We start from the raw sequence: 1,153,433 nt of genomic DNA on the forward strand, positions 1-1,153,433 counted from the left end.
ATAATCTCACAGATAAACTGCCAGTTTTGAAAGAGTCCTGTTATCTTTTGAATGTGTCCTGCGTGAGAAGCTTTAGAAACTACTTGCAATTGACAGAAGATGTCACTCTGCTTCAATTATTTGATTCAAGTTAACAAATCATAGTTCAATGAATGGTTTCTACATAAAAAGAACATCAGCAGTCTCTTGTCTGTTGCAAGTAAGCTGTTGGGGACTCAACCACAACAGAGAAAAACATTTCAGGTTTTCATTCACCAAGTAAGTATGAGAAACTTCAGATTCTCATACACCAAGTGAAATGTAAAAACAGTTTGTAGGCAATCAACGTACTATAAAGCCATAGCCCATGCCTCATAGCACTGATTTCAAACAGAATGAGATCTGATGCTGGCATCTAGAACAGTTCACTAAGTAAAGCATACCCACGTATCACTTGATTACCTTTCCCACAAACCTGACACAGTCGACAGATGCCTAGAAACAAAATCAATTATACAGCTGGACAATTGTTTAAATAATAAACTGACACTAACAAATAAATCAGTTCCAAGACAATCTTTAATTTCTTGGCACATATACAAAACTTTAACATTAAAAAATAGCATAGCATGTCTAAAAGGCATTTAAAACACTTTATTTCCTCTGAAAACTTACTGCTACAGTGTGCAAATTATGAATAATCATATATTCATGCTTTGTGAAATGCATATAAGAAAATTAACTGAGAGAGATAAATTATTCAATACCTATAGCAGTAAATAACTTATTTGTTAAGAAAATTGTTTAATTCCTGCTTTAAAGAATCATTACAATTGAGCAATCCAACTTCCACAAAATTTTTTGAGGTTGTAAGGACTTAGGACAAAGGGCTACCTTCTTAAGAACTGTAGTTGTGATAGAAGTTAATCATTAGCATGGCCATTATTTTAGACAAAGGTTGCCAATCTCAGAAACTACCATTCTAGAAGTTAACGATTACCGTGGCCATTTTACTGTGGGCAACTAAGTATCATAGGAGATGAGGAAAACTGTAACTTAGTTTCCTATCGAAAAACATATAAGTTTATTTTATTTATATATCTTTTTCTGGGCAGGCATACCAACTAAAGAAAAATACATTAGCAACATAGGGTTAATAACTGTTTTCCATATTGATCACTGAACTGGATGGTATTATCATTTTTGCTTAATAAGAACAATGCATATATAACTAAGCATTTTAAACACATGAATCAAAATTCTTTTTTTCTTAAATTTATTGGGGTGACAATTGTTAGTGAAATTACATAGATTTCAGGGGTACAATTCTGTATTACATCATCTATAAATCCCATTTCAAAATTCTTTGATAATCGCAGTTTTTAAAATTTCAAATTAGCTACTGAAATTTCTGCATCACGTACAACATATTAATTTTATTTATATGACTTCAGGCTTACGGTTTTACAACACAACCAAAAGATTTGACTTAAAACTATGAAAACAAATATTTATTTGCAGTAATTAAGATAGCTAAAAAGAAAGCACTTAGAACAATTTCTATTACATTTTGAGGCAACAGGAAATATCTAAAATTCTCTAACAGTTGTGTACTATCTTAATTATCACTAATCATATTCAGGAGCTTTTAAACATTTCAACAGTATTTAATAAATAACCTGGAAGAGAAATTCTGATGCTGGTCAATAGATGAAATAGGGTACAGTATGGGCTTGGTCACGAGACTACAGAATATCTCTTTCATTGCTCTACATACAGATAGTTGTCATAAAGCTATCAGAATTTTTCTAGTTATTCTGGGCCCACTCTGATTAGCTGTGTACATAAATGTGCATGCTGCATTCAAGAGGCCTTAACTCTAAGACTATAATAACAAAGTACAATATCTTAATCGGTGCAACTTACTGCAATTGTATTCAGACTTAATACTCTCACATAGTGGAACCTATTATATTGCTGGTATTGAGGGGCAGGGTCAATACCCAGTGCTTATAGCTATGTATTGTGCATTCAGTGCATGCTACAGTTGGGATTCAGAAAACATGATTTGACTGAAAAAAGATCTGAAGCCATATAACAAAGGTTATAATGTAATTCTCCTGTCCCTGATTCGTATAGCATTATAAAAGAGGAAGAGGGGGAAAGAAGGAACTAAAGAAATAGGGGAGGGGCTGTACAGTGAGCAGAGGGGTTAGGAGTAGTCTGAAAGTCTGGGAAGGTTTTCGTTGCATCTGGATTCAGCTATATCTGCAGGAGGTTGGAAAGGTGAGGCAAGAGATACATTCCTTGGTTCTTTCCCATGAGTCTGTGACCTGATAGAGCTAGATCTTCCCAGAAATCTGGAGGTCAGAGCCTCACTGCAGCTGAAGTATGTAAGAACTATGTGCTTTCTACTGTAGCCACAGCTCTCTGGTCAGCAATACAGGCCAGACTGCACAACAATAAACTTTTTATATATTTATGTAATGAAATAAGTTGTTAAATCCCAACTATTGCTGAAAACAAGTAAACCATCAGAGCATTTGGAAAAACTTTTAATATAGTCACTGTCACTGTAACTAGATTTGCTGCCTATGTACAGCCCTATATTTTATGTTAAGTGCATACTATGATTTAGCAATTTGCATATTCTATTTAGTCCTTGGTGGTTTCAGGTTTAGCTACCGGAAAAGAAATATGAAGAATTTGCAGTGTTTTCCTTATTAAGATTCAAAACCAAAATTCCACATGTTACTACATTTACTGGTGTATAAGACCATAAAATACTAATACAGGAAATATAATTTTATTTTAAAAGCTTAATACAATAAAAAACACTGTGATCTACTGTGTTGGGGGAATGACAGCAATTATTTGCTGCATGAGACTTTTGACAGTCACCTCCAAGTCAATGGGAAAATTTTGAAACAACTTTTCTTCCAGAAAAAAACATTCTAAAGATGGCACTGCATTTATCTTCAAAATCATTCTCATAGAATAGGCAGGGCATTCCTATATCCATCTTACATACGGAGAAACAGAGGCCCAGAAATTACATGATTTGCCTAATATCATCCATTAGCATAGCCAGGACTAAATGAGGTCTACAGACACTTGCGCTGGTGCTCCAGTTACTTGACCAGACAAAATTTCCTAATACCGATGGGTCTATCCAAATCTAATCTTTCCTTCCATTTCTTCAGTATTGAGTTTTCCTAGTGTATAAATGGTTCACATATACATATCACTACTAACACTAAAAAACACTGAGTAATGGGCTCATGATTTCTTTCTTAAAAATGTCTACTTTAATTATTAGCATTTTAATACTTCTTTAGAAAACAAATCAAACCGCTATGCCACAAAAGCTCTTGCCAGATCATGATACTTTAGTTTTTCTTGACTTCATTTACATGTTTTCATAATTTGTGTCATGATGCTCATATCCTTAAAGAAAATATAATTCAAATAGTCAAAGGAAAGAAGTGAGCCGATTCTGAAGATGTGGCTTTCAAAGAAAGACACAAAGGGGAAGCAACAGCTGCCATAAAAGCACAGAATTATTAATAACGTGTAGGATCACTTTCATCTCCAAAGCTATATTCCTGGGAATCAATTCATTTATAATTTTTATCTGCTAACTCCACAGGTTTGGTATCTTAAAGCAGGCAAGTCAATGTGCTTTACAAGTACTATGTGTCCTATTTTAGGAAAAATCCCCTTTTAGATTTCTATGACCTGTTCCTTTTGGTAATTCTACATGTCAATTAGCTGCTGCTTTTTAATATTTTTCAAACAGTTCTTCTATCAAGAAGACTCTGAGGCCAGGAGGAATTTCCAAAAAGGGATATCCAGTTTGGTGTATCCAGTTTGGATATCTGTTATTCAGAGGGCTCCTCTGGATTTCCCAGGCTTGCGGTTTCCTTGGGAGTCTCTGCGTTGGCCTCTGGTACAGCACTGGAGTCTGAAGCCCCTGGTTGTAAACTGTCTCCATCCAGGATGATGTCTTCAGGATTTGGTGGGGGTGGGCAGAAGTCTTCGTTGGGGCAGATTTGCTGGAAAAGTGTCTCAGCCTGGCCAGGGAAGAAACGACACACCAGTTTTTGGACATCAGCTTCAAAGGTATGTGCCTTTCTGACACTATTTTATAAAGTAAATATTACCCTTAAAAATGTCTTTGAGTTATAGAACTTTACTCAATATACATGACCTTCAAAAAAAAATCTACTTACAGAATTCCATGACTTGTCTCCCTCTACTTCTATACATGTATTCAGATCCACCCTTCAAGTGTATCTGTACTTGATAAGATTCTTCATCAAGTGTCCAGATAGTTGAGAATTAAAGGACAGCCATTCTACATGTCAGCTGAAACACAACTTCCCTTAATATTCTTTATGCAATTTCCCAATAGAGCCTATTTGTGATATCCATAGCCTAATTTAGCATATAATAATTTTATAAAGTCATTATTAAAATCAAGAAAAATTTTCATTATTTGCTCAACCATTTGTATTACTGGTATCATTTTTCTCCACCTGGGCTTTAAGGAGTATAGCACTGTGTTCAAGATCATAGACTCTGAATAGATAGCCAAGTACAAATACTGGCTCTGCCACTTAGCGTCAACGTGATTTGGGGAATGCTTACTCAACTTCTGAGCCTTGCTTTCTTTGTCTATAAAATGGCAGAGACTAAGCCTATATAAATGGTAGCTGTTATCATCATCATCAAAAATAATATAAGTTAAAATGTCAAGATGTATGCATAGCTTAGGTGGCAAGGTAAGAGAATAAGAAAGTAAATGTGATCAGAATTAACAATAACAATACACACACACGAAAGTAAATATGGCAAGTAGCATTGCTATCCTATTCTAAACATATTTCTACTTTTATTTAGATGAATACAGCTCATTGTTAGATAAGGGTCTCTGCCATGCTAGGGAGCTTGCACTCTATCCTATTGGTAAAAGAAGCCATTAAAGGGTTTTAAGATATGTGCTTGTTTTAAAGGCTATGTCTTTCTGTACCACTTCATCCCTCCTTTGCAAGGTACACACAAGGTCACGCATTAGTCTAGGAACTGATAACTGGCTCACAGGGCAAATCCAGCCTGCTGCCTAATTTTGTAAATAAAGTTTTATTGGAACACAACCAGTCTCATTTCTTTATCTATTGTCTATGGCTGCTTTTTCACTGCAATGGCTGAGTTGAGTAGTTGTAATAGAGACCATATGGGCTGCAAAATCTAAACTCTTTACCACCTGGCCATCTACAGTTGGTAGACTCCTGCATCAGGTGATTAAAACTGATATTCTTTGGGAGTGGGTGGAGAGATAGTAAGAACAAACTTCTGAGCTTTGATGTGGAGTTGAAAGAAAGCATAGGGAGAAAGAAATATTAGTTTAGTTTAATTATTAAACTAAACTATTGTCTATGTCTGTTAGTTTTTGTTTCTTCATTTGTTTGTCTTGTTCCTTTGTTTTTTTCAGTTTTATATACCACATATCAGTGAAATCGTAAGATTCTCAATTTTTTTCTAACTTATTTCACTTAGCATAATAATCTCAAGATCCATCCATGTTGTCGCAAATGGTACTATTTAACATACACCTACACAAAACAAGAATAAACACTTTGTCAATCTAGTGGCTTAATACATTTAGGATATAGTTACACTAACAAGATAAAAACACAGCACATTAGATGAATTTACAAACACTAGGGTCCAACTGACTTGAGATTATATCTTGGCTCAAAAACTTACCAGCTAGCTATGTGACCTTTGGACAAGTTATTTAGCCCCATATGGACCTTAGTTTCTTCATCTGTAAAATGGGGATATCATGGATACTTACCTCATAGGGTTGTTCTGAGGACCAAATAAGATAGTATATATAAGATGCTTAAGATAGTGTCTGGTCCATAGAAAATGCTCAATGAATGGTAGCTTCAGAATATATGACACCTAAAATTGCCCTCTTCCTCAATGACATGAGAAAATGAATGACACTGCAATATATGAGCAACTTGATAGTTCATCTGACCTATAAAGCTGGACTTCGACTTACAAGTTATGTGCCAAATGTCATAAGTGAATTGGTAACCTGTCCATAAAAAGTGTTCTAAATGGTGGTAGGTTGCCAGTCTAGCTCACATCAGCCAATTTAATTCATTTTATACCTGTAGTATGATACAAAGAGTACAACACTATTTAACTATTGTTGTTCCTATGGTAGTGACAGCTCCTGGGGGATGGGGCTCCTGAAGGAGGAGTGACCCATCAATGCCTTGGGAGTGGGAGGCCACAGACCAAGCTGTTCATCAGTATGAGTGGGTAAATAAGACACTAGCAGTATTATGAGAGATCATATGTCACGTTCAGAAAAAATAAAACTGAATATAAACTATAAAAACTAGCGAGTCACAGAAACAATCACAACTACCGTGTTTCCCTGAAAATAAGACCAGATCTTATATTAATTTTTGCTCCAAAGGATGCATTAGGGCTTATGTTCAGGGAATGTCCTCCTGAAAAATCATGCTAGGGCTTATTTTCTGGTTAGGTCTTATTTTCGGGGAAACACGGTATCACTTAGGCTAGCATCAGTGTGGTAATAACAGGGAATGTACTGGTATGCTCCTGCACACAACTTTAACTTGTGAGTATTACACAGAGATCATTTTATATTTTTAGTATGCCTCTAAATCATATAGTTCCATATAAATACAAAGGAGGCAGGACTATGTTATTCAACATCTATACGTTTGCAAATAAGCAGATGTCAACTTGTTAACTGGTAAAATGAAGCATTTCCTTTGTAAAAAAAAAAAAAAAAGGAAATATGCAGGTGCTTATGTTTTCTACATAGGAAAAGCCTAGGTGATATTCTGAGAGCTTTTATGGACAATTTAGAAAACAGAAGTCATCAATTAGTGAACTGGATGAACAAAGGATGATATATTGGAATCAGAAAAGTTTATCTAAATAAACTAGCATTTGTAAAACTATTACTGATTCCCTTTAAAGTAGGCATTATGTTTTCTCCCCAAACTGATGTGAAGTTAAAAGTTATATAACAAATTTAAAACTACTTATATTTAATAGCATGTAATAATTAGTACCCAAACTAGCATTATGACTATTTTCTACTGTGATAACACTGTAGTCCTGAAAACTATTTTCTTGGGAAGTAACTTATCTCATAATAAAATTACCCTTTAATTATAATCTTCTAGCTTGCAGTTTAGATCACATTAGCACTTGTATAATGAGCCCTTACTTAAAAAGCCTTCCATTTTGGTTAAAAAACATTAAAGTTCACTCAGGAATAAAAATGACCTAAGCTACCTGGCTGAAAACTTGCTGGCAATTTCTACTTTAAAAAAATTAGAACATCAAAGCAAAAATGACTTGGTCATTTTAAGCCATAAATGTAGATCTTGAACCATCCTGGGTTCCTATTAAACTAATAGAATGAATGATGAATGCGAGAGGTGACTGCCTGCTTTTGTTATCACTGGCTGAATATGATTACCCAGTGCCACCATTAGGCTCTGAAGATGAGAAACAAAGAATTTGGCAAAAAAACAGTAAATGTATGGGTCATGGCCTTGCCGCTATGACTAAAAATTAAAGGCTCAGTGAAGCCATTTGCTCCTGTAAGATTCCTGTCACTCGTGGAAAATGAAACTTCCTTCTGTGGTCTTAGAACAATGTTAAATTATCTATTTATTGATTCAATTGACAAATGTGCCGACTATGTCTCTGTAAACTTTAGATTTGTGCTTCGAAAAATATTTTCTGCTCTTCTCTTTCTGTCAAGTGCAGAGTATATTTGTATACAAATTATGAATCTTCAGTTTAATAGAGTCACAGCTCACGTTTGGCAGCTTGTATCAGCCTGCTCTGTATCTCTGCATAGCCCTGCCTAGGAGGGCTGTCACAAAACTCCACCTCGATTTAACATTCTTCTCAGCAGCTAGAATAGATCTTGGGACATTGGCTTGTATCAAAACTTTAAAGGAATTGCTGGGTCACATGGTAATTCTATTCTTACCATATGACCCAGCCATCCCTCTCCTGGGTATCTACCCCAAAAATCTGGAAACATTTATCCATAAAGATATATGTACTCTGATGTTCATTGCAGCATTATTTACAGTGGCCAAGACATGGAAACAACAAAAGTGTCCTTCTATAGATAATTGGATAAAGAAGATGTAGTATATATACACAATGGAACATTACTCTACATTACAAAAGATGAAATACTGCTATTTGTGATAACATGGATGGATCTTGAGATTATTATGCTGAGCGAAATAAGTCAGACAGAAAAAAACGAGAACTGTATGACTTCACTCATGTGTGGGACATAAAACTGAAAGCAACAAAGAAACAAGACAAAGAGACAAAAACTCATAGACACATACAACAGTTTAGTGGTTACCAGAGGGTAAGCGGGGAGGAGAGGGTGGTAGAAGAGGGTAAAGGGGGTCAAATACATGGTGATGGAAGGAGAACTGACTCTGGGTGGTGAGCACACAGTGTGATATATAGATCATGTATTACAGAAATGTACACTTGAAACCATATAATTTTACTAACCAATGTCACCCCAATAAACTAAAAAAAAAACTTTAAAGGAATCATGTTAATTGTGAAACACTATAAGTTACATGTCCTTTTCCAAGATAAGAAAATGCCTTAAGACCATTTTAAAATTACATTTTATATTCCTTACTAGTTACACTCCTTTTGAAATGATTCAGGTTAACAGAGAAAAAAAGATTGTGCATTGCAAAATAATACACTCATAGGCCAACAGTTTAAATTAGAAACAGTGTTTCTTTAGAATATTGGCATTTTAAGTTCATTTTTCTGAATATGTATTTGCAACATTTCTCCATCCTTATTCAAACACAATGGAGCTCATAAGTGACCGCTTGTAGTTCATCATTATATTGAAGAACATGACAATATCTGATACTATATTTAAAGTATATTTAAAGTAGCTTTCTTATTTATAAAAAAAAGTTTAGGGACAAATTGCAGAAATGGTATTAAACGAGAGAGATGCTTTTCTAGTCTCTTTTTCCACCTCCCAGGGGAAAAAAAAAAACATAATTCCCTTTCCCTACCATACCTACTTCTTAATACAAGACCAAGAAATATTAACAGCCTTACCTGTTTGACTGCATTATCATTTCCTAAACCACAGTCTGGGCCAGAGCAGACGTAAACGTTGGATGGTAAATCATTATAAGAGCTCCTGCTGACATCTGAAGAATCTCTCATATTGAAGTAAAGAGCCCATAGAATTCTTGGCTTTTCAACTTCTTCATTTTCTAAATGTAGACATAAATTTTACTTACATCTAAAGCACAAAATGCCTGTCAATTACTACAATATACAGTCAATTATTAACAAAGCCATGACCATATATTGTAGTAAATCAGAGCTTTGTATGTAAACAATAGTAAATTTAATTTACTATTGTTTCACACTCTAATTAATACATGTGCATGCTATTTCAAGCGATGGCTTTTCAACCTCAGATAACTTTGATTTTTAAAATTATTTTAATGATTAGTAAGTTACTTAAATTTAACTCCAACTGTGTTCCCTTGGATTTCTATTATTCCACCTTATAAGTATCAAAGAGTTTATGATCACATCCATCTTTAAATTATGCCTTTAAGTAAGAAGACAACATAAATTGATTTTCTTATGTTTCCCATGGACAATTCAACTTGAAAAATTATATAGTAAGTCAATAGTATATACAGGCGTATGAGATGTCCACAATAGACAAATCTACAGAGACAGATGTAGATTAGTGGTTACCTAGGGCTGGGGGGACATGGAGGTAAGTGAGGGATGACTCCTAATGGATATGAGGTTCTTTTTAGGGTGATAGAAATATTCTAAAATTGACTGTGATAATGTTGTAACAATTCTGTGACTCTAATTAAAATACTGAATTTTATACATTAAATGGGTGAATTGTATGATATGTGAATTATTTCTCAATAAAGTTATTAAAAAGTAATATATACAGGATTAAAACTTTCATATCATAACTCACTAATGCTTTGTCCTACTAGATTACAAAACTAATGGGAACCAACCAACAAATTACACAAATAAGATTCAAGACTGCAAGTTGTTTTAGCACACATTCTCCCATTTAACAGGAAGAATCTATATAATGTGTGCTAGGGACTGGCCTAGGAGATGGGGATACAAAGATGAAGCAGACTTAATCCTTAATCTTCTGCTTTTTAATGTTCCCTCATATGGGGCCTAGCACACAACAAACACTCAATGAATAATTTCTGAATTAATTTTAATCCTCTTTTCAGGTATAATCACAGTATGATGTACTTATTAAAAGGCCCAACATTATTAACCTGAATAATTAAAGCCTATTCCTTGCTATCTTAATAATGATTTTTCTGCATGTCTTACTTAGAAATGTTATAATTAAATTTTCTTTAGTTGAAAACAGAAAATCCTGCTGCTAACATATTGACTACAGCATTTTCTTTAGCCTGAATCTGAACAAAACTTCAAATTATATATAATGATAATGGATGTATATGAAGATTACCCAAGACCATGAGGCACCTTACAAATCACAAACAAAATGCTAAAAGGTATAATTATCTAGTTGATTGACATTTATTGTTAAATTGGTAATCAATGTAGAGAAATTCTCAGCTAATTGCAGTACTCAATTAACAAGAATGTCCCATTCTTCAATTCAGGATGAATAGGATTTTACTGTATTTAATTTAAAATATCTCTATGACAATAATACCAAATGTCATTTTTCTAGTTCATCCTGAATAATCCATGACTAACTGTGATAGGATGAAGAAGCTCTGAATGGAAGAAGTGATCCCTTAAGATGCCCCTTTCTAACGCTAAGATCTACGAGTCTAAGGTATCGCTATAATTAATTTCACACAAGAACAAGATAGATGGCGAAATCTATTTATTGACGAAACAAAGAATATAAGGAACTCATATTTCACAGTTAAAACCATACGGTTCTTAGTAAATTTATTGGTGAGTTTAGTTTTACTAAATCTCACAGGAAGATAATTCAACATATTGCCTATGAGTTCTGACACCAGACTCCAAGAGCACGGCAAAAAAGTGGGCTAAGGTCTGGAACTCGTTTAATATTGTCCACTTCTGAACATACACTAAGAGAGGTTATCTTGTATTTATTTCATCAAAGTTCCAGCTCAGAGGAGTGTTTTCACTAAATAAAAGTTGGGGAAAATGAATAATCCAATAGGTTGTAGGAAAGAAGTTTCATAGAAATTGAAGCTTTGAAAAGAAACCAGGAAGAAGATGAAAAGTTGACATAGGCTGAAGATAAATGCTCTTTATACAAGGGAGTTATTAGGCTTTGACCTTAAAACCCTCAAAGACACTTATAATTGTTTCATCCTTCTTTGAGGTCAGCTGGAAGGCAGAGATACCTAGAAAAATAACATGCAGTTGTGAAGTACACAATTGTCAAAAAATATTGAAGTTGCCGAGGTTTGGCTAGGAATACATCAACTGGCCAAAAGTAGAATTGGTTTTCTGTAATACCTCACTTTATTCAACTAGACAGTGTGCAGAAACAGTAATAGGTAATTTAGAATAGGATCCTGGGCAAATTAAATTGGGGTAAGTACAGAATAAGGTAGGCAGATGAAAATCAACACTGGCACACAACAGAGCAATACTTGGTCTACAATTCAACGACATGTTTAGGGTGAGATAAACTATTTTAGTAACATAGAGTAGCATGAGACCAAGAGAGCAGGAGACTGTCATGGCCTCTTTCCAATACTCTTGGAAGTATTAGTATAACCACTTCTTAAGACATAGCATAAAGGTCAAGAGCTCTGGCTGATACCTTAAATGTGAAAAAGTAAGAAAGAAAAAAGAGTATCTTCATAACCCTACTGGAATTTCTCAGCTGCAATGGCAAAGAAGTAGTGTATTTGAGAAGAGAACATTATCTTTTACAACAAATAAGCTACCTTGTCTGGTGAATAGGCTGACTTTCACAAAGGCTTATGAAGCACAGCACTACACAGAACATAGAACACAAATAAAAAGAAAAAAATAAGCCCGAATAATGTTATTCCTTTGGCACAGGTTTTAAAACAAAATATTTATAATGCTCTAAAGCATAAGGTTTCATATCACTGTCAAATAATCAAAACAATAATAATAAAAGCAATCAATCTGTGAAAAAAGGGGCTTTTGCTACAGAGAAGAATGTGCTTTAATGTATTAAAAGTTCACATTGCTCATAAAGTTCCTTCTTCCTCATTTAGGCAGGAAAATGAATTGAGTTCTCTTCTCCAGGTGACTTTGCCTATTTGACCTGCCATGGCCCAGTGCTCACTTTATCTGGTGATTCATTTTCAATAACTCCAACAGTATTTGTTCTGACATTTTAATTAAAATATGACCACTACCTCATCCTGATGATAAAAAGGCCTATGTGTCAGTGAAAACTAGCTTTTCAGTGCCTCGGTGCACCTGAGGACCCCTGTGAGCACATAGTTCTTACTACAGAATTTCACTCACGTTCTAAACGATACATCATTTTAAAACAGGATCATTTTAACCATTAAGATTAATGTTTAAAAATCTAAAATGGCTAAAGAAAAATCTAAAATGGCTAGAGGATGCTAGGTAATGAACATGTAATTGCCCCAACTTGATGCTTTTAAAAAAAAAAACACAAAAATTAAGTGCATTTCAAACGTGAAGAGCAATGATATGAGATTCAAATTTAGTGGACTCTTCGAGACTACCACAAAATAAAAATAAACAACAAAAATTATTAACAACTTCAGAAATAAAGAAGGAATTCAGAGTTTTTGTAACCAAGGTAATTAAAGCCAAGGATGAAACTATGATTCCACATAGGTTTAGGAATATTATCATGTACCATAACTTTGCAATCAAATTTTTAACAATAGTCCAAACATTTATATGGGACTTCCCAATGAAGAAAATGTAAACATGAAACAAATTAAATTCCTAACAAAATCAAGAAAATTTTTAGATTGTAGGATTTTATTCAGTTAGCTCAAAAAGAAATTAATTATATTGCTATTAGCTCCAAAGAACTGAGCAGTTTTCTTACGTAAATAAAAATATCCCTCTACACATTATCTATGCATTAAGAAAACCAATAACACACTTATGAGATGAACTAAAAGCAAATAATAGTTAGGAGTAAATAAATGGTTTCTGAACAAATAAAACATCCAAAGAGAATGAAAATACTTGAATCAATGGGGAAACTGGCCATGATTCAAGTAGACATGCAAATCCTATAATGAAAATCACCATCACTTCATATAAATGAAGAAGACCCACCAGGCTATTTTTTTGATCACTTACACACAAAATACACTATAATTTGCTCCATTCACAATTACAAGAGCTAGCTTATGATGTGGAAAGAAAAGTTTAAAAATTTGTGGTTGAAAAGCATTTTTATTTTTACCATGAATAAGTAGCATAGTGGCGTATGTATCTGAGAGCTATATATATCAGACCACTAGCATGCTATGCATTAAAACACAGTTAAGAAGGATTCCTACATTTGTCAATTAATATTTTAATCTTCTCTCAGTAGAACCAATTTTTCTTTGTAAATGGAGATAACTTTTTCTGATAAAGGAATATATGCTCTCTGTACACCTGTAAAATAAAGAAAATTTAAAAGAAAAAAAATAATTGTCCACAATCCCACCCAAATTAAGAGACTTAATGGCAGTGTTTTTTCTATGCATGTGAGTTTGTACACGTATAAATGTATATTTTTGCACTTAAATATATACATTGTGTATATGCTGTATATGTTTCCTTTACCTTTACAGAGTGAATATATTCCCATTTTTAGGAAGAGAATGTGTTCAATCATCCTAACAAAACATGTAAGCATGATTGCCAAATGCTTTACATTTCAGTGCAGGTTGCAGAAACCTTCAAGAGCTATTTCAGAGGAGTACAGTGATTACGTTACCTTTCTATCATGAATACTATTTAGGATTATTGAACATGATTATTGTTCTTACCTATCTCCATTTCGGTATATGGAGTAAACAATTTCTGCACAACTGGTTCTAAATCTTCTCTTGCTGATTTAGAAGATGTACATGTCAGATGGACCAAATCTGTTAAAAAAAATATTTTGAGTTTCTGCTTATCACAAATTTCACTCATATTCAAGGTACTAAGCTGGTACCATGGGGAACAGAGAGCTGAGCAAGTCATGGCTGCTGCCTTCAAAGAGTTTATAACCTAGTGATAGGGGGACATGTAAAAACCATAACAATATGCTGTGTGTGTTAACTGAATAGCTAAACTATATGCTAACTAATAACTAAGAGAGAACACACGGACACCCAAGAAGAAGCAACCGTTGATGGTTCATTCTGTAAAACTAGTCGAGTAGAAAAGCTTAGGAAGGCATTCATTCATCGGAAGAGCTTAAGTTTTCCTTATAACATTCCCAAAGAGGGTGGATAAAGGATTGCTAAGCAAAATAATTGTGCAGAAAAGACTGCAGGTAGAGTATTTGTTCACCTAGAGATCACACTTCACATTTGTCAGACAGAAGAACCCATTTACACAAACTTTACTGATAAGTTAATAACAGATCATCTATTTATTATAGGATTCTCTAAGAAATCTTTTTGGGGAACACTGTTGGCTTAGTTTGAATAACACATGTAATGGAAAGTCCATAAAATGGCACAGTTAAAATAGTCTGTAATACTTTCAGAAATTCCAAATCACTTCCTCTTGCATCTATCATTTTATGGGGCTTGGACCTCGGAGAATGTTTGCGTTAGACAATATCATGTACCAAAAATAAGCCCTTCACAGAACTGAAATATTGTAGCCTAATACATTTAGAATTTCTAAAGGCCTACATACAGAGGTAAAGGAAGAATGAAAAGTTCTACATATTGAGAGAAAGGACTAAGGGGACTCCTAAATGGGAGAAATTCTTATGGTCCTGGAAATGACTGGGGAGGGATAGAATAATGACAGAAAGAATACATATTAGGAACAGTGTAAGTATGGAGAAATTCCTTCCCCTAAAACACTAGTAGAAAAAGTACACCTACTTCTTTTCTAAAACTTTATTTCAGACTACTCGACTTTTCTAAAATACCCCAGGAAGATAGTTCAGAATTTACCATGGAAGCCAACATCAAAATAGGTATCTTGTTATTAAAATTCATTCCACATTCAACTACTCGAAAATATATCTAAACATAAATTGAGGAACACTTAATAACCATGTGAGCTAAAATCAAATTTTGTAGTATTTTTTTCCAGGTCCACCAAAGAATGTGACATTCTAAGACAGTTCCTGTCTTATGAATGGCCTAATAAAAGATCTACCTTATTTAAGCAATATTTTTACACGAATGTCACTATAATTCCCATTGATTCAGGGATATTGTAGGATATATATGGTACTAATTATTTTAAAAGGTATACTAACCTTCACAACAAAATTATTCCTAATTAGCTTAAATTTGTCAAATGTTATATACATTGGTGGGAGTTTAATCTCCCGAGATAATTGCTGAATTAAACAGGGTATAGAACTACAAAGGTAGAAGTCCCTGATACATTACACTCAAGAGAAACTATCCTGTCTCCTCATCCCCCAGTCTCAGAGAATATCAATGTTCATATCAAAGTTCTCAATTTTCCAGTTCTTTCCTACTCAATTAATGTGTACTAGGGGAAAAAGGAGATGAATGTGAATATAAATTCAAAAAAGTGTATTTTGAAAAATATCTTAATGGTAAATTATAGGTTCTGTTAAACAGGATATATAAAAGAAATACACTGGAACAATAATATCCTTATTTTTCCAAACAATATAACAGAGTTCAGTTTAGGAAACGCTAGCAAAAATTTTTAGTAATGAAATCAGGTTACCCATCTTGTACTTACTGAGTTTTACAGAAATTCTTAGAAAGAAAAATTAAAGACATTCATAACCTGAATTCCAACGTTTGTACCTTGATTTCGCTTAAATGCTACATTAATCGATCTACAAATTTAGGACATAAACAACTTTTTTTCTCCCTACACATCCTGCTTTTCCTGTTGCCTATGTCACTTCCTCGTAAAGGTTACTCTAAAGTCACTGCTTCTCTCCAAATCAGAGAGATTATTGATTATGTTATTTTTTTAAAAAAATTCAGATTATTCTCAAAATTGGTTTATTAATCTTTGTTCCTCTTGTAAGGGCATGTCTTAGAGTCGATTTTTCTCCTCTTTGTCTGTCAGATATAATTCTCACTTACAGTGGGTGTTCAATAAATATTTGTGGCTTAAGATAACTTGCTTCCCTGTCATGGGCAGACATTAAATACTCACAGGCTTAAATGGACATATGTGTGCACATGAATATATGTCTGCATACACATGTATGGGGAAAATTTTTACTAGTTTCTTATGTGAAATGTAGGAAATTATCTGATCAACCAGGATAGAGTTAAGGGAAGTTATCAATGGGTAATCCTCAAGTTATTTAAATCTGCCTGAGAAATATTCACAGACACTTTAAGATACATCTATAAAATTCTCAAAAGAGTTTAAAAGATTATCTAGAAATAACTGTACAGCTCACCTGCATGTGTCAGACACTATTCTAAGCATGTTAAAAGTATTATTTTATTTCACCTATGCAATGGCCGTTATCCTCATTTTAAAGGTGAGAAAACAGAGGAACAGTGAAGTTAAGCAGATTTCCTGAAGTTATGCAATTAATAAAAGAGCGAGCTGGGACTCAGAGCTAGAATTCAAGGCCCCTTGGTCTGCCTCTAGAATGCTGCTCTTAGTCACTAAATTATGTTGGATAACTGTAATAGTTTCCTGTAGAAGTTGCAGCCTGTCACTTAAGGCAGCAATCTTCATACTAGGGTATATACGAAGATACAAGAAGATTTTGCACAAGGTACAGTAACTAAAGGGAGTCATTGTTCAGCTGCCCAACCCAGCCTCCTTCCACTTTATTAATCAAAGCGTTTTAGTAATTTTTTGTTTAATAATCCTTTATCAGAATTATAATGCATGTATTAGGGTTTGATTAATTTTATACAAATAGTAATTGTATTAATTGCTCAATCCAGAAGACATTTTCAAAAATACTTAGAAGCTTATTGTTGTAAGAAATTAAAAAAGAATTCTACTTCCATTTATTTTTTTAAATGGGTGATAGTGGATATAAAATATCTCTGGTAGTTAAAAGAGTCATATTACAGTTTTACTATTACACATCAATACTTATAATGTTAGAAATTATATTCTTGGCAATTATTTGAATCTTATGAGGCAAAATTGTATATGTCAACTTATAAGTATCCAAGGGGTACATGAGCAAAAAGTTTGAAGGCCTTAAGGCATTAAGGTAATCACAAAACCAGACCTGTAGAACATGCTGTCACATTTCTACTAATATTGAACTCTGCATAAAAATGCTGCTTTGCATTCTGTGACTTTAACTTTTCTCCACAGGATTAACTTGCTCAATAAATGCTAGTTAGATCAAATGGAGCTGTCCTAAAAGTACCACTCAACGAAAATATTTTAAACCCTGACTCTATCATTTAGAAACTATGTTCCTTTTATTTCATTTAGCAACTGCTCAAAGGCTTAATGGGCTGAAAAATAACAAAATGTGTTCTCTATCACAATCCCTCTGTCGGCAATATACTTAGATTTGTGTTGACATTAAAGAAACTTTGGTGCAAAATAAGCTTTCATTCACAGAACGTAAGGGTAATACTTGACAAAACGCTGGTGAATGGAGCACCATTCACAATCAGCACTACTGAAACAAGAGCATCTGAAATTCAGAAGAAGACATCACTCAACACAAAACTAGATATAAGAACACACTTTCAGTTCTCTAAAACTGGATTTGAACACTGATCTCTCATATCATAAGCTCCTGTCCTCTTGTAAGGTTTTTTTTTTCCACCACAACAAGTGAGATTTCTACTCAGAATTTGCACAATAATGAGCACATTTAAAAGTGATAAAAGTAACAAGTCTAATGTACAGTAGCAGAGTGACATATTAGAAGATGGTTGTGTGGATCTGGTATGATTTTTGCTGTTTGTATCTACTTGACTAAGTCAATTTATCTCTCTGGCTTCAGTAGTCTCGTGATTAAACACAAGGGGTAGAATTAGTTCATCTACAAGACCTCTTTCTAGTTCTAAATTTTATGAATCTAACTCCTCACTCATCAGCCATTATTCTTTCAACGATGATATTAGACCAAAAGCTGATGGCATTACAAATGTGAATGTAAAATATAAGTTAAATGTTTGCTAAAAAAATTAGGAAATCTATTCCTCACACTTCTGAGATTATCACACACAGCAGCCATTCACTCTATACAAGTAGGCATAAACTATTCCAAATGCATTTAAAGAAACTTCATATATAGGCTAGCCAACAAATGCATCTCGTTGTGCAACCTAAATAGGAATATATAATTTATGCACATAGGCTCATAACTCGTCTTTCATATAGGCAGAAAGGCCAAATGTAATTTATGCAATATAGTCCAACTAAGAATGTATGACTGTGTCAATAAAATAGAAAAGGTCAGAAACACATTTTCTTTATGGTACCAAGAGAGGAACTCAGTTTGATAACATATGAGCACACATTTTGGTTTTTGAATCCAACCATGAAAAATTCCACAGTAACTACAGAGGCAGCTTGTACTTTCACAATAGAATTTAATGAATAACACCTTTGAATGTCAACCTGAGATCACAAGGAAAAATAACTTTACTTGTAAAATAAAATCCATGCTTCGTGACAATACTAACAAAAAATATTTTATAAAGTCACATTTTCAAAAAACAAAAGAAAAAAGGCACCAAACATTGTTTTAAGTCATTATCTAAACTTATTATTATTATTTTTTTACTATTGGGGATTTTATGAAAGGTAGATAACATTTTCTTTAGAGAGTCAAAAAAGCAGAAAAAATTATATAAACCAGTACCTATATAAAATTCTTGATTGCTCATTTTATATATGTATATAGTTTCACATTACACACAAATATATAATATCACAAATTACAACCTGTAACATCAAATCCCAAAATAACACAGCTGTTACTGATAGATTATTTACAAAAAAAAAAAGATTTAAAACTGCCTAGAATATGAATAAGAGTGTGAACTTAAATGTGAAATAGAAGGGCTACAGAGATGATGTCTTCCTCATTTGCTCATTTACAAATGATGTTAAAAGAAAACAAATACTATATTGGATTCATTTAGGATGTAAGAAAAATGAGTTGAAAATAAAGATGTAACAATAAACTGTATAGAAGAAAACATAGGTACTAAACTTATGGACCTTGGGTTCAAAGAGCATTTCATGAATTTGACACCAAAGGCAAGGGAAGTAAAAGCTAAAATAAATGAATGGGACTATATCAAACTTAAAAGCTTCTGCACAGCAAAAGAAACCATCAACAAAATAAAGAGACAACCAACTGAATAGGAGATGATTTTTGCAAACAGTGCCTCTGATAAGGGGCTAATATCCAGAATACACAAGGAACTCATGCAACTCAACAACAAAGAAACGAACAACCCAATTGAAAAATGGGCAGAGGACCTGAAGAGACATTTCTTCAAAGAGGACATACAAATGGCAAATAGACATATGAAAAAATGCTTAACATCACTAATCATCAGAGAAATGCAAATAAAAACCACAATGAGATATCACCTCACCCCAGTTAGAATGGCTATCATCAACAAGACAAATAGTAACAAGTGTTGGAGAGGCTGTGGAGAAAAAGGAACCCTCATACACTGTTGGTGGGAATGCAGACTGGTGCAGCCACTATGGAAGGTGGTGTGGAGGTTCCTTAAAAAATTACGAATAGAATTACCATATGACCCAGCAATCCCTCTCCTGGGTATCTACCCAAAAAATCTAAAAACATAAAGTGTGCTGCAATGTTCACTGCAGCTTCATTTACGATGGCCAAGACATGGAAACAACCAAAATGTCCTTTGATAGATGAATGGATAAAGAAGTTGTGGTATATATACACAATGGAATAGTGTTCGGCAGTAAGAAAAGATGAAATAGGACCATTTGTGACAACATGGATGGATCTTGAGATTATAATGCTAAGCGAAACAAGTCAGACAGAAAAAGCAGAGAACCACATGATTTCACTGATATGTGGTATATGAACCAAAACCAACAAAAGAACAAGACAAACAAATGAGAAACAAAAACTCATGGACACAGACAATAGTTTAGTGGTTACCAGAGGGTGAGGGGGGAGGGTGGTGGGAGATGAGGGTAAAGGGGATCAAATATATGGTGATGGAAGGAGAACTGACTCTGGGTGGTGAACACACAATGGGATTTATGGATGATGTAATACAGAATTGTGCACCTGAAATCTGTGTAACTTTACTAACAATTGTCACCCCAATAAACTTTAATTAAAAAAACACAACAAAACAAAAAAGAAAATAAAGATGTAAGGTATGTTCTGAAAGATGAACTATGTGGATCAAATATAACTTGTTCAGCTTTGAAAAACACAATAAATGAATTTCAAATATTTAACAGTCTCAATAACCTGAATCAAATAAGCTGAGGGGAGGGTAACTTAAATTGATTTATAGATTTAAAAATATGCATAACATTACTACTTTAAAAGAGAAAAAATAACTAGGCTAACTTAGGGTTGCTTAGAAAAGCCCTGCATTACTGGATAACAAATGATTTGCTATAGTGTGTCAAAATACCAACTTAACCAATATTTACTTCTGTTTATCTTGCAATTACAGTAACATCTCACTTATTCAGAGGTATTTTACCTAAAACCAAGAACAAAGAAGTGTCCCGCCTCAAAAGAAAAACTTTCCAGCACCCAAAGTAGATGTTATAATGCCCACAGACTAACACAACCACTAGATCAGAACTTGGTTATGTTAATATTACATGCAATTTCAACAAGTTTGGCTGTTTTGTTTTCTGGCACTCTGCAGATTATAAACAGCAAATAACAGGGAAGGGAGGTCAGTGAAAAGTGCTGCCAGAAAGAACATCCTGACTGCTGCATGGAAACAGCTGGAGGAAGATATAAAACGTAAATGCAAGAAATGATAAAAGCATGACAGTGTAGGATCATTTAGCATAGGAACAAATAGGCCTAAACACGTCAATAGACCTCAAGGTATCACTGGATTACAATGAATATAATAATCTTCATGGTATCCCTAAATTGTTAGAAAAAAGGTTAAAATATGTTTCATATATTCAGCATAGAATGGCAAGGAAATGTGTGAGGCATGCTAGAAAAATAAGTATTAAAAAAACTGTAAAAATTTCAATACTTAAAGAATACATCTCAGCTACCTGAAGAATGCATTTGGGGAGGCTACAGCCCACTATGGGGTATTAAATAAATGATGTATTTATTGATCAGTGTATTTCTAACTGGTTTTCAAACCTTTCCTATCTAACCTCAACTGCACTGTAATGAAAATTCATTTAACAAATTACCTACAATATTTTAATTTTGAACAAAATGTCTTTCCAGTTTCCTTAGAAGGTATTTATGCTAGGCTTTTCTGGCCTGTAATGCAGATCAGAAGTCTGCTTTTGGAGCAGGAGATTATTCTGAAATAAATGAGGGACAATCGCTCGCTCGGCTCACCAAGGCATGTCTCTAAGGGTATCCACCTGTTTTGGAACACACTTCTATGGTTCTTAGAGTTTTCTTTAACTCTGATGATGGATTTTAAAGTAAGAACTAATATTTATTGAACACTTAGAAGTGCCATACACTGTTCACATTAATTTGATTCTAATAATAATCCTGAGGTATGTACTATCATTATCCCTATTTTATAGATAGGGAAGTTGAGGCACAGAGAGATTAAGTAACTTGCCTAAGATCAATCAACTAGTATGTAAAAGGGCTGGGATTTGAACCCAGGCTACACTCAAACACCACACAACTGTGTGTCCTTAGAACGCATCTTGTTAACTTAACTATTTAGTTGCCTCGCAAGTACCTTTCATATATATGATACCCATAGCATATCGTGGTAAACTTCAGTTGCACGCTTATGGCTTTACAAATTCTAAATCAAGCCAAATTTAAGGCAATGTGACATCCATGAAAAGTCATTAAACAGACTAAAAAGAGAAAGAGAACTTAAGGTATTTCAATGTCTTGAGCATTCTTGGCTACATACTTAAGACTACAGTGCAGCATTTGCATAGCATAGGATGAAAACTATCAAGTCTAAAATGTGTGATTTGCAAAAAGAAAAATTAAACTTGTTGAAAAACTGAAAATATTAAATTACATATTCTGTCTTATCACATGACCCCTAAAACACTAATACAAGATTTTCTTTAACAAAGACTACAAAACGAATTTTATGTATTATACTTCACTGAATCCAACACAGTAATTGAATAATATTTAATATAAAGTACTACAGCATTGGTCAACCCTGAATTACACTGTAAAAGGTCACAAATTTCTACCCTGTTCTTAATGGGAAGAGTTGGTACTGATTCAAGAATGGGAGAATTTGAGCAGTAGATACTGAACAGAGATAAAGGAGTATCAGAATTAGTCAATAAGTGAGTACTTACTGTGTGCTCAGAAAGAACAACATGAAAACTTCTTTAGATAAGAGCAGAGGACCTATGGCAAATTTAAATTCCTTGTCTTGTCATATTTAAGAAAGTATCTTTAAAATCAGTAACATCTTTAAAAGGAAAATATTTATATATAGATTGCTATGGCTAATGAAGAATGGACTTTACTAGATTTAGGCATTAATAAAACCTAGTACTTAAAAGTAAAAAATACATCAATTTTTACTAAAGAAATCCCATCTTTTATCTAAAAGCCATAACTTTGTAATAAGTATGTCTAACAAACAAGCTAATTTGTTCATGAATAATATATCTTTAATGCATTTCTTTGTTAAACAACTGAACTACAAATCACCAAACTTCACATCATTTATTCTCTATATATCTCATTTTATTACCTATGAGAAATGGGTACAAGTCATAAAGTTTCATTGGTATATATTTTGATTATGTTTGATTTATTCAGGTATAACTGCATTAGTTACAGTGGTTGCCAACATTTATATTCAAGTGAATCTTCCAAGAGGAAGAACAATGAGTTCATGATTTCATCATTATAGCGTCAATTTTCAGGGCAAGTGAAGGAATTTGGTTTCACTCAACTGGCAACACTGATTAGATGCTTGTCATTTATACAATGGCACCAAGCTCTAGATGTATTTGTCTACTTAAGTAATTGTTTTAAGGGAAAATAAGTCATAATAAAACCTACTTAATTGTTTAAAATATCAAATCTATACAGTACTTAGAATTTATTCCTAAATTGTATAATATTTTGGTTTTTGATTGCTACAAACAATGAGCACATGGATTATTAACAGTTAAAAACACTTTAATTAGTGTAAATATAAGAAATCTACAACATAGCTAATCTAGATATATAAAAAAAAGAACATTCAGACAGCATAGTAATAAGTCTTCTCCCGAGAATTTTAATTGAGACAAATTCTTCTGGAGATTTATTTTTCAAATATGAGTAATGTCTGTCAAATTCTATACACTCCTCCCTCAAAAGGTGGGTTCTTACACCATGAACATTCAGCTTTTTCAGTTGTTAGTGCTCGACCTAAAAAATAATGAAGTTTTTCTGTTAAGAAATAATTATGTAAATTAAAAAATCAGTTGTACCGTGTTCAGGATATGCTTTACTCAAAAGGTTCAGGAAAATATATGAACCTCTTAGAAGAGATTGTATAACATTGCAAGCTAAGAAATTTGCCTTTAACCAGGGAGTTTCAAAGAGAAAAATAAGTGAACAGAGAACAGGTTTGGATACATAAAATAAACACAAGACATATTCTCTTTTTACCCCTTTTTTTCTGACTTGAAAAAGAAAAAAATCAGGAGAAAGGGAAAGGTTGGTTTAAAGCCTTCTGCGGTATTATCAGACTAGTTCTATTTCAGAAAACAGACAAGCTAATTGCCAAGAGCGGAACAACATATGACTAGTTGAGACATCAATGACTCTCATTTAGGACAGCGACAAGAAAAATTTACCATTAAAGATTTTTAATGTCCAAATTACAAATTACTCCTGAAAGTTTGTGAACAGGCACAAAGCATAAGAAAAGGAGGAGGGAAAAGAAAGCCAAACTTAAATTAAGTAATAAAAGCAAGTGTACGATAAATATGTCAGTTTCTATCTCAGTGTATTTCTTAAATCTTGTTATACATTATATCAAAAATTAGATCTATTATAACTACTCACTAGGACTTTTTAAATAGTGCATTTTTTATAGAAGAATACAAGATTTAAAAATGAACATGAAATTCTCTTTTACTCTGGAACAAGGCAAAGTATAAATAATAAATTCAAACTTACCTCCTTCAGTCAACATTCTTGGTGTAAGCCATACTATTGAGACTAAAAACCAAAGCCAGCCTATCTGTATATACTGCGGGTTTTGTACTTATATATTGATTAAGCTATAGTTAAAGATCAACGAGATAATTTTACCATGGAAAAACGAAGTGAGAAAGCTAGAGATGGAGAGGGCTTTAGAAGAAAACAAATCTTAGCCATTTTGCCAAAAATAATGTCCCCTGCATTATCAAACATGGATACAGGACAGGTGGTTTTTTCACATGCATGCAAAATCTGAACCACTAAGGGTTTTCAACTTGTATGGAATCTTCACAAATTCTTTAGACTAACCTCTCAATTTCTTTTAATTGAAGTATAATTGACATACAATATTATATTGTATACATCATGGTATATTGTATACATCATTTCAGGTATTTGTCATGATTCAACATTTGTATACAATGTGCAACAATCACCACAATTAAGTCCAGTTACTCTGTCACCAAAGTTAATACATTATTGAGTACAGTCACCATGCTGTAAACTATATCCTTGTGACTTATTTTAAAACTAGAAGTTTTGTACCTCTTGATCCTCTTCACCCGTTTCACGCACTCCCCAACACACCTCCCCTCTGGCAACCATCAATCTGTTTTCTATGAATAGGTTTTGTTTTGCTTGTTCTCTTGTTTTGTTTTTTAAATTCCACATATAAGTAAAATCAGATATTTGTCTTTCTCTGTCTCGCTTATTTCACTTAGCATAACACCCTCAAGGTCCATCCATATTGTCAAAATGACAAGATTTCATTCTTTTTTTAGGCTAAGTAGTACTCGATTGCATGTATACATGTACAATTTCCTTTATCCATTCACCCATCGGTGGACACTTATGTTGTTTCCAGACCACAGTTATTGTAAATAAGGCTGCAATTGTAAATAAGGCTAAATGTAAATAAGTCCTTTTACATTTAAAGTAATTATTGATAGGTGTGCATTTACTGACATTTTGTTAATTGTTTTATAAGGGTGCATATATCTTTTCAAATTAGTTTTTGTTTTCTTCAGATATATATACCCGGAAGTGAAATTGCTGGATCAGAAGTTTTTTCTACTTCTACTTTTTGAGGAACCTCCATACTGTTTTCCATAGTAGCTGCACCACTTTATGTGGAGTTCCCTTCTCCACATCCTTGGAAACACTTATTACTTGTCATTTTGACAATAGCCATTTTGACAGGTGTAAAGTGATGTTTCATTAGGTTTTGATTTGCAGTTCCCTGATGTTTATCGATATTGAACATCTTTTGATGCGCCTGTTCGCTATCAGTATGTCTTCCTTGGAGAAATGTCTATTCAGATCCTCTGCCCATTTTTTAATGATTGCTTATTTATATTTTGCTGTTCAGTTGTATGAATTCTTTATGTATTTTGGTTTTAGCCCCTTATCAAATTTACTCCCATTCAACAGGTTGCTTTTTCATTTTGATGTTGGTTTCTTTCACGGTACGCAAGCTTTTTAATTTGACGTAGTGACATTTACTTTTTTAAAAAAGATTTTTATTAAAATATAGCTAACATACACTATTATATTAGGTTTAGGGGTATACCATAGTTATTCAACATTTATATACCTAATGATGTGGTCATCATGATAAGTCCAGCAACTATCTGACACAGTACCCATGCTATCACAGTGTTATTGACTGTATTCCTTATGCTGTATGTTACATCCCCATGACTTGTTTTATACCTAGAAATTTGGACCTCTTATTCCTCTTCACATTTCCCCTTTTTTAATTTTTCAACAGTTGACATTTAGTATTATTTTATATTAATCTCAGGAGTACAGCATAGTGGTTAGACATTTATATAATTTAAGAAGTGAACCCCCTGACTAGTCTAGAACCTACCTGGTACTATACATAGTTATTACCATAATATTGACTATGTTCCCTATGCTTTGCTTTACATTCCCATGACTGTTTTGTAATTACCTATTTGTACTTCTTAATCCCTTTACCTTATTTTTTTTCTTTTGTTGACCTTGCCTTTGGGGTGATAACCCTCTCCCCGCAAAAAACTGGTAAGACCACCATCAAGAAGATTACCACCTATGTTTTCATCTACCCATTTTTTAGTTTCAGGTCTTACACTCAAGTCTTCAAACCACTTTGAGTTAATTTAGTGTATGGTATAAGACAGTGGTCCAGTTTCATTCTTCTGCATGTGGCAGTCCAGTTTTTCTAACACCATTTATTGAAAAGAATGTCATTTCTTCCGTATCTTGGCTGTTGTAAATAATGCTGCAATGAACATAGGGGTGCACACACATATCTTTTCGAATTAGTGTTTTGGATTTCTTCAGATAAATACCTGAAAGTGGAATTGCTGGGTCAGAGATAGTTCTTTCTTTTCTTTTTCAATTCATATTTTTCTTATTAGTTTCAGGTGTACAAAACAATGTAACAGACATTTATCATTTATATGCCTCACACAGTGATAACCCCCTCCCCCTATCTATTACCCCTCTGACATCGCATACAGCCACTACATTTCCACTGTCTCTATTCCTAATGCTGTACTCCGCATCTTGTAACTATATATATACACACACACATATATATAATATATATACATTATATATATAAAAAAAATTGTAGTTGAAATTCATTATTGTTCAGCTTCAGCTTCAGGACCCAGCCATTCCACTCCTAGGTATCTATCCGGAGAAATCTAAAACTTTAATTCAAAAAAATGTATGCACCCCTATGTTTACTGCAGCACTATACACAACAGGCAAGACATGGAAACAACAGAAATGCCCATCGGTAGATGAGTGGATTAAGAAACTGTGGCAAATGTATACAATGGAGTATTACGCAGCCATAAAGAAGAAAGAAATCTTACCATTTGCAACAATATGGATGGATCTAGAGAACACTGTTAAGTGAAATAAGTCAGACAAAGACAAATACCATATGATCTCACTCATATGTGGAATCCAGAGATAGTTCTATGTTTAATTTTTTGAGGAATCCTCATATTGTTTTTCACAGTGGCTGCACCAATTTGAAATCTAAACAGTCCATAAGGGTTCCCTTTTCTCCACATCCTTGCCAATACTTTTCGTTTGTTGATTTACTGATGATAGCCTTTCTGATGGTTGCCAGATGTGAGGGGTGTTAAGAGAGCTGGGTGAAAAGGGGAAAGGAGTTAATATGCATAATTTGGTAGTTACAAAATAGTCATGGAGATTTAAAGTACAGCACATGGAATACAGTAAATAATATTATTTAGTCAATAACTTTATAGTGCCAGGTGGGTACTAGACTGATCGGGGGGATTACTGCATAAATTATGTAAAGGTCTAACCACTATGCTGTACACCTGAAACTGAATACCAACTGTAATTGAAAAACTAAAAATCAAAAAGCCTAAAGAATGTCCTATCCCCATTGTATATTCTTGCCTCCTTTGTCATAAATTGACCATAGATGTGCGCGGAGATTCCTTACAGCTGAAGTGAATCATGTAGCATCATGTAGATGGCTCTTTTTTTTTTTTTTTAATACCCATTCAACCACTCTGACTTTGGATGGGTGAACTGAGTCCTTTTGCATTTAAAGTAATTATTGATAGGTGTGCACTTACTGACATTTTGTTAATTATTTTATGGCTGTTTTATAGTTCCTTTCTTTTTCTCTTGCTTTCTTCCCTTTTGGTTTACTCACTGTCTATAGTGTTACCCTTAGGTTCCTTTCTCATTATGTTTTGTGTATCCAGATTTTTGTTTTGTGGTTACAAGGCTCACACGTAACAGTCTCTGTCTCTCTCTGTCTCTATCATATGTGTGTGTGTGTGTGTGTGCATATATATACTGTATAACAATTAAGTTTGCGAACTTGCCACCATGTGCCTAAATTGGCAGCACTGTACAAACAGCTCGGTAAGGTTTCATAACCTTGGTATATCAGTGTCTCACAGCTATGTTCATGTTGATGTCTGGCGGTGTCTTGTTGACTCGCATTCATTAGTTTTTGTGTGTCGTCGCGAGAATGTCTGAGCTTGAACTAGACAACAAACAAACATTAAATTTCTTGTTAAACTTGGCAAGAGTGGAAGTAAAATCAAGGGCATGTTAGTTCAAGTTAATGGGGATAATGCCATGAGGAAAACGGCAGTGTGTAAATGGATTAAACATTTTTTCTGAGGGGAGAGAACATGTCATTGATGAGGAGAGGTCAGAATGGCCAATAACAAGCAGAACTGATGAAAACATTGCAAAACTTCATCGAATTGAGTAGCAAAATTGTCGGCTGACTATGAGAATCATAGCCAACCAAGCAAACATGGATAGTGAAACAGTTAGGAAAATCTTAACTGAAAATCTTGGCAGGAGAAAGGTGTGTGCAAAAATAGTCCTGAAAGAGCTCTTGCATCACGACAATGCACCAGCTCAAACGGCACTGTGGGGACAGAGCCAGGAGTGCAGTTCCCAGGCTCTCGGCCTCACGTGGAAAGGTGCTCACTCTGGTAGTAAACGGCCATCAGCTGTGGCTAGTTGGCCGTCAGCTGTAACCAGTGAGCCATTGGCCACTAATATAACTGCTGTGGCTATGCTAGCAGCAAAATGGGAGCTAGCAAGAAGATTGTGGCTGGAAAGCGCGGATTGCAGTTAGCGTGGCGGAGTGCGGGTTGCAGATTGCAGAGAAGTGAACAGCACGTTGCAGATAGTGTGGCTCCTGCTTCCTGTGTCTCCAACCCAGCCACCAGCGAGACTACAGTGGTGTGACTCCCCTATCTATGGCTCCGTTGGTGTTCCTTTTTGGTCTCACCATGTCCTGCGTTCTTATGTGGGGAGCAGGAGCTGAGACCCCACAGGCAGCCCCGCACAACGGGCACTGTCTGTGAGGGAGTTTTTAGCCAGTAAACAAGTAACTGTATTGGAACACCTTCCCTACTCACCTGATCTGGCCCCCAGTGACTTCTCTCTTTATCCAAAGATAAAGGAAATATTGAAAGGAAGACATTTTGATGACATTCAGGACATCAAGGGTAATACGATGACAGCTCTGATGGCCATTCCAGAAAGAGTTCCAAAATTGCTTTGAAGGGTGGACTAGAAGCTGGCATTGGTGCATAGCTTCCCAAGGGGAGTACTTAGAAGGTGACAGTAGTGATATTCAGCAATGAGATATGTGGCACTTTTTCTAGGATGAGTTTGCGAACTTAATTGTCACCAGTGTTATCTATACATTTTACACACACACACACACACATATGTATATTGGGTGTTCCAGAAAAATGTATACAAGTGGACACTTCGGTCAACGTTGCTCAAGCAGTTTGCTATAATCAGAAGTGTCTGGACGCTGATGGTAGTAACCACTTTGGCACCTCTTGTAATTGCAGAAGTCAAACGTGACTTGTATTCATCTTTTGTTATCAGTATGTATTGAGTATTACAATTTTAATAGATTTTTCCTTTCTTAAAATGTGTATACATTTTTTTGGCGCCCTCTGTATATATAACTCTATTTTAAGTTCCTCACACGTGTTGTGTTTTGATGTCACATTTTGTATCCTTTCATTTTGTGTATTCCTTAACTAGTTGTTTTTACTACTTTTGTCTTTTAACCTTCACATTAATTCACTACCTTTACTATATATTTACCTTTACCAGTGAAACTTTTACTTTCAAGTGTTCTCTTGTCACTAATTAGTACCCTTTATTTTCAGCTTAAAGAAGGCCCTTTAATATTTCTTGTAAGGCCAGTTTAATGGTGATGAACTTCTTTAGCCTTTGTTTGCCTGAAAAGCTCTTTTCTCTCCAATACTGAATAATAACCTTCCCAGATAGAGTATTCTTGGTTGGAAGTTTTTGTCTTACTAGCATTATAAATATATCATGCAATCCTTTCTGGCTTGAAAAGTTTCTTTTGAGAAATCTGCTCAGTGTTATGGGGGGTTCCCTTGTAACAAGATGTTTTTCTCTTGCTGCTTTTAAAATTCTCTTTATCTTTAAATTTTGGCATTTTAATTATAATGCCTTGGTATGGGTCTCTTTGGGTTCATTTTGTTTGAAACCATCTGGGCTTCCCGGATGTTTTTTCTTCCACAGTTTAGAGGAGATTTTGGCCATTGTTTGTTCAAGTATATTTTCTGCCCCTTTCTCTAGCTCTTCTACTTCTGGGACCCCTGTAACGCAAATGTTATTCTATCTGATGTTGCCCCATTGGCTCCTGAAGCTATCTTGAATTTTTTTAAATCCTGTTTTTTCTTTTAGCTGCTCTGCTTGGGTTAGTTCCAGTACCTTGTCTTCCAGATAACTGATTCTTTCCTCTGCTTCCAGTCTGATGTTGAACCCCTCTAGATTATTTTTGTTTGTTTGTTTTAGTTCTGTTAGTTTACTTTTTCAGCTCTGTTACTTCAGTTTGGCACTTTCTTGTATTTTCTATCTCTTTTTGAAGTTCTCACTGTGTTCATCCATTCTTCCTCTGGAGTTCAGTGAACATCTTTATGACCATTAGTGCGAACTATTTCTCAGGTACATTAGTCATGTCCGATTCATTAAGGTTCTATTTTTGATGAGGTTTTTATTTTGTTCTTTTATTCAGAACATATTTTGTATCTCAATTTACTTGGATCTCTGTGTTTGTTTCTGTGTATTTCTCTTCAATTGTTTCAAACCCATAGGGTCCAGAAGCACAATTTCCCTAGCTGCCACAGTCAGGAGTTTAAGGGGAAATCCCTGTGTGGGATGCATTCATGGGTTGGGGTGTTTTCTCACCCAACCATCTGTGTTGGGGACATGTCAATGGCGTGGGGAGGGGCAGGGTGCCCATCCAGCTGGTTCTGTTGGGGCTGTGCTGGAGGCACACATCCTCTCCATTTCTAATGAAGATGCCAAGATGCAAGAAAGTAATAAACTTTCCAAGATCAAATAACTAATTGGAAGTAATTCTGTAGACTCTTGGGCAAATATTCTTTCCACTACACTAACATTCTCCTTAAATTTCCTATGAAGTCAAGCTGGAAATTGATTCCTACAACACGAGGCACACAAATATTTGTTGAATGACCATCATCACACAATGCAAGCAAATTGTTTTCTCTATTGTATAATAGAAAAAAAGCCCATTGTTTTATGGTTGGCACAGTGTTTATGATTTATGAACAGAAAGAAAAGTATATGAAGGCAGCATTATTATTTTTTAAATTTTCAGCATCAGCAAAGTGGTAGGCTGCTTCATGGGCCCTGAATGAAAAAAAATTATGTTTAAACCCCTGCTCTGCCACTTACTGAATTGAAGTGTGTGATCTTAGGCAATGTAATTAAACTCCCTATGCCTTACTTTTGTAATATGTAAAATGGTACTAATGGTACCTACTTCATAGGATTATTTTAAGGATTGTATGAAATAATGCATAGGGAGTACTTAGCGCTGTACTGACTCCCAACAAATCCTTCATGATAGCTATTATTATTACTGGTGGTGGTGGTAGTAGTAGCAGTGGTAATAGTAGTAGTAGTAGTAGCAGCAGTACTATAGCAGTAATAGTAGCAGCAGCAGCAGCAGCAGCAGCAGCAGCAGCACTATAGTAGTAGTAGTAGTAGTAGTAGTAGTAGTATATTTCAAAGATAAGTATCACCATATGACCTTAGGCAAATAATTTCACCATCTCTCTGGTTCTTCTAGGCAGGCGTAAAGAAGACCTATACAGTACTCTAGGTTGCTCTTACCCACCTGACTGACAATTCCTGTGTGAAATGCCTAAGTGAGGAGACAAAAGTTTGCCTCACCGCACACAGTTTTAACAGATCTGTCAAGAAATATACTTCATCCAAAGGTGGGGATCTCCTATATTTGGAAATGTGGAGGTGCTCTCCTGCTATTTCTTACCATACAACATTGTACTCTGTAGTATTTAATAATATGAAGGAAGTTCTTTGATCTCATTAGTGATTCTGTTCTATAAATCTAACTCTACTATATGAAAAAGATACTAAGACACATACATGTAAAATGCATTTTAGTCTTTCCCCCAAAGAATACGTTGGAAATTAAACAGTGTCAAAATTCCAGGGAAATGTCCAAGGCATGTTTAAAATAGCTATGACTTAACTTATAAAGAAAATGTGAAGTTCACAATACCACTTCATGTTGCATATGACTATAGAATACAACAGGCATACTTTGTCCTCCTCAATCAGTCAGAAGACACTTCTGAATGAGGTGACCTGAAGAAGAGGTTTGGGAATGGGAGAAGATATACACACATAAATAAAGGAATTAAGCGGGAACAGAATTCAGACGGCAAAGTAGGAAAGAGGATGTGGGAAAGAGCTAACTTAGGATGGGTCACTGATTAGTATGTTACAAGGTAATTTGGAGAAGTGGTTTAAAATTTTAGGAACTATTTATCAAAGTAGGAAGATTTGATGATAATGAAGACTACAGAAAAAAGGTCAAATTGAATGACCACTTGAAACATTTTTATATCGTAGTAGTCTGAAAATAAACATCTAAAATTGTGGATTCAATCGTACATAATCAAAATTATAGCAAACATTTGGTATAGAATGTCAAATTTTCATCACAGTATCATACATGTCTGTAATATGGCCCTTTATCTTTGTGGCGTGTCTAGTTAAGTATCTTTTTCATTCATGTTGCAGAGAAATCAGAAAATTCAAGATAAACAAATAGAAAAATCTGAAAGCCAGTTACCTGTATTCCCATTATTTAGGCACAATCACAGCTGCGACTGTTTTAGTATATACTCTTTGAAATTTGTTTTCTAAAAATACATTGATGTACCTATAAATAAATGCACATATTTGTGTGTGCATATGTATATGTAAACACAAATATATCATCCCTCACAATATAAAATTAGTTCAAATATTTTATCCCGTTACAGAAAACTTACAAGGAAATCTAATATTATCATTATAATTAATACGAAACTACAAAGTTTCTTATATACCACTTTTAAGGGCAGGATCATGGCCCTTTTTTTTCTTGAAGCATTCTTGGATCATTTTAGACCACAATGACCTCTCCTCCATTTAACACTCATTGCTTGTATCTTAGTTTACGCTACCTTGCTTTGTTGCTGAGTTGTTGTTTTTCTAAGTTTATTTATGTTGTTGTTTTTCTCTTCCCCAATAATTTAAAGCTTCCTGAGATCAGGAATTACTTCTTTTATCACTTCTTGTCTTACTCCTAAGACCTAGGACAATGCTCTCCACTTACCCTATGCTTTAAAAAAAAATGCTTAATGAACCTAGAAACATACTTGCAACACATTGAGACTAAGGGTATAGATGCCATTAATGTTTCATTGCTCTTATAAGTTGATAAGAAAAGAACAAGCACTGCAATAGATAAATGAAATGAATAAGGAATTCACAAAAGTACAAATATCCAATAAACATTACAAAAGGATGTTCAACTTAAATTATTAAATACAAATTTAAGCAAAATATCATTTTTCAACTTTCAAATTGCCAAAAGAGTTTTGATAAGACAATACCCAGTGTTCTTGAGGGTTTGGAGAAAGACGTTCTTGTTTAAAAACTATCATTGGATATAAAAGTTGATAGAACTTTGGGAGGGGGGCATATATCAAAAGTCCTAAAAGTCTAGACATATAAGGACTTCCACTTGCAGAGAAATGGAGTAAAGGCACTTTTCCCTATTCCTCCTGCCAAATACAGCTAAAATTTTTGAAAATATTATATAAAATCTCTGTGAGGTAGAAGAAAGCAGTCCAGATAGGGACCTTGGGACAAAAACAACAAATGGCAGAATTTCCTGGGTTTTCCTTTTGCCTCATGTATCCCAGACTGGTTACCAGAAAAACTGGCAATGCAAAAACATCAGTGGACTCAGGCGAGGAAAACGAAAAGCCCCATTGAAATACTGCTTTCTCTAGTGAAAGAACCGGGAAAGGAGCAACCAAGCAAGACAGAAAAATAATTATTCTACTCCAGTCAAACACCACAGGAAAAACCAAGGTCCTACTTCTATATCCACCATTAAAGGCTGAATGGGGAGCCTAGACTTTAAACCCTCACCAGACTGTAATGAGGTGCCACATCTTCCCTGGTGGGGTGGTTTCAGAGAAGTCCAAGTAGGGGGCCAGGTCTTTCATCCCCACTGGAAGCAGCAGTCCCCATCCTCTATAGTGTTAGTGGAGATTATGGTCGAATCCTGGATTTCCACCCCTACCCAGCAGTAATGAGGAACTGCTCCTCTGCCCCAGTGAGGTAGTGTCAGAGGAGGTCTAATGGAGAGTCAGGGCTCTTTTTTTTTCCCCTTTTTTTTAAAATTTTATTTTATTAAATTTATTGGGGTGACAATTGTTAGTAAAATTACATAGATTTCAGGTGTACAATTCTGTATTACATCATCTATAAATCCCATTGTGTGTTCAGGGCTCTTACCACTGCTTGAGTCATGAAGCCACACCCCTCTCCCCATGGTGTCAGTGAAGACCACGTGGGGAGCAATAACAAGGCACTCCTGCTCCTCTTAGCCAGGGTGGACTGAATGGAGGCTTAGTGGAGAGCTTTCACTACAATCACTAAGCAGTAATGAGGACGTTTTCCAACCTCCAAGTCCCAGCAGAGGCCAAGTTTGAACCAGGACTTCGACCACCACCTGGCAGTAACAAGATGGAACCCCTTTTCCTCACGAAAGCAGTGTAGAAAAGGCCTCCTAAAACAGAATAAGATCTAAGCCCCATTACATAATAACAAAAAAAGCCTGAGTGTCAATCCAAAATTACTCATTATACCAAGAACCAGGAAAACCTCAACTTGAATGAGGAAAGACAATTAACAGACGTCACATGACACAGCTACTAGAGTTATCTGAAGATTTAACATAACACAGCCACCATAAAAAAATGCATCAATGAGCAATTACAGACATGGTGCAAACAAATGAAACAATAGTCTTAGCAAAGAAAGAGAAAGCCTCAGTAAATAAATCAAAGATTTAAAGAACCAAATGGAAATTTTTAAACTGAAAAATATAATAATTAAAATTTAATTGGGTTGTTTGTTTTTTTGTTGTTGAGTTGCATGAGTTCCTTGTATATTCTGGATACTAGCCCCTTATCAGAGGCACTGTCTGCAAAAATCTTCTCCCATTCAGTTGGTGGCCTCTTTATTTTGTCAATGGTGTAATATAGAATTGTACACCTGAAATCTATGTAATTTTACTAACAATTGTCACCCCAATAAATTTAATAAAAAATTTTTTTAAAAAAAGCTCAATGTATGGGTTTAACAGTAGAATGAAATGGACACAGGAAAAAATTCAGTGAACTTTAAAGTAGAATCAAAGAAATAACAATAAGAAAAAAAGAGAAAACAGACTATATAAAAATGAACAGAAACAAATGTAGCTTGCTCTCTTCTTGGTGCTTTTTGTACTATCTTATTATTGTTACCACTTTGGTAATACTCCTTTGCATCATCCATTGTACCTAACATGGTAGATTGCTCTTAATAGGTACAATAAATATTTTTAAATCAACAGATGGGCAGAACCTCAGAGACATGTGGAACTACAGTGAAAGCTCTAACAGCCATGTCATAGGAGTCCCAGAAGAAGAGGGAGAGGCTGAAAAATATTTTAAAAAATAAAGGATGTAAATTTCCCAAATTTGGCAAAAGACATCAATCTACAGATTCAAACTGCATCCCCAATAAGATAAATCGAAAGAAATGTATGCCAAGACACATCATAATCAGAGTTCTAAAAAATGAAGACTAAGAAAAAAATCTTGAAGGCAGTCTGAGAGAAAAAAAAAAATTACCTCTAGGTAAAAAACAATTCAAATAACAGGATTTATCTCAGTAGAAACCCTGGAGGCCAGAAATAAATACAGCTTATCATGGAATACCACTCAGCAACAAACAGGAACAAACTATAGATATATGCAACAAGTCGAATGAACCTTAAGGAAATTACACTGATTGAAAAAGTCAATCTTATAAAATTATACACTGTATAATTCCTTTTATATGACAATCTCAAAATGACAAAATAACTGAGATGATAAACAGATTAGTGGTTGCCAGTGATTAGGTAGTGGGTGTGGGGAGGGAGGGAAATGCCTGTGGCTATAAAAGGGCAACACAAGGGATCCTTGTGGTGATGGTCACAAGAATCTACACAACTACATACGCACATTGTACCAATGTCAAATTCCTGATTTTAATATTGTAATATAATTTGGTAAAATGCAACTATTATAAGAAACTGGATGAAGGGCACACAGGACCTCTTTGTACTATCTTTGCAAATTCCTATGAATCTATAATTATTTCAAAATAAAAATATCTACACACTTTGACCCAATAATTCCACTCAAAAAACTTAAAAAACAGTAATGGATGCTTCCAAATATTTACTTATAAGGATGGATGTTTTTTACAGGACAATTAAGTAAAATGTTCATTAACACTTATTGCAACAGCATGGGATTAAATAAATATGGCATATTCACAATCACTGATAACAGTATCATAAGACATGCAAAAAGATTTTTGTTGCATTATTTATAAAAGCACATTTTTAAAACAGTATGTAAAATATATTGTATTTTTATGAAAATACATATGTATTCACATACAAAAAAAACCAAAGAAACATACATCAAGTATTTATCATCTCTAGGTAGAGGGATTATAGTAATTTTACTTTTCTTTTTAATATCTTCCAAATTGTCAATAGTGAATATGTATTATCAGACAAGATATAAAAATATTTCACAGAAATATTTTTATAAATATGAATTTACGAAAATATTGATGAACATAAAATGAATGTAATTTAGAAAACCAAAGGAGAGTGCAGTTTTCTTTTATATCTAAGACACTAACACAGAAAAAAGACATGAAAAAAACTGATTAAAGTAATAGGGGAAAATAATGGTAAGTGTCATGGTAAAGATTGACCAATAGCATAAATAACTATAAAAGGAGAAAAACCTTCTCTGAGCTACTTTTTAAAATGGAAATTTAGTATCACAGCAATATTGCACAAGTTTTCTTCACTCTCCCTGCTGGCATCAAGCTCCCACACTTCTGTTCTACCACATTTTTTGCCATCTTTTAATAAACAGTAGTTCTACACTTGAAAATATAGTCAAGTTTTCCTTCACTATTCCAAACCAGATTAGTGTTCTGCTTCTCATAATTCTTATAGCAGTTTGAGTAAAACTTAATATAAGTTTACAGAAAAAACTCATAGACACAGACAATAGTTTCGTGGTTACCAGAGGGTAAGGGGGGGTGGGAGATGAGGGTAAGGGGGATCAAATATATGGTGATGGAAGGAGAACTGACTCTGGGTGGTGAACACACAATGTGATATATAGATGATGTATTATAGAACTGTGCACTTGAAACCTATATAATTTTACTAACCATTGTCACCCCAATAAATTTAGTAAAGATTAAAAAAGTAAATAATATAATTCTAGCTAATGATATTATGTTCCCCTCCTACGAATCTCTTAGAGTCCATTGTTTGTTGGTATCTCTCTTGTTGTATTTTCATATTGTGCCTCTACTTTTGTGTTTCTCTTATCTGTCCCACCAAAACTGTGAGTCCAGTAAGGTCATGGCCTCTTTCATATTCATCTTTACCTATCCTGAAAATGCCTTGAAGAGTACACTGCACTCAGTTAACATTGTCTTGTTCCATCAGGTATACAATAAGATTATGAACACTTCAAATCAGGCGTGTCAGCCACTGAGTCTTTACAAGCCCTACAGTACACAGTTTAGGTTTAGGCATAGTGATGCCTAATGCATACTTGCTGATTTCTACTTACTGAAACATCTTTAAGAAATATGTTGTAGAAGGCATAATATCTGACAGTGTTACAGACAGCAATTTTAGTACAAACAGGAAAAAAAAACCCAGAACTATTTGGTCTCAAGTAGTCCCTAACTTTAGTCTCATAAAAAAGAAATAAATTGAGGATTTATACATGGTAGAAGTTCAGTAATTCGATTAAGAATTCTAAGAAAAAGTAAAGAACAAAACTAGCAGTAAAGAAAACACATTTTATGGAAGTATGTTTCCAGTAAATTGAAGAAAAACTACAGAAAGATTGGAAAGTAACAGAAATTATTTCACTGGAGAACTTATAATGGTGCCTGTGAAGATTTAGCCACTGAAGGTTTACAGGCAAGCGGAAAGTAAAAAATGACTTATTGTATAAACATACACTGTGTGAAGAAATACAGTGAATAAAAAAATACGTATGGCAAAACTATAAACACGACCCTGACATTGTAACAATAGATGCCCTCTTCACTTTCTAAGCAAATGCAGAAGACAAATATAAGGTGACTCTACTGTGCTTACATGTGCCTTTCATGCATGTCATTGTTGAAGAACACAACTCAATGACCCGAACAGCAGAAGTTCCTGATTCCTCTGCTGGCACCGTCAAAATGGAAATCTAAAGAGCAGAAAAAAGTGTCAGACATAGCTGTTAGATCTCATTTTCATTTTTTCTATCATTAGAGTGTAGTTAACTTCCAAATCAAGCATCTTCTTTTCAAACACTCATTGATCCTTGAAATTTCTTGTTTAGCTTGTAAGGATTTAACTTTAGAACAGAATTTGATACACATAACATGCAAAAGTGTCTTAATGTCCAATTTCTGCATTGTTTACATATTTATATATCATATGAGGTATGATTAAAAAAAAAACCTTGGTGAATGTTTAAATTAAAAAAAATTATTACAGTGGAAGACACATTGCCATGAATCCCCTTCAAAATACTCCCTCCTCGCTTTGAACACACTCACCCCATTGTTCTTTTTTTTTTTTTTTTAAAGATTTTATTGGGGAAGGGGAACAGGACTTTATTGGGGAACAGTGTGTACTTCCAGGACTTTTTTTTTTCCAAGTCAAGTTGTCCTTTCAATCTTAGCTGTGGAGGGTGCCATTCAGCTTCAAGTTGTTGTCCTTTCAGTCTTAGTTGTGGAGGGCGCAGCTCAGCTCCAGGTCCAGTTGCCATTGCTAGTTGTAGGGGGCACAGCCCACCATCCCTTGTGGGAGTCAAACAGGCAACCTTGTGGTTGAGAGGATGCGCTCCAACCAACTGAGCCATCTGGGAGCCCAGCGACAGCTCAGCTCAAGGTGCCGTGTTCAATCTTAGTTGCAGGGGGCGCTGCCCACCATCCCTTGCGGGACTCGAGAGGTTGAACTGGCAACCTTGTGGTTGAGAGCCCACTGGCCTATGTGGGAATCGAACCGGCAGCCTTCGGAGTTAGGAGCACGGAGCTCTAACTGCCTGAGCCACCAGGCCGGCCTCATCCCATTGTTCTTGCCACTTTCTGAAGCATTTCTGGCAGTCCTCTTTCGTGAGTGTCTGTAGTTGGACTGTCATGGCTGCCTCGATGTCCTGAATACATTGGGGAAGAGCCAGAAGTTGCATGGTGCCAGATCCGGGGAATAAAGAAGATGAGGACACACCAGAATGTTGTTGTTGTTTTAAATGGGGAAGGGGAACAGGACTTTATTGGGGAACAGTGTGTACTTCCAGGACTTTTTTCCAAGTCAAGTTGTTGTCCTTTCAATCTTAGTTGTGGAGGGTGCCATTCAGCTTCAAGTTGTTGTCCTTTCAGTCTTAGTTGTGGAGGGCGCAGCTCAGCTCCAGGTCCAGTGGCCGTTTTCCAGTTGCTGGGGGCACAGCCCACCACCCCTTGCGGGAGTTGAACCAGCAACCTTGTGGTTGAGAGGACGCATTCCAACCAACTGAGCCATCCGGGAGGCAGCTCAGCTCAAGGTGCCGTGTTCAATTTTAGTTGCAGGGGGCGGAGCCCACCATCCCTTGCGGGACTCGAGGAATTGAACTGGCAACCTTGTGGTTGAGAGCCCACTGGCCCATGTGGGAATCAAACCAGCAGCCTTGGGAATTAGGAGCATGGAGCTCTAACCGCCTGAGCCACCGGGCTGGCCCCCAGAATGTTTTTATTTGACAGAAATTGCTCTACCAGAAGCGATGTTTGACACAGAGTGTTATGATGATGGAGGATGAAATCAAGACACTCCCAAAACAGGACTTCCCAGAACTGCTTGAGAACGTGGCAAGAATGATGGGATAAGTGTATTTGAAGCGAGGGGCAGTATTTTGAGGGGGATTCGAGGCAATTTGTCTTTTACTATAACAAGTTTTTTTTATTTAAACATTCACCATATTGTTTGATCACACCTCATATATAGTGCATTCATGTAATTCATAGGCAATAAATATTTCAAATTTCCGTAATATTTATTAAATCCTTCGTTTATTTTAAAGGGATACAATTATGGTGTATGGTGTTAATACTGAATTATGTGCATTTCAGTGTTTGAAATCAGATCATATTAAATCAATTTTGATTATTCATAATGACTAAAAATAGCTGAGTACTAAAAAACTTTTAGTGTTACAAACCCCAAATATATTGAAACAAGCTAAGTATATGTCAACATACACCAAAGTATAGCTAAGCATATACCAAATGTTTCAAAATGAATGGCTTCAAATTAACTTAAGGACTTCATTAATAAAAATAGAAACTCTAGATTAAAAGTGAAATTGAAAATTATTATTAATGTTTATTGATATACAGTATGCTGTCCTTGGCACTACTGATATGCTATATAGCTTCATATATTGACCATCAGGTCAATGTTCTCTATAGAACCAAAAGCTTCAATATTAATTCTCAATCTCATCTTCAATCTGAGGAAACTATATCCTTTCATACAGGAAATATTTTCCAAAAGGTAAAATTTATCTGTGAGCATTATGTTTAGATCTTACTGGTAATGTCACATTGACAGCCCACCGAGGAAATGCTGACAAGTTCTCAAAATACAAATTATTTTGATAACCATTGACTATCCCACTATCATGTGTATTTTGGGGCTTAACATGTCTCAAAAACTGTGTTCTCCATATTCTTAACCCCTTTTCTGCTGCCTATGATAGAAAATGTACTTTAGCATTAAAGAAGAGGCACTATTAAAACATGTATCTAATGTGTTATAGTTATCGAATGACTATGACTAAAAACATGAACATAACTGGAAAGGTATCTTAAAGACTGTTACCAACATGTAAGTACTTCTTTTGTTTCCTTTAACTATCATCTATAATTTTTAAAAATTGAGATTTAATCAGTAACCCCCTACCACAGCACTTTCCATCTCCTGAACTCTGAGACGGTAACTGTCTTAAATCTCAGAGATTATAAAAGCCATCAAAAGAGAATTTCAACTCTGTAATACCACTTCCGTAAAATTTATCCAGACCTACACCTACTCTTCCTCTCTTTAAGTCTCATCATTTAATTTAATTTTATTCCAAAATTTAAAAAGAGGGAAAAATACAGGAAAGAAAGAAAAGCTGACCAGCTGTACATTTTAGACTGATCACTGCAATGGCTGTGTGGAGGATGCAGGATTTGAAGGAGACAAGGTGAGAGGCAGGACAACCAATCAAAAGGCAGAGATGATGAATTCCGAAACCGGAGCACTGACAATAAGGACTGAGAGAAAAAGCAGATTGGAGGAACTCCTAGGAAGTACACTGATAGGACCTGGAGGATCGTGGTATGTCAGAGATGAGAGGAACAAGTTGTTGTTGGAAGGATGTCAGTGTTATTCATGGAGGTAGCGAACATTGGAGTAGCAGTTTTCAGAGGGAAGAGGTGAATTCAGCTCTGTGTATGTTCAGTTTGAGGGACCTTGGGATAGATGTCCAGCAGGAAGTTTGGCAAGTGGGCTAACACTCCTGGGAGACATAGAAGTAGCTGTCATCAACATTTATGCAGAGTTGAAACCATGAGTACATGAAGTCAAGCAGCAAGTGTGCACAAAGCAAGAGGTACTGTGGGCTGAAGCAAGAACTGTGGGGAGCCCCGGTATTCAAAAGGAGGCTAGAGCCCACAAAGGAAGTAGAGAGGGAATACCTCAAGTTATGAGGAGAAACAGGAGAACATATTGTCATAGAAGCCAAAAAATATAGTTTCAAGACAAAGAAAACAATCGACATTGTCAAATGTACCAGAAATGACTTAGTAGACAAAAACCAAAAACTATTCTGTGGCCCTGACCATTATGAAGTTATTAATGAATTTAGCAAGAGAAACTGTGGTAGAAATGTGAGGACAGAAGCGAGGTTGGTCTAGAAATGAATGAGAAGTAAGGAGCTGGAAGCGGCAAGTATAGATAGTTTTGAAAATATTGGTAAGAGCAAGAGAGAGATTGGATACTAGCTAGAGATGGGGGCAGAGTCAAGGAAACATTTTATTATTTATTTTTGGAACAGAAAATGCTAGTACTCGTACATGTATATAGGTTGAGGGGGAAGTGCCAGTAGTGTGTGTGTGTGGGGGGGCGGAGGCTAGGGATGCAGGAGAGAAAGCAGGCATACAGGGTACTGTTTATGTGTCAAGGAAACTTGTAAAAGGTCTTGGCCTTGAACAAGGAGGGGAGCCCTCTCAGTGTCTGTCCTGGCACACATAAGTTGTGGGTGGTGGGGCAGGAGGTAAAGGGCCATTGTGTTTAGTAGATGGCCTCACTTTTCTCAGTGAAGTGGTGGAGGGGGAGGGTTGAGAGGTTTAAAAGAAGATTCGGTAAAATAGCGAAGACTTGGACTGGGCACTGAGGAGAAAGGGAGAGGAAGGTGCCTGAGGCCAGTGAAACAGCTAACTGGTGGTGGGTATTAAGAGTCCAGCTGAATGAGGTTGGTGCCCTTGACAGTGCCAGTCTGTCTGGTTGTGTGGTTTTCTCAAGCATCCCTCAGTGATAAAGGTGGACATTACGGCATCATCCAGCGATGGGGTTTTCCTTTGTGGTTGCAGTGGAAGAACACGGCTACAAAGGAACTGAAGGTGGTAGAGGAAGGGCAGTTCAGAAGATCTACTATGGGGTCTAAACATGGAAAAGGGAGAGGGTGGAATGGAGGTGGTAATCTGGGAGGAAACAGAGGGGACAAAGAATTGTAGGTATCTTAACAGGCCAATGAGCAGGCTGGGTGGGGGTAAGAGAATGAAAGCTAAAGGATAGGAGAGATTTATGCCAATGTAAACCCACGACCTCCAGACTCAACTGGCCCATTAAAACTGCCCAGCCATGTGACCATGAGACAAGTCACTCTCTAACTCTCCACAGTGATTATCTGACATTTCCCCGAGCTCTGACACATCCCCACTCTCACACTCCCATTCTCAGAAGATGAACTCACCTTGTAATTTAAAGAGTAAGCGGAACCCACCAGATGGGAACTCCGAAACCTACACATGGTCCTGCATTCACCCTCTTATTTCAAGGTGCCTCACATCCCATCTAAGGGGAATGTTTTTACCTGTTCTCTGAATCCCATCCTCCCCAGCCTTTCCCTGACCTTGCTACATCAATCATCCTCCTTTTCTCCTGGGTATCTTCAACCTCTCTCTCTCTCTCTACTGGCTCCATCTCATCAGCTGAAAATACACACTATCTTTTACAGAAAAGAGAAGCCCCATTCACTTCCACATCCCTCTTCAGTAACCACTTTCCCTCTCTTACTCTTCACAGCTCAGCTTCTTCAGAAGTGTTTCTATTTGCTCTTTACTTTTCTGCCTCCCTGTTACACTTCAACCCACTCATAAAGTTCTTGGTATACTGAGAGACACAGGCGAGTCAACTGGCAATTACGGACAGTGTGATGAGTGCTATGATACATGCTGTACCATTCCTTGCTCACACTTGTCACGTTGATCTAGTTGCGATTTATCTGTGTGTGTATGTGTATCCTCCAGACTGCAAACTATGAGGGCAGAGATGCTATCATGGTTAACACTGTCTCGTCGAAACCCAGCAAACTGACTGGCATGTAAAAGGCACCCATTGTTTGCTGAATGATGAAATGAAAATACTGATGCTCATACACATAATAAGCATATTTTTTTTATACAACAGAAAGTTTACGACTTAAGGGATTTTAGGAACCTATTTTTAGTAGTTAACATATAGAACAGGTCTGACAGTCACACTTATTGAATAAACTGTTTTTATCAGTCACTGTAAAATACAGTCAGAAGGAGAAGGGGGCATGTTTCTGGAATTTAACTGTTCAGACTGAGGGAAGAACCATACGTATAAACACACTCTTACAGAACTGGGGGTGAGGAGGAGGAAGAAGGTACTGAAATAGACAATGGAAATAAGGAAATATCAGAACCTAAAATGTGTGCTGATACTCATTCACACCAGGCTTAATGGTGGGCTTAACACCAGTGTTGTATACCATAAAGTCCTTTCCTCCAAGATTTTTAAATGGATTCTCAGGGGATTACTTTTTTCTTCCCGTAACAATTTCATAAAAATAGTTGTCAGAAAACTAGGATTTAGTCCAATTTTCCTAACATAAATCTGTTACATACATAAGACACAATTATTTGTTCTGCCAGATGGAAATATTTAAGAAATCAAGATTATTAAATAACTGTCGTGGTATATTTAAAATGCATTAAACATATTACCACAGATGGATTAATACATTTTATTTCACCAAAATTAATTTATACATTATTACCATATAGATTAAGTTAGCAACATATTAAAAAGTAAAGAACTGAAATTACCTGTTGATCTGAATCTGTTTGTAGTACAGATCTATCTGTAATCAGGACTGCCCTGGAGATCTGCCTATAATGCACAAAACAGTTAATCGGTGATTCAGATTCCATAGATAAATTTCATTTACAGTTATATAACCACCAGAAGGCATGTTTCAAAGATTTAAGTCATGATAAAAGTGTCACCTCCCCAAACCGAGTCAAGTTCTGCTTTAATCTTTTCTTGGCTTATTAAAGAAGGATGTATGACCTGCAGACAAACCCCAGCTGATGCAATGGAGTCAAAATTAGGCTATGCTCCCCCAAAACCAGACACTATAAGAGAACAGTGGTAACATATTCAATATCTTTTGTTTGGCATACATTTGCATCTCACTTGAGCAGCAGTCATATAGAAGTGTCAATATAATCACGCAGCTAAATTTCCCTCAGTTTCACTTTCCCTTGGAGAGTCGGTGAAGGGGGGTGCCTTACCTGTATTGCACGTGCGAGCATGTGTTCTCAGAAAAGTAACTGTCCTCCACAAGGAAATGCTTAGACATTATTCTCTGACCAAACTGATCTATGATTGCTTTGCATCTACGAAGAAGCATAGCAAAAAAGTTCTCATTGACAATTAAATAACTGAGCAAATGAACATAACGAGCTACCAATTTTGAACCTAGAAACCAATTTCTTGGAAGACAAGATTTAAAAATTGTGTACAATTTCGTATTTTTGACACAAAACTGACACTAAATTAGAGAATACATATTCTTATTGCTATTTTGAAGTCTTTTAAACTATAAAGTAAGTGTGGGACAGAACTTATTTATTTTGAATGGCATTAATAAGTAACAAAGTTAGGACAGGTGTTATCATTTAAATTTTTCTAATGTTTAGGAAAATAGAAGCTTTTCCTTTGTTTAGAAAACAGACTTTTTCTTAATAGATCTAAGAAAAGGGGGAGAGAAAACTTCATTAAATACCTTGCTGTATAATTTACAGTCTGTAAAAGCCACTAAAAGCTCCTTATTTTTCTGTTAAGTGTTGCTTTCTCTTTTGTTCAAGAATAGCTATCTGGTCACACGTGTGATAATGTTTTTTTTTTTGGTTTTTTTTAAGAAAAGGACTAGAGCTTCTTTTAATATCTGTTTCCACTTTACTTCAAAGGATGATCATAGAAAGATTTCTTTCAAGTGCTGTTTCCAAATAAGGAAAACACTTATGCACGGACATTATCAGGTCTCTGTCATCTGATATGTGTTGGGGCAATGAATCATATAGAACCCTCCATTGACCTTCTTTCAATGTGTCTAGATAAAAGGATGAAAATTAGAATCCATCTCCTTGCAGTGCCACAAGTTATAAATGTACTTTATAGGGCTCATTATCCAAACTAATGGACTAAGGGCAACATCCTTGAAATGGACTTACCAGCACTGACAAAGCCAGTATGCAATATTTCAGGAACTATATGCAAATGTCTACATGTTTGCTATATCTTCTTATTATGGAAATATCACAATTTACTTTTGTCACAATTTCTCCTTTTTGGACCAGAACTATTTTATTAGAAATCTACTTATACGTTGTTCCTCATAAAATGCAAGCAAATAATTTCAAACTTAGACCATATTTTAAATATACTGGTATAAATTCAAACATGCTGTATCACTAAAAATTAAGCCAAATAAGAGATATTTACTAGGCATAAAGGGATTAAAAATAAAATGATGAACACCTAAGACCAACAGTGAGACGGATTTAATGTGTATTTCCTAAAGGCAGATTATGATATACTGGTATTCTTGAATAAATGATGTGCCACTGTTGTCAGGATAGACTATGATATCTCGTGATATTAGATATACATAATATACAGTTTAATCAATTAACCACATATTAATATATAATGTAATAAAATTACTGTTATTACATTAATATTTGTGATTTTTTTCCCATCTCAACTCCATTTCCTTATCACCTCACATTTCACTGAACAAGAGCTCTTACCTTATAAAATACTTAACTAAATAGATATATTTTTCAAAATAATTATTTAAATAGTAAAAACGTAAGTTACTCACTTAGACTCCTGTTTCAAACCATTCATAAACAATTTAAAACACAAAGTACTTTAGGCAATGTGAAAAAGAAATCTGCTGATCCATCACTAAACACTGATGGCTATTTGTCCTGAAAGCACTGACAAGCTTTTTTCTTACCTTTAACTCAGAGACTACCTAAAGTCAAGAGGGAATAATCTCGGCAGAAAAAAAGAGGGGTTAAAATCTTCTGTATCTTGATAGGGATTTGGGTTATACAGCTATGTCATTTGTCAAAACTCAGCTAATGAGCACTTAAGATTTGGGCACTTCACCGTATGTAAATTTTACACCAAAAGAAAAAGCTATAAATAAATATTAAACTCTAGTTAATCATATTCATGCTGAGGTGTTTAGGGACAATTGTACTGATATCTGGAATTTACAGTGAAATGCTTTGAAAAGGTGAAAAGATGGGTAGAGGGATGAGCATTTGGGCAGATATGTGATTAAGCAAATACCTATATTAAAATGCTAATTGTAGAATCTAGATGATGGATATACAGGTTGTTCATCCTAAAATTCTTTCAACATTGGTGTAGATTTGAAAATTTTCATCGTGAAATACAGGAATAAAATTGGGGCGTGGTGTTAGTATAAATCCTGGATTCTAAGCCTTTGCACAAAAGCTTCCATTTAAATAAACTACACAATTAAATCCGGCCATAAGCTATGGAAACCTCCTTGCTTTGTAGGATTCCAAGATCTAACAGGACTGCTTTAATGGTAGCTACACTTTTGGTGACAGGCAGGCATTGGTTTCAGAAGTTGCGGTATTAGAAGGAACTACTGGGGGCCACTCAAAATGGAAGTATGGGGTCATGGGGATTAAGGAGCTCAACTACACAAGGACAATATGCCAATAAATGTGCCAATTTATGCTGAAGCTTCTGGATGAAATAGTGATTCTCAGAGGAGGAGGAGAAGGAAGCAAATCAGAATCACACCTGGGGGACTTTTTCAAATTATAAGTACCCCTGGAGATTCTGATAAGCTTCCAAATCCCAGGGAAGAATCACTATCAAGCATGCCACTGTTTACTAGTTTATCTCTATGCTGTGCTAGGTGGAAAAAAGTCAAGAGCTACTGCTATATATATATATATATATATATATATATATATATATATATCTGTAGAAATCGAGGTTATGGTCACATATCCCCCTCAGTCTGGTAGATGACAATAACATGACTCACCTGGCCATCTCATTCTGAAGTACTAAGGCTCTAGGCCTGAACAAAGCTGTTCAAAGCAAGGCACGTTTAAGTAAGTGATAAGATTTGTTTTCCCTCAGATACTTGACTTACTGTCATATATTTGGCCTAATTGGGAGAACGATGAAAAAAGGGATATTGATTTGGCACCTAAACTTGGAGTTTGTATTGTAAGATTAATGTAAAAAATTAGATGACAGTCAAGTAATGGAAAACAGCAAAATGAAACAGTGCTGCCAGAGACATTAAAATACCCTCCTGCCCACCCACTCACACATGAACCTGAGGAAGCCATTAAAGATTAACAACATTTTGGATTTAGTTGAGGGCCTTCCTGAGCCTCATAAATAGTAAATTGAGGAGGAACATGATAGGAGTTCCCAGTTACAGGGACACAATGACCACAAAGTTGATCATAAGAATCACTGAAGCCACACAGAACATTTCTAGAGCTGAGCTTTCTAAATCAACAAATCAAATAGTTCTCGGTTCATTGACATGAGGGCATAAATAGGACAATGATGATAAGGAAGAAAACACTCAGCAAGATGAAAACTCTTTATCTGGAATTTGGTCCAGAAGAGAAAAATAGCATTAAAACAAGTATCCAACCTCTATTATCTTCAGAATTAATATCCTAACTAACTATATGATAAGGAATGCAGAAATCACATAGGAAATAATTAAAAGGAAAATATATGAAGGAAATTAGAAGATTCCCAGTCACTGAACGAAACAAAATAATTCTTCCATGCTTTCTCACCCACATTAGTCCACATGCCACCTCTTCAATGAAACCATTCCGAAACACTTATCACTCATTTATCTTGGGTAAAAATCCACTCCAATATTTTCAAACACCATTAATGTGCTCTGGCCAACAAAAGTTCTGTATCCATGTTTTAAACTATTTATTATCTATTTCTTTCTGGAGGAAGAAACTCCAAACACTTTTTAAACACAGCATGCCCCAAACTGAGTTCATCATGGCTCCTCATCTGCTTTCCCCCTTGGAATCCCTAACCAGTACTTAAGAGTTTCCTAAGCTCAGAATCTCTCTTCCCATATCTAAGTTGCTTCTCAATTTTCATTCCACCTTATAAAGATTTCTTGAAACTCGCCCGTTTTCTCCATCTCCACTGACATAGCCTTAGACTCTTGTTAAGTCTAATAAGACAATGGACTATTAGCAAGTTGGTAGCTCATTTGCTAGACATAAATGTATGGCATAATGACAACGTGCCAATCACTGTTCTAAAAGGTGAGAACAAAAATATCTTGTCCTTAATAAACTGCCAATGAAATGAAGATACATACAGAGGGATATAAAGACAATGCCCAAGTCCAGTGATAAGATGAGATAGAGCATCATGAGATCACTAAGGGGAGGTACCTAACTCAGCATAGGGGTGGGGCGGGGAGGGGGGGGGAGGGATGGAGTACCAGGCAATGACCTGAAGGGAAGTAGTACATTAGCTACTTTGGAAGGATGAAAACCAGTTAAGCAAGCAAATAAGAACACTTCCCATAGAAAGGCAGCAAGTGTAGGGGTACAGAGACAAAGAGAAGTGCAAGAAACCACCGGCAGTTCAGTGTTAATTGTCAATAAAATGGAAGTGGGTGGGGAGAGAGATGAGCTTAGAGAGGCAGGCAAAGACCAGATCCCAGTTTCATGTGTCTTGTAAAAGGGTCTTAAACTTTATTCTGAAATGATATAAAGCCACTGAAGCTTTTTCCACAGAGAGGGACAGAGCCAAATTGGCATACTGAACAGATAGCATTGTGTAATTATCTCGTTAATTTATTTTTTCTTTAATGTCCCCCAGCAGACTCTAAACTCCATGAGAACAAAGACCATGATTGTCTTGTTCTCTGCGGTATCCCCAGTGCTTGGCACACATTAGTTAATACTTGTTGCACGGATGGCTGAATGGATGGATAGATGATGCAAGTATTCCATGCATGTGGACACTGCAAAGACAGAAATAAAGATACAGAATCTCTGATTTACGAGGTGAAGAATCTCTTTCCATCACAGGGTTTCTCCCAAATCACTGCCAGAATTACTAACTTAAAAAGTAGCAAATCTAATCTTATAATTTACCCACTTAAAACTAGTACCACTGACCATAGTCCAAACTCCTTAGCACAGCATGGAAGGATCTTCACTATATATGTAATTACTCCATGGGATTCCAAATGATCCAATTACATGAATTACATTAATTGACTTCTTGCTGTGTGTAACAAAGGGTTCTACATGTTTTATCTGTTCACTTAATACTTAAAATAACTCAGTGAGGTTGGTACTGTCATGTTCCACTTTACAGATAAAGAAACTAGAGCACAGAGAGGTTAAACAACTTGTTCAAGTTCACCCAGCTAGGAAGCGGGGAAGCCAGGATACAGATCCAGCTCTATCTGACTTTATAGCCTGCATTCTTCACTGCAGTCTCTTTTTACACAAGGGCAAGGTCCATGTTTTATTCATCACTTTATCCCCATAGGAACTAGTATGGGGGCTGGTGGAGGTTAAATATTTAGAATGTTATCACTATCATTTTGCAAATGGGACGTGCAAAAATCCGAAACTCAGCAATTTTCCCACAATGACAAATGGTATTCAGTCACCTCATACACAGTCTAACACGCTATTCACTACTAACTTCCAAGTATCTGGGAAAGGTACAGTTGCTATTCCTGACATCAGAAACAGGATATTTCCAAGAAACAGTCATAGCAGGAAATCTAGTGAGACAGCTGAAGTACACAAGGAACACTAGCTGAAGGAATTAGATTCAGACTATTGGTTACAAACATATCTGGTCCAAGGTTATCCATACCCTACCCTAATATCTAATACTGTATTGCTATATGGCCAAATCTAATTTACAGGAGATTTACATGGTCAGCACAGCTGCAAAGGAAAAGGAAGCTGCTCAACAAGAACATTCAGTGAGTGTTTCCAGAAACAGTAAACAGAGGGCCTCAGTATTAGAATATAGTGAGAGGGTATAGAAAAAGAACTATGAGTACCTATGTCCTCTAAAAATTAAGAAAGCAGAGCCAATGGATAATACAGCACAGAGAGCACAGTCAATGGAGATCTCAGGAAAAGCAAATTAAGCTAAAGTGAAAAATAATATCTAGCTGAAAATAAGTATGCATTTGGTTACATATTCCATATTTCTTCTCCCAAAGTTTATAGAATACTTTGATTTGTAATCACCACATTAAATATAATGATACATAAATGCTATGATTATTTATGCTTCTATCAGCTTTTCTCAATGGAAGGTGAAAAGAAAAGCACAAAAAAAGTATCATCAGTTTTTAATCTCCATTCATCCATTTAACACATACTTTTTGAAACGAACCAGCCTTGCTTCTGGAGAGGTAGTAGTGAGATCCTGCCTTTTCTTACAGGACATTCAAAAACAATCAAACAAGGGGACCTGACTCAGGAGGCTGGCAAAGGGTTCTGAGCTACTCTGCAGGATCAGGAAATGATAAACTTAGAACTTAGACGTGAGGCATGATGAGTAGCTCTTAACTACACCAAAGGGGAGAGATGCCAAGTGTTCCACACAGAAAAATAGGAAAAGAAAGGCAACCTAAGGAGACAAATGCAAATCTTTGCAGATTCCTTGATTAATATTCTAATTACACTTAGCATAAAAAATCATTTGAGTCAACCTGGAATCCTTAAAAAGAAATATACACTGCATATATCCAAATATATGTTCAAAGTTTTTCCCTTAAAAAATTACCCCTCACTTTACATTAAGTCTTGATAAAATATCTGCTATTACTGGTAACTCTCTTAGTTATTTGATTTTGAACAACAAAGTAGTGTTTAGGAAGATACATTAGCCTGAGTCAACTTCAATCAATGCTAGCATTATATATTTATGGAAACTATTTGACTTGATATAATGGATTTTTTTTAAAGAGGCAAAACATTATTAGAATTTTGGCAATTATTAGTTGAGGAATGAATGTACAATTTTTAAGTATTGGTTGTCTCTTATATAAAACTTATGATGATCAAGTAAGTGATTCAGTACTGTGAGAATATTGTAGATATCATGAATATTATGAATGCAGGTCAAATTTTAAAAACTGTCCTACTATTAAGGAAATAAATAGTTATGGTTTGGAATAAATTTTCCAGTAAGAGAATCATACATAGAATCCAAAATGGCTGTATCTTAAACAACTAAGATGAACAAGAAAAAGATATTCATTAGAAAACTGGGGATCTAGTAAAATAATAATACAATAGCATAAGTAGACATTTTGTTATTTCATTTATGTGTATCTGTAAATGTAGATGCATACACGTTATTTTTTTTTAATTTCTCACTGGGACTGCAGATTACACTAATATGTAATTTTACAATATAATATGATAATGGCATACATTTGGGCATACAAAATATTTTAAGATAATTTATTTCTAAATGTTGAAGAAAAACTGAGTTCTTTCTAGGTAGTTTCATTAACCAAAGCATGTTATATCTGTTAGAAGATTCGGAGATTACTGCAGAGTCCATCTAACTCATCTTACATATAAAGGAACTGGCCAGAGAAAAATGACTTGCTCATTGTAATTCATGGCAGTAATAAAGTTTCAGGTCTTCTCTCATTCTAGGGCTACCTGACCATGCATGCCTTAGGAGCTGTTAGACAATAACTGTTGACCGAAGTCTTTCTATGAAGATTCAGAAGACATGTTAAATCAGTAGCAATCTGTCTGCTATTTAAAATTCATGTTTAATTCTAGTAGACCTGAAAGGTTCATCTTTTTTTTTTTTTTAAGATTTTATTGTGGAAGGGGAACAGGACTTTAAGGGGAACAGGACTTTATTGGGGCACAGTGTGTACTTCCAGGACTTTTTTTTTTCCACGTCAAGTTGTTGTCCTTTCAATCTTAGTTGTGGAGGGTGCCGTTCAGCTTCAAGTTGTTGTCCTTTCAGTCTTAGTTGTGGAGGGCGCAGCTCAGCTCCAGGTCCAGTTGCTGTTGCTAGTTGCAGGGGGCACTGCCCACCATCCCTTGCGGGAGTCGAACCGGCAACCTTGTGGTTGAGAGCCCACTGGCCCATGTGGGAATCGAACCGGCAGCCTTCGGAGTTAGGAGCATGGAGCTCTAACCGCCTGAGGCCCCTGGAAGGTTCATCTTAATAAGGGCTTAGGATGAATTAGGACCCAGAGCCCCCAGTCCATCATGAAACACAGTGCCATTGGCTTGGTCCTGAAGTTGACATTAAAGATCAGTGTTCCTTAGTGTCATCTAAGAAGCACCTACATTAGATTCATTTGGGGTCTTCCCGAAACTGCAAATGCCCTAGCTCTACTCTAAGTACATTACTCAATTTTACTCTCTGAGGGTGAGGTTCAAATATCTGCATGTTTTGTTTGGTTTTTTCTTTTCTTTCTTTTTTTTTTTTTTTTACAAGTTTACCTGGTGATTCTTAAGCACATTAAAATTTGAAAACTACCAAACTTTGGTCTTTAGATCCTCAGTCCTCAGGTATTTGTTGCAACTGAAATCTGCAGCAGATCATAATGAAGAGCTCCTCTGTTCACAGTTTGTAATAAAAATGAAGTCAACGTGAAGGTAAATGTAGCCTTTGTTCAACAAATGCTATTACCAAAGTAATGTAACCATTTTATTTTTTTTTAGACAAACATGAGCCACACAAATTCTTCATGTCACTAAGAGTAACATGTGGGACTGGAATGAGGCCCAAAAAAGGTAAAAGGATCTAAGTAAATAAGCACCAAACAAGTAATTCATTATCTGGCTTTCCATCATGGGAACATACTCATACTTCAAAATGAATACATAAGGAAAAATGACTCTAAAAACCATAGAGACAACTATTCCTTCATGAACCTCCATAGAGCTCTTCATGAGCCAATATATGAGTATCCTGGGCCTTCAGAGATATATTTTTCATGTTTCATTTACATAGTGCCTTCATGTTAAATACTATAAGTATTTTATAGGCCTTTAAGCCATATGTCTACTTTATCTTATAATGGAGAATTATTTTTCTAAAGCAAATTCACTATCTAAATATTATATGAGCTAGAGTTGAATTTTTTCTCACCATATCTTAAAATATTAGTTATTGCACTATAACTAGTCTGTAAGAAGATAACATTTTATGCCACTTAGACTATAAAAAAATATTGCAAAATGAAAGAAACAGCGTAAAATTTATATTTTTAAGCTTCCAGTTCAAGATATTAAGGTATTTTCTGAATGAACAATTTCTTTATATACCCCTAAAAACAGTCATCCAAGAGATATAGGTCAGTAGATGCTTAAGAACACATAACAACAACAACAACAACAACAATAGGAAAACACATTAGCAATTTAAATAGCTTGTAAAAGTTGATGCAATTGACCCATTTAAGTTTTAATGTAAAACCTAGAAATCAAAGACTACTGCTTACTTAGTGTAATTCAGAGAACTGCATATGTTAGCAACTAAGTAATAAATCCCAGAAAAATAAAATTGAAATACAAAAATGCACAGATAAATAGGTGGTGCTCAGCTTTTTTTAAAAAGAAGGTACATTTTTATTTCAACCTTACACCAGCCTGCAGGCCTGCTATGGTTGTAAAAGAATTTATCCTCAGATAACAGGGCAGCATAGTTTATGACAACAATCTACCTAAAAACTCATTAAAGTCTTTTCTCTTGGAGTGACATGCATTATCAGCAGAGATTAATCTGACGAGTCTTTAGGTGAGCTCCATTTTTAAAAATGCAATAACAGAGGGCTTTGTTGTCATCTGATGAAAATCAATTAGAGGAGGTAAGGCCACAAGGAAAACTAACATCACTCATCACCCACCCCCAGCAGCTGAAATGATTTGTCTTCCAAGCTTCGGTGATCAGGAGCTATAGTCATATTGCAGGGAAATTAATTTAGTTTCTATATTCTGAACTCACTTTCCTTGTTCTGGAGGATCTAAACACAAATTACTTTTAATCAAGGTTGATATGTTATTAATACCAAGGAGGATCTTTAAGGAATCATTTTTTAAAAATCGACTTTAGCATTTTTCACCTCTGCTTGGGGTGTAAATATAGGAAGGTAACTTATATCATCCTTACTTTCCGGATTCTTTGTCCACAACAAGGCACTGTACTGAATGGCGAAGACAATATATTCCACCAAACACAGCACACATCCTGGAAGAGAATAGAAGGAGAAGATTCTTGAGGTGAAAATTAAGGCAACATTATTTTCTTTTAATAAATGGTCTTATAGACAAAGGATTTTGATAATTTATTATTTTCTCTATCATGGCATTAAGAATTTATCAGAGATAAGATTAGTAATATATTGACACAACAGAGGTCCCACTGCTAATAATACAACATGGAAGACTAGAATTGTGACCAAGCCAAAAGTATCCCTAAGCAAAGCTCAGCTGTCCCAAGTCAGCTACTGACTACTTAAGATACACAGGCTACAAACAGCCTCAAGAGGTGATGTTACCTCCAACTGAAGTGACCACACAGGAGTGTTAAGGAGGAAATAAGCAGGGAAGACTCTGGGGGACCCCTGGAGAGTTTGCTTACCAAAGAGAAAGCAAAAACTAAACCGGGAACTGAAAACTAGAGCAGTAAGCACATGAGTTAATGTTGCAGTAGCGCTAAGGTGTTTGCTGTCTCGTGAATCTAAGAGCTTGGATTTTAATGCCCACATAGAGAAAGGAGAGGCCTTAGGTTCCAAACAAGGCAGGCAATAGAAAATGAGATGTTCCCTCACAATGTCTGGATCCTTTAAGGACTACACCTTAGTGAAAGGGTGGTCTAGGAGGGAAAAATCACTTACTACAAGAGGGAGAAAACAAAAGAAATTGTTTTATCTAAAGCTGGGTGGAGGAAGATTATACCTCTGCATTTATAACCAGTAGTCTGCACTCACACAGATTGGGGGGTTTGAAATTACTACACAATCCAAGAAACCTTAACCAATAAAATACCATGAAAAGTGCTTCTGGGTCTGTAGTACCCGTGGAGACTTGGTAAAAGCAATCGCTAAAACTTTCTGGAGTGATATGACCTCAACCCAGGCTACATGGGATTGCCACAGATTTGAGTCCCATTACGACGAGTTTATAATCTAAATCTGTTCTAAAATTATAGAACAGATGAAGAAATATATCTTATTCTGAGAATTAACAGACACAACAAAAAGCAGGATTAGACTCCCAGGAACTGTATTCAGATTACAGAACTATCACACAGAGATTAAAAGGGATGAAATAAAAAGATAAGAATAATGAAAACTCCCGAAAGAAAGCCGTGTTACGCTAAATAATGCCCCCACTAATGATGTTTGCATTCTAATCTCTGGATCCTGTAGGTATATTCCTTTACACAGCAAGAGGGCCTCTGCAAATGTAACAAATTAAGCATCTTGAGTTAAGGAGATTAATTTGGATTATACTAGTGAGTGCAATATCATCAGAAAGGTACTTTAAAAAAGGAAGCAGGAAGCTCAGAGTCAGAGAAGATCTGAAGATAGAAGCCGAGATTGGAGTGATGCCATTGCTGGAAGGGGGTTACAAGCCAAGGAATGCAGGGAGCCTTTAGAAGATGGAAAAGGGAAGAACTAGATTCTCCCCTAGAGCTCCAAGAAGGAATGCAGCCCTGCATACCCATTTTAGACTTCTGACCTCTAGGACTGTAAAATAACAAATTCATTTTGTTTTAAGATACTAAGTTTGTGGTAATTTGTTATGGCAGCAACAGCAAACTAATACAAAGTCCCATACATATATAGGCATGATTAAGACAGCGATGGCACTACAGACCTCTGGGAAAAGAATGGACCATTGAGACAATACAGAGAAACTAACTATATCCCTGTTTTACACCATATTCAGAATTAATTCTGGGTGGATGAAAGGCACAAATATAAAAGGCAAAACTTCTAGAAGAAAATACAGGAGGATATACTTTGGGGTTCAGAGGAAAGAAATATTTCTTAAATAACATGCAAAAGGAATCATATAGAAAATATTGAGAAAATGGTGTACTTTAAAATTATAAACATCTGGACAACAACAAAAAAAGTGAAAAGAAAACCCACAGTCTCAGAAAGATATGTGCAAATGTGTTACAAATTGCTTAAAAATATTAGTTTGGATAATAATTTGGCAGTATCTAGTAAAGTTGAAGATGCACACATCTCCAGTGCAGCAATTCTACTGTTAGGGATAAATCTTATAAAACCTTTTATACATGTATAGAAGATGGTAAAAAAAAATTATCTGTTGCTGCATTATTTTTAGACAGCATAGCATAGTGGTTATGAGGAAAGATTCTGATGGCCTGAGTTCATATCACAGATATTCTCTCTACTGGCTGTGTGACTTTGAACAGGGTATTTAGCCTCTCTGTATCCTATTGTTTTTCATCTATAGAATGAGAACAAATGCATTTATCTCATAGAGGAGTCTTCCGGGGATTAAATGAACTAATATTTGTAAAGAAGCTACACAGTACCTAGCATACAATAAGAATTACATAAGCATTTGCTAATTAAATAAAATCGGTCCTATTTTACATATGCCACATGCAACCTAGATATCCATCAAGAGGAGAATGAATAAAATGTGTTATATTCACATGTGTAATAAAAAACTTAGCCCACAAAGAGTTCTGTCCTTTGTCCTTAGTTTCTGGGAGGTGATCTCTAAGCCTCTGGAATGCCAAGCCTGTAATGAGGGCCTTGAGTCACCAGTCTGTGATATAGGGTGAGGGCTGACCACAACAGATAGTCTTAGGGTGGAGACTAGCCATGCCAGAAAAACCAACAGTGTGATATAGGGTGGAGGATTTGGGTCATGTGCAATCAGTCAACTTCCAGTGGGGCTGGAGACATCCCTGTGGGCGATCAGCCATGCCTGAGTGATGGAGCTCCAATAAAAACTCTGGACACTGAAGTTCAAATGAGCTTCCCTGGTTGGCCATCCTTTGTGCATATTGTCACACATCAGCGCCAGAGGAGTAACACTGTCCTGACTCCACAAGGAGAGGAAAACTGGAAACTCCACATTTGGAACCTCCCTATACTCCATTCTATACACTTCTTCCCTTGATTTCTGTCGATAACCATTCCCTGCAATAAAGCATAACTGTAAGTGTAACAGCTTCTAGTCCTGGGAGTTCTTTTAATGAACTACTGAACCTGAGGAATCCCCTAAACTTGTAGCTGGTGTCACAAGTGTGGGAGGTTTTGTGGTAACTGTACTTCCTTTAACTGTATAGTTGATTTAACCTCTCTCATTGTATAATGGAATACTATAAGCAATTTAAATGAATGAACTACAACGCCATCTATCAACATGGATAAATGGCAAAAAAAAACCCAAAAAACAACTCAAAAATTGAATGATAATAACTGGTTGGGGAATGATAATAACTGGCATGCCCAGAGTAATATTACTTATTAAAAGTTTCAAGACTGTATATGCAAAATACTATTGATTATTTGTGGATACATACATATGTAGTGAAACTGCAGAAACATTTAAGAGAATTATAAACACCAAATTCAGGATAGTAGTTATCTCTGGGAAGGGAGTGAAAGTTACACTGAAGGTTTTAATTTCTCAGTTTCTTTAAAAAACATATTGAGAGCAAATATGTTAAAACGTTAAGATTTGACAAAACTGTGACTGGCTACATGGTGGTCTTCACATTATTCTCTGTACTTTCTGAAATATCCTTAGAATATTTCATAATCAGATTATAGTGAAAAATAGAAATTCATGGTAGAGATAAGTGACATTCTCTAAGTATGGCGTAATATTCCTGCTGTCTTTATAAATTCAATCATTTTAGTGGATATGACTAAGTTTGTTAGGGTAGATGAGGTTAGGTGATAATTTCTTCTGGTATAAACAACAAGAAAATTATTTTTCCATTGAGAAATTTAGAATATTAATAATACCAGGTCTGACAATTAAGCTCCCGAACTTGTTGCAACAATTTTGCTAACCCTTTTTGGTATCAGAGGGATTATTCATTGTGACTTTGTACCAACTGGACAAACAGTTAACCAAGTTTACTATTTGGAAGTGCTGAAAAGGCTTGTCAAAAAGTTAGACGACCTGAACTTTTCACCAACAATTTATGGCTCTTGCATCACAACAATGCACCAGCTCAAATGGCACTCACTGGTCTGTGAGGGAGTTTTTAGCCAGTTAACAAATAACTGTATTTGAAGACCCTCACTACTCACCTGATCTGGCCCCCAATGACTTCTTTCTTTACCCAAAGATAAAGGAAATATTGAAAGGAAGACATTTTGAAGACATTCAGGACATCAAGAGGAATACAACCACTGTGATGGCCATTCCAGTAAAAGAGTTCCCAAATTGCTTTGAAGGGTGAACTAGGTGCTGGCATCAGTGCATAGCTTCCCAAGAGGAGTACTTTGAAGCTGATTATAGTGATATTCAACAATGAGGTATGTGGCACTTTTTCTAGGCTGAGTTCGCGAACCTAATTGTCCGACTTTGTATAAGAAATAGCACATTAGAGCAAGCAAGCAATATTTCATGTGCTTGAGAAACTGCACATTTTACCCAGGACACCAACTACAAGATATTCTCCCTTCTTGCTAATCTTGTTCATTAGTCACATATCAAATTGTGGAACAAGAAGTATGAACTGTGCTCGTATACCTGGTACTATTTGAGACATTGCACTTGATAGAGTCTAAAGAGGGTTAGAAGAAGACATCTTCCTGTTGGACATTTCCCAAGTGGTATTCTACCTATTAGTGGTAGGGGAATACTGATAATAAGCCTGACCTTCATCATCAATTTCCTCTTGGTACTGAAAGAGACTGTATGCGCATGAAATATTACTGGCCCACTTAAAATAAATAGGCTGAATAATGTTAAGGCTTCAAAATGTGCCCATTTTGAAGCAAGTTAAAAGTGTGAACCACACAATAAGCATTCTCAGTCGCCTAGGGATATCTTTCTGTCAACTGAGTAGTAGCAGCAGTGTTTCCAACTTCCTCGGAAGCAGCTATAGATAAGCCGTTTCTAACTGACCTATGGAGTTTTTCATTTCAGACCGGTTCATGTACACACACACACACACACACACACACACACACACACACACAGAGATACACACACAGGAAAAATAGTTTTTAAATATCTTCCCAGACTCCAAGAATAGCAAGGGGATAAAGTTCAGAATCAGTTGTAAGTTGTATAAGGTTAAAAAATCATAAAATACTATAGCATAGGCAATTACAGTATGAGTATTATCAAAAGCATAAGAAATTCACTTAACTAAAATTAACTGTAATTCTCTATGAAGACTGCTTTCCATTAAATATTACTGCTTATGAAACACATTGCTACTTTATCAAGTATCTTTTTGTTTAAAAATTAATTAATTTCTATGAAGGGTAAATGAGACCTCTGAATAGTACATTTAAATATAAAATGCAATAGAGGCATCTATAACTATTAATTTTAGTAAGTCATCAAAAAATTACCAGGTTTTCAACAACATGATTTAATTTTTCTAAATTTATTTGCTTATTTCAATTACAGTTGACAGTCGCTATTATTTTATATTAGTTTCAGGTGTACAGCACAGCGGTTAGACATTTATAGAATTTATGCAGCAATCTCCCCAATTAGTCTAGTACCCACCTGGCACTATACATAGTTGTTGCAACACTATTGACTATATTCTTTATGCTGTACTTTACATTCTTATGACTATTTTGTAATTACCAATTTGTATTTCTTAATCCCTTCACGTTTTTCAATAGATAATTGGATAAAAAAAGATGTGGTACATATATAGGAAGAACACAAGAATGTAGAATGTTAAGAATTGGCTTGTATGGATAATGGTGAATATTATAGAGAAAGAAGTCCAATAATAGACACTGTCATGATAATTCAACAAATTTCCTCTGAATTTAAAATGAGAACATAAGAAGTATTCTGTGCTCTTGGAAAGAATTACTTGATATCTAGTATCAATTGCTGCAACTACAAACGCATACAGTTGCCATGTGCATATATGTTTTCAGTTTTTCGAACTGCTTCTCACTAGCTTTTTTCCCCATACCAGTCTTGGCTGTTGGGGGAATATGTGTTGTTCACAATGGTGGCATCTGTTCTCTCTCACCTCTGTATTTTCCTCGTGTACCTTAAGCCCAACTGACAAAACTCAGTGGTTTGTAAAAATGCCAGGTAGAATGATGGGATTGATAAAGACTCCTGTGTGTGCTATTCATATCAGTCATTCCCATAGTTTTTAAAATGACATTTTTGGCTGGGGGCGGGCTACTTAGTGGCAATAAGCCATTGAGGAAAGTGTTTCTAAGTCAGTAAGAAGCATGATAGCAAACAGTTCTTGAGAGCTGCATTCAAAACTCAAAGAGCAGTCATTTACGTGAGAAGCAGGGAATTACATGAGAAGTGAGGAAGTAACTGTTGGCTAGACACTGGCCTTTGGGGCACACAGCCAATAATAACAACAGTACAAATAATCATCACAGCTAGCATTGACTGCTTACTACATGTCAGATGCTTTACATGTATTAACACATTGTACCCTACAACTCTATGAGTATTACAGATTTGGAAACTGAGGCGAATGGAGATCAAGTGACTTGGCCAAGGTCATTTAGTAAATGGTATTGCTGAATAAAATACCACCAAACACTGCTGAGACGACCTGGTCCCAGTGGCTTCTCTGTTAACCATCATACAAACTGCACTGCTGTGACTACCACCTTTTTTGGCATAATGGAGGAAAGCAGCATGGAGTCAGGTGGCCAAAGTTACTCTGAGAGTTGTTTTAATTCCTGACAGGTTGCAAAGTTATTACAAAGAGTAAAATAATTCCTCAATTCCTATACATTCTTGTCTCTCCAAAAAGCACATTTATTCTCTATCTGTACATGTTAAATGGATGTGGAACTTCATTTCAGATAGAACATCAACTCAGTAAGAATAACTGTGGAAATACTTAACTTTAGAGTACCTATCAAATTATAAATACACTGCAGTCCACATTTTAAAAAGTGATTTACAAAGTCTACTGGTAAGCTAGAGATTTTTAAAAAGAAAAAGTTGTATTAGTAGAAGGCAAACACTTTACCGTGATTTTTTTTTTTCCAGGTAATAAGACTCCACAAAACACACGTTTTCTCACAGTACATTAAATGGCAGCCTAGGGACCCGAAACATGCCTTTAATGATGGACAACTGAGATACCAAAGACAGTGAATACCCCTGAGATTCCAGTCAGGCCCCAGCTTTCGTGTAGTTCTTATCAGCTATCCTGGAGCCTAACATGCCTTGCAAGGCAGCTCTGTACACCTGCCTTCTATAGAACACTATGGAGCCTAGAGGGAAACAAGTGTGCATTTTATGGGCTTACCTTAAAATAAAATCTACTAATGTACTATATACAATAGGCAGTACTACCAACAAAGTCACTACACAAATGCATTTGAAACACTTTATCAGATGTCATCAAAAAAGAAAGCACAGCATAGGGAATAGAGACGGTGGAATTGTAACAGCTATTTACGGTGTGAGAGGGGTAATAGATTGGAGAAGGGGCGTTATCACTATGTGAGGGGGGTGTAAATGTCTAACTATTACATTGTTTTGTACACCTGAAACAAACAAAAAAGATGTCTGTTACAATAGAATTCTGAGCGACCACTGATCACTGATCATTATCGCTGTTCTTTAGTGACACCCCAGCTTAAATTGTTCTGATAAAGCAGAAATTCCACTCAACAGTATTAGGTTTTGTGCGAGAAACATCTAAGTTTTGTGTGAGAAAATAAAGCTTCAGTAACTGCATCTATCTATACAAAGTTCAAATGTTTTACTAACTTGTAATTACATTCAGACATATGGATTTATCAGAGCACCATACTTAACACAACACAGTGAGTTTTCTACTATGTTTACCCAATGTCCGCTGGTCTGAAAAATGTGTATAGGGAGGTATGTATGTTTATTTTTATATACTTAAATAAACACAAAAGTCTTAGTGCTGTATGTATACGTACACACACACACACACACACACACCAATTTTAATATATAGCACATAGCATGTCTATGGGTTACATACTTCTGATGTATATTTATAGTACCACATCATGTTTACTGGTTACATATTTATATTACTTAGTAGTGTTTACTTAGACTGACATCCCTTTTCTTCTTTCTTTCTTGGTATCCGGTGTGTTTCTTCTAGCTGGAATTAGTAGGAATGGGTGACTGTATGATGTGTATCAGAAGTGAATGATGCATTTTTGCCGTGTTGGTCTGTCTCCTGGGAATGCAAAATGGGGCAGCATATAACTCAGAGTATCATCTCCACTACCCTCCAACCCAAGAGCCCCTCTAGACTGAAGCTATTGTCATCCAACTCAGCATAGACTTCCTATTGGCCCAGAACTAAATGCTTTCTCAAGAGCAAGAGCTAAACAATAGGTAATGACTCTTGTAGCCTCAGGAAACAGTTATATTCATAACAATCCCAAGCCAGGCCTCATCCCTTGCTATAAATTCTTGGGATTCATTACCTGTGAAGTTTTAGACTAATCAGTAAGATCATTAAAAAACAACAACACAATCCTCAATTGAGTGCTCCATTACATGGCCTCATTCACTGTAATCCAGTATGGCTAAAATAGCAAGCTTCTCTCAATATTGGTCATGGTGATAGAACCCAAAGGAACTTGTTGGAAGGCAATCAGTGATCACTAAAACTAAAAGGTCACTAAAAGTCATGGGTACAATCGCAGTCACGAAGTACAAATTGCACAGAGATCAGCTCTTAGAGATGGTTATGAAATCAGTGTGGACAGTGTATCCCTGGACTTAGAGACTGCCTAGGTGCCGATCCTGATTCCCCTACTTACTAGCTATGCAACTATGCTTCAACTCTCAAGACTATAAAATGAAGATAATAATACCTATGGCACAGGGCTGTTGCATGGATTGATTTAATGCATGTGAAGTGCTTATTCTGTGCCTGGTAATCATAAACATTCAACATATTGTAGCTTTTGTTAGCTATCACATTCTTTAGCAAAAGGAACAATGGTAACAGGCTGTACCAACCATGCGGGGGGGGTGAATTCCATTGCTGTTACAGACTGTGAGAATGTGTCTCTCGGTGTTTAAGGCCAGTAGTTTCTTCTAACACAATGTAAGCAAATTAGGCACCTGGTCAATTCAACTACCTTTCCTGAAGGGAACTGTGACACCTCTAAGAGAACTGTTGCTGCTAAGGACAAGCCCTGATATTTACTTCTTCATTCCCAAATATTTATGAAACTAGGCCTATTATGCACCAGATGTAGTAGGCAGTAGCAATACAAAAGTAAAGACAAATGCTGTCCTTGCTAACATATAACTTATCTAGTGCATGAGACAGACAAAAAGTAAGAAATAAAATATAAGATTGTGGAATGCAGTCTGAAACAGTAAAACAGGATAATGTGAGGGTGGGGTACAAATATCACACAGAGTAATCAGGGACAGTCTTTCTGAGGAAGTGACATTTGAACTGAAACCTGATGACCAGAAGAAATCAACCATGTAAAGATCTGGAAAAAGAATTTTCTACACAGAGGGAACAGCAAATTTGAAACGTTGGAAGTGTAAATTAACTCAGTATATTTGAGGAAGAGAGAGACAACCATTGGGGTTGGAATATAATGAACAGTTAGAAGTACAGTGTGAAATGGGATCACAGAGACAGTCAGTGGTGTGTGGTCATGTAGGGCTTCAAACGCCAGAGGGAAGACCTTAAAATTTATTCTGAGAATAATGAAAAGCCACCAGAAGGTTTTGAGCAGGCCAGTGACATGCTCAGATTCGTATTTTTTAAAAGATGAGCCTGGCTGCTGTGTGGAGAATCGTCAAGGGGACAAGAGTGGAAAAGGGGAGACCAGTTATGTCTGCCGTAGACCAAGTGAGAGATGGTGGTAACCTGAAGCAGAGTAGTGGCCATGGAGAAATGGAGAGGTTGGGGACATATTTGAGACATAGAGCTGACAAGAATCGCTTATGGACTAGATGTAGCAGGGAGATATCCTCCTGAAGACAAGCTTAACGTAATTCAAATATTCGTAAGAGCAGTCTCCCCTCTGAAATGTGTAATAATCAAATGCAACTGCTCAAGCCTGATGCAGTCTTCCCGTGCAGGTAGTGCTTGAAAGGATTCTGCGAAAACACCCTTCCTCCACCTGGGATGTGATTAGTAGAGCCAGCTAATTGCTACCAACCTCAACAACCACTATCTCCTGGCCATTCATCAAGATTAATGCTTAATACTCTGGGTACTAAACTCTAAATAGGAGGGCACACGGACCACATTCGTTTCTGTGCCTTCAAGGAGCTGTCACGGGCCTGGAAGGACACAGTGTTGTTAATTCAAGAAATTATATGATACAAGTATCTGAGTCCAATGGGGCTTTTGATGCAAATTTCACACTCATTGAAAAGGTTGTAGGCAGATGGATTGCAATTTGGGCACTGCTGTCACCCTTGGAAGGCATAATCATCATGCTTAACTTAGAAAAAGCTGTCAAAAAGCAATACATAGCCTTCAGAAAATTCACTCTCAGAAACTGCCTCTATTTTATAGGTCTTAGCCATATATCTAGCTTCCTCTGTTCTTGGTGACATTCTGTAGATGATATATTCATTTTTTTTCAGCTTTTCCAGCTGTCCTTAAATTTAACCTTCTATAGGAAAAGTCACAATAAAACTATGTACTGGATGACAGAAATAGATCTATATTAATAACTGCACCAGGACCCCTGAATAAATTAGCATAAATTATAGAACACAAGTCATCATTCAATCTTAAAAAAATATAAAGCCTTCTAAAATATTGGGGGTCAATTTATATGCTTGGGTCACAACCTAGGTTCTGTATCTACAGTTCATGTGTAGAACGGCTCCCTGATTTGTACAAGGGCCAGAACCACCATTCCAACTCAATGATTCTTCAATACAGCCTATCACAATGACATCAACAGAACTTTGGATGGGAGAGCACTTGTGTTTCCTGACTACTCTTTAAACACATCGTAATTTAAACTAAGCTCTTAATGAAACTGAGCTTTGCAGTCTGAACACTCAGGCTAACAGCCTCCTGTTTCTTATCGACCACATATCCACTTAAGCAAATTCATGTAAAAATAGATCTTTCCCTTTCAAAGGGAAGCCTTTGGTTCAAACTTTTGGGATGTAGCAAACAAGTCAATTGTAAACCTACTTAGACTCTCCATGAGATTTCTTTTGAGTAATCTCCTTTTTCAGCCTCTTTCTCTGCTTTGACATTCTGTACATGATATATTCATTTCTTATTTGAATAATCTTTATTTAAATCCTTGATCCATTTTGCTGCCTAGTCTTCAAAACTCAAGTTGTACTACTAATAGCACAGGTAAAGAGGCACCAGTTTTGAATCAGGACGATAAGAATCTCTCTTTTATTTCTAACACCCTTCATGACTATGTCCAGTATTGTGTGGGTCTTTCTGAACGCAGACACAAGAATATTCAAAGCTAATGTCTTCAGAGATCCCTACATGAAGACTCCTTTCATGGGTTGGAAAATACGTGCAGAGGCATCTTCTTAGAGATAGTCACTCATACCATTTTCCTGCCTTCTCATCCTGACTTGTGAAGCAGTCCATCAGCTAATACTCTTCAGCTTAGTTATTTTACTATTGACAAGCTCTCAGTGTCAACTATAAGTTGGGAAGTACCTGGGAGAGTTACTATGCTGACTCTCCAGTCATTTAAAAAAAGGTTAAAATAAATAAAGAAACAAAAACACTAAACACTGGTTCTTGGAAGAGCCTACTGTAAAATTTTCTTTGCAAGTAAGAGTTCATTTAAACCACCCGTTCCTTCCTTCCAGTGTTTAAAGCAGATTTCCACACATAACTAAACATTACCCCAAGCCCCCATGGTGAGAGGACATTTTTTTATAGCAGTCTTTGGTATACAATCTTATCAAAGGCGTTTTGAAAATCTAAATGTTCACTGGCTCCCCCTTGTTCATACCTTATTTATCCCTCTCAAAGAACCCTGTTAGACAGCTAAGATTTAATTTCCTCACAAAAACTATGTTCTTTCCTCCTGTATGTTATGTGCTCAATAATTTTACCCTTTAACTATTTATTGCAAAATTGACTGTCAGGTGAAATAGTTAGCCTTATTCCTGTGTGGCTCCTGGACTCCTTCTTTAAATTATGCACTTCCACACCTTCCTCATACCCCAAATCAATTGATTTCCTATAACTGCTCCTCCCAAACTGAACCCCTGCTCAAGATGGTCACGGTTTAAACGGAGTTGGTTCACACACAAAAGTGACCCAGACATCTGTGATCCCAGTATTTTCATTTCTTTTTTTTTTTTTACCTTTGTTGGCATGTATCTATTCATATAGTGAAATAAAATGAAGGATAGTCACTTGTGTTAGGTAAATCCTAGGAAAGGGCTGCAAGCTTCTCACTTCAAAGGTCAATGGTAATATCCTGAGACTGAACGTGGAGCAGTCGGCTGTGATTCATATTGAGTTGTGCATAAGATTAAAATTGCTCAAAGCAACCAACTAGCTACCTGCACTACACTAGTTCCACAGTAGATGCAGAGTATAAGTCATGGACTTTGCGTTCTGTTAAGCTTATGGGACAAATGACATTATTAAGTGTAACAGCTAGAGAAAAATTAACAACCATATTATGTGGTAGAAACTAGAAAGAAAGGTCGAAGAAGAGAGAGGGCAATGTGTGTTGGAAGAAAAGGAGTTACAGAATGTCAGAACTGGAGGAAACCTTTAAAACAGCTAGACCAATTCCTGGTTACAGAAAATCAGAGAGGTTTAACTATTTGCCTAAAAGCACACAGCTTCTAACAACCAGAGGTAATGGAAGAAGATCTGGTGGCTTGGCCTGAGTCAAGTCTTGAAGAGGAACAGGTTAGACTGTTGGCGGTGGGGGCAGATTCTAAAAGATGGGAAAATGAGAGAAAATGCAGAATGGTGAGAATGTGCATAAATACCTGAATACGGAAATACAAATTGGGTAATAGCAGGAAGGTTTTGAAGGATAAAATTATTATGGAATGAGGTTAAATAAAAGGTAGGTATTAAGTGCTTGGATCTGATGGGATAGGCAACAGAATGCCACTGAAAGTGACATGTCAGCTTAATGGAGAAGGCAGATACCGGGAGCAGGAGGGCAACTATAGGGGTTCTAGCAGGAATCCAGTAAGTAGTAAGTCCTGGACATGGCAGAAGAGTGGAAACTGAAAAAAGCATAACTCCAAAAAATTGAGAAGAAATAACACAGTAGTAATTAGGACAGAGTCAAAGGTTAATCCCAGAATTTCTAGTCTGTCGATTTGTAAGAATAAAAATATCACTGAAATGCTTGTAGTTTCCTTAAGGAGTACTCAATTTATAAGTAATTCAAAACCTAAGTCTAGTCTTCTGAGGTAGTATATGCATGGTATAAATCCACTACCTACTATAGCTGCTAACTGTGAGTGTGATACAGTGAAGAAGCATTATGGAATGGCTATAATAATGTTTTTAAAAATCTCATTTTGGTGTAAGATATCACCCCTTTAAATATACAAGTAAAAATTGTTATTTACATATAGCAAGGAGTTGCCAACTGGAGCCCATGGGATAAAGCTGCTGGTAGATATATTTTGTATGATCTCACAATTTAAAAAAGGCTATCATGGCACAAACAATCGTGTCCTGTGCTCAACAGTTCACCACGGTGTCTACCACTCCTGTCATTTCCTTACAGCCCACTTTACTTATTTTCTATGACCTCCCTGACCTCTGTAGACATTTGTCATTGCAATCAATCTCTATGCCTCAGTTGGTTACTAAGTTTTCTTTAGTGCACATTTTATAAATTTTTATTTACCTTGTCATGTATGTTCTATGTTAAATGAGTATTACTTAGGATATTGCGCATTAATACTTAAAATACGGACCTTCTAAAAGAAAAAGAACAAAGAGAGCAAAATGCAAATTTTAACAGAATTGGTAGAATTCTGAGTGTCCATTCATTTTATTAGCTATAGAAGATATGGAAAAAGGAAAAGGTATTTGATGCTTTGAGGTGGTCACAATTTATTTTTCTGAAAACAGGATGTTTCCACTTCAAATTGACTGTAACAAGTAACAGAGGTATCTTGGGAAAGCCTGTGAATTTAGATTTATCTTAGCTTCTTTCTTTAGATTAAAAAAAAAAATCGACCTATGAGAATCAGTGTTAAATCAATATTTAAACCTTATTCTGAATTCCTCTTACATGGAATAACACATTTTATACTTTAGTTGCCATTTAATACAGAGATACTCTATACTTTTCAGACATTTGAGAGATCTAAAAAATTAACAAAATGAAAATACAAATTTGAAAAACTAGCAATGGTCATGTAAAATTAATATCTGGGTCTGCCTAATGACTAAGAGTAAAGATGATTTTCCTCACTTGTGTATATGTCTTTGTCAAAATTAGAGGAAAAAAGAGAAAATGTCACTTTTCAAGATACAAAATAAAATCATTATACTGCACGTTAATTATAAAAATGACAACTTGCTTTCTAACTTCACAAAGTCTTGGATTTTTTTTTCAAAAAGAAATTCACTTTATTTTAACAGGCTCTGACAGAGTGTAATGCTTGACTGCAGAAAACTGTGGTTACAGCATGTTTTTAAGTATCATCAACTATACATGAGTGGTGATCTACCATTCCCATACACGCAACTGTAAAAAATGCAAAGCTCAGCAGCAAGTAATTTCCCATTTGTCCCATTGCAATTAAAGTTAAAGAGAACATCAGGATCCATGTAAATAGTTCCTGAGAAATATGAAGACTGATCTAATGAGATATATTGTATCTGTAAGTTTCAAATATTAAACTGACACTTCAATTATTTGTTTATAACAAGCTCAAGTAAAATTTACAAAAGCAACCTAATATCCATCTAATATATTATTCCGATAATTGTGAATATTTGGAGTATAACCAACCTCTTTGATGCCATTAACCCCAACCAACAGACATTTAAACCAATAGAACTCTAATTGAGTAATGCTTCCAACAATGAGTCAGATTTTACTAAAAGACAGCACACTAACACTGTACTCAATTTCAACTTTGCCCTAGTGACATCAAATTGTAGTACAGATAAATTAACAGTTGTGAACATTTTTGGCTGGTAGCCCCTATCATACATAGCCTTTAAAAAAAAGCAATTTCAGTGCCTATCAAGGTAGAAATCAGCAGTTGTAATTTTTTTAATACTGCTGCGAAACAATAAGACCGATTATAGTTGAACTTTTGACAGCACTATTCATGATGATTTATGAGTTTGTATATAATTTGATTATTCTATTAATTCTGCTGATTACTGCTTCAGCTAATAAAGTGAAGGTCACTTCTAAAATAAATCTTCATTACATTTCACAGAAAGTAACTGCCTCCAACTAGCTGTTTTCTTTAATTAAAAACTAATGTAACAAAAAAGAAAATAAGACTTCAGGGTTACAGCATCTGTTTTTATAAGAGAAATATACTGTGTATATGTAATGTTCCCAAGACAAATCCAACAAAACAGAAAGTGTCTCCTCATCGAATGTCTTTATTTTCAAAATAGAACTATTTTATACATATTCATTTGTAGTAATTTTGAAATTACAAGAATAAAAACTGAACTGTATTAATGTTTTAGAATTTGAAAACATAAAGAAAAAAACCTTTGAAAATATTCTCCAAATTCATAAATGTTAAAAATGTAAGGCAATGTTTTCATTTCTAAAATTATATATGTGGGATTCTGTATATGGAAAATGAATAGTAGGTCTCTGCCTTAACCAGAGTTTTTCCTAAAGGTGGCAAGAGACCTTCTCTGCCTCTTAAGATAAATACTGGGCACAAGGCTCTGACAGCTTTGGACAGAGATCAGAGGGAAAATTGCAAGGGCTCACATTAAAATATTAGTCTCATTTAATCTATTTTTACACACAGAACATTCTGTGTCCTGGATTTAATGCTTCATTTTTATTATTTTTTTGAAGTTCTCTAGACCTTCAGCTGAGGTCCTATCATCAAAGCTGTTGAATGATACAACTACATCAAACCAATAAAGTAAATTAAACATGATGTATACTCTCCCACAGAAGTAAAGTAATCCTCAAACAGGAAATACTATTTCAAAAGCTAGAAAATTTGAATATAAGAAATCATTGGGGCACAGTAACAATACTGCAAAGAAGCAGGTAGCAACTATAATATTTATACGCTTACCAACGGTCTCAATTGGGGTACCATGATAAACCCCACTCCTGACTAATTTGCTCACACATATTAACCTCCCAGACAAATTAACCTCTCTATATCTCAAAAGACTCCATCTCAGACCTCTAAGTTCTCACTGCCTAGAATCCTTCAAATCTTCAAAAGCATATGCCTTACCATCATACTTTGGTATCACTACACCCCAGTGCCACCCTCCTGAGAGGCCTTCCCTGACATTCACAGCATCCAAAGTGGGACCACCCTACCCCTGCCAATAGTCACTTCTGCCATATCACCCTATCTTCTTTTCTTCACAGGACATATCACTCTCCTAAATTTTACTTGTCTACTGTATGTCCAACGTTCTTCTACATCCCTCTCAACCAGAGACTTTCTGTTTTCAACAATGTGTGACTAACACATACAAAAGAGTATAAAGGAAAAAATATATATATATAATGAATTTTAATATTTATTCTAAATTCACATATGATGAAACAGATATCAAGTTTATAGTCAATGCTTGCCTAATTTTTTATGTAAAAAATTTATTAGTTTTGGGACTTTGGTAAAATACTTAATTAGTAACTGTTACCCATGCCGAGAGAGAGAGAGAGAGAGAGAGAGAGAGAGAGAGAGAGAGAGAGAGAGAGAGAGACACAGAGACAGAGACAGAGAGACAGAAACAGAGAATTCTGATAGAATGCATATGGCTACAAAAAAACTACAAAAGTATGCAAATGTATTGGTCTTAACTAACACAATAGATGCTATTACTAGATTCCTCTTGGGATCAAGAGTATCTGTTTACAAAACAGCCTTAAGGACTTAATAAACGTCAGCCAGGGAAGAGATCCATTTCAAAAGGGATATACTCAGTGGATAGAAAAAGTGAGATCAGAAACAATACAAGTCTCTGAGGCCTCAGAAAATTTTTGTATTTTTATAGGTTTATTTTGAAAAACCTCTAATGCAGAAAAGGTTGATTTCGGTGAAACTTCAAGTTTCTAATTTAATAATCATAACAAATAGTATCTTTTGTAATTTACTTATCTTTGTCAGTTATAATTGACATTCAACGTTATTTTATATTAGTTTCAGGTGTACAGCACAGTGGTTCGACATTCATATAATTTATGCAGTGATCCCCCTAGTAACTCTAGTATCCACTTGGCACTAAACTAGTATTCTTTACTATTTTAAAAAGTAGTACATAAACATATAAATACTGAACTGTTTTCCATACTATTCTTACATTCTGTAGAAAAAACACGTTTCAACTTTGATGGCTTGATCTCTGAAATACGCTCTCCTTCCCATTCCTCACTAGAACCTTGTGATAACACTTAAAAAAATGGTGTGTGTGTGGGGGGGAGATGTAATACTTTCCTATTACTTAATTTCCCCAATATATGGGCTCAAGTTTACCATCTCTTGTAACTCTTCCTTTCATGGGAAATTCAAGTTTTTAACCAAGTTATTTGAAGAAGGATTAGTTTCTACCTTTGTCAATAAACTACCGGGGGTGCCAAAAAAATGTATACAAGTGGACACTTTGGTCAATGTTGCTCAAGCAGTAGATTGCTGTAATCAGAAGTGTCTGGACACTGATGGTAACCACTTTGAGCAACTCTTGTAATTGCAGAAGTCAAATGTGACTTGTATTCATCTTTTGTTATCAGTATATATTGAGTATTACAATTTTAATAGTTTTTTCCTTTCTTAAAATGTGTATACATTTTTTTGGCACCTTCTGTATATAAATACTGTGTTTCTCCAAAAATAAGACTGGGTCTTATATGAATTTTTGCTACAAAAGATGCATTAGGGCTTATGTTCAGGGCATGCCATCCTGAAAAATCATGCTAGGGCTTATTTTCCAGTTAGGTCTTATTTTTCGGGGAAACAAGGTATTGACAAAGGCAAAACATGCTTAGGACACTAGAAGCCATGGTAAGAGAAAAACAAGCTTTAGATTTTTCAAAAGTAGGCAACAACAAAACAACAAATTTGTTTATAAAGTGATACCATATTGAACAATCTGGAAGAATTGTTTTAATTTTCAAACATTAGAGTAGTTTTGACACTGTGCATAAAATAAGGCTGGGACACTAAGTCAATAATAAGATGGTCAAAGTAAAAATGATAACCTTATGAAAGCCACTTTAAAACCAAACCAAAATAACCTGCTGGCTCTCCCAGCCAACCCCGCCCCCATCCTTGATGGCTGATCACAGTGGGGGTACCAGGGACATCTCAGGCAGTAGAGCACTGTATCTGGCTACAGGGGCAGCACTGAGATTTCGGGGGCTCAGAACCCAATCTCCCACCAGATTCTCCTACAGGGGTGGTACCTGAGGTGACCTGGCAACAGAGAAGACACCCACCTCCCCAAAGAATCTTCCACCACAGGAAGCAACACCTGGGCAAGAGGAAATAAAACACTCCAGCGCCACCTACTGGAAAACAAAAGAAAGACCTCTTCCTATCAACCTGCCCCACAGCTCAATCCCATACACACCTAAAAGGAGAAATAAACCATCAAATGCTATGAACAACAAAGGTAAAAAAGGCAGCCCAAAAATGAAAATGAGAAATATCCAGAAAATAATCATAAAGGCATAGAAATATGTGACTTGAATGACAGAGAATTCAAGATTACAGTTCTGAAAAGCTCAACGAGATGCAAGAAGACTCAGAAATAAAAATCTATGAACAAAATGAATACTTTACCAAAGTGATTGAAATTTTTAAAAAAGATCCAAATAGAAATTCTGGAGATGAAGAACTCAATAAAAAAAATGAAGAATGAAATAGCCAGCTTAGGAAACACCTGATCAGATGAAGGAAAGAATTAGTGATATCGAAGAGAGAAATCTGGAAATGATGCAGATGGATGAAGACAGAGACTTGAGAGTAAAAAAGAAAAAATGAAAGAACTCTGAAAGAACTATCTGACTCCATCAGAAAAAGTAATAAAAGAACAATGGGCATACCAGAAGGAGAAAGGAGGGAGAAGGGCACAGAGAGTCTATTCAAACAAATAGTCCACAAACACTTTCCAAACATATGGAAAGAACTGGATTCTCAAATCCAAGAAGTGAACAGAACACCAATTTACCTTAATCCTAACAGGCTTTCTCCAAGGCACATCATATTGAAGCTGTCAAAAATTAATGACAAAGAAAAAAATTCTCAAGGCTACCAGGGAAGAAAAGACAGTAACTTACAAAGAAAAGCTAATTACATTATCATCAGATTTTTCAGCTGAAACTCTACTGGCTAGGAGTAAGAAGAATAAAATATTCAAACTACTGATACAGAGATTAAGCCAACAATAGTATCTCCTACAAATTTGTCTTTCACATATGGAGGAGTAATAAAGACCTTTCCAGATATACAAAATGAGGGAATTTTCCACCACAAGGCCTGCATTACAGGAAATACTAAACGGGGTTATTCTACTTGAAACAAAAAGAAAAATGGATACAAAACTATGAGCAAGATGACTAACAGACAGACAGAAGCAGGAAATGGCAACCCCTACACAAAACAGGGGACTATAAACTTAAGTATAACATAAAGGTTAAAGGAGATAAGATATGAAAAAGAAAAAAAAGATGAAGACAATTTACTACTGCAACTCAGAAATGAACACATAGCATAAATAGGGATAACTTATGACAACAGAAACATAAAAGAGAAAGGGTAAAGTTCCGAATTTGCAAAGGGGAATGGAGATAAAACAATGCTGACAAAAAAATGATGCTGTATATACGAAACTTTCATTTACACAACATTAATGGTAACAACACCAAAAAAATCTAGAACTGAGACATATACCATAAAAAAGAGGAAACAGAAGAAAAATATAACAGAATATCTTACTAAAATAACAGACAGAAACACAAAGTCAAAGAAACAGTGGAGACACCAAACTTCCAGAAAACAAAAGATGAAATGGCTATAGGAAATCCTCATATATCAATAATCACCCTCAATGTAAATATTAGTGCAAAAGAAATTGCAGTTTTTGCAATTATTTTTAACCCTTTAAACCTCAATTACTTTTGCACCAACCTAACAGACTGAACCCACCAATAAAAAGACACAGTGTAGAAGATTGGATCAAAAAACAAAACTCTACCATATGCTGCCTTCAAGAGACACATCTCAGCTGCAAGGACAAATACCGACTCAAAGTGAAAGGGTAGAAATGGATACTCCAAGCAAATGGCATCCACTGAAAAGCATGTGTAGCCATACTTATATATGATGAAACAGACTTCAGGATAAAAAAGGTAACAAGACACAAAGATGGACATTCCATAATGATAAAAAACACAATACATCAAGAAGACATAACACTTGTCAATATATATACTCCCAATCAGGAAGCACTAAAATATATAAAGCAACTACTAACAGAACTAAAGGGAGAAACTGACAAAAACACAATTATAGTAGGAAATCTAAATATCCCATTGACAGCTATGGATAGATTATCCAAACAGAAAATCATTATGGAAATATCAGCCTTAAATGACACATTAGAATAAAGGAACATTTACAGAGCCTTTCATCCCAGAATCCCAGACTATACATTCTTTTCTAGTGCACATGGAACATTCTCAAGTATAGACCATATTTTGGGAAACAAAACTAGCCTCAACAAATTTTAAAAGACTCAAATGATACCTAGCATATTCTCCGACCACAGTGCTTTCAAATTAGAGATCAAGTGCAAAAAGAATGTGGGAAAAATCACAAACATGTGGAGATTAAACAATATGCTACTAAAGAATGACAGGGTCAAAGAAAAAATAAGAAGACATCAAAAGATACATAGAAACAAATGAGAAAGAAAATACAACATATCAAAATTATTGGGATACTGCAAAAACAGTAATAAGAAGGAAATTCATATCATTACAGACCTATCTCAAGAAACAAGAAAAATCCCAAATAAACAATCTGACATTGCATCGTAAAATACATCTAATTTGGGAATGAAGAAGATAAACTGTCATTTTTTTGCAGGTAACATGATTATTTATATAGAAAACCCTAAAGACTCCACCAAAAAATATAAGAAACAATAAACAAATACAGTAAAGTTGCAGGACACAAAAATCAATGCACAAAAATCCATTGTGTTCCGTTATACTGACAATGAAATTTCAGAAAAAGAAATGAAAATAAATTTTCAATTCCTCTTGCAATTTCAGCAAAAAGAATAAAATACCTAGGAATAACTTAAAGGATGTGAAGGACCTATACACTAAAAACTAGAAGACATTATTAAAAGAAATTGAAGAAGACACAAAGAAATGGAAAGGTAGGTGTTCACTGATTGGAAGAATGTACATAGGTAAAACGGCCAGATTATCCAAAGCAATATATAGATTTAATGCAATCTATATCAAAATCCCAAAAGCACTTTTTCAAGAAATAGAAAAAAATCACCATATTTGTATGGAATGACAAAAGACCTTCAATTGCCAAAGTTATCCTGGGGCGGGGGGAGGCGGGGAGGAACAAAAACAGAAACAAGGTGGGAGGTATCACTCCCTGACTTCAATTTATACTACAAAGCGATAATAATCAAAACAGCAGGGTATTGGCTGAAAAACAGACACACAGACCAATCGAATAGAACTGAGAATCCAGAAATAAACCAACATATATATGGGCAGATAACTTTTGACAAAGGAGTCAAAAACATACAATGGAGATAAGAAAGCCCCTTTAATAAATGGTGCTAGTAAAATTAGAAAGCCACATGCAAAAGAATGTAACTAGACTGCTATCTGTCACCATACACTAAAATTAAGTCAAAATGGGTCAAAGACCTAAACAACCTGAAACAATAAATTGCATAGAAGCATAGGTACTAAACTTATGGACCTTGGGTTTAGAGAGGATTTTATAAGTTTGACTTCAAAGGCAAGGGAAGTAAAAGCAAAAATAAATGAATGGGACTAATATCTAAATAAAAAGCTTCTGCACAGCAAAATAGAAACCATCAATAAAACAAAGAGGCAACCAACCAAATGGGAGAAGATATTTATTTACAAACAACACCTCCAATAAGGGGCTAATATCCAAAATATATAAAGAACTCATGCAAGTGAATAAAAATCCAATTAAAAATGGGCAGAGGACCTGAATAGACACTTCTCCCAAGAAGACATACAAATGGCCAACAGTTACATAAAAAGATGCTCAAATTCATTAGGTAGCTATAAGGGAAATGCAAATCAAAACCGCAATGAGATACCACCACATACCTGTTACAACGGCTATTATCAACAAGACAAGTAATAACAAGTGTTGGAGAGGTTGTGGAGAAAAAGGAACCCTCATATATTGCTAATGGGAATGTAAACTGGTACAGCCACTATGAAAAACAGTATGGAGGTTACTCAAAATATTAAGAATAGAATTACCATAAAACCCAGCAATACCTCTTCTGGGTATCTACCTAAAAAAATCTGAAAACATGTATCCATAAAGATATACATACCCCTAAGTCCACTGCAGCATTGTTCATGGTGGCCAAGACATAGACATAACCGAAATGTCCTTCAAGAGATGATTCGATAAAGAAGATATGGTACATATATACAATGGAATATTACTCAGCCATAAGATAAAATAATGCCATTTGCGACAGAACTGATGGATCTTGAGATTATCATGATCAGTGAAATAAGTCCGACAGAAAAAGTTGAGAACCGTATGATTTCACTCATATGTGGGATATAAAACTGAAAACAACAATTGAACAAGACAAACAAACAAGCAAAAACTCATAGACACAGACAACAGTTTAGTAGTTCCTAGAGGGTAAGGGGGGAGGAGGAGTGTACAAGAGGGTACAGGGGATCAAACATATAGTGACAGAAGAATTGACTTTGGGTGGTGAACACACAATGCAATATACAGATGATGTATTATGAAACTGTACACTTGAAAACTATTTAATTTGACTAACCAATGTCACCCCAATAAATTTAATAAAAATTTTAAAGAAACACCTAACCACTTTCTTAGAGATTTTATTCCATTTGCTTAAAAATACAATTCAGTTAAATAAAATGAATCAAAGTAATTCTGATAAAAATAATAATCTCAATCAATTTAATTTTTATGTTCTTTATAACTTTTTATTATTTAAATTTGTTATCATAAACATGGATTATTTTGATAAGCAGAGAAAGAAAAAAAATTCCTTTCAAGAGAAGAATAAAGGTCAACTTGCTGCAATGTATAACCAGAAATTATGCAGTAGCACGTTAGGAGAGAAAATAGCAAAAGACTAAACAGAATCCTGTGTTTACTTAATATATGCACTGCTGAAAATGTATCTTTCAATCAGCTTTATGGAATTGAAAATATATAAAAACCTAGAACCTAGAAAGCTATAGTTCACGTTAGTTACTATTTTTTTCTTCCAAACAAGATATCTAAAATTATATTTTCCTTTTTTCCTTAAAACACAAGGAAACATACTTAATGGCTGTTAATAAGCCAACTTCCATTTAACAGGATCGATAAATGGCATCACTCCTAGGTAAATTCCAGATGTTGTTTGAATTCCATGCTTAATTTAACAACATAGTGGTTCTCAACCTCGGTGTTCTACGAGACGGTGTGCCTTAAATCTGTGGGAGGAAAAAAAAAGGTGGTGCCTCAGTGACACCTATGCAGAACCTACATCCTGTCTTATCTATGCCAATCAAGCCTCTAAAAACTCTGAGTATATCCCTGGGAATGGGTCAAACATGTAACTACATCTATCACATATGTTGACATAGAAAGGGGCTGAGAATTACTGATTTTTTAAATATTCTATTCTTAACAAAACTAGAGGACATCCTGCAACACAGAGAAGTTTAAAACTGCGTAAGTAGTACCTTTCACTATGCTTTTGTGCTTTGCTGTCTTCAGTGTCCTATTTTTTGCTCCCTTGCTTTCATTTCCCATAGATGAGTAGAGTGTTTTTTCCACAATATGGGTCTACACATGTGGGATCACGATTAAAGACTGTGGGTTCAAGAAATTAGTATTTTCAAATTCAAATATAGTCAAAAAAGATTTACTTTAGAAACATAGCCACACTGTGAGCTCCATTTTTCCTTTAAAAACTCCAGGTGGGAAAGCAAAATTTTGAAAGATATGGCTATTTATAAATACATGTGCATTTGTGTGAAACAATGTAGGGATGTCAGTCTAAGTGTAAATTATAAATTAAAGGTCTATGACTTTCAAGTATACATAAATTAAAGATTGCAAGAGTCATTTAAAAATGATTGAAACTAGTTTGGTTTCTTGAGTAGACCAAATATATCTTCCTGTTTATGCTATTCATTTGTTTAGCAAACTGTTTACATACAAAGTAAAATCATTCAAATTGTCATGAATCCCAAACTGGTGAGATTAAAATCAGTGAAGTTTTACCATATGAAAGTGGGTGTTTTTGTGTGTGTGTTTTTCGCAATACTTTTATTCTATTTCATTGTATCAGGCAAGCGAGAACCTATTGCCTAAACTGGGGAGAGGGGAGCGGATGAGACATGAAGGAATAGAGAATAAGGAGGAACAGAGAATAAGGAAAGCCACATTAATTATTTTAGCCCCAACAGAGTTCTCTTTTATAAATTATTTCTCTAGTACATGAAAGAAAAAAAAAACAGTTTCTGGCCTGTAGTATTCAATATTTTTCAACAGTATTTTCAAATTCAATTGTTAAAATATTTAAGTTATTAAGCACCTACTATGCACCAGCCAAAGGTCTATGCAGTTAACTATGTATGAGTAAAATACACCGAATTCAATAGTAAGGAAAAAAATTATGAGTATCAATTTTGTAGAAGGCTGTGTGCTAGGAACTACAGGAGACAAAGACAACTAAATTTTATATAGCCAATATATCTATCAACAGACAATTTATTAGGTAATTTAATTACATAATTAAATTCTAAATACAAGCTCCAGTGTGTATAAACAGTCTAATATATAAATTAATGCTTCAGTAATTACAAAAACATTCATTCTAAATACCAAGACTGTGATGTCATGAAATTTTATGCTGCAATATTTTGGTGTGGCACAACTTTCAATGTACTTTCCCTAACATCAACACATTTGAGTCTCACAGTAGCCCAGAGAAGGCGCTAAGATTACCCTCTTCATAGTATAGGTAATACAATTAAGGCTGAAAATTTAAATGACATGTGCAAGTTCATGTAAATAATAACATGACAGAGCTAGAATCAGAACCCCGTTCTGATATCAATACTTTTGTAACACAAGGAAAAACTTGTAACTTTCATGTCATGAAATACGACATGGAATTTTATAAAAAGACTGTTTTTGAGCATTCCCTACCAAAGTAGAAGGTAAATTGATGAAGAATTGGAAATGAACAGCTATAATGAAGAGCTCCATTATAATTGTATGTAATCACATTAATTGGATCAATCTGGAACAAAAACCAACTTAAACAGGGGATTAGAAGAGAACACATGGAAACTCAGCAATCTAACACAGATTTACACTTGCCAGCATGTCAAGCCTTAGATATTTGTAATCTGGTTGCCTTCACATTTTTTGTTTGTTTTTTGAATTAGCTTGAAAACAAACACACTTCGCATATTATTTCTATTATATTTGCACAATATATATTAATTCCAGAGATGGGTCAAGAGCTGATTTGAGTGACCCTTAAAAAGTTAATCTGTGCAATAACATAGTGCTAACCTTTCAATTTAGTCAAATGAAAATCTCAGCCCCAAAACACTGACTTGATACAAATGTCACTGGACTTAATTCAAATATCACTCTTGCCCTATAGTGAGCCAGCCACCTTTCACTCTAATACAAGTGTGGGGACAAAGCCAGGAGTGCAGTTTCCAGGCTCTCAGCCTCACATGGAAAGGTGCTCACTCAGGTAGTAAATGGCCATCAACTGCGATTGGATGGCCATCAGCTGTGGCTAGTTGGACGTCAGCTGTAACCAGTGAGCCATTGGCCACTAATATAACTGCTGTGGCTACACTAGCAGAAAATCGGGGCTAGCAAGGGTGGAGTGTGGATAGCGGATAGTGTGGCTCCTGCTTCCTATGTCTCCAACCCAGCCAACCAGCGAGAGTATAATGGTATGACTCCCCTATCTATGGCTCCGTGAGTGTTCCTTTTTGGCCTCACCATGTCCTGCGTTCTTATGTGGGGAGCGGGAGCTGAGACCCTGCATGTCACCCCGCATGACAACAAGTTATTAGAATTATTTTAAGATCTGGAGTAATAGATCTATGTAACCTAGAGAAAATGATTGGTTTAGTTTTTACATCTACCTATGAGGATAATCTACTATTGGAATCAGTTAGCATTGAAGAGGGCTATCACTAAAATAGAAACTCAACCTGTATAGTTTGTGTATCCAATATAATTCTAATATATTCATGAGAGTCAGAATAAATGCTCCAGCACCACACACTTAAAAGATAATGTAATTTTTAATATGAGGTTATTCCCAAATTAAAAGCCTTTTCTGATCAAAACCTGAGGAATAGTGCAGGCAAGGACACAAAGGCATTCCATTGCTTTATTAACAACAATGCTCACTGATCTGTGAATAACCAGGAAAAAAATGAAGATTATTGAGTTACTTTACCAATCTACCCATCCATCACCAGAGAACAGGTTTCAAAATGATTAATTATCTTTCTACCCTGCTGTTTATCCCACCTAACACTCTCTCCTCAAGGGAAAAACAAACAAATGACCATACAAACATAATCACGCTTACCCTCTATACTCTATGCATCCTCTCTATGCCAGTATCAGCTGTTAACTAGAGGGAAAACTATCTTTAAAATCATATAAAAACGAGGTATGTTGCTGTACTTACTTTACCCTCTAGGATCCTACAGTTTATAAAAATTCTATTGAAACAACAGTCCTCAAACTTTTGGGAGACAACCTTTTGGTTCATGTACTCCACTCTGCTATGAATCCCTGTAATGCGGGGTCTCAGCTCCCGCTCCCCGCACAAGAACGCAGGACATGGTGAGGCCAAAAAGGAACACCGACGGAGCCACAGACAGGGGAGTCATACCACTATATTCTCGCTGGCGGCTGGATTGGACACACAAAAGCAAACATCCGCCAGTACTCCAACGAGGGATCTTCTTGCACCCCAGTCTCGCTGGCGGCCGGGTGAGACACAGGAAGTAGGATCAACACAATCCGCAATCCATAATATGCTTGCTATCCGCACTTGCTAGCTGCAATCTGTATACACCAGCACAGCCACTGCAGTTATATTAGTGGCCAATGACTAACTGGTTACAGCTGATGGCCAATGAGTCACAGCTGATGGCCATCTACTACCTGAGCCAGCACCTCTCCATGTGAGGTCGAGAGCCTGGAAACTGCTCTCCTGGCTCTGTCCCCACAACCCCCTTCATAGAAAAATACAGCTACCCACACCACACACACACAATTTGGCATGCAATTCCAAGGTATTTACCCCCAAATTCCGGAAACCCAGGTGACTGTTTCCAGGCATTGGATGGCAGCTTAAGGACCCCTGAATTTGAAGAACTCCTCTTATTTAACCCAGCCTTCTACTGTTGTCTATTTTAAGCTGAGGTATATGTTTTTAAGACAGTGGCTATAAGTTTGTTTATGCTATAATCGAAGATGGCCAAATAAAAACTTTAAGAGGATTGTAATCACATATATATTTTTTTAAATGTGTGTGGATTGAAAAAAAGAAGAAAATATGCCAAAATCCTGTGTCATTATTGTTAACAGGTGATGGGATTTAAGTTAATTATAGTAATAGTAATACTTCTGTTAGTGTTTTCCAAATTTTCTGGATATGAAATTGCATTTCTTATATAATGAAGACTTTTTTTTTCATTTTAGCATGATGTCACCAACAAGAGGAAAATGGTTAAATAAATTATGGTACATACATCCATATACCAAAAAACTTCAGCCATTTAAATTTTTCAAGTATGCACATATATACACAATTATGCAAAGATGTCTGTATAAGCATAGAAAAGACAGGAAGATATGCAACTAACTTAACAATGGTTAACTCTAGGGGTGGAATTCGAGGGTGTGCAAATAGGGCTTCTATTTCTTATAAGAGTGTGTATGTTTTCTATTTTTTCAGTATTTTCATTTTTTCCATAACTACTGAGATAATACATTATCCAAGAATTTGCTTTCTAATGGCTATTTAGCATCTCCTATTGTGCGGGAGACCCTGCTCGCTGCGCCATTTGTCATGCGCGGAGGCCTGCTTGCTGCGCCATCTTTCAGGCGGGGGGGCCTGCGGGGTCTCTGCTCCCGCTCCCCACACAGGAACGCAGGACATGGTGAGGCCGAAAAGGAACACCCACGGAGCCATAGGTAGGGGAGTCATACCACTATGGTCTCACTGGAGACAATGTAGTCTCACTGGAGGCTGGAGTCACATGACCTGCAACCTGCTGTCCACTTCTCTGCCTGCCAACCAACCAACTCACTGACTCTCGACTCAACTGGACTCACCAGCGCAGCTGCAGCAGTTATATCAGTGGCTAATTGGCTAACTGGTTACAGCTGATGGCCAACTAGCCACAGCTGACGGCCATCTATACTACCTGAGCCAGCACCTTTCCACATGAGGCCGAGAGCCTGGAAACTGCTCTCTGGGACTCTGTCCCCATAGGCATCTAGTGGGTAGAGTCCAGAGGTGCTGCTAAACATCCTATAATGCACAGAACAGCCTTTTCCCCAACACAGCAAAGAATTATCCCATCCAAAATGTCAATGGTGCTGCCACTAAGAAACTCTGGCCCATGTTCAATGGCAGACCATTGATAGTTCTTGGTTCAGAGTGGAGTCCAATCTTACTCTTTTCTGGATATGGATGGGATAGCAGAACTGTCTGTAATTCCTTTAAGTTCATCAGAGTCCTCTGTATGTCCTGATTAATTTCATTTCATACCTGTTTAGGCTCCTTCCAATCATTTAAGACTGATCGCATTCATACATACACTGCACATTCTGGAACATGATGAAATATATTTTCTTGTTCTCTAATTGGTCCATGAGTGTGCATTTTCTTTCCTCAACTGGAGTAAACATTCTTCACACTGACATTAAAGTATGTGTATGTCATATTGTTTTTCATATACATCTACTACACCTAAGAGAGTAGGCATAGTAGATGCTTAAAAATAGCTTCTGAATTAAATGGGAAAAAATGAAAATAATCAAATTTACAACAAATGACACAGATGCATCTTCACAAGTTTTCTCTCACTTGAACTAAATCTTTTTTTTCCCTCTCTGATTAGAATTAGGCCCAGAGAATAATTCCCCTGGTTGCTTCCTCTTCAGCAGTGTTCCCTAGACAACAGCATCAGCAACACATGGAAACATTAGAAATGCAAATTGTCAGATCCCACCCCAGTTCTACAAATCAACTCTGGGAATGGGGCCCAGTAATCCATGGGTTAAATTCTGACGCAAGTGAAAGCTTGCAAAACACTGCTCTAAAATTTCTTTAACATACAGGTTTTGTAGCAGTTTGTAAATACCTACTATTCATTCATTCATCCATCAAATACTTAATGAATGACTAATATACACCAGGCATTGCACTGAGGCAATCCTGTATAATCTCCTAATATCAGGTTTTTTAACAATTATATTTTGTAGACAAAAGATTATTCAACTGATTAAACAGGGGTCGAAAAACCTGACAGCTATTTTTGCAAATAAGAGTTTTTTGAAATACACCATGTCCATTATTTTACATATTGTCTATGACTGCAAATAGTTTCAACAGAGACCATACGGCCTGCAAAGTCTAAACTATGTACTACCTGACCCTTTACAGAAAAAAATCTGTTGACCTCCTGATTAGAACACTAAATCTGGCTCAGTCCCTAACCTGGCCTCATATTTACCTTGGTGGCATTCTACAACAACAGCAGCAGTAATACCAATCATAGTAACAGTGACAGTAGTAACACCTAACACTTATGCAGTACTTACTACGGCAAGCACTGTTTTAAGCACTTTCTAGATATTAATTCATTTTAATCCTCACAACCTATGAGGTAGATAGTATTATTATCCCCACGAGAAATGAAGAAACTGGAGCACATAGAGGTTAAATAATTTGTCCAAAAATACAAGGATACAGTCTTTAGATCCCAGAAGCACCTCTGTTATTCACTTTTTAAGACCTCTTCTTTTTATAAGCACTTAAAGGAATGATTATCTGAGTGAAAAGCAAATAATGTTTTCTTTTGGTGAAAATTCGTAACAATAGTTTTCAACCCTAGTTTTTAGGTCATGGATGCCTGTGAAAATCTGATGAAACTATGAATTTTTTTCACAGACACATATATAATATTTTCTGTATAAAGTCCCAGGACGTATGGACCCCAGATTAAGAACCTCTGGCATATTGCAGTGCAGCTCTACTCAGCTGCAGAGGTTGTAAAACAATAGCGTGTAGTGAACCACTATGAAAATATTTCTTACTTAACCATGATTTATGAACTCAATGTTTAATTAATCTGTTTCTTTTCAATTCACTTTGCCAATTTTTTAACACTTAATTTTAAATATGTATGGCTTGATTCAATAATTAGTCTTTATACACAGACACATATTTAAATTGGTCAAATCTACTAATAAGACATAAGGCGTTCTGCACCTACATTTAGGTGTATAATGGAGTCCTGCCTATGACACCGTGGGAGGAAACCAATGAGGCTGGGAGCATGAAACAGAGCAATGCTAACTCATCTCCAAAACATACAAAACGTAACTGCTACTGGGCTCATCCACATTAGTGTTTATGAAACTGCACACATACAAGTTATATGAGTGGAGAGGAGATAAATCTGCTCATGGTCTGTTTTTCTTTTTACCTTTACCAACTAGGCAAAATGTGGGAAGTTGAATGAATTTCTTTATTCATCTAAACTGGTATTTGCTTTTGGGCATAGAATCAGAACATGTTTATGGAACACCGTAAGAATAGCCCTCATACTCTCCTGCTTTTTGAGGGAAACTGACTATATATAGACAGTGAGGAAAGAAATCATAGCAAATTACAAGTTATTAAAAGCTGACAAATGCCACAAATATTTAAAAATTCCATTAAAAACAATATTTTTATTACCTACTTTTCATTTTTTCAGGAAACATTGTTTAAAAATTATGTAAGAGGTGAGTCATAAAGAATGTCTATCAGGAAATCTGGTTTTTAGCCTTCTTTTTATCTTAAGTTTCCTCATTTGTAAAAATAGACCACCAGTCAAAACAATATAAAAGCATTCTTCCAACTCTATTTTTTTGTTGTCAGTATATTACTACCAGAATAGTACAGAAATTTTTTACAAGGAAAGAGATTAAAGAGAATACTGTTGAAGGAAAAAATAATGTCAAAGGATCTAGATCCCTCATCGAATCCACACTTGTTGGGAAGAAGGGCAAGAACACTTGGGGCAGACACTAAAAAGCCATCGGAATTTTGCTCCGGTTTCACATGTAATTGAATATATAAACTAATAAAATTTTCCTTCAAACCAAACTGTAGCCAATTTTAACACTTCTGTTGGTTTTCTAATAGGTTGATCCAGGTTAACAAATGTCTCTCAGATTTCCAAAAGTTATCTGAATAAAAAAGTTGATTATTAGAGAATAAAATAAGCAGGTTACTTTGGTCTGAGAGATGTTTTCTATTATCAGTTCTTTAAAGGGAACAATAAAACATTCAGTAACGTGTAAGTTTCACTCTTGGACTAAAGAAGGTTAGTTTTTTTAAAGCAAAGGAAAAAGGCAAAACAATATAAAATACCTTATAATTTATCTTAAAAAAACAAATTCCATGGTTATGACAAAAATCACAGTAGCATTTATGTGACCCATTTTGAGCATGTTCTTTCTGCCATTACTGAATGAATACTCATATATCAAATGGGAGACTCCCTTTCCTGTCCTTCCATGCTGTTCCTATAATCTTGACCAAGTTACTTATGTATTTTTTTTTACATTTTTATTTATTTATTGGGGCGACAATTGTTAGTAAAATTACATAGATTTCAGGTGTACAATTCTGTATTGCATCATTTATAAATCCCATTGTGTGTTCACTACCCAGAGTCAGTTCTCCTTCCACTTATGTATTTTTGACTTTTGATGTCCTCTCATTCTCTCTTTTAAAAGCTATATGTTAGAGATCAACTTGTGCTCTGCGATTTCCTGAGGTAGATCTTGCATCTATTCAAGTTCCACATACAATACTCAGGAAAACATTGTTTGAGGACTAACACCTGGTAAAAAAGTACTTGGTGGTGATTTTACATACACACACACACACATAAACATACACACACACAATTTATATTACATGTTAAAAGTAAAACATACCCATCCTTTATGTTTTAATAATCCTACTACATTAAAGGAAATGAAACCTAGGCCACTGAAGAACGGAAGACTGAATTACCTAGCAAACCATCAGTTAAATGCTCTCTCTTTAGAAAACACAAGTAACAATCTCTGGGCAGTGTAGGTCTACTTATAAAAAAATGTAAAGTTTGTTTGCTCCCAACGGTACTGCTCCATTTCACAGGTTATGAAAACATAACACAGTATATGAAAGCTACTTTGAATTAGAAAGTAGTTCTAAAGGCTACTATGTTACCAACCACACAGATAACAGAAATGAATTAGTCAGTTAGGGTTTAAAAAGAACTTCTGTTTGGAAGATATATTGTGAAGGTTTAAAAACCTATATACTGCATACATATCCTGTCCAGCGTGCCAGAAAAAATATTAACCAACTAATATATAGTAGAGAAAATTCTATGGCTTGCTAGACTGGAAAAATATATGTTTCAATGACTTTTCTTCCAATATGGTCCAATTTATGTATCTTGACATATTAATGGATAGTAGGTAGTACAATAAATAAGCATCATTTTCTTTGCTTAAAAAAATCTACCTATTTAAATTGATAAAAATCTCAAAGGGCATTTATTCATGAAAGGTATCTCTAGTAGTTAAAATGTTATACTGTTTATGCAGAATTCATTTAGAATGCAAGGATATGACTTACAAATGTCTTTGAATCCTTCACATAAATATGCATGCATGCCATTTATAACAGTAGCCTTGATGAGAACACACTGTAACTGGCTGTGAGAAACGCTTAAGAGGCTTATATTAAAACAGAATATAGAATGGTGGTTAGAAATCACAGAACAGGTGACACCTAATTCTGATAACCTGGTGATAAAAAGTGCAGGCTATGATGTATAGATGGTAATAGTGTTACCACTTTAGGACATAAACAGAACAATATTTATATGAAATTATAAAGCATTACACAGGGGATCAAATATAAAATCAAGAGTTAATATGCCTAGTTAATAGGCCAGGTAAATGCATTTTTATAATTCACAGTAGACATACATATATCATGTAGGAAGAACTCAGAGTTAACTTTAATTACCAAAGATCCACCCAAAAGTTTAACATACAAGTTCAAACACAACGGAGTTTTTTGTTGTTCTTTTTCCCTCTTCCTTCCTTCCTTCCTTTCTATGTCTATCTATTTATCTGTCAATCTACACACACACACACACACACACACACACACACACACACAGTTCCATCATTCCCTGAAAGTGTCACTTCAAATTAAAGGGTGAGGTGTAATTTTTATAACAAACATTAAATCTGAACCACACACAAAATTCTGAGATAGGCTCTGCAGAGGACAAAAAGATATTGAAAGCCGATAAAACCTCATCCTTAGGAGATTATAATCATCTTTGGGGGAAAATGTTTTCTTTGTCTAGTATCCAACATATAAGGGTCTCATTCTGAATTTTTTTTTATCACTACAGGACAAACAAAACTTTTAAATGTCTTTTCCTATTAAAAACAACAAATAAGCAAATACGAAATACATATTTACAAAATGCATAAAATTAGGAAAGGAAATGTAGGGATTTGGTGGAAAAACAGAAGTGAGGTTAAATATTCCCTTTTCATGAAGTGCTGGTAAGGAAGCCACAGATCTTCGGCTCACTCCCCAGTGATGTGTTCTTTCTGTTCCTATATTCCTTACCCTAATGCTCTGTAGGAGTGAGTAACAGTGGCAACATAAGAAAAAACAGTGTGTCTACTTTTGAATCAGGGATGCCACAGGAAGACTAAAAGAATGATTGAGAAAACAATAGAACTTCCCTTAGTTTCAATTGATAGGAGGACTGCTGGTCCTGGGACACATGACACTCCCTATCCATCCCTACTCTGGCAACTAATTAGAGAAAGAGCTTGTCTGGAAATACACAGACATATCATATTCAGAATTAAGGTACTTTGAAACTTATAAAATTCTCACCTCCATTCATAAAATCACATAGTTAAAAAATAACAGATATGAAAATACCTACTTCTAGAAATATATTGGAATGGATAGTGTGAAGGGAACCTCCTATTACAACCAAATAACTGCCGTGTTTCCCCAAAACTAAGACCTAGCTGGACAATCAGCTCTAATGAGCCTTTTGGAACAAAAATATAAGACCCAGTATTGTATTATATTACATTACATTATATTATATTATATAAGACCCACATTACATTACATTATATTATATAAGACCCGGTCTTATAGTAAAATAAGACCGGGTCTTATATTAATTTTTGCTCCAAAAGATGCATTAGAGCTGATTGTCCAGCTAGGTCTTATTTTCGGGGAAACAGGGTATTTCTTACATTAGATGTAAGTTTCATTACACTGTTGAGATTTACGATAATAAATGTACACAGGAACCCCCCCCAACCCCGTACACACACACACACACACACACACACACACACACACACACACACACAGTATAAACAAACCCTGAGCTGAATTCAAAGCTTTGAACATCAAACATTGCAATTAAAAAAACCAAGTCTTGTTGTTCGTATCAGTATGGGAGCTGTATCTGGGGCTCCTTTATAAGTGAGGATCCCCTGAAGGGAGTGGAAATGGTCCCAAGTCTTAGAGCCTTCTGGCTGAGGCAAACACAAATAATCCTTAAAGGAAAGCATCCTTAATTTGGGTTCCCAGATTTCCACAGATTAAAATCAATGAAATATAAACGCTCAATCAAAAATAAGTGCAGAGCAAGGAAATAAACCATTAACATAAATCAACGGAAACGACACATGGCAGAACATAAAATATCTATATATGAAAAGAATGGACAAGAAAATATCAAACATGACAAGGAAGATTTGAGGGGAAAAGCAGGCTTCTATAACTAAAAGAAAAATATTGAAAGAAAAAAAGTTAAACTACAGATTTGTCACAGGTGAAGAGAATTAATAAAATGAAAAACAGATCTTTATAAAGTACCCAGAATGGAGCCAGAATGACAAGGAGATAGAAAATATGAAAGAGATTAAGAAATATGAAAGAAAGAATGCTAAGTTCTAAAACATATCTAGTTGAGGTTTCAAAAAGGTGAAAAGAGACAATGGAGGTAAAACAATATTTGAAAAGATAATGGCTGACAATTTTCCAAAATAATAAATAACAATTCATGGATAAAGGAAATACAATGTAGTTTTTTTTAACCATATGGAATGGTTTAATATTGTTAATTTCATATGGTTCAACCTATACCAAGCTAGATAAATAAATACAAAGAAACCAACACCTCAATTCACTATAGTGAAATGCTGAACACCAAAGACACGATCTGAAAACGGACTGAGAAGAGAGGTATTATCACTTATGAAGAAATTACAGGGGCCGGCCCAGGGGCTCAGGTGGTTGGAGCGCCTTGCTCCTAACGCCGAGGTCGCTGGTTCAATTCCCACATGGGCCAGTGAGCTGCGCCCTCTACAGCTAAGATTGTGAACAACAGCTCTCCCTGGAGCTGGGCTGCTGTGGGCTGCTGTGGGCTGCTGTGGGCTGCTGTGGGCTGCTGTGGGCTGCTGTGGGCTGCTGTGGGCTGCTGTGCGCTGCCAGGAGGGGCCGGTGGCCAGCGTGAGTGGCCAACAGGCGACCGACTGCCTCAGCTGGGGGGAGTGCAAGGCTCATAATACCAGCATGGGCCAGGGAGCTGTGTTCTACACAACTAGACTGAGAAACAACAGCTTGAAGCACAGTGGGGAGGAGGCAGAGGTGGAAAAAGGGGGAAAAAAATTACAATTAGGCTGACATCAAACTTTTCAACAGCAAAAATGGAACACAAATATCAGTGGAATAAAACAGTAAAGTACTGAGAGGAAAAAAATTGCCAACCCAGAAATGTTTAGCTAGCAAATCTTCACTCAAGACAAAAAGTTATTTTCATATAAACACAAATTAGGAAGCATTTACTACCAACAGACATAAACTAGAGGAACTTTCTAACTTACATATTCCAGAAGAGAGAAACAGAATCCTGGTAACAGGACTCATGTTCTGCTTGGTAAAAGACTGAGATGGTTGTATGGGATTAAAAATATGTAATAATATGCTATTTAGAGCCCTAAATATAGACTCAGAAAAGTTGAAAAATAAAGGGATGGAGAAAGACATAACAACAGGTAAATACTAAAAAGCTAGCGTAACTATTTGAATATCAGAAAAGTAGACTTTAAGAAAAAAGTGCATTATTAGCGAAGAAGAAAGTCATCAAATAATGTAAAATATTAAATTCATCAGGAAGATTAAACAATTATAATTTTATATGACCTTAATAAATTGCCTCAAAGTAAGTATACAGTAAAAACTGACAGAATCATAGGGAGAAACTGACAAATCAAACATCATAATGAGATTTCAAAACATGTTACTCTATTATTGATAGATCGAAGAAAAACACCTTAATAAAAATCAAGTTTGAAAATTACAACTCAAAGCTAGACTTAGATTCCAAGACCAGTAATTAGAGAACCCTGTACTCAACAACTAGATAAACACATTTTTCTTGAGTATACAGGGAAGAATTAAAAATATTGATAACATACTAAGTCATAAAGTTCAAAGAATTAGTGCCATAGAAACATATTTTCTAGATACAATACAATTAAATTAGATGATAATAGCAGAAGAATCAACCAAATTAGCTATTTTAATACACCTCATAACAACTCATAGGGCAATGAAAAATCACAATGGAAATTAAGATACTTAGGACTAAAAGATAATGAAAATAATATGTAATAACTGTGTAAAATTTAAAACAGTAGTGAGAACTTTACCATCTTAAATGCTTATATTAGAAAATAAAAGAAGGTGGATATTTAACTCATTGGGTTTCAGTCTAAGAATAAGCAAGGGCAGAGGAAGGGAGGAATGAGCTGAACAAAACCCAAATAGATTAAAATAAAGGAGATAATAAACAGCAGAAATTAATGAACAAGGACAGAAAGCTATAATAGAGAGAATTTTAAAACGCCAAAAATTGATTCTTTGAAAACACAATAGGGAGATTGTGAAACTTGCCTAAGGTTACATAGATAATAAATGAAGGAGCCAGGATTTAAATCTAGGCAGTCTGTCCACAGTCCAGTTTCTTAACTACTATGCTCTACTACTCCCAAAAGTGCCAAGTATAACAGAAAAGATTGCTGTATTTGACTACATTAGTCTTAATGACGTCCGTGCATCATAAACACCATAAGGCAAGATATACGCGACATGTAACTGAGAAAAGATTAATGTTCAGAATATATAAAAACTCCTACAAACCAATAAGAAAAAGACAATAATACAATAGACAAATGGGCAAAAGACATGAAAAAGCATTTCCCAGAAGAGAAAACATGAATAGCCAATAACCACATAAGAAAACCCTCCATCTCATAAGTAATTTGGGAAATGCAAAATAAAAATACAATGTGATGATATCTTATGTGAGTCACATTTACAAAAATTAGGAAGTCTGATAATACCAAATGTTGGCAAAGATGTAGAGCTATGGAAATTCTGACATACTGCTAGGGGAATGGAAATTGATTCAACTCTCTGGAGAAATAACTGGGTACTATCTTGTATGAACATTCATATATCCCATGACTCAGGAATTCCATTCCTAAGTACATATATCCTAAAAAAACTCTTTTTTTTTTTTTAAATTAAATTTATTGGGGTGACAATTGTTAGTAAAATTACATAGATTTCAGGTGTACAATTCTGTATTACATCATCTATAAATCCCATTGTATGTTCATCACCCAGAGTCAGTTCTTCCATCACCATATATTCGATCCCCCTTACCCTCTCTTGAATACATATATCCTGAACACATACAAGGATGTCGATAAAAGCAAAAAACTGCAAACACCCAGTGTTCATCAACAGAAAAATGGAAAAACAAATTGTAGTATATTCACAATATACAATTCACAATATATAGCAATGAAAATAAATTACCTATAATTGTACACAAAAAGGACGATACTTTGAAGCATAATATCTATTGGAAAAAAGAATTTACAGTATTTCTTTTTTTAGGTAGGTAGGTAGGCAGGCAGATAGATTATAAAAGAGCAGAACAACAAAATATATGCTTATATATACTAAACCTTGAGTAAATCTCATTTTTGTCTTTCTAATTTTCATTTCTTATTCAAGTATCATCTTAACAAGAAACATGACAAACAGCAGCAGTCTTACCTGCAGAAACACTGAGGGAGTTCTCCTTGTCCATATAAAGGAAACAAAAATGGAGTGTTGCCATACCGCCCAAGACAGTGAAGAAAGTTTTTGGTAGCTTTGAGACCATCTATGGTACTGCTGGCTGTCTCTGATGTCATTGCAATTGAATGCAGGACAAAATATTGGAGGTTGGGAGTTAATTTTTGAGTTTTTAAATATTCAGAAAATGTAATCTGCTCATAGGCTATAAAAAGAAAGATGAAAATTTATCAATTAAAATCAGAAACACACTTCAATTTAAAAACCACTGCAAAAAAATGAGATCAAGTCTGTTTGAAACACTTGGCAAAGGACATAGGTGGCATACATACTATTACATTTTGGACATAGACCATTGATTTGGGGGGGGGGGACTAGAAATCACACTATCCTAATTGGATTGATAGCACATTTTTTAAGCTTTAAGTGATGACTCTTTGTTTAGTATTTTAGAGATTTAAAAAGTAGAAAAGCATTAAATAATTAATTAACCATCACAATAGTTTTCCATGGTTGGCAAAAATCTTAATTATCGTTAAATCTGAATAATGCTAAGAACTGTACTTTGAAATATTTAATAAATATGACAAATGGCAATTTTTTGGTAAAAACAACAACAGAGTAATACTTGATTTTTTTTTTAAAAAGTGTATTTCTTACTAAAACTAGGAACGATGAACTATGGCTAAAAAGTAATGCAACTAATTTCTCTGTGGCTATTGGAATCAGTCCTACTGCCTTATAATCACACATAAGGGACCCTAAAAAACTATTTAAATCAAGATCAGAAAAAATGGAATTGGACTGTTAATGGTAGGAAATACAATTTCATGACAAATGACAAAAACTTTACATAAATAATTTATATAAACAAAATTATAAAAAGTTTAACCACTGTGGAAAACAATTTGGCAGTATCCAATGGATTTGAAGCTTTAAAGAGCAAGAGCCACATTTAGTTAAAAAAAAATTAATAATAATAATACTGATGTATTTCTCATTGTAAATTTATAAATGAATCTATATTATATTCCTATTTTGGATAACTTTTCCACCCAATGCCCTTCAAGTATAAAGCTCTGATACTAAAGTGGTTTATTCAAATTTCCACAAACTGTGAAGTAACTGGCTCCAGATCACAGTGAGATGGGTCAAAGCCCAGACTAGAAACCATGCCTTCTCCTAATCCAAGGGGTTTCTCCCATACCATCTAGCCTCTTTTTTTAAATCAATTAAAATGAACAATTCAGTATTCCAAACAAAAGTAATCCTGTAAAAATGAAAAAGTATATAGATTTTTTTTTATTACTGATGAAAAAAATTAATGGAACAATAAAAAATACAGTAACCCCCCCACACTACCCGCAATTTTACTTTCCGTGGTTTCAGTCAACCGTGGTCAATCACAGCCCAAAAATATTAAATGGAAAATCCCAGAAATAAACAATTCATAAGTTTTAAATTGCACGCTGTACTGAGCAGCGTGATAAAGTCTTGTGCTGTCCTGCCCTGCCCTGCACTGGACACGAATCACCCCTTTGTCCAGCACATTAACATTGTACACGTTAGCTGACTGTTAGTCATTTAGTATCCATCTTGGTTACCAGATTGACTGTGGCAGTGTCACAGTGCTTGTGTTCAAGTAACCTTATTATACTTAATAATGGCCCCAGAGCACAAGAGTAGTGATGCTGGCAATTCAGATATGCCAGAGAAGCTGCAAAGTGTATATATGTATAAGAAAAAAACTAGTGTTGATAGGGTTCAGTACTATCTGCAGTTTCAGGCATCCACTGGGGGTCTTAGAATGTATGCCCCATGAATGAGGGAAGACAACTATGAAGAACCAGTTGACAGCAGTATTTAATTAACAAGAATAAGAAAGAATAAAAATTAACACCCAGCACAGCACTTCGGCAATGATAAAAATGTTCTATAGCTGCACTGTAGCCACAAAAGCCACCAGGCACTTGGAATGTGGCTAGTGCAACTGAGGAACTGAATTTTAAGTTTTATTTAATTCAAATTAATTTAAGTTTAAATAGCTACATGGTGCTAAAGGCTACCCTATTGGATAATGCAACTAAGAATGTATTTTAATAGAGTAATGAGTGAGGGCCGGCCCGGTGGCTCAGATGGTTGGAGCTCTGTGCTCCTAACACCAAAGGCTGCCAGTTCGATTCCCACATGGGCCAGTGGGCTCTCAACCATAAGGCTGCCAGTTCGATTCCTCCACTCCCACAAGCGCGCCCTACAACTAAGATTGAACACGGCAACTTGAGCTGAGCTGCCGCTGAGTTCCCGGATGGCTCAGTTGGTTGGAGCACATTCTCTCAACCAGAAGCTTGCCGGTTCGACTCCCACAAGGGATGGTGGGCTGCGCCCCCTGCAACTAACAATGGCAATTGGACCTGGAGCTGAGCTGCGCCCTCCACAACTAAGACTGAAAGGACAACAACTTGACTTGGAAAAAGTCCTGGAAGCACACACTGTTCTCAATAAAGTCCTGTTCACCTTCCCCAATAAAATCTTTAAAAAAATAAAAAAAGAGTAATGAGTGGCTCACTACATCAGAAGCAGCATATTAAAATACTGAAAAAGCTCAAATAATTGGAAAACACAATTACATGAAAAGCAATACCTTTATATTCATCAAGGTGTTCCTCATACTCCATACAAAAGGTAAGAAACTTCATTAGCATTCGCTTTTCTACCATAGAAAGTTGTTTGCTATTAAAGACATCTGCTCTGGAACAAGGAACCTGAAACACATGACTTTAAGTTAAGAAACTACTTCCTAGTGATAAACAAGTATTCCACATTATATTTTTTTCCTAGAACTATAACAAGATTATTATTTCCATTCTAGTCAGGCTGATTCTCGTCGCCTTCCATCAGTTCTATGGCATCTTTGTTGACTTCAGAGCTAATTAACTTATGAGCTCTTGCTTAATTCAGCCAAGTTTCCCCTTATGCCATTAAAAAGCCAATGGCATGTCACCCCTAATTGGGAACAAATGACAGCTCAAATCTAGCAATGCTGCCTGAAATTAACACTTTCTCAACCCCAACATCAAGCTGCAGAATAATTCATGAGAAAATTAACACTAGACATTTTAATTGAGCAATTCCTTACTACTTACATTTGTAAATCACCATGCAGGGTTGGAATTTTCTGTTTTACCAGGAAAATAACAATCCTTTTGCTCATCATTCCAAAACAAACAATAATAATTTAAGCTCATACACAGTTACAATACTTGATCAGCATAGTACCTGTTCCACTCTTCCTTCTCGAAATGCAAGAATCCTGGTAATATTTTTGAACTCTGCATATCGACTAACATTAGATTTGATTAGAAGATCAATTAGCAATCCTCGAGAATACAGCACCTGTACAAAGAAAGTATTTTAGAGGATGAAATAAATGGTGAAAATAGTGGAAAAATTGATAACACTAAATGAAGATATATAATTTTGTTATATTTTGAATTATTTGTAAAAAGCATTATACCTATTAATATTATAATACATATAATTTACTAGAGTCTCACAATTGATTATCTGAAACTCAAAATCCAAAAAGCCCTGGAATGCAAGGTTTTTTCATAGCTAATTGGGCAACAAAATCTGACCCAAAGTGATAAAAGACTCATTCTGTCTTTGTCCCATTTAATGTGAATATTCATACATCTGACTACAGAAATATAAATATGCTAAATTACAGAGTTTCTTTCTCCTCAGACCCTGCTGAGTGTTATATCATATATAGCATACCAGCATATGTACTTTCTCAAATACGTATTTTTTTAAATCTGAATAACAGAACATACCAGGCCCCAAGGATTTTAAATAAGGAGCTGTAACCTTATATAAGGCCAGGTAGTTATTAAGAAGAAACCAGCCCAGCCTGCTAGACTTCCTCATCAACCAAAAAAGAAAAAGACCGGTTGTGCATTTCCACTGAAAAAGTATAATTATAAGGTTCCTCTGTAATCTTAGCAGTCTAGATTTATCTGAGCTATGTCTTTCTCAAGAAGTGAGGATGATGGTTATTGCCAGCATTCATACAAGGGATTGATTTTACCTTTCAGAATCTCTCATGACCAGTATCAGAGGGACAAAGACGCGAATGCATCATTACTTTCAGCCTAATATACTATGCAACTAATATAGCCCATGTTTTTAACAATATATTGCGAAGTCTTAATTCTATACTTATAATAAAAAAAAGATACTTCAAATTCCTCACTTGTTTAAAAACACAAATATTTGAGATTCAATGATCCCTCAGTGGTTATAATTTCAAAAATATTAATGTATCAAACATAAAATGTATTTACACTTAATGAGACCTAGTAAAGCTTAAGATTTAATGCCAGCTTAAAAAATAATGCATTCAAGATATCACTCAAGAGTGAAAACATATTTCAATTAAAACTATACTAAACTTTTGTCTGAAGCTTAGAAATAACGAATATGTACCATATTTAAACTTAAGCCTCTTTTTCACACTCTAAAGTGATCTGCCTCAGCAATTTCACAGTGGTGAGAGGCTAAAGAATACTTCAATTTGATTAAGATAATGGGGACTAGATTTAATAGTTAACAATTTTTGCTTCACTTACCATGTTGTTTCCATACTTATTAAAAGTATGGACTTTTTTTACAAATGAGTTTTAATTCTAAGAACTTCATCTTTGGTCATCATTTCTATTAGTCTAAGCAGAATAACACTATAAAGTATTTTATTTAACTAACCTACCCTGAGCTATAAGATTACTTTTTAAAAGGCTGTACACATGGATGTGTTTTGTAAAATATAAAGCACCACTGTACATGATGACTGTGAGATAGAATGCATACAGAAATATCAACTGGCTTGGAGATATCAAACTGAACTTTAGGAAAAAGGCTTGTGGTAGATATTTGACAATCATCCTAAACTTATACGTAATAACTTCAATTATTAGAACAGATGGGATTTCCAAGGAATGAACGATTAACCCAATATCATGGAATACAATGTTTTCCAAAGAGTATGTATTCAATAAATGTTCATTAAATGACTAGCATTAAAAAAATGATAATAAGGCTCTTCTAACTGCTATGGATATACATTCTTTAGCTACTCCTGCTTTTGTAGGATGAGTACAGTAAATTATTATTGGTTCTCTTTTAAAGGAATAAACCCCTGAAAACTATGTAGAAGAAAGTACAACTTCCTTGACCCCTGTAGACATGTTTGTTTTTAATTTACCCTAAGAGAACCACTATTATTAACCATTTGAACTCATAAAAAATACCCAGAAGTCCCTTTCAGCAGCTCCTCAAATGTCTCAGCATCCAATTAAACTATCTCCCCCTCCACCACGACCAGCATTCACTTTCTTACACAAGTGAACAGTTCCCTACACTAATTCCAAAAATTGAAAAAGCAACATCTTCTACCATTTTCCTCTGCATGATTTATATTGTATTTCAGTCACCCTACAGGTTAGAGATTTTTATGAACTAGTCTTGATTCTTAACCGTCATTTATTTAAGTTGGGTATTCCAAATTCCACATAACTAATTCAAAATGAAATTTCAGACAAAACCTATTTGTTACTTCACACCCAGAGTTTTCTTTTGTGTGTGTATGTGTTTTTTCAAATTAAAATGTATTGGGCGATTGGTTAGTAAAATTACATAGGTTTCAAGTTTTTAAACTTATTTCCTGCTCATGAGAACAGGAAGACTAGTAATGAACTACGATTAAACTTCCACCCAGAAATCAATAGCCAAGGTAACAAAGAAAGAAGATAGAGAAGGTGGAAAAGATAGTGCAGAAATATGAAGTAGGACCAAGGCGGTAGACAGGATAAAATCAAACACAGAGAGCTATGTGATAGAAAGAAACAGTAGGTAGTAAAAAGATATTCATATTTTCAGGCATCAAGTTCAAAGCCAGCAGCAATATGAAGATATGGAATAGTATCAGCAAAATGTGAGAAACACGCAATTAGTCCCTCTGTTTACTCCGTAACTTGCAACTTGAAGAGGGCACATTAAATTGAAAAGCCTAGTTTTGAGCGTAGTCTGATGTTATTAACTACCCTCTTCTACTTCTTTTCAATTTCGCATTGCTTGCCCTCATCTTATGGGACTTGGTCTCTGTTTCTTTATACTTTCATCCAGCCCTATATCTTAACTCTTTAAGGCCATTATCCTTTATCTTACTGGTTTTCTATTCTTTCGCACTAAATCAGTGTTGCTTCCTATAAACCGAATGCAACCCTGTCACACCAACCTTACATTAGAGTTAAGGGTGGAAACATAACCGAGGACAAAAGCATTCCTCCCAGCCTCACTGCCACCACTTAAATTATCCTCCAAAGAACTCATACCTGAACAGACGATTTTCAAAAATGCATTACTTTATTCAGAATGTTATCATAGAGATGTTAAAAAAATAGTTACTATATATAAAGGCTGAAAAAAGTTCATTTAATGGACTGACTATAAATAACATGGAACTGTAATTAGGATCATTAGAATTTTTCTGATGATAGAATTCACAGTGTCCATGCAGTAGGAGAATCTCAGAATGGACTTTGTGCTCCAGTACTAAAGCACCCTTGCGATACGGTACCGAGCATTTTTAATGGGTTTTTAAACCTATATTTAAAGATATTTATCTGAACTAAAAAATTCTGGCTACCAGTTCTTTATAAAATGAATGTCGTATACTTCAGAGAATAAAAGTATGAAAATAGAGTTTATGGGCTCAGATGCTATTCTCAATTAATTGAAAATTAGTATTGTTCTATAATAAGATGGGCAAAATTGGTACTTACCTTTGATACCAAATCGATATTAAATCTCCTGCCTTCTTTAATAATCTGCGAGTAAGTAATTCTATTTTGCTTTGGCTGTTCTGCGATGTCTTCTACTGTAGGCACATTTTCACTTGTTTCCTTTTCTGAAGTTGATGTCACACAAGTTTTATCATCACAATGGTTTTCTTTCTCCCCTGTCCTGTCAACATCATTTACTTCTAGGGCATGCTCTGGATCACTGCTTGGAGTTTGTCCTGTGGGCATTTCACAGCTCATGGTGCTTAATGACTCATCTTCTGTAGGCAGGCAGGCAGAATCCGCAGCTTCTGTGGAGTTCGCAGATGTCACAGAAGCGTGATTTTTCTGCAGTGCACCAGCCTCTTCGACACCGTCATGCAAATCCTGACTAATGAGAAATTATAATAATAATACTACGCTTTTGATAATCGTACTTGCCTATATTTTTACCTTCTAACTTTTTATGACAATTTTTATTTCTTTACCCTATTTATCTCAACAAGTTCACTGTATATTTTGCTTTCTGAAATCCATACATTAAACAATCATCTGTTAAGATTTCAACACAATATGAAACATAATTAAGATTTGAAAAATAAACAAAGATTTCAGGGTTTAGCAGGCTATGTCACATGTCACATGATAACTTGAAGCAGACAGAGTATTTGTATTTTAGAAACAAATCAACACAGTGCTTATCAGCACAGCCTTCAGAATAAAAAAATCAAGGTTCAAACCCTGACCTATGACTAGATAACTCTGTGAACTTGTTATTTATCCTCTTTGACCTAAATTATCCTCCTGTAACACAGGGCCATCATCCAGCTATAACATAGGTGGCCAATAACACCTACCTCACAAGGTTGTTCTGAAGATTAAATGAGGTATCATATCACATGCAAAGAACCTAGCACATATTAAATTCTCAACAATGGTAGTTATCAAAGGTTATTATTGGTAGTGGTGGTGTGACAGTTAGAGAAAAGTATCTGAAAGTTTAAGTTGGCTTATCACAATGTAGTATCTACAGAATCTCTCTATATTCTTTTCTGCTGTATTTTTAGTATTAATATCTATTACTCTACTGGAAGCCCCACTTCCAAGTTGCTACTGGAGTTAACATTCTCAGGACATTATTGCCTTGACTGATACAACAGGCTCCCATTCAGTCAGCCTGCATCAATGTATTTCTCCATGATGTTTTATCCTTCACAGAACTACATTTCCATTGAGTTGCCCACCACACAAAACTGCTCAACAATAAAACTGCATTGTACATGAGAGGCTACGGGATGTAAACATCTGATAACTGATTGCTCAAGAACTAACAGTAGCTCTTCCTTACATCAAATCTAAATCATACACCATAAAAATCTTCCTCTTCCTGTCTCTAAACCAAATCACCTTCTGTATCTACTATATTCTGGTCTGATCTCTCCTACTTTCTAACAAGGCATCTCTAACTCCTAATTTACCAACTTTAATCTCCATATTTTGGCCCATATCGTTTGTTTCTTCTGGGTTATCCATTCTGCTCCCCATAATATCACAATTTCCCGATCCCCAAACAATGGCACAATTCAACAATCACTAAGAAAAAGTTTAAATTGTACTTCAAAGGAGTCTTCCCCAACCCAACCACACTCATCATTCTATCACTCCATGCCCCCAATACACACATGAAGTTTACCTTGCATTCATGTATCAGTTCTTTTTAAACAGTCATTTTGTGGTTCAGTATATATATTATCTTCTAAACCAGGGGTGTCAAAACTGCAGCCCGCGGGCCAATTGTGGTCCGCAATCCATTGTTAATTGCTCCGCAGCAAATTCCAAAAATATATTTAGCTTACTTAAATAAACCAGGTGAGGCAATACATACTTCACCTCGAGTGAGTGGGCCAGCTGTTTGTGTATTTTACCGCATATGGCCCTTGGTAAAAAACGTTGTAAAAAGTTTGGACACCCCTGCTCTAAACCATACTTTAATTCTCTTGAAAGAAGACCCGAACATCTCTTCATGTGTGCTCCTTACAATATCTACCATACTGCTCTATAACTGTGGTATGTATTTAATAAAACGCTCGATGCATAAATGGCTTGTACATGCAATACACAGATACAGAGGGTGCCAACATATGTATATACATTAACTTGTATACATCTTTTGCTATCAGTGTATATTAAGTATTACAATTTTAATACAGTTTCTGCCTTTCTTAAAATGTGTATACATTTTCTTGGCACCCTCTGTATTTCTATCCTTTAACTATGAAACAAACTTATTTGTAGAAAACACAAAAAATTAGGCCAGAAAAAAGAAATAAATTGTAAATTCCAAAGTATGGGCGCAGTGAAAGAAAGGTGACTTATTAAATAAATTAACACAGTAAACACTGCAATAAAAAAGGTACAATGATTATGTCATAAAAATGGTGACGTGAGGTAAGCTTCTGAAATCTCCCCTGGAATTTACAACAAATTGAACAGCTATAACTCTACAAAGGTCTCCCTGAGCACCAGAGAGGCAAGACTAAGAAATTCGCACTTGAAATCATCTAAAGGTGGGCAAATTGGGCAAGCAGGGGAGGAGGGAAGGAGGAAATGCGGAGATACCAGCTGCTGTATGGGCCGCACAGTACGCGCTCAGAGATCTGACCTCCCTGCATTCCAGAGCTACCGCAGTCACAGGAGAGGGAAAAATTAGCGCTCAGAGTACTCCACTTATGGCCCACAGTCCCACCTGAGGGAACAGCATATAACACGGTTAAACCCAATGGTCACGGCACAGACCTTGGAGCAAAGACTGAGGTAAGCAGGGTAAAAACAACGGTTTAAACCCTCACTGCCAAGGAAAGGACAGAGGGCATAGGCACAGAGCCTAGCCGACTCCTACTGACCCACCCAGAACTCGCCAGACCCTAACCCTCCCAAGGCAAGAAGCAGAAGGGTAGCAGTGTCAGACTTAAAAAAAAAAAGCAGAATATTCGCAGGTCTGACAACTGCAGCCAGTGGCCACAGATTCATAGCCCAACTAGTTCTGACGAAGGGGAGGGAGCCTTGGTAGCAGGACTGGATGTGCTGGTGGTTGCACCCAATGCTCTGGGCCACCTCCTACAACCCACCCTGCGCCTGTCCACACCTATCCGGGAGGATCCCAGCAGGAGTAAATTGAATCTCTGAAACACACAGACTGTGAAACTGGTGCAGGAAGAGGTTTGGAACTTCAGAAGATCTCCACATCCCCCCATGGAGGGGGTGCCCTGTGACCCAGGTGACCTGTTCAGGGGACAAGCCCACCTTCCAGGGATACTCCCCTTGTGTGAGAAGCCAGAACAGTGTACAGAAAATATGACACTACAGTGAGAGAGAGAATAAAAGGCTGCAGTCAGAGAGAAAAATAAAACATTCTATCAACACCTACTGGAAAACAAAAGAAAGACCTCTTCCTATCAACCTGTTGCAGAAGCCACTCCTGTAGATGAATAGGAAGATAAATATTAATTCATTAATTGCCATGAACAACCATTGTAACAAGGCAGCTCAGAAACAAAATGAAAAGTCTCCAGAAAATGAACTTAAAGACATGGCAGTACGTGACTTAAATGACAGAGAATTCAAGATTGCAGTTCTGAAAAAACTCAACGAAATACAAGAAACCACAGACAGGCAATTTAATAAACTCAGAAACACAATCAAAGAACAAAATGAACATTTACCAAAAAGATACAAATTTTAAAAAAAGAATCAAATACAAATTCTGGAGATGAAGAACTCAATAAAAGAAAGGAAGAAAAAATCGCCAGCTTAGGTAATAGAGCTGACCAGATGGAGGAAAGAATCAGTGACATCGAAGATAGAAACCTGAAAATGACACAGATGGAAGAACAGAGAGGCTTAACAGTTAAAAGAAATGAAAGAATTCTACAAGAACTTTCTGACTACGTCAGAAAGAGCAATATAAGAATAATGGGCATACCAGAAGGGGAAGAAAGAGGGAAGGGAACAGGCAATGTATTCAAACAATAATTAATGAGAACTTCCCAAACTTGTGGACAGAACTGGATCCTCGAATCCAAGAACCAAAAAGAACACCTAATTACCTCAACCCCAATAGGCCTTTTCCAAGGCAGATTGTACTAAAGCGGTGAAAAATTAATGACAAAGAAAGGGAATAAAAGAGAGTAACCTACAAAGGAAAGCCCATTAGATTATCAGATTTTTCAGCAGAATTTCCACAAGCCAGGAGGGAGTGGATTCAAATATTCAAACTATCAAAAGACAGAAATTATGAGTGAAGAATAACATATACAGAAAAGTTATCCTTCACATATGAAGGAGGAATAAAGACCTTTCAAGACATACAGAAGCTGAGGCAATTTTCTAAAACACAACCTGCACTACAAGAAATAGTGAAGGAGGCTATTCGACCAGCATAAATAGGAATAATGGGTGACAACAAAAACATAAAAGGGGGGAGAGTAAAGGCCTGAACCGGAATATGGGAATGGAAAAACAAAGTATGATGAAGAAAATGGAATACTATAAATATGAAACTTTCTTTTATAGAAATTTAATGGTAACCACTAAAAAAAAATCCAGAACTGAAATACATAACATAATCAAAAAAGAAACAGAAGGAAAACCATAGAATACCACCACACTGAAATAATAGACTACAACAAAAAGGCAAAGAAACAATGGAGACACAGCCTTACCAGAAAACCAAAGAAAGAATGATAGGCAATCCTCATATATCAATAATCACCCTAATTGTAAATGTACTGGATTCTCCAATAAAAAGGCACAGAGTAGCAGATTGGATAAAAAGGGGAAAAAAAAGAAAATTAAACCCAACCATATGCTGTCTCCAAGAGACGCATCTCAGCTACAAAGACAAGCATAGACTCAAAGTGAAAGGGTGGAAATTGACACTCCAAGCAAATAGTATCCAGAGAAAATGAGGTGTAGCCATAATGATATCAGATGAAACAGACTTCAGGGTGAAAAAGGTACCAAGAGACAAAGATGGACATTTCATAATGGTGAAGGGAACTATACAACAAGAAGACATACAGTCATCCATATTTATGCCCCAAATCAGGGAGCACCGAAATATACCAAGCAACTACTAACAGAACTAAAGGGAGAAATTGACCAAAACACAATTATACTAGGGGATCTAAACACATCACAGACAGCTATGGATAGATCATTGAAACAGAAAATAAAGAAAGAAATATCAGCCCTAAACGACACATTAGATGAAATGGACATAATTGACATTTATAGAGCACTTCATCCCAGAACATGAGATTATATATTCTTTTAGTGTACATGACACATTCTCAAGGATAGACCATATATTGGGACATAAAACTAACCTCAGCAAATTTAAGAAGACTGAAATTATCCCAAGCATATTCTCTGATCATAAGGCTTTGAAATTGGATATCAACTGCAAAAACAAAGCAGGAAAAACCACAAATATGTGGAGATTAAACAACATACTTTAGAGAACGACTGGGTCAAAGAAGAAATAAGAGAAGTCAAAAAAAACATAGAAACAAACGACAATGAAACTACATCCTACTAAAATTTTTGGGATGCAGCGAAATCAGCTTTAAGAGGGAAATTTATATCGTTATAGGCCTACCTCAAGAAAGAAGAAAAATTGCAGTTGAATAACCTCATGTTACACCTTAAAGAACAGAAAAAGAAGAACAAATGAAACCCAAAGTCAGGAGAAGGAAGGAAATAACAAAAATCAGAGGAGAACTAAATGAAATAGAGAACAAAAAGACAACAGAAAAAATTAATCTGATAAAGAGCTCGTTCTTTGAAAGATTAATAAATTCAACAAACCTTTGGCTAGACTCAGTAAGATAAAAAGAGACAAGACAGTAATAAACAAAATCAGAAATGAAATAGGGGAAGTTATCACCGATGCCACAGAAATACAAAGGATCATCCAAGAATACTATGAAGGACGGCATGCCACCACATTCAATAACCTAGAAAAAATGGACAGGTTCTTAGAAACATATAGCCTTCCTAGTCTGAATCATGAAAAATTGGAAAATCTAAACAGATGGATCAACAGTAAGGAAACTGAATCAGTCACCAGAAACCTTCCCAAAAGAAAAAGTCTGGAACCACATGGCTTCACTAATGCAGTCTACCGAATCTTCAAAGATGATCTAATACCAATCCTACTGAAAGTCTTCCAAAAAATTGAAGATGAGACAATACTCCCTAACTCATTTTATGAGGCCAACATTAGCCTGATACCAAAACCTGGTAAGGAAAACACACAAAAAAGAAAATTACGGATCAATGTCTCTGATGCATACAGATGCAAAAATCCTAAACAAAATTCTAGCAAATCGAATGCAACAATGTATTAAAAAGATTATACATCACGACCAAGTGGGGTTCATCCCAGGGGCAAAACGATGACTCAACATATGCAAATATCCAATGTTCATTGCAGCTTTGTTTACGGTGGCCAAGACATGGAAACAACCAAAATGTCCTTCGATAGATGAAAGGATAAAGAAGTTGTGGTATATATACACAATGGAATACTATTCAGCGGTAAGAAAAGATGATATAGGACCATTTGTGACAAAATGGATGGATCTTGAGATTATAATGCTAAGCGAAATAAGTCAGACAGAAATAGCAGAGAACCATATGATTTCACTGATATGTGGTATATAAACCAAAAACAACAAAAGAACAAGACAAACAAATGAGAAACAAAAACTCATAGGCACAGACAACAGTTTAGTGGTTACCAGAGGGTAAGTGGTTACCATAGGGTGGGGGTGGGAGATGAGGGTAAGGGGGATCAAATATATGGTGATGGAAGGAGAAGTGACTCTGGGTGGTGAACACACAATGGGATTTATAGATGATGTAATACAGAATTGTACACCTGAAATTTATGTAATTTTACTAACAATTGTCATCCCAATAAAAAAAAAGAAAAAAAAAGATTATTCATCAAAACCAAGTGGGATTCATCCCCGGAGCACAAGGATGGTTCAACATCCGCAAATCCATCAATGTGATATAACACATAAACAAAATAAAGGATGAAAATCATATGATTATATCAATTGATGCGGAAAAAGCATTTGACAAGATACAAAATCCATTTATGATTAAAACACTTAATAAAATAGGTATAGAAGGAATGTACCTTAACATAATAAAGGCCATATATGACAAACCCTCAGCTAATCTCATAATTAATGGTGAAAAACAGAATCCCTTTGCTCTACTTTCAGGAATAAGACAGGGCTGTCCCGTATCTCCTCTGCTTTTCAACACAGTGTTGGAAGTCCTTGCCAGAGAAATCAGGCAAGAGAAAGAAATAAAATGCATCCAAATTGGGAATGAAGAAGTTAAACTGTCACTCTTTGTAGATGACATGATGCTACTCTGTTTCCCCGAAAATAAGACCTAGCCGGACAATCAGCTCTAATGCATCTTCTGGAGCAAAACTTAATATAAGATCCGGTCTCATTTTATTATAAGATCAGTCTTATCTAATATAAGACCGGGTCTTGTACTACTTCTTGCTCCAAAAGATGCATTGGAGCTGATTGTCCAGCTAGGTCTTATTTTCAGGGAATGATGGTACATATAGGAAACCCTAAATAATCCACCAGAAAGCTATTAGAAACAATAAACGAATACCGTCAACTTGCTCGCTATAAAGTCAACGTACACAAATCCACTGCATTCCTATATACTAACAATGAAATCCCCGAAAAAGACATAAAACCAAACAATTCCTTTTGCAATTGCAATAAAAAGAATAAAATACCTAGGAATAAACTTAAGGATGTGAAAGACTTATATACTAAAAACTATAAGACATTTTTTAAAGAAATTGAAAAAGACACAAAAAAATGGAAAACATTCTGTGTTCATGGATTGGAAGAATCAACATAGTTAAAATGGCCATAGTACCCAAAGCAATATACAGATTTAATGCAATCCCCATCAAAATCCCAACAGCATTTTTTAAAGAAATAGAACAAAAATCATCAGGTTTGTATGAAACCACAAAAGGCCCCAGATACCCAAAGCAATCCTAAGAAAAACGAACAATGCTGGAGGTATCATACTCCCTGACTTCAGCTTGCACTACAGGTTAACAACAATTAAAACAGTGTGATACTGACAAAAAAACAGAGACACATACCAATGGAATAGAATTAAGAACTCAGAAATAAACCCACATACATATGGACAGATAATTTTTGACAAAGAAGCTAAAAACATACAATGGAGAAAAGACAGCCTCTTCAATAAATGGTGCTGGGAGAATTGGATAGCCACGTGCAAAAGAATGAAACTGGACTGCTATTTGTCACCATGTACCAAAGTTAATTCAAAATGGATCAAAGACTTAAGCATAAGACCTGACACAATAAACTGCATAGAAGAAAACATAGGTACTAAACTTATGGACCTTGGGTTCAAAGAGCATTTCATGAATTTGACCTCAAAGGCAAGGGAAGTAAAAGCTAAAATAAATCAGTAGGACTGCATCAAGCTAAAAAGCTTCTGCACAACAAAAGAAACCATCAACAAAACAAAGAGGCAACCAACCGAATGGGAGAAGATATTTGCAAACAAGTCTCCAATAAGGGGCTAATATGCAAAATATATAAGGAAGTCATACAACTCAACAACAGGAAAACAAACAATCCAATTAAAAAATGGGCAGAGGACCTGAATAGACATTTCTCCAAAGAGGACATACAAATGGTCAATAGACACAAGAAAAAATGCTCAACATCTCTCATCATCAGAGAAATGCAAATAAAAACCACAACGAGATATCACCTCACACCAATTAGAATGACTATCATCAACAAGACAAATAATAACAAGTGATGGAGAGGCTGTGGAGAAAAAGGAACCCTCATACACTGTTGGTGGGAATGCAGATTGGTGCAGCTGTTATGGAAGGCAGTGTGGAGGTTCCTCAAAAAATTACCAATAGAATTACCATATGACCCAGCAATCCCTCTCCTGGGTATCTACCCAAAAAATCTGAAAAGATTTATACATAAAGACACGTGTGCTCCAATGTTCATTGCAGCTTTGTTTACGGTGGCCAAGACATAGAAACAACCAAAGTGTCCTATGATAGATGACTGGATAAAGAAGTTGTATATACACAATGGAATACTATTCGGAGGTAAGAAAAGATGAAATAGGACCATTTGTGACAACATAGATGGATCTTGAGATTATAATGCTAAGCGAAATAAGTCAGACAGAAAAAGTAGAGAACCATATGATTTCATGGATATGAGGTATATAAAACTGAAAACAAGAAAAGAACAAGACAAAGAAAGAAAGAAACAAAAACTCATAGACACAGACAATAGTTTAGTGGTTATCAGAGGGTAAGGGGGGAAATGGGTGGTAGATGAGGGTGAAGGATCAAATATATGGTGATGGAAGGAGAACTGACTCTGGGTGGTGAACACATAATGTGAGATATAGATGATATATTACAGAATTGTGCGCCTGAAATCTATGTAACGACTAACAATTGTCACCCCAATAAACTTTAATTTTAAAAAAAGAGTACAATACAAGAATAAAATAACTTATTTTAAATGTCAGGAAATAAAATGCCATGATATTTACTGTTATAATCTAGTACTTTTAATTAAATGTAATGAAAGAAGGGCTTGACATCATTAATGCTACAATATTTTTCAGATCTAGGGAACTACTGCCAGAAAGTTCTATCCCTACACACATTACTTAGTGGATATTAAGCAAGTCACAATCTCTCAGATTCCTTATCTATAAAATAGAGACCATTCCATCTACCTTACCTCTCATGAGGCTGTTGTAAGATAAATGAGGTAACATGTATGAAAAGTATCTCATAAACTCTAAAAGGTTACTCAAACATAAGATATTAATCAAATATAAGATATTGTTAAACTTTCCACTGTTAACAGGCAACTGAAAACACGTGTGCCTAGGTTTTTTGAGAGCAAATTTTGAAAGCTCTTTGGCCACATAACCACACAATAGCACCATGCCATTAGCAACATTAAAAATGAAGAGTGATTATATGAAATGTGATTTGCATGTTTTCTACAGAATTGTTCACACTCTGTATTCACTGTGATTATTTTGAAAACCAATATACCAAACAGCATTACATGAGGGATCTAAGATGACAACTTCCAGCAAAATTCCACGCCTACAGATTAAACAAAGAAATGACAGGATAGTTAATTGCACTTTACAGATAAGACGGAATATGGCAACTTCTCCTATTACAGACCATTAGAATGACACTGTGAAAATTGAGCACAGCAATTGATCTAGTCAGTGGCTCTTTACTACATTCTGAGAAAGGAGGCTTTGTAGAGTGAATGAAATAAACTAACCAGTGCAGGACAATCTGGAAGACATAAGTCAAAATACTTAAATAAAGTTTCAATGTAAGAAAAGAAATTATACTTTGTGAATTTGTTCAACATCCATAAGCTATTAAGGTTCACTATTCTCAACATCATAATTTGGTGAAATCCTGACCACTACGGAAAACATATGCATTAAAAACACAGTAGTGTTCTTACTTTCCCTTAACAACAACCATAATATTTTTGGAGTTCTGCCAAGGTTAAGTTTACCTAACTAGAAGTTATAAAGATACCATAAAACTCACAAAACTTCACTTATTTCCTCAGTAAGCAAAATTCTGTTCATCAAAAAGGACTTACCTTTCCTCTAATTTAAAACTTTATATTGTGGTAAAAAGAATTCTTGAAAAAGGCAACTCAACCTTTTGAAGCAAATTTCAGAATGAAATAACTCAACTTTATTAATTTTAAAGTATTTGGAAAATATAAGAACACATTTGCCAACTGTGGGGACAGAGCCCCAGAAAGTAGTTTAAAGGCTCTCGGCCTCAAGTGGAAAGGTGCTGGCTCGGCTGTGGCGGATTGGCCGACGGCTGTGGCCGGTTAGCCGACTGGCCGCTGGTATAACTGCTGCGGCTACGGAGGACTGCCAAGGATTGCCGAGGAGCCGAGCAGAGCCAAGGAGAGCAGAAGAGAGGAGAGGAACAGGGTCCAGAGAGTGGAGGAGAGTCGTCAGTCGGTTGGCGGAAAGGCGGACGGCAGGTCGCGCGTCCAGTGGGCCCAGCCTCCAGTGAGACCATAGTGGTATGACTCCCCTACCTATGGCTCCGTGGGTGCTCCTTTTTGGCCTCACCATATCCTGCGTTCTTGTGTGGGGAGCGGGAGCAGAGACCCCGCAGGCCGCCCCGCCTGAAAGATGGCGCGGTAAGCAGGCCTCCACGCACGACAAATGGCGCAGCGAGCAGGGTCTCCCGCACGACACCAACTGAAAATTAATGTCGCTGGATTACAATGTCTCAAAGGAAGCTTTTGAGTTCTAAAATGCTACTATGATTTTAGTATGTGAAGGTGAAAATCTGCATTATTAGCTCTTATAAAAATTTCCAATATTAAAAGATTTCACAAATGAAATTTAATGTCATTTATATTGCTAATTTGAATTTGAAAGGCTATTTACAATGCAGTATAACAACATTTTTGAGATAATTTTGCCTAACTGCAACTGACCACTGCTTTGTATAATACATTTTTTACTAATTGCCAAAATTTACATATAGCCCTGACAATTTGGCAGTATAAATTGTGACATTGTCTAGTACTGCTTATCAATTAAAGGCAGTAACAAAAGAACATCTCAAAGTGAACATGTCTTATTAATCCTTGCAAGTCACCCTTTTAGGTAAGTCAAATGAAAAAGTGCCAACCAGCTAGTTTTATTAAGCACAGGTATTCACTATTTATTTTTCAGCCGTTTGCAACTTTTCCCGCAGTAGGCTTGTCACAGAAATTGTATTATTTTACTCAAATATATGCACTTTATTGTAAGGACAGTCATATGTGATTTGTACAGTATATGTTATACTCATACCCAGCTGTTGATTCCTGCAAAGAATGTTTATGGTTACTTGTAAGAGTTACAAAACTCCTACTATCCAAAAGGTGTTTTTTCAGAAAATAGTAATATAAAAACAACACCACTGTAATCAACTTTGAATTGCTAAAATATATTGGTAGATATATTTCCCTATTTGTTACCCACTTAAAATGTTAACACATACTGTATAATATAGCTGAAATAGCAACCTCTTGTCCCCTTTGTCAAAGAACAAAATTTCATAAGGTGGTGTACAGTAGGTACTGTTGGTTGCCTACTCAAAAACCATTACCTTCTTCCTCCCTTACATAAGAGATGCAATTTTGTTCCAATATCAGGCAGAAAGTGCCCAGAACTAGGGGCTGATAATGGCTGATCAAAACCAATTATGGTAATTTTACTATTTGCTAGTAATTGCTTTTGGAGTGAGCAGGTTATCTAGTTTTAGCCAATGAGATAAGGGAGAGTGGCTTTCGGTAAAAACTCTGTAGTCTAATAATAACGAAAAAGGAATACATGTTAGGAAAAGCTCTCTGTGGGAACAGAGCCAGGAGTGCAGTTTCCAGGCTCTCGGCCTCACATGGAAAGGTGCTGGCTCGGGTAGTAGATGGCCATCAACTGTGATTGGATGGCCATCAGCTGTGGCTAGTTGGCCGTCAGCTGTAACCACTGAGCCATTGGCCACTAATATAACTGAAGCGGCTGCGCTGGGGAGGGGAGTCAAGGAGAGTAGAGTTGGTCAGTTGGCAGAAAAGCAGACAGCAGGTCGCACGTCGTATGAATCCAGCCTCCAGTGAGACTATAGTGATATGACTCCCCTACCTATGGCACCGTGGGTGTTCCTTTTTGGTCTAGCCACATCCTGCGTTCTCATGTGGGGAGCGGGGGCTGAGACACCCCACCCCCCCCCGCATGACACTCTGCACGACACATGGCGCGGTGAGCAGGGTGTGGTGTCGGCCGAAACTCTCCAGAATGTACTGGAGCAGTTTATTTGTATAAAAGCTCAAGTTTCATAAGCAGGGTACGGTGCCGGCCAAAGCTCTCCGAGGGGCGGTGGAGCAGTTTGTGCATATGAACAACACTCAGTCTCAGGAAGACCAGGAGGAGCAGCTGCCGGAGAGCTGGACCCCCATGGAGGGGTGGGAAGACGTGGATGGTTCCCCAACCAGTATAGGCTGGAGAAAGCGAAGGTCGTTGCAGCCCTGTGGGCTGGGAAGTGCTTGCTGAGGGAGGCCGGGTGCAGGACTTGTAGTCCCAGAAGGAAACACTTGCTGAGTCCTCGTGGGAGATGAAGGTGAGGTCAAGGTCGTCCCTCACCCCCAGGACAGCCCTGGCGAATGACTATGGACTATGGAGAATTGCCTTCCATCCCTAATTTAAAGGACCGCTTGACTGCTTGGGAACATACCACCATGTAGTGGAACTGGCAGATGTTTGCTTTTGTGTCTTGACTGGTCGCCATCGATAATATGTAAGCACCTTGACTGTGAGCCACTGTTGTTCCAGCACGGTACCCTGAGAGGCCCAGAGAGAGTGGCAGTGCCCTGAGAGGCCCTGGCTGAGCCCAGGAAGTCTGGCTGTGCCCAGAGAGAGTGGCAGTGCCCTGAGAGGCCCTGGCTGAGCCCAGGAAGTCTGGCTGTACCCAGAGAGAGTGGCAGTGCCCTAAGAGGCCCTGGCTGTGCCTGGGGAGACTGGTGGTACCCTAAGAAGCCCAGGAAGTCTGGCTGTGCCCAGAAGGACTGGTGGTGCCCTGAGAAACCCTGGCTGTGCCCAGAGAGCCTGCCTGTGCCCAGGATATTGCATTCACCTCCAGGCTCCTCACACAGGGCCCCTCGCGGAAGACACTGGTCATGTAGATTGTGAGGCGAGACCCTGTAGGGGTGGAGTATGGGGACAGAGCCCCAGAAAGCAGTTTCGAGGCTCTTGGCCTCACGCTAAAAGGTGCTGGCTCAGGTAGTAAATGCCCATCAGCTGTGGCTAGTTGGCCATCAGCTATAACCACTGAGCCATTGGCCACTAATATAACTGCCATGGCTACGCTAGCAGAAAAAAAAATGGGGGCTAGCAAGAAGATGGTGGCTGAGCTAGCAAGAGCGGATTGCAGAGAGGTGGATGCCACCAGCAAGAATAAAGTGGTATCACTCCCCCATCTATGGTTCCGTGGGTGTTCCTTTTTGGCCTCACCATATCCTGTGTTCTTATGAGGCGAGTGGGAGCACAGACCCCGCAGGCCTCCCCGCATGACACCGGCCAAAGCTCTCTGAAGGGCGGTGGAGCAGTTTGTGCGTATGGTCTCAGGAAGACCAGGAGGAGCAACTGCTGGAGAGCTGGACCCCCGTGGAGGGGTGGGAAGACGTGGATGGTTCCCCCACCAGCATAGCTGGAGAAAGTGAAGGTCATTGCAGCCCTGTGGGCTGGGAAGTGCTTGCTGAGTCCCTCACCCCCAGGTTGGGGAGGACTTGGAGCCCTCGCCCTGTGGAAAGAGCACACATTGTGAGGCTAACACACAGCCCTGGTGAATGACTGTGGACTATGGGGAATTGCCTTCCATCCCTAATTTAATGGACCGCTTGACTGTTTGCTTGGGAACGTACCACCATGTGTTGGAACTGGCAGATGTTTACTTTTGTGTCTCAACCGGCCGCCGTCAAGAATATGTGAGAACTCTGGCTGAGCCCTGAGACCGCTGGCTGTGCCCAGAAAGACTGGTGGTGCCCTGAGAGCCCTTCGCTGAGTCCAGGAAGTCTGGCTGTGCCCAGAGAGAGTGGCAGTGCCCTGAGAGCCCTTGGCTGAGTCCAGGAAGTCTGGCTGTGCCCAGAGAGAGTGGCAGTGCCCTGAGAGACACTGGCTGTGCCCAGAGAGCCTGGCTGTGTCCAGGATATTGTATTCACTTAAAGGCTCCTCAAACAGGGCCCCTCACGGAAGACGCTTGTTGCGCAGATTGTGAGGCAAGACCCTGTAGGGGTGGAGTGTGGGGACAGAGCCCCAGAAAGCAGTTTCCAGGCTCTCGGCCTCACATAGAAAGGTGCTGGCTCAGGTAGTAAATGGCCATCAACTGTGAGTGGATGGCCATCAGCTGTGACTAGTTGGCCATCAGCTGTAACCAGTGAGCCATTGCCCACTAATATAACTGCCATGGCTATGCTAGCAACAAATGGGGGCTAGCAAGAAGATGGTGGCTGAGCTAGCAAGAGCAGATTGCAGTTAGCACGGCGGATTGCAGCTAGCAAGTGAGGTTGGTTGGCAGAGAGAAGTGGACGGCAGGTTGTGGATAGTGTGGCTCCTGCTCCCTGTGTCTCCAACCCAGCCGCCAGCAAGACTATGGTGGTATGACTCCCCTTTCTATGGCTCCGTGGGTGTTCCTTTTTGGCCTCACCATATCCTGCGTTCTTATGTGGGGAGCGGGACCAGAAACCCCACATGACAGAATGACATGATTATTTTGGTATTTATCCACTAGACTTGGGTCATCTGCAAATCTAAGAAGTTTTCATCCTGATTTAACATTATCATGCCAGAAAACAGAAAAATGTTTCATATTATGCAAAAAACAGGGATAGAAAAGGAGCAAGTTCTTGCCAATATTTTAGAAACATAAAATTTCTTCTCTCTAAAGAAACTACATGGCATTACGCAATTAACAGGCAAGAATTGATTGGGTTTGTATGACTTAACTGTGAATTAATGTATTGTGCCTTTTCATAGTCTGCTGAATATTTAAAACTAGAAATAGTAGCTTTTATTTCCCCATATAAACTATAAAAGTATCTCATGCCATATAAACTACAGTCACACAACTAAAGGATACTGGGTTCATCCCTTATTTTCCTAACACTGGGAGTTAAGCACTTTAATTCCCCATTATAGATATGACTACTTTACAATAGTCTTCACAAAGGAAATACTTTATTTGCTTTTTTCACTTGGAGCAATAGCTCCTTTTATGTGCATACATGTATTTATCATTTATATGCTGCCTGAAATATAACATGACACAATGGAAATAGCACGAGTTTCTCAGTTAGATAGACATGGAATGAAACACTGGCTTTTCTACTTCTGGCTCCCCTTGATCTTCAGATAATTCATAAACAAAATATACCTACAGCTCATCATGCACATGTCTGTAGCAAATTAAATGAAATCAAATGAAATAAAATATGTAAAGTACCAGGTTACAGCAGTTGCCACAAAGATAACATCAAATAAATGCTAGTCATTTTCACCTCTTTTCTATAAATAAATTGCATAATTACAGAGTTTGTTTTAATGAAAAACAATGTATGTATAGCAAACATATTTCTGGCTCAAACTGGAAATTATCCCACTTACTTCAAACAGCATTCAGCATAACAAAGCTCTGATATAACAAAATAAGCTGGACAGTTCTTTAGAGACTTTGTGATACCTGCACTAAGCTATGATAATAGACTAATCACTGCAACTTATATTTCAATATTTAGTTTAATTTTGCATTAACCAAAAGTAATAAATTTAACATTCAAAAGATCCCTAAAACCTTTAGGCTGAGCATCAGAATTATTTTTGAAAATAAGTAAAGTCAACAATGATGAAAAATAATGTGCCGTTCTATATGTTTATGTTAGAGTATGGTGTTACTGACTTGTCACGTACTTCGAGGTCTTTTCCAAGCAGTGATGAGTTTGCACTGATTTACTTATATGCTTTCCCTGTCCTCCCTGTAATCAAAGATTAAAAATCAGGAGGCTACTGGTTATAGCTATAATATTGTTTATGACCAAAAGATATTAGGTTGGTGCAAAAGTAATTGCAGTTTAAAAGGTTAAACATAATTGCAAAAACCACAATTACTTTTGTACCAACCTAATATATACTTTATTCTTCATTGATGAAATATCAAGTGGCCTATGTGAGAATCAAACCATAGATTTTAGCTATTCTAATAAACATCAGTTCTACACATAAGCTAACTCATCTGGTCTAAAATGGGAAGACAAGTCATATTTCAGCATTCAGATCAATATAAAGCTGTCTTTATTTTATAATTTTGAAATGTGTCAAAATATTTAAAACAATATTATGTATATGTAGTGTACCAAGGATTGAAGTTTGACTTCTATTTGCTTGATGCAACTAAAAACAATAAACTCTTAGCATGAATGACCATTAAAGTTTAGGACTTCTGATAATTTGTCATTTTGTCAGATTGTAGATTTGCACATGCTGAGAAAGGAGTGTGGAAGAACAAGATAATTAGCAAGTGAAAGACCCTAAAAGATTGCCCAACATTAGTGTATAATTACAAAGTCCTCAGGAAGTGATAATAACTTCCCTTATGAAAAAAAAAAAAGCTTATTAAGTGAGCCTAAGTGTAAGAAGAAAATACAATTAACTTGTGGCGTATGGCTATGGAGAGAAAAACACATGACTCTCAATAGAAAATAGATTCTAAAAATAAAAGCTAATGGAAAGGTAGACATAGAACTGTTTCTCTTTGCAAAAGACATGCTTGTCTATGTAAAAATCCCAAGGAATCTACAAAAAAATCTCCAGAACTAATAAGGGAATTCAGCAAAATTTCAGGATACAAGATCAACACATAAAAATCAATTGCATTTCTAGATACTAATTATGAACATGTGAATACCCAAATCAAAAAGACAATACCACTTACAATTGCAATTGCTCCAAAGAAAATAAAATACTTAGGTATGCAATTAACAAACTATGTACAGGATTGGTATGCTGAAAATTATACATTCCATAGTATAAAGAAATCAAAGACCACCTCCATAAATGAAGGCACACACCTTGTTGATGGATCGGAAGACTCAAAATAATAAAGATGTCAATAATCCCCAAGTTAATCTATAGCTTTAATGCAACTCCTATCAAAATTCCAGCAACATTTTCTAGACATAGACAAGCTTATTAAAACATTTATGTGGAAAGGCAAATTCTAGTATAGCTAAAACAATCTTGACAAAGAAGAATAAATTTGGAGGAATCATTCTACCTGGTAGTAAGTCCTACTATATAGCTGCAGTAACCATGACAGTGTAGTATTGATGTGGGAAAAGACATACAGAGGGTCCCTGACTTACTATGATTCGATTTAGGATTATTTCGACTTTACGATGGTGTGAAAGCGATATTCATTTAATAGAAACCATATTTCTAATTTTGAATTTTGATCTTGTCCCAGGCTAGCGATATGCAGTACAATACTCTCTCAAGATGCTGGGCAGGGACAGCGAACTACAGCTCTGTCAGGTACTCAATCACATGAGTAAACAACCAATACTCTACAGTGCACTGTGTTACCAGTGGTTTTTGGATATTGTGTTCTGAGCATGTTTAAGGTAGGCTTGGCTAAGCTATGATGTTTGATAGGTTGGGTGTATTAAACGAATTTTCAACTTACAATGGGTTTATCACAGTGTAACACCATCGTTAAGTCGAGGAGCCTCTGTATAGATCAATGGAACAGAACAAAAAATCCAGAAATAGACCAATCCAAGTACAGCCTCGTGATTTTTGACAAAGATGCAAATTCACTGGAGGAAAAACAGCCTTTTCAATAAATGGTGCTGAAGCAACTGGATATCCTTAGGTTAAAAAAAAAAAATGAACACTGACCTAAACCTCACACCTTATACAAAAATTAACTCTAAAGTGGGTCATGGACTTAAATGTAAAACATAAAACTCATTTTTTAAAAAAGGAGAAAATCTTCTGGATCTGAAGGTAGGCAAAGAGTTCTCAAGTTTGATACCAACAGCATAATCCACAAAAGAAAAAAATTGATAAACTGGATCTCATCAAAATTTAAAATATTTGCTCTGCAAAATACTTGGTTTAAAGGGATTGAAAGAAAAGCTGCAGACGGGAAAATATTTGCAAACTGTGTATCTGACAAAGGACACATATTCAGAATATATGAAGAACTCTCAAAACTCCACAGGAAAAACAATCATCTAATTAAAAAGTAAGCAAAAGACATGAACAGACACTTCACCAAAAAGGGTACATGGATGGACAATAAGCACATGAAAAGATGTTAAAAATGTAATGTGATACCACTCCACACCTATCAGAATGGCAAAACTAAAAAAGTGACAACACCAAATGCTGATGAAGATGTGGAGAAACCGAATTACTCATACATTTCTGGTGGGAATAGAAAATGGTACAGTTCCTCTAGAAAACAGTTTGTCAGTTTCTTTTAATACTAAACATGCAATTGCCATGTGACCCAGCAATTGTACACTTGGGGATTTATCCCAGAGAAGTAAAAAGTTATGTTCACACAAAAATCTTGTAAATGAATGTGCATAGCAGCTTTATTTATAACAGACAAAATTGGAAACAGCGCAGATGTTCTTCAATGGGTGAACAAACTGGTACATCCATACCATGGAATACTACTCAACAATAAAAAGGAGCAAACTATTGATACATGCAACAACCGGGATTAATCTCCAGATAACTATGCTGAATGAAAAAAGCCAACGGCAAAAGGTTACATGCTGTACAGTTCAATTTACATAACAGTCTCAAAATGACAAAATTATAGAGCCAGAAAACATATTAGTGGTTGCCTGGAGTTAGGGATTGGAGGGAGGGTAGGAAGGAGATGAGAGGGGTTATAAAATAGCAATGGCAGGGAACTTGTGGTGATGGGACTGTTTTGTTCTGTAAGTTGACTGTGAGGATAGATACATGAACCATGTGTTAAAATTGTATAGAACGAACACACACACACACACTATGTCCACAAAATGTAATATTAACATCAATAACAGTTGTAAAACAGCAACTGCAACAACAAAAATTCAGGAATCTGTACCACATTTTTCATTATCTATAAAAGGGGATTCAAAAAGATTTTATGTTGTAGTCTACAAGAAAGTCAAGGATCTACTACATAGTGATAACTTTACTTGGAGAAAAAAATGAGGGTATTTTCTAGAAAACCAAAACTAATCTCTTAAAATGATAAAACTGTTAATTCTAATTATTTTTTTAATATTCATCTTTCAAAAATGTATTTCAAATACCCTACTTTTTCAAGTGGAGGATACAGAACATCATTTAACTTTTGCCTGAAGACAACAGCATGCATTACGACCATCAACTAACTGTTGTACTGTGCTATAATACAATGATGTCCTTAAGGGATCCTCCAGTATAAAAGCCATTTGCCCCTACACTAAATGGCACAAAGCTTTCTCTCAGCTTGCTGATGCTGTCTACTCCTCCTCTGTTAGCTTCTCAGCTAGTACCTACACTAGCAGCAGGTTCACACCCAGAGGACTTTTGAGATCAAGTAGTCCAAACCCATGGTGTTTTGCTAATGAGACCCAGAGGGGAGACATGTCTTGTACCATATCACAGAGCAAGTCAAATGGTAAAGGCAGGCCTATAACCCAAGTCTTGGTGTGGTTCTCAGTGCGCTTGCCTCTAAGCAGATCCCTCTTTCCTATTTGCTGCTTTAAACTACTCTGCTACAAAAAAACAAAACAAAACAAACAAACAGAAGACAAGATTGTCAGAAATAAGCATTAAAGGGAAGGCTTTTGATTTAAATCAGTGGGTCCCGAGTGATGCTCTCATATAAAATAAATCTTTGTAACAGCTACTTCTGCTCTAGCCCCTTTCACAAAATTCTAAGTCTGTGGCCATGATCCAAAAAGATTAAGGATGCCAAAGTCTGGCTGGGTCTAAGTGAAGTAGTGTTATTCCTGTTGACCCATGTTTTTAAGAACTTGTTAGAGACAAGTGGATTTTCTGTACATTCCTCCATTGGATGCTCTCAGGGCTCTTCCTGTCTACTGTGACATTAATAACCAACTACTTTTCCCAGGTAAATGAAGAAATAAAACACATTATCTCATTTCACCTTTTGCTCCACCTTTAACAGGCAATGAGAGGACCATACAGCAGAGTTCTACTTCTCTGGTTTAAAACAAACTTTCTACCACCAATTTTTTACATTATCACTTTGAGAAGTTCCACACATGAAACTGAAGAGATCAGAAATTGAAAATGAGATAATTTCCTTTGCACTCAAAATGTGTTAGTTCAGTTATTAGAAACTATTACCGTGTTTCCCCAAAAATAAGACCTAGCTGGACAATAAGCTCTAATGCATCTTTTGGAGCAAAAATTAATATAAGACCCGGTATTATATTATATTATATTATATTATATTATATTATATTATATTATATTATATTTATTATATTATATTTATTATATTATATTTATTATATTATATTTATTATATTATATTTATTATATTATATTTATTATATTATATTATATTATATTATATTATATTATATTATATTATACCAGATCTTGTATTAATATTTGCTCCAAAAGACACATTAGAGCTGATTGTCCAGCGAAGTCTCATTTTCAGGGAAACACGGTATTATAAACCCTGAGATCAGAGGAGATCGGTCGCATTCACGGTGGTATGGCTGAGAACACACTCTGGGTGGTGAACACATGATGTGATATACAGATGATGTATTATAGAATTGTACACCTGAAATCTATGTAACTTTACTAACAATTGTCACCCCAATAAACTTTAATTTTAAAAAAAGAAACCATAAAGCCCAATTGTCATAAAGAGTAGAGAAATCAAAGTCCTTGAAATATCAAAAAGTACCTCTCAAAGGGCCATAGTGTGACTGTCACTATATCCTAGTAAAGTAGTAGTCATAGACACATACGAAAGTTACCAAATATTTATTCCTGACTTCATTAAAGTATATAACTTTTCGGTTGAGATCACCTTCTGTTAGAAATCTGTCTACACTGGCTCTAAACAATGTCAGATAGGTATACCTTTTCATACAAAATGCCATTTAGCATTACAATCTAAATCTGACATTTCAATGGCTGTCCTTTTGCAGAAAATTAACTGTGTAATTATGGGAGAAAATGCTAGTTACCTGAAAGATATGAACATAGGTTAAGAAATAAACCACAAGTTCCCAAACTTTTTACAGTCTCAGGTCACACTCACCACTGTACCACAAGGATATGTAAGAAGACAGAGCATATATCCTGAAGATTCTCTAGTGTCTTGGATTTTAAGTTTTAATTACCATTAAAGTGCCTGCCAGTCTGATGGTCTAAACTCCTTGACTCTATAACTACTTAAATGATTCACTGAACTGTGTGACTGTTACCGTTCAGTCTATCTACCACATCATTTGGAAAAAAAAAAAAAAAGATGTCAAACGTTTTAAAACATGAATTCTCTCAGTCAAAGACACATAAAACATTACTTCCCACTGTTTTCTCCTGGGGATATACAATAATATGTCCCCAAATGTGATGACCATTCAACTTGATTTTTTATTCAAAATTATAATTTTATTTTACCCTATACAGAATATTCTCTAAGAAGAGTGGTGTGCATTTTCCATTTTGTTACTTTGAATATTATCTAAGGAGAGTTTGAAGAACACTGGACTATGATTTAAAAACCCTGTATTTTAACATTGGGCTCCACCACTCTCTAGCTCTCTAGCTTAGGTGTGGCTTTGACATTTATCAAACAATGTGACCGTCACCAAATTAATCTTTCTGAGTTCTAATGAGGATTCTTTAAAAAAGAAAAACAAATACGACTGTCTGCTCTATCTTAGCACAAGATTGTTGTAAAGACCAACATAAGATAATGGACTTAAAAGAGCTTGGTAAATTATAAGTCATTAATGTAAGATATTATTATTGTTGTTATTGTTATCTAAACAGAGAAAACTGAAAGTTACTTTTTTTAAATAGGGAAACCAGCTTATCAATTAGATTTGTAACAACCAATGCCACATAAATCCTTATTGTTGGCTTCTTCTGAAGAAGTGTGAATAAGAAGACATTAACTTAGTTTATGCTAAATAAATACTTTTCATACCTGGCATAACAAAATACTTCTACATGTTGAATGGTTTTGTCATTCCTGCCAAGAGCAATGGCTTCTTCATTTTCAAGGATCTGTTCTTCCCATGCTGGGCTTTCATTCACAATGTCACTGTTGTCCTAAACAAAACACAGATGACGAATTTTAATTAATTGAGCAATCTGAACCTCTACTTTTTTGAGAAAATTTATACCTTCCTAAATTCATGCTTTTCCTTTCATCCCATCAAAATTGAAAGAAGGATCACTTCAGAGTGACTGAAGCGACTCCAGCATAGTGTGCCAACTTCAAAGGAAGGAGAGGAAAACAATGTATAAAAATCAATCCCATCAAAAGCTAGCCCTGGTTTACAGATTTCTGTCAGGATATGTGGTTTTTTGATGAACTCATTTGGATGTGGCTGTTTTGACACTGCTTAAAAACTAGGACAACTAACCCTCCATCTGCTGAGTATCAAGTGTATCTGTTCTACATATTACTTGTTAGTAATAAAGCTTTTATACTTTTTTGTCAAAACAGGCTCAATATTACTTCATTTTACTTAATTTCAGATCTTTGAAGGTCCATCACTAGCCATGTTGAAGTATGACTATATGTAAAAGTATTTTTGAAAAGAACTCAGCCCAATATCACTAAGGACTTCGTAAGAATCAACCCCTGGATAGTTTATATTCAGAAAGATAATAAAAACAAGAAAGTACAATAAAGTACGTATGTAAACTCTCACTGTGTTGAAAGTGATTCTTTACATTTTTCAATAATTCCTACTTAAATTTTATGGAGGACATATGATACAGCAATATTTGAATATAGGGGATTTCTGAAGATGTCAAGCTATACCTTTTCCAAATGTCAAGTATCCATTTTTAATCCATTTCAATTTTTAATCTATTTGATATCCATCTCTCAGAGAAAAATGTTTTAAAATGTATAATATATATCCAGAGAACTAGTAGTGAAATATAACTACCATATCCTTTGTTTTAAGGAAATTCACCTCAGAAAATTTCTAAATGTACTGATTTCATAAAGTAGGGCAATAATTATCTTTAAAAGTTTCGCTGTCCTGAATTCAATGTTCTAAACTGAAGAAAAATAGTGGCAGACAACTCTTATTATCAACTATAATTATTAGATAGTATTAAACATCCAAACATAAATAGAAGAGGAGGTGAAGTACTGAAATTTTGAATGTGTAAACATAGGGTTACCAGCCTGAAAAAAGAACTGTGCACCAGTGACAAAGAGTGAAGGGGAAAAGGATATGGTGACTGATTCAAGATACTAAAGCAAAAAAAAAAAAAAAAAAAAAAAAAGAAAGAAAGAAAGAAAAGAAAAGAAAAGAAAAGAAATGAAAAAGAAAAAGAAAAAGCATTAAAATAAAAGAAACATCTACAAAAATAATTTTGTTTTTATAAATTTAACCCATTACCAAAATTTATTTTTCAAAAATCCCTTCAGTCACCAAAAGTTTTCCATTCACACAACTAAGGAAATTTTTGTTTTTCTGAGAATCTAGACTAAATTTTCTCACGGAAGTACTAAATATGCCTCAATACCAGGTGACCCTCACATATATTTCCACAGGATCTGGTTGCAAAAAGGGTTTTGATCAACATAAATAAATGAAATAATTAAGGCATATAGATAAAACATTTAAATGCCTACTGATAACATTTACTTCCTTGATTTATACATAGTTTGAATTAGTACATCAAATGCTACTTTACAAATACTGCTTGCTTCTCCACATTCTCAGTTCTAAACAATAATATTATTCAATCTGAATCTTCACTATATCTTCAACGTCAATGTCTTTGTCGTCACCAGAGGCACTCGAGTCAGGTACACCATTAATCAGTACAACTACAATGCTGAGTGTGGTGCTTTGCATACGGGAAGTGCTGAGTAAGTCTTAGCTATATTATTTTAGCTAACTGAATAAAATTTTCTAGAGTATATTATCCTCCTTTCTGAACTCTTGCGATATGGCAGTTTGTGATTATGTCATTACATGGTATGATGCTCTTGGTAGGAATTTCATTTAAAGCCACATGTGCCATTTATATAAAATTAGGACAGTTGTTTTTTAAATCTCTCTCATAAAAATTGGTAAATTTCATTGACATAACCAACCCCCACATTACAATGCTTTAAATGAGCTAGAAAAAGCTTCTTTACAATGATATACAAGAGTTGTAGTAGTGAGATTCTAACTTTAGAAAAAATTACTAAATTTCTATTAAATTTTTTCCCTTACTTTTTGTTTTCACTGATTCTGTTGCGTGACTTCTATAATTATGCAAAACCATAAATGACTGAGATCCTTTCAAATGAATGTATCATCCCCAAAGAGTGTCTTTTTTTCAAAATATAATAACTAAAAGAGCAACTAGTAATATGTGAAATCTTATAAGAAGTGAAATATTTTTTTCTGAAAATCTATTTTGGGGGAAAATATCTTGTCTTATATTCGGGCATATAGAATAATTACAAAATGGTATCAAGTATATATGATTTTTCTTCAGCCAACATATCTATTTATATTTAAAAATGATACCTACATTTTAAAGGCATTCAAAAAATATTAGCTGAAATGGTGACTGCATAATTCTTGTTAGCAAGTAGATAAAAATGAAGTATCAATTCGATATTACAGATGGAGCTTAGAGTTTTCCTCAATACAGTGTTATTATGTAACATAAAATACAGTCTCGTAGATTAAAAAATCAGATAAGAACTTTACCTGGTATTCCCTTAGCCAGGACAACAGTCCTGAAAAGCTAAAACTGGCCCAGTTTCCTCCATAGTAGCTTCTTCTGTAACAAAAAATAAAAGTAAAGGGTGTAAAAATCTAGTCACAAATCTTCTTCAACAAACCACCTTTGACCCTTCAACTTATTTTTAATATTGCTACCTCAGAGTTCAAAAGCACACATAATTGGGATGTTGAAATTACAGGAAATAGTAGGCTGAAATAAATAGAAGTGTACCTCTCAGATCCCAAAGGTAACTTTTCCTCATATAAGGTTGTTAACAATCAATCAATCAATCTCTCTCTCTCTCTCTCTCTCTCTCTCTCTCTCTGTTGGCTACTCTAAATCTAGTAGTAGGGCCCTGTGCTATTCTTAGCCTTCAGGGCCAAAAATAAAAGTACCTCCTGGGACACAGTTTTTCATATCAAAACTTTGTGGTAAGTATAAAAAGAGCAATATTCCCACTAGATGAACTATTATTCTTCATTCCACAGTCATGTGAGGATCACTCTGTTTTAGAGAACTCAGAGGTCTCCTAACTAGGATCAGAACCATGTAGACATTGGACTTCTGATTAACTTCCTTAAGTAGGAGATTTTGGGCAACTAGAACTCTCTAATTCTGCACTACATATTGAACTTTCCAATCCTTGCAAAACTCTTCACGTTTATTGATCCTTGAGCCCCAAAATATACTCAATCCCACCTTTCATAGTATTCACTCTGGTTCTGGGATGGGCAAGATTCTTGATTCTGTTTTTGTTTTCATTGTTGTTTCTTTGTATCTCTCTCTAATGAAATAAAAATCTATGGAAGCTGTTTTTTTAATTAAACAAAACTAAAACATTCAATATGATATCCAAAATTACTCAACCATAATGTTACTGGATATCCTCTCAAAATTCTGATATGTTTTTCCTCAATCAACTGTTGACATGGACCTGAAGAACAGTCAGCATTTAGGCTCAAGTATTTTACCAATAATCATTTCTTTGCTCTAACAGAAAAAAATGGTTCAACTGAACACCTGTGAAAGTAGGTCTATTAATATTAGATCACTACTTCACTTATAATCTGATAGTTCTTTCAGAGATGATGCAAATTTATACACTGTCCAGAATCTCTAGTGGAAAAATTTAAATAGAATTTCAGCTATTCTAACGATTCTAGATGGCCACCCCTTATTAACATGTTAGACTCAGGAAGCCTGGAAGTGTGATCCCTTGGGTCAGAGAGAACAGTGGAAGGAGAAGGTGGGCAACAGCCAATAGCATAAACAAGAAGGAAAAAAAGAAGGATGTCAGAATTAGTGGTTTTCCCATAGCAATTTACACCTTCTTCTCCCTTGCCTGAGAATAATAGACTTCTGCCATCCCTTCACATCCTCAAAATATATACTCATCAAAACTAGAAAATATCCTTGGTGTTGAAAAACATTTTTAAAACCCTGCAACTGCTGCCTACATACATACATACATATATATACGTATATATATATATATATATATATATATATATATATATATATATATACGTATATGTATGTGTATACACACACACACACACACACACACACACACACATATATGGTTGAAATATTTAGATTTCTTTTAGCTACCATAAGGTCATAAGTGAGACGCTCTAACTATTGGGTGAAAGCTTCAAAATTTAAGCAAAATTTTTAATGGATACATAAATTTATAATAAATATACATGAGAAATCTGACATTGGGGTGGACAAAGGTTTCTCAGGACACAGAAAATAATAAAACTATTGATAAATTAGAATTAATGAAAATGAAAAACTTCTCCACAAAATACATCATTTAAAAAAAAATGAATGGGCTAGGCACAAAATAGGAGAAAATAGTCACAAAACATATCTGATAAATGATTAGTATCCAGGATACAGAAAGAACTCTTTCAACTTAATAAGATAAATATTCAACTTTTAAAATGGGCAAAGGATTTACACAGATTTCACAAAGGAAGATAGATGTGATCAATGAACACATGAAAAGGTGCTCAATATTAGTAGTCATCAGGTAAGTACATATTAAAATAAGCATTAAAAATGAGCATAATGAGATACTATTACAGATCCACCAGAATAGTTAAAATTAAAAAGATTAACAATATCAGGTGTTAGTGTGAATGGCCAGAATGCTCATACATTTTGGTGGGCGTGTGAAATGGTATACTGTGGGAAAATGTCCTGCAGTTTCTTACAAAACTAAACATAAACCTACCTTATGACCCAGTAATTCCATCCCTAGGTATTTACACACAAGAAAAGTGTATGTTCACAAAAGATTTGTAAAAGTTTTTTCATGGTAGCTTTATTCATTAATAGCTCCAAACTGGTAACAATTCAAGTATCCACCAATAGGAGAATGGATAAATAAGCTATGGTATATCCACAGGATGGAATCTGTTCAGCAATGAAAAGGAATAAACTACTGATACATGCAGCAACATAGATGAATCTCAAAAACATTATACTAAGTGAAAGAAGCATAATGTTTTACCCAAAAAGAATACATTCTGCATAATCCTATTTATATGAAGTTCTAGAACAAGCTGAATTAATCTATGGCAAAAATATCCCAAGTGTGGCTGCCTTTGAGGATGAAGTGAGGGTAGGACTCGACTTTGAAAGGGCATGAGGAACTTTCCGGAGCGACTGCAATGTTATCTTGATAAAGTTCTTAGTTACACAAGCATATGCATATGCCAAAGCTTATTAAATGGTACACTTAAGATCTGTGCATTTCACTATACGTAATTTTACCTCGGAAAAAAATGCATAAATACTGAACTCTAGTTAATGATATGCATACTGAAGCATTCCAGACTGAAGGTACTGATGTGCACAACTTACTTTGAAATGTATAAAACAATGAGATGGAAAGACGGATGGACAGAAAAATAAATACATGGAAAGCTATGGAATAAGCAATATAGAAAAACGTTAATAATAGAATCTAGGTAGTGGACACATAGTAAAATTTTACCAAATTTTCTGTACGTCTGAAAAATTATAATACAATGTGAGAAAATCAAAAGTAAGCTGAGTTTTCAAACATCAAGATACAGGATTTGTCAATTTCCAAGGTATTTTCTGTTATTAAAAAAACTCTAAGAAGGGCCATCTTGCTGTTTCGTTCCATTATTAAATGACCTGAGGTCAGTTTATGGTCAAAATCTATTTTTCACCCCCATACTTATTCATATGGTCTTTGACAGAGTTAATTGGTTCTAGTATTTTTCCACGCAGCTTCCATTTTCAACCTTTCCTGTTGATGTGCTCTTAATATCAGCATCTGGTGATCTCATCCAATTATGTATGTAAAAGGTGAAACATGCTTTTCATTACTGTGGTCTTTCTGACAAAAGACAGTAACATAATTATTAATATACTCACTATAAAACCAACACAGATTTTTGACTTAATTCATTTTGGTATCTGTATAGTTCTAAATATGGTTTACAATATCCCTTAAAGAGAAAGCCGAAGAATGTAGATATCAGAATCAATATAACAAAAAAAGAAAAAAATCATACTACATTCTAATATGCTCTCTGGAAGTACTGCAATAAAGATAGTGAAAATTAAAGACCACCAAATATTTTCTTGAATTTTATCTTTAAAGATATAGCTTCGGAAATCTGATGTTCAGATTCAATTATAAAATACTATTTTCACTGTCTTTAAAATTGTTTTTGTAGTGAATAGCAAGGCTAGGTTACTGATTGTGTTTTTAAAACCCCACAGATACAATTTATTTTAAGAATAAAGTGAGAACTTCCTGACTGAGAAAAAGGGGGAATGGAATATTTTCTGCCAATTTTGTGTCACAACTGCCTCTGTACATCAAGTAAAGCAAAGAGTAGTTTATAATGAAGGATGACGTTTATCTCAATTGCCAGGAACACTATTTTTTTTATGATGAAAAAGACTTCCGTAAAATTACAGTCTCTTTGTGGAACTAGATAATGAGTATTCACAGTACTTAGCCAACAAACCATAAAAATAATGTCTAAAGTTTCATGATGGGAAAGTGACCTAAAATTTTCAGCTAAAATAGTAAAAATCATAAATGGGTATTTTTATTTCAAAGACAGAAAAAGCCCAATAATCAAAACACTGAGGTATAACTCTCCCTTGTGTGAAATGTTTACCTTAAAACTATAGAAAACATGGTTTTAATCTTTCTAAAGTTTCACAAAGCTTACTGAGAGTACCACCTAAGATTTTCCAGACACAGAAAGGAAATGAGTTACATAACTGTCTCCACTAACATTAACCAACAAAACAGGAAAAAAACAGTATTAAAACAGTAACAAGAGATTCATCATCCTTTACATAGTGTCTAATGTTAAAGCAATATCATTGTCTTATTGTCTACTGACAGAAAATACATTACAGGTGGACATAAAGTTGAACTGTAAGAGAAGGCTGAGCTTTAAACCTATTAATTAGAGCCTATTACTTAAATCATAACAATCTTCTTTTACATTGTGCATCATAATTACAATACATTATTTAATATTCAGCAACAGCCATAGCTACATTATGCGAAATTACATCCTGTACTGGGAAATGGATTCTGTAAGTAAGTACAGGAACATTGACAAAAGATAAGAGCTACTGACTGACATTCAGGCACATTCATCTGAAAATCGTTTTAATTATTAAGAAGCCCAGGAGTTGAAAATGTTTTCAGGAAGGTAGCTGTGGGGTCCAAGTCCAAGCATGCTCAATGGAAAAGGAAAACAGCAGATCTCAACCTCCAGACGCCCCCATTCTACATTCACTACTTCTACAATTTTCCTAGTAGAGTTGTAATACCACCTTCCACTGACAGCATTTTTAATATTCAAAACTGTTTTCACAACTATTTTCTCATGGATTCTTCCATGACAATGGAAGAATGACAGGACTGCAACTGAAACTCAGTTCTCCTGAAACCTCATCCTGTCTATTGCAACATAACTAACACAGCACTTCTAACCTGACAAGCATCATTTAGTGACCACACGTGTATTATAATGATAACTGTGGTTCAACAAAGGCAAACAGTTAGATACTGAATAGCACCTGGACCTGATTAGTAAATTCACGTTTTGCAAAATGTATCCTATCAATAGCATGGGCTGTTAATAGATGTTCTGAGAAAAAAAAGAAAGAAAAAAGGTATGATGATACAATAAACTTGGAAAATGCTAGGTTTAAAAAGTAAAATCAGAGAGACGTCATCAAAATGGCAGCATGAGGTGAGCTACTGGAAATCTCCCTTGGAATTTACAACAAACTAAACAGCTGTAACTCCAAAAAGGACTCCCTGCACAACAGACAGGCAAGACTAAGAGGCTCATTACTGACTTCACCTAAAGGTGGGCAAATTGCACGAGCAGGGGAGGAGGGAACGGAGAAGTGCAGAGACAGAGCCACACGGGCACAGGACGCAGACCTAGCTCACTGCTCCGAGTTCGCTGCTTCCCGGAACTACCGCAGCTGCGGGAGAGGGAAGAACTCGGACTGCTAGGGCTCCGCTTATGGCCCATAGGGCTGAGGGGCAGCTTATAACATGGCTGAACCCAACACTCACGGCAGAGACGTTGGAGAAAAGACTGGGGGAAGAAGGCTGAACACGGTGATTTAAGCTCTCACTGCAGGCAGAGAACGAAAGGCTCAGGCACTGAGACTAGCCGGAGCTCACCCCGCCCCTACCTGCCCAGTGCTAGAAGCGGAACAGTAGCAGTGTCAGATCAAAAGAACAGAATATTTGCTGTTCTGAGAACTGTGGACCACAGACACAGATTCGCAGCCCAACTAGTTCTGGCAAAGGGGAGGGAGCTGTGGAAGCAGGACCTGCTGTGGTGGTGGTCACCACCACTGATCTGGGCCACCTCTCACAACTCAACCCGCCCCTGTCCCCACCTATCTGGGTGGATACCTGAAGGAGTAAACAGAACTGCTGAAACACACGGGCTCTGAATCTGGTGCAGGAAGAGCTTTGGGACTTCAAAAGATCTCTGCATCGCCACAGGGACACGGCGCCCTCTGACCCAGGCAAACTGTGAACACAGGAGAAGCCCACCTTCCAGGGAATCCCCGCATTGTGCGAGTAGCTGAACTAGTACAGAGAAAACATAACATAACACTACAGTGCGTGAGAGAAAAAAGGGCTGCAGTAGGAGAGAAAATAAAACATTCTACCAACAAGTACTGGAAAACAAAAGAAAGACCGCTTCCTATCAACCTGTTGCAGAAGCCACTCCTGCAGATGTCTAGGAAGAGAAATAATAAATCAGTAATTACCATGAATAACCAAGGCAACAAGACTGCTCACAAAGAAAGTGAAAAGTCTCCAGAAGAGGAACTTAAAGATATGGAAATATGTGACTTAAATGACAGAGAATTCAAGACTGCAGTTCTGAAAAAACTCAACAAGATGCAAGAAAACACAGAAAGGCAGTTTAATGAACTCAGAAACACAATCAAACAACAACATGAGCATTTTACGAAAGAGATTGAAATTTTAAAAAAGAACAAAATAGAATTTCTGGAGATTAAGAACTCAACAGAAGAAATTAACAATGAAATAGCCAGCTTAGGTAGTAGAGTTGACCAGATGGAGGAAAGAATCAGTGACATCAAAGATAGAAACCTGGAAATTACACGGATGGAAGAAGAAAGAGACTTGACACTTAAAAGAAATGAAAGAACTCTATAAGAACTTTCTGACTCCATCAGAAAGAGCGATATAAGAATCATGGGCATACCAGAAGGAGAAGAAAGAGAGAAGGGAACAGAGAATACATTCAAACAAATTGTTGATGAGAACTTCCCAAACTTGTGGACAGAACTGGATCCTCGAATCCAAGAAGCAAATAGAACACCTAGTTACCTCAATCCCAACAGGCCTTCTCCAAGGCACATTGTATTGAAGCTGTCTAAAATCAACCACAAAGAAAGAATCCTCAAGGCAGCCAGGGAAAAGAAGACGGTAACCTAAAAAGGAAAGCCCATTAGATTATCATTAGATTTTTCAGCAGAAACTCTACAAGCCAGGAGGGAGTGGAACCAAATATTCAAACTATTGAATGAGAGGAATTGTGAGCCAAGAATAATATATCCAGCAAAGATATCCTTTAAATATGAAGGAGGAATAAAGACATTTCCAGACATACAGAAGCTGAGGGAATTTTCTTTTTTTGTTTTTTTGTTTGTTTGTTTTTAGTATAATATATTCCACGCAATATTTTTTTACATTAAAATTATAGACTGCTTAATAAATATAAGGGCGATATTTTTTAACTGCTCTTTCATGATTCTCCTCTTCACCTTCTCCTAATTTATAATCCATGCCTTATCTTCCCATTTTTTTTCTTTTTTTTATTAGTTTCAGGTGCACAAGACAAAGCAATACTTAGACATTTATCATTTATATCCCTCACACTGTGTGACCCTCCTCTCCCATCCACTATCCCTCTGACATCACACAAAGCCATTACCTTTCCACTGTCTCTATTCCTAATGCTGTACTCTGCTTCCTTTAACCATATACACACATATACATACATACATACATACATACATACATACATACATACATATATATATATATATATATATATATATATATATATATATATATATATTTCAGGTGTACAGTGCAGAGATCAGGCATCTACATCATCCCTGAGGTGGTCTCCCAAATGGGACACGTGTCCATCGGATACCCTACAACATCTTTCATTACTGATTACGTTCCCCACGGCCATCTTGTGGTTACCATTTTCTAAACCCCTCAGCTTCCCCCTTATCCCCACTACCCTGCCCAACTAACAACCCTCAGGTTTTCCTCTATGTCTCCAAAACTGTTTGTAATTAGTTCATTCAGTTATTCTTCGCTTTTTTCCGCATATAAGTGAGATCATATGGTATTTGTCTTTTTCTTTCTGATTTATTTCACTTAACATAATGTTCTCTAGGTCCATCCATGTTGTTGCAAATGTTGATTTCTTTCCTCTTTACGGCTGCATAATACTCCATTGTATAAATGTTCCACAGTTTCTTAATCCAGTCACCTACCGAAGGCCATTTCGGTTGTTTCCATGTCTTGGCTATTGTGTATACTGCTGCAATAAACACAGGAGTGCATAAAGATTTTTGAATTGGAGTTTTGGATTTCTCCGGGTAGATACCTAGGAGTGGGATTGCTGGATCATAAGGTAGTTCCATTTTCAGAGTTTTGAGATACCTCCTAACTGTTTTCCATGGTGGCTGCACCAATCTCCATTCCCACCAACAGTGCACAAGCGTTCCCTTTTCAACACATCCACGCCAGCACTTGTTCTTTGTTGGTTTATTGATGATAGCCATTTTGACTGGGGTGAGGTGGTATCTCATTGCGGTTTTTGTTTGCATTTCTCTGATGGTTAGTGAGGTTGAGCATTTCTTCATATGTCTCTTTGCTATCTGTATGTCCTTTTTAGAAAAATGTCTCTTCATGTCCTCTGCCCATTTTTTAATTGGATTGTTTGTTTCATTGGAGTTGAGTTGAGTGAGTTTTTTATAAATTTGTGATATTACTCCTTATCAGATATATCATTGGCAAATATCTTCTCCCATTCAGTAGGATCCCTTTTTGTTTTATTGATGGTTTCCTTTGCTGTGAAAATACTTTTTAGTTTGATGTAATCCCACATGTTTATTTTTTCCCTTACTTCCCTCGGGCGAGGGGCTATGTCAGTAAAAATCTTACTCCGGGTAATGTCTGTAAAGTTTCTTCCTATATTTTCTGCTAGGAATTTTATGGTTTCAAATCTTACATTTAAGTCTTTCTTTAAGCCATTGTGAATTTATTTTTGTATATGGTGTCAGGAGGTGGTCCAGCTTCATTTTTTTCCATGTGTCTGTCCAGGTTTCCCAGCACCATTTGTTGAATAGACTTTCTTTACCCCACCATATATTCTTCCTTCAATTGTCGTAGATTAAATGGCCATATAGGCATGGATTTATTTCTGGGCTCTCTATTCTGTTCCATTGATCTATGTGTCTGTTTTTATTCCAGAACCATGCTGTTTTGATTACTGTAGCCTTGTAGTATAATTTGATGTCACATATCATGATACCACCCACTTTGTTCTTATTTCTCAAGATTGCTGAGGCCATCCGGGGCCTTTTATGGTCCCATATAAATTTTAGGATTATATGTTCTATTTCTGTGAAAAACGTCGTTGGTTGTTTGATAGGAATTGAGTTGAATACGTATACTGCCTAAGGCAGTATGGACATTTTAACTGTATAAATTCTTCCTATCCATGAACATGGTATGTGTTTCCATCTATTTGTATCTTCTCTCATTTCTTTCTTCAGTGTCTTATAATTTTCTGAGTACAGATCTTTTACTTCTTTGGTTAAATTTATTCCCAGGTATTTTACAGTCTTTGGAGCAATTGTAAATGGGATTCCTTTTTTAATTTCTCCTTCTGATGTTTTATTATTGGTATATACAAATGCAACTGATTTATAAATATTAATTTTGTATCCTACTACTTTACTAAATTCATCCATCAGCTCTAATAGTTTCTTGGTGGAGTCTTTAGGGTTCTCTATATATAATATCATATCATCTGCATATAATGACAATTTCACTTCCTCCTTACCGATTTGGATGCCTTTTATTTCTTTTTCTTGTCTGATTCCTGTGGCTAGAACTTCCAGCACTATGTTGAATAAAAGTGGAGAAAGTGGGTAACCTTGCCTTGTTCCTAATCTTAAGAGGAATGGTTTCAGCTTTACCCCATTGAGTATGATGTTAGCTGTGGGTTTATCATATATGGCCTGTATTATGTTGCAGTATGATCCCTTTATACCCACTTTCTTAAAGGTTATTATCATAAATGGCTGCTGGATTTTATCAAATAATTTTTCTGCGTCTATTGATATGATGACATGATCTTTATTTTTCATTTTTTTTTAATTTGGTGTATCACATTAACTGATATGCAGATGTTGAACCACCCTTGCATACCAGGGATGAATCCCACTTGATCATGGTGTATGATCTTTTAAATGAATTGCTGAATTCTGTTCGCTAATATTTTGTAGAGGACTTTTGCATCTATGTTCATTAGCGATATCGGCCTGTAGTTTTCTTTTTTTGTGGTGTCTTTGTCTGATTTTGGGATCAGGGTGATAGTGGCTTCGTATAAAGTGTTTGGGAGTCTTCCCTCCCTCTGGATTTTTTGGAAGAGCTTGAGGAGAACAGGTGGTAATTCTTTTATGAACGTTTTGTAAAATTCACCTGTAAAGCCATCTGGTCCAGGGCTTTTGTTTGTTGGGAGATTGTTGACTACTGATTCAATTTCCCTGGTGGTAATCAGTCTATTCAGGTTTTCTGTTTCTTCTTGAGTTCATCTTGGAAGGTTGTACGCCTCTAGAAAATTGTCCATTTCTTCCAGATTGCCAATTTGTTGGCATATAGTTGCACTTAGTAATTTCTTAAAATTTTTTGTATTTCTGCGGTGTCTGTTGTCACTTCTCCTCTTTCATTTTTGATTTTATGAGTTTGGGTCCTCTCTTTTTTTTTTTTTTAATGAGCCTGGCTAAACGTTTGTCAATTTTGTTTATCTTCTCTAAGAACCAACTCTTGGATTCATTGATCTTTTGTAATGTTTTTCTTGTTTCTATTTCATTTATTTCCGCCCTGATCTTTATTATCTCCTGCTTTGTACTCCCTTTGGGCTTATTTTGCTGTTCTTTTTCCAAATCCCTTAAGTGAAGATAAATTGTTCATTAGTGATGTTTCTTGTTTCTTTAGGGAGGCCTGTAATGCTATGAATTTCCCTCTTAGGACTGCTTTCCCGGCATCCCATAGATTTTGGGTCATCGTATTTCCATTTTTGTTTGTCTTGAGATATCGTTTGATTTCTTCCTTGATCTCCAGCTTGACCCATTAATTATTTAGTAACATGTTATTCAGCTTCCATGAATGGGTGTGTTTTCCAGTTTTTTTCCTGTAGTTCATTTCTAATTTCATATCTCTGTGGTCAAAGAAGACAATTGGTATGATTTCAATTTTCTTAAATTTATCACGACTTGTTTTGTGGCCTAACATATGGTCTATCTTGGAAAATGTTTCATGTGCGCTTGAGAAAAATGTGTATTCTGCAGCATTGGGGTGAAATGCTCTGAAAATATCTATTAAATCCAAGTGGTCCAGTGTATCATTTAAGGCTGTGGTTTCCATATTGATTTGCTCTCTGGAAGACCTGTCCCTTGTTGTCAGAGGTGTGTTTAAGTCCCCTACTATGATAGTGTTACTGTTGATCTCTGTCTTTATGTCAGTCAATATCTGTTTTATATATTTAGGTGCTCCTATGTTGGGTGCATAGATGTTTACTAGGGTTATGTCCTCTTGTCGGATCCATCCCTTTATTATTATATAGTGCCCATCTTTGTCTTTTAATATGTTCTTCATTTTAAAGTCTTTTTTGTCACATATAAATATTGCATCTCCAGCTTTTTTCTCGTTTCCATTTGCATGAAATATCTTACTCCAACCCTTCACTTTCAGCCTGTGTGTGTCTTTTGATCTGAAGTGATTCTCTTGTATACAGCATATACAAGGGTCTTGCTTTCTTATCCACTCAGCCACCCTATGTCTCTTGATTGGAGCACTTAATCCATTTACATTTAAAGTGATTATTGATAGGTACATAGTTTTTGCCATTTTTAAATTTGTAGTTAGATTGTTTTCATCTTTCTTCTACTTACAGAAGTCCTTTTAGTATTTCTTGCAATGCTGGCTTGGTGGTAATAAATTCCTTTAGCTTATTCTTTTCTGGGAAGCTCTTTATCTCTCCATCAACTTTAAATGATTGCCTTGCTGGATAAAGGAATCTAGGTTGTAGGCCTTTGTTTTCCATCACTTTGAGTATCTCCTGCCACTCCCTCTTGGCCTTCAATGTTTCTGTAGAAAAGTCATTTGATAGTCTTATGGGAGTTCCCTTATATGTAACCCTCTGTCTTTCTCTTGCTGCTTTTAGGATTCTCTGTTTGTCTTTAACCTTTGCCATTTTAACTATAATGTGTCTTGGTGTGGACCTGTTTGGGTTCATCCTTGTTGGAATTCTCTGCACTTCCTGGACTTGCATGCTGGTTTCCTTCATCGGGTTAGGGAAGTTTTCAGACATTATTATTTCAAACACTTTCTCAATCCCTTGCTTCCTCTCTTGACCTTCTGGTATTCCTATGATGCGCATGTTGTTGCATTTGATGTTATCCCAGAGGTCTCTTAAATCATCCTCATTGTTTTTTATTCTTGTTTCCTTCTGTTGTTTTGTTTGGGTGATCTCTGCTAACTTTTCTTCTAAGTCGCTGATTCGATCCTCTGCTTCATCTAACCTGATGTTAATTCCTTCAAGTGAGTTCTTTATTTCGGTAATTGTATTCTTTAGTTCTAACTGGTTGTTCATCATGTTTCTCCATCCATCTTTATGTCATCTCTAAGCTCCTTAAACATTCTTATCATCAGTGTTCTGAACTCTGTCTCTGATAGGTTGGTTACCTCTGTTTCATTTGGTTCCATTTCTGGAGCTTTCTTCTGTTCTTTTATTTGGGACATGTTTCTTTGTTTCCCCTTTCTGGCTGACTCTCTGGGTTTGCTTCAATGTATTAGGTAGAAACCCTAGAGTTCTTAGTTCTTGCTGGATTATCTTATGTAGCATGTATCCTTTATATTTGACTTGCACTACTTCGTTCTTCTCCTCTGCACGCGCTCCAAAGGTGACTCTTGTGTTTGTATATTGTCCTGTTAAAGAAGATCTTTAATTGCTTTTCGCTTGTGAGTAGGTGAGGTTAATGCCTAGGTTGACTAGTTGTGTGAATATTCAGTAATCCCTAACTCACTTTATGAGGCCAGCATTACCCTGATACCAAAACCTGGTAAGGATAACACAAAAAAAAGAAAACTACAGACCAATATCTCTGATGAATACAGATGCAAAAATCCTAAACAAAATTCTAGCAAATTGAATGCAACGATGCATGAAAAAGAATATTCCTCACGACGAAGTGGGGTTCATTCCCGGGGAACAAGGATGGTTCAACATCCGCAAATCCATCAATGTGATACATCACATAAACAAAATAAAGGACAAAAATCATATGATTATATAAATTGATGCAGAAAAAGCATTTGACAAGATTGAACATCCATTTATTATTAAAACACTTAATAAAATTGGTATAGAAGGAAAACACCTTAACATTATGAAGGCCATATATGACAAACCCTCAGCTAATCTTATAATTAATGGTGAAAAACTGAATCCCTTTGCTCTACGTTCAGGAACACGACAGGGATGTCCCCTATCACCTCTGCTTTTCAACATAGTGTTGGAAGTCCTTGGCACAGTAATCAGACAAGAGAAAGAAATAAAAGGCATCCAAACTGGGAATGAAGAAGTTAAATTGTCACTCTTTGCAGAAGACATGATGCTGTATATAGAAAACCCTAAAGACTCCACTAAAAAGCGATTAGAAACAATCAATGAATACAGTCATGTGGCCAGCTACAAAAATCAACGTACAAAAGTCCATTGCATTCTTATATGTTAACAATGAAATCTTAGAAAAAGAAATAAAAAAATCCCTTTTGCAGTTGCAGCAAAAAGAATAAAATACCTAGGAAAAAACTAAGCCAACGATGTGAAAGACCTATATGCTGAAAAGTACAAGACATTTTTGAAAGAAATTGAAGAAGACACAAAGAAATGGAAAGATATTCCATGCTCATGGATTGGAAGAATCAACATGGTTAAAATAGCCTCATTTCTCAAAGCAATATACAGATTTAATGCAATCCCCATAAAAATCCTAATGGCATTTTTTAAAGAAATAGAACAAAAAATCATAGATGTGTTTAGAACCATAAAAGACCCCGAATAGCCAAAGCAATCTTAAGAAAAAAAGAACAATGCTGGAGGTATCACACTCCCTGACTTTAGCTTGTACGACAGGGCAACAATAATCAATACAGCACGCAATTGGCAGAAAAACAAACACGTAGAACAATGGAAGAAAACTGAGAACCCAGAAATAAAACCACATAAATATGGACAGATAATTTTAGACAAAGAAGCAAAAAACATACAATGGAGAAAAGACAGCCTCTTCAATAAATGGTGCTGGGAGAATTGGACAGCCACGTACAAAAGAATGAAACTGGACTGCTATCTATCACCATGTACCAAAATTAATTCAAAATGGATCAAAGACTTTAGCATAAGACCTGAAACAATAAACTGCATAGAAGAAAACATAGTTACTAAACTTATGGACCTTGGGTACAAAGAACATCTTATGAATTTGACTCCAAAGGCAAGGGAAGTAAAAGCTAAAATAAATGAATGGGTCTATAGGAAACTGAAAAGCTTCTGCACAGCAAAAGAAACCATAGACAAAATAAAGAGGCAATCAACTGAATGGGAGAAGATTTTTGCAAATAGAGCCTCCGATAAGAGGCTAATATCCAAAATATACAAGGAACTCATGCAACTCAACCACAAAAAAACAAACAACATAATTGAAAAATGGGCAGAGTACCTGAAGAGACATTTCTCCAAAGAGGACATACAAGTGGCAAATGGACATATGAATAAATGCTCAACATCACTAATCATCAGAGAAATGAAAATAAAAATCACAATGGGATATCACCTCACCCCAGTCAGAACGGCTATCATCAACAAGACAAATAGTAACAAGTGTTGGAGAGGCTGTGGAGAAAAAGGAACCCTCATACACTGTTGGTGGGAATGCAGACTGGTGCAGCCCCTAAGGAAGGCAGTGTGGAGGTACCTCAAAAAATTACGAATAGAATTGCCATATGACCCAGCAATCCCTCTCCTGGGTATCTACCCAAAAAATCTGAAAACATTTATACATAAAGACAAGTGTGCTGCAATGTTCACTGCAACTTTATTTACGGTGGCTAAAACATGGAAACAACCAAAATGTCCTTCGATAGATGAATGGATAAAGAAGTTGTGGTATATATACACAATGGAATGCTATTCGGCGGTAAGAAATGATGAAATAGGACCATTTGTGACAACATGGATGGATCTGGAGAATATAATTCTAAGTGAAATAAGTCAGAAAAAGCAGAGAGCCATATCATTTTACTGATATGTGGTCTATAAACTAAAAACAACAAAAGAGCAAGACAAACAAATGAGAAACAAAAACTCATAGACACAGACAATAGTTTAGTGGTTACCAGAGGGTAAGGATGTAGGGGGGTTGTAGATGAGGGTAAAGGGGATCAAATATATGGTGATGGAAGGAGAACTGACTCTGGGTGGTGAACACACAGTGGGATTTATAGACGATGTAATATAGAATTGTACACCTGAAATCTATGTAACTTTACTAACAATTGTCATCCCAATAAACTTTAATTTAAAAAAAAGTTAAATCACCATCAAGAAGTATCTCAGTACTGTTAAATATGTTCATGTCTGTTCTGTCCAAAAGGGAACAAATTCAGTTGAACAAGGAGCATTTTTTTTTTCTTTTGAAAAAGCATTTGGAGGGATTAGAGTCCAATAGAATATATTTTGAGAAATGCTGGTTTAATTCATATTAAGGAGAAGGAAAAAAACAGGATACTATGAAGTTGAGCTTGTCGTTTTCCATTAATTATCTCACTTAATCTCCACAAGATTCCTGAGAGATTGGTGCTATAATTATCCCTATTTTAAAATTAGAATTAAAAATACAAAACCATTATGAAGTTGAGTGTCTTGTTTGACTCACTGAGCTAGGAAATGGCAAAGCCTGGATTTCATCCCAGGGCATATTAGGCCCCCAAACCTATGCCCTTTCCACTATATATCACTCTCCTACAATCTACAAGATTGGAATATTTAAAATTTTAAACATAAGCATATAATAGGAATCCTGGAATCTAATCTGACTTAGTAAAGGCAATGGAGTGAAGTTTAACTTTTGTCTTATTTCTCCAGTTCATCTGGATAATGAAAATGGGACAATTTAACTTCATGACTGCATTTACTCTAATCATTCCTAGAACCTAAAGTACAACCAATTTTATTGCATGTCTCCTATTTAATGTGCACAAATATCTTTCTGTATATGATAGCACTTGGAAAATAATAGCGTGGCATGTCTACTAATATCCATTTCCCAGCTAGTATTGTGTGATACACTATGCACATTAAAAGAGGGTCTATTCTATTTAAATTTGGTAGGAGTACTACAAAGAATCATGACATGTTTCTGTTCTCCTTGTTGACAAATAATAGAAGGGGCTAGGGAATATATTGGACTTACTCCCTTCACAAATTCTCATTTATTAAAAGCTCCACATACCTGAAACACAAGAAATCCCAGTTCCTTTCACCATCCCCTCATTCCAAGATCAAGGAAGGTGGTCCTCCTTGGTAGAGTATACAGGTGCAATTCTAATGTTAGAGAGGGAGACCAGGCCCTTTCTTGGTTTTAAAAGGGTGCTATGAGGCTATAGAAGTTGCTCTGCCAATCAACTCAGTCTGCCAGAATGAAGGACCAGGCCATGTTTCCAGTCCTTAGGAATGGAGACCTTCCTGTGTTTAGCGTTGTTAGTCATTCCATACTAGTGCACTCATTCAAAACCATTTTTAGACAACCAAGCCAGGTACATGAGTAAGTAATATACAAAGGCTGCCCTCAATTCTTGTTTTTCTGTGATTTCATCTATTCCTACTGACTCAATTATCAGTTCTCTGCTGATGACTCACAAATTGCTATCTCCAATCTGGGTCTCTCTGGTGAGCTCCTGATAGACTTACAGTTATTTCTGGGCTGAAAATACAGATCATGAGTCATCAACTTATTTGACATCTCCCTTCATTAAATCTTTCAAGTTAACTTTAATGTCTACATGTCCAAGAGACAAATTTATTATCTGTCCCCCACCCCCAATTCAGTTTTCCTCTTGGTTTTCCCCATTTCAATAAATACCACACCATTCTTACAGTTGCCTATTTTAAAAATGCTTGAACTCACTCATCAGTCTTTCCTCATGTGTCAATTGTGGATAATTTCTCAAACTCATTCTATCTTTGCCATCCCTACTACTGCTGCTTTGTTTCTTCCGCTTCCAACCCAACCTCCACATTACTGCCATTGTAATCAGGCCTCGACAGACCACCTTGTGCCATTCCCTGGCTTAAAGATGTTTAATGGCTCAGTAATGCCTCTAGAGTTGAGTCCAAAATCCTTAGCATCATTACAAGACCCTTCAAAACTTAGTTCCAACTTAACTCTCCAGCTTTATATCTGGGCATCACCTTCTCTGCCATGCACCAAATGCATCAACCACAACCACACACCCAATATTGCCTGAGTCAAGTGCCTGCCTGTCTCTCCACCTTTATTGATGCTATTACCCTCTACCAAAAATGCTATTCCATCACAGAACTAATGATGACCTACTCAAACTAGTATCATCTTCTCTGGGAGGCCTTCAAGCTCTCCGATATATAACCAAAGGAACTGATTTCTGCTTCCGTAGCTCTGCACGTACTTCCATAAGAGCTCTGTTATATACTGTCATATAATTAGACTGCATGGATGTTTCCTGACTAGATTAGGAGCAACTTAAGGGCAAGGACAGTAGTTTGGTCATCTCGAAACCCTTAATGCATGGTAATAACTGCTAACTAAGAGAATTAATGCACTGCTATTAATCAAGGTTTTGGGATCAGATGGACCTGGGTTCAAATCCCAGCTGTGCCTCTGACCAGCTGCATGACCTCAGCCAATAACCTTACAGAGAGGTTACTCTTTAAAGTCTGTTTCTTTACCTGTACAATAGGAATGAGGGCACTTAAAGCAGTGTCCTGCACATAGTAAGTCTTCCTCCTCCTCCCCCTCACAAAGTATGGACACAAGAGAACATGCCCAAGATGTCTCCAGTGCCCTTCCACTGGCAATTACCAAAGTCCAGGGCCAGACAGATACATTGAGTTTCACTGCCAACCGTGAGAAGGAAGAAGAGAGAGAGAGACACAAGAATGGGGACACTGCTGAGAGAAGGACAGAAGTGACAGATCAAAGGACAGAGGACAACTGATTCCCTCTCCCTTTTTCCCTATCCTCTACTTCACAGAGTAGTCACAGTTCCTAAAATTTAACCCCTCCTGTGTCATGGAAAGGCAAATCAAACTCCATTTTCATTAATGGAAAAAAAAGGATATTAGAGTGACAGGACAAACCTTTAAGGTTTATTGCTGTAGATCACTCTGCTTCCACCAGTGAAGCTGAATGATACGCTTCAAACTCCCAAGGGGCCGGTACACAGTTGCCATTTCAAAGTAAAAATAAAACAAGGAGAAAGAAAAATATAAGAGAAAAAGATTTTTCTTTATTTTCTTTTCAAAAGAAGGTGAATGGTAAAGAAGTTGGTCAAGGGGAGGGAGCTGTAGTGAAAAAATGCATATGTATGTGCACTCAATTATCTTTGCATGTAGTTTTCTAGGTTCAAATTCAAACCCACTGAATAAAACAAGTCAAAGTTAGTAATATCTAGAAAGAAGATGATTTATCATGATTTTTACAAAGAGCTGTCTCAATCAATCTAGCCTCTGTTTGAGCTCTATGGGGAAAAAAAATCCTCCTTTTGCCAAGAATTGTCATTTGTAAATGAAGCTCGTTTGCAAATGAAGCTCCTGTCATACAGATTTCAGTGACCTAAAGATAAAATGACATTTGTTTCAAAACCATAAAATTTCACAGATTGCTTCCTAGGATATTTTTCCCCCACACTACCTCCCAAAATAAACGCTGAACATATTCCTGATGATTCCAAAGTAAAAGCCTTTTAATGAACCTGCTACATTTTATTGTCAGACCTGCCGGCAACACCTCAACTTTTTACATGTATCCCACTGGGCCCTCACAGTGACTCTTCAAGATAGGATGTGCACTAGACCCGCTTTCTGTTGGGGAAAACAACATATGTCACATAACTAATGAGTGACAGTCACAACCTGAATCAGGTCTCTTGACCATCAAGCCTAGTGTTTCTTTGTTTTCCAACCCTTCAGCTTGTTTTTAATGAAAGAGCACAGGCTTTGCAGTCAAATGCACCTGAGTTTTAAATCCTGGTTCTTCTTCTTAATAGATAGACATGTGACATTGGACAAGTTATTTCAATTCTCTGTCTCCTCACCTGCAAAAGGAGGGAAATTATACTTCTTTTAGAGAACTGCGATAAGAATTAACTAAATATTTGTAAAGTATCTGACATAGTACCGAGCAAATATTCAATAACTGATCATTATTATACCACACGGTCTTTAATAGCATACAGCATCTTGAACACTAGAATAGGTTAAGCAAATGAAAACTACTTTCACAAATTAGTGCCACAGATATCATGAAATCTGTCTTTAACGTGGGAGAATACGGAAAGTATAAAACTAGTGAAACACTTGGTTCTTTGAAACTTTATATCCATTTTTCTCACCCTTACAAGAGATCACTGCTGTATTTTATCTAAATAATAGAAGGTAAAAATAAAAATCTTCTAAGTGAGGTTACATTTTCTTTTATTTCCCTTTATGGTAGTCTTGAATCTAAAACCTTTCAAATACTTCTTTTTGAACTACCTCAGAAACATAGGTGCGAGTATTCCAGTATGAGAGAAAGAGCCATGTTATTTTATTTTTGCCTTAAAGAAAACAAACAGACCTAAATTTCCACAAGCTAAAAGCTACTAAAAATAACTTCACAAGAGTAGCTGTTGAATCAATACTGGTTTCTTCTTTCAAAAGATAATAATCATAGAATATCTACACAGAGTATTTTTGTCCTTTCATTACAGAAGCAAAGCATCAGACCTAAATTTTTCACTTAACTCTACATATGCAGAGTTAATTTCCAGGGCAGAAAAATATCACAAAACTGACAGACTACTGCAGATGCAATTTCTGAGGTGACTCAATGAGGTAGAGCTTTATTAAGCCACACACACACACACACAAATCTGACTCTAATAAGAAACCCAGTAACTCTTTCTATAAAAGGAAAAATGATGCTTAGCTCTCAAAGATCTTCATAGTCTCATATACATGGTAAGAAATCAGTAAGAAGTTATTGCGACCACTCCCATTCATGCCACCCTCCTACCATCAAATCTAAATTATGCCCGTTACTCTCTTGTAGCACTACTATTTTTTCCTTCACAAGCACAATTTATAACATAAACTTTAAGCATGTTTAATGCCTAAATGCCCTACTATAAGTGCAGGAGTCATGCTCCATTTTGTTGTTCTCCTCTCCATATTCAGGGACTAGCAAAGTCCATTACCACATTTGAGTTTTACAACTGGATTCTAATTATAATGTATGTATTTCTTGAGAAGTGACAATTCTTGATAAATTTTGTCTCCCACCTCAGTGCCAAAACATAATGATGAACAATAACAGAGAAAAAGGAGATGTCAAAATAATGCCAAGTCAATGATGGCATTAGAAACAGTGAGCCCAGACAGTGAGCCCAGAAAGTGAGAAACAGTGAGCCCAGAAATGATGGTCAGTCGTAGCTCTACAATTCTCAGGAAATCGAATGGGATGAATTTTCTAATACAATCCTATATGATTTAATTTCATTTTGATCAACTATTTATTTGTAAAAAAAAAAAAGTTTTTTATTGTTCTTTCACCATGAGTACCACAACATAATGTCACTAAATAATATTCTTAAATGTGAAAAGAATGAGCAAATACAGAGTGGTGATGATGAGACACGATAATGGCATATTTTCACCTCATCAACTCAATTAATTTTATCCTTTCACTCATGTATTCATTCTTTTCTCATGAACTATCCTTAAGTCCTCCAGATAGACTATACCACACTAATACTGGTCTCTTGGAAGTGGTATGTGGGAGGAATGACATGTATATTTTTCAATGTGTGTGTGCATATGTGTATGTAGTATATAGACATACAAATTGCTTAAATATTTATTATAAGTATATGTTCATATTTATGATTAGGGAAAAAAGATTTTTACAAACAAAAACAAAAAACTCCAGAGACAAAATAATTGTTTACTTCTCTTTATCTCAATTCCTAGATACAATTCCTAAGTAGAAAAAAGAATTCTTTTGTCAGACAATAGAAAAATCTAGCTCAGAAATTGATAGATATCAAAGAGTGACATCAGTTCATAACCTCACAAGATAATACTATTTAGATTATCACGCTTCTTTGGACAAATTGTTAAAGGACGACAATGTTTTCAACTTTAGAAATAACAATGTGGTCATTGTATCAGATTAAAGCAACAGCTATATTTATGACATTCATTTGGGCTCACATCAAAAATCCACTAAATACTTAATATAATGAGACTTAAAGACCCCAAACATCGAGTGTTCTCTTTTGTAAAAAGACTCTAAGAATAAATTAATTTAAATGAATTCAGTTAGGTAACATAATTGTTTTCAATGTATTTAGTTTATTTTCTCTGTCTGAAGCAGTTATAGTAGAAAGTGAAGACTGATAGGAAAAACAATGAAATCAAACAACGATTTATATGATAAGGAGAAAAGATTGATTGAGTCTGTAGACAATTATTGGTAGAAGTAAATTCTGTTCAACTATAACTGTTGCTCTCGATGCAAGGTGCTTTAGCAACTTCAAGTTTAAAGTAAATGCCAATCTCTACATTTTAAATTACAAATTGCTTTTCTAAATCACAACATCTATTCTTGAAATTTTACATGTCACCAGCTCATTAATATCTACAGTAAATGTAGTTCTCTGGAAAGAACCACAGATTTTACATTTACTGAGACAGATAGCTGGCACACAAATATATAGCTCCTCCAATTACAATTTAGCAGAAATTAACTTCAGTTTAAAATCTGTCTACAGAAATTTACGACAACACAGCAATTAAGTGACTATTTTGAATAAGATTAGCTGCTGTTGATAGTGATGATGCTCAGATAATGTTTATAAATCTGCAGAGGTTGTACTTAGTATTTTGTAATGGGCCACCCCAGAACCATTTACCATCATCACTTAAATAGCACATAAATATAAACAAACAATGGCAGGAGATTAAAGTACTAAGTTGATCTTCATAAAGTTATGAATGTAATACATACACATAAAAAAACTCAGAGTGCATTTTTGCCTGTTGTTATTCTTATAGCTTTGTCTCATTTAATATTTAATGTTTTAATGTATGAAAGACTTTAATCAAAATAAGAAAGATAACCACTCAACAGTTTGTCAGGATGAAATTATCAGTTTGGATCACCATTCTACTGGCTAACTACATAAATTTTCCTGCAAAAAAAAGTGAATTCTACCTAATTACATTTTACCATTACATTTTATTGAGGCACATAGTCATACAGGTTCAGTAAGTCAAACTGACTTTGTGACAATTTAAATTAGAGAAAAGGATGCTAAGACTATTATACAAATATAGAAACATGGGAAAAAATTGGGACAATACATTTTTTACAAAATATTAGACATATACAAATAAAATTCAAAGGCATATGGATGTCCACATTTTGCTTAAAACAGGAAATTGGAAACACCTCAAATACAGCAGTATAGAACATATTAAATTGTAGTGCATGAAAAAATATACAGCCCATTACAATTAACTGAAAATTTGTATTTTTCATATGTTAAGGTGTTATTTAAGTAAAAATAAAAAGTAACATCTTCTGTAAGAAAACTTATGTACCTACAGAAGAAACTATTACCTGTCCACCAAAATCTCTCCTTCCTCCCCAGATGGGAGCAGACATGTGGCCATCAAGCTAGGGATGGGTTTCTTGCCTCCATCCAACTATAACTATTTTTGGATATCTGACTAAGTTTTTGTCCAGGGAATAGGAGAGGAAATGATAAATACCATTCCAGGCCCAGCCCTTAAAATGACAAAGGTCTATCCACACTCTGTCTCCTTCCTAGAAGCTGAACATGGGCAAACTTGTGACCCAGTTTAGACCATGCAAATAAGAATGCCCTACTGGATGCTAAAGTGAGAAGGAAGGAGCCTGAGTCCTCATGGAGCAGAGCCATTCCCCTATTAGTGGTGGACTCTTCATTATTTGTTTTAATCACAAACAATTTTTAGTAACTGTTCTTCAAGCCACTGTATCTTGGGTCTCTTTATTACAGTCCATTATTCTTTCATTCTAACTAATGTGGCATGGCATAGAAAAATATCGTTAACTAATGTTCATGGCATATATGAAATAAAGAGTGACAGCAGTATGCTTTCTTATTTTTGTCTTCATGATACAGGGTACATATACTACTTTTGTAATAAAAAAATCTTAAGCAGGGTTTAATAAATTTTACAATATAAATCATTATTTCTCTGATCCTATCTTTGTCATCCTCCCTTACTAAATACAGAAGACAGGCATTGTACAGAATAATTAAAGTAATACATAATAAATTTAGATGGGCTAAAAATATTCTCTAGAGCAGGGAGGGGTCAGCAAACTTTTTCTGTAAAAGGTGTGACAGTAAATATTTTAGGTTTTGCAGGCTATATGGTCTGTCACAACTACTCAACTCTGCCTCTGTATAACAAAAGCAGACGTAGCCAACACATGAATGAATGAGCATGGCTGTGTTCCAATAAAACTTTATTCACAAAAACGGTCAACTGGCCTGTGGACCATAGTTTGCCAACCCCTTGTCTAGAGTATAATCCTCACTGTACCATTACAGTAGTACCTCGGTTTTCGAACATCTCTGTTGACGAACATTTTGGTTTATTAATGCCATAAATCGGAAGTAAATGCTTCGGTTTTCGACACGACTCAGAAGTCGAGTATGTCACACAGCTTCCCCTGAGTGCAAGATCCTGAGGCCTAGCTGTCGGCTGTTTTCAAATGTTTCAGAGCTCGTGGATTATGTTCGAAAACTGAGGTACCACTGTGTTACATAGTTTAGATTGTTTTAAAACAGTAAAGAAAAGTAATAGTGAGCAGTTTTCATTCTCCATGAATAGAAACATCTTCCCCAAAAATGGAAAATCTGAAAATTGGAAAGCAAATCAAACATGATCTATAGACATTTTCTTTTCCTATTCCTTCAAGAAATGAAAAGCAAGCTCCGCTGAACCCTATACTGTCATCAAGTGGCATTTATGTAGTGTCTACCCACAGATGGTGCTCTGTCAGGTGACAAAGACAAGGCTCATCATATGCCACGATGCTAGGATATGTGCTAACTGCTATTGTTCCAACTGTGGTGATGAATTGCAGCAGTTACTTTTCTTTACCTCAAATCTCCCATATGGGAGATGGCTAGGTTACAAATTCTGACCATAATCATGGAATGATATAAGTTCCTAGCCCCTTCACATTCATAAACTCTTACATTGAGTCATTGACCCAAAAAATATTTACTGAGCGCCTATGTACCAAGAGTCTCAAGACAGATGAAGTATATACTAATATAAGACTTCTCATTATTTCCTTTGAAGCAGCTCTCATGGCTTAAGAGAAAGCTTATGCCAGGGGATAGCTTACAGTAGTCATCCATAAGCACAAAATCTTGTAAAAATTTCATGTGTAATCTTTAAAAAATCTGGTAAATTTTGCATCTTACTCCATTATCTTCCATTATTAAATGTTTCCAATTTGATTGGAGGTATTGGTATGCATTCATGGTTTATACACACACACACACACACACACACACACACACAGACAGGTACAGAAATATAGATGTACATGTATGGCTTAATATACATAAATATATTAACTAGCTCTGTCTACTGAGAGAGCCTAGAAGTAATAACACTCCAGTAAGACTCCAGTAGCACACCTACTACTCAGAACTTGGTTTCTAAATACCATTGTCAAATACATGGAGAGAGCGATCCTTGATAAGTGGTTGATTCTAGGGCTAGAGCAGGGAAATGCAAGATGAGCCTGGGATACCTTGCTGTGTCAGAAAGTCAGAAAGTGCTCAAATAAGGATGGGGCATTTCACAAGGAGATAGGAACATACTGGAAGGAACTCATGATCAGCAAAGCCGGAACAATTTGAGCAAAATAAACAATGGTAGTATTAGATCATGACCCAAAGAATAAAACAAATATCCAAGAACCCACACTGACATAAATAATAGAAGAAATAAAAGGGGGAGAAGAAATAGCTCTTCTTTACAGAAGAATTGCAATAAATAATTGAAGATGGGAAGAGGAAAATTTAAAAAATCACCATTAGGCAAACATCAGTGTACCTTGGGGAAGATAACATGAGACTATTAACAACTAAAAAGTGGGATCCTGGACCAGATCCTGGGACAGGAAAAGAACATTATTGAAACAATTAGTGAAATTCAAATGGGGTCTGCAGTTTAGTTGTTAGTGTTCCACCAATATTAACTTCTGAGTTTTGATAATTATACTATGGTTACATAAAATTATTAATTAGCTTTAGGGGAAGATGAATAAAGTGTATACAGAAACTCTCTGGGGTCGGCAGGTTAGCTCAGCTGGAGCCTGTTGCTCTTAACAACAAGGTTGCCATTTGGATCCCCACATGGGCCACTGTGAGCTGCGCCCTCCACAACTAGATAGAAACAACTACTTGACTTGGAGCTGATGGGTCCTGGAAAAACACTTAAAATAAATTTTAAAAAGTTTTTTTTTTAAATGTGTACATTAAAAAAAAGAAAGAAAACTCTCTGTACTAATTTTGCAACTTTACTGTAACTCTAAAATTTGTTCAAAAATTTTTAATGTTTTAATGCATTTGATGCATCATAATGTTTATAAAAGTTACACACCAGGCAGATGTTCCACTGTTTATCCTTTGGCTTCATATTTCACCACTACCCCACCAAGAACCAGAACACCACTAGTGCGAGAAGCATGGTTCTAACCTATTCAATAGAACTTAATTGAGAAAACAGCAAAAATACAAGGTAATGGTTTTCTGCTGTGTCTACAAATTAGAATTAGTTGGAGTAATTCAAGTCATCAGCAACAACAAAGTTAGTGTGGTATATTTCTAATATATTTGGAATAGGAATAAGAAGATCTGAGTTTTGGTTCCAGTCATCTGCTTGTCTGACCCTGGGCAAACCTCACATTTCTCGTCAACATATGACTGCCTCCCTTTTAAACTACCATGAATTTACCTGCTGTAGATCAGCAAGGACCAATGCTGTACTGAGCATGGATGAGGCAATTCTTAACGCCCATCACCAGGTATGTGGCTTGGCACACATATTCTTATCATTTATATATTTATCAAATATTCATTTAGGCACTGTTATACATTCGGCCTTAGACACTGGGAATATAAAGATGGCTAAGACATTATCGTTGATCACCAAGAGTCTAACGGTGCCAACAGATCTATAAACAATAATACTGTGTAAAACATGTTACATTATAAAAATGTTCAGAATACAGACAAAAAGAAAAATTGACACTACTGGGATTATCAAGGAAGACTTCACTAAAAAGCAGTGTCTTAGCTACGTCCTGAAGGAGGAGTAGGAACTGTTCACACAGAACAGGGACCAACATGAAAAAAGGGCATAAAGAGATGAGAGAATACTGTATATTCAAAGAAGGTAATGTTGGATTGCTGATGAAACAGGATGTAAGTAGAAGGGGAAATTTCTCTGAGAATTTACAACTGCAAACCTGAAGCACAGGTGATTATGGTGCGCTAGTGTATATAATACTTGCATAAACCAGGAACTCTCATGCCAAGAAATATAAAAATTGAGTTGAGCCAGTGTTGTTGACAGAATAATGGTTCCCCAAAGATGTCCATGTCCTAATGCCCAAATGCTATGAATATGTTATCTTACATGGCAAAAGACACTTTTGAATAAATTAAGGATCCTGAGATGGGAAGAATATCCTAGAATATCCAGGTGGGCCCTAACGTAAATGCAAGGTTCATTATAAAAGGGAGGCAAGAAGGTCAAAGGCAGAAAAATGAGATGGCATGACAGAGGCTGAAGGGAGAAGCTTAAAGATGGAAGAAGGGCCTGTAAGCCAAGAAAAACAGGTGGCCTCTATCTAGAAGCTGGAAAGGGCAAAGAAATGCTCATTCTGCCCTGAAAACTCCAAAGGAATGCAGCACTGCCTGCCTACACCTTGATTTCAGCCCCATAAGATTCATTTCATACTTCAGACCTGAAGAACTGTAAAAGAATGAATTTGTGGTGTTTTGAACTACTGTATTTGTAGTAATTTGTTACATCAGTAATAATAAACTAATACAGTCAGTAACAGCACTGGGTGACCAGGCAAAAGGAAATGCAAAACCACTTAGGAGAAACATACTCCTTAACCAGGTCACACAGGATTTCAACAGATAAAGTCCCACTAAGTAAAATTTGAAATTCAACATTTAGGAAGAAATAAAGAAGGAAAACTAATGACCCTGAAGCTGGAAAGAAAAATAGCAAACAGTAGTATTAAACATCCAATAACTTTACATAATTGAAATAAGTAATAAATACATGTTCAAAACAATAAAACAATGAATTGAAATACAAGGAAAGAACATGACAGTTTTAAAAAACAACAAAACAGATGTTCAAGAAATGAGTCAGTAAAAGAAAAATGATAGCTAGGTCAAACAGAAAATAAGACCACCTGAAGACATAATTAACAAACTAGAAATTTGCAAACATTTGCTATAAAAGGCCAGATAGTAAATTTTTAGGATTTGCAGACCACAGAGTTTTTGTTGCAGCTACTTAATTCTGTCTGTCTTTGTAATGTGAAAGCAGCCATAGTCAGTATGTAAACAGTATTATGTATAAATACATATGGTTGAGTTCCAATAAGAGTTTATTTACAAAAACAAGTAGCTGATCTGTGGGCCATAGTTTGTAACCCCAGAACTAAATAAAGGCAAGTAAATTACCCAGAATGCAATATCAAAGATAAAAAAATGATTAATAAATGACATCCAAGAGTTGTTGTAATTATGTACCCTCATAATAGCCACCAGTGTGTCTACTTTAGCATATGTCCTCTTGATGTAGGTATCTTTTTTAACTTTGGAAAATTGATAAATAAAAAATGCCTTATTTTATTTCCTTCATCATTACTGAGTTAAACATTTTTCTGTATATTAGTTTTATTTCCTCTTATGAAAAAAAGATAAAAAAGATGAGAAATATAAAAGAGACATTTAGAGGCATAAAAAGTAGAAAGAGACTGCTCAACACATATGAGAATTTCCAAAAGAAGGAATGAGAGAGGTAATGTTTGAAGAAAGAGTTGAGAATTTTCCCACCAAAAAAAAGAAAAAAAAAGAAAAAAAGGCATTTGATTTCAAGAAACCAAATGAGTTCTGAACAGGAAAATCTGAAGTAAAATCAACATCCAGAGAGATAAGAGTAAGACTGTAAAACTATAAAGACATACATAAGAATATTAAAGCAATCAAAAAGAAAATAATGTATTTACAAAAAAACATTTCTCAACAGCAACAAAGGAAGCCAGAGGACAAAGCACTGAGAGAAAATCACTCTCAATGTCTACTTACACAACAAACTATATATAACTGGATATTGAAAGTGCAATACAAGCATTAGTAGACAAAGACAGAGCTTACCACTAACAAACCCAGGTTGAAAGAACTTCAGGAAGCAGGATATTGGCCCCAGAATGAAGAGTAAGCAAACAAACAAATCAAGTCAAACAAAAAACTGGTAAACATGGATTGTAAGCAAAACAACGGGTAAACATCTAAATAAGCATTGACTGTAAAATAAATAAATAAATAAATAAATAAATAAATAAATAAATAACAACTAAAAGGGGTATACAAATCAAAGTATCACCAAAATGCTAGATAACAATACACATGAGAGGGTAGCCCTTGTATTGCTTGAGAATATGTGCTTTGATTAGCTTAAGACTTTAATGTGAATATATATGTGAAAAATTTAATTATTCTATTCTATAGGAATATAAATTTCATCTGTAACTCCAAACATGGTATAAGCATACCTCTATTCAATAAAAGGTAGAAAGGCGAGAGAAGAAAAACAAAGAAAAGAGAAAGCAAGAAATACGAAGGTTGAAATATATCCAAATATTAGTGAATTGCAATACACGTAAATGGACTAAATTCAGTTAAAATACAGATTCCCAGATTGAATTAAGACAATAAAATCTAGTTACATGCTATTTGCAGGAGACATGTCTATAACAAAAAGAAACAGAAAGAGCCAAAATAAAAGGACAGAAAAGATGTATCAGGGAAAACCAAAAAACAAAAAAACCTAATGTCACTATGTAATATCATACAAAACAGACTTCAAGGGAAAAGCATTGTCAGAGGGAAAAAACATAAGGTAACTAGTAAGGATATCATAATTCTAAATCTAAACATCCATATGAATATACACTCAGAATACATAAAGCAAAAATGAATAGAATTATAAAAAATAAGAATTCCACAATCAGTAAAGGAGATTTTATTATAATATACACCTTCACAATTAACTAATCAGATAATAGAATTCTGAACATCAACAAGTTTGATCTAATGAACATGTGGAACTCCATATCCAACAATAACAAAAACATTATTTTTATGCTACATGGAGTCATATAGCTTGAAACCATAAAGCAATTCTCAAAAACACCAAATAACTGATATCATGCAGAGCTCATTATTTAACAATAATGTAATTAAATTAGAAACCAATTACCAAAAAGATAAAGTTAAAAAATGTATTTGGTTAGAATGTATAATAAACTCTCAAAACTCAATAGGACAACAAACAATCCAATTAGAAAATAGACTGAAGATATGAAGACATTTTATTAAAGAAGAGATACAGATAGCAAATAAGCACACGAAAAATGTTCAACATCCTTAGATATTAGGGAAGTATGAATTAAAATCACAATAAGATATCACTACACCAAAAAAATAGTGACACCAAATGCTGGCAAAGATGCAGAGAAACTGGATTACTTCTACATTGCCAGTGGGACTATAAAATGGTAGAGGGATTCTGGAAAACAGTTTGCAGTTTCTTAAAAAAAAGCAACAACTAAACACGTCATTACCATATGATTGAGCAACTGCATGCCTCAGCCTTTATCCCAGCAAAATAAAAATGTAAGTTCACACACACAAATCTATGGAAGAGTGTTCACACAGCAATTATATTCTTAACAACGAAAAACTGGAATCAGCCAAAATGACCTTCAACAGATGAATGCTTAAAAAACTATGATATATAATATAGAATACCATATTTTTGTCAAAAATGACAAAATTATTGAGCTAAAAAACAAATTAGTGGTTGCTGGGGTTAGTAATGGGAGGCAGAGGAAGGAGCTGTGTATGGAATAAAAAGGCAACACGAGGGATTGTTGGTGTTGGAACTGCTCAGTACAACTTTTGCTACACTGAATCTAATATGCATATAATAAAAACTTACATATTTTTCTGCAACTTATTTAGCTGGACAGAGTATTGTAGAACATACAAAAGGTAACAGGAGCTGTTTCCGGGAGTTGGGAATGTGGGTAGAAAGGGAGGAAGAGAGAGGAGACACACTACAACTTTTTTTCTAACTTTCTCATTTTCAAGTTTTGTCATGAGTGCTCAAAATTATAAATTCAATTAAGATATTGAAATTTTAAAAAAAATGTATCTGTAAATTTAAAATCATACCTCTAAAGAACTAATGAGCCAAAGAAGAAATCATACTAGCTATAACAAAATATCTAAAACTCATGAAGACAGCTAATATGATGCCTAAGAGGAAACTAGAATCATAAATTATTATATTAAAGAGGCTTAAATATTAAGAACTAAGAGTTTAAATCAAGAAATTAGAAAAAGAACAAGTGATTTCAAGCCAAAAAAAGTAGAAGGAAATAATAAAGATAAATGTAGATATTAATTCCATCGGAAACAAAGATACCACATAAGGAAACAAAAAAGCAAAAGCTGGTTCTTCTAAAAAACTAGTAATATAGACAAATATCTAGCAAGAGAAATCAAGGAGAAATAAATAAAAATAAAAGCATAAATAATATTAAGAATAAAAAAGAGTGCATAATTACAGCTATAGCAGAGCACAGTGAGCAAGCAAGGGAGAGAAACATATGTGATGCAATTAGAAAGGAGGAAGAGGCCAAACACCGGGGGCAGTAAGTGAAAACAGAGACCAATGAGGACATTTTTGGTAAACGATGGTGGAACGAACTGGAAGGAGGAGTGGAGACAGAAAAAACTCATTTAATTTTGGTTATGTTTTAGAATAGAGCTGACAGGATATAACGAGTGTACGGGAAAGACATAAAGATTTTAAAGATTCGACACCCCCACCTTAGTAAACAGGCCTCCACAAAATGGTTCCAGTCATCTACCAGTTTCAAACTCTCATGAATCCTACAAACATAGCCAACCTTTCAGTCATACTAAAATTCTCACCATTCACCTAGCATGACATGTCCTTTCAATCTGTTTCCTCTTTCTGGAATGCTCTAACTCTTCATTAAATTCTTACTCAGCTTTCAAGACTCAGCTCAAATGTTATCTTTATGACACTTTCCATAAACCTCCCAGGCATGATTAGCTACTCCTTTCTCTGGCTTCACTGTTTATACCTAGTAGTAACAATAGCAGCAGTATTGTGAGAGTAACATTTACTGAGGGTTTACTATGTTTCAGGAATTGTTATAAAACCATTACATAGATTATTTTATTTAATCCTATAAATAATCTTAACAAAGTAATATTGTTAATCCTTTTACATCAAGAAAGTGAGGTACAGAAAGGTTAAATAACTTGTCAACGTTTACACAGTAAGGGAAGAAACCAGGATTTGAACCCAGGCATTCTGGCTCAAAAATCCATACACAACTTCCCAGTGGAGCCAAAGAAGGGGCAGTTGGTGAGAATATAAAATGATACAGCCGCTATGGAAAACAGTATGGAGGTTCCTCAAAAACTTAAAAATAGAATTACCATATGATCCAACAATCGCAATTCTGGGTATATATCCAAGAGAACTGAAAGCAGGGTCTTAAAGATATATTTGCACACCCATGTTCATAGCAGCACTATTCACTATAGTCAAGAGGTAGAAGTAACCCAAATGTTTATCAAAGATGAATGGGTAGGGTATAATACATACAAAGGAATATTATTCACTCTTAAAAAGAAGGAAATTCTGACACATGATACAAAAATGGACGAACCTTAAGCACATTATGCTATGTGAAATAAGTCAGTCACAAAAAGACAAATATGGTATAATTCCAACTATATGAAGTATGTTGTCAGATTGATGGAGACAAAGTAGAATGGTGGTTGCCAGGGGCTACAATGAAGAGGAATAGAGAGTTATCACTTAACGGGTATAGTTTCAGTTTTGCAAGATGAAGAGTTCTGGAGATCTGTTGCACAACAATATGGATATACTTAACACTAGTGAACTGTATGCTTAAAATAGTAAAGATGGCAAATTTTATTACGTTTTCTTTTTTTTTTTTTTACCATGATTTAAAAATTATTTTAAGATTTCTGGTCAAGATGAGAAAGTAGGTAAACATGTGCTTGCCTCTTCTCATGACATCAAAATTACAACTACAGAGCAACCATCATTGAGAATCCCCTGAAGTCTAGCTAAACAGAAGTCCTACAAGTAAAGACATAAAGTAACAAGCCAAGTCAAGACTGGTATGAGGGGCAGAGATGCAGAATGAGTGGGTTCCACACCTGCGTGTGGCAGTTAAAAATCAGGGGAATATCTCAGCTCCAGAGGTTCCCCCTCGGAGGAGCAAGGGGTCCCAGCCCCACACCAGGCTTTCCAGCCCAGGGTTCCAATGCTGGGTGGAGAAGTCTCCATAACTTCTGCCTTTGAAAACCAGTGAAGATTGTGGCTGAGTGAGACTGAGGAAGCTGGAGTCTAAGGTGCTCCTGTTTAAGGGCCTCCACAAGGACTTACTCACTTACAGACTCACTCACTCTGAGCTCCAGCGCTGGGGCAACAGCTTGAAAGGTAGGAACACACGGGGAGGAACTGAGTTGTCTGAGTTTAGGGCGAGGGCTGGAGAGGCAGCTTTCTTCTAGATAGAAAGGCCGGCAGAAGGCATTGCTTCTGTGTCGGGCCCTACCCCGCCCAGCAGGCAAACAGAGGCGAGTGCTGCCTCTGAGTCTCCATGAACCAAGCTGACAAAGTTCACCCTGCCCTCGTGATTCACTGAGACCCTGCCCCACCCAAATTGCTGGCCCACGCAAGCCCTTCCCAGTGGCTTTTCCATACAAACAGCCTATGTTGGTTCATGCTACAGACTTTCTTAAAATCTCTCAAACCTTCACAAACTCCAAACAAGCAGTGTCTAGCCTCGGCATGCCCCGTAGCTGTTGCTAAGCAGCCCCAAGCCCGGTATGAGTGGCAGCCACCCTCAGTTCACAGCTTAGCCTCTCCAAGGCACCTCCAAATCCAGTGCAAGTGGCAGCAATCTGCAGATTGCTTTGTGGCACATGCCAGGTGGCCCTGGACAGGGCACAGGCTGCAGCTGAACTTCGCCATTGGCAGTGATCCTCCCAGAGACCCCAGGGCTGGCAAACCCAGTGGTTGGCTACAGATGAAGCCAAAGTAATACCTGAAGGCCTCTGTGGACAACACACCCAAAGGGCAGACTGGGCAGGCACCAGAGACCTGCTAAAGCAAATCCTGCTCTGTAGGGTCAGCCACTGCACAACAGCTCCTTCACTGCAGTCATGGCCAGCCCTCACAACCAGTCAGCCCGAGGATCAATCCGTACCACTAACAGGCAAACAGCAACCAAGGCTCAACTACAACAAGAGGGCACACACAACCCACACAAGGGATACACCTGGAGCACCTGGCTCTGGTGACCAGGGAGACTCTTATCCCTGAGGCCCACAGAACACCTAATACATAAGACCACTCTGTCAAGACCAGGAGACATAGCAGCTCTACCTAATACATACATGCAAACACAGGAAGAGAGCTAAAATGAGGAGACAAAGAAACATGTCCCAAATGAAAGAACAGAACAAAGCTCCAAAAAAGATCTAAACAAAATGTAGACAAGCAATCTACCAGATGCAGAGTTGAAAACAATGGTTATAAGGGTGCTAAATGATACCAGGGAGAACTTCAACAAAGAGATAGGAAACAGAAAAATGGAGATAGAAAACATAAAAAAGAACCAGTCAGTAATGAAGAACAGAGTAACTGAAATAAAGAATACATTAGAGGGAATCAACAGATTAGGTGAAGCAGAGGATCGAATCAGCGAGTTAGAAAATAAGGTAGCAGAAAACACCCAATCAGAACGGGAAAAAGGAAAAAGAATACAAAAAAATGAGGATAGTGTAAGGGACCTCTGGGACAAAATCAAGGATAACAACATTTGCATCACAGGGGTATCAGAAGAAAAAGAGAACAAGGAAATATATGGTGATGAAAGGAGAACTGACTCTGGGTGGTGAACACACAATGTGATATACAAATGATGTGTTACAGAATTGTATACCTGAAAGCAATGTAACTTTACTAAGCACTGTCACCACAATAAACTTTAATAATAAAAAAAAAGGACGAATGACGGAAAACTTCCCAAACCTGGTGAAGGAAATAGACATACAAACCCAGGAAACACAGAGAGTCCCAAACAAGATGAACCCAAAGAGGCCCACACCAAAACATATCATAATTAAAATGCCACAGGTTAAAGACAAAGAAAGAATCTTAAAATCAGCAAGAGAAAAACAGTTTGTTACCTACACGGGAGATCCCATAAGACTCTCAGCTGATTTCTCAACAGAAACTTTGCAGGCCAAAATGTACTGGCACAAAATACTCAGTGACGAAAAGCAAGGACCTACAACCAAGATTATTCTACTTAGCAAAACTATCCTTTAGAATAGAAAGACAGGTTGAATAGCTTCCCAGACAAGAAAAAGCTAAAGGAGTTCATCACAACCAAAACCGTATTACAAGAAATGTTAAGGGACTCCTTTAAGAACAACAACAACAAAAAGAAATAAAAAATCTGAGTAATAAAATGGCAGTAACTACATACCTATCAACAATTACTTTCAATGTAAATGGATTAAATGCTCCAATCAAAAGACATAGGGTGGCTGAATGATGAGAAAATAAGACCCGGGGCAGCCGGTTAGCACAGTTGGTTAGAGCACAGTGCTCACAACACCAAGGTTGCAGGTTCCATCCCCACATGGGCCACTGTGAGCTGTGCCCTCCACAACTAGACTGAAACAACTACTTGATCTGGAGCTTATGGGTCCTGAAAAAAACATACTTAAAATAAATAAAAGTTTAAAAAAAGAAAGAAAGAAGAGAAGACACCTACATATACTGCCTAAAACACACTTCAGATCGAAAGCAAACACAGGCTGAAAGTAAAGGGATGGGAAAAAATAGTTTCATGAAAATGCAAACACAAAAAAAGCTGGGGTAGCACTACTTCTACCAAACAAAACAGATTTTAAAACAAAGGCTATGTCAAGAGCAAAGAGGAACCCAGTAATCCCATTTCTGGGTATTTAGCCATAGGAACGCAAAACACTACCTCAAAGGGACATGTGCATCCATATATTCATTGCAGCATTTACGATAGCCAAGATATGGAGGCAACCTGGCTATCCATTAATGAATGAATGGATAAAGAAGAGGTGGTACATATATACAATGGAATATTACTCAGACAAAAAAGAATGAAACCTTGCCATCTGCAGCAACACTGATATACCTAGCTAGAGGATGCTGAGTGGAGTAAGTCAGACAGAGAAAGACAAATGCCATGTGATCTCACTAATATGTGGAATCTAAAAAAACAAAATAAACAAACAAACGAAACAGAAACAAACTCAGAGATACAGAGAACATTTTGAGGATTGCCAGATAGGAGGAGGTGGGGGGATGGGTGCAAAAGAGGAAGGGATTAAGAAGTACAAATTGGTAGTTACGAAATAGTCATGGGAATGTAAAGTATCGCATAAGGACTACAGTCAATAATACAGAGGGTGCCAAAAAAATGTATACACATTTTAAGAAAGGAAAAAACTACTAAAATTGTAATACAATGAATGACACTAGCATTCATTTGATTAATGCCATCTTTTAAGCGAATGTCATACTACACAATGCTACCATAATTCAATTCAATTTCGAAATACATACATAACATCTCTTAAAATGTGTACATTTTCTTGGGACGCCAGTATTATAACAATAACTTCATATGGTGTCATAGGGGAACTGATTTATCAGGGTGATCACCTCGTAAATTATAAAAATATCTAAACACTACATTGTACACTTGAACCTATTATAATATTCTATGTCAACTGTAATTGAAAATTTAAAAAAACATATTTAAAAAATTATTTTAAAAACCGTGGGAAGGTATGTCCATGGAACAGAGACATATGGTACTATTATACGTTTAAATCTGACATGAAAAATAGGGCTGGGAAAGATTAACCGGGACTACGAAGAGCCTTAAATGCTAAAATGAATAAAAATGAGAGAATATTTAAACCTGGCTCATAGCCGAAAAATGTCTTATAAATCAATTCCTAGATGTTTCTACACTTTCAGAAAGCCCCCAAATCTGAGGATCTAAAACAGAAAAAACATTTTCTCACTTGAAATAACTATTTTACTAAGCTATAAGGTCTTAAGGTAGCCACATTATCAAGCCCTTTCTAATCAATTCACTGTTTATCAAAATAAGATTTAGCTTCTTATATTTCTAATCAAACATTATATTGGTATATCACCAAATCCTATGTGATTTCTAAAACATTTTTCATTCTGGAAGACCTCAGGTTTCAGAATAAGAAAACATAAAACAAATTCAAATTTCAAGTTAGATAAGCACTAGCTGGGTAATGTTAGAAAAATTACTTAACTTCTCTATGCCTCATTTTCCCAATTTGTTAAATTAGGATAACACCACCTACCTCACGTGCCTGTGATGGTTATTCAACTACGTAACACGTGTACAAAAATAGATATGGTGAGTAGCGTAAAGTGTGAGCACAAAAAATAACAACTTTCGGAAATTTAAGTATTATTTTAAATTTTAGGTTAATTAACATTGTCAGAAATAAATTTGAATTTATACTTTTGTTTATTGAGCTTTTAAATCACACTGGCCCAGTACCTGGGCTTATAGTGTGGCAGATTTTTCCACATGTGAATCCATGATATGTCAAAAAGACTGAATTAAAATATTAATATAAGCAGCTATGTATATGAGGTCTGACAATTAAGTTCGCAAACTCATCTTAGAAAAAGCGCTACATATCTCATTGCTGACTATCACTACGGTCACCTTCGAAGTGCTCACATTGGAAAACTATGCACCGACGCCAGTGCTCAGTCCACTCTTCAAAGTAATTTTTTTTTTTTCTGGAATGGCCATCAGAGCTGTCATCGTGTTACTCTTGATGTCCTGAATGTCATCAAAATGTCTTCCTTTTAATATTTCCTTTATCTTTGGGTAAAGAAAGAAGTCATTGGGGGCCAGACCAGGTGAGTATGGAGGGTGTTCCAATACAGTTATTTGTTTACTGGCTAAAAACTCCCTCACAGACAGTGCCGTGTGAGCTGGTGCATTGTTGTGATGTGAAAAGTTCAGGTCGTCTAACTTTTTCACACAGCCATTTCAGCACTTCCAAATAGTAAACTTGGTTAACTATTTGTCCAGTTGGTACAAATTCATGATGAATAATCCCTCTGATATCAAAAAAGGTTAGCAACATCATTGCAACAAATTCACGAACTTAATTGTCAGACCTCATATAACAGTGAAAGAGAAGTGCAAGAGCAGGACTCATTTAAAACCTGAACCTAATTTAATTTAGAAGTTTCATCCAATTACTAAAGAGTTCGTATGCTCTCAAACTAAATTTAGAAAGGGTTAAGTGTAAATGAACTAATATCACTTTTTGGGTTCCTACATATTTACAATGGGATAATATATGAGAAAGCACTACCGTGTTTCCCTGAAAATAAGACCTAGCCAGACAATCAGCTCTAATGCGTCCTTTGGAGCAAAAATTAATATAAGACCCAGTCTTATTTTACTATAATGTAAGACCATGTATAATACAATATAACACAATATAATATAATGTAATACCCGGGCTTATATTAATTTTTGCTCCAAAAGACACATTAGAGCTGATGTGCCAGCTAGGTCTTATTTTCAGAGAAACACGGTATAAAGCATAACAAACCTAGTTATTCTCTAATTCTGATATTCTGAAAAACATTGCAGTTAATATCTAACAGTAAATAAAAAAATTCATTTCTTCTTGTTTCTTTTCTATTCAAATTTAATGAACAATTAAAGTGCCAAGATACAATGTTCAAAAGCACTAAATAGATATGTACAAAGTTACAGATTTGTTTCAGGAAGAAGCAGGACTGGAGAGATTTAAAGTATGCTTTACGTTAAATTTGAATTTTCCATTAACTTTCTTTTTACAATCAATCACATTTAAGGAAAATAGAGAAAATCAAAATAGATTTTTTTCTTAGTTGAGAGTTTTTTAATAGTTTAAATTTTGATTGATTTTAAGAAAACCACATACACTAAACGTATTAGCTGCATTCTTTTAGCAATCAAATATAAAGCCTAAAATAAAGTTGTATATACAGGTTGTATACACCCACACAAATGTACGAGTATAAGAAAAAGGGCAGGTGTGAGGTTTCCAGGCCTCTTGGAGAATTATTTATCATTGATAAAACAAAATCACTCATGTGAAAAATAATTATGGTACATTTGGTTTATTTTCAAAGGAAATATCACTGTTTCAGAGTATAACAGTAAAATTTATATACTATATATTTCACGTGTTTTTGATGAAAACTGAACAATTCTAACAATTTTTCTAACTTAAGTTTATATATGACGTATATATATATATGTGTGTATATCAATATATACACACATACACGTGTGTATTTAAATTTTAATTCTGTACAGATATTAGGAAGTATTAAAATGCTACTATTGATAAACTTACGAATCAACATGCAGAACCCTCTGGCCACTTCTTGAACATGCAGCTGCAATGATGGATTCAGGCAAACCTATAAAAACACACACCTATATCATTTAGAATGTAGAAATACATATATATATATTTACATATATATATAACACAAAATGTTTGATTCATGCCATCAATGTATAGAAGAGTGGCTCATCCTTGCATTCTAAACTGTAAAGTTTATATTATCATACTATTGGATGTTTCTTAAATGTACAACTAATGCTGAAAATTTATTACGTGGAAGAGATATTGTTCAAAACCAAGTACTCTAAATTATTTTTATTGGCAAATTACCATAAATGAGCAACTGTCAAAATATTGTTCATATAGCACTTTGTTATTTAGGAACTACGAGGTGTGATCAAAACACATGGTGAATGTGTAAATAAAACAAAATTATTACATAAAAGACACATTCCCATTAATTCCCCTCAAAAATACTCCTTCTCGCTTCGAACACATTTATCCCATCGTTCTTTCCACTTTCTGAAGCAGTTCTGGATTTCCTCTTTCTTGCCTTTAGTTGCACTGTCGTGGCTGCCTCGATGTCCTGAATTGATTCAAAATGTTTACCTTTCATGGTCATTTTGACTTTGGGGAAGAGCCAGAAGTCGCACGGTGTCAGATCTGGTGAATAAGGTGGATGAGGATACATCGCAATGTTTTTATTTGACAGAAAATTCTGTATCAGAAGTGACGTGTGACACAGAGCATTTCCATTGTGATCAAGACATAAGGTGAATGCTGCTGCTAAGTGCATCCAATGGGAAGAAGGCAAGGGGTCTTCAATACTGGAAGCAGTGTGTCGAATCTTAGTAACAGTGTGTGACAGGTTTCAACTTGTCTCATGCAGTCCGTCAGGTGTGAGCTACGGTTGAGAGCAGATGTGTTTTAAAGTGTGCCGTAAATCATCCTCCATCATGACAACACGCTGTGTCACATGTCGCTTCTGGTATATGGCAATTTCTGTCAAATAAAAACATTCCCGTGTGTCCTCATCCACCTTATTCACCACATCTAGCACCGTGCAACTTCTGGCTCTTCCTCAAAGTCAAAATGATTCAGGACAATGGGGCACGGCAGTGCAACTAAAGACACTCACGAAAGAGGACTTTCAAAACTGCTTCAGAAAGTGGCAACAATGAAGGGATAAGTGTGTTTGAAGGGAGGAGGAGTATTTTGAGGGCAGTTAATGGCAATGTGTCTTTCACTTTAATACTGTTTTTTAACTTAAACATTCACTGTATTGTTTGATCACACCTCGTATGGTCACATTAGCTTATCTGATTCTGCCAACTACACTGAGAAAGAAGCATGTGCATACACATTTTAAAGATTATGAAGGAACAGGTGCAAATATGTTAACTTGTTGTCCAATGTTTTAATAAAAAAGTCCTAGAGTTGAAATTTGAACCCAAATCTAACTCCAAAGCCACAGTGCCTGTGAGGAAGAATGGCACACATTCATTTGAGCAATAGGTTAGCTAATTCAAAAAGAGGCCATTTACAAGATATAGTATTTTACTTTCTGGTTAATACAGCAGTTAGAAAAGAACATTACTGTTTTGGAATTGAATTATACAACACTATAAAGTTGGTTATCATAAAAGGAAATATATATTACTACTCTCAGTACCAACAAAAAAATAAAAAATTACCAAAGATAATGATTTAATGATTTCATAATAAAAAAAAAAATCAGGTGTTCAGCTACATTGGCTAGTTAATACCCTATGTTGTAAATTTAAGACTCTTGCATAGTTTTTTGTCATTAAACTCTACCATTTCAAAAGAGGCTGTTGAATATTTTATATCGGAGGAACAAAGCATGTTTTGAAAGTTTAGTGCAATTCTATAGTGCTACTAACTGACTTTTTCACTGCAATGAAACACCCTGATCCTCTTGGACTTTTACCTAGTTGAAAAGAAATAGCACCATTCTCTTGACAAGGATTTAAACTACACATTAAGCATCAAGGATTTCAAGAAACGGGAACGGTTATCTTCTTCATGTAGAAGGCAATACTCATATGGAAGCAATTGCCAGTCAATCTCTAGTTAAAAACCACATTAAACACAAAGCTGCAGCTGCATTCACAGAAGAACTAATTTTCCAGTGGTGAACACGTTGTGCGTATATAAGGCTTGGTTCAAAAACGTAGTTCTGACCAAACGTACTATTTATCGCCATTAAATATCAATTATTAGAAATAAGCCATCATAAAGTTTCAACCTTAACTTTGGAAATATTTCAAAGAAATATTACAGAGTGAGAATTTGTAGTGGAGAAGGAACTAGGAGTAAGAAAGGAAAGTTTTAAATAATTAAGCATACTTCTTCAGGTAAAACTGTATTGCTCTAATGTTTTTTATGTTAAGATTATCTGAACTTTTTACACCAACAGAAATACTTTTCTTATTAATGAAATGCAGTCATTATGGTACTTTAAAAGCTGCTATGCTGCTTAGTCAAAAAGGACAAGAGCAAAGAAATATTCAAGGAGCTGAATAAGTATGTTAAAGTGTGTAATAATGACAGGATTAATAATACACCACCAAATATTAGTATACGGCTTTAAGGTTCATGATGTATTTTCACATACATCATCTCATTTAGTCCTCATTATAATCCTGGGAGCCAGGCAGCATTATCCATGTGAGAAATGGGATGAAAAAGATTAAATAACTTGCCAAAGATCAAGTAATTCAGTAATTCACTGTCTCTAATTCAAATTACCATGGTAAATTCACCCTCTTCAACTAGGACGAGTCTGGATGGGAATGAGGATTTAAGAGCAGGACAGCAACGTAATGACATGGGCATGGTCTCAGTTAAACAGACCTCGGCTTGAATCTTAGCTTCGCTGCTTAAATAAGCTGTGCAACCTCACACAAGTTACTTGACTTCTCTGAACCTTTGTTTCTTCTTCCATCAACAGGAATACCACCATTCACTTCATAGAATTGTTCAGTTGTTAGCAGAGAGGGTACTTGCTCTATAAATATTATCTACTTTTATTATTCTTCGGAAAGATATTTTCAGAAGTACTACATTTTCACCTAAATACTACTCCAAACATACACCTATTTTTACCAGACGCCAACTCCAATGGAAAATAATAACAAACTTACTCTCTGCAATCCCACCAACAGTACACGAGGGTTCCCTTTTATCCACATCCTCACCATCACTTGTGGTTTGTTGATGTATTGATGATAGCCATTCTGACCCGGGTGAGGTGGTATCTCATTGTGGTTTTTATTTGCATTTCTCTAATGATTTCTGACCTTGAGCATTTTTTCATATGTCTATTTGCCATTTGTATGTCCTCTTTGGAGAAATGTCTCTTCATGTCCTCTGCCCATTTTTCAGTTGGGTTGTTTATTTTTTTGGTGTTGAGTTGAATGAGACTTTTATAAATTTTGGATATTAACCCCTTCTCAGATGTATCACTGGCAAATATCTTCTCCCATTGGTGCAGCCATTATGTAAAGAAGTATAGAGGTACCTCAAAAAAAAACTGAAAACGGAACTACCTTATGACCCAGAAATTCAACTCCTGGGTATCTACCAAGGGAATCCAAAAAGCTAATTTGAAAAAATATATGCACCCGTATGTTTATTGCAGTGCTATTCACAATAGCTAAGACATGGAAACAACTGAAAATACCCACCGATAGACGATTGGATAAAGAAACTGTGGTACATTTATACAATGGAATATTACTCGGCCATAAAGAAGAATGAAATCTTACTATTTACAACAACATGCATGGACCTAGAGAATATTATGCTAAGTGAAATAAGTCAGACAGAGAAAGACAAATACCACATGATCTCTCTCACTCATACAAGTATGTGGAATCTAAAGAACAGAATAAATGAACAAACAAAACAGAAATAGACTCAGAGATATAGGGGGCAAAAAAAGGTGGTTGCTAGATGGGAGGGGGTGGGGATGAGGGAGAAGGTAAAGAGATTAGAAAGTACAAATTAGTAGCCACAATATTGTCACGGGGATATGAAATACAGTTTGGGGAATATAATCAATAATGTTGTAAAGTTTATTTAGGGTGTCAGATGGGCACTGGATTTATTTGGGAGACCACTTCATAGACTGTGTAGATGCCTGATCACTGTGCTGTACACCTGAAGCTGAATAATACTGAATGTCAACTATAATTAAGTACACACACACACACTCACGAGATGTGGAGTACAGCATAGTGAAGATAATCAATGGAACTGTAACAGCTTTATACGATGTCAGAGGGGTAACAGATTCGGGGGCAGTTATCACTTTGTAAAAGCTGTAAAGGTGTAACTATTACCTTGTATTGTACACCTGAAACTAATAAAAAAAATTAAAAAAACAAATAAAATAATAAACTTATACTCTCCTCTATTTGGCCCAAATTAGCTGCTACTTTGTATAGTCAAATACAAGGTCAGACAATTAAGTTCGCAAACTCATCCTAGGAAAAGTGCTACATACCTCACTGCTGAATACCACTACAGTCACCTTCAAAGTACTCCCCTTGGGAAGCTATGCACCAAAGCCAGCACCTACGGTAGTCCACCCTTCAAAGCAATTTGGAACTCTTTTTCTGAAATGGCCATCAGAGCTGTCGTCGTATTTCCCTTGATGTCATGCATGTCATCAAAATATCTTCCTTTCAATATTTCCTTTATCTTTGGTAAAGAAAGAAGTCATTGGGAGGCAGATCAGGTGAGTAGGGAGGGTGTTCCAATACAGGTTATTTCTCTACTGGCTAAAAACTCCCTCACAGACAGTGCCATGTGAGCTGGTGCATTGTTGTGATGCAAGAGCCATGAATTGGTGAAAAGTTCAGATCGTCGAACTTTTTCACACAGCCAATTCAGCACTTCCAAATAGTAAACTTGATTAACTGTCCAACTGGAACAAATTCATAATGAATAATCCCTCTGATATCAAAAGAAGGTTAGCAACATCGTTGCAACATGTTCACAAACTTAATTGTCTGACCTTGTACACATGTGGTTTGCATGTGGTTATTTCCAGGGCTGTGATCAACACTGTCAAAAGTCATGTCTCTGCTGACAAAGCAAAGCCAAGAACGGATTTGAATATTGAACATGATTTGAGTCCAAGTTACATAAAACTAAAATGACTATCATTTGTTTTACCTTAATATTTCCACTCAGATATCCCTACAAGTTTGTGAAATTGATAGGCTATTCCTATGTTAAACAAATGGCAAGGGCCTATTATCTTTGTGCTTCAAGTGATTAAAATAACAGACTAATAATATAGTTAGTAATGTCTTCCTGGCCAGGATATCATATTTCTTCCCACACACTTAATAAACACTGAGTTCCTCGAGCAGAGGAGGCACTTGATAGATTCTCTGTAAATATGTGTTGGAGAAAAGGAAAAGACAAAGAGAAAATGGGGAAAGGGAAGAGGGAGACAGAGATAGTGCAGACTGTTATAGGTGGTGAGAAAAAAAGTTAAAATTAAGGCAATACCTAAAAAGAGCTCAGAGTGTACAGAACACTAATTTAAATGGATTAAAACAATAAATGTAATTAAAACTTATAGGAACACAATGGAAAGAAGCATTTCCTCTGTAGAGGGGACTCCTGGAAATCTCCAAAGAGGAGAGGACACTAGCTGGCTGTTTTGTGATCTGTAACAACCCAACTGAAGAGTGTAGGAGAAAGAAAAATTGGAAAAAAAGAGGAAAGTGGAAGGAAAAGGGTGAAGGAAGGGGACACTAAAAGAAGATGCTCAAAAAACAGTGGTTGGAGCCAAACTGTGGAGTCTGAACTGGAACCTGTAAGCAACAGGGAGTCTTGAAAGGATTTTAACTGGAACAGCATGGTCAAATCAGTGTTTCAGAAAAACAATTCTAGTCACAGAATGAAGGATGCACTTGTATAAAATCTAAGCTTTAAGTTTCAGGGTTTTTGTTTTATTTTAAGTTCTTGTTTAGGAAAAGTTAACATACTAAAATTTTGTGGTCTTACTGATAATTTAGTAAAATAAATAACTGCTTGTTTTGTTTAAATTAATATTTATAAGCCAATTTTAATAGCATTTAAACCCTTGACTAATTTCAAAATAAAACCTTTTTTTAACACTTGGCACCATAAAAAGTGGACTACTTTCAAATGATTGCTCAAATGAGGCATTTATGTGAAACATATACATATAGGCTTGCAATTAATTATACAACCTCTCCCACTAGGAAAAGCCAGACATGAGTTAGAAACAGATAACCTAGATGAGAGTCAAATCACACAGTATTACACTGGAAAGACACTGTAAAATATGTGAGCAGATATACAAACACAATGTTTTCAACTGTAATATGAAGCTAATTATATATCCTACAAGGGTTTAGGTAGGAACAGGTACAAAATTAAACACCTTACACAGTGTCTCCTAGCATGTCACTAACATTCAATAAACACTGGTTCTCTTCCCTTCTTTTCCTATTCCAATAAGATTAGTTATTTGAAGGGGGAAAAAAAACAAACCTATCACTTGTCTACTATTTACTTAAATTATCTTCAAAGATCTAACAAGTTAACATAGTTTTATAAAAAAGGAAGTCCAATAGCCTTTTCCATATGTCCATTATAGGCTTTTTCTATATGTACACTATAGAAGTCCTTCAAACATTTAATATCATTTATACATGTCAATAATAAATATGATTATTAAATTCAGTAATGAGGCTGTACCAAAGAACTCTACCAAAGGATTATAGGAAAAATGTAATTCTGATGCAAGACCAACAACATTTACTGGCAAATCATTATCATTAAACACAGGTAAATATGAAGTATTAAATTAGCATTTCATAACAGTTTGTAATGAGGGAAACTGAGGATTATTGCATACTACCTTTCTCAGTTGGGGTTCTGTTATAAACTTGGCAGCTAGAAAAATATACTAGAAGCTTATAAAATGTTATATGATCATATTAACAAACATATATAGTCCCAGCTTTCTGCAATTTCCCTATACCTGTCTAGATAAAAGAGAGATGTTTTATTATCAAATGAAGGAGCTAGGCTAAAATCAGGAGCCAGAAAGGTATGAAATTAATATTTTCAAGAATATTACGTAAAACATTTTGTAGAAATGAAACCACTATTCATTCATTTTTCAAAATCCCCTTTTAATCCAAATTCTGAATGTTAAACCTCATCATTTATAACTATAATATTTAGGTTAGTTCTCTATGATCTATTCTTAAAATTGTATTAGTATCTGGAATTATTTTTTCTTAACACTATACTTACATAAGATAAACATAAAGTACTTACACCACTCACAGCATATCAAACAATAAATAATAGATTCCACTGACAGGACTTTGATGACCTGGCAAAGCCCGGGTGTTTTCAGGCCAAATCATATGAAACCATTAAATCACTCTTTATTTTATAGAACATTTCAAAATGGATTCCTGCTTTCTACCTTGAAAGTCATTTCATGTGTTATTTATAACTCGTGAAGACTAGAATGGAAAGCAAATTACATAGAAGTAGAAAATTTACTGTGACTGTTTTTTTTTTAAATAAAGAATAGCGTATTTCTTTAGGAAAAAAATAGAATCATTGGCAAAGAAAAACTTGTGAGTACAACAAGCTCTTAGAGAGCCACACCCATTACTATTTAACCCTACGTACAGACCTTCTGCACCACTGCAAACAAACCATAAACATTAGGTACAGAACTAACTAGAATGAACAATGAAAAGGTAAAACTATAAACTTACGTCACAGACACTAAAAAAAAAAAGACGTCAGAAAATTAGGTATAATTGAATTTCAATCCAACTTCAAATCGTTTTGTTCATTCCTATTAAATTCTAAATTAAAAGTTTAAATCTTATATTTACACTTCAGTGGTTATCTTCAAAAGAAAAAAAACTGCCAGTGAAGTAGCCTAGGGGACTACCAACATACAGATAAAAATATTTTTTAACTGAAAATTATTTTAATTCAGTGAATGCCCTCCCCTCCTACACACACACACAACCATATACCTCATTGTAACCACAAAGCAAAATCCTACAATAGATACTCAAAAAATAAAGAGAAAGAACCCAAACATAACACTAAAGAACACTATGAAACCACAAAGGAAGAGATCAAGAGAAGAAAAAAGTAACAGAATTACAAAAACAAAAACAACAAAATGCCAATAAGTGCATACCTATGTATAATTACTTTAAACAGACTAAATGCACCAATCAAAAGACTTAGAGTAGCTGAATGGATTAAAAACAAGACCCATTTACGAGGTTAGATCAGGTTAGATCAAAAGATACAATGAATATTTAAATTAAAAAAAAAATATTACAGTAAAAGACACATTGCCATTAATCCTACTCAAAATACTACCCCTTGCTTCGAACACACTTATCCCATTGCTCTTGCCATTTTCTGAAGCAGTTCTAGAAGTGCTCTTTCTTAAGTGTCTCTAGTTGTGCTGTCGTGGCTGCCTCACTGTCCTGTATAATTCTGACTTTGGGGAAGAGCCAGAAATTGCACAGTGCCAGATACAGTGAATAAGGTGGATGGGGAAAGACCAAAATGTTGACAGAAACTGTCATACCACAATTGATGTGTGACACAGAGCATTGTCATGATGGAGGATGAAATCGTTTGCCCATTTAATGTTAATATGTTGTTCGTGATCCATGATTTAAGACATACTTAAAAAAATACCTTCTATCAACCGTGGCTCACAACCGACTGCACCAAACAAGTTGAAACTTGTCACACTGTTACTAATGTTCAGTGCACCACTTCCCACATTGAAGATCCCTGCCTTTCTGTTGGATGGCACTCGGCAGCCACATTCACTGTATTTTTTTTATCACAACAAAGCGGCTCCACATCACAGATCACTTCTGGTATGAAAATTTCTCTCAAATAAAAACATTACAGTTTGTCCTCATCCATTTTATTCACCGGATCTGGCACCATGCCACTTGTGGCTCTTCCCCAAAGTCAAAATGACTATAAAAGGTAAATGTTTCGAATTGATTCAGTGCATTGAGGCAGCCATGACAGTGTAACTAAAGACATTCACGAAAGAGGACTTCCACAACTGCTTCATAAATTGGCAAGAATGATGGGGTAAGTGTGTTTGAAGCAAGAAGGAGTATTCTGAGGGGAATTAATGGCAATGCGTTTTTTACTGTAATAATATTTTTTATTTAAACATCCACCGTATTGTTTGAACACATCCTCATATATGCTGCTTACAAGGGACTCACTTAGATATAAGGACACAGACTGAAAGTGAAGGGATGGAAAAGGATATTTCATGCAAATGGAAATGAAAAGAAAGCTGGAGTAGCAATTTTTTTATCAGACACAATAGCCTTTAAAACAAAGAATTTAAAAAAAGACCAAAACAGGGCATTTCATAATGATAAAGTGGTCAATCTGATAAGAGTATACAATATTCATAAATATTTACACACCCAACACTGGAGCACCTAAATATATAAAGAAAATATTAACAGACATAAGGGGGAAATTGACAGTAATACAATAATAGTAGAATTTAGTACCCCACTTACATCAGTAGATAGATCATTCAGACAGAAAATCAATGAGGAAACATTGTTCTTAAACAATACATTACAGCAGAGGTAATTATAGATATTTAAAGAACATTTCATCCAAAAACTGCAGAATACACGTTCTTTTCAAGTACACCTGGAAAATTCTCCAGGACAAATCATATGCTAGGCCACAAATCAAGTCTCAAAAAATTCAAGACTAAAATGATATCAGGCCTCCTTTCTAACCACAATGGTATGAAACTAGAAATCAATCAAAAAAAGAAAACTAGGAAAAAACACGGGGAGATTGAATAACATGCTACCAAACAACCAAGGGTCAATGAAGAAATCCAAGAGAAAATTAAAAAAATATCTTGAGACAATAAAAAATGGAAACACAACTTTCTAAAATCTATGGGACTCAGCAATAGCAGTTCTAAGTAGGAAGTTCACATACCGTGTTTCCCCTGAAAATAAGACCTAGCCGGACCATCAGCTCTAATGCATCTTTTGGAGTAAAAATTAATATAAGACTGGATATAATAGAATATAATATAATACCAGATCTTATGTTAATTTTTGCTCCACAAGACGCTTTAGAGCTGATGGTCCAGCTAGGTCTTATTTTCAGGGAAACATGGTAGATACAGGATTACCTCAAGAAACAAGAAAAATCCCAAATAAACAATCCTTACACCTATGAGAAACAGAAAAAGAACTAACAAAGCCCACAGTTGGTAGAAAAGGAAATAAAGATCATAGCAGAAATAAATTAAACAGAAACAAACAAAAAAAGTCAATGAAAATAAAACCTGGTTCTTTGAAAAGATGAACAAAATTAATAAAACTTTAGCCAGCCTGATCAAGGAAAAAAACAAAACAAAACAGGGCTCAAACAAATACAGTCAGAAATAAACCAGAAGCTACAACTGACACCACAGAAATACAAAGGATCATAACAGAATAGTAAAGTTATACGCCAACAAATCAGAAAACCTAGAATAGACAGATTCCCAAAACAATTTTCCAAAACAGAATCATAAAGAAATAGAAAATCTGAATTGGCCAATTACAACAAATAAAATTAAATCATTAATTTTAAAAGCCCCCCAAAATAAAAGTCCAGGAACAGATGGCATCACAGGTGAATTCTAACAAACATTTAGAGAAAAGCCTTCTCAAACTAAAGAATAGCCTTCTCAAACTATCCAAAAAAAAAAAAAAAAAAAAAATGAAGAGCAAGGAATGCTTCCAAACTCATTACATAAAGTCAGTATAACCTAATACCAAAGCCAGAGAAAGAGGACACTACAAAACAACAACAAAAAATATATGTATGTGTATATATACTATGTGCCTATATCCCTGATAAACATAGATGAAAAAAAAACCTCAACAAAACAGAAAATGTTAGCAAATGGAATGTAACAATACATTAAAAGATTCAAATACAATGATCAAATAAATAAAAGTGATACATTACATTAAGAACATGATGGTTAAAAATTATATGATCATCACAATAGTTGCAGAAAAAGCATTTGACAAAATTCAACATCCATTTAGGATAAAAACTCTCATCAAAGTGGGTATAGAAGGAATGCACCTCCACATAATATAACCCATATGACAAACCCACAGCTAGCACCATACTCAATGGTATGGTGATTAGATAATAGGAACATTTGAAAAAAGGGTGAAATCATTCAAGAAGAAATTTTTAAAAAATCTTTTCAAAATGAAAACTAAACTAGAAGGAACACTAGAGTAAAGAAACACAATAGATAACTAGGAAAACCTGAAGATGCAAATAAAGGCATGAAGGTACAGTTATGTTTAAAAAGGAGAGCCCTTATCTTTTAGTTATATATATTAAAATACAGATGGAATGATATACAGTAGTACCTCGGTTTTTTAAAGTCTCTGGTGACAAACATTTCGGTTTACAAACGCCATAAACCTGGAAGTAAATGCTTCGGTTTTCAAACACGCCTCGGAAGTCGAACATGTCACACGCCATCCGCTGAGTGCAAGATCCTAAGGCCTAGCTGTCGGCTGTTTTCAAACATTTCAGAACTCAAACAGTCTTCCAGAATGGATTACATTCGAAAACCGAGGTACCACTGTACCTGGGATGTGCTTAAAAATAATCCAGTGTTGGATAGTGAAATGAGGAAAGCTGGAGGGTACAGAGAAAGTGAGATAGGCCATAAACTGATAACTGTTGAACCTGGGAGACAGATACATAGAGGGGTTATTTTATTCTCTCTGCTTTTATGTTAGAAATTTTCCCATAATAAAAAGTTTTTAAAATAAGATGTAATACCAATTTCGATAGTTAATGAAAGATTGGGCCAACCAAATAAAACAATCCCTTGGAAAGCAGAGATTTAGTGTTCTGGTTTTTACCTAAATTGAGAAAACTCTATCAACTCAAATTATCTTAATGAAAGTGTTAAGTAATGTAACTATTTGCCAAAGCTTATGCCATGCCAGGAAATAAAATAAGCAGATTCCACTATATTTTTACTTAATTTTCTTAACACTAATATTTCTGTTTTATCAATATGTGATCAAAATGATCTTATCACAGCAATGGATATCCCAGCTGTCTTCAAACTTAATAACAATATTTAACTTGTGATAAGAAAAATAAAATTTCTTTGTTCTGAACATATTTTACTTATGTGCCACAAAAGAAAAATTACCTACACTGTATAGCTATGAGACTAAAACAAATGATGAGAGACTGTGTGCTCATTCCAAGAATGTTATAAAATCACACAACAAATAACCTTCCTCCCTTATAAGAAATCCTATCATAAAATCCATTTTTTAGTAGAGAAAAAAAGTTATGAGCCTTACAAAGTAAATTTGAAAGGGCCTATGATTTTTTTTTTAACTATACAACATTCCTTAAGGTAAAAACACTTCAAAGTTTTAAACTTAGTCTCATTTTAAACTTAGTCGCATGTATTTAAGAGAAAAATCAGATATATATCTTTGAGTAAACATTGAAGATAATTATTTTATCCTGCTTATTAAAAAGCTGAACAGTAATTACATTGAATTTATTAAAATAAAACAGTTGAAGTATAAAATTTGATCTAATGAAAATTACAATTTTACTGCAACAAGAATTTCTGAAATACTATCAAGGATAAACCAAAATTAATGTAAATGGTTCATGAACCATTTGCCAGTGTGTTTGCACTTTAAAATGCACATTAAAAACACCTAAAAAGCAGATGGCAGTTACTTTTTTGATTTCCTCTCTTAGACTGTAAATATAACACAATGGTAAAGAAAATATTTTAATCACCCATAACCCGATCCCTAACTTTTTTTTGCATTGTTCCCTTACTTTCCAGTGTCTGTCCACATGTGTATATAAGGCAGTAGAGAATAGGAACACTGAAATAGAGGGGTTAAGTAATTTCCCCAAAGTCGTGTACCCAGTAGACAGCAAAGTTAATCCTAGCATCCTAGCCAGTCTGGCTCCAGAATCTGTGCTCTTCAACTCTGCTGTTTCAGGACATCTAAATCTCTTTGTCTACCTCCCAAAGCAACCTTACAATTAATTCAGTTTCCTAAATGACCTGATTCTCAGAAATGGGTACTCTAACTAGTAGACACCAATAATGCTGGAAAGGTACCGGTATGTTCCCTTTTCTAAATTAAGAAATTGGCATTCAGTAGAAGCTATTAAATGTAGAAGGAATCAAAGAACTAGGAAAAAACATTTTGTACATCCTAACAAAAATACTTATTTATACAAAGATTACCTACTGATGTTAAAACAATTATGTGACTAGGTGGTATCAAACTGAATATTTGCTCCAAATTAGCAATACCATTATTTTCAACACACAGGGGGGAAAATACATCCATACAATAGAGGCATCAGATTGTCATCATCCTAATCCAGGATCAATCTTAGCATCACTCATAGTGGATCAACCTGGTATTATGTGTCTTCTGGTATAATCCAACATGACATCCGCATCACCAAAGATCTATTCTAGCCAAAACTGTTAACCTGGAATCCATCATGTCTTTAGATAGATCTTCCAATCTACAGGAAAAACACAGGCTAGAGGAACAAGATAAATGATACTTTAAGGAAGAAAGCAGCCAAACCCAAAAGGTTGAACATTCTGTAGGATCACTGGTCCAGTCTCTTCAACTAGGCGATCATTAATGATGACCATCATCTCAGTCATCATTAAAAAAAAGAACTATGCTAGAATAAAACAAACTCACAGGACACAACCAGAAGCAACACATAATACAGAATTGGAAACAAGCTTGTACATATGAGTTGTAAAGGGTATTTTGGGGTGGGAGACTATGTAAAGTTAAATATCTCATTTAGTAGATAAAATTTTACTAATGAGATAAAATTTTACTAGAATAAACATAAAGGTAAAGATTACTGACTGAAAAAGTTGCAGAACGGTTATGTACAGAATGATCCTATTTTGTCATGAATGTGTGTGCTTTTGACATTATGTATTTCCTGAAGGTGGTAGGGACTTGAAAAGTTGAAAACCAAAAGGCAAATCAATAGAATTACATTGGTAAATAGGCATAACCTACTGAAGTTTACTATTTGCAAACCTAGAATACTATACAATAGCAGTGTGTGTGTACGCACGCACACAGAGAGGAATTACACTACAGTAGTATCTCAGTTTTCGAATGTCTCCATTGACAAACATTTCTGTTTACGAATGCTATAAACCCAGAAGTAAATGCTTCAGTTTTCGAACACGCCTCGGAAGTCGAACATGTCACGCAGATTCTGCTGAGTGCAAGATCCTGAAGCCTAGCTGTCAGCTGTTTTCAAACATTTCAGAACTCGAAGGGTCTTCCAGAACGGATTACGTTCGAAAACTTAGGTACCACTGTATATGCATGTGTACACATGAACCTCACAAGCATAACCCTGATCAATGAAAGAAAGTCACAGGAAGAATACATAAAGTAGAATTCCATAAGTTAGACAAGGGTCAAAAACAGATAAAACTAACAATGTATTGTTTAGAGATACATACACATGTGATAAAAACACTTTATGAAAAAAAGGGAACAATACAATTTACCATATTGATTACATCTATGGAAAAAGAAGAGGAGACAGTGTACAGGGAGTTTCTAAGGTAAGGGTGATGTTCTTTTTCTTTAGCTGGGTCATATATACGTGCCATTCACTTTATTATTGTTCATTAAAATAACACACACACACACACACACACACACACACACACACACACTTCATTTGTATGTATGATATTTTACAATAAAAAAGAAAGCTGTGGACCAGATCCTGGGCCACATTGTAAGACTGTCTGTTCCACTGGTCAGTCAGTCTCGTTTGAAATATTGGGGCTCTTTAATATACAACATTTATATTATTTTCAAATTTTATTATGACAAGCAGCTTTAAAATAGATGTTGTCACCCTTGTAGCTTTTTACCTGTGTTGAATTTTCTCAGAATAAATTCTCGGATCTGCATATTTACAATACTTAATACAAACTGTCATATTACCTTGCCAAAATGTTGTCCCAATGTATAATATCATTAACATATCAACTGAATACAACTGCATCAAAAATTAGCTACTGCTCTTTTAATTAAACGTTTTCAATTAGGTTATTTTGCATTTCATTAATAAGAAAAAATTATTTTTCCTAACAGTTTGTTGATTATTTGTATCTTCTCTTGTCTGTTTATATTCTCTGCCCATTTATCTACAGAGATACTGATATTTTTCATATAAAATCTAAAGGTACTCTTTATACGTAATTAGTCCTTTGTTATGAGTTGCAAATATTCTCACTCTACTTTCCTTTTTAGTTTGCTATTTTTCAGAACAGATTTTCTTTATATATATGTTCAAATATTACCTTTTGTTTTTTGAGATTTCAAATGAGGAAAATTCTCATTTCTCTACAGATCAGATGATCCAGTCTATATCCACTTTATATTTCCCACTTTAAAAGAGATTACACTAAAATAAACATTCATATTATCGGCTGAAAGCCCAAAAATTGATCATATAGTAAAAAAAATAAAGGAAGCATTTCAATCAGTGAAATAAGAACAGATTTTTATATCAATGGAGTGAGAATAGCTGGCTAACGATCCAGCAAGAAAAAAAACCAAAATACTCTAAAACAAAGTAAATTTCAGATAAATTAAAATTTAAATATTGAAAAAGAAACTAAGAGTTAATATTTACTTAATCTTGGAGGGGAAGACTTTCTATGCACATCTCCAAAGGCAGTAACCATAAAATAAAAATAGATTTGACTACATAAAAATTATAAATTTTCACACACAAGAAACCATCATAAAAATAGAAGGCAAACTTAGAAAATACATATGACAAAGATTTAGTCTTTAATATATAAAGAATTATTATCTATTGATAAGAAAGAAAAAGAATGGTGCAATAGGAACATGGGTAAAAGCAATTTACAAAAGAAACATAAGTAACCAATACACCTATTAGTTAAACAATCTCACTTATGATCTGAAAATGCCAATTCAAACAAGGAAATATCATTTGTGGCTATCAAATCAATAGTAATTAAGAATAAGACATTCATAGCCAATGTGGAAGGAAAATGGGGAAATAAGCATTCTCATACTCTGCTGGTTAGATTATAGACTGGGAAACTTTCCTTAAGGCAATTCATCAATACAAATAAAAAGTGTTACTAAGCCACCCTCTAAAATTTCAAGCCCACAATTACAGTTATAGGTATTTATACTAAGGAAATAATTAAATATGTACAAAAGATTTAGGCACATATTCATCATCACACTAGCTTATAAAAGTGAAAACAAACTGAAAACCTTGAATGTCAAAAAAACTTGTTTGTTTAAATAAATGACAGGACATGAATAGAAAAGAACATTTACTAAACATCGATTTAAAACAACATTTAATATGATTTTTTAAATAACATAATCATAGAGATGGAGAACAGATGAAGGGGTTGCCAGGGCCCTGGGATGGGGCAAGGAGAGTAAAAAGGAACCGTGAGAGATTCTTACAATGACATTGTTCTGTATCTGGATGTGATGGTGTTCACACCAATCTACACGTGATAAAAACTGCACAGAACACACACACACACACACACACAGAAATCTGAATAAGGTCATTGGGTAAGGTCAATTTGCTGGTTATGCTATAGTTATGTAAGATGTTACTTAACGTTGGCGTAAACTGGGGTGAAGAATATACAGGATCTTCCTATATTATTTCTTACAACTGTTTGTGAGACTACAATTATCTCTAAATTAAAGTGTTTTTAAAAAGGACACTGAGGAAGCATATTTGGTTGACATTGAATAATGTTCATGACATACTATGAAGTAAAAATCAGGTTTCAAAACAGCATCTGTAATAAGCTACACTTTTATAAATAAAGGAAAGTATGCATACATCTATACACACAAAGTGAGAAAAGGTCTGGAAGTATATAAACGAAAGTGTTACTGTTATTATTTGTTAATGACAGGGTCCTTGGAGGAAAAAGATATTACCATATCCACTTGGTCAATTAAGATACATGCTGACAATTGTTGAAAATTGTAGGAACCAAAAGAATAGCCAACCAAAATAAGTAAAGCTTCATAAACAGGACAATGAGTCCCACACTTGATCTTGAAATTTTAATTTGCAGTGAAGAAAACTAAAAAAAAAAAGACATAAAATGGCAGACCCTAGCACAGGCTCAAACAGCCTATAGGGTATTTTTAACAATGATTTTATTTCAGTAGAAAATTATGTATTTTGGAATCAATTCCTAGGGGAACAGACTATCGGTTAAAATATTACTGTATTCTCTGATCCGATTCCTTGCCATTACTTTTTTCAGTTTTAAAGGATTTACATCCAGGTCATTCAGTTCACCTTCATCAAAAGGATTGCAGGCTGACACAGATGTATCACAATGCTGTCAATAATAAGAAGTTAACACCACCAGACTTTGTTGGTATCAGATATTAATGTCAACAATGGTAACTCCCCAAAATGAAGCAACTGCAAATTGCCAAGCTAGGGCACATTAATCTAATCGTGATAGTCTGAGGTATGTTTTCATTTGGAAGAATCCAACAAGCTCAATCTAATATGTCAGCTTTAGGCAAAACAACTCCAGCCTTAACAGTCTGACCTAGGTCAAACTTAACTAAGCCTTATGTATGACATTTGTAAAATGGAGATAATGTATCAACCACAGACAAGGTTATCATGATAATCAGAGATAATGTATTTTAAGAGCTTAGCACAGTACTCAGCACATCATAAATGCTAGAAAATATTTTTCAGGTATTTGTTTAACAGCATATTGCAGGTACTAAAATTACTAAGTATCATCTATTTGGCTTAGATAGCTTATGCCAAAGTAACACCGTTGATAGAAAAATAAGGATTAGAACTCACAACTGGACATCTTCCTGATATGCCTGATATGTTTGTAAAACCTTATTTCTCTGTAATTCAGCTTGTGTAAACTTTTCCATGATAATTACTTTAAATCCCTATATAGAAAAGCAGTTTAACAAATGTGCAAATTGCAACCACAGCTATATGATTCAAAACATTTCAAAGCAATATAAAATGACTAAAAATGCCCATAACTAATAGCCATTGTAACTCAACGTTAACATTGCGCTGGACAAAAAAAGATATGTAAAAACACTACTCAGAAATAAAAAAAATAGATGTTGGTACTTTTCTAAATGCGATATAAAACAAATCAGTCAAGTAGTATGACATTACCCACTTAGGCTCTTGGTCAAATCCAATACGAGATGAAACACCACACTGGCCAAGCTGCCCCAGTCCCTTCTGTCTATTTGCAAACTATTTTTAAAATACTCTCAGTATGATAACATGAGAGGTCTCATAATCATGGATGCTTTGAGAAATCAATGTCTGTGATAAATTATCATACTTTTTTTACATAGCCCTTTAGTAAAATTATTAGAAAAGCAAAATGACAACAAATCAATGTTTCAAAGTATTCCTATTTGGCCATAGCTAAATTTAAAACACATACATATATGTATATAGTTTTTCAATATATATTAATATAAACTAGGAACTAATGGTGATTTTTAGACAATTTTACTTTTAAAACCATTTATATACATAGCAGGCGCAGCCTAAGTTTTCAGTTAAAAGACTCCACACTGAAACTGAATAACAGATAATTTAGCATGAAAACAGGTCAATTATATGGAATTATAATTGTTTCTGTGCATTGGGATTTTATGTTAAACACAGAGAGTGTGATGGTGAGCAGCAGTATTTGATTTTAATTGCTATAGCCTAAGTTACCCAAAACATCATGAGAACACTGGAGACAATGAGAAAATGGCATGGGGCATGGGAAATGAAAATGATGCTGCAGAGGGAACTCTGGTAACAGATGCGGCTCTCTCTGAGGGATTGGCTCAAACTTCTGATTTACAGGGAAGGGTAAGCCTCTCCCAGAGTCTTCTCCAGAGTTAGATAACTCCCTTTACTTTTCTAGGTATTGAGAGCAGAAAAGACATACTTTTCCATCAATAAATGCCTGAAAAAATGCAAAGCATTTTTCAGAACAGCAAAATCTGTAGGCTTTCTTTAGCTACTTCAGGATTCTTACATTGACATGGAAGTGTTTCATACTATGCCCCAAATAAGATAAATTTGTTCAAAACCTTCAGGCAAAACAAATGACAAATAATGCAAGCTGGTAAACAAAACAGAATAAAAGGAAAAAAATAGAAAACATATAAACCTCCAAAAAAATATGGATAGAAATGGCGCTAATAGACACAAAGGTCTTTCCCACCAAGCAGCCAAAGGGAAGAGGAGAAGATGACCCAGACACATGAATCTTCCCACCACTCTCCATGGAAAGCATGAGCCCCAGCATGGCATTATGGGTCATAAAATTTAACTACATTATCTGAGCACTTACTAAGCATTTTGCAAGAACTATTTCATTGAATCCCTTTTAGAAATGAGAAAATTGAATCTTGGACATTAAAGAACATGTGTGAGGTAGCAAAAGAGGCACTGCTAATTCAGTCACAGGCTGTCTGATGTCCAAGCCACACTGTCAATCACATTATACTACTGAACTGAGATACAAACATATCAAAGTAAATAAAATATATGGATGGTATAGCAGTTGTATAACTACAGGACTTTTGAAATACCATTTTGATTCCTAGACTTTAAAACTTTTTGCCCCTGGCCACCTCCCCAACCCCAAATATATCTATTATCTATATCTCTCTAGTTATCTGGATATCTAGAGATATAGATAGATACAGATATATAGATACAGATATATGCATATATATACATATGTGTGTATTTTACAGTGACCTATTACACACAGGAAGTGTTTCATAAAACTACACTTATCCTTACTACATGTAATATATTCTGATATATTCCATTCTACCTCTTTTTTTAATGCTAGAATTGATTTCATGGAGAAGATATTTGCAAACAATGCTTCCGATAAGGGATGAATATCCGAAATATATAAGGAACACACAACTCAACAACAAAAAGACACAGAATCCAATTTAAAAAATGGGCAGAGGACCTGAATAGACATTTATCCAAAGAGGACATACAGATGGCCAATAGACACATGAAAAGATGCTCAACATCACTAATCATCAGAGAAATGCAAATAAAAACCACAATGAGATATCACCTCACACCAGTTAGAATGGCTATCAACAACAAGACAAATAGTAACAAGTGTTGGAGAGGCTGTGGAGAAAAAGGAACCCTCATACACTGTTGGTGGGAATGCAGACTGGTGCAGCCCTTATGGAAGGCAGTGTGGAGGTTCCTCAAAAAATTACGAATAGAATTGCCATATGACCCAGCAATCCTTCTCCTGGGTATCTACCAAAAAACTCTGAAAATATCTGTAAATCTGAAAACATGTATCTGTAAAGATATATGTACTCGGATGTTCATTGCAGCTTTATTTACAGTGGCCAAGACGTGGAAACAAAAGTATCCTTCTATAAATGATTGGATAAAGAAGATGTGGTATATATACACAATGGAATACTATTCTGCCTTAAGGAGAGATGAAATAATGCCATTTGCAACATGGGTGGATCCTGACATTATTATGCTAAGAGAAATAAATCAGACAGAAAAAGTCTAAAAACATATGACTTCACTTATATTTGGGGTGTAAAACTGAAAGCAACAAAGGAACAAGACAAAGAAAGAAAGAAAAACTCACAGACACAGACAACAGTTTAGTGGTTACCAGAGGGTAAGGGGCTGGGGGAGAGGATATGGTAAAAGAGGGTAAAGGGTTCAAATATATGGTGATGGAAGTACTGACTCTGGATGGTGAACATACAATGTGATATATAGATGATGTATTACAGAACTGTACACTTGAAACCTATGTAATTTTACTAACCATTGTCACCCCAATAAATTTAAAAAACAGAAAAAGAAAAAATAAACTGCTCTAGACCATAAGTCCATGGATGTTTGGAAATGCAGGCAGAGGACTACATATAGGCATCCTGGAAGAGGATTAAAGGAGATACAGATATGGGAAATCACTTGGCACAGTCTGGGACAAACAGGTATTTGGTAAATATCAGTTTCTATGACACCTCCTGCAGCATTCCTATCCCCCAGTGTTTGAAGAAGTGAAGCTACTTCCACCACCACCATAAGCATTATAGTCAATGAGCTGCTAACTTCCTTAAAGTTTTGATCCTCGACTAGCATCAAGGAATGGAACCTACATGACCTTTCCTGATAAAAGTAGCTTATCAATTTCAAGAAAATGTTTTTTATGAGCCGTTTTGGTAGAAAATTTTCTAAAGTATATTAAACATTGACTTGACTTCTTATAAGGACTACACAGAATTTAGCGTTTTTTTCAAGGACCCAGTGTCATGATTATGCACACACAATGGTAAATTTTTGAGCTCGTAGATGCCTACTTTAGAGGTCACTTAATTCAAATCTCTCATTTTGCAGATGAACAAAATGCGTCCCAAGAGGTTACGCAATTTGCCCCAAGTCACCCAGTAGGAAGGTCAAGTGATTCCAATTATGCCATGCCGCCATATCTATTATTGCACCTTGTCAAGTACTATCTAGCAAGGTAGTCAGCATTCAGGAACAACAACCTTTGTAATTTCCATGTGTGTTATTCTGATTATCTCATTTCTTTTCCCATAATCTTTAGCAATAAAACTTTTTAAAAGGATTTATGTGTTTACCCTCTGCAAAAAAAAATTAAGGTACAACCCATCTTCGGGGAAGAACTCCAAAATGCAGTGCGGTATACTTTAGAAAAGAAAGGGATGCAGACTGAATTTCTATGTGGTGTTCAGAAAGCAAGAAGGATGCAATGAAAAGCCTACACTGGCTTATGAATAGCTCTGAGAATGTAACTGTCAGAACCCCAAACAGGTCTTTAAACTAGGCAATACAGTAAATTTCACAAGGACAGTAATTAGGTTCTCAGTAAATGTGGGTTGAAAACCCAGAAAAGTGAGTGTTTGTCACTACACTAAATGGTCCCAGGCCATTGTGTTGTTTGATGTAGGTTTGCATTTTAGGTGCTAAGACTCTTCCCTTTCCCGTAAGGATATGAACTGTCACTTATATCTAATGAAATCCCCCAAACACAGCTTTTGCAGAAGCTGATAACATTCCTCACATCTTCTAATAGGATGCTTCTAATATACTCTGAGCTGCTAGAATTATTTCTAAAATAAGAATGAATAATTCCCTAAGTCAGAGTCTAAGGGATTCCCCTATATAAGAAGCATGTCAGTATTATCACGTAGCTCTTGTAACTTCCATCTTGCCTGATCTTCTGTTGAGTTGTTGGCTCTGCTGCAGATTGCGATTACACAGGTTGCCAGGTAAGTCACCTCCAGTAACGTGTTATGCTACTGGGACTATTTGTAACCTGAAATCAATGATACTACAACCCATAAAATTATTCAAATAAATGTCTTTTTAAATTGCAAAATGTCTTCAAAATGACAATTATGTACCCAAACTGAAGGTAACATTCTAGACACTTAATCACTTATATCCATTTTTGTCCTCTCCCTTGAGACTCCAGTTGGTTCTCCTCTCTTATTCCATTTTCTTCCGTATTTTCCATGGTTTAAGTACTTTATCTTAACTCCTCTGTCTTTGGGTGTTCCACAGATATTTCCTGTATATACTAATTAGAAGTAAATGGGCTGAACTAAGAAAATACATACAAAAGTTTATTTTCCCATAATCTCTTCAAAACAGGATCTTAAGGAATACCTTGTGTTATGCAAAATGAAAATACAAATCAATCAAGGTCAAAGGGATTTAAAGTATTTTCCATAGACGATTTTACTTGATGAAGCAACTGTCTTTTATAGACATTTTAACTATTAATAGAACCAAATCTGCTTTAAGAAAAGTTACATCTCACAGCCTATTTCTTTTCTTTTTCTTTTTCTTTTTTTCTTGTTTTTAAGGAGGGCGCAGCTCACAGTGGCCCATGCAGGGATCAAACCGACAACCTTGGTGTTACCAGCACCACACTTTTACCAACTGAGCTAACCAGCCACCCCAATTACTTCTTCTTGTTTCTGATACATGCATGATTAATTCTGCTTTTGTCAGTAAAACTAAATCTATGAAATATTGCTTTCCTATGATTTACTCAAACCAGCACATTTAGCAATGCAAACACATTTTAAGGGCTACTTTCAGCAAACTAGTTCAAAAGAGAAATATTCCAAACACATTAAAGATAATTCCAATTAAGTAATGATTGGAATTATCGGAATAATTTATCTGGGAAATGACTTTCATCCAATTTTTCCACTTTGACATACCTAAAAACAAAGCTTCGTGCCACAAATTTAAGCAATGTGCTTGATAAACTCAGAATATGTTCACCATTAAGTGATAACGAAAACCTTAGTTTAAAATTAACTTCAAATAAGATCTTCCCATACTTTGAGAAATAACATTACTCTCACTGAATTAAGTCTAAAATGAATCTTTTTCCAGATATACCAGATGCTTCCTGATGTAATTTGTTGATCACTCACAGTATCTTCCTACATCTATCATACCATACTCCAACAGGATGGTTGCAGTCCATATTATGAATTTAACTGGAAGGCAAAATATTTATTATAAGAACTAACAGCATTTACTAATAAGAAATTGCGCCGTTGTCAATTAAAATATGAATCCAGGTAAGAAAAAAAATCTCTTAATGATTCAAAAAGATATTTTAACACCCCAAGTGTTTAGGTAACAAAACGAAAAGCAATAATATAGAACCCAAGTATGGTACAACAACTACTCTAAAATGGATGTTGTTCTCAGTTTTAGGATAGACTGAAGAGAATGCATTAATAAATAGTCTACTGGCTTCTTCCACCTCTCATCCAATATCTGTTCATAGCAACTACAAACAGATTATCTGCAGCCATACAGTTTTCAGGCTAGGAACAAACAACATCCTTGGTGTTCTGAGAACAACTACCCAGGTACAACTAGAATAAGACAATTTCTGGTTAGATGACACGGAAAGACTATCTAGATTACCCTCCTTATATTCAAAAACAAGGAAACTGAGGCTCAGGGAAATTAAGTGCCCTAGTATTTCACACAGCTAGTTAACAGCCAAGCAAGGTCTGGAACCGAGTTTTTCCAATTATCTTTACTAATGTGGGTTAATCGGAGGGTCTGAACTACTGATTCTCATTCTGGGATGTGATGGGCTTTTGGAAACTTACCAGCTATATGATTGTGAGCAAACTGCAACCTTTCTAAGTCCTCTTGCAAAGCGTAGGGAATACCTACTCTTAACAAGGTTGTTGTGAGGATTATATACAGCTTGTAAAGTGTTCAGCACATCGAATAGCAAATAATAAGCACAGGAAAACAGGTAGCCATTATTTTTACTCCTGTCCTGGAAACATGGCTGCTCCTACTGTTTTAAGACAAACTGAATTCATTAAAACAATGTACAGGGTCTCATTCTACCAGAGCTTCTCTGGCACACCACGTTCTGCAGACAGGCGAAATCCCCACTCAACAACCTATTCCACCCCATCTAAAATCCACCCTTTACACTGTTAAGAAAAACAAAATACCAACTGCTGCCAAATGCCTTCTGCTACGTGTTGTATGTAGAATTTGTCAACTAGAGATTGCAGAGGGGTTTCTGGCTCCACCCAAAACATGGAATATAAACGATGGGAAAATAAACGATGGGAAAACAAGGGGAAGATAAGATCACACACCTGAACTGGAACTCACAGAAGCTTGTTCTCAGCTCATTTAATTGTGGGTAGGTCAGTGGGGTGGTAGAAAGCAAAATGCTTTCTTTCTGCACCATGAAGCAGTAATAATGGCTACCTCAAAAAAATACAATTCCCTAGGCTTCTCCACACAATAGAAAATAATCCGTTTCCTCGCCAAAGTAAATTAATACGCATATGGGTAACAACTGAGCATCTTTTGCGAAAAATTTAGGATTAAGCTGTATCCGAGCTGCAGTGCACCCTAGGATTATATAAATATATGAAAAATTCCTATGAAATGGCGAGACAAAATGATGGGGAATATCACCTTGAAATCAACAAGGAGGAAATCATAACGTATGCCAAAGGCGTCTCCATTGATAAAATCCCGACCCTCCATTCTCGTGGCACTGCAAACCCACCTCCCTCTAAGGCAATTACAGGAATCACCCGCAGCAACCAACCTCAGCAATCGGCATCGACCAGATCGACCCCCTACTCAAATGGCGCTAAACACCACGGGTCCAAGCCCCTCCCTGGAGCTGCTAAATCCCGCGCTGACTCCAGACTACCTCACTTCCTTTCCGTCCTTCCTCCCATGCTCGACCCCTGGTATTTCTCGCCAACCCTCGCCACTGACAGAGAAGGTAGGAACGAGATAGACTTCCTATACTTTGTCCGGAAAGTACCAGAGCCACACATACCCGTCCCTATTACGATCACATCAAACTCCGAAGGGAGATTATCCGCCATCTTGACAGGAAACGTGTCATGTGACTATTGCTTGTGGAAATGAAATCAAGGTTGGCATTGCTTTGGTAGAAAGCGGAAGGGAAAACAGTGCATTCTGGGTATTGTAGTTCTTGTGTGGCGGATCCAGGTAGGCGGCTACAGCATTATGCATGACAAATTTACGGGAATGTGAAAAGCTCATTTCCTTTTCCTTAATGCGCAATAGCGCATTAAGCCTGGAGATTTGGAATACAAAATAGATGTTGATTTTTACTCCAATGGTTAGAATGAATGTGAGAAGACGTGGTAACCCTTGACAATGATGAAGCAAGAATTGTTAGAAGACAGGCAGGGCGGAGTGAAATTGCAAAGGGATTGCTCTATGAACAAAGGAAATTTTTCATTCCAGGCTGGAAACTGTTTCCCCGAGCGTGTCTGTACTTTCGTTTTGGCCCCCAAAGCATAATTTTTCACACCAGTACTTTCGAACTATATCCTGTATCTTTTTCGTTTCTGTGTTTCCCCACGAAGTTCACGAAAAACTTCTCGCCCTTGTTTCGCCAGAATGGAACCCTCATCGTGTCTGTATTGGTTCTAGTGGGTCCAAACAGCTACCCCGGCGACATATATTGGCAAAATTAACATTTCTTTACAGAAGGGAAGAAATACATGAAAGCATAGTAGTTGTTTGATAAGCGTTTATTGATTCAGAATCTGGTTTTCTATACATATACGAGGAGTACATTCAAGATTCTCCTGATAAGCAACTACAGAAATGATTAAGGTAAAATGGCCATTATATTAAGCTGATTGTATTTGATGAGGTGGTTTAGATTGTCTATGCTAAGCAGCTGATGTAACTCTCACAAGTATTTTCAATGTCAGCCTCCTCCCACCCCGTTATATAAAATTCTTTGCTGTCTGAAAATACTAAAGCAAAAGGGGGTGGGATGTGCATGGGAGTGAGGGACCGTACATTTTGATCTCAGAAATTAGTTGTGTAGTTATTTTGCAAGAGTTTCAAAATAATTCGAAGAGAAAGTGCAGTAGTGGACCTTCCCTTACACCACCTGTCCTGCGAGATGTTGGTGGTTTCCCCAGTCATTCTGTTGTTCCTTCTGCATGGTATGATCTTAACATTCTCTAGCAACGTTCCTCCTCAAGATTCAGTTCAGCTTCTATAATACCACCTCCTCCTTTCATCTCTTCCCTATAGTTTGTTAAATTTCCCTACATAGCTATACCACTCTGACATAACCTCCCATATTGCACTGAAAGTATTTGCATTTATATTGGTTCCTATATAGTGTCCATATTCCCACACATTCTCACAAAAATACAGGGCCCATGCCTTATTTATGTTTTTAATTCCTGCGTCTAATGTAAGCCTGGCACGTAGTAGGAATTTAACAAATGTTTGATGAACTGAGCTTAGTCCTGACTCCCCTAATAGATGGTAAGTACTGTGGAGACAGGGACTGAATCTTCACCTTTATATCTCCCTACCACTCTCATGTGTCGTCTTTTGAAGACACTCAATATGTTTGTTACTTTATTAAAGTTCCAGGAAAATTCTTGAAAATAGTACTTTGCTGTTTTGGGCTGCATTTTGCCCTAATCATTAGCAACATTGTACTTGAATATTTTCAGAAGTGAAATAGATCTTATCTGTGAGACTCTTAATACCACCAATGGAAATGGAAATTAATAGTTTTCCCAGGGTAAACACAGGAAACTTTCCAAAATCTCCTCTAACAGCGAGAAACCACAGATGGGTGGTTAAAAACATGATAAAATATTTCTATCTTACTTTGGAGATATATGTGTATACATGTATATGCATGTATACACACACGCACACACACAGAAGGTCTGACAATTAAGTCCGCGAACTTGTTACTACAATGTTGCTATCCTTTTTTGATATCAGAGGATTATTCATTATGAATTTGTACCAACTGGACAATTAACCAAGTTTACTATTTGGAAGTGCTGAAAAGGCTGCATGAAAAAGTTAGACGAACTGAACTTTTTGCTGACAATTCATGGATCTTGCATCATGACAATGCACCAGCTCACATGGCACTGTGTGTGAGGGAGTTTTCAGCCAGTAAACAAATAACTGTATTGGAACACCCTCCCTACTCACCTGATCTGGCCCCAATGACTTCTTTCTTTACCTGAAGATAAAGGAAATGTTGAAAGGAAGATATTTTGATGACATTCAGGACATCAAGGGGAATACGATGACAGCTCTGATGGCCATTCCAGAAAAAGAGTTCCAAAATTGCTTTGAAGGGTGGACTAGGTTGCATAGCTTCCAAGGGGAGTACTTTAAAGGTGACCGTAGTGATATTCAGCAATGAAGTATGTGGCACTTTTTCTAAGATGAGTTCACGAACTTAATTGTCCAACCTCGTATAGTATATCCTTTTCAATATGATTGTATCTAACTTTTAATTTTCCTTAAATATTCAATTAGTACCTACTATGTACAAGGCACTGATTTAGATGCTGGGATTACAGCAATGAACAAAAGAGACGAAATCCCCTATCATCATGAACTTTACATCTAGTGGGATAAAACAAAATAAACAAATAATTACTCTGTAGTGCTAGTTTTCCAATATGTTCTGTTCCAAATTTGAAATCCCACTGAGGCTAGAAAGCATGACCCTCAGAAAGATAAAATGCCAGCCTATATTTAATTGTTCTTTCTCTAAAGTTATCACACCCTCTCTAAGCATGGAAAAGATTATTACATTAGAAATATGGAAAAAATGCTCAAAATACCTTTTCTTTCAAATGTGTTTTTATAGCTTTTTGGAAAGTAAAGATGAATATAAGAGTTGATAATGTCAGTAAAATTGCTGTCTATTCCATTATTCTACGGACATCTATTTTTGAGAACTGAAATATTTTAATTGGATAAGTCACAGTACAATTCGATGATGGATACCTATGAACTGACTACCCAATTAAATCACTGTGACACTAATTTTATACTTAGTGGTTTCCTGAGTTGAAAACCAAATTCCTTCTATTCATAAGTGTACTCAACTGTGAAGTCTGATGTGTTACTTTTTTACAAACCTATAATTTGATGGTCTCTATTACTGTCCTTTCCTTTGAGCTCCAGATGCATATATCCAACCCCTCCTTACTCAACATCTCTTCTGAACATGTTTATTACTGAATTCCTGAACATTTCAACCCCACACCCACACCCAATTCTCTTCATCCAATGTTTCCTACCTTAGAAATGACACCACCTTCTGATCAGTTCCTCAAGTCAAAAACTTAAGAATCATCCCTAATATAGCATTCTCTTTCACCCTTCAACAATTTCATTGGCAACTCTTACCAGATTTATCTCAAATATATATTGTAAATATATCCACTTCTCAATCAGGACTACCCCCATAATCTCTTGCCTAGAATACTACAGCAGGTCCCAGCTGGACCCCATAAGGGGTCCATAAATAATTATGGTTGCTTCTCTCCAATCCACTCTCCACACTGCAGGTAGAGTAAATTTTTAAAAATTCAAATCTGATCATGTCCTCCTCTGCCTAAATCCTTCATGATTTCACATTGCTCTTAAAACACACTCCAAAATTTTAAACATGGTCTAAAAGGCCAGGCTAAACTCTCTTGTCTCATCTTATACCCTTTTCTCTCTAAGCTCCAACCATTGGCTGTCTTTCATTTCTTCTAATACCCCATGCTCCTACCTGCTTCAGGAACTTCACACATGCTCTTCCATGTGCCTGAGGTGTATTTTTACCCTTCTTTTCCCTTTCTAGTACCTTAATTCTACTCATTTTTTCAGTTCATTCAAAAGATCACATACTCTGGCAAGTCTTCATTGAGTGCACAGTCTAGCTACCTTAGGTCTTCTATCACCCCATACCCCTACTTTGTTGAACTTTTCATGATTAGAAATATGAAATTACTTATGCAATTACTTGTTTTATATCTGCCATTTTCCTAGAAGTTATGTTTCACAAAGGCAAGGACTGTACCTATATTACTCATCATTATATTCCCAATACATTATTTAGACCCCACCTGACATGTAATAGGCACTCAAAAATATCTGCTGAAATCCCTCCTCTAGGTATATATCCAAAGCAAATAAAATCACAGTCTTGAAGAAATATCCGTACTCCCATGTTCATTGCAGCATTATTTACAGTAGCCAAGATATGGAAACAACTTAAATGCTCATTGACAGATGAACAAACAAAGAAAATGTAGTGTATACATATAATGGAATATTATTCAGACTTTAAAAGAAGGAAATGCTGCTGTTTCCAACAACATGGATGAATCTGGAGAACATTATGCTAAGTGAAATAAGCCAGACACAGAAATACAAATATCACATGATCTCCCTTATATGTGGAAAATAAATAAATAAACAAACAAACAAGTCAAATCCATAGTAATAGAGTGTAGAATGGTGGTTATCAGAGGCTGGGGAGGTATTGATGAAAAGGTACATATTTTCATTTATAAGATGAATAAGTTCTGGATACCTAATATGCAGCATGGTGACTATAGTCAATAATAATGTATTGTGTATTTGGAATTTACTAAGATTGCAGAACTCAGGTGCTCTCACCACACACAAAAAAATGGTAATTATAGGAAGGGTTTAATATGTTAGTTTGTGGTAATCATTTTCACTGCATACATCTATCAAAACATCACATTGTACACCTTAAATATATACAATTTTTATTTGCCAAAAATAAATAAAATTTAAAATCTGCTAAATGAATGGATGAATCATAAAATATAGGGAGTCTTCAAAAAGCAACACAAGTATTATTTTAAATGGGGATAAAATCAGTTTATTGCTCAGCAAACTTGTTTCATCAGCTGGTTCTATATGCATAATTCAACAAGTAATGCATACAGGGTTAATTAAAAAATCCAATCATCACAAAAAGTCATACAAGGCCTATTAAGACTAATAAGTCTCCATACCCTACCTGCTCATCAGTTGTCCTCCCCAGAAATAAGCACTACTATCTGTTTCTTGTGAATCCTGTTAGAGAGAGAGAGAGAGAGAGAGAGAGAGAGAGAGAGAGAGAGAGAGAGAGAGAGAGAATCAGTAATCCCTTTGTTTTTTGGCACCAAATGTAGCAGGCTATAAACATTGTCACCGTATACCTTTATTTTTGCATTAAATATATTTGGGAGATCCTGTGTTCTCAGTACATATAGGAATGCCTCCTTTTTAATGGCTTCCTATAATTACACTATATGGATATACCATGATTTATTTAGTATTCCTCTATTGGTGGATATTCACTTGTGTTTTTTCTAGTCCTTTGCTACTACAAATGATGCTGCAAAGAACATCCTTTTCTTAGGGAGGTAGTATAGGATGATGGTTATGAGTTCAGACGCTTGGCCAGACTTCCTAGGTTTGAGTCCCAATTCCGTCATTTACCAATGGGCCCCAGGTAAGTTATTTAACCTCTCTGAACCTCAGTTTCCTCATCTTTAAAATGGCAACAATGATATTATTTACCCTCCAAGGTGGTTATGAGGGGTAAATAAATAAAGTATTTAGAACTATAATGGACTGGTAATAAGCACTCAATAAATACTGTTGTTAGTATTATAGTAGTTGTGGTAGGAGTAGTCATTGTGAGCATATGGGAAACACCGACTTTCACCAATCAGATTGGCAAAAATGAAAATATTTGATAACACACAGCATTGGTAAAAGTATAGGGAAATGGGTACACTGCTGATGGAAGTGAAAATTGATACAATTTCTTTGGATGATGATTTGGCAATATCTGTTAATGGTTTAAATGCATATACTTGTTGATTTAGCATTTTCTCATTTGGAATTGATCCTACAGACTGGTGAACTTTATTATTCTTATTTGCAATGATACAACACTATATTGATCATTTCAATATTTTTCCGACCTTTGGGTTTTGAATTCATTTGATCAAAAAGTAACTTTTCATTTTAATAGTTATTTCAATATGCAATACCATAGCATAATCTGTTCTTAATAAATATATAAATTATTAAATAAAATATAAATTATTTTCCTCCAAGATGGCTTAGGAATTGATCATATAAACATATTTAAGAAAATCTTAAATAAATTCAAAGATTATAAAAGCTAGTAGTAGGAATGTAGAACTCTTTGTTTACTGAACTATCCCAAGCATCTAGAAGAATGCCTAGAATTGAATGGGCGCTTGATAAATATTTCTTGAATGCTGTAGGGGTATAGATCTATAATACTCACCTATGAAGCCCCTTTCAGTTCCATGGTCAGCGTCAATCTTTTTTCCCAAAATGTGTTCTGGGAACATGTAATTCTGCAAGATATTAATAGCAGTTTCATGATCAAATAAATTTACGGAGCAATTAGCTAAATGGTTTCTTTCCTGGAGGACTCTTCAAATCTTTCATAATAAATATACATGTGAACTATGAGGATTTCATTAATAACTTTTAAAACACAGAACATACTTTGGGAAACACTAGGCTGGACTATTGGTACACAGAATACTATTTCTTGTGTTTTCATAGATGATATTACCCTATCATCAGTAAGACACAACAAAAATTTTCTGGGAGTGATAATGGGCCAGATGGATCAGAATTATTACATACTCTTCCCAGATGTCAGTGTTGTTAGTACTGTTTAGGCTCCAGCAATCACATAATTTTACACCCAAACATGCGCGCGCACACACACACACACACACACACACACACACACACACACACAAATTGAACCCACTACCCACTACCATGGAATCTCATTCTTACCGTATTGTAAACAACCAAACTAACCAGACACTGATATTCTAGGATAAACTACAGTTAAGAGTATCAGTCAGATAAATCATTGACACTCTGAGTTCTTTAAGGTTAAGAGAATGTTTTAGAAAATAGTTATGTTTGTATGAACATATATCTCTTATGAAAAACAAGCAAGAACATTTCAGGAAGCAGATTATTAACACCTTATTACAAGTTCCAGACTTACAAAGGAAACTTTTTTTTTTTTTTTTTTTAATGCAGAACTAGTGTTAGAGCTTGCTTTGAATTTACAAAAATTTCTGTCTCTAAGCCTGTGGCTGTAGTGGTAATATAAATTCATGAGTACAAGTAAATGAAACTTAGCTAAAAATGGAGAGAGTCCAGTCTGCTGAAGAATAACCTAAAACTACACAAAGTAGTACTTTTGTCAGCATACACACACTGTGAAGAATTTTACAGTATACCCAGATGAAGTCAGTTTAGACTATTCGTTTCAAATATGTGCAAATATTATTCCATCATACCATTTTTTGTTGTATAAAATTCAGTTTCTTTGAATTCATGTTCATTTCCATCTTTAAAAGATCATCAGTGTCATGACAGCAACCATTTACACTATATCGGAAATATGTTTTAAGTGCAACTTTTAGTAACAAAATGATTATTTGTAATAGCTATTGTATTTGTCAGCTTCTTCAATACAGAAATATTTAGAACTCATTTATGTTTTTTCATAGTCATTGAAAAACAAAACAATAAACTATGAATAATTTTGCGGGAATTTCATGAACCTTTACAGAAAGTCTTGTTGTTCTTCTTTTAGTTGTTTAATTGTAATGTCATAGTAACAGAAAGCAGCATACCCAATTCTGCATGGATGAATAGGCACATTCAATAAGGAAGATTTAAAAGAGTAAATCAAATGCCGGATTAAACATTTTCTGCATAACAGACCACAAAATGGGCATTCATTTTACCAATGGATCTTTGGCATTAGAAGCAAATAGAAGTGCATACCAACATAATTAAACTGAATATTCAGCGGCCTGATTACAAAAGTTCCCTATATTTTATCGAACTAACATCCAATTAATTGGAATTGTCTAAACATATTCAAGCACACACATTGAAAAGATCAAGTATAAACACTATTTATTTGCATTTTGTCATTCAATAAATTAATTTGTTTTCTTCTGTTTTATTATCCCCAAAGTTTGAATGTAGTAAATTTTCTGTATGGTTGCACAAAATGAAAAGTTCAGACAAACACATGGAAATCTGCAATATGGGATGGTTTTACATTTAACTGAATTTGATGTTTCATTTTTGGTAAGAACAAAAATCTTATGTAAAGAGATATTCAAACTCAAAGTGTGAACTATTTCCCCCAAATTTGCTGATAAAACCTCACATCAGAATTTATAACATGGCTATTCATAGTAATGAATGTTGATTTCTATAATTTTTAATATTAAGTTTGGAGTTCTAAGTGATGTGTTAATAATATATTAATATCACATCATGAAATTATTGAAAATAAAACAACTAATGCCAGTTCAGCCTAGCATTCAAAGCCTTCCAAACAATGGTCCCAATATAAGCATGGTATCATAAGGAGTCTGTGAGAAATGTTATACAACTATCAAAACACATAAAATCAACTACTCAGTTGCAGTCTTAATTTCCCTAGAGCAATATATAGTTTACAAGTTTTCATCCAGATAGAAAAATCATAACTGTGGGAGCCAGTCTCCAAAATGGCCCAGTGGGCCCCACATCCTGGCAGTCATGCCCTTGTGCAGTCCCTTCTCACATAAAATCGGCTAACCTGTGTACAAATAGGATTTTGTGGAAATGATGGAGTGTTTACTTCAGAGGACAGGTCATTTAAGACATTACAGTTTCCCCCTCACTCTGTCAAGGATCACTCATTCTGGGAAAAGCCAGCTGTCAGTTCATGAAGACACTCAAACAACTCTATGTCTATGTGACAATACTTTCTCCACACATGCAGTAGGGAACGAAGGCCTCCTGACAGAAGTCACGTGAGTGAATGAGCTATCTTGGGAGTGGCACTTCCATCTCTTGTTAAGCCTTCAGATGACCGCAGCCTCAGCGGCCATCTTGACCGCAACCTCATGAGAGAACCCAAAACAGAATCACTCAGCTAAGCTTCCCCTGAATTCCTGCCCCACAGAAACTGTGAGACAAGAAATGTTTATTGTTTTAAGACACTAATTTCTAGGATGATTTCTAATTCAGAATAAGTAGCTAGTAGAAAAAATAAAACACTATAATCCACACTTCAATCATGCTGTCTCATGGAGAGAATCGCCACTGCTACATCCAAGAAATCTATGCCCAAACCCCAACCCAAATGTTTTAGTCAAATCAAGCCCTAATCTAAACTTTCCAGCTTTATCTACTACTAATTATCTACTACCTATACTCTGTGGTCCAGCAAAGCTGGTCAATTTCACTACTCCCTGAACATTTTTGTCTCCATGTCTTTCTTTATTCAAATTGCTTCCTCATACAGAAAAGCATTTATGTTTTTTTTCTATCTTTGCTATAAAAGTCACATATTTCCTTCATAATCCCTCTCAGCTGCCCCCTGCTTCGTGCAAGCTTTACTGAGCTCCCAAACTCTATGATATAATCTTCTTTTTAAACCCTCTGTTCTTCAGTACTATTTGAGGTGCAAGTGACAGAATCCCAAATCAAACTAGCTCAAGCAAAAAAGGAATTTGTTGGTTCATATAACTGAGATAACAAAAGGGTGGAGATAGCTTGACCATGGGCTCAAACAATGTCACCAGTTCTCTCTCTCTCTCTCTCTCTCTCTCTCTCTCTCTCTCTCTCTCTCTCTCTCTCTCTCTCTCTCTCTCGGTGATGCTTCCCTGATTACCTGTGAAGATTTCCTTCATTCCATAAGCAGTGTCTTTAATTGTCAGGGAAAAACAACTTATATAAAAAGTAGAGGTCCATATATAAGTGAAGACTCTCTTATTCCTGTCTATCATGGGCCCAGAAGGAATTGAGGACACACTCAACTTGGGTAATTTATTGTCAGGGTTTGGGGAAACCTACAAATAATTGTGCAGCAATTACAAAAGAAGAGAGCTGTTATTATCTCTGGGCCAGAACCGGTAAGGGGCGGAAAAGTTACCCGATCCCAGAGAGAGTAGCTGTATGGAAAAGGCCACCTGGCAAGGGCTGTGACTTCAGCAGAAGGATATAGCCAATTCACAGCAAACTTGCAAGGAAGGAACCACAGGAATAAATACCCTGGCCTCATTTTCCTTCCTTCTTTTAATCTCTTGAGGCTCCCAATTGGCTGAACCCAACAAGAAGACAGGGGGCAAAGAAGCCCTTTAATGTATTTCATAAAGGTCAGCTTCCCAGGGTCTTTTTTAAATGCATGGAAATGATGATTTGTGTTTTTCCTCTTACAAAAAGTTATACTAGATCTTACATCTGAGGCACAGATGCCATTATCTTAGAGTGACATGAGGTTAGGATTTACAGTCTGTCAACTTTTCTCAGCTGGAAATCCCACGCCAAGATACCTTCCCTGCACATACATGGATACTTAGCTCCACATATTTATAATCACCTGTCTCTAGGAATTTAGACCTACTAAAAAGTTGGTTTGACCATTGCAATAGATGTTAAATAATAGTGAAGTTGAGAAAGATGAAATGTACCACATACCATGTATTATTTCTCCTAATAGAAGTCTGAAATATTTAAATTACATGCCCTTATGTGCACAAAAGTGTTTGTTAGTCAACTGGAATAATAAATTTTCTTAATTACCCTGGATGTGCATTTTTATTTTAATAAAATATATATATGTACAAATTTTATAAAAATGGCATGGTTTGATTTGCCAAAATGTAACATTGACAGAATTTTGCATATATTCTAATAAATGTTAGTTTAAGATCACCAAAAGAGGATACCGATCTTTGTAATTAAAATTATAAGTTTGTCTTTGCTTTTCTTTTGTAAAATGCCTGGCTCCACTAGACCTATTTTTTAGAATAAGAAATATTGGTGTGGCATTTGAGGTATGGATAATGTGGAAATGTTGTGATAACAATCATACGAATTACAATTGCATACAATGATCCTAACTTTGAATTTGCTACAATTAAAAGAAGAAATCATATGGTTCTTGACTTTTTCTGTCTGACTTATTTTCCTTAGCATGATAATCTCAAAATCATTCATGTTGTCTCAAATGATGTGTATACAAATGTGTGACATTTAAGTTCGCAAACTTGTTGCAACGATGTTTCTAACCTTTTTTTGATATCAGAGAGATTATTCATTATGAATTTGTACCAACTGGACTAACAGTTAACCAAGTGTACTATTTGGAAGTGCTGAAAAGGCTGCATGAAAAATTCAAATGACCTGAACTTTCCACCAACAATTTATGGCGCTTGTATCACAACAATACACCAGCTCACATGGCACTGTGTGTGAGGGAGATTTTAGCCAGTAAACAAATAACTGTATTGGAACACCCTCCCTACTCACCTGTTGTGACCCCCAGTGAATTCTTTCTTTACCCAAAGATAAAGGAAATATTGAAAGGAAGACATTTTGATGACATTCAGAACATCAAGGGTAATACGATGACAGCTCTGATGGCCATTCCAGAAAAAGAGCTACAAAATTGCTCTGAAGGGTGGACTAGGTGCTCGCGTGGGTGCATAGCTTCCCAACAGGAATACTTCGAAGGTGACTGTAGTGGTACTCAGCAATGAAGTCTGTAGCACTTTTTCTAGGATGACTTCGCGAACTTAATTGTCATATCTCGTATACCACATCTTCTTTATCCAATCGTCTATCGAAGAACACTTTGGTTGTTTCCAAGTCTTGGCCACCATGAATAACTCATATGCGGGATATAAAAGTGAAAACAACAAATGAACAAACACTATAGACATAGTCAACAGTTTAGTGGTTACCAGAGGGTAAGGGGAGAGGGAGTGTAAATGGGATCAAATATATGGTGACTGAAGGAGAATTGACTAGGTGGTGAACACCCAATGCAATATATACATGATGCCTTATAGAATTGTACGCTTGAAACCTATATAATTTCACTAACCACTGTCACCCCAATAAATGTGTAATTTTTTTTTAAATTAAGAGAATAAAATTTAGGGAGCAGCAAGTAAACAAGTAAAGTTGAATGATAAATCCAGCAAAGTGACTTAAGACTATGTGTTTAAATGTGATTTATGCATCAGTTTACTACACTGTTTCATTTGCCTTGTTACAAGAAGCAGTTGTTTGGAACAGCAAGCTTTCAAACTAATTTTCTTAGGGTTTAGGATAAAGCAGAGTTTGTTTTAACAACTGTATTGAAAAATAGTTAATATACTGTAGAATTCAACCATTTAAATTATACAATTGAATAGGTTTTTACTTCATTTGAAGAGTTGTGCAACAATCAACACAGTCAATTTTAGAACATTTTCATCACATCCCAAAGAAACTCCATATCCTTTGGCTATCACCCCCTTTCCTTTTTTCGTGTCACCCCTCCACCCCTCCCCTGCCCCTGGTACCCGCTAATCTATTTTCTACCTCTATTAGGTTTCCCTGTCCTGGGCATTTCATATGAATAGAATAATATAATATGTGGTATTTTGTGGCTGTCTTCTTTCACTTAGCTTAATGTTTTTTTAAGGTTCATCCGTGTCATGGCATGTATCAGTACTTAATTTATTTTTATGGCTGAATAATATTCCATCATGTGGATATACCACAGTTTGTTTATCCACGAATCAGTTGATGATGTTTGGGTTGTTTCTATCTTTGGCTATTATGAATAATGCTGCCATACACTTTTGTGTAGAAGTTTTGTAAACTTTTGTGTACAAAAAGAATGGATATGTTTTCATTTCTCTTAGGTACATATATACCTAGAAATGGAATTGATGGGTTTTGTGGTAACTCCATGTTTCATGGCTTGAGGAACTGACAGACTGTTTTCCACAGTGACTGCACTATTTTACATTGCCACCAGCATTGTATCAGGGTTCTGATTTCTTCTTATCATCACCAACTCTTGTTATTATTTGACCTTTTTATACTAGCCATCCTAGTGGATGTGAAATAGCATTTCATTATGGTTTTTATTTGCATCTCCCTAATTGTTTGGGGCTAATAGCAGGCCATCCAACTAATATCTTCCTATTTAGGGGAAAGCAAATATTATTTTAAAATCTTGAAATCAGTATGTATTTAAGAAAGAATCAAAAAAAATGTTGAAGTTAAAAGATATGTTGACTAGACCTACTAGGTACAAGACACTAGTAGAATGTATAAAGACGAATAAGAAATTGCTGTTTTTTTTGGGCCAGCCCGGTGGCTCAGGCAGTTAGAGCTCTGTGCTCCTAACTCCGAAGGCTGCCGGTTCGATTCCCACATGGGCCAGTGGGCTCTCAACCACAAGGTTGCCAGTTCAATTCCTCGACTCCCGCAAGGGATGGTGGGCTGTGCCCCCTGCAACTAGCAACAGCAACTGGACCTGGAGCTGAGCTGTGCCCTCCACAACTAGGACTGAAAGAACAACAACTTGAAGCTGAACAGAACCCTCCACAACTAAGATTAAAAGGACAACAACTTGACTTTGAGAAAAGTCCTGGAAGTGCACACTGTTCCCCAATAAAGTCCTGTTCCCCTTCCCCAATAAAATCTTTAAAAAATAAAAAAAGAAATTGCTATTTTCTTCTTTGAGAGAGGAGACACAAATGGCTTATAATACCAGGCATTAGATTATAAATGCTATTATAAAGGAATAAACAAAATGCCATGAACATGCAAAGGAAAGAGCTCTTCCTTCTGCTCAGAGGGCTGTTAGAAGTCTTCAATGAAATTAAAGCATAAAGGCCAAGATATGTTTGAAGAACAAGGAAGAGGTCTATGTGGCTGTAGCTAAATAAACCTCTCTAAACTTATTACTTCAGGTAAAGATTTTTAAGTAATAGGACATATATTCTGGATATTTTCATAACTGTTCAGTTATAAAGCCATTTTTCCCTCAATATAGTCAATATATGAATTTTTACATGGTTCATTGAAAATTTATATTCATTAAGATATTGACAAATTTGATTAGAACAAGCTCCTCTGTAACATATGGGCTAAAGGTAGAGTTTTTAAATGGCAGGATAGTGTCTAATTTTGAACAATGTGTATTGATTTTAAAAACTACGTACAAAGAGGTATAATAATAATAATAATAATGTAATTGCCATCATTTCTTATGGAATTGCTGTGCCACACACTATATTAGGTATTTTAAGTACATTATCTCAAATCTTTTGAGCAACTTCACAAGGTAGATATCTTCACCATCATCTTACAGAGTAGATAGCTGAGGTTCAGAGAGATACAGAGATATTTGAGACATAATTCCTATATTGAACTCTCTCACACATAACTTTTTAAAGCTCACTTACTGACTATACAACGCATTTGCATAGTGTGACTACAATTTGGCCTTCCACGAAACTCGACTCCTTCAATGGTTTCCACAAGAATTCCAGTCGTATTGAACATATTGCTTTTTGTTTTTGTATCCTTTTGTTGTTTTGAGTTTTACTGAACATTTGTGAAAACACAGGAAGGATCACATTGCATGTTGCATAGATTTTAATGATAAAAATCCTCAGTAGACATGTGTCTCCTTTCATGTTTCCCTAGTTGCACCATCAAGGTGTATGCATCTGTGTGTGTTGGGCGGAAGGCAGTGATTCTTTCATCCCTTCTTTCCATTTCACTTTCAGCCTTCCTCCCTACTGTTCAGTCTTGCTGACATGTATCTTTGATCCAAGGTCTTTCCCCCTGGACCTTTAAATCTTGCTCCTTTCTCTTTTTATAAAGACTTTTATTAAAATATAGCTAACATACAATATTATACTACTTTCAGGTGTACACCAAAGTTATTCAACATTTATGTACCTAAAGAAGTGATCACCATGATAAATATGTCCAGCAACCATCTGACACTGTACCATGCTATCACAATATTATTGACTATATTTCCTATGCTGTACATTACATTCTCATTATTTATTTATCTTATACCTGAATATTTGGACCTCTTATTCCCATTCACCCTTCCCCCCTTTTTTAATTTTTCAATCACAGTTGACATTCAATATTATTTTGTATTAATTTCAGGTGTACAGCAGAGTGGTTAGACATTTATATACTTTAAGAAGTGATCCCCCTGACTAGTCTGTACTCATCTGGCACTATACATAGTTATTACCATATTATTGACTATATTCCCTGAGCTTTACATTACATCCCCAGGACTGTTTTGTAACTACCAGTTTTTACTTAATCCCTTTACCTTTTCACCCTGCCCTCCAATCCCCTTCCCATATATCACCCTGATATATATCTAGTAGCCATCTAGCAACGTACATACTTATTACAATATTATTGACTGTATTCCTTATGCCATACTCTATATCCTCATGATTACTGTGTAACAACCAATTTGTACTTCTTAAGCCCTTCCTCTTTTTCACTCACCACCAACCCTCCTCTCATCTGGCAACCATCAATATATTCTTTGTATCTATGAGTTTGTTTCTGTTTTCTTTGTTTATTTTGTTCTTTAGATTCCACACATAAGTGAAATCACATTGCATCTGTCCTTCTCTGTCCTACACTCCACTCAGCACAATACCCTCCAGGTTCATCCATGCCGCTGCAGATGGCAAGAACCCATTCCCTTCCGTGGCCAAGCAATATTCCATTGAATATATGTACCACCTCCTCTTTATCCATTCTTCCACTATCAGACACCCAGGCTGCCTCCACATGTTGGCCATTGTTAACAATGCTGCAATGAACATATAGATGCACATGTCCCCTCGAAGTAGAGTTAGGGTTTCTTCAGATAAATATCCTGAAGTGGGATTATAAGGTCCTTCTTTGTCTTTTATTATAGCCTTTGTTTTACACTCTGTTTTGTCTGGTATAAGTACTGCTGGGCAAAGTAATCTTGGTTGTAGGTCATGGCTTTCCATCACACTGAATATTTTGTGCCAAAAGTATTTGTTGAGAAATCAGCTGACAATCTTATGGGAGCTCCCTTATAAGTTACTAGTTGCCTTCATCTTGCTGCTTTATGGATTCTTTCTTTATCTTGAACCGTTGCCATTCTAATTTTAATGTGTTTTGGTGTGGGCCTGTTTGGATTCCTCTTGTTTGGGAACTCTCTGAGATTCCTGGACTTGTAAATCTATTTCCTTTATTAGGTTAGGAAAGTTTCAGTCATTATTTCTTCAAATGGGTTCTCAATCCCTTGCTTTCTCTCTTCTCCTTCTGGTACCCCAGTGATGTGAATTGTTGTTTGCTTGATGTTGTCCCAGTGGTCTCTTAAAATATCTTCATTTTCCTTTTTTTTTGGATTCTTTTTCCTTTTTGCTGTTCTTATTGGGTGTTTTCTGCTGCCTTGTCTTCCAAATCTGCTTCATCTACTCTGTTGATGATTCCTTCTAGTGTATTCTTCATTTCAGTGATTGTATTCCTCACTTCTGACTGGTTCTTTTTTATGGTTCCTATGTCCATTTTTATGCTTGCTGTCTTTTTTGAAATTCTCACTAAGTTCCTTGAGCATCCTTATAACCATTGGTTTGAACTCTCTCTGGTAGGTTGTTTGCCTCCATATTGTTTAGTTCTGTTTCTGGAGTTTTCTCCTGTTTTTTCATTTGGGACTCATTTCTTTGTTTCCTCATTTTGACTGTCTCTCTGTTTGTTTCTATGTATTAGGTAGATCTGCTATGTCTCCCAGTCTTGGCCAGGTGGTCTTCTGTAGTAGGTGTCCTGTGGGGCTGTGGCACAATCTCCCTAGTCATCTGCTCTGGGTGCTACAGGAGTGTCTCTTGTGTGGGTTGTGTGTACCCTCCTGTTAATAGTTGAGTCTTGGTTACTATTGGCATGTGAGTGGATGGGATTGACCCTCAGTCTGATTGGCTGTGAGGTTTGGCCTCATCCACAGCTTACAGGCTGCTGTGCAGGGGGCTTACCCCACTGAGTGCAATTCACCACAGCAGGCTCTGATGCCTGTTGAGACCACCCTTTGAGTGTGCCACTTGTGAGATAATTGGCTGGGTCTCTATTGTGGTCTGAAGCCAACCTCTAAGTATGTTGGTTCTGGGGCCTCTTGTGAGGGGCTTCGGTGGAGGCCCAGGTCACTGCCTGTGACTGACCGGGACTACATGGTAAGAACTACAAAGTAATCCATGGTTGTTCATTGCCTGTGCTAACCCCAGAGGCACGTGTGAGAGGCCACACTGTGAACTGAGGATGGATGCCACCAGTACCATGCCTGGGATATCTCCACAAAAAGCCAGGACACCCTGAGGCCTGCTGCCACTTGCCAGCTCCCTTAAGGTTCAGCCACTGATAAAGTGTCCTGCAGTATGCGAATTGAGTGAGGCAGCATCTCAGGGAGTCACTAGAGTGGGAAGAATTATGGTTACCAGGTTAATACAAAGGGTGCCAAGAAAAATGTATACACATTTTAAAAAAGTAAAACTGTATTAAAATTGTTAATACTCAGTATATACAGATAACAAAAGATGAATACAAGTCACATTTGACTTCTGCAATTACAAGAGGGGCTCAAAGTGGTTACCATCAGCATCCAGACACTTCTGATTATGGCGAACTACTGCTTGAGCAACATTGACCAAAATGTCCACATGTATACATTTTTTGGGGCATACCTAGTATAAATTCTGATTTGGTGCTGAGCCTGAAGCTATTCAGCAAAGGTCTCAGAGCTCATGGAGGCCAGTTGCTGCCCACCTGGGGTCTGTGGGACTCTGATAATTCTCCAGAAAGAGTGCAATGTGGGCAGGGCTGGCTGTTCTCAGAGAAAGTGCCTCCTGTGTTGGGAGAGCTGGGTGAGGCAGGGTCCCAGTGAGTCAGCAGGGTGGAATTTCGCAGCTCACCAGACCAATCAGATTCAGACTTGACCATGTGGAGGTGGGCTCAACCTGTGAAAGATGGCACCCACCTGCCAGCTACATGGGAGGAGGACCTCCTCACAAGGAAATGGCAACTGTTCTCCAGCCCTCAACCTAAAACAACACAACTCATTCTGCCCTCCGTATGTCTCCAACCCCTTCTACCCCCACAAGTTACTGTTCCTTTGCTGGAGCCTAAGGTGAGTGCCTGGGAGTGAGAGAGTCTGTGCACGGGCCCTTTAAGAGGATGCCTGGGTTTCCTGCTGCCTTCCATCCCACCCAGATGGTCCTAACCCCCACTGTTTTTCACAGCCAGATATTGTGGGAGCTCCTCTTCCCGGCACCACTACTCTGGGCTGGGGAAGCTGGTGTGGGACTGGGGTCACTCGCTCCCCTGGGGGAAACCTCCAAAGCTGAGATATCCTTCCCAGTTCTCAACTGCCACATGGAGGTTTGGTGTTAGCCAGTTCCACGTCTCCACCCCTCCTACCAGTCTCGACGTGGCTTCTTCTTTATATCCTTAGTTCTAAAACTTCTCTTCAGCCAGACTTCAGATGGTTCTCCAGGTTGATTGTTCTATAATTTAGTTGTAATTTTAATGTATTCATGGGAGGAAGCAGGCACAGTGTTTATCTACTCCACCATCTTGGATCTCTCTCTTGCTCCTTTCTTAAGCAGCACTGTTGAAATTTGCCTCAGCACTTCTAAACTCATGCAGCAGATACAAATTGCACTGTCCCACAAGTCAAGTATGAAGCTTCAGAACTTTTATTATAACTCAAATTAGCTCATGAGTCCCATTTTCACATCTGGTAGAAAACATAAACCTGCCAAATCAATGTAAGTCAGTCACCTCGAATTTTAAATGTTGTTGGTGCAGGATTTGAATTTATCATTTCCTCCTTTTTTTATCTTCAAAGCTGGTTCCATCACTACTGTCTTTTTATTTATTTAATGTTTCAATTACAATTGACATTCAATATTATATTAGATTCAAGTATATAGCATACTGGTTAGACATTTATATAACTTATAAAGTGATCCCCTGATAAGTCTAGTACCCGCCTGACACTACACATAGTTGTTGCAACATTACTGACTATTCCCTATGATGTACTTTACATTCCTGTGACTATTTTGAAGTGAAATAAATCAGACAGAGAAAGATAAATGCCATATGATTTAACTTATATATGGAATATGAAAAACAAAATAGACAAGCAAACAGAAAGAAACAAAATTAAAGATACAGAGAACAAACTGATGGTTGCCAGATGGGAGGGGGTTTGGGAGTATGGGTGACAAAGGGGAAGGGATTGAGAAGTACAAATTGGCAGTTACAAAATAGTCACAGGCAATAGCACTGTGTTGTCCTCTTCTTGGGGGGCTCTGGAGGACACAGTTGCTTTCCATGCATGATGTTGAGGTATGCATGATGTATGCAGGCTGCCCTGACTGAGGTCTATCTTCCTGAACACTTCTCACCACCATTGCTAATCTACTGCCAAGGTATATCCCTATGAGACTTTTAGTTTTCAGGACACTACAGCTTGAGAAGCTGGACAATGACTTCTGGTGTTCTGGATCCCATTCTCAAAAAAAAAAAAAAAAAACCTTCACTTAGTTGCTAATAATATAAATTCCATATTCTTAGCTTTGCCTCCATATATAAATTTTAGAATTCCAGGAGCAATTTTCTTTATCAACCATACTTGGCTCTTATAAATCAAAATGCTCTGGCTTTTAAATTATCATGTTTGCTATAAGTTTCAAAATCCAATCAGCAACTCAATTGACATTTTTTTGTTCTAAGACAGGTCATCCTGCAAGCAAGAGCAGGGTATAGAGAAAACTACTTTTGTTGTTTAATTAGCGAAAAAGGATAATGCATACAAGGAGTAGAGGCAGGGGAGATGAAACATCTCAAAATATTAGCTCACAAATATTTCACAACACAGGAGCTCAACAAATAAAGGTCCCTAAATTTACGTGTAAACACATTCCCTAAAAAGCAGTGGAAAATCAGAAAAAAAATAATCATTACTGTTATACAATAATATAATAATATTGAGACACAACTTGAATTAATATTTATTTACTGGAAAAGAGGAATAAAAATTACATATGTGGAAACACATGTACACTTCCATATGTGTTCCATTGAAATCCTGTTTGTGTCAACTTTTATGAACAAGGACATGAGAAGCATTACTATAAATTGTGTTGCCTACTCTGTGCTCCTAGGGCAGTGAGCTCCATGAGGGCAGATGTGTCATCTGTTTTGTTCACTGGTTTTACCCTTGATGATCAGAATAAGGTCTGGAATATAATAGTGGGAGCTCAAAACTATTTCTTTCATAAACAAATGCTGGATTTTAAATTGGTGGCTAATAACTGGGATTTTATTTTGTTTGGCACATGCAGTGTTGACAACAAAAACAATAGTTGCCAATATTTAAAAATTGGAGTATTTCATGTAAAACTACAGATTTTGAGGTTTTTCTTGAAAACTCAGGGGATATGGCAATATTGGGTCCATATTCCCCCAGGGCAATTGAACTAAATATCATATTTGCTTTTCAGTTCACCACAGTCCCCACTGATCCTCTGTCTCAACCCACTTCATTTCTATTACCTGCCTGATATCTGTAGATATTTGCTGTTGTGATCCTTCTTAAAATTATTAATCCATTTTGCACACATATGTGTGCACGTGTACACACATAGTAAATAATTTTGTATTGAGATATCTATCTACTATTTGACAAAATGAAGCAAATAGCCCATCAGGAAATGTACATTTTATCCATTTTCTGATTTATTATTTTTGAAAATTTGAGGTATAAAACTTATTTCAAAAAAGTGAAAATAAGCTTCCATGTAAGATTTTAAAAGTTCACAAAATTATTCTCCATTATTTACCAATAGGACTTCTTAATCATTTGGTTCCTTCCCAAATGGCTTAGCTTTCTGAAGTGTTCAAGAAAGAGAACAGAATGTGCACTCATCCCCTCCACAGAAGAGTCGTTTTTCATCTACCTCCAGTTTTTTGAGCCCTTAAATTTGTCAGCTTATTTGTTCAGCTTGTTCTGTGGAGGCATCTTACTTTGCTCTACATATTTCACTGAGTGCCCTTGAAGTTTTCCGGAATCTTCTTTCAGAACACTATAGTGCATGGGGTGGGTGTAAGCTCACAACTTACTACTGCTCATCGACTTCATGATGACACACTTCTATCAGACAAAAACTCAAACTCAAACTGCCTGAAATTTAAAGAATTTATTGACTTGTAACTGAACATCAAGGAGTATGGCCCAAAAATGTCACTAAAACTCCACTCCATTTTTCAGCTTTACTTTCTACTGTGTGTCACTTCTTTTTCAGGCTGTGCTGGCCCCCAGTGACTCTAAGTTCTCCCCTTCTAATGGCACGATGGCTAAAGCACCTTGATCCTCTTAGGTAAACACATTTCCAATAGGGAAGATCATTTGTTTTTCGTTCAATCAACCCAGTGAAAGTGTCACTTGCTCGAACTGGGCCATATACCCATCGCTGAAACAATCATTGTGGAAATCTGAAGTTCTCGATGGCAAGGATCAAGTGTCATAGGTGGCTTCCCCTACAGCTTAGCATGGACTCAACTTCACCCTAAGCACATAAACTTTGTAGAAGAGGGGATAGCTTCCCCAAGGAAAATTATGGCACATTTTGTCACAAATTGAGTAGTGAATGATTCCTTTGGAGCAAAAGTAACAGATATCTACTACAGCATCTTAATAGTGGGAAATATATTAGGTTACATTTTCTATTTTTATTGACATTTTAAACATATATCTATATCTATATCTATATCTATATCTATCTATCTATCTATCTATCTATCTATCTATCTATCTATCTATATATAATTTCTTTAAGACCCTGTTAATTTCTTTAACATCTCAAAATTCAAGGCCTTTACTAATTTACATTAATGTTTGTGGTTTCTCGTAATTTAAAACATAGCATTTATTTTCTTTTTTTCTTAGTTCTTTATATTCATACATCCTGTTAGCATATACCCTATACTTCTGTGGTAGTCATGTACAGGATAAAAGAAGAAGCCCCGGGAAGTGCCTTTCTTAGGAAGAAGTCCCAAAACATAGTGCTTAAATAATATGAGAACTAAGAAAGTCATCATTGGAGATATGGTTTCATTATCTTTTAATTGTCCTAGAGCTGCCTAGATTTTATTTTACAGGCTCTCAAAACTAAAATCATACCTAAATCATACCTAAATCACCTATTAGAGTGTTTGTGAGAAAAAAGTAGACGACAACAACAACAAATGTTATCATGTTTGACAGTTAAGTGTTCCAGATACGTAAGCCTAGAGCAAATGTCTGAGGAGTCAAAGATAGAAGCTTACTGAAGAAAGAGTTGCAATTGAGCTAAGAAGACTAGCATTGCTGTATTGTGTGTGGGTAACTGGTTCTATCTAAGCTGGCATCTGAATCAAATTTTCAAGGGTTCTATTTGTGGTTTAGGCCAAGACACTGGTCCTTTCAGAACTGTACTAAGATTCATTGACGGGGGCTGAAACTAAATAAAAATGACTCAAATTACATGCAGATACAAAAGGGAAAGTTTGCAGCTGTTTCAAAACTCACAAGCTTGTGGAGATTGCCTTAAGCCTACTGAATATGGGAACAACGCAGCGGTTCTCAAACTTGAGTATCAGAGTCAGCTTAAAACACAGATTCCTCCACTCATTCTCAGAGGTCCTGATTGGATAGATAAATATGGGGTGGGGACTGAGAATTTGCCTGTGAATTTTGTTGAAAGTTCCCATGTAATATTGATGCTGTTGGTCTTGGGCCTTCACCTTGAGAACTACTGGATTATGGCAGCAAGACTAATTACAGACTCCCATCATCTGGTGGAAATAGAGCTCCTGGTAAAAGGGCAGACTTGGTCAGTGTTGTTTTAGGAGGGGAGGATATTAAATCCACAGTTTGAAGGTCTCAATATATAAAGCTTGACAGGGTAGAGTAAGTGGGGACTGACATCTCCTGGGCAGCGGTACACGGGAGCCACATCATACTGGCTCCTGAGAGCCATTGTCCACATCTCTTTCCAACTCCAAATTCAGGGATCTCTGATTGGTAATCTGAAATCAGCCTTGGTGGGATCTTTATACCACACCTAACTCCCAGCACAATACATTGCTTACAAGTGATATTGAGTGCTGATATGTCATAAGGTTAGAAACTCAACAGACTTTAAAATTCATAGACACCACTTTTAAGAACTTACATTCCAAATACAAACAATTGTAGCTATCCCATTAAAATTCTAGCTATCCCATTAAAATTCTGTGGTATTACTCATTCAACAAAAATTGAATACTTGTCACATTTCAAGAACTGTGACAAATGCTGGGGATACATACAGCAATGAACCAGAAAAACACAGTCCTTACCTTCTTGGAGCTTACACAATTTTTTTTTAAAATTAACTTTATTGGGGTGACAATGATTAGTAAAATCACATCGGATTCAGGTGTATAATTCTATAATACATCAACTATATATCAAATTGTGTGCTCACCACTCAGAATCAGTTCTCCTTCCATCAACATATATTTGACCACTTTTTCATCTGCCATCCCCCCGACCCCTTACCCTCCGGTAACCACTAAATTGTTGTCTCTGCCTATAAGTTTTTGTTTCTTTGTTTGTCTTGTTCCTTTGTGGCTTTCAGTTTTATATCCCACATATGAGTGAAGTCATATGGTTCTTGATCTTTTCTGCATAACTGAAAAGGGGCATAATAATCCCAAGATCTATCCATGTTGTAGCAAATAGCATTATTTTATCTTTTCTTATGGCAGAATACTATTCCATTCTGTATATATACCACATCTTCTTTATCCAATTATCCATTGAAGGACACTTTGATTGTTTCCACGTCTTGGCCACAACAACTAAAGCTACAATGAACATCAGAGCATGTATAGCTTTACGAATAAATGTTTTCAGAATTTTTGGTTTATACCTAGGAGAGGGATTACTGGGTCATATGGTAATTCTATTCGTAATTTTTTATTTACTTATTTATTTTTTATTTTATTAAATTCATTGGGGTGACAATTGTTAGTAAAATTAAATAGATTTCAGGTGTACAATTCTGTATTACATCATCTATAAATCCCATTGTGTGTTCATCACCCAGAGTCAGTTCTCCATCCATCACCATATATTTGATCCCCCTTACCTTCATCTCCCACCCCCACCCCCACCCCCCTTACACTCTGGTAACCACTAAACTATTGTCTGTGTCTATGAGTTTCTGTTTCTCATTTGTTTGTCTTGTTCTTTTGTTGTTTTTGGTTTATATACCACATATCAGTGAAATCACATGGTTCTCTGCTTTTTCTGTCTGACTTATTTCGCTCAGCATTACACTCTAAAGATCCATCCATGTTGTCACACATGTTCCTCTATCATCTTTTCTTACCGCCGAATAGTATTCCATTGTGTATATATACCACAACTTCTTTATCCATTCATCTATCGAAGGACATTTTGGTTGTTTCCATGTCTTGGCCACCATAAACAAAGCTGCAATGAACATTGGAGCACACATGTCTTTATCTCTAAATGTTTTCAGATTTTTTGGGTAGATACCCAGGAGAGGGATTGCTGGGTCATATGGCAACTCAATTCGTAATTTTTTGAGGAACCTCCACACTGCCTTCCATAACGGCTGCACCAGTCTTCATTCCCACCAACAGTGAATGAGGGTTCCTTTTTCTCCACAGCCTCTCCAACTCTTGTTACTATTTGCCTTATTGATGATAGCCATCCTGACTGGGGTGAGGTGATATCTCATTGTGGTTTTTATTTGCATTTCTCTGATGATTAGTGATGTTGAGCATTTTTTCATATGTCTATTGGCCATTTGTATGTCCTCTTTGGAGAAATGTCTCTTCAAGTCCTCTGCCCATTTTTCAATTGAATTGTTTGTTTTGTTTGTTGTTGAGTTGCATGAGTTCCTTGTATATTCTGGATATTAGCCCCTTATCGGAGGCACTGTTTGCAAAAATCTTCTCCCATTCAGTTGGTGGCCTCTTTATTTTGTCGATGGTTTCTTTTGCTGTGCAGAAGCTTTTAAGTTTCATATAGTCCCATTCGTTTATTTTAGCTTTTACTTCCATTGCCTTTGGAGTCAAATTCATAAAATGCTCTTTGAACCCGAGGTCCATAAGTTTAGTACCTATGTTTTCTTCTATGCAGTTTATTGTGTCAGGTCTTATGCGTAAGCCTTTGATCCATTTTGAATTAACTTTGGTACATGGTGACAAATAGCAGTCCAGTTTCATTCTTTTGCACGTGGCTATCCAATTCTCCCAGTACCATTTATTGAAGAGGCTGTCTTTCCTCCATTGTATGTTTTTAGCTTCTTTGTCAAAAATTATCTGTCCGTATTTATACGGTTTTATTTCTGGGTTCTCAATTCTATTCCATTGGTCTATGTGTCTGTTTTTCTGCCAATACCATGCTGTTTTGATTATTGTAGCCCTGTAGTACAAGCCAAAGTCAGGAAGTGTGATACCTCCAGTATTGTTCTTTTTTCTTAAGATTGCTTTGGCTATTCGGGGTCTTTTGTGGTTCCAAACAAATCTGATGATTTTTTGTTCTATTTCTTTAAAATATGCCATTGGGATTTTGAAGGGGATTGCATTGAATCTGTATATTGCTTTGGGTAATATGGCCATTTTAACTATGTTGATTCTTCCAATTCATGAGCATGGAATGTCTTTCCATTTCTTTGTGTCTTCTTCAATTTCTTTCAAAAATGTCTTGTAGTTTTCAGCATATAGGTCTTTCACGTCCTTGGTTAAATTTATTCCTAGGTATTTTATTCTTTTTGCTGCAATTGCAAAAGGAATTGTTTTTTGTATTTCTTTTTCTGAGATTTCATTGTTAGTATATAGGAAGGCAATGGACTTTTGTACGTTGATTTTGTAGCCAGCAACTTTACTGTATTCGTTGATTGTTTCTAATAGCTTTTTGGTGGAGTCTTTAGGGTTTTCTATATATAGTATCATGTCATCTGCAAAGAGTGATAATTTAACTTCTTCATTCCCAATTTGGATGCCTTTTATTTCTTTCTCTTGCCTGATTGCTCTGGCAAGGACTTCCAACACTATGTTGAAAAGCAGAGGTGATAGGGGACATCCCTGTCGTGTTCCTGAACGTAGAACAAAGGGCTTCAGTTTTTCACCATTAATTATGAGATTAGCAGAGGGCTTGTCATATATGGCCTTTATTATGTTAAGATATTTTCCTTCTATACCTATTTTATTAAGTGTTTTAATCAGAAATGTATGTTGTATCTTGTCAAATGCTTTTTCTGCATCAATTGATATAATCATATGATTTTTTTGTCCTTTATTTTGTTTATGTGATGTATCACATTGATGGATTTGCAGATGTTGAGTCATCCTTGTGCCCCGGGGATGAACCCCACTTGGTCGTGATGAATAGTCTTTTTAATGCATTGTTGTATTCGATTTGCTAGAATTTTATTTAGGATTATTGCATCGGTATTCATCAGAGATATTGGTCTGTAGTTTTCTTTTTTTGTGCTGTCCTTACCAGGTTTTGGTATCAGGCTAATGTTGGCCTCATAAAATGAGTTAGGGAGTACTGTCTCTTCTTCAATTTTTTGGAAGAGTTTGAGCAGGATTGGTATTAGATCCTCTTTGAAGGTTTGGTAGAATTCACTAGTGAAGCCATCCGGTCCTGGAATTTTGCTTTTGGGAAGGTTTTGGATGACTGATTCAATTTCGTTACTGGTGATCGGTCTGTTTAGATTTTCCAGTTCTTCATGGTTCAGCCTAGGAAGGTTATATGTTTCTAAGAACTTGTCCATTTCTTCTAGGTTGTTGAATTTGGTGGCATATAGTCCTTCATAGTATTCTTGGATGATCCTTTGCATTTCTGTGGTGTCCGTGATAACTTCCACTTTTTCGTTTCTGATTTTGTTAATTAGCGTCTTCTCTCTTTTTATCTTAGTAAGTCTAGACAAGGGTTTGTCAATTTTGTTAATCTTTTCAAAGAACCAGCTCTTTGTCACATTAATTTTTTATATTGTCTTTTTGTTCTCTATTTCATTTAGTTCTACTCTAATTTTTGATACTTCCTTTCTTCTGCAGACTTTGGGTTTTACTTCTTCTTCTTTTTCTAGTTCTTTAAGGTGTAACATGAGGTTATTTATTTGGGAGTTTTCTTGTTTCTTGAGCTAGGCCTGTAATGAGATAAATTTCCCTCTTAAAACTGCTTTCGCTGCATCCCCAAAATTTTGGTAGGATGTATTTTCATTGTCATTTGTTTCTATGTATCTTTGATCTCTCCTCTAACTTCTTCTTTGACCCAGTCGTTCTTTAAAAGTATGTTGTTTAATCTCCATGTGTTTGTGTTTTTTCCCGCTTTTTTTTTTGCAGTTGATATCCAATTTCAAAGCCTTGTGATCAGAGAATATGCTTGGTTTGATTTCAATCTTCTTAAATTTGTTGAGACTGATTTTATGTCCCAATATATGGGCTATCTTTGAGAATGTTCCGTGTACACTAGAAAAGAATGTATAGTCTGATGTTTTAGGATGAAGTGCTCTGTATATGTCAATTATGTCCATTTCATCTAATGTGTCATTTAGGGCTGCTATTTCGTTATTTATTTTCTTTTTGGATGTTCTATCCATAGCTGTCAATGATGTATTTAAGTCCCCTAGTATAATTATGTTTTGGTCAATTTCTCCCTTTAGTTCTGTTAGAAGTTGCTTGGTATAGTTCGGTGCTCCCTGATTGGGGGTATAAATATTGATGACTGTTATGTCTTCTTGTTGTACAGTCCCCTTCACCATTATGAAATGTCCATCTTTGTCTCGTTATATTTTTCACCTTGAAGTCTGTTTCATCTGATATCATTATGGCTACACCTGATTTTCTCTGGGTACCATTTGCTTGGAGTGTCATTTTCCACCCTTTCACTTTGAGTCTATGCTTGTCCTTGTAGCTGTGATGTGTCCCTTGGAGACAGCATATGGTTGGGTTTAATTTTTTGATCCAATCTGCTACTTTGTGCCTTTTTATTGGTGAGTTCAGTCCATTTACATTTAGGGTGATTATTGATATATGAGGATTTCCTGTCATTCTAGCTTTAGTTTTCTGGTAAGCTTGTGTCTCCATTGTTTCTTCGCCTTTTTGTTGTTGTGTATTATTTCTGTGTGGTGGTATTCTATGATGTTTCCGTCTGTTTCTTCTTTTATTACAGTATATATTTCAGTTCTGGATTTTTTTTGAGTGTTTACCCTTAAGTTTATGTAAAAGAAAGTTTGATATTTAGAGTATTCCATTTTCTTCAGCACACTTACTTTCTCCATTCCCATATTCCCGTTCAGGCCTTTACTCTCCCCCTTTTTGAGTTTTGGTTGCCACAAATTGTCCCTGTTGATGGTGGTCGAATAGCCTCCTTTAGTATTTCTTATAGTGCAGGTCGTGGATTAGAAAATTCCCTCAGCTTCTGTATGTCTGGAAAGGTCTTTATTCCTCCTTCATATCTAAAGGATATCTTTGCTGGATATATTATTCTTGGCTCATGATTTCTCTCTTTCAATAGTTTGAATATTTGGTTCCACTCCCTCCTGGCTTGTAGAGTTTCTGCTGAAAAATCTGATGATAATCTAATGGGCTTTCCTTTGTAAGTTACCGTCTTCTTTTCCCTGGCTGCCATGAGGATTCTTTCTTTGTCGTCGATTTTAGACAGCTTCAATACAATGTGCCTTGGAGAAGGCCTGTTGGGATTGAGGTAACTAGGTGTTCTATTTGCTTCTTGGATTCGAGGGTCCAGTTCTGTCCACAAGTTTGGGAAGTTCTCATTGACAATTTGTTTGAGTATATTATCTGTTCCCTTCTCTCTTTCTTCTCCTTCTAGTATGCCCATTATTCTTATATTGCTCTTTCTGATGGAGTCAGAAAGTTCTTGTAGAGTTCTTTCATTTCTTTAAAGTCTCAAGTCTCTTTCTTCTTCCATCTGTGTCATTTCCAGGTTTCTATGTTTGATGTCACTGATTCTTTCCTCCATCTGGTCAACTCTACTACCTAAGCTGGTTATTTCATTCTTAATTTCTTCTATTGAGTTCTTAATCTCCAGAAATTCTATTTGTTTCTTTTTTAAAATTTCAATCTCTTTCGTAAAATGCTCATGCTGTTCTTTGATTGTGTTTCTGAGTTCATTTAACTGCCTATCTGTTTTCTTGTATCTCGTTGAGTTTTTTTCAGAACTGCAATCTTGAATTCTCTGTCATTTAAGTCACATATTTCTGTATCTTTAAGTACCTTTTTTGGATATTTTTCACTTTCTTTCTGAGCTATCTTGTTGCCTTGGTTATTCATGGCGATTACTGGTTTACTATTTCTCTTCCTAGACATCTACAGGAGTGGCTTCTGCAACAGGTTAATAGGAAGAGGTCTTTCTTTTGTTTTCCAGTACTTGTTGGTAGAATGTTTTATTTTTTCTCCAACTGCAGCATATTTTTCTTCTCCTACATGGTAGTGCTATGTTTTCTCTGCACTATTCCAGCTTCTCACACAATGGGGGGATTCCCTGGGAGACGGGCTTCTCCTCTGTTAATAGTTCGTCTAGGTCACAGGGCACAGTGTCCCGGTGGGTATGCAGAGAGCTTTTGCTGTTCCAAAACTCTTCTTGCTCCAGATTCAGAGCCCGAATGTTTCAGCCGTTCTGTTTACTCCTGCAGGGATCCGCCCATATAGGTGGGGCCAGGGGTGGGGTGAGTTGTGAGAGGTGGCCCAGAGCAATGGTGGCAACCACCACCACAGCCGGTCCTGCTTCCACAGCTCCCTCCCCTTTGTCTGAACTAGTTGGGCTGCGAATCTGTGTCTGTGTTCCACAGTTCTCAGAACAGCAAATATTCTGTTCTTTTGATCTGACACTGCTACTGTTCTGTTTCTAGCACCGGTCAGGTGGGGGCGGGGCGAGCTCTGGATGGTAGGGAGGGGGCGGCCAGTCTCAGTGCGTAAGGCTTCCGTTCTCTGCTCGGCAGTAAGGGCTTAAACCCTCCCGTTTTCAGTCTTCTTCCCTCAGTCTTTTCTCCGAGGTCTCTGCCGTGAGCGTTGGGTTCAGCCTTGTTATATGCTGTTCCCTCAGCACTGTGGGCCATAAGCGGAGCCCTAGCAGTCCGACTTCTTCCTTCTCCTGTAGCTGCAGTAGTTCCGGTATGCAGCGAGCTCAGAGCACTGGACTAGGTCTGCATCCTGCGCCCACGCATCTCCTTTTCCGCACTTCTCCCTTCCCTCCTCCCCTGCTCGTTGGATTCGCCCACCTTTAGGTGAATTCAGTAGTGGGCCTCTTTGTCTTGCCTGTCTATTGTGCAGGGAATCCTTTGTGGAGTCATTGTTGTTCGATTAGTTGTAAAATCCAGGGGAGCTTTACAGAGGCTCACTTCACGCCGCCATGTTGATCGATCCACTCTCTATTGCCTTTTTGTTCTCTGTTTCATTCAGTTCTGCTCTGATTTTCATTATTTCCTTCCTTCTGCTGACTTTGGGTTTCATTTGGTCTTCTTTTTCTAGTTCTTCAAGATGTAATGTTAGGTTGTTTATCTGAGGTATTTCTGGTTTCCTGAGATAGGCCTGCAATGATATAAATTTTTCTCTTATTACTGTTTTCGCTGCATCTTGGTAATTGTGATAGGATGTATATTCATTCTTATGCTTCTATGTATCCTTTGATCTCTCATGTTATTTCTTCTTTAACCCAGACATTCTTTCACAACATGTTATTCAATCTCCACATGTTTGTGGGTTTTCCTGCCTTTTTTTTTTCTTTTTTTTCAGTTGATATCCAGTTTCAAAGCTTCGTGATTTGCTTGAGAATATGCTTGGTATGATTTCAATCTTCTTAAATTTGCTGAGGCTAGTTTTATGTCCCAACCGATGGTGTATCCTTGAGAATGTTCCATGTACACTGGAAAAGAATGTATAGTCTGGTGTTCTAAGGTGAAGTGTTCGATTGATGTCAATTAGGTCCATTTGATGTTAGGTGTCATTTAAGGCTGATATATCCTTACTTATTTTCTGTTTGGATGATCTATCCATAGCTGTCAGTGATATATTTAGATCCCCTACTATAGTTGTGTTTTGGTCAATTTCTTCCTTCAGTTCTGTTAGTAGTTGCTTGGTATATTTTGTTTTTCCCTGCTTGGGGGCATAAATATTGATGACTGTTATGTCTTCTTTTTGTATAGTGCCCTTTGTCATTATGGAATGTCCATCTTTGTCTCTTGTTACGTTTTTTATCCTGAAGTCTATTTCATCTGATATCAACATGGGTACACCTGCTTTTCTCTGGATACCATTTGCTTGGATTGTCAATTTCCACTCTTTCACTTTGAGTCTATCTTTGTTCATGTAGCTAAGATGTGTCTCTTGGAAGCAGCATATGGGTGCTTTTAGTGTTTTGATCTAATCTGCTATTCTGTGACTTTTTATTGGAGAGTTCGGTCCATTTACATTTAGGGTGATTATTGATATGTGAGGATTTCCTATCATTCTATCTTTGGTTTCCTGGTAAGCCTGTGCCTCCATTGTTTCTTTGCCTTTTTGTTGCTGTCTGTTACTTTAGTGTGGTGGTATTCTATGATGTTTTCCTCTGTTTCTTCTTTTTTATATTATATATCTCAGTTATGGATTTTTTTGAGTGGTTACCATTAAGTTTATGTAAAGAATGTGTCATATATACAGTAGTCCTTTTTCTTCAGCATGCTTCTTATCTCATTCCGCTTTACAGATTCAGACCCTTACTCTCTCCTCTTTCATATTTTTGTTGTCACAAGTTATCCCTACTTATGCTGTCAGTTGATTGCTGAGTTGTAGTAGCAAGTTATCTTTTTTTTCCTTTTTGTAAAAATGTTTTTATCTTCTTTACTCTTTATGTTATATTTAAGTGTATTATGCCATATTTTGTGTAGGGGTTGCCATTTCCTGCTCTGTCTGATCATAATATTGCTTCTGGTTTTGCATTCCTTTGATTTTTTTGTTTCAGAGCAAAGAGTATTTCCTCTAATGCAGGTCATGTGTTAGAAATTTCCCTCAGCTTCTGTGTGTCTAGCAAGGTCTTTATTCCTCCTTCATATCTAATGGATATCTTTGCTGGATATTTTATTCTTGGCTGATAATTTCTCTCCTTCAATACTTTGAATATTTTATTCCTCTCCCTCCTAGCTTGTAGAGATTCTGCTGAAAAATATGATGATACTCTAACAAACTTTCCTTTGTAGGTTACCATCTTATTTTCCTTGACTGCTTTGAGGATTCTTTCTTTGTCATTAATTTTTGACAGCTTCAATACAATGTGCCTTGGAGAAGGCCTATTGGGCTTCAGGTAATTAGGTATTCTATTTGCTTCTTGGATTCGAGGATCCAGTTCTTTTCACAAGTTTGGGAAGTTCTCACCCACTGTTTGTTTGAATATACTCTCCGCTCTCTTCTCTCTTTCTTCTCCTTCTGGTATGCCCATTATTCTTAAATTGCTCTTTCTGATGGAATCAGAAAGTTCTTGTAGAGTTCTTTCATTTCTTTTAAGTCTCAATTCTCTGTCTTCTTCCATCTGTGTCATTTCAGATTTCTATCTTTAATGTCACTGATTCTTTCCTCCATCTGCTCAGCTCTATTACCTAAGCTGGCTCTTTCATTCTTTATTTCTTTTATTGAGTTCTTGTTCTCCAGAATTTCTATTTGGTTCTTTTTTAAAATTTCTATTTCTTTGGTAAATGTTCATTTTGTTATTGAACTGTGTTTCTGAGTTCATTGAACTACTTGTCTGTGTTTTCTTGCATCTCGTTGAGTTATTTCAAAGCTGCAATCTTGAATTCTCTGTCATTTAAGTCACATATTTCCATGTCTTTAAGTTCAATTTCTGGAGACTTTTCATTTTCTTTCTGAGCTGCCTTGTTACCTTGGTTATTCTTGGCAATTAATGAATTATTATTTCTCTTTCTGGTCATCTAGAGGTGTGGGTTATGCAGCATGTTGGTATGAAGAGATCTTTCTTTTGCTTTCCACTAGGTGTTGCTGGAATGTTTTATTTTTCTCTCCAACTGCAGCCTTTTATTTTCACTCATGCTCTAGTGTTTTGTTTTCTCTTGCATTGTTCCAGCTTGCCACACAATGAGGGGTTTCCTGGAAGGTGAGCTTCTCCTATGTGAACTGGTAGCCTGGGTCTCAGGGCACCACCTCTGTAGTAGGATGTGGAGGGTGATAGGGTTCTGAACTTCTGAAATCAAAATGCTTCCTCTGTAGCCCAATGCAAAGCCTGTGTATCTCTTTGGCTCTGCTTGTCCTTGCATGGATCCACCAGATAGCTGGGGGCAGGATGGGCTGAGAGAGGTGGCTGGTGTGTTTGTGCCTCTGAGCAATGGTGACTACTAGCACATGGCTGTCTTGCCCCTGCAACACTTTTCCAGTATCGGAATTAGTCACGCTGTGTGCCTGTGGCTCAGGTAGCATTGCTCCAGTTCTCAGAGCTGTAGATATTCTGTTCTTTAATCTAAAACTGCTACCTTTCTTCTGGAGTCCACTTCTAACACTAGGAAGCGGGGTGGTGAATGGGTGGGGAGGGGGGTCAGAGAACTCTGGGAGGGTGGGAGGAAGTCAGCCAGGCTCTGTGTCTTTGTTTTCTGTTTTATACCTGGCAGTGAGGTCTTAAACCACAGTTCTCATCCTTCTGTGTTTGATCTTTGTGCCTGAACGCTGGGTTCAGCTGTATTATATGCTGATCCCTCACGCAGTACTGAGGGGCAAAGGGTGTGAGCCTATAGTCTAAATTCTTCCAAGACTGCAGTGAACTCTGGACTGCAGCCTGTAGCCTGCATCTCTGCATTTCCGCCTTCCATCCTCCGCTCCTCATGTGATTTGCCCACCTTCAGAAGATTTGATGCGCGCATCTCTCGAACATGCTTGTGTGTTGCTTAGGTTATCCTTTGTTGAATTATAGCTGTTCAATTTGTTGTAACTTCCAGGGGATATTTCAAGAAGCACTCCTCATGCCCCCATTTCTGTGATGTAATCTAGAGAGTTTATACAATTGTAAAGAATATAAATAATTGTTATGTGAGTGACTTAATTATTTTTTTAAGAACTGCTTTTTAAATTAAATGAAGAAAATTCGTAATAATTATCTTTATGATCCCTGGAGCACAGTGGAATATTGTTAATTGTAAAAATTATTTATATTTGTTGAAACTTACTACATATTTAATATGTTTACTGAAAATATTTATATAATTATTATCTATGTGTCTCTCTCCAATATCGACTCTGTTCAAATTTAGAAACAGTGTAGGTACTTAGTGTTTCTTAGGTATATGTTCTCTCATTTCTAGACACAGGGTTCATTCACTTCACCCTCACTGTATCTTTTTTAAAAAGAAAAAAATTCTTGTGCTGTTTGGGAGAAAAGAGTTGAAGAAAATAGACTTAAAGATACTTAAAATATTTACATTTCAAAAAGAGTAAATACATGTTAATTTCAAGAATGAAGTTTTTTAACATGGCTTAATATAGGGACCTGAGCCACAGGCAGATGAGCTGGTAGGCAGTCAAGTTCTCCTGACTCCAAGGGAACACTGCTTATCAGACAGTTTTGTATGCTTACCAGCAGTCAAGGTCTCCCAGCTTCTTAGGACGCTGTGTACATGAAAGCAAGGCTTGCCAGATGATTTCTCCCATGAAATGCTCTTTGTTTTGCTGTGCTATAGAACCTTGCTTCTTCTTTGCCTGTGTGTGGATCAGTAGCCATCCAGCCCGCTACCACCGGAGACTTCTGGGCAGTAAGTATCAATAAACTTATGTGCTGCACTCAGCCACCTGGTGTGTTCTTTGAGCTTGTGGCTTCTCAGGCACAACTCTTGCAACAACTCGGACTAGTCCAAACAATTGGCAAGCCAGACAGGAGCCCAGAAACACCCTTGGCTGAGTGGGCATGGAGAAAAATAAGGGGAGTTCTATGGGGGAAGTCCTGGGATGGCCTAGCACCTCTGTGTAGCGGGCTGTGGTATCCATAGTCAATGGGGGGTCAGCCACTGGAGTACATAGGTGCCCCAAAAATGCTGGCCAGACTTGAGCAATTACTGAGCACCATAATCAAGGACTTAGGCTTAGAGAAAAGGAAAGCTGACTGCATGGTGGCGATGGCAGTAGCCAAGGCATGGCCGCTGTTAATGGCAGTAAAATGGGCCACCACAGCAGATCTTCAAGCCAGAATGCAGGAAGCTAAGCTACAAGAGGAGTTTCATTTAGAAAGGGAGTTTTGGTTGACATAAGCTGATGCCAAGGAAGCTATGTCAGAAAGATTAAGGAAGGTACATGAACAGCTGGAAACTCTGGCCTGCACTTCACCCGCACATGGGGTTGTAAATAACCCCATTCCCAGATACACAGAGTCCTCACCCACCCCAACTGGGATCCCAAAGCCTGGGATCCATTAGACAGATGATAAAGAGGAAATATAGAAGGATGTAATAGAAAGGGGTGCAACACACATGCCCCATGCTGCAAACTCATCCAATTCTGCAGCAAAAATAGAAAACAGAACAAAACCAGCCACAGGGAGCTGACCTTGCTAATTTGCTGACACCTGAGAGGAAGCTGTTACCCCTATGAGAGAATATACTGCTACTGAATTAATTGAGCTGGGCGATCGCTTTAGACAGAAAGCTAGAGAAAAATCGGCCAGAATGGCTGCTCCAGTTATGGGATAACAGGATGGAAGGAGTCATTCTGAATAGGACTGAGATGAGTAACCTTGCATCGGTACCGAGCCTCCCTCTCACTGAGGCAGCGACTTTATGCAGCGATCAATGAGGAGGAGACAATTTCACTCCATGCATGGTTAATCACTGCATGCAAGGTAGCCTGGCCCAACGAAAGGGACATATCCATGCAACCCATTAGATAGCAGATTATGGAAGAATTGCAGGATGTTCTTTGAAGTGTAGAATTAGACATGCAGTCTATTCTCAGAACTTCATAGGGCCTGACAATGAAATTTTTACAGGAGGTTTCAAGGATCTCATCTGATAGTCCCTAACAAACAGTATGGTACCTTGGTTTCCATCTTGAGTCCTCTAGTAGGGCAAGCAATCCCCTTGCTGCACAAGCAACAGTGGACCTAGGAGAGACTGAAAGAGTCTACCACCTGGGGTGGGGAAGGTTTCAGGAAGGCCAAACAAAAGGAGAAAAGGAGGCCTATTTGTGTCACTTTTAAGCAAATATAGTATGAACTGCTCCAAGCAGGGACCACCCTGGAATAAACTGACAGACAACCAAATGAGATCTTAGTAAAATTGTGGCAGATGCTACCCAAAGAGAAATGTTTCTACAAAATGCCACCCAGAGATGGTCGCCTACAGGAGAAGGGAGAAACTCAGCCCACAGCACCATCTATGGAGGAGGGGTGGCAGGAGTCATACCTTCTGTAGTAGGATAGAGGCCAAGGCCCCTGACTCTAAGTCAGGGCATGTACTGGGGACTGGAGGCCTCATGTAGAACTGACCATCTACTGGTCTTCCAAGAATAAATAGAAGGTTTTTACTCTTGTTGATACTAGAGCAAAGTGTACTCAAAGTGTACATCTTGTTGAATACTACATGTACTATATATCAACGTGTACTCTTGTTGAATACACTTTGATATATAGCAACCCCAATCGTTTCCAGAGCTCCATTCTAGCAAAAAATGGCTATACAGGAAGCACTATTTAGGGCTAAAATACCTTTAGTCCTACAAATTAGCTGACTCCTCCCTAAATGATATGTAGTGCACATCTCACCCATACCTGAACACATCTTGGGCATGGACATTCTGGCAGGCCTTACAATTAACACAACACAGGGGAATTCAGACTGAGATGCAGAGTGGTGAAGGCAATCTCCTCAGGACACGCCATATGGTCTCCAGTGAGACTCCTATCCCTACATCACACAATGAATACCCAGCTATATTGCCACCGGGCTGGGGGGGGTGGGGGGGTGGGGGGTGGGAGGTACAGAAAGAAGAAATAACCCAAACTATACAGGAATTGGCAAAAATGGGCATTGTTCGCCCAACCCACAGTGATTTCAACAGCCCTGTGTTGCCCATGCAAAAACCCAATAGAACTTGGAGGATGACTGTGGATTATCGGGAATTAAATAAGACCCATCCTCCCCGAAGGCTACCTGCACAGTTCCACTATCTGCCACAGCCTCATGGCAAAGATCTGCAGTTCTGGCAAAAGCCTGTCTCAGTGCATCTGTTTCACTGCATAGATGACATAATGTTACCCTGTAAAGTCTCTTTCAGATCTAGAGCAAGCAGCTAAAATGCCGATTTCCCACCTAGAGTAACAAGAATGGGTGGTGAACTGTACCAAAGTGTAAGTGCCTGGGTTCTCTGTAAAATTCTTGGGTGTTATATAGGCGGGTAAGACAAAAGTCATGCCTGAAGCAGTTATTGACAAAATACAGGCTTTTCTCCTCCCTACATCTGTTCCCCAGTTACAATCTTTCGGGGGCCGCTCTGGCTATTGGCGATCCTTCATCCCCACTTGGCCCAAATCCTTAGGCCATTGTATAGACTGGTTAAGAAGGGGGTGCCTTAGGGTTGGGAGACCCAACCTAGGCAGTCACTGCAGCAAAACAGCAGTCAAACAGGTACATGTGTTGGGCATGATTCAACCTGATGTGCCCTGTAAATTAGATGCAGCCAGTGCCACGGAGGGTTTTGGACAGGGCCTATGGCAATGGCAAAATGGATGATGTGTGCCTCTTGGCTTCTGGTCGCAATTATGGAAAAGAGCCAAACAATGGTACAGCCCCATCAAAAAACAATGGTACAGCTCTGTGTGGTATACCACACCTTTCATCAGTATGAACTGCACTCCGGCACAAACCCTGTCACTGTAAAAACTTTCCTCCCAGTTGCTGGGTGGATTTAGGACATGCTACAGAAACCGTGTTCAGGTACTACACAGACACTGATTCTAACTAAATGGCATACATCTTCACAGCAGCACAGAACCTTTGCAACGAGCCCCCTCAGTGAAGAGATGCATGCTGTCTTGAGACCCATGACTTATCTCACTATGGACCTCTCTGCTGACACCCCCAGTATGGACATACGAAGGTCAGGCAATTAAGTTCATGAACTCATCCTAGAAAAAGAGCTATATACCTCATTGCTGAATATCACTATGGTCACCTTTGAAGTACTCCCTTGGGAAGCTGGCACTGACGCCAACACCTAGTCAGTGCAATGTTGGAACTCTTTTTCTGGAATGGCCATCAGAGCTGTCATCCTATTACCCTTGATGTCCTGAATGTCAGCAAAATGTCTTCCTTTCAATATTTCCTTTGTCTTTGGGTAAAGAAAGAAGTCATTGGGGCCCAGATCAGGTGAGTAGGGAGGGTGTTCCAATACAGTTATTTGTTTACTGGCTAAAAACTCCCTCAAAGACAGTGCCATGTGAGCTGGTGTATTGTTGTGATGCAAGAGACATGAATTACTGGCAAAAAGTTCAGGTCGTTTTTATCCAATTTTTTCACACAGCCTTTTCAGCACTTCCAAATAGTAAACTTTGATAATTGTTTGTCCAGTTGGTACAAATTCATAATAAATAATCCCTCTGATATCCAAAAAGGTTAGCAACATTGTTGCAACAAGTTCACAAACTTAATTTTCAGACCTCATACAGCCATCCCCCGTGTAGGAAGGATGGGGAACAATCCAAGCAGATGTCTGGTACACAGAGGGCTCTGCAGTAGGGCAGCCACCAAAATGGACTGCCATTGCTGTGCAGCCCATCACTGATACCTTATGGTAGGATGTTGGAATGGGACAAAGCAGCCAATAGGTGGAACTATAAGCAATATAGATGGTGATCGCCTTAGAAGCAGCCTTTGTCACCCTATGTACCAACAGCTGGGAGATCTTTAAGGGCATCATTCTATGGCTCCCCACCTGGGCTACAAATAACTGGATGGTTGCAAAATGACCTCTATGGGACAAGGACTTATAGCAGGACATATGGGCGGTAGTACAATGAAAAACCGTCACAGTGTACCATGTCCCAACTCATGCAGTGTTAAATACCCCACCCCAAATCATGAGGCACACAGCCTCGCCCACCTGCACTGGGCCCGACTAATGTCAAAAGAAATAGTGCAATGGCTACATAATAAGAGCACCCACTGAGGACAACATAGTCTCTTCCAACTGGCTACACAATACAACCTCGATGTGTCAGCAGAAGACCTCAAAGTTGTTTGTGAACAATGACCTATGTGTAGTCAACAATGCCCTAAACAACTGGGGCAACACATAGGGCACGTCAGCAGAGAACATGAACCCATTTGTCACTGGCAGGATAATTATGTAGGACCACTTCTCCTGTTGAGGGCTGTAAATGTGCCCTGACTCGTATGGATACAGCTAATAACCTTCTGTAGGCCTTCTTGAGTAAATGGGCCACACAACGGAACACCATCCAAGGACTGGAGCACCTAAGTGTGGCTGAGGGGCTCCAATCACACATTGACAGTGACAATGGGACACCCTTTTCTAGAGTCTACCTAGATCTGGGCTGAACAGCATAACGTAGTATAGTCATTTCACTTACACTGCAATCTAACTGTTGCCAGGCTAATCAAATGATACAATAGACTATTAAAGGAACAATTGAAAACAGAGACTGGCTCCAAGCAGGGATAGCCTACCCAGCTACATCAGAACCTCCAAACCATCAACAACTTCCCTCGAAGAGGAAGGCCCAGTGTGTACTTTCTCCTGACAGCTGGGACCTACAAGGCCCTCCAAATTCCGGTAACTGGGCCACACAGTCTCATGCCCCAACAAGGCATGGAAAACAGTCTTTTGCCGTTACCACAAGACCTACTCACGCGGATGCATATGATCTCTTGGCCATGGTGCTGGCAAGCCAGGCCTAGGTGGTTGGGGATCCTCGCTCCACAGGGTATTAATATATAACAGATACTAATAATATATCCAACCTTTGTCTTTAAAACTCCTCCCAACATCACTTTCAGAACCCCAGGCCCATGATAAAGCAGGGCTCCCTATGCATAACCCTATAGATGGTTATTATGCATGTCCTGATCATAGACCAAAGCCCACAGCCCACTTCTCCTGCGGGAGATGAAATTTGGTACACAAAGCCTGGTAGACAGTCCTCTCCAGGCATAGTGTTATCTACCACTAATCAAACTGCATCTATCTTATTAGATAGGCAAGAGCTCCCGCTACTAGTGCCCAGAAAATACCGCACTTTTTGTCCTTGGTGTAACAGGTAACCTCTTCCTAGATTAGACACAGACAGTAGCAAATGTCTACAATCAAATGGACTGCTGTGCTTGCTCAGACAGGGTTAGCAGAATACATCAAAGCACGCTAGGGCCTACGGTTCCTCTTAGGGTTAGTTATTGACCTGCTCCATCCATAGATAGCCATATCTGCCATACAGTTAGACTAGTAGGTGCACCTTGGGCAGGCTCTACCTACCAGTAACCATTAAAAAGACCCTACACCACCATGCAATTAGAATGCAGTGAAGGCCAGACACTGCATAGCCCGTGCAGCATGGTGGTTTTACCCTCTGGCCATCTTTTCTCCTCAGGCTGCTTCTATTGATTTAGAGCTACAAATCACTACCTTCTAATCACACAGCTTAAGCTCTTAATGCTTCCCAGCAAACTATAGCCATGTTAAATAAAGAAACCACCCAACTGCATAAGGTAGTACTACAGAATAGGATGGCATTAGATATCTTCTCCGTGGTCCAAGGGGGCACCTATACCCTAGTAGGAACCGAGTATGATGTCTGTGTGCCAGATTATCATGCCAACGTAAGTTATGCTCTGATACAAATGCAATGGCACATTAAAGCAATAGACAGGTTAGCATATGACGCCTTTTCTAGTTAGCCTCCCTTGCCCCCTCCTCACATCTCACGTTTTTTAATATTATTGCCTTCCTCCTGGGCCTGTTACTGTTTTTCCTTTGCCTATACTGTTATTGCAATAACTGGTTTCAGTGTACATCTTTAACCCACAAGAGTCCAGGAGCTATGACTGCTGGGGTGTGGGATGTAGGGACCTGGGTCACAGGCAGATGAACTGGCAGTCAGTCAAGGTCTCCTGACTCCATGGGAACACTGCTTATCAGACAGTTCTGTATGCTGGTCAGCAGTCAAGTTCTCCCAGCTTCTTGAGATGCTGTATACATGAGAGCAGGGCCTGCCAGATGATTTCTCCCATGAAATGCTCTTTGTTTTGCTGTACCTATATAACCTTGCTTCTTCTCCTCCTGTGTGTGGATCACTACCCCTCCGGCTGGCTGCCACCGGAGACTCTCCCTATCAGTGTCTCAATGAACCAATGTGCTGCACTCAGCCACCTGGTATGTTCTTTGGGCTTGTGGTTTCTCAGCCACAACTCTTAGATCAACTCAGACTCACTCCGAACACTTAGTTTTGTCAATTCTCATGTTTTTTTTTGTTGTTGCTGTTTCACAGAATGGCAGTTTTTAAAGAAGTAATTAGTTTAGTTAATGTGCATTCGGTATAATAGGGCAATTTCTGCAGTAGATAATGGAGAAGAGGATAGGAGTGCGCTTTTAAGGAAGCCCTGACATGAACATCAATGTGGTGTCCAGGCTATACCAAAGGCACCTCCCTCTGTCTTCTCTCCCTTACCTTCTAGAACTTGCCAGGTTCCAACAGGGTTGTAGGAATGGGCAAGAGCCTGCACTTTTTGATTGGTGGGTGAGTGAGGACATAAAAAAAAATACTCATTTGCTCCCATCTCAGGCTCTCACTACTAATTTTTCTTTTCTTTTTCTGCTATATAATTTGATTTAATTACAGTCTCTTTTTATAAGCAGTAATGTAGACACATATTGTTCGTTCTTTAAGGTTAGATAATGTCATCCAAGAAAGGATCTGTTTAAACCATATTATAAAAATTAGATAAACAATTAGGTACATTAAATAAAATTGTCATTTGCATAAAAAGACGTTTTAAGCTTTACATATATAACATCATAAGAGTTATAGCTACTATAATGTAATGTGATTAATAGAAGTCAATCATTTGAAATTAGAACACATATAAAGATTTACTCTTATTCCAGACAATGCCCTCTTATTCCAGACAAGCAAGAATAATATTTGGGGTATTCCATATAATTTTAACAATAGTTAGTACAATCCAACTACACAAAACTTTCTTGAACTGCAGTGATTCCAAAATGATGAAAGTACTTGAAGAGCAAAAAATGGCTTGAATTGGATGGAAATTCTAGCTAATGAACAGATATCATCTAGAATGCATTTGTTATGGGTAGTATATTAGCAAAGACACAAACTGAAAAGGTAAAAAGGAAGAAATACACCAATTCCCATTACTTCTTGCAAAACGAATGGCTACCTTCACAACATATTAGCAAATCAAAACATTGTTTTAAAGTGTTTTTTTCTTATAATGTCTTTGTCTGATTTTGGTATTAGAGGAATAGGTATATAAAATGAGTTGGGAAGTGTTTCCTCTTCTATTTTCTGGAAAAGATTGTGTAGAACTGATATTTTCCCCTTAAGTGTTTCATAGAATTCCCATTTAAATCGTTTGGGACTGTAGTTTTCTTTTCTGGAGGATATCTATTTCTTCACTGAGCTTTGGTAGTTTGTACCTTACAAAAAATATCAATTTCTTCGTGAACTCTGTTTTGTCTAAGTTGTTAAATATATGAACCTAGAGTTGGTTGTAGTATTTTCTAATGATCCTTATAATGTCTACAGGGTCTGCAATGATATCTTCTCTTTCACTTCCGATACTGTTGATTTGTATTTTCCCAATTTTCCTAGTCAGTGAGCTAGAAGTGTACCAATTTTATCAACCTGAAAGCATTTTTAATACTCTCAAGATAGCTATATTAGAAAATTTTTCTTCCTCAACACTGAATAAGAGTGACTAATTTTTAATTAAGGATCAACTTAACTGTTTTTCATCACAGTCATCACTTTCATGTAATTAGTTCGTACTTCATTCTGTATAACACTTGACCACTAAGAGCTGAATTTCACTTATGAAAAATTAAGTAGGTTTAGATGGAATATAAAAGAGTTCATTCAGAGGGCCTAAGACTTAAGTCCTGCTCTTCTCTGGCCAAAACTATATGTTCATATAGGTATTCATTGTAGCCTGAGCACAAGGGGGATTAGGTACAGTATTTGCTGGTCTAACTGAGGAGAAATCTCTAACTTAGTGCTGCTCTAAATTAGAGTCTTTGGATCTATATCAGAATGACCTGGTGTACTGTTCAAAATGGTGATTCCTTATTATAGGACATACTAAATACAAATTGAGAGTGTGGTTCTGAAACTGCATTTTTAACAAATTCCCTGGGTGATTCTTACAGTGATATTATAGAACCACTAGTCTTATCTCAGAAAGGGAAAGAAAGGAAAAGTTGGTTTTTAAACTTCAAGATAATAAGTAGTCTTTTGAGGAGAATAGTGATACTAAGGCCCTTATCATCATCTGTATTACTAATTTATTATTACTTCCTCAGTTTTGTCTCACAACTCTTATGAAATCATTATGTGTCCACATAACTTAACCAATTTCATAATTAACAAACAAAAGAAATGCCAGTTGGAATTAGAACAGTCTCATCCATCACTGTAGTTAGAGCCATGCCATTACTACCTAACAATGCCAGTTCTCTCCACTAACTATTCTAATTTCAATATCATATTTGAAGGCCCCTATTATGTTTAAGTTGCATCAACATAAGGTTAAGCATAAAAGGAACATGCCAAACCAAATTATAGCAGAAGATTACATGAACAAGCATTGTTAGTGATAAATACTTTTTGTAATCCATATCAAATAATTACTGAGTTTATATAAATCTGTCTGTGGGCATATAATTAAATCCCACGTAGAAAATCCTATACTTAGGGGTCTAGAAATTGACTTATTTAAATGTAGGTATATTTGAGAGTTTCCATGGTAGGGTCACCACTAAGGAAATTGTGCTAGTTAAACTGAATATTTATACAAAGGACCTAACCAGGACCATTAAGGATTTCTAAATGTATTTTACTATGTGATTAGCATAACTGGCAATGCTAATGTTAACAATGCCAAACTGCAGGCAAGATTAGTTAAGAACTATGCAGAAAACCTGAGCATCATACCTATCTTCACTTTTTATACATTCACAGCATCTATTTTTCTCTTTTCAAAACAACAACCCTTCCACCAAATGCTGCTTTCCACCAGCTCCTGAGATCCCGTCACTGATCAGAACGAGCAGCCTTAAAGATAATACTGGCCCCTAAGATATATTCATGACTGATAGCACTATCAAAGCTAAACCTAGATAACAAATTTCTTCTCTCCAGATATGCTACTCAGTGGCAAATACATTTCTCCTAACCCAGCATGAGAAACCTTTCCTTTTGGCCATCTCCTCTTTCAAAAAGTTTGCTTACAGGAATTTGGAGCTAGAGAACTCACCAATAAACAGCCTTACTGTGCAATAAATATACTCTGCTATTAAGTCTAATGTACAAATACAATGATGAAGATTTGAAAATGGTACCCTGTCCAGTGCTATACTGGCACTTAACAAGGCTGCTGATTATTTATTTACAAAAGAGTCATGTTATGTTCAAGTCTGTTTGTGATAAGCATATTGTTTAGACAGATTTATTCTTTAGGTTTGTATTCGGGTTTTTTTTTTTAATCCAGTGTCTACAACAAATACTTCGGAGTCATAACCATTTGCATTCTGGGCTTGGGTCCTGTCATGCAAGGTGGCATGCGGGGTCTCTAGTCCCGCTCCCCACATAAGAATGCAGGATATGGTGGGGCCAAAAAGGAACACCCACGGAGCTATAGATAGGGGAGTCATACCACTATATTCTCGCTGGCGGCTGGGAATCAGGAGCCACACTATCTGCAACCTGTCGTCCACTTCTCTCTGCCAACCAACCTCACTTGCTAGCTGCAATCTGCCGTGCTAACTGCAATCTGCTCTTACTGGCTCAGCCACCATCTTCTTGCAAGCCCCCATTTGCTGCTAGCGTAGCCACAGCAGTTATATTAGTGGCCAATGGCTCACTGGTTACAGCTGACAGCCAACTAGCCGCAGCTGATGGCCATTTACTACCCGAGTGAACACCTTTCCACGTGAGGCTGAGAGCCTGGAAACTGTACTCCAGGCTCTGTCCCCACTCTGGCAAAGTCAGAAATGGTCTTCAGTGCTGCTGAAGGATCTGCTCAGGATGGGATTTCTCAGCTGTTCTATAAGTTTAGGATTCTGTTGCTGTATGTATTGAGCAAACTTCTGTCCCACTTATGTGAGGCTAGATAGGTCAGTTAGGCCCTAACTCCAGCAGCAGGTCCCCCAATGGGACTTGCCATCATTCCTGACATTAGCTGTTAAATTTGAGGATTCTGCATTAAACTTGCTGCCATTCTAATGAAAGCTGGATTATTTATTAAACTAGCCATGCCAAAGCTCAATCCAGTTCCTGTAGGACTGCATACCTCTCTTAATTTCTGTTCAACTATTCTCAGATTTGACTTATTGGAATGATTTTCAGGGTCAAGATCTAATGCCTTTTGATAACTTGTAACTGCTTCTTCAAATCTATTCATTGCAGTGAGGGCCAGCTGCATTCTCCCGTAGGCCTTGCTACACTTTGAATCAATTGTTATTGCTTTTTCACAATCCTTTATTGCAGCTGTGTAGTGACCTCATTTACTCTGAGCAGCAGCCTCGCTCTGAGCTCCATCGCTGAAGCAGCAGCTCAAAAGGCACCAGGGACTTATGAGGAGGAATGGAATTGTCTGTTCTCCCGTTGAACTGTCCCCTACCCAGCCTGCACATGTAGGTGTACACCATATCTGAGTCTCCATCAACTTCACAACTAATTTTTCAATTGCATAATTCACATTATTCTTCTAAGGTCTTGTCATTATATTTTAAGGTTACTGAAAGTGAGGTCCTTGACCAGTACCTGTCCCAAACTGTTACCCACCTAAGATAAGTAGAGAAATTGAGAATAGACATTTCAAAACTTTTATAGCAATTCAACAGAGTGATTTTACATATGTTGAATATAATGATAAAAGAACTAGGGCTTGTATTTTATGTCTATTTCCTTTTCATTTATTCTAATCATTCTTATTACATTTTACAAGGTTTCAGTCTGTAATTGCAATTGTTTTAGACAGTTACTTCACAACAGCTGGTTTGAGAACCCATGGTCTAAGCAATTTTTAGGTCAATGTGCATCTATTGCCTTTAAAAGTGTTGATAAGGTGCTACTTTGGGAGACAGATCTCAAACATAAGCAACCACTTACCCTGCTTCTTCTCTAACCATACTTCTTTGGGGGCCATAATGGGAATCTAGAAAAGATGAGGATGGTAATTGCTACAAATACTTGTCCTTCTCATGCCATGCATTCTCCCCACCTACTGACCGATGCCCATGGAATACTGTATGCTCACAGTTAGAATGCTCTGGGGTACCCACATACCTCTGCTCTACTGATGGTGTTGTCACACAGCAGCCTAACCGTTTGTCCCTACCATCCTTTCCTTAGGGAAAGAGGGCTGCGGGTTGTCCCTCTTAGGGGTTGAGTTTTATAGGTCTCCTCTCTTGGTCCCAGTATGCTGGGTCCGCAGTCAAAGATAAGTAAGTTTCCTCAAGGGAGGGACGACTTAAGCCAGACGGGACCCCGGGGACCCCCATGAGTTAGCCTTTGAAACTAGGAGGGATGCCCCTCCTCCAATGTTTCCTGGGAGCTGCTGACTCCTGCTTCACGTGACCAGCACCCTATTGTGCTAAGGAATGATTAATTGAGCGAAACTATCTCGCTCCCCGCTTGGCTCATGGGATGATTGCCATGAGAGACCTGCTCCTCCAGGGATTGTATACACCGCACCTTGTCCACATGGGGACAGCATGCACAGGTTGCTTTGGGACAAATTGATTGGATATTGGGAATATGCTAATTGTATTAGTGGTGTAAGAGCTTTACAGACCCTACCCAGAATCATGTGATGCCTATTGTAAAAAAGCAATAAATACCCACGACGACCCGATTCGGGGTTCCAGTCTCTTGAGGCTGTGAGTCCCTTGGTCCTCTGTGGTTTCTCTGCATTCAGTGTCTCTGGTCTCTTTATTTCTATAATAGAATTCAGCCCTTGCCGCCTCCCTCGCTTTCCCCCACTGCTTGTGTTGTGCAGGATGCAACATGATGGTATACCTAGCAAGAGTCAGTTTATGAAAACTAAGCCAAATAATTCAGAAGAACTGAATAAAGTGTAGTTGCTCTAAAAAACTTGTTCAATAGGGGGTAGAATGACCACAGAGTGGGAAAAATCTGAAAAATTCTGCACTCACATTCATTTACAAATGTCGTTATTTTCTTTGTTTTAATTAAACAAATTGAAATAGTAACTGACTGTACAAAACTTCAATCAGCAGAAGTATTCTCAAAGGAAAAGCCTTGATATCCATGTGAAAAGATTGTCAAATTAATGCACATTTGTATTATTTAAGTTTTGAGAAAACATTAGGAAATGAAGTCTGACAATTAAGCTCGCAAACTCATCCTAGAAAAAGTGGTACACATTTCACTGCTGAATATCACTATGCTTACCTCGAAGTACTCCCCTTGGGAAGCTATGCACTGATGCCAGTGCCCAGTCCACCCTTCAAAGCAATTTTGGAACTCTTTTTCTGGAATGGCCATCAGAGCTGTCATCATATTACCCTTGGTGTCCTGAATGTCATCAAAACGTCTTCCTTTCAATATTTCCTTTTTCTTCAGGTAAAGAAAGAAGTCATTGGGGGCCAGATAGGGTTAGTAGGGAAGGTGTTCAAATACAGTTATTTGTTTACTGGCTAAAAACTCCCTCAAAGACAGTGTCATGTGAGCTGGTGTATTGATGTAATGCAAGAGCCATGAATTGGTGGTGAAAAGTTCAGTTCGTCTAACTTTTTTATGCAGCCTTTTCAGCACTTCCAAATAGTAAACTTGGTTAACTGTTTGTCCAGTTGGCACAAATTCATAATGAATAGTCCCTCTGACATCACAAAAGTTTAGCAACATCGTTGCAACAAGTTTGTGAACTTAATTCTCAGACTTTGTATGTCTCAACTCTTACTAATTTTTTAAATAGTAACCTCCGAAGTACGGTTCCCGAAGTACGAAGTACTCCGAAGTACGAAGTACTTCTTAAACAGTAAAATCACACTGTTTAAGAAGTAAAAACAAAAGGTTCAAAAGATATTCAGAGAAGGGAGGGGTTATTTTGTACTGAAATGTCAGGTATTATGTCACAGAGGGCTTAGAGGGAACTTGAAAGAACTGGCAACCTTGTGGTTGAGAGCCCGTGCTCCAATCAACTGAGCCATTTGGCCACTGGGAAGCTGAGTGGCAGCTCATTGACTTCATTCTAGTTGGAGAGGGTGCAGCTCGCTGGCCCATGTGGGAATCGAACCAGCAGCCGCATTGCCCAAAGCTTGCACTCTAACCAACTGAGCCACCTGTCTGCTCCAGTTCTGAGTTTTTTGGTGGAATCTTTTGCATTCCCTCTATATAGTATAATGTCATCTGCAAATAATGACAGTTTTACTTCTTCCTTTCAAATTTGGATGCCTTTTATTTCTTTTTATTTTCTGATTGCTGTGGCTAGGACTTCTAGTACTATGTTGAATAAAAGTGGTGAAAGTGAACATCCTCGTCTTGTTCCTGGTTTTAAGGGGAATACTTTTAGCTTTTCCCCATTGAGTATGATGTTAGCTGTGGGTTTGTCATATATGGCCTTTATTATGTTGAGATATATTCCCTCTGTTCCAACTTTGTTGAGAGTTTTTATCATAAATGGATGCTGGATTTTGTCAAATACTTTTACTGCACCTACTGATATGACTATATGATTTGTATTTTTCATTTTGTGTATGTGGTGTATCTTGTTAATTGATTTGCAGGTATTGAACCAACCTTGCACACCAGGAATGAATCCCACTTGATCATGGTGTATGATATTTTTAATCTATTGCTGAATTCAGCTTGCTAATATTTTTTCAAAAACTTTTGCATTTATGTTCATTAGAGATATCAGTCAATATATAGTTTTCTTTTTTTGTTATGTCTGTCTGGTTTTTGAATCAGGGTAATGGTGGCCTCATAAAACAAGCTTGGGAGACTTCCCTTTTCTTGAATTTTTAGAATAATTTAAGAAGAATAGGTGTTAATTCTTTTTTGAATGGCAAAATTCACCTGTGAAGTTGTCTGGTACTTTTGTCTGTTGGGAGCTTGCTGATTACTGATTTGATTTCATTAGTAGTAATTGGTTGGTTCAGATTGTCTGCTTCTACTTAATGCAGCCTTGGAAGTTTCTATGCTTCTAAGAATTCATCCATTGCTTCCAGATTGTCCCATTCATTAGCATATAGATGCTTGTATTATGTTTTAAAAATACTTTTTATTTCTGTGGTGTCCGTTGTCACTTCTACTCTTTCATTTCTGATTTCATTTATTTCATTCCTCTCTCTGCTTTTCTTGCTGAGTCTGGTTAAAGGGTTTTCAATTTTATTTATCTTTCAAAAACAAAAACAAAAAAACACGGTCATCAAAATGGCGGTGAGAGGTGAACCTCTGTAAAGCTCCCCTGGAATGTATAACTGATCGAACAACTATGACTGCACAGAGGACTTCCTGCATGCAGACAGGCGGGATGAGGAGGCTCAATACTGAATTCACCTAGGGGTGCGTGAATCACGCGAGCTGGGGAGGGGGGAAGGGAGAAGTACAGAGACGGAGCCGTGTGGGCGTAGGACGCAGACCTAGCCCAGTGCTCCAAGTTCACTGCATCCCGGAACTACCGCAGCTACAGGAGAAGGAAGAACTCGGACTGCTAGGGCTCCGCGTATGGCCTACAGGGCTGAGGCAATAGCATATAACACGGCTGAACCCAGCGCTCACGGCAGAGACCTCGGAGAAAAGACTGAGGGAAGAAGGCTGAAAACGGTGGTTTGGGCCCTCACTGCTGAGCAGAGAGCGGAGGCCAAGGGCACTGAGACCGGCCGCCCCCTCCCTACCCTCCTAGAGCTCGCCCCGCCCCCACCTGCCCAGTGTTGGAAGCTGAACAGTAGCAGAGTCAGATCAAAATAGTAGAATGTTTGCTGTTCTGAGAACTGTGGACCGCAGACACAGATTCGCAGTCCAACTGGTTCTGGCAAGGGGGAGAGAGCAGTGGAGGCAGGACAAGCTGTGGTGGTGGTCGGCAACATTGCTCTGGGCCACCTCTCACAACTCAACCCACCCCTGGTCCCACCTATCTGGGCAGATCCCTGCAGGAGTAAACAGAACTGCTGAAACATAGGGGCTCTGAATCTGCTGCAGGAAGAGCTTTGGAACTTCAAAAGCTCTCCACATACCCACATGGACACTGCACCCTGTGACCCAGGCGAACTATTAACAGAGAAACCCGTCTCCCAGGGAATCCTCCAGTTGTGTGAGAAGCTGGAATAGTGCAGAGAAAACATAGCACTACCATATGAGAGAGAAAAAAAGGCTGCAGTCGGAGAGAAAATAAAACATTCCACCAACAAGTACTGGAAAAGAAAACAAAGACCTCTTCCTATCAACATGTTGCAGAAGCCACTCCTGTAGATGTCTAGGAAGAGAAATAATAAATCAGTAATTGCCATGAATAACCAAGGCAACAAGACATCTCAGAAAGAAAGTGAAAAGTCTCCAGGAAAGGAACTTAAAGATATGGAAACATGTGACTTAAATGACAGAGAATTCAACATTGCAGTTCTGAAAAAAACTCAACGAGATGCAAGAAAACAAAGAAAGGCAGTTTAATGAACTCAGAAACACAATCAAAGAACAACATGAGCATTTTACGAAAGAGATTGAAATTTTAAAAAAGAAACAAATAGAATTTCTGGAGATTAAGAACTCAATAGAAGAAATGAAGAATGAAATAACCAGCTTAGGTAGTAGAGTTGACCAGATGGAGGAAAGAATCAGTGTCATCGAAGATAGAAACCTGGAAATAACACAGATGGAAGAAGAAAGAGACTTGAGACTTAAAAGAAATGAAAGAACTCTACAAGAACTTTCTGATTCCACCAGAAAGAGCAATATAAGAATAATGGGCATACAAGAAGGAGAAGAAAGAGAGAAGGAACAGAGAATATATTCAAACAAATTGTCGATGAAAACTTCCCAAACTAGTGGACACAACTGGATCCTCGAACAAGAGCAAATAGAACACCTAATTACCTGAATCCCAACAGGCCTTCTCCAAGGCATATTGTATTGAAGCTGTCTAAAATCGACGACAAAGAAAGAATCCTCATGGCAGCCAGGGAAAAGAAGACGGTAACCTACAAAGGAAAGCCATTATATTATCATCAGATTTTTCAGCAGAAACTCTACAAGCCAGGAGGGAGTGGAACCAAGTATTCAAACGATTGAAAGAGAGAAATCATGAGCCAAGAATAATATATACAGCAAAGATATCCTTTAGATATGAAGGAGGAAAAAAGACCTTTCCAGACATACAGAAGCTGAGGGAATTGTCTAATATATGACCTGCACTACAAGAAATACTAAAGGAAGCTATTCGACCACCATCAACAGGGACAATTTGTGGCAACCAAAACATAAAAAGGTGGGGAGTAAAGGCCTGAACCAGAATATGGGAATGGAGAAAGTAAGTGTGCTGAAGAAAATGGAATACTCTAAATATCAAACTTTCTTTTACATAAACTTAAGGGTAAACACTCAAAAAAAATCCAGAACTGAAATATATACTGTAATAAAAGAAGAAACAGAGGGAAACATCATAGAATACCACCACACAGAAATAATAGACAAAAACAAAAAGGCAAAGAAACGGTGGAGACACAGCCTCACCAGAAAACTAAAGACACAATGACAGGAAATCCTCACATCTCAATAATCACCCTAAATGTAAATGGACTGAACTCACCAATAAAAAGGCACAGAGTAGAAGATTGGATCAAAAAAATTAAACCCAACCATATGCTGTCTCCAAGAGACACATCTCAGCTACAAGGACAAGCACAGACTCAAAGTGAAAGGGTGGAAATTGACACTTCAAGCAAATGGTATCCAGAGACAATCAGGTGTATCCATACTGATGTCAGATGAAACAACCTTCAGGGTGAAAAAGGTAACAAGAGACAAAGATGGACATTTCATAATGGTAAATGGGACTATAGAACAAGAAGACAAAACAGTCATCAATATTTATGCCCCCAATCAGGGAGCACCGAATTATACCAAGCATCTACTATACCAAGCAACAGAACTAAAGGGAGAAATTGACCAAAACACAATTATACTAGGGGACTTAAATACATCATTGACAGCTATGGATAGATCATCCAAACAGAAAATAAATAACGAAATAGCAGCCCTAAATGACACATTAGATGAAATGGACATAATTGACATATATAGAGCACTTCATCCTAAAACATCAGACTATACATTTTTTTCTAGTGTACATGGAACAGTCTCAAGGATAGACCATATATTGGGACATAAAATCAGCCTCAGCAAATTTCAGAAGATTGAAATCATACCAAGCATATTCTCTGATCACAAGACTTTGAAATTGGATATCAACTGCAAAAAGAAAGTAGGAAAAAACACAAACACATGGAGATTAAACAACATACGTTTAAAGAATGACCAGGTCAATGCAGAAATTAGAGGAGAGATCAAAAGATACATAGAAACAAATGACAATGAAAATACATCCTACCAAAATTTTGGGGATGCAGCGAAAGCGGTTTTAAGAGGGAAATTTATATCATTACAGGCCTATCTCAAGAAACAGGAAAAATCCCATATAAATCACCTCATGTTACAACTTAAAGAACTAGAAAAAGAAGAACAAGTGAAACCCAAGGTCAGCAGAAGGAAGGAAATAACAAAAATCAGAGCAGAACTGCTAATCTCATAATTAATGGTGAAAAACTGAAGCCATTTGCTCTACACTCAGGAACACGACAGTGCTGTCCCCTATCACCCCTGCTTTTCAACATAGTGTCGGAAGTCCTTGCCAGAGCAATGAGGCAAGAGAAAGAAATAAAAGGCATCTAAATTGGGAATGAAGAAGTTAAACTGTCACTCTTTGCAGATGACATGATGCTATATATAGAAAACCCTAAAGACTCCACCAAAAAGCTATTAGAAACAATCAACGAATACAGTAAATTTGCCGGCTACAAAATCAATGTACAAAGTCCATTGCATTCCTATATACTAACAATGAAATCTCAGAAAAAGAAATACAAAAACAAAAATTCCTGTTGCAATTGGAGCAAAAAGAATAAAATACCTAGGAATAAACTTAACCAAGGATGTGAAAGACCCATATGCTGAAAACTATGAGACGTTTTTAAAAGAAATTGAAGAAGACACAAAGAAATGGAAAGAGATTCCTTGCTCATGGATTGGAGGAATCAACATAGTTTAAATGGCCATCTTACCCAAAGCAATATACAGATTTAATGCAATCTCCTTCAAAATCTCAATGGCATTTTTTAAGAAATAGAACAAAAGATCATCAGATTTGTTTGGAACCACAAAAGACCCCAAATAGCCAAAGCAATCTGAAGAAAAAAGAACAGTACTGGAGGTATCACACTCCCTGACTTTAGTTTGTACTACATGGCTACAATAATCAAAACAGCATGATATTGGCAGACAAACAGACACATAGACCAATGGAATAGAATTGAGAACCCAGAAATAAAACCACATAAATATGGACAGATAATTTTTGACAAAGAAGCCAAAGACGTACAATGGAGAAAAGACAGCCTCTTCAATAAATGGTGCTGGGAGAATTGGATAGCCACGTGCTAAAGAATGAAACTGGACTGCTATCTGTCACCATGTACCAAAATTAATTCAAAATTGATCAAAGACTTAAGCATAAGACCTGACACAATAAACTGCATAGAAGAAAACATAGGTACTAAACTTATGGACCTTGGGTTCAAAGAGCATTTTACGAATTTGACTCCAAATGCAAGGGAAGTAAAAGCTAAAATAAACGAACGGGACTATATGAAACTTAAAAGCTTCTGAACACCAGTCGAAAACATCGACAAAATAAAGAGGTGACCAACCGAATGGGAGAAAATTTCTGCAAACAGTGCCTCTGATAAGGGGCTAATATCCAAAATATACAAGGATCTCATGAAACTCCACAACAACAACAAAAAAGAACCCAATTGAAAAATGGGCAGAGGACCGGAAGAGACATTTCTTCAAAGAAGACATACAAATGGCAAATAGACATATGAAAAAATGCTCTACATCACTAATCATCAGAGAAGTGCAAATCAAAACCACAATGAGATATCACCTTACCCCAGTCAGAATGGCTGTCATCAACAGGACAAATAGTAACAAGTGTTGGAGAGGCTGTGGAGAAAAAGGAGCCCTCATACATTGTTGGTGGGAATGCAGACTGGTGCAGCTGTTATGGAAGGCAGTGTGGAGGTTCCTCAAAAAATTATGAATAGAATTACCATATGACCCAGCAATCCCTCTCCTGGGTATCTAGCCAAAAAATCTGAAAACATTTATACGTAAAGACACGTGCTCTGCAATGTTCATTGCAGCTTTGTTTACGGTGGCCATGACATGGTAACAACCAAAATGTCCTTCGATAGATGAATGGATAAAGAAGGTGTGGTATATATACACCATGGAATACTATTCGGCAGTAAGAAAAGATGATATAGGACATTTGTGACAACGTGGATGGATCTTGAGAGTATAATGCTGAGCGAAATAAGTCAGACAGAAAAAGCAGAGAACCATATGATTTCACTGATATGTGGTATATAAACTAAAAACAACAAAAGAACAAGACAAACAAATGAGAAACAAAAACTCATAGACACAGACAATAGTTTAGTGGTTACCAGAGTGTAAGGGGGGAGGTGGGTGGGAGATGAGTGTAAAGGGGATGAAATACATGGTGATGGAAGGAGAACTGACTCTGGGTAGTGAATAAACAATGGGATTTATGGATGATGTAATACAGAATTGTACACCTGAAATCTATGTCATTTTACTAACAATTGTCATCCCAATAAATTAAAAAAAGAGAGAGAAAGAAAGAGAAAAAAAATTAAAAATAAAGTCCACAAAAAAACCCAGTTCTTTGTGTCATTGATCTTCTGTATTGTGTTTTTAGCCTCTGTTTCATTTTATTCCCCTCTGATCTTATTTCCTTCCCAGTACTCACTTTGAGGGTTTTTTGTGTGTTTTTTTTTTGTTGTTTTTTTTTTTGCTGTTTTCTCCACTTCCCATAGGTATAAAGTTAAACTGTTTATTTCACATTTTTTTCTTGTTTCTTTAGGTAGGCCTGAATTGCTGAGTTTTTTCTTAGGACTTCTTTCACTGTGTCCCATAGATTTGGGGTCATTGTGCTTTCATTTTAGTTTATCTCATGGTATCTTTTGTTGTTCCTTTATCTCATTATTGACCCATTCATTATTTAGTAGATTTAGTAGCATGTTATTTAGCTCCCATGTATATATGTAGTTTTCAGTTTTTTCTTGTAATTGGTTTCGAGTTTCATACCATTGTGATCAGAGAAGACACTTGCTATGATTTCAGTCCTTTTCAATTTAGTGAGACTTTTTTTTGTTGCCTAACATGTGGTCTGTCTTCGAAAATGTTCCATCTGCCCTTGAAAGGAATGTATATTCTGGTGCTTTGGGATGAATACTCTAAACCAGGGGTGTCCAAACTTTTTTCAATGTTTTTCACCAAGAGCCATATGCAGTAAAACACACAAACAGCCAGGCCACTCATTCGAGGTGAAGTACATATTTCCTTACCTGGTTTATTTAAGTAAACTAAATATATTTTTGGAATTTGCTGCAGGCCAATTAACAATCGCTCATGGGCCGCAGTTGGCCCACCGCGGGCCACAATTTCGACACTCCTGCTCTAAACATATCAATTAAATCTATTTGGTCTAGTGTGTCATTAAAGGCTGTTTGTTTCCTTGTTGATTTTCTGTATGGATGATCTGTCCATTGGTGTCAGCGAGGTGTTAAAATCCCTATTATGAGTGTGTTACTGTTGATGCTGCCTTTATGTTGGTCAATATTGTTTGACATAGGAGTTCTGACAATTAAGATTGTGAACTCATCCTAGAAGAAGTGCTGCATACTTCGTTGCTAAATATCACTACGGTCACCTTCAATGTACTCCCCTTAGGAAGCTATGCATGGATGCCAGTGCCTAGTTCACCTTTCAAACCAGTTTTGGGACTCTTTTTCTGGAATGACCATCAGAGTTGTCATCGTATTACCCTTGATGTCCTGAATGTCATCAAAATGTCTTCCTTTCAAAATGTTATCCTTGGGTAAAGAAAGAAGTCATTGGGAGGCAGATTGGGTGAGTAGGGAGGGTGTTCCAATACAGTTACTTGTTTATTGGCTAAAAACTCCATTTACTTTTGTTCATGGTGAGCTCCTTTAGGACCATTTTTGCACACACCTTTCTCTTGCCAAGATTTTCAGTTAGGATTTTCCTAAGTTTTTATCAATGTTTGCTTGGTCTGTTATGCTTCTCACAGTCAGCCGATGATTTTGACGCACAATTCAACGAATTTTTGCAATGTTTCATCAGTTCTGCTTGTCACTGGCCGCCCTGACGTGACTTCATCAGTGATGTCTTCTCTCCCCTCAGAAAAATGTTTAGTCCATTTGTACACTGCCATTTCCTTCATGGAATTATCTCCATAAACTTGGACTAACATGTCCTTGATTTCACTTCCACTTTTGCCAAGTTTAACAAGTAATTCAAGATCAGACATTTGTTGCTCTAATTTAAGCTCAGACATTCTCATGACAGTACACAAAAATACACAACAGCAATAATGAACGCTACTCAGTAAGACACTGCCACACATCGACATGCACACAGCTGTGAGACACTGATATACCAAGGTTATGAAACCTTACTGAGTTGTTTGTACAGTGCTGCCCATGTAAGTGCATGGTGGCAAGTTTGCAAACTTAATTGTCAGACCTCATATTTAGGTCCTCCCATGTTGGGTGCATAAAAGTTTACTAGAGTTTATTCCTCTTGTTGGATTGATTCCTTTATCATTATGTAATGTCCTTCTTTGTCCTTATTATAGTCTTTGTTTTAAAGTCTATCGTGTCCAATATAAGTATTGCCACCCCAGATTTTTCTCATTTCCATTTGTGTGAAATATCTTTTCCCATCCATTTACTTTCAGTCTATGTGTACCTTTCAATCTGAGGAGGATATCTTATAGACAGCACATGCATGGATCTTGTTTTCTTATCCATTCAGCTACCGTATGTCTTTTGTTTATTTGTTTGTTTGCTCTTTTAAATTAAAGTTTATCGGGGTGACCATTGTTAGTAAAACTTTACTAACAATGGTCACCCCGATAAACTTTAACTATATAGATTTCAGATGTACAATTCTGTAATACATCTTTTGATTGGAGCATTAAATCCATTTACATTTAAAGTGATTATTGATAGGTACATAGTTATTACCATTTTATTATTCGTATTTTTTATCTTGTGTTGTTTTTATTTGTTTGTTTTCCTTCTTCTTCTTAAAGAAGTTCTTTTAACATTTCTTGTAATACTGGCTTGGTGATAATGAATTCCTTTAGCTTTTACTTTCCTGGGCAGCTCATTATCTTTCCTTTAATTTTAAATGATAGCCTTGCTGGGTAGAGTAGTGTTGGTTTTAGGTCTTGTTTTTCTTCACTTTGAATATTTCCTGCCACTCCTTTCTGGCCTGCAAAATTTCTGTTGAGAACTCTGCTTCTACTCTTATGGGAGCTCCCTTGTAAATAACTAGTTGTCTTTCTCTTGCTGCTTTTAGGATTCTCTCTTTGTCTTTAAACTTTGCCATTTTAATTATGATGTGTCTTGGTGTGGGCCTATTTGGGTTCATCTCTTTTGTGACTCTCTGCACTTCCTGGGCTTGTATGTTTATTTCCTTCACCACTTTAGGGAAGTTTTCAGTCATTATTTCTTCAAATAATTCTGGATCCCTTGCTCCCTCTCTTCTCCTTCTGGTACCCCTATGACGCAACTGTTGTTATACTTGATGTTGTCCCACAGTTCCCTTAAACTATCTTTGCTTTTCTTCATTCTGTTTTTCTTTTTTGTTGTTCTGATTGGATGTTTTCTGCTATGTTGTCTTCTAAATTGCTGATTCGATCTTCTGCTTCATCTAATCTGCTATTGACTCCTTCTAGTGTGTTCTTCATTTCAGTTATTGTATTATTTATTTCTGACTCGTTCTTTTTTATGGTTTCGGTGTCCTTTTTAATGCTTATTATTTCTTTGTTGAAATTCTTACTAAGTTCCTTAAGCATTCTTATGAACAGAATTTTCAACTCTGTCTCTGATAGATTGGTTGTCTCCATTTCCTTGAGTTTTTTTTCTGGAGCTTTTTCCTGTTCTTTTATTTGGGGCATGTTTCTTTGTTTTCTCATTTTTGCTGCCTGTGTTTTCTTCTATGTATTAGGTAGATCTCCTGTGTCTCTCAGTCTTTGCTGGGTGGCCTTATGCAGTATATGCCCTGTGTGGTCCAATGGCACAGTCTCCCTAATCTCTTGTGTCTATGTTCCAGGAGTATCCCTTGTGTGTATTGTGTGTATTTTCCTGTTGTAGTTGAACCTTGATTGCATTTGGCATGTCAGTGGGTGAAATTGACTCCCTGGCCGACTGACTGTGAGGATTGGCTGCACCCACAGTGTATGAGCTGCTGTGTGTGGGCTGACCGCTCAGAGGGAGATTTACCTTCCGTGAGCTCTTGTCCCTGTTAAGACCACCCTTTGTGTGTACCTCTTGTGTGGCTAACCAGATAGTGCTCCAGTGTGGTCTGAAGGTGACCTCTGAATGTGTTGTTTCTGGTGTCTCTTGGGAGGGGCTCCTGTGCAGGCCAATTTCACCATTGCCTGTGACTGGCCCACAGCTACCTGGTAGGAGCTACCAGGTATATGTAGTTGGTTGCTGTCTGTGCTGGGTCTGTAGGTGTTTGGGGGTGGCCTCGCTGTGAACTGAGGCGCTGCCACCTATATTGGACCTGGGACAGCTTAGCAAAAGGCCCAGGGTCCCCCTAGGCCTTTTGCCATCTGTTAGCTCTCTAAGTCTCAGCTGTTGAAAAAGCCTCTTTAGATGTGTGGACCTGGCTGGTTGCCCTGGTGTTGAGAGTATCTCTGGCGACACAGCACTAGCTGAGTGGGTTGGGGTGCCAGAGAATCCCAAGGCATGGCCAGGGTTTTTATAAAGTTAATGCAGATTCAGTTTTTACACTAGTGCCTGTCCTGTGACCACTTTGCAAAATGCCCTGTGAACACTGTGGCCAGTCATCGCTCACCTCGCTCCCACAGATCCCCAAGAACCACCCATGAGAGGCTGTAGCTCAAGTTGTGGCTAACTGCTCATCACTGAAAGTTCCCCAGACCACCGTGGGCCCTCTGCCAGTATAAAAAGGCCTTCCGCAGTTTGTGTGGTGGGGCTGTCCACACAGGCACCAAGAGTGCCCCTGTTGATGCAGCATTAGGCTGGTGGGGCAAGAACCCAGGACTTTGGTAATGTGGTGTGCATGTGCAGATTTTACCAGACCAATGTGGTCTCATATTTGGCCTTTTGGGGTAGGGTTTAGCATAGGAAAGATGGCACCCTCCTGTAGGCTACATGCGAGGTGGTCTCCACACAAGGACAATGGCAGCTGTCCTTCAAGCCCTTGCTCCAAAGCCACACAACTAAGTCTTTCCCTGTATGTCTCTGGCACCTCTTGAGCTGCAATCTATGTGCGTGTTTGCAAGTGAGTGAGTACACAGGCTATATGTTATGTGTACTACAGTCTAAGTGCTCTGATATTTTGTATGCAATTTGATTTCGTTTAAAAATGCTGGTTAGTACTGTCATACATGGTGTCATGCGGGGTCTCTGGTCCCGCTCCCCACATAAGAATGCAGGATATGGTGAGGCCAAAAAGGAACACCCACGGAGCCATAGATAAGGGAGTCATACCACTATAGTCTCACTGGTGGCTGGGTTGGAGACACAGGAAGCAGACATCTGTCAGTACCCCAATAAGGGGTCTTCCTGCACCCCAGTCTCTCTGGTGTCCAGGAGAGACACCGGAAGTAGGATCCACACGGTCTGCAATCCACTGTCCGCTTTTCTGCCTGCCAACCAACCAACCATCCAGTGCAGTCACAGCAGTTATATCAGTGACTAATTGGCTTATTGGTTACAGCTGATGGCCAACCAGTCACAACTGATGGCCACTTACTACCCGAGCCAGAACCTTTCCACGTGAGGCCGAGAGCCTGGAAACTGCTCTCGGGGGCTCTGTTCCCACAAGTACCCTCTAAATTAATTTTAGTTCCCAGTAAAGGGAGATGATTTTGCCCCCCAGGAGACATTTAACAATGTCTGGAAACACTTTTGGTTCTTGCAGTTGGGGAGCTGGCAGCTACTAGCATCTAGTGGGCAGAGACCATAGATGTTGTTAAATCTCCTACAATGCACCAGACCATCTCTGCTCTTACTCTCCAATAGAAATTATCCTGTCCCCTTTAACAATAGTCATATGTTGAGAAGCTCTGCTACAGAAAACCCATCAATGGTATATGAGAGTTTGCTCCAGATATTTGTATTTTCATTTTCCCTGAGCAAATGAGACTCAAGTGTTTCTTGTATTGCCATCCTGCAATTTCCAATGAGTAGGGCTGTATGAGAATTCATTACCTCCTTTTCTATTGCTAGGTGCCCTTAGTTCTTTTCTATAGCACCATTACACAGAAACAAGAGGTCAAAATACCTGGAGCCATTAATTCAAGTACCACTTCCTGTGTTATACTTAGAATTGTATCCTAAGATAGTTAAGCTGTCCCTCTTCCAATTTTAACTTCATGAGTTGACTATAGAAACGTTAGCTAGGTGCAGTTTATTCTTTTATTCCATATTAGTGTTCTATTTATAATAGACAGTTTTGCACATGCCAATGTGCCTTTCCTGAGGCCATGAGTAACATTAAATGTGTTGACTGTGCTGTAAATTTTTTCAACACTGTAGAAACATTAACACTGGAGTGTAGAACAGGGGACGGCTGTCATAAAGAAAAGGCATTTTCTTCTTTTGAGGAATGTACAATATGGAAAGACAGAAATTTCGAAAGTCAAGAATACAGTCAAATGAAAGAATTTGTTCACAATGCAGCATATGAAGAAGTGCCCAGAGTCCTTTTTCCCCCCACCCCCACCCCCCTTCCTCTTGAGGAAGCAAAGTGTAAGTTGCTACTCATAGTGTGAGGAGCCCACAAAGGGGCTCATGTGGCAAGGAACCAATGTCTCTGCCCAACAGCCAGTGAGGACCTAACACCTGCCAACAGCCACATGAGTGAACTCTGAAGTGGATATTCTGAGGCCTGTCAGCAGTCAGGACAATGAGCTTAGAAGTGAATCCACCCCCACTGAAGCTTTGAGATGGCCACAGTTTCAACCAATACCTTGACTTCAACAAAAGGTATTCTTAACCCACAAAAACTGTGAAATAGATGTTTGTTGTTTTAAGCCAATAAGGTAATTCGTTATGCAGCAATAGATAACTAAAAAAGACTATTAAATTCCCCAGCTATGATTGTGAAATGATCTATTTTGCCATTTACTTTTGTCACTTATTGCTTCATATATTTTGAAGCTCTCTCATGGGACACATACATTCATGATTGTTACATCTTCCTGATGAACTGAACTTTTATCACTATGAAATGTCCTTTTTTATCTCTCATAATATAGTTCACCCCGAAATCCATTTCATCTGATCAATACGGCAATTCTGGTTTTCCTATGCTTATTCTTTGTAAAATGTATCTTTTTATATCCATTTACTTTCAACCTATATCTATTTATTGAAAGTATATCTCTTTTAGACAACATATAGTTGTTTCTTGTTATCTTTTTGTCCGTTTTAACAATTTCTACCATTATTTGGAGTATTTAGTTCAATAATTTGTAATGTAATTATTTATGTGTTCTTGATTCTACCATTTTGTTTTGTTTTCAACTTGTGTCTTCTGTTTTTCATTTCTCTTCCCCTCCTTTCCAGCCTTTAATTGAATTGTTTAAATTTTTTAGAATTACATTATTATTTCCTGATAAATGTTTAGCTACAATGCTTTGCATTTTATTTCTTCATGATCTCCTTAGGGTTTACATTATTAATCCTTAAATTCTATAGTTCATTCAGAGTTGATAATATTATTTCTGCTATAGTTGTTATATGTATTATGTATATATACATTCAGATGCCCACAAGACAATGATATCATTTTTGCATTAAACAGTGTGTGGTTTATAAAGCAAAGAAAAAAAAGGGCAAAAAAAATAGTAGTCCTTGCATTTACTCAGATATTTGCCATTTCTAATGCTCTTTATTCTTTACAAATGGTCTGAGTTTCCATCTGGTATTATTTCCCTTCAATCCAAAGAACTTCCTTTAGCATTTAATGTAATGCATGTGTACTAGTGGTGGAATTATCTTAGCTTTCTTTTACCTGAAAATGTCTTTATTTCCCTTTCATTTTTGAAGAATACTTTTGATGGATATAAAGTAATGGGTTAACCCTCTATTTAATTTTAGCATTAATTTTTTTTTTCTCCGTTCTTTTCTGGCCTCCTTCCTTTCTGAGAAAGTCAGGTGTTAATTGAGCCATTGTCTCCTCCCCCCAAATTATCTTACTCTTGCTTTGGAGATTGTTCTTTATCTTTGGCTTTCAGTAGTTTGACTGTGATGCTCCTTGGCATGAGCTTCTTTTTGTTCATTCTGCATGGTATTCATTGAATATCTTGAATCTTCAAATTTCTGCTTTCATCATATTTGGGAAATTTTGAGCCATTATTTCTTTAAATTTTTTTCTGTCCCATTCTCCTTCTCCTCATCTTCTGGTATGGTACTTACTACACACATGTCAATTCATTTGGTACAACCTAATGGTTCTCTGAGTCTTGGTTCATTATTTTAAAATCTTTTTGCTCTCTGTACCTCACACTAGGTAATTTTAATCAATCTATCTCCAAGTTCATTTACTCATTCCTCTGTCATTTCCATTCGGCTGTTAAGTCTATTCTGAACTTTTAATTTTAGAAAGTATATTTTTCATTTCTTAGATTTTCACTTAGTTCTGTTTTATTGTTTCTCTGCTGAAATGTTTACTTGTTGAAACCATATTTTGTTTACTTCATTGAGATGATTATTAAAGCCATTTTGAAATTGTTGTACATTAATTCCAACAACTGATTCATCTTGAGGTCACCCAATTTATTTTTTCTTTTGGATGTGTTCCATTTTCTTGGTTCTTAATATGCCTCATAATTTTCTACTATATCCTGAATATTTTGAATGTTAAACTGTGGAGATTTTGGGTTCTTTTATTTTTCCCAGATTAATATTGTTTTGTTTTGTTTCAGTTTTTGTTTTAGTGGGTGATTTTCTTTTCTTTCTTTCTTTTCTTTTTTTCTTTTTCTTTTCTTTTCTTTTCTTTTCTTTTTTTTTTTTTTTGGCACAGGGGATGCTGCACTTGAATTCAAACTTCAAACTCAGTTCAGATTGGATTTAAATGTGTCTATGTGCAGGACATACCATGAGTTGTCAGTTTGCAATCTCTAGTCTAGAGTTAGATGGTCTTTAACTGAGTTACTTTTAGTCTGTTCTACACCTGCCTAATTCAGAGGTCATTCAGAAATGTGGGTAGACAGACTTTGGGGATCCATTCTCTGGTTCTTTCTTTTGCAGGATTCCTCCATTTTCTTCAACATTCACAGTTTCCTGCGTTCAATTTTTTTTTTCCATAGGTCAGAGACAGAATTTTTTTTCCCTACAAGAATCCAAGCCAAGTGTGGACTGCAGTTAGCCTCAGGCTAAAAACTGTGGAAATAGGAATTTATTTGTCTCTCCTCCTCTACATGAACTTGCACTGCCAACCAGTAGACACTTCTGTTCACTCTTTAGTGCATTCAGGTATTTGCTTTTTGTTTTACACCCAGACTTTATATTTACTTTATTCAATGGAGGTAGAGAGTTGTAAGGCAGGATCTTAATCTAGCATACCTGGAAGGTAGAACTCTCTGTAGTTTAAAAGTTTTAAATGAACAATTTCAAACAAAAAATAGAAAACAGTATAATGGATTCCCAAATATCCATCACCAAACTCTATCAAGATTTGCCTCACTTGTTTCATCTAACTTTTTGCTTGTTTTTTCATTTTTGTTTAAGTATTAGGTTGGTGCAAAAATTATTGCAGTTTAAAAGGTTAAAAATAATGGCAAAAACCGCAATTACTTTTGCACCAACCTAATATTAAAGGAAAATCCCAGACACCATATTATTTTACCTCTACATACTTCTATATGTATCTCTAAGGATCATGGATACTCTGATACATAACTAGAATGCCATTGTCATGCCTACAATAATTAACAATATTTTAATTATCTAATATTTAGTCCATAAACAAATGTTCCTGATTGTTTAAAATGCATATTTGAATTAAGATCCACAAGCGCATTTGATTGATGTGCCTGTTTGGGCTCTTTGAATCTAGAGCAGTATCTTCCTTTTATCTCCATTTTCCCTTCCATTGGCTTATTGGAAAAACCACATCAATTGCTTGTATGAAATTTTCACACTCTAGATTTGTCTCTCTCCTTCATTGAGGTATTATTTTACTTGTTCCTCTATCCTTTATATTTTTGTAAATGAAAGTTAACTCTAGAGATTTAATTAGATTGAGGGTCAACTTTTTGGTAAGTTGGTACTGTGTGTGTGATATCACAGTAGTTGCACAGGTTAAGAATTTTTATATTTCAATCTATACTAGAAGTCACAAATCGATATCACATGGCTAAATCTTGCACATTGACACATTCGACTCCAACAGTTAGTTGCTATATCTTGTTTTGCTTGCATTGTTGTTTTTCCTAAAGTAATTCAAAAGAAAGCAAACAAAAAACCTGTAGCTGTATCTGAATCAAAAAGTAGGAAAATGGAAGAGCATGATTGCTTCTTGTTTAAAGATAAAAACATTTCTCGATTTACAATGGGGTTACGTCCCGAAAAACCCATCATATGTTGAACATATTGTAAGTCAGAAAGGCACTTTACTATCCCAACCTACCTAATATCATAGTTTAGCTTCACCCACCTCAAACATGCTCAGAATACTTACAGTAGCCTACAGTTGGACAATTATCTTGAGTTTCATCTCAAGAGTAATAGCTTTCCTCTCCTTCTTACCAGAAGCAAGAGACACAGTTGGGCATTTTGTAGACATGATGGGGTACAAAAATACAAAATACAATGTTCAAAAGATGCTGGCAACATAGTATATTGTAGATTATCAGTTTTTACCTTTGTCACCACATGCCTGAATTGGAGCTGTGGCTCATTGCCCCTGCCCAGCATCATGAGAGAGTATTGTACCATATATCGCTAGCTTGGGAAAAGATCAAAATTCAAAGAACAGTTTGTACTGAATGTGTATAGCTTTTACACTATTGTAAAATTGAAAAATCTTAAGTTAAACCCATTGTCAGTCAGAAACTATCTGTATTTATTCTTACACCAGATAGCTTCATTCAGTTTTAATACCCGCCAGGCCCCTGTAAACACAGGAGTTTGTAACTGCTGTATGTGTGTGTATATATATATATATATATATATATATATATATATATACACACACACACATATATACACACACATATATATACATATATACATATATATGTATATGTATGTATATATATATATGTGTGTGTATATGTATATAAATATATATATATATATATATATATATATATATATATATACACATATATATATATGTTCTCCAGCCCATTGTTGCAAGTATGCCAAAACTCTGAACACAAGTGTTGAACCCAGTCTCAGTAGTCAACTCACATTTACCCAAACCACATACAATTAGTTTTGGTATACTGAAACCTCTGTGTCACTGCATAGCAGAGCTCCAATTTGAAGCTTACATTATATGTGCTTTTTAAGAAATGAGAACATTAGGGAAATTTAAAAATATATGTACCTCTCCTACAACCCTGAAAACTAAAATTATGCATGACCAAAAAAAAATCTTCATAATTCCAAAAGTTTTGAAACTGGTTAAACTCCTTTGGGAATTTTACCATACATTCCATCACACAATTAAAAGTTTAAGATGATTCATAAAGCTAAAGCATTGATGTCTCCCATTTGCAATATCTTAACTTGGACTTTTAAAAGAGAAATCATAAACAAAAGGCCATAAAGACATCATATAAAATGAGTTTTTATAAAATCAGATCGGTTGAAGACACTTATTTTAAACTGACAAGGGATATAAACAAACATGAAACTGTAGTACCCAGGACATGCAAACCAGAATGTTGAAAAACATAAGTTACAGGTTAAACATGTTTCTAGTTCTTTCAGGAACAACATATTTATCTTGTGTCTAAATTGAGACAAAGGAAGTCAGAAAAACCGGGAATTACCAAAAGAGTGTGTTATGTGTTCTCCTTGAGATTGTTTTTGAAAGCCTTTAAAAATTGGGTGTGTAAGTTAAAGCTGCTTTTAGCACTTCCTCGACAGCTCACCTTAGCTTTTGCTAAACTTGGCAGCATTATAGGGGTCATATTTTCACACGGATGCACTCTTCCTGAACAGAATGTATTTGACAGAAACTAGTTTTTCTCTTATGCCAGGCATTTGTGTGCCTGCTTTTCATAACAAACAGCAAGACAAAGCTCACCATTCTGGACTCACTCCCAATATTTCCAATTTAGCTATGAAAACAAGATTTTTGCTTCATGGTTTGGAGGAATGCCCTTTAAAAGTTAACTCTTTACAATACCACAACATTTTCCCTTCAATAATCATTGTATCATTTATGATTTTTGTTTGCATTTCTTTGGATATCCTCATATCATCTGAGTTGGTAAGGAAGACGTTCTCATATAAGTTGTACTTCCCCCCCACACACATAATTTAGCATTTTATTATAGTTCTTATGTGCATTATTTTTTGTTTCAGATACTAAGTCTGATCTCCATAATCAGATTGGGAACAGCATTTGTTTTGTTTCTAGGTTTTTGACACAGTCTAGAAGAAGCCCAAGCTGCCAGATTTTTGTTTGAAACAGACTGTTTTTCAAGAGTTCATAAGTTTTCATACTCTATCCTTTCATAATGAATAGTGTCTGTCAAAAAAGGGACAAATTATTATGGTAGATTAGGACCTTAGTGGAGTAAGGGGAAAAAACCTTGCCAGGCTATATCTAAAATATATATTCAAATACACCATAAGCTTATCTTCAGTGGTTCCAAGGACAGAATGTCATCCAGCCAGTATTCTCAGTCTTCCACAGAAGTCAAAGCATCCAGTGAAAACTTTGACACTGAAAGAATGACTATTCAGTTCTTCACTCTGGAGCAGGTTATTAGAAGGACACTGGCAAAAAGACCTACTTTTAAATGGCTACATTCCTATTAGGAAGAGAAAGAAATATATATTTTTTATTTGTAAAAGAACATGGATGAATGAAAATTGATATTTTAGCTGAATATAATTATGTCATCATAATTATTTTGTGAGCCTCAATGACTGATTTGGAATAGAATGTTAGTATATTGTACATGTCACCTTAATTCTTTACTGTCATGCTTTCCTTTTTAAAATTTGCTTTCTTTAGCCCCTGAAGTGTTCAAAGATGCTATTATCATCCTTTTCAGTTCATAGGCCTACATTATTCACTCTTTGAATACAATATAAAACTAGAACGGCTATTTTGTGCTGAAATATATTTTTCCATTTTTGCTGGGAGAAAAAATATCAACCTTCTTATACATAGAAAACTGATACACAGAGATATTAGTTGATTCCATAATACATAAGCGTACTACTTGTACATGAAATGAGATATTAGAAAATGTTAATGTGTGTATTATTCTGTGTGACTTCAGATCTCATCACTAAACTTATGAAAGACTATTTTGAATAGTGCCTGGACTAGATACAAATCAGATGCTGAAATCAAAAAGAGGATAAATGAGCTCCCGCATAAAGGTTGGCACAAGTACCATAAAAAACCAATTTTGTATCATTGGAGTATGAGTTGAAATTTATGAATATGAATCTCTTTTACTCAGGGTTCAAAATAGTCCTTATGAAGCAAGGCTTATACTTCATGAACTGGGCCTTCTTAGCATTCACAATTGTGTATGTGTGTCTGGGTGGCTTTCAATTTTTAGTTTGAGTACAAAACTGAACTTTACTGAACATGTGTAAAACCTTGAATTTTCTAGACCATTCTAGCCTGAGAGAAAAAAGTCCTATCACTAGAAGAGCAACAAAACTAATTTTTTCTGACACTTCCCCTATAACTATTGCAGGACCTCCCCATTTGGTTCAAGGAGTTCAGGAAGAACGGGAAGGGGTGGTATATCTTAAATGGGATTGACCTTCCTCTCTACTTTTGTGTAGTTAACTCCTATTCACATATCAAGAGACACTTAGCCCAAGGAACACCTCCTTCGGAAAGTTTTTCCTGATCCTCATTATGATTTCGATGACCCTCCTCTATATATTCATAAGACCTTATGCCTAACATCCTCCTTTTTACAGTGTTGAATATGGAATTGTAATCATTGATTACTTATTTGCTGCCCTGTGCCTTTTCCATCATCTCATTCCTTTCCTTCCTCCTCTCTTCTTTTCCCATTCCTAAATGACCACACACATGCACAGGACTATGAATTCCTCACCTGTAGAGAATATGGTTTGTCGGGCTTTAAATTTTCAGCACTTAGAATGATGTATGGCACATAGTAATGTCCAACCAATATTTATTGAATGAATATATATGAATGAATAAATGCTTAAGAATTAGTCATATCAGCTATCACCATTTTCTTCTTTTCCTCCAGCTTCCTAGCAGGATGTATTCTGTTGCTGCTAATGCCCACTGTATTAGTAATACCCATAACAAAATACCACAGACTGTGTATCTTAAATGATGGAAATTTATTTTCTCATAGTTCTGGAGGCCAGAAGTCCAAAATCAAGGTGTCATCAGGGTTGGCTCCTTCTGAGGGCCCTGAAGGAAGATTTGCTCCAGGCTTCGCTCCTTGGCTTCTAGATGGCTATTTTCTGCCTGTGTATTCACATGTCTTCCCTTTATATATGTCTGTGTCCAAATTTCCTCTTCTTATGAGGGAATTTTAGATTAGGGCCCACACTAATGGCCTCATTTTCACTTAATTATTTCTTTAAAGACTGTATCTCCAAATGTAGTCACATTACGAGGTGAATTTGGGGGACCACACAATTCAGCTTATAACACTCACCAATGGTGCCGCTACTAGTAATAACCATATATATTAAGCAAACATTGTTTGAGCACATATTTTGTGTCAGAAACTGTGCTAAGTCCTTTATATGCATATCTGTGGCACATGTTACCCTAGTGCCTGCCACAGGCACCCATACCCATTGAATCCCACCAAAGGCACCAATATTTTGTCCATCCTGAGCTTTAGTAGTTAACCTCACTGTAGAAAGAATCCTTTCCTTCCATTGGTGTGGTATCCTACTAAGCAGGTTATAGAGAAGTGCTGCTCAGCACTTCTAATACTTCTAATACTCTTAAGGATTCATAGAAACAGCTCTTTCCCTTTTATTCTTTTACTGCGTTCTCCATATATGGAACCTCAGCCATGGGTCAACAGGAATTCAGCCAAGGGACCATGCTGAATACAATCTCAGTGCTATACTCAGAACTGTATCTCCTCATTCATTCCTTGCAATGTCTTTGTGTGCTTCGATTCCCTCTTCTTTTGGTTTGAAATTTTCCCCAAGACTTACATGTAATGAATGGATCCATAGCCAAATAACTTCCATAATGCCTCTAGACATGCCTGATTTCTACAAAATGCATAGCCTAAGTTCTCAACGGAGACCCCAGCTAAATCTAGCTGCATATTGAGTCTTTACCATGATTTGTAAAGAAATTTTACTTATGCAATTGTTTCCCCTTTTTAAATATGTTGTAAGAGGTGATGAAGGGGTAACTTTCTTAAATCTATAAACATTTTAGTTTATTATTATTATTATTATTATTATTATTATTATTATTAGGATTGAAGACATTTTGAACAGAGCTGGAAATTGAGGAGAAATTTGGGTGTTTGGGGAAAAAAAGACAATACTGTAAAGAGAAGTAACCTTGTGAGTTCATGTAGTCCATCTCTTTTGAGTTAGATTATACAAATGCCTACATTATAGGCATTTAAGAGCATAATGAACTCTTTTTATCCTTCTCATGGAAAAAAAGAGTTTATTCAGAGGTACTGGGAAAAAAAAGTTGATGCATGAGTGAAAAAAAATCATTCCCTTCTGTTTTTTAGAGGTATTGGGAATAGCTCAACTGTAGCTGCTCCAAGGCTGAGCAAGGCCTGGTAGGGAAATATGTTCTACCGCAGCCTCTCAATGGACCAATGGCAGTATCCTGTGTTCAGAGTCATGGAAATGTTGACTTACCCAATCCCCCACCATGTGAGTACAGACAGAATTGCCCAGAGATTTTATCCATCTAGCTGAATCCATCTTTATAAAGATAATTTTGGAAATCCAATTACTCTAGAGTTTAAAAAAAATGAATCCCAAATATACCCTGCAGGTTTTCTTTATTTTATTTTTTTCAGCAAAATGAATTTATTCAGAAAAAAACAAAGATTGGCATTTCTGGACATGTTGTCCAATGGCAGACCATGTGCAAGTCCTGGGCTTTCTTTATTTTAAAAACTTGAAATCAATAAGGAAAAAAGGAGTTCAAAATTGTTTCCCATTCTATGAGTGCTCCTCCACATGATTCTATTAGAACCTTTGTATTTATCACAGTTTTAAATTTAATTGACAGCATGTTTCATTGTTCTTTCACATTGTGATTATGTTGCAGTACATCAATAGTATCAAAACCTTTCAAGCTAGATTACCAAAATCCTGGTGACTTTTATTGCCAAGATTTGACAGAGAAATTATTTTCTCTAATGTTCAATCCTTTCACCCTCGATTCAGTTTACCAAAACCTCTTACAATTGCTGTTCTTGTAGTGTCAGGAAGAATTTCACATCTCTTTGCAGAATTAAACTTATTGAGTTGGTGTTTCATATGCCAGACCTATAATTTTGTTTTCTTATCCTTGGGGATTGCCAATTCACATTAGTGGGAGCTGAGTAAACACATCAAGCAAACAGGAGCCCTCCCTTCACTTGAGAACCAGGTAACAAGGGTACAGTTATCAGCGCTAGTAATATTGCATCTCCGGTAGAATTTAAAGGATCACTTTTAATTACAGGTAGAGAACTAAACTTGATAGGGTATTGCATAGCTGCACTATTTATAAAATTACAAATCCCTTCACAAACATCGAAAAACTGACCTTTACGTGTTAGCATTATCATAAAGATGTATTTTACAAGTGTATGCAATTAAAATTTTTGCCAACAATGTTAAAAACTTGAAATAACTCAACTCTACTTCAATTTAAAAAAAAACAAACTTGAAATCACTGTGGAAAATAAAAGGCCCTTATTATGTATTCCTTAGGAGATGACAACACAGCAGTTTTCACCTGGAATTTTAATTTGCAGATCCAATATCTCTCTCTCCAAACAAATGTAATTTGGTATAACTTGCACCAGTGTGTAACATGCCAGTTAGGTACCCCAAATAAGGTCAAGATCCATCTCAGCCATAAGTAGGGCCTAACAGGATTTCTTTACAGTTTTAGGCTTGATTGACGCTGTTGGTACCTCTCATAGATTGAAAATGTTTCATTAGGTCTTAAAATTTTCTAACAATATTATATGATATCTATAGCGAATCATCTTTCCCAAGCAACAAACAAACAAAAAAGAGGGCATTACTAAACAGAAAACATTATTTAAATGTCTGTTTTGGATTGATTCCTTTTTATGTATAGTATCTAATTTCCAGCCTTAATTCTTTTTTCCTGAACAATAAACCTAACCGAATATATGGCAAGTATAGAACATGATTTGGACATTTCACTTGTTGATGCTTTTCCACATCACCATTGGATGTACCATGCTACTGACTATATAAAAGAAACAACTAAAACTCAAGAAAGGTCACTTATGAGACTCTACTCAAAAAATCTGATGGAGGGAAAATGACATGTAAAACCCTATGTAAATAAAATAATCCTATAATAGTCAATGTAGGTACTCCTTTGAGACAAACAGCAATGTATGTTTAAAAGCTTTGTACAGATGGGATTGCAAATTGGTGCAGCCTCTATGGAAAACAGTAGGGAGGTTCCTCAAAAAATTATAAATAGATGGGGCTGGCCCAGTGGCTCAATCGGTTGGAGCTCCGTGCTCCTAACTCCCAAGGCTGCTGGTTCGATTTCCACATGGGCCAGCAAGCTCTCAACCACAAGGTTGCCGCTGGACTCCTGCAAGGGATGGTGGGATGCTCCTCCTGCAACTAACAACAGGAACTGGACCTGGAGCTGAGCTGCTCCCTCCACAACTAAGATTGAAAGGACAACAACTTGACTTGGAAAAAATAAAGTCCTGGAAGTACACACTGTTCCCCAATAAAGTCCTGTTCCCCTTCCCCAATAAAATCCTTTTTTTAAATTAAAAATAGAGCTAACTTGTGACCCAGCAATTCCACTTTTTATCCAAGGAAATCCAAAACACTAATTGAAAAAGGTGTATGCACCCCTATGTTCACTGCAGCACTATTTATAATAGCCAAGATATGACTGAATAAGGAAGGTGTGGTACATATGTACAATGGAATATTACTCTGCCATAAAAAAGAATGAAATCTTCCTATTTGTAACAACATAGGTGGACCTAGAGGCTATTATACTAAGTGAAATAAGTCAGACTGAGAAAGATAAATACTGTATTATCTCACTTAAATGTGGACTTTAAAGAACAGAATGAAGAAAGAAGCAAAACAGAAAGAGACCATAGATACAGAAAACAAACTGGTGGTTACTAGATAGAGGATGATTGGTGGCTGGGTAAGAAAGGTGAAGGGAATAAGAAGTACAAATTGGTAGTTATAGGAGGGTTACTGGGATGTAAAGTACAATATGGGTAATATAGTCAAAGTATTGTGAAAACTATGTATAATGTCAGATGGGTACTATACTTACTGAGGGGATCACATCATAAATTATATAAATGTCTGACCACTATGCTGTACACCTGAAACTAATATAAAATAATATTGAATGTCAATTGTAATTTTAAAAAGATAGTCATGGGGATGTGTAGTGCAGCGTGGGGAATATAGCCAGTAATGTTTTAATAGCTACGTACAGTATCTGGTGAGTAGTAGACTTGTTGAGGTTATCACTTTGTGAGGTGTGTAAACGTCTGATCATTGTGTTGTTCTGTACACCTGAAACTAATGAAATCAATTAATTAGGAAAAAAATGAAAGCTTTGTGCAGAGACCTATTTTTCCAAGAGTTGTCTGCTTGAATGGCTTTTGATACTCCCACAGAGAAACAATAGATGGCCCTTTCTCCTAAGTGTGCTATTGCTTCTGCTGTACTGAGAGTCTGCATTAAGGAACAGTTACAGGTAATAAGAGTTAAATCTAAAAAGGGTTGCCAACTAGTGAGGTCCTACTCTGACCATGTGATAAGTACATATGAGGCAATTCAAAGAATCATCAGTTTTGAAATAAGGATTCTGTGCTTGCTTTCTTTCACCCCAATCTGATTTTTCTTAGGTTCAAAACAGGCATAGGTGAATCTTTGTATGATTGTTTTAGCATACCAAGCAATAGAGATGCACGTCCTTGTTTATGTGGTGAAATGAATCTCTTTACATCATTATCCTTAAGATATTTATTTTAATATATCTTATGTTATCTAATAAAGTGTAATGGATCCATTAAGTAGTTCTAAAAGATGTTTTAGTTTATCAAATTTTTATAATAAAAATAACTAATTTTTTAAAAAATCCTCAAATGCTAACAGGCAGATATGAAAAACAATCATTTAACAAGCTTTCTTACTAAAGTTTAAAGAAAATTAACAATCCACATTTGACTTGGAATTCAACAAATTCACTCTTCTTAGCAGGTATAGAAAAAATAATAATAGTCAAATTTCTAATTTGAAATGTGAGATTGATGACAATTACAGTAATTCCTCTTATTTGTTCTGTTTCTATCCAAATGCTTATTTAATGAATGTAGCTAACTTTGGCTGACAAGAGCACTGAACACTGACCAACAATCCAATGTATTTGTTATTTTTATGAATTTTCTGATATAATGGAAATCACTGAGTTTGCAGTCTATGTTCTCATCCAAGTCATTCCTACCCATGCTGAGCAGAATGGAGGATAGGACTCTGTGGTGCAATACAGAAACTTGCAGTTGATATTACTCCACTGTTGGTATTCATCCAATTATCCAGCTAATATATATTAATATATTTTTTGTTTTATCTGTAAAAATGTAACAAAAAATGTAAAAGTTTTCTAATTCATTTGAATTAGGAAAATTGAGATAATCTATGCCTTTAGGATTTATTTTTTTTACCACTTGGTAGTTTCCTGTGTATCCATCCAGAGCCCTACTGTGCACATAAAGCTTATACCCATATGTGTAAATTTGTATTCCTTTCTTTAACACAAACAATAGCATACTATGTAAATGGCAGTATACTGTGAAACTGTTTTACACGTTGCTTTTTTCACATAATATATTTTGGACATTTTTTCCCAGTAAATCTAGATCTGTTGCATTTTTAAATGGCTAAGTTGTATTGTACTTATATGGATGCACCATAATTTATTTAGTCAGTTCCCTACTGGTAGACATTTAAGTTGTTTCCAATATTTTGCTACTATTGCTAGAAATCTTCAGTAACTATCCTTGAACATACTTCTTGGTCTGCATTTACAATAATACCTATAGAAAAAAGATCTTAAAAGTAGAATTGTTAAGTGAAAGAATATTTTAAATTCTAACACATTTTGTCAAAATGCTTTTCAACCAAAAATTTATGAGAGTGCCTGATTCCCTATACTTTCACTCTTCTGTTTTTGTGTGGCTCTAATTGTTAAAAGTTTTTTCTTATATTGAGCTGTAATCTACTTTTCTATAATTTCCCCCCATTAGTTCTAGTACTGACCTGTGAACTTATACATACATATTCAACTCCTCTCCGATATAACGACCCTTTAAGAAATTAAAGAGTGTTATCATGTCCTGCCCCAATTTTTTTCTCCAGATTTCACTGTCTGTATTAGACATCTGCCTGAGGGCTGTCATATCCATCCCTTATTGCCCTTCCTTTGTCCTGCACTGAATCACAAAGGGGCTACCTTGTCAGGTTATTTTTCTCAGACTCATACGTGGTTGACTTCTGACTGTGTTCACCAATGTGAGACAATTGCAGGAGTCTGGAAGGAGGGATGATCTAGTAACCTATGTACCCATCTCAAAATTTGAAAAATAACAGCAAATTAAACTCAATGAAAGCAGATGGAAAATAATAAAGACAAAAACAGAATTTTATTAAATAGAAAGAAGACATATAATACAGTAAATCCAATAGGTCAAAGTTACCTCTTTGCAAAGACTAATAAAGTTGATAAACTCCTTGCAAAACTACTCAAAACAAAAAAAAAACACGAAAAATAAGACACAAATCACCAATATCAGGAATAAAAAGAGGAATAGGATCATACAGATGTTAAAAAGGTTGGAGGATATTTAGCCTTATGGCAATACATTTCAATTTTAGATAACATAGAAAAATTTCTTCAAAAATACAACTTAATGAAACTGACACAAGATATAAGACATTTGAATAGTATTATACCTATTAAAGAAATTGAATTTGCAGTTCAAAACTTTCCCCTGCAGAAAACTCCAGCCCCAGATGACACTAAATTTTTCAAAACATTTGAGGAGAACCAGTACCAATGTGACACAAATTCTGTGAGAGAATGGAAAATGAGGGACTGTCTCTCAATGCACTCTGTGTGATCAGAATAACACTTACAACGAAATCTGAGAAGAACATAAGGAAGAAAAATTATAGCCAATCTCTCTGATGCACTTAAATGAAAAATTATTTTAAAACATTATAAAATTTAATCCAGTGTTATATAAAATGAATAATCATCATGGCCAAGTTGCATTTAGCCCAAGAATTCAAAGGTAAATGATATTCAAAAAATTTTCCAATTAATGTATCAAAATTTTCATAGCTCTAATTTTAAGAGAAGTGCCCTTTGTTATGGTGTATTTAACATTTTTTTTTCAAAATACTTTAATATATGCTTATTGACTATTGAATTTATGCTAATAATAAAAATTAACTTTGTAAAGAAAAATCATTTAATTTATTAAAAATTAATCAAATTAATAAAAATCAACAAAGGAGAAAGGAGAGAAGGAGAAATTAGGAAAAAAAAAAACAGGCTAAAGTTAAAATTCTATACCCATTTATGATTTCAAAATCTCTTAATCTTTTCGCAAACCAGAAAGAGAAGAGCAGTTCCTTAATCTGATAAGTAGTATATAAACCAAAACCTTATAACAAAGATCATGTTTGATAGTGAAATATTGATAGCTTCCCTTCTGAGAGTGGCAATAAGGCAAGAATACCTGCTATCATCACTTACATTCAATGTTGTACTGGAGGTCCTCACCAGTGCAATAAAGCAAGAAAAAAGAAATAAAAGGTAAAAGAGTTAGAAATGAAAAAATAAAGGCATTACTATTTGTACATGACAGTTATTTATAAATAAAATACAAAAACATCTACTCACATGTTAGAAATAGTAAGTGAATTTAATAAGTTCTCTGGATACAATGTCAATATACAAAAAGCAATCAATGTTAGTATTTGAGAAAAATGACATCTTTTGTAATAGCATCAAATACCTAAGAACAAATGTAACAAAAGGTGCACATAAACCGTACACAGAAAGCTATAAAACATTATTGAGTAAAATTAAGGAAGACCAAAATTAATAGAGGGATATGCCATGTTCATGAATTTAAAGACTAAAAACTGTGAAGCTGCCAATTTGTTGCAAATAGGTACATTTTGACCCCCATGAAAGCCCCAGCAGGTTTCATGCAGAAACTAATAAGTTGATTCTCAAAAGTATATTGGAAATGCAAAAGCCCAAGAATAGCCTAGAATAACAACCTTAAAGAGGGTTGTCAAAAAATAATGAACGGAGCCACTTTAAAATGTAGCTGGAGCTTCCATCCTAGAGAAACTGCCTTGTACTCATGCCTCAAACCTTTGGAATGTTAAAACAGGGCAAAATAACCTTTGGATTGGGCCTAAAACAACATTGTGTCCCAAAGAACTTTTTGCAAAGATAACAAGAAAGCAGATACATATTATGACTAGCGAACTGATAACTACTGGACTGAAAATTAAAAATATTATTTAGAATTATCATCACTATGTTATGTTATCTGCACCAATAGAAATGCCTGCCCTTTAGTGATATAATTGTTCCCCTTTTCTTTCTCATAAATACCCCTCGCCTATGTCTCCTAATCAGAACACATTTGGGCTTCTGCTTGAATCGGTGATTCCCGAATAGCTATTCTTTTTAATCTCAAATAAATGTGTGTTGCCTCTCACTTTGAAAGGCCTTTTATTTTCAGGTTAACAGAATTAATAAAATGAAACTGCCACATATCAAGATCTATCATTAATGTACATTGACTAGGGTAGTATGGTATTGGTGCATTTATAGACAAATAGAATAATGGAGTTGAATAGAGACACCAGAAACAGACCTACACATACATGGTCACATGATTTATGACATGACAGATTTTTGAAGTACAACAGGGAAAGAATATTTTACTTAAATAAATGGGTCATTTTGATATCCATATTAAAAAACACCCTTATTTCACACCCTTATTCCCAGAGAACTGAAAATGTAAATATGTGTGAAAGGTAAAACAAAACTTGTAGAATATAAACTGGGAAAATATCTTCATGACCACTTGGAGTAAGCAAAGATTCCTTAAGCGGAACACAAAAAGCACTAACTATAAAGGAAAAGAATAATAAATTAGACTTCATCAAAATTAAGATGTCTGTTCTTCAAGAATTCTAAATACTGACATTTGTGGATGGGCTTGCTTTATGGCTCAATCAGGCAACATTGAAGCCTAGAGTTTACAAGCTCTAGACACAAAGAACTAAGAAGAGACGTTAACAAGCTTTAGGAGGAAGCTGCTCACTAATAAACTGGTGGGAAGTAAGCCTATGTGCATTGTTCCCTGCCATAGGCTAAGTCAGTTACCACACCTTTATTCACTTTCCATCTTCCCTTATTTCTCTAACTATAGTAATTATAATTTTTGTAAAGTTTTCTTCTATTTCTAGCGTTGACTTTTTTTTCTATTATTTCCCATTCTGTGTTTTGATCTGTGTCACAATTAAGGTTTTAAAAAATTCCTTTACTATTATTTTAAAGGGGTTTTGGGAGGTAAAAGTGGATAAATGCCCCTTCATGTTCAACCTAGTCTCCAGGTGATTTTCAGGTAAACTAAACCTTGAGAGCACTAGGCTATATATAACAATGTAATATCAACCAACCAGAGATATTATAGGGCTGATTCTCCTTTTTGGCCATGTTTTTAATTTCCAGGATCTAAGTCTTTAGTACTGATTATTATTTTTATAGTATCTTTTCTTTCCCTAGCTGCAACATCTTCTCTCTCCTGTCTGAGCATATTATTCATATGTTTTAAAGTTTTATTATTCTGGTTTCAGCATTGGCTCTCTAGTTTTAGTCTCTCCAACTCTCCAAGTTTTCTTTGTTTATTTTGGCTTTTTTTTTGTTTTCTTCTTCTTTTTTTTTTACAGCAAGAGTCTTCCTTAAACGTCTGATGCTATTTGGCTTCCCATTCATGTTAAAAATGAGACACTACAAAACTTATTGGTAGCTATAAAGGTATTTTCAGGCATGTCAAGACTCAAAAAGTACCTTCAATGTGGCACTTGGTAAGTGACTGGAGGATATAGTCTACAAACAGAAATGAATAAATCAGGAAAGAAGAAGATTAAAAAAATGGGATCCCACACATGATGATGGCAAAGAGAACTCCTAGAATAATAGACATGCCACTGACTGGAGAGAAACTAACCCAAAGCAGAGCAGAAAAGGGCTCCAGGAGGGACCACTTCTGGTAAAACAGGAATTGAAGAATTATCTGATGGGTTTGCTTATGTGGAAAATAGTACTGACACAATGATGGAGTGTTTGGGTAGAATTAGCCCGAAGTACATGAAAATTTAAATACATATGACGCAATTATTAATGTTTGGTTCAACAAGAAATTGTTAGAGAAGGGAAATGTTATCACAGTATACTAATTGGCTAAACTATGAATAAGATGTATATGATTATCATACCAATGTAAACACTGAATACTGGTTTTCCCCCAATTGTGATATAACTATACAAGGAGTGTAGGGGAGGGGAAAGAATAAGGGTGGAAGTGTAAGGGACTTAAATTCTTATCTACTATAAGAATTCAAAAGGTAATATTTAAAAGAGATTAACCAAGATACAGCAATATAAGCGTATTATTTAGAAATGTGGAGATAGATGCAAGTAGCGTCATCAAAACATTTGAAAGTTGTTACCTTTGAGGAGGAAGTTTGAAGATTTGGGAATGGATTGGCCAAGGCAACTATTATTTACTGCGTGTGTTTTAGCATTGTTTGTCTTTTCAAATTATATTCACTTTCAGGAAAGGGATTGCTAGGTCATATGGTAATTCTATTCTTATTTTTTGAGGAATCTCCATATTGTTTTCTACAGCAGCTATACCAACTTACATTCACACCAACAGTGTATGAGGGTTCCTTTTTCTCCACAGCCTCTCCAACACTTGTTATTATTTGTCTTGTTGGTGATTGCCAATCTAACTGGTGTGAAGTGATATCTCATTGTGGTTTCGATTTAATAGCTAGTGAAGTTGAGCATCTTTTCATAGATCTGTTGGCTGTTTGTATGTCTTCTTGTTTTTTTAAAAAAAGATTTTATTGGGGGAGGGGGACAGGACTTTATTGGAGAACAGTGTATACTTCCAGGATTTTTTCCAAGTCAAGTTGTTGTCCTTTCAATAGTAGTTCTGGAGGGCACAGTTCAGCTCCAGGTCCAGTTGCCGTTGTTAGTTGCAGGGGGCGTAGCCCACCATCCCTTGTGGGAGTCGAGGAGTTGAACCAGAAACCTTGTGGTTGAGAGCCCACAGGCCCATGTGGGAATCGAACACGCAGCCTTTGGTGTTAGGAGCACAGAGCTCCAACTGCCTGAGCCACTGGGCTGGCCCTGTATGTCTTAATTGAGAGAAATATTTATTCAGGTCCTCTGCCCAATTTTTACTTGGATTGTTTGTTTTCTTGTTGTTACATTTTGGATATTAGCCCCTTATCAGAGGCGTTGTTGCAAATATTTTCTCCCATTCAGTGGTTGCCTCTTTGTTTTGTTGATGGTTTCTTTGGCTGTGCAGCTTTTTAGTTTGATATAGTCCCATTCATTTAACTTTTCCTTCCTTTGCCTTACAATATGACACAGCAATCCCTTTCCTGGGTATCTATCCAAAAAATCTGAAAACACTTATCTGTAAAGATATATGTACTCTGATGTTCATTGCATCATTATTTATGGTGGCCAATACATGGAAACAACCAAAGTGTCCTTCAATAGATGATTGGATAAAAATGTGATAAAAAACTCATAGACATAGACAATAGTTTAGTGGCTACCAGAGGGTATGTGGGGAGGGGGGTGGTAGATGAGGCTAAACAGGATCAAATACATTGTGATGGAAGGGGAACTGACTCTGGGTGGTGAACACACACACAAAAATAATAACAACAACAAAAAAGAAACAAGTGCCCAAATTATATAAATAAATCTTTCCTTATCAGTACTTACTTTAAATGTAAATGGATTCCATTTATATGAGATACCTAGAATATTCAAAATCACAAAGATACAAAGTACAATGGTGGTTGCCAGGGGCTGAGGGGAGGGAGGAATGGGGAGTTATTGCTTAATGGGTATAGAGAATCAATTTTGCAACATTAGAAGAGTTCTAGAGATCAATAGTGGTGATGGTTGCACAATATGAATGTTTAACTTAGTAACACTAAAATTGTACACGCAAAAATGGTTTGGATGGTAAAAAAAAAAAAGATGTGGTATATATACACAATGGAATACTACTCTGCCATAAGAAAAGATGAAATAGTGCCATTTGTGACAACATGGATGGATCTTGAGACTATTATGCTAAGTGACCTAAGTCAGACAGAAAAAGTTGAGAGCCATATGATTTCACTGATATGTAGGATATAAAACTGAGAACAACAAAGGAACAAAACAAACAAACAAGGAAACAAAAACTCATAGACACAGACAACAACTTAGTGGTTACCAGAGGGTACGGGGGTGGGGGGTGGGAGAAGAGGGTAAAGGGGATCAAATATATGGTGATGGAAGGAGAACTGACTCTGGGTGGTGAGCACACCATGTGATATATAGATGATGTATGATAGAAATGTGCCCTTGAGACCTATGTAATTTTACTAACCATTGTCACGCCAATACATTTAATTAAAAAATAAAGATTAGATGGTAATTTTATTTTGTGCAGAAATACGTATAATTTAAAAACAAACAAACAAACCCCAAAATTATATTCACTTTCTCCATTGAAAAAATTTTAAAAAATTCACTGGGGATTTAATGAAAGTGTAGATTCCTGGGCCCATTCCTGGATCTTTGCATTCATTTAGTACAGGGGGAGGAATTTGCATTTTAAATAAACATCCCAACTCTGAGAAACACATCTGTGTAGCCCGTTTCTGTTCTTTTCCAAATAAAACATTTTTTAAAAAAGGCATTTTCGGTGGTTTTGAATTTTTCTTCTAATTTTACAGTTCTCATACGTTCCTTGGCTTCAACCTTCTTGATAGTGTATAAATAGGTATATATGTGCCATTTAAAAATATTTGTCCTTGAATATGTTTATTTTTATAATCTGAGTTTATCTGAAAGGTCTCTGTAAGGTCCCGTCATGTTTAGATTCACTCTCCTTTTCTTTTTTTCTTCCTTTTTATTTTATTTTAATTTTTCAATTACAGTTGATGTACGATATTATATTAGTTTCAGGTGTACAACATACTTGGAGATTATTCTTAGTTGTACAGTGAGATTTTTCATTTTTGAGAGCTTCCCATCTTCTTAATGTCTAGTTTCTCTATCAGAGTCTCAGTCAGTAGGTTCAGAACGTTTTCTTTTAACTGAGCCAATCAGAGTTGCCTGATTTTAAATTTGTTGCCTTTGTCTTAAATTTAAGAATTACCTCTCAGTTCAATTCTTGCCTTATGATGCTACAGGATACAGCAATATAGGATTTCACTGCTTTTCCAGAACCTACAACAAAATTTCCTACTGCAGAGTTTACACATGGGAGGTTTCCCTCTGATGAATTATTGTAGCCTAACCTCTGACCTACATGCTGACTTTAAATAAGAAATGCTGAATGAACTCAAAACATGCATTTTAAATTGGAAGCAAAATATCTAGCTCAGAATTGAAGAAACTAACATGCATATTTGGAAAAATAAATTTTTTATTTAATGAATGTCCTTTACATTTTTACTATAATGTTCTCACTGATGATTCCTGGACAACTGAAAAAAAATGTTTTGTGTCTATCTAACTAAAGCAAAAGGTTGCTTCTAGTGATTCCTCTTGATATATATATATATATATATATATATATATATATATATATATATATTCTTAGGGAATTTTACTCTTTTTAAAAATTGATTCCCATAATACAAATGAAGCAATGACCACTTAAGAAATAAAGCTGAGAAAATGTTCTCTGATGTTTGAAGTATCTGTGCTTATTCAATTTAACCATCTTAATGCCCCATTTATTTTCACATTAAATATAATTTTTTTGATTTACCTACTGCTAAAACCGTTACATAATTCCTGTAACATTCTTTATTTGCATATATTAAAGGAGTATTCTACAATATCCAGTGTACAATGAGGGCACTTATTAACTATTTCTCAACTTAGATTCCACTTCTAGGGTAAAATCATGAATATGAGAACAGAGAAAGATGACCAGGAAGAAAGACTATTTTATATTACTTTGAATATTTCACATGATGGAGATAGATTGCCTTTTAAATAATGAACATACATTTTTATAATTCTCAAATAACAATATAATTCCATCAGCATTGTGTGTATTTAATTTGAAAGCATTTAAAACATACTCCAACCAAATATTCCGATTAATTTGTAGATGTCTATTTCTAAGGCATCAGCTGATTGTAATCCTTACATTCCTAATATTATGACTCAGTAATATCACTATGACATTTCTTCAATTCAATTCTGATATTAAATTGTGAAAGAGCTAACCCTCAGAAATCTGTTACTTTTGTTTTCCTTTCTAATTCAGATGGAGAAACCATTATATCACACATTTTAATGTGACCTCTATAACTTTTTACAAGACATAGATTAATGAGACTTTGTTTCAGTGACTCTAGGAAATGAAAAGTGGCTGCTAACTTAGAGACCCAGAACTTACCCATTCATATTTAAGTGTTTCCTTACTGGCAGAGACAAAAGAACTGACCTAAGCACTGCAGCAGTTCTTCAACTGGATGAAGTGATTAAATTGCCCTTTTGGAGTAGTTGCTATCCATGGTAAACATGTTTATCCTGTTCCTTAGGGAAAGTGAACTAGGAATATTATATATAATTCTTAGTATTTTTAAAAGTCAAGACAGATGATTTTTAAATAAGCACTATTTGACACTAATTACTTGTTATTTATAAAATCTAGCCTTCTACATGGAAGTTATCATTTGTAGTCAATAGGACTACATTTGATTCTTACAAAGACTGGACTGAAATTCTGCAGTTTCTCTGTTTCCTAGTTTAAACAAGAGGTCCCTTTCCATATTGAGGTTATTGTGTGTGTGACCCTGAAAAATGATAGTAGGGCACTGTTTAATAAAAAAAAAAAAAGACTTTCTGAATCCTACATAGCAGATATATTTACATTAAGTTATTTAATACCCTATTTCTAAAAGAATTCTAAAATATTTTGACCAAATGTTAACACTTTTTTCCTCCAAGGCAATATTTATGTAGTCATGAATGCAAGGAAATCATTTGTGACAACATCTCAGGAACCTGCACACACAGAAAACTTCTCAAGATAAGAGCTACAGATGTAAGCACATTCTATAAAAATAGCAAATTATTATTATTGAAAACAATTGGTAAGTCAATAAAAAAGAAATGTTATTTCAGCATAGAATTTCAGTAAGTTTAAGATACAAAGAAATACATAATCTGTATAGTTTACATTGTCATCACAAAGTAAAACATTAACATGCTGGAAATCTGGAAAAAATCCAATTTATTTGAAAACAAAAATAATTACCTTCATTTGCACTCAAACAATGCTGTGGCAGATATATTGTATACTAAAGAGTTCTATCAGAGTCTTTGTATTTATTTTATTGTTTATTTCCTCTTTATTTTACTTTTAGAAATTTAAGGCAATTTAGTTTTGAAAAATAAATGGATTAAATACCCCTACTTGTCACTAGATGGCGGTAAGTCTAGGATGGGTCTCGCAGTAAAGCAGTAAAATGGAAGGAAGTTTTTGTTTGCTTGCACCAAAGATAAAAATGCATAATAACCCAAGACTGAGATTTTACTGGTAGTGGTAGAGTGAGTGTGTGTGGGGAAAGGAGAACAGATGTGTGTGTGTATGTGTGTGTGTGTGTGTGTGTGTGTGTGTATGAGTGAATGTTTTTATTCATGTTGAAGACGTTGTCCATGGCTTACAAAAGAATTGAGACTGTTTTAGATCCTTGTTTTGCATATGTATGAAATTAAAACCAAATAAGGAATTAGAGAAAGATTAAAATGTCATATGATGAAACACAGAACATTTTCGTTTTCACACATTGCCCTTATATACAGATGCTTGATATTTGTATTCCATACAGAATGATTTACAAGTCATTGTTAATGATGTAGTGGCACATAATTTTTATATAAGAGCAGGGCTCATCTTTCACTTGATGTTTTCTTTCTTTTCAGACATTTTGAGCTCAAAATGCATCCATTTGGCTCTATGTTTTAACTAGAGAGGGTAGGTAAGTTATTTCAAAATGCATGACTTATTGAGTTTGAATTGAATTTTTGAAACTCTTTATGACGACTGATATCAATGGGAATTTATACTTTGTATGAAGAACACTCCCAGGGCAATAGAGATAAGTGTGATTTGCCACGATGCAGGCCTCATATTGAGAAATTCTAATAACATGATGAACATTTCATGCTTAGAACAAAACTTTTCAGGAGACAGTATCCAAACAGGATACAAACATCAGTTTATATTGAAGGGCATTTGGTTCTATCATCAACCTTCAGTTATTGGTAAAAAAATTTCCTTTTGGAGCACTCAAATTTCCTACCCTAGCCATAAAATTGCATTGAGACCTGACATCCTGACAGGCGGAAACAGTTGCATGGAATGTGGAATGTGACATGTTCAAAGAAAAGAGAAGTGATTGGATTCCTTACTGGAGAAAATCAAAGGCCAATTAGCTCTCACAGAGCAAGGTGAAACCTGTTGCAGTTTTTGAAAGAAGCGAAAGAATTTTGGACAGAGCAGAGCTTTGTATTATTTTAAGCAACTGTTTTGCACAAGTGCTGCTGTGTGTTTGCACCTGTCAGACTTCACTGTGAACTTGGAGAAAAGGGTTGGAGATTGAAGTAAAATAATGTCCCTTTTATCTGTTATCATTGTGAAGTTAGAAGTTAATTTTCTAGATAAACTGAAGGGCTCACCCTTATTTTTAATTTCTCATACTCTCTCAACACTCTTCCTATCCTTTAGTCACAGTTACCCTCTATTATCTTCATGCCTCTGCCCCAAATGCCTTGCCCAACACTTCCACATACTTTCACCCAGCTAACTTCAAGTGATCCTTCACGATGGCTCAAGTATCACCTCACCTGAGAAGACTTCCTTGATACCCCCTATGTAAGGGTTGCCAGATTTAGCAAATGAAGATGCAAGGACCATGGTTAAATTTGAATTTCAAATCAGCAATGAACAATTTTTTCTATAAGCATGTCCCAAATATTGCATTCTGTGTTTTACTTGCTCAATCTGGCAACCCTACCTTATTTAGAGCTTTTTAGTCACTTGCACAATGCTATGTTTCATTGACCTTATCAAATAATTCCACATGAGAATTCCTTCATCATTGTTTGCTTTGTATATTAACAGAATAAATGAGTATGGCTTTTGTTGAAGGACTGATTACAAAATGTTACAAATTGGCCTTCAACACAAAAGTCTTCATTGTTCTTTTTTGGCCTGATTACACCATGTTTATATCTTTACTCTGTAACTTCTCAGTGTGGCGGAAGAAGAGCCTACCATTGCTAATTGATAAACTTTCAATGAGATAGAGCAATGTAACCAAAGAAGAGTTCTTCAATTTATTTCCACAGAAAGAGAGGTTTTATATCAGAGTATTGTTACTCAATTGATAGTGGATTAAGATGTAGTTATTGCAAGAAGTATAAAAGCCTTTATTAGATCTCCTTGAAGATACCACCATAAATGCCCACCACTGAAAAATCTCTAGTAACTCCTTCTTTTGCTTATAAAAGATACCTCATCTTTAAAACATTAAAAACAGATGTCACTGCATTACTTCATTGCTGATGTATGTAATAGAAATGACACACTAATTAATTTAATGCAGTATAAATGTACTGATTATTTATCATGGCTGACAATAAAATTATGAAAACATTCAATTACAGTCAGTGGTAATTCATTATTTATTGATTTTACATTATGCACACATTAATACAATGCACTTAATTACGCAGAAGAAGGGGTCGTTTTTTCTGTTGATATGCAGACATTTGAATTCATCTGTTTTACTTAAAAAACAAAAAAAATAAGTTTGAGTAATAGTAGTTGATCCAAACTGCAATAAAAATGCACTTGGGATATTAATATCAAACCGATTTTAAGTCTCCTTTAAAAGAATGCCTAAGAAATATGAGCTTTTGAGCAAGATTGCATTAATTTTAATGTGCTGCTCAATTATATATCTCTGAAGGTGGCCAATGATTCTTCGCTTTGTAGAACTGCACAGTTTTAAGCACTGAAACACATACCCTGCACAATGCCTGATAGAATGTCTTGTGCATAGTAGGAATGCAGCAGATATTTGCTTTCTAAATGCTGATCTTGAAGAAAATATAAGAAATTTTTATGATGGAAATGTATCCTGTAGTTTTCTGGAGAAGGTAGTGTCACCTCTGTGACAGGAAGACTTTAAGACAGACTAAATATTTGGGAGATAGATTTTCATAAGCTGAGAGATAATATTTTAGGCAGAGGAACGGCATGCACAAAGGCTTGGAGACATGGAAGAGAAATGCAGGTTTAGAGGATACTGACAGTAACAGTTTGACCTGTAGGAGAGTAGTGAGAACAAAATGTGGTAATTCATTGGGGCGGCCAGGCTGGGGAGCAGGACAGAGTAAGCAGGGTGTCTAGAAGAGGGCAGTTTATAGCAGAAACAAGTTCCATTGCTTAGCATTGCTAATCTAGGTAACTGTTCTTCCTACCTCCCCGTAGGCCCCAAAGTAGTCCCTTGGCTTGGTACGTAGCTCAACCTACTAGTATTGTACATATAAATAAATTTTTAAGAGCAACTCATTCTATTTGGTGTAGGTCACTGGAGATGGCAGGAGGCTTATTTTGTTCTTACCATGTAAGATTATTTCTCCTATCTTTAAGGTTTCCATTAAACTAAGTTTAATTTCAATAATATGGTTAGTATATCCAAAACCATAGTGATACTGCTCCCAATGCCATCACTTGGATTCCACACCGCAAGCCATAGTTTTCCTCGGAAGTATCTGAGAGGAAATTATTTTCATCATCATTTTTAGAAAAAGAACATGGATGGCTCTAAATGTAAGCAAAGAAGAAATCAGCATTCTAGTTGGCAAAAGAGGGGAGGAGAATTACAGCCTCATTTTCCTATATTTTTCTCCACTTGCTTTTGGGGCTGTAACTCTCACTTAATTGTAAAGGTGTACTGTTCAGGTTTCCATTATTTGAACACTCTTTCTGGAGGCTTATTTCCTGTTAGCTTTTCTATGTCTTTTATAACCTATATAATTACCATCCACGGAAACATAGAACATGTAGGCGTCTATAGAAAATTCTAAGAGAGAACATAATGTATATATCTTAGGCTCTCTTTAGCTTTCTGGTTCACTGTCAATTTCATCAATTCTACTTCACCATTTGGACAAGTAAATACATTAAATAATATTTCATGTGCTGCATTTAAATTGAATTGTTTTATGGTCCAGACATACATGTGGCTTGTTTGTTCTACAAACAAATTTATACACTTGATGAAAATGACTGCGTATTGGAACTGGGTTGAGGAGAAGAAGGATTATAGGTAAAAGATCTCTCTGACAAATATGTCTCCTGTCTCCTTTGCCTGAATCCTGGGAGTGTTGAGGTTGGATTAAATTATGTCTGTGAGAAGAAATGGTGGAAATAGGAACTGGTGAAAACTAATATGTGAGTGGAGCTTCACAGACAAAATTTATCATTCAATTATTGATATGAAATCAGCACAGTTTTGGTATCCAGACAGCATGGAGGATTACAGCACCAGCTAAGGCTTCCTGTTTATTTTAATGCATCATAAGGCCCATTAAAACTAAGTAGTTAAAGCATAAATGGACAAGATGAAGCCCAGTCAACAACCAGATGAAGGATACACACATACACACCCACCCACCCACACACACACACACACACACACACACACACACACCCCATCTGGATATGTATACTTTTTTATACAATGTATTCCTGGAGAATATATTATTTAAATCTTTTACTATAAATTAAAATCAAGCGACATTGTACTTGAGCCTGAATGCATATTCAGTGCTACTATCATCTCTTCTAACATCACTGGAAATCACTGATAAGCAGTTAAAGTAGGCAAGAATTGTAACAGGTGGATAACCATGAGGGCCAGGTTCCTCAAAATCTCTTTTAATAGGAGAGGTCATGTTTGAAAAACTTACAATTTTAGGCATCCAGATTTTGAAAGATTGACCCTACGAATGCCCCTAAAAGCCCTTATAGATTTTAAATGCACTAAACTGACAAGATGACTCTGGTACATTAAGAGACAGACTTATAAGGGCTTTTTCCACATTATAAATGATCAATACTGAGGACTGGACAATTAGTGTTCATTTGTCATACTCTGCTCATTAGAAACTGCTCAGAATTTCCTTCTTTCTCCTGTTCCCTCTTGCAGTTTCAATTAGAGACTTATCAGCTCGTTTCACTTTAATGCTGGTTGTATGCATATTAGTAGATGGTAACAGTATTCCTCCATGTTTAGTCCACCATTCAAATGCTCAAGGCCTTTCAGGTGTTATGATTCAGTGTTGTTTTCTTAGGCTGCAGATCCCAGAGAAGCATAGACCCCTGGAAACTCAAGATGAAAAAAAATCTCTGCAGGATTTTTTTTTTTTTTTAAAGAAAAGACCCCATTTAGCTGAGTTCCTATGTTTCAACCTTTTTTCCCACAAAACATGCTGTCAGATCCTCTTGCCTTTATCGCAATTCTCTTCTTCCTCAGATACCGAAATACAATTCTAAGGCCTGGTTTACTCTCTCTCTCTGCTTCTTTTATCTCCCCTAGCCTGCATTGCAGACATGTATACAGTCGTCCTTCGGTAACCACAGAGGATTGGTTTAGAACCGTCTGCAGATACCAAAATCCTTGGATGCTCTTAGATAAAATGGCGCAGTATTTTCATATAACCTACACACATCCTCCCATATACTTTAAATTATCTCTAGGTACGTATAATTTTTAGTAATTTATAATATTATGTAAACACTATGAAAATAGTTGTCCTGCACAGCTAAGGGAATAATGGTAAGAAAAAAAAGTCTGTACCTGTTCAGTGCAGACACAACCATTGTAGGCCTAGTCAGCAAACATCTAACTTTTTTTTCTGAATATTTTTGATTAGCAGTTGGTTGAATCCATGGATGCAGAATCAGTGGATGCAGAACCCACAGATACAAAAGACTTACTGTTCTTTGACTTTGTCTTCTACTCATTTCCCTTATCTATTACCACTTGTCAGTATCACCCTTTCCCCAGTTTTTCTGATTACTCCCAGTTCTGGGAGTCACAATTTGTATATACTGAAATTGAAATTTTGAAAAAATGTTAAAAGATGAATGATAATAGTTAACAGGAACAACACTTACTCTGTGACAGGCACTATTCTAAGCATTTTACATATGTTGTATACATTAACTCCTGCAATCTCACGAAACTCTATGAGGAAGTACCATTACTATTATTACGATTTTATAGATCAGAGAACTGAGGCACAGCAAGGTTATTAATTTGCCCAAGATCACTCAGCTTACTAGATTGTGGACCAGGCAGTCTGGCTGCAGATTCCACTCTGTTAGACTGCTTTCTCAGTGAGGAATAACTAAGATTTGGCCTGAAGGAATCTTATGGTTGTGGAGGAATTACTGTACTGTACAGTCCTAATTAGGCAGCAATCAGTGAATAAAGCAGTGAATTGTAAAGTAAAAACAAATACAAGTACTCCTCCTACTGCAATGGGATGTCTTGGGTTTATATTCCTTTTCAAAAAGTATTCCTCTTCATTGAATGTAAGGCAAGTATTGGAAATATTGTAAGTTTCTCAATAGTTTGGAATGTGAAGATATAATTTATGCCTTTTTTGTCACCTCAGAACTTAACAGATTTCAAATGTAAACTTTGAAAGTTATTTTATTAACATTTCAAAAAAGGTTAAACCTGAAATTTATGGTTTGTGCCATCATCATATGGAGAATGGCTTAAAATCCTAGATAAAAACTTCGTCTTAAATTCAGATGACATATTTTTTCTAATACTACAACCCTTCCCCTACTTCTTAAAATATTTCCTATCTTGTTTATTAAAGATGCAACTTTATATTTAAAAATCTGAACTTTACATTATTTTTTTAGAATTTAGTGTAGAACAATATCTTTTAAAGAAAAAGGCTAAGAATAGTGCAATGGTTAAGACTTGGGTTTCTAGAGTCATATCAGAATTTTATTTCTAGCTCAGCCTTTTCATATGGGTGTGACTTTGGACAAGTTAATCATTTTGAGCCTTGGTTCCCTCATCTGAGAAATGGGGATGATAAAAGAATTTACTTCTCAGAGCTGTCATGAACATTAAATAAGATGATGCACAGAAAGGTTTTAGCATAATGCTTGCACAAGGTAAGCATTCAATAAGTGTTAGTTATATAAATAGCAATACAGTAACTTTATCATGAATATTTTACATTTTTACACAACTTGCCCAACCCTCTGATGGTATATATATATATATATATATATATATATATATATATATATATATCTGGGAGTTGAATGTCAACTTTTAGATTGGCTTGGTGATGAAGTGCTTAGAGCTGCTTATCTGTATGAATTCATCCAAAAATGGCTCAGTCATTTTTGTCTGGATTGTTGCAGAAAAACCCAGGGAGGACCTTAGCTGTGTTTTCAATAATACAACATTTAGAATCCTTGCTTTCTTTCCTCATTTTTGCAGAAGAAAAATAACAATGATAAAAGGCAGTAATTGCCTAGTGTTCTGATGCTGCTGGGACTATAAATACCCTCATATTTATATTTTCCCCACATCAGAGAAATTTCTCTTCTATCTAGGATGAAGAGGGATATAGTATCTCTTTTCTCTCAAGTCAGAGCTGGTTATTTTGCATATTTTGTAAATTTACACATTAGCTCTGTGAAGTTTTAACATCGTTCAGTGATTATTTGAAAGAGTTATCTCAATGATATACTTCCTCATTTAAGGTACCCTTACATAAAAACATGTAGAATAAAAAAAATTAATAAGATTTCAAAGAGAGATTTAAATGTTTTATTATAATTTTGCAATATATTCATTACAAATGTATAACAAATTCCTTAGAAGAAAACATAACACAATATAAATTTATCACACTTAAAAGAAGCTTTTGTGAGGAAATTCGTGCTTAGATAAATAAAAATTGAAATAATTTTTACGTAATCTGAGAAGCCAGCTGTCAGTAAAAAGATCCAAAAACTACCAATAAGCAAAGTCATCATTCGTTTAACAAAAAAATCTTTAATGCTCATCAACCTCTTACACTCTGCTTCAGAATTGGTAATAATGAACATTTATATTGCTTAATAACATACAGATAACTATCACATATCCATTCATTTAATAGACATTTGTGAGCAACTACGATGAGCCAGGCACTATGGTTGGCACTTGAAATAGCATATTGATTAAGATACATCAATATGCTCTAACCTCACCGAACTTATTCTAGGAGAGGAGTGAAGACTGTAAGATACAAAAGAGTGTAATACAAGGCAACATGTTTTAATTGTGTTAAGAGAGGCACAAAGTGCTATGACAGGTCCTAAGAGAAAAAGCCCATTTCTGACTGGTAAAAGAGAGAATGAGGGAGGTCTTTGTGGAGGTGAATTGGAGTTAGTCTTAAAGGATGTTTAGGATTTGGATGGGTGGAGATAAGGAGGTAGGCGTGCAGCAACGTATTCTATGTGGAAAGAATGAAAGAGGCATTAGCACCAGGATGGGAAGGTATAAGAGGTTTGAGAGTATGGGAAAATAACACCCATTACCAGTGCACAGGCAACATGTCAGATTATTTGAGGAAAGGATGAAAGGTAAAATGGAGTTAAATGTCACTCTAAAGGGTTTGGAATTGATCTGGTAGCCAGAGGGGTAGTAATGAAGATTTTTAAATAGTAGGGTGAAACTAGAAAAAAATAATCTGATATAGTAGCTAGATTGGAAGAGGAAGTACCTGAAAGTAGGGAGATTAAGAGGTAATTGTTGTAATGGTACATACAGTGAATAATGAACAAAACTAAGGTGGTAACATTGAGAATGGAAAAGAATGAAAATGAGAGAGACTGCTGAAAGGGAATTCACAAAACTTACTAACTGAATAAGGGTACAATGGATACAGAGAAATCAAAGATGTCTCCCAAGTTTCTATTTCATCTGCATGGAGAAAGCATTAAGATACATCAGAAATGAAATAACAAAGGGCAGATTTGAAGGGAGTTAAAGTCAGTTTTGAGCATGCTGAGTTTGAGGTGACACATGCAAGTGGAAATGTTTAATTCTCCAGGAGAGTTTTAAGAAAGCTAGGAATAAGATTTGGGGTAATCTATAAAGTGGTGGTTGAAGCTGTAGAAAGTTGATGAAATTGCCACATGTAAGAGTATAGACATTACTCTTTTTTTGTAACATTTCACGTTTAAGATCCAAGATGTGAAAAGGAAAGAGAGTGTGGGAAAGAAGATAAACAGATTGTTGGAGTCATGAAAGCCAAAGGATAGGTGTTCAAGAATGATGCTGGTAGTGTAAAAAGCTGCAGAATATCAAAGGATGAGGATTTAGAAAACGACTTTGGATTTGGCATTTAGGTGGTCAATGATGACCTCCGTTAAAGTTGTTTCAGCCAAGTGGTGAGGAGAAACTCAACTGCAAAGGGTTAAAGCATGAAAGTTTGGTAAGGAAACAATTGTAGATTTTCAATAAGGGTGTGAAAAGCTGATAATTCCAGGGCAACTGGGTTTGAAAATTTTGCCTGCATCAGAATCACCAGGACTTGTTAAAATGCAGATTGCTGGGCCTCATTCCCAGAGTTTCTGATTCAGTAGGTCTTAGGGCCACACAATTTGCATTTCTATCAAGTACTCAAGTAATGGTGACACTGATGGTTCACATGCTGAGAGCCACTGGTTAAGGTTGAAGAAATTTTTTATTTGTTGGCTTAAGGATTTGTAGCCTTGACAATTTTCAATAATAAAAGGCGAAAGAGCAAGTAGAGAGGGAGAGATTGGAGATGCCAAAGAAGTGGTGGGAATAAAACTGCTAGATTAGTGATTTGGAGGAGGTGAGAGGCGTTAAGAACATCAATAAAGGGAGTAGGGGGGACTTTTTATTTCCTGACAGAGGAGGGAAGTAGGAGAAGATAAGAAAGAATACAGAACACACTTTTTATGAGGAGAGAAGGGAGGTTGAGGAAGCTTCTGTCGCCTAACTTTGTGGTAAAATCATAGAGAAGCAGGAGACTGTAGCTGATGAGAGTGAGGGGGAGGGTGACTTGCAAAGAGCAGAAAAGGGTTAGAGTAGCTGCTGCAGGGAATTCAATGGGGAGTCAACAAAATGAATAAAAGGATACTAAGTAGCAGTGGGAGTCCAGTTAAAGTTAGAATGGCTTGAATTGGAACAGTTAAAAGCCTAAGATTTAAAGGGAACTATACCTTGAAAGACACAGAAGGAATTTAAAGCTCACACAGCTCCTCCTCCCCTAGAACAGTGCAGACTGGGGTATGATATGTTAAGAGCTGGCAAGTGCTTATACTTTATGAGGTGCTTTGAGAGTTTCTTTTTCTATTTCAGTTAGTAAATTTTCATTGTTCCTTTAAGTGTCTTATTTTCACTGTTACTCCTTGGCTTATGATCAGTTTTCTTCTTGCTCCAGTGGTGCCCCATTCTCCATCTTTGCTTCCATTTTAACTCATCTTCAATTTAACATTGACTTGGATAAAAAAAGAGAATTTATATGGTAGAAGGTCATTTTTTAGCCAACTTCTTAGAAAAACATATATTCTATTGAGTGGGGTGTACCTATACACTTTAGCCAGTTAAATTCTTGATTATATGAATGCTTTCATTTTACATTTATTGCCTTGCCTAATCAATTTCCTTTTATTGTTTACCTAAAAATGAACCTTAGGGGGCTCTTGAGAGGTTCTGATTAGAGGCCATATTATAGATTGCAACCTCAGTTGGCTGCTGGTTTCAAATATTTCCATTAATTACCTTGGGTTTTGCTTGAATGCCCATTCTGAAAACCAGCTCCTTCAAAGGGTTCTGGACATTTTGTAATCCTGCATAAGATTGCCAATATATCTATTTTTAAATATAATAATACCTGCATTTAATTGACAATGTCAAACTGGAATTTTTTGCCTGAAATCACAAATGAGCACTCTCCCTCCAAATTGAGTATGAGTTAGGACAAAATGTAAATTGCTAATTAAAGCCCAGAAGATTACAGTATTTCAGTCGCTGAGAAGTTACACTTAGGTCCCAAATCATTCTGTTAGAATAGTGGCATCTAGAACTTATTGTTCTGATGAGATATGATATCTGCGTGTACTAATTTTGTTCTTATTTGCTGGGGTGCTTTGCTCTTGTCTGGAAATAATTCACAAACCTTGCTTATTTTCTTAGTTTTAGTGCAGTGCCTCTCTCCATGGAGGGTCATCTCCCAAGGGGACTCTATTTACTGCAGCCTTTATGATTTTATACTGCTCCATGCAATTCCAACTTACAGGGTGTTGACATGCAAGGCTTCCTCTGGCCTTGTAGAAATCCAGCTTTATTTAGAAATATGTTTGGCTTATGGAAGACATTAAAGTTAGAAGGGATAAAAACAAATTCTCTATGTGGAACTTGATTATCCCAATCTCAAAGCACAGATAATAATAAGAGCAGAAATAGCAGTAATAGAAATAGAGCTATCAAAATATCAAGAAAACCCAAGAAGACAACACCTGGCCTCTTAGATCTAACTGACTAAATCTTTAAATTACAAGTATACCTTAAGAAAATTGTCAAGTTTATTTTCTGGAAGACTGCAAATGGGAGGGAATTCAAATCATGAAACCAAGAGTCTTTTGTGTGTTGAATGCTTGGACTTTAACCCTTCAATGATCAATGGCTAATTTTAGTCTTTAGTATTTCTACTAGAATTTGAACTTTAATCTCTGGTAATAAGTAAAATATTACTACGTATCTGCTAGATCACAATAAATATATAAGACATGTATAGTTCAAGCCTTTTCTAAAGTTGTCAAAGTATATTTGTTTTTTAGTAGTACAAATAATGATTGCAGCCTCAAATGTTCTACCTTTTCTGTTTATATTTCAGGATTTCTTAAATTTGAAACACCATACTAACAATTGTCACCCCAATAAAAAAAATAAAAGAAAAAAGAAAAAAAATTCGAAACACCAAAACTTCTGTGTAGTGTCTTATTGCTGAAAACTCCAAATCACTCTGCAAATAAAAATGATTTTATAATGTAAGTGAAGCAATATACTGTTTTTTTAAAATGCAATTAGAGGAATTAAAAAAAACACACACACAACTATTTCCTTTAAAGTCAAACTTATTCACCTGGCAATGTCAGTAACACTAAGTTAATCAGAGGTAAGTTACTTCAACACACAGCTTAATTGCCATTTCTGTCAAAACACCTGTTGAACAAAATTTGGGGTTTATCTTTTAAAAAACCAGTAAACACAAACATTTTTGTCAGTGCTTTCCCATTCTTCCTTGAAAACCTCTACTTTTTGTTGAAGATTTTCCTGCCTCTGCTATCTCTTCTCAGTTGTCCTTTTTTGCTCCTTGTTATCTTCTTCCCACAACAGTGACAAAGGAGCAAAAAACGATTTAATGCCTTTTTAAAAGTATTCTGTGGATGGCTGCATGCATTTCAGTCTATTACGTTAGAGTCGCTTACCATTATATTCCAAAACCAACTATCATAACAACTTGTTAGCATTTTGACTCCACACAACTGCAAATTGAAACAATATGAAGTGACTCAAAAGGTAGTTCTTACGACTTTGTTAACAAAATGAAAAAAGGAGAAAATCTGTTAGAGGCAGAAAAATACAATTTAAAACATTTATGTTTTATTAAGGAAGAAAAAAAAAGCCCACCCATTCCTTCTCTTTAATACTGCTAAATACAAGAAGAGCTGAATAAAATTCAGTAACTTTCTAAAAATTGTTTACATTCTGGTAGGATACTGGAGAAGTTGCTTAAGCTATATCATAGACAACGTTTTGTAAAGAAATGAAGAATGGATTTCACTTTCTGAATAACAGTCTCTAGAGGAGAGGAGTACAGGAAAGGAAATAACTTGATTTCAGAGAATCAAACGTTCGACAAGGTGTCTTTAAACAACTTTGATACAGTGATTTGGCCACCGTATACCATATGGAAAAGACCGTGTCTTTTCCCTGAGATGTACCTTGCATAGACATTTTGCTTATTATGAGCTCTTGTAGTGCGTTTATGCACTTGACAAATTGGGGAAGAGAAATCTTGAGTTACATACAGTTCATGACGTGGAGTTCTAATCACTGGTCTATCAAAGTCCATGGACGAGGGTTGAAAATACAACATGAGAGAGCGCAAATTCTCGCTCTTTCGTATTCTGTAATGATTGTCTTGCGTCATAAAGGAACTTTTTGTATCCATTTCAGCCGGGACAGAGCAATCCTGAAATTAAGGGATGGTGACAAAGAATGCCAAGTCTGTTCCAGAACAGTGGCGGAAGTACTGTAAATGAGGCGTCTGTCACCCACAAATCAAGTCTCTGCCTGCTTTCCAAAGTGTTCACAGGCTCACGGTGCCTGCTGAATGTCAGTGCGTAGGAGCAGGTTAGTAACCTGCATCTCTATTTGAGCGCGTATCTTGGTTCCTCTCTGCGCTTGGGTATAGGAGAACTTGCACCAAACGCACTAGGTGGGCTGAAGAAGGGCTGAACTGAATACTTCTGAACTCACTGGAGTCTTTCTCCTTGAAGCTGGGCGAAGCCATCTCTTAGCTCCCGCAGCTTGGGAATAATGTGCAAATGAAATTGGAGCTGCCACCTCCTTTTTCTTGTTTGAACCCGGGTGGAGGGTGGCGGGGGAAGGGGGGCACGTTCTAGAGTGCCCCTTTGTGTTCCCACGTCGAGACAATCATGGGGCACGGAGGGGAGGGGTTCGTAGCCTAGGCCACATTGAGAGCTCTGCGTGATAAGTGCACATTCTCTTGTCAGACTGCTGGGCAAGAAGCGGCGGCACCACACCGCCCCCTTCTCGGGCTCCATCCCCATTCACCCTCCAACCCTGAACAGCCTCAGGTAGCCAGGAGGCGGGCCAGGGAGTCTCCACCTCCTGGCAGGCGGCAGCGATTCGGCGCACTCGGAAGCCGAGGGGTTGGAGTCCATTGGCTGACCGAAGCTGCCAGTCTCAGGAGGGGGTGTGGTGGGGGTGGGGTCTCAGGGCGCCGCGGGTTGGGGCCGCTCACTGTTTGCTGGGTGGTGGGTGTGCGTGAGCGTGAGCCCTGCTACTGTAGACTTGCGAACAGTTCTGTCTGAGAGATAGCGCGCCAGAGAGAACGAGAGTGAGGGAGTGAGTGCGAGGGGACCTAGAGGAGACAGGGCGAGAAAGCGAGGGCCCGAGGACCTACGATTTGAGACTGAATGACCATGGCTGTATCCGCACCTCCGGTGATCATTGCAACTTCCAGTGGCGCCGGCGTCCCGGGGGGCTTATTTCGGGCAGAACCTCTGTATTCAACTCCTGGAGAGCCTCCTCGTCTCACCCCGAATATGATCAACAGTTTCATGGCCAATAACCACAGCGGCAGCACTGGGATCGGCGGGGTCGGTAGTTCCAGCGGAGGCAGTGGCAACACCAACACCAACGAGTGCAGGATGGTCGACATGCATGGGGTAAAGGTGGCTTCGTTCCTGATGGACGGCCAGGAACTCATCTGCTTGCCGCAAGTCTTTGATCTCTTTCTCAAGCACCTGGTGGGAGGGTTGCACACTGTGTACACCAAACTGAAGAGACTGGACATATCCCCCGTGGTGTGTACTGTCGAGCAGGTCCGGATCCTCCGCGGACTGGGGGCCATCCAGCCCGGAGTGAACCGCTGCAAACTCATCACCAGGAAAGACTTTGAAACTTTGTTCACCGATTGCACCAATGCCAGGTGAGATACTAGATTCTCTTGGCTTGTTCTTCCCTTTTTGTCCTCTTCTGCATGTCTCATCGCTCTCATCCAACTTTGTAGTGAGTCTTAACTAGCTTGCCTCTACTGTTCACGCTGTAAGTCCGAGGGGAAAGAGGACTAGAAGGACTCATTAGTTAATTTGTCCGTCCGTTCTAGTCCGCACTGAATGGCAGGGCTTGAGCCTAAGGAAGTTCCGAACAAACTTTAGTTTGCGGTCCTTTGCTGAAACTTTCCAGCCTTTCTCCCATATCTTGCATGGCTTTTTGGCTGCTTGTGGTTATTCGTTAATTTCTCTATTTGGTTTTCTTTCCTGCTGTTTTGTGGCCGTACGGGTCGGATAGGTTTTCTCCTGAACACCGACACGAAGGGCTTTCTGGGGTAGAGGGCTGGCTGAGCTGTACACTGGGCTCCTAAGCTGGCAATCCAGAACACAGCATTTGCGGGATGCAGAGAGTCGGAAGTCTAGAATCCATCCCAGAGGGTAATTCGTTCCCCATCCTGTGTGTTTGTTGTGAGAATGCCTGAGGTGTGCGGGGTAGTTGTGGTGGTGTGGGAGAGAGAGAGAGACAGACAGAGAGAGAGAGAGAGAGAGAGAGAGAGAGAGAGAGAGAGAGAGAGAGAGAGACTCATGCCTGCTACGCAAAGCTCCCCGTACACGATACAGGAAAGTCGATGGATCCTATTTGTTTTTTAAAAAAAGAAGCACGACAGATGTCACTTTCCTGGGATCGTCCCTTTTGTGTCATCTGCAGAGGGCAATGTGGGGCATGAAACGCTGGGGCTGGGATCGGGTTGGGGGTTGGAGTAGAAGTTGGCAGGTTTTCTAGAGAGGATGCTTTCAGCTCTTCCCCCAGGAAAACAGTTGGAAGGATCCCATTCCCCCAAAGAGAGGATTCCTTAAATGATGATGGCCAGCTTCTCTGGTTGTAAGTGTACTTCCTTCATATCACAGCTTAGAAGTACATTATAGAACAAATGTCTATTTGCAGATGTGCATAAGCAAACTGGATTCAATGTTTCTGACTTAAAAAAGAAAAAAAAACAACGTTAACTATATTCAAGGTTATTTGACTTTTTAAAGACCTATGGATTAGTCGTTGTAGTGTTTATTCCATCTCCAGCCTGCAAAAATCTGTTAGGAAGGTACACATTTGGCAGATGTGATTAGTATACAAACCAGGAAATCATCACCACCAGGTTAAAGGGAGCAAAGGGTTTTGTTGTAAAACAGCACTACTGTTGATCATTTTGCAAAAAACTTCTGCAGAAGTAGACTTTCTCACAACGCAACTTTAAATCCTAAAATCTCCGGGTTTATGAGCTAAAACTGAACTCAGTTGCCATATCTGTTGTAAAATCCAAATTATTATGTAGAGTTGAAGTATACTGACAACTTGCAGACAAACTGTTGCAATAAGATAATGCTACAGAACTAAGAAGGGAACCTTTCAGTTTTGTTTGTTTGTTTCTTTTTGAGTAGTGTTCTCCTGTAATCTAGCAATTAAACAGAAACCTGTTCATATGAGAACTCCTACCAGATTCATATCTGGGGCTTCCAAACCTGGTTTATTAGATCAAAATTTCTTAAGGAAGATTGAGGGCCTTGAAACACAAAGGATAACTGCTCTCTCAGTAACATAAGTAATTATAGGCGGTAAGAGTAGGAAGGACATTTTATTTTGACCACAGAGCACTTTACTAATACACAAACTCAGAGGGTTACCGGGGACTTCAGGTGAGGACCATCTAATTCATTTGTAGCATTTGAAAAGACTCACATTTAAACAATTGTAGATGTGAAAACCTATTTTCTCTCTTTCTGTCTCTCCCTATCTCTCTTTACCCCTCCCCCTTCTCCTCCTCTCTCCTTTCTCTCTTCTCTCTTACAAACACCTATATTTAAAGTGTAACAATTATTACACATAGGAAATTCTTCCTTCCTTAATAATTAATTTACACATACTTGAGCAAAATCTATGATTTTCATTTAAAAATGAAATAGATTTCTATTTTAATGCGATTTGATGCTTTTCTCTGTAAATAGAAACTTTTTTAAAATTAATTTTTATTAGAGCCACTGACTGAAAGCAAAAATGATAAATTACTCTGTATCTAGAGGCAGGTGTTCTTATAGTATTTTGGGACCTTGTTATATGATGTGGTTTTAGGTTATAGTTTTATTTCAGTTAAGTTTTATTTACTCCTTGTCACAGCATTTACAGTGCTAACTTTTTGGCTTAAATTGCTTTTGTGTATGTGCATAAAGGTGATAGAGAAATATTAAAAATGTAAGGAGAAATATATCTGAGGTATGATTCGTGTGCCCCTTATTACATTCTTTTCTTTATGGGTATTTTATTTATTAAATTTATTTTCTATACTTGTGTTATAAGCATTGTGATATGTAATTGTAAACATTTATGAAATATATTCTATTAATATTCTATTAATGCAATCCATGAGTGAAAATGAGAAAACTAGAAACACACCTATATTGCATTTTTTAAATAGTAAAAAAAAGCAACCCTACAATTTAAGGGAAAATATAATTAAAGGTAAAATAACATCACCATATTTTATTAATGCAAAATGCTCCCATAATCATGTTGTTAAAAACTACAAAATATGATAACACTTATAATGGGTGCTTTATGACTTTAGGTAACATTATTTACAAAAATGTGTATCTCAACTCGTTCCCAACATCTGAGTGATTTAATGAAATTGTGAAATTGGTATTTAGATAAACATTATTTCTATGATTTTTCTATTCAGCAAAAATAAAAAAAGTGAGGGATGTAAACAGGAAATGTGGCCCATGAGAGAGAAAATAAGGTAGATGAGACATGAAGCCAGTAAGAGAAAAGAGATGTAGGATACGAGCAGAATAATGCCATGAGAGTGAGTGAAAGATGTATCAGGAGAGCTTATAGAGATGCTCAAAGAAGATGAGTGATGTACCAATGGAGACTTGGCTAAAGAGGATTGTCATACAGGACTCATGACTTCTTAGCACTTTTAGCTAAAAGGGGGGAAAAGTGCAAGGAAAAAGTACACGATCAGTGAATGGAAATACGTACTATTCTTATTTGAAAAAAGAGATTCTTCATTTCCTGATAGATTTCCATAAAGTGTTGTTGAATAGAAGGTCTGTTTGTAATGGTGTCATTGAGAATTTTATTTTCCTACATAAACATTTCTTCCCGTCTCTGTCAGGTAACTGGGGAAGACAAGTCCTGACTTTTAGGGTACTTTAATTTGAAATGCTTCCTGCACTATTCCAAAATCCACAAAATGGACCATTTTCAATTCGTTCACTTTCAAAGACCTTAACTTATTGGCGTTAAGTGGCATTTTGATTTGTCTCAGAGCACATTTTTATTAATGTCTACTGAAGAAAAATGAATGAGTAAAATACATACATGATTATTTCTTTGGCAGTACTGAAAGTCAAAAGAACTCTATCAGTGCCTTATATTGACTGTTTTGTTATTAGCTAATTATCAAGGTATTCAAAATTGTCTTCCCAGAAAAGAAGTTGGAAAATAATACCTGCCTCTGGTATTAGAGAATAGTAAAACCAAAACTCTTAACTATTCATTGTTCTATGAAATAAGTCAAGCTTTACATCACTGCAGTTATAAAGGGCTATACAGTATTTTTCCTTGATGCCCTTTAACTTCAAAAATTCATTGCAGAGAGATTATTTTTGAGGATTATTCAGAAAACGGTAATTAAAAGACCCAAAAGAAATGGGAAAAGTTGTTATCTTGTTTCAGATCTTTGTTTTTGCAGATAGAGCACTGTGAATTTTTTTTTCATTTCTTTTGTAAGAGAACTTGGAGTTTTTAGTATCAGGGAGAGCAGGCAGATTCAGAAAGCAAATGTCTGAAAAATCTCACTCTAATGCAATCTATTTTCCTTACTAAATTCTTCAAAGTTTAATGTAGCAGTAAAATATTAAATTAAAAATTGGTATTCAGAGAAAATCAGACAACATATTTTAGTCTTATCTCTTTATTTACCTATCTACATAAAAGTACATTGTCAGATTTCATGATCAGCATTTAATTTCATTTGAGGACCAACAAATTAAATGTTATTCGGTCATTTAATTATAGTTAAATGGATGCTTGAAAAAAACAAGAATGTATGGCTAAGAAAAGATTTTAACGCATTTGGAGACATGATTCAACATATGTTCAAATGAATAAAATTCACTCTTTTAAATTAAAAATTTAAATGGTCTAATTGCAGTTTATTGTCATTTTGACTGTTGTGAACAGAATATAAATGGGCTTCCATATTAGAATTACTTTATGTGAATTATAAGGACTTTTACAACAATTTTAAACTACTTTCAAATACTAGAAATATGATTAGTGTAAGCACGCGATGAGTTTGGCTTTACATTCACACTTGATGAATATAGGTCGTAATCCACACAGAATAACACTTTACTTTGAAAATTGGTATTTTCGTTATAGTAAAATTAAGCAGAATCAAATTTTTGAAGAACTTGCATCACTTTCCTGGGCTAACATTTTGTATGACTTATATTTTCAGAAATTATAAAAAGGTTTTAGAAATTAATCTGGGTGGTAAATACAGACATTTTATTTCATAGGATAATGAGGGAACAGTCATATTGTTTACTAAATGCAGTCACATAGTGAAAAATATTGTCTTTTATTAGAAGAACGATGTCAAGATTATAATTAAAGCAATCTAGTCATGTGCCAGTGATCAGAACTTCCACGTGCACATCCATTTCAAATGTACACTTCTGCCTAACCAACATTTTTTGTATTTCTCTAAATACTTCAGCTGGATTTCTTATTTGTCCCAAACACTCATTTATGAGGTGATGGATATTACATTAAAGAAATGATGCATGATATGTTGGAGAATATCTTTGGATATTTATGTAGGATATTACCCTCCATGTAGAGTACATGAATGCCAATAAATAATTAGGAAGTGATGGTCTTCAGACTTTGATGTTTTATATGGTTTCACACAGGAAATCCCTAATACCTGTAGAAAATATCAAGTCTGAACTATTTGATGCTTTCTTATGTAAGCTTTTTTGTCTTAATGAAATCCCTACATGTTTTAAAAGTGCTTCTAGCAGGCAAATATAATTGTGAGAAACCCTAATCATAATGTATTATATTTCAGTTGGTAATCTAGACCTCCAGTGGCACTTAATCTGGTGCATTTAAAGGTACCAATGATTTAGGTTTATACACTCTATGCATTTCAAATATGTATTAAAACTGTCCTAATCGACTAAAACTGAAAATACTATGTTTTTGGAGAAAGGACATCAAACCTTTCCCCAAAAGCAAAACAGTTAGGTATTGATAATATTCTTCTTGCATATTCAAAAGGTCCTTGGTAGCATTTTTTTCCTCCCTTTCTTCCCTTTCACCATCTCAACCTGCAAAAGTCTTCACTGTTACTTCAGATCACACAATTCTAAAAAGATAAAACAATATTTAAACACATTTGCTTTGGAAGGGAAATTGAGCATTTGCACCCAATAAGCCTGATTGTGGAACTGCATGCAAATTGTGTTTTGATTTATCTCTTTTACACTTTTTTCCATTTGAATTGATCTTGCATTAATTTCACCAAGCGGCTCTGTGAGGCTGCAGATGTTGCCCTGTGTTTAATAAATCAATGAGACAGATTTGAATGAATCACTTCAGATGGATTCTCTGCTCGGTTTGATGTCTAGATGTTATTCTTAGCTTGTTATCATGACAGATGCATTAATGTTCCCATACACTGCCAGCAATGTCAAAGAGATTGAAGCTTTTAAAGTGGCGGCATCCCTTTTTCCATTTTCTGCTAGAACAACTAAATTTATTTTTTTAAATTTATAAATCAGAGAAAAATATCGAACCCGTCATAAGTTTCTTCATGAGAAAGATTCTTAATTTTCATGCTTTGTTAACTCTTCCAAAATTATGGAAATCAATAGAGTAAGACCTAAATATAATGTAGCTGCTTAATAGTGTCTCCACATTAATATTTAATCATAGTAGGAAAAATGAGAATAAGTAATATATGATTGGGACACATTGAACGTGTCACTATAAATAGAATAATGCTGTATCTAAATTGATTACAGAAGGGTGTTAGTTTTTAAATCCTTACTAATAAGCTTCTTGTTGGCTTAATGCAGCTGCAATATACTCTTATCAAGGGATTTAGAACTCCTTCAGGATTTAATATTTCTTTTTAGTAGGATGGGGACAGCCTGTGTCCATTGTGAATTCATCATTTCTTCACTTTGTAAAGCTGAAAATCTTAGAAAAGTTAATTTTATTTTAGTATATTTCAGTTATTTATATTCTGGGTTGTTATTTGTAAATCATAAAAAATTCAGTAACAATGAATGCTACTTTTATAATTTAATTTCTTAGACTACAGAAAAACATACACAAACCAAAAGGAACTTGGTGATAACTAGTGAAATCTATTACATATCTGCATTAAATATAAGTACCATACTTTATTTCATTTAATCCATAGTTCATTACCTTGGTTTTTGGAGCAAAACAATTCTGTCACTTATGAAATATTTTGAATTTAATAATGTAGGTGTTAAAACTTTTTAGTAAACCTCTGATATTTGAAAATACTCATTTTAAAAAGGAGATTCAGTTTTTCTCTTGTTCAACTTTCTGAGGACCATATATTAAAAAAATCAGCTTTTGGAGATAGTTCCTCTTTATAGGTCTTTACAGTATGCTTTCATGATAATTCTATTGTTACCTTTATTAGAATAGGAAAACAGGAAACACTGTTAACGGATACTTTTGAGGTCTCAAATTCTTCAGGAAAATTTTTATCTCTATGTTAGTCTAATATTGGAAGCTTAGGATACATGCTATGAGCTACAGTATAATTTAAATTGGAGTTTATAATGAAGTTCTATAAAGTTATGGGGGAGTCATTTTTTTTTTTTTTTTTTCAAATTTTGCTTAAAACATGGGAACGTCTTCATGGTGAGATCTTGCCACATTCTTCTTTACAGCTGAATTTATATACGTGTATTAATATTGGTAAACTAATTCTACTGAGAATGTAGATATAAGATGTAATTCACATTATTTTATGGCAAATTGAATTTAATATAGCTAAAGAACAGATTGATATATTTATCACTACCTATAATGATATCCTTAAAAGAAAACTAAATTGGTTACATAAAACAAAACCTTGGCTTTGTAATAATTTCTGAGGAGTAATTTTTAACCAGTAATATTCATAGTAAAATTTAATTAAGCCTAATATCGTGTATGTATTGGGCACCTAATTCACATTTGTTAAATGAATACAATCATAAACACACGTACACGTGCATGTATCCCTCTTATCAGAATTCTTTGCACAAATTGCTATTCCTTAAAAAAGCTAAGAAATAGTTATATAATCTATGCAATTATTAAAAAGATACTAATCCTGAAGTTTTAATTTATTATAAAGCCATTTGTAATCATGCCGTATAAGCTTTTCACAAATAAACATATAAGGCTATCAAAATCTAATACATGAAATTGGAATGCTTGAACTGAACTACATCTTTAAAGAAAGTATGACTCCTTGACATTTCCTTTTATTGAAAACGCACAGGAGATGTTCTAATATTATGAATAGGCAAGGATTAACAAATAAAACAAGCCTACTACCATAAGATGATTCTCCAGCTATTTAGATTTATATTACTAGATAATCAGCACTAACCCTGGTGACAGTTGATTTTTGATCTTTTCAAAAAGTAAATGCATGTTTATCCAAAATTCATTGGTAAGAAGAGGATTTTCCTCCCTTCTATCTATAGCCTGTAAATAGAAACACAAATACTTAAGTTTAACGAATTACTTTTTTCCAGAATAATATCAAGACCCATCCAACTGCAGCACAAATTTGCATGAATATCCTCCTCACCCATTTAAAGGAATAACTTAGTTCTTTCAGGTGTAATTAATTTTGAAAAGTAAATTACCTTTCCTCTAGGACCCCTGAGGTCGAAACTACTCTATATATGCACTATTTTGACTCATTACAATTAGTTTATTAGAGCAAATTCTGGAGAAAACTTTGTAATTATAGTACTGGAAAAATATATAGTATAGGAAAGTTTAAAAAAATAATGAACCACAGCATTTTTATTGCTATGTAACTATTTTTATTTTTAAACAAATTGACTCCTTAATAGTGTATAATGTAGTGTGTATGTTAAGGTATGAAACATTCAATTGCAGTTGTGTCCCCTGATCTTATCAGGTTGCTGGCAACTGCCAGCTGGTAACAGCATTTAGGCTACACTTAGTCTATCTGCTATTTATGTGATGGGTTAAAAAGAAAAAAAAAGTAATATTGATCTGTCTCCGGATTACAGTTTGAAATGGGCAACAGCCTGAACACAAAAGGCTTTTTTTTTATGATTTCTCAGCTTGCCATTGATCTTCTAGTTTTATTGCATTCATTATTTATTAAAAGAATTTGCAAGCTAAACATAACGTTAAGCTAGTTTGCACACAGGGACCGCACTTAGGAAATTGAATGGAAATTGCATTAGAGATGAACATCTGTGCTATTTTTCCACTCATGTGTTTATGGGTTTGTATAAAAGGTGTATTGGATTAACAGTTATAACCATTATAGCTTACAGCAATATGTTAGATTCTGAGCTTTTAGTTATTTAGAAGAAGTCTGCCTCTCACTTGTTTGTCTAAAAAGTATTGTAATATCAGAAATAATATTTATATAAATTTATTTTTATTATATTTGTTAATGCATTATCTATATTATGTATCATTGTGACATACCCTGTATTGAAGTAAAAGCATTTAAAAAAACATAATTATCATAGAAGACTATACGATCTCAATGGCTTTGGTAGTAGAGTACATAGGTGCAGTTTACACAGTTAAGAATGTTGAGTTTAATGTTATATTAAAGCACACCAAATCTACAGAAATGATATAAAAAACTTTAATGTGACCATCCATAAAATGTTATTATTATATATGTATATTAGGTCTTGATCCTTTTGAAAGGATAATAAACATACAGACACTGAAGACTTGTACTGTATAATACTAGAACATTAGGGTGAGACGCTTTCTGATATGGTTCCCCTCTTGAATTCAGTCCAAGGAAGTTTAATTACAAACACTCAAGAGGATCTCACCTGAAACAGTTCTCCAAAGCATGTAAGTTAGACACTAGTGAGTGTCTTTTTTCAGTATTGTCTTTCATCTGTAGACCTTTGGAAAACTCATTCTATCCACTTCATTATTGAAATTTAAATAAAATAAAGTAAAAACTGCTTCATAATCATTTTGATTTCCCATGATTAGATTTGTCATGATTGTGTGTGTGTGTGTGTAAAGTATACTGTGTGGTGGCAGGCAGTGTTCTAGGTGCTGTGAACAGAGCGAACAAAACAGTCTCTTTTCTCTTGGAGCTTGCATTCTAGAACCATGCTGTCTTTAGCTCATTGTATAGAAACCATATACCTCCCCTATTATGTTTGCTAAATTGAGAAATCTTTGAGATTACAAATTTTTGTCATATCCATTGTTGAATAATCCTTAAATTTCCATTCTCATATCTGCCTCATATGTTGTATCAGTATACACTGTTTTTTTTTTTTTGTGTGTGTGTGTTTAGAATTATACCAGAAAATGTCCAACTAAAAATAGAATTATTGAGATATAAAAAATATTTTAGTTTTATAAACGTTGAGAATTACTCATGTTCTAAGTAAAAGACATCAAAAGGAGATTGGAATAAAACACGTATTTCCTCATAAGACTAGCTGTAATGAATTGACTTTAGTATCTTTTATCTGACATACGTTTGTTGCAAGGGATATGAGTCCTTAAAAATTCAGAAAATTAGTCATTCTATGAGACATATGTTTTTGGAGTAAAATGTGCAACTGTGGACTAAAAAACTTGTTTTTCATGTAAAAAAGCTTGCTTTCATTTGTGTTAAGAGTTTTAAATAGCTTAAGCTTAGAGTTTGGTTTGCTTTGCATGTAGTCCTATACAATATTGTATGCCAAAAATTAAAACAGAGATAAGAAAAAGTCATTTGTTTTTATTTGTTCAGAATACATTGACCCTTATATGTGTTATATTTAAATATAAATAATTTTGGAAAACAAGATTATTTGCAGACATGTATAATTATATGTTTAATTTCTATGTTAAGTTTGCTGCTTTGAAAATAACTTGTGATCTTCTAAACTAAATTTATTTTGTAAAAAGATTTGTGAGTACCCTCTAGGATTTTATTTGAGAAAGACAAAAGGGGTCTTCATTCATAGAAAAAAAATTACTGCATAGTGCATTTTATGCATAGTACACAACTTTCAGGTCACATTTTATAAGTCAATTAGAATATTCAGTTAGAACACACTATATATTTATATATATACACATATACATTTGTCACTTTATTTCAACAAATATTTAATAACTACCTACTATTAGCCTGTATAAGGCTACTTCCAAAGGAGAAAGTAGTGATCTTAAGAACTATCCAAATTCTTATTTGTCTCATCTCCAGATTACAAAGGTGGAGTTTTGTTTTTATATGGTTAACTCTCAGCTAACCTACATTAATGCAAGGAACAGTAAATGATGTATACAATTCAAAATCGTGGAAAATTAAAATAACATTAATTAGGCTTTTCAGTGCATTATAAAATGTTTATGGCATATTTATCTGTCTAAATATATTTTGCTTATTCTACTATTAAATTGTATTTACATTTTATGAGTATTCACTGGCGGGAAGGAGAGATAGCCCAGAAACATGCCAAGGTTGAATTAAATCTGAAGTTGAATGCTTCATGTAGAAAATATTTGAAGTGAACAAAGCATAAACAGGAATTGAGCTTATATGTCGTAGCTAATAGCAGTGTACTAATCATGTTAGTTAGTGATTAACTAAACTCGTATTTTGCTTGAATTGATTTCTATGTTGTCTGTGGAAAGATTTATGTACTTAATGGATACAGCACTCATTACAGCTGTTCACAGATCAAAACCTGGCAAATTGCATGAGGCCAGTTGTTAACTTTATCACACTTTCTGTGCTTAGGACGCCTACATAACCATGTTCCATAAGTTAAACAAACATTTGTTGACACCAGAGGAATCGTGGCTTTGGATTAAAACACATTAATGAATATAGCACTAAATCAGATTTCTGTGAAATGTTTCTACTCTGTAATGGTAATAATTAATTGATTTGTAACGAGCAGTTTAAGAAATGGAACATTGTATTCTTGACGGTGATCGTGTCTTGCAAGAGTGGTCATTTTGATGATAGGCACAGGTTGAACATTGTGACCTCTGATGGGGTAGGAACTGCTCCAGAGCCTAATTGATACAAGTACATTTGGTAGAGCCACTTTCTTACATTTGCTGTTGTTTTGGATTGGTCCTTGTCGTACTAGAAGACTGACAGGTTTTAGTTATTTTAGGGGCACGTTCTTTTTCATGAGGTTGTATGATGTTTACATCATCCCCATTCTGCCACAGTCTAAAGCTTTTCTTATTCTTTGCAGTTTAGCGCCATTGAATTGAATGACTGTTCTTTTCTTTTTAAAGATTTTTATTAACATATAGCTAACATACAATATTATGTTAGGTTCAGGAGTACACAATAGTTATTTAACGTTTATATACCCATAGAAGTGATCTCCATAAGTCCAGCAATCCCCTTAACCATTACCACGCCAATTAGAATATTCAGTTAGAACCATCACAAAATTATCAACTATATTCCCTACGCTGTACATTAAATCCCCACAACTTATTTGTCTTATACCCGGAAATTTGAACCTCTGTGCCCCTACAACTCCCCCCACCTCCTTTTTAAATTTTTCAATTACAGTTGACGTTCAGTATTATTTTATATTAATTCAAGGTGTAGAGCATAGTGGTTAGACATTTATAGAATTTAAGAAGTAATTCCCCTGACTAGTCTAGGACCCACCTGGCACTATATGTAGTTATTACCATATTATTGACTAAGTTCCCTCTGATTTGCTTTATATCCCTGTGATTATTCTGTAACTACCAATTTGTACTTCTTAATGCCCTCCCTTTTTTCACTGTGCTCCCAAACCCTCCTGTATATCAATCCAATAAATACGGTACCTATCTGGCACCATACCTAGTTATTGCGGTATCATTGGCTATATTCCTTATGCTATACCCTACATCTCCATGACTACTTTGTAACAACCAATTTGTACTTCTTAATCCCTTCCCCTTTTTCACCCATTCCCAAACCCCCTCCTGTCTGACAGCCATCAAAATGTTCTCTTGTCACGCGGGGTGTCATGCAGGGTCTCAGCTCCCACTCCCCACACAAGAACACAGGATATGGTGAGGCCAAAAAGGAACACCCAGGGGGCCATAGGTAGGGGAGTTGTACCACTATAGTCTCACTGGAGGCTGTATTCACATGACGTGCGACCTGCTGTCCGCTTTTCTGCCAACCAACCGACTCTCTCTCCACCACAGCCATAGCAGTTATGTCAGTGGCCAATTGGCTAACTGGCTACAGCTGACGGCCAACTAGCCACAGCCGACGGCCATCTACTACCTGAGCCATCACCTTTCCACGTGAGCCCGAGAGCCTGGAAACTGCTCTCTGGGGCTCTGTCCCCACATCTCTGTATCTATTAGTTTGTTTCTGTTTTATTTCTTTGATTATTTTGTTCTTTAGATTCCACATATAAGCAAAATCCCATTGCATCTGTCATTCATTATCAGACACACTCCACTCAGCACAATACCCTCCAGGTCCATCCATGCCATCTCAGATAGTGAGAACCCATTCCCTTCCATGGCCGAGCAATATTCCACTGTATATATGTACCACCTACTCTTTATCCATTCATCCATTGATAGACACTCAGGCTCCCTCCACATCTTGGCCATTGTAAACAATTGAACATATAGATGCACAGGTCCCCTTGAAGTAGCGTTTTGGGTTTCTTTGAATAATTATCCAGAAGTGGGATTACTACATCCTTCTTTGTCACTTGTTATAGCCTTTGTTTTAAAGTCTATTTTGTCTGGTGTAAGTATTGCTATGACAGCTTTTTGTTTGTTTCCGTTTTCAGGAAATATGTTTCCCCCATTCCTTTACTTTTATTCCGTGTGTGTCTTTTGATCTGAAGCGAGTCTCTTGTAGACAGCATATGAAACAGTCTTGTTTTCTTATCCATTCAGCCCCCCCCATCTTTTGATTGGAGAATTTAATCCATTTACATTTAAAGTAATTGTTGATAGATAATGTAGTTATTGCCATTTTATTATACACATTTTTTATTTTTTCATTGTTGGTCATCTTAAAGAAGTCCCACTAAGATTGGTGGTGATGAACTCCTTTAGCTTTTTCTTGTCTGGGAAGCTCTTTATCTGTCCTTCAATTCTAAATGATAGCTTTGCTGGGTAGAGTGCTTTTGGTTTTAGGCTCTTGCTTTTCATCACTTTGAATATTTCCTGCCAGTCCCACTGGGCTGCAAAGATTCTGTTGAGAAATCACCTGATAGTCTTATGGGAGCTCCATTGTAGGTAAATAACTGCTTTTCTCTTGCTGCTTTTAAGATTCTCTCTTTGTCTTTAACCTTTGGCATTTTAATTATGATGTTTCTTGGTGTGGACCTGTTTAGGCTAATCTTGTTTGGGATGCTCTGTGCTTCCTGGGTTTGTCTATGTATTTCTTTCGTCAGGTTAGGTAAATTTTCAGTTATTATTTCTTCAAAATAGGTTTTCAATTCCTTGCTCTCTCTCTTCTCCTTCTGGTACCCCTATGTTGCGAATGTTGGTATACTTGATGTTGTCCCAGATGCTCCTTAAACTATCCTCATTTTTGTGGATTCTTTTTTGTGTGTGTATGTTCTGATTGGGTGTTTTCTGCTACCTTATCTTCTAAATCACTGATATGATCCTCTGCTTCATCTACTGTTGATTTCCTCTAATGTATTCTTCATTTCAGTTTTGTAGTCTTTATTTTTGACATTTTAATAAATGTTTTCTATCTCCATTTTTATGTTTCCCATCTCTCTCTTTTTTAAAAAGATTTTGTTGGGGAAGTGGAAGGGAACAGGACTTTATTGGGGAACAGTGTGAGCTTCCAGGATTTTTTCCAAGTCAAGTTGTTGTCCTTTCAATCTTACTTGTGGAGGGTGCAGCTCAGCTCCCGATCCATTTGCCATTGTTAGTTGCAGGGGGCGCAGCCCACCATCCCTTGTGGGAGTCATGGAGTCAAACTGGCAACCTTGTGGTTGAGAGCCCACTGGCCCATGTGGGAATTGAACCGGCAGCCTTTGGCGTTAGGAGCATGGAACTCCAACCACCTGTGCCACTGGGCCAGCCCTGTTTCCTATCTCTTCGTTGAAGTTCTCCCTGAGATCATTGAGCATCCTTATAACCAGTGTTTGGAACTCTGCCCCTGGTAGATCTCTTGTCTCCATTTTGTTTAGTTCTTTTTCTGGAACTTTGTTCTGTTCTTTTATTTGGCAATGTTTCTGTCGTGTGAGGCGGCCTGCAGGGCCTCTAGTCCCGCTCCCCACATAAGAATGCAGGATATGGCTAGGCCAAAAAGGAACACCCACAGAGCCATAGATAGGGGCGTCATACCACTATATTCTCTCTGGCGGCTGGGAGAGACACACACAGTAGTAGCCAAACAATCCACAGCCTGCCGTTCACTTCTCTGTCTGCCAACCAACCAACCAATCAGTGCAGCCCCGCAGCTACATCAGTAAATTGGTTACCTGGTTACAGCTAATGGCCAACCAATCACAGTTGATGGTCATTCACCACCCGAGCCAGCACCTCTCCACGCGAGGCCGAGAGCCTGGAAACTGCTCTCTGGAACTCTGTCCCCACAGTTTCTTTTTCTTCTCATTTTGGCTGCCTCTCTGTGCTTGTTTCTATGTAGGGCTGCTATGCCTCTCAGTCTTGTAGAGTGGCCTTATGTAGTAGGTGTCCTATGGGACCCAGTGGTGCAGTTTCCCTGGTCAGCAGAGCTGGGTGCTCTAGGTGTGTCCCTTATGTTGGTTGTGTGTGCCCTCCTGTTTTAATTGAGACTTGATTGCTCTTTGCACGTCAGTGGGAGTAATTGACCCTCCAGCTGATTGGTTTTGAGGACTTGCTGTTACTACACTGGAAGAGTTGTTTGAGGACTTGCTGTTACTACACTGGAATAAACTGCAGCGGCTGGCCCTACAGAGTAGGATTCATGTCAGCAGGGCTCTGGTGCCTTCCTGGTGTGCTTTTTGGGTGTGTCATCCCTGAGGGGACCAGATGATGGTCTGGTTGGGTCTGAAGAAGGCCAGTGGACATGCCAGCCCTGGGACCTCCTGGGAGGGGCCCCTCCTGCAGGCCAAATTCAGACCAAGTTCAGCCATAGCCTTTGCCCTGCCGGGGGCCACTTAGCATGAGCCACAAAGCAATTTGCAGGTGGCCACTGCCCATGCCATGCTTGGAAGTGTCTCAAGAGGCAAACCACAAACCAAGGCCAGCTGCCGCTGGTGCCTGGCTTTGGGCTATTCAGCCAGAGGGACAGGACATGCTGGAGCCAGATGCTGCTTGTTTGGGTTTTGTGAACCTTTGAGAGATTTTAGGAAAATCCTCAGCATGAGCAAGGTAGGCTGTTGATATGGAAAAGCCATTGGAAGTGGTTTGGGTGTGCCCAAAAGTTGGGAAGGGTGGGCTCTCAGGGAATCAGAGCAAATGATGGTGTTAGCCAGGTTGATGGAGAGTCAGATATGGCATCTGCAGGCATTTGCATGCTGGGAAAGGGGAGGTCTGAACAAAGAAACAATGGCTTCTGCTAGCTCCTCTGTCATGGACAAAGCTGCCCCTGCAGCCCTCATTCTGGAGCCAGACAACTCAGTTATCCCTCATATGTCCCTGGCACCTTTTGAGCTGGTGCCCCACTGCTGGAGCTCAGAGCCAGTGAGTCCATCAGCAAGTCTGTGCACAGGCCCTCTAGGAGAGTTGCCTGGAACTTCAGCTGCCATGTCTCACTCAGCCACAATCTCTGCTGCTTTACACACTCAGAAGTTATGGGGACTTCTCTCTCCAACACAGGAACCCTGGACTGGGGAGTCTGGAGTGGGACTGGGACCCCCTCGTTTCTCTGCAGTGACCTCCACAGCCGAGATATCCCTCCAGATTTGTTAATGGTAATACGTGGGTGTGGGACCAGCTCATTCTGTGTGTCTATCCCTCTTACCGATCTCAAGGTGGCTTCTTCTGTATGTCCTTATTTGTAGGGCTTCAGTTCAGCTAGATTTCAGTGATTCTCAATGATGGTTGTCTTGCAGTATATTTATAATTTTTATATGACCATGAGAGGAAGTAAGCACAGCGTTTACCTACTCAGCCATCTTGACAGGATCCCTTGTTACTGAATTGCCTGTTCTTCTGTGTATTGCTTGTTTTTTTTTTTTTTTTCAAGAGGGTTCTCAGTTTTTAAGTGGAAACACAACTCCAGAAATACCTTTTCAAAGATTTTTTTCTGTATTAATGGGAAAAAATGTAAAAGTATTTGTCCCATATGGATTCATGTTCCATCAAACAATGGGCAATGGAGCCCAGTAATTTAAAATTTTCTGTCCAGTTAGAATGCTCTTGATTTTAAAGACATGAGGACTATAATTTGGGTTATGTTAGCATTGATGTAATTCCATTTGGGCATAGACAAAGGAATGAAGCTAAAGATATTCAAGAAAACCTTATGAAAAAATATTTCTCATGGAAATATTGAGTGGACTAGAAACTAGCTGATAGGTGAGAGGTAGGCAGTACACAATGGGATGATGAAGGCATTTCCACATTGCTCTTGAATTAATTATTTATTTTAATTGCATTCATTTTATTTTAGTGGTTAATTTAAGCAGATTCATGAACAGAAACAGAAAAGCATAAAAAAATATTAGCCTTAAATAAAAATAAAAACACTAAAGGCAAATTGTAGAAATGTTATTCCACTTGAGGTGAGCTGGTGGCATTTGAAACCATAACAGTACCTTTGAATATGTGTTGTCAGTAAAACAATATTCCTTTATTACACTAGTAATTGTTAACTTTAATTTCTAAAATATTTTACACAGTGTTCATTTACATTGCTTCTGTAAGTTTCCTGACTGTCATTGGTCTGTTAGCCTAATTCTAGCTTGCCATAGCACATTTTTGAAACACATGTTGAATATGAATTTTTTAAAAAGGGTTACATTTTGCCTTTGGGTATGTGTGTGAAGTTTTTATTGTATTCAATAGTAACTAAGTTTGCATTTTAGGAAGTAATTTGAACCACTGCCTTCAAGATTATTTAATGTGTACTAAAAGTTGAATTAAAGAACATCAAAGTGACATTTTTGTCATTTTTTAAATTTAATAAGTACAGTAAAGTTTAAATATTTCCTTCATTCCTTCTGCCTGAAAATATATCTGGAAGTTTAAAAAGATTAGTTAGGTGTAATGGTAAAAACTTTACATGTATGTACTGGTTTATAGTTTATATAGTGCTTTCATATACATTAGCTCATTTAATCTGATCCTTAGAATAGTATGTTTTTATAATTTTCTTGTGAAATTGCTACATTTTTATAAACAGATGACTGATCACTTGACTACATGATACTTCTGGGGATCGCTTAATCTCATTCAGACTTTTTTCACTCAATGCTAAATCAGCATCATTCATAGTTATAATGAAACTTACTATGCTTCTAGGGAAAAATAGTACTTTATGTTCATGCAGAAGTTCACAGGCTGCAAAACTTGTTCACACACTATCTGTATTTATCCTCACAGCAACTGTAGGGGGCAGGTCACCTGATCGGGAATTTAGGTGAGAGAATTGAAATGCAGACAAGTAAAATGAATTGCTTCAGACTATGCTGTCTAGTACAGGCAGAACCAGTTCTTGAATCTAAGCCTTCTCTTGTACCTTCTTGGGCACACTATGCTCTCTCTATGCGTCTCTGATATAGGAAATCTTGATAGCTGGACTTGAGCAAATAGCTTCAGTTAGGCAAAGGATTGTTCCAGATTTTAAGGGAATTATGGAAAATCTAGTGGTGGGAAAGAGAGATAAACAAACTAGTAGGAGAGATAAGCACTGCACAGGAATTTCCCTCAAATGTCTTTAGGGTACATGCTCTGATATGAAATATTGGTTTTTAATGGTGATGTTTTTAGAAATACAGTAATTAAACTCCTTCAGTATAGAATCAATTCCATATGCATGTACAGAAAGGTTTGGGGAACCAACAAAAACTTAAAATTTTGAATGGAAAAGTGAAAGGAATAATTCAAGAAAATATGTAGAGATGGCAGTAATTCATTAAAGCATGATATTGAAAGAATTTATGGAACTGGGGCCTAATTACTAAAGAATATGAATTGTCTCTTGTGTCCAAAATACTATGCTAGGATCTGTGGGTACCTTCAGAGAGCTTTAAATCTTATTGTAGAGACAGGGCATACACACATAAAAAGATTACCAGTCATTCATTCATTCATCAAATAGCTATTGTATATCTGCTCTGTATCAGGCACTCTTCTAGGTGCTTGGGATACATCTGTTGAAAATAAACAGAAAAAGATCCCTGCTCTTGACAAAGGGGTTATATTCTAGAGTATAGTAGTGTGAATGGAGCGAGACAATAAAAAATATGTATAATAAAGCAGTAAATTGTATGTTAGAAGGTGGTAAGTGCTATGGAAAACATAAAGCAAGTAGAGCAAAGTAAGGATATGCAGGGACTGGAGTTGGTTGCTGTGTTAAATAGAATGGGCATTATAGGCCTTATTGAGAATGTAAACTTTGTTCACAGACTTGAAAGGAAGGAGAGTTAGCTAAGCCAATTCTGGGGAGAGACTGTCTCTGGCAGAGAAAATAGTTTGACCAAAAGCCCTAATGCAGGAGCATGCCTAACAGGTTTGAACAACACTAAGAAGGCTAGTGGCTAGAGTGGCATGAGTGAGGGGAAGAGTAGTAGGAATGAGATCATAATGATAACTTTGGGGAACAGGTCATATAGGTAGGGCCTTTTTGGCCACTTTGAGGACTTTGACTTTTACTCTGAATGAAATGGGGAATCACTGCAGAGTTTTGAACAAGTCTATAACAGGATTTGACTTAGGTTTTTAAAGCCTCACTCTGGCTGATAGGTTGAGAATAGGCTTCAAGTGGGGCAAAGGTAGAAGCAGTTAAGATGCTCTTGCAATGAACTGGGAGAGAGATGTTGGTGGCTTAGACCTTAGTGGTACAGTAGAGGTGGTAAGAATTGGTCAGATTCTGAATAGGTTTTGAAGGTAAAACCAATAGGACCCCCTGATGGATTAGACACTGAGTGTGAGAAAAAGAGTAAGGGACACCTCCAAGATTTTGGTATGAGCAACTGGGAGTATGGAGTTTCCATCATTTGAGAGGGGGAAGGCTGTAGGTGAAATGGGTTTGGGAAGAAAGCTCAGGAGTTCAATTTTATATGTATTAGTTTTGAGGTATCTTTTCGCCTTTTCAGCATACATGAGTAGTTATTGGATACAAGTGGGATGTTTGGGAGAGACATCTGGACAGGTGATATGAATTTAGGACAGGAGTGACTGTAAATAGAAAAAAAAAGAGTTTTGAGGATTGAGTCCAGAGTAACATCAACATAAAGAGATTATGGAGAAGAGAAGGGATTAGTAAAATACTAAGAAGGAACATCCAATGAGGTAGTAGAAAAACCAAGAGAGAATTGTTTCCTAAAAGCTAAGCAAAGAAAATGTATCAAAAAGGAGGGAGTGATTAACCATATCAAATGCTGCTAATAAGCCAAAAAAACATGAAGACTGATAATTAGCCACTGGATGTGGAAATTAAAGTCACTGGAGCAGTTTTGGTGGAAGAATAGTAATGAATTTTTTTTTTTTTTTAGTTTCAGGTGTACAAAACAATGTAATAGTTAGACATTTACACCCCTCACAAAGTGATAGCTCCCCTCCCCCAATCTATTACCCTTCTGACATTGAATATAGCTGCTACAGTTGCACTGACTATTCCCTATGCTGTACTCCATATCACGTAACTATATGTATATATTAAAGTATAGTTGACCTTCAGTATTATTCAGCTTCAGCTTCAGGTGTACAGCACAGTAGTCAGGCATCTACACTGTCCATGAAGTGGTCTCCCTAATAAGACAAGTGCCCATCTGACACCCTACAAAATCTTTACAACATTATTGATGATATTCCCCAAACTGTCTTTCATATCCCCGTGGCAATATTGTGACTACCAATTTGTGCTTTCTAATCCCCTCACTTTCTCCCTCATCCCCACCTCCTCCCAACCAGCAACGATCAGTTTTTCCTCTGTATCGCTGAGACTATTTCTGTTTAGTTTGTTCATTTATTCAGTTCTTTAGATTCCACATATAAGTGAGATCATATGGTACTTATCTTTATCTGACTTACTTCACTTAGTATAATACCCTCCAGGTCCATCTATGTTGTCACAAATGGTAAAATTTCATTCTTTTTATGACCGAGTAATATTCCCTTGTATCTATGTACCACATCTTCTTTATCCAATCTTTTATCGATGGACACGTGGGCCTTATTTTCTTATGCATTCAGCCACCCTATGTCTTTTGAATGGCACATTTAACCCATTTACATTTAAAGTAATTATTGTTAGGTATGTAGTTATTGCCATTTTATTATTAATATTTTTTATTTCTTCTCCTTCTTCCTTCTTCTCCTTCTTCTTTCTCTTCCTCTTCCCCATTCCTTTAACATTTCTTGTAATACTGGTTTGGTGGTTATGAACTCTTCAGCTTTTTTTTTTTTTTTTTTTGTCTGGGAAGCTCATTATCTGTCCTTCTATTCTAAAGGATAGCCTTGCTAGGTAGAGTAATCTTGGTTGTAGGTCCTAACTTTTCATCATTTTGAATATTTCCTGCCAGTCGTTTCTGGCCTGCAAAGTTTCTGTTGAAAATCATCTGACAGTCTTATGGGAGCTCCCTTGTAGGTAAATAGCTGCTATTCTCTTGCTGCTTTTAAGATTCTCTCTTTGTCTTTTTAACCTGTGGCATTTTATTTATGATGTGTGTTGGTATGTACCTCTTTGAGTTCATCTTGTTTTGGACTCTGCATTTCCTTGGCTTGTATGTCTGTTGCTTTTTCCAGGTTAGGGAAGTTTTCCGTCATTATTTCTTCAAAGAGGTTTTCAATTCCTTGTTCTCTCTCTCCTCTTTCTGGTACTCCAGTGATTCAAATGTCAGTTTGCTTAATGTTATCCCAGAGGTCCCTTAAACTATCCTCATTTTTGAAATTCTTCTTTTTTCCTTTTTGCTGTTCAGATTGGGTGTTTTTTGCTACTTTGTCTTCCAAATTGCTGATTCAGTCCTCTGCTTCACCTAATCTACTGTTGATTCCCTCTAATATATTCTTCATTTCAATTATTGTCGTCTTCATTTATGACTTTTTAAAATGGTTTCTATCTCCATTTTTATGTTTCCTATCACTGTGTTGAAGTTCTCACTGAGTTCATCTGTTCTTCCCCTAAGTTCATTGAGCATCCTTACAATGAATGTTTTGAACTCTGTATCTGGTAGATTGCCTGCCTTCATTTTGTTTAATTCTTTTTCTGGAATTTTGTCCTGTTCTTTCATTTGGGACATGTTTCTTTGTCTTCTCATTTTGCCTGCCTCCCTTTGTTTGTTTCTATGTATTAGGTTGAAATGCTATGTCTTTCAGTCTTGGCAATGTGGCCTTATGTAGTAGGTGTCCTGTAGGGCCCAGTGCCACAGTCTCCCTGGTCACCTGAGCCAACTAGTGTGTGTCCCTTGTGTGGATTGTGTGTTTCCTCTTGTTGTAGTTGAACCTTGATTGCTGTTGGTATGTTAGTGGGTGGAATTGACCCTCAGGCTGACTGCCTGTGAGGATTGGCCATGACCACAGTGGACAAACTGCTGTGTATGGGCTGACCCCAAGGAGTGGGATTCATTGTAGTGGGGCCCTGGTGCCTGCTGAATTCAGCCTTTGGGTGTATTATTTGTAGAACTAGTCAGGTGATGTTCTGGTGTGGTTTGAAGCTGGTCACTGTGTTCTGGAGCCTCTTGAGAGGGGCTCCAGTGCAAGCCCAGATCAGTTGCTCCCTGTACCTGGCACAAGGCCACCTGGTAGGAGCTACAAAATGACCTTCATTTGGTAGTTGCCTATGCTGGGCTTGGAGGTACCTGGGAGAGGCTATGCTGTGAACTGAGGCAGGCTGCCACTAGTATTGAGATGGGGGCCAGTTACCAAGAGGTATAGGGCACATTGAGTCCAGCTGCTGCTTGCTTGGGGTTTGTGGACCTTTCAGATATTTTAGGGAAGTCCACACCATGGGCTGAGGCCAGCCACTTGGACTATCAGTGGCTGAAAGAGTTTTGGGTGTATGCACATGTTGGGTGGGACAGGTTCTCAGAGTATCAGCAGGGTGGGGCAAGTTTGATGGAGCCTCAGATTTGGTGCCTGCCTAAGCCTGCAGGCTGGGTTAGAGGAGGCCTAAATGAAGGAACAATGGTGCCTGCGTGCCAGCTCTGTGGGGGAAGGGCTCAACAAAGGAACATAATGGTGGAGAGAGCTACCCCTCCTGCCCTCACTCTGAAGCCAGACAGTTCAGTTCCTCCCCATATGTCCCTGGCACTTTTGGGTCAGCTACCCCAGTGCTAGAGCTCAGAGTGAGTGCATCCATCAGTGAGTAAGTGTGTATGCTGGTCCTTTAAGAGGATGCCTGTGTTTCTAGCAGCCCGCCTGTCTCACCCAGATGGAATCTCTACTGATTTTCAAACCCAGCTGTTGTAAGGACTTCTCTTCAGGGCACTGATGGTCTGGGCTGGGGAGGCGGTGTGGGATGGGGCTCCTCACTCCTCAGGGGTTCCTCTCCAGCTAAGATATCCCTCCTGATTCTTAACTGTCACAGGTGAGTGTGGGACCAGCCCGTTTTGCATCTCTGCCCTCCTACCAGTCTCAATGTGCCTTCTTTATATTGTTAGTTATAAGAGTTCTGTTCAGCTAGTCTTTAGGTGGTTTTCAAGAGTGGTTGTTGTATAATTTAGTTGTAATTTTGATGTGGTCATGGGTGGAGGTAAGTGTTTACCTACTCCTCCATCTTGACCAGAAGTCTGATTGTTTTAATTTTCTCAATGAAATGGGAAGCAAGTCATTAGTTGGGAATGAGGATTGGAAAAGAGGTGTTTGAGGAGAAAGAGAAAGTGTAAAGTACGAACCATTTAGATGAGTAGAAGAGTAAATGTCATGTGGGAGACTCTGCTCGCTGCGCCATTTGTCATGCAAGGCGTCCGGCGGGGTCTCTGGTCCCACCCCCCACATAAGAATGCAGGATATGGTGAAGCCAAAAAGGAACACCCACGGAGCCATAGATAGGGGAGTCATACCACTATAGTCTCGCTGGCGGCTGGGTTGGAGAAACAGGAAACAGGAGCCACACAATCTGCAACCGTCACTCTGCTGCTTGCTGGCTCAGCCACCATCTTCTTGCTAGCCCCCATTTTTCTGCTTGCATAGCCACAGCAGTTATATTAGTGGCCAATGGCTCACTGGTTACAGCTGACGGCCAACTAGCCACAACTGATGGCCATCCAATCACAGTTGATGGCCATTTACTACCTGAGGCAGCACCTTTCCATGTGAGGCCGAGAGCCTGGAAACTGCACTCCTGGCTCTGTCCCCACAGTAAACTATTTAAAGACGTTTAATAAGGTTGCCAGGTAACATTAAATATCCATTGAGGTTTATGATCGTAAATTCAAAATGATCAATGTGGTCGTGCATTTTAATTCCACTATGTAGAGTTGCATTGGTACTGGCGCAAAGTAGTCAAATTTGATTTAATGAGAATTGTGGTTTTGCTAAGTGGTATGTGTATAACAAAGACAGAGGGGGCAAGAGAGTCGAGGGTTTATGCACGAAGTGATTATGTTGAATGACAATGCATTTTAAACTGGTAAGGAAAAAAAAAAGATATCAAGGAGATGAGAGACAGTGAAAGGATGGTAGTATCAATGAATTGAAGATGCCAAGGAGAGGTCAAAGTATTGTTGAAGTTGGAGTACTGGAAGGAGTGAACCAGAAGTGGTGGTTTGAGAGTAGGATGCACAGAATTAAGAATACGGAAAAGTTGCAGTTATTGGTAATTACAAGGTTTAGGGTATGACCATGCACATGAGTGGCTGAAGTCAAGAGGACAAGATCTTTGGAGGAAGGGAGGTCATTAAACTGAAAGGCCAGACTGTTGGTCATGTCATTTACATGTACATTGTTCATTGAAATTGCTAAGGACTAAGAGATAAGTCTCAATGCATCACATTTCAAATTTTGTAGTACATACAGTAATGCTATTAGACTTTGCTTTGTTAAAAAAAACACCCTGTTTTTAACTTGATTTCTAAAATGTTAAAAGTTATTGGAATTAAGAACACAGTGAACTCAACTTGACCATAGGTATTGTTTAAAAAGTAATCCAGGGAGTGCCCTTTTTGTTGCTATCTGGGATGCTGCCCGATTTCATGAATCATTTAATAAAACCTATTAGATCTTCAAATTAAAAGAAATTGATCCGTTCGCTGTATTATGAAAGTTTGTTAATATTTACTCTGACAATCCCTGTTTTGCAGTAGGCATGCTATGCTTCAGTTAAGCTGTCTTGAAGAATATGGTGAAAAACAACATTTTCTAAATAATTGAACTAATGTTTGGTTTGTTTAATCCATTATTGACATTATTTTACAATAGATGATGTGCTTCATTTTATTATGAACTGATCTTATACGTGGAACACTATCAGTCCCAGGATGTGTGTTTGTTGATTTTATTAGTACATCATATATCCATGAAGAATAAATTAAGTTCCTACTTTCATTTCAGCACATCGGTATTTTATAGGCAGAGTACTACAAATCTGCTAGATATAGTGCAGAACTGAGAAACAGTCGTGGTTCTTTACCTATAGATGGCTCCTAATGTATTCAAAGTGGCAGAAGACCGATTAATATGTATTTTTAACACCTGCTTTTTTTCTGATTCATGCATTATTAACCTCACATGGAAACTACTTAAACAGCTCCTGCTGTAGTCACCACTTCTCCTAGCCACTCTTTGACTACTCTTGGGATTTCTGTGACCTTGGAGGTTTGGTAATGAAGAAATAGTTAAACTTTAAATCAGATTCTCATGTGAAATCATTGTGGAGCAAAGCTAAGAAGTTGGTGGTCTCAATCCTATTAATAATTCCTTGCTAATTACCTAGGAAATGAAGTTTCTTTGGTGAGGCTTGCCCAGCCATTCACCTGACATCTTAATAGAGTGGTTGAGAAGAAGGATTTGGTCAGCATTTGCAAACTCCCATTAGATTCAGTCACTTGTTCTGAGTGAGTTTTAATTTCTGCAGCTGGAGAATAGCGAGGGAAGCCAGATGTAGTAACATCTGCTATTAAGACTCTTGTTTAGGGGAAAAAAAGGCAGTCCCATTGTTAAAAGTTGATTTTAGCTTTGTTGGGTGGTTTAAAAAATCTTGTTTTCCTTCTTTATATAACACTGAAAAGAGACATGTGCATACACCAGACACTGTTATCTCAATCAGGATAGACTGTGCACTGTCCAGAGCATTGTAGAAAGACTATTTTAGGCACTATAACCCTAGTATCTATTACACAAAAGCAAAGTACAGGAACAATTGATTACTCAATCTGCCTGATATTTTAAATTTGATAAGATTAGAACTTCAAATGAATTTTTTATTCAAGCATGAATCATTAGCAGGTTTGTTAAAACTGAATGGAACTGCAATGCTGTAATGTAAACTGCTAAGGAAATTGGTATCAGAAAATGTTAAGGTTGAGATACCTTCCCAGGAAAAATTTCCTCTGCTCAAGGTCTAGTTGAAAATAGCCATCTTTAAGGATCTAGCTGAAGTCTTACTTCCTCTGTGAGGACTTCCTTTATCATCTGCAGTGCTCTCTTGCTTCTCAGAACTTTTATCTGCAGATTACCTTTCTCCTCCTTCTCCCTCTTCCTCTTCCTCTTTCTCCTCCCCTCCCCTACCCCCTTTCTCCTTTCTCTGCCTTCTCTTTGCCCTCCTCTTCCTCCCCTTCCCCTAATCCTCCTCTATCTTCTTCCTTTTTTAAATATATATATTGTTAAGTTTTAAGCTGTATATGTTTTCTCTCACCCCAAACTAGCTTCTGAATTAATCAACTTTAGGAATAGTTGGATGTGTTGTTTTATCCCTCATAATGTCTAATAGAGTACATGGATGTAAGTACTCAAAATGTTTTCAGTTTGTTGGTTTGGCAGTCTAACGATGATTTATTATAATTAAATGTATTTACTTTGGAAAATGTTTATATTTTAAGGAAATTTATTGCTATACATAAGGGGTGTATTATTCTGATTCAGATTGACAACCCTTTGAACAACAGAAGCCTAGGCAATTACTATTCTATCTCAGATAGCCATATTTGTCCTGATTCCAAAATTTTCTAGATGTATGATCATCCAAGCCTCAGTGTTTTCATCTAAAAGTGGGGATAATATTAGTTGCATAACTCATGGGGTTAAAGAAGATTGAGATCATGTACCTAAGGTGCTTAGTACGTAATAAGAGCTCAGTAAATGTTAGCTCTTATCAATACTAAAAGTGGTATCACACAAATATGTGTGAACACACATGTATGCATACATCATTTAGAACACAAGAAAGGAAGCAAATCTCAGAATAAAAGGAACCAGTTTTCAGAGTATTTTACAATACTCTGAACCAGTACTAAATTAACTGGTTTACTGTGAGTGGCACTGTATGCACTTCATTTTCTAGGAAATTCTTGTATGTTGACTTTCTAGGCTGATATGGCAGCTGGTAGGCCATTTATTACTAGTTCTATTTTGGTGGAAAATTCAGCCTTGTGTGTCATTTAGAGTTTGTGACACATGTACCCTCCCAAGGCTTAATGAGTTTTCTGCAGATGGGCTGTTATTTATTACAGTCATGTAGAATAAAATTGATTGTCTTCTAAAATTAATTTTTCATTTGCCTCCAGCCTTGCTTTAATAGAGGACACACAGTTGCCTGTTTGCAGAAATACTGTTTAATCACATGAATATCTCAACCCCCCCCCCCAGGCTGAAGAAGATAATTGTACAAACGAACAGCAAAATCTGTATCTTTAACTTCTTTTTAATGATTAAATTATGCAAATGACTTATCTTCTGCCCTTCCAAGCACTAATCATCTAATGAGGAATGATGTGTTAAAGGGATGGTTTTGATTCAGGAGAGGAATGAATGCAGGAAGCAGAAAATGGGAGCTGACAATGAAATCACTGAAGGTACAGTAATGTGTACTAGATGAAACTTTGTATTTGGTACAAAAAGAGATAGGAAGGCTCATATATACTATCCACAGAACTGGCATGTGTCATGTTTTGGCAGGAAATATAATTCCTTATCTCTGATGACATATTTTTTGAGATTAACTTCAAATGCTTAGTAAGGCAAGTGTTAAGTTTCCTGTATTCTTGAACACTCAAGGGATCTAAGATTGTTATTATCTCACCCAATGAGGGAATTGGCTTATTCTTTTAATCCATGGAGGATAATCTGAAGCAAAGTGGTGGGACTGTCCCTTGATCATGAACATACACTAGGTTTTTCAGAATACTCCTTTACCAAACCCAGTTCCCTTTTCCCTGAAAAATTAAACAAAGCCAGGACATGCAAACCCAGAACAAATATAGTCCTTCTACTGAGCAACTCAGATTTAAATTCCAAGCAGCATTCCAGATATGTATTTGTAAGATCTGACCTCGGTTTTGTTCTTCTGCTTCCAGACATTGATTGTGAAAAGATTTTAGCACAATAGTACTATTTAGTTGTGAGTATAATTATTCTATACAATAAAGATACAGTCTCTTTATCCATAATAAATATATTATGTTATCAATAACTATAATAATATTAATATTCCTTGTTGTTTTAGCAACCATGTCAAACTTTATACATTGATGTAGTTCTTATAAAAATGTAAAACAAAATGTAATAAATCAGCCCATAGGAATAAAATCAGTTTACTGTGGATGTTTTAGAGTCTCCTAAAATTCTTTCTTGTATGTACATCTGTGGGAGTCAGAAATCGTAATGTTTATGAGGTCTGACAATTAAGTTCGAGAACTTGCTGCAATGATGTTGCTAACCTTTTTTGGATATCAGAGGGATTATTCATTATGAATTTATACCAACTGGACAAAGAGTTAATGAAGTTTACTATTTGGAAGTACTGCAAAGGCTGCGTGAAAAAATTAAACAACCTGAACTTTTCGCCAACAATTCATGGCTCTTGCATCACGACAATGCACCAGCTCCCATGGCACTGTCTGTGAGGGAGTTTTTAGTAAACAAATAACTGTATTGGAAAACCCTCCTTACTCACCTGATCTGGCCGTCAATGACTTCTTTCTTTACCCAAAGATAAAGGAAATATTGAAAGGAAGACATTTTGATGACATTCAGGACATCAAGGTTAATACGATGACAGCTCTGATGGCCATTTCAGGGAAAGAGTTCCAAAATTGCTTTGAAGGGTAGACTAGGCGCTGGCATTGGTGCATAGCTTCCCAAGGGGAGTACTTCGAAGGTGACTGTAGTTATATTCAGCAATGAGGTATGTAGCACTTTTTCTAGGATGAGTTCTCGAACTTAATTGTCAGACCTCATATGTCCATTTATTGTCTTTTATTGATTTGAATTCTGTGCTTTAACTGGTCATTATAGTGAACTCCAGGATATTTTCTTTACATAACATAAACTAATTCCTAATGAATTTGAGAACAACATCTCAAGAAATATACCCTAAATAGAACATAAAATTTTTTTGAAGTACCAGATAAATTTTCTCAAGTTCTTGAGACCAGTCTTGTCATTCTGTTACTATTTTTTATTGAGCTTATTCTCCTGCATGTGCTGGTTCAGATCACTGACCACCAGCAGCTGCTGTTGTCTACTGGAGTATGGCAAGTCCTTACTGTATTGATGCAAACTGGATATAGGAATGTATTTAACATATTTGCTTGTTAAGAGTAGACACCAAACTATAGTGTATCTGCTTTTATTGGGAAAAAATGTTTAAGCTATTTATTTGGACAACTGTAGTCAATGAGTCTAACTTACTGCACTTTCGTAAGGTTGACTTTTTTGAACTTTGTTCTGGAGATTTGACATGCATTCCTGTAGAGGACAACCATTTATAGATTTTTTTACGGTGAAGAGACCACTGCTTCCAGCATTGCACCAAATTCAGAAGGACCAAGTTAGCCTGTGAAAGTGAAGGGTGAGTCCTTTAGAACCTATTCCATTGCCATCCCATGAAATTTATCTCACTTTTCCCTTTGGAAACTACCATGATTATTACACTCGTCCCTCCCCCCCCACAAAGTTGTTCATTACTATATTGTGTGAGAAAAAAAAATGAACTGGCTATGACCATATTAATACATTCTTTTTTGTGATATTTGGTTAATACTCAAAGACATTACTGTGGTTTTCTAATAAGTCTAAATAAATTGGATGGGCATTCCTTTCTTTTATTTATAAATAATTTATTATTTTTCAATTACAGTTGACATACAATATTATATTAGTTTCAGGTGTACAAAATAGTGATTAGATATCCCCCTCCCATATGGCAACCATCAAAATGTTCTCTGTATCTATGAGTTTGTTTCTATTTTCTTTGTTTGTTTATTTTGTTTTTTAGAGTACACATATAAGTGAAATTATATGGTAGCTGTCTTTCTCTGTCTGACGTATTTCACTCCGTATGACACCCTCTAGGTCCATCAATGTTGTTGCATATGGCAAGATTTCATTACTTTTTTATGACTGAGTAATATTTCATTGCATATATGTACCACTTCTTCTTTGTCCATCTATTGATGGACACTTAGGTTGCTTCTATATCTTAGCTATTGTGAATAATGCTGCAGTGAACATATGGATACATATGTCTTTTTGAATTAGTCATTTGGGTTTCTTCAGATAAATACTCAGAAGTGGAATTTGGGGCCTTCTTTTTCTTGTTATCTCCTTTGTTTTGAAGTCTACCTTTTCAGTATCAGTATTTTGACCCCAGCTTTTTTTGGTTTGATCCCATTTTCATGAAACATCTTTTTCCATCCCTTTACTTTCAGTCTGTGTGTGTCTTTCGATCAGAAGTGAGTCTCTTGTAGGCAGCATATGTAAGAGTCTTGTTTTCTTATCCATTCAGCCACCCTGTCTTTTAGTTGGAACATTTAATCCATTTACACTTAAAGTAGTTGTTGATAGACATGTAGTTATTGCCATTTTATTATTCATATTTTTGAACTTTTCTTTTTTTTTTTTTTTTTTTGTCTTAAAGAAGTCCCTCTAACAGTACTTGTAATACTGGTTTGGTGGTGATGAACTCCTTCAGCTTTTTCTTGTCTGGGAAGCTCCTCATCTATCCTTCAATTCTAAATGACACGCTTGCTGGATAGAGTAATCTTGTGTAGGTCCTTGCTTTTCATCACTTTGAATGTTTCTTGCCAATCCCTTTGAGCCTGCACAGTTGCTGTTAAGAAATCAGCTGGCAGTCTTATGGGAATTTCCTTGTAGGTAACTAACTGCTTTCTCTTACTTCTTTTAAGATACTTTCTTACTCTTCAACCTTTGGCATTTTAATTATGCTGTGTCTTGGTGTAGGCCTGTTTGGGTTCATCTTGTTTAGGACTCTCTGGGCTTCCTTGATTTGTATGTCTATTTCCTTCACCAGATTAGGGAACTTTTCCATCATTATTTCTTCAAATAGGTTTTCAATTCCTTGCTCTCTCTCTTCTCCTTCTGGTACCCCTATGATGAGATTGTTCATATGCTTGGTGTTGTCCCAGAGACCCCTTAAAGTATCCTCATTTTGTGGGGATTATATTTTTCTTTTTGCTCTTCTGTTTGGGTGTTTTCTGCTACCTTATCTTCTAAATCACTGATTCTATCCTCTGCTTCATCATCTACTGTTAATTGCCTCTAATGTATTCTTCATTTCAGTTATTGTATTCTTTATTTATGACTGGTCTTTTTATGTGTTCTATCTCCATTTTAATGTTTCCTATCACTTTATTGAAGTTCTCCCTGAGATCACTGAGCCTCCTTATAACCGGTGTTTTGAACTCTGCATCTTGTTAATTGCTTGTCTCCATCATTTTAGTTCTTTCTCTGGAGCTGCATTCCGATCTTTCCTTTGAGACATGTTTCTTTGTCTTCTCATTTTGCTGCCTCCATGTGTTTATGTGTATGTATTAGGTAGAGCTGCTATGTCTTCCAGGCTTGGTAGTGTAACTGTATGTAGTAGGTGTCGGTGTCCTATGAGGCTCAGTGGCACAGGCTCCCTGGTCACCTGATCTGGGTGCTCCAGGTGTGTCCCTCATATGGGTTGTGCGTGCCCTACTATTGTAGTTGAGCCTTGATTGCTGTGCTCACCATCGTCATTGCATGGTGAGGGGCATTGGTACAGGCCAGTGTCAGCTGCTACCTGTGCCCTGCCTGGGGCCACTTGGTATGAGCTACAATGTGATCTGCAGATGTTTTCCTCTTCTCCTGGGCCTGGAGGTGCCTGGAAGATGTTAAGCTGTGAACTGAGGCATGCTGTCACTAGTGCCAGGCATGGGACTGCCTAGCAAGAGGTACAGGGCATGCTGAAGCTAGCTTCTGCTTGTTTGGGGTTTGTGAACCTTTGAGAGATTTTAGGAAAGTCCACAGCATGAAGAAAGACAGGCTGCTTGTATGGAAAAGCCACTAGAAGCAGCTTGGGTGGCCCCTTAAGTTTGATGAGGCAGAGTCTCAGGCAATAACCAGGGTGGGGCTAACAGTATTAGCTAGCTTGATGGAGACTCAGACATGACTCCTGCCTACATTTGCAGGCTAGGTAGTAGGAGGGCTCAACAAAGGAACAATAGCTCCTGCCAGCACTTCTGTCTGGGAGAAAGCTCTCCCTCCAGCCTTTGCCCTGAAGCTAGACAATTCAGTTTTTCCCTGTATGTCCCTGGCACGTTTGAGCCATTGCCCCAGTGTTGGAGCTCAGAGTGAGTGAGTCCATTAGTGAAAAAGTCCATGTGGGGGCCCTTTAAGAGGAACACCTGGGATTCTAGCAGCCCTCTGTTTCAGCCACAATCTCCACTGGTTTTCACAGCCAGAAGTTTTTAGTTCTTCTTTCCTGGGACTGGAGCTGTGGGCTGGGGAGTCTGGTGTGGAGCTGGGACCCCTCACTCCTCACGAGGAACCTCCACAGCTGAGGTATTTCTCCCAATTTTTAATTGCCACAATGGGTGTTAGATCAGCTCATTCTGCGTGTTCTACCCTCCTACCAGTCTCGAAGTAGCTTCTTCTGTATATCATTAGTTATAGTTCTTCTGTTCAACTAGACTTAAGACAATTCTGAATGTTGGTTGTTATGTAGTTTAGTTGTAATTTTGAGCTGGCTGTGAGAGGAAGCAAGCACAGTGTTTATCTACTCTGCCATCTTGACTGGAAGCTGACATTCCTTTGTTTTTTTTTTTTTTTTTTTTTTTTTTTTTATTTGAGAAAACATTTATTCACAGTAAGAAGTAACATGTAAGCTGAAATTGACTTGGAATTGAAAGTACACACGTATTATCTGGGTAGAATACAGAGAAAAAAATGGTTAATTATTGTTCCCTCATTTGGAGAGTGTATCATAGTCCATGATGAATGGTATCAAAGTTTATTCTTGTTTTAAACACTCACTCTGATAATATATGGTGATGGAAGAACGGACTCTGGGTGATGAACATACAATGGGCTTTATAGATGATGTAATACAGAATTGTACACCTGAAATCTATGTAATTTTACTAACAATTGTCACCCCAATAAATTTAATTAAAAAAAAAAAAAAAAAAAAAAAGAATGAATTGGGTCTTTGGTTTTAAAGGAGCCAAAGAAGAATGGTTTGACTGTTTGGAAATAATAGTAATCAATTTTATAACCCCTGGGTTTTAGTAAGTTTTCCACAACATGTCATTTGTACATGACAATACAACAGTAATATCCAAACTAATTTTTATTATTTTGTTTTAATAAAATAAATATTTTAGATTTATCATTTTATTATTTAAATAAATTAACAAGAGATCTAATTGAGAGTGTTCCCACATCTCCACTGGCTCAGTCACAGCATTAAATGCTATCCCTACCTCCGGGCTCTTGTAGCACTTCTACAGAGTTTTAGGGTTATTAGAAACAGATTTGAAAATATAGTATGGAGCAATTAAGTGCTTTTAAGTACTATCAAGAAAGTTGGTCAAACAAATGAGAAACAAAAACTCATAGACACAGACAATGGTTTAGTGGTTACCAGAGGGTGAGGGGTGTGGGGGATGGGAGATGAGGGTAAGGGGGATCAAATATATGGTGATGGAAGCAGAACTGACTCTGGGTAGTGAACACACAATGTGATTTATAGATGATGTAATACAGAATTGTACACCTGAAATCTATGTGACTTTACCAACAATTGTCACCCCAATAAACTTTAATTAAAAAAAAAGAAAGTTGGAAAATAATTTGAATCTATAACTCCATTGTTTTTCTTAATTCAATGCCTAGAATAAGAGATACATAAAACAACACGATTATCCACCAATGGGAGATTAGTACCCTCTACTCAGGAGGCTTATATCCTCCAAAAATTGGGGGGGAAATGAGAGAAGTTTATCATCTACTGTTACATTATAGCCAGAATTCAGACATCACTTTCTTAGAATTAAAACTACAAAGCTGGGTTTATATTATGCCTCAGAAGGACTCAGAAGCATAGGAAGTATGGGAGATTTACCTGCCACTGTTTTATCTCTCCTCCTGTTCAATAATTGGGAATATTGAGTACTCTTTTGAAAAACCTGAGTGCCATACCTATATGTCAACTTGGTATATGGTAAACCATACTAAATGATCTGGTGGCAAAGAATGTATGCCTCTGGTGAACGCTACCTGTAAGAGGCAACTTTCTCAGCTTCCTAGGACTATAGGAAGCACAGTCAATAGTTTTTTCTGTGTTCTTCTCATTAGTGTGACATTGTCTTTTCTCCAATCCTTTATTCTGTGTAGTGGTAGGGAATCTTAATGAGATGGGACAGGGTCTCACCCCAGGCTGTAATTTCTAGGTAATTAGTTTAAGAGGCTGAGGCAGGAGTAGAACATGTCTTTTGGTTTGCTAAAGGACCTGATTCCTTATCCAATGCATGCTTAATGTCCTGGCATGCTCAGTTCTCTAGACTCTTGCCCTTAGTTGATACCAGTTTGGTGGTAGTGATTAATTTCTGTCTTTTTATGTAGGGGCTTTTGAAGTTCACTCATTTTCAGAGTGATATTTATTAAATATATAGCACTATATAGCTTTCTTTCATAAGTATTCTACATATAGCTGTTACTAAATATATTTTGAATAACTTTCTAACTGCCCATAACATTATTTAGTTTAAAAAACCTGATTTATTAAATGGCATCCAATAGCATGCATCTATACCCAAACATAGACATGATTGCTGCATTATAATTCAATGAAAATACATAGATTAATAGTTTTAGGAAAAAAGAAGCCTGTCATCTTTTTAATAGGGTTTGAAGTTATAATAATAATGTCCGTTTATTGAGTGTCATCTGTGAGCCAGGCACTGTGCTTGGGACTTTCCATTCATTACCCAATTTAATCTTCACAATCACTTTATGAGTTGGCTATTGCTAGTCTATTTTTACTGTTGAGAAAACTCACCCTGAGGGAAATTAGATAAAAGAGCTAATCAGTGCAGATCCAGGGATTCTCTGATACCAAACCTTGTTTTTTTTTACTATACAATACTGTTCTAACTAAAATAATACATTAATTAAACATTTGTAATCTAAGGCATCAACTGGATCAAGCTTGAGGAAAGAATATTTGAGATAAGGACACAAAATTGAAATGATCTATTTTTGGTTGCTTAGAATATAGAACATTTATCTTTGATCATTGGTGTATACTAACGCATTTTAGAGGGCTGATATTGGAAAATGTTGGTTTTCTTCAGATATATTTCCATCAAGCTATGATTTTAAAAGGGTTAGAGATTGTCATCTATATAATGAATATCTATTTTGACATTGCACTTATTCATTGAACTTAGTAAATATTTCAAATAATGAAGAACGCATTTCAGGAGAAAATAGAATAACTGAACCTACCATTGTTCTGTTTCTCTTGTCTACTGCCTTTAAATGATAAAATGATGTTTAAAAGACAGGTAGTAACTACCCTCTAAAAATAATTCAGGCTGTTGAATATTAAGTAGGATGTTTATAGGGAGCTATCAACTGGAAAAAGTCTTACATCTCTACTGCACAGGATTTAATTATGCAATTTGCTATGACTTCAAGGAGAATGAGAGATCATGTTTCATACAATATTGCAAAGGAACCATATTAGGGAAAGGAATAATGAGAATCCACAAAAATGGGGGTCCAGACATCAGGCGATGGTATAGAATATATAAGTCATTTAACCTTTTCCTAATAATTGTGGTGATCTAAATTGTGGGGCATACAGGAACTTGCTTTTTCTTACATATGTTTTCATGACCCCTCTGTCAAGTTAGTACTACCTCATTTTGCAAGTTGAAGAACCAACTCTCAGAAGAATTAAGTGTCTTATCAAAGCCAAACTGGCAATGGTGGAAAAGAAATGACAATGTGCTTACTTTGAATCCTCTGGTCACTGAACAATGTCTCCTATAACATTATTTTCATTGCCATATAACTCAATTTACTTAGGAATCTTGGAACAGCTTATTAACAGTAGTTAATGAAGTATTATCGTTATATAGGATGACAGTAAAATTTAATGAGAGGCATTCAAGAAATCTAGAGAAGGCTGAGACCCAGAAGGGCAACAATGGAAGAATTAGGAAAGATTACCCAGAGCAAAGACGTGTCATTAGAGACCAAAGCTAAAATCATGCACAACCTTGTATCCCCAATTACTATGCATGGTTGTAAAAGTTGGACAATGGAGAAGGCTGATACGGGTAAAAATGATTCATTTGAAATGTGGTATTGGAGATGAGCTCTATGGATACCCTGGATGGCTGGAAAGATGGACAAGTGGGTTTTACAGCAAATTAAGCCCAAAACATCACTGGAGGCAAAAAATAATAGAACTGAATCTGTGCTACTTTGTGCAGATCATGAGCAAACCAGACTCTGGAAAAGACAATAGTGCTGGGAAAAATAGAAGGCAGCAGGAAAAGAGGAAGGCCAAATATGAGATGGATTGAGTCCATAAAGGACACCATAGGCATGAGTCTACAGGTGCTGAGCAGGGCTTTTGAGGACAGGACATTGTGGACATCACAGATTCAATAGGGTTGCCAGGAGTTGGAGCCGACTCAATTGCACATAACACACACATTTCATGAGCAGAGTGAGATGTTTGACTGGATATTGTGAAAACATAGTCACAGGTGTCAGCTATCTGGAGATCATAATTGATGCCATCAGAGGAAAATCTCTCCTAAAGTTTTGGGATGGCACAAACAACTCTAAGAGTATTTTAAAAAGATTTAGGAGGGAGAGGAGCCAAGATGGCGCAGTAGGTGAATGCTGTGTTTACCTTCTCTGACAACCACATCAAAATTACAACTAATCTATAAAATAACCATTATTGAGAATCGTCTAAAATCAAGCTGAACTGAAGCCTTTCAACTAAGGGCGTGCAGAAGAAGCGACCTCCAGACAGGTAGGAAGGTCAGAGATGTGGAATAGGCTGGTCCCGCACCCACGTGTGACCATTAAAGATTGGGAGGGCTATTTCAGCTGTGAGGGTCCCTCATCATCCCCTAGAGGATCAAGAGATCCAAGTCCCACTACATCCCAGGGTTCCAGTGCTGGGGAGAGAAGTCCGCATAATTTCTGGCTGGGAAAACCAGTGGAAATTGTGACTGAGTGAAACAGTGCGACTGCACTCACAGGTGCTCCTCTTAAAGGGACCGCACACAGACTTACCCACTAATGGAATGACTCGCACTGAGCTCCAGCACTGGGGCAGCAGCTGAAAAGGCAGCAGGGATAAATGGTGGGTAATTGAGTTGTCTGGCGTGGGACGCAGGCTGGAGAGGCGGATTTCTCCTGGACTGGGGAGCTGATGGAGGTTTCTTTGCTGAGTCCTCCTTCCCAGTGCCCGAACATAGGCAGCAACTATATTTGAGTCTCCACAGTTTGTTCGCCACACCCCGGTGATTTGAGACCTGGCTCTGCCCAACTTTTAGGCTCTCTCAGGCTGCTTCCAGTGGCTTTTTCATGCAGACTGCCTGCCTTTGCTCAAGCTGCAGACTTTCCTGGACTCTCAAAGGTTCGCAGAACCCAGACAAGCAGCATCTGGTTTGAGCATGTCCTGTGCCTCTGGCTGAGCAGCCCTAAGCTGGCACAAGTGGCAGCTGGCAGTGGTTCACTGCTTGGCCACTTACGGTGCTTCCAAGCACAGCATGGGTGGCAGCCATCTGTGTATTTCTTTTTCGCTCCTGCTGTGTGGTCCCAGGTGGAGCATGGGCTGTGGCTTAAGTGGACCTACAGCAGATCCCCTCCATGGTGGTCCTGGGGCTGATGCCCCCAGTGGCTGGCTTCAAAACGAGCTGGAGCCATAGGATCAGCCCCTGCACAACATCTCTTCCACTGTAGTCAAGACCAGTCCTCACAACCAGTGAGCCCAAGCGTCAGTCCTCACATTGATGTGCAGTGAACCGAGGGTCAACTATAAGAGGAGGACACACCCAACCCACACAAGGCACACACCTGGAGCACGTGGCTCAGGTGACCAGAAAGACTGTGCCACTGAACCCCACAGCACACCTACTACAAAAGGCCATTCTTCTATGACTGAGAGACATACCATCTTTCCTCGAAAATAAAACCTAGCTGGACAATCAGCTCTAATGCGTCTTTTGGTGCAAAAATTAATATAAGACCCTCCTTATTTTACTACAATATAAGAACAGGTTTTTAATATACTATACTGTACTGTAATGAAATGTAATACTGGGTCTTATATTGATTTTTGCTTCAAAAGATGCATTAGAACTTATTGTCTGGCTAGGTCTTATTTTCGGGGAAATATGGTAGCAGCTCTACCTAATACATAGAAACAATTACAGGGAGGCAGCCAAAATGGGGATACAAAGAAACATGTTCCAAATAAAAGAACAGAACAAACTCCAGAAAAAGAACTAAGGAAAATAGAGATAAGCACTGTATCAGATGCAGAGTTCCAAATACTGTTTATGAGAATGCTCAATGATCTCAGGGAGAACTGCAACAGAGAGATAGAAAGCATGAAAATGGAGATGAAAACCATAAAAAAAGAATGAGTCAGAAATAAAGGATACAATAACGGAAATTAAGACTATATTACAGGGAATCAGCAGTAGGTTAGATGAAGCAGAGGATCCAACCAGTGATGTAGAAGATAAGGTAGCAGAAAACACCCAACCAGAACAGCAAAAAGAAAAAAGAATCCAAAAAATTGAGGAGAGTTTAAGGGGCCTCCGGGGCAATATCAAGCATACTAACATTTGCGTTATAGGGGTAGCAGAGGGAGAGAGAGAGCAAGGAATTGAAAACCTATTTGAAGAAATAATGACATAAAATTTCCCTAGCCTGGTGAAGGAAATAGACATTCAAGCCCAGGAAGTGCATAGAGTCCCAAACCAGATGAACCCAAAGAGGCCAACACTGAGACACATCATGATTAAAATGCAAAGGTCAAATACAAAGAGAGAATCTTAAAAGCAGCAAGAGAAAAGCAGTTAGTTACCTACAAGGGAGCCCCCATATGACTATTAGCTTATTTCTCAACAGAAACTGCAGGCAAGAAGGAAGTGGCAGGAAGTATTCCAAGTAATGAAAAGTAATAACATACATCCAAGATTGCTCTACCCAGCAAAGCTATTATTTACAGTGGAAGGACAGATAAAGAGCTTCCCAGACAAGAAAAAGTTGAAGGAGTTCATCACCACCAAACCAGTATTACAAGGACTCTTAGAGGGACTTCTTTAAGATAGGAGGGGGGTTAAGGATGGGTGAAAGGGGATGGGATTAAGAAGTCTAAATTAGTTGTTATACGGTAGTCATTGGGGTATAGAGTATAGCATAAGGAATATAGTCAATAATATTGTAATAACTAGGTATGGTACCAGATAGGTACTAGATCTATCAGGGTGATAGATGGGAATGGGGTTGGGGGCAGGGTGAGAAAGGTGAAGGCATTAAGAAATACAAATTGGTAGTTAATACAGTATGGGGAATATAATCAACAATGTTGTAAAGATCATGTAATGTGCCAGATGGGCACTGGACTTATCAGGGGGATCACGTCATAGACTGTGTAGATGCCTGGCCAATGCGCTATACACCTGAAACTGAAGTAGAATAATATTGAATGTCAACTATAACTACATATATCTATATCTATATCTATATATATATCTATATCTATATCTATATCTATATCTATCTATCTATCTATCTATATATACACATAGTCACAGGATGTGGAGTACAACATAGGGAAGATAGTCGATGGTATTGTAACAGCTATATAAGATGTCAGAGGGGTAGTAGCTTGGGGGGTGGGTTACACTTTATGAGGGGTTTAGATGTCTAACTATTATGTTGCTTTATACACCTGAAACTAATAAAAAAATGGAAAAAATAAAATTAAAAAAATTAAAAAATAGATAAATAAATAAATAAGATTTAGATATTGTCCTAACTGTCAGATCTTACCATATAAAGGAGAAACTGCAAGATATTCTAGTTAGTATTAATTCCTATTCAATAGTAATTAATAAAGTAACTTGCTATCTGACTTAGGTGGTTTTTCTGGAAAACATTTTTACAAAACTTTTTATAATTTGAGACTAGGAGGGTACCAGAATGTATCTAAGTCTGAGATTCCACTCTGAGGAAGAAGGAAACTCTAGGACATAGAATGTCAAAAGAGTGGTAATAGGTTTACAGGAAAGATATACCAAGGAAATGGATCAAAATAAATAATAGTGGGCTCCTAGGTATGATTTATTGTCATATACTTCTGCTATGGCTTGCATATAACTACTGACTTATTCTTCCAGTGAGTGTTAACAAGGAAACGCTATGCCAGTAGTGAAGAAGCTTATTTTATTGGTTAGATAGCCCATTTAACCCAAAAGAAACGGAGCTTATAAAATTTTATGTGGCCTGGTACATTTTAGGTATTTTTATCTGTACAATAGATAAAACGAAAGGGACCCTCAATACTAATTCCAAACGAGCCAATTTCTGCTGAAAGTATAAATGGTATGAGTTGTTAATTCCATTCTCTTGTCTCTGGTTCACCGTGTAATAGCTATAAATCAAGAACTAAGGGAAGATAGAGAAGATAGTGATTGAAACTCAGGGTGAGTTAGTAGCTGGGAAGAGTTATGTTGCCCTCTACTCCCAGCCTTCCATCTAGTTACAGGTAAGGAGCTGTCTTTTGATGGTGCTTACAATAGAGTATTTATGTGTGGCCACACCACTGATCTCACCAGATAAGGTATTTGACATTAGTTTCTATCTTTTTAATATGATGTGCCCTGTGGTAGGTTGAATAATGACTCCCCAAAGATGTCCACATCCTAATCCCTGGAACCTGTGAATGTTACTTTACATAGCAAAAGGGATTTTGCAGATGTGATTAAGGTTAAGGACCTTAAAATGAGACTATCCTGAATTATCTGAGGAGTGAACTTGATGTAATCACAAGGGGCTTTATAAAACCAAAGTAGGAGGGTCAGAGCCAGTAGGAGATGTGACAGTGGAAGCAAGAGGTTGGAGTGATGTGAGGAAGGAGCCATGAGCCAAGGAATTCAGGGAGCCTCTAGAAACTGAAGAAAAGGCAAGGAATTGGATTCTCCCCTGAAGGAACCAGGGCTGCTGATACCTCGAGTTTGAACTTATGCCCTCCAGAACTTAAGAGAATACATTTGTACTGTATTAAACCACAGTTTGTGGTAATTTATTATAGCAGCAATAGGAAACTAATACATGCCTTAAGTTCTGTTGTCTGTCCCACAACAGCTGTGACATGACTGAGTACATGGTAGATGGTAAGCGTTTTTACCTTGACTATCCTACGAGAAAAGCGAGGAAAACATTAACTAGAAGTGACTCTGGGAATCTTTATATAACAAGTGGACAGTTGTTGAAAAGGATTTGGAAAAATCTTGAAAATTTCTGTAAAATGCTAGAATTTGTCTTGAGCAAAATAAAGATTAATGTAGCTAAATTCTATGCAAACTACTATAGGTCTCCATATTCATACACACATATTTAGAAAGTATAGGAAGTTAGTAGTCATTAGAAATTTTGACTTTGTTATCATTTAGCTGTAGCAGAAATGTCTGGATGCAGTAGACTGTCCACATTGCTATTTTTATCACTGGAATTAAAATCTAATTAAAGAAAAAGAAAGATAATTTGGGGTATTTGGAGAGCTTTGGTTGCATTCACCTTCATAAACCATGACAATGACCAAATGTCATTTATTTAGCTGCTTATTCAGACCCCATCATATTAATGGGTTCAAATAATGGACATGAGCACATCACATATAGGCATGTTTAAAATAACAATAGACTGTATGGCTCTATAATAGCCCTGGAATGAGTTTCATAAAGTACTGTTTGTTAGTTCAGTTTGAAGGCTCTCCAGTAGGGTGCATTAGTCATTAAGCAACTAAACCAAAAGAATATAGATAAGACTTTCCTTAGGCTGTGGTACCAAAATTATCAGTAAAAATGTTATCTAAGTTATAGCTGTATTAAGAAAACACCAATATTAACATAAAACATTCATTTTTTCATATTTGTATTTTAATGTCCTTCTGGCATTGAAACATCATAAAAATGAAATTTATCTTTTTTCCATTACCAGATGCTCACTCTTTCTACTTTTTCCATCTTGTTAATAGTCACCTTATCCCATATACTGTAAATTTTATAATTTTAAAAAATTCTCACTTCCTTTGTTCTTCACATGCAAAATGTCAAATTCTCCTGATTCTTTCTTCTCAATATCTCTGAGACCATCCATCTCCTCTCTGAGAGGCAGATCTCTACATTTCATTCTTTTCTTAATACCATAAACAGCTATATTAACTCCTCTTTTTTTTTCAATCCTCTGCATATTCGACCAATTTCATTACACATTACTCTCCACCATGGAGACTTTTCTGCAAACATTTTAATCTGCTTCAATTTTTCTGACTCAAGACATGTTCATTTCTGGAAAGCTCTCCCCGATCATTTCCATTAATACATGCCTCTTACCCTTTCAAAACTACTTAAAACTTATGTTTTCAAGCAATATCTCTTAATTAGTCTTACTCAATTTTGATTTCTCTTTATTGTTAGTGTGGTTTCCAACACTGACTGACTCCCTCAGCTGTGCTTGGTAGGTAATGCAATGTTGGCCCGTACTCACTGACACTTTTTTTTTTAATTAAAATTTATTGGGGTGACAATGGTCAACAAAACTACATAGGTTTCAAGTGTACAATTCTGCAAAACATCATCTGTATATTGCATTGTGTGTTCACCACCCAGAGTCAGTTCTCCTTCCATCACCATATATTTCACCCCCTTTACCCTCTTTTACTACCCCCCTCAAGATTGACACTCTTACTGCAAGGTGCTCACCTTGCCTCACCTCTAGCAGTGTCCCGTGTGTGTGGTATCTGTTCAGTGTACTGCAGTGCACTTTCAGATTTACACACAAATTTTCATAGAACAATGGTCAAAAAAGATCATTTTATATTCCTAATGTTATGAATAGTGTTAAAGTGAACAATTGTGTTTAGAAAAAAAAAACCCAAAATTCCAAAAGTAGCTAAAAAAAAGAGCACTTTGTGCATTTGATTGTTGCTTTCTAGGTTGTTATCCCCTTGAAATCAGAAACAAGCCTTGTGTGTTTTGATTTTTCCAGAAGAAAGTGCCTAACAAATAGGAGGTGCTCAATAAATATTGAGTTTAATTGAAATATTATAATGAATATTTTATTAAAGTTTAAATGATGCAAATAGCTGCTTCTGGCTTTTACTATTCAATCTGTTTGCAACCAGCTTGACTTTAACAGTCAGAAATATTGCCGAAGTCATGTGTATACTGAAAAATTCAGTATTTTGTATAAAGTGTGTGTGTGTGTGTGTGTTGTGCAGCTTAGTACAGGGCCTGTAACATAGTGAATTCTCAGTTCATGGTAATTAGCAAGAGTAATATTTCAAAACGATCCAGTGTTCCTTTATGGGATATGAAATAGATATTTGGTCGATTGTTGCTCTCAGTTGTTGTCTTGGTAGACTCCACATAACGTTCTAATACATTTAAATGGTGTTCACTAATATTTTTGGCACTAGGAAGAGGCAGTGAATTCCAAGAAGTAAATGATCTGTTCCTGTTTCCTACTTTCAAGGAATCCTATTGGGTAAACAATATGTGCACACATAAAACAACAAAATAATATAACTATCAACACATGTAATATGGACTGTTTAGTTTCTGTAGAAGTTTAGAAAAGGAAGGGATCTGGCTGTTTTCAGTTCTTTAAAAAAGGTAAGTTTGCTTTTCATTTATTTTGGGGTAGTGTGGAGAATCATAGCCTCCTTATACTTACACATTTAAACTATACACTGTCTGCAAGAATTTGGCCTACTTTTTTTTATGCAGTATAGTGCCCTCTGGTGAATGTTCACTCCAGTATAAGCATTCTATTCCACTGAGTTTATTGTAAAATCATTTATTCTATGAACCATTACTGGAAAATAAATTCTATTTCCCCATTAGTTTCCAGAAAATAATGCCATGTTGAATACGAGAGAGATAATATTCTGATTTGTAATTAAAAATTTTAAATGATTGTAACTTAAGCCTATGTAGATTTCTGTTATTCAATAAAACAAAAATTTACCTGCCTTTTTTTCATTATCTTCCTATGTGAATAACTAGATTAAACTTCCTGCAATAATTGACAATGTTGCCAGTTGCTACTTTTGCATTTCTTAAAGGTAAAGAGGTTTTACTAATACTGATATTTTAATAAAATACAACAAAGTCAAGGATGATATTATTCTACAAGGGAAGGCATTTGATCCAGAAGCTGAAATATCACAGGTCATAACTCGGCTGCATTATTTTTTTCCTATTTTTAAGCCATGCATTTTCTTACCCCTCCCCCCCTTTTTTAAACATGTTTGCTTAAGGAGGTAGAGTCTACTTTTTTCTGGATATAACTGGAAGCTGTCTTGTGTTTAAAGTGGTTTGTAACGAGATATATATATATATATATATATATATATATATATATATATATATATATATATATCAAGTCAAGGCAAATAGCTGTTGTAGAGATATATTTTAAGCATTTTTCAATATAGACTGTTTATGACCTCTGTCCAATTCGTGACTTTTCTCAAGGAGTAAACTAAAGTTCACATACACAAAAAAAAAGAACGAAAGAAAGGTGAATATCTTACAAGAACAGTAATTGTCCTTACCGGTTATTTTTTCTAGGTACTAAGAACTCCCTTAGTTTATATACTAACAGGTATGTGCTGTTAGTCACAAGAGAACTTACTGCAGGTTCCATCTACCATTTGTGAATGACTTTATTGTTTTCTTTAGAGATCTGTGTATGGCATTTTTATCATAAAGATATTCATTATTTTTTTGTATTTTTAAGTAGACATAGGTCAAAGGGACTATATTGTGAATTCTGCTAATTATTCATAAGTCAGCTCTGCTGTTCACATCATTGTGATGTGATCTTCCTGCCCCTCTAGTAATCTCCTGAAACTGACAGATTGATGGAATTGTTTAGAATTCTGTGTGACATAGAAAGAAACCAGACTTCCCCAATTCAGCTAATTTGACCGCGGAAGACTAATTAGCATTGAGTTGTTTTTTGTAAAAATATCAAAGCCATGCAGGAATTGTTTAAAGTGAATATCCATCTTATGTTAGGGAATTTAGTGCATCTTGGGAAAAACCCTGCATATTCTTCATTAAGAAACTTATGAACTCACTAAAATGTAGTCTCCCTTCAAGATACATGGAAGTAGACAAAAATGACAAATAATTGTTTTAAGCACTTAGTTATTTATTTCAGTTGGTTGTCCATCCTAAAATACTGTTATTGTGGTTTCCTTTTCTTTTTAACATATTTTAAATTAGTTTCAGTTGTACAAAACAACATAGTGATTAGACATTTACACACCTCACAAAGTGATAACCCCAACAAGTCTACTACCCATCTGACACCGTACATAGCTATTACAATACCATTGACAATATTCCTTATGCTGTAACTTACAACCCGTGACTACATATTTTTTTAAATTATAGTTGACATTCAATGTTATTCTATATTATTTTATATTAGTTTCAGGTGTACTATGTAGTAGTTAGGCATTTATATAGTTTATGAAGTTTGTTGTGGTTTCTTAAATTACTCTTCAAAAGAGCAGCTATTAAATATTTAACATGAAAAATATAAAATGAAAATGAAAAATTACTGACTAATAAATAATATATATAACTTATTTAGTAGTATTTATTTTTACTACTTTACTACTTTTATATTTAGTATTTATTTATTTAGAGTAATAAGTAGGCTGAGAGAGTAATTTATTTAGATTGTTTGAGTAGGCTGAGAGAGTAATTCTATGATTCTTAGTAAATTAAGTCTAAATTCATACAATTTGGGCAAGTGCTTGCTAAGAAGTGTTTTTACTCTAAGAGTCAAGTGACTGAAGTACTAGTTTGTTTCTCTCTCTGCCTCTCTTTTTTTAAGCCAAGACAGTAGCAGATTTGTTAAAAGCGTAGTGTACTCTCTAGAACAGTGGTGCCCAAACTTTTTTCAATGTTTTTCACCAAGGGCCATATGTGGTAAAATACACAAACAGCCGGGCCATTCACTCGAGGTGAAGTATGTATTGCCTCACCTGGTTTATTTAAGTAAACTAAATATATTTTTGGAATTTGCTGCAGGCCAATTAACAATGGATCACGGGCCGCAGTTGGCCCACGGGCCGCAGTTTGGACACCCCTGTTCTAGAAGGTGAGAGCAGGCAGACCTGGAGAAGAGCAACTGCCTGCCTCTCTCCCATTTTGTAAATAAATTTTTCAGCTTTATAGAGGAATAATTGCCAGATATATTTGCATATATTTAAAGTGTACAGAGTGATGATTTGATATATATGTACATTGTGAAATGATTACTGCAATCAAGTTAATTAGCATTCATCACCTCACATAATTAATTTTTTAATTTATTCTACATATAAGTGATGCCATACAACATTTGTCTTTATGTGGTTTATTTTATTTACCATAATGCACAAAATGGGTTTATCCCCATTTTGTTGCAAATGGCAGGTGTCATGCAGGGTGTCATGCGGGGTCTCTGGTCCCACTCCCCACATAAGAACGCAGGATATGGCAAGGCCAAAAAGGAACACCCACGGAGCCATAGATAGGGGAGTCATACCACTATATTCTCTCTGGCGGCTGGGTTGGAGATGCAGGAAGCAGGAGCCACACGATCTGCAACCTGCCGTCCACTTCTCTCTGCCAACCAACCTCACTTGCTAGCTGCAATCCTCCTCTCTGCAATCCGCAATCCACACTCTGCCACTTGCAGGCTCAGCCACCATCTTCTTGCTAGCCCCCATTTTTCTGCTAGTGTAGCTACGGCAGTTATATTAGTGGCCAATGGCTCACTGGTTACAGCTGATGGCCAACTAGCCACAGCTGATGGCCATCTAATCACAGTTGATGGCCATTTACTACCTGAGCCAGCACCTTTCCATGTGAGGCTGAGAGCCTGGAACTACACTCCTGGCTCTGTCCCCACAGCAGGATTTCTTTCTTTTTTAAGGCTGAATAATATTGTGGATGTGTATTTGTCTATGTGTGTGTGTGTGTGTGTGTGTGTGTGTGTGTGTGTGTGTGTGTGTCTGTGCATATGTATGTATAATCACATTTTCTTTATCCATTCACCTGTCAGTGGATACTTAGGTTGACAGTTAACATGAGAGTGCAGGTATCTCTGGGATATATAATATAAAAATATTGTGTTTTTATTTCCTTCAGATACATACTGAGAAGTGGGATTGCTTGATAGTACAGTAGTTCTATTTTTAATTTTTTTAGGAAACTTTTCTACAAAGGCTGTACCAATTTACATTCCCACTATCAGTGTACAAGGACCTGAATAGACATTTTCTAAAGAAGACATACAAATAGCCAACAGATACATGAAAAAGTGCTCTACACAACCTATCATCAGGGAAATGCAAATCAAAACCACAGTGAGATATCACCTCATACCTGTTAGGATAGCTATCATCAAAAGGACAAGAAATAACAAATGTTTGTGGAGAAAAGGGAACCCTTGTCCCTCTTTATCTTGCTTTGTGACATAGCACAAGTCACCTGTTCTCTTTCAGCCCTGTTTATTTGTAAAAGGGGCATAATAACTACCTTACTTCTTTGAGTGATTGGAAAGATTGAATTGAAATATAAATGTAGGTTTGCAATGCATCACTATACATTTTTGTATTTGTTTTATCCCTCCCTTCACTAAATTACAAGCTACTTGAAGACAGAAACTGCATCTCATTGTCTTGTCCTAATTTTCGTTTACTAGCTACTAAGTACATGCTAGGCTCTATTGTAGCTACTTGAAACAAAAAAGTTAATAAAATATAGTCCATACGCTGGAGGAGCATATACTTTACGGAGAGAGAGAGAGGAGGGGATTAAGTGGGGGCAGTAGATAAACATTCAACTAAATATAGTGCTATAGAGCTATGTAACAGAGGTATATGAAAAATACAGAAAGTGCTATAGCAACAGAGATGGGGAAGTTATTGATACTGATTTGGGAGAGTCAGATAGTTTCCCACAGATGGCTTTACAACTTGTTCCTGCTGCATGGGTCGGATTATTTTCAGGCAGACTTGGAAGAGGACATTTTAAAGAGAGAGAAGAAACTGGAGAAAGTACAGATGTGTGGAAGTACTTTGCATGTTCTGGAGAGACAGAGTAATTTTGTGTTGTTGAGGTGTAGTCTAAATGCATGGGGAACTCGCTAGAGATTCTTGAGAAGCTGGCTAGGGTTAAGTTTTTAAAAGCTTGGGAAAAATATTCTAAGAAGAAAGGGTAGAGTGAAGTAAAGGAGACTGAAGGCTGGAAAATTATCTAGGAGACTGCTGCAATGCTCTGAGAAACATTTTGAGGAGTTGGCTGTGGTAGTGGGAATGGAGAAGGGATTTGTTTGAGAGCCATTCCAGAAGTAACATTGACAGGATTTGGTGACTTAATGAAAAGATAGGCAGAGCCTTTTTAGGTAAAGAAAATGAGCCACTTTAGATCTTGTCACTCAGCACCATGCACAATGCCTTGTACACAGTAGGGGGGTCATTAAATTGTTGTCTATTGTGATTGATTCAAGTTATTCACTAGAAGACATTAATATTGTTATGATAAAGCTAAGGCTTTACTTTCTTACTTCCCAAACTGTCATTCCCGTATCTTTAAAGAGTATTAGATTAACTGGTAAATGATTTTTAAGGTCTGCAAGGGCAAGAAAACAATTCTGTTTTTCAAATAAAAGTGTAAAGATTGGCTTCCTTCTTATTGAGGACATGGAAGAAGAGGTAGAGATATTCAGAAAGCTGCCATTTGTTGTCATGTGAAAAGAACTAGGTTGATGTTTATCTTTTCAATATACCTGATAAAAGGATTTGCGAGACAGATTTATAGTATTCTTAGTTAAAATATTACATGTACAAAAAATTTAATTACCCTAGGTAATTCTCCAAAAAGCCCTTTGAAGTTGACAGAAAATATATTTACCCTCATATTGTAGCTGAGGACACTGACACTTAGAAAAGTAAAATAACTTCTCTAAGGATGACAGCTAGTAAATCTTAGTGTCAGGAATTTCCCTCATTTCTGATTTCAATTTCTCAGTGAGATGCAGGAATATGTAATTTTATCAAGCCTCAGCTTATTTTTCTGCAGACAGTACTTGAGAATTTCACAATTGTAAACCAGACTGGAATTGGGAAATAAGAATGGAGTGGGAGAGAGGGATTATCTAAAAGAGAAGTAAGTAGGTGTCTCAAGGGTTATGGGATTATGGAAGAGGATGGAGCATCTACAAAAGGCAGGGAAACAGGAATATTTCTGAGTCCTTAGTGCAGTTCCTGGGCTCAGAATCAAGGAGCAGTGGTTCTTGTGGTGATGATGGTTGTTGTTGTTGCTGCTGTGTTTATTGTTATTTGATGTTATTATTAGCTTATTTAAGCAGATATGGGACAAATTCAAGTTACTGCTTGAAAGTATATGCCTTGCCTCGCCAGGACCTAGCGGTGAAGATGTATTATTCATGGTTTCCCTGGTTGAAAGTCAGTAAAGTAAAAGCTCCAAGAAGGTAGGACCTTTGTCTGCTTTGTTCATTGTTCTGTCTCCAGAACTTAGAACTGTTTCTGCCACAGACTAGTTGCTTCAAAAACCTTTGCTGAATCAATTTTCCTGTGGAAAGATATGTTCTAAATTTAAACCTTTGTTTTTGTTGTTAAGCAATGATAATCTTTCTGCAATCGAAGTCTCAAGAGGTTAAGATATGTAACATAAACGTGATGGTTGTTTGGTTGCATTGCTGTTTGTAGGACTGCCACAAATGCTCCCCAGGATTAGGCCAATCAGTTTCTAAAGGCCTGATCTCAGTAGTAGTTGGGTCTATTGGAAGTAGAACTATTACATCATGTAGATTATACAGTTAAACAGGCCTTTGTGAGCTGGCCTAGGGACATTATATTTTGAATGAGTTGTTTCAGTTGACTTACAATTTAGAAAAGTGATAAATTGAAGTCCATGGTATTTTTGTGACATTATTTGAAAAAAGTGTTTGCACCTTGGCATTGTTTAATTTATACTAAAATGTAAAAGCAAGAAAATGAATTCAGAAATACTTTTCAGATTGGAGTTAAAGCAATGCATGATAACTTCTCCTGGAGTTATTTGACTTGTATTGCAGGAATCTTGAAGCTTGAAGTCTTCTAGTTCCAAAGAAAACAACATCCTTAATGCAAGAATTGTTTTTAACAAAAACAAGAACCTAGGGGAAGCATTTAGGGGGCTGGAGGTACATCCTATGTACCCCTCAAATTGTATTATATAAACAACTGCCTATTCCATTTACTTGAAAGGAAGCCCTGTGCAGCTGACTTTCATGAAGAAACAAGGTATTTGTATGAGGATATGACACATATTACAGTATAGTTTTTCTTTTCCTCCTTATTAGTAAGGAAGGCAATCCATTAATGATTTACGCTTTTACTTATAAAAGCAGAACTATATATGCTGGCCCTTGGATACTTTAAGAACTCATTTGAGAGTGATTTGAAAGGTACTAGAATGGTAACCCCGGGAAATAGAGAGTAAGTTTTCATTTTATAGAGTATTTTATTTTATTCAATTAAACAACTCAATTCAATAAATAGGTTTGTTGAGTGAATAAAAAAATTGAATGAATAAATGCTAGCTGTGTATAATGTTCCATCTGAGCAAAATTGTGGAAGTTTCAAAGCTAAGATGTGGCTCTTTAACTTCAAAAGTTTGTAATGGAGTTATAAGCTCTTACCTGCTGCCTACTCCAAATCAACAGCTTTTATGTTTTACAAAATGCTTTTACATATCTTCTCTCAATGAATTCATAAAACTCTATGAGTTAGGTAGAACAGACTTTCCCTCATTTTACAGGGAGGGAAAATGACTTGCCTGAGGTTCTATTGCTAATATTAAATGGCTGAAGGACTAGTGCAATCTGCCCTATATGTGTAGAAAGCCAAACCCTGGTCAGTCCCTTGCTAAGAAGCTCGCTGTGATGAACCACGACCACTTTACCATTCTGTTCAGTTAGCATCACATATGAATTTGCACTCCTTGGTGTATACATTCGACTTGTTCTTAAGTTATTTTCACTGGGGTATGTTCCAAAAGGAAGAAACTAGGCGTACTTGTTTTTCTCATCCTCTCCTTGGTAGTGTTCTGTTGGCTCATGCTGAAGAATGCACTTCACCAAGAATCTCTGGCACCAGATGATGGTTGTGTCTGAGTCTGTTTGGTACTTTGTTTCCTTGCATTACCTGTCTAAATGAACATTGTTGGTAAAGTACACACTGCATTTGTAAAATGCAAAATGTTTTGCACACTCGTCCTTTAAAAGATTAAAATACAAATATATGCAGTCTACTTACCAGGAAGGCATCATGATATAATAGAAAGACACCAGATAGTAGGCAAGTGTTAGAAGACCCAAGTTCAAGTCATGATTCCAGAACTTAAAAGTGGCAAAGTCATTTAGCCTTGCAGAATCTCTTTCTTCATTTGTAAAACGTGGATAATAACAACCATCCTATTTGCCTCATTAGTTGTAAACTGTCTTGTTTGCCTCACAGTTTGCTATCAGAGAGTCCATCCTTGGACCTACCTCCACTATAGTTTTCTAACCTAGAGCACTGCCCACGTACTAAACAGACTTCAGTAGCCTGAAAGGTTAATGTTCTTTCATAACATGAGATGTTTGTTCCCATATATTTGGAGAGAAAACAGGTGCAATATTGGGTATAATCTTTATTATAATTAATTTATAAATTGATAAAGTCACTTGATAACTTTATAAACCAGTGATTCTCCAGTTTGGGAGAACATCGTAGTCCACAGGGAAGCATGTTAAACATATACATATTCAGGTCTCACCCAAAGATTCAGTGGTTTGGACTGGGAGAATCATTCTGATCATGAAGAAATCCAGGGACAAGGAAGTAACGTAAAATGATTCAGCCAAACGTGAAGATTAGTTAGTCACATATACATGATCCCAGTTCTGGGTCTATTATTATATGTTCCAGGCCACGCTTCTGTATTTATTGCCAGGAAGGGGAGAAGTAAGTTGGGTGACATTCTCATATGTCCTAGAACACAGATCCATTGTATTCTGATTCCACAGACTCTAAAATCCAATCAGTCTTTGTGTAATTCTGTGTATCATATCGCATTGCAATTAGTGCCAGGACCTTTTTAGTGGATGCATTCCATGTACAAGCTGTCAATGTTTTTGTTAATAAATCTGATGTAGCTACAGATTTGAAAAGGCAGAAGCTAAAATGTTGCATTAATAATATTTTTTTAGGATTTTGTTACCCATAATGATGCTGATAGAAGACAGTTCAAGAGTCTGGAAACCTTAGGCCAACAGCAAACTTCTGTATTTTAAAATAAAAGTATATTTTCATGGATCTGTAAAACGATTGAGAAAGAATATAACTTGGTTTTGTTCGGGTAAAGACACAGGTAATGGGTATTGGGGCTGAAGCTTTGACTTAAACATGTGTAATGAATTGTGCCCATATGATATGCTTACACACCCTAAAAAAAGAAAAATGCCTATTCTTGTTAAAAGTAGCTTTGAGGTAAACATTTGGAGCTAACAAATTTCTTATACTATAATACTTATTTCAGTTTTATTTTATTCTATTCTATTTTAATTTTTAATAATTTTCATTTTCATTGCATGATAGAAGCCCTGTAACATGGTATATTTGATTTGGGTTAATGAAAAAACACAAACAGGAAAACAAAATTTATTCAAGCAGGTTAAGCATTTCATCCTTCCCTCCACAGTACTTTTCAAGTGTGGTAATGATATAGTTAAATTAATATAGTAATTAATATAGTTTGTAATTAGAAAAGACTCCAGTTCCTAATACAAGGTCCAAATATATCACCAAAGTTTCCTAATCACAAATAATAATACCTTTTTTGAAATTTAGAACACCTGAGTGGGTTTGGGGGACTAGGGTTACTTTTCTTTGTCCATCTGTAGATTGGTATTTACAAAACTGCTGGTCAGACAGTGTATTTATAGAGGACTTTGAACTCCTACCAGGAAAAGCATTATAAAAATGTAGCTTTTATTATCATCACACAGGCATTATAACTGGTAAAATTGGTTGTGTTAAGCACTAAAGATCAGGGTTCACAGATTACATTGTCAATTTTGTCGTAAACTTCCTATTTGACTGTGAACATTCAACTTCACACCTTTTGTTCCTGAGTTTACCTTCTGTAAAATGTGGATAATAATATTTAACTATGTCATCCAGGATGTTATGAAGCTTAACTTTCCTTTTTTCGCGATTGTCAAATATAAAGGACCATAACAATTATTAGCACCACTTTTTCTAACTGGCATCTTTGCGGAAAGTCTTAGCAGAGCATGTCTAAATAAATTAGAGAGGTAAAATCTTTTCCTTCTCACTAAAATGTAGTTAAAGAATTTTGCATGTATCTTTTCCCTATATTACTTCTTCCCATTCATGGACTTAAAGGAAGGATCTTGAATTCTCTTGATTGACTTCACTCATTAAACAAGTGTCTACTGCACACCTACTGTGTGCCAGGAATTGGGCTTCGTGCTAGGAGTTCAAAATGGTACTTCCCTGTCTAAGCTTTTGGAAGGCTTATAAGTATAGATCACAAGTTTCTTCAGCTGAGTCCTGCTGTTACTTCAGGTACAGTGTAAGAAATCAGGATGCTGACAGGGCTCCAGAAAGCACACCAGTTGAAGCTATTAATGATCATGTCCACTGTTTCATAGGAGTGAAGCTGGAGATGCTGGCTCTTAGATTCCATCATTCACCCATTATGTAGGTGTATGACCTTGGGTAGTTCAGTTCAGCTTCTTTGCATCTCAATTTTCTCATCTGCAATCTCTAACACAGGGGTGTCCAAACTGTGGCCTGCGGGCCAACTGCGGCCCATGAGCCAATGTTAATTGGCCTGCAGCAAATTCCAAAAATATATTAAGTTTACTTAAATAAACCAGGTGAGCAATAGGTACTTCACCTCGAGTGAGTGGCCCGGCTGTTGGTGTATTTTACCGCATGTGGCCCTTGGTAAAAAACGTTGAAAAAAGTTTGGACACCCCTGCTCTAAGACCTCGTTTAGTTCTGAGTTTCTACAGCTTATGCTTCCAAGCTGTAGGCAAAATGGCAGTTTATAAAGACAAGGGAATTTGTTTCTTTTCATTAGCCTCATTAGCCAATCAAAGAGTGGGAAAAAAATGCCTGGGATGAAAGTTCTATCAACCCTGAATAAATAATATTCCACAGTAGAAGGAAACTGTGAGCTTGGTGATCCACCATAAACACAAACAAATTCTCAAGCCACATTTGTTGTCTTCTTGGATTACATTTCCTCATTTTAGAGGATCAACTAAAATTGGACTTTTCTTTGAGGTTAATGTAATGTGCAGTGTTAAGTGAAGGCAGAAATGAAACATTTTATTTTTCAAACAGAAGGCTCTTTGTGATTTACTCTGTTTGTAGTAGGCAGATTTATCATGCTCAGAATATCCTTATTGTTTGTATTCCTTAAAGTCCTAAGAAAATCCATGCAGAATTTCCATTTCAGTGCAGATTATACAGGCTTCCTAAAAGTTTCAGTTTAGAATCTCTGTTTCTCTTTCCTTGCTTCACCTGAGTGGCAGGAGGCTGATCGCTGAGGAGGGGTGAGCCTCCTACCACTTGTGTATCATGGCCCCTCAGCTCGATGCTTTAGGTGATTATTTCAAAATCCAATATATTCAAACTTTGGCCTCTGAGAGCAGTAGAATCAGCACACAAGAACAATAGAGTGATAAATATAGAATTTTCATAAATGAAAAGAATATCCTGCCATTTTAAATAAATGTTCAGAAGGTGATCTCAGCACTCATAACATACTATGTGCTTTAGTTTTGTGCTTGTCAAGAAAAGAAAGGAACAGACAAGAAGTTAACAGTACTTCTTTCAAATATTATTGTGGCATAAAGAATAAGTTTAATATATGCCAAGAGTGAGCTCCACTAACATTGTGACGTTAATTTAATGCGAGTCTATTTAAGCCCTGCATAATTGCTGCCACAAAAGGTAGTGCAGCTCAGTGAAAAATGCTTTGTGCAGAGCCACCCAAAATTTGTCTGGCTGATTAGAGTAATACAACTGTTACAATTTCTAGTTTTATTTTTCTTCACAGTATTGGTTCATCTGTGAAGATAAAAAAGGGCTCTTTAAAAATGTCCATTTTGTTCAAAAGCATGATTACTATCTATATTTTCCTTGAATTGCTTATTGTGTCATGTTCACAAAAGCTTTTTTGTATTGAAATGCATGAACTTTTGCATTTAGAATGTGCATAATTTTTCTCAGTGTGATTATATACTTTTTAAGAATAATTTAAAACCGCCTTCTTTTAACCTTGTGAAGGTTTCATTTTTAAAAAAATTCAAAAATAAAAGGAATGAGTTAGTAGTAATTTTATTGTTGATATTCTATGGACTTTGGCTCTGCAAACTTTCATTCAAGATTACTTTGATAGAGAATTAAATTAAAAGAAAATAAAAGACGACAAGAAACACTGACATCAGCTCAAAAGTTTTTTTTTGTTGTTGTTGTTTTTTTTGCTGACTTTTAGTTAACAAAGCTCTAAATGACTACTAGTCTTCCACCTGCAATCAAGTGTAATAAAGCTTCACAGCAGAAGTCAAATTCTAGGGGAAAAAAGTTGGAAGCTCACACTTACACCATAAAACCTTGTTTATTGCAACCATCAGTCTTCTAAGATATGCCCCACAATGGGATTTGGTAAAGCCATTACAAGGTGCCGTATGAGTTCCATTTGCCTACAGTAAATAGAATGTCAGAAGTGTCAGGGGGAAATAAATATCGGGCTGGTTAAAAGGGAGCAGAGATGGCTCAAAGCATCATTGAGAGGATTGATTTATCTGGCGTGCTGTAATGACTGCAGATGTGGATCTGTTATTCTAGATGAGCAATGAATTTGATGAGCTGATAACACAGGGCCAGAGAGGCCTGGTTTTAATTACTGATGAGGAATTTATTTGTGAAGCACTGTGATTTACTGAGGGTTTGTTCTGTTATTGACAGGTGACCTTGGGGCTTTTCTCTTCTGATGAATCTAAAAAAGGAGCTTTTAAAAGAAATAATCAAACAAAAAGTATTTTATCTGCACTTAGAACACAATGAAGTCATTTGAGATACGTTGTTGGGGTGGAAGCTGCATTCTTGCTACAGAAAAAGTTTGCTGTTCTGATTATTTGCTGTTTATAAATTACTGTTGATTTTACTCAAGTATATTTTTATATATTTCCTTTTAAGTAAGCCAGACTTCTGTAACTAGATGTGGGCATTTATTAGTGTACTTCTGTCACTAGTATAAACTATTAAGACAGATTTGGATGGAACCCTGGAATGCCTAGCATAGTTGCTTCATTAAATGATAGCTAATTTGTGTAATTTAAATTGGGAGTTAAGGGGAGTTTATGGCTCTGACATAATTCTGGTGGTGACCTGGAGTTTCTTGTTTTTGTGAGTGATACAGAATATTAAAATTAAAGAAAGGAAGGTCAAAAGAACAGTGATCATTTGTATTCATTGTATCAACTCCCCTCCTTAAAGTTAGAGAATTTGCCTCAAGTTAACTAAATGATAAATTTTGAATATTTGCAGCACAATTTGCATGCCTTTTATCTTGGCAAAGTAGGGTTGAGTATGGCAATTATATGTGTATTTTTCCTATGTATTTTTTAACAATTGAAATGTAGAACTTGTAGACTTTCATCTAAGTCATATATTCGAAACTATGAGCTCCAAAGCGTTGCTTTCCTATTTTATTTCAACCAGCAGTTTTCAAAAGTGATTCTGTAGTGACTGTGTGTCAAACAGAAATCTCTGTTGCTATAGTTGTTTGCAAAAAACATTGACCCTGTCCAGTTTATAGATACAGTTAATTGTTTATAGGCTACTTAAAAACTCACTAAAGCAGGAAAACAGCTGGACCTCAAAAGTTCCTAGAAGAGACCTGACTTGCATTGAATGGTATTTATGTGAATAAACTTGTTACTAGTTTCTTTGGGAGAAAGACGAGGATCAAGTCAGTTGAGAGGTAGTTAGTCAACTAATTTTCTTTGGCAGACTTTATGTCTGATTTCGTTTCTTTCTTATTTTGAAGAGTTAACAGGCACTGCAATTTCTTTGTGAGGGTTGTAATGTTTTCTGAAAAAAAATTGTGCAATCTGTAGTGTTGAAAATCTTTGCATATATAAATACGCTGAGGTCTATATGTCTGCATTTGTATGCATGTATAGATCAACAACTAATTAAATGTTTTTGTTTATGGTGGATTTTATTAACTAACATTCTGAATGTTTTAGATAGAGGAATTTTATGGTTAAAGACAAATGTGACTATTTTAGAATAAATTTATAATTTAAACAGCACCTCAAGTTGTGTTCTTATTAATATAATGCATACCTAACGTATATAATCCTAAAGCTCATATATTTTTTAAATTTATCAAACCAAGTTGACTTGAATTTTTTTTTCAGTTGGAGGTCAGTAGAAATCATATAATAATTAGAGACAGGATTTACCTGTCTTTTGCCTGTTTTGTGCTTTTCTGTTTTTAGGGGGGGAAATAATTGTTTTTCCTTTCTGTGTTTTTCTATTGTGGATTTACCATTATAAACTACACATAAATTTCTGTATTTTCCCATTAACTAGAAAATACACTTCTGATCTTATTAATTTTAGGTAGGTTAAGTTCCACTAAACAAATGTCAAGTGTATGTTTTCAGACAATGGGTAAATGCTCTCATGGCAGTAAAATCTGTATTTTGGGAAGCTCAAGCACATCAAAGGGCCAAACGGTTCAAACTACAGTTACCTTACCGCAAACTTTGACCCAGGAGACACAAGAGTCAGTACCTACTTTAAAGCATGGGACTTACTTCCATAGGACCAACTATGTAACTTAACGTCCATAGCACGTTTACATATTTGCCTTTACACACGCTCTTTAAACACTTCAGTGCAATCTCCTGACAACATTCTATTAGTCTCCATGGCTGATCTCCAAAGAAAATAGAAGTAACTGGCATAAATTCCATTTACTGTGGTGAGACAGGAACCAAAAACAAATACTTTAAAAAACTTGAACAAATTAAGGAGTGAATGTAATTAAGAGGCTGCTGCTAGCAAAGGAATAAAGGTAGAGTAGGCAGTTGCCTATGAACTGTGTCCACAATGTGGTATTTAATAAACACATCAGGATTTATGTATACAAACTAGTTGCTTAGATACAAATAGTTCTCAATAATACTGCTTCTGCTCATAACAGTATTGAATCACCATTTTTGGAATTATATTTTAATCATATATTTCATTTTTCTAAAAATGGTCAGTGATGGTAGTTGTATCCTTTTAAGATGAATTATTTTTCATTATAGCCTCATAAAATTTAGATAGTGAAACACTGGAAAACTCAAGTAATATTTTTCTAAGGCATTTTCCTTGACCTTTGAAAAGATTGAAATTCCAAGATTGAATTTCTTCCTTGCCTTCTGTGACAATATAATTTTTTTTGTGTCTCTTTGATCACTCTTCATCATTTGATGGTTCCACTGTATCCCCATACCTAACGAATAACAAAATTCTGCCTTGGTTCTCTGTTCTCCTACCTTTATATGGACTGCCTTGAAGAGTTCATGACTTAAATTATCACCTCTTCAAAAATGATCATCAAACCCCAGAAACAATAGCTTCTCTTCTTTCCTGTCTTAAAATTCTAGTTTCTATCATGTTTTACTTCATATATCCTAAACTGAAAATTCCTTAGAATTTTTATCTTTAAATCAGCCTTCATAATTGTCTCTACTAACATTAATTGTATACATAACAGTTGTATATATTCTTCGTAATTGTGTATAGCATTGTTGTGATTCCATTTACAAGCTTATGATTCTCATTCACATTTTCTGGACTTTTGACCACCTTTTCACCCTATTTTTCTACCTCTTTCCTCTTCTCTAATTTCCATACCTAGCCAACCCTAACATACAATAACTATGATGCTGAAATAGCTTCCTGGCTTTTTCAAGTCTCTTCCTCTTCTAGTTTATTCTTCATATTGCTTCTAGGATAATCATTTTAAAAATTGTATGTTATGCTGTTATTTTCCTTAAGAGTCTAGTGAATCTTTTAGTGACTTTTTAATTGCCTTTAGTGTGAAATTTGAACTCCTGAGCTAAGCATTCAGTCTTTTCCATTCATTGATTACCTCCTACTTATAAAATCTTATCTAGCTTTCAGAGTTTTTGTTCTGACAGCTTAAGTGATCACTCATGGGCATGTGGCTCACAAATTAATATCTTCAATTTGACGTTGTAGAAGAAGGATGAAACTGGTGAATCATGGCATTTGGCTTTGCCTCTCACCAAGTAAGTCTGGGTAAGTCAGAGATCCTCTGCAGTGCATGCAGAAGGCACTTAATAAATGTTGATAGAATTAAAATACTTTCTTAAAGTGTTATTTCTATATATGATCATTTAAGAGTAGTTATTGTTATTTCCATGAATGAACATCTATATCACAAATAATAGTGAAATCCAGAGAGTCTTCTATATTAGTTGTAGACCCCCCCTTTGTTTCTATTCAATTTATTATAAAATTATCTTCTTTATGCAAGTACACACTGTACTACTTTTCTCATCCTTATATGCAAAAGTGGGGTTTTTTTTCCTTTTGACCAAATAGAGATAAATATTCCTTATTTTCCTCTCAGCAGACTTGGGCATTTGGTGACTTCTCGGCATTCCTATTTTCACTTTTCTGAAATAAAATTTTTGATTATTTCCCTACCTGCATGATCTCTTTTTTTAGAGACCCTTTTCAAAAAACTTGACGTATATATGGCATGTATTTGGAATCAGATCTTCATTTATTCTCATTTTATTTTGGAGGTACCGTTCCTCTTACAGTGTTATAGTAAAATTTATGAAATTCAAAAATATACGTGGGCTTTTACTTCCTTCCTATATAAGATTCAAAATAGCAAAAAAATAGCATCTTTCTTAGTTTTCTTAGTGAAGGACCCTGTGGTTGAACTGAATGTTCTTGTATCTACTTAGCTGTTTACAGGAGAGGGAAATACACAGCCATTTAAACACTTGCTATAATGTAAAAGATAAAGGGAGGGAAACCTAAACCTCATGTGCTGAATGCAATATTTATTTATACCATTAACATTCTAAAAAACAAGACTGACAAATTATGGGAAAAGCCATTTGTGATGTCAGGATATGGTATAGGGTGTAGAGGGTGAGGTAGTTGGCTTTCTCTTTCCCCTCTCTCTGTCTCATTCTTGGTAGTCCTCCCAGTATTCCCATAATTACATTAACTTAAAAAATTTTTTTATTGGAAATATTTCTTTTCCCACATTTTTTCTCTCCACACTCTTTTAGAAACAAGTGACCCTTTGGAAGGACATAGTTGGCAAAAGGGATGCACATTTCTAGAATACCTGGATCTAAGGAAAAAGTAAAGTTAAATCACAGGAATTCTACCATTTAAGAATTCTTGATAATATTTACCCAGAATGGACTGATGTTTCTTTCGTATCCTCTTTGGGAAGAGTTTGCTAGGCAAAACAATGGTTAAGATTGAATATGTATTGTTTTTTTAAAAATGTGCAAGACAACTTCCAAGTGTTTGGTCGCATTTAGTCATATATAAACAATGGATGTACTATCCTATGTTGCAGAATATACATAGACTATAGAATTGAGGCTCTTTTTGAATAGGTAATAGATACATGTGTTAAGAAAAATTACAAAAGGGTTTGGCATTAAAAGAAAGTCTTATTTCCATCGATTCCTGTCTGTCAGTCACCCAGTTCCCTTTGATTGGGTTTACATTTGTTTGAGGTTGTGTCACTTTAGTTCTGAGTGCCTACTGCTTGCTAATAACTGAATAGCTTGAGAAGAGGTTGGTGAGGATGCAGGCACAAGTGCTAGGTTCTTGTGTCCTTGATAGCTGATGAAGGGCAGTCTGCGAGTTACAGTAACTGCGTAAGAGGAAGGTTAGATCATGACCCAAATTTCTACAAAAAAGAAGTCAAGTTGACCTGTGTTAGATAGACTCAAAAGTTTTTATCATGACAATTGTAAATGAGCCTTATCTGATTATTAAAGCAGTATGTCTTCTCAGCGACTTTGTTACAGTTCTCAGATGTGACTATATAGATCTGCATTCTATAAATAAAAACAATTTCACTATATCCAATTAGTATTTCCTCCATTCCTGAATGAGCAAATCTGTATATACTTATCAAACTCTAAATTAAAATGTTAATAGTTAGTCCAGCAATATGATGATTTTGTGTGCTTTATAACAACCACATTTAAATATGTCATTGATCAAAAAATTGATACAATGTTTCACTGAATATATATGGACAAGTTTTGAGCACCAATTTGCCAAGGAGATATCATGGCTTTAGGAAATATAAACAAAAGGTTTATATTTTGGGAGATAAATGTTTTTCTGGATACCTGTTAGTTTTTATTTGTGATAAGGGAGATTGCATTGAATGCTGAATTCAACAAATACTGCTCCAGGGACTTTTATAGAGGGATTTGGAAAAATTAATATAGTTGAAAAGAGAGGGAGATAGCACAAGTGAGTAGCAAAAGTTATAAATATTAAAAAGTGACAGAACTGTAATGACTATACAGGGATTTCTTTATTCACTGTGGCGTTGAAATACAACTTTTTACCTTTGAGTAATGCAATAATAAATGAAACATAAAAAGGAATAGAAAGAATAGGAAACGTAAGAATGAAATAAACAGTAACTAAAATGCCATATTGTCTATTATACACATCCTATTTGGAAAAAAAATAGGTTGATTTGTAAACTACTCTACCCCATTCTGTTCTCCTACTCTTAACCTCATAACAAAACAATTATGCATTAGAAGTTCTAGTCATGAAATTAAAAAAATGCCCTTTTAGGAAATTAATGTATAAGCTACAAATTCATTATTATTAATAAAACTACAGAAAATGTCACATATCACATCTAAATATATACAATGGTAGTAAGATAGTGATAAGTATTTAGAGAATGAAAGATCAATTTATTTGAATGTATACTGTTGTTTCAGGAAACATATCAACACACATGCAAAATGCATAAAATATTAGTTAAGTCAATAAACAAATCTGGCAGTGAAATATGGGACTGGATTTGAGAATGACAGATAATATCAAAACTACAAAAATGTAAAAATATTGAGATTGTTATTACATATAAAAGTGATAAAAAAAGAAATACTAGTGTTTAAAAAAAGAAACAAATAATTTAATAGTGAAATAGAAGAAATCAGGTAGATGAAGAAGTAAAGATCATGTAGAAAGCAAAAGAAACAAAACGGTTAGAAGTTGTAAGCAGAGTGAATACAGTTAACAAATATGTCATGAAAACTTTCAGGTTATGTATCCATATAGGTGGGCAGATGTAAAGTTTTTCCAACTGTGGTTCTTGGAATTCCAAGATCATATAGAGTTGCCTCAGGGCCATCAAGCAGAGTGTTGGGGTCTGATGGTTGTAAAGGGGCATTGATTAGAGTAGTTCTATTACATGTTGGGCTTCCAGGTAAGATTGTTTAGATAAAGGATTTAGTATCTCCTTAGTCTCTCTCCATCTCTCACTCTCACCATTGCTCTGGGTGATTACCCAAGGTCTCACAGTTACTATGAGGAGAAGGCGTGAACATCATGCTGTATATTACAGCTAGGATAGTGTGTAAATAAAAAAAATCCAAGAAGAATGTATGATTTTATACCTCAATAATATTTAAATCTTAAATGTTACTTGATTTTAGTTGTTGATAATTTTGTAGAAAAAAGGCTTGTTAATAAATATTTGTCTTGTTATATTGTTTTGCATTCTTTAGTGATTATTATGTAAACGGTTTCCTCAAAATAACTGTTAAATTACCTATTAAGTTCTTCTCAATTTTTGAAAAATGTTTATCCACTTATTGTTTTCTAAAATCAGTCATCAGCAGCAAGTTTCCTTGACATTCGTGAGAATTAGTAAAAATGTACTGTATCAGTTAACTTTTAAGTAACAGTTATCAGTGTTATCACGTTTATTGCATAGTTAATGCTTTCTGATTTTCCTTTGTATTAAAGTTTGATGGTTGATGGTAAAACTGAAGTGTATAATTACATGAATTCTAAGGAAAAGTAAAACACCGTTTTGTGGCTCATAAGGTACAGTTTGTTTGTGAAAGTTTAGTTTGTAAGGGTCTCTACCATCTCTCCCTTTTTATTCCTTTTGTGATTTTCCATTAAGATCTGCACATAATGTAAATTTGAGATTTGAAAAAGCACAATTATTTTATATTATTTGTATTCCATATAAAATAGCTTAAAATTCCATTTAATATAAAAATGTGCTTACAGGGAAACACTTCCCTAGTCCCACAAAGCCTGAGTCCTTATCCCTGGGTTGTAATTACTGGAAATATGATAGAAGGATATTTAAAGAAATACATACAGGGTTGATATGCTCTCATTTCTTCATTGATATCCTGATAGAACTTGGGAGAATAGTTTTAATGTGAAATGCACATTGATAGGAATAAGATAGCTGATCTATTTTTATGTTTTTTTTCCCTTTAATATGAGATTTTAGTAATAACTGGCACTATGATGAACTACTTAATGTCAGTTTTCTAATGAAACATCTGTACAGACTCAGAATGTAAGATGATGGATTTGGAATGCAAGCTCTAGGTTTATGGATTTAGAATGCAAGCTCTAGGTTTATGCATTGTTTCTGAGGGGAGACACTTCATATGAAATAGATTCCCCTGGTAACAATTGCTGAGAAGAGGGTTTATGATTCCTAGGGAACTTTCTATGGAATCGTTTTTTACATTATGTTGTTTAGTGAAAAGGGGCTTATAGTCAAACTACTTTTAAATAAAAATATTTGTTAAGTTGAAACATGAATAGTGGGAATTGTTATTTATTTTAACAAAACATTAAATCTTATATAATGGAATTTGTGGACCAAGTTAAGTTATAGAATGTCATTACATTAAAATAAAAAGTTAAATGAGAATATAGTACTGTAGTGATTTCTAGTTCTTGTTTCATGAGAAAAACTGAATTTATTATTCCTGCCATCCAATAGTTGGTGTGTTTATATTCATATTTCAACATAAATATTTATTAACCTAAATAGCAAACTTGAACAATACCAGGATGCGTAAAGTCAGGTGTATTTGACTACACAGGCTGCTATAACAAACTACCACAGATTGGATAGCACAAACAACAGAAATTTAATTTCTCACAGTTCTGGAGGCTGGACACCCAAGTTTAAGATGTCGGCTGGCAAGTTTGGTTTTTCTTGAGGCCTCTCTCTTTGGCTTGCAGATGTCCACTTTCTCTCTGTGTCCTCTCATGGCTTTTCCTTTGTGTGTGTATACTGCTAAGCAGAGAGATCTCTGGTATCTCTTCCTCTTTTTATATTTACCCCAGTTGTTTTGGATTAGAATCCCTCCTTTATCATTTCATTTAACCCTAATTACCTCTTTAAAGGCCCTATCTCCAAATACACACACACACTGGGGGTTAGGGCTTCAATATATGAATTGTAGGGGCCACAATTCAGTCCATAACATCAGGTAAACTCTCCTATGTAAGATACAATTTTCTGTATGTGAAAATAATGCATTAAATTGCATTAAAACATAAGAGGAATCTCTCAGTCCTCTCAAGTATTAGCACAATGGGTTTGTCTCTAGAAATTATTGCTTCAAATTGTAACAGGCTGGAGTTCTAGACTGTAGCAGGTCAGTTCTAGAAGATGAACTGTAATGCATAAAAGTAAGGATCTGCACATATATTGAGGATATCATTCTAGAAATACAGGATAGGTAAGATCTAGCTTACCAGCAGCAAATGAACAAATGACCTAAGAGCCAGTGGTACAAGAAGGGGATCAAGGAGGGTATCACTTAGTAACGAATAGATTCCTTTGGGAATTGGATATAAAACAACCATATTGGGACTAGATGTTGAAGAGTCTTGGGGCACAGGGTCAGTTACTGGGTGGGAGGGTTTAGGCAGTCAGGGATAACAGAAAAACACTGGAACTGGTACTGGGAGGAGACAGCTGACAGTAAAATGGTAGTTGAATATTTTCAAAATTTTACCCAAGGTTGTTAAAAGGAAGTCAATTGAAGAGAATGCAGCACTAGTGAAATGGGACACAAAGCTGACTACTTAACCAGTACAGCTGGATAAAGGAAAATGATCACCAACCTGGAGAGCATTGGAAAGGAGAGAAAAGTCTGAGACCATAACATGAAAGAGAGAAGGGAAATTATATCAGTTCTGTATGAGGGTAGTCCAAGTTATAAGGGCCAGAGTTGCAAATGACAAATAGGAGAAGAAAATGCATCAAATATACAATAAAAAAAGTGATATGACTGGGAGCAGGGAGAAAAGTTTACTGTCTGGTAAATGTCGGGACGTTTTTTTTCCGTGGGCCCCGCTAGGAGCTCCATCCCCCTCTTATCGGAGCTGTCTCCGGCAAGCACCATAGTTAGAGGCCTCCCCATCAAAACAATATTGAACGATCACAGCTGTTAGGGATGGACCTCCCAGCTCCCTGGCCAGATTTAACCAATCCCTAGCATCGCAATAGCAATAGCGGGAATCCCCCCAAACCCGAGGCCTAACCCTATAAAACAAAGCTACCGACCCCCGTAAGTGCTCAGTCTTTGGGAACAATCCCGCTGAGCCCGCCGGCATAATAAAGCTGTGTTCTCCCTGATCTCTGCGTGCCGCTTGAGCTTTTGGTCCTCGTCATTTTTCCGCAACAGAAAGAGGGTACAAACTTTGTGTTTTGATGAAATGTGAACTTGCCTCAAAACCCACACAAACCAAATACCTACAGCTTTTGCTTACAGTGGGGGGTATTCCAAAAGAAAGCGTGCTATTAAATGATCACAATGTAACTTTTTGATGAAATAATAATTCATTGCTTTGTAAACAATAAGAACTCAATAATACCTAACTTGTCGCGTCCAGCACAACAAGAGCAGTGGGAAGTGAGGAGGGCGGCACAAAGTTAAGAAAGACAGTAGACCGGAGTACAGTGCAAGCGGGGCCAAGGGACTCAAGTCTCAAGGACTGAGCCCCGAATCGGGCCAACACATGGCTTTTATTGGGTTTGGAAGTAAAAGAAGTAAAGCTTGTCAATCTCAAGGTCTGTGAATCCCATACATTACAATAGGAAACTGATTTAAGCCAATCACCCTTGCCTGTAGGCTGCAGAACCCTAAGTCTCAGGATGTTTGTACTTCCCCAAGGGACAAAGCCTTTATGCATATGAATAGATGGAGAGCACATCATTGAATCACTTCCCCTGCATGTTTGTGGGAAGGAAAGCAGCCACAGAGGCTGAGGCTCTCCTTAGCCGGGGGACGGTGGGGGGCTGTGCCCACCTCTATGAACCCCATGGATTCTCCTGTTGGTCCCCACACGGCTCTGTCTGGCTTGGGTTGCCCCCCCCCTCCGTGGGGAACCTTATCCGTCATTGGCTAACCAGCCATCTTTCTGGGGCCAACCAGGGAGACGTTAGGTGTAAGCACAAAGGTGAAGCAAAGTCCCTGAAAGGATCTGTCTCACAGACTCTCGTTTCTTCAGGGGCAGGTACAAGGAGACAGACGGGTAGGCTGCTGCGTGGCAACACTAACTGATACTCAATTACAGGCCTTTGCACCATAGCCATTTGTTCTTTCCATAAGGAATTGAACTATATATAATCACATTGTTGAACTTCATATTTTTTCATGTACAATGTAATGTCCTCATTGGAGACTTTGCTTTCTTTTACATTGAACCTCAAAGATAAGTTGTCTTTTTTTACCTCTAGATTTTGGTTTCTGTTGGTGCCTTTTAAAATTTTAGCCTGATCCCCTTTTTGTTAAGTCTTCTACATTAGCATGATGTCCAGCAATGAATACTTCTCTCTGAGCTCAGGAATAGTCTAAATTTTGATGCCTATAATTAACCTTACACCATTATATACATTATGTAAGTAAATGTATATTATTTTTGTATATATGTATAATAAAGGACATTTTTTTCTTTCTTTCCATCATTTGTTTAGTGTCAGATAAAACAAAAAACTTTTTTTCTTATACCAGAAAATAGAATTGGGAGATGTCTTTATAATGACGAGCTTGCTATCTGCTCATGGATCATCCTGACAACTTCTGTTTTCGAGGGAAGGTCCAAACAGAAAGGGACATCACAGTTTGTCTCCCTGCCAAAGGGAAATATAGACCTTAGCTTTAAGGAGAAATAGCCTTTTGCTGTTCATTTGATTGTTAGGGTTGTAGTTATTTATCTTCTCTTGTGCACACATTCTAAAGCATTGAATGCTGGACTGATATTCCCATTTCCAGATGCTGACCCTCTCTTGAGAAGTAGGGCGTTGGTGTATCGCTATGTAGCTTGTATGTCTTAATGACATGGAAAGGTGTTTCTTCATTTATCTAAGAGAGTTCTCTTTGAAATTCTAGTTTCATAGCTTTCTCCATCAGTCTCTTCTCCATTTTTGGAATGTTGTTTCTGTTTTGTCTTGGGGTTATTGATCTGGCCTTTGCCCTTTCCCGGAGGAAGGAAAGCTGTCATTTAGAAATAATGTGAGTTTCTAAGTTTATTGTGTGTTTTTGTTTTCACTTAGGAACTGAAAATGGGCTGTGGTATGCACATGTATCTAGACATGAGTGCAACTTTAAGAAGTTATTTAAGAACATGTACATTTTTGTGAAATTTTGGTCATCTATTTTAAAAACAAAAATCTTGAGAAGTATCATTGGAATTTACTTGACTCTTGTGCCTGTATTTGCTAGTGTGCTCACTCTCTCTCACCTGAGAAACATACTCCACACATATATGATGGTTGTCATTGATGCATGTGCGTTTTGTAACTTATTAATCACAAACCAGCACTTTCCACACTGAATTATATAAATACCAGTAGATGACCCAGATTACCCAGACATTTCAGAGTAAGGTTAATAACCATACTTATTTTTCTATTTGAAATGGTTGTTAATAACTTAAAAAGTGAGGCGGCTTATGACAAGTATTTTTTTAGTTAGGATTTTTCTTCTTTCATATTATTGGGAGGCAACATTTATAAATATAATTAATGAAACTCTAATAAGAGAAAAAATTTTCTTTAATGCTGAGCACAACTGGATTTCAACTCATTCAGCATTGTCATACACCAGAAGTGATGATTTAATATGCAACCAGTTAGAATAGAATAGGTAAATGCGTGGTCTTCAGGAAAGCCTAAGACGTCCCCTGTTATTGGCATAACAAATAATGAGTTTCACTCAACAAAGCTGCTTTGTTGTTTCTAATCCAACCCCCAGCTCCATTTTCTCCCCCCTATATTTGGAGAGTCTGTTTCTGCATGTGGTAGCCTTCAGTGAGGTTCTAAATGATGGGTTAGAGCTGACAGTACTGACAGGGGATGGAGAGATGCTCTTTGTTAACCAAGTCAGAGAGAATTTGCTCTTCACTTCCTAGTGAGCTCTGATCTTAATATTTCTCTAAGAAAATTATGAATTTTGCATGCACTTTCTTAAAAAAAAATCTATGAATACTCTAAAATAGAGAATTTGTATTTCCAAATACGCTGACCACCTGCATCCAAAAGTGTGGTGAATTTAGATATATCATTCTGGATTGAAGTTCCAATAAATTTATTGTGATTTTGTTTCAATTCAATATTGCAAAATATTCACCCTCCCCTGTTGCCACATTAGGAGACTAGTGTTGTTTAAAAAAATTCTTTTTGAGCTAGCTTATTTTCATGACTCTGGTAGTTAGTGGCTTGGGATGTTATTATTTTAGATTCAGTCTGGGAGTTACCTGGTTTTAGAATTTACCAAATGTATTTTCCCCATTCTTTTTTGCATAAAAGGGATCTTAAGTTACAAAATGTGGCACAAAATTATTCTCAGTGGATAGTATTTTGAAGTTTTTGAATCTGAATCTGAAATTTGTCTATCCTTTGCTTCACAAGGTTTGTTCTTTGAAAAAACATGGTTGGAGCTATTAAAGTAGCCTATTTGTCCCAAAACTTCTGAAGGAGGGGGAGGAAGTGTTGGACCCATCTTGATAACAACAATCAGCCTTTGTAAGGTTTCATTCCAGGCTAATGGCTGGTGAAATTGTTCTGGGTAGTTAAAATGAAATGAAATGAATTAAAGAACATGAAGGAGAGCGAGTAGAATGGTTTATTGCTTTTCTTTGAAGGCACAATAGCCATACTCTGTCTCTTTGTTGCTCATATCTATGTGGCAGATATTTAAAGCCAGGGCTTTGAATACCATGATGGCTAAATGAAGGCTATAAATCCAGAGCTATGGTGCAAAATTCTATGGTGAGCAGGTATTAAAAGAGGATACCAAAGACTTCAGTCCTCAAATTGTTTTAACTGATGAATATTCATAGTTGAAGAAAGGAGCAAGCACAATTCTTCCCCATCTCTGAGAAACATCATACTAGAAGTGAAAGAACTAATGCCTAGTTTTTAAAAAAATACATGTATTGAATATAGACACAAGAAGGCAAAGCCCAGGCAAAGTCAGAATGTTATTTCTTTTGGAACTGTTCAGAAGTTTTCCTGAGAACTCTATGAAGATGAAGGCAGTTTTGAAAATATGAAACAGTCAAGTGAGATGTTATTTATAATTCAATTAAAAATTAACCAGCTAGGTGACTTGGATCTAGCAGTGAACAGAAATTGGACTTTTAAATGTCTGGGAGATTACAGCTACCAATGCAAAAGTTTCACAAACTGGTATAATGCAATTTAAAAAGCACTTGGTCTTATGGTGTTGTTACACAGCTGAAAAAATAAAGTGTCATATCAGGTTGGGGTCACATTTGTCTAAGAAAAACTAACAGGAGGATTTCTTTTGTCAACACAGGAGATGAGCTGTATGATAAGGGGAAATTATACTCTCTGATCTACCCTTCTCTTATGGAAGTGACTAGAGATTAAAGCCTCAGTTTGGAGTTGCATTACTTTTATACATTTTTCATGTAAGGCAATTTTACAAAAGAAAAATGCTGGTAAAAAGAGGTCCAAATTTCTTTACAGAATTAAGTCTGTTCGGGATTCTTGTGTTTCTTTTTTTCTTTGTTGTTCTGACAAATGGACTTAGAAAAAAAGAAAAGCCAAGTATTCCAAGTTAAGAAGTTATGTGTATGCGTACTATGTGTTTCTAATATGTCTGTATTCATCATAAGTTGTATGTGAAAAACAACTTATTTTTAGTTAATGGAATATATATTATAGTGTCAATATAATTTCTCATTAGAAAATTACACTAATTTCCCATTAAAATATACATTAAAAGTTAACTAGATACAAATCTTGTTATAAAAATATAAAAAGATCTTATTTTTTGGAGGATTTAGGCCCTTGCCTTTTGGTTACAGAGATAAATTTAGTCATTTAGTCTGGGGGGAAAATCGATCCTACCCACTCTTTGAAATGTGCATATCAGTATTCTTTCAAACGTATGTCACTATTAAAATAACTTAATAGATGAATTTATTTGACATGTAAAATAATAGTTTACATTTATTGAGCATGTACTATGTGCCCAATACCAATATTATAAGTCTAATATCAATCATATGAAGTGGATCTCATGATGAATTAAGTGGGATTATATAATCTTCAATATGTTTTGGACATTATGATACCTGTGTTTGCCTTTTTTTAAATTTTATACCACAGACTGGTTGGGTACAAGAAAAGTGCCATTTTGATTCACAAGGACTTAGCTTCCTACTTCTATAAAGAGAACTTTTTTTTTTTAATATACCTTTTTGTGTTTACTCAACTTCTTTGCATGGTTTTGTTTCTCATCAGTCATCATATACATTTTTTTTCCTCATCCATGTTTGAATTCAGCATTTTTTCAGCCATACTGTCTCTGGTAGGCTTCAAAGAACATCAGATGGTCCTCATTCAGCTAAAGCTATTACCCCCTATGAAGCAGCTTGGTTCCCCAAATTCTCAGTATTAGCCCCTCCCCCACCCCAATATCTAGACATTAATGCCTCTATTAAGATGCTGATAGATTCTTCAGGGTACGCCTGGATGGGATATGCAACCCTAAGCATGTTGTTCCTGGCATGACCAGTACAGGGCTGACAGATTGGGAAAAATCAGGTTGATGATCTTGAAAGATGCTAAAGACAACTCTGCCTTACTTCATTTGCTTGATCATTACCATCAACCAGTTGGTGTATTGAGTTGGAATTTGGAACTCTTTTCAGAGTTGCCCAGGTTCTGGCAAGAGTAAATTTCATCTGCTCTAGGGTGGGAGATAGTAGTGAGGATACACCTAAGGAAATAAAAGATGGAGAGTTGTAGCTCTATGCGAACTTTTAAGGTAAGCTAGAGAAGAACTTTGTAGAGGAAATGCTTTATAGAAAAATTATAGTGAGCAGTTCTTCAGGGTAGGTGCTTGTGATTCAGGATAGTAAATAAACTTCTTTCAGCATTTTATTCACTTGGGCATGCGTTTTTCCAGGGAGATGAACTTGGGAGACATAAACTTTGAATGAGGAAAATTTTAAAAGATGGTACAAATTGTGTAATTTGAAACCTGTGGATGGACAGTGACATGTGCATATGAAATAAGTGGTGACTTGGTCAGGAAGATTGACTATAATTTAATGTGTTTTGAGAAATTTCAAGCTGGTCCAACCAACACAATTGGACTTTCTTCTATGATTCCAGCTACCGTTATTTTGCAACATGAATTCTGCCTACAAATTAATCTGAAGTACTCAACATTTCTTGAATACATACAGCCTTCTACCAAATTTGTACCTTGGCCACAACCGCCTTTGTCTCAGATAAACTTTATTTTTTAGAACAGCTTTATATTTACTGAGAAGTTGAGAAGATAGTACAGAGAGTTCTCATGTACACTGTAGCTAGTTTCCCCTATTTTTAACCTATTACATTAGTACAGTACATTTGTTACAATTAATGAACCAATATTTATACATTATTTTAACTAAAGTCCATATTTTATTCAGAACTCCTTAGTTTTTAACATCATGTCCTTTTTCTGTTCTGTGATCCCACCTGGGATGCCACTTTATATTTAGTTGTCATGTCTTTTTAAGCTGTGACTAGCCTTGATTTTGATGACTTTAACAGTTTTGAGGAATAGCGGTCAGGTATTTTGTAGAATGCCCTTAATGTGATTTGTCAGATGTTTTTCTCATGATAAGCCTGGGTTATAAGTTATTGAGAGGAAGACCACAGAGGTAAAGTGCCATTTTCATCATATTATATCAAGGGTATGTACTATCAACACAATATGTAACTGTTAACGTTGGCCTTTTAGGATAGTTTTAACTTGTCGGTTTAACTTCATGTCTTGTTTTGTTTTCCACCATTTTCTGTCATCAACCTTCACTGAAGCCTTATTGAACTATATGTACTTCATGCTGTCTCACCTATTTAGACATGCTGTTCCCTCTGTTTACTTTCCCATCTTCACCAAGGCCATGCATTTATATTGTTCAGCAATACCACCGTCCCTGGGATGCCTCTGCTCATTTAAAGGAGCTTCCTCTCTGTCCATATCTATAAAACACTTATTAAGCTGTTAGATGACTGTTTTCACTTGTTTGTCTTTCCCTCTGGATGTAAGCTCCAGGACAAGAACCATGTCTTATTTGAGTTTGTATCCTCAACTAGCAAGCAGTGTCTCATAATTTGTGGGCACATGGTAAATGCTTATTGAATGAAGAGATGAATGCAGGAGTGAGTGAAAGAACTACAAAGTTGAAAATGGTTGTTAACACAAGCTCAAATATTGTCTCATATAATTATTTCCCCCTATAATTCACAGTTAAAAGGAAACCTATTAAAAAGAGGAAAAAAAGGACATATCAGATACTTGGGGTAAAAAGCTAGAACAAATAACTTTGATGGAGTATCCTTTGGCAGTACATATTTTGTCCTCTCCTTTTTCTACATTTGATGTGGTCATTGATGTGCAGAATTATGATCTTCTGGTTTTGTGAGATCTTTAATCATTGTAGATTAGTTTTGTTTAAGTTTTTTTATTTAATTAAATTCACTGGGGTAACAATGGTTAGTAAAATTATATAGGTTTCAAGTACATTTTTATAATATATCAATTTTGTTTAAGGTTTGAAACAAAAGCATGTTTTAGCTCAATCCTGATGTAATCATAGTTCTCTAAATCAGAATAATCCATTCGCTGATCATTCTGGTTAATTGAGATTTTATTATTTTTTACTTGACAGATTTTAGTATTCACAATAATAAATAAATATTCACAATAATAAATATTTCACAATAATAAATATTTCTTAATTCCAATGATTTGTCCTCAATCATTCTTTTTACCTCATTCGCCTCATTTTTCTGAGAGTATCCTTAGGTGCCATTTTGGCAGGTTTTTCTTCCTAAATGTCATCAAGTTTCTCCTAAGAATATGGGATGCATATATAGTATGTGTCTGACAATCCAGGTTGGAAAAAAAAAGGGGGTGGGTATTAGCCTTGATTTAATAGTTTCGCTGTGCTGGCCAAATTTCAAATATAGCTTTATTTCCTCCTTTGAAAAACTTCAAATATTTTCATGGCTATCTGGTAGCACTAGACACATGTTGTGATACATTCTTGTAAGGAAGTGATTAAGTTCTTCATAGCAAAGAAGCAAATACAAAACTAGCATCTTTTTATGGTTATGAAACTTATTCTTAAACTTTGAAAATGATGTATATGTTGGTAAAAATATAATGTTCCAGTAAAAGTCATTGCCCGTTTATTAAACTACAACACTACTGCATTTTCATAATAAAAATTCGACATTTGGATAGTGTTTACTTTAATAAAATTGCTCACTGCTTCTCTCTGATTGTATCTGTACTTGGATAAAAGAGCAATTCAAATACAATAATAGTTTGCATGGCATAATGAATGTGTGTCCCTACCAGTATATAATGCAAGAACATGAAATTAATCAAAATATAAGGATTTTTTTTGTTTCCAATATTGGGTGTTTGTTTTCATCTTGAGTTCAGTTGATTAGTGGGATAACTGAATTTTATATTAAAATTTAATAGCCAGGGTTTTCATTTAAAAATATTAGCATTGTTCTTAAACAAAACAAGCAAATGTAAATCATGATAAGGTAATTCAGTTAGAAAGGGATGGCTTTAGTGTGTGTATATTTATGAGGATTAATGGGATGACTGCTAGAATGTGAGAAATACTAGAAATCAAAGCAAGCAAAGAGCAATTTTTAGGGTTTGCATTTTGGTTGCCAGTGAGCCACTTCTCTGCTGATAGAGAAAACAGTAAGGTCACAGTACCAAATCTTATCCATCATAGTTAATGCAATATTATTATAAGTAAGAGTAACCAGTCATGGTTACTGGTATGAACTTTGAAGTAACTAATTTAGGTTGTTAATTTTCTTCTTTTTTTTTATTTTAATGAAATATACATACAGAGGAGTGCACAAATTATAAGGATACAACTTAATTCTCACAAGGCAAACACATCTGTGCTTGTAAAGCAGCACCCCGATAAAAAATTAGAGCATCTTCAGCACCCCAGAAGTCCCTTTTTTGCCCTGTGTTAGATACTGCCTCCCTGCCAAGGGATACGCTGCATTCTGACATTTATCGTCATACATTTGTTTGCTTATTATTGAGCTTCGTCAAAATATAATCACAATGTATGTAGTCTTTTGTATCTGGTTTCTTTTATTCATTTTTATGTCCATGAGATTCATCCATGTTTTTGCGTGTAGCAGTAGCTTATTCTTTTTCATTGCGGCATAATAGTCTATTGTATGAATATATAAAAATATTTATCCATTCTACTGTTAATGGATTTTGGGGTTATTTCAGTTTTGGAGCTATTATGAATAGTGTTTCCATGAAACTTCATGTTTGTGTTTTCGTGTCTTTGGAGGACACATACACTCATTATATATATATATATATATATATATATATATATATATATATATATATATATATATATATATTGCTGTAAGACACTCTTATTTTAAGGTTTATGGAAGCTGCCAAATAGCTTTATATTTCTACCAGCAAGCAAAGTATGAGAGTTCCAGTTTCTCCACTTTATTTTTAATACTGGGTATCATCCATCTTTTTTATTTTAGATATTCTTGTGAGTGTGAAATGAAGTCTATTAAAATTATTAGAAGAAAATATGTGTCTGCTTAGGGGTTTTTAAATATAGAAAATTCCATTCAGTGAGCATCTCTAAGTGATATTCTGATATTGACTGTGGAGTCCCCTGGCTGGGAAGAACCAGTGTCATCATTTCTCCTTGGAGCAGCTCAATGTCATTCACTTCATTTCAATCTTTTCATCTCACCAAATACTACCAAAGCAAAACTTTTTAAACTGATTCTATTTAAAATGTTATTTGAAACCAGCACTGCGAGTGTGAGTCCTGGAAATGAAATCTGCAATAGTCCTGAAAGATTAACCTGGTAAACTGAATTCTGAACTTTAAACACACTCGTCACAGCAGATAATTTTGTTGGGTTTTGGGTGAGCAACAAGCAGGGTATGGACTTTGAATATCTATCAAATGTTTAGGAAATGTTAAAGTTGGATTCTCGAACTTAAGTTCTTTGGGCTGCAGCTATTCACAATTGAATATAATGAGAGAATACATTAATCACCATGGCTGCTGTATCAGAGTATTATTATTATATTTTTTGTTCTTCATCTTTTCCCAGATGGTCTTTAAATCTAGATGGCAGTGAAGAGACAGTTACTTTGTTGACCATTTTCTGATCATTATCTCTTTAAGAGAGATTATTTTTTATCTGCTTTAAACAGATCATCCCCATGTGGTAGGTTGCCCACTACTCAGAGAAAGTGGATTTATACAGAGACAGAGAATATTATTTTTGGTGTTGCTACCACTCAGGGTTCCTTCCAAGAAAGGTGTGGTATCCACAGTCTCTGGTAATCTTTTTCAGTTCATCAGAATAAGTCTGTTACTGTAACATAGAAAGAGGCGATGTCTGATACCTGATCATTGTTTATGAAGGGTAATTTATAGTAGACTATTCATTCAGGTCATAAATTAACTCTGAGTTGGCATTATTTTTTATTTTTATTTTTTTAAATTTTATTAGTTTCAGGTGCACAAGACAAAGCAATACTTAGACGTTTATCATTTATATCCCTCACACTGTGTGAAGGCATTATTTTTAGAGTCATAGAATTCAATTAGATTTTTCTTTCTGAAACCAACAGAGTGTTTACATTTCTACCCTATCATTCTAACATTAGACGATTGGCAGTATTTTTGTAGTGTTATATTTAGTTCTTGAATATTTATTAAAATATTTGCATTGATAGTTTAGAATAATTCAGTTTTACTTTACCAGGTAGCAATATGTTGGGAAATTCAATGGGTGTTCTATATTCACAGAACAACATTTGTAGGTCAGGCTTACACTGTAATACATTTTAAGAATTGATTATCTTGTATTAAGAGGTGGGGGTTATTCCTAAAAGGGTTTAATCTGTTATTAGGTCCTAAGAGAGGCCACATTGAAAGCCACTCAAGAGCACTGGTTAAATCAGTCTGGGTTTATTGACTGTCCACACTGAATTTAAAAAGAGGACAGAAGCCTTTCTCTTGTATAATCAACCTCTGAGTCAGTTGGTTATCCTAACACTACTACAGCAACTATTTTTCCCCACTCACTCATACCCATATGGCATTTATTTTTCTTACTAGAGTAGTATCAGTCTGTTCCACAACCTATTTCTTAAAACTTAACAATAATGTCTGAATAACTTTCCAAGACATTAAGTACTCTTTCACAGCAAAAGTTATAAAGCTTCATAACAGTCCACTGTACACATTTACTTGATTTAACTAATCCACTCTTGTTTAAATTTTTAGGTGTCTAATATTTTACTGCACTAGCAAATTCTATTATGAAATCTGCATAGCCTAATCTTTTTGCACATTGTCATTAATTTTTTTAAATTTATTTTTCAATTACAGTTGACATACAATATTGTATTAGTTTCAGGTGTACAACATAGTGATTAGACATTTCGATACCTTGCGAAGTGATCACCCCAATAAGCTAATACAACTTCTAATACTGAATAAATATCTTGGAAAGATACAGTTATAGCTAATTTATGGATGGAGCAAGTCTAACTTGATTAGACTGAGGTTGAGGCAATGTGTTGTACAGAAAGAAGAATGGAACAGGTGGTAGAAAATTTCCAGTATTTGTTTGGTGGGGCCGGTTGCTCTCTGTGTAATATTATGCAAGTCACTTACTTCTCTGGATCTTAGCTTCTTCAGCTGTAAAATGAGGAAAAATATTCACTGTTATTACCACATATGTTCATCATAAGCATTGAAATGACTTACACATTTAAAGCACTCTGTAAACAAAGTACACTCTTATTAGAATTTTTCAAATATAGGATAGAGAGATTGCCACTAAAAATTATTATATAAGAGACAAAAACTTGGTTTCCATTGAGTACACATTATATATGATAACTAGTGAAATAATTGAACATAAAACAAAAAAATACATTCACACCTTATGCATAGTATACAATCTTAATTTCAATAGGGTTTTGCACTATCAGTAAGATATAGTCTGATAAAGGATTTAAGGCAGGACTTATAAGAACAAAATTAATATTATTATAGAAAATAATATAGATGCAATGTGAAAACCAATAAAGCAAAGATGTTGGTGTAACTGTCTTACTTTGAGGAAACACTGAAAAAGACCGATGACTTCTTTACCACCCATTCTTCCCATCCGTGGCAAAGGAATTAAAGTAAATGTGCAAATTCAAAATGATCAAATAAAAGCTAATTAAAATGTCATCAGTGGGATCATGTATATGTACTGGCTGAGTATATTTGAAAAGTGAGAGCCTTTTTTTGGTCCTAGTTCCGGAGTAATATCAAATACTTACCTATCACTTGGATATTTCTAGCTCAGTCATAGTATTGCTTTGCACTTGGGCAATTGGTCCATATTGTTATATGGATGTACAAAATAGTAATCAGACTTATAAAAATTATTAATAATACTACATATTTAATGATAGTTTGTACTATTTCAAAGTACTTTTTACATCTCATTGTTTTCCTTTTAAGTCATTATAAATTCTGAAAATGTTATTTGAGTTCTATATATTCTTATTATAAACAGCCTTTATAGGTAACTACAAAGTTCCAAGAGTAGGGAGATTCTGACATACCATTCTGAATAACATTTATTTGGTTTTTAAGTTAATGTCACTGAAAAATCCTGTAATATAACAATTCAATGAATCCACAGTAATTTAACACCAAATAAAGAGCTTATAATATTGATCTTTCTGGGTTATTACTTCTGCTTTTAAAGGTAAATGAAGCATTAACACCTGAGACTACAGCATTGATCACAACAGTGTCATTGTAAAAGTCTCACTGCTGTTGATTTACTTCAAGATAAAATAAAGGGCAGCCTACCTTTGAATCAGGTGATTAACTTACTGAAGCTGCAATGTTAGGTTTTCAGTTAGTTTCCACAAAGCACATTTCCCCATCGGAGTTCTGACTTCTTACTTTTATAGATGCTCTGGACATTGGATGCTTGCTTTCATTGTCTTTCCAGTAATATGTGTCCACATCAGCTCTGAGTATTAAAAATATCTTATTAGAAAAATTTATTTAAAGCATAGTTGTCCATTAAAATAGACATATACATTAAATGAGTCTTGGAGATGGTCTGTCTTCACAGTCTCATGGAAATAACAAAGATGTAAAAGCAGCAAATTTCATGTAAGTTTCATTAAATGAAGAAATACTTTAGCCTGTTTGAAATATCTCAGTCATTTATTGACAATTTTATCTCCTCTTAAATGACTACTTCCTAAATTCCTTTCTATTATCCTGTTGTTTCCCTAGTGATCAATGTGTATTGCCTTTTCACATGCTGATGTACAAATTCGAGAATTTCTAAAAGCAAAGCAAAGCAAAACAAAACAAAACAAAACCCTTCAAACAGGACTAATCAGATTCAAATTTAACATGAATACTTCTGGAAAATAGAGTTATAAACCAATTAAGACACAAGGGGTAAATAATAAAGTTTCATGGCTTCAGTTTTAAGAATTCTAAGGGAACTTAGTAGGAAGTATGCATCTAAGAGGAATGTGCTTACTTGTCTACAAATTTTTTTTGGCTTTACTCTCTCTTTGAATTTGTCTTTAGTTTAAAACCCATATGGATTTTGAAAACCAGGTGTCTATGGAATAGACAGAAAGAAAAAGGAAGGCTAAATATATAAATGCCATGTAAGCCATCCAGAGATCTGGTTAGATTCTTCATGTTTACTGTACTAGGGAGATGATACCAAAAAGGAGGTGACACAGATATTTGCATATTATGTTATCTATACTTTTGACCCTCTGGTTAATATGCTTCCCATATTTACAGAGAACTCTATTAAATCCTAGCAAATACTTTGCATGATTTATTGGATTTTTAAATGATCCATGTGAATACTATAAATCAGGCAGTACCAAGTTAAAAAGAATCAGCTCTGAGAACAATCCCTGGGTATAAGGGGATGTCACAACTCTTGTTAGGTGACAATTGGCTAATACTTTCTAACATGTTTAAATGAATATGAGCATGTGTTATACATGAGCATCATACAAACAGATATGTATAACAGCATCACTTTAATATTCTTCCATCTACTGCAGATTAGGGGAGATGCAATCTTCAGAATTGTTGCTGGCTGCCTAAACACAGAATACTGTTTATTAATCTTCTCTTTCCCTTATTCATTACCTTTCTAGAAACTTTAGATTCTCATATGGTACTTTCTCCCTCTCTTGTGTTTGCTCTTAAATTTTTTGTGTGAAGCGATAAAAGCGCTTATTTCAGTAGCTAATTTACATCATGTGCCAAATTAAAAAATGACAGCTAAGAATAACATTAAGCTCTAGCAAGGAGGTTTTAACAAAGGATCCTTGCATCTAGTCTAGTGAGTTCCCAATGGTAATTAAATCATTTCTTGATTCACTATTTCTGCAAACAAAGCTTCTTTACTTACTTTTTGTTGTGTTTCACAAGAACTAAAGAAGCACTCATAAAAAAGGGAAGGAAAAAAAGCAAGTCTAACTTAAGATATACTGCCACGTATATGGTGTGTCATTCTAATACATATGTGAGGAAGAAGGTTTGTAAAACAAAAATTGTGGAAAGTGTATTTTCATAGTTTGTTTAAAGGAGAACCCACAAAAGAAGTTTTCCAGAGATAAAGATGAAAAATGCACCAAGGGGCAGGTGGTGCCATTAGCCCTGCTGTTAGGACTGACAGATCAGTACCGAGGTGGCATCAGGGCAGGGAGGCATCAGCTTCAGTAATGGAGAGTTGTCTGGGGGAAAGATTGCTCTATCACAGTGATGGGTTCCTAGCATGTTATAAATCGAAGATTGTTCTTTCCTGCCACTGAGATGAGCAGCTCTTTCTCCTTTCCAGAATGAAATGTCTGACAGAGACAAGGAACAGATGAAAACAAAAAGTAGAAGAAAGTTTTATCCCTTTAACATAAATCTCCAGGAGGGAAAGAAAGACAGTGTAGTGCCAATCTCTAAATTACACGTGAGGTGAAGAAAATGCCCCCTTTTAGCAATTCCTTCTCAGACTAGCAAGCAGCATAGGTAGACCATGATAAGAATTCCCTCTTGGCTTGATGTAACTCTGTTCTTAATTTTAAAAATTGGAAACACAATTTTTTTTAATGGATTCATACTTTTGCTTTAGCCTGAAAGACATGTTGACCTGGGATGATATTCAGTTAGAAGGTATAGTATGTCGTAAAATATGTAGAACCCAGGTCTTGATTTCTGGCTAACCACAATTCTATGTAAGTAACCCTGCAATTTTAAGCAGGATACTTATCCTCTTTGGTATATGTCTCCTCACCAGGAAATTGTGAGTGATAATATTGATCACATCAATTATGGGGATAATACATGGGATGACATGTAAAAAGAATCTACAACAGTGCCTTGTGCCTAATAAATAACTGGAAAGTGTTAGTGTCTTTTCCTTTGCACCAGTCTATTAACTTATGTAGCCATCATTTCCAATTTCCCAGAAATGATTAAATGGGAACAAAAAACCTTTTTTCTGATTTAAAAAAATAATATCATTGTCATCAAGATGATAATATCAGTGAGGAGATACATATATACATATATAAAATATATATATGTATATATTATATATAATATATAATATATAATATATAATATATTATATGTACATTATATAATATATAATATATATATGTCTCCTCACATATATTATCACCAAGTTACCAAAATTGATTGCATTTTTAATAAATGAAAGGAAAGGAAACACACCTACTTTACAGAAAAAACATTGTGAACAATGTATCTAGGGTAAATTCATACTATGGGGAGTTTGACAACTTTATCATAATTTTAACCACAGATCGGTTAAGTGATCTATCTAAAACCCCACAGAGAATTATTAGCAGAGACAGAAATGAGCATTGCATCTTCTTTCTTTCCATTCAGCACTATAGCTTTTGGTTCATTAATTTGGTTCAATTAATAAATCCCTAGATTCACACAGGGATTTTCTTTAAAAAAAAAAAAAAGTAAAAGAGAAAACCAAACTAAGAGGGTAAACATGTCATGCAGGCTCTGAAACCTCTTAGGGAAACAGGTAGAGTAACAATGAGGGTACTAATAGATCTACATACTAAGTGATCATCATATTTGTCAACAGTAAATTGCCAAATTCTAACTCCTTGAAAAGCAGCACGGTGTTCCTTGAACTACTTTACTTTGACCAATGTAATACATTGCAACTTCCTCCTTAAGAGAGATTTATCACTGATCTCTAAGATGAGAATTATAGTAAAAGTGTAGAAAAAAATTCTCACAAAATCACATGTTGAATCAAGGCAGCGGTTCTCAAAGTATGGCCCAAGGTATCCCTGGGGGCTCCTAAGACAGTCCCCAGAAGTTCACAGAGTCCCCTCTTTTTCCAGTTACACGTGTGTAAGGTTGGATTTTCTCCTTGTACTTCAACCAAAACAATAGAATGCATCAGATTGAATTCAGAACTAGATGAGAGAAGCCAGCTGTCTTCCAGATTTAGAAAAATGTGAAACAATGCCAGTCTTCTCACTAAATGCTTTTTTGTTTTTATTTGGAAAATAGTTATTTTTTCCATAAAAATGTGTGATTTTTGTTAATGTATAATGGTTTTATTATTTTAATGAATTAATAAATAAGTTGGAAAGGGATCCTGAGATCTAAACCTTTTGAGAACTACTGAATTAGGATGCAAGAATTTTTATTTGCTTAGAGATTAGATCTTTATCTCATTATATATATATATATATATGGAGAGAGAGAGAGTCTGATTATAAAAGGAAAATATGAGAACATTTGGGAATCTACATAAATGCAAATATAAACCCCCTATATTCTCACCATACAGAGAGGCATTACGTGATTTTCTCTCCTCTTTTTTTATGCATACATCTACATATTTATTTTTAAAATTTTGGGATTAAAAGATATGCCTATTTGTCTATCCCTTTTCTTTCATTTAACTTTATATCATGAATACTTTTTGCAGTGTTTTTAACAATCTTCAGAAACATGGTATTTAATGATGGTATGATTCCTTGTGTATAATCTTTAAGCTTTTACTAATAGGCATATAGATTTATTTTATTTTTAGATATTGTTATTAGCATTTTATCATCATCACTCCTTTCATTTTATCAAACATTTATTTGGTTCTAGTAATGTTCTAGGAACTGTGCTAAATTCCTAACCTCCGTTGTTGCATTTAAACCACTTTTGGGGTGTCTGGTTATTTACCTAGGAAATAGTCTTTCTTTTTCTTTCATCCCTTTAATTCTTTTTCTTTCTTTCCTTTTTTTAAATTAAAGTTTATTGGGAAGGCAGTGTGGAAGTTCCTCAAAACATTAAGAATAGAATTACCATATGATCCAGCAATCCCTCTCCTTGGTATCTACCCAAAAAATCTGAAAACATTTATCCGTAAAGATATATGTGCTCCAATGTTCATTGCAGCTTTATTTATGGTGGCCACGACATGGAAACAATCAAAGTGTCCCTAGATAAGTGATTGGATAAAGAAGATGTGGTACATATACACGATGGAATACTATTCTGTCATAAGAAAAGATGAAATAGTGCCATTTGTGACAACATGGATGGATCTTGAGATTATTATGCTAAGCAAAATAAGTCAGACAGAAAATGTCGAGAACCGTATGATTTCACTGATATATGGGATCCCTTTAATTCTTTATATCATAGGATCTAGTTGACAGATCATACCTAAAATGCAGTGGGATGTACTGGACGATTTCTTGGATTCAATACAAGGTCATACAATTAAATTTGTGAACTTGTTGCAACAATGTTGCTGACCTTTTTTAATATCAGAAGGATTATTCATTATGAATTTGTACCAACTGGACAAACAGTTAACCAAGTTTACTATTTGAAAGTGCTGAAAAGGCTGCATGAAAAAGTTAGATGACCTGAACTTTTCGCCAACAATTCATGGGTCTTGCAACAGGACAATGCACCAGCTCACACAGCACTCTCAGTGAGGGAGTTTTTAGCCAGTAAACAAATAACTGTATTGGAACACCATCTCTACTCACCTGTTCTGGCTCTCAATGACTTCTTTCTTTACATGAAGATAAAGGATATATTGAAAGGAAGACATTTTTATGACATTCCGACATCAAGGGTAATATGACGACAGCTCTGATGGCCATTCCAGAAAAAGAGTTCGAAAATTGCTTTGAAGGGTGGACTAGGCACTGGCATCGGTGCATAGCTTCTTAAGAGGAGTGTTTCAAAGGTGACCTTAGTGATATTCACCAATGAGTTATGTAGCACTTTCTCTAGGATGAGTTCTCGAACTTGATTGTCAGTCCTCATATATAAGAATCAGAGGGTTTTCTTTCTGGTCAAGATGGTGGAGTAGGATAACACTGTGCTTGTGTGCTCTCATGGCTACATCAAAATTACAACTAAGTTACAGAACAAGCTTCACTGAGAATTGCCTGAAGTCTAGCTGAACTGAAGTCTTACAACTAAGGACACACAGAAGAAGCCACCTCGAGACTGGTAGTAGAGGTGGAGACACAGAAAGAGCTGTTTATACACCTTTGTTTGGCAGTTAAAAATCAGGAGCAATGTCTTGGCTGTGGAGGTCCCCCCTCAAGAGCGAGGGGTCTCAGCCCCATACCAGGCTCCCCAGTCCAGCGTTCCATTGCTGGGGAGAGAAGTCCCCATAATTTATAGGTATGAAAACCAGCAGAGATTGTGGCTGAGTGAGATGGAGGGTGGCTGGAGTCCTAGGTGTTCCTCTTAAAGGGCCTGTGCATGGACTTACTCACTGACAGATTCACTAGCTCTGAACTCCAGCACTGGGGCAGCACCTCGAAAGGCGCCATGGACATACTGCTTCAGGGTGAGGGCTGGAGGGGCAGCTTTCTCCTGGACAGACGAACTTTCAGAAACCATTGTTTCTTTGCTCAGCCCTCCCCTCTCCCAGCATGCAGACTCCGGTGGCTGCCCTGTCTGAGTCTCCATCAACCTCGCTAACACCATTCATCTGCCCTGCCCTGGTGCTTCCCTACTACACCCAACTTGCAGAACAACCTAAGCTGCTTCCAGTGACTTTTTTCCATACAAATGGCCATTCTTGGCTCCTGCTTTGGACATTCCTAAAATCTCTCAAAGGTTAACAAAACACAGTCAAGCAGCGTCTGGCTTCAGCAAGTCCTGTAACTCTGGTTGAGCATCCCTAAGTCCAGCAATAGCAACAGCTAGTCTCAGTTCATAGCTTCACCTCTCCCAGGGACCTCCAAGATGAGCAAAAGAGGCAATCATCTGCAGATCATTTTGTACCTCATATCAAGTGTCTCCAGGCAGGGAAGAGGTGGTAGTTGACACTGGTCAGAACCAGAGCCCCTCCCACCAAGAAACCACAGAACAAAAACACCCAGTAGCCAGCTTTGGACCAAGCCTGAGTATCACCTGGCCACCTCCAAGAGTGACACACACAAATGGCAAACTAGGCACACACCAGAGCCATGCTAAAACAAATCCTGCTCTATAGGATCAGCCCTGCACAACAGCTCTTCCAATGTAGTCACGGCCAGTCCTCACAACCAATGAGCTCGAGGCTTAGTCCCTCCCATTGACGTGCAGACAGCAACAAAGTTTCAAATATAACAAGAGTGCACACACAACCCACACAACAGACACACCTGGAGTACCCATCCCGTCTCAGGTGACCAGAAAACTGTGCCACTGAGCCCCACAGCATATCTACTACATAAGGCCACTCTACTAAGATCGGGAGACATAACAGCCCTACCTAATATATAGAAACAAACACAGGGAGGCAGCCAAGTGGGGAGACAAAGAAACATGTCCTAAGTAAAAGGACAGAACAAAGCTTCAGAAAAAGAACTAAAAAAAATGGACAAGCAATCTACGAGAGGCTGAGTTCAAAACACTGGTTATAAGGATGCTCAATAATCTCAGGATGAACTTCAACAAAATGATAGGAAACGTAAAAATGGAGACAGAAATAGAAAACATAAAAAAGAACCAGTCAGAAATAAAGCAAACAATAACTGAAATGAAGAATACATTAGAGGAAATCAATACTAGATTAGATGAAGCAGAAGATCGAATCAGTGATTTAGAAGATAAAGTAGCAGAAAACACTCAAACAGAATACCAAAATGAAAAAAGAATCCCCCAAATGAGGATAGTTTAAGGGGCCTCTGGGACAACATCAAACATACTAACATTTGCATCATGGGGTACCAGAAGGTGAAGAGAGAGAGAGAGCAAGGAATTGAAAACCTATTTGAAGAAATAATGATGGAAAATTTCCCTAATCTGGCAAAGGAAATAGATATACAACTCCAGGAAGCACAGAAAGTCCCAAATAAGATGAACCCAAACAGACCCACACCAAGACACATCATAATTAAAATGTCAAAGGTTAAAGACAATGAAGGAATCTTAAAAGCAACAAGAGAAAAGCATTTACCTACAAGGGAGATCCCATAAGACTATCAGCTGATTTCTCAACAGATACTTTGCAGGATAGAAGGGTTTGGCATGAAATATTTGAAGTGATGACAAGCAAGGAAATACAACAAAGACTACTCTAGCCAGCAAAGTATAATTTGGAATCGAAGGAGAAATTAAGAGCTTCCCAGACAAGAAAAAGTGAAAGGAGTTAATCATCACCAAACCAGTATCACAAGGTGTCTTAGGGGGACTTCTTTAAGATGGCCAAAAAAAGTCAAAATTTGAATAATTAAATGGCTATAGCTATATATCTATTAACAATTACTTTAAATGTATATGGTTTAAATGTTCCAATTAAAAGGCATAAGGTAGCTGAATGGATAACAAAAAAAGACCCTTACATATGCTGCCTACAAGAGACTCACTCAAATTGAAAGATATGCACAGATGGAGTGTAAAGGGATGGAAAAACATATTTCATGAAAATGGAAACAAAAACCAAAAAATCTGAGGTAGCAATACTTATACCAGACAAAATAGACTTTAAAACAAAGGTTACAACAAGAACAAAGAAAGACCCAGTAATCCCAATTCTGGTTATTTATCTGAAGAAATCCAAATCACTACTTTGACGGGATGTGTGCATCCATGTGTTCACTGCAGCACTGTTTACAATGGCCAAGATGTGGAGGCAGCCTGGGTGTCCGTCTATGGATGAATGGATAAAGAGGAGGTGGTGCATATATACAATGAAATATTGCTCAGCCATGGAAGGGAATGGGTTCTTGCCATCTGTGGTGGCATGTATCGTCCCAGGGGTTATTGTGCTGAGTGGAGTATATTAGACAGAGAAAGACAGGTGCAATGTGATTTTGCTTATTTGTGGTATCTAAAGAACAAAATAAACAAAACAAACAAATTCATAGATACCAAGAACATTTTGGTGGTTTTCAGATGGGAGGAGTGGGGTGGTAGGTGAAAAGGGGATGGGATTGAGAAGTACAAATTAGTTGTTACAAAGTGTGCATGGGGATGTAAAGTTAAGCATGGGGAATATAGTCAATAATATGGTGATAACTATGTATAGTACCAGGTGGGTACTAGAGTAGTCAGGGGGATCACTTCTTATATAAATGTCTAACCACTATGCTATACACCTGAAATTAATATAAAATATTATTGAATGTCAACTGCAATTGGAAAATTAATAAAGGGGGGAGTTGAAGGGGAATAAGAGGTTCAAATTTCCAGGTGTAAAACAAGTCATGGGGATGTAATGTACAGCATAGGGAATATAGTCCATAATACTGATAGCACAGTATGGTGTCTGATGGTTGCTGGACTTACCATGGTGATCATTTCTTTAGGTATATAAATGTTGAATAACTGTGGTATACACCTGAAACTAGTATAATATTGTATGTTAGCTATGTTTTAATAAAAGTATTTAAAAAGAACCAAAGGAAAATCATTTCTAAATATTGGAATCTAAATTATTGTAATGAACGCTAACTTTAAAAAATTATTGTGATTTTTTTTTCCTGCTTCTGTTTGATGTGGTTAGCTAAGATCTCTCTCTCTCTCTCTCTCTCTCTCTCTCTCTCTCTCTCTCTCTCTGTCTCTCTCTCTCTGCAAGTAGCTGTTCTTAAAATCAGTGATCAAAATACATGAAGGAGCAAGAATACTTAGTCTAATACATTTTCCTATGTACATATTTTTTGTGCTGTGTTGTACTTCTAAGTTGTACTCTTTGAATAACTTGTTATTTATAGAACAATATAATTTTTCATAAGATACCCATGTTGGTTGTGACAAGACCCATTAAACATTTAAATAGTGTTATTCAGTACATCATTGAAATACATGTGGAAATTGTTTATTTTAGGTTGTTTATTGTATATCAAATATAAAATTTTACTAATGTGCTGAGTTGAGATTTTGGCTAATCTTTGAATGGGTGTATTGTCATCTAATCTTTTGAGAATCTTTTGTTTCTTTAAGGACACAAATTGAAGGGAACTTTTATTTCTGTGGATAATTGTGACAAGCACATTTAAAAATGAAATGTTTAATGGAATCATGAATAAATGGAAACAGATTTGTCTGTCAAAAATTAAATAGCAGTATTCTTTGAGTGATATCAAAATCTAATCTAAAAGAGTTTTAGCCATTTCATACAGGTGACATCTGTACTTAAATATAATTTTCTCTCCCTGTTCTGGCATGACTGTTAATTACTTACTCAATGTAGTTCAACATTTAGTTAATAAATATGTCAAGCTTTTACCATGGTGTTCTTTTTGCAGAGTTGTGAATTTGCAATTAGTTTTAGATTTACAACATGGTGACAGACAGTGCTGTATAAATAGAGGTTAAACACACAATTTACATATTAATTTCATGATTCATTTAGTCAATGATTTATGTGGATATAGATTGTATTTAATCTCTGTGCTGTGGTTGTTTCAGGCATGACGAACAGAATCACTATTCTAGCAGAGAAGTAATGATGTCTGTATTGAACTACAGGAAGTTGAGAGGAAAATAAGAAACGTTTGGAAACATAATGATTCATTATCTTTAATACTCTCTCAAAGGCAAGTGAAAAGCAATTATGGATTTTTAAAAGGAACACATCTGACAAAACTAAGAGTGGGGGAGGAGGGAAGTTAACCAGCTAGCGCAGTGCCTTGCACGCAGTAAGAACTGAAGTATTTGTTAAATTGAAATAACTTGAAGTTGAGCATCATAATATATTTTGAAGTCTGGACAAAACTTACTTTAAAATTTGGGAAGTTTTAAGCAGTTCCTTTTAACTGGCTTATATTAATTAATCTTGTTCCCTCATGACAAGCAACCCCATATTTTAAAATCTTCTTAGGCATGCGGGTAAGAATTTGACATTCTCAGTCATACTGATGCAATGTTAAATACAAATTACAGTAAATAAGAAATTTTCTTTCTGCTTCTTTTATTTGAAACATTGATATATCTGAAGGTTTGAAATAGATTATGTCACATCATGAAAAATCCCCTCAAGCTTGCAATGGACATAGGTCAGCTTTAAGTTGATCTACTTAAGGTTTTCAACATATTTTTTAAAAGATCTTTTTAAGATAGGGTAATTCTGTATATGCCTCTCTTTTTGCAATATCAAACACTATGATTAAGCATTAAACCAGACAAAACTTAATAGTTATAGTAATATTCCTGAAGCAGCTTGTGGTCTTCAAACTGACCCCACTTTGCTCTTTTTAAATGGGAACATTATTATTGTGGAGAATCCTTCAGGTAGTGCTGCGAGATTGACCTTGTTTTGTTCTTGAAAAAGAGATCATACCCTACAGACCTGATATTCTCAAGACCGTCTATGTGACAGTACAGATGGAAAACCCAATATTGCTCAGCAAGGACTGTGGAATGCTTTCACAGGTCACTGAGCTAGGTTCTCTGAATAGGTAAACTACTTCGGATATCTTTGCATTAAGTATGTACTTTTTCAAGCCACTAGGGTTAACACTGCAAGAATTTGAATTTTTGAAATGAAATTCTAGTGGCTTGAAATAATAGCAAAAACCAGGTAACATTTATTTAATTTAATAAAACAAATCTATTCACTGTGTATTATTTAATCCCTATTTTATGCCAGGTCCTTTTACATACTCAAAAGATCTGGAATATATATATATATATATATATATATATATATATATATATATATATATATATATATATATAGCATAGTACAGCATAGGGAATAGAGTCAATGGAATTGTAACAGCTATATACAATATCAGAGGGGTAGTAGATTGGGGGAGGGGGGTTATCACTTTGTGAGGGGTGTAAATGTCTGTTACATTGTTTTGTAACCTGAAAGGAATAAAACGAAAACATCTTATTTAATCTTCACATACCCCTCAATAAGGTATTAATTCAGGTTTGTGGATGAAAAATCTGAGCCTCTGAGAGATTAGGTGACTTGCCCCATGGCAGATTATGAGGATCTAAACCCAAATGGAGTCTCCAAAGACTTACTTTGTTTTGTTTTGTTTTCACATCATACTGTTTCCTGTTAAGGGAAGGAGTTGATGTTTTTGCAAATGTACCTAAAATATCCCAAGAAGTAAAAATGGAGGACCTAATCCCAGGGATTCAATTTTCACTCTTGGAAACACAGAGATTATATATAATCTACATCCACATGAATCATAACACCCTTACCTAATGTTGCCCCGTCTAAAGTGTCTATGATGATTCCAGTGAATTTAGCTGATTTACTTAGTAGACAAAACTGATTGCTTCTGTTGTCTGTGTTCCCTTTTGCTGGTTCAATTCCAGCTATTTCTCGTGTGCAGAGTTCCCATGGACTTCAGAAAAGTTTTAAGAACCAAAGAGTTCGATGACTAGTAGGTAAATGTTGATGCTTTTTCACTCAGTAGTTTCTCAGTGTTTTTCTTGGATGCAGTAGTTTCTTGTGATGCCACTCAAAAGAGATGAAAACGTGTTTCCAGTAGAGGTAATACACAAATCCATGGCATGTGTTCAGTCCTTGGGATAATCTAATGACTTAATACAGGGGAATTTATTGGAAAATAAAGCCACAGCATCAAAGCAATTGGTGGTAAAGGAAACAGAAAATTTCACAAGCCAATTCTTTGGTTCCTCTTCCCCTATTTGTTCTTACTCCCTTTCTTCTACTCTCCATTTTGTACTGACACGATGATTTCCAAAGAGTGAGGCAGGGATTACAACTTGATTTCATCTGAAGACATCTTCTGACTACTTAAAATTCAAAGCCAATAGTCCTGTATTTAAAATTATCAAAGGTGACTGATAGGAGTGGAGGGTGGCGAGGAATTCCTGGGAGGAAAATGCCTAATGGAGTATACTGCATTCTGGGGCCAATACTTGAAATGGTAACTATTTCCATTTGCTGAGCACTTAATAGGAACTTCTCAACTTGAGCAAATGGAGGTAAATAAAATAATTCCCTTCCCATTAGGATAAGTGAGTTTATTAGAGCCTTCTGCACTGTGAGCTGTCCTCTCAGCCAATGAGCAATGCCCCCTAGAGCATGCATGTGGAGGAAAACTGAAGAAGTAGCATGAGTGAAGTGGTCATTTTCAACAGCAGAACGCCTAGAAAAAGGCAGTTTAATGAATGAACAGGCAGATATTCTTGGCTAGATTTCAAATATTGTAAAAATAAACACTTGAAGCTAAGGGCAGGAAAGGGTGCTGAGGATTAAACATTCTCCCATATAAATCCACAAAACTGAATCAATTGCATTTCCATTTATTTAAATAATTTGCATACTACCAGCAGTGTACTCTCATCTTGGTTCATAGATGAGTTTCTTTTTTCTTACTGGTCATAGAGTTAAATCTCACTTTTCAATCCCTTGAAATTGTAATGTGATGAGTAGCTGACTATAGGGAGCAGGTGTCAAACAATATTTAAATGACATTCTCAACAAAATAAATATTGAACCACCCTGTCACTTTGGTGAGGGAATAATCTGCTCAAAAAAAAAAAAAAATCCCATTCATAGTATACCAGCTCTGACATTTGTTCTTCAGGAATTATTTGCAGTTTATCTTCTGAGCTGGAGCCTTTTATCAGCACAGCAGTTGAACTACAGTGTAAAAAGATGGTAATTGAGTATTTTATCAAATGCTTCTAACAAAACGGACTTTGGAAGTCGTAAATGAAGATTAAAACCATCGCTTGCAGGGATGAACAAATTGGAATGATTTATTATCTGAGGCATCAATATGTCACTGTTCAGAAATAAAATAAAAAGAAACAAACAACCCCAGCTCTCCTCTACAGTAACACCACCCTTCACCCCACTCGCAGAGATAGGCACCCAAAGCATCTTTAGTGGCAGCGAAAGCAGTGGAAGGTAAGTGCATTTTAATTACTTGTGCTAGCAAGGCCACTAAAGGAAAAGACAGGAGAAAAAGCATCATAATAATAGGCCAGCTGCTGTGGGACATTATGTAAGGAAAAGAGACAGTAATAAAAGAACCATGTCAAAGGAAAGCAACTATGAATGTGTACTTCAGTGCTCCTGATTACAGAAAGAGGATTAAATAAAATAAATGGGGCAATTTAGAAAAGTGAATGTACTGCTTATGTTTAACACCTAAGTAGCCAATGCTTTTAAAATGGGTTTTATCTTACTTATCTAAAATAGCTTTAAAGAATGATGTTAGAAAAACATTGCAGGAGTATTCTGTCTTAATTATGTTAATCTCAGGATGATTTGGATTAAATGCAGCATGTCTGTGTATTCAGATTGCAGCCACCAAGTAGATTAACGACATGAAAATTATTTATAGGGATTTGATATATTTTTCTCATATTTTATTAAATGAAATATTAAGGTTTTTCTTTTTTAAGAAAAAAGGTCAGAATTACATTGAGTAAAAGAGAAACCCCCCCCCTTTTTTGTGATAGTTCAAGCTACTAAAAATGGTGTCTTCACTTTGGGGATGTCATTGAATAAGAATGTTTAGCTTCCTTCCAGGCTCCCAGCAGGATGCAATTGTCTTTGCTGTTCACTCTCTGTGTGAATCTAAGAGCTCACTACCCATGACTACTCACTAAGTACAAATCAATGTTACATCAGGTAGAAACCCAGGCTAGGAACTTTTTAAGGCATGTGAAAAACAATTAGGTACAGTATTTCTGGTTTGGATAAAGGAAGCTTTATTTTCTTCCCTCATTGCCCTCAAACTTCCATCTCTTTCACATCTTCTGGATATAAAATTCCGGAGGCAATTGCTTGTTACACACCAAGCATGGAATAATTTTATAAAGAAGTCTTAAATGGTTGAATAATATTTTAAAAACCTAAAGAATATTCTTCTCTCTTGCATTTCAGTGACATGGAAAAAAACCAATTTTTCTTTTCCCTCTTTTTAAAATTAGTTTCAGGTGTACAGAGAAATGTAATAGACATTTACACCCCTCAAAAAGTGATAAGCCCCCCAATCTACTTCCCTACTGACATCCTATATAGCTGTTACAATACCATTGACTGTATTCCGTATACTGTACTTTACATCCCATGAATGGATACGGGGGGTACCAAAAAAATCTATACAGCTGGACACTTTGGTCAGCGTTGTTCGAGCAGTAGTCCGCCATAATCAGAAGTGTCTGGACACTGATGGTAACCACTTTGAGCACCTCTTGTAATTGCAGAAGTCAAACGTGACTTATATTCATCTTTTGTTATCGGTATAGTTTGAGTATTACAATTTTAATAGTTTTCCTTAAAATGTGCATACATTTTTTTTGGCTCTCTCTCAGTCTCTCTCTCTCTCTCTCCACACACACACACACACACACACACACACACACACACACACACACACAGACGGTACCAAAAAATGTGTACATATATTTAATTATAGTTGATTTAATTATAGTTGATATTCAATATTATTCTACTTCAGCTTCAGGTGTACAGCGCAGTGGTCAGGCATCTACACAGTCTGTGAAGTGATCCCCCTGATAAGTCCAGTGCCCATCTGACACCCTACATAGTCTTTACAACATTATTGATTATATTCCCCATACTCTATTTTATATCTTCACGACTGTATTGTGACTACTACTTTGTACTTTCTAATCCCTTCACCTTCTTCCCCATCAACATTCCGCTCCCATTTAGCAACCATCAGATTTTTTCCCTATATCTCTGAGTCTATTTCTGTTTTGACCCAACTATTCCACTCCTGGGTATCTATCCAAAGAAATCCAAAACACTAATTTGAATATATATATATATATATATATATATATATATATATATATATATATACCTTGATGTTCATTGCAGCACTATTCACAATAGCCAAGATATGTTAACAACCAAAAGGACCATCGGTAAACGATTGAGTAAAGAAACTGTGGTACATTTATACAATGGAATATTACTTGACCGTAAAAAAGAATGAAATCTTACCGTATGCAACAACTGGATGGACCTGGAGAATATTATGCTAAGTGAGATAAATCAGACTGAGAAAGACAAATATCATATGATCTCATATGTGGAATCTAAAGAACACAATAAATGAGCAATTTTCTTTTTTTAAAAAAGATTTTTGTTAAAAATATTGCTAACATACAATATTGTATTACTTTCAGGGGTACAGCATAGTTGTTCAACATTTATATACCTAAAGAAGTGATCGCCACAATAAGTTCAACAGCCATGTGACACCGTACCACTCTATTACAATATTATTGACTATATTCACTATGCTGTATGTCATATCCATCATGACTTCTTTTATACCTGGAAATTTGGACCTCTTATTCCTCTTCCACTTCCCCACCCTTTTTAAACTTGTCAATTACAGTTGACATTCAATATCACTTCATATTAATTTCAGGTGTATAGCATAGTGATTAGATATTTATAAAATCCAAGAAGTGATACCCCTGACTAGACCAGTACCCACCCAGCACTATACATATTTATTGTCATGTCATTGACCACATTCCATATGCTTTACTTTACATCCCCAATTTGTAACTACCAATTTGTTTTTCTTAATCCCTTCACCTTTTTTTTACCCTGTCCCCCAAGCCTCCTCCCATCTGGCAACTATCAAAATGTTTTCTGTATCAATGAGTTTGTTTCTGTTTTATTGGTTAATTTTGTTCTTATATTCCACATGTGAGTGAATTCACATTGCGTCAGTCTTACTCTGGCACTACTAAGCACAACACCGGCCAGGTCCATCCATGCCACCGTAGATAGCAAGAACCCATTCCTTTCCATGGCCTAGCAATGTTCCATTGTATATATGCACCACCTCCTCTTTATCCATTCATCCATAGACTGACACCCAGGCTGCCTCTACATCTTGGCCATTATAAACTATGCTTCGATGAACACATGGATGCACACATTTCCTCGAATTTCGGTTTCTTGGGATAAATACCCTGAAGTGGAATTACTGGGCCCTCCATTGTCTCTTCTTATAGCCTTTGTTTTAAGTTTGTTTTGTCTGGTATAAGTATTGACACCCCAGCTTTTTTTTTTTCTTCATTTCCATTTTCATGAAATGTCTTTTTTTTTCCCCTTGCTTTCCTGTCTGTGTGTGTGTTCAGATCTGAAGTGAGTCTCTTGTAGACATCATATGTAAGGGTCTTGTTTTCTTATTCATTCATCCCTCCTATGTCTTTTGATTGGAGCATTTAATCCATTTACATTGAAAGTAATTGTTTATAGATATGTAGCTATTATCTTTTTAGTATTCATAATTTTATTTATTTTTTCCTTCTTAAAGAAATCCCTCTAACATTCTTGTAATACGGGTTTGCTGGTAATGAACTTATTTAGCTTGTAGCCTTCATAGGTCCTTGATTTACATCACATTGACTATTTTCTGCCAATCCCTTCTGGCCTGCAAAGTTTCTGTTGAGAAATCAGCTGACTGTCTTTTTTTTTTAATTTTATTTTACTAAATTTATTGGGGTGACAATTGTTAGTAAAATTACATAGATTTCAGGTGTACAATTCTGTATTACATCATCTATAAATCCCATTGTGTGTTCATCACCCAGAGTCAGTTCTCCTTCCATCACCATATATTCGATCCCCCTTACCCTCATCTCCCACCCCCCACCCCCCACCCCCCTTACCCTCTGGCAACCACTAAACTATTGTCTGTGTCTATGAGTTTTTGTTTTTCGTTTGTTTGTCTTGTTCTTTTTGGTTCATAGATCACGTATCAGTGAAATCATATGGTTCTCTGCTTTTTCTGTCTGACTTATTTCACTTAGCATTATACTGTCAAGATCCATCCATGTTGTCACAAATGGTCCTATTTCATCTTTTCTTACCACCGAATAGTATTCTATTGTGTACATATACCACACCTTCTTTATCCATTCATCTATCAAAGGACATTTTGGTTGTTTCCATGTCTTGGCACCGTAAATAAAGCTGCAATGAACATTGGAGCACACTTGTCTTTATTTATAAATGTTTTCAGATTTTTTGGGTAGATACCCAGGAGAGGGATTGCTGGGTCATATAGTAATTACGTTCGTAATTTTTTGAGGAACCTCCACACTGCCTTCCATAGCGGCTGCATCAGTCTGCATTCCCACGAATAGTGTATGAGGGTTCCTTGGAAATATCCTTTATCATCATTTTTTCTGAAGTACAGACCTGGGAATAGGATAACATTTCTAATCATAAATGTGCATGGGGATTTGGGAAGCTGTGGGTAATTTCTGTAGTCATTCGGTTGCAAGCCATCTTAAAAGTTTTAATTCATAAGTTTAGTTAGGTTTGAAATGTATAGAAAATCAGTGCATGTTATGGAGAGTGTTGTAGCAAGCAGTTTCTAGTACCATGTTTCAATACAAGCAGTTCCATTTAGAAATGAATGCACATAGGCAACACTACTGTGGGTGGATGAGTGTTAAAACAGATTCTTCCACCCTTCCTAGAGTGTAGGAATCTTCTTCTCTTAAGGGAACTTTTATATTTACCTCCAATAGTGCATATTTTATTAACTTTCTAAAAGACTAGATTCACACTTTGCATTTTAAAAGACCTGTTACCACTTTTATCCCCTTTCAGTTGCTGACCAGTTTTCATTGAGGAAATGGCAAAAGGTGATGGTTATCAAAACAGAAAACATTATATATACATTTTTTCTTTTGTAATTAGAATTTTTTGAAAAATTCGCCCTTGAAATAGAATTCAAGTAACATTACTGTTTCATCTTTTTAAGAAATACCATCTGAATAAAGGCAATTTCATGGGCATGCCCTGTCTTTGAATCAACATTGTGAATGTTGAGTCACTACATTTGTATACACTATAAAATCAGAGAATAAATAAAGCATTAATTGTGTGTCTCTATTTTTTAAAAAGATTTTTTATTAAAATATATCTAACATACAATATTATTTTAGTTCAGGTGTACACCATGGTTTTTTGTTTGTTTGTTTGTTTTTACTTCTTAATTTTTTAAAGACGTTTATCTATTTCTTTAACTAATTTCTTAGAATTACCGGTTATCTAGCAACTTTGCATCTTATGAAAGAAGCGGTACCTGTTAACAGTATAGTCCACAGATGCTGACATCAGAGAGAAATAGGAGGCGTTTCACTATCTAAAAGAGGAAATCTGGTAGACTGGAAATTTTCTTATTAAAGATAGGTAAGCATGGAGATTGTAATGGAAGCATGTCAGGGATATGGCAGAACTATCTGCATAATACACATAAATAACTTGATCATACTTATTTATGTGTGTTATGTAGATAGTATTAATTAGTTCGAATTATATTTATAAGGAAGAACGTGTTATCTATGTGTAAATAGTATTATGTATTTAATATATAGTATTTTATATATACTATAATTAAAATTTATAATGCTATAAATAGTATATATATAATACTATAATAAATGTCAATAGCATTATGTATATGTATACATGTAAAAATAAAATTTGTGTGTGTGGGACTTGATAAAGGGCTACTTTCTCATTGTGTGTATAAAACTGAAGGGATTGCAACAAACAAAATGAAGTTGTCCAAAGCTATAACTTGAGTTTAGAGGAAAAACAGGTTCTAGACAGTGGTTTTCAAATTTTATCATGCATCGGACACCCCTGGAGATCTTGTTACAACCCAGAATGCTGGGCCCCAGTCCCTAAGTTTCTGATTTGGTAGGTGCTCCCAATGATTTGGTTAGTGTCCTCAAGAGACCAAGGTTTTGCGTTTCTAACAAGTTTCCAGGTGATGCTGATGCTGCTGGTCTGGAGACCACACTGAGAAGCACTGTTCTAGAATCAATCCACAAAATTTTACTTTCATATTCAGTCTATCTTAAGTGTAGGAAACAAGGGTTGGGTGCTAGTGTCAACTCAACAATAGTTAATGAAATGATTTTAAGCAAGTTTTAGAACCTCCCCAAACCTTAGTTTCCTCATCTGGAGAATGAAGAGATTAGACTTGAATAATTTTGAATACCACTACAACACAGAAATTCTTTAAAAAAAATCCCACCAAAACTGATAATGAGAATTGATGACATAAAAGTATATAATTTTACTTTATTACATGGCTTCATGTAGTGTTTTATGCAATGTATTCCATGTCAATTTGTAGCATGATATGGATGCAGCATAGCTTAGTAGTTAATAGTGTAGGTTCTGGAACAGACTGCCTGGATTTGAGAGGTGGCTTTGCTGCTAACTTGGAGTGTGAGCTTGGGCATGTTACTTAACTTCTCTGTGCTTCAGTTTTCTCAAAATGTTATATGGTTCCTACTTCATGGGATTATGAAGAGTAAATTACATTACCCATGTAAAAGTTCGTAAAACATGTTTCTGACCCACAATAAGTGCCATATAACTATCAGTTACTAATATTATTAGCCAATTACATAAATTTATCTCTGTAAACTGTTTTACAGAATATTGAACTAACTTTTTTGGTCTGATATTCAACATCTATGTATGGAAAAATAATTTCGATAATAGTCTGAAATAACCATAATGATGCACCTCAAGCTACTTTCTAAATTATATTTTCTAAATGGTTGAAGCCAAATTTAAATCAATTTAATTTAAATGTTTGATTATTTTTATATCAATAAATGATCATGAGTTTACACTAATGATTAACCTCACTGTTGATTATAACTTTGAAAGGAATATACACTCATTACTGTGGATGAAACCTTCTATATACATATATTGAATATTCAATATCGAAATGTTAGAAAATATTCCTCTAATTGCTAGAAAATAAACTGAGATAAGTGAGCACAACCTTATTCATGAGAACTTACACTGTTGAGATGTGTGTCTATATAAAATCTGTGAAGATAACTATCTAAATGTAAATAAACATCTGAAGACTGTCTTGACTATGCAACATCTGAATATTTGAAATCTGAAAAATTTAAAACTATTGATTTTTAAAATAATTTTTGTTTTTCTGAAAATCAGCACCTTAAATGGAGACTAATGATTGAATTCCTTCTCAAAGATGAATTTTTTTTTCATGTCCTCACTACCTGTGTGTCATTCATTGTTCTAGTCATTTAATTATTTTTGGCCTCAGTTACTTTATTTGTAAAATGTGGTCAGAATCAATAGTTTTTTTTTCTAACACCTTTTTTGAAGTGCCATTTACACTTGTAAGAGTTCAATTCAATGATTCTTAGTAAATTTACAAGAGTTGTGCAACTATCACTATAATCTATTAGGTTGTTGAAAAGTAATTGCGGTTTAAAAGGTTAAAAATAATTGCAAAGACTGCAATGACTTTTTTATTATTAGTTTCAGGTATACAAAACAATGTAATAGTTAGACATTTACACCCCTCACAAAGTGATAACCTCCTCCTCCAATCTACTACCCCTCTGACATCGTATATAAGTGTTACAGTTCCACTGACTATTCCTTGTGCTGTACTCCACATCCTGTGACCATATAAAAAAATAAATTATATATATATATATATATATATATATATATATATATATATATATATATGCATACACACATACAATTATAGTTGACATTCATTATTATTTAGCTTCAGCTTCAGGTGTACACTGCAGTGGTCAGAATCAATAGTTTTAAGATCCCTTTTAGCCATAACCTTCTACAATTTTTATACTATTAGTACTATAAGAAAGTCATCACAATAGTGTGCCAAATAGAGACTATTCATATTCATTGTCTGAATGTTTTAAAACCAGTCCTGGCTTAGTATGTTAAGTACCTCCCCCGATTTTCTAGCACTAAATGTTATAGTTTAATTCATAACAGCCCTAAATTTCACCATACATTGGCTTCATGGCTAATATAGGTAAAACAAGTGCTCATTACTTGAATGTCATAGACCACAGTCTGCCAGGTTAAATTCTGATAGCAAAAAATGTGACGTCAGTCACTATGTGCTAATTTTTCATGTTTGTGTGTTTGTAGTTGTGGGAATGGTAGTGAATAAGAACAATTGGCAGGAAAAAAAGATTACTAGAAAACATAAGGAATTTTTTTCTTTCAAAAAAAGTAATGATTTCAGCTCTGTGGATCAAAAGAATTGGGTTAAGTTCATTTTATCATGTGCCAAAGGACCATAGTGTAATAGACTTCCTTCATTGCTTTAATCATATAATGGAAATATAATAATCTTAATTTTCTTAAGTTCCCTGAGAAAAACAGCATGCAAATGAACAGTAATCGTAGTAAATAGTTCATTTAATGAATGCTTACTATGTGCCAGGAATTCTTCTAAATGCTAATATGTATTGACTCATTTAATCCTCACAACAACCTGTGAGCTAGGTAGGTACTGTTGTCATCCCTGTTTTTCAGCTGAGGCAAAAAGAAGCTAAGCAACTTGACCAATGTCACATGGTAAGTAAAAGGCGAAGCTTAATTGAAGACCTAATACTATACTACCCACAAGAAATATTCCTTAGTGAGTGTTATTACTAGGTGCAAAGTTACTTTGTTACTGAAAGTCCCCTGGGCTACATATAGAGTAATAGTAGAGATAATTTTTTAAGAATAAGCTTACAAAACAAAACAATGATGATTCCTCAAAATATAATACCTAAGTTTCACCTAGGAGGGAAGTTCAAGGAGCAGTTGGACTGCCCTATAGGCTTGTGCTACACACTCTCCTGCTGCTGTCTTTGGAGAAGTGTAAGTGTTGGTGAAAACTCTTTGTCTTATTTGGTTTGAACCTGTAGCAGCTAAACCTTATATACTGCATTACATACTGCATAAAGGGACAGTCCACTGCCACACAATTTAATGACTCAGTTAGTAGTCTGCTAGTTTTTTTTTTTAAAGCAAACTCTGATAATACAGATAATCATATTTCACTCTTTAGACAATATGCTGGTCTTCTGCAGAATTTCTTCTGACCTATATAATGAACTCAATAGTTGACTGGTTGCATTATTTTCATTTAATCCCCAGCCATAGGACCTGGTATTTTCTTTTACCGACGGCAGGACTAAAACTTAGAAGTATATTACAGTGGGACAAAATTTATGTAAAAATGACGTGTGAGGTGTCAACCTGCTTAACTATAGTAGAATGGGCTAAAACCACAGAACTTACTATTGCTCTCTAATGGGGTTCTGTGAGATTTGTCATTTTGGTATTAAAAATTACTTTGAGACTTTTAGGGCTTTGCTGTTTGGTTTTATATATTCACTATTATTGTCTATTAACTTTGAATTTTTAAGCTAATGGGATGGCTGGTTCTAAACGTAAGGCTTTCAGACAAGTGAATGGGAATCAATTCTGCACCCACTACTCAAAGTGGGAAACAAACTCGGATAGAATTCATCTTTTAATGATGAATTATACTTTTTTCTGAAAGAGCTAAGCAACTTTCACATGTATTTTCTAATTTCTATTCAGAATATTCTTCAACTAGGGTAATGTTGTGTTGGGGCTAGTGATGCAAGCAGATCATAGAAATCCATGTTTCCAAATGGGTGTATTTCAGTCAGAATTAAGTTGAGTGACTTGTTGAGCTTTGAAGGCTGATTGACATTGGAACCTAATTCTCCTGATTCCTAATAATACTTTGTTTCTTAGACTTTGATACAAAATATGACTTTGAATAGTAAAATCGTTGTTTTGACTCTGATACTGCACATAGGAAAGAAACAACACATTTATTTTTGAGACTATAGTGGAGGACCTCTGATGATGAAACATGTTGGAAGGGGAAATGAAACAATAATCGTTAAGTAAATTTCTCCATATACACACTTGTGAATAGCTCACTCTATATAAAAAAGTTATGAGTCAAATGAAATTTGCCAGCACCTGTAGATGTCGTTTCAATTATGAGACATGGTTAGTTAGAGGTGGGATTAGTTTCATGTCAGATTTTTCTATAAATTTATAAGGTTAATTCCTCGGTAGTCATTGATTTTGATGCTTCAAAACCACCAGCAGGTAATCAAATCTTTTCACTCTTTACACTTGCACATATTTTAGCAATTTTGCTTCTAACTCACTAATTGTCACTCTTACCTAATGTGTTGTTATATTTGGATACTAGAAAGACAGAGTGTAGACTCGACAGTATTTCAAATATAGTTTTCCATTTTGATAAGTTTTCCAGTTTGATATAGTTTTCCAATTTGATAGTGTGCACATTTCATCTGGGTTTCACTTTTTACATCCTTTTTGGATGCTTATAGGTCCCCCAAAGAAAGAGATATTACCTCTTTCTTTTTTAAAGCGTCAAAATAAAACAAATTAATATTTAGACAAATGTCTATAAAACTTCCCATTTTAATCAATCAGTCAATGAATCAATGAACTGTATCTTGGTTGTGTATTATGTACCCATGCTATAATAAATATTGTAGGCAAAATTTATAAGAAATATAAGATATTTTGGCACTCATATAACTTACAGTCTCCTGTAGGAGTTAACAGACATACAAAAAAGAGTACACAACAGCTTTACAGCAAGTAAGTCCAAAATTGTGTGCTATGGCAAACAAGCGCTATAGGAGGTCAGAGGAGAGATTGATATGAGATAGTTCCATCAAGGCTCTTCAAAAATTAGCTTGTTTGACTCTCTATGTTAATGCTGTTCTTTCAGCTTTATAGTTCAGTTTCATAATGTTCCCTGCTCCACCCCCTGCTCAAATTGCTACTTGTACTATTTTAAGAGTAATTCAAATGCTACCCTTTCCATGAGTCCCCACTGTTAGATTTGATTTTTCCCTTTTCTGTGTACTGAATATTGTAACACAATATTTCTATTATTTTATTTGCCTCTAGAGCCTATCACAATGCTTTGTTCACAATAGAACCTCAATATATGTTTATTCAGTGGAATTATTATTAAAGATTGGAATTGTATAGAAGCTGAGCCATGAGAGATGAATAGGAATTGGTTAGGTAGAGAGAAGTAAGGAATGCAGCTATGGGGGTGCAAATGAATTTGGCAATGTTAGAAGCAGTAAGAAAAGTGCACTGTAAAATATACACTTTGAGTTGAGTTTAATAAAGGCATTTTTAAACTTTCCATTCAATTCCCCTGAACCAGTGTATTTTAATGCAAGAGCTAAAAAGCGCTACCTTAAAATTTATCATGCCCTTGTTAAAATAGTTTTATAAAAAGGCTCATGGTGTTTCCAATTATTCTTCTTAAAATAATGCCTACTAAGTTAAGTATATTGTTTTAACAAAAGGGGGAATTTTGAGAAAGATGGGGAAAAAGTAAAAGATGACAGAATTTAACTCAGATTTAGAGAGAACTGAAGAGTAAATGATAAGAGTGTTATTAAGTTTATTGTAGAGGTTATTCTCTGAAAGTAGCTAGAGCTTAGAGATAGAGCAACAACCCCCCCCTTAAAAAAAGCATAGGCAAAACAGTTTTGCATGAGCATTACTAAGGCAATTTGGATTGGGATAGATTGGACACTTAATTAAAGGGTTGGAGAGCTCTTAGGTCTTTCTGATGCAGAGAGAAAATGGCATAAATCAGTACCATTTAAGAGCAACTAGGTTTAGATTGTTGTTGAATTGAATTATATGGATCATTTCAGAAGTTAACTCAAGTGAGGTGGTGTACATCAGATAAAAGTCCCCTTAAAGATGTATTTGATGATTCCATATGATAAGATTAGTTAAAAACCTTTTCTGAATAAACAGAATCTTTCACTAACATTGCAAATACTTCCAGACTCTCACTGTGGCTCTCATCTACTGTGGCTTTTATCACTAGATCAGCAAGTCTGTGGCTCGTTTGGTTTCATGTATCTGTTGACTGTGTTGCAATCATTTCGGAGGGAGAGAGGACTAAAGATTTTTAATGCTGACAGGACCACAAAGGAGCTTTCTTTCCCCCTCCAACTAGTTGTCTCCCTCTGTAACAAAGATGACATCCAAATGGGGGACATGCAGATAAGCCCATGCAGCTCAACGGACAAACCAATTATTTGATTATAGAGAGTTTTATTTATTTTTTTAAATGATGCGTTCATGTCTCTATTACCATTCATAGACCTTTTCATAGTGCTCCTGTTATCTGTATGTGTATTTTAGGAAAGCAAAACTGTAAAAGTAAAGAGTTATGTATTTTTACTGATATATAGATATCAGTCTTTCAGAAGATCTTACTTCACTTTTACTTTCAGTTAGCCCTATACATTAATTTCCTTTTTTTTTAAAGTAAAGAATGAGAAATTCCTTTTTTTTTCCTTAAATCTCCTACTTTATTTGAATAGGATGCCCAGGCAATTCTCCTAGGCTTTTCATTACTTATTGGTTGTTAGTTACATTTTAATTCACACTTTTGGGCCTCTATTTAGCACAATTAAATTATTATATATTGTGATGCCTTAGCATTCTAAAAATATACATATTCCTATTGGTGCCTAATGATAATGCATACTATGGCTAAAGGGGAAAAAGTCTCCTTCAAAACAAATATTCCATCAGATAAAATGGAAAATTACTAAAAGAGTTTCAGCATATCACTATTTGAATTTTCTCCAGATAAAAGCAAAAGTGTGTTTTGATATAAATTTAGTCAATTAGGGATATGATGATTTTCTAGAGATCTATAGTATTATGGTACTGTGGGAAATAAAATAAGATTAGTTCACCTGAAAACAAGCGAGGCTCTTTTTTTTAAAGATTTTTATCAAAATATAGCTAACGTACAATATTATATTAGTTTCAGGTGTGCATCATAGTTGTTCAACAGTACCAACCTGGCACTATAAATAGTTATTACCATATTATTGATTATATTCCCTATGATAAAGAAGTGATCACCATAAGTCCAACAATCATCTGACACTGTAGCATGCTATCACAATATTATTGACTGTATTTCTATACTGTACATTACATCCCCAAGACTTGTTTTATACCTGGAAATTTGGACCTCTTAATCTTATTTATCTTCCCCCCTTTTTAAATTTCCTATTAGAGTTGACATTCAATATTATTTTGTATTAGTTTCAGGTATACAGCATATTGGCTAGACTCTTGATATCTTTGGGAAAATCATAAATATTTAGAATTTCCAAATTATATGATGTTGGTCTAATGGGGTTACACTTAGATTCATATTTAAGAGAAGCCCAGTGGTTCATAGAAATAATATGCTTATTGCTTTCAGAATTGATTTTAATGTTCAGAATACTTTCTTTTGCTCTTTACAGAATGTGCATTTTAGATTTAGGTATCCTGTTTGGGTATTTTTATAGTTTTCCTTTAGGGAACATTATTAGTGTGCATCCTGCACTAGAAGTTTCAAGGTCGTCATTACTTACACAGTGGTAATAGTCCCAACAGAAAGATAAATAAGTATATAGTAACTGAGGTTGGAGTTCTAGTTCTTTCAGTTACTAAAGGTCAACAGCCCCTTAGAGGTACTCTCCAACCTTCAAATGTCTATAGGTTAAATTACTGATGAATCGCTGCATTTTTCTAAATGGAGGGATCCTACATTGTACGGAGAAGCAGCCCGATGCATTGTGTCTTTGAAGCGATGTAATTTTCAACAAGATGGGAAGCAATTTCAGTACAGGACCAGTTCCAGAACTTTATGGAAATGATTGTAAAACTGACCACTCAGGCTGAATATACTGGCCAAAAAAGATTTAGGGGCACCATTTCTTTTGCAAACCGGACTTGTAACGTTGCCTTAGGATAGATTTGGAATGAGCTGACACATTAAATTCTCAATCATGTTAACATTTTAAACAATCTATATGTACTGAAGGTATATAGTATTGAAAAGTCTGGGGGTGTTGGGGGCAGAATTAATTAATAAAAACAATAAATGACATCACAAAAGAAGATAAATATAAAAATCACTTTTGGTGAATACAAAACGGTTTCAGGCTTGAGGGAATCATGTAGCACAGAGTATTGGACAAAGCACAGTAGTACATAGTAAAACTAATGAGACACTTGACTGCACATTTCTACTGGCATATTTTAAAGAATGTGATCCTCGAAGGTCAGGGTTGAGAGAACTAAAAAGGCAGAATAAAGAAGAATGCATGGCAGCTGCTAATTTTTTTCCCTCCTGGTTTGCATATAATGAAGTAACATTCCACAAAGGGTTTATACCACAAACTTTATTGTGTAAGTTAAAAGTTCTTTGTAGCCCAGGGACTTTCAATTACAGAAAATTAATACCATAACAATGTTTTGATATTGTCCTTAAAATAATTTAATGTTTAATGACTTAAATTTTAATTATAGTTTGATACTAATTTAGAATCCTTTCATTAAAATGGATGGAATAGCAATTTCAGATAACTTTTTTAAACAAAAATTATGTGTGAATATTGTATGTGAAATATCTTAGTACATGATGAATTTGATATCATTTGTGACAAATGTATATCACCTCATTTATTTAAGTCAGATATAATGTTAATTATTAGTAGATTATATGTCCAAGTTCGCCTATAAAATATAAGAATCAATGGCAGTGTCTTCCATAAATTTATATCAGAGTAATCTCACTTTTTTATTATTAAACTTTTTATTATTAGACCCCTCCTTTTTATTATGCTTTATTTTGATTTATTTATAAGTTGAATAAAAGTGGAATCCTTTTGATTTCAAATGGGTATTTTGAGATTTACAAATATATATCACATTGATTAAAACTGGTTTGTAAGAAGATCTGGTGAAATTGATTACATGTATGTTGGAATTATTATAACATTTTACTGAGTTTAGTAATTTTATTATACTGGATTATTCTTGGGAATTTGGAATGTGAGGGATCTGTAGAGGCTGCACACAGAAGATAAAATACTAGATGCTACTGGCAATGTTTTGTTGGAAGATAGTGAACCAGGAAACAGATATAGTGTATATGTACACACATACATTCACAAATATACTTTTTCTGGCTTCAGAGTCATAAACAGAAATATAATTTAGGTAGAAGGCAATAAAAACTCTGCAATTCTACTCACACAACGTGTCCATCTGGTAAGCTTTTAATAGAGTGATAAGTAGTTCAATTTCAGAATGTTATAGGGTTAAAGAAAAACAAAAGAAGAGCTTTGACCACAGGACAAACAAGACCAAGTTCGGAGTCCATGGGTCACATCTGGCTCCCAATAAGATTTGATATGACCTATATCACGACCCAGTGACAGCAAGTGCTTTTCTGCTTTCTGGTGTAAAATGTTAATTTGTCAGTTGTATTGGTCTGTGAGCAGCTGCCTGAACACGAACACATATAGCAACCCTATCATAGGAGGTTAGTTATACTAGGTCCTGTGATTACATGATTTCATTTATGTAGAACATTTCAGAATCTTTCTAAATGAAATCTCTTTCCAGCAAGAGTAATGCCAAAAGGAGAACTTGTTGGAATTCAGTCAAATTGTATGAGGCTGTTAAATTATTCTACTGCAAGTGAATCAGGGGCTAAGTATGTGAAATTGGTGGTAGCTGAATTGTGAGTGATAGCACTCAGTGGTCACACAATATTATGTTGTCTTTAGAAGATGTTTCATACTCATACTGCTGTCAGAGTGTAATCTCTGAAAAAAAGAGAACATGAAGATATTTCCTGTAGTAGATCATTCTAGGTATTTATATATGGTCAATGGGAAACTAATAGGGAGACCATGTAATTTATCTTACAACTGGAACACTTTTGAGGGTGGAAGGGGGCACTATTAATAATTACATCAGAAAACTGGCATAAGCCAGAAAGGTCTGTGGGATGTATAGGTATCCTGAGAATGAGATATAAAACTTTAAAAAATATATTTTACTTCTATTTTAAATATATATATATTTCAGTTACAGTTGACATACAATATTATATTAGTTTAAGGTGTACAACATAGTGATTAGACATTTATATAATTTAGGAAGTAATCACCCCAATTAATCTTACACCATACGTAGCTTTGCTATACTTTACATCCCTATGACTATTTTCTAACTACCAATTGTACTTTTTAATCCCTTCCCCTTTTTCACCCATCACCCAACCTCCCTCCCACCTGGGGACCATCAAAATGTTCTCTGTTTCTATGAGTTTGTTTGTTTATATTGTTTTTAGATTCCACATATAAGTGAAATCATATGGTATTTGTCTTTCTGTCTGACTTATTTCACTTAGCATAATACCATGTAGATCCATCCATGTTGTCACAAATGGCAAGATTTCATTATTTTTTGTAGCTGAGTCATATGCCATTGTATATATGTACCACTTCTTATTTATCTGTTTGTGTATTGATGGACACTTAGCTTGCTTCCATATCTTGACTATTGTAAATAATGCTGCAATGTACATAAGGGTGCATATATCTTTTTGAATTAGTGTTTTGGGTTTCTTCGGATAAATACCAGAAGTAGAATTGTTGGATCCTTCCTTGTCTCTTGTTACATCCTGTGTTTTAAAGTCTATTTTGTCTCATACAAGTAAGTATTGCCACCCCAGTTTTTAATTTGTGTATTTATTTCCATTTGCATGAAATATCTTTTTCCATCCCCTTACTTTCAGTCTCTATGTGTCTATCTGAAGTGAGTCTCTTGTAGGCAGCATTTGTGTGGGTTTTGTTTTCTTATCCATTTGGCGATCCTATGTCTTTTATTTTTTTGTGTGATTTCTTTTATATTTTTACTTTTATTTTTTTAATTTAAAAATTTTTTTCAATTAAAGTTGACATACAATATTATGTTAGTTTCAGGTGTACAACATAGTGATTAGACATTTATATAACTTACCAAGTGATCACACTGATCAATCCAGTACCCATTTGACACCATACATAGTTATTATAATACTACTGACTATATTCCCTATGCTATACTCTACAATCCTATGACTATTTTGTAATACCAGTTTGTGCCTCTGAATCCCCTACCCCTCTTCACTCATCTTCCCCCATCTGGCAACCATTAAAATATATGCTCTCTATATCTATGAACTTATTTCTGTTTTGTTTGTTCATTTATCCTGATCTCTAGATTCTACATATAAGTGAAATCATATGGCATTTGTCTTTCTCTGTCTGACTCACTCCACTCAGCACAGTACCCTCTTAAAGTCTATCCATGTTGCTTCAGATGGCAAGATTTCATTCTTTTTTATGGCTGAATAACATTCCATTGTATATATGCACCATTTCTTTATCTGTTATCCATTGATGAACTCCCAAGTTGCCTCTAACTTGGCTGTTGTAAATAATGCTGCAATGAACATTGTACATATCCCTTTGAAGTAGTGTTTTGGATTTCTTCACATAAATGTCTGGAAATGGGATTACTGGATTCTTCTTTGTCTCTTGCTATAGAGTTTCTTTTAAAGCCAGTTTTGTCTGGCATAGGTATTGCTACTCCAGATTCTTTTCTGTTTCCATTTTCATGAAATATCTTTTTCCATCACTTTATTTTCACTCTGTGTATGTCTTTTGATCTGAAGTGAGTCTCTTGTAGGCAGCATATGTAAGGGTCAGGTTTTCTTATCTATTCAGCCACCTTTTTTGTGTGTGGATATTTTTAGAACTTAATTTTACACATTTTTATATAAATCTCAGGTGTACAAATACCAAGATGTGGAAACAACCAAAATGGCCATCAATAGAAGATTGGATAAAGAAATTGGGGTAGATGTATACGATGGAGTCCTACTATGCCATAAAAAAGAATGAAATCTTACCATTTGCAACAACATTGATGGACCTATGCCATAAAAAAGAATGAAATCTTACCATTTGCAACAACATTGATGGACCTAGAAAATATTATGCTAAGTGAAATAAGTCAGACTGAGAAAGACAAGTACCATATGATCTCACTTTAATGTGGAATATAAAAAACAGAATAGATGAGCAAACAAAACAAAAATAGACTCAGAGAGACAGAGAAAAAAACTGATGCTTACTAGATTGGAGGGGTATTGAGGGATGGGGGAAATAGTGAAAGGATTAGAAAGCACCCTGTACTTTTTAATTGGAGCATACAATCCATTTACATTGAAAGTAATTATTAATAGATACCTAGTTATTGCTATTTTATTATTCATATTTTTATCTCTTTTTTTCTTCTTCTTAAAGAAATCCCTTTAACATTTCTTGTAATACTAGTTTGGTGTTGATGAACTCCTTTAGCTTTTTCTTGTCTGGGAAGCTCTTTATCTGTCCTTTGATTCTAAATGATAGCTTTGCTGGGTAGAGTAATCTTGGTTGTAGGTCCTTGCTTTTCATAACTTTTAATGGTTCATGTCAATCCCTCTGGCCTGTAAAGTTTCTGTTGAGAGATCAGCTGATAGTAATATGGGATCTCCTTTCTAGGTAATAGCTGCTTTTCTCTTGCTGCTTTTAAGATTCCCTCTGTCTTTAACCTTTGGCATTTTAATGATAATATGTCTTGGTGTGGGCCTCTTTGGGTTCATCTTGCTTGGGACTCTCTCTGCTTCCTGGGCTTGGATGTCTGTTTCTTTCATCAGGTTAGGGAAGTTTTCCATCATTATTTTTTGAATTGGTTTTCAATTCTTTGCTCTCCCTCTTCTCCTTCTGGTACCCACTGATGTGAATGTTGGTACACTTGATGTTGTCCCAGAGGCCCCTTAAACTGTCCTCATTTTTTGGGATGCTTTTTTCTGATTTTTGCTACCTTGACTTCCCAATCACTTATTCATTCCTCAGCTTCATCTAATCTACTGTTTATTCCCTTTAATGTATTATTCATTTCCGTTATTGTATTTTTCATCTCTGACTGGTTCTGCTTTTTTTTTTTTTTTGTTTCTATGTCCTTTTTTATATTTACTATCTCTTTCTTGAAGTTCTCATGGAGTTCATCTATTCTTCCCCCAAATTCATTGAGCATCCTTATAACTAGTGTTTTGAACTCTGCACCTGGTAGATTGCTTGTCTCCATTTCTTCAGTTCCTTTTCTGGAGTTTTGTTTTGTTCTTTCATTTAGAACACCTTTCTTTGACTCTGCATTTGGCTGACTCTCTGTGTTTGTTTCTATGTATTACCCTCTTTCCCCGAAAATAAGACCTAGCCAGATCATCAGCTCTAATGCGTCTTTTGGAGCAAAAATTAATATAAGACCCAGTCTTATATAAGACCCAGTCTTACATTATAGTAAAATAAGACCGGGTCTTATATTAATTTTTGCTCCAAAAAAAGCATTAGAGATGATTGTCCAGCTAGGTCTTATTTTCGGAGAAACACTGTAGGTAAATGTAGGGACGGAGTCCCAGAGAGCAGTTTCCAGGCTCTTGGCCTCATGTGGTAAGGTGCTGGCTCGGTTATTAGATGGCCATCAGCTGTCATCAGATCACCATCAGCTGTAACTAATTGGCCATCAGCTGTAACCAGTTAGCCATTAGCCACTAATGTAAGTGCAGTGGCTACGCTACCAAGCGCGGATTGCAGCTAGCAAGTGCGGTTAGCAAGTGGATTGTGGATTGCAGATCGTGTTGATCCTACTTCCTGTGTCTCGCCTGGCTGCCAGCGAGACTGGGGTGCAGGAAGACCCAAATTTGGGGTACTGGCGGATGTTTGCTTTTGTGTCTGGACCGGCCGCCATCGAGAATATAGTGGTATGATTCCCTATCTATGGTACTGTTTTTATTCCTCTTTGGCCTCACCATGCCTCACCATGTCCTGTATTCTTGTTCATGGAGCAGGAGCTGAGTCCCTGCATTACAGTAGAGCTCCTATGTCTCTCGGTCTTGGTAGAGTGGCCTTATGTAGTAGGTGTCCTATGGGGCCCAGTGGCACAGTCTACCTTGTCACCTGAGCCTGATGCATTAGGTGTGCCCTTTGTGTGGGTTATGTGTGCCCTCCTGTTTTAGTTGAGCCTTGATTGCTGTTTGCATGTCAATAGGATTGATTGACACTCAGGCTCATTGGCTGTAAGGAATAGCTGTGATTACAGCAGACGTGCTGTTGTGCAGGGCCTGACCCCATGGAACAGGATTTGGTTTATCAGGGCTTGCTGAGTCCACACTCTGGGTGTGTCATTTGTGAATGTGGTTGAGTGGTGCTCTAGTGAGGTTTGAAGCTTGACACCAGGTTCTGGGTTCTGGGGTTTCTTGGGAGTGTTTCTGGTGTAGGCCAAGTTCAGCTGTTGCCTCTGCCAGGCCAAGGGCCACCTGATATGAGCTATAATGTGAGTTGCAGATGGTTGCCACTTGTGCTGGGCTTTGATGTGCCTGAGAGAGGCTAAGCTGGGAAACAAGGCTGGGTGCCATTAGTACCGGGCTTGGGGATGCTTAACAAGAGGTATGGGATGTGCTGTGGCCAACTGCTGCTATTTTGGGGTTTGTGAACCTTTGAGAGATTTTTAGGGAAGTCTCCAGCACGAGCCAAACCAGCCATTTGTATGGAAAAGCCAATGGAAGCGGGTTGGGTGGGTATGCCAGTTGGGTGGGCAATAGTCTCAGGGAATCACCAGGATAGAGCACGGTTTTAGCCAGGTCAATGGAGAGTCAGGCTTGGCGCCTGCCTGCATACCTGGCCTGCAAGCTGCATTGAAGGGAGGGCTCAACAAAGGAATAAAGGTGTTTACCAGCACTTCTGTCTGGCTCAACCCTGCCCCTCCACCTCAAACCAGAGAATTCAGTTCCTCCCCGTATGACCCTGGCACTTTTTGAGCTGCTGCCCCAATGCTGGGTTTCAGAACAAGTGAGTTGTCAGCAACTTAATCTATGCAAGGGCCTCTAGCCACTCTCTGTCCCAGCCACAATTTCCGCTGGTTTTCACAGCCAGAAGTTATGGGGACTTCTCTTACCAGCATTGGAACACTGGGCTGGGAATCCAGTGTGGGGCTCAGACCTCTCACTCCTCAGGGAAGACCTTCACAGCTGAGATATCCTTCTAGTTTCTTAACTGCCACATATGGGTGTGGAACCATCCTGTCCAAGTCTCCGCTCCTCCTACAAATCTCAACGTGGCTTCTTCTGTATGTACTTAGTTGTAGGACTTAGGTTCAGCTAATTTTCAGGTGGTTCTCAACGATAGTTATTCTGTAATTTAGTTGTAATTTTGATATGGTCATGGGAGAAGGCGAGCATAGTGTTTACCTACTCTACCATCTTGACCGGAAGTCCAGAGATCTAAAATTTTACAAGATAGTTTCACAGATGAACTTGGGATGACCAATAGTGAAACTCATTGTCATTTGCCTAGCATTGAAGTGATATTTGTATAAGTGAATCAATTTTCATGCAATAGGTATCCGTTTTATAACATGAAGATATAGTATGTTTTCCTGAGCATTTTGTGTGTATGGATTTTCCTTGTGAGCTCTACAAAGTTTGAATGTGGTAGAGTGTTACAACATCATTAGATGGAAATTCTTGATACAATGGCTGCATTAAAAAATGATATAATTTCATAATTTCCACTACTGTTTTGAACGTTTTGGCCTACTTCCAGTTTCTGTTTTCTTCTCATTAGAATTTTTGTTTAAGGCTGATTTACAATCTAACATAACAGGGCATGTTTTATTTGCTTCCCCTTTGAACCCTATTCTTTTCTGCATACCTTCTAATATTATTGTTAAAAGATTTGAGAGAAACACTGTTGATTCTCTTGTTTGCTCTGATGCTATCTTATTGTGGCCTCTTAGACAAATGACCAAGCGGCTTGTTGATGTCTTTATGAAGTTTTATAATAAAATATACTGTGTGAGTGAATTTTATGCAGCTTACCTTGGTTTTAAGCTAAAAGACAGTATAGCTACGTGGAGTAGTACCATGTTTTCCTGAAAATAAGACTGGGTCTTATATTAATTTTTGCTCCAGAAGATGCATTAGGGCTTATGTTTAGGGGATGTCATCCTGAAAAATCATGCTAGCACTAATTTTCTTGTTAGGTCTTATTTTTGGGGAAACACGGTAGTATCTAAATAGAACCACAAACTAAGTCCTTTGCAGGTAATACATTCATCAACAGGCCTTTAAATCCATTTCAAAATGCTGTTGTAAAGGACATTTTTCCAGTTTTGAAAACGCCTAATTAGATCAATTGCTACAGTGTCTCTGAATTATTTTCATAGAAAAGGTTTCTTTTTTAAAAATGAAATTTATTGGGGTGACAATGGTTAGTAAAATAATACAGATTTCAAGTGTGCATTTCTATAATACATTATCTATATATTACATTGTGTACTCACTACACCCCCCCCCAAAAAAAAAAAAAAAAGAAAGAAAGTGAAGCTTTCAAAGTTCAGGTGCAACTTGTAAAGTGATGGCAAAAATTATTTTATCTATGACCTACTTGGTTAATTCATATTTGTTTCTCTCTTTCTGCACCTTTGGTGTATAACTAGGTTTACTGAATTTTCATAATATTTTGAGGAAAAACACAGTTCAGTTTAAAATTGTTTGTGTCACTGTATAACGGTGCTGTTGAAAGATAAGTACACTCCACCCTCCTACTGGTTTAAGAGGAAATGCAATCATCAGTGTATTCTCTTGGTTTAATCCATTGTCAAGTTCAAATTATTTTTTTATTTGTATCTTTAGATTCTGAGATATGTTGAGTTTGGAAAGTTCCTCTTTGTCAGCATCCATCTTTCTTTTTGAATAATTGTCCACTTTGTACCCATGTATTTTAGAAGCCTATAGCTTTACTTTTTGTAAGGTAAAAAAAAAAAAATTATGTGTGTGAGTATACAGTATCTAATTTTTTGAAGGAGGATAGGTAATGCCACTTGCATTTTATAATTAAGTTACTCTGGATCAGTCTTTCCACGATAAATAGGAAGCAGTTTTATTATGATTCTCAGAAGAGAGAGGAGTTCACCTCTCTTCCTCACTCCACCACTCAACATGGGGATTTTCGTTCTACTTGTGCTTTTTTATATCCAGTGACATGTGCATATAATGATGATGTTCAGCTATGCAGTAACTGAAAATGCTCAGCACAAAGTAGATGCTTATACTCCTTGGGTGAATACATTGAACCCTAAAGTTTATTTTGTATCTCACAGAGATTTCTGTGTTAGATGTGATTACCTAAAGAATATTTAGGCAAACTGGGAGTTGTGATGGTCGCTTTAGGCCAGGTTTTACCTATAGTAGGGGAAAAGGGTGACTACCTCTCAAAAATTTATTTCACATTCTTAGAAGTCAGTTTGTTCCATAACTTGAAAAAGATTCTATTCTTTGTTCAAATGAAGACGGAAATGTTTCCAAATAATGTGCATCCATATATAGCTCAGATTAAAATTAGGGCCATTTGTAGCATCTCTCCGCATTTGGCCTCCTCAATTTGTCATCATTTTGAGAAAGGGTGTATGTATTTGCATACAAATAACATTTCCATAAAATTTGCAGTTTACTGACAGTAACAACATAAAACCTATTTTAGAGATTCTCACTCTATATTTTTTTAAATATACAGCCAACCTAGATAGAACACTAAATGAAGAAATTTGAAGGAACTAAATTTTACTTCCTAAAGTAAAAATAAACTTTTACTTTGTGAGAGAAAATTGTGTTATGATGATTGAGCAAAAAGTATCTAATTCTGCACTGATAATGTTGGGTTTAATGGGATTTCACTTTACTGATAGAATTTCTCACATTATGTTACTTTTATTTTAGTAATACAAGACCTTTATTTTTAAAAAGTTTTCTTTATGAATGTACCAATTTTTAAATTTAATTTTTTACTGGTCTAAGAAAAATAGCCAAAATAAAATCAAGTGGCTCATCTTAATTTATCTCCTCAGTAACTTTGTACTTGAATACTTGACTATATAATTTATAGCGAGCTAAGTGTGTGGTACATGAAAATTCTGCTTTGCTAGCTTTTCTGTTGTTTCCTATGATTTAAAAATTATTAAAGTGGATCAAATATTTAACCTCATCTAAGAAAAGTTTTCTTTCAGTCTGAAACATTGCAAATGTTAATGTCAGTACTGTGAGAAATTTAATATGAAATGAATGCAGGAAAAAGAAGGAATACAATGTATACGTTACATGTGATTTATCTTGTCCTTAGAACATTGATCTAACATTGGACTCAAGAACGGTAAGAGGAATAGTGATCATACAGGATACACAAAAATCCATTAGAGGTGGCTTTTAATTATTTCAGTCATAGAAAAATTGGACATGGAAGAGAAGACTAATAAAATTATTCTATATGTTTTATAATGTTAAAAAAGAACATCATAGATACTTCTTAAAGTTTTCATTGCAGCACAATGGATCAGGCAACAGATAAACATAGCAGCATACTTTTCTTTGTTTTTACCAGTGCCAAATATAGATTAATAAATACATTATTGAAGGCATTTTAATTTTTAAAACCTTGTCTCCTTGTTTCAGTGCTAGTAAATATTCCTGAAATATAAAGAAAATTATTCTTGAACTATAAAGAAACTGCCCTGTGGTCAATGGTAGTCTTAACTACCTGTCAATCAAAAGCAGAAGTTTGTTGAGACATTTAATTACAAGATAATGTAGTCATCAAAATGTCGTTGTGGTAACTGACAGCTCATTTTGGACTGAAAGCTTGCAGCTACCTCCCCGGAGGTCAGCGATGTTCTGAGGTTAACTTAGTAATGACAAGTCCTTTATTATCACATTATGACATTGAAAAAAAATGCAATTATACTAATAAATTAATAACAGTAATAAAATGACAGTCATAATTGCATAATATACAAGTTGTCAACTGCATTTTTGTTACACGTTTGGAATTTTTATCTTATCAGTATATCTGCGCTATGTTAGTTGTTCCCAATATGACATGGACAAATAAGGATTTCTGAAAATTTTCAAAAGCTATGTCTATACTTATGGGAGACCCATGTATCCATATTTTTTGATCCCACTTATCTTCTTCCCTCCTCTTTCTCCTCTGCTATTTTACAAAGCTTTTGAATAAATAAGAAGAATTAGTGTTTACCACCTGATCCAGTGTTAATATGTAGTTAACAGTCTTATTACTTTACCAAGGTGTGTCTTCTGTCATAAGTTTTTTTTTTTCTTGGTTTAAATGTCTTCTACTTAATTTATTCAGATAAATGAAGGGAAGAGGACCTGGTTTTACTTTTTAATTCTTCTTTATTTTACTCTATAACGCTCCTCATACTCTAGAAGAACACATTTTATTTAGTCAAATATTTTGTACAAATGTTTTTTAGAGTAGATCCACTGTCATGCAGGGTGTCATGTGGGGTCTCTCGTCCTGCTCCCCGCATACAAATGCAGGATATGGTGAGGCCAAAAAGGAACACCTACGGATCTATAGATAGGGGAGTCATACCACTATATTCTCACTGGCGTCTGGGTTGGAGACACAGGAAGCAGGCGCCACACTGTCTGCAACCCGCCGTCCTAACTGCATTCCGTGCTTGCCAGCCACCATCTTCTTGCTAGCCCCCATTTTTCTGCTAGCGTAGCCACAGCAGTTTTATTAGTGGCCAATGGCTCACTGGTTACAGCTGATGGCTAACTAGCCACAGCTGATGGCCATCCAATCACAGTTGATGGCCATTTACTACCCGAGTGAGCCCCTTTCCAAGTGAGGCAGAGAGCCTGGAAATTGAATTCCTGGCTCTGTCCCCACATCCACTTTTTATGTTAAAATGAATGATAATGTCAGTGGTTACTTCTAAATGGCTATAGATACAGTTTTAATATTTTGATTAAGTAGCTGTAGACACAATCTTTGATTTTCTAACTTTGCATAAATCCAGAAAATAGATGTCTGTAGTATCTGACTTTCTGCTGTGAAATCTTCCAGCTAATCTAAGAAAGGATAGACTTCTCCACAAGTAGATTAATAATGGATTTATCTGTAGAATGATCTAACCATGAGTTTGTACTTGGTGGTTGACATTTATTTATGTTGAAAGCCTGTGACGAAATGTTTAGATGACTATTGTTTCCATTGACCTGAATTACAGAGAAGTAATTGTATGATTTAGCAAACTTTCTCCTGAGATTGGGAAGACCTTTTATAATGGTGATTTGTTCTTTCTTTTTATATTTTTTTAGAACTCTTTCTTTATATCTTCTCTTGGTTGTGCTTAAAAACTCCTAGGTGTGCTAGGAATAAAAGTTTTTCTCTTTGGTACTCAAAGTCAGAAAGTTTACCCAAGTCACTTCTTGATCCACAGGATTGATAAATGGTTAAAGATCTCATTTCTTAAGAGAAGTTTGAATGTACTACACAATAGTTATATATACATACGTATATACATATACAGAGGGTGCCAAAAATATATGCACATTTTAAGAAAGGAAAAAAAAATTAAAATTTAAAATTGTTATATTAAAATTGTTATATTAAAATTGTTATATTAAAATTGTTATATTAAAATTGTTATAATCAATATGTACCAATAACAAAAGATGAATACAAGCCACGTTTGACTTCTGCAATTACAAGAGGTGCTCAAAGTGGTTATCATCAGCGTCTAGAAACTTCTGATTATGGTGAACTACTTCTTGAGCAACGTTGACCAAAGTATCCACTTGTATACATTTTTGGCACCCCCAGAGTGTTTGTGTGTGTGTGTGTTTGTGTGTGTGTGTGTGTATTTCCTCAGTGAAGAGAAGGAATATTCTAGAGCCAAACATGTCTCACAATATGGTTGTGAATTGGCAGAGTTTCTGCAAGTTTGAAAATAATACTAATGATAATCATCAATATTTACTTAATAAAGTTTATATATTTCTGGCACTATTTTAAGAACATCAGTATACAAATACACACAAGTCTAATCCATGCAAAATCATATGAGAGAGGTACTACTATTATCGCCATTTTGTAGATGAAGTGAGATGCAGTGAGGGTAAGTATCTTACTTCATGTTACACAACTATTATTGTAAAGGTGGGATTCAAACCCAGACAGTCTGCCTCTGGAATACATGTTCTTAAACTAAGGATATCATAGGAATGTATAGTATAAGTAACACTGGAATGGGATTCAGGAGACCTGGATTCTAATCATATTTTATTGATACTAAGTAATCCTATGATCTTGCACAAGTTTATTCACTGGTCCTAAGTTTCCTCACTTGCCAAATGGGCAAGTACGGGGTTCTCTAATTTTGGTTATGAGAGCTTCAAAAGGAGGCTAATTCTTTTGACATCCACTCCTTGCCCACCATACTTTCTGTTTCAATGTATGCCACTTGTTATGTTGGTTATAGAGGGTGAACGGAATGGAAAAGAGAGTTTGGTCCAACTGGGATATAGGACTTAATATTCTAAGCTGTCCAAAGATGGAATAGTCTGACTTAAGCATATAGTGCATGTACCATCAGTGGAGACGTTCAAACAGAGGTTGGGTGACCACTTGATGGGGCGCTTAAGATAGGACTGAAGTGTCAGTTGGGCAGTAAGATAGACAGGATGACTGCCCCCAGCTTTATTGACAAATAAAAATTTTATATATTTAGGTCATACAACGTGATTTTTTAAAGGTGTACAACATGCTGATTTAATATACGTATGCATTGACTTTTAATGTTCCTTTAAATCCTGAAATTTTATGATTGTACAAATCCCATCAATATCTCATTCGGTCAACAAAAACAATCTAGCTACAACTATATTTAAGCACTTATGTGTTTGGACAATTAACTTCGCGAACTATCCTAGAAAAAGTGCTACATACCTCATTGCTGAATATCAATATAGTCACCTTCGAAGTACTCCCTTTTGGAAGCTATGCCCCGACCCAGTACCTAGTCCACCCTTCAAAGCAATTTTGGTACTCTTTTTGTGGAATGGCCATCAGAGCTGTCATCGTATTACCCTTGATGTCCTGAATGTCATCAAAATGTCTTCCTTTCAATATATCCTTTATCGTCAGGTAAATAAAGAAGTCACTGGGGGCCAGATCAGGTGAGTAGGGAGTGTGTTCCAATACAGTTATTTGTTTACTCGCTAAAAACACCCTCACAGGCAGTGTCCTGTGAGCTGGTGCATTGTCATTATGCAAGAGCCATCAATTGTTGGTGAAAAGTTCAGGTCGTCTAACTTTTTCATACAGCCTTTTCAATACTTCCAAATAGTAAACTTGGTTAACTGTTTGTCCAGTTGGTACACATTCATAATGAACAATCCCTCTGATATCAATAAAGGTTAGCAACTTAATTGCAACAAGTTTGCGAACTTAATTGTCAGACCTCGTATATATGGTTATGTGAATATACTGTATACATTTTTCTTTGAGAACATGACTTATAATATGAATCTTACATGAATTTCATCTATTTAAAAAGCTTACAGATGTTCTAGTTCTAAATAAGATAAAATGTAAGAGGCAATTTTGCTTATTTTAAAATAAGACACAGTTACAGCGAATAAAAGCATTTTTAGCTTAAGATGGCAATATACAGGAGGGTTCAGATATCAACTAAGCAGATATTTTGGAATGGAACATATTCTTTTTTTTAAATTAAAGCTTATTGTAGTGACAATTGTTGGTAAAGCTACATAGATTTCAGGTGTACAATTCTGTATCATATCATCTATAAATCCCATTGTATGTTCATCACCCAGAGTCAGTTCTCATTCTATCACCATATATTTGATCCCCCTTACCCTCATCTGCCACCCTCCTCCCCACTTATCCTCTGGTAACCACTAAACTATTGTATGTGTCTATGAATTTTTGTTTCTCATTTGTTTGTCTTGTTCTTTTGTTGTTTTTGGTTTATACACCACATGTCAGTGAAATCATATGGTTCTTTCCTTTTTCTGTCAGACTTATTTCGCTTAGCATTATAATCTCAAAATCCATGCATGTTGTCACAAATGGTCCTGTTTCATCTTTTTTTTTACCACTGAATAGTATTCCATTGTGTATATATACCACAGCTTCTTTATCCATTCATCTATCAAAGGACATTTTGGTTGTTTCCATGTCTTGGCCACCGTAAAAAAAAAAAAGCTGCAATGAACATTGGAGCACACGTGTCTTTATGTAGAAATGTTTTCAGATTTTTTGGGTAGATACCCAGGTGAGGGATTGGTGAGTCATATGGTAATTCTATTTGTAATTTTTTGAGGAACCTCCACACTGCCTTCCATAGCAGCTGCACCAGTCTGCATTCCCACCAACAGTGTATGAGGGTTCCTTTTTCTCCACAGCCTCTCCAACACTTGTTACTATTTGTCTTGTTGATGATAGCCGTTCTAACTGGGGTTAGGTGATATCTCATTGTGGTTTTCATTTGCATTTCCCTGATGATTAGTGATGTTGAGCATTATTTCGCATGTCTATTGGCCATTTGTATGTTCTCTTTGGAGAAATGTTTCTTCAGGTACTCTGCTGATTTTTCAGTTGAGTTGTTTTTTTTTGTTGTTGTTGAGTTGCATGAGTCCCTTGTACATTTTGGATATTAGTCCCTTATGGGAGGCACTGCTTGCAAAAATATTCGCACATTCAGCTGGTTGCCTCTTTATTTTGTCAATGATTGTTTTCTGTGCGGAAGCTTTTCAGTTTGATATAGTCCCATTCATTTATTTTAGCTTTTACTTCCCTTGCCTTTGGAGTCAAATTCATAAAATGCTCTTTGAACCCAAGGTCCATAAGTTTAGTACCTATGTTTTCTTCTATGCAGTTTATTGTTTCAGGTCTTATACTTAAGTCTTTGATCCATTTTGAATTAATTTTGGTACATGGCGACAGATAGCAATCCACTTTCATTCTTTTGCATGTGGCTTTCCAATTCTTCCAGCACCATTTATTGAAAAAGCTGTCTTTTCTCCATTGTATGTTTTTTGCTTCTTTGTCAAAAATTGTCTGTCAATATTTATGTGTTTTTTTCTCCTGGGTTCTCAATTCTATTCCATTGGTTTATGTGTCTGTTTTTTTCTGCCAATATCATGCTGTTTTGATTATTGTAGCACTGTTGTACAAGCTAAAGTCACAGAGTGTGATACCTCCAGTATTGTTGTTTTTTCTTAAGATTGCTTTGGCTATTCGGGGTCTTTTGTGGTTCCAAACAAATCTGATGATTTTTTATTCTATTTCTTTAAAAAGGTGCCATTGGGATTTTGATGGGGATTGCATTAAATGTGTATATTGCTTTGAGTAATATAGCCATTTTAACTATGTTCATTCTGCCAATCCATGAGCATGGAATGTCTTTTCATTTCTTCTTCAATTTCTTTTAAAAATGTCTTATAGTTTCCAGCATACAGTTCTTTCACATCCTTGGTTATGTTTATTCCTAGGTATTTTATTCTTTTTGCTGCAATTGCAAAAATAATTTATTTTTATTTCATTTTCTGAGATTTCATTGTTAATATATAGGAATGCAATAGACTTTTGTACGTTGATTTTTGTAGTCGGCAACTTTACTGTATTCGTTTATTGTTTCTAATAGCTTTTTGGTGGAGTCTTTAGGGTTTTCTATATATAGCATCATGTCATCTGCAAAGAGTGATAATTTAACTTCTTCATTCCCAATTTGGATGCCTTTTATTTCTTTCTCTTGCCTGATTGCTCTGGCGAGTACTTCCAACACTATGTTGAAAAGCAGAGGTGATAGGGGACAGCCCTGTCGTGGAATGGAATGTATTCTAAGTAGATGAAACTACTATATAAAGAATGGTACTGGGTATAAGTTGTGCTCCCTTAAAACTTCCTCTCTGATGCCTTAATTATAAACAACCGAGTTGCTGTAACTATGGGCTGTGCAGAAAATATTGTCTACTTTTCAGTGAAGGCTCTACTATTACTATCTGTGAAATCTGGTAGTTAATATAACCTTTTCAAATTTCACTTCCCTCACTTGTCAACTGTGGGTACTAGGCAACCTGCCCCCTAGGATTATTGTCAGAATTAAATGATTAATAGGTGGGTCTTTTAGCTGTTATCTTATATCTATGTTCTTTCTGTTTTAAGTGTTACTGAGGTATAGTTGAAAAATAGGTATTACAAATATTTAAGGTGTACAACTTGGTTTTGCGTGTTTTATTGTTTAATATAATCCATTGTTGACCTAAAAATTGTGGTAGAAGATCTATGGTATATTTAAGGCTCTGTTAATGTCATTATTTCTATGTGAATATCTGGTATGTAAAGCATATGGTTTTCATGTCAGTGTACACTACCTATCTGCATTCTAAGCACGTGACAGAGAGCTCATGCTTAGTTGAGTACTCCGCAGCTTCCACCATAATTGCAAGAGAAATGAGAGAGAGAGAGAGAGAGAGAGAGAGAGAGAGAGAGAGAGAGAGAGAGAGGAGAGAGATTGATTTAGAGTGAGAGAAAGGAGAGTGTATTAACTAGGTTCTTTCAATACCATTTTTTTATATCAGGTTGGATGAGTCAAAAGTGTACCTGTAATGTGTGATCTGATTGGCCTTGAAAATTTCGGGGGCTCAGCTTTTATTGAGGTTTGAATTTAGTTTTAGTCACATGAAAAATAATTTTGAATCTATTTTTAATGAAGTCATCTTTTTGTAACTGTTGATTTTTTATTTTAATTTAATTTTCATTGTTACCACGTGGTATCATAAGTATGTTATACAATAAACTTGGTGCCATTTTAATGAGGGCAACACTACTCTTCCATTCTTTGTCATTTGCAAATGTGAGATGGAAGTAAAACCTTTCACACACTTCCAACTTTAGAAGAAGTGTCATTATTTTGAACTGATTGTAGGAAATCTTCGTTTTAAAGAAATACAATTTTGAGTTTAGGTAAATTCTTAATTAAAGCAAGGAGAGCATTTTTTTTTTTTTTTTTTTTTTTTTTTTTTTTTTTTTTTTTTTGCCTTACAGTGGGACTGTTACAGTATCGTGGAAAATTAGAACCTTTGGAGTAAATAGATGTGGATCTAATCCTTGCTCAGGCACTCACTAGCTGTGATTTGGGTAGATTACTTAGCTTTACTGAGCCTCAGTTTTTCATCTTTAATGTGTGTTAATATCTACCTTACAGAGTTGGAGAACTTCATTAAGTAATACGTGTAAAACATACTGAGTGAGAGTATGTGAATGACTATTTTTGAAGAATTTAAATTCCCTATCCTGTCAGGCTGCTCCCTCTAACTTCTCCAGGGGTCATTGTTTACACAAAATACAATGTGAATGACACTTCATGGAGTTGTACAATCTTTGTCACTTGTTTACAATTAAAAAAATATGGAAACGTCATCAAAATGGTGGCATGGCGTGAGCCTCTGGAAATCTCCCCTGGAATTTACAACAAATGTAAAACTATAAATCCACAAAGGACTCCCTGCAAGGAGACAGGCAAGACGAAGAGGCCCACTATGGAATACAACTAAAGGTGGGCGAATTGCATGAGCAGAGGAGGAGGGAAGGGAGAAGAGCGGAGACGGAGCCCCGCGGGTACAGAACGCAGACCTAGTTCAGTGCTCCGAGCTCGCTGCATCCATGAACTACCGCAGCTGTGGGAGAGGGAAGAACTCAGACTGCTAGTGCTCTGCTTATGGCCCACAGGGCTGAGGGGACACCATATAACATGGCTGAACCCAACACTCATGGTAGAGACCTTGGAACAAGGACTTAGGGAAGAAGGCTGAAAACGGTGGTTTAAGCCCAGACTGCCACAGAGAATGGACGGCTTAGGCACTGAGACTAGCCGCCCCCTTCCTACCCTCCCAGAGTTTGGTCTGCCCCCACATGCACAGTGCTAGAAGCGAAACAGTAGCAGTGTCAGATGAAAAGAACAGAATATTTGGTATTCTGAGAACTGTGGACCACAGACACAGATTCGCAGTCCAACTAGTTCTGGCAAAGGGGAGGGAGCTGTGGAAGCAGGACTGGCTGTGGTGGTGGTCGCCGCCATTGCTCTGGGCCAATTATCACAACACACCCTGCTCCTGTCCCTACCTATCTTGGCGGATCCCTGCTGCAGTAAACAGAACTGCTGAAACACATGGGCTCTGAATCTGATGCAGAAGGAGGTTTGGAACTTCAAAAGCTCTCTGCATCCCCACAGGAATGCGGTGCCCTATGACCCAGGAGAACTGTTCACAGAGGAGAAGCCGAACATCCAGGGAATCTCCCCATTGTGTGAGAAGTTGGAACAGTGCAGAGCAAACATAAAACTACAGTGTGAGAAGAAAAAAAGGCTGCAGTCAGAGAGAAAATAAAACATTCTTTCAACTCGTGCTGGAAAACAAAAGAAAGACCTCTTCCAATCAATCTGCTGCAGAAGCCACTTCTGTAGATGTCTAGGAAGAGAAATAATAAATCAGTAATTGCAATGAAGAACCAAGGCAACAAGACAGCTCAGAAAGACAAAAAAAGTCTCCAGAAAAAACTTAAAGATATGGAAATATGTGACTTAATGACAGAGAATTCAAAATTGCAAATCTGAAAAAACTCAATGAGATGCAAGAAAACACAGAAAGGCAGTGTAATGAACTCAGAAACACAATCAAAGAACAACATGGGCATTGTACGAAAGAGATTGAAATTTTAAAAAAGAACCAAATAGAATTTCTGGAGATTAAGAACTCAATAGAATAAATTAAGAATGAAATAACCAGCTTAGGTAGCAGAGTTGACCAGATGCAGGAAAGAAGCAGTGACATCGAAGATAGAAACCTGGAACTTACACAGTGGATGAAGAAAGAAATTGAGAATTAAAAGAAATGAAAGAACTCTACCAGAACTTTCTGACTCCATCAGAAAGAGCAATATAAGAATAATGGGCATACCAGAAGGTGAAGAAAGAGAGAAGGGAACAGAGAGTATATTCAAACAAATATTCGATGAGAACTTCCCAAACTTGTGGAAAGAACTGGATCCTCGAATCCAAGAAGCAAATAGAACACCTAATTACTTCAACCCAAAAAAGCCCTTCTCCAAGGCACATTGTATTGAAGCTGTCTAAAATCAACAACAAAGAAAGAATCCTCAAGGCAGCCAGGGAAAAGAAGACAGTAACCTACAAAGGAAAGTCATTTAGGTTATCATCAGATTTTTCAGCAGAAACTCTACAAGCCAGGAGGGAGTGGAACCAAATATTCAAACTATTGAAAGAGAGAAATCATGAGCCAAGATATATCCAGCAAAGATACCCTTTAGATATGAAGGAGGCATAAAGACCTTTCCACACATACAGAAGCTGAGGGAATTTTCTAATAAACGATCTGCACTACAAGAAATACTAAAGGAGGCTATTCGACCACCATCTACAGGGACAATTTGTGGCAACCAAAACATAAAAAGGGGACGAGTAAAGGCCTGAACCGGAATATGGGAATGGAGAAAGTAGGCATGCTGAAGATAATGGAATACTCTAAATATCAAACTTTCTTTTCCATAAACTTAAGGGTAACCACTCAAAAAAAAAAAATCCAGAACTGAAGTACATATTGTAATAAAAGCTGAAACAAAGGGAAACTTCATAGAACACCACCACGCAGAAATAATAGACAACAACAAAAAGGGAAAGAAACAATGGAGACACAGTCTTACAAGAAAACTAAATATAGAATGGTAGGAGATCCTCACATATCAATAATCACCCTAAATGTAAATGGACTGAACTCACCAATAAAAAGGCACAGTGTAGCAGATTGGATCAAAAAACTAAACCTAACCTAACAGTATGCTGTCTGCAAGAGACACATCTCAGCTACAAGGACAAGTATAGACTCAAATTGAAAGGGTGGAAATTGACACACTAAGCAAATGTATCCAGAGAAAATCAGGTGTAGCTATACTGATATCCGATGAAACAGACTTCAGGGTGGAAAAGGTAACAAGAGACAAAGATGGACATTTCATAATGGTAAAGGGGCTATATGGCAAGAAGACATAACAGTCATCAATATTTATGCTCTCAATCAGGGAGCACCGAAATATACCAAGCAACTACTAACAGAACTAAAGGGAGAAATTGACCAAAACACAATTATACTAGGGACCTAAATACGTCATTGACAGCTATGGATAGATCACCCAAACAGAAAATAAATAATGAAATAGCATCCCTAAATGACACATTAGATCAAATGGACAAATTGACGTTTATAGAGCACTTCATCCTAAAATATCAGACTATATATATTTTTTTTATAGTGTACATGGAACATTCTCAAGGATAGACCATATATTGGGACATAAAACTAACCTCAACAGATTTAAAAGATTGAAATCATAGCAAGCATATTCTCTGATCACATGGCTTTGAAATTGGATATCAACTGCAAAAAGAACGCTGGAAAAAACACAAATAAATGGAAATTAAACTACATTCATTTAAAGAATGACTGGGTCAAATACGAAATTATAAGAGTGATCAAAGATACGTAGAAACAAATGAGAATGAAAGTACATCCTACCAAAATTTTTGGAATGCAGCGAAAGCAGTTTTAAGAGGGAAATTTATATCATTACAGGACTATCTCAAGAAACAAGAAAAATCCCAAATAAATAACCTCGCGTTACACCTTAATGAACTAGAAAAAGAAGAACGAATGAAACCCAAGGTCAGCAGAAGAAAAATCAGAGCAGAACTCAATGAAATAGAGCACAAAAAGACAATAGAAAAAGTTAATGAGACAAAGAGCTTGTTCTTTGAAAAGATTAACAAAATTGAGAAACCCTTGGCTAGGCTCACTAAGATAAAAAGAGAGAAGACACTAGTAAACAAAGTCAGAAATGAAAAAGGGGAAATTATCACAGACACCTCAAAAATACACAGGATCGTCCAAGAATACTATGAAGGACTATATGCCACCAAATTCAATAACCTAGAAAAAATGGACAAGTTCTTAGAAACATATAGCCTTCCTAGGTTGAAACATGAAGAACTGGAAAATCTAAACTGACTGATCACCAGTAATGAAATTGAATCAGTCATCCAAAACCTTCCCAAAAGGAAAATTCTGGGACCAGATGGCTTCACTAGTGAATTCTACCAAACCTTCAAAGAGGATCTAATACCAATCCTGCTCAAACTCTTCCAAAAATTTGAAGAGGAGACAGTACTCCCTGACTCATTTTATGAGGCCAAGATTACCCTGATACCAAAACCTGGTAAGGACAACACGAAAAAAGAGAACTGCAGACCAATATCCCTTGTGAATACAGATGCAAAAATCTTAAACAAAATTCTAGCAAATCAAATGCAAGAATGCATTACAAACATTATTCATGATGACCAAGTGGGGTTCATCCCAGGGGCACAAGGATGGCTCAACATACGCAAATCCATCAATGTGATACATTACATAAACAAAATAAAGGACAAAAATTATATGATTATATCAATTGATGCAGAAAAATCATTTGACAAGATACAACATCCATTTATGCTTAAAACACTTAATAAAATAGGTATAGGAGGAAAATATCGTAACATAGTAAAGACCATATATGGCAAACCCTCAGTTAATGTCATAATTAACGGTGAAAAACTGAAGCCCTTTGCTCTACGTTCAGGAGCACAACAGGGCTGTCCCCCATCACCTCTGCTTTTCAACATTGTGTTGAAAGTCCTTGCCAGAGTAGTCAGGCAAGAAAAATAAATAAAAGGCAACCAAATTAGGAGTGGAGAAATTAAATTGTCACTCTTTGCAGATGACATGATGCTGTATATAGAAAATCCTAAAGACTCCACCAAAAAGCTATTAGAAACAATCAACGAATACAGTAAAGTTGCCGGCTACAATTTAATGTGCAAAAGTCCATTGCATTCCTGTATGCTAACAATGAATTGTTAGAAAAAGAAATAAAAAAAACCATTCCTTTTGCAATTGCAGCAAAAAGAATAAAATACCTAGGGATAAACTTAACCAACGATGTGAAAGACCTATATGCTGAAAAGTATAATACATTTTTAAAAGAAATTGAAGAAGACACAAAGAAATGGAAAGACATTCTGTGCTCATGGATTGGAAGAAGCAACATCGTTAAAATGGCCATATTACCCAAAGCAATATACAGATTTAATGCAACCCCCATCAAAATCCCAATGACATTTTTAAAAGAAATACTACAAAAAATCATCAGATTTGTTTGGAACCTTTAAAGACCCTGAATAAGCAAAGAAGTCTTAAGGAAAAAGAACAATAATGGAGGTATCACACGCCCTGACTTTAGCTTGTGCTACAGGGCTACAATAATCAGAACAGCATGGTATTGGCAGAAAAACAGACACATAGACCAATGGAATAGAATTGAGAACCCAGAAATAAAACTACATAAATATGGACAGATAATTTTTGACAAAGAAGCAAAAGACATACAATGGAGAAAAGACAGCCTGTTCAATAAATGGTGCTGGCAGAATTGGAAAGCCACGTGCAAAAGAATGAAATTGGACTGCTATCTGTCACCATGTACCAAAATTAATTCAAAATGGATCAAAGACTTAAGCATAAGACCTGATACAATAAACTGCATAGAAGAAAAAATAGGTACTAGACTTATGGACCTTGGGTTCAAAGAGAGTTTTATGAGTTTGACTCCAAAGGCAAGGGAAGTAAAAGCTAAAATAAATGAATGGGACTATATCAAACTTGAAAGCTTCTGCTCAGCAAAACAAACCACCAACAAAATAAAGAGGGAACCAACTGAATGGGAGAAGATTTTTGCAAACAGTGCCTCTGATTAGGGGTAATATCCAAAATATACAAGGAACTCATGCAACTCTATGACAAAAAACAAAGAACCCCATTGAAAAATGGGCAGACGACCTGAGGAGAGATTTCTCCAAAGAGGACATACAGATGGCCAATAGATATATGAAAAAATGCTCAGCCTCACTAATCATCAGAGAAATGCAAATAAAAACCGCAATGAGATATCACCTTTCCCCAGTTAGAATGGCTGTCATCAACAAGACAAATAGTAACAAGTGTTGGAGAGGCTGTGGAGAAAAAGGAACCCTCATACACTGTTGGTGGAAATGTAGATTGGTGCAGCCGCTGTGGAAGGGAGTGTGGAGGTTCCTCAAAAAATTATGAATAGAATTACCATATGACCCAGCAATCCCTCTCCTGGGTATCTACCCAAAAATTCTGGAAACGTCCATAAAGATACGTGTGCTCCAATGTTCATTGCAGCTTTGTTTACGGTGGCCAAGACATGGAAACAACCAAAATGTCCTTCGATAGATGAATGGATAAAGAAGTTGTGGTATATATACACAATGAATACTATTCGGCGGTAAGAAAAGATGATATAGGAACATTTGTGACAACATGGATGGATCTTGAGAGTATAATGCTAAGCGAAATAAGTCAGACAGAAAAAGCAGAGAACCATATGGTTTCAGTGATATGTGGTATATAAAGAAAAACAACAAAAGAACAAGACAAACAAATGAGAAACAAAAACTCATAGACACACAATAGTTTAGTGGTTACCAGAGGGTAAGGGGGGAAGGGGTGGTAGATGAGGGTAAGGGGGATCAAATATATGGTGATGGAAGGAGAACTGACTCTGGGTGGTGAACATACAATGGGATTTATTGAAAATGTGATACAGAATTGTACACCTGAAATCTATGTAACTTTACTAACAATTGTCACCCCAATAAACTTTATTTAAAAAAAATATGTATTTCTTAAGGGACATTTACTTTCTAGATTGTAAAGAGGTAAATTTCAACTTGGATGTGTTCAGAACAATTCCAGCGACACTACCTTTGGTGAATAGTGAGGAAGCCAAGTGAAGGAAGTAACAATCAATGGTCCTATCTATCTATCTATATATCTATCTACACATCCATCCATCCATTTACTCATTTAACAGATATTTTTCAAGAGTTGGCTGTGTTTCAGACACCATCATAGCCACTCAAATCTGTGTAAATGGATGAAAATGAAATATGTGTTAGAACTCGAGTAAGTAAACTCCCTGAGGTATAAAATTGCATAATTGTCTTTTTAAAACAAGGGCTTTCTGCTCTTAGATACAAACTAGGTAAGAGTCCTAAAAATCTTCTTTGTTCTTCCCCTTTACTCAGGACATCTGCCCAATATTCCTTCATTTGTCACTATGAAATATTGGGCATCTTTAAAACTGATGGTGAAACTTAAAAGGAAAGGAAATGTTAAATATAAATACCCTGTTTCTAATCACTTGCAGATTCTTGTGGTTTCCCCACCTCTGACTTTCCTTTTCACCAAGGCACATATGTCATTTCAAGCCAATCTTTCACCCTGTGCTTTGAGAGAAAAGGAAATGTTACACTGAGATTTGTATTAATTTTGAACTGATGAGTAATTTCTAGTGAATCAATGTTAGTTACTAAGTGGCAGTATGGAATCGTAGTGAAGTTGTCAAGAATGGATTAATTATTTTTCCTCTGCTCCTGTTACTGAATGAAACTATTGTGAGTTTAAGAAGCAAGATAGGAAAAAATCAGTAATACAAACATTAAAGCTTTTTAGTGGTTTCGGTTATCTCAGAATTTTCACTGTATAAGAGATAGAAGAGACATCAGAGAATATTTAGTTTGACCTTTCATTTTACAGATGAAACAAAATATAGAAAAATGAAATGACTTGCATTTTGTAGCTCAGATATTTAGTAATAACCATTGAAACCTAGTTTTTGAGACTTTGCCCAGTGTTCTTTCTGGTGCAAAGCTTATTTTCCTCAGTTTTCCTTTATTGTTCATTTATCTTTCTGAGTATAAGTGATAACTGGAACAAATATTTTTTTAATCGCATTAAATTATCATTTCAATATTTTTTACTTTTGTTTCATCATTTGCATATTTCCCAATCTTCCTTATAATTTACTGCCTTTTCCCATTTTTATAATACTTGTTTTTTCTCCCTTCCTCCTTCATAACTTTATTTCCTAGCTGCTTTTCTTCTTTATTTTTCCTTCCTCTTTGGAAATATTTACAATAGCTACATATTAAAATACAAAAATAATTTCACTCACAACACAGCTATGGTAAATTTGTTGTTTTAATCTGTCGTTGCATCACTAATAGTTTCCTTTTCGTAATGGATGTTGTACAAGGACTGAAGGGTAGAAATCCTGGTCCAGTTATAGCCTGTATATTAAGCTTCTTGGGAGAGAGGCATTAGTGTACTTATGAGATTATTATTAATAATCTAATATGATGTTTAGAACGTCTCATTTGGAGAGTCATTCACTTGAAGAATTTCATTCTTGTAGGTGACCTTAACCAGAAAGCGAAAATTGGAGGTAAAATAAGGAAAAGTGCTCACTTAAATCAAATTTTCAAGTAAGAATTCTAAGACATTTATTAAAGTAATTCCCTTGCAGCTTTGTTTTTTAATCAGAAATATCTTTGAACTTTTTTTCTTTTTATCTCTGAAGATGAACAAAATGGTGTGAATATGTTTACTCAGTGGAAATTGGGAATAAAAGAGAAACTCAAAAAGAAAAATGACCTTTGATTTTGAGGCCTGAGACTCTTGGCTGTTCAGCTGTCTCCTCAGTCCCTCAACATGGTGTGTTTTCTAGTCTGCTTCCATTTGGGTCTGGGAGGATTCTGCTTATACTTAGCTTTCAAGTCATTTGCCTTTAGTTCTTGAACTGTAATTAGGTGTAAACTTTTTTCTTGCCCCCACTTCCTTTGTTGCTTTTAAAGACAGCAATTAGGAAGGGTTAGGTGAATAGGTTACCATTTTATCCATCTCTATTACTCTGACTGATAGAGCTATTAAATAAAGGCAAATTGTAATTCTTTATTATCTGCCTGCCTCATTTCTGCCCTTTGCCTTGGAGAATAGCTGCATTAAAGATCAGAGTGTTATTGAAAACTCCTAAAAAATAATAACTTGTTTGGCCACTCAAACAATGACACAATTCCTTGGAAAAACAGGTCTATTGTGTATGTGTGGATGGGGGGAGGTATTCATCTTGAAGTACTGAAGTGGTGTGATGGGGGTGGAGAAATTATACAGAAATTATTGCTCTAGCATAGTTGAGAAACAGTAATATTGATAAAGAAAAACCAAGAGTATCTATATGATTAATGCACTTATAATTAGTGTGATCATTAGCATGGACAAAGTATACTTTAATATCCACAAAGAAGTCTTTACACTAAGCAGTTAGGTTCACTATGAAGGGAAAAAACCAAAATGAGCTATATACAGCTGAATAGGCTTTTCAGAGTCTCCAAGGGGGTGACTTGTCTGCTGATGGCCAGTGGGGGTGGACTAGTGAAATAATTACTTAACAGCGTGTAAACAATGTGCGATGTGAAGTACGCTTCCCCCCCTCTCCCCTGCCCCCTTTTTCATTGAGAGAGTTTCTTGTTGAGATGGCTCCACTGGGACAGGCAGCAGAGAAATTTGATTAAATAGATGCCTGAGGTCATGACCCTGTCTAAACATGGTGCAGCTCTCAGCATTAATCAAAGAAATTTTTTTCTTACTTAAAAAAATTCTGACCTTGCTGTATACGAGTAATAGTGAGCTTTGGATTTGGTTGTGGTTGAGTAGGGGGGCTGTGTAAATCTGAGTGAACATTCTGTGTACAGAAAAACAATGAAAAAAGAGGCTGTCTTCAAGAACAATAGAAAACTGTAACATTATTTTAGATCATGTTAAGGGACTTTCATTTGATGATAGCCTATCAATAGACAGTGGGATTTGGAGCTCCATTAGAATTCACTAGGACTCATTTATTGCAAACCACTGTTGACACAGATCTCAGTGTTTAGTGGATATTTATAGCATTGTAGTCGGTCCGGGATTCCTGTGTTCAGGAACTCTCCTGGGACGGTTTTATTTTGGGCTAGTGTTTGAAAACTGATTGGAAGCAATTTTCTTGGAAAATAGAGAAAACTACATGTTTGGTGAGAGAACAACTAGAATAGTGGTCATTGGTGACTCAGATAAGAGCAAGAAAAATGAAACTTTTCTAAGCATGCATGTGCCATTTTATTAAGCAGAATATTTGCTTCAAGTGAGAGACTTCTTGTTATTCATCCTTGTTTTAAGAAAGAGAACAACTCTGATACACTTAGATAGCTATTTCCCTCACAGGAATTGACTTAGCAGAGTCTACAACTGATTTTAGATCATCAATATCTTATTTGCCCAAATAAGAATTCTTTTGTGGAATGTGGACTTACATCAAAAGTCTTGATTAACTAGAACAATCAGGTAAGGAGGTTTTTCACTAATTGAAGTTAAGGGTATTTGTGTTGTCCATCCTTGTTGAAAATGTTTTTAATAACGTTGATCTATTTTATTGCATACCTTAGCTAACATAATACAGTGAGCCTAAATACAATAGTTTTGGGTGATTGAGCTCTTATGGCCTCAGAATCATCTTTCTACTTACCAATTTTGCTTGTACAGTGATATGGATAAAGCTATAGAAGTTCCATCCATATAGAAGCTCTATCTGTGTAGGAGCTTGGTCTTACTGTGTCTTGGACTATGCTGGGAAGTTAGTGATGCTTTACAAAGTAATAATAATTTTAAAAATATAACACTTCTTAATAATTTGAAAATATTTTTCTCTTAATGATAGGGTATAATTCAATCAAGGGTGTTAATTATTCTAACTAATTGAATTTTAGATCATCAAGGTATTTAATTTGGGACGGCAGTTGATGGGGATTAAGTTTGATATGTTTCTATGAAATAAGCAGACTTGTTACAATACTTTGAGACAATGAGCATACAAGAGAGCTTAAGAAATGCCAAATAGAAAGCTTCCCTTGAGGTGGAAGTGTTAATTTAGTGACCATAGGTCTATTATTTAGATTGGTTAGACCATGACCATGTGGATTTAGTTTCTAGTTCATGATTTGAACATCTATGGAAAACATGACTTCAAATGTACAGAGATCACTTAAACTTAATATACTATTTACACATGATTTTTTACTTATAAAACCATGATTTCACTGTTACTCTGCGAATGGGGAAGGGAGAGTGTATTTTTCACCGTAGAAGTATGATTCAAACTAGTTGTACTATAAAAAGTGAAACACCAGGATTGTATTTGAACTTGGAAAACTACTTTCAAAGCCTGTCCATTCACCATGGAGTTTGCACATGTCCATACAAACAGTTCTTGCTGTCATACATCATCGGATGAAAGGTTTAGCAAGTTAATACTGTTGGGACAGTTTTAAGAGGTGAGACTATTGGTGTCCGTAAATGTAGAGTCCGTCAAAAAAACCTAACCAAATGCAGTCAGTTATATTACTTGATGAAAACTGGGCTTTGAAATAACAGCAAGGTCACCTGCATAACATTCCAGACAAGAGCCCATTTCTAGAACCTTGATATTATCTCTAGCTTTAGAATATTAAATACTCTAAATTACAGTGTAAATCCCTGAAGAAGAAAACAGCAGCGAGTCTGTTAGTAGTCTAATTGTCACTGACTGGTGCCTGTCCCCCAGGTTGACATTGCTATCATACAGATTTTATCTGCACTCTACTTTTACATAAGAAGTAGATGGCAGGAAAACGTGCAATTAGGGAATTATTATGGGAAACATCAACACTTCTATTGATTGTACATAATTTTTTTTACTATCAGATATCTATTTTCCCTCACAATTAAAAAAATCATCGATTAATATACTGCTATAAGTGTCAATTCTTTCAACTCACTGTGTGTGTGATTTGGAGGAGGAGGAGGAGAGATATGATACAATTCCAGGATATTAACCCTTCCGAGACCTGCAGGTGCTTATGTGGGTGATGATACACGTACAGAGTGAGTACTCCAAGGCACTGAGAAGCCCAGAGCCATCAGAAACAAGAAAAGTATTGAAGTACATTCCCATTCTGAGCTTTTAGGACTCTGTTTGAAAAGATTTTCACAAACTACGAGTTTTCTGTTTAACACTTAATCAACTTTAAAATTAAGGTTAAGTGAAAAGCTCACATTTGCCTGAAAAGTATGGTAGCTAAGATTTCATTGTAAAATGTTGACAAAGTATTTTAAATTTATGGCTCTATAGTCACTAAGTTTGAGATCTAGAAAACCATGCTAGTGGTGGGTAAATTTTTTTATGACACATTGATACATACCCATATCTACCTTAGTGTTCTGGTCTATTTCTCACCATTGTTTTTGTAATAAATAAAATGATTTTATTTTGAAAATGCCTTGATTCTTTAAGATTAGTGGTGTCTAGTTAATAAATAGTTCTTTCAAGGCTACTAAATTGTATCTAAGGATCATAATTGTTGGTATGGCCTCACACTATTAGCTAATACTTTTATTTGTATACGATCATATCTAGTACAAAGCACTGTATTTCAATCAGTACTTTAATCCCTAAAAAATAAAATGAAGCAAATTTTGATTACAGTTCCACGTTTACCACTGAACTCAATTTCTTAATGAGAGTTATTCAATCTGAAAATGAATGACTATTGTATCTGTCTTCAGCTACTATTTTTGTATATGTGTATTAAGGTAATCGATTAAGAATCAGTTTGAGTTCTTTAAGGAAATGTTATCATAGACACATAACACTAACATCTTTAAAATACAGAGCAATCTGTTATCAGAGGTTTAGCTATGATAGTACCAATTATGCTGAACTGAACGTTTAAAAAAAATACAGATTTGAATTCTGAATAGTTCTTTGTCTTTGGTGTTTGTTTAGGAGTAGAACACTAACGTTCCATAATGGTATGTTCCAGAATTCCATCAACGCAACATTCCATATATAACCTATTTGTTTCATCCCATCAAATTTACAAGGTTATATTACAGAAAAAAATACATTGAGCGTAAGAAAAGCATGTTTGTGCATGTGTTATATTTAACTTAATGCTACCATTTTAAACATGCTTATGTAATTTATGCTTACTAGTTTTTCATTAATCTGTTCCTATAACTTGTACTTTATAAATTTAAATGACATCAACTCTTTTGCAAAAAAAGAAAACATCATAGAGAAAGTAACTTGTGATTTAGAATAGTCAAAATCCAGAGATAAATCACTCTATGATTTAATGCCTCCAGATGTAGACTTCTTATATTTTCAATTTTTCTTCTTTTATTCTGTTTATTTCCAGTTTTGAAGTTTTCATGTTTAGCAATGACCATTTAGTCTCAGTTCCTGAATATTCAAATGAAATAAAACTTAAAAGATGAAGTAATTATGTATTTTTAAATCATGCACACTTAAGAAAAAGGTGAGCTTGCTGGATAATTCCAAAGGCGGTGTCATCAAAAGCCTGCATTTTATTGAAGGGAAAATGCAATGGAGGTTTACTCCCCATCTTTGTGTGAATTCTCCAGTGAGTCTTTGGGAAGGAATGACCTTGTTGACCTTCTCATACTCTTAACAGTAGCAAGTGTGGTCATTTAGTCTGAACTAGAAGCAGAGGGGTCGTGAAGAGAGCCTGAAAGCTAACAATAAGAATTAGTAACTAGTGGACAAGTCTAAACATAGGCAAAAAGTACCCTTGATGACTTAAATCAAAGAAGCCTGACACTCCTTTATATACCATTCTTTTCTTGGTACTGATCAAAGAGCAATAGATATTTGGGAGAAAATAATGAGATACAAGTTTCTATAAGGTTAATATTGATCAAAATGTTAGCCCTTTGATAATTATTTTAAAATTAAATTGAAAAATGAATATAAATATGAATTTCACCAGCTGGCACTATATGAAACAGCAAATACCTCTAAATCTGGTACTGTTTCTCAAAGGATAATTACAATACTTGGTGGAACAAGAACTTATTCTGTATAACATTATTTCACAAGAAATCAGAGCAAGGGAACTCAGTTGCCCAGATTTTTAAACTTCGAATTTTTTTTAGTAAGTAGATTCTATAGACTTTCTATTCCTATATTGCAAATGAAACAAATTTCCTTTAGTCTTATTGTAATTATTCCTGGTTTATCAGAACACTAAAATCTCTTACTATTTGCCAGGCATTAACCTGAGCACTTTAATATATTTTGAACTCATTGAATGTAGGCAACAACCTTATGAAATAAATGCTCATTATTTCTATTTTACAGATGAGGAATCTGAGGCACAAGAAGGTTGAATTACTTGCTCAAAGTCACAGCTAATAAGTAGTGGAATTTCCTGAATGAAGTTTCCAATTCTGGCTTCAAATTCCATGATCTTTATCCCTGTACCATACTGCCTCTTAGGTTTGGTGCAAGTTTGCCAGGAAATCAGAAAAAGGGAAGAGTCTGAAGATCTGCAGTGGTTTTTAAAAAACTTCTTTCTGAAAGATTCTGTAAAAAATGCTAATGTGATACGGATTCATTATGTACCTGCTTTTCTTTTCTTCATGAGGTTAAATGAAACTCTGGAAAATAGGAAATGAAATATCCTGATACTGCAACATTACAATTTTTTTCACAGAGATTTTTCCATGTTATATCAAGAACTTGTTGGCTACGTAAAGTGCTTTAATAAATTTTTAAAATTATCTTTAAATAATTGCCAATCTTTTAAAAAGGATTTGATCTTGTGGTTACCAATCTAATAAACTAAAAAAAAAGGATTTGATATATTTTCATCACCTTATCAACTGCAGTTAATAGAAATCAGTAAAAACACTGTTGTTTTTTATGTTTTACTCAGCAAATGTTTTTTGGCTTGGTTGATTTTCCTAAGGCATTAGACTACTTGTAGATTTGGTTACTGGCTTATTCTTTATCCAAGGAGGTAAATATCAATCAAGTATCCATTATTGAATGGAAAAAGAGTATGCTTCTGTTGGAAAGCTTATTTAATTTATAAGTAACTGAAAATTGTAGTGGGGGGAAGTTTTTGACATATTTTCTTGTACCTCAAATAGTAAGTTTCTAACAAGAGTTCTTGACCAGGAAATTTAATTTCTTAGTCCTGTCAGCTGCTGGTGTGAGATGTTTATAGCCTCAATTCCAATTTGCATCATCTGTGCCCAGAACGGCAGGGTGACCTAGAGCCTAGTAAATTCCAACTGTAGAGGCTTCTAATCATATTCAATGGAAGAAATATCCATTTTTTAAAAGGCACTATTTTGCTGCAGTCACTTATTGTCTACAGGAAAAGAGAGAATGTGGTACAAGTAGTAAAGGTCAACAGAAACAACTAAAGTGGTAATAATACCCTTGGCATTTTAGGCATTAGAGTTTGGAGTTAAGAGTCTTCAGTAATAATGGTGAGGTCTTTGAGGATTTAGCTGTAGATTGGGAATACATCACAAGGATTAACATGGAAAGTTATTTATGAAATAGTGTTCATTATATTGACATCCTCCAAAGGTATAATTTAAAAATTCTGCAATATATTATATATATTATATATATTATATAGATTGCAGATCACTATTATTTAAAATTCTAGGATTGGAAGAACACATTGGAAGGAAGTGACAAACAGCAAGGTCTTAATGATATAGACCCAATCAAAAGTTAACTGGAAGTGTGTATGTATATAGAAATCTGCATCTAGTTGAAAATTGAGATTCTCTGGTCCCCTTGCCCATTTCCTCTACATTATTAATTTTCTAATTCTCTAGGCTTGAAATTGTATCTTTCTTGTCTTTGTTTTCAGGCAGTATATGTCAACAAGATCTACCAACTTTAAAAAAAAATTTAAATAAAAGAAATTCAATTACAGTTGATATTCAATATTATATTATTTTCAGGTGACAAAACAGTGATTAGACTTTTATATACATAACTTATGAAATGATTCCCCCAATAAGTCTAGTACCCACCTGGCACTATACATAGATTTTACAATATTATTGACTGTATTCCCTATGCTCTACTTTACATCCTTATGATTATTTTGTAATTGCCAATTTGTATTTCTTAATCCCTTCACCTTTTCTACCCTGTCCCCACCTCCCTCCCATCTGACAACCATCAGTTTGTTCTCTGTATCTGTGAGTCTGTTTTTGCTTTGTTTGTTCATTTATCTTGTATTTTATATTCTTCATATAAGTGAAATCATATGGTATTTGTCTTTGTCTGAGTTATTTCACTTAACATATTAGCCTTTAGGTCCATCCATGCTTTTGCAAACAATAAGATTTCATTCTTTTTATGGCCGAGTAATATTCCATTGTGTATATGTACCACATCTTCCTTATCAAGTCATCTATTGATGGGTGTTTAGGTTGCTTCCATATCTTGGCTATTCTAAATAATGCTGCAATGAACATAGGGATGCATATATCTTTTCAAATTAGTGTTTGGTATTTCTTCAGATAAATATCCAGAAGTGGAATTGCTGCAACATGATAGTTTTATTTTTAATTTTTCGAGGAACCTCCAAAATGTTTTCCATAGTGGCTGCACCAATTTGTAATCCCACCAGCAGTGCAGGAGGGAGGGTTCCCTTTTTTCCACATCCTCGCCAACACTTGTTGGTTGTTGATTTATTAATGATAGCCTTTCTGACAGGTGTGAGGTGATATCTCATTGTGGTTTTAATTTGCATTCTGCAATGTGTTTTAGAGAATCTTATCTTTTCATTTTATTTTCTTACTTTTCATCCTAACTTGGGTCCTTTTCCTTTTATATCTGGAACTTATTTTTCCAAGCTATAGTCATACTTGCTTCTATCCACAGTCATTTTCCCTTTCTAATCCTATTCAAGGATACTTTTGCCTAAACATTTTCATCAGATTGTTTCTATGCTCAAGTACCTATGGTGACAAGTCCAAAGGTTCCTGCCTGACCTTCTGACAGCAATCTTTGCTCTTTCTCATTGCTTCAAGGGAGCACACACATGTCACCAACTTCCTCTCTGGTTACCTCTTATTTATAGGCTTTCATTTCTGGGTCCATAACTCCTAATTAAACTCACCCACTTTCAATGAGTAGTACATTTTTAAATGCTTGTGTTTTCTTGTGTTCTAGTTATTATGTTAATGATGATGTCCTTCAGAGACACTAGTGTAGTTATGATCAGAAATTCAAGAGACTTATATGAGTGAGCATTATTATAATTTTATTACTTTCCTTTCATCTTAAATCATTAAGCCTTTCAAGCTACTTTCTATTTTCCTATAAAGTTTCTCTCCCCTTTCTTTGAAAAAAAAAAATGGTATTAGGTTGGTGCAAAAGTAATTGCGGTTTTTGCAATTATTTTTAACTTTTAAACCGCAATAACTTTTGCACCAACCTAATAATTCAGAAGCTAAATTTAGCTTTAATTAACCAATCAGGGTTGCTGAAGATCAATGTCCTTTTCCCAATGAAGTTGATATGTTAGCTGTGCTTTCTTTATTTTTATGGGCTCAGGGCAGGGTAAGTATTGTGGTTGTGTACCATCTTTATTTTCCATAGCCAATACACTTTATTTTAATAGACCCGTGAGTTTACTACATCACACATAAAATGATGAAGGTAAGAATGTAAGCTTTTTTCATTTATAGATTTCCTGACAAGGATTAGATTGTGTTTTTAAACTGATTGCAAAAGAAAAAAGGGAAGGGAAGGGAAGGGAAGGGAAGGGAAGGGAAGGGGAGGGGAGGGGAGGGGAGGGGAGGGGAGGGGAGGGGAGGGGAGGGGAGGGGAGGGGAGGGGAGGGGAGGGGAGGGGAGGGGAGGGGAGGGGAGGGGAGGGGAGGGGAGGGGAGGGGAGGGGAGGGGAGGGGAGGGGAGGGGAGGGGAGGGGAGGGGAGGGGAGGGGAGGGGAGGGGAGGGGAGGGGAAGGGAAGGAAGGAGAAAGGAAGGTAAGAACAGAAAAAAAGAAGAAATGAGGGAACAAGGAGTGAAGGACAGCAGGAAGGAAAAGAGAAGAAATAGGAAACAGACACCTAAGTAACAGAAAGAAGGACTGAAATTGTTTTGAATCAATGCTGTCACTTTCTAGAGGTAAAAACAATTGTTCTGTATTGTTCAAGTTTTATTCACTATTATTCAAGAAATTAGTCAAGTTTCTGAGAAAATGTAATGGACCGTGTAGCCTCAAGTCACACTGACTGCCTGACAAGGCAAAGCAAGATTTACACAAGTCTCCGACTGCAGACATTTATTTCCCTTACGAAATGAGACAGCTTTATCTTTATTATTCTAGTGCATTTTAGTTTACAGTTTTGCTGTAAACAATGTTTCAGAAGCTCATTTCAAGATTCCTATATAAATGAACAGGAAAAAGTAAGGCTTGGTGCTGGCAGCCTACATTTCATAAATTACATGGTTGAAAGAAAAAATTGCTGGATAACAGAAAAATAATTTTTAAATGATGGCTGTGCTTTATGCTGAATCTATGTGAATAGCAGAGGCTAAATTGGTCTGCTTAAAAAATTTTTGTTTATATTTTTTAAAAAAATGAAAGCCAGACTGTGATGACTTTGAAACTCAAATACCAGTGACTTCAAAGAAGACATTCCTCTTTCTTTTAATCTAACATATGTCAAAATTGCTGTGATGGTAATACATATTTACTTGAGTACTAGCATGCAGTGTACAATAATCTGCCCAACCTCTTGTCAGGGTCTAAATTCATCCTGTTCCTTTCTCTCTCTTTGTGCAGGCTGAAGGCCAGAGTTTTATTTGCTATGGCAAACATTCCTTGGCCAGAAACAAATAATCTAATGTTAATTGCATTGTCCTACCCTGATACCCACAGGAAGTGTCACTTCAATATCTCAGGACAAACTCAGAGTCTCTGTGTTCATAGAAAACTATCCATTACATGTCATTAAAAAATGATGTAAGTTACAGTTGAGAGTATCATTGGCTTCTAAACATAAAGTCCTATAAAATAAAACAGTCATTGTGGGCTGGAGTGGTATGTACTGCTCCAAGGTTTATCTTAAGATAAAACTTAATAAAACAGCTGACTAGAGCTGGAACAGGGTGTGCTATCTCCATACTGCAAATCTGTTTCTTTTTTTCTGTCTCTGTATCTGGAACCTCAGTTTGTAAAGTTTTTACAGTGTTTCTCCCTTGTCCCCATTCAAATAACATATTTCCTTGGTAAAGATGAATTAAAATTTAGATTCCCAATTGAATATTTTTTTGTGTGGTTTAGCTCTGGAAATTTATGGAAGAAATTTGACCCTATACAATCACTGAGAACATAGACTATTTCATTTCAGAGTTCAGGATACTCTGTGCCTTTATAAATAATTATTACAATAAATTTTTAGTATAATAAAGGGTTATAAAAATGAGTGTACTTTTATTTATTTATTTCATATTTTGATTTCATGTCCTAAATGTTTGGTGCTCTTCAGACATAACGTTTTCAGGGAGAACTTGTTTATAATCTCAAACACACACTGCATTTGCAATTTTCTTTAAATAATAAAGAATTATCAGTGTGAAAAGAGTAATAAACAATTTTGGATAGTGATTCTTCTCGTAGAAATAGTTACTAGTCAGTCCAGAAGGATTCTGTGATACTTAGTAGGAATTTTTTAATTTAAGAAATTCTAACTTTTGAAATTACTTGGAAGACTAACAAGTGAGGGAAAACCATCAATATTCAAATCATCATTATTCCATTAGTATTGCTTGTTCTGTCTCTTGTTTTCCTCTGATCAAGTGCAATTTGGATTTTCCAAGGCCATAAAATAAGCAACTGAATGGCCTGCAACAGTGTAGCTGAAGTAATCAGAAAGGACAATTTCATCTCCATATTCCTCTCCCCTCAGCAGGAGGGTAGCCAGCACACACATACTCACAAATGCTTGTGCGCACACACTATTTCTTTGGTTTTACAGCCTCACTCCAGGAGGTTTGTCTCTTTCTAATTAGATACACAGGATCCATTCAGCTTGTTTGTGAGGTTCACAAGTTGATTCCCTCTTGGTCTTTCTCTTGTCTTCACTGTCTTCAACTAGACAATGAAAACAAAGATACAGTAGACCTCATTTTCTCATTATTGATTTCATGCAGTAGCTGCCAGGTTTTTTAGCTTGTTCATTATGTAACCCTCTGGGCAACTTTTTAAAAGTACTTTTCTTTGACCATCTGCTAAATACAATTGGTTTAATAATTAAAGACTCACCATCATCTTTCAAAGAACATAAATGTTGCTCTTGCAGCTGAGATACCAACATTTTGGAATCAAATACACAGGTTTCATTCCAAGAGTCAGTATCAAACACTTTGGGACACTAGTAATGCATGCTTCCCCCAACCCCTTCCAACCCCACCAAATAGTTTATGGTAAGGGGAAACATTCTTTAATATTTATAACTTAAGATTTCTGTTTAAGGTCTTATCTCCCCCCTTACCTTTTGCTTCCAAGTATTAGGGATTGATACAGAAGCCTGTTGAAATCTCTTTTTTTTTTTTTTTTTCATGAATACAAGGCAGTTCTTGAACATTCCGGAAGACACTCCAGGAGGATGCACATACAAGTGGTCATATAAAACCACTCATTATAATGAAAGCAGATGTACTTCCAGAAAGAATTAAGCTCATGGTATCTAATGTGGAATCACTGTTTACAAGTCAACGTCCCATCATCTGTCTTTTTCTTAGTTGAAGGCTATCTCATGTACAGATAGAATCTGGAAACAAACCTACTCAGACCCTTATCATTTTGTAATGTTGTTAAAATTGACATGCTTGTCATTAGGCTTATGAGTGATGCTATTTCTTATTTTTCTTAGCATGATAGAGCTATACCTTGTGGTATTGATTCAAGATGTGTAGTTTTTATCCTTGAGTATTAGAAGTGCATTTATTGGGTGATAATGAAAAGACATCCAATTGTTATTGTGTATGGCAGCAGCAGAGTTTAATTCAGATGTGAAGGTGGATGAATCTCAGTTTGAATTTTTCTTTAAGGCTCTGATTTGACCTAAACATTTCAATGATTTTGCATTGATTAAAATGTTCTTTTGAGAACCCTTGTTTATAAAACCATTTACCTTGTTTCCAGCGTACCTTGGAACTGCCTGTACAATTACAGTCTAATAGGGTGAGAAAGGGTATTTCATTTTTTGTGCTACTTCTATACTATCATTAGTATATTTAAGTTTTTTTGTTTGTTTGTTTGTTTTTGGTTGTTTTTCAGAATCATTTTTTTCAGCCCTGTATATCATGGCTGCAAAATTCATGTTTGCTAAATTTGTTATGAGGAAAATTATAGTACAATTTAGGTTTCTGAGGTGGAGGTAACATTTTCATTTTGTGAAATGTAATAAAACAGTTTTCTTCCAAGTGGAATAAAGGAAATGTTTCCCTTAATAAGGTGAGCATAACTTATGTTAGCTTCTGTGAACCTGAGAATTTGGACTGTGTTTTAAAAAAATACCATCTTTAATATTTTTGTCATCATAAACATAGATCTATTCTAGTCAGCTTTGAACTCTGTTCCCTGTTAATTTTTAAGATGGAAAAGAGCTAGGTGACTTTTCCAAGATACCTATTTAAATACGTATGCTTACACATCAAACTGTTCTTATTCAAATTAAGGTGGTAAGTTTGAGTGGGAAGCTGCATTTTTACAGTAATCTTTGCTTTTCTCTGGGAGTCTTCTCATCATGGTTCTATTACATTTCATGCCCCCACAGTTGTTTTTAGAAACATAACCAAGATCTAATGAACTCTTGAAGCTAAGCTGAACAGTAGTCCTCTGAGTTGATTTCCCCTGTGCCTTTTCTTAGTTATATTAACGTGTCTTTGTTGTGTTTAATAAATAAATCTATATTTATTAAACCCCTGCATTCATTATTTTTATGTACAAACAGGATTACAAATCATTTGGCACTTGGTTCTATATTTTAGTTTTAGGGAATAGCCCCCCACCCCACCTCCAAATGCTCCCTGCGCTTTAGAGCTTTAAACATGTCTGGGCACAAAATGTTTTACACATGTGAAACAATCTGAGCTGTCTATAAGGAAACACGTAGCTAAGTGTTCTCCGTATAGAAGCCAGTGTAATTTACAGGATCAAGTCAGAAAGTAACGTTCTTATCCTTCAAGTGAAATTCTATTATGTGACATTCTTCATATATTTAAATAAAGTAGAACAGAGTAATGCCATTTTTATCAAGCTTTTTCATGGCCTTTCCAAACACATAGCCTTAATAAGGTAATGCTTTAGTGTTGCATCCAAATTGTTAAACTCATTCTTGCTTTCCCTGGCAAACCAAAGGATGAAATTGAATTGCTACATATATGTACACTTGATTGAACGGAGTGAACTGATGAAAGGGTAACAATAGAAATCCTGTGTGTTTTTTTTTTGGTTTGTTTTTTTTCCTGCCAAACCTCAGGCAGATGCATTGATAGTAATCTTCTTACTTTCAGTCCACAATAAAGGGTTTAGGTCAGTCCTGTAGGGTCAGAGGAGGTTACACTTGAGATGAGTTTTTAAGGATGATTAGGAGTTTGCTGGGCAGACAAGGTGCCTGTGTAGGTGCTAGGGGGATTACAGGCAGTGAGGATGCTAGACTTATGGAATGTTCTCCTTCTCACACATCCAATTTTATCGTTCCTCATCCTCCCTATCACCTCCCCTCCCACCTCACCCCCCTGTTTTTCCTCTGCATGATTTTGTTAGATAATAGTTTGAATAAACTCGAATGTAGCCTATAAATATTTGCTTAACACCAATATTTCTATATGTAAAACATATCATTGGAAATAATTATATCTTCAGCCAAGTTGTAAGAGACAGAAAAAAATCATTTCAGAAGATATGTATTACTAGCAGGGTACTCTGAGTATGTGTTGTTTCTTCCAATCACTTTCTCCACTGGTTAGATGGACTTGTGTACAGTACTAGTCAGGATAGATTTAGTTGAGACAGAATTGTGTTTCCCAAATTATCCCTTCTGAGCCTCCCCAAACACATGTACATACACCAGATCTGGATAGCAATAATGGAGTTGTTGCAAGGCCCCTCCTACCCAGCTGCTAAATGATAATCTTGTTATCATTTGGCTACCTGCGGATGCTACTGAACAGATTTACCACGAGAATCATCTCAGCCAGAAGGAATACCCAGTGTCATGGTAGCAAAAACGGGTAGGGAATAAACCCCTCTTAAGAGACCTTTCTTCCTCTCAGCTCAACTTTGATTATTCTTGATTGAAAAAAGAAAGAGAATTGTAGTTTCAGGTTTGCAAATAACTGGTATAGAGATACTATGAACATGCTATTAAGATTGAACTGTAATGTACTTTCTACAGAAGAACAGTTTTCACTGGTAGATATGAGGCATGATCTGTATGGTGAATGTTTAACTAAAAAACATTTATTACAGTAAAAAACACATTGCCATTAATCCTACTCGAAATACTCCCCCTCGCTTCAAACACACTTATCCCATTGTTCTTGCTGTTTCTGGAAGCAGTTCTGGAAGTCTTCTTTCATGAGTGTCTTTAGTTGCGCTGTTGTGGCTGCCTCGATGTCCTGAATCAATTCAAAACGTTTACATTTCATGGTCATTTTGACTTTGGGGAAGAGTGAGAAGTTGGGCAGTGCCAGATGCAGTGAATAAGGTAGATGAGGACACACTGTAATGTTTTCATTTGACAGAAATTGCTGTATACTAGAAGCGATGTGTGACATGAGCATTATCATGATGGAGGATGATTTATGGCACACTTTAAAACACACCTTCTCTCAACTTTAGCTCACACCTGACTGACTGCACCGAACAAGTGGAAACTTGTCATACACTGTCACTAAGGGTCCACGCGCCACTTACCGTATTGAAGATCCCTGTCTTTCTGTTGGATGGCACTTGGCAGCAGCATTCACTGTATTTTTTTTTATCATAACGGAAACGGTCCGTGTCACATATCACTTCTAGTACAACAATTTCTGTCAAATAAAACCATTCTGGTGTGTCCTCATCCACCTTATTCACCATATCTGGTACTGTGTGACTTCTGGCTCTTCTGCAAAACCAAAATGATTCAGTACATTGAGGCAGCCATGACAATGCAACTAAAGACACTCACAAAAGGGGACTTCCAGAACTGCTTCAGAAAGTGGCAAGAACGATAGGATAAATGTGTTCAAAACGAGGGGGAGTATTTTGAGGGTGATTAATGGCAACATGTCTTTTACTGTAATATTTTTTTATTAGGTTGGTGCAAAAGTAATTGCGGTTTTTGCAATTATTTTAACCCTTTAAGGTGCACTTACTTTTGCACCAACCTAATACTTAAACATTCTCCATATTGTTTGATCACATCTTGTATCTGTCATGTTCTAGTAACAGTCTGATTAATGAAGGTTACAGGGAACCTTGAGCTCCTTGGATAGGAAGCTAGGCCTGCAGAATATCATTGAAGTTTTCATGTTTAAAATTTTCAGATCAGATTTGAAAATGATGAGCTAGTGTCACAGAGCCACATTGCATAGCTGGAAGTGAGACATGTTAATGGATGTTACGTGTTGGTCAAGAATGTGCCACAAGAGAAAGTGAGAAATAGGACTGATATGTTTTGTCTTGTGTGTGTTTACCTAAAAGGATACCTTTAGTTTCCTGCAGATAATTATTTTTACAATTAAGATTAATTTATGTTGATTCCGATGCTGAATATAAATACTATTGTCAACATTAAAAAATAAAATGCAAGGCCAAATAAAAGTTAAGATGAAATATATTGGCAATAATCATTTCCTATGGAAATGTCACCTAAGCTATGTGACATTTGAACTAAGCTATATTCCGATACTATACAGTACATTAAAATATCCACCATCCATAATTTGTGACAAATTTTGTATTAACCTAGAAAACAAGATTTTTCCAATATCATTAGATGAGAGAAAGAAAGCATAAACTTGTATAGTTACATAGAAGACTAAGAGGAAGGTAAAAAAGTGTTAAATTCTGATTTTAGCTGACAGGAATGATACCTTCTACCTGTTGAGTGAGCACATTTAATTCATCTGTTCATTTTAGATTTATAGTTTCTTTAAGATTGTTTTACTCTAATTAAATATTCATTGTTTATATAGTGTCCATATAGTAGTGTCCAATGTATTATATACATCTATATGTCTTCTGTGCCTTTAGGTGCAATAAGCATTTGTAGGGTAATACTGTAGAATCCAGATGTTTTAATGTCATGATCACTGCCACCCTACAGAATAATCACTTTCCAAGTATGTTCCCCCTCAGCTGCACACTTCTATCCTGTTGGCATCTTTCTATGAAACACTGGAGAAGTGATAAATGGAGCATAAGGGTGAAATGCACACATATGCGCGTCACACATTCAAGCACATGGATTAAAATGGACATGTCTTACTAACACCTTTTTCTTTTGTTATTTTTTTCCTCCAAGAATATGAGAACAGCAAATTTATTGGTGTTTGAGGAACTGAAGGAGGTTTAAGGAAAAAGCACAGCTTTATGTTTTATATCAACAAAATGAGTATTTTCACTCTATTGTTAATAGTTCGGTACTGTTTGTATGATTGTATATCATTCTTCCAAAGGCCTGCAGCTAATGGACATTCCTTTTATTTTAGGGTTAGTTCAGCTTTTCTTTTATTTATCTATATTATAGTTGACTTGCAATATTATATTATTTTCTGATGTAAAAATATACTGATTTGACATTCTGTATACCATATGAAATGATCACCATGATAAGTTTAGTAAACATCTATCACTATACAAAGCTATTAGAATATTATTGACTATATTCCCTATATTGTAGTTTTACATCACCATGACTTATTTATTTTGCAACTGGAAGTTAGTATCTCTTAATCTACTTCAGCTACTTAGCCCATCCCTTCTGGGAACCAACAGTTTGTTTTCTGTATCTATTAGTGTTTGTTTCGTTTTTTACATTTCACATATAAGTGAAATTATATGATATTTTTCTTTCTATGTCTGACTTATTTTACTTAGTATAATTCCCTCAAGATACATCTATGCTTTCGCAAATGGAAAAATTTCAATCTTTTTTTATGGCAGAGTAATATTCCATTGTGTGTGTGTGTGTGTGTGTGTGTATGTGTGTGTACCACAACTTCATTATACATTCATCTATAGAGATTTAGGTTGCTTCCATATTTTGGTTATAGTAAATAATGCTGCAGTGTACACAGGGGTGATTATATCTTTTTCAAATTACTGTTTTTATTTTCTTCGGATATATATACCCAGAAGTCGAATTGCTGGATCATATGGCAGTTCTTTTCAAATTTTTTTCAGAAACTTCTATACTGTTATCCATAGTGGCTGTAGCAATTTACATTTCCACCAACAGTGCATGCGGGTTCCTTTTTCTCCACAGCCTCTGACATGTGTGAGGTAATATCCAATTGTGGTTTTGATTTCCATTTCCCTGATGATTAGTGATGTTGAACATCTTTCCATGTATCTGTTGGACATCTGTATGTCTTCTTTGGGAAAAAAATGTCTATTCAGATCCTCTGTGCATTTTTCAATTAGGTATTTTATTTTTTTGATATTGAGATTAATAATTTCTTCATATATTTTGGATAATAACTTTTTATTGGCTATATCATTTGCAAATACCTTTTCCTATTCAGGTTGCCTTTTCATTTTCTTGATGGTTTCCTTTGCTGTGCAAAAGTTTTTGGTTTGATGTAGTTCTATTTGTTTGTTTTTGTTTTTGTTGCCCTTACCTGGTGAGACAGACCCCCCCTCCCCCAAAATATTGCTAAGACTAATGTCAAAGAGTTTTTTGTCTATGTTTTCATCTAGGAGTTTTATGGTTTCACATCTTATATTTAAGTCTTTAATCCATTGTTAGTTGATTTTTGTATGTTGTGTAAGAAAGTGGCCCCGTTTTATTCTTTTGCATGTATCTGTCCAGTTTTCCCAACACCATTTATTGAAGAGACTGTCTTTTCTTCACTGTGTGTTCTTGCCTCCTTTGTCATAGTCTATATGACCATATAACAATGGAATTATTTCTGGGCTCTCTATTTTGTTCCACTGATCTATGTTCCTGTTTTTGTGTCAGTACCATACTGTTTTGATTACTATAACTTTGTAGTATAGTTTGAAACCAGGAAGTGTGATGCCTCCAGTTTTGTTCTTCTTTCTTAAGATTGCTTTGGCTATTTGGGATATTTTGTGATTCCATACAAATTTCAGGATTCCTTATTCTAGTTTTGTGAAAAATGCCATTGATATTTTGATAGGGATTGCATTGACTCTATAGATTGTTTTAGGTAGTATGAGTATTTTAGCAATATTAATTCTTCAGTCCATAATCACAGTATGTTTTTGCATTTATTTGTGTCATCTTTAGTTTCTTTTATCAGTGTCTTATAGCTTTTAAAATACAGGTCTTTCACCTTCACGGTTACATTTATTACTAGGCATTTTAATCTTTTTGATGCAATTGTGTATGGGATTACTTTCTTAATTTTTCATTCTGTTACTTCATTATTAGCATATAGAAACACAACAAATTTGTGTACATTAATTTTGTATCCTGCAACTTTACTTAATTAATTTATTAGGTCTAGTAATTTTTTGGTTGAGTCCTTAGTGTTCACTATATATAGTAAGCGAAGTTCTTACCTCTTTGGACAATCTGTGGAGATCATACTGCAGTACGTGTGTCCACTGAGCATGCTCATTAGTGATGTTGAGCATCAGTCTGCAAACACTGACAGTTTTACTTCTTTTCCAATTTGGATGCCTTTATTTCTTTTCTTTACTGATTACTGTAGCTAATATTTCCAATACTGTGTTGAATAAAAGTGGTGAGAGTGGGCTGGACGTTTTTGTTTTGTTCTGATGTTACAGGAAAAACTTTCATCTTTTCATCACTTAGTATGTGTTAGCTGTGGGTTTGTCATAAATGGCCTTTATTATATTGAGATATGTTCCCTCTATTTCCACTTTGCTGAGAGTTTTTGTCACAAATGGATGTTGAAGTTTGTCAGATGCTTTTTGTACATCTATTCAGATGATCATATGGTTTTTATTGTTTGTTTTGTTAATGTGGTATATCATGTTGATTGATTTTCCTATATTGAAATATCAGTGCATCCTTGGAATGAACCTTATTTGATCATGGTGGATGATCCCATTAATGTATTGCTGAATTTGGTTTGCTTATAGTTTATTGAGGTCTTTTTGCATCTATGTTCTCAGGGTTATTGGCATGTAATTTTCCTTTTTTCGGGTGTGTTAGTCTGGTTTAGGGATCATGGTAATGCTGACCTCAGAGTAAGTTTGAAAGCAATCCTTCCATTAAAATTTTTTGGAATAGTTTCAGAATGATAGATATTAACTCTTCTTTAAATATCTGATATAATTCACCTGAGAAGTCATCTGGTCCTGGACTTACGTTTTTTGGGAGTTTTTGATGAATGATTCAATTTCATTACTAGTAATCAGACTATTCTGATTTTCTAATTCTTCCTGGTTAAGTCTTAGAAGACTGTATATTTATAGGAATGTATCCATTTCTAGCAGGTTGTCATATTTTTTGGCATATAATTGTAATAAACTCTTATGATCCTTTGTATTTCCATGGTATTGGTTTAACTTCTCTTCTTTCATTTCTGATTTTATTTATTAAGCCCTATCTCTTTTTTTCCCCTGATGAATCTGGCTAATGGTTTATCAATTTTGTTTATCTTTTCAAAGAAGTTGCTGTTAGTATCATTGATCTTTTTTTTTTTTAGTCTCTATTGCATTTATTTGTACTCTGATCTTTATTATTTCCTTCCTTTCACTTTTAGCATTTGTTTGTTGTTATTTTTCTAATTCCTTTAGATATAAAGTTACATAGTTTATTTGAGATTTTTTGTTTGTTTGTTTGTTTCTTGAGGTAGGTATGTATCACTATGAATATCCCTCTTAGAACTGTTTTTGTTGCATTCCATAGATTTTGGAATATTGTGTTTTTATTTTCATTTATCTCAAGGTATTTTTTGATTTCCTCTTTGATACTTTATTGACCCATTGGTTGTTTAGTTGCATATTGTTTAGCCCCCATGTGTATTTGTTTTTTTATAGTTTTCTTGTAATTGATTTCTACTTTCATACCATTGTGGTTGGAAAAGATGCTTGATATGATTTCAGTCTTCTTAAACTTATTGAGACTAGTTTTATGACCTAACATGTGGTCTATCTTGTAGAAAGTACCACATGCACTTGAAAACTGTATTCTGCTCTTTTTGGATGTAATGTTGTATATAAATGTAGTAATTTCATCTTCTCTGATTTGTCATTTAAGGCCAATGTTTCGTCATTAATTTTCTGTTTAGATGACCTATTCATTAATGTAAATGGAGTGTTAAAGTCACCTACTGTTATTGTAATATTGTCATTTTCACTCTTTATGTCTGTTAATATTTGCTTTATGTGTTTATGAGCTCATATGTTATATACATAGATATTTATAAGTATTCTCTTGTTTGAATGATAACCTTGTCATTACGTAATGCCCTTTTTTTGTCTCTTGTTACAATCTGTAACGTGTATTTTGTCTGGTATGAGTATTGCTACCACAGCTTTCTTTTCATTTTCATTTGGGTGTAATATCTTTTTCTATCCTTTCACTTTCAGTCTCTGTGTGTCTTTAGATGTGAAGTGAGTCTCTTTTAAGTGATATATATGTAGGTCTTGTTTTCTAAATTAAATTTATTGGGATAACACTGGTTAATAACATTATATAAGTTTCAGATGTACAACGTTATGACATGTATATATTCTATTGCGTGCTCAGCACCCGAAGTCTAGTCTAGTTCCATCACCACATATTTCTCTCTTTTTTTTTTTTTTATGGGTTTTGTGCTTTATCCATTCAGCCACTCTTTGTCTTTTGATTGGTGCATTTAGTCTATTTACATTTAAAGTAATTATTGATAAGTATGTACTAATAGCCATTTTGTTAATTGTTTTCTTGTTTTTGTATTTATTTTTTCTTCCTTCTCTTGCTCTATTCCCTTGTGATTTGATGACTTTTATTAGTGTTACGTTTGGATTTTTTTCTCTTTATTTTTTTTTATGTCTATTAAAGGTTTTTGGTGTGTGGTTCCATGAGGTTCATATACAATTACCTATGTATACAGGAGTCTATTTCAAGTTGAAGATTGCTGAAGTTTGAATGCATTCTAAAAGCACTATATTTTCACCCCTCCCCAATGTTGTATGTTTTTGACATCATATTTTACATTTTTATATTTTGTGTATCCCTTAAGAAATTACTATGGATATAGATGTTTTTACTACTTTTGTCTTTTAATCTTTATAAGTGGTTGATCCATTACCTTTACTATCTTACCTATACCATTGAGATTTATTTTCTTTTATATTTTTCTTATTTGTAGCTATGACCTCTTCTTTTATGTATAAAGAAGTCCCTTTAACATTTCTTGTAAGACCAGTTTAATGGTGATGAATTCCTTAAATCTATGCTTGTCTGGGAACTTCTCCCTCTTTCAGTTTTGAATGATACCCTTGTCACATGGAGTATTCTTGGTTGTTGATTTTTTCTTTTCATCTCTTTGCATATATTGTGTCACTTCCTTCTGGCTTGCAATGTTTCTGTTGAAAAATCAGCTGATGGTCTTATGGTGATTCCCTTGTACATAAGTAGTTGCTTTTCTTTTGCTACCTCTAAGATGAGGGTAAATGGGATCAAATATATGGGTGATGGAAGGAGAACTGACCCTGGGTGGTGAATGCACCATGTGATATATGGTGATGTGTTACAGAATTGTACACCTGAATTTTATGTAACTTTACTAACCATTGTCACCCCAATAAACTTTTAATTTAAAAAATTGTTCTTATCTTTAATTTTTGACATTTTAATTATAAAGAGTACTGGTATGGAACTCTTCGGGTTCATCTTATTTGGAACTCTCTGTGCTTCCTAGACCTGGATGTCTGTTTCCTTCCCCAGGTTAGAGAAGTTTTCCTTTGTTATTTTTTCACATACATTTTTGCCCATTTTTCTCTATCTTCTCCTTCTAGGACCCCTACAATGCAAATGTTAATTTGCTTGATATTGTCACAGACGTGCCTTAAACTATCTTCATTTTAAAAAATTCTTTTACATTTTTGCTGTTCTGTTTGGGTGATTTATACTACTCTGTTTTCCAGATTGCTGATTTATTCTTCTGTATCATGTAATCAGCTGTTTATTGCCACTAGTGTATTTTTCATTTTTATTATTGTATTTTTCAGCTCTAATGGGTACTTCCTTATATTTTCTATCTTTGTTGCAGTTCTCAGTATTTATCCGCTCTTCTCCCTAGGTGGGTGAGCATCTTTATGTCCAATGCTTTGAACTCTATATTGGGTAGATTGCTTATCTCTGTTTTGTTTAGTTTTTTTCTCTCTGAGGTTTGGTACTATTCTTTCATTTTGAATATATTCCTTGTGTCCTCATTTTTTTACTTCTCTGGGTTTGTTTCTGTGTGTTAGGTAGATTAGCTACATTTCCTGATTGTGAAGTGGCCTTATATAGGAGATGTCCTGTGGGACCCAGCAGTGCAATCCCCTCTGACAAAAAGAGCCAGGTGTTCCAGGGGTGTTTCTTGTGTAGGCTGTTTGTGCCCTTCTATTATGGTATGGCTGTAACTGCTACAAGTGTGCTTGTAGGTGGGGCTGGTCGTTGGCCATGCTGACTGTGAGGCCTGACCACGACTGCTGTGGGTGTGCTGTGGAGCAGGGCTGCCCCCGGGCCCAGCTTGCTGTGAGGCCCTGGCACGACTGCTGTGGGCACATTGGTAGGCAGAGTTGCTATCCAGCTGGCTGCAAGGTCTGGCATAGACATACGAGTGGGTGGAATTTAGCAGGGTGTGCCCACTGGCACTAGGAGGCTATAGGCAAGATTCCAAAAAGTGCCCACCAGTGCTGGCATAAGCTCCGCAGAACAAATTCACAAAAATGCCTGCTGGCAGTGTTGCAGTCCCCAGGGACTCCCAGCTGCCTCCTGCCTCTCCAGTAGGCACTTCAAGTTTAGGGGTGGGTTTCCTTCATCTATGGTCTATGTGCCTTTCTATCTGGTGTTTTTACACTGGTTTCTGGGTCAAGGGAGTCTGTGCATGAGCCCTTTTAGGGCGGGTTTCGTTTCGTTGCATTTCTATAATTTTCTTAGATGTATATACCCCTTAGCTTTTCAAAGTCAGGTGTTTTGGTGGACTCATCTCTCCTATGCAGGTTTGTAAGGGTTGGAGTGCCTGATGTGTAGCTCAAATTTATCACTCCTCTTGGAAAAGTTTTGTACTTTTGAGATCCCTCTCTATCATGAAACCCTGTGGCGAGAGGGATAAGGAGAGAGAGAGAGAGAGAGAGAGAGAGAGCATTTTCCTTAGCGGGACTGTATCTTCTTCTCCTACCTTTCTTGGTGCTGTTGCTTGTGGAGGCTCTGTTCATTCACTTTCCAGATCCCCTACAGAAGGAATTGTTCCATATGTAGTTGTAGATTTGTTGTATACATGGGAGGAAGTGAACTCAAAATCTTTTTACGCTGCCATCCTGAACTCCAAGGCTGCTACTGTACATTCCTTTTTGATTCAAAAGCGTCTCCCAACTTTTCCTGAGAAGAGATTGAATCTCTCTTTATTTCTTTAGTAATGAAAAATTTTTACAAGCCAATTCTAAATGATTTCCTAAACAAAAAAATAAACTCAGATATATGACCAATATATAACTTATTCAAAAACACTTTTACCCCAATGGCATGAAAAGAAACAAAACTTACAAGTTAAATAATATTTTAGTGGTACCTCAATATGTTTGTTTGAATGATGATCCTGAATGTGCATTTTTTGTTAATGAGCATATTTTGAATTATAGTATACACTTTATTATCCTGAGGGACCCTTGAAAAACCTGTCATTAACACTAACGTTATTAAGTTGAGGCACATATAAAACCTGGAGTAATCTTTCAGAAATGAAAGAGCACCTTGTCTTTTTTTTTTCTGTCCCAGCTGGCAATTTGCTCAAATTTCAGAAACCTTTTAAAGTGTTCCTGCATTTTAGCATTTTTCAGCAAAAATACATAATTTGTAAAATTGCACATAATTTTATTATTTTGTGTGTAGACCTACTGCTTATACTATTTGTTGTTTTAAAAGGAATTTTTAGGTTGCTAGAGGGAAATTGTGAATTTACTTAATATTACAGTTTAAAAAAATGTGATTGATATCTAAGGATGGTAGTTATTGGAATAATGATACATTTTTCAGTTTATGTATTATTTTATTCTGTTGAATAATTATTATTTCACTATTTAATGTCAATGTTTCAAGAAGAGAACTGCAGTGGTTTTCTTTATATTTTATGATAGGGTCTCACCTTCAAGAGATTTAATGGTGCTTTAGTGTGTATAATCATAACAGGATTATTATTCATTTTGTTAACTTTCCCTCTCTAAAATAAGATAGTTTCAAAATTAAGTATAGTATTTAAGGATTTTATTTGAAAGGTGTCAAGATAGAGTGAAATTAATTGGTGTATTAAAACTTTATATTTTTCATTCAATAGATATAAGCATATTTACAATATTACCAAAGATTTAAGCTTAATAAACTACTCCTGTTTTGTAAAATATTCAAAACACAGTGTGCAACTTACTTCCTTTGGCAGAAAGATGAATATTTTGAAATGAAAATTAAATTGAACAGAAGAATACAGAATAAATTATATCTAATTTTCTCCTTTAGGAATTGAGTTAAATTTGGCAGATTCAAAAGGATTTATTTTGTAACATTTAAAAAATAATAGAGATCTCTACTCACTTTTAATTCAGAAATAAGAAAATTAACTTATCAGATGTTATTTTGATTGTTACAAATGTAATAATTATGAAAGAATAAATAAACACTTGGTCCATATTAGTAAATCTCTTTAATACCTACAAGTGATTACACCTGTAGCAAAAAATACTGAGATTATAGCAGAAAAATCCTTAGATTATTCTTGCTTTTCACTCAGCAATTATTTATTGTGTGTTTAACAAGTGCTAGTCTTTAGAACAATGCTAGATATTGTCTAAATGTAAATATTCAAATAAGAAGTCCTTTGGCAGTCCTGCATAGAAGTCTTAATAACCCAAGGCAAAGATGAATGTAGAATTTAGAGTCCAGGATTTCAGTTATACTATGAGGTGTATATTCAGAGAGAGAAAATGGAAATTATTAAATCATATGTGTGTGTGTGTGTGTGTGTGTGTGTGTGTATGGATAGCCAAAAATACACTTAAAAGTTAGCCAAAATCTAAAGTGTAAAAATGATAAATTTTAACCAAAACCTTTAAGTATAATTAAAATAAATTTAAGGTGATATACTAAATAAAATAAAGAAATTTTAAAAGGAGGGTTGTTTTGAAAAAAAATATTCATAAGAGATGCACAATTAAAACATATGGGTAACTTGGGGGAATTTATTTGCAAAGGCCAGAAAAGTCACTAATTCCATTCCTTGCTAAAAGTCCCTAATTCCTTTATGCTAATAATGCACATAATTGTCTTAAGTGAAAGGGCAATATACACTTACATGTTTTCTAAGACACTCAATTGCTTCCTCTTCTCCAGCCAGTGCAAACACAACTGCTTATCACTCCAACATGTCACCAAGTTACTGAACTTTGAAAAGACAGTGACTCCAAAATATTGTATATTTGCCAGTTGCTAATTAGATATTTTTTTAGTACTATATTCTAGTTTTAACAGTTAGGCTTACTTTCAGTTTTGTTAGTACTTGTAAATCTAGAAATCATAATAGCTTAGCAGCAGTTCATGAGTGTTTAGCAAAAATCTTGGTGAGGTGGCATAGTTTTGACACTCAGTGCTTCAATTCTGTTTTCTGGTGCTTTGGCTACTTGAAATATAGGAAAATAAGACCAGAATCTAATATATGACACTGATCAATTATCAACCCAAAGGAAAACTGGTTCTAGAGAAAAATTGTCAAGAAATTCAAATGTTTTAGAATTTATTCCTATTTAATAGAATAATATTTTCTTAATTAAAACTTTCCATTTAGACATACATGTTTAGATTATATTTTAAGTACAGTAAGTTCTCACGTAATACTGTCGGTATGTTCTGTGACTTTAAGCGAAATGACTTATAATGAAACCATTTAGGCATCTCATCAACCTTATAACGGAATGAAATTGAACAAAACAATGTTATTCAAGAACCTGCTGTATATCCAATAATCTAAGGTTTGAAAGTCCAATTTAGGTGCTTTATTCAGAATCAGGTTTTCTTAAGGTATTTTTGAAAAGGTAGTACTTTGAGAAAAAGAAGTTGACTTTAGGCCTCATTTCTCCTCTTTTAAAGGTGTTCTTGGTGCTTCAAATGGATTCCAAAAGTTTCTTCTGTTTCATGATTATCATCCTTACAATTCCATATCCTTTCAAAGTTTTCAATAAAATATAATATGGTTAGCATTAAAATATTTTGATCATGCAAAAGATCCTGTTGATATTGTTGTGTGACAAGGTAGTGAGGTAAATTTCTGTTTGCTGTGACAATGTGCCTTGCCTAACCACAGCTTAATCCTAACATTTAAGCAGTTGTCAAAACTATATTATAACTGATTTTTAAAAGTTTTTTTTATGAAGACAACTTGCTTTTATTTAACAGTAAATATACACGATTGCTTTCATTAGCCTTTTTTTCCTTTTAGTAAGAGACCAAAATTGAAAATTTAACAATGACCATTAATTATAAAATTGTTTTTTCCTGAAGAATAGTTCCGAAAAACTATGTGATCTGGTATTTAAGATTTTGTTTATCTGGATGGAACACATACATTTATATGTAGATATACGCTCTACATACCTATTATGTTAATCAGATCAAATGTTTGAACCACAGTAGTATTTGAAGGCTATAAAGAAGCTCTTTGATCAACAGGCTTTTGTAATTTGCGAATGAATTTTGTTTCCTACAATTAAAAAACATTTATACTTGTGTTGCACACGATTTTTTTACTTTAGCATGCAAAGATTATTAAAATAGGATATTAGTTTCTTTCCTATTAAAAACATTTAAAGAAAATCATGCTTTTAAAACGAAGTCGAGGCTTTGAACACTTTTGAGTTTTCCTCCATCCCTAAATGCTCTATAATTTGTGTCTGAAGAATTTAAGATCTATCTGCCTATTTTGTGTGACATTGCTATTGATTTTTCCCCATTTTTCGTTTACTGCAGATTGTAATAGGAAAATAGTGAGTTTGAGGGAGTCAGGACATGCTGTTTGTGAGCATAGCAAAAACGTATTATTTACTACTAATGCACCTTCAGAAATAACTGGGTGGTCTTTCCTTGCCACTTAATGTGATTTTTAAGGGGAAGCATTCACAGATACAAAGACATTCTTCAAGATGTGATTACTATAAGACCAAGAGCCTTACAACTAAGCAGAGTAAAAGCCTAAAGATCTTATGTAGGATTGCTACAATTGGGTAGAAGGGAAAAAAAGGGAGGCCTAGTTGCCCTGGAGAGATGAAGAGGCAGTCTGAAATCTCTTAATTTTCAGTGTGAAGACTGAAACATTTTCTGCAGCATGGAAGGAAAAGAATGTAATGCTAAGAAGTCCTAAAACAGGGGTGACTGTAAGAGACATTAGCAGAAGTGTGTTGTGATAAGTAGGAAGGACCTGTAATACATGCTGGAGAATATTGAGTCATTTCTCCTAGCAATGATTCATTTTCACATAACTAAGAGGAGAGTGGAGTTGTTTTTCTTTCTTTCCTTTTCCTTTAGTTTTTTTTTTTTTTTAATTCTTGTAATATTTTGTTTGAATCAAGAGACAAAGTGATAGGAAGAGTTTTCTCCAAAACTCTGTGGCAGGATTGCTGATGAAACTTGAGGAAAAAAAATGCAAGCCTGGTGAAGTTTTAGATTTAAGGGGGCATATCTTCTAACAGATGGAGAATACACATAGCTATGTTTGAATAAAGAAGATTCTTATGCATTATTTGAGAAGACAGTTATGTGAGTAACCTCTAGTAATTGATAAATCGAAAAAGGATAAATATGCAAAAGGGATAATACAGACAGCTTCTGAAAAGACAGTAAAAACCCCAATCGTACTTAAACAAACAGAATGACCCAAAGAAAATATTAGGTAGTGAAATAGCTAACAGCCTTCATAGGCACTCATTTAGTGCTAATCACAAATCTTGATGTGAACTTAGTTAAGAGATTTATATTTGGATAAGGCATCTAGATAGCCATATATTGGAAATTTTGTTTGGAGACTTGTTGGTGGGCCTGTTTGATTTTGCTAAAATGTTAAAATTGACACCTAAAATAGAAGACAGTGTCAGTATATTGATTTTTCATCAAGGGGAAATTATTATTTTATTTGATTGGGATCAAAAGACAAAGGCAAAAACTTGTGCAATGAAACCTAAGGGAGATCATATTGAACACTTTTGAAGCAACAGAAAACTAACTGTAGAAAGAGTGGAAGGAATACCACAGTAATCCTTAGGGAAGAAAATTTCAGTTGGACGAAATGTTCTGTAGTTCAAAATGTATGGCAGTGCAACAAGGTAAAAGGTATTAAAATCAGAATGTCAGAAAGCAAACTCTGTTCTTAAAGATTTTAATAGTATTCATCAAAGTTTGGTAAATAATAAATATAATAAAGAAATAAAGAGTAATTTTAAGCTTCCCTTTAAAAGCAATATTTCATTGCAGCAAAGATTTGATATAAGACCTGGAAAAAATGAGCTTTATCTTGACATTTACATTTGGAATAAACACTATCAACTTATACTTTTTATCAAACATGTGTCTTCAAAAGACTTTAATAACGCTTTGCAATTGTTCAAGGTGATTTTGTTATCAAGGCGATGTTTAGCAGTTACGTTTTGTTGCTGTCAAAGAATCATGGCTTAGTGGGGAGGGGAGCATATGACAGAGTGCTGTGCCAAAGGCATGCACAAAGTGCTCTGTGAGCAAAGATGAGGGAGCCATAATTCAGTTGGTGTTGAAAAAATGAAAAAGAAAACTGAGGCAACTAGAGCTAATGTTAAGATTAGATTAGCATATTATTTGACCTGATTTTACTATTAGAAGTGAATATAGTAACTTCTTCACAGCGGAGGTAAAAGCCAGAAAATTTCACGGCCCTTTTAAAATGTTCATTATAGCCACTTTGTAATTAGGTGCTTTTATGTACATGGTCTTTTGCTAGACACTATAAGGAAATATCCATTAGTTATGGTTCTTGCTTTTACTTGTCTAATTCCTAGAAACATGCAATCATCCAAGACTGAATCATGAAGAAGTATAAATTCTAAGTAGACTGATTACTAGTAAGGATATTGAGTCAGTAATAATAGTAATAATACTAATAATACAACCTCCCAACAAATAAAAGTCTAGGACCAGTTGGCTTCACTGGTGAATTATTCCAAACATTCAAAGATTTAATACCAATCCTCAAAGTCTTCAAAAAAATTGAAATGGAAGGAACACTTCCAAACACATTTTATGAGGCTAGCATTATGCTGTTTGCATTTTAAATGATAAAATCAATGGACACTCGCAGGCTTAGGTAATGTTGAATATATCAATAAATAGATGAAAATGTGCTTATTGTTATGTCCTTTCACTTTAATGTAAGGAGGATGAAGTGGGACGGTACACAGCAGTCAATGTGAGTGGTGTGTTTTTCTTTGTGTAACTGTTAGGCAAACTATATAATTCGTTCTCTCTATTTATAGGAATTTTCCAGTCAGGAAGTTCAAAATAAAACTAACTGCCTGGAGGAGAAATGAAATGAATGACAGCATATTTTTACCTTCATGCATGCTTATAACAGAGATCTAAAAATCTATAGGATATATGATGAGATTACGGCATTCCTATAACCCCACTTAGAATATTATGTTTAGTACCAGTTACCATATACATAAAACAAAGATGTAGCATTTGAGAAGGGGAATTAAATTGACCTTAGAACTACAAGGTATGAGCTGTGAAGACTGGTAGAATCTTGAATTTCTTCTGTAACCTTTAAAGAGCAAGTGTTGAAGAAGGTTTAATTGAAAATAAACTGACTTCAATATACGTATAGATAGATAATGTCAACTTTGTTTTTATTGCCATACAGATTATTGTAAAAGAGATGTATACATTTCAATGGAAGTAAAACTTGCTGAACCAAACATCTGCACTCCTCAGCTTTCTAAGTCCCTCTTTCTGTAGCATGCAAATAGAATAATGCTCTACTAATTTCCTCTGTTAAGCAAAATGTCTGAAGATTTTTCAGTTAGTTCTTTTCTGAAACATAGAAAGGATAATGCCCCTTAGCTGAATACCACTGACAGGCATTGCAATAACTATAAACCAAGAGACATTAGGAGAAGTGTCTCAGGAGTATGTCTCAGGAGTAGCAACTAATCTGCAATAACCACTAACTTCTCAGAATAATTTTAATTTAATCTCCCTGTATTTTGGTAGGTAGTTGGCAGTTTAGGAATCAGAGAACACTGCAGTAGTTTCCTACCTGGTCTCACCTCCATACTGTCTTGTAACAATTCATTCTGCCTGTCCTGTCAGTTTCAACTTCCTAGAGCATTGTTCTCTTCCTTTGTTCTTCAAAACCTATCTATCCTTCAAGACTCAAATCAAATATCATCTCTTCCTTAATGACTTCACTGACCACTCCAGGTAAAAGTGATTCCTTGTTCTAAATTCGTATAGCACTTAGTTTATTATCACCATGCATTTAACATTCATTTACCAGATATTTTTGAGTGCTTATTCTGTGCCAGGAAATTGTGTGGAATTTATCACTCACAGCCTTTCAGTGTAACAATATATGACCATGATTTATCTCTCTTTTTAGATTGTAACATTCTGATATCAGGGACCATGCTTGAAGATATTTGTATTCTCTGTAGCTCATTGCAAAGAGCCTTTGTACATAGCTGGTGATCAGTATTTATAGTGTAAATATTGAATTAAGAGGCTGCTATCATATGGTAAGGAGGGAAATATAGCCTCTATGGGATCAGTGTACGAACTGTTAAACATCAATTATAACATGTTTGAAGAGCTTCATTTTTAACTCTTAAAGAAGTGTGTGTGTTTTTAACGTATCATAAAAGTGACAAGATGATCAAGGAAAAAAGGTTTCAAGAGAAAAGGGTAGTTCAGTCATATTTAGACAGATAAATATTGTAAACAACAAGAAGTGGAAGAACACTGAAGCAGATTTGAAAATGCTTCAGTCTCAGTTTCTACGTATATAAAAGTGGGACAGTATTTCAAACCCACTTTTGCACGTAGGATAGTCGTACTTTATTAGTTAACAAAGAAAAAATGCTCTGTTTACTGTAAAACTATGGAACAATGAGGTGTTATTATTTAACATGAGATTTTGGACATATAGATGAGTTATATGTAGTGTTTCAAAGGTAATTATTTGTAATTCTAAGTATCTGCCTCTGATGTCTTAATTGGTGAAGAACGTGCATTTTATTTTATTTTATTTTATTTTATTTTATTTTAAGATAGTAGAGTGGTCTTTGTTAGGGATTAAGTCAGGGGATGAACATCAGGGATTTAACAGACTTTCAAATAAATAATCCTCTTCATTCTCACTCCTGCCCCTTAGTAATACATTGAGAGTGTGTCCAGGCTAGGATTCCTTTGCTCTGACCCTGCTTGATTGTCTTCCTCTGCAGCTAGACTAAACCAGATAGGATTACCACAATGATCAATTGGCAAATGAACTCATTTTCTTAGAAACAGCTTAGCTGAGTTCTGCTTACAGAACTGTCTGTGTTACTCATGTAATTTAAGCTTCACTAAATAAATAAGCCAAATGTTAGAAAAAGTTAACGTAAAATTAAAAAAAATTTTAGAATATTCATTCTCTCCATGAATAACTTTATAATGAATCTACATTTTCACCCATGAGCAATTCAGTATATTTGATGCCATCAACTAAGTTTGGGCTCATGATGTTTCTAATCAACTTTAGCTACTCAGTGAAAGTCTACTCAGATTGTAAAGCACCATGACTGCCCTTATATAAATTATCATCACCAATGATGCAAATCAGTGCTGCATAGCAGAAATGGGTTTTTAAAATATGTTATATGAAAGTGAGCTTGAAGACTCTACAGTGATGAATACGAATAAGAGTAAAGAGCCCCTTCACACAGTCAACATTCAGTTCATTTGACAAATATTTACTGAGCTCCTACTCTGTGCCAGCATCTCTGTTATGTTTTGGAGTGAATCAGTGAACAAGAAACCTAAACCCATTCTTTCATGGAGATTGCATTTTCTTTTTTCTTTTTTTAAAAATTTATTGGGGTGACGATTGTTAGTAAAATTACATAGATTTCAGGTGCACAATTCTGTATTACATCATCTATAAATCCCATTGTGTGTTCATCACCCAGAGTCAGTTGTCCTTCTATCACCATATATTTGATCCCCCTTACCCTCATCTCCCACCCCCCACCCCCCACCCCCCTTACCCTCTGGTAACCACTAAACTATTGTCTGTGTCTATGAGTTTCTGTTTCTCATTTGTTTGTCTTGTTCTTTTGTTGTTTTTGGTTTATATACCACATATCAGTGAAATCACATGGTTCTCTGCTTTTTCATAGAGAAGATAGGTCTAAAAAAAGTAAATAGATAAAATATTCTCACATTGTTATAAATGTTATGAAGGAAACAATGTTTTAATCAGCAATTCAGAATTGGAGACTGCCACTAAGCTCTCTACACAGGCAACATACTATTTAGGAAGTAGGCCAATTTACTCTCGCTTAACTGGAATATCAAACCATCAAACCCAACACTAACTAAAAGCTGATAAAGCAGTGATTATGTCCAGTGTCTCAAGGGCTTTAATGTATATCTACCATCAATGTTTTATTTGATCTGGAGAATTTCCTTAGTGTTTTCTGTGAGTCATTCTGAACATACAATAACAAGACATAATCATCAATGGAAATACTTGAAATACAATTAATGTAACAGTTAGAATTGAAATATGACTAGGGTAACAGTGTTTAGAAAAATCCCTTACAAAAGGCTGGCTATACCCCTCCCATACAGATCAATGGATAAGATTCAAAGGGTAACTCATGGGTCTCTGGCCAAACTTACAAACATGGATAGAAAGCCTGTAGGAGAAACATTTTCAACAGAAATATTGTGGACAAAGATGCCCATAGCATTAAGTGATTTAAATTTTATGAAGGTTCTGAGGGATTTTAATATTTAAAGCTTTATAAAATATAAATGATTTCAGGTAGGTTATCTAATGATCAGAGCTTATTTATATGCCTGATACTTACTGAGTTTGAATATGTGAAATAATATTACTGAAAAAAACTATTTATGATGCATAAATACCACTAATGGTATTTAATTTGCCTCATCCTTGATGGGACATACACTCATATTGCACAGACTGAGATAATTTTGAGAAGAACAAGTTATTCTAATTTTTTTATGATCATTGCCTTGAAAAATACATTTGGTACTCTAAACCATAATCTTATCTTTGAGATTATTTGTTATTGTAGGACATATGAGAAGTAGCATCGAACCTACTGAGCCCCCTCAGATTGGATTGACAAAGTACTGTTTGTATACAGCATCATCTGTCGGAGACAATTGGTGTAGAGGTTTTCATTCTTTAAGTTATATTGAAAGCCTCCCACAGGTATCTATATAGATATATCTATATCTATAGGGGTATCTATATATCTCCTGAAATTCCTCTTCTACAAACAAGTTTAAAAAAATACCATAGGCTCATTTACCTTTACTATCACCCCATGCCATATTCAATTTTCCTTTTCTTTTTTCTCAAGACTCTGACTTAAATGTCCCTGAGAATCAAGCTTATGCACCAAAGTCTTTCAGAAGAAGTAGATATTTATTATGACCAAATTTTTTTGTTATTTCCAAATAACTCTAGGAAAAATACATTTCTGAAAGGAGAAAAATAACAGTTTTAATTGTTTGGGCCTTGAATCAGAAGATCATGCTTTTGGAGATTTAAGTGATCGATTGTTTGGATGCCCTCTGGAAACTTAAATAGGCCTAAAATATCCTGGCCTTTATTTTTACAATGAAAGATATTTCAGTTCATTTTTCTTTTAACACACAGGCTTGTCAAATAAATTCCAGAATTCCTAATGAGATTAAATAGCTTTATAACAGCTGCTATGGAGTGAGAGTTGACATAAAATGAATAAAGTTATTTGCTAGTAGTAAGGAAAGTTCCCTAAAATTTTACTCCAATAGTGGAAATGCAACAGTTAACACGATTTGATCAAGTCTCCAAAGAGAACATAAAAGTTTTAGTAACAGCTGTGTACTGGCCATTTCTCCTCTATAGGTAAACTTGGGGGGGAGGGGCAGGACATTGCTTGATTTACATCCTACGTATTTATTACATTTGTTCCCAAATCAACATTTTGTTTATTTTATTAGGCCAGAAATACAAATTATGGGACTAAAAGATCTTGTCTGTGTAAAGAACAACTTAAACCTAATTTAGTATTCCCCGAAATATGGCAGTATATGCCAGGTTAACAGTTGACTCCCATTTCAAAGCATAGGAAACATTTTTTTCCCACCTTTATTGAGGTATAATTGACAAATAAAAATTATATATATGTTTAAAGTGTACAGTCATTTCACAATATATACGTAGATCTAAAGCATGGGGAACATTTTATTGATCTTTTGGAATTTTAAATTTATGGCTACTACTCTGATTGAATGACATTCTTTCTCGGAGTATAATAACAGTTTATTTTTTTATTGAGTCTATTTTCACCTAACATGGTTTGCTTTAGGTGCTTTTCTGTATGTGAAAAAATACTAAAATGGTATCTACTTCAAGGGTCAAAGGCTTTGCTTTCCTCATTAAAGAAAGTGCGTATGACTTTCCAGGTAGATAAACAATCTAGCACTTTTAGTGCACTCTCAATCAATAACTGCGCTCTTATGGAAGTTTCCAGATGTCTTACATTTTCTTTGGGGAAATTGACTAATGTTTGAGTAAATTATACCCACAAACGTTAAAATACTGGCCATAAAACTCAAATTCCTACTGGAACCAGGGACATAACATAAATTCATTTAGAGGGCCAGGTGTAGGATCATAGGAGATTATCGGGCCTGTAGGGGACAGAAAAGTGTGTGCTCTGTCTGTGGGTGGATATTGCTTCTCTACTTCATCTAGTTGTGCTGAGTCAGTAAGTATGTGGGACCAGTGCCAGATCCTGGTCCTCCTCCTCCTCCTCCTCCTCTTCCTATTCTTCTTCTCCTCCTCCTCCTCCTCGTCCTCCTTTTCCTCCTCCTCCTCCTCCTCCTTCTTCTTCTTAGAGAAGCTACTAGAAGTTCAGATTTTATGTAAAATTTTCAGATTTTCAAAGCTCTGGGCGGACCAAGCAAAATATATTTGGCAGGCCTTCTTTGCCAGTTTGCAGGCTCTGCTTTAAAAGATCACATTGTAAGGTATATAAATGTCAAATCACTATATAGTGCACCTGAAACTAATACAATATTTTATGCCAACTATGCTTTAATAAAAAATTAAAAAGAAAATAAAAGCAGTGTGGTGTGGAAAGAGCACTGGCCTAGAGATCAAGGGAGCCATGGATCTGATCTTGTCTTTTCTGCTATCTAAATGTGTAACATGTCTATTGACCTTATTACGTTTCCATAAGGATTAAAAAAGAGATGACAGTCTTTAGGGGTGAGTTCAAAAACTCGTCCCCTAATATACAGTAGAGGAAGCAGGGTGGCAATTTCAGGAGCAGTAATGTAAATTAAGAGTCAGGAGATTTCTGACACTAACTTCCTATGTAACCTTGGTCAAATAATTGAACATCTCAGGGGCTAATTTTCTTATCTGATAAATGGTCGTGTTGGCGGGTAGTAAACTAGAGCAGTTCAGACACCCAATACATCACATAGGAAAAGGAGGAACTTTACTAATTAAAGGAATGAAAAGGAATGGCTCCCTCTTGTCTTTCCTTCTACCACCCACCAGCACTTGACTGAAGTTCTTTTAGAGTCCAGTTTGAAATCCATTGGCATAGATCACTTCAAAGGTTTACTGTAACTTTAAAATGCACTTTTTAAAGTAATTTCCCCTGTGTGAAGAATTAATGAAAGTAGCACTCTATTTACTTACCTTCACATCAGAGGTAGGACTTACTATGTGATATTTGATAGAGAATTTTCAGTTTATCTACAAAAGGACTAAAATACTTAAATCCAATGAGTCTGTGAGTTTTTAACTGGACTCCTTACTTTGTGATATTTTGTTGGCTCTTGTGTGTTTTGTATGCTGTTTCTCTTTTGTTAAATGTGATTTTATGGTCTAAATTTAGGTTTCAAAAGTAAGAATTCCACATCTCATTCTTTTACTAACCTGACTCCAATCAGAAAAGGGAATGCTGGGTAGCAACCATTACCATTAACTAGGTGGCATTGTATTCACACACTACACGTTGGAAGAATCAAAGTATGAAAATTTATTTATCAGTAATACAGGGTAAAAATGATCTTGATATATTCAAAATAGAGACTGCTTTTAATTATTCTGTCCTTGGCTCTCAGCCAGAGCAGAATCACCTGCTAGTTATAACTTGTATATTAGGGAAGGGTCTCACTAAAATAAGGATAATCAGTGTCCTAAAGCAGGGCAGCAATGATGATAATTGGAGCTGGTGAGCTTAGTAGAGACCCTAACTTTTTACCACGATATGTTGTAGGACCTCGGTTGGTGGTGGTGTTATATTGAGTATCGTATTTGCCCAGTGTTCTTGAATATGCGTAAGCCCATTTTGTTGGTGGCTTTTTAAAAATGTGTGTGTATATATATATATCTCTCTCCAGAAAATGTATACACATTTTAAGAAAGGAAAAACCTGCATTAAAATTGTAATACTCAATGTATACCGATAACAAAAGATGAATACAACTCACATTTGACTTCTGCAATTATAAGAGGTGCTCAAAGTGGTTACCATCAGTGTAATTTATATATATATATATATATATATATATATATACACATAATATATATATATATATATATATATATATATATATATAATGTGTATATATATATATACACATTATATATATATATATATATTATTTCAGCCACAAAGATAAGTTTTAGTGAATTTTAGGCCCGTGGTTCACGGTTTTAATTTCATAGCCAGACTAAGAAGTAGAGGAGGCAGCAAAATGTAACTTCAAGGGACAAAGGAAATTAGAGAGGATATGAAACATTCTAGGCCTATTCCAGGAAACCCATATGAGAGGGCTGTTCTGGAATTAGGTGATTTATAGGATCTGCTTGTTCAGTAAAAATTGTCCAAAATGTGGATTATTTTACAAAATACAAGGGAATCTACAATAAATTAGTTGACATCACAGAAGGAACAAATTCAGAAGTGTAGAAGTCACATTTTATTTCGTATTTCAAAAGTGAAGGCAAACTTTTTATAAAGTTTTAAATCCTTAGTAAAAGGACACTTAATTTACCGAAACATATTTATTGGATAATACTAACACGAATGTCTTAGTAGTTGGTAATTTTAAAGTTTAAGCTTAAATAATCTATGAAGCTAACTCAGATCATAGAAGATTTAAATCATTTCTTTTTGTTTGAACTTAGTATAATTATATATCTATATCTATGTATCTGTATCAGTATCTGTATCTATCTATGTATATGTATTGACAGCCAAAAATGTTCTGCCGAGTTTGGAAAGGTTTTAAGTGAAAAAAGAGGGGCGTCTTTGGTATTGATAAAAGGAAAAAAAATCCTCAAATCCACTGGTATATAGCTTATTGGATTAAGAAAGTACGCATTAGCATTCACTTGGTATGTATGAGTATATTCTACTTTAAGAAAGTGTCATTTCAAAACAGGTTGGGTGTGTGAACTATAAAGCAAGATCAAATAGTTCTGTCAGTCAAGTGACAGAACACAAAAGTAGGTGAAAAAAAATGGCTCACCTTCTTTCACTCCCACCTCCTTTCTCCAGCAACCCCAAATATATGTTTCCATTTGTAGTCTATTTAGAAATCTTTCTACAGACCTTTAAGCAGGGAAGTAGTTACTTTTCAAAAAAAAACAAACAAAAAACCTGAAAGGAGATTATTAACAAAAAGGCAATTAGAAGAAAAATTATAAAGGGGTGATGAACTAAATATACTGAGGGTGCCAAAAATGTATACACATTTTAAGAAAGGAAAACTGTATGAAAATAGTAATACTTAATATATGCCGATAACAAAAGATGAATACAAGTCATGTTTGACTTTTGCAATTACAAGAGGTGCTCAAAGTGGTTACCATCAGTGTACAGACACTTGTGATTACAGTGAACTACTACTTGAGCAACGTTCACCAAAGTGTCCACTTGTGTACATCTTTTGGCACCTCCGGTATATATATATATATATATATATATATATATATATATATATATATATATATATACATATATTTGTAGTGGGCATTATAGGGAGGTTCCTGTTTCTGTACTAATAAGAAGTGCATTAAGTTCAAAAGAGCCAAATTACAGTTTTTATAGCCTTTTTTTTTTAGCATGGAATTTTAGATTTCATTGTTCTTCATTAAAGGGTTTAGGAACACTGGGAAATATTATACTACTGGAAAGAATGGTTGTTTTGTTAACTAAGCTAATTATGTGTTTTTTTATTGATTTCTTTTGGTATATGCTTATTTTGTGTGGATGTGTATATGACTGTGTATGTGCGTGTGAGTGTGCACGTGCCTGTGGGTGTGCATGTGTAACCCTTTGGGGGAAGATGTAAGATAGTTTAGTATTGCTCCAAAAATAAGTATAGAGTGAGCTGTGTGATTAATGGCTCCATGTTTAAGAAATATAAACGTAACATTGATATTGGCTTACTTTTATCATCTTGTTGGCCACATAAAAATGTGAAAAAAAAACTGGAAGGGGATTTTTCCCCCCTAAAAAGTATTGGAATACCCAATGGGATGGGAAGAAAGGCTCTTGAGCGAAAGGGAAAAGACACAATATTGCTGAATCTTTTTGGGAGTTGTTACGACCCGAGGCCTTTTTCTTCAAGAGAAATCTATAACCTTATTTCCTTGCCTTCATATATAGAAAAGCCCTAAACCACATGACATTTCACATTATTCTTTACTGAGTGTGGGATTAGACCAGAAATATAATAACATTATTCATATATTAAAGACACTATCTAATAGCAATGCAGGCTTTCCGACCTTCCTCGTGCTCTTCCCTGCTGGTGTTTCATTTTGTGTACTATCTAAAATTTCTTCAGAATTTAAGAAGATTTTTTGTGAAATATAAAGCCTTGATTAACTGGAAGCTAACTAACCAGAACTCTCAATTAACCAGTTTTATTTATTTATTTTTTGCTATACTCTCCTTTTAGAAGGAAGAGGCAAATGACAAGAAAACAAGCTGTTAACAGGTATTTATGTATTTATTTTTTAAAAATCAACTTCCTGGGAATGTCCTGGAGCCTGTACAGATTCAGCCCTACTTCAGTAATTTTGTTCCCCGTACTATACTTCTAAGGTAGGAAAATAGAGCCATTTAAAAATTTCAGCAGCAAATGTTGAATCTTGCTTAATTGTTAGTTAATAATAATAAAAAAATGAAATCCAAATAGCTAATTAGAACCTGTCTCTCCATTTGACGGTTCTAGTTAATTGGGGTCGCCACAGTTTCACTATTGCCAGTTAGGGACCATTTATATCTATTATCTGGGAGTGGATCCCAGGACCACGCAGTGGGGAGATGACTTCCAGCCACAGGGAGCAACTCCTTCCCTGGGAACTAATGCAGAAGCTAGAGAAAGGCTGCAAAGTTGATGGGGGTTGAGAGAGGGTCACTGACATAAAACCCTTGACACCTAAGTAAAATAATGGGAAAGTAATTCACCCACCCCATGGCTCTGAAATGCTTAGGAAGGTACATTCACTTTTGCAGGGCAGCACAGGTTATTAAGTGTGCTACAGCAATAATGGAAAAAAGCAAAAACAAAAACAACTACAGGTCTTCTAATCTTTTGGAGTTGTTCTAAGCACTAGGCATAAATGTATTTTGTAGGCATGCTAGTAGTTCTAAAATATTTTAAATAATTTTTCTCCTGAAAATACAGTTTTTAAATATTTGGAAGTCTAAGAAGCTTGAAACTTCTTAAAATATCTATGACAATTTCAGTTAAATTGCAATCAGAGATACCATATTGTTTCAGAGCTTATAACATTTAGGTTGTAATGGGGGGGGGGGAAGTGCGCAGTGACTCAGAGAGAGGCAAGGGAGAAAGAGAGCAACCCATGATATTAAAGTATGTTTTGATAGTGCCTGGCTATAGTGGTCCCACTTCTATTCCACACACTGTACTCAGGTTAAATCACCCTTTGGTGACTTTTCCCCCTTCCTTCAGGGCTGCCCTTGATGCATGGTTTATCCATATTTTTCTACAAGAAAAATGTTACAGGGTTGTAGGGGAGAAGGAGACCACACTATATGATTTATCCTGGCTTTTCAACATAGAAAATGAAAATCACTATGGTGGTATTTCTTATATTTCGGATATTTTCTATATTAAATATTAGTCTAAATATTATGCACACTAAATAATACCCAAGTGACCTGAAACAGTGGATGTGCCTCCTTAAGTGCCAAACTTTTTTGTTAGACTGTGACTTCAATGTTGGGGAGACTGGAACCCACTAGATTTCATTAATGAATGATTTTAACTGAAAAACTTTAAATGGATTGAGTTTTGAGTTTAGGTTTGGGATATTGAAAGCAAGTGTTTCTGATTTTATCTGAATGCAATTGAATTCAGGCACTGAAATTGACTTTCCTTTTATTTTTATTTTCCTAGTGAAATGACATGCAATTAATGCCAACTTTTCTCTTTAAACTAAGCATAGTAATAAATTATAACTGTATATATTTATTTCTAGATTAATCATAACACACATTATATATTTATACATGTGATAAGTTTTTACATTTACTGTAATCTGTAATCTTACAAAAACCATGAAATGTTTTTGAAAGTATATATACCGATTCATTCCCAGAAACTACAGAGAAACAGGAGAGTCGCAAACTCTAATGCCTACTGAGGCAAGGCTTGTATCATAAATGAAAGACCATAAGTGAAAGGGCATGGTGGGGACTATGGTGATCTAGAGAGTATATATTCTTTCTAAAGGTGGCAGCTATTACTCAGCTCAGATGATTGCTACCATGTGGGAATGCAGACCCAGTGTTGCTATGATCTGACTCTTTAAGAGAAACCAGGAAGCCAGATTTTTAAGTGAAATTCACCTAATTCTTAAATGTTGGTAACAAACCCAATGAAAAACAAAGAGCAGCAACCCTATGCAGGCAAAACAAAACCCATCCCATCTGTGGTCTGAATCTAGCCCTTGGGCTGTCAGTTTGCGACTTCTGCTTTAAATTTGTAACTACTCTAGATACTGCAATTAAAAAAAATGTTATAAATGCACCCGGAGGTCTTGATGATGGAAAATTCATGCAAATAAATAAATTATAAGTAAAGTGCTTGTAAATAATTCTCCTGATACTCAAAATAGTGGTTTACAGTTTGTGATTGTTTTTCCCTTACTGTATGGAAATAGCCGAGATCATTTTCCCTTAATGTGGTTTGAAAATTAAGGTAAAATTGTGAATTTTTTGCTTTCATATTTATCAATGAAACACAGTATGAAAGATCATTACTGCCATGTCCAAAAGAGAATATTTAAGTATAGGTTCGGTCACATAACATAATTAAGGCCTTCTACATATTTTTTTAATTTTTATGAAATTTATTGGGGTGATATTGGTTAGTACAATTACATAGGTTTCAAGTGTACATTTCTATAACACATTGTCTATATATTGCAGTGTGTGTTCACCACCCAGAGTCAGTTCTTCCATCATAACACTTCTACTTAAAGCCCAATTAGTGGTGCTTTAATAGGAAGAAAATCATGTACATAGCATATACTATTTTATTTTAAATTGGCTTGCCTTTAAACACTTTCCCAATTTTATCTAGTGAAAGTCCTTTATTTTTACAAATGGATAAAATCAGAAATAAGAGAATTGTAAGTAGTTAACACAACAAAACTTCATTTGAACTTTTGATAGACATTGACAAAGATAAAACAAAAGTTGGTCATCTGAGATTTTATTAAGAGGTAACTGTTTGATTGATCTGAGACTTTGCTTGTTTGCCTGTCCTGCCCTAGACCTTAGCACATAATCCCACTGTGCTACAATGCTTTTGTCATCTGTATGCCCCTTTTATCATTGACAATCCAGAAGCATATTTGTCTAGAAAGGAAACAATTAAATTCCAATCTCTCCAGGAGAAAAGAAAAGAAAAGAAAAGAAAAGGAAAGTGAAGGGGAGGGGAGGGGAGGGGAGGGGAGGGGAGGGGAGGGGAGGGGAGGGGAGGGGAGGGGAGGGGAGGGGAGGGGAGGGGAGGGGAGAGAAGAAAAGAAAAACACCCCACTGCTAAACTTGCTTTAACGACCCGTATGATCTGCACCATAAATCCTTACTTAGGATGGTAAGTTAACATTGTCATTTCTGATGAGAAACTTATCAGAGGACTTAAAAAAAAGTGAGGAAGAAAGAGAAAGAAAAGAATGCACAATCACAGTTCCTAAGCTGATTAAAAAAGTCCCTCATTTGTTGACAAATTATTCTAGTGGCAGATTTAACATAGACACATGAAAGATGAGATGTTAAACAACTGGTCAACACATATGACAATGTGCAAAACAGCTGATGTGTACTTAAATATAATTTGGGTAGACAGTGCTGCCCTTTCTAGATTGTCAGATAGTTTTGACCACAAGTAATCTGTTGTGTGTTGGGATGAACTATGTTTAAATGTACTGATAAGTTAAACCTTTCCCTAAAACTCTGACAACTGGAGATTCTTAGTTAATTGGTAAGTTCTCAAAGTAGAGAATTTAAGAAATGAATAAGTATTTGATGCATTCAGCCAGCATAGGCATATAAATAAAGTAGAAGAGAGTAAAGGGGGTCAAATATATATGGTGATGGAAGGAGAACTGACTCTGGGTGGTGAGCACACAATGTGATATATTGATGATGTATTATAGAATTGTTCACTTGAAACCTGTATAATTTTATTAACCAATGTCACCCCAATAGATAATATATTTTTAAAAATTTCTGGATAAAATTTGATGAACAACTAGTACTTTTTTGTTGTCAGAACATAATAATATCAAACATTTTTCCAACATGATATCACAGCTGATTTTCCACGTATGTTCATTTAATCCTCATAACAACCATACAAGATAGGTGCTGTTATTGTAATTCTTGTTTTACAAATGATGATACTGAGGCACAGAGAAGGTTAAGTGACTTACGTAATGCCATACATCCTATAGATACCAAAACCAGCATTTGAATCAAGGTAGTCTTATCTCAAAGCTCATATACTTTGGATCAATTTATAACCCGACAATTGGGGTCATACTAATCACACACACACACACACACACACACACACACACAATAATATATATATATATATATATATATATATATATATATATATATATAATAATACTATAAATATATGTATATATTAAATCTATATATAGTGTATCTATTATATAGTGTGTATATTTAATATATAGTGTATATATTAAATATATATATTTTCTGGCTTTTTGAAAAAATGACATTTCTATTTTAAAATCAATTTGGTAGCATCATTTCTATTGTGTAATAAATTAGCAACATTAATTATAAAATAGTTCAAATAGAAAGAGCAGGAAATAATGAAAGACATCTGTGGGCCAATAACCAGAGCTACGTTGTGCTGCATTTGATTCATGACTCAATTAAAAAAAAAAAGATGTATCTATAAAGCATTAATGATATGAGTAACACTAATTTCCTTTCTACTCCACCCTTCAATAGAGGTAACCTCCCTCTTAAGATTGGTGTGTATCGTTGCTGTTTTTTTTAAATTATATGTGTTAATATGTAGTATTAATTTTTGTGTTTTAAAGTGTACCTAAATGGTTTGAAACTATACTATCTTTTTGTAATCATTTTCATACTATGTTTTTGAGATTTATCCAGGTTGATACATGTAGATCTAGTTCATTTATTTTTTGAATAGTATAGTCTACTCTACTATTTCATTGTGTGAGTATATTACAGTTTGATTATTCTTTACTATATCGATAGACATTTAGGTTATTTACACTGTTTTATTGTTACAAACAGTGCTGTAATAGACATCACATTTTCTTGTGCCCATGTAGGAGAATTTCTCTGGGCTATAAACCTAGAAGTGAAATTGTTGAACTGTGGACTATGTACATCTTCAACCCTAGTAGTTATTACCAAATTGCTCTCTAAAGCTGTTCTGATTTACACTTCTACTAGCATTATACGAGAGTTCCTATTTCCCCATATTGTGGACAGTGTAGCAGATGTTTTTAACAGACAGTTCCTTTCAAGAAAAAATAATTCTTTTTAGTGATTTTCTTTCATGATTATACAGCCGAGACATTGATTCTTGTCACTTAATTCACATAACAATGTTAACTGATACTATTTGTGTCATTTTTCTTCATTTTAAAACATGTAGTTCAAATAAGCTAATGATACTGCTTAAAATTTGTATTTTCCAGGTTTACAGGCATTTTCCCATAAAGCCTCATTCGATGAGATAATATGGCAGGAAGAGCTCTAAAAAAAGAGCCAGAAGTCCATGGACTTAAAACAACCCCGCAAATAACTCTATAGCTTGGGACCTCAGTTGCTGCATCTGTAAAATTAAGATATCAGACTAAGCAATCTCTTAGAGATATACTATAACCTTCAATCTATGATACGTATCTCCCCTTTTTTTAATCTATAATTTACTTATTGTGCATAAAACATAAAGACAAAATTGAATTTTATCGATCTGTGAAAACTTGTAACACCCTCTGGCTTAGTTGAGATCATCAGTTTTCCTATTTATCGTTGCATTTCTCTTAATTTAAAGACAATTAAGGGTGGAAAAGGGAGTAGAAGAGGGGAGCAGGATCTCAGCATTATAAAGACTAGACAGACAGTGGCAAGATGCCATCTTGAATTCATCTTCACTGTTTCCCACTGTGAAGCATCACATTACAAATGCTGAAATACAATGAAAATTTGACCACTGTTTGTTGTGGCTTTGTGTTCCTTTTCAAGATCTTTTTATGCACATTTCAGACTCAGAGAAGAGAATAGTATTTTCAGCTCACTTAAGATTTGATTTTAGTAATGCCTTTGTGATGCTGCGTAGAGCTACTTAAAGAAGAGGTTGACTATTCTGTATTTCTTTTTGGATAATGGGGTTAAGTAATTGGATTTTGTGTTTGCAGAGACTTTTGATTAAAAAGATCTGGATCTCTACCCTGACGTTTAACAAAGAAGAGCTTGCAGGGTTTTTAGATCGTATATGTACTGGAGAGAACAATCAGTTAGGAATCTGTCTAATATTGTAAGAGATCAAAGTATAATAGGGATTTGGTTGAAACTGATTTTATTTGTACTCCAGAGATTGCAAATATATCACACAAACACACTCACATACACTCGCACACACAAGTATATCCTATCTCTAGCATAGAGTATCTATTAATTTTAATGTCTTAAAAAAAGAAAACTGTTTATCTATGAGGACATTGAACATACTTATGTTTTTAATGAAGCTTCTACTTATGGAAGATGACAATTCTGGCAAGATAGAAATCAGTTAATCTCTTGTGATGAAGACATTTTTAGGAGCCTCTCTTTCTATAAGTAGTCCTGGGAAAACTTTTTGACGGTGGCATTTCTAGAAAGTGAACTGACCTCCTGCAGAGTTTCAACATCAGATATTATAAGAAAATTGTGGTTCACACACTTTGTTTAGATTATCTCCAGATTAATACAGTTCACATATGTATGCCTCATTGTCCAAATGTGACAATAAGCTTAGAGAATCCCATATAAGTTGCTCTTGAGGGTTTTCACCCACTTTGATCTGTGAACCGACTGTCAGACACATATTTAAAAAATTCCATTGCCAGTTATGCTAATTGGCACCCTGTTTCACAGTTTAATCATACTCTGAAAACCACTGTTTTGCTTACTGTATCACTTCTACTCGTTCAGTGAAGAGGAACTTGTGCTAGGTTTATATAGATTATTTTTGGCCAGATCCTACTGATCTATTGTGGAGATTTTATCAGATTTTCTAACTTTTTCAATAAGCACTAAATAAATCACTTAAAATGCAAGATATCCCAAAGCCTTTAAGTTAGTTTCCGTAGGTCAGAGCGTTTTGAAGACACCGCTCCTTGGCTAACAAGACTATTGGGAAATCAGTACTCTACTCTTTTAAAAGATAAATATTATGGTTGCTTAGTATTTATAAAACAGGAAAGTAGGAGATACAAGTATGTTGTGTTGCCTTTTATCATCTGAGTTTCTAAAAAGTATCATTCGTATTTGAGATGTTAGTGGATATTTATTTACAAAACCATTTGCACTTCTTCTATGTACTGCTCCTTATTGAGTACCAACACTTTTGTTAGCCTTAATGAAGACCTGGCAAACAACAATTATCTTTTATGCACAACACATCAAAATCATCGCCACTTTTGTCTTTACCACTGTCTTCAAGAATACCCATGTGCTTTGCAGTGGATGGCATTTAGATAATAATACTAGAATATTAGTATAGGAAGTATTCCCTTTTGCTTAATGAAAACCCAGATTGAACCTTGTGCAAGTCATTTACATGATATTTCCTTGGGATTACCTACATTCTTGTCTACTCTGACCTTGTAATTTTGCTCACAGTTGGAAATACAATGCAGAGTGACTAAGATAATGTTGTGTGCACAGACTTTAGGTGGAGTGATTTATAGTCAAGCAAGTGTCACCTCACCTAAAGTGAAGGAAGACTTAATTAGCATAGTCCCATGAATGTGTAGCATAATAATATAATGTTCTGCATGTTACTTTTAATAATGTGAAGGTGCAGTGCAGTAGGTCTTGGGATGTATGTTTCTTTAATATAAATGAAAGAAAAGTGGAATGATAGAAGGAAAGCAGACTTTTGTAGTAGGATACTTGTCTGAATGTTCAGGTGAAGTCTGTCCTTTATTTTTAAACATAGAAGAGTTGCCTAGTGATATGAAAATGAAGGGACTGCTGAAATAGCCATATATCTAGATACCAGTGAGTAGGGTGACAGACCATGAATTTCTCTGGGGGATGCAAGGTAGTTTTAACCAAATGACTGAGCTAGGATGAAGAGGAAAGGCTGATAACCACCTATTATTGTGCAATGGGAACATATGATTAATTTACAAAAAGAGTGGTGACGTTTTCTAAAATTGTGTAGCCCTATTCTTAAAAGTTTGTCAGTGTAACTAATTAGTTGCTAAAATGAAGTTGATTCTAAGACCCAGTATGAATGCATTTGAAAAGACAGGCATTGTCCCCAAATTGGTAGGGTTTGTAATACATCTTGATGAATGCTACAAAATAATGTGAAGAAATGGGACTATTATGCCAAAATGGCCGTTCTTTGGTTTGTAGTCCTTGAAGGAATTATGTTCCATGGCAACGTACTCTAAAGTCCTGCAGATACATGTGAAGTGCCCTAAAGATGTGTCTTGCTTCTGTTTTTGATAACAGTAAATTTTCAGTACAAAGAATATACTTGCTAAAAGGGTTCTCCTCCAAATATATTAAGACTCCAAAGATCTGCTGTTACTTTAGATTGTCATTTGGAATTTTTATTTTTTTACTAATTATAATGCTCAAAAGGGAGCAAGTATAAAAAGGTTCAGCTATACAACCTAAACATTGTTTTAAAATAAATCCATTAGAAAACTGAGATGTAAAAAATATGTAGCTGAGTTAATAGATTCATGTAAATGATATATTATTCAGTATGATACAAAATGCTAGATAGATCATCTGATATATACAGTGTTCCAGATCGTTAAAAAATGTGTAACGTGAAAGCTGTTAAAACATATAAAATATTGAAGCCTGTTAATAACAGCAGCCATGCTTTGATCTGTTGCAATTAGGAGAGTTTAAAGCATTTTGAATTAATTTATCATTACAAAATATTCTTCCTTTAGACAATATTTTCTTTAAATATATAAACAAAAATATTCTTTGATTTTTATTTGATAAAATGATTTGGACATATTTAATTTAAATGGTTAGTTCTAGCCAAATAGATTTTTACTATAAAATAGTTGGTTAACAGATTTGTGTGGTTATGCTGCTTTAAAATATTAATAAAATTAACCTAAATAACAAAAAGCAATTTTTATATTCTTTGTACTGAAAAAGTTTTACAAATACCCATTAAATCACAAACTGATGTATATAACATATTAAGTAGAAAGAAGATAGTGGTTTTATTTTTAAATCATGATTTACATTTGGCAATAAAGCACCCACTGAATTTGGAACATTGCATGAAGGGATTTGGGACATTCGTTTGAGGCAGACCATTAAAAAATGGTATATATATATATTTTACTTTTGGGTTGCATTAAAAATTGTGCTTTCCTTATTTCATGTTTGTCCAGATCTTCCTTTTCAAAAATCACTGTGATCTTTGAAGCTAAATTGGACTCCAATTCATGCAGGGATAAAGCAGTTTTTAATGAAGTTGGGCTTGGCACAATGGTGGTTAGAGGCAGTGTTTTTTCTTTTTTTTTTTCTTTTAGAAAGTTATTTTAGAACAGCTTTAGATTTACAGAAAAATTGCAAAAATAGTACAGAGACTTCCTATGTATCCTGTATCCAGTTTCCCTACTGTTAACATCTTACAATTAATGCATCAATTTGTCGCAATTAATGAACCAATATGCACACGCTACTATTCACTAAAGTTTATGATTTATTCAGACTTCCTCAGTTTTTCCCTAATATGCTTTTTCTGTTCCAGGATGTTGGATACCACCTAACATTTAGTCATCATGTCTCCTTAGGTTCTTCTTGGCTGTGACAGTTTCTTAGACTTTTCTTGTTTTGAATGACCTTGACAGTTTTGAGGAGTATACGTCAGGTATTTGTAGAATGCCCCTCAATTGGGGTTTGTCTGGAATTTTTATTATAGTTAAATTAGGTTTTTGAGAGGAAGACCATAGAGGTAAAGTGCCATTTTCACCACATCATATAAAGGGTACATACTATCATTATGACTTATCATTCTTGAAGTGGACCTTAATCACCTGGCACATGTAGTTTTGTCAGGTTTCTCCTCTATGAAATTACTTTTATTCCCCTCCCTATCTATACTGTACTATTTGGAAGTTTTTGGATGGAAGTCACTATATGCATCCCACAGTTAAGTGGTGGGGAGTTATGCTTCACCTTCTAAGGGCAGAGTATCTACAGAAATTATTTGGAATGGGAGCTTTGTTATTTATTTATTTATTTATTTATTTATTTATTTATTTATGTATTTATTTCGATATGGACTCATAGGTATTTATTTTATACTTTGGTCATAATCGAATATCTTATTGCTTAAAAACTTCCAGTTTACAGCTGTTAGGAACTCTTAGTTGGCCCCTGTGTATCTTTTACAAGCCCCAATGATTATGGATTTTTTTATTAGCACTTCCTTGCTTTTTACCACTGCAGGATGCTCCAGTCTCACCTGGTGTATTTTCTACCCTAGTCGTAGAATCAGCCATTAGGTGGAGTTTTGATTAAGGGAAGATTAGATATTCTCAATCCTGAGCATGTGTTGGAGGTGGCTAAAAAAAGGATCAGAGGAATTCTCTCAGTTCCATTTTCTGGTTGGTACCTTCAATTTTCCATCATCCTGATAATGCACATTGGCCTCATTCTCTCACCACACACATCTGCCCATTTCACTCATAATATCTAGTGAAAAGAGAATAAAAAGCATCAGTCTTCTACAGTCCCACACATTGATGTTCATGCGTAGATTTAGAAATGTACTGTGCAACTCTCCAATATACACATCCTATCTGCAGCCTACCCTCTACTCCACATCCAATACACTAGTTTAACATCAGTTCCTGAGTCACCGCGGATTCATTTTTTTGTGTGTGTCTCCTCAAGATGGTGTTGGGTTGAACAGGTTTGGGAAACATGTTTGTTTACCACAGGTCTCAGCCTATAATTTTAAAACTTGCTCTATGAAGCTAGAGGAGAAGATATAATATGCAAGATTTCTCAGTCTTTTTTGATTAAAAGCACCTTTTTGTTTAGAGAACTAGGACACTTTTGTAAATGATGCTACATTGGTACGAGCCCTAAATCTGTAGTCAGAAATCCTGTGTTTAATCCCTCAGTGTACCAACAACTAGCTCTATGACACAAGCAAGTCACTTCACATCTACAAGTCTCTGTTTTTTCATCCATAAAATGGACGTAATGAATATATCTCACAAGGTTGTTGTGAAGAGCAAACATGAGCAAAAATGTGTAAGGATTTTTTGGATTTAATGTATCATGTAGGTGGGGGACCATGCCTTTGTTTTGTTGACCACTTTTATAGACATTACGTAGCCTATTTTCCTGATAGTTAGTCTTCAGTGTTCAATAAATATTCATTGAACTATATTACTATTGCTTACATTATTTTCTATTTCTCTCCAAGTGCCGTGTGGCAGCTTATGACATTTCATAAATTGCTTTCATTTTTTCTTTTTTTTAAATTAAATTTATTGAGGTGACAATTGTTAGTAAAGTTACATAGATTTCAGGTGTACAATTCTGTATCACATCATCTGTAAATCCCATTGTGAGTTCACCACCCAGAGTCAGTTCTTCCATCACCATATGTTTGATCCCATTTACCCTAATCTACCATCCCTCCCCCCTTACCCTCTGGTAACCACGAAACTATCTGTCACTGTGTACCAAAATTAACACAAAATGGATCAAAGACCTAAGCATAAAACCTGAAACAATAAACTGCATAGAAGAAAACATAGGTACTAAACTTATGGACCTTGGGTTCAAAGAGCATTTTATGAATTTGACTCCAAAGGCTAGGGAAGTTAAAGCTAAAATATATGAATGGGACTATATCAAACTTAAAAGCTTCTGCACAGCAAAAGAAACCATCGACAAAACTGGTGATGGAAGGAGAACTGACTCTGGGTGGGGAACACACAATGGGATTTATAGATGATGTAATACAGAATTGTACACCTGAAAACTATGTAATTTTGCTAACAATTGTCGACCCAATAAATAATAAAAAAAAAAGAGGCAACCAACTGAATGGGAGAAGATTTTTGCAAACAGTGCCTCCGATAAGGGGCTAATATCCAAAATATACAAGGAACTCATGCAACTCAACAACAAAAAAACAAACAACCCAATTGAAAAATGGGCAGAGGAGTTGAAGAGACATTTCTCCCAAGAGGACATACAAATGGCAAATAGACATATGAAAAAATGCTCAACATCACTAATCATCAGAGAAATGCAAATAAAAACCACAATGAGATATCACCTCACCTCAGTTAGAATGCCTATCATCAACAAGACAAATAGCAACAAGTGTTGGAGAGGCGGTGGAGAAAAAGGAACCCTCATACACTGTTGGTGGGAATGCTGACTGGTGCAGCCATTATGGAAGGCAGTGTGGAGGTTTCTCAAAAAATTAAAAATAGAATTGCCATATGACCCAGCAATCCCTCTCCTGGGTATCTACCCAAAAAATCTGAAAACATTTATACATAAAGACACGTGTGCTCCAATGTTCATTGCAGCTTTGTTTACTGTGGCCAAGGCATGGGAACAACCAAAATGTCCTTCGATAAATGAATGGATGAAGAAGTTGTGGTATATATAAATTGTTTTTGAAATTAGGAGTTCATGCAACAAAATGCAGGCAGAAATGTACAGTTGAAGTTGCTATATATATGGAAAAAACACACCCCACAACTTTTTATTCTTGCTTCTGTTTTGCTGAGCATATGCTCCCAGCCAATGACTTAGTGCATTCAGATTAGTTTTCATTGCTTCAAGATGACCAGATTTCCTTTTGAAATAAGGGCACTGGAGTTTTCACTTCAACACCGTGGTAATGTAAAATTCCTGCTACAGAATCGGTGAGCTGGTGCCAGAAGAAGAGGAACACCTGTGAACACAGGCTGTCAGAGGCCCTCGGAGACCTGGAGTTTAAGACTACAACTGCTGGGTTGAGAAGCATTTGGAAGTGCTTTGTCACTCTTTCCTGGGCAACCACTGGAGCCCCACTAAAGACTTTCTACGTTCTTTGGACATACAATTTGTGTCGATGAACAGGAGTTATGGGGTGGAGCTGTGATGGAGGTGACAGGGCAGGCCCTGTTAAGCAATATATTTTGGTAAGACTAGTAGTATCCAGGTAATAACAGGAACAGGCACCTCACATCATCCATTTTGCTTAATCCCCTACAAAACAATGGATTCTGTAGGTATTCTCAGAGGTAAACTTTTTAGTTTCCAGCTTTTCTGTTTAATCAACCGGAGTATGTTTATTATACTTGATTTTGAGAAATTTTCAGCCTCCCTACTCCCTAGAAATGCTAGGTGTTTATTTGCATGCTAGGAAGAACCCTTTCAGCTTTGGAAATTGTAAAAATATTTGAATCGAATTCTAGGCTTGTGGGTTAGTTAGTGAGAAAATAGGCAAGATCAGTTTAGGTGTCTTCCATTCTCAATATTTAAATCATACTGATACATACTAGTAAAGCTTTTTCCATTATGTAATTCATGAACACTGGAAAATAGAAATGCAGTAGCTTAAAAAAAACTCTTTATGGTAATGGTATCCTAACATTTTCACAGGTGTTGGTCAGAGGTAGAAACTTCTCAAAGATAGTTTTACAATCGGTGGTACTGTTCTTATTCACATTCTGGAATAGTTAGAGATTCTACCCCCCTCAAAAGATGATATAGACTTTAATGCTGTATAAAATATGTGTGTGGGTTGAGAAGGGAAAACTTAATATTAGATTATACGCTACTATGACTGTATTGCCTCTTTTATTTACTTTTTTCCCCCTGGATCTGCTTACTTTCAAAAGCTAGATTTCCCATTCAGAGTATCAACTGGCATCTTTGCTAAATTATTCATTGCAGATTTTAACCAAATGTACTTGTTTTTTATTTAATTGAAATTAATGGATTGTGGGACAAGACAAGACACTCTTTTGTGTGTATTCTTGAAGTTTTTGAAACTTTCCTATGTAACTTATAACCATCTTCTTTAAAATAAGCATTTACAGGAAGGAAATTTAAGCAAACATTTTAACCTTAATCCAGAAGTTGTATTTAGGAATCTTTCCTTGCACTTTGCACATCCATTGAGTTTACTGAACTTGTAGCAGCACAGCTAAATTCTAGCAACTGCAAAAATAATTAGTGAAATTAAGTTGAAAATTTTGTAAACAAGTGAAGTTATTATTCATTCTGTACCACACTACTAAAGTGGGAGGACATGTTAAATGATAAATTAGGCATGAAGTGCTTTAATCTGTAAACTGAACATGTTAGCAAACGGCTTGCGTTTGTAATTAGTATTTAAGGCCACAGGAGAGTGCCTCTTTTAAAACAGTGACAGGAAATTGATCAGTTTAGGTTGTCATAGCAACCGAAAGAGTTCCATTGCTCCTGTTGGGTTTAGCCTATTATGCTACATACCCATGTTTAGAAATATGTTTATGAACTATGAAGATAAACTATTCAGTAATGTAAAGGAGGTTGGGATGCTGAAATGCCAAACTGACAAAGTCCGAATGAATGCTTGAACACTCCATAACAAGCTTAAGTGTTCTATGGTTGTCATGACATTTCTTTTACAAAGCAAATGATGTCTGGAAAAAAATCTTAAAACTAGACGAAAATGCAAATCCCTTTATGACAGTATGTGGCTGTCACATTCATAGTAACAGACAATAATTGATGATTTATGAGGTGACACCATGGCAACAAAGTCTTTCATCATTGGCACCCCTTGGTTACTTTTATATCAGGGGCTTGCAGGCGCCTGTGAAAAGTTTCCAGCATGACATACAAGAAAGTCTACTTGTATCTTAATCCATTAGATCTCATTTAATGCAGGTTGGAAGTGTTGTAGAGATTTTCAAATCATCTGACAAAGTGAAAGCTTGGCAAGGTCTTTGGTTAAAAAAAAAAATCTCTGTTAAGCAAGTAAGCACGTTCAGTAGTTGAAAATGGACAGATTTGTTTTCTGTCACTTAACCTTTCAAAGAAAACCTGTAATGCCTCTCAAGTTTGAGTGCAAGATGTCAGGTTGTTTAATGCTATGGTGTCTGATAATATCCTTATGTAGGGAGGTGGGAGGAGGAGAAAAGGAGTGCAATGTACATTGATTTGCTTTGAACTCAGAAGATAGATGATGTTTTAAATTTGATTTTAGTGTTGAGGGCTTTATAAAAGTGGAATAAATATGTAACTAGATATTCTGGAATGACTCTAATGTGTTTGGTAGTCTGAGGAGTAACGTGTTACCATTACTTAGAGGGGATCATGTATCCATTTTTCTATCATAGATAATTTAAAATATTGGAAATATAATAAACCTCCTGCCTTGGTTTTATTGTCAGTTTGTCAAAAATGAATTTTTTTTTGATATTTGAACCCCTGAAAATTTTCCTGGACTATTCAGCCACCTATTTGGTTGAAACAGAGGGCTAGATCTGATGATCATCTTGAGGTCCTTTCCAGTGGAATTGGTCTATGATTTATAAGGAGTTGTAGATACACCAACAATTGTAGATACTGAATGTAAAATACTGAAACTATCCAACTTAAATTACATGAATATAACATAAGCATGCATATCAAAGTTAACCTACATTTTGTACATGAGGTTTTAAATAATATGAATGTAAGGAATTTTCCAAACACATGTATCTTATCTAAAGTTAAGCCTTTTTAAGGATAAAAATCCATAATATTCCTTTCCTTCAGAGGACCAGATAAACCAACTATATAAAATAATATCTCTGGTATTCATTAATATTTTTATTTATACATTTCCTACAAGACTGTGGAAGGCATATAAAACCCTTAATTAGGTTTGACTATGCTCAGGGTTGGTAATTTTGTCCCAATTAATAGTTATGAAAATGGAATTTACCATTCAATTGTCATAATATAAGAAAATAAGTTAATTTTGATTCGGAATCTTCTTCTAGATGGTGGTTATATCACACAAGAGAACATGATTCTTAATTTAATTAAAATAATACTGGCTTTTGGCTCGAGATTTTATTCAGTGATCTCAAATATGTGTATGATGTAGAACAGACTCCTCTGTTTTCTAAGAGTTTATAATTTAGTTGACCAGCATACTAACTATAAGCATGAGTCAACCAGAAAATAAACCCAAAGTACTAACTTAAGAAAGTGTAGACCACGGGCATAGAATTAAAACTATTTATGATAATGGAAAAAGTCTGAAATAGTTTCATAGAGGACAGTTAGGAGATAAGACTATTTCAACTGTGATATATAGATGATACATTACAGAATTGTGCACTTGAAACTTATGTAACTTTACTAAACATTGTCACCCCAATAAACTTTAAACAAAATGCCATCAGCATGACAAAAAACAAAACAAAAGAATATTCCAAAGTAGATCTTAAATGAATTTGGGAGATTTAAATTGTCAGGAAAGTGTTACTGTAAGTTTTGATAGCCCACATAAAGAAAGGCACAGAGATATAAATAATTATGGCATATGATGGGAGTAATGTAGAACTTGTCCTACTTACACTGAAGCGATGGCACTGGGAATTAGTCAGAACAATACTTAGATATTGAATAGTCATCTTATTTGCTTCTCTACCTACATTCTTGACAGCTCCTGAGAATTAGTTCCTCCTCCACACTGCTGCACACCACTATTCCCTTTGATCTTAGAATAAAGTCCACATATCTTAACTTGTCTTTCAATGCCTTATATCAGTGGTTCTCAGCCAGAGGTGATTTTGCTCCCACAGGCCATTTGGCAATATTTGGAGACATTTTCAGTTGTCATACTAGGGGATGGTGGTGCTGCTGGCATCTAGTGGGTGGAAGCCAGAAATGCTGCTAAATAATATGATGCACTGGGAAGCTCCCCCAAATACAAAGGATTACCCAGCCTAAGACATCAATAGTGCTTAGGTGGAGAAATGAGAAATGCTACCCTATATGATCTAACCCAGACCCACCCTTTTAATCTCATCTCAAGCTACTTTCTCCCTTACCATCAATTCAGTCACTTTGGTGCCAGTGAATATTCCATTTTCACTTCTCACTTTCATTAATGCTATTTTCTCTACTCGGAACACACTTTTGTTTCCCTTCTCCCTATAACTCTGCCTTTCATTCTGCTAAACCTACTTAGTTTTCTATATATATGCCTATAGATTAGACTCTTTGAGTGCAGGAAGTATGTTTTATTCCTCTTTCTATCCCCAATTGCTCAGCGTGTTTTTGGAGCTACAATAAATGCTTATTAAAGAAATACATAGATTAGTGGAAGGTTTTGATACTGACCTAAAGTTTTGTAAGGATTTGGGTGATTGCCCATAATGGCTATGTGAATGAAGTTGAAGAAGTAAATTTAACACGGCAAAGAGAGAATTTCCATGGATTGGTTAATGATTTGATGTGGATTGTGACATAAGAGTCAGATAATTTCTACAAACCTGGTAGACTGAGGGCATGGGGACAGAAATGGGAGCGTTGGGAAGGAAGCTTGATCTTGAGGAGTCAGATAATGAGAATCTATTTTTATTGACTTAGTGATGCCTATAAACAGCTGGAAACAGACTTCAGTCTGGGTGAATTTCCCAGCTCTGTGATCATTTAACCTCAGTTTCTTTATGTGTAAAATGGGGGAAGTATGTACCAACGTGATCAGGTGGTCATAAGGATTAAATGAGTTCATATGTATAAAGTACTTATCTCATCCTAGTGTTAGACATATAGTTCACACTTCATAAATCTTAGCTATTATTATTATTACATCCATTGCTATGAGTGTCCTTCTTTGGTTTCTTCCTTTTGAAATTACACACCCCTGCCCCCCCCTCCCCCGTACATCTACCACCTTCTCCATGAAGCCTTTCATGATGACTCAAAGGAAAGATGATCACCTTCTTCTAAACTCCTTTAGCATTTTAGTTTAGCCACTATTTTTTGCACTTCTCATATACTTCTACAATTGCACGTGTATTTACACTGTATGTTCTTTGAAAGTAGCTGTGTGACCTACTCATCCTTTCTTGACATATAGAACGTGCTAAATAAATATTAGATTATGATAACTAGGTGTCATTAGCATTATTATTATTATACTTGGGGAATCATCCATAACGGTGTGATAGTTGACTTAGAATTAATATGTTCTCGCATTTATATTCAGTATTAGTGCTCCTAATATTTTCAAAGAACATCAATTATGTTTTATGAAATAGAACCGAGCATCATTTAAAATTGAGTAAATTATAAGTAATTTGAATAATTTAAAATGCATTTAATTGATGCTAGTCAAGTTTTGTTATAGGAAAGCATACCTCATTAAAGAGTAATTTTTTAAAAAATTAGCTATGTTCAGCTTCAGTAATAAATTTTTGTATAATTTTTAAAAAATTAGATATTTTCAAGTTATTAAGTAATTGCAAAAGGTCTTTTGTTTATAAGGTATGAAGGAATATTTTTGCTTTTAATGACAAAACTTTGAAGAATCAGATGTATTAAAAGATCTCATAAAAGATAGTGGAGTTTTTGAAAACTGAAATAACCACCATCCTCAATTAATTTCCAAAACTGCACATCCCTTGAGGCTTCCCTTGAGATGTTCAGATATAAAATATCATGTAGGTAATTGTTCAGAACTAAGTTCAGAAAATACAGATTGGCGATGTCTGGAACGTTTTATAGTTACAGTATATAACTTAAGAACTTCAGTATGATGTGTTCTTTCTTGTCTTTTGCAGAGAGTTTACTTTGATTCAGTGATTCAATAAACTGCTCTGTGCTTAGGGAAGTGTTTTTTATATTTGTAATTTATTTATTACATGGGCGTGCTCCCTAGTTGGATTAGCCTTCTTTTACTATAGATGTGAGTACAACTGCTGTTGAATTCAACAGGGACTTCAAGTGCGTATCTTAGGGATGTACTTTGCCTTTGGTCTACATGTGTAAGCAGGGCAGTATAATAAATGAATCTTAACTGAAAGGTTACTTGAGCATACTCTCTGATTTATAATAACCAGCTCCAACATATAGCACCAAAGGACAAGGTGAAGCCCCATTTTGAAGACATAATTTTTAATAGACGAGGTCTGACAAGTCAAGTTTGCAAACTTGTTGCAACGATGTTGCTAACCTTTTTTGATATCAGAGGGATTATTCATTGTGAATTTGTACCAACTGGACAAACAGTTAACAAAGTTTACTATTTGGAAGTCCTGAAAAGGCTGTGTGTAAAAGTTAAGACAACTTGAACTTTTCGCCAACAATTCATGGCTCTTGCATTACAACAATGCACCAGCTCACAGTCACTGTCTGTGAGGGAGTTTTTAGCCAGTAAACAAAGAACTGTATTGGAACACTGTCCCTACTCACATGATTTGGCCCCCAGTGACTTCTTTCTTTACCCGAAGAGAAAGGAAATATTGAAAGGAAGACATTTTGATGACATTCGGGATATCAAGGGTAATACAATAAAAGCTCTGACGGCCATTCCAGAAAAAGAGTTCCAAAATCACTTTGGAGGGTGCACTAGGGGAGTACTTCAAAGATGACCATAATGATATTCAGCAATGAGGTATGCAGCATTTTTTTCAGGATGAGTTCACAAACCTAATTTTCTGACCTCGTATTACAGTATTTCCTTTTAAGCAATTTCACTGTAATCTTATAAAATGAGAACCTTTCCCAGTGTTCAGTTGCCTTAGTTAAGGTGTACATAATTAATTTATTTTTGACATTTGAGATAATTTCTTTGATGTGATTAGCTTTGCTATTAGGCATATGTACCTTTTTTACATGATGTTGACTGCTACCTCAAAGAAAAGAAAGGGTGGGATTACCTGGATGTTGCATAAATAGAGAAAAATTGCATGAGAAATTAATACTTATTGTACCATTCATCACCAAGCATCAACAAGCAGTGACATTTAGTTGGCCAAAAGGTAACCAAAAGAGATAAACTAGTGAGGCATTATTCTGTAAATATCTATCAATATCTGGTTGATTTCCTCAGATTAGCTAAGAAACAAAGGCTAAAACTGATGTAATTTTATAAACATAAAAATATTGTAGACTAGAAAACATTCTGTTACTGAACTTTTGAATTAAGTGACTTAAGTGGCATTTAAGCAGTTAAATTCAACTTCTTGAGATCAAAGATGGTGGGGCAAGGGCTGGAGGACAGTCGCCATTTTCTCTGTGTGGGGTCCCCCTTCCGTGCAGCTGGCAGGGTGGCACCCGCCCCACATGGACAAATCAGAATCTGAATTGGTCTGGTGAGCTCTCCTAGAACCCCGCCCTAACCAACTCCCCAAACCCTGGGATGAGTTTCTTGGTGAGCAGCTAGCCCTGCCCGTATTGTACTCTTTCTTGGAAAACTCTCGGAGTCCACAGGCGCCATATGGTCAGTGACTGGCCTTGGTGTGCTCTAAGACTTTTGCTGAGTATCTCCAGGCACAACACTGCCACCATACTAGAATCTGCATTAACTTGGTGAACACAATTCTTCTTACTCTAGTGACTCCTTGAGACCCTGCCTCACCCAAATTACATATCCCATGAGGCTTTATCAGTGGCTGAATCTTAAGGGAGCTTTTTGCGGAGATACCCTAGGCCTGGTACTGATGGGAGCTGTCCTCAGTTCACAGCCTGGCCTCCAGATTTAATACAGACAGCAAACAACCACAAATCGCTTTGTAGCTCCTACCAGGTATTCCCTGGATGGTCACAGGCAGTAGGTGAGTTGGCCCACCCAAGAGGCCCCAGAACAAGCATACTTGGAGGTTGGCTTCAGACCACAGCAGAGCACCGCCCAATAAGCCCGACAAGTGTCACACCCAAAGGGCAGTCTCAACAGGCACCAGAACCCGCTCAGGCGAATCCCACTCAGTGGGGTAAGATCTTCCCCCAGCAGCCTCTAAGCTGTGGATGTGGCCAAACCCCACAGCTGATCAGCCTGAGGGTCAATCCTATCCACTGTTGTGCCAATAGCAATCAAGGCTCAATTATAACAGGAGGGCACATACAATCCACACAAGGGACACTCCTGGAGCACACAGCACAGATGATCAGGGACACTCTGCCACTGGGTCCCACAGGACACCTACTACATAAGGCCACCTGGCCAAGACGGGAGACATAGCAGCCCTACCTAATACATAGAAACAAACACATAGAAGGAACCAAAATGAGGAAACAAAGAAATGTGGCCCAAATGACAGAAGAGGAAAAAACTACAGAGAAACAACAAAATGGAGGCAGGCAACTTACCAGATACAGAGTTCAAAACAATGGTTAAATAATGCTCAAGTAACTTATTGAGAACTTCAACAAAGAGATAGCAAGCATAAAAAGGACATAGAAACCGTAAAAAAAGGACCAGTTAGAAGTGAAGAATACAGTCACTGAAATGAAGAATTCATTAGAAGGAATCACCAGCAGACTAGATGAAGCAAAGGATTGAATCAGCTATTTGGAAGACAAGGTGATGAAAGTACCCAATTGGAATAGCAAAAGGAAAAAAAAAGAATCCCAAAACATGGAAATTGTTTAATAGATCTCTGGGACAACATCAGGTGTAACAACATTCATATCACATGGGTACCAGAGGGAAAAGAGAGAAAGCAAGAGATTGAGAATATATTTGAAGAAACAATGACTGAAAACTTCCCTAACCTGGAGAAGGAAATAGACATACATGTCAGGAAAGTATAGAGAGTTCCAAACTATATGAACTCAAACAGGCCCACACCAAGACACATTATAATTAGAATGGCAAAGGTTAAAGACAAAGAGAGAATCCTAAAAGCAAAAGAAAGGCAACTAGTAACTTATAAGGGAGGTCCCATAAGATTATTTCTTAACAGAAACTTTGAAGACCAGAACAGATTGACAAAATATATTCAATGAGATGAAAAGTAAGGACCCACAGACAAGCATACTCTATCCAGTAAAGCTATAATTTAAAATTGAAGGACAGAGAAAGAGCCTCCAAGACAAGAAAAGACTGAAAGAGTTCATCACCACAAAACCAATGTTACAAGGAATGTTAATGGGGCTTCTTTAAAATGAAAAAAAATCAAAATTATAAATAATGAAATGGCAATAGCTACATATCTATCAACAATTACTTCAAATGTACGTGTATGAAAAGCTCCAATCAAGACAGGAGGAAATGTAACGGCTGTATGCGATGTCAGAGGGGTAGTAGATTGGGGGAGGGAGGTTACCACTTTGTGAGGGATATAAATGATAAATGTCTAACTATTACATTGTTTTGTACACCTGAAACTGAAAAAACAAAAACACTGACAAAAACAAAAGTAAAAACAAAAACAAAGCAAAAGACATTGGAGTGCTGGACAAGAAAACAAATCCCTTAACATATGCTTCCTACAAGAGACTCACTTCCTTTCGAAAGACACACACAGAGTGAAAGTAAAGGCATGGAACATGATATTTCATGAAACTGAAAATGACCATAACAAAAAAATCTGGTGTAGCAATACTTGTAGCAGACAAAACAGACTTTAAAATCAAGGCTATAACAAGAGACAAAGAAGGACCCAGTAATCTCACTTTTCAGTATTTATGATAATAAATGCAAAATGCTACTTTGAGGGGATCTGTGCATCCATATATTCATTTCAACATTGTTTACAATGGCCAAGATATGGAGGCCATCGATAGAAGAATGGATAAAGAGGAGGTGGTGCATATATACAATGGAATATTGCTTTGCCATGGAAAGGAGTGGGTTGTTGCCATCTGCAATGGCATGGGTGGACCTGGAGGGTATTTTGCTGACTGGAGTGTCAGACAGAGAAAGACAGATGCAATGTGATTTTGCTTATATGTGGAATGTAAAGAACAAAATAAACAAAACTGAAGCAAACTCATAGATACAGAAAACATTTTGATGGTTGTGAGATTGGAGGAGGTTCAGGGGTGTTGCTTATAAAAGGGGAAGGGATTAAAAAGTTCAAATTGGTTGTTGCAATGTAATCATGGGGATGTAGAGTATAGCATAAGGAGTATAGTCAATAATATTGTAATAACTGTGTGTGGTGTCAGATGAGTACTAGATTTGTTGGGGTGATAGATAAGAGGGGTTTGGGGGGGGAAGGTAAAAAGGTGAAGGAATTAAGAAGTATATATTCGTAGTTACGAAATAGTCATAGGGATGTAAAGTAAAGCATAGGGTATAATCAGTAATATGGTAATAACAATTTGTAGCGCCTGCTGGGTACTAGACTAGTCAGGGGGGTCAGTCTTAAATTTTACCAATGTCTCACCAGTATGCTGTACACTGGAAATTAATATAAAATAATATTAAGTGTCAACTATCATTGAAAAACTAAAAAGGGGGGAAGGTGAAGGGGAATAAGAGGTTCAAATTTCTAGGTATGAAACCAATAAGTCATGGGGATGTAATGTCAGCATGGGGAATATAGTCAATAATATTGTGGTAGCATAGCACGGTGTCACATGTTTGCTAGACTTACCATGGTGATCACTCCTTTAGGTATATCAGTGTGGAATAACTGTGGCGTACCCTTGAAACTATTATAACATTGTATGTTATTTATATTTGTAATAAAAATCTTTAAAAAATTCAACTTCTTGAATTATAAAGGGAAAATGCCTTTTATTGTAATTATCTTCTTCTCTGCCTCCGCCATCTTTTAAGACCTAAATTATAAGTCACCTCCTCCATGTACCCTTCTTTGAAGTGAACTGAAACCAGAAAATATTTCCTTTTTTCTGCTCTATTTTTATGTTTTTTTGTTGTTCATCCTCATGTTTATTCTTTCATTAAAAAATGTTTATTGAGTATGTACATGTGCCTGGTACTGTTCTAGGTACTCAACATACAGTTATGAACAAAACAGATAGGAAAAAAAATCCCTGCCCATAAGGAACTTATGTTCTAGTGGGTGGAGCCAGACAATAGACAAGATAAACTACTTAAATACTCATGTAGTATATTATATTATATGTACTAAAGAGAAAAATAAAGATGGAAATTGGGATTTGAAGGAGGAGTGAATTTACATTTAAATACAGTGATCAGGGAAGCCCTTACTGAGGGGACTTTTAAGGAAAAACTTGAAGGATGTAAGGAACCAGCCTTGTGAATATCCAGGGGAAGAATCCTCCAGGCCAGTGTGGAGCAGAGTGAATGAGGTAAACTGATAGGGATTAGATGAAAGAGGTGACAAGGGGCTAGAACATGTAGTCTTCTTTTTACTTTTAAGGAAATGAGAAGGCATTCTAGGGTTTTGAAAAGAGGAGTGACCTGATGTTACTTAAGTTTTAACAGAATTATGCTGTGGGAGGATCACATCTACTAGGATATTTAAAACATGGATTATAACAGGATTAGTTAGAGAGACGGAGAATAATCATAGCTAAAATTTTCAAGGTGTTAGAAAGAATGAACTACAAATCAGTAGGTGATTCTAAAAAGGGGGACCATTTGATGACATATTTTGAGAACATGGGATCCAAAGCTGAATATGTTATGGAGAGAGTAAAAATTATCCAGAAGCAATAATGAGGAACGAGGATGTGGGAGAGTAAATAGCCAACACCTGAATAGACTCATGTGTTTTAACCATGGAATAGCAACTTTAACTGTGGGTCCTATTCACTCAACTAGACTGCAAGTCTGTAAGTAAGATAGAATGAGAGTGTGGGAATACACAGTTCTCCAGGTTATGTATGTATTTGCCTTGCTGTATTTGTAAACTTCTGGTAACAAGGGCAAGGTCAGTATACAGGAAGTTCTTTGTGTAGGAAACAAAACTTCAAAAATGTTCACCTTTTAAAATGATGAATTGTAACATTCCAGGTTTTTTCTTCAGAGAAGCAAGGTTGCTTAAAAAAACGTATTAGTAGTATAGATTGCAAAAAATGAGAAAGCGTAATTCCATTATGACAAAATGGAGTCATATAAGCCTATAGAGAATCCTCAAAAAAGCAATTATTTCATCCAATGCACTAAATGACATAATGAAAACACTAAAAAAAAAAAATACTTAACACTATTTTAACAACCTATAAAGATAGGACAATCATAGTTGGTAAAAAAGAATAGTTTTGCCATGAGTTATTCAAGCAATTAAAAATAAATGTATAAATGTTTTCTGGTACTGAGGGCAATATGAGTCTGAAACACGTTTAAGTAATAAGACGTGTTATATGTAGGGTTTATTATTTCATCTTAAATAGGAAATGCTTTATCCAAAGAACATTTTGCATTTTTATAGTGAGAGAAATAATAAAATTACAGGAAGAAAAGATTCTCGTAGGACTCTCATTAGTAAAAATAACACTAAAACTAAAATATGGTATTGACAGTATTGTAAATTTAATTAAGAAGTATGTTAGAGGTATTGCTAATGAAACTGGCATGGTTTTAGTTTATATTGACAAGACTTAAGACATGGACAAAATTCATGTTAGTTTAGAAATGCTAAGATATTTTCAGGATACATGAGAGAATTACGAATCCCTATAATAAATTTTGACTCAAGTGCTAGAAAAAATATAATCAGATTTTCAGTTGTGTTCTAACATCAGAAACAGATCTACATCTATATTTTTCACAGTTTCTGCAGAGAATAGCATGTGTATCTGGTCCATGGTCTAAATAATAGATTTAGATCCAAATTAAAATGAAAATTTATCAAAATTACTTACTGCAGATTTTTTTAAATGAAAACTTTCTATCTAAAGAAGTTTAAAGACCTAAAAGGAAAATGTAGAGGGGAAAAATACATATGAATCAACTCATGAAACACAAACTTTAGAATTATTCCTAGACTGGATTAATTTGTTTTCTTCTGTTTTGGCCACCTAGAATAAAGTTACTTGGACACAGAAACTTGAACTAACATGATTTAGCCTGAACAATTTTAGTTAATAAAAAAGGAACACTAATGCATCATTGGTGGGAATGCAGATTTGTGCAGCCACTATGGAAGGAAGTGTGGAGGTTCCACAAAAAATTAAGAATAGAATTACCATATGACCCAGCAATCTCTCTCCTGGGTATATACCAAAAAAATCTGAAAACATTTATCCATTAAGATTTATAAGAGTAGGTGCTCCAATGTTCATTGCAGCTTTATTTACGGTGGCCAAGACATAGAAACAACCAAAGTGTCCTTCAATAGATGATTGGATAAAGAAGATGTGGTATATATACACAATGGAATACTACTCTACCATAAGAGAAGATGAAATAGTGCCATTTGCGACAACGTGGATATTGAGATTATTATACTAAGCGAAATAAGTCAGACAGAAAAAGTTGACAATCATATGACTTCACTGATATGTGGGATATAAAACTGAAAGCAACAAAGGAACAAGAGAAACTAATAAAGAAACAAAAGCTCATAGACACAGACAATAGATCAGTGGTTACCAGAGGGTAAGGGGGGAGATGATGGTAGAAGAGGGTAAAAGGGGTCAAATATTAGGTTGGTGCAGAAGTAGTTGCGGTTTAAAAGGTTAGAAATAATTGCAAAAACCGCAATTACTTTTGCACCAACCTAATATATGATGATGGAAGGAGAACTGACTCTGGGTGGTGAACACACAATGCGATATATAGATGATGTATTACAGAACTTGAAACCTATGTACACTTGAAACCTATGTAATTTTACTAACCATTGTCACCCCAATAAATTTTAATTAAAAAATTAATATGGTAAGCAAATAAAACAGTATGTTCATTCACTAATTCATCAACAGTATTGAGAAACAATAGTACTGTGCTCTGTGCAGTGAATAAAGCTTGGAAGTTTGAAAATCTAGTTGGGAAAACAATATAGAGAAATTGAAAAAGCATGGTAGACCTGAATTTATATCCCTAAGTCTACCACTTACTTCCTTTGTGACCTTTGCCAGTTACATAATCTTGTTATTCCTCTTCTTTCTTATTTATAGAAAAGGATAATAATATTCTCTATATGATTGCTTTGTTGTGAGAAATAGAATGCATGTAAAGTATCTATAATTCAGCAAAGGGTGGCCTTTTTAGTATTACAATGCAAAATCTTTAAATTTTAATGGATTGTGATTACAAACTTGACATGATTAATATAGACAAAAGTGTTGAGGAGGAAGAGATCACTGTGGTGTAGAGTATTTTGACTCTAAGGGAATGGCATTGAGCTTTATAGAATGTTGAGATATGTTCAATTGCTAATGGATGGGAAGAGCTTCTAAATGTGGTACACCATACCCAAAGATGCAGAGAAAGAAAGGGGACAATTGCCTCAATGGAGGCAATTTTTTCTAGGGCCCTGAGGCCCAGAGGTGTAAAGGCATGGATATTACCTATGAAAAAAAGAGGCAAAATATTCGATTTTAAGAATGAATGAAGATTTTGCAGCAGAATTAACCATATGGTTTCACACATACGAGTAACAAATGAACAAGGCAAACAAACAAAGAAATAAAAACTCATAGACACAGATGATAGTTTAATGGTTATCAGAGGGTAAGTGGGGGGGAATGGAAATGGTAAGAGAGGGTAAAGGGTGTCAAATATATGGTGATGGAAGGAGAACTGACTCTGGGTGGTGAACACACAATGCAATCTATAGGTGATGTATTAATAGAATTGTACACTTGAAACCTATGTAATTTTACTAACCAATGTCACTCTAATAAATTTTTAAAAAATTCATAATGATTGAGCAATAGAAAAATCATGTTTCTTTTATTTGCATTTCTCTGATTATTAGTGATGTTGAGCATCTTTTCATGTATCTATTGGCCACCTTTATGTCCTCTTTGGAGAAATGTCTATTCAGGTCCTCTGCCCATGTTTTACTTGGATTGTTTGATTTTTTGTTGTTGAGTTGCATGGGTTCCTTATATATTTTGCATATTAGCCCCATATCGGAGGGATTGTTTGCAAATATCTTCTCCCATTTGGTTAATTGCCTCTTTATTTTGTCGATGTTTTCTTTTGCTGTGCAGAAGCTTTTTAGTTTGATATAGTCCCATTCATTTATTTTAGCTTTTAGTTCCCTTGCCCTTGAGGTCAAATTCATAAAATGCTCTTTGAACCCAGGGTCCATAAGTTTAGTACCTATGCTTTCTTCTATGCAGTTTATTGTTTTTATGTTTAGGTCTTTGATCCATTTGGAGTTATTTTTGGTATATAGTGTCAGATAGGAGTCTAGTTTCATTATTTTGTGTGTGGCTTTCCAATTCTCCCAGCACCATTTGTTGAAGAGGCTGTCTTTTATCTATTGTATGTTTTTGGCTCCTTTGTCAAAAATTATCTGTCCATATTTGTGTGGGTTTATTTCTGGGTTTTCAATTCTGTTCCATTCGTCTGTTTGTCTGCTTTTCTGACAATACCATATTGTTTTGATTATTGTTGCCCTGTAGTACAAGCTGAAGTCAGGGGTGCGATGCCTCCAGCATTGTTCATTTTTCTTAGGATTGCTTTGGCGATTCGGGGTCTTTTGTGGTTCCATACAAATCTGATTATTTTTTTTGTTCTATTTCCTTTAAAAAATGCCATTGCAATTTTGATGTGGATTGCATCAAATATTGCTTTGGGTAATATGGCCATTTTCACTGTGGTGATTCTTCCAGTCCATGAACACAGAATGTCTTTCCATTTCTTTGTGTCTTCTTCAATTTATTTTAATAATGTCTTATAGTTTTCAGTGTACAGGCCTTTCACTTCCTTGGTTAAGTTTATTCCTAGGTTTTTTATTCTTTTTGTTGCAACTGCAAAAGGAATTTATTTAAAAAAATTTCTTTTTCTGAGATTTCAGTGTTAGTACCGTGTTTCCCCCAAAATAAAACCAGGTCTTATATTAAGTTTTGCTCCAAAAAACACATTAGGGCCTATGATCAGGGGATGTCATCCTGAAAAATCATGCTTATTTTCCTACGTCTCATTTTCAGGGAAATATGGTATATAGGAATGCAATGGATTTTTGTACGTTTATTTTGTAGCCGGCTACTTTAATATATTCATTTATTGTTTCTAGCAGCTTTTTGGTGGAGTCTTTAGGGTTTTTTATATATAGTATCATGTCATCTGCAAAAAGTGACAATTTAGCTTCTTGATTCCCAATTTGGATGCTTTTTATTTTTTTCTCTGCCTGATTGCTCTGGTTAGGACTTCTAATACTATGTTGAAAAGCAGAGGTGATGTGGACAACCCTGTCGTGTTCCTGAATGTAGAGCACAGGGCTTCAGTTTTTCACCATTAATTATGAGATTAGCTGAGTGTTTGTCATATATGGCCTTTATTATGTTAAGGTGTTTTCCAGTGAGATATCACCTCACACCGGTTAGAATGGCTATCATCAACAAGGCAAATAATAACAAGTGTTGGAGAGGCTGTGGAGAAAAAGGAACCCTTATACACTGTTAGTGGCAATGCAGATTGTTGCAGCTGCTATGGAAGGCAGTGTGGAGGTTCCTCAAAAAATTACGAATAGAATTGCCATATGACCCAGCAATCCCTCTCCTGGGTATCTACCCAAAAAATCTGAAAACATTTAGAGATAAAGACACGTGTGCTCCAATGTTCATTGCAGCTTTGTTTACGGTGGCCAAGACATGGAAACAACCAAAATGTCCTTTGATAGATGAATGGATAAAGAAGTTGTGGTATATATACACAATGGAATACTATTTTGGTATAAGAAAAAATGGAATAGTGCCATTTGTGACAACATGGATGGATCTTGAGTTTATTGTGCTAAACGAAATAAGTCAAAGAGAAAAAGTCAAGAACCATATGATTTTACTGATATGTAGTATACAAAACTGAAAACAACAAAGAAACAAGAGAAATAAAGAAATAAGAACTCATGGACACAGACAATAGTTTGGTGGTTATAAGAGTGTAAGCGGGGAGGGGAGTGGTAGATGAGATTAAACGAGGTCAAATACATGGTGATGGAAGGAGAACTTTCTCTGGGTGGTAAATACACAATGGGATTTATAGATGATATATTACAGAATTGTACACTTGAAATCTATGTAACATTTCTAACCATTGTCACCCCAATAAACTTTAATTTAAAAAAAAAAGAAAAGAAAATTGTTTCTTTGACTTGCATTTTCTATTTTACAAAGCTTTCTGATAGTCTCAACCCATTTGTTTCTCAGGCCATCCATGTGAGGAGGGTAATGATAGAAATTGTTTTTTTCCTTTTCTTCAGTTACTATTATTAGTAATTGACGTGTCATTTGACTGAAAACACAGTACCATTTTTACTGCACTGCATAGCTGTAGTGTTAGTCAAGTCACAGTGCCCCAGGTTCAAAACAAAATGATACTATTGGGAATATACCCCATTAAATCGTGATGGATTCTCAGTTGCACCAATTAGAAACTGTAAAGTGTAGCCTATGATATTATTTGAATGCACTATAACAGATTGGCAATGTGTGACAAATATATTTTTTTAAATTTTATTTTATTAAATTTATTGGGGTGACAATTGTTAGTAAAATTACATAGATTTCAGGTGTGCAATTCTGTATTACATCATCTATAAATCCCATTGTGTGTTCATCACCCAGAGTCAGTTCTTCCATCACCATATATTCGATCCCCCTTACCCTCACCCCCCCCACTCCCCACCCCCCTTACCAATATTTAATAAGCATCTACTATATGCCAGAGATTGTAATGGACATAAGGGATGCAAAAATGAATGTAACTTGCTCCATACTCTCAAGTAACTCAGTATGGTGTAGATATCGGGTTCAGATAGCTGGAAGAAAGTGGGAAGTTGTGGGAAACACTTTTTATAAGTGTGTTAAATGTTGTGCTAGTGGTATAATTCAAGTGCTATACAAATTTATGAAAGGATTTCTGTGGGGACAAAGTCCCAGAGAGCAGTTTCCAGGCTCTCTGCCTCAACATGGAAGGTGGTGGCTCGGGTAGTAGATGGCCATCAGCTGTGACTAGTTGCCCATCAGCTGTTACCAGTTAGCCATTAGCCACTGGTATAACTACCGTGGCTAAGTTGGTTGGTTGACAGAGTAGCAGGTGGACTGCAGCTAGCAAGTTGGTTGGCTGGCAGAGAAGTTGAAGGAGGATTGCAGCTAGCAAGTGGGGTTAGCAAGCATGGACGGCAGATTGCGGATCGTGTGGATCCTGCTTCCTGTGTCTCCAACCCAGCCACCCGAGAGAATATAATGGTATGACTCACCTTTCTATGGCTCCGTGGGTGTACCTTTTTGGCCTCACCATATCCTGCGTTCTTGTGTGGGGAGCGGGAGCTGAGTCCCTGCATGACAATTTCTCTCCCTACCTTAAAGTTAGAAAAAAACCGTCAAACATGGATAAAGTGAATAACACTGATGATTCTACAAAATTATTCTTATACAAATGTCTGCTACACCAAAAGTAGCATATTAGATAATTTTACTAGGATTGTGATAGGTGTTTCGATTAGCAATTATGCTAACTTCACAAGTAAACCATCTGCATTTTTGTGAATATCTTGGAATTTGAGAAGTAGGAATCAAATTGAAGTGGAATAGAAAGAAAATATCTGGGAAAAGTTCTTTTGGGATGTACATTTTCTAGTTCTTCCTGTTAGGACCTGGACACAAGTCAGCCCTTGAACTGTTAGTCACATGCTCCATATATGGGTTTTGTTTTGCTCCTAAGTGCACTGTAAACTTCTGGAGAACAGGTGTCAAGAAAATTGTTTTTGATACTGTTGATCCGGTTATCATGCATATTAGTAGATACTCAATAAATAACTAAAATAAAGGAATGAATGATGCAACAAATATGAACTGAGTAAAAGAAATAGTTGAACTAGGGCCGAAAGTGATATGAAAGTAAGTAGAAGTGTGTTAAGACTTTACCCCAGATCCTTTAAAAGCATACCTTCTTTTATCTTTCTACTCTAGTGGAATAGTTTGATTTTTTGATATTAGCAAAGGGAAAGGGATACTTGGCTAATTATCTATTGAATAATAATCTGTTGAGAGAACTATCCATCAGTTTTCCTTGCTGATGGTTTGTCAAGTTACTCATACAAAACTGAACAATTTTTAGTTATTTTTACAGACCACTACATATTCTATTACCCTTCTCAGATAACATAATGTGTGAGGTAACTATTTAAAAGGCCTAGTCATAGTTAAATGACCAATGATGACTGAAGCACTTGGAGTAAAAATGAGGCAGAGTGGCACTTAGTATTGATATACAGAGAGTAAAATAGCAAATTGGGAAAGAGTAAAACATATTTTTCGTACAGTTGACCTAAAGGTTGTTTCCAATTGATAGTTGTCATCCATCTAAGCCAAAAAAAAAAGAAACCCCAAACAGAGGCAACTGAAAACTTGCTCTGAAGTAAACAGGTGAACAGTATGTAAGACAAAGCAGTTCCCTAAAGGCTTTCTTAGTACATGGTCATTATTTCACCCCTGACTGAAAATAAACAATGCTGACAGAGTATGTTGGGGAGTTATGATGTATGAACAGTGTCAGTGCTGTAGGCTGATAACCTATAGCTCGACATCCTTATCTATAAACTTTGACAGATATATCACTTTGTTATTTTATTAGCTTGTTTCTTTGATAGCAAAAGATAATCTTTTCAGTGTCTAAAACAGCAATACTTTATTAAGTGAAATATTTGGGAAGCTGTCAATGAAGTTCAGGTTTTACTAAGTTGCTGTTTCTCAATATGGGATTAAGTGTTTGCATGTTAAAAACACACAATAAACTTTTGTCACATTACATTATTTATGTCAAATAATCTTGACAACTTCCTTATAAAAATAATGGTTTGCTAGAAAATGTTTTTGTGGTTGCTTAAATTAAACATTGTTGTCTAATAAATTAGTATTTTGGTCTTGTGAATTTTAATTAGAAAATAACAGCTGTTCCTACTTGGAACTGACTACTTGCTTTTCTAATAGTCTTGCACTCCGTGGATACAGCGGGAGTTACACAAACCTCCACTTGGGAAACTAAATCAAGTTCATCCTATCGTGTATAAGAATTAGAAAAATAATCTTCTAGTGACACTTTTTCAATAGTTTGTTTTTTTGCTTGATTGATTTCCTGCCATTAACCTGATATGAGTCACCTGATATTAGATTAATTCCTGATATCAATTTGAAATTTGTTGCCTCAAATCCCAAACCAAATGTGTGTGGAGCTTGAATGCCAATCCTGATTTTGCTTATCTGTCTCACCTTTTCCTTTCCCAAGGCTCTACCCTATTTTTGCTGAAGAACGTCTTCACTATCCTGACCTCTATAGTATCCTTGTGTCCTGTTTCAGAGACTCTAATTGATGGGACAGTTCATCTTTCTGCCACAACGGGCTGGGTCTTTCCGTCCATGTTTACCATACAGGTTATTGTCAGAGTAGTGCTTAGGAAATGAGAATGGTTTCATGAGCTGTAAGGCTTTGGCAGGTGTGTCAAGTGTTAGTCTATAAGATGTAATCCTTCTTGTTTAGATTCATTGCCAATATGTCCTGAGCACATTTGTCCTATTAAATAGACTCACATTGATGGAAAAATGAGACTTAAGGCTGATAGAGATTATCACAGCTGAGACCTTTTCTTTTTTCCTTCAACCTGGTCCCCATTTATGGAGAACATGGTTAGAAGGGCCTAGTCAAGTTTATGTAGTTTTCTCATTGCTCTCTGTGCTGTGTATTGGTAACTGGAGAACAGAGCCCTATTGAAAGCAAACCAGTCACATTTGTTTTCATTTTGTTTAATTCTAATTTTTTCCTTTGATTTTTCTTGTGGTAAGAAAAAGGGAATTATAATTCTCCTCTGTATTTTCATTCTATTTCTATAACAGCTTACTTGTAGCAACCGGTCATCATTAATTTTTTATTTTAGTTCAGGAGATCATCTTGATTATGAGTTTGGCTTGGTGTAGCTCTTTCTTTTTGCTATTTTATCTTCCCTTACCTCCATTGTTGATACTGGCATTCAATTTTCTGCATCATATAGAAAACATTGAAGAAGACTTCCCTCAAATTTATGAAAAACAAAATGTCACCAGAGTGATTTGTACTCATCACAAAACTTCATCTGGGGAAAATTTGTGGCTCCCTGTACATTGGCTCTAGTCCAGGATTTCCAGTGAGAGTGAAATTATGATATTTTCTCTAACCAGGAGGAAACTGTTAGTCAGAGGATGTCTGGGAGAGTTATCCACCTGAGGCACTGAGAAACTCTACCAAAATGTTTTGTATATATAAGAAGATACTATTGCTTCTATAAACCACCAGGTTCATGAGGGGAAGGGTGAAAATGGGCTCATTGGTTTCATTCCCCTTTAAGAGTAAAAATTATCCATTCCTTTCTGCTTATATTTCTAATTTGCAGTCAAACAAGTTTACTGGCTGTTATTGAGAAGTAGGTGGACCAAAATGAGGGTCATAACTGGGAAACAGAAAAATTAAACAAAATGTGGGAGATTGAAGGACATAGGTTTAGGAATAGAACAAGATTACATATGCAGAAAACTATTTTTTTGTACCTGAAATGAAATTCCACATAGGGATGGAGATAAATGTGACTTTGTACTGATTTGAAGAAATGAGTAGTCAGTTAAGTTCTGGAGAGATTGACTGGATAGAGTGGGAGGAGTACAGCTCGGACTATTGACTTCAATAGTGAATGGATTCAAGTCACTTACCTCCGGTTTTAGCAACTTCAGTGCCTAATTGGATTTATTTACATATATATATATATATATATATATATATATATATGTATGTGTGTATATTATTTTTATTTTTTTCTATGTATTTCTTATTGCAGTTTCTATATACTTTTAAAAACAAAAGAGTGTCGTGTGTATGTGTGTGTGTATGCATTTATTATAAACAAGTTTTCTGTTACTTAACAGAGCATTGAGTCCCTTGAAATGGCAGATTGCCCTTCTACTTAATATAGAAGCAAAAAAATGCAAACACACCTGTTCATCAAGAAGGTGGGAATGAAGAGCCCTAGAATTACTTAATTGTTTAAAAGGCAACTTTCTCATGGTTAGTGTATGCAATGTGGAGTGGGAATTTCACGGAAGTGTAGCTGTTGGGGTTTCAGAAAGTTTTGTGGAATGGTAATGTCACTAAGTAGTTGCTTTTGTAGGTGATCTGATTCTTGGATTGAGGTGAGGCAGCTATAAGATCATACAGGTGATACCCAGTTTCAGCAGGTAACATGGTGTCACAGGAAATGCATAGATTTCTGCATCAGAGAAATATTGGTTCACATCTATGCATTATTTCTTCTAGCTGTTGTGACCCAGGGCAAGTTTCTCAAACTCTTGTGAGTTCAGTGTCCTCAGCTGCAAAATGAAAATAATGTCTATCTCCAGGATCATTGTGTGGAGATTAAGTGAGACCTGACACCTATCAGTGCTCCATAAATGGCAGTCTCACCTGCAATGAACATCCCTAGTTATTCAGTTTGCCTATTGTCTTCAGTTCCTGACAGAGAACAAAAACAGTTAAGGAATAAAGCAAAGCAGCTAGTCAATCATGTTTACTTCAGTGGTAGGAAGGTGTGACAGTAAACGCATGGTGCCAGTGCCACATGCCAATTAAATATGCAACTACACTTTCTATGTGTCTATATTTTATTGTGCTCTAGGTCTCTGAATAAGATATTTTTCTTTTGATGAGGAATAAACATCAATGATGACTTTATTGTCTTGTGATGCATAAATGAGGAGGCAAACTGTTAATAAATTTTTGTGACAGACACAGACATGCACACTTTTTTTCCTTACAAATTATAAATTAACATCTTTAGAGAGGGTTTCTTTAAAATATTCCATGGAGTTTATGCCTTCTCTAATAAAATCACAAGTACTGCACATGTATTTGTTTCCAAGCATTTTTCTTTTTGTAATAGAACACATTTACATGAACAAAAACAGAACCTGTCAAATTTTCCCAGCAGCTTATTTTTATGCTATAATTGTGTTACGGGAAATTTACCCTCTGTCTAACCCTTAATCACATTCGCATGCACCTAAAGTGTATTACTTAATGTCAGAAGTTAATAATAATAATATTCCTCATTTACATTTATATAAAATTGAAAGAATGTAAGAAACTGTAAATGTTTAAATTTATTTGCTTCATTAAGACATACATTAATAAAGGTTTTGAGCCTATGAATTCTGTCTTAGATTTCAGTAATTTTGTTCACATTTTATTTTTTTAACCAAGAACATTTTGAACAGTTTTAATGAAGGGTAGTGTATTGTATGCTGCCCTTAGAAATTTTAAATGACTTTTTAGATAATGAATCAAATACAAAGAAAAGTGTAAATAATTATATGTTACATAGGAATTTTTAGGAACTGATGGTGCAAGCTAATTTCCATCCACTTATACAAGCATAAAATGCAAGTTTCTCTCCTAGACTTTTCCTTTCTCTCCATTCATCATGCACCAAAGTACACAATACTTTATAACGTACACTTGCTCACAGATTTTCAGTATAAGTAAATTGTAAATTATGAATGTAAACTTCATGGCACCTCCTTATAGAGCTTGAGAATTAAAAAATATTTCATGGTTATGAGCAGATGCTTTCATTCATGTATCTAGCAAGTATATTTAAAGTGTTTACAACATACAGTTCACAATTGTATAGTACTTCATAATTTAGTACGTGGTTTAACGCATGTTATCTCATAGATTTTTAAAGCAGCCCCAGCAGTTAGGTGGTGCTAAATAGGGTCCCTTTAGAGTGAAAGATCAGGAAAGCAGGATTATTAATGGCTGAGGGAAGAGTTAAGCAGTAGTATTTGAGCAGTAGTTTGAAGGGTGGTTGATTTGAATGGATGTAGATTAGGATTAAGGATATTACAGGTAGAAGGATTTGTAGCAGCAATAGTGAAGTAAATAAGAAAGCATAGGTGGTTGTGTCTGAGAAATTCAGAATAATTCTGTTTGCCTAGAAAGAGAAACAGGTTAAAGTTTTTTGAGTGAGGACCTGGTAGCAGAATTATTCTTTGTCTTGCTAACCTCTTTAAAGATAAATCCAAATTCCAGCACAGATATTTTAATTTTGAAATGAAGCTTCATTAGTGGAATTTTTTTCAGAGTACTATTGATTCATATAACTAATATCTAAATTAAAAAAAACTTTTGTTGTATGAATGTTTTGGTATCACCCTCCTTTGTCAAATCAACGTCTATTAAAATAATTTTATTTTTGGAATGCTACTTAGCTTCTAGCTGGAGAGAGAAACATTCTTAGACATATGGAAGAATTACTTTGTTTATGCCAGCTGGTTATACTGGAAACAAGACCTGCTTAGTCATACAGAATAACATTTATAATACTTAAATTCTTACACCATTGACAGTACAGGTATGTAAATAGTTTTGTAGTTTAATGAGAAACACAAAATGAGGGAAATACCCTGGGGAGCATTGAGGCAATGGGCCAGAAAAAAGTTGAAAATTTTTAAATTTATGCCAATCATGTACATGTACGAACTACAATGAAAATTGAAGGAAAAAAACTCTCACTGTATAAATATGGTTCACTGTTTGTTAGTATTTAAGAATAATGACATATTTACAATTAAGAGACTTAACTTAGTGCAGAAAGAAAGAAACTGACACATAGTATGCATGGTGGAATGAGTCAAGCAAATATTCTATGGGGGAAAAACGTTGCAGATCCAAGTTTCTATTTGATCGTTTTCTTTGTCTTTTCCCTGAATCAACTGACAGGATAGTTTTAAAAGACTATTTTGTCCTTGGTTTGTTTTATATTCTGATTCCATTATTTACCTTCTTTGGCTATAGTTTTCCTTCCTCTTCTAGAGGAAGTTGACAGTGAGAATAGCATTACCATATTTGGAAACTTTTGTGTTATTTATGGAGGAAGGCCACCCTGTAATTGATTGTCCCTCATACATGAAAATCACCCTTTTGAGTCATGCTTTTGATGTTTTTTTTTAATCATTATTTTGTTTTGTTTTAGCTCAGTCAGTGTTATCTCATTTAGGCCCCCCTTTTTTTCAGCATTGTGCATTTTCAGAAAGCTGACTGGTATTAGGAGGCAGGCTGTGATTGTTGGCCCACACAGGGATGAAAACCTTGGCTTTGGCTTAACTTAGCGTTCTAACTAACCAGTCTGTATTCATGATGAACAAATGATAAATTGCAAATAACTTGTTCACATCATCAGCCAACCATTATTACACTTGAGTAGTTACTTATTATACTGCCCTCAAAGCGTTTATGAAACCTTCAGAAATAATTTCATATTCTTAATAATAGCATGTAACAGAAAATAATCATAATGATCGGTTCATCATCTTTATCATATGAAATACCATCCACTAAGCACATATTTGCCATCATTCCATGCTGGGTAGCAGTCGTGCAGATGATCTACGCAATCTACAATGTCTTCTTAAAGGATTTGAAAATTGAAGACATGTCTGATGTATATCAATACCTAAGGGTATATGGCAGGATGGGAACACTGAAGAAATATGCAAATACATTAAATATATTTCACATTATATACATGGGAGGGCTAAATGTGTTTTAGGTGTGAGGACAGTAGATAGATTATTTTGGGGAGTAGAAAGAGGTACAGTTATCCCCTTTTATTTGTAGGGAATATGTTCTAAGACCCCCTAGTGGATGCCTGAAACCACAGTTAGTACCAGACTTTCACCTTTTCTCTTAAAGGAAAGAGTTTACAATTTCTCTTTGGCATGTCCAAATTGCCAGCATCACTACTCTTGTGCTTTGGGGCCTTTAGTAAGTAAAACAAGAGTTACTGGAGCACAAGCACTGTAATACTGTGACAGTCAATCTGATAACCAAGATGGCTACTGAGTGACTAATGGGTGAGTAGCATATACTCTTGTACAGTATGGATATGCTGGACAAAGTGATGATTTGTGTCCCAGGCACAATGGAGCAGCAGGGCATGAGATTTCATCACACTACTTAACAGCACTAAATTTAAAACTTAAGAATTATTTATTTTTGGAATGTCCCATTTTCTATTTTCAGACCGTGGTTGATTACAGGTCACTGAAAGAAATTATGGGAAGAGAAACTACGGATTGGGGGGACTACCGTACAATTAATTTTGAGAGTTCCTTATGACGATTGCATCTGGATACAGGAAAAGGACCTCTCCTTTGATCTTTCTAGAAAGTTTCAAGGAGGGGGAGGATATTTATGAGTTATTAATAAGAATAGCAATGAAATGGTTTGGCAGTCTTTGGAATCCTAGGAGGAGCTTTTCTTGTGCAATTTGGATGAAGCCTTGAAAGAGAAGAGAGGAATTTCCTATACTCAACCTAAGTTATACTTACAGATGTAAGGTTAAAAGATCAGCTTTACTTAGTCTAAAGAGTTCTGGTGAAGAACTATGAAACACAGACTATTAAGTGAAATGATAAACTAGGGTTAGGTAAGTCTTATGGTATAGTATGACCCAGATCACAGGTTGGGATGACAGCAGCAAATAACTATGCTTAGTGGTGCTAAAAAGCGTAAGAATAAGTTGGAAAGTATAAGAGCTGGGATGAGCCGGTGGTGGACTGGTTTAAGATAAAAAAAATAAATTGGTACAAAGGAATGCTTGTACAACTGAAACCACATGCTTATGAGGCTGATATATTAGAACAATTACATAATATTCTGTGATTTTAAAATAGCAAATATTTTAGTTATGGAACTGAATGATAAATAAGGAGCTATTCTTTCCTCTTCCCTGTATGGACTTGGTGTGTGCATAAAGTTTGCTAAGCAAAAGCATATTTATCACAGTATTAAAGTTGACGGTACTGCTGCAGTTTTCATCTTTTACTGGGGGTGGCATTACTTATGTGGGTGTATACGTGGGGTATGTGCACGTGTGTGTGTGCGCATGTGTCTGTGTACATGCGCACATGTACATGCACCCAGCAGGTTTTCCCCCCTATTTCATGTGTTCCCTCTTTCTCCTTTGTTTAGTAGCTAGTTATTTTCTTAAACTCTGACTTTCTTTTTCTTTCCACATAAGAACAAGTCACACCAGAAAAAAATGAAGGGGAATAAGAGGTACAAATTTCCAGTTATAAAATAAATAAGTGACAGGGATGTAGTGTACAGCACAGAGAATATAGTCAATAATATAATAATTTTGTGCGGTGACAGATAGTACTAGACTTATTGTGGTGATCACACTGTAAAGTATATAAATGTCGAATCACTATGTTGTACACCTGAAACTAATATCATGTTGTATGCCAACTATATGTTAATAAAAAATCTTAAGAACAAGTCACACCAGTCCTGAGGGTTGATTTGGCTGTGTCATCTAGGGTTTTTCTCTACACACTTTTTTTTTGTTAATCAGAAGGAATATCTTTAAAGCTATAGTTACTTACAAAAAGCTCTTTGTAGAAGATTCATTAGATAACTTTGTAATGTAATGTATTCTTAACGTTGAACAACATTGTCAAATTTATGTAGTTATATAATTCCCCCATTTCTAGATGCTTATTTGCAGAATTAAAACGAATTGTGCCTTTACTTCTCTGTCTGCCTCCAGCTTTCTCTTTCAAGCAGGGAGAGGATCATTTCTTGTCATCATGGTTAAAATATTTCAGTTCTTTATGCTTACCAGAATGCTGGCTTGTAGAAGTAGCATTCCTAGTCTAACCCCAAAGAGACAAGGTACAGCACCCCCCCAAGGTATTTATGTACTTTGAATATTTCATTTGCCTTTGTTTACAAAATAAGATACAAACAAATAAGCAGAAACATGCAAATAACCAACTAGAAAAATGTTCAATAAAAATATATATTAAATCGCGTTTAGACCCTCTGGAAGAGCTGAGGTGTTCGCTTTTCTTTTTCTTTTTTTTATAGATTTCATTTAGAGTGCCTATCAGCCAAAATGCAGAAGCAACATTAAAAATATTTAGAGTACATTCCTTTTCGTCAGTTTTCTTTTGTTATTTCTTTTGCCTGATGATTCCACTTATATCATTCAAAAGAATTCAGTCCAGATGATAGGAACTCTTTGTTACATTTAATAACTTACAAGAGTAATTTGCTCTTGACTTAACGATTCTGCCCTTTATCTTTAAAGATGGGCTGTGCGACAGATTGAAGTCTAGGGTTGGTTGTATGTTGGACAGGGATCATACCTCTTAATTGGTCCACAAAGTATTGTCTTATGTTTGAGGGAGAACTGTAGGTTTTAGATTTTCTTGCCAGACATAATGCTGGAAATTGGGCAAAATACTTTAATAAATTCAGGATTTGTGGTTCCTATCAATAGAAAATTGTTGAGGATTAGTTCTCCCACTCTAGGGAAAGATTTTTGCTGCTTTTTCTTATCAGTGGTTTATGTCTACGAAATAAATTTGGTTTTAGTATGTGATGGATTGTGGGAAAAAGCCCATTCTGGGACTATGAATGTTAGAAACGGGAGTGGCTCTGCAGTCTCTTGGAAGTTATTTTCACAGGTTCAGAGACTGTGGCTGGCTTGTTACTTGGAAATACTCTAAATTTGAGGTTTTCTTTGAAGAAACCTATAGCTGATTGTAAATGCCTAAGAACAATTTGTTTATAAAAACAAGTGTTCTCCTAACCATTATTGTCATGAAATAATGATAAAATTTTCAAATATAAATGAAAAGTCTTAAATATGTAATTGGTAAGAAATAAGTACCATTAAATGTTACTAACTTGGTTCAGTAAATGGAAATAAAAACAACCAAGACTAGAGAAATCGGAATCAAATGACCTAGTTGATAATATAAGGGAAAGTTTTATGTATATGTTTGGGCTTAAGTTTCCTGTTCTACTGCCAGAAAAGATAATAGTTGGAGGTTTATTTTAGAATGGAAAAGATTAAGGCAGTATAAGTATTTCTTTAATTTCAGAAACTGACTTTGAAAGCCTTTTTAGGTTGAGTGATGAAAATATTTTTAGGGTTCTTCAAAACCCAGTTCACCTAAACAAAGTTTGTGTGTTACTTAAAAGTTAGAAGACTACTTGTTTATTTCAAACCTGTAGTGGAATTTATACCTACTACAGTTGAGAGACTGTTAAATTTAGAAGGTAAAAAAGATGGAGATAAAATGGAACTGTTAGATCCTGTACTATATAATTTACAAATTAATATGACAGTAGCTGAAATATAATGTAGACATACTGTATAAAATCCCACATAAAAGTAGAACATTTAAGATTAAATAATAGCCACTGAAGTTGATATCATGTATATTCCCTTTAATAAGTTTCAGTATGAAAATTCAGACACAAGAATGACAAATACAGATTATTAAATTTTTGATAATTTATAGTTGCATATTCTCATAATGTTACTGAATTCAGGTGTTAAAGTGCTATTTTGTTTAGTTTTCATTTTTACAAACCCTACCACTGCTAATGCCTATTTGATTGTTGGCCTGCTTGAGACGAATGATGATGTTATGAGTTAATGAGATGTTCTAATTCTGCGAATACAGTTCTTGCAGTCAAGTGAATATGTCTATTATTAGAACTGGAAGATAGTCCAATGAGTGGCCTAGAGTGAAAGGCTATTTTAGCATTGTCCTCTTTAGTTATTTAAAAAACTATTTTTTAACATCTAACTTAGTTAACACAGAATTTTCATACCAGACAAGAATATATAGCATATTCTTTTAATTTCTATTAACTTCCTTAACCACTTTTTTTTGGGGGGAGGGAATATATCAATATTTAATAACCTGGACTTGTCTAGACTTTCATGTGTCAATATAATGGGGGCTGGTCCCTAAACTTGTTATTTTTATTAATGTATTTGATAATTTGAAGATAATATTGAGTGGTAATTCTCCCTCTTTATACAAATGAAAGGTAGGAGTAGACTTAAAAACCAAGTATGTGGCTATAGCTCCATTAATTCAGGGACAGATCTACTTTGCTTTTCATTGTGTCCTTAGCACCTGGCATGGTAAATTACATATTCAAGTTGTTTACTACATAAATAAAGGCCAGCTTAGATATTCTCTGAATTTGTTGTTTATAAAATTCTAGGTCTTGTGGCCTTGGGAAACTGCGGAGGAGGCATTTGTACTTTTCTTTTCTTTTTTCTGATGAACACATATATTGGGATATTAACAAAACTATGTAAATGGAGAGGATAATCTCTCTTTGAATTCACTTTCACTCGGCCTTATTATTTTTTTCTTGTACCCATTGCATTTCTTCCCCATACTTTCTATAAATTTTGTCTACTAAGATTCAAGTAAGCAAAATCTTATTTTGATTTGGGCTAAAAGCACTTGGGGTATTGAAATAAAAACTGATTTCAAACATAATCTACACGTGTTTTGGAGAATTTAAGTTCTAATTTTTAATACTATAATTGAAAGAAAGAATATAAGGCTCCTAAGGACTTTCACGTTGTTGTTAATAAGTTGACTGTTCTTAGGTGGACTTCTAAATTTATGCTGTTTCTTTTCTGAGACAGAACTTACAGAATTTCATAAAGATAAATCAGACAAATATAAACAAACTTTAGAGAGGAAATGAGAATTTTCTTGTGTCAGTACTGCAATAGAAAGCAGAATATTTTCAAACAAACTCATTTCAATGAATTACAGTGACAGATTCCTTTCAATTTATGCAGTATTGTGGCAAGGTTTGTGTAAGTGTTGGTTAACTTATCTGGTGCCTATAATTCTTTTTATAGTTTCCATTATATTTTGTGTAGTTTGTAATACATTTTATAGTTTGTATGATAGTTTTGTTGTGATGCTCTAAGCCTGCACTATCCCATATGGTAGGTAGTGACTAGATCTATGTGACTCTTGAGCACTTGACATGTGGCCAGTCCAAATTGAGATGTGCTGTGTGAGGTATACACTGGGATTTGAAGACTTAGTATGCAAAAAGAATGTAAAATATTTCACTAATAACTTTTAATAGTGATTATGTGTTGGAATTATATTTTTGATGTACTGGGTTAAATAAAATATTATTCAAATTATTTTTCCTCATTTCTTTTCCTTTTTAAAATGTGGTTACTAGAAAATTTTAACTTATATATGTACTCACATTGTATTTCCTTATATTTGACAGTGATTTTTCAAACTATTATAATTCAATTATATCTAAATCTGGCAGTTTTCTTGTGGGTGGCAGTTAGAAACTAGGTTTGTAGAAGACAAGTGGGCATGAAGTTCTAATCCATAAGTGTATTTCCTAGAGCCAACTGAAAATGCCTATTATTGTACTGGTAACATTTCAGTACATTTTAATACCATGGAATTTGGTGTAAGGCAGGGCTGTTTTTCTCCAGCCTGTGGGTTTATTATTGTAAATATCTAAATACATTTATTCAAAAGATAAAGAGATTATATTTTCCTGATTCACCTTCTCTAACAATGAATCATGGAAGGCCAATAACCAGGAAAAACATTCTTTTCTTGCTGCTCCTGATTGTTCAGCCCGATTCCCACACAAAATATACAATGTATCCATGCAATTCAAAAGCTATCCTTATGTTTCAAGGAATATTGATAAGAGATGTGCTAAGACTCACTTTATGTGATGCTGAACTTTTATAAAATTGATAAAAATATGACCTGCTTTTTTAAAAAATTAAATTTATTGGGGTGACATTGGTTAGTAAAATTATATAGGTTTCAAGTGTACAATTCTATAATACATCATCTATATATCACACTGTGTGCTCACCCCCCAGAGTTGGTTCTCCTTCCATCACCATATATTTGATCCCATTTACCCTCATCTACCACCCCTCTCCCCCCTTACCCTCTGGCAACCACTAAACTGTTGTCTGTGTCTATGAATTTTTGTTTCTTTATTTGTTAGTCTCATTCCTTTGTTGCTTTCAGTTTTATATCCCACATATGAATGAAGTCATAGCGTTCTGAACTTTTTCTGTCTGACTTATTTTTGGCTACCTAAAAGCCTTATCTTGTGATCCTATTTAAAGTATCAGCCACTGTATGTGTCTCCTCCTGTATAACCATTAACTCTGCTGTATGACTATACTCTATTGTTTGCTGCCTTGAAGTTGTTTACATTTTATCTATTGATTTCCTTGAGTAAATTTCCTCTGTTCTTTAAGCTTGAGAGTGAATAATCTAGGCATAGCAATCATATATAGTGATTTTTTATGGGTTCATAGTTTCTCCAAGGAGAGACCAGAAGCTGCAAACTGCAAAACTGCATTCCTTTTATGATGGTTTTCTATGAGTTAAAAGTGTGTTGCCAGCCTTACATTAATTTTGTGTGCCTGCGAAAATTTGGGTCATTGTTATTTAGCCAAATTGCTTTTATAGAATTATTTAAGAATGAAATAATGAGTTATGTAATGCTCAGAATAATTTTTTTAAAGCAAATTGAAGAAAAGAGGCAAATAAGAAAAATGAAACAAATGGTGTCTCATTTATAAGGTTGTGTTCAAATGGATTTAATTACCACAACATTTTTTATAATACATAGTCAGCAATTATAGGTAAGAGCATGTGAGCTTTTGAAGACTTGAATTCAACCGAGAACTTGAAAGGTCAGATATAGAATGCGAATATGATGATTGGCATAAGTATGACAGTGATAGAAATGATAGGATTATTTAAGTCCACAAAGTGACTCAGCTCCTCTGTTATAATACCATTACATCAACATAGAATCATAACAACAATAATAAAAACAATGTGATAGCAGTGTAATGAGACTAATACCAGCAGTCATTTATACAGTCTTTTAAAATTTAAGGTTCTGAATGATTAGATTATTTGACTAGATGTATAATTTGTGCTACAAGGAGACAGATGTTGTTTTGAATTTTGTACTAGTCATCCATTTGACTTTATATTCTTGTTTAAACAACTCATAAAGTTGAACTTGTAAAGGTACCATTGATTATTCTATTTGTGATAAATCTTCTAAGATGCCACTGGGACGAATGGATTTGGATTAACAAGGAATTTTCCATATTTACTTTTAGCTTTTGTGGTCTTGGTGAAAAAATTATTTTTCTTTCTGTATTGTCAAGTCTGTAATAAAAAAAGAGGAAGCTTTAAGGTCTAGAGAAAACTCATTTTAACCACCAAAAAAAATCTATCTGCTAGTTTTATTTGGATTGACAAGCACGCCCAGGATACACTGTTGGCTGCCACTGAAACATTCTTCGTCAGAGAAGTCCCTAAAGTCAGCTGAAACATTAAATAACTTAGAATATCTGAATCTTGGAAAAGTTTGAGCGACAGCAAGCAAACTGGGTTTTTGTTTTTGTTTTCCATTTGGTTTATTTTGTGATACAAAAAAGATTCAGTGAGTATTTACATCTTCCCATGACATTTTGTACCACTACAGTTTTAAACAGATTAGAGTAGAATATTAAATAAATATTACCAAATGAGCTCAGTGCTCTGTTTCCCCTGGTACTGAGTGACTTTAATCCTCTCTGACAAAAGAGGGTTCCTGCCCTTAGTAAAAGCTGTTAGGTAGTTCTCTCTACCGCCTATAGCACATGTCGAGAAAGTTTGGCAGGATCAGAAATATCAGACTAAGAAAAAATGCCATTGATCTGAAGCTTGGAAGAATAGTCAGGTGTTCCAAATGTCCCAGGCAAATATATTTATTTTTCCAGCTTTACTGAGATATAGTTGACATGTATCACTGTGTAAGTTTAAGGTGTATAATACGATAATTTGATACATGTACATATTGGGAAATGTTTACCACAATAATGTTAGTTAACACATCCTTCAACTCATATAATTACTATGCTGTTGTTATGGTGAGAACATTAAAGCTTTACTCTCCTAGCAGTTTTCAAAGGTACAATACAGTATTGTTAACTATAGTCACCATGCTGCATATTACCATGTTTCCCCCAAAACAAGACCTAACTGGAAAATAAGCCCTAGCAAATTTTTCAGGATGACATCCCCTAAACATAAGACCTAATGCATCTTTTGGAACAAAAATTAATGTAAGACCCGGTCTTATTTTCAGGGAATCAGTATATCCTCGAAACTTCATATTTTAACTGAAAGTTTGCACCCTTTGACCAGCATTTCCCCATTTCTCCAATCCCTCAGCCCTTGGCAACCACCGTTCTACTCTTTGTTTCTATGAGTTCAATGTTTTTAGATTCCACATGTATGTGAGATCATACAGTGTTTATCTTTCTTTGCTGACTTGTTTTATTTAGCACAATCCAGGGAAATATCTTGACTGGCAGACATTTTAGTTGTTGTGCTCAACTAGCACATAACAGTGTACCTTGGAGAATCAAAATGATAATATCTCCCTTATACAATAGAATTTGATGTAAGGCAGGACTGTTTTTCTCCAGCCTGTGAGTTTATTATTGTAAATATCTAAAGAACCTAATCTATGAAATTCCTTCCATCTGGAGTTTTATTTTTAGATTGACAGAATTTTATACATGCATGGCCAGATGAGAGTTAAACCCTAATTAAAAGTTGTGCTTGTGTATTTTGAATCACATTATGACAGTGAAACTGTTAAGACTACAGGATATAATTTTGTCATCAGAGAACTGGAGATGATCAGTAAAATCATACTTAGAAGGAGCATAGCTTGGTGGTTGAAAACACGGACTCTGGAGCCAGACTGTGGAGACTCTAACCCTAGATTCATTATTTGCTAGCTTTGTGATCCTGGACAAATTGGTTAAACTGTCTTTCAGTTTCCTAATCTTGGATGATGATAATAATAATACCTCTAAGGCAGCTTTAAACATTAAATGAGTTATTTTATTAGCATTCTTAGGACGATGCCTGGACACAGGAAGAGCATATGTGTCTGTTAAATATGTACATAAAATTTGGGGAAAAAGTAACCTCAGCCCTCATCCATGAGATTATGTGTTGTTATTTCCTGCAGTGGTATCTACCGTGTTTCCCCCAAAATAAGATCTAACTGGAAAAGAAGCCTTAGCATGATTTTTCAGGATGACATCAACTGAACATAGGCCCTAATGCATCTTTTGGAGCAAACCTTAACGTAAGATCCGGTTTTATTTTTGGGGAAACACGGTAGAAAAGCCTTGCCTGATTAGGTCTACATGATTAAATATGTAAAGCTCACATATGGTATTATGATTTCTTTGATGAATTTACTGTGTGCTCCAGAATTATCTAGGGTAAGTCTTATGGTATGTTCAGCTAAAATAATGTCCACTGTTTTGAAAAAAAAAAAGGAACAGGGGGCAGCGGTTAGCTCAGTTGGTTAGAGCACGATGCTCTTAACAAGGTTGCTGGTTCGATCCCCGCCCGTATGGGCCACTGTGAGCTGCGCTCTCCACAACTAGATTGAAACAACTACTTGACTTGGAGCTGACGAGTCCTGGAAAACACACTTTAAAAAAAAAAGGAACAGGTAAATCTCAGTAATTTGGGGGCTGTTTATATAACATTTCATTTTTCATTCACCTGTATACCAGGTAGTGTGCTAGGCACTTAAAACTTTCACTAGAGCATGGGTAGAGAAAGTAAAAGGAAATGAAGCTCAATTTTTCAAGTTATTGGTAGCTTGGATAGATGGCTTAGCTGGAGGAACCATGCAGGCTGCAATTGTGATAACAAATGCATGTCCTAATTTCACTTTTTATGTCCTTAGTTTGGAATTCTGTAGCTAAATAGTTAAAAGGTTCTGTAAAATTAGGCTAGGAAGTCAACCCTTTAATTTCTTAATGGTGGTCGATTGCCAGGTATTTATTGTACTAAGAAAGAAGAACAAGGAATGAAGAAAAGCCATCAGGAGTTTACTGTATTTATCAAAGAACATGTGAGCAATGCAGAAAAGTATCACATATATTCTGTCAAATCTTTGTGAGAACAGGTGTGTGAATGATACAGTGCTCATGGAAGGTAATTTACAGCATCGAGCATTTTTTAATTGTGACTGTGCTATGCAGGATATAATTCTTTATTGCATTTGGTGTTGTAGTCAGTATTTTACCTGCATGAGAGAAAAAAATGCTACCTTTTAATATGCTGAATTTGATTCATTAACTTCTAGCACTTTCATGTACATGAAAGCTACTTTATAATTGTTTGCCTCCTTATGTACATGCATATAATTTAATGCCTACTTTTAAAACTGTGCCTTTTAAAATTTAAGCTAATTTATTTACTTATGATATCCAGATTGGTTACTGTACACTATTTTCTCAATCTCTCCCAAAATGAAAAAAAAAAATCATGTATCTTGATCCATCGTGTTATATACTTATTTAACTCTGATTCAAGTGAAAGTACAACAAAATAGTTTGTTAATATAAACTCTTTGCAATCTCACAAGATTGAAGTACAGTTGCACATATTCCTAAACTATCTACATTATATATGACCAGGTTCCATTTTGTCTTTGTCATGTGTATCTAAAGAAGTCCCTCCCTCCTACCACTAGTTTTATTTTTTCTGGAATTCTCTTCAAATGGCATTTGGTGGAAAAAAAAATCATTTGTCAGTATAGGCTCAATTAAAGGAGTTCTATGTGGGTAAAAGGGTTGTGACTCATAATCTGATGATTGGTATACATTGCTGAAAAATATCTAACTTCTCGATTCTAGCCTCTGTTGTGACAATTACTTTCTATATCTGTCAAGGTCTTTTTCCACTAAGGTTTTCAAATTTTGATTTAATATTAGTGTGTTTTTTTTTTTTTTTTGGAAAGGGTGTTCATCTTATATTTAAAACCTGTGTATTTCCAAGCTTGTATTAATTTGAAAACTTTAATTCTGTTTGTTCATTAGTAGAATCTTATATTAAATAATAAAATAGTAAAACAACTTTGATTTGACAGAGCAAATGCGGTTAACAAATGTTATGATTAATTCAATAATAAGTTCTTAGAAACATATGAAATGTGACTTCAAAAAAATATTGCCAACTGCTTATTTTGCTTTGGCATCCTCAGTTAGGGACTAGTTTGGATTACTCCTAAAAGGTAATTGATATTATTTGTAAAGACCTAGGATCCTGTAGCAGTGTACATAAAGGAGTTTGCATTTAGTAGAATGTTAGTTTGTGTACTCTATTTTCAGAAAACTGATTAGAAATGGCAGGACAAGTTTGTGCATTCATTCTTAAAGCAGTTCAGCTTTTCTTTTGATAAATAAGTGAACTTCTGAATGTACAAAATAACGTTAAATGGGTTATACCTGTGTTTCAATAAGGGGTTAGTGACACAAAGAAGTGAAGTCTGTGTTTCTACTCAATTTGTGTCATTTTGCATTTATGAACATCTTTATTCCATAATAATTTTAAAGAGAAATGACTGATTTTAACTGATTTAATATAGTAGTACATAAAATTCAGAATATCTTAATATGTATATCTTCTGTAATTGCCCTGAGGAAGCTCTGTAGTTCATTAATCAACACTTTATTAGTTTACAATGCATTATGAAATACTAGCTGTCCTTTGGATTACAGCCTTCTCACTGGGCCATACCCTAACCCTGAAATCTCTGTTAATGTACCAGTAAAAATTTAGAAGTTTTACTCATAAGAAAACTTTTATCAACTGCTATTTTAATTCAAGGACATAACCGGAACCCTTCAGTAGTGTTTTACATTTTGCCAAAATCACTCAACTCTTTTGTTTTCATCTTATTCAAGACTAAATCCCTGTGGCAAAGCGGAAATGAGACCAGGTGCGTTTTCCCCATGAGCCTGGAATTTTTTTTTATAGACAAAACATAGTATGAATATAACACATTTGATTTTCTCCTTTAGCCTGTTGATATGATGGAGTACATTAATTGATTTTGAAAAGTTGAACCAGCCTTGTTTACCTGGAATAAATCTCAGTCGTGGTGTAAAATTCTTTTTATACATTGTTGGATTTCATATGCCAATGTTTTGTTTAAGATATTTGCATCTATGATTATAAGAGATTTTAGACTGTAAATTTCTTGTAATGATTTTGTCTGGCTGTGATGTTAGGGTAATGCTGGCCCATGAGAAAGAATTAGAAAGTGTCTCCTCTGCTTTTATCCTCTGAAAGAGATACTAGAGAATTGTTTCATTTTTTTCCTTCAATATTTGGTAAAATTCACCAGTGAACCCATTTCAGCCTGGTGCTTTCTGTTTTGATAGTTTATTAATCATTGATCAATTTTTTAAAAGATTGTATTCAAATTATCTATTTTTCTTGTAAGTGTTTTGGCAGATTATTTTTAAAGAATTGGTCCATTTATACAGATATCAAAATTCCTGGTCATAGAGTTGTTCATAATATGCTTTTATTGTCCTTTTAATGAGATCTGTAGTGATGTCCGGGACTCCCCTCTTTCATTTCTGGTATTAGTAATTTGCATCTTCTCTCTTGTTTCTTAGTTCACTTGGCTAGAGGTTTATCAATTTTATTGAATTTTTCAAAGAACCAACTTTTGGATTTCTTTTTTCTCTCCCGTTCCCCCTCCAAATCCCCCAACTCCAAGCCATTGTTCTCAGTCTAGTTGTGGAAGATGCAGCTCCCTGGCCCATGTTGGTATTATGAGCATTGTGCTCCACTCGACTGAGGCAGTCGGTTGCCTGCCATAGGTTCGCCACTCACAGCAGCTCACAGAAGCTTTTGCCAGCTGCTGGCTGCTCACGTGGCTGCTGGCCACTCACACCAGCCCTCGGCAGCCCATGGCAGCTCACGGCAGCCCAGCTCCAGGTCGAGCCATTATTCACCCTCTTAGGTATAGAGTCACTGGCCCATGTGGGAATCGAACCCATGACCTCTGTGTTAGTAGTACAGTGCTCCAACCGCCTGCGCCAGCAGGCCACCCTGGATTTTTTGTTGATTTTTTTTTTTTTGTATTGATTTCCTGTTTTCAATTTTGACTTCAATTATTGTTTGTTTTGTTCTGTTTACTTTAGATTTAATTTGCTCTTCTTTCTTTGGTGTTAGAAATTGGAGTCTTAAGATTATTTATTTTAGGTCTTTACTTTTTTAAATATATATATTCAGTGCTCTGAATTTCTCTCTAAACATTGCATATACTGTATTCCACAAATTTTGATAAGTTGTATTTTCATTTTCAATTAGTTAAAATATATTTAATTTATCTGGAGAGTTCTTTTTTGATACATGTGTTATTTGGGAATTTGTTGTTTTGTTTAATCTCCAAGTATATTGGAAATTTCCAGCCATCTTCCCTTTATTGATTTCTACTTTAAATTCATTATGGTCTAAGAGCTGACATTGTATGATTTCTCTTCTTTTAAATTTGTTAAGTTGTATTTCATAGCCCAGAATATGGTCTACCTTGTTGAACATTCTATATGAGCTTGAGAAGAATGTGTGTTCTGCTGTTGTTGGATAAAATATTCTATAGATGTCAATTACTGTATTTTGCCGTGTATAATGTACACATTTTTGCCCAAATTTGTGAGGGAAAAATTAGGATGTGCATTATACATGGGTAGTACTAAATCCGTATCTGTATAAATGTTTTTAATTCTTTTATTTATGCTTATGAGTTAAAAGTGCAACTGTATAAATCAATAATGATATCCATATGCAAAATAATACCCTGGAATATGATAATCAGTTCTGTTGGACTCACAACAAACTTGCAGTGACAAAGAGTTCTTGGCCTTCTATGATGTGTAAATATTGCAAGTTTGTTACTGGTGCATAAAATTTGTTGTACCTTGTATCTGTTCTTGTGTTTTGTAATTATTTGTTACATAAAATTTCTGGTACCATAATGTGTTAAAAAATAAATGCTCAAATTCCTTTATGATACAAAAAATAAGTACCTAAATGTAAACAATAAAAATGTGAGTTAAAAAATTAAAATGAAAAAGTTTTTCCCTGCAAATTTTCTGCCAAAAACATGGGTGTGCATTATACACAGGAGTGCATTCTACACTGCAAAATACGGTATAACCAGTAGATTGATGGTGTTGTTGAGTTCAACTGTGTCCTTACTGATCCAGCCTGCTGGACCTGTCCATTTCTCAGAGAGATATTGACGTCCATGGGTATAAGAATGGATTCATTTATTTCTCCTTGAAGTTCTATCAGTTTTTGCCTCACACATATTGATGCTCTCTTGTTAGGTGCCTGTACATTCAGGATTGTTATGTGTTCATGGATAATAGACCCTTTTATCATTAGGTAATGGCCCTCTTAATAACTAATAATTTTCATTGTTCTCAAGTCTGCTCTGCCTGAAATTAATAGATCTACTCCAGATTTCTTTTGATTACACTTAGCAAAGTATATTTTTCTCTATTGATTAACTTTTTGTTTTTTTAAGTGCTTAACTAAATATTTAATGTTTGGCTGATTGATACAGGACTTAATTTTCCTTCATCACTTACTTAGGATGTTGATGCTGCTGATGACTTTATTATTTTTAATTTTTTAAAAAAATTTCAATTATAGTTGACATTCACTATTATATTAGCTTCAGCTATACAACGTAGTGATTAGACATTTATACAACTCACGAAGTGATTACTCTGATAAGTCAAGCACCCATATGATACCATGCATACTTTTTACAATATTACTGACTGTATTCCCTATGCTATCCTTTACACACTTATAACTATTTCATAACTACTAATTTGTACTTCTTAATCTCTTCCCATTTGTCACCCATTCCCCCAAATCCCTCCCATCTGGCAACCATCAAAATGTTCTCAGTATCTATGAATTTGCTTCTCTTTGGTTTGATCCTTATTTTGTTTTAAATTCCACATATAAGTGAAATCATAGCATTTGTCTTCCTCTGTCTGACTTATTTCAATCAGCACAATACCCTCTAGGTCCATCCATGTTGTTGCAGATTGCAAGATTTTATTCTTTTTTATGGCTGAGTAATATTCCATTACACACACACACACACACACACACACACACACACAAACACACAAACACACACACAGGGTGCCAAAAAATGTATACAAGTGGCCACTTTGGTCAATGTGGCTCAAGCAGTAGTTCACCGTAATCAGAAGTGGCTGGACGCTGATGGTAACCACTTTGAGCACCTCTTGTAATTTCAGAAATCAAACGTGATTTGTATTCATCTTTTGTTATTGGTATACATTGAGTATTACAATTTTAATACAGTGTTCCTTTCCTAAAATGTGTATACACTTTTTTTTTGCACCCTCTGTGTATGTATGTGTGTGTGTGTGTGTGTGTGTATACATATATATGTATATATACACATATATATGTACATATATACACATATATGTGTATATATATATACATATATATATATATGTATGTATGTATGTATATATATATATATATATATATATATATATATATGTATTCAGATAATTAAATTTGCGAACTCATCCTAGAAAAAGTGCCACATACCTCATTGCTGAATATCACTATGGTCACCTTCGAAGTACTCCCCTTGGGAAGCTATGCACCAATGCCAGCGCCTAGTCCGTCCTTCAAACCAATTTTGGAACTCTTTTCCTGGAATGGCCATCAGAGCTGTCGTTGTATTACCCTTGATGTCCTGAAAGTCATCAAAATGTCTTCCTTTCAATATTTCCTTTATCTTTGGGTAAAGAAAGAAGACATTGGGGCCAGATCAGGTGAGTATGGAGGGTGTTCCAATACAGTTCTTTATTTACTGGCTAAAAACTCCCTCACAGACAGTGATGTGAGCTGGTGCATTGTCGTGATGCAAGAGCCATGAATAGTTGGGGGAAAATTTAGGTTGTCTAACTTTTTCACGCAGCCTTTTCACCACTTCCAAATAGTAAACTTGGTCCATTGTTTGTCCAGTTGGTCCAAATTCATAATGAATGATCCCTCTGATATCAAAAAAAGATTAGCAACATCCTTGCAACAAGTTCAGGAACTTAATTATCAGACCTCGTATGTTACAATAAAATATATTCTACCACTAGATGACATTGCCAAAAATTGATTTGTGAATTTAAATTTGGATTGTAAAAGGGCCCTATTCAATTGGCTTAAAACAAATGAGCACTCATAAAAATTGGAGAAATAACAGAAATTGACCCAATTTCTTTTCAAGTGCACATGATCTAGAATTAATCTTTGGTAAATACAAAGCTATCAACATACTTACTTTTACTGTACATGTGGCTTTGTATTTAAAGTGGATTTCTTCTCGAAAACATATAGTTGAGTTTTCTTATCTCCACTATAATAATCTGGTTTTTTTTAATTTATTTTTTTAAATTTATTGGGGTGACAATTGTTAGTAAAATTACATAGATTTCAGGTGTACAATTCTGTATTACATCATCTATAAATCCCATTGTGTGTTCACCACCCAGAGTCAGCTCTCCTTCCATCACCATATATTTGATCCCCCTTACCCTCATCTCCCAATAATCTGTTTTTTAATTGGTATATTTTAGAACATTGACATTTAAAATGATTGATATATTTGGATTAATATCTACCATATTTGTTACTGTTTTCTGTTTATTCTCCTTGTTCCTATTTTTGTCTTCTATCTACCCTTCTGTCTTCTCTGGTTTTGACTATTTTGTATCATTCCATTTTCTCTCTTAACATATCAATTATACTTTTTTAGAACACTTTTTAAATGGTTGCCCTACTGTATGTCATAAACATTTACAACTAATGCAAATCTACTTTTAAATTGCATTATTCTGCTTCCCCCAACTACCTTACAATAACGAAATATTTCCAATTTTTCCCTCCTGTCCCTGTATTACTGTTGTCATTAATTTCACTTATACATAAGCTATAATTATTAAATACATTATTATTTTGAACAAACTGTTATCTTAGTTAAATTAGTAATGAGACAAATTAAGATATTTATTTTACCTTCACTTATTCCTTCTTACATGTTCATCCCTCTTTATGTTGATTGAGTTTTTGAACTATATCATTTTCTTTTCTCTGATAACTTATTTTAACCTGTTTTGCTTTGGCAACAAAATCTATCTGTTTTTGTTTGTCTGAGAAAGTCTATTTCTCCTTCACTTTTTAAGGATAATTTTGCGGAATACAGATTTCTGAGTTGGTGGGTTTTTTCTCTCCACATTTCAAATATTTCACTTGACTCTCTTCTGGCTTTTATGGATTCTGAGGATAAATCAGATGTAACATTTTTCTTTGCTCTTCTATAGTCAATTTTTTTTTCTGTTGTTGTTTGTTTGTATCTGACTTCTGTCAAGATTTTATATTTACCTTGATTTTCTGCAGTTTGAATATGATGTTTCTAGCTGTAATCCAATGTTGTTATAATACTACCATCTTCTGTTTCCCTGCACCTGTGGAATAGATTATAAGGGTGAAGGCTAAAGAGTTGTCTCAATAATTTAGTCAGAATGTAGAGTTAAGCTTATGGAAAAAGAAGGAGGGAATAGGATGAGTAGGTCATCTCAGCACCCTGTGGTACTCAAGGAATTCTGGATCATGAGGACATATTCTGGTTCTGTAAGTAACAACAATGATAGGGATCAAAGTACCACATGACCTGTTACTTCAACCAGACTGAGAGAAAGGATCCTGAGGCATGGCCATTTACAGTAGTAACTGTGCTTAATGATGACTGATTGGGAGCAGCTATGCATTCAGGGATAAGGGCACCTAAATGCAAGCATCTTACCAACAAATTTAACATACATTGTTGTATACATTCAGGGATGATGTAGATGCCTGATTACTGCACTGTACACCTGAAGCTGAAGCTGAACAATAATGAATGTCAACTACAATTTTATTTATATATATATATATATATATATATATATATATATATATATATATTTACAAGAAGCAGAGTACAGCATTAGGAATAAAGACAGTGGAAATGTAATGAGTGTATGAGATGTCAGAGGGGTAGTGGATGGGGGGAGGGGGATTGTCACTGTATGAGGGATATGAATGATAAATGTCTAACTATTACATTGTTTTGTGCACCTGAAACTAATAAAAAATGTTTAGAAAATGTTGTGGGAACCCAAATACAACCTACTAAATTCAAGTTTATTTATTAATTAAAAATAGTTGTTGATCACATGTGCTAGGTTTTGTTGTAGGCACAAAAATGCAATAATGAATAAAAGCAAATAACAATTACATTAGAGTTGAGGGAGACTGATGATAAAGAAGTAAACAAATACATTATAATTTGTATAAGATAAGTGCTATGAGGCAAAAGAAAGGAGTGTAAACTAATGAAAATGACTTTGGGATGTTTTTTTCAGAGAGGATGGTCAGGGTAGTCTTTTATGGTAAGGAGACATTTGAACCTGTGTAACATAATGGGCATACAATCTAAGTATTGAGTAAGAATCTCTGGGCAAGGAGAGCAGAAAGTGCAAAGACCCTGAAGCTAATATTTTAAAGCCTAGGTGGGAGAGAGAGGGTGAAAGTTCTGTACCTATTATTTGATTGGGGGATGGCAGATCCCCAAATTGTATTGTCCCTAGCAATACTTACCACTATATCTGTGAAATATTAACATAATGGTCAAGTTTAAATCAAACACCTTACATCATTTAGTAGCTATATTTTAATCAATTCTTGATTATTCTGGTAAATTTTATTGGCAAATTACATAAAGGAAAAATTTTGCTTTTGACCCTCTTTCTTGCTCATTGCTCTTTTCACCATCTTGGAGTCTAAATTTATAATTGAACAATCCAATCTCTTCTTACTTTTAGGGATACTTTATAGTTTGTGCTCATTTTGTATCATATTTTGCATAATAGTGTTTTCATTCAAAAGCTAAATATTGGAAAAATCTCCAAGTCCAAAAAGATTCTTCAATTTGACTTTCATGATAGGAATTGTAGGTTTTTAAATAAGAATAGATTAAGACTGTTGGTAATGTGAAAAGGTAACACACAATCTGGAAATAAAGCTGCTCACTCAGTGTCAGAGGATGATAGAATGTGATTAACGAAGGAGACAATGAAGTGAAGAAATTAGCAACAGAGTACACTTGGCTTGGTTGTGGCCTTGTTTTTTTTTTTTTTTTTTTGGATGCAAGCTAAAGAATACAGTTTTATTCCTAAGGGGAAACTAATAGTAAGTTATCTTAGGACTTATGATAGTGAAGATGTGGTCATGAAATAAGACAGCATTTTGATTTTCAATATTCACTTTGTATAAATAGGAGATATTTATAATTAGTTTTGTGTTCAAGTATGTACCAAAGAATTTATAACAGGAAGAGCCAGATATATAATTGGAAAAAAATATACAGATTTTTCTGAAGTTAAGGGGTTAAGCATGTAAGGCAGAATTTACCAAAAGGCATTACTTATGATGTAAGGGCTTAAACTATTTTAAAATAAATAAGAAGGATATTTTTAATCATAAATAAGTGGTTTCAAATCATGTAAGGGGAGTGGGGGATAGGGGGTGGGAGATGAGGGTAAGGAGGATCGAATATATGGTGATGGAAGGAGAACTGACTCTGGGTGATGAACACACAATGGGATTTATAGATGATGTAATACAGAATTGTACACCTGAAATCTATGTAATTTTACTAACAATTGTCACCCCAATAAATTTAATAAAATAAAATTTAAAAAAAATATTCCAAAACCAAACATTTTTTTCACCGTAAGCATGAAAACAGCATGCTATTTTGTTCTTCAATTGTTTTGTACCACGCATTTGCCATGTAAAACTGGTTTCCATATGAAGCTTCAGTTATAGATTAAAATAGATATTTAAAGAAGCTGGAAGAACTTTTAAAGACCATTAGAATGCATTTGGATGCTTGTTAAATAAAATTTATAAAAGGGTTAATTATACTTTTGCAAGAACTTTAGTTATTTCTTTAAAATGCTTTCTGAGGGAATCCAGTCAGTTATTTAAAAAACAACCTTTAAGCATACACTATGTGCCTGGAACCATGCTGTATTTTTTATGTTTGCTTATTCCAGTTCATGATGATTCAAATGTATTTCACTAACCTCTAAGTTTGTGTGACAAACTAATGCAGCATGCATATATATTTTACTGACCTTTAACTTAACAAATTTAACTTGTAAATATTAAAGATAATTGAAATGCCCTGGTTCATTCTTTGTTGCCTCTGCTTTCTTAGATATGCTTAGTTTTCTTAAGGAATGAGAGGCCCCTAAATTTCAGTTTACAAAATCGAATGATTAGAATGGCAATAGTTTTGTAAAGAAAACAGCTCTGACATGATAGTGTGTGGGAGAACCTGGTGCTACTCAGTAAAGTGCTTAGCATTTCCTTTCCCAAAGTTAAGTTCATTTACTCAAATTCTCTTTGATAAAATAAAAATGTCATTAACACAATCTTGAATTTCTCTTTATAGGACTATAATAAGAAGCTGTCTTTGTATTATATTATTAATTTCCTCATTACTTTTGACTGCTATGAAATTGTCCAGTGATTCTCAAGATGTGTTTTTACAACTGAATTGATAATCAAGCCTTAATTTGAAAATCAAATTTTCTCTCCCTTCAATCTTAACAACTCAGAAACTTCTCCTTTGATTTCATAACAGATGAAGAGTTGGTTACTTACAGAATTGTACACCTGAAATCTATGTAATTTTACTAACAATTGTCACCCCAATAAATTTAAAAAATAAATAAAAAAAGAGTTGATTGCTTAAAAATAAAAGAAAATCAAAAGCTGAAAACCACAGCCTGCTGTCACCTGAAAAAAAACATGATAGGGATCACTGTGGTTTCTTAAAGAAAGTTGAAATATATTTTTTGGTATTAAAAGTGTAACAATAATTTAGTAATTATTATCAAAGGAGAAATGTGGCCTTTGAAATAGAAAAAGATTTCCACAAGTTATCTCTACATAGAACACTATTTTACTGTCAGATTACTAAATTTCAAACTGTTATGTGTAAGTGAATTATGAATGCTATGTTTAAAATGTAAGTTTTCTCTGGACTTTATTTTATAAAGAATGCTTCCTATACTCTAACCATTTGTAGAGTTGAATTCTATTATCGCAGAGATCATTTTTTAAACATGTATTTGACCATACTACAGGTCAAATCTCATCTTTAGAAGCATAATCAATGATTTCCTTTATATTGAATAAGTAGTATGCACTTAACGTATGCAAGCTATTGTACTACTAAGTACTAATATTCTTGGATTCTAGTATATGTAATTGGTTCTTTTAAACATAAGGGTCTAACAGTTTTAGATTATAAACTATTCACTACCAGATTGTATCATTGTTGTACAGGCAATGTAACTCAGTGATCTGAAAGATTTTAAAATTTTCCTGAGAACTGATAGCAAGGAAGATAGCCTAGGACTGGTTAGCAAGTAGAGCATTAAGCAAGGGAACTTTACAAGGGGTACCACAATTTGGAAAATTGTATTCTAAATAAATACTTTTCAACAAATTCACATGTAAAATGAAAAAAAAAAAAAGAGATCCATGATGTTAACAAAAATCCTTATTGCCTACTCCCCTAGCACAATGAGATATAAAATTGCAAACAAAATTGTAATATGACCTTGTTATTGCTTGCTTTGCACAAATTACTAGAGACTGAGTTACTCTTTACAAGTCTAGTTCGAAGTAACACCCATTGTTAATATCATGAAAAAACAAACAACAAAACTAGCCAGGTGTTTAAGGCAGCTGCTAGTTTAAAATTGAATTAAATGGTCTCATATTGTAAGTATTCGTGTTCAAAAATCTGTGAATTCCACTGTAGCCTTTTAGTAACCCTTTTCCATTTGAATGCCTCAACAATGTGTGAGGAATAATTTTTGTCATCTTTGTCATCATATACCAACCCATTCAGAATATAAGGACTCAAGTGTTTGAGGGAAGCACTTGTTTGCATGAATGGATTAAGGACTCATTTATATAATCATTCCTTAGTAGATAAACTTTGAATGCTGTTGACTTGCATGTAATATTTCTTAAAATATGATCAATACACAACCATTAAATCCAAGGAGTAAAATGAATTGATGGTGGTGTTGGGGGGTTCTCCTTCCCTCTCTCACCCCTAAGTTTTGGAAGAAGAAGAATGTTATGCAAATACAAGTGTGGGAGAAAGGGATTTTTTCCCCGTTACTTAATGCTAGTAAAGCTTAATGGTGTTTTAGAAGTGATATTACACCTCAGAAAAGGGGTAATGCATCTTTAAAAGCTAAACTACATCTTCTTTACTTTTATCAAATTCTCTATAAATCTTTCATGACAGTTTATTTAACAAAGTGTCATTGAAACTGTATGGATGATTGATGTGACCCATGTAAGATCAACATGAAATGTTTGTAAATGTCAGCAAAATGTGACCATCTAAAAGCATATAAGGATGGAGTTTCTGTGAAAGTGAAAAACAAACAGAAAAATGTTTATCTTATTCTTTACTTTCTGGTATGCAATTACAAATTCATAGAAGAAGTATTGTATTTGATTTTCCTTGGAGTTCATGTCATCAGAGGTCTAATTTGCTTTTGACATTTACCCTTTCAAAGGTTTGGTCTCTTATTCATTGGATAAGTTTTTTCTATTGCTTATGGAAAAATAATATAAACTCAGAACTTACTAGAAAAAAAGATAATTGTTTTGGAAAGTATTAGCAGAACCTTGACCAAAAATTTTATGAACAAATTATACGACTCAATCAGCACAGAAATTTCATTGCAGAGCTCCCATCTATGCATATCGACAAAAATACCATTGTTGATTTTCCATTTAATCGAAAACATTAATGATATAAAAACAAATGTAATGAGATTAAATAGGAGGAAAAAATAACAGATTAAACTATAAATATGTAAGAGTACTTCAGTAGCTCCCTTTGACTTGAATGGTTTCTTTATATTTCTCTTCAATGTATTTTTATGTAAAACAAGTATTATCCTTATAATAGAGCAATTCCTTTCTTGGGAGTGATGTTTTGGTTGTTCTATTTTTGCATTACATTAACACAAAAGCAGAATGAATAGAGTGAAATCAATGCAGATGATGAATAGGAAATGAATGATAGAGAATACAAAACGGAAATTTGAAAATCAGTTGGCATCATGAGATTTTCCCATTGAAATGGCAACATTTTTACAGGAGGGGGATTGCACATGTATTGTTCACCTAATTAATACATTCTTCATTCCTTTTTGCAAACAAATGTACAAGTCCACAATTACCTTGAAGAATTGCAGAGTGCCTATCATCATTATAAGCTGTTTCCTATCACAATAGTAGATATATGTTTATACACAGATGCACACACACACACACAGACACACACAGCATATATGTTTGTTTGCATAGTATATATTTTGAAATATTATTTGGACGTCTTGCTCATTCTGTGGAGCTCATGGAGAATGCTTGGTAATGGTACAGCAAAACCATAATTAACTGAAAAAAAGCTACTTCAAATCCTCAATTAAACAAATTTATCTGGGGAGTTGTACTTAGCTTTGAGGAGGACATGGCAAGATAAGACAATTCAAGAGGTATCTTAAGATCAGTACGCATTTCACTTCCAAGTTATTTGCTCTCTACATCTCTAGTACAGCACAATAGTTAGTTATGTTCAGAGTGATGATCATAAGCTATCGCAAGATCCCTGGTCATGAATGGATTAAGGACTCATTTATATAATCATTCCTTAGTAAATAAACTTTGAATGCTGTTGACTTACGTGTAATGTTTCTTAAAATGTGATCAGTGCACAACCATTAAATCCAAGGAGTAATGAATTGATGGTGGTGTTGGGGGGGGGGGTTCCATTTTATTAGGTTGGTGCAAAAGTAATTGTGGTTTTTACAATTATTTTTAACCGTAATTACCTTTGCACCAACCTAATATTTATAAACTTATATTTGCAAAAGTAGGAAATTGTTCTAACACATTTTGGAAAGATATTAAACCAGAGCACTTTAAGAATAATTTGAATTGGAATTTTTGAGCACATACTGATGGCAAAGCTCTATGATCGACCCTAACGATAATATCCCATTCCCTGAACAATCCTGTTAATTATTGTACTTTGAAAAACATGTTAATTGTCTTTTAGCTTGTTAAATATGGATGACTATATTTTCATGTATATGCTAATGTTCCCAAAACTGTACTGAACATTATAGGAGTATATGTAGTCACAGAATTAGCTCCTGCCTGCCTGTTGGTGAATCTTGTTGGAGAAATAATTCATGTGGTAGTGTATTGATTACCTAAATATAAGGTAAGAAGTGTAAATGCCTTAGACAGGTACTATAGATAAAGATCAGCAATAACAGGTAGAGGGGTCATAGAAGGATGAGAAACCTTTGGCTTCTAAAGATAGGAAGGTTTACAATGAATAAAAATGACTGAAAGTCAAAGTCTCTTAATAAAAAGGAAATGTGTATTAGGAAAAGAACAGAATTTAACTCAAGATTACACTTTTTCTTGACTCCTAAATTTCTACAAATCCTAGTTGAAAACTAAATAATTTTTATAAATTTATATTGCTGTTATTCTCTGCAAGAAAAAATATGGATAGTTTTTGTCAGAGGTTTTCCATGACAATATTTGATTTTTTTACTGTAGTGAAAAATATAAAACTTGAAACATAGTACAGCATTAAATTCTGAAAGAGAGAGTGCAAAATATTTGATAATGTCATAAAATTCCACTAAATCAGAATCCACAAATGGGAGTTTTTTTATATAATTGGAACTATTCTTTCAATGAGAGAAGTAAGGACAGAGATTTGCATGGATGCCCATGTCCAAAAAAGAGATGAACTGCAGTCTCCTCCTTTGCAAACCTGTCTTGATACTGCTTGGGATACTTGCATGTTCCCAGCAGCTCAGTTTTGAAATGAGCCTGGGGTGTCCATCAGGTCATGATTAGATGCTTTGAAGCACCCAAGACTATGGTTTTGAACTTGTGACATTCCTAAATATCAGAGTTTACATTCAGATATCATAGCTTATGACAGATACCTATATGCCCTTTGAAGTAAGGGGCACCAGGTCCAATGAAATTGGCCATAATTTTGATAACCTTGAAGAGATGTGTACATAATGTTGTGGGATATCAAGATGATGCCTTAAGCCTTGTGTGCCCAGACTTGATTCCTACTGACTTTTAAAAGATGGTTTGGAGTATTTATTACCTCAGAAAGAGTTTCCTACTTTTAATCTCAATAGAAAGTGTACTTTATGATATTCTTTTTCAGTGCTTTTTCAGAATGGATGAACCAAGGAGCTTTGCAGTTGGGGCACTCTGTATAGTAGAATACAAATGTGGAATAATGTGTTTGTTTTGACTATACACCATTGATTTCCTATACCATAACCCTTTAAGGTAAACATAAAGACCTTGAGAGACTCATTTCATTTTGCCAATTTTGGGCAAGAAGGTTGAAGGAGTCCAAGACTATGCTATGTGGTTGCCCAAAGCTGGACAATCTAAATGCAAATCTAACATTGCAGATGAAAGTAGTAGTCTCCATGGATGAATTATTGGATGGTAGAAGTGGATTATGTACTTTACAGTGATAGAATATGGTTGGAGCGCCTTCTTCAAGCTCACACAGCTGTTATTATGTTACTGTTTACATGTTGGGGGAACTGGCTTCAAATGCCTAACTTTGCAATTTAGAAAATTTTCTAAAGGTAAAATCATGTTGCCAGCCAAAATGATGCTGTATTCTCTTTCCTTCTTTCCTAACTATCTTACTGTTATCAGCAATCAGAAGTGATTAGGAAATTCCAATTGTGCTTAAGAATGAAGTGAAAGAATTACCGGAGCAACCGTTGGTTACTGCATTCTTATTTAGACAATATCTTCAATCTAGAAATGTATCATGACTGTGAAATGATTATGGGTCAAGTTCATTAGTGCTTGGATAATGAAATAGAATAAAGTATAAGCAAAAAAACATGCAATATATAAAGTCACTGATTTAAATTTTTTTTTAAATTTTATTTTATTATATTTAAATTTCGATATTAGGGTATTGCTGACTACAGTAATGTTCTAAACACTTGGATATAATTTAGGGAGCTCTCCACTTTATTTGGCTATATTTGTGACTTTGTAAATCAAGCCCCATTTTAATCACTATTCTTTTCCTGTTTCTTGCTGTACTATCTACCATTTGTCCTTATTCCATTTTTAAAAAATTGTACAATCATTATATTGATACCTTCTTATTCCATTTTTTATCTGAGCATGTCTCCACTTATTTAACTCCAACTCCTTCTTTTAAGGTGTTAGGGACTCTGTTCATTTTGATGTCAGTTAAAAGCTAGTGGGCATATTCCCAATTCTTTCTTAAGCTTTTTTGCTAAAGACATAAACTTATCTCATTTCCAGTGAAGACATCTGTAGAATACCGTTCTGTATGCCAGTTCCAAGCTTGTTACTCCCAGCAAGTTAATACACCCAAACAAGGTCAGGGAGTGTATCTTCTCAGCATGTGAAAGGCTTATATTTCAAAGTCCTACAAAACACAAAAAACAGTTATAATGTGATATTCTCTAATACGTTAGAAAGTAAAGACATCCATCTTTATTTAGCTTATGTGATTTAGGAAGGGAAGGTTGGGAACAAAGTGATAAGGACCAGCAATTGGAGGCATATTTTAGTGTCCTCCATTTTAACTCTCAGTCCCCAGTGAGCCAAACATAACATTATTGGTAGAGGGGATATGACAATAAATCTGTAAGGTGTTACCTCTGGAAAATTAAAGTGGAGTAAATTATTAAGTCATTCAATAAGCATTTGTTAAGAATTTACCACATGCCATGAATTCTACTAGGGTCTGCTGATGGGGAGATGTGTGTTTACACATATTATTTGTATGTATGAGTGTTTGTATATAAAGTTTCCAAATTCTAGATCTATAATGAATGCTAATCTGCAGCAAATATTAATAATTCAGTAAATATTTGCTTTATCAAATGGAATGAATTGAGATTGTTATTGCCTTAATATTCAACTTTGAGAATGAGAACTTAATATGTGTTTCCTACCTAAACTGTGTCTCTTTCTATACTGACACAGGCTCTCAGTAAGTTAGAGATTTCATTGATATTCTGCTGTGGCACTGTTAATCTTATTTTGATTGAAACAGGGTTCTGGACAGCAAAATTGATGGGTGTTTATGGTGAGACTACTGCAAAAAAGTGGTAAAAAGGCTTCATATTTAGGTGTGCCTGAAGCAAGAATTATGACCTTCCTTAAAGTTATCATGTAGAAAATACTCTGCTTATTGCACTTCTTTTAGAGTACTATGGATTATCAATCTATGTATTTAAGCACATTTAATATCTATATTTTGATTGACATATCTCTTGTCAGTTTCAATGATTTTCTTGCCTAAGCAACATATAATAGAGTTTCACAAAGGACAGAGCATTTATCTTTACTGTTAGGTGATACCTTTTCCAACCTAGAAGTTGTACAGCTAGTCATATGTCATATAATAATGTCATCAGATTGTTTTTTGTTAAGTTTTCTGTTTTATTTTTACACTTTATTTATTTTGACATTCAATATTATTTTATAATAATTTCAGGTGTACAGCATAGTGGTTAGACATTTATATAATTTAAGAAGTGATCACCCTGACTAGTACCCACTTGGCACTATGCATAGTTACTACCATATTACTGGCGATATTCTCTGTGCTTTACTTTACATCACCATGATTACTGTGTAACAACCAATTTGTACTTCCTAATCCCTCCTCTTTCTCACTCCCACCCCGCCCCCAATCTGGCAACTATCAAAATGTTCTCTATCTCTGAGTTTGTTTCTGTTTTGTTTGTTTATTTTGTTCTTTAGATTCTACATATAAGTGAAATCTCATTGCATCTGTCTTTCTCTGTCTGACATACTCCACTCAGCACAGTACCCTCAGGTCCCTCCATGCTGCTGCAGATGGCAAGAACCCATTCGCTTCCCTGGCCATGCAATATTCCATTGTATATATATGCCACCTACTCTTTATCCGTTCATCCATCGACAGATACCCAGGCTTCCTTCACATCTTGGCCGTTGTAAACAATGCTGCAGTGATCATATGGATGCACACATCCTCTTGAAGTAGTGTTTTGGATTTCTTTGAATAAATTCACAGAAGTTGGATTACTGGTTCCTTCTTTGTCTCTTCTTATAGTATTTGTTTTAAAGCTGATTTTGTTTGGTATAAGTACTGTTGCTACCTCAGCTTTTTATTTGTTTGTTTCTTTCCATTTTCAACATATTTTTCCCATCTCTGTAGTTGCAGTCTGTGTGTTCCTTTCGATCTGAAGTGAGTCTCTTGTAAGCAGCATATGTAAGGGTCTTGTTTTCTTACCCATTTAGTCATCCCATCTTTTGATTGGAGCATTTAATTCATTTACACTTAAAATAATTGTTGATAGATATGTAGCTATTGCCATTTTATTGTTCATAATTTGGATCTTTTTTTTCCCCCCCATCTTAAGTCCCTTGAAAATTCCTTGTAATACTGGTTTGGTTGTGATGAACTCCTTTAGCTTTTTCTTGTCTGGTAATCTCTTTGTCTCTTCTTCGATTCTAAATGATAGCTTTGCTGGGTAGAATAATCTTGGTTTTAGGTCCTTGCTTTATTTACATCACATTGAATATTTTGTGCCAATCCCTTCTGGCCTGCAAAGTTTCTGTTGAGATATCAGCTTACAATCTTATGGGACCTCCCTTATCAAATATTATCCTGTTTCCCTGAAAATAAGACCTACCTGGACAATCAGGTCTAATGCGTCTTTTGGAGTAAAAATTAATATAAGACCCGGTCTTATATTACATTATATTATATAATACCCGGTCTTATATTAATTTTTGCTCCAAACGACGCATTAGAGCTGATTGTCTGGCTGGGTCTTATTTTCATGGAAATACAGTAGTTGCCTTTCTCTTGCTGCTTTTAGGATTCACTCTTTTACTTTAACCTTTGCCATTCTAACTATAATGTGTCTTGGTGTGGGCCTGTTTGGGTTCATCTTGTTTGGGACTGTTTGCTTTCTGCACTTGTATGTCTATTTCCTTTGCCAGGTTAGGGAAGTTTTCAGTCACTATTTCTTTAAATAGGTTCTCAATACCTTGCTTTCTCTACTCCTTCTGGTACCCCTATGATATGAATGTTGTTATGCTTCATGTTGTCCCAGAGGTCTCTTACACTATCCTCATATTGTGTGTGTTTGGGATTTTATTTTTATTTTCCGTGTTCTAAGTGGTTGTTTTCTGCTACCATCTTTTAAATTGTTGATTCGATCCTCTGCTTCATCTAGTCTGCTGGTGATTCCTTCTGGTACATTTTTCATTTCAGTTAATGTGTTTTTCACTTCTGACTGGTTCTTTTTAATGGTTTTTATGTCCTTCTTTATGCTTGTTATCTCTTCGTTGAAGTTCTCACTAAATACCTTGAGCATTTTTATAATCATTTTTCTGAACTCTATCTGGCAGATTACTTGCCTCCATTTTGTTTAGTTATTTTTCTGGAGTTTTCTCCTGTTCTTTCATTTGGGATGTATTTCATTGTTTCCTCATTTTGGCTGCCTCACTTTGTTCTATGTATTAGGTATATGTGTATACCTTCCAGCCTTGGACAGGTGGTATTATGCAGTAGGTGCCCTGTGGGGCCCAGTGGCACAGTCTCCCTGGTCACCTGTACTGGGTACTCTAGGATTATCTCTTGTGTGGGTTGTGTGTGTTCACCTATTGTAGTTGAGCCTTGGTTGCTATTGGCATGTCAGTTGGTGGCGTTGACACTCCGGCTGACTGGCTCTGGTGTTTTGCCATGTTCACAGCTTACAAGCTGCTGTGTGGGGTGCTTACCGCACCGAGTGGGATTTGCCCCACTGGGCTCTGGTGCCTTTTCAGATCGCCCTTTGAGTGTGATGTTTATTAGACTAATTGCGTGGTGCTCTGCTGTGGTCTGAAGCCACCTTCCACGTATGTTTGTTTTGGGGCCTCAGTGCTGGCTCATGTCACCCACTGCCTGTCACCAGCCGGGGACTACCTAGTAACAACTATAAGGTGATCCACTGTTCTTTGCTGCCTGTGCTAAACCTGGAGGAGCATAGGAGAGGTCACGCTGTGAACCAAGGATATCTGCCACCAGTACTGGGCCTGGGATAGCCAGGACACCCAGAGGCCTGCTACCACCTGCCAGCTCCTTTAAGGTTCAGCCACTGATAAAGCCTCATGTGGTATACAAGTTGGGTGAAGCAGGGTCTCAAAGAGTTACTAGATTAGGAAGAGTTGTGGATACCAGGTTAACATAAATTCTTGTTTGGTGCCAGTGCTAGCCTGGAGCTACTCAGTAAAAGTCTCAGAGAACACCCAGGCCAGTTGCTGCCCACCTGGGGTCTGTGGGACTCTGATAGTTTTCCAAGATAGTGTGCAACATGAGTGGGGCTGGCTGCTTGCAGAGAAAGTACCTCTGGTTTTGGCAGCATTGGGTGGGGCAGGGTCCCTGTGAGTCACCAGAGCAGAGCACACCAGGCCAATCAGATTCAATTTGGCCATAAGTGTAGGGGGTGGGCTCAACACAGGAAAGATGGTGCCCACCTGCAGGCTGCCCTGGAGGAGGACCTCCTCACAGGGAAATCGTGGCTGTGCTCAGCCCTCATGGGAATCCACACAACTCAGTCTACCCCCTATCCCCATATGTCTCCTACAGCCCCCAAATTACCATCCTTTCACTGGAGCCCAAGGTGAGTGCCTGGGACTGAGGTAGTTTGTGTGTGGGCCCTTTAAGAGGATGGCCTGGTTTTCCACTGCCTTCTTTCCTACTGGAAGGTCAGAATCCCCACTGTTTTTCACAGTTGGAAGTTGAGGGTCTCCTCTTCCTCATATCAGTACTCTGGGCTGGGAAGGCTGGTGTGGGGCTGGGGTCCACTGATCCTCTGAAAGGGAACCTCCAAAGCTGAGCTATCCCTTCTGGTTCTCAAATGCCACACAGAGGTTTGCGGTTGGTTAGTTCCGTGTCTCTGCCCCTCCTACCAGTCTCGACATGGCTCCTTTTTTATATCCTTAGTTCTAAAATTTCTGTTCAGCCAGACTTCAGATGGTTCACCAGGTTGATTGTTCTATAATTTGTTGTAATTTTGTTTATGGAAGGAAGCAGGCACAGTGTTTATCTACTCTGCCATCTTGGGTCTCCCTCCTCACATATTCCTAGTGATCTTTTTTTTTTGCTTTGAACATTAGCCTAATTCTCAGGTTTTGTTTTTTTTAAGTTATGCATTTTTTACAACAGCACAGGTACTAAAATTGGAATGATACAGAGAAAGATGATTTACCAGGCATGTACATTTATAAAACAGTTTTCATATTTAGCCTCCTCATCTTTAAAAAGACCAAATCAAATGCCACCTCTTTTGATCTCCTCAGGTTGAATATTTCTCTGGTTTTTGTTCCACATGCATAGTTTATGTCAGTATTTTACTCATTTGTATACATTTATATCTTTCTCATTAGATTGTCAGCTCTGGCCATGTATAATGCATCTTTATATTCCCCACGGCATTGAACACAGTGCCTTGTACATAGTGTTCACTAAAACTTCCTTATGGAGTTGAATTTCTATGAATCATTTGCTGAACATGAGCTGCAGTATGCAAACACAAAAATACATAGGATTATAATTTGTAAAGAAAACAAATGAGAGAAGATCATTTAAATTTTCCAGGTGCTCTAAGCTTTTTGTTTTTGTTTTTTTAAAATTAAAGTTTATAGGGGTGAAAATTGTTAGTAAAGTTGCATAGATTTCAGGTGTACAATTCTGTAATACATCATCTATATATCCCATTGTGTGTTTAACACCCAGAGTCACTTCTCTTCCATCACCATATATTTGATCCCCCTTACCATCATCTCCCACCCCCTCACCCCCCTTACCCTCTGGTAACCACTATTGTATGTACCTATGGGTTTTTGCTTCATTTGTTTGTACTGTTCTTTTGTTGTTTCCAATATGTGGTATGAAATACCACATATCACTGAAATCATATGGTTCTCTACTTTTTCTGTCTGAATTATTTCGCTTAGCATTATATTCTCAAGATCCATGCATGTTGTCACAAATGGTACTATTTCATCTTTTCTTATGGCAGAATAGTATTCCATTGTGTATATATACCACAACTTCTTTATTCATTCATTTAACAAAGGACACTTTGGTTGTTTCTATGTTTTGGCCACTGTAAATAAAGCTACTACGAACATTGGAACACATAAGTCTTTATGGATAAATGTTTTCAGACTTTTGGAGTAGATGCCCAGGAGAGGGATTGCTGGGTCATATGGTAATTCTACTCTTAAATTTTTGAGGAACCTCCACACTGCCTTCCATAACTGCTGCACCAGTCAGCATTCCCACCAACAGTGTATGAGGGTTCCTTTTTCTCCACAGCCTCTCCAACACTTGTTACTATTTGTCTTGTTGATGATAGCCATTCTGACTGGGGTGAGGTGATATCTCATTGTGGTTTTTATTTGCATTTCTCTGATGATAGTGACGTTGAGCATTTTTTCTTATGTCTATTGGTCATTTGTATGTCCTCTTTGGAGAAATATCTCTTCAGGTCCTCTGCCCATTTTTTTTAAATTGGATTGTTTGTTTTTTGTTGTTGTTGACTTGCATGAGTTCCTTATATATTTTGGATATTAGGCCCTTATAAGAGGCATTGTTTGCAAAATTCTTCTCCCATTCGGTGGGTTGCCTCTTTATTTTGCATTGGTTTCTTCTGTAGTGCAGAAGTTTATTAGTTTGATATAGTACCATTCATTTATTTTAGCTTTTACTTCCTTTGCCTGTCAAATCAAATTCATAAAATGCTCTTTGAACCCAAGGTCCATAAGTTAAGTACCTATGTTTTCTTCTATGCAGTTTATTGTTTCAGGTTTTATGTTTAGATCTTTGATCCATTTTTAATTAATTTTGGTGAATGGTGACAGATAGCAGTCCAGTTTCATTCTTTTGCATGTGGCTTTCCAATTCTCCCAGCACCATTTTTGAAGAGGATGTCTTTTCTCTGTTGTTTGTTTTTGTCTTCTTTGTCAAAAATTTTCTGTCCATATTTATGTGGGTTTAGTTCTGAGTTCTCAGTTCTATTTCACTGGTCAGCGTGTCTGGTTTTCTAATACCATATCATTTTGATTATCGTTACCCTGTGGTACAAGCTGAAGTCAGGGAGTGTGATACCTCCAATATTGTTCTTTTTCCTTAGGATTGCTTTGGCTATTCTGGGTCTTTTGTGGTTCCATACGAATCTAATGATTTTTTGTTCTATTTCTTTAAAAAATGCCTTTGGGATTTTGATCGGGATTGCATTAAATCTGTATATTGCTTTCGGTAACATGGCCATTTTAACTACGTTGATTCTTCCAAACCGTGAACAAGAAATGTCTTTCCATTTCTTTTTGTCTTCTTCAATTTCTTTTAAAAATTTCTTATAATTTTCAGTATATAATTCTTTCACATCCTTTGTTAAGTTTATCCCAAGGTATTTTATTCTTTTTGTTGCAATTGCAAAATGATTTTTTTTTATTTCTTTTTGTGAGATTTCATTGTTAGTATATAGGAATGCAATGGACTTTTGTACATAGATGTTGTAGCAGGCAACTTTACTGTATTCGTTTATTGTTTCTAATAACTTTTTGGTGGAGCCTTTAGGGTTTTCTATACATAGCATCATATCATCTGCATAAAGTGACAAATTAACTTCCTCATTCCCTATTTGGATGCCTTTTGTTCCTTTCTCTTGCCTGATTGCTCTGGCTGGGACTTCCAGTACTTTGTTGAAAAGCAGAGGTGATAGGGGATAGCCCTGTTGTGTTCTTGAACATAGAGCAAAGGGCTTCAGTTTTTCACTGTCAATTGTGATATTAGCTGAGGGTTTGTCATATATGGACTTTATTATGTTGAGGTATATTTCTTCTATGCTCACTTTATTAAGTGTTTAATGATAAATGGATGTCGTATCTTATCAAATGCTTTTTCTGCCTCTGTTGATATAATTGTATGATTTTTGACCTTTACTTTGTTTATGTGGTGTATCACATTGTTTGATTTGCATATGTTGAACCATTCTTGTGCCCCTGGGATGAACTCTACTTGGTTGTGATGTATGATTATTTTAATGCATTGTTTCGTTCTATTTGCTTGAATTTTGTTTGGGATTTTTGAACCTATTCATCAGAGATGTTGGTCCGTGATTTTCCTTTTTTGTAGTTATCCTTACTAGGTTTTGGTATCAGGGTAATTTTGGCATGATAAAATGAGTTAGGTAATATTGTCTCTTCTTCAGTTTTTTGGAAGAATTTGAGTAGGATAGGTATTAGATGCTCTTTGAATGTTTGGTAATTCTTTAGTAAAGCCATCTGGTCCCAGACTTTTGCTTTTGGAAAAGTTTCAGATGACTTATTCAATTTCCTTACTGGTGTTTAGTGTATTTAGATTTTCCAATTCTTACTGGTTCAGTCTAAGAAGGGTATATGTTTCTAAGAACTTGTCCATTTCTTCTAGGTTGTTGAATTTGGTGGCATATAGTCCTTCATAGTATTCTTGGATGACCCTTTTTATTTCTTTGGCATCTGTGGTAATTTACCCTCTTTCATTTCTGATTTTGTTTATTTGTGTCTTTTCTCTTTTTATCTTAGTGAATCTAGCCAAGGGTTTGTCAATTTTATTAATCTTTCAAAGATCCAGCTCTTTGTCACATTAATTTTTTCTATTGTCTTTTTGTTCTCTATTCCATTTGGGTCTGCTCTTATTTTTATTATTTCCTTTCTTCTGGTGATTTGGGTTTTATTTGTTCTTCTTTTTGTAGTTCTTTAAGGTGTAACGTGAAGTTATTTATCTGGAATTTTTCTTGTTTCTTGAAATAGGCCTGTAATGATATAAATTTCCCTCTTAAAACTGCTTTGGCTGCATCCCAAATGTTTTGGTAGGATGTATTTTCATTCTCATTTGTTGCTGTGTATCTTTTCATCTCTCCTCTTGTTTCTTTGAGCCAGTTCTTTAAAAGTATGTTGCTTAATCTCTACATATTTGAGGTTTTTCCTGCTTTCTTTTTGCAGTTGATATCCAATTTCAAAGCTGTGTGATCAGAGAATATGCTTGGTACGATTTCAATCTTCTTAAATTTACTGATGCTCGTTTTGTGTCCCAATATATGGTCTATCCTTGAGAATGTTCCATGTACTGTAGAAAATATTGTATACTCAGATGTTCTAGGATGAAGTTCTATATAAATGTCAGTTATGTCTATTTTATCTAATGTGTAATTTGGGATGATATGTCTTTATTTATTTTCTGTTTGGATGATCTATCCGTAGCTGTCAATGATGTGCTTAGGTCCCATACCATAATTGTGTTTTGGACAAATCTCCCTTTAGTTCTCTTAGTAGTTGCTTCATATTTTTTGGTGCCCTTTGATTAGGGGCATAAACATTGATGCTTGTTTGGTGCTGTAAGTTTATTGGCGTTTTCTAGATGTCTGAATGATTAAGGAATTGGTGACAAATTTTGGTAAGATAGGGAAACTGTGCATAAAAGTAGAACTGTTCCCACTTTAAGGGTCACTTTTTACAGCCAGGGGTTGTTTGCCATTGTGAAACATATGTTGAACATGAAGATAGAGTCTCATGAAAAATATTATATCAGTTGTTGATCAATGCTGGAAATAGCTTAACCATTATGTCATTTGGACTGATTCCTTCTATTTGTTATATGTGCTATCCTTTAAGCATACCGTTTTCCCTTTGGAACAACTGAAGTGACCTCTCTTCTCCATTTGTATAAAAGGTTAAAGGTATCTTGTAACAGCCTGTAGCTCATGGGGAAAATGTGTCTTTGCATCTCTTTGTTTGTAGATGTGGTGCTGTTGAAGACTTGCCTTTTTCTCCAAAAATAGTCTTTCAGAAAAAAATGCAGTCTGGAAAACTTATGGGCGTATTATTTTTGCCAAATCTAAAGCTTTCCAAGGGTTCTAAATGAGTTGTTGCTCATTTTGACATTTTGACCTCTTTCTCACTCTGTCTCTTCGTATGTATGTGTATATATGTATTATGTATATATACACCCACACATATATATTTTTACTATTTTTTTTACCTTACTCAAATATGCCATGCTAAACAAATGGTTTCCTTCTATCAATTTGAAGAGAATATTTTTAGCATGACTGCTTTGTCTGGCTATGCTGATACTCAACAATGATTCTATGATTTTACTGTAATGTTAAAACTTTCTGTTAGTGGAAGAAGGGCTGTTGAATTGCTACCACTATACAGTTGAACCAAATGGAAAAAAAAAACCACAAACAAACAAACACAAAACATTCATCTCTGTCAAACAAATTTATCTGAATAGAATCCACCAAACTGTAGTAATAATTTTCTAAGTGTGCTTGGAACTCTGTGGATGTGCAAACGAAGGACCATATGGAATTGGCTTTTTCCAAGGTAGCAGTGGGTATGGTATTGTGGATTGCATGTGCTTGTTGGCACTGCTGGCAGTTCAGTACCCTGGGAAAGGCATTACTTTCAAACATGAGTAATTGATGAATTGTATGTAATATGCAAATGTGAATGCATAAATCTCCTGAATGACAGCTTAATTTATGTGAGCTTTTAAGAATGTGGGATTAGATTTTAATTAAATATCTTCAAAGGCACCCTGACTTACTCAGTTTTTTGGCTTCTATCTTTAGTTAGAAGTGGGGGAAGGTTTAAATCATAATTTTACATATATCATTCACATTTTTCTACTAAGTGGTCACTGTTTCATAGAAAAATCAAGGTATTTAAAGAAGAAAGGCATTTATCTTTAATTGTAAAAACTGCTGTTATATTATAATGGTTGCAGTTTGTCATATACGATAGGTAGATATAGGAGAATACATGTGGTTTGAAAGTTAATGTCCTAAACTTTAAACGTTATTCTGAACCATATTTCAGATTCTACCATATATTTTAGTATGACAAATTGAGCAGTGGCAATTGTGGATGATGTTTTTTAGTACATATTGTTGGACATTAGTACTGTGTATGACTTTCTATTGCATATTATTACCTTAAAAATAGCTAAAATAAAGAGTGAATGGAGATAGAGCTATCTACCTCCCTTTGTTCTTAAATATGTAGTGTACATAGAAGTTGGTGTGTGTGTATAGTTTTAACCTCTGTTTTATAACAGTATTTCAAATTGTATTTAATGTGAAGATTAGGATTAAAAAGAAGCTAATAAAAATCTTTGAAATTTATGAGCACTTTTTCCATTTTTCTGTCTATGTGACCATATTATGAATTAAAAGGACATAAATTTAGTAGATCCACTTACAGTGTGCTGTAAATGCTGTTAATTCTTTCAAAATATATTTCAACTCATTTATACTTTATTGTAAATCACATTGCCCATAAGTAATAAATATTTAAAAATCTTGACCAGTTATGGATTATGCCTAGTCTTCATGTGTATTTCCTACATGTTTGCTTTCTGTTAATTTCATTGAAAAGCTTAATTTTTGATTATTGAAACATGGCTACCAATACCTCTTCACTTGAATATGCTTTTCCTCTAGTGTATCACTGTAGTGGTTAATTACACAAAGTCTGGAATCATACTACATAGGTTCTAAATCCCAGCTCTACCACTACCTGTTGTGTGACCTTGGGCAGATCATTTAACTATGCCTAAATTTCAGTATTTTTGCCAGAATGAGATGACTTAATATAAAGCACTTAGAAGTGTGTCTGGCTCTTGATAAGCCTTATGCAATTTAATGTTATTATTTATTTCCACTGTTCCCATCACACCCTCATTTTTACTTGACAGGCCTGTCTCCTCTTTGGCTCCAAGACAGCTTCATTCCCATCTCCATGAATTAGCCTGGGATGTGTCTATGGTATGTCTTATTGCTGCCCAGGGCACATCCAACCTTGAGAACTGGCTAAGGGCTCCACTCCTCCATAAAATCCTCACTGACTCCTTCCTCTGAACCAGCTCCACTTTTTCTTAGTTTTCTTCTATCACAGCCTTTGCCGTTTAATCATTTCCTTGTTTATTTTGTTTGCACCAGGCTTACCGGTGTGAAATTTCTAGTCCACTTAATTTGGTTTCTGTCATTTAACTTAAAAATTACTACTAGTGTGAAGTCCTAGCTCCTTTCATCTGATTTCCCTTTATCCAAGTTTGGTGAATCATAGAGACACAAGGTGTTTCAAACCCCAAGTGAGATGACCATGTAGAATTCCCTCCTTCAGCCTCCTGCTTATTCTGCTCTGTTATGGTTGAGTTTGTTTCTTCCACTCTGAGGAGATTCTATTCTGTTTATTAGAAATTAAGGAAGGAAAGTTATTTGTCTCACACTAGGTTAAGAAATAAATGTATAAGATATAGTGGATTTAGAATCAGGCAGACCTGGATCTGCTGGATTAGCCTTCTGCAAGTTAGACTCTCCGAGGCTTAATATCTCATCTTAACATAGGGATAATAGTACCCATCTCATGGAATTATTTAGAGGATTAAATGAAGTTGATGGAAACTTGATTGTAATGCTCGATACATAGTAGGTATTAATTGGCCAATACTTTTTCTTGCTTTTAATCATCCAACAACAGTAACAAACTCATAATAGCAGACTATACAATGGAATCAAAGCCTTTCCTTAACTGAGCTCTGAAACGGAAGGAACAGGGAAGAATTTGTCCAGGAGCAGTGTGGGACTCAATTTTCTAATTTCTTCTCTGTAGGGCCCAGAATGTATAGATACCTAATTTTAACACATACTATTATTTTTTAAAGGAAATGAAAAGGACTGAGATCAGGATGCATCTGTTTTAGGCTTTTTAAATCAGAACATGGAAATCAAGCTAAACAATAAATACTTAGGTTTTTCCAGCTTTCACAGAAGGAGACAAACGCAATTCCATTGTGAGCTCATTGAAATTGGACTCACTGTAAATGTAATTTCAAAAAAAATGAAAAAAAGTAAAAAAAAATAAATGTAGTTTCATTGGCTTTAGCCATTTCAACTCTAGCAACAACATATTATATAGTATTTTCTCTTTGATTTTGTAAACTGAATATAACTTTTTCTATACTCTAACTCAACCTACATATGTATGAGGTGCTATGCCAGGAACTATGGTGGACTCAAGGATAAAATCGGTAAGCTCCACACTGAATTGTCCTCAGGGTTCTAATGTGGTGAGGAAATCTTGCAGAGCAGTTTGCATTAGTTAGACTTTCACTGAATATCTGTTTAATTTGATATTTCACCTAGGAACTAGAGTTCTTCATGCAGCATGCATGTAATACCTTTTAACAAATGATGGACCTATACTACAAAATAGTCAATGAAAGTTTAGGTTTAACAATTTCTCCTGCATAACTACAGTTTAGTGAAAAAATAATTTAAAAATGTTCAGTAAGAAGTGATCTCTTAATTATACCCATTCTTACCAGCCATGAACAATTTTTAAAAAAAATAATGATCTTTTTCATAAAAGCACAAAAAATTCTTTCTCCTTGGAGTAATAGTTGTAAAATATTTTCAAACTGTAACCACTACCAAGGTAGTACAAATAATGTAGGAATTTAGAGCCAAGTGGACCTGATTTTGAATTTCATTACTAGCTGTGTGACGTTAGACCAGTAATCCAATCTCTGTGAGCCTCGGATTCCTGTCTGTATATTGAGGATAATATACTTGCAGAGTTTTGGTAGGTATTATATATGGTGTATCTACATACGTATCTTATCTGTATCTCCATCTCTCTGTCATCTATCACACTTTATACATCACACTTTATATCTCAGTATTTTCATTTACTTTTGCTTGTACACAAATTCAACTCAGATAATTATCAGATAGTTATAGACATGCATCATTTTCAATGGTCCAGATTGGAAAAATGAAGCAAAGAAGAAATGTTTAAACCATTATAATGATTGTTATTAAAAAAAAAAAAAAAAAGCCATGGACTCAAAATCAGTAAGCATGGGTTGCAGTCATGGTTTCTCTCCAACTAGCTGTGTGATCATAAGTAGGTAAGTCATTTCACCTTTTTGGGCTTTAGTTTCCCCGTGTGCACAGGGAAGAATTTGTACTAACTGTACTCTAAAGTTCCGTACAGCTTTAATTTTCTAGGATTCTTTAGGTTCTTTGACTATGGAGGTAGCATAGCAGAGTGAGTTAGTGTGCTGGACCTAGATTCGCCTTGCCTGGGCTCTAATCTCAGTTCCCTAACAAAACAGCTGTATAACTTTGGAAAGTCATGTACAGCCCCATAGCCACAGCTTTTTCTCTTTAAAATGAGCATGTCAATGATAGTATATACTTCATAATGTTGAGTATTAAATGAGTCAACATATATAAAGAACTTAGAAGACTTTCTAGTACATGGTAGTATTCACTCCAAATTACATATTACCCAGAGCTGCAGGATGTGCACTAATGAAATATGCCTTGCTGGTATCACATGCTGATGATGCAAGCACATATCCATACAGCAGTCAGTCAGTGGGTATAGCCAGCAATCCAGAATGATACGTTGCCTATCTATTCCCATGCTGAGATGTTACTTTGAGGACAGAATTCATGTCTTATACTTCCTGTTGTCCCGCATGCAGATCACCTGACATTGGACTTTGCCTCTAGTAGATGCTCGTGAATAGTTGATTGATGATACAGATTTTAATTCTTCCCAGAGTAGCTGCATTAAAAAAAATCTCCAAAGTTCTCATTTTGAAGTTTAATAAGAGTCTAGATACATATTTATGGAAGAATGCAGCCTGAATCATGATGAGCAATAACAATATTGGACACTATGGAAGATAAAGATTATAGATGACGTCACTTCATACATTACATTTTAGGCTAACCTGCTTTCACTACCACATTTTTGACTGATTTCCTCCAAAATAATGTATTATTATAAGTATCTTCCTAGATGTCAGATGTTCTTTGTTGTACAATAAAGCTGGAAAATGATTTTTTGTTAGAAAAAGAAAATTCTTCTGTTGAAGGAATTTGAAAGTCTGTTCTTTATAATTATCTAGTCTACTTAGTTTGGTTTATTTTTCATGAGGCCTTAAAACAAATAGGTTAGAAAATAACCTCTTTGGACAATAAGGATATTTACTCTGTCATTGCTGTTTACTTAGGCAAAAGCTATGTAATCAAAGCCAAGAAGTCAGTGTACTTTAGAAGGAATACTGAACTCTTTTTGCCTGCCACCTCTTGGACATAGTTGCACAGTGCATCCATGTGGTCTCTTATTCATTTTGCAATTTAATTCCCCTCCATTTGTTTTAATTTCAAAACACCCATATTATGTACATTGTAAAATGGAGATAAGTTGTTTTTTATCCCTTTTTCCTAAATAGAAAAAAAATTACAAGTCCAGATATCTCCTTTCTGCTTTGTTGAATCAATATCCAACTCCTCGTAAACAAAATACTGCATGTCTCATTCTAAAAACAAACCAAGCCCAGGCTAATTTTGCAGAATGTCATAGAGAAGGAAAAATGGTAAACTGTCATTACTAATCCCTGTGCTGGGGGCAGTTGTGCATTTTAGAGCTATGTGTCTTCACTGGTCTCATAATCTGGAAGCAATACAGGAGATGGCTCTTAGAAATAGAAATAGAAATAGACAGACACTCTGTCTATATCTGAATAATAATACCAAGAAATGTAATGCTGGTAACTAACAATTTACTTTGGTCAAGTGTGCTCATTTGTAGCAGAATCAGACCAAACCCAGAGACTTCAGTCCCTTTGAGTTGTCTGGGTTTGAGGTCAGTATGTGCTGGTTATATCCTATAATGTGGCTTAAAACTCACCTTCCTTTATTCAGTAGGTCTGGAGGAAGGCCTAGGCAGTTATAACTATTAAAAGCCTCACATGTAATTCTGATGTGTTGCTAGGATTGAAATTCACCAGGTTATTCTTTTTACAATAAAAATTCTGTCCCTTTTCCATTTTCTTTAGGATGAACTACTTTCCCAGTGAGACTATAAATTTAGTGAGCAATGGTATGCTGTAAACATTAGAGTCTTAACACTGGTGGACTATTTAAGTAGAGAATTGTAGCCCATCTCTTGTAGAAAGAAGAAGGTCCTTTCAATTGATGCATGTATAGATTCATGAGTATAATTATATGTGACTGAATTTGGAAGATTGGAGTTGAGGACCGTTAACCAAAATGGCAACATAAAGTACATTAAAAACAGCTTAGATATCAGAAATAAACTCCATGTAGAAGCAAATTGAGTTTCTTAATATGTATTACATATGCAGTAGATAGACACCGTTAGAATAATTCCACAAGAAAATGAAAGTAGAGTCTGAAATGCAAACAGTTCAGTCTCCCAGTCTGACTTCTGGCTGTTGGATGTACACAGTGCCTTTTTTAAAAAATTAAAGTTTATTGGGGTGACAATTGTTAGTAAAGTTATATAGATTTCAGGTGTACAATTCTGTATTACATCATCTATAAATCACATTGCGTGTTCACCACCCAGAGTCAGTTCTCCTTCCATCACCATACATTTGATCTTCTTTACGCTCATCTGCCACCCTCCTCCCCCCTTACCCTCTGGTAACCACTAAACTATTGTCACACAGTGCCTTTTACTCCAGAGGTTTTACTTGCATGAACATAACCATCGTACAGGACAACCTTCTTAACAGGATCACAGAATGCCTCATGCCTCATTTAGGTATTTTGTTGAAATACAGTTGCGACTTTAGAATATTAAGTCTGTGGAGGAAGGAGAGTTTTGAAATAAGAGGATCCCTATTATTTTTTTTTACAATACAGCTTCTATGCACAATGATGTTACTAAAAGTGGCCATAATCAATATTCAAATAATAATTTATACAAAATATAATTTATTCAACAAAATGTTTCCTTCTATATAGAAAAAGAAACAAGCCTTTATTTTGGCAGCAAACATTCCCAAAGGAAGCAAATCCTTTAGTCACTCTGGCCAAAATAAATGTTTTCTTTAAGGCTGTTAAGGCAGGCAAATATTTTCAAACCATTTTCAAAATACCTCCATCCTTTATTTTCACAGAGAGAGCCTCTCTCCGTCCCATCCATCATCCTATGGAAGCATTTTGAAAATGTATTTTGACCATGAGAACAGTGGAAATATTTTGAAAATGTTGTCTTTATAAGCGTTAAAAGGATGCTCTAAAAGTTGAAGAAAGATTAAGCAAAAATGACAGTCATTATGGTGCAGTTGAAAGAACACTAGAATAGGTAGAACAAGGTTCTAGCTTTGACTCTGTAGCTTCTTGTTGGGTGACCTTTAACTTACCAACTCACCTCTCTCGGCTTTCACTTTAGTAATCAGCAAGTTGAGGGAGTTCTAAATACCATATATTTTACATTTTGCACTTCAAAAAAAAGTATATTGACTACATGCATCTTCAAACATCAAAGTATCCTCTATATTTTTAAATTAAAAAGAGACCCATACCTGCCTATTTTTAAAAATTGGATTTTTTTTTTTTGGTTTAGAGTTGTATGAGTCCTTTATAAATTTCGGATATTAATCCCTTGTCAAATGTATCATTGGCGAATATCTTCTCCCATTCATTAGGCTGACTTTTCATTTTGTTGATCACTTCCTTTGCTGTGCAAAACTTTTTAGTTTGATGTAGTCCCATTTGTTTATTTTTTCCTTTGTTTCCCTTGCCTGAGGGGATATATCAGAAAAAAATATTACTAAGCAGCACTATTCATAATAGCCAAGACATGAAAGCAGCCCAAGTTCCCATCAATAGACGATTGGATAAAGAAGAGGTGGTACATAGTATATACAATGGAATATTACTCAGCCATAAGAACAGAATGAAATCCTACTATTTTTGACAACATGGATGGACCTAGAGAACATTATGCTAAGTGAAGTAAGTCAGACTGAGAAAGGCAAATACCATATGATCACTCTTATATGTGGAATCTAAAGAACAAAATAAATGAACAAACAAATGAGAAACAGAGTAATAGATGCACAGAACAAACTGATGGTTGACAGAGGGAGGAGGGTTAGGGAGCTGGGTGAGAAAGATGAAGGGATTAAGAAATACATATTGGCAGTTACAAAATAAACATTGGGATGTAAAGTACAGCATGGAGAATATAGTCAGTAATGTTGCAACAACTATGTAGAGTGGTAGGTAGGTACTAGACTAATCAGGAGTATTACTGCATAAATTATACAAATGTCTAACCACTATGCTGTACACGTGAAACTAATATAAAATAATATTGAATGTCAACTGTAACTGAAAAAATAACTTTAAAAACTGACCCATGCTGTATTGTTGTTTTTATAATGGTAAATTGGCTTACCCTTGTGTTTTATTTAAAGAAATGAAAGCAGAGAAAAAACAAGCAAACGTAGTATTCTAAAACTTAAGTTAAGTATTGCCGGTTATGTGTATTGTATTCCTTAGTGGCTATGGATGGATTCAAATTTTTTCTACTACAACAAAATTGTCTGTAAAATCACTTTAAATGATTTCCTTCTTTGCCTGAGTTTCCTGGACTGGGCAAGTAAAAATACCTGTATTTTTCTTACGTTTGATAAAGAAGAAAAGATTGAATATAAACACTAAGTGAAACATTAGTAGTATTTTTCTCCCATACTGTCATCTGTGGTTTAAAACTTTAGGCTGCTTGTGGAGTCCTAAGGAGTTTTACTCAAACAATATTGATAAGAAGTTTAAGAAAAGCAAAATATGATATTCATTATATACTATACTACAGCAAAAGCAAATTGTTAGAACAATTAAATAAACTAAACAATTTAACAGTTGTAAGATTCTTAATTACACCTCTATTACCAATAATAACTGTCAAATTATTAAAAACTATTACTAAATACTACTACCAGGCACAACTATACAGGCATATCCTCTCTCTCTCTCTCTCTCTCTCTCTCTCTCTCTGTCTCTCTGTCTCTCTGTCTCTCTGTCTCTCTCTGTCTCTCTGTCTCTCTGTCTCTCTCGTGTGTGTATATGTGTGTGTATCTTTACTGCAACTCTGACAGGTAGGTGTTGATATTTCCAGTTTACAGATTAAGAATCTGAGACATATAGAAGTTAAACGACTTGCCTAATATCCGATGACTTGCCTAGGTACAGTTGGCAGTAGGCTCCAAACCTGGTTTATCTGATACTAAAAGAATATAAAACTTCTGTGTTTCTGTGTCATACAACTGCAGCAAGTAACAGCCTTTATAATAATAATGCAATAGATAGGTGAAGGGTATGAGCTGGATAGTTTCATCAGTTCCTAGAGTCCTTTTCACGTGCACTTTAGAATGAGATTAAGATAGAAGCAATCTTGATTGCCCTGACAAATGATCTGTCCAAAACAAGGCCCCAAAGTCAAACTCTGGTCATAATTCCTGGAGGTCTATTTCATGCCTTTTGACTTAGAAGGCCAGAAGGGGCTCAAGCCCATTAGTGTGGCCTAAACAGAGAGAGTACTGGCTTTAATCTGGCTGTGGTTGTTGATCTTTGCCTACTTCTGAATTACAGTGAAACCCATTTCGCTACATGTGAGCAAATAGTATAATAAAATTACAGGAGGCCAGAGCTGTGACATTTTTGCATACATGGAATGAGGCTTTAGCAAATGAAGAATGGTATCAGGGAGAGGAATTGATTCTTTATTTGTTTTTAAGGACTGCTTGTGATTTGTCATTACTTTTAAATAGAAGTTTTCCTTTCTGAGTCAAATGTTAAAACTCACAAATAGTTAATGAGTGCCTACTAAAAGCCCGACTTTTATTGTTATTAATTTTTTAGCATCAATGATGTATGTAAGTAAATATAAAGATGCAGGTATGCTCAAGGAACCTGAAATATAGTTAGGCAAATAAAATATTAATTGAATTTCAAATTGGAGAGTTATATGAGAATATCATAGTAGGATATAAGAAATGTCACAGTGAAGATGAGTGGAATGAACAAATAAAGTATTGTAACTTCAGAGCTGTAGTTGGGCACCCAACTCTTAACTTCAACGTCTTCCAATCAGCATACTTAATCTCGTATTTTTGTCTGGTTTAAACCACAATTTGTATTTCTTTTCCACCTCTGAATCACCAAGTGGTACCTTTATCTTTCTTCATTTCATCTTGTCTTTTTCAGAGACTCTCGTTTTATGTCAATGAAATGAGACTAAAAAAACAAGAACCTCATTTGATGCACAATATTTATAGATATGAGTATATACATTCTAGACTGGTATTGTCCAGTAGAGGAAATATGATATGTGTCACAAATGTGATCCTCATGTGTAATTTTAAGTTTTCCAGTGCCACATTTTAAAACTAAAAAGAAATGGTGAAATTAATTTTAATAATTTGTTAACAATTTATTATCAATTTTATTGACCCCAATATAGCCAAAGTAATATCATTGCAACAAGTAATAATATGAAAATATTAATGAGGTATTTTGCAGTATTATTTTTGTACCAAAACTTCAAAATCCAGAATTTTAAAGTCTGGAATGATTTCAAAAAGGTCTATGCCCCTTAGCGAATGAGAGCTGGCAAGGGCAAAATGAGAAACCGTCATCGTGTAGACCACAGGGGACCTTGCATCGTCTATAATGAGGACAACGGCATCGTCAAAGTCTTCAGAAACATCCCTGGAACTACTCTGCTTAATGTAAGGAAACCGGACATTTCGAAACTTGCTCCTGGTGGGCAGGTGGGCCATTTCTGCATTTGGACTGAAAGTGCTTTCTGGAAGTTAGATGATCTGTTTGGCACTTGGCGTAAAGCTGCCTCCCTCAAGAGTAACTAAAAGCTTTCTATGCATGAGGTGCTCAATACAGACATTAGCAGAATCTTGAGAAGCTCCGAGACGCAAAGAGCCCTCCGAGCATCATGCAAAAAGATTCATTGCAGAGTTTTGCAGATGAATCCACTGGGAAACATGAGAATCATGTTGAAGCTAAACCCATATGCAAAGACCATGCGCCAGAACACCATTCTTCACCAGGCCAATAATCACAAGAGGCGAGTGGATAAAGCAGCAACAGCACTAGAAGCCAAATCAGATGAGAAAAGGGTTCCAGGCAAGAAGCCTGTGGTAGGGAAGAAAGGAAAGGCTGTTGGAGTCATGAAGCAGAAGAGGCCTTTGGTGGGATAAAAGGCTGTAGCTACCAAGAAACCAGCAGCTGAGAAGAAGCCTGTGGAAAAGAAACCCACTACAAAAGAAATGAAGCCTGTGACATAAACCTAAGTTTGTTTATTCTGTAAAGGTCACTTTGGACAGCTAATTTTTTAAAAAAAATCTGGATCAAAGAGGCAGTGAGAAACATGAAAAAAAAAAAAGTGAATGACCGTATTAGCATACAGCTGAACAATGATGTTGTAAACATATTTACATCATAGCAAATGATTTACAATTAGGATATCAATAGCTAAGTTCCTGACATAGACATAGCATTAGTGTTTTCATATTTTAGAAATGCTTTTTTTTTATTTTTATTTTATTTTATTAAATTTATTGGAGAAATGTTTTTTTTATTTCTACATATCGCATTATCTGTACTTTCCAGTGTGGGAATAAACATACTGTGAATCATGCCTCAGAATTGTCCTTGCTTAGGAAACTGGCAATTAGTTAGCTGTCATTTTTGACTTCATGTTTTTACTTTGGACTTTTAATTTAAGTAAGAACCATACCTGTTTTATAGTTATGAATTGCCATAAATTTTTATGAATTATAACAAATTATAGATATGGCCTAAACTGTTTTATTTATTTGCCAATACTTTCTGTTTAGCAGTTGAATGTTTAATTTTTGCCTGCCTGTTGAATAGACTTTCTCTTCAAAGTGTATGATTGCAGATTCTGAAATATTTCAATCAATTAATTTTTGTCTTTGTCACTTCCAATCTAGTCAGGATTGATTGATATATTACGAATATTGTCTCTGGTTATAGAGGTTGATAAGTTACTTGCTTTGTATGAGATGTGATCAAACAGTATGGTGAATGTTTAAATAAAAAAAATTACATAAAAGAAACATTGACATTAATCCCCCTCAAAGTACTTCCCCTCGCTTCAAACACACTTATCCCATCATTTTTCCCACTTTCTGAAGGAGTTCTGGAAGTCCTCTTTGTCTTCAGTTGTGCTGTCGTGGCTGCCTCAATGACCTGAATTGATTCAAAACATTTACCTTTCATGGTCATTTTGACTTTGGGGAAGAGCCAGAAGTTGCATGGTGCCAGATCTGCTGAATAAGGTGAATGAGGACACACTGTAATTTTTTTTGTTGTTTTTGTTTTGTTTTGTTCTGTTTTGTTTTGTTTTTTTTAGGAGGGCACAGCTCACAGAGGCCCATGTGGGGATCGAACCAGCAACCTTGGTGTTATTAACACCATGCTCTAACCAGCAGAGCTAACCGCCTGCCCCACACTGTAATGTTTTTATTTGACAGAAATTTCTGTATCCGAAAAGCGAAATGTGAGACGAAGCATTCTCATGATGGAGGATGATTTACTGCACACTTTAAAAAACACCTTTCACCAACCTTAGCTCACACCCGACTGACTGTACTGAACAAGGTGAAACTTGTCACACACTGTTACTAAGGTTCTATGTGCCACTTCCCATAGTTAAGATCCCTGCCTTTCTGTTGGATGGCACTCTGCACAGCATTCACTGTATTTGTTGATCATAACAGAAAGTCTCTGTGTCACACATCACTTCTAGTATATGGCAGTTTGTGTTCAAATAAAAATATTACTGTGTGTCTTCATCCACCTTATTCACTGGATCTGGCACCATGCGACTTCTGGCTGTTCACCCAAATCAAAATGATCATGAAAGGAAAACATTTTGAGTAGTCAGGATATCAAGTCAGACAGGACAGTGCAACTAAAGATACTCAATAAAGAGGACTTCCAGAACTGCATCAGAAAGTGGCAAGAACAATGGGATAAGTGTGTTCGAAGAAAGGGGGAGTGTTTTGAGGGAAATTAATGGCAATGTGTCTTTTACTGTAATAATTTTTAAATTTAAATATTCACCATATATTTTGATCACACCTCATATTTCTTTGACAATATATGCATATATTTGGCTTTAAAAAATAATGAGCACCTTAAATGTTTGCATCATATCAAAAATCTCAGAGATGTCTTAAAAATGGCGGCATGAGATGAGCCTCTTGAAATCTCCCCTAGAATTTACAACAAATTGAATAACTGTAACTCCAGAAAGGACTCCCAGCGAAGCAGACAGGCAAGACTAAGAGGCACACTATTGAAGTCTTCTAAAGGTGGGAAAATTGAAGTGAGCAGGGGAGGACGGAAGGGAGAAGTGAGACAGGGCCGCGCGGGCACAGGACGCAGACCTAGCTCGGTGCTCTGAACTCATTGCATTCTGGAACTACCACAGCTGTGGAAGAGGGAAGAACCTGGATGGCTAGGGCTCTGCTTATGGCCCTCAGAGCTGAGGGGACAGCATATAACATGGCTGAACCCAATGCTCACGGTAGAGACCTCAGAGCAAAGACTGAAAACTGAAAATGGTGGTTAAGCCCTCACTGCCACAGAGAACAGAATCCTTAGGCACTGAGCCTAGCTGCCCTCTCCCTACCCTCCCAGAGTTCACCCCGCCCTGACCTGCCCACTGCTAGAAGCGGAACAGTAGCAGTGTCAGATCAAAAGAACAACATTTGCAGTTCTGAGAACTGTGGTCCGCAGACATTTAGTTCCAGCAAAGGGGAGGGAGCTGTGGAAGCAGGACTGGCTGTGGTGGTGGTCGTAGACTTTGCTCTGGGCCACCTCTCACAACTCACCCTGCCCCTGTCCCCACCTCTCTGGGTGGATCCCTGCAGGAGTAAACAGAGCTGTGGAAACACATGGGCTCTGAATCTGATAGAGAAAAAACTTTGGAACTTCAGAAGCTCTCCACTTCCCTCCATGGAGGCAGTACCCAGTAACCCAGACAAACTGTTCACAGAGGAGAAGCCGGATTTCCAGGGAATATTCCGATTGTGTGAGAAGCTGGAGCACTGCAGAGAAAATATAACACTACAGTGTGAGAGAGAATAAAAGGCTGCAGATGGAGAGAAAATGAAATATTTTGCCAACACCTACAGGAAAGCAAAAGAAAGACCTCTTTCTATTAACCTGTTGCAGAATGCACTCCTGTAGATGTCTAGGAAGAGAAATAATAAATCATTAATTGCCATGAATAACCAAGGTAACAAGGCAGCTCAGAAAGAAAATGAAAAGTCTCCAGAAAATGAACTTAAAGACATGAAAACATGTGACTTAAATGACAGAGAATTCAAGACTGCAGTTCTTAAAAGACTCAAAGAGATGCAAGAAAATGCAGACAGGCAGTTTAATGAACTCAGAAACACCATCAAAGAAAAAAAATGAGCATTTTACCAAAGAAATTGAAATTTTAAAAAATAACCAAATAGAATTTCTGGAGATGAAGAACTCAATAGAAGAAATTAAGAATGAAATAACGAGCGTAGGTAGTAGAGTAGACCAAATGGAAGAAAGAATCGGTGACATTGAATATAGAAACGTGGAAATGACATGTATGGAAGAAGAAAGAGACTTGAGACTTAAAAGAAATGAAAGAACACTACAAGAACTTTCTGACTCCATCAGAAAGAACAATATAAGAGTAATGGACATACCAGAAGAAGAAGAAAGAAAGAAGGGAACAGGGAACATATTCAAACAAATTGTTGATGAAACATTCCCAAACTTGTGGAAAGAACTGGATCCTTAAATCCAAGAAGCAAATAGAACACCTAATTACCTCAACCCCAACAGGCCTTCTGCAAGGCACGTTGTACTGAAGCTATAAAAAAATCAACGATGAAGACAGACTCTTCAAGATAGCCAGGGAAAAGAAGACAGGCAACTACCAAGGAAAGCCCATTAGATTAGTATGAGATTTTTCATTACAAACTCTACCAGTCAGGAGGTAGTGGACTAAAATATTCAAACTACTAAAAGAGAGAAATTAAGAGCCAAGAATAATGTGTCCAGCAAAGATATCCTTTAGATATGAAGGAGGAATAAAGACCTTTCCAGACATACTGAAGCTGAGGGAATTTTCTAACACAAGAGCTGCACAACAAGAAATACTGAAGGAGGCTATTCGACCAGCATAAATAGGGATAATTTGTAACAACCCAAACATAAAAGGGGGGAGAGTAAGGCCTGAACCAGAATATGAGAATGGGAAAAGTAAACATGCTGAAGAAAATGGAGTACTCTAAATATCAAACATTCTTTTACATAAACTTAATGGTAACCACTCAAAAAAAAAATCCAGAACTGAAATATATAACGTAATAAAAAAGAAACACAGGTAACAACCATAGAATACCACCACACAGAAATAATTAAGAACAACGGAAAGGCAAAGAAACAATGGAAACACAGTCTTACCAGAAAACCAAAGATAGAATGATAGGAAATTGTCACATATCAGTAATCACCCTACATGTAAATGGACTGAACTCACCAATAAAATGTCACAGAGTAGCACTGGATCAAAACACTAAACCCCACCATATGCTGCCTCCAAGAGACACATCTCAGCTACAAGGACAAGCATAGACTCAAAGTGAAAGGGTGGAAATTGAAACTGCAAGCAAATGGTGTCCAGAGAAAATCAGATTTAGACATTATGATATCAGATGAAACAGACTTCAGGGTGAAAAAGATAACAAGAGACAAAGACGGACATTTCATAATGGTAAAGGGGAGTATACAATAAGAAGACATAACAGTCACCAATATGTATGCCCCCAATCAGAGAGCACTGAAATATACCAAGCTACTACTAATAGAACTAAAGAGAGAAATTGACCAAAACACAGTTATACTAGGGGACCTAAATACATCATTGATTGCTATGGATAGATCATCCAAACAGAAAATAAATAGTGAAATAGGAGCCCTAAATGACACATTAGATGAAATGGACGTAATTGACATTTATAGAGCACTTCATCCTAAAACATCAGACTGTACATTTTTTTTCTAGTGTACATGGAACATTCTCAAGGATAGACCATATATTTGGACATAAAACTAACCACAGCAGATTTAAGAAGATTGAAATCATACCAAGCATATTGTCTGATCACATGGCTTTGAAATTGGATATCAACTGCAAAAGGAAAGCAGGAAAAACCACAAATATGTAGAGATTAACAGCATCCTTTTAAAGAACAACCAGGTCAAAGAAGAAATAAAAGGAGAAATCAAAAGATACATAGAAACAAATGACAATGAAATACATCCTACCAAAATTTGGGGGATGCAGTGAAAGCAGTTTTAAGAGGGAAATTTATATAATTACAGGCCTATCTCAAGAAACAAGAAAAATCCCAAATAAATAACATCACGTTACACCTTAAAGAACTAGAAAAAGAAGAACAAATGAAACCCAAGGTCAGCAAAAGAAAGAAAATAATGAAAATCTGAGCAGAACTAAATGAAATAGAGAATGAAAAGGCAATAGAAAAAAATTATTATGACAAAGAGCAGACACTTTGAAAAGATTAATAAAATTGATGAACCCTGGGCTAGAGTCGCTAAGATAAAAAGAGAAAAGACACTAATAAAATCAGAAATGAAAAAGGGGAAGTTATCACCGATGCCACAGAAACACAAAGGATCATCCAAGAATACTATGAAGGACTATATGCCACCAAATTCAATAACCTAGAAAAGATGGACAAGTTCTTAGAAACATAGCCTACCTAGGCTGAACCATGAAGAACTGGAAAATCTAAACAGACTGATCACCACTAAGGAAATTGAATCGGTCCTCTGAAACCTTCCCAAAAGCAAAAGCCCCGGACCAGGTAGCTTCACTTGTGAATTCTACCAAACCTTCAAAGAGGATGCAATACATGTCTTACTGAAACTCTTCCAATGAATTGAAGAAGAGACAATCCACCCTAATTCCTTTTATAGGGTCAACATTACTCTGATACCAAAACCTGGTAGGAAAACACACAAAAAGAAAACTACAGACCAATATTTCTGATGAATATAGATGCAAAAATCCTAACAAAAATTCTAGCAAATCAAATGCAACAAGGCATTAAAAAGATTATTCATCACGACCAAGTAGGTTTTAGCCCAAGAACAAATGGATGGTTCAGCATATGCAAATCTATCAATGTGATACATCACATAAACATAATAAGACAAAAATCATGCAATTATATCAATTGATGCAGAAAAATTGTTTGACAAGGTACAACATCCATTTATGATTAAAACACTTAATAAAATATGTATAGAAGGAAAATACCTTAACATAATAAAGGCCATATATAAGAAACCCTCAGCTAATATCATAATTAATGGTGAAAAACTGAAGCCCTTTGCTCTACGTTCAGTAACACGACAGGGCTGTCCCTCATCACCTCTGCTCTTCAACATAGTGTTGGAAGTCCTCCACAGAGCAATCAGGCAAGAGAAAGAAGTAAAAGGCATCCAAATTGGGAGTGAAGAAGTTAAATTGTCACTCTTTGCAGATGACATGATGCTATATATAAAAAACCCTAAAGACTGCACCAAAAAGTTACTAGAAACAGTAAGCGAATACAGTCAAGTTGACGGCTACAAAATAAACGTTGAAAAGTCCATTGCATTCCTATATACTAACAATGAAATCTCAGAAAAAGAAATACAAAAAAAAATTCCTTTTGCAATTGTAACAAAAGGAATAAAATATGTAGGAATAAACTCAACCAAGGTTGTGAAAGTCCTATATGCTGAAAACTATAAGACATTTTTAAAAGAATTGAGAAGACACAAAGAAGTGGGAAAATGTTCCGTGCTCATGGATTGGAAGAATCAGCATAGTTAAAATGGCCATATTACCCAAAGCAGTATACAAATTTAATGCAATCACCATCAAAATCCCAATGGCATTTTTTTAAAGAAGTAGAACAAAAAATCATCAGATTTGTTTGGAACCACAAAAGACCCCGAATAGCCAAAGCAATCTTAAGAAAAAAGAACAGTACTGGAGGTATCACACTCCCTGACTTTAGCTGGTACTACAGGACAACAATAATGATAACGGCATGGTATTGGCAGAGAAACAGACACATAGACCAATGGAATAGAATTGAGAACCCAGAAATAAAACCACATAAATATGGACAGATAATTTTTGACAAAGAAGCAAAAAACATACAACGGAGAAAAAACAGCCTCTTCAGAAATGGTGCTGGGAGAATTGGAAAGCTACGTGCAAAAGAGTGAAACTGGACTGCTTTCTGTCACCATGTACCAAAATTAATTCAAAGTGGTTCAAAGACCTAAGCATAAGACCTGAATCTATAAACTGCATAGAAGAAAACATAGGTACTAAACTTATGGACCATGGGTTCAAACAGCATTTTATGAATTTGATTCCAAAGGCAAGGGAAGTAAAAGCTAAAATAAATGAATGGGACTATATAAAACTTAACAGCTTCTGCACAGCAAAAGAAACCATCAACAAAATAAAGAGGCAACCAACTGAATGGGAGAAGATTTTTGCAAACAGGACCTCCGATAAAGGGCTAATATCCAAAGTATACAAGGAGCTCATGCAACTGAACACCCAAAAAACAAACAACCCAATTGAAAAATGGGCAGACGATCTGAAGAGACATTTCTCCAAAGAGGACATACAAATGGCAAATAGACACATGAAAAAATGCTCAACATCACTAATCATCAGAGAAATGCAAATAAAAACCACAATGAGATATCACCTCACACCAGTCAGAATGGCTGTCATCAACAAGACAAATATTAAGAAGTGTTGGGGAGGCTGTGGAGAAAAAGGAACCCTCTTGCACTGTTGGTGGGAATGCAGACTCGTGCAGCCAGTATGGAAGGCAGTGTTGCGGTTCCTCAAAAAATTATGAATGGAATTACCATATGACCCAGCAATCCCTCTCCTTGGTATCTACCTTAAAAATCTGGAAACATTTATCCATAAAGACGCGTGCTCCAATGTTCATTGCAGCTTTATTTACGGTGGCTGAGACATGGAAACAACCAAATGTCCTTCGATAGATGAATGGATAAAGAAGTTGTGGTATATATACACAATGGAATAGTATTCTGCCATAAGAAAAGATGAAATACTACCATTTGCGACAACATGGATGGATGTTGAGATTAAATGCCAAGTGAAGTATGTCAGACAGAAAAAGGAGAGAATCGTATGATTTCAATGATATGTGGGATATAAAACCGGAAACAACATATGAGCAAGAGAAACAAATGAAGAAAAAAAACTCATAGACACAGACAATAGTTTAGTGGTTGCCAGAGGGTAAGGGGTAGGTTGGTAGAAGTGGGTAAAGGGTATTAAATATATGGTGATGAAAGGAGAACTGACTCTGGGTGGTGAACACACAATGTAATTTATAGATGATATAATACAGAATTGTACACCTGAAATCTATGTAACTTTACTAACAATTGTCACCCCAATAAACTTTAATTAAACAAATAATTGTGAGTAACATTGTGCATTAATTACCAGTGTGTACATAGGCCGATTGTTTCCTTTGAAATAGCCTACCTAGGTTATTAAAAAAAAATGGATTTGAAATAGGTCATCTTAAGTGGAAGTAAGGACCTTGCTCCAAATGCAGTTGGTTTAATGTGTTACTCATTTATAGTTGTGGGTAGTTACCTTGCGGAAAGGGATAATTCTTGATAATGTATGAGGGTTAAATGAGAAAACTGAAACTCCAAGGGATGGGAGTTGCTGTTGCATTCTCCATAAACCATTGTGACTGCTATTTCCTCTTGTGAGAAGGAAAAGCTGACAGTAAGGAAACAAATGAAGATTCTATGGTATTATCACAAAGATCCTATAATATTAAATATGAGGAATAGAAGAAGTCATTTAAGCTAGTATCTTCAGCTAACAAATACAGAGGAATAGGGTCTGGGGGTTAGGTGACTCACCCAAGATCCTAGAGATAACAATGGCAGTTTCAAATTGGTTGCAACACTTTCATGCCGCTAAACTATGCTTATTTACACGACTACTAAATGTTTAGCAAAACAACTTTCCGTATGTTTTGGTACATAGACATGTTTCCATACTTAAGTTTTGTTATTATGGATGCTTTACAATGTCTTTATTATTTTTCATTGCAGATATAATAGTTTTATCTTCAATTATATAAAAATGCAAATGGCATAGTCCAATGAAGTATTATTTCATTTAGACCACAATGCTGTCCTTTCAGACAGTTGTGTGCTGGTAAATGTTTAACAACTGGCTGGGAGGGGTGCCCTGATTTGTAGTACTTGCTGATTTCTGTGATATCAATACTTCCTCCATGGCCTATTTCAAGCTACCAACCTGAGATCCTCAATGTGAAGTTAGGGAGTGACGCACACAGTTGGTGCTTACAGGCTGGTGTTAATTGGTCCAAAATCACCACTGCTTTCAGAGCACTGGTGACAGACTGGGGATTCAGTTCCAAGACTTTTTATCTCACTTGGGTCTTGATTTTCAGTTTATGTACATATACAAACACTCACATGTACATTTGACTATTGAATTTCATGTTCTTATTTCTATCTATTCTCTCTAAACCCAATATCCATTGCTTTGGTAACAGATTACTATTTACCAATATATTAAGAATATTACTTTGAGTAATAGATGTTGCTCACAGGAGGATATAAACCTTAACATTAATCAGTACATTTCAGGAGGGAAAAAAAGAATTTACCAACAACACACGTGCAAGATTTGTGTAAAATCCCCTGCCTTTGACTTTGACTAAATAATATGACATACTTCTTTAAGCACATCTTTAATCCATATCCCCCACTCCCACTCACTATTTCAAGGAATGAAGTTGTAGAAAAACAATGCCATTTAAAGTGGACATCTTGAAATATAAACTATAAATTTCCAGCATAATGTTGCAGAGGACGGAAACATCTTGTATTTATTAAAATTTATCTGGAACACGACTTACCTAGACTTTCTGTAGTACTCTTAGTCAGAGGTGATTAACCACCAATTTTAGAGCACCAACAATTGCACAATGTTAATGTTTAATTAGCAAAAGGGAAGCACCTGTAGTGTGGAGGAAGAGACTCCAAGATTAGACGATACACATTCAGGTTGTAACAAAAGACAAATTAAATGACCATACTATTTATTTTCAGGGAAAATATAGTTGCTAAGTTGTTAGATAGCCCCAGCTCATGGGAAGTAAAAGCAGCAAATAACCTTTTGCATGTATATTTCATTGCTGACTTTTAACCAATGAATTCCAGTGAGGAATGTTTGTGAGTTTTCCTGTCCAGCATAAAGGCAGGCTGGTTGTGCTTTGGGCAATTAGACAGATCTGTCACACCTTCAGTTTAATATGTCATGCTTTGCACTTGACATGTTAGCTCTCATCCCTGAAAACTTATTTTCCTCCCTCCCCACCTAATTCTCTTCTTCATCAGCCTTTCTGTATTCAAATGGAAGACATTATTCTAAGTTCTTTCTTAACATCTTTCCTTTGCTGCCACTTTCCCATTTATAATTATACTTTTATGAAAGAATAAAAAGATTTTAAATTATTATTCTAGGCAGGAGGCCTAAGGTGAAACCCTGTTGTATTTAATGTGTAAATTATAATGTGTGCAGTTGTGAATACGGGTTTGTGAAATGCTCATGTAACCACAAAAATTTAAAGGAAACTGTCAGAAAGTTTGTACTCTTTAGTGGCTAATATTCATTCAAAAACATCTCATAATATGTTATATCTGAATGGTAAGTGAATAAAGTTAAACACAACCACTGACTTTCTGAAAGACAGGAAGATAAAGGATACAATAGCCTCTCACCAAGGGTTTAAGAAAATGCAAAACCCCTTCCTTCCTCACTGTTATTTTCAAGATTATTTGGAATGATTAATTTTCCTGTGGCTTAATGTAAATTGAGAATTAAATAGAAACTATTACCTTGCTGACCTTACTTCCCCAGTTTTCAAACTGAAGTTATGGATGACTTTTCTAACCAAGTGCTTTTGAAGGAGAATCAATCCTTTCATCTAAATAGAAAAGGAAAGGAAAATATTTTCCAGTTTTTATACCCTGCGCATTTTCAAAAAAAGTTTCCTTTCTAAATTTAGATTGCAGAAATATTCAGTGTGCTTCTCTCCTGTTGGTAACTCTGCCATCTGTCAATTTTGGTATTTTAAACCATTTCTGGGAGAGTTCAGCAGAAAATCAATATATTTGGCTGTTCTACCTCGGACGTTCTAAAGAAATCTCACAAAAGTGCTTACGTAACACTGTATGAAGTGTCTTGGCAAAACATTCAAAATAATTCTCTTAACCTTTCCTCCCTTCCTCCCTCCCTCCTGCCTCCCTTCCTTCCTTTCTTCCGTCCTTCCTTCTTTCCTTCCTTCCTAGTTGATGTTTACTTTGTACCAAGAACTATGTTAGGCACAATGAAGCAATACCTATACAATAAGATACAGTCCTTAACAAGAAATTCAGAGTCTAGATAAGTAGCTAGATTCTATTTACATTTAATTTCTTGCAATATGCAGATTGGGACAAACTACTCACTTTACCGTGATGCTGAGATAAATTTCATTTATATTTTTATAATGCCTAAACGGACGAAAGTGCTGTATACATACAGGAAATGCCTTCCTGACCTGAAGATGGCAGGAGGGTTAGAGTAGAGTCGTCACCAGCTCCTTTGTGAGGCAGATATTTCATTTCTCTCAGTACACCACATTGATGGGGGCAAATTTCCCATTGTTTAAGAACTTTATTCCATGGTTTTGACCTTGATAAATATTTTATCTCAAAAAGAGAAACAGTCAACAGGTTTTTACTACTTAGAGCAGGCTTTAAATTGTATTGAGCAATTATGAAATGAGTGTGTGCTAGTTGAATTTATCTTAGAAAAAGCTATCAGTGATGAAACATTATTTATTTTCGGATATAAAGGTTTATTTCTGTCTCTATCTTCCTGCCTTGAGGGGTTGTTTTTAACAGCATATTTGGTATTGTCTAGCCTGCTGTGCAGAAAATAGCATTCTCTCAAAGCAGAAAATAAATAACCCCCAGAAAGAGAAAGTTCAAAGACAATGAACACGTACACTGTAAGATCCTGTCACAGATAGTATGTTTAGTACAATAATTATAATAATATTAATATAAGAGTAATGGGCTGGGAAAGGCATGAAAAACAAAAGCAAAAACACACAGAATAAATACAGACTCTGATTTCTCATTTACAAATACAATTCCTTCATGTCAACTTTGAAACTACTTTATTTTAATTAAAATTCATTGGGGGTGACAATGGTTAGTAAAACTACATAGGTTTCAAGTGTACAGTTCTGTAATACATCATCTATATATCACATTATGGAAATAATTTTAATGTTTTTTATGCCCGCTCTCTCCCTATATTTGGGGGTACATTTTGTTTTAAAGATGCTCACACATTGGTTGTTTCTTTTCTTGCACATTATTTTATTATGGAAGATTTTGGAGAGTGGAGTTTCTGATTCCTGAAAATTCCTTGAATCAAATCATCTTGGTACCCATTTAGCAGATGATGAAACTGAAGAGAGATTGAGTTTCTCAGGGTTACAAACTGAATTGATGGCACAGATAAATTCAATCTTAGTTTCTGAGTTGGCAGTCTATTGCTGGCCTGTTGAATTGTGCTGCCTCGTGGAAACCATAATTTAGGAAGAAAAATGACTTTTTATAAAAGTGTGTTGATCTGTATCTAGGCTGTGGCATCTCAAGTTTTACTTGTGATGTTTGAATCTACCCAAATTTACCTGAGTTCAAAATGAAAGTGATGGAGGGCAGGGAACCATATGAGACAATCCAGTTGTTTAGAAGCATGTCCACTGCCATGGCAGTCTCACAGGTCTTCATGCTCATTTACTAAAGTCTACCAACTTATCCATGATTATGCCGTAATCAGTGACAAAAATTTTTTAATTTGGTTCTTGATTTACGTGTCAACTGCTATGATCTGTTCTGAAAATTGTTTTTGTTATTTAAAAAGCAGGAAAGAGATGTGGGACAGCTTTTTTCCCCCTTGGTGGCGGGGGATACCTAAGAAATGTTTTCCTGTCAAAGTAAGAAATGGGGAAGGGAAAATGTGAAAGAAATCTGTGTATAAACATGTAGTACATGTTACTGTAAGAAAATCAGTATTTCAAAATTGAAATGTAAAGTTTGAACTCTTGAATTCTACCTTAGAAGTTAGGAATTCTCAAGATGTAAATTAAGTATGTACTAGGAAATGTTTGGGAGAGCTTTCCTGTTAAAATTGTGTTAAAATACATGTAACATAAAATGTACCATCTTAACCATTTGATTGATTAATTATTTTTTTAAGATTGTAAAATACATATAACATAAAATTACCATCTACAACATTTATAAGTGTACAGTTCAGCAGTGTTAACTATATTCATGTGGTTATGCAACAGATCTCCAGAACTTATTTATCTGGCAAAACTGAAATTATACCCATTGAATAACTAACGCTCCATTTCACCTCTGCCCAGCCCCTGGCAAACACATTCCCACTTTCTGTTTCTATGAGTTTAACTACTCTAAATACCTCATATAAATGTAATCATATAGTATTTGTCTTTTTGTGATTGCCTTATTTCATTTAGCGTGGCATCAAGGTTCATCCAGGTTGTAGGATGTGTCAGAATTTCCTACCTTTTAAGTTGTACAGCACTTTTAAATGTTCAAAGTAGTCTATATATATATATATATATATATATATATATATATATATATATATATATATATAATAAACACACATACATACATACATATATATGTATGTGTGTATATATATATATATACACATATACATACACACATATACACACATACATACATATTTTACATATATGTATTATGTGTGTGTATGTGTGTGTGTGTGTATATATATATTCTACACAGAGTTATCAGGTGAAGAAAATGCTATGGTATTATATACACATTTTGCCCCTTTTGGGTATTTTCCACAGAAGCAATCCAGCCACCTAACTTAAAAGATAAGCTAAAATAGACAGATGAGGAAGTTGAAATGATGAGACAGATGTATATGCCTTGAAGTTAATGAATTATGTGCATTTGACCACAAATACAGCTTAGATCTAACAATCAGAGTCATAGATTATTTCATTTACATCTCTAATCTGAAAGTGAGAAAACATGTCTAGAATACTTACATGATTTGCCTGAGGTCACACAGCTCAACAGTGGCAAAAGTGCTATGCTAGTTTTCTGTTGTTGTGCAACCAATGGCTTCAAATTTAGCAACTTAAAACAACACCCATTTGCTGTCTCACACTTCTGTTTGTCAGAAGTATGGAAGGGCTTGGTTGGGTTCCCAGGGTCTTTCAAGGCTGAAATCAAGGTTTTAGGCTGGGCTTCTTTCTGGAAGCTCTGGGGCAGAATCTGCTCACAAGTTCATTGAAGTTGTTGGCAGAATCTAGTTCATTTCAATTGCAGGACTAGTGTGCCTGTTGCCTTGCTGGCTGCTAGCCGAGGGCTGTTCTTGGCTTCTACAATCCACCTACATTCCTTGACACGTGACCCCCTCCAACTTCAAACCAGCAATGGTACATTCTTTGATTTTCTTTCTATTTTTAAAGGGTTTGTGGGATTATATTAGATCCACCTAAGTAATTTCCTTGTGTTTTGTTCACTCAGAGTCAACTGATTGGTTACCTTAAGCACGTCAGCAAATGGGATTTTGCCATGAAATATAGCATAATGTCAAGCATAATGTCTCATCATATTCAAAGTTCTAGCAATTAGAGCTGGAAATCTTCGGATGAAGGAGAACTTTGGAATTCTACCTACCACACTGGAATTAACCCTTTTGCCATGATGGTCGGATATATCCAAATGAATATATATGAAATTTTTATACATAAAAATGTCATTTATAGACAAAGCAGCTCAAATTGTTATTATTAAATGCATAAAATAGTCAGAATATCAACTTTTTGTGTTTTTTTGTGGATTTCTGACACATTTTATGCTAAGCAAAATAAGTCAGACACAAAAAGTCGAGAACCATATGATTTCACTGATATATGGTATATAAATATGTAAACAACAAAGGAACAAGACAAATGAAGAAACAAAAACTCATAGACACAGACAATAGTTTAGTTGTTACCAGAGGGTAAGGGGGGTGGAGGGTGGGAGATGAGGGTAAGGGGGATCAAATATATGGTGATGGAAGGAGAACTGACTCTGGGTGATGAACACACAAGGTGATATATAGATGATGTATTACAGAATTGTACACCTGAAACCTATGTAATTTTACTAACAATTGTAACCCCAATAAACTTGAATTTAAAAAAAATAACTTGAAATCAAATAACAGAGTGAAAGAGTTAAGACTCAGGTTTTACTCCTAGTGCTTTCCACTGCACCACACTGAATAACATCTAAGGTTGTTTAAAGTACTTTTATTTTAATATGATTTGCTAATAATTGTCCACGTAGAACAAAAGTTTTAAAAGATTTTATATCAGCAAGGAAACTGGCTTCTGTATTTATTAATTGAATGTGTGCTTTCAGGCTGTATCCCTAACCGTATAGACTAACACAGCTTGTGATCGGTTTCTCAAGGTCTTGCTCAACTCCCTAAGCTCTCCTGAGTTGTGATATTAACACCATACTTCTGCATTTTCTGATTGACATTCAAACTTGAAATGTTAACTATTGAGATAATCATGGGATTATACACATACTGCCAATTACCAATGAGACTTCATTGGCCAGACATGAAAAACAATATTTTGGCTAGTTATTAAATAACAGGCTCCCTAATGGTGGTACTAAAGTGCCCTTTGTGATAAAGAAAGCCTGTATGATGATACAAAGTAAGAGGCATTTCAGAAAAGCAGCAGCAGTTACAGTAGGTTATACTTCAGTGTTCCCAAGGCAGTGGAGCTTAACAAAACATTTCCCTGGTAACATTCATTTAACAATGTTTCACAATGAAAGCCTTCTAGGGTCAAATACTGTGCGTAGCAGATAGTGAATCAACTGGTCCAGCTGAAGTAGAAGACTCATTTAAGAAGTAATTGGAATTTGTCTTTCTCTGTCTGACTTATTTCACTTATCATAATACCTTCTAGGTCCATCCATGTTGTCACAGATGGTAAGATTTCATTCTTTTTTATGACTGAGTAATATTCCATTGCATACATGTACCATATCTTCTTTGTACAGTCGTCTATCAATGAACACAAAGGTTGCCTCCATATCTTGGGTATTGTAAATAGTGCTGCAATGAACATAAGGATCCTTACGTTTTTTCGAATTAGTGTTTTGGATAAAAACCCGAAGGGAGATTGCTGGGACATATGGTAGTTTTGTTTTCCATAGTGGCTGCACCAATTTGCAATCCCACCAACAGTGCATGAGGGTTCCCTTTTCTCCACATCCTCACCAACACGCAATGTTGATTTTTTGATGATGACCATTCTGACAGATTATATCTCATTGTGGTTTTAATTTGCATTTTTCTAATGATTAGTGATGTTGAGCATCTTTTCACACGTCTGTTGGCCCTCTGTATGTCCTCTGCGGAGAAATGTCTATTCAAGTCCTCTGCCCATTTTTCAATCAGATTCTTTGTCTTTTCAGTGTTAAGTTGTATGAGTTCTTTATAAATTTTATACATTAACCCCTTATGGGTTGTATCATTGGGGAGTATCTTCTCCCATTCAGTAGGATGTCTTTTTATTTTGTTGATGGTTTCCTTTGCTGTGCAAAAACATTTTTAGTTTGATGTAGTCCCATTTGTTTATTTTTTCTTTTGTTTCTCTTGCCCGAGGAAACCATATGGTTTCATTTATACATGGAATCTAAAAAATAAGCAAACAAACAAAAACAGAAACAAACTCATAGATACAGAGAACAAAATTATGGATGCCAGGTAAGAGGGGTTTTAAGGTCTTGGTGAAAAGGTGAAGGAAGGAACTAAGAAGTACAAATTGACAGTTATAAAATAGTCACAGTGATGTAAAGTACAGCATAGGGAATACAGTCAATAATATTGTGATAAGTATGTATGGTGCTAGGTGGGTGCTAGACTTATCAAGGGATCCCTTCATGAATTATATAAGTGTCTAACCACTATGATGTACATATGAAACTAATATAATATTGAATGCCAACCTAGTGAAAAATTAAAAAAAATTAAAAAGTAATTGTAGAAAAGGGAAGAAATAAATATTGAGGCAGATCACTAGAGAAAGGCATTTAGATTTATTTTTGTATGCATTCAGGAATATTGAATATTCTAGGGCAAAAGATGACATAACTAAAGGGATGTTTCACCAAAATTCATAGCACGGTTTCTGTAGAATGGACTGGAACAATGAAGCAACCTGTTTAAAATAACCTCGGTGTGAAGTGATGAGGGCCTGAATTAGGATGTTAGAAATAGGAACGGAAAAAGAGGGAAATTGACAACACATATTACAATGGAACAAAAGCATTACAGACTGAAAATGAAGGGAGAAGATGAGGGAGAATCAAAATTATCCTCTAGTTTATAGTTTTGGTAACCAAGAACTTTTGCACAGTGATATACTGCTTGAATTCAAGAATGCCTTTATTATAAGAACATGTGTCTGACAGTGATATGATATACCTTAGAAGGGGGAATGTTTAATTTGATTTACTCTAAGATTTACTAAGGTGCATCCATTCTGCTGATGTTAATAGGAATTACACAAGCAGAACAAAAACAGGCTGCTAAGAATTCAAGCTATACATCAGTACTTCTGTTATAACAATCTTTGTTAATTATACTAAGAACCGTATTAAAATTCAGTCAGTTTATGACAAAAGTAAACTTATTTAAAGGTGCTAACACCAGGCCTAGAGCACATTTAACTTACATAGGGGGCAGTCAAGTAAATGAAGTATAAATTAGCTTCACAGTTATACTTTCTAGCAAGTGAGTAGTCAATGCTTAAATTGTTTATTACATCAGATTTCTTTTTCATTGAAGGAAAAACAGAAATTCGGTGTTAGCAAGGGAATTGAACATCACAATTTAAAATAACAGCTATAAATAATTCAATTTATTGCAATTATAATATTAATGCATAAACCTGAATTGTTCTCCATGATCCTTGACGTTGTAGTGCATGACCCATTAACTAGTGGAGGTTTTCCTTCATCCCCTGAACACCCTTATGTTAAAGATAATTTCCTTAACTTTCCTAACTCTAATGGTGTTGATGCTTTTAATATATCCACATTTAAGTTTTGGATATGCCTATTAGAACTGAAAAAAGGAGTAAATGGTAATGGAATATATATGACCTTGCCTCTGGTGTGTTTTTTGTTCCTTGTATTGATAGTGCCTAGAAACATGATGAACCACATTTTAAGTTCCCATGAACCAAGGGCTGATTGACGCCCAGTTTAACATAAGCACCATTTTATGAGAGTTACCATAGTGACCAGGTTCCAGTTATCAGCTTGAACAATTTCATATATGATTAATGTTAATTGCTCATTTTGCATGGATGCCTTTTTCCCAGTTGCTGAATTGGTTGCTGCTGCCTTTGATCTGTTTAGGAATACAATCCAGTGCAATAGTTAGAAAAGTGATCAGTTTGCCAACACTGAGAGAAGATGGATTCAGGTTGCTGTGAGGTCAGAGTTTGTTTCTCTTCATAAACACTAAAAGGTCAGGTAGAGTTTAACTACCATTGGCCTCCTTGAAATGTAATAAATGTCAGACCTAAGAGATTATTATTAATCCACAATGCAATTAAAAGTCTTACTGTTCTGGCAAAAAACGAAAAAAAGATTCTTATTTAACAAACACATTGAAAGTCAAAGTAGCACTTTCACAGTCAGGTAAACAATACCTTCAAAGCTAATATTATTTGTGGTTTTCATGGCTTCTAATGTAAGCAAGGAAGAGACACGTTCAGGGACTATCCCAGGGGATTTTAAATATCAGTAATAGCTCTGAAAAGTAAACCCCAGGTCATTGTTAACAGCTCCCACTTCAGGAATCCAACTGCAGTAGTCTTTACAAGTTGCTGCTCATACCACCTTTAACTGCCATTATATCTTTAGCAATTTGCTCAGTTTGTCCCAGACTGTTACAAGTGTTTCTTTAAAGAATAGTAAGCCAAACTTTCATTGAAGAGGACATGACTTGTGATTCCTCACTAAATCATGTGTGACCATATGATTTATATTAAATATCTTGAAGGCTCATGACATGACTAATGAATGTATTAACAAGACTTTTTTCTTTGAAACAAAAAAATCACGTCTTTACTAAGTTGCTTATGATTCATATACAAATAGATGACATGAAATTAAAATAATTCCAATAGTGAAAATTCATAATCTTAATGAGCAAAGTAGCAGCTACTTTGTCTATTACAACTTCAAATAAATATTTCATAAAATGTGTCATATCTTGTTGATACCAGAAGACCTATTGAATTTCCCTCTTAGGGAAATGCTAGCTCTACAAAGTGTATAAACTGCAGGGTAACATTGATGGTAATTCACTTCAACTGCAGAAATATGAAATACTGTTGACATATATTTCAAGTTGGGTTATTCTTTAGTCTCAGGAGTTATTATTTCATTGCTTTTAATGAAGTTTACAGAATAAAAGGTAAACTACATATCAAGATAAATTATGTTGAAGGATGACCTGGACCTAGAAAAAAATCATGATTCTTTGGAATCATGTCTCTCCAAACCACCTATAAATGTTACACCCAATGTTGATTCTATAAAGCTGAAATCTCTCAAAGATTTAGCTGAACTATTTAATGAAAGTTTTGATATTTCATGGGGTTATTTGCCATGTACTTTAACAACTTTCATTTGTGGTGTCCATGCCTGATACATCCACTGAGCCATTTGGATGGGAACTAAAAAAAAAAAAAAGTTCCATTTTGTTTTGCAGAGTACAAATAACCTTGTAATTAAACTGAAAACAAATAATTGCCAACAAGTAATTATCATTCAATTAACGAGTAATTACGTGGTTTGTTTTGTACCCTGTAAAATAAAGCATTACTGAAATCAGTAAGGCAATCAATATTTTAGCAGAAACAGGATGCTGCAATGATGGACCTTTCAACCTATGCTGATTAAATTGTCATCCAAATAACAGTTTCCTAGTTAAATCACCACATGTTTATTTGTCTTGATTAATATGTAAATATCTGCCTGATGCTAATAAAGCTCTTAGAAGTATGGCAGGATCATCTATCAAGAATGATCTTTACCAACTTTCTGCAGAGTCCTCTATAAGTCTTTCATCATGTTATCAGCCTTGTGTTCTTTGAAAGAAAATGCAGAAAATTTAGTGCTAGGAGTATCTTACTATAAAGGATTATTAGGTCTAGGTCTAAAAGTAAAAATAAAGCAATCTTACTTTAGTGTGGAGTGCTATTGATTATAAAGCACTTTCACAAGCCTGATTTTAATTAATTTAGTCTAGGGGCCCAAGTCTTCTTCCCAAGAGTAGGCATCTGAATGTGATTTTTGCTCTCTGATAAATTTAAGCAAGTTTGGAAGTAGATATCATATAATCATACTCACTAAAGAGTTAATCATAAATTTTAAATGAAAGGTCAAACACATATCTTTATCACTAGACCGTAAGCTCCTCAAAGTCAGAAGCTATTCTAGGTTCTCACAGTATATCAAAGAACAAACAGACCAAAACCCTTGACCTTGTCAAGCTTACATTTTAACCTTTGTGACCCTGATACCTAGTTCCAGTTCCAGACATACACTGAAGAGCATGTTTGTGTACTGGATGATTGAATAAATGACACTGTCACTGCACATGTATAACTCCAGGGACTTTTAGTCCTTGAGAAGCTTGTGAAGCTTGTGGGGCTTCTCAGACATAAGACAGTGGCATCTACCCTTCTTTAACCACAGTCACATTTGAATGGATCATATTTTGAAGGTTCTATAATTGCTGTAAAGTCTAAGACTTAAAAATGATTAACTGATGATTAAATGATGCAACTGGCTTGCAATTCATGTGGTCAAGGAGAACTGAGCAATCTAGGGAATATTTGGAAATTGTAACAACTGTGGAATAATATTTCCTGTCATTATGAATGAACTGACTTAACCATTTACCAGACCCTACTGTGTGCTAGACACCATGCAAATTGCTCAAGATATAGTGACAAACAAAACCAGACATATGTGCTGCCTTCATGGAGCTTACATTCTAGATGGGGAGACTCAAAATTAATCCTGCCAACATCATAAAATTTATAAACTGAAAAGAATGGTAGGATGGAGAATATGGTCCTTTGGTTTATGGCATATGTAGTAAATGCTACCAAGCCATTTGTGACATAAGCCATGACTTCTCCAATATAAATCTGATGGTTAGAAATTTGATCAATTTTTTCAAACCTTGGAGTTTAAGGTAGAACCACCAGACTAAGAGGCCTCTAATGCCTCCCAAGCCTGAGCCAGTTTATTGGAAAAGAGCTACTTTTAATTGTGAGATTGACCAAGATATTTGGCACAGAACTAGTTAAACCGTATGGCTTTCAAAGTTCACGGTCAACAGCTGGCTCATCATATGGAAGTAGAGGGAGCATCAGTAGAGGGATCTGTCTGAAACTGATCATGAGCATGAAGACAACACTGAAATGTTTACATTGGAAGTGTACAAAGAGTAATCAGGTAGACCTGAATAAAGTTAGTAGGCTTGAGTCCTGACAAATGGAAAGAAAAGACCCAAAGAAGCACTTAAAAAGCAGAGATTTGGTGAAGATTATTCAACAAGATAACATGCCTTCTTCTAATAACTGGATATACCCTGATGAATATTGTTCAGTGATCTTGGGATCCTTTAGGGCATTTGAAATAAATAGCATATTTCTCTTATCACTATACCTTAAAAGAGTTAGGAAGCCATAAAACAAGATAAGGATAAACAGGATAACAACACTAAATTAAATAGAATAAATTATGGTTCAGAGTCAAGTAGAAAGAGGGAGAGGAGAGTCAGTTTATAAAACTGAAACATTGAATGAGGAAAACAGAATCTTGTGTGCTAGCCTGATATACAATATTGATGTACAATGAAGGAAAGTAACACCAGCGGTATGTGAAAAATGAGCTGGGTAATGGTACCTCTGTGTAAGGTTGCTAGAAGTTGTCTTCATATAAAAGCAGAGTTTGTCTTACGTTGATGGAGCACTTTACTACTGCAAAGTTGATAGAGTGAGGTTTAACTTAAATTTCTTTGAGAAGCTAAAGTCATTTTTGGAAATGTTCCCTATCTGAACCTCATACATTTTTGTGGCTTGGGTTATTTAATAGTATTTTGTCAAAAGCCCTATTATTCTGCTTTGTAAACTGTATTTCTACCAAAAACCAACAGCAGTATCTTAGGCAACATTAGAAAGTCGTATTTGAAATATATTGGGTGACTAGAGAATGACTTGATCCTAATGTGCGATGACTTATGCGCCTCCTTATTGTGGTGACAGCTTCCAAATGATATATTCAGTACACTGACTGTATTAGGGTACAAGATGGAGGCCAGATACTGGCTTTCTATTTCATTATTTTATGGCTTTCTATTTCATTATTTCACATTTGCAACTGAACTGTTCACACTAGGGTGAAGAATGTGCAAATGGAATGGGTTAGGTTAATGTTATAAGTTTAGCCTCAACTCATCAGTTAAAAACACCAATCAATCTGTGAGAAAAGACAGCCTAGATTGCAAAGGTGGCAGGTTTGTTAGTACAGCCACTTCAAGAGTGTGCACTGCTGGTTAGACAGCCTGGTTTTAAAAAATAGGGAGGAAAAATCCTACTGAGGGAGAGGGGTCCTTTGTTCCTTGTGGGCTCTCTGCAGCTGTAGAAATGCTAATAAACATCAGCTCTTATTCTACATCTCTCAGCTCTTTACCCCTCACCTCTGGCATGCTGGGCAGAGACTTAATTACTTCATATTTTATACAATTTTAATTCTGTGAGTCACTATCTCAGATTTCAGTAGCATGTGTTAATACTAGGGATCAAGTGAGGGGTAACTGTGGGTTCCTCACAACAGGTAAGTTTCATTGCAAAGTGCTGGTTTATAAATGGAATCTAAACTAAAAATTGATCTTTTATGGTTTTAATGTTTGCCATAACTATGTTGGGAAATTTAGTGGGAAGGAAAATACTGGTCTTTTAGTAATCAGTGAAACTACAGTTAATATAAAATTCTGTCACTGTTGGCAATTAAAGAAGATTTAGAAGGTGAATGTAGCAAGTGATATTTCCAAAAATCTTTAACCTGATATTTGTTTGTCTGTTTTTCAACAGTTCAAGGCCTGGCAGGCCTCCTAAACGTTCTTTGGGAGTGTTGCAGGATAATGCTCGCCTTCTGCCCCACTCAGTCCCAGGCCTCTTATCACCAGGACTTATCACTCCGACAGGTAATAAAATCCATCCAATGATCACCCTTGTCTCCTCATACTGTCCAGCATTTGAAATAAACTAATATTGATCAAATTGCCTTGTCCTTCAGAGCTTTTCAAGCTCTACTAGAGGTTACATTATTGAATTTTTTGAGTATTCATGAAAAGAGTTTTGGTACTCCAGTGACTCAAATCAAATACACATGACTTTTTTTTTTTTAACTTAATTCTCATTTTGATGCAGGAAATCCCTTTCAAGGCCTTATTTTGTGTATGTATGCTTTTGTGTGTTGGGGGCAGGGATGGGGGTGCACTGGCCAAACTAGCATTGTCTGAAAGCCTCCTATAGGATGCATCACACCTGCTTCCTTATACTTAGTAATATTCTTCTTGTTTTCAAGGGTTCTGGGCACCTGTGTACCTGTACAAGTTATTACTCTAGGTTAAAAGTAGAAAAATGATGCATCTCTGGTAGAGAAACCTTATGATTAGAAAAGAAAAAAAGTGCAAGTGGTCAGTCTTAAATCATAATCCATTTTTTTATTGAACACTGTGATAAACAGTGCTCCCCTAAAAATACCAGTCTCATAAATTAGTATTGAACTTTTTGGACTCAAAATAAAACAACCTAAAAGTGCACAAAACACTTAAAATAAGCTTAACATTTCTCTCATTGGACCTTTAAAAATCATTCAAGCTATTACATGGTAGAAAATGAATTCAATGACAATGAGATCTTTATAAATTCAGTGAGGCAAAAATTTGTAAAGCACCTACTGTATTTTGGGTATTAGTCCTATAGGTAATGCATCATTATGTGAGTAGCAGTCCTTGTCACAGTAAAATTGGGGAAAATTAGGGAGAAGGACATGTAAACTAATAATTGCATTAAAGTGTGATACAGACTATAATACAAGTACATACATACAAGGTAATATAAGATCACAGAGATAGGAGCCACTACCTTAATTTGGTAAGTTGGTTAATGCTCAGAGAGATAGAATCTTCAGAACTATGTCTTATAGGCTGAGTGTTGGACAAATGCAGAATCAGGGGGAAAACGTTCAAGGCAGAGAGAAAAATATAGACAAATATGCACTGATGACAAATAGCCTAGTGTGCTAGGGGCAATGACAGTTAGGTTGCAGAGATTTGAGGTCGGAGACTCCTAGATGATATGGTTAGAATAGAAAGGGTGGAAAAAGATAGCTTGTGAAGCTAGTTTTTTTTATTTAACATGTTTTGTAGTTTGTGGTTTTCCCTATAGACCAGTGGTTTTCAAAGTATCTTTTAAGGACATTCTTTACTGGCTGACATGGACTTGGGGAAATACTTCCAGGTTCCCCACTTCTGCCTCAGTTAGACTTTTACATATTGTAATTGACATATGATTTATAAAAAACTGCTGTAGGTAAAAGGAACAACATCTAAGTAACTGAATAAATGTTCTAAAAACAATTGCTGTGGAAGGTAAATAGCAGTGAAGGGAAGGAGGGTCGGTTGCTCCAGTTCAAGGGAGAAATACTGAGGACCTGAGTTAAGGAAAATTCAGTAGAGTGGAAAAAAATTCAGAGAAGTTTAGTAATTTGCATTAATCACACTTGACAATTGATCAAAATAGAGGGTGAAAAGATGAAGTCTTGGATGATTCATATCTAACCTGGATGACAAGCTGGATGATGGTATCATTATCTAAGATGGAGAACTTAGGAAGAGACTCAGGCTTTGAGGTTAGATAATGATTTTTGTAAACTTTAGGTATGTATAAGCAAATTCTAATACAAGAAGAAAGGAGCTCTGTGTATATAAATTAATATGGAGGGAGTAGCAGTGCCTGGAATATATCTTGGTATTGAATAAACGATAATCTATTTTTTGACTTCTAAAATATATTGACAGAGCCTAGAAATTGTACCTTGTAAATAATTAGGTCAGTGTCCAGATTTTGTCGGAGTGTTTACATTAAAGAAAAAAAAAGGATTTGAAAATTGCCTTGAAGCTAATGTACTCTTGAGTAAACTTTAGTACCTTAACTGTTGAGGAAAACCTGTAATGTATGTTAAGTTCTTATTATATACCAGGCATGGGTGCTAAGTGTTTTGTATACACTTCATTTAATATTCATAGTAGTTTTACGATATTGTAAACAATTTATGGCTCAGTGAGTTTAATTTTGTAGGGTCACAAAGCAATTGAGTAGCAGAACTGGATTTCAAACCCAGGTCTTTTAAACTCCAGAGCCCATAACTCTTTCCTGATCATCATGGTGTCTTATAGTGCATGTGAAAATCCATTGTGAAGTTTTCATCTCCTCCTACTTTACTTGGTATATGAGTTCTGACAATTAGGTTAGTGGACTTGTTGCAATAATGTTGCTAACCTTTTTTGATATCAGAAGGATTATTCATTATGAATTGGTACCAACTGGACAGTTAACCAAGTTTACTATTTGGAAGTGCTGAAAAGGCTGCGTAAACTTTTCACCAACAATTCATGGCTCTTACATCACGACAATGTACCAGCTACACAGCACTGTCTGTGAGGGAGTTTTTATGCAGTAAACAAATAACTGTTGTGGAACACCCTCCCTACTCACCTGATCTGGCCCCCAATGACTTCTTTCTTTACTCAAAGATAAAGGAAATATTGAAAGGAAGACATTTTGATGACATTCAGGACATCAAGGGTAATATGATAACAGCTCTGACGGCCATTCCAGAAAGAGTTCCAAAAGTGCTTTGAAGGGTGGACTAGGTGCTGATGTCGGTGCATAGCTTCCCAAGGGGAGTACTTTGAAGGTGATCATAGTGATATTCAGCAATGAGGTATGTGGCACTTTTTCTAGGATGACTTTGCAAACTTAATTGGTAGACATCGTATATGCTTCACCCCCTACCAGATAATGGAGCCTCCTTCCTTGAATTACAGCCTTGGCCTTCCGTCCTACAACTTGGATTTACCACTGTGAGAGCCACCAAAGCAAAACTCCTTTTCTTTAACCCTTTGCTTGTGCCTAGAATGACATGATAGAGGTAGATAAGGCATTGAGTGGGGAAAGGCATGAGTACTTTTAAATGGCAGACAGTAGAAAAAAATGTTAAACAAGGGAAGGAGGAAGAATCTACACATATATACAGTAATTCCTCTCCTTAGTTTACATGAGGTTATTTTACATGACCAACAATATCCTACTCACTATAGTGAAATATAAGGAGAAAAAAGCTCTGTAAAACCAAGTAGAAATAATTCTGGGAATATGCATTATTTTGGATTAGACAAACTACTTCTCTCCTCCACTAGCTAAGACAGTTGAGATGGAATCAGTTATCCATTTAACTATCAGCAAGTTTAATATTTGACATTATACTTAATATGCATTACAAACTTGACTTTCATTAATTTATTTAAAATACTTTTGAAGAATTCAGTTGATATTTTTAATATAGTTTGCTACAGGTTAAGAATTATTTTTTTTCAAATGATTATTGAAATGTTTTAGAATACTTTTTAGTTTTAGGTCCCTATGTCTCAAAATATGTTTTGTAAAGAAAGCAATAGTTATACAGCTGTGTATAATTTTACATAATTACCGGTGAATCGGTTATTGAAAAGAGTCTACTGCTGCTTTCTGTTTCAATGTCATATGTGTAGAGAGGCCCCTTTGAACCCAGCTGAGTTTGCCTAAGTAATGGAACTTGTTCTATATTTGTTTATGTTATTTGAAAATGCGATCTAAAGGTAACAAAATAGAATGATAATGGTGTCTCTTTTCAGATACTGTGTGATGTTTTCGTATATCATTTTTGCCTTTAAGTTGTTGTTTACTCCCAAATAATTGTAAGCAAAAAATGCAAGTGAAAAGGTTTAGAAATTGATATGGTATCATCCTTAGATTAATTTAGGAAGAGTTCTCAATTTATTCATATAGCCTGAATGTGAATCTTTCAAAATGCAGAATGTTTTTCAGGTATGCTACATTGTTTTATCTGCTTCTTATAAAGGTAATTCCTTTTAATTTCTATTTTAATATGATTTTATTTTCATTTTTGATTTGTATTTTTTATTTCAAAGGTGGGCATTTTCTTCTTGGTTACATTTCCCATATATAATGAAACCGGATTCCTTCAAACTCCACTTATTCAGAATTTATGATAATTCATACAGTGGCTATGCTAACGTCTCGTATTAATAAAATATATTTTTTAGCAAATTAAAACTATAAACAAAATTGTGTGTGTGTGTGTGTATGTGTGAATGTCTGCATGAGTGTAGGGTCATTAAAATACTTAGGAGTTTTAAATGTACTTAGGTATCTAAAAATTACTTTAGCAAGCTCTGTTTCCATATAAATAATCAACATACGAATTACTTATGATAGGTCTTTATTCATTAAGATAGGACTCACATTGTATCTTCTTGGTAATATTCTTTGCTATTTATTTAGCTATTATATCTATGTAACTATAGACCTAGATATAATATCTATATCTATCATCTATTTGTATCTGTAAAGACACATATGCATTCATTCTTTTCATTTAACATATATTTATTGAACATCTATTCTGCACCAAGCAGTATGAGGAAAATTACAACACATTAATATAAAAGTCATTTTGTGAGTAAGTTTTCCCAAATTCCATTCAGTTTTTTCCTTAGCAATTACAAAATTATGAAGTTTGACTGTGTTGTGTCTTCATATATTGAACTGCTGATATTCTCCTCTCATGTTTCTGTCTCTGTTCCTGTTGTACAATCCATATCTTAATTCTCTGATAACACACTAATCCATAATAATCCCATTTAATAGTATTTTCTGTAAAATCATTTGGGCTATAGGGGGAAAAAGAAGAGGGAATATCCTCCCTATCTTTCTCTGCAGCTCTGCAGAAATGCTACTATCCTTGGATCACACAAAAAGGATGGATTAGTCATGTGTGCCTTCGAATTTCCCAAAAGATGACTGCTCCCCTTTCCTCAGCTTATGAAGCACTTCAGAGACAGATGTGGAATTTGGCCTGAGAGCGATTTAAACTGACAGCTTACAAGGAAGTAATAGAGTGCTTCAGATGAAATTCCTATAGTGTTCATTCCTTAAAGGTAGCGATTCTTTAGCTGTTTTTTGTTTGTTTGTTTGTTTTATCGAACTCTATTATGGCAAAATATTTTTAGGAGTCTCAGCTGCAGTTCAAGTACCTGGGTAACTGAGCCCATGAAGATCCAATCCAGTAATAGTAGCTACAGCACTCAATTCAGGATTGGCAGAGCCATAAGTAGAATCCTGCCAAGACTTGGCAGTGTGATATCAACTTCATGATGTGATATAATGCCAATTAGTCTGATCACATCACTGGAATCAGTGTTCCTTTCTTTTCACGATGCATTTCATATTCTCAGTTAGTTTGGATGCTAAAAAGTGGTCATAAGGAAGACAGAAAGGTCCTAGGACATTATTTTGTGAGTGTTAAAAGGAGAGCTCAATCTAGAAAATGCCAAATGAAGCTTTTTGATGGTTGACATAAAACATTTCTGTTTCTATGACTATTGTTGAATTTCCCAGTGAATAATATTGTAAAACGTGCTGCATGTCACACAAATGATAACTGCTCTTGTGTCGCTGAATATTCTTTCAGTTATTTCTTGCATGCTCAGGAAGAACCATTGCCCTAATAGGAGACAGAGGTTGAATTATTAATATTTTCTAACATAGAGCGGAGTTTAGACTTACATGTAATTACAGTTTCTCTACTAAATAAAAAGTTTAACTACATCAGTTTAATATCAAAAACTCCATTCATTATATTAGTTGAATCTGGGTTCCCAAATGCTCATTGCTGTGTTAATGTCTGTCAGTGCTTTTTTTTTTCTATAGGTATTATAAGTATTTTAACCTAAAAATGTCTCCACCCAATTTTTTTAGACTCCTGCCAATCATTTTTGTCTTGCATGGCTGGCTTATAAAGTAGAAGCCATGGCTTATTTCCAATGCAGGTGTGGGGGGGAAATTGGATTTTAAGCAAACCTCACAGGATGATGACAGTGATGATGATGATAATGTATATAGTGTTTTATAGAGTACCCCCACATATTTAATGTGTGTTTAGGTGTATGCATTAGCTAAACTTTAAGTTTAAAAAGAATGATTTTCAAATGTTTACTTCTTTGATACTCTCAGCCATCCTGTCAGCTTAGCATTAATATTTCTGACTAACAGATGAAGAAAATGTTTTCAAGAAGTGAAATGATACCAGAGGGTGGGGGGAGAGGGTGGTAGAGAAGGGAAAAGGAGGTCAAATATATGGTGATGAAAGGAGAACTGACTCTGGATGGTGAGTACACAACGTGATATATAGATGATGTATTATAGAATTGTACACTTGAAACCTACCGTGTTTCCCCAAAAATATTTTATTATAATACTATTTATTTTTATTTATTTTTTATTATTATTTATATATGATATGATATTATATTTATATTTATTCATTTTTATATTATTTATTTATTGTTATATTATTTTACTATAATATAAGACTTATGAAATATAATATATATTACATAAGACCTGGTCTTATACAAATGCTTGCTCCAAAAGACGCTTTAGAGCTGTTCTGATCATATTAGAGCTTTAGAGCTGATGGTCCAGCTAGGTCTTATTCCTGGGGAAACACGGTATGTAATTTTACTAACCATTGTCACCCCAATAAATTTAATTAAAGAAAAAGAATTTAAATGATTTGCCCCAAATCTCAGAGACTAAGAGGTGGAGCCAGAATTTCAAAGCCCAGGTCTCTTGATCATTAATACCATATTTTTACAAATACATTGAACAACATCTTTCATGCAAAAACTTAGTATTGAAAATTTAGGCTATAAATCTTCAGGATCATATCAGAACTGCTTACGTTAAATGTGAGAGATAAGATATCTGGTATTTCAGTAAAAGGAAGTTTTTGGAATAATTCATGTAGTTGACTGTTGGTGATTATATACCATCAATAAAATAAAACGTTGCTATTTTCCTCTTTTCCTTGCCTGTTTTGATCATTCTTATAGAAGTTTATAGTGAGGGGCAGATAGTACAATTAGATGTGGCTACATATTTTTTCCAAATTTAAAAACAATCTTCTGAATGATTACATCCTACTTTTCCTGTAGAGAAAGGTAGCAGTTATAAATTGTTCCTGGTGACAATTCTTGAGTGAATTACTTTGATATATATGACTAATGAATTAATATGATTAAGTTAATGAGAAATAGAAATGTTGCCAAGCTCCACTAGTCCAGCTGCAGTGCTGCTCCACATTTACAGTTCTAGCTTCCTCCTGTGTTGAGAGGATCACTGATGACTACACACTGTCATTGTGATAAATGATATATCCCACAGTGCCCTGCTTTCCATCTGGTCAATCCTCAAACCATCCCCAAATGAGAGATCTCATAAAAATCATACGCACTGGCCAAGTCTAGTGGATTATAGAAAGATGCATTTGCATCTCCAGGGCCCATCCCCCACCCCGGTTTTCCCCATGATATGGAATTTACATTACATGAAATACACAACTCTTCACTTACTACATGTGTCACTCATTCAGTGTCTGCTCCTTATGCTGGCTTGCTGTTTCCCAAGGGAGAAAGAGTACATGTAAATAGCACAATAAAACTTTCCATTGTATAATATACCTGAGGAATCATAAGCTGCCTTACCACTTTTTTTGGAGGCAGTGGATGGCTGTATTGAAATGACACATTACATTAAAGCATGTAGTTAGTTTAATAAAAAACATTCTGTATAGTTATTTAAAAAAATACACTGAGTATCAATTGTTCAAGAAACCCTACAAAGAAAAATACATTTCCTACTATTTTGTATCAAAATGTCATAGCATCTATAGGCATCACCTTCATGTTGTGACCAAAAATGAATAACAAAAATTAGCCTTAATACATAGTTCTCACATTTAAAAAATTCTGTAGATCATAAGACATCTTGCCTTTAATGTCAACCAAATGTTAGGGGTAGGAATTGGTTACTGTGGTGTTGGTGGTGGTAAAAACGCATTGAGATAACTTCTTTGATTCCCTTTGTGTGGTGTATGAATTCTGGATGATGTTTTGGACTAATTTTGTTCACATTTAATGTAGGAAAAATCCTGAGTTCTCAAAATGTCAAATTTTTTTTTATTGTACATTTGTACACATGCCTGAGTCAACATGGATATTGCACAAATATAGAACTAAAAATGTTATTAATGTATGCTTCCCCTCTCTGATCACTCATTTAATCCTTTTAATTGTCACCTGAAAGTGCCAGGTGAGAGGTTTTTTAAATCATTCTGCAAAATAAATCTGGGTTAATAAATCATGCAATACACTTCTTACATGATCATTAGAAATAAAATTTAGAATTCTCACTTTAAATGACAACATAAAAAGGGCCAGTTAAATTCGGGTTCAGTTTTTTCTCTGAATGCCCAAAAGTAACATTTTATTTCTTAGTAGTGTTACTTGTGTAACCCAAGGATCAACAGAGAACTATCTTTTTAATCATATAAAAGACCTTTGCCCCTTGCATCCTATGTGAAAGTACATGAAGTCACTTAAATTACTGTAATAAAAAAACCCCTGAAAACAACAAAATAACAAGTCAAAGGAAGAAACAAAAACTCATAGACACAGACAATAGTTTACTGGTTACCAGAGGGTAAGGGGGGAGGTGGGTGGTAGAAGAGGGTAAAGGGGATCCAATATATGGTGATGGAAAGAGAACTGACTCTGGGTAGTGAACACACAATGTGATATGTAGATGACGTATTACAGATTATACACCTGAAATCTGTGTAACTTCACTAATAATTGTCACCCCAATAAAATAATATAAAAAATAAAAATAAAAATAAATAAATAAAATGGGCCATACTGATGGATATTAAATAGAAGCCAAAGTAAGGAGGGAGAATTTCTCATATAGGACTAACATTGGGTGAAAGAGGGCAATTGGTAATAATCAGTTGGTGGATAGAGGGTCATCATATGTAAATGTGGATTGCTACCTATGTTTCATTATTTGTAAAAGATTGAGAAAGGCCCTTGCTAAAAATACACTGTTAAAAAAATTTTTGTGGCACAACTGAACATATTCAAGTGTACGATTTGATGTTGTGACATATGTGCACACCAACGAAATCGTCACCACAATCAAGAGTAAGAATATCCATTTCCCTATACTTTCCTAGTGTCCCATCCGTTCTTTGCTGTCTTCCTCCCAGACAACTACAGACCTGTCTTCTGTCAGTATAGTTTATATTTTCTAAAGTTTTACTCGTATATGAAGGAAATGATAGAATGTGCATTATTATTTTTTATTAAAGTTTGTTGAGGTGACAGTGGTCAACAAAATTACATAGGTTTCAAATGTACAATTCTGTAATACATCATTTATATATTGCATTATGTGTTCACCACCCAGAGTCAGTGTCATCACGATATATTTGACCCCCTGTACCCTGTTCTTTTATTGTCTGACTTCTTTCACTTAGAATAATTATTTGGAGAGTCTAAGTTGCTGTGTGCAGTAATAGTTCTTTCATTTTGATTGTTGAGTAGTATTCCATGATATGGATAAACCACAATTTATTTATACATTTTCCTCTCATAGACATTTGAATTGTTTCCAAGTTTTTTGGCTATTGTGAATAACACTACTTTAATCCTTTGCTTACACGTTTCTGTGGATATATGTTTTCATTTCTCTTGAATAAATATGGGAGTGGGATTACTTGGTTGTATGGTTAGGAGTAGGCTTAAGTTTATAGGAAACTTTAAAACTGCTTTTCAAAGTTGTCATACCCTTAGATTCCCATCAGGTGTGTATGAGAGTTCCAGGCAATGACAATTGCGAACACTTTGTCTGGTTGGTCTTAGAAATACATTCTTTAACAACCTATTCCTGAATCCTGTATCCAAGCATTTGCACCAAATACTCTCTCCTATTTAAAGGTTAATCCTTGAATTAAAGTAATTAGTACTTTGTTTAGTCATGTGATGTTAGCATATAAATGGTTACCCATTTTTGCCTAGGTGCAGGTTTATAGTCAGTTAGGAATAGAGACTGAGGACCATGGTGAGGGGCATATCCTTTGGGGATGATGAATGGTTTGTTTGTGTGAAGCATCATGGACCTTGACTTTGTGAAGAGGAACAAAAGAATGGGCAAGGGAGTGAAGCCAATGATGAGAAAGTGTGAATGTGACCCAAGCAAACTCATTCTACTTCATAGTTTTGCCTAGAGCCAGCGTAGAGGAGAAGGAAACAAATATTTGCAACTGAAAGTTGGAGTCGTACTTTTTATGACTGTTATTTCACAGTGTTAGGTTTTTGATCAGGATCACACTTGAAAGCTGAAATAGATACTTCTGGGGGGAAAAACAGGAGATTCCCTATGAGGCCAAAGAAGAAAAATAATTTTCTTTAAATTCACTATGGGAAGGACTTTATGACAGAGCACACCCTTTGGGCTTAGACATTTTAGTCACAAGGGATAAAAGCCCTAAGTCTAGTTTTCAAAAGTAAAGAAACAAGCCTCAAGATACTAAACGTCATTGTGAAAGTGTGAGTTGAATTAAGAGCTTAATTAATTAAATAAATGGATAAATGGCAAAGAACACTGTCTTTAAACTGTTAGAAATATGTGGTATTCCATGACACTAGCAAAGTAAAACTGAAGTTGAAGTCAAACAGTTTCTGCTGTGTATTTTAGTGAAGAATTTATGATTTATGGAAGTGGACCTTTTCATTTTCAGAGCATAGCTTCTTTGCCTATTACTTTTTTAAAAATTGTGTCCCAGGCTGATGTTTGATTACTGTACATTGGATTTTATTTTAGGACAGGAATATCTATTGAATCGTTTTTGAAAGATAACTAAAATGACCAAGGGAATGGAGAGGCTTGCAATATGAAGCAAGCTAAAAATTAATAATACCCTTTAGGCAAGATAGATAAAACATAAAAGAAATATGGTGTAAGTATATTGGCCCATTAAAGACATGCACTGAATGACTGAAGACCTGTTCACTATTTTACAGAATATGAAATAAATATCCTGAAGATTGGAGGAGGAAATAGGAGTAAGACTTGAAAACTTTATAATCTGAAAGGGAAAGAGAAATACTGCTTTTCTGGTTTAAAAGTTTGTCCCAATTGTAGTCCAGTTCAAGTTCTGTTAGAACTTATTAACATAACAATGCTATAAAAAGTGATTTGAAAACCATAGGGATGTTAATTATAAGCCCACTTTTTTTCCCCCCTTAAAAGTGACATCTGTTGAAATTAATGATTATAAATTTCCAAAAATCATCTTTGGGTGTCTTGTTAGAGAACAAAAGAAAGGTCTGTTTTTTCATTACATTGTTTACATTATTCATTTCAAAATTGATAGAAAGAAGTATGTGAAATAAAGTTCTCTTTTTCATTTTTTTAACGTGCTTTGAGGAATTCCTATTAAAACCATACATTTGCTTATATATTACTTTTATCCATTTGACCAGCAATTAATCCCTTAATAACTTACATTATTCAAAATTATTTTATATTTAATTTTATATTAAAAGTTGCAACAAATACTAACTGAAAATTCTGGATAGCTTCTACTGATATGTTGTGGATTTCTAAAAGTTAAATGTAAACATTAGTGGAAGATAAAACATATATGAGGTTGACAATTAAGTTTAAGAACTTGCTGCAACGATGTTGCTAACCTGTTTTTTATATCAGAGGGATTATTCATTATGAATTTGTACCCACTGGACAAACAGTTAACCAAGTTTACTATTTGGAAGTGCTGAAAGGCTGCGTGAAAAAGTTAGACGACCTGAACTTTTCGCCAACAATTCATGGCTCTTGCATCACGACAATGCACCAGCTCACACAGCACTGTCTGTGAGGGAGTTTTTAGCCAGTAAAAAACTATTGGAACACTTTCCTTACTCACTTGATCTGGCCCCCAATGACTTTTTTCTTTACCTGAAGATAAAGGAAATATTGAAAGGAAGACATTTTGATGACATTCCGGACATCCAGGGTAATATGATAACAGCTCTGATGGCCATTCCAGAAAAAGAGTTCCAAAATTGCTTTGAAGGGTGGACTAGGCTCTGGCATTGGTGCATAGCTTCCCAAGGGGAGTACTTTGAAAGTAATCATAGTGATATTCAGCAATGAGGTATGTAGCACTTTTTCTAGGATGAGTTCGCGAACTTAATTGTCAGACCTCGTACTTCCATAATTATGTCCATGTTTAAAATCCAAAAGGGACATTACTTCAACATTATTCCTACTTGTAGTTAACAGATCAACTGTCCACTAACACTTTGATTGTTTCAAAATTACAAATCTCTTTGTTATGCCTTGCTTGAGACTCTTATATGCCTTTTTATTAATAGCAAAATAAAGTTAAAATTTCTTAACATGGAAAAAGAGTCTTTCTGATCCTCCCTGAGCATAACTTTTTATCCTCATTTACCACAACTCCTTCCTCAAATACCATGTCCTGTATAATCTCATTAAAGTTCTGTCTTTTCTTCAGATACCCATGCTTTTTTATACATTCATAACTTTGTATATGTTCTTTCATCTGCTTTTGTCTATTTATGAAGGTGAGCAAAAGCTTATTACAATTATAGAAACTCTTTTGACATAGGAACTTCTGAATTGATATAGCAGTATATTAATTATATGCAATTATTTTATTCGCTTTAAAGTGAAAATAAAATACTTGAATAGAGTGATCATTTCTGTCAATTTACTATGAGTAGCAAGTTCTTTTAACAAAACAAATGAATAATTATTGAGCACGAATTACATTTTCAACTCTTACAAGCTCTTTTGTGTCACTATTTTCATGTGATTTTAAGGTTTTGTTTCTAAAACACAGGATCAAGGATGCTAGATAAAGCCAATGATATTTCTGGCATGTCAAATGTATGCAAAAACAAAAACTTCTATGATGACATCTCCATCTATTTGATTACTTGAAAAAGCCACTGACAGCCTTCGTGCACTCCTAGGAATTAGTACAGATGCTCTGCTATACAGAAACATGGACTGAAAACTTCAGACTTTTGAAAGTACTCTGGAACATTGATTCATCTGCTATAAGATTCCCTATAGCCTGATTAATTTTTGTTTTTAATTTATTAATTTGAAGTTTTAGTCACTTGTCTCACGTACCTCATGACAGAGTTGGGGATAGTATTAGGTTGGTGCAAAAGTAATTGCATTTTTTGCCATTTTTAACCTTTTAAACAGCAATTACTTTTGTACCAACCTAATAGTTGGAAGGAAAGTAGAAATCAAACATTGCAGGATTGAAATAACCCCAAGATGAAGGTTCACCACAGTATGGCCACAATTATGTGGAGTTATAGAAAGGGACAAAAGAAGTTAATTGGTCATGTGTATGTGTCTAGTTTGGTAAAACTATGGGTTGTATTCAGTGTTTCTTGTCACAGGATGAAAAGTTATTTCTGAATTTTATCACCTGTGTTTGCTATAATAGGATGACAAACAAATAGATAAGGAATTAACATCTTGTTTGAAAGGGACAATTTTCTTCTTTTTCATTAATATTCTTCCATATCAATCAAACTAAAATAAAAAAAAAACTATATGTGTTGAAAACTATACTGCCAAACAGTTTGCAATCTAGCTTACTGGTCAGACCATCTTCAACTTAAACTAAATCATGCAATGGATTATACTTATCCTTATTTCCAGACTCAGAAGTACTCCCCTTCCTTTCTATGGCTGATCCATCCAAGAAGGACCCAAAACTCCACTTCATGTCATCCCATAATTTTACTAAAATGCTTTCTCTATTTAAGTTGTTTATTTTCCTTTATGGGTCTTCAGTATTTGACTGTACCTTTTTCTTCTTGAAAACCTTGTATGTTTTTGGCTTTATGATTGTATACTATTCCTAATTTTTCACCTCATCTGTCCCATTTTGTGTTTACGTCATTGTTGTACCTTTTAAATATTATTTAAAGCAACTTAATAACTACTTGTTACTTTAAATTGAGTTTTTTTCAAAATAAGTAGTCTTAAAATTTCAATTTGTCTTGTCAAATTTACATTGATCTTCAACTTAAATATAAAATAACTAAATTCAGTTATCTGATTACATTTAATATGTTTATAATTTTCCCATCACATACCAATTTCCATACTAGAAGCAAAGAGGTGGAAAGGATAGCCAATATGTAGTCATTTCTCAATGTGGATATCCCTAACAACACATAATTAAAAGTTATTCAGGGAAGGTCCAAGATTGTGGAATATGTAAACACTATGCCTGTCACCTTCCAGGATCACAATGAAATTACAACTAAATTATAGAACAATTAACTTCGAGAATCATCTGAAGACTAAGGGAACAAAACCCCTATAATAAGGATATAAAGAGGAGGCCACATTGAGACTGGTAATGTGGGCAGAGATGAGAAATGGGCTGACCCCAACCCACAGGTGGCAGTTGAGCACAAGGAGGGACATTTCAGTGGCAGCAGTCCCCCCTGAAGAGGGTGGGGTCCCAGCCCCATACTGGGCTCCCCAGCCCAAGGTACCCAAGCTAGGAAGAGGAGTCCCCACAACACATTGTAGTGAAAATCAGTGAGGATTCTGTCCATCCCTCCCAGTGAGGTGGAAGGTGGCTAGAAACCCAGATGTCCTCTTAAAGAGCCTGCACACAACTCACTTGCTCACCGGCACTCATCCTGGGCACTGGCAGAGGGACAGTGACTAAAGAGGTGCAGTATACATATAGGGAAAGAATGAGTTGTATGGCTTTAGGGCAAGGGCTAAAGGGACAGTCCCCATTATCACTGTGTGGAACCTGCTTCATATATAATCTGCAGGAGGGCACCATCTTTCCTGTGCTGAACTCACCCCCACAGGGCCAAATCTGAGATTGCATCAGTCTGGTAAAATCTGCGTGTGACGTACCACATTGGTGTCTCCCTTGGGCCCTGCTCCACCCAGCTAATGCCTAATCATCCAGGGCACCCTCTGCTCTTCAGCAGCCAGAAGCACCCTGCAAACTGCAGTGGGTGGGGAGATGGCTTGTACAGCAGTGAATGGCCTAGGAAGCTGGGAAACTTTCAGTGGTAAGCAGTCAGCTCTAGTTGTGCTACAGGACTTCTTGGGAAGCTGTGAGGGATCTGCAGGCCCATGGCAAATGGTGGCTGGCCATGGTGTTCTCTGGACATTTTGCAGAGTGGCCACAGGCTCTGCACTGGCGCAAGAGCTGAATCTGCATTAACTTTGTAAAAACCACTAACCACATGTTGTGGATTCCTGAGACGCCACCCCACCCAGCTAGTGCAGCATTGATAGTGTCACTTTCAGCTCCTGGATGGCTGCCCTCACCCTATAAGCTGCTGGAGGCTTATATAGCAGCTGATGTTTGTGGCAGGGAAACATTTAGTGGCAAGCAGTCAGGCCCAGCTTGCACTGCAGACTCTCTTGGTTGGCTCTCAAAGATCTTCAGGACAGAGTTCAGAAGTGGTTGACTGTGGTATTTTCAGGGCATTTTGCAAAGTGGCCAAGGGCTTGGCATTGTTATAGGACCTAAATCTGCATTAACTTTGTAAATACTGACCACGCCCCAAGATTCTGTGTGACATCACAGCACCTGACTTGGGTATCATTGCCAGGGGCACTGTCAGCACCAGTTCAACCAGCCCAACCCACACTCCTAAGGAGACTCTTTAATCTGCTTAACCTTAAGGCTCAACTACAACAGGAAAATACAACACACACAAGGCACACACTTGGAACACACACACACACAGGTGATCAGAGAGACTGTACCATTGGACGACACAGGACACATGCTACATAAGGCCACTTGGCAAAGACTGAGAGACATAGGAGATCTACCTAATACACAGAAGCAAACACAGAGAGAGGCAGCCAGAATGAGGAAACAAAGAAACACGTCCCAAATAAAAGAACAAGAGAAAACTCCAGAAAAATAAATAAATGAAATGGAGACAACCAACCTACCAGAGACAAAGTTTAAAACACTAGTTATAAGAATGTTTAATGAACTTAGTGACAACTTCAACAAAGAGATAGTAAGCATAAAAAGGACATAGAAACCATAAAAAAAAGCAGTCAGAAATGAAGAATACAATAACTGAAATGAAGAATACACTAGAAGGAATCAACAGCACATTAGATGAAACAGAGAATCAAATCAGCAATTTAGAAAACAAGATAGCAGGAAACACCCAATCAGAACAACAAAAATTAAAAAATAATAAAGAAGACAGTTTTAAGTACCTTTGGGACAACATCAAACATAACAACATACACATCATAAGAGTACCAAAAGGAGAAGAAAGGGAGCAAGAGAGCGAGAACCTATTTGAACAAATAGTGACTGAAAACTTCCCTAACCTGGTGAAGGAAATAGATATACAAGCCCAGGAAGCACAGAGAGTCCCAAACAACATAAACCCAAACAAACCCACACCAAGACACATTATAATTAAAATGGCTAAGGTTAAAGACATAGAATCCCAAAATCAGCAAGAGAAAGACAAGTAGTTACAACTAGTTATTTACATGGGAACTTGTATAAGACTGTCAGCTGAGTTCTCAACAGAAACTTTGCAGGCCAGACGGGATTGGCATGAAATATTCAAAGTGATGAAGACAAAGGACCTACAACCATGGCTAATCTACCCAGCAAGGCTGACATTTAAAATTGAAGGAGAGGTAAAGAACTTCCCAGACAAGAAAACGCTAAAGGAATTCATTACCACCAAGCTAGTATTACAAGAAATGTTAAATGGACTACTTTAAAAAGCGGAAGGTGGAAAACAAACAAACAAAAGAAGATCAATAAAAACAATAATAAAATGGCAATAGCTATGTACCTATAAATAATCAGTTTAAATGTAAACGGGTTAAATGCTCCAATAAAAAGACATAGGATAGCAGACTGGATTAGAAAACAATACTCAAACATATGCTATCTATAGGAGACCACTTCAGATGGGAAGACATACATAGACTGAAAGTTAAGGGATGGAAAGAGATATTTCTCACAATTGCAAACAAAAAATCTGCAGTAGCAATACTTATATCAGACAAAATAAACTTTCAATCAAAGATTATCGGAAGAGATAAAGAAGGGCGTTACATAATGATAAAGGGATGAATGCAACAAGAAGACATTACACAACATAGGAGCACCTAAATATATAACACAAATATTGACCAACTTAAAGGGAGAGAGAGACAGTACACAATCATAGTAGGGGACTTTAACACCACATTGACACCAGTGGACAGATCTTCCAGACAGAAAATCAACAAGAAAACAGTGGCCTTAAATGACGTACCAGAACACATACATTTAATGGATATTTTTGGAGCATTTCACCACAAAGTAGAAGAATATACATTCTTTTCAAATGCACAAGGAACACTTTCCAAGATAGACCACATGTTAGGCCCCAAAACAAGTCTCAATAAATTGAAGAAGACTGAATCCGGATCAAAATGGCAGTGTGAGGTGAGCCTCTGGAAATCTCCCCTGGAATTTACAACAAATTGAAAAACTGTAACTCCACAAAGGACTCCCTGCACAGCAGACAAGCAAGACAAAGAGGCCCACTACTGAATTCCCCTAAAGGTGGGGGAATCGCGAGAGCAGAGGTGCAGGGAAGAGAGAAGTGTGGAGACGGACCTGCGTGGGCACAGGATTCAGACCTAGTTCAGTGCTCAGAGCTCACTGCATCCTGGAACTACCGCAGCTGCGGGAGAGGGAAGAACTCGGACTGCTACGGCTCTGATAATGGCCCATATGGCTGAGGGGGCAGCATATAACACGGTTGAACCCAACGATCATGGCAGAGACCTCGGAGAAAAGACTGAGGGAAGAAGGCTGAACACGGTGGCTTAAGCCCTCACAGCAGAGAAGAGAACGGAAGCCTTAGGCAGTGAGACAAGCCACCCCCTCGCTACCCTCCCAGACTCACCCCGCCTACACCTGCCCGTGGTAGAAGCAGAACAGTAGCAGTGTCAGATCAAAAGACAAGAATATTTGCTGTTCTGAGAACTATGGACCGCAGACACAGATTCGCAGCCCAACTAGTTCCGACAAAGGGGAGGGAGCTGTGGAAGCAGGACCGGCTGTGGTGGTGGTTGCTGCCATTGCTCTGGGCCACCTATCACAACTCACGCCATCCCTGGCCCCACCTATCTGGGCGGATCCCTGCAGGACTAAACAGAACTGCAGAAGCATACCAGCTCTGAATCTGGTGCAGGAATAGCTTTGGAACTTCAAAAGCTCTCCGCATACCCACACGGACACTGCGCCCTGTGACCCACGTGAACTATTAACAGAGGACAAGCCCATCACCCAGGGAATCCCCCCATTGTCTGAGAAGCTGGAATAGTGCAGAGAAAACATAGTGCTACCGTGTGAGAGAGAAAAAAAAGGCTGCAGTCGGAGAGAAAATAAAATATTCTACCAACAAGTACTGGAAAACAAAAGAAAGACCTCTTCCTATCAAAATGTTGCAGAATCCACTCCTGTAGATGTCCAGAAAGAGAAATAATAAATCATTAATTGCCATGAATAACCAAAGCAACAAGAGAGCTCAGAAAGAAAGTGAAAAGTCTCCAGAAAAGGAACTTAAACATATGGAAATATGTGACTTAAATGACAGAGGATTCAAGATTGCAGTTCTGAAAAAACTCAACGAGATGCAAGAAAACACAGAAAGGCAGTGTATTGAACTCAGAAACACAATCAAAGAACAAAATGAGCATTTTACGAAAGAGATTGAAATTTTAAAAAAGAACCAAATAGAATTTCTGGAGATTAAGAACTCAATAGAAGAAATTAAGAATGAAATAGGCAGCTTATGTAATAGAGTTGAACAGATGAAGGAAAGAATCAGTGACATCGAAGATAGAAACCTGGAACTTACACAGATGGAAAACGAAAGAGATTTGAGACTTAAAAGAAATGAAAGAACTCTACAAGAACTTTCTGACCCCATCAGAAAGAGCAATATAAGAATAATGGGCATACCAGAAGGAGAAGAAAGAGAGAAGGGAACAGAGAATATACTCAAACAAATTGTCAATGAGAACTTCCCAAACTTGTGGACAGAACTGGATCCTCGAATCCAAGAAGCAAATAGAACACCTAATTACCTCAATCCCAACAGGCCTTCACCAAGACACATTGTATTGAAGCTGTCTAAAATCAACAACAAAGAATGACTGCTCAAGGCAGCCTGGGAAAAGAGAAGGTAACCTACAAAGGAAAGCCCATTAGATTATCATCAGATTTTTCAGCAGAAACTCTACAAGCCAGGAGGGAGTGGAACCAAATATTCAAACTATTGAAAGAGAGAAGTCATGAGCCAAGAATAAAATATTCAGCAAAGATATCCTTTAGATATGAAGGAGGAAAAAAGACCTTTCCAGACATACAGAAGCTGAGGGAATTGTCTAATATATGACCTGCACTACAAGAAATACTAAAGGAAGCTATTCGACCACCATCAACAGGGACAATTTGTGGCAACCAAAACATAAAAAGAAGGAGAGTAAAGGCCTGAACCGGAATATGGGAATGGAGAACGTAAGCGTGCTGAAGAAAATGGAATACTCTAAATATCAAACTTACTTTTACATAAACTTAAGGGTAGCCACTGAAAATAAATCCAGAACTGAAATATATACTGTAATAAAAGAAGAAACAGAGGGAAACATCATAGAATACCACCACACAGAAATAATAGACAACAACAACAAAAAAAGTCTAAGAAACCATGGAGACACAATCTTACCAGAAAACTAAATATAGAATGACAGGAAATCCTCACATATCAATAATCACCCTAAATGTAAATGGACTGAACTCACCAACAAAAAGGCAAAGAGTAGCAGATTGGATCAAAAAACTAAACCCAACCATATGCTGTCTCCAAGAGACACATCTCAGCTACAAGGACAAGCATAGACGCAAAGTGAAAGGGTGGAAATTGACACTCCAAGCAAATGGTACCCAGAGAAAATCAGGTGTAGCGATAATGATATCAGATGAAAGAGACTTCAGGGTGAAAAAGATAACAAGAGACAAAGATAGACATTTCATAACGGTAAAGAGGACTATACAACAAGAAGACATAACAGTCATCAGTATTTAGGCCCCCAATCAGGGAGCACAGAATTATACCAAGCAACTACTAACAGAACTAAAGGGAGAAACTGACAAAAACACATTAATACTGGGGGACTTAAGTACATCATTGACAGACATGGACAGATCATCCAAACAGAAAATAAATAACGAAATAGCAGCCTTAAGTGACACATTAGATGAAATGTACATAATTGACATATATAGAGCACTTCATCCTAAAACATGAGACTATACATTTTTTTCTAGTGTACTTGGAACATTCTCAAGGGTAGACCGTATATTGGGACATAAAATCAGCCTCAGCAAATTTAAGAAGATTGAAATCATAACAAGCATATTTTCTGAAATTGGATATTAACTGAAAAAAGAAAGCAGGAAAAAGCACAAATACATTGAGATTGAACAACATACTTTTAAAGAACGACTGGGTCAAAGAAGAAATTAGAGGAGAGATCAAATGATACATAGAAACAAATGACAATGTAAACACATGCTACCTAAATTTTGGGGATCCAGCGAAAGCATTTTTAAGAGGGAAATTTATATTATTACAGGCCTATCTCAAGAAACAAGAAAAATCCCAAATAAATAACTTTACGTTACACCTTAAAGAACTAGAAAAAGAAAAATTGAAACCGAAGGTCAGCAGAAGAAAGGAAATAACAAAAATCAGAGCAGAACTAAATGAAATAGAGAACAAAAAGTCAATAGAAAAAATTAATGTGAGAAAGAGCTGGTTCTTTGAAAAGATTAACAAAATTGACAAACCTTTGGCTAGACTCACTAAGATAAAAAGAAAGAAGAGACTAATTAACAAAATCAGAAATGAAGAAGGGGAAGTTATTACGGACACCACAGAAAAACAAAGGATCACCGAAGAATACTATGAAGGACTATATGCCACCAAATTCAACAACCTAGAAGAAATGGACAAGTTCTTAGAAACATATAGCCTGCCAAGGCTGAACCATGAACTGGAACATCTAAACAGACCGAACACCAGTAACGAAAGTGAATCAGTCATCCAAAACCTTCCTAAAAGCGAAAGTACAGGACCAGATGGCTTCACTAGTGAATTCTATGAAACCTTCAAAGAGGATCTAATACCAATCCTGCTCAAAATCTTCCAAAAAATTTGAGAAGAGACAGTTCTCCCTAACTGATTTTATGAGGCCAACATTACCCTGGTACCAAAACCTGGTAAGGACAACACAAACAAAGAAAACTACAGACCAATATCTCTGATGAATACAGATGCAAAATTCCTAAACAAAATTCTAGCAAGTCGAATACAACAATGCATTAAAAAGATTATTCATCACGACCAAGTGGGGTTCATCCCAGGAGCACAAGGACGGTTCAACATCTGCAAATCCATCAATGTGATACATCACATAAACAAAGTAAAGGACAAAAATCATATAATTATATCAATTGATGCACAAAAAGCATTTGACAAGATACAACATACATTTATGATTAAAACACTTAATAAAATAGGTATAGAAGGAATATAGCTTAACATAATAAAGGCCATATATGACAAGCCCTCAGCTAATCTCATAATTAATGGTGAAAAACTGAAGCCCTTTGCTCTACGTTCAGGAACACGACAGGGCTGTCCCCTATCACCTCTACTTTTCAACATAGTGTTGGAAGTCCTTGTGAGTGCAATCAGGCAAGAGAAAGAAATAAAAGGCATCCAAAATGGGAATGAAGAATTTAAATTGTCACTCTTTGCAGACGACATGATGAAAACCCTATAGACTCCACCAAAAAGCTATTAGAGTCAATCAACGAATACAGTAAAGTTGCCGGTACAAAAGCAACGTACAAAAGTCCATTGCCTTCCTATATACTAAGAATGAAATCTCCGAAAAAGAAATATAAAAAACAATTCCTTTTGCAATTGCAGCAAAAAGAATAAAATACCTAGGAATAAACTTAACCAAGGATGTGAAGGACCTATATGCTGAAAACTACAAGACATTTTTGAAAGAAATTGAAGAAGACACAAACAAATGGAAAGATATTCCGTGCTCATGGATTGGAAGAATCAACATAGTTAAAATGGCCATATTACCCAAAGCAATATACAGATTTAATGCAATCCCCAACAAAACCCCAATGGCATTTTTTAAAGAAATAGAACAATAATCATCAGATTTGTTTGGAACTACAAAAGACCCTGAATAGCCAAAGCAATGTTAAGAAAAAAGAACAATAGTGGAGGTATCACACTCAATGACTTTAGCTTGTACGACAGGGCTACAATAATCAAAACAGCATGGTATTGGCAGAAAAACAGACACGTAGACCAATGGAATAGAATTGAGAACCCAGAAATAAAACCACATGAATATGGACAGATAATTTTTGACAAAGAAGCTAAAAAGATACAATGGAGGAAAGACAGCCTCTTCAATAAATGGTGCTGGGAGAACTGGATAGCCACGTGCAAAAGAATGAAAGTGGACTGCTTTCTGTCACCATGTGTCAAAATTAATTCAAAATGGATCAAAGACTTATTCATAAGACCTGATCCAATAAACTGCATAGAAGAAAACATAGGTACTAAACTTATAGACCTTGGGTTCAAAGAGCATTTTAAGAATTTGAATCCAATGGCAATGGAAGTAAAAGCTAAAATAAACTAATGGGACTATATGAAACTTAAAGCTTCTGCACAGCAAAAGAAACCATCAACAAAATAAAGAGGCAACCAAATGAATGGGAGAAGATTTTTGCAAACAGTGCCTCCGATAAGGGGCTAATATCCAAAATATACAAGGAACTCATAAAACTCAAAAAGAATAAAATAAAGAACCCAATTGAAAAATGGGCAGAGGACCTGCAGAGACATTTCTCCAAAGAGGACATACAAATGGCAAATAGACATATGAAAAAATGCTCAACATCACTAATCATCAGAGGAATGCAAATAAAAACCACAGTGACATATCACCTCACCCCAGTCAGAATGTTTATCATCAACAAGACAAATAGTAACAAGTGTTGGAGAGGCTATGGAGAAAAAGGAACCCTCATACACTGTTGGTGAGAATGCAGACTGGTGCAGCCGTTATGGAAGGCAGTGTGGAGTTACCTCAAAAAATTATGAATAGATTTACCATATGACCCAACAATCCCTCTCCTCGGTATCTACCCAAAAAATCTGAAAACATTTATACATAAAAACATGTGTGCTCCAATGTTCATTGCAGCTTTCTTTACGTTGACCAAGATATGGAAACAACCAAAATGTCCTTCGATAGATGAATGGATAAAGAAGTTGCGGTATATATAAACAATGGAATACTATTTGGCGATAAAAAAGATGATATAGGAACATTTGTGACAACATGGATGGATCTTGAGAGCATGATGCTAAGCGAAATAAGTCAGACACAAAAAGCAGCGAACCATATTATTTCACTGATTTGTGGTATATAAACCAAAAACAGCAAAAGAACAAGACAAACAAATGAGAAACAAAAACTCATAGACAGTCAATAGTTTAGTGGTTACCAGAGTGTAAGGGGGGTGGGGGGTGGGAGATGAAGGTAAGGGGGATCAAATATATGGTGATGAAAGGAGAACTGACTCTGGGTGTTGAACACACAATGGGATTTATAGATGATTTAATACAGAATTGTGCACCTGAAATCTATGTAAGTTCACTAACAATTGTCACCCCAATAAATTGAAAAAAAAATTAAGAAGACTGAAAGTATATCAAGCCTCTTCTCTAATGACAATGGTATGAAACTGGAGATCAATTTCAAGGAAAAACAACTTGAAAAACACTCAAACACACTGTGTTTAAATACCATGTTAGTACGTAATGAATGGGTCAACAATGAGATCAAGAAAGATATCCAAAGATACCTTGAGACAAACGAAAATGAAAACAAAACAACCCAAAATATATGGGACATAGCAAATGCTGTGCTAAGAAGAAAATTCATAGCAATGCAGGCCTACCTCAAGAAACAAGAAAAATCTTAAATAAGTAATCTCACTTTACACTTAAGGGAACTGTAAGAAGAACAGCAAACAAAGTCCAAAGTCAGTACAAGGAAGGGAAAGATAAAAATAAGAGTGGAAGTCAATGAAATAGAGGCTAAGAAAACAATACAAAATATCAGTGAAACCAACGGTTGGTTCTTTGAAAAGCTAAACACAATTGATAAGCCTTTACCTTGACTCAACCTGAAAAAGAGAGGACACAAATAAATCAGAAATGAAAGAGGAGAGGTGACAACGGACACCACCGAAATAAATAAATAAATAAATAAATAAATAAATAAATAAATAAATAAATAAAATGCTGCCAGCAATTACATGCCAACAAATTGTAAAACCAGTAAAAAGTGGATACATTCTAGAAGCATACAATCTTCCAAGGTTTAATCAGGAGAAAACAAAATCTTACTCTACTGATTACTACTAATGAAACTGTATCAGTAATAAATAAGATCCCAACAAATAAAATTCCTGGACCATATGTCTTAAAAGGTGAATTCTACCAAAAAAGAATTAACACCTATTCTTCTCCAACGATTCCAAAAATTCACGAGGAAGGAGGGCTCCCAAGCTCATTTTAGGAGGCCACCATTACCTCATAAAATTATTGGAATCAGTCCGAACCAGGCAAAGACATTATGTGAAAAGAAAAATTATAGGCCAATATCCCTGATGAGTATCGATGCAAAAATCCACAACAAAACATAAACAAAGCATATTCAGCAATACATTAAAAAGATCATACATCATGATCAAGTGGGATTTATTCATAGTATGCGAGGTTGGTTAAATATCCAACAATCAACTAACTTGATACATCATGTAAACAAAATGAAAGATAAAAATCACGTGATCATATCAATATATGCAGGAAAAAGTTTTGACAAAATACACCATCCATTCATGATAAAACCTTTGTCAGTAAAATGTTAGTAGAGGGAACATATTTCAACATAATAAAGGCTACATATGACAAACCCACAGCTAACATCATACTCAGTGGGGAAAAGTAAAAGCATTCTCCTTAAGATCAGGAAGAAAACAAGGATGCCTACTTTCACCACTTTTATTCAGTATAGTTCTGGAAATCCCAACCACAGCAATCAAAAGAAAAAGAAGGAAAAGGCATCCAAGTGGAAAAGGAAGAAGTAAAGCTGTCATTATTTGCAGATGACATGATACTATATACAGAGGACACAAAAGATTCCACCAAAAACCTGTAAGGACTGATAGACGAATTTAGTAAAGTAGCAGCATACAAAATTAATATTCAGAAATCGGTTGCATGTTTATACTCCAATAATTATCAGAAAGAGTTACTAAGAAAACTATCAAATTTCCAATTTAATAAAAAAAAAATACCTAGAAATAAATTTAACCAAGGAAGTAGAAAATCTGTACTTGGAAAAGTAGAATTCATTGAATCGAAAAACTAAAGGAGATACAAATAGATGGAAGTATATACCATGATCATGGACATGAAGGATTAATATAGTTAAAATGTCCATATTACGCAAAGCAATCTATTGGTTCAATGCAATCCCTATCAAAGTATCAATGGTATTTTTCACAGAATTAGAATAAATAATACTAAAATTTATATGGAACTATAAAAGATCCCATATAGCCATGACAATCTTGAGAAAGAACAAAGGTGGAGGGATCATGCTACCTGATATCAAATTATACTACAAGGCCATAATAATCAAATAGCATGGCATTGGCATGATAACAGATGCATAGATCAATGGAACAGAATAGAGAGCCCAGAAATACATGCATGCCTATATGGTCATGATTTATTAAGCAAGAATATACATTGGGATAAAGACAGTTTATTTAATAAATGGTGCTGGCAAAATGGACAGATACATACAAAAAAAATGATACTGGACCACTTTCTTGCTCCATATACAAGAATAAACTCTAAATGAATTAAAGACTTAAATGTAAGACCTGAAAGCATACAACTCCTAGAAGAAAATATAAGAAGCAAACTTTCAGGCATTACCCTTTGTAATATTTTTACTTACATTTCTCCACCCTCAAAGGAAACAAAAGAAAAAAAATAAACAAATGGGAATGCATCAAACTAAAAGGTTTTGCACAGCAATGGAAACCATCAACAAAATGAAAAGATATCCTACTGAATGGGAGAAGGTATTCACCAATGATACATTGGAGGAGAGCTTAATATCCAAAATCTATAAAAAATTCATATAGCTCAACACCAAGAAAGCAATCCAATTAAAAAAGGGGCAGAGGGGGCCGGCCCAGTGGCTCAGGCAGTTAGAGCTCCATGCTCCTAACTCCGAATGCTGCCGGTTCGATTCCCACATGGGCCAGTGGGCTCTCAACCACAAGGTTGCCAGTTCAATTCCTCGACTCCCGCAAGGGATGGTGGGCAGCGCCCCCTGCAACTAAAATTGAACACGACACCTTGAGCTGAGCTGCCGCTGAGCTCCCGGATGGCTCAGTTGGTTGGAGCGCATCCTCTCAACCACAAGTTTGCCGGTTTCAACTCCCACAAGGGATGGTGGGCTGTGCCCCCTGCAACTAGCAACGGCAACTGGACCTGGAGCTGAGCTGCACCCTCCACAACTAAAACTGAAAGGACAACAACTTTAAGCTGAATGGCACCCTCCACAACTAAGATTGAAAGGACAACAACTTGACTTGGAAAAAAATCCTGGAAGTACACACTGTTCCCCAATAAAGTCCTGTTCTCCTTCCCCAATAAAATCTTAAAAAAAAAAAAAAAAAAAAAAAAAAGTGGCAGAAGACCTGAATAGACCTTTCTCCAAAGAAGACATACAGATGGCCAATAGACATGAAAAATGCTCAATGTCACTAATCATCAGAGAAATGCAAATTAAAAACACAATGCATTATCTTCTGACAGCTGTCAGAATGGCTGTTATCATTTAATCAACAAACAACAAGAGCTGGTGAGGATGTGGAGAAAAGGGAACCCTCATGCACTGTTGGTGGGATTGAAAATTGGTGCAGCCACTATGGCAAACAGTATGGGGATTCCTCCCAAAATGAAAAATAGGACTACCTTAGGATCTAGCAATTCCACTTCTGGATATTTATCCAAAGAAATCCAAAACACTAATTTGAAAAGATATGTGCATCTCTATGCTCATTGAGTGCTATTTGTTATTCAATAGTCAAGATATGGAAACATTGGAAATGCCCATCAATAGACGAATGGATAAAGAAGTGGAACATATATACAATGGAATATTACTCTGCCATAGAAAGGAATGAAATCTTACCATTCATGACAACGTGGAATACCTAGAGGGTAATATGCTTAGCGAAATAAGTCAGACTGAGAAAGAGAAATACCATATGATCTCACTTATATCTGGAATCTAAAAAACAAAATAAATGAAGAAAACTGAAACAGACCCATAGATACAGAGAACAAACTGACAGTTACTAAGTGACGTGGGGTTTGGGGGACTGAGTGACAAAGGTGAAGGGATTAAGAATTACAAATTGGTAGTTACAGGAATCACAGGGATGTAAATTACAGTATTGGGAATATGGTCAGTGGTATTTTAAAGACTATGTATAATGTCAATGTGTACTAGACTGATTGGGGATTCACTTCATATATTATATAAATGTCTAACAACTGTGCTGTACACCTGAAACTAATATAAAATAATCTACAATGTCAAGTATAATTAAAAACGTAGTCACAGGATGTTTAGTGTAGCATGGGGAATATAGTCAGTAATGTTCTAAAAACTTTGTACAGTGTCAGGTGGGCAGTAGACTTGTGGGTTATCACTTTGTGAGTTACGTAAATGTCTGATCGCTATATTGTTCAGTATGCTGAAACTAACAAAAAAGTTATTCATAGCTCTATTGTGGAATGCATTGTTTTATCTTTTGTGTTTTTTGAGGTGGAAGTGTTAAATTCATCTGTGTAATGTCTTGTTTATTCAACTCATTCATTTAGTAGTCAGTGTCCTTTATATAGAAATAATGATTCAAAGTTTAATATGACATGATCCCTGCCTTCAAAGAACTCACTCTTGAGATTGGGAGGGTGTCCCAAAAAGTAAATAGTTATTAATTTTATATATGTCTCTTTGCATATGAAATAGAGGTCCCCATGAAAGAGAGATGGATAATTTTTCTGATGATAGAAATAATTATGTGGTAGAAATCTTTGAATGTGTAGGGAGACAAAGGAGTTTACCGTTACAATAAAGGTGGGGCATATCTCTGTTTGTGTAAGTATAATGAGCACATAATGAAGAGTGTGATGACATACCTTCCACAAGAAAGATATCAGTGTTCATCATAGTTGTGGGTTCTTCTGAGGACAGCTCAGAAAGAACATCTTGAGGATATCACTTTCCCATTTTCATTTTATAACTTGAAACTGTTTGTTTTGTTGATGATTACTCTCTTAAATATGCATAATACTTAAGAGATTTTAAAGAACTTTGGTGACTATTGCCATATTACATCCTTCAAGGTAGACAGAATGGAGTGTTTACCTTAACACTTTTGCTGGTAAAGAAGTTGAGGCCTACAGAAGTTAAATGATTTGCTGAAGAATACACAGTTAATTGCAGTGGAATCAAAATACAAATGTACCTTCTCTGACTTCATATTTAGTGCTCTTACAATAGCAAAAAGATAAAACTGCTATATTGAGAGCTGAGTGAATGCCTTTATATGTGAGATACACAAGGATGTTATATAACTAGCTCTAGTACTAACTAGTGAAGTGATTCTGAATACATTACTCTTCTGTGCCTGACGTTCCTCCTCTATAACATGAATATAATAACTGTTGCCCTTCTAAATGTGTTGTAAAAGTTAAATGACATTATGCATGTAAATAACTTGGCATGTGTCTGGCATAACAAGCATTCAATAATGGTGAACTATTACTATCTAATATAATAAATAAAATAAATAAATCTTTATTATTGTTTGGGAAATCTGACTTAAAATCATGTAGCCATGGCATTAAGATACTATATTACAGTTGACCCATCTGAAAGGGCGTCTTTCCATCTATAACTTGACTTCAGAGGTTTAAAAATAAGTGAAACAACTTATTTTAAAAACTGTTTGATTGCAATATTAAGGTCATAAAGCAGTCTCATTTTTGTCAACCTAAAATCAGTTATAAAATAATGTTATGTTTAGCTGTGATAAACTCAATACAATTTTAAGAATCTATGCTTGAACATAAGATTATTTGGTTGTTTTTAAACGTGGGCTTTTTAGAGAATGCATATGATTCATCATTTTTCTGCTACTGGGTAGTTGCTACCTGCTAATTTTCAGATAGTCCTAAATACTTCTCAACTGTGTCTTTCTGTATTTGGGGAAAATCAGGAGCAGGAAGCACATGTGAATATCCAGTAGTTCACAAACAGTATACTGTCTGAAATAAAATGGCAGGGTGATCACAAATTGAGAAACAGGATGTTATATATGAAAGACCCTGAAGACAGAGGCTATAACCATGATGCAAAGAAAATATGCATCACGTAACCTGTGTGAGAGACATTACTAGCTTCAGATCCATTTTTTGTAACCACATTTGTAGGCATAAGAAGTAGCCCAATTAGAAGAGTCATTGTCAGCTATGACGAATGGCAACACGTGTCATGATCTCTTCTGCTGGCATATTCAGTAGAGTCAAATCTTTTGGTGAATATCCAAATTGTGGCTGCTGATTTGGAAATTAATTTGCTGGACTGATAGCTGTTCCTCAGTTGGAACACGGGAAGAGTGAGTTATCTATCTACCTCTCTCTCTCTCTCTCTCTCTCTCTCTCTCTCTCTCTCTCTCTCTCTCTCCCCCCCCCTCTCTCTCTATCGGCCTACCTGTCTGTCTGTCTGTCTGCCTGTCTGTCTGTCTGTCTATCATCTGTTTAATGTAGCATAGAACTGATTCACTTAGTCTCAAAATTACGAACTCCAAATTAGATAAATATTTGCTTTATGTTATAATTTTTAGTGTTATGATTGCTGTAATTTGTTGCTGTTCTGACAGGCTGTAAAAAAGATGTGTCTTCACTACATAAAAATACAATAAATTAACAGAAAGTAGTGTGCTAGAGCAGTAATAGTCCATATGTTTATGAATGCTGATGGGATGCCTGGTTGGCATCCTGGAATGTTAAGACTAAACAAACTTTCTACCCAATAATGAATATCATCTCTCACTCTATAGTCCCTATGAGCCAAGGAACTGAAATATTCATGACCAAATGCTTACCTGTGAAAAAGCTGTGTATTGCAAAAATGTGGGTGCTAATATAATGATAATAGTGTTTGGTTAAACCTATAAATCAGAAACACATTGGTGGGCACAGCAGACTTCCTTTCTTGCTTTAAAATTAATTTTTGACTGAAGGCATATCAAGTTCTTATTCCTATTGAATTGAATTTGCAAAATGCAAGAGACCTGATGGTAGAATATGTGCTTCCTACCACAGTTTTGTCCTCTGTGATGGTGCTTTTGTACCTGTATACTGAATAATATTTGCTTTTCTCCTGTATGCTCATTGTGGTCAGAGTCTGTTTTATTCCCTCCCATCCCCACTTCCTGCCAGTGTCTAGCACTGTATATTACCTTTAATAGATGTTGAATATGTGTTTGTTAAATTGAAATATGCATATAAAGCTATGCAACTGAATAGGCTAGACTCAAAAAAAAAAAAAAAAAAAAAAAAGAGGTAAAACTTTGTCATTCTTTGTTCCTGGTAGAAAAAGAAGCTAGTCCTTTTTGATTAACATTTATACACCTTAGTTTGAGAAAAAAAAAAAGGGAAATAGGAAATGACTGCCCTTAGTCTAGAATTATTATTAAAAATTTTGGCAAAGAGATAAATACTGCTAAATTCATTTGAGATTGTATTTAGGAGAAAAAAGTAATAGATAACTTTTACTGAACGCTGTATGATCACTACTGTGCTATACACACATTATAACATTTAATCTTAACAACTATATAAGATAAGTACCTAATTCTGATGTTATAGATAAAGAAATTATGCCACAGCACCTGGGGGTGGTGGTGATGTGACTTTTCCAAGAATAAATCTGCCATACATTTTGGCCATAAGATTTCAGCCCAGGAGTCCTGATTCCAAAACTTGTATTTCTTAACTCCTGAATCATTAAAAAAAAAAAAAAAAAAAAAAAAAAAAAAAAAAGCGCCCCCACCCTTTTTTATTGATGGTTAGGGTGCAATCAGTATCTGAAGAATTTGGAAGTATTTCCACTTTAAAATAAAATCCTCATTTCCCCCTAATACTTGACCCATTATTTCACTTTGAACAATTTGTTTGCAGAGACAGTGATGTAAAGATGTAGGACACTCTGTCACTGTATCTTCCCTCCTATTTGTCTGTCCTTTGTCTATTTTTCTGCTTGTTTGCTTCTCCGCCAGACAGCTAAGGATAGAAAAAGAAAGCAGAATTCCCTGGAGCAAGAAGAAGGTATCAGATTTATCTTGGCATTTCAATCACCCTTCCACTCAATAACACAGATAATCTAGAATTTAATATAATCCCTATACTCTTAAAAACATTACTAAGGGCAACAAATTTTAATGTGATCTAGAGCCCACCATGTTCATTTTTTTAAACATCAAAATTTCCTTCCAACTCTCAGTCTATTCTGGAAGATAAATACATAATATTATGTTATTTGCATAGCTATGATTTAAACTAGAAGTGGGACATTTATTAGGAAAAATAAACTTTATTAAGAGCAGATCACATTATATAATATTTTTTTGTAATGAGAAATTTGGGCAGATTAAAAAGTGAACCCTGAAATGAAAGAATAACCTCAAGATATGAAAGATAATAATCTTTCATAAGTTTTAGCATATTGAAAGGGTATTTCTACACTGTCTTATTAAATTAGGCAAGGTCACCTTTTTATTTTACTAATATAGCTGGTTTGTAAGGTTTATACCTATGGGAAAAAAAAAGGATGATCTTACATCACAGAATATGAAATAAAACATGGCTAAAATAGTAGTGATTTGGATGGAATTTAATAGTATTTGTTATTTTTCAATTATTTTTGTAGCAGGATTTTTCCTTGAATGGTTTAATTAATGTGGGAATAATTGATTTGCAGATTGATTGGCTATGCCTTTCAAATACACTATTTCCAAAATTCCACCAGCAGGTGGATTCAGCCTAAGGCAGTCAATGTTCAGTGTTGGGCTTGAAGAGTTTATCCTCTTGCATCTGAAACCTCCCTAAAATTTCCCTATCAAACTGGATGATGTCATCAGATACCTCTGGGCTGTTGTTTGCCAATATCTACTTACCTATTTTTTTTTCAGGTTATAAACCAATTGAACTGTATATTTTTTTCTTTATTAAGATTAGCACTATGGGACTTGATGCTGTCCTCCCTTTCCCTGGTTGTGTTAACCTCACTCTCGAAGCCTCTTTACTGGACATTTGATCTATAGAGTATAGAAGAATTTGGGCCACGTGCCTGTGTATTAGATACACCTCTTTTTAGTGAAGCAGTGAAAGCAATGTAAAATTCTCCAGTGCCCCAATCTAGTTATTGTGTCTGATGACCCTTTGACATGCCAAAAGGAATCTCCATTACATAAAAGAAAGAGGTGAACTTGTGGAAGTTAATGTATAAGCACTCAATAAAACTTTATTGAATACCTACTTAAGTGCATGCAATTAAAATAAACCATGTAAATTTCCGTACATGGTATTTGTAATTTCATTGGTCAGTGGGAATGTCTATTATCCATCGGTAATAAGTGGAAATACATTTTGCAAAGGTTGTCTCTTATGAGTCAAAGTGTGTATTTGTAAGTAATTGTTGCTTTCTTACTTGTTTCTAAGATCATTTCAGTTCTTTCATTTGATGTATTGTGTTGCTGTATGTTGGGATGGCACTGCCTCATACACATTTTAGAAGTGAAACCGTAAGTCCTGCAGTGCACACACCACACAACTGCCTATAGTAAAACACATTATTGACATGATTGGGTGGAGTCACTTACCATGTTTTCTTTTGTACCTTTTTTCTGGTTGATTTTAAGTATATGTTTCAAAAATCTATTAGTAAAGGAAGTGAATTTACCATTAGCACTGATTAGAATGGGTGGTCAATTAAGGATGTAAGGTGTCTAACTACTTTTCACATTACACACCGTGTTTCCCGAAAATAAGACCGGGTCTTATATTAATTTTTGCTCCAAAAGATGCATTAGGGCTTATGTTTAGGGGATGTCATACTGAAAAATCATGCTAGGGCTTATTTTCCGGTTAGCTCTTATTTTGGGTGAATCACGGTAGTACATGGAATGGAAATCATAATAATGCACTAGGAAGAGTTAATTCCCACTATCATTAAGTCTCAGACAGAAAACTGTTCTTGTTACTCTTTGCACCCATTCAGTGCTCAGTGAAGTGCAATTGACTTGGCCCCAGCAATCGTTGAGCAGATGACTTGATTACACTGAAATCAGGCAGAAAATGTCCTCTTCTGGCCACTCCAGTGAATCAGTCAAATTATTGAGTGGCAAAACTAATTCTATGCCTTGGGCCATCAGAGCTGCCACTTCCTATAAGTCAAGCCTTCACTTAGTGTGAAATTGTTTTTTATTTTATTCTTTCATTTATTATGCTTATTTCAGCTAATTCATTTAGTGAATGTGAATTAGCCAGTGCGCTTGGGTGAGTTTAGATATACAACTTCCTGATCTAGTGGTGCTGAAATATATTAGAGTGGCAAACCATTTAGGAAACACCCAAAATTTATTATGATCCATATAGTTAGCAGGTACAAAACAATGCTTATGATTTAAAAATGAGACAGAATGGGGAAGGAAAGATTAAATAAGACGAGCTTCAATGAAACTTTACTCCTACAAATTTTGCTTAATGTAAGTACAGATACTTAAGCTTTATAAAATGGCACATGCTTTTGGTTAAATGCATATTTTTAAAATTATTAGTGTCTGGTGTACAAAACAATGTAATAATTAGACATTTACACCCCACACAAAGTGATAACCCCAAAAAGTCTACTATACATCTGACATCGTGCATAGCTATTACAGTGCTATTGACTATATTCCTTATGCTGTACTTTACATTCCAGGGCTATATATGCATTTGTTAAATTATAGTTGACATTCCATATTATTTTATATTAGTTTCAGGTGTTCAGTGCAGTGATTAAACATTTATATACTTTATAAAGTGATTCCCTCAATAAGTCTATTTCTCATCTGGCACCATACATAGTATTTACAACATTATTGATTATACTCCTATACTGTATTTCACATTTCAGTGACTATTTTCTGACTACCAATTTGTACTTCCTAATCCCTTCACCTTCCTCACCAATCCTCCCAACACCCCTCCCATCTAGCAACCATCAGTTTGTTCTCTGTATCTATGAGTCTATTTCTGTTTTGTTTCCTCATTTATTCTAGATATAAGTGAGATCATATTGTATTTGTCTTTCTCAATCTGACTTATTTCACTTAGCATAATAACCTCTAGGTCTATCCATGTTGCTGCAAATGGTAAGGTTTCATTCTTTTTATGACAGAGTAATACTCCATTGTATATATGTACCACAATTTTTTTACCAATCGGCTGTTGATAGGCATTTCGGTTGTTTCCATATTGGCTATTGTGAATAGTGCTGCAGTGAACATAGGGTTGCATATATCTTTTCAAATTAGTGTTTTGGATTTCTTTGGATAAATACCCAGAAGTGGAATTGCTGAGTCATATGGTAGTTATATTTTTAATTTTTTGAGGAATGTCCGTACTGTTTTCCATAGTGGCTGCACCAATTTTCAATCACACCAACAGTGCATGAGGGTTCCCTTTTCTCCATATCCTTCCCAACACTTGTTTGTTGATTAATTGATAATGGCCATTCTGACAGATATCTCATTGTGGTTTTAATTTTCATTTCTCTGAGGATTAGTAACATGGAACATGTTTTCATATGTCTATTGGCCATCTGTATGTCCTCTTTGGAGAAATGTCTATTCAGGTTCTGAAATATCTATTCAGATTCTTCAGGTTCCCATTTTTTAACTGGATAGTTTGTTTTTTTGCTGTTGAGTTGTATGAGTTTGTTATTAATTTTGTATATTAATTCCTTATCAGATATATCATTGGCAAATATTTTCTCCCATTCAGTAGGATGTCTTTCAGTTTTGTTGATGGTTTCCTTTGCTGTGAAAAAACGTTTTAGTTTGACGTAATCTCATTTGTTTATTTTTCCTTTTGTTTCTCTTGCCTAAGGAGATATACTAGTATCAGTAAATATATCAGTAAATGTATTACTAAGGGTAACGTCTGAGAGTTTACTTCCTATATTTTCTTCTAGGATGTTTATGGTTTTGGGTCTTACATTTAAGTCTTTAATCCATTTTGAGTTTATTCTTGTATATGATGAAAGAAGGTGCTCCCATTTCTTTTTTCTTCCTTTTTTGCATGTATCTGTTCAGTTTTCCCAGCATCATTTATTGAATAGACTGTATTTGTCCCATGTTGAATTTTTGATACCTTTGTCATAGATTAAATCACCACATAGACAGGGATATATTTCTGGAATCTCTATTCTGTTCCATTGATGTATTTGTCTGTTTTAATGCCAATGCCATGCTGTTTTGATTATTATAGCCTTGTAGTATAACTGGATATCAGGTAGTGTGATACTTCCAGCTTTGTTTTTATTTCTCAGAAATACCATGGCTTTTAGAGGTCTTTTATGGTTCTATATAAATTTTAGGATTATTTGCTCTAGTTCTGTGAAAAATGCCATTGGCATTTTGATAGGGGTGGCATCACTGAATATGTAGATTGCTTTGGGTCATATGGACATTTTTAATTATATTATTTTTCCTATTCATGAGCATTGATTATGTTTCCATTTATTTATATCTTGTATAATTTCTCTATTCAATGTCTTATAATTTTCCGAGTACAGGTCTTTTACTTCCTTGGTGAAATTTATTTCCAGTTATTTTTTATGCAACTGGAAATGGGATTGGTTTCTTAATATCACTTTATGATAGTTACTGGTGTATAAAAATGCAACCAATTTCTGCATATTAATTCTGTACCCTACTTTTTTACTAAATTGATTTATTAGGTCTAATAATTTTTTGGTGGAATCTTTTATGTTTTGTCCATATAGTATCATGTCATCTAAAAATAATGACAGCTTTACTCTTTCCTTTCCCACTTGGGTGCCTTTTATCTCTTTTTCTTGTCTGATGGTTGTGGTTAGGATTTCCAGAACTATGTTGAATAAAAGTGGCGAAAGTGGGCATTCTTGTTTTCTTCCTGATCTTAAAGAGAATGCTTTTAGCTTCTCCCCTTTGAGTATGACATTAGTTGTCGGTTTGTCATATATGGCCTTTATTATGTTGAGATATGTTTCCTCTATTCCCACTTTGCTGAGAGTTTTTATCGTAAATAAGTAAGTCAGATGCTTTATCTGCTTCTATTGATATGACCACATGAACTTTATTTGGCATTTTGTTATATGTGGTGCATCACATTAATTGATTGGCAAATATTGAACCAACCTTGAATCCCAGCAATTAATCCCACTTGATAGTGGTGTATGATCCTTTTAATGTGTTGCTGAATTGTTCTTTTGAGCATTTTTGCATCTGCGTACATCAGGGATATTCCCCTATAGTTTTCTTCTTCTGTAATATCTTTGGTTTTGGAATCAGGGTAATGGTGGCCTTATAAAATGTGTTTGGGAACCATCCTTCCTCTTGGATTTTTTTCCCATAGTTTGAAGAGAATAAGTGCTATTTTTTTTTTTTTTTTGAATGTTTGGTAAAATTCACCTGTGAAACCATCTGGTCCAGGACTTTTGATTATTGGGAAGTTGTTGATTATTGATTCAACTTCGTTGTTAGTAATCAATCTGTTCAGATTTTCTTTCTTTTTTATTCAAACTTTGAAGATTTCCCTCAAGGAATTTATCCATTTCTTCTGGATTTTCAACTTGTTGGAATATAATTGGTTGCAGTTGTTTCTTAAATTTCTTTTTTTTTTTTTTTTTTTTTTTTTTTAGATTTCTGTGGTGTCCATGGTCATTTGCCCTCTTTCATTTCTGATTTTATTTATTTGGGTCCTGTCTCTTTTTCTTGATAAGTCTGGTTAATGACATCAATTTTGTTTAGCTTTTCAAAGAACGATCCCTTGGTTTCATTGATCTTTTGTATTGTTTTCATAGCTTCTATTTCATTGATTTCCACTCTTAATTTTATAATTTCCTTCCCTGTACTCACTTTGGACTTTGTTTGCTGTTCTTACAGTCCCCTTAGGTGTAAAGTGACATTATTTATTTTAGATTTTTCTTGTTTCTTGAGGTGGGCCTGCATTGCTATGAATTTCCTTCTTAGCACAGCTCTTGTTGTGTCCAATAGATTTTTGGTTTGTTGTGTTTTCATTTTTGTTTCTCTCAAGGTAACTTTTGATTTCTCTCTTGCTCTCATTGTTGACCCATTCATTATTTAGCATCATGTTATTTAGCGTCCATATGTGTGTGTGTGTGTGTATTGTAATTAATTTCTAGTTTCATACCATTGTGGTCATAGAAGAGGCTTGGTATGATTTCAATCTTCTTAAATTTATTGAGACTTGTTTTGGGCCCTAACATGTGGTCGATCTTGAAAAATGTTCCATGAGTACTTGAAAAGAATGTATATTCTTCTGCTTTGGGGTGAAATACTCCAAAAAATCAATTAAATGCGTCAGGTCTAGTGTGTGATTTAAGGCCACTGTTTTCTTGTTGATCTTCTGTCTGGAAGATCTGTTCATTTGTGTCAATGGGGTGATAATGTCCCCTATAATGATTGTGTTACTGTTGATCTCTCCCTTTAAGTTGGTCAATATTTGTGTTATATATTTAGGTGCTCCTATGTTGGGTGCATAGATGTTTACAAGGTTTATGTTCTTTTGTTGCATTGATCCCTTTACATTATGTAGCATCCTTCTTTATCTCTTATAGTCTTCGATTGAAAATCTATTTTGTCTGATATTGTATTGCTACCCCAGATTTTTTGTTTGTTTCCATTTGTGTGAAATAACTTTTTCCATCCTTTAACTTTCAGTCTATGTGTGTCTTTCATTCTGAGGTGATCTCTTGTAGACAGCATATGAATTGATCTTATTTTCATATCCATTTTCCTACCCTCTGTCTTTTGATTGGAGCATTTAACCCATTTACATTTAAGCTAATTATTCATAGATACATAGTTTTTGACATTTGTTATTCATATTATTGATCTTATTTTGTTTGTTTGTCCCCCCCCCCCCCTTCTTCTTAAAGTAGTCCCTTTCACATTTATTGTAGTATGGGCTTGGTGATAATGAATTCCTTTTGTGTTTTCTTATCTGGTAAGCTCTTTATCTCTCCCTCAATTTTAAATGATAGCCTTACTGTGTAGAGTACTCTTGGTTGTAGGTCCTTGCTTGTCATCACTTTGAATATTTCATGCCAATCCCTTCTGGCCTGCCAAGTTTCTCTTGAGAAATCAGTAGGTAGTCTTATGTGAGCGCCGGTATAAGTAACTACTGTGTTTCCCCAAAAATAAGACCTAGCCAGACAATCAGTTCTAATGTGTCTTTTGGAGCAAAAATTAATATAAGACCCAGTATTATATTATATTATATTATATTATATTATATTATATTATATTATATTATATTATATTATATTATATCCGGTCTTATAGTAAAATAAGACCGGGTCTTATATTAATTTTTGTACCAAAAGACACATTAGAGCTGATTGTCCAGCTAGGTCTTATTTTCAGGGAAACACAGTAGTTGTCTTTCTCTTTCTGCTTTTAGGAACCTCTCTTTGTCCTTAACCTTTGCCATTGTAATTATAATGTGTCTTGGTGTGGGCCAGTTTGGGTTTGTCGTGTTTGGAAATCTCTGTATTTTCTGGTCACGTATGTCTTTTCCTTTGCTAGATTAGGGGAGTTTTTAGTCTTATTTCTTCAAAAACATTTTTGATCTCTTGCTTCCTGTCTTCTCCTTTTGGTACTCCTGTGATGTGAATTTTGTCACATTTAATGTTACCCCAGTGGCCCTTTAAAGTATCTTTAAAAAAAATTTTTTTTTCTTTTTGTTCTGATTGGATGCTTTGTGCTACCTTGTCTTCTAAATCGCCAGTTCTTGCCTCTGCTTCATCTAATGTGCTCTTGATTCCTTCTAGTGTATTCCTCATTTCAGTTATTGTATTCTTTATTTCTAACTCCTTTTTTATGGTTTCTTTGTCATTTTCATGCTTACTATCTCTTCGTTGAAGTTGTCACTAAGTTCCTTAAGCGTTTTTATAGCCAGTGTTTTAAACTCTGTCTCTGGTACTTTGGTTGATTCATTTTCATTTAGTACTATTTTTACAGGTTTCTCCTCTTCTTTTAATTGGGACATATTTCTTTGTTTCCTCATTCTGGCTTCTTCACTGTGTTTGCTTCTGTATATTAGGTAAATCTCTTTGTTTCTCAGTTTTTGCTGGGTTGCTTTATGTAGTAGGTATACTGTATGGTTCAGTAATGCAGTCTCCCTGATCTCCTATGCATATGTACCAGGAGAGTATGTTGTGTGTGTTCTGCTGTTTTAGTTGACCTTTGATTGCTTTTGGCACGTCAGTGGATGGGATTGATTCCCAGGGTGATGGATTGTGAGGATTGGCTATGCCCACATTGTACGAGCAGCTGTTTGGGGGCTTACACCTCATAGGTGGATGTACCCTCACGGGCTCTTGTGCCTGTTGAGACCACCCTTTGGGTGTGCCACTTGTAGGGCTAACGAGGTAGTGCTCTGGTGTGGTCTGAAGCTGGCTCTGGGCGTGTTGTTTCTGGTATCTCTTGGGAGGAGCTCCCATGCAGGCCAATTTCTACTTTGTCTGTGACTAGCCCATGGCTACCTGGTAGGAGCTACAAAACTATATGTGGTTTGCTGCTGTCTGTGCTGAACATGAAGGTGTGTGAGGGTGGCCTCACTGTGAACTGAGGCTGGCTGCCACCTGTATGGGCCTGGGTAAGCTTAGCAATAACAGGCCCAGGGCCCCCTAGGCCTATTGCCACCTGCTGGCTTGTAGTAAGGATAAGCCGTTAAAGGAACCTTCTTAAGTGTGCAGGTGAGGCTGGTTGACCCGGTGTTGAACATGCCTTCAGAAATTTAGTTAGCTGTAGCTCGCAGGGCAGAGTTCCAGGGAGTGCTGAAGCGTGGTCGGTGGTTTTCACAAGGTTAATATAGATTCATTTCTTGTACCAGTATCTGTGTTATGACCACTTTGTAAAACATCCTGAGAATACTTCATCCAGCACCATTCCTTTGGGGGAATGCCTGTGAGCACATCACAAAAATGTCCTGAGAAAACCATGGCCAGCCATAATTCGCCTAAGGACCACAGGTCCCTGAGAGTTGCCCAAGAGGGGCTGTGGCACAGGTTGGGGTTCACTGCTCATCAGGAAAAGTTCCCTGGGCCACTGTGGGCTGCCTGCTGCTATAAATGGTTTCCACAGCTTTTGGGACAAGACCAACTGCTCAGTAGCCGAGAGTGCCCTAGGCAATGCAGTGCTGTCTGTGTGGGGTGGGGACCCAGGGCAACACCAAGGTGGTTTTTACACAGATTTTACCAGACAAATGCAGTCTCAGGTTTGGCCCTTTTGGGGTAGGGTTCAACATAGAAAAGATGGCACCCTACTGTAGGCTACATGTGAGTCAGATTCCATACCGGAATAATAGCTACTCCCCCTCCAGCCCTCACCCTGAAGGCACACAACTCAGTCTTTTCCTGTAAGTCTCTGGTACCTCTCAAGTTCCTGCCCCTCTACTGGATACAAGGTGAGTATTTGCAAATGAGTAAGTTTGTGTGTAGGCCTGTTAGGTGGGCATGTGGGTTTTCAGCCACCTTCTATCTCACCAAGATGGGCAGTTAGAGTCCTTGTTGATTTTCAGTGCCAGATGTTGTGGAGACTCCTCTTCCTGGCACATGAACAGCTAGGCTGGGGAGCCCAGTATGGGGCTGGGATCCTTCCATCTCCAGGGGGGACCTCCACCACCCAGGTGTCCCTCCCAGTGTTCAACCACTATCTGTGGGTTTCAGGTCAGACCATTACGCATCTCTGCCCCTCCTATCAGTCTTGATGTGGACTCTTCTTTATATCCTTAGTTATAGGGGTTCTGTTTAGTCTTTAGATGTCTTTAGATGATTCTTTTTTGTGTGTGATTGATTGTTCTCTAATTTATTTGTATTTTTTGGTGTGATCCTGGGATGCAGTAGTATAGCATTTACCTAATCTGCCATCTTGGACACCCAAGCTAAATGCAGATTTTTAAGTGAGAGATGATTTCTTCTTGGTTAAACAAATAGTCCTTTCTGTCCATCTCTGAAGCAAACCTTCATGCAGTTTCTTACATACTTTAGAATATCTTGATCAGATTTAACTCTGTATTAATGGAATCACTGTTGTCATTGTGCACATGTGGGGAAAATTAAGATGCACAATAGGATCTTTCTATGCAGAACTTCAATTTGTCTTTGGCATGGGACAAAGTATTTGTACCATCTTAAAATATTTAACAAAGGATTTTTTTAACATTCACTTTTCTGTCCACTTTTGCTAATTGTTTATACATAATAGGAAAATGTACTCTTTTTTTCCTAGCAATCCAAAGCCTAAACTTGACTCCAACATTTTAAAGAATAGCCAATAGTCTATTTTCATGTATTTCTGTGATTCGGAGCATGACTTTAGTGACCTGGTAAACTCTGAAAATTTGTTCTCCTACTACGTAATGCCCCTTAAAATTTTGTTAGGAAATTGCAGTTGAACTGTTGAGAATTTTCTGCCTGCACATAGTCATCTAATGAGATTAGATTGTACTTGCAGAAGTGGATGAGCTACAGAGTAGGATATTAGATGTCACATGTCAGATTTCACACATATGAATTTCTTTAGTTTGACAGCTAGGAACTAAAGTCCCATGTTCTATATATTTTGTTTGACATCTCAAGAGGCATTTGTCTACTTTGCGATACATAGGTATGAGTCTTTTCTCTTGGAACAGTGTATCCAAATTATACACGATATTTTTGTAATAATTATGCTAATTTTCCTCTTGAGGTAGCACAATTTAAATGTATAATGTATGCATTGTTTCTGGTAGAATTTTTTTTCAGTTTCTTTAAGGCTTTTACTAAGAAATAGCCTTTGGCTTGTTTAATAGTGGTTTCTACAATTTGAAAGCATAGTTTTATAGAATTCTAGTAACATGTAAGAGGAATAATTGAAATCTAATTTAAAGTGTATGAATATTATATTATCCCCCAATTTAAGAATCACTTAAAATTTTTATTGAATTCTGTTAGGTATACAGTGAATAAGTTAAAACAAATTATTTGTAGAAATGATCAGAATTGAGAATGGAAAGCTTTTTTTGTTCTTTATATTCTTTCAGGTGTAAATTGAAACCACTGCTTTTCTTTATAATAATTTTGGGGTTATTTAACCTAGAAAGACTTTTTAAACTCAGAAAATCCTATAGGTGTATTTAGAACTACTACTTATATTTTATTAAATCTACATCTGACATTACTAGTATATTCTTAAGAAGAGTTAATTGGAGTAAATCTTATTTGCATATTACTGTTGACCCTTGAACAACACAGGTTTGGAATGCATGGGTCCACTTATGTGTGGATTTTTTTTTCAGTAAATACTGTAAATATATTTTATTTTCCTTATAATTTTCTTATATTACCATTTTTCTTTTCTCTAGCCTATTTAATTATAAGAATACATAATGCATATGAAATACGTGTTAATCGACTGTAAATGTTATTGGTAAGGCTTCCAGTTAACAGTAGGCTACTAAATAGTTTAGTTTTTGAGTAGTCAAAAGTTAAAAGTGAAATTTTGACTGCAAGGGTAGGACATCAGTGCTCTTAATCCTCATGTTGTTTAAGGTTCAACTGTAATACGTTTAATTTAAATTTTCATTTTCAACTTAATTTCCATAAACAATTTTTGGAGTAAGGAATACATTAATTAAAAATAATTAATTAATCAACATTAGATTTATACTGATAATATAAATAATCCTCAATCATCAGTTTCTTTGAAAACTACTATTTATCAACAAAAGATTGGGTTCATTTTTCTTAGCTCATAAATATGTATATCTATAAAAAATACAACAATCTTCGTATTGAAAGTTGAACTCTTTGGAGTCAAATGTATGTCACCTTTGAATGCAAAATTGTATACCCTAGTGAGATTAGAATTTAAGTGTTACAGGGATTAGAACTTGAGTGATTACGGAAAATCATATTGAAAAATTTATTTGAATGTTTTTGAAGTGTAGTAAACCATGTAAAGAATATTGAAAGGTATTCAAGGCAATACAGAGAGGATAATTTTGAATCATTTGGGGTGTATGTATGTGTAAAAGAAGGAGGCCTAGAAAGGATTATTTACTTGTACTTATTTTTAATTTATAGTTGGTGTAAAATATTTTATTAGTTTCAGGTGTACAACATAGTGATTAGACATTTATATACCTTATAAACTGATTACCACAATAAGTCTAGTATCTATCTGTCACCATATATATAGTTATGATATTATAATCCCCATGCTGTATGTTACATCCTCATGACTAATTTTGTAACTGGCAGTTTGTACTTCTTAATCCCCTTCATGTTTTGCACCTATCCCCCGACCCCCTCCAATCTGGCAACTACCAATCTGTTTTCTGTATCTATGAATTTTATTTTGTTTTGTTTGTTAATTTATTATTATTATATGTTGTTGTTATTTCAGATTCCACATGTAAGTGAAATAGTATCACATTTGTCTTATTTTATGTGACTCTTTTCATTTAACATGATATCCTCAAGGTCCATCTATATTGTTGCAAATGGCAATATTTCTTTTTTATGGCTGAGTAGTATTCCATTGCATACATAACATACTACATTTTCTTTATCCATTCATCCATCAATGGACATTTAAATTGTCTCCATATCTTGGCTATTGTAAATAATGCTGCAATGAACAGAAGGGTACACATATCTTTTCAAATTAGTGTTTTCACTTTCTTCAGATAAATACCCAGAAGTGGAATTGCTGCATCTTATGGTAGTTCTATTTTTAATTTTTTGAGGAAACTTCAATAACTGTTTTCAATAATGGCTGTACCAACTTACGTTCCCACCAACATAAGGGTTCCCTTTTTTCCACATCCTCACCAACTGTTGTTCTTTGTTTCCTTTTTTATAATAGCCATTTTGGCAGAACAGAGTTGGAGGTATCAAGTTCCCTTATTTAAAATTATACTATTTTAATCAAAACAGTATGGGCACAAAAGCAGACACATAGATCAATGGAACAGAATGGACAGGGAAATAAACCCATGCTTGTATGGTCAATTAATGTATGACAAAAGAGACAAGAATATACAATGTGGTGAAGACAGTCTGCAAAAAAATAATGTTGGGAAACCTGGAGAGATACATGCAGAAATACTGAAACAACCACTTTCGTATACCATGTACAAAAATAAACTCAAAATAGATTAAAGAGTTAAATGTAAGCCTGAAACCATAAAAATCCTAAAAGAAAATAAAGGCAGTAAGCTCTTTGATATTGGTCTTAGAGATATTGTTTTACATATTTCTCCTAGGACAAAGACAATAAAAACATAAACAAACAAATGGGACTACATTAAACTAAAACATTTTTGCACTGTGAAGAAAACCATCAAAATGAAATGGCAACCTACTGAATGAGAGAAGATATTTGCAAATGATATATCTGATAAGGGGTTAATAGTCAAAAAACATAAAAACTAACATAGCATCAAGAAAACAAACCACCTGATTAAAAAATAGAGGACACGAATAGACAGTTTTTTCCCCAAAGAAGACGTAGTGATGCTAACAGACACATGAAAAAATGCCCAACATCACTAGTCAGCAGGAAAAGGCAAATCAAAACCACAACGAGTTGTCATCTCACACCTGTGTGAATGATTTGATACTAAAACTTTGGAATTTTATAGTATTTTACAAAGTAAAATTGAATTTAATCTATGGAATAGTTTTATTTCAGATATGTTTGGTTTTTCTTCTCCATGATAAAGTGGGAGAAACATGTTTATGTAACCTAAATGTAAGGAAAAAGCTTCTAGTAGTAAACTATTAGATAGATGAAGTAAAGTATTCAATAGCGTAATTGGTAATTTTTCACAGTGCTAACTTATCAATGAAAACCCTGGTTTAGTGCAAAAGAGATAAAAATAACAGTCCATTATTTTGCTTCTTCAAACCAGGGCCGTGTTGTGATGGCCCTGTTCCATTCTCAAGTTGTGGCAGCCCAATGATGTTGGCCTTCCTGGAGGGGAAAAAAAATCCTGGATTCAGAGATTTTTGTAAAAAGCAGGCTGTGGGTAATGCTGTGTGCTTTCACTTTATCAGAGTTACAAGAAGAAAATGACCCATGTGGAGATTAGTGGTGAATACCCTCATCAAGTATTTTGGTTTTGTCACTAAGAGACTGATGAAAACTTAGACCAGTGTTGTGAAAGCTTTGGAGTACTATGTGGGGAAAAAAGGTCGAGTTATTATGTATCTGCTAAAATTAATTCCCAGAGGTTTGTTTTACATGGAAAATATGACTCTTGCAACAAACTTTTAAAAAGTAAAGGGGTGAAGTGGGAAATGAAGTATGGTTTCAGCATGCTCTCAGAGGCAACAAATGAAAGATTTGTCCCTCATTAAACCATTTCTTGATATTTCCCAATAGATTTTGAGCTGAACACTCGTTAATCCCAAAGCTTTGACAAGCAAGGCCTGCAGAATTAGTCCAACCACTGCTACAAATAGCCAGTGCACATGAAATGGTAATCATTGCTTTACAGTCTATTATTAGATTAACTTCATAGGGATTGCTTTTTTCTCCTGTGCGTTGATGCATAAATGACATGCTTTACCCTCCAATAAATCTAATAGGAGAGTAGCTATGACATGATGTTCATAGCCCTTGGTCCCATGACAGATTATTTTTGATTGCTACAGGAGTTTGGAGCAGCTTGAAACCATTAGAATTTAAAGGCATCATTGAAATGTCACAGCATACCTGACTCACAGAGAATATTGCTGATTCTGAGTTATGTTCACAGCTTTTTGCCCCATGATATCGAATATCACTCTGTAACTAACTTAGGCAACTGATTACAAATCATCAACTGAGTTGATAAACAGTTTTTAAGACGAGGCATAAAAAAAGTGAAGAACCATATGACTTCATTCATATGTAGGATTTAAAACTGAAAGCAACAAAGGAACAAGACAAAGAAACAAAATCTCATGGACACAGACAACAGTTTAGTGGTTACCAGAGGATAATGGGGGGAGGGGGTCATAGATGAGGGTAAAGGGGGTCAAATATGTGGTGATGGAAGGAGAACTGACGCTGGGTGGTGAGTACACAATGTGATATATAGATGATATATTATAGAATTGTACACCTGAAATCTATGTGATTTTATTAACTGTTGTCACCCCAATAAATTAAATTTAAAAAAGTGATAACTCTGTCCCTTGAGGATTTCTAGCATTGCTAAATATCACCAGGGAGAGTTTCTGTCAATAATTTTTATTTAGCTACTTGAAAGCTTCCTTCCCCTCTTGAGTTACATTAGAAAGGCATGATATTAGATGCTAAACCTCTTATATATGCATTTCTAAATACAATCTTTCTGTAGTAGGAAAATTTTATTGTTTCAGCAAATCTGTAACTTGTGTTTTATGTCGATATTTCCTCCACACCTCAATATATGAGGGTGTTTTTTTTTCCTGATGATTCAAATTCAATGTGTTTATTATGCCTGTCTTCTGGAAATGGCCTTTGGTAGAAAATGTGATCTGTGTGTGCTTTTTCCAGGCTGCAGAACCTTGAAGCTTTCAACTTTTGCAGGACTGGTTTCAAGTGCTTTCTGATTCCCTTTCAATTTAACTTTAGGGGGATCTCTATGTGTGAAAACTAGGATGAGTCATTTTTCTGGGATATTCTTGGTCTATGCCTGTTCTGATACCTTGCCCAGGTTAGCATTTTATTGCTCTCGAAAGTATACTTGTTTAAAAAATTATACAGTTATCTTTGTTATTAAACCATCTAATCTTTATGTGAATAAATTTATCTTAGTGTCTTTTGCAATTTAACACGTATAGAAATGACTTCTAACATTCATTGTCCCTCTCCCTTCCATAGCCAATACCTCTCAATTAACACTTTTCTGACTGGAAGAAAATGAAGAGGCATTTCATCCTTAGCATGCAATCTCATTTCAGATACTCTTATATGGAGACAATTCGAATGCCAAATTGAGGCTAAACAGTTTTAAAAATTGTTGTACCCAACATTGATCCTCACCCTTTCTATGGCAAACTAGCTGTAAACTAACATTTTAAGTAGCCCAATTTTTCTCTATATCATCATAATGTGAAGTAGTAAGACATATTTAATGATATCTTTCTATTCACTGTATTAGTCGCTGGCATTATTGCAAAACACCCCAGGCAGCACAGCTAATGAGGGAGCTAAGGATGGGTCTCTTCTTAGGAAAGATTAAAATGCATAGTAACTTTGAATTGCTTTAATCAGAAATTTTGAACATTTTAAGAAATTACAAGTAAGAATGCAATTCATGCTATGAAAATACATTGTATGCTAGACTATAGCTACATATGAAGTAAAATATACTGTATAATTTGATTGAGAAATGCCTTCATTAAATTTATCGCCAGATTTGTTCTATGCAGACTCTAAAGCTAATGTGAATCTAATCTAATCCAATGGTTGTTCTTTCTTTCTTTCTTTCTTTTTTGTAATAGACTTTCTTGGCTTCTATATTCAGTATATCATAGCAGTTTCACAGCATTGAAAGCCCCATAGAAAACAAAATGTTCCTAACATAGTGTTTATTGTTATTTATGTAGTACATTTTAATAACTAAATATACATCAGATGATACACTGTATAGTATATAATCAGGGACCAATCAACAGACACACTTAGGGAAAAGAGTTTATTTCAAAGAGAGAAAAAATGAATGTGCATAGCAATGGTAAATAAGTAGGTGAGTTTAGACATTTAGTACATAGACAGGAAAGTATAATACGTAGGCAGGTAAGTTTAAAAGTCAAATTAATTGGATATGGTTTCTTTCAAGTAGTCAACTGTAAAGCCAAACACAATGAATCACTCATCCAAGTTCCTTATATTTCCCTGGTAGCAAATAACCTTGGTTGACTATCAGTTAAAAAACACTCTTTAATCATATTTGCTAAGTATAAATGATTCATGGATAACAATAGAAGAAAAAAACAACACATGTCTGAGTACTGAGGTTAGAACACCTCATTCAGTGACTACTCAGAAAAATTTTTTTTTTTTGTTTGACAGTGTGCGTTGAAATAGTTTTTTTTTGTGTGTGGCATGATATCTGATTTCTCTAATGCAGTGTTTTGAAACATTTGATGATTGATGTATTTTGTGTTACAAAAAGTTTTTATAAGAAGATTTAATGAGAAGTTAATACAATTGTTTTGATAATCTGGTTGGGTTTGTTATCGTTTTCATAAGTATCGAGTGGAATGGTGTAATAGTATCACCAGAGGCAGTTTGTGTATAAAAATAATAATAATACTATAAAGTGAAGACATTTTCTAATTAGAAATGTAATTTCTGTTTTACTCTCAGAATTTTACATAGTCAATTCATTTTATTATTAAAAATTTTGCCATGCATATACTCAAGATAGAAACACTGTATGACATAGAAAGATATACTTTTTTTTTTTTTTAAGATTTTTTTATTGGGGAAGGGGAACAGGACTTTATTGGGGAACAGTGTGTACTTCCAGGCCTTTTTTCCAAGTCAAGTTGTTGTCCTTTCAATCTTAGTTGTGGAGGGTTCTGTTCAGCTTCAAGTTGTTGTTCTTTCAGTCTTAGTTGTGGAGGGCACGGCTCAGCTTCAGGTCCAGTTGCCGTTGCTAGTTGCAGGGGACACAGCCCACCATCCCTTGCGGGAATCGAACTGGCAACCTTGGGGTTGAGAGCCCGCACCATCTGAGCCATCCGGGAGGCAGCTCAGCTCAAGGTACCCTGTTCAATCTTAGTTGCAGGGGTCGCTGCCCACCATCCCTTGCGGGACTCGAGGAATTGAACTGGCAACCTTGTGGTTGAAAGCCCACTGGCCCATGTGGGAATTGAACCGGCAGCCTTCGGAGTTAGGAGCACGGAGCTCTAACCGCCTGAGCCACTGGGCCAGCCCAGAAAGATATACTTCTGAATATATATTTTTTTTAATCAGGGTATTAACCTATGGTAATCTTAGCCTATAGTAACATGCCTTATATAATAAAAAATATTGGTATATATTATTTTACTTATGATTATAAATTGAGATGAAGATGCATAAGAGGAAGTAGTTAAGCAGCTTCTGTTATAACTTAGAGAGTATCATGATATTAATTTTCTTCTGTGTTATGGCAGCCTAATCCTATAGATTGACACTGAATGGATCTGAGCAAATGACTAATTAAGTGTTATTTCTGGTAAATCATATTTATCTTCTTCAAGGAATATTTTTGTCATCTGTAAGATGTAGATGGTCATGCTTGCCCTGTTCATTTCTTAGGTTATCATGAGGTGCAAATGAATGTATGTATTATAAATGAAAGTACTTTGAATGATGCAAAATACTGTATTTGGCACTATTCTTTTTGTACTTTTGTTTACCTTTTGTCAATGTTTTGATATTATTGTATGCTATGTTACAGAATTAGGTTATAATATACAGATTATAATTCTCGTTACCTGAAGGAAATATTTTGATTTTGTGGATATCACAGACTAACTCATGAGATGAATGATGTTTTTCCCTGACCTATGAAAAATATTTCATTACTACCAAAAACGTATTATTCATTTACTGTTTATAGCCCAGATGGCTAATAACATATGGAATAAATCTTCTGCACACCTGCCGTGTAACAGGTTCCTCATGCTGTAGCATAATACCTTAAGTAATACCAAAGCATACTTCTAATGACTTCAAAGCTGTCCAAAATCACATTCATGTTGAAAACATTTTATTATTTGTAATTTTTTGGTTTGTCTATATTAAATGTAAACGAAATGAGTTTTGTAGAAAGATATACCTTTCCATATGTGAGAAATATTTTTGAAGCTCACATATGCTCTCAGGAGTTAATGTTTTCAATATTTACAAGAGCAAATCATTTCTGGAAACCATAAGTGCTATGCATCCTATCAGTTGGGCAGTCAGCCACCATTTGGAAAAAGTCTTCTCCTCATCTCTATCATCCTATAATTTACTCCAGTAAAAATTAAAGTGTAATTTGTATCTTTGAGAAGAAAAATGCTAATTGAAGCCATGTCGTAAAAGTTCAATTTAGCAAAATATTAGTTTTGGGTTTTTTTCTTTTTCTTTTCTTCTTTTCTTTTTTTTTAAAAAAAACAAAAACAAAAAACTATTTTAAGTCCATTATTTAAAAAAATTAGTATTAAAAAGGCTGTAAAATCGTGCTGGGTGTCAGCATGTCTTCAAATACATTTTAATTCTCATTTTCCTATGCTTAAATAGTAAAACCTGTATAAATTAGAAACTAAAATTAATTGAATAAATAAATGTTTTCATGTTTTTGTATGCATTTTGAAAAGTGCATTGTAAACTTTTCAGAGCTGGTGGTGGTGGCTGAAGTGTCCATACTTCCGAAATGTAATGCAGTACAAGTGAAAATAATGCTGATGTTGTGTGAAACACCATTTATTTTAAGTTTTTAAACCCAACATGTTTACTACCATGTTTCTCCGAAAATAAGACCTAGCTGGACAATCAGCTCTATTGCGTGATTTGGAGCAAAAAGTAATATAAGACCGGATATTATATTATATTATATTAGACCTGGTCTTATGCTAATTTTTGCTCCAAAACACGCAATAGAGCTGATTGTCCAGCTAGGTCTTATTTTCGGGGAAACATGGTAAGTTAATATACATTTTAATTCCTGCATCTACAATATCTAAATTAGATTTGAGTAGTATGATTTCCCAGCCAAAAACTGTGATTTGTGCAGTAGCTATTTCATCCCACAGACTCTCAAAATACCTTGAGTGATAATGAGTAAAAGTGAGGAATTTGCCAATTTTAAGGCATCATTTCTATATGCTAAGACTGCCTTTATTCATTTTGATAATAGAACTCTTATAAAATCCTAGAAGTAAAAAGTTCGTAATCATTCACGTAGTACACAATGTCATACTCCCACAGTGGAGGATGGGTGATGGAAGCCCACAATAGGGGAAGCGCTCCTGTTTTTCACACAAGTAAGCTACTCAATAGGGGCAGGTAATGGTGGGGAAAGGGCACACATTAATGGCCTGAAAGAAAATTGTTGCCTGCTCAGTAGTCAGAAAAGGCATTTTTTAAACTTAAAAATATATTAACATAGTCATTGTCTTAGTTTGGACTGCTATAACAAAAATACCACAAACCAGGTGGCCTAAACATCAGACATTTATTATTCACAATTCTGGAGGCTAGAAGGCCAAGATCAAAGTGCCAACAGATCCAGTTCTTGGTGAGGGCTCTCTTCCTGGTTTGCAGAAAGCTGCCTTCTTCTTGTATTCTTGTGTGGCTGAGGGAGAGGGAGAGGGGAAAAAGGGAGAAGGAGAGAGGGAAAGGAACAGAGGGAGAGGCAGAGACTAGAGAGGGAGACAGATCTTTTCCTCTTTTTATACTAATCCCATCATGAGTCTCCACCCTCATACCCTAATAAACCCCCAAAGGCCCATCTCCAAATACCATCACATTAGGGCTTCAGCATAGGAAATTGAAGGGAAACAAATATTTAGTCCATAGCAGTCATGTAGCAATAACAGAAACAGCTTCACAAATGCATACTGTATGTCAGGAACTGTGCTGGGTGCTATACATTCATTATCTTATTTAACTTTCACAACAACTTTATGAAATAGGCATTCCTTATCTTTGTTTTATAGATGAGGAAACAGAGATTCAGAGAAGTCGAACTGCTAATGAATCAGTGCCAAGTATATCTGGCTTTTCCAAGACCATGATCTTAACTATTGGGTAAGGTTACCTTTCTCAAGTTCTAAGTTCCAGGTGTGGTATCTACTAGTCAGTGTGGAATATTGGAATATATTGGAATAGCTGAAAGAGCATGGACTGTCTCTAGTCCCTGCTATACCTACCGCCAGATTTTGAATTGGAACACATTGCTTAACTTCACTGTGCCTCTCTTCCTCATCTATCAAATAGGGATGATGGTCTCTGTCTATAGGCCACTGGGAGAAGAAAATTAGATGATAGATGTGAGTGGGCTTTGAAAAAAGAAATTGAAGACACTATATAAATGACTTTTTTTCAGAAGGGAAACCTTCCCACTAAAACATACTTACCTTATTTTCCTCATTTTTTAATACTTAAGAGTGAGATAGCATTTTATTATTTTTCTGTTAATGGACATGGCCAGGTAGTGGTAGTAACTATTACGTATATTGCTGCCTGTCTTGAAGTTTGAGTTTTCAAGAAGATGGTGCCTTTCTTTGCCTGTAAGGTTTGTTTTGGTTGTTTTCTTTTATTTCCTTTGAATTTATCTGTGACAATGAAATTGTTTCACTGTGAAGAAACAACATAATCTTAATTTGTTTGAAACAAATTAAGTTATGTAGTTTTATGGATAGTGCATAGCTTTAAAAGAAGAGTGAGGAAGTTTGGAGCACTAAAGAGCTTTCCCTTTTCTCATTATAACCAGACAGTATATCTAATTATATCAATGATTCTGAAACCCTTTAACATAAATGACCTGAATTTTATATTCGATTACCTAAAATTATAAATACATATAATAATACACATCTGTACCAAATCAATCATACACACACACACACACACACACACACACACACACACACGCACAGAAGGCTATTGTATTAATATATATATAAATTCAGTCTTTTGTTTTGTAATTTTTGATCCATAAGTCTAAGTTTGAATGGTGACCTAAGAGGTTTTTGTTTAATCAAAGGTCGTTAATGAGCAATGGAAAAAGGGCACATGGTCTTCTAGAATACTTCTTTTGTAAGTTTTTATTCCTAATTACTACAGCATTCTTTGGTGATGTCATCATGGCATTGCACCATTAATGCATTCATTTTCTATTTTCTTATTCAAACATCCAACATTTATTGGAAAGTAAGTAGATGGAAAGACTTGAGTAACAAAAATATGATTGTATTCCCATTTCTTTTGATATTCAAAGGTAGAAATTATAAATGGACAAATAATAACTTGAAAGGCACATGCGGAGGATTTGGACTTTAGGACTATATTTTGCTGCTCAAGACTTTAGGTTGATCTGGGTTTCTCAAAGAAAGGAGTAAGAAAAATCTAGAATTGTTTCATATTAGCCCTATTTGGAGGATAATTGTTTTCTGAAATAGACACTTTTATAATGTATAATATGGGTACTCAGGAGAGACTGTCCACTAGATTTCTGCAAAATAGTAGGTGATTTTTTATGGAGTCAAACCCGTTGACCTAATTTAAGGAAATTTTGATATTTCATGCATGCTTACTGCACCAATTTAGAAATATCATCACAGATATTTTTGGATTAAAAATAAAAGTCAGACAGAAAAAGCAGAGAACCATGTGATTTCACTGATATGTGGTATATAAACCAAAAACAACAAAAGAACAAGACAAACAAATGAGAAACAGAAACTCATAGACACAGACAATAGTTTAGTGGTTACCAGAGGGTGTGGGGGGTGGGGGGTGGGAGATGAAGGTAAGGGAGATCAAATATATGGTGATGGAAGGAGAACTGACTCTGGGTGATGAACACACAATGGGATGTATAGATGATGTATTACAGAATTGTACACCTGAAACCTATGTAATTTTACTAACAATTGTCACCCCAATAAATTTAATTAAAAAAAATAAAAAATGAAAAAAAAATAAACGTTATAGAAAATTCTATATTAATTTTATAGTCATGGCCATTTGAATGTATATTGTCATCTTGAAAGTTCTTCTAATTATAATAAAGAGTTTGACCGGTTTGGTCTGTTAGCTCAGTTGGTTAGACTGCATTGCAATTAACACTGAGGTTGCCGATTTGATCCCCTGCATGGGCCACTTTGAGCTCCACCCTCCTTAAAGGATTTGGTTGCAAAATAAAGAGTTTGGCTGTTTGAATCAGGGAATTGTATTACTGTAAACAAGTGTAATATTATTTTGAAAGTATAATATTAAAAGTATTCCAGGGAAATATTTCAGATTTCTTTGCGATATAAAATTCCACATATGATAAAATGTTTTTTACAATGAGAGTTAACACTAATTTGGGAAAGAAGTGAAACATAAATGTTGGACCAAGAGGCCATATGTGGTCATGTAAACAGCCCCGTGTTTTGTATTATTTCAGTCACTAGCTCTGTGTCCTTGGGTGAGTCTTGTATTCTCTTTAGAACTCAGTTTTCAACATGCACTGTTATGTCTCAAGTCCTTCCTAAGTTCATTATCCATCCATCCATTTCTGTAAAACACCATACAAATGTAATGCATGATTGCTGTTGCTGTTATAAGACTAATAATATTACCAACATTATAACCAATAACAAATCACAAAAATTATATTGATCATCTAAATCAATTGCCTTATTTCCAAAAGTTTGTTTTATCTTAAAAGAATCTGCACCTCTTTGTTTTAAAATTTTATCTGTTAACCCTTCACACGTATTACCATATGTACCTGTTACAATAGGCAGTGATATTCAGGAGCAGCCAATAAACCTTAAGATAATTGAAGGAAGAACACTTAGATAATTTCCCATCTTCCTTTCTGAACTATGGTACAAAATCCAAGTCAATGCTATATTAACATAGCTTTTCTATTTGCTATCAGTTATAAATGCTGGGATTATCTGAGTGATTGTTTTCTCAGAAAGACATAATGTAATCTCAAACCTAATACTCCAACAACCATGCACTAATTAAAACTACAATTATATTTTTGATCAAACAAAACGACTTAATAAACATTATCACAAACTGTTTACCCTTCCGAAAAACAATTTATGCTCACTAATACAATTTCCCATTAAAACTGCTGCCAGGTAAATTAAAAACTCTTGAAATAGTAAGTAAGTGGGAAATTAATTCAACAGTTTAATCTAGACCTAATAACAGTTGCAAGCTCAGAAAAAGATTGCTACAGCGGGGAGTTAATTAACAGCTTATTCCCAATTTGATAAAAGTAATCCACTCTAATTCCAGTGTAATTTACCTCAATGTAATATAAAACCACAAGCTGCTTCTGGTGCTGGTAATTATTAGCTTTGTCCTGTGGCCACATTGACAATAAAAGTCAGCAGTATCTTAATAATAAGAGTCTGTCTCCTAAATGCCCACAATTAAAGATGTAATATGAAATCTTACAGTAGCAGCAACCATGTATATTGCCACACAAGCAGGGGTTGCAGTTTAGATTTAAACTACGTTTAATTGCTCCACCTAGTTCTAGAAAACAGGTGCACTGTGTGAAAAGTAAGCATTTTATTGTCTTCATATAGGGAAGCATAGAGAGATAGGTGATGAATCCTTCCTATTCTTTCCAACCCTGCTTCCACTGACTTAGTACAGCGATGATCTTTTTTTACTTGGACTATTGCACAAATCTGTGTAGTGTCTCTACCCTCCACCCCCACTCCAACCCGTCCTCTGTGTAGCCACCTGCTCAAATCTCATAACCTCCTTCGATAGAAACCTTTATTTGCTACCTGTTGTCCACAGGATGAAGTTGAAACTCCCTAACATGACATAAAAATCCTTTCATGCTCTGGCCCTAATCTACTGTTCAAACCCTACTTATTGACTTGAAGACAAATTCTGCTGCTTCAGTACCCTTTCCTTGCTTATCTGCCAGTTCCTCTGTGAAGTTTTCTTTGACACTCCCCATGAAAATTTAGCCAATTCTTTTTTTTCTTAAATTAAAGTTTATTGGGGTGACAATTGTTAGTAAAGTTACATAGATTTCAGGTGTACAATTCTGTATCACATAATCTATAAATCCCATTGTGTGTTCACCACCCAGAGTGAGCTCTCATTCCATCACCATATATTTGATCCCCCTTATCCTCATCTACCACCCCTCTCCCCCCACCCTCTCGTAACCACTAAGCTATTGTCTGTGTCTATGAGTTTTTGTTTCTTTGTCTTGTTCCTTTGTTGTTTTTGGTTTTATATCTCACGTACTAGTGAAGTCATATGGTTCTCTACCTTTTTTGTCTGACTTATTTCGCTTAGCATCTCAGGATCCACTGTGGGGACAGAGCCCCAGAGAGCAGTTTCCAGGCTCTCGGCCTCACATAGAAAGGTGCTGGCTCAGGTAGTAAATGGCCATCAACTGTGATTGGATGGCCATCAACTGTGGCTAGTTGGCCGTCAGCTGTAACCAGTGAGCCATTGGCCACTAATATAACTGCTGAGGCTACGTTATCAGACAAATGGGGGCTAGCAAGAAGATGGTGGCTGAGCTAGCAAGAGCAGATTGCAGAGAGGTGGATGCCGCCAGCGAGAATATAGTGCTATGACTCCCCTACTTATGGCTCCGTGGGTGTTCCTTTTTGGCCTCACTGTGTCCAGCATTCTTATGTGGGGAGCGGGAGCTGAGACCCCGCCGGGTCTCCCTCACGACAAATGGCGCAGCTAGCGGGATATAGTGCCGGCCAAAGCTCTCCAAAGGACGGTGGAGCAGTTTGTGTGTATGAACACTCAGTCTCTGGAAGACCAGGAGGAGCAGCTGCCGGAGAGCTGGGCCCCCGTGGAGGGGTGGGAAGACATGGACGGTTCTCCCACCAGCACAGGAAAAACTATGCAGCGGCTGGAGAGCTGGAGACCCATGGAGAGGCGGGAAGATGTGGACGGTTTCCCAACCAGCATAGGCTGGAGAAAGCAAAGGTCATTGCGGCCCTGTGGGCTGGGAAGTGCTTACTGAGGCAGCCCGGATGTGGGACTTGTCCCAGGAGGAAAGACTTGCTGAGTCCTCCGTGGGAGATGCGGGTGAGGTCAAGGTCGTCCCTCACCCCCAGGACAGCCCTGGCGAATGACTATGGACTATGGAGAATTGCCTTCTATCCCTAATTTAATGGACAGCTTGACTGTTTGGGAACACACCACCATGTAGTGGAACTGGCGGATGTTTGTTTTTGTGTTTTGACTGGCCACCACCGAGAATATGTAAGCATCTTGACTGTGAGTCGCTGTTGTTCCAGCACAGTGCTCTGAGAAGCCTAGAGAGAGTGGCAGTGCCCTGAGAACCCTGGGTGTGTCCAGGAAGTCTGGCTGTGCCCAGAGAGAGTGGCAGTGCCCTGAGAGCCCTGGCTGAGCCCAGGAAGTCTAGCTGAGCCCAGAGAGAGTGGCAGTGCCCTGAGAGGTCCTCGCTGTGCTCGGGAGATGAGTGGTACCATGAGAAACCCAGGAAGTCTGTCTGTGCCCAGAAGCACTGGTGGTGCCCTGAGAAACCCTGGCTGTGTCCAGAGAGCCTGGCTGTGTCTAGGATATTGTATTCACCTCCAGGCTCCTCGCACAGGGCCCCTCGCAGAAGACACTTGTCGCGTAGATTGTGAGGTGAGAGCCTGTAGGGGTGGAGTGTAGGGACAGAGCCCCAGAAAGCAGTTTCCAGGCTCTCGGCCTCACATAGAAAGGTGTTGGCTCAGGTAGTAAATGGCCATCAACTGTGATTTGATGGCCATCAGCTGTGGCTTGTTGGCCGTCAGCTGTAACCAGTGAGCCATTGGCCACTAATATAACTGCTGAGGCTACACTAGTAGACAAATGGGGTTTAGCAAGAAGATGGTGGCTGAGCTAGCAAGAGCAGATTGCAGAGAGGCGGATGCCGCCAGCGAGAATGTAGTGCTATGACTCCCCTACTTATGGCTCCGTGGGTGTTCCTTTTTGTCCTCACCGTGTCCTGCGTTCTTATGTGGGGAGCGGGAGCTGAGACCCTGCCGGGTCTCCCGCACGACATCCACCCATGTTGTCACAAATGGCACAATTTCATCATTTCTTATGGCAGAATAGTATTCCATTGTGTATATATACCACATCTTCTTTATCCAATCATCTATCGAAGGACACTTTTGGTGCAGCCACTATGGAAGGCAGTGTGGAGGTTCCTCTATAAATTAAGAATAGAATTACCATGTAACTCAGCAATCCTTCTCCTGGTTATCTACCCAAAAATGCTGAAAACATGTATCTGTAAAGATATATGTGCTCTAATGTTCATTGCAGTTTTATTTATGGTGGCCAAGACAAGGAAAATAGCCAGTTCTTTTTTCTATTCTATTACAACACTCTAGATTCCTGTATCATTCCACTTATTGTATTGCCTTTTATTTCTGTTAATATGTTTATCTCCACATGGTTATCAAAGTGTGGTCCATGGACCAGCAGTATCAGCATCACTTGGGGACTTGTTAGAAATGCAATTTTTCAGGCTTCATACCAGACCTACTGAATCAGAAACTCCAGGGGTAGAGTCCAGCAGTTTGTTTTAACAAGCCCTGCAGGTTATTCTGATGGACAGTAAATTTGGAGGACCATTTAGATTGTGAGCATCTTGGAGGCATAGGCAAAATCCTATTGATTTAAACAATCTTCCCATGGCCAGTTTTAGCACACAGTAAGTACCAAAAAATATTTTTTGAATGAATGAGTTATGGGAAAATGGAATAAATGGTATGCAAAGATGGCAAATCTTAGAGAAGGTATAATAATGCATATAACTTCCAATTTGCCCCTTTATCCAACTAAAATGCAAAATCTGTTTCCCCGAGTAGATTCCTTACATTAAATAGTGAAACAGTCAAAGATCATAAATGATCGTTAATTCCTTCTATGCAACAAAAGACAAATCCCACAGAAGTATGTTTGTTTGTTTACTGATATTCTCAGAAGGTTAATATAGTTTCTTTTCTCATTGGAAGTAATGCTTCGGATGAAAAAATTAAAAACTTTGATTGTCTCATTATGTAGTCAAGATAGTGTATTTCTTTTAAATGTTAAAATTAATACTCTTAGTTAAAGTAATAACTTTCAATTGACATCCGAGCATTACATGCAGTAACATATGTTGTATGTTCCTGGTATTTTGGCTGTTGGTACTAAGGTTCTATAAAATTGATATGTTATTATTAATACATTAATATAGATAAGTAACATATAGATAAATGGGACCAGTAAAAATAATAGACTTTATCTAACTACAATGAAGTCATTGAAAAGTATGTGTTTTATAGTACATGAATCTCAACTATAGAAATAAGTAACGTATGTTATTATCCCACCACATTAGGTGTTATAACAAAGGTCAAGTGTTTTTTATTCCCCACTATTATCTATAACGTTTGTTTATAATATAAAACAACCTGAATAGGCTCCTTCTGGATTTTGAACACATATCTTAGAAATGTAATGTGTTTTGGGAGGAGCTCTATCGGAAAGGCCAAACAAACACGAATGATGTTATAATGCAACCTTTTTGTTATTCCATCTAGAGAATGTATGTGATTTTCGGAAGCAGAAAATGAGCCTTGGAAAATTAAAAAGTGTTAGCAATTTTGTAGGTGCATCATACATCATATTGATTACGTAGATGTAGGTGAAAACAGATATTTGTGGGATGTGAATTTATGCATATGCCCATACCATGTGGTTACATTCACTGTGACTTTTATTGGGGTGTATTTTAGAAATAGACAACTCTGTATATGCATGTGAACATCATCATCATGATAATGTCATAATAAATCCTTTAAGTGTTTTAAAAGAGTTTTTATTCAATTTCTTATTTCATCCTCACAGTGTTTTTTAAGGTAATCAGAACAGATACTATTCTTATTTTACAGATGAAGAAACCAAGACCCAGAGAACTGAAATGATAGAGCTAGAATTAGAACCCAGGTTGCCTGAATGTTAGTCAAGTGCTTCCTCCACTTTGTTATACTTCTCCAACACTTATACAGATTCAATTCCATTCACCAAACATGTATGGACTGACTGCTGTCTGCAAGACACTGTGCTTAGGTATATTTGGATGTGATGCGTTCTGATGTCTTCAAGGATGGTATTTGGATAGTTGGTAAATAAAAAGGAAAAAATTCTAGGTTGAAGTAATAACGTAAGAAAAACAGATGTGGTTTAAACCAAGGCGTATTGAAAAAATGGGCAATGAATGAATAATACGCTTGGGAGAGGAATGGGAGAATAGATTGGTTCGGGTTTGTTATACTGAGCATCCTGTTTCAAAATGGAGTTTGCACTTTACTCTGTAGGAAGCCAATGAATCTTTTTTGACAAGAGGATGATGGGATGAGAATTTTAAGCAGATCTATATGGAAAATTAAGTGGTTTATATTGGAGCAGAGAGGTAGGTGTGAAGTGTGTCTGGAGTTTGAGCTCTAATTAGAGGTTGCTGTAATCCCAGTTTGAGGAGATAAGGCCTGAGCTAAAATATTGGCAGTGACAATAGAAGAGAGTGATGTGTGTATTCCTTATCTGTATGTGTGTGGAGAGAGCCAGCACTCTCCTTGGTTTATAAGATCCTTGCTAATTTCTATGTATAGTTTTAAAAATTTGTATGTATCTCAGAACTTGACAAACAAAGCACTTTGCTTATTGTAGGTACCTGATAAATACCGTTAACTGATCAGCTGTATGAATTGTTCATGGTGTTTAAAGTAGATGAGGTTATATGATGACATTTATTTTTATAGCTTTAAGTTTGGACTTTGTGATTGAGGTTTTTTGTTTTGTTTCATTTTGTTTTTAAACTCCATTTGTTATTGAAACTTTCAGTGGTTAGTTTTAGTTAACTTATGAATCAGGGATGGGAAGATTAGACTGGGAAGTTACACTGAGCGTTTGAATTACCTATTTTTATAAAAGCTTTCATGCTTTTCTGTAGTTTATTTTGATGAAAATGTGATGTGTTAATGTCATATTTTGAATGGGACTCATATTTCATCCATATTTGGTGCCTTTGTGCTGGATTCCTGATGACTGAATACTGTGTAGATCTATACTCTAGACATTGTTTGATTGCTACTTAACAACTATGATAATTGTTTTCAGTAACAAAGGTTGATATGTGGGCAGGAAAATAAATAGATAAATGAAATACCCCAAATCCAAAGTTATTGAGATACGGATTTCAGAAAAGGTTGGTTATGTCAGTCATGATCACTCCCAGTGGTACTACTACCTTTCCCCTGTTTTCAGTACAGAAATTTCTATATATCCGAACAGATTTAAGACTTATGACTTTTTACATGAATGCATTTGTTTTAAAGTCCAATGTGACAGAGAGGATTTAGCCCAGTCTTTGGATATGCATTATTACCAAATGGTACTGAGTTGATCCTTCAGAGCTTTGATCATGCAAACTCTTCTCTTCTTGGTTGATATTCATTCCACCAAGCACATTTTTCACACAGTAGATTAGGTTTGCTTTATGATGATACTACACTAAGGCAGGTAACTCTCATCTTTAATGCGCTCCACAGTTGTCCTAGGGAACTCCTTAACAACTCACTTTACTCTGGGTGGTGAACACGCAATGTAATATATACATGATGTATTATAGAATTGTACACTTGAAACCTATATAACTTTACTAACCATTGTCACCCCAATAAATTTTAATTAAAAAGAACACAACTCACTTTAATGTTGTACAGTTCTAATAGGCTTTGAATTAGGGTATCATCTATGGTTTGTGACAAAATTATGATTGGAGGTACTGTCACCATGCTTACATTTAAGTTCTCAGTCATTTGCACTACCAAAACCAAACTAAAAAAACCAAAATAAAACGAAAAGTCATCATTCCTAAAAAAGTAGGAGGACATGACTAAATACCAACCTCAAGCTCTAGACTATATGTTAATCTCCTTACTGGGTACCTAGATGTCCAAAGTACCACTTAAACTCAACACATTCAAAGCCATGTTCATTGTCTTCACCTCAATATTTTATCCTCCTCCCTGTGTTCTCTTTCTCAGAGAAAATGGTACAATCCTGGCCAAATCAGGAATCTGGAAGTCATCATTAACTTCTCACTTAAGTAAACAGTAAACTTATAGATTTTATCTTTTAACCCTCTCATGTCTATTTCCTCCCTTCTGTTCATACTATCAATGCCCCCAAAATACCCTTCATTATTTTCATAGACAACGACATAAACCCTTTTAATGGATTTCAATTTCTATATAAGCCCTCCCCTATTGTGGTATAATTTACAAACACTCAATCTTGCCAATTTTATACGTACCACGTGATGAGTTGGGGCAATTGTATGTGGTTATAATCACCACAATCAAGATATAGACCATTTCCTATCCTCTTTGCAGTCAGTCAATGACTGATTTGTTCTCCCTTACTAAAGTTTTGTCTTGGAATCATAGAGAGGGTGCCAAAAAATGTATACAGATTTTAAGAAAGGAAAGAACTGTATTAAAATTGTAATACTCAATATATACTAATAACAAAAGATGAATACAAGTCATTTTTTTGCCTTCCCCGGTATAATATGTAGTATTTTGTGTCTACCTTTCACTCAGGACAATCTTTTTGTGATTTATCCATGACATTGCCTGCATCAGTAATTAATTCAATTGTGTTGTATGGCTATTCCAAAATTTGTTTGTCCATTCACTAGTTGATAATGATTGGCTTGCTACCATTTTTGCTATTAGGAATAATGATGCTATGAATTTATGCTGCTATACATATGTCTTTTGGACATATGTTTTCATTTCTCTTGAGTAAAAACTAGGAGTAGGATTGGTGAAACATATGGTAAGCATATGTAACTTTAGAAGAAACTGTTAAATTGCTTAAGTGACTCAACTAATTTGTATTCCTACCAGCAGCATAGGAGTTCCAGTTGCTCTACTGGATTGTTATTATTTCTTTTTAAATGTTTAATTAATTCACCAGTGAAGCTATCTAGGCCTGGCATTTTGATTTTGGTAAGATTTTAAATTCAGATTGAATTTATTTAATATATAGTTATTTGTGTTTTCTTCTTAAGTTACTTAAAGTCCTTCTTGATGTGACTTCTGCATGACTTTTTATTGTTATCCTTCATACAATTTCTTTCTCACAGCTCTATGCTTTAGTTGTCAAATATATATACATATATATGTGTGTATATATATATGTATATATATATATATATACATATATATGTATATATATATATGTATATATATATACACATATATATGTATATATATATATACACACATTATACATTATACAAATATATATATATATATATTACATTATACAACTTCATTGATCTGTCTGTTTGGAATATTGTGCCCTGCACTTCACATACCTAATTATAAATTCCTTACTGTTAATCTCAGGAAGCTACCACTTTCAGGGAAAGCTTTAGTAAATTCACTTGATGATTCCTTTTCCCATGCATCTGTCCATGTCCCACTACCAGCTGTCTTAAGTGTCCTTCTTTTGTCCTCTCTTAGTATCACGTGTAGCCCTTCTAATGGATAGTAATTGTCTTTTCCTTTTTCTCTTATTAGTCTCAGGTAACAGAGGTCAAGAACCTTGAGTTTCATCTGTGTTTTTTGGGTCAAGTACATAGAAAGTGTTCAGTTGTCATTAGAATGAAAGAAGCAAAGGAGGATATGAGGAAGAAAGAAGAAAGGAAACAAGGGAGGGGAGATAGGAGAGAAGAATGGTGGGAAGGAAATAAAGATGTTTTTCATAGAGATCACCATTTGTGATTTTACCTGAAAACAAGAGAGTAGGAAAGTGCTTTTAGTAGAAGCCTGATTCTGATTCACTTATACTACTCATAGCAAAAACTGGAAATCTAAGTTCTTTAAAACATCTGCCATCATCATTAATCCTCCAGGGCCCTCTCATATATTAGGAATATTTATAAATAGAAGTGGTGTGAAGGAATTCAGGGTGATAGCTTGATGAATATAAGTGTTATAACACCCAGAAGCCATCGAGTTAATTGCTTGTCCTAAGCCCATATTATGACATTCAGTCTAGGCTTGTGTTTCCAACTGCTAAAATGACAGCATCTATAAAATGACCAGTTTCCACCTGTGTGGTTGTGGTAAGAGCCCTGAAGGTCTTTCCCTCAAGGTCCCATTGTTATTAAGAATAACCATGTTGTCAGAAGAAAAATATACACAATTATTTACAAAAATACAGGAAATATTATACAAGGTATGATCAAACAATACAGTAAATGTTTAAATAAAAGAAATTTATTATGGTAAAAGACACATTGCCATTAATCCCCCTCAAAATATTCCCCCTCGCTTCAAATACACTTATCCCATTGTTCTTGCCACTTTCTGAAGCAGTTCTGGAAGTCTTTCATGAGTGTCTTTAGTTGGGCTGTTGTGCCTGCCTCAATGTCCTGAATCATTTTGACTTTGGGAAAGAGCCAGAAATCACACTGTGCCAGATCCGGTGAATAAGTTGGATGAGGACACACCATAATGTTTTCATTTGGCAGAAATTGCCATATACCAGAAGTCCTGTGTGACATGGAACGTTGTCATGATGGAGGATGATTTGTGGCACACTTTAATGCACACCTTCTTTCAATCATAGCTCACACCTGACTGACTGCACCAAACAAGTTGAAACTTGTCATACAGTGTTACTAATGTTCGCTGTGCCGCTTCCCATATTGAAGATCCCTACTTTTCCATTGGATGGCACTTGGCAGCACCATTCACCATATTTTGTGTTCACAATGGAAAGGCTCCGTGTCACACATCGCTTCTGGTACTGCAATTTCTGTCTAATAAAAACATTACGGTGTGTCCTCATTCACCTTATTCATTGGATCTGACACCATATGACTTCTGGCTCTTCCCCAAAGTCAAAATGACCATGAAAGGTGAATGTTTTGAATCGATTCAGGACATTTAGGCAGCCATGACAGCACTACTAAAGACACTCATGAAAGAAGACTTCCAGAACCGCTTCAGAAAGTGGCAAGAACGATGGGATAAGTATGTTCAAAGCGAGGGGGAGTACTTTGAGGGGGATTAATGGCAATGTGTCTTTTATTGTAATAATTTTTTTCATTTAAACATTCACTGTATTTTTTGATCATATATCATATGCCTATTATGTGCCAAGCTCCATGCTACTACTCAAAGCACTCCCATCCAGCTTTATTTTCTGCCCTCTCATTACTCTTCTTTATACCATATTACCCCTACACAGGTTACACATAATTTTAGCACTTCTCAGTGCAGTCATACAATAGATATGACTTACAATTATTTTAATTAGTATTTTATATTCTTATATCAACATGAGAAATATATTTGTTTAATAAAGCCAATAATTTTTTATTTGAATGTGGGTCTTTGGTTTGTTGATGTGCAATGTTGGGCACTTGGTAGTAAGGAACTGTGTTTCCATCATAAACATTACTTGAGTGAGCTTTAAGAAATAATCTATGAAGACTGATGCCAGCTTTAAACTCTTTCTATAATAGGTTTGGCACTTGAGAGTAATTTTTTCTTTACAAATTTTAATGACCAAAAAATTGATCTGGCTTGCTTTTGAGTTACAGCGAATTAGCATAAATTGTTAATTATGTTCAGCTGTAATTGAGGGATGCTTAAAAACCAGAAACAAGGACCATGGTTCCAATAAAAGTTTTCAAGTAAGTAGTCCAGAGTTTTAGTTGGATTCTATGTGCCATTTAACAGAAGTGGCCTAAGAAAGAGATTTAACCTTGAAGAGTACTCTGCCTAATTTGTAAATGAATTTTATGTGGTGCTCTTAGCCTTTTCTTAAACTCCATTATAGCATAATTTTCATCAGAACAGAATTCACTACATCCTGAATCTCTCTTATACCTGGAAGGGGGTGGGTAGTTATTGAAGTAATAAAAGAAAAACACATCAGAACACATTAGAAATACTAGGCTGCTCGCATAAGCAAGCACACAATAAGTAATTGTTGACGAAATTACAATATTAATGAGAGGCTCCAGTGTACTTTGACCTTAGGGTATGACTGTTCAGTTCAGCTAGATTTCACACCATGCAAATAAAGCACAGTTGTGAGACTTTTGGGGGCAGTTATTTCCATGTTCATAGATTGTAGCCCCCTTCAACTGGCGAGTTTGCAAATACGTGGTACGGGTCACAGAAAATGGGCTATGTAAACTATAGATGGAACAATTAAAATCTCTTTACATTGCTGTGGAAAACCACATACTGGTTCCTGTGCAGAGGCACAATGAAACAGCAGGGTGACTTTTTGAAGTCTAATGCTCAAAAAAAGCACAATGCCATTAATTTCTAATTATTCATTTATTCATCCATTCATTCATTTATTCAGCAAATATTTCATGCCTTTTATGGACCAGGCACTATGCTAAACACGGAGCATTAATAGGTAAACAACACAATATTTTTCCTTGAAGAGATTAAAATTTATAGAGGTCTAAGTTCATTCACAAATAGTCAATATTGAGTATAAAAAACATAACAGAGGCAAAGAAACGAGTGATACCAGATTTTTGTGAGGGATTCAGGACATGTATTGTAAAGGAGATCTGCTGAAGCTAGATACAAGAAAATGGTTTCAGATTTTGCCTAATATGCATTGACATATTTTACCCTAACTTTACAAAAGGATCCTTTTTTAAAATATACATTTTTATTGGCATTTGTTAAAATAAATATTTTCCCCTAAATTTGTGTATGATATAGAAGACAACATAAAATATGTAGAATGGTTTTAGGTTAGGACATTTATACTGCAATTATTTCTAATGTAGACATTTGTTCCCTCATCTGCATAATAGATCTTTTGATCTCAAAACAGCATTTTAAAATTCATTTTCAAAAGTAAATTTGATACTGATACAAAATACGAGACGTATTTTATTTTAGTCATTATTTTACTAGCTACATTCAAGCAATGTTTATCTTTTACTGTATACCAGGTACTATAATAGATGCAACACTTAATTTAGATGAAATAATACAGCAAACAAGTGGCAATTGCAATTATCTTTATTTTCTTAAGTTTTTTGACGTTTGCGTGTATTTGTTTCTGAGTGTTTGTGTGTGTATGTTTTGGAGCAGGAAGGTGGAAGGAAGTAGGAGTGCAATAAGATGTTAGGTTGTTTTTTTATTATTTAGGTAAAATTGGTATGTAATATTAGTTTCAGATGTACAGAATAATAATTTGATATTTGTATACAGCACAAATTGATCACCACAATAAGTTTTGTTGCCATCCATCACTTTACAATTGACACCCTTCATCCATTTTGTCCAGCTCCCCACTCCCTTCCTCTCGGATAGCCACCAATCTGTTCTCTGTATCTGAAGTTTGCTTTATTTGTTCATTTTCATTGCTTTTGTGATTCCACATATAAGTGAAATCATATGATATTTTTCTTTCTTTGTCTGACTTACTTCACTTAGCATAATACCCTCAAGTTCCATCCATTTTATTGCAAACGGCAAGATTTCCTTCTTTTAATTGCTGAGTAGCATTATATATGTGTGTACGTATATATGTATATGTAGGTATGTATATATGTATATGTACATATGTCTACATATACATATATACATGTACATACTCATACATATATATCTATATCTATATCTATATCTATATCTATATCTATATCTATATCTATATCTATATCATCTATATATATATATCATGTCATATCGTATCATACCTTCTATATCTTCTTTATCCATTCATCCATCATTGGACACATAGGTTCTTTTCATACCGTATCTTGGCTATTCTAAATAATGCTGCAATTAACACAGGGGTACATATATCATTTTGAATTTGTGTTTGTTTCTTCAAGTAAATTTCCAGATGTGGAGTAGCTGGATCAATTAGTAGTTCTCTTTTTAATGTTTTAAGGGACCGCCATACTGTTTTCTATAGTCGCTGCACTAATTTACATTCCCACTAATAGTGCACTAGGGTTCCCTATTCTTCACATCCTCCCCAACTGTTGTTATTTCTTGTCTTTTTGATAATAGCCATTTTAACAGGTGTGAGATGATAATCTCATTGGGGTTTTGATTGTCATTTTCCTGTTAATTCATGCTGTTGAATATCTTTTTATGTTCCTGATGGCCATTTGTATGTCTTCTTTGGTAAAATGTCTATTTAGATTTTTCTGCGTATTTTTAAATTGGATTTTGTTTTGTTATGGAATACTTTATATTTGGGATATTAACCACTTATTAGATAAGTCATTTGCAAATATTTCCTCCCATTCAGTTGGTTGATTTTTCATTTTGTTGATGGTTTCCTTTGCTGTGCAGAAGTTTTTAGTTGATGGAGTCATACTTGTTTATTTTTGCTTTTGGAGTCACTTCCAAAAATTCAAACCCTAGACTGATACCAAGGAACTTACTGCCTATGTTTTCTTCTAAGAATTTTATGGTTTTTAGGTCTTGCATTCAAGTCTTTAAACCATTCTGAGTTAATTTTTGTGTATTGTATAAGATAATGGTAAAGTTTCATTCTTTTGCATGCGGCTGTCCAGTTTTCCCAACACCATTAATTGAAGAGATCATCTTTTTCTCATTATATATTGTTGGCTCCTTCATTGTAAATTAATTGACCATTTACCAGGGGTGACAAAAAAATGTATACAAGTGGACACATTGATCAACGTTGCTCAAGCAGTAGTTCGCCATAATCAGAAGTGTCTGGATGCTAATGGTAACCACTTTGAGCACCTCTGGTATAGCAGAAGTCAAACTTGACATATTCATCTTTTATTATTGGTATATATTATTATAATTTTAATACACTTTTCCTTTCTTAAAATGTGTATGCATTTGTTTGGCACCCTCTGTATGTGTAGATTTATTTCTGGATTGACTATTCTGTTCCATCGAACTATGTGTCTACTTTTATGCAAATACCATACTTTTTTGATTACTATAGTTTTGTAGTGTAGTTTGAAATCTGAGTGCTTGATACCTCCAGTTTTGTTATTTTTTTAAGATTGCTTTGGATATTCAGGGTGTTTTGTGATTCTGTAAGTTTTAGAATTATTTGTCTTAGTTTTGTGAAAAATACCATTGCAATTTTGAAACGAATTGCACTGAATCTGTAGATTGCTTTGAGTATCATGGACATTTTAACAATATTAATTCTTCTAATCCATGAGCGCAAATATCTTTCTGTTTATTTTTGACTTCTTCAATTTCTTTCATCAATGTCTTATAGTTTTCAGTGTATGGGTCTTCACTTCGCAGTTAAATTTAATCCTAGATATTTTATTCTAGTTGATGCAATTACAAATGGGATTGTTTTCTTATTTTTTCTTTCTAGTAGCTTATTGGGGTATAGAAACACAACAGGTTTCTGTATATCGATTTTGTATACTACAACTTTTCTGAATTCATTTATTAGTTCTAACATTTTTTTTGGGGGGGTGGAGTCTTTAGGGTTTTCTAAATATAGCATTTTATCATCTGCAAATAGAGTTTTACTTTTTAATTTCCAGTGCCTTTTATTCTTTTTTCTAATTACTGTGGCTGGGAATTCCGATACCATGTTGAATAAAAGTGGTTACAGTGGGCATCCTTGTCTTGTTCCTGACCTAAGAGAAAAAACATTTAGCTTTTCACCATTTAGTATGGTGTGTGCTGTAGGTGTGTCATATGTGGCCCTTATTATATTGAAGTAAAATTTCCTCTGTATCCAACATCTTGAGAGTTTTTATCAAAAGCAGATGTTTAATTTTGTCAGGTGCTTTTTCTGCATCTGTTGAGATGATAATGAGGTAATCCTGTTTGAGGTCCAGTAACATTTTTTTTAAATCAGTAGGTTTACATATTTTGATAAACCCAGGAAGTTTTTAGCCATTATATTTTCACATTTTTCAGCATTGATTACATTCTCTTCTCTGGGACTCAGATGAGATATTACACCTTTTGTTATTATGCCACAGATATCTCGTGATCTGTTAATTTTTTTTCAACTTCTTTCTCAGTTGTTCAGATTAGATAATTTCATTGCATTGGTCTTCCTGTGTCTGACATACTCCACTCAGTACAATACCCTCCAGGTTCATCCATGTTGCCACAAATGGCAAGAATCCATTCCTTCCATAGCCAAGCGATATTACATTGTATATATGTACCACCTCCTCTTTATCCATTGATTCATTGATGGACACTCAGGCTGCCCCCACATCTTGGCTATTGAAAACAATGCTGCAGTGAACACATGGACGCACACTTCCCCTTGAAGTAGTGTTTTGGGTTTCTTCAGATAAATACCCAGAAGTGAGACTATTGAGTCCTACTTTATCTCTTGTTATAGCCTTTGTTTAGAAGTCTGTTTTGTCTGGTAGAAGTATTGGTACACTGGTGCTTTTTGTTTGTTTCCATTTGCATGAAATATCTGTTTCCATCCCTTTACTTTTAGTTTCTGTGTGTATTTCAATCTGAAGTGAGTCTCTTGTAGGCAGCATATATAAGAGTCTTGTTTTCTTATCCATTCAGCCAACCTATCTTTTGATTGGAGCATTTAACTCATTTACATTTAAAGTAATCTTTCATAGACATGTAGTTATTGCCATTTTAATATTCATATTCTTGATCTTTTTTTTTTCATCTTAAAGAAGTCCCTCTAAGAGTCCTTGTAATATTGATTTGATGGTGATGAACTCATTTAGCTTTTTCTCATCTGGGAGCTCTTTATCTGTCCTTCAATTCTAAATGATAGCTTTCCTGAATAGAGTAATCTTGGTTGTATGTCCTTGCTTTTCATCCCTTTGGATAATTTGTGCCAAACTCTTCTGGCCTGCAAATATTTTGTTAAGAAATCAGCTGGTATTTTTAGGGAAGCTCCCTTTTAGATAAGTAACTGCTTTTCTCTTGCTGCTTTTAAGATTCTTTCTTTGTCCTTAACCTTCTGCATTTTAATTATGATGTGTCTTGGTGTGAGCCTCTTTGTATTCATCTTGTTTGGTACTCTGTGCTTTCTGGGGCTTGTATGTCTATTTCTTTCACCAGGTTAGGGGAGTTTTCCATCATTGTTTCTTCAAATAGGTTTTCAGTTTTTCGCTCTCTTTTCTTCTCCTGGTACCCCTATGAGGCGAATGTTGGTACACTTGTTGTTGTTCCAGAGACCCATTAAACTATCCTCATTTTTTTCTTGGATTCTTTTTGCTTTTCTGGTTGGGTGTTTTCTGCTATCTTGTCTTCTACATCTCTGATTTGTTCCTCTGCTTCATCTAATCTACTATTGATTCCCTCTAATGTATTATTCAATTCAGTTATTGTATTCTTAAATTTTCACCGGTGCTTTTCTGTGTTTTCTATGTTAATGTTTCCTATCTCTTTGTTGAAGTTCTCTCTGAGATCACTGAGCATCCTTATAACCAGTGTTTTGAACTCTGCATCTGGTAGATTGCTTGTCTCCATTTTGTTTAGTTCTTTTTCTGGAGCTTTGTTCTGGTCTTTCATTTGGGACATGTTTCTTTGTTCTCCCATTTTGGCTGCTTCCTGTGTTTGTTTCTACATATTAATTGTGGTTGCTATGTTTCCCAGTCTTAGTAGAGTGGCCTTATGTAGTAGGTGTCCTGTGGATCCCAGTGGTCCAGTCACCGTGGTCACCTGAACTGGGTGCTCCATGTGTGTCCTTTGTGTGGGTTGTGTGTGCACTCCTGTTGTAGTTGAGCCTTAGTTGCTGTTTGCACATAAGTGGGAAGGATTCAGCCTCAGGCTGATGAGTGTCTGTAACTATCGTGGAGGTGCTGTTGTACAGGGGCTGACCCTACAGAGCAGGATTAACATTAGCAGTGCTCTGGTGCTTGCCACATCTGCCCTTTGGGTTTTTCATCCTTGGAGGCCAGCCAGGGGATGTTCCATCTGGTTCTGAAGCTGCCTACCCGGCCTGACAGCCCTGAGGCCTCCTGGGAGTGGCCCCACTATTTGCCAAGTTCTGATGCAGCCTGTATACTTTCCAATGCCACTTGACATGAGCCACAAAACAATCTGCAGGCGGCTGCCACCCGTGGTGGGCTTGGAGGTGCCTTGAGAGGCCAAGCTGCAAACCAAGACCGGGTGCTGCTAGTGCCATGCTTGGTTCTGGTCTGCATGAAGTACAGGACACCCTGAAGCCAGATGCCCCTTGTTTGGGTTTTATGAACCTTTGAAAGATTTTACAAAAGTCTGCAAATGAGTCAAGACAGGCTGTTTGCATGGAATAGCCATTGGAAGTGGCTTGGATGTGCCCACAAGTTGGGTGTGGCATGGTCTGGAAATCATCAGAGTGGTGTTAATGGTGTTAGCCAGGTTGATGGAGACTCAGATATGGTGGCTGCCTGCATCTGTTCCTGGGGTAGGAAGATAGGCTCAACAAAGAAACAATGGATTCCACTTCTGTCTGGAAGAAAGCGGCCCCTCCAGCCCTCGCCCTGAAGTCAGACAACTCCCTTTCTTCTTGTATGTCCCTGGTGCATTATGAGCTGTTTCTCCAGCACTGGAGCTCAGAGCAAGTGAGTCCATCAGCAAGTAAATACTTGTGTGGGCCGTATAAGAGGCATGCCTCAAACTCCAGCTGTCCTCTGTCTCACTCAGCCACTATCTCTGATGGTTTTCACAGCCAGAAATTATGGGGACTCTTTCCCTGGCACTGAAACCCTGGGCTGGGGAGCCTGGTGTGTGGCTGGGACCTCTTGCTCCTCCAGGGGGTGGGGGGACTTCCACAGTGGAGATATCTCTCCTAGTTTTAATGGTCACATGCAGGTGTAGGAACATACCATTCTGTGTCTCTTCACCTCCTGCCAGTCTTCAGGTAGCTTCTTCTGCATTGCTTAGTTGTAGGACTTTGGTTCAGTTAGACTTATGTTGACTCTCAATGATGTTTGTTGTGTAGTTTAGTTGTAATTTTGATATTGTCATGAGTGGAGGCAAGCACAGCATTTACCTACCCCACCATTTTGACCAGAAAAAGTCCTTACTCTTTTTTCTGACAAACCTATTCTGATAGCATGGAGTACCCCCACTGCCTGCTCTAAAGCGCTGGCATTTCAGAGTTGTTCTAGCAACAGCACAGCCACCTGGCTTTCCCAGCCTCCATGGCAGACAGGAATGGGAGCCCCAACTTCCAAGTCTCTGACTAGTTACCGTACCTGTGTCATTCAAGTAGATCCGTAATATTTTCAAGACTTATTCTTGTTATAGCATACATAACTACTTTATTTGTATTGCTAAGTAAGATTCCATTTCATGGCTACATCAGTATTGTTTATCCTTTCATTAGCTGATAGACATTAAAATTGTTTCCCACTTTTTGGCCATTATGAATAAGGATGCTATAAATATACATGTATAAATTCATTAACTTGCTTTGAATATATCCATCCTAATGGTGTTATCTCAGTCTCTTTTTTAATCTGTTAACAACGTTTAGGCCAGTTTTAGGTTTACAGAAAAATTGAATAAAATTATATAGAGTTCCCATATAACCACTCTCCTCTCACATACAGTTTCTTCTATTATTAATTTTTTGCATTAGTGTGGTACACACTTGTTTTAGTTGATTAGCAAATTCAATATTCACACATTATTAAGTAAAGTCCATAGTTTACCTTTGTGTTTTACAGTTCTGTGAACTTTCAGAAATGTATAATATCATGTATCCATCATTACAGTGTCACACAGAATAGTTTCACTGACCTGAAAATCTGTGCTCCACCTATTCATCCGTCCTTCGCTTCCTCCAAACCTCTGGCAACCACTGGTCTTTGTACTGTCTCCATAGTTTTGCCTTTGCCAGAATGTCCTATAGTTGGAATCATACAGTATGCAGCATTTTAAGCCTGAATTATTTTACCTAGCAATATGCATTTAAGGTGACTTTATGTCTTTTTGTAGGTTAATAGTTCATTTCTTTTTATTGAATAACATTCCATTGGATGAATGTACCACATTTGTTTGCCTATACCTATTGAAGAACGTCTTGGTAGCTTTCAAATTTTAGCAATTAAGAATGAAGCGGACATAAATATTCTCTCATGTAGGTTTGTTTGTAGACTGGAATTTCTAACACATTTGGGTAAATGTCAAGGAGCACAATTGTTGGATCATATAGTAAGAGTATATTTAGTTTTATAAGAAACTACCAATCTGTCTTGCTCAGTGGCTGTACCATTTTGAATGCCCATTATCAGTGAATGTGACTTCCTGTTGCTCCACTTTTTTGCTACCATTTGGTGTTACCAGTGTCTTGGATGTTGGCCATTCTAATAGATATGAGGGTATATTTTTCTCTTTTAATTTGCAGTTCCTTAATAATATATGACATTGAACATGTTATCATATGCTTATTTGCCATCTGTGTACCTTTGGTGTACCTTTGTCTGCTCAGGTCTTTTGTTAAATTTTTAATTGGGTTGTTTGTTTTCTTAATGTTGAGTTTTAAGAATTCTTCGTATATTTTGGAACAAGCCTTTCTCAAGATTTTCTCTGAAAGTCTGGGAGAAATGCCAAAAATTGCCTTTTTATTCTCTTAACAGACTCTTGGCATAGAAAAACTTTTTAATTTTAATGAAGTACAAATTATCACTTTTTTCTTTTATAGACTGTGCTTTTAGTACTATCTAAAACGTCATCACCAAACCCAAGGTAACCTAGATTTTTCTCCCATCTTACCTTCTAGGAATTTTGTAATTTTGTGTTTTACCCTTCTGTCTGCCATCTATTTGTGTGTGTGTGTGTGTGTGTGTGTGTGTGTGTGTGTGTGTAATTTTTGTTAGCAGTGTCAGGTCTGTGCCTAGATTCATATTTTTTGCATATGGGTGTGCAACTGTTCCAATACCATTTGTTGAAAACGCTATGATTTTTCCATGTAACTGCCTTTGCTCCTTCATCAAAAATCAGTTGATTATATATGTGTGAGTCTATTTCTGGGCTATCTACTTTGTTCCATTGATCTGTTAGCCTGTCCTTTCACCAATACCACACTATCTTCATTACCGTAGACTTCAAGTAGGGTAGTGTTAGTCCTTTGACTTTGTTATACTTTTTCAGTATCATGTTGCCTATACTGGGGATTTTGCATTTTGGTATAATCTTTAGAATGAGTTTGTTAATTCCAGAAAATAACTTCCTGGAAGTTAAATTGGTATTGTGTTGATTATATAGATAAAGTCGGAAGAAGTAACATTTTAATATTACTGAGTTTTATATTCATCGACATGGATTATCTCTTTATTTATTAATATTTAGATTTACTTTGGTTTCTATCATCAATGTTTTGTAGTCTTCCTCCTATGTTTCTTATATATATATATATTTTGTTAGGTTTATACTGTGTTTCATTTTCTTGGTGCTAATATAAATGAAGTGGTGTTTTAAATTTCAATGCGATGTTCATTACTGGTATATAGGAAAGCAATTTACTTTTGTATATTACACTTTTGTGTTCTGCAACCTTGCTATAATCAATTATTAGCATGAGTTCTTTTATTATTTGGGATTTTCTACATAGATAATTTTATGTTATCTACAAAGACAATTTTATTTCTTCCTTCCCAGTATGTATACCTTGCATTTACTTTCCTTGTCTTCTTGTATTAGCCAGAACTTCCAGTATGATGTTGAAGAGGTGTGGTGATAGGAGACAGTATTGCCTTATTCTTGATTTCAGCAGAAAAACATTAGTTTGTCACCGTTAATTATAATGTTAACTGTAGGGTTTTCATTGATATTCTTTATCAAGTTGAAGAAGTTCCTATCAAGTTTCTATTTCAAGTTATTGAGAATTTTTATCATGAATATGTTTTGGATTTTGTCAAATGGTTTTTCTCCATTTATTTATATGGTTGTGTAATTTTGTTATTTATCCTCTTGATGTGACAATTTATAATAACTGATTTTTGTATGTTGAGCCAAACTTGCATATCTGGAATAATTCTTACTTCATAGTGGTATGTAATTTTTCGTACATTGTTGGATTCCCTTTGCCAATATTTTGTTAAGGACTTTTGCATCTATGTTTATGAGAAATATGTACCTGTAGTTTTTATTTCCTTTAATGTTTTTATCTGGTTTGGGTATTAGTGTACTTCTGGCCTCCTAGAATGAGTAAGGAAGTGTTCCCTGTGCTTCTGTTTTCTGTAATAAATTGTAGAAAATTGGTGTAATTTCTTCCTTAAATGTTTGGTATTATTTACAGGTGAACCTATCTGGGTCCGCCATTTTCTGTTTTGTATAATTATTAATTATCAATTCAATTTCTGTAGTAGATAAGATCCTATTCAGATTATCTATTTCTTTTGTGTGAGTTTCTGTTTTTTGTCTTTCTAGGAATTGTTCCATTTCACCTATGTTATTGAATTTGTGAGAATAGTTGTTTTTTTTTTAAATTTGTAAATAAAGTTTTATTGGAACGTATCCAATAATATGTTTACATATTTTCTTTCGTGCTATATAACAGCAGAGTTGAATAATTGTGACAGAGACCCTATGGCTCACAAAACCTAAAATATTTACTATCTGGCACTTTACATAAATATTTTAAGTCATAAAATTGAGTTCCACAGAAATATGTTGTTGTAATTGTTTTTAATATTCCTTTATTAGTTTTTAATGTTTATAACATCCATGGTGATGACTCCTCTTTCATTTCTAACATTACTAATTTATGTCTTCTATTTTTTTCTTTGGTAGTCTGGTTAGAAGTTCATACATTTTATTGATATTTTCAAATAATCAAGCTTTGTTTTCTTTGATTTTGTTTTTAATTTTATAGATTTCTGCTCTAAATTTGTTATTATTTTTATTCTGCTTTTTTTGGATTTAATTTGATTATCTTTTTTTTTCTAAGATGGAAGCTTTGCTAATTCATCTGAACTCTTTCTTGTTTGTAGTATATTCATACAATTACATAGATTTCCCTTTAAGCCCTCCATGTATCACATTCTACCAAGTTTGATAAATTTTATATTCTTTTTTTTTTTTGATTCAATCATTTTAACTGTACCTAGAATTTCTTTTCTACTTAAATGTCATGTAGAAGTGTGATATTTTATCTCTATGTATTGTGAGTTTTCAGGTATCTTTCTGTTATTGATTTCTAGTTTAATTTCATTAGGATCTGAGGGCATACTTTGTATGATTTCTATTCTTTCAAATTTGCTAAAGCGTGTTTTATGACCCAGAATGTGTTTATTCTTGGAGAATGTTCAAAGTAGTTTCAGAGGAATGTGTATTCTGCTCTTGTTGAATGAAGAATTTATAAATGTCAATTAGATCCAGTTGATTGATGGTGCTATTCAGTTCAACTCTGTCCTTACTGATTTTCTGCTTGCTGGATCTGTCAATTACTGATAGATGGGTGTTGAAGTCTCCAACTACTAAAGTGGATTAGTTTTTTTCTGCCTGCAGTTTTATCAGTTTTTGCCTCATGTATGTTGATACTTTGTTTTTAAGCACATTCACCTTAAGGATTGTTATGTTTTCTTAGAGAATTGACCCCTTTATCATTATGTAATGACCTTCTTTATCCCTGATAATTTTTCTTGCTCTGAAGCCTTGTTGGTCAGAAGTTAATGAAACAACTCCAGCATTCCTTTGCTTGGTGTTAGCATGGTATGTCTTTTTTTAATTCTTTTACTTTTAAGCCATCTATCTTTATATTTAAAGTTGGTTTCTTATAAATAAGATATAAATAGGTATTTTTTTATCCACTCTGATAGTCTTTGTCTTTTAATTGGTGTATTTAGACCGTTGACATTTAAAGTGATTATTGAGACAGTAGGATTAATATCTATCATATTTATAATTGTTTTCTATTCATTGCCCTTGATCTTGGTTTCCGTTTTTGACTCCCCCTCTTTTCCTACTTCTCTGGTTTTCAATGAGCATTGTATGTAATTCCATTTCATCTTATCTTTTAGCATTTTAATTATACTTGTTTTGCTGTTTTTGTGATTGACCTAGAGTCTGTAATCTACATTTATGACTAATCCAATTCTATTTTCAAATAACACTATGTCCAATACCTTACAGTTAGTGCAATTAGTGAGTATTCTTCATTCCTTTTAATATTACTGTCATTTATTTTGGTTATCCTTATGTTTTAAGTTGCCAAATTTGTTGTTGCTATTACTATTTTGAATATACTGTTAACTGCTAGATCAGTTAAGAATAAAGAAAATAGAAGATTTAATTTTACCTTCATTCAGTCCTTGTCTAATACTCTATCTTTCTTTATATAGATCCAAATTTCAGACCTATATAATTCTCCTTTCTTAATAAGTTCTTTTTTAACATTTTTGCCTGGCTAGTCTAGTGATAAAAATTTCCTCAATTTTTGCTTGTTTGACAAAGTTTATTTCTCTTTTGCTTTTGGAGGATAATGTCACTGGGTAAAAAAACAAACAAAAAAATGTGGATTTGCAGTTAATTTTTTTCTTTCTATACCTTAAATATTCCACTCTACTCTCTTCTTCCTTGCATGGATTTTTAAGTGAAGACTGATTGATATAAATCTTGTCCTTGCTCCTCTACTGGTATAGTTTTCCCTGTGCTTGCATCTTTTATGATTTTCTCTTTGTTTTTTGTTTTATGCAGTTTGAATATGTTATGCCTAAATGTGGTGGAAAAGAAAGAAAAAAACATGTGCATATACTCTCCTTTGTTTTCTAAGCTACCTGTATCTGTAGTGTAGTGTCTGTAATAAATGTTTCATTATTACTTCAAATATTTGCTCTCTTCCTATCTTTCTTTCTTCTTCTGATATCCCCATTACACATATGTTGTACCTTTTTAATTACCCTGTAGTTCTTGGGTATTCTGTTTTATCCTTTCCATTCTTTTATCTCTTTGATTTTAAGTTTGCAATGTTTATATTGCCCTCTCTTCATGCTCATTGATTCTTTGTTCTAGTCTAGTACTAGATAATCATCAAAGCTATCCATAATTTTTGTTAGTTTTTCAAAATTTTCTAGCATTTCATTTTGTATGTTTCTTAGAGTTTCCATCTTTCTGCCTACGTTATTCACCTTTTTTGCATGGTGTCAACTTTTCTGTTAGTATCCTTAGCGTATTAATCATAGTTATTTTTAATGCTCAGTCTGCAAATTCCAAAATCTCTGCTATATCTGAGTCTGGTTCTGATGCTTACTCTTTTTAAACTGTGTTTTGTTGTTGTTTTTTAATGTGCCTCATAACTTTTTGCTGTAAGCTGGACAAGATATACTGGATAAAGTAACTTAGTTAAGTAGGCCTTTTAGTGTGAGGTTTTATTTTTATTTTGCTAGGTGTTAGGCTGTGTTTAATTTTTGCTATTGTTGTAGGTTTCAGAAGCTAAAATTGTCTCTTTTTTCCTCGTTGTACTTTCCCTTGTTGACCTTGGGTTTTCCTAGAGACTACTTCTTAAATATTATCTAGACATGGAGTTTTTTTTTAAGGGCTGACTAGTGTTGAGTATTTCCCTTCCCCAGGTTAGTCAGTTTCTGGTAAAAGCCACAGTCAGTTAGGCTCTGGTAATATAGTTTCCCTGAGAACATTTTTATTAGAAAAAACAGAATGCTCTGGGCATATTTAAAATGGCTACTTTTCCCTTCCACCTCCCAAAAGCACTAGGGGACTTTTCTCTGATATTCACTATGAAAAACTGGTAAGGTCTCTTGGAACTAAAACTCCTGAAATTGTGTGTGTGTGTGGGGGGGGGGAGGCAAGACTGACCCTCACTGAAATTTTTAACTCTCAAGCTTGTCTACACTGAGCTTTTGACAATTTGTCATTTACCGTTTTAGTTTTATACCTTGGTATTGGTTCTAATGGTAAACTTCTTTTCCTAGGCTTCTGTTCTCATAAGCTGTGATTCTGTGTATTCACCTGTCTTTACAAGTTTGAGGATAGAAGTTCACCTTGTGACCTCAGCTTTCTGATGGATCTCAAAAGAAATCTTGATTTTTCAGTTTGTTGCCTTTTTTTCTCTTATGAGGATGAGAGTAATGACTTCCAGAAAATCTCTCACTGTGAATTCAATTTGCATTTTCCTGAAGCATAATAATGTTAAACATGTTTTCATGTGTTTACTGGACATTTGTATATAATTCATTGCAGAAAGGTCTATTCATATTCTTTGTCCATTTTTTTTTAATTGGGTTATTTGTCTTTTAATTATTGCAGAGTTGCAGTTCTCAGATTATATGTTTTTCACTTCTTTTTTTACATTTATTCCTAAGAATTTTATTCCTTTGGCTATTATTGTAAGTGCATTATCTTTCAATTTCATTGTGTTCTTTTTAAGTGTTTATAGAAATACAATTATTTTATATATTATTTTTTATTCTACAATCTTGTCAATCTACTTTATTAATTTAATAATTTTTAAAAAAATCAATTCCTTAGAATTTTCTGTATAAAAGATTATGTCATTCACAAACAGAAAAAAATTGTCTTCCTTTCCAGTCTTGTTGCTTTTCGTTTCATTACTATAGCTAGAACCTCCAGTACATTTTTGAACAGAAGTGGCAATACCAGACATCTATTTCTTTTTCCTGATTTCAGGGGGAAAACATTCAGTTTTTCACCATTAATTATGATGTTCTGTGAGATTTTGTATATGCCGTCCTCAGGCAGTAAATTCCTTCTAGTCCTAGTTGTAGAGTTGAATGTTTTTTACTAAGAATGGTTTTGTATTTTATCACATACTTTTAACTTCTATTGTTATAATAATGTGGTTTTCGTCCTTTATTCTTCTGATGTGATATATTACATTAATTGATTTCTGAGTTGCAGTAGCAAGTTCTCAGTTTCTTCTCTTTTTCCTTTTTTTAAAAGTATGTTTTTATCTTCTTTACCCTTTATGTTATGTTTAAGTGTATAGTCCCCCAGTTTGTGTAGGGGTTGCCATTTCCTGCTTCTGTCTGTCTGTTCGTAATCTTGCTCATGGTTTTGTATTTTTTGATTTTTTGTTTCAAGTCAAATAGCCTCCTTCAGTATTTCCTATAATGCAGGTCATGTGTTAGAGAATTCCCTCAGCTTCTGTATGTCTGGAAAGGTTTTATTCCTCCTTCATATCTAAAGGATACCTTTCCTGTATATATTAATCTTGGCTGATAATTTCTCTCTTCCAATAGTTTGAAAATTGGATTTCACTCCCTCCTTGCTTGTAGAAAAAACATGGAATCCTTCATGAATGCGTGTCATTAGTTGATTTCCTTTGTTAAGTTATTCTTGCATTCCTCAATTAAATCTTAATTGGTCACGGTGGATAATGTTTTTTACATTTTGCTGGATTTGGTCTGTTAGTATTTTGTTGATGATTTTTACATCTAGATTCATAAGATATATTGTTTTGTAGTTTTCTTGTGACATCTTTGTTTAATATTATTATGGGCCAGCCTTGTAGAATGAGCTGGGGTATGTTCCCTCTTCTTTTATTTTTGGAAAGTTTTGTGAAAGGTTGTTGCTAATTCTTCTTTAAGAGCTTGGTAGAATTCTCCAGGGAAGCTATCTGGTTCTGGGCTTTTCTTTGTGGGAGGTTTATTTCATTTCTTTTCTTATTATAGATCAATTCACATTTTCTATTTCTTTTTGAGTGAATTTTGATAGGTTGTGTCTAGTAATTTGTTCATTTCATTTAGGCTTATAATCCTTTTTATTTCTGTAATGTCTTCTTCTTTATTCCTGATTTAAGTAAATTGAATCTTTTCTCTCTTTGTGTCAGTGTATCTAAGTTTGTCAATTTTGTTTACCTTTCAAATAATTAGATTTTGGTATCCTTGATTTTATGTATTGTTTTTCTATTTTCTATTTCATTTATTTCCACTATAAGTTTTAGCATTTTCTTTCTTCTACTTACCTTGGGGTTAGTTTGGTCATTTGTTGGTTTGTTTCATGAGATGGGAAGTTGGATAATTGTTTTGAGATCTTCTTTTTATGGTGAAATACATGTAACATAAAATTTACCATTTTAACTATTTTAAAGTGTACAATTCAATAACATTAATAAATCCACAGAGTTGTGCAACCACTGTGTTGTTCCAGATTTTTTTCTCAACAAAAAGTGTAGCCCCATGCTCATTAACCACTAATCTGCTTTCTGCCTATATGGATTTTCCTGTTCTGGATATTTCATATAAATGAAATCATACAATATGTGGCCTTTTACATCTGACTTGTTTCATTAGCATAATGTTTACAAGGTGTAGCATGTATCAGTATTCATTATTTTCTATGTCTGAATAATACTCTGTTGTGTACGAGTTCTGACAATTAAGTTTGAGAACTCACTGTAGAAAAAGTGCTACATACCTCATTGCTGAATATCACTGTGGTAACCTTCGAAGTACTCCCCTTGGGAAGCTATGCACTGATACCAGTGCCTAGTCCACCCTTCAGAGCAATTTTGGAACTCTTTTCTTGGATTGGTCATCAGAACTGTCATATTATCCTTGATGCCCTGAATGTCTTCAGAATGCCTTCCTTTCAATATTTCCTTTATCTTTGGGTAAAGAAAGAAGTCATTGGGGGCCAGATCAGGTGAGCAGGGTGGGTGTTCCAATACAGTTATTTGTTTACTGGCTAAAAACTCCCTCACAAACAGTGCCGTGTGGGTTCGTGCATTGTCGTTATGCAAGAACCATGAATTGTTGACAAAAAGTTCAGGTCATTTTTGTCTAACTTTTTCATGCAGCCTTTTCAGCACTTCCAAATAGTAAACTTGGTTAACTGTTTGTGCAGTTAGTACAAATTCATAATGAATAATCCCTCTGATATCAAACAAGTTTATCAGCATCATTTTGACTCTTGATTTGGACTGCTGGAACTTTTTTGTTGGTGGAGAATTGGCTGACTTCCATTGTGCATTTTGTTGCTTTGTTTCAGGGTCATATTGGTACACCCATTTTTCATCACCAGTGATAACACAGCCCAAAACATCGTCTTGCCCTCTCCAAAAGGTCTTGGCAAACTTTGACTTTCCTTTGCTTTTGTTCAGTGGTGAGCTCCTTCAGGACTATTTCTGCACACACCTTTTTCTTGCCAAGATTTTCAGTTAAGATTTTCCTTTGTTTCTTTTAAATGTTTACTTGGTCTGCTATGCTGCTCACAGTTAGCTGACAATTTTGATGCACTAGTCAATGAATTTTTGCAATGTTTTCTTCAGTTCTGCTCGTTATTGGCCGCCCTGAACTCTCTTCAACAGTGACACGTCCTCTCCGCTCCGAAAAACGTTTAATCCATTTGTACACTGCCATTTTTTTCATGGCAGTGTCCCCATAAACTTGGACTAACATGTTCCTGATTTCACTTCCACTCTTGTCAAGTTTAACAAGAAATTTAATGTTTGTTCATTGTTCTCATTCAAGCTCAGGCATTCTTGCGACAGCACACAAAAACACGCAACAACAATAATGAATGCCACTCAGCAAGACACCACCACACATCGACATGAACACAGCTATGAGACACTGATATACCAAGGTTATGAAACCTTATTGAGCTGTTTGTACAGTGTTGCCAATGTAAGCTCATGGTTGCAAGTTCGCAAACTTAATTGTCAGATCTCATATATGAGGATTTCCAATAGATATTTTTTTGTAACAGAAAATTATTTCGAACGTATATCATTTCATAAAGTCATTTTTTTCTCTTGTGCAAAGGGAACATTGATTGCTTTCCTTAATGCCAATATCATTTTTCTTACTTAGCAGTTAGTTTTTGAGGGTCAAGGATGTGCTCTCATTGTTTTCCTTTTTCTTTATTATTAGTTTCAAGTGTACAAAACAATGTAATAGGTATTTTATCTTTTGTTTTTTGGAAGCTCAGTATCTCTATTGATTTTTACCTTTGTGTTTCTTTCTGTTATTTTAATTTGGTGGTATTCTATGATTTTTTCCTCTGTTTTCTCTTTTTTATGTTATGTATCTCAGTTCTAAATTTTTTTGTGTGGTTACCATTAAGTTTATGGGAAAGAAATTTTCATATATAGTAGTCCATTTTCTTCAGCATGCATCATATCTCCTTTCACCTTTACAAGTTCAGACCTTTATTCCATCCCTATTTATGTTTTTGTTGTCACAAATTATCTCAATTTATGCTGTGAGTTCATTTCTGACTTGCAGTAGCAGATTGTATTTTTCTCTTTTTCTTTTTTATGGTTTTATCTCCTTTGCCCTTAAGGTTATGTTTATGTGTATAGTATCATATTCTGTATAAGTGTTGCCATTTCTTGCTTTTTTCTGTCTGTTAGTTGTCTCGCTCATAGTTTTGTATCCTTTTCTTTATGTTCCAAGGCAAATAACCTCCTTCAGTTTTTCCTGTATTGCAGGCCTTGTGGTGGAAATTTCCCTCAGCTTCTGTATATCTGGAAAGGTCTTTATTTCTCTTTCATATCTGAAGGATAACTTTGCTGGATGTGTTATTCTTGGCTGGTAATTTCTCGCTTTTAGTAGTTTGAATATTTGATTCCACTCTCTGTTCGCTTATAGAGTTTCTGTTGAAAAATCTGGTGATAATCTAATGGCCTTTCCTTTGTAGGTTACCATCTTGTTTTTCTTGGTTGCTTTGCAAATTCTTTATTTGCCATTAATTTTTGACAATTTCAAAATAAGGTACCTTGGAGAAGGCCTTTTAGGATTGACATAATTAGGTGTCTGTTTGCTTCTTTTATTTGAGGATCCAGTTCTTTCCATAGGTTTGGGATGTTATCACTGACTCTTTGTTTGAATACACTCTCTGTGCATTTCTTCCTCTCTCTCTTTTTTTTTTGTTATACCCATTATTCTTATGTTGCTCTTTCTAGTGAAGTGAGATAGTCCTTGTACATTTCTTTCATTTCTTTTCCCTCTCAAGTCTCTCTCTTCTTCTATCTGCATAATTTTCAGATTACTATATTCAATATCTCTAATTATTTCCTCCATCTGGTCAGTTGTATTTCCTTAGCTCCCTATTTAATTCTTCATCTCTTTTAATGTGTTTTTCATTTTCACAATTCCTATTTGATTCTTTTTCAAATTTTAGTCTCTTTGGTAAAGTATTCGTTTTGCTCATTAATTTCATTTCTGAGTCAATTAAGCTGCCTATCTGAGTTTTCTTGCATCTCGTTGAGTGTTTCCAGAACTGCAATCTTGTGTTCTCTGTACTTTAAGTCATGTATTTCTATGTCTTTTAGTTGATATTCTGGTGATTTTTCATATTCTTTCTGAACTGCCTTGCTACCTTGGTTATTCATAGTAATTGATGAATTATTTCTTTTCCTAGGCATCTACAGGAATGGGTCCTGCAGCAGGTTGATATGAATCAGTATTTCTTTTGTTTTCTAGTAGGTAGCACTGGAGCATTTTATTTTCTCTTGCCCTGTTCCTGCTTTTCCTAGTGAAAGATTCCCTGGGGAGTCGGGCATCTCCGCTGTGACCAGGTCACTTCAGTCTCAGGATACCAGCATCGTGAGAGGATGTGGTAGGTTTTGGGGCTCTGAGCCCCTGAAATCCCAGTGCTGCCCCTGCAGCCAGATGCAGAGCTGTGCACTTCAGCAGCCCTGGGTGCTCCCACTGGGATCAGCCATGAAATGTGAGGGTGGGGTGGGCTATGACAGACTGCTGGTGTATTCGTGGGTTTGTTCTCCTCTGAGTGAGTAATGGTGACTGCCAGATCACAGCTTCCTCACCCCTATAGCTCCTCCCTTGTCACTGGAAGTAGCCGCAGTGTGTGTCTGCCTCTAAAGAACTGTCTCTCCAGTTCTCAGGGCTGTTGACATTCTGCTCTTTACTCTGACACCGCTACAGTTTCTTCTGGGGCCTGCTGCTAACACTGGGAGGGTGTAGGCGAGGAATGCTCTGGGAGGGTAGGGGAGGCAGCCCGGCTCTGTGGCTTTGTTTTCTGCCTGGCAGTGAGAGCTGCTAGACCACAGCTGTCATACTTCTATATTTGGTCTCTGCCATGAGGTCTCTGCACTGATTACTGGGATCAGCCCTATAGTATCCTGATTAGTCAGGCTGGAATGCTCTAGTCACAGAGAATGCACTTGCTCGCTGAATCCTCCCCTGTCCTAGAACCACAGTGAGCTCTGGGCTGTGTCCATGGCCCTGTCCTCATCTCCGCATTTCTCCCTTCCCTGCTCCCCTGTTCACCCTGATTTGCCCACCTTCAGATGTTTGATGTACAGATTTCTCAGATGTGTTTGTTTGTTGCACAGGTAGTCCTTTGTTGAATTTTAGCTGTTCAACTTGTTGTACCTTTAAGGGGAGAGATCAAGGGTGGACCCCTCATACCTCCATGTTTCTGAGGTTCATGAAGTTTGTTTTTTGCAATCTTATGATTTTCCTTTTCCTTGTTTGGAATTGTAGTTCTTTGTATGTGGAAGTACGGGAATGAAATTTGCTCCTTTGGATCACATTTGTAAAATGGTGAATTATAGACAGATAAATAAAAGTATACATTAATGGAAGTGCAAAGATGGTATTTTCAGTGTAATTTTGAAAGTCATATCAATGGGTATGCATATGTCTTCTATTCCTGAACTTTGAGGAAATTATTGGATATTATAAAACTGTTTCCCAGTTTTCTATTGAGAAAAATATTGGTTTAAGAAACTTGAAAAAAACTAATAAAATATAAAGTAACAGTTATTTGGAATTCTGGAGCACGTGTTTTAAAAGTATAGTTGGTTAGAAGAAAGGAAATTATTGTCCTGATTTCAATTTTGATTCTGTTCAACAAGCATACCTACTATTGTGAGAATATTCTTCTAGTTCAGCATTATACACTGGAATTTCTTGTTGATAATTTAGTTGTTCTTTATATGTGCTGGCCAATATAGTAGCCACTAGTCACAAGTGGTTGTTGAGCACTTGAAATGTGACAATTGCGACTGAGCAACTAGCTAAAGACTATAATGTTATATAGTACAGTTCTAGACATTGTTGCGGACACAAATATAATTGCTAATGAATTAATATTTATTGTTTATTGTATTAACATTTTTGTTAATCTAATTATATATATTCTTTACAAACTTCTCATCATTTTACTGTTTATAGTGGAAGAAAAAAAGGTTGAAGGGTAAAATAACTTTTCCAAATACACACAATGAATAGCAAAATTTGGTTCCATACCCAGGTATTGGAAATTATGAATACATTTTCTAGTAATATCTGTGTACAGATTTTTGTGTAAATACCTTTGTTTGTTTTAGATAAATACCCATCAGTATGAATCTGGGTTATATGGTAAGTATATGTTTAACTTCATTTAGACAATATCAGACTGTTTTCCTGAGTCATTTCGCATTTCCATTGGCAATGAGTGAGCATTCCACTTGATTCACATCATTGTCAGGAATAGCTATTGTCAGTTTTGTTTTGCTTTTTGGACATAAGGCGTTCTAATGGGTATATTTTGCTATCTAATTGTGTTATTAATTTGCATTTCCTGAGTGACTAAGGATGCTGCGCATCTTTTTATGTGCTTGTTTGCCATCCCTATGTCTTTGGTAAACTGTGCAGATCTTTTGTCATTGGGTTAATTTTTTTCTCATTATTAAGTTTATATATTCTTGATACAATTCCTTTATCAGATATGTCATTTAAAAATATTTTCTCCCGGTTTTTGAGTTGTCTTTTTCATTTTTAAAAGAGTGTCTTTCTGAGAGCCTAAGTTTTTAATTTTTATGAAGCCCAACTTATACATTTTTTTAAGGATTATGTTTTTTTATTTTCTCTAAAAAATATTGCGTAGTCCAGGGTCACAAGATTTTCTCTGTGTGTTTTTCTAAAATACTTTATAATGTTGGGTTTTATTATAGGTCAATTATATTGGTTTGCTATCTGTGGGTTTCATAACAAAATACCACAAACTGGTTGTCTTAAACTACAGGAATTAATATAATTAATATTTTTACAGTTCTGCAGGCTGTAAGTCTAAAGTCTAGGTGTTGGCACAGTTTGTTCTTTTTGAAGGCTGTAAAGGAATGATCTGTTCCATGCCTGTCTTCTTGTCATAAAGATGGCCTTCTCTGTATGTCTCTTTACATTGTCTCACCGCTGTATATATCTGTGTCCAAATTTTCCCCTTTTATAGAACCAGTCATATAGACTTAGAACCCACCCTAATGACCTTATTTAACAACATTACCTCTATAAAGACCCCTTCTTCAAACAAGGTCATGTTTTAAGGTACTGTAGGTTAGCACTTCAACACATGAATTTGAGTGGGGTGCACAACTAAACACATAATATTATGCCTTCTCTTGTCCTTAAATTTATGTCCTCCTCACATGGAAAGTACATTCACTTCCATCCCAACATCTCCAGAAATCTTATACCATTTCATCATCAATGCTAACATCGATATCTCATCTAAATCTCAATTAAATTTGCTATGGGTGAGACTCTGGAAATGATTCATCTTCATGCACAATTCCCCTCCAGCTGTGACCCTATGAAGCCAGAAAACAAGTTATCAGCTGCCAAACACAATGGTGGGACAGGCATAGGATGGACATTCTTTCCAATTCCAAAAAGGAGAACTGAGAAGGAAAAAAGGACTCAGTGGGTCCTAAGCATGTTATAAACCTAATGGGAAATTCAATTAGATTTTAAGGCTTGAGAGTAATCCTTTTTGGCTCTATTTTCTGTCCTCTGTGCCCAGCAGGTGGTGACCCCACCCATTGTTCCTGGATAGTGGCTCTAGCCCTTCATCCTGCACCCTCTTGGCATGTAGGGGCAGTAGCAGCCCCACCAGGCTCTGCATCTGTGGCTCTATCCTCAAAGTCGTTCTTTATTTTGTCCCATCTCTGTTTCCTTCAATTCATGCTGTCATTTCTTACTGTATAGCATTCTCAAAAACTTTGTTAACCCTTCATGTAACTCATGGGAGTCCAAGATATCAAATAAGAGAGTCCTCTGCAGATCTTTCCTGAATAACCAAATCTCTATTCCTGACTTCTACTAAGATGGTTTATTGGATCCAAGAGTCATAGGCTTATTCTGTTTAGCAAACAGTGGTCCAGCCACCCTTGATCTTTTTTTCCAGAGCACCTATCTGGATAGGCTGAGAATTTTCCAAATCATCAAGTTCTCATTCCTTTTGCCTAGTAATTCACCTTCAGTTTACCTCTCTCCTCTCATTTTACTGCAAGCAGCAAGGAGAAACCAAGCTGCTCCTTCAACACCGGGTTTAATAACCTCAGCTAAATTCCCAACTTTATCGTTTACAAATTCTACCTTCCATCCAACAGAACACTATTCAGGCAAGTTCTTTGCCACTCTATAAGAAGGATCACTTTTCCTCCAATTTCCAGTAACATCTTCCTCATTTCCACCTGAGATCACATCAGGAGCACCTTTAACATTCATATTTGTAGCAATGTTCTCTTCATTGCAATATATGTATTTTCCAAGGTAATAGAAGTTTTTCCTCCGCTTTTCTTTCTGAACTCTCACTGAAATGGCCTTTAACATCCAGATTTCAACCAATAGCCCTTTCAAGGAAATCTAGGCTTTTTCTAGCACTAATCTCAAAAGTTTTCCAGCTTCTAATTATTACCCAATTCCAAATCCATTTCCGCATTTTTATATATTTGTTACAGCAGAGCCCCAATTTCTGATACCAAAATCTATGTTAATTTGCTATGGCTGACATAACAAAGTACTATAGACTGAGTAGGTTAAACAACAGAAATTTACTGTGTCACAGTTCTGGGGGCTACGAGTAAAAATCAAGATGTTGGCAGGTTTGGTTCCATTTGAGGGCTGTAAGGGAAGGATCTGTTCTCTGCCTTTCTTCTTGACTTGTTGATATCGTCTCCTCATGACTCTTCACATCTTTTCTCTATGCATGTATGCGTTCAAATTTCCCCTTTTAATAAGGACACTAATCATATTGGATTAGTGCCTCAGAATGTGACTGCATTAAGAAATAAGGCTTATAAAATTTATTAAGTTAAAATGAGGCTGTTAGTGTGGGCACTCAATCTTATTCGTGTCCTTATAAGAAGGAAATTTGAACACACAGATACCATGGATATGTGCCCGCAGTGGAAAGACCATTTGAGGGTACAGCAAGAAAGTGACCATCTGCAAGCCAAGGAGAGAGGCTTCAGAAGAAGCTAAACCTGCTGATACACCTGTCCTGAGACTTCTAGCATTCAGAACTGTGAGAAAATAAATTTCTGTTTTTTAAGCCTCCCAGTCTGTGGTATTTTGTTATGGCAGCCCTAGGAAACTCACACTCAGCTACCACTATTATTAATCTCACATTTGTGTGGTTTATTCATTGCAATTAATAAACCAGTATTGACAGATTATTATTATTAACTAAAGTACATACATTATTCAGATCTACCGAGGTATTAATTTATGTTCTTTTGCTGTTCCATGATCCCATCCAGGATACCACATTACATTAGTTACCACCTCTTCTTGGGCGCCCTTTGCTGTGACAGTTCCTTCAGACTTTCTTTGTTAATGATAACTTTGAGTTTTGAGGAGTGTTGGTTACATATTTTGTAGAATACCCATAAATTGGGATATGTTTGATGTTTGTCTTGTGATTAGACTGAGGTTATGAGTTTTCAGAAAAAAGACAATAGAGGTATAATGCCATCATCATCACATCGTATCAGTGTTGATGTTAATGTTGGTCATCTGGCTGAGGTATAGTGTTTGTCAGGTTTCTCTTTTTTCCCTCCTTTCTATACTGTGTTCTCCGAAATGAAGTACCTATACACAGCCATACTTGCGGAGTGGGTTGTTGTAGTCCATCACTTTGAGAAAACAGTAGCAACATAAATTACTTTGACATTGTCTGAATGGGGGGACTTTTCTGTTCTCCTCCATCGAATTATTTATATAATAATTTATATCAATATGGAGTCACAGATCTTTATTTTATGATTTGGGTTACAATCTTACATGGCCTTATTGATTTTGTTACTCACATTTTCCCAGCTCTGGCCATTGTAAATATTTATTTGTGCCTATGTCCTTTTGACATAGCCCCAAGATGCTGGGCGTGTTTTTTGTTTATTTGTTTGTTGTTGGGATTTTTTTTTAACACTTCCTTACTTTCTGGAGCTTCAAGATGTTGCAGTTCTAGTTGCAGCCATTTCTTCAAGAACTTTGGTTCTTCTTATTGGAGAATGGCATTTTGAAACCAACATATGGGAATTAGGCTCTAGTATATTTTTTAAATTCCCAGTTTACCTAGGATTTCTTCTTTAAAATCAAAAATAGATGTTGAAAAATTAGCAAAAGTAAGATAGAATATTGGTTACCTTTGGGAAGGATAGAGGCAGTGGTCATTGAAAAAGGACGTAAAAGATGCTGGTAATATTCTGTCTTGATCCAGTTGGTGGGTATATGGATGTGTTTACTCTATGATTGTGCACTTTTATGTATGTATGCTATACATCAATAAGAGCTTTTGTATGTACAAAAGTAAATAAAATGTTTCTTGTAAGAGTGCCAGAGTCTATTTAAAAATATATGTGAAACATAAAGCAGTTTTTATTCTTTTTTAAAGATTTTTATTAAACTATAGCTATCATACAATATTATATTAGTTTCAGGTATATACCATAGTTATTGGACATTATATACCTAAATAAGTGATTACTATGATAAGTCCAACCACCATCTGACACTGTATTATGCTATCACAATATTGACTTTATTTCCTACGTTATACATTATATCCTCATGACTTACTTGATTTATAATGGGAAATTTGAGCCTCTTATTCCCCTTCACCTTTCCGTCCCTTTTCAATTATTCATTACAGTTGACATTGAATATTTTATATTAGTTTCAAATGTACAGAATAGTGGTTCTAGACATTTATATAAATTAAGAAATGATGCCGCTGACTAGCCTAGTACCCAACTGGCACTATACATAGGTATTGCCACATTATTGACTATATTCCCTATGCTTTACTTCACATCCCCGTGACTATTTTGTAACTACCAATTTGTACATTTTAATCCCTTCACCCTTTTCACCCTATCTTCCAATGGTCCTCCCATCTATCACTCCGATAAATCTAGTACCTATCTGACACCACACATAGTTATTACAATATTACTGACTATATTCCTTATGCTACACCCTACATCCCCATGACTACTGTGTAACAACCAATTTGTACTTCTTAATCACTTCCCCCTTTTCACCCACCCCCCAAAACCCATCTCATCTGGCAACCATCAAAATGTTCTCTGTATCCATGTACTTGTTTGTTTGATTTGTTATTTGGATTCCACATATAAGCAAAATTACATTGCATTTGTCTTTCTCTCTCTGACATACCCAACTCAGCACAATACCCTCCATCCATACTGCCGCAGTTGGCAAGCACTCATCCCCTTCTGTGGCCTAGCAATATACCATTGTGTATCTCCATCACCTCCTTTTTATCCATTCACCCATAAGAGACAGCCAGGCTACCTCCACATTTTGGGCATTGTAAACAATGCTGCAATGAACATACGGATGCACATATCCCCTCAAAGTAGCATTTTGGGTTTCTTCAGATAAATGCCCAAAAGTAGGATTACTGGGTCCTTCTTTGTTTCTTGTTGTACCCTTTGTTTTAAAGTCTATTTTGTTTGGTATAAGTATTGCTACCCCAGATTTTTTTTTCATTTACATTTTCATGAAATATCTTTTTCCATCTCTTTAATTTCAGTCTGTCTGTGTCTTTCAATCTGAAGTGAGTCTCTTGTAAGCAGCATATGTAAGGGACTTATTTTCTTATTCATTCAGCCACTCTGTCTTTTGATTGCAGCACTTAACCTATTTACATTTAAAGTAATTGTCATTTTATTATTCATATTGCCATACTATTCATACTATTGCCATTTTATTATTCATAGTTTTATTTTTTTTCATCTTAAAGAAGTCCCTCTAAGAATCCTTGTAGTACTGGTTTGGTGGTAATGAACTCCTTTAGTTTTTTCATGTGAGGGAAACTATTTATCTGTCCTTTGATTCTAAATGATAGTTTTGCTGGGTAATCTTGTTTGTAGGTCCTTCCTTTTTGTTACTTTGAAAAAAGAGGCCCGTGGGGGACCTCTGGTGCCTGTGCAGTCTGCTTTTTCAGTATGTCATCCTTGGAGGCAGCCAAGTGATGCTCTGTCTTGGTCTGAAGATGGAAACTGGCATTCAGGACCCTGGGGCATCCTGAATGACCCATAAAGCAATCTGTAGATGGCTACCACCCATGCTGGATTTGGATGTTCCTGGAGACAGTGAGTCCTATGCCTGCAAAAACTTAAATAATAGCCTACCATATTTCCCCAAAAATGTGACTTAGCCAGACAATCAGCTCTAATGTGTCATTTGGAGCAAAAATTAACATAAGACCCGCTATTATATTATATTATACATTACATTACATTACATTACATTACATTACATTACATTACATTATATTATATTATATTATATTATATTATATAGACCCAGTCTTATAGTAAAGTAAGACCGGGTCTTATGTTAATTTTTGCTCCAAAAGATGCATTAGAGCTGATTGTCCGGCTAGATCATATTTTCAGGGAAACACAGTAAATTACCTTGGAAGTTAATCCTTCTGCAGGTCCTTAAGTAAGGAATGCAACCCTTCTGACATTTTTATTCTCTCCAGTAAGCCTTGTGTCAGAAGTACTTCTGACCTACAGAAACTGTAAGATAATAAATTTGTGTAGTTTTAAGCTGCTAAATGTGTTCAGTTTTTTTTTTTACAGCAGTAATATGAAACTAATGCCCTATCATTTTAGTCATTTCCACTTTCTTCATTTAGTTGTTTTGTATTTAATGATATATTGAAGGTCACAAAATAAACAGAGAAGTAGTGTTACATTTTTAGGAAAGATTATGAATCAGTTAAAGTAATCTTATACTTTGTTTAATAAGATTGAACTTATATATTACTAAACTTGAAAACTGGTCTAAACTCCTCTTCTGACAGATAACATAACTAAGGCTTAAAAAAATTCAGAGAATCAGAGCAAGTCAAATAACCAGATAATGGAAAAGCAAACTGAGGTCTTTCTCCCTATATCTTACTTAAGGACAAAGAATAGTGCTATTTTAGGCAACATGTTCTTCAGATGTTCGTAAAAGAATTAGGATGAATTTATTGGGAGTAACATCATGGGTAGGAATGAAACAGTCACTAAATAATGGGTAAGACTTATATAGTTCAAAAAAAACCAGTAAAAGTTTAGATACAGGAATGAGCCTGTGAGGCTGGTATATTAGAGGAAGTTTAAGAACTAAAGTTGGACAGTGTGTTAAGAATTATAGAGGTAGGATTGCCAGTCAACATGGTGGAGTAGGTGAACATAATACTTGCCTTCTCTCATGATCACATCAAATTTACAACAAACTACAGAACAACCGTCATTGAGAATCACCTGAAGTCTAGCGGAACCAAAGTCCTATAACTAAGGACATACAGAAGAAGCTATTTGGAAACTGGTAGGAGGGATGGAGTCATGAAACAGGCTGGTCCCACAGCCAAGCAAGACTGTTAAAAATCAAGAGGAATATCTGGGCTGTGGAGATGCCGCCTGGAGGAGCAAGGGGTCCCAGCCCCACCCAGGGCTCCCCAGCCCAGTGTTCCAGTGCTGAGGAGAGAATTTCCCATAACTTCTATCTGTGAAAACCAGAAGAGATTGTGGATGAGTGAGATGAGGGCTGCTGGAGTCCTAGGCACTTTTTCTTACTTTTCTTACAGTCCACACAAGGACTTTCACGCTAATGGACTCACTCACTCTGAGCTCCAGTAGTGGGGCAGCAGCTCCAAAGGCACCAGGGACATACAGGGAGAAACTGAGTTGTCTGGCTGCAGGGCAAAGGCTGCAAGGGTGGCTTTCCCCAGTGCAGAAGCTGTGGCAGAAGTGATTTTTCTTTATTGAGAACTCCCCCCTCCCAGCATGTAGATACAGGTGGCTGCCATATCTCAGTCTACATCAGTCTGTCTGACATAGTTCATTCACCCCACCTTGGTGATTCCCTCAGACCGCTCTCCACCCAACTTGTGGACTCACCCATGCTGCACCAGTGGCTTTTCCATATAAACAGCCTGTCTGGATCATGCTGGAGACAGCCCTGACTCTCAAAGTTTCACAAAACCCAAACAAGCATCATCTGGCTTTGGCGTGTACCTCTGGCTGAGCAGCCCTAAGACCTGCACTAGCAACAGCTGGCCTCAGTTAGTGGCTTGTACCCTAAAGTCAAGTCTAAGCCCAGTATTGGTGGTGGCTATCTGAAGATTGCTCTGTGGTTCAAACCAGTTGGCCTGAGCAGGACACAGGCAGAGGGTGAACTTTCACTGCAGCGGGTCGCTCCCAGGAAGCCTGGAGGCCAGCATGCCTGATGGCCAGCTTTGGATAGAGTCAGAGCATCACCTGGCTGCCTCCAAGGATGATGCATGCAAAAGACACACTAGAGAGGAAGCAGAGCTCTGCTAAAGCAAATCCTGTTCTTGGAGGTCAGCCCCCTGCACAACAGTTCCTCCACTGTACTCATGTGTAGTCCTCACAACAAATCACCTGAAGGGTGAGTCCTTCCTCCTGACTTGCAAATAGCAACCAAGACTCAACTACAGCAGGAGGGCACACACAATCCACACAAGGGACATACCTGGATCCCCTGGCTCAGCTGACCAGAGAGACTGGACTCCTGGCACTCACAGGATACCTACTACATGAGGCCACTCTACTAAGACCGGGAGCCATAGCAGCCCTACCTAATACATTAGAAACAAACAAATGGAGGCAGCCACATGGGGTAGAAAGAAGCGTGACCCCCCCACCAAAAAAAAAAAAAAAAAAGCTAAATAAAATGGAGGCAAGCAGTCTACCAGACGCAGTGTTCTAAACACTGGTTATAAGGGTCCTCAATGATCTCTGGCAGAAGTTCAACACAGAGATACACAACATAAAAATGGAGATAGAAAACATAAAAGAGAACCAGTCAGAAAAAAAGAATACAATAACTGAAATGAAGAATACATTAGAGGGAATAAACAGTAGATTAGATGAAGCAGAGAATTGAATCAGTGATTTAAATGATCAGTTAGCAGAAAACACCCATTCAGAACATCAAAAAGAATAAAGGATCCCCCCTAAAAAAAATGAGCATAGTTTAAAGAGCCTCTGGGACAACGTCAAGCCTAACAACATTCTCATCATAAGGGAACCAGATAGAGAAGATAGAGCAAGGAGTTAAAAACTAATCTGAAGAAATAATAACAGAAAACTTCCCTAAACTGCTGAAGGAAATAGACATAGAAGCACAGGCAGCACAGACAGTCCCAAAGAGGATGAACCCAGAGAGGCCCACTGCAAGATACATCATAATTAAAGTGCAAAATTTAAAGGTGAAGATAGACTCTTAAAAGCAGCAAGAGCAAAACAGTTACATACCAAAACATAAGTCTGTGAGCTGTTTTTATAACAGAAACTTTGCAGGCCAAAAGGGATTGGCACAAAATATTCAAAGTGGTGAAAAGAAAGGACTTACAACCAAGATTACTCTACACAGCAAAGCTATCATTTAGAATCAAAGGACAGATAAAGAGTTTCCCAGACAAAAGAAAGCTATAGGAGTTCATCACCACCAAGTCAGTATTACAGGGAATCTTAGAGGGACTCCTTTAAGAAGAACAATAAGAACAACAAAAATTAAAAAATATGAATAATAAAATGGTAATAGGTAGATATCTATCAACAGTTACTTTAAATGTAAATGGGTTAAGTGCTGCATTCAAAAGATAGAGTGGGCAGAATGGATAAGAAAAGAAGTCCCTTATATAAGCTGCCTACAAGCAACTCATTTTAGATTGAAAGACACAGACAGATTAAAGGGATGGAAAAGGATATTTCATGAAAATGGAAGGAAACAGGTAAAAAAGCTGGGGAGGCATTACTTACACTAGACAAAATAGACTTTAAAACAAAGACTATATCTTGGCCACCATAAATAAAGCTGCAATGAACATCGGAGAACACGTATCTTTATGGATAAATGTTTTCAGATGTTTTGGGTAGATACTCAGGAGAGGGATTGCTGGGTCATATGGTAATTCTATTCTTAATTTTTAGAGGAACCTCCACACTGCCTTCCATAGTGGCTGTACCAGTCTGCATTCCCACCAACAGTGTATGAGGGTTTCTTTTTCTCCACAGCCTCTCCAACACTTACTATTTGTCTTGTTGATGATAGCCATTCTGACTGGTGTGAGGTGATGTCTCATCGTGGTTTTCATTTGCATTTCTCTGATGATTAGTCATGTTGAGCATCCTTTCATATGTCTATTTGCCATTTGTATGTCCTCTTTGAAGAAATGTCTCTTCAGCTCTTCTGCCCATTTTTTAATTGGATTGTTTCTGTTGTTGTTGTTGTTATTAAGCTGTATGAGTTCTTTGTATTTTTTTTAATATTAGCTCTTTATTGGAGGTGTTGTTTGTAAAAATCTTCTCCCATTCAGTTGGCTACCTCTTTATTATGTTGATGGTTCCTTTTGCTGTACAGATATTTTTTTAGGTTGATATAGTCCCTCTCATTTATTTCAGCTTTTACTTCCCTTGCGTTTGAGGTCAAATTCATAAAATCCTCTTTGAACCCAAGGTCCATAAGTTTAGTACCTATGTTTTCTTCTATGCAATTTATTGTTCCAGGTCTTATTTTGAGTTAATTTTAGTACATGGTGACAGATAGCAGTCTAATTTCATTCTTTTGCACATGGCTTTCCAATTTCCCAGCACCATTTATTGAAGAGTCTTTCTTTTCTTCATTGTATGTTTTTGGCCAAGACATGGAAACATCCAAAGTGTCCTTCCATAGGTGATTGGATAAAGAAGATGTGGTATATATACACAATGGAATACTATTCTGCCATAAAAAAGACGAAATAGGGCCATTTACGACAGCATGGATGGATCTTGAGATTATTATGCTAAGCGAAGTAAGTCAGACAGAAAATGTCAAGAACCATATGATTTCACTGATATGTGGAATATAAAACTGAAAGCAACAAAGGAACAAGACAAACAAATAAAGAAACAAAAACTCATAGACACAGACACTAGTTTAGTCGTTACCAGAGGGTAAAGGAGGGTCGGGGGTGATAGAAGAGGGTAAACAGTTCAAATATATGGTGATGGAAGGGAAACAGAGTCTGTGTGGTGAACACACGATGTGATATATAGATGATGTATTACAGAATTGTACACTTGAAACCTATTTAATTTTACTAACCATTGTCACCCCAATAAATGTTAATTTAAAGAAAAACAGGCTATAGCAAAAGATAAAGAAGGATCCAGTAATTTCACTTCTGAAGAAACCCAAAATGCTACTTCGAGGGGATGTGTGCATCCATATGTTCATTGCAGCATTGTTTACGATGGCCAAGATGTGGAGGCAGCCTGGGTGTCTGATAGAGGAAGAATGTATGAAGAGGAGGTGGTACATATATTCAGTGGAATATTGCTTGGCCAGGGAAGGAAATGTGTTCTTGCCATCTGTGGAGGCATGAATGGACCTGGAGGATATTGTGCTGAGTGGAGTATGTCATGCAGAGAAATACAGATGCAATGTGAATTTGCTTATATGTGGAATCTAAAGAACAAAATAAATAAACAAACATAAGAAAAAATGTCATCGACTCAGAGAACATTTTGATGGTTGTCAGGTGGGAGGATGTTTGGGGGGTTGGTTGAAAAAGTGGAAGTTATTAAGAAGTGCAAATCGGTTGTTACACAGTAGTCATGGGGATGTAGGGTATAGCAGAAGATAGTGAATAATATTGTAATAACTATGTGTGGTGTCAGATGGGTACTAGATTTATCTGGGTTGTGGGCAGAGTGAAAAAGGTGAAGGGATTAAGTACAAATTGGTACTTGCAAAATAGTCATGGGGATGTAAAAGCATAGGGAATATAGTCAATAATGTTGTGATATTGTGGTATGGTATTAGATGGTTATTGGAGTTATCATGGTGCTAACTTCCTTACGAATATAAATAAATGTTGAATAACTATGGTGCACACCTATTCCTAATATAATATTGTATGGTAGCTCTATTTCAATAAAAATTTGTTAAAAATTATAAAGGTAGGAATTACCAAAATAAAAAAAAAAAGAGTTGAAAGCATGGTGAAGAGCATTGAAAATCAGTCAGATAGGTTTGTGCTTTATTTAGAAAGCTATATTGGTTTCTAATAATAAATCCTTTCTGTTAATAAAGCTACTGATTATAAGTGTTTTGTTACCTTGGCACTTATGTAGTAATATGAGGACTGACAAAATAACATCTATGAAGACGTTATTTTATGCAAACTTTTTTGAAAATTGATTTATATTGAGAGCCTTTAAATAGATTTTTCATGGACACCTTAATTCTCATCTATATTACACATATCTCAATGATTCTTATGGAAAGATTAGAAGTTGAGGGAATTTACTTGTCAATGGTTTGTGATAATAGAGCTTGGTTTCTTTGGTAAAAATAAAATATTGTTACCCACAGTGTGTTGAGCTGGAAGATAAATTTGAAAATAAAATCATTTAATTCAACCCTCTCACATTTTAGATCAGGCCACCAAAGCACATAGATGGAGTTGTGACTTGCCCAAATTTACAAAGAGAATCAGCGGCAAAGCTGGAATTAACATTCATGTGCATTTTCTTCTATAGCATTCACTATTTTATTGCTGGGGAAATGTTCATACTTTACTATACAAAATCGTAATTCTCAAATTAGTAATTACATGACAGATTTCTTCCTCATGAAAAAAGTCAGTCAAATTCTCCCAGTGCGTGTTATTTCTTGGACATTTTTCAGAAGTTCTTTGACCCTTTCTGTTTTTTTCTTTGGAAGTAATTTATTTTTAAATGATCCATAGGTACCTAGAAGAGTTAACATACTATTTAAATACTGCAACTTATCCCTAAGAAATCTTTCTTCGCTCTGAAGGAAGAATAGAAGGAAGCAAAGACACTCTTTATTGAGGGCCTGCTATATTAGCAACCTGTACTAAAGCCAGCAGCAACAAAGGAGCATATAGAAGAAAGGTTTTTAACATAATGTCCTAAATACCTGTAAAGTACATCACCTATTTACCTCAAGATTATCTACCTATAAGGAAGAAACTGTTTAGAAAATCATCCTATGACATTACCAGTAAACAATAAACTCTTGAGACTTCTTCAAGCCATAGATCATGACTGACATTACTATGAAATAAGCCATAGTCCTCAGGATTTGAGATGTTTCATAATACCTATCTTTTTCCCACAGAAGCTACACAAATGAATTGCTGAATGAACAGAAAGATACAGGGTCAGTTGTGTGTGGGCTGATAATACATACAATACTTTGCCTTAGTCATTCTACCAGAAATGTTTCATTCCAGTCACTCTAATAGTTTAATAATATTTAACAGTGAAAATTCCTGGAGTCTGCTAATGTAGACATGAATTAAATACTTGCAATACCAACTCATTATAAACAAAAAAATTAGAATACACGTGGAGGGTAGATGTGAAGAGAAATCGTGTTCTATTTGTCAAGTCTCTAGCAGTTGATATATAAAATATTCCAATTAAATGTTCAAAAAGATGAAAAAAATGTATTTATTAGTCACATATTTTTCATTACAATTTTAATATTAAGAGATATTTTAAACTAATCCGAACTTACTGCAGTCTTTGATCTATATAGCTACTGAGCTATCTAATAACTAGTTTTTTTAAATTAAATTTATTGGAGTGACATTGGTTAGTAAATTTATGTAGGTTTCATGTGTACATTTCTATAATACATCATCTATATATTGCATTCAGACATAATCTGCAAACTGACCGAGAGTCAGTTCTCCTTCCATCACCATATATTTGACTTCCTTTTCCCTCTTGTACCAACCCCTCTTCCCTTAAACCCTGGTAACCGCTAAACTGTGGTTATCTGTGTCTATGAATTTTTTTTCTTAGTTTGTCTTGTTCGTTTGTTGCTTTTAGTTTTATATCCCACATATGAGTGAAGTCATACAGTTTTTGACTTTTTCTTTCTAACTTATTTCACGATAATCTCAAGATTCATCCATGTTCTCACAAATGTCAGTATTTCATCTTTTCCTATGGCCAAATAGCATTCCATTGTGTATATGTACCACATCTTCATTATCCAATTATTTATCAAAGGACACTTTGGCTGTTTCCATGTCTTGGCTACTGTGAATAATGCTGCAATGAACATAGGGTACACAATCTTTATAAATAAATGTTTTCAGATTTTTTGGGTAGATATCCAAAATTTTTCAAAATTATTCAATTTCAAATATCCATGTAATTAAAATGGTTGAATTTTACTTTATTTAGGCCTACAGAGATTGAAATGTTTCATTCCCCGTTTCCCCCACTTCTACCCTTTGGCAATAAAGGTAAAACAATTCCAGTCAACTGTTAACTAGTCCTCTATGGTCATAACTTTTAAACTGGTAAAGCTGGTTACCTTTAAAGTTGTATACAGACAAAGAACATGAAATAGGATGTCAAACTTCTCTTTAATCAGGTAACGTCTGAGACTGTCAGTTGTGTTTAGTTCCCTGTCACTTTCAGAATTGGAGTTGGTTAATTGGTTTTGAAACACGTGGAAAATAATTCTTCCTTCTCCGTGGGCAACATGAACAGTAGCCTTCTCTAGCTTCTTCACCATCATTCTCATGAATAATGTATCAGAAAAGATAAACACCCAGTGTTAATGGTATGTTTTCTGTATTTTACACTCCTCTCCTAACTAGAGCTTTTTACCTTGCAAGATAAGAAAAAACCATCAATGTTCCCCTAACATATTGGTCTGTTTTCTCTTTGAAACTAGAATACAAACATATTGTAAATCCTGAGTCTCAAACATATTTTGATCTGGGCATTCTTTCCTCAGGACGTTTAAATTTTGATTTGTTCCAGAGAATAGTTACAAAGTTATTTTATGATTTTCTCCACTGTGCCTTCTGTTTGTGATTTAGACAGACTATGAAAGAGCTAGGGTGGAGAACTGGGGAGTGGGAGGGATGCAACAGGGCAAGAAAAAAATAAATACGCAAACAAGCAAAAAATAAATAAGTAAATAAAATAAAGGAGAGAAAGAGAGCACCCTACGATACCCCCCTTTTTTCAAAGACTAAGGTAGATTTGAGGGGATCTCCAATTCTGGTTAGCTGTCAGCTTTCACTACAAAAGAGTTCTTAATCTTTCTGATTGACATCCACCTTTTTAGAGGCTAGTGTAACATAAGAACAATGGGTCTGCCTTTTAATAAAGTTGAAGTATTTAAGAATCATTAAGAAGAGGCTGTTTTATATGATGTTTACCTTAAACATTTTTTTCCTTTCTAAAATCATTTGCTAATCTATTAATTTTGAAAATCAAGCTTCTCATTAGAATCACTGATCTTTGTGTTGATCATTTTCTTAAAAATAACCTACTGGGTAAAGCCTTTTGATAGGTGATGAGAAGCTGTCACTTCAAAAGCTCTTGTTCTATTTTTCTTCAAAGAATTACAAGATAAACATACTTATAGACAGCTTGCACCTGCTAGGAGAAACAACACATTGAGACAATTATTAGCATAATTCAAAAAATAAAACACAATACACTAAAGTTTCACAGTGATAATGTGTGAGCACTTGACAAAAGTCAATTTGGGGGAAGGCATGCATTATCTAGATAAGTGCTTGATAAATTAAATGGTATAACTCTCTCCCCACATTTCAAATGGTGGCCCATATTGTATGTATAAGCTTATCTAAATTATTGCTGTAGTTTTGAGAATCACTTAATTACTGGAACTAAAAGTAAAATAACTTTTTTTGTACTAGGATTTTAATAATTAAAAAGCATGGAAAGACTAAAACTGTGGAGTTAGATAAAACTTGGTTCAAAGCTTTGCCTTATTATTTATTCACTATGTGGTCTTGCCTGAGCTAATCAATCTCTTCTAGTCTTTCTTACCTCATCTGTATAACTGACATTATAGTCCTTGCATTTTCATAAAGTTGTTTTGAAGATTAAATGAAATAATGCATGTAATGTTTCTAAATGGTGCTTGAAATATAGTAGTGGGTATTCAATAATAGTTTTTTTTTTATCCCCTCTTACATTGGCTCTGTCCAATGCTGAGCTACAAAGTAGCAAACAGTTCTAGTTCATGGAAAAATGTACATTAAAAAATAATATAGTTTCAAGTGAAGGGGGCCCTTTGCTATTTACAACTTTGTAGTGATTTCAATGATGATTTTCTTTAAAGAGCATATCATAGGAAAATTTTGGTTTTTGAGCTGCCTTTTACATTTTTTTGAAAACATATCATGGATATCCTATGGTTGTGGTACTTATAGATGAAAAAAAAAAGCTGTTTACAAATGCTACTGCAACACCACCTAACAAAGTAGGAATATGTTTCACTGAACTTTGCTAAATGCCAAAGTAATACAGAGTTATTAAAGCCTCAAGAAGAAAGCCAGTTCGTTTCGAGTCATGATATCACCTAAAACTAAAGTATTATATAAAAGCTAAACAATGCCAAATGGATTTGGCAGAGATCAAAAGCCAAACCTATTTCTTTTCTTTCATCTTCAGTGTTCCATTTCCTAGGAGTATGACCTTAGTCAAACATCTATTAAAGTTAGCTTTTGATCTCAACCCCTTTTTGGGGTAAAAAAAATGTCAATCTTTAAATTTTTCTTCTAGAGACAACCACTCTATTGTGTTTTAATGTTCCAGTAGTGTGTGAGTAAATAGGATTCTCTGATATATGTGATAGAAGACTGGTTAAATGGGACAATCATTTTTGTGTCGAAGACAAGAATCAAAAGAAAGCATTCTTCAGAAGCTATTAACTGGAAAAAAATCCCCCCAGGTCAGTGGAAACGTGTTAACTGGTCAGTCTACTGCCTTTTTAGGTCCTTTGATGAAAATACCTTGTAATTTGATAACAGGTAGCTGCTCATTTGTAGTGTAATTTTCTCCTCACCAGTCATAGCAAGTCCATGATTAATCAGGGGAAAGTACTTTTTTCTCCATATTTTTGAAAAATTAAAACTTTGTTTAAAAAGATCTTAAAACCACTGGTAAGGATTATATATTTTTCATTCTTCCTGCCATCTATTAAGTAAACTACAGGGAAGTTTTCATGATATGCTAAAGATACAAGAGATATGCCAACACATGATGATTAGTTGAATTAAAAAGAAAAAAAAGTGGTATTTGATGTCAGTGTATGTATGTGTATGGAAATACTATTTACCCATGCATATGGCTTCATTCTAAATATTGAAAATCTTTATATCACATTTTCTAAACTTCTGTTTTATAGAATAGCAAATTCATTAGACACGCATTTATGAAGTACTGTCTACCTGCAAGACAATATTTTAGATTTTGCTATGAGAACAAATTGAGTAAGAAGTAGTCAGTGTTCTACAGAAACCTTCATAGCCTTCATTTTAGATGGGAAAGTGAGGTCTACTTTTAGACATAATCATAATAATAAAAGGCAAGAAGTGATAAATATGTTCATATAAGTATATCTGTGAAAGTACTATGGAAAAGTTCAAAGAAGAGAATTATTTCAAATTGTGAGAATTAAAGAAGGCTTTTTGGAGTTGATGGTATTTAAGTTGTGCTTTAAAGATTGGTAAGGCTGCAGTTGGCAACATGGGGATAAAAGTATTGCAGGCAAAAGAGACAATCTGCAAAGGTGTGAGAATGAACTCATACTGAGTGTGTATGGGTAACAGTGTTCAGTCTGGTTAGAGTAGTGGGTATATGATAGAAAAACATAGGAGCTCTGACTGTAAAGATGGGTGGGGGTAAATTGTGGAAGGTGGTAAATAGCAGATTAAGAGTTCTGGACTTTATTCTGTAGACAGTGGTAAATCACTACACATTTTTGTGCAGGTGAAGAATGTGAAAATACTGCTGTTTATGAAAATATCACTGATAAGAGAGGATGAGTAGACTGGAAGGGGACAGAATTGAGGCAGGGAGGTCACTTAGGAAGTTCTTCAAGTCGTCTAGCTGAGAAGGAATAGAGACCTACTAAAGTGATTGTGAAATTCTTATTTCACTTTACAGAGTCAAGATATCTCTGTTAGATTCATAATGTAACATTTTGAAGTAATGCTATCTAAAATATTCTTTGGAAAATTACTGTTGTGTTTGAAATTACTGGTAGCAGGAATTCAAACTAAAAATGTAAAATACCCTTTTATCTATACAATCTGATTATTTCATATGGAACTCTCTAAAGTTCCTATGCTCCCAATTCAATTGATACCAGCCAGAGCAGCTATTTGTTTTAAAATGTGTAAGTATTCCTTGAGATACATGACAATTGTTAAGAAAAAAAAAGTACATCTAACTAGACTAAGATCCTACGTTCTTTTAAAAAGTAGGGAGCAATAACAGGTTAAGAGGAAGTTTGACGGAGTTGAAGAGGTTTCATTACTGGGATCACCAGGAGAAGGAATGGTGGTATGGATCACCTTGAAATTATAACTTTGACTCAGGAAAACCTATGATTTATGCCAAGCTGGTTGTACAAATTACTATAGTCTTTATGGAAACAGCCTTCTTACAATATCAAAGACCTCGCAGGATAACAAAGGAAAAAGAATGAATCAGTGGAAATGAAAGAGAATAACCAGAACATAGTTGGGTGAATCAGAATCTGGGATGATGTCTCTGTTCTCATTTTATTGGCTCTAGACATACTGTTTTATTCACAGGAGCAATAGCCATGGGAATTCATAAAGCTACAGAAGATAGAGTTCCTTGTGTCATCATCAAGATGGTGTAGTGTTCTGAATAGTGTGCTGGGCCATTCCATCCTCATCTGTCTTTCAGCTGTGTATGTTTGTTTATCTAGCTACAGCAGTTTTGAGGTCAGATATATTATTACCAAAATGTTTGGAATTGTGAGTGAAAAAAGGTTGGGAAAGAGATCAATTTCTTCATGGCTTCTGTTTCATTTGATTCATTTGAGTTAGTGTGCCCCTTTAGCAACTTCAAGCCATTGTGGCAAGTAGAAAACAATGGTTTGTATCTCTTTCTGAATTTATGGTTAATAGGACTGTGACAGAATTCAGGAAACCAGATAGAATGCGCCATCTTATAAGTTATCCATTAGATCCCAGCTCCATGCAGAATCCTTTTTATCATATGTGTATCTTTGCACGTGTGTGTGTGTGTTTGTGTGTCTCTTCTATTAATAATCTGACCTAGTTATTTAATTTATATTTATTTTCTAGTACCCAAGTACTAACTCATAATTATCAGATAATGACACTTTTGAGCAGGATAGGTAAGGGTCAGAATTCTCCTTTGCACCTCTGTATTATGCTAGGCCATAATAAAATATTGGACGTCAGTAGTTCAAACATGTCATCTTAGTGTCTTAAATGAGGATAAATTCTTCACAGCATTCTCAGGAGAAAATCATGCTCTTTAGATATTTTTTTTTTAGTGTTGGATGGTAACACCTCATGCTTTCTTAAACCCTGCTTATCCTGGGAGTGATACTGCTCTCAGAAGAAAAGCTATTTAGCTAAAACTTCATATGATGTAGAATTCTTGGCGACGTCACTCTGACAGTGAGGTTTTTCTGGTCCTAGAAATTTAAAGAATGTAGTTTTAATATAGATATAACGATACAAAGAACTTTTATTATATTTGATTTTTAAAAATGCAGTAGACTGGTGAATTTCAAAAGTGATGACAGTGTTAACACACTGCACTTCATGAGGCAAAGTAACATAAGGTTTGAAAAATATTCTTGCCAGATACGTCGTTGAATATCCAAGAATAAGAGCCAGGTTCTCATGTTATCTATTTATTCTCCTTTGTAACTAATATGACAGAGGTTAATGTTATTGGTTGTTGCAGGTAGTTTCAAGTAATTTTACAATTTGATAGCTAATAGAGACATAGTTATCAATGTTGATGTCTCAACACATATAGCAACATATACATATAATTAAACATTATTGTTAGAGTGTTCATAATTATGATGTTCTCCCTTATTTCTTGTTCTCTGATGGTTTAGAATTAATCTGTTAAAAGTTTTAGATTTAAAAGAATTAGCATTCACATTTCCTTAAATATACAAATGGAATCCTCTGAGATGTGACCATAAGTTTATTCATACATTTACATTAATACACCTCTGGTTAACTTCATGTGATCTTTAAATTGAGGCTACGACAAGTTCTGTTGCAAATATTTTCAAATAATGATATTCAATATAACATATTGCTTTGCTTTCTAAAACAGATGCTTGCTGTATAGCTTCAGTAAGCATAAGCTGATGATAAAGGACAGCACTATTAGACAGTGAAACAGTAAAACAAAGGCAGAACTATTGGCACTTTCAGTGTTGAGTGACCTATCTGCCTTTGCCCACCTCTCACATTTGTTGTTATATCTTGTCAGGAAGTTCAGGCAGAATGTGTTTGTAAAGAGGATGCAAAATAGACCTACGACTAGAAAATAATCTATAATTACTAGTGTTGAGGAGGTAGCCCTTTCTCTTCCTCTTGGTGGCACCCCTTCACAATACCCATTAGTTATTCTGCAGTCCTTCACTGGGCACTACTATGTACCCACTAGTGTATCAGACACCAAGGACCACAAACATTAAGAAAAATACATAGTTTATTGTAGTAAGGAGCTTTCAGTCTAGGTAAGGGAGACATACTTAACATATAAAATGAATAAATAACAAGTCAATAAGTGGTTATCTTGGAAGTACTGTATTCCATGTAGATTCATTGAAAGTTAACATTGGAATGAACTTCATTTTTTAAAAGACAGTATTTTTAGAGCAGTTTTAGGTTTACAGTAAAATGGACAGGAAGCTACAGAGATTTCTGATGTACTCGTTACCTCCACACATGCACAGCCTCCTCCATTATCAATATCACTCAGCCGAATGGTGTATTTGTTACCAAAAATGAACTTACATTTACACATCATTATCACCCAAAGTCCATTGTTTACCTTAGGATTCAAACTTGGTGTTGTACATTCTATGGGATAAAGCATACATATAATGACATCCATCCATTATTACATTACACCACATTTTTTTCTGCTCTAAAAATACTGTGCTCTGCCTACTCGTCTCCCTGCCAACCCATCCCTGGCAACCACTGATTGTTTTATTGCTTCCATAGTTTTGCCTTTTGCATAATGTCATATAGTTGGAATCATACAGTATGTAGCATTTTTAAGATTGGCTTCTTTCACCTAGTAATACGCATTTAAGTTTCCTCCAGGTCTTTTCATGACTCGCTAGCTAATTTCTTTTTAGAGCTCAGTAATATTCCTTTGTCTGTGTGTACCACAGTTGATTTATTTATTCATCTACTGAAAGATATCTTGGTTGCTTCCTTGAACCTCATTTTAAAGACAAGAAAATTGATTCTGAGAGGGGGGAAATTACTCAGAAAGGTATATAACTAGCTATACATAAATCCTGTTTTAATATCTAGCTCTTCTGATTCTTCTTGCAGTATTCTTTACATTATAATTTGGTCCAGAGAAGCACTATCCTTGGAATCTTCTCAGGTCATTCCTGATGTTATGTATTATATCTTTGGTTATCATAAATATGCAGATAATCTTAAAAACACAAAAGTTTCACCAATCAATATTTCTAGATGTTTTGTTGGATATTTTGGTGTTCATTTAACTAATACGTAAATATTTAGAAGGCAAAATGTCATAATGTTGAATAAAAACAACAAAGAATCATGGTAGTAGCTTTCTCAAGCAGTGTTTGAGAAGTACTATCCAGAAGAGTGGAGAATTGATTGAATAGTTGTATCTCTGGAATTTATATGGCATATCCAATGGAAGACCAGTTATTTAAAAGACATGAGTGGCAATGATCTTCAGGAAGCCAATTATCTTTCTAGAAGATGGTTCGTTATTGATATTTAATATTCTCTTAGTGGCAGTTTGATACCTTTTCATAAAAACAAAATACATTTAAATTTTCATTAATTGCTACACAGAAGTTAGCGTTATGGCTCAATTGTAGACCAAAATATATTTTTAATTTGAGGCTAATTTCCCATTTTTTCTATTTCCAGGAATTTTTCCTCTTGAATGTGCTCTCTAAACAAAATATACTTTATTTTATCTAATTTTGAAATGTTTTGCTGGTTTTTCATAAAGGCAGAACTGGTTTTCTAAAAAGCAGGAGGAATACGAGTCTTATAGCTACAGTGAGCAGAACAAACAATATGGAGACAATGAAATTCCACAGAAATCACCCATCACTTTTTTATATTAATATCCTCAGTGAGAAGTTTTAAAGTATATCCTCTGAAACATCTGATTTTCTGAAATGCATTATTTCAAAAATGCATTTAGTAAATTGAATTTCCTTTCCAATCTGGATGCTATCTTAAGGCAAACTTGATTTTTGTTATAAATTTGAACTTGGCTAGGTTTTTCTATCCTTCTCTCCTATTAATGCTGTTAATGCTTATTTACTCTCTAATTTTTATTTATTGGTGATACCTGCTGCAGAAAAATACCAAATCACCTAAATGTAGGCTTCACTTTGATAAATTACCGTTATTATTGATTTGCAAATCAAAAGTGAATTCGGTTAATGGATCAGTATTTTTTTTTCAGCTTTCTTCTAAGAATGTGATTCTTTTCTATGGCTGTCTATTTCTATAAAATTATATTTCAGGTGCTATGTATTTTATGGTATATATTCTTGTTGGAACCATTTTTATAGTCAAATATATTTAAAATTATAAATTTTGGTTAACATGTTTGAACTGAAACCTAAATACTTTCTTTGAGTCACTATGGAAGAAAAAAAAAAGCCAATAATTTGGCAGTATACCAGAAGCTAATAATCTTTACGTTCTTTTATATTCTTATCAGATTTTGATTATTGGGGATTACTGACTTGACCAAATGTGTTTAGTTTTCTTGTGATAAAATCAACATAGCATAAAAGTTACCATTTTAATCATTTTTAGTATACAGTTCAGTGGCATTAAGTACATTCTCATTGTAGTGCAACCATCACCAAAAATATGGAACACTTTACAATTTGCATTTTATCCTTACACGGGGGCCATGGCAATTTTCTCTGTATGTTCTAATTTTAGCACATGTGCTACTAAAGTGAACACCTACATATATTTTTTAAAGTGTCCAGAAATCTTCTCCCATTTGGTTGCTTGCCTCTGTATTTTGTCAATGGTTTCTTTTCCTTGCAGAAGATTTTTAGTTTGATATAGTCCCATTCGTTTATTTAAGCTTTTGCTTCCCTTGTCTTTGAGGTCAAATTCATAAAATCCTCTTTGAACCCAAGGTCCATAAGTTTAGTACCTATATTTTCTTCTATGCAATTCATTTTATCAAGTCTTATGTTTAGGTCTTTGGTCCATTTTGAATTAATTTTGGTACACAGTGACAGAGAGCATTCTAGTTTCATTCTTTGCATGTGGCTTTCCAATTCTCCCAGCACCATTTATTGAAGAGTCTGTCTTTTCTCCATTGTATGTTTTTGGCTTCTTTGTCAAAAATTATCTGTCCATATTTATGTGGGTTTACTTCTGGGTTCTCAATTCTATTCCACTGGTCTGTGTGTCTGTTTTTCTGCCAATACCATGCTGTTTTGATTATTGTAGCTCTGTAGTACAAACTGAAGTCAGGGAGTGTGATACCTCCAGCATTGTTCTTTTTTTATAGGATTACTTTGACTATTCGGGGTCTTTTGTGGTTTCAAACAAATCTCATGATTTTTTTTCTATTTCTTTAAAAATGCCATTGTGATTTTAATGGGGATTGCATTAAATATGTATTTTGCTTTGGGTAATATGGCCATTTTAACTCTGTTGATTCTTACAATCCATGAGCACGGAATGTCTTTCCATTTCTTGGAGTCTTTTTCAATTTCTTTTAAAAATGTCTTATAGTTTTCAGTGTATAGGTCTTTCACATCCTTAGTTAAGTTTATTCCTAGGTATTTTATTCTTTTTGTTGCAATTGCAAAGGATTTGTTTTTTGTTTTGTTTGTTTTGTTTTTTCCCCTGAGGTTTCATTGTTAGTATATAGGAATGCAGTGGACTTTGGACATTGATTTTGTAGCCAGCAAACTTAGTGTATTCATAATTTTTGCAAACAACTTTTCCGATAAGGTGCTAGTATCCAAAATATGTAAAGAACTCATACAATTCAGCAACACAAAACCAAACAATCCAATTAAAAAATGTGGACAGGACCTGAATAGACATTTCTCCAAAGACGACATACAAATGGGCAATAGACATATGAAACAATGTTCAATCATCAGAAAAATGCAAATAAAAACCACAATGAGATATCACCTGACCCCAGTAAGAATGGCTATCATCAACAAGACAAATAGTAACAAGTGTTGGAGAGGCTGTGGAGCAAATGGAACCCTCATACACTGTTGGTGGGAATGCAGACTGGTGCAGACGCTATGGAAGGCAGTGTGGAGGTTCCTCAAAAAAATTAAGAATAGAATTACCATATGACCCAGCAATCACTCTCCTGCTTACCTACAAAAAAACATGAGAACCTTTATCTGAAAAGATACATGTGCTCCGGTGTTCATTACATCTTTATTTACAGTGGCCAAGACATAGAAACTGGTGTCCTTTGATAGATGATTGGATAAGGAAGATGTGGTATATGTACACAGTGGAATAGTATTCTACTGTAAGAAAAGATGAAATATAACCCTTTGCAACAACATGTATGGATCTTAAGGTTATTATGCTGAGCAAAATAAGTCAGACAGAAAAAGTTGAGAATCATATGACTTCACTCATATGGGATATAAAACTGAAAACAACAGAAGAACAAGACCAGCAAATGAAGAAATGAAAACTCATAGACACAGACAACAGCTTAGTGGTTACCAGTGAGTAAGGGTGAATGGGGGTAGTAGATGAGGGTAAAGGGGATCAAATATATGGTGATGGAAGGAGAATTGACTCAATGTGATATATAGGTAATGTATTACAGAATTGTACACCTGAAATCTATGTAATTTTACTAACTATTGTCACTCCAATAAGCTTTGTTTTTTTAAATTTATTGGGGTGACAATTGTTAGTGAAATTCTATAGATTTCAGGTGTAAAATTCTGTACTACATCATCTATAAATCCCATAGTATGTTCAGAACCCAGAGTCAGTTCTCCTTCCATCACCATACATTTGATCCCCCTTACCCTCATCTCCCACCCCCCACCCCCCTTACCCTCTGGTAACCACTGAACTATTGTCCTGGTCTATGAGTTTTTGTTTCTCATTTGTTTGTCTTGTTCTTTTGTTGTTTTTGGTTTATATACCACCTATCAGTGAAATCATATGGTTCTCTGCTTTTTCTGTCTGATGTATTTCGCTTAGCATTATACTCTCAAGATCCATCCATGTTGTCACAAATGTTCTTATGTCATCTTTTCTTATAGCCGAATAGTATTCCATTGTGTATATATACCACAACTTCTTTATCCATTCATCTATCGAAGGACGTTTTGGTTGTTTCCATGTCTTGGCCACTGTAAACAAAACTGCAATGAACGTTGGAGCACACGTGTCTTTATGGATAAATGTTTTCAGATTTTTTTGGTTGATACCCATGACAGGGATTGCTGGGTCATGTGGTAATTCTATTCATAATTTTTTGACGAACCTCCACACTTTCTTCCATAATGGCTGCACCAGTCTGCATTCCCACCACCAGAGTATGAGGGTTCCTTTTTCTCCACAGCCTCTCCAACACTTGTTACTATTTGTCTTGTTGATAATAGCCATTCTGATTGGGGTGAGGTGATATCTCATTGTGGTTTTATTTGCATTTCTCTGATGAGTAGTGATGTTGAGTATTTTTTTCATATGTCTATTTGCGATTTGTATGTCCACTTTGGAGAAATGTCTCTTCAGGTCCTCTGCCCATTTTTCAATTGGGTTGCTTGTTTTTCTGTTGTTGAGTTTCAAGGGTTCCTTGTATATTTTGGATATTAGCCCCTTATCGGAGGCACTGTTTGCAAAAATCTTCTCCCATTCAGTTGGTTGCCTCTTTATTTTGTGGATGGTTTCTTTTGCTGTGCAAAAGCTTTTAAGTTTAATGTAGTCCCATTCATTTATCTTAGCTTTTACTTCCATTGCCTTTCATAAAACGTTCTTTGAACTCAAGGTCCATAAGTTTAGTACCCATGTTCTCTTCTATGCAGTTTATTGTGTCAGGTCTTATACTTAAGTCTTTCATCCAGTTTGAATTAATTTTGTTACCTGGTGACAGATTAATTTTTTTTTGTTGTTGTTGTTTCTTTTTTTTGTTGTTGTTGTTGTTTTTTTTTAATTAAATTTATTGGGGTGACAATTGTTAGTAAAATTACATAGATTTCAGGTGTACAATTCTGTATTACATCATCTATAAATCCCATTGTGTGTTCACCACCCAGAGTCAGTTCTCCTTCCATCACCATATATTCGATCCCCTTACCCTCATCTCCCACCCCCCACCCCCCGCCCCCGTTACCCTCTGGCAACCACTAAACTATTGTCTGTGTCTATGAGTTTCTGTTTCTCATTTGTTTGTCTTGTTCTTTTGTTGTTTTTGTTTTATATACCACATATCAGTGAAATCACATGGTTCTCTGCTTTCTCTGTCTGACTTGTTTCACTCAGCATTACTCTCTCAAGATCCATCCATGTTGTCACAAACGTTCCTATATCATCTTTTCTTACTGCCGAATAGTATTCCATTGTGAGATATCACCTCACCCCAGTCAGAATGGCTATCATCAACAAGACAAATAATAACAAATGTTGGAGAGGCTGTGGAGAAAAAGGAACCCTCATACACTGTTGGTGGGAATGCAGACTGGTACAGCCATTATGGAAGGCAGTGTGGAGGTTTCTCAAAGAATTACGAATAGAATTGCCATATGACCCAGCAATCCCTCTTCTGGGTATCTACCCAAAAAATCTGAAAACATTTAGAGATAAAGACACGTGTGCTCCAATGTTCATTGCAGCTTTGTTTACGGTGGCCAAGACATGGAAACAACCAAAATGTCCTTCGATAGATGAATGGATAAAGAAGTTGTGGTATATATACACAATGGAATACTATTCGGCAGTAAGAAAAGATGATATAGGAACATTTGTGACAACATGGATGGATCTTGAGAGAGTAATGCTGAGCGAAACAAGTCAGACAGAAAAAGCAGAGAACCATGTGATTTCACTGATATGTGGTATATAAACCAAGAACAACAAAAGAACAAGACAAACAAATGAGAAACAGAAACTCATAGACAGATTAATTTTGTTACCTGGTCCAGTTTAATTCTTTTGCACGTTGCTATCCAGTTCTCCAGCACCATTTATTGAAGAGGCTGTCTTTCCTCCATTGTATGTTTTTAGCTTCTTTGTCAAACAGTATGTGGCCATATTTATGTGGTTTTATTTCTGGGTCCTCAATTCTATTTCATTGGTCTATGTGTCTGTGTTTCTGCCAATACCATGCTGTTTTCATTATTGTAGCCCTGTAGTACAAGCTAAAGTCAGGGAGAGTGATAACTCCAGTATTGTTCTTTTTCTTAGGATTGCCTGATTGCTCTGGCAAGGACTTCCAACACTATGTTGAAAAGCAGAGGTGAGAGGGGACAGCCCTGTTGTGTTCCTGAACATAGAGCAAAGGGCTTCAGTTTTTCACCATTAGATTAGCAGAGGGCTTGTCATATATGGCCTTTATTATGTTAAGGTATTTTCCTTCCATAACTATTTTATTAAGTGTTTTAATCATAAATGGATGTTGTGTCTTGTCAAAAGCTTTTTCTTCATCAATTGATATAATCATATGATTTTTCTTCTTTATTTTGTTTATGTGATGTATCACATTGATGGATTTGCAGATGTTGAACCATCCTTCTGCCCCAGGGATGAACCCCACTTGGACGTGATGAATAATCTTTTTAATGCATTGTTGTATTCAATTTGCTAGAATTTTGTTTAGGATTTTTGCATCTGTATTCATCAGAGATATTGGTCTGTAGTTTTCTTTTTTTGTGTTGTCCTTACCAGGTTTTGGTGTCACAGTAATGCTGCCCTCATAAAATGAGTTAGGGCCTACTGTCTCTTCAATTTTTTAGAAGAGTTTGATCAGGATTGGTATTAGATCCTCTTTGAAGGTTTGGTAGAATTCACTAGTGAAACCGTCTGGTCCCAGACTTTTGCTTTTGGGAAGATGTTGGATGACTGATTCAATTTCATTACTGCTGATCGGTCTGTTTAGATTTTCCAGATCTTCATGGTTCAGCCTTGGAAGGCTATACGTTTCTAAGAACTTGTCCATTTCTTCTAGGTTATTGAATTTTGTGGCATATAGTCCTTCATAGTATTCTTGGATTATACTTTGTATTTCTGTGGGGTCCGTGATAACTTGCTCTTTTTCATTTCTGACTTTGTTAATTAATGTCTTCTCCCTTTTTATCCTAGTGAGTCTAGCCAAGGGTTTGTCAATTTCGTTAATCTCTTTCAAAGATCCAGCTCTTTGTCACATTAATTTTTTCTATTGTCTTTTTGTTCTCTATTTCATTTAGTTCTGCTCTGATTTTTGTTATTTCCTTTCTTCTCCTGACCTTGGGTTTCATCTGTTCTTGTTTTTCTAGTTCTTTAAGGTATAACATAGGGTTATTTATTTGGGATTTTTCTTGTTTCTTGAGATAGGCCTGTAATGATATAAATTTCCCTCTTAAAACTGCTTTTGCTGCATTCCAAAAATTTTAGTAGGATGTATTTTCATTGTCATTTGTTTCTATGCATTTTTTTATCTCTCCTCCATTTTCTTCTTTGACCCAATCGTTCTGTAAAAGTATGTTGTTTAATCTCCACGTATTTGTGTTTTTTCCTGCTTTCTTTTTGCAGTTGATATCCAATTTCAAAGCCTTGTGATCAGAGAATATGCTTGGTATGATTTCAATCTTCTTAAATTTGCTGAGGCTCATTTTATGTCCCAATATATGGTCTATCCTTGAGAATGTTCCATGTACGCTAGAAAAGAATCTATAGTCTGATGTTTTAGGATGAAGTGCTCTATATATGTCAATTATGTCCATTTCATCTAATGTGTCATTTAGGGCTGCTATTTCGTTATTTATTTTCTGTTTGGATGATCTATCCATAGCTGTCAATGATGTATTTAAGTCCACTAGTATAATTGTGTTTTGGTCAATTTCTCCCTTTAGTTCTATTAATAGTTGCTTGGTTTTTTTTTGGTGCTCCCTGATTGGGGGTATAAATATTGATGACTGTTATGTCTTGTTGTTGTATAGTCCCCTATACCATTATGAAATGTCCATCTTTGTCTCTTGTTATCTCTTCCACCCTGAAGTTTGTTTCATCTGATATCATTTTGGCTACACCTGATTTTCTCTGGGTACCATTTTCTTGGAGTGTCAATTTCCACCCTTTCACTTTGAGTCTATGCTCGTCCTTATAGCTGAGATATGTCTCTTGGAGACAAGATATGGTTGGGTCTATTTTTTTGATCCAATCTGCTACTCTGTGCCTTTTTATTGGTGAGTTCAGTCCATTTACATTTAGGGTGATTATTAACATGTGAGGAGTTCCTGTCATTCTATCTTTATTTTTCTGGTACGGCTGTGTCTCCATTATTTCTTTGCATTTTTATTGTTGTCAATTATTTTTGTGTGATGGTATTCTATGATGTTTCCCTCTGTTTCTTCTTTTATTACAGTGTGTATTTCAGTTCTGGATTTTTTTTCTTTTTTTTTTTTTTTTTTTTTGAGTTGTTACCCTTAAGTTTATGTAAAAGAAAGTTTGATATTTAGAGTATTCCATTTTCTTCAGCACACTTACTTTCTCCATTACCATATTCCAGTTTAGGCCTTACCTCCCCCCTTTTCATGTTTTGGTTGCCACAAATTGTCCCTGTTAATGGTGGTCGAATAGCCTCCTTTAGTATTCCTTGTAGTGCAGGTCGTGTATTAGAAAATTCCCTCAGCTTCTGTATGTCTGGAAAGGTCTTTATTCCTCCTTCATATCTAAAGGATATCTTTGCTGGGTATATTATTCTTGGCTCATAATTTCTCTCTTTCAATAGTTTGAGTATTTCGTTCCTCTCCCTCCTGTCTTGTAGAGTTTCTGCTGAAAAATCTGATGATAATCTAATGGGCTTTCCTTTGTAGGTTACCGTCTTCTTTTCCCTGGCTCCCTTGAGGATTCTTTCTTTGTCATTGATTTTAGACAGCTTCAATACAATGTGCCCTGGAGAAGCCCTGTTGGGATTGAGGTAATTAGGTGTTCTATTTGCTTCTTGGATTCGAGGATCCCTTTTTGTCCACTAGTTTGGGAAGTTCTCATCGACAATTTGTTTCAATATATTCTCTATTCCATTCTCTCTTTCTTCTCCTACTGGTATGCCCATTATTCTTACTTTCCTCTTTCTGATGGAGTCAGAATGTTCTTGTAGAGTTATTTCATTTCTTTGAAGTCTCAAGTCTATTTCTTTTTCCATCTGTGTAATTTCCAGGTTTCTATCTTCCATGTCACTGATTCTTTCCTCCATCTGGTCAACCCTACTACCTAAGCTGGCTGTTTCATTAATTTCCTCTATTGAGTTCTTAATCTCTAGAAATTCTATTTGATTCTTTTCCAAAATTTGAATCTCTTTCGTAAAATGCTCATGTTGTTCTTTGATTGTGTTTCTGAGTTCGTTAAACTGCCTTTCTGTTTTCTTACATCTTGTTGAGTTTTTTCAGAACGGCAATCTTGAATTCTCTGTCATTTAATTCACATATTTCCATATCTTTAAGTTTCTTTTCTGGAGACTTTTCACTTTCTTTCTGAGCTGTCTTGTTGCTTTGGTTATTCTTGGCAATTACTGATTTATTATTTCTCTTCCTAGACATCTACAGGAGTGGCTTTTGCAACAGGTTGATGGGAAGAGGTCTTTCTTTTGTTTTCCAGTACTTGTTGGTAGAATGTTTATTTTCTCTCCGCCTGCAGCCTTTTTTTTCTCTCTCACATGGTAGTGCTATGTGTTCTCTGCACTGTTCCAGCTTCTCACACAATGGGGGGATTCCCTGGGAGACGGGCTTCTCCTCTGTTAATAGTTCGCCTGTGTCACAGGGGGCATTGTCCGTGTGGGGATGAAGAGAGCTTTTGAAGTTCCAAAGCTCTTCCTGCACCAGATTCAGATCCCGTATGTTTCAGCAGTTCTGTTTACTCCTGCAGGAATCCGCCCAGATAGGTGGGGACAGGGCTGGCATGAGTTGTGAGAGGTGGCCCAGATCAATGGTGGCAACCACCACCACAGCCGGTCCCGCCTCCACAGCTCCCTCCCCATTGCCGGAACCAAGTGGGCAGCGAATCTTCGTCTAAGGTCCACAGTCCTCAGAACAGCAAACGCTTCGCTCTTCTGATCCGACACCACCACTGTTCTGCCTCCAGCACCGGGCACTTGGGGCGGGTTGAGCCCCAGGAGGGTAGGGAGGGGGTGGCCAGTCTAAGTGCCTAAGGCCTCCATTTTCTGGTCGGCCGTGAGGGCCCAAACCACCGTTTTCAGCCCTCCTCCCTCAGTCTTCTCTCTCAGGTCTCCACTGTGAGTGCAGGGCCCAGTTATGCTATGTGCTGCCCCCCCCAGCCCTGTGTGCCACAAGCGGAGTCCTAGCAGTCCGAGCCCTCTTCCTCCCACAGCCGCAGCAGCTCCAGGACGCAGCGAGCTAGTAGTAGCGAGCCAGGTCCGTGTCCCACGCCGGTGCGTCTCTGTGTCCGCACCCTTCCCCTCCCTCCTTCTGCGCTCGAGTGACCTGCGCACCTTTAGGTGAACTCAGCAGTGCGCCTCCTCGTCCAGCCAGTCCACCGTGCAGTGAGTCCCCTGTGGAGCTGTTGTTGTTCGATTAGTTGTAAATTCCAGGGGAGCTTTATAGAGGCTCCCCTCACGCCACCATTTTGATGACATAATCCCAATAAACTTTAATTTAAAAAAAGTATCCAGAATAATTTTTAGACTAATTAAAAAGGAAAATCCGTTGAATAGAATAGTATTCAAACTCGTTTTGATTGGTGAACTGTTACCTTTTAAAATATTCTCTGGCTTATTGAAATTGATCGGTATCTATGAGGCTACATTTTATAGGCTATCAGGAAGGTATCTTATCTGTTGGGTTGGTTTCTTTGAAGCAATCCTGCACTTGGTGATGGGAAGGCTGTGGACTGCTTCTCCTGTTCTTAGGTTCCTGTATTCCTGAACCAGCTAGACATTGGAGCAATTACTCTTGTCCTAATGTCAGAAATTTCAGGTGTTTTGTCACCCATAATCTATGTCTAATGTACACTCTGTCCTAGATTTACAGTGCTATTTGCTGGATTTGCTACTGCTCATTTAAAAATCATAGACCAGTGGGAGGTCAGGGCTGCAAGGCCTTAAAAATTACCTTGACACATCTACTAACACTCTATAAAATGTTCAAAGTGGTACCTAGGGAGGTGTATAACCTATTAGAATGTTTATGTAATATTAGTAGAGTTTATATAGCTCAAATTTTCATAAATAAAAGTGGTCTATTGAGAAGTACCAGCAAGATAATTAATAATTCTCTCAGTGATTATGCTTAAAAAGCTGGGACATTTTCAATTTAAAATGATATCAACAAAGACAAATATAACTGATGATTACTCAATGAAGTATTAGTTAACTTTATGTAAACAGTGTACATATATATAGTTTAAATTCAAATACAGTAAAAAATACAGTGTACATATATATAGTTTAAATTCAAATACAGTAAAAAATAATGTCCAAGTTGTTGAAATTAATCTTGCATCCAAGTTAAAAAAACTATCAATATTTAGAGCAACACTGCTCAAAATGTGTTCCTTGGAGTTCCTTTCGAGCCATTAATAGGTATTCCATGAGAAAGAGTTCTATTATCCAATAAGTTTAGAACATGTAGTGTACTCTATGCCTCTTTAGAAAAATCATAGTAAATGTTAGCATATTATAAGCTTTGAAAAAATCTGCAGTACAGAAACCTGGAGTCAAAGTACCTGGGATTAAACCCCAACTTCAAGGTTTATTAACTATGTGACATTAGGTACTTTATTCAGTTTCCGTGACTCAATTTCCTTGTTTGAAAAATGGAAATAGTAATAGTACTTCCCTACTAAAGTTTTCGTGAATTAAACAGGTAAATATGTAAAGAACTTACAACAGTGTATGGTATATAATAAGTGCCACATAAGGTTTGTTATTTTCAACCCAGTGTTGCCTAAATTAGTCACGGAACTCTTTTACTCCACTCCCTTTTTTAAAACAAACTCTCTTTTTACACTTTGTAGAATAAGTATTCAAATGGAACGTAATGTAGAAAATGTTGATATATGACAAGTTCAATATGGTGCTTCTCTCTTGCTTTTAATCTTTCAAAAGTAGATGTAATAGGAGCATTTGAAGTTTATTATTAGATTTTCAAACTTTGAAATGCCTATTTAGCATTTTCAGAAGAGTTTACAGGAAAATAAATAGTTGCTTAGCAACCTGGAATTTTGTTAGGTGCTTCAGGCGACAGGACATCAGTTTGCTCAATGCAGCGTCCAACCTTCTTCTAGGTTCCTGGGTTGGTTGCACTCTCTACTATGCTGTGATGCTTGGCCTGCCAACTCTTACTAATTGTCATTTTACCGTTTCTCACCCCATTCTGAATGGCAAATTCATTGACTTATTGTACATCCTCCAATCTGTTGTTTTTGAAAGACAAACTGAACTTTTGCAAAGATTGAGTGTATCCTCTCTTCATGTCAGTCTGTAATTCAACAAAGTGTGCAAAATATCCATGCCAACCTAGTAGATTCTTAATGTCTACATCATTTGATGCCTTTGCTGATGTCGAGCCAAATGCACTGGTTGTCTATTGTTTTCAGAACTTCCCATAGCTGTATTTTCAACCTTTCCCTCTCAGCCATAGAGCTGACTAATTTTAAATGTGTATTTCTCCCTGAATGGGGACTCCTAAGAATCACTATAATATCTGTTCTTCATTTGAGTGACCTGTAACTACTTGCACGTAGCATCATCACTGCACTTTCATTCTTCATTCTTATATCATTATGGCTTTCCTGTTAGTTGCATTCTGAATCTTTCAGAGTTACAGTATTTTTCTGACTAACAGAGTTCAGAGCATAAGCATCTCCTGAAAATGAGCCTGAATCTTACCTCTGTTTGGAAAGATTTACATCTTCTCAGTTGATTTATAGGAAATTTCAAAACTGTTTCCACTAAATTCAATGTGGTATGTCACATTAACATTTCATACTACCAGATGTTTCATTATTCATGTTTTAGTATATAATACTTGACCCAAAGTAGCTTTGAATGCAAATAACAAACAAGCCAACACACAGTACTTGACTGTCAAAGTAAAATAATAATGTGGCACATCTAAACTGCTTTTCATTTTTGGAAGGATATTATTAATACAACCCTTTGACTGTTAAATTAATTAAATGCTATTTTTAAAAATATACAACCTTACTGCAATGAACTGACTCCTCATTTTGTTTAATTAATTCTAATCCTCAAGATTTGATTACTCATAGCTCTCCTTTAGTTAATTTACTTTTCCTCAGTTTTCACATAAAAGCTTTCAAACTGTATAGAGGGATGGGAACAATATTACCAATTAGGAAACTATAAAATTGTTTTAATTTTTATTCAAATCAGTGTTGTGAACCAAAATTCACTATTTTTTTTCTCCTGTAAATTTTACAACAAACCATGGATTCCTTCCCACCCCACACTTTCAGTTTGAGGATTATAGATCACATAAAGTTAGTAAGTCTAGATTTGTTAACTAGTGAGAAAGGAGTGCAAGAAAAACTTTGCTTTAGACCATACATGGATAATGCAAAACCAGTGGTTTCAGAAAACTATATGATATAAAGTACATCTCCAGTCACAATTACTGGTTCATAGAAGACTGTAAAGACCATTTAGTCCAACTCATTCATTTTTCATATGAATAAACTGAAGCCCTGAGAATTTAGATGACACATCTTTTCCCTTGTTCTGGTCAGTGACCTATAATACATCTCTGCAGACCCATTTTGGAGAATCTTTTTAAATTATGTAAATTAAAATTAAGATTAAGAAGGTGGGAATCTATCTATCATCTATCTGTTTATTTATTTATTTTTAAAAGAAGGTGGTAATTAGTGGACAAAGCACTCAGAGTAAAAGTTAGGAGACATGAATTCTCATCCTAGCCCTACCAATGACTGGCTGCGTTATAATAAGCCTCTCACTTTTTCTACATTGGACTCAGTTTTTCACTCATAAAATGGAGAATGTGGTTTAGACATTCATTACATTTCTTGTAACTGTTAAGAACTTTATTCACCACTCTAAGTCTGAAGTTGGAGCTCATATACTTACCAACAATAATAATAGTAAATTAGTAACACACATACATGGGCACATGCATACACACATCAAATCATGATATGTTGGGCATTTTAATATTGTTATATTGAATTTTAGGTTAGGAAGTGAGTGTTGATTATATAAGGGATATGCATTATAACTCGGTCAATAACTGCAGTAATTAGACACTGAGCCAATCATGAAATTAGGTGAATAAGAATGGAAGATGCTGAGATTACAGAAGTAAATGCTCAAATATCATAAAGTGCAAAAAATGAGTGCTTTCCCAGTAACAATGAGTCTCTGCCTTTCCAAATCTATTTCAGTCAGTTAAATATCTGTAATTTGAACATAATGTAAAAGTTACCATTTTCAGATTCAGTGGCTGAAAAAGATAACTTATGTTTCTAGATGTTTATGTAGATATTTACCAATAATTGTAACACTTTCACTTTCGAAAATGTCTTTTCATTGTCATTAAACTTACCATTTTCTGCTTGTCTGACGCATGCTGAAAATCTCATTCCCAAGTAAAACTTAACTCAACAGCTCCAAAATGAGCATGCTCTTTTTGTGTGCTTTTCTAGGGCTGTAGTTTGAGAACTCAGTGCCAAGCAGTGATTTGCTGTTTTAAATCCATCAGTGTTACACTGAGCAGCATCCTGAGGTTAAGAATTTAGCTGAACCACTGAATGTATGGATAATTGCTAGTGAAAGATCAAATAAAGCATACGATTGTTTCCACTGCTTTCCATTTGCTTGATGGTGGTTTTACCTGAAGCCATAGACATGCAGGTGCTGTCCTGAAGACTGAACAAATAGGATTTAAGGTTTCATAAGTTTAAAGTCACGGCAATATGCACCATGAGGCAATACAAAATATGAGTTAGAGGCTAAGCCTCTAAACTTTGAACCAAATGTAAGGAGATACAGAGAGACAACGAAAAATATGAGACTGTATGTGATAAGGGGATCATCATATCCCTTTAGAGATTTTCATTAACTCATGTTTGAACTACTTCAATACTTCAGTACATCTAGGTCCCATCAGGAACGTTGGATTTTGCTCCATATCTTCCCCTAAATAACTGACCTATGACAGGTCACTGTGAGACACTTCCTTTATCTTCAAAATGAAGACATTTAACTAGATGGCTCCTAAATATCTTTGTAGTACTATTATACTGTGGTTCTTTACTACCTTAAAATTACTTTCTGAATTTGCTCAGAGATTTTTCCTTCAATGATATAATACGAATAGCAATTCCTTGAAATGATACATAGATGTTATAACTTTTTGTCTTTTCTCTGAATTTTAAAAATATAATGGGAGTCTTGCTCATTCACTTTCTTGAGTGTCATTGTATGAGTTACACATTTTACTTGGGATTTCTTGTCTATAAGATATTTTGTCGACTTTTGTTTTTCATAAAGTAAGAATCCATATTTTGTTCATAAAAATCCACTATTTACACTACCAATAATGAAACAACTAGTAATTCAATAATTATCATAGTCAGGATCCACTTCTGGATTGCTAGTCAGAGGAGCTGATGTAAATTCTGGAGGCTTTTCATGATACATTTTTTATTATGAGGCACTCAGCCCTGGCAGTCCTAAGCAGGGTCCCTTTGTTTAAATTATTACCATCATATGGTTGGCCCATTTGGAGAGTTGGAATTCAGTCAAGCTAAATATGCTAGAAAATGTACAAATGTATATCATCAATTCAGAGACTAAAGCAATTTTCTTTCAGATCCTTTACTGGCCGTGATTCATAGACAAGCTAATATGGTTAAAAGTTTGCTTCATTTTGAGTGTTCCATGCATTGTGAAGAGTAAGAGTGGCAAAATTGAGACTGAGTGTTTCTCCCAAGCACACAGTTAGATGTTGTAGGCTGTACGTACTTCCACTTACACCTTTGATAAGGATTCACCCTGCCTCTTAGAATCAGATTCTTCTAATAATGGCAGTTATGAGTTTTCTTTTTGCAACAACCAATATATTCCTCCTTTGCCTTGATTTGCATTTGCATAAAAGAATGCATTTCACTGAATTCTAAAATACTGTTTTAAATGTGCCAGAATTTGTTTGTTTGTTTCGCTCATGGCACCTATGCAGCAGCAGATGGATAGGGATTTCAGCACTATCTAAAAATGATAAAGTTGAAAATCTCTGGTGCTCAAGGTGCCCAGAGGACAAGGAAAGAAATGGTGGAGATCTATAAGCTATGGGAGATTGGTAATGTTCAAGCATATGGCTATAGACTTTTGTCAGGAAAACGGGAATGCAGAACTACAGCATTCCTGATGGAACATCTCAGTGGGATGTTCCATTTCTAAGGCAGATGTGATCTCCTTATTGGAACAAGGGAAAGAGCCCTGGATGTGACAGAAGGACTTTGCCCAACACATTTTGAAACCTACAGAGTTTGGATTATTTTATAGACAAATATAAAATAGCAAAACAAATTTTAAAAATATGTAGAATGCCAGAGTAGAAAAAATGGAAAATTTTCCACAAGAGAAGTTTACAGATTATCTGTGGTTCTGCTCCACACATCTTCATTTTCAGATTCAGGCTGAAGAAAAGTGACCCCTATTGGGAACATGCTGTTATAAGGGCAAGGAGAAAAGAAAGAGGAAGATATGGCCGAAGCATACAATGCCTGTTCAATCTTTTGGTTGTACTTTCCGTAATTATCTCTGTTCTCATATCAATAGCCAAAAATCATATGTACATTTTTCTGCAATTGTCTTTCTGGACAAATATCTCATAGATAACCTTCCATGTCAACTCTGCAGTTGACACTTGGGTTGCTTCCACCTTTTGGGTACTGTGAATAATGCTGCTATGAACACGCGTGTACAAGTATCTCTCCTCCCTTTTTTCTGTTCTTTTGAATATATACTCAAAAGTGAAATAACTGGACCATATGCTAATTCTATGTTTAAATTTTTGAGAAACTGCCATGCTGTTTTCCACCCTGGCTTTGCCATTTTACATTCTGACCAACAGTGCACAAGGATTCCCAATTCTGTGTCTTTGCCATTACATGTTTTTCTTCTTTCTTGTTGTTTTTTTTAATCCTTTCGTGAATTTTTTTAAATTTATTAAGGTGACAAATGTTAGTAAAATTACATAGATTGCAGGTGTACAATTCTGTGTTACATCATCTATAAATCCCATTGTGTGTTCACCACCCAGAGTCAGTTCTCCTTCCATCACCATATATTTGATCCCCCTTACCCTCATCTCCCACCCTCACCCCCTTACCCTCTGGAAACCACTAAACTATTGGCTGTGTCTATGAGTTTTTGTTTCTCATTTGTTTGTCTTGCTCTTTTGTTGTTTTTGGTTTATATACCACCTATCAGTGAAATAATATGGTTCTCTGCTTTTTCTGTCTGACTTATTTCACTTAGCATTATACTCTCAAGATCCATCCATGTTTTCACAAATATTCTTATATCATCTTTTTTTACTGCCGAATAGTATTCCATGGTGTATATATACCACAACTTCTTTATCCATTCATCTATCGAAGGACGTTTTGGTTGTTTCCATGTCTTGGCCACTGTAAACAAAGCTGCAATGAACATTGGAGCACACGTGTCTTTATGTATAAATGTTTTCAGATTTTTTGGATAGATACCCAGGAGAGGGATTGCGGGGTCATATGGTAATTCTATTTTTAATTTTTTGAGGAACCTCCACACTTTCTTCCATAATGGCTGAACCAGTCTGCATTCCCACCAACAGTGTATGAGGGTTCCTTTTTCTCCACAGTCTCTCCAACATTTGTTACTATTTGTCTTGTTGATGACAGCCATTCTGACTGGGATGAGGTGATATCTCATTGTGGTTTTTATTTGCGTTTCTCTGATGATTAGTAATGGTGAGCATTTTTTCATATGTCTAATTGCCATTAGTATGTCCTCTTTGGAGAAATGTTTCTTCAGGTCCTCTGCCCATTTTTCAATTGGGTTGTTTCTTTTCTTGTTGTTGAGTTGCATGGGTTCCTTGTATATTTTGGATATTAGCCCCTTATCGGAGGCACTGTTTGCAAAAATCTTCCCCCATTCAGTTGGTTGCCTCTTTATTTTGTGGATGGTTTCTTATGCTGTGCAGAAGCTTTTAAGTTTCATATAGTCCCATTCATTTATTTTAGCTTTTACTTCCATTGCCTTTGTAGTCAAATTCATAAAATGCTCTTTGAACCCAAGGGCCATAACTTTAGTACCTATGTTTTCTTCTATGCAGTTTACTGTGTCAGGTCTTATGCTTAACTCTTTGATCCATTTTGAATTAATTTTGGTACATGGTGACAAATAGCAGTCCAGTTCCATTTTTTTGCACGTGGCTATCCAACTCTCCCAGGACCATTTATTGAAGAGGCTGTCTTTCCTCCATTGTATGTTTTTAGTTTCTTTGTCAAAAATTATCTGTCCATATTTACGTGGTTTTATTTCTGCATTCTCAATTCTATTGCATTGATCTACATGTCTGTTTTTCTGCCAATACCATGCTGTTTTGATTATTGTAGCCCTGTAGTACAAGCCAAAGTCAGGAAGTGTGATACCTCCATTATTGTTCTTTTTCTTAAGATTGCTTTGGCTATTCGGGGTCTTTTGTGCTTCCAAACAAATCTGATGATTTTTTGTTCTATTTCTTTAAAAAATGCCATTGGGATTTTGATGGGGATTGCATTAAATCTGTATATTGCTTTGGGTAATATGGCCATTTTAACTATGTCGATTTTTCCAATCCATGAGAGTGGATTGTCTTTCCATTTCTTTGTGTCTTCTTCAGTTTCTTTCAAAAATGTGTTATGGTTTTCAGCATATAGGTCTTTCACATCCTTGGTTAAGTTTATTCCTAGGTATTTTATTCTACTGGCTGCAATTACACAAGGAATTGTTTTTTGTATTTCTTTTTCTGAGATTTCATTGTTAGCATATAGGAAAGCAGTGGACTTTTTTATGTTGATTTTGTAGCCAGCAACTTTACTCTATTCGTTGATTGTTTCTAATAGCTTTTTGGTGGATTCTTTAGGGTTTTCTATATATAGCATCATGTCATCTGCAAAGAGTGATAATTTAACTTTTCAATCCGAATTTGGATGCCTTTTATTTCTTTCTCTTGCCTGATTGCTCTGGCAAGGACTTCCAACACTATGTTGAAAAGCAGAGGTGATAGGGGACAGCCCTGTCGTGTTCCTGAGTGTAGAGCAAAGGGCTTCAGTTTTTCACCATTAATTATGAGATTGGCTGAAGGCTTGTCATATATGGCCTTTATTATATTAAGCTATTTTCCTTCTATACCTATTTTATTAAGTGTTTTAATAACAAATGGAAGTTGTATCTTGTCAAATGTTTTTTCTGCATCAATTGATATAATTATATGATTTTTCTCCTTAATTTTGTTTATGTGATGTATCACATTGATAGATTGCGGATGTTGACCATCCTTGTGCCCCGGGGATGAACCCCATTTGGTCGTGATGAATAATATTTTTAATGCATTGTTTTATTCGATTTGCTAGAATGTTGTTTAGGAATTTTGCATCTATATTCATCAGAGATATTGGTCTGTAATTTTCTTGTGTTGTCCTTACCAGGTTTTGGTATCAAGGTAATGTTGGCTTCATAAAATGAGTTAGGAAGGACTGTCTCTTTTTCAGTTTTCTGGAAGACTTTGAGCAGGATTGGTATTAGATTCTCTTTGAAGGTTTGGTAGAATTCACCAGTGAAGCCATTTGGTCCCGGACTTTTGCTTTTGGGAAGGTTTTGGATGACTGATTCAATTTCGTTACTGGTGATCGGTCTGTTTAGGTTTTCCAGTTCTTCATGGTTCAGCCTTGGAAGGCTATATGTTTCTAAGAACTTGTCCATTTCTTCTAGGTTATTGAATTTTGTGGCATATAGTCCTTCATAGTATTCTTGGATGATCCTTTGTATTTCTGTGGTGTCCGTGATAACTTCCCCTTTTTCATTTCTGATTTTGTTAATTAGTTTCTTCCCTCTTTTTATCTTAGTGAGTCTAGCCAAGGTTTTGTCAATTTTGTTAATCTTTTCAAAGAACAAGCTCTATGTCACATTAATTTTATCTATTGTCTTTTTCTTCTCTATTTCATTTAGTTCTGCTCTAATTTTTGTTATTTCCTTTCTTCTGTTGACCTTGGATTTCACTTGTTCTTCTTTTTCTAGTTCTTTAAGATGCAACATGAGGTTATTTATTTGGGTTTTTTGTTGTTTCTTGAGATAGGCCTGTAATGATATAAATTTCCCTCCTAAAACAACTTTCGCGGCATTTGAAAAATTTTGGTAGGATGTATTTTCATTATCATTTGTTTCTATGTATCGTTTGATCGCTCCTCTAATTTCTTCTTTGACCCAGTCGTTCTCTAAAAGTATGTTGTTTGATCTCCATGTATTTGTATTTTTTCCTGCTTTCTTTTTGCAGTTGATGCCCAACATCAATTCCTTGTGATCAGAGAATATGCTTGGTATGATTTCAATCTTCTTAAATTTGCTGAGACTGATTTTATGTCCCAATATATGGTCTATCCTTGAGAATGTTCCATGTACACTAGAAAATAATATATAGTTTGAGATTTTAGGATGAAGAGCTCTATATGTATCAATTAAGTCCATTTCATGTAACGTGTCATTTAGGGCTGCTATTTCGTTATTTATATTCTGTTTGGATGATCTATCCATAGCTGTCAATGATGTATTTAAGTCCCCTAGTATAATTGTGTTTTGGTCAATTTCTCCCTTTAGTTCTGTTAGTAGTTGCTTGGTATATTTCGGTGCTCCCTGATTGGGGTCATAAATATTGACGACTATTATGTCTTGTTGTTGTATAGTCCCCTTTACCATTGTGAAATGTCCATCTTTGTCTCTTCTTACCTTTTCACCCTGAAGTCTCTTTCATCTGACATCATCATGGCTACACCTGATTTTCTCTGGGTACCATTTTCTTGGAGTGTCAATTTCTACCCTTTCACTTTGAGTCTATGCTTGTCCTTGTAGCTGAGATGTGTCTCTTGGAGACAGCATATGATTGGGTTTAATTTTTTTATCCAATCTGCTACTCTGTGCCTTTTTATTGGTGAGTTCAGTCCATTTACATTTAGGGTGATTATTGAGATGTGAGGATTTCCTGTCATTGTGTCTTTAGTTTTCTGGTAAGGCTGTGTCTCCATTGTTTCTTTGTCTTTTTGTTGTTGTCTATTATTTCTGTGTGGTGGTATTCTATGATATTTCCCTCTGTTTCTTCTTTTATTACAGTATATATTTCAGTTCTGGATTTTTTTTTTGAGTGGTTACCCTTAAATTTATGGAAAAGAAAGTTGATTTTTAGAGTATTCCATTTTCTTCAGCACGCTTACTTTCTCCGTTCCCATATTCCGGTTCAGGCCTTTACTCTCCCTCTTTTTATGTTTTGGTTGCCACAAATTGTCCCTATTGATGGTAGTCAAATAGCCTCCTTTAGTATTTCTTGTAGTGCAGGTCATGTATTAGAAAATTCCCTCAGCTTCTGTATGTCTGGAAAGGTCTTTATTCCTCCTTCATATCTAAAGGATGTCTTTGCTGAATATATTATTCTTGGCTCATAATTTCTCTCTTTCAATAGTTTGAATATTTGGTTCCACTCCGTCCTGGCTTATAGAGTTTCTGCTGAAAAATCTGATGATAATCTAATGAGATGTCCTGTTTAGGTTACTGTCTTCTTATCCCTGGCTGCCTTGAGGATTCTATCTTTGTCGTTGATTTTAGACCGCTTCAATACAATATGCCTTGGAGAAGGCCTGTTGGGATTGAGGTAATTAGGTGTTCTATTTGCTTCTTTGATTCGAGGATCCCTTTTTGTCCACTAGTTTGGGAAGTTCTCATCAACAATTTGTTTGAATATATTCTGTGTTCCCTTCTCTCTTTCTTCTCCTTCTGGTATGCCCATTATTCTTATATTGCTCTTTCTGATGGAGTCAGAAAGTTCTTATAGAGTTCTTTCATTTCTTTGAAGACTCACGTCTCTTTTTCCATCTGTGTAAGTTCCAGGTTTCTATCTTCGATGTCACTGATTCTTTCCTCCGTCTGGTGAACTCTAACACCTAAGCTGGTTATTTCATTCTTAATTTCTTCTACTGAGTTCTTAATCTCCAGAAATTCTATTTGGTTCTTTTTTTTTAAATTTCAATCTCTTTCGTAAAATGCTCATGTTGTTCTTTGATTGTGTTTCTGAGTTTGTTAAACTACCTTTCTGTGTTTTCTTGCATCTCGTTGAGTTTTTTCAGAACTGCAGTCTTGAATTCTCTGTCATTTAAGTCACATATTTCCATATCTTTAAGTTCCTTTTCTGAAGACTTTTCACTTTCTTTCTGAGCTGTCTTGTTGCCTTGGTTATTCATGGCAATTACTGACTTATTCTTTCTCTTGCTAGACATCTACATGTGTGGCTTCTGCAACAGGTTGACAGGAAGAGGTCTTTTTTTTTTTGTTTTCCAGTACTTGTTGGTAGAATGTTTTATTTTACTCTGCCTGCAGCTTTTTTTCTCTCTCTCACTCGGTAGTGCTATGTGTTCTCTGCACTATTCCAGCTTCTCACACAATGGGGAGATTCCCTAGAAGACGGGCTTCTCCTCTGTTAACAGTTCGCCTGTGTCACAGGGTGCAGTGTCCGTGTGGATATGTGGAGAGCTTTTGAAGTTCCAAAGTTCTTCCTGCACCAGATTCAAAGCCCGTATTTTTCAGCAGTTCTGTTTACTCCTGCAGGGATCTGCCCAGATAGGTGTGGCCAGGGGCGGGGTACGTTGTGAGAGGTGGCCCAGAGCAATGGCAGCGACCACCGCCACAGCTGGTTCTGCTTCCACAGCTCTCTCCCCTTTTCCAGAACTAGTTGGGCTGCGAATCTGTGTCTGCAGTCCACAGTTCTCAGAACTGCAAATCTTCCATTCTTTTGATCTGACACTGCTACTGTTCTGCTTCTAGCACCAGGCAGGTGGGGACGGGGCGAGCTCTGGGAGGGAAGGGAGGGGCGGCTAGTCTCAGTGTAAGGCTTCCTTTCTCTGCTCGGCAATGAGGCCTTAAACCACCGTTTTCAGCCTTCTTCCCTCAGTCTTTTCTCCGAGGTCTCTGCTGTGAGCGTTGGGTTCAGCCGTGTTATATGCTGTCCCCTCAGCCTTGTGGGCCATAATCGGAGCCCTAGCAGTCCGAGTTCTTACCTCTCCCGCAGCTGAGGTAGTTCCGGGATGCAGCGAGCTTGGAGCACTGAGCTAGGTCTGCGTCCTGAGCCCACTCTGCTCTGTGTCCGTACTTCTCCCTTCCCTCCTCCCGGCTCGCACGATTCATGATTCATGGAGCCTTAGGTGAATTCAGTGTTGGGCCTCCTCATCTTCTTGTCTGCTGTGCAGGGAGTCCTTTGTGGAGTTATTGTTATTCGATTAGTTCTAAATTCCAGGGGAGCTTTACAGAGAGGCTCACCTCACGCTGCTATTTTCATGATGTCTCTGTTTTCTGTTTTTTGATAGTAGGCATCCTAATGTGTGTGAAGTGCCATCTCATTGTAGTTATTATTTGCATTTACCTAATGATTAGCGATGTTGAGCACTTTTTATGTGCTATTGGCTGTTTGCATACGTTTTTTGGAGAAATGTTTATTCAAGTCCTTTACCCATTTTTGAATAGTGTTTTTTTATTATTATTATTATTATTATTATTATTATTATTATTATTATTTTGTAATTGGGTTGTAGGATTTCTCTGTATATCCTGGATAAAGATACATCATCAGATATGTGTGTAAATATTATTTTTTCTGTTTCTGTGAGTTGCTTTTTTACTCTTGATAATGGTTTTTTGATGCACAAAATTTAGTATTGTCATAAACTCCAGTTTGTTTATTTTTTTCCTTTGTTGCCTGTGCCTTTTGTGTCATAGCCAAGAAATCTTTGCCAAATCTAATGTCACGAAGCTTTTGTCCTATGTTTTCTTCTAAGGCTTTTATAACTTAAGTCTTACATTTAGGTCTTTGTTCCATTTTCAGTTACCTTTATTATATGGTATTAGATAAAGGATAACTTACGAACTTTATTCATTCAGATGGAAACTATTAGGAAGAATCAATTAGAAATTCTAGAAATAAAGAACACAGGAACAGATATAAAGAATACTGGTGATGGGCTAATTGATAGTTTTGACACAGCTTAGGAAAGAATCAGTAAACTTTAAAATATAGTAATAGAAATTATGCAAAATGAAACCGAAAGAGAAAATAAAAACAGTGGGAAATGTAATAAATACATGATTTTATGCACAAAGATCCCCATTTAACCCACACATGGTCTATGAAGAGGCAGAAAGTTTGGAGAATGACTGTTGTTTTATAAGCCTAATCAGGTGGTATATTATTTTCCTATTCGTGCTATAACAAATTACCACTGTTAAAGTAATTACATGAGGAGGCCACTAGACTGAGGTGGCTCTAATGCCCTGGTAGCCTACGTAAGCAAACCAAAACCTTAGCCAGAGTCAATTCCTGTAATTGCCTCAAGGTTAACAAATTGGAAGTTAGGAATAACCAATCAGAAACAGCCAACTACGCTTTCCCAAATAAGGTAACCTCTTAAGCTTTAGCCAGAGAATGCCCTTCTGCATAGGCTCTACAAAAGCCTTTCCCTTAGCCTGTGTGGGTAAAGAACTTCTAATCACTTTCAGTTTGGCACTGCCAGATTCAAATTGATGTTTGTTCAAATTAACTTGCAAACTAATGAAATAATAATAAAAATTTCAAAAATTAATTTGAATTGACTAGACATTTTAGCGGGCATTGTTAGAATCTGGATTGCTCTATATTTGGTACCAGTTTACATATATATATATATATATAGTACTGCCTGATGTAGACTTCCTAGAAGAAAGAATTTCAAACTTAAGCACTCATGTTTTTTCTTTGGGTTTTTATTCCTACCTCCTTGCACCATTATAAAGAGTTAAAAATAATTGTCTTGTATTAATGCAAAACAATGTAATTATAATATAGGGATTGGCACACTTTCAGAGGTAGCATGCCATGTTTTTATTTATTTGATCCCTCAGTGTGTAATGAGTAAGAGGGTATACAGGTAGAAAGACTACTTGAAGTCTTTTTCCTTCAGTCCTTCTCCCTCTCCCTTCTAAGGTGACTCTCACAGGCAAGACAGTCCATCCTTCAGCAAAAGCACCAACAAGGGCATTGACTAGAAAGTTGTTCTTTCTAGCATTTCAGAGTACTTCCTCTGACAAAGTTGTTTCAGATGGAATTGAGTACATGGTAAGTTCTGCCTAAAACAACTGTCCAGAGCTCTTACTAAACACCAGAACACATTAGCATGAGTTTTGGAATTTCTCAAACAATTTTCATATAACTCTGTTTTCTCTGTGTTTTTTCCTGGAGAGCTGACCCACATTCAATGCATTTTTAGATTTTCAAACTGTCCATTGTAAGATGAAGTAATTACAAGTGTTGAAAATTACTTTGTTAAATAATATTATTTATAAATTAGACTTGGACTTACTTTTGTCTTGTGCTATGCAGCATAGGCCTGGTAAAGAAAATGTATCCGGCTTTCAATTATATTAAATGGTCCTCATTTTAAAAGGGATAATTCTGGTTTTAGGTATAACAGCTGCAGCAATGGCTGAGGCAATGAAGCTGCAGAAGATGAAGCTTATGGCTATGAACACTCTTCAGGGAAATGGAAGCCAAAATGGGACTGAATCAGAGCCTGATGATCTTAATTCTAACACAGGTGAGTATCTTCAGGATTCCAAGTCAGATGACTCATTGATTTATTCTGCAATGGGAGAGAGGAGGGCTGAGCAGGGGAGGAGAGAATAATATATATACTTTGATTGTAAGCAATTACTATAGAAGTATGCTTAACCCTACCTCTAACTTGCATATGTAAATTAGAAAACCATTATAGGTCAGAATCTCATTTAAGGAAACATTGAATTATCTTCATGGTTTTGTTGTAGAGGGATTAATTTCTAATTTTTATAATGCTAGCTATTGCACCTTCTGCTTGCTAAAAGCTGCCCGCTTCAATTTCACCCCAGGCTTCTCAACTCCTCTTTCTCTAAATAATTTACCACTGAATGGCAGTTGTGAGAGTCCACCTTGGCTGGGCTACAGTCTCTTCAACTGGAGTACCACCTCTTCAGCTCAGTAAAGGTGCTGGTAGACTTGAGGTGTTATCAGCAAGGGCTAAAGAAAAGAGGTGGAACAAAGAGAAAGTAAGGAAAAAAGATGGAGAAAGGGAGATAAGAGAAAGATGCCTGTATCCCATTGAAATGTCCTCTCCCTTCTTACTGCTTGTTTTCACTCCTTTATCCTTGGCTAGTAATTATACCTTGGCTTTTTTATATGACCACCTCTCATACGTCCTTTGGAATTAGGTGGAATTATAAATATCAATATGGATGAATGGGTAGATGGATAGAAATTTACATAGATAGGTAAAGTTTAATTTTAGTGGGGAATAATAAGGGCCAATCAAAAATGTCCTTAGGTGCCATAGGTTTCCAATCTTAACTGCAGGTAAATTCAATATAATGTGATAGGTGGATCAGTAGTAGCCTTATCTCTCTTTTTTTCGGCTCCTAGAAGTTCAAGCATTATAGGGCCTTATTTTGGAGGGAAAAGCAAAGGGGAATTAAAGAGGGAAATTAGTGAATCAAGTCAATGTGAAAAACTACTGTGACTTTAATACAGTGAAGGTCTCCTCATCTAAAATGGAAATGTTCATGGTGAATTATAGAATGAGAATTAGTTTTCAGCCAGTGCCCACAGTGGGGAATAATGAATAGTTTTAGTGGATTAATGGTAAGTGGAAGCAACACATAGATAAGACTAAAATTAACACTAAACAAAAGAATAATAACAATAGTAAGAAATTACCAGTTACTATGTACTAACTGTCTCCCATGTTTTTTTCCTATAGTTCCATTTTCTATTTAGGTATTATCTACATATAACATTGTGAAAGTTTATAGTATACAATATGCTTATTTGATACAATTATATATTGCAATGTTATTACCACCATAATGTTAGCTAACATCTTCATCACATCACATGATTATGATTTGTTTTTTATGGTGGGAACATTTAAGGTCTAGTCTCTTAGCAACTTTCTTTTTTTTTATTTTATTAAATTTATTGAGGTGACAATTGTTAGTAAAATTACATAGATTTCAGGTGTACAGTTCTGTATTACATCATCTATAAATCCTATTGTGTGTTCATCACCCAGCGTCAGTTCTCCTTCCATCACCATATATTCGATCCCCCTTACCCTCATCTCCCACCCCCCACCCCCCACCCCCCTTACCCTCTGGCAACCACCAAACCATTGTCTGTGTTAATGAGTTTCTGTTTCTCATTTGTTTGTCTTGTTCTTTTGTTGCTTTTGGTTTATATACCACATATCAGTGAAATCACATGGTTCTCTGCTTTTTCTGTCTGACTTATTTCGCTCAGCATTACACTCTCAAGATCCATCCATGTTGTCACAAATGTTCCTATATCATCTTTTGTTACCGCCGAATAGTATTCCATTGTGTATATATACCACAACTTCTTCATCCATTCATCTATCCAAGGACATTTTGGTTGTTTCCATGTCTTGGCCACCGTAAACAAAGCTCTTAGCAACTTTCAAGTATATAATATAATATTGTTAACTATAATCACAATACTGTGATTAGATCCTCAGAATTTATTCATCTCCCATCTGCCATGGTAACTCATTTAATTCTTATCAGATTTTCAGAAAAAAAGATATTTTCAGAACTCTCATTTTGCAGATCAGAAAATAGGCACAAAGTGATTCAGCTTTGCCCATAGTCACAAAGCTAGTAAGTTTCAATCCCATGCCTGGTTAAATCCAAAGTGTTTGCCCTATCCACATTTTTCCTCCTCTTCAATGATGTTTTGTTATAGGAATTTTATTTTATTAAACCCCTTGCATGAAAATTGTTGTATGATGAAGATACAGTGATAAACTGATGATTGGTTTCCTAGTCTTAAGGCTTCTTAATTCATACTGGCTTCCTAATCTTGAATTGTCTTGGAAGTGACCAACATTTGCAAGAAAGCCTGTAGTAAATAAAAAATAATTTTCTACCAATAAATATTAATACTAACTCAAGCAATAACTCTGTCATATTTTTCTCAGTTATACCAGTTTCTGAAAAAGACTTTCTCCAAAACTTCTGTTGTTCCTTTATAATAAGACAACATAAAACCTTTTGAGAGATATACTGGTGACCTAATTTTTAACTTAGAATTAGGTTGGTGAAAAAGTAATTGTGGTTTAAAAGGTTAAAAACTGCAAAAACCGCAATTACTTTGGCACCAACCTAATAAATAGGTAATTTTCCTAGCGATACATAATCTGGCCTAACTTGATATCCATCATTGTGGTAAAGAAAGTATTAGGTTTCCATTTGTGTATGATGTTTGACTTGGTGCTATAGAAATGGAATTGAAGTAGTAGCCATGCTTGACCGTGCAGAAATTGAAATTTATCCTTACCTTGGTGTCATGATGTCATAAAATAATAGCGATGCTGATAATAATAATAACAATAATAAGTAAATAAGTCCCTGAGGTTTTTCAAAGTCTCTAAATGAGCAGTGTTGCCATGAACACACCTGTACACCAGATCCTGTTACCCAGAGGAATCTCCTAAGCTATAACTTCACCCTGTAGGAGAAAAGGAGTGCAGGTGGACTTCAGCAGCCTTTGCCACTGAAGACTCCAGCAGCCCTCACTGCCACCATGGGTACCCACAACCTTGCCTGCAAAATACTCCCTCAGTATTGGCCACTCATGATTTCAGGTGATGACAGTGCACAAGGTCAACACCGCTGTTCCCTCCCCAACCCTAGATCTGGAGCTGTACCCAAAAAACATACAATGGAGAAAAGAAAGCCTTTTCAATAAATGGTTCATGAAAAATTGGAAAGCCATGTGCAAAATAGTGAAACTAGACTGCTGTCACCATATACCAAAATTAACTCAAAATGGATCAAACACCTAAACATAAGAGCTGAAAGAATACATTGCATAGAAGAAAGCATAGGTACTAAATTTATGGACCTTTGGCTTTGAGTGGATTTTATGAATTTGACCTCAAAGGCAAGGGAAGTAAAAGCAAAACTAAATGAATGAGAGTGTATCAAACTAAAAAGCTTCTGTACCACAAAAGAAAATATCAACAAAGCAAAGAGGCAATCAGGCTGCATGAGAGAAGATATTTGCAAACAGACCTCCAATAAGGGGCTAATTTTCAAAATATATAAAGAACTCATACAAGAAAAAAATAGACAATACAATTACAAAATGGGCAGAGGACTTGAACAGACAATTCTCCCAATAAGAGATAAAAACAGTCAACAGACATATTAAAAATGCTCAACATCACTAGCTATTAGTGAAATGCAAATATAAACCACAATGAGATACCACCTCACACCTGTGATAATAGCTATCATCAACCGCACAGGTAATAACAAGTGTTGGAGAAGCTGTGGAGAAAGAAGAACCCTCAGAAACTGCTGGTGGGTGTATAAATTGGTTCAGCCACTATGGAAAAAGTATGGCGTTTGCTCAAAATCTGAAGAATAAAATTACTATATGACCCAGGATTCCCTTTCCTGGGTATCTATCCCAAAATTCTGAAACATTTATCCATAAAGATATATGTACCCTTATGTTCATTGCAGCATTATTCACCATGGCCAAGACATGGAAACAACCAAAGTGCCCATTGATAGTTGATTGAATAAAGAAGATGTGGTACAGGGCCGGCCCAGTGGCTCAGGCAGTTGGAGCTCTGTGCTCCTAACTCTGAAGGCTGCCGATTCAGTTACCACATGGGCCAGTGGGCTCTCAACCACAAGGTTGCAAATTCACTTCCTCGAGTCCCGCAAGGGATTGTGGGCTCCGCTCCCTGCAACTAAGATTGAACAGGGCACCTAGAGCTGAGCTGCCTCCCGAATGGCTCAGTTGGTTGGAGCACGGGCTCTCAACCACAAGGTTGCCCGTTCAATTCCTCGAGTTCCCCAAGGGATGGTGGGCAGCAACCCCTGCAACTAGCAATGGCAACTGGACCTGGAGCTCAGCTGTGCCCTCCACAACTAAGACTGAAAGGACAACAACTTAAAGCTGAATGGCACCCTCCACAACTAAGATTGAAAGGACAACAACTTGACTTGGGATAAAGTCCTGAAAGTACACACTGTTCCCCAATAAAGTCCGGTTCCCCTTCCCCAATAAAATCTTTAAAAAAACAATGGTACATATATACAATGAAAAATTACATGGCCATGAGAAAAGATGAAGTAGTGCCATTTTCAACAACAATGGATGGATCTTGAGATTATCATGCCAAGTGAAATAAGTCAGACAGAAAAAGTTGAGAATTATATGACTTCACTCATTTGTGGGATATGAAACTGAAAGCACCAAACAAATAAGACAAACAAACAAAGAAACAAGAACTCATAAACTGGAACAACAGTCTAGTGGTTACTAGAGTGGTTGGGGGGGAGGGTGGGTGGTACAGGAGGGAAAAGGGGGTCAAATATATGGTATGAAAAAAGAACTGACTTTGGTTGGTGAGCACACAATAAAATATATAGATGATGTACTTTAGAAACGTACACTTGAAACCTATATAAATGTACTAACCAATTCACCCCAAGAAATTTAATAATTTTTTTAAAAATGGAGAGGTAAAGTCTTTCCCAAAGAAACAAAGAACTGAGGGAATTCATCACCATCAGAACTTCCTTACAAGAAATGATTAAAGGATATTTAAACAATGAAATAAAATATTCTAAACTACAAATGTAAAATTATATGTATACGTAAGTCTCACTGGTAAAAGTAAACATATAGACAAATACATATTTATGTAACACTGTAATGGTAGTCCGTAAATTACTTTTAACACTAATATGAAATTGAAAAGATAAAATATTGTTAATGGATACACACTATGATAAGAAGAAAACTCTAAATGCAAGAACACATAGTGTGTGGGGGACAGTAAACGTGTAATGATTTTCTATGCAATAGAAGTTGTTATCAACTTAAAATTAAGGTTTTAGGTGCATATTTTATACAAGCCTTGAGTCATACAATAAGTAAAAATCTATAATAGATATGCAAATGCATAAATGAATAAAAGAAGTACACTACCCAAATAAATCAATCACAAAGGCAGCAAGAGAAGAGAGGGAAAAACAATTTTAAAACAGAAAATAATTAAGAAAACAGCCATAGTAAATCCTTACCTGTCATTAATTACTTTAAATGTAAATAGGTTAAACTCACCAATTAGAAGGCACTGAGAAGAATAGATTAAAAAATCAGATTAAGTGATCTGCTGTCTACACATGGCTCCATTTAGATTTAAAGACACACATAGGTTGAAAGTGAAAGGATAGAAAAAGATGCAGTGCAAATGGTAACCAGAGGAAAGCGAGTGGCTATAATTATATCAGACAAAATATACTTTAACTCTTAAACTTTTAGTGGAAACAAAGAAGGTCATCATACAGTGATAAAAAGGTCAATTAGACAGAAAGATATAACATTTATAAATATATGTGTATCCAACATCAGAACACCTAAATGTATAAAGCAAATATTGATCAGGAGGCATAAGTTTACAGCAATAAAATAATAGTAGGGGACTTCAATACCCCACTTACAATAATGCACAGAACATCCAGACAGAAAAATCAATAAAGAAAAACCTTACTTCAACAACACTATAGACCAAATGAGCATAACAGACATATACAGAACCTTGTATTCTACTGCAGAAGAATACATTTTTTTCGAGTAAATTCTCCTAGATAGATCCCATGTTATTATAGGTCACAAAGTAAGTCTTACCAAATTAAAAAAAAAAACACAAAAAAACATACCAAATACTTTTTCTGACCACAACAGAATAAACCAAAAATCAGTAACAGCAAGAAAATGGGAAAATTTATAAACATGTAGAAAGTAAACAATAATTTCTTGAGCAACCATTGAGTAAAAGGGAATCAAAGGAAGTTTAATGAGTATCTTCAAATAAATGAAGATGAAAACAAGACATACCAAAACTATTGAATGCAACAAAAGTAGTACTAAGACAGAAGTTCCTAGTGATAAGTGCTTAATTGAAAAAGAAAACCCTCAAAGAAACAATTAATTTTGTACCTCAGATAACTAGAAAAAGAACAAACCCGGCTCATTGTTAGCAGAATGAAAGAGATAATAAAAATTATAGCAGAAATAAATCAAGTGGAGAAAACGTGGAAAAAAACAACAAAACTAAGGGTTGGTCTTTTTTGAAAGATAAAATCAACACACTCTTAGGTACACTGAGGAAAAAAGAGAGAAGATGCAAATATATAAAATCAGAAATGAAAGAGGAGGCATTGCAGTGCTTCAGAAATATAATGGATTACAAGTGATGATTAAGCACAATTATACATCAACACCTGGATAACCTAGAGGAAATGGATAAATTCCTAGAATATACAACCAACCAAAACTGAAACAAGAAAAATTGGAAAGCATTTATAGATAAATTACTAGTAGGGGAATTATCACAGCAAATCAAATCAAATAAAAGTAAGTAATCAAAAAAGAAATAAAAATAAATAATTTAAAAACATCCCAACACCAACAAAGCCAAGGTCGAGATGATTTTTCTAGTGCATTCTACCATTTAAAGAAGAATTAACTCCAAACTTACCAAACTGTTCCTAAAATTGAAAGGGTGGGAGCACTCCAAACTCATTTTCCGAGCCCAGCATTACACTGATAAAGCCAGATAAGGATACTACAAGAAAAAAATTAAGGGCAAGTATCCCTGTTGAATACATAAATTCTCAATAAAATACTCACAAACCAAATTTGAGCACATCAAAAGGGTAATATGCCATGACCAAAGGGATTTATCCGCAGGATGCAAGGTTCATTTACCATATGCAAATCAATGGATATGCTACTAAAAATTTACAAAGTGAAAGAAAAAAACACATGATTATCTTAATAGACATAGAAAAACACATTTGACAAAGTTCTAAATCCATTTATGATTAAAACTCTCAACAAACAGTTATAGAAAAAACTTAACTCACAACATAAAGGCCATATATGAAAATCCCACAGCTAACATCATAATCAGTGGGTTAAAACATAAAGCTTTCCCTTTATGTTCTGGTATAAGGCAAGGATGCCCACTCTCAACATATCGTACTATAAGTCCTAGCCAGACCAGTTATGTAAGACCAAAAACTAAAAGGCTTCCAAATTAGGAAGGAAGAAGTAAAATAATCTCTATTTGCAGATGACATGGTCATGCATGTAGAAAACTATAAAGCTCACCAAAAAACTGTTAGAATAAGTGAATTCAGTAAAGTTATAGTATCCAAAATCAATATACTAAATCAATAGTGTTTCTATATATCCACAATGAACTATCCAAAAAGAAAATTAAAGATACAGTTCCATTTATAATGGCAAGAAAAATAATTAAATGCTTAGGAATAAATTTAATGAGAGAAGTGAAAGACTTGTACACTGAAAATTACAAAATATTAGTTAAGAAAATTAAAGAAGACACTGATAAATGGAAAAATATCCCATGTTCATGGATTGGAAGAATTAATTTTGGTAAAATGTCAATACTACCGAATGTGATCTACATGTTCAATTGCAATTCCTATAAAAATTTCAATGGCCCTTTTCAAAGAAATGGGACCAACAATCCTGAAAGTTTTAAGGAACCTGTTCAAGATGGCAGAGTAGGTAACTGTTGTGCTTGACCTCCTCTCACAACCACATCAAATTTGCAACTAATCTATAGAACACCATCCCTAAGAATCACCTAACATCTAGGTAAACAGAAGTCCTACAACTAAGGATATACAGAAGCAACCACATGAAGACTTGTGGGAAGGGTGCAGATGTGGCACAGGCTAGTCCCACACGCCTGTGGCACGTGTGGCAGTTCAAAATCGGGAAGGATATCTTGGGTGTAGAAGTTACCCCTCGAGAGGAGCTTCATATCCCAGCCCCACACCAGGCTTCCCAGCCCAGGGTTCTAGTGCCAGGAAGAGAAGTGCCCATAACTTCTGGCTATAAATAACCAGCGGAGATTGTTGGAGTAAGATGGTGGGCAGCTATAATTGGAGGTGTTCCTTTTTTTTCCCATTTCTAAAAATTATTTATTTTCTCAGATACAGTTGACATTAAATATTACTTTTTATTAGTTTCAGGTATACAGCTTAGTGGTTCGGCATTTATATAATATATGCGGTGATACCCCCAATTACTCTAGTACCCATCTGGTACTATATACAGTTGTTGCAACATTATTGACTGTATTCTCTATGATGTACTTTACATCCCTGTGCATACTTCGTAATTACTAATTTGCATTTTTTAATTCCTTCACCTTTTTCACTCTGCCTCCCAACCCCACTCGCCTCTGAAAACCATTAGTTTGTTCTTTGTATCTATGAGTATGTGTCTGTTTTGTTTGTTCATTTATTTTGTTCTTTAGATTCCACATATAAGTGACATCATATGATATTTGTCTTTCTCAGTCTGATTTATTCCACTTAGAATCATATCCTCTAGGATCATCCATATTGATGAAAATGGTAAGATTTCTTTTTTTATGGCTGAGTAATATTTCATTGTATATCTGTTCTACTTTATCTTGTTGTCTATAGATGGGCACTTAGGTTGCTTCCATATCTTGGCTATTGTAAATAATGGTGCAATGAACGTAGCGGTGAATATATACTTTTGAATTAGAGTTTTGGATTTTTTTTGATAAATACCCAGAAGTGGAATTGCTGAGTCATAATGTAGTTCTATTTTTAATTTTTGAGGAACCTCTGAACCATTTTCTATAGTGGCTGCACCAATTTGCAATCCCACCAACAGTGCACAAACTTTCCCTTCTCCCTGCATTTTTGCCAACACTAGTTTGTTGATTTATCAATGATAGTCACTCTGACAGGTGTAAGGTGATATCTCATTGTGGTTTTAATTTTCATTTCAACTCTGATGATTAGTGACATTGAGCATCTTTTTATGTGTCTATTGACCATGTATATGTCCTCTTTGGAGAAATGTCTATTCAGGTTCTCTGACAATTTTTAAATTGTTTTGTTGTTTTGTTTTTTTTCTTCTTTTGGTGTTGTCTGAGTTCTTTATAAATTTTGGATATTAACCTCTTATCAGATGTACCATTGGCGAATATCATCTCCCACTCAGTAGGTTGTCTTCTAGTTTTGTTGATGGTTTCCTTTGCGTGCAAAAATGTTTAGTTTGATGTAGTCATATTTCTTTATTTTTTTTCCTTTGTTTCTCTCCCCTTAGGAGAGGTAGCAGAAAAATATCACTGAGACCGATGTCATAGAGTTTACTGCCTATGTTTTCTTCTAGGAGTTTTATGTTTTGGGGTCTTGGATTTAAGTCTTTAATTCATTTGGCATTTGTTCTTGTACGTGATATAAGGGTTATCCTGTCTCATTCTTTTGCATGTACCTGTCCAGTTTCCCCAACGCCATTTATTGAACAGAATGTCTTTACCCCACTGTATATTCTTGTCAGGCATTCCTGTTACAGGGTCCGCTCACTGACTTATTTGCTGGACTCACTTGCTCTGAGCTCCAGAAATGGGGCAGCAGCTCGAAAGGCACCAGCCACATACAAGAGGAGTTCAGTTGTCTGGCTGAAGAATGAGGGCTGGAAGGTCAACTTCCTCACAGAGAGAAGTGCTGGCAGAAACCATTTTTCCTTTTTTGAGCCTTGCCATCAGCTACCCTGCATTCCATTCATAGGTGGGCATCATATCTGAGTCTCATCAACCTGGCTAACACTGTTACCCTGCTCTGGTGATTGCCAGACCATGCTCCTCTTAACTTGTGGGCCTACTCAATAGTCTTCCATGGCTTTTACATACAAAAAATGTGTCTTGGCTTATGTGCGGACTTTCTTAAAATCTTTTTAAGGTTCCCAAATCCCAAACAAGCAGCATCTGGTTTCTGCATGCCCTGTACCTCTTGCTATACAGCTTCAAGTCTGGTACTAGTGAAAGCTGGCCTCAACTTACAGCTTAGCCTTTCCCAGGCACCTCCAAGTCCAGCACAAGCAGCAACCATCTGAATATTATTTTGTAGCTAATACGAAGTGGCCCCAGGAAGGGCACAGGCAGTGGCTGACCTTACCCTGCAATAGAACCCCTCCCAAGAGGCCCCAAAACCAACATATCTGGTGGCCACATTTAGATCATACCAGAGCCCGACCAAATCACCTCTACAGATGACACACACAAAGGGTAGACTCAGCAGGTACCAGAGCCCTACTAAAGCAAATCCTGTTCTGTAGTGTCAGCCCCTCCACAACAGTTCCTCCACTGTAAACCCAGAGACTCATCTCACATGATCAGCCTGAGTGTCAACCCCTCCTGTTGATGTGCAAACAGCAACCGTGGCTCAAGTACCACAGGAGGGCACACTCAACCACCATAAGGGACCCACCTGGAGCACTCAACTCAGGTGATGAGGGAGACTGCACCACTGAGCCCCACAGGACATCTACTATATAAGGCTGCTCTACTAAGTCTGGGAGTGATAGAAGCTCTACCTAATACAAACAAACCCAGGGAGGCAGCCAAAATGGGTAGACAAACAACATGACCCAAATGAAAGAACAGAACAAAGCTCCAGAAAAAGAACTAGGCAAAATGGAGACAAGCAATCTATCAGATGCAGAGTTCAAAACACTCATTATAAGGATGAAGTTCAGTGAAAACTTCAACAAAGAGCTAGGAAACATAAAAATGGAGATAGAAAACATAAAAAACACCAGTCATAAATGAAGACTACAATAACTGAAATAATGAATACATTAGAGGGAAATCAACAGTAGATTAAATGAAGCAGGGGATCGAATCAGTGACTTGGAAGACAAGATAGTAGGAAGCACCCAATTAGGACAACAAAAAAGATAAAAAAACCCAAATTATGAGGATAGTTTAAGGGGCCTCTGAGACCACATCAAGCATACCAACATTTGCATCATAAGGGTACCAGAAGGAGAAGAGAGAGTGAGGAATTGCAAACCTATTTTAAGAATTAATGACTGAAGGGGAGATCCAGATGGTGGAGTAGATAAACACTGTGTGTGCTTCCTTCCATGAACACATTAAAATTACAACTAAATTATAGAAAAAACAATGTGAAGAACCATGTGAAGTCTGGCTGAACAGAAGTTCTATAACTAAGGATATAAAGAAAAAGCCACGTCAAGACTGGTACAAGGGGCAGAGATACAAAATTAGCTGGCCCCAAACCTCTGTGTGGGAGTTGAGAATCATGATGGATATCTCAGCATGGCCATTCTCCACAGAGGAGCGAGGTACCCCAGCCTAAAACCAGGGTTCCCAGCCTGGAGTACTGGTGCCAGAAAGAGGACGGCCCACAACATCTGGCTGTTAAAAACATTGGTATTTCCAACCATCCATGTGGGACAGAAGGCTGCAGGAAACCCAGATGTCCTCTTAAACATCCCATGCACAGACTCTCTTCCAGGCACTCACCCTGGGCCCCAGCAGTGGTATGGTTACTCGGGACATGAAAAACATATGGAGCCGGGGGCAAGTATGAGGCTTGTGGCCTGGGGCAAGGGCTGGAGGACAGTTGCCGTTTTCCCCATGTGGTGTCCCCTCCCATGCAGTGGCAGGCAGGTGCCATCTTTCCTGTTGGAGCCTTCTGCTACCACAGCCAAATCTGTATCTTATTGGCCTGGTAAGCTCCACTAGGACTGCACCCCATCCAACTTCTCCAACACCAGAAGCACTCTTTCCTTAGGAGGTATTCTCACTCACATTGTACTCTGTGGGTGCCAGGCAGGTGACGACTGGCCTTAGTGTGCTCTAAAACTTTTGCTGAGTAGCTTCAGCCTCAGCACTGGCAGCAAACCAGAGTCTACATTATCTCTTCCCACTCTGGTGACTCCCTGAGACCCTTCCTCACCTAACTCGCATAACATATGAGGCTTTATCAGTGGCTGAACCTTAAGGGACCCAGCAGGTGGCCGCCATACTTTGGGTGTCCTGGCTTTTTGTGGAGCTACCGCAGGCCTGGTACTTGTAGAAGCCATCCTCACTTCACAGCATGGCCTCTCCCACATGCCTCCAATTTTAGCAAAGGCAGAAAACAAATGTGTATCACCTTGTACCTCCTACCAGGTAGTCTGTGGCTGATCACAGGCAGTGGATGACCTGGGCCTATACTAAAGTCCCTCCCAAGTGTCCCCAGAACTAATATACTTGGAGGTTGGCTTCAGACCATAGGAGAGCACTGCTCGATTAGCCACATAAGTGGCACACACAAAGGGCAGTCTCAACAGGCACCAGAGCCCACTGGGGCAAATCCCACACAGTAGGGTAAGTCCCCCACAGAGGAGTCTGTAAGCTATGAATGTGGCCAAACCCACAGTCAGCCTGAGGGTCAATCCCATCCACTGAAATGCCAGTAATAGTCAAAGCTCATCTATATCAGGAGGGCACACACAACTCATACAAAAGACACTTCTGGAGCCCCCACAGCAGTCGACCAGGGAGATTGTGCCAGGGCCCCACAGGGAACCTTCTACATAAGGGCATCCTGTCAAGAGTGGGAGACATAGCAGATCTACCTAATACATAGAAACAAACACAGAAACAAAGAAATACATTCCAAATGAAAGAACAGGAGAAAACTCCAGAAAAAGAACTAAATGACATGGAGGCAAGCAAGCTACCAGATACAGAGTTCAAAACAGTGGTTATAAGGATGCTCAAGGAACTTAGTGAAAACTTCAGCAAAGAGATAGCAAGCATAAAAATGACATAGAGACCATAAAAAAGAACCAGTCATAGTGTAGAGTACAATAACTGAAATGAAGAATGCACTAGAAAGAACCACCAGCAGACTAGATGAAGCACAGATTTGAATCAGTGATTTGGAAGACAAGGTAGCAGAAAACACCCAATCAGAAAAGCAAAAAGAGAAAAGAATTTTTAAAAAATTAGGATATTTTAAGAGACCTCTGGGACAAAATGAAGCATACCAACATCATTGGAGTACCAGTAGGAGAAGAGAGAAAACAAGGCACTGAGAATATATTTGAAGAAATAATAACTGAAAACTTTCCTAACTTGACAAAGGAAATAGACATACAAGTGCAGGAAATGCAGAGTTCCAAACAAGATGAACCCAAACAGGCCCACACCTACACACATCATAATTAAAATGGCAAAGGTGAAAGACACAAAGAACCCTAAAAGCAGTAAGAGAAAGGCAACTGGTAACTTATAAGGGAGCTACCATAAGGTTGTCAGCTGATGTCTGAACAGAAACTGTGCAGGCCAGGAGGGATTGGCACAAAATACTCAATGTGATGAAAGTCAAGAACCTATAACCAGTATTACTCTGCCCAGTAAAATGATCATTCAAAATCTAAGGGCAGATAAAGAGCTTCACAGAAAAGAGAAAGCTAAAGGAGTTCATCACCGCCAAACCAGTATTACGAGGAATGTTAGAGGGACTTCTTTATGACAGAAAAAAAAAAAAAAAAAAAAAGATCAAAATTATGGATAATGAAATGGCAATAGCTATATATCAATCAACAATTACTTTCAATGCAAATGGATTACACATTCCAATCAAAAGATGTAGCAGGACTCAATGGATAAGAAAGCAAAACCCTTACATATGCTACCTACAAGAGACTGACTTCAGATAGAAAGACACACACAGGTGGAAAGTAAAGGAATGGAAAAAGTTTTTCACGAAGATGGAAATGAAAAAAGAAAAAAAAACAACAAAAAACCTGGTGTAACAATACTTATGCCAGACAAAATAGACTTTAGAACAAAGGCTATAGCAAGATACAAAGAAGGACCCAGTAATCCCACTTCTGGGTTTTTATCCAAATAAACCCAAATTACTACTTCAAAGGATGTGTGCATTCATATGTTCATTACAGCATTATTTACAATAGCTAAGATACGATGGCAACCTGGGTGTTCATCAGCAGATGCATGCACAAAGAAGAGATTGTACATATATACAGTGGAATATTATTCAGCCATAAAAAGAATGGAATCTTGTCATCTGCAACAAGATGGATGTACTTAGAGTGTATTGTGCTGGGTGAAGTAAGTCAGATAGAAAAAGACAAATGCCATATGATTTCACTTATACATGGTATCTAAAGGACAAAATAAATAAAAACATAGATACAGAAAACATTTTGAGGGTTGCCAGATGGAGGAGAGTAGGGGGCATTGGTGAAAAAGGGTATGGGATTAAGAAGTACAAATTTGTAGCTGCAGAATAGTCATGGGGATATAAAGTATAGCATAGGGAATATAACCAATAATATTGTAATGACTATGTATGGGTACCAGATTTATTTGGTAAATGGATACCAGGTTTATTTGGATGCCCACTTGTAAGTTATATAAATGTCTAAACACTATGCTGTGCACCTGAAACTAATATAATATTGTATGTAAGCTGTAATTGAAAGCTAAAAAGTTATTTTAAAATTTTTAGCTAAAAAAAATATTGAAATTCAAAATGCTCTGAACAGTCAAAACATTCTTCAGAAAGAAGACAAAAGCTGAAAGCACCATAGTGCCTAATTTCAAAATACACTGCTAAGCTACAATAATCAAAACAATATGGTACTGGCGTAAAAGCAGACACATAGACCAAATAGAACAGAATTGGGAGCCCAGAAATAAATCAACTCATTTACAGTGAACTCATCTTTGACACAGGTGCCAAGAACACACAATGGGTAAGGATTAGTCTCTTTAATGAATGGTGTTGCGAAAACAGGATTGTCACATGAAAAATAATTGAAATCGTGTCTCACACCATATACAATAATTAACTCAAAATAAATAAAGATTTAAACGCAAGGCCTGAAAAAGTAACACCATTAGAAGAAAATATAGGAACAAAGCTTTCTGACATTGATCTGGGGAATGATTTTTTGGATATGACACCAAAAGCCAAAATAGACAGTGGAATTTCATAAACATCAACAGCTTCTTCACAATAAGGGAAACAACAGGTGAAAAGGGAATCTGTGAAGTGGGAGAAACACATGCAAACCATATATCTGATGAAAGTCTAACATCCAAAACATATACCACTTGAACTCAAACAATTTGATAGCCAATAATAATAATAATAATCCAGTTAAAAATGGTCAATGGAACTGAATAGCCACTTCTCGAATTAAGACATACAAATGACCAAGAGGTATTTGAAATGGTGTTCTACTTCACTAATCATTATGAAAATGAAAATAAAAATCATGAACTATCACCTGACACCTGTTAGAATTGCTACTATAAGATAAAAACATTAAGTATTAGCAAGGATGTGGAGAGGAGGGAACAATTGTACACTATTGATGTTAATGTAAGTTGGTACAAACATTATGGAAAACAGTATGGAGGTTCTTCCAAATATTAAAAATAGAACTTCCTTATGATCTTGCAATCCCACTTCTGGGTTATATCCAAAGGAAATGAAGTCAGGATCTCAAAATGATATCTGCACTCTCATGTATATTGAAGAATTATTCACAATAGACAATATATGGAAACAACTTAAAAGTTTTTCCAAAGATGAATGGTTAAATAAAATGTGATTTTACACACACACACACACACACACACACACACACACACACACACACGAGGTCAGACAGTTACGTTCGCAAACTCATCCTAGAAAAAGCGCTACATACCTCATTGCTGAATATCACTATGGTCACCTTTGAAGTGCTCCCTTGGGGAAGCTGTGCATGGAAGCCAGCGCCTAGTCCACCCTTCAAAGCAATTTTGGAACTCTTTTTCTGGAATGGCCATCAGAGCTGTCATCATATTACCCTTGATGTCTGGAATGTCATCAAAATATCTTCCTTTACCTTTGGGTAAAGAAAGAAGTCATTGGGGGCCAGATCAGGTGAGTAGGGAGGATGTTCCAACAGTTATTTGTTTACTGGCTAAAAAATCCCTCACAGACAGTGCCCTGTGAGCTGGTGCATTTTCATGATCCAAGAACCATGAATTGTTGGTGAAAAGTTCAGGTTATTTTGTCTAACATTTTCACACAGCCTTTTCAGCACTTCCAAATAGTAAACTTGGTTAACTGTCCAGTTGGTACAAATTCATAATGAATAATCCCTCTGATATCAAAAAAGTTTTAACAACATCATTGCAACAAGTTCACAAACTTAATTTTCTGAATATATATATATATATATATATATATATATACTTGTATATGTATATGTATATATATGTGTATATATATATATGAACATATATATATATATATATATATATATATATATATATATATATGAACCTGAATGACATTATGCTAAATGAAAGAAGCAAGATACAGAAAGAAAAATACTGCAAGATCTCACCCATATGTGGATTCCAAAATAGTCTAACTCATCGAACCAGAAACCAGGAGCTGAAAGGTGGGGGAAATGGGAAGCTGTTGATCAAGGTGTACAAAATTTCAGTTATGCAAGATGAATAAATTTTGTGGATCTAATGTAGAACAGCGTGATTATAGTTAACAATACTGTATTGTATATGTAAAATTTGCTAAGAATGTAATTGTTTTCACCAAAAATATAAAAAGGGGGGGGGGGAAATACAAAATGCTAAATATGCCAGGTGACAGATATGTCAATTCACTTGATTATATTGTGATTACTTCACGATAGATATGTATATCAAGTCATCAAGTTTATACCTTAAATATATACAGTTTTATCAATTATACTTCAATACATGTGGGAAAAATTCTGGAAAAATGAAATGTCTGTTCATTGGAAAATTATAAGCTACATTTTCACAAGTAACAATTTGTAAATGGAAATTCACATCAAGAATTTTAGAACAGAAAATGGATTATAATCAAGGGACTAGTATGTCTTTGATTCCCTGTGGGTATCCTACCTCAGGATTTGAACTGGTTAAGTTTTGTAACTTATTTGAGATCAAAGACTGAGCTTGATACCTCTCTTTTTGATGTCCATGCTTATAACCTTTGATTTACTTTAGTGCCTTCTACAAAGGGAAAAAAGCAGGTAGATATTGACTAGGGAGATATCAGTTAACAGTGTTTACTGTCTGATTATTGTCTATGGGCATGGTCTTCCTTAATGTGTATGGTTGACATAGTAAGGGTAAATCAGACATTTAAACCACAGTAAAACTAGGTTTTGGAGAATCACTAAGGTTCTATTTACAAGATATATACTATATCTAATCAGCAAAGGAAAATCAGTCAATGCAGTAATAATATCCTATCAAGGGGATTGCTGGGTATCATATGAGGAAAACATATTGAATGTTATATACAATTTGTGTGGTGACCTAGGGGCTGAGCAGTACATTATGATCTAATGTGGTTATTTTCAGCGTTGGTTACACAGAATTCCAGTGCTAACAGTTGATGTGACTAGCAAACAATAGAGATCACATAAAGTTTCAGTATGTGAAAGAAATAAGCACTGTGGCAAGTGGACATTAATAAGTCACTCCATAAGAGATTATAGTACTTTTTGAATATGATTCATAAGTAAATTGAATTTTGATGCACAGTGTACAATATTCCAACAATGAGTAATATGTTGTCACTTTGGGAAGAAAAGACGAAAATCACTGGCTTTTAAATGCATATGACCTAGGAGAGGAAATTTAAAAAAAATGAATCAGTATACAAATTACTGTACTCTGAGATGGAAAGTGACAAAAGCAATGAAAGTAACAAAATACTGTGAGAATATAGAGAAAGAGGGAATTTCTTCTGAATAAGAAAATCAGGAAGGAATTCTAGTGAAAGGTGTGACATTGGAACTCTTCTTTCAAGGATGTTAAAGTGAAAAACGAAAAAATGGATGGCCTTGAATGATGTGTTAAGGAGACTGTATGATTGATTCCCCAGGGCAGCTGTTTTTATTTTTTAAATAGTTTTCTTTATTTGTCAATTACAGTTGACATACAATATTATATTAGTTTCAGGTGTATAATATAGTGATTAGACATTTGTATAACTTCTGAGGTGATCACCCCAATAAATCCGGTACCCAACTTACAGCATACATAGTTACTACAATATTATTATATTCCCTATGCTATACTATACATCTCCATGACGATTTTGTAACTATCAATTTGTATTGCTTAATCCTTTCCCCCTTTTCACCCATCCCCAGGCCTCCTCCCATCTGGCAATGCTCAAAATTTTCTCCTTGTATGACTTTGTTTTTGTTTCGCTTTTTCATTTATTTTGTTCTTTAGATTCCACACACACATATAACTAAAATTATGTGATATTTGTCTTTCTCTGTCTCTTTTACTCCACTCAGCACAATACCCTTTAGGTCCATCCATGTTGTTGCACATGGCAAGAGTTCAGTCTTTTTAAAGGCTGAGTTATATTCCTCTGGGTATATGTACTACCTCATCTTTATCCATTTATCCATTAAGGACACCCAGGCTGCCTCCCTATCTTGGTTATTGTAAATAATGCTGCAATGAACATGTGGATGCACAGGTCCCTTTGGAATAGTGTTTTTGGTTTCTTTGGATAAATACCCAGAAGTGGGATTACTGGGTCCTTTTTGTCTCTTGTCCTAGCCTTTGTTTTAAAGTCTATTTTGTATTGTGTATTTTTCAATCCAGGTTTTTGTTTTCCATTTTCATAAAATATCTTTTTCCATCCCTTTACTTTCAGTCTGTGTGGGTCTTTGGATCTGAAATGAGTCTCTTGTAGGCAGCATATTTAAGGGTTTTGTATTCAGTGACCCTATGCCTTTTGATTGGAGCATATAACCAATTTACATTTTAAAATAATTATTGATAGATATATAGTTATTGCTATTTTATTCATAATTTTGATCTTTTTTTTTCTTCTTCTTAAAGTAGTTTCTTGAACATTTCTCGTGGTACTACTTTGGTGGTGATGAACTCCTTTAGATTTTTCTTGTCTGGGAATCTCTGTATCTCTCCTTCAGTTCTAAATAATAGCTTTGCTGGGTAGAGTAATCTTGGTTGTAGGTCCTTGCTTTTCATCACTTTGAATATTTTGTGCCAGTCCCTTCTTCATGCAACATTCCTGTTGAGACATTAGCTGACAATCTATGGGAGCTCGTTTGTAGGTAAGTAATTCCTTTGCTCTTGCTGCTTGTAAGATTCTCTGTCTTTAACATTTGGCATTTTAATTATGACATATCTTGGTATGGGCCTCTTTGTGTTCATCTTGTTTGGGACTCTCACTACTTCATAGACTTGTATGTCTTTTTCCTTCACCAGGTTAGGGAAGTTTTCAGTTATTGTTTCTTCAAATAGGATTTCAACCACTTGCTCTCTCTCTTCTTCTTCTGTTACCTTTATGATGCGAATGGTAGTACACTTGACATTGGGCCACAGTCTCCTTAAACCATCCTCCTTTTTTCATATATTTTTCTTTTTGCTGTTCTGATTGGGTGTTTTCCCCCACCATCACTGATTTGATCCTCTCCTTCATCTAATCTAATCTGTGTGTGTGTTTTTTCAGTTACACTTACCATTCAATATTATTTTATATTAGTTTCAGGTGTACAGCATAGAGGTTTGACATTTATATAATTTATACAGTGAACACCCTGATAGTCTAGTACCTACCTGGCATCATACATACTTGTTGCATCATTAATAACTTATTCTCTCTATTTTTTGTACTTTACATCCCCAGGACTATTTTGTAATTACCAATTTGTATGTCTTAATTCCTTCCCCTTTTTTACCCAGTTCCCCAAGCCCCCTCTTCAAAGCAACCATTGTTTGTTGTTTTTCCTCTGTATCTATGGGTATGAATCTGTTTCTGTTTTGTTTGTTTACTTATTTGGTTCTTTCGATTCCACATGTAAGTGAGAGCATATGTTATTTGTCTGTCTCAGTCTGACTTATTTCACTTAGCGTAATACCCTCTAGGTCTATCCATGTCACAAGTGGTAAGATTTCATTTTTAATGGCTCAGTAATATTTCATTGTATATATGTACCACATCTTCTTTAACCAATCATCTATTGATGGGCACTTGGGTTGCTTCCACATCTGGGCTATTGTAAATAGTGGTGAAATGAAAATAAGGATGCATATATCTTTTTGAATAGCATTTTGGATTTCTTCAGATAAATACCTACAAGTGGTATTGCTGGGTCATAAGGTACTTCTACTTTTCAATTTTTGACGAACCCCCAAACTGTTTTCCATAGCGGCTGTACCAATTTGCATTCCCACCAACAGTGCATCAGGGTTCCCTTTTCCCTGCATCCTCGCCAACACTTGTTTGTTGATTTATTGATGGTAGCCATTCTGACAGGTGTGAGATATCTCATTGTTGTTTTAATTTTCATTTGTCTGATGATTAGTGACATTGAATATCTTTTCATATGTCTATTGAGCATCTGTATGTCCTCTATGGAAAAAAGTCTGTTCAGGTCTTCTGCCCATTTTTTAATTGGATTGTTTGTCCTTTTGGTGTTGAATTGTATGAGTTCTTTATAAATTTTGGATATTAACCCCCTATCAGATGTATCATTGGCCAATATCTTCTCCCATTCAGTAAGTTGTCTTCTAGTTTTGTTGATGGTTTTCTTTGCTGTGCAAAAACTTTTTAGTTTGATGTAGACCCATTTGTTTATTTTTTTCTTGTGTTTCCCTTGCCCAAGCAGAGATATAAGGAAAAAATATTACTAAGAGCAATGTCAAATATTTACTTCCTATGTTTTCTTCTAGGAGTTTTATGGTTTTGTCTCTTACATTTAAGTCTTTCATCCATTTTTTTTAGCCTTGTATATGATGGAGGAAGGTGATCCAATTTCATTTTTTTTGCATGAATCTGTCCAGTTTTCCTCACACCATTTATAGAATGAACTGTCTTTACCCTACTGTATATTCTTGTTGCCACCTTTATCATAGATTAACTGACCATAGAGGTGTTGGTGTAACTTTGGGCTCTCTATTCTGTTCCATTGATCTGTGTGTCTGTTTTTATGCCAGTACCATGCTGGTTAATAAAGCTTTGTAGTATAATTTAATATCAGGTCATGTGATAACTTCAAATTTGTTCATCTTGTCTAAGATAGCTGTGGCTATTTAGGTTGTTTTTTGGTTCCATATAAGTTTTAAGATTATTTGTTCTAGTCCTTTGAAAAATTCCATTTGTATTTTGATAGGGATTTTATTGAATCTGTAAATTGCTTTGGGTAGTATGGACATTTTAACAGTGTTAATTCTGCCTGTTCGTGAGCACACTGTATGCTTCCATTTATTTGTATCTTGTTCAATTTCTTCAATGCCTTATAGTTTATGAGTACAGGTCTTTTTTTTTTTTTTTTAATTTGATTCATTGGGGTGACAATGGTTCGTAAAATTACATAGGTTTCGAATGTACAATCCTATAATACATCATCTATATATCATATTGTGTACTCACCACCCAGTGTCAGTTCTCCTTCCATCATCGTATATTTGATACCCTTTTCTACCATCCCCCTCCCCTGTACCCTCTAGTAAACACTAAACTGTTGTCTGTGTCTATGAGTGTTCGTTTCTTTATTTATTAGTCTTGTTCCTTTGTTGCTTTCAGTTTTATATCTGAGTACATGTCTTTTACCTCATTGGTTAAATTTATTCCTAGATATTTTTTGATGCAATTGTAAGTGGGCCTGTTTTCCTAATTTCTCTTTCTGACAGTTTATTACTTGTGTATAAAAATGTATCTCATTTCTGAATATTAATTTTTTTTATCCTGCTACTTTACTGAATTCATTTATCAATTCTAATCGTTATTTAGTGGAACATTTCAGGTGTTCTATATGTAGTGTCATGTCAAAAATAATGACAGTTTTACTTTTTTATTTCAAATTTGGTTGCCTTTTCTTTTTCTTGTCTGATTGGAGTTCCTAGGACTTCTAATACTATGTTGAATAAAAGTGGTGAAAGTAGGCATCCTTTTCTTGTTCCAGATCTTAAAGAGAATGTTTTTAGCTTTTCCCCATTGAGTATGATATTAGCTGTGTGTTTTTCGTATATGTCCTTTACTACATTGAGGTATGTTCCCTCTATGCCCAGTTTACTGAGAGTTTTTATCATAAATGTATTTTGTGAAATGCTTTTTCTGCATCTATTGATATGATCATATGATTTTTATCTTTCAATTTTTTTTTACATGGTGTACCACATTAATTGATTTGCAGATATTGAACCAACCTTGCATCCCAGGAATAAATCCCTCTTGTTAATGGTGTGTGATCTTTTTAATGTATTGCTGAATTCTGTTTGCTAATATTTTATTGAGGATTTTTGCATCTATGTTCATCAGGGCTATTGGTCTATAGTTTTCTTTATTTTTGTAATGTCTTTGTATTGTTTTGAAATCAGGGTAATTGTTGCCTTGCAAAATGAGCTTGGGCACTTTCTCTCCTCTTAAATTTTTTGAAATAGTTTGAGGAGGATCACTATTAATTTTTTTGTGAGTGTTTGGTAAAATTCACCTGTGAAGCCATCCTGTCCAGGACTTTTGATTGAGGGGAGGTTTTTGTTTGTTTGTTACAAATTTGATTTCATGTGTACTAATTGGTTGGTTCAGATTTTCTGTTTCTTCTTGATTCAGTCTTGAAAGATTGTGTGTTTTTAGGAATTTATCTGTTTCTTCCAGATTGTCCATTTTGTTGGTATATAATTGCTTATAATATTTTCTTGTAGTCCTACGTAGTTCTGTGGTGTCTGTCATCACTTCTCTTTCCCTTCTGATTTTATTCTTTTGGGTCCTCTCTCTTGCTCTCGCTCTCTCGTTTTTTAATGAGTCTGGTTCAGGGTTTATCAGTTTTGTTTATCAAGTCAAAGAATCAGGTAATAGTTTTGTTGATCTTTTGTATTTTTTTAGACTCTTTCATTTATTTGCACTCTGATCCTTATTATTTCCTTTCTCCTACTCACTTTAGCCTTTGTTTGCTGTTCTTTTTCTAGTTTATTTAAGTATAACATGATATTTTTTATTTCTGATTTTTCTTGTTTTCTGAGATAGGCCTGTATTGCTATGAATTTCCTCTTAAAACTGCTTTTGTTGTGTTCCATAGCTTTTGGATCACTGTCTTTTCATTTTTGTTTGTCTCAAAGTATCTTTTGATTTCTTCACTGACCTCTTTATTGACCCATTCATTATTTAGCAGCATGTTATTTAGCCTCTATGTGTGTTGTTTTTCAGTTTTTTTCTTGTTACTGATTTGTAGTTTCATACCATGGTGGCCAGCAAAGATGCTTGATACGATTTCAATCTTCAGAATTTATTGAGGCTTGTTTTGTGGCCTAACATATGGTTTATCTTGGAAAATGTTCCATGTGAACATGAAAAAAAGCATATTCTGCTGCTTTGGGGTAAAATACTCAAAAACATCAATTAAGTCCATCTGGTCTAGTGTGTCCATAAAGGCCTCTGTTTCCTTATTGATTTTCTGTCTAGAAGATCTGTCCATTGGTGTCAGTGGAATCTTAAAGTCCCATACAATGATTGTATTATTGTTAATTTCTCCCTTTATGTTGGTCAATATTTGCCTTATATATTTTGGTGCTCCTATGTTGCGTGCATAAATGTTTACAAGGGTTTTATTCTCTTGTTGGATTGATCCCTTCATCATTATGTAACATTCCTCTTTGTATCTTATTATAGCTTTGTTTTAAATTGTATTGTTTCTGGTATAAATACTGCTAGCCAAGATTTTTTGTTTGTTTCCATTTGCATGAAATATCTTTAAATCTGTGTACTGTCATTCTGTGTATGTCTTTTAGTCTGAAGTGTTTCTCTTGTACACAGCATCGACATGGGTCTTGTTTTCTTGTCTGTTCAGCTATGCTATGTATTTTGATTGGAGCATTTAATCAATTTTCATTTAAAGTGATTATTGATAAATACATAGTAATTGCTCTTTTATTATTTATTTATCTTCTTTCCCCCCTCCTTCTTAAAGAAACCCCTTTAACATTTCTTATAATACTGGTTGTGGTGATGAACTCCTTTAGCTTTCTCTTGTCTGAGAAGCTCTTTATCAACCCTTCAATTTTCCATGATAGCCTTGCTGGGTAGAATAATCTTGGTTGTAGGTCCTTGCTTTCCATCACTTTGAATATTTCATGTCAGTCCCTTCTTGCCTGCAGAATATCTGTTGAGAAATCAGCTGACAGTCTTATGGGAGCTTTCTTTGAAGCAACTAGTTGCCTTTCTCTTGCTGCTTGTAGGTTTCTCTCTCTCTCTCTTTTTTTTTTTTTTTTTTTTGTCTTTAACCATTGCCAATTTAATTATTATGTGTCTTGATGTGGGCCTATTTGGCTTCATCTTGTTTGGGACTCTCTGTGCTTTCTGGAATTACATATCTATTTCCTTCACCAGGTTAGAGAAATTTTTAGTCATTAGTTCTTGAAACAGGTTCTCAATTCCTTGTTTTCTGTTTTCTGGTACACCTACGATGCAAATGTTGTTACACTTGATGTTGTCCCAGAGTCTCTTAAACTATCCTCATGTTTTAAAATTCTTTTTGCTGTTCTGATTGGGTGTTTTCTACTGCCTTGTCTTCCAAATCACTGGTTCGATCCTCTGCTTCATCTAATATGCTGCTGGTTCCTTCTCATGCATTCTTCATTTAAGTTATTGTATTCTTCATATCTGCCTGGTTATTTTTTATTTATATGTATTTTTTATGCTTAGTATCTGTTGAAGTTCTCACTGAGTTTATCTGTTCTTCTCCTAAGTTCATTTATTTGTATAGGACATTGTAAAAAAAAAAGTAGATAATCTCTCTTTATCCCATTTATCTGTGGTCATGTGAACATTTTCCCCTTTAGAACAATTAGAGAACAATTTTTTGCCATTTTCACGATGAGCTATATAACCAGAAAACTTATAAAAAGGAAGTTTTTCTGTTTAATTTTAGAAGAAGCATGCTCTATGTAAATGCCATATTGTAGCAGGATTGCTATTCAACTTCATCATTGCTATTAGTTGCTAAATCTTCATAACTCAAAGTATGGCAACTTCAAAATATGTATCAAATATTCAATGAAAATTTTGTATTGGTCTTAATATGTTTCTCTATCTTGTCATTTTAAACAAGAGTCACATTTTAGTTTCTCTGCACATTTCTCATAACTTCTTATTGCAACCCTCCATTACCCTCTTGACTGTTGTCATTTAATTGTGGATGTCTTGGCTTTTATTTTTTTGTAAAAGGTTTTATTAATATATGGAGATAAACATTACATTGTTCATACTTAAACTCAACAGGAAAATGTGCAGATTTGTAACATTTTCTTTGAGGGTATGAGATCTGCCACTGCACATTTTGCTCTTCAAAAAATTAACTAGGGTAGTCACAGAGCACATATTCTATCACCCAAGGTAATTTCCAAATCTTTCGACATATCCTGGAACAAGGAGGAAAGATCCCTGTATTTAGTTGAAATGGTTGAATATCACTGAATAGGAACTTTCCATCTATGAATTCTTCTGTCACCTCCTGTTTGGTGAAAACTGATATTTTGGAAGATTCTGTAAGAGTAGAGGCAGGAAAGAGTGAAAACAGAGTTAATAACATTAGACTTAAAAAAGAAAAAGCAAACATAGAGTTTAGGAGATTCTTAGGCAAGAACAGCAGTTTCACTTTTGAAGACAGACCTATAGTTTCTTTGATTCAAGGTTTTGTGTAATAGCTTCTATAATGGCTGCTCCATGACTCTGCATCAAGATTTCAGCATGAAAAACAACCTGTTCGTGTTTCATTTAGCTCCAAATGAGAAATTCTGTCTTTTATTGTTTTAGGAAATTAGTCTGTGTACTATTGCTCTTGGAGCTTTATAATTAATCACTAAAGGTTATGGCTGTGGAGAGTTTGTGGGAAATAGATGCCTGAACAATTATAATTGTAGCTGTCAAATCAGAAATATAGTTACACAGCAGCAGGTCCTTTTTTTTTTCTGTAACAAAGACTTCAAGGGTGGTCTATTTACTTGTAGAAATAAATGGAGTATTTTTAAAACTGCATGGCTTATTTCAGGAAGAACTGTGCACAGTGACTTCCTCTGGAGAATCCAAGATGATAACCATGTAAATCGTTATCCTCTGAGACCCTGCTTGTTCTAATTTTTGTGTTGGTTTAGCTTCTGAGCAGATGTTGAGTATTTTACATTCTAGAAATACAGTTTATCATGGAAAGAACCAATGGTTCTTTCCATGATAAACTGTATTTCTAGGATGTAAAAGATATGATATATATATATATATATATATATATATATATATATATATATATATATATATATATATATATTATTAACTTGCAAAGTTGAATTAGAAAATCCCAAGGTTACCTTCTTTCTTTATGTTATTCAGACACCTCATTAGATATGGAGCAAGATGTTTCTAGAGAATCAAATGAGGCATGCTTGTTTTTATTAGATCCTGACACCAAGAACTGTTTTTAGATGGCTTTTCTCATAGAATTGTAAACTTTCAACACTATTCATTTTTCTTCAGTGCCTATGTCACCTTAAAAAAGAACAGAAGCCAGGAGAACCCATTGTATTTTTAAATACCCTTCTAAAAACTTATTCCAAGAGTAAGCATCTGTCACTAATGGGAAATTATTTGTTATGTCTACTCTTAATATCTCATTTAGTGGATAAAAAAACTTTTTGTTCTGTCAATGTTGTAAGACAGTTTGTATCAAAACAACTCCAAGATATTCCAAAGCATCATCTCTTCATCACAATAAATAATTTGAAATGACATGATATTTCCTTATAGATCTTATTGTCATCCTATAATCATTCTATGTCTTTCTTCTTAATCCTTCACCTTCTTTCTCCCTCCAACTTGGCTATCATTTGACCAAAGTGCAGAACTCCACATCTGAGGAAGGACCTAATCAATGTTATTGGATCTACTGTCTTGGTCCCTACATGTTATGCTTCTTAGGCGCTTCTCTGTTTTTGTTTATTAATGCTAGTACCTACCTCGGCTACAGTTTTGTTCTGTGATTTTGAATAAGTCCCCTCCCCTCTCTGTGCTTTAGTTACAATGAAGGAATTTCAGATAATTAGTATTGCCTTTGAAATCTAATCTTCATTTCTGTGATTCTTGAACATAGACATTGATCCATTGGTGACCACTCTTTGAGTGACCTTATTCTGCCTCTTGGGAACTCTCTATGTGTGTGACTTGCCTGGATTTTCATAGTTTATTGATGAGCCAATTGTTTAGACGGGTCTCAGAAACCTTGATAAAGTCAAAATAAATTACATCTATTGCTTTCCTTCTATCTCTCAGACTGTCATTCTGTCACAGAAAGAGATTAGATTGGTTTGAAAAGATTTGATCTTTCAGAAGCCATGCTGGGTTTTACCCATCATACTGTTCTCTTCAAGGTATTTTCAAATTGATTTGCCATATTTTCTAGGAAATGCATGTATTCCTTAACTGATTAAATACAAACAGGTAAAAAATTAGAGAAAAGGAAAATGTAAGCAATCGTTCTTACACTTGACCTAGAAAAATAGAATTTTAATTCCTTTCTCTAAAACCTTTGGTGAAATTACTGCAAATGAGTTGTAATATATATGTTACTTGGGAGACCGATAGCTGACTATTAGTATATACTTTTTCTTTTTAGAAACGGTCATTTGTCGATTAATTGGAATGTGACAAAAATATTCAATAGTAAGTTAAGCAAATTACAGTGCCAAATTTCAAAAGCCAATTTATATAATATATCGACCTCTTGTAACAAACAATCCAATTAAAAAATAGGCAGAGGACCTGAAGAGACATTTCTCCAAAGAGGACATACAAATGAGCAATAGACGTATGAAAAAATGCTCAACATCACTAATCATCAGAGAAATGCAAGTAAAAACCGCAATGAGATATTACCTCACACCAGTTAGAATGGCTATCATCAACAAGACAAATAGTAACAAGTGTTGGAGAGGCTGTGGAGAAAAAGGAACCCTCATACACTGTTGGTGGGAATGTAGATTGGTGAAGCCATTGTGGAAGGCAGTGTGGAGGTTCCTCAAAAAATTAAAGGTAGAATTACCATATGACCCAGCAATCCCTCTCCTGGGTATCTACCCAAAAAATATGAAAACATTTATCCCTGAAGACTTATGTGCCCCTATGTTCATTGTAGCTTCATTTATGGTGCCCAAGACAAGAAGACAAACAAAGTGTCCTTCAATAGATGAATGGATAAAGAAGTTGTTGTATATATACACAATGGAGTACTATTCGGCCATAAGAAAAGATGAAATAGGACCATTTGTGACAACATGGATGGATCTTGAGAGTGTAATGCTGAGTGAAATAAGTCGGACAGAAAAAGTAGAGAACCATATGATTTCACTGATATGTGGTATATAAACCAGAAACAACAAAAGAACAAGACAAAGAAATGAAAGAACAATAGACAATAGTTTAGTGGTTACCAGAGGGTAATGGGGGAGGAGGGTTCTAGAAGAGGGTAAATGGGGTCAAATATATGGTGATGGAAGGAGAACTGACTCTGGGTGGTGAACACATAAAGTGAGATATAGATGATGTATTACAGAATTGTACACATGAAAGCTATGTAACTTTACTAACAATTGTCACCCCAATGAACTTTAGTTAAAGAAAAAGAGTATTTGTATATCTAGAATCATGCACACTGTCATCACCTTATTTCCTGTACAAAGGGTAATGTAACATACATAAAGTTTTACATAGAGTTGGGCCTATTTTATATTCTCCCACATTTAATGAATGTTCACGTTTAGTAAGCATATTAGTCTAAGAGAATTAGAAGTAATCACTAGTTTTCTAAACTCAAATTCTCTGTGATTCTATGACACTTAGATATTATCAGTATTATAATATGAATTTGACCAGTGTATGCAATGAAACTATTGAATTCGTTGAACCAAAATTCAGTAAATAATTATGACTTTATTGGAATGTTTTAAAATTTTCTTGCATCCAAAGTGATTTTGTTTGTCTTTTTTTGGTCTTGCAAAAGCCACTTTTATTATACAGAAACAATTTTGAAAGCAATTGCTTACAAAGTTTCTGTCATTTTGTGGCTCAAATTAATGTGTCTATCACCCACAAATACTCTTTTCTGCAATTTGGGACTGGAAAACTAAATTATCTAACCTTTTTGATTGAGATATAATTGACATATAACATTATATTAATAGTTTCAAGTGTACAACATAATAATTCAATATTTTATATGTTGCAAATTGGTCACCACAATAAATCTAGTTAACATCTATCACATACACAGTTAAATTTTTATTGTGATGAGAACTTTTAAGATTTACTCTCTTAACAACTTTCAAATAGGCAATACAGTATTATTAACTATAGTTCCCATCCTGTACACTGCATCCCCATAACTTATTTATTTTATAACTGGATGTTTGAATCTTTTGAACCCCTTCAACCGTTTTGCCTACTCCTTCCCTCCACCCTACCATACCCCTGCCTCTAGCAACCACCAATCTACGTATCTCTGTATCTATGAGCTCAGTTCTTTGTTTTCCTTTGTAAAAATCCACATATAAGTGAGATCATATGGTATTTGTCTTATCTCTGTCATATTTCACATAGCATAATGCTATTAAGGTTCATCCATGTTGGCACAAAGTGAATTTTTTATGAGTTTTATTAATGTATAATTCACTTACCGTAAAATTTACTTTTTTTTTCTCATATGGTGATGGAAGGAGAACTGACTGGGTGGTGAACACAATGCAATATATAGATGACATATTGTAGAATTGTACACTTGAAACCTATATAATTTTACTAACCAATGCCACCCCAGTAAATTCAGTATTTTTTCATTTTACTCTTTTAAAGTGTACAGTTCAGTGGCTTTAGTATATTCACAGATTTGTGCATCTATCACCAATATCTAATTCCAGAAATTTTTCATCACCCTAAAAGAAACCTTGTATCCATTAGGAGTCACTCTTTATTTACTGCCAACTTCCCAGCCCCTGGCAACCACCAATCTACAAATGCTTTGTGCTGTCTCTCTGGATTTGTTTAGTTTAGACATTTCATTTGAATGGAATTATGTAAAATATGACCTCTTAGGTCTGACTTCTTTAAGTTGACATAATGTTTCCAAGGTTCATCCACATTGTAGCAGTCATCAGTACCTCATTCCTTTTAATGCTTGGATAATATTGCATCATATTAATATAGTACATTTGTTTTTCACCATTTATCTGTTGAGGGGCCTTTGGGTTGTTGCCACTTTTTGCCTATTATTAATAATGCTGTTATCAGTGTTCATGTGCAAAGTTTTAGGCAGATGTATGTTTTTATTTCTCTTGAGTGTATACCTAGAAGTGGAGTTGCTTGGTCAAATGATAAGTCTATATTTAACATTTTGAGGAAATGTCAAACTGTTTTCCAAAGTGGCTGCAAGTGTACATTCCCAAGACAAACTTTCTGGATTACATATCCACAGATTGGTTTTAAAAATTAAATTTTAATTTATCGTGTTTTGCTGGATACTCTGCATGCTATGGTTTTATTGTGCAAATTTCATGACATTTGAATGTTACAGTTCACCTTCCAAGAGGCAAGTTGGTCCTCCTGGGTAGCAGAAACTCCATTGCCCTTGATAATATTAAGAGCAAAGGTTGCGACATTAAAGAGGGTTTAAGAAGTGAAATATGATAGTTTGGTTGATATAGGGAGAGAGGAATTGACCTATGACTTTTCTAAAGTTCATAGTATGTCAACATACAACAGGAAAATAAATCATGCCACAGAGGGAGCATCATGGCTCTACTGTCATCTAAACCAATGCTTTTGTAGATGCAATCTTCATAGAATTAGCCCTGATCCTAACCTTTGACTACTCTCCAGAGGGGGAGGTAAAATTGTTCAGAGGTAAAAAGGTTAAAGGAGAGTGTCACTAGCAGGGACAAAACCCTTCCTATTTGACTCCAGGGGTAGGAGGAGGTTTGTGAAAGACTTTCTGCTGAAATGTCATGTGGGCACCATGTGGGAAGAAATTATATGTTGGGGACTTTGTCATGATCGAAATATCTTTTTTATTTTAATTACAGTTTATTGGGGTGACAATGGTTAGCAACATTTGCGATAACATGGATAAAGCTTGAGACTATTCTGCTAAGTGAAATAAGCCAGATAGAAAAAATTGAGAACCATATGATTTCACTGATATGTGGGATATAAAACTGAAAATAACAAAGGAACAAGATGAAATGTCTTTTTTTCTTCAGGTCAAATAGTTTTTCTTTTCCTTTTTAAAAAAAATTTATTGGGGTAACAGTTGTTAGTAAAATTATACAGATTTCAGGTGTATGATTCTGTATTACATCATCTATAAATCCCATTTTGTGTCCACCACCCAGAGTCAGTTCTCCTTCCATCACCATATATTTGATCCCCCTTACCCTCATCTCCCAACCCCCACACCCCTTAACCTCTGGTAACCACTAAACTATTGTCTGTGTCTATGAGTTATTGTTTCTCATTTGTTTGTCTTGTTCTTTTGTTGTTTTTGGTTTATATACCACCTATCAGTGAAATCATATGGTTCTCTGCTTTTTCTGTCTGATGTATTTCGCTTAGCATTATACTCTCAAGATCCATCCATGTTGTCAAAAATGTTCCTATATCATCTTTTCTTACCGCCAAATAGTATTCCATTGTGTATATATACCACAACTTCTTTATCCATTCATCTATCGAAGGACGTTTTGGTTGTTTCCATGTCTTGGCCACTGTAAACAAAGCTGCAATGAACATTGGAGGACACGTGTCTTTATGTATAAATGTTTTCAGATTTTTTGGGTAGATACCCAGGAGAGGGATTGCTGGGTCATATGGCAATTCTATTCGTAATTTTTTGAGGAACCTCCACACTGCCTTCCATGATGGCTGCACCAGTCTGCATTCCCACCAACAGTGTATGAGGGTTCCTTTTTCTCCGCAGCCTCTCCAACACTTGTTACTATTTGTCTTGTTGATGATAGCCATTCTGACTGGGGTGAGGTGATATCTCATTGTGGTTTTGATTTGCATTTCTTTGATGATTAGTGATGTTGAGCATTTCTTCATATGTCTATTTGCCATTTGTATGTCCTCTTTGGAGAAATGTCTCTTCAGGTCATCTGCCCATTTTTCAATAGGGTTCTTTGTTTTTTGCTGTTCAGTTTCATGAGTTCCTTATATATTTTGGGTGTTAGCCCCTTATCGGAGACACTGTTTGCAAAAATCTTCTCCCATTCAGTTGGTTGCCTCTTTATTTTGTCAATGGTTTCTTTTGGTCTGCAGAAGCTATTAAGTTGCATATAGTCCCATTCATTTATTTTAGCTTACACTTCCATTGCATTTGGAGTCAAATTCATCAAATGCTCTTTGAACCCCAGGTCCATAAGTTTAGTACTTATGTTTTCTTCTATGCAGTTTATTGAGTCAGGTCTTATACTTAAGTCTTTGATCCAGTTTGAATTAATTTTGGTACATGGTGACAGATAGCAAACCAATTTCATTCTTTTGCATGTGGTTATCCAATTCTCCCAGCACCATTTATTGAAGAGGTTGTCTTTCCTCCATTGCATGTTTTGAGCTTCTTTGTCAATCATTATCTGTCCATATTTATGTGGTTTTATTTTTGGGTTCTCAGTTCTATTCCATTGGTCTATGTGTCTGTTTCTCAGCCAATACCATGCTGTTTTGATTATTTTAGCCCTGTAGTACAAGCTAAAGTCAGGGAGTGTGATACCGCCATTATTTTTCTTTTTTCTTAAGATTGCTTTGGCTATTCGGAGTCTTTTGTGGTTCCAAACAAATCTGATGATTTTTTGTTTTATTTCTATAAAAAATGCCATTGGGATTTTGATGGGGATTGCATTGAATCTGTATATTGCTTTGGGAAATATGGCCATTTTAACTATGTTGATTCTTCCAATCCATGAGTATGGAAAGTCTTTCCATTTCTTTGTGTCTTCTTCAATTTCTTTCAAAAATGTCTCATAGTTTTCAGCATAAAGGTCCTTCACATCCTTGGATCAGCTTATTCCTAGGTATTTTATTCTTTTTGCTGCAATTGCAAAAGGAATTGTTTTTTTCATTTCTGTTTTGAGATTTCGTTGTTAAAATATAGGGATGCAATGGACTTATGTACGTTGATTTTGTAGCCAGCAACTTTACTCTATTCGTTGATTGTTTTTAATAGCTTTTTGTTGGAGTCTTTAGCGTTTTCTATATATAGCATCATGTCTTCTGCAAAGAGTGATAATTTAACTTCTTCATTCCCAGTTTGGATGCCTTTAATTTCTTTCTCTTGCCTGATTGCTTTGGCAAGGACTCCCAATACTATGTTGAAAAGCAGAGGTGATAGGGGACCCCCCTGTCGTGTTCCTGAACATAGAGCAAAGGGCTTCAGTTTTTCACCGTTAATTATGAGATTAGCTGAGGGCTTGTCATATATGGCCTTTATTTGTTAAGGTATTTTCCTTCTATACCTATTTTATTAATGTTTTATTCATAAATGGATGTTATATCTTGTCAAATACTTTTTGGTTATTTACTTGGGAGTTTTCTTGTTTCTTGAGATAGGCCTGTAATGAGATAAATTTCCTCTCAAAACTGCTTTCGCTGCATCCCAAAAATTTTGGTAGGATGTATTTTCATTGTTATTTGTTTCTATGTGTCTTTTGATCTCTCCTCTAACTTCTTCTTTGACCCAGTCGTTCTTTAAAAGTATGTTGTTTAATCTCCATGTATTTGTGTTTTTCCCGCTTTCTTTTTGCAGTTGATATCCAATTTCAAAGCCTTGTGATCAGAGAATATGCTTGGTATGATTTCAATCTTCTTAAATTTGCTGAGACTGATTTTATCTCCCAATATATGGTCTATCCTTGAGAATGTTCCATGTACACTAGAAAAGAATGTATAGTCTGATGTTTTAGGATGAAGCGCTCTATAAATGTTAATTATGTCCATTTCATCTAATGTGTCATTTAGCGATCCTATTTCGTTATTTATTTTCTGTTTGGATGATCTATCCATAGCTGTCAATGATGTATTTAAGTCCCCTAGTATAATTGTGTTTTGGTCAATTTCTCCCTTTAGTTCTATTAGTAGTTGCTTGGTATATTTCGGTGCTCCCTGATTGGGGGCATAAATATTGATGACTGTTATGTCTTCTTGCTGTACAGTCCCCTTCACCATTATGAAATGTCCATTTTTGTCTCTTGTTATCTTTTTCACCCTGAAGTCTGTTTCATCTGATATCACTATGGCTACACCTGATTTTCTCTGGGTACCATTTGCTTGGAGTGTCAATTTCCACCCTTTCACTTTGAGTCTATGCTTGTCCTTGGAGCTGAGATGTGTCTCTTGGAGACAGCATATGGTTGGGTTTAGTTTTTTGATCCAATCTGCTACTCTGTGCCTTTTTATTGGTGAGTTCAGTCCATTTACATTTAGGGTGTTTATTGATATGTGAGGATTTCCTGTCATTGTGTCTTTAGTTTTCTGGTAAGGCTGTGTCTCCATTGTTTCTTTGCCTTTTTGTTGTTGTCTATTATTTCTGTGTGGTGGTATTCTATGATGTTTCCCTCTGTTTCTTCTTTTATTACAGTACATATTTCAGTTCTGGATTGTTTTTTTGAGTGGTTACCATTAATTTTATGTAAAGAAAGTTTAATATTTAGAGTATTCCATTTTCTTCAGCACACTTACTTTCTCCATTCCCGTATTCCAGTTCAGGCCTGTACTCTCCCCCTATTTATGTTTGGTTGCCACAAATTGTCCCTGTTGATGGTGGTCGAATAGCCTCCTTTAGTATTTCTTGTAGTGCAGGTTGTGTATTAGAAAATTCCCTCATCTTCTGTATGTCTGGAAAGGTCTTCATTCATCCTTCATATCTAAAGGATACATTTGCTGGATATATTATTCTTGGCTCATGTTTTCTCTCTTTCAATAGTTTGAATATTTGGTTCCAGTCCACCCTGCCTTGTAGAGTTTCGGCTGAACAATCTGATGATAATCTAATGGGCTTTCTTTTGTAGGTTACCGTCTTCTTTTCCCTGGCTTCATTGAGCATTCTTTCTTTGTCGTTGATTTTAGACAGCTTCAGTACAATGTGCCTCAGAAAAGGCCTGTTGGGATTGGGGTATTTAGGTGTTCTATTTGCTTCTTGGATTCTAGGATCCAGTTCTGTCCACTAGTTTTGGAAGTTCTCATCATCAATTTGTTTGAATATATAGTTTGTTCCCTTCTCTCTTTCTTCTCCTTCTGGTATGCCCATTATTCGTATAGTGCTCTTTGTGATGGAATCAGAAAGTTCTTGTAGATTTCTTTCATTTCTTTTAAGTCTCAAGTCTCTTTCTTCTTCCATCTGTGTCATTTGCAGGTTTCTATCTTCGATGTCACTGATTCTTTCCTCCATCTGGTCAACTCTACTATCTAAGCTGTTTATTTCATTCTTACTTTCTTCTGTTGAGTTCTTAATCTCCAGAAATTCTATTTGGTTCTTTTGTAAAATTTCAATCTTTTTCGTAAAATGGTCATGGTCTTTGATTGTGTTTCTGAGTTCATTAGACTGCCTTTCTGTGTTTTCTTGCATCTCGTTGAGTTACTTCAGAACTGCTATCTTGAATTCTCTGTCATTTAAGTCACATATTTCCATATGTTAAGTTCCTTTTTGGAGACTTTTCACTTTCTTTCTGAGCTGTCTTGTTGCTTTGGTTATTCATGGCAATTACTGATTTATTATTTCTCTTCCTAGACATCTACAGGAGTTGCTTCTGCAACAGGTTGATAGGAAGAGGTCTTTCTTTTGTTTTCCAGTACTTGTTAATAGAATGTTTTATTTTCTCTCCAACTGCAGCCTTTTTTCTCTCTCTCACAGGTTAGTGCTATGTTTTCTCTGCACTATTCCAGCTTCTCACACTGTGGAGGGATTCCCTGAGAGACGTGCTTCTCCTCTGTTAATAGTTCGCCTGGGTCATAGGGTACAGTGTCTGTGTGGGTATGCGGAGAGGTTTTGAAGTTCCAAAGCTCTTCCTGCACCAGATTCAGAGCTGGTTTGTTTTGGCAGTTCAGTTTACTCCTGCAGGCATCCGCCCAGATAGTTGGGGCCAGGGGCCCGGTGAGTTGTGAGATTTGGCCCAGAGCAATGGATGCAACAACCGTCACAGCCAGTCCTGCTTCCACAGCTCCCTCCCCTTTGCCACAACTAGTTGGGCTTCGAATCTGTGTCTGGGGTTCACAGTTCTCAGAATAGCAAATGTTTTGTTATTTTGATCTGACACTACTACTGTTCTGCTTGTAGCACCAGGCCTGTGGGGGTGGGGCGAGTTCTGGGAGGGTATGGAAGGGTCGGCTAGTCTCAGTGCCTAAGACTTCTGTTCTCTGCTCAGCAGTGAGGCATTAAATTGCTGTTTTCAGCCTTCTTCCCTCAGTGTTTTCTCCGAGGTCTCTGCGGTGAGCGTTGTGTTAAGCCATTTTTTATGCTGCCCCCTCAGCCCTGTGGGCCATAAGCGGAGCCCTAGCATTCTGAGTTCTTCCCTCTTCAGGAGCTGTGGTAGCTCGAGGATGCAGCGAGTTCGGAACACTGAGCTAGGTCTGCGTTCTGCGCCCGCTTGACTTCCTCTCCACACTTCTCCCTTCCCTCCTCCCCTGTTCGTGCAATTTGCCCACCTTTAGGTGATTTCAGTAGTGGGCCTCTTCGTCTTGCCTGGCTGCTGTGCAGGGAGTCCTTTGTGGAATTATAGTTGTTCGATTAGTTGTAAATTCCAGGGGAGATTTACAGAGGCTCATCTCATGGTGCCATTTTGATCCAAGTCTCAAGATGAAATATCTTAATACAACATTGTTCACGGATTCAGGTATATCCCCAAGAGAGTTACTACATCTTCTTAGGATTTTTCCTTTCTCTACCAGCTTACCGTAGATCAATGGGCCTGAATATTAAACCTTAAAACAGTTAAATAAGAACGCTTTCAAGTGAATGATCACACTAAAAGTTACCAACATATGTATGTATTACACATGTATTCATATGTTCATAATATGTATGTAATCATCTATATTTTAATGATAAGAGGACAATGCTTACCCATAAGATAAGTTATTATTTATCCAAATACTCTCAATGTATTTCTGTTTCAATTTTATTAATAAATGTTTAAGCAGCAATATATAAAGTGGAAGAAAACAACATATAAAACTTGAGTATACACAATGGAAATCAGTGGACCTCAAGAGTAAAATAAGAATATTGTTGGAGAAACTTTCTAGAAATCTCAGTTAAGGCCCCTGGCTCTCAGGGTAGAATCTCAATATAGAAACTTAATGTAAGCATGCAGTATAGGAAATATTTTTTTCACTTGTGTGAGAGTTTTGGTTTCTAACTTACTAAAATGAAGTTTACTGGACATTGATTCTCAAAGAGCGTGTTTCATTTAGCAACATTGGATTCAATTAATGAAGTAATATAAGGCACGTCATCAGAATTGGCCTTATCATAAGTAAGATGATTTCATAAACTCTGGGAAATCACAGTGTTTCTGCCATTGCTGACTCTCCTAGTACTTGTCTAATTTAAAGTATACAGTTCATTTTAAAGCTCCGCAGGGTATTATAATTTTCACACTTAGCAGTTATTTACATCTTAGTGTGAATGAAAGTTTGAAAGTTGGATGCTGATGAGAGGAGGGAGTTATTTGCTGATGAGAGGAGGGAGTTATTTGGGCAGCCCTTAATAGATAAAGATTGTGTACAACCAGGAGAAAAGAGAAATGAAGATTAGAGTCACAAATACTAACTCTGCGTGTTTCACATTTTATCTCATTCTTTTCTGAATCTACACAATTTCCTAACGAAACGTGTTTCTACATTTTATTGAAGACGCCTAACTTCTCTTTCTTGTGATGAAAATGAAAGTCACTTCACAAGGATTATTCTCCATGTGCAAATTGAGTCTATGTCTACTTTACCGAATGCAGTCCCAGACCAGGTTTCTTTTTCTACGTGAATCTAATTATGAAGCCTCTTTAGCTGGATCATAAATGGTTACAAGTACCTCCTTTAGGTGATCATTATAAGATCCTAATATTTGTCTTAATGGCTTACAGAAATTAGCAAAGAAACCTCCAGGACTTATTTGCATCTAAATCATTTTTAACCAGGAGGCAAACGTCCTTTTCTCCAGATGATTAAGTTTTGCATTTTATGGAGCAGCAGCTTCTATGAAAAAATACATACCTCATTATAAAAATAGAGCACAAATGTTCTTCCCTTCAAACTTCCTGGATTTTAGCTGGCTTTGTCCTGTTGGGACATAATCAATAGAATATCAGTGCATTGTACTTGAGACTATACCTCCTCCCATAAAGGACTGAGCAGGGAATAAAGCATTTGTTTTCCTTGCGTAAGCTCTGAAGTTAACATCCATGATTTAATAAATGCGTTTTTGCTTTCCCAGGAGAGATATCAAGCAGTACTAAATATTTCAGTGATATTTCCTTAGGAAGTTCAAATGTTTTGAGTGTAGACCTTTTTTTTGAGGGGTGAGCGGGTGAGGGATGACGTTTGAGGAATCAAGCAAATGGGGAAAAAAGTGTCCTGTTATAAAGTTTTATTGTTGTTGTACCTTTTTTTCCAAGTGTACCTGCCATGGAGTTTTCTCATAAATGCAAACATCCTTCACAATCTGTTTAAACAACCACAAATACATCACTCAGAGGAATATTTAAGGAACCATCAGGAAGGGAAAAACTCATTGGTTTAATGGAATGCCGTCAAGTCAAATCAGCATCACGAACAACACTGGGGCAGAATTGATACTTTTGCACTGACATGTTAAAAGAAAAGCCCATGCATTATTTAGAAAACCCAGAAATCTGTCAGCTGTATGATTGCCGAGTTAGCAGAAGCAGGAGGATGCTGTTCAAGTTGAAAAGAAACACGTAGGCACAGATCCATATTGTAACCTTTCATGTTCTACACCCACCATGAATAGTCAGCTATTACACGGTCAGCATGTTTGACTTTTTCTCTTAAATTGTCAAGTGCTTCAAAAGGCAAAAGAGGTAGGTCTTTTATTCTAAAAAAAACAGTCTAGGCTGTTATTTGAGCGTTAGAGGAAAGGTGATAAGAACAAAAAAAGCCTGTTTTTCATCTTTGTGAGTGCTGTGCAGTTTTCCTAGCAGTGTTTTGGGGGTTGTTAAGGCAGGTATTACTTTTACACATTTATCCTATGAACAAGGTGTTTCTTAATAATTTATCTTTCAACAAAATGGAGGAAATGCTTCGTCTTAGTGCATTTACCATACTAGCATATCATTTATAAACATGGACAGTTTTATTTTCTACTAATATAAAAATGACTATGTAGATACTATACATATCAGCATTTGTAATAATTCTATTAAAAATACAATGGTGTCATATCTCGAGTATCATATTGTCAATATATAGTACTTGACCTCCTCATGCCCTTGTATTACTCCTGTGAGGCCAGTAAGAAGCCAATACTCTTGTTATTATCATAACAGAAAGCCACAAACAAATCCAGTGTCTCCCTTAAGTTTCAACAGTTTAACAACAGATGAAAGTTAGTGGTAATAGAGAAAAGATCTTCTGTTTTCAGTCTAGTGAACCTAATATGCTTCCTATGCTACTGTTACACCCTGACATTTCTCTGTAAGTCACTGTGCATGAATTAGTGTTTAATTGTCTTTATGACAGAAAACATTTAATAAAAGTTTTCTATTCCATATTAACTGCTAATTTATAGCCAATGAAGGAAAAATCACATAACTAGCTAACCAGGAGTAATGGCCTACACATGGAAATTCCAATTATTGGGGTCATCGAGATTTTTGAAAAGTCTTTTCAGGTAGCTTGTACAAATTGAATTGCTAATGAGGTGATCCAATTTAAAATTGCATCTTATTTTGGTAGAAAATTATAAGCCTTCTGGTATTATTACCGCTGGCAATAATAAATCAGAGTAATGTATAGAACACATGTTATTTCCTATTTTCTGGGTCCCTAGCCTTTCTATGGAGAGAGATGTGCATACTTTGGCATAGAGATGGTTAAACTTCTTTTTCGTAAGTTCTTGTGGATTTTGTATCATACAGGGCTCCTTTTGAGTGAGCATCAATTTATGCTTTTTTTTTATTTTCAGAAAAGTCATCATCATCACCATTATCTCCTATTTCTACTGACAAGATCACAATAAGTGGGACACTCAGGAGCTAAATTAGTATTTTCAACTTACCTATAGAATTGTCTGAGGTCTTAGTTACCACTTTTGCCTAGCTCTTTTGTCCCTTGATGATGTTTTCCAACTCTATCCTCTTCTTTTCTTCTTCTCCAGTCTTTTTTATACTCCACTTCTGAACTGTGTCTACATTAGGAATTAACTGCTGGGTATAATAACAGCATTTAATATACTGTTGTAATGTTTTGGAGGTCTGTGTGAGAGAGAGTAAGAAAGAAAAGAGAAGAGGGAGAGAAAGCTGTCCCTCCCAAGCAAACTCTTCCTGATTCTTTCTTTTTTTTTTTTAATTAAAGTTTATTGGGGTGACAATTGTTAGTAAAGTTACATAGATTTCAGGTGTACAATTCTGTAATACATCATCTATAAATCCCATTGTGTGTTCACCACCCAGAGTCAATTCTCCTTCCATCACCATATATTTGATCACCTTCACACTCATCTATCACCCCCATTCCCCCTTACTATCTGAAAACCCCCAAACTATTGTCTGTGTCTATGAGTTTTTGTTTCTGATTTGTTTGTCATGTTTTTTTTGTTGTTTTTGGTTAATACATCACATATCAGTGAAATCATATGGTTCTCTGCTTTTTCTGTCTGACTTATTTCACTTAGCATTATATTCTCAAGATCTATCCATGTTGTCACAAATGGTCCTATTTCATCTTACCGCTGAATAGTATTCCATTGTGTATATATACCACCACTTCTTTATCCATTCATCTATCGAAGGACATTTTAGTTGTTTCCATGTTTTGGCCATCGTAAATAAAGCTGCAATGAACATTGGAGCACACGTGTCTTTATGGATAAATGTTCTCAGGTTTTTTGGGTAGATACCTACGAGTGGGATTGCTGGGTGATATGGTAATTCTATTTTTAATTTTTTGAGGAACCTCCACACTGCCTTCCATAACGGCTGCACCAGTCTGCATACCCACCAAAAGTGTATGAGGGTTCCTTTCTCTCCACAGCATCTCCAACAGTTGTTACTATTTGTCTTGTTGATGATAGCCATTCTGCCTGGGGTGAGGTGATATCTCATTGTGGTTTTTATTTGCATTTCTCTGATGATTAGTGATGTTGAGCATTTTTTCATATGTCTATTTGCCATTTGTATGTTCTCTTTGGCGAAATGTCTCTTCAGGTCGTCTGCCCATTTTTCAATTGTGTTCTTTGCTTCTTTGTTGTTCAGTTTCATGAGTTCCTTGTATATTTTGGATATTACCCCTAATCAGACGCACTGTTTGCAAAAATTTTCTCCCATTCAGTTGGTTCCCTCTTTATTTTGTCGGTGGTTTGTTTTGCTGTGCAGAAGCTTTCAAGTTTGATGTAGTCCCATTCATTTTTTTGCTTTTACTTCCCTTGCCTTTGGAGTCAAACTCATAAAACTCTCTTTGAACCCGAGGTCCGTAAGTTTAGTACCTATGTTTTCTTCTATGCAGTTTATTGTGTCAGGTCTTATGCTTAAGTATGATCCATTTTTGAATTACTTTTGTTACATGGTGACAGAAAGCTGTCCAGTTTCATACTTTTGCACATGGCTTTCCAATTCTCCCAGCACCATTTTCTCCATTGTATGTTTTGGGATTCTTTGTCAAAAATTATCTGTCCATATTTCTGGGGGTTTACTTCTGAGTTCTCAATTGTATTCCAATGGTCTACGTGTCTGTTTTACTGCCAATATCAAGCTATTTTGATTATTGTAGCCCTATAGTACAAGCTAAATCAGGGAGTGTAATACCTCCAGCATTGTTCTTTTTTCTTAAGATTGCTTTGGTTATTTGGGGTCTTTTGTGGTTCCAAAGAAAACTGATGATTTTTTGTTTTATTTATTTAAAAAATGCCATTGGGATTTTGATGGGGATTGCATTGAATTTCTGTATTGCTTTGGGTAATATGGCCATTTTAACTATGTTGATTCTTCCAAACCATGAGCACGGAATGTTTTCCCATTTCTTTTTGTCTTCTTCAATTTCTTTTAAAAATGTCTTACAGTTTTTAGCATATAGGTCCTTCACATCCTTGGTTAAGTTTATTCCTAGGTCTTTTATTCTTTTTGTTTAATTGCAAAAGGAATTGTTTTTTTTTTTTTTTTTTTATTTCTTTTTCTGTGATTTCATTGTCAGTATATAGGAATGCAGTGGACTTTGTACGTTGATTTTGTAGCCGGCAAATTTACTGTATTCGTTGATTGTTTTTAGTAGATTTTTGGTGGAGTCTTTAGGGTTTTCTATATACAGCATCATGTCATCTGCAAAGAGTGACAGTTTAACTTCTTCATTCCCAATTTATATGCCTTTTATTTCTTTCTCTTGCCTGATTGCTCTGGCAAGGACTTCCAACACTATGTGGAAAACCAGAGGTGATAGGGGACAGCCCGGTTGTGCACCTGAAAGTAGAGCAAAGGGTTTCAGTTTTTAACTGTTAATTATGAGATTAGCTGAGGGTTTGTCATATGTGGCCTTTATTATGTTACGGTAATTTCCTTCTATACCTATTTTATTAAGTGTTTTAATCATAAATGGATGTTGTATCTTGTCAAATGCTTTTTCTGTATCAATTGATATAATCATATGATTTTTGTCCTTTATTTTGTTTATGTGATGTATCACTTTGATGGATTTGCGGATGTTGAACCATCCTTGTCTTGTGCCCCTGGGTTAAACCCCAGTTGGTCGTGATGAATAATCTTTTTAATGCATTGTTGCATTCGATTTGCTAGAATTTTCTTTAGGATTTTTGCATCTGTATTCATCAGAGATATTGGTCTGTAGTTCTCTTTTTTTTGTGTTGTCCCTGCCAGGTTTTGGTGTCAGGGTAATGTTGGCCTTATAAAATTAGTTAGGGAGTACTGCCTCTTCTTCAATTTTTTGGAAGAGTTTGAGCAGGATTGGTATTAGATCCTCTTTGAAGGTTTGGTAGAATTCAGTAGTTTTAATCATCCTGTCCCGGACTTTTGCTTTTGGGAAAGTTTTGGATGACTCCTTCAATTTCCTTACTGGAGATTCGTCTGTTTAGATTTTCCAGTTCTTCATGGTTCAGCCTAGGAATGCTATATGTTTCTAAGAACTTGTCCATTTCATCTAGTTTATTGAATTTGGTGGCATATAGTTCTTCATTGTATTCTTGGATGATCCTTTGTATTTCTGTGGCATCTGTGATAATGTCCCCTTATTCATTTGTGACTGTTTATTATGGTCTTCTCTCTTTTTATCTTACTGAGCCTAGCCAAGGGTTTGTCAATTTTGTTAATCTTTTCAAAGACCAAGCTCTTTGTCACATTAGTTTTCCTATTATCTTTTTGTTCTCTATTTCATTTAGTTCTGCTCTGATTTTTATTATTTCCTTTCTTCTGCTAACCTTAGGTTTCATTTGTTCGTCTTTTTCTAGTTCTTTAACGTGCAACATAAGGTTACTTATTTGGGATTTTTCTTGTTTCTAGAGATAGGCCTGTAATGATATAAATTTCCCTCTTAAAACTGCTTTTGCAGCATCCAAAAAATTTTGGTAGGATGTATTTTCATTGTAATTTGCTTCTATGTATCTTTTGATCTCTCCTGTAATTTCTTCTTTGACCCAGTCATTCTTTAAAAGTATATTATTTAATGTCCATGTATTTGTGTTATTTCCTGCTTTATTTTTCAGTTGATATCCAATTTCAAAGCCCTGTGATCAGAGAATATGCTTGGTATGATTTCCATCTTCTTAAATTTGCTGAGGTTAGTTTTATATCCTGATATATGGTCTATCCTTAAGAATGTTCCGTGTACACTAGAAAAGAATGTATAGTCTGATTTTTTAGGATGAAGTGCTCTATAAATGTCAATTATGTCCATTTTATCTAATGTGTCATTTAGGGCTGCTATTTCATTATTTATTTTCTGTTTGGATGATCTATCCATGTCAATGATGTATTTAGGTCCCCTAGTATAATTGTGTTTCGGTCAATTTCTCCCTTTAGTTCTGTTAGTAGTTGCTTGGTATATTTCGGTGGTCCCTGATTGGGGGCATAAATATTGATGACTGTTATGTCTTCATGTTGTATAGTCCCCTTTACCATTATGAAATGTCCATCTTTCTCTCTTGTTACCTTTCTACCCTGAAGTCTGTTTCATATGATATCATTATAGCTACACCTGCTTTTCTCTGGGTACCATTTGCTTGGAGTGTCAATTTCCACCCTTTCACTTTGAGTCTATGCTTGTCCTTGGAGCTGAGGTGTGTCTCTTGGGGACTGCATATGGTTGGGTTTAGTTTTTTGATCCAATCTGCTACTCTGTGCCTTTTTATTGGTGAGTTCAGTCCATTTACATTTAGGGTGATTATTGATATGTGAGGATTTCCTGTCATTGTATCTTTAGTTTTCTGGTAAGGCTGTGTCTCCATTGTTTCTTTGCCTTTTTGTTGTTGTCTATTATTTCTGTGTGGTGGTATTCTATGATGTTTCCCTCTGTTTCTTCTTTTATTACAGTACATATTTCAGTTCTGGATTGTTTTTTTGAGTGGTTACCATTAATTTTATGTAAAGAAAGTTTAATATTTAGAGTATTCCATTTTCTTCAGCACACTTACTTTCTCCATTCCCGTATTCCAGTTCAGGCCTGTACTCTCCCCCTATTTATGTTTGGTTGCCACAAATTGTCCCTGTTGATGGTGGTCGAATAGCCTCCTTTAGTATTTCTTGTAGTGCAGGTCGCGTATTAGAAAATTCCCTCATCTTCTGTATGTCTGGAAAGGTCTTTATTCCTCCTTCATATCTAAAGGATATCTTTGCTGGGCATATTATTCTTGGCTCATAATTTCTCTTTTTCAATAGTTTGAATATTTGTTTACACTCCCTCCTGGCTTGTAGTGTTTCTGCTGAAAAATATGTTGATAATCTAATGGGTTTTCCTTTGTAGGTTACCATCTTCTTTTTCCTGGCTGCCTTGAGGATTCTTTCTTTGTCATTTATTTTTGACTCTTTCAGTACAATGTGCCTGGGAGAAGTCCTGTTTGGGTTGAGGTATTTAGGTGTTCTATTTCCTTCTTGCATTCGAGGATCCAGTTGTTTCCACAAGTTTGGAAAATTCTTGTCAATTATTTGTTTGAATATACTCTCTGTTCCCTTCTCTGTGTCTTCTCCTTCTGGTATGCCCATTATTCTTATATTGCTCTTTCTGATTGAGTCAGAAAGTTCTTGTAGAGTTCTTTCATTTCTTTTAAATCTCAATGCTCTTTCTTTTTGCATCCATGCCATCTCTAGGTTTCTGTCTTCGATATCACTGATTCTTTCCTCCATCTGGTCAATTCTAGTTCCTAAGCTGGTTATTTCATTCTTAATTTCTTCTATTGAGTTCTTAATCTCCAGAAATTCTATTGGGTTTGTTTTTAAAATTTCAGTCTCTTTGGTAGAATGCTCTTGTTATTCTTTGATTGTTTTTCTGAGTTCATTAAACTGCCTTTCTCTATTTTCTTGCATCTCACTGAGTTTATTCAGAACTGCAACCTTGAATTCTCTTTCATTTGAGTCACATATTTCCGTATCTTTAACTTCATTTACTGTAGACTTTTCACTTTCTTTCTGAGCTGTCTTGTTGCCTTAGTTATTCATGACAATTAAAGATTTATTATTTCTCTTCCTAGACATCTGCAGGAGTGTGTTTTGCAACAAGTTGATAGGAAGGGGTCTTTCTTTTGTTTTCCAGGTCGTTTTGGAAGAATGTTTCATTTTCTCTCTGACTGCAGCCCTATTTTCTCTCTCACACTGTAGTGTTATATTTTCTCTGTAGTATTCCAGCTTCTCACACAACAGGGGGATTCCCAGGAAGGTGAGCTTCTCCTCTGTTAACAGTTTGCCTGGGTCATAGGGTGCCATGAACCTGTGGGTATGCAGAGAGCTTTTGAAGTTCCAAAGCTCTTCCAGCTCCAGATTCAGAGCCTGTAAGTTTCAGCACTTCTGTTTACTCCTGCAGGGATCCACCCAGATAGGTGGGTACATGGGCGGGTGAGTTGTGAGAGGTGGCCCAGAGCAATGGCAGCGACCACCACCCCAGCCATTGCTGCTTCCACAGCTCCCACCCCTTTTTGGAACTAGTTGGGCTGCGAATCTGTGTCTGTGGACAACAGTCTGAGAACTGCAAATGTTCTGTTCTTTTGATCTGACACTGCTACTGTTTCGCTTCTAGCACTGGGCAGGTGGGGCCAGGGCGAGCTCTGGGAGGGTAGGGAGGGGGTGGCTAGTCTTAGTGCCTGAGGCTTCAGTTCTCTGCTCGGCAGTGAGGGCTTAAACCACTGTTTTCAGCCTTCTTCCTTCAGTCTTTGCTCCGAGGTCTCTGCCATGAGCGTTGGGTTCAGCCGTGTTATATGCTGTCCCCTCAGCCCTTTGGGCCTTGAACAAAGCCCTAGCAGTCCAAGTTCTTTCCTCTCCCATAGCTGCGGTAGTTCCGGGAAGCAGCGAGCTCGGAGCACTGAGCTAGGTCTGTGTCCTGCGCCCATGGGGCTCTGTCTCCACACTTCTCCCTTCCTTCCACCCCCCCGCCCCCCGCACAATTTGCCCACCTTTAGGTGAATTCAGCAGTGAGACACTTCATCTTTCCTGTGTACTGTGCAGGGAGTCTTTTGTGGAGTTATAATTTTTCGATTAGTTGTAAATTTCAGGGGAGATTTGCAGAGGCTTACCTCATGCCGCCGTTTTTAATTCCTGATTATTTCTAATTATTTTCCACTTCGGATGCTACAACTGTCTGTTATAGTTATTTATGAAAATGCATTTGGTACATACTGCATTTTATGAAGTAATTGATTTTGGGTAACTGTATACATCTGATCAGTCTGAAGACCTTCCCTCAATAACTGCCAGAAAGGTTTGGAAATGAGGAAAAATAAGGGGGTACATTGAGATTAAGTTGGGAAGTTGCAGAGGAAGCCAGCTAATTAGATAATTAGATATTAGGAGATCTGGATTCTAGAGCCACTTCTGCCAAGAAGTAGCTGTGAGCCTTTAAGCTATTCTGTTCCTATACCTCTCGTTTTTGAATGTATGAAAATAGGAAAAGGAATTAGATGACATTTAAGGACAATTCCACCTGTGGTAATTCTCCTTTGTGCATAGAGTAAGTGGTTAGTCCTAGCACTCTAACTTTAGAAGGGAGTTAGACAATCGTTTTATACATAGCTAAGGATGGCCATTTAGTTCAGAGTCTGCCTGTAAAGGAAATGCAGAAAAGTAATAATCCAGAAATGGTTTAATTGTCAACTCTTACCCCGCCCCAGAATTCTAGTATGACTCAAATATATCTTCTTGATCCATATTGGATAACACTCAGTTGCCATATAATGCATCTCAGCAGTACACACTAAAAGTGGCTCTGGTCTAAAACTCCCTCTACCCACTATAAAAAGGTAAAAGCATTAATATAATATATGCTGGAAGAAGAATTGGGCTCGTCATTGTTCCTGAAATAGCTAAAACCCAAATGAGAAGCCTTTTCTCTCCTTTGCCTGTAGGACCGGATCAATTATATTTATCTACCTTCAATTTAGAATAGCTCTGATTTCCATGAGCTATATGACTTAACATACTATGGACAGTGATACTTTAAGCTCTCTTCAGACTACCTGAACAAACTTCCCATAAGAAAAGTTGTAAATAAATAAAGTGCAATAGATTGTGTACTTCAGTCTTTCAGCAGTGCTTCTGGGTACAGTCTTTCTTGGATGCATTAACACTAATGGGAAATCCATGCACTCATTGAAGGAAAAATATACACCTTGTAGTTTGTATTTCAGCCATTTAGGCATATTGCATGAGCTACTTTACTTGATTTATCTAGTCTGTAACCTTCCTTTCATTCTAAGAACTGGCACTGTATTTAATAGTAGAAAAACTAACTTTGTCTCATTGAATCAAAATTGCCTACATGCGCGTAATCCATTTTCATATATAAGCTTTGTTGTACCAAATTTACTTTGAAGTGCAAGGAACATGTCTTTGTAGAGAACAGGGAAATACCTCCAGGCATCTGCCAAGAAATAGGAAAAGAACCTTTCAGTATCTTGCTATATTTACCATGAGAACTAAACGCAATGCAACAAAAACTAATGACAAAATGCAAGTTAAACTGTTTAGAATGAAGCATTTCCACATGTCTATCACCTTGCTGATCTTCTAACAAATTTATAGTCTTAAGTACAGAGGTCTAAATCTTCAAAGCTTGAAAAACAGAGGTGCAGCATGAACTAATCTTCATTTTTCCCCCTATCTTCTTACAGCAGCACTAATGGAAATGTATTTTGTTTAATGACTCTGAAATCCTGTTTGTAATTAGATGTGGGAATTGGTCTTACTTTGTAACAGATGATACTGGAATAATAATATGAGAGATGCTACACTGAGACCACTATCCTCCTAAATCTATATCATTCTTCATTTTATTGACAGGAGATATGTGCAAGGAACAAAGAAATTGATTTTAAAAAGGAGAAAAATAAGATCTAATAATAACTTCCAATCCAAATATTTTAGTGTTAGTTTCAGTATATTGCAATGGGGGAAAGAAAGGGCATGCACCTTGTTTTTAATTTTAGGGGGAAAAAAGGTTTTAGATTTGTTGCTTTGTTCCTGATAATGATTTTTGAATGTTATTGCAAACTAGGTAGAGAAGTTTAATTAAGTGACAGAGATCATATCACTGAAGCATGTATTATATGTTAGCATGATTATATAAAATAATGCCGTCTTTTAAAGCACAATTTTATATTCAAACAAAGAATTTAAAGAGTGAGTGGACTGAATGCAGCAGCTGTTCTGTACATCATGTTCTTCATTGTTAATAAATGCTACTGTTACAAATCATTTTGGTCACTAAAGATTAGTAATGTTTATAGGTATTAGATGTTTTTACATTCAATGCTAATGGACTCCAGGAGTCACACAAAGACTTACATAGAAATTAGATGTATTATGGATAGGTTTCATGTTCCCTTTGAAACACTTGTGTTATTGCCATTCCTGGTAATAAGAATGCTTGGGCATTTTCTTGGAGATTTTGATTAGTATGTACTTAATAGTATATGATGGTCAATTTAGGTATTATTGCAATCCTTTGCTTTCTAATTCATGTGTTGTACTCTTCTCAGTAGATCCGAGACTTGGCAAAAGAGAAAAAATATTGTGGGTCATTTCCTTGGAAGCTAAAATTTGTTTAACAATTTACTATAAAAAGCAGTTTCACATCTGCTTATTTCCTTTGATTGTCAAAAAATCCTGTAAAGTAGGTAGCACAGGTATTATCATTATCCCTTCATGGAAGTTGAAGAAACCAAAAGCCCAAAGAGGCTCAGATTTGGTGAAGTTCAAGAAGAGAGATAAGGTCAAATATTGTGTTTCCCCCAAAATAAGATCTAGCCAGACAATCAGCTCTAATGTGTCTTTTGGAGCAAAAATTAATGTAAGACTCGGTATTATATTATATTATATTATATTATATTATATTATATTATATTATACCCAGTCTTATGTTAAAATAAGACTGGTTCTTATATTAATTTTTACTCCAAAAGATGCATTAGAGTTTATTGTCCGACTAGGTCTTATTTTCGGGGGAACACAGTGTGTTACTTTTAACTCTGAAGCCAACATTCTTCTATAGCAAAACAACTCATTTTGAAAAAATGCAATTGAAAATACATATGGTTCCATCGATATACAGGTTAATAGATTTTGGTGACTTCATAATGTAAAGAAGTCAATGTAAAAACACAATGTAATTAGAATGAAAATTTCCCCAAACCATGGGTTCGTGACTCTGTTCACATTGCAAAGCAATGGAATAGATTTCAATTCAGAGATGGTTGACAAAATCATTTATTTGCTATACTAACTAGCACTTTGTTTTTCATGAACCAGGATAGTCACTGGGTTCTCTACTCTTTCCTTGCAAAAGAAATCAAAGATCATATCAGTGACAATTATAAAATCCTTGTTTCTTAAGATAAAAACAAGGCATGTGCACTTTACCTTCTCTGTTGCAATATATTGCAAACACCAACATATTTGTATTGGAGGTTTTCATTAGATTTTCTTTTCTACCGTTTAAAATCAATCTTTGTTGTTTGCACACGTAATCTGTTAGCTATACGACCTAATAAAAAGACTTGTGTGAGCTCAAATGTACCAATTACTGTACGGATTCTAGCTGCTTCATTCTGAAATATTAGCTTCTTATACTTATGCAGCAACAGGATAATTGTCTAGTTTCCCTGGTTATATTCATTAGCTTAGAATACTGTCTTACATAAAATTGTCATAATAAATATATAAAGGAATGATCAAGTATATCAACTTTAACAGATGTTCCTGGCACATAGCAGGTTCTCAATAAATATTTACTGAATGCTGATTATGTAGAATGGCACTGTATTCTATACATTATACTGAGAGTCCAATGGATTACTGTATTGTAGGACATACTCTAATTCCAGCTCTCTCTTCATTATATTTTTTAGAATCTTCTAAGATTTGTACTTTACTGTTTAAAATATGTTTGATTTGCCCATGTATTTATTTATTTCCATTTGTCACCTATCATGTTGGGAGATATGAGAAGCATAAAATGTCCTGAAGAAAGAGATTTCATAGAGTAGTGGAGAATTTACCCATCTCTTAGCATGACACTTGTAATAATTGCCAGAAATAAAGAATAATATGCCTCAAATATCCAGTATAAACCTATTGATATTGATAATATGATTTTATTTCAATTTTTCACAAAATAATGGAAAATTGTTATTCATTTTTACATGCCTGAATAGTCCATTTCCACTTTTTACCTAATTACATAAAAATTTTATTGCTTCATTTATTTTAATTATAGTTAGCATACAATTTTATGTTAGTTTCAGTTGTACAACATAGTGATTTAACATTTATATGCCTTATGAAGTGATCATCATGATAAGTCTAGTAATCATATGTCATCATACATAGTTATTATGATATTATTGACTATATTTCTCATGCTGTACATTACTTCCCTGTGATTTATTTTATAACTGAAAGTTTGTACTTCTTAATCCCCTTTCCCTTTCCCACCCATTCCTCCTACCTCATCAGTTTGTTGTTTCCTTTATTCTATTCACTTGGAGCTATGTTGGTTCTTTTTTTCTAATTCCTGTAGGTGTAAGGTTAGACTATTTATTTGAGATTTTTCTTGTTTCTTGAGGACTGCATTGCTATAAATTCCCTTATTCAAACTGCTTTTGCTATGTCCGATGGATGTTCAAATGTTATGTTTCTATTTTCATTTGTCAATAATATATATATATGTGTATATATATATATTAATTTCCTTCTTGGTTTCTTTGTTAAACTACTGTGTGTTTACTAGCATGTTGTTTAGCTTTTATGTGCTTTTTCCAGTTTTCTTCTTGTAATTGATTTCTAATTTTATAACGTTGTGATCAGTAAGGATGTTTGATATAATTTCACTTGTCTTAAAATTTATTTAGACTTGTTTTGTGGCCTAACATTGGTCTATCCTGTAAAATGTTCCATGTGCATTTGAAAAGAATGTCTCTTCTGCTGTTTGGGGGTTGAATGATCTGTAAATATCTATTAAGTCTATCTGACTAATGTGCCATTTAAGGCCACTATTTCTTTGCTTATTTTATGTCTGGATGATCTATGCATTGATGTATAGAGTGTTGAAGTCCCCTACTATTATTGTGATACTATTGCTCTCTCCCTCTTAATATTTATTTATTTATTTAGGTGTTCTTACATTCAGTGCATAGATGTCTACATGTTATATATCCTTGTTGGATTGGTCCCTTTATCATTATGTAGTGCCCTTCTTTTCTCTTGTTAGTGTTTGTTTTAGAGTTTATTTTGAATGATGTAACTGTCACTAATTTAGATTTCTTTTCGTTTCTATTTTCCTGAAATATCTTTCTCCATACCTTCACTTCCAGTATGTGTGTGTCTTTTGATCTGAAGTGAGTTTCTTGTAAGCAGCATACGTATGGGTCTTGTTTTCTTATCCATTCAGCCACCGTATTTTTTGATTGGAGTATTTAATCCATTTACATTTAAAGTCATTATTGATTACTGTGTAGTATTGCTAGTTTATTAATTGTTTTCTCGTTCTTTTTGTAGTTATTTGTTCCTTTCTTCTCCTGCTCTCTTCCCTTGTACATTGATGACTTACTTCAGTGATTTGTTTGGATTCCCTTCTGTTTATTTTTTTGTGTATGTATTACAGGTTTTTGATTTGTGGTTACAATGAGATTCATATATAAAAAGCTATACTTATAGCAGTTTATTTAAAATGGATGCTCACTAAAGTTTTAACATAATCTAAAAGCACTACACATTTTACTCACGTCCATGTTTATGTTATTGACATAATATTTAACATCTTTTCTGTGTTTGTATCTCTTAATTTAAAATTATAGTTACACATGATCTTTCCATTTTTGTCTTTTAACCTTCGTACTAGCTTTATAATTAGTGATCCACCAATGTTAATGATAATGTTTGACATTATCAGTGAAATTCTTTTCTTACTTTTAATTTCTTGTTTTTAATTTTGGCAATTTCATTTCCACTTAAAGAAGTTCCTTTAAAATTTCTTGTAGTTCTGGCTTAGTGATGATGAACTAACAACTCTTTTAGCTTTTGCTTTTCTGGGAAACTATCCTTCGATTTTGAATGATAAAATTGTTGGGTAGATTATTATTTGATGTAGGTTTTCTCCTTTCATCACTTTGAACATATCGTGATTCTCCCTTCCGACCTGCAAAGTTTCTGCTGAAAAATCATCTGATATAGTCTTGTGTATTTTCCCTTGTACGTAACTCACTGCTTTTCTCTTGCTGCTTTTCAGATTCTCTCTTTATCTTTAACCTTTAGCATTTTACTAATGGTGTCTCTTGTTATGAGCCTCATTGTGTTCATCTTTTTTGGACACTCTGCTTGCTGGACTTGGATGTTTATTTCTTTCACCCGGTTAGGGAAGTTTTCAGCCATTATTTCATCAAGTAGATTTTCAGTCCCTTTCTCTCTCTCTTGTCCTGGGATCCCTATGTTGCAAATATTGGTACACTTGATGTTGTCCCAGACGTGTGTCTCTCTCTCTCTCTCTCTCTCTCTCTCTCTCTCTCTCTCTCTCTCTCCTTTCCCTTTCCCTCCTCCTGCTCCTCTTCCTCCTCCTCTTGCTCCTCTTCTCCTTCTCTTCCTCCTCTCTTACTCCTTCCCCTTCCCCTTCTTTTGCTGTTCTTGTTGGTTGGTTTCCACTGCTGTGTCTTCCAGGCTGCAGATACATTCTTCTGCATCATGTAATCTGCTATTGATTCCTTCTAGTTTATTTTTCATTTCAGTCATTGTATTCTTCAGTTCTGATTGGTTCTTTCTTTATATTTTCTGCCTGTTTGTTGAAGTTCTCATGGAATCCATCTATTCTTCTCCCAAGTTCATTGAGCATCTTTATAACCATTGTTTTGAATTCTCTGTCTGGCAGATTTCTTATCTCTGTTTCATTTAGCTGTTTTTATTGGCTTTTGTCCTGTTGATTTGTTAGGAAGATATTCCTCTGTCTCCTCAGTTTGGCTGACTCTCTGTGTCTGTTTCTATGAATTAGGCTAAGTAGCAAACTCTCTCCATCTTGAATAATGGACTTGGGTAGGAGGTTCCCTTTTCTACACTGCATGTACCAAGTGTCTGGCAGGTTGGTTGAATCTGGAGCTGGAGCAGGCATGAGATATGAGTCCCATGGGCAAGTATCTGGTGCTGCCTTGGTGTACCAGTTGGAGCTGGAGTGAGCACAGGCTGTGGGTAGTTCCAGGGCTAAGCTGTGCTGAGGTAGGCTGATTTTGGCTGTAGTTGGGACCAGCTTAGGCTCCGAGTGGTGTCCCAGGGGCAGCCTGTGCTGGGGATGCCTTTGTTGGCCAGTTGAAGCTGTAGCTATATCAGGCAGAGACTGTGAGAATTCCCCGGGGGCGAGCTGTGCCAAAACCTGAAGGTGTAGCTGAAACACATGTGGGATTCAGGAAGTCATGGGGGCAAGCTACGCTGGGGCGTGGGACTGTGGGTGGAGTAGGTACAAGTCACAGGGAGTCTCAGAAACAAGCTGCTGGGTTGGTGTGAGCTTGGAGCCTGCAATGGCCTTGGCTGACCATTTAAAGTGCTTTCATCAGGCTCTTGCCCATGCAATCAAAGTGGAGGGTAACACAGCAAGTAGCACTCTCCTTGGCCTGTGACCCCAGACAGTTTCCAAGCTTTCCCTCATATTTTGCAGATGCTCTCATGTTAGTAAACGGATTTCCTGCCCATATAGTCTAGGTGCACTTAAAACCACTGGTTTTTGTTTTTGTTTTTTTCTGCTGTGCCCCAGGGTGGGTGTGTCTGCACGAGGCCCCTCAGTGTTCCCACCTACTGCAGATTCATGTGTTGACAGTGCGATTCATGTAAAACCATGTCTTCATGTCTCCTACCTGTTTCTGTGTGATCCCTCTCTCATTTGTTGTGCGGAAGCTGTTGAGTCAGCCCTTAGTCCTTCTTCAGGTGTAACTGCTCTGTCTGTAAGTGTAGATTCCCTGTGTTCACGGGAGGAAGTGAGTTCAGGGTCTTCCAATGACACCATCTTAGACTGCTCCCTCTCCATCTTCATTATTGATAAAGAATTTTTGTCAATAAAAACAAAGAACTGTGTTTCCCTGCAAAGTCCAAAATAAATACATTAATGTAAGTTTTATGACTAACATTGTTTTGTCTTCTAAAGAGCCTATAGGAAAGTATACTTAATGGTAAAGTAGTTATTATGAACAATTCTATAACATGTTCCAACTTAGAAACTTCAGAGGAAAACATTAAATTTGTTGCTGTAATTTAAGACTGCAAACAAAGTTATAGCAGTTTTTATCAATGGGTTATTTTGGATCACTTCCAATTTGAAAGATAAGCTTTGTCTTAATTGATGGGAGCATTAGCACAGGGAAATTCAGGTATTAGGCATGGCAGAATACAGAAAAAGGGACTAGACAGATTTTGCAGAAAATTCAAACAGAGAGTATTAGAGTAGAGCATATTTTGATGTGCTGATGATGTTTTTGATAGCATGTGTCAGGGTAAAGGGAAGAGGGCAGTAGTGAGTACTGGTGAATAAATACAAAACTAGGAGGAATTGGAACAACATAAACCAAACCAGTGGAGCCTAGATATCTCAAAAGCAAAAGTCAAGTAATGGTTGATGTTGAATCATTGGAAATCTGTAAAATGTCATATATTGAATATAAATTAAATTAAACAAATACAAATAAAATAAATTCCAGGAATGGTAGATTAGAATGGTCAGTAAAGTAGGCAAGGAAAAAGATATGCAAGAACAAGTATAGGCGTATCTACATTCTTCATCCATTTATAGAAGCACTCAGAGAATCTCATCATATCTGAGTTGAATTCAGTTATACAAATTATATTCAATTAGGATATTCCTAAAGATAGAATGCAGTTTACTTCAGAAGGGAAACAGCCTGAAAACCATAATGCTAAAGAAAAATACGGGCAATATTGCAAACTTACCGTCTAAAACATTATTACAAATATAAAATTGGAGAGACAGATTATAAATATATTGCCACAAATGCCCTAAAGTTAAATAACAAAATACTTGTTATTTTCACTTGTTTACATAGCCACCAGTCCATTTGTTCTTCTTTCCCTTAATTCATGTATTAATTCAAAAAACATTTATTGATTGCCTACTCTGTGACATTGATATTAAGGAGGATAAGACACAGTCCTTTCCCGGGAGATAATCATAGAATTGTTGTGAAGATAAAATGAAATAATGGATTTGAAAATGCTTTCAAAAGTGCTTTAAACATCGTTAGCATTTTTGCGCAAACTCCTGATATGTGTGAGGATTATTTCATAAACTTGGATACTGTATATAGATAGTTCATTTGCATGAATTAGGCATCGTGACCACCTTTTTCTTAATTTTTAAAATGATTCTTGAAATGTATGTAGCAGGAGAAGTGGTTAGCAAGAATTTCTGAATAATGGCAATAAAATAGTTATGTACGTTATATAAAACTTTTTATTTCAAAGCAGTTTTATGGCCAGTATCTCATGAGTTTATGATGTGAAAGTCAAATGAGATTATGTATGTGAAATATACTTTGTAAATTCTAATTGTCAACATATGTGAGGAGTATGATTATTTACTTATTTTAAGAATAGAGATTTATTTTTCTCCCAGAGGAGAGGTGCCTCCCTCATACATCCTGTGAAATCTATCCCAGTTCCCAATCTATGTTTGATCCCTATTCTTGCCCTACCTCTTAGTGCAGACACACAACTCTAAATATCTTTTGACTGATGAACAGAAACAGGTTTTAGTAGTAAATTAATCATTCAGCCATTAAGTGACAATGTCATCTTAACCTTCATTTGTGTGATCTGTTTTCCCCATCTGAAAAACGATCATTTTAAAAGCTCCTTCTAACTGAAATATACTGTTACTATAAGTACAAATGAGAATTTGTTGTTTTTCTTCTTATCTATAACATGAAGGAATAGGCTATGGACAATATTACAGTGACCAAACTACCCAGCAAATTTTAATTTCCCCTTAACGTGGCTCAGTTGACTTTTCCAAGGAGTCAGTGCTACCTCGTCATTTGGTGCAGGTAGAACTGCTGGGGAAAGAAATAAATGGAAAGAGCTGTTACACACATACACACACAGAAACACACAATACAGATGTCAGTAGTAATGGCCTCAAAATGAAATTATTTTTTAAGCATGTTTGGTGTTTTTGTTTTTGTTACTTTTTTATTAAATTTATTTTGGTGACATTAGTTAATAAAATTATATAGATTTCAAGTGTACAATTCTATAATATATCATCTATATATTGCATTGTGTGTTCACCACCCAGAGTCAGTTCTCCTTCCATCACCATATATTTCATCCCCTTACCCTCTTACATCTCCCCCCCCCCTTACTCTCTGGTAACCACTAAACTGTGGTCTGTGTCTATGAGTTTTTGTTTGTTTGTTTGTCTTGTTAGCTTGTTGCTTTCAGTTTTATATCCCACATATTAGTGAAATCATATGGCTCTCGATGTTTTCTGTCTCACATATTTCACTTAGCATGATAATCTCAAGATCCATCCATGTTGTCGCAAATGGCAGTTTTTCGTTTTTTCTTATGGATGAGTAAAATTCCACTGTGTATATGTACCACATCTTCATTATCCATTCATCTATTGAAGGACACTTTGGTTGTTCCATGTCTTGGCCACTGAATAATGCTGCAGTGAACATAGGGGTACATATATATTTACAGATAAATGTTTTCATATTTTTGGATAGATGCCCAGAAGAGGGATTGCTGGGTCAAATGGCAATTCTGTTGTTCATTTTTTGAGGAACCTCAATACTGTATTCTATAGTGGATATACCAGTTCACATTCTTACCAGCAGTGTATGAGGGTTCGTTTTCTCCACAGCCTCTCCGACACTTGTTACTATTTGTCTTGTTGATGATAGCCATTCTGACTGGGGTGAGGTGATATCTCGTTGTGGTTTTGATTTGGATTTTCCTAATAGCTAGTGAAGTTGAGCATCTTTTCATATAACTGTTGGCCATTTGTATGTCTTGGGAGAACTGTCTGTTTAGGTCCTCTGCCCATTTTTTAATTGGATTGTTGGTTTTTGGTTGTTGAGTTGTACAAGTTCTTTATATACAGAGGGCGCCAAAAAATGTATGCACATTTTAAGAAACAAGAAAACTGTATTATAATTGTAATACTCAATATATACCAATAACAAAAGATTAATACAAGTCATGTGCATACATATTTTTGGCACCGCCGGTATTTTGGATATTAGCCCTTTATTGGAGGTGTTATTTGCGAATATCTTCTCCCATTCAGTTGGTTGCCTCTTCATGTTGTTGATGATTTATTTTGCTGTGCAAAAGCTTTTATTAGGTTGGTGCAAACGTAATTGTGGTTTAACAGGTTAAAAATAATTGTAAAAACCGCAATTACGTTTATACCAACCTAATAGTTTGCTATAGTCCTATTCATTTATTTTTATTTTTACTTCCCTTGCTTTTAAGGCCAAATTCATAAAATCCTCTGTAAAACCAGGGTTAATAAGTTTAGTGTTTATGTTTTCTTCTATGCAATTTATTGTTTCAGGTATTATGCTTATATCTTTGATCCATTTTTATTTCATTTTGGTGTATGGTGACAGATAGCAGCCTATTTTCATTCTTTTGTATGTGGCTTTCTAATTCTCCCAGCATCATTTATTGAAGAAGCTTTCTTTTCTCCATTGTATGTTTTTGGCTCCTTTGTCAAAAATTATTTGGAGATATACATGTATTTCTGGGTTCTCAATCCTGTTCTATTGGTCTGTGTGTCTTTTTTTCTATCAATAATATTTTGTTTTAATTATTGTCGCTTTTTAGTATAATTAGAAGTCAGGGAAAGTGATACCTGTCACTCCACCCCACCCCCAAGCCCCAGGATTGCTTTGGCTCTTTGGGTTCTTTTTGATTCCATACAAATCTGATGATTTTTTTGTTCTATTTCTTTAAAAAATGCCACTGGAATTTTGATGGGAATTTCATTAAAACTGTATATTGCTTTGGGTAATATGGCCATTTTAACTATGTTGATTCTTCTAATCCATGAACACAGAGTATCTTTTCATTTCTCTGTGTCTTTTTCAATTTGTTTTAAAAATATCTTTTAGTTTTCAGTGTATAGGTCCTTCACATCCTTTGCTAAGTATATTCTTAGGTATTTTGTTCTTTTTTCTGCAATTGCAAAAGGAATTGTTTTTCACTTCTTTTTCTGAAATTTTATTTTTAGTATATGGGAGCACAATGGATTTCTGTGCATTGATTTTGTATCCTACAGCTTTACTGTATTTGTATATTGTCCCTAATAGTGTTTTTGTTTGTTTGTTTGTTTATTGTTGTTTTTTGGAGTTTTTAGGGTTGTCTATATAAAGAATCATGTTATTTGCAAAAAGTGACAATTTGAGTTCTTCGTTCACAATTTGGGTGCCTTTTATTTCTTTCTCTTGCCTGATTGCTCTGGCTAGGACTTCCAACACTACATTGAATAACAGTGGTGAGAGAGGGTATCCTTGTCTTGGTCCTGATCTTAGAGTAAAAACTTTCATGTTTTCACCATTAAGTATGATATTGGCTGATGGATTTTCATATATGGCCTCTATTATTTTGAAGTACTTTTTTCTATACCCATTTTCTTAAGCGATTTAATCATAAATAGGTGTTGCATATATTAAATAATACACAAATTATATATAAATAACTATTAAATAATATATAATATAAAAAGATATATTATAGATGTCAATAGTAATGTCCTCACAATCCAAATTCTTAATGTGTATTTACTTAAATTGAATTGTTTACTTTGTTTTAGTGTGATAAGAACTCAATTTCATTTGATACAATGACTAAAAACTCTGTACATCATATCTGCACCATGAGTATAAAATAGACCTGATGAAGCTGGAAATAAATATAATTATTTCTAGAACTGCAGTTCTCAGAGATCCTAAGTGTATATATGTGATACCTTGTAATTCAAATAAGAACAGCAATATTTCACATTAACTCGTCTATTAAAATCCATGGATTATATTAGCAAAAGAGCATTCAATAATAGCCATTTAACTAGTTTCAGGTCATTATCCTTGACACCAAAAGTGTTATAGAGGAAGAATCTTCAGACATTTTTGTTTGCTATATAATTCCCCAAATCTCTAAAGACTCGTTGCCATCCTATGTTTTTTTATTTCCTGTGTCTTTCAGAGACTAATTCATCATTTGTTCATTTTTACATGTGCATTCAGAGTCCATAGTTTGTTACTCTTATTTGGAAGTCACTTTTCCAGACTATCAAAAGAGAAACCATCTGCCCCTACCTAGCTGCAATCTGTCATTTGACAACAACTTTGGAAGTCACAATTTATTGGACTTTACTAGCCACTGGGCTCAGGAAATATGTGGTGATTGCAAAATTAGAAATCTTAAATGTCCAAGTGTTCTACCAGCAAAAAGGCTATAAAAGTTCCACTATCAAACTTTTTCTGTCTTGAATTAATTTTTATTGATGTATACATATAGTTGTTTTTTATCTTTTGCAGCTGCATGGTCAAAAGAGCAGACTAGATTTGTGTTCCATATTAATCAAAACCCACTCATTAAGATGTTGAACTTAAAAGCATAAGTAACATCACTGTGAATAGAAATTTTGTTTATCTTTTCTGGCTTAGGAATAACTCATTGCACAAATTAGAAATCAATTACTCTTCTGCATTTTGGTTTGCCTTATTGGAAAACTGATGAAAATACAAGGTTCCTACCTCACAAGAAAATGACAGGTATTTTAAGCTGATTTTGTGCACTTTGCCCGACATGTTTATGTAGCACATGCTAACATTCAATAATTTAATTCTTAGAACTAACTAGAGTAGATAGAGTCCACCTGTGGGTATTTTTCCCTTTATTATCTTTTAAAAAAGATTTTAAATATAAAAAATATGTAGCAAATATGTAAATTATAAAGTATAATAATATAAATGTCAGTGAATCCACTATGCAACTCAAGACCTAAAACATTATCAGAAACTTGCATTTACTTATGTTCCTATCCCTTTCCCTATCTTCCTCCCACCACAAAAGGTAAGCACTCCCCCAATTTTTTTCTGTTTAGCTTCTCCTTGCTTTTTTACACTACTTATTTATTTATTTTTTGTTCCTTTGTTGCCTTCAGTTTTTTGTTTTTTTTTAAATTAAATTTATTGGGGTGACAATTGTTAGCAAAACCACATAGATTTCAGGTGTACAACTCTGCATCACATAATCTACAAATCCCATTGTGTGTTCATCACCCAGAGTCAGTTCTCCTTCCATCACCATATATTCGATCTCCCTTACCCTACTTATTTTAAGAGAACTGTTTATTTATACAAACAGCTTTCAGAATTATTGAATGCCAGAGCTGGAATGCACCTCTGAGATCATCCAGCTCAATTCCATCACTTACATAAAAGGAAACTGAAACCTATAGGGAGCGGGATGAGTACATTTCACCTTTTAGTGGAAATTTAATCATTTGGAAGGTTGGAAAAACGCTAAAATTCTGAGTCAATTTATTTAGTCATAATTACAATCATAATAGATATTACAATACTTAACAATAAAACTAGGTGCTATAGTTGTCAAATTAGGGGTCTTTGTAACTTAAAAATACAAAAAAATATCAGAACATATTTACAGAAAAATTGCTTATAGGTCAACATTGTATGCATTGTATATTAGTCTGAGTTACAAACCCAGAGCTTCAGCCCCATTGAAAAGTAGCAATCTTTAAAATGTGGAGTGAATTCTTTTAAAAGAAACAACTCAATGAAAAATGATATTTGGTCAAAATATTAATCCCTGATTTTCTTTAGAATTACATTGTTGCACACATTAAACTAGTGTGGTGAACTAGTGAAGTAATGTGATAAGTTCAGGTGTGTGTGTATATTTTCAGACCAGCTAACCAGAGTATTAATTTCCAAAACAGATCCTAGAATTTGTAACATATTATTGCTCACAGAATTGATAACCTAAAAATCCTTTCTGATGACTTGTCATTGTCACACTCCATATGTTGGTTACTGAATTCATTTTAGGCTAATTTGGATAAAATAGTACTGGTTTAACTAAAGAATAACCTTTGCTGAAGTTTTCCAAAGTGTTGAAAAGATATTGGTGCTTTTGTAAACACACCATAATGTGTTTCTAATTGTTTATTAACTGAGACTATTTAAATTGGAACATCTTGGCCTCCTACTGAGAAAATTAAAGGAATTCTGAACCAACCCTATTGTAAATTGAAGACTCAGTATCTGATTTATTTGTTCTTAAATTCATAGTTTTGCCCACAGTTCAATTTTACTAATTTGTATTAATGGGGTAGTAATAAGTATGAAATGTAGACTGGCAGTGACCAGTAGAACTTCCTGTAATGATGGAAATGTTTTTCTGTGCTGTCCAATACGATAGCAACTAGCCACATGTGACGATGTAGCACTTGAAATATGGCTAGTGTGACTGAGGATCTTATTATTTTATTTTATTTATTTAAATAATTTAAATAGCAACATGTGGCTAATGACTACTATATTAGACAATTCAGTTAAAATCTATGTAAAGGCTAATTTGGTGATATTCAAGAAACAAGGATGCAACCATAAAAAGTTATCCTACTGGACAAGTATGCCTGAGTTGATAGTTATTTGTAATTAGTATACTGCTTGTTTTGAAATAATTAATTTTAGGCTACTTTCTTATGTGAGTGAAAAAACGTAAAAAAAGAAAAAGCATTTAACTTCTTGATAACATCCCTTGTATATAATTGGAAAAGACATCCATCATTCCACCCTTTATTAGTACAGTTGCATAATCTACATTTATTAGTGTAGATTTATCATTTTCTCACAAGTAACAAAAGAGAGGAACACAATGATATGATTTTCATTTAACACAAGAAGTAAGAATAATTTTAATGACAAAATAGAGGAAAAGGTACCAGTAGTAATTCTGGAACTCAAAATATTTTACTCCTCTGATAGCATCCTTAACTAAATACCCAGCATAACATTTCTGCAGTAGAAAAAGGGATCTTAGAATCGAGTTAATCAGTGCCTAAACATTGTAGTGGTTAACTTTTTACTGAGTTGCCATTTTCATTTAGGAAGCATAATAATAATGACAATAATGACCTTATATAAATATGCAAATTTTGTCCTAAAAAATACTTGTTTTGCCAATCTCTTTTTTTCTTAATTAAAGTTTATTGGGGTGACAATTGTTAGTAAAGTTACATAGATTTCACAAGTACAATTCTGTATTACATCATCTATAAATCCCATTGAATATTCACCAACCAGAGTCACTTCCCTTTCCATCACCATATATTTGTTCCCCTTTACCCTCATCTACCACCCCTCTACCCCCTTACCCTCTGATAACCACTAAACTATTGTCTGTGTCTGAGTGTTTGTTTCTCATTTGTTTGTCTTGTTCTTTTGTTGTTTTTGGTTTATATACCACATATCAGTGAAATCACATGGTTCTCTGCTTTTTCTGTCTGACTTGTTTCGCTCAGCATTACTCTCTCAAGATCCATCCATGTTGTCACAAATGTTCCTATATCATCTTTTCTTACCACTGAATAGTATTCCATTGTGTATATATACCACAACTTCTTTATCCATTCATCTATCGAAGGACATTTTGGTTGTTTCCATGTCTTGGCCACCGTAAACAAAGCTGCAATGAACATTGGAGCACACATGTCTTTATGGATAAATGTTTTCAGATTTTGGGGGGTAGATACCCAGGAGAGGGATTGCTGGGTCATATCGTAATTCTATTCATAAGTTTTTGAGGAAACTCCACACTGCTTTCCATAATGGCTACACCAGTCTGCATTCCCACCAACAGTGTATGAGGGTTCCTTTTTCTCCACAGCCTCTCCAACACTTGTTACTATTTGTCTTGTTGATGATAGCCATTCTGACTGGGGTGAGGTGATATTTCATTGTGGTTTTTATTTGAATTTTTGTGATGATTAGTGATGTTGAGCATTTTTTCATATGTCTATTTGCCATTTGTATGTCCTCTTTGAAGAAATGTCTCTTCAGATCCTCTGCCCATTTTTCAATTGGGTTGTTTGTTTTTGTTGTTGTTGAGTTTCATGAGTTCCTTGTATATTTTGGATATTAGCTCCTTATCAAAGGCACTGTTTGCAAAAATCTTCTCCCATTCATTTGGTTGCCTCTTTATTTTGTCGATGGTTTCTTTGGCTGTGCATAAGCTTTTAAGTTTGATATAGTCCCATTCATTTATTTTAGCTTTTACTTCCCTTGCTTTTGGAGTCAAATTCATAAAATGCTGTTTGAACCCAAAGTCCATAAGTTTAGTACCTATGTTTTCTTCTATGCAGCTTATTGTTTCAGGCCTTATGCTTAAGTCTTTGATCCATTTTGAATTAATTTTGGTACATGGTGACAGATAGCAGTCCAGTTTCATTTTTTTGTACGTGGCTTTCCAATTCTCCCAGCACCATTTATTGAACAGGCTGTCTTTTCTCCATTGTGTGTTTTTTGCTTCTTTGTCAAACATTATCTGTCCATATTTATGTGGTTTTATTTCTGAGTTCTCAATTCTATTCCATTGGTCTATGTGTCTCTTTTTCTGCCAGTACCATACTGTTTTGATTTTGTTGCCCTGTTGTACAAGCCAAAGTCAGGGAGTGTGATACCTCCAGCATTGTTCTTTTTTCTTAAGATAGCTTTGGCTATTTGGGGTCTTTTGTGGTTCCAAACAAATCTGATGATTTTTTGTTCTATTTCTTTAAAATATGCCATTGGGATTTTGATGGGGATTGCATTAAATCTGTATATTGCTTTGGGTAATATGGCCATTTTAACTATGTTGATACTTCCAATCCATGAGCACTGAATGTCTTTCCATTTCATTGTGTCTTGTTCAATTTCTTTCTTTTTTAAAAAAAGATTTTATTGGGGAAGGGGAACAGGACTTTATTGGGGAACAGTGTGTTCTTCCAGGACTTTTTTTCCAAGTTGTTGTCCTTTCAGTCTTAGTTGTGGAGGGTGCCATTCAGCTTCAAGTTGTCCTTTCAGTCTTAGTTGTGGAGTGTCAGCTCAGCTCCAGGTCCAGTTGCCGATACTAGTTGCAGGGGGCGCAGCCCACCATCCCTTAACGGAGTCGAACTGGCAAGCTTGGGGTTGAGAGCCTGCGCTCCAACCAACTGAGCTGTCCGGGAGGCAGCTCAGCTCAATGTGCTGTGTTCAATCTTAGTTGCAGGGGGCGCTGCCCACCATCTTTTGTGGGACTCAAGGAATTGAACTGACACAACCTTGTGGTTGAGAGCCCACTGGCCCATGTGGTAATCCAACCGCAGCGTTCAGAGTTAGGAGCATGGAGCTCTAACTGCCTGAGCCACTGAGCCGGCCCCCTCAATTTCTTTTAAAACTGTCTTATAGTTTTCAGCATATGGGTCTTTCACATCATTGGTTAAGTTTATTCCTAGGTATTTTATTCTTTTTGCTGCAATTGCAAAAGGAATTTTTTTTTTTTTTGGTATTTCTTTTTCTGAGATTTCATTGTTAGTATATAGGAATGCAATGGACTTTTGTACGTTGATTTTGTAGCCGGCAACTTTACTGTATTCGTTGATTGTTTCTAATAGCTTTTTGGTGGAGTCTTTAGGGTTTTCTTTATATAGCATCAGGTCATCTGCAAAGAGTGACAATTTAACTTCATTCCCAATTTGGATGCCTTTTATTTCTTTCTCTTGCCTGATTGCTCTGGCAAGGACTTCCAACACTATATTGAAAACAGAGGTGAGAGGGGACAGCCCTGTTGTGTTCCTGAACGTAGAGCAAAGGGCTTCAGTTTTTAACTGTTAATTATGAGATTAGCTGAGGGTTTGTCATACATGGCCTTTATTATGTTAAAGTGTTTTCATTCTATACCTATTTTATTAAGTGTTTTAATCATAAATGGATGTTGTATCTTGTCAAATGCTTTTTCTGCATCAATTGACATAATCATATGATTTTTGTCCTTTATTTTGTTTATGTGATGTATCACATTGATGGATTTGCATTGAACCATCCTTGTGCCCCTGGGATGAACCCCACTTGGTCGTGATGAATAACCTTTTTAATGCATTGTGGCATTCGATTTGCTAGAATTTTGTTTAGGATTTTTGCATCTGTATTCATCAGCGACGTTGGTCTGTGGTTTTCTTTTTTTGTGTTGTCCTTGCTGATCTCTAAAGATCCCTTAGGGCTTGTTTGTAAAGCTGGCCCTGCCTTTTTATAAAAAAAATGTATCAAAAATAATGCTGTTTACAGACTATTTTCCTAAAATTAAGAGAAGCTTCTTTTCATTGATTCTGAAGAGTTCTCTTGGCTTCTGATAATGTAAAAATGAAAGCATTGCCAAACTGTCCTAAACACTGGGCTATAATTAAGGTAAAATAGGCTTTGGATCTTCAGGGTACTCAGGTTGCAAATAGCAGCCTCACATCAACTGAAAGCAAGGAAATGGAATGTGTGAGGAGAGATTATTCCTAATTATTCTAGGTGCACTAGTCCTGTGTGATAGGGATATTAGGAGACCATGTTAAAACAACTTCACAAAAAAACCAAAACGAAACTAAGTCAGTTATTAGGAGTGAAAAGTGAATTCTCAAGTTTTACAAAGTACATGAGCTTTGGGAAGTGTGTATTTGTCATTATGGTTAATTTGCACATACCTCACTGAAGAAAAGGCCAGGGGAACTAGGCCGAGAACACAGCTGTACAGGCGGCTCAACTAATTGCCTCGCCATCCTCAACCTCATTTATCTTCATTTCTTCCCAATTATACCAAATTATCAATAGTCTCTGTTGCATCAGAGTCTTAATCCCCTTTATTCAGGCAGCATTAGGTAGTGGCAGATGAATTCTTGGAGTGAGTCAGGGTAAACAGCCATGAAATGCCACCTCTGGCAGATGGCATTGCTTATAAGAAATGTGACAAAACATTTGGAATTTGTAAGTGGGCATTGGTATGAAGATGCAAGCTGTTAATATTTTTTTAAAAGATAATCAAGATGGTACATGGTAAAATGAAACCCATATTTTAAAGAAAAAATACAAAGATGCAGGTGTTCACACCTCAAAAGTTTAATACGTTTTTAGATGGTATATTCCCACTGAGCACTGTAACCATGAAATCCTTTCAGGCCATGAGATTTTATAATAAATGGCCTATTTTCATTTGAAGCAAGGTACACACATCCTGTATTCAAAGACAAAATATCATTCATTTTTCTTTCCAATCAAATACCAGACTGTGCAATATTTATTGTATCTATTGCCAAACTGAAAATACGCTTCACAATTGGAAAACAAACTGAACTTCATAAAGAAAACATATTAGGGAGAAAACAATGTTTGGAAACATTTACCATTTTTACTTGGTAGAACTAATAATAAGAATCCATTTTTTGTATTATTTACAAAATATCAGTAACAGAAATCTGAATAATTTCTTTTCATTTGATCAACAAACTTATTGATTTGCAGCAATAATTACATAGCAAGTACATTTTATGAATTCAACATTCAGAAGTGTATGATCTATAGACATTACTGCATAGATATAATGGATGGAATAAATAAATAAGAGTGACCTTTGGAATGAAACATAAAATAATAAAATAGGCCACCTTAGTTTATTTTATTATCAGGTCAAGATATTTTTACAAGAGCTAGTGGATTTATTTTGACCTTTTCTGTAATAGAGCCCTCCGTAAGGAGTGGGTGTCTCTTTTGTGTTTCTCATCTGCATACTAGATGCTGAATTCAATTGAATCACCACAAATTTGATCCCTTTGGACAGTAATAGAAAATGGGATAAGTGGACAAAACTGTGGAGCTGCCTGATCACTTGTTATCCCAGAATCCAGATCTCCATGTCCTTTTCGCTTCCTCCTACTCCTGGGCAACTGTATCTTATATCATCATCCATCTGTTATAGAGTCTTATGTAAGTTACGTCCCAGGAATGTTCCTTCTCATTTCAGTTTCTACAGTAATTTAAATTTTGCATACATACTTTAATAAAACATGTCTGAACTATCTAGACTTAATGAAGTAAACGTGTATTAACTGAGTTGTTCATTGAGCATGGGAAATAATGTCCAGTCTTTTCTAAACTTGTTCTTGAGGTGCTTAATTTGAAAACCAATTTCCAAGACCACTTTGTATCGTGCAGTGTTAGGTTGGGAGAGTGTAGGAAATTTGTGTGAGTGCATAAGGATGAATTGTCTCCACACAGATCTATCGACGTGTCATCCTACTTTTTATTTAGAGTTCAAATCTGCTGTTTTCTGTTCTACAACCTGGGAAAAATGGATATTACTACTGTTCACAAGTTAATGACAAAAAAATTAAACAGATTGAAAGTTTTAAGATGCTTATAGTTTTGTAATGTCAATAATTTTGCAGCTACTATTATTTTATAAAACTTCAAAAAGTTACCTTTAAAATTTCAAATACAGACTTTGCTTTTAGTGCCAGATATAGTTGATGTTTTTTTCTGAATGTATTCATCATGCCAGATTTTAACCTTGAAAACAAAAGTCTGTAAATGGGCCAAAAGCACCAGACATTCTTTGGCTATAAGTTGTTGCTACCTTTGCTGTAATGCCAGCCCTAATAAGCTGAGCCTGTGTGGTCTACTGTGCATATTTAAATCATTCATCCTTTTAAGAATGAGTCTGATCTTAATGGTGGTTATGCATTGGGATTTAGTAGCCTGTGGACAATAAATAGAGAATCTCATACTAAATATATTTTGCAACTGAATTAGGTCTTTATGTGAAAGAATATCTAGTCCATTAGTAAATCACACCTTTACAAATATATATGTAGGCAAAATAGACTCATTTGTTTCAATTCTACTCCCTTTTTCTCTGAGCATACCACACATACCATGAAGAGCCAGTTCAAAGAATTTAATGATGGTAAAATTTCAATTTTTAAAAATCCCAAGCATATTAAATTGTTTCATATTTTTATTTTAAGGTCAATTTTGCTCCTCCAACTCTTGATGAATTTTGAAAATGAATACTGAACCATAACTGAAAGATTCTAAGACTTTTCTAACTATTGCACTACTCCTGAGAAACTAAAACTTGTTAAAGATAACTAAGGATTGTCTAACCATTCTATCTAGTATACAACACAGAATTCTATATAACATCTTCATGTTACATATGCATGTATGTGTATGAGTTGTGGTGAAAAAAATGGTGAATGTTTAAATAAAAATGTATTACAGTAAAAGTCACGTTACCACTAATTCCCCTCAAAATATTCCCCTCGCTTTGAACACACTTGTCCCATTGTTCTTATGACTTTCTGAAGCAGTTCTGGAAGTTCTTGATCACTTGAAAATTTAGTGCATATCTCACCTAAACTTAACATTATTTTGTTTAAAAAATGTTAGTGGATTTTTCAACTAGTAAATTTATTCTAATTATTTAATCCATAATGACTCTTTTGTCCTCAATTTTAAAACAAGACATTTTCTTTATCTAGGACTCAGTTCATATAGAGTTGAGACCATGTGTTTCACTCCCAAATCTGTATACATGTCTGACTCCATTCTGTCATGTTTGATTTGATTTTCTTGAATTTCTTTCTTTATGATATGGTAAACATATAATATTAAAAATGCAATATTATTGAGTATATTCCTTATGGTATACCCTACCTCCCCATGATTACTGTAGAGCAACCAATTTGTACTTCTTAATCCCTTTCCTGTTCATCCATCCTTAACCCCCCTCCTATCTTAAAAAAGTCCCTCTAAGATTCCTTGTAATACTGGTTTGGTGGTGATGAACTCCAGCTTTTCTTGTCTGGGAAGTTCTTTATCTGTCTTTCAATTCTAAATGGGAATGGGGTTGGGGGCAGGGTGAAAAAGGTGAAGGCATTAAGAAATACAAATTGGTAGTTAATACACTATGGGGAATACAATCAACAATGTCGTAAAGATCATGTAAGGTCCCAGGTAGGCACTGGACTTATCAGGGGGATCACTTCATAGACTGTATAGATGCCTGACCAATGTGCTGTACACCTGAAGCTGAAGTAGAATAATGTTGAATGTCACCTATAACTAAATATATAGGTATATACAGTCACAGGATGTGGAGTACGACATAGGGAAGATAGTCAAGGGTATTGTAACAGTTATGTAAGATGTCAGAGGGGTAGTAGCTTGGGGGGTGGGTTATCAATTTATGAGGGGTTTAAAAGTCTAGTACATTGCTTTGTACACCTGAAAATAATAAAAAAAATTAAAAAAGATTAAACACAGAAAAAATGCAGCTGCAGAAAGGGTGTGTTCCCATTTTTCATCAGGAACAGAGTCTTATTTGTGATGACTAATGCATTACTTGAAAATTTGTTGAAGCTGGTTAAATAGAGGTTGGAAATTGAGGATACATAGATATAGATTATCTATCTATCTATCTATCTATCTATCTATCTATCTATCTATCTATCTATCTATCGTTCTCTTATAGCATTTTCCTTATATTTTGAATTAGGTATATTTTTATTGCTTTAAGTCCATAGCTTTTATCATATTTTTCCGAAAATTAAACAAGAGTTGACAATCATATTGGATGTGATAATGCTGCCTTTCCCACTTGAGTAATTGTTTTCAGTTGTGGCATTAGGCCTTATATATTCTGTCTTCTTTTCAGTGATTGACTTCCAAGATGTGTCATTTTTCCACTCTTTTTTCTCTCTTTAGACATCAACTTGGCCTTTTTCCTTTTTTGCTTTGCAACCTCACCCTCATTTTCAAACAGCAGAGAAAACTATCCAGAGTTAGCCTATGTGGTTTACGTTTTTTAAAGACTTGCATTTAAAAGAAGGACCTGAATACAAAAGTGACTTTCCTGCCTAATTGCAATTGAGAAGTTTTCTTTGAAAGCCTTCCCACTTCGTGACTCACTGGTCTGTTCACTATAGCTCTTGGCGTAGTAAGCCTGTTTTTCGGTTTCTTTTTTTTTTTTTTTTCAGTTTAGTTAGAATTTAATAAATGTTTAAATTGGTACACAGTGTTGCTGTTATTTGAATCAATACTTTCTTTGTGATCTCAGAATGTTACTCTTCTTCATTACAGAACAATAATGTGTAAGAATTAAGGAAGAATGAAATATAATTTATGTCATTTTGGAGGATCTTAAAAATAAGAGATTTAAAGTTTTCACAAAAATTAATGCACATATACGAAATAAGAAAAATATGCAAAGTTAGGGAAAGAAGTACATACATGACTTTAGTAAAACATGAATTAGAGTGTATTTAAGATATAACACTCAAATTACATATATATTTATTAGTTTCATGTGTACAAAACACTGTAATAGGTAGACATCTATCATTTATACCCCTCACAGACTGATAACCCCCCTCCCCCAATCTTACCTCTCTGACATCGCATACAGCCGATCTTTGAAACTACCACTTTCTCACTTCTTTTCACGAAGTGTCTCATTTTGTTCCTCAGTGACAAAACTGGGTGCACATTCACAATAAAAGCTTCAGCTGAAAGTACTTACATCAATATGCCTTGTATAAGCAACAGTTGATAATAGTGGTTTATTGTGTACATTTTGGAGCCTGTTTTGGTTTAATTCCTTACTGGTTGAATGAGCTTGGGCAAATGACTTAATCATTTTTTGCCCAAGTTTTCTCTCTGAAATGTGACTGATTGTAGTACCTACCATATAGGGTTGTTACGAGAGCTAGATGAATAGTTTCTGGCACATATCATGTGCTCACTGTTGCTTTGAACATTTTTCTGGCACATTATTAGTGTTCAATAAATGTGATTCCCATAGATAGTAGAGTTATATATTGTTAATTTTTCTAAGTAGTGGTCCATAACTGCTAATTGTAGTTTTAATTACTCACATAGTGATAAACCCATTTATGAACCTCTTTGATACAATAAATAGTAACTCACAATTTCTCTCTTAGTAGAAGGGAAAAATTCATTCCATACATCCCTAGCACTAAGAACCCAGACTTAGTGTTTCTTGTTAAATTTATTATTTTTATGTAGTGCTATTGTTACTTTTATTGTATAATTATTCGTTTTCTGTCCCCTACTCCATTTCCTACTTCCTTTTTTTTCCCCCATTCATTTTTAAAAAGCTGTGTTCCTTTACACTCCTTTTTTCCATTTAAAATAGATTTTGGTATATTCACTCAAATGCATCAACTTAAAAAATATGTGTACCTTTCCTTTATATTGTTATCTTAGATTTGTGCTTATATTTCAATTTATTATATTTTGCAGTTTTATAGTTTTCTATGAATTTGAGTCTTTAGCTAGAAGCCTTAAAAGTGTAAACATTTTTCTCTAGTGTAGATTTTGTCTTTGAGTAAAATGATTGTTTCTTTCCTGCTGAAATTCTTCTTTTCTCTGTATCTTGCACTTTCATTTTGTCTGCTTGTGTCTTCCCTCTCCTCTCTTATATTTTGCCTTCATTTTAGAGTGACATGAAAATGTTTGAAAAAAGTTATGAACCATTCTTTCTACCAGCATTCCTTTCATTTTAATGCTTATTCAATCTTAGTAAATATGTCGCTCTTTCTTATGGTTCTTCTTTCAAGAAACACTTGGACTATTACCCACTACCTGCCAGCCAAACTCCATTTCCTCTGCACAGAGAGAGAGAAAAAAAAGAAACTTTTGCCTCTGCTTTTTTTCTTGCATCTGCTTTTGAGAGAAAGTTTTATTTAGCTAATATGATGTCTTTTAAGAAAAAGTTTGGAGTATATATTTAAATATTCAAAGGGATTTTATAGTGTAATTATCAACAGAATAGATTCCTTCACCTACATGGTGACAGACATATTTTTAAAGTATGACTGACTGATGGACAGACTGGGAATTGCTGAATTAATGGGCACATTTCAAATACTTGGCAAGGCTTGACAGTAATTATATCTGCTGAACCACTTGATATGTTATTGGAAGTAGCCCAGTAAAGTCATATTGTGAGTTCTTGCTTTTTGGTGCTTTAACATACCTGATTATATAGTTAATTTTAAGGATAATATGTTAGAATGCATATGGCCATGCAAATAAATGTACTACCTGCAAAAATAATGGACTGTTGCTTTGTGGATTGTTTAATTCTCAGGGTCACTGGTGGTCTTCATCATGGTGGTAATGTTATTAAAAAAGAAAACATATTCTAAAGACGTCTGATGTCAACAGCTAAAACATTTTACTTTGTCTTTAATATTCTAAAATATGTGATATTTAGTGCTTAACATATCCAGCTATTGTGCTAAATGTTTTAAGTTGTTTTTTTCCATTTACTCCTTACAGTAATCATTGAGTAGGTAGATATTATTATCTCTATTTATAGATATCAGGAGACTGGGGCTCAAAGAGCTTTAGTATCTTTTCCAAAACATACAGCTATTAATATTAGTTGGAGGAGCCAAGATGAATCTTGGCCCTAGGTCTGTCTGATCCCATTTCTACTATGCTATTCTAATTTTGGGAGGATATAGTCTTTCCCTTTCTATTTTACATCTGTCTGTATCTGCCACTGTTTTTCATAGACTTGTACCAATTGACAGCTGCCAGTCAAGTAAGATCACTCTAACCTCACCACTCCAAAGCACACAAATAGACACCTGAAATCCCAACAAGAAAAGTTGTTATATGAGAAATAATTAACTCTCCTGATTTATTACAAAAGATCATAATGGCTTCATTTTAATTTTCTGGGAAAAATGAATTCTGTTGTCTAGAGACCACTTTAAAGTTCTCCCGATCATTTTTTGATACTTATAAAGATTACTATGGCAGGTAAGTATTAATACTTATAGGGATTATATTAATATATATGTACTGTGCATATTAGTAATATGTATACCTATAATTATATATATCAATATTGGGGGGGGCTAAAACACGGAAAAGATGAATTATTCTGCCCTTTTGATATTTTGCCCTTGTCCTTTGTGAGAGGTGTAAATGTCTATTTCATTGTTTTTTACACCTGAAACTAATAAAAAAAATTTAATGAGAAAAAAATATATAGCTTATTTGGTTAAATTAACAGTGTAACAGAAGCAGTACTTAAATTATGTAAATGATAGGTTTGTAGACCACAAATCAAGTGTGTTAGAAAATGAAAAATGAGGATTGTAAAAATTTAACATCGTGAATCTAATATTTTGAGAAGATTTCTCATTGATTGTGAAAAGAAATTTGTGCTCCCTTTAAAAAAATTTTTAAGGGACTTCTCTGAAATATTTTGTTCATGCACTCCATCAGGTAAATAGTGAGCATGCTCTCTTAGCATGTATAAGTTTTATTATTATCTATATACATGTACTAAAGTATGTACACAAGAAAGAAATTAAATGGTGAGACTATGATTGAAAAACAAGATTTTAACTAATGTGTTTTATTTATGAATGATATAAAAGCTTTTAGAAATATATTATTAATGTCAATGAGAGTAATGTGATTAATGTGTCCAATCTAATGATGTTGACAAGATTTTCACCTCTTAATGAATGTGACAAAGAGTTCCCTATAAGAAACAACACAAGTTGCAGATCTGCTATTTTATTGTTCTCCTGAACTTACATTATCTTCAGTCTGTGGTTGTGTTGTGTTGTCCATCAAATAAGAGGTAGTTAAATTAAAAATAAACAACATAGTCATTAATCCACTCATTTTGGCATACATAGATCACATCACAATAGGATAAGAGTACCTGACAGGCTGGAGTTACCAATGGCCAGCCACTTGCTCTGCTGTGAAATCCCACTTGTCCTTTGAGATACCTCTAGCTTTTGACTGTTGAGGGTATCAGTGATGATCCATATCTTAAATATTAGTGAAACATAATGTACTTACTTTTTAATTAAAATGAAAATTGAAACTTTAATATCTTGCTCTACCTTTATAGATCATCTTTTGTATTTTCAGGGGCATGCATACTTCTCTTTAGGGACCTAACAATTTAAGGTGTATTTCACAAGAGCATATGTCACAGATTATGAATTATAGAACCCTTCTCTTTAAAATAAATCCTTAGCATTTATTCTCAGCAGTTGATGTTCAATATTTCAGAGATATGACAGAAAAAGGGAAAAAGATAGATGTTGGTATTATGTGATTATTTATTGCAAAGTTACTTGATAATATGGTTGTCATTTAGACAGACCGCATGCTATTAAGTGTGACAGAAAGAACTCAAATTCAGAAAATAAAGTACTGTGAATGGCTTGAACTTGTAATAGTTTCTGAGAATCTTTCAACTTGTACTAGTTACACAAGAAATAAATGAATCCAAACTTCAAAAAACTATCTTGTCACATGCACAAAGTTCTGCACTAGCCACAGTGTATAGTTTATATAAAATTGAAGGATTTCTTTTATTTGGCTCCAGGAAACACAAAATTATGCCAGGATAAAACAAGGGCAATTTTAAAATACGTGGCGTTCACAGGAGAGTGAGTAAGATAAGTTTAGAATTTAAATTGCAAAATAATAGCAGACAAAAACTGATTTTCTTCCAATGTCTACAGCAAAATTCCTTTTAATCAGAATCTTTTTCAAGTTATGCAAAATGAACAGTTTGCAAGAGTTTTCTCAACCCTGTCATCACACTCAGCAGGTCATATAGGAGTGTACTGTGCCTTCATTACATGTGATTTAATTCCCTGTATAGCTGAACTAATCTTTGAATCTCAATAATACAATGTTCAGGTTTTAGCCACTGTGCTTTAAAGTGGCTCACTGGGAATATGTAGATCTTGTAGTATTTTAATTTAGAAACAAATGTTCTGGGACTTTGAGTTTTATGTTTACTTAGTGAAACATGTCAGCCTAATTCTTAGAATGATACATGAGTCAGTTGTAATTTACTTGAGTAAGCCTGTGGTGAATTCTTAATTTTTAATTATTAAGTATACTATTAAGCAATAGTTTCCCATTAAATCCAGATGTAAACTTATGCACAATTAATATTCAAAACTTTTGCATTTGACTCCGTATTCTTTAGGATGGCGATGATGATGATAAATGTGTAGAGCTGTTTTTTTTGTGTATTTTTTTCCCTAATTAAAGTGATGCTGGTACATTGATAGGATAGTTGTAGAACATGCTGGTCCATACTTACTTTTCTCTACTAGTGTTTGACGTATGTAAACTTTGTGATCATGCATCCGAGGTATTCTTTTCTTGCTTTCTGGATACTGCTGTGCTCAGTTTTCCCCTCCGCTTTTCCAATTTTCCTTTCTGGTAATTCTCCTTTATTTTTGTTTTGATAGCTTATTTTGGCAGCAGTGATAAGGGTCATTTGGAGGAGAAGAGCCTAGAAATAGGAAAGTCAGTTGAGAGGCTCTTGAGATAGTACAAATGAAAGAAGAATAAGGGTACAAATGAAGGCAGTGTCAGTGGCAATAGGAATCAAACCAATGCCAAATCAATTCCAGGAACTTAGCCAATTTAGAAAGGAGTAAAGAGGTAGAGAGATAGCAGTGAGGTTTATTAGACAAATATCTTTGAGGGCAAGGACTCTGCCTGTTATCTTTGTATTCTGAGTACTTGAGAATAGCACCTGACGCATATTAGGAACTCAAAAAAATTAAGTTTAAAGAATTTAATGATATAGCTGCCAGATATAGAGAATAAAATCAAGATTCCTTTCTTTGAATAATGGTCAATTTAGTATTGGGTGTGTTTAAGTGAAGATGCTATAGATACCTCTGGTTTAAACTGTTTACAGAAACTAATTGGTGAGTCCTTATACTCTAGAAAGCACTGTCTAACTTTCTGCAATGAAGGAAATGCCCAATATCTCCACTTCCAATATGGTAGTCATGAGCCATATGTGAGTTTTGAGCACTTGAAATGTGACTAGTGAAACTGAGGAGTTTAATTTTCCATTTTATCCCATTTTAATATATGAAAATTTAGATAGCCACATTTGAAAAGCGACTACTGTACTGGAGAGTGCAACTCTAGAGGTCCATCAGTGAGCCACTATTGTACCTCTGAGGAAACTTGAAACTCTTAGCCCACATACCGTGTTTCCCCGAAAATAAGACCGGGTCTTATATTAAGGTTTGCTCCAAAAGACGCGTTAGGGCTTATGTTCAGGGGATGTCATCCTGAAAAATCATGCTAGGGCTTATTTTCTGGTTAGGTCTTATTTTGGGGGTAACATGGTAGTCCTAGGGTGTGGTTGTTTCTGTAGGCAACATTTCAAAGCAAAAAAGACAAACTGCTAAAAAAAAGACATCTTGAACATTTTCAGATGCATACTTGTTACCTATTTTCTATAAATATCAGTTGAAATTCCAGATACAGTTCATGTTTTGCATTACCAATCTGGACCAATCTAGAAAATTGCTGAATGTTCTATTTTGTGAATGCATATAAGAACACCAACTAAAAGTATAATATGACAAGCTTTGCAGATTACAATACCTCTGTACACATATTCCTAGTTTTCCGTTCACATACTGGTACTTAGGAATGTTCTAAACCCTGAATTAGTGTCCGTCTCTCTGTGTCCCTGCCTGTCTCTGTCTGTCCGTCTGTCTCTCTCTCCCTACACATATCATATTATTATTATTTAAAGTAAAAGGAAGCCTTTACTGGTAATTATGACAACATTTTTTACGATAAGAGGCTACATGCTCTTTAGGTTCATCAAACAATGTGCACTCAGCCAGGACTTTAAACAAAATACTCTGTGAATGAGAAAACAAGTTTGACTTAGGCCACGTGTTACATAGACTCCGACAGCTTCCCATTTGGCTGCTTGTTCTGTGCCTTATGTACATAAGATTCCTGGAAACATGATCAATTTAGGTCCATATTTTCAAGTAATCTTGAGTTATGTGTTTTATGGTACCTACAAAAGACTGAATGAAAGTAAAGGCAGCTTGTTGTAAATGTTTACATTTTTCATACTCAAACCCATACTTTTGGATTCAATAATTAATCTATATAGGTAATCTATACATTTGTGCTTTCCAATTTATAATAGCAACTCCTACTATCTTTATTGTTCCACTTAAACTTCAAAAGTCAGTCCCAAATTGAGTTAGAAGACAGATCCTTTTTTAAACTATGAAACCCTCATATATGATTAATTTAAACCTTAGAAACTCAAACCCACAGAAATAATAGCCTATGCATTTATAGAATATTACTAACCCCTAAAGGGAGGGGGTGATGAACACTGAGTACTAAATTATCCTGATACCCTTCTCTGTGCTATGAATGTTTTGTCAGCTCCCATTACTTATTCCTAAAAGCAAAGCACATTAAGAAAGTGAAGACCAGCAATCTGATAAAATGAGATTGTTAAGTTTATGAATGATGTTTGGTACTTATATTTAGAATATTACTGTTGTATTTATTTTATATCCATTTTAAATACTTTGAGGTTTTGGCTTAAAGGCCTATGATAATTTTTGACACACCTAATATTTTCCATACTTTTCACAAACCTGACCATACTAAGCATTATGTTATTAGATGTGTCGGAAGAAGGGGGGATGGAAAATTTTGATGAATTAAAATACTGCCTTGGATCCTACACAAATTATGTTCCTGCTCCTTTTTTAAAAAATATTGTTCTCCAAAGAGGACATACAAATGGCAAATAGACATATGAAAAAATGCTCAACATCACTAATCATCAGAGAAATGCAAATCAAAACCACAATGAGATATCACCTCACCCCAGTCAGAATGGCTATCATCAACAAGACAAATAGTAACAAGTGCTGGAGAGGCTGTGGAGAGAAAGGAACCCTCATACACTGTTGGTGGGAATGCAGACTGGTGCAGCCATTATGGAAGGCGGTGTGGAGGTTCCTCAAAAAATTACGAATAGAATTGCCATATGACCCAGCAATCCCTCTCCTGGGTATCTACCCAAAAAATCTGAAAACATTTAGAGATAAAGACACGTGTGCTCCAATGTTCATTGCAGCTTTGTTTACGGTGGCCAAGACATGGAAACAACCAAAATGTCCTTCGATAGATGAATGGATGAAGAAGTTGTGGTATATATAAACAACGGAATACTATTTGGTGGTAAGAAAAGATGATATAGGAACATTTATGACAACATGGATGGATCTTGAGAGTGCAATGCTGAGCGAAACAAGTCAGACAGAAAAAGCAGAGAACCATGTGATTTCACTGATATGTGGTATATAAACCAAAAGCAACAAAAGAACAAGACAAACAAATGAGAAACAGAAACTCATAGACACAGACAATGGTTTGGTGGTTGCCAGAGTGTAAGGGGGGTGGGGGGTGGGGGGTGGGAGATGAGGGTAAGGGGGATCGAATATATATATGGTGATGGAAGGAGAACTGACTCTGGGTGATGAACACATAATGGGATTTATAGATTATGTAATACAGAATTGTACACCTGAAATCTATGTAATTTTACTAACAATTGTCACCTCAATAAATTTAATAAAAAATAAATAAATAAATAAATAAATAAATAAATATTGTTTTAAGTAAATGGAAATTCTATGTATATTGTAAAGCCCCCATGATTCAGCAGTCTCTGCCCTCTACCACATTCCCCAGAAAGAAAAAGCAACAAAAATAAGCAATCCTATGAGAACCCTAACATTTTACAATAGGTTTTAAAAGGGAAAAAAATAAAGTTGCAAATAGTTATTAACTAAGGCAACAAGTTTATCAAGTGCATTGTCAAATATTTTCCTATAGTTCATCACTTCATTATTTTACATTGATTCTAATTAGGAATATATATATATATATATATATATATATATATATATATATATATATATATATATTTCTACTACGTGGGGGCTTATAAAAAAAGTAGTTCTCTCTAGCTTTCTTATTGGAAAAATTAACATTAAATTAATTAACTATAGTATTAATGTAGTAACAGTATACTATTTATTTTACAGTTTTAGTTTCCGTAAATATTGAGCTAAAGTAGTGATAGGTAGTTGATACTGCAAAGCTGAAATCATTTATCTAATTCTTGAGAATTTGCTGCACTTTTTTTATTACATTTATTGGGGTGACAATGTTTAGCAAAATTATATGTTTTAAGTGTATATTTCTATACTAGATCATGTATGTGTTGCATTGTGTGTTTACCACCAAGAGTCAGTTTTTCTTCCATCACCATATGTTTGATTCCCTTTTCCCTCTTCTGTCATCCCCCTTTCCCCCCTTACCCTCTAGTAACCACTGAACTGTTGTCTGTGTCTATGATTTTTTGTTTCTTTGTTTGCCTTATCCCTTTATTGCTTTCAGTTTTATATCTTACATATGAATAAAGTCATATGATTCGTGACTTTTACTGTCCGATTTATTTCGCTTAGCATTACTCTCTCAAGATCCATCCATGTTGTCACAAATGTTCCTATATCATCTTTTCTTACCGCCGAATAGTATTCCATTGTGTATATATACCACAACTTCTTTATCCATTCATCTATCGAAGGACACGTTGATTGTTTCCATGTCTTGGCCACCACACTTTCTACATTAAATTTCTCTATTTAAAAATGTTTTTGAGTTTCCGTTTCTCATTTGTTTGTCTTGTTCTTTTGTTGCTTTTGGTTTATATACCACATATCAGTGAAATCACATGGTTCTCTGCTTTTTCTGTCTGACTTATTTAGCTCAGCATTGCACTCTCAAGATCCATCCATGTTGTCACAAATGTTCCTATATAATCTTTTCTTACCGCCGAATAGTATTCCATTGGTTTGGTGGTTGCCAGAGGGTAAGGGGGGTGGGGGGTGGGGGGTGGGAGATGAGGGTAAGGGGGATCGAATATATGGTGATGGAAGGAGAACTGACTCTGGGTGATGAACACACAATGGGATTTATAGATGATGTAATACAGAATTGTACACCTGAAATCTATGTAATTTTACTAACAATTGTCACCCCAATAAATTTAATAAAATTAAATTAAAAAAATGTTTTTGATTAGGTTTATACTTAATACAAAGTTTCTTGAGGAAAGATGAACACTTTGATGAGGTTGTCCTCAACATACTTGGTTTCTTACACATGGCTTGTTGAAATACTATCCAGTTTTTCTCCTCTTTAATAAAGGGATTCCCTTACAAAGCTAGTATGATCTTGTTAAGTAAAAGGTGCATACTCTAGTGGTATGGGCTGAATTGCCCCCCTTCCCAGATTAAAATGTTAAAGCCCTAACTCCCAGTATCTCAGACCATATTTGGATATAACATATTTAAAGAGGTGATTAATTTAAAATGAGCCCATAATAGTGGGCCGTAATCCAGTCTGGCTACTGTCATTATAAGATGACAAAATTTAGTCATGCATAAGAATATGAGGAATGTGCACAAACAGATGAAAGACCATATAATGACACAGGGAAAAGGTGGCTATTTGCAAGCCAGCAGGAGATGTCTCAAGAGAAACCAAACCTGCCGACATCTTGATCTTGGACTTCTAGGCTCCAGAACTGTGAGAAAATATACTTTTGTCATTTAAGCTACCTATTCTGTGGTGTCTTTGTCCATTTGGGCTGCTATAACAAAAATTCCATAGACAGGGTAGTTTATAAACATTAATTTATTTTTTATAGTCCTGGAGGCTGGAAAACTAAGGTCAAGGTGCTGGCAGATTCAGTGTTGTGTGAGGGCCCCCTTCCTAGATCATAGATAGCACTAGTCTTGCTGTGTCCTCATATGGAAAAAGGGGGCTCAGGAGCTCTTTGCATCTCTTTTGTAAAGTCACTTATTCCTTTCATGACCTAATCAACTCTCAAAGGCCCCACCTCTAAATACTATCACATTGGGGATGAGGATTTAACATATGTATTTGGGAGGACACAAACATCAGTCTCTAGTATATGGCATTTTGTTATGGCAGTGCTAGCAAACTAATACATCTAGAGATAGATAGATAATACATATATAGATAGATAGATAGATAGATAGATAGATAGATAGATAGATAGATAAACACATAGACACATAGACACATAGATACATAGATAGGAAAAGGAAGGTAGATACCTAAGCCCTCTACATAGTGGTAAAAAATGAAAAAAGATTTACACTAGATTCGATTGGTTAAAATATTTTGTTAGCTTCAAGAGCCATGGATGTTATTACAAATTAGCAAAGGGAAATAGGCAGTGCAAAATTTGGGGCTACAAAAGTGTCCAAATTGAGTAATAAGTCAATTTGCATAAATTTAAAAATGGTAAAGATTTTAGATCAAAAGGCAAAAATGTGTCCAAAATTTTGATGCCTTCTAATGCAAATATCAAGGATGTCCCACATTCTTCAGTCACGCACTTCACATAAAGTTGCCTTCAGAGTGTAAGATAATTTCTTATATTCATACTTAGTGAAGATGGGAATAGCCAGAAACTACCCTCCTTCCATCATTTTTAACACAGTAGTTAAAAAGATGAGAGTTGTTGGGAAATGTTCATCTTAAGCTCTCATCAAAGCACAGACATAAACATCTTGGAATTCTTTAATGAGGTCTTTTAAAAAAAAACATTTCTATTCCAATGTATTTGGAATATATTATGTATAAAACATTAGACTAATACCTAATGTACCATTTAATATTGAATGTGGACTAACAGTTTCTCAATTTATAAAATAAGTATTGACATAGTCTCAGCTCTAGTATTGCTGTATGCTGTTGATGCTGTGATGCTGCAATATCATATTAATATCAGTGATATAATTTAGTGTCTTCTAAATATATCTTTCTTTGTCAAAGTTTTGATCATCATTTTACAAATTACAGTTCTGTAATGGTGAGGTAATTTCATATATTGGACATAGTGCTAAAATGATGGAGTGTTTCCATTTTTGCTCAACAATTGATCTTTCAAATTTTTGCATTTTATGATATTAATCATGTTTATTGGCCCAATGTTGCTATAAAGAATTCTCAGTGTTGCAATGTGGTTACTTTCATCGTTTATTAAAATATTTTCCTTCCCCCACCATTCTTGTTCATTGCAGCATAACAATGCCTTATTGATTTTAATTGGAATTTCAAATTTGTGAATGCTAACTTATGTCAATGCACCAACCATAAATTACCTCCCTGCTCTTAGGCAAAGACTATACAACAGCAAACATTTGGATGAAAAGAGAGAATGATTATGTGTAATCGTAGGAGTGTTGCACGTTTTCAATGAACACATCAAACCTCCACATGATCAAGGGAAAGATTTCTGGTCCATTAAGCCAGTATATCAAATTCAAACAAATCTTTGAGCTTCCATGCATGGTAACTGAATTGCTTATAGCAGGAACTGAACAATTAGCTGCTTATTTCTTCCCCATTTGATTGGAAACTCTTTGTCCAGGTAACCCCTTAGCCTTTACATATGCTGCTGGAGAATCTGATGTTTCCTTGTCTGGAACTCATTAATTAGAGACTGGTCAAGACTTCCAATTTTGGATTAGGGATGGACTTTGGCCACAAGTAAGTTTGAAAGAATCCTGAGTTGGAGGTAGATTTCTAGAGCTGGAGTAGGAGTAGATGAATGGGTAGAAAGGTTAAAAACAAAAGCCTCTCGGAGATTCCAGTGGACGGTTTGCTTAAATAAAATTTAAATCCTCAGGGATAATACCAATTAGCTGTGAAAATATTTCCTTAAAAAGTCTTCAGCTCTAAAATCTGCTTTTGTAATGTGGCACTTGAAAGTAAAAGTATAAAAATGTTCTACCATTTTGACTCAGATATCCCACTCCAGGGAGTTAATTGATCCTAAGTAAATAATTCAAATGAATATTATTGTTATGGTGTAATTTATAATAGTGACAAATTTAAAAACTCAAAGTCTAATGTTTAATAAATTATAGTACACTAACTCAGTAGACTACTATGTAGTCATTACACTTTGAAAATATGATACCTAAAACAACATGGCAGAGTGTTTGCAATGTAATATTGAGTATCCATGTGAACAAAGCCTAGGAGGGAACTCAAAGAAGTGAAAATAATTACAATGTTGAATGTTAGGAATATCAGCATGTTGATTTCTTCCTACCTTTTATTTTAACAAGTAAATGTACGTATTTTACAGAGTGCCCAAGATTCCCAGGCCTAAACCCCTCCACAAAACAAGGTCAATGTTTTAGGCAGCATATGGGATGGAGTCAACCAGGTGGAGATGCTAATGTCATAATCCCAGCATGGGAATGGGAGTCAAACCACTGATCCCTGAATGAACCACATCAAGCATATAGATGGAGCTGCACACACAACCATTTTGTTTTCTAAAGCTAGACTGTCTGCAACTGAAGTGATTGGATGTCAACCACTTACCCCTCTATTTAAAGTATTTTCCTTAAAATATGCACTGGAAACAATGTGGTTGTTTCCTGTGTGGTTCTCTCCCCGCAGTATGCTGAGTGCCAGATGAAAGAGCTATACCACAGTAGATCATTACAATAATATAATAGTCTGCATTTATGCACACTTTACTTCACTTTCTAGCATGGATGATCAAAGTAAAGTATAACTTCAAATTGGGAGCCATAGTTTTATATTTTATCCAATTTATTCTGTTCAAAAGCTTGCTGTCTGTGAAGAGATTAGCTCGCTGAGGACTGGATCTGAGAACAAAATAACTGATCATTTTGTTTCTTAACACATATTTTTGCATGTTCATGCTCTTACAAATGAGTGTGCTCTATGAGTGAACAGCAACTGCTCTTCATTAAAATATAGCACATATACGTTAGAGGGTTGGGATGGGAAGTAGTAGTCGTCAATTAATGGTCTTCACCATATGAGTGCTTTCAAAAGCTATTTATTATGATTCCAGATTTGTTTACACTATCTGTAAGGCAAGTCAGCCTATATTATTAATGAGAATTGTTTAGTCTTCCCAGAGGCAGCTTAAATCCTAAGCTATTAAAAGTTTTTACAGCCATATTTAAATGACTTACCTATGTTTAATAATAATTTTCTAAAAAGTAATATTAATAATTACAACCCTCAAAAGGAATTTTGAAAAAGCCTTCTCATAGAAAGTGGACAAATGGCAAACTGTTCATATGAATGTTTTTCAGGTGGAAGTGAACCCTCCTGGGATAAGGATAAGATGCAGTCTCCTCATGCTGCTCCTGGACCCCAACACGGAATTACTCATGCAGCCCTGGCTGGCCAGCCAGGCCTTGGGGGTGCTCCTACCCTCAATCCACTGCAGCAGAACCACCTGTTGACCAATAGTATGTATACTGTCCTCTCAAAACTTGCTGTGTTGAGAAAAATACCATGCAAGACCCACTGGATACCTTGCGCAAGCAGGGCTTGTCTGTTTCTCTTCAAAAAGGTTTAACAATTTAAATCAGAAAGATAGATAAAGAGGGATTCATTTGAAGGGGTGGGGTTTATAGAGTTGAGATGGATTGAGAGGTCATGTAGCAGAGTAGAGATACATAGGAGACCATGTAGCAGAGTAGTTAAGAATTTATGCTAATTATATAAATGGGTTTGAATTCCACGTTTTGAATTCCATATCACTGTTTGACATTGGAGAAGTCACCTAATTTTTCCAAGTCTCAGTGTCCATAACTACAAAGTAGAAATAAAAATATTCCCACCCATTAAGGTTATTGTGAAGACTGAAAATAATCAAGGGAAAGCTGATAACAGTGACTTGCATATAATAAGTACTGTATAATTATAACTATTATTATTACTCAGTAATCAAAACACTAGTAATGTACAGAAATTCAAGTTTAGATGATTGTCCTGCGGGGGGTCAGGCGGGGTCTCTGGTCCCACTCCCCACATAAGAATGCAGGATAGGTGAGGCCAAAAAGGAACACACACGGAGCCATAGATAGGGGAGTCACACCACTATGGTCTTGCTAGTGGCTGGGTTGGAGACACAGGGAGCAGGAGCCATACTATCCGCAACCTGCCAACAAACCTCACGTGTTACAATCTGCTCTTGCTAGCTCACCCACCATCTTCTTGCTAGCCCCATTTTCTGCTAGCGTAGCCACAGCAGTTATATTAGTGGCCAATGGCTCACTGGTTACAGCTGACGGCCAACTAGCCACTGCTGATGGCCATCCAATCACAGTTGATGGTCATTCACTACCTGAGCCAGCACCTTTTCACGTGAGGCTGAGAGACTGGAAACTGCTCTCTGGGACTCTGTCCCCACATTGAGTTTTACTTTCAAGAGGTTATACTCTTTTTTTCCTTCCTCTATAAGGAAGAACTCTCCCATAAAAATTGAATGTTAAGCAAAGACATAATAAATGCCAGAAAAGTTATAAACATTACATTATGAGAAGTCAGAAAAGGATTGATTAAGGTAGACATGTTGTCGTGTGGGGCGGCCTGCGGGGTCTCTGCTCCCACTCCCCACATAAGAACGCAGGACATGGTGAGGCCAAAAAGGAACTCCCACGGAGCCATAGATAGGGGAGTCATACCACTATATTCTCACTGGCGGCTGGGTTGGAGAAACAGGAAACAGGAGCCACACAATTTTCAACCCTCACTGTGCCACTTGCAGGCTCATCCACCATGTTCTTGCTAGCCCCCATTTTCTGCTAGCATAGCCATGGCAGTTATATTAGTGGCCAATGGCTCACTGGTTACAGCTGACAGCCAACTAGCCACAGCTGATGGCCATCCAATCACAATTGATGGCCATTTACTACCTGAGCCAGCACCTGTCTATGTGAGGCCAAGAGCCTGGAAACTGCACTCCTGGCTCTGTCCCCACACTCCACCCCTACAGGGTCTCGCCTCACAATCTACGCAACAAGCGTCTTCCATGAGGGGCCCTGTGCGAGGAGCCTGGAGGTGAATGCAATATCCTGGACACAGCGAGGCTTTCTTGACACAGCCAGGACTCTCAGGGCATTGCCACTCTCTCTGGACACAGCCAGACTTCCTGGACTTCTTAGGGTATCACCAGTCTCCCTGGGTACAGGCAGGGCCTCTCAGGGCACTGCCACTCTCTTTGGACACAACCAGACTTCCTGGACTCAGCCAGGGCTCTCAGGGCACTGCCACTCTCTCTGGGCCTCTCAGGGTACCGTGCTGGAACAACAGCGACTCACAGTCAAGGTGCTTACATATTCTCGATGGCAGCCCCTCAAGACACAAAAGCAAACATCCGCCAGTTCCACTACATGGTGGTATGTTCCCAAACAGTCAAGCGGTCCATTAAACTAGGGATGGAAGGCAATTCCTCATAGTCCATAGTCATTCGCCAGGGCTGTCCTGGGGGTGAGGGACGACCTTTACCTCACCTTCATCTCCCACGAGGACTCAGCAAGTGTTTCCTCCTGGGACTACAAGTCCTGCATCCGGGCTGCCTCAGCCAGCACTTCCCAGCCCACAGGCAACAACGACCTTCGCTTTCTCCGGTCTATGCTGGTTGGGGAACTGTCCACGTCTTCCCAACCCTCCACGGGGGTCCAGCTCTCCGGCAGCTGTTCCTCCTGGTCTTCCTGAGACTGAGTGTTCATACGCATAAACTGCTCCACCGCCCTTCGGAGAGCTTTAGCCGGCATCATACCCTGCTTGTGAAACTTGAGCTTTTATACATATAAACTTTTCCAGTACATTCTGGAGAGTTTCGGCCGACACCACACCCTGCTCACTGCACCATGTGTCGTGCGGGGTGTCATGCGGTGTCTCTGCTCCCCGCTCCCTGCACAAGAACACAGGTGTTGGTGAGGCCAAAAAGGAACACTCACAGAGCCATAGATAGGGAAGTCATACCACTATATTCTCGCTGGCGGCTGGGTTGGAGAAACAGGAAACAGGAGCCACACAATTCTCAACCCTCACTGCGCTGCTTGCAGGCTCAGCCACCATGTTCTTGCTAGCCCCCATTTTTCTGCTAGTGTAGCCACAGCAGTTACATTAGTGGCCAATGGCTCGTTGGTTACAGCTGATGGCCAACTAGCCATAGCTGATGGCCATCCAATCACAATTGACGGCCATTTACTACCTGAGCCAGCACCTTTCTATGAGAGGCCGAGAGCCTGGAAACTGCACTCCTGGTTCTGTCCCCACACATGTCATAAATGAAGGAAACTTAGAGGATTTCTGGTCTAACATATAGAGAGCTTAGTAGTTGTCACTCCTGTCCTCACACCAAGAAAAAAAAAATACACAAAACTGGAACAATCTAGAACTCAACAACTCTTTTAAATCCATTCAAGATTGAATTCACGGGGCAAAGCTATCCCCCAAACTGGAGATAGGCAGATACCGAAAATCTGTATACAGCATACAGGGAGCAAGAGCCACAGGTGGAGTTTGGTAGAAGCATTTAAAATGTAATCGAGTAATTGCTGGAGACTCAGTGTGGAACTAGCTTTAGAGATACTTAAGGAGTCCCTACACTTTCATGAGTTTTGCCTCCAGGAGCCCTGTCAGGTTCTCACTGTGAAGACCTCAGAAAATTCCCCTCATACTTCTAGCAGGGAAAGAGAAAAAGTAACCATTTCAAAATATGCCCAGAGTATTCTCTTTTCTTTAACAAAGTCCTGGCCTGGAAGGAAACTATTTTATCCGAGCTTAAACTACTTTGTTTTACTAGAGCCTATCTGACCTTGGGATGGAATATACTAAACTCTATCACCTGTAGCCACTGATGTGAGGGAAGGGAGATACACAGCTCCAGCCCCATTAGCCGTCCATGTGGAGAAAGAGAATTAATCAACCCTAGCCTCGTCTAGCCTTCCTGTCTCAGCTAAGAGGGGAAAAATGCTGAACAGCACTTGTGAAAGTTACAGCCCAAGGACATAGGCTGTCGAAGAGACTGAGACCTAATCATAAAATTCTGGAATGCTTATCCTCCCTACACGTTTTACCACCACCACAATAGGACTCTGTACAATAATAGGAGATTACAACTGAAAGAACTGAAAATCTCAGGCTCAATTTAATATGGATTCTCTAGAGAAAACGAAAGACAACTGGGGCATGGGGGGTGATTACAGCTACTGATACAACAGCTACAGCAAACAGTAAACACAGCCCAATTACCAGCCAGAAAAACATAAAACCTCCCACTAGAGGCCTGTTTACCTCAGTTCCCTTTAGTCAATATACTATTTCTGAATTTAAACAAACAACAAAAGATTTACAAGTCATGAAAAAGGCAAAACACAGTCTGAAGAGATAAAATATGCATCAGAATCAGAATTAGATATAGCAGATATTTTAGAATTGTCAGTCCTGGAATTTAAAATAACTACAATTAATATACTAAGAGAATGGAAAAGTAGAAAACATACAACAACAAATGAAAAATTTAAGCAGAGTGATGGAAACTCTAAAAATCAAAAGGAAATACTGGAAATCAAAAACACTCCAACAAAATGAAGAATGTCTTTCTTTGATTGACTCATCAGTACTCTGGAAATATTTGAAGAAATAATTAGTAAGCTTGAAGATATGTCAATAGAAACTTCCAATCAAAAACCTGTCATGCGGGGCGGCCTGCAGGGTCTCTGCTGCCGCTCCCCGCATAAGAACGCAGGATGTGGCTAGGCCAAAAAGGAATGCCCACGGAGCCATAGGTAGGGGAGTCATACCACTATAGTCTCGCTGGAGGCTGGATTCACAAAGGATTCTTGCTTTCTGCCAACTGACTGACGACTCTCCTCGACTCGACTGGACTCGACTCCCCAACGTAGCTGTGGCAGTTATATTAGTGGCCAATGGCTCAATGGTTACATCTGACGGTCAGCTAGCCACAGCTGATGGCCATTTACTACCCGAGCCAGCACCCCACCACATGAGGCCGAGAGCCTGGAAACTGCTCTCTGGGGCTCTGTCCCCACAAAACCAAAGTGAAAAATACTTCTCCCATTCAGAAGGACACCTTTTTGTTTTATTGATGGTTTCCTTTGCTGTGAAAAAACTTTTTAGTTTGATGTAACCCCATGTTTATTTTTTCCTTTGCTTCCTTTGCCCGAGGGGATATATTAACAAAAATATTACTAAGGGTGATGTCTGCAAATTTACTTCCTATATTTTCTTCTAAATGCATCCTATTGAATGGGACAAGATATTTACCAATGACACATCTGACAGGGGTTAATATCCAAAATTTATTTAAAAAACTCATACAACACAACACCAAAAAAAAAAAAAAAAACGAATAAAAAAATGGGCAGGGGAAATAAAGAGACATTTCTCTAAAGAGGACATACAGATGGCCAACAGACATATGAAAAAAATGCTCAACATCACTAATCATTAGAGAAATGCAAATGAAAACCACAATGAGATACCACCTCACCCCAGTCAAAATGGCTATCATCAATAAACCAACAAACAACAAGTGCTGGCAAGGATGTGGAGAAAAGGGAACCCTCATGCACTGTTGGTGGAATTGCAGATTGGTGCAGCCACTATGGAAAAAACTCTGGGTGGTGAACACACAATATGATATATAGATAATGTATTACAGAATTGTACACCTGAAATCTATGTAACTTTGCTAACAATTGTCACCCCAATAAACTTTAATTAAAAAAAATGAAAATGAAACTGTCATGTGACTGCAATTCTATTCTTGGGTATCTATTCAGAGAAATCCAAAACACTAATTCAAGAAAATGTATGCACCCCTACATTTATTGCAGTGCTATTAATAGTAGCTGAGACATGCGAACAACTGAAGTGCCCATCCGTAGACAACTGGATTAAGAAACTGTGGTACATTTATACAATGGAGTATTACTTGGTCCTAAAGTAGAATGAAATCTTACCATTTGCAATGATATGGATGGACCTAGAGAATATTATGCTAAGTGAAATAAATCAAAAAGAGATAGACAAATACCATATGGTCTCACTTATATGTGGAATCTAAAGAATAGAATAAATGACCAAACTGAACAGAAATAGTCTCAGTGTTATAGAGAAAAAACTGATGGTTGCTAGATGGAAAGGATGTAGGGGTGGGAGAGAAGGGGAGGGGATTAGAAAATACTAGTCACAATAATGCCATGGGGATATAAAAGACAGTTTGGAGAATATAATCAATAATGTAAAGATTTTGTAGGGTGTCAGATGGGCACTAGTCTTATTAGGGAGACCATTTTATGGATGGTGTAGATGCCTGACCACTGTGTTGTACACCTGAAGCTGAAGCTGAATAATACTGAGTGTCAACCATTATATAGACAGACAGACAGACAGACAGACAGACAGACAGACAGACAGATAGATAGATAGATAGATAGATAGATAGATAGATAGATAGATAGATAGATAGAATGTCACAGGATGTGGAGTACAGCATAGGGAGCAGAGTCATTGGAATTGTAGTGGCTATGTACAATGTCAGAGGGGTAGTAGATTGGGGGAGGAGGGTTATCACTTTGTGAGGGGTATAAATGTCTAATTATTATTGTTTTGTACACCTGAAAATAATACAAATAAAGTAAAAAGTGGGGGGAAAAAGTAGAACAGGGTATCCAAGATCTGTGTGGCAATTACAAAACGTGTAGCATAAAACAAGTAATGGGGATAACAGAAGAACAAGAATGAAGGAAAGTAACAGAAGAAATATTTGAAGTAAAAATGACTGAAACATTTCCAAAATTAATGAGACACCAAACCACAGGTCCAGGACTCTCAGAGAACACAAAGAAGGATAACAATATATATTATACTCAAACTGGAAAAACAAAAACGAGAAAATCTTGAAAGAAGACAGAGTGGGGTGGCGGGGAGGACATAGATAAGAATTACACTGGACTTATCTTCAGAAAACAGGAAAGCAAGCATAGAGTATTGTGAAATATTTAGACTGTTGAAAGAAAAAATACCCACCAAATTGGAATTCTGTTTTTTTACAGTGAAATTTCTTTTTAAAAGTGAAGAAGAAATAAAGACTTTTTTAGACAAAAGCTGAGAATATTTTTTACCATACCAACAGATCTGCCCTGTAAGAAATGTTAAAAGAAGATCTTCAGAGAATGAATGGTATAGGTCAGAATCTTGGGTCTACATAAAAAAAGGAAGAGTGTTGGAGAAGAAATAAATTAAGGTAAAGGTACAACCCACAATAAATTCTGAATCAGGAAGAAATAGAAAATCTGAATAAACTGATTACTGATAAGGACATTGAATCAATAATCAAAAATTCTCCCAATGAAGAAAAGCCCAGCACCAGATGGCTTCACTGATGAATTTTACCAGATATTTAAAGAAGAATTAACACCAGTCCTTCTCAAACACTTCCAATAAATCAACGAGGAGAGAACTTCCCAAACTCATTTTACAAGAGCAGTATTATCCTGATACCAAAGTCAGAAAAGGACACTACTAGAAAAGAAAACTACAGGCTAATATCCATGATTAATATAGAAGTTAAAATTCACAATAAAATACCACCAAAGTGAATTCAGTAGCACGTTAAAAGGATTATTCACCATGATCAAGTGCCATTTATCCAAGTGATGCACGGATGGTTCAACATATGCAAATCAATCAATGTGTTACATCACATTAATAGAATGAGAGAAAATATTTTGTCATTTAAATAGACACAGAAATGCATTTGACAAATTTAGCATCCATTCATGATAAAAACTCTTAAATTAGGCATTGAATGAACACATTTCAAACATAATGAAGGCCATATATGACAAACCCACACCTAATATCTTACTCAATGGTGAAAGGTTGAAAGCATTTCCTCTAAGATCAGATACAGGACAAGGGTGCCCACTCGCACAACTCCTATTCAGCATAGTGCAGGAAGTCCTAGCTAGGACAATCAGGCACATACACGCATACAAAAAAAAGTATCAGAATTGCAAAGGAAGAAGTAAAATTTTCTCTATTTGAAGATGACATGAATTTCTATGTAGAAAATACTAAGGACTGAACCAAGAAACTCTTAGATCTAGTCAATGAATTCAGTAAAGTTGCAGGATACAAAATTAATGTACAAAAATTCATAGGTTTTCTATATACTAACAACAAATTTTCTGGATAAGAAATTTAAAAAAATGATCTCATTTACAATAGCATCAAATACAACAAAATACTTCGGAATAAATTTTTATCTATGTAGGTGAAAGATCTGTACACTGAAATGGACAAAGCATTAATGAAAGAAAATTAAGAAGACAAATAAATGTAAAGGTGTCATATATTCACTGATTGGAAGGATTAATAGTGTTGTAATTTCAATACGACCTAAAGCCACCTATAGATTCAATGCAATCCCTATAAAGATACCAATGGCATTTATTGGGGAATTGGGGAAAAAACAACAACACTCCTGAAATGAACGTGGAACCACAAAGACCCCAAATAGCCAATGATATCCTGAGAAAGAAGAAGAAAGCAAGGAGCATCACACTTCCTGATTTCAATCTATATTCTAAAGCTATAGTCATCAAAAACAGTATGATACTGGCATAAAAACAGATGAATAGATAACTGATACAGAATTGAGAGCCCAGCAATATATTCAAGCATATATGGTCAACTAATACTTGACAAGGGACCTAAAAATACTCAATGGAGAAAAAAAATCATTTTCTTCAATAAATGATGCTGCAAAAAATGGAATACTGACCTGTAAAAGAATGAAACTTGATCTCGATCCTATACCATTCACAAAAATTCTCTTGAAATGGATTAAAAACTTAAATATAATACCTGAAATCACAAAACTCCTAGAAAAACATATAGAGAAAAAAACTCCTTGAAATGGATCTTCATAGTGATGTTTTGGAAATCATACCTAAAGCATAGCAACAAAATAAATTTTAAAAATAACAAGTGGGACTACATCAAACTAAAAAGCTTCTGCACAACAGAAGAAACCATTAATAAAGTGAAACGACTATCTACAGAATGGGAAAAAAATATTTGCAAGCCATATACCTGAGAAGGGCTTAATATGTAACATATGTTAAGAATTCATACAACTCAAAAGCAATAAATAAATAAATAAATAAATAACCTAATTTTAAAATGGGCAAAGGATCTGAATAGACATTTCTACAAAGAAAAAGATATATGAAAGGACAGCAGGTACATTAAAAGATACTCAGCAACACTAATAATTAGGAAAATGCAAATTAAAACCTCAATGAAATACTATCTCAACTTGTTAGAATGGCCATCATTAAAAAGACAAGAGATAACAAATACTGGCATGGATTTGAAGAAAGGGAACCCTTGTGTACTGCTCGTGAGAATGTAAATTGGTGCATGTGCTATGGAAAACAGTGTGGAGGATCTTCAACAAATTAAAGTAGAACTACCGTATGGTTCATCAGTTCCACTTCTGGGAATATATCTAAAGGAAATAAAAAAACATTAACTTGAAATTATACCTTGTTTCCCCCAAAATAAGACCGGGTCTTATATTAATTTTTGCTCCAAAAGATGCATTAGGGCATATTTTCGGGGGGTATCTTATTTTTTCATATACAACAATCTACATTTATTCAAATAGAGTCATGTCGTCTTCTGGAACATCGTCATAAAGTACTAAATGCATCTGTCTGGCTGATGATCTTAACTGGGGCTTATTTTTGGGGTAGGTCTTCTTCTCAGGGAAATACAGTATCTGCACCTTGGTGTTCATGGCAGCATTACTTATAATAGCTAAGATGTGGAAACAACCTCAGTGTCCAACAATGGATGAGTGGATAAAGATATGTAGGATATAAAACTGAAAACAACAAAGGAACAAGACAAACAAAGATGGTGAACAAACAATGGGATTTATAGATGATGTAATACAGAATTGTACACCTGAAATCTATGTAACTTTACTAACAATTGTCACCCCAATAAACTTTAATTAAAAAAATTGTAAGTGAAAAAAAAAAGAAGACAAAGAAACAAAAAATCATAGATATAGACAATAGTTTAGTGGGTTACCAGAGGGTAAGTGGTGGTGGTGGTAGATGAGGGTAAATGAGATCAAATATGTGGTGATGGAAGGAGAACTGACTCTGGGTGGTGAACACACAATGTGATATATAGATGACGTATTGCAGAATTTTACACCTGAAACATATGTAACTTTACTAACCATTGTCACCCCAATAAACTTTAATTAAAAAAAAGTTGTTACATATATGTATGCAATGGAATATTATTCCGTCATAAAAAATGAGGAAATCGTACCATTTGTGATAACATAAATGGACCTTGAAGGCATTATGCTAAGTGAAATAAGTCAGGCAGAGAAAAACAAATACTGTATGATCTCACTTATATATGGAGTATAAAAATGAAAAAGTATAGAAAAAGAGATTTGTGCTTACCAGGGGTAGAGGGTGGGGGTGGGGAATTAGAGGAAGAAGTTCAAAAAGTACAAATTGCACTTGTTAGATAAATAAGTGCTAGGGATATAATGCACAACATGATGATTATAGCTAACAGTGCTGTACGACAGAGGAAAGTTGTTAAGAGATTAAATCCTAAGAGTGCTCATCAGAAGGATAACTGATTTCCTTTTTTCTTCTTTATATTCTTTTTATTGTATTTATATGAGTAGATGGATGTTAGTTGAACATGCTGTGTTAATCATTTCACAATATATGTAAATCAAACCATCATGCTGCATGCCTTAAACTTACACAGTGATTTGTGCTTTTTTCTAGTTCTTTAAGGTGTAATGTGAGGTTGTTTATCTTGAATGTTTCTTCTTTCTTGAGATAGGCCTGTAATGATATAAATTTCCCTCTTGTTACTGCTTTTGCTGCATCACAATAATTTTGATAGGATGTATTTTCATTCTCATTTGTTTCTATGTATCTTTTGATCTCTCCTCTTATTTCTCTTTTGACCCAGTCATTCTTTAACAGCATGTTGTTTAATCTCCACATACTTGTGTTGTTTCCTGCTTTCTCTTTGCAGTTGATATCCAATTTCAAAGCCCTGTGATCAGAGAATATACTTGGTATGGTTTCAGTCATCTTAAATTTGCTGAGGCTAGTTTTATATCCCAATATATGGTCTCTCCTTGGAATGTTTCATGTACACTTAAAAGAATGTATAGTCTGATGTTCTAGGATGAAGTGCTCTATAAATGACAATTATGTCCATTTCATCTAATGTGTCATTTAGGGCTGATGTTTCCTTACTTATTTTCTGTTTGGATGGTCTGTCCATAGCTGTCAATGACATATTTTGGTCCCCTACTATAATTGTGTTTTGGTCAATATCTCCCTTGAGTTATCTTTATTCCTTAGTAGTTGCTTGGTATACTTTGGTGCTCCCTTATTGGGGATATATATGTTATTTCTTCTTGTAGTGTCCCTTTTATCATTATGAAATACCCATCATTTTCTCTTGTTTCCCTTTTTATCTTCAAGTCTGTTTCATCTGACATAAGTATGGATTTTCTCTGTTTCCCCTTTGCTTGGATATTGATTTCCACCCTTTCACTTTGAGTCTATGTTTGAAATTATAGCTGAGATGCATCTCTCACAAGCAGCATATGGTTGGGTTTTGGTTTTTCATCGAATATGCTACTCTGTGCCTTTTTATTGCTGACTTTATTTCATCTACATTTAGGGTGATTATTGGTGTATGAAGATTTTCTACATCCATTTTGTCTTTTGTTTTCTGTATCTTGGTGTCTCCATTGTTACTTTGCCTTTTTGTTGGCTGTTTGTTATTTTTGTCTGGTGGTATTCTATGATTTTTCCCCTCTGTTTCTTCTTTTTGTATGTTATATGTCTCATTTCTGGATTTTTTTTGGGGTGGTTACCATTAAATTTATGTAAATGAAAGTTTCATATGTACACTAGTCCTTTCTCTTCATCATGTTTCTTATCTCCATTCTCCTTTGCAGATTGAGACCTTTACTCTCTCCCCTTTTATGTTTTTGTTGTCACAAGTTATCCCTACTTAGGCTGTGAGTTAATTTCTGAGTTGCAGTAGCAAGTTATCCTTTTCTTCTTTTTTCTATTCTTTTAATGTTTTTATCTTCTTTACCCTTTATGCTGTGTTTAAGTGTATAGTGCCCTATTTTGTGTAGTGGTTGCCATTTCCTGCTTCTGTCCATCTGTTCATAATATTGCTTATGGTTTTTTATTCTTTCAATAATTTTTTCAGGTTAAATAGCTGCCTCCAGTATTTCCTTTAATGCAGGTCATAGGGTGGAAAATTCCCTCAGTCTCTATGTCTGGAAAGGTCTTTATTCCTCCTTCATATCTAAAGGATATCTTTGCTGGATATATTATTTTTGGCTCATAATTTGTCTTTCAACAGTTTGAATATTTGATTCTACTCCTTCCTGGCTTATAGAGTTTCTGCTGAAGTCTGATGATAGTCTAATGGGCTTTCCCTTATAGGTTTACTGCTTTTTTTTCTCCTTGCTGCCTTGTGAATTCTTTGTTTGTCATTAATTTTTGACAGCTTCAATACAATGTGCCTTGGAGAAGACCTGCTGGAATTGAGTTAATTAGGTGTTCTATTTGCTTCTTGTATTCGAGGATCCAGTTCTTTCCACAAGTTTGACAAGTTCTCATCAAATACTTATTCGACTATACTCTCTGTTCCTTTCTCCTTCTCTTCTCCTTCTGGTATGCCCTTTATTCTTATGTTACTCTTTCTGATAGAGTCAGAATATTCTTATATACTTCTTTCGTTTCTTTTAACTCTCATGTCTCTCTCTTCTTCCATCTACGTCATTTCCAGATTTCTATATTAGATATCACTAATTGTTAACTCCATCTGATTAGCTCTATTACCTAAGCTGGCTATTTCATTCTTCATTTCTTTTACTGAGTTCTTCACCTCCAGAATTTCTATTTGCTTCTTTTTTAAAATATCTGTCTCTCTGGCATGTATTCATTTTGTTCTTTGACTGTGTTTTGGAGTTCATTAAACCACCTGTCTGTGTTTTCTTGCATCTCATTGAGTTTTTTCAGAACTGCAATCTTGAATCCTCTGTCATTTATGTCACATGTTTCAATTTCTTTAAGTTCATTCTGGAGAGTTTTCATTTTCTTTCTGTGCTGCCTTGATGCCTTGGTTCTTTATGGCAATTAATGAATTATTATTTCTCTTCCTGGTTATCTACAGGATTGGGTTCTGCAGCAAGCTGATATGAAAAGGTCTTCCTTTTGCTTTCCAGTAGGTGATGCTGGAATGTTTTATTTTCTCTCCTGCTGCACCCTTTTATTTTCTCTCCTATTGTAGTGTTTTATTTTTTCTCGCACTATTCTGTCTTCTCACTCAATGGAAGGTGGGCTTCTCCTCTGTGAGCAGGTCACCGGGGTCTCAGGGAACTGCCTCCTTTTGAAGACATGGTGGGCAATAGAGTTCTGAGCTTCTTAAATCCAACTTGGGGAAAATATTTAAAAATTTAAAATGTATGGTACATGATATACATATTTTTTCTTATTTTTAATTAATCAAACAAACCATACTATTCAAAATAATAACAGCAATGTGTTGGGTTATTACACCTGATGGATAAGTGATGTAAATGACAACAATGGGGACAAGAGGGAGGAATTGGAAATATTCTACTATAAGGTACTGGCACTGCACATGAAGTGGTACAGTGTTATTTGAAAGTGAACTTAGACAAGTTTTAAAGGTATACTGCAAGCTCCAGGGCAGCCACTTAATTTTTTAAAAAATAAGTATAATTAATATGTTAAGAGAAAAGAGAGAAATGTGTCATGTGAAATGTGCAGTTAACACTTGAGAGGGCAACAAAAGTGTGGAAAACAAAATTTTAAAAAAGAAATAAACAAGGACAATGAATAGAAAAAATAAGAAATATAATAGCTATTTATCCAACTACCAGTAATCACTTTAAATATGATTGATCTAAATACACCAATTAAAGGCATAGATTGCTCCATGTGCGTAGTGACCTCGGATGTCATGCCTTTTCCATTACTTAAATGCAATATACTTCTTATATAATCGTATATCAAGCGAAAAATGAAAACAATGCAAAACAACAATAAAAAATGGAGATTGTTAGAGTTCATAACAAAACAAAACTAAACTATATGTTGTCTGTATGAAACTCACTTTAAATATAAATATAAAGACATATTGATTAAAAATAATAGATTGGAGAAATACGTACTATGATAACAACTAATCAAAAGAAAGCAGTATTAGCTATATTAACTTCAGATAAAGCAAGTTTCAGAGCAAGGAGGATTCTTAGGGATGAGAAGGACATTACATGATAAAGAAGTCAGTTCTTCAGGAAGACATTAACAAGCTTTAATGTGTTTCCTAATACTATCACGGAGTCAATATATATGAGGAAAAAACTGATAAAACTTCCAGGAGAAATAAATGAATCCACTATTATATTTGAAGACTTCAATGTTCATCTATTGGAAATGGACATATCCAGTAGGCAGATAGGCAGAAAGGGTATAGTTAACTAATTATCACCTTCAACCAACTGGGTCTAATAGACTTTTATATACTATTTCATCCAACAACAGAACAATACACATTCTTCCTAAATTCATGTGGAACATTCACCAAGATAGACCATATTCTGGGCCATAAAATATACCTAAACAAATTTAGAAGAATAGACACCATACAAAGTATGCTCTCATTCATAATGGAATTAAACTAAAAATTAATAACAAAGACGGCTAGAATATCCAAAAATATTTGGAGATTAAATAACACACTTCTAGATCACACATGTGTTAAAAAAGAAATATCAAAAATATTTTAAAGGAAATGAAAATAAAAGTATGTCTTATCAAAATTTGTGGGATGCAGCAAAAGCAGTATTTTGAGATAAATTTATAGCACTGAATGACTATGTTAAAAACAAGATATAAAATTGTCAATCTAATTTCATTTCAAGAAACTACAAATCTACAAGGAAATTAAATCCAAAACAGAAGAAAGGAATTAATAAAAAAATTTGGCGTAGAAATCAATGAAGTTAAAAATAGGAAATCAATAGGGAATATCAATGAAACTGAAAATCTGGTTCTTTGAAATGATTAATAAAATTGATAAAATCCCATCCAGGCTAACTAATAAAAGGGGAGAAGATACAAATTACTAATATCAGAAATGAGAGAGGGGCCATCACTGCTGACACCATGGACTTTAAAATGATAATAAAGGAATATTACAGAGAACTCTGTGCCAACACATTTGTTAACCTGAATGAAATGGACCAATTCCTTGAAAGATATAATCTATCAATACTCATACAATAAGAATTTGATAATCTGCATAGGCCTTTACCTATTAAAGAAACTGAGTCAATAAAACAGAAAGCACAAGATCCAGATGTCTTCACTGGTAAGTTTTACCAAACACTTAAGGAAGAAAATATACTAATTTTCTACAGTATTTTCCATGAAATAGAAGCAGCAGCAACACTTCCTAACTCAATCTATGACACCAGCGTTACCCAATTACCAAAACAAGACAAAGCCATTACAAGTAAGGGAAACTATAGACCCATATTTTTCATGAGCACACATGCAAAAATCCTCAACAAAATATTAACAAATCAAATTCAATAATGTGTAAAAAGAATTATACATCATAATGAAGCAGGATTTATGCTAGCTATGCAAGGCTGATTCAACATTTGAAAATAAATTCACGTAATCAGTCACATCAGCAGGCTAAAGAAGAAAAATCATATGATCCTAACAAAAGATACAGAAAAAGGATGTTGCAAAATATAATAACCACTCATAATAAAATCTCTCAGGAAAATAGGAATAGAAGGGGACTTCCTCAACTTGATTAAGAACATCTACAGAAAAACTTACTGCTAACGTCATACTTAATGGTAAGCAATTATATATTTTTCCTCTGAGATCAGGAACAGCAAGGAAGCCTCCTCTCATCACACCTATTCATCATTGTATTGGAAGTTCTAACTAATATAATATGACAAGAAAAGGGCATAACAAGTATCTATATTGGGACAAAAGGAATTGTCTTTGTTCAAGGATGACAGGATTGTCTACGTAAAAATGTCCAAAAGATTTGACTAAAAATATCATAGAACCAGTAAGATATTATAGCATGGTTGTTTAAAAAAGTCAGTTGCTTTCTCATATAACCAGCAATGAACAATCACTGTTTGAGATTAAAAATAAGGCCTTTAGCAACAACAACAAAAAGAAATACTTAGGTATAAACCTGACAAAATATTTATAAGATCTTTAGAAAAAAAACACTACAAAACTCTGATGAATGTTATCAAAGAATATCTAAACAAGTGGACAAATATTCTATATTTATATGTAGGAAAACACAATGTCATTAAGATTCAACCTAACTTGGTCTATATGTTCCATGTGATTCGAATCAAAATCCAGGGAAGTTATTTTGTGGATATCAAAAACTGATTCTCAAGTTTATATGGAAAGCAACTGACCTAGAATAGCCAACGTCACATTGAAGCAAAACAAAGTCAGTCAACTGATCCTACCCTACTTCAAGATTTAATATAAACCTACAGTAGTCAAGACAGTGTGGTATTGACAAAAGAATAGACAATTAGATCATCATAAGAGAAGGGAGAGCCCAAAAATATGTCCATACAAATGTAGTCAACTAATAATTGATTGAGGAGCAAAGGCAATTAAATGGGGAAATCATAATCTTTTCAATAAATCACGCTAGAACAACTAGGTATCTACATGCGAGAGAGGGAGGAGCGAGGGAGGGAGGGAAGGGGAGAGAGAGAGAGAGAAAGAGAGAGGAAGGAAGGAAGGAAGGAAGGAAGGAAGGAAGGAAGGAAGGAAGGAAGGAAGGAAGGAAGGAAGAATCTAGACACAGACCTTATACTCTTAATGAAAATTAACTTAGTCTGGACCATGGACCTAAATGTAAATTTCAAAATTCTAAAACTATGAGAAAATGACATCAGAGACAAATCTAGGTGATCTTGGGTTTGACAGTGAGTTTTTAGATACAATATCAAATGCATGATCCTTCAAAAAAATGATAAATTGGACTTATACATTAAAAATTAAAATTTTTAAACTGTTCTGTGAAACACCCTGTTAAGAAAATGAAAAGACAAGCTACAGAATGGGAGAAAAATCTTTGTGAAACACATACCTGATAAAGGACTGATATAAAATTTACAAAGAACTCTTAAAATTAACAATAAGAAATAAACAACCCAATTAAAAATGAGCAAGACGATGAACAGACACCTCATCAAATAAGATATGCAGATAGTAAATAAGCATATGAAAACATGTTCAACATCATATGTCATTAGTTAATTTCAGAATAAAACAAGATACTCCTACACACCTATTGGAATGGCTAAAATTCAAAACTCCATCAACACCAATTGCTGGTAAGGATATGGAACAACAGGAACCCTCATTTCTTGCTTGTGGGAATGCCAAATAGTGTTGAATGCAAAATGCAATCTATACATGATGTATTATAGAAATATACACTTGAAACCTATATAATTTTACTAACCAATGTCACCCAAATAAATTTAATAAAAAAATTTTAAAGGGAAAAGTATGAATAAATAACCATTATGGAAACTTAAAAAAAAGGCACAGCCACATTGAAAAACATTTTGGCCATTTCTCACACACACACACACACACAAAATATATATAATATATACATATGTATATATTATATGTCTAATATATACATATAATATATACATATATATTCTTTCTTATTTATCCAAATGAATTAAAAACTTATGTCCACACAAAAATTTATATACCAATGTTTATACCTACTTTATTCATAATTGCTAAAAGTTGGAAGCAACAAATATGTCCTTCAATAGGTGAATGTGTAAACAAACTGTGGTACATCCATACCATGGAACAGTAGTTAGAAATAAAATCAAATGAGCTATGAAGCACTGAAAAGACTTGGATGAACCTTAAGTGAAGATTGCTAAGTGAACAAGGCTAGTCTGAAAAAAAACTAAATAGTGTGTGATTCCATCTATATGACATTCAGGAAAAGGCAAATCAATAGAGACAGTAAAGCCAAATGCAAAAGAGGAGAGATGAATAGGTGGAGCACATGGGATTTTTAGGTCTGTGGAATTATTCTGTGTGATACTGTAGTGATAAATACATGATATTATGCATTTATGAAAAGACAGAATGTGCAACACTAAGAATGAACTATAATGCAAACGATGGACTGTGTTTAATAATAATGTATCCATATTGAGTTATCAATTGTAGCAAATGGACCACACTAATACAAGATGTTAATAAGATGGGAAACTGCTGGTGGAGAGGAAGTATATGGAAATTAAATTTCTGCTTATTTTTTTCAAACCTAAAACTGCTCTAAAAATAAAGTTATTTATTTTAAGAAAAGGCGGAGGACCTTTACCATAACCCCCAAAATAGGGTTAGAGAAGTAGATTCCAGAGAGAGTCATGAGCAAGAGTGAAGGCTAAAGTGAATTCAGACTGTAGAGAGCTGCAAATAGTCCTATGAGGCAGAAGTACAGTACACATAGAGGAATATAATGAGATATCAAAACCAGAAAAGTAATTTCACATGGAACCAAAGAACTTGTGTTTTATTCTAGAGATAGTAAGAAGCTACTAAAGTCTTAAAATTGAAGTGGAAAGGCAAATGAAAACCAACCAGGAAGACAGGGTACCAACCAGGTATGAAAGGATTGGTGCCTGACTGTAGAGATGGCAAGGTAATACACAGGTCAGCATCACTTGGAAATTGAATGAATATGAGATTTTAGAGGGAGGATTAGAATATTACTGAAGTTTAAGCCTTTATGGCTAGAAGTTACGTAAAAACTTTAGTAGTTGTGCAGAATACAAAGATGTGTTAGAAATAATGCTTATAGCAGTTTGCACGATGTCCTTGAGGTTAACAGGAAAGAGATGACCCATTTTGGTGATTTTTAAAAAGAATATACCTTCATTACCATACTGATTAAAAGTCTGTACATTTCCCCAGAAATAAATCCATGCCTATATGGTCATTTAATCTGTGACAAAGGAAGCAAGAATTTACATTATAGTAAAGACAGTCTATTTAGTAAATGGTGATGGGAAAACTGCACAGATACATGCAAAAAATGCTGGGCAGATACATGCACCTTCTTACGCCACATACAAGAATAAACTCAAAATGGATTAAAGACTTAAATGTAAGACCCGGAATCATACAACTCTTAGAAGAAAATTTAGGAAGTACACTCTCAGACATTACTTCAGTAATATTTTTTGCTGACATAACTCCTCAGGCAAGGGAAACAAAAGAAAAAATAAACAAATGCAACTACATCAAACTAAAAAGTTTTTTCACAGCAAAGAAAACCATCAACTAAACAAAAAGACATCCTAATGAATGGGAGAAGATGTTTGCCAATGATATATCTGGTAATGGTTTAATATCCAAAATTTATTAAAATCTCTTACAACTCAACACCAAAAACACAATTCAATTAAAAAATGGGCAGAAGACTTGAATAAACATCTCTCCAAAGAAGACATACAGATGGCCAACAGACATATGAAAACATGCTCAACGTCACTAATCATCAGAGAAATACAAATTAAAACCACAAGGAGATACCACCTCATACCTGTCAGAATGACTATCATCAACAAATCAACAAACAACAAGTGTTGGTAAGAATATGGAGAAAAGTGAACCCTTGTGCACTGTTGGTGGGATTGCAAATTGGTACAGACACTGTGGAAAGCAGTAAGGAGATTCCTACTAAAATTAAAAATAGAACTACCTCATGATCAGCAATGCCACACCTGGGTATTCATTCAAAGAAATCCAAAACACTAATTCAAAAAAATATGTGCACCCCTATGTTTACTGCAGTGCTATTCACAATAGCCAAGATATGGAAACAGCCGAAATGCTCATTAATAGATGATTGGATAAAGAAGTAGTAGTACATGTATACAATGGAGTGTTACTCTGCCACAAAAATGAATGAAATCTTACCATTTGCAACAACATGGATGGGCCTAGAGGATATTATGCTAAGTGACGTATGTCAGACTGAGAAAGACAAATATCATATGATCTTACTTATATTTGGAATCTAAAGAACAGATGAAAACAAAACAGAAATAGATTCATAGATACAGAGAATAAACAGACAGTTGTTAGATGGGAGGGGTGTTGGGTAAGAAAGGTAAAGGGATTAGAAAGTACAAATTGGTAGTCACAAAATAGTCACAGGGATGTAAAATTGAATATGGGGAATATAGTCAATAATGTTGTAAAGACTATAAGGTTTCAGATGGATACTGGACTTATCTGGGGGATCACTTCATAGATTATATAAATGCCTAACCACTGCACTGTACACCTGAAACTAATATAAAATAATATTGAACGTCAACTATAATTAGCTAGCTAGCTAGATAGATAGATAGACAGTCACAGGATGTGTAAAGTATAGCACAGGGAATAAAGTCAATGGTATTGTAGTAGCTATGTACTGCGTCAGATGGGTAGTAGACTTGGTGGGGTTATCACTTTGTGAGGGGTGTAAATGTCTAATCATTATGTTGTTTTGTACATCTGAAACTAATAAAAAAAAGTTTGTACATTGCTAGCATCTGACTAAATGAGCCAGATTATTAGAGTGTTGTGTACTATTGGTGGCTCTCAGTTTAATGTTTTCATCTTTGGGAGAAGGTTGACTTACATAATTCAGTATTTGCATATGATTTGTATGTGTAACTCATGTGGGGTCACTGTTAAACTGTCCTATAATGTAAATATTAGCTTATAGGGTATTATAGTCAATTATCTGTTAGTTATTTCAGGTCTTGATCAGAAAGTGTGACTTTTAAGTCCTTCATGGACAGTTGAAATGTTTGATTAATTATATATTAAAATTGTCGGGGGGGCGGCCAGTTAGCTCAGTTGGTTAGATCGTGGTGCTCTTAACAACAAAGTTCCTGGTTTGATCCCCGTATGGGCCACTGTGAGCTGGGCCCTCCACAACTAGATTGAAACAGCTACTAGATTTGGAGCTGATGGGTCCTGGAAGAACACACTTAAAAAAATAAATAAAAGTTAAAAAAACACACTGAAAGAACAAAAACTCATAGACATAGACAGTAGTTTAGTGGTTACCAGAGGGTTAAGAGGGGGGTCTCTAGAAGAGGGTAAACGGGGTCTAATATATGGTGATGGAAGGAGAACTGACTCTCAGTGGTGAACACATAAAGTGAGATATAGATGATGTAATACAGAATTGTGCACCTGAAATCTATGTAACTTTACTAACAATTGTCACCCAATAAACTTTAATTTAAAGAAGAAAAAAAAAAAAGTCAATGGGTTGTTAAATTCTGTTTGTAGTTTGCATTTAGTTTGCATGTCAATTGGACTTTAAGTAGGCATATGACTTGATACAGCCAGATGGTGTCTGGATGATGCTGAAAATCTTTGGAGAATGAGGAAAGATTATCACACTGTTAATGGAAATGTAAATTGAACAAAGGCTTAGTTAAGCATTTGAGTGGTAAAAGGGAGGAACTGATGGCTACTTTTCATCTGCAGTTTGATCAATTTTTTACTAAAACACTGAGTACACAAAGAAGAATTGAAGTCAATAGTTATCTTGGATTTGTGGTAAAAAAAAAAAGAGCCTTATATAGAAGGCTATTTATGTCACTGATGGTTGCTATTGTCTTGAGCATAAAGTGAAGGTTTTAAGGGAAAGATAAGCACTGATTAATTTAATACACGTTATGGAATATGCCATCATTATATCAAAGCTGTGTGATGAGTAAAGTATAAAAATGTGTACCATGATTCCCCGAAAATAAGACCTAAATGGACAATCAGCTCTAAGGCATCTTTTGGAGCAAACAATAATATAAGACCCAGTATGTTATGTTATGTTATGTTATGTTATGTTATGTTATGTTATGTTATGTTATGTTATGTTTGTTATGTTATGTTATGTTATGTTATGTTATGTTATGTTATGTTATGTTATGTTATGTTATGTTATACTGGGTCTTATATTACAGTAAAGTAAGACCGGATCTTATATTAATGTTTGCTCCAAAAGACGCATTAGAGCTGATTGTCTGACTACCAACGGGTCTTATTTTTGGGAAAACACAGTATGCATTTCAGTAATTTTGGAAGGCTAAGTGAAAATAAACGTCTAGTTTAAATGGGGGTGGGAGTGCAGAAGGCTATTTTTAATTCAGTGTTTACACTGTGTTGAGGCTTCTTTCCTAATCATAGGGAAAATGTTTCATAACTGAAAAGTTTGGATTGGTAGATTGCTTCTAAAATGGATTTAGAGATAGTGAGCCATAAGTGAAATGACAGGGGAAAATTTTAAAATACTTTATTAATGTTCTCTGAGGATTTGGAGCCATAGGGAGCACAGAGTATGTTCCCCTGTTTGGGTTCCACACAGAAGTTAAGTTTCTAGCTTTTCAAAATCTTTGTGTAATTCTGATAACAATGCATTTTTTGGCTGTCTCTATCAGAAATATTGGTAATCACTTTTATTTAGTAGTTTATTTAATTGGGAGGGTCACTTTAGTGTTGTATGAGACCTGTCATATCTAAGGGTGTGTGTTTTTATGCATTGCGCTGACTTCGAATTATTTTTATTAATATTTTCAGTTCTCCCATCATTGTTGAATGTAAGAGATGCACTTCAAATCAATTAGCAGTATTTCTTTCTTCTAGCCTCCTTTTTGTCTTAAAAATATGTGTTTTCATAGTTTGTATTACTGTTACTGTTGATCGAGGAATGAGATTTAGGGTGTCTCTGAATATACTTTCTATAGATCCATTGTTGTTCACTTGCTCTTCTGATGTGGGAAGCAAGAAAAAATGAGGGAATGGCAAAGAGGAAAAAGAGATGTTATTAATTGTTGATAATTGCGTGTAGAACCAACATAAACATTGCCCATCATAGAATTTCTATAATCTGTAACAATTTAAGAAAATTATAGGCAAGGATGTTTTAGAACATCTGTTAAAGATTAGTGGTTTCTGGGCTTCTGTCCAAAAGAACGCAAGATTACTATTGAGGCAATAGTTTAAAATACATTGTAAAATCCTATGGTTTACTTATCATAGGCATGTTAACATTTATATTGCTAGGCTAACATTCCCTTGCCTCTGCTCAGAGATGTTTCCTCACAAATCCCAACCTTTTAAGTGGTAAGTAGACAACTATTTTAATTTGTTAGCTTTTTCATGATGACATATTTGTGGCTCCCACAAGGGTAAATGTGGATAATACTTGAGAGATGTTCTTTGAGAAATTTAAAATATGTGAAAATTATTTCACCTTGCGTAAGAAAACAAACAGAATTCTAGACACTAAAAATATTGGAGTTTGGTATTAAACTGGAAAACAGGTTGATATTTGATAGGGGAGTTTTTCCTTATTGACCATGGCTTCAAATTGGAGCTATTGGCATTCATTTCAGAGATTTATAACTAAAAGGTAGAACATATTCCAAGGCTCACTTTCTTCAATAATTCTGAGTCTAGAGAATCTACATCCTGCCTTGCCAGCACCACTATTATGTCTCCTACACACAGTGTTAAGCTACAGACTATCAACACATCAACATATTAAGATGATTAAAAAGCTAATTACTTCTTTCTGTTAAAAATATTTACATAGCTTAAAGATGATTGTTTGTTTTATTGGGTGAAAAGATTGTATCTTATAAATACTTTGGGAGTGAGAGCAAGAACAAGGACTATTGATAAATAAAAGTCTGGATATAGGAACATTTTTAAAATCATAAGCAATATTAAATCTTACAGGTAATATTAATTGCCCAAAGATATACTAGACTGTAATGAAACTTAATTTAAAAAAATCCAACAAGAATGAATTTACTTTTTTTTTTACTTTTCCATAGCATCAATTTTAATGTGATTTCCCCTTGTCCAAGGAATCTAACAAATGTAATAATTTAACATGCACTGTCTCTTTTAGGACTGGATCTGCCATTTATGATGATGCCTCATCCCCTACTTCCAGTCAGCTTACCTCCTGCATCAGTTGCCATGGCAATGAATCAGATGAACCATCTAAATACTATTGCCAACATGGCTGCTGCAGCCCAGATTCACAGTCCACTCTCCAGAGCTGGGGCCTCTGTTATAAAGGTAAGAATCGTGATTTAAAAAGGACAAAGGTGTTAGTTACATGTAATTTTTGATAAAATATTAGCAATACCATTGGATCTTCAGAATAAACACAGCTCCTTGACTCAGTTGCTTGGCATACAGAACTGATGAAATTGATTTATGACTAGGCCTGCCGAGGTGTTTATTTTATTTTGCTTTGTTGTTGCTATTTGTTTTTATTCCATGACCACAGATCTCACTTTTACTTCTGGCTTTCTGTCTTGCAATCATGAGCACAGTGCGTGAGGAGGTGTGCCCAGAGTAATGATAAAGAAAAATGTGCAACAACCATTCCCATTGCTGGGGTGAAAGAAAGGAAACTGTACATCTTCTGGTGTTTGAAAGGCAGTTGTGGATAGTATATACCGTACAGAACCTAATAGTCAGAAAGACCTGAGTTCCAGTTCTGATTCTGCCACTTAAGAGCAGAATGACCTTGGATATGACATTAACCTGTCTGAACCTGTTTCCTCAACTGCAAAATAAAGGTCATAGTAATAATCTATTCTACATTTTTCATTGGCTGTCCAGAGATAATATGAGTAAAATACAGGTAAAAACTGTGAGCCATTAAGCAAATATGTATGATAATTTACATCATTATCATTATGATGAGCATACTACATTTTTCAAAACTTCATGACCATTGACTAATGAAATATAAATAATATTTTATAAGCCCACCTTATGTCTTTTATTAGTTTGGCCCATGGCCTCTCTGTCCTCTCTTCAAGTATGATGTGAACTAGGATTTTTAATATATTTTTTCGTTTGGTGAGGCAATAATAGAGGGGTGTATATAATCAAAAGAGTACAGCTAATCAGAGCAACCCATTGATTTGTTTCTTTGTTACTTTATTTATTCCACAAATATTATACCCTTGATATATATATGTCATATTGGGTAGTATAGAAAATAGATAAATAAGACATAGTCCTGACTTCTAGGACTCACAAACTGAATGTGAGACAAACAACAAGTACCCATGTAAGTTGTATTAACAAGACATACTGTGATGGATTACATAGAGAATCACCACATATATGGGAATTTAGAAGAGGGAGAGATCATACCTAGCTTGAAGAAGACAGGGTGGAGGGATCACAAAAGGCATTAGAGCTGATGGATTTGAACTGGGCCGTGCAATACTGATATGCTTGAAATAGATGCACATGGGGGTGAGAGAAGTAAAGGTAGAAGAAATGTGAGATTCTGGACATTTTTTGTTCAATTTCAGATTAGCTTCCAGTGTTGGGAATTTCAAAAACAATGAAGAAAATTTATAACATAAACTTCGTAGGAAGGGAAAATAAAAATTGATAATTTTTATTAAGCTCTCTTTATATATTTCTAGGGCTACTTGTAAGTGTGCTTCCTACAGAGACTGTGGCCCGCAGTGGATTTGTCTATCCTAGCTAATCAGAGCTCTGTTGTTTGAATATGGGGCGGGGGGGGGGGGTGCCAAAAAAATGTATACGAGTAGACACTTTGGTCAACGTTGCTCAAGATGTAGTTCGCCGTAATCAGAAGTGTCTGGATGCTGATGGTAACCACTTTGAGCACCTCTTGTAATTGCAGAAGTCAAACTTGTATTGTAAAGATACTTGTATTTTTAAGATGACTTGTATTCATCTTTTGTTATCGGTATATATTAATACAATTTTAATAGTTTTTTTTTTCCTTTCTTAAAATGTGTATACATTTTGTTGACACCCTCTGTATTTGATCAGTGCGTAAACCAGGAATCAGAATTGTTTTTGTGAGAAAAAATATCACATCACCCATGAACATTATTTAAAAGATGGAATAAGTTTCCTATGATTTTGAAACTGGGTGGCTACTAAGTATATGTGACCCCACACAAAACTAGGAAACTTTATTAAGAAAAAGAACGTGGTTTAAATTAATGGAATTGTCATACTTGCTTTAAATTGACGACAAAATACTCTCAATAGAGGTATGTTTATGGCTCTTCAAAAGTACATTCATTTAGTTTTCTTAATTACTGTTAACTTAGACTGAATCAGCTATATTGATAGGTTTGTAAAGAATTTAAAGCAAAGAGGTACTTGGGGATGCAACTCATGACTAGGATTTGGTCATTGGTCATCATGATGGAACTGGAAAATGTAATTATCTTCTTAAATAATCCAAATATTGTTAGTTTATTAAAGCAATATAACAAAATTCTGTTTATTGCTGATTTGTCTATTTTACATGCAAGCTTTTTTAAAAAAAGAAAGACAGAACCTTCACAAATATAAAATTGGACGCTGCTTTTTAAAAATTGACATTTGCTCACACGCTTAAGTCCTACCAAGTACACAGAAACCATTTTATGCTGAAGAAAATTGAATCTACTTTCATATAGTCATTTTGACTACAGTCAATTGAAAACAATATATTTATTTCTTATTCCCTTTGGTAAAATTTCTCTAAAAATCTGAAGAAGTAGATTTTCATCAGAGGGTGATAGGGATATGAAGAAAAAAATGTTTGGGAATTATTTCAGTGAGTAGTGAGAGGCTTTTAATATAGTTGCCAAGATTTGTTTGTTTTTTGCAAAGGTGCTATTGTATAATGGTAACATTGTTAGTTTCAAAATAATAATTCACAGGAAATACTATAATAAAAATCTTATAATTGACAAATGGGTGTTCATATATTGAAAGTTCCACCTTTCCTTTCAAGAAGTTATCAGTATGATACTAGCTGTATCATACCGAACTCTAAGGACAGAAATTTCACACCTCTGTTGATCCATATTGCAAAAGAAATTTCTTCTCAATGTACTTCTTGGTGAATCACTGTTTCAAAGTTCAATCTATTTGAATCCTGCAGGCAGTAGGCAAACCTATGTATTGAGGGTTCCTCATATACTACCCTTGGGGGGGTATGGGACTATTCAAACAAAACCACATTTTTTCTATTTACATTTACAGCCCTCCCCCCCAGGTGTTTGGCATAAAAAAACATGTATTTAAATTAGTATTACTCATTGTTTTATAAAAATACTTAAATTGCAGTCTTTCATATTATATTTACTATTTAGAGATAAACTGTCCTTCCAAATATATGGATGATCAAAAAAATTAACAATTCATCTTTAGAAAGAAATGTCATAACTATGAAATTTGACTTATTTCTGACAAATCCACTATCACTTAGCGAAAGTTACAGTGGCCTGACGCACAAAACTTTCTTTGCTATGTGTTACATTGTCTTAGCTCGGGCAGACTACTATAACAAATTACCATAAACTAGATGGCTTAAAAAATAGACATTTATTTCTCACCGTTCTAGAGGCTGGGAACTCCAAGATCAAGGTGCCTGCTGATTCTCTTCCCGGTGAGAGCTCTCTTGTTTCTTTGTAGATGGCCACCTTCTGCTGTGTTTTCACATGACAAGGAGAAAGGAAGCAAGTGCTTTTTTGCCTCTTATACAGGCGCTAATCACATCATAAGGTCTCCCCACTCATGACCAATGACTTCCCCAAATCCTCATCTCCAAATAACATCACATTAAGTATTATAATTTCAACATGGGAATTTTAGAAAGACAAACATTCATTCAGTCCATAGCTTATATAGTCTAATGTAGTTTTAGTGTCACCCAGGCTAGCTCTATACTTAAAGGTCTGTTAGTATTTGCATTATATCCCTACTTTCTGCAATTTAAAACTCAGCAGTAGAAAAAGAAATCTATATCAGAAACTTGTTATAAATAGTAATAGCTTAGAACACATTACCAAAAAAAAAAATCCAAAAATATGCATTTAGCTTCATTAAAATGTATGAGATTTCACAAAAACAGCTACAAAACGTATTGCTGTCAAAATTTTTATTTACGTCTATCATTTTTACTTTCAGTAAAACTTTCCTTTTTTCCCAAAGCATTTAAAAAAAATCCTTGTGGGGAAAATCATACTGTCATGTTGAAACAAGTCTTCGGAATCCTTCTAAACATCTGCTACTCTCCTTTGGCATAGTTTGTGTTAAACTGATGCCTGTGCCTTGTCACTAATAATCATGGGAATGTGATCACAGTTTCCTGTGGAAGATGGTCTTGCAGTATGTCCTGTGAATATTAGGACTATATGACGAATAGAGGATAACAAGTTAGTGAAGGACTGGCTATACAATCCATAATTAATTTCCAGCATTTAGCATTTCTGACCAAAGGGCCAGGAGCACCTATTTTAATGTTTCTGTGCTTCAATCTTCCTTTCTGCAAAACAGATCTCTCTTTCTTTACACTTGGCTCCTATGTCTGTCTTTCTTCTAATTAAGTCTGCATCAGAAAACTGGTTAGGCTAATCTATAAACCATGTTAACTCTTCATTTTAATTCAAGTAAACCAATTTGGCATTTGTTAACAAAACTTACGTACTATTTGAATGAGGAGAAACTACGGGTATCTGGTTTAAAAATTATGGATCCATATTTTTTTAAATTAAAGTTTATTGGGGGTGGCAATAGTAATGTCACATAGATTTCAGGTGTAGAATTCTGTATTATATCATCTATAAATCCCATTGTGTGTTCACCACCCAGAGTCAGTTGTCCTTCCATCAACATATATTTGATCCCCTTTACCCTCATCTACCACCCCCCACCCCCTTACCCTCTGGTAACCACTAAACTATTGTCTGTGTCTATGGCTTTTGGTTTCTCATTTGTTTGTCAAGTTCTTTTTGGTTTATATAGCACATATCAGTGAAATCATATGGTTCTCTGCTTTTTCTGTCTCACGTATTTCACTTAGCATTATAATCTCAAGATCCATCCATGTTGTCACAAATGGTCCTATTTCGTCTTTGCTTACCGCCGAATAGTATTCCATTGTGTATATATACCACAACTTCTTTATCCTTCATCTATCGAAGGGCATTTTCGTTGTCTCCATGTCTTGGCCACTATAAATAAAGCTGCAATGAACATTGGAGCACATATATTTTTACAGATAAATGTTTTCAGATTTTTTTCGGTAGATAACCAGGAGAGGGATTGCTTGGTCATATGGTAATTCTATTCTTAATTTTTTGAGGAACCTCCACACTGCCTTCCATACCAGCTACACCAATTTCCATTCCCACCAGCAGTGTATGAGGGTCCCTTTTATCCACAGCCTCTCTAACATTTGGTATTATTTGTCTTGTTGATGACAACCATTCTAAGTGGTGTGAGGTGATATCTCATTGTGGTTTCTATTTGCATTTCTCTGATGATTAGTGATGTTGAGCATTTTTTCATATGTCCATTTGCCATTTGTATGTCCTCTTTGGAGAAATGTCTCTTCAGGTCCTCTGCCCAGTTTTTAATTGGATTGTTTGTTGTTGTTGAGTTGTATGAGTTCATTACATATTTTGGATATTAGCCCCTTATAGGAGGTATTTGCAAAACTCTTTTCCCACTCGGTTCACTTTTAATTTTGTCAATGGTTTCTTTTGCTGTGCAGAAGCTCTTAAGTTTGATATAGTCCCATTCATTTATTTTAGCTTTTACTTCCCTTGCCTTTTAGGTCAATTTCATAATCATGTATTTGTACCCAAGGTCCATAAGTTTAGTAACAATGTTTTATTTTATGCAGTTCATTGTTTCTGGTCTTATGTTTAGGTTTTTGGTCCATTTTGAGTTAATTTTTGTACATGGTGACAGTAGTCTAGTTTCATTCTTTTTCACATGGCTTTCCAAGTCTCCCAGCACCATTTATTGAAGAGGCTTTCTTTTCTCCACTGTAAGTTTTTGTATCCTTTGTCAAAATTATCTGTCCATATTTATGGGGATTTATTTCTGTGTTTTCAATTCTATTCCGTTCGTCTCTTTGTCTGCTTTTCTGCCAATACCATACTGTTTTGATTATTGTCGCCCTGTAGTACAAGCTGAAATCAAGCATGGTGATACCTCTAGTATTGTTCTTTTTTCTTAGGTTTGCTTTGCCTATTTTGGTCTTTTTTGGTTCCATACAAATCTGATGATTTTTTTGTTCTATTTCTTTTAAAAATGCCATTGTGATTTTGATGGGGATTGCATTATATCTGTATTCTGCTTTGGGTAATATGGCCATTTTAACTATGTTGATTCTTCCAAACCACGAGTACAGAATGTCTTTCCATTTCTTTGTGTTTTCTTCAATTTCTTTTTAAAATGTCTTATAGTTTTCAGTGTATAGGTCTTTGACATTGTTAAGTTTATTCCTAGGTATTACATGCTTTTTGTTGCAATTGAAAAAAGAATAGTTTCTCTGTCATTTATTTCTTTTTCTGAGAATTAATTGTTAGTATATAGGAATACAATGGATTTTTGTACATTGTTTTTGTAGCCAGCTAATTGTACTGTATCATTTACTGTTTCTATTAGCTTTCTGGTGAAGTCTTTAGGGTTCTCTCTATATAGCATCATGTCATCTGCAAAAAGTGAAAATTTAACTTCGTCATTCCCAGTGCAGATGCCTTTAATTTCTTTCTCTTGCCTGTTTGCTCTGGCTAGGAATTCCAATACTATGTTGAAATGCAATGATGATAGGGGACAGCTCTGTCATGTTCCTGAACATAGAGCGAAGGGCTTCCGTTTTTCCCCATTAATTATGATATTAGCAGAGTGTTTCTCTTGTATGGCCTTTAATATTTTAAGGTATTTTTTTCTATACTTATTAAATGTTTTAATCATAAATGGATGTTTTATCTTGTCAAATGCTTTTTCCACATCTGTTGATATAATCATATGATTTTTGTCCTTTTTTCGTTGTTGTGTATGTAGTGTATCACATTGATTGATTTGTGTGTGTTGAGCCATCCTTTTACCCCTGGGATGTACCCCATTTGGTCGATGTATAAGCTTTTTAATGCATTGTGTGCTCAGTTAGCTAGAATTTTCTTTAGGATTTTTACATCTGTATTCATCAGAGATATTGGTCTGTAATTTACTTTTTTTGTGTTATCCTTAGGAGGTTTTGGTATCAGGGTAATGTTGGCCTCGTAAACTGAGTCAGGGAGCATTGTCTCTTCAATTTTTTTTGGAAGAGTTTGAGTAGGACAGTTATTAGATCCTCTTTAAATGTTTGGTGCAATTCACTAGAGAAGCCATCAGGTCCTGGACTTTCGCTTTTGGAAAGGATTTGGATGACTGATTCAATTTTGTTACTGGTGATCAGTCTGTTGAGATTTTCCAATTCTTCATGGTTCAGCCTAGGAATGCTATATGTCTCCAAGAACTTGTCCATTTCTTCTAGGTTATTGAATTTGTTGGCATATAGTTGTTCATAGTATTCTTGGATGACCCTTTGTATTTCTGTGGCATCCATGGTAACTTCCCCTCTTTCATTTCTGATTTTGTTTATTTATGTCTTTTCTATTTTTGTCTTAGTGAGTCTAGCCAAAGGTTTGTAAATTTTATTAATCTTTTCAAAGAACCTGCTCTCTGTTTCATTAAGCTTTTCTATTGTGTTTTTTTTTGTTGCTGTTGTTCTCAGTTTCATTTAGTTTTCTTCTGATTTTTATTATTTCCTTCCTTTTGCTAAATTTTGGTTTGATTAGTTCTTTTTTTTGTAGTTCTTTAAGGTGTAATGTGAAGTTTTTTATCTGGGATTTTTCTTCCTTCTTGAGATAGACCTGTAATTATATAAATTTCCCGTTTATTATTGCTTTCACTGCATCCCAGTAATTTTGGTAGCATGTACTTTCATTCTTATTTTGCTTTTGATCTCAAGTGTCTTTTTTTTTAAGTTTATTGGGGTGACAATTGTTAGTAAAGTTACATAGATTTCAGGTGTACAATTCTGTATTATATCATCTGTAAATCCCATTATGTGTTCACTACCCAGAGTCAGTTTTCCTTCCATCACCATACATTTGATCCCCCTTACCCTCTTCTCACACCTCCCTCCCCCCTTAACCTCTGGTAACAACTAAACTGTTGTCTGTGTCTATCAGTTTTTGTTTCTCATTTGTTTGACTTGTATTTTGTTGTTTTTGGTTTATATACCACATATAAATGAAATCAAATGGTTCTCTGCTTTTTCTGTCTGATTTATTTCACTTAACATTGTACTCTCAAGATCCATCCATGTTGTCACAAATGGTCCTATTTCATCTTTTCTTACCGCCGAATACTATTGCACTGTGTATATATACCACAACTTCTTTATGCATTCATCTATTGAAGGACATTTTGGTAGTTTCCATGTCTTGGCCACCATAAAAAAGCTGCAGTGAACATTGGAGCACACATGTATTTATGTATAAATGTTTTCAAATTTTTGGGTAGATACCCACGAGAGGGATTGCTGGGTCATATGGTAATTCTATACGTAATTTTTTGAGGAATCTCCACACTGCCTTCCATAGCGGCTGCACCAGTCTGCATTCCCACCAACAGTGTATGAGGGTTCCTTTTTCTCCACAGCCTCTCCAACACTTGTTACTATTTTTCTTCTTGATGGTAGCCATTCTGACTGGGGTGAGGTAATATCTCATTGTAGTTTTTATTTCGATTTCTCTGTTGATTAGTGATGTTGAGCATTTTTTCATATGTCAATTTCCCATTTGTGTGTCCTCTTTGGAGAAATGTCTCTTCAGGTCACCTGCCCATTTTTCATTCGGGTTGTTTGTTTTTTGTTGTTGTTGAGTTGCATGACTTCCTTGTATTCTTTGGATATTAGCCCTTTATCGTAGGCACTGTTTGCAAAAATCTTTTCCATTCAGTTAGTTGCCTCTTTATTTTGTGGATGGTTTCTTTTTCTGTGCAGAAGCTTTTAAGTTTGATATAGTCCCATTCATTTATTTTAGCTTTTACTTCCCTTGCCTTTGTAGTCAAACTCATGAAATGCTCTTTGAACCCAAGGTCCATAAGTTTATTATCTATGTTTTCTTCTATGCAGTTTATTGTGTCAGGTCTTATGCTTAAGTCTTTGATCCATTTTGAATTAATTTTGGTAGAAGTCCAGTTCCATTCTTTAGCACGTGGCTATCATATTCTCAGAGCACCATTTATTGAAGAGGCTGTCTTTTCTCCATTGTATGTTTTTTTGCATCTTTGTCAAAAATTATCTGTCCATATTTATGTGGTTTTATTTCTGGGTTCTCAATTCTATTCCATTGGTCTATGTGTCTGTTTTTCTCCCAATACCATGCTGTTTTGATTGTTGTAGCCCTGTAATACAAGCTAAAGTCAGGGAATGTGATAACTCCAGTATTGTTCTTTTTTCTTAAGATTGTTTTGGCTATACAGGGTCTTTTGTGGTTCCAAAGAAATCTAATGAGTTTTTGTTCTACTTCTTTAAAACATGCCATTGGGATTTTGATGGGAATTGCATTCAATCTGTATATTGCTTTGGGTACTCTGGTCATTTTAAATATGTTGATTCTTCCAATCCATGAGCACGGAATGTCTTTCCATTTCTTTGTGTCTTCTTCAATTTCTTTAAAAATGTCTTATAGTTTTCAGCATATAGGTCTTTCACATCTTTGTTTAAGTTTATTCCTAGGTGTTTTATTCTTTTTGCTGCAATTGCAAAAGGAATTGCTTTTTGTATTCCTTTTTCTGAGATTTCATTTCTAGTATATAGGAATGCAATGGACTTTTGTACGTTGATCTTATAGCCGGCTACTTTACGGTATTCGTTGATTATTTCTAATAACTTTTTGGTGGAGTCTTTAGGGTTTTCTATATATAGCATCATTTCATCTGCAAAGAGTGACAATTTAACTTCTTCATTCCCAATTTGGATGCCTTTTATTTCCTTCTCTTGCCTGATTTCTCTGGCAAGGACTTCCAACACTGTGTTGAAAATCAGAGGTGATAGGGGACAGCCCTGTCGTGTTCCTGAACGTAGAGGCTTCAGTTTTTCGCCATTAATTATGAGACTAGCTGAGGGTTTGTCATCATGGCCTTTATTATGTTAAGGTGTTTTCCTTCTATACCTATTTTATTAAGTGTTTTAATCATAAATGTATGTTGTATCTCATCAAATACTTTTTCTGCATCAATTGATATAATCATATGATTTTTGTCCTTTATTTTGTTTATGTGATGTGTCACATTGATGTATTTATGGATTTTGAACCATCCTTGTGCTCTGGTGGAGAACCCTACTTGGTCTTGATGAATAATCTTCTTAATGCATCTTGTATTTGATTTGCTAGAATTTTGTTTAGGATTTTTGCATTTGTATTCATCAGGGATATTGGTCTGTAGTTTTCTTTTTTTGTGTTGTCTTTACCAGGTTTTGGTTTCAGGGTAATGTTGGCTTCATAAAATGATTTGGGAAGTACTGTCTCTTCTTCAATATTTTTGGGAGAATTTGAGCAGGATTGGTATTACATCCTCTTTGAAGGTTTGGTAGAATTCACTAGTGAAGCCATCTGGTCCCGGACTTTTGCTTTTGGGAAGGTTTTGGATGACTGATTCATTTCTTTACTGGTGATCGGTCTGTTTAGATTTTCCAGTTCTTCATGGTTCAGCCTTGGAAGGCTATTTATTTCTAAGAACTTGTCCATTTCTTCTAGGTTATTGAATTTGGTGGCATATAGTCCTTCATAGTATTCTTGGATGAACCTTTGTATTTCTGTGTTGTCCGTGACAACTTCCCCTTTTTCATTTCTGACTTTGTTAATTAGTGTCTTTTCTGTTTTTATCTTAGTGACGGTAGCCAAGGGATTGTCAACTTTGTTAATCTTTTCAGAGAACCAGCTCTTTGTCACATTAATTTTTCCTTTTTTTTTTTTTTTGTTCTCTATTTCATTTACTTCTGCTCTGATTTTTGTTATTTCCTTTCTTCTGCTTACCTTGGGTTTCATTTGTTCTTGTTTTTTCTAGTTATTTGAGGTATGACATGAGATTATTTATTTAGATTTTTCTTGTTTCTTGGGATAGGCCTGCAATTATATAAATCCCCCTCTTAAAACTGCCTTCGATGCATCCCAAAAATTTTGGTAGGATGTATTTTCATTGTCATTTGTTTCTATGTGTCTTTTGATCTCTCCTCTAATTTCTTCTTTGACCCGGTTGTTCTTTAAAAACATGTTGTTTGATCTCCATGCATTTGTGTTTTTTCCTGCTTTCTTTCTGCAGTTGATATCCAATTTCAAAGCCTTGTGATCAGAGAATATGCTTGGTATGATTTCAATCTTATTAAATTTGCTTAGGTTGATTTTATGTTGCAATATATGGTCTATAGTTGAGAATGTTCCATGTACAATAGAAAAAACGTATAGTCTGATGTTTTAGAGTGAAGTGCTCTATATATGTCAATTATATCCATTTCATCTAATGTGTCATTTAGGGCTGCTATTTCGTTATTTATTTTCTGTTTGGATGATCTATCCATTGCAGTCAATGATGTACTTAAGTCCCCTAGTATAATTGTGTTTGGTCAATTTCTCCCTTTAGTTCTGTTAGTAGTTACTTGGTATATTTCGGTGCTCCCTGATTGGGGCCATAACTATTGATGACTGTTATGTCTTCTTGTTGTATAGTGCGCTTTACCATTATGAAATGTCCATCTTTGTCTCTTGTTACCTTTTTACACGCTGAAGTCTGTTTCATCTGATATCAGTATGGCAACACCTGGTTTTATCTGGGTACCTTTGCTTGGAGTGTCAATTTCCATCCTTTCACTTTGAGTCTATGCTTGTCCTTGTAGCTGACATGTTTCTCTTGGAGACAGCATATGGTTGGGTTTAGTTTTTGATCCAAAATGCTACTCTGTGCCTTTTTATTGGTGAGTTCAGTACATTTACATTTAGGGTGATTATTGAGATGTGAGGATTTCCTGTCATTGTATCTTTAGTTTTCTGGTAAGGCTGTGTCTCCATTGTTCCTTTGCCTTTTTGTTGTTGTCTATTATTTCTGTTTGGTGGTATTCTATGTTGTTTCACTCTATTTCTTCTTTTATTACAGTATGTATTTCAGTTCTGAATATTTTTGAGTGGTTTCCCTTAAATTTATGTAAAAGAAATGTTGATATTTAGAGTATTCCATTTTCTTCAGCATGCTTACTTTCTCCATTCTCATATTCCAGTTCAGGCCTTTACTCTCCCCCTTTTTGAGTTGTGGTTGCCACAAATTGTCCCTGTTGATGGTGGTCGAATAGCCTCCTTTAGTATTTCTTGTAGTGCAGGTCGTGTATTAGAAAATTCCCTCAGCTTATGTATGTCTGGAAAAGTCTTTATTCCTCCTTCATATCTGAAGCATATCTTTGCTGGATATATTATTCTTGGCTCACAATTTCTCTCTTTCAATCATTTGAATATTTGGTTCCACTCCCTCCTGGCTCGTAGATTTTCTGCTGAAAAATCTGATGATAATCTAATAGACTTTCCTCTGTTGGTTACTGTCTTCTTTTCCTTGGCTTGCTTGAGAATTCTTTCTTTTTCGTTGATTTTAGACAGCTTCAATAAAATGTGCTTTGGAGAAGGCCTGTTGGGATTGAGGTAATTAGGTGTTCTATTTGCTTCTTGGATTTGAGGATCCAGTTCTGTCCACACGTTTGGGAAGTTCTCATCAACGATTTGTTTGAATATATTCTCTGTTCCCTTCTGTCTTTCTTCTCCTCCTGGTGTGTCCATTATTCTTATATTGCTCTTTCTGATGGAGTCAGAAATTTCTTGTAGAGTTCTTTCATTTCTTTTAAGTCTCGTGTCTTTTTTTTCTTCCATCCCTGTCATTTCCAGGTTTCTATCCTCGATGTCACTGATTCTTTCCTCTATCTGGTCAACTGTACTACCGGATGGTTATTTCATTCTTAATTTCTTCTATTGAGTTCTTAATCTCCAGAAATTCTATTTGGTTCTTTTTTAAAATTTCAATCTCTTTCATAAAACGCTCATGGTGTTCTTTGATTGTGTTTCTGACTTCATTTAACTGCCTATCTGTGTTTTCTTGCATATCGTTGAGTTTTTTCAGAACTGCAGTCTTGAATTCTCTGTCATTTAAGTCACATATTTCCGTATCTTTAAGTGCCTTTTCTGGAGATTTTTCACTTTCTTTCTGAGCTATCTTGTTGCCTTGGTTATTCATGGAAATTACTGGTTTACTATTTCTCTTCCTAGACATCTACAGGAGTGGCTTCTGCAACAGGCTGATAGGAAGAGGTCATTCTTTTGTTTTCCAGTACTTGTTGGTAGCATGTTTTATTTTCTCTCCCACTGCAGCCTTTTTTTGCTCTCTCACACCGTAGTGCTGTTTTCTCTGCACTATTCCAGCTTCTCACACAATGGGGGGATTCCCTGGGAGACGGGCTTCTCCTCTGTTAATAGTTCGCCTGGGTCACAGGGCACAGTGTCCGTGTGGGTATGTGGAGAGCTTTTGATGTTCCAAAGCTCGTCCTGCACCAGATTCAGAGCCCGTGTGTTTCAGCAGTTCTGTTTACTCCTGCAGGGATCCGCCCAGATAGGTGGGGTCAGGGGCGGGGTGAGTTGTGAGAGGTGGCCCAGAGCAATGGCAGAGACCACCACCACACCCGATCCTGCTTCCACAGTTCCCTCCCCTTTGCTGGAACTAGTTGCTCTACGAGTCCATGTCTGCAGACCACCATTCTCAGAACAGCAAATATTCTGTTCTTTTGATCTGACACTGCCATCTTCCGCTTCCAGCACTGGGCAGGTGGGGCAGGGTAGCCCTCAGAGGGAAGTGAGGGGGCCACTAGTCTCAGTGCCGAAGGCTTCCATTCTCTGTGGCAGTGAGGGCTTAAACCACCGTTTTCAGCCTTCTTCCCTCAATCTTTGCTCTGAGGTCTTTGCCATGAGTGTTGGGTTCAGCCGTGTTATATGCTGTCCCCTCAGCCCTGTGGGCCATAAATGGAGTCCTAGCAGTCCGAGTTCTTCCGTCTCCCTAAGCTGCGGTAGCTCTGGGATGCAGTGTGCTCAGAGGTCTGATCTGTGTCCTGTGCCGCGGGGCTTTGTCTCCACACTTCTCCCTTCCCTCCTCCCCTGCTCGCGGGATTCTCCTACCTTTAGGTGAATCCAGTAGTGCGTCTCGTCTTCCTGCCTGTGTGCTGTGCAGGCATTCCTGGTGGAGTTATTGTTGTTTAATTTGTTGTACATTCCATGGGAGATTTCCAGGCTCACCTCACGCCTCCATTTTCATAAGGTATCATCTCAAGTGTCTTTTGATCTCCCCTCTTATTTCTTCCTTGATCCAGTACTTCTTTAAAAGTATGTTGTTTAATCTCCACACATTTGTGGTTTCTCCTGCTTTCTTTATACAGTTGATTTCCAATTTTAAAGTCTTATGATCAGAGAATGTGCTTGGTATGAGTTCAATCTTAAATTTGCTGAGGCTCTTTTTATGTCCCAAAATATGTTCTATCCTTGAGAATGTTCCATGTACACTAGAAAAGGATGTATAGTCTGATGTTCTAGGTTGAAGTGCTCTATAAATGTCAGTTTTGTCCATTTCATCTAAGGTGTCATTTAGGGCTGCTATTTCGTTATTTATTTTCTGTTTGAATGATCTATTCATAGCTGTCAGTGATGTATTTAAGTCCCCTACTATAATTGTGTTTTGGTCAATTTCTCCCTTTACTTCTGTTAATAGTTCCGTTGTATATTTGGTGCTCCCAGATTTGGGCATAAGTGTTATGTCTTCTTGTTGTATAGTCCCCATTATCATTATCATTTATCATTATGAAATATCCATCTTTGTTTCTTATTACATATTTTTCCTAAAGTCTGTTTAATCTTGTATCACAATAGCTACACCTGCTTTTCTCTGAATACCATTTGCTTGGAGTGTCTATTTCCACCCTTTCACTTTTGAGTCTGTATTTGTCCTTGTAGCTGAGATGTGTCTCGTGGAGGCAGCATATGATGGGGATTACTTTTTTATCCAGTCTTCCAGTCTGTGCCTTTTGATTGGTAAGTTCAGTCCATTTACATTTAGGGTGATTATTGGTATATGAAGATTTCCTATCTTTCTGTCTTTGGTTTTCTGGTAAGACTGTGTCTCCATTGTTTCTTTGCCTTTTCATTGCTGTCTATTATTTCAGTGTGGTGGTATTCTATGATTTTTCCCTCTGTTTTTCTTCTTTTTTATGTTATATATTTAAGTTCTGGATTTTTTTGGATAGTTACCATTAAGATTATGTAAAAAAAATTTCATATTTAGAATATTCTGTTTTCTTCATCATGCTTCCTTTCTACATTACACATTGCCGTTTCAGGCCTTTATTCTCTCTCCTTTTAAGTTTTTGTTGTCATAAATTATCACTATTTGTGCTATGAGTTAATTTCTGCATTGCAGTAGCAATTGTTTTTTTACTCCTTTTAAAAATGTTTTGTTTTTTCCTTCTTTACCCTGTTTGTTGTGTTTAAGTGTGTAGTGTACTATTTGGTGTAGGAGTGGCCATTTCCTGCTTTGTCAGTCTGTTTGTAATACTACTCTTGGTTTTGTATTCTTTTTTTTATTTTCTTTCTGGTCGAATAGCCTCCGTCAGTATTTCTTGTAGTGCAGGTCGTGTATTAGAAAATTTCCTCAGCTTTTGTATCCTGGGAAGGTCTTTATTCCTCCTTCATGTCTAAAGGATATCTTTACTGGATATATTATTTTTGGCTCATAATTTCTCTCTTTCAATAGTTTGAATATTTGATTTCATTCCCTCCTGGCTCATAGAGTTTCTGCTGAAAAATCTGATGATATTCTAATGGGATTTCCATTGTAGGTTACTGTCATCTTTTCCCTGGCTCCCTTGAGTATTCTTTCTTTGTCCTTGATTTTAGACAGCTTTAATACAAGTGTCTTGGAGAAGGCCTCTTGGGGTTGAGGTACTTAGATGTTCTATTTGCTTCTTGGATTTGAGGATCCAGTTCTTTCCATGAGTTTGGGAATTTCTCATCGACTGTTTGTTCAGATATGCTCTCTGTTCCCTTCTCTGTTTCTTCTCCTTCTGTTATGCCCATTATTCTTATATTGCTCTTTCTGATGGAGTCAGAAAGTTCTTGTAAAGCTCTTCCACTTCTTTTAAGTCTTAAGTCTCTCTCTTTTTCCATCTGTGTCATTTCCAGATTTCTGTCTTCAATGTCACTGTTTATTTCTTCCATCTGTTCAGTTCTATTACCTATGCTGGCTATTTCATTCTTCGTTTCTTTTATTGTGTTCTTAATCTCCAGAAAGTGTATTTGGTTCTCTTTAAACATTTCATTCACTTTGGTAAAATGTTTATTTTATTCTTTGTTTGTGTTTCTGAGTTCATTACACTGCCTGTCTGTGTTTTCTTGCATCTGGTTGAGTTTTTTTTTCAGAACTTTAATCTTGAATTCTCTGTAATTTACTTTCCAGATTTCCATGTCTTTAAGTTTATTTTCTGGAGACTTTTCATTTTTTTCTGAGCTACCTTGTTACCTTGGTTCTTCATGGCAATTAATGAATTCTTGTTTCTCTTCGAAGGCATCTACATGAGTGGGTTCTGCAATAGGTTGATAGGAAGAGGTCTTTCTTTTGCTTTCCAGTAGGTGTCGGTAGAATGTTTTATTTTCTTTCTGAATTCAGCCTTTTATTCTCTCTCATGCTGTAGCATTATATTTTGTCTGCACTCTTCTGGCTTCTCACACAATGCGTAGGTTCACTAGAATGTGGGCTTCTCCTCTGTGAGTTGGTCACCTGGGTCACAGGGCACCGCCACCATGGGCATGGGGCGATGTGGAGAGCTTCTGAAATCCCAAAAGGCTTCCTGCAACCACATTGAGAGCCTGTATGTTTCCATGACTCTCTTTTCCCCTGCAAGGATCTTCCCAGTTAGGTGGAGTGAGGGACGGGGTAGGTTGTGAGAGGTTGCTCTGAGCAATGACAGAGACTACCAGTGCAGTTATATTGCCCCCAAAGTTCTTCCTTTTCACCAGAATTAGTTGCAGAGTGTGTCTGTGGCTGTGAGGCTGCAACTCTCAGAGCCATAAATATTCTGTTCTTTTGATCTGACCCTGCTACCTTCTACTTATAGCACTGTGGGGGTGAGGGTGGGATGAGTTCTGGGAGGGTGACCAGGTTTCAGCCAGGCTCCATGTCTGTGTCTTTCATTCTCTGCCTGGCAATGAGGGCTTAAACCACCATTCTTACCCTCTTTCCTTCAGTCTTCTCCGAGGTCTCTGCAATGAGCATTCAGTTCAGATGTGTTATATGCTGATACCTCTGGCAGGACTGTGAGCCATAAGAGGAGCACAGGCAGTCTGAATTCTTCCCTCTCCCATGACTCCTATAGCTCCAGAATGCAGGGAGCTCTGAGCTCTGGTCTGTGTCCTGAGGCCTGTTATCTTAATTTTCCGCTTCCCTCCTCCCTCACTCGCCCAATTTTCCCACCTTGGATTATTCCAGTTGTGTGTTTCTCAGGCTTGCCTATGTGCCATGCAAGGAGTCATTTGTGAAATTATAGCTGTTCAATTTGTTGTTAATTTCAAAGGAGATTTCAAGAGGCACCCCTCACACCGCCATTTCCATGACAGAATCATATATATATATATATATATATATATATATATATATTTATTTATTTATTTATTTATTTATTTATAAATATATATATATGTATATATATACACATATATATGTATATATACACATATATGTATATATATATATACATATATGTATATATATACATATATATACATATATATATATATATATATATATATGTGTGTGTATTTTCCCCTCTTTGGTTGAGTCCCTATTATGCATCAGTTTTTTGTGTTGTTTTTTTTTTTTGGTGATTTTTATTTTTTGTTTATTTTTAGTCTTGCAGTCTAATGGGGAAAGACAAACAGAATTAACCACTTTAAATTTCCCTTTTACTTTATTTTTTAATTTTTAGCCACTTATACATAAACATAGCTTCGCAACTCATATAGTTGGATAAAATGATTTTTAAATTATTTTTTCAATTACAGTTGATATTGCATATTATTTTATATTAGTTTCAGATGCACAGCATAGTGGTGACACATTAATATAACATATCCCCACAATTCATCTAGCACCCCCTGACTCATAGATACAGAGAGCAAACTGATGGTTGCCAGAAGGGTGGGAGGTTAGGGAGAAGGTGAAAAACAGTGAAGGGACTAAGAAATACAAATTGGTAGTTACAAAGTAGTCGCAGGGTACAGCATAGTCACTATAAAAGTACAGCATAGTCATTATAAAATTCTTGATTAAAATTTTAAATAGACAAACTGAAGTTATATGTACTATTTTGAAAACATGCTTTTGCAGATTTCGTTTTATACCCTGTGAGATCAGGATTCCTGAGTCATAACAAGAATGGCAACAACATATAATGATTTATATTTTGCTACATTCGCTGTGCTTAAAATTTTACTAGTAGATGATTTGTTAGTGTGCTATGTTTGCCTCTAATTTTTCAGTTTTTTTTAAATTTATTAGGGTGACAATTGTTAGTGAAATTACATAGATTTCAGGTGTACAATTCTGTATTACATCATCTATAAATCCCATTGTGTGTTCATCACCCAGAGTCAGTTCTCCTTCCATCACCATATATTTGATCCCCCTTACCCTCATCTCCCACCCCCCACCCCCCTTACCCTCTGGTAACCACTAAACTATTGTATGTGTCTATGAGTTTTTGTTTCTCATTTGTTTATCATGTTCTTTTGTTGTTTTTAGTTTATATACCACATATCAGTGAAATCATATGGTTCTCTACTTTTTATGTCTGACTTATTTCGCTTACAATTATACTCTCAAGATCCATCCATGTTGTCACAAATGTTCCTATATCATCTTTTTTACCGCCAAATAGTATTCCATTGTGTATATATACCACAACTTGTTTATCAGTTTTTTAAAAAAATTAATGATGTGGGATGCAGCCAACTTTGATTGAGTGTGTATTCACATATTATGTACTTTTATAATAACAATCTACTTGTGTTTGTTTGAATGTTCATAGACTCAAATTAACACAGCACTTATTATAGTTGTTCATAAACTTAGTATTTGCCTAGTCAGATAATGTTGAATGCTAGAATGAAATAAAAATCTCAGATTCCCATAAAATACTTAAATGTTCAGTGTTTGAGATTTTATATTTGAGCCAGCATCCAGTGGCAGTGTGCCTAAAAACCAGCTCTCCCAAAACAAAACACAACAAAAGAAAAAAGAAAACCCTCTGATTAATAACATTTGGTGTATATATTTTCACCATTCCTGATTTCAAGTTATCCACAGTTTAATACATGGGTCACAAAATACTGAATATTTGACAGTTGGTTCTCGTTTGAGCAGGCTTCAAGCCTACAGTCTCCTTTTAAAGCATTGCATGAAATGTGATGAAATGTTGATCAAATCAAACTCTCCATGCCAATCCCCCTCATGTCCATTAAACAAAACAAATGAAAACTTTTCAAACCAACCAGTTTAGCTACTGATTTCTATTTCTTCAGAAAAACTAACATGTTAAGTAAAAGTTTAAGAAATCTCTATAAAAATGAATGAATAAGCAGTTTGTTTTCTAATTGAAATTGTACCACCTTAATATAAAACAATGTCAAATGGAAGGAACATAATTGCATTTGGACCTTTTTCTTCTACCAGTGTGTAAATATTTCTACCTCAGTGTGAAAAAACTTTGGTGATTAGATGTGTTGATTCCTGAAAATGCCCTCAAATAATGAAAGCTAACACAAGGGCGAATAGACCTGGCTGGCTATTCACGACTGCTGTTGTTTTTTTGATTTTCTTTTCATAGGTGGGGCAGAACACCAAAGATTTTCAGGGCTCTGAGAAGTGATGTGACATTTAGGAGCTTAGGCTTCTCTTCAGAATTTCTTTAAATTATATATGTATGTGTGTATGTATATATATATATATATATATATATATATATATATATACACACACACACACATATATTCTCTATATAAATGTGTGTATATATATATATATTCTCTTTAGAATTTAATTTCTTTAAAATTATATATATATATAAACGAAATTAAATTCTAAAGAGAATATATGTATATATTTCTAGTTGAATAAATTTCCCTACCTCCATGGATGTAAACAATTAATAATGAATCTTAGATACATAGAACATACCTACTATAGCAAAACTGTTCAATGTGGTAGCCACTGAACACATAAAGCTATTTCAATTTTATTTAATGAAATGAGCACTTAAGTCCCTCAGTTGCAACTAGCCATATTTCAAGGGCTCAGTAGTCACATTTTACTGGTGGCTACTATATTAGCACAAGTATAGAACATTAGCATTATTGCAGAAAATTTTAATAGGAAGTAGTGTTCTAGAGCATTAAGTAGGGTGGATGAAATATCCAGCATCACTAGTAATCTTTGGGAGAAAAAGGATAATACAGATTTTCAAGTCAGCAAGTATATTGAAAATAGCCTTGCAGTTGGCCAGAAAGGATAGGTATTGCTGAATATTGGCATACTTTATTATTGTCATAATTTTCTGTTAGAAAACAGAGCAAGAACACAGAATTCACTGATTTAGCAAAAGTTGAATGTGTGCAAAGGACTGTGTTACATTAACATATCAAAAACACAAAAATGAAATAGATATAATCCTCATCCCCAAAAGAATTTATAGTATTACATACTGTTTCTGGCTAGAGCCAGCATTGTCTGTTAGCTCAGTAAGATACATTAAGAAGCAGATTTCAGTGGACACACTGTGGCATAATGGGTAAGAACGTGGGCTCTGAGGTCAGACTGTGAATTTGAATTCTGTTTTCACCATTCTTTGTTATGTGACTTTAGGCAAATTAACTAACCTACTTGTATCTCAGTTTGCCTCATTTCCCAATGAAATGGGGATAATAATTGTACCTACCTCATAGTATTAATGTGAGAATAAATGAGTTAAAGCTTATTCACACAGATTACTGTTTAGCATCTAGTAAATACTCAGGGTATATTAGCTAATATTATTTTACTATGTTTTATAGTCAAGAATCCATATAGAAATAGTAATAAGTAGAAATCAATATCACTGCCAAGAACTAGCCTGAGGAAGAAGGAGCTCCCCTATATACATTCCTCTGTGCTGCCTCTTATCAGTCCCAGGATCAAGATTTCCCCCACCATTAGACGCATATACAGGCATTGGGCCCTCCCTCTAAAGAACATTCATTTACATGTAATGCTTGCTTTGATATCAATGCCAGTAAAGAAGGATTAGGGATCTGGTGGGGACTGGAGAGGGGTGCCCGTTCTAATATCAAAATTGATCTGATTTGAATTTTTTTATTTTAAATTAACTTTGAATGTTTACCTGTGGATTATTTCACCTTTAATTTGAACTATGAGCATCCTAGGCCATATGAAAACACACATAGGCTTTCTCTCCATCTCCTGTGGGTACATTAGGCACTCAATAAATGTTTGTTGCATGAATGTCTGGAAACTAATGATTCATTAGATATTAAACTTTGGGGACTGTTTCCAACATAAAGAATCATTAGTTACACAGACTTTTGTTCCAAAGCTAGAAAAGACTGCAAGTTGCAAACAAATGTATTTGGTTTTGGGTTTTGTTACTGTTGTTGTTTGGATTTTTTTTTTTTTTTTTTTTTTTTTTGCCAGCATCTAGGAATACTGTTACTCCAGGTACGTAGCCTTTATTTCTGGCTCAGATCCCTTTACTGTGGTCTCAGCTATTAGCATTTGAAGCTAATAACTGATGTAGCTATAACACGAATTGAAAATTGTATTATGATCATTAGGCTTGCAAAGCTATTCATCCTTTAGTTATATCAGTGAATGTGGCAAGATACTGAGAACACAATAGTTAAAATACCTGACTAGTATGAAAACCCACTTCTTATTTGACATTTAAGTATCTTATAATATAGTTTTTTCTGCATATGTGGAAAACTTTGTAATATCAGTGTGCCATAGTTTTCTCTGATAACAAATTTAAGAAATTTAAATAGAAAGCTGTTATTTGGCTGTTTACCAGTACCATCTGATTAGCTGTGATTTTTTGTTAGCCTGAGCAGCTGGCAATTAATGAATTGATAGGAAATGGTCACAAGGCAGTGGCATTAGCATGTGAACATCTGGTATTAAAATTAGTCAGTGTAGAGAAGGTTTTTTGTGATATTTCAAATTCACTGAAAAATCACTAGTTGAGTCTTATTCTAAATGGTCTATGGAAAAACAAAGCAATTATTATCTTTTAGATAATGAGATGAAGAGTCACTGAGTAAGAATTGAGGTGTGTGTGTGTGTGTGTGTGTGTGTGTGTGTGTGTGTATTTGGGTGGGTGGCAGAGGTCCAAGTCCACAACATAATTTGGAAACCATGCATTTTCCCACTGACTATTCATCCTCCCATGTACATGCTATGAGCAGATATTATGCCTGATTCCCTTAAGCTGTCAGCCTCTTTTAGAACAAGTTGATCACATTGAAGAGGTGAGAGTCGCCTTTTTCCAAATATCACATAGGTCACAGATAGGGTATGCCAATGATTTTGGACTCTTTTATGGTTACATGTTACAACTGTATCCCCAATCTGCCTGTTTTTTCTAAATTCATGAAAACCCTACCATATCCATCTATGTTAACTTAATATCTGTGAATTGGAGATTGTGGAACACAGAATAATTGTTAAAATGATTCATAAAGACCTGTAAAGTGCCATGCTTCCATTCAGAGATACAAAATTCGGGCATCAAATTCTCCCTCAGAATTAGTGATAAACTAAGTTAGCAACAACAATGAACAAACATTTAGTTTTGTGTGTGTGTGTGTGTGTTTTGGATGTTATTATTAAAGTCTGTCAGGTTACAATCTGTTCTGTTTCTGCAGAACTCTGGTGACAGTACAGAAGGAGCACATTAATTAAATATGAAATATGAAGACAAATGCATGAATAAAATATCTAGCATTCAGATAAACTTCTAAAAGCCACTCCTCAGCAGCAAAATGCCATTAAATCCTTTAGGAACTCATTAATAGATTAACATTTGGAAGAATAATTACAGTAAGAGTTGAATTGCACTTAAATAATATAAAAAGACAAATTATTTATTACATAATCCTGAATGCTTGAAAAAATCAATATAATAAAATATCACAGGCAACAATTTATCATTGAGATGGTAGCTATTAAAAGGCAACTACGCACGTACACATATATATATAAACACATGTTTAATATGTACAGATTAGTACTTCATAAGTTTTTTGTTTACTACCATATTTCCAGGATGTAAAAGAATACACTGAGATGAAATAATGCATCTCCATGAAAACGTACAGAGTGGATACATTAGTGCCAGTAAACTAAATCTTAAATCAAATTGACTGTGTTAAACCTTGTGTAATACTGAATTTTCTAAGCATTAACCCTGCTCTTTCTTAAGTGTCAAATGTACTTTCAAATCATTTAATATGATGAACGTCTCCTTTGACTATTTGTGATATATATCCCCCACAAAAGTAAATGGTATGATAGAAGAGGGCATAGTATGTACTAATTAATAACAATTTCTATAACAGCTCTTTCTCTTTTGGCATAAGACTTGAGCTATATAAGTATATGCTAGAATCTGAGTTATTATTAAAGATAATTTTACTAATTACAGGGGAACTGGGAATTTGATTCAGTATGTATCAATTTTGGAATTCTTCCTCCTCTGCTACTTTGAATCTGGAGAAAACTTCTGTGTTTCATAAGAGCTACAGCTGTTTTTGATGGGGTGTGGATACAACATATGAAGTGTAACAGGATTTTAAAAGACATTAATGCCAAATAAAATGAAGTCATCAATGAGTAAAAATAACTCGGGTTTTAGATCTGCAATTTTCCTTTTTAAATGCCCTTATTGATTTGTTGCAAATATTGTTAACCCTGTATTTGGCAAATTGTAAGGACATTATCACTTGTGTTCTCATTTGTAATAAAACAGATTAACTTGCTGTGAAATTTTAACTAGGCTGAGACACAACAGTAGCCACCTAATGAACCGAAGAGCAATGCAGTTAAGTAGCTAAATAGATGCATACTGATTACAGGGCTGAAAAATGGATCTGTTTACTTGCAAAAAAGAAATTGTTCATAGAACTATTATTTTAGGAGAAATTATACATTCCCAGTTCCACACAATTAAAAAAAAACAACCTAATTATTAATCAGTATAAGGCACTGGACTCATCTAATATAGTTTACATGGTGTAAAATGGCTGACCTTTGCGATGCCTTAAGATAATAATGAACTGAACCTTGAATGAATTTGGAAAGTGCAGGCTACATAACCTTAAAGCAGAAATATCACTTCATGAAAAATGTTATTGCTATTCTAAATCATGTTCTCAAAGTCAGTTTATTGTTTTACTAACATACTGTTAAAAATGTCAAATAAGGAATTTAAGAAAATTATTTGAGTTTATATTATTTTTATCATATGCTAATTTTAAATATTATGGGTGATCCCTTTTTGTAACATTGTATTTTTCTCATTATTCATAGCATTTTCTATTTATGTTGATGTTCTCCTGATTTTTTTTTAAGAACTTAGCATGAGTTTTTATTTTTTATTAGGTATAGTGGGCAAGAGCAAGTATAAGTGTCAGTTGGATTCTCTTGCTTTTTCAAACCATCCACTTTATGAATCACTCAAAAGTTTTCCATTTTTATTATGGTAGCTTATATTGGTGTGTGTATGATTCCTGTTTGCCAATACATAGTGATTTTGTTTGTCCAGTTTTATTTTTGTTCAGTGACTGCTGTAATTTGTCCCTGACCATTCATTCAAAGGTCCATTAAAGAGATAAACATAGTTCACCGAATTCAATATTTTAAGCAAATTTCCAGTGTTAGAATTCAAAGACAAATACTGAATGCTTTACACTTTATGCACATATTTTGGCATACAATAACTGAGACTAGACAGCAGTGAAAGGCAAAAAATAATTTTAGCTTCATATATGAAATTACTTACATTGGTGTGTGTGTGTACCCATACTATTTAGACAATATATTTTTAAGCATGTCAGTTTAGGTTTAATTTCACAACTGATGAACTAGTCTTTCCAAAAAGTAAATGGATGTGGTATAACTGCTATATAATCTTGCTCTTCATCCCCATACCATCCCTCCAAAACACAAATATAATTATTTGAAGAAAGAATTTGATTCTTCTGTTTTGCTTATATGTTTCTTTTGATTTTGCCTTATATACATAGTGTTATAACTAGATATTTATCTGTATGTTAAATATAAATGAAATTATATGTTCTGTCTTAAACTATTGTTTTCGAGGCATAACAACAGTTATAGATCCTTTGAAGTGTAATGTACATATACAATTACAGTAGTCCCCCCTCATTCATGGGGCATACATTTCAAGATGCCCAGTGGATGCCTGAAACTGTAGACAGTACTTGACCCTATATATACTGTTTTTTTTTTCCTATACATCATACCTATGATAAAATTTAATTTATAAATTAGGTATGGTAAGAGATTAATGACAGTAACTAATAATAAAAAGAACAATTATAACAATATACTATAATAAATGTTATGTGAATGTGGCATTATTAAGTAAAATAAGAGTTTTCTGAACGCAAACACTGCAATACCACAGCAGTCAATATGATAACCGAGAACAGCTACTAAGTAATGGCTGGGTAGCACATACAGCATGGATACATTGGACAAAGGGATAATTCAAGTCCTAGGCAGAACAGAGTTGGATGGTGTGAGATTTCATCATGCTACTCAGAATGGTGTACAATCTAAAACTTATGAATTGTTTATTTCTGGAATTTTCCATTTAATATTTTTGGACCATGATTGACTGTGGGTACCTGCAACCTGAGAAAGTGAAACTGAGAATAATGGGTGACTACTATATCAGTATTAAATTAGTATATAATACTGCTGCTGCCTTGTTTTCCCGAAAATAAAACCTAGCTGGACAATCAGCTCTAATGCATCTTTTGGAGCAAAAATTAATATAAGATCCAGGGTATATTATATTATATTATATTATATTATATTATATTACATTACATTACATTATATTATATTACATTATACTGCATATTATAATATATTATGTTATATTATATTATTTAAGACCCGGTCTTATATTATAGTAAATTAAGACCAGGTCTTATATTAATGTTTGCTCCAAGGGACGCATTAGAGCTGATTGTCCGGCTAGGTCTTATTTTCGAGGAAACATGGTAATAAATTCAAAGTCTACTATTCATTTCATTAAAATTATCAAATGTTAGTTAAACAATAATATAAAAAACATTTTTAAATGAACATACTACATTGATGACTGTATTAGTTTTTTTTAACTGCTGCTGTAATATAATGATTTATGACAGATTTAGTGGCTTAAGAAATGCAAATACATTATCTTACAGTTCTGTAGCTTAGATGTTTTACACTGGAATCACTGAGCTAAAATCAGGGTGTTGCCAGGGCTACATTTCTTTCTGGAGCTTCCAGGGAAGAATCTGTTTCCTCGCCTTTTCCAATATCTAGAGGCCACCCACATTTCTTGTCTCATGTTTCCCTTCCTTCAACTTTACAGCCAGCAAAGTTACCATCTCTCTGATCATTCCTCCACAATCGTATCTCCCTCTGACCTTCCCTTTCTGCCTCCAAGATGTCACAGTGTAATTTCTGTATGTCAAGATTCTCAATCACATCTGAAAACTTCATTTTGCCATGTAAGGTAACATTCACAGGTTCCAGCTACTAGGATGTGGACAGGACATCTTTGGGGGGACCATTATTCTGCCTGCTACAGTGGCAGACATTGCAAAATGTTACCTTCTGCTAATGAAATCATAACTTTTAATTCTCATGCTATTTTTCATTAAACAAACAGTTTTGCTTCATGGGATTTGTAAATTTTGGGCCTCTCATGCAAATTGGTGTGAAAATGTACAAGCACAAATTTGACAAACTAATTCTTAGTGTTATGATGATTAGAATACTGATGATGTAGTTACAGATAATTAGACGACTATTTAATTTAATAAATTTATTATGGATGAATTAAATATTTAGTAGATAAAACATTCTTTGTCCTAGCATATCTATCACCCAGTCACATTTATTGCATATATGCATAAACACCGCACTTTGGTTCTTTTATTGTTCAAATTAACTGAATGGTTGTCAGATTTATTCATCAATTTGTAGTGCATAAGCATAGTGAATAGCTGCAGAGTTCTGTAACAATATTCATATTTACAAAAGTCTTGAAAGCCGTAACAGTTACTGTAGAAGTATATAAAAGAAATATTTTATTTTTATTCAAATTAACTATTGAAAATTTAAAATGTCTAAACACTACTAAGATATTGATATTGATAGTTCTTAGTGTTAGTATGGAAAATCCATCATTGTGTCCTGTGACTATGAAACCATTTTGTTGGCAGACTTCAACACAAATTCTTAAGATCTGATAGATTGCAGGTTTGTTATTAATATTTCCATAATTTTTGTCTGTGGAGAAAGACTAAACATGTGCCAGGTGCTGCTATTAGTGAGTTTTATTCCAGGGCCCTCAAGTGTTTACCTTTGGGAGATCTCTTTCTTACTTAGAAAGTAGCATCACCCTCCAGGCCTTGGCATGACCTTTATATCAATGTAGGAGCATATAATAACAATAACCTCCACCACACACCTATGTTTATATTCCTTTGTACATTTTCTAGTAAAGTAAATGGAAACTAACTTTTCTTGAGCCTCTACCATGTATCCAGCATGGTGCTGAGCCCTTTTGCTTTCTTCTCTTTTTTAACCTTCACGATATGCCATTAATTTTGCAAGAACCAAAAATATGCTTTTGTCTAAAGATATGTGTTTAAGACCAGGTATTGTGGATATGCATGCTTTCAAGATAAGTGAGAGGTCAGCATTTCAAATGTTATGGGTATAACCAAAATGAGAAACTTGGTGCACAGATGACATTTCCTTTTGTGTCTCCTTTTGTGTCAGGAACGGATGCCGGAGAGTCCTTCTCCTGCTCCCTCTCTGGAAGAGACTCGTCGCCCTGGGAGCCAGACCTCCTCCCACCCCAGCAGCAGTGTATCCAGCTCTCCCTCTCAGATGGATCATCATTCAGACAGAATGGGTGAGCATCTCACCCGAAACAAAAATTTAAAGATATTCTTTCAGGAAATTCTTCATTAGGCAATAGAGAGTGGAGAAAGAAGCTGGGGAACTGATGCCTACTTAGTATAAATGGCTTTTTGAAATGGTCACTTTTTTTTATTGCTGAAGCAATATGAACAATAAAATGCAACAAAATGTTAGAAGTTTGTTATGTGGAAGGGCCTTCATTTACTGTGTCATTGGATCTCATGGGAGTAATATGATGGGATTTTTGTAGAGTATATGTTAGTTCAGTACGTTGGTATCTAACAGCTAGTGTGCTACAATGCACTTGTTACATTCATAGCATCCTTCAAATAATGTAAGATAAAATATCCTTTAGGCAGGTAATCATTGAGCGATTAAAAAGTGAATCAATGTATGATTTGCTATAATCTCAGAATTTGGATCATAAGTATTTAACATGCTTTTCCTTAATTTTTTTTTTTTTTATCTCAGAAGTTTTACACCATAGACACTATTGCAGAAACACTATAATGTCATTGTCAGTGATGTGGTGTATTGGAAACTTGAATCTAGCCATAGTTCTGGCTCTGACTAGCTATGAGATCTTGAGTATGTCACTTAACCACCATGAGTTTCTTTACGTAATATATGAAAATAATTACTGCCCTGCTTAATAGGCTGGATTTTGTGAGGTCAAATGAAACAATATGTGGCAAAACACATCTGAAGTTTAAACTGCTAAGGAAACGTTGGTGGGTAAACACTGCTTTTCTCCGTGTGGCTTTACCTTGATTGCTTATCATCTCCTGCTATCTGATCCTACTGAGGTCTACAGATATTACTAAGTGCATTCAGTTGTAACAAATTCTCATTTAGTATACAATAATTATGAACCATGTGAGCTAGGTAAAATCTTTGTTAATCTTCTGCAACTACACAATATAATTTCCTAAGTATCAATTTTCTTTAGGAAAAATGATTTCTGCTCTTGTTTTTGTCTTACTATAGGGACATTGCTTATGTGAACTCTAAATTTTTATACTTCACAATAGTGATGGCTTCAAGACTCTCCAAAATGTTTTTTGTTTTGTTTTGTTTTGGTCGGGGGAAGAATTTGAGGGATTAGAGAAGGTGTTAGTTTCTGGATTTGTGGTAAAGAATGAAGATGATTTCTCCCTTGTGGAAATTCATCCAAGTCTCACTTAGCCTGTCGATATTACATATTGTTTGTGGCTCTTTAACCTCATAGTGAGCTCAGTGGGTCTGGAATCTGGTTTCCCATTATAATCACTTGTGGAACATTTACAAATTTGGATGCCCAGGCTATATGCTCAAAGTCTGATTTACCAGGTCTGCAACAGAGCCTGGCAGCAGTGTTTTGTTTTGCTTCTCAGTATCTCCTCAGGAGATTCTATTGTGCAGGCAGAGTTAAGAACACTGAGCTAGAACTTGAGGCTAATTGTCCTAAGGGAGCAAGTTTAATTCCTGCAAGATGTGACAGTGGTGTTTTAAGCTTTCCTCAGTTCTGTGGACACAGACTACCTATTTATTACAACATTGTGTGTAACTGATTCAAGGGAGTCTGAACAGGACCAGCGGATATACCTGGATGGCTACTGATGAATCAAGAAACCAAAACACACGTTCTTCTGTCAGGATACTGTTTGTATTGATGAGGAAGCAGGGAGAGAGGCAGGGAGGAGAGATAATTATTTATTGAGTGCTGGTTAAAAGCAGCACATAGGGAAATATAATCTGTGATAGATATATCGTAAGAGAATGGTATGTTACACTTAGAAGTAAAATCAAATATTTCCAAAGCAATATAATATTCTAAAAAATAATCTTGATGACATAAACATTTCTAATTCCCCCTGCAGTAACTAGGCTCTCAATTATATTCCACAATTGTTCAAGGATGATAGATATTGTCTGTAAATGAACTAAAAGGTTTGATGAGTTTTAGTTTAAAGTCACCTTGTTTTATTTATAGAGCTATATAATGTTTTAATAAAATATAACTAAAGAGAATTAAATGGTAAACTATGAAAATTGGCATGTTTTCCCTCTGTTAATATAAACTTTTTGTGAAGAAGCACTTACAATAACTACCAGAAAGTTATATTTTATCTACTAATATTGCTATATATATTTGCAAAACTCTATAAAGTGAGTTAAAAGCATAATTATTTTAAACTCATGAACTTATGTGGTAAATTTTTTCAAAAGCACTTTGGGAAATATATGATTAATTATGGAGGTAAATAGCTAATTTGCATATATATTTTAAAAGAAGTAAGTATTTTAAATGATTTAAGGAATTATGTTGGTAATTATATATACTATATATTAATTTTACATTAAAAATCCACAAGATTAATCAGCTAATTGATTTTTAAACTATGTGATCATCAGACCAACGCAAATCTTTCCATTGTTTCAGCAATAGAAGTGTATAAAATTCATGTTAACTATTATTTAAATAAAATGGCTATTTATGTAATGCTTTTTTTGCCTTTCTTTTTGGTGTTTTCCAAGAAAATCACTCAGTTATACCTCTTATTTACAGTTATGATGCCCAACAGTAGAGAGGAACTTATTGTTGATCAGGATAATGGACCAACCATCAAAAAATTCCAAAGAGATAATAAAGGTAAAACTATTTTTGCTTATTTGATGTACATATAAATATCAGATACTAACTCAGTTAACATCCCAGTACTGTATATTGCATTCACATTTCCCTAAGTCAGAAAAGATTCTTACTGGCTTTGGATAGGTTATTTACTAGTAAAAAGAAAAAAGAATGTATACCTGAAGCTTGTTTATTTGATGTTATAAATGACATATCAGCCTGAAGTTTGTCTGTGACTATGGTTGGAAACTTCACACCCTTTTATTGTGCTTGATCAGAGACATCTGACCCTTTTTATTATACATGCACTTGGTTAGCTATGGTCAAATGATTCACTATTTGATGGTTATGGTTGAAAAACTGAGTTGCTGTCATGGAGGAGAGATATTCCCTTCAGCCCTCAAAAGTGATTATAAAAATATATGCTAATTTAGACATTTGAAATGAAAGCTTAGCAAGTTACTCCAATCAAGTATTTGCCTGGAGTGCTGATAGATATGACACCAGTCTGGCTTTTGATCCACCAAGGTACATGTATCACCTCTGCACAGTATCCAGTTTTTTCTTATGATATCTGTTTAAAGAAAGGAGGGACAGTAAGAATTTCAAAGTCAAGCTATCTTGATGTGAAATCTGAGTACAACTTTATTTAAAAGGCTGCAAATGTAAGAAAAAAGGGAAAATATATCAGCACATGTTATAAGCTATATATTATGACTGTCACGAGGAGTTAGACAGTAACGCTAAGCTATAGAACATAAGGTAACATGTAATTTATCTGATCATCAGATGGTCTGTTTGTACTTCACTATAGGGTGCATTTTTCTACCCATACAAAAGGTGCTCGTACTACGTAGTTTTTCTTGACTTCATGAACTGAAGAGTTAATGGAGAAAACTTTTCCTTTCTTCTCTAGAACCTGTTTCCTAATTGCCTAGATGAACATTTTCAGTTAGAATTTGGAATAATGTAGGATTTTAATTTCAGTGATCTGTGGTTGGTTTCCTTGCCACAGGTTTAGTATTTTCTTATCCAAACACTGAAAGCCTGTACCCTCTGGGGCTTCAAACTGTAAATGATTGATTTCAGAATAGTTGTCAGAATGGAAGAATTCAGGTTCAGTATATTAAACTACCCAAACTCTTACACAGGTAATGAAATTCTAGTTAAAGATGAAACTTCATTTATAACCCACCAACAGTTTGTTCCTGAGACCTCTTTTCCACCAAGTCATGACCATTTGAAGGACAGCTTGGTAATAAAGCAGCTTTTCTAGGAAAATTTCAAGCTATACCTGATACATATGGTTTTATCAGAACCGCAAACCCTATAAGTCAAAATGGCATTTAGGACTGACCTGGGTGCTGCAGTGCTCAAGTACACACTGCTATATCTTATGAAAACTCAGCTGGAGTGCTAGTACAGATCTACAGTAACTGATTTTCATAAAATACACAGTGGTATGTACTGGCATTGCTGAATCTCTTGCTGTGGAATGGCACAGTTTTACTCTTTTCAATCAAATAGGTTGGTCACACATTCTGATGAGGACATTAATAGACAGGAGTGGCATATTAAACTGCACCCCAGTTATAATGGAAAGCTTTCTTTTAAATGAGATTGTCTGTGTCAACTTCTACCACTTATATTTGTGATATTAAGACAAAATACATTTTCCTCAAATAGATTTTCGTTATTAAAAGGGAACACAGTTAAAGTAGAAGCCTCAACATTTATTAAGTATGACAAGTAAGCAGTTTATACAACTGTGGCAAACATATGTTTTCACATCTGTTTTGAGTAATATCATCATGATTTTAAAAATGATTTATAGCTCTGGAAATTATAAAATGCCAGCTTTACTATTATGTGGAAATTTTCAGAAAATGAAGACATACCATTAGAGTATGCTTCATGTAGCCTGTCTCTTACTGTGCCTCATAAAATTGGGTGACAGTGCAATACATGTCTCAAATGATAATTTGCATTTTTGCCTTGAATTTTCATATGCAGGTGATTCAAAGTCTCTATGATCTGGGTTTTCCTAGTGGTGATATCCATTTAGATGGTGTCCAAAATTACTTAACCAAATTGCAATTTTAGTTTTGACTCAAGTACTATATTTTGACTAAACTGACTGTTCAATCAAGTAAAGCCTTTGAGCTTATTTTGCACCGACTTTGTCAAACAAATTGACCAAATCAATTGCATGTTACGACATTGTGCTACATGGTTTTGCATAGTCAGCTCTGGGATTCTTTAGAGTTTGAGCAGTTGGGACCATCCTCCTTAGTTTACCCATGTGGAAGCAAAGGCATAAGGCAAGACCATCTTCCATTGACAGCCCCTGGTCTCCCACCCACTAGCAAGAATAGGGGCTTTTGATATTTTGCATTTTGTACTGAATGTATTTATTGGAAATTTTATACGTGCAAGAAGCACCGATGATAAAGTTTGAAATACTACAGAAGCAGTGGAATAATAAATTTATCATCTAGCCCAAGACTTGGGTCCATGGACCATTACATTTTAAATCTGTCCACAGACTACAGATGAAAAGCTTAATAATTTTAACATCTGTTGATCATAAGAATCTAAAGTATATCTCATCTAGAATCAAAGTATTATTTTATTTATTTTTAATGCAAATAGGCTAATTTTAGTTTAGAGAAGATTTTTGGCTACAGAGTAACACTATAATAATGTAAAACTTCTGTATAAAGTAAGATGTTTTTCTTTCTTTATGTATTCCTGCAAAATTCTTAGACGCTGCACTAAATCTTTAACACTTTTGTGCAACTATGTAGGTGATTGAGAATAATTATTGACCTCAATTAAATTGAGAAGTAGGTCTTCTGAATGTTACTTTTTTAAATAAAAGAGACTGATTTATTGGGCCAACTAAACTACAAACCTCATTACAAATGTACTTTATGATTAAGTTAAAATATGGGAAAGAAAATATACATTTTTGTGCATTTTATGCTATTCAGTGATTCTAAATACAAAAGAGAAAAACAAAGAACATACCTTACTGGAAATTGTCTTTGAATTACCTTCGTTTTTAAAACTTTCTATTTGGAAACAATTGTAGATTCACAAAAAGTTGCAATAAGAATACAGAGATTTCACGTAACCTTAAACTAGTTTCTCCCAATAGTGATACCTTTTATAATTATATGATATGAAAATCAGAAATTTACAATGGTACATCCACAGTCCTTATTCAGATTTCACCAGTTTTACACATATTCATTGGTGTGTATACCTCTGTGCGTATCCTTCTATGGAGTTTTATCACATGTGTAGAGTTGTGTAACCACCACCACAATCAAGATACAGGACTGTGATAAGGGGTTAATACCCAAAATATATAAAGAACTCATATAGCTCAAAAACAAAACAAAACAATTTGATTAAAAAATGAGCAGAGGATCTGAATAGATATTTTTTCCAAATAAAATATACAGATGGCCAGCAGACATATAAAAAGATGATCAACATTGTTAATCATCAGAGAAATCCAAATCAAAGCTACAGTGAGATATCACCTCACAGCTGTCAGAATGGCTATTATCAAAAGGAAAATAAGTAACAAATGTTGGTGAGGCTGTGGGGAAAAGGAAACCCTTTCACACTTTTGGTTGTAATGTAAATTGGTATACCCACCATGGAAAACAGTATGGAGGTTACTCAGAAAATTAAAAATAGAATCACCGTATGATCCAGAAATTGCACTTCTGGGTATTTATCCAAAGAAAACAAAAATACAAATTTGAAAAGCTTTCTGTACCTCTGTGTCCACTGCAGCATTATTTAAAATAGCCAAGCTATGCAAATGACCTAGGTGTCCACTGATAGGTGAATGGATAAAGAAGATAAGGTGTATATATATGCAGTGGAATACTACTGAGCCATAAAAAATAATAGTTTTGATATTATCCACAATATAGATGGACCTTGAGGAATTTTTGTTAAGTGAAATAATTCAGACAGAGAAAGGCAAACACTGTATGAATTACTTTATGTGTGGAATCTAAAAACAAGTAAATAAACAAATAAAAGAAAACAAAATTCATAGATACAGAGAACAGATCGGTGGTTACCAGAAGGGAGATGGGTTAGGGGATGTCTAAAATGTGTGAAGTCTATCAAGAGGGACAAACTTCCAAATGTAAAATAAATAAATCATGGGCATGTAATGTACAACATGGTGACTATACTCTGTAATACTATATAGCAAATTTGAAAGATGCTAAGAAAGTAAATCTTAAAATATTTCATCACAAGAAAAAACATTTTTAACTTTGTATGGTGATGGATGGTGGCTTGTGTAGTGAATACTTTGTGGTGCATACAAATGTCGAATCATTATGTTGTAAACCTGAAATTAATATGATGTATGTCAATTATACTTCAAAAAAAAAAAAAGGATACAAACCGTTCGAGCACCACAGGAGTCTCTTTCTCTTGCTATTCCTTTATTGTCTCCCACCCCGCCACGATTCCTAATTCTTGACAACTGCTAATCTCTTCTCCATCTCTGTAATTCCATCATCCTTAGAGTGCTCTAATGAAATTGTACAGTATGTGACTCTTTGAGATTGGCTTTTTTTTTTCACACAACATATTCCCTTGTATATATCAAATTGTTACATGTGTCAATAGTTATTTATTTTATTTTCTGTTTTGTTGCTGAGTAGTATTCCATGGTAGGTATATGCCACAGTTTGTGGAACCATTCATCCATTGTAGGAACCTCATTTCCAGTATTTGTTTATTACTAATAAAGCTTTTAAGAGCATTGATGTACAGGTTTTAATGTAGATATAACTTTTCATTTTTCTGGGACAAATACCCAAGTGCAATTGTTGGGTCATGTGGTAAGTGTCTATATAGTTTTATAACAAACTGCCAAACTATTTCCCAGAGTGGCTGGACCATTTCTGTATTCCTACCAACAATATTAGTGGTTCAGGTTCTCCATATTCTTGCCAGTATTTTGTGCTGTCCTTTTTTTATTTTCAATTTAGCTGCTCTCATGGGTGTGTGTAGTAATATCTTACTGTGGGTTTAATTTTCACTTCTCTAATGGCTAATGATCCTGAACACCTTGTATGTATATCCTCTGGTGATTGTCTATTAGTGTCCCTTCCCCATATTCTAATTGGCTTGCTTGTTTTTATATTGTTGAATTTTGAAAGTTCTTTATATATTCTAGATAGAATTTTTTTGTTATATATGTGATTTGCAAATATTTTCACCACTGTGCAGTTTGTTTCCATATCCTCTAAAAAGGGTCTCAGGCAAAGCAAGCGTTTAAAAAAAATGTTTTTGATGCAGTCCAATTTGTAAGTTTTTTGTTTTTTTTATGGTGCTTTCGTGTCAAATCTGAAATCCTTTTGCCTAGCCCTACTTCCTGAAGATTTTCTCCTATGTTTCCTTCTATGCGTTTTATAGTTTTACTTTTAACATTTATGATCATGATATCAGGTCAAGGATGTTTTTTCATTCTGCTCCAGCACCATTTGCTGAAAAAGCTATTCTTCTATTGAATTGTTTTTGCACTTTTGTCAAAAGTAAGTAATCTGTACTTGTTTGTTTCTATTTCTGGGTTCTTTATTCAATTTTGTTTATGTGTATCTATCCTTTTGCCAGTATCATGGACTTGATTATTAAAGCTCCGCAGTAAGCTTTAATATCAGGTATAATAATTCCTACTACTTTGTTCTTTTTCAAAATTGTCATGGCTGTTCTAGGGCCTGTGCCTTTGTGTATATTTCATAAAAGCAAGTCTATGTCCATAAAAATCCTTGCTTGGATTTTCATGAAAACTGCATTAAACCTATAGATTAATTGGGGGGAAATTTACATTTTTACTATTTTGAGTTTTCCAATCCATGAACACAGTATGTCTTTCCATTAATTTCAATTTTGTTTGACTTCTTTCATCAGAAAATTTAGTTTTTCATATACAGTTCCTGTGCAAGATATGTTAGATTTATACCTAAGTATTCCATTGTTTGAACAATTAGAAATGGTTTGGATTTTCAAATTCAGTTTTCACATCGCCTCTTTCTTAGTATAGAGGAACACTATTGATTTTTATACGTTGATCTTGTACTCTTCCATTTTACTTAATCTCCCCTATTAGCTCTAAAAGTTTTCTGGGTTTTTTGTTTGTTTGTTTGTTTTTACTTAAAGTTTATAGGGGAGACAATTGTTAGTAAAGTTACATAGATTTCAGGTGTACAATTCTGTAATACATCATCTATATCTCACTTTATGTGTTCACCACCCAGAGTTAGTTCTCATTCCATCACCATATATTTGACCCCATTTACCTTCTAAAATCCTCCTTCCCCCTTACACTCTGGTAACCACTAAACTATTGTCATCGTCTATCAGTTTTTCTTTCTTCATTTGTTTATCTTCTTCCTTTGTTGTTTTCAGTTGTATACACTAAATATCAGTGAAATCATATGGTTCTCCACTTTTTCTGTCTGACTTATTTCACTTAGTATTATAATCTCAAGATCCATCCGTGTTCTTGAAAATGGTACTATTCTACCTTTTCTTATGGCCGGATAGTAGTCCATTGTGTATATATACCACAACTTCTTTATCCATTCATCTGTCGAAGGAAACTTTGGTTGTTTTCATGTCTTGGACACCGTAAAAAAAGTTGCAATGAACATTGGAGCACACTTGTCTTTGTGGATATATGTTTTCAGATTTTTTTGGTAGATACCCAGAGAGGGATTGCTGGGTCATATAGTAATTCTATTCTTAATTTTTTGAGGAACCTCCACACTGCCTTCCACAGCAGCTGCACCAATTTGCATTCCCACCAACAGTGTATGAGGGTACCTTTTTCTCCACAGCCTCTCCTGCACTTGTTATTAATTGCTTGGTGATGGTAGCCATTATAACTGGGGTAAGGTGATGTCTCATTGTGGTTTTTATTTGCATTTCTCTGATGATTAGTGATGTTTTTTTCCATGTCTCCATTGGCCATTTGAACGTCCTCTTTGAAGAAATGTCTCTTCAGATCTTCTGCCCATTTTTTAAATTGGATTCTTTATTTTTTTGCTGTTGAGTTGTGTGGGTTCCTTATATAGTTTTGATATTAGCCCTTTATCAGAGTCGTTGCTTGCAAAACTCTTCTCCCATTCAGTTTGTTGCCTTTTTATATCTTGTCGATGGTTTCTTTTGCTGTGCAAAACCTTTTTGGTTTGATATAGTGCCATTCATTTATTTTAGCTTTTACTTCCATTGCCTTTGGAGTCAAATTCATAAAATGCTCTTTGAACCCAAGGTCCGTAAGTTTAGTACCTATGTTTTCTTCTATGCAGTTTATTGTGTCAGGTCTTATGCTTAAGTCTTTGACCCACTTTGAATTAATTTTGGTACATGGTGACATATAGCAGTCTAGTTTCATTTTTTTGCATGTGGCTTCCAATTCTTCTAGCACCATTTATTGAAGACACTGTCTGTTCTCCATTGTATGTTTTTGGCTTCTTCATTGAAAATTATCTGTCCGTATTTATGTGGGTTTATTTCTGGGTTCTCAATTCTATTCCATTGGTCTGTATGTCTGTTTTTTTGGCCAATACCATACTGTTTTGATTATTGCTGCCCTGTAGTACAAGCTAAAGTCAGGAAGTGTGATACCTCCAACATTGTTCTTTTTTCTTAAGATTGCTTTGGCTATTTGGGGTCTTTTGTGGTTCCATACAAATCTGACGAATTTTTGTTCTATTTCTTTAAAAGATGCCATTGGGATTTTGATGGGGATTGCAATAAATATGTATAATGCTTTGGGTAAAATGGCCATTTTAACTATGTTGATTCTTCCAATCCATGAGCAAGGAATGTCTTTCCATTTCTTTGTGTCTTCTTCAACTTCTTTTAAACATGTCTTATAGTTTTCAGTATATAGGTGTTAAACATCCTTGGTTAAGTTTATTTGTGGGTATTTTATTCTTTTTGTTGCAATTGCAGAAGGAATTTTTTTTTTTAATTTCTTTTTCTGAGATTGCATTGTTGGTATATAGGAAAGCAATGGACTTTTGTACGTTGACTTTCCACCCGACAGCTTCACTGTATTCGTTTATTATTTCTAAAAGATTTTTGGTGGATTATTTAGGGTTTTCTATATATAGCGTCATGTTATCTGCAAAGAGTAACAATTTAACTTCTTAATTCCCAATTTCGGTGCCTTTTGTTTCTTCCTCTTGCTTATTTACTCTGGCTAGGACTTCCAATACTATGTTGAAAAGCACAGGTGATAGAAGACACCCCTGTGTGTTCCTGAACATAGAGCAAAGGGCTTCAGTTTTTCACCGTTAATGATGACATTAGCGGAGGGTGTGTCATATATGGCCTTTACTATGTTAAGGTATTTTCCTTCTATACCTCTTTTATTAAGTGTTTTAATTGTAAATGGATGTTGTGTCTTGTCAAATGCTTTTTCTGCATCTATTGCTATAATCATATAAATTTTGTCTTTTATTTTGTTTATGTCATTTATCACATTGATCAATTTGCATAAGTTGAACCATCCTTGTGCCCCTGGAATGAACCCCACTTGGACATGATGTGTAATCTTTTTAATGCATTGTTGCATTTAATTTGCTAGAATTTTGGTTAGGTTTTTCCATGTGAATTCATCAGAGATGTTGGTCTGTTATTTTTGTGTGTGTGTGTTATCCTTGCCAGGTTTTTGTATCAGGGTAATTTGGCCTCCGAAAATGAGTTAGGGAGTAATACCACTTTTTGACTTTTTTGGAAACGTTTGAGTAGGACAGGTATTAGATCCTCTTTGAATATTTCGTAGAATTCACTAGTGAAGCCATCTCACCCCATACTTTTGCTTTGGGAATTTTTCAGATGACTGATTCAATTTCTTTACTGATGATCGGTCAAATTAGATTTTCCAGTTCTTTGTGATTCAGCCTAGGAAGGCTAGGTTTCTAAGAACTTGTCCATTTCTTCTAGGTTATTGAATTTGGTGGCATATAGACTGTCATAGTATTCTTCGAAGATGCTTTGTATTTCTGTGGCATCTGTGATTAACTTCCCCTCTTTCATTCTGATTTTGTTTGTGTCTTTTCTCTTTTTATCTTAGTGAGTCTAGCCAAGGGTTTGTTAATTTGATTAATCTTTTCAAAGAACCAGTTCTTTGTCATATTTATTTTTTGTATCACCTTTTTGTTCTCTAATTTATTTATTTCTGCTCTGATTTTTATTATTTCCTTTCTTCTGCTGATCTTGGGTTTCATTTGTTCTTCCCTTTCCAGTTCTTTAAGGTGTAATGTGAGGCTATTTATATGGGACTTTTCTTGTTTCTTGAGATAGGCCTTTAATGATATAAATTTTCCTCTTAAAACTGCTTTGGCTGCATCCCCAAAATTTTGGTAGTATGTATTTTCATTCTCATTTTTTCTATGTATCTTTTGATCTCTCCTATTATTTCTTCCTTCACCCAATTGTTCTTTAAGAGTATGTTGTTTAATCTCCACATATGTCTGGGTTTTCCTTCTTTCTTTTTGCAATTGATCAGAGAATACGCTTGATATGGTTCCAATCTTCTTAAATTTGCTGAGGCTAGTTTTATGTTCCAATATATGGCCTATCATTGAGAATGTTCCGTGTACACTAGAAAAGGATGTATACTCTAATATTCTAGGATGAATTGCTCTATAAATGTCAATTATGTCCATTTCATCTAATGTGTTATGTAGGGCTGATATTTCTTTATTTATTTTCTGTTTGGATGATCTATCCACAGCTTTCAATGTTGTATTTAGGTCCCGTAGCACAATTGTGTTTTGCTCAGTTTCTCCCTTTAGTTCTGTTAGTAGTAGCTTGGTATATTTCTGTGCTCCCTGAATGGGGTAATAAATATCAATGACTGTTATATCTTCATGTTGTATAATCCCGTTATCATTATGAAATGTCCATCTTTGTCCTTTGTTACCTTTTTTATACTGAAGTCTGTTTCATCTGATATTAGTATGACTACACCTGCATTTCTCTGGAAGTGATTTGCTTGCAATGTCAATTTCCAACCTTTCATTTTGAGTGTATATTTGTCCTTGCAGCTGAGATGTGTCTCTTGGAAGCAGCATCTGGTTGCTTTTAGATTTTTGCTCCAATCTGCTACTCTGTGCCTTTATTTGGTGAGTTTAGTCCATTTACATTTAGGGTGCTTATTGGTGTATGAGGATTTCCTATCATTCTGTCTTTGGTTTTCTAGTAAGACTGTCTCCATGGTTTCTTTGCCTTTTTGTTGCTGTCTATTATTTCAATGTGGTGGTATTCCATTATTTTTCCCTCTTCTTTATTATGTTATATATTTCAGTTCTGGATTTTTTTGAGTGTTTACCATTAAGTTTATATAAAAGTAAGTTTCATATTTAGAGGATTCCATTTTCTTCAGCATGCTTACTTTCTCCTTTCCCGTATTCCGGTTCAGGCCTTTATTCTCCCCCATTTTATGTTTTTCTTGTCACAAATTATCCCTAATTATGCTGGTCAAATAGCCTCCTTCAATATTTATTGTAGTGCAGATCATGTTTTACAAAATTCCCTTAGCTTGTGTATGTCTGGAAAGGTCTTTATACCCCCTTCATATCTAAAGGATATCTTTGCTGCATACATTATTCTTGACTCATGATTTCTCTCTTTCAATGGTTTGAGTACTTGATTCCACTCTCTCCTGCCTTGTAGAGTTTCTGCTGAAAAATCTGAAGGTAACCTAAAGGACTTTCCTTTGTAGCTTACCATCATTTTTTCCCCACCTGCCTTGAGGATTCTTTCTTTGTCATTGATTTTAGACAGCTTCAATACATTGTACCTTGGAGAAGGCCTGTTGGGGTTGAGGTAATTAGATGTTCTATTTCCTTCTTGGATTCGAGGATCTAGTTCTTTCCACAAGTTTGGGAAGTTCTCATCATCTATTTTTTTGAATATACTCTCAGTTCCCTTTTCCCTTTCTCCCCCTTCTGGTATGCCCATCATTTTTGTATTGCGCTTTCTGATGGAGTCAGATAGCTCTTGTAGAGTTCTTTCATTTCTTTTAAGTCTCGAGTCTCTTTCTTCTTCCATCCATGTCATTTCCAGATTTGTATCTTCGATGTCACTGATTCTTTCCTCCATCTGTTCAGTTCTATTACCGACGCTGGCTATTTCATTCTTTATTTCTTTTCTTGACTTCTTAATCTCTGGAAATTCTATTTGGTTCTTTTAAAAAAAAAATTCAGTCTCTTCGTTAAAATGTTCATTTTATTCTTTGATTGTGTTTCTGAGTTCATTAAACTGCCTGTCTGTGTTTTCTTATATTTTGTTGAGTTGTTTTATTTATATTTATTTATTTATTTATTTATTTATTTATTTATTTATTTATTTATTTTTTCCAGAACTGTAGTCTTGAATTCTCTGTCATTTAATTTCCAGATTCCCATGTCTTTAAGTTCATTCTCTGGATACTTCATTTTCTTTCTGAGTTGCCTTGTTACCTTGGTTATTCATAGCAATTAGTAAATTATGATTTATCTTCCTAGGCATCTAGAAGAGTGGGTTCTGCAACAGGTTAATAGAAAGAGATCTTTCTTTTGCTTTCCTTGGGTGTTGGTAGAATGTTTCATATTCCCTCTGACTGCAGCCTTTTATTCTCTCTCACACTGTAGTCTCATATTTTCTCTGCACTGTTCTGGCTTTTTAAACAATGGGAAGATTCCCTGGAAGGTGAGCTTCTCCTCTGTGAACAGTTCACCTGTGTCGCAGGGTACCACTTCCATGGGGGGATGTGGATATTTTCTGAAGTTCCAAAGCTCTTCCTTTACCAGATTCAGAGCCTGTGTGTTTCAGCGGCTCTATTTACTCCTGCAGGACATGCCCAGAAAGTGGGGCCAGGGGCAGGGTGGGTTGTGAGAGGTGGCCCAGAGCAATGGTGGCAACCACCACCACAGCCAGTCCTGCGCCCAAGTCTCCCTCCCATTCGCTGGAACTACTTGGGCTGCAAGTCTGTGGCTGTGGGCCACAGTTGTCAGAAATGTCAATATTCTTTCCTTTTGATCTGACACTGCTACAGTTCCGCTTCTAGCAGTGGGTGAGGGGAGGGTGGGGCGAGCTCTGGGAGTATAGGGAGGGGGCGGCTAGTCTCAGAGCCTAAGGCTTCTGTTCTCTGCTTGGCAGTGAGCGTTTAAACCACTGTTTTCACCCATCTTCCCTCAGTCTTTGCTCCAAGGTCTCTGCCGTGAGCATTGCGTTTAGCCATGTTATATGCTGTACCCTCATCCCTGTGGGCCATAAGATGAGCAGTGGGAGTCCGAGTTCTTCCCTGCCCTGTGGCTGTGGTAGTTCTGGGATGCAGGGAGCTCGGAGCTCTGAGCTCTGGTGTGCATCCTGCACCTGCAGGACCTACGTCTCCACACTTCTCCCTTACTTCCTCCCCTATTCACCCAATTTGCCCACCTTTAGGTTATTTCAGTTGTGCTCCCTTAGTCTTGCCTGTGTGTTGTGCAGGAAGTACTTTGAGGGATTATAGTTCAATTTATTTTAAATTCCATGGGAGATTTCAAGAGGCTCACATCACCCTGCCATTTTTATGACGTAATCTTTGTTTTGTTTTAATCTTTGGGATTTTCTACATAGAAAGTGAGGCCATGCCATCTGCAGATGAAAGCAGTTTTTATTTTCCCTTCTTTATTTGTATGCCTTTTATTTCCTTTTCTTGCCTTATTGTGATAGCTGTGACTTTCAGTATTACACTGAATAATGATGGTGAAAATGAACATCCTGGACTTCTTTTTAGCAGGAAAACATCACTTTATCCACATTATGTATGATGTTATCCATCAGTTTCTTTATCTGTCATATATTCTTCAAGGAGTTGAGGTAATATCTCTATTGCTTACTTGGTAAAAGTTTGGTTTCCATAAATAGATGTTGGAGTTTGTCAAATGCATTTTCTGCCTGTGATTTTTTCATTTTAGCCAGTTGATATGATGAAATACACACTGAGTGATTTTCCAATGTTAAATGACCCTTGCATACATGAAATAAATCACGCTTGGTCATAATGTATAATTCTTTTTAAACACTGTTAGATTTGGTTTGCTAATATTTTGTTAGGCATTGCACATCTATGTTCAGGAGGGATTGGCCTGCAACCTGTTTTTTGTAATGGCTTTGTATTTAATATCAGGGTAAAACTTGTCTTATAAAATGAATTAAAAAGCATTCCCTCTTATTCTATTTTCTAAAAGAAATTATGTAAAATTGGTGTTAATTATTTTATACACAGTAGAATTGTTCAATGAAATCATCTGTGTACAGAGATTTTATTTGGGGGAGGTTTCAAAATTCTTGCATCGTAATCCCGTATATGTCTGTGGCTCTTGTTCTCTTTCTATTTTTTTTTAAGTGATTTATATCCCTCTTCTTCAGATTACATAATTTCTATTTTTTTCTGTCCTTAAATTTGCTGATTCTTTCATCTGGCCTCTCCACTCTATCCATGGAGCTTATCCATTGAGTTTTAAGTTTTTGGTTATTGTAGTGTTTAGTTCTAAAATATCCATTTGTTTCTTAACATTTTATTTTTAAGTTTTTGCTGTAACTTTCCATTTCTTTGCTGATGTTTTCTATTCTTTCTTTCCACATATCTTTGTAATTGTTTATTGAAGCATTTTTAAAAGGATTTTTATTAAAATATAGCTAGCATACAGTATTATATTAGTTTTAGGTATACAAAATTCTTATTCAATATTTATATACCTAAAGAAGTGATCACCATGATAAGTCCAGCAACCGTTTGACACTGTAACATGCTATCACAGTATTATTGACTATGTTCCCTGTGCTTTACTTTACATCCCCATGGCTTGTTTGTTTTATACCTGGAAATTTGAACCTCTTATTCCGTTACCCCCCCCCCTTTTAAAATTTTCTATTACAGTTGACATTCAGTATTATTTTATATTAATTTCAGGTGTACCGCACAGTGGTTAGACATTTATATAAATTAAGAAGTACCCAGGTGACACTATACATAGTTATTACCACATTATTGACTATATTCCTTATGATTTACTTTACATCCCCACAACTACTTTGTAAAAACAAATTTGAACTTCTTAATCCCATCCCCTTTTTCACCCTGTCCCCCACCGTCTCCCATCTATCACCCCCACAAATCTATTACCCATCTGACACCATACATAATTATTACAATGTTATTGACTATATTCCCTATGCTATACTTTATATCCCCATGACAAATTTGTAACAACCAATTTTTACTACTTTGTAACAACCAATTTTTACTTGTTCATTGAAGCATTTTTATAACAACTGCTTTAAATTTTTTTTCAGATAATTATAGTATCTGTGAAATCTTATTTTTGGTAGCTGTTTATTGTCTTTCATCATTCAAGTTGAGATATTACAGGTTCTTGTTTGACAAGAGTTTTTTTCATTGAAATTTGGACGTTTTATATATTATGAGATGCTGGATCTTATTTAAAACTTGCTTTTTCTCAGTGCTTTTCTGGCACAGCTCTGGCAGGGTAAGCGGCAACACTGCCTCATTCCTACCAGGTGTGAATGGGGTCCAGATTCTCCACTGTGCCTCCGTTGATATCCTTGGTGATACATTAGTGCTTGGTGGGTGTGCAAGTTGAGGTTCCTCTTTCTGTTGATAATTGTCTGGAAGGGTTTACTGTTCTCCCATGTGGCCTTGCCTTACACTGCAGGGATATGTGGCTTCATTTCCTTTGATTAGTGGTGAAAGTCTTCACTTTCTTGTATCTCTTCTCTGATACTATCCCAGGTGGAAAAGTGAAGGTACTGGATAGAAAGTAGGCTCTCCATGTAGTCTCCACTGACACCATGTGTGGGAGGGTTGGCCTCATTGCTGCTAAGCACTGATTGAAATCCTGAATCTACAGTAAGCTTTCTTCTTTGACACCAACCTTGAAGGTGAGTAGTGGATTGAAGTGGTTTGGCACACCTCATTGCAGTCTTGCAAGAGTGAAGGTTAGATTTCCCAGTTGGCCTTTGCTGGTGGAGGTGGGGTGGGCTTCAGATTTTCTGGGCAGTTTGTCTGAAGTAGAGCAGTTCTTGTCTAAAAGTTTTCAGCATCCCTAAGCTACACGTTCCTGGTCCTTTGGCTAGAGAGAGCATACTTTTCTGGGAACTTTTTTTTTTTTTTTTTGTCTGTGCTTATTGGTGTATCTAGACTGCCAGCTTTTCGAGTATTCAGTCAGGGATACGTGACACAGAAAGTCCAGGAAATTCACTGCCGTGTTATTCCTCAGTTTCTAATGTCCCTAATTGGTCTACCTTTCTCTCTAGACTTTCTGAGTATTCTTATTTTTCTTTTATACAAAAGGCCTATTTTTTAGCTGTATTTAGAGGGAGGAATAAGGAAAATTATATCTACTCATCATTTGAAGGCAGAAACTCTGTACCTCTCCTTCATGTTTTAAAAATTGAGATGTACCTCATATATCATAAAACTCATTCAAAGTATACAGGTCAGTGTTGTTTCAAAGTGTACAGTTCAAGGTTGTGGAAACATCACTACTATCTAACTCCATAACATTTTTATAAACCTTAAAAGGAACCCTGTACCCATTAGTAGTCACTATTCATACCCATCCAGCAGCCACTGGAAACCACTAATCTGATTTCTGTCTCTGTGGAATTGCCTAATCTGAATGTTTCAAATGAATGGAATCATACAATATGTGGTCTTTTGTGTCTGCTTCTTTTACTTACTATAATGATTTCAAAGTTGATCTATGATGTCGAATGAATCAATACTTCATTTCCTATTTATGTCTGAATACTATTTTAATGTATGAATATACCACATTTTCTTCATTCATGCATTAGTTGATGGACATTTGGGATATTTCCACTTTTCAGCTATTATAAATAATGCTGTTATGAACATTTGTGTACAATTTTTGTGTTCGCTTATGTTTTCATTTCTCTTGTTAGTATGCCTAGGCTAGAATTACTGGGTCATGTGGCAACTCTACATTTAACCTCTTGAAGAACTGCCCCACTGTTTTCCAAAGTGGATACAGAATTTTACATTCCCACCAGCAATGTCTGAGGGTTCGAGTTTCTCCCTATCCTTTCCAACAATTATTATTATCTGCCTTTTTGGTTAAAGCCATGCTAGTGTATATGAAGTTGTTACATTGTGGTTTCATTTGCATTCCTTCATGAATAACGATGTTGGGCATTTTTTCATGTGCATATTGTCCATTTGCATATCTTCTTTGGAGAAATATCTGTTTAAGTCCGTTTTCCAGGTTTTAATTGAAATAGTTCTCTTTTTGTTTTCAAGTTTTAAAAGTTCTTTATATATTGTGGGTACAATACCCTTAGCAGACATATAATTTGCAAAATTTTATCTCATTCTGTGGATTATGTTTTCAATTATAGTAAAGGTCAATTTATCAGTTTTTTAAAATTTTCCCACGTATCTGTTTGCTGTCATATCTAAGAGTCCTTTACCAAAACCAGATGATATTCCTTGAAGATATATTCCTGTCCGTTGACCCTTGAAGATCAAACAATACCCCTGAAGACATACTGCTATTCTTTGATCTAAGATTATTATAATTTTAGTTCTTACACGTAAAACTAGTATCTTTATTGAGTAAATTTTTGTGTTTGGTTTTTGGTAAGGAACCAATTTCATCCTTTTGCATGTGGATATCCAATTGTCCTAGCACCATTATTGAAAACACTATTATTTCCCCATTGAATTGAGTCGGCACCCTTGTCAAAAATCACTCAAGCACAAAAGTAAGATTTTATTTCTGGACTCTCAATTTTATTTCAAGATCTATATATCTGTATTTCTGCTAGTATCACAATGTTTTGATTACTATAACCTTATAGTGAGATTACTTGTGAATTGGAACTATGAGTCTTCCAACTTTACTTTCTTCATGATTATTTTGAAAATTCTGCATTTCTTATATTTCCATAAGAACTTCAGGATCATTTTGCTAAAAGGCTAACTGGAATTCTGACAGGGATTGTGTTAAATCTATGGATCAATTTTGAGAGTATTGCCATCTTAACAATAAAAGTATTTTGACACATGAACATGGGATATCTTTCTGTTTATTTAGGATCTCTTTAACTTCTTCAAACAATGTTTTGTAGTTCTCAGAGTATACATATTGCACTTCTTTTGTTAAATTTATTCCTAGGCATTTTTAAAATTTATTGGGGTGACAATTGTTATTAAAATTACATAGATTTCAGGTGTACAATTCTGTACTAAATCATCTATAAATCCCATTGTGTGTTCACCACCCAGGGTCAGTTCTCCTTCCATCACCATGTATTTGATCCCCTTACCCTCATCTCCCACCCCGCTTCCCCTTTACCCTCTGGCAACCACTAAACTATTATCTTTACGAGTTTCTGTTCTCATTTGTTTGTCTTGTTCTTTTGTTGTTTTTGGTTTATATACCACATATCAGTGAAATCACATGGTTCTCTGCTTTTTCTGTCTGACTTATTTCGCTTACCATTATACTCTCCAGATCCCTCAATGTTGTCACAAATGTTCCTATATCATCTTTTCTTACCGCCGAATAGTATTCCATTGTGTATATATACCACAACTTCTTTATCCATTCATCTATCAAAGGATATTTTGGTTCTTTCCATGTCTTGGCCACCGTAAATAAAGCTGCAATGAACATTGGAGCACACATGTCTTTATGTATAAATGTTTAAAGATTTTTTGGGTAGATACCCAGGAGAGGGATTGCTGGGTCATATGGTAATTCTATTCGTAATTTTTTGAGGAAACTCCACACTGCCTTCCATGACGGCTGCACCAGTCTGCATTCTGACCAACAGTGTATGAGGGTTCCTTTTTTTCCACAGCCTCTCCGAAATTTGTTACTATTTGTCTTGTTGATGATCGCCATTCTGACTGGGGTGAGGTGATATCTCATTGTGGTTTTTATTTCCATTTCTTTGATCATTAGTGATGTTGAGCATTTTTTCGACTATTTTCCATTTGTATGTCCTCTTTGGAGAAATGTCTCTTCAGATCCTCTGCCCATTTTTCAATTGGGTTGATTGTTTTTATGGTGTTGAGTTTCATGAGTTTCTTGTATATAATGCATATTAGCCCCTTATGAGAGGCACTGTTTGCAAAACTCTTATCCCATTCAGTTGATTGCCTCTTATTTTGTACATAGTTTCTTTTGCTATAAGAAGCTTTTAAGTTGCATACAGTCCCATTCATTTATTTTAGCTTTTACTTCCCTTGCCTTTGGAGGCAAATTCATGCAATGCTCTTTGAACCCAAGGTCCATAAGTTTAGGACCTATGTTTTATTCTATGCAGTTTATTGTTTCCGGTCTTATGTTTAAGTCTTTGATCCATTTTGAATTAATTTTGGTACACGGTGACAGATAGCAGTCCAGTTTCATTCTGTGGCACGTGGCTATCCTATTCTCACAGCACCATTTATTAAAGAGTCTGTCTTTTCTCCATTGTGTGTTTTTTGCTTCGTTCTCAAAAATTGTCTGTCCATATTTATGTGGTTTTATTTCTGGGTTCTCAATTATATTCCATTGGTCTATGTGTCTGTTTTTTTGCCAATAGCATGTTGTTTTGATTATAGTAGCCCTGTAGTACAAGCTAAAGTCAGGGAGTGTAACATCTACAGTATTCTTCTTTTTCTTAAGATTGCTTTGGCTGTTCGGAGTCTTTTGTGGTTCCAAACATATCTGATGATTGTTGGTCTATTTCTTTAAAGAATGCCATTGGGATTTTGATGGAGATTGCATTAAATCTGTATATTGTTTTGGGTAACATGGTCATTTTAACTATGTTGATTCTTGCAATCCATGAGCACGGAATGTCTTCCCATTTCTTTGTGTCGTCTTCAATTTCTTTCAAAAATGGCTTATAGTTTTCAGCATATAGGACTTTCACATCCTCGGTTAAGTTTTTTTCTAGGTATTTTATTCTTTTCGCTGCAATTTCAAAAGGAATTGTTTTTGTATTTCTTTTTCTGAGATTTCATTGTTAGTATATAGGAATGCAGTAGAAATGTTTATGTTGATTTTGTAGCCGGCAACTTTACTGTATTCGTTGATTGTTTCTAATAGCTTTTTGGTGGAGTCTTTAGGATTTTCTATATATAGTATCATGTCATCGGCAAAGAGTGACAATTCAACTTCTACATTCCCAATTTGAATTCGTTTTATTTCTCTCTCTTGCCTAATGCTATGGGAAGAAATTTCAACACTATGTTGAAAAGCAGAGGTGATAGGAGACAGTCCGGTCGTGTTCCTAAACGTAGAGCAAAGGGCTTCAGATTTTCACCATTAATTGAGATTAGCTGAGGGTTTGTCATATATGGCCTTTATTATGTTAAGGTATTTTCCTTCTATGTCTATTTTATTAAATGTTTTAATCATAAATGGATGTTGTATCTTGTCAAATGCTTTTTCTGCATCAATTGTTATAATCATATGATTTTTGGCCTTTATTTTGTTTATGTGATGTATCACATTGATGGATTTCTTGATGTTGAACCATCCTTGTGCCCCGGAGATGAACCCCATTTTGTCGTGATGAATAATCTTTTTAATGCATTGTTGTATTTGATTTCCTAGAATTTTGTTTAGGATTCTTGCATCTGTATTCATCAGAGATATTGGTTTGTAGTTTTCTTTTTTGTTTTGTACTTACCAGGCTTTGGTATCAGGGTAATGTTGGCCTCATAAAATGAGTTAGGGAGTACTGTCTCTTCTTCAATTTTTTGGAAGAGTTTGAGCAGGTTTGGTATTAGATCCTCTTTGAAGATTTGGTAGAATTCACTAGTGAACCCATCTGGTCCCGGATTTTTGCTTTTAGGAACGTTTTGGATGACTGATTCAATTTCATTACTGGTGGTCAATCTGTTTAGATTTCCCAGTTCTTCATGGTTCAGCCTAGGAAGTCTATATGCTTCTAAGAACTTGTCCATTGCTTCTAGGTGATTGAATTTGGTGGCATATAGTCCTGCATAGTATTCTTGGATGATCGTTTGTATTTCTGTGGCATTCATGCTAATGTCCCCTTTTTCATTTCTGCTTTTGTTAATTAGTGTCTTCTCTCTTTTTATCTTAGTGAGTCAACACAAGGGTTTGTCAATTTTGTTAATGTTTTCAAAGACCCAGGTCTTTGTCAAATTAATTTTTTCTATTGTCTTTTTGTTCTCTATTTCATTTATTTCTGCTTTAATTTTTATTATTTCCTTTCTTCTGCTGACCTTGGGTTTTACTTGTTCTTCTTTTTCTAGTTCTTTAAGGTGTAACATGAGGTTATTTATTTGGGAGTTTTCTTGTTTCTTGAGATAGGCATGTAATGAGATAAATTTTCCCCTTGAAATTGCTTTCGCTGCATCCCAAAAATTTTGGTAGGATGTATTTTCATTATCATTTGTTTCTATGTATATTTCGGTCTCTCCTCTAATTTCTTCTTTGACCCATTCGTTCTTTAAAAGTATGTTGTTTAATGTCCATGTGTTTGTGTTTTTTCCTGCTTTCTTTTTGCAGTTCATATCCAATTTCAAAGCCTTGTGATCAGAAAATATGCTTGGTGTGATTTCAATCTTCTTAAATTTGCTGAGGCTGATTTTCTCTCCCAATATATGGTCTATCCTTGAAAATGTTCCATGTACACTAGAAAAGAATGTATCATCTGATGTTTTAGGATGAAGTGCTCTATATATGTCAGTTATGTCAATTTCATCTAATGTGTCATTTAGGGCTACTATTTTGTTATTTATTTTCTGTTTGGATGATCCATCCATAGCTGTCAATGATGTACTTAAGTCCCCTAGTATAATTGTGTTTTGGTCAATTTCTCCCTTTAGTTCTGTTAGTAGTTGCTTGGTATATTTTGGTGCTCCCTGATTGGGGGCATAAACATTGATGACTGTTATGTATTCTTGTTGTATACTCCCCTTTACCATTATGACATGTCTATCTTTGTCTCTTGTTACCTTTTTCACCCTGAAGTCTGTTTCATCTGATATCAGTATGGCTACACCTGATTTCTCTGGATACCATTTGATTGGAGTGTCAATTTCCACCCTTTCACTTTGAGTCTATGCTTGTCCTTGTAGCTGAGATGTGTCTCTTGGAGACAGCATATGGTTGTGTTTAGTTTTTTGATCCAATCTGCTACTCTGTGCCTTTTTATCAGTGAGTTCAGTCCATATACATTTAGGGTGATTATTGATATGTGAGGATTTCCTGTCATTGTATCTTTAGTTTTCTGGTAAGGCTGTGTCTCCATTGTTCCTTTGCCTTTTTGTTGTTGTCTATTATTTCTGTGTGGTGGTATTCTATGATGTTTCCCTCTGTTTCTTCTTTTATTGCAGTATATATTTCAGTTCTGGGGTTTTTTTTGAGTGGTTACCCTTAAGTTTATGTAAAAGAAAGTTTGATATTTAGAGTATACCATTTTATTCAGCACGCTTACTTTCTCCATTCCCTTATTCCGGGTCAGGCCTTTACTCTCCCCCTTTTTATGTTTTGGTTGCCATAAATTGTCCCTGTTGATGGGGGTAGAATAGCCTCCTTTAGTATTTCTTGTATTAGAAAATTTGTGTATTAGAAAATTCCCTCAGCTTCTGTAGTTCTGGAAAGGTTTTTATTCCTCCTTCATATCCAAAGGATATCTTTGCTGGATACATTATTCTTGGCTCACAGTTTATCTCCTGGCTTGTAGAGTTTCTGCTGAGAAATCTGATGATAATCTAATGGGCTTTCTTTTGTAGGTTACCGTCTTCTTTTCCCTGGGTGCCTTGAGGATTCTCTCTTTGTCATGATTTTAGACAGCTTCAATACAATGTGCCTTGGAGAAGGCCTGTTGGTATTGAGGTAATTAGGTGTTCTATTTGCTTCTTGGATTCGAGGATCAAGTTCTGTACACAGTTTGGGAAGTTTTAATCGACAATTTGTTTGAATTTATTCTCTGTTCCCTTCTCTCTTTCTTCTCCTTCTGATTTGGCCATTATTCTTCTATTGCTCTTTCTGGTGGAGTCAGAAAGTTCATATAGAAATCTTTCATTTCTTTTATGGCTCAAGTCTCTTTCTTCTTCCATCCATGTCATTTCCATATTTTTATCTTTGATGTCACTGATTCTTTCCTCCATCTGGTCAACTCTACTACCTAAACTGGATATTTCATTCTTAATTTCTTCTATTGAGTTCTTAATCTCCCGAAATTCTATTTGGTTCTTTTTTTAAATTTCAAACTCTTCGGTAAAATTCTGATGTTGTTCTTTGATTGTGTTTCTGAGTTCATTGAACTTCCTTTCTGTGTTTTTTTTTCATCTCGTTGAGTTTTTTCAGAACTGCAATCTTGAATTCTCTGTCATTTAAGTCTCATATTTCCTTATCTTTAAGGTCCTTTTCTGGAAACTTTTCACTCTTTCTGAGCTGTCTTGTTGCCTTGGTTATTCATGGCAATTACTGATTTATTATTTGTCTTCCTAGACATCTACAGGATTGGCTTCTGCAAGAGGTTGATTGATAGGAAGATGTTTTTCTTTTGTTTTCCAGTTCTTGTTGGTAGAATGTTTTTTTTGTTTGTTTGTTTTCTCTCCGATTGCAGCCTTTTTTTTCTCTCTCACACGGTATTGCTGTGTTTTCTCTGCACTATTCCAGCTTCTCACCTAACGGGGGGATTCTCTGCGAGATGGGCTTCTCCTCTGTTAATAGTTTGCCTGGGTCATAGGGCATCGTGTCCTTGTGGATATGCAGAGAGCTTTTGAAGTTCCAAAGCTCTTCCTGCACCAGATTCAGAGCCGGTATGTTTCAGCAGTTCTGTTTACTCCTGCAGGGATCCGCCCAGATAGATGGGGCCAGGGGCGGGTGAGTTGTGAGAGGTGGCCCAGAGCAATGGTGGCGACCACCACCACAGCCTGTCCTGCTTCCCCAGCTCCCTCCCCTTTGCCGGAACTAGTTCGGCTGCAAATCTGTGTCTGCGGTCCACAGTTCTCAGAAGAGCAAGTATTCTGTTCTTTTGATCTGACACTGCTACTATTTCGCTTCTTGCACAGGGCAAGTGGGGCCAGGGTGAGCTCTGGGAGGGTAGGGTGTGGGCGGCTTGTCTCAGTGCCTATGGCTTCCGTTGTCTGCTTGGCAATGAATGCTTAATCCACTGTTTTCAGTTTTCTTCCCTCAGTCTTTGCTCCGAGGTCTCTGCCGTGAGCGTTGGGTTCATTCATGTTGTAAGCTGTCCCCTCAGCACTGTTGGCCATAAATGGAGCCATAGCAGTCCGAGTTCTTCCGTCTCCCATAGCTGCGGCAGTTCCGGGATGCAGGGAGGTCGGAGCACCGAGCGAGGTCTGTGTCCTGTACCCTCGTGATTCTATCTCTGCGCTTCTCCCTTCCCTCCTCTCCCACTGGCGCGATTCGCCCACCTTTAGATGAATTCAGTAGTGGGCCTCTTTGTTTTGCCTGTTTGCTGTACAGGGAGTCCTTTGTGGAGTTATAGTTGTTCGATTAGTTGTAAATTCCAGGAAAGATTTACAGAGGCTCACCTCACGCCGCCGTTTTGATGACGTATCTCAGGTATTTTATTTTTAATGTTCTAAAATTTAATTGTGACTGAAAATGTTTCCTAATTTCAATTTTAAATAGTTCACAGCTGGTATATAGAAATACAGTTGATTTTTCTATGTTGATTTTGTATTCTTCAACTTTGTTGAAGTTGGTTATTAACTGTAATGATTTTTCTGTAGGTTTTTTTTTTTTTTAATTTTATTGGGGAAGGGGAACAGGACTTTATTGGGGAACAGTGTATACTTCCAGGCCTTTTTTCCAAGTCAAGTTGTTGTCCTTTCAATCTTAGTTGTGGAGGGTGCCGTTCAGCTTCAAGTTGTTGTCCTTTCAGTCTTAGTTGTGGAGGACGCAGCTCAGCTCCAGGTCCAGTTGCTGTTTTCTAGTTGCAGGGGGCGCACCCCACCATCCCTTGCGGGAGTCGAACCGGCAACCTTGTGGTTGAGAGGGTACGCTCCAACCAACTGAGCCATCTGGGAGCTCAGCAGCAGCTCAGCTCAAGATGCCGTGTTCAATCTTAGTTGCAGGGGGCGGAGCCCACCATCCCTTGTGGGACTCGAGGAGTTGAACCAACAGTCTTGTGGTTGAGAGCCCACTGGCACATGTGGGAATCAAACCGGCAGCCTTCGGAGTTAGGAGCATGGAGCTCTAACCGCCTGAGCCACTGGGCCAGCCCTGTAGATACTTCAATATTTTCTTTCTGAAATAAAAATTTATTGGGGTGACAATGGTTAGTAAAATTACATAGCAAGTGTATCATTCTGTAAAACATCATCTATATATCACATTATGTGTGCACTACCCAGAATCAGTTCTCTTTCCCTCACCATATATTTGATCCCGTTTACCCTCATCTATCACCCCTTCTCCCCTTACCCTCTGGTAACCACTAAACTACTGTCTGTGTCTATGAGTTTTTGTTTCTTCATTTGCTTATCTTCTTCCTTTCTTGCTTTCAGTTTTGTATCTCACATATCAGTGAAATCATATGGTTCTTGGCTTTTTCTTTGTGATTAATGTTTTCTATATATGAAATTATGATGTCTGGAAATAGAGATAATTTTGTTTCTTCTTTTCCAATATACCTCTAAATTTTTAATCTAATTCCCCTGAATAAAGCAGTACAATTTTTTAAATTAAAATTTATCAGGGTTACAATGGCTAGTAAAATTACATAGGATCCAGGTGTGCAATTCTGTAATACCTCATCTATATATCACATTGTGTGTTCACCACCCAGAGTCAGAAGTGTTGAGAGTGGAAATCTTTGTATAATTCCTGATTTTAGGGGAGAAAGTATTTAATCTTTCATCATTAAGTATGATGTTATTAGTGGGTTTTTCATAGATGCCTTTCATCAGGATGAGGACATTTCCTCCTAGATCTAGTTTATTGCATATTTTCCTCATGAAAATGTGTTAGATTTTGTCACATTATGTTTCTTATTCTATTGAGATGATCGTGTGGTTTTCATCCATTTTTATTTTAATATAATGCATTATATTGTTTTCTTTTAAGTTTTAAATAAATTTTTATTTATAGCAATAACTACTATTATTGTTATTATTTTATTGTGATAAGGACATTTAACATGGGATCTGTCCCCTTAGCAAAATGTTAAGTGCACAATGCATTGTTTTTCACTATAGGCAAAATGTTGTAAAGCACATCTTTAGAACTTATCTTGTTAAACTGAAACTTTGTACCCATTGAACAGCAACATCCTCTTCTCTTCTCCCAGCCCCTGCAAACCACCATTCTGTTCTCTGTCTCTATATGTTTGACTAGTTTAGAAACTTCATACTGTGGAATAATACAGTATTTGTCTTTCTATGACTGGCGTATTTCACTTAGCATAATGTCCTCCAGTTTCATCCATATTTTTACGTATGGCAGAATTTTCTTATTTTCAAGGCTGAATAATATTCCATTATGTATATGTACCACATTTTCTTCATCCATTCATCCATTGATGGAGATTTCTGTTGTTTCCATATCTTGGCTATTGTTAATTTTGCTACAATGAGTTTGGGAGTGCAGGTAGCTCCTCAGTTACCTAATTTCAATTCTTTTAGATATACACCCAGAAGTATGGCTGATGGATCATTTGGTAGTTGGATTTTAATTTTTTAGGCACTTCCATGTGGTATCTTATTGTGGTTGCACCATTTTACATCCCCTACAACAGTGTACAAGATTTTCAATCTCTTCATATCTTCCCAAACACTTATTATCTTCTCAAAATAAGTTTCCTAACATGTGTGAGGTTATATCTCACTATGGTTTCGATTTGAATTTTCCTAATATTAGTGATGTTGACCGTATTTTCATATGGCCATTTGTATGTCTCCTTTGGAAAAATGTCTATTCAAGTATCTTTGGACTTTTAAAAATCCAGTTATTTGTGTTTCTTTTTTTTTCTATTGAGATGTAGGTGTTTCTTATGTATTTTGTATGTTAACTCCTTGTCATACGTCTAGTTTGCAAATATTTTTCTCCAGTTTTATAGATTGCCTTTCCACTATGTTGAGTTTTTCCTTTGCTGTACAGAAGCTTTTTAGTTTGATGTAGTCCTATTTGTCTTTTATGCTTTTGTTGCATGTGTTTTTGATGGCATGTCCAAGAAATGATTGCCTAGACCAATGTCATTAAGCTTTTCCTCTGTGTTTCCATCTTGGAGTTTTAAAATCTTAGGTCTTATGAGATCAAGTTTGCGAACTTGCCACTGTACACTTACATGGGCAGCATTTACAAAAGGGTCGGTAAGGTTTCACAACGTTGGTATATCAGTGTCCCACAGCTGTGTTCATGTCAATGTGTGATGGTGTCTCGCTGAGTGGTGTTCATTATTGTTGTTACATGTTTTTGTGCCATTGTGAGAATGTCTGAACTTGAATTAGAGCAACCAACAAACATTACATTTCTTGTTAAACTTGGTAAGAGTGGAAGTGAAATCAGGGACACGTTAGTCCAAGTTTATATGGATAGTGCCACAGAGAAAGTGGCAGTGTACAAATGGATTAAATGTTTTTCTGAGGGGAGAAAATGTATCACTAATGAAGAGACGTCAGGGCGGACAGTAATGAGCAGAACTGATGAAAACATTGCAAAAATTCATTGAAAGGTGCATCAAAATCATCAGCTGACTGTGAGAAGCATAGCAAGCTAAGGAAACATTGATAGAGAAACAGTTAGGAAAATCTTAACTGAAAGTCTTGGCATGAAAAAGGTGTGTGCAAAAATGGTTCCAAAGGAGCTCACCGATAAACAAAAGCAATGGAGAGTTGAAGTTTGCCAAGACCTTTTGGAGAGGCAAGACAATGTTTTGGGCCATGTTATCACTGGTGATGAAACATGTACCAATATGACCCTGAAACAAAGTGTCAAAGTGCACAATGGAAGTCAGCCAGTTCTCCATGACCAACAAAGTTCCGTCAGTCCAAATAGAGTCAAAATGATGTTGCTAACCTTTTTTGATGTCAGAGGGATTATTTGTTATGAATTTGTACCAACTGTACAAACAGTTAACCAAGTGTACTATTTAGAAGTGCTGCATGAAAGACTGCATGAAAAAGTTAGACTAAAACAACCTGAACTTTTCGCCAACAATTCATTGTTTTTGCATCACAATAATGCACCAGCTCACACAGCATTGTGTGTGAGGGAGTTTTTAGCCAGTAAACAAGTAACTGTATTGGAACACCCTCTCTGGTCATCTGATCTGGCCCCCCAATGACTTCTTTCTTTACCTGAAGATACAGGAAATATTGAAAGGAAGACATTTTGATGACATTCAGTACATCAAGGGTAGTACGACGACACCTCTGATGGCTATTCCACAAAAAGAGTTCCAAAATTGCTTTGAAGGGTGGACTAGGTGCTAGCATCGGTGCATAGCTGCCCAAGGGGAGTACTTCCAAGGTGACCATAGTGATATTCAGCAATGAGGTATGTAGCAATTTATCTTGAATGAGCTCATGAAGTTAATTGTAAGACCTTGTATTTTTCATTCTTTAATCCTTTGTGAATTGATTTTTATGTATGCTATAAGATAAGGACTAATTTCATTACTTATCATGTGGATATCCAGTTTTCCCAGCGCCATTTGTTGAAGAGAATATTCTTTGCCCATTGTGTATTCTTAGCATTGTTGTCAAAGATCAGTTGACTGTGTATGTGTGGCCATATTTCTCAGCTCTCTATTCTGTTCCATTGGTCTACATGTCAGTTTTGTTTGTTTTTGCCAGTACCATACTGTTTTGATAACTATACCTTTGTAATATAATTTTGAGTGAGGAACTATGATCCCTCCAGCTTCGTTCCTCTTTATTAAATTACTTTGGCGATTTGGGATCATTTTTGGTTCCAAATGAATTTTAGGGTTGTTTTTCTGTTTCTGTAAAAAAATGCCATTGGGGTTTTGATGGGGATTGCATTGTATTTGTAGATTGCTTTGGGGAGTATGGACATTTTAGCAATGTCAAGACATCCATTTCAGGAACATGAGCTGCCTTTCCATTTATTTGTGTCTTCTTTAATTTATTTCATCTATATTTTGTAGTTTTCCATATACATCTTTCATCTCCTTGGTTAAATTTTTTCCTAGATATTCTATTCTTTTTGGTGCAATTACAATTGAGATTGTTTCTTAATTTCTCTTTCTGATAGTTTTCTATTAGTGTATAGAAAAATACTTATTTTTGCATACTAATTTGGTATCCTGCAACTTTAATGAATTTGTTTATTAGTCCTAACAGGTGTGTGTGTGTGTGTGTGTGTGTGTGTGTGTGTGTGTGTGTGTAGTTTTTAGGGTTTTCTACATTTCAGATTATGTCATATGAAAAAAACATAATTCATTTTTTTTATTTTTTGTACGCTGAACTAATCTTATGTCTCTTGGATAAAACCCTCTTGATCATGGTGTATAATTATTTTTAGATGTTGCTGAATTTCAATTGCTCTTATGTTGTTGAGCGTTTTTTGCATATATATTCATAATTGGTATTGTTCCATAGTTTTTTCTTTCTCTTCTTGTGATGTCTATGTCTGACTTTGGTATCAGGGAATTACTACCTCTTAGAATGAGTTGGAAAACTGGCTTTATAGAATGAGTTGTGAAGTAGTCTCTACCTTCATTTCAATCAAACAGATTTCAATACGGGAAAAATATATTGCACAATTGAGGTATTCCTTTGACAAAAGATAATTAATTGTTGTTATAGTGATGAAAGAACAATAGATGAAACAGGTGCAGAGCACCTGAAACAGGAATAGATAAATGTGATATGGGGATTAATTCTCCAGAAGTTTTCTAGCAATTAAACTGAAAACATCCAGATGGGGTATACAAGCCACAAGCAATGAGCTGAGAAACCAAGGTACACAGTAAACTTAAGATTTTAAAGCTCAGTGTTATTTTACAACACCTGCAAATGTTTGGCCTATTACTATCTTGGATCAGATTGATATGTAACTTAGACTTGTTTTCATGCAATTTTTCCAGGTAAATAGTGCAAGGCATGATTTTATATTTGTCCTCAATGATGTTTCTGGTAAATATATATCTTTATATCTATTTACATTATCTTTTCAGATTAAAGATTGTGTTTCCCATTGTGTGAGATCATGGCAAACAAAAACCTTTAATATAAATAATTTAACATTGAAGATTAAAGTTACAAGGAGTTAAAATAACTTTAACTGTATCTCAATTTCTATTACCTGTAACTGAAATTCGTATTAAAACATAGTTTGATGCTGTTTGTAAGGAGTGGTTATCATGAAGGCCACTCCTAGGAATAATTTCACAGTTTCACACAAGAAAGATCAAGCTAGTAGTTTATATGTTTTAGAAACCCCTGTTGAGGTCTTTTTTTTCCTTTGTATCAAAATCTGTCACGATAAACTGCAACATTTTTGACACAATATGACAGGATTTCGCTTTTTAAAAATTATTTACACCCGATGTAGAAATTTGTTATAGTTTTCTTTTTTTTTTAATTAAAGTGTATTGGGATGACAATTGTAAGTCAAGTTACATAGATTTCAGGTATACAATTCTGTATTACACCATCTATAAATCACTTTGTGTGTTCACCACTCAGAGTCAGTTCTCCTTCCACCACCATATATGACCCCCTTTACCCTCATCTACCACCCCTTCCCCCCTTACCTTCTGATACCACTAAACTATTATCTGTGTCTATGAGTTTTTGTTTCTCATTTGTTTGTCTTGTTCTTTAGTTGGTTTGGGTTTGTATACCACATAGCAGTGAAATTATATGGTTCTCTGCTTTTACAGTCTGACTTATTTTGCTTAGCGTTATAATCTCCATCCATCCATGGAGACAACGAAAATCCATCCATGTTGTCACAAATGTTCCTATTTCATCTTTTCTTACTGCCGAATAGTATTCCATTGTGTATACATACCACAACTTCTTTATCCATCCATCAAAGGACATTTTGGTTGTTTCCATGTCTTAGCCACCGTAAATAAAGCTGCAATGAACATTGGAGCACACTTGTATTTATGGATAAATGGTTTCAGATTATTTTGGTAGATACCCAGAAGAGGGATTGCTGGGTCATATGGTAATTCTATTCTTAATATTTTGAGGAACCTCCACACTGCCTTCCATAAGGGCTGCACCAATCTGCATTCCCACCAACAGTGTATGAGGGTTCCTTTTTCTCAACAGCCTCTCCAACACTTTTTACTATTTGTCTTGTTGATGATAGCCATTCTGACTGGGGTGAGTGATATCTCATTGTGGTTTTTATTTGCGTTTCTCTGATGATTAGTGATGTTGAACATTTTTTCATAAGTCTATTTGCCATTTGTATGTCCTCTTTGGAGAAATATCTTTTCAAGTCCTCTGCCCATTTTTCAATTGGGTTGTTTGTTATTTTGTTGTTGAGTTGCATGAGTTCCTTGTATATTTTGGATATTAGCCCCTTATTGGAGGCACTGTTTGCAAAAATCTTCTCCCATTCACTTGGTTGCCTCTTCATTTTGTCCATGGTTTCTTTTGCTGTGCAGAAGCTTTTAAGTTTGATATAGTCCCATTCATTTATTTTAGCTTTTATTTCCCTTGTCTTTGGAGTCAAATTCATAAAATGCTCTTTGAACCCAAGATCCATAAGTTTAGTACCTATGTTTTCTTCTGTGCAGTTTGTTATAGTTTTCAAACATCTTTATTGAAACCATCAGCAAAAAAACAGTAATAACACATAAAACAAATTGAATGTAACCAGAATATAGTTTTGTTCTTTTTAACCAACAGCCTTTCTTAAATAATGAATGAACCATATATGTTTGTGTGTTTGTGTATATCTCTTTGTGTGGGCACACCTTTTTAAGGGAGCTAAATTCTGAAAGCAATATTTGAGATTCTGTTGAACTGAAATGTGAGAGCTTAAGGAAAATAAACTTACTTGTTATTACTAATTCTACATGAATAGTCTCATAATCATATTCATAAAGCTCTGGTCTAAGAAACTTTCTGTATTATGAGAGTAGTATTTTAAGATTACATGGTTTATATTTTGGTTTAAAGTAATTGAAAATATAGTCATTTGAGCAGTAATGTAAAATATAGATGCATTTACTTGATTCTTCTTTATTATAAAATATAGCACTTAAAATATAGTTTACTCTATTTTTGTATGAGTTCTATAGTCACCCATCAATCTAGCAATATTTGTTATGCAAGCATAAAACCGGCAGTTCATATTTAGAAAACTTATATTTTTCCAAAACAATTTATTTATAAATCTAATGACAACTGATATAGTCATATTAATATATTTCTATTTGTTCTAATTTAGTTACCCTGGATCTTCAGAATTTATTTGTTGAGATAAAATAATCAAATATTAATATAATCATACAATGATTGTGTGTATTTTTAAAACAAATCTTTATAGGTTTAATCTTCTAATAATAAACATTTTTCAAGGTTTTTATTTATTTATTCTCGATGTATTTGTTTGGATAACTGTATCATGCAAGTCCCCCGGTAAAACTAAAGGAATAGTATTTTTAAATTCTTTCTTATGAATAAAAGTATAATTACATAATTTATTTACTGTGTAGATTTCCATAACCACAGGAATCTTGTTTATTTCAATGGTGACAATAGATCGTAGTTGATTTTGTTAAAGTATTCTAATAATGAATGTTATAGAAGATTAATTTGCATTTGATATGACAGTGAGAGTATAACAAAAAATAGTTTACATATGTACAGTTTTCTAAGAGTCATAATTTGGGTTCTCATTATGATTTCAATTAATTATTTTTCTAAGTAATGTTTCTGTACCCCACATTATCTCAGGTACTAGGAATGTGATAATGAAGGAATTTATTCCAGTCCTCAAGTAGCTCATAGATAATGCTATAATTCTATTGAAATAAATTAAGTGATATGTTTTAAAAATAAAGACTTTTTCTATGAGTTTAGTATTTGGCATAAGAGTCTGTGCAGTTATATTAATATTTTAATACATGTATTTAATAGTATTTATTTTAGAGTATTTAAAACATTTCCCCAGCATTTTGATATGTGTCTCATAAAGTAATATTTTGCATTAATGTGTTATAGTGTAAGGGGAGCTCAAACTCACAGTGACACATTTTTCATTCATTGTAAATGTATATCAAGAATTGTGCTTTTGAGATCTGGATCAAAATGGCAGCATGAGGTGAGCCTCTGTAAAGCTCCCCTGGAATTAACAACTGATTGAACAACAATAACTCCACAAAGGACTCCCTGCACAGCAGACAGGCAAGATGAAGAGGCCCCCTACTGAATTCACCTAAAGGTCGGGCAATCGTGCAAGCAGGGGAGGAGGGAAGGGAGAAGTGCTGAGACAGAGCCGCGCGGGCGCAGGACGCAGACCCAGCTCAGTGCTCCGAGCTCACTGCATCCCGGAACTACCTCAGCTGCAGGACAGGGAAGAACTCGGACTGCTAGGGCTCCGCTTATGGCCCACAGGGCTGAAGGGGCAGCATATAACATGGCTGAACCCAACGCTCACGGCAGAAACCTCGGAGAAAAGACTGAGGGAAGAAAGCTGAAAACTGTGGTTTAAGCCCTCACTGCCGAGCAGAGAATGGAAGCCTTAGGCACTGAGAGAGCTGCCCCCTACCTACCCTCCCAGAGCCCACCCCGCCCCCACCTACCCCGTGCTAGAAGTGGAACAGTAGCAGTGTCAGATCAAAAGAACAGAATATTTGCTGTTCTGGGAACTGTGGTCTGCAGACACAGATTCATAGCTCAACTAGTTCCGGCAAAGGGGAGGGAGCTGTGGAAGCAGGACCTGCTGTGGTGGTGGTCACCGCCATTGCTCTGCGCCACCTCTCACAACTCACCCCGCCCCTGACCCCACCTATCTGGGCAGATCCCTGCAGGAATAAAAAGAACTGCTGAAACATACCGGCTCTGAATCTGGTGCAGGAAGAGCTTTGGAACTTCAAAAGTTCTCCACATACCCACCGGGACACTGCGCCCTGTGACCTAGATGAACTATTAACAGAGGAGAAGCCGTCTCCCAGGGAATCCCCCCATTGTGTGAGAAGCTGGAGTAGTGCAGAGAAAACACAGCACTACCGTGTGAGAGAGAAAAAAAAGGCTGCAGTTGGAGAGAAAATAAAATATTCTACCAACAAGTACTGGAAAACTAAAGAAAGACCTCTTCCTATCAACCTGTTGCAGAAGCCACTCCTGTGGATGTCTAGGAAGAGAAATAGTAAAACAGTAATTGCCATGAATAACCAAGGCAACAAGACAGCTCAGAAAGAAAGTGAAAAGTCTCCAGAAAAGGAACTTAAGGATATCAAAATATGTGACACCACTTCCTGGCTGTGTGATTTGGGCATTGGGCCTCAAATCAATGAACTTTTTAAAAATTTATTGGGGTGACAATTGTTAGTAAAATTACATAGATTTCAGGTGTACAATTCTGTATTACATCATCTATAAGTCCTATTGTGTGTTCACCACCCAGAGTCAGTTCTCATTCCATCACCATATATTTGATCCCCTTTATCCTCATTTACCACCCGCTTCCCCTTACCCTCTTGTAACTACCAAACTATTGTCTGTGTCTCTGAGTTTTTGTTTCTCATTTGTTTGTCTTGTTCTTTTCTTGGTTTTGGTTCATATACCACATATCAGTGAAATCATATGATTCTCTGCTTTTTCTGTCTGACTTGTTCCGCTTAGCATTATACTCTCAGGATCTATCCATGTTGTCGCAAATGGTCCTATTTCATCTTTTCTTACCACCGAATAGTATTACATGTTTATATATACCACAACTTCTTTATCCATTCATCATATGAAGGGCATTTTGGTTGTTTCCATGTCTTGGCCACTGTAAGTAAAGCTGCAATGAACATTAGAGCACACGTGTCTTTATGGAGAAATGTTTTCAGGTTTTTTGGGTATGTACCCAGAGAGGGATTGCTGGGTCATACGGTAATTCTATTCGTAATTTTTTGAGGAACCTCCACACTGCCTTCCTTAGGGGCTGCACCAGTCTGCATTCCCACCAACAGAGTATGAGGGTTCCTTTTTCTCACAGCCTCTCCAACACTTGTTACTATTTGTCTTGTTGATGATAGCCATTCTAACTGGGTTGAAGTGATAGCTCGTTGTGGTTTTTATTTGCACTTCTCTGATGATTAGTGATGTTGAACTATTTTTCACATGTCTATTTGCCGGTTTTATGTCCTCTTTAGAGAAATGTCTCTTCAGGTCTTCTGCCCATTTTTCAATTGGGGTGTTTGATTTTTTGTTGCCGAGTTACATGAGTTCCTTGTATATTTTGGATATTAGCCTCATATCGGAGGCACTGTTTGCAAAAATCCTTTCCCATTCATTCGGTTGCCTCTTTATTTTATTGATGGTTTCTTTTGCTGTGCAGAAGTTTTTAAGTTTCATATAGTCCCACTCTTTTATTTTAGCTTTTACTTCCCTTGCCTTTGGAGTCAAATTCATGAAATGCTCTTTGAACTCAAGGTCCATAAGTTTAGTACCTATGTTTTATTCTATGTAGTTTATTGTTTCCGGTCTTATGTTTAAGTCTTTGATCCATTTTGAATTAATTTTGGTACATGGTGACAGATAGCAGTCCAGTTTCATTCTTTTGCACGTGGCTTTCCAATTCTCCCAGCACCATTTATTGAAGAGCCTATCTTTTCTCCATTGTATGTTTTTTGCTTCTTTGTCAAAGATTATCTGCACATATTTATGTGGTTTTATTTCTGGGTCTCAATTCTATTTCATTTGTCTACGTGTGTGTTTTTCTGCCAGTACCATACTGTTTGGATTATTGTTCCCTATAGTACAAGCTAAAGTCAGGGATTGTGATACCTCCAGCATTGTTCTTTTTTCTTAAGATTACTTTGGCTATTCAGGGTCTTTTATGGTTCTAAACATATCTGATGACTTTTTGTTCTATTTCGTTAAAAAATACCATTGGGATTTTGATGGGGATTGCATTAAATCTGTATATTGCTTTGGGTAATATGGACATTTTAACTATGTTGATTTTTCTAATCCATGAGCATGGAATGTCTTTTCATGTTTTTGTGCCTCTTCAATTACTTTTAAAATATCTTAGAATTTTAAGCATATAGGTCATTCATATCCTTGGTTAAATTTGTTCCTAGGTATTTTATTCTTTTTGCTGCAATTGCAAAAGTAATTGGATTTTTTTAAATTTCATTTTCTGAAAATTCATTGTTAGCATATAGGAATGCAATGGACTTTTGTTTGTTGATTTTGTAGCCGGACACTGTACTGTATTCGTTGATTGTTTCTAATAGCTTTTTGTTGGAGTCTTTAGGGTTTTCTCTATATAGCATCATGTCGTCTGCAAAGAGTGACCAATTTAACTTCTGCATTCCCAATTTGGATGCCTTTTATTTCTTTCTCTTGCCTGATTGCTCTGGCGAGGACTTCCAACACTATGTTGAAAAGCAGAGGTGATAGGGGACAGCCCTGTCGTGTAATGAACGTAGAACAAAGGGCTTCGGTTTTTCACCATTAATTATGAGATAAGCTGAGGGTTTGTCATATGTGGTCTTTATTATGTTAAGGTATTTTCCTTCTATACCTATTTTGTTAAGTGTTTTAATCATAAATGGATGTTGTATCTTGTCAAATGCTTTTTCTGCATCAATTGATATAATCATATGATTTTGGTCCTTTATTTTTTTTATGTGATGCCTCACATTGATGGATTTGTGTATGTTGAACCATCCCTTTGCCCCTGGATGAGCCCCACTTGGTCATGATGAATAATCTTTTTAATGCATTGTTGCATTCGATTTGCTAGATATTTCTTTAGGATTTTTGATTCTGTATTCATCAAAGATATTGGTCTGTAGTTTTCTTTTTTGTGTTGTCCTTACCAGGTTTTGGTATCAGGGTAATGTTGGCCTCATAAAATGAGTTAGGGAGTACTGTCTCTGCTTCAATTTTTGGAAGAATTTGAGCTGGATTGGTGTTAGATCCTCTTTGAAGGTTTGGTAGAATTCACTAGTGAAACCATCTTGTCCCGGACTTTTGCTTTTCGGAAGGCTTTGGATGACTGATTCAGTTTTGTTACTGGTGATTGGTCTCTTTAGATTTTTCCGGTTTTTCATGGTTCAGCCTAGGATGGCTATACGTTTCTAAGAACTTGTCCATGTTTTCTAGGTTATTGAATTTGGTAGCATATAGTCCTTCATATTATTCTTGGATGATGCTTTGTATTTCTGTGGCATCTGTTATAACTTTACCTTTTTCATTTCTGATTTTGTTAATTAATGTCTTCTCTCTTTTTTTCTTAGTGAGTCTAGCCAAGGGTTTGTCAATTTTGTTATTCTTTTCAAAGAACCAGTTCTTTGTCACATTAATTTTTTCTATTGTCTTTCTGTTCTCTATTTAATTTAGTTCAGTTCTGATTTTTATTATTTCCTTTCTTCTGCTGACATTGGGTTTCATTTGTTCCTTTTCTAGTTCTTTATGGTGTAACATGAAGTTATTTATTTGGTTTTTTTCTTGTTTCTTCAGATACGCCTGTAATGATATAAATTTCCTCTTAAAACTACTTTTGAAGCATCCCCAAAATTTTGATAGGATGTATTTTCCTTCTCATTTGTTTCTATGTAAGTTTTGATCTCTCCCCTAATTTCTTTTTTGACCCGGTCATTCTTTAAGAGTATGTTGTCTAATCTCCAAGTGTTTGTGGGTTTTTCTGCTTTCTTTTTGCAGTTAGTATCCAATTTCAAAGCTTTGTGATCAGAGTATATGCTTGGTATGATTTACATCTTCTTAAATTTGCTGAGGTTAGCTTTTTATCCCAATATATGATCTATCCTTGAGAATGTACCTTGTATACTAGAAAAAAAAAAATGTGTAGTCTGATATTTTAGAATAAAGTGCTCTATAAATGTCACTTATGTCCATTTCATCTAATGTGTCATTTAGGGCTGCTATTTCATTATTTACTTTCACTTTGGATGATGTATCCATAGCTGTCAATGATGTATTTAGTTCCACTAGTATAATTGTGTTTTTGTCAATTTCTCCCTTTAATTCTGTTAGTATTTGCTTGGTATATTTAGGTGCTCCCTGATTGGGGGCATAAATATTGATGAGTGTTATGTCTTCTTGTTTTATAGTCCACTTTACCATTATGAAATGTCCATCTTTGTCTCTTGTTACCTTTTTAAACCTGAAGTCTGTTTCATCTGAAATCATTATGGCTGCACCTCATTTTCTCTGGATATCATTTTCTTGGAGTGTCCATTTCCACCTTTTCACTTTGAGTGTATGCTTGTCCTTGTAGACGAGATGTGTCTCTTGGAGACAGCATATGGTTGGGGTTAGTTTTTTGATCCCATCTGCTCCTCTGTGCGTTTTATTGGTGAGTTCAGTCCATTTACATTTAGGGTGATTATTGATGTGTGAGGATTTCCTATCATTCTATCTTTAGTTTTCTGGAAAAACTGTGTCTCCGTTGTTTCTTTTCCTTTTTGTTGTTGTCTGTTATTTGTGTGTGGTAGTATTCTATGATTTTTCTGACTCTTTCTCTTTTGTTACACTGTATGTTTCAGTTCTTGATTTTTTTTTTGAGTGGTTACCATTAAGTTAGTGTAAAATAAAGTTTGATATTTAGAGTATTCCATTTTCTCCAGCATGCTTACTTTATCGATTCCGTTATTCTGATCAGACCTTTACGCTCCCCCTCTTTATGTTTTGGTTGCCACAAATTGTCCCTGTTGATGGTGTTCGAATAGCCTCCTTTAGTATTTCTTGTAGTGTAGGTCGTGTATTACAAAATTCCCTCAGCTTCTGTATATCTGGAAAGGTCTGTATTCCTCCTTCACATCTAAAGGATATCTTTACTGGGTGTGTTATTCTTGGCTCATAGTTTCTCTCTTTCAATAGTTTGACTATTTTGTTCCACCCCCTCCTGGCCTGTAGAGTTTCTGCTGAAAAATCTGATGATAATCTATTTGGCTTTCCTTTGTATGTTACTGTGTTCTTTTCTCTGGCTGCCTTGAGGATTCTTTCTTTGTGGTTGATTTTTGACAGCTTCAATACGATGTTCATTGGAGAAAGCCTGTTGGGGTTGAGGTAATTAGGAGTTCTATTTGCTTCTTGGATTCGAGGATCCAGTTCTTTCCACAAGTTTGGGAAGTTCTCATCGACTATTTTTTTGGATATACTCTCTGTTCCCTTTTCTCTTTCTTCCCCTTCTGTTGTGCCCATTATTCTGTATTGCTCTTTCTGATAGAGTCAGAAAGTTCTTGTAGAGTTCTTTCATTTCTTTTATGTCTCAAGTCTCTTGTTTCTTCCATCCATGTCATTTCCAGGGTTCTATCTTCAATGTCACTGATTCTTTCCTCCATCTGGTCAACTCTACTACCTAAGCTGGCTATTTCATTCTTCATTTCTTCTGTTGAGTTCGTAATCTCAAGAAATTCCGTTTGGTTCTTTTTAAAATTTCAATCTGTTTGGTAAAATGTTTACATTGTTCTTTGATTGTGTTTCTGAGTACATTACACTGACTTTCTGTGTTTTCTTGCATCTCATTGAGTTTTTTCTGAACTGCAATCTTGAATTCTCTGTCATTTAAGTCACATATTTCCATGTCTTTAAGTTCATTTTCGCGAGACTTTTCACTTTCTTTCTGAGCTGTCTTGTTGCCTTGGTTATTCGTGACAGTTAATGATTCATTATTTCTTTTCCTAGACATTTACAGGAATGGTTTCTGCAATAGGTTGTTAGGAAGAGGTCTTTCTTTTGTTTTCCAGTATGTGTTAGTAGAATGTTTTATTTTCTCTCCGACTGCAGCCTTTTTTTCTCTCTCACACTGTAGTGTTGTGTTTTCTCTGCACTCTTCCTGCTCTTCACACAATGCAGGGCTTCCCTGGAAGGCGGGCTTCTCCTCTGTTAACCGTTCGCCTGGGTCATAGGGCACAGCGTCCATCTGTGTGGGTATGCAGAGAGCTTTTGAAGTTCCAGATCTCTTCCTGCACCAGATTCAGAGCCTGTGTGTTTCTGCAGTTCTGTTTACTCCTGCAGGGATCCGCCCAGATAGGTGGGGCCTGGGGCGGATTGGGTTGTGAGAGGTGGTCCATAGGAATGGAGATGACCACCACCACAGCCAGTCCTGCTTCCACAGCTCCCTCCCCTTTGCTGGAATTAATTGGGCACAAATATGTGTCTGCAGACCACAGTTCTCAGAACTGTAAATATTCTGTTCTTTTGATCTGACACTGCTACTCTTCCGCTTCTAGCACTGAGCAGGTGGGGCGGGGTAAGCCCTGGGATTGAAGGGAGGGGGCCACTAGTCTCAGTGCCGAAGGCTTTCATTCTCTGTGGCAGTGAGGGCTTAAACCACCGTTTTCAGCCTTCTTACCTCAGTCTTTGCTCTGAGGTCTCTGCCATGAGTGTTGGGTTCAGCCGTGTTATATGCTGCCCCCTCAGCCCTGTGGGCCATAAGCGGAGCCCTAGCAGTCCGAATTCTTCCCTCTCCTGCAGCTGCGGTAGTTCCGGGATGTAGGGAGCTCAGAGCACTGAGCTAGGTCTGCATCCTGCGCCAGCACGGGCCCATCTCTGCTCTTGTCCCTTCCCTCCTCCCCTGCTCAGGCAATTTTCCCACATTTAGGTGAATTCAGTAGTGAGCCTCTTCATCTTGCCTGTTTGCTCTGCAGAGTCCTATGTAGAGTTCTAGTTGTTCGATTTGTTTTAAATTCCAGGGGAGATTTGCAGAGGCTCATCTCACGCTGCCATTTTGATGGCGTCACTGGGAGCATATTTATTGATAAGTGTTATGTCTTTTGATCTTTGTCCCCTTTATCTTTATGAAACGTCTGTCTTTGTCTCTTGTTATTTATTTATTTCTTTTTTCAATCCTGTAGTCACCCTTGTCAATTTTAATTATGGCTACACTCACTTTTCTCTGCGTGCCATTTGCTTGGAGTATAGTTTTCCACCCTTTCACTTTTAGTCTATATTTGTCCTTTTAGCAGAGATGTGTCCCTTGAAGGCAGCATGTGCTTGGGTTTTGTTTGTGGATCCAGTCTGGTACTCTGTGTCTTTTTATTGTTGAGTCAGTCCATTTGTATTTAGGTTAATTATTGATACATGAGGATTTTCTATAGCTATTTTATCTTTTGTTTTCTGGTAGCTCACTGTCTCCATTTTTCTTTGCTTTGTGTTTCTACCCGTTACTTTAGTTTGGTGATATTCTACGATTTTGTTCCCTCTGTTTCCTCCATTTTTATGTTATGTGTTTCAGTTCTGGATTTTTTTCAGAGATTATCGTTAAGTTTATGTAAAAGAAAGTTTCATATATACAGTAATCCTTTTCCTTTAGCATGCATCTTATCTACATTTCTTTTTGCCACTTTAGATCTTTATCCCCCTCCTCTTTTACGTTTTTGTTGTCACAAATGATCACTATCTATGCTGGGAGTTCATTTCTGAGTTGCAGTAGCAAATGGTCTTCTTGTTCTTTTTCTTTTTTTTTTCATGTTTTCTCCTCTTTACCCTTTATGTTATGTTGAAGTATATAGTGCCCTATTCTATGTAGAGGTTACTATTTCCTGCTTCTGTCTGTCTGTTAGTAATCTTGCTCACAGTTTTTTTTGTGTGTTTTTTTTTTTTATCATTTGTCTTTTTATTTCAGGTCGAATAGCTTCTTTCAGTATTTCCTGCAATATAGTCCTTGTGGTGGAAAATTCCTGCAGCTTCTATATACAAGTATCTGGAAAGGTCTTTATTTCTCCTTCATAGCTAAAGGATAACTCTGTAGGATATATTATTATTGACTGGTAATTTCTCTCTTTAAACAGTTTGAATATTTGATTACATTCCCTGCTTGCTTGTAGAGTTTCTGCTGAAAAGAATGATGAATATCTAATGGGCTTTCCTTTGTAGATTACCATCTTTTCTTCCCTGCATGTCTTGAGAACTTTTCTTTGTCATTAATTTTTGACAGCTTCAATATAATGTGCCTTGGAGAAGATCTGTTAGGACTATGGTAATTAGGTGTTCTGTTTGCTTCTTGGAATTGAGGATTTAGTTCTTTCCATAGGTTTGGGAAGTTGTTGTTGAGTATTTGTTTGAATAGACTCTCTGTGCCTTAGTCACTCTCTTCTCCTTCTGGTATACCCATTATTCATCTATTGCTCTTTCTGATGGAATCAGATAGTTCTTGTAGAGTTTTCTTTTTCTTTTTTTTACTCTCACTTCTCTCTCTTCCTCCATCTGCATCATTTCCATATTTCTATCTTCGATATCACTAAATCTTTTTTCTATCTGGTCAGCTCTATTTCCTAAGTTGTCTATTTATTCTTTATCTCTTTTATTGAGATTTTCAGCTCCAGAATTTCTATTTGGTTGTTTTTTAAAATTTCAATCTCTTTGGTAAAACATTCATTTTATTTATTAATTTTATTTCTGATTTCATTAACTGCCTTTCTGAGTTTTCTTGCGTCTCATTGAGTTTTTCAGAACTGTATCCTTGTATTCTCTGTCATTTAAGTCATATATTTCCATGTCTTTAAGTTTAGTTTTTGGAGATTTTTCATTTTCTTTCTGAGCTGCCTTGTTACTTTGGTTATTCATATCAATTAATGGATTATATCTCTTCCTAGGCATCTACAGGAGTGAATTCTGGAGCAGGATAAAATGAAGAGGTCTTTCTTTTGTTCTCCAGTGGGTAGTGCTGGAACATTTTATTTTCATTTATGCAGGTGCCCTTTATTTTCCCTTTCGCTTCTCGCACAGTAGACTTCCCAGTGAAGTGAGGTTCTCCTCTGTGACAACGTCACCCAGGTCTCAGAGCACCACCCCATGGGAGGATGTGGTGAGCAATCGCGTTCTGAGCCTCTGAAATCCCAGTGCTGCCCCTGCAGCCAGGTGCAGAGCTGTGTGCCTCAGCAGCCCTGGGTGCCCCCACTGTGATCAGCTGTGAAAGGTTTGGGTAGGGTGGGCTTGGGGAGGCAGCTGGTGTGTTTGTCGCTTTGTTCTCTTCTGAGTAATGGCAACTGCCAGACCACAGCTGCCTCACCCTTATAGCTTCTCCTTTGTCACTGGAATTATCTGCAGTGTGCATCTGCCACTCAGGAATTGTCTCTCTAGTTCTCAGAGCTGTAGATATTCTGCTGTTTAATCTGACATTACTATAGTTTTTTCTGGGGTCTGCAGCTAACACTGGGAGGTGGTGGGGGTGGTAAGCTCTGGGAGGCTGACGGGAGCCGGCCATGCTCTGTGGCTTTGTTTTCTGCCTGGCAGTGAGGGATGTTAGACTGCATTGTCCCACTTCTGTATTCAGTCATTGTCCTGAGGTCTCTGCCCCCATTACTGGGTTCAGCTATATTATATGCTAATCCCTCAGGCAGAATTGCTGGGGCCACAAAGAGTGCATTTGCAGTCTCAACTGTCCCCTCTTCTGGGACCACAGTGAGCTCCAGGATGCACCCTGAGACCCCCTTCTGTGTACTTCTCCCTTCTTCCCCTGTTCAACCCAATTTTCCCACCTTCAGATGTTTGATATGTGGATCTCAGATGTTTTTGTGTGTTGCGTAGGGAATTCTTTGTTGAATTATAATTGTTCAACTTGTTGTGACTTCCAGAGCAGAGATCACAGAGCACCCCTCATGCTGCCATATTTTTGATGTCACTAGAGAATGTTTTTTTGTTTTTGTTTTTAATGGTGGAACTTAGTGCTTCTTGATTGAAAATTAGAAGCCACTGTGAAGAAATCATATGTCAAATCATCTTGCTAATGTACTTGTGCCCAGTAAATGTTTGTGGAACCCAAGTCCTGGGTAAAAAGGAAATCCCACAATTTCTTAATAGCCTAGCTGGATTAGGCTATTTTCAGTGAGAATGAAATATTTTCACATTAATGCATTAACTGTCCTCTACATTTATAATTTTTGTCTTGACTGAATCTAGTAACCTTGGTGTGGCTACTGGTTTACTTTTTGAATTCAGAATATATGTTAGACATCTATTCTTTTAGATTTATGTATTAAAATCTTCACAAAATAAAGAATACAAAGAGAGAGATGCAAAATGAAAAAATATGTGAAAAGCTAAGTTTTACTGTTCTGAAAAATATGTAGGAATTAGGAACCATTGAAGAGAGAAGCTGAAGTGCCATTTATGATTTCAAATGCTTTAATCTTTAACATACACATTTGATCAAATTTGTACAGAGTATGCTGCTTTGAAAACTCTATTCAATGTACTTCCTTTGCTGTTTTCATCTACACAGGATTTTAGTACCAATCTTGTCTGAAATAGTGCATTTCCTGTCATGGAAAACAACTGGAGCTTTAATAAATAAAAAGTTAATAGAAACATGAAAGCTTTTAAACATGGGCTCCATTGATCTACTCTATTTTAAGATATAGGATTTTATGAGAAAACAATATTCACATTAATGCATTTTGATAGATACATATTATAAATACATATTATAAATATGTGATAAGCCTGATATAACTCTATCTATATGTCCGTATGTCTAATATTGTGCCTTCCAAACAAAAGAAAAGGAATGAATATTGAAAGATAAATTAAAGTTGCTATTCATCTTTGACATACTTTCTGTAATGCCTCAAGTATTGCAGATTAAAAGGAATTTAGATGGAAGGAAAGTATTTTTTAAAGCATACTTTTAAAGGCTTTCAACAGAAGAAGAAACAAACAAAAGTTTCTAGCCATAATTTAACTGCAAATGGATCAAAAGAGAGAAGTTATTATGTCACCTCTAGAACCCACTGCAAAAGCTCCCTCAAACAATTGTAACCTGAAAGTCATTACTCAGATCAGTGGAAAAATAGCAATTAAAAGACCTTATATCTTTAAACTAGTATCTACAAAAAGTTGTTCTCAAATAAATATATTTTATAAATCCACTTTAACCTTGTGCTACTCCATTGGTGTGGAAATGAGATGAAGGTGAGTTTATTCCTACTCCTTCATATTCTTTCTTTGAGGGCCTTCCATTTGTAAGGTGATTTCCTAATTCATGGAACAGGACAGACAGCTCCCAGATAGTTGGGAAATTTGAGTATTTTCTATTCTCTGTATTGTGTAAAAGTACTAGAGATCTGTCTGCATTTTGCTAATTCAGAGTTGTAAAGACACAACTTTTGTTAAGTTGTCAACCTCCCACTTAAAAAAATAGCAGAAGCAAACTAGTAGAGTGGGAAACTTACATTTGGAATTAAAAGTCTTAAGTCCCTGTCACAGTTTTCCTACATACTGCTATTGTATTTAGTACATAATTAGCCCTTGATAATGTAGAATAAATTAAGTAATTAATAACACATTAGACAAATTTATCTCTCTAAATTTTAGTTTTCTAACCTAAAGTGGGAATATGTCGCCTCTGAGTTGGTCTGAAAATTGGTCATATTGATTAATATGAGACTAATTTTTACATTGTCAATTTAGAATTATTTATATGAGAGTAGTATTAGTTTTTTTGTTTTAAAAATGAAGTGTTAATGCTAGGATTTCTCTATAATTATTAGGATCATTTCATAATTATTTGTAAAATAAACCATTAAAATCAGTTTTTCGAGCCCTAACAAGCCAATAGAAACAGGTTCATACCTAGTAATGTCTCCTTTCCATTTCTCATGTGTTTTACATCAGTTCAATTAAATATCTCCAATGGCTTGCCAGTGTACAGTAGCCCCCCCTGGTCCATGGGGGATACGTTTCAAGCCCCGCAGTGGATGCCTGAAACTGCAGATCGTACTGAACCCTATATATACTATGTTGTTCCCTACACATACATACCTATGAAGTTTAATTTATAAATTAAGCTATTTCATGGATAGAAGATTCATTCTTACCGTAGATCTTAGCAGTGTTAGCATATGATTTTTTTTTACCTTAGGTCAAGAAGTTTCACATTTTCATCTTAAAGGAAGCACTTTACAGCTTCTCTGGCATATAGGAATTGCCAGCATCATTAATTTTGTGCTTTGGGGCTATTACTAAGTAAACTAAGGGTCACTTGTACATAGGCACTGAGATACAGCGACGCTGCATCTGATAATCCAGCTAGCTGGCTGCTAAGTGACTAATAGGTAGGGAGCATATATAATATACAGCATGGACCTGCTGGACAATGGAATGATTCATGTTCTGTGTGGGACAGAGCAGGATGGTGTGAGATTTTATCATGCTACTAAGAATGGTGCGCAATTTAATGCTTATGAATTGTTTATTTCTAGAATTTTATATTTAATATTTTGGACTGATATTGACCATGGGTAACTGAAACCATGCAAGGTGAAACTGCAGGTAAGAGGAGACTATTGTAGCTGTTCCAAAATGCTTAGCTAAGATTCCCTTTCCAGATACGTAACCTGAATTTGAATTTCAGATAAAGAGGAAAACCTTTATATTTAGGCCCATCAATTAGATTCCTACTTGGTTTTTAAAAATCTTTTGTTTCATATATTTTAATTAATCTGCTCAGGCAATTGTGTTTTATTTTCCTCAGTGAAACACATAACAAATGAGAATGGCTTCATTTGGTTTTTCTTGTTGGTGGTTGTTTTTTTGTTGTTTTGTTTTGTTTGATGGCTGCATTTTTTAGTCACAGATAACAGAGATGATTCTTATAAAGTCAATATTTTATTTATCGTCAACATATTTTCAAAGAAAATTAAAGCAAAACCTTTGGAAAATAACTTGTATATAAAATAATTTGTTTAAAAAAAGTGTATTAGTTTTCTGTTGCTACCATAAAAAATTACCTCAAACTTAGTGTCTTAAACCAATACAAATTTATTATCTTAACATTTCTGTAGGTCAGAAATCTGCTATGGGCTTCACCAAACTAAAATCAATGTGCTGGCAATTTGTTTTCCTTTCTGTGGGCTCTAGGAGAGAATCTATATCCCAGTCTTTCAGATTATTGCCACAATTCAGTTCCTTGTTGTTGTAGGACTAAGGTAACTGTGTTCTCACTGGCTTTCCCCTGAGCCTGTTCCCAGTCTCTAGACTCGTTCTACATTTCTTGGCTCACATCCCCCTTCCTTCCATCTTAACCCTTAAGAAGGGTTAAGACCTTCTTATGTTACATCTCTCCGACCCACTCTTCTGCCTTCCTATTTAATGACTCATGTGATTACGCTGGGCCCATTCTGATAATTCAGAATAGTCTCCTGATCTCATGTCCTTAAGCTTAATCTTGTCTGCAAAGTGTCTTTTGCCATGTAAAGTAAAATATTCACATGTTTCAGAAATTTGGATCTGGGCATCTTTGGAATAGGGACATTAGTCTGCCTATCACAGACTGAGAGATAAAAATAGTTTTATTTCTAAAGATATGGTAAAAAGTGAACAACCACTTTTTTAGCATTAGATTGGACATGTGATAAGCAAAGAAAAATGGTACCACAATGTGAGGATAACTAGAAAATAAGGGAATAGAAAATGAAAAAAAATGAAGCAACTATGGGTTTTTTTTCAATCTCTTGTATTCGTTTTTTGTGTCATATGCACAGGTAGGAAGTAACAGCATCTGGTAGCAATTAAGTGTTTTCTTTTCTCTTAAAATATCAGCTCTAGGAATTTTTTTAAAAAAATAATGTGTAATGATTTCTGAAAGATAGTTAAGATTGCTTGGATTTTGAGATAAGAACTTGACAAATGTGTAAAATTGATGCAAAACTGTTTTTGAAAGGAGGAGAGATTAATATTCTCTATAGTGTATGCCAAGATTTGTGTATTTCTAGTGTTAGCAATTGGTCTGCTTTCAAAAAATGATAAATACTGATGTTTGCTATGGAAACAATTTTGCTAAAAATAATTTTAAAAGACTATCTTTTTGTTTTTTATAATGGATACATCCAATTAATTGAGACTGTATTATATGCATATAAAAGGAACTCTGCTTCCATTTGTAAAACAGATTTTAAAGCAGTCTAAAGTATTGATGTCCACAAAAATCTCCTAATTTTATTTGAAATTTTATTCCTTGTTATTTTGGTTTCTAATTGTTACTTTGACTACCATGACATCTGTTATAGCTGTTTCACAAACTTGTGAACACTACATTTATTTTATTTTATTAAATTTATTGGGGTGATATTGGTTAGTCAAATTATATAGGATTCAAGTGTACAATTCTGTAATACATCATCTATATATCATATTGTGTGTTCACCACCCAGAATCAGTTCTCTTTCTATCACCATATATTTGACACTCTTTATCCTCATCTACCACCCTCCTCCCCACTTACCCTCTGGTAACCACTAAACTGTTATAAAACTGAAAGCAACAACAAATAAGGCAAACAAACAAAGAAACAAAAACTCATGAACATTACTTTTTAAATGGTAGGCTTTTATAAAAAAAGGGTATTTACATTTAGGTAAAGACAAAAATATAACATGATGGGCACAGATCATCAATTAATCAAGAAACTTACTGTTCCATATTTCATGGAACAGTTTTAGTAAATTCCAACACTTATTTATCAGAGGACTATCAATCCAGAAATATCTAAGCCCCACTCCACAAACACACTTAATAACTGTTGAGTATCAGCAAATGAGCTTTGGTTTCCACAACGCAGTCAAATATTTAAGTAGCTAATATTTATTAAGAACTTCCTATGTACCATGCATTGCTCTAAGTGCTTTGCATGGATTATCTCATTAAATCCTCACATTACATTCTCATTTATCTATGAGAAAACTGAGGCCCAGAGAAATAAATTTCTTGCCCCAAGTCACACACAAAAAGAACTAGATTTCATAACCAGGTCATTGGACTTATTCTAATCCACTGCTTCTTAATCACTTTGAATATATTAAGAAACTACCAAATCATTAAGTTTAGGTGTCAATTAGAGTAAGTTGCATGGCCTCACAGTTTAATAAGTACTAAGATAAGGGGAAGGTGTAAAACAGCATATTTTAGGTAAAATAATTCTGGACTTGGATTCTAGTCCCACACTCTTCACTTGTCAGATGAGTGATATTGGATAAATCACAATATATCTCAAACTTAGTTACCTCATTAGTAAAATGAGAGTAATACTTTACTGTGTTATTAACAAGTTTAAATGAAATGATGTATATGAAAATACTTTGCACTATACACATGTTAGATATTAATTATAAGAGGGCTCATTGTCAGTAGTAGGGCGTGTGATAGTAAGAATTATTCCAATGTAAAACCACAGCAATGCCATATTTAATTCATGGTATTTAACATGATGACACTGAATCATTAAGTTTCTTCTCTCTTCTTGCATTTCTTTTACATGTGAATTTATTTTCTTAAATGAGATTATTCTAGACCTCAGTCACATTCTAGGAAAAACATTCTAAACTTGATCCATAGTGATCTTTTGTTTCTCAATACGTAAAATATTTGTATGATATTGAATACTTATATAGTAAATGTACAGAGACCTAGTAGTCTGTGTGACCCCTACCATGTCACTTTGCTTATTATTTTCCCCACTGACCTTTCTAAATGTTAAGGATGCTTAAAGGTATGTCTTTCACCACTAGCACTTCAGTCTTGAAACTTACTTCTTTCTTCTATGACTTGACTTGGTCCTGTTCTCCCTCTTTCCTTTCTGGCTACTCTTCTTCAATATTTCATTGGCAAGCTTCTTTCCCTCCTTCAAATTTAGATGCTTCGTAACATTCTTTCCTCAGAACTCTTCTTTCTCTAAATACATTTTCTCTTGAAAATCCCGTGCATGTCTGTGGCTTGAACTTCCAGCTCTAGGGAAATGACTCCCAAATCATATCATTTCTCTACTAAAATTCTTCAATGCTTCAAACTTGTCCCCTAAGATAAATATTTTCCTGAGCCTAGCGTTCAAATTCTTAAACACAGTAGTATCCTTAAAAATTGTTCAACTGACTCCCAATAAATAACCAAATGAATAGTCCTTATTTTCAGTACTTGCCAAAATCTGTGGTAGAAATTCTTCTACTGTGACCAGCTTCAAGCTAACAACATGGTGTTACTGAACATAGACGTGAGAATAGATACTAAGTCACATCTCTCAAGCTGGTGTGAGCTGGTTCCAATATACTGCTGCCTTTCCCATGTCTTCAAATTTTATCTCCAGCCTTATCTCCCCAGTCTGCTCCAAATTAGATTTTTTTTTACTAAATACGCACCATACATTTCTACCTGATTACTTTATTCATTGCTATTATGTTCATGTTAGTGACTAAATTTGGAAAAGTCTGACACTTCTTTTCCTACTGAAATCCTAATCAACTTTTCAAGTCTCAACTCTTTGGAGATTTTCCTGGTATCCCCACTAACTTACTCTGTTATATTCTTCTGTGAGTTGCATTTACTAATTCCAAACCTTCCTATCTTTTTCTACCACCAAGATTCTAAATATCTTGCATCCAGGGATTTGTTCTTCCCAGTGGTACTCAGCCCCGAGTCTTGCTTATATCCTTAATCCCTGCAGTTGAAGCAAATTGATAGCTAATGGGCCGCCCAATCTCTCACTCACAGTTGGTCAATATGGCTTGATGTATTCTAGTTGTACATTTAGACACCCTCCATCCCCATTTTTTGAAGTAGCAAAAAGGAGATTTCCTGAAACAGATCACCCAAACCCCAAAAAAGCAGTTGTTTATCTTGCGTAGACTTGACCTATATCCAAGAATCATTGCAGTGAACAATTGTCTTCAATAATGAATTTAACTTTATGGATTTCGTTGACCATAGAATTCCACTCTTGTGGGAAAATTAAATATTGCCAAACCCTTGTTCTTTATCTACTATTGGGCTACATAAGACATGAATGGAAGTTAATACATTGGCTAGAACCTCTGAAGCAAAATTTATTTCATATAATGCTGCTAATTTGTATTTTACTTGTGGCATTATTTAAACATATATTTTTCTCCTTTCTTCCAAGTTCAAGCAAAATATCACAAAGAAAGAAGTGTCCCTTAAGTATTCAAATGATATTTTCATTTTTCCCTAGAAAACATCAAGGAACAGTGCACCTACCAGAAATGTGGGTGCGTGGGTACTCTGAAAATCTATTTGTGTAACTAATTAGAGTGCAGACTTTTAGAGATTTCTTCTCCAGGTACTATAAACTCAGTTATAGAGTAATGCACTGATATAAATTCTTAATTTGACCTTTTCTGCTATTTGCCACTCTGAATTCTCTTTGGCATATTTAAATCTCTTGCTAACTCAGGCGGTCTAGGCTATTTTTATTTACATTGAATGAATTAAGCAATCAACAAATACACACAAAATTCTTAATGGATGGGTTATGTTCAAAGAACTAGGTGAGGAAACTGGGTTAGGCAATTTGGCCATTTTGTACAGCTAATAAATGTTACATCAGAATTTGAACCCAGGTCTGCAGTGTTCTTTGCCAAATAACACACTGCCTGACCATCTTCATAAAATATGTTCTGGACAGGGAGTCTGCTGTTTTTTTTTTTTTTTTTTTTTTTCCTGTCAAACGAGTTCATTCATTAGAGACTTGTAGATGAAATGGCAGGAAAAGTCAGTGGGATCCAGCATAGAATGTCAAGATTTTCAGTGTAAGGGGTTAATATTCTGTTTTACAGGTCTTCGAGGGTGATGAAAACACACTTTGTTAAAGGTAAATATATTTGTCATTTGAAAGATTGATTAGAAGAGGTAAAAACTAACTCTGTGGGCAGAAAATTGAGATTTGGGGGCATGCTGGAGTTTAAGCAAAGCAATTAGAAAGTTATCTTAAATATCATATATGTCCCAATCAAAAGAATGTGCTGTTTCAGATTATTCCCTGTGTTGGATTTTCCTTTCTTTGGCATCTTCCCTTTGTATGGATAATGGAGTATTCGATCTATTACTGCTATACTGTATCATAACAAATATTTTCCCTGTAGCATAGTAAATGGAATAGTATTTCTAAGTAATAGCTCATTCACTGCTTCAAGCCAAACATAAACATGAATTCTCTTATCACATTTGATATTTCTAAAGTAATTAATGGATTTTTGTAAGGCCAATAAATTATCAATATAAACAGCAAAGAGAAAGACTATTTTCAGCAGAATTTCATGATTAGTAATGTCAGTTCCCAAAAGTAAATATATTTACATTTCCTATTTAAGACTGCAAGTTTTCAAAATCATTCTAGATAAAACTCTGGAAACTAGTGTTTAAATTATAGTCTATGTTTTTCTTATTGTCTCTTCCTATATGGAAAAAAAAAAAACTTCAATAGAATCTAGGAAGAGTTTGATCTTGCAAAGGATTTAGTAGCCCTATGACAAAATGGACTTAGGTGATAAATCTATGTATCATAAAATAGGATTATTTTAATGTTTTTTCAACTAATTTTTAGGTAAATGCCAGGATTTTTATGTTGCTAATTTGAGATAATGTGGAGTGTTATAATATTATTATTTTTTAAAAATTCTAGGAGCATATATCTATAATCATGTAGGCATATAGTCATATAATCATATAGGAATCAAAGAAATAGACATTCTCATTCTTGGATGTATCAGAGTAGGTCAGGGTAATGTCATTTCACTTTAACGGTCACATTTATTATTTTAATGACAAGATACTGTTATTGATTTGGACACTCAAAATGATACCAGAAGCTCTCTGAGGTTCCTCTGGTATTCCAGTAGTGGAAAACTGTAATCACAATGACCATTTAGGCTACCTTCATTTTATATGGGGAATTCTCAGTGAAGTCACCACCAGGAATTTTAAAACACACATACATACAAAAACACACATTCATCAGTGACTATACGTAAATTGGTCATATCATATTGTCATTCAAGCACTAATATGCTCACATATTCATGTGTGTGGCTACATTATCACAGCAAAATTTTTATGGTGAATCATCCTTGGCTCTAAGAGAACTGTAAAGCCCAAAGAAAAATCCTAAATTCAAGGTGTCAAAGAATTGTCAAATACCATGCCCCTAACCATCAGAACATCTTTTGAAGAATCATAAAGAGTTCTTGGATGCTTTAGACTAGAGGTAGTTGTAAACAATTTACTTCAGTTGCCTCTGGTTTCCCCAGATTAATCGTAATAGCTCATTTTACCCTGTCAGTTGCAAACATAACAAAATTCTGCTTTTTCTCCCTGCCCAACTCTTACCCCAAAAGGTAAATAAGGATAAATGATATATTTATAAATCCATTAATCCTATTAGTAGAGATAGCCAGAGAGTTCATTTTACCTGACAGTTTCTATCACTAGTTAGTTAACAAGGTCAAATTCTTAAATGTGGGCGAATACCATATTTTTCAGAGGAAATAATATAACACATTTTTGGGGGGCATAATTTAACTCTAACCAAAGAAATAATTCAATATTGTTTTAGATCTGGAATGTTCTAGGGCCCTAATAATAAGAGCAACTAAAATACAAAGCATTTCTTGAGAACTATGTCCTCATTTTCAGTTGATGTATTAGTGCCTAATGCTTCATCATACCCCCCCCCCATGGTACTTATCAAATACTAGAGAAGTACAGAGAAATTTGTAAAATATTCAGTGCATAGTTCCATGATAAAAGCTAATATCCTCTTACTATATAACATTGGTTCATGCTTAAATCCATATATTAGCTATTTTATTTTTTGTGGTAGATTTTTGTGTTTACAGCCACATTTACCAGGTGACACTTTTGAGAAACAGAGCAAAAATAGTCATGGGTTTTTCTTATGAGCATCATAGAAATGCTTTATGGCTTGCTTAAAACTGAGGCTTGCAATGACAGTGTTCAGGCTCAGTTTTGCTTACAAGTCAACTTGATGATGTGTCTGCCAGTGTTGTATTTCTATTGTTTTTGCTTGCTGAACTTATTTGCTTATTAAAATGATTTTTTAAATTTTTTAATTAAATTTATTGGGGTGACATCTGTTAATATAATTATATAAATTGGAAGGGTACAATTCAATATAATACATCATCTATATACTGCATTGAGTGTTTAGTACCCAGAGTCAGTTCTCCCTCCATAACCATATATTTGACGCCCTTTTCCCTCTTCTACCTTTCCCCTGCCACTGTTACCCTCTGATAACCACTAAACTGTTGTCTGTGTCTATGAGTAATTATTTCTTTGTTTTGTTTATTTATAGCTTTCAGTTTTATATCCTACATATCAGTGAAATCATATGTTCTCGACTTTCTCTGTTTGATTTGCTTTGCTTAGCATTATAATCAAAATATCCATTCAGGTTGCACAAATGTCAGTATTTCACCTTTTCTTGTAGTGGAGTAATACTTAATTGTATATATGTACCACCTCTTCTTTATCCAATCATCTATCGAAGGACACTGGTTGTTTTCTTATCTTCGTCACCGTGATAATGCTGCAGAGAACATAGTGGTATGTATATCTTTATGGATAAATGTTTTCAGATTCTTTAGGTAGATGCCCAGGAGAGGGATTGCTGGGTCATATGCTAATTCTGTTCTTCATTTTTTAATTTTTTTTTTAGATTTTATTGGGGGAGGGGAACAGGACTTTATTGGGGAGCAGTGTATGCTTCCAGGATTTTTTTCCAAGTCAAGTTGTTGTCCTTTCAATCTTAGTTGTGGAAGGTGAAGCTCAGCTCCAGGTCCAGTTGGCGTTGTTAGTTGCAGAGGACAGAGCCCACCATCCCTTGCGGGAATCGAGGAGTTGAATCGGGAACCTTGTGGTTGAGAGCCCACTGGCCCATGTGGGAATCAAACTGGCAGCCTTCGGAGTAAGGAGCACAGAGCTCCAACCGCCTGAGCCACCTGCCGGCCCTATTCTTCATTTTTTGAGGAACCTTCATTCTGTTTTTCACAGTGGCTGTACCAATTGACATTCCCAACAGCAGTGTATGAGGGTTCTTTTTCTCCACAGCCTCTCCAACACTTGTTGTTACTTGTCTTCGTAATAATAACCATTCTAACAGGTATGAGGCAGTACCTCTTTAAGGTTTTGATTTGCGTTTCCCTAATATCTACTGAAGTTGAGCATCTCTTTATATATCTGTTGGCTGTCTGTATGTCTTCTTGGGAGAAGTTTCTGTTCATGTCCTCTGCCCATTTTTTAAATTGGATTGTTTGTCTTTTTGTTGTTGAGTTGTATGAGTTCCTTATATTTTGGATATTAGCCCATCATCAGAAGTGTTGTTTACAAATATTTCCCCCATTCATTTGGTTGCCTCTTTGTTTTGTTGATGGTTCCATTTGCTGTGCAGAAGCTTTTTGGTTTGATATAATCCCATGCATTTATTTTTGCTTTTACTTACCTTGCCTTTGAGATCAAATTCATAAAATCCTCTCTAAAATCAAGGTCCATAAGTTTAGTACCTATGTTTTCTCTTATACAGTTTATTGTTTCAGGTATATATTTAGGTCTTTGATTCATTTTGACTTAATTTTGGTATATGGTGACAGATAGTCTAATTTTATTATTTTGCACGTGGCTTTCTACTTTTTCCTGCACCGTTTACTGAAGAGACTTTCTTTTCTCCATTGTATGTTTTTGGCTCCTTTGTTGAATAATGTGTATATATACATACCATATATATATATATATATATATATATATATATATATATATATATATATATATATATATAGGTTTATTTCCGGGTTCTCAATTCTGATACATGGGTCTGTGTATCTGGTTTTCTGGGCATACCATGCTGTTTTAGTTAATGTCACTTTGTTGTACAGTTTGGAGTCAGGGAGAGTGATACCTCTGGCTTTGTTCTTTCTTTCTCAGGACTGCTTTGGCTATTCAGGGTCTTTTGTTATTGCATACAATTCTAATACTTTTTTTGTTCTATATCTTTAAAAAATGCCATTGGGATTTTGATGGGAATTGCATTAAATCTGTATATTGTTTTGGGTAATGTGGCCATTTTAACTATGCTGATTATTCCAATCCATGAACAGAAAATATCTTTCCCTTTCATTGTGTCTTCCATTTCTTTTAATAATGTCTTGTAGTTTTCAGTGTATAGGTTCTTCACATCCTTTAAGTTTGTTCCTAAGTATTTTTTGTTGTTGTTGTTGCAATTGCAAAATAATTCTTTTTCACTTCTTTTTCTGAAATTTTGTTGTTAGTATATAGGGACGCAATGGATTTTGTACATTGATTTCTATCCTGCAACTTTACTCTATTTGTTCATTGTTTCTAATAGTTTTTTGGTGGAGTCTTTAGGATTTTCTGTGTAAAGAATCATGTCATCTGCAAAAAGTGATGATGGTTTAAAAAAAAACATTTAACTTCTTAATTTCTGATTTGGATAACTCTTATTTCTTTCTCTTGTCTGATTGCTCTGACTAGGACTTCCAATACTGTGTTGAATAACACTAGTAAACGGAGGCATCCATTTATCCATTTTTTATTCATGATTTTAAAGGGAAACTTTCAGTTTTTCATAATTAAGTATGACATTAGCTGAGGGTTTGCTGTACGTGGCCCTTACTACTTTGAGATACTTTTCCTCTATACCCATTTTATTAAGTATTTTAGTCATAAATGGATTTTGCATGTTGTGAAATGCTTTTTTTCATCTATGATCTAATCATGAGTTTTGTCTTTTATTTTGTTTATGTGGTGTATCACATTGATCAATTTGTGTATATTGAACCATCCGTGTGCCCCTAGAATGAATCCCACATGATCATGTATAATCTTTTTAATGTATTGTTGTTTTCAATGCTAGTATTTTGCTTAGGATTTTTGTATCTGTGTTCATCAGAGATACTGGTCTGTAGTTTTGTGTTGTGTGTTATCCTTACCAGATTTTGGTATCAGGTAATGTTGGCCTCATAACATGAGTTAGGAAGCATTGCCTTTTCTTCAATTTTCTGAAAGAGTTTGAGGGGGACAGGTATTAAATCATCTTTTAATATTTGATAGAATTCACAAATGAAGCCATCTAGCCCTGGGCTGTTACCTTTCAGGAGGTTTTACATGATTATTTCAATGTCCTTGCTTTTGATTGGTCTATTTAGATCTTCCACTTCTTCGTGATTCAGTGTAGGAAGGTTTTATGTTTCTAAGAACTTGTCCATATTTTCTAGGTTATTGAATTTGGTGGCATGTAGTCCTTCATAATATTCTTGTATGATCCTTTTTATTTCTGTGGTATTCATCATAACTTCTCTTCTTTCATTTCTGATTTTATTTGTGTCTTTTCTCTTTTTTCCTTAGTGAATCTAGCCAAGTGTTTGTGATTGATCTAAAATGAGAATGAAAATAATGCTATTCTATGTTTAACTGCATTCTCTTATTTTTAAACAAAATATACAATATACTTAAAGATAAACACTGAAAAGATTTTCTACATTACAATTCCTAAAAATATAAATTCAAGCCACTGTTTCACAAATATCTTACGCAGATCTACAAAGTATAGTTTCTGTGGGCTAGAGAGATATTAAAATTTGTACCAATTTGTTTCCTTTGAAAGAATAGTTCACAGTTAATATTGATGCAAAAGTATGAAAGTGTTTAAGTGGGAAGATAATGTTAACTCAGCAGTATCATTGCTTTGATCTTTGTTTAAAGTCTCACAAACTAGATTGCTATTTGATTGACAACCTTGTCAAAGAGTGAATGAAGACTGACACTGTAATATTGAAAATGCAGCATTTATAAAACTTGAAACCCAAGTTTTCTCATGACACTGCTTCTTTTGTGGAAGACTGCATTCTACATTGTTTTTAAATAAATGTGTATACTGCTAGATATAGGTAATCCTGATGGTTTTTTATCTTGAATTCCTGAGTTCCATTCACCTATTTAAACACATAGGTTTGGTATGTCCCTATTAGCTAGCAAACATAATTGAGAATCTTAGTTGTAAGGAAAACCCAAAAGATCAAAGCCTGATCATCCCAGTGTCTGTTCGTTTTCAGAATATGAATTTATGAGTCTGTAAAATGTTGGTCTATTTGTGCTGTGTACCAAAACCTAAGCATGGTGTGTAGTTAAGAGACAGTTGTTAAGAGCTCAGAATCTACAGTCAGAAGTGCGTTCACTTTTGAGCTTTACTGTGTGATTTGGGCAAGTGTCCTTTAACCTCTCATAGCTTGTTTCCTCATCTAGAAAATGGGGGAATAAATAGTACCAATCTTTTGCTGTTGTTGTGAGCATTAAAATGAGATAATGAATGTAAAATGCTTAGCATATTACACGACACGCTTATAATTATTACTCTTACTATAGTGCTTATTATGATGTGCTCACCAAAACAACCAATAATGCTTAAAAACTGTTTGAATTATCAAAACAAACAACTATTTGTCTTAAGGCATTTAGTTGTCCTGCTAACAAGAAGCTAGCTAGAAGTCAGTCTCACCTTTTCTGGGTTTACAAAACTAGGTTATTTCTCCTTGTTCCAAACATCAACTTTATAGAGATATTCATGCTATACAAGCCGAGTGCAAAGTACTTATTAATCTTCATTATATATAACTGGCAAAATTGTGAAAACATGGAGATTGTGAAATCATTATAAAAATAAGGCAAGAGTGTTTTCATTTTCTCCACATCTGGGAATAGTGATGATAGAATGCTGTACAGTTGACCCTTTGAATAACACAGGTTTGAATTGTACAGGTGCACTTATATGCAGGTTTTTTCAATAAACACTGTAAATGTATTTTTTATCTTTTATAATTTTTAATAACATTTTATTTTCTCTAGCGTACTTTATTGTAAGAATATAGTATGTAATACATATAACATACAAACTATGTTTTAGTTGACTGTTTATGTTATCCTTACGGCTTTCCAGTCAACAGTAGGATATTAGTATTTAAGTTTTTGGGGAGTCAAAATTTATACAAGGATTTTTGACTGCTTAGGGGTCATTGCTCCTGACCTCTGTATTATTCAAGGGGTCAATTGTATTTGGAAAGGTTAGGAGACATACAGGAAAAATACATTGTCAGTGTTGTTATTCTGTTTCTAATTGCCAGAAATATACTAGGGTTGTATGCCTACTCCAATTGCCTAGAATCTGTTCTGAAATGGCTTTACTAAACACACAGTGTCAAACAAAATCCTGGCTAAATTGCCTTAAAATAGTCACATCATCATCACTAAAAGACATTTCTAGATCTCCTGAGGATAGATTTTCTACTGTAGTATATAAGACAGTCATATTTGTGTTATTGTTCTTTTAAGGAAATCATCCTATTAGCCCACACACATTGACCATTTGATCAGCTGCTTCTGTGGAAGTACAAGAACTAAACAGGTCTATCTCCTACTTATCAGGAGCTGAAAATCTAGCTAAGAAAACTAAAATTTCCTCCACAAATCCAACCTTAAAGTACTTCTGTGGTTATAATTCTTTCTAATTCAAAGGACCAATCTATGTGGGTAACTAGCTCACCTCATTTTTAAATCTTTTATTTTTCTTCAGCTAAAACAACAGGTAATTTATTGTATACGTTACAGTCAGCCACAACTGAGGACAGAACTTGTCCAGAATGTCACAGGTCCAGAGCAAAAGACTGTTTTTGTATGAGCAAAGTGGGTCTCTCAAAAGGTGGTTGCGGGGAACAGATGGCAATGTATGTTCTAGATCCATTTAGAAGTCCTGGACATCAGGCACGTAGTCCACCAATTTGTTACAGTGTTCCTGGCCTCTGGCTTTCCTCATTTCTGCTCCTGTGGCTTCCACAGGTGATCAAGCTAGCGGTTTACTTGGACCTCTGCCTCATCTTTCTTCTTTTGCGCTATAGCCTGTGCATTCACTTCCTCCTCCCCTTGGCTCTCACAGCGCGGAGGTATCTAAGAAGATCTTAAATCTTTTAAAGAGACTAGAACCCATTTAATTCTCTGAAAAGTGTTCCAGTTTTTACTCTTAGTAGGAACTGTAAAAGTTTCTCATAGTGTTTAAGAAAGAATCATAAATTTTGGCGAGAAATATAAATTCCTCAGATACAAGAACACCTGGTAATTGGCTTACTTTTCATTGTTTGAATTTCTGTATGGAATTTTCAGAGTAAAATTTAAGTATTGGTTTTACTGCAACATAATAACATTGTTCCTGAAGGAAAACATTCTGATAGAATGAAGTGTCAAAAACTATTTTGTTTATATATAATGCATATGCTTTAGGCTTGGTTTACCACAAATCTATTTTAGCCCAAATATTTTCTTAGCAAATAATCATTCAGTTTCTTTCAAAGTATTTTTCAATATCATGATTTGATTATTTTGACGCTTTTATGTTTTAAATTTACATCTTGAACTATCCACTGGTAAACAGCAGCATAGGAAAAATGAGAACAATTCCAAGACTGTAATATTTTTTTAATATTTATGTTCTTTGTCTATTTGTTTAATATTTCAGCCATTCTCAGAGTCACCTATTGGTGATATTGGGAAGAGGCAATAAAACTCATTAGACCTATATCTCACTGTCAGTATCTTTATGACCACAACACTACCACATATCAGAGCCTTTTAGCATAAGCTTTTGTAATTTTTCCCTTTCTGATCATGCTTATTTATCTCTTTGTGATTTATTCCTGTTTCTCATTGCTTAGAAAGTGTCTAAATTAGGCATTTAAAAATTAATTAAGTTCCACTTTGAAAACAAATATTCCCATGATGTTTCACTTAATAGCTCAAGTTTAGAAAAGCTGTTAATTTTTTTCCCTGAGAATTGTATTTGCAAATGAAAATAATTCCTATGTAAATAACAGCTGAAATATCTCCATGGTGCTTTGAGTTTAGGACATTTCCTTAAAAAGAGATAAGTTACTGCCACCGTTTTTAAAACATCATTCTTCATTTACTGTTTCCCTTCACCTGTTGAAATAATTACTTTTCTGCCTTCAATAGTTTATTCTGGTCATTAACATTTCTGTAAAATTAAGTTTGAAAGGTGCTTTTAATGTTCAGATAGACTGCAGTGCACATTTGGCTGTTAAAGATCAACCTACTTAAGGCTGAACTAATGTTTAACATTCACAGCTATTTGAAGTAGTTCACTGCCCAGTTTAATGATGCTGCCAAGGGCAATGATCATATTGCTTGCTATTATATTTTGAGGGTTTGTTATTCCAATAATAAAGACAATCAGTGGCATTTCTGAACACAGTTGACTCCAATCCTTTACATAGTGCTTCCCCACTAACAAACTGCAAACTATAATTTCAGTGGAAGTGGTAAGTGGGAGGCATTAGATGAGTTCTATTTAATGGGAGTTCTTTGAGAAAAGAAACTATATTCATGATGGTATTATTTATAAGAGTGTGTATGCATGCATATATGCGCACAAATGATGATGCATTTATGTGTATGTGATGAGTATAAAGTCATGTTACAGGGTGTTTTGTATATGAAATTTAGAGAAATCAATCTTATTATACCATTACCTTGTACAAAAGAGAATAGAGTAAAACATAATCAAGAAATAATCATTGTGAAACTACGATGTCTGCAAAGCAGAGCAAAGAAGTGTTCTAGGTGTTATAAGATAGTAGAGTGGTGTAATACAGAGTTCTTCTTATAGAGACTTTACATTTTAGGAACAATAAGAACATCAAAAAGTGGAATGTCACAGGGCAGGAAAGGATTACTTTGCAAATGACTAGTATAGGCATTTGGTGCTGTGAATGCAGGTGGAATGGATTGTGTAGTCACAAAAGGCTTTATGGAGGAGGTGGGACTTGAGTTAACTATGGAATGAAGTGTATGTTTTCATTAAGTACAGTGAAGATATAAAATGTTCCAGATGACATGAATAAATTTAAACAGGATAATAATGTGCTCAGTCCATGTTATTAAGCTGAGCAAACACTAGAAATATTGTGGCAGTATAAAACTTCTAAAGTACAGTGCTGCTTGCTACCAAGGAAATGCTGAATTCACATTTAGACTTTGTCCTTCCTACATATGCTCCCATCCAAAATATTTTAAAATATTATTATGACAATCACAATATAATCATATATTACCTCAGGGCACACATGGCTTTAAGGACTTTTAGAGTATTAACTAACTCATTTAAACTTTATGTCATCACATAAACCTTGGTCATGGGCTTTGGGGAAGGGTAGGAGATAGGAAGGCAGAAAGGAGCAGAGGCAGGTAAATAACTACTTGGATGTGGGGTTACAGAATTGAAATGAACAAAATATGCATCTTGGCTCTCTTTTCTTTCCCATGAAACTGAAGCTCAGAGAGCAGTACCAGAAGTTCCTTGAATAGTAAGTAACAGCGTAGAGATGCGCATGCACGTATGGGCCTAAAGAGCAAGCTGCTGCCCATTAGGTTGTGAGTGCTTGATAATGATTATATCACTGCTGATACATCTGCGACCTGCAGGAACCAAGCTCCAAGCAGTCAGTGCTGGTGTCATGGTTATCATCATGATAAGGAGGCGGCCAAACTAATTACTCTAAGTGATGGATGAGGATGTGGATGGAAACAGCATGTCCAAATTAGTCTGACGAAAATTCTTACTGATTTTGTGATAAAAGAATAATAAAAAAACATCTCAAATGCTCACAGTAGTCTGGGTTAATTGTTTACAAACCACTTGTAAATACTTGAAAGAAACATTTTGCTGTGAATACCTCATGTGCCGATTGTGAGATGACATTGTGGCTATTGGATTGGAAAACCTTTTTTATATAGTGAACAGGAACTAAGAACAAATTTAAGACTAATGCAGTAAATAATATTTTCCTCCAGAAATAATTTTCTTGCATCATCATTGCCTTTAATGAGCATTTGACAAATCTTCAAACAATACCACCAATCTAGTGCCAACATAGAAACATTCAACTAGAGGTTTAAATAAAAACAAAACACATTTTATACTTTTATACTTTTGAATGAAAAATAAAAGATTCATTTTATTCTGCCAGCGCTAGAGAAGGTGTTAGAGTTTATTTTGCTGAGTAAAATAAATATAGATACACTGTCTAAATATGATACATAACAGTCTTTTTTGTTCACAAGCACACAGTTGTCATGGAACATATTACTTGAGACCCCAATCAGTGGAATTGAATTTGCATTTACATGCCTTGTCACAATTGTTGAACCACAATAATACACAGAATTTGTAATTATATCATTTTCCTATTTTCATATTCTCCATGATGATTTCTTTATTTTAATTGATAATGCCCACACTTCAAGCTAATGGGGATTTCCCTTTTCCCTTACTATGACTTAATGGAGAGTTTCCCCTTACCAATGCCTGAATTACAGAGGTGAGGGGAGATGATAGCTCAGAAATAATCAGAAAGTAAAAGGAAACTTATTTATGTTTACATCATACAGAAAGAAACCTTAAGTCACTGGAGACTCACTTTAAGTTTCTCCTTGTTTTTTCAATCTTGATAAAACACCTACTTAATTAAAGTTAAATGAGGTTCTAAGACTATGTGAGACTTTGTTCATTTTTTAACATAAGCTGGCTCTACTCCTAAGGTATGTTTAATTGCACTTTTCTCCTTTCTGATTTACGCTGACGTGTGGTGCTTGCTTTCCAACTTGTGAGAACTGTCAAGATGTCTTTTTGGAAAACAATATTCATATATCTACATTTGAGGGTTTATATTTTTAGGCCAAATCTTTATTCCCAATGTATGTAACTATAGATCATTTTTGCCATGCATGTAAAAATATGTGTAGCCATGATTAATGATTCATGAAACAAGTTGTGATTGTTATAGCAAATGGTTAAATTTTAGAGGCTTCTCTGTGCTTTTAGTAATGGAAAAGGACAGTAGCTCCCATGAGGTATTTTTATCTTCCTCATGAAAGGAGAGAATCTGCCTTGTCTGTGATGGATATTTCTGCATGGCTTTTCAGCTTCAGGTATTTAATAGTAAGTTAGGTCTTAAAAGAGTGATTGACTATTTGGATTGTGCTTTGTTTGCATAGTTATCACACGTACATTTCCCCTAAATTTTAGGTTGTACCCATCTCTAGAATACTGTTGAAGCCCAAAAAGCTAATTGCAAAAATAAACGATGGAGCTCATTTCAAATACTATGTACAATTTGGAAAACATATCCCTGCCTATTAATTATCTTTGATTACCATGTTAAAAATATATTGCGCTTATTCAAAAGGTATAAAAAAACAGTGATATCTATTAAACCCTAAATAACAGGATACAGCTCTATCTATCCTGGTACTTCTAAATGAATTTGAACAAGGTTTAAGATATTGCTATATGCATAACACTAATGGTAAATAAGAGATAAAAGGCAGTTAAATATATTTGTGTGTAAATTCCTTGTTCGTATATGGAGATACTACAGCATAGAATGACATTTTTCTGCACATAAAATACAATGTCAGAAGGATTCATAAAGCTACATATTTCTTAAAGTACTAGGAATAGATGTCACCTACTTCCCAGATGTACAATTTGACAAAGGTAGAAGGGTGGAATCAACCAAAGGAAAGCAATAATTGAATTTTCCAGTTGTAATTCAATTTAAAATAATAGTTCATTGCTATAGAAATTCTTTTTATATATAAAAATATTTGATATTTGTATTACACTCCCTGGTAGAAATGTCAAAGATAGCTTCAAGTTTTATATGCACTTGACTCTGTCACACACAGATGCACACACAGATTTGGGTCTTTAAAAATTAATTGGACAGCATTCCCAGGAGGCTGCCAAAGATGGCGGAGGGGCAGGTCCTGTTGCTCGATGGCCGAGGCCATCTCCTGGTCTCCCTGGCGGCCATCATGGCCAAACAGGTACTGCTGGGACAGAAGGTGGTGGTCATGTGCTATGAAGGCATCAACATTTCTGGCAATTTCTACACAAAGAAGTTGAAGTGCCTGGCCTTCCTCCACAAGCGGATGAACACCAACCCATCCTGAGGCCCCTACCACTTCTGAGTTCCCAGCTGCATCTTTTGTTGAACCATACAAGGCATGCTGCCCCTCAAGACCAAGCCCGGCCAGGCCAGCCAGGAGTGCCTTAAGGTGTTTGATGGGATCCCTATGACAAAACAAAGAGAGTGGTGGTTCCTGCTGCCCTCAAGGTTGTGCATCTGAAGCCTACATGCAAGTTTGTTTACCTGGCTCATGAGGTTGGCTGGAAGTGCCAGGTAGTTACAGTCACTCTGGCAGAGAAGAAGCAGAAGGCCAAGATCCATTACCAAAAGAAAATACGGCTCATGAGGCTACAGAAACAGGCCAAAAAGAATGTGGAGAAGAAAACTGACAGATACACAGAGGTCCTTAAGACCCATAGACTCCTGGTCTGAGCCCAGTAAAATTGACTTTAATTCCTCATGTTTGGTTTGGCCTGCCCTTCCTCCATCACTACCCTCGGATGCGGGTGATCCCCAGGGGCTGCCTTCCAGGGGCCACAAGCAGCCTGGGCTTTAGAAGGCTAGGAACACAGAGGGGCCTTAGTCACTACTGTTTTTAAGAAAAGCCTTTTTAAAAGTTTTAATGGCTCTAAGATCTGGGCAGGTGTGGGGACAGAGTCCCAGAGAGCATTTTCCAGGCTCTCAGCCTCGCATGTGTGTGGGATGCTTGCTCAGGTGGTGATTGGCCGTTGGTGGTAGCTGGTTGGGCAATTGGCTGCTGATGTAACTGCTGTGCCTGCGTTGGTTGGTTGGCTGGTTGGCAGGCAGAAAAGTGGACGGCGTATTGCGGATCGTGTGGATCCTACTTCATGTCTTGCCCAGCCGCCAGCTAGAATATAGTGGTATGACTCCTCTATCTATGTCTCCATTGATGTTCCTTTTTGGCCTCACCATGTCCTGCGTTCTGGTGTGGGGAGCAGGCCCAGAGACCCCGCATGACTCCCTGCATGACATATGGTGCAGCGAGCAGGGTTTGGTGTCGACCAAAACTCCCCATAAGGTAATGGAGCAGTTTATACATATGAAAGCTCAGTTTCAGAAGGCCCGTGAGGAGCTGCACCAGGAACGGGAACCATGGTCTGCCTGGGAGACTCGAACCTCCAGATGGCACACCACCCACTTGGCCATAGAAGGCGTCACCTTCCTTTTGGTAATCTGCTGCTGCTGTAGGCTCCAAGGTTTATGGACATCTTGCACTGAGTCCTCCACCCAGTCAGATGCCTGGCATGGCAAGCAGGACTCCTGCCAGGTAGGAATGGCATCTGACTCTGGGCAGGAGGACATGTGGCCCCTACACAGTGTGTGGTACCCGGTAGCCACTGTTCTCAGAAGTGGGACCCCCGAGGAGGGGTGGGAGAACATGGATGGCTCTCCACCCAGCATGGAGAGGACCCTGCAGGTTCTAGCTGAGCGGTTGCCGGAGGAGGCGAAGGGTACAGCCGGCCTTGTGGGCTGGATGTTCCTCACCGCGTTGCATCACAACATGGAGGACATGCTTAATGAAATAGCTCAGGTGCAGGACCAGCAGCCCTGGGGGGATGCACTGGAAGTTTGAGGGGGAGGCACTGGAAGCTCGGGACCGTAGGTTGGAGGAGGTTCTCACCGCAGTGCATCATAACTCGGAGGAAGGGCTTGCTAGAATAGCCCAGGTGCCGGACCAGGTGTCCCAGTGGGAGGCGTTGGAAGCTCGGGTCCGCCTGTTAGAGGATGAGCCCCACAGTGGAGACTCTGAGGCAGAGATGGATGATGCGAATGGAGACAATGTAACTCCCAACTCCCAAGCCCCGCCCATTATGAAGCAAAAGGTAAAGCATGAGAAACCTTTGGGCCCTGGGGGCACTGCTGTCAGCAACCCAGCTGTGACTGAGTTCACAACCTACACCCCTTACACTCCCACTGAGCTGCAGGAGCTGGGGAGGCGATGCTGACAGTGCCCTAGAGAGTCAATCTCGGCTTGGCTATTACGTTTATGAGATGAGGGTGTAGACATCATTCTCTACTCCCCTGGCAAAATGGAAAAGCTAGCCTCCATGATGGGGCATCCGTCCCTATGACAAAGGATACAGAACTGCCATAGGTTGGCCCACAACCAGGGCAACCACTCTCTAATGGAGTGGCTCACTGATGCAGTATGCACAGTATGGGGACAGGCTGGCGAGCTGCCAGACACTGTGAGTAAATGGCAGTCGTATACTGAACTTACTCAAATCATCCATGAAATGGGTATGAGACATGTTATCTTCAACCCTAATATGCGGGGGCCAGATGACAAGTGTTTTACAACCAGCATGAAAGATCTGGTTTTGGATACTGCACCTGCAAGTGCTTTTGGATCCTTGGTTGCCATTCTTACATCCTATGTGGGGCGGCGGATCCGTGAAGTTACTATTGCCATGGCCACCCTAGGGGATGTTGAAAGCTGACGGCAAAGGAAGTTAAGACAGGAGGTCGAAGAAGTTGAGACCTGGAAGCCCAAATCAAAAGTAAGGGGGCGAGGTCATGGGCCTCAGAGAGTAACATGCGCATAGATGTGGCATGATCTCGTGGCAGCTGTGGTTGATCAGGAAAAAATAGACTGACAACCCAATGCACTCTTGTTGGAAATTTGGAAACAGTTGCATCCAGAACAGCAATTCCGGCAAAGCCTAAAGGAGAAGTCAGTGAAAGCGCCACCTATGGCCCTCCAGGTCTTCATGTGGCTGATTGAGGCTGACTCCTTTCAGCTTGATTAGGGGTGGGCCCAAGGTACCCAGTCAGAGGGGATAAGCAGGGACAAGAGGCCCCTCTTAGAACTGTGCATACATTGGTCACCTTCTAATGTGCAGAGGGTTTGGCCCTGGTTGACACTGGCGCAGACTGCAGTTTTGTTTATGAGAAACCCTGGATCTTTTTTTTTTTTTTTCATGAGCTGGGTTCCTGACACAGGGCCCCTCGTGGAAGATGCTTGTCGTGTAGATTGTGAGGCGAGACCCTGGAGGGGTGGAGTGTGAGGATAGAGTCCAGAGAGCAGTTTCCAGGCTCTCGGCCTCGCATGGGGTGGGGGGTGCTGGCTCAGGTGGTGATTGGCCATTGGCTGTAGCCCATTGGCCAATTGGCTGCTGATGTAAGTGCCATGACTACGTTGCTTGGTGGGCTGGTTGGCAGGTAGAAAAGTGGACGGCGGATTGCGGATTGTGTGGCTCCTACTTCGTGCGTCTCGCCCAGCCGCTAGTGAGAATGTAATGGTATGATTCCCCTATCTGTGGCTCCGTTGGTGTTCCTTTTTGGCCTCATCATATTGCGTTCTTATGTGGGAGCAGAAGCTTAGACCCTACATGAGACTCGGCATGATAGCAGGAATAATTTGCCTGTAACCTTGTTCATAAAAGTTTTAGGAAATCCACAGTTGGAACAGGCAGTTCATTTTCAGTATTTGCAAGTGAGCTGGAAAGCACAAATTTAAATTTCCCACATGATCGGACACTCTGATATATTCTGTAGCAGTTAGGGTGTGAGAGAACACTTGGAGTCCCCATGACCCTGGTGTTACACAAGGGTATTAACAGGCAACCAAGGAGTCATAGGTATTGATTGTCTTTCCCTATTGTACCTTGTGAACAGAAACTAATACATTATTTTTAAAGAAAAAATATTTTAAATTGAATTGGACATTTTAATATGAAAACGTGTCAACTCTGTAAGATATCTGATTCAGTTACTTTTTCTCTCAATTTATTAAATGTTTTATATTAAATTGGTTCAGCAAAAAAAGGATCAAAATAGTTTACGTGTAAATACAGCTCACGTTGTATATGACTATGGTTCGTCTCTTTTCAAAGTGTAGTATTCAAGATTAAATTATACTGTATTGTACATAATAGAGACCAAGTACACAGAAACATAAAATCCACAAATTTAAAGTTCACTTTTTCAAAACTTTAAAAGTTGAATTGAAGAACCACTCATTTAAAACGTCAATAGTAAGGTGTTATAAAGGACGAAAAACACTATGTACTCAACTGTCAGAGAACAAGAACCTAATTATAACCAAGCATACAATGCTGATTTAAACAAATGTTCTCAATGGAATAACTATTGATTTAAAGAAATGTTCTCAATGGTATAACTGTTGTGTAAACCTGAAATTAATATAATATTGTGTGTTAGCTTTATTATTTTTTATTAAAGTTTATTGAGATGACAACTGTTAGTAAAATTACATAGGTTTTAGGTGTACAATTCTGGAATACATCATCTATATATAACATAGTATGCCGACCACCCAGAGTCAGTTTTCCTTCCATCACCATATATTTGATCCCTTTTACACTCATCTACCTCCTTACCCTCTGGTAACCACTAAATGATTGTCTGTGTCTATGAGTTTTTGTTTTTTTGTTTGTTTGTCTTGTTCCTTTGTAGTTTTCAGTTTTATATACCACATATCAGTAAAATCACATGTTTCTCGACTTTTCCTGTCTGACTTATGTCATTTAGCACAATAATCTCAAGATACATCCCTGTAGTCATAAACCGCACTATTTCATGCTTTCTTATGCCAGAATAGTATGCCATTGTGTATATATACCACAACTTCTTTATCCATTCATCTATTGAAGGACACTGGTTCTTTCCATGTCTTTGTCACAGTAAATAAAGCTGCAATGAACATCAGGGCAAATATATCGTTATGGATAAGTGTTTTAAGATTTTTGGGGTATATACGAAAAAGAGGGATTGCTGGGTCATATGTAAATTATATTCTTAATTTTTTCAGGAACATCAACACTGCCTTACATAAAGGCTACACTAATCTTCATTCCCACCAGCAGTGTATGGGGGTTCCTTTTTCTCCACCGCCTCTCCAGCACTTATTATTTGTCTTGTTGATGATAGCCGTTCTGACTGGGGTGAGGTGATATCTCATTGTGGTTTTTATTTGCATTTATCTGATGATTAGTGTTGTTCAGCATTTTTTCATATGTTTATTTGCCATTTGTATGTCCTCTTTGGAGAAATGTCACTTCAGGTCCTCTGCCCATTTTTTATTGGGATTCTTTGTTTTCTTGTTGAGTTGTATGAGTTCCTTGTATATTTTGGATATTAGCCCCTTATCGGAGGTGTTGTTTTAAAAAATCTTCTCCCATTCCGTTGGTTGCCTCTTTGTTTTGTCGGTGGTTTCTTTTGCTGTGCAGAAGCTTTTATGTTTAATATAGTCCCATTCATTTATTTAGCCGTTACTTCCCTTCCGTTTCAAGGCAAATTCATGAAATCCTCTTTGAACTCAAGGTCCATAAGCTTATTAACCTATGTTTTCTTCTACGCAGTTTATTATTTCATTACTTATGTTTATGTCTTTGATCAATTTAAGTTAATTTTGGTACATGGTGACAGATAGCAGTATAGTTTCATTCTTTTGCACGTGGCTATCCAATTCTTCCAACACCATTTATTGAAGAGGCTGTCTTTTCTCCTTTGTATGTTTTTGGCTCTTTGTTGAAAATTATCTGTCCATATTAATGTGGGTTTATTTCTGGGTTCTGAGTTCTATTCCATTGGTCTGTGTGTCTGTTTTTCTGCCAATAACATACTGTTTTGATTATTGTTGCCCTGTAGTACAAGCTGAAGTCAGGGAGTGTGATACCTCCAGCATTGTTCTTTTTTCTTAAGATTGCTTTGGCTATTCGGGGTCTTTTGTGTTTCCATACAAATCTGATGATTTTTTGTTCTATTTCTTTAAAAATACCACTGGGATTTTGATGGGGATTGCATTATATCTGTATATTGCTTTAGATAATATGGTCATTTCAACTATGTTGATTCTTCCAACCCATGAACATGGAATGTCTTTCCATTTCTTTGTGTTCCTAATTTCTTTCAAAAGTGTCTTATAGTTTTCAGCATATAGGTCTTTCACCTCCATGGTTAAATTTATTCCTAGGTATATTATTCTTTTAGTTGCAATTGCAAAAGGAATTGTTTAAATTCCTTTTCTGAGATTTCATTGTTAGTGTATAGGAATGCAATGAACTTTTGTATGTTGATTTTGTACCTGGCAACTTGACTGTATTCGTTTATTGTTTCTAAAAGCTTTTTGGTGGAGTCTTTAGGGATTCCTATGTATAGCCTCATGTCATCTGCAAAAAGTGACAACTTCACTTTCTCATTCCCTGTTTGGATGCCTTTTATTTCTTTCTCTTCCATGGTTGTTCAGGCTCGGATTTCCAATACTGTGTTGAAAAGCAGAGGGGACAGCCCTGTCATGTTCCTGAACATAGGGTAAAGGGCTTCAGTTTTTCACCGTTAATTATGATAGTAGTTGAAGGTTTGTCATATATGGGCTTTGTTATGTTCAGGCATTTTCCTTCTATACCCATTTTATTAAATATTTTAATCATAAATATGTGTTGTGTCTTATTAAATGCTTTTTCTGTATCTATCAGTATAATCATATGATTTTGTCCTTTTTTTTGTCTATGTGATGTATCACATTGATGAACTTGCATGTGTTGAACCATCCTTGTGCCCGTGGGATAAACCCCACTTGGTCATTATATATAATCTTTTTAATGCATTGTTGGATTCGATTTGCTAAAATTTTGTTTAGGATTTTTGCATCTGTATTCATCTATATTCAGAGATTTTGGTCTCTAATATTCATTTTTGGATTTTCCTTACCAGGTTTTTGTATCAGGGTAATGTTGGCCTCATAAAATGAGTTAGGGAGTACTGTCTCTCCTTCCATTTTTTTGGAAGAATTTGAGCAGGGCAGGTGTAAGATCCTAGTGTAGCCATCTATTCCCGGACTTTTGCTTTTCAGAAGGATTCTGATGATTTATTAAATGTCCTTACTGGTGATCAGTCCATTTAGATTTTTGAATTCTTCATGATTCAGCCTAGGAAGGCTATATGTTTCTAAGAACATGTCCATTTCTTCTAGGTAATTTAATTTGGTGGCATATATTCCTTTATAGCATTCTTGGATGATCCTTTGTATTTCTGTGGCTTCTGTGATAACTTCCCCTCTTTCATTTCTGATTTTCTGTATTTGTGTCTTTTTTCTTTTTATTGTAGTGAGTCTAGTCAAGGGTTTTCAATTTTATTAATCTTTTCAAAGAAGCAGCTGTTTGTTACATTAATTTTTTCTGTTGTCTTTTCGTTCTCGATTTCATTTAGTTCTACTCAGATTTTTATTATCTCCTTTCTTCTGCTGATATTGGGTTTTATTTGTTCTTCTTTTTCTGGTTCTTTAAGGTGTAACATGAGGTTATTTATCTGAGATTTTTCTGTTTCTTGAGATAAGCCTGTAATGATATAAATTTCCCATATATTTGTGTTTTTTCTTTTTCTTTTTTTGCAGTTTACATCCAATTTCAAAGACTTGTGATCAGAGAATATGCTTGGTATGATTTCAGTCTTCTTAAATTTGCTGAGGCTAGTCTGATGTCCCAAGACATGGTCTATCATTGCGAATGTGCCATGTACACTAGAAAAAAAATGTGTAGTCTGATGTTCTAGGATGAAGCTCTCTATAAATGTCAATTATGTCCATTTCATCTAATGTGTCATTTAGGGCTTCTATTTCATTATTTATTTTCTGTTTGGATGATCTATCCATAGCTGGTAATGATGTAATTAAGTCCCCTAGTATAATTGTGCTTTGGTCAATTTCTCCCTTTAGTTCTGTTAGTAGTTGCTTGGTATATTTCGGTGCTCCGGGATTAGGAGCATAAAGATTGATGACTGTTAGGTCTTCTTGTTATATAGTCCCCTTTACCATTATGAAATGTCCGTCTTTGTCTCTTGTTACCTTTTTTAATCCTGAAGTCTGTTTCATCTGATATTAGTAAGGCTGCACCTGATTTTCTCTCAATATCATTTGCTTGGAGTGTCAATTTCCACCCTTTCACTTTGAGTCTATGCTTGTCCTTGTAGGTGAGATGTGTCTCTTGGAGACAGCATTTGGTTGGGTTTAGTTTTCTGATCCAATATGCTACTCTGTGCCATTTTATTGGTGAGTTAAGTCCATTTTCATTTAGGGTGATTATTGATATGTGAGGATTTCCTGTCATTCTGTCTTTGGTTTTCAGTTAAGACTGTGTCTCCATTGTTTCTTTGCCTTTTTGTTGTTGTCTATTATTTCTGTGTGGTGGTATTCTATGAAGTTTCCCTCTGTTTTTTCTTTTATTACTATACATATTTCAGTTCTGGATTTTTTTTTAAGTGGTTACCCTTAAGTTTATGTAAAAGAAAGTTTGATATTTAGAATATTCCATTTTCTTCAGCACGCTTACTTTCTCCATTCCCATATTCCGGTTCAGACCTTTACTCTCCTCTTTTTATGTTTTGGTTGCCACAAATTGTCCCTATTGATGGTGGTCGAATAGCCTCCTTTTGTATTTCTTGTAGTGCAGGTTTTATGTTAGAAAATTCACTCACCTTCTGTATGACTGTAGAGGTTTTTATTCCTCCTTCATATTTAAAGGATATCTTTGCTGGATATATTAATCTTGGCTCATAATTTCTCTCTTTTAGTAGTTTGAATATTTTAGTCCACTACCTCCTGGCTTGTAGAGTTTCTGCTGAAATATGTGATGATAACCTAATGAGATTTCCTTTGTAGGTTACCATCTTCTTTTCCCTGGCTGCCTTGAGGATTCTTTCTTTGTTGTTGATTTTTGATAGCTTCAATACAATGTGCTTTGGAGAAGGCCTGTTGGAGTTGAGGTAATTAGGTGTTCTATTTGCTTCTTGGATTTGAGGATCCAGTTCTTTCCACAAGTTTGGGAAATTCTCATTGACTGTTTCAATATGCTCTCTGTTCCCTTTTCTCCTTCTTTTCCTTCTGGAATGCCCATTATTCTTATATTCCTCTTTCTGATGGAGTCAGAAAGTTCTTGTAGAATTCTTTCATTTCTTTTAAGTCTCAATTCTCTTTCTTCTTCCATCCATGTCATTTCTGGATTTCTATCTTCAGTGTCACTGATTCTTTCCTCCATCTGGTCAACTCTATTACCTAAGCTGGCTATTTGATTCTTCGTTGCATTTTGAGTTCTTAATCTACAGAAATTCTATTTGGGTCATTTTAAAATTTCAATCTCTTTGGTACAATGTTCATTTTTTTTATTGTGTTTCTGAGTTCATTAAACTGCCGGTCTGTGTTTTCTTGCATCTTGCTGAGTAATTTCAGAACTGCAGTCTTGAATTCTGTCATTTAAGTGACATATTTCCATGTGTTTAATTTCGTTTTCTGGACACTTTTCTTTTTTTTTCGGAGCTGCCTTGTTACCTTGGTTATTCATAATAATTAATGAATCGTTATTTTCTTCCTAGGCATCTCCTGGGTTCTGCAACAGGTTGGTAGGCAGTCTTTTCTTTCTTTTCCAGTAGGTGTTGGTAAAATGCTTTATTTTCTCTCCTACTGCAGCCTTTTATTCTCTCTCACACTGTAGTGTTATATTTTCACTGCACTGTTCCAGCTTCTCACACAATGGGGTGATTCCCTGGAAGGTGGACTTCTCTTCTGTGAGCAGGTTGCCTGGGTCGCAGGGCACTGCCTCCATTGGGGGATGTGGAATGCTTCTGAATTCCTAAGTTCTTCCTGCATCAGATTCAGAACCCTTGTGTTTTTCAGTGGTTCTGTTTACCCCTCCAGGGACCCACCCTGATAGGTGTGGACAGGGGCGGTGTGGGTTGTGAGAGTTGGCTGTGAGCAATGTCGCCGACCACCACCATAGCCAGTCCTGCACCCAGGGCTCCCTCCCCTCTGCTGTCACTTGTTGGGCTGGGAGTCCATGGCTGTGGGCCACAGTTCTCAGAACTGCAAATATTCTGTTCTTTTGATCTGACACTGCTACAATTCTGCTTCTAGTACAGGACAGGTGGGGGTAGGACAAGCTCTGGAAGGGTGGGGGTGGCTTGGCTCAGTGCCTATTGCTTCTGTCCTCTGCTTGGCAGTGAGGGCTTAAACCACCGTTCTCCCCTTTCTTCCTTCAGTCTTTTCTCCATGGTCTTTGCCAGGATGTTGGGTTCAGCCGTGTTATATGCTGACCTCTCAGGTGGCACTGTGGGCCATAAGTGGAGCACCAGCAGTCTGAATCCTTCCCTCTCCCATGGGTGTGGTAGCTCCAGAATGCAGTGAGCTTGGAGCTCCGAGCACTGGTCTGCATCCTGTGCCAACACGGCCTTCGTCTTCGCACTTCCCTTTTCCCTCCTCCCGCTGCTCACCCAAATTTTTTTTACCTGTATAAATTTTATACTTTACCTGTATAAAGTCACTTTTTAAATTTTATTTTTTGATTCTATGTTACAAATAGGTTCCATTATACATTAGATGATTTCAGTTGCGAGTCTCTTAGTCTTGCCTGTGGGCTGTGCAGGGAGTCATTTGTAGAATTATAGCTGTTCAATTTGTTGTAAATTTCAGTGGAGGTTTCAAGAGGTTCACCTTACACTGCCATTTTCATAACTTCATCTCGTGAAACCTTTCTAATTGAGATATTTTGAAATAATTTCCGTTTGTCATATAGATAAGCTGTATTTGTCTAATCTAATATAGTTATTAGAGCAAATTATTACCACACTCTTCAATTTACAAGTCTGTGAACGCGTTTGAATTTACATCACAATACCGTGCACAACTGAGGACTCACTAATTATTTTTCATAAAAGTCATTAAGTTAGATGTGAATATCAAAACAGAGGAGACTGAAATTGAAACAAGCCCTGCAAACTAACTAGAAATGAAGCAGAAGATACAATATTGAGACATGAAACAAAATGGCACATTAATGTGTCCTAGTGATGATGTTTACCCTTCCTGCTCCCTTGGCTATATCTTATGAATTGTTTTATTATTATTATCATCATTTTACCAAAAAAGAGCTTGTTCACAAGATGGCATAAGCTCTCAAGGCATTAAAAATATATGTAAAAATAGGATTGTGCATTTGGTCAATGTTGTTGAATTGAGCATTAGTAATAGATTCCTGTTTCTTTGATAAGAGAGATTTTCAGACAAGAAGCAACAATTTTGTTAATGCTTATGTTACATAGGAAAGAAAAAGTGTGAAAATTGCAGTGCTTTGCCGTAATAACTGAAATTTATTTTAAGGGCATTTCAGCTTTGTCAAATAATTAACTTAAATGTTGGTGTCATTTTGTACTGGCTAGGTTGCCAACAGTATTGTGATTATGACTTCAAGACCCATCTATTTGGAAAACCCTTAATTTTTTCTATCATCAACGTATGGTGCCTCAGTGCCTCAATTTCTTACTTCTTAGCTAAAACAAAAAAATCAGTATATATTCTCACCAATCTGTGTGTGTGTGTGTGTGTGTGTGTGTGTGTGTGTCCATGTTTGTGTACATGTTTGTGTGCCTGTGTGTAGAAAAGAGAAAAAGAGCAGGAGAGCAAGCACTGATACAGTGATAATGTCAAAAATATGAATATGTGCAGATTATAAACAGGTATAATTGCACAGTTAGTGAGCATGTTAATATAAAGATCAATATGTATAATTATTTATCCATTTCTCATTGAAAAGTTTATATGGATGACAAACTGCAAACTGTTTGTTATATATACTTTTTTGCCAAGTTTCCATGACAGCATCATTCTTATTTTGAATCATCTTTAATTTTTATTCTTATTCCTGCCCAAATACCCACTTCCCATCTTTCTTGGATACAAGAAAATAGTGTCTAAGGATTAATCCATGGAACTGCTGTTTTCTTATTATACAATTTTTTGTGTTACATTCATTCTTGGAAAAGTACTTTGCTTTTACCTGTATAAAGTCACTTTTTAAATTTTATTTTTTGATTCTATGTTACAAATAGGTTCCATTATACATTTTTTTCGGTGTGATGTAAATTGATTTTCAGAATCTCTAGGTCTAGTTGATGTGTCTCTAATTTCATGCAATTACTTGAAGCTGTGAAAATACATACTTAAAATTAGATATCATTTTGAAATCATGTTTTAAAATTACCAAGACTACTAGTTAAAATATATTAGCATAAGAATGAACATTAATCATCTTTAAATGTAGCAAAATTTGACTTTTATATAGCCAAATGTTTTCTCAAATTGTGGTGTCCACACCAGTAACATCAACCATCAGTTGGACACTTGGAAATTCCAGTTGCCAAGCCACACCCTAGTCCTAATAAATCAGAAACTTTGGGAGTTGAGAATATTTTTTAAAAGAACTTCAGGACATTCGGATGTATGATAAAGTTTAAGAACCACTGCTGATACGGTTCTGGGTTAATAATTTGTTCCTTTGTACCTTGCACTCATCCTCTCTATTCAGGTATGTTAACTAAGCCCTCCCACAAAAAGCAGTTATTTTAAAGTTAGTACTTGAATTGCCAGATTGGAGCAGTAAATTTCTCTTCCTGATTTGAGCCAGATTACAAAGAAAGATTTCTTCCCTGGTAGATGGACCAGACTGCACATTTCCTGGCAGGGAAGCAAAATGAGAAATCTGCTTGACAGCCTCTGCAGTTAGCCAGATGACTGAACCGCTAAGAAGTTTAAAAGCACGGTTATACTGCAACTCTGAAGCCATTTTACAGATAAGCCAGGGTAACAAAACATTGTCACCTGAAAGGGTCAGCTAATTGATGGAAATGTGTGTTCACCCCGTGCAACATCTTTCCTAATCACATCTCTTGAAAACATCGGCTGTTTCCCACTTTTAAACTCAGTGCCCACTCCTGCCACTTGTTTTCCAGTTTCTGATGCAGACTGTTACATTATTACTTCCCAGTCGATGTCTTCTCTGTTCTGCCACCTTTTTCACCATGTAGCCAGGCTGTTTTTCTAGAGAAGAGACTTGTACATGCCCCTGGTGTTTTTTGGTTGTTTATATTAGACATTCTTGTCTGTCTTGCAGATTTTAGTTCAAATTGTGGTTTCTGTATGGAACTTATTTATATTCTGGATCCTCAGGCTTTTTCTATGTACTTAAAAAAATCAGTCAAGTTTGCTTTATCTTTGATAGAATAATGCATGATCTCAAAGGTGATGGAAAAGTATGTGTGGAGGCCAGAAAGATTTATGCTTTACTGTTTTTGCTCTAAGTACTAGGGGTATGTAGACAAGTTCAATAAACATATAATAGGCTCGCTATGAGAACTCAACTACTTTTCAAATTTTAAAATTTCAGTTTGTCACAGTATCTGTAGACTATGGTAATCCATGATTTTATTGAGAAGGCTAAGAGTTGACCAGAAACTTTTTACCTCCATCCCCACTTTCTTCTTTCTTCCCAACACATACTTGTAAAAAAAACTTTAAAAATTATATATTCATGTTCAATCTTGTCTTTTTTTTTTTCGTTTAGTTTCAGGTATAGAGAACAGTGTAATAGTTAGACATTTACACCACTCACAAAGTGATAACTCACCTTCCCCAATCTACTAACCCTCTGACTTTATACATAGCTGTTACAATTCCAATTACATTGACTCTATTCCCTATGCTGTACTCCACATCCTGTGACTATATACCGTGTCTCCCGGAAAATAAGACCTACCCCAAAAATAAGCCCCAGTTAAGATCATCAGCCAGACGGACACTTTTATCTTTACTATTTTTTAATGCAATAATGTAGCATTTTTATTTTTTCACCTTAATATATATACTTCTGCTATGTTACCATTAATAGTTTCATACAATCCTTTATATGTTTTATTAGTTTCACATGTACAAAACAATGTAATAGGCATTTATCGTTTATATCCCTCACACAGGGACAACTCCCCCTCCCCCATCTACTACCCCTCTGACATCGCACACAGCCATTACATTTCCACTGTCTCTATTCCTAATACTAAACTCCACTTCTTTTAAATATATATATATATATATATATATATATATATATATATATATATATATATATATATATATATATATAATTGTAGTTGACATTCGTTATTGTTCAACTTCAGCTTCAGGTTTACAGTGCAGTGATCAGGCATCTATATCATCCCTGAGGTGGTCTCCCTAATGGAACAAGTGTCCATGAGATACCTTACAAAATCTATTACATTCCCCAAATTGACTTTCATATCCCCGTGGCAATTTTGTGGTTACTGATTGTGCTTTCTAATCCCATCACCTTCCCCCTTATCACCACCCCACCCCCATCTAGCAACGCTCAGTTTTTCCTCTATGTCTTCGAGACTGTTTCTGATTAGTTCATTCATTTATTCTTTTCTTTAGATTCCACATATAAGTGAGATCATATGGTATTTGTCTTTCTCCGTCTGACTTACTTCAATTAGCGTAATGTTCTCTAGGTCCATCCATATTGTTGCAAATGGTTAAGATTTCATTCTTCTTTATGGTTGCGTAATACTCCGTTGTATAAATGTACCACAGTTTCTTAATCCAGTTGTCTACTGATGGGCATTTCGGTTGTTTCCATGTCTTGGCTATTGTGTGTAGTGCTGCAATAAACATTGGGGTGAATTTTTTTTTTTTTTAATTAGAGTTTTGGATTTCTCCAGATAGATACCTAGGAATGGAATTGCTGGATCATAAGGTAGTTCCATTTTCAGATTTTTGAGATACCTACATACTGTTTTCCATAGTAGCTGCACCAATCTGCAATCCCACCAACAGTGCACGAGGGTTCCCTTTTCTCCACATCCTCTCCAGCACTTGCTGTTTGTTGATTTATTGATGATACCCATTTTGACTGGGGTGAGGTGGTATCTCATTGTGGTTTTTATTTGCATTTCTCTAATGATTAGTGAGGTTGAGCATTTTTTCATATGTTTGTTTGCCATCTGTATGTCCTCTTTAGAAAAATGTCTTTTCATGTCCTCTGCCCATTTTTTAATTGGATTGTTTGTTTTTCTGGAGTTGAGTTGAGTTGTTTATAAACTTTGGATATTAACCCCTTATTGGATATGTCATTGACAAATATGTTCTCCCATTCAGTAGGATCCTTTTTTGTTTTACTGATGGTTTCCTGGGCTGTGAAAAAACTTTTTATTTTGATGTAATCCCACATGTTTATTTTTTCTCTTACTCCCCTTGCCCGAGGGGATATATCAGTAAAAATCTTACTCCGGGTAATGTCTGTAATCTTCCTTCCATTATTTTCTTCTAGGAGTTTTATGATTTCAGATCTTACATTTAATTCTTTAAGCCATTTTGAATTTCTTCTTGTATATGGTGTAAGGAGATGGTCCAGCTTCATTTTTTTGCATATCATGGACGCTTTTAGTATGTTATGATGATGTTCCAGAAGAAGATAACATGATTGTATTTGAAGAAATGTAGATTGTTGTACACGAAATAATAATACATCCTCTGAAAATACGTCCAAATGCGTTTTTTGGAGAAAAGTTAATATAAGACCTAGTCTTATTTTGGGGTAAACACGGTTTAAGAGCCGGTCTTACTTTCAGGGAAACATGGTATATATATTTATATATATACATATACATATACATATACATATACATATACATATACATATACATATTATTGTGATATGTATATAATATATATTATATACTACATATTATATATAATATTATATGTTATATATATATATATATATATATATATATATATATATATATATATATTTATATTTGATATTCAGTATTATTCCAATCTTGCCTTTTTTTTAAATTAAAGTTTATTGGGGTGACAATTGTTAGTAAAGTTACATAGATTTCAGGTGTACAATTCTGTATTACATCATCTATAAATCCAATTGTGTGTTCACCAACCAGAGTCAGTTCTCCTTCCATCACCATATATTTGTTCCCCTTTACCCTCATCTACTACCTTCCCTCAGCCTTTACACTCTGGTAACCACTAAACTATTATCTGTGTCTATGAGTTTTTGTTTCTCATTTGTTTGTCTTGTTCTTTTGTTGTTTTGGGTTTATATACCACAGATCAGTGAAATCATATGGTTCTGTGCTTTTTCTGTTTGACTTATTTCGCATAACATTATACTCTCAAGATCCATCCATGTTGTCACAAATGGTCCTATTTCATCTTTTCTTACCGCAAAAGAGTATTCCATTGTGTATATATTCCACATCTTCTTTACCCATTCATCTATCGAACGGCATTTTGGTTGTTTCCATGTCTTGGCCACCGTAAATAAAGCTTCAGTGAACATTGGAGCACACATGTCTTTATGTATAAATGTTTTCAGATATTTTGGGTAGATACCCAGGAGAGGGATTGCTGGGTCATATGGTAATTCAGTTCGTAATTTTTGAGGAATCTCCACACTGCCTTCCATAGCGGCTGCACCAGTCTGCATTCCCACCAACAGTGTATGAGGGTTCCTTTTTCTCCACAGCCTCTCCAACACTTGTTACTATTTGTCTTGTTGATGATAGCCATTCTGACTGGGGGGAGGTGATATCTCATTGTGGTTTTTATATGCATTTCTCTGATGATTAGTGATGTTGTGCATTTCTTCATATGTCTATTTGCCATTTGTATGTCCTCTTTGGAGAAATGTCTCTTCAGATCCTCTGCCCATTTTTCAATTGGATTGTTTGTTTCTTTGTTGTTGAGTTGCATGAGTTCCTTGTATATTTTGGGTATTAGCCCATTATCAGAGGCACTGTTTGCAAAAATCTTCTCCCAATCAGTTGGTGGCCTCTTTATTTTGTCGATGGTTGCTTTTTCTGTGCAGAAGCTTTTAAGTTTGATATAGTCCCATTCATTTATTTTAGCTTTTACTTCCCTTGCCTTTGGAGTCAAATTCATAAAATGCTCTTTGAACCCAAGGTCCATAAGTTTAGCACCTATGTTTTCTTCTATGCAGTTTATTGTTTCAGGTCTTGTGCTTAAGACTTTGATCCGTTCTGAAATAATTTTGGTACATGGTGACAGATAACAGTCCAGTTTCATTCTTTTGCACGTGGCTTTCCAATTCTCCCAGCACCATTTATTGAAGAGGCTGTCTTTTCTTCATTGTATGATTTTGCTTCTTTTCAAAAATTATCTGTGCATATATATGTTGTTTTAGTTCTGTGTTCCCAATTCTATTCCATTGATCTATGTGTCTGTTTTGCTTCCAATGCCATACTGTTGTGAATATTGTTGCCCTGTAGTGCAAGCTAAAGTCAGGGGGTGAGATACTTCCAAAATAGTTCTCTTTACTGAGATTGCTTTCGCTATTCAGGGTCTTTTGTGGTTCCAAAGAAATCTGATGATTTTTTGTTCTGTTTCTTTAAGAAATGCCATTGGGATTTTGATGGGGATTGCATTAAATCTGTGTATTGCTTTGGGTGATATGGCCATTTTAACTATGTTAATTCTCCCAATCCATGAGCACGGAATGTCTTTCCATTTCTTTCTGTCTTCTTCAATTTCTTTTAAAAATGTCTTAGAGTTTATAGCATATAAGTCTTTCACATCCTTGGTTAAGTTTATTCCTAGTTATTTTATTGTTTTTGCTGCCATTGCAAAAGGAATTGTTTTTTGTATTTCTTTTTCTGAAATTTCATTTTTGGTATATAGGAATGAAATGGACTTTTTTTAAAATTTTATTTTATTAAATTTATTTACTAACAATTGAAATGGACTTTTGTACGTTGATTTTGTAGCCGACAATTTTACTGTATTGTTTGATTGTTTCTAATGACTTTTTGGTGGAGTCTTTAGGGTTTTCTATATATAGCATCATGTCATCTGCAAAGAGTGACAGTTTAATTTCTTCATTCCCAATTTGGATTCCTTTTATTTCTTTCTCTTGCCTGATTGCTCTGGCGAGGACTTCCAACACTATGTTGAAAAGCAGAGGTGATAGGGGACAGACCTGTCGTGTTCCTGAACTTAGAGCAAAGGGCTTCAGTTTTTCACCGTTAATTGTGAGATTATGAGGGTTTGTCACATATGTCCTTTATTATGTTGAGGTATTTTCCTTCTATACTTATTTTATTACATGTTACAGTCATAAATGATTGCTGTATCTTCTCAAATGCTTTTTCTGCATCAATTGATATAATCAAATGATTTTTGTGCTTTATTTTGTTTATGTGATGTATCACATTGATGGATTTGCGTATGTTGAACCATCCTTGTGCCCCGGGGATGAACCCCACTTTGTCGTGATGAATAATCTTTTTAATGCATTATTGCATTCAATTTGCTAGCATTTTGTTTAGGATTGTTGCATCATTATTCATCAGAGATATTGGTGTGTAGTTGTCTTTATTTGTGTTGTCCTTACAAGGTTTTGGTATCAGGGTAATGTTGGCCTCACGAAATGAGTTAGGGAGTACTGTCTCTTCTTCAATTTTTAGGAAGAATTTGAGCAGGATTGGTATTAGATCCTTTTTGAAGGTTTGGTAGAATTCACTAGTGAAGCCATCTGGTCCTGGACTTTTGCTTTTGGGAAGGATTTGGATGACTGATTCAATTTTGTTACTGGTGATCAGTCTGTTAAGGTTTTCCTGTCCTTCATGGTTCGGCCTAGGAAGCCTTCTTCATGGTTCAGTTTCTAAGAACTTGTCCATTTCTTCTAGGTTTTGAGTTTGGTGGCATATAATCCTTCATAGTATTCTTGGGTGATCCTTTGTATTTCTGTGGCATCCGTTATAACTTCCTCTTTTTTGTTTTGTATTTTGTTTATTAGTGTCTTCTGTCTTTTGATCTTAATGAACCTAACCAAGAATTTGTCAATTTTGTTAATCTTTTCAAAGAACTAGCTCTTTTTCAGATTAATTTTTTCTATTGGCTTTTTGTTCTCTTTTTCATTTAGTTCTGCTCTAATTTTTCTAATTTCCTTTCTTCTGCTGACCTTGGGTTTCACTTGTTCTTTTTTTTCTAGTTCTTTAAGGTGTAACATGCGGTTATGTATTTGGGATTTTTCTTTTTTCTTGAGATAGGCATGTAATGATACAAATTACCGTCTTAAAACTGCTTATGCTGCGTCTCCAAAGTTTTGGTAGGATGTATATTCATTGCCATTTGTTTCAATATATATTTTGATCTCTCCTCTAATTTCTTCATTGACACCGCTGTTCTGTAAAAGTATGTTGTTTAATCTCCATGTATTTGTGGGGTTTTTGCTTTCTTTTTGCATTTGATATCCAATTTCAAAGCCTTTGACCAGAGAATGTGCTTGGTATGATTTCAGTCTTCTTCAATTTGCTGAGGTTAGTTTTATGTCCCAATGTATGGTCTATCCTTGAGGATGTTCCATGTACACTAGAAAAAATTATATAGTCTGGTGTTTTCAGATGAAGTGCTCTATAAATGTCAGTTATGACCATTTCATCTAATGTGTCATTTAGGGCTGCTCTTTCGTTATTTATTTTCTGTTTGGATGATCTATCCATAGCTGTCAATGATGTATTTAGTTCCCCTTGAATAATTGTGTTTGATCAATTTTTCCTTTCAGTCCTGTTAGTAGTTGCTTGGTATGTTTCTGTGCTCCCTGATTGGGGGAATAAATATTGATGATTGTTATTTCTTTTTGTTGTATATTCCCCATTACCTTTATGAAATGTCCATCTTTGTCTCTTGTTACCTTTTTCACCCTGAAGTCTCTTTCATCTGATATCATTATGGCAATACCTGGTTTTCTCTGGATACCATTTGATTGGAGTGTCAATTTCCACCCTTTCACTTTGAGTCTATGCTTGTCCTTGTAGCTGAGATGTGTGTCTTGGAGACAGCATATGGTTGGGTTTAGTTTTTTGATCCAATCTGCTACTCTGTGCCTTTTTATTGGTGAATTCAGTCCAGTCCCATCTAGGGTGATCATTGATATGTGAGGATTTCCTGTCATTCTGTCTTTAGTTTTCTGGTAAGGCTGTGTCTCCATTGTTTCTTTGCCTTTTTGTTGTTGTCTATTATTTCTGTGTGGTGGTATTCTATGATGTTTCCCTCTGTTTCTTCTTTTATTATAGTACATATTTCAGTTCTGAATATTTTCTGAGTGTTGGCCATTATGTTTATGCAAAAGAAAGTTTGATATTTAGAGTATTCCATTTTCTTCTGCATGCGTACTTTCTCCATTCCCATCTTCCAGTTCAGGCCTTTACTCTCCCTCTTTTTATGTTTTGGTTGCCACAAATTGTCCCTGTTCATGGTGGTCAAATAGCCTCCATTAGTATACCTTGTAGTGCAGGTCGTGTTTTAGAAAATTTCCTCAGCTTCTGTGTCTGGAAAGGGCTTTGTTCTTCCTTCATATTTAAAGGATATCTTTGCTGGGTATATTATTCTTGGCTCATAATTTCTCTCTTTCAATAGTTTGCATGTTTGGTTCCACTCCCTCCTGGCTTTTAGGGTTTCTGATGAGAAACCCGATGATAATCTAATGGGCTTTCCTTCGTAAGTTACCGTCTTCTTTTCCCTGGCTGACCTGAGGATTCTTTCTTTGTCGTTGATTTTAGACTCCTTCAATGCAATGTGCATTGAAGAAGGCCTGTTGGGGTTGAGGCAATTAGGTATTCTATTTGCATCTTGGATTCGAGGATCCATTTCTTTCCACAAGTTTAAGTTCTCATAGACTTTTTGTTTGAATATGCTCTCTGTTCCCTTCTCTCTTTCTTGTCCTTCTTGTATACCCATTATTCTTATATTGCTCTTTCTGATGGAGTCTGAAAGTTCTTGTAGAGTTCTTTCATTTCTTTTAAGTCTCAAGTCTCTTTCTTCTTCTATCCGTGTCATTTACAGTTTTCTATCTTGATGTCACTGATTCTTTCCTCCATCTGGTCAACTCTAAGACCTAAGCTGGCTATTTCATTCTTCGTTTCTTCTATTGAGCTCTTAATCTCCAGAAATTCTATTTGGTTCTTTTTTCAAATTTCAATCTCTTTGGTAAAATGCTCATGTTGTTATTTGATTGTGTTTCTGAGTTCATTAAACTGTCTTTCTGTGTTTTCTTGCATCTCATTTAGATTTTTCAGAACTGCAATCTTGAATTCTGTTTCATTTTAGTCACACATTTCCATATGTTTAAGTTCAGTTTCTGGAGACTTTTCACTTTCCTTCTGAACTGTCTGTTTGCCTTGGTTTTTCATGGCCATTAATGATTTATTATTTCTCTTCCTAGACATCTGCAGGGGTGGGTTCTGCAGAAGGTTAATAGGAGGAGTTCTTTCTTTTGTTTTCCAGTACCTGTTGGTAGAATGTTTTATTTTGTCGCCAACTGCAGCCTTTTTTCTCTCTCACACTGTAGTGTTATGTTTTCTCTGTACTGTTGCAGCTTCTCACACTATGGGAGATTCCCTGGTTGGCGGGCTTCGCCTCTGCTAACAATTCACCTGGGTCATAGGGCAGCTTGTCCCTGTGGGGATGTGGAGAGCTTTTGAATTTCCAAAGCTCTTCCTGCACCAGATTCAGAGCCAGTGTGTTTCAGCAGTTCTGTTTACTCCTGCAGGGTTCCACCCAGATAGGTGGGGTCAGGGGTGGGGTTAGTTGTGAGAGGTGGCCCAGAGCAATGGAGGCGACCACCACCACAGCCAGTCCTACTTCAAGAGCTCCCTCCCCCTTGCCGGAACTTGTTGGGCTGTGAATCTGCGTCTGTGGACTTCTGTTCTCAGAATGGAAATATTTTGTTCTTTTGATATGACACTGCTACTGTTCCACTTCTATCAGTGGACAGGTGGGTGCAGGGCGAGCTCTGGGTGTGTAGGGAGATGGTGGCTCATCTCAGTGCCTAAGGTTTCCATTCTCTGCAGCAGTGAGGGCTTAAACCACCGTTTTCAGCCTTTTTTCCATCAGTCTTTGCTCCAAGGTCTCTGCCTTGAGTGTTGGGTTCTGCCGTGTTATATGCTGTCCCCTCAGCCCTGTGGGCCATAAACGGAGCCCTAGCAGTCCGAGTTCTTCCCTCTTCAGCAGCTGCGGTAGTTCCGGGGTGCAGTGAGCTTGGAGCACTGAGCTAGGTCTGCCTCCCGTGCCTGGACGGCTCCGTCTCTTCACTTCACCCTTCCCTCCTCTCCTGCTCGCACAATTTGCCCACCTTTAGGGGAATTCAGTAGTGAGCCTCTTTGTCTTGCCTGGCTGCTATGCAGGGAGTCCTTTGTGGAGTTATAGTTGTTTAACTTGCTGTAAATTCCAGGGGAGATTTCCAGAGGCTCACTTCACGCCACCATTTTGATGACGTCTCCAAACGTCTTTTTTGACAGAAAGAAATAATGGAATCAATCTGATGAAGACAAATCTTACCTTAAGCCTTATGATTAACAGTCTACATATCTAAAATCATTACAAGTGTTGTGGACCCAGGATAATTACTATTCTAGATACTGAGAAATAGCAGTGAGAAAATAAAGAAACACACAAAGGTCCCTGTTCTCATGGATAGTGTATTGTAATGAGATGAAATATGTAAGAAAAATAGTTCATATGGAATTATATTGTATATTAAATGGTCATGAATTTTATAGGAAAAAATATAGGTTAAGGGCATGGGAGTAGGGGTATAGCTTGAAATGTTAAATAGGATGTTCAGTACAGGTTTAACTGATGAGGTTGACATTTGAGCAAAAAACTGAAGGTGGGGACTCAGAATTAAATGCATCATAACTCTAAAACAAATCTTGTAAAATACTGTGTCAGTTCTAAATTATTGATTTCACCTTACCATCTTATTAAGTTTAGCTTATTAAAGGCTCCAGTAGAATTTCAGTACAGAAAGGGAGATACAGTTAACTGTCCATTCATTGAGATTTTCCTACATAATTCCAGATCAGTCATTCTCAACCAGTATTGACATTTGGGCCAGATGATTCTTTTTGGGGGGTGGAAGGGGTGACATCCAAAGCCTCTCCCACTGTATGCCAGTATCACCCCCCCACACACCTCTTCAGTTTTGACAGTTGAAAGTGTCACCAGCCATTGTCAAATATCCTCTAGGCTGCAAAATTGTCCCCAGTTAAGAACCACTGATCTGGATTGAAGAAGTCTTCTCAGACCTTTGATAACTGAGAAAGCCTAACTTAGGACGATGCCAGGCTCCTCCAGTTATTACCTAGAAAAGGATCTTTCCAAACATTGTTTCAGGAATGGTGAGCAGATCCTTAGGTGGTCAAATATATTCTCCTATCCCATTCCTGGGAATTTTCGATTACCATTTAATTTATTTAGCAAACAGTTATATTGCATTTACTTTGGATCAGGCATCTATGAATTTTGCAAATAGTAACTCATTAATCTTTAATAAGAACCCTATGAGATTTGATAGTATTATTATTGTCCTAACTTTACAGATGAGGAGATTGAGGCACAGAACGGTTAAGTAACTTTCCAGAGGCTTGCAGGGTTTCAAACCCAGGCAGTCCAGCTCTAGCATCTTTTCCTCTTCATCACTATGCTCTCAGCTGCCTAAATTAACATGTAATGTATGTTAATATTTATTATTAGCATTTTAAAGGCTCTGAGATGTTCAGCCTGAATAGATTTAGCAAATTAAAAAGGAAAAGAAAACAGTATGCCCAGTGACATTTGAATTTCGCATAAACAAAGAATGATTTTTAGTATAAGGATGTCCCATGGAATGTTTTGGACATACTTATATTAAAAATTCATTTGCTGTGTGAAATTCAAATTTCACTGGACATCCTGTAATTTATCTGGTAACCTTTGCTTTAAGGAAAACTATATAATATTGTTTAATCCAGGTTTCTCAACACTAGTTTGAGCAATGAACCTTTTCTTGTTGGCACACCTCATATCCTGGGGAAGTCTCTTGGGACTTCATTCTAAGGACAGTGGGAACACTTTTCAGCTAGATTAGTTTGAGTGCTTACTCCAGACGACAGAGATCTCTCCTTTGAACTCCAAGAGGCACTTAATAATCAATGCCACACGATTTCACACTTAATTGTCCACTTCTGTAACTTGTTGACTCTTTCTGAAATAATGTGTCATCTCCTAAGGATCAAGAGCAAAACAGGTGTTTGAAGTATACTCTCTCACTGTCTCAGGTTGGTGACCTTTCATTCCTTTGCTAGTAGCTTTCCGATTTCATTTATCAGCATTATTTTGTCTCCTTAAAGAAATGTAAAAATTTGGGAATCAAGTTTTTCTTTTCCACATTTGGTGATGGTGACACTTGAGTCATTGTTCAACTCAGATCACGAACAGTTTTTTTTTTTTTTTATGTTCATGCAGGTCAGATCAATACACAGCAGTTGTCATTTTGTTGTTGTTAATTGTTTCTCAGTTTGGAAGAGGTAAGCAGGTGTCTTCCTTGTGCCAAATGTAATTGTAATGTCACCAAAGAAGGAGAGTCCCTTGGGCCAGCTGTATTTGGGGGATAGCTCTCAAATCAAATAATGAAATATAATTTATTTGTTAAAAAATAAAAACTAATGATCTGGTAAGTGGTTACGTTTTTCCACGGCTGAGTGAGGCAGCTGCATTCCATTTCTATTTCTGTATCACAATCCCAAAAGCCCAGAAAAAGTGGGAACATAAGCACTGGAGTCATATATAAAGTCTCTAGCATCCTTGGCTTTAATTTTTACGGGAACTTTTCCATTCCGAGCATTTACCATATGCTTATCTCTTTTTTCTACAAATAAAGTTCTTGTAAACTTTTATATCTATTCATCTGGACTCTCAGCAAGAAAGTAAAATTAAGAACTTATTTTCTAAATGGATTCCCAAGTGCTATTACAAAGTATGGTAGGTTTAACAAACAGGCTCAATAAAAGCAGTCTCCACTTTGCTACAACAAATGAAGTGGTTATGTGTCCTCAGCTAGATAACAGCTGTCCTATCTTTATCTTTTGCTTTATACTAATGTGTCATATGTGTTGGTAAAGTTTTTAATATATACATTTGAAGCACCAGACTTTTAAATCAAAATGCTTTCCCCCTGGATTGCAAAGAGGTGCTTTTCTTTTACTGACAAGCTATGTTTCTAGTCTAGTTCTTGCCCATATTCAATTTTATTGCCAATTAAAATTTCTCAAGCCTACCTAATAAATTCTTATATAAAAGTTCATTTATTTAAACTGAGCAAAATGTAGATGTCATTCAGATGTGAAGACCTATTACAAGATTGAAATAGATTTCTAATGCATTTATCATTCATTTTTGTAGCATGTGATTTAAATTAAAAAAAAATGACAAATGGTTTGACAGTTTTCACTCATATATAGCAAAACATAATACACTTCAACTAGTTTGGGGCCATTATGGACCTTAACATGCAATGTGACCTTGGTCTGAAAAAGCAAGTTTGGTTAGCACAGAAACTTAATCATAAGAAGTCATAAGTAGAATCCTTCTTCTTTACTGCCCTTTTCAGGACTCAGAAATTTATTGCTTGTGGGACAGGTAGGATATGAACAATGGGCCAAATAGAGTCCAGGGTTATCTCATCTGTGTGAAAACTGCTGCTGAAAATCGATGTGACCTCTGCTACACTGTCATCCCAATTCCCACCCTGTGTGTCCTATTTGTCTTTCGGTAGAGGCTTAGATCTGTGTGCTGTCTCTATGTGTCTCTCTTGGGCCAGATTATCAAAATGAATCATTGCCTGCATACCTCTTATATTTCTATTTATTTTCCTGGTGTTGACTAGGTCTGATGAAATATGATTCTTTTTGCATTTGATCCTCACTGCAGCAAGCAGCACCTAATTCAGTTGTGTCTATCTCTTTAAAGAAGAGTAATACTATTTTGAAAGTTCAATCTACTGTACAGCAACATTACAAACCATAGACCATGCAACCTGTCTTCATAGTCAATAGTAATTTTCCTTTCACCCAATTTAATGGCATTTCTTTCATCTCCAAATAGAAGACTTCTGGCAATTTTAATGTAGTTATAATTTTGTTTTATGCATATTGAATGTATTCCTTTCTTTTTTTAGGTATCTTATTTGTAGAATACCCCTTAGACTCTTACCAGTGAGTTTACATGTGTGTATAGAGTGATACATAACAAGGAATCCAAATTTTAAGAACTCTGCCCCTGATACAAAATATTTATTCAGGGGAAACATTACACTATCAATGAATCAGCAGGAAATCAATGTTCTAACTTTGTAGCCATTCCTTATTATAAAAGTAGATTTTCTAGGCTACATAAGTTTTTACTTTTAAGATTCATAAACATTAATGAAAAGGGGTAGAACCTCCTCAGTTATTACTAATATTGATAGATCATTATAAATTCATTCTATCCACTTAATACACCCATGTGTAGAAGATAAAATATTAGCTAAATACAGACTTCAAACAATACAAGTAAAACAATATTGTATGGTTATTTGTTGAGAAATGCACTTTAGAAGCATTATAGCTGTTGCTTAAGATGTATTTTAGAATTTATTTTTTTATGAAATATTTCAAATGTTCAGATATTCTAGTTCATGTAGGTAACAGAACTTCCGATAATGTGCTCGTTTCTTCTGGAATACTTCACCGCTTGCAAAACTGCTACTGACAAGAAATAAGAGGGAGAGAGAGAGAGAAAGAGAAGGAGGGAGGGAGGAAGGCTGGAAGAAATGTTCTATAAGAGATTAGGGTTAATTTTACAAGAGAGTTGTAGAAAACACATGCATTTATGATCGAGATATTTTTAAGCTTTACTAAAAAAACATTCCTGAGAATATGTTCATTATAGATAGCTTCCTGTACTAAAAGAAAATTAACAGACTAGTTTATGAATTTTATTAAATTCTTTAAGATAGATAAACCAATAACCTTTATAACATTTTGGATTCAAATAATATAAAGATTCAGTGAAAATAATTTTGATTCTCTAAAAATAATTGTTTAGCATTTTTTTATCCCTAGCGACTTTGGAAAATTAAAAATTATAAAGATGGTCTATATCAAGAGCATCTTATTCAGAGATAATGCTATTCCATCCTACAGGTGGTTCCCACAAGTCTATGCCACAACTTCCCACACAAGCTATCCCACAGCAAACAATGAGGACTATGAAATCAGTTGTGCACTACATACAAGGTCTGAAAATTAAGTTCGTGAACATGTTGCAAAAATGTTGCTAACATTTTTTTATATCCAAGGGATTATGAACTGTTCCAAGTGGACAAACAGATAACCAGGTTTACTATTTGGAAGTACTGAAAAGGCTGCGTAAAAAAGTTAGGTGACCTGAACTTTTCACCAAAAATTCATGGCTCTTGCACCCGGATAGTGCACCAGCTCACAAGGCACTGTCTATGAGGGAATTTTTTTTAAGCCAGTAAACAAATAACTGTATTGGAACACCCTCCATGTTCACCTGATCTGGCCCCCAATGACTTCTTTCTTTACTTGAAGATAAAGGACATATTGAAAGGAAGACATTTTGATGACATTCAGGACATCCAGGGTAATACGATGACAGCTCTGATGGCCATTCCAGAAAAAGAGTTCCAAAATTGCATTGAAGGGTGGACTAGGCACTGGCATCTGTGCACAGCTTCCCAAGGGGAGTACTTTGAAGATGACCATAGTGATATTCAGCCATGAGATATGTAGCACTTTTTCTAGGATGAGTTCGTGAACTTAATTGTTCGACCTCAAATGTAGGATGCTTGTGATTGAAAAATGAGGTCTAACTGTATGACAAATCCATATTCCTATTCATGCAGGAACCAGAACCAATAGCTAGATTTTTGTTTTTAAACCATGTGAAAATTTGTTAGGTATAGATTCAAGCCTATTTTTTCTGTTTGTTTTGTTTTTCTTGAATTAGTCTCATAATAGATGGAGTCACAAAAAATTTTCTGACCAGAGAAAATCAGATTTTTCAAACTTTGCTTGTGGCCACTTATTAAAATAAAGAGACTGTGGTGAGTAAAACAATTTTTTTGGAGCTGCTCTGATTCACCCCATCATGCAGTGCTGTTGAAGCCATTTAAGAATACCAGAGTTTGTGTGGCTACATTCAAAGAGTACCTCTTTGTAGCAGTTTGTTTTTACATACATCGAAAAAGCCCCAATTCCTAATTGCAGGGGAAACTTTGCTATGTGGTTCATATATCTCAAATAAAAGATTTTCAAGTAGATTGTCAAGGAGTTAGCTTCTCAAAGTTAAGAGGAGATTCCTTTTGTAATTAGGTATATCTGTCCAAAACAAACTTGAAGAAACTTACTAGACAAAAATTCTGTTTGTCTCTCTTTACCTGAAGCTAAGAGAGAATCCCATTAAAGACAATGTGGGAGAACATAATATAAAAGGGGAAAAAGATACAGCTTGTGTTTTTGCAACAGAAGTGCCATATTTTCATAAGGAACATCATTCACAATGTAACACTAGAATCAATCCAAATGCCCATCAACTAATGAATGATTAAACAAAAAGGAATATATCTATGCAGTGGAATATTTTTTTCAGCAATGAAAAAGAAAACACTGATACATGCCACAATATAGATGAACCTCAAAAACTTTATGCTAAGTGTAAGAAGCCATTCACAAAAGACCATGCATTTGTGATTATATTTATGTAAAATATCCACAAAAGGCGATCATATAGGGACAGAAAGTAGATTAGTGGTTACTAGGGGCCAGGGATGGGAAAGAAGATTAACCGTAAATTAACATAACTGGTATTTTGGGGTGATCAAGAGGTTCTAAAATAGATTTGTGGTGATGTTTGCACAACTCTAAATTTACTAAAAATCATTGAAGTATACATTTAAAATAGGTGAATTTATTGTATTTAAATTATGTCAATAAAATTATTATAAAGAATGGAGATAGAGAGAGAGATTTGAAGAGGGAAAAAAAGCAGTTTATGATCTACCAGGAAGTTATCTAATTATTTAATTTATAGGTATTCATAAATATATCTTAAATTTGTCCAAATTTCATGCCTCTTTAGCAGTAAATATTGCTTTATTTTCTCTGATTCTTTTTAAATTCAGTTTATTGGGGGTAACATTGGTTAATAAGATTATATAAGAAAAAGGAACACTCATATACTGTTGGTGAGAATGTAGATTGGTGCAGCCGCTATGGAAGGCAGTGTAGAGGTTCCTCGAAAAATTAAAAATAGAATTAACATATGACCCGGCAGTCCCTCTCCTGGGTATCTACCCAAAATATCTGAAAACATTTATCCGTAAAAATATATGTGCTCCGATGTTCATTGCAGCTTTATTTACAGTGTCCAAGACATGGAAACAAACCAAAGTATTCTTCCATAGATGATTGCATAAAGAAGATGTGGTATATGTACACAATTGAATACTATTCTGCCATAAGAAAAGATGAAATAGTGCCATTTGCAACAACATGGATGGATCTTGACATTATAATGCTAAGCGAAATGTCAGACAGAAAAAGTTGAGAACCGTATGATTTCACTGATATGTGGTATATAAAACTGAGAACAACAAAAGAACAAGACTAACAAATGAAACAAAAACATAGACACAGACAATAGTTTAGTGGTTACCAGAGGTTGGGGAGGGTGGGGGGTGGTAGATGAGGGTAAAAGGGATGGAATATATGGTGATGGAAGGAGAACTGACACTGGGTGGTGAACACACAATGTGATATATAGATGATGTATTACAGAATTGTACACCTGAAATCTATGTAATTTTACTAACAATTGTCACCCCAATAAACTTAAAAAAAAAGATTATATAAGTTTCAAGTGTACAATTCTATAATACATCATATGTATATTGAATTGTGTGCTCACCACCCAAAGTTTAGTCTCCTTTTGTCATTGATTCTTTACTGAAATGCTTATTTTGAAAAATTATGGGTAGCTGGAGAATAGATATGACTTCCAATTAGAATTTTCATCATTTAGCTTTAGAAACAAATCTTTATAGATGCCATTAGAGGTGAAAGAAACATATTGAAAATTTTGAGCTGTTAATTTGTGAACCATCTGATTTTAATTTTGTTTCTTGCAGAAGAGGTACCAGTTCAAATCCCAATGATGAAGTCACCATTGGACAAGATCCAACTGACTCCTGCACAGGCATTGCCTCCTGGATTCCCGGGACCATTCATTTTTGCTGATAGTCTGTCCTCCGTGGAAACTCTGTTGACCAACATTCAGGTCAACAATATTTCTATAAACAAAATAAATGTAATACAAGACATTAGCACCTACATAAATTATGTCATATTTGAAAACTAAAACAGATAAGATGAACTGCATGTCATTTGCTGTACTTTGACAGGGTTTACTGAAAGTGGCTTTGGATAATGCTCGTATCCAGGAGAAGCAGATTCAACAAGAAAAAAAAGAACTGCGAATGGAACTCTACAGAGAGAGAGAAATTAGAGAAAACCTTGAAAGACAACTCGCAGTTGAGCTTCAAAGCAGAAGTAAGTTTAACAGGTTCAATTGTGGAGTGAATATTGTGTTGGTGATATTTTCAATAGTAATAGAAATATTATCAGGAGTAGCTTGGAAATGCTGAAAACAAGTGGCAAGCTACGAATCAAATACTGTGTGGAATCCACAGGTAAAATATTTATACTAGTGTTCATAATAAAAAATAATGAACTAGATCTGCACTTCAGTCCAGTCGCAGATTTGGAAACATGAATATTTTTAGTATTCTCACAGTTACACACAGTACATCTGGATATAGATAATCTAATAAATCCTTATGTATAAAATGCTTACTGTTTGCCAAGAACAGTGCTAGATTCTGGGACTATAACATAAATAAAACTCAGTCCCTGCCCTTAACAGATTTACATTTTAAAGGGCTGGCACAACCAGCCAGTTAATTTCAAGACAAAGTGGCAGGAGCAATGATGCACAGTATATATACCGCTATACAGAAAGGGGGTAGTTAGTTCATCTTGGTGAGGATGAGTGCATGGATGGTTGAAGAAGCCTTCTTGATCCTGACCCTGAACCGGAATCTTGAAGAACAAGTAGGTTAAGAAAAGTCACAAGAGTACCTGAGTTATTTGAACATTGTTGACAGAGGTATGAGTGAGCATAAGCATAGAGGCCAGAAGCCTCATATGTGGGCAACTATACACAGTTTGTTATTAGAATGGATATGAATTTTAGAAAGTAAATGGTGGGAGATGATGCAGGAAGGTGGAGGTAGAAGCTAAATTACTATGAAGCATATTTTTAGCCATGTAAAAGGTAAGCTTGGACTTAGTCCTACAGTTTATGGGAAGTATTAAAAGATAAGCAGGGGGTGATCTGGTCTGATTTCAGTTGGATAGAGAACTCCAGTGTTGGGAATAGATTAGTGGGGGGTTGGAGGAAGACTAGAAACAAGGAAACCATGTAGGAGATTGCTCTCATCCAGGCAATGGTGATGAGGACTGAATTAGGGTAGCATAAGTGGGGATGGAGACAAAAGAGAGAGAATGGAGAAATACTGTTCACAAATAGAATGAACTTTCCTACTATGGGTAGGCATTTGATTAACTACAGACATGGATGAGACGAGTTTACATCAAAATCAGAGAAAATTAAAATCTTCACTTTTGCCAATAATTTCCACCTGTTCCTTATATTTACCATAAAATACTAAACAGCAGCCAAAGTGACTATTTTGAATTTTAGCTTTTTTCACTTCACTGCCTAGTCTTGTATGGATGAATCACAAAGCAAAAATTAAGTAAAACTGTTAAAGAGTGGGAAGGAGAGGCAAAGAAAGGGAGAGAAAATCCACAACCTAGATAATGCCTACCTAAACAAGGAAGAATACTAACTTTATAGTATTCCAAAATAGCATATTGTATTCTGAAATTTTTGTCAAGTAAATGAAAACTTAGTGTATATTTTTGTTAGTTTCAGACATGCAAAACAATGTAGTAGTTAGACATTTATACCCCTCACCATGTGATAGCCCCCCACCAATCTATTACCCCTCTGACATTGTATATAGCTGTTACGATTCCATTCACTCTCTATTCCCTGTGCTGTACTCCACATCCTGTGACTATATACATATATATATATATATATATATATATATATATATATATATATATATATATATAATTATAGTTGACATTCAGTATTATTCAGCTTCAGGTGTACAACACAGTGATCAGGCATATACACTGTCCATGAAGTGATCTCCCTAATAAGACAAGTGCTCATATATTTTTTGTAGGACCTAGGAATCAGTGGTCCAGTTCAAAATGGAAAATCGTCATTACATTTAAAAAGAATTAAACCTCTTCTTGTCTTTACAAAGCCAATAAATACTACTAAGCAAAGGCTAAATTTTTTTTAAAGTTTGGAGAAATTAGCATATTTCTGGTTTTTTGTATTCAAGATAGATAAGAGAACCCTTCCCCTGGTGTAGAACTAAGCCCACTGGATTCTAGAAGCTCCATTTTTTATCTCAAGGCTCTTCCGTCCCCAGTCTGGGCCCTGCCCTCAGCTTTGGTGAAAGGGAGGGGCCTCTACATATGCTGTGCCATGCCTGATGCAGTTGGTTTGCTGTTGGGAGGGCAGTGGCAGAAGGGGTGTGATGGAAGTATGTGTGGAGATGAAAACACATCTATATTTAAGAAAAGACATAGGTAATTACGATTAGCATCATAAAAACAAATTTCATAGGGAAAATTTTTATACTAAAGAACCAACTAATCATATGTTAAATATTACATTCTCAAATTGATTTATGAAAATCTACTACATATAGTAAAATTGGCCTCTTACTTTTAGGGATCTACTCATACTGATTTTTCTTTACTAACTTCTCATCGACTCTCCAGGTCTATCTTTATAATTGCTATCACATCTTTTATCTTTTAAAGTCTTAGAGACAGTCAATGTAATACTGTATCTATTATCAAATTTACTCTAAAATATTTGTATTTAATGCATTTAGCATTTATTAAGATATAATAATAATGTCACTACTACTACTAGCATTATTACTACTGCTACCACTACTTCTACTACTACTACTGATGCTTGCTGCTGCTGCTGCCACTACTATTACTACTACTACTACTACTACTAGCTAATACATGTCAACTGTTTGCTATGTGCTATGCATTGTTTTTAACATTTTACATCTAATGACTAACATAATTGTAGGAAACTGTTATCATCATTGATTTAGAGAAACTACTTCATCTCTATGAATCTCAGTATTGTCATCTATTACAATAGTTGAATTGAATGCTCACTTAAATTCCTTTCTAGTTTCTTAAGTATCTCATACTCAGCACACCCAACTTTTCATGAAGAAGGGTGAACTCTTTACCTGAAGTCATATAATTGAAAACAATAAGGGGGAAATTGATATTATGGTATAAAGTAACATCTTTCCAAGTATATAGAAATAATAGTAACAATATATATACTTATATAAAGAACATGTATAAAACTGTAAATATATATTAAGAATTTCTATGACTATCTTTTTTCTCCAATTAAAGGAAGCATTGTTTCACACTCAAAGTATGTACTTTACCAAACTATCTTTTCATTGCTAGCCAGAATGTTTTACTTGAATTAAACACAAATATACATACATAATAGCATTCTTTGTAGATTAAATTCTTAGAATCTTAGAATGATAGAGCTACAAGTACAAAAGAACTTGGAGGTCACTTGTCTTGGTCCTTAACCAACTGTATGGTCCCCAGGCTTTGAAACAACCACCTATGTGATCTTTGGCCCTCAGGTTAAGAAAATTACTAGCTGTGCAATCTTGGGTAAATTACATGACCTCTCAAGAGCTCAGTTTTCTCATCTGTAAAATGTAGTTAACAGTATTTTCTTCGCTCACTCATTGTAAGGCTTAAATGAGATACAAACCCAGAAGAATGCTCAGTACGTAGTAGGTCCTAAAATAAATGATAGTTATTGCTTATCTACATAATTTTAAATGTAATAAGCTGTGAAATTGTCTACAATATATGGAATCGTACAACAATGTGTGGAATATATTTGAACCAATAATTGTACTGGAAGCAAAATTTTGTTTTATAAGGACATTAAGTTATACATTAATTTGAGTAAATTTAGATTTCTGATTTAAATAATGTATTAAATGCTTTATTTGAGTGGTGATAATTAAATATAATTACAATAGGAAAATATTTTTATATTCAGTCTTACTTATAGAACGTTGACTATAAGCACTTTCGTCAGAAATAAGAGAAACCATACATTCTCAGTGTCCTTGTTCTAAGATTTCCATTTTGTATTACCTTAGACCTCTAAATTTTTGTCTCAAATAAACAGAAATTTGCCTGGCTATCTGACTCTTTCTATTTAAGTTAGAAGGTCATTTTTATGAAAAAGACATTGAACTGTGAAATAAATACAATTGAAAACTCAAATTAGCATCATATTCAGTTCAATTAAAGTATATTAATTTTATGTGAATACTTTTAACATTTAAAAAGTCATATAATTTATTTTTTGGGGGGTGACATTTTTTAAATTATTTATTTTTTCAGTTACAGTTGACTATAACTGAAAATTCAATATTATTTTATATTAGTTTCAGGTGTATAGGATAGTGAGTAGACATTTACATAATTTATATTGTGATCCCCCTAATTAGTCTAGTACCCACCTTGCACTATTTTGCTTAATGTTCCTTGAAAGTTTTCCTATTGCGATAATATCAATATCTTAATTTATTAAAACCGATTTAAGAAGAATGTAAAGGTTGGTCTGCTTAGCACCTTGTTATGAACCTATATATTGCTGAAACCCAATACTTCTATTTGAGAAATTGTCACAGATTTCAAGGTTTCAGAGTTTAGAAACAATCACACATTATGCAGTTGAAGTGTCTAATTAAGGTATTGTAAACTGATAGTAATTTTAGACTGTAATGATGAATAAAAAAAGCATTTATTTGAGCAAAAGGAGCCTTGTCCCAGGAGACACAGATTCAGGTACTAGCAACTTAAGTTGTGTTCCACTGAGACGAAGGGGAAGCCACAATTTATACTGAATGTATCTGCCCAAGTTCTCAATTAGATCCATTTTATGTACATGAAGTATTCAAATTGTGCAGTTCTGATTGGATGGAGCAGGTCTCACTCCCTTGGTAGAAAGAGGAAGCCAGCATTTCCCTGCAGTGATTGAGTCAAATGGTGTAAACAAACAAGGTATAGTGCAGGAAGCCTAAAGTTCAGTCTGAATTTCTTCCTGGTGTTAAGTGCATGAGGAGCCCCTGTCAGCAAATGGCTGGTAGGTTCCATAAAATTGGAGCCTTTAGTTCACCATGTGGAGTCCATCTCAGCAGATAAACTCCTTTTTGGGGTCTACATCAAATGATTCTCAGTGTCCACAATATAAAGCCTTGAGAATTGAGGAATAGTTAGTTGTTCATTAGCTCTTCATTATCTTTTCTGCTTATGATAAAGAAAAAAAATGCTGTTGTGCTTTTACCAGTTGTTTAATATAATCATTGCTGAAAGTTATTCTCTTTAAAAATGGATAGATACATAGATAGATAGATAGATAGATAGATAGATAGATAGATAGATAGATAGATAGATACCGTTAAATTGTTAACATCTCAGAGAAAAAGACACTTTCAACTGTAACTTTTAAAAAACAAACCATGTTTTGCAACCCAGTAGATACAAGGTCAGACAATTAAGTTTGCAAAGTCATCCTAGAAAAAGTGCTACATACCTCATTTCTGAATATCACTACAGTCACCTTGGACGTACTCCCCTTGGGAAGCTATGCACCGATTCCAGCACCTAGTCCACCCTTCAAAGCAATTTTGGAACTCTTTTTCTGGAATAGCCATCAGAGCTCCATCGTATTATCCTTGATGTCCTGAATGTCATCAAAATGTCTTCCTTTCAATATGTCCTTTGTCTTCAGGTAAAGAAAGAAGTCATTGGGGGTCAGATCAGGTGAGCAGGGAGGGTGTTCCAATACCATTATTTGTTTATTGGCTAAAAACTCCCTCACAGACAGTGCCATGTGAGCTGGTGCATTGTTGTGATGCAAGAGCCATGAATTTTTGGTGAAAAGTTCAGGTCGTCTAACTTTTTCACACTGCCTTTTCAGCACTTCCAAACAGTAAACTTGGTTAACTGTCTGGTTTGTACAAATTCATAATGAATAATCCCTCTGATATCAAAAACAGCAACATCATTGCAACAAGTTCACAAACTTAATTGTCAGACTTCGTATAGTCATGTTTTTTACATTTTGAAATATGAATAATAATATCTTAATAAATAGTAAGAATATCTTCTTAAGAGATTTATAAAATATTTAATATCATTAAATGCATGTTGTTAGTCAAAATAGAAAACAAATTTTCACCACTACCACCACCACCATGCAAATGCGTGTATAATTATAGAGCATACACACTGGAAAGGTGAAAGCCAAAAGAAGTCGGTTGTATGATTGAACACTCTTTGGTTGAGCTAATGAGAATTGGAACCAAAAGAAGCTAATTATGTTAACTGATACATTTATATCTCTCTGTGTATCAATATCTGTGGTTTATAATCCATCAAAATTAGCAACCCTCTTTCATTAACCAAACCTTTGCAAACCATTTACCTTTTCACATTTTAGCTACCATGCAAAAGCGCCTGAAGAAAGAGAAAAAAGCCAAGAGAAAACTGCAAGAAGCATTTGAATTTGAATCAAAGCGCAGGGAGCAAGTAGAGCAAGCTCTTAAGCAAACCACTACTAATGACAGTGGCCTGAGGATGTTGAAAGGTAATGTCTGATTTGGACTTTCACACTCAAGGTACAGAAAGCAAAACCTGATTTAAAAAGGAGGGAAGGAAGAAAAAGGGGAAAGAAGGAAGGAAAAGGCTTTGTCCAGGAATAATTAAAAATCAATTTAAGGCCAAGTGATTTAGGTCATTAATTAAATCTGTCAAAATAATCCCAATTCTGGGAGATACAAATAGTTTTAGAATAACAGGAAATTGTGCTGACTTTTGCAGTAGGAAAAGCAATACTAATAACCTCCCTGCACCTAAAATGTAAGTGTTATATTTATGTTAAAATATGCTAATGTTTGGTATACTGTATTCTCATGAGCTAAGTGATGATTCCGTTAATGCAGATTGCATCAATGTTGAGGATTTAAGGAGCACCTGGTTGGAAAAGAATGTTCTAAGTAAATCTCTGGAGATCCTTTTGAGAAGAGGTGCTTTGGTCATGGAGTCTCTTAATTCCAAAATTCTCTGATTCCATTTTTAATTGTGAAACCCTACAACACTGTTTAATCTCATAGAATATTCAGGTTCTTCTTTCACAGAACATTCACAGCTCATATGTTAACTGACCGTGTGTATAACAAGGATGAGCCTAATGATTTATACACACATGTAGACATACCCCATATACATACTCGTATATTACACACACATGAACTAAAAGGGAGTTGCTTCAGTGTCCTATACTAAGATGAATAAAGACTTTTGTACAAATGTTTAATCATATTCTTTCCTTTCCAAAAGTTCAGTTCCCTTTTTACTGTGACTACCTTGGATCATTTTGCTCACAACTAATACATACATATAGATAGATAGATAGATAGATAGATAGATAGATAGATAGATAGATAGATAGATAGATAGATAGATTATTAGCTCATGGCCAACATGCCTCATTGAGACAAAGAAGAGAGAGGGTAAATAATAACACATTAATATTTTATACAATGGCACATCTTAGACAGGGGAGCCAGCATCCTTGCTTATTCAAGTTCTTAAAATTAACATTTCTGACAATGGGACAAATGTCCTGTGCAGTATTACTGTTTAAGGCCCTGAACTTGTAATTTGAGGTAGTTTGACTTTTTTTTTTTAACATATTTGAAATCCACACATAAGTGGTCTCCACTCTAGCTCCAATGTTCTCTACTATAAAGGAAAAACAGCTGTTTCTACAACATGATGGGTACCTTGTATTCAAATAATTTCCTTCTCATGTTAATCCTTGATGGCATTGGGTGATACACTGGCATCTGTTATCACATTACCCAAGGGTGTCTTAGCAAATGTGTATATACAGAAATGCCTATGTTTAGCTGTGCTTCATGTATATGTATAACTTTTAGATAATCACGTTTCATATTTAAAATAGAAAAACATCTAACTCCCTCTTTTTCTCAAGTTTTTTTTTTGAACAGTTTCTGTATCCCTTTGCCCTTAGAGCCTATACTACATATAAACTGCAACCCATGCCCTGTGTTTTGGTGTTTCCATGTGCTTAGCATAGAGATAATCTCATCATCTATTACATTTTACAAATGAAAAATACACCATATGGATGGGGCACTTACATTTATGCAATTGCATCCATCTTTTTCTTATTCCACAGTCAAGCCATGTTACCTGATAGTCTGTGGGGATTTTTATGGACAGATTTTCCTGAGATTTATCTCTAGAGAATGAAATGAATAAAAAGTATTTACAATATACCTGGAAATATATGCCCAATTGTAGAATTCAGCTACAGTTTATAATCCTCCCTCCTAACATAAAAAATAAAAAGACATTAAAAAAAAGAAACTAAAACGCCACCCAAGGTTTTGTGTTATCTGTAGGACCAAAGTACTGCCTTACTGATAATTTTCACTTTAAATGGAATCAGAAAAAACAGAATTGTACCTTAATCTTGAATGTCACTTTTTTCAGATACTGGGATTCCAGATATTGAAATAGAAAACAATGGGATTCCTCATGATAATACTGCTATGCAAGGTACAGTAAACAGCATACTTCTCTCTGTAACTGCTTAATATCTGATCCCTGGGGGTGGAGTGGGGATGAGCGCCTGTGTTGAAACTCTTCATATAAGTAAAATAAATAAGTTTAACTCTTCTGACTTTATGACAGAAGAAGAAGAAGTGTGCACTGTTTTTTAAGATTATATATATATGGACTGATTTTACATATACAATGTGAGCAAATTTCTTTTATGTTTTTAACTGTTAAAAAGATGTACTTTTATATGTTAGTCATATTTTAAAAATGCATAAATTGAATATAATTTGCATTTTAGAAGTGTAAAATGATATAATTTTTAAAATCTCACTTATTTGTTAAAGCCACAGGTATGATAATCATAACCTATCAATATTTTAAAAATATTCTAGACATCTTTTATCAACTTTTAAATTCCGGTGCTAAATTTAGATACTTTTAGAAATCACCTAAATATGGAAAAAATAGCTTGTTTTTCATGATTTGCAGGATCCCCATAAATCCTTAGATCATTTAAAAATATTTTTAAAATATTTAGTAGTGAGAAAATATATAAAACAAATCAATAGTTCTATTGGAGTGCAAAAGCACCTAAAAATTTTTGACCACTGGAGATTTTCCAGCGTAATTCTAATGCAGTTTTGTATGCACGTTATATTTATTTTCATGTTTATTGTGGAAAAAAATGTTTCACTCTAATAAAAAAGGCATCTCCTTATTTTATATGAGCAAATGATTTTCTAACTTTCATAAAGGAAGACAACCATGGATATGTTGCTTGCTGGAGATTTAATTAATATGTGTCTTTCCACTGTGTGATGGAAGCAACATTACTGCATATGACCAAAAGATCCATTTGAGTTCATCTGAGAGTCACCATTTTATGTGGCAGCTTCACATAATCTAGCAACCCTCATTCCTGTAGTTTTGGACATCATCTGTATAAAGCCAGGAATGTCAGAGCTCATGGATCTTCTGGTAATGCTTAGTTCTGCTGTAGCTGGCTAGACATAACTAATGCATTATCTAGGTGCATTGCTCATGCATATTTAGCTCATTCAATAAAGATTTTGCTGTCTTTTATCCCACTTCTGCTTGCCTGCTTTCTTCCCTCAACTTAAAGGTTGTGTCTAGAGTGTGAGAAAAGCCAATTTGGGTGGGACTCCATGTTTGTCCAATAAATTAACCACAGTGGAATTTGTGACGAAAACCCCACTTGTGGGCTACCACTAGTTGAGGTTGTCAACACATATCACGACCAAGGCAGGGTTGAATAATCCTGAGGGATTTGATCCCTTCTGAATCTTTGACACACAAATATAGACCTGGTCTTTAAGGAGGGTTGAGCTTGATTGTGCCTCTCCATTGAGTGGAATGTAAGGTCAGCTTTGTAACTAGAGTGGTTAAACCAAACATACCACCAGTGGGTTGTATCTTTTTTAAATTAAATTTATTGGGGTGACATTGGTTGATAAAATTATACAGGTTTCAAGTGTACAATTCTATTATACATCATCTATATATTGCATTATGTGTTTACCACCCAGAGTCAGTTCTCTTTTGACCCCTGTACCCTCTACTACCATCCTCCCTCCCCCCTTACCCTCTGGTAGCCACTATTATGCTTGAATCCTATACTCCCCAGTCATTGCTGTGTATTTAATTTACATGATGCCTTTAGGTCACAGTAGTAACATCTTTCCCAACTCTGAGATAAATACAAGCTTTTGAACTGTCCAAAAGTTACTTTATTTTCATGCAACAAACAGTAGATATCTTATTCATGGGTGGTCAATTAGGTGGTATAAGCAAAAGGTAGATTCACTCTGTATTTGGTACAATTTTTTTTATTTTAATGAAGCCTGCAAAAAAAATGGTTTTTGCATATTAACTTGTGATTAAGGGAGGACACATTTAATATTTGTTTTTACTCAGCATAATTTGAATAAGTTCTAGTTTTTGCTGGCTAAACATGAGAGAATTAGATATATCTTTAAAAGAATTGAGATGGAACTTACTTTAAAGCTAGGGAATTAACTTATTATTTTTATTTCAAATTACAAATTAAATTCTCAACCATTTGTGGTTAATATTGTCAATATATGGTAAAATACAGTGGATTAATAATTCCTTCTTGAACATCTGCCTTTTAGGTTATATCAAATAATATTCTTGATAAATGTGATAAAAATGGAAAAGTATACATTCTCACCTCTCTTAGCACAGAATTTAAGCACCATAAATGATAAAGTTCCCATCATCAATTTATGGAAAAACTAGAGTGAATGCCTTGTGTTAATATGACAGCAGAATCACAATTTAATATCTAAAAGAGTTTTTTTTTTTTTTTGAGCAAAAGGTGATTTATTCTACTAGCCAGGGGAATTGGTGCCTGAAACGAGTAACAGAACTCATCATAGATGTAGCTCACCAAATCAATCAATTCAAATAATTACCTGAAAAAATCCCAATAATGTCACTTATTATTTAAGATGTTCAGAATTGAAAGATTACTTTTATATGTATCTATGGACTTCAGAAAATGTATAATGCTTGGAAAACATAAAATGCATGCTTACCCATTATTTTTCCATTCTTCCTAATAATTTTGTGTTATAGTTCTTTTCTTTTGTGACTTATTTTAATATTCTCTTCATCTTCTCCACTTCTCTCAATTACCCATTTCTCTTTTAATTGGAAGATTATTTCCTAGTATTGTTTATGAGGGTCAATTCATGTATGCCAATCTATTACCATTTCTAAAACTCATCTCCATCACAGCAAACAATTCCAGCATCAGTGAAGTCTTTTCTCTTTCTCTTGTCAATAGCTCTGCTGGAAAGAAATCTCATTTACCTAGTGCTCTCCCTTTGAAATTCAATTAGTTCCACTGTGACATTTCCTTAAGAGAGTTTAAAGAGGATTTGAAAGAATGTTGCTTGGCCATCCTGAGAATAAGTGAAGTCATACAGTTTTATGGTAATTTCCACATGGATTTTAGTACAAACTGCCCATATACTAGGATTCTTACATGTATTCAATATCTATTAGGCTTAGTTATTTCATGTCTTTTATGCTTTGAATGTTGTTTGATAGACAATATATCATGCATAGACCACCTTCTGATAAAAGGACTTCTGTGTCCCTTATATTTTAGCAGCCTATGATAGCAACGCCTCCTGAATATTTTAAGGTGATCAAACAATGAACACTCCTCTGATGGCTGTGTCCACTATTGTTGGAGGTGAAAGATTCGGTGGAGCATATACACTAATATCCTCCCACCCAGATTCCCATAACTCAGATGGGGGCCTGCAGGACAGCACATCAACCATCTTATCAACCAATCTCCGTTTCACATAAAATAAACATGCTGGGTGTCATTAAGTGCACCTTCAGATCAATGATTTTTGCAAATGACATTCAAGTGCCATTTGCGTAGTGCATTTTTGCTGATAAAAGCAAATTAAATTAGCACAGCTACAAGTGCACTGATAAAAACTCAAACTGAACAGCAGTACCATTAGCTAACAAAGTAATATTTTCTCTTTACTGCATTCTGCCATTTAGTTATTATCCTATTGGAAATCTAATTATAATCCTTTTACTCCCTAGTCAAACTTCACAGTTTTTGCAAGCTTAGCACTGACAAGTGATTTCATTACATTTGATTGCCAGCGCCCAGATTGACTTAACTTCACTTGGAGACCTAAAAGCCCTCTCAGTTTCTCAGATTCCCTGTTTGCACATTACAGCAACAGCTCCTTTAATTAATTAGCATGAACAGCAGTAACATGAACTGCTGAACAGAAAATAACATCATTTTATGATCGCAGGGAGACTTCTCCTTTTGCATGTTTATACCTTAGTTAACTTTTGCATGACTATATTTCATTGTTAGGGGCTATTGGTACAGTTGACAGTGCATGTTTCTTAAATTTTTGAAAATTGACACCATTATCTTAATAATAACAACAGATAAAACAAACCCAGAATATGAAGTTTGTAAATTTTAGAAAACAAACAACAGCCTTCATGAACTCACTTTCTAGTAATAAAATAAAAAGTCCAGGGAAGACAACATAATAAAGTACAAGGGCGCAAGTGACTCCTGTTTCTGTCACTACATTTGTTTGGGGAAAACAAAACAAAACAATCTAGGAACTGCTTTTTGCAAGAGGAATGTCAATCTCTGTGAATAATTTTTGCATTTGGTTTTTTGCCTTACATGTTTGACAACGACACAAAATGATGTAACATGAATGTATTTTTCCTCTGATATTTTTCCATAAATATGGTGGACTCAAGTAAATTTTCCTTTTTTTTGCTACTAATACACCAAAAGAGATATTAAATCCAATCTACATATCAAAAGTAAACCAAAATTTGATGTAAAAGGAAAACCTACTTAACCTTTTTTTCCCTCTGAACCGTTTTTGTTTAGAAAAAAATGTGGGAACTTATTCAGTGAGTATAGACTGAGCATTCTAAAATATACAATGCATATATTATCTATACAGCTCTTGGTTAAAATGCCACTGAAGAATTAAAAGGAAAATGACTAAAGTACCATTTGACTCTAAAAGCAGCAGACACAATTTTAACATCACTATGTTAAAAATACATGTATTTTACAGTGTAATTTAACATACACATATTTATAATATAGAATTTTTAAGATTTATACTATGAAAGGTATATGAATATTTATATTATTATCCATGATCTCAAAATTAATCTGAACTGTGTCTAGCCTTCCTTAATTTGTAACATCCTTATTATCTTCTCTCTTTGCTGCTTGCTTAGTAACCTAGAACAACATTCCTCCAAAGAGCTTAAGATGCCATGCCGAAACTTATTACAAAAATTTACCCTTGGGCTAAGATTGTCATTGCAAAATTTGATAGAAGTGAAAGTGATGGTAGGAGCAAGTAAGGGGACCAGAGATGATGTCACATATGATTTCTTGCCATAGATGTGATATGACAAGAAAAACAAAAGGAGAGCAGATATAATTTCTCTGTAGGCTTTGCTACTAACTCCCACCACATTGTGCTCTGCACCTTTCCCTAGGGTTTCCAAGACTACTTCCTACCATATACTCATTAGTCAATAATTTCCCTCCCCTTTGATGTCTTGTGCTGTGTTGGAAGATATACATAGAAACTCTAATATTCCTACTGTAAAGTGGAAATGTTCTCTTGTAAAGTATATAGCATGTCGAAGATTACAGAGATTGTGGGAAGGGGGTCCTTTTTCCTCTTCAATGCTTCCTTTGAGAGTAGGAGCCTTTTACTACCCAGGGAAAGTTTTACTGCAACCACCATCATAAAGTGGAAAAGACTCTAGCATACACCCAACACAGAAGACTCTAGCATCTTTCTCTAAAGCAGCAGCATTTTTTTTCCCTGTAAGATTCATTAGATGGCCTGAGTCTTCTTACTTTCTTCCCCAAGAAATATTTGTGTCTCATTTTCTTCATCCTCCATAGAGATTTTTTTTTAAATCTTGATTGATGGTATCTCCCAGACCATATCTTTTTGCTGTGCAATACCTGTCAGATTATAACACACATTATGCTTCTAGTTCTTTCTTAGCAGAATGTGAAGAGCTTACATTATGAGATAATTTGGGGCCTGATTGTCTTGGGGATGGCTTACGAGTACAGCACTTACCCACTGCATTGCTAACAGAATATTTGCAATGGCTGAAAGTCTGTCACTCTAATTATGATGATAACATAAAATATTATCTCCAGACCTACGTTATAATTCTAGTTATATCTCACTTGCATAATAGATGAAATAGTAGTTGTAATAATAGCAAGATAGTAAGACTTGCAAGCCCAGGTAGGTTGTTCTGCTACTCAGCATTTTGGAGTCTACAGAACTAATTCATTAATTAAAAGGTCTTTCTGAGTATAATCTAGGAAGGGTTGTTTAACGCAACTCTAATAACTGCCTTACTAGTTACTTTTTGCCCCATCCACAAATGAAATATAATTTTTTTTAAGCTTAGGATGCACTGTATCCCAACCCCTACCCAGATGTATTGTAAGAACATGTAAAAGGAAGCCTTTCTCTGATTAAAAGTTTAAGTTTTATTGTTCACTTTCACATTTGTGTTTTAAGGAAGAAAACACAGTGTTTTCATAGAAGGCTGTAATCATATGCCACTGTTGTCATACCACTTTAAAAAAACAATTATTATGTTGCTGCCACAGATATTGGCACATATATATTGCTGCTATGTGGTGGTTCTATGCCAAGTTGCTTATCAGTCTTGAAATGATAAATTGATAACCTAAAATTGGAATAGTGGAGGGAGGGGAGCAATACCTAGTATTTGTATAGCTTGGTGAACTTTGAGACATTCTTTTCTATTTCTTTTTTTGAGGGGGTACTTAATTTAAAGAGGTAAGTTATTGGGAGACTTACCTGAAGCTTCCATCAATAAATTTGGTCATGGCTAAATCCAGGATATAAATAGTAAATCCATTCAAGATGTCTCCCTTCTTAACTTCGTCCAGTCCCCCTTCCTTTTAAAGGCATATTTTATTTTGCTTTATTTTATTTTTATATTTGGCTAAGGTTTCCTGTTCTGTTGCACAAAATGTGTCAAGTCTAGGCTTATTGCTAGCTCTCTCACTGGTAACAATTCCATCAGAAAGAGGATCTTGTCTCTGTGCCATTCTTAACACATACATCCTCTAGCAGGATGGTTAAGAAAGGTATGAGTAACCCCATTTTGTAAGTAGATAAGTAATCTAAGAGAAATTAAATGGCTTGCTGTTGATAGTGGGTTCTAAAACACTGTTCCCTCTTAATTCCCTCTCCCACTGTTCTCGATATCAATCAATATTGATAAGATCACTATCAATCCATGCCTGTAAAAATCTCTCATAGTTAGGTAGGTAAGATATGAAGTCAGACAATTAAGTTCGCGAAATCATCCTAGAAAAAGTGCTACATACCTCATTGCTGAATGTCACTACAGTCACCTTCGAAGTACTCCCCTTGGGAAGCTATGAGCCAATGCCAGCGCCTAGTCCACCCTTCAGAGCAGCTTTGGAATGTTTTCTGGAATGGCCATCAGAGCTGTCATAGTATTACCCTTGATGTCCTGAATGTCATCAAAATGTCTTCTTTGAATATTTCCTTTATCTTTGGGTAAAGAAAGAAGTCATTGGGGGCCAGATCAGGTGAGTAGGGAGGGTGTTCCAATACAGTTGTTTACTGGCTAAAAACTCCCTCACAGACAGTGCCGTGTGAGCTGGTGCATGGTCATGATGCAAGAGCCATGAATTATTGGTGAAAAGTTCAGATTTTCTAAGTTTTTCATGCAGCCTTTTCAGCAATTCCAGATAATTAACTTGGTTAACTGTTTTTCCAGTTTGTACAAATTCATAATGAATAATCCCTCTGATATCAAAAAAGGTTAGCAAGATCATTGCAACAAGTTCGTGAACTTAATTGTCAGGCCTCATATTTATCTGGACTATAATATTATTCCGTACAATACAAAACATCAGGGTTTGGGTGGTGAAAGGTTTCTCCAGTTTGTAGTTAATTAACCAAAACAATAGTCTAAAACCAACTATGATTGAATAATGGCTTCTGCCTTAAAACTTTGCAGAGATTGGGGTAATACTTAGAAAAATCACACAAATACCATGCTTCTCTCTTTTCTATTTAACACTGTGTAGAGATGCTGAAATAGTAATAGAAGGGACACACCTGGAGCACCCAACTCAGGTGACCAGGGAGATTTTGCCACTGGGCCCCACAAGACACCTACTATATAAGGTTGCTGTACTAAAACCAGGAGATGTAGCAGCTCAATCCAATACATTGAAACAAACATAGGGAGGCTGCCAAAATACAGAGACAAAGAAACATATCCCAAATGAAAAAACAAAACAAAGCTCCAGAAAAACAACTAAACAAAATGGAGACGTGCAATCTACCAGATGCTGAGTTCAAAACACTGGTTTTAAGGATGCTGTGTGATCTCACCGAGAACTTCAAAAAAGAAATATTAAAATGGAGATGCAAAAAAATTAGTAATCAGAAATGAAGAAAACTGTAACTGAAATTAAGAATACATTTGAAGGAATCAACTAGATTAGATGACACAAAGAATGAAATCAGTGATTTGAAAGATAAGTAGCAGAAAACACCCAATCATAGCAGAGAAAAGGAGGGAGGGAGGGAGGGTGAGAGAGAGAGAGAGAGAGAGAGAGAGAGAGAGAGAGAGAGAGAGAGAGAGAAGAGAGAGAGAGAGAGAGAGAGAGAGAGAGAGAGAGAGAGAGAGAGAGAATCCAAACAAATAAGAATAGTTTAAGGGGCATCCAGGACAACATCAAGCATACGAACATTCTCATCATAGGGGTACCAGAAGAAGAAGAGAGAGAGCAAGGAATTGAAAACCTATTTGAAGAAACAATGACTGAAAACTTCCCTAACCTGGTGAAGGAAATAGACATACAAGCCCAGAAAGTTCAGAGAGTCCAAAGCAAGATGAACCCAAACAGGCTAAGACCAAGACACATCATAATTAAAATGGCAAAGGATAAAGACAGAGAATTCTAAAAGCAGCAAGAGTGAGGCAACTAGTAATTTATAAGGGAGCTTCCATAAGACTGTCAGATTTTCTTAACAGAAACTTTACAGGTTAGAGGGGATTGGCATAAAATATTCAAAGTGAAGAAAAATAAGGACCTACAACCAAGATTACTCTACCCAACAAAGCTATCATTTAGAATTGAAGGATAGATAAAGAGCTTCCCAGAATAGAAAAATCTAAAGGAGTTCATCACCGCCAAACCAGTATTACAAGGAATCTTAGAAGGATTTCTTTAAGATAAAAAATAAAAGACCAAAATTATGAATAATAAAATGGCAATAACTACATATCTATCAACAATTACTTTAAATGTAAATTGATTAAATGCTCTTACAAAAAGACAGTGTGGCTGATTGGATAAGGAAACAAGACCCTTACATGTGCTGCCTACAAGGGATTCATTTCAAAGGTAAAGACACACACAGACTGAAAGGAAAGGGCTGGGAAAAAGACATTTACTGAAAATGGAAATGATAAAAAAAATATTCTGGGGTAGCAATACTTATATCAGACAACATAGACTTTAACACAAAGGCTGTAACAAGAGACAATGATGGACCCAGTAATCCCATTTCTGGGTATTTATCTGAATAAAACCAAAACACTACTTCAAAGGGACATTTGCATCCATATGTTCATTGCAGCATTATTTACAATAACCAAGATATGGCGTCAACCTGAGTGTCCATCAGTGCATGAATGGATAAAGAAGAGGTGGTACATATATACAATGGAATGTTACTGAGGCAAAAAAAAAAGAATGAAATCTTGTCATCTGAAACAATATGGATGTACCCAGAGGGTATTTTGCTAAATGGAATAAGAGAGACAGAGACAGACAAATGTTATATAACTTCACTTATATGTGGAATCTAGAAAACAGGCTAAACAAACAAACAAAACAGAAACAATCTCATAGATACAGAGAGCATTTTGATGGTTGCCAGATTAGGGAAAGCAGGGGGGATGGGTGAAGTGGGGGAGGAAATTAAGTTGTACAAATTGATAGTTACAAAATAGTCATGGGGATGTAGAGTACAACCTGGGTAATATAATCGGTTGTATTGTAATAACTATGTATGGCGTCAGACGAGTACTGGATTTATGGGAGTGATCACTTTGTAAGTTATATAAATGTCGAATCACTGTGTTGTACACCTGAAACCAATGTAATACTATATGTCAACTGCAACTGAAAATTTTTTTTAAAAAAGAAATTAAGAGAAAAATAAAATAAAACATTGGTAATAATCCACATACTTAAGGTTGCATCTACTTTATGTCAGTAATGCAAATGCTTATTTGGGCAACATTTCACCAAACCCCTTTTAGCTTTCAAGAAAGCATATTTTTTATTAGTATTTCTTTTCTGTGTTTCTATTATCCTATAAATATTTAAGTGCTCTTATTTTCTTGAAAACAATACAAATGAATGTCATGTTATCTCAGCATTGGTGAATAACCACTTAAAATGAGTGAGGCACAACCCACAACTAAAATGTTACAATATCCTGGTAACTGCATTTCAAACTTCTATGGGAAATATAGGCTATGGTCATTTTTAGCATTGTTCAAGCAAACATTTAATATTTTTCCATTACTTCCATTATCACTTTTCTCCATATTTTGATTCCTTTGAAATGAGGATTTTTAGTGTTTTTCTATCAGTTCAGTATACAAAGAGAGCAGTTAAAAGTTATAAAAAGAGCTTAGTTGTGCTTTTATGTATTATCCTAATACATTTTCAATATGTATCCTATACAAAACTCAAATAAATTTGAACTTTACAAAACATTTGTAACTTATTTATGGAAGGTGGGTGGTAAAATGTTAGATTTTTTTAGAGGATCAGCATAGAAAGATAAGTAGCTCACTACTTTTCACCACAGCATTATCTACAACAAGAAGTAGTGAAAGAATCTGTCATTCCACATGTGACATAAGTGCTTTGAATAGCTTAGTATGACTCTGAACATAGTCAGTGTTCCATAAATATTAGTTTTTATTTATTCTTTCCCTGCCATTCTCTTCCCTGCTGGAAAATAGAATTCAAGTACTTCTGGAGCTCTTAGTGTGCCTCAAAATTTGGAGGTCTATGTGCTGACACATGTGCTTTTATTGCTATTTTATTACTGGTCTATGGGAGACATAATGAAGTGGTAGGAAGAGCACTGGTATAGTCATCAGGGTTTCCCAGTTACTAACTGGCTAACTCAGTCACTAACCTTGAGAAGTCCTTCAATCTTTCTCTGACTTAATGTTAGTAAAATATTAATAATATTTGTCTAATCTTCTTGATGAATAAGTTAGATCAATACTCTATAACAAGTATGACAGGTAAAATATATTATTGCTATGTCCTATAAAATACACGTGAAGTTAGCATTTATGTTTGCATATACACATAAAAATTTTAGTAGGGGTGAAATATTTGGCATATACTTGATATGTAAAATTTTCTCTAAAATATATGCTCTTTAGTATACAGTCATGGTAAGTATATTTTTATATTTTATCCCCATATGAGACTAGAAGGGAGGGTAATGTCCCATTTTAGGGTGGGTCTTATAAGAACTAGAGATTAGATAAAGGGAAAAGGGTATATTAAAGAATCAATTCACAAAAACAAAGTGAATCAAAAGCTAGCAAGAGAGGTTGATACTCCATTATGATACCATTACAAAGAACAGACTTGTCTTTGGTTTGATTAAAACATAAGTCAGATGTTTTTTAGGGCTAATAAGTCCAAGTGGTTATTATGTTCAAGAAACTTCCATTTTTAAAAAACTGCCGTATTATAATAATAAGCACTTCACCCTTCTGGAAAAAGTAATTTTAAATCAGTGCTTTTCTCTGCACACAGAGAAATCAACTGCTATACTATTTTATTATCTGCCCCTATCTTGGAATGGTCTACTTTTACTACTCTCAAATTAATAGTTTCAAGTTCATGCTGCTGTACTAATAACTAACTGGACCCTGGACTAACCTTACTACTGTTGCTCATTTGTTCTGAGAATGTCACATTCTGAAAATGTTTCCACAATTGAAGTAGAATTCATGCAATTAATTGAATATTTAATTTGGATTGAAGGTAAGATTAAAGTAGAGCATTAACCAGTGCATTGTTTTCTCTCTGTTATTCTGGTTAGGAAAACATGACTTTTCTAATATGATCTTATTTAGTGCCAAAGAACATAGTGCCCATTTGAAAATCAGAGACACATCACTAATTAAGTAACTTAAAATAAATCATAACGCTTAACACTTAGCCAGAGAAATCATTTATAAAATATTGCCATTAGTTCACAATATGTTAGCTATCTCAAGAGAAAGGTTTGGTAGCCCAAAGTATGCTTGTAATGCCTGTTAGTTCTTAAAGAAGTCCCATTGTTTATATAAGTGAATAAGAGGTAAGGAAACACTTGGAAGAAAACATGAGCCCTGGGTAGGAAAAATAATTTTTTTTCTAAACATCAATTTAAACCTTCAAAAACATTATAGACACATTTCTTGGCAGTTTAAAAAAAATAAATAGTGAGAAGTTACTTTTAAATAACCATTCTGTCAGGGAAGGAAATCTCATCCTGAGGGGAAATTGCAATCATTAACAATGATTTCAACTCAGAGAAAACGGTGTGGATCTTTTACTCATGTGTTAGACTGTGAAAGGGGGAAAAATACCTTTTTAAATGCCTTGCTTATTAAGCTAGTCATGCGTTTCACCACAGGTTGTAAAGCAGCAGAACATGCACGAGGGGCTCATAAGTATATTTTAGAGTTTGGGAATATCATTTACACGGTTTTATATTGTCATTATCACCCCCAGAGAATAAGATTAAGCTTTAAACTACTGTAAATCTACAGTTTTGCTCACCTTTGTATAATTTCATTTTTAATAGAATGAGACTCACATCGGTGAATATATGATTAAGGGATAGCCTAATAAAATAATTCATTTATTGCACACAGATTTATTCAAGCCTTGGTCATATATAGCACCGCAAAATACTATAAAGCCAGTTTGTGGTTTTCCGTGAGTTCATTGAGTAGATTTTGGATTTTTTCTGTTGGAATGAAATTTTGACCCAGTCTTATTGTTTTTTCCTGTGCAGCCTGAACACTGATGGCGGAACTCCACCTGATCATAGGCACGGATAGTATGCTGTAGCAGTTACCTGATTATCTAGTGTTGTAATTCTTTAGAATTCATACTCAAATTCTTAAAACATGGAACCTTCAATTGCTATTTGTTCATCACTAATAAATAGAACCTTGCACGTACAGGAAAAATGTGCTAGAGAATGGGTTTCACACGTTGTTAGGGTATAATCATAATGATGATTGACTATGATAACTTTACACTTCTGTAACCCCTCTCTTCCATGGAGTTCATAGTGCTTCATAAATGTTGCCATGTTAATCCTCACAGCATCCTAGAGGGGTAGAACTTTTAAGACAGAGAAAATGCTATTTCTAAATGGTGTAACAGAAATGAAAATGCAGATATGCCCACTTTAAGCTGTGATTACTATGAAATAGCTTTAAATTTGGCTGATCTGTGATTTAACAGGAATTATGTGAAGACATAATTTGTTTGGGCAAATGATCACTATTTGTTATGACTGTTTTAGAGCTCACCTTCCTAAAAGATACACATTGCTTGTAGCACACTCTAAGGGAACATAGAGAGCTTTAGTTTGTAGATTTTACCACACCTAGTTCTTCCTTTGATCTGTTGATGGTGGAACAACTCATTTAATCCCTTTCTATTAATTAGCACATTCCTTATCTGTAAAGAAGGTAATGATAAAAACACATACCCAAGCTACTAAAAATACCCATTTATACTTTCTGCTCCGTTCCCATCTCCAATCCTGCTTCCTCTCTATTAAGCTATCATCAAGCAAACTGAAAAATCTATAGGCATAAGAAAGGAGAAAGGCAGATATGATGGGTCAGTCACATCACAGGTATTTTCCATTGCACACCCTCTGGTCTACACGTGGCCCGATGCCTAAGATGTTCCAGTGATTAGAACCAAATGGGTCATTTGGCTTGAATTGCCCAGGAAATGGCCTCAAATATTTTTAACTGTTTACTTAATGGAGACCTGGCCAAAGGCTGGTGGCAAATACCTGTCATTATTTTCATGCCTCCTAAGAATCTAATAGAGCAGTATTCCAATGTGTCAAATGGTACTCTGGTGATCAAAAAGATTTAATGTCCCCCTAAAGTGCCCTCCTTACACAAGCAAAATCAAATCCATTACATTATTTTTACATCTGCCTGAGAATTAAGTTCTTTTGTGACAGAAGCACCGTTTATCTTATGTAAAAGGCCAACTGAATTTTTATCAATTTTCCAATAATCAGTTCCCTGTGGCAGTACATGCAATTTCAGCTGGAATGGCTACCTACCTTACACACTTTTAAATTTACATTAATTCATATTAATGTGACATTGCAATCATTCCATTCTCTGAAAGAATTCCTTCTAAGGTACAGGCATTTGGCTTTTGGTGCTCTCTACAGACTAAAAGGTCTACTTGTATAGATTAGGTGTGATGCTTTAACCTAATTCACTGAACTAATGCAAATTAGAAGCAAGTCATGGAGAAGGACTGAAGCAAATGAAAATTTTTAAGATTACATTAATACCAAATATCTGAATTAAATAACAAAGAGGTATGACTAAAATATAACATCCAGAAATGTCTCATTATTTGATGGCAAACAGCATATATTGAACTAAAGGGGAAATGGAACAGTATTTTCAAATTAAGTCACTTCAAAATAAACTAGTGTCTTTTTTACAAATAGATATGTTTAATCGACTTTACATGACTATGAGGAAATCTTATGTGTTTTCTTCTGGCCCTTTCCCATATATCTGCATTTTTAATGACACCTAATTTTAGCTTTTCGTTTTCATCAGCTTCAGATACATACCACAGAATGCCAGGCTCACACTAACTTGAGTTTGGAACAGTCAGGTGTGGCCCTTTAGGGCATAACTGATGGGCAGAGGCTCATCTCCTGTACAGAGGTGGCCATACCAGACACCTGGGTCATGGTGTATGCTCATGTCAGACCGTGATGTGCTAAGGGAAGGACTCCATGGGCCCTCATTTTTATTTTTAAAATGGTCACTTTGTGTGTGTCAAATTCCCCCTTTTACTTATCTGATAAATCTTAAAGCAATAAACTCTGTCTGCTCCCCACAAATGTCACTCCTTGAAAGTCCCTGAGCACCCTAACATTGCTCTGGAGAGGCTTTGTTCCTTGCTCTTCCTGATCTTTAATCTTGCCTGCGCCCAGAATGCATATTAGATCATCTCTGTTTGGAACTCAAGTACAAACCCTCTTAAAAACATGAAACATTCAATTACTAATTAGCTGTTTCCTGTTCCTAATGAAGTGAGCATGCAAGGTTTGGATTAAAATTCAGCTACTGCTCTCCTCTGTTTATAGTTCCAGATGTTTTTGTTTTATCTAGGAGTTTACTTTGACAGCTACTACTAAATGATAAATCACTCATATTATAGCTGAAATGCATTTTGAAATTGAAATGTGGCAAACTTTGAGATTGCTCCAAGGATCAGTGTCAGTTAGCAGGTCAATATCAGCTCCTTCCTTATGATCACTCAGTATCGGCATATGTAAAACAGTAACACAATCTGTGTCAACATCATACAGCCTGCTATGCAAGATTCCATGTTGCTACTATCTTCTAAATTAGGAGAAAAAATTTCATTACTATGAAATCTCAATTTAATTGTATTCTGGGTAGAAAAATTGATTTATATTAATACTGTCTTCTTTTTGCTGGCCTAGTGTTTCTGTGGATTTCTGATCTGCTGTGGAAACGGTTTCAGATAGCCCTTATAAACCGGCACATTTAATGAAGGATGTGGGCAGATATGTTTGTCTTTTTTTATAAAGATAATAATTAAACATAATAAAGGAGGAAGACTTTCAGAAATTTCATTTTTCTAAAGGACAAATGATGATTGCTTTTTGGCATTTGTTACTATGCTCATGTACCTTTTTTAGAGGATATTATTTTGTTTTGTCATTGCTGTCAAGTTTGTAATGTTCACAATTTGTATTGCATGATTTAAGCTTTAGCTATAGTGTATAAATTTCAATACTGGTAAAATGACTGCCATTTGATGTTGAAGAACTTTCCTTTGACATTTTGGCTATGTATGCGGAGGATAAGGTAGACTGGAATACTGAGCAACTACCTGGTACATTTTATCAGAATAGTCTCAGATGCCACAGGGAGTCAGAAGAATTCTCTGGGGTGACAGATGACTATACAGTTTCCAAAAATTCAAGCTTTGTTTTCTTCTGATTGCTGGAAAGTTTCAGGTGAATTCCATGTGCTCGTAGTCTAGTTGCCCTCTAATGAAGTCTGAACCTCCAGTTCATCTGACTAATATAGACACAGATTATTTTATTCTTCTATTACCTTAACACGTCTTTATTTTTGGTTCTGAGGTACTATCCAGAAAATCCCCCTGATACCACACTATGCCTTCTACACAAAAAGAATAAATATTTTAAAGATTTTATATACAAGTCTTAAAAAGGGTATTTTCTTCCTGACAATGCTAAGCTTGAACTAGACCAAATTAATGTTTTAGAGTAGGCATATCAGTCCAGCAACAATAAATTACTCGCCTTTATGTGTGAAGATGATACATTTCACTCACAAACATAGACTTGAAGTGTTTCTTAAGCATGTGTGATAGATTTGTGCTGATCATCCACACTTTCTTTTCTGGTTCTTCTTTTGTGACCATAGGCCAATTTTTATGAGGCAACTGGATAGAGACTCAGGCCATAAGCCATGGCTGTGGAAAAGAACAAGGTTAGACAAAATAAGGTAGAATCATTTTTTGACAATTGTTTCCAATTATAATTTTTACCCACACCATTAAATATTTTCTGACTTTAGGATGGTATGGATTCTTTCAATTACCAAGATTTAAATAGAAACTGGTTTGACCAAACACAGTGGATAAAATCATATTCAGAACTAGTCTCCCTTCATCCATTATACACAGTCTCTGAGTTAACCTGGGGAGAGGAAATTCTAAATCTACAAAACTCATTACCCGAGACCATGACCAGATATTCCTTTCTCCCTGTTTTGGTAAAACATAGGGATCTCAAATACACCATTATGTACAAAAAGAAAAGTAAAGTAGATTGCTACAAACATCACAGTTTATGCAAAGAATCTTCAGTCTTCAATGTCTTCAGTGCTGTGGAAAGAACAGAGGCTACAGTATGAAACTTGAAGGATCTTTGAAAATTGACATATTAATATACAGAAATGTTAAGAAATTTAAAATTGTACCGATGCTGAAACAAGCCTGTTGAACAGCAGATCATTTAGATTCCTGAAGACAGAAGTTTAGTATTTTTAAGCACGTATCAGAATTACTCCTCAGAAGAACTAACTTGTTTTCTTTGTTTTAAAGGGGATAACTATTACTGTTTAACAATGGCACAACAGTTTTATTCGGCCTGAAAGGTCCTTGCTGGCTTTACATAAATGAAGATGCTTGTGATTCCAGTTTATCTCTGAAACTGTTCAACATGGAACTATTTCAATTGTGTTTATCAGCAAAGCTTTGTTTACTGAAGCAGCTGCTCAATCAATATTGTGTTATAAAAAAAGGAACATGTGTACATTCTAAAAGCAATGATGTAAACTTTGTCCTTGCATTAGATTGACGAGTTTAAGAATATGAACTAAATCCTCATGGCTAAAGTAACTTGACCATATTTGATGCTTTTCTATGCTCACTTCAGCTTGGCTTTTTGTCTTTTAAGGGAAAAAATGCGGTAGTATGTTAGAGACTAGAAACTTATATGTATGGTTTCTCTGTTCTACCATATATTAAGTTAAAGTATACCTTCTTTGTTAAAAATGTACTTGCTAAACTTCAGTATAAATAAAAGCATTTTGACTTTGTCAATTGTCACTGAGTTTTTATTTTCATATTGCCAACTGAAGTCATTGAAGGAGAGTCCTAGTGCAAATCGAAATATAGGAACTAGGAAGGTGTTTGGAAAGCTTCCTCTGGTTTGGTTATTTTTGAACAAATATGAATATACATCTTATTTCAGTTCATCTGTTTAAATAGATCAACAGTATTGTCCTCTATTCTTCTATTGAATCATACTAGATTGCCTTTTCCTGGTTGTGTGTGCTTAATGTGCTTCTAGGAGGAAGGGTTGTATTGGGAAGCAGGAAAAATATGGTGAAATCAAGAATGAAAAATATTTTCTGAATATCTATTATTTCTAAAAATTTTTCTCTTGAACCACCTTCAGTGGGGAACAATAACAAAAACAAGAAGGGACATATTATCTACTCTGGCCCAAAGAAAGTCCAGGTATTCTTGTACATCCAAATATCCATTATAGCTTAATGAAAAACCAAGGCTGGATGAAGAAAACCTAATGCCATAGTCTTCCCCTACACTTTATCTAATCTCTCTTCACCTTCTCCTTGACTCATTTCCACTACAATCCTGGAGACCTACCAAATTCTGGTTCACCCAGGAACCTCTCAGTTTTTCCTATACAGTACCATTTCCGCTTTTCACCCTGTCTTGTGAAAGGTGTGTGGTGTCCCACAGTGCTTCTAGCTAGCCAGCCCACAACTATAGGTCTTCTAGTTTGGAACTATGTTGCTTAATTCCACAGATATTTCCTCTCATCATCATCTCCTCACCATCATCATTTAATGGAAGTTTTAGGGGTCCTGAGAAGACTACAAGCTCTTGTTTTGCTCTAGAGGTGAAAGATCCCGAAGGGTGTTTTTGTTGGCTAAACAGGCCTGCTCTAGCAGTATGCCCTTCCCCCACCATAACACAATAAGCAGGGTACCAAATAGTCAATCCAATGATATGCAAGGTTGCATTATTTAGTACTTAATGTTATGACCAGAGGAATCCTGTGTCATTAGCTGCTCAATTCTCAGAGGTGCAGGAGCCCAACACTGTCTGTGGTTTAGCCCCATCTAGTAGCAGTTATCCCCACTGTCTTAGCATTGATGAGGGTGATTCAATTCTGGGTCGAGTGATGGCTGGGACTTCTTGGGAAGTGGAGGCAACTATAGGAAACCCTTGGTTATTTGGAGCCAATTTCTTTGGCCCATCTGGATAGAGTGAGCAAGGAAAATACTGGGGGTGAAGCCCACCTGTACCTCCATGTTCCTGAAATAGGATTGCTTGTCATTTTAATGCAAACCATTGACCACCCTTCCACATCCTCCTCCTCACCTTAATAAAATGAACTGGGTACAGGATAGGAATTTTTTCATCACAGGGCAATGGTTTCACTGTGCATCAATTCTTTCTCATGTATAAACCTTTTTCTAGGGTTGGGAGAACCAGTGTTACACCATTGCCCTTGCACTCTCTTTGGAGAACATGGTTTATATTCATCCTGAGATCATGTCTGGAGGAGATGGATCAGCCTCATGCAAACTTCAGGGACTGTGATCTCAAGTTCACTACTTGTGGAATCATAGTTGGGGAACACAACTGCTCCCACTTCCAGACAAACTCATAGAACCTTCATCTGTAATTACAATCATAGTGTAAAGTTGTCTTCTCATACCATTCAAAGCACCTAAACATTTTGGGGACCCAATTGTTGTCACTCTTTCCAACTAACATACATGTATAAATGAACCCCAAAGGATTTGATCATGAAGGCCCCCCTCCACTATCAAACATGAATGTTGTGCTTTCTTACTCAGGGAAAAGTGTCTATATGGATGATGTTCCAAAAATAACAATGAAATTTTAGATTAAAGAGTGGAAGGGTCTTCAAAGACTATCAATAGACTGATGTCTCAAAGGTAGGCACACAATTACTATTTGCACAATTATAATTCCAAGGAGCCACTTTTATTAGACAGCTCTCAATATTAGAAAAGTCAAAACTGATATTGAACCAGTGTTGCCACTTCCACTTGAACTTGGTGGAGGAAAATTGCCCAAAATCACACACATAGCTAAGTGACTTCTTATTTTAAAATGATAGAAATCCATCAGATGTCACACGTAATGTTAAATGAATAATCAGCATAGTTTTATTCCTGTTTGCACTTATGTGCGTGCATGTGTGACACACCCAGTATATACACATGAAACACATCTGCTTTTCTTTGTCAGTGAATTACTGAAATCAAATCTGGACTTTTTAAAATAATTTCATCTGATTCAACTCTCTCTTGAAGTGTATGAGCAGCTAAATTATGAGATATAAAAAGAAAGGTATGAAAGTATTTGGCTATCATGGGGGCGGTGGTAGTCATTTCAAATATAAATGCCCAGATGTCAGTGATAATTCTGAAGCCCAGCTCTTTAATGGTTTAAACCAAAAGTCCCCTTTCTCAACCTCATGCTGGCCATATAAGAGTTTGTTTCTACATCTTATCTCAATTACACTGCAATTCTTCTCTAAAGTTTCTAGTTTTAAACTAAATGATAGTAGAACTGAGGTCACAGACCAGAGACCCTGTTTTAAGTCCTGATACATTAGAAGTACAGGAGGCCAAAATTCCAGGAAGACAAATATGCTAACTTATCAATGGTAAGGTAACCTAGGATATCAGGCATATTTATTAAAATCTTTGAAATTTATGCTCCATCAACCACTTTCCTCACTCAGTTGAATCACACAACTGTGGTGACCAGTATGCACTGCAATTAACAAACGAAGTTAAACTCAACTAATAAAGTTTCAGGCCATGCCATGATAATTCATTATGTTATGATGAGGGACTACTTATTCACCTTTGGATGACTTTTTAAAAAGCAAGTTAAACCCTTAACACTTTGGATAAAATTTATGCTAAAAAATATGGTAGACTTTGTCTCTTGGATTGCCGTGCCATTTGAGGTTAGCAGGATATGAAGATTTTTAAAATTCCAGAGCAACATAAATACACCAAAAAAATCTATTTTAAATAGTCAAAAAGGAAAATTAAAATTAAAAGCAAGTATTTAGGTGCAATTCAATGTCTAACATTGGAAAGAATTCTTCATATAACAAGAAACTTACAATACAGTTGAAGCAACAGGGTTTACTTTATAAACAATTAGTAGCCACTATAAAGGCTAAATGATTAAATACCAATATGTATGGTACAAAGGCTAAGGGAGAAAGAACATGTTATATGCACAAATAATGGGCCAGAATTACTAAACTTAAATGGTGCTCTAAAGAATAAATAGGACTGAGTGGTGAAGGGTGAAGATAAGAGATCAGCACCAGCTAACCCTGAGAGTAAGAAATTAGAATGGTATGTTCTGTTCTTGAATCAGTGAGGAATCCACTATAAGGAAGCACAAATTCTTGTCCAAACTTAGTGGGAGATAAGATTTGATAACTTAAGATGGAACTAAATTATAGAAGACCTTCAAAGAAAGCAATGAGCATACAACAGGAATCCATCTGAGAAATTAATCTGAGAGCATTGTGGGATGGATTGAATGAAAGATGGTACAGGAAGAGAGGCAATTGCATGTCATAAAGTAACACTTTTATATTTTTATCTACATATTTCAAATTTAAAAGTAGTATTGCTTGTAATTAATGATGACACACTATCAATTTTCACAGATGTTTAAAGTTTTTCTTAACTATGAAAACATGAGGTACTCTGTGGGTCAATCAATATGAAGAAAATGTTTTTGGCAAGATTTAGTATTTGGATTGAAGCTTCAGCAAACATTAATATAATCGTAAGCCATAAACTGAGTTTTATTTGAAATAAAACATTTTAGCTGATGATTCAGTTAACCTAATTCTTTCACCTTTACTAATACAGGCAGACCTTGAATTCTAAATGGAATAACAAAGGAACAGCTTTCATGTGTGACTCATGGCTCCAGTTTTGTCTCAGCTCCCTTCCTACCATCCAAGGTTTCACTCCTTTCAATACTTTTAGATGTCGGCTGTTCTGCCAGCTGAGAAGATAAGTTCCCACAAAACCTGCACCCACCTCCTACCACCTGTACTTCCCTGTCCAGGAGAACCCCAAAGTCAGAGTCTCTGTAGCACTCGCAGTCCCATGAAACTTCCTGCTCCCATCATTCAGGAGACTGAAACAGGGGAGACGTAATTCTATACCCTGATAATAAAAACACACTGGTTGCTGTATGTTTTGGGTCTAATATGGAACTCATAGTTAGGTTAATGTTTTCCCATGGGCAGGATTATTAGATAGGTAGCTGAAGGTTTTAAAGCACTGATGGCTCCATCAATAGATCCGCTATCCTATTAGTTTACTTGTATGTTTTGTTGGTTTATCTTAAACCATTACATATGACAAGATTGATATGGAAAAATGTGTTTTCCGTTCTGAATAACCAAATCATTCATGAAACTCTTGAACATGCTCCAGTTGGAAATCAGGGGCTTCCCAACAGTATTACCACAGAATCAGACATTGGCAGGGAACAAGACAGGGTACAAAAATAAATTTTTCCAACAACTAAAATGATTTGTTTTATAGTCATCATGGTGTACATTACATTCCTGGAACTTATTTATCTTATAAATGGAAGTTTTTACCTTTTGACCTCCTTCATCCATTTTGTTCATCCTCAACCCCCTGCTTCCGGCAACCAATAATCTGATCTCTGTATGTTCCAGTTTGGGGTTTTTTTAGATTCCACATCTAAGTGAGATATTACAGTATTTGTCTTTCTCTGACTTATATCACTTAACATAATGTCCATCTGAATTGTGGCAAAAGGCAGAATTTTATTTAATATGGCTAAATTACACACACACACACACACACACACACCAGGGATGCCAAAAAATGTATACAAGTGGACACTTTGGTCAACGTTGCTCAGGCAGTAGCTCACCATAATCAGAAGTGTCTGGACGCTGATGGTAACCACTTTGAGCACCTCTTGTAATTGCAGAAGTCAAACGTGACTTGTATTCATCTTTTGCTATTGGTATATATTGAGTATTACAATTTTAATGCAGTTTTCCTTTCTTAAAATGTGTATATATTCTCTATCTCTCTCTCTCTCTCTCTTTCTCTCTCTCTCTCTCTCTCTCTCTCTCTCTCTCTCTCTCTCTATATATATATATATATATATATATATATATATATATATATATATATACACTTTTTTTTCTTTTCTTTTTTTGTTCATCCATTAATGAACACTTAGGTTGTTTCCATGTCTTGGTTATTGTAAATAATGCTACAATGAACATCAGGGTGCAGATATCTTCTGAGATAGTGCTTTTGTTTCCTTTATATAAATACCCAAATGTGGAATTGTTGGAGTATATAGTAGTTCTATTTTCAATTTTTTGAGGAACCTCCATACTGTTTTCCATAGGGGCTGCCCCAATTTACATTTTCACCAACAGTGTGCCAGTGTTTCCTTTACATCCATCCTCTCCAACACTTGTTATTTCTTATCTTTTTGATAATAACCATTCTAACAGGTGTGAGGTGGCATCTCATTGTGGTTTTGATTTGTATTTCCTTGATGATTTGTGATGTTGAGCACCTTTACAAGTACCTGTTGGCCATTAGGATATCTTTTTGGAAAAATGTCTATTCAGTTCCTCTGCCCTTTTTTAAAAAAATTAAAGTTTATTAGGGTGACAATGGTTAATAAAGTTACATAAGTTTCAGGTGTACAATTCAGTAATATATCATCTATATATCACATTGTGTTTTCACCACCCAGAGTCAATTCTCCTTCCATCATCATATATTTAATCCCTTTTACTCTCATCTACCACCGCCCTCCCCCCTTACCCTCTGGTAACACTAAACTACTGTCTGTGTCTATGAGTTTTTGTTTCTTTATTTGTTTGTCTTTTTCCTTTGTTGTTTTCGGCTTTATATCCCACATATCAGTGAAAGTATATGGTTCTCAACTTTAATCAGAGCATTTGTTTTTAGCTATTGAGATGTATGTTTTTTATGTATTTTGGATATTAATCCCTTATTAGATATATACGATGTGAAAATATTTCCTCTCACTCCATAGGTTGCCTTTTCATTCTATCGATTGTTTCCTGTGCTGTACTGACACTTTTTATTTTGATGCAGTCTCACTTTTTCATTTTTGCTTTGGGTGTCATATCCAAAAAAATCATTGCCAAGAACAATGTCAAGAAGCTGACCTATCTTTTCTCCTAGGAATCTTATGATTTCAGCTCTTATGTTCAAGTCTTTAATGCCTTTAAAATTGCATTTTGTGTATAGTGTAAGATAATGTTTCGGTTTCATTATTTTGCATGTGGCCATCCCGTTTCCCCAACACCATTTGTTGAAGAACCCATTCTTTCCCCATTGTATATTCTTGGATGCTTTGTTGTAAATTAATTGACCATACATGCGTGGGTTTATTTCTTTACTCTCTGTTCTGTTCCATTGACCTTTGTGTCTGTTTTGATATCAATACCACGCTATTTTGATTACTAAAATTATTCTTTTAAATACTAAAATATTGGTGAAAGGACCATTTGAGGTAAAGATCAATCACATACTTACCATATATGCTTTAGTTCCATAACTTCTGAAGACTAATTATATTTTCTTTGTGATTCAGGATCATAATTATGATTTTTTTTCTTATGAGTTAACATGCTGGAAGATCTGCTTTTCAGTCTACTTGTCTCCTCCTTGTATATCCTGAAGATAATTGTAACTTCTGCTGTCTTTGTGACTTCTGCTACTAATGACTATTCTTTTCCACTTACTTGCTTTCTATTTGCAATCTCGTGTTGCCTCCAGAATCTCCTGATATGGGTTTCTAAACCTTTAATATGCCCATTCATGCAAAGACTCAGATTCATCTAAAATAGACATTCATTAATTCATTTCTTCCATTCATCTATTCATTCTTTCATACAGCTATTTATTTCATACAAATATTTATTGAGCACTATGCTGTATATTGGGATGTGGTAACTGATAAGAAAGAAATGGACCCTATCTTCAAGGACCTCAAAGGCCTTACATATAAATACATTATTTTGTGTGGTATCATGGGGAAAATACAGGTTTCTGTGGGAGCACAGAGGGGGAACACTTAACTAAGACGTGTGGTCAAAGAACACTTTCTGGAGAATATGGCATACCTGAAGGATGAACATAGCTAACTAGGGAGAACAGAAGTTAGGCCACCTTCAAGCAAAGATACAATTTATTTCCAGAAAGAAAAAGAAATACCTCCATTCTCCAAAATCCTTCATTTTTCAGTATTTTGGTACTCTAGGAAGAAATGAATCTAAAGTTTCCTCTTATCTCCATTTATCCCTTGATTGTCTGTGATCCATTATTTCTCAACAATTAGAGGTGGCCAAAAATACAAGGTACTCACTCCATAGTCTCTAGGGCTTGAGAGGTTCTGAAGCTGCTAAAAGCTTCCAGTACCTCAAGGGCTCAGATATATCTCCCAGGTTAACCCACTCATCCTTAGTTCTTATGCTATCTGCAACTACGAGAAGGGAAAAAGAGTTTTTTATTCTCTTGGTCCTTGAGGATGAACAGTCTTATCTTGAGTGACTAAAACCACAGTAAATATTTGTGTAGACATTTGACAAATTGTCTTTGCATAGGCAGGTCTGACAATTAAGTTCACAAACTCATCCTAGAAAAAGTACTACATACCTCGTTGCTGATTCTCACTATGGTCACCTTTGAAACACTCCCCTTGGGAAACTACACACTAACACCAGTGCCTAGTCCACCCTTCAAAGGATTTTGGAACTCTTTTTCTGGAATGGCCATCAGAGCTGTCATCGTATTACCCTTGATGTCCTGAATGTCATCAAAATGTCTTCCTTTCAATATTTCCTTTATCTCTAGGTAAAGGAAGAAGTGATTGAGGGCCAAATCAGGTGAGTAGGGGGGGGTGTTCCAATACAGTTATTTGTTTTCTCCCTCACAGACTGTGCCTTGTGAACTTGTGCATTGTCATGATGCAAGAGCCATGAATTGTTGGCGAAAAGTTCAGGTCGTCTAATTTTTTCATGCAGCATTTTCAGCACTTCCAAAGAGTAAACTTTGTTAACTGTTTGTCCAGTTTGTACAAATTCATAATGAATAATCCCTCTATATCAAAAAAGGCTAGCAACATCATTGCAACAACTCCGTGAAGTTAATTGTCAGACCTCGTACATAATTTCTTTTAATGTTACTTAGTCAACATGTTTTTAAAGGAATATATTTCCTTTATTTCCTTATATTACTTCATTGTACATCCTTGATGCTTTTCTTCTCTAAGAAGCATGTCAAGAGTGACATGGGTCTTAGGGGTAGGTACTCAAACTGGTTTAATCTTAGTAAGAATTATGTTTTAGTCAGAGCCTAAAAGAACGCATCCTATGGTTTTAGTCCAGGGACGGTGTGAATAATCTTTTAGGATGTCAGTCTGATCTACTTATTCCTGGAATTAGAAGCTACTTCTGAAGAATATGACTGGCCGGAAATCAGGAAGTCAGATAATTCAAAATTTTTGCCAAAGTAGCAAACTATTGTCTTACTGGAACACAAACATTACTGGACTTATATTTTCAAGTGTCTGATGGACATATTCATTTGGACATAACATTTGGGGGGCATAAAATACATTCAAAACAAAAATTTTGAATTCTTCTTTCAAACTTGCTCCTTTTGGTGTAATCCTTTTCTTAGTTAAGGCATAACCATCACTGGGTCTCTCAAGTAGAAACCTGAGAGACATCCTGAATTTTTCCTGTGTTCTGTTACCGACATTGACTCAGCCATCAAATACAGTCAGTTCTATCTCAGAAATATCTTTCAAAATCATTTCCCTTCCAAATTACCACTATATTAATTCAAACCCCTATTGTCTCCTATCTGGAGAATTTCAAAGCCTAACTAATATCTTTCAGGTACTAGTCTTTCCCACTCCATTCCGTCATAAACCCACCTACTAGAGAGATCTGTCCAGGATTTTATTCGGGTCATGTTAATATTAGTCTTACTCTTTCAGTGCCTCCTCCCTAACTGGGGATGGCATACAAGGCAGTCTTACTTCTTTCACCCCAATCCCTACTACATTCCTTTACATACTAAGCATGCACCCACAACCTAAGCAAAACATAATATTCAATGCTTCCTTTTCCTTATATCTCATGCTCTCGCTGCCTAAAATCATCAGCATGTAGAGCCAGCTACATAATTTGTGTGGCCCAATGAAAAATGAAAATATGTGACTCCTTGTTCAAAAAGCAGGAAAGAATTGTCATTAAGGTACATATAAAGGTTTTTCCTTTCTTCCATGGTCTCTCTCTTATTCTGACATGGTGTTTCAATTTTCTACTTAATATCATTGGATGAAAAATTAAAATTGTTAGTATGATTTTTACCATTCAATTTTATTAAGCATGTTACCAGTTTCAAATGCAAAAGTCAGCCTTGCTGGTACCTCTTTCTCCATCAGGTGAACTTCTACATTATCCTTTCAAACTCAGCACAGTTTTCTTTCTGTGAATTTTCCCCCAAGCCTATTCTTTATTGGCATCATAACCCTTGAACTCTTCTTGTCAATGTACACAGGCTTTAAAACCAGACAAACAGGCTTGAATCTCAACTGTCTCTCTGTAACGTCAGACAAAATATTTATTCATGCTGAGCCTTAATTTTCTTGTCTGAAATGTAAATAATAGTACCCACTTCACAGGATTGGTGTGAGGCTTAAATGTACTTAAATAATTTGAACAGTGCCTAGCACATAAAAGGCACTCAATAAATGACAACTTTTATTGTCATTATTATCAGATGACAGTATGCTAGAATTATTTTTTGTTGTATTCATCTTCCCACTAGACTAGAGATCATGTATATTTGAGTTACAGATCATTTATATAGTGTAACTCGCCTAATATCGACCATGGCTCTCAGCAAACTCAATTACTGTATGCTGAATGAATGAACTAATGTTTTTACTGAGTAATTAGCACAGTGCCTAGCACATAGTAGTCATTCTTTTAATGTTTGCTGAATAACGTGTGAAGGAATGATTGAATGTTTTAACCACCTTGGCGTGTATTCCAGTTCAACCTGATATTGACTGCTACAAATACATAGTAAGCTCCAATTGTGTCTCCTTCTGCTCAAAATAAATACTTTTTTCTAGAACTCATACAAATAGTTATTAATTTACTTCCTAGATTTAGCTAAAATCAGAGTTCTCAGTTGCAGTCAAAATTAGGAAGCAAAGGATGTAGGTTGGAGGGATTGAGAGGAAAAAAACATTTCCTTCACACCCCAGTTTTTAAAAGGAAAATACTGGGCAGAGAAGATTCTCTATGAAATGTCTCCAGTCATTCTGAGGCAGAGTAGGTAGCCTACGAACCCTTCCAGGATACAACCTAAAGCACTTCACTGGCTACACAAGTATCAAGTGACTGTATCCAGTACCTGAAGCTGGAGAAAAATAAGAACCAATTTCATCCAGCAAGGCTGGTCCCTATGACTGGGACATGACCTTTAGCTAATTTTAATGTCATTATACTGTAATTTGCATTGTGGTTACTACAACTCCCATGATACATCTGACACTGTGACAGTTCCGGAGGAATCAAATAAGAAAGAAAAAGCTGGAAGCAGAGGGCTCCACCCAGGTAGAGGAGATGAATCAACCATACCAATGGGACATCACCAATTCCTACCCCAAGAGTGATAAATACCCATGATCCTGACTTCCTCCAGGCAACTTGTTCTCTGAGTTCACCTGCACTTTCCTCTCCAGTGTGTGCTTTCATTTTCAATAAATAACTTTCACTTTCCTGCATCTGTCTGCCTCTTGAATTCTTTCTTGTGCAGAAACAAGAACCCAGTCCCGGCTGCTCCAGGTTGAATCTTCTTCGGAAATCCCTGTGAGCCTCCAGTGACAATTCCTATCTTAAAATTTGAGGATGCTGGGGTTTTTAAAGGATTCCTGACTTGAGGCAAGATTCTTTTTTTTAATACCATAGTACAAGATGCCCTATGGAAGGCTGTTTTTCTTTTCTTGTTGAGGCAGCTCTTCGACTTCCACAGTTAAATAAATAGAGTTTAAACCATCCTTCTGAAATACAAATTGTCAGTGTTTTTGACACACTCAAGTAGTAAAAGAAAATATTGATGGAATGATATCTGATGTTCTGTTACAGTGCAGCCAACTTTCAACACATCTAGAACATCAGTTCAGGCCCATCTGTATCATTAACCTTTGGTGAACTGTTAGCACAAAGCCTCTGGGCATATATCTAGCAATTCTCACAGTGCCAATTGTTGGAAAGAATAGTGCTATTTCCTTTTATGATTAAACTCCCAGTTAATTTACAATAGCATAATCTAAGGATTAAAAGTAAAATTAAGTAGATATTGCATAGCAAACTTGAAGAGCCATTTTCTTTAACATCCTGCAACTGTAATGTTAGTACTTTCCCTCAAAACCTGCTTACATTTCTCTAAACTACACTGATATTAGCTTGGTGAGTATATCATTAATTTCTAATGTGCCCTTCCAAGAAGATTTTAAATATCAAACTACTGGGAAATGACACTTAGTGAATTAACAAGCTTTACAGAGGAAATCTGTTAAGTTCTTATTAACTTGTTACTGATAAATATTGACAGGCCAGGATATGAAACACAAATATCTCAGCCTTACCTAATCAAATGGCTTGTAATGCTTTGTTTTGCTGAGTTTTTTATACTTTCAATATGAACAAATTAGGATTTTCAGTGAGCAACCATTTGTTCCTAAATATGAAGTTCAAATTAATTAATAAGAAAGCAAACATTGTTTTTGTATAATTCCCATGTGAATCAGGCTGTCAGAAAACATGATGAATAATATTTCTGTTTCAAAGATGCCAAAAAGCTCCATGATAGCAATGTTTCTCAGTGGCATTTCTTGCAGGGTGAAAGTTCCCCTATATCTGAGGGTGTCTCCTTCGATGGATATAGAAAAGAGTAAAGTGAGTATCCATGACTGCAGTCCAGACAGATCATTTGTAGTGACCCTAAGGCACTAGAGCAACTTTCACGCCATAAAAGCATACTCTATAATGGCCATCTGCACAGAATCACTTGTTATGCAGTTTAATATTTAAAGTATTAATTTGTAACATGGCCTTCCTCACAATGCCTAATGACAAACTGCAGCAATGGATTGCTATTGAATGCATTTAGGTTTATTTTTCTAAAAGGAAGGCGTTTCTTCACAGGACAACAATCTCCAGTGAAAAAGTGAGGAAAAAGCCCATGGTTTTTACCCAATATAAAGTGATTCCACTTTGAAAATTAAAATGACTGCAGTTACATACAGATTAAAAGCCATAAGCATTTACTTGATATTAGTTTTCTCTGACTAAAAGGCTAAAAGTCATCATCATTGTTATCACCATCAGGACAGCCTTATGGTATCTACATGTTATCCAAAGTAGTTACTAAAGGAAATTTTGGTTGATAATTGGCGTAAAAGATACAGTGCACCTATAATGAGTACATCCTCCCATTATATATTCTATTTTGACAACGTGGAATATATTAGGTTGGTTCAAAAGTAATTGAGGTTTTTGCAATTATTTTTAACCTTTAAACCACAATTACTTTTGCACCAACCTAATAACAACATATATATGATTTTATGACAACAGTTCTCAGGTGTATGTAAAAGGATTAATGCCATACTAAATGTGTGAATCCAGCAATGCTTTGAAAACCAGTCACTGTAACATGTTTTAGGATACCACCATTATAACATAGTGAAAAATTAGGGCTAAAGCAATAATTATATGATAAAAAACACATGTAATTAACACATATTTGCACATATCCCTACAGACAACACAGATGCTTCTAAAGGAGAAAAAAAGATAATTGATTTGCTTAAATATATACAAGTGTACATATATAACTGTATCTATGCATAATCTTATGCTTGCCATTGTAATATATATATATATATATATATATATATATATATATATATACTATAATATATATTAGCAACCATTCTCTTTAAGAATCTTACGCTGAGTAGGATCAAAATGGCGGCATGAGGTGAGCCTCTATAAAGCTCCCCTGGAATTTACAACTAATCAAACAACAATAATTCCACAAAGGACTCCCAGCACAGCAGACAGGCAAGATGAAGAGGCCCACTACTGAATTCACCTAAAGGTGGGTGAATCTTGTGAGCGGGGGAGGAGAAAAGGGAGAAGTGCGGAGACGGAGCCGCGCAGGCACAGGAAGCAGACCTAGCTCAGTGCTCCGAGCTCGCTGCTTCCCGGAACTACTGCAGCTGCGGGAGAGGGAAGAACTCGGACTGCTAGGGCTCCGCTTATGGCTCACAGGGCTGAGGGGGCAGCATATAACTCAGCTGAACCCAACGCTCACGGCAGAGACCTCGGACAAAAGACTGAGGGAAGAGGGCTGAAAACGGTGATTTAAGCCCTCACTGCTGAGCAGAGAACGGAAGCCTTAGGCACTGAGATTAGCCGCCCCATCCCTACCTCCCAGAGCTCGCCCCACCGCCACCTGCCCGGTGCTAGAAGCAGTAGCAGTGTCAGATCAAAAGAACAGAATATTTGCTGCTCTGAGAACTGTGGACCACACACACAAATTCGCAGCCCAACTAGTTCGGGCAAAGGGGAGGGAGCTGTGGAAGCAGGACCGGCTGTGATGGTTGCCGCTATTGCTCTGGGCCACCTCTCACAACTCACCCCAACTATCTGGGAGGATCCCTGCAGGAGTAAACAAAACTGCTGAAACATACCGGCTCTGAATCTGGTACAGGAAGAGCTTTGAAACTTCAAAAGCTCTGTGCATACCCACCGGGACACTGCGCCCAGTGACATAGACGAACTATTAACAGAGCAGAAGCCCGTCTCCCAGGGAATCCCCCCATTGTGTGAGAAGTTGGAATAATGCAGAGAAAACATAGCACTACCGTGTGGGAAAGAAAAATAGGCTGCAGTCGTGAGAAAAATAAAACATTCTACCAACAACTACTGGAAAACAAACGAAAGACGTCTTCCTATCAACCTGTTGCAGAAGCCACTCCTGTAGATATCCAGGAAGAGAAATAGTAAATCAGTAATTGCCATGAATAACCAAGGCAACAAGATAGCTCAGAAAGAAAGTGAAAAGTCTCCAGAAAAGGCACTTAAAGATACAGAAATATGTGACTTAAATGACAGAGAGTTCAAGATTGCAGTTCTGCAAAAACTCAACGAGATGCAAGAAAACACAGATAGGCAGTTAAATGAACTCAGAAACACAATCAAAGAACACCATTAGCATTTTACGAAACAGATTGAAATTTTAAAAAAGAACAAAATAGAATTTCTGGAGATTAAGAACTCAATAGAAGAAATTAAGAATGAAATAAACAGCTTAGGTAGTAGAGTTGAACAGATAGAGGAAAGAATCAGTGACATCGAAGATAGAAATATGGAAATTACACAGATGGAAGAAGAAAGAGACTTGAGACTTAAAAGAAGTGAAAGAACTCTACAAGAACTTTCTGACTCCATCAGAAAGAGCAATATAAGAATAATGGGCATACCAGAAGGAGAAGAAAGAGAGAACACAACAGAGAATATATTCAAACAAATTGTTGATGAGAACATCCCAAACTTGTGGACAGAACTGCACACTCGAATCCAACAAGCAAATAGAACACATAATTACCTCAATCCCAACAAGGCTTCTCCAAGGCACATTGTATTGAAGCTGTCCAAAATCAATAACAAAGAAAGAATCCTCAAGGCATCCAGGAAAAATAAGACGGTAACTTACAAAGGAAAGCCCATTAGATTATCATCAGATTTTTCAGCAGAAACTCTACAAGCCAGGAGCGAGTGGAACCAAATATTCAAACTATTGAAAGAGAGAAATTAAGAGCCAAGAATAATATATCCATCAAAGATATCCTTTATATATGAAGAAGGAATAAAGACCTTTCCAGACATACAGAAGCTGAGGGAATTCTCTCATACACAACCTGCACTATAAGAAATACTAAAGGAGGCTATTTGACCACCATCAACAGGGACAATTTGAGGCAACCAAAACATAAAGAGGGGGAGAGTAAAGGCCTGAACCGGAATATGGGAATGGAGAAAGTAAGCGTGCTGAAGAAAATGGAATGCTCTAAATATCAAACTTTCTTTTACATAACCTTAAGGGTAACCACTCAAAAAAAATCCAGAACTGAAATATATCCTGTAATAAAAGAAGACACAGAGGGAAACATCATAGAATACCACCACACAGAAATAATAGACAACAACAAAAAGGCAAAGAAACAATGGAGACACAGCCTTACCAGAAAACTAAAGATAGAATGACAGGAACTCCTCACATATCAATAATCACCCTAAATGTAAATGGAATGAACTCACCAATAAAAAGGCACAGAATAGCAGATTGGAGCAAAAAACTGAACCCAACCATATGCTGTCTGCAAGAGAGACATCTCAGCTACAAGGACAAGCATAGACTCAAAGTGAAAGGGTGGAAATAGACATTCCAAACAAATGGTACCCGGAGTAATTCAGGTGTAGCCGTAATGATATCAGATGAAACAGACTAAGGGTGAAAGAGATAACAAGACACAAAGATGGACATTTCATAATGGTGAAAGGGACTGTACAGCAAGAAGACATAACAGTCATCAATATTTATGCCCCTAATCAGGGAGCACCGAAATATACCAAGCAACTACTAACAGAACTAAAGAGAGAAATTGACCAAAACACAATTATACTGGGGACTTAAATACACCATTGATAGCTATGGGTGGATCATCCAAACAGAAAATAAATAACGAAATATCAGCCCTAAATGACACCTGAGATGAAATGGATATAATTGACATTTATAGAGCACTTCATCCTAAAACATCAGACTATACATTTTTTTCTAGTGTACATGGAACATTCTCAAGGATAGACCATACATTGGGACATAAAATCAGTCTCAACAAATTTAAGAAGATTGAAATCATACCAAGCATATTCTCTAATCACAAGGCTTTGAAATTGGATATCGACTGCAAAAAGAAAGCAGGAAAAAACACAAATACATGGAGATTAAACAACATACTTTTAAAACGACTGGGTCAAAGAAGAAATTAGAGGAGAGATCAAAAAATACATAGAAACAAATGACAATGAAAATACATCTTACCAAAGTTTTTGGGATGCAGCGAAAGCCGTTTTAAGAGGGAAATTCATATCATTACAGGCCTATCTCAAGAAACAAGAAAAATCCCACATCAATGACCTCATATTACACCTTAAAGAACTAGAAAAAGAAGAACAAGTGAAACCCAAGGTCAGCAGAAGAAAGGAAATAACAAAAATCAGAGGAGAACAAAATGAAATAGAGAACAAAAGTCAATAGAAAAAATTAATATGACAAAAAGCTGGTTCTTTGAAAGATTAACAAAATTGACAAAGCCTTGGCTAGACTCACTAAGATAAAAAGAGAGAAGACACTAATTAACAAAATAAGAAATGAAAAAGGGGAAGTTATCACGGACACCACAGAAATACAAAGGATCATCCAAGAATACTATGAAGGACTATATGGCACCAAATTCAATAACCTAGAAGAAAAGGACAAGTTCTTAGAAACATATAGCCTTCCAAGGCTGAACCATGAAGAACTGGAAAATATAAACAGACGATCACCAGTAACGAAATTGAATCAATCATCCAAAACCTTCCCAAAAGCAAAAGCCCGGGACAGATGGCTTCACTGGTGAATTCCACCAAACCTTCAAAGAGGATCTAATACCAATCCTGCTCAAACTCTTCCAAAAAATTGAAGAAGAGACGGTACTCCCTAACTCATTTTATGAGGCCAACATTACCCTGATAACAAAACCTGGTAAGGACAACACAAAAAAAGAAAACTACAGACCAATATCTCTGATGAATACAGATGCAAAAATCCTAAATAAAATTCTAGCAAATCAAACACAACAATGCATTAAAAAGATTATTCATCACGACCAAGTGGGGTTCATCCCCGGAGTACAAGGATGGTTCAACATCCACAAATCCATCAATGTGATACATCACATAAACAAAATAAAGGACAAAAATCATATGATTATATCAATTGATGCAGAAAAAGCATTTGACAAGATACAACATCCATTTATGATTAAGACACTTAGTAAAATAGCTATAGAAGGAAAACAGCTTAACATTATAAAGGTCATATATGACAAGCCCTCTGCTAATCTCATAATTAATGGTGAAAAACTGAAGCCCTTTGCTCTACGTTCAGGAACACAACAGGTCTGTCCCCTATCACCTCTGCTTTTCAACATAGTGTTGGAAGTCCTTGCCAGAGCAATCAGGCAAGAGAAAGAAATAAAAGGCATCCAAATTGGGAATGAAGAAGTTAAATTATCACTCTTTGCAGATTACATGATGCTATATATAGAAAACCTTAAAGACTCCACCAAAAAGCTATTAGAAACAATCAACGAATACAGTAATGTTGCTGGCTACAAAATCAACGTACAAAAGTCCATTGCTTTCCTATATACTAACAATGAAATCTAAGAAAAATAAACAGAAAAAACAATTTTTTAGCAATTGCAGCCAAAAGAATAAAATACCTAGGAATAAACTTAACCAAGGATGTGAAAGACCTATATGCTGAAAACTATAAGACATTTTTGAAAGAAATTGAAGAAGACACAAAGAAATGGAAATACATTCCATTCTCATGGATTGGAAGAATCAACATAGTTAAAATGGCCATATTACCCAAAGCAATATACAGATTTAATGCAATCCCATCAAAATCTGAATGGCATTTTATAAAGAAATAGAACAAAAAATCATCAGATTTGTTTGGAACCAAAAAAACCCCCGAATAGCCAAAGCAATCTTAGTAAAAAGAACAATAAAGGAGGTATCACACTTCCTGACTTGGCTTGTACTACACGGCTACAATAATCAAAACAGCATGGTATTGGCAGAAAAACATACACATAGACCAATGGAATAGAATTGAGAACCCAGAAATAAAACCACATAAATATGGGCAGATAATTGTTGACAAAGAAGCTAAAAACATACAATGGAGGAAAGACAGCCTCTTCAATAAATGGTGCTGGGAGAATTGGATAGCCACGTGCAAAAGAATGAAACTGGACTGCTTTTTGTCACCATGTACCAAAGTTAATTCAAAGTGGATCAAAGACTTAAGCATAAGACCTGACACAATAAACTGCATAGAAGAAAACATAGGTACTAAACTTATGGACTTTGAGTTCAAAGAGCATTTTATGAATTTGACGCCAAAGGCAATGGAAGTAAAATCTAAAATAAACGAATGGGACTATATGAAACTTAAAAGCTTCTGCACAGCAAAAGAAACCATCGATAAAATAAAGAGGCTACCAACTGAATGGGGAAAATTTTTGCAAACAGTGCCTCCAATAAGGGGCTAATATCCAGACTATACAAGGAAGTCATGAAACTCAACACCAAAAAAACAAACAACCCAATTGAAATATGGACAGATGACCTGAAGAGACGTTTCTCCAAAGAGGACATACAAACGGCAAATAGACATATGAAAAAATGCTCAACATCACTAATCATCAGAGAAATGCAAATAAAAACCACAATGGGTTATCACCTCACCCCAGTCAGAATGGCTATCATCAACAAGTCAAATAATAACAAATGTTGGAGAGGCTGTGGAGAAAAAGGAACACTCATACACTGTTGGTGGGAATGCAGACTGGTGCAGCTGTTATGGAAGGCAGTGTGGAGGTTCCTCAAAAACTTACGAATAGAATTACCATATGACCCAGCAATCCCCCTCCTGGGTATCTACCCAAAAATTCTGAAAACATTTATCCATAAAGACATGTGTGCTCCAATGTTCATTGCAGCTTTGTTTATGGTGGCCAAGACATGGAAACACCCAAAATGTCCTTCTGTAGATGAATGGATAAAGAATTTGTGGTATATATACAAAATGGACTACTATTTGGTGGTAAGAAAAGATGATATAGGAACATTTGTGACAACATGGATGGATCTTGAGAGTGTAATGCTGAGCGAAATAAGTCAGACAGAAAAAGCAGAGAACCATGCGATTTCACTGATATGTGGTATATAAACCAAAAACAACAAAAGAACAAGACAAACAAACGAGAAACAGAAACTCATAGACACAGACAATAGTTTAGCAGTTACCAGAGGTTAAGGGGTGTGGGGGTTGGGAGATGTGGGTAAGGGGGATCAAATATATGGTGATGGAAGGAGAGCTGACTCTGGGTGGTGGACACACATGGGATTTACAGATGATGTAATACAGAGTTCTACACCTGAAATCTATGTAACTTTACTATAGAGTTGTCACCCCACCCAAATAAACTTTAATTAAAAAAAGAAAGAGTTGCTTTCTTTGTCTTTAATGTTTGCCATTTTAGTTATTACATGTGTTGTTGTGGGGACAGAGTCCCAGAGAGCAGTTTCCAGGCTCTCGGCCTGACATGGAAAGGTGCTGGCTGGGGTTGTAACTGGCGATCAGCTGTAACTGGTTGGCAGTTGTTACCTGTTAGCCATTAGCCACTAATATAACTGCTGTGCCTTAGCTAACAAGCTGGGATTGTAGTTAGCACAGCAGATTGCAGTTAGCACGGGGGACTGCAGTTAGCAAGTGAGGTTGGTTGGCAGAGGAGTGGATGTCAGGTTGCGGATCATGTGGTTCCTGCTCCTGTGTCTCCAGCCCAGCTGCCATTGAGAATATAGTGGTATGACTCCCCTATTTATGTCTCTGTGGATGTTCCATTTTGGCCTCAGCATATCCTGTGCTCTTGTAGAGGGAGCGGGAGCTGAGACCCTGCATGACAGTTGCTGTGGGCCTCTATGGGTTCGTATTGTTTGGGACTCTGCCCTTTGTGGGTTTGTATGTCTATACCATCACTAGGTTAGGGAATGTTTCTGTCATTAATTCTTCAATTGGGTTTTCAATTCCTTACTCTCTTTGTTCTCCTGGTAAGTCTATGATGCAAATGTTTGTATGCTTGATGTTGCTCAGAAGCTCCTTAAACTACTTTTTCTTGGATTCTTTTTACTTTTCCGATTCGTGTTTTTTTTTCTGTATCCTTATCTTTTAAATTGCTAATTTGATTCTCTGCTTCATCTAAAGTAGTATTGATTCCCTCTAATGTGTTCATCATTTCAGTTATTTTGTTCTGTATTTCTGACTGTTTCTTTTTGTATCTTTATCTCCATTTGTATGTTTCTTATCTGTTTGTTGAAGTTCTCCCTGAGATCACTGAGCATCCTTATAACCAGTGTTTGGAACTCTCCATCTGATGGACTGCTTGTCTCCATTTTGTTTAGTTCTTTTTCTTGAGTTTTATTCTGTTCTTTTATTTGGGATATGTTTCTTTGTCTTCCCATTTCAGCTGGCTCACTGTGTTTGTTTCTGTGTATTAGGTAGAGCTGCTATGTACCGGTCTTAGTAGAGTGGCCTTATGTGGAAAGTGTCCTGTGGGTCCCAGTGTTGCAGTCTTCCTTGTCACCTCAGCCGGGTGCTCCAAATGTGTCCCTTATGTGGGTTGAGTGTGCTGTCCTCTTGTAGTGGAACTTTGGTTGCTGTTTGCATGTCAATGGGAGGGATTAACCTTCGGGCTGATTGTGAGGACTGGCCATGACTTTAGAGGAGGAGCTGTTGAGCCGGAGTATACTACAGAGCTGGATTTGCTTTGACAGCGTTCTGGTGCCTTTCTAGTCTGCCCTTTGTTTGTGTCATCCTTCGAGGCTACCAGTTGGTGCTCTGCCTTGGTCAAAGCTGGCTACTAGTCCTGCCAGCCCTAGGGTTTCCTGGGATTGTTCCTGTCACAGGTAAGTTTAGATGTAGCCTTTGCTCTTCCTGGGGCTACCTGTCGTGAGTTACAAAGCAATCCACAGTTTGCCACCATCCATTGTGGGCTTAGAGATACATTGAGAGACCAAGCAATGAACTGATACTGGCTGCCACTAGTACCAGACTTGGGGATGCTCAGTCAGGGGCACAGGACATGCCAAAGACAGATGCTGCTTGTTTGGGTTTTGTGAACCTTTGAGAGGTTTTAGGAAAGTCTACAGCATGAGCCTAGAAAGGTTATTTGTATGGAAAAGCCAGTGGAAGCAGCTTGTGTGGGCCTGAAATTTGGGTGGGATATGGTCTCAAAGAATCACCAGGGCAGGAAGGATGAATGGTAGTAATTTGGTGGAGACTCAGCTATGGTGGCTGCCAGTGTCTTCACACTGGGAGCAGAGAGGAATCAACAAAGTACAATGGATTATGTCAGCACATTTTTTTCTGGGAGAAATCTGCCACTCCAACTCTCACACTGAAGCTAGAAAACTCAGTTACTCCCCATTTGTCCCTGGCACCTATCAAGCTGCTGTCCCAGCACTGCAACCCAGAGTGAGTGAGTCCATCAGCGAGTAAGTCTGGCATGGTCCCTTTAAGAGGAGCACCTGAGACACCAGCTGCCCCTGTCTCACTCAGCCACAATCTCTGCTGATTTTCACAACTGGAAGTTATGGGGACTTCTCTCCCAAGCATGGGAACTCTGGGCTTAGGAGTCTGGTGAGGGGTGGTCCCCTGGGACCACTTGCTCCTTTGAGGGAACCTCTGTAGCTGAGATATTCCTCCCAATTGTTAATGGTCACATGCATGGGAGCAGCCCATTCTGTCTTGGAGCAGCCTGTTCTGTGTCTCTGCCCTTCCTACCTGTCTCGAGGTGACTTTTTCTGTATGTCCTTTTTTGTATGGCTTCAGTTCATCAAGACTTCAGACAATTCTTAATATGGTTGTTTTGTAGTTTAGTTGTAATTTTGATTTGGTTGTGAGAGAAAATAAGCACAATGTTTACCTACTCTGCCATCTTGACCAGAATTCCCCCTTCAGAGGATTTTTAACAATGGGAATTAAGTTCATACATTTGATTCGATCCTCATTGCAAAGGTATTTTTTAATCAGCCTAGAGAATTTCTCTGTTTTTACTGTTTGGGTCTGAGAAGTAGTCATCTCATCCAATCCTATAATTACTTTGAGTATTTCTTTCTAATCATTTTCATTTCAATTTTTGATTGTACCAGTTATTTTCTGAGCATATCTCTTTCTTTTAAGAACTTTTTGAATGCAGGCAACAACAAACAGCATGTATTCTTAACATTCCATTTTCCAACCTCTTCCTCTCGAATCATAATTTGACAAGGTACATGATTCATCTTTCGTGTTATTACAGGGAAGGAGAGTACATTTTTTGCTACTACATAACAGAACTAACTACCTTTACAGCCTCTGATAATGACTTCTTTGTTGCCTACTGACCAACCCATAAGCCAGTGGCAAATATTTTGGTCTTTCCTTAAGGAGCATTCCATAATTTCTACTCTAATCTATTATGTTGCAGTAATGAAAAACCCTGCAGTCTCATTGGCTTACAACCACAGGGATTTCTTTCCTGTTACATTGCCATTGAAGTTGAAGATGGGCTAGTCTCTGGCCCCCAGGGTGACAGAGTTTATTATCTGGGGACTTATGAATAATCATGAAAAATAAGAAAGAAAGACAAAGCACGCAAATTGAATACCAGTTTTTCCACCTAAATTTAATAATTCTGATCACATTAGTTGGTTAAATCAAGTTATATGGACCCACTTCAATCCAAACAGATAAGGAACTTCAATCTTGCGATTTTCCAGGAGTGGAAAACAAAAATATTTAATGATGACTGCAGTAATATTTTATGATAGGTTCTTCTAAAGAAGAGAATTCCCCACTCTGGGCATTTTCTATGCTCAGTTGTATAAGTATCTCTACACTGTGGATTTCCATTTGCCTTTGCTAGTGGTTCTAGAGGTTGTTGTGCTCTGGGACCAAATTTCATGTTAATGTATGGCTTAAGATGCCCAAATCATGGAATAGTTTAATTTGTAACCCTATAACTGTATGTGGATTAAGTTTGTATTTTCACTTTTCATGAGAAATTGTATTTCTCTATTTAGACTTGGGAAAGACAAATTTCTTGCTGCTTCCCTCATCCAGTGGGTAGTTTTTCTGTCCCTCCCTTTTTTTTTTTTTTTTTTTTTTTTTTTTTTTTTTTTTTTTTTTTTTTTTACCAAAAATTCAGATCTTCCAGATTTCAATCATTATACAATGTGCTCAGTTTCATCTCTCCTCTTTCTTTGATCAAGACCACATATCCTGATCCTTTATAGTATATCCTTTACACAATCTTTCTGCCATTATTGCCTTTGCTTCTGTTGCTAATTTTGAGCTGCTGTAACATCTGTTCATGTCCTTGAATCTCCTACTTGTTTTCAACCACTAAGGGTTTCACCTTCTTTTTTCAAACTCAGCTTTATATTAAAGTTTTGTGTTTTGTGTTTTACATAATTCATTATTTCTATGGACTTTGAATATGGGAAGGGTCTGAGACAGACTGTCCACCATGTTATGAAAGCTCACTTATATCTTTAATAAACATTATTTCTAAATAAAGTAGAACTAAATAGATGTTTTGTAATGCAAAGCTGCTAGTGTAATTTATCCTAAGTCAAACATCTTAATAAATTTTTTATGTAGGATTATTCATCTCCAAGATACACATTTTCTTCACAACTGGGGTGGGCCATTGATTCCTCTTTACAATAAAATGTACATTTGTTTTGTGAATGCTATCATGCTGGTAACTTAGTTCTAGATCAATTAATGCTTGGCATACTTATAAGCAATGCACTTTTTCAATTCTGCAGGGCTTTGTCTTGAGATTTTTCTATGTTGTGACTATTTGCAGCTCATTAAAATCTATAATGTCTGCATGATTAAATTCCTTCATATACCACTTTCAAGACATGAAGTTTAGGTCACTTGAACATGAAAATCTCATTGGAATTGCAGAAACTAGACTTTTTATGTATTGATCCATTTGGCCTTGCACTATAAGAACTAGGAAGTTCTAAGCAAACTGGTGCTTTGGGGATCTATTAGTTGGATAAAGTAAATTACTCTATGTGGAAAGATCTTATAATTAAAAGTTACATTTAAAGATATTGGAAGTGAAAACACTGGGGAAAAAAGTGTTCTCAAAAATATAATTGTCTGCAAAGATACATATACAAACATATTAAATTAGTTAATTATTAAATAAAAATAGATAATTGAGGATGCAAATCTGATGGAAAAAGTAAACGGAAAACAAATGATGTAATTATAGCCTCAACTGATCTCTCCAATTCCTGTGGTTTAACAGACTCTCTCACATTTAAAATGAGGTTTAATGACATTTTCATGAATTTGAGTTACATAGTTCTGCATTTCCCATTATAGCCTTTGTTTTAAAATAACAGATTCTATCTTTAAATAGTACTTTTCTTGATATCATTACACCTCTCTGTTTATTATTTCTCTCTCTCTCTCTCTCTCTCTCTCTCTCTCTCTCTCTCTCTCTCTTTCTCTCTCTCTACTTCTCTCTTTTCTTCTAATACTCTCACATACAGCAGCAGTGGCAATTTTGTCAGCAGAGCTTAGTATTCTAAATTTTTCTGCTTAAGTGTGAAAAAGAGCTATTTGGGATGAGAAAATACCTGCTCAACCATCTAATATCATTTGAGAGCAATAAAATAGTAAGACAAAATCAAGGGAGCAGAATTTTGCAATAGGCAAATTATATATTTGCTTAATATCTTAATTTTCCTATGCTCAATAAATAGGACTCTTTTAAAGAAAATACAGAATTAATTTCCAGAAAAGTGAAGCTCAAACAATTAAATGTACAGTCTTAGTGGAAGAGAGGTGTTTAAAATTTCTGTCACATTTGTTTTTATCAAACAGTTTAACCAGGTCTTATTCTCTAGTAAATTCCTGTGTCATTTAAAAGATCTAATTTTTTTCAGAGAACTGTTCACTTACCTCTTTTGTGTACTTAACGGTATATATCATAATCACTGTAGATTCCCAATGGATAGTTGTGGATTAATTTACCTCCTAATATAAAGTAGTCAATAGTTATTTCTCAGTGACCTAATTTTTATCTATTATATAATGTCACTTACACAAGTGTAATTTCTAAATTGTTAAGTTGTAACTTCACTTTTGTATGCCACTGTTTTGACACCAACAGACTTCAAAGTTGAGTCACTTTACTTCATGGATGATCCATTTGTTGTGAGGAGACAAGGATACTCTTTTTCATTTCTGAGTACAAATATAAGCAATGAAATGAGGGAATCTTGAATTTGATTTTGAGTTCAGTTACAATGGATGTGAAGATTGTATATTTTTATTTTAACACATTTTATTTTAATAGACAGCTTCATTTTTTATTTATTATAATCCACTGTATTATGTGCGCATTTTTAAATTGAGATATAATTGACATAACATTGTTTAAGGTGTACAATAAGTTGACTTGATACACTTATATATTGTCATATGATTACCTCCATAGCTTTACCTAACATCCCTATCATGCCACATAATTATCACTTTTTTTTTTTTTGTGGTGAGAACACTTAAGGTTTAGTCTTGTGCCAATTGTGAAATATATCATACAGTATTATTGACTTTAATTATTATGCTGTGCATTAGATCTCCATAACTTATTCATCTTCTAGTTTCAAGTTTGTACTCTTTGACCAACATCTCCCCAATTTACCCATCTCCTCAGACCCTGATATATACCATTCTACTCTCTGTTTCTGTGAGTTTGGCTTTTTTAGATTCCTCCTACAAATGATATCATACTGTATTTATCCTTCTCTTCTTATACTTTGGCTTTCTCCAAGTTGTCTCAGGTATGATGAAGCAGGATTTTGTGTGTCTGAGAAGTTACTTTCATTCTTTTTACTATTGTTATTTACTACTTGGAATCTGAGGTGTCTCTCAATACAGAACCCTCTGTTCCCATTTTATCTCCCAAGAAAATTTACCTCATACTTATTTAGTAAATCTGGAATTTTTTCCTTCAGGAACCTAATTAAGAAGAATAAACCTAAGGCCATGAATTATGTGGCTTGATGTACTAATATGCTTTTTACACATCATTTTCTTAATTTAAACTAATGATTTTTTTTCTGATATTTCTTTTTAGGCTCTCTCTGTTCAATAATAAACACTTGTATGATTACAAATAACAGAGGAAATAATTGATTAGAAAAGCATATGCTTTTGAACAAAGTCAGTGAAAATTTCAAGAAAGGCTGTATTTGAAGTAGTGTACATGATTTTAAGTAAATAGTTCAATTTTATATCAAGGCCTTTCATTATAAACATCTATCTAAATAAGATTAAGCTTATCCCAATGAGTTAAGTCATATTGATTCAATGTTTCAGTTTCTCAAAAAGTTCAACTTCTCCATTCTTCTTCTTTCAAAAGAAAAGTAATTGCTGCATATGTTTTTCATGTTATATTAACATTTGGAGTGAAGTTTCTACTTAAATTAAATGTTCTCGTAATTTCTTACAGTGACATCTTCCATTGTAGTTCACAAACACTTTTCTGTCTGATAAACTGTTTGTAATTGGGCCATATCAAATAACACACTTCTATAATTTCATTTTAATGTATCTATTTAGGGCCTAGTATATAGACTTTACTTTTAATTACATTGCATTACTTCATTTTGTGATGTTTCTGGTGGTTTTAATGGGATTGCAAATGTTTTTTAAGAAATATATTTTAAGATATATCTCACACTGTAAGCTAGTTTACATAGTAAGATATATATCTTATGAGTAAACTAGCTTCATGGTATAGAAAATCCATAATGATTCCTGAAGACTGAAATCATATGTAATTCTACTTCACAGTACTTTATATACCACACGGATATGTAATAGAAAAGAATTCATTTTCTGACAGTTAAAAAACTTAGTTTTTTTGGCTCCAGCCAGTTTGGAAACATGAGGTAGAGCAAGGGAGTTTTCAGTTTTTGAATATTTGAAAAAAATGTAACCTAAATATGCCATAGGCACAAAAAATGTTACAAACATTTGAATGCACTTATTTGATAAAGTGCAGAAAGCATTTTCTTTTAACTTTATGATATCTGATTATCAATCACAACCATTTGATTATAAATAACTCACTGAATCCTAAAAACACTCTTTTGTGAGGAATTGTATTTAATTATCAAGATGGAATGAATGTACAACAAAATTATTTGCATTTCAACAATTTTGTTATGATATGTATATATACTAAGACCACAAAACAAAATTAACTTGATTCAGAAAGGAAATGTAATTTTTACAGTTAAGTTTTTCTAAACATCTTAAATAATGTTTTTCCTTTAAAGTATTTACATTAAAAATATGCCTCAGAATTATAAAATCTAGCACCATTATTATTCACAGCAGACTTTGCCTGAGGTAAAAATGTGATGTACTCATAGGTGGAGTTTGTTTCCAACGCTCCAAATGTTGGCAAAGTAAACAGTTGCCTAAATGGAATGAAGGAGAGCTGCCACAAAAATTTACTTCCCACTTCCACAACATCTCAAGTTTTATCATTAGAAATAGCCCTTTATGATTGTTATTTTAAATTATTTGCATTTTAAATGGGAAAATGAATGTGGGTACATAATGAAAATAAACAAAGACAAGAAAACATACTATGGAAATTAAAGATCACTTATTCAGGAAGATTAACTCTTTTGATTCAATTTAAGGCCATGGAAAAAGGCTATTTACAGAAAAATGGAAGTGGAATTATGAACATCAAAATACTGACATAGGGATGAGGGAAGAGCAATGAGGAAGGGTAGAGCAAACAAAAGGCAAAAGAAGTATACCCAAGAAAAACTTTGGCAACAAGAGAAAAGGTAAAAAATATTTAAATATGTGGAAACTAGGAAACACCCTCTTGAACAAACAATTGGTCAAAAAGGAAACCAAAAAGGAAAATTTTTAAAAAATCATGAAACAAATAAAATGGAAACACAACACACCAAGAATTATGGGATGCTGCAAAAAGCTGTTCTTTGAGGAAAATTGTAGTGCATAATTAGCAAATAGATCTCAAATAAACAACCTCACTTTACACCTCAAAGAACAAGAAAAATACGAAAAAAAATCTGAGCTCAAAGATAGCAGAACTAAGGAAATAACAAAAATTGGGGTCGAAATAAATAAAATATCAACTAGAAAAATAATAGAAAAGATCAATGAAACTAACAGCTGGTTTTTAGAAAAGATAAACAAAATTGACAAACTTTTAGCTAGACTAACTAAAAAAATAGAGGTGACTGAAATAAACACAATTATACATGAAAGAAGAGATTTTGCAACTAGTATTACAAAAATACATAGAGTTATAAGAGAGTACTGTGAAAAATTATATGCCAACAAATTAGATAAACTAGAAGTGGATAAATTTCAAGAAGTGTACAACCTACCAAGATTGAATAAAAAAGAAATAGAAAATCTAAACACAGCAATGAGGACTAAGAAGATTGAATAAGTAACCAAAATTCTCCCAGAGAGAAAAAGCCCAGGACAAAATGGTTTATCTGGTAAATTCTACCTAACTTAAGAAAAAAATAATGCCAGCATTTTTTAAACATTTCCAAAAATTGAAGAACAGGGAATTCTCTGAGACTTTTTATGAGGCAAGTATTAACCTGATACCAAAGCCAGGTAAGGATGTTACAAAAAATATACCTAATGAAAGTAAATGCAAAATTTCTCAATAAAAGATTAACACACTTAATTCAACAACATATTAAATGGATAATACACCATGGCCAAGTCAGATTTACCACTCAGATGTAAGCATAGCTCAACATGCCAATCAATCAATATGATACACCATACTAGTGGAATCAAAGATAAAAATAATATGATCACTCAATGCAGAAAAAGCATTTGATAAAATATAACATCTTTTCATGATAAAGGCACTCAATAAACTGGGTATTAAAATAACACCTCAACATAATAAAAGCCATATAAGACAAGCCCACAGGTAACATCGTACTGAATGGTGAAAGGTTAAAAGCTTTCTCTATGTTTAGGAACAAGACAAGGATGCAAGAGTCTTACTACCTTTATTCAACACAGTATGGGAAATCCTAGCTAGAGCAATTGTTAAGATGAAGAAGTTAAAAAGCATCCTAATCATAAAAAAAGAAGGAAAATTGTTTTCATTCTCAGAAAATATGATCTTATATAGAAATTGTAAAGACTCAACCAAAAAAAAAAATACTTAGAATGAACTAACAAATTCAGTAAGTTGCAGGATACAAAATTAACATACAGAAATCTGTTGCATTTCTATAAATTAAAAACAAACTATAAGAAACATAAATTAATTAAAGAATCCCATTTACAAATACATCCAAAAGAATAGAATACATAGGAATTAATTTAGCCAAGGAGGTGAAAGGCCTGTACACTGACAGAAATATATAAAACATTGATGAAAAGAAATTGAAGAATATACAAATAAATGGAAAGGTATTCCATGCCCATGGATTAGAAGAATTAATATTGTTAAATTGTGTATACTACCTAAAGCAACGTACAGATTCAATACAATACTCATCAAAATCCAAATGACATTTTTCACAAAACTTAAACAAATATATATATATATATATATATATATATATATATAAAACTGTATATATATACAGTTTTACAGTTATATATAATATAATATAATATAATATAATATAATATAATATATAATATTATAATATAATATATATAATATATGTGTGTATATATATATTTATATATATACATATACATATATATATAAATATATATATGACTGTAAAACTAAGCAATCTTGAGAAAGAAGAACAAAGCTGGGTGCATCACACTTCCTGATTTTAAATTATATTTCAAAGCTATAGTACTTAAACCAATATGCTATTGGCATAAAAACATTTACATGGAACAATGGAACAGAATACAGAGCCCAGAAATAAACCTACATATACATGCTCAGTAAATTTATGACAAAGGAGCCAAGAATATATAATGGGAAAAGGACAGACTCTCGAATAAATGATGTTGGGAAAACTGGACAGCCACAGGTAAAAGAATAAAACTAGATGGCTCTCTTATACCATGCACAAAAATTAACTCAAAGTATATTAAAGACTTAAATGTGAGACCTGAAAGCATAAAACTCCTAAAAGAAAATATAGTCAGTAAGCTCCTTAATGTCAGGCTTATGGATGATTTTTTGGATCTGACTCCAAAAGCAAAGGCTCAAAATAAAAAATAAACAAGTGATATTACATCAAACTAAAAAGATTCTGCACAGCAAAGGAAACCATAAACAAAACGAAAAGGCAAAATACGGAACAGAAGAAAATATTTGCAAATCATATATTTGATAAGGAGTTCATATTCAAGATAAATAAAGAACTCATACAAGTCAATATTGAAAGAAAACAGTTCTATTAAAAGTTAGGCAGGGAGACGGTCCAAGATGGCAACTTAGGTATACGCTATGCTTACTGCATCCCAGGATCACACCAAAATTATAAATAAATTATAGAAAAATCCACCTCAAGAATCATCTGAAGATTAGCTGAATAGAATGCTTATAACTAAGGCTACAAGGAAGAGGCCCCATCGAAACTGGTAGTAGGGATGGAGACATGAAATGGGCTGACTCCAAACCCACAGATAGTAGTTGAACAACGGGAAGAACCCCTCAGTGGCAGAGGTCCTGCTGGATGAGGGAGGGGTCTCAGCTCCACAAAAAAGTGACAATAGACACCATAGAAATACATACAATTTTAAGAAAATACTATGGTCAACTATATACCAAGAAATTGTACAATTTGGAAGAAATGGATAAATTTCTAGACGCATACAACCTTCCAAGGCCAAATAAAAAATAAAGAGAAAATCTGAACAGACCAATTACAAGTAACAAAATTGATCAATTATCAATCAGCTCCCAACAAACATTAGTCCTGGACAGATGGTTTCACAGGTGAATTTTACCAAACATTGAAAAAAGAATTAACACCTGTTCTTCTCAAGCTACTCCAAAAAATTAAAGAAGAGGTAAGACTCCCAAGAACATTTTATGAGGTCACCATTACCCTGATTCCAAAACCAGAACATTACAAAAAGAGAAAATTATAGGACAATGTCCCTGATGAACACACAAAATCATAGCAAACCAAATTCAGCATTACATTAAAAGAATTGTACACCACAGTCAAGTAGGATTCATTCCTGGTATGCAAGATTGGTTCAATATCCAAAAATCAATTAATACCACATAAATAAAATGAAAAATGAAAACCATATGTGTAACAACGAGGGGAAAAAAAGGATGAGGAGTGACACACACTACAGTGGGGCTAATTAATTTATTTATTTAACAATATCTAAATTTATTTATTTAGCAATATTCACTCAATCTAGTTAGAAGTATACAATAGTAAATAAAGGTCAAAGGCAATTAAGGCAATCAAAGAATACAATCACAAAAATGTGCAATAACAAAAAAGTAAAATGCAGTTAAGATTAAACTACGTACACATTAATAACAATGTTATGCCAAAGAAGCTTACTGAATCGTGGGAAATAACTCTGGAAAGGTCAGGCACTAGTCAAACCTCACAGGACTTCCGGCCTCCAGTGCTGGAAGCCGGGGCCGGAGCTCACCGGGTCTGCAGTTGGAAACTGGAGTGTCTCCCAATGCCGTGCTTTAAGTTCTCAAGAATGCCAGAATGATGATGAAATAACAAAGAATCTCTCTCCCCTACTGCAAAAATCTCTGTCTACTCAACTGAGGTTGGTCATATATATATATTTTCCAAAAATATACCTTAGAGCCAAGTTTCTTGTTCCTGCCTCCCCCTCCAGGAATGGTCAGTTCCAAGAGGGTCTGGCAGTTACTGATGTGAATGTTGCCCATCTGGCCGAAGGGCCAATTCATCCAGATAAGCAACAAGGCCTGGCAATGTGGTTGTCACATCGTCTTGATATAATTTAGCTACTTCTTCACTTCATCTGCTGATGTGGGCAAAACAGACAGAACAAAGAGGGAATTATTTCAACCCCTGGTCAAGAATTTCTTTAACCCTAAGCTAGCCGTCACCTCACAGCACAGAAAGAACAGCAAACATCATCTCATATCTCCCCTGCTTGGGAGAATGAGACCAAAGAGGGAATTTACTCAACCCCTGATCACAGCACAAACAAAAAAGGCAGAAAAGCGACCTCATCTCATGTCTCTCCTGCTTGGGAGAATGAGACTAAAGAGGGAATTTACTCAACCCTTGATCACACTACAGAAATCACCTCACATACAGGAACAAATAAAAGCTAATAGACAAAAGTTCACATCAAACAATGAAGGCAAATTTTCTTCAACATCTTCCCTACATATGGTCAATCAATAGATGCAGAAAAAGCATTTCACAAAATCCAGGATACATTTATGATAAAAACTCTCAGCAAAGTGGGAATAGAGGGAACATATGTCAACATAATAAAGGCCATATCTGGCAAACCCACTGCTAATATCATATACAATGTGGAAAAGCTAAAATCATTCTTCTTAAGATCAGGAACAAGACAAGGATGCCCACCTTCACCACTTGTATTCAACATAGTTCTGGGAGTCCTAGCCACAGCAATCAGACAGGAAAAGAAATAAAAAAGAAGCTTTTTGGTTTGATGCAGTCCCCTTTATTTATTTCTGCTATTGTTTCCCTTGCTCAAGGGGATGAACCCAATAAGATATTACTCAGCTCGATGTCAAATAGTTTACTTCCTATGTTTTCTTGTTGGAGTTTTATGGTGTCAGGCCTTGCATTTAAGTCTTTAATTCATTTTGAGTTTATTTTTGTATATGGTGTAAAAGAATGGTCCAGTTTCTCTCTCTCTTTTTTGTCTGTATCGGTCCAGTTTTCCCAACACCACTGTTGAAGACACTCAGAACAAAAGAGAGAGAGAGAGAGAGAGAGAGAGAGAGAGAGAGAGAGAGAGAGAGAATGAAATCATGCCATTGGCAAAAACATGGATGGTCTTAGAGAGTATTAAGCTAAGTGAAATAAGACAGGTAGAGAAAGACAAACACTGTATGGTGTCACATATATGTGGAATCTAAAAAATGTGTAACAAATAAACAAAACAGAAACTAACTCAGAAGCAGAGACTGAAATGATGGTTACCAGAAGGAAGAGGGTATGAGGATGGGTGAAAAGGGAGAGGGAAAAATAGTTAATGATATTGTGATAAGTTTACATGGTAACAGATGATTTTTGAAATTAGTGGTGATCACATTGTAAGGTATAAAAATATTGAATCACTATATTGCATACCTGAAACTAATATAAGATTTTATACTAAATATACTTAAATAAAAATAAATGAAAAAATAAGTAAACCAAGGGAAGAACAATATTTTTGGCATCAATAGACTATTTATAGCATATCAGTGGTTTGGGGGATGATAATTAGCAAAGAAATGATACCATAACAATATGACAGACAGAGCAATATAAAGTGAATTGATAAATGTCAAAGCATTTTTTACTATATTTGAACTGCAATTTTTATAGACATCCTTTATTATCATATAGTATTATGATTTCATTTATACTTACATCAGCTACAGTAAAAAATACTTGTATTTGTTTTTCACTTTTTTAACATTCTTTTCATGAATTAAGAAACTATGAAAAAGGTTGACCTGAAATAAAATAAAGATTCAATAAACATACCCCAAAAAGTATGTTTCATCGAGCTTATTATCCTTATTCTATTTTGGGGCAAATGTGTTTTATTTTTATTTCTGGACTCCCACTATTGTCTATACCCTTTTAGGGGGAGATGGAGGCAAAACAGGAAGGTAGGAATAGAGAGTGGGATGGAATTTAATGTAGTAAAAACTATTACCTCAGGACCAATATTGGTTACTGACAGTGTTTTAGTTAAATTTAAAAAAAAAATTGATGAATAGACAACATCTAATTTTTGTGTGAAAGCATCCTAAATTATTTACAATCATTATTCCAAAAGGAAAAATTAATAGTAAATAATTAGAAGTCAATTAAAGCAGGGTTCTGCTGGGTAATGCAAATCTTTTATAGTTTTGTTTCAGTTAACTGCCTCATTAATGATTTATAGATGTGTATACAGCTGTGGGAAACATAGCATTATCTAATGCACTCAGAGAATAATTACACATGAAAAGAACTATGTAGCTCAAGGGAAAATCTCTAAAATTACTCACTGCCTTACCTTCAACTATATTAAAATGCAAAGCATTTAAAAAGTCTGTGATATTTTATCGTGTTTTTTTTATTTATTTTTTTTAATTTATTGGGGTGACAATTGTTAGTAAAATTACATAGATTTCAGGTGTACAATTCTGTATTACATCATCTATAAATCCCATTGTGTGTTCACCACCCAGAATCAGTTCTCCTTCCATCAACATATATTTGATCCCCCTTACCCACATCTCTCACCCCCCACCCTCCACCCCCCTTAACCTCTGGTAACCACTAAACTATTGTCTGTGTCTATGAGTTTCTGTTTCTCATTTGTTTGTCTTGTTCTTTTGTTGTTTTTGGTTTATATACCACACATCAGTGAAATCACATGGTTCTCTGCTTTTTCTGTCTGACTTATTTCACTCAGCATTACACTCTCAAGATCCACCCATGTTGTCACAAATGTTCCTATATCATCTTTTCATACCTCCGAATAGTATTCCATTGTGTATATATACCACAACTTCTTTATCCATTCATCTATCGAAGGACATTTTGGGTGTTTCCATGTCTTGGCCACCATAAACAAAGCTGCAGTGAACATTGGAGCACACATGTCTTTGTGTATAAATGTTCTCAGATTTTTTGGGTAGATACCCAGGAGAGGGATGGCTGGGTCATATGGTAATTCTATTTGTAATTTTTTGAGGAACCTCCACACTGCCTTCCATAAGGGCTGCACCAGTCTGCATTCCCACCAACAGTGTTTGAGGGTTCCCTTTTTTCCACAGCCTCTCCAACACTTGTTACTATTTGTCTTGTTGATGATAGCCATTCTGACTGGGGTGAGCTGATATCTCATTGTGGTTTTTATTTGCATTTCTCTGATGATTAGTGATGTTGAGCATTTTTTCATGTGTCTATTTGCCATTTGTATGTCCTCTTTGGAGAAACGTCTCTTCAGGTCGTCTGCCCATATTTCAATTGGGTTGTTTGTTTTTTTGTTGTTGAGTTGCATGAGTTCTTTGTATAGTCTGGATATTAGCCCCTTATCGGAGGCACTGTTAGCAAAAATTTTCTCCCATTCAGTTGGTGTCCTCTTTATTTTATCGATGGTTTCTTTTGCTGTGCAGAAGCTTTTAAGTTTCATATAGTCCCATTCGTTTATTTTAGATTTTACTTCCCTTGCCTTTGGAGTCAAATTCATAAAATGCTCTTTGAACCCAAAGTCCATAAGTTTAGTACCTATGTTTCCTTCTATGCAGTTTATTGTGTCAGGTCTTATGCTTAAGTCTTTGATCCATTTTGAATTAATTTTGATACATGGTGACAAATAGCAGTCCAGTATCATTCTTTTGCACGTGGTTATCCAATTCTCCCAGCGCCATTTATTGAAGAGGCTGTCTTTGTATGGCTCCATTGTATGTTTCTAGCTTCTTTGTCAAAAATTATCTGTCCATATTTATGTGGTTTTATTTCTGGGTTCTCAATTCTATTCCATTGGTCTATGTGTCTGTTTTTCTGCCAATACCATGCTGTTTTGATTATTGTAGCCCTGTAGTGCAAGCCAAAGTCAGGAAGTATGATACCTCCATCATTGTTCTATTTTCTTTAGATTGCTTTGGCTATTCGGGGTCTTTTTTGGTTCCAAACAAATCTGTTGATTTTTTGTTGTATTTCTTTTGAAAATGCCATTGGGATTTTGATGGGGACTGCATTGAATCTGTATATTGCTTTGGGTAATATGGCAATTTTAACTGTGTTGATTCTTCCAATCCATGAGCACGGAATGTCTTTCCGTTTCTTAGTTTCTTCAGTTTCTTTCAAAAATGTCTTATGGTTTTCAGCACATAGGTCTTTCACATACTTGGTGAAATTTATTCCTAGGTATTTTATTCTTTTTGCTGCAATTGTAAAAGGAATTGTTTTTTTTTTTTTTTCATCAAAATTAAAACATTGTTTGCTCAAATGAGAACAGTAAGAAAGTAAAAAGACAAGCCACATAATAAAAGAAAATAGTCACAAGCCATATATTTGAATAGGGACTTGTAGCTCAAATATATAAAGATCTCTTACAATTCAATAACAAAAAAGATAAATAGTTCCAGTAAGTAATAAGCAAAGGGTTAGACATTTCTCCCAGAAAGCCATACAAAAAGCTAATAAGCACAAGAAATATATTCGATCTATTTGTCATTAGGAAAATGCAAATCAAAACCATGTCATACCACTTCATACCCACCAGGGTAGTTATAATAAAAAAGACAGAGAATAACAAGTGTTGGAGAAAATGTGGAGAAAATGATACTCCTGTACACTGCTGGTATTCGTATGGCACAGCTGCTTTGGAAAACAGCTTATCATTTCCTCAATATGTTAAACAGATTTACAGAATCCAGCAGTACACTCCTAGGTACATACCCATGAGAAATGAAAGCATATGTTTACCTAAAACCTTGTACATGAACGTTCATAGAAGCATTATTCACAATAGCCAAAAAAAGTAAACAACCTAAATGTGCATCACCTGATGAATGGATGAACAAAATGTAGCACATCCGCACAAACAGGAGGTTATTTGGCAATAAAAAGAAATCAAGCACTGATACATGCTACAACATGAATAAACCCTGTGAAATCATTCCAAGTGAAAGAAGCCAGTCACAAAAGATTACATGTTATATGATTCCATTTAGATGAAATTCCCAGAATAGGCAATCTGGAGAGATAGCAAGTAGATTTTTGATTGCCTAGAGATGGGGATGGAAGGAGTTGGGGACGTTGAGGGTGACTGTTACTGGGCATGGGGTTACTTTTATGGGAGACAAAGATATTCTAAAATTAGATTGGTGTGATTGTTGTACAAGCTTATGAATGTACTAAAAAACATTGAATTGTACACTGGAAATGGGTGAATTATTGAATGTGTATTATATCCCAGTAAAGCTGTTAAAAGTAACATAGTATCTTTAGGGTACATTAGAGTTAGCAAAGATACTTTCATAGACATTTTTCTTAAACATCACAGTAAGCTTTGTTATTTTGAAGAGAAAGAGATTTTTGAAGAGAGTGAGAACTAAGGTTCAAAGAGAGGCAGTGATTCCCCCAAGGTCACATTAGCAAAGCTAGGACACAGATACTAGATTTTCTCCATCTAAATCTCCTGGTCTTTCCACTTACCATGCTGATGGTTATATTACACCTGTAACTATCAAATTGCACCATATTCCTTATAGTTACCTGAATGACGTACCTCAATGGGCACCACAATTTTGTAAAGTCCAAAACAGAATTGTTTGACATTATTTGTATGCAACACCATAAAATTAATTCATTTAAATTTCTGTGAGCCAGTTAAAAGCGATTGATTACATGTGAGTCACATAAAACATTTTTTTTTTATTTCAAACACTTTTTATTTATTTATTTATTTATTTATTTATTTAATTTTTTAAAAATTAGTTTCAAGTGCACAAGACAAAGCAAAACTTAGACGTTTATCATTTATATCCCTCACACTGTGTGGACACCCCTCCCCCCATCCACTATCCCTCTGTACGTTCCCCAAATTAATTTTCAAACCCCCATGATCATCTTGTGGTTACCGACTATTTTTCAAAACCTCTCACCTTCCCCTTATCCCCACCCCCCTGCCCCTCTAGCAACCCTGTGTTTTTCCTCCATGTTTCCAAAACTGTCTCTGATTAGTTCATTCACTTATTCTTTTCTTTAGATTCCACATATAAGTGAGATCATATGGTATTTGTCTTTCTCTGTCTGACTTATTTCACTTAACATAATGTTCTCTAGGTCCATCCATGTTGTTGCAAATGGTAAGATTTCTTTCTTCTTTATGGCTGCGTAATACTCCATTGTACAAATGTACCACAGTTTCTCAATCCAGTCATCTACTGATGGGCATTTCGGCCATTTCCAGGTCCTGGCCACCGTGTATAGTGCTGCAACAAACATAGGAGTGCATAAAGATTTTTGAATTGGAGTTTTGGATTTCTCCAGATAGATACCCAAGAGTGGGATCGCTGGATCATAAGGTAGTTCCATTTTCAGATTTTTGAGATACCTCCAAACTGTTTTCCATAGTGGCTGCACCAATCTGCATTCCCACCAACAGTGCACCAGCGTTCCCTTTTCTCCACATCCACGCCAGCACCCGTTGTTTGTTGATTTATTGATGATAGCCATCCTGACCTGGGTGAGGCGGTATCCCATTGTGGTTTTTATTTGCATTTCTCTGATGGTCAGTGAGGTTGAACATTTCTTCATATGTCTGTTTGCCATCTGTGTGAAAAGGAATTGTTTTTTGTATTTCTTTTTCTGAGATTTCATTGTTAGTATATAGGAAAGCAATGGACTTTTGTACGTTGATTTTGTAGCCAGCAACATTACTGTATTCGTTGATTGTTTCTAATAGCTTTTTGGTGGAGTCTTTAGGGTTTTCTACATATAGCATCATGTCATCTGCAAAGAGGGATAATTTAACTTCTTCATTCCCAATTTGAATGCCTTTTATTTCTTTCCCTTGCCTGACTTCTCTGGCAAGGACTTCCAAGACTATGTTGAGAAGCAGAGGTGATAGGGGACAGCCCTGTCATGTTCCTGAACGTAGAGCAAAGGGCTTCAGTTTTTCACCATTAATTATGAGATTAGCAGAGGACTTGTCATATATGGCCTTTATTATGTTCAGGTATTTTCCTTCTATACCTATTTTATTAAGTGTTTTAATCATAAATGGATGTTGTATCTTGTCAAATGCTTTTTCTGCATCAATTGATATAATCATATGATTTTTGTCCTTTATTTTGTTTATGTGATGTATCACATTGATGGATTTGTGGATTTTGAACCACCCTTGTGCCCCGGGGATGAGTCCCAATTGATCGTGATGAATAATCTTTTTAATGCATTTTTGTACTCGATTTGCTAGAATTTTATTTAGGACTTTTGCATCAGTATTCATCAGAGATATTGGTCTGTAGTTTTCTTTTTTTGTGCTGTCGTTACCAGGTTTTGTTATCAGGGTAATTTTGGCCTCATAAAATGAGTTAGGGAGTACTGTCTCTTCTTCAATTATTTGAAAGAGTTTGAGCAGGATTGGTATTAGATCCTCTTTGAAGGTTTGGTAGAATTCACCAGTGAAGCCATCTGGTCCTGGACTTTTACTTTTGGGAAGGTTTTGGATGACTGATTCGATTTCGTTACTGGTGATCGTCTGTTTAGATTTTCCAGTTCTTCATGGTTCAGCCTTGGAAGGCTATATGTTTCTAAGAACTTGTCCATTTCTTCTAGGTTGTTGAATTTGGTAGCATATAGTCTTCATAGTATTCTTGGATCATCCTTTGTATTTCTGTGGTATCCGTGATAACTTCCCCTTTTTCGTTTCTGATTTTGTTAACTAGTGTCTTCTCTCTTTTTATCTTAGTGAGTCTAGCCAAGGGTTTGTCAATTTTGTTAATCTTTTCAAAGAACCAGCTCTTTGTCACATTAATTTTTTCTATTGTCTTTTTGTTCTCTATTTGATTTAGTTCTGCTCTAATTTTTGTTATTTCCTTTCTTCTGCTGACCTTGGGTTTCACTTGTTCTTCTTTCTCTAGTGCTTTAAGGTGTAACATAAGGCTATTTATTTGGGAGTTTTCTTGTTTCTTGAGATAGGCCTGTAATGAGATAAATTTCCCTCTTAAAACTGCTTTCGCTGCATCCCAAAAATTTTGGTAGGATGTGTTTTCATTGTCATTTGCTTCTATGTATCTTTGGATCTCTCCTCTAACTTCTTCTTTGACCCAGTCGTTCTTTAAAAGTATGTTGTTTAATCTCCATATATTTGTGTTTTTCTTGCTTTGTTTTTGAGGTTGATATCCAATTTCAAAGCCTTGTGATCAGAGAATATGCTTGGTGTGGTTTCAATCTTCTTAAATTTGCTGAGGCTGATTTTATGTCCCAATATATGGTCTATCCTTGAGAATGTTCCATGTACACTAGAAAAGAATGTATAGTCTGAAGTTTTAGGATGAAGTACTCTATATATGTCAATTATGTCCATTTCAACTAATGTGTCATTTAGGGCTGCTATTTCATTATTTATTTTCTGTTTGGATGATCTAGCCGTAGCTGTCAATGATGTATTTAAGTACCCTAGTATATTTGTGTTTTGGTCAATTTCTCCCTTTAGTTCTGTTAGTAGTTGCTTGGTATATTTTGGTGCTCCCTGATTGGGGGAATAAATATTGATGACTGTTATGTCTTCTTGTTGTACAGTCCCCTTTACCATTATGAAATACCCATCTTTGTCTCTTGTTACCTTTTTCACCCTTAGTCTGTTTCATCTTATATCAGTATGGCTACACCTGATTTTCTCTGGATACCATTTGCTTGGAGTGTCAATTTCCACCCTTACACTTTGAGTCTGTGCTTGTCCATGTAGCTGAGATGTGTCTCTTGGAGAAAGTATGTGGTTGGGTTTAGTTTTTGGTCCAATCTGCTACTCTTTGCCTTTTTATTGGTGAGGTCAGTCCATTTACATTTAGGGTGATTATTGATATGTGAGGATTTCCTGTCATTCTGTCTTTAGTTTTCTGTTAAAGCTGTGTCTCCATTGTTTCTTTGCCTTTTTGTTGTTGTCTATTATTTCTGTGTGGTGGTATTCTATGATGTTTCCCTCTGTTTCCTCTTTTATTCCTGTATATATTTCAGTTATGGAATTTTTTTCAGTGGTTACCCTTAAGTTTATGTCAAAGAAAGTTTGATATTTAGAGTATTCCATTTTCTTCAGCACGCTTATTTTCTCCAGTCCCATATTCTGGTTCAGGCCTTTACTCTCCCCCTTTTTATATTTCGGTTGCCACAAATTGTCCCTATTGATGGTGGTCAAATAACCTCCTTTAGTATTTCTTGTAGTGCAGTCCGTGTATTAGAAAATTCCATCAGCTTCTGTATGTCTGGATAGGTTTTTATTCCTCCTTCATATCTAAAGGACATCTTTGCTGGATATATTATTCTTGGCTCATAATTTCTCTCTTTCAGTAGTTTGAATATTTGATTCCAGTTCCTCCTGGCTTGTAGAGTTTCTGCTGAGAAATCTGATGATAATCTAATGGGCTTTCCTTTGTAAGTTACAGTTTTCTTTTCCCTGGCTGCCTTGAGGTTTCTTTCTTTGTCGTTGATTTTTGACAGCTTCAATACAATGTGCCTTGGAGAAGACCTGTTGGGATTAAGGTGATTAGGTGTTCTATTTGCTTCTTGGATTGGAGGATCCAGTTCTGTCCACAAGTTTGGGAAGTTCTCATCAACTGTTTGTTTGAATATATTCTCTGTTCCCTTCTCTGTTTCTTCTCCTTCTCGTATGCCCATTATTCTTATATTGCTCTTTCTGATGGAGTCAGAAAATTCTTGTAGCGTTCTTTCATTTATTTTAAGTCTCAAGTCTTTTTCTTTTTCCTCTTCCATCTGTAATTTCCAGGTCTCTATCTTAAATGTCGCTGATTATTTCCTCCATCTGGTCAATTCTACTACCTAAGCTGGTGATTTCGTTCTTAATTTCTTCTATTGAGTTCTTAATCTGCAGAAATTCTATTTGGTTCTTTTTTTAAAATTTCAATCTCTTTCATAAAATGCTCATGCTGTTCTTTGATTTTGTTTCTGAATTCATTAAACTGCCTTTCTGTGTTTTCTTGCATCTCGTTGTGTTTTTTCAGAACTGCAATCTTGAATTCTGTGTCATTTAAGTCACATATTTCCATATCTTTAATTTCCTTTTCTGGAGACTTTTCACTTTCTTTCTGAGCTGTTTTGTTGCCTTGGTAATTCATGGCAATTACTGATTTATTATTTCTCTTCCTATGCATCTACAGAAGTGGCTTCTGCAACAGGTTGATAGGAAGAGGTCTTCCTTTTGTTTTCCAGTTCTTGTTGGTAGAATGTTTCAAATTTTCTCCCCCTGCAGCCTTTATTTTTCTCTCTTACACGGTAGTGCTATGTTTTCTCAGTGCTATTCCATCTTGTCACACAATGGGGGAATTCCCTGGGAGACGGGCTTCTCCTCTGTTAATAGTTCACCTGAGTCACAGGGCGCAGTGTCCTTGTGGGTATGTGGATAACTTTTGAAGTTCCAAAGCTCTTCCTGCACCAGATTCAGAGCCCGTGTGTTTCAGCAGTTCTGTTTACTCAGCAGGGATCCGCTGAGATAGGTGGGGCCAGTGACGGGGTGAATTGTGAGAGGTGGCCCTGAGCAATGGCGGTGACCAACACCACAGCCGGTCCTGCTTCCACAGTTCCCTCCCCTTTGCCGGAACTAGTTGGGCTGTGAATCTTAGTCTGCAGTCCACAGTTCTCAGAACAGCAAATATTCTGTTCTTTCGATCTGACACTGCTATTGTTCCCCTTGTAGCACCCAGCTGGTGGGGATGGGGCGAGTTCTGGGAGGGTAGGGAGGGGGCGGCTATTCTCAGTGCCTACGGCTTCCGTTCTCTGCTCGGCAGTGAGGGCTTAAACCACCGTTTTCAGCCTTCTTCCCTCAGTCTTTTCTCCGAGGTCTCTGCCGTGAGCGTTGGGGTCAGCCATGTTATATGCTGCCCCCTCAGCCCTGTGGGCAATAAGTGGAGCCCTAGCAGTCCAAGTTCTTCCCTCTCCCGCAGCTGCAGTAGGTCCGGTATGCAGCGACCTCGGAGCAGTGAGCTAGGTCTGCGTCCTGCGCCTGCACCCGTGCCTCCGCCCGCGCGGCTCCGTCTCCACACTTCTTCCTTCCCTCCTTCCCCACTGGTGTGATTCGCCCACCTTTAGGTGAATTCAGTAGTGGGCCTCTTCGTGTTGCCTGTGTGCTGTGCAGGGAATCCTTTGTGGAGTTATTGTTGTTGGATTAGTTGTAAATTCCAGGGGAGGTTTACATGCCTCACGTCACGCCGCCATTTTGATGATGTCTCCAAGTCATCTTTCAATGTTTTGTAGAATTTACTATTGAAGACATCCGGTCCTGGACTTTTGCTTTTATTTCAATTTCCTGACTTTTATTCAGTCTATTTAGATTTTCCAGTTCCTTGTGATTGTGTCTATGAGCGTTATATATTTCGAAGAACTTGTCCATTTCTTGTAGGTTATTGAATTTGGTGACATATACTCCTTCACAGTATTCTTGTATGATCCTTTGTATTTCTGTGGTTCCGTGGTAACTTCTGCTCTTTCATTACTGATTTTGTTTATTTGTTTCATTTCTCTTTTTTGTTTGGTGAGTCTTGCCAAGGGTTTGTCAATTTTACTAATGTTTTGAAAGTACCAGCTCTTTGTTGCATTAATTTTTCTATTGTCTTTCTGTTTTCTATTTCATTTAGTTCTGCTCTGATTTTTATTATTTCCTTCATTTGCTGGCATTGGGTTTTATTTTTTCTTCTTTTTCTAGTTCTTGAAGATGTAATTATAAGTTGCTTATTTGAGGTTTTTCTTGTTTCTTCAGAGAAGCCTGTAATGCTATAAATTTCTCTTTTTATAACGCTTTCACCATCCCCAATAATTTCGACATGATGTGTTTTCATTCTCATTTGTTTCTATATATATTTTTATCTTTCCTTTTATTTTTATTTCATCCAGTCTTTCTTTAATAGCATGTGGTTTAATATACACATATTTGTGGTTTTTCCTGCCTTTTTTTCACCGTTGATTTCCAATTTCATACATTGTGGTTGGAGAATATGCTTGCTATAATTTCACTCTTCTTAAATTTGCTGAGGCTGGTTTTGTTTCCCAACATATGGTCTATCCTTGAGAATGTTCCACATGCACTAGAGAAGAATATATAGTGTGTTGTTTTAAGATGAAATGCTCTTTAAATATCAATTATGTCCATTGGGTTTTATGTGTCATTTAAGGCTGATATTTCCTTATTGATTTTCTGTTTAAATGATCTCTCCATAGCTGCCAATTGCATATTTACGTCCCCTACTACAATTGTGCTTTTGTCAGTTTCTCCCTTTAGTTATGTTAGTAGTTGCTTTATATTTTTTTGGTGCTCACTGATCCAAAGCATATATATTAATAAGTGTCATGTCTCCTTGTTGTATTGTTCCCTTTATTTTTATGAAATGTCTATCTTTGTCTCTTTTTATTATTTTTTATTAAATCCTGAAGTCTCTTTTGTCAAATATAAGCATGGATACACCCACTTTTGTCTGGATGCCATTTACTTGGAATATTTTTTTCCACCCTTTCACTTTGAGTCAATATTTGTCCTTATAACTGAGATATGTCTCTTGAAGGCAGCATGTTGTTGTTGTTGGCTTTTTTTTCCCCATCTGCTGCCTGTGCTTTTTTATTAGTGAGTTCAGTCCACTTATATTTACAGTGATTGTTGACATATGAGGATTTCCTATAGCCATTTTACCTTTATTTTTCTTTCTGGTAGTTGTTGTCTCCATTGTTACTTTACCTTGTGTTTCTGTCTGTTATTTCAGTTTGGTGTTATTCTATTTTTTCCCCTCTGTTTCCTCTTTTATCTGTTATGTGTCTCAGTTCTGGATTTTTTTTTTTTTTTTTTGAGTGGTTACCATGAAGTTGTGTAAAAGAAAGTTTTATGTATACAGTAGTCCTTTTAATTCAGTATGCTTCTTATCTCCATTCCCCTTTGCAAAGTCAGACCTTTTCTCCCTCTCCTTTTATGTTTTTATTGTCACAAATTATTCCTACTTATGCTGTGAATTAATTTATTTGCAATAGCAAATTTTTTTTCCCTTCATCCTTTTTTTTTATATTCCTGTAGGAATGAATTTTGTAGCAGGTCCATATGAAAAGGTCTTCCTTTTGTTTTCCAGTAGGTAGTTTGCAATTTTTTAAATTTTCTCTTCTGCTGTTCGTTTCTCACAGGGTATGAAATTCCCTGGGGAGGTTGGGTTCTCTGAGACCATGTCACCTCAGTCTCAGGGCACCACCCTTGTGGGAAGATGTGTTGTGTGATGGTGTTCTGAGCCTCTGAAATTCCAGCGCTGCCTCTGCAACCAGATGCAGAGCTGTGTGCATTAGTAGCCCTGGGTTTCTCCACTGGGATCAGCTAAGAAATGTAGGGTTAGGTGTGCTGGGAGAGGCAGTTGATGTCTTTGTGGCTTTGCTCTCTTCTGAGTAATGGTGACTGTCAGACCACTGCTGCTTTGCTCCTATAGCTTCTCCCTTTTCACTGGACTTGGATGCACTGTGCTTCTGCCACTCAGGAATTGTCTCTCCCATTGTCAGGGCTGCAGATATTCTGCTTTTTAATCTGACATTACTACCATTTCTTTTTTCCTAGGGCCCACTGCTAACACTAGGAAGGTGTGGGGGAGGTGAGATCTGGGAGGTTGGTGGGAGGCAGCCAGGGTTTGTGGCTTTGTTTTCTCTGGCAGCATTTCTTGTGAGGCAGGTCTAATGGTGATAAATTCCCTCAGTTTTGTTTCTGTTTTTGTTGTTCATTTGTTCTTCTGGGAAGTTATTTGTATCTCCATTTCTGAAGAGTAGCTTTTCTTGGTAAAGTATTCTTAGTTGGTAGTTTTTTTCTTTCAGCAATTTAACTATATCATTGAATTATCTTCTGACCTGTAAGGTTTCTGCTGACAAATCCAGTAATAGTCTTATGGGGGTTACCTTGTAAGTTACAATATTTTTCTCTTGTTGCTTTTAAAATATTTTGTATTCAATTTTTGACAGTTTTATTATAATATGTCTTGGAAGGGAACTCTGAAAGTTGATTTTTTGTTTGTGTGTGCTTTATATTTTTCTTTAACTGGGCTATCCAAACTGTCCATAGATTTGGGAAATTCTCAGCCATCATTTCATTAAATAAGCTTTAGACCCACTTTTCCCTCTTCCTTCAGTCAGGAACTCCAATGGTTTGCAAATCAGTCTTTTTGATGATATACCATAGATCACATACAAGTAGGCTTTCTTACTATTTTTTATTCTTTTTCCTTTGTTCTCCTCTGGCTGGATAATTTCAAAGTCCCTGCCTTCAATCTCATTGATACATTCTTCTGATTGATCAAAATCATTATTGATATTCTCTATTGCATTTTTTTTCATTTTATTCATTGTAATCTTCAGCTACAGAATTTGTTTTTTCTTATGATATCTATCTCTTTGTTCAACATCCCATTTTGTTTTTGTATTGTTTTTATTAGTTTGTTGAATTGTCTGTCTGTCTTTTCTTGTAGCTCATTGAGTTTTCTTTAAAATTTTACTTTGAATTCATTGTTAAATTAGGTTCGGCTACTGAAAGGCTATTGTGATCATTTAGTGGTGTTATGTTTTTTTATTTTTCCTTGTTCTTAGGCTTTTGCATTACTGTCTGCTTCTTTCAAAAAACAGTCTATTTCTCTAGTCTTAATGTCTTAAAGGGAGAAATACTTTCCCTCAATTCTGCTAGAGATTCTGGGGTTTTCTTAGACCTTTTATGGGTATACCTGCTCCATACTTCTTGCTCCCTCTTGTGGCCAAAATTTTAAGCTTGTAAGCCTTCTCTGAATGCTATGACATATTAGGCCAAGTGTTGAAAGGATCTCTTTTGTTTTCTCAAAGGTAGTGCTACAGCTCAAGTTTGTGGTCTCTCCCTGGCCCACAGATTCAGCCAGTTCTTTGTGTGTCCTCACTAGATATCTGCAAAAGCCTTCTTGAACCACTGTAAGGAGTTTGCAATGGGGAGCTCATCATAGGGAGGGGATGTGTGTGAGTGAGACATATGGAGCACTACAGGTATCCATGGACCAGTTGGGGGGAATCTGTGTACAGGGACTGACAATTGGGTTCGTGAACTTGCCACTGTGTGCTTACAATGGTAGCACTGTACAAACAGCTCAGTTAGTTTTCATGATATTTGTTTGTTCATGTCCACATGTGGTGGTGTCTTGCTGAGTGGTGTTCATTATTGTTGTTGCCTGTTTTTTTGTGCTATCTCAAGACTGTCTGAACTTGAATTAGAGCAATGAACAAACGTTAAATTTCTTATTAAACTTGGCAAAAGTGGAAGTGAATCAGGGACATGATAGCTCATGTTTATGGTGATAATGCCATGAAGAAAACAGCAGTATACAAATGTAGTAAACATTTTTCTGAGGGGTGAGAATGCCTCACTGATGAAGAGAGGTCAGGGTGGCCAGTAACGAGCAGAACTAAAAACATTGGAAACATTCGTCAAATTGTGCATCAAAATCGTCAGCTGATTGTGAGAAGCATAACAGACAAAGTAAACATTGATAGAGAAACAGTTAGGAAAATCTTGGTACGAGAAAGGTGTGTGCAAAAATGGTCCTGAAGGAGCTCACTGATGAACAAAAGCAAAGGAGGGTCAAAGTTTGCCAAGACCTTTCTGAGAGGCAAGACAAAACTTTGGGCCATGTTATCACTGGTGATGAAACATGGGTGTGCCAATATGACCTTGAAACAAAGCATCAAAATGCACAATGGAAGTTAGCCAATTCTCCAAGACCAAAAATGTCTGTCAGTCCAAATCAATAATCAATACGATGTTGCTAACCTTTATTGATATCAGAGGGACTATTCATTATGAATTTGTATGAACTGGACAAATAGTTAACCAAGTTTACTATACAGAAGTGCTGAAAAGGCTGTATGAAAAAATTAGACCACCTGAACTTTTTGCCAACAATTCATGGCTCTTGCATCATGACAATGCACCACCTCAAGGGTATTGTCTGTGAGAGCGTATTTAGCCAGGAAATAAATAACTGTATTGGAATACCCTCCTTACTCACTTGATCTGGCCCCCAATGACCATTTTCTTTACCCAAAGATAAAGGTACTATTAAAAGGAAGACATTTTGATGGTATTCAGGACATCAAGTGTAATATGACGACAGCACTGATGGCCATTCCAGAAAGGGACTAGGCACTGGCATTAGTGCTTAGCTTCCCAAGGGGAGTGCTTTGAAGATGAACATAGCGATATTCAACAATGAGTTATGTAGCACTTTTTCTAGGATAACTTTGTGAACTTACTTGTCAAACCTGGTATGAGGCATTTCCAGAGGCTTGTGGGTGGGCTTCTGATGGAATCCTTGAAATAAGTTAGGATATGCATTTCTTTAATCCCTTCCAATAGTCATAACTACCACTCTCCCTGAACTTTTCTATGTCCCACCCCATTCATGGTGCTCCCATGTAGTACTCTGGATATGGTGAGAGAGAAGAGTGCCTATCTGGCAGTGTCCCACACCGCTAGGGAAGCCAGGTACTGACTCACACTCTGCCCCTTTGTCACATGGGATAAATCAGAGTTTGAAAATCTTTCTTGACTCTCACCTGTAGCACATTGGGGATTGAGTGACACATATAAAGTGAAACTCTTCTTCTTACCCACTCTAATGCATCCAAACTCACAGTTGTTTCCCAACAGAGTGCTGGAAGTTTTCCTCTGGAAATATGCACTTCTAAAATAGCTCTTGTCTGTGAGTTACTGTTTAATTCATTGTTTTCCAGGGGCTCCCTGATAGTGGCTCAGAAGCTCTGGAACAGGTCCATGGGCCTCTGCAGGGTTTATAGCCAGTACTATGGTCTGTTTGCCTATTAACTGGCAAACAGGTGGATGACACTCCTCCTGGTACTTAGGTGAATGGTGCTAGAACCCACACCTCCCACAAAGGCACTTTTGTCTATAGGTGGATACTGAATTTCAGTTGTTGAGTGGGGAGGAAGGAAAAGCAAGGGATGTCTGATACATCAATAAGGCTGACCTCACTCTTCAACTAGATGTAGTTTATTCTGTAATATTCTTCCTTATTCACTGTTTTTGGAATTTTGGATTAATATTTTCCTACAAGCATTTTGGCCATTATTTCTGTAAGTACATTTTTGCCCAATTTTATCTTATCTCAATTTCTGGGAATCCAGATGCAAATATATTAGATCATTTTTGCTTTTTTTTCTTAGTATTTAATCCTATTATTAGATTTTCACCAGTTGTTTTTCAATATACTGTTATTCACCACATAAAAATCTACTGGGTTTTAAACTAAAATACTTAAATGTTACACAAAATCCTGTAATTGACAAAATTTGAATTCTAAATTTTGTATCCCCTTAAAAAGCAGTTTGCCAAAATCAACGTTTTGCAAGTGCTATTTTCTGCAGGATTTCCTTGATGTCTTATAATGGCCATGTCCTGCTTAGAAGTCATCCACAGATTTTAGTTGAACTTGTACATATAATTTGGGTTTTCTCTCTCTGTGCCACTTCCATTCCAGGATATTTCAATTTTCAGATGTTCTGGCATACACAGAATAGACTCTAAATTCTTTTTCTTCTGACCAGTGAGACTGTCATATTTACTTTTGGCTTTCTTTTTCTGTGGATGCAACAGTTGACCTGGGTTGCTTTCCTTCTTTCAATTATTTGGTTCTCTCCAATTTCTGTCTGCATTTGGTTTTTCCAGATCACTCAAATCATTGTTTGTGTATGATTTTCCCACTGGGTTTCAAATTTTTCTTGCCTAGAGGGAATCAGATACAAGTCATTTAGCCATGTATACAGCTGGACTGAAGTATTTCTTTCAATTATTTTTTCTTTGAGCCCATAAAGGAAAGCAAATTTATTGTATTATATTCTAGTAATTTTCTCACTATATTATATTGCCTACAAATTGTGTACAATATTACTTTGTTTAATGTTAATTACAATATTAGTTTTCTTACTGTTGACTACAAGTATATTACTAAATTCACAAGTTTATTGAGCCCTTTCCATATGGATAGCTACATAATTCAAATTAATAAGGCTAATATTTATTGAAAACACACTACATGTCATCACTGTGAACACCTTACAAACATTGTATCAGTTATTCCTTAGAGTATTCCTAGAGGAAATATTTTTCTCCAGTTTTCAATTGGGAACACAGAGTCATTAGGTACTTGCACAAGTTTACACAACTGGGGATTAAATAAAAAGCCTTATTCCAGATCCCAAACTCCTAATCTATACACTATAATGTATTGTGCTGTGTCCATATCTGTTTCTTTGTTCCATCTTCACATAATCGTCTTTGTTCATTCTTTCATTTACAAAGTCAAATTTAGAAAGCTTTGCAAAAACCACTCCAAACAGCCACTCTGAGCATTGTGCACCCTTGTGGGTACATGATAACTTTTGGGCGTATTTTCCTATAACTTCTGTTCAACTTCCATTTAATCATCATGTTTACAATTTTCCTGAAGCTGCTGATGCAGAGCCTTTAATTCAAAAGCATTGCTTCAGATCATTGAGAATCACCTTAAGTCTAGCTGAACCAAAGCCCTACAACTGAGGACATACAGAATAAGCCACCTGAAGATGTGTAGGAGGCACAAAGATGTGAAATGGGCTAGTCCCACACACAAATATCTCAAGTAAGAATAGGAAGGGATATCTCAGCTGTGGAGGTTACCCTTCCAGATGAACAGAGGCATCTCAGTTTGAAACCAGGCTACCCAATGCAGGGTTTCAGTGCCCAGAAGAGAAGTCCCCATAACTTCTGGTTGTGAAAATAAGCAGAGATTGTGGCTGAATGAGATGGAGAGTGGCTGCAGTGCCAGGCAATCCCCTTAAAAGAACCCCCCCCCACACACACACACACACTTACTCACTGATTGACTCACTTGCTGTGAGTTGCAGTACTGGGCAGTAACTAGAAAGGCACCAGGGACATATGGGGAGGAAATGAGTTGTGTAGTTTCCAGGCAAGGGGTGGAAGGGCAGCATTATCCTGGAGGAAGAAGCTGGTGGAAGACATTGTTTCTTTGTTGAGTCCTCCCTGTGTGCAGATGCAAGGGGCTGTCATATCTGAGTGTCCATCAACTTGACAAACACCATTCATTGTCCTCATCCTAGTGATTCTGAGACCCCACCCCACCAAACTTGTAGGCCCACCTCAGCCCCTTCCAGTTCCTTTTCCATACAAACAGCCTACCTTGGCCCATGCTGCTCACTTTCCTAAAATCTCTCATAGGTTCACAAAACCCAAACAAGCAGCATCTGACTTTGGTGTGTCTGTTACCTTTGGCTGAGCACCCCTAAGCTCAGCACTAGCGGAAGCCTGCCTTGGTTTGCAGAGTGGTCTTTTGAGGTACCTCCAAACCTAGTTATTTGATGACTACCTGCAGATTGCTTTGTGGTATATGCCAGGTGGCTGTGCACAGGACACAGGCTGCAGCTGAACTAGGCCTGCAGCAGGACCCCTCCCAGGAGGCCCCAGGTCTGGCATGCCCAGTGATGAGATTCAGACCAAACTGGAGTATCACCTAGCTGCCTCCAAGGATGACACATCCAAAGGGCAGACTGGGCAAGCACCATTGTCCTGCTAAGTGAATCCTGCATTGTAGGGTAAGACTCTACACCACAATGCATCCACTGTAGTAATGGCCAGTCTGTACACCCAATGAGCCCAAAGTTAATCCTTCCTATTGATGTGAAAACAGCAACCAAGTCTCATTACAACAGGAGGGCACATACAACCCACATAAGGGACACAGCTGGAGCCCAGTTTTGATGATGAGGGAGACTGCACCACTGGGAGACAGAGAATACCTACTGTGTTTTCCCAAAAGTAAGACCTAACTGGAAAATAAGCCCTGGCATGATTTTTCAGGATGAAATCCCCTGAATATAAGCCCTAATGCATCTTTTGGAACAACCCTTAATATAAGACCTGGTCTTATTTTCAGGGAAATATGGTACTATATAAGGCTATTCTACTAAGACCAGGAGACATAGCAACTCTACATAGAAGCAAACACGGGGAGGCAGCCAAAATGGGGAGAGAAAGAAATACTTCCCAAATAAAAGAAGAGAACAAAGCTTCAGAAAAGGAACTAAACAAAATGGAAACGAGCTGCCAGATGCAGAGTTCAAGTAATTAATTCTAAGGATGTCTACTTATCTTAGGGAGAACTTCAACAAAAAGATAGGAAACATAAAAATGGAAATAGAAAACATAAAAAAGAACCAATCAGAAATAAAGAATACAATAATTGAAATGAAGAATACATTAGAGGGAATCACCAGGGGATTAGAAGAAGTCGAGGATCGAGTGAGCGATTTAGAAGATAAGGTAGCAGAAAACACCCAATCAGAACAGCAAAAAGAAAAGTAATAATCCCCAAATAATGAATACAGTTTAAGGGGCTTCTGGGACAACATCAAGTGTATCAATATTCATATCATAGGGGTACTAGAATGAGAAGAGAGAGAGAAAGGAATTGAAAACCTATTTGAAAAAATAATGATGGAAAACTTTCCTAACCTGGCAAAGGAAATGAATATTCAAGCCCAGGAAATGCTGAAAGTCCCAAACAAGATGAACCCAAAGAGGCGCACACTAAGACATCATAATTAAAATGCCAAATGTTAAAGACAAAGAAAAATCTTAAAAGCAGAAAGAAAAAAAAGCAGTTAGTTACCTACAAGGAAGCTTCCATAAGATTATCAGCTGATTTCTCAACAAAAACTTTGCAGACCAGAAGGGATTTGGCACCAAATATTCAAAGTTATGAAAAGCAAGGACCTACAATCCATAGCACTCTACCCAGCAAAGTTATCATTTAGAATCAAAGGACAAAAAAGCACCTTGCCAGAGAAGAAAAAGCTAAAGTAGTTAATTACCAACAAACCAGTTAGTTATACAAGGAATGTTACAGGGAATTTTTTTTAAGACAAAAAAAATTGGAAAGATCAGTAATATGAATAATAAAATAGCAATAACTCCTTATCTATCAACAATTACTTTAAATGTAAATGGATTAAATGCTCCAATCAAAAGACATAGTGTGGCTGAGTGGATAAGAAAACAAGATCCATAAATATTCTGCCTACAAGAGACTCACTTCAGGTTGAGAGACACACAGAGACTGAAAGTAAAGGGATTGAAAAAGACATTTCATGGACATGGAAATGAAAAAAAAAAAAAAAAAAAAAAAAAAAGCTGTGGTAGTTATACCAAACAAAATAAACTTTAAAACAAAGGCTATAACAAGAGACAATGAAGGACCTAGTAATTCCACTTCAGTATTTATCTGAAAATACCCAAAATGCTAATTTGAGGGGACCTGTACATCCATATGTTCCTTGCATCATTACCTCCAATACCCAACATATGAAGACAATCTGGCTACCCCTGAATGGATGAATGGATAAAGAAGAGGTGGTACATATATATAATGGAATATTACTCATTGAAATCTTGCCAGGCACATCAACATGGATGGACCTAGAGGATATTGTGCTGAGTGTCATAGGTTCAGACAGTGAAAGACAAATGTCATATAATTTCACTTCTAAGTGGAGTGTAAAGAAAAAAATAAACAGCAAGCAAATGAAACAGAAACAAACTCATAGATACAGACAACATTTTGATTGTTGCCAGATGGGAGGGGGATAGGTAGTGGGTGAAATAGGAGAAGAGACTAAAATGTATAAATCTGTTGTTACAAAGTAATGGGGATGTAGGGTATAGCATAAAAAATATAGTCATAACTATGTATAGTGTCAGATGGGTACTAGATTTATCAGGGTGTTAGTTGGGAGGTGTGTTGGGAGGCAGGGTAAAAAAAGTGAAGGGATTAAGAAATACAAATTGGTAGTTGCCAAATAATCATAGGGATGTAAAGTAAAGCATGGGAAATATAGTCAATAATATGGTAATAACTACGTACACTGCCAGGTGAATACTAGACTACTCAGAGGGATCACCTCTTACATAAATGTGTAACCACTATGCTGTACTCCTGAAATTAATATAATATTGGACATCAACCATAATTTAAAAAAAATTAATGGGTAAAAGACAAAAAGGAGTAAAAGCTTCAAATTTCCAGGTATAAAACAAGTAAGTCTTGAGGAGGTGGTATACAACAGGAAATATAGTTAATAATAATGTGATTGCATGGTACAGTATCAGATGGATACTGGACTTATCATGGTGATCATTTCTTTAGGCACATAAATGTTGAATAACTATGGTGTATAACTGAAACTAATATAATATTGTATATTAGCTATATTTAATAAAAATCTTAAAAGTGTTGCTGCAGAATAGGTCCCTCAGCAAATGTTTTTGTGAGATACCTTTGGCATCTTTCATTCTTGGTTCCAGAACCTTGATTGTAAGAAAATTTCAATGAGTCTGTCAGAACAGCAGACCATTGGAAAATTCACTGCTTTGTTTTCCTTGACCTCTCAATTTTATAAGAGCTATAAAACACAGGGAAGAACAGTTTTGTGCTGGTCTTAAGTTTGTCATTAAAAGAAATGTGCGCATGTGGAAATGAATAGAAAATAACTGAATACATAGCCTAACAAGTCTATTTTAAATCACAAAACTAAATGAGAAACCACTTTACCTTGAGAATGTAGTTTTTCAAATATAGTTCTTGCTCCTAAAACATTATAAATTTCATATAATAATGGTTCTTTTGTTTACTCCAATTTTTGGGAGTATTTTCAAAGAATCTATTATTTATTTATTTATTCATTTAATATTTATTTATTTCACTAAAACAAAATTGAAACTGTGGAAGTTTTCGGCACCAAATGAGTGTAGTTGTACCCTGATGATCATAGCGCATTTGCCAATAGCATATGTTAATATACATCATGAACATGATTCTTGTAAAAATTATTAATGTAAAGCTTTGTTGTAAAACTCTTCAATCAAAAAATACAAGTAGTTATTTCATTCAACATTCAAATATCACTCCATCAAGCCTCTATTCCTTGGTCAAAAATAATGTTATTATCACTGGGTTATGGCCAAGTTTACTCCCTTTAAAAGATTTGTGGTAATTAAAGATTAGCCTTTGTCAAAATGTTAGGTTGAAACAATTATGAATGACATTTAAATTTGCAGCAAATATGAATCTAACTCTATATAATACTATATGCAATGAATATACTTTCTTCAGGGTTTTTTTTTCCATTTTTTTTAATTAAAGTTTATTGGAGTGACAATTGTTAGTAAGGTTACATAGATTTCAGGTGTATAATTCTGTATTACATCATCTATAAATCCCGTTGTGTGTTCACCACCGAGTCAGTTCTCCTTCCATCACCATATATTTGATCGCCTTTACCCTCATCTACCAACCCCCGCCTTACACTCTGGTAACCACTAAACTATTGTCTATGTCTATGAGTTTTTGTTTCTCATTTGGTTGTCTTGTTCCTTTGTTGTTTTCGGTTTATATACCACATATCAGTGAAATCACATGGTTCTCTGCTTTTTCTGTCTGACATATTTCGTTTAGAATTATAATCTCAAGATCCATCCATGTTGTAACAAATGGTCCTATTTCATCTTTTCTTACCACCAAATAGTATTCCATTGTGTATATATACCACAACTTCTTTATCCATTCATCTATCGAAGGACATTTTGGTTGTTTCCATGTCTTGGCCACTGTAAATAAAGCTGCAATGAACATTGGAGCACACGTGCCTTTATGTATAAATATTTTCAGATTTTTTGGGTAGATAACCAGGAGAGGGATTGCTGGGTCATATGGCAAGTCTATTCGTAAGTTTTTGAGGAACCTCCACACTGCCTTCCATAAAGGCTGCACCAGTCTGCATTCCCACCAACAGTGTATGAGGGTTCCTTTTTCTCCACAGCCTCTCCAACACTTGTTACTATTTGTATTGTTGATGATCACCATTCTGACTGGGGTGAGGTGATATCTCATTGTGGTTTTGATTTGCATTTCTCTGATGATTAGTGATGTTGAGCATTTTTTCATATGTCTATTTGCCATTTGTATGTCCTCTTTGGAGAAATGTCTCTTCAAGTCCTCTGCCCATTTTTCAATTGGGTTGTTTGTTTTTTTGGTGTTGAGTTGCATGAGTTCCTTGTATATTCTTGATACTAGCCCCTGGGTGATGAACACACAATGGGATTTATAGATGATGTAATACAGAATTGTACACCTGAAATCTATGTAATTTTACTAACAATTGTCACCCCAATAAATTTAATAAAATTTAAAAAAAAGAAAAAAAATGAAAATGGACTACCACTTCATGCCTTATACTTAAACTCAAAGTGAACTAATGACTTAAATGTAAAACGCAAAACTGTAAAACCGAAACCATAAAACCCCTAGAAGAAAATATAGGAAGCAAACTCTCGGACATTACCCTTAGTAATATTTTTACTGATATATTTCCTTGGGCAAGGGAAACAAAAAGAAAAATAAACAAATGGGACTACATTAAAATAAAAAGTGTTTTTTTTTGTTTTTTTGGTTTTTTTTTCACAGCAAAGGAAGCCATCAATGAAACAAAAAGACATCCTGTGGATTGGGAGTATATATTTGCCAATAATACATTTGATAAGGGGTTAATATTCAAAATTCATAAAAAAATTCATACAACTCAACATCAAAACTAAACAATCCAATTACAGAATGGGCAGAGGATCTGAATAGACATTTCTTCAAAGAGGTCATATAGATGGCCAATAGACACATGAAAAGATGCTCAATGTCACTAATAATAACAGAAATGCAAATTAAAACCAGAATGAGATACTACCTCATTTTTGTCAGAATGGCTGTCATCAATAAATAAAAAAAACAAGAGTTGGTGAGGATGTGGAGAAAAGGGATCTTTCATGCACTGTTGGTGGGATTGCAAATTGGTCCAGCCATTATGGAAAACTGTATGGAGGTTCCTCAAAAAATTAAAAATTGAACTACCTTATGACCCAGCAATTCCACTCCTGGGTATTTATCCAAATAAATCCAAAACACTAATTCAAATATACATACATATATGTATGTATATTCACCCCTATGTTTACTGCAGTGCTACTCACTATATTCAATATATTCAAGATATGTGAACAACGGAAATTCCTATTGATAGATAATTGGATAAGGACATTGTGGTACATTCATACAACAGAATACTACTCTGCCATAAAAAAGAATGAAGTTTATCATTTGCAGCAACATGGATCCACCTATAAGGCATTATGCTAAGTGAAATAAGTCAGACTCCAGAAAGACAAATAGCATATGATCTCAGTTATACTTGGAATCTAAAGAATACTATAAACAAACAAATAAAACAGAAATGAACTCATAAATACAGAAAACAAACTGATGGTTGCTAGATGGAAGTTTGGGGGATGGGTGAAATAGGTGAAGGGATTAGGAAGTACAAATTGGTAGTCACAAAATAGTCATGGGGATGTGAATTACAGTATATGCAATATAATCAATAATATTGTTAAAACTGTATGGTATCAGATAGGCACTAGATTTATCAGAGGATCACTTCTTAAATTATATAAATGCCTAACCACTGTGTTGTACACCTGTAAATAATATGAAATAATATTGACTGTCAACAATGATTTTTATATTATAATATATATATATATATATATATATATATATATATATATATATGTATATTATATATAAAATATATGTAATATTATATATATATTTAGCACAAGATGTAAAGTACAGTATAGGGAATATAGTCAATGATATTGTAATAGGTTTGTACAGTGTCAGATGGGTAGTAGACTTGTTGGGGTTATCACTTTGTGAGGTGTGTAAATATGTAATCATTATGTTGTTTCATACACCCGAAACTAATTATAAGAATAAAAAGTTATATAAAAAGTATAGTGTTAGCTGTGGATTTGCTGTTGCTTTTTCTAAGATTCCCTTCCTTAGTTAAAGGTAGTTAGTTAAAGGTAGTCTGTTCCTAGCTTATGTTAGTGTTTTTATTATAAAAGGGAATTGGGTTTTGTCAATTGTGATTTTTGTGATTTGTGGGTGTGTTTTTTTACCTTAATTTTACTGAAATGGTGCTTTATATTAATGGACTTTCATAAGTTGAACCAAACTAGAATTCCTGTGATAACTTGTTGTTGGTCATGGTGTATAATCCTTTCTCTATATTCTATGTTGTTTTGTTAATATTTTATTTTGGATATTTGCATTTATACTTATAAAAGTTATTGATTGGCAGTTTTATTTTCTTGTGATGTCTTTGTCTGGATTTTATAGTGTGGAAATACTGGCTTTATAGAATGAAATGCAAAGTGTTCTTTTCTATTTTTTGGAATTGTTTGCAAAGATTTATTTTACTGAGATATAATTGGCAGAAACATTATTTTAGTTTCAAGTGTACAAAATAATGATTGAATATTTATACACATTGTGAAAAAGTCTAGTTATCATCCATTATCACACTTATTTACAATTTTCTCCATGTGATGAGAACCTTTTTTTATTAAAGTTTATTTGGGAGACAATTGTTAGTAAAGTTATATAGGTTTCAAGTGTACAATTCTATAATACATCATCTATATGTGACACTGTGTGAATACCACACAGAGTCAGTTCTCTTTTCATCACCATATATTTGATCCCCTTTACTCTGGTTACTAGAGGGTGATGAGAACTTTAAGATCTATTCTCTTAGCAACTTTCAACTATATAGTAATATTAATTGTAGTCACCATTCTGTATATTATATCCCTGGTATATATTTATTTTATAAGTGGAAGTTTGTACCTTTTGACCATCTTCACCCACTTCATTCCCCCACCCCCACCTCGAACATCCACCAATCTGTTCTCTGCATTATGAGCCAGATTTTTTTGATTCCACATATAAGTGAGATCATACTATATTTTTCTTTCTCTGTCTGACATAATTTACTTAGCATAATGTCAGATATATGTGTGTGTATATATATATATATATATATATATATATATATATATATATTCACATAATTCACCCATTAAAAATAATATATACACACACATACATACAGAGGGTGCCCAAAAATATATACACATTTTAAGAAAGGAAAAAACTGCATTAAAATTGCACTGATGGTAGCCACTTTGAGCACCTCTTATAATTGCAGTCAAACGTGACTTGTATTTACCTTTTGTTATTGGTATATATTGAGTATTACAATTTTAATAGTTTTTTGGCACCGTGTGTGTGAGTGTGTAATTGTATTTACTCATCCATTGGTAGATACTTAGGTTGCTTTTATGCCTTAGGTATTACAAATATTGCTGCAGTGATCATGAGGGTGCATATATCTTTTTGATTTAGTGTTTTCACTTTCTTTAAGTAAATACTCAATAGTAAAATTGCTTGATCATACTCATATAGTAGTTCTACTTTTAATTTTTTGAGTAACCTGCCTACTGTTTGACATAACAGCTGTACCAATTTATATTCCCTCCAATAGTACACAAAGATTTTCTTTTCTCCATATCCTTGCCAAAATTTACCATGTCCAGTCTTTTTTGTAATAGCAATTCTAACAGTAGTGAGGTGATATCTTATTGTGCTCTTGATTTGCAGTCCTAGGATAGGGAAAGGTTCAGGCTGCAGTGCACTTTCTGTGGCTCACAATCCTGCCTGAGGGATCAGCATATAATATGACTGAACCCATGATGGGGGCAGAAAACTTGGGGCAAAGACCGAATACAGAAGGGTGTGAACTGCAGTTTAAGCCCGCATTGCCAGGAAGAAAGTAAGACAAGGAGCTTGGCTGCCTCCATTTTCCCTCCTATATCTCAACCCCTTCTACCCTCCCAGTGCTAGAATTAGGCTCCAGAAGAAACCGTAGCAGTGTCAGATTAAAGAGTACAATATCTACAGCCCTGAGAACTGGAGAGACAGTCCTGGTGCGGCAGATGCACAACGAGGCTAATTCCAGTGACAAGGAAGAAGCTGTAAGAGTGAGACAGCTGTGGGTTGGAAGTCACCATTGCTCAGAGCCACTAACATAGGTGATATTTCTCTCAGCCCACTCCACACCAGTTGTGGGCTGATCTCTCAGAGGGCAACCAGGGCTTCTGAGACACACTAACTTTACATCAGACTGCAAGGGCAGCAATGGGGTTGCAGAGGCTCAGAACCCCATTGCCCACAACATCCTTCCACAGTGGTGGTGACCTGAGACCCAGGTGACCTGAACACAGAGGAGAAGTCCACCTCACAGGAAATCACCCAGTGCTTGAGAAGCTGGAACAACACACACAAAAAGTAAAACACTGCAATACACCTACTGGAAAGCAAAAGAAAGACCTCTTCATATCAGCCTGCTGCAGAATCCACTCTGCAGATGTCCAGGAAGAGAAATAATAATTCACTAATTGCCATGAATATCCCAGGTAACCAGGAAGTTTAGAAAGAAAATGAAAAATCTGCAGAAAATGAACTGAAAAGCATGGAAATAAGTGACTTAAATGGTACAGAATTCAAGATTGCAGTTCTGAAAAAAGAACTACAAGAGATGCAAGAAGACTCAGATAGGCAGTTTAATGAACTCGGAAACAAAATCAACAAACAAAATGAATATTTTACCAAAGAGATTGAAAATTTTAAAAAGAACCAAATAGAAAGTGTGGGGCTGAAGAACTCAATAAAAGAGATAAATAATGAAACAACCAGCTAGGAAATAGAACTGACCAGACGGAATAAACAATTAGTGATATCAAGGATAGAAATCTGGAAATGACATGAAGGAAGAAGACAGAGACTTGAGAGTTAAAAGAAATGAAATAATTCTACAAGAACTATCTGACTCCATTAGAGAGAGCAATATAAGAATAATGGGTATAACAGAAAGAGAAGTGAGGGAGAAGGGAACAAAGAGTTTATTCAACCAAATATTCAAAGAGAACTTATCAAACCTATGGAAAGAATTGGATCCTCGAAATCCAAGAAGCAAACAGAACACCTAATTACCTCAACCCCAACAGGCCTTTTCCAAGGCACATTGTACTGAAGCTGTCAAAAATTCATGATAAAGAAAGAGTTCTCAGGGCAACCAGGGAAAAGAAGACCATAACCCATAAAGGAAAGCTCATTAGTTTATCATCAGATTTTTCAGCAGAAACTCTACAAGCCAAGAGGGAGTAGAATCAGATATTCAATCTATTGAAAGAGAGAATTACCAGCCAAGAATAATATATCCAGCAAAGTTATCCTTTAGTTATGGAGGAATAAAGACCTTTCCAGACATAGAGAAGATGAGGGAATTTTCCATCACAAGGCCTGCATTATAGGAAATACAGAAGGAGGATATCCAACCTGAAACAAAAAGACAGAAGTATACAAAACTATGAGTAATTTTACTAACATACACACGGCAGCAAGAAATGGCAACCCCTACACACAATAGGGCACTATACACTTAACATAATATAAAGGGTGAAAAAATAAAAATATGAAAAAGAGAAATAGAAGAAGGCAATTTACTATAGCAACTTAGAAGTGGATTCACAGCATAAATAGGGATAATTTATGACAAAAAAGAGTAGGAGGATGTAAGGGTTGGAGAAATCTTAATTTACAAAGAAAATGGAGATAAGATGCATACTGAACAAAATTACTACTGTATACATGAAAATTACATAAAGCAACTACAAACAGAACTAAAGGGAGAAATTGACAAAAATACCACTATCATAGGGGACCTAGATACTACATTGACACTGTCACACGGGGAGTCACGCGGGGTCTCAGCTCCCGCTCCCCACATAAGAATGCAGGATATGGTGAGGCCAAAAAGGAACACTCACGGAGCCATAGGTAGGGGAGTCATACCACTATACTCTTGCCGGCAGCTGGGTTGGAGACACAGGAAGCAGGAGCTACACTATCCACAACCTGCCATCCACTTCTCTGCCAACCAACCTCATGTGCTAACTGCAATCCGCTCTTGCTAGCTCAGCCACCATCTTCTTGCTAGCTCCCATTTGCTGCTAGCATAGCCATAGCAGTTATATTAGTGGCCAAAGGCTCACTGGTTACAGCTAATGGCCAACTAGCCACAGCTGATGGCCATTTACTACCTGAGCCAGCACCTTTCCACGTGAAGCCAAGATCCTGGAAACTGCACTCCTGGCTCTGTCCCCACAGACACCAATAATAAATCATCCAAACAGAAAATCAATCAGGAAATATCAGGCTTAAATTACACATTAAACCGAATGGACATAATTGACATGTACAGAGCATTTCATCATAGAACAACAGACATTCTCTAGTGCACAGGAAACATTCTCAAGGATAGGCCATATATTGGGAAACAAAACTAGGCCTCAGCAAAACTGAGAAGATTGAAATCATTCCAAGCATATTCTCTGACCACAGTGTTTTGAAATTGGTGGTCAATTGTAAAAAAAAAAAAAAAAGAAAAGAAAAGAAAAGGAAAATCCACAAATATGTGGAGATTAAACAACATGCTATAAGCGAATGACTAGGTCAAAGAAGGGGGGGGAGGTGAGGGTAAGGGGGATCGAATATATGGTGATGGAAGGAGAACTGACTCTGGGTGATGAACACACAATGGGATTTATAGATGATGTAATACAGAATTGTACACCTGAAATCTATGTAATTTTACTAACAATTGTCACCCCAATAAATTTAATTAAAAAAAAAAAAAGAAAGAAATAAAAAGGACAGATCTAAAGATACGTAGAAACAAATGAGAATGAAAGAATGAAATTACATTGTATCAAATTCATTGGAATGCAGTGAAAGCAATACTAGGAAGGAAACTTATATCATTACAGGCTTATCTCAAGAAACAATAAAAATCCAAAATAAACAACCTGATATTACATATTAAAGAACAAGAAAATGAACAAGTGAAACTCAAAGTCAGCAGAAGGTAGTAAAAAATAAAAATTAGAGCACAGTTAAATGAAATAGAACAAAAAGACAACAAAAAATTAATACAAAAGAACTGATTCTTTGAAAAGATTAATAAAATTGAAAAACCCCTGGCTAGACATACTAAGGAAAAAAGAGAAAAGAAAGCAATAAACAAAATAAAAAATGAAACAGAAGTCATGATACCACAGAAATACGAAGGATGATATGAAAATATTATGATTGAGTATATGCCACCAAACTCAATAACCTAAAAGAAATGGACAAGTTCTTAGAAATATATAACCTTCCTAGATTGAATAATGAAAAACTAGAAAATATAAATAGACCAATCAACACTATGAAAATTGAAAAAACATACATAGATTTCAGGTGTACAATTCTGTATTACATCATCTATAAATCCCATTGTGTGTTCATCACCCAGAGTCAATTCTCCTTCCATCACCATATATTCGATCCCCCTTACCCTCATCTATGTAATTTTACTAACAATTGTCACCCCAATAAATTTAATAAAAAAAAAAAAATTCAAAAAAAAAAAAAAATGAAACAGAAAAAAAAAAAAGAAAGAAAATTGAAAAAACAATCCAAAACTCTCCAAAAGCAAAAAGTCCAAGACCAAAGAGTTTCACCAGTGAATTATTCCAAAGATTCAAAAATGATTTAATACTTTTCCTTCTCAATCTCTTCCAAAAAATTGAAGAAAAGGCAATATTTTCAAACTCCTTTTATGAGGACAACATCTTGATACCAAACTTTGAAAGGATAATACAAAAAAACTACAGACCAATATCTCTGATGAATACAGATGCAAAAGTCCTAAACAACTTACTAACAAATTGAATGCAACAATACATTAAAAAGATTATACATCATGATCAATTAGGGTTCATTCCAGGGTCTCAAAAATGGTTCAACATTGGCTAATTGATCAATGTGTTACACCACATAAACAAAATAAAGTTTAAAAATCATATTAACATATCAACAGATGCAGAAAAAGCATTTGACAAGATGCAATACCTATTTATGATTAAAACAATTAAATATGTATAGAAGGAAATTACCTCAACATAATAAAGGCCAACACAACAAATCCTCAGCTACTATCATACTTAATGGTGAAAACTGAAAGCTTTTTCCCTAAGATCAAGAATAAGACAGGGATGCCCCTGTCACCACTGTTATTTAACATAGTTTTGAAGTCTTAGCCAGAGCAGACAGACAAGAGAAAGAAATAAAAAGCATCCAAATTGGGAATGAAGAAACTAAATTGTCCCTTTTTGTAGATGACCTGATCTTTATGTAGAAAACCCTAAAATTTCCACCAAACAACTATTAGAAACAATAAACAAATAAAGTTGAAATATACAAAAATTAATGTACAAAAATCCATTGCATTCCTTTATACTAACAATAAAATTCCAGAAAAAGAAATGAAAAAACTATTCATTTTGCAATGGCAACACAAAGAATAAAATACCTAGGTATAAACTTAGCAAAGGATGTGAACAACTCATACACTGAAACCTACAAGACATTAATACAAGAACTGGAAGAAGACAAAAAGAAATGGAAAGATATTATGTGTTCATGAAATGGAAGAGTCAACATAGTGAAAATGGCCATATTACCCAAAACAATATACAGGGTTAGTGCAATCCCCATCAAATTCCCAATGGCATTTTTAAAAGACAACAGAACAAAAACTCATCAGATTTGTATAAAATCACAAAATCCCCCAAATAGCCAAAGCAGTCCTGAGGGAAAAGAAACAAACAAAAAAGCAAAAAACAAGGACAGAGTTATCATAATCTGTGACTTCAATTTACACTAAAAAACAATAATGAACAAAACAGCATGGAATTGGCAGAAAAAAAGACACAGAGACCAATGGAACAGAACTGAGAACCCAGAAATGAACCCACTTGTATATGGGCAGATAATTTAGGACGAAGGAGCCAAAAACATACAATGGAGAAAAGAAAGCTTCTTCAATAAATGATGCAGGGAAAATTGGGAAGCCACATGTAAAAAATGAAACTAGACTGCTATCTGTCACCATAAAGCAAAAGTAATTCAAAATTGATCAAAAACCTAAACATAAGCCCTGAAAAAAATAAATAGCACAGAAGAAAGCATAGGGACTAAACTTAGGGACCTTAGGTTCAGAAAGGATTTTATGAATTTGACCTCAAAGGCAAGGGAAGTAAAAGCAAAAATAAATGAATGGGACTATATCAAACTGAAAATCTTCAGCAAGAAAAACCATCAACAAAACAAAGAGGTAACTAACTGAATGGGAGAAGATATTTGCGAACAGTGCCTCCAATAAGGGGATAATATCCAAAATATAAAAAGAATGAGTACAACTCAACAACAACAAAACAATCCAGTAAAAAAATGGGCAGAGGACATGAACAGATGAGCTACCCAAGGAGACATACAAATTGCTAACAGGCATTTGAAATAATTCTCAACCTCATTAGCTATTAGGGAAATGCAAATCAAAACCACAATAAAATACCATCTGACACCTTTTAGAATGGCTATCATCAACTACACAATTAATAAGAAGTATTGGAGAGGTTGTGGAGAAAAAGGAACCCCGATAAACTGTTGGTTGGAATGTATGAGTAAATTGGTATAAGCACTTTAGGAACAGCATGAAGGTTATGCAAAAAAATAAGAATAGTATTACGGTATGACCCAGCAATCCCTCTTCTGATTATCGATCCAAAAAACCTCAAAACATTTATTTGTAAAGATCTATGTACCCTTATCTTCATTGCTGCATTATTCACTGTAGCGAAGACATGGAAACAACTAAAGTGTCCTTCAATAGATGAATGGATAAAGAGGATGTTGTACATATAAATAATATAGTATCAGTTCGCCATATGAAAATATATATGGAAATTTGCAACAACATGATGGATCTTGAGATTATCATGCTAAGCAAAATAAGTCAGACAGAGAAAGTCAAGAAACACATGACTTTACTCGTATGTGTCATATAAAACTGAAGGCAACAAATGAGCAATGTAAACCATCAAACAAATAATTGTAGGCATAGACAACAGTATACTGGTTACCAGAGTTTGAGGGGGTAAGGGAATTGGTAGAAAAGGGCAAAATGGTTCAAATATGTGGTGATGGAAGGAGAATTGACTCTGGGTAACACACAGTGCAATATATAGATGATGCGTTATAGAAATGTACACTTGAAACCTATATAATTTTACTAACCAATGTCACTCCATTAAATTTAATAAAGATAACAAATGTGAAATGCATATATACATCCAGTTATGTCAATAATAATATTAAATGTGATTTAATTAATTAAACAGTCCTTTTCTAAAGTAGACGTCAAAATGCACAAAACATGATTTAATTATAGGTGTCTACAGGAGACACCTTTTAGACTCAAAGATGTAGATTGAAATACATGGATGGAAAAATATTTCATGCAAATAGCAACCACAGGATAGCTGATGTCATTTTACTAATATCAGACAAAATAGACTTTCAAACACACCAAAAAATACTAGAGTTATAGAGGGACATACTATAATAATAAAAGTGCCAATCCATCAGAACCTATATAACAATTATAAACATATATGCCTCTTACAACAATGCACCAATGTACATGAAGCAAAAACAGACAGAAATAGAGGAAGAAATATTCAATTAAACAATCATCACTGGAAACTTCAATACCGACTTTCAATAATGATGGAACAAGAAGACACAATATCAACAAGGAAATAGAAAATTTGATCAATTCAGTAAACCACCTAGACCTAATATTCATCTATAGTCCACTACACCCTATCAAAATAAAATATACATTCTTCTCAGGTACACATGAAACATTGTGCAGAATAGAATATATCTAGACCACAAAACGAACCTTAACACATCTAAAATTACGTGGTATATACACAAAATGGACTACTATTCTTCCATAAGAAAAGATGAAATAATGCCATTTGGGGCAACATGGATGGATCTTGAGATTATTGTGCTAAGTGAATGAAATAGGTCACACAGAAAAAGTCAAGAACCATATGATTTCATTCACATGTGGTATGTAAAACTGAAAACAACAAAGAAATAAGACAAACAAATGAAGAAAGAAAAACTCATAGACACAAAAGAGAAGTTCAGTGGTTACCAGAGGATAAGGGGGGGTGTGGCAGGTGAGGATAAAATGGATTAAATATATGATGATGGAAGGAGAACTGACTGGGTGGTGAACATACAATGTGATTTATAGATGATGTATTAAAGAATTGTGCACCTGAAACCTATGTAACTTTAGTAACAATTGTCACCCCAATAAACATGAATTAAAAAAAATAAAAATAATACAAAGTATGCTCTCAAACAACAATGGAATAAAATTATAAGTAAATAGCAGGAAATTTGGGGGAAACTCACAAAGATATGGTTATAGAACAACACATTCCTAAATATCCATTAAGTCAAAGAAATGGACAAAATGCAAATCAGAAAATACTTTGAGATGAATGAAATGAAGACAGAGCATACTAAAACTTGTGGGACATTTTCAACTTTCAAATACACAGCACAGTACTATTAACCATAGTAACCATGCTGCACATTACATCCTCATGACTTATTTATCTCGTCACTGGAAGTTTTTACTCTTTGAACACTTCACCTATTTTCCCACATCCCAAACCCTGTCACTGGCAACCATCAATTTATTTTCTGCATTTATGAGTACTGTTTTTTTGTTAGATTCCACATATAAGTGATATCATACACTATTTGTTTTTCTCTGTTTGACTAAATAACCTTAGCATAACGTCCTCAGTTTGATCCATGTCATCACAAATGACAAGATTTCCTCCTTTTCATGGCTAAATAATATTCCATTATATATCTTTATCTGTTCATCAGTCCATGGACACTTACGTTGTTTCCATGTCTTGGCTATTATAAATAATGATGCAATAAACATGGGGATGCAGATATTTCTTTGAGAGCATGAATTAATTTCAGATAAATTACCAAAGTGGAATTGCTAGATAATGTTAGTTATGTTTTTAATTTTATGAGACACCTACATACTGTTTTTCATAGTGGCTGCACCAATTACAACAATGTACAAGGATGCCCTCTTTTCCCCATCTTTGTCAACACTTATTTCTTTTTTTAAAAAATTTATTATTATTATTATTTATTTATTTGGGAATATTGGGGAACTGTGTGTTTCTCCTGGGCCCATCAGCTCCAAATCATTGCCCTTCAATCTAGTTGTGGAGGGCACAGCTCAGTTCCAAGTCCAGTAGACATTTTCAATCTTAGTTGCAGGGGGCACAGCCCACCATTCCATGTGGGAATTTAACCTGCAACTTTGTTTTTAAGAGCTTGAGCTCTAACCAACTGAGCCATCCATCTGCCCCATATCTTGTTTTTTTTTAGTAACAGTCATTCTAAAAGGTATGGCTATCTCAATGTGGTTCTGATTTGCTTTTCCCTGATGATTAGTTATGTTGAGCACATTTTCATGTATCTGTTGGCAATTTACATGTCTTCTTTGGAAAAATGTCTATTCAGCTCCTCTGCACATTTTTAAATCTTTTTTTGTTTGTTTTTGTTTCTGCTTTGCTATTGAGGTGTATGAGTTCTTTTTTTATATGTTTAGATATTAACACATTATCAGATATATAATTTACAAATATTTTCTCCTAGTCCATAGGTTGCTTTTTCATTTGTTGGTGGTTTTGTTTGCTGTACAGAAGTTTGTTAGTTTGATGTAGTCCCACTTGTTTTTTTTTGCTTTTGGTGCCTTTGCTTTGGGAGTCAAATCCAAAAAAATTATTGCCAAGACCAATGTTTAGGAGTTTAACCCCTATGTTATCTCCTGGGAGTTTTATGTTTTCAGGTTTTGCATTCAAGTTTTTAATCCATTTTGAATTGATTTTTATGTATGGTAAAGTAGTGGTCCATTTTCATTCTTTTATATGTGCCTGTCTAGTTTTCCTAACTCCATTTATTAAAGAGACTATCTTTCCCCCATTGTATATACTTGGGTCATAGATTAATTTACCATGTATTTGAGGGTTTATTTTTGGGATCTCTACTCTGATAGGGCTTTTAGCAATCTAGTTTCATGCTGTTTAGAACAGACAAACCTAAAACAAAACAGCGCTGCTAGACTGGGCATAAAGGGATTCTGCTCTCCTGGCTAAATCACTGCCACTACATTCATCTGCTCCTTGTTCATAAATGGTGATGGTATACAAATTTCCATTCTGCTTTTCACTTTAAGACTGTTTTTATTTCTCTGTCAGTGTGCAAAGCATATCTTCATGCATTTCTGAAAATTAAATTGCTGAAAACAACAAAAGTTAGCTTATCAAATAAAATGAAATCAATAAAGTATACATATGTATGTATATTAGTATGTATGCAAAAATAATGCTTAGTTTATAAGCTGAGTACAAAATTCATCAGGTCAATAGCTGCCATTGCTTTGTATAATAATATCACTAATATTAATTGAACACATAACATATGCAAGGCATTGTTCTAAATTCTTTAGATTTGTTATTTAATCCTCACAACAAAAATGTTGAGAGATAGTTGTTACTATCATCCCCTACTTACAGAAAAGGGAAATGAAACAGAGTGGTGAAATAACTTGCCTAAGGCTAACACAAAAACAAGATTTGTACCCAGGCTATCATGCTTTAGAGCTTGCAATCTATTTTTTTCACTGCATTTCATCTCAAAGTGTTTTACATGCTGTATATAATAAAGCAAGAATAATTTTGGCTTTTTGTGGGAAGCCTCAGATTATGGATTGAAAGGCACAGGAATAAGCATAGGAAGATAAGGTTAAAGATAAAGAAAAGCTCAAAAATCTAGAATCTGTGAAAAAAAATGTGTCTAGGGAATAGTTTCAATTGCGAGTATAAATAATATAAAATTTATATCTATTTATCTAGATAGATAGTTAGATAGACATATATGTATACATATATAATTTTACTAACCAATGTCACCCCAACAAATTAATTAAATAAATATATAAATAAATAAAACAAAACTGAGTTTTTTGACATTAGATTTAAAGTTTTGTTGTGTTACATTATAATGTAATCTTCCAACTCCTCAACCATCAGTAAAATTCTGCTGCACACATAGAAATTAAAGGTAAAATAATAACACATCAGGGATATTATATAATAAAAGAAAGGTGCAAAATATTAATATCAGACAAAAATAGTTCAAGATTAGAACATTAAAAAATATTTCATATTGATAAAGAAGCTACACTATATATGAGATGTAAAGGTCATATGGCAATTAATCACTGTGTATAACAGCATAGCTTTGAAATATATGAAACAAAGTTAATAAAATTATTACTCTTACTAGTATTTTAGTTTCAACATTTTCTTTTTAAAATAATGATGAGATCTCAGGTGGCTATTGTAACATATATCAACCTATTTTGTATTACAAAACATTCGTAATGGTAACAATGAAAGAGTGTATACTGTATTTTTTAAATTGTCCGGGAAACAAAATAAGGGTTTCAGATTAATTAAGATATTATATGAGCAGTCTCATTAGGAAACAAAGTTATGAAATAGTTGTTTTTAAGACTTGTACATATTGGGTTCTGGGTCTCTTCCAGTGTAAAGGGGTTAGAAGTTTTTTAAGCAGCTGCTTTATTTGCCAGAAGAAGAAAAAAAGACCGCATTTTTTCACTGACGTATTTTCAGATTAGTGTTTGGATTCTCTACAAAGACTTAGTTTAAAAAAATTGGTTTGCCTTTCATATCCCTGTGACAAACTAATAAAAGAAAATGGTTTGCCTTTTATTTAAGTGTTGCCACTTGATGTTAAACAAAACCAAGTTGACTATTGTTTTCTTAAAGCAGCATCAGAAATGTCACGTGTGATAGAGATTTTTGTTCTTAAATCAAGAAGAAACACAGATTTTCATAGTTCTTTATCTCAGCACCCTGTGAAAAAAGCACTTTCTATGACTACTGCTTATGAATACCTGTATGTAGAAAAGAAGAATCATTATGTTCAAATTCAGAAACCAATTTATGGAAAATATTCATTTTTAAAACCCAGCTTGACTTTTTCCTAATTTATTATATCTCCATGGCTGATGAAGCTTCTACAAAATGTTTCATTACCAATGATGTACTCAACCATTTGATTTTCCGTGTGTTAGAGGTGTCCAATTAAGGGATGGTAGGGGGAGAGACCCTCTCTAGAAGACAATTTAATCAAAGAACAGCTCCCCTCACTTCCACAAAAAGAAAGTCAACATACTGATAAATTGTGGCTGTGAGTTTTAGCTAAAAACTATTCTAACTAAAAACTTCTGTGTATGTATGATTTTATATTTCACTGTAATTCAGTGGACCTCTAAGAACTAATGCTGGACTCTAAAGATATCACCCACATTGTTTCTGTATATTTTCCAAACATTTTAAAAGAAATTACATGTGGATATTTTGATATTCTACGCATACCCTAAGCAGTTAGTAAATCTGTACACTCAAGAACCTTTTAGAAATGTGGAACATAAAAACAAAATAACAATATCTATGAGTTGCCTGTTCAAGCAGCAATATCTGTGAGACAGAGTATTTCTAGGAATTTTTAGGATTCTTATAATTGTAGTTTGGAACTGAAAATGTATAGTGTTGTATTTCACAAGATGATATGTCTGTAGAATATTATCTGTCCATGGGGAAAAGAAATAGGAAAACTTAAGTATTTGTATATAACACAGAATAAAAATCCAACAGCATTTTATTTTTGTATATTACTAATTAAAATTATTTATCTTTTGCTTAAATGGTTTTCTGTGTTTAATACCTTCAACCATAGTTTCAGTCTTGCACGAGGAGAGTATTACTCTGCCTGACCTTTCTTCCCTGAACTTTTCACTCTGCTTACTCCTCCTGTTCATTCTTCAAAATCATACCATTTCTTCATCAAAATCTTTTGTTTCCATCAGAATAGTAAAGTCCATCTGTCACATGCTCTCATAGCATGCTGTGTTGTTTACTCATAATATGGATCAAGATAGTAATAAATTGTTCCTTTGCTATAAGAAAGAACCAGTTTCTCTATGTAAATTGTAAGCTCAAAGAGAGCAGGAATGAAATATATTTTTCACTAGTGTACTGATATCATCTACCACAGCACTGAGAACAGACAGGTGTTCAATAAGTCATTGTTCTATGAAGGAATAAAAACATGCATAAATGAAAGAATGAAATTACTGAAAACTAATCAATAGGATAGTCACCATGGAAACCAACCACATCATTGACTTATTTAACTAATGTTAAATCTCTCATTTAATTTGCATCACAGATGAACATTCAGATCCTGCTTGAAAATAATCCACTGCACCTTGAATGAGTTTGAAGTTAAAACATATATATTTTTATTTGACTATACCTCTTAAATGGGCTAATACTTCCAGGTTAAAACACATTCTATAAATTATGATAGACATTTCAGTTTGATGAAGTCTTTTGTTTGTTGGTATATTTAGTAAGACTTCACAGATTTAAGTGAATTTGGTATGTGGTAATGTACAAACTATACTATCGCTTTATTAAGACAAATACAAATACAAATACACACATATACATGCAAAGATACAGAGTATAAACACTAAATCCCATCAAAGTTTTTTGAAGATAAGACTAAAAATGTTTCTTTATTGTTAACACATAATTTAAATTATATTGAGAAACATACTAAGTTAATGTTATGTGCATAGCAAGCACTTAATAAATATATTTTTAATTAAATCTAATTTTAGACTATCAGGGGAAAAGCTTTTCCTGAATTTCCTCCTCATTTTCAAATGCATTAACAGAGTTTTAGGCAACCTTGTACATTGTCTAAAGTAATGAAAACTTATCAGTTTGTTTAAATAGCTTTTGGCAACTTGTTTTCAGCAAAATGTTGAAGTTTTGATGCAGTGATTGTGTGAATAGTAACAGCATTGAAAGAAAAGAAAACAGAAAAATAATCTATTAACTCTACAGATTCCAACGTCAGGAAATTAATATTTTTGAGTAGGAAAGAAAATTGGGCAGGAGATATCTTTATTAGAAGTTAATGAGATAAAACATTTACATGTAATGTGACTAAAAAAAAAATCACTGATGCTCAGGCCCAATTATGGGTGTTTCTCATTTTCCATTAATCATTGATTTTTATAGTTTAGTTTTACAAGCATAGAAGAATGTAGACTATTGATATATTAATTACATTAATCTTGAATTGATCCAAAGGTATTTTAGATTATTGTGTATTTGCTGACAAGTACAGCCTATTTAAAAACAAAATTATTTTTCCACTAAAGGAACGAAATATTAATTTGAGCTTGCTTTTATTATTTATTTGGCAAATGTTAAGGAATGCTCACTTTGTTTCTCAGTCTTCTAGGACCTATAGGCTAGGCAGGAATAAAATTATCATGAAGATGTTTTAAAAGGTTTGAATCCTTTGGAGACATCTCCTCCCTTCAGTATTTAATAAGGAAAATCACCTTCTGTGAATTCAATAAGAGTTGAGGCCCTCACAAAGATTTATACCACATTACATACTGAAACCAGTGTACAATTGTTCCCATGTGTACTCAGTTATCAGAATAATATTCTTTGACTGTCTGATCAGCTTACATTTTATGCCAACAGAAAATTCAATATTACATGGTGCTGAGGCAATAAAAAAAGTTATTTATGCATCCACTTCTGCAATACCTTAAATAGGCTAAGTAGAATAATAATTTTGGATGTTTACATTTATTTCTAGTGCATAATGTAAGTTTCTAACCCAATTATAAAACTTTATCATCTGTCGCCATTTTAATGTAGATTTTCAAGTAAAACAGTTTCTGTTTTGTTACAAACATAACTTTGACCCAAATAATTGTTAAGTTAGTTATGACTGTCAACTTATTTTAATATAAACAGCCTTCATTAACACATTGTTCTCTCTTATAAAAATAAATCTTTTTAAAAATTAGAGTTGAGAGTTACTGGTCTCATGACACCTCCATACATATTCTTTTTTTTATGAACATATTCATTTTTATTAGTTTCAGGTGTAGAAAGCAATGTAATAGTTACACATTTACACCCCTCACAAAGTGATAACCCCCCAATCTACTACCTTCTGATATCGTATATATCTGTTACAATTCCATTGACTATATTCCCAATGCTGTACTCCATATCCCATGACTGTGTGTGTGTGCCGAGTCTATGAAGTGGTCTCCCTAATAAGTCCAGTACCCATCTGGCACCCTGTATAATCTTTACAACATTATTGATTATATTCCCCAAACTCTGTTTCATATCCTGATGGCTATATTGTGACTACTAATTTATATTTTCTAATCCTTGTACCTTCTCACCCATCCCCACCCCCCTCCCATCTAGCAAACATAAGCTTTTTTCTCTCATACATATTCTTAAAGACTCTCTACTTAAATTGGAAAAACACACCTATAAATGTGCAAAAGTGCAATTTGCTTGCAAGGGAAAACATAACATTTAATTGCATGCATAAATAAATCTTCCAAGTATACACAAAGTGCTTGATCTGAGATGCTATAATGTCTGACATCTGCAGAATTTTGCTTGCACAACACATATTTGTGGTTTATTAGCCAACCTGCTCTTTGTTTACAGTACCTCCATTTGTTGCATAAGCAGCTATAAATTATGCTATTGAACAACTGTGCTCCAGTGGATTCCAGAGATCATTCTCTGGCAATGCATGCACACACACACACACACACACACACACACACACACACGTGCACCTGCAAGAAAAAAATTGTAACTACATGAGTTTACAGAATTTAATTTTGGTGAGTAAAATGTTTCTGTATATTAAAAATTGTTTTCTGAAATAACACATTACGTATGACAGAGAGTAAAATAAATTAATATAAACCATATTAATGTTAGTGTTACCATAGTTTTGTCATGGTTCAAATTTAATTTTTAGCATCATTGGAGTCATATTTTTAGTTATTTTGCATTGAGAATGTTGAGCATTTGGGAAAAAATAACATAACATTCCCAAAATTTTAAGCAGAAGGTTTGGAAATGCCATACACATTTGCTATCACAAAATGACTTTTTTCTTCCTTAATGCCATGTTAATGGCTCAATCAATACATTTGTTTAAGAAAAACATGAATTGTCACGTTAATAACATCAATTCATTTAAGAAATACATGTGATAGGCAGATATAATAGACATCAATCCAGTTAAAAATTGTTCAGACATGAAATAAGAGTGAATTCAAGATCATGTGTCCAGAGCAGTACCCTCCCAATATTGGAAAAGGACAAGTAGAGAAGTATGAAACCATCTTCAGCTAAAAATGAAATAAGGGATTTCATATACTCAGCCTGACCCCCATTAGGGATTTAAATTGCTAACGGATATTTGAAAGCATTTCAATAAACTGGTGACCATTGTCATCCATTTGACCATCAAGCAAACAGCAGAGTTGGAAATAAATTTACAAGAGAATCATATTTTAACAGTCACCATTATAACATCTGGTTTGTTATAATGAGGTTATTTCCATGTTATAGCAGGTGGCCCATAATCATAGTGCTTTGTTGATTTGGTGACAGTGACATCTATTAAACCTCAAATCCTGTATAACAGATGGTTTCTTCCAGTTTCTGCTTATGGAGATGTCAAGGTCTATATAATAAGACATTGTTGTTTTAGCATTTATCTTTTATGTTAAAACATATTTCCCAGAACTGTAAAGTAGTTTTAAGTTTTATAAAATTTGTAAAATATTTTGTTGGCAAATGAGACCTGAAACCCAAGAGGCACTGGATGGAGAGGACAAAGCCAGAATAAGAGAAGATGTGAAAAAGTATTAAATATTGAATAGTGGTTTCATTAACATTTATATGCTTTTTGTTCCTGAAATTATAAACAATATTTCCCTTCGGATACTGATAGTAGTTTGCCATTAAAAACATTCTAATGTAACAAAAATTTGATCACCCATTGTGTTTGTTAAAATGGAATTATTCCAGTTTAATTATTAAGTTGTCAATATTAATTCTGTATCTATATACTGTGGTGCCAAAAAATGTATACAAGCGGACACTTTGGTCAACATTACTCAAGCAGTAGTTCGTTGTAATCAGAAATGTCTAGACACTGATGGTCACCACTTTGAGCAACTCTTGTAATTGCAGAAGTCAAACATGACTTGTATTAATCTTTTGTTATTGGTATATTTTTAGTATTACAATTTTAATACAGTTTTCCTCTCTTAAAATGTCTATACATTTTTTGGCACCCTCTGTATATTCACGGATGTAAAGTACAGCATAGGGAATATTGTCAGTGGTATTGTAACAGCTATATACGATGTGACAAGGATAGTAGACTTGAGGAGTTATCACTTTGTAAGGGGTGTAAATGAGTAATAATTATGTTGTTTGTACACCTGAAACTAATATAAAAATATATTTATAAAATCTAATCTGAGAGGGGGAAAAAAAAAAATATATATATATATATATATATATATATATATATATATATATATATATATGTTTTTCTCTTTTTTTAAATTTTTTTATTAGTTTCAGGTGCACAAGAAAAAGTAATATGTAGACGTTTATCATTTATATCCCTCACACTGTGTGAACCCCCCTCCCCCCATCCACTATCCCTCTGACACCTCACAGAGTCATTACATTTCCACTGTCTCTATTCCTAAAGCTGTACTCCACTTCTTGTAAGTATATACATACATATATATATATATATATATATATATATATATATATATATATGTATATATATATGTATGTGTGTGTGTATATATATATATATATATATATATATATATATATATATATATATATAATTATAGTTGGCATTCATTATTGTTCAGCTTCAACTTCAGGTGTACAGTGCAGTGATCAGGCATCTACATCATCCTTGAGGTGGTCTCCCAAATGGGACAAATGTCCATCGGATACCCTACAAAATCTTTATAACATTATTGATTACATTCCCCAAACTGATTTTCAAAACCCCGTGACCATCTTGTGGTTACTGACTGTTTTCTAATCCCCTCACCTTCCCCCTTATTCCCACCCCCCTCCCATCTAGCAACCCTCAGTTTTTCCTCTATGTCTCCAAAACTGTTTCTGATTAGTTCATTCACTTATTCTTTTCTTTAGATTTTACATATAAGTGAGATCATATGGTATTTGTCTTTCTCTGTCTGACTTATTTCACTTAATATAATGTTCTCTAGGTCCATCCATGTTGTTGCAAATGGTAAGATTTCTTTCTTCTTTATGGCTGCGTAATACTCCACTGTATAAATGTACCACAGTTTCTTAATCCAGTCATCTACCGATGGACATTTCGGTTGTTTCCATGTCTTGGCTATTGTGTATAATGCTGCAATAAACACAGGAGTGCATAAAGATTTTTGAATTAGCGTTTTGGATTTATCCATATAGCTACCTAGGAATGGAATTGCTGGATCATAAGGTAGTTCCATTTTCCGATTTTAGAGATACCTCCATATTGTTTTCCATAGTGGCTGCACCAATCTGCAATCCCACCAACAGTGCACAAGCGTTCCCTTTTCTCCACATCTGCACAAGCACTTGTTTGTTGATTTATTGATGATAGCCATCTTGACTGGGGTGAGGTGGTATCTCATTGTGGTTTTTATTTGCATTTCTCTGACGGTTAGTGAGGTTGACCATTTCTTCATACGTCTGTTTTCCATCTATACAACCTTTTTAGAAAAATGTCTCTTCATGTCCTCTGCCCATTTTTTAATTGGGTTGTTTGTTTTTTTGGAGTTGAGTTGAGTGAGTTTTTTTATAAATTTGTGATATTAACCCCTTGTCAGACATATCATTGGCAAATATCTTTTCCCATTCAGTAGGATCCCTTTTTGTTTTACTGATGGTTTCCTTTGCTGTGAAAAAACTTTTCAGTTTGATGTAATTCCACATGTTTATTTTTTCTCTTATTTCCCTTGCTCGAGGGGATATATCAGTAAAAATCTTACTCTGGATAATTTCTGTGAAGTTTCTTCCCATATTTTCCTCTAGGAATTTTATGGTTTCAGGTCTTACATTTAAGTTTTAAGCCATTTTAATTTATTTTTGTATATGGTGTAAGGAGGTGGTCCAGCTTCATTTTTTTGGCATGTGTCTGTCCAGGTTTCCCAGCACCATTTATGGAATGGACTGTCTTTACCCCACTGTACATTCTTGCTTCCATTGTCGTAGATTAAAGGGCCATATAGGCATGGATTTATTTCTGGACTCTCTATACTGTTCCATTGATCTGTGTGTCTGTTTTTTATGCCAATACCATGCTGTTATGATTACTGTAGCCTTGTAGTATAATTTGATGTCAGGTATTGTTATACCTCCCACTTTGTTCTTATTTCTCAAGATTGCTGAGGCTATCTGGCGTCTTTTACGGTCATATAAATTTTAGGATTATATGTTCTATTTCTGTGAAAAACGTCATTGGTAGTTTGATAGGAATTGCGTTGAATATGTATATTGCCTTAGGCAGTATGGACATTTTAACTATATTAATTCTTCCTATCCATTAACATGGTATGTGTTTCCATCTGTTTGTATCTTCTTTCATTTCTTTCTTCAGTGTCTTATAATTTTCTCAGTACAGATCTTTTACTTCTTTGGTTAAATTTATTCCCAGGTATTTTATAGTCTTTGGAACAATTGTAAATAGGATTGTGTGTTTTTTTAAATTTCTCCTTCTGATGTTTTATTATTGGTATATACAAATGCAACTGATTTCTGAATATTAATTTTGTATCCTGCTACTTTACTAAATTCATCTATCAGCTCTAATAGATTCTTGGTGGAGTCTTTGGGGTTCTCTATATATAGTATCATATCATCTGCATATAATGACAGTTTTACTTCCTCCTTACTGACTTGGATGCCTTTTATTTCTTTTTCTTGTCTGATTGCTGTGGCTAGAACTTCCAGCACTATGTTGAATAGAAGTGGAGAAAGTGGGCAACCTTGCCTTGTTCCTGATCTTAGGGTAATGGTTTTAGCTTTTCCACATTGAGTATGATGTTAGCTGTGGGGTTATCATACATGGCCTTTATTATGTTGAGATATGATCCCTCTATTACCACTTTCTTAAAGGTTTTTATCATACATGGCTGCTGGATTTTATCAAATGCTTTTTCTGCGTCTATTGATATGATCATGTGATTTTTATTCTTCATTTTGTTAATGTGGTGTATCACATTAATTGATTTGCAGATGTTGAACCACCCTTGCATAACAGGGATGAATCCCACTTGATCATGGTGTATGATCTTTTTAATGTATTGCTGAATTCTGTTCGCTAATATTTTGTTGAGGATTTTTGCATCTATATTCATTAGCAATATCGGCCTGTAATTTTCTTTTTTTTGTGGTGTCTTTGTCTGATTTTTGGATCAGGGTGATAATGGCTTCGTAAAAAGTGTTTGGGAGTCTTCCCTCCATCTGGATTTTTTGGAAGTGCTTGAGGAGAATAGGTGATAATTCTTTTCAGAATGTTTTGTAAAATTCACCTGTGAAGCCATTTGGTCCAGGGCTTTTGTTTTTTAGGAGATTGTTGATTACTGATTCAATTTCCCTGGTGGTAATCAGTCTATTCAGGTTTTCTGTTTCTTCTTGAGTTAGCCTTTGAAGGTGGAACGACTCTAGAAAATTGTCCATTTCTTCTAGATTGTCAAATTTGTTGGCATATAGTTGCTCATAATAATTTCTTAAAATTTTTTGCATTTCTGTGGTGTCTTTTGTCACTTCTCTTCCATTTCTGATTTTATTAATTTGGATCGTCTCTCTCTTTTTTTTAATGAGTCTGGCTAAAGGATTGTCAATTTTGTTTATCTTCTCTAAGAATCTACTCTTGGTTTCATTGATCTTTTGCATTGTTTTCTGGTTTGTATTTCATTTATTTCCGCTCTGATCTTTATTATCTCCTTCCTTGTACTCCCTTTGGGCTTATTTTGCTGTTCTTTTTCCAGATCCCTTAAGTGTAAAGATAAACTGTTGATTAGTGATGTTTCTTGTTTCTTTAGGTAGGCCTGCAATGCTGTGAATTTCCCTCTTAGGACTGCTTTCACGGCATCCCATAGATTTTGGGTCGTCATGTTTTCATTTTCATTTGTCTCGAGATATGTTTTGATTTCTTCCTTGATCTACTGGTTGACCTATTCATTATTTAGTAACATGTTACTCAGCTTCCATGAATTGGTGTGTCTTCCAGTAGTTCATTTCTAATTTCATAACAATGTGGTCAGAGAAGACAATTGGTATGATTTCAATTTTCTTAAATTTATCAAAACTTGTTTTGTGGCCTAACATATGGTCTATCTTGGAAAATGTTCCATGTGCATTTGAGAAAAAGGTATATTCTGCGGCATTTGGGTGAAATGCTCTGAAAATATCAATTAAATCCAAGTGGTCCAATGTGTCATTTAAGGCTGTTGTTTACATATTGATTTTCTGTCTGGAAGACCTGTCTCTTGTTCTCAGAGGTGTGTCGAAATCCCCTACTATGATACTGTTACTGTTGATCTCTGTGTTTATGTTAGTCAATATCTGTTTGATATATTTAGGTGCTCCTATGTTGGGTGCATAGATGTTTACTAGGGTTATGTCCTCTTGTCAGATTGATCCCTTTATTATTATATAGTGCCCGTCTTTGTCTTTTAATATGTTCTTCATTTTAAAGTCTGTTTTGTCAGATATAAGTATTGCTACTCTTGCTTTTTTCTTATCTCCATTTGGATGAAATACCTTACTCCAACCCTTCACTTTCAGCCTGTGTGTGTCTTTTGATCTGAGGTGAGTCTCTTGTATACAACATATACAAGGGTCTTGCTTTCTTATCCACTAGCCACCCTATGTCTCTTGATTGGAGCATTTAATCCGTTTACATTTAAAGTGATTATTTATAGGTACATAGTTATTGCCATTTTAAAATTTGTAGTTAGATTGTTTTCATCTTTCTTCTATATACAGAAGTCCTTTTAGTATTTCTTGCAATGCTGGCTTGGTGGTAATAAATTCCTTTAGCTTATTCTTTTCTGGGAAGCTCTTTATCTCTCCATCAACTTTAAATGATGGCCTTGCTGGATAAAACAATTTAGGTTGTAGGCCTTTGTTTTCCATCACTTTGAGTATCTCCTGCCACTCCCTTCTGGCCTTCAACGTTTCTGTAGAAAAGTCATTTGATAGTCTTATGGGAGTTCCCTTGTGTATAACCCTCCAACTTCCTTTTGCTGCTTTTAGGATTCTCTCTTTGTTTTTAACCTTTGCCATTTTAGCTATAATGTGTCTTGGTGTTGACCTATTTGGGTTTATTCTTGTTTGGAACTCTGTGCACTTCCTGGGCTTGTATGTTGTTTTCCTTCATCAGGTTAGGGAAGTTTTCGGACATTATTACTTCAAATATGTTCTCAATCCCTTGCTTCCTCTCTTCCCCTTCTGGTATTCCTATGATGCGTATGTTGTTTCACTTGATGTTATCCCATAGGTCTCTTAAACCATCTTCAATGTTTTTTATTCTTTTTTTTTTCTGTTGTTCTGTTTGGGTGAGCTCTGCTAACTTGTCTTCTAAGTCGCTGATTCGATCCTCTGCTTCATCTAACCTGCTGTTAATTCCTTCAAGTGAGTTCTTTATTTCAGTAATTGTGTTCTTTAGTTCTAACTGGTTGTTCATTATGATTTCTCCATCCTTCTTTATGTCGTCTTTAAGCTCCTTAAACATTATCATCAGTGTTCTGAACTCTGTCTCTGATTGGTTGTTTACCTCTGTTTCATTGGTTACAATTCTGGAGGTTTCTTCTGTTCTTCTATTTGGGACATGTTTCTTTGTTTCCCCATTTTGACTGACTCTCTATGTTTGCTTTGATGTATTAGGGAGATTCCCTAGAGTTCTTAGTTCTTGCTGGGTTATCTTATGTAGTATGTGTCCTTTATATTTGACTTACACTACTTTGTTCTTCTCCTCTGTGTGTGCTCCAAAGGTGACTCTTGTGTTTGTATATTGTCCTGTTGAAGATATTTAATTGCTTTTTGTTTGTGAGTAGGTGGGGTTAACTCCTAGGCTGACTAGTTGTGAGACTTGGCTCTGCCCACTGCAGGGTGTTCTGCTGCGTGAGGGTTGACCACTTAAATGTGGTTTGGTCTCTATGGGCTCTTGTACCTGTAGAGAATTCCCTCTGGGTTTGTCACTTGTAGGTCAAACCCGGTAGTACTCTGGTTTGGTCTGGAGTTGGCCGCTAGGTGTGTTGAATCTTCTGCCTCTTAAGCTGGGCACTGGTAGGGCAATTTCAGAACAAAGCAAATCACCAAGCTCAACAACAACAACAGCAACAAAGAAAAAATCAAATACATTCACATGTAAAACCAACCGACAACATCCACTCAACGCAGGCAAAGATATCAAAGATATAAAGACAAAACAAAAGAAAACAAAATAAAAAGCAGCGCCAGTCTTGGCTTAAGCCCACCAAGTAATCTCCAGGTTGTCCTCTGCTGTACCAAAGAGTCCCCTGCATATTGTACCGGCAGAGCTGGTTAACTGGTGCCCAGAGTGACGTTGGGACTGCAGATTTAGATGCGTGGGGCTTAGGAGTCTGGATGGTAGTTTCTACAAAGTCAGTGCAGTTTCTGCCCTTGCCTGCACATTTGCGCACTGACAGTAGCACCACCAGCCAAGTGTCCAGTTCTCCTCAGTCTTAGGGCACTTCTTCCGTGTGTGTGAGTGTGTGTGTGTGTGTGTGTGTGTGTGTGTGTGTGTGTTTGGCATGCGGGAGATTTCTGAGCTGCTGAAAGCCCGGAGCTGCATCTGCCGCTTACTGCTGATCCCTGGGAGTTTCTTCGCAGTTGTAATTGCCCTGCCCTAGGCAGTCCAGAATGGTTGGGGGCTGGGGATGGAGGTGTCTTCTCTGTCCCAGCCCAGCAGTGTCACACTCTTCCTGCAGGCCAGAAAAGGTGGTGGCTGGGGGTGGAGGAGTCTCTTCTCTCCTAGCCCAGCAAAAATCACACTCTTCCCTGGGTCAGAGCTGCACGCCACTCTTCCCAGAGCCTGAGCACTAAGGCTTCTCTGTAATCTGACACTACTCCTCAGTTCAGGGGCCAGTTTAAGTCTCTGGAAGGGTGGGGGTAGGATTGGAAGAGCGGGGGGTGGGTCCCAGGTATGGAGTTTGTGTCCTTTGTCCGGCCTAGGTCCCAACTGGAGGTATCAGTTGAGGTTATTGCCTCAAATGCTGGATATGCTGCCCCTTCGGCAGGAGAGATCATCTGTGGGACGCAGGGTAAGAGCCCACCTCCTGGCTTTTGTGTTCTCTGTTATGTCCTGGGATCCCCTGTGTGTCTCTGCAGCTGCGGATGCCGGCCGCGTTTCCACAGCCGCAGTTCTGGCCCCATCTCCACTCGCTCCCTTCCCTCTTCCCCTGCTCACCCAATTTGCCCACCTTCAAGTAATCCTTGCACGAGTCTCTTAGCTGTTCTGCGTGATGAGAAGAGAGTCCTTTTATGGGTTATAGATGTCCTGTTTGTGATAAGATCCGGAGTACAACTCAAAAAGTGCGCCCACCTGCTGCCATTCCTGTGACGTCACTTACTTGGAAAATATATATTTAAAGGACTCCAAAAATTTGGAGTACTGGACCAGATACATACTCTAAGTAAGTATGACTGAAGCAATAAATCTTTTAAAGAAAGATTTCACCAGAGGCATAAACATATTGTAAATCCTTAAAAGCAGCACTGTTCTGGAGTTTGTATTTTCTACAGAATGACCTGGGACATATAGTTTAGTAGAGACAAGGTCCTTCACAGCACTGTAGAGTAGAAAACTTTCCAAATAGAGAAGTGCAAAAGATAAAAATGATATTCCCTTGAGGAAACACCAACGCAGTAGCATGCATCTTAGCCTTCCTTGAAATGATCTGAAACTCCTCTGTAGAAACACAGATTAAGGACCTGGGGAAAATTTTATTGTCTTACAAAATAATCATGAAATCATCAAAAAGAAAAGAAGAAAGAAAGGAAGGAAGGAAGGAAGGAAGGAAGGAAGAAAGAAAGAAAGAAAGAAAGAAAGAAAGAAAGAAAGAAAGAAAGAAAGAAAGAAAGATTATTACATGGTTGAGATGCAAGCTAACATTTATAGATGTGTTAAAAATGGCAGCTGTAACATAAAGGTGGAAAGAAAAGGGGCTTATATCAGTCTATGATGTTGATTTGAAATGGTAAAATATTAATTCTAAGAAGACTGTAAAATTTTGGTAGGTGTGTATTGTAATTCCAAGAGCAACCATTAAAATAATAATATAAAACTATGCAGTCAAAAATAATACATAAATTGGAATTGACTATTAAATTTATTTAATAATCAAACAGAAGACAGAAAAAGAGGGAAAAGACAGCAAAAACAAATAATAAAACCATAGAATCAAATCAAACCATATTAATAATTATAAAACATACAAATGGTCCAAATACACCAATTAAAATTCAAAGATAGTCAAATGAATGAGAAAAACAAGACCCAAGTTTCAATGCACAAGAAATCTTCTTTGAATATAAAAATACAGTTAAGTCAAAGGGAGAGAATGAGAAAAAAAAAACTATACCATGAGAACATTAATCAAAAGAAAGCTCAAATAGATGAACTACAGTAGACTTCATAACAAATTAAATTACCAGGAATAAATACAAACATTACACAATGATAAAATGTGGGTCACTTCACCAGGAAGGCAGGAATATCCTATATCTGTATATTCACTTAACAGCAGAGTCCTAAAATACATTAAACAAAATATGATAAACCTAGAAGTAGAAACAGAAAAATCTATAATTATAGTTAGAAACATTAATATTCCTTTCTCATCAATTGATAGCAAAGTAAAAAAAAAAATCAGGAAAGATACAGAATGCTTGAACAAACTATCAACTGACTTGACATTTTGAGAGCTCTCCAGAGAACAGCAACAGAATACACATGGTTTTCAAGTGCCTGTGGAGAACCTTCAAGAAAAACAATAATTCACTACTTGGCCATGAGAAAAGGTGAAATACTGAGATTTGTGACAACATGGATGGACACTGAGATTACTACTGTTATTACTTTATTTAAAATTTATTGGGGCAACAATGGTTAGTAAAATTAGAGAGGTTTCAAGTGTACAACTCTGTAATACATCGTCTATATATCACCTTGTGTGTTCACCACCCAGAGTCCGTTCTCATTCCATCGCCACATATTTGACCCCATTTACCCTCATCTACCACCCTGCTCCCCCCCTTAACCTCTGGAAACCACTAAACTATCATGTGTGTCTATGAGTTTTTGTTTCTTTATTTGTTTGTCTTGTTCCTTTGTTGCTTTCAGTTTTATATCCCACATATCAGTGAAATCCTATGGTTCTCAACTTTTTCTGTCTGACTTACTTCACTTAGCATAATAAGATTCATGCATATTGTCGCAAATGACAATATTTCATCTTTTCTTATGGTAGAAGAGTATTCCATTGTGTATATATAACACAATTTCTTTATCCAATCATCTATCGAAAGACACTTTCATTGTTTCCATGTCTTGGCCACTGGAAATAAAGCTGCAGTGAACATCGGAGCACATATATCTTTACCGATAAATGTTTTCAGATTTTTTGGGTAGGTACCCAGGAAAGGGGTTGCTGGGTCATATGGTAATTTTATTCGTAATTTTTTGAGGAACCTCCACACTGCCTTCCATAACGACTGCACCAGTCTGCATTCCCACCAACAGTGTATGAGGGTTTCTTTTTCTCCACAGCCTCTCCAACATTTGTTACTATTTGTATTGTTGATGATAGCCATTCTAACTGGGGTGAGGTGATATCTCATTGTGGTTTTTATTTGCATTTCTGTGATGATTCGTGATGTTGAGCATTTCTTCATATGTCTATTGGCCATTTGTATGTCCTCTTTGGAGAAATATCCATACAGGTACTCTGAACATTTTTAAATTGGATTGTCTGATTTTTGCTGTTGAGTTATATGAGTTCCTTATATATTTGGATATTAACTCCTTATCGGAGGCATTTGTTTTTGCAAATATCTTCTCCCATTTGGTTGGTTGCCCCTCTTTATCTCAAAGGTTTCTTTGGCTGTGCAGAAGATTTTAGTTTGATAAAGTCCCATTCATTAATTTTAGCTTTTACTTCCCTTGCATTTGAGGTCAAATTCATAACATCCTCTTTGACCCAAGGTCCATAAACCTAGTACCTATGTTTTCTTCAATGCAGTTTATTGTTTTGGGTCTTATGTTTTGTTCTTTGATCCACTTTGAGTTAATTTTAGTACATGGTGACAGATAACAGTCTAGTTTCATTCTTTTGAATATGGTTTTAATATTCTCCCAACACCAACTATTGAAGAGGCTTTCTTTTCTTTATTGCATGTTTTTGGCTTCTTCGTCAAAAATTATCTGTCCATATTTATGTGGATTTGTTTCTGGATTTTCAATTCTATTTCATAGGTCTGTGTGTCTGTTTTTCTGCAATACTATACTGTTTAGATTATTGTTGCTCTGAAGTACAAGCTCTGAAGTCAGGGAGTGTGATACCTCCAGCATTATTCCTTTTCTTAGGATTCCTTTGGCTATTTGGGGTCTATTGTGGTTCCGTACAAATCTGATGATTTTTCTTTGTTCTATTTCTTTAAAAAATGCCATTGGGATTTTGATGGGCATTGCATTAAATCTGCATATTGCTTTGGGTAATATGGCCATTTTAGCTATGTTGATTCTTCCAATCCATGAATAAAGAAAACCTTCCATTTCATTGCATCTTCTTCAATTTATTTTAAAAATGTCTGATAGTTTTCATTGTGTATGTCCTTCACATCCTTGGTTAAGTTTATTCCTAGGTATTTTATTCTTTTTGTTGAAATTGTATAAATAATTGTTTTTCATTTTCTGAGATTTGATTGTTAGTATATAGGAATGCAATGGATTTTTGAATGTTGATTTTGTAGCCAGCAACTTTATTGTATTCGTTTATTGTATCTAATATCTTTTTGGTGGAGCCTTTAGGGTTTTCTATATATAGCATCATGTCATCTGCAAAAAGTGACAATTTAACTTCTTCATTCCCAATTTGGATGCCATTTATTTCTTTCTCTTGCCTGATTGCTCTGGCTAGGACTTCCAATACAAAGTTGAAAGGCAGTGGTGATAGGGGATAGCCCTATTTTGTTCCTGAACATAGATCAAAGGGCTTCAGTTTTTCACAGTTAATTGTGATATTCGCTAAGGGTTGGTCATATATGGACTTTATTATGCTAAGGTATTTTCATTCTATACACATTTTATTAAATCTTTTAATCATAAATGTATTTTGTATCTTAAATGCTTTTTCTGCATCTATTGATATAATCATATGATTTTTGTCCTTCGTTTTGTTTATGTGATGTATTACATTGTTTGACTTACATAAGTTGAACCATCGTTGTGCCCTTGGATGAACCCCACTTGGTCATGGTATATAATTTTTTTAATGCATTGTTGCATCCAATTTGCTAGAATTTTGTTTAGTATTTTTACATCTGTATTCATCTGAGATATTGGTCTGTAATTTTGTTTTTTTGTGTTGTTCTTACCAGGTTTTGGTATCAGGGTATTGTTGCCCTCATAAAATGAGTTAGGGAATATTGTCTCTTCTTCATCATTTTGGAAGAGCTTGAGTAGGACAGATATTAGATCATCTTTGAAAGTCTGGTGGAATTCACTAGTGAAGCCATCTGGTCTTGGACTTTTGCTTTTGGGAAGGTTTCAGATGACTGATTAAATTGCCTTACTGTTGTTTGGTCTATTTAGATTTTCCAGTTCTTTGTGATTCAGGCTTGGAAGGCCACATGTTCCTAATAACTTCTCCATTTTTGCTAGGTTTTTGAATTTTGTTGCATCTAGTCCTTCATAGTATTCTTGGATGATCCTTTGTATTTCTGTGGCATCCATGGTAACTTCCACTCTTTCATTTTTAATTTTGTTTATTTGTGTCTTTTTTTATCTTAGTGAGTCTAGCCAAGGGTTTGTCAATTTTATTAATCTTTTCAAAGAACAAGCTCTTTGTTGCATTAATTTTTTTCTATTGTCTTTTTGTTCTCTATTTAATTTAGTTGTGCTCTGATTTTTATTATTCCCTTCCTTCTGGTGACCTTAGGTTTCATTTGTTCTTCTTTTCTAGTTTTCTAAGCCATAATGTGAGGTTGTTCATTTGGGATTTTTCTTCCTTCTTGAGATAGGCCTATAATGATATAAATTTCCCTGTTAAAACTACTTTTGCTGCATCCCAAAAATCTTTGTAGGATGCGTTTTCATTTTCATTTGACTCTATGTATCTTTGGATATCTCCTCGTATTTCTTTTTGACCCAGTCATTCTTAAAAAGTATGTTGTTTAACCCCCACATGTTTGTGGTTTTTCCTGCTTTCTTTTTGCAGGTGGTATCTAATTTCAAAGCTTCATGATCAGAGAATATGCTTTGTATGATTTCAATCTTAAATTTACTGAGGCTAATTTTATGTCCCAATATATGGTCTATCCTTGAGAATGTTTAATGTGCACTAGAGAAGAATGTATACTCTGATGTTCTAGGACAGGGGTGTCAAAACTGCGGCCTGCAGGCCAACTGCAGTCCGCAATCCATTGTTAATTGGACCACAGCAAATTCCAAAAATATATTTAGTTTACTTAAATAAATCAGGAGATGCAATACGTACTTCACCTTGAGTGAGTGGCCCAGCTGTTTGTGTATTTTACCGCATATGGCCCTTGGTAAAAAACGTTGAAAAAAATTTTGACACCCCTGTTCTAGGATGAAGTGCTCTATAAATGTCAATTATGTCCATGTCATCTAATGTTCATTTATTTTCTGTTTGGATGATCTATCCATAGCTGTCAATGATGTGTTTAGGTCACCTACTGTAATTGTGTTTTTATCAATTTCTCCCTTTAGTTCTGTTAGTAGTTGCTTTATATATTTTGGTGCTCCCTGATTGTGGGCATAAATATTGATGACTGTTATATCTTCTTGTTGTATAGTCCCCTTTACCATTATGAAATGTCCATCTTTGTCTCTTGTTACCTTTTTTATCCTGAAATTGTTTCGTCTGATATCAGTATGGATACATCTGATTTTCTCTGAATACCATTTGCTTGGGGTGCCAATTTTTACCTTTTCACTTTGAGTCTATGTTTGTCCATGTAGTTGAGATGTGTCTCTTGGAGACAGTATTTGATTGGGTTTAGTTTGTTTTATCCAATCTGCACCTTCTTATTGGTGAGTTCAGTCCATTTACATTTACATTAAGGGTGATTATTGATATGTGAGCATTTCCTATCATTCCATCTTTGGTTTTCTGGTATGTTGGTGTCTCCATTGTTTCTTTGCCTTTTTGTTGCTGTTTATTATTTCAGTGTCATGGTATTCTATGTTTTAACCCTCTGTTTCTTCTTTAATTGTTATATATTTCCATTCTGATTTTTTTTTTTGAGTGGTTACATTTAGTTTATGTAAAAGACAGTTTCATATTTAGAATATTCCTTTTTCTTTAGCTTGCTTCCTTTCTCCATTCCCCTTGCAGGTTCTGAACTGTACTCTGTCCTCTTTTATGTTTTTATTGTCACAAATTTTTCCTGCTTATGCTGTGTGTTGATTTCTGCATTGCATTAGTGAGTTGTCTTTTTCCTCTTATTTAAAAAAAAAATTTTTCTTCTTTACCCTGTATGTTGTGTTTATGTGTATAGTGTCCCGTTTGGTGCAGAGGTTGCAATTTCCTACTTCTTTCTGTGTGTTCATAATACTACTCATGGTTTTCTATTCTTTTGCTTTTTTGTTTCAGGTCAAATAGTCTCCTTGAGTATTTCTTATAGTGTTAGAAAAGTCTTTCAGCTTCTGTATGTCTCGAAAGGTCTTTATTCCTCCCTCCTATCTAAAAAAGATGTCTTTGCTGGATATATTACTCTTGCTCATACTTTGTCTCTTTCAATATTTTGAATATTTGAGTCCACTCCCTCCTGGCTTGTAGAGTTTCTGCTGAAAAATCTGATGATAATCTAATGGGATTTCCTTTGTAGGTTACCGTCTTCTTTACCCTGGCTGCCTTTTAGGATTCTTTCTTTGTTGTTAATTTTTGACAGCTCCAATACAATGTATCTTGGCGAAGGCCTGTTGGGATTGATGTAATTCAGCATTGTATTTGCTTCTTGGATTTGAGGATCCAATTCTTTCCACATGTTTGAGATATTCTTGTCAACTATTTGTTTGAATATGCTCTCAGTTCCCTTCTCCCTCTGATACGCCCTGTATTCTTATGTTGGTCTTTCAGATGTAGTCAGAAAGTTCTTGTAGAGTTCTTTCATTTCTATTGAGAATCAAGTGTCTCTCTTCTTTCATCTGTGTCATTTCCAGATTTCTATCTTTGATGTCACTGATTCTGTCCTCCATCTGGTCAGCTCTAGTACTTAAGCTGGCTGTTTCATTCTTCATTTCTTTTCTTGAGTTCTTAATATTCAGAATTAATGTTTGGTTCTTTTTTAAAATTTCAATCTCTTTGGTAAAATGTTCAATTTGTTCTTTGATTGTGTTTCTGAGTTCATTGAACTTTCTGTCTGTGTTTTCTTACATCTCATTGAGGTTTTAGAACTGCAGCCTTGTATTCTCTGTCATTAAGTCACATATTTCCATGTCTTTAAGTTCATTTTCTGGAGACTTTTCATTTTCTTTCTGAGCTGCTTTGTTTCCTTGGTTATTCATGGCAATTAATGAATTATTAGTTCTCTACTTAGACATCTACAAGAGTGGGTTCTACAACTGGTTGATAAGAAGAGGTCTTTCTTTTGCTTTTCTGTATGTGTTGGTGGAATGTTTTAGTTTCTGTCCTGCTGTAGCCTTTTATTTTCTCTCACGCTGTAGTGTTATGTTTTCTCTTGCACTCTTCTAGCTTCTCATGCGGTGGGGGAATTTCCTGGAAGGTTGGCTTCTCCTCTATGAGCAGATTCCCTGGGTCTCACTGCACTGCCTCAGTGGGGAGATGGGGAGAGCTTCTGAAGTCTTAAAGCTCTTCCTGCCACCAGATTCAGAGATTGTGTGTCTCAGCAGCTCTGGTTACCCCTGCAGGGAAATGCTCAGATATCTGGGTATGGGGTTGTTGTTGGTTGTGGCTGGTGGCTCTGAGCAATATTGACTACCAGTTCACAATTATCTTGCCCCTACATTTCCTTTCCTTCTACCGGAATTAGTTGTGCTGTGAGGCTGTGACTGCGGGGTTGCAGTTCTCAGAGCTATAAATTTTCTGTTCTGTTGTTCTCACACTGCTACCATTTCTTCTGGAGTCTGCTTCTAGCACTGGGAGGGTGGTGTTGCGGAGAGCTTTGGAAAGGTGGGGAGGAGTCAGCCAGGCTCCTTGCCTATGTCTTCCATCCTCTGCTTGGCAGTGAGGTCTTAAACTCCCATTTGCACTCTTCTTCCCTCAGTCTTTGCTCTGAGGTCTCTGCTGTGAGCACTGGGTTCAGCTGTGTTATGTGCTGATCCTCCCACAGGACTGTGGGCCATAGGGGTGCGCTAGTAGCCCAACAGCAGTAAGTGCCAGACTGCAGGGAGTGCTGAGCTCCACTCTGCATCCTGTGGCCCATGCCAGGCCTGTGTCTCCTACGCACCACTTATCTCCTACCCTGCTCACCCAATTTTCCGACCTTTAGATGTTTCCAATTGCAATTCTCTTAGGCATGCCTGTGTCCCATACAGGGAGTCCTTTGCTGAATTATAGCTGTTCAATTTATTATAAATTCCAGGGCAGCTTTGAACAAGCACTCCTCATATCGCCATTTCCGTGACATCTACTTGGATCTTGAGATTATTATGCTAAGCAAATAAATCAGGCAGAAAAGTTGAGAATCATATGGCATTATTCATATGTGAGATGTAAAACTGAAAGCAGCAAGTAAACAAGACAAACATACAAATAAATAAAATCTCATATACACAGACAACAGTTTAGTGGTTACCAGGGTGTTATGGGAGAGGGGTGTTAGAAGAGGCACAGGAGGATCAAATATGTGGTGATGGAAAGAGAACTGACTCTAGGTGAACACGCAATGCAATTTATAGATGATGCATTATAGAAATGTACAATTGAAACCTATGTAATTATAGTAACCAATGTCACCCCCAATAAATTTAAAATTAGAAAATAATACTTAGGTCACGAAGCATAATATTTAACTCTGTTAATTTAATATGCTCAATAAGTGATAAATACAATAAAATCAAAATTAATATTTTGAAAAAAACATTATATTTCATACTTTAAGTATATACAACCTTTAATTGCCACTTATACATCAAACAAGTTGAAAAAAGGAAGAGTTAACTAAGGGCTGAGGTTTTTCTTAAATACTACTAAACTATTAATTTATGTGTAGTTGTATAAATATTAAATATTAAAAGTTATACGAATGATTATATAATGCAACCCATAAAAAAGTAAATTTCACAGAAACATTGAAAAGAGTGACTTTTGTGGAAATTCTCAATAGTTTTCTCTTGTCCCCCTTAATTATACCCTACGCATCAAGATAACTTTCTTTTCTTGAACAATCTGGGGATATGTCCAAATCTTAGTAACTCTGAGACATGTTCAATTATATTTAATGATTTAATCAGGTTTTATGTGTAGAAGTCTTCTTGCCTGTTCATTTAGTCTACTATGACAGTTCAGACTAAAGTTGTTCTAATCTTTTTTTTTTTTTCAATAAGTTCATTCATTCACTCATTAAATGGTAAGGTTCTTGTATTTTCTGTTTTGTCATCACTTTGGGGCAAATATAATTCATGTGAACTTTATTTCACAATAAAGTTCATATGGAACAAGTAACTAATTTTAAGTTACTTTTGTCACTACTGAATAAAATTACAATTTTGAATTTAACATAGATAAATAAGAATGCCACATGGTCATTTTGAATTGAATTGCCTTATATGACTACCTTTAACCAAAAAGAATTTTCTGGGATAAAAAAACAAATTCCTATAAAATGTTGATATCTTCTTTAGAACACCTCAATATTTACATACCCATATTTGTTTCTTTCACATTTTGTTTATTTTATGAACTTCACTCATTTTAAAATATTCATCTCCTCACAAATATATGTATTTTACCTAATAAGTTATTAACAGACTGAAGTGGTTGACTATGTGCACACTGCTTGCTTTATTATATTTGGCACTTGAATAACTTTCTTAGTCTAGCTCAAAGCCCAGCACAAAAATACAAATATTAGTCTAGTCATGCATTAGTATGAATTTCTAATAAATCTGTTAAAGATTTAAGCAAGGTTATTTAAATAGTGACTTTGAATTGTAATGTTATTCTAGCAATAGAACTCACTTTCAGATAGATGATTATTGTACATTGACATCATGCCTCAGGCATACAATGTTTTTGATGAATTATATGCTGGTCAAGAATATCTTCATTTTAACTGCTGCTTAACTCTTATTTTTTTAAACAAGATCTTCTCCATTAACCAATGCCTAAGCCTAATTTTGTAGTTTGCTTTATCATTTTCTCTCATCTACTACTCTAATTAGTCCACAGTTGTTAGGAAAAGAAATACTGATTTCATTTATGAAAATAAATAATTGTTTAGTTGGCTGCATCATGCGTACACTTTTTACTTCCCCCAGTTAAATGTATTGTTTCAAAAAGATGTCTTCCAAATATGTGTTCCTCTGTTTTCTTTTTTCCCTAATATTTATCTTTTTCTTTTCATTTTCAATATGAGGAACCTTCCTGTACCTGATGCACTGTCATTGAGTATCTTGGAATGGCTGCATAATATTGATATCTCCTTCTTTTGTTCAGGTTGATGTAGGAAACAACAACCCCATTCCAGACAAATATCTGGGAAAGTGCCAGGTGCCCCAGAAGCCACAGAAGCCTCTATTTTGTATGGATGGATAAAGTACGTTATGACTATAATTATATTGCTGCCAAATGCCCTACTGTTATACTAATTGTACATGTGAAGGATGTGTGCATTTATGTATACATTTATATGCAAAGACCACACAACACTAGACACCCTACTTGCAAAAGTGAACAAATGCTTTTCTTTTTTTTTTAAATTTTATTTTATTAAATTTATTGGGGTGACAATTGTTACTAAAATTACATAGATTTCAGGTGTACAATTCTGTATTACATCATCTATAAATCCCATTGTGTGTTCATCACCCAGAGTCAGTTCTCCTTCCATCACCATATATTCGATCTCCCTTACCCTCATCTCCCACCCCCCACCCCCCACCCCCCTTACCCTCTGGCAACCACTAAAACAGAAACTTATAGACAAATGCTTTTCTATACAAAGAATGACCAAATAATTGAACTTTCAGCAACTATTTCCCTTGTCTCTATTCAAATAAAAATTTTTTTTTTGGCAAAGATTAAAACAAACAAATATCTTGTACCTAGAAACTTTTAAAGGGAATTCATTAGGAAAAAATGAATTGATAATTTTTTTTGGAGAATGCATTAACATCTGTCAAATGCAAGTAATATGGGCATTAGGATGTATATTTTCTTAGTAAGGGAAAAATGAGGAACTGAATTTTACACCAAGTGCAAATTAGAGCAAGAAATGATGAGTTAAAAAGTTTATATTTTTAATGAACTTTATTTTTAAATGAGTTGTTTTAGGTAACTTGTCCTGTTGTAAAACCTTATTTATTTATTTTCTCTTTAAAGCGGGAATGTTAGGACATAGTTAAGCAAACATTTTATGTAATTAGCCAGATAGTAAATATTTTTGGCTTTGTAGGCCATGCTTGCTGTCTTTGTCACAAAAACACCACTCTGTTACTATACTGCAAAATCATCATAGACAATATGTAAATATGTGGTTGTGTTTCAGTAAAATTTTATAAGTACAGGTAACAGGCTGGATTTGGCCAACAAGCTATAGTTTGTGGAAAAACAATGGATGTATTAATAGGTTGTAAGTACACTTCTAACTTGGGAAGTTACTGCTAGAATTTAACTATGAGCAAAATAAATGCAGTGCTGGTTTCTAGCATTGTCTTATTAAAATGTTATTTTAAGAAATTTTATAATTGATATGCCATTACTTGTATCAATTTTCAATGTTGGCTAAAACCATCTTATGAGGAAAATAATATATAGTTTAATTTTATGGAGAAAATTATAAGTATTTGTATCAAAAATCAAGTAGGTTTCATTATATCAATCCAGAGAAGTAGATTCCACTCTATAAACTTTAATGTTGGAATAAAATTTTGATTTAATGATCCAATGTCTTACTTGAAGTGCAATTATCATGCAAAAACACAAATATCCTTTTTTAAAAATCTTAGATTAAACCCTCATACACTGCTGGTGGAAATGCAAATTGTTGCAGCTACTATGGAAAAAAGTATGGAAGTTCCTCAAAAAATTAAGAATAGAGTTACAATATGACCCAGCAATCACTCTTCTGGGTATCTCTCCAAAAATTTTTGAAAATATTTATTTGTAAAGATGTATGTATCTCTGTGTTCACTGTAGCATTATTCATGGTAGCCAAGACACTAAAATACTGAAGGTGTCCTTCGATAGATGATTGGGTAAAGAAGATATGGTGCATATATATACAATGGAATATTACTCAGCCATAAGAAAAGATGAAATACTGCCATTGGGACAATAAGGATGGTTCTTGAGATTATTATGCTAAGTGGAGTACATGAGACAGAAAAAGTCAAGAACCATATGACTTCACTAATATATGGGATATAAAACTGAAAGCAACAAACAAATAAATAAGAAAAATAAACAAACAAAAACTTATAGACACAGACAACAGTTTAGTGGTTATGAGATGGTAAGGGGGAAAGGGGTGGTAAAAGAGGGAAAAGGGGTCAAACATATGGTGATGGAAGGAGAATTGACTCTGGGTGGTGAACACACAATGCAGTATACAGATGATGTGTTATAGAAATGTACCCTTGAAACTTATATACTTTTTTGGGGCGGTGGATCAAAATGGCAGCGTGAGGTGAGCCTCTGGAAATCACCCTAGAATTTACAACAAATTGAAAAACTATAATTACACAAAGGACTCCCTGCACAGCAGACAGGCAAGATGAAGAGTCTCACTACTGAATTCACCTAAAGGTGGGCAAATTGCACGAGCAAGGGAGAAGGAAGGGAGAAGTGCCAAGACGGAGCCGCAGGCGCAGAACTCAGGCCTATGTCAGTGCTCCAAGCTCACTGCATCCTAGAACTACCGCAGATGCGGGAGAGGGAAGAACTCAGACTGCTGCGGCTCCGTTTATAGGGCTGAGGGGACAGCATGTAACACGGTTGAACCAAATGCTCACGGCAGACACCTCAGAGCAAAGACTGAGGGAAGAAGGCTGAAAACACTGAGTGGTTTAAGCCCTCACTGCTAAGCAGAGAACAGAAGCCTTAGGCACTGAGACTAGACGCTGCTTCCCTACCCACCCAGAGCTCACCCCGCCCCCACCTGCCCAGTGCTAGAAGCAGAAGAGTAGCAGTGTCAGATAAAAACAAACAAACAGAATATTTGAAGTTCTGAGAACTGTGGTCCACTTGCTCTGGGCCAATTCTCACAACTCACGCCGCCCCTGTCCCCACCTATCTGGACAGATCCCTTCAGAAGTAAACAGAACTGCTGAAACACACGGGCTCTGAATCTGGTGCAGGGAGAGCTTTGGAACTTCAAAAACTCCCCTCATCTCCACAGGTATGCAATGCCCTATGATCCAGGCGAACCGTTAACAGAGGAGAAGCCCGCCTTCTAGGGAATCTCCCCATTGTGTGAGAAGCTGGAATAGTGCAGAGAAAACATAACACTACAGTCTGAGAGAGAAAAAAATGCTGCAGTCGGAAAGAAAATAAAACATTCTACCAATAAGTACTGGAAAACAAAAGAAAGACCTCTTCCTATCAACCTGTTGCTGAACCCACTCATGTACATGTCCAGGAAGAGAAATAATAACTTATTAATTGCCATGAATAACTAAGGCAACAAGACAGCTCAGAAAGAAAGTGAAAAGTCTCCAGAAAAGGAAGTTAAAAATATGGAAATATGTGACTTAAATGACAGAGAATACAAAGCTGCAGTTCTTAAAAAACTCAACGAGATATAAGAAAACACAGAAAGGCAGTTTAATGAACTCAGAAACACAATCAAAGAACAACATGAACATTTTACCAAAGAGATTGAAATTTTAAATAAGAAACAAATAGACTTTCTGGAGATTAAGAACTCAATAGGAGAAATTAAGAATGAAATAGCCAGCTTAGGTAGTAGAGATGACCAGATGGAGGAAAGAATCAGTCACATTGAAGATTGAAATCTGGAAATGACATGGATGGATGAAGAAAGAGACTTAAAAGAAATGAAAGAACTCTACAAGAACTTTCTGACTCCATCAGAAAGAGCAATATCAGAATAATGGGCATACCAGAACGAGAAGAAAGAGAGAAGGGAACAGAGAGTGTATTCAAACAAATAGTTGATGACAACTTCCAAAACTTGTGGAAAGAACTGGATCCTCGAATCCAAGAAGCAAATAGAACACCTAATTTCCTCAATCCCAACAGGCCTTCTCCAAGGCACATTGTATTGAAGCTGTCTAAAATCAATGACAAAGAAAGAATCCTCAAGGCAGCCAGGGAAAAGAAGACGGTAACCTACAAAGGAATGCCCATTAGATTATCATCAAATCATCAAATTTCTCAGCTGAAACTCTACAAGCCAGGAGGGAGTGGAACCAAATATTCAAACTACTGAAAGAGAGAAATTATGAGCCAAGAATAATATACCCAGCAAAAATATCCTTTAGATATGAAGGAGGTATGAAGACCTTTCCAGACATACAGAAGCTGAGGGAATTTTCTAATACATGACCTGCACTACAAGAAATGCTAAAGGAGGCTATTCGAGCACCACCAACAGGGACAATTTGTGGCAAGAAAACCTAAAAAGGGGGAGAGTAAAGGCCTGAACCGGAATATGGGAATGGAGAATGTAAGCATGCTGAAGAAAATGGAATACTCTAAATATCAAACTTTCTTTCACATAAACTTAATTGTAATCACTCAAAAAAAGATCCAGAACTGAAATATATACTGTAATAAAAGAAGAAACAGAGGGGAACATCATAGAATACCGCCACACAGAAATAATAGACAGAAACCTATATAATTTTATTAAGCAATGTCACCCCAATAAATTTTAAAAATTAAATACATAAAGTTTCTCTCTCTCTCTCTCTCTCTCTCTCTCTCTATATATATATATATATATATATATATATATATATATATATATATATATATATACACATATATACATATATATGTATATATATACACGTGTGTGTGTATATACACATATATACATATATATGTATATATATCCTTGGCAAAAACAAAAAAATCATCTTAGATAATAAAGGTTAAAAATTACATGATGATTGCAGCTCTTCTCATTCTAATTCCATGAGGGGTGATAATTCTGGGAGCAAGGAAAGCAAAATGAAATTTGTCATTATTTTTATTGTCAATAATTTTAAAGAATACTGTATATATGTGTGTGGAATGGGCCATGTGGAAAAGGTAGAAGGTAGGTATCTTGGACAGAGTACCATAGAAAGCTCTCTATTGCAGTGTAGAAGAATCAACATGTGAATAGCACTATAATAGAAGAACATTCTCTCTGGGGACATTGCTGATAAACCTAGAAAGTAGCCAGGATATACATAGCAGTGGTCAATACCACAAAAGCAGGGGAATGGAGCAGATAATCCAACAGATCTTTTCCTTCTGTAATGTATTTATCATTATCTCTGTATTTTTTTTATTTATAGATGCTATAGAGCCAACTCATTTCTCTTTTATTATAAAAAGAGATATGGGGACAAGAATATAAAGATAAAATCACAATTTGTTCATTCTTAACCAGTGATAATATATTTAAGGCCAATTATGATCTCTGCATGACGTGAAAGCATATATTTCTTGGATGTCTTTACACTGTAAGAACTAAAATGATCCTCTTGTAGAGCACATGGGAAATATAATGACAGAAAAGACAAAAGACAACACATTAAACTTTAAATCTTTTTGTCAAATGAACTCTGTGGCTCCCCCACCTGTAATTCTGCTTTTAGTGTAATTACAATGATATGTATAGTCCTGAGCAGAAACTATATGTAAAGTATAATTATTTCTAGAAAATTTTAGTGACTAATTTATTTGACCTCCCCCTGTATTTCTTATCTGTGAAACACTAGAATTTGTTTTATTTAAACTTTTGAAAGGTTTCATAATATACGTGAATAATTCTTTAAAATAAAAGAGTATCATAAAATTTGCTACTCTCTCTAGGGCTATTATAAAAACATTTTGAAATTGCCTGTGATTTGTCCAAGATCATATTTCATGCTTTTACTACATGTGGTCTTTGCTTTCAGAATTCAGAGAATAGTCCTTTTGTCTTTTTATGTGTCACTTATTAAATAATGTCAAGAAGAAAAAAGATTTTGTGATACATGACCTCAGCGGTAAAATAAAAAGTGATAAAGAGCTTTGTAAATAAGTCTACATTCTGGAAGATGTGCACAATATGTAATAATTTAATACTAAAGAAGTTGAAAAAAGTTTAGATTTCTTTTTACACTTTGATGAAAGTATGAAAAAGTTTAATCTTACATATATTCATATAAGTTACAATCTATATATCAGGTGGTTTGCCCAATATGCAAGTATATTATAGATAAAATATTACTGTTGTAGCCTGCAAATATTCATTTTGATATGTAAGAATCTAATGAAAATTGTGTATATTGTGCTATTTATGTACATATTAACATCTATGTGATCATTAGCAAAAGAGTGAGGCATTAGGAATTCTCTCGTTTGCCTTATTTTTGCAACTGTGAGTACATATGCAGTATAATCTTTACTTGGAGCAAGAATGTTTATACTTAAGACACAACACTCAACAAGAGGAAAGATCTGATGTAGAAGAAAGGTATAGAAAGTGTTAACTGTAGCTTTAAATAATATTTCTCTAAATATTTTTTTCTGTATGAAAGTAGCAAGATCTTGAGCATCACCTGCTATCTAGTTTGACATCTACTATTGCCCATATGCTTATTTATTGGTAAAAAACACCAAATGGGAATTTTTGTCTCATTAATCATGACATATCACAGGGATTAGGATGAAAACAAGACCTTTATGCTTCACAGCAGACATCTACTGCCCAGTAAGACAAGTGAACAAATAAATATAATATGGATAGAGTATCTTCACACTAATTAAAGGTCATCTGCTATAAAATTGTGCACAAGAATTGATTATATTATGCTCTAACCGGTTTCTACTCTCTGCACAATGAATAATATGAGGATATTCTAGCTTTTCAATGTCCTATTACTTTTTATAGCCCAGAAATATGATTATTAAAAATCCATGCAAAAAATCAAGAGGCACTTGAGAAACCAAGATGATGTTGCAGGTAAATGCTGTGTTTACCTTCTCTCACAACCACATCAAAATTACAAATAATCTACAAAACAACCATTATTGAGAATCACCTAAAATCAAGCTGAACGGAAGCCTTTCAACTAAGGACATGCAGGAGAAGCAACCTCCAGAGGGTAGGAAGGTCAGCGATGTGGAACGGGCTGGCCCCACACCCAGGTTGGGACCATTAAAGATCAGGAGGGCTCTTTCAGCTGTGGGGGATCCTCATCATTCCCTAGAAGGGAAAGAGATCCCAGCCCAACTCGAGCCCAGGATTCCAGTGCTGGAGAAGGAAGTCCCTATAATTGATGGCTGTGAAAACCAGTGGAGATTGTGACTGAGTGAGACTGAATACAGCTGCATTCACAGGTGCTCCTCTTAAAGGGACTGTTCGCAGACCTACCCACCAACAGAATCACTCACTCTGAGCTCCAGCCCTGGGGCAGCAGCTGGAGCGGTGGCGGAGACAAATGGTGGGTAATTGAGTTGTCTGACTTGGGACAGGGGCTGTAGAGGTGGCTTTCCCCTGGATGGGGTAACTGGTGGAGGCCATTGTTTCTTTGCTGAGTCCTCCCTCTACCTGGCATTCGAACACAGCTGGCTGCCATATCTCTGTCTCCACAGTTTGTTTGCCATGTCCTGGAAATTTGAGACCTGACCCCGCCCAACTTTTGGGCAAAACCCGGCTGCTTCCAGTGGCTTTTTCATGCAGACAACCTGTCTTGGCTCAAGCTGCACACTTTCCTACACTCTCAAAGGTTCGTGGAATCCAGACAGGCAGCATCTGGCTTGAGTGTGTCCTGTGCCTCTGGCTGAGCAGCCCTAAGCCAGCACAAGCAGCAGACAGCCTTGGTTTGTGGCTTGGCCTCTCTAGGAGCTTCCAGGCCCAGCATAGGCAGCAGCTGTCTGCAGATTTCTTTCTGGCTCCCCTGGGTGACTGCAGGTGTGGCAGGGACTGTGGCTGAACTTGACCTACAGCAAATCCCCTCCAAGGTGCTCCTGGGGCTGGCACCCCCAGTGGCTGGCTTCAAAATGAACTGGAGCTGTAGGGTCAACCCCTGCACAACAACTCTACCACTGTAGTCAAGGCCAGTCCTCTCAACCAGTGAGCCCAAGGATCTGTCCCTCACATTGATGTGCAGTTATCAACCAAGGCTCAATTACAAGAGGAGGGCACCACAACCTACACAAGGGACACACTTGGAGCGTGTGGCTCAGTGACCAGAAAGACTGTGCCACTGAACCCCACAGCACACCTACTATATAAGGCCATTCTACTAATACGGGAAGACATAGCAGCTCTACCTAATTGTGGGGACAGAGCCCCAGAAAGTAGTTTATAGGCTCTCGGCCTCACATGGAAAGGTGCTGGCTCGGGTGGTGGCCGTCGGCTGTGGCTGATTGGCCGTCGACTGTGGCTGGTTAGTCGATTGGCTGCTGGTATAACTGCTGCGGCTACGGAGGAGAGCCGAGGAGAGCAGAAGAGAGTAGAGGAACAGAGCCGAGGAGAGTGGAGAAGAGTTGTCGGTCGGTTGACAGAAAAACGGACAGCAGGTCGCGCGTCCAGTGAACCCAGCCTCCAGTGAGAACATAGTGGTATGACTCCCCTACCTATGGCTCCATGGGTGTTCCTTTTCGGTCTCACCATATCCTGCGTTCTTGTGTGGGGAGCGGGAGCAGAGACCCCGCAGGCCGCCCCGCCTGAAAAATGGCGCAGCGAGCAGGGTCTCCCGCACGACACTAATACACAGAAGCAAACACAGGGAGGTAGGCAAAATTGGGAGACAAAGAAACATGTCTCAGATAAAAGAACAGAACAAAGCTCCAGGAAAAGAACTAAGTGAAATGGAGATAAGCAATCTATCAGATGCAGAGTTCCAAACACTGGTTATAAGAATGCTCAATGATCTCAGGGAGAACTTCAACAGAGAGATAGGAAGCATAAAAATGGAGATGAAAACCATAAAAAAAGAATGAGTCAGAAATAAAGGATACAATAACGGAAATTAAGACTATATTACAGGGAATCAGCAGTAGGTTAGATGAAGCAGAGGATCCAACCAGTGATGTAGAAGATAAGGTAGTAGAAAACACCCAACCAGAACAGCAAAAAGAAAAAAAGAATCCAAAAAAATTGAGGAGAGTTTAAGGGGCCTCCGGGGCAATATCAAGCATACTAACATTTGCGTTATAGGGGTAGCAGAGGGAGAAGAGAGAAAGCAGGGAATTGAAAACCTATTTGAAGAAATAATGACATAAAATTTCCCTAGCCTGGTGAAGGAAATAGACATTCAAGCCCAGGAAGTGCATAGAGTCCCAAACCAGATGAACCCAAAGAGGCCAACACTGAGACACATCATGATTAAAATGCAAAGGTCAAATACAAAGAGAGAATCTTAAAAGCAGCAAGAGAAAAGCAGTTAGTTACCTACAAGGGAGCCCCCATATGACTATCAGCTGATTTCTCAACAGAAACTTTGCAGGCCAGAAGGGAGTGGCAGGAAGTATTCCAAGTAATGAAAAGTAATAACATACATCCAAGATTGCTCTACCCAGCAAAGCTATTATTTACAGTGGAAGGACAGATAAAGAGCTTCCCAGACAAGAAAAAGCTGAAGGAGTTCATCACCACCAAACCAGTATTACAAGGACTCTTAGAGGGACTTCTTTAAGATAGGAGGGGGGTTAAGGATGGGTGAAAGGGGAAGGGATTAAGAAGTCTAAATTACTTATTCTCTTTCTGACTTATTTCACTTAACATAATGTTCTCTAGGTCCATCCATGTTGTTGCAAATGGTAAGATTTCATTCTTCTTTATGGCTGCGTAATACTCCATTGTATAAATATACCACAGTTTCTTAATCCAGTCATCTACTGATGGGCATTTCAGTTGTTTCCATGTCTTGGCTATTGTGTATAGTGCTGCAATAAACATAGGAGTGCATAAAGATTTTTGAATTGGAGTTTTGGATTTCTCCGGATAGATACCTAGGAGTGGGATTGCTGGATCATAAGGTAGTTCCATTTTCAGATTTTTGAGATACCTCCATACTGTTTTCCATAGTGGCTGCACCAATCTGCATTCCCACCAACAGTGCACCAGCGTTCCCTTTTCTCCACATCCATGCCAGCACTTGTTGTTTGTTGATTTATTGGAAACATGGAGGAAAAACAGAGGGTTGCTAGAGGGGCGGGGTGGGGGGTGGGGATAAGGGTAGGTGAGAGGTTTTGAAAAATAGTCGGTAACCACAAGATGGTCATGGGGGTTTGAAAATTAATTTGGGGAACGTACAGAGGGATAGTGGATGGGGAGAGGGGGGTTCACACAGTGTGAGGGATATAAATGATAAACGTCTAAGTTTTGCTTTGTCTTGTGCACCTGAAACTAATTAAAAAAAAAAGAAGAAGTCTAAATTAGTTGTTATACAGTAGTCATTGGGGTATAGAGTATAGCTTAAGGAATATACTAAATAATATTGTAATAACTAGGTATGGTGCCAGATAGGTACTAGATCTATCAGGTGATAGATGGGAATGGGTTTGGGGGCAGGGTGAGAAAGGTGAAGGCATTAAGAAATACAAATTGGTAGTTAATACAGTATGGGGACTATAATCAACAATGCTGTAAAGATCATGTGATGTGCCAGATGGGCACTGGACTTATCAGAGGGATCATGAAATAGAATGTGTAGATGCCTGGCCAATGTGCTAAACACCTTAAACTGAAATAGAATAATATTGAATGTCAACTATAACTAAGTATATACCATGTTTCCCTGAAAATAAGACCTAACTGGAAAATAAGCCCTAGCGTGATTTTTCAGGATGACATCCCCTGAACATAAGCCCTAATGCGTCTTTTGGAGCAAAAATTAATATAAAACCCAGTCTTATTTTTGGGGAAACACGGTAGGTATATATAGTCACAGGATGTGGAGTACAACATAGGGAAGAGAGTCGATGGTATTGTAACAGCTATATAAGATGTCAGAGGGGTAGTAGTTCGGGGAGTGGTTTATCACTTTATGAGGGGTTTAAAAACCTAACTAATACGTTGCTTTGCACACCTGAAGCTAAGTTTAAAAAATGGGGAAAAGTCAAGAGGCAGCATGTATGTTTTGAATAGCGCAGCATCACAATAAATTATACATGCAGCATAGACAATGAAATGAAATTATGAAATTGCAATACTTTCTTTTTGTATTTAGTTTTGCATGCATTTTCATACAATAAGACACTTATTTGTAAATTTAAAAGATGGAAACCAAATTTAAGTGTACCAAACCTAAAGTTATTGTATACACACGCACACACACACACACACACACACACACACACACACACACACGAGGTCTGACAATTACATTCGCAAACTCATCCTAGAAAAAGTGCTACATGCCTCAATGATGAATATCACTATGGTCACCTTCGAAGTACTCCCCTTGGGAAGCTGTGCACCAATGCCAGAGACTAGTCCACCCTTCAAAGCAATTTTGTAATTCTTTTCTGGAATGGCCATCAGTGCTTTTATCGTATTACACTTGATATCCTGAATGTCATCAAAATGTCTTCCTTTCAATATTTTCTTTATCTTTGGGTAAAGAAAGAAGTTACTGGGGGCCAGATCAGGTGAATAGGGAGGGTGTTCCAACACCATTATTTGTTTACCGGCTAAAAACTCCCTCACAGTCAGTGCTGGGTGAGCTGGTGCATTGTCATGATGCAAGAGCCATGAATTGTTGACGACAGTTCAGGTCATCTAACTTTTTCACACAGCCTTTTCAGCACTTCCAAACAGTAAACATAGTTAACTGTACACTTGGTACAAATTCATAATGAATAATCTCTGTGCTGTCAAGAAATGTTAGCAATATTGTTGTAATGAGTTCAAGAACATAATTGTCAGAACACCCCCCCCATAAACACACACACACACACACACACATATATATATATATATATATATATATATATATATATATATATATATATATATATATATATATATATATGCAAGTAGCACTTAGCGTCTTTTTCACATGAAGTTCTATAATCTATAGACTACAGTCCAAATTCAAACCATAGAAAGAACTCTTGTCAACTTAGTATTAATCATCCTGAATATTGGAGGCCTCCAGGTATTAATTAGGCAGGTATCTTCTGATTCTTCCATTGGTGTTTCACAGACATTGCATCTATGAGATATATTTAGTGATTTCACAACTGCTTCACAGCTGTCTAACAAATATCTTCATTTCCTCTTATACTTCAGTGCTCTATTAAATGAGACTGTGGCCAGGATTAATTGAATGGTATCCCCTTAATAAACTGCTATAGTTACCAACCAAGTCCAGAGATGAGAAATGTAAGAATAAAGACTTATGTATGAAATATTCTAAGTATAATTTAGGCCATGATTATTAACACTTTCTGGATACTAGAGTAATACAAGTCATGTTATGGCAGGTTTGCTATGTGATACATTAAGTTGAACATGCACGATTTAGCAGTATTCTATGAGGGAAAATGACAAGTGGAGTGAGAAATACATTGATCTTCAAAATGCTTAAAGTGTCTGACAAAAATCTGTAATACCTGCAAAAGTAATGTAAATATACCATATACTTTGGCCATTTCCCAATCCCAAGTAAGCATGCTTGCTCATGCCTGCATGCACACACACACACACACACACACACACACACAGACACACAAACACACACACACACACACAAACATATTATAAAGGTGTTTATTCGTATACATCACTAGACTGCTTCTTTTAGCCAAGAAATTAGATTCGTGCAAAAGTTATTGCGGTTTTCACAATCATTTCTAACCTTTTAAACTGCAATTACTTTTGCACCAAACTAATAATTTATTTTGAATTCAAAAATGGCAGGACCAAAGAGGAAAACGATAAGCTAACATTTTCCTGTTTTGTTGTGTTTGTTTCTGTAATATAACCTATTGCTAATTGCTCTCATATTTTTTCCCAAAATACTATTTTAAATTTGACCTGGAATTCTCAAGCTATCTTGTCAATCACAAATGTGAGTAACTACAGAATTGCCCTTGAGACAAACCTTGATTTTATAAGGTCTCTTGGGATTCACCTACTAATTCCTCTCAAATGGTTTTATTTAAACAGCTTCATCTTTTCAAATGACTTCATCAACTCCTCTTACTCTGGCAACACTGACAGAGATAACAAGCACTGGTTATTGTGTTCTTCCCGCTTTTACACTCATATTCCCAGCCCCACCCCCATTTAAGTTAAAAATCTCCTGTGATACCTATTTCTGTCTGTTGGGGATGCCCATGCATATATAAGTCTAAATTGCTTGAATCAGCACATCCAAAGCAGATTTCAGTCATCCTTTCTTTAAATATGCCAAAGTTTGCTGTCCAATTTTGTTTTCTGTCCTGGTTAACAGCATTGTCATCCTTGTAGCTGCACAAATTCAAAATCTCATTGTCATATTTTTATATAGAATTGATCAGAAGTTTTATTGTTTTGAAAAATTTGAATAGCTAATAAGTACAGTTTGTTCAAATAAAAAATTTATGATGCATAGTGAAAAGTCTCCCTACCATCTTTTTTCCACATCAGCCCAGTTCTACTCTATCCCCAATCCTACACAGGTAACTTTTTGTTAATTTATTATATGCCTTCCCAGAATTTGTTAGTGCATACAAGCAAATATAAAAATACATTCTCATTTTCCTGACTTTTTACACAAAATGCAGTATATCTGTACATTGATTTGTACATTGTTTTTTTCTCTTAATATCTTGGTTTCATTTTCTAAGCAGTAGTTTGCCAGTATCTTCATTTTTTTATTACAGATAGGTAATATTCCATTGTACACGTGTAATATAATTTTAAAAGTTCCCTTTTGATAGAAATTTGCATTATTTCCAATATATTGCTATTAGAAACAAAGCTTCAATGAATAATTTTCTACAAACACCATTTTATAAGTGTGTTAGTGAAATGTGCAGTAAGTTTATTGAGGTAGAAAAGCTCTGCCAAATTACATGAATTTGTAGTTTGAGAATTACTACTAAGTTGCCTTTCAAAGCTCTTATACCAATTTACATTCCTACTAGCAATATATGAATGTTAGTTTCTCTATAATCTAGACAACAGAGTGTGTTTTCAAACATTCAGAATTTTTTAGTGTCCTATAAAAAAATGCTAGCTCAGTGTAGTTTTGTTTGCTTTCTCTTAATATACATTTGGGTGAGTAACTTTTTTTAACAATTTTAACAGCTATATTGAGATATAATTCACATATCATAAAATTCACCCATTTAAAGTGTATAATGTGATGGTTTGGGGTATATTACATTATTGGTTTTTAAAAATTATAGTCAAATATATATAACACAACATTTGCCATTTTAAATTTTAAATGTACAGTTCATGGCATTAATTAAAATTACAATGTTGTGTGACTATCACCATGAGTAGCAATTCTTGTCTCTCAACATATAAGAATATGCCCTTCAATATTAATTTTCATTGTTTATTGTTGTAAACCATTTTATTGAGGTATTACTGACATAAAAAGCTGTATGTACATAATGTATATAATGTATACTCTGTGTGTTTTGAGATAAGTCTGCATGTGTGAAACCATCACCACCATCAAGAATATAAACACATTCAACACTTTCTAAAGTTTCCTCATGCTTTGTTTGCTATTATTATTTTTAGTTATTTTTTGTTTCAGTTTTGATAAGGCTACATAACATAAGTGCTAACCTAAGCAAATTTTAGGTATACATTATGGTGTTGTTAGCTATAGGCACTATGCTGTATAGATTTCCAGAACGCATTTATCTTGCATAAATGAAACTGTGTTCCTTTAACCATCATCTTCCCATTTTATTTTTCTCCCAGCCCTTGGCAACCACTTTTGCTCACTCTGGTTCTATGAGTATGATTATTTTGTATTGCACGTAAATGGGATCATACTCTCATTTGTCTTTTTATGTCTGGATTTCTTGACGTAATATAATGCTGGCTAGGGGCATCCATTTTGTCACAAATAATGTAATTTATTTTTTATCAAGAATGAAGTATACTGCATTATATGCATATACCATCATTTTTTTTCCATTCATTTATCAATGGACATTTAGGTTGTTTCCTTATCTTGGCTATTGTAAATAATGTTGCAATGAACATGGGAGTCCAGATATCTCTCAGAGATACTGATTTCATTTCCTTTGGATACATGCCCAGAAGTGGGATTGCTAGATCATATGATAGTTCTATGTTTAACTTTTTGAGGAACTTCCAAACTCTTTTCTATAGTAGTTGTACCAACTTACATTTCCATCAACAGTACATAAGGGTTCCCTTTTTTCCACATCCTAACCAACACTTGTTATCTATAAAAAACAAACAAAAACACAAAAACACCATCGTACAGTTATGAGGTGATATCTCAATGTGGTTTTTATTTGTATTTCCCTGATGATTAGTGATGGTGAGCACATTTTTTATACCTGTTGGCCATTCAAATATCTTCTTTGCAGAAATGTCTATTTAGATCATTTGCTCATTTGTGTTCAGATTATTTGAGGATGTTTTGATATTGAGTTATATGAGTTCCTTAAATTATTGAACATTAACCACTTATTAGATATATGGTTTGCAAATATTTTCTCCCATTCACGAGGTTGTCTTTTCATTTTGTTAATCATTCCCTTTGCTGTGTATGAGATTTTTAGTTTGATGTAGTCCCATTTGTGTACTTTTGTTTCTGTCTCCTGAGATTATAGTGTCATATCCAAAAAAAAAGAAAAAACTCATTGCCAAGACCAATGTAAAGGAGCTATTTCTCTATGATTTTTTACAGGAGATTTACACTTGCAGGTCTTACATTTAATTGTTTAATCTATTTTGAGTTTTGTGTATAGTGTAAGATAAGCATTCAGTATCATTCTACTGAATGTGAAGATCCAATTTAAAAACAAAATTACTTTTATTTTTAATTAACTTTATTGGGGTGAAAACAGTTTGTAAAATTACACAGGTTTCAAGTGTATAATTCTATAATACATGATCGATACATCACATTGTGTGTTCACCACCCAGAGTCAGTTCCTGTGCCATCACCATATATTTGATCCCATTTACCATCATCTACCACCCCCTTCCCCCTTTACCCTCTGGTAATCAATAAATTGTTGTCTGTGTCTATGAGGGTTTTTTTCAATTCCTTCACTTTATTATTATTTTTTTATTTTTTAAATTAGTTTCAAGTGTGAAACTACAAAACAATGTAATAGACATTTACACTCTTCACAAAGTAAAAAACCCCTTCCCCCAATTGACTACCCCTCTGACATTTAAATAGCTGTTACAGCTCCACTAAGTCTATTCCTTATGCTGTACTCCACATCCTGTGACTATATATATACAAATTTATATATAGCTGACATTCGTTTTATACACACACACACACACACACACACACACACACACAAACACACACATATGTATATAGTTGACATTCATTATTATTCAGCTTCAGCTTCAGGTGTACACTGCAGTGGTCAGGCACCTATACGGCTCATGAAGTGGTCTCCCTAATAAGACATGTGTCCATCGGATACCCTACAAAAGCTTTACAACATTATTGATTATGTCTATGAATTTTTGTTTCTTTGTTTATCTTGTTCCTTTGTTGCTTTCAATTTTATATCCCACATATGAGTGAAGTTATATGATTCTTGACATTTTCTGTCTAACTTATTCCGCATAGCATAATAATCTCAAGATCCATCCATGTTTTCACAAATGGCAGTATTTCATCATTTCTATGGCAGAATAGTATTCCATTGTGTATATATACCATATCTTCCTAACCCAGTCATCTACTGAAGGACACTTTGGTTGTTTCAATGTCTTGGCCACCGTAAATAGTGCTGCAGTGAACACCATATACCAAAATTAACTCAAAATGGATCAAAGTGTGGGGACAGAGTTCCAGAGAGCAGCTTCCAGGCTCTTGGCCTCATGTGGGAAGGTGCTGGCTTGGGTAGCAGATGGCCATCAGCTGTGACTGGTTGGCCATCAGCTGTAACCAGTTACCCAATTAGCTACTGATATAACTGCCATGGCTGCATTGGTTGGTTGGTTGGTTGGCAGGCAGAAAAGCAGACGGCGGATTGTGGATCATGGGGATCCTACTTCCTGTGTGTGTCTCGCCCAGCCACCAGCGAAACGGGGGTGCAGGAAGACCCCTTGTTGGGGTACTGGCAGATGTTGGCTCTCTGTGTCTAACCCAGCTACCAGCGAGAATATAGTGGTACAACTCCCCTATCTATAGCTCGGTGGGTGTTCCTTTTTGGCCTTACCATATCCTGCATTCTTATGTGGGGAGCAGGAGCTGAAACCGCACATGACAATCCACATGACAAAAGACCTAAACATAAGACCTGAAACAATAAACTACATAAAAGAAAGCATAGGTACTAAACTTATGTACCTTGGACTCAAAGAGCATTTTATGAATTTGACCTCAAAGCCAAGGGAAGTAAATGCTAAAATAAATGAATGGAACTATATCAAACTAAAATGCTTCTGCACAGTAAAAGAAACCATCAACAAAACAAAGAAGCAACCAACCAAATGGGAGAAGACATTTGTAAACAATGTCTCTGATAACAAGCTAATATCCAAAATATATAAGGAACTCATATAACTCAACAACAAAAAGACAAAAAATCCAATTTAAAAATTAGCAGAGGACAGGAACAGAAACTCCTTCTAAGAAGACATACAAAGAGCCAACAGATATATGAAAAAATGTTCGTCTTCACTAGCTATTTGGGAAATGCAAATCAGAACCACAATGAGATATTACCTTACACTGGTTAGAATGGTTATCATCAACAACACAAATAATAGCAAGTGTTGGACAGTTTGTGGATAAAAAGGAACCCTCATACGCTGTTGGTGGGAATGCAGATCGGTGCAGATGCTATGGAAGGCATTGTGGAGGTTCCTCAAAAAATTAAGAATAGAATTACTATATGACCCAGCAATCCCTCTCCTGGTTATCTATCCAAAAAATCTGAAAACACTTATCCATAAAGATATATGTAAAACACAGTTTATTAAAGGGATTATCCTGACCCATCATATATTCTTGGCACCCTTGTCAAAGATTAGTAAACTGTATTATGTGCGGGTTTACTCTGTACTTTCTAACCTGTTGCTTGGTGTGTCTGTTTTTATGCCAATATCATATTGTTTTGATTATTAAAACCTTCTGATATTATTTTAATTCAAACAGTGTGATACCCCCAGGTTTGTTCTTGCTCGAGATTGCTTTGAATATTTGGGGTCTTTTGTGGATCTCTATCATTTTAGGGTTGTTTCCTATTTCTGGGGGAAATCCCTTTAAAATTTTGATAAGGGTTACATTGAATCTGGAAATTGCTTTAGGTAAGCAGTATCAACACTTTAATTATATTGATTTTCCCAATCTATGAACTTTGGATACATTTCCATTTATTTGTATCTTTAATTTTTCTCATTAGTGTTTTATTTTAAGGTGCAAATCTTTCATCTTTTGGTTAAATTTATTCCTACATATTCTATTGTTTCTGATGTTATTATAAATGATATTTTATTAATTTGCTTTTCATATAGTTTCCTAGTGTATAGAAACACAACTGATTTTTTATGTTTATTTTCTATTCATCATCTTCACTAAACTTGTTTATTAATCCTGACAGAATTTTGGTGTAGTCTTTACAGTTTTCATTATAGAAGATCACGTCATCTGCAAACAGTATTAATTTACTTGTAAATAAGTTATTAAGTTAATGAGTTAAATTACTTATTTTTTTCTGATGCAGATAACATTCTATCCCTTTTTCCTTGCCTAATTTCTCTGGGTAGGTCTTCCACCACTATGTTTTTCTTTAATATTATTAAGTTTATTGGGGTTACATAGGTTAGTAAAATTATATAGGTTTCACATGTATGTTTGTATAATACATCATCTATATATTGGATTGTGTCTTCACCACCCAGAGTGGCAAGACTGGGCATACTTGTCTTGTTCCTAATCTCAGAAGATAAGATTTCAGCTTTTCAGCAGTGGGTATGATGTTAGCTGTGCACTTGTCACATATCACATTTATTATGTTGAAGTACATTGCTTTTATGCCTAATTTTGTAAGACTTTCTATTATGAAAAGATGTTGAATTTTACAAATGTTTTTTTCTGTACCTATTGAGTGTATTACATGATTTTTATCTGTCATTCTGTTTATCTTTACATTGAAATATCCTTATATTTCATGGTCCTTCTTAATCATGATGTATGATCCTTTCTATATGTTGTCACATTTAGTTTACAACTATTTAGCAAACATTTTTTTCATCTATCTTTATCAGGCATAATAGCCTCTAATATTCTTTTGTGTACTATCCTTATTAGGCTTTAGTATTAAGGTTATATTGGTCTTGTAAAATAAGTTTAGAAGTGTTCCCGCCTTTACAATTTCTTAGAAAAGTTTAAAAATATCAATGTTAATTCTCCTTTAAATATTTGGTAGAATTCACCCATGAATCCATCTGCTCCTGGGCTTTTCTTTGTTGCGAGGTGTTTGATTACTGCTTCAAACTCCTTACTCATTATTGGGATGTTCAGATTTTCTATTTATTCATAATAGACTCTTTGTAGATTATATGTTTCGAGCAATTTATCCATTTCTTCTAGGTTATCAAAATTGTGAGCAAATAATTGTACATAGTACTCAATTGTGATCATTTACATTTTTGTGGTATCAGTTATGTCTCCTTTTTCATTTATAAGGTTACTAATTTGAATATTCTCTATTGTTAACCCTAGCTGAAGGTTTGTCTACTTTGTAGCTTTTTTTTTTTTAAATTAAAGTTTATTGGGGTGACAAATACCTTAACATAATAAAGGCCATATAGGACAAACCCTAAGCTAATATCGTAATTAATAGTGACAAAACTGAAGCCCATCTCTCTATGTTCATTTTTATCTTTCGAAAAACCCAACTCTTTCATTGTTTATTCTATTGCTTTCCAATGTCTATTTCATTTATTTGTTTTCTTTTTTTAATATTTTATTTTATTAAATTTATTGGGGTGACAATTGTTAGTAAAATTACATAGATTTCAGGTGTACAATTCTGTATTACATCATCTATAAAGCCCATTGTGTGTTCACCACCCAGAGGCAGTTCTCCTTCCATCACCATATATTCGAACCCCCTTACCCTCATCTCCCACCCCCCACCCCCCACCCCCATTACCCTCTGGCAACCACCAAACCATTGTCTGTGTCTATGAGTTTCTGTTTCTCATTTGTTTGTCTTGTTCTTTTGTTGCTTTTGGTTTATATACCACATATCAGTGAAATCACTTGGTTCTCTGCTTTTTCTGTCTGACTTATTTCACTCAGCATTACACTCTCAACATCCATCCATGTTGTCACAAATGTTCCTATATCATCTTTTCTTGCCACCGAATAGTATTCCATTGTGTATATATACCACAACTTCTTTATCCATTCATTTATCGAAGGACATTTTGGTTGTTTCCATGTCTTGGCCACCATAAACAAAGCTGCAATGAACATTGGAGCACACGTATCTTTATGGATAAATGTTTTCAGATTTTTTGGGTAGATACCCAGGAGAGGGATTGCTGGGTCATATGGCAATTCTATTCGTAATTTTTTGAGGAACCTCCACACTGTCTTCCATAATGGCTTCACCAGTCTGCATTCCCACCAACAGTGTATGAGGGTTCCTTTTCCTCCACAGCTTCTCCAACACTTGTAACTATTTGTCTTGTTGATGATAGCCATTCTGACTGGAGTGAGGTGATATCTCATTGTGGTTTTGATTTGCATTTCTCTGATGATTAGTGATGTTGAGCATTTTTTCATATGTATGTTTGCCATTTCTATGTCCTCTTTAGAGAAATGTCTCTTCAGGTCATCTGCGCATTTTTCAATTGGGTTGCTGGTTTTTTTGTTGTTGAGTTGCATGTGTTCCTTGTATATTTTGGGCATTAGCCCCTCAGCAGAGGCACTGTTTGCAAAAACTTTCTCCCATTCAGTTGGTGGCCTCTATTTTGTCAATGGTTTCTTTTGCTGTGCAGAAGCATTTAAGTTTGATATAGTCCCATTCATCTATTTTAGCTTTTACTTCCATTGCCATTGGAGACAAATTCATAAATTGCTCTTTGAACCCAACGTCCATAAGTTTAGTACCTATGTTTTCTTCTATGCAGTTTATTGTGTCAGGTCTTATGCTTAAGTCTTAGATCCATTTTGAATTAATTTGGGTACATGGTGACAGATAGCAGTCCAGTTTCATTCTTTTGCACGTGGCTTTCCTATTCTCCCAGCACCATTTATTGAAGAGGCTGTCTTACCTCCATTGTGAGTTTTTAGCTTCTTTGTCAAAAATTATCTGTCCAAATTTATGTGGTTTTATTTCTGGGTTCTCAATTCTACTCCATTGGTTTGTGTGTCTGTTTTTCTGCCAATACCATGCTGTTTTCATTATTGTAGCCCTGTAGTACAAGCCAAAGTTGGGGAGTGTGATAACTCCGGTATTGTTCTTTTTTCTTAAGATTGCTTTGGCTATTTGGGGTCTTTTGTGGTTCCAAACTAATCTGATGATTTTTTTGTTCTATTTCTTTAAAAAATGCCATTGGGATTTTGATGGGGATTGCATTAAATCTTTATATTGCTTTGGGTAATATGGCCATTTTAACTATGTTGATTCTTCCAATCCATGAGCACGGAATGTTTTTCCATTTCTTTGTGTCTTCTTCAATTTCTTTCAAAAATATCTTATAGTTTTTAGGATATAGGTCCTTCACATCCTTGGTTAAGTTTATTCCTAGGTATTTTATTCTTTTTGCTGCAACTGCAAAAGGAATTGTTTTTTGTATTTCTTTTTCTGAGATTTCCTTATTAGTATATAGGAATGCAATGGACTTTTGTACGTTGATTTTGTAGCCAGCAACTTTTCTGTATTCGTTGATTGTTTCTAATAGCTTTTGGGTGGAATCTTTAGGGTTATCTATATATAGCATCATGTCATCTGCAAAGAGTGATAACTTCTTCATTCCCAAATTGGATGCCTTTTATTTCTTTCTCTTGACTGATTGCTCTAGTAAGGACTTCCAACACTATTTAAAAAGCAGAGGTGATAGGGGACAGCCCTGTCGTGTTCTTGAATGTAGAGCAAATGGCTTCAGTTTTTCACAATTAATTATGAGATTAGCTGAGGGCTTGTCATAGATGGCCTTTATTATGTTAAAGTTTTTCCTTCTATACCTATTTTATTAAGTGTTTTAATCATAAATGGATGTTGTATCTTGTCAAATGCTTTTTCTGCATCAATTGGTATAATCATATGATTTTTGTCCTTTATTTTGTTTATGTGATGTATCACATTGATGGATTTGCGGATGTTGAACCATCCTTGTTCCCAGGAGATGAACCCCACTTGGTCATGATGAATAATCTTTTTAATGCGTTGTTGTATTCAATTTGCTAGAATTTTGTTTAGGATTCTTGCATCTGTATTCATCAGAGATATTGGTCTGTAGTTTTCTTTTTTTGTGTTGTCCTTATCAGGTTTTGGTCAGGGTAATGTTGGCCTCATAAAATGAGTTAAGGAGTAGTGTCTCTCCTTCAATTTTTTGGAAGAGTTTGAGCAGGATTGGTATTAGATCTTCTTTGAAGGTTTGGTAGAATTCACTAGTGAAGCCATCTGGTCCTGGACTTTTGCTTTTGGGAAGGTTTTGGATGACTGATTCAATTTCGTTTCTGGTGATCGGTCTGTTAGATTTTCCAGTTCTTCACGGTTCAGCCTAGGAAAGTTACATGTTTATAAGAACTTGTCCATTTCTTCTAGGTTATTGAATTTGGTGGCATATAGTCCTTCATAGTATTCTTGGATGATCCTTTATATTTCTGTAGCATACGTGATAACTGCCTATTTTTCATTTCTGATTTTGTTTATTAGTGTCTTCTCTCTTTTTATCTTAGTGAGCCTAGACAAGCGTTTGTCAATTTTGTTAATCTTTTCAAAGAACCAGCTCTTTGTCACATTAATTTTTTCTGTCGTCTTTTTGTTCTCTATTTCATTTAGTTCTGCTCTGATTTTTATTGTTTCCTTTTTTCTGCTGATGTTGGATTTCATTTGTCCTTTTTCTAGTTCTTTAAGGTGTAACGTGAGGTTATTTATTTGCAATTTTTGTTGTTTCTTGAGATAGGCCTGTAATTATATAAATTACCCTCTTAAAAATGCTTTTGCTGCATCCCAAAATTTTGGTAGGATGTATTTTGTATGTATCTTTTAATCTCTCCTCTAATTTCTTCTTTCACCTGGTCATTCTCTATAAGTATGTTGTTTAATCTCCATGTATTTGTGTTTTTTCCTGCTTTCTTTTTGGAGTTGATATCCAATTTCAAAGCCTTGTTATCAGAGAACATGCTTGGTATGATTTCAATCTTCTTAAATTTGCTGAGGCTGATTTTATGTCCCAATATATGGTCTATCCTGGAGAATGTTCCATGTACACTAGAAAAAAATGTATAGTCTGATATTTTAGGATGAAGTGTTCTATAAATGTCAATTATGCCCATTTCATCTAATGTGTAATTTAGGGCTGCTATTTCATTATTTATTTTCTGTATGGATGGTCTATCCATAGCTGTCAATGGTGTATTTAGATCCCCTAGTATAATTGTGTTTTGATCAATTTCTCCCTTTAGTTCTGTTAGTAGTTGCTTGGTATATTTCGGTGCTCCCTGATTGGGGGCATAAATATTCATGACTGTTATCTTTTTGTTGTATAGTCCCCTTTACCATTATGAAATATCCATCTTGTCTTTTGTCACATTTTTCACCCTGAAGTCTGTTTCATCTGATATCATTATAGCTACATCTGATTTCCGATGGATACCATTTACTTGGAGTGTCTATTTCCACCCTTTCAGTTTGAGTCTGTGCTTATCCTTGTAGGTGAGATGGGTCTCTTGGAGACAGCCAGTGTTTGGGTTAGTTCTTTGATCCAATCTGTTACTCTGTGCCTTTTCATTGGTGACTTCAGTCCATTTACATTTAGGGTGATTAGTGATATGCGAGTATTTACTATCATTCTATTTTTAGTTTTCTGGTAAGACGGTGTATCCATTGTTTCTTTGGCTTTTTGTTGTTGTCCATTATTTCTGTGTGGTGGTATTCTATGATTTTTCCATTTGTTTCTTCTTGTATTACAGTATAAATTTCAATTTTGGATTTTTTTCGAGTGTTTACTCTTATGTTCATGTGAAAGAAAATTTGATATTTAGAGTATTCCATTTTCTTCAGCATGCTTACATTCTCCATTCCCATATTGCGGTTCAGGTGTTTACTCTCTCCCCTTTTATGTTTTGGTTGCCACAAATTGTCCCTGTTGATGGTGGTCGAATAACCTCCCTTAGTATTTCTTGTAGTACAGGTCGTGTATTAGAAAATTCCCTCAACTTCTGTGTGTCTGGAAAGGTCTTTATTCCTCCTTCATATCTAAAGAATATCTTGCTGCGTATATTATTCTTGGCTCATAATTTCTCTCTTTCAGTAGCTTGAATATTTGGTTCCTCTCCCGCTTGGCTTGTAGAGTTTCTGCTGAGAAAACTGATGACAAATTAATGGGCTTTCCTTTATAGGTTACCTTCTTTTCCCTGGCTGCCTTGAGGATTCTTTCTTTGTCGTTGATTTTTGACAGCTTCAATACAGTGTCCCTTGGAGAAGACCTGTTGGGGTTGAGGTAATTAGGTGTTCTATTTACTTCCTGGATCCAAGGATCCAGTTCTTTGCACAAGTTTGGGAAGTTCTCATCGACTATTTATTTGAATATACTCTCTTTTCCCTTCTGTGTTTCTTCTCATGGAATGCTCATTATTCCTATATTGCTTTTTCTGATGGAGTCAGAAAGTTCTTGTAGAGTTCTTTCATTTCTTTTAAGTCTCGAGTCTCTTTCTTATTCCATCCATGTCATTTCCACGTTTCTATCTTCAATGTCACTTTTTCTTTCCTCCATCTGTTGAACTCTACTATGTAAACTGGCTATTTCATTCTTATTTTCTTCTATTGAGTTCTTAATCTCCAGAAATTCTATTTATTTTTTTTGTAATTTCAATCTCATCAGTAAAATGTCCATGTTGTTCTTTGATTGTGTTTCTGAGTTCATTAAACTGCCTTTCTGTTTTTGTTTTTTATTTTGCATCTCGTTGAGTTTTTTCAGAACTACAATCTTAAATTCTTTGTCATTTAAATCACATATTTCCATATCTTTACGTTCATTTTCCTGGAGACTTTTCAGTTTCTTTCTGAGCTGCCTTGTTGCCTTGGTTATTCATGGCAATTAATGGTTTATTATTTCTCTTTCTAACATCTACAGGAGTGGGTTCTGCTACAGGTTGATAGGAAGTGGTCTTTCTTTTGTTTTTCAGTTCGTGTTGGTAAAATGTTTTATTTTCCCTCCGACCTCAGCGTTTTTTTCTCTATCACACTGTAGTGTTATGTTTTCTCCACACTATTCCAGCTTCTCACATAATGGGTGTATTCTCTGGAAGGCAGGCTTCTCCTCTGTTAACAGTTTGTCTGAGTCATAGGGCACCATCCGTGTGGGGATGTGGAGAGCTTTTGAAATTTAAAGCTCTTCCTGCACCAGATTCAGAGCCCGTATTTTTCAGCAGTTCTGTTTACTCCTGCAGGGATCTGCCCAGATAGGTGGGGCCCGGGGCGGGGTCAGTTGTGAGAGGTGGCACAGAGCAATGGCGGCGACCACCACCACAGCCAGTCCTGCTTCCACCGCTCCCTCCCCTTTGCCGGAACTAATTGGACTAAGAATCTGTGTCAGCGGACCACAGTTCTCAGTACTGCAAATATTCTGTTCTTTTCATCTGACACTGCTACTTTTCCACTTTTAGCACTGGGTAGGTGTGGGCGGGGTGAGCTCTAGGAGGTGAGGAGGGGGTGACTAGTCTCAGTGCCTAAGGCTTCCATTCTCTGAGGCAGTGAGAGCTTAAACTACCGTTTTCAGCCTTCTTCCCTCAGTCTTTGCTCCGAGGTCTCTGCCGTGATCGTGAGTTCAGCCATGTTATATGCTGTCCACTCAGCCCTGTGGGCCATAAACAGAGCCCTAGCAGTCCGAGTTATTCCCTCTCCCCCAGCTATGGTAGTTCTGGGATGCGAGAGCTCGGAGCACTGAGCTAGGTCTGTGTTCTCTGCCTGCGCGACTCCGTCTCCATACTGCTCCCTTCCCCCCTCCCCTGCTCGCGCAATTTGCCTACCTTTAGGTGAATTCAGTAGCGAGACTCTTTGTCTTGCCTGGCTGCTGTGCAGGGAGTCCTTTGTGGAGTTATAGTTTTTCAATTTGTTGTAAATTCCAGGGGAGATTTCCAGAGGCTCACCTCACACCACCATTTTGAAGACATCTCCAAATTTTCCTCTTATTACTGCTTTTGTTGCATCAGAATAATTTTGATTTGATGTATTTTCATTATTATTGGTTGCTTTGTATCTTTTTATCTCACAAGCTCTTCAAAAAAAATGAAAGAAGTCAATTCTTCCTAACTCATTTTATGAGGCCAACATTACCCAGATATCAAAACCTGGTAACGGAAACACACACAAAAAATTTACAGACCAATACCTCTGATAAATACAGATGCAAACATTGTAAACAACATTCTAGCACATCGAATACAACAATGCATTAAAAAGATTATACATCATAAGATATTGATGTTCATCTCTGGGGCAAAAGAATGGTTCAATATATACAAATTGATCAATGTGATATACCATATAAACAAGAATAATTAAAGATCATATGATTATATCAATAGATACATAGAAAGCATTTGACAAGATACGACATCCATTTATGATTAAAACACTTAATAAAATGGGTATAGAAGGAAATACCTTAACATAATAAAGGCCATGTAGGAGAAACCATCAGCTAATACCATAATAATGGTGAAAAACTGAAGCCCTTTGGTTCTATGTTCAGGAACACAACAGGGCTGTCCCCTATCAGCACTGGTTTTCAACATAGTTTTGGAATTTAGAGCCGGAGCAATCAGGCAAGTGAAAGAAATAGAAGACATCCGAGTTGGGAATGAAGATGTTAAATTGTCACTTTTTGCAGATGGCATGATTCTTTATTTAGAAAACCCTGACTACTCTACAAAAAAAAGCTATTAGGAACAATAAATGAATACAGTAAATTTGACGGCTACAAAATCAATGTACAAAAATCCACTGCATTCCTACGTACTAACAATGAAATTTCAGAAAAAGAAATAAGCAAAATACAATCCATTTGCAATTGCAAATAACAATAATAATAATAATAATAAAATACCTAGGAGTAAAATTTACAAAGGATTTGAAGAACCTATGCAATGAAAACTGTAAGGCATTCTTTTAAAAAAAAGAAATTGAAGAAGATGCATAGAAATGGAAAGACATTCCATGTTCATATATTGGAAGAATCAATGTAGTAAAAATGGCTATATTACCCAAAGCAATATACAGACTTAAGGCATTCCCATTCGAAATCCCAAGGGCATTCTTTAAAGAAATAGAACAAAAAAATCATCAGATTTGTATGGAATTACAAAAGACCCCAAATAGCCGAAGCAATCCTAATAAAAAAGAATAATGCTAGACATATCACACTCTCTGACTTCAGCTTATACTACAGAGTAACAATAATCAAAACAGCATAGTATTGGCAGAAAAACAGACACACAGATCAATGGAATAGCAGTGAAAACCCAGAAATAAACCCACATAAATATGGACAAATAATTTTTGACAAAGAAGCCAAAAATATACAATGGAGAAAAGGAAGCTTCTTCAACAAATGGTGCTGGGAAAATTGGAAAGCCACATGCAAAAGAATGAAACCAGACAGCTATCTGTCATCATATACCAAAATTAACTCAAAATGGATCAAGGACCTAAACATAAGACTTGAAACTCTTGGCCATTTGTATGTCTTCTTGGGAGAAGTTTCTGTTCATGTCCTCTGCCCATTTATCAATTGGATTTTTTTGTTTTTGTTGTTGAGTTGTATGGATATTAGCTCCTTATTGGAGGTGTTTCTGCAAGTATCTTCTCGCATTCAGTTGGTTGCCTCTTTATTTTGTTGATGATTTCCTCTGACTTCAATCATATGTGTGATATAAAACTGAAAGCAACAATGGAACAAGAAAAACCAATAAAGAAACAAAAACTCATAGACACAGACAACAGTTTAGTGGTTACCAGAGGGTAAGGGGAAAGGGGCGTGGTAGAAGAGGGTTAAATATATGGTGATGGAAGGAGAACTGAATCTGGATAGTGAACACATAATGCAATATATAGATGATGTATTACAGAATTGTATGCTTGAAACCTATGTATTTTGTTGACCATTGTCACCCCAATAAATTTTAATTAAAAAAAAAAGACCTGAAACAATAAACTGGACAGAAGAAAACATAGGTACTAAATGTATGGACCTTGGGTTCAAAGAGGATTTTATGAATTTGATCTCAAAGGCAAAGGAAGTAAAAGCTGAATTAAATGAATAGGACTATGTCAAACTGAAAAGCTTCTGCACAGCAAAAGAAACCATCAACGAAACAAAGAGACACCCAACTGAATAGGAGAAGGTATTTACAAACAATGGCTCCAGTAAAGTGCTAATGTCCAAATTATATAAGGAACTCATACACCTCAACAACAAAAAGACAAACAACCAATTAAAAAATGGGCAGTGGACATGAGCAGAAAATTCTCCCAAGAAGACATACAAATGGCCACAGTCATATGAAAAAAGGCTCAATTTTACTAGCTATTAGGGAAATGCAAATCAAAACCACAATCACCTCACACCTGGTAGAATGGGTATTATCAACAAGACAAGGAATAACAAGTGTTGGAGAGGTTGCAGAGAAAAAGGAAACCTCATATACTGCTGGGGGGAATGTAAACTGGTACAGCCACTATAGAAAACAATGTGGAGTGTCCTGAAAAAATTAAGACTAGAATTACCATATGACCCAGCAATCCCTCTCCTGGGTATACACCCAAAAGATCTGAAAACATCCAAAAAGATGTATGTACTTGGATGTTCATTGCAGCATTATTTACAGTGGCCAAGACATCGAAACAACCAAAGTGTCCTTGGATAGATGATTGGAGAAAGAAGTCGTGGTGCATATATACAATGGCATATTTTTCTGCCATAAGAAATGATGAAATACTGCCATTTGTGACAACATGGGTGGATCTTGAGATTATTATGCTTAGCAAAAGCAGTCAGACAGAAAAAGTCGAGAATCTTATATGTGGGATACAAAACTGAAAGCAACAGAGGAACAAGACAAACAAATAAAGAAACTAAGACGCACAGACAAAGATAACAGTTTAGTGGTTACCAGAGGGTAAGTGGGTAAGGAGGATGGTAGAAGAGTGTAAAGGGGGTCAAATATATGGTGATGGAAGGAGAATTGATTCTGGGTGGTGAACACTCAATGTGATATATAGATGATGAATAACAGAATTATACACTTGAAACCTGTGTAACTTCAGTAAACATTGTCACCCCAACAAACTTTATTTGTGTGTATATATATATATATATATATATATATATATATATATACATTATATGTATATCTATGTATATATATGTATATACACACGTGTGTGTGTATATATGTGTGTATATATATATATATATATATATATATATATATATATAAAACAATGATTAGTAAAAGTATATAGGTTTCAAGTGTACAATTCTATAATACATCATTAATATATCACATTGTGTGCTCACCATCCAGAGTCAGTTCTCCTTTCATCACCATATATTTGATCCCATTTACCCTCATCTACCACACCCCCACTCCCTTACCCTCTGGTAACCACTAAACTATTGTTTATGTGTATGAGTTTTTATTTATTGTCTTGTTCCTTTGCTGCTTTCAGTTTTATATCCCATATATCAGTGAAATCATATGGTTCTCAACTATTTTCTGTCTGACTAACTTACTTAGCATAATCTCAAGATCTATCCATGTTGTTGCAAATGGTACTATTTCGTCTTTTCTTATGGCTGAATAGTATTCCGTTGTGTATATATACCACATCTTCTTTATCCAATCATCTATGGACGGACGCTTCAGTTGTTTGCATGCCTCAGCCACCATAAACAAAGCTGCAATCAATATTGGAGCACATGTATCTTTATGAATAAATGTTTTCAGATTTTTTTGGTACATACCAAAGAGAGGGATTGCTGGGTAAAATCTGAAAACATTTATCATATGGTAATTCTGTTCTTAATTTTTTGAGGAACCTCCACACTGCCTTCCATAGTGGATGCAGCAATCTGCATTCACCAGTGTATGAAGGTTCCGTTTTCTCCATAGCCTCTCCAACACTTGTCACCCCAACATATTTAATTCAAAAAAGTAGTTAATCCAAAAGCAGAAAGTTGAATGATTTCAGATTTTTTTGGGTAGATAACCAGAAGAGGGATTGGTGGGTTATATGGTAATTCTATTCTTAACTTTTTGAGAAACCTCCATACCACTCTCCATGATGGCTGTATCAATTTGTATTCCTACCAGCAGTGTATGAGGGTTCATTTTTCTCCACAGCCTCTCCAATCCTTGTTATTATTTGTCTTGTTGATAACAACCATTCTAACAGGTATGAGGTGGTATCTCATTGTGGCTTTGATTTGCATTTTCCTAATAGTTAGTGAATTTTAACACTTTTTCACATATCTGTTGGCCATTTGTATGTCTTCTTGGGAGAAGTGACTATTTAGGTTCTCTGTCCATTTTTTAATTGGATCGTTTGTTTTTTGTTGTTGAGTTGTACAGGTTTTTTATATATGCAAATGTATATGTACCCCTATTTTCACTGCATTATTCATGTTGGCCCAGACATGGAAACAACCAAAGTCTTTAAATCTTTATTCTGTCACATTAGTGCATTAATGTTTGCATTAATGCTAATAATATACAACTTAAACTTATCATAGTTTACTTTGAAGTCTATTGTACTACTTCACTTATAGCATAACAACGTTACAATAATGGATTTCCACTTCTCCCCTCCCTGATTTTTGTCTATTTTCATTATACATATAATAAACCCAACTAGAATTTCCTATTAATTTTGCTTTAAATGGTCAATTTACTTTTAAAGTAATATAAATAATAAAAACATCTTACATATTTAACCATTTAGTTATAATGTCTAGTGCCCTGTTGTAATTTGTGTAGATCCATATATGTCTCTGGTATCATTTTCTTCTTCCTGAAGGGTTTTCTAAACATTCCTTGTAAGCCTGCTGGTGATCAATGTTTTTCAGGTTTTATATTTCTGAAATGTTTTTATCTCATTTTCATTTTTGCAAGATATTGTCACTGGGTGAAAAACAATTCTAGGTTAATTTTGCTTTCTTTTAGTACTTAGGATATTTTGCTCCACCTTCTTTTAGCTTGCACTATTTTCAATGAATAATCTTCTGCCATCTTATTTTTGTTCCTCTGTACATGGCTATTCTTTTTCCCATAATTGACTTGAAGATTTTCTCTTTCTTACTGGCTGTTGGCAACATGATTATAATGAATTTTCACACAGATTTATTTATGTTTCTTGTGATGGGGTTCATTGAGCACCTGGGATTTGTGGGTTTATAATTTTTGTCAAATTTGGAAAATATTCAGCCTTTATATTTTCAGTGTTGTTTGTTTGTTTGTTTGCCACTCTTTGCTCTTCTCACCTTCAAATGTTCTGATTACATATATATTTGCTCACTTGACATTGTTCTAGAGTTTAATGATGTTGTATCCATCTTTTTCAGGCTTTTTTCTCTGTTTCTTTCATTTTAGATAGCATCTTTTGTTTTATTTTGGATTTCACTTATACTTTCTTTCACAATGCCTAACCTGTTGTTAATATATTTTCCTTTTTTTCATTGTATTTTTTATTTCTATAACTTCAATTTGGCGATTTACATACAACACATGTGCATAATTTTTTTCCTATGTCTCTGCTTAACATGTTAAACCTTTCCTTTTTTCTCAAACATATGAGACACAGTCATAATAATTATTTTTGCATATTTATCTGCTATTATTACTATTTGTATTATTTCTATATCAGTTTCAATCAATTGGCATTTTCCCTCATTGGGAGTTATATTTCCTTGCTTATTTGAAAGCTTGAATTTTTTTCATTGTGTGTCAGAAATTGTGAATTTCACCTTTTTAGGTGTTCTGTATATAAAATCCTTATGTATAAACTTGAGCTTTTTTTGTGAGATATGCTTAATTAATCTGGAAACAATTTTATCCTTTCAGATCTTGCTTTTAAACCTTGTTAGGAAAAATCAGAATTGCATTTAATCTACAGTTAATTTTTTCTCAATAACTGGTAAAATATCCTTCTTAGTTCTTTACCTGATGTTCCCTGAATTATGAGGTTTTCCACTCTGGCTATTGGGAACAGGCCCCATTTTAAGACCTGTGTGAGCTTCATGCAGAGCTTCCAATAATTCTTTTGAATGGTTCTTTCTTGGGACTTGGGTAGTTTTCTCACACACATGCATTGATCAGTATTCAATAGAATACTTTACAGCAAATCTCTGCAGATATCTAGATTTATCCCTCTGTTCATGCCTCTCCTTTTAATACTCTGCTCTTGGAACTCTAACTACTTTGGCTTATACAGACTCCAGCTCTGTATAAGAGTCTCATTGCAGAAACACTGACAATCTTGGTTCAGTTTTTACTCCTCGTTCAGTGGACAAGACACTTTTTCCAGATATTAGTCTGGTGAATGTATTGCATTATTTTGTCTAGTTTTGTAGTGCTTATAGGTAGAAGAGTTATCCTGTTACTCCATCTTGTCCAGAAACAAAAGTCCTATACATTTTAATAAACTTCCTTCTGCTTTCTTAAGAAAATGAATAACTAAAGAAATAGTTGGTACCCAAAATAAGGAGCATGGGATCTTGAAATATTCTACATAAAGCTGATGAAATAGCGCGAGAAAGAAAGATCTAGATTATTGAAGCAAAGTTGATTAAAAGCTAATTTTCAACTTTCCAATCTTTGCCCTATTGCCCTTTTGCCCTAACAATATCTCACTGGCCAAGCACTAATTATTATCAAAAAGTTAATAGTAGAATAGAGCCTTTCAATGGATGATGTCACTCATCACAATGTTATTTACCTGACTATATGGGTTTTAGAATGACCTCGGTCAATATTGTCAAATAGTTATTGCTGAGATGGTATTAAAGACACTTTGCTCACCATTGTTTGATATAAAGGAAAAGTTTAGATAATTTTATTTTGCACTGTGAAAATATTTCCATTATACAGCAGCTGCTGCTGTACTCAAGGTATCAATCAAGTAAAATTATGTATAAAAGATATTAAAATAAGTTATCATTTCTGGGGTACACTGTGATATTCACATAAGTCCTCTTGAATACAGAACCAATACAGGCTACTTTTAACCAGAAAATATATTACAATCCACTCTTATTAAGACACATAGACAGTATGGAAGAATAATCTTCTTTATGACTAATTTTTGTTAAGCTATATTAAAAACTTATCCCAACAAATTTCACATTTCATACTGCTGTGAAGAACTCATATAAAATGAGTCTATGTTTTAAAACATCAGGTTAGCTTCCAGTACAACAATTAACTGGTAACATATGTCACTGCTGCCAAGAGGATTTCTAATCCCTTAAACATTAATCTAGCATTTTTGCTTCTGTCACAATAAGGCAGCCATCTGTGTTTGAACCTTCTGGGAAACCCGGGATATGTTTGCAGAGTAGAAGAAAAAGAGAAAGGCAAATAGGCAGGAAATTGAAGTTTATGGAACTGGCATCTAACGTTAAAGTTTTTTTTAAACGTTGTATAAGGAGTTTGGTGGCTATATGAACAGTTTTCATCTGCAACTGCTCAACTGCAGCAACTGCTTTTTTATTTCTATATAAATATGTACTGTTTGTACTAAAGAGCTCTTCTTCATCCATATACATCTAAAGAGTAAAAATGATGTAATTTAGTCTGGAAACATTTGTTGATATTTTATAAACCGAGGTTTGCAATGCTTGGTTAGCATTGACTTTAACATATTCTAAGGGAGGTATTTTGGGTGCTTCAAAAGCTGCTGAAATTCAATGTAGTTTAATCACATTTTAGAGACTTATTAGAAAAGTCAATGATCCAAAATACAGAGAGGAAGAAGTGGCAACTAACTTTTAACAATGTTTTCTAGTCATAAATGGTCAGTTCAGCCCTAGGATGCTGAAATGGTAGTTTTGGGATTGTTACTGGCCTGTATACACTATTAATTCATGAGGAAGCTCCTTCTTATATTTTCCCTGAATTTATTTTACTTTGATGGAATTCACAGTGCTATATGGAAAGAAATATGGTAAAGAGTTAGAAAGTCAGAGGACCTAAGTTCTAAGCCTCAGCTTCTCTACCATATGAAAATATACAATAATTTAATTATCCTGAGTCTGTTTCTGCATTTACAAAAGGAAGACAATAGAGCAAATGGTTGGTGCATATTATTTACTTCACAATCTTAGCAAAAGTTAGTTCATACTCAGATTTTGGCCAATTGATGTCTAGAAAAAGTCACAAATCATATGTATATCCTTAGTTTTTTGGACTGTACCATACACTTTTATAGTTTCTGTAGCTAGATAGCTGAGTATTTCGCTAGACATATGCATGGTGAAAATCCAGGATAAATGAAGAAGGGGAGAAACCATAGTAATAGGAACTTTTTCAGTTCTAAGTGATTGATTTGGTTCTGGCTTATCTGTTCAAGCATTGACAAAGTCCAGGAATATCTCACCTGAGGAAATGCTTGATTCATGTTCTCAAACAATATCATGATGAATTTATCTTCCCATCAATGGCCACCCTGTTCTTTGCACTAGATTCACTCTCAGGCTGACTTTTTCCACAAAATGACAATATGGCTCCTAGCATCTCTAGACTTATATTTTACTACCTTAGAAGATGCAATGGAAAGAAAACTTTTCTTTACAGTAACTAAAGCAGACATTAGAGAATTAGTTCTGATGAGATCAACTTGAATCATGTGCTTATCCCTGTTCAAATTATTGTGCAAAAACAATAGAATATGGATATTGGCTGGGTCTGGTTCATGTTTTACACTTGGATCTAGAGAGGTAAAATTAGACCCACAAACCCATCAGGACTGAGATCAATGATAATAGCTAAAACTACATTGGTACTACCGATATGCTTGGCACTGCTTTACAATCTTTACAGATAGCACCTAATTTAATCCTCATAGCAACCCGATGGAGAGTGGGAAACTATTAGTATCCCCATTTTATAAAGGGAGGAAATTGATACATAGATAGTTTAAGTAACTTGTCTACAGTTACATAGCTGTAATTTGGTAAGGCAAGGATTTGAACCCAGGGAGTACTGAAACAAAATAAGAACTTAAGCAGCACACTATATGTGAGACGTGGATGAATAGCCATGGGAAACAACTGGACTGTTGTTACTAAAAGAAAGGCCAATATAAGGTGGATAAGAATACATGATATTTACTCTATGGAATAGTCAGAGAAGAGCATTAAAATTAGTGAGTCAGGGGCAATGGTGAACCAAAATTATTTATTCTAGGCTGCCAGGAAATGCTTTGCTTCACAGAAGATTCCTGTCTCTACTTTTGACATTTGTACTTTCTTGTGGAGATTGCTTCCTGAAACCAGTATCTTTACTATTCTACTTTAAAACAAAGCTTTACCTTATCTAACTTAATAAACAACATTTACACCATAAGCATATATTCCATTTCAATGAAGAGAAATTGTTTCTCTCTGCTTCACTGTAAAGAATAGTGGGTAAATACCACAAAGCTTTTGTCGGAACCAAGTAGTACATGGGCAAATGCCTTCGGGATACAATGTCCATTTCAGTCCAATTCTTAAGTTATTAATTAAAATCTACTGTTTTGTCAGAGGTGTGTATATTTATCTCACGAATCCATTCCTTCTTGAGGAATGGTGACAAGAAAGTTAAATTGGAAAATAATCCCATTCAAAATGTTTTTTCCATAATTATTATCAATCAGAAACAGGAAATAAAGCAACAGCAGATTTATTATTTTAGAAAACAAAGCCGCTGAATGAGAATGTTAGTATCGTTTCCTGAATACTTCCTATCATCACACTTCCTACCCCCAACACACATACGGACACCCACTAACTCTATTTATGTTTATTTATTTGTTTATTTATTTATTTTTACTTTTATGTATTGTGTATAGAACTTTCTCCTCTCATCCCCTTAGAAGAAAATATCTTTGACATCCAGCCATGTGTTTGGCATTTTAAAAGTTTACAGATCAAAACATCTGGTAAACTGAAAGTAAGAATGAAGCAGCCTTTCCCAATTTGGGCAGAATCTCATAGACTTAGTATCTAGAAAATGGTAGCTACTTAACAGTACCATAATCTCTTATCAGGAGGTGAAAAAATACTGTATTTAATTTTTACTGGAGATGAAAATTAGACTCAGATTAATCAATTGAGTTGTAATATGTTCAATTTCAATGTTTCTATTCTTTTAAAATTATTTTAAAATACCTGCTATAAAATATTTTATTCGTTATAGTATTAGGTTGGTGCAAAAGTAATTGTGATTTTTGCAATTATTTTTAACCTTTTAAACTGCAATTACTTTTGTACCAGCCTAATAGTTTCAGGTGCACAATGCAGTGATTAGACATTATTGTACCTTATAACGCAAGCACCCCAATAATTCTAGTAATCATCTGTCACCATACATACTTATCACAATAGTATCCATCATATTCCCCTTCATCTTTTTCACCCATCCCCGCACCCCTCCTTTTCTAGTAACTGTCCCTTTGGTCTCTGTTTATATGAGTGTGTTTTTGTTTTGTTTCTTAGATTCCACATATATATGAAAACATAAGCTATATGTCTTTCTCTGCCTGACCTATTTAACTTTGCATAATATCCTCTACATCCATCCATGTTGTCACAAATGACACTATTTCATTCTTTTGTATTGCTGCATAAGATTTATATATATATATATATATATATATATATATATAATCATCTTTATGCATTAATGTATCAATGAAGATTCCTCAGAAAACTTAAATAGATATACACTATGACCCAGAAATTCCACTTCTGGGTGTTTATTCAAAGAAAATGAAAATATTAATTCAAAAAGACGTATGCACCCCTATGTTCATTGCATCATTATTTACAATACCTAAGATATGGAAGCAACCTAACTGTCCATTGATAGATGAATGGATAAAGATGTGACACACACACACAAACACACAATGGAATATTACACAACATTTAAAAAGATGTTAGTTTTTTGCATATATTTATTTATTTTAAAGATTTATATTAAAACATAGCTAATAGACAGTATCATATTAGTTTCAGGTGTACACCATAGTTATTCAACATTTGTATACCTAAAGAAGTGATCATATGATAAGTCCAACAACCATCTGAAACCATACCACGCTATTACAATATCATTCACTACATCATCTATGCTATACATTATATATCCAGGACTTACTGATTTCATACCTGGAAGTATGAACCTCTTATTCCCCTTATGTTTTCCCATGTTTTTAATTTTTCAATTATAATCGACATTCAATATGATTTTATATTAACTTCATGAGTACAGCATAGTAGTTAGACATTTATATAATTTAAGAAGTGAGCCCCCTGACTAGTCTAGTACCCATCTGGCACTATACATAGTTATTGCCATCCTATTGACTATATTCCCTATGATTTACTTTACATACCCATGAGTATTTTGTAACTACCAATTTGTACTTCTTAATGCCTTCACTTTTTTAACCCTGCCCTCCAAATCCCCTCCTATCACCCCAATAAACCTAGTACCCATCTGACACCATAGATAGTCATTACAATATTATTGAGCACATTACTTATGCTATACCCTACATCTCCTTGACTACTGTGTTACCACCTGTCATGCAGGATGGCCTGCGGGGTCTCTGCTCCCACTCCCCACATAAGAACGCAGGATATGGCTAGGCCAAAAAGGAACACTCATGGAGCCATAGGTAGGGGAGTCATACTACTATATTCTCGCTCGCGGCTGGGTTGGAGAAACAGGAAGCAGGAGCCACACTGTTCACAACCCACCATCCTAACCGCAATCCGCACTTGCCAGCTCAGCCACCATCTTCTTGCTAGCCCCCAGTTTTTCTGCTAGCATAGCCACAGCAGTTATGTTAGTGGCTAATGGCTCACTGGTTACAGCTGATGGCCAGATAGCCACAGCTGATGGCCATTTACTACCCGAGTGAGCACCTTTTCACGTGAGGGCAAGAACCTGGAAACTGCACTCCTGGTTCTGTCCCCACACCACCAATTTGTACTTCTTAATCCCTTCACCTTTTTTCACCCACCCTGAACTCCCCACCCATATGGCAACCATCAAAACGTTCTCTATATCTATGAGCTTGTTTCTGTTTTGCTTATTTATTTTGTTCCTTAGATTCCACATATAAGCAAAATCACAGTACATTTGTCTTTTTTTTTTTTTAATTAAATTTATTGGGGTGACAATTGTTAGTAAAATTACATAGATTTCAGGTGTACAATTCTGTATTACATCATCTATAAAGCCCATTGTGTGTTCATCACCCAGAGTCAGTTCTCCTTCCATCACCATATATTCGATCCCCCTTACCCTCATCTCCCACCCCCACCCCCCGCCACCCTTACCCTCTGGCAACCACTAAACTATTGTCTGTGTCTATGAGTTTCTGTTTCTCATTTGTTTGTCTTGTTCTTTTGTTGCTTTTGTTTTATATACCACATATCAGTGAAATCACATGGTTCTCTGCTTTTTCTGTCTGACTTGTTTCGCTCAGCATTACTCTCTCAAGATCCATCCATGTTGTCACAAATGTTCCTATATCATCTTTTCTTACTGCCGAATAGTATTCCATTGTGTATATATACCACTACTTCTTTATCCATCCATCTATCAAAGGACATTTTGGTTGTTTCCATGTCTTGGCTACCGTAAACAAAGCTGCAATGAACATTGGAGCACACGTGTCTTTATGTATAAATGTTTTCAGATTTTTTGGGTAGATACCCAGGAGAGGGATTGCTGGATCATATGGCAATTCTATTCGTAATTGTTTGAGGAACCTCCACACTGCCTTCCATAACAGCTGCACCATTCTGCATTCCCACCAACAGTGTATGAGGGTTCCTTTTTCTCCACAGCCTCTCCAACATTTGTTACTATTTGTCTTGTTGATGATAGCCATTCTGACTGGGGTGAGGTGATATCTCATTGTGGTTTTTATTTGCATTTCTCTGATGATTAGTGATGTTGAGCATTTTTTCATATGTCTATTTGCCATTTGTATGTCTTCTTTGGAGAAATGTCTCTTCAAGTCCTCTGCCCATTTTTCAATTGGGTTGTTTGCTTTTTTGTTGTTGAGTTGCATGAGTTCCTTGTATATTCTGGATACTAGCCCCTTATCAGAGGCACTGTTTGCAAAAATCTTCTCCCATTCAGTTGGTTGCCTCTTTATTTTGTCGATGGTTTCTTTTGCTGTGCAGAAGCTTTTAAGTTTCATATAGTCCCATACGTTTATTTTAGCTTTTACTTCCATTGCCTTTGGAGTCAAGTTCATAAAATGCTCTTTGAACCCAAGGGCCATAACTTTAGTACCTATGTTTTCTTCTATGCAGTTTATTGTGTCAGATCTTATGCTTAAGTCTTTGATCCATTTTGAATTAACTTTGGTACATGGTGACAAATAGTCCAGTTTCATTCTTTTGCACGTGGCTATCCAATTCTCCCAGCACCATTTATTGAAGAGGCTGTCTTTGCTCCATTGTATGTTTTTAGATTCTTTGTCAAAAATTATCTGTCCATATTTATGTGGTTTTATTTCTGGGTTCTCAATTCTATTCCATTGGTCTATGTGTCTGTTTTTCTGCCAATACCATGCTGTTTTGATTATTGTAGCCCTGTAGTACAAGCCAAAGTCAGGAAGTGTGATACCTCCATTACTGTTCTTTTTTCTTAAGATTGCTTTGGCTATTTGGGGTCTTTTGTGGTTCCAAACAAATCTGATGATTTTTTGTTCTATTTCTTTAAAATATGCCCTTGGGATTTTGATGGGGATTGCATTGAATCTGTATATTGCTTTGGGTAATATGGCCATTTTAACTATGTTGATTCTTCCAATCCATGAGCACGGAATGTCTTTCCATTTCTTTGTGTCTTCTTCAATTTCTTTTAAAAAAGTCTTATAGTTTTCAGCATATAGGTCTTTCACATCCTTGGTTAAGTTTATTCCTAGGTATTTTATTCTTTTTGTTGCAATTGCAAAAGGAATTGTTTTTTTTGTATTTCTTTTTCTGAGATTTCATTGTTGGTATATAGGAAAGCAATAGACTTTTGTGCATTGATTTTGTAGCCGGCAACTTTACTGTATTCGTTGATTGTTTCTAATAGCTTTTTGGTGGAGTCTTTAGGGTTTTCTATATATAGCATCATGTCATCTGCAAAGAGTGATAATTTAACTTCTTCATTCCCAATTTGGATGCCTTTTATTTCTTTCTCTTGCCTGATTGCTCTGGCAAGGAATTCCAACACTATGTTGAAAAGCAGAGGTGATAGGGGACATCCCTGTCGTGTTCCTGAACGTAGAGCAAAGGGCTTCAGGTTTTCTCCATTAATTATGAGATTAGCAGAGGGCCTGTCATATATGGCCTTTATTATGTTAAGGTATTTTCCTTCTATACCCATTTTATTAAGTGTTTTAATCATAAATGGATGTTGTAGCTTGTCAAATGCTTTTTCTGCATCAATTGATATAATCATATGATTTTTGTCCTTTATTTTGTTTATGTGATGTATCACATTGATGGATTTGCGTATGTTGAACCATCCTTGTGCCCCGGGGATGAACCCCACTTGGTCGTGATGAATAATCTTTTTAATGCATTGTTGTATTCGATTTGCTAGAATTTTATTGAGGATTTTTGCATCGGTATTCATCAGAGATATTGGTCTGTAGTTTTCTTTTTTTGTGCTGTCCTTACCAGGTTTTGGTATCAGGGTAATGTTGGCCTCATAGAATGAATTAGGGAGTACTATCTCTTCTTCAATTTTTTGGAAGACTTTGAGGAGGGTTGGTAGTAGATCCTCTTTGAAGGTTTGGTAGAATTCACTAATGAAGCCATCTGGTCCCTGACTTTTGCTTTTGGGAAGGTTTTGGATGACTGATTCAATTTCGTTACTGGTGATCGGTCTGTTTAGATTTTCCAGTTCTTCATGGTTCAGCCTTGGAAGGCTATATGTTTCTAAGAACTTGTCCATTTCTTCTAGGTTGTTGAATTTGGTGGCATATAGTCCTTCATAGTATTCTTGGATGATCCTTTGTATTTCTGTGGTGTCCGTGATAACTTCCCCTTTTACGTTTCTGATTTTGTTAATCAGTGTCTTCTCTCTTTTTATCTTAGTAAGTCTAGCCAAGGGTTTGTCAATTTTGTTAATCTTTTCAAAGAACCAGCTCTTTGTCAAATTAATTTTTTCTATTGTCTTTTTGTTCTCTATTTCATTTAATTCTGCTCTAATTTTTGTTATTTCCTTTCTTCCGCTGACCTTGGGTTTTACTTGTTCTTCTTTTTCTAGTTCTTTAATGTGTAACATGAGGTTATTTATTTGGGAGTTTTCTTGTTTCTTGAGATAGGCCTGTAATGAGATAAATTTCCCTCTTAAAACTGCTTTCGCTGCATCCCAAAAATTTTGGTAGAATGTATTTTCATTGTCATTTGTTTCTATGTATCTTTTGATCTCTCCTCTAACTTCTTCTTTTACCCAGTCCTTCTTTAAAAGTATGTTGTTTAATCTCCATGTGTTTGTGTTTTTTCCCCCTTTCTTTTTACAGTTGATATCCAATTTCAAAGCCTTGTGATCAGAGAATATGCATGGTATGATTTTAATGTTCTTAAATTTGTTGAGACTGATTTTATGTCCCACTATATGGTCTATCCTTGAGAATGATCCATGTACACTAGAAAAGAATGTGTAGTCTGATGTTTTAGGATGAAGTGCTCTATAAATGTCAATTATGTCCATTTCATCTAATGTGTCATTTAGGGCTACTATTTCGTTATTTATTTTCTGTTTGGATGATCTATCCATAGCTGTAAATGATGTATTTAAGTCCCCTAGTATAATTGTGTTTTGGTGAATTTCTCCCTTTAGTTCTGTTAGTAGTTGCTTGGTGTATTCGGTGCTCCCTGATTGGGGGCATAAATATTGATGATTGTTGTATAGTCTCCTTTACCATTACGAAATGTCCACCTTTGTGTCTTGTTACCTTTTTCACCCTCAAGTCTGTTTCTTCTGATATCAGTATGGCTACATCTGATTGTCTCTGGATACCATTTGCTTGGAGTCTCAAGTTCCACCCTTTCACTTTGAGTCTGTGCTTGTCCTTGTAGCTGAGATGTATCTTGGAGACAAAATATGGCTGGGTTTAATTTTTTGATCCAATGTGCTACTCTGTGCCTTTTTATTGGTGAGTTCAGTCATTTACATTTAGGGTGATTATTGATATGTGAGGATTCCTGTCATTCTATCTTTAGTTTTCTGGTAAGGCTGTGTCTCCATTGTTTCTTTGCCTTTTTGTCGTTGTCTATTATTTCTGTGTGGTGGTATTCTATGATGTGTCCCTCTGTTTCTTCTTTTATTACAGTATATATTTCAGTTCTGGATTTTTTTTTTGAGTCATTACCCTTAAATTTATGTAAAAGAAAGTTTGATATTTAGAGTATTCCATGTTCTTCAGCACGTTTACTTTCTCTATTCCCATATTCTGGTTCAGGCCTTTACACTCCCCCTTTTTATGTTTTTGTTGCCACAAATTTTCCCTGTTGATCATGGTCAAATAACCACCTTTAGTATTTCCTGTAGTGCAGGTTGAGTGTTACGAAATTCCCTCAGCTTCTGTATGTCTGGAAACTTCTTTATTCCTCCTTCATATCTAAAGGATATCTTTGCTGGATATATTATTCTTGGCTCATGATTTCTCTCTTTCAATAGTTTGAATATTTGGTTGCACTCCCTCCTGGCTTGTAGAGTTTCTGCTGAGAAATCTGATGATAATCTATTGGGCTTTCCTTTGTAGGTTACCGTCTTCTTTTCCCTGGCTGCCTTGAGGATTCTTTCTTTGTCGTTGATTTTAGACAGCTTTAATACAATTTGCCTTGGAGAAGTCCTGTTGGGGTTGAGGTAAATACATGTTTTATTTGCTTTTTGGATTCGAGGATCCAGTTCTGTCCAGAATTTGGGAAGTTCTCATCGACAATTTGTTTGAATATATTCTCTCTTCCCTTCTCTCTTTCTTTTCCTTCTGGTTTGCCCATTATTCTTATATTGCTCTTTCTGATGGAGTCAGAAAGTTGTTGTAGAGTTCTTTCATTTCTTTTAAGTCTCAAGTCTCTTTCTTCTTCCATCCATGTAATTTCCAGGTTTCTATCTTCGATGTCACTGATTCTTTCCTCCATCTGATCAGCTCTACTACCTAAGCTCGCTATTTCATTCTTAATTTCTTCTATTGAGTTCTTAATCTCCAGAAGTTCTATTTGGTTCTTTTTTAAAATTTCAATCTCTTTCATAAAATGCTCATGTTGTTCTTTGATTGTGTTTCTGAGTTCATTAAACTGTCTTCCTGTGTTTTCTTGCATTACGTTGAGTTTTTTGAGAACTGCAATCTTGAATTCTCTGTCATTTAAGTGACATATTTCCATATTTTTAAGTTCCTTTTCTGGAGACTTTTCACTTTCTTTCTGAGCTGTCTTGTTGCTTTGGTTATTCATGGCAATTACTGTTTTATTATTTATCTTCCGAGACATCTATAGGAGTGGCTTCTGCAACAGGATGATAGGAAGAGGTCTTTCTTTTGTTTTCCAGTACTTGTTGGTAGAATGTTTTATTTTGTCTCCGACTGCAACCTTTTTTTTTCTTTTACATGGTAGTGCTATATTTTCTCTGCACTATTCCAGCTTCTCACACAGTGGGGGGATTCCCTGGGAGAGGAGCTTCTCCTCTGTTAATAGTTCACCTGGGTCATAGGGTGCAGTGTCCATGTGGGTATGCGGAGAGTTTTTGAAATTCCAAAGTTCTTCCTTCATCAGATTCAGAGCCCATGTGTTTCAGCAGTTCTGTTTACTCCTGCAGGGATCCGCCCAGATAGGTGTTGCAAGGGTCGGGGTGAGTTTTGAGAGGTGCCTCAGAGCAGTGGAGGCGACCACCACCACAGCCTGTCCTGCTTCCACAGCTCCCTCCCCTTTGCTGGAACTTGTTGAGCTGCGAATCTGTGTCTGCGGTCCACAGTTCTCAGAACAGAAAATATTGTGTTATTTTGATCTGACACTGCTATTGTTCCCCTTCTAGCACTGGGCTGGCGGGGACGGGATGAGCTCTGGGAGGGTAGGGATGCGGCGGCTAGTCTCAGTGCCTACGGCTTCCGTTCTCTGCTTGGCAGTGAGGGCTTAAATCACTGTTTTCAGCCTTCTTCCCTCAGTCTTTTCTCTGAGATCTCTGCCGTGAGCGTTGGGTTCAGCTGTGTTATATGCTGTCCCCTCAGCCCTGTGGGCCATGAACAGAGTCCTAGCAGTCCAAGTTCTTCCCTCTCCCACAGTTGCGGTAGTTCTGGGATGCAGCGAGCTCGGAGCACTGAGCTAGGTCTGTGTCCTGTGCAAGCGTGGCTCCGTCTCCACACTTCTCCCTTCCATCCTCCCCTGCTCTTGCTATTCGCCCACCTTTAGGTGAATTCAGTAGTGGGCCTCTTCATCTTGCCTGACTGCTGTGCATGGAGTACTTTGTGGAGTTATAGTTATTCCATTTGTTGTAAATTCCAGGGAAGATTTACAGAGGTTCACCTCATACTACCATTTTGATGACATCTATCACCCACATTTTATGACATAATTCCCTGTTATTTTAAATAAGGTATTTTTAGTGATTGTTATTTATGGATTATAGATAAAAGAGTTGAGGATAGATTTTACTACCCTGGTCTAAAATTTCAGACTGGGGAACTTTTTCTTTGTTCAACAGAGGGGTGAATATTGGAGTGAAACTTTCAGTTTCTCGCTTTGACTTTCTCCTCCCTGTGGTAGGAGAAAAAACTTGTGCAATCTGGGACAGGAACATGTGATACTGCCCAGGAATCTCTGTATCAAGAAGTCAATGTATTCTGTCTTTGTCTCTCTTGTCCTCTTTTTTATCTGGGTGACTGGATTTTTCAGATGTGTGACCTTTCATGCAACTGCTCTGCAGTTTCTAATCTCTTTATAGGTAGTTGTGAAAAACCCTAATTGGCCTCAGGCCTGAAGTTATCCTCTATCACTCTTTCCCAGAATAATAAAAGTGATATGTTGACCCTCACTTGGCTTCATTTGTCCTTACTCATTTCGCTGGAATTGAAAAAGGGATTGCACAGGCAGGTGATTGTTTATACAAATGTATAGCAATACTGAGAATATTTAAACTTTGAACCTTAGAAAAATCTCCAAAGAGTCATGATTGGTAACTATTGTTTTTCCCAATTAATTTAGGCATTTAGGATTGATAAATTTCTAACCAGGAATATTTAAATAAATAAATGCTCATCAGAGCATGGTGGCATACATGGTCCCCTTGTCCTTTCCCCTTGAAGTTACAACAGTTGAATAGCTATAATTCAACAAAGGATTTGCTATGCAACACACAAACATTTCTGAGAGTTCTGTTCATTGAAACATCTAAATTTGGGTGAATTGGGACAAGCAGGGGAGGGAGGAGGGAGAAGTGTAATGATGTGTGCTGTGGATGCAGCCAGAGCTCTCTGTGGCTCTCAAGAGAGTGGAGGACTCATGCTACAGGTACTCACTGTGCTGCAGGCACTCACTGTGGCCCTGAGCATTCTTGTCTGAGTGATCAGAATTTAATATGGCTCAAGCCAATAATGGAGCAGATACCTTGAGGCAGAGACTGAATACAGAATTGTGACAGCTGTGATCTAGCAGCTGCCACTTCCAGGGAGAAAACAAAGCAACAGTGTGTGGCTCCCTCCTCGTGCCCTCCCAGAGCTCGCCTCCCTATACCCTCCCAGAGCTAACAGCTGGCCACAGAAGAAACTGTAATAGTGCATGTTGAGTTACAAAGCAGAATTTCTATAGCTCTGAAAACTGAATAGACAGTTCCTGAGTGGCAGAGGCTCACTGCAGCTAATCCCAATGAAGAGGGTGGAGATACAGATACAAGACCACTGATAAGGGGTTAATGTTCAAAGCATATAAAGTACTCGTACAACTCAATGACCAAAAAAAAACAGCAAAAAAAACAACAACAAGAAAAACACAATCCAATTAAAAAATGGATAGAAGACCTGAACAGACCTTTCCCAAGAAGACATACAAATAGCCCACAGATATATGAAAAGATGCTCATCTTCACTAGTTATTAGGAAAATGCAAATCAAAACCAATATGAGATACCACCTCATAACTTTTAGAACAGTTAATATCAACAAGACAAAGAATAACAAGTGTTGGAGAGGTTGTGGAGAAAAAGGAGCCCTTATACACTGCCAGTGGAAATGTAAATTTGTACAACCACTATGGAAAACAATATGGAGTTTCCTCAAAAAGTTAAGAATAGAATTACAATGCTACCCAGCAATCCCTCTTCTGGGTATCTACCAAAAAATCCTGAAAACATTTATCCATAAAGATATATGTACCACTGTGTTCACTGCAGCATTATTTATGGTGGCCAAGACATGGAAACAAAAAAAGTATCCTTTGATAGATGATTGGATAAAGAAGATGTGGTACATATATACAATGGAATATTACTCAGCCATAATAACAGATTAAATACTGCCATTTGTGACCATATGAATGGATCTTGAGATTATCATGCTAAGAGAAATATGTCAGACAGAAAATGTTAAGAACCATATGATTTCATGCGTATGTGGGATATAAACCAAAGCAACAAATGAATGAGACAAACAAAGAAACAAAAACTCATAGAAACAGATGATAGTTTAGTGGTTATGAGAGGGTAAGAGGGGAGGGCAAGTGGTAGAAGAGGGTAAAGGGGTCAATCTTATGGTGTCAGATGGAGAAATAACTCTGGGTGGTGAAAATGCCATGTAATATATAGATGTTTTATATAAATGTACACATCAAATCTATTAATTTTATTAACCAATGTACCTCTAGTAAGTTTAATAAAAATGAAAATAAATGCTAAAGAATGAAAAAAGAAATATTAAAAAAATAATATAATAATAAATTATTTTGTATTCTTTTAGGATTCAATGAGCACTTCTGGAGGTGAAGTGACTGACTATGGTAGAGTAAGGATTTGCCCCAAAATTTGTTCCATAAATGCACTAAGCACATTGGGAAAAAATTAAAATTCACTTTGTGAGAGTAGTGGAAATTAACCAATGTCTTAGAGCTTACTGGAAATTATTTATTGAAGAAGAAACATTTAATGTTAGTAAGAACAGTAGCTTATATAGTCTTTTAACTTGCTCTATATTCATTGTCTTCTTTCTGGCTCTGTGGTCATGGTAAAAACCAGTAGCCTGGCAGCTAATGAAGGAAATTTAAAACTTGTGCACTGAAAACTACCAAAAATATTGAAAGTAGTTAAAGAAGACATAAATAAACAGAAAGACATTCCATGTTCATGAATTAGAAGACCTAATTTTACAAATTTATCTCCAAGTTCAATACAAGCTTTATCTAATGTTAAACTGTGATTTCTACAGAAAAGAACAAATTAATTCAAAAATCAATATGGAAATAAAAGTACCCCGAATAATTATAATACTGTTGAAAAAGAAATAAAAAACAAAAGTAGGAAGAATCATGTTTACCTACTTCAAAACTTACCAGAAACCAATGATTAAGACAGTGTGGTACTGGAATTGGGATAGACCTATAGGTCAATGGAATAGATTACGAGTCCCGAAATAAAGCTATGTGTCTGCAAATTTTCAATAAGGGTGCAATGACAATTCTACGAGAAAAAAATAGTTTTGTTTTGCTTTTTAACAAATGTTGCTCTGATAACTGTATACTCACATACAAAAGAATGCAATTGAACATTTAATTCAGGCAATATATAAAAATTAATTCAAAATAGATCATAGATACAAATATAAGAACTAAAATAATACATCATAGAAATGGCGGTGTGAGGTGAGCCTCTTGAAACCTCCCCAGGAATTTACAAGAAATTGAACAGCTATAATTCCACAACGACTTCCTATGCAGCAGAGGGGCAAGATTAAAGACATGCAATTGAAATCATCTAAAGGTGTGCAAATTGGGTGAGTGGGGAGGGAAGAAAGGGGGAAGTGCAGAGACACTGGCTGTGCCCAGGCCACAGTTTGGAGCTCTGAGCTCACTGAATTCTGGAGCTAGAGTAGTCACAAGAAAGGGAAGAATTCGGACTGCTGGTGCTGCACTTACAGCCCACAGTCATGCCTGAGGGATCAGCATATAACATGGCTGAACCTAGTACTTATAGCAGAGATCTTGGAGCAAAGACTGAGGGACGAAGGGTGAAAATGGTGGTTTAAGCCCTCACTGCCAAGCAGAGGACAGAGGACATAGAAATGGAATGTAGCTGATCCCAAACCAACTTCCCAGTGCCAGAAGCAGAACAGTAGCTGTGTCATATCAAAATAACTGAATATTTGCAGTTCTGAGAACTGAAGTGCGCAGCCACAGACTCGCAACCCAAATAATTCTGGCAAAGGGGTGCAGGACTGGCTGTGCTGGTGGTTGCAATCATTGCTCAGAGCCTCCTCTCACAACCCACCCCGCCCCTGTCCCCATCAGTCTGGTCGGATCCCTGCAGGAATAAACAGAGTCACTGAAACACACAGGCTCTGAAACTGGTGCAGGAAGAGTTCTGGAACTTCAGAAGATCTCCACATCCCCCCACGGAGGTGGTGCCCTGAGACCCTGGTAAACTGCTCACACAAGAGAAGACCACCTTCCAGGGAACCCCCCCCCCCAATTGTTTGAAAAGCAGGAATAGTGCAGGGAAAATATAACACTACAGCGTGAGAAAGAATGAAAGGCTGCAGTGGGAGAGAGAATAAAACATTGTACCAACACCTACCAGAAAGCAAAAGAAAGACCTCTTCCTATCATCCTGTTGCAGAACCCACTCCTGCAGATGCCTAGGAAGAGAAATAATAATTCACTAATTGCCATGGATGACCAAGGCAGCAAGGCAGCTCAGAAAGAAAATGAAAAGTCTCCACAAAATGAACTTAAAGACATGGAAATATGTGACTTAAATGACAGAGAATTCAAGATTGTGGTTCTTAAAATCTCAACCAGATGTAAGAAAACACAGACACGCAGAATAACGAACTCAGAAACACAATCAAAGAAGAAAATTAAATCTTACCAAAGAGATTTAAATTTTCAAAAACCACCCAAATAGAATTTCTGGATATTGACAAATCAATTAAAGGAATAAATAATGAAATATCCAGCTTAGATAATAGAGCTGACCCGATGGAGGAAAGAATCAGTGATATCGAAGATAGAAATCTGGGACACAGATGGAAGAAGAGAGAGACTTGCGAGTTAAAAGAAATAATAAAACTCTACAGGAACTTTCTGACTCCATCAGAAAGAGCAATAAAAGAATAACGAGCATAACAAAAAGAGAAGAAAGGGAGAAAGGAACAGAGAGTATATTGAAATAAATAGTCCACGAGAATTTCCCAAAGTTGTGGAAAAACTGGATCCTTGAATCCAACAGGCAAATAGAACATCTAATTACCTCAATCCCAACGGGCTTTCTCCAAGGCATATTGTATTGAAGCTGTGTGGGGGCAGAACCGGGAGTGCAGTTTGCAGGCTCTCAGCCTCACGTGGAAAGTTGCTGGCTCAGGTCGTAAATGGCCATCAACTGTGACTGGATGGCCATCAGTTGTGGCTAGTTGGCCGTCAGCTGTAACCAGTGAGTAACTGGCCACTAATATAACTGACATGGCTACACTCACAGAAAATGGGGGTTAGCAAGAAGATGGTGGCTGAGCTAGCAAGCGGCAGAGTGAGGGTTGCAGATCGTGTGGCTCCTGTTTCCTGTTTCTCCAACCCAGCCTCCAGCGAGAATATAGTGGTATAACTCCCCTATATATGGCTCCGTGGGTGTTGCTTTTTGGCCTCACCATATCCTGCGTTCTTATGTGCGCAGCAGGACCAGAGACCCTGATTGACACCCCACGTGACAAGCTGTCAAAAATCAATGACAAAGAGAATCCTCAAGGCAGCCGGAGAAAAGAAGACGGTAACCTACAAAAGAAAGTCCATTAGATTATCATCAGATTTTTCAGCAGAAACTCTACAAGCCAGGAGGGAGTGGAATGAAATATTGAAACTGTTGAAAGAGAGAAATTATGAGGCAAGAATAATATATCCAGTAAAGATATCTTTTAGATATTAAGGAGGAATAAAGACATTTCTAGACATACAGAAGCTGAGGGAACTTTCTAACACATGACCTGCACTACAAGAAATATTGAAGGAGGCTATTCAATATGAAACAAAAAAGCAAAAGAACACAAAATCATGAGTAGTCATAAACAGACAGACAGACAGAAGCAGGAAATGGCAATGCCTACACAAAATAGTACACTATACACTTAAACAACGTACATGGTAAAGAAGAAAAAAAAACTCATGAAAAAATTACAAATACTAAAAAAGACAAGTTGCTACTTAAGCTGAGAAATCAAGTCACACCATAAATAAGGATAATCTGTGACAACTAAAACTTAAAAGGGGAGAGAGTAAACGTCGGAAACGGCAAAAGGGAATGGAAAAATGAAGCGTGCTGAAGAAAATTGAATACTCTAAATATGAAACTTTGTTTACATGAACTTAATGGTACCACTCAAAAAGAAAAATCCAGAACTAAAATATATGACATTTAAAAAGAAGAAACGGAGGGAAAATTCATAGACCACCACCACTCTGAAATAATAGACAGCAACAAAAACGCAAAGAAGCAATGGAGACACCATCCTACCAGAAAACCAAAGATAGAATGATAGGAAATCCTCACATATCAATAATCACCCTAAATGTAAATGGACTGAACTCACCAGTAAAAAGGCACAGAGTAACCGATTGAATCAAAAAAAAGGAAACCCAATCGTATGCTGCCTCCAGGAGCCACATATTGGCAGCAATGACAATCGTAGACTCAAGTGAAAGTGTGGAAATTGACACTCCAAGCAAATGGTACCTAGAGAAAAGCAGGTGTAGTCATACTGATATCAGATGAAACAGACTTCGGTATAAAAAAGTATCAAGAGACAAAGACGGACATTTCATAATGATAAAGGGGACTATACAACAAGAAGACATAACAGTCATCAATATTTATGCCCTCAATCAGGGAGCACTGACATATACTAAGCAACTACTAACAGCACTAAAGGGAGAAATTGACCAAGACACAATTATACTAGGGGACCTAAATACATCATTGACAGCTATGGATAGATCATCCCAACAGAAAATAAATAGTGAAATAGCAGCCCTAAATGACACATTAGGTGAAATCGACATCATTGACATTTATAGAGCACTTTATTCTAGAACATCAGACTACTCATTCTTTTGTAGTGTACATGGAATATACTTAAGGATAGACCCTATATTGGTATATAAAACTAGCCTCAGCAAAATTAAGATTGAAGTATACCAAGCATACTATCTGATCACAAGGCTTTGAAATTGAGTATAAACTGCAAAAGGAAAGCAGGAAAACCACAAATATGTAAATAGTAAACAACATACTTTTAAAGAACGATTGAGTCAAAGAAGAAATAAGAAGAGAGATCAAAAGATACATAGAAACAAATGACAATGAAAATACATCCTACCAAAATTTTTGGGAGGCAGTGAAAGCAGTTTTAAGAGGGAAATTTATTTCATTACTGGCCTATCTCAAGAAACAAGAAAAATCCCAAATAAATAACCTCATGTTACACCTTAAGGAACTAGAAAAAGAAGAACAAATGAAACTCAAAGTGAGCAGAAGAAAGGAAGTAACAAAAATCAGAGCAGAACTAAATGAAATAGAGAACAAAAAGACAATAGAAAAAATTCATCTGACAAAAAGCTGGTTCTTTGAAAAGATTAACAAAATTGAGAAACCATTGGCTAGGCTCACTAAGGTAAAAAGAGAGAAGACACTAATAGACAAAATCAGAAATGAAGAAGGGGAAGTTACAACGGATGCTAAAGAAATACAAAAATCATCCAAGAATACTGTGAAGCGCTACATGCCATCAAATGCAATAACCTAAATAAAATGAGCATTTTCTTAAAGACATATAGCCTTCCTAGGCTGAATCAAGATTCATTTTGAGTCCTATAATTCGTTAGACAGTATTCTGATGATTTAGTCATAATCCTCTGAACTATTTCAGTACTCAGAGTTAATCACAGAAAGTTTATCGTTTGATTCAACCAGAGTAATTCCATTGAGAGCTTTTCCTATTGGTTCCTCAGGCATATAGCTTTAAAGCTTTATTTTATAATAATGTAGACACTAAATGTATGTTACTATTTATCTCTTCAAATATGGTTAGTGACATATATTTAGATAATATATTAGATATTATTGTTTTAAATAAAACATTTTATCTCATTATTATTTTTAAATGTAGCTACAAGAAAAATTTTATATTGAATTATATATATTGCTTTCATTATATTTCTATTAAAGACATTGATCTTGAGAGCAGAGATCTAGTCTTGTATTTCCCATGGTGCTTGACAATATTGGTCATGTATCAGGCACTCAATAAATCAGGTTAATTATATGATTGATTTATTATTAGGAGACAATAATAATTAATGTTACAATTTATTAAGCACGTTATATGCACCAACCAGTGTATTAAATATTCTGTGTAAACTAACTTGCTGTCTTATAAAGTAGTCATATTTTCCTAATTTTACTGATAAGCAATGTGAAACTCAGAGAAAGTAAGTTACTTTCCCAAGGCCACACAGCAGAACTAAGATTTGAATCAGGCCAACATCACGGACCTTAATAACTTGCTGGCACTACCCTCCCAGTGGACTTGTTGGTCTTTTCAGCCATATCTATATTGAAAACAATAGCTCTCGGTTTTTAAACATCATGAATACCACCTGAAATCTCCTAGTTCATAAAGTCTGGAATACAAACTATTCCCAAAGATTTTTTTTTACAATATTTAATAATGCCATGCTACTAATGTATTCTAATAGCATTGCTTTATTACCCTTGCCTTATTGGGAAGAGAAGATAATGACATTAAGTTCAAGTTGGAAAGCCAAATGTATGGAATTTGTTGTATACAAAGTGATTGTGTATTAAGGCTTAAGCCAAAGCCGCCCTCTGCATCTTTTTTGACCTGAACCATCTCTTCTCATTTCCATTAAGTTAGTATTTCCTTTGTGTTTTTCTGTTCTATTTTCACTGAATTTTCCCTCATTGTTTCAGTTTGTTTAATGATACCTTTCTTTTGTTTTCTCAATTTGGGTTCCTCTTGGCACTCAATATTTGGAGTCAAATGGTAGTGCCATTTTCAAATGATTGCTCATTTCAGTCCTGTACCAAAATAAATTCTATACAAATGAATATAACTGTGCAAATTACTGATAGCTCTCAAATTCTAGAAGAGGAAGAAATTACAACATGACTAAATAAAAATTTTGCAGCAGGGTGTTAGGCAGTGCACAGAGATGCTATTGAAGTGTACTTCATAGTACAGTAAAGGACGTAATGTTGACCTTTGAATGTTAAACTAATTAACTCAACTCACATGGGAATCCAAAGGAACAACCAATTATGAAGAGCTTAATCAGAGATATTAACACTTTTACAAAGAATAGGAAGCACCAGAAAAATATGTGGTTAAGAGAAGTCTTATTTAAATAATGTGAGTTCAGAATTGTCCAGGGGAGAGAGACAATCTAAACTGCAGAAGAACAATCTATTCACCAAAAAAAAAAAAAATATATATATATATATATATATATATATATATATTTTTATTTTTTTTTTATTTTTTTTTTTTTCTATGTGCAGGAACTGTTTTACCATATCTGACAAAATAGTGTCACATGAATTCTTGGTATTTGGTAGAATGATTCTAGCTTTTCGGAATTATCCTAAGGAAATCAAAGCACCAGTTAAAAGACATGTGTACAAGATTGTTTATGGCACTCTTCTTTGCAGTGTCAAGATTCCTTCCCTTATAGAGATACATGATAGATAAGTAGGTAGATAAATATAATACAGATATAGACATTGACGTACATGAGATAAACTTTACCTGGAGTGTTGTATGATTTAGTACTCCATTTTGATTATACATAATAATCTGCTTATGTACCATGGCTTCCTGCTCATAACTTAACAAACCATAAGGGATGAACCATTGTGTGTCTCCTATTGTATCTCAGATAATGCATTCCAACAGTGGCAAACAGATCGATTTTATCTTTTATGCCACTGGGTCTTAAAACAGACTTTTAGTTCAATGAATTTTCAAGTTTAAGTTTTTCGTCTCTTCAAGATTTAGAAATGGATAGATCATAAGTACCTTAAAGACCATATCAACTGCAACTCAATATATGCCCCAAAACTTTATAAAACATTAAGATGCAATTCTTCCTAATGTAAAAATACTTTTCAAAAAATAATAGTCCATTCTAGGGATTTACTCTTTGTTGCAAACTAATAATAAAGAAGAAATATGCAGATTTGATTTTGCAGTATTTGTGGGCAGATGTTATATATCCCATGGACAATGACCATGCCATTCATAAGTTAATTTAACAAACATTTATTAAATACTTCCTGTGTGCCAGATATTGTACTAGGCTAAGGAGGTAGAAATATAGCTATTACCTCCACACACCTTTTCTGATTGTTTTTTAAACTAACTGTAATCTAGATCAAATTTTATGGTTTTCTATCTATTAGAAGAGAGGGTGCAGTTCCTACTCATATTAGTCGTAAATAAAAATTAAGTCAAATATATGGTGATGGAAGGAGAACTGACTCTGGGTGGTGAACACACAATGTGATATATAGATGATGTGTTACAGAATTATACACATGAAACCTATGTAACTTTGCTAACAATTGTCACCCCAATAAACTTTAATTTAAAAAAAATTAAGTCTAACTACCAGTTTCATTAAACAATTTTGCCATTAAATGACTTGTCATCAAATAACTTGCTAGTTTACAGGTATACTTTTTTTATTACTCAGTTCATGCAATAGAATTTAGCCATTACATCCTTATCATAGTCACAGGTATATACAATTTTAGTAAGTAAATTTCACTTTCTTAAGTAACAACTCTAACTTTCTCAAACAAATTTTTTATTGTTTTCTATTTTTGTTTTTCTGTGCTTATACATCTTTATATTTAACATTATTGTTTGTTGTGCTTTTTAAATCCAAATTAACTAAGTTTTTAGATCTGATAGATAACCCAGAAGCTATTTGTGATATACAAAAATGTATTCATAGAAAACAAGTTTCTTTGGTTAAAACATTGTAAGCATTTCATCTCAGGGGAGACATTAAATAATTTTATGCACAACTGCTCAAAATATTTTTAAACTTCTGCAAACATAAGATTGCCCAAATCTAACAATGTTATGTTGTATTTAATTTTCCAGAGGAACTAAAGGAACAAAACATGTCTGCTAAAGTAATCAATAAACTGCAGTTGAGACAACTAGAAACTTTTTTATCAGAATGAGTCATATCCCTTTGTGGGTCACACCCAACATATCTCATTTAAAATTTTTAGTACACAGGAATTACAATTAAACTAGTGTCTCTATTTAGTCATAACATTTTCTGAAATTCTACATTTGTTCTGGAGTCAATTATAAGTGAATAATGAGCTATTTCATTGCATTAATGTCATCTATATAAATATTTGTATTTGAAGTCAAATAGTAATATATATTTTAATCCAGTTGCAAAAAGAGGTATTCCAGTAGAATGTGCAAAATCAGTCACATTTGTTATACATGAATCAAGAGAATCTGATAGCAAAAAAACTTTAAAATATCAGTGTACTCTCCCAGATAAGTGAGAAAGAGACAAACAGCTTCATGAAAATGTTGAGGCAGAACCTTACATGACAATTTACAGTAACAGCTAAGACCAGTGTTGCTAAACGAGGTAAGAAAAGTGACTCATAGTGGCAGACAAAATCTGTAAGTCACTGTAAGACTGGTTTTGATTTTGCATGGGATGGAAAGATACTAGTGTATATTCAGCAGACAATTGACATGATTCGCCATATGTGTTTTGAAAGATCATATTGCTTTTTAGGCAGAGTATAAACTGTAGGGAGCAAAAGTGGATGCAGGTAGATTATTTAGGGTAGTAGTAGCTGGCACAATGAAAATAACCGAGTAAGGGGAGGAAAGCAAGTGGATTCTGAATATTTTTTTGAAGGTATAGCCAACATCTGCTGATGGAGTACATAGAGTTTGTGAGAGAAAACAAAGGTGATTCCAAAATGTTTGGCCTAAGAAACTAGAAAGATATAGTTGCTATTTACTGAGAGACGGAAAACTACAGGTATATCAGTTTAAGGGGAAGATCAGAAATTTGGTTCAGTCAGAATTCTTTAGAGATATTTATTAGATACCCCAATAAAGGCATTTGGTTTTCAGTTGGTAGGTGAGATCAGGGCTAGACATATAAATTTGAGATTTATAAGTGTATAATTATTTTTCCAAGCCATGATATTAAATAAATTCTCAAGGAAGTGAATGTAAAGAAAAGTTGTTCAAAGACCAAGCATTAGGCACCCTAATAATTAGAAGCTGGAAAGATGAGCAAGAATCATGTTTATTTAGATCTACGTTTCATATTAAATTTACAACATGATAATAAAAGAAGTATTAGTATTCCCCCAGGGTGTCAGGAAAAGAGCCCCTTTGCACACTGTTGGTGAAAAAGTGTGTATTAGCTATCTATTGCTGCATAAAAACATTTCCTCAAAATTCAGCAGATTAAAACAACACACATTTATTATCTCAGTTTTTGTGGATTACAAGTTCAGGAGTGGTTTAGGTGGGTGGTTCTAGCTCGAGGTTTCTTATAAGGTTGCAGTGAAGATGTTGTCTAGAGCTTCTGGTGGGTCCACTTCTAAGATGGGTCACTCATGTGGCTGCTCAGCAGAAGGTCTCAGTTCCTTGCTGGTTATTGTCAGGAGGCCTCATTTCCTTACAACATAGTCCTCTCCATAGATTTTCTTAAGCATTCGCATAGCATGGCAGCTGACTTCCCTCAGAAAGAGTGACACGAGAAAAGGTAGGAGAAAACCCCGAGGCCTTTTATTGTATAGTCTCAGAAATCACACATCATCATTTTTGCCATATTTTATTTATTTCAATGAGGTACTAAGTACAGCCCATACTCAATGGTGCAAAAAATAGGCTCCTTACTTTTGAAGGAAGGGGTAGCAAATAATTTACAGATGCATTTTCAAATCTCAGCAATGTAGATATCTAAAACAATTTTCAAAAAGTTATAGAGCAATATCTGTAAAAAATTAAAATGTTCGTGACATTTTATTTAATAATTGATCTTCTAGGAATGTATCCTACTGCCCATATGCACAAGAACATATATATACACTTTTTGTGTGTGTATACGTATACATATGTGTATATATATTCATATATATTACATACATGTGAGAGAGAGTCATATATGTACAGCAGCATTTGTAGTAGTAAAAAGTTGGCCATGACTTTAATAGCCACCATTAAAGGAGCAGTGACATTATAGTGCAGCTATACAATGGAGAAATAAGCAGCTGCTAAAAGAATGAGGTAGAGCAGTATGTACTGAAATGAGAAATGAGGTGACCATTATAGAGTTTTAAGATAAATAAAGCAAGTTGAAAAACAGTTTCTACACTACTTTTGTAAAATTAAACAACAGTATATATAAATGTAAGTGATGTATTGAACAAACATGATTCATAGGCTATAGTCATAAAGTAATTTTATTTTTATAACCCTTGTCCCTTTGTGTTTTATTCAGTTGGACAGAATTCTAGCCAGCAACATGACTGTTTTGATCATTCTTCAGTTACAGAAGGGTGGCTTTTTGCCAATAATTAGAATATCCAGTCCCATATAATAGTAAAATAACAGGTCTGCTGAAAGCTCGACATTGGCAATGGGGCTGAAGATGTGCACAGTGGCTGCATCTATCTTTACATAGTATTTTTAGTCCTTACCACCTGTTGGCTATTCTTGCTTTCTTACCCCTCCAGAGTTACAGCATGAGGAAACTGAAGAGGTTGCATAGGTTACATGAGTAACAAATTCTTTCCTGACTGACAATGCTATAATCTGTTTTCATGCATTCTCTGCCTGGCAGACATTTAATACGTGCTGACTTTCTATGAGACTTTTAGGAGTTCTTCAGAACCATGCAAGATGCAAGGATGTTGAAATGAGACAGAATTGCATTACATCAGTTATAGAAGGAGTCAAGGAAACTTGGAGGGTGGAGTTTGTGATTATTAAAATTGACACAATTACAGAATTCTGCCATATTTTTCCCACTAAATTATTTTTACATTCACTTAAAACATCTACAAAGAGTAAAAATTAAAAATAAATGAATAGAAATATGACATGAATTATTAAAAAGTTAATTTCTTTTTTTTCCTTTTTTATTAAATTTATTGGGGTGACAATGGTTAGTAAAATTACATCGGTTTCCAGTGTACATTTCTATAATATGTCATCTATATATTACATTATGTGTTCACCACCTAGAGTCAGTTCTCCTTCCATCACCATATACGAGATCTGACAATTAAGCTTCCAAACACGTTGCAATGATGTTGCTAACCTTTTTTGATATCACATGGATTATTCACTATGGATTTGTACCAGCTGGACAAACAGTTAACCAAGTTTACTATTTGGAAGTGCTGAAAAGGCTGTGTGAAAAAGTTAGATGACCTGAAATTTTCGCCAACAATTCATAGCTCTTGCATCAGGACAATACACCAGCTCACAGGGCAATGTCTGTGAGGGAGTTTTTAGCCAGTAAACAAATAACTGTATTGGAACACCCTCTCTACTCACCTGATCTGGCACCCAGTGACTTCTCTCTTTACCTGAAGATAAAGGAAATATTGAAAGGAAGACATTTTGATGACATTCAGGACATCAAGTGTAATACGATGAGAGTTCTGATGGCCATTCCAGAAAAAGAGTTCCAAAATTTCTTTGAAGGTGGACTAGGGACTGGCATTGGTGCATAGCTTCCCAAGGAGAGTACTTCTAATGTGATTGTAGTGACATTCAGAAATGAGGTAGGTAGCACTTTTTCTAGGATGAGTTAGTGAACTTAATTGTCTGACTTTGTATTTGACTCCCTTTTCCAACTTCTACCACCCTTCACCCCCTTTACCTTCTCGTAACTACTAATCTGTTGTCTGTGTGTATGAGTTTTTGTTTCTTTGTCTTGTTCGTTTGTTGTTTCAGTTTTATATCCTACATATGAGTAAAGTCATATAGTTCTTGACTTCTTCTGTCTGACTTATTTCACTTAACATGTTAATCTCAAGATCCATCCAGGATGTTGCAAATAGTATTTCATCTTCTCTTCTGGCTGAGTAATATTCCATTTTGTATATGTACCACAACTTTATCTAATCATCTATGGAAGGACACTTGTTTTTTTTTTTCATGTGTTGGCCTCCATGAATAATGCTTCAGTGAACATAAGTGTACTTATACTTTATGCAAAACATTTTCAGTTAATTTGGGTAGAGACCAAGAAAAGGGATTGCTGGGTCATATGGTATTTCTATTCTTAATTTTTTGAAGAACGGCCATACTGTTTTCCATATAGGTTGTACCAAAGTACATTCCCACCAGCAGCAGTGTATGAGGGTTCCTTTTGTTTCACAGACTCTCCAACACTTGTTATTATTTGTCTTGTTGATGATAGCCATTCTAACAGGTGTAAGGTGATCTCTCCTTGTGGTTTGAGTTTCATTTCCCTAATAGCTAGTGAAGTTGAGCATTTTTTCATATATCTGTTGGTCATTTCTATGTCTTCTTGGGAGAAGTGTTTGTAAAATCAGACTCTAGGGATATTATGTTTAAAGAGTCCAACTTCTTGTTTGATATAGTCATTACTCAATCTGTGCTTAAACATTTTCAGTGACAAATACTAGACATTCCATTGGTTTTTTGGATGGAAAGTTTTATACTAAAGTGAGTAAATATTGGCTTTCTTATAAATTATTCTACTAGTTTTATGTGTTGGAAAATATGTTTTGTCTCTCATCAATATGATACCTAACCAAATATTTGAAGAAATTTTATGTCTCCCCTGAGAAAGACCCCCAGTTTCTGTCATTGTTATTGTATGGTATGGTTTACAGACCCCTCAACATTCTAATTATTTTTCTCTGGGTCTTCTGTAGAATAGCAATGTCTACATAAAATGTTGAGTGTAGAACTTAATGCAATTCTACAGATATCCTTTTTATGGAAAAACAAATTTCAACCTGAGTTCCTCAAGTATATCTGCTAGAATTACTCTGAAACAAAAATTATGACTTTAGTGGATATATATTACCATTGGAGCTAGCATATTTTTTTTTTAAATTAAAGTTTATTGGGGTGAAAATTGTTAGTAAAGTCACATAGGTTTCAAGTGTACAATTCTGTAATACATCATTTATATATCACATTGTGTGTTCACCACTCAGAGTCAGTTCTCCTTCCATCACAATATGTTTGATCCCCTTTATCCTCATGTACCAACCCCTTACCCCTTACCTTCTGATAACCACTAAACTATTGTCTGTGTCTATGCATTTTTGTTTCTTCATTTGTTTGTCTTGTTCTTTTGTTGTTTTCAGTTTTATATGCCACATATCAGTGAAAGCATATGGTTCTTGACTTTTTCGGTCTGAGTTATTTCACCTAGCATAATAATCTCAAGATCCATCCACGTTGTCGCAAACGGTGCTATCTCACCTTTTCTTATGGCAGAATAATATTCCATTGTGTATATATACCTCATCTTCTTTATCCATTCATCTATCGAAGGACACTTTGGTTGTTTCCATTTCTTGGCCACTGTAAATAAAGCTGCAATGAACATTGGAGCACATATATCTTTATTGATAAATGTTTTCAGATTTTTTGGGTAGATACCCGGGAGAGGGATTGCTGGGTCATATGGTAATTCTATTCTTCTTTTTTTTTTGAGGAACTTCCACACTGCCTTCCATAGTGGCTGCACCAATCTGCATTCCCACCATCAGTGTGGAGCTTTCAATACTCTGCCATCACATATTATTAAAGAACCAAGAATGCACAGAGTCTACTTATTTAACACTGCTAAGTATTAATAATAATAATATATTAATAAAAGACAGATACTTACTGTTTCCTATATGCTAACATGCCTGAGGGACTTTTTGTATAATAAGATGTCAGTCCATAACCAACACTTGAATATGTTATCATTGTCACTTTTTTACATTGCAGAAATAAACAGTCAGAAGGTTGAATAATTTGCCCAAGGTTGTGGACTTGCATTAAAATATCACTCCAAAGTCTATGCTTTTTTTTATTGCATCACCTGATTATTTAGTTAGAAAATGTGATATATATTAATATATAATTAATTCTAATTTTTGGTACAGTCTAAAAGTGCTATGGAAGGAGAAAATGAAACAGAACATGTGAAGTAAGACAAGCTTTGTAGAAGTGGAAGAAACTGAGTTGGAGTTTGAAGAATAAACAAGTTGAGGAAATAGAAGAGAGCATTTCATTTCATATCATGAGAATTAATACTTTCATAGTGCTAGGCATAATTGTTCTGGTATTTATTTCCTTTGTTTCACTTCATTATTTAGCTACCCCCCCCATCCCTTTGTGCCTCCAGCCAGGTAGTTCCCACCTGGTGCAGAAATGTTTCCTTAACCTGCTCAGACTAGAACTGAAATATGCTATGCATAGTTTTAAATAGTTCTCAAATTTCAACGTGACAAAAACATAAGAGTATCATCTCTGAATAAATGGTTGCTTTGTAACTAATCAAAGACCAAGTGGTATTCTCTAGCAGTGGAATTTCACTTGGGATGAAAGATAACTAGAATTTTAAAAATTTTGATAAGAATAAAATATTATTAACTTCATAATGAATACTTTAATGTAAAAATTAAGTTATGATGGTAGGAAAAGTCCATTTTTCTCCAATAAATGTACACCTTCTACATCTAACCTTAGCAATAATGAATCACAGTGTAATTATCTAAATTAAATTTCCTAATTGTTTGGTTTTGGTAGGTTTGAAAATAAAAACTTTAATTTTTCTTAGTATCTTGAACAGAATAGTGCCAATAAATGTTGCTTTGATGATAATTGTCCTCATTTTTTTTAACTTTCATCTCATGGGAATATCATTAATAAACTAACTCAGGGTTACGAGTTAACACTGGAAGAGTGACTACTAATTTTAAAATGATTATAAATGATCCAAATCTGAGATTAGGTACTCCTGAATATGAACAACTCTGCAGTTCTGTTTTGATTCACACTAATGAGTCATTTTATACTCATAGCTTTTAAAAGTGAAAAAAACACACTTCAAAATTATTTATAAATATTGGTCTCCTTTAAAATTTAGCATAGACTCAGATGTTGCTTTCAAATTTTCAGTGTACTCAAATTTAAGAAATGTGTTTTATAAATTCCTGTTTTATAATCTTTAGTCTCTAAAAGAACTAAAAACTAAAAAGAGTAAAGAGAGGGGGAAAAATGCTTTCCCTTTTGACAAGGGAGAATCTTGTCAAGTTTCCAATTCTGAAGTTGACTTTGGTGATAAGAAATCTGTTATTAATGAAACCTTTGAAGATGATTCATTAAAAAAAAAGTGATTTATGGTCTTTTAATATGATGCCAAATTTAACTTTTTGTTGGTATTTCATAAAAATCTGATTTCCTTGAAAAATACCCACAGGCAATAGTTATGGAGGACTGTATTTTTTAATATGAAAATAAAAAGCAAAATAAACCCAGAAAAAGCTCCATTAAATAGTTGGGCAAGACTTTTCTCTTAACAAATTGGAGATACCCAAGGTATAGCGTTAAACATAAATTTCCAATGAAAGGTTATCTATCATGGCCCTCATCCCAAAAACACTCAGCTAGCATACTTATGAGGAAATTCTTTTATTTCTAATTCTACTGCTCAGTAATAGTAAGAACAATGCTGAGCTTGTAGTTTGAATGCTGTATTTCTTTTATAGTATAACAGGAAGTTAAATGGGAGATTATATACATATATTCAATATGAAGTCTAAAAATAATCACTACAATCGTTGTTGGATTGAACAATGGTATTTTTGACAAATTATATGTAACTAATTCTCCTTACATAACCAAACTTTTTTTTCGAAGTGAAAATCTCTTCTACTCTTTGCTCACCTAAATATTACTCATCCTTCAATCTTAGTTTAAATGTCCTTTCCTGATAAAACTTCCAAGGCAACAAATCTAATTTTGGTGCCACCAAATATTCTCTAATACCACCTTATGCTTTACCTTCTTGGAACTTATATAAATTTGTAAGTATAAATATATTTGAGTGATTGTTTTTTTAAGTCCTTCACACTGGACTATCAACTTTGTTTTGTTCACCTCTTTGTACTAGTGCTTAGTGATTTTCTCATTGTAGTCATCCAATAAATATTTGCTGAGTGAATGATTGATGAAGACACTACATTTCACTATTTTACCAATCTGAATTCCATCTTAGCTTAGAAAATGATTTCCCCATTTTAAATATAGTTTCTTCTCAACTTCATGGCACAATTGGAAGGAGGATAGTCCTTGCATAGTTAAGAAGCTACATGATACTTTTAAGTTTGGCCTTGGTCCTCAATGCTTTAAAATACTGTAATTTACATATCAACTGTGATCTTCTTTGAGATCTAGATAAGAAAGCCTCAAACTTTTAATCTGTAAACTGAGGAAGTCTAAAATCTTTCCCAAGATTGCTGCAAATTCTTGATAGATTTATTTTCTTAGGATGGTCTCCAACAGAGAACTCACTATTTTTTTATTTAACTTTCTAAGAATATGTAGAGAGCTGAGAGAATGTGATTTGCATTACAGAGATACAAAATTGTATCCCCACTCTTTGTCCACCTCAATACCAGGAACTTCTTACTAGCCCACTTAAGCCCTCAAAGGTAGAGTTTTAAATTGTCAGTCCTCTTTTCCTACTCCTTTTCATCTACTCCCCAACCAATAATGATTAACATTTCCTACACAGCCATTGAGCTATCATCTTTACAACTTTGGCTTCTGCCAATCATGTCCTCAAAGTTTCACTATCCCTTAAAGCAACATATAATGGTATTTGTGAAAAAAAGGCAATTCCTTCACTAAGTAGAATTTTGATGTCAATTGTTAAAAAATAATACAATTTCAAATTGCAATATTGTAAATTTAGTTCTTAGTCCTAGACATTACACAAAATAACTAACCTATTTAGCGTATTTTGCATGTCTGAAAAGTGCTTATTAGAATTTCACAGATATGTGGGATATAAAACTGAGAGCAACAAAGGAACAAGACAAACTATAAAGAAACAAAAACTCATAGACACAGACAATAGTTTAATGGTTACTAGAGGGTAAAGGGGAAGGAGGGTAAACAGGGTCAAATACATGGTGACGGAAGGAGAACTCACTCTGGGTGGTGAACACACAATGTGATATATAGATGATGTATTACATAGCTGTACACTTGAAACCTATGTAACTTCAATAACCATTGTCTCCCCAATAAACATTAACTTAAAAAAAATTCAAGTCTTCTTTTCCCCTTGTGGGGACAGAGCCCCAGAGAGTAGTTTACAGGCTCTCGGCCTCACGTGGAAGGGTGCTGGCTCGGGTGGTGGGTGGCCGCCGGCTGTTGCTGATTGGCCGTCGGCTGTGACTGGTTAGCCGATTGTCCGCTGGTATAACTGCTGTGGCTACGAAGGATTGCCGAGGATTGCCGAGGAGCCGAGCAGAGCCGAGCAGAGCCGAGAGAGAGGAAGAGAGTCGAGGAGAGTGGAGGAGAGTCGTCGGTCAGTCAGTTGGAGGAAAGGCAGATGGCAGGTCGCGTGTCCGGTGGGCCCAGCCTCCAGTGAGACCATAGTGGTATGACTCCCCTACCTATGTGTGGGGACAGAGCCCCAGAAAGTAGTTTACAGGCTCTCAGCCTCACGTGGAAGGGGTGCTGGCTCGGGTGGTGAATGGCCGTCGGCTGTGGCTGATTGGCCGTCGGCTGTGGCCGGTTAGCCGATTGGCTGCTGGTATAACTGCTGTGGCTACGAAGGATTGCCGAGGATTGCCGAGGAGCCGAGCAGAGCTGAGCAGAGCCGAAGAGAGCGGAAGAGGAGGGCCGAGGAGAGCGGAAGAGGAGAGCCGAGAGAGAGGAACAGACGAGAGAGTGGAGAAGAGTCATTGGTCGGTCGGTTGGCGGAAAAGCAGACGGCAGGTCGGCGTCCGGTGGGCCCAGCCTCCAGTGAGACCGTGGAGGTATGGCTCCCCTACCTATGGCACCGTGGGTGTTCCTTTTCGGCCTCACCATATCCTGCGTTCTTGTGTGGGGAGCGGGAGCAGAGACCCCGCAGGCCGCCCCTCACGACAAATGGCGGAGTGAGCAGGGTCTCCCGCACGACATATGGCGCAGCGAGCAGGGTCTCCCTCATGACACTATGGCTCCGTGGGTGTTCCTTTTTGGCCTCACCAGATCCTGCGTTCTTGTGTGGGGAGCAGGAGCAGAGACCCCGCAGGCCACCCCTCATGACAAATGGCGGAGCGAGCAGGGTCTCCCGCACGACACCCCTCATAGAGAAAAATTTAATTTTATTGACCTTTTTATTTAAAGGGTCAAAATTATTCTGAATCCAGATAATATGCATTCCTCTAAGATCTTCAAATACAGACTGCTTTCCCTCTGCTCTCTCCTCCCCCTGTTCTCAGGAAACTTAAAAATTGATTCATAGGTTCAAATATTGATAGTACTAAAACACTATCAGTTTTACTCAGTTATACAGAAAATTATCTTTTTTTTTTCCAGATGCTAGTTTTTCTGTTTGTAATTCACTTGTGATATTTGGAATTTTCTCTTCTCTCCACAGGAAATAAAACTCATGTGACAGTGTATTGTCTTACTAACTTTTTTTAAAAATAATTTTTCAATTATAATCATGAAATATTATATTAGTTTCAGGTATACAACATAGAGATTAGACATTCATATACCTTACAAAGTGATCACCATGATGTCTAGTACCCATCTGACACCATATATAGTTATTACATTAATGTTTACTATACCTCCTATGCTGTACTTTACATCCCATGATGATTTTTAATTAAATTTATAGGGGTAACATTCATTAATAACATTATATAAGCTTGAGGTGTACAGTTCTATAATACAGCATCTCTATATTGCATTGTGTGTTCACTACCCAAAGTCTAGTCTCCTGTCACCATACATTTGACTCCTTTTACTGTCTTTTTAAAATTATTATTAGTTTCAGGTGTACAAAACAATGTAATAATTAGACATTTATAACCCTCACAACGTGATAACCCCACTCCCCCAGTTTTACTAACTTTTAATAGAATACACTATATTTTGACTTAGAAATTTCTGTAACGTTTTCTTCTGACATTACTATTCAAAATTAAATCTATTATTTTTTAATTAGGTTATGATCCTTCTTGTGCTTAAAATAATATAAGATGAAGAAAAAGAAAAATATCATGCTAATCTTATTGGCTGAGAATCTTTTAACAGAAATGTGACAAAAATCAATGTTCTCATTATGTAGTTATAACAGAAATAAAATTATATGCATTAATTTAAATAATCCATATAAATATAGCAATTTAGGCGTGATGTAAATATATTTCAATACTGACCTATTGAAGCTACCCGCTTAAACTACAGCTGGCCAATCCTATTGTAATAACCTTTTATTTTCAAACATTAAATCAAAAGAGTGGAATAATTGCCTCTACTCCCTGGTATACAGCAATCATTCTTCAGTATACAATAATCATAACAATTTACATTTATTGTAAAGGCAGTAAAGATTTAATCACTCTTGAGTGGCAAAGTTTTGCTCATGAGCATTTGCTCTGGCACATTGTATAGTGTAGGTTTAACTAAAGAAATAATGATCCTGCTCTTTAAAATTTTTTTTATTAAAATATCTCATTATCTTGGATAACAGGTATGAGGGGTTTAAGAATATACATTACTATAATATTATGAAAAACTGTTATAAAATATGTTAAGGGTAGGGAAATATGATCACTCTCAGGTAAAAACTTACCTAGTGTGTCAGCATCTGTCTCTTTAATTTATTTTTATTTCATATATATGCTTTCATATATATATATATATATATATATATATATATATGTATGTTTCAATGAAATTTGTTACCAGCTACAGCCCCCCCCTCTGGTTTTTTTCATGGTCCTTTCTTTAGAAGTTGTCACTTTTAACTCTTTTAGCTGATTGTTTTATTACCTCCATATATCTAAATAACACGAATTTATAGCTAGTTCTTAATTTTCTGTTTTAAGCATTATCTAGATTGGCTTCATTGAATGGAAGATGTGGATTTATCTTCCTTTCTTGATCTTTCCCCCAATATATATGCCACCCTTCTGACATCTCCATCTTTCCAATATACTTATATATATCAATTTTTGTGAGATTAACATTCAATCTATATTATATTATGTTATATTGCTATTAATGGTTTCTCATAGGTGGACATATAGTAAGCTAATATCAGCATAATTTAAATTTTTCATGGAGTTTATAAATGTTTTGCTTTTTAAATTTTGTGTATTTAAATATGTATATTTAGTTCAATCCCAAACTTGCATTCAAATTTTTAAACTGTTTTCAAGTTATTTAGACACTTCTGGTATTCTATCAGTTTGTTCTTTTTGGATAAATCTCTCCCATTCTTGTGATGTGTTGCTATTTGGTTTGGTTGCAGTATCCTACTGTCATCTCCCTTTGCCATCATTATGGCAACTCACTTTGCATCTATGCTGTTGTGGATCTCCTGTTTCCTAGATCCTATATGTTTCACATGTGTTTTTTGTTTGTTTGTTTTGTTTTGTTTCGTTTTTTGAGAATATGCTGCCGTTGTTTCCTTATAAAGGAATGCATTGGAGGTAACAGCTTGAAGACCTTGCTTGTCTGAAAATATCTTTATTCTACCCTCACACTTAATTGATAGTTTAACTGTGAATAGAAATGTTGATGGGAATAATTTTCCTTTAGAAGAGTGCAGGCATTCCTCCATTGCCTTCTAGAATTGTATTATTGTTTTCAAGAAGTTTGAAAACTTCTGATCCCTGATCCTTTATACGTAAACAATGGTTTAAAAAAAATCTGGAAGTTTGTGGGATATAGATAGATAGATAGATAGATAGATAGATAGATAGATAGATAGATAGATAGATAGATGTGCCTTAGGTTTCAGACTATTTTCACCCATTTGGTTTTTTTTGTTTGCTAGTTTGTTTTCCATTTGAAGATCCAAGTCTTTCAGTTCTGGAAAATTTTACTGAATTGTTTTCTTGATTATTTCCTTCTTTGAATTTTCTCTGTTATGTCTTTCCAGAAGTCAAAATATTCAAATATTTAACCGCTTGGATAAGTCTCTATTTTTTTTAACTTTTATCTTTTATTTTACAACTATTTAGCGTTTTTAATATCTTGCATGTTTTCCCTTTTTGAATGTTTTATTAAAGAAATGGCAAACAATATTATATTCGATTCAAGTGTACAGCATGGTGATTTGACACATATATCTTATGATGTGGCTTTCCATGTTTTCTTAATTATTACCTCACTTGCATGGTTGAACTCTTCTATTTAGCTTTTTAGTTTTGCTGTCATATTTTTTAATTCTAAGAGCTATTTTTTTTTCTTTCTTTTTTTATAGGATCCTGATATTGTTTATGGTTATAATTGTCTCTAATCAACCTACTAAGGATAATTTTATGTGTATGTATAATTTTCTTCTCCTTCATAATCACTGTTACCTACAAGTTATTACTTTCCTCCATTTGTTTGTTTTGGTGTGTATCTTTTATGTTAGAAGTTATCTTCCTATATCTAGAAATCCTAGATTGCCGTTGTATGTAAGTATGGAGGACTAAAAGCCTAATTGAAATCTCTGAGCACAAGAGCATGGTTTCTTGAGTGTGAACGTCACTGTAGGGTGATCTTGCTACCATGTTTTGCTGGGGGATCTTTGATTTCAGTATCTGTGACCTTTTTTCTTGGAGTGACAAGAAGATTTATTTAACCTTTTGCCTAATAAATGAAGCCATAGTTTCCAATATTTGGAAAAAAGAAGGCTGGGAATCTCAGTATTCAGGATGTATATGTTACTTATTACTATTTTAAATTGGAACGCACTTTGTAGAGAATCAATATCCAATCTTTGTGAGGAAGAATAAAAAAGTCCTCAAACTGCTTAGAGTGGGAAAGGAGATGTGAGAATCATACTACTTCTTTGTCTAATTTTATGTTATGCCATGATTTCCTTCAGTCTTACTTTCAGAGGTAGCTGATGTTACTAATTCCTGATCCTCTTATGTTTCTGTGTTTGGAAACCAAGTTGATTTTCAGATTCCCACTTCCAGTTGAAGACTCAGGTCTCATAGGCCTGAAAATTATGTAGAAGTCACCCATCTTCTTTCTTACTTCCCAAACTTTGTGTTATACTCTCATTTTGTTTATAGGCTTATACTTTCAAAAATGTCTGTAAGTTTTTTAGTGAGTTTTCAGCACATTGCAAAAAGTACATGCATTTGATCAATCTGCCAGTTTTTACTGGAGGTGCCTGTATTCTTTGGAACATTCTGTTTTTATCACACACCAACCACAATATAGAGGTGAGTCCCTATTAGAATCCATCAAAAGGAACTTAATCATTCAATTTAACAGAGTATAAACACAGAGGAAGTATTTTAAATCATGAATCCCACAACACAAAACTTTAATACCCCCATTAGCTATGCCTATTCTCTCCATAGTACCTTCTTTTCAGGAGCCTTTTTCCTGCCAGTATTACTCAACTTTTGATTATTCCTTTCTCTTATTTCCTAAAGTTTCCCTGGAAATTTCCAATTATTATTTTTATCAGGCTAAGTAGCTTTATTATTATTATTGATGCTAGTCCGTGGATACTGAAGGCTGCAGTCATGGTCTTGGCCAAGGATAAAACCATCTCAAGTGTCAAATGAGAAAGATTTGCTTCCAAGCTCACTCACATTGTTGTTTGAAGAATTTAGTACCTTGGGGTTTGTTTAACTAAAGGCCTCCACTACTCCCTAGCTGTTGTCCAGAAGCTGCCCTCAATTCCCTGCCATGGGGGCCTTTGCACAGGGAAGTTTATAAAATATAAGCTTCCTCATCAGAGTGAGTAATTGAGGGGTGGGAGAGAGAGAGAGAGAGAGAGAGAGAGAGAGAGAGAGAGAGAGAGAGAGAGAGAGAGAGAGAGAGATCACAGTCTTCTGTTAAATAATTGTGGAAGTAATATCCCATCACTTTTGCTGTATTATATCCATTACAAGCAAGTCATATGGTCCAGTGTATACTCAAGATGAGAAGATTACACAATAGAGTAAATACTAAGGGGTAGTCATCACTGAGAGCCATTTTGGAATCTGTCTATCACAGTCTGACCTCTAGACACCAATGATTCATATCATTTCTTTATTCAAAATGCATTCACCTCTTCCAAGGTCTCTAAAGTTCTGATCCCATGACAGCATGTATTTAAAGTCTAGAATCCCATCATTTAAATAATATTTATGTGTGGATGAGGCTTCTAATCACTGGACTTCCTGAAATCAAGACTAGTGATCTATTCTTATTTGGGTTGAAAAGGAAAGACTGAGAACAAAGAAAATATGAATATGGATGTATATATTTAGTATGGTTACTCTTGTCATTGAATCTAGGTCAATGGTAGGAAGGGTCAGAAAAAAGATCTAAGACTTAGAAGAAGCAATTTGAGGAAGCTCATGTATATTTACTATTAGTATCACAGTAGGTCACTGGCCTACTCCACACAGATGTTTCACAAACCTGAAGTAACATCAAACAAATTTGGTTGTAGACCACATTTGGAGAAATTGACATGTAATTGTCAAGGAAGCCTATCATCAAGTAGTGTATATTTAGCTTGTAAGAATGGATTTGGGGAATAGGATTCCACTCAAAACAAGGACTACAGGGAACAAGGAAATAATGCAGTTCAGTACAGAAGAAGTATTTATCAGAAAACCAAGATCAAGGGTTAAGAATGGGAGTAAAAATATTAGAATCCAGTTATTAGAACTAGAATTAGGTAGTGGTTGTGTTTCCTGAAAAATATAAGTATCTCAATGGATACAAAGTCACAACAGGATCAGTAACAATTTTACTTATGAGCTTTGGTTCCAGAGTTTTGTTTTGTTTTTACACTATCCTTGTCAGTTGGTCAGTCACGTTATTCCCAGAGTCTGGGGTTATAGAGCCAATAAGAATAAACTGGATAATTTGTGGGATAGAGAGCCAAAAAGTACAGTGATTAGTCAAGTCTCTCCTCTGTATTTTCCCCTATTCTGCATCTAATCCTAAAATAATTTATCATTAAATTTCCCAAATTCCATTGTGATTTATTTTTCTCCTGATTAATATATTACAACTTATCTCGTCACTGACATTGTCCCATATTTTTAACATTCTCTTAGAGTCCAAGGTGGACAGGGTCTGGTTAGAGAAATTCTAATGGTTTTCAAACCCTAGTGGATTTTAAACTTCAAGAGAAAAATCTACATTTGAATCCTCTTGATAATGATGATATCAAAAATAAAGGGTTTCCAGCATTTAAGTTAATAAGCAAAATATAATATAAAAGTAACAAATGCAAATTAACATCTAGAATATTCATTAAAATGTAATGGTCAAATTAACAATCCAAGAAATTAAGAGAGATTTGAACTATCTTTAAAATGCAGATCTTTAAATTACACAGACATCCTTTAAGAACTTACTTTCTCATTCAGAAAAATACTGTTAAATAACTCCCAGTCATGCATTCTTTTCTTTAATGTAAAAAGCATCAGTTGCCATAGCAACAACAATTAAACATTTTTTTCTACAATTAAGGCATATTATAAAATTAAATTCATTACATTACACATTTCTACTACTGTACATATTCAATTTTACTATAGCAGGCTAGGAGGCTTGCTTGTAACATTATATATATATATATATATATATATATATATATATATAAATGTGGAGAACAATTTTCTTATTTATTTCCCTTTCCACTGATTACTCATCAATTTTTACACCGTTAGTCATCACCCAAATTTCTAACCCCACAGAATTATTAATACCAATAATAGTCAAAGCAAGAAAACATAATTCTATCAATATAGCATATTCAATGGATTTAATACTGAGAACACTTGTTTTTAAATTTTTTTATTGAAGTATAACTGACATATAACACTATATTAGTCAGGTGTACAACATAATGTATCAATATTTGTAGATATTGAGAAATGATCACAATAAATCTAGTTAATATTCATCACCATACGTAGCTACAAAAATAATTCATTTTTTCAATTAGCACATTTGAGATCTACTCTCTTAGCCACATTTAAGCATGTAATGCAGTATTATTTGCTGGTCACCATTATGTACATTACATCCCTATGTCTTATTTATTTTTTAATTGGAAGTTTATACATTTTGACCCCCTTCATCCATTTTGCCCAAGCCCCAACCCTAGCCCCTGTCAACCACCACTCTGTTCTCTGTTTTGACGAGGTAGTTTTTCTTCTGTTTTTGTTTATTCTAATTTCCAAATATAAGTGAGATCATACGGTATTTGTCTTTCTCTGTTTGACTTATTTCATTTAGTATAATACCCTCAATGCTGATCCATGTTGTTAAAATTGGCAAGATTTTATTGTTTTTAATGGCTGATAAGTCTTCCTTTTTTGTTGTTGTTTGCATTATTTTTATTAAAGTATAGTTGGCATATGATATTATAGTAGTTTCAGGTGTACAACATAGTGATTCAACATTTACTTATCTTATAATGTGATCACCAAACTAAGTCTAGAAGCCATCTATCACTATGCCAAGTTATCATAATATTATTGACAATATTCCCCTTAACATTTTTCACCATTCCAGCAACTGCCTCCCCTCTGGCAACCATAAGTTTCTTCTTTGTTTCTATGAGTCTCTTTTTGTTTTATCTTGATTCATTAAATTCCACACATAAGTAAAATCATGTGGTAGTTATCTTTCTCTGTCTGGTTTACTTCACTTAGCATAACAACTTCTAGGTCCATCTATGTTGTCACAAATAGCATAATTTAATTTTTTAATTGCTGATTCATACATATTATATATATGTATAATTTGTATTATACATATAAATTATATGTACATTATATATAACATATGCATAATATAATATGTATATTACATATATAACATATGTAATATATAATATGTGTATATATCACGTCTTCTTTATCCAGTAATCTTTAAGCGGACAACAAGGTTACTTCCATATCTTGGGTATTATAAATAATTCTGCAATGAACAAAGGGGTGCATGCATCTTTTGGGATTAATGTTTTCTTTTTTTTTTTCAGATATATACCTCGACATAAATTTTCTGAGTTATATGGTAGTTCTATTTTTAGTTTTTTCAGGAATCTCCTTACTGTTTTACGTAGTGGCTCCACCAATTTGCAGTCTTACTAACAGTGCATGAGGGTTCCCTTTTCTGGACAGACTCGCCAACACTTGGGATTCATTGACTTTTTGATAATAGCCATTTTGACTGCTGCAATTGTGGTTTTGATTTGCATTTTGCTGATGATTAGTGATGTTGAACATCTTTACGTGTGTCTGTTGACCATCTGTATGTCTTTGGAGAAATGTCTTTTCATGTCTTCAGCCCATTTTTTGATCAAATTTTTAATATATTTTTTTTGTTATTGAGTTGTATGAGTTCCTTATATATTTAGGATATCAACCCATTATCAGATATATCATTTGATATTGTATTCTTCCATTTTGTAGGTTGTCCTTTCATTTTGTTGATGGTTTCCTCTATTGTGAGATGAGAATGGCTTTTTAGTTTGGAGAAGTCCCATTTGATTATTTTTCCTTTTGTTTCCTTTGCTTGAGGGGACATATCCAAAAAGATATTACTAAGACAGGCATCAAATAATTTACTACATGTTTTCTGCAGAAGAGGCCACCTTGAGAATGGTAGGAGGGACAGAGATGTGGAATGCGCAGGTCCCACACCCATGTGCAACTATTCAAATTAGGGAGGGATATCTCAGCTGTGGAGGGCCCCCCAGGAGGAGTGAGGGGTCCCATCGCCACCCCAGCCCAGGGTTTCAGTGCAGAGAATGAAGCCCTCATAACTACTGGTTGTGAAAACTAGTGGAAATTGTAACGAAATGAGATGAGAATGGCTTCAGTCCCAAGCGCTCCTCTTAAAGGCACCAGGCACAGAGTTACTCACTGACAGACTCACTCACTCACAACTCCAGTGCTAATGCAGCAGCTCAAAAGCTGCTAGGGTCATACGGTGAAGAACTGAGTTGTCTTGCTTATGGGCAGGTCCTGGAGGGGCAGCTTTCTCCCTGACAGAGGAACTGGTGGAAGTCATTGGTTCTGTGTTGCGCTATCCCCATCCCTGTGTGCAACAAAGGCAAGCACTATATCTGAGTTTCCATCAAATCTTTTGTCTGCCCTGACATAGTGATTCCCTGAAACCTCTCTCCACCCAAATTTCAGGCCCACCACTTTACTCCCAGTGGCTTTTCCATATAAATGATATGCCCTTGGCTCATGCTGTGGATTTTCTTAAAATCTCTGAAACGTTCACAAAACCCAAACAAGTAACATCTGGCTTCAGGGTATCTCAAACATCTGGCTGAGCAGCCCTAAGCTTAGGACTAGTGTTAGCTGGCCTAGGTTCATGGCTTGGATTCTCAAAGCACCACCAAGTACAGCATGGGCATTGGCCAACTCTGGATAACGTTGTGGCTCATGCAAGGTGGCACCAGGCAGCGCACAACTGCAGTTGAACTTGGCCTACAGTGGGTCCCCTCCCAGGAGGCCCCAGGGCTCGCTGCCCCAGGCACCGGCTTTAGACTGGGCCAGAGCACCAATGGGACACATGCAAAACACACCTAAAGGGTACACTGGGCAGGAACCACAGTCCTACTAAAGTGAACCCAACTATGTAGGGACAGCCCATGAAAAACAGCTCCTCCATGTTCGTCACAACCAGTCCTTACAACCAATCAGCCTGAAGATCAACCCTCCCACTAATATGAAAATAGCAACCAAAGATCAACTAATACAGGGTGACACATACAACCCACACAAGTGACACACCTGGAGCACCTGGCTCTGGTGACCATGGAGACTGCAAAACTGTGTCCCATAGGACACCTACTACATAAAGCCACTCAACTAAGACTGAGAGGTATAACAGCCCTACATAGAAACAAACAGAGGGAAGCATCCAAATTGGGGAAACAAAGAAACATATCCTGAATAAAAGACTAGAATAAAGCTCCAGAAAAAGAACAAAGCAAAATGGAGACAAGTAATTTACCAGAACCAGAGTTGCAAACCTTGGTTATAAGGATGCTCATGATCTCAGGGAGAACTTCAACAAAAAGACAGGAAACAAAAAATGGACATAGAAAAAATTTTTAAAAAGTGAGAAATAAAAACTACAATAACTATAATGAAGTATACATTAAATGCAATCAAAATGGCGGCATGAGGTGAGTCTTTGGAAATCTCCCCTGGAATTTACAACAAATTAAACAGCTATACCTCCACAAAGGACTCCCTGCACAGCAGACAGACAAGAGAAGAGGCTAAATACTGAATTCACCATAAGGTGGGCATATTGCACAAGCAGGAGAGGAGGGAAGGGAGAAGTTTGGAGAGAGGACTGCGAGGCGTAGGACTCAGACCTAGCTCAGTGCTCTGAACTCGCTGCATCCCAGAACTACTGCAGCAGCGGGAGAGGGAAGAACCCGGACTGCTAGGGCTCCATTTATGGCCCAGAGGGCTGAGAGGACAGCATATAGTATGGCTGAACCAAACGCTCACGGCAGAGACCTTGGAGCAAAGACTGAGAGAAGAAGGTTGAAAACAGTGGTTTAAGCCCTCACTGCCAAGCAGAGAATGGAAGCCTTAGGCAATGAGATTACCCGCCCGTTCCCGACCCTCCGAGAGCTCACCACACCTCCACCTGCCCAGTGCTAGAAGCGGAACAGTAGCAGTGCCAGAACAAAAGAACAGAATATTTGCAGTTCTGAGAACTGTGGTCCACAGACACAGATTTGCAGCCCAACTAATTCCGGCAAAGGGGAGGGAGATGTGGAAGCAGAACTGGCTTTGGTGGTGGTCATTGCTCGGCGCCACCTATCTCAGCTCACCCCGCCCCTGTCCCCACCTATCTGGTTGGATCCCTGCAGGAGTAAGCAGAACTGGTGAAAAACACGGGCTCTGATTCTGGTGCAGGCAGAGCTTTGGAATTTCAAAAGCTCTCAGCATCTCCACAGAAACACAGCGCCCTATAACTCAGGCGAATTCTTAACAGAGGAGAACACCCCATTGTGTAAGAAGTTGGAATAGTGCAGAGAAAACATAACACTACAGTGTGATAGTAAAAACGGCTGCAGTCAGAGAGAAAATAAAACATTCTACCAACACGTACTGGAAAACATAAGAAATAACTCTTACTATCAACCTGGTGCAGAACCCACTCCTGTAGATGTCTAGGAAGAGAAATAACAAAGCGTTAATTGCATGAATAACCAAGGCAAGAAGACAGCTCAGAAAGAAAGTGAAAAGTCTCCAGAAAATGAATTTAAAGATATGGAAATATGTGACCTAAATGAGAGAGAATTCGAGATTGCAGTTCTGAAAAAAACTCAACGAGATGCAAGAAAGCACAGAAAGGAAGTATAATGAACTCAGAAACACAATCAAAGAACAACAACATGAACATTTTACTAAAGAGACTGAAATTTTAAAAAAAGAACCAAATATAATTTCTGGAGATTAAAACTCAAGAGAAGAAATGAAGAATGAAATAGCCAGCTTAGGTAGTAGAGTTGATCAGATGGAGGAAAGAATCAGTGACATTGAAGATAGAACCCTGGAAATGACATGGATGGAAGAAGAAAGAGACTTGAGACTTAAAATAAATGAAAGAACTCTACAAGAACTTTCTGCCTCCCACAGAAAGAGCAATATATGAATAATGGGCATATCTGAAGGAGAAGAAAGAGAGAAGGGAACAGAAAGTATATTCAACCAACTAGTTGGTGAGAATGTCCCAAACTTGTGGAAAGAACTGGATCCTCGAATCCAAGAAGCAAATAGAACACCTAATTGCCTCAACTCCAACAGGTCTTCTCCAAGGGACATTGTATTGAAGCTGTCTAAAATCAACGATAAAGAAAGAATCATCAAGACAGGCAGGGAAAAGAAGATGGCAACTTACAAAGGAAAGCCCATTAGATTATCATAAGATTTCTCAGCAGAAATTCTAAAAGCAAGGAGGGAGTGGAACCAAATATTCAAACTATTGAGAGAAATCATGAGCCAAGAATAATATACCCAGCAAAAATATCCTTTAAATATGAAGGAGGAATAAAGACCTTTCCAGACATACAGAAACTGAGGGAATTTTGTAATACACGACTAGCACTACAACAAATACTAAAGGAGGCTATTCAACCACCATCAACAGGGACAATTTGTGGTAAACAAAACATAAAAAGGGGGAGAGTAAAGGCATGAACAGGAATATGGGAATGGAGAAAGTATGTGTGGTGAAGACAATGGAATACTCTAAATATAAAACTTTCTTTTACATAGACTTAATGGTAACCACTCAAAAAAAAAAAAAAAAATCCAGAACTGAAATATATACTGTGATAAAAGAAGAAACAGAGGGAAACATCATAGAATACCACCAGACAGAAATAATAGGCAACAACAAAAAGGCAAAGAAACCATGGAGACACAATCTTACCAGAAAACTAAAGATAGAATGAAAGGAAATCCTCACATATCAATAAACACCCTAAACGTAAATGGACTGAACTCACCAATAAAAAGGCACACAGTAGTAGATTGGATCAAAAAACTAAACCCAACCATATGCTGTCTCCAAGAGACACCTCTCAGCTATAAAGACAAGCATAGACTCAAAGTGAAAGGGTGGAAATGGACACTCCAAGCAAATGGTATCCAGAGTAAATCAGGCGCAGTCATACTGACATCAGATGAAACAGACTTCAGGGTGAAAAAAGGTAACAAGAGACAAAGATGGACATTTCATAATGGTAAAGGGGATTATACAATAAGAGGACATAACAGTCATCAATATTTATGCCCCCAATTAGGGAGCACCAAAATATACCAAGCAACTACTAACAGAACTAAAGGAAGAAATTGACTAAAACTCAATTATACTAGGGGACCTAAATACATCATTGACAGCTATGGATAGATCATCCAAACAGAAAATGAATAATGAAATAGCAGACCTAAATGACACATTAGATGAAAGACACATCAGACGTTAGACCTTTTTATATCTTCCAACAAGTCCCTAAGTCTTCATTTTTCTAGCAATGTTTTTATAAAACTTCTTCAAATGGGGTAATTTCTGTGGATCTTTATGTTTTTCTATTATTCTCATCTCCGTTCAGGTGTTAAGTTTATTTAGTGAATTTTTGATTTCAGATATTTTAACTTTTTGTGTGAGAATTTCTATTTGTTTTTTGTTTTTTCTGGTTTTTTTTTTTTTTTTCTGTGAGATTTCTATTTTTATTTGCTTTTAGCACATTCACCTTGGTTTTATTTAGTGTTGATAAAATAGCTGTTGTAAAATGCTTGTCTACTAATTGCAAATTATGGATCATCTTGGGTTAGTCTTGGTTGACTGTTTTTACTATTGAAATGGGTAGCCATTTACTGGTTCTCTGTATGCTAAGTAATTTTGGATTATTTCCTGAACATTGAGAACATTAGGCTGTGGGGTCTCTGCATTCTGTTACATTCCCCCCATGTACTACTATTCTTATTTGAGTACTCATTGAGCTTGATTCGACAAGAACTACAAAGTCTTTCTCTTGAGTGTCAGTTCAAACCTTAGTTCATTTCTTTTATTTTCAGCTTCACCGCTTTGAGCCTGCCTTGAGAATTCATTTTTTAGTGGCTAGCGAGATATGTGAGTGTGGGTTATACACACAATTTTGGAATTCTTCTCTGACTCTGCATTTAGGATTCCCTCTCAATTTCCCATATCAGTGGTTGCTCCAAACTCAGGTCCCTTGTTCTTACACCAAAAATATTGTGAAATTTCTCTTGGAGTTTTAACTGCCCTAAAAACTTGCCCTTAGTCTAAGAACCATAAAAAGAAAGGGAATCTCATCACATGCCATTTTTTTCTAAATGTTGACTCAGGTATTTGTCTGCTTTTGTTTACTTTTCAGATCCATCGGTTTCCTTTTTTTTTTTTTTATGGATTTTATAGTTCTTATCTGCAAGAGGATACCTAGTGGGAGATAACTGAGCTATACCAATAGCAGAACTCCCAACATATACTTTTAAACAAAGGTGCATGTCTCAGAAAAAATAAGTGTTATCACAGTTTTATAAACAAAGTGATTGGAATATAAAAAATATCTAACAGTCCCTGAATATTTGCTATATACCTGATATTTTGATAAGGGCACATTGTCTTATTAATTCTTCATAACCAGTATATGAGGAAACTCTCCTGATTCTGTAGATCGGGGAAATATCTTAGATAAATTAAGTTATCCAAATTTACTCATCTAGTACATAGAACTGAGATTCCAAGTATAGTTATTTGACTCCAAATCAAATGCTTACATATACTATATAACACTAACCTCCTAAATTCTTCATAATTTTTATAAATATCCTTGTAGAAATACTGGAAACTTATGTAAAAGTTTTTGTATATGAGTGATGGGATAATGAGAGATTTTTGTGTTCTTTATAATATTTTATATTTTTTCTATAATGAGTATATATGGCTTTTATAATCGGAAAAAAGACATTTGCTTTTTTTGTAATAGTGGAGTTGATCCAGAAAGTCATAAATATGTTTTTGTTTTGTTTTAGATTTTCCCTCAAGTGAGACATTAATTCAAGGTTTATTTACAGAAGTTGTTTTTTACATGACATACTTTACAGATTTTTTTTTTAAATCTTGGCAAAAGGATAGTCTTTAATTTAAACCTTAAGACTAAGAACTTAGGGTAGATTTCTTAAATTACTGGACAAGTTCTCTGAGAGAAAAACAATTCCTTAGGAAGCTCACTCCTCAATAAACTGCAATAGAGTAGTAGCTCTTTCACAGCTTTGTTACTCTTGGAATTGTGTCTAAAAATTCTAAATCCTTTGGTGTTATTATCTTATATGTATATCCATACAACCTTAAGAAAGTTGTACTAGTCATGGGCAGTGCAGTCTATTATGTTACCTATATACCTATCCACTGCATTCTTTAAAATATAGTGCTAAGTTAATAGTCAATATACGTGTTATAAATTTATGTTAAAAACCTCAGATTATCTATAATTTTCCATTTGAATGCTCTTTTGTCATTCTGACACTTAGCAAAAATTAAATCTTAGCTCATTTCATCATATAATCAATTTCAGTATTGAAATGTTTATCTCAATAGCTACTGTAATTCCATTACTATATTTATGGGCTTGCTTCATTTGTATATTTGTAGCTATTTATGATTTCATCTTCATGTATTTTGTGTCATTTAGGAATCACACTTGGAACTCTCTTGATTTGTTTCTGGGATTTAAAAAAATCAGTGGCTATTTATTGGGAAACACAGTCAACTATTATGAAGTGTGTTAAAGTTCTACACCACCACCAAATATCAAAATGTCCCTTTTGTTCATTTACATAAAACAATTATACACAATATATTCATACACATGCACACATGTGTGTATACCTCTATCTTACCCTCAGGTCTACAGACACTCTTCCATGTATATGTGTGTGTCTTCTGTGTGTGTTGGGGGGGCATACATGCTAGGGTCAGGAAAATAAAAGCATTCTACCCTGTGAAGGTAACCACTATCTGTAAAATTGAATAAAAATAACAGGAAGCATTCTATCCAAATTATTAGTTCCCAACTAATTACCTACAATAGAAATACCACAGCTGATTTTTAGTTCCAGTCTATACTTTGACCTCAGTCTTGTTGAGACTCAATAAGACTCAGTAAATACAAGCCAATTGCACTACTTGTGTTCTGTTGATGCAGAATACTCTAAAGCCAGACAGCTGGCTCATAAATGTATGCAAACTTGTCGCAAGGAGATATGAGAAGAGTTGATAGTTTGGTTCAATCATCTTGAATCATGGATAAAAAAACAACTAATGCTGAATAAATTGCTTTATTTTTGTTAATTAAAAATATTATGTGAAAATGATTAGTTACTGGAAAATATGGCCTACAGCTCCTTAAAAGCACTTTGTCTTTTATGGAAAGCTTGCCAATTTGCAATACGTTAAAAACACCACTTTACATTAAAAGAGCCAAATAAATGCTAAAATTCTGGTAATGTTAATAACGAGAAAAATTCCATCAATTCTAGCTTTTTTTTTTTAAGGGTTCAGAATAATAGGAAAGGTTTCCATTCTATAAAACACATACACAATAAGGGCATCTTATGCAACCACTGTTCACAGTTTAAAAAATATTTTTTCAAAACATTCTGCCATGCAATTAAGTACCTTTATTAAATACAGGACTTCTAATAACATAGTAACGTATGCCTGCTTATTTTCTCTCTTTTGGTTGGTGTCTTGCTTTCACTCAGTGCCTATTTTTCTTGCTTTAGATTGAGCTGATGCTCATTTAGCATGCACAGCTGTAGAAATCTAGCTTCTCAACACAGTCAAATGTTCTTATCAATTTACCTAATTGATAGTGGCCTAATAAATTCCTTAATCACAGCTGCAAACATGTTGTTACAGGAAAAAAACCAAGTAAAATAGCTGTTTTTAAATTCTCATTTTAAAAGGTTGTGAAGTCTTTAAGGGAAGAAAATCTGATAATTTTGATACTGTACTATTACACTATTATTATAATGACAGTTGAAAAGGTACATTAGAAATGTGGACAAGTAACAAAAATGTTCAGTGAGTAAAATAACATTTGCTTTAAAAATTACATTGTTTTAAATGTTCCCTTCAATGACTTAACTAAGTCCATTAAAACACTAGGAAGTTAACATGCTTTATATATCTGAGGCCTGGCTAAATAAAAACTACACAACTGCAGAAAACATACTTATTTGTTTGTACAACTATCAATATTTTTAACTTTATCTTAAGTAGAATTTACCTTAAATCTTTTAAAATGGTTCCCATGTCTTTTTATTAAAACTATTCACTGATGAGTTAAAAAGAACACGTTTTGTAGTGGCGGTATACCAAAACTGTGCCTCACTTATTGGCATTAACTATCGTTTATCTCCCCCATTCAATGATAAATGTGGAAATTAAGTAGAATATTTCTTGAAATAAATAGTTTACTCTGTGAACATGAAAACATTTTATATTATGCTCTCTATTTTTATATGACACCTCTCAAATAATGTTATTTGTAAGTGTAATTCTGCAATAAAGGAAACTAGAATTAATGATGAAAGGAAATGAACTTTCAGAACTTGCCATAAAATTAACCTAATATTTTTCCATAAAAAGCATTAAAAATGCAATTTCTCAGTTAGAAAAAGGAAAATGTTTATTACATTCATAAAAATAAAAATGAGAACAAAAAGCTTTATTGCTGTGATATAAACTAATGAATGTTGAATTAATATTCAGAATCATTTGCAAAGGCTATTTCTTTAACTATTTGTCAAATTTTCATTTAGTTTCTATAATATCAAAAATATTGAGGGCTCTATAAACTATGGGATGTCTTAAAGACATTTATAATTCTGTATAGTAACACATTAAATTTATCTTTGTATGCTAATGTCATTAATACTGTACTACATTTTAAAAATATAACTATTTTCCACTTGAATAATAATGAAGTAGGTATTATGTTACTGTGTTGGAGGTAGAAAAATGTTAAAATTCATTGTGGTCATCAAAATGGCGGCGTGAGGTGAGCCTTTGTAAATCTCCCCTGGAATTTACAACTAATCGAACAACTGTAACTCCACAAAGGACTCCCTACAGAGCAGAAAGGCAAGACAAAGAGGCCCATTACTGTATTCACCTAAAGGTGGGCGAATCTCGTGAGCAGGGGAGAAGGGAAGGGAGAAGTGAGGTGACAGAGCAGCGTGGGCGCAGGACGCAGACCTAGCTCAGGGCTCCAAGCTTGCTGCATCCCAGAACTACCGAAGCTGTGGGAGAGGGAAGAACTCAGAGTGCTAGGGCTCCTTTTATGGCCCAAAGTGGTGATGGGAGAGCATATAACATGGCTGAAAACAACGCTCATGGCAGAGACCTCAGAGTAAAGACTGAGGGAAGAAGGCTGAAAACGGTGGTTTAAGCCCTCACTGCTGAGCACAGAACAGAAGCCTTAGGCACTGAGACAATCTGCCCCCTCCCTACCCTCCCAGAGCACACACCGCCCCAACTGTCCTGAGCTAGAAGCGGAACAGTAGCAGTGTCAGATCAAAAGAACAGAATACTTGCTGTTCTGAGCACTGTGGACCACAGACACAGATTCGCAGCCCAACTAGTTCCAGCAAAGGGGAGGGAGCTGTGGAAGCAGGACTGGCTGTGGTGGTGGTCACTGCCATTGCTCTGGGCCACCTCTCACAACTCACTCTGCCCATGGCTCCACCAATATGGGCAGATACCTGCAGGAGTAAACAGAACTGCTGAAACATATGGGCTCTGAATCTGGTGCAGGAAGAACTTTGGAACATCAAAAGCTCTCCACATACCCACACGGACACTGCACCCTGTGACCCAGGAGAACTATTAAGAGAGGAAAAGCCCATCTCCCAGGGAATCCCCCCTTGTGTGAGAAGCTGGAATAGTGCAGAGAAAACATAACACTACCGTGTGAGAGAGAAAAAAAGGCTGCAGTCGGAGAGAAAATAAAACATTCTACCAACAAGTACTAGAAAACAAAAGAAAGACCTCTTCCTATCAACCTGTTGCAGAAGCCACTCCTGCAGATATCTAGGAAGAGAAATGATTAATCAGTAATTGCCATGAATAACTAAGGCACCAAGACATCTCAGAAAGAAAGTGTAAAGTCTCCAGAAAAGGAACTTAAAGATATCAAAATATGTGACTTAAATCACAGAGAATTCAAGATTGCAGTTCTGAAAAAACTCAAAGAGATGCAAGAAAACACAGAAAGGCAGTTTAATGAACTCAGAAACACAATCAAAGAACAACATGAACATTTTATGAAAGATATTGAAATTTAAAAAAAGAACCAAATAGAATTTCTGTAGATTAAGAATTTAACAGAAGAAAAGAAGAATGAAGTATGCAGCTTAGGTAGTAGAGTTGACCAGATGGAGGAAAGTATCAGTGTCATCTAAGATAGAAACCTGGAAATGACTAAGGTGAAAGAAGAAAGAGAGTTGAGAGTTACAATAAATGAAAGAATTCTACAAGAACTTTCTGACTCCATGAGAAAGAGAAATATAAGAATAATGATCATACCAGAAGGACAGGAAACAGGGAAGGGAACAGAGTATATTTAAACAAATAGTCGATGAGAACTTCCCAAACTTGTAGAAAGAACTGGATCCTCGAATCGAAGAAGCAAATACACACCTAATAACCTCAACCCCAACAGGCCTTGTCCAAGGCAGATTGTATTGAAGTTGTCAAAAATCAATGAAAAGGAAAGTATCTTCAAGCCAGGGAAAAGAAGACAGTAAGCTACAAAGGAAAGCCCATTAGATTGTCATCAGATTTTTCAGCAGAAACTCTACAAGCCAGGAGGGAGTGGAACCAAATATTCAAACTATTGAAAGAGAGAAATCATGAGCCAAGAATAATATATCCAGCAAAGATATCCTTTAGATATGAAGGAGGAAGAAAGACCTTTCCAGACATACAGAAGCTGAGGGAATTTTCTAATACACGACCTGCGCTACAAGAAATACTAAAGGAGGCTATTCGACCACCATCAACAGGGACAATTTGTGGCAACCAAAACTCAAAAAGGGGGAGAGTAAAGGCCTGAACCGGAACATGGGAATGGAGAAAGTATGCGTGTTGAAGAAAATGTAATACTGAAATATCAAATTTTCTTTTACATAAACTTAAGGGTAATCACTCAAAAAAAAAAAAAATCCAGAACTTAAATATATACTGTAATAAAAGAAGAAACAGAGGGAAACATCATAGAATACCACCACAAAGAAATAATAGACAACAAGAAAAAGGCAAAGATACCATGGAGACACAGTCTTACCAGAAAACTAAAGATAGAATGAAAGGAAATCCTCACATATCAATAATCAGCCTAAATGTAAATGCACTGAACTTACCAATAAAAAGGCAAAGAGTAACAGATTGGATCAAAAAACTGAACCCGACCGTATGCTGTCTCCAAGAGACACACCTCAGCTACAAGGACAAGCGTAGACTCAAAGTGAAAGGTTGGAAATTGACACTCCAAGAAAATGGTACTTAGAGAAAACCAGGTGTAGCCATAATGATATCAGAAGAAACAGACTTCAGAGTGAAAAAGATAATAAGAAACAAAAATGGATATTTCATAATGGTAAAGAGGACTATACACCAAGAAGACATAACAGTCATCAATATTTATGCCCCAAATCAGGGAGCACCAAAATATACCAAACAACTACTAACAGAATTAAGGGAGAAATTGACCAAAACACAATTATACTAGGGGACTTAAATATATCATTGACAGCTATGGATAGATCATCCAAACAGAAAATAAATAAAGAAATAGCAGTCCTAAATGGCACATTAGGTTAAATGGACATAATTGACATATATAGAGGACTTCATCCTAAAACATCAGACTATGCATTCTTTTCTAGTGTACATGGAACATTCTCAAGGATAGACCATATATTGGGACATAAAATCAGCTTCAGCAAATTTAAGAAGACTGAAATCATACCAAGTATATTCTCTGATCACAAGGCTTTGAAATTGGATATCAACTGCAAAAAGAAAGCAGCAAAATACACAAATACATGGAGATTAAACATACTTTTAAAGAACGACTGGGTCAAAGAAGATATTAGACAGAGCAAAAGATACATAGAAACAAATGACAATGAAAATATATCCTACCAAAATTCTTGGAATGCAGCAAAAGCAGTTTTAAGAGGGAAATTTATATCATTACAAGACTATCTCAAGAAACAAGGAAAATCCCAAATAAATAGCCTCATGTTACACCTTAAAGAACTAGAAAAAGAAGAACAAGTGAAACCCAAGGTCAACAGAAGAAAGGAAATAACAAAAATCAGAGCAGAACTAAATGAAATAGAGAACAAAAAGACAATAGAAAAAATTAACCTGACAAAGAGCTGGTTCTTTTAAAACATTAACAAAATTGACAAACCCTTGGCTAGACTCACTCAGATAAAAAGAGAGAAGACACTAATTAACAAAATCGGACATGAAAAAGGGGAAGTTATCAATGATGCCACAGAAATACAAAGGATCATCCAAGAGTACTATGCAGGATTATATGCCACCAAATTCAACAACCTAGAAGAAATGGACAAGTTCTTAGAAACATATAGCCTTCGAAGGCTGAACCATGAAGAACGGGAAAATCTAAACAGACCGATCACCAGTAAGGAAATTGAATCAGTCATCCAAAACCTTTCCAAAAGCAAAAATCCAGGACCAGATGGCTTCAGTAGTGAATTCCACCAAACCTTCAAAGAGGATCTAATACCAATCCTGCTAAAACTCTTCCAAAAAAATTGAAGAAGAGACAGTACTCCCTAACTCATTTTATGAGGCCAACATTACCCTGATACCAAAACCTGGTAAAGACAACACACAAAAAAGAAAACTACCGACCTATACGTCTGATGAATACAGATGCAAAAATCCTAAACCAAATTCTAGCAAATTGAATAGAACAATGCATTAAAAAGATTATTCATCACAACCAAGAGGGGTTCATCCCCAGGGCAAAAGGATTGTTCAACATCCGCAAGTCCATCAATGTGATACATCACATAAACGAAGGACCATTTGTGACACCATGGTTGGATCTTTAGATTGGAATGCTAAGCGAAATAATTCAGACAGAAAAAGCAGAGAACCATATGATTTCACTGATATGTGGTATATAAACCAAAAACCACAAAAAAACCAAGACAAACAAATGAGAACAAAAACTCATAGACACAGACCATAGTTTAGTGGTTACCAGAGTGTAAGGGGGGTGGGGTGTGGGAGATGAGGGTAAAGGGGATCAAATATATGGTGATGGAAGGAGAACTGACTCTGGGTGGTGAACACACAATGGGATTTATAGATGATGTTATACAGAATTATACCCCTGAAATCTATGTAATTTTACTAACAATTGTCACCCCAATAAATTTAAAAAACAAACAAACAAAAAAACATAATGCATCTATGTGCTGTTTATGAGAGCCTTACTTTAGTTTGAAAAAAAAAAAAAGACTGAAAGTGAAGGGCTGTAGTATTTTCTTTTCCACACTATGAATATACTACAATTTATTTGTAAAATAATAGTTGATAACTTTAATATCTCATTTTCAATAATAGAACAACTGGAGATCAATAAGAAACTATACTTTGAATAAAACTGTAGACCAATTGAAACTCACAGAAAAATACAGAATACTCCATGAAACAACAGCAGAATCCACATATTTCTCATGTACACATGGAACATTATCCAGGTTAATGTATTTATCATTCTACGCTTGATAAATATTTGGGATGTATCCAGTATTTTGGTAATAATGAATAAAGGTATTACCAATATAAACAAAAAAATGGGCAAAGAATTTCAATAGACGTTTCTTAGGAAGGTATACAAATAGCCAATAAACACATGAAAAGATGCTGAGCATCACTGGTCATTAGAGAAATGCAAATGAAAAGCTCAATGAGATAAAAATTCATACCCATTAGAATGACTATTTCAAAAAATAAAAGTTTACAAGGATGTGAAAAAATTGAAATCCTTTTGCATTAATACCTATTAAAACCACAGTGGAAAACAGAATGGTTGTGGTTTCACAAAATATTAAATAGAGAATTACCATATGATCCAGCAATTCCACTTCTGAGTATATATCCACAAGAGTTAAAAGCAGAGAATCAAAAAGATGTTTGTACACCAACATTTATAGGAGCTTTATTTGTGATAGCCAAGAGGTGGAAAAATTCCAAATGACCATCAATAGATGAATGGATAAACAAAACAATATATGCATACAATGGAATATTAAGATTTAAAAAGGAAAGAAATTATTTTTTCTGTTTAAAAATTATTTATTTCATTTTTTCAGTTACAGTTGACATTCAATATTATTTTATATTAGTTTCAGGTGTACAGCAGTGTGGTTAGACCTTTATATAGTTTATTCAGTGATCCCTCTGATTAGTACTCACCTGGCACTATACATAGTTGTTGCTACATTACTGACTGTATTCTCTACATTATACTTTACATCCCTGTGACTATTTTGTAACTACAAATTTGTATTTCTTAATCCCTTCACCTTTTTCACCCATCCCCTATTCCTCTCCCCTCTGGCAAGCATGAGTTTGTTCTCTGTATCTATGAGTCTCTGTTTTGTTTGTTCAATTATCTTGTTCTTTAGATTCCACATATAACTGAGATCATATGGTATTTGTCTTTCTCATTAATTAGATTGTATAATCTGGAAAATATATACTATTAAACTATATAATTTTATGTTAACATTTAATGTCTTGCCTTGCTGCTGCTCTGTGACATTGGGGGATTTGGTGGTACCTATATTCTGCTTCATTCTCCTAAAACCCAAAGACTATATTACCTGCAACCTGGTAAGGATCTAGGGAAATGCCAGCTTTATACCCTGAGAGAAAACCATGATGAAGTTGTATTCTATTAGAATTGCTAAGAAAAATTATTCACAATTTTACATTTAATAGTTCCAAACCATGCAGTTAACAAATAAAAAGTGATAATGCTGGCACCATCATCCTGCACTGAATTTTGGGATATTTGATTATTTTTTTAAGTAATGATGTTATAAATAGAACTGAAATTTTTAAAAATCTACCATTGGGATACTGCCATCTCTCTTTTTTGCTTGGGATGTAAAATGTACTGAAACTATAAAAACATAAACAATGCATCACAGCCATAAAACGTACCAGGAATGAAATTCTGATACATGCTACATCATGAAAGAATCTTGAAGACATTATGCTAAGTGACATTAACCAGATACAAAAAAAAATAGTAATAAGAGTCAAATTTAGCCAGAGAGAAAGTAGAAAATGGTTAGCAGAATCAGGTGAAGTAGGGAATGGGGAGTTATTGTTAATGGGTATGGAGTTTCAGTTTAGGATGACAAATAAATTCTGGAGGTAGATAGTGGTGATGGTTGTATAACATGTAAATGTACTTAATGCTACTAAATTTTACACTTTGAAATTGTTAAAATTAAAATTATATATATATAATTATATATATATAATTATATATAATATACATGTATGTGTATATATATAATAAAATCTATATGCTGCATAAAAGTAAAAATCATAAAATGTTTAATATGTTAAGTAACGAGTCTTTGCTGATTTTTTGTGTGAAAACCATGCACATATTTCCTTAATTGTAAAGAAAACAAATTATTTCTCTGAAAAATAGTGTCTACATATGAGACTTTTTAGAACAACTGATAAATTAATCTATTTGAAGGGTTCTTCAATAAGGAAATAAACCTTAAATTGCTATTCATGAGTTATTTTGATGCCTATGCCATCTTTCTATCACCCAGGACATTCAATTGAGTGAGAAATAAATGATAGACCTTTGATACATTACTTGATGCACAAGAAAAAAGCTTAAAGCAAATTAATTACAATGGAATCAAATTCATTTGTTTATGAATCAAATTCATAAACAAATAAATTGAACACAAGCTACAATAAGGCCAGGAAATACCCTGTCTGAACACTGCATGTAAGAAGAAAAGTAGACACAGTTTGTTCCATTAATTTAGTTTAATTTAATGACAAATGGAAATTAGTCTGTGCATCAGATATTAATATGCAATTCTGTTTAACTAAAGTCCAATAAACAAAAACAGAAAAGCTTTTATGGAAATTAATTTATTCAGTAAAATTGATGAGCAGGCCAAATTT

The 1,153,433-nt window shown here is 35.6% G+C and overlaps 2 protein-coding genes, 1 non-coding gene and 2 pseudogenes across 5 annotated transcripts; 2 read left to right on the top strand and 3 right to left on the bottom strand.

Moving 5' to 3' along the window:
* Window positions 1-540: 540 nt before the first annotated feature.
* On the bottom strand, window positions 541-192,054 carry CHM (CHM Rab escort protein). Its single transcript, XM_019717433.3, has 15 exons — window positions 191,956-192,054; window positions 166,305-166,371; window positions 127,156-127,228; window positions 124,404-124,528; window positions 101,471-101,858; window positions 97,908-98,024; window positions 97,273-97,393; window positions 94,611-94,836; window positions 55,638-55,715; window positions 45,674-45,778; window positions 45,206-45,269; window positions 38,940-39,036; window positions 14,094-14,192; window positions 9,172-9,332; window positions 541-4,052 (listed from the first exon to the last, which is right to left on the bottom strand). The coding sequence occupies exons 1-15, from the start codon at window positions 192,002-192,004 to the stop codon at window positions 3,861-3,863; spliced, it is 1,962 nt and encodes a 653-aa protein (XP_019572992.2). The 5' UTR covers window positions 192,005-192,054; the 3' UTR covers window positions 541-3,860.
* A 45,125-nt stretch (window positions 192,055-237,179) lies between these two features.
* LOC109437907 (small glutamine-rich tetratricopeptide repeat-containing protein beta pseudogene) lies at window positions 237,180-237,856 on the bottom strand (annotated as a pseudogene).
* Window positions 237,857-290,520: 52,664 nt separating this feature from the next.
* Window positions 290,521-968,782, top strand: DACH2 (dachshund family transcription factor 2). 3 transcript variants are annotated; one of them, XM_074323712.2, is made up of 13 exons: window positions 290,521-291,210; window positions 463,958-463,996; window positions 573,320-573,432; window positions 708,092-708,223; window positions 793,758-793,916; window positions 817,645-817,817; window positions 845,790-845,925; window positions 848,482-848,565; window positions 942,408-942,586; window positions 942,681-942,828; window positions 949,013-949,159; window positions 951,094-951,159; window positions 963,903-968,782. In XM_074323712.2, the coding sequence occupies exons 1-13, from the start codon at window positions 290,696-290,698 to the stop codon at window positions 963,905-963,907; spliced, it is 1,896 nt and encodes a 631-aa protein (XP_074179813.1). In that variant the 5' UTR covers window positions 290,521-290,695; the 3' UTR covers window positions 963,908-968,782. The 3 variants fall into 3 exon arrangements, with proteins under 3 accessions (XP_074179813.1, XP_074179814.1, XP_074179812.1); XM_074323713.2 differs by having other exon boundaries at window positions 942,408-942,556; XM_074323711.1 differs by lacking the exon at window positions 963,903-968,782 and having other exon boundaries at window positions 951,094-951,197.
* On the bottom strand, window positions 684,026-684,130 carry LOC141569773 (U6 spliceosomal RNA). Its single transcript, XR_012493569.1, has one exon. It is a non-coding gene; the product is annotated as a U6 spliceosomal RNA (small nuclear RNA).
* Window positions 912,374-912,966, top strand: LOC109436025 (large ribosomal subunit protein uL13 pseudogene; annotated as a pseudogene).
* Window positions 968,783-1,153,433: the final 184,651 nt, after the last annotated feature.

The sequence above is a fragment of the Rhinolophus sinicus genome, chromosome 18 (genome assembly GCF_057876585.1).
Source record: "Rhinolophus sinicus isolate RSI-liver-muscle chromosome 18, RSI-T2T, whole genome shotgun sequence".
In the NCBI taxonomy this organism is placed as follows: domain Eukaryota; kingdom Metazoa; phylum Chordata; class Mammalia; order Chiroptera; family Rhinolophidae; genus Rhinolophus; species Rhinolophus sinicus.

Bases quoted from the DNA above. Each gene is read 5' to 3' on its own strand.
- CHM (XM_019717433.3), bottom strand. From the start codon at position 192,004: ATGGCGGATAATCTCCCTTCGGAGTTTGATGTGATCGTAATAGGGACG. The intron at 94,837-97,272 runs GTATTGCTTTTC...TTCTTTTTATAG, and splicing joins ACACCTTGATGAATATAAAG to CCTATGAGCAGATTACATTT. The intron at 14,193-38,939 runs GTAAGCACAGTA...TTTTTTTAACAG, and splicing joins GACATGCATGAAAGGCACAT to ATTTGGTCCATCTGACATGT.
- DACH2 (XM_074323711.1), top strand. From the start codon at position 290,696: ATGACCATGGCTGTATCCGCACCTCCGGTGATCATTGCAACTTCCAGT. The intron at 573,433-708,091 runs GTAATAAAATCC...TTCTGGTTTTAG, and splicing joins AGGACTTATCACTCCGACAG to GTATAACAGCTGCAGCAATG. The intron at 817,818-845,789 runs GTAAGAATCGTG...CTTTTGTGTCAG, and splicing joins CTGGGGCCTCTGTTATAAAG to GAACGGATGCCGGAGAGTCC.